General features: G+C 43.3%; 1 protein-coding gene, 2 non-coding genes and 1 pseudogene across 7 annotated transcripts; 2 read left to right on the top strand and 2 right to left on the bottom strand.

The window, feature by feature from the left end:
• Positions 1–55,705: 55,705 nt before the first annotated feature.
• LOC126188320 (very low-density lipoprotein receptor) lies at positions 55,706–654,615 on the bottom strand. Of its 5 annotated transcripts, none has more exons than XM_049929912.1 (15): positions 654,346–654,615; positions 577,284–577,403; positions 89,211–89,333; positions 86,080–86,196; positions 69,139–69,368; positions 67,938–68,199; positions 67,308–67,559; positions 66,836–67,136; positions 65,092–65,310; positions 63,383–63,737; positions 62,993–63,191; positions 61,061–61,174; positions 59,042–59,172; positions 58,542–58,697; positions 55,706–57,218 (listed from the first exon to the last, which is right to left on the bottom strand). In XM_049929912.1, the coding sequence occupies exons 1-15, from the start codon at positions 654,470–654,472 to the stop codon at positions 57,174–57,176; spliced, it is 2,751 nt and encodes a 916-aa protein (XP_049785869.1). In that variant the 5' UTR covers positions 654,473–654,615; the 3' UTR covers positions 55,706–57,173. The 5 variants fall into 5 exon arrangements, with proteins under 5 accessions (XP_049785869.1, XP_049785868.1, XP_049785870.1 ...); XM_049929911.1 differs by lacking the exon at positions 86,080–86,196 and adding an exon at positions 85,685–85,807; XM_049929913.1 differs by lacking the exons at positions 61,061–61,174; positions 86,080–86,196 and adding an exon at positions 85,685–85,807.
• Trnaa-agc (transfer RNA alanine (anticodon AGC)) lies at positions 163,667–163,739 on the bottom strand. Its single transcript has one exon. It is a non-coding gene; the product is annotated as a tRNA-Ala (tRNA).
• Trnaa-agc (transfer RNA alanine (anticodon AGC)) lies at positions 164,166–164,238 on the top strand. Its single transcript has one exon. It is a non-coding gene; the product is annotated as a tRNA-Ala (tRNA).
• Positions 654,616–1,004,509: 349,894 nt separating the features above from the next.
• LOC126189223 (5S ribosomal RNA) lies at positions 1,004,510–1,004,627 on the top strand (annotated as a pseudogene).
• Positions 1,004,628–1,022,089: the final 17,462 nt, after the last annotated feature.

Here is a 1,022,089-nt window from a genome sequence, read left to right as displayed (position 1 = left end):
AATCAGTCAGTACATGGAAGTGAATTGACTTTAAAATTGGACAAATACCCAGCAGTAACATACATTTATACAGGAAATGCTAAAAATCACATTATACTTACATATTTCATGCATCAATGTTGTCGATGCTCACCGCAGGTTATGACCGGAATGATAGGGGTTTTGTCAACTGCTGCTTCTACACAGCAAATGAGAAAGTGGTGGGCAGATGATATGGTTGGAAGCAAGAAACATTTTAAGAATTTCATGTCAGTATAGAAGCGAAGTCCACTGTGTGTTCAGAAAAAAAACTGTTGTGTTCTTGGGTCCAACCATAACCACAACCTCAGACTTCTCAACATATTCAGAAGAAAGCCAAATATTTGTGACAATGAAGATATAAGTGTCACAGCTGTCCTGTTAGAATGATGACTGACAAATAAAAATAGTGATACCACAGATGACAGGCCAAGTAAACAAAAAAGACAGTGAAGATAAAAATTAATGTAAACAATTCATTTATGTTTATTTTATTTCTTCTTGTGTTATCAAAATGTAGACAGTTAATAAATGGGATAAGTTTAGAATAGGTGTAATGTCAGTAAAAGTTTGTCATTTTGATTGGACAGCATATATTTTAAAAATAAATTCTTAAGGAGCCTTTAAAGAAAAGAGGAGGGTTATCTTCTATTCAGGGGCATCTGTTACTTGGGGAAATATGGCCGCATCTCTGAAGGTTAAAGGGTATCAGTCATCATCTGCTACATACCTTTTATTTATTTTAAAGATGGCCTTACAATAGAGTGTAGTACTAAAAAAACATAGAAGAGGGATGACTAATGATCTGTTTCCCAGAATCTGAAAAAACATAAACTATCATTTTGCAGATGAGACTGTTTTCGCTTTGTGATATGGAATGACACTAGGAGTGTACTGCTTCTGATGGGAGGGGGCGTCTGCGTCTAATGTCAATGTCAGAACAAAATTTGAGATGATAGAGAAAATGAAACCCACCTGTATTTTGCATTACAATAAAACCAAAGTGATGCTTACTACAGAGATCTATTAATTGACTAGTACCATTTGTAGAAGAAGCAAATAAATTAGTCGAAGAAAGTTCTTTTTTTATTTACACATTTTCATGATGGTTAATGTAAATTCTCATGTTTTATATAGGGTGTAATGCTACTACATTGGTGCAGGTTTTAGTCAGTGTTGTTGGTGGTACTGGTATTATTATTATTATTATTATTATTATTATTATTATTATTATTATTTCTTTCCTTTCCAGACGTTATGTCTGGTTAAAAATGGAAAATGACGCGGACCTTGATCAAGGGTGACTTCCTTTTAACTGTACGGCATATGTTACATTGCATTTAGGAACTTTCGGGTAATTGAACATGTATCAATAATTACAGAGTTCTGTAGTTGCATATATACATTTGGATGTAGCTGTATTGCGTTGATGTACTGGTGGATATTGTGTGGTATGACTCCTGTAGTTGATAGTATAATTGGTATAATGTCAACTTTATCCTGATGCCACATGTCCTTGACTTCCTCAGCCAGTTGGATGTATGTTTCAATTTTTTCTCCTGTTTTCTTTTGTGTACTTGTTGTATTGGGTATGGATATTTCGATTAGTATGATGTCAGGTTTGTTATGTGGTGTTGTTTTATCAGTTATAATGGTTCTGTTCCAGTATAATTTGTATTCATCATTCTCCAGTACATTTTGTGGTGCATACTTGTATGTGGGAACATGTTGTTTTATGGCAAGTTGTTGATGTATTATTTTTGCTACATTGTCATGTCTTTTGGTGTATTCTGTATTTGCTAGTATTGTACATCTGCTTGTGATGTGATCTACTGTTTCTATTTGTTATTTGCAAAGTCTGCATTTATCTGTTGTGGTATTGGGATCTTTAATAGTATGCTTGCTGTAATATCTGGTGTTTATTGTTTGATCCTGTATTGCAATCATGAATCCTTCCGTCTCACTGTATATATTGCCTCTTCTTAGCCATGTGTTGTATGCGTCTTGATCGATGTGTGGCCGTGTTAGATGATACGGGTGCTTGCCATGTAGTGTTTTCTTTTTCCAATTTACTTTCTTCGCATCTGTTGATTTTATGTTATCTAAAGGGCTGTAGAAGTGGTTATGAAATTGCAATGATGTAGCTGATGTATTTATATAAGTGATTGCTTTGTGTATTTTGCTAGTTTCTGCTCGTTCTGTAAAGAATTTTCTTAAATTGTCTACCTGTCCATAATGTAGGTTTTTTTATGTCGATAAATCCCCTTCCTCCTTCCTTTCTGCTTAATGTGAATCTTTCTGTTGCTGAATGTATGTGATGTATTCTATATTTGTGGCATTGTGATCATGTAAGTTTATTGAGTGCTTCTAGTTCTGCATTACTCCATTTCAGTACTCAATATTGGTATAGCATTAGTATTTATAGCTTTTGTCTTGTTTCTTGCTGTCAATTCTGTTTTCAGTATTTTTGTTAGTTTTTTTCTATATTTTTCTTTTAGTTCTTCTTTAATATTTGTATTATCTATTCCTATTTTTTGTCTGTATCCTAGATATTTATAGGCATCTGTTTTTTCCATCGCTTCTATGCAGTCGCTGTGGTTATCCAATATGTAATGTTCTTGTTTAGTGTGTTTTCCCTTGACTATGCTATTTTTCTTACATTTGTCTGTTCCAAAAGCCACATTTATATCATTGCTGAATACTTCTGTTATCTTTAGTAATTGGTTGAGTTGTTGATTTGTTGCTGCCTATAGTTTTAGATCATCCATGTATAGCAAATGTTAGATTTTGTGTTGGTATGTTCCAGTAATATTATATCCATAATTTGTATTATTTAGCATGTTGGATAGTGGGTTCAGAGCAAGGCAGAACCATAAAGGACTTAATGAGTCTCCTTGGTATATTCTAAGCTTAATCTGTATTGGCTGTGATGTGATATTATTTGAATTTGTTTGTATATTAAGTGTGGTTTTCCAATTTTTCATTACTATGTTTAGGAACTGTATCAATTTCCAATATTTGTAGTAACCATGAGTGGGGTACACTATCAAAAGATTTTTGGTAATCAATGTATGCGTAGTGTAGCGACCTTTGTTTAGTTTTAGCTTGATGTGTCACCTCAGCATCTATTATCAGTTGCTCTTTACATCCTCGTGCTCCTTTGCAACAGCCTTTTTGTTCTTCATTTATAATTTTGTTCTGTGTTGTATGTGTCATTAATTTCTGTGTAATGACTGAAGTTAATATCTTGTATAATGTTGGTAGGCATGTTATGGGGCAATATTTTGCTGGGTTTGCTGTGTCTGCTTGATCTTTAGGTTTCAGATAAGTTTTTCCTTGTGTAAGTGTATCAGGGACTGTGTATGGGTCTGCGATGTAACTGTTAAATAATTTAGTTAGATGTGAATGTGTTGAGGTGAACTACTTTAGCCAGAAATTTGCTATTTTATCTTTTCCAGGGGCTTTCCAATTGTGCGTAGAATTAATTGCTCGGGTGACTTCATGTTGCAAAATTATCACTTCAGGCATTTGTGGTATCATCTTGTCTATGTCTGTTTCTGCTTGTACCCACCGTGCATGTCTGTTATGTTGTACCAGGTTTGAACATATGTTGCTCCAGAAGTGTTCCATGTCTGTTATGCTTGGTGGATTGTCTATTTTAATGTGTGTGTTATCTATTGTCTGGTAAAAATTTCTTTTGGTTTGTGTTGAATGTTTGGTTTTGTTTCCTTCTATTTTCACTTTTTTTTGTATCTTCTAAGTTGCTTGGCCAATGCTTGTAATTTCTGCTTCTTTTCATCTAATTGCTCTATCGCTTCTTGTTGTGAAATTTTACCTAACCTTTTTAATTTTTGTCTGATATTTCATTTCTTATAAATTGTGTTAGCTGTCCGATGTCTTTTCTCAATTTTTCTATTCTGATCTGTAGCCTGTGTTGCCATGCTGGTTTTGTGGGTTTCTTCTGTGTGTTGGTTGGTTCTGATCTCTGCCTAGTGTGTATATTTAGTGTAGTGAGTGCTCCTATATAAACCAGTAGTTGTAACTCTTCCATAGTTGTATTTTCATTTATTTTGTTGTCTGTGATTGTGTTGATAGTTGTTATTGTTGTTTTGACTTGTGGGTTATTTGGTGGTCTATGCAAGAATGGCCTAATGTCTGTATTTGTGTCTTTGTATTCTGTATATGTCAGCTGAAATTTTTCTTTTATATGTAACATGTGTGTCACTTTGTTTTCTATTTGTATTTGTTCTGGTGGCTGTCTTAAGATTTCGTTTTCCTCTGGTTGTTTAATTGATGTGTGTTGTTCTTTGTTTGTTTGCTCTGGGATGTTTGAGTCCATTACTGTATTTTCTTCTTCTTCTTCTTCTTCTTCTTCTTCTTATTATTATTATTATTATTATTATTATTATTATTATTATTGGCAGTGATCAGAGAGAAAGCATTAGCTACCTGAAGTAGCCCAATTTCTACCAATTCAGAAGAAAGAAGTCCCACATCAAAGTAATTTAAAAATGGTGAAGTGTAGTTCACACACATTAACTCAGTTAATTTTAAATGGGGGTGCAGGGTGTGGGCAAAATAAGCGATGTTAAGGAGAGGAGTGATGCGGAGGAAGCACATTTTGTAATAAAAGCTTGTCTTCAGTGTGAGTAGTTAGATTTATTTCTGAGAAAGAATTTTAGGTAGCACTATTGATGCACTGAGAATTATTTCATCTTTCTATAAAAAAAAAAGGGGTGTTAGAAATAAGAAGCACCAATTGTCTCATTCACCAATGAGTTTGTTAATTAATAAAAGACCTAAAAAAATGAAATATCATTTATCTTTTGTCATTTTAAAAATAATTCAGTGAGGCGATAATGTTGATGAGGAAGGGGGTTGGGTTACTAGCTAATCTCTGATTATACTCATGGGTAATGGTCTCAGAAAGGACAGTGGATTGATCATGGTGGCCCCGATTGCTTGGCCAGCATGTTGTCCAGACTTGAATCTGCTAAGCCAATATCTGTGGGGCCACATGAAACCTCGATTTACAAGACCCCCTTGGTATTTGGGAAAGACCTACTGGTGCAGGTTATGTCTGCAACAGATGGGAATGTGGTAGGGGGGTACCCTACCTGTGTTGACATCTGTGGCCATCACATTGAGCCCTACTTGTAAGTGGGCCCGGATGACAAGCAGGAGGAGTCAGAGAGCAATGTATGTAGTGGAATTTTGCATGTAGCGAGAAAATAGTATACGTTTACAACCCAAAGTTCTTGTGTTTAACTACTGTCTTGGTCCTCACTACAAATCCTCAAAGTCTGTAAAGGAAATTTTTTTACACTTTGTGTAAAAAGATGAGGCCTACTAGCAAGCACATTATCAGACAGCTGAACTACATCCTACCTGCCCAGTCATCAAAATGTCGGTTAAACATTCTGATTGAAGACAGCTTTATTTTTATATAAATAATGAACTACAAGCTACCTCAGTTTAAAACTTAAATCCGTAAGATGATTATATTGATCTAGAATTAACAGAAAATGTATCAGTTGTTGCTTTCTGAAATCTGCTTTCACTAAGGGTAGTCAGCCCGCCTGGTTGGCCGTGTGGTCTAACGCACGGCTTTCCGGGCAGGAAGGAGCGCCTGGTCCCCGGCACGAATCTGCCCGGCGGATTTGTGTCGAGGTCCGGTGAACCGGCCAGTCTGGATGGTTTTTAGGCGGTTTTCCATCTACCTCGGTGAATGCGGGCTGGTTCCCCTTATTCCGTCTCAGTTACACTATGTTGGCGATTTCTGCGCAAACAAGTTCTCCACGTTCGCGTACACCACCATTACTCTACCACGCAAACATAGGGGTTACACTCTGGTGTGAGACGTTCCCTGGGGGGGGACCACCGGGGGCCGAACCGCACAATAACCCTGGGTTCGGTGTGGGGCGGCGGAGGGCTGAAGTGGACTGCGGTAGTCGTCGTGGGGTTGTGGACCACTGCGGCTGCGGTGGGGACAGAGCATCTCCGTCGTTTCTAGGTCCCCGGTTAACATACAATACAATACAAGGGTAGTCACATACAGCCTGTAAGCTGTAATGCAAAACCACCCACTGCATAGAAGTGAGATCACCATGGAAGCTGTCTGTACTGGAATGTTATTTGAAGAGGAGGAAAGACAAAAACAATCATATCACTACACACATTAGAGTCAAAAGTCCAAACAGAGGTTTAACCTGTTGACTGCCACAAGACCACAACAGAGCCTCACACCTGAGCCATAGCCCAGCCTGTCAGTGAAGCATCCGACATTATGCATGCGTCAGTCAGTGTGTGAAAAACAAGAATTTAAGGTATGGCTTATGACACACATCTATTGTTCTGGGAGTTATACAGTATGCCCTTTGAACACTCAAGCCTGTATGTTGACAAAAGATAGCTTGAATATTAAATCATTGTTTTTACAAGTTGCTACAACAGTCTCTTTCTTTAGCCTCAAGATTTTTGCCCACTAACAATTTAGTACTGCCCAATATGAGGCAAAGATATGAGTACTGTATGAATTCAGTGTGTCCAGGTCTGTCATTCCTGTTGTTATCTAGTCCAATTTGCTATTCTTGTCATCCTCTAGTGTTTATTATGTATTGTAGGTCGGCATAACTCCACATTACTATCCTACTCCCAGTGCATGCCATTTGTTTGTTGACTCTAACAGCATGCACCATTAACAATAGGAAGAAGATGAGGACAAGGTGAAGGTGAGAGTGAAAATACAGAAGCAGAAATTTAGCTGATCTTCAACATATTGTATGAAAATAAAAATATGCTACATTCTATTAAATATATGCAGTTACTAAATATATAAAAGGGAGAGGGGGAGGGAGGGAGGGAGGGAGAGAGAGAGAGAGAGAGAGAGAGAGAGAGAGAGAGAGAGAGAGAGATAATATTATATGTGCAGCTATGTGGCGACCCACAACCATAACCCAATTTTTTTGTATCTGATTGAAATGGCACTAAAATTTCACTGTATGTGTAAAACATGACTTAATGTTACTACAGGTACTCCATATAAATACCTTAATACTATTTGTACTTAAACTCAGTTAAATGTAAATTAACAGGAAAACAGTTACTCTGAAAAAGCTTCTGCTTCCTCAGTGGCATCTGCCTACACACCTCTCTACCAACACGTATTCAGTTGTGTCATTAGTAACTACTATATGATAGAAATAGCCTCTTTTGAGATATGACCACCACTAAACTGTCCTTATGGATGAGTGTACACAAGTAACACAGAATAGGTATAACCTCATGGGCTGCTTTAGCAAGTAAGAAACTGAAAGATTTGCTGTACAATGGTGGTAACTTCATCATAGAGGAGTTTAAAGGTATTTAAAAAAATGCCGGATTGGTGGCCATGATTGCAAGTGTAAAGACCAGTGTCAGTGTTGAGTGTTTATTAGTCGCTAAAGACTGCTGTATTTAGCTAGTGTGACGATGTTTTGAGTGCTGGAGCAACATCCATTCTAGACCTATTACTCCATACAGCTACAGCTAACACCACCGTCTTAACACTCCTGTATTAGATTGGTGTAGTATCATATACTGATGACATAATGATGTGCACATTGTTTAAGGCTATTTGGAGCCATCAAGTGCACTCCAAGGTAGGAAATCAGAGACACAACACAAAAGTGGTAGAGTTTTGGTTACTGGAGGTAAACAGTAAAACTAGAGCCATGCAAATTGCAGACACTCTGTGCAGCTGTCCAAGAACAGAAGTTTCATTTCAGAGAATTAACTGGTAATTCCATCCACTGCCTATAGGCTGTCATAAGGTGTCACTGTAGAAGATGGCCATGAAAAAGCATGTCTTAGCAGAGGCAGCAAGCTTGATACTTGCTCTTGAGAACTGCAATGTTAGTGGGTTTACACAGGTTATAGTGCTACTACAGCAGTCCCCACCAACAGAAGGACAGAGGGTGGGGCCAAGTGACATAAAATACTGTTGTTGCTGGTCAAAATAGGAGTAGCAGTGACATTTAGCTTCCAGCTGAACTCTGTTGATACCAAAGTTGGTGTCTGTTAATGCAAAATCCAGAAGCATCCCTACCTACTATGTAGGAGTAGGGAAGGAATCTAAATGTGGTTGGGCAGAGGCACCCTGGAGGTACAGAACGACTCACCAGATTGGCCAAAGGTTGTTAAGTGTCAGTGGATTGGTGGGTCGACTATAAGAAGGGAGAAATGCTGCGCCGACATGGTTCTTTTAAACACCCACGTTTTTGTATTCAGAGAGAGTTCTCAGTCAGATGACTCGGGTGTCCACTTCGTGTCACTCGTGGCCAGCCTCTGTAAGCTCCATGTCTGTTTTCCTCACTTGGACTGCTGCTTTCAAGTTTGAACATAACAGGCTGCTAGTGTTCACTAATTCTGTTTGCACCAACCCCCATGGATTCAGATACTGTCTTCTGTTGTGCATCCAATTGCCCCCTTTGCTTTTTCTAGTGCTTAGAATTAGCCTTCTGTGTAGTAGTTAGTCTGATCATGAATAAATAGTGTTAATCAGATCCCTGAATTACACGAGTCTCCTGTTGAAAGCACCCTGTCGAGTCCCAAAACTTGCGTCTCTCGTATATGGCCTGCGTCAGTGTTTGTTGCTGATCCAAGTCATCAACGTGTCTTCACTGGAAATTTGTCTTTCTGCATTTGCTCCTCACTGCTCATAAATTGCAAATTGACCTTAAACCCCGTCTTCCATGTATCCTGTGTCAGGACACGTCATAGGTAAACATTTATGGTGCCAGGTATGGGGTGATTTCCTTAACAATTCTTGAGATAGATAGGAGTTTCTCACATACTCACCCTGACGTCATGACTGGACTGATGGCTGTGAGACTCATTCGAGAAGCAGCACTCGTACTCCAGTGAGAATGGATGGAGTGCAAAGAGCAGAAGAAATATGCTAAGGTCCAGAGTTCAATGCCTGATGAGGGAAGACGCGGCCACAGCAGCCTTGTCTACAAGATTTCACGACAACGTGGGGGTCACAGTAACAGCCAAGCAACAACAAGATGGAGCTGCTGGTCCGATCCATGGAGGACTGCCAGGGCAATGACACACAGTGACATCACAACCTGGCAGTGGAGAATGCATGGCACCTTTGCGAGTTTCAGTGGTTAGTATGTGGCACACGGCAACGTCCCTTAGCAGCACAGCTGAGGGCAGCATGACAACACGTGTGTCACATTGCCACATCCTGCTCGTCTCAGCTCAGATCATCTCATCTCACCTCAGTAGAGCACTCCGCTTTCAGCTGTGACGCTGTCTTATATCGCCACTGCACAACACATAAGCAGATAAAAGTCAGTCATGGCCTCTTCTGACAGTGCAGTTGCTGATGATGGAGGAGTAGTATCTAACATTAGTGTCAATGATGCCCTTAAACTCATTCCCCAGGCATTTTATGATACAAAATCTGCTTTAAAGGACTGTATTAATCCTTTGACTGCTGTTGATGAGTTTTCTTGTCTTGCTGCATGCCACTCCCTGGGTGTTAGTGATGAGTTAAATCGCACCTGTTTGCCGGTCCCTGAGTGCTGACGACTATTGTAGATGCGCTGCTATCTGAGTGCTGATGACAAGATAACTTGCACAGCAGACTTCTCATCCCATGCCTCAATAGCCTTTTTCAGTTCTGGCTACTAGCTTGTCGTCAGATTCTTTGTGTGTTGTGAGTCTAGGCTTCACAAAAGTGATATCTCTTCCACAGAATCATATAGCCGTAGTTATAATCTGTCCACATCAGCAAGAGTGTCAATGCAGTCTCATGTTTCAACAACAGATGTTAGTTGTCCTCAGTCTGAAGACTCAGAAAGTGATAGTGAAACACCTACGAAGAAATCACGTCTTAGTGATAAATTTGACTGGAAAGAAAATGATTTTCAGCCAATTAATCATGCATTTGATGAACCAGGTATTCTGCCAGTTTTCATGTTGTTCTTTACAGAAGAACTGATGAAATATATAGCTAACAAAACGAATCTATTATATTTATTCACCAAGGAGAAAACTTCAGAATCAGTGCATTCTCAAATATCAAAGTGGAAGATCCTGGGTATGAAGAAATGTACTGTTTCATAACTGTTTGTCTTCTGATGTCTTGCGTGAAAAAAACTGAAAATTAGCAAATACTGGATTAGAGATGTCCTTCTAAATACTGCAAATTTTAGTGAACTGATGCCAAAAGACTGCTTTTTGTTACTTACGAGAATGTTGCATTTCAGTGACGGCTCTGCCAATACTTGGGGGGGGGGGGGGGGGGGGACAGATTATTCAAAATTAGAAACACTGTCAATAAATTCTGTGCAGCTTCCCATTGTGCATTTAATCCACATCAGAGACTCTGCATTGATGAAAATTTGTTATTACTAAAAGGACGCTTACCTTTCAGACAATTCATTCCATCGAAACAGAGTAGATTTGGAGTAGAAACATTTCTATTGTGTGATTGTAAGACTGGCTGTATCTCAGATTTCATTGTTTATACAGGGACATCAACAGAAACTGAGTTCCATTATTTGGGGAAAAGTGGTACTGTAGTGGCTACACCAATAACGCCCTACTTAGCACGTGGACATACCTTGATAATTGGTACTCAAGCCCAAACTTATTTTCCTGACTACACAGTCATTGAACAAATGCATGTGATACTGTTCTTAAGAACATACACAACATGCCGAAACTTGAGAAGAAACTGAAACGAGGAGATACAATGCTTGCTATAAAGTGGTGTGACAAAAGGGAAGTGTCGATGTTGACCAAATGTAACACCACAGAAATGATTGACACGGGAAAGATTGACAGGAATACTGGAGAGAAAATTAAGAAACTACAGAGCATTGTAGATTATAACTTGAATATGGGGGAAGTTGACCATTCTGGTATGCTGCTTAGCTCTGTGAAAAAAAATGAAATGGCAAGAGAAGTTCTTTTTTCGTGTTCTCAATCTGTGTATTTTGAATACTCATGTCCTACGCAAGTCACTAACATGTAAAATGTCTATAGCAGAGTTTCATCTGTCACTGGTAAGGGAACTTTTGGAAACGTATGCTTCAGATCGCAGAAAAGCTGGCACGGAAAGATGTTCTGATGATAATCCTCTAAGCTTTGTGGGAAAACATTTTCCAAACATTATAACAAGTGAGCATTCCAAGAAAAGTACACTAACACGTAGATGCATTGTTTGCTGGAAACAGAAAGTGCATTGAGAAAGCAGGTTGCATTCTATGTCATACCCTATTTTGAAAATTACCATACAAAAAAATTGCAGCACAAAATGAATACAACAATGCTATCAGAACTTCGAAAATGGGAAAAAAAGTAAAAATATTTATGTTTAACTTCGCCAGTGCTGGTCCGAAGCCCGGATCAAAAAGAAGAATAGAAGATATATTTACAAAGTATAAAAGGAACTCCTAAATTTACAGTTCATGACTTCGAATCTTCTCTATAAGTGAACATAATGTGCTAACAAGCAGACAGAGATTTCACAGCTTTCAAATGTTGGAAAATCTGATGGGTACTTATGTGCAACAATTAAAAATACAGCACAAGAAAAATATATCTGTGACAGACAATCAGTCATGTCCAGTGATTCCAAATCACACGGTGTACCTATTACAGATAAAGCATCTGAATGCAGATGACTAAGCACTCACTTTGTTGCATTCCCAGAAAAAATAGTGGGCCATTTAAAATTTCCAGACACGTCACAAAACAAATTTAATGAAATGAAGTATAATTATTCTTACTGTTGCTCACAGTAAATTCCGATGTTGTAGTGCAGTATGAATGATGGTCTGTATGTTGCTTTCTCCTATAAACGACATAATACAACATTTTGAACAACAAAAACAATGTACAGTTATCTCTAATCTGGCTTATTTTATTCGTTCTGGAGTTAGTAAAGTGAGGGACCCACAGAGAAATGCAGATGTTATAAAAGGGTATGCAAGAAAGAACAGTCGACTATTGAGGTAAATCTAACGAATAATGTCACGTTTGGCGTAAGCTACAGAAATCGTGTAAACAAACTGTAAGGAAGATATAATTCTAAGTGACCAAAAATAGTTTTAACGCTTCAGTTTGATGCTGCAGTAATTCATTTGCAGACAAACTATAATGTGGTGAGAGCTTTCATTTGGTATCAGCTGTGATAGGGCACAGTGCTTTGCCTAGAGTCGTAGTCATTCCAAAAATATTCAGCCACAGCGACAACAAGGTGGGTCCTCATGGTGGAGGAGGTGACCATGTGTTAGCCAAGTATGGCCAATGTGGAGCTGGGAAAGGACAACAGAGGTCCTGCGAGTGGCTCACGTGGATTACCCCAAACCAACCAATCAATCAAATATTCAGCACATGTTGGGTAAGGCAGCCCCTGTGGCGGTTCGAGGAACAGGCACTTAACACAGGGTTTACACCATGGGACGCAGCACACCAAGCAGATGGTGCGCCTCCAGCAGTCAAACAATTAAAATGTGGACATAGCTTCTGAATTGGTATGTGAAGCTGACTATGCAGTATTGATAAAAACTGCCTTCAGTGTCCTGCACGAAGTAAATGCTCATGCATGAATTATCTTCCACCTGGGAAGAAGTTAGAAATATTTTGTTGGAAAATTACACATGTAAGTGTTCTTTAGAGTTCTATGCTTGTAATATGTTTTCTAGTAGGCAGTCAAAGGGGGAATTGATTGCAGATTGGGCCAGTAATGTAGATACACTTCAACATCAGTTTTGTGAATTTGCCCATGGTGCAATGCCAGCATCAGAACTGGCAGGATCTGTATCATTAGTAGGAAACTTAAATAGAGCCGTATTCATTCAAGGCATCTATGATGAGCACATACAGACAATTGTGTGCACAAGAGGGAAAAACATTACTCTCCCTGAGGCTGTTGAGGTAGCTATGACTGAAGAGTCGGCAATTACGTCCACCAAGGTAAAAGGATTTCGTGACAGAAGTCAACATGGCAAGACGGGGAAGGTAATCCTTAAGTGTTTCTCATGTAAACATACAGAGCACACACCTAAGGATTGCAGAAGTAATGTTAAGTGTGAAACCTCTGGCAAATCAGGGCATTTATCACGAGACTGCCGACTTGAGAAAACTATTTGCAAAGTTGAATCATCTCAGAATTGTCGAAAGTCTGAGGCTCCAAGGATGTCAGGTGCAGAAGTTGCAATTGATTGGGACATAGAGGTCTCTATAAGAAAGCGAAGCCACTTGTTTGTTTCACATGTCATAGGGCAGGGCACATGGCTAGAGAGTGTACTGAGAATGCAGTGAATTTTGTGAAAAATAAGAAGAAAGAAAAGCATAAAATTACAGTTTCCTTATGCTGAATTGGGAAAGGTATTCAAAGTCACTGTGAAAGTAAAAAACGAGTCTCCCTATGCACCTTGTTTATGTTTCATAATGTTGCCGTTTCCTCTTCATTTACAGCATCCACATCAAATGAACACAAAACAGATTTCTGTTGCTGGGAGTTATCAAGTGAATTAAAATAAATTCACATAATTACCAAATGTTAAAATAAATTATTAGTTTGCTTTCTGATTTTATTTTATTTCCACATTTTTGGCTGTCAGCATTAACTGCCTTGCAGAACAATGAAGTTATCTTTGTCGTTTGCTAAAGAAATTTGGCTTTTATTAATCTTTCCCGCTGAGGCAGTATATGCATTTGAAACAAAGTGTTTCATTCCACAATACTGGTCAGTTGCAACTGTTCGCTGAATTTCAAGTGCTCATTTTCACCTTCTGGCATGTATGGCATTATGCCATAATAAAGAACCAAACATGAGATACTCTGAAGAGCCAAAGAAACTGGTAAACCTGCCTAAAATCACATTGGACCTCTGCGAGCACACAGAAGTACTGCAACATGATGTGGCAGGGACTTGACTAATGTCTGAAGTTGTGCTATAGGGAATTGACACCATGAATCCTGCAGAGCTGTTCATAAATCCATGAGTACGATGGGATGGAGATCTCTTCTGAACAGCACATTGCAAGGCATCCCAGATAAGTTCAATAATGTTCATGTCTGGGGGGGGGGGGGGGGGGGGGGGCGGTTTGGTGGCCAGTGGAAGTGTTTAAACTCAGAAGAACATTCCTGGAGCCACTCTGTAGGAATTCTGGTTGTATGGGTTGTCGCATTCTCCTGGTGGAATTGCCCAAATCTGTCGGAATGCACAGTGGACATGAATGGATGCAGGTGATCAGACAAAAGGTTTATGTATATACCACCTGTTGGAGTTGTATCTAGATGTAGCAGGGGTCCCATATCACTCCAACTGCATGTGCCCCACACCTTTACAGAGCCACCACCAGCTTGAACAGTCCCCTGATGAGATGCAGGATCCATGGATTCGTGAGGTTGTTTCCATACCCATACACATCCATCCATCCACTCGATACAATTGGAAACTAGACTTGTCGAACCAGGCAACATGTTCCCAGCCATCGACAGTCCAATATCAGTGTTGATGGACCCAGGCAAGGTGTAAAGCTATATGTTGTGCAGTCATCAAGGCTACGTGAGTGGGCCTTTGGCTTAAAACATCATCAGTAAATGATGTTTCGTCGAATGGTTCACACACTGACGCTAGTTGATGCCCAGCATTGAAATCTGCAGCAATTTGTGGTAGGGTTGCCCTTCTGTCACGTTGAATGATTCTCTTCAGTCGTCATTGGTACCATTCTTGCAGGACCTTTTCCTGGCCACAGTGATGTTGGAGATTTGATGTTTTAGCAGATTTCTGATATTCACAGTACACTCATGAAAATCCCCACTTCATCGCTACCTTGGAGATGCTGTGTCCCATTGTTCATGCGCTGACTACAACACCACGTTCAAACTCACTTAAATCTTGAGAACCTGCCATTGTAGCAGCAGTAACTGACCTAGCAACTCTGTCAGACTCGTGTTCTCTTATATAGGAGTTGCTGACCACAGCACCATATTCTGCCTGTTTGCATATCTCTGCATTTGAATATGCATCCCTGTACCAGTTTCTTTGGTGCTTCAGTGTATTACAGTACAGTACAGGTACTCCAAGAAAATTGATGTCCCGAAAATTACACTGAAAAATTAATATCAATTGGGGCCTACTTCATTGTGAATCTGGACATACGAATGTGCACTTCAAATTGAATTATGCGTTTTAGTATGGTTTACAAAATTCTGATTCTCTTGGAGTATTCTTTGATTTCCTGTTTCTTTTATGGTGTTATGTAATGTTTCTTAACATTTTATACCTATGAACGGGCTTCTTTACACCATCGTAGCTGTGCAAGCCCAACACCAGTTTTTTAGTGGTCTCTGGCAACTGCTGAAACGAATCTATTCCTAACAGGTCTTGGGAAAATATTGCAAGTGGTGGTTTGAAAAGCGTCACTTTCAAAGTAAATTTCATTTTATGCAAGATGAATTAAGTTCCTTGTTAGAATGGGCAATGAATTTCTTAAATCACACAGTGTTTGGCTCTTGTTTATAACTTGACACTTTGATGACCAGAAGAATTTCGAGCCCAGAAGACCAGCCGTGTATGTCATTATTTTATATTTTACTGGCACATAAACAATTTTCAAAGCAACCTTAAATTACTACAGGTATTAAAGTGTCTTCAGAAAGTAAAAGAAAATTGTATAAGACAGCAAGACTTAGTAAAGACCCAGAATTAATTTTACGCTATAAAAATTATTGCAACATATTGAGAACAGTTGTCAGAGATATAATATATATATATTAGAGATGAAATTAACAACTCGGGCAATAAAATCAAATCAGTATAGAGTGCTGCTAGAAGAGAGACAGGAAAAAGTAACCACTGGGGTAGATAGTATTACTATTAAAGAGAATGAGACCAACTTAACCAACAGTACGCAAGTAGCTAACGTATTTAACAACTGTTTCTTAAGCGTAGGTGAAGAGAAAAAGCCAAGCAGTACATGGAAGAGTCAGTTTTGAGAAATCCTAGTCAGATTAATTTTCATCTAACAATGTCTTGTGAAGTAAGGAAAATCATTAAATCTTCAAAAAATAAATGTTCTGTTGGAGTAGATGACATCTCTGACAAGATTTTAAAACAATGTGGAGCAGTTACAGCTGATGTTCTGAGTTATATCTGTAATGCATCACTAGCTTAAGGTATTTTCCTAGACAGGTTAAAATATGCCATTGCCAAGCCTCTCTACCAAAAAAAGGGACACCACAGATGTCAATAATGACCGTCCAGTATCCTTGCTAACAGTGTTTTCAAAAATTGTTGAGAAAGTAATGTACTCAGGAGTGGTTAGCCATCTCAACAGTAATTGGATACTTAGTAAATCACAGTTTGGATTTCGTAAATGCTGTTTCACTGAGACAGCAATATACAATTTCACTGCCAACATAATAGAGTCTTTAAATAGTAAAATGTCACCAATAGGAATTTTCTGTGACTTACCCAAAGCCTTTGATTATGTGAACCATGACATTGTGTTACAGAAATTACAATTTTATGGTATAAATGGAACAGCATATGAGTGGTTTAAGTCATATCTACAGAACAGGAAGCAAAAAGTTCCTTTATATGGTTTAAGTGATTTAAGGAAATTTCCCACTTCATCTGACTGGAGTGAAATTACATTAGGCATTTCACAGGGTTTGATCATGGGTCCCCTTCTGTTCTTGATGTATGTGAATGACCTCCCTTCTTATCAGAAACTAGAAGCTAAATTGACAGTGTTTGCTGATGATACAAACATCATTATTAATCTAGTAAAAGAAACTCCAATAGAAAATGGTATAATGCCTTTGTAAAAACTATTGATTGGTTTTCTGTGAATGGGCTTGCTCTGAACTTTGAAAAAATGCAGTACATTCAATTTTCTACTGCAGTGAGTTCAGTTCCTTCAATAATAAATATAACACATCAACAGAAGTCAGTAGTCAGGGTAGGGTATGGTATTATAAGTTTTTTTGATTTTCGTATAAATGAGAATCTTAATTGGAAAATTCATATTTTGGATCTCCTAAAGCAATTAGGTTCAGCAACCTTTGCAATCAGAATAATTGCTAATTTTGAGGATATAGAAATTAGCAAGCCAACATACTTTGCATACTTCCACTCTCTGATGTCATACAGAATAATACTTTGGGGTATCTTAACACTTACACAAAAAGAATTCACTGCTCAAAAGAAAGTTGTTAGAATAATGTGTGGGGTCATAGTCACACATCGTGTAGGCATCTGTTTAAAAAGTTAGGAATTCTTACAACAGCCTCACACTACATTTACTCAGTAATAAAATTTGTTCTCAACAACATAGACCTGTTTAAAATCAACAGTGACTTTCATGATTATAGTACCAGAAGGAAGAGAGACTTGCACTATCCTCTACTTAACCTATCTTTGGCCCAAGAAGGGGTAAACTGTACTGCTGTAAAAGTTTTCGATAAATTACCAGATGAAATAAAATGTCTGACAGACAGCAGCAATAGTTTTAAAAATAAATTGAAATTATATCTCCTTGACAACTCCTTTTATATCATCGATGAATTCTTGAATAGGAATAAATAAATCTATAGGTATAATACATGCATCTTATGCCATTTAACAGAATTGAGTAGGTAATAAAAATTTTAAGCTTTTTCTTAAAAAAAAGAAGAAAAAAAATGCCATTTCTGCGCATCATAGATCTTTCCAATTTTTTGTCCTGGGTTTCATTTTCTAAAGTGCCGAGAAGTTCAACGCCAGTGTATAAAATGTCAAACATTCAAAGGATTGATAAGTTTTACAGTTCCAAGGGAAAGTATACTGTCACTTAACATGGAATAAGTGTATTTTCACCCGAGAAAAAGTGTGTATTTTAATCAGGAAATCCAAGATTTTTTTTTCCTTGTCTGTGTATACAGCCTGAAACTCGTGGTTAGATCATTAAATGTCGTAGAAAAACAGTCCATACCAGAGGTGTGTTGTGCCTATAATGATATCTTCCATTTGCCAGGGGATAAGTTGACATATACAGATACAATTTGGCACCAAATAAAACTGATTCCTGAAGAAGAGGGACGAGTAATTTGCTCTCACTCTTACAGAATACCAGAAGTGCAGAAAGAGGTGTTACAACAGGATATAAATGAGATGTTGGATGATATAACAGTACCTCCATCAAGCATCTATAATTTCCCGTTACTCATGATTCCAAAAAAGATGGATGCATCTGGTAAAAAGAAATGGAGTGTGGTAGCTGATTACAGAAAACTAAATGACATTACCTGCAACACAGTCTTCCCAGTTCCACGTGTAGATGAAATTTAAGATGGACTGAGTAAGGCAAAATATTTTTCGGTGCTTGATTTGGCTAAGGGATACCAACAGCTTTCAGCACACCATATGCTCATTATATGTACAAAAGAATGTCAATGGGACTCCATTCTGCACCCTCCACTTTCCAAAAACGGATGAATTCGGTTCTCATTGGTTTACAGGATGAAAACATGTTTATTCATTCAGACATCATAGTAATTTGAAGGCCATTGCTTGGAGAACACAATATCCGATTGGGCGAGGCTTTCGAGTGGCTAAGGCAACATAATTTAAAGTTGCAGATGGATAAATCTGACTTTTAAAGGAAGAAGGTCACATATCTGGGACATGTCTTAACCGAAGATGGGTTAAAACCAGACCCAAATGAACTAAAAGCAGTGGCGGAATATCATCAGCCCAGCACAATTAAAGCATTAAAAAGTTTAGTATGGTTATTTAGATACTATTAACGCTTCCTGAGCCACTTTAGTAAAGTGGTAAAGCCACCACATGAGTTATTAAAAAAGGGTGTTAAGTGTGAATGGGGCACCCAGCAAGAAGAAATGTTCCAAGTGCTAAAAGAAAAGCTACTCAACCCCCCCTATAGAATAGTACCCAGATTTTTCAAAAAAAGTTTATAATTACCATGGACACAAGCCAAGATGCTATTGGCTCAGTTCTTAGCCAAGGAGTTAGGCAAACACCTTCCAGTAGCATATGCATCCAGAACTTTGAACAATGCAGAGCAAAACTGTAGCACAATTGAGAAAGAGTTACTGGCCATAGTTTGGGTGGTTAAACATTTCAGACCATATGTTTTTGGTCCTAAGTTTACCATTTGTACTGATCATAAACCATTGAATTGGGTCTGAAATATTAGCGATCTGTCCTCACGCTTATTGAAGTTCAGATTGAGATTGGAGGAATATATGAGGGTTGGCTGAAAAGTAATGCCTCCACCTTCATAACTCTTCAACAGTTGGCAGCATTGGTATGAGGCAGGTACTGGTTTTTCTGTAGCCCCTTCTCTACAGCTCCAGTTGGCGGGAAGCCGTAGCATTGAACAGTTTTGTTGTTACAGTGTAAAGTATGAAACCATGCACAGATGGGCGGTCAATGTGATTTAAGAAACGTGCAGTCATTGAATTCTTCACAGCTGAAGGTGTCACCCCAAGGGAGAGTCATCATAGAATGAAAGCAGTTTATGGTGGCTGTGTTGATGTGAGTACTGTGCGTCGTTGGGCAAGTAAGTTTAAAGATGTTGAGGTGGAAACATCTGACCTGCGTGACAAACAAAGAGTTGGACGTTCTGTGACAGCAACCACCAAGTTTCACAAGCAAAGTGTTGACAGATTGATTCAGGACAATTGTTGTGTCACTCAGAGAGAAATTGCAAGCACAATCGGCGTTTCACAAGAACGTGTGGGTCACATTATTGCTTTGCTTGGCTTTCAGAAGATCTGTGCACGATGGATACCCCGTATGCTGACTCCTGAAATGAAAGCGCACAGACCACTGTATGGCATCCTCCATACAGTCCAGATTTAGCATCGTCTGACTTCCATCTGTTCCCAATAATGAAAGACGATATGTGGGGACATCATTATGCTTCTGATGAAGACGTTGAGATAACCGCGAGACTGTGGTTGCGGAAACAGTGTGTCAACTTCTTCCGTGGCGGCTTGAGAAAACTTGTTCATCATTTGCAGGCATGTATCCAGTTGGCTGGTGATTATGTGGAAAAGTGAATATTGGTAATTAAAGATCACATTCTAAGGATTATATCTGCATTTGATTTATTAAAATATTCTCATCCAAACCCTATTAATGAAGGTGGAGGCATTACTTTTCATTCACCCCTCCTAGTTATGAAGTTATAGACAAGAAAGGTAAAAATAACTGTGTAACTGGTGCATTTTCAAGGATAAGGGAAGTACAGTCCACTGATACTGACACAGGAACAAATGAAAGTGTGGAAGTGCTGGTAGTCAAGGAAAATGAACTGTAGGAGATAACTTCTGAAAAAAAAAAAGGCGGAAATTCTGCAGGAATTCCACAAAATATCCACAGGTGGTTGTCAAGGAACTGTAAGAACTTTGAACAAATTTGGAAACACTAAACATGGTGCTGTATGAAAAAGGATATTGAGGACATCATCAGAAAATATGCTAGCTCTTCTTTAAAAAAAGAAAAAAAAGACAAAAATGTTGTTGGTCATAACACCAACATCAGAAGGAGTGTTGATGGGTGTGATACTGATATTGTCAGTCCACTGACAATGATGGTCAGAAATAGTAGATATATACTAACATTCCAGGATGCTCTAACGAAGTTCATTGTGGCAGAACCGATAAAAAAGCAGGACACAGATACTATAGCCCGTGTCCTGATGGAAAGAATAATTCTGGAATTTGGAGTACCCTCACTAATACTCAGTGACTGTATTAGCAACTTTTGAATGACACACTAAAGAGAGAGTGCAGATTGGTAGGGTACAGACCTCCTGCTACCACCCCTAATTGAACGGAGGATTGGAAAGATCTTGCTGAACTATAACAGAATTCTTGAGACACTATATCAATAGGGCTCAATCAAATTGGGACGAATGGCTTCCATTTGTGCTATTCATGTACAATACCATGCTAAATAGAGCCACTAATTATATACCACATGAGTTATTTTTTGGTAGAGCGTGTAACATACCGAGTATATTGCAGAGAGACCCCTCAGGTGTTACTTATAATTATGAACACTATGTACTTGAAGTAAAAGAGAAAATGAGACAAATGCACCTGTGTGGCAGACAATATAATAAACAGTGTAAGGAGAAGAACGAAGAGTACTATGACAGAGACCAGAATCCTAAAGATTTTAAAACAGGTGATCAAGTCGTCTTGTATGATGAAAGTGTTGGGAGGGACAAAACTTGTAAGATAGATATGCAGTGTTGTGGCCCATACACTGTGGTAAGGACAAAGGATCCAAATGTGGTCATTCGTTTAAAGAGAGACAAAATTTTAATGGTGCCTCCCAATAGGTTAAAGGAGTTCTACTGGAATAGAACTTTCTTTAATTTCAGATGAGGAAACTGACTGGATTATTGCACTTGTTGGACTGTATTGCCACAGTGTACACACTTGGACAATTTCAAGATTTCAGCATAGAGAAATTTCCTTCATCACCAGGCTTATATTATGACAGTATTGGCAAGGTACAAATCTACAGTGTGACGTCGAAAATCGTCAGTTATATTAATCTGGGAGAACATCAGGGAAAAGCTGAGGAGACAGAGAGACTGGCACATTTATCGGTGGATACTGTAAACATAAGTTACCAAGTTTGGGAACAAGCGCTCAAGAATGTGTCGCTGTAGAGCAATCCTTTGAATGTCATGTCAAAAAGATCCCCAATTTGCATAGTCTAATTAGGCAATTAACCAGACATGCAACACATAGGAAAGGTGTCTCAGATTTTGTTGGTGAAATTAGAAAATATTGTTTGGGACATTAGATGAACAGGATTTTTTTTTATTATTATGGTTTTAGGGCGCAAAACTGCTACGGTCATTAGCGCCTGGTCTGTGACTTAGGGGGGGGGGGGGGGGACTGGAAACCAGCAGCAATGGGAACAAAACTCAAAAATTGGAGAAACTAAAAACAGAAGGAAAGCTTTAAAAAATCACTATAGAAGGGGGTTGGTTGTCCCCAAAAAGAGCTTCAAATGACTGACGTCTTCTCACTGGCACTAATACACTCGAGAACGCGATCGGCTGAGTGCGTGTCATCTGCTAGGCGACAGCTGTAGACGGGTGCGTAACGGAGTAAAATAGGGGCACTCAATTAAAAAGTGTCTTACCATCCACAGCTGAGAGCAGTGGGGACAGAGTGGGAAAGGATCACCACTTAAAAGATGTCAATGGCTAAAAAGACAGTGCCCTATCCGGAGTCTAGTTAAAATTACCTCCTCCCGATGACGCGTTCGGGAGGAGTTAAAATTACCTCCTCCCGATGACGCGTTCGGGAGGAGTTAAAATTACCTCCTCCCGATGATGCGTTCGGGAGGAAGAGATCCAAGCACAGGAAAGAGCTTTCACGTCCCACAATTTATTATTGGGAAGTGTCAACCAATGTGTGTGCCATAAAAAAGCAACACGACGACATAAAACACTCCGTAGATCGGCAAAAGGAATCATGCGAATAGCTGGCCAAAGAAGAGAGACTGCTGCCTTGGCCGCTATATCGGCCGCCTCATTTCCACAGATACCAACGTGTTCTGGGAGCCAGAGGAACGCCACAGAGACGCCCCCCCAAGTGAAGCAAGTGGAGGCAGTCCTGAATCCGGTGGACCAGAGGGTGGACAGGGTAGAGAGCTTGGAGACTGAGGAGAGAGGTGAGAGAGTCTGAGCAGATAACATACCATATCCGCTGATGGCGACGGATGTATTGGACAGCCTGGAGAACAGCATAAAGCCCCGCAGTATAAACCGAACACTGGTCGGGAAGCCGAAATCGATTTGGGGTGTCGCCAACAATATAGGCACTCCCAACACCTAACTATGTTTTTGAGCCATCTGTGTAAATAAATGTGGCATCCTTCATTTGTGTGCATAGAGCAGCAAATGCCCGATGATAAACAATTGAAGGGGTACCATCCTTGGGAAACTGACAAAGGTCACGAAGCAGGCAGGTCCGGGAACGGAGCCAAGGCGGTACTGTACCCCAAGTTGTCAAGAAAGTTTTAGGAAAGTGGAAGGAAAGAGAATGGAGCAGTTGACGGAAGCGGACTCCCGGTGGTAGTAGGGAGGAAGGGCGGCCTGCATTCCCTAAATTCAAGGAGGCGTCGAAAAAAAATGTCATGAGCCGGATTCGCGGGCATGGAAGACAGATGGCTAGCATAACGATTCAGAAGGACAGCTTGCCGATTGGACAGCGGAGGTTCAGCAGTCTCATCATAAAGGCTTTCCACAGGGCTGGTGTAAAAAGCTCCAGACACTAAACATAATCCACTGTGGTGGATAGAGTCGAGACGCCGAAGAATAGACGGCCAAGTAGAGGAGTAAACTATGCTTCCATAGTCCAATTTTGATCGCACAAAGGCGCAATAGAGGCGGAGGAGGACCACTCAGTCCGCTCCCCAGGAGGTACCATTCAGGACACAGAGGGTGTTGAGGGATCACAGACAGAGGTGAACAGGATGCCACCTATTTAAAATCAAAGACTGATTTAACTGAAAATGAACTGAGGCAGTTGCTTAAGTTGACCAAAGAGCAAGTAACAGTAGTAAAAGCAACTCTGCTTAGTTTCAATCGTACATTAGTTAGCCTTGCGTGTAACAAGGAATTCAATATGCTAATAGTATTGATCAAAAGATACAGCACTTAGCTGAGATTACCACTGTTAATGAACAGTTTGTACAGTTGGTATCAATTTACACTGAGTTAGTAAATGCTAAGAAAGGAACTCTGGAATCTTATATAATTAATCCAGTACAAATAGTGAGGTACCTACATTTAAGTCCGGACGATATTAGAGACCAGAAGTTTCCAATTACTCTCACAGAACAGGGCGCATACCAGTTGTTATGCATCATTGATGTTGATGCATTTATATCTAACCATATACTAAGTTATGTCCTAATGTGCCATCAGTATAAAACAAACTGTTTAATCTGTACAAAGTATTACCTCTACCTTCTGAAGTTGATGGAAGTCAAGGTTTATTTATATGCATACAGCCAGAAAAATATTATTTGTTATTTGATGAATCCAAGCAGCACTATGCAAAACTGACTAATGAAGAACTGTTGTGTAAAGAGATAGATCGCATTTGCAAAATTTGTAAACAGAAGTTTGTTTTAATGTTCACATATGCTCACAAAATATGTGAAGCAAGGATATTGCAACCCATAAGGGAAATTCCCAAACATTTTACCAAGAAGTTCGTGGAACTTAATGATAGTATTTGGACTCCATTGAGTCAGGACAGTGGTTATTCGTTGCTTCAAAAAGAGGAAGGCTTGATAATTTTGTGTAATGACAACAAACTGGTCAAAGATACAGGGAAACTAACATTTTATGGAAATGAGATGTTCATGCAGTCCAAACAAATAATAAGAATTAATGTGACGAGTGAAAACATAGTGTTACCTATAAATATGGGGATTGACTTGCTGTATTATAAATGAGGAAAAGAGAAACATTTCTGATCTACAGTTAGACATGCCATTGGAACATGCAATACAACATTTAGATGACCTTAGTGTAGCAGGTCATAAAATGAAACTGAAGAGGAAATGGTCTTCCAAGAGTGGCATAGTTTCTCAGAAATACTTTGGTATCATTATTCATTTGGGTCTTACCTAGGAGTTGTGATATTCACTATTATGTATATATGTTGTTGGTGCAGATACAGCAGATGTCTGTGAGATTGCTTTAAGTACCGTATTTACTCGAATCTAAGCCGCACCTGAAAAATGAGACTCGAAATCAAGGAAAAAAATTTTCCCGAATCTAAGCCGCACCTGAAGTTTGAGACTCGAAATTCAAGAGGTGAGAAAAGTTTTAGGCCACACCTCCAAATCGAAACAAAGTTGGTCCATTGTAATGTGAGACTCAATTTAGGTCGAATAAATGACGATACAGCTACAGTAGTTTGGTTCGAGTCGTAAGCTTAGCAGTTAAGCTGCACCAGGTAGCCATTGCTAGGCGTCAGTCGCTCCGCCCGTATTTATACGGGTACCCTTCTTTTTTCACGTGCTTCGTCTGGTTTGAATTGATTGCTTATTTTTCTTTGATCTGATAAGTGCCGTTCTCTTTGTTATAGGTGTTTACGTCACTCTAAGCTGAAAATGCATTACTGTACTGTCATGCATTGTTTGCCGCATTCTGATAATGAGTGTTTACAACCTGTCACCATTCGCGGCATGGCTTTTGTGCGCGCTAACGCCGCTTAGGCGCTTACAATTTAAAAAAGACAGGAATCGTCTCATTATCGAAACAATGACAAGAGACTGCTATTTGTTGTTACGTACACTGCTGCTTTCTTTGGTAATGATCAACAAGAACCAAATAATAGGCTGCGTATGGTAGATGATGTTCTGAATGAGAGTTTAGCAAAAATTTTTCTCAGTTTGAAAATCTTTGCAGACGCTTCTTTAGTACATTATATTCTGCACAGAAATTAGTCATCTTAGATTTAAAAATCTAGTCAATTACCGTGCTTCAATTCTGACTGTATCACTATTAGGCATAAGAATAATACGAATAAAAACATTACATGATATGTATATTCTTCCGCGTTTGTTGTTGTCTCACTCTAGTTTCGTATTTTATAAGGCAGACAGGATTTAAATGAGATAGCAGCAAATACGAAAGAATACATGGTAAAATGTTTATATTCATATTATTCTTATGGTGAAGAGAATACTGCGTGTGATTCACAATTCATAAGAGTTCCTATTAGCAACCATCTCTTCTCACAGGTAGGAAAAAATTCAGGACGTAGAGTTGGCCATATTGACAAACATCCCAAACAGTCTTGCCAGTCGGATTTTCATAGTACATAGAAATGCTGCTACATTCGAAGATGAACAACACGGAATTTGTATTTACTTTGTCGGATAATGTACGAAAATGCAGTGGTTCGAAACTCGGGGCGGAGAAAAAAGCTCGTCTTCCACCTTTTTTTCATTTTTTTACTGATGCAGAGGTTTCGGCGCCACTGTTTATCTTTGTGCCTGCAAAGCATGCCCGTGTAGCGCTACACATATTTGAAGGCAAAAGTTAGTTGTTGCGGCACGTACCAACATTTTTCAGAACTTCCACTTACTTTGCACTCGATTCTAAGCCGCAGGCGGTTTTTTGGATTACAGAAAACGGAAAAAAAGGGCGGCTTAGATTCGAGTAAATACGGTACGTGTGGAAGGCATAGGCAATGATTGTTGTGGCAAAGTGTGTGTGAAGACAACCATAGTAAACACTTTTGAAGGGTCGGAAATGATATGCATACGTAGTAGAAGGCCTCTTCGGTCTAGCAGAGGAAGTAGCGAAGAGCATGATGAAGGCTCCATTATGCTTGAATGCAATGAGGAAAGAGCTGCATTGCCTATGCCATCACCATGTAGAGATCAAAGATAATGCAAGGCACTGCAAAACTCATTAGTACATAAGATAAAACTATTATGAATCACGTAAGTAAAATTTAAAGAAGTAGTTTGTAAAATTGTGTGTTTTCTTTCGAATTTTTTATTGTAATGATGATATGTAATGTGCTGTATTAATATATTTATGTATAAGTGATGTGAAGAAAAATAAACAAATAAATATGGATGTGTATATGTAATGTAAAAACAAAAGGGAGAAAAAATTTGATTTTGTTATGTATTTGTATGTGTAAAAAAAAAGGAAATGTTAAATAGCCAATGATTTAAATTTATACTCTATTAATGTATGCCTTCATGAAAAATGAACCAATGTTTTATGATGGTGCCTCTATGCGTATGTATCTGTATGTATAAGGGTAGTGAAATGTGAAAGAGTTTTTTTCTGATGTTTACATGTGTGCAAAAGTGAAGCGAAACATGAACTTTACAAAGTGCAAAATGTAAAGAGAACTGAAGTCATTAATCAAGAATATCTATAAGGGGCATTCAAGAAGAAATGAGCTGGAGGCATAATTACAGCAAACAGAGGTATTGACCCTGGCTGTCGAGGCACTTGTCCCACTGTGACACAAGGCGGTGAATGGCTGTCTCATAAAATTCCTGGGGCTGCGATGTTAAACAGTTCTGCATATACAGCTGGACGTCGCCGTCCAAGGTGAATTGTTTGCCCCTTCAGAACCTTTTTAAGTGGACCAAAAATGGCATAATCCTGACTGTATGGAGGGTGTCCGAGAACCTCCCATTTTAATTTCTGCAGGAGTGCCGTGACTGTATTAGCCATATGAGGCTTTGTATTGTCGTGGAGCAGAATGACCCGACGGGTGAGATTGCCTGGTCGTTTTGATTTGATCACTTGGCGAAGGATGGTCAAGGCTTCCGAGTAATGCTGGGCATTCACTGTTGTCCGGTGCTGCAGGAAGTGAGTCAGAAGGGGGGCCATCTTGGTAAAAGAAGACCGTCGACATAGGGGCAAACGATTCACCTCGTACGACGATGTCCAGCTGTACATGCGGAACTGGTTAACATCACAGTCCCGGGAATTTTATGAGACAGCCATTCACCGCCTTTTGTCACAGTGGGACAAGTGTCTCAACAGCCAGGATCAATACTTCTAACGTACAGGTACTTGTTTCTGTAATTTTGCCTCCGGCTCATTTCTTTTTGGACACCCCTTATGTAATGTTTCTAGAGCTAATATGTTGTACCTACAACAGAAGCCAGATTACAAATTTGTTGCCAAATAATTGTCAACAGATTTCTCGTGTGGGGAGAGATGTCACATATTGATGACATTATGACCTGTACGTTGTTATGCTTCAGGTTATTTGAAGCCATCAAGGGTACTCCACGGTAGGAAATCAGAGAGACAATGCAGAGAGCAGGCAAAAGTGGTAGCGTTTAGGTTACTGGAGGTAAATAGTAACACTAGAGCCATGCAAATTGCAGACTCTCTGTGCACTGCCCAGAGGAGAAGTTACATTTCAGAGAATTAACTGGTAATTCCATCCACTGCCTATAGGCTGTCGTAAGGTGACACTGTAGAAGATGGCCAAGAAAAGGCATGTCTTAGCAGAGGCAGCAAGCTTGATACTTGCTCTTGAGAACTGCAATGTTAGTGGGTTTACACAGGTTAGAGTGCTACTATAGCAGTCCCTACCCACAGAAGGACAGAGGGTGGGGCCAAGTGACATAAAATACTGTTGTTGCTGGTCATAATAGGAGCAGCAGTGACGTTTAGCTTCCAGCTGAACTCTGTTGATACCAAAGTTGGAGTCTGTTAATATAAAATCCAGAAGCATCCCTGCCTACTGTGTAGGGGTAGGGGAGGAATCTAAATGTGGTTGGACAGAGGCACCCTGGAGGTACAGAACGACTCACCAGATTGGCCAAAGGTTGTTAAGTGCCAGTGGATTGGTGGGTCAACTATAGGAATGGAGAAATGCTGTGCTGACATGATTCATTTAAACAGTGATGTTTTTGTATTCAGAGAGAGTTGTCAGTCAAGTCACTGGGGTGCCAACTTCGTGTCATTAGTAGCCAGCCTCGGTAAGCTCCAATGCATCTGTTTTCCTCACTTGGAGTGCTGCTCTGCAGTTTGAACATAACATGCTGCTAGTGTTCACTAATTCTGTTTGCACCAACCCCCATGGCTTCAGACACTGTCTTCTGTTGTGCATCCAGTTGCCTCCTTTGCTTTATCTAATGCTTAGAACTAGCCTTCAGTGTAGTAGTTAGTCTGAGCACAAATAAATAGTGTTAATCAGATCCCTGAATTCTACGAATCTGTGTTGCAAGCATACTGTCAAGTCTCAAAATCCACGTCTCTCGTAGATACCCTGTGACAGTGTTTGGTGGTGATCCAAGTCATCAACCTGCCTTCAGTGGGAATTTGTGTTGCTGCATTTGCTCCTCACTGCTTGGAAATTGCGGACTGACCTTTAAACCCCCATCTCCCCTTTATCCTGTGTCAGGACATGACAGTAGATATTCAGCCTTGCAGCTCTTGTGATTTACCTCAGGATCCTGCTATGCTGTGCCCTATTTATCCTCAGCATCGAATTACTTTGTTCCATGCAGATTTCTACAAGTAAAATGGCTATAAAACAAAACTGCGCTTCTCTACTTAAATAAAGTGTAGATTGGTTCCAATTAACTTCGTATATTGCCATAAATTTCACAAAACTTTACATGGGAACCAACTAATATTAATGTCTCAAAACTTCTCGTTAACATTCTGACCGTGAATAGTATATAAAACAACATCGCTTATATACATCATATTCATCTTGCTCAGTGCTGGAGACCTCCTGTGGTACTAAGGATTCTTCATTCCTCAGGTAGACTCTGCACCTGTCAAGTAATACTTTCTCACAACATAGCTCGATGTTTACAAACGAATTGTGATCATGCATGTATCACTACAAGTGTTTCAGTAAACTTACCAAATGCGAAAAAGTATGCCTACTAGTAGTTGTTTCCAATAAACTGTTCGGAAAAAAAATGACAGGTGTTTATTTAGACCTCATCAGTATCATTTGAATTCAATGGCCAGTAGAGAAGAATGGCTGAGGTCAGCTCAGGGCTTCACCAGTCATATATTTACGAAGTGTGTAGTGCTTTGAGAATTTTGGAGTAAATTCTAGAAACACTTGTCTTTCCTCAGTCTCGAACACCCAATATTTTAAGAACGAGTGTGGAATAGTGGAAAAGTATCTACCGTGCCACTGGTTTGTGTGTACAGGTGGGAAGTTGGCTATGAGAAGACCAAGTGTGGCGGTCGATCGACACCGACAAGTGTTTGCCGCTCATGCCGTAGATGATGTATAGAAAGTACGAGGAGTGATTACGTGTCCTTGGTGGTGGAATAATTGTAATTGTTATAGACAAATGAACAGGATTTGACTAGAGACTCTTGCTTAATCCTTGGCGTAGACTTGCTAGAAGCAAGACCTGTCTTTGATATTGTAATTGTACTTAACAGAGTCTAATGGTTAACGACTCAGTTGACTTGCAAGAGTTTGAATGCTTATGTGAAACTTGTGATGTCGTTCTGCAGAGAAGAAGGTTGTGGAAATTGATGCAGCTGACTACCCAGAGAAGGGTATCGGCTAAACATTTCAAGTGAGTCAACTGACGTGAGAGGGGTGTGAAGTTAGTAATCCAGTCTCTCATCGCTTCTCTTGTCACTCAAACCATTAGAACATGGTGACCAACGTGGATAGGACACGAAGAAAGAGGAATTTTGAAACAAAATCAAGATAAAAAGATACTGTGTGTTGCCTTAGCAACCAAAAGTAACAAGACAGGGAAATTGTTTCGCAGAGTTGGATTCTGCCTAAACGGTAAAAAGGGTGAAAATTAATAAATACCATACAAGAGAAGACGCAAGGAAGATCTCAACATATTAGACCAAGAAGAGATACGATGAGATCTATTTGACGACGAAGATCCAGTGCGGAGAGTAAGCAGCCCTCACACACATTGCGGGGACATGGACGTGGAAACTAGCCAACAACCGATGACACTGGCTCCAGCTGCCGATCACCAGTGCGGATTCTACATCCGCTCACAGACACCAAAGCTGAAACCAACCTTCAACGCTGCTGGCACCTGTGCTGTTTAGTGGCACTGATTATGCATCCGTTCACCAATGCAACTAGAACTCTACTCCAGGTGAGCGCCAAGGTAATAATTGTTTGAATGTAATCTTAAAGAAACTGTTGAATAATTGCACTCTATTAGGTTAGATATTATAATTAATGTAGATTTATTTCTGATGCTCACAAGGTCAAAAACGTGTAAAGTATGGATCAAGAACAGCAACCAGCTTCAGAACCAACCACGGCTATTAAAGGGAGTAGGGGAATGCCGGATTGTCTGAAGCAGTGAATTTAATTAAAGCCCAATGGGCAGATTCAGCAGCTGCAAATGCTCATGTGGCTACTTTAACTGAAAAATTAGATGCACAAAGTGAAGTTTTAAATTCTAAGTTCGATGCCTCAGTGATCAAGTGGAGAGTTTGCAATTAGATTTAAAGAATGAGTTAGGTAATTCCTTAACTATCCAGATGAATCGAATATTTACTGACCTTAGCCAAAAGCAGGATGACCAATTTCAGAAGTTGGCTCAGAAGTTAGAATTTGATATCTAAGATAAATGTAAAAGTGTAGAATCTGAATTTAGTCAAAAACTAGGATCATTTCAGGATGTATGTAATGTTAAATTTAATTCTGTAAGACAGGAAATGAATACTTTGAAAGAGAGCACAGATTGACCTAAGAAAGTAATGTTGATTATTCAATTGAAAATCCCAGATGTTACTACATGTGTTGTTAGTTTGTGAGTAGATAATATAGGACGAAGTTTTAAAGGAAAAATAGCCAACTTTGACATTATAAATGTAAGTAGTTTGGCGGAACCATTTGAACTAATTAAAGATTGAGAAGTTACCAAGCTTATAATCTCCAGAAACATTTCAGTGGTTGCTTTTTCTGATCTTAATGATGCTAGCAAGGCTATGGACGACTTGTGCAAAGAATTCAAACTTGTCCAAGACAAAGTAGAACATAGAATAGCTTTACCTAATGTATTACTGAGGAAAGTAGTGATTGTTGTGCTGTGGGGAGACTTTCACACAAAATTTAACGAGAAGTACTGGTCTGCACTTACTCAAGTAAAGCTAATATCAGATCCATGGAATCCGGGTGGAGTCATATATCCCCCAGGAACGTTAATGTTCTGTTTTGACGGGCGGAGTGACGATCATTGGATCGCTAGTTGTTTCCGGTATTTCTTCTGTAATAAAATTTGGCTGCACCGAATTCCCCCCAACTTCTTACACTATCCCACTACTTCTTACACTATTCTATTATCCACCACTTAAAGTTAACAGAGAATCATACCAGTGTGGAATTGTGATAACGTCACCCAAAACTGCTCCTGGTATGTGACTGAGTCGTCCTCGGTTGTTTGAGGATTGTGCCCGCTAGATATTTGGAAGAAGTTGTCCTCGGTTGTTTGAGGATTGTGCCCGCTAAGTATTTGGAAGAAGTCATCATCAGTGGTTAGAGAGTGGGGAGTTGTGCCCACCAGGAAATTTTATGGCATCATCCTTGGTTATTTCAGGGGCACCCCTGCCTGTCTTCGTGACTCACCCCATGTTATCTCAGCGTATTTGACTTGCTAGGCAGCGATGTGAGATGGGAATGGGTGTGCACATTGCCCCTGAGGTGAGATAGACTAAATTTTCCTAGCCAGCCAGTCTCTCCCGCCATCCACGTATAGTTAGGTCTTAATTTTTGCTAAGCTATTCTTTGAAAATAATCTCTTCTCCAGTTTCTCTGTGCAAATCTGGGTGTAGAGGTGCTAAGAAACTGCAAAGGATATTAGATTAACAGATGATATGATATTGTATGAATAATTAAATAATTTTGAGAATATGATACATAATTTTATACTTAATACAGAATATTTTTTTTTAATTTTATGGGAGGTTTTGTATTGATTTTGAAAGGGGGTGGATAGTGTAGGTACAGGCATAACTAACAGTAAACACACACCACACCTTTCAAATGACCCTTTCAGACAAGTGTGACTGATTCTTCACCATTTGCTGTTCCATAGGTGTTGCTAAGATTTTCTTCGGGGACCTCAAGGGTGAAGGTGAGAATGTCCATTCTGTAGGAGACGATTTAACACCACACGCTTCTCACTCGAGTACCAGCGAGGTAGGGATCCTGGGGTGGGGGGGTTGGGGGGAGGATTTCCCGTCTTTGGGGCTATCTTCTTTCACTTCTTCGATTTTAGCAACCATTTCTACTTTTTCCTTTCTTACTTCTCATTTGAATACCTATCTATCTTTCTGACTTTCCATATTCAGCCACTTCTATCACTGAACTCCTTATTAGTTTCCGTGGTTTCCAAGAACCTATAACGTATTTCATATAAGCAGGCCGAAGGATCAGGATACACAGACACATTTACGCAACAGGAAGACGCAAACAATAAAAGGACAGACTGAAATGATGTAAGAACCACCAATGGTTGTTGGGGGAAAGCTATGTGTACATTCGAGAGACATGCACACATTGTTGTTTATGGTGACAGTTCTACATTGCATATCATTCTACATCGCATATCTGTATGTAAAGAAATATTTTGAGATATGTAAAGACTGATGATTTTGTATCGTATATATACATAGATATATAAGTAAAATAATCTACACATCAAGTACACCTGAGAAGGAAGCGTGAGTAAATTAAGGAGAGCATAGGCCGGAGAGGAATAGATTGTGATAATTAGTAAGAATTGTCAGGGTAACAAATATTCTGACGACTTGTAGGACAGTGGGACTTTTATAACCTAAGTAAGCATATTATAGATTGAATAATGTATGTAGGCATGAAGTATATGCTGGAAACATAGAAGTGATAAGTAAAGGAGGACTCTAGGGTATGAAATGAAGTATTAAGGAGCGACTGTGAAAAGTGAAGTAGGCTTTCAATTTCACCAGAGAATATTTCTTGATAGTGTACGTAAAGATGTATACTAGGGCAATGAACCATGAGGCCTACTCAGGAAGGTTAAGGGAGGCGCACCCAGTATTTATTAAATATAAAAGGCAGATAGGTGGACCGAAGGAAGGCGGACAGGGGCACAAAGAAGGGGATTGACCTGTACCATAGTAGAATAGGAATTTAAAGGGGTGTACCCACCAAAACGGAAGGAGGAGGGGCTCTCATAGGGTAAACCCATATGTAAGGTATAGGTACTGCTCCTAAGGGGAAAAGGACAGTAATGTGGCAGAAGTCACAAAATTTGATAAGAATTATTCTGGGAAGTTTGGATTCTATAAACCACTAGCATTATTAGTTTTTAGGTGTGTCAGAAAAAAACACTTTTATTTTGCCCAAAGTTCCTGTAGGCTACAGACTAATATAAATAATGATACTAATACATACTGAGAAAAAATAGTACAAAGTTTTAGAATAAAGAATAAAATATTCAAGTGTCTATGACACCTGGAGTTTACGATTGGAGCTAAGGTCAGAGTCCTCACAATTCACAAGTAAGAGTAATACAGAATGAAAGAAATATGCATATAAATCTATGTAGAAAATGAATACTTTTAAAATGTAGATTGTTGTGATGTATGATATTAAGATACATATTGATTATGTATAAAATATCGTGCTCAGGCTGAGGGGAGGGATATGTAGTGCTTCAAGAACTTTGGAGAAAATTCTAGAAACACTTGTCTTTCCTCCGTCTCAAACACCCAATATTGTAAGTATGAGTGTGGAATAGTGGAAAAGTATCTACCATGCCACCGGTTTCTGTGTACAGGTGGGAAGTTGGCTACAAGAAGACTCAAAGCGTGGCAGTCAATCGACGCTGACAAGTGTTTGCCACTCGCGCCATAGAAGATGTATAGAAAGTACAAGGAGTAATTACGTGTTATTCCTTGGTGGTGGAATAATTGTAATTGTTATAGACAACTGTAACAGGATTTGACTAGAGACTCTTGCTTAATCCTTGGCGTAGACTTGCTAGAAGCAAGACCTGTCTTTGATATTGTAATTATACTTAATAGAGTCTAATAGTTAACGACTCAGTTGACTTGCAAGAGTTTGAATGCTTATGTGAAACTTGTGATGATGTTCTTTATGGAAATGAAAGTATACCAGAACTGAACTCAAAATATTATGCGAGTACAAAATTATTTTGAGAGAGAGAGAGAGATAGAGAGAGAGAGAGAGAGAGAGAGAGAGAGAGAGAGAGAGAGAGAGAGAGAGAGAGAGAGAGTCAGTCGTTTAAATTCCTCTAATCAGCATTAGTTCTTTGGAAAAGAAAGTTGTGGAAATTGACGCAGTCGACTACCCAGAGAAGAGAATTGGCTAAACATTTCAAGTAAGTCAATTGACGTGAGAGTGGTGTGATGTTAGCAATCCAGTCTAGCACCACTTCTGCCAAATTCATTAGAAGTGTTGGTAATTTTAAAAGTTTTAAAAAGTATTTTTATCAAATTATTTCCTATAATTAGACATAGCAGAGAGAGACATGGTGCAAGATCAATGTATCTTTTAGAGAAAATATTATCCTAATATGTAAGAACCATAAGAAACTTTACCAGAAAGAATATTTTTCATATAGAACTTTGCCATTTTAAAAAGGTTTCTTGCAATTTACCAAAAACTGGAGATACTTCCTTTTTGCAACAAATCCTTCAATTTGGTTTCTCTCTCAAAACATGGCACCTCGTAACTTCACATCAGGAAACTTATTATATAACTGTTCCTCGTTTTCATTATCTGTCTAAGCTCACCTTATACTAATTACTTCTCTTATTATATATATATTTTTCACTGCCTCCTCATCCTCTTTTCACGCATATGTCAATAGAAATATGATAGAATACGCTAAATGAAAAAAAAAACTGCTTTTAATTTTTTTAAATATGTGGAAAGCTAGAATGAAAATATGGTAAAAGCAACAACAGAAACAAATAAGAGTTTGAAGAAATCAAAACAAACTTGATTTGGTATGACATAATATTTCATCATTTAACTCCCTAGCCGGAGGTGCACTTATGTGTTCAGCTCTTTCCTAAAGATTCTTTGTGGCACACTGTTATTGCATGGTATGTAATTTCTGCACTTATTGTATGTCAGAAATCACTATTTTCCTATTAAGTCTTTCTCTGTTGCTCTGGAAGTTCAGGACTTGTGATTTACATGTTCTTAAGTGCACTCCCAAACTTACACATACACATACACCTTCACATGCCGGCAGTTTTTGCGAACTTGTGTATTGAACCTTTTCAAGATATATGACACTCAGTAAAATTATCAACAAGTTTCTCCTGTGTTTATTGTTGAATGCAACATTCACATTCCCCACATTATGTATATTAAATGTCAGTTAAAAATATCTTCTAAATTTAGATTTTTGGTTTTCTTATTACAGTCCTTATAACTACTCTAATTAAATGGAATAAAATTGGATTCTGTGCAGAAAAACTGGAAAATTGCCCATGTTTGGAGGATTATTATCCAAAGGACACAATAATTAAGAGCAGGAAGGAAATTGCAGAAGAAATTTAACTTTTGTTTAAATGTTCTTATACTCTTGATTAGGCATTGTAAGATGGACACAAGACTGCAGATATAAACAAAAAACATGTTAAATGTCACATTTTGAAGCTCACTGTCCTACTTAGACATTACTCATTGGATACTGACAAACACACTGTATTTTTTATCAATTGCTTTTACTTTATTTGTACGAAGAAGTAGTCATTGATTCTTTCCATTTCTGTTGTTGATTCAGTTTTTTTTTTTTTTTTTTTTTTTTACTTGATGACTTTTCATTTTCTGGTGAGTCACAACATTGGTACAGTGAAACGATTGTTGTCCTGCACTCACTAATAACAGACCATCTGATTTCAGTGCCTCAGGGCTTCCTTGTTAACCTTGTCCTCACTCTTCCTCTGCACAAAATACATTCACTACGTTAGTTCTTCTTAGCTGCTCACAAGCGTGAATTTTTGAACATCCATTTCTTCACAACCAGACTTTGTATTTTAAACAGAAATATTCATTGTAATGATATAAAAATATTGGCTTCATTTCTCACATTTTCAAAAATTACTGAAATATATGTGCATAATCTACACACCAATAACTGTGGGTTTGCTGTATTCAAGAAATTAATCAAAGACTATATCATTTAGTAGTGGAAAGAGAGAGAGACTTCAGAAGTGTGCCAAAAATTTAGAACAGAACAACACTTAGACTATGTGGTATTTCAGTAGAAATGATTTAACAGTGAAGGAAAAATGATAAATAATGTAGAGTTTGTTTCCTGATGAACACAGTGCTCCAGAACTGGAACAATTCTGTAAGTACCTACTTATTCCACAGAAAAAAATCTTAAACCTATTAACCTCCCTAACAAAGCATAAAATATTCACCAAAACTGTTATGAATGTTGAGAAGGAGAAACAATTGATGTTAATCAAGCAAAGAAACAAGCCGATTTTGAGTCAGTACAGCACAATAAATCATTAATGTAAACTAAGGCAAAGGGCTAGGTACAGGGTTATTACAAATGATTGAAGCTATTTCACAGCTCTACAATAACTTTATTATTTGAGATATTTTCACAATGCTTTGCACACACATACAAAAACTCAAAAAGTTTTTTTAGGCATTCACAAATGTTCGATATGTGCCCCTTTAGTGATTCGGCAGACATCAAGCCGATAATCAAGTTCCTCCCACACTCGGCGCAGCATGTCCCCATCAATGAGTTCGAAAGCATCGTTGATGCGAGCTCGCAGTTCTGGCACGTTTCTTGGTAGAGGAGGTTTAAACACTGAATCTTTCACGTAACCCCACAGAAAGAAATTGCATGGGGTTAAGTCGGGAGAGTGTGGAGACCATGACATGAATTGCTGATCATGATCTCCTCCACGACCGATCCATCGGTTTTCCAATCTCCTGTTTAAGAAATGCCGAACGTCATGATGGAAGTGCGGTGGGGCACCATCCTGTTGAAAGATGAAGTCGGCGCTGTAGGTCTCCAGTTGTGGCATGAGCCAATTTTCCGCGGGCTACGCGTGAAACTTGCCCGCACGCGTTCAACCGTTTCTTCGCTCACTGCAGGCCGACCCATTGATTTCCCCATACAGAGGCATCCAGAAGCTTTAAACTGCACATACCATCGCCGAATGGAGTTAGCAGTTGGTGGATCTTTGTTGAACTTCGTCCTGAAGTGTCGTTTCACTGTTATGACTGACTGATGTGAGTGCATTTCAAGCACGACATACGCTATCTCGGCTCCTGTCGCCATTTTGTCTCACTGCGCTCTCGAGCGTTCTGACGGCAGAAACCTGAAGTGCGGCTTCAGCCGAACAAAACTTTATGAGTTTTTCTACGTATCTGTAGTGTGTCATGACCATATGTCAATGAATGGAGCTACAGTGAATTTATGAAATCGTTTCAATCATTTGTAATAGCCCTGTATTGAGCAGTACCTATTTAGCTTGTAAAAGTGCACACAACCACGCACCCCCATGGCTGCAGCAAGACTGATTACAGTGCGCAACAATGAAAATGTAAATCGGATCAAAATAGCCAGTTTCTGTCAATTCAAATGTGCTGATCGTGAATATCACAAAGACAATTCAAAATTAACTCTAGTTTTCATTTTACACTGTTTTATTACGTTGAGATAATTATACATAGATTTTTATGTTAAGTTTAAAATCAAATATTATAATGGTTTGTCAAAGTCATAATAACTAGTAACAACTTGTCCTTGGTCTGACTAGTCTCCTCTTCAACTTCAGTGACTTTATTAATGCATGTAATAATTTTTGTACATTTGTTTCTGGATTAACTACCAGTTGTTCAAGTTGACTGCTGTTGAAGTGAACAAAAATGCCACGAGTTTGTGTTAACAGTGCTGACACATTTTGCTATGTGTGTGGAGAAGTGACATTTGCTTCACAAAAACAGCAAATAACTCCACTGATTAAAAAAGCTTACAGTTGTTATTTTGGGTGCAAAATAGGCGATCAGGATAAACCCTGGGCTCCACATGTGATCTGCAACACTTATGCTAGCAACCTCAGGAATTGGATGCATGGGAAATGACATTCAGTGCCCTTTGCAGTTCCAGTGATCCGGCATGAGCCAACTAACTATGTCAGTGACTGCTACTTTTGTATGGTTCCTCCTATCAAGAAGGGAATATCTAAGAAGAAGAAGAAGAAGAAGAAGAAGAAGTGGACAGTGATCTATCCTAACATTCCATGTGCCATACGTCCAGTTCCACATGGGGAAGGATTGCCAATACCTGAACCTGTTGGGGATATGTGAACAAACATTTTCCAGCATGCATAGTGGCACACAAGATATGATGTGCAGAGAGCTTTAGACTCTGTGAATTATACATGTTCCGTGTTTGTTGATGGGGCAGCGCAATATATTTTGGTAGTCAAATGTATTAATATGTGTTGTGCGAATAAAGCATAAGTTTATTTTGTCCCTTAAATAGTTTTTACCTGTCATTTATCTGCGTTAATCTGCATAAATTAGAACAGGTTATGGGCCCAGCTACTGTATTAAAGCGAAATAATAAGCTTTAAGGTGACTTGTATTTGCGCAAAAAGTGTGCGGAAGTTCGTATAAAGTTGGATTGTGTATGCTGTACGAAGAAGAAAAATAACTGTAAAATGAGTACAACACAGATACCGCAAATAGAGCAGCTTGTAGGGCACGAAAATTACGCGACCTGGAAAATTGCCGTTGAGGTGTATTTGCATTTGGATGACTTATGGGATGTCGTAAACGGTAAATTGGCACCTATGGAATCAAGTTTTGCTACTAAGGATTGGAAGGCGAAATCAAAACTAATCCTTTTTATTGATCCAGTGAATTATGTTCACATAGAAAATGCTACGTCAGCAAAGGAGGTCTGGGACAAACTGAAAAACGCATTTGAAGATTGTGGTTTAACCAGAAAAGTAGGATTACTTCGTGAGCTGATTACCACAAGATTGAATAAGTGTAAAAGTGTGGATGAATATATGAATAACATAATTTCAGTCTCCAATCATCTGAGGAATATTGGTTTGAAATTGTGTATGAATGGATTGGAACTTTGTTAGCTGGACTACCAGAGAAATATTCGCCAATGATTATGAGTTTGGAAAATTCGGGAATACCCATTACAGTGGATAGTTTTAAAGTAAATATTCTACAGGACGTGAAGAATGAACCAGATTCTAATGCTTCAGAAAAAGAAACAGCATCGGCTTTATACTCTAAGTACAAGAAGAAGAAGCCAATAAGATGTTTCAGATGCCAAAAAATTGGACATATTGCTTCAAAGTGTAACGAAAAGTTAAGTATAAAAGAATAGAAGCATGTTAATTCTAGTAGTCCTGAGAGAAAGACTTACCGATAGAGGTAAGGCATTTTCTGTTTTTCACTCTTTTAATGAAGCGAGTGACGATCATGCAGAATGGTTCCTAGATTCAGGAGCATCTGTGCACATTACCAAAGCTCCATCAGGTTTGTATGATGTTCAGTTAAGGACTGACATTGGAATTTCCACAGTTGATGGATCTAAGTTAAGGTGTGAACTCACAGGAAAAGTGGATCTTAATTTGCTTGTGAATGGGGAAAAGGAAATTGTTACTGCTCGTGATGTACATTATGTAAAGAATATTGCAACTAGTTTGTTGTCAGTAAGCAAAATAGTAAATATGAGTAGTAAAGTTATCTTCAATATAGAGGGAGCCAAAGTGATAGACTCTTGTGGTGATATTGTAGCTACTGCAAGTAATGTAAGAGGTATTTACAAAGTGAATACAGCTCAAAATACTGCTGAAACAGGAAATCACTCTGTTCGTGCTGCAAAAGGTTTCTTGTGACATAGGAAACTTGGACATTTGAATAGGAAAAGTATGACTTTACTGAAGAATATGGCAACTGGGATGGAAAATTGTGGAATGAATAATCTTCAGTGTGAGGTATGTTTGCAAGGGAAGCAGGCTAGATTGCCATTTAAATTGCGTCAGAGCAAATCTACCAAAGTCTTGCAACTCATACACTCAGAGCTCTGTGGATCTATGGAGAATAAATCCTTAGGAGGTAGCTTCTATTTCCTGACATTCATAGACGATTTTTCCAGATGCATGCATGTTTATTTTATAGGTAGCAAGGATCAAGTGAATGATGTTTTTATTGTTTATTGCAAAATGGTCGAAAGACAGGCTGGGAAGAAAATTAAAATTATTAGATCAGACAATGGATCAGAATATGTAAACAGACGGTTTAAGGAACAGTTGAATGGAATTGGTATTAGGCATCAGACTACCATTCACTACAGTCCTCCTTAGAATAGAGTTGCAGAACGAGCCAACAGAACCATTGTAGTAAAGGCAAGAAATATCTTAAGCAATGCTGAGCTACCTAAGTGTTTTTGGGCAGAGGCTATGTCAACAGCAGTGTATTTAATTAACAGATCACCTACCAAAGCTGTGAGACACAAGACATTGTATGAAGTATGGACTGGGAAGAAACCAGATCTAAAGCACTTAAAAGTCTGTGGTTGTTAAGCCATGGTTCAGATTCCAAAACCATTACGAGGAAAGTGGGATGCAAAATCTCAAAAATATATTTTTGTTGGCTACTGTGAGGATTCAAAATGCTACAGATTTTATAATCCTGTGAATAAGAAGATAATAAGTATATCTAAAAAGAAAGATGATGAGACTTACCAAACAAAAGCGCTGGCAGGTCGATAGACACACAAACAAACACAAACATACACACAAAATTCAATCTTTCATCAGGAAAGAGGGAAGGAGAGGGAAAGGGATGTGGGTTTTGGGGGAGAGGGTGGGGGGTCATTCCAGTCCCGGGAGCGGGGGACTTGCCTTGGGGGGAGGGAAGGACTGGTGTGCACTCGCGCACGCGCACGTGTCCGTCCGCATATGCGTGGACACGGGCAGACATTTGTAAAGGCCTTTACAGATGTCTGCTTGTGTCTGTGTATATGCGGATGGATATGTGTGTGTGTGCGCGCGCGCGAGTGTATACCTGTCCTTTTTTCCCCCTAAGGTAAGTCTTTCCGCTCCCGGGATTGCAATGACTCCTTACCCTCTCCCTTAAAACCCAAATCCTTTAGTCTTTCCCTCTCCTTCCCTCTTTCCTGAGCAGGCAACCGTTGGTTGCGAAAGCTTGAATTTTGTGTGTATGTTTGTGTGTCTATCGACCTGCCAGCGCTTTTGTTTGGTAAGTCTCATCATCTTTCTTTTTAGATATATTTTTCCCACGTGGAATGTTTCCCTCTATTATATTCAGAAGATAATAAGTAGTAGAGATGTAGTATTTTTGGAGGATTATAGACCTAAAATAAAGTATTCAAAATGATACAGTAATGCAATCAAGCATAATGTGTGTGAGTGCTGAAACAGAGATGGAAACTGAAACAGAGGAAGACGAGAATAGAGAGGAAGCTGATGTGCTACCTGAGAATCAAACTGAGGAAGAAGATTCAACAGAGGAGGTCAGTTTAAGGAGGTCTTCGCATATAGCAAAACCAAAAGAATATCCGTATTATGAAATGTATACTGCCCAAACGATCTACAATGAACCAATCACAGCTGATGAAGCTTCAGCAAGTTCAAATGCTCAAGATTGGAAAAGGCTATTGAAAAGGAGCTGCAATCTTTTGTGCATAATGATACATATCAATGGGTTGACATGCCTGAGAATAAAAAGCCACTAAGAACAAGATGGGTGTTTAATATTAAAAATCCTGAGAGTGCAATACCAACATTCAAAGCCAGATTGGTAGTTAATGGATATTCCCAGAAAGAAGGAATAGATTACAATGAAACTTTCTCACCAGGGGTGAAGTATTCATCATTAAGATACCTTTTAGCTCTTGCAGTAAGAGAAGACTTAATAACTCATCAAATGGATGTGAAAAAAGCCTACCTGAATGGAACACTGGAAGAGGAAACATATGTGATTACACCTGATGAAGTTAAGTGACCTTATCAAGGGAAAAGGAGAAAATGTCTGCTTGTGTCTGTGTATGTGTGGATGGATATGTGTGTGTGTGCGAGTGTATACCTGTCCTTTTTTCCCCCTAAGGTAAGTCTTTCCGCTCCCGGGATTGGAATGACTCCTTACCCTCTCCCTTAAAACCCATTCCTTTTGTCTTTCCTTTTCCTTCCCTCTTTCCTGACGAGGCAACCGTTGGTTGCGAAAGCTAGAATTTTGTGTGTATGTTTGTGTTTGTTTGTGTGTCTATCGACCTGCCAGCGCTTTTGTTTGGTAAGTCTCATCATCTTTCTTTTTGAAAAGGAGAATTTGGCGTTTGAAGAAAGGCATATATGGATTAAAGCAAAGTGGCAATTGCTGGAATAAATGTTTACATAAAAGTTTGATAAAACTAGGCATGTTACAGTCAAAGACAGATCCCAGTATATATCATAAAAGGAACAATGAAGAAATTGCGCTGGCCGGTGTGGCCGAGCGGTTCTAAGCGCTACAGTCTGGAACCGCGCGACCGCTACGGTTGCAGGTTCGAATCCTGCCTCGGGCATGGATGTGTGTGATGTCCTTAGGTTAGTTAGGTTTAAGTAGTTCTCAGTTCTAGGGGACTGATTACCTCAGAAGTTAAGTCCCATTGTGCTCAGAGCCATTTTGAAGAAATTGCAATCATGGCCATATGGGTAGATTTTTTAAATTTTAACCCATAGCGAAAGCCAAATGGACTTTTTTTAAAAAACAGTCAGTCAGAATTTAATATGCATGGTTTAGGGGAAATTAATCAATACTTAGACATGAAGATTCTAAGAAGTGCCAACAGAAAGAATTATGGATTGATCAATCTCTGTACACAAGGAAAATCTTAGAAAAGTTCGATATGGAAAATTGTAAACCTATTTCTACTCTTATGTAAAATAATGCAAAACTGCCAATAACTGATGATGACAAGAAATGTAAGGAAAGTGTACCCTATTTGGAAGCTGTAGGAAGTCTACTCTACTTAACACAGACTTCCAGACCAGACATTGCATTTGCCAAAAATGTAGTAAGCAAGTTTTGCAGTGATCTGAGAGAAAAGCACTGGATGGCAGTCAAGAGAATATTCAGATATTTAAGTGGAACTCCTGATTATAAGTTAAAATATTCTAAAACTGGAAATGTAAATTTGGAAAGCAGACACCATCACTGGAAGTTGTTTTAGACTAATGGGAGGATTGATATCATGGTCATGTAAGAGACAAAGAACTGTTGCTTTGAGTCCTGTAGAAGCTGAATATATGGCCTTGTCCTCCACTATCCAAGAAGCTTTTTGGATCTGTACTTTGATGAGTGAAATAGAATCTCCTCCAACATTAAAGCCAACTTTGGTATTTTGTGGCAATATGGGACCTATTAAACTTGCAAAAAATAATGTCACCAATGTAAGATCCAAACATATTGACGTAAGGCATCACTTTATAAGACGGCGTGTGGAACAGGGGAATATAATCCTCATTTATCTATGCACAGAAGAAATGTTATCTGATCTCTTAACCAAGCCTCACAGTAAGGAAAAATTTCAGAAGCTGGTGAAGCATTATGGTTTAACCTCGGATGTATAGTGGTGAGTATCTGAAAAATATTTGTTCAAGGGGGAGTGTTGGGTATATGTGAACAAACATTTTCCAGTGTGCATAGTGGTGCACAGGATATGATGTGCAGAGTGCATTTAGACTTTGTGAAATATACATGTTCCGTGTTTGTTGATGGGGCAATGTAAATATTTTGGTAGTCAAATCTATTAATATGTGTTGTGTGAATAAAGCATAATTTTATTTTGTCCCTTAAATAGTTGTTACCTGTCATTTAGCTGCATTAATCTGCATGAACTACAACAGAACCACCAACAGAAAACGAGATTACTTCTGATGGGGATTCTGAATGTCCTGAACCATGTACATCACAAGATCCAGAATTTCTTCCAAATATATCATCAACTGATGATCCACAAAAATTGTCTCAATATGAGTTAAGTGATCTCATTAGAGATTCTGAGCGCTCTAAAGCAAAGGCTGAGATTTTAGCATCAAGATTGCAGCAGTGCAATTTTCTGGAAAGTAATGTAAATATTTCATTCTACCACAGAAGAAAGCAACAATTCACTCCTTTTTTTAACATGCAAGATAGTCTTGTGGCATGTGTAGACATAAATGGTCTAATGAAGGCTCTCAGAATTAATTACAACCCTGATGTGTGGAGACACTATTGATTCGTCAAAGTTGAGCTTAAAAGCAGTGCTTTTACACACTGGTAATGAGCTTCCTTCTATTCCAGTTGGCATAATGTGCATATGAAGGAGTCATACCAAAACATGAAAATTTTGCTAGAAGCCATCAAGTATAATGACTCTCAATGGCAGATTTGTGGTGACTTGAAAGTGGTTGCACTGCTATTAGGTATGCAGTTAGGGTATGCTAAATATTTCTGCATTCTCTGTGAATAGGATAGCCAAGCTCATGCATCTCATTATAGTAAACATGAATGGCCTACCAGAAAATCTCTTCAACCAGATATAAACAACATTAAGAGTGAACCTTTAGTAGATCCTAAAAAGATTCTGCTCCCACCCTTGCACATCAAGTTGCGTATAATGAAAAACTTTGTCAAGGGAATGAACGAAGATGATGATGCATTTAAGTACTTAGGCAAAGATTCCCTTAATTGGTGCCAAAGTAAAGGAGGGCATCTTTTTAGGCCCACAGATTCGAGAGCTTTTTGGAGACCATACTTTTGATGGAATAATACAAGATGATGAGAAGTATGTGTGGGAATGTTTGAAGACACTCTGTGTACAGTTCTTAGGGAACAAACAAGCAATAAATTACCAGGAGATTGTAGATAACATGTTGTCATCTGGTGAAAAACTTGGTTTCAACATGTCATTGAAAATGCATTTCTTACATAGTCACCTTGACTTCTTCCCCGACCGAGCGAGGTGGCGCAGTGGTTAGCACACTGGACTTTCATTCGGGAGGACAACGGTTCAATCCCGTCTCCGGCCATCATGATTTAGGTTTTCCGTGATTTCCCTAAATCGCTTCAGGCAAATGCCGGGATGGTTCCTTTGAAAGGGCACGGCCGATTTCCTTCCCCATCCTTCCCTCACCCGAGCTTGCGCTCCGTCTCTAATGACCTCGTTGTCGACGGGACGTTAAACACTAATCTCCTTCTCCTCCTCCACTTCTTCCCCAAAGATTGTGGTGCAGTAATTGATGAACATGGGGAGCGATTTCATCAAGATATTGCCACATTTGAGAAGAAACATGCCTGAAAGTGGAGCCCCACTATTTTAGCAGATAAATGCTGGATTGTCCTAAGGGATGTCCCCGGGTATGTGTACAAACGTCAAGCCAAGCGAAAGTGGTCATCTGAATTTATCTCTGAACAAAATATGTAATTGTATATACTGTACATATGGAAATTTAACATTTGTAATCCCTTTATATGCATTTGTGACCAGTTAATTTATATAATTTCTTTTGTGCTTTACATAGTTCTGGTACAAAGTAGACTTACAAAGTATTTTCATTCGTGTAATATTATCTTCATTTTTTCTTAATATTTTACTTTTGTACTTCCAGAATGGCACTGAAATTCATCACTGCATAACACATATCATAATTCAAGTAATTATTCACTTAAAATTTGTTATGTTGATTCTTGGAACATGAATGCATATTTAGTTGGCGAGTTATTTATACAAAAATGTAGATTACTTTTTAAAAAATAGAGCTAAATATTTATGAAGATGATTTTGTATAATTTTATACTGAAATAAACATAACTAACTCAAAATTTCAAATTTGTTGTTCAGTGTTATTGATACTAGATTATTGAAGGCAGTTGCGCAAGCTTATGGAGATGGGGAGGCAGTGGGGAAGGAGGGGGTAGTGGAAAAGAGGTAGATCTTTGGACAAGATGAAAAGAATACAGATGTGGGAAAAGATAAGGTGAGGCAGTGGGAACAGCTTAGCAGAGGTTTAGGCAAGGGGGTCTGCAACGGAGCAGGGTATGCTTGGGGAGGGGGGGGGGGGAGAGGGAGAGGGAGAGAATTAACATCTTCATAGTTCAGAGAAACTTATGCTGGAAGGTAGTACCAAAATGCCCATACTGTTGAAGTCATTTGTGTTCCAGTGTACAGCATGTTTGGCTGCTAGATGGTCAAATATGCAGTTTGCCACAGTTTGGCAGTGACCATTCATCCAACCAGACAGTTGCTTACGTGACATACCCCATAGAATGCTGAACAGTAATTGAAGCATAGCTGATATATACATGGCTGTATCACTTATGGCCCCACCACACAGACATTTCCTACCCAATGAAAGACACTTGCATGAATAGCCACCATGAAACTGTGACAAACCACAAACTTGACCATCCAGTTGCTGAACATGCTGCACTTCACAACACAAATGATTTCAACAGCTGCTTCACTGCACAGGCCATTTGGATAGTCCCGCAGGTGGGAGTTGTATCTACAGCTTATCCTGCACTCTCACAGTCCCCTTGGCGTAAACCTACGCTAACCTGTTTGCACTAGCTCACATTAAGCTTTGCCTTCGCTCTTCTGCCCATACCTCCATTCTTTTGTCCATCATGCATGGCCTTTTCCCACCTCTCTTCCTCCTCCCTCCCCACCCACTCACATGGGCATTCCTTCCCTCTCGCTCTCCCTCTCCTTATCTTCACTTTTGTCTCTCCCCCCCCCTTCCTTTTCCCACCCTTTCCCCACCTCCTCTCTTCCTACATCTCTTTTTACTCTACCAACTGAGTGTCGCATTGTGTGGACACAAAGTTGTCTGTCCAAAGACCTCAGCCCAGACAGCTGCATTCAATTATCAATAATCAGTGGCCATGTGTGTGTGTGTGTGTGTGTGTGTGTGTGTGTGTGTGTGTGTGTGTGTTTTGTACTTGACGTAGAAAAATGATGATGATGGTGATGATGGTATTTGGTTTGTGGGGTGCTCAGCTGCTTGGTAATCAGTGTGCGTACAAATTCCCAGTCTTGCCTCTTTCCTAAATAATAGTCAAATAGTGAGGACAACACAAACACATTCCTGAGAGGAGAAAATCCCCAACCCAGCCAGGAATTGAACCTAGGACCATGTGATCCAGAGGCAGCAACACTAGCTAAGAAACCATGAGCTGTGGACCTGTAGAAAAAGAGCTAATGCTTGAAAGTTAATGTAAATGTCATTTTCTGCTACTTGTTTGTGTCCTTCACACATCATTCCACTATAGGTGAGTGGTTGTGTTTCCCTTGTTTTGCATATTGCTCCATTCGAGAATTTCCGTTGTTATACTCATTATACAAGAAATAATTTGAGAGTCATAAACACTATTACAGAGTGGATCAATAAATGTGAATTACCATTACTCTTGGGTTGCATAAATTTTGTGAAGAACGTATACGTGAGAAGCAGTTAAACTGACTTCATCACAATGTACCGATTATGACTAAAGAATCTATATAATCAACACATTGACAAGAAAACTCTCCCAATTTATGTTTAAGATATAGGACCAGCTCCGAATTCTTTTTCTATTTGGAGCGATTGAAGATGGCTGGTTGGACAGCAAAAGAAATAAGCAGAAGAGTAAAAGTAGCCTGGAGTTTTTGAGTAAACTAAAGTTTTCAAAATGAAGCGTCCAGTGTGCCTGGAGTGGAATATTTACAACAAGTTTACATTTACCACAGTGAAACATAGAACTTTAGTTTGAAAACCATTAAAAATGATAGTTGCTCAGTGAGCAATGGCGAATACATGTTGTGAATCAAACAAATAGGTAATGGAACAGAATGAAGTGGAAAATATAATTCACTGTACTAGAAGTGGGAGTGAGTAGGGCATGTAGTGAGGAGAATGGATGGTAGATAGGTCAAAACAGCTCTTTGCTAAGAAAAGATGAATACTAAATGGAAAGGGATAAATGACATTAGAAAACTTGCAATGGGAGGTGGATGCATATGATTGATGATGTAATGTTAGGGCACACCTGTGGGTGGTCTTTGTACAGCAATGGCTGATAATGATGACTAATATTTTGTTGCACTCTTTACATAATGACTGCAAGCCACAACTAGATGGTCAAGGGGCAAAAGAAAAACAAAAACTGAATCAAGAACATTAAACAAGACTAGCACATATTTCTATTACTGTACAAATCTGATATTGTTGTATATTATTGAGTTCACACCTCCATTTTTATTTGCACTTTGATTGGTGAAGGGTGATATGCACTACCATACAACAAAGCAATGGCAAATTGTTGTGTCCAAACTCTGAACTGCTGCCTTATAGACTGAATGTAAAAAGTGATATCATTAACAAACAGATGAGAGTTGTGTTCTATTGGAGGGTGCTTTTTTGTGTACAAATCTTACTCATTTAATGGTATATCTGCCTCATAAAAATATCCGTGAAAATTTACGAAATATGAGCTGCCGGAGATGGCGGTCATGTGTGCATGCTTGTGTGTATGAATGGTGTGTGTTTATCTTTTGCTGATGGACTGTGGCCAAAAGCTTTGTGTAAGTATGTCTTAATTGTGCCTGTTCGCACCTTAACTTTACGGTAAGTAGTAATCTATCTTTTCCTACGTTGTTGAAACCCCTAAAATTTCATGGTTTTCCTTTTCCTCCGTTCATGATATTAATTTCATAATTTTGTTTTACATAATCTACATAGCAATAAGAGCTTTACCATTGATGGAGTATGTGATGATGAATGGTGGAATGTTTTTACCCTTGCCATGAAAAGAAGAATTTTAAAAGAGTTTCCAACACAAAGCTATGAAGTAAACATTTTTGTCCTGAATGTTTTGTCCCTTGATGCTTTTGTTATTGGAAGGAAACTTAACCCATATACAGTCTCACAAGCCCTTGTTCATTTTCTGCTACATGAAAAAAAAGAGGAAACCAGCTATTGAAAAAAATACATGAGAAGCTTCACCTGCATCTGAAAAAGTAGTGTAAGATGCATTTATTTGTTCTTTTATTACTATGATGTAACAGATAAATTCAGATGTTATTTCTAGTAACAGCACAGTGAAACATATTACACGTAAATACTTGTTTTGTAAATAAAACCACCTATTACACATATTTTTGAGGAATCAGCTGAAAACTAAATACTTCCTGCCAAACTGATATTGTGCCTTTCAGTCCTGTGGAAATGGTAAACTAAATGACAGGCAGCGTCACGAAAAGGTGGAACTTTATTCTAAGATTTTACAAAATTATACATTGAAAGAACTGAAGAATAAAGTGTATCACACTCTTTGTTATACTTTGAAGTGATAGAAACATCATAGTAATATTGAAAATTTCACAGATATTACACTGATTGTAGTCCTACACATGTAATACTAATGCAGTAAGTCACTTGATTGTTAAAATCAATGCTTGGTTTCAGCTATTAATGATAATTATTGTAACTGTCAGCTTCTCTTTGCATGATTAGTTGTATCAGTGAACAGGCTTTTTTCCATTTGTCGTTTGATTTAGATTTTGGTTTCTAACTGGTACATGGCAAGGAGAGGTTTACGAGTGATCCATATGTATAAGTGGTGTTTTGTCAGTTGTGTAGGGCTTCAGAAGCAGGCATGTAAGGGGTGATTTAAAAGGTTCCCACAAACTGAAGGAGCTCACAGATGAATTTGTGTTCAACAACTTCAGAATAAGAATTTATGGTGTGTAGGTAACCCTGAGCCAGTGAAAGCTTTGGAATATCAGGAACAACAAGGACTGTCAATGCTCATGTGCCAGCAAAGAGAAAGGTGTTCTAAATGACAACCACCACATTCTATACGGAATAACAACTTCCTAGAAATGTCTGGTGCACTCTGTCACATGAACCTCATCAGACACTGCAAGTGCCTTATGAGATGTGTTTCTTCATCAGGAGCCCGGTCACATAAATGATGCTTCCGAAATATGTGCCCCTCCCCCAATGAAAAACAAGATCAAGAATGTGTCAGATCAGGGGAGTGATGTAACCATGTAGGCAGACCTACCCTTCTGATACAATGCCTAGAATATGTGGCACTGAGTATGTCATGCACCTGCATAGAAACATGTGCAGATGCTCCATATAGCTGCACCCACATCTGGCAATGGAAGTTTAAATGGTACATATTCTAACAATTCTCGAAGAACTTGTACCATGAAGACCCTGTATTTCTCTTTTGCTCACTCACTTTCACTGGCTCAGGATTACTTTCAGGGCCATAAGTTCTTATTTCAAAAGTACAGTAGTACATATTAGCTCCTCCAGTGTGTGCGCAATCTTTTGTATTGCCCTGTACATGTAAATCTGTTACAGTACACCTATATTTATTCTGTGCTAACTGTTTCAGCTTGATACACATTGGCCAGTTGCAATAACAAAAGAGCATGGCTCATCATATTGTGATGCTGTATCAGCACTTTTGTATATGCCTATATATACTTACATTGTAGAGGGATATCTCACAAGGGGTAAGATAGATACTGACTACAGGAAAATTAAAAAGACCTTTGGAGAAAAGAGAACCAGTTGTATGAATATCAAGAGCTCAGATGGAAACCCAGTTCTAAGCAAAGAAGGAAAAGCAGAAAGGTGGAGGGAGTATATAGAGGGCCTATACAAGGGCAATGTACTTGAGGACAATATTATGGAAATGGAAGAGGATGTAGATGAAGATGAAATGGGAGATACGATACTGCGTGAAGAGTTTGATAGAGCACTGAAAGACCTGAGTCAAAACAAGGCCCCGGGAGTAGACAACATTCCATTAGAGCTACTGACAGCCGTGGGGGAGCCAGTCCTGACAAAACTCTACCATCTGGTGAGCAAGATGTACGAGACAGGCGAAATACCCTCAGACTTCAAGAAGAATATAATAATTCCGATCCCAAAGAAAGCAGGTGCTGACAGATATTAAACTGATTGTTCGGTAATTTTCACAAGTCATGGATGCAAAATACTAACGCGTATTCTCTACAGATGAATGGAAAAACTGGTAGAAGCTGACCTTGGGGAAGATCAGTTTGGATTCCGTAGAAATATTGGAATACATGAGGCAATACTGACCCTACGACTTATCTTAGAAGCTAGATTAAGGAAAGGAAAACCTACATTTCTAGCATTTGTAGACTTAGAGAAAGCTTTTGACAATGTTGACTGGAATAGTCTCTTTCAAATTCTGAAGGTGGCAGGGGTAAAATACAGGGAGCAAAAGACTATTTACAATTTGTACAGAAAGCAGATGGCAGTTATAACAGTCGAGGGGCATGAAAGGGAAGCAGTGATTGGAAAGGGAGTGAGACAGGGTTATTCAATCTGTATATTGAGCAAGCAGTGAAGGAGACAAAAGAAAAATTCGGAGTAGGTATTAAAATCTATGGAGAAGAAATAAAAACTTTGAGGTTCGCCATGATATTGTAATTCTGTCGGAGACAGCAAAGGACTTTGAAGAGCAGTTGAACGGAATGGATAGTGTCATGAAAGGAGGGTATAAGATGAACATCAACAAAAGCAAAATGAGGATAATGGAATGTAGTCGAATTAAGTCGGGTGATGCTGAGGGAATTAGATTAGGGAATGAGACACTTAAAGTAGTAAAGGAATTTTGCTATTTGGGGAGCAAAATAACTGATGATGGTTGAAGTAGAGAGGATATAAAATGTAGACTGGCAATGGCAAGGAAAGCGTTTCTGAAGAAGAGAAATTTGTTAACATCGAGTATAGATTTAAGTGTCATAAGTCGTTTCTTAAAGTATTTGTATGGAGTGTAGCCATGTATGGAAGTGAAACATGGATGATAAATAGTTTAGACAAGAAGAGAATAGAAGCTTTCGAAATGTGGTGCTACAGAAGAATGCTGAAGATTAGATGGGTAGATCACATAACTAATGAGGAGGTATTGAATAGAATTGGGGAGAAGTTTGTGGCATAACTTGACTAGAAGAAGCGATCGGTTGGTAGGACATGTTCTGAGGCATCAAGGGATCACCAATTTAGTATTGGAGGGCAGCGTAGAGGGTAAAAATCGTAGAGGGAGACCAAGAGATGAATACACTAAACAGATTCAGAAGGATGTAGGTTGCAGTAGGTACTGGGAGATGAAGCAGCTTACACAGGATAGAGTAGCATGGAGAGCTGCATCAAACCAGTCTCAGGACTGAAGACCACAACAACAACAACAACTTACATTGCATTGTCTTATTTATATCGTGACCAGTGATTGGTTACCATCAAAGACAGTGAACTTTAGAGAAGATGTCTCGATATGGTATAACATTTGTGTAATATTTAGTTTTCTTCAAACAAAATGAAATGTTTCTTGTCATAATCTTGTCCCTAACACAGCTTTGGTGATACACCAGATAATGTGATGAATTGATAAGACACTGTAGGTTTGAGAGAAAGAGGTTTAATCTCCCAATGTTGGATTTCCGAGAAGTGAATGCCAAGTTGTACCTTTAAAGAAGGCCCTTCATTTACTTTATATAACACCGTTTATGCTTCCATGTATTAAAAAAACAATACATATTAAAGTTTGATGTTAGATACCTGCTCTATGAAGTTATACTAACTTTAAAAATCAAATTGTACCTCTCCACTGAATTACTTAAAAAATGATTGGTAATGTATGTAAGCTGCCATAATTGAATTTTAACATTAACTGTAGAGAAGGGATACAAAATTGTATTGTCTAATTGTGTGTAGTTGGAAGAGCATTGGCACTAACATTTTTTTGAACTTTCTATTGCTCACACAGATTGTAATGTCATGTTTATAAAGTTTTTTTTTTGCTGCCCATACCATTGAAAACAATGTCTGACTTTTAAACTCACACTGAGGCCTGGATCAAGGTGCCCAATTACCCTTACCGCAAAATTCACTTGCATCCCATTTCTTTACTACAGGAATCACCACATTTTCCCAAAATATATCAGGAGACACAGAATCAATGGAAATTAAGAGTGTGTTGATAGTGCAATTAATGCAGTGCTGTTTGTGTAAAGACATGGATTATTTAGTTTCATTTTATTTTACTTGTTGAATGATAAGCTTTTTTGCCAGAATAGCCACTCAGTTATATTATTGCATATTGTTAATTAAACACACTTATTGCTGATTGAATAAAGGGCATATATGAATGAGAATTTCACTCTGCAGTGGAGTGTGCGCTGATATGAAACTTCTCGACAGATTAAAACTGTGTGCCGGACCAAGACTCGAACTCGGGACCTTTGCTCTACCAACTGAGCTACCCAAGTTTGACTCAACTCGTCCTGACAGCTTCAATTCTGCCAGTACCTCGTCTCCTACCTTTCAAGCTTCACAGTAGCTCTTCCGCAAACCTTGCAGAACTAGCACTCCTGGAAGAAAGGATATTGTGGACACATGGCTTAGCCACAGCCTGGGGGATGTTTCCAGAATGAGGTGGTTAGTGAACTAAGGTTTCAGTTACTCTTTCCTGCATGAAAAGCCTTAAAGGTTGAACACCTTGCAACTTCTAACTACATGTCCAGTGTAAAACAGATATATGCAGATGTCCACAAACATTGCAGCCTCTTCGGTGACAGATTGCTATACCTCAAATATCTGCAGTTTCCATGACCAGTAACTCTCCACTGCACACTATAAAATGGTTTGCGATATACAGATAGATATGCAGTTATCACCACAAGGAAATTTTAGTTACATTGTGAATTTCATTATGCCATTTTACACTATTCCAACTAACTGTAAGTGAACAATGTAGCTATACTGACAATTTCTTGTTTATTATTAATAAAGTATGTACGCATTTCTGTGAAAATTTTTTTTTTTGCCAGCACCTTTCAGATGATTGCTTTTTCACTTTTTCGGATAGTTTTTGGTCAGTGGGAAAACCCAAAGTAATGCAAAGGTTTAAGTACACTGACCTTACGTGGAATTAGAACATTTCTCTCCAAAACTGAGTAGTAATGCAAGCAACCTTTCACTTTATGTTCCTGGAACTGTAGTCAGTTAAATTGTTTTGACATTGTTGATGGTAAAAAGTGTGATTTGGGTTCGTTCGTTCGTTGTTTGGGGAAAGAGACCAGGCAGCGTGGTCATCGGTCTCAGCGGATTAGGGAAGGATGGGGAAGGAAGTCGGCCGTGCCCTTTCGGAGGAACCATCCCGGCATTTGCCTAGAGTGATTTAGGGAAATCACGGAAAACCTAAATCAAGATGACCGGACCCGGGATTGAACCGTCGTCCTCCCGAATGCGAGTCCAGTGTCTAACCACTGCGCCACCTCGCTCGGTGTGATTTGGGGCTAAGTGAGGGTCACAGTACACAAACGAGGTTTGAGACTGATAGCTTGGATGGCCTTAGATTTTTTTCTTTCACTTACCACTTCCTTTATGATGATCTGTATATGTGAAATAAGTATCCCAAGATACAGCGTAGTTCAGTGTCCACGCAGCACACACCCCTACAACTGTTGGTTTAAGACAGCTTTACCATTACTGGTAACAAAACTGACCCATCAGGATGGTAATATAATTGACAGACACCACTTTTGCCAGTCTTGTGAGAGGCTTTTGCATTTAATGTTATCTGATTCATTTCAAGTAAAATATTAATTTAACCAAGCATATAATTTAAAAGCCTTCAAAAGCCTCGGTATTTCCTTAACAGATCATCAATGTGTAAAAATTTTCATCTTTTAGTTCACTTAGAATCATTTTATGATGGTTTTATGAAGTCCAGACAGAGAAAAATGCCAAGTTCCTGTATCTACTATTACTGTGAATCTGTTCTTAAGCATTCCTTTAAAATGCTTTTTGCAAAACTTCCACAAATTAACTTGATAGCTATTTTCATGCATTTGCCATCATATTCCTCCTGTGTTATGCCAGTCATTGGAATGCTGTCAAATACCAACTACATTCCGTGTGTAATAGAGACTTTTACAGCTTGTTAATTTAATCAGTTCGGTGTTTCATTAAAAAAAATTAATTCCTCCAAAGTTAATATTACTTTTCTTATCAGATAATTACAATGGCAAGGATTCACTGCAAAAATAATTTAGGATTGCCAATTTAAAAAGATGTTCACATTTTTCATTATATATTTACAATTGTACACACACTGAGGGAACGAAATGATAAAACTATGTGATGGTAATACAATAATGAGCAACAAACATGCAAATCTTACATTTGCTTAATATCCGAAGACTTAGGAATTACAGTAATCACAACGCTATCAAAGCACTTCATTAATACAATATAATTATCAAGACACTAAATCCTTACTAAAAGGCTTTGAGTCCGTTTCCCACTGATAACACATATTAAAGCTCATCATTACACAAATCATACCAGATTTATTTCTTGTTATAATATTTCAAAGAATATCTTTAAAAGGAATGGTAACTTTGGCACTTCAGATACTCCCAATAGCAAAATGGATAACATTAAAATTTTGTTATCGATTATGATTATATTTTGTACTTAATAACCATCATACTTCATAGTAGATGCATAGAACATGTGCCTGTTTAAAGAGACAGATCTAATATGAAATACACTGTTCTCTCATTTTCAATCTCACTGTAATAATATAAGAAACAAAGGAACAAAAAATGTTGTCAACTTTTTAACGAATAAACTTAACACAGAATTTTTTAAAACTTTGGCAGAATTTCACATTTATTCTACATAGAACTGATGTTTTTATAAATGCTTACCTCCATTTGCTCAATAGAATTAATTGCAGGACACAAATCTGAAATTATGATCACTGTATTTACAAAACATTTAAATAGCTCTTTTTAAAATATTTTCGTTCTCGTTTCTTAATGACAAAGTTATATTTTTGTACAAATCCTTTACAGGCAATTAAATACATCAGTCATCCATGCAGTACGTAAATACAGCTTAGTTTAAAGACATTCTCACACATTCTCTCACACTATTATCGAAACCGAATGTGACACTTTCTGTAATGAAAGATTTCTACACCATTTACACAGTATGAAAGTATTTACACAGGAATATGATTTATACACATTTCAAAATATACAGGCTGATAATAAAATTAAATATTTACAGGAGTCTGGAAAATGGATACTTAGATGATACACACAGTAACAAAAAAAAGATAGCCTGAAAATAATTAGTTTTGGATACAACATACATTTTATGTTCATGTCCAGTATGCACCTCTAAAAGTTTCCATCTTCCTGTATATACACTTATTCACACTACATGCTTTATAGTAAACAGATCACAGAAATTTGGCACTGTCCCATTATTCACAATCCACTCAAATCCTCTTGCTCAACTAAAAAATTCTAGAAATGCGAGCTATCACTTGCTTGCACATGGTGTGCCACATTCATTTCAGAATGCACAGTTGCTTAACTTAATCCTGCCAACCACAGACAATGCTGCTGCAATCCCAACAACTTTATTTCTAGCCTTGACACCACCATGCACCATTCAACACACTCGTCGACAATGGCAGGAGAACATGCCTGGATAGTAGTCCGTTACTGAACTAACTTCAAAGCACAGTTATACATAATCATTTGTCCCAGGACTAGTCAGGGGCTCATGAGCCTGGAAAAAAATAAATAATAATTGTGATAAACTGAGTGTAATAATCTTCATTACACATGTTTTAGATAACTTTACCATCTACTGTTCATTAAGAGCCAAAATTTGTTTCTATACGCAGCTGTCTCATGCATTGTCTGTGTCATACTTACCAGAGAATCATAAAGTCCTTGCTGTTAACAGCATTATGGGAGGCATGAAACAAGGGTCAAAGGCAGTAAAAAGCACTTAGATTTATATAGTAAAGTGACTTAATTAATAGTTGTGTGTCATGTCCAGTTTGTTTGGTATTGTAAATAAATACACCTGTCTTACAGAAAATCTGAACACATATCAAAAAATTTTAACTTTTCCTTAAAATTAATGTCATATTTTATAATTATACTAATTGGGGTGCACAAATGCACACAGGAATAAAACAATATTTGGCAGCAACTGTTCTCAGCAGAAATTCACACTCACTCTCTCTCTCTCTCTCTCTCTCTCTCTCTCTCTCTCTCTCTCTCTCTCTCTAAACACACACACACACACACACACACACACACACACACACACACACACACACACACACACACACACACACGTGTATTAATGGAAATGAAGATATTTCATGAGAAAAATGGGCGGAATTTAAGACTGTTCATCTGATGTATACCTTTTATGGCAACTAAGACAAAACATTATTGACGGCCAGATTTCTGCACTTCACAATTGTCAGCCTGCCCACCTCCTTGAGAACTTGAAATGGGAAACACTCATGCAGGTACTGAAATAATCTCTGCAATAGTTTCCCAAAGCCACATATTAATGACAGTGGATAAATTGGATGCCACAGTGTTACCTATTAATGAACTTCCACAAATTATGGAGAGCAAGCTTGTGCATTAAGCTCTTAACCAAGTAAATTACTAGTTTATTTCAACAAAGAATTTGCAAAGAATTTTTCTATTGCCTCATTTGAGTTCACAGTAAATCACAGTATTTTCATTTGATTTTAAATTCTGTACCTTCATTTCTTTCATCATTTATAATGGCAGAGACATGTGTATACTGATTTACAATTCTGACTGTCAAAAATGTTTCTTTCCATAATTTGTTACACTGGATTTTCATATTAATAAAGAACAAAAATGGTTGGCAAGGGCAGTCTTTCCAAGAAGAAGGGGGGGAAAAAAATGATTCGTAGAAACGAAGTTGGAGGTGCTTTTGACTTTTCAGTCTTTGTCAGAAGCAAAGAATACACTCTTAAGAAAATATAGAACAGGAAATTCCTTAAACAGTGGAGAATTATCTAAGTATGCAGCTATCCATAGCAAGTGCCCTTACCTCTTCACCCACTGTTGCAGGGTAGATCCTTTGTGGCTGATATTGATTTTTTTCCAATGAGAACTGATCTTCAGTAGTTTTCCTGTATACTGGATTGTCGAAGTTCATACTGGTCACATTTCTGTGAAGATAATGCCGGTAAACTACCAGAGCCACCTGCAAAAACAAGATTTGAAAGACTGTGAAAAAATATTAATATAGGTGTGTTACATATGTTTAAATCCTTTTAACAACTGAGAAAATTTTGGAAAAATCATATTTAAGTTAATGCAGACATTTATCTTATTTAGATATTAGTGCATTTCAACAGTGATGAGCAAAAAATTCTTGAATACATATGTTTGTGAATACAACTTGATTATAACAATGTGGATATCTATTACATTAGTATGCAATGTTACAGCACAGATTGTTTTTCTCAGATAATATGTTAATGAAAACACACATTTTTAGATAATTTTATTTCTATTAATACTTATTAATTTACAATTTCTACTTACTATAGCTGCCAATATTAGTATAACAGTCACAACTCCAATTACTATTCCTGCAACCATTCCACTGTCAGTATCCTCAATGGGAAATGCATCAGGTCCAGCTACTAATTTAGTGGTGCTCTCATTTGGACTTGCTGTAAAATAAAAGTCCTCACTTAAGTTTACAAGCAACATTAATACATTTTAATTAAAGGAAAACACAAACATCTGTTGAGGTTACCTGTTGAGTAACTCATTCTGTATCTACCACAAAACAATATAAAACAACAGTAGCTGGGTTGTGCCAGCTGTTTCTATATTTAACTAGCTAAAAATTCACTACAGATGTCCAAGAAGAGTCGAATTAAATGAAAGTCCTGAAGCTTACAGTATATTGCACTGGAATTTAGTTATAAGTACTTATGAACCCTGAAGTTATTTTAAGTGCACACTAAAACAAGAAAGTCGTGCTAGTACTTGAGGTAGCACCAGTGATAAGAACATGCAGTATGTGTACTGTATTGAAAACTGATAAGCAAGATAAAAAGCTCAACAACATGTTACACTAGTAGTCACAACTCAGAGAATGTGTGGGGCTCCTTTAAGGTGGAAGGAGAAGTGACACACTGCTGAGTCAAGGTCACCAGATGCAATTACAAGCAGCCTTGTGCATTAGAGAATGAACATACCAATGTTGCACTTCAGGACTTTCAGAAAAAATTTTGGAGTAAAATCTGATAATTTAGTGTGACTGCAAAAATAATTCATCACTTTTAATTGCCTATTCAATTTGAATCATAGGTAATGAATTATCATATATGAATCAAGAAATAAAAATTATTACTTAATTATAATTTCATTAGTGATCTAATTACTATTTTCAGTCACTAGCTATTTATTTAAGTGACAAAACACAAAGTAAACCAAACAATTTTATTACATAATACATTTAAGCACACACTTTTAGGTTGTCACACACTAAATTTGGGAAATACACCCACCACCACAAAGTAGCACTACAAGAAGAATCCATGTTTTATTTTCATTTATTAACTTTGAGCATAGTAATGCTAATTTCTTCTGACTTCACAGATTTCATTTAGCTAGCTGTTTCACTGTGCTACATTATGCAAGAAAAGTATTTATCACAAATGCATGGATGATGTTTAAATGGGAGAAATTTTAAAGGCTGTTATATTATTCTTTAAGTCCATTTTTCACCTGCCCTTTTTTGGAAGTTCAGTGTAAGAAAGTTAAGCTCAAGTCATTTGCGAATGCAGTGAGGAAGCTACCTTCTACTCAGAATGTAGATAATGACAAGCAAGTGAGAGTGTGCGTATGACTATACAAAAAAAAAAATTATCTTCATTAGTCCACTTGTCCCAAATGCAGCGTTCATAAATGACTATTCAGGTATTGGCAATTTCTCAGGATACTTTTTTTTCTATTTTACAACATTACTGGCAAACTGTCTCAATGAAATGCCTAAAACTTGAACCTACCGGCCCTGAAAGTAATTTTTTTAAACATGCAAAAAGAAAAGAAAGAAGCATGCAAAGAAGCTGCATAAATGCCAATTAAGCTCAGACAATTGTAGAATATGTAAGCAATTGAAGAAGAGGTGAAGCAAATTTATTGGTGTTAAATAATACTGTACACATGCATTACACTCAAGCCATGGAAGATCCCTCAGACCATTTTTGAACATTAATAGCAAGTGCACACAAGAAATACTGTTATAATTTTTCAGCTAAGACAAGGAACCGATCAAATGAAGTGAAAAACAAACACACACACACACACACACACACACACACACACACACACACACACACTCTTTCCAAAACAGTTACTGAAAGTGCCACACACAAAACTTTGAGACTGTGTTTTACTGCAGTTATAGCCAGATTTCATGGAATGTCTATTATTTACTATTTGCGGAAAGTTAGACAAGATTTAACCACAACCAGAGTTTTAGGGCACTTCTTAATAATTCATACCACACAAGAGGGGGGGCTGTGGTATGATGCACACTTTACTCACTCTGGGTATGTGAATGGGTTAATGTAGTTTGAGTGTTTTGAAACTGACTTGAACCCAAAGTATCACGGTAATCCCAGTCTGGTTCTTCAGTAGTAGTAGTGCTAGTAGTTGTAGCTGAAAATATTTCAAAACTTTTAGTAAAATAATTAAGTAATTTTTGATATGTTAAAATTATTTCTTCTATGGCAGTAGTAACTTCGACAACAAGGGAAAGTTTTCCAAGCAATAAATATATCTCGTAATACATGTCATTTTACAAAATATACTGAGAAAACTGAACTGCTTGTGACTATTTGTAGTCCCATTTTGTATGGTGGAATTTTTGCCAATATGGAAATAATTTTGCATGATGGGGTTTCCAATATCCAAAACAAAGTCCTTATTCCTGTCGTTGAATTCAGAACTGTAGTTATGAGAGGTTTCAGAAGGTTAAAGAAATCTTTAATCTAAGCAAAATTTTATCAGCATTTCTCTAATTTGGAAAGTGATGCTGTTGGATATAAATTAACACAAGGATATCCCATACTTTCGGTGCTGATTGTCAGTTGTTTAACAAACTAAACAACCTGTTTGGACTTAAATGGTGGTCACATCATACAGATTTGTTGAATACTTAAAGCAATGTGATGCAATTAAGCTCATTCTTAATGAAATGCCAAATGATGATGGTTGTTAACCCAAATTGCTGACCTATTCTAGACTACCTGTCGTATCCAAAAATTCTAGAATTTCTTTCCTCTTCCCATAACCATGTAAACTAATAGAATGTTGCTAGAACAGGTCAAAAATCGCGCAAATGACGAAATTGCAACACATGGAATACCTGTAACACTACTACTGCCTTTTCTCGTATACACAGTAATCATCTTCATGGTTTCTGCTGTACCATCACACAGTTGTGATTGTAGTAGTATCACAACTACATCATCATTAGACTAGTAATTTTGCCATACAATAACTTAAATATAATGAAAACAATAAATAATTACTGGGTTCATGCAAATTACACAAAATCATGCAAAAGACATGTGCATACAAGCTGTATGTAAAGATACATCTCACAGAATTACATGAGACAATGGACAGAAAATCCTACAGCAGCCTGTAAAATAAACTGCAGATTTAAATCCTACACATCACTAAAAATGGCATGCATTATGAGTGCAAAACTGTAGAAGAACTACAAATTAAACACCGTGTGCCATTGCACTAACAACGTTGCTACAGAATTCCCATAATTTTCCCCCTCCTTTTGTAGGGCTTTGGCTATAATTTTTAATGAACAGGTAATTCCAGTGAATGTCCCAGTTGAAAGCACCATATTGTTAAACAACAAGACATAAATAAAGCTGTTATTAGTTGTATGTGATACATTTAAATTATTATATAACACCCAATGATTCCAATTTCCGTATGTCCTTCAGTTACAGATGCTGCTAAAAATTTTTCAAGACGTAATCACCATGAATTTGTTAAATCAACAGACTTCCATATCTAATAAATCTGCGATTTTGATGTGTAAGCATCCATTAAGAAAGAACAAGATTTGCTTCTCCCAAGCATTTCATGTCAGATATATGTCATCAGTTTATCATCCTGTACAAATAAACGACGTGCATGGAAAGTAGTCACCATTAATTCATCTGGCATCACAGCATTTTTGCCTCACACTGGGTATGCTTGCATTATAAGGAACTGATCTCTCATTTGTATGCTCTAAACCTTCAAGGTAAGGTTTATCTGATACACATTTTTATTGCACTAGACAAATTATAGGTCGTGTCATTTTGATATTATCAGAAGTTGGATAGGTCAGGTAGAACACACTAGCAAATATGTGAACCCAGTAAAATCAAATTCCTCATTGTCTACATGGTGATATATATATTTATATTCCAGTTCATGCTTTCTGTCAGTATAATGTATACTTACCAGCCTCAGCACACATCAAACCATCCTGCATTAACTGCAGGCCGTCAGGACATGCACAAGAAATTTTTGGTGAATGTGCATTTATCTGAGCTGCCGGCAGGCAAAGATGAGAGCAGTGGCCATTAACTGCTTGGCAATGATTTTCACCATCGGGTTGCCGATATGGGTGATACACATGGATTACCATTGGGTTTTGGAGCTGTGAAGTTAAGACATTTTGTGTGATAAATGATACAGATTATGAGTAAGTAATCAATGTTGAGGGTTTTTCATGCAACAACAACAACAACAGCAGCAACAAAAAGCAAAGACATTTCATGAAACACATACATTATATCATTGAGTTTCTATGAGCTTATTCAGCCATAACCTGTAATAGGAAGTATTTACCATGTGCGTTGCTGTAATTGCAGAAACATCTTTTCCAGTGAATTTATTTGCCTTGTAAACTGCCTGCTTGTCCCAGTCAGTCCAGTACACCCAGTCCTCAAATGTTGTCACTGAGAATGGGTGCTGAAGATGCTCCGGTGAGTACAAAATAACTCTCCGACCACTTCCATCATAGTTGCAAGAAGATATAACATTTAGCTTGGCATCTACCCAGTATACTCTTTTCTTTACAAGGTCAAGGGTTAAGCCGTTGGGCCATTTCACTTCATAAGAGACTATTGTCTGGCGGTGGGCACCATCCATACCAGCCCTTTCAATCTTTGGGTTTGTACCCCAGTCAGTCCAGTACATCCACCTATTAGAATCATAAAATCAGTTTTGTGAGTATACTGAACAGTATGAAAACTTTAGAAAGAGATATACAGATTGAAAGAGAGATCCATGGAACAAGAAATTCACAGAACTTCTGAAAGTGAGATATATTTTGTTAATTTACCACCATTCACCTGGGGAGCTCTTAATCTTACGTCTCCAGAATATATGGATATCGGTAGCTGTTCTAATATTGCCATCACAGTGCCCTATGAAGATATTAGCCATCCATTGTTTTCATTCCACAGTTAGGCTTGAAAATCTAATGTAGTGGATTTCAGTATTATTTTCAAATTTCATCATTCAGCTGATGAAGAAGAAACATTGAAGGAATATAAACAATTTCATGAGGAAAAACATCCAACTTATACTCTGGGTCTACCAAATTTCTAAGTTTTGTAAGTACAGAGGAACAGTTTTTAGTCATCACAGTCTTATTAAAAGATTTTATTGTAAAAGCAGATATGCTGTGTGTCCAATGAATTTATTTTATTCTAGAATTTCATTTCTGTATCAAAGAATGGTGAAAATTTTATTTAAAACTGATTATCCTTTGCATGGGACAAGATCATCAGCTTTATCTTTTTACATTTTGTTTCTGGTATATGCATCTGTGTTTTGTGTAAGCTGGTGGCTCTGGATTTAGTATGCTCAGTCAAGGCACTTTTTTTAAGGTGAAATGTGTCTGTTTATCAAGATTGTATTTGACAGTTTGTACAATTCTGTAGTTATCATCTTGATGTTAAGTGTAGCCTACTAAGTAAGTTAATTTACTAAACCACAATGCCATATTTTACAAAGAAATGTATTTCCCAAGTTTCAGGGTTATTCTTTTGACAATTTCGAAAGTGATTCATTGATGAAGAGCTTTTGTTTGAAACACCCCTTTCCAGGCGTGTGTCTGCAAGTAATTAAGCAACATTTATTTGTGCATCTCCTATGGCAAACGGCAATCTCTAGTGATAAAGCTTTCCAAAAATTTAGTGTTGGTGACAAGTGTAACCTTATTAATGCAGAAGGACATTACAAACTATAAAAATTACAGACAAAATGGGAGGGGGAGAATTGAGGTTTATTGGTCTTTAGACAATTACATCATTACAGATGCAGCAAAACTCAGACTGAGGAAGGAAATTAGCTGCATCTTTTTCAAATGAACTGCCACAGTATTAATTTTAAGTAATTTTGGGAAGCCATGGAAAATCAGAGACCAGGATTTGAAACACAGCTCTTAGAAGACAAGGTCTACTGTGCTGCCTCACTTGGTATGAGCAACAAAATTTATATGACTTAGTCTCTTCAAGAGATATACTGTAAACTGATTTATTTTTACTTACCCATCCAAGGGATTTACAGCAATAGCTCTAGGTTCCTCCAGCTCATCTTTTATTAGAATTTTACGCATATTTCCTTCAAAATTTGCCAACTCTATAGTATTTTTCCCAGTGTCAGTCCAATAAATGTGATTGTAAATCCAATCCACTGCCAGACCATCAGATGTTGTTAACTGATCTTTTATTACGACAGTCCGCTCACTTCCTTCATCAATAGGTGCCCTGAAAAGTAATATAGTATTAATACTACATTACTGCAAATATTGAACATATGCCCCACAGAAAAAAAATAAAGCAGGCTCATTACCCACAAAGAAGACTGCAGTAGTACATAGAAAAGTGTTGATTAGTTCATTTTGTACTTCTTTACACAGTTTATAGGCTAATACTGAGGAGCCTACTCCTTTAAACACATTTTGCTTGAACTGTGTCTATTTGCTGTTAGATTTTCCCTCTACATATGGTTTATTTCCCGTACGAATATATATGCACAATTAAGTGCTTAGATTTGAGGTGGAATGACTTTACTCTTCATGGAATGTTTTTTACTTCTTAGTTTTTTAATTGACCGCTCCATGTGCAGCCAAACAAAATTTCCATAATATAATGGACCCAAAACATGCCATACTTCTGAATATTGCTTTCAGTATTAATTTCAATACATTATAGGACAGAATCGCTGGTCATATTACCTTTAGGAGGTGAAACATTAAGTACTTCTCTGATGGACACACATGGCAGTAAAAGTGATGTACTATCCTAGGTTTCAGAACTAATAGTTGTTTCCTTAGGGAGGAAAGAGGTATAGGTTGGGGTAAGTTAAAAAGGAAGGTCCTACTCTTGACCTCACTTGACGTGCATCCATCTCATCTTGGGTTCTGAGGGGCCTGACCTTCCTTTTCAACCTTCCCTAATCAACCCCTCTCTCTTACCAAGCAAAGCACTACAGTAGTAGCATAAGCTCCCAGCAGTTCTGTTGCATAATGTATTGGTTTTCCCAAATGAATTTTCCTTTGATTTAAATCTACTGCTTTAAAAATTTTATAGCTGTCTGTGGTCTATTATGTTATCACACACTAAATGGAGACTGTGTGATATGCAGTATTTGCATCTACTTTTAGACGTCTAGGCATCCAGTCTTAATTTTTGGCAATAAGGGTACTGTAAGTAAAACTTTTTAGGTAATGAACAAGAAGTTAAGTTTTAAGTTGCGCTTCTCTTTCATTATCCTTGTAAGCTTATTCTCAGGTATAAAATTTCATTTTGAGTGGGATTTTGGACTGTTTTATTTAAAGATCTTCCTCACTATCAACAACATTATACCGCTCTTAGCACTTTCTCACAACCATGTGTCTGCAAGGCAAAAGTTTTACTTCATTATGTGCTTTCTTGTCTATCATAGAAAAACAGTTTCCATCATCTCCACAACCCTTAAACAGTGGTTTTATCTCTTCATTTCTTATGCTCCCTTCATTTTGTATTGACTTAGACTTATCACTGTCATTTTTACTCTGAATTCAGTGTTTAGATCACATTAACAGGGAATCAGTTTTGCTTTTGTACATTAAACCATAATATATCAAGTTACACAAAGTACAATACAATAAGTTTAAAAATAAATTGAGATGCTTAATTCAAGTCACAATGAGTAATACAAATAAAAGTTACAAGAAGCAAGAAAACATTATCTAGCTAGTGGTTATATTGAACCCTTAACATAACAGTAACATTCAGCTGCAGAACTTACTTGTAAATCTTTTGGTCGCTTACATCACTCCAGAATATCATCCCTGTCCGGAACACAAAATCCAGTGCAGTGGCACTTTTTGTGTCATTAACAATTGCTGTCATCTCATGATGGTCCAATGATATTTTCCTAATATCATGGCGACGAGCAAACAACAGCGATGCATGACCTTCCATCGCTTTACATCTTGTTGGATCTCTTGGATCTCTTAAATAACCCTCAACGCATTGACATTTGAAAGTTCCTTTCTCGTTTATACATTCTTGTGAACATGCCCCTGGTATCTCACATTCATTTACATCTGGAATATAATTATAAATTTAAACAGGGAGAAAATTCAAAGTGTATACCACAGCTTTGTGGGAGAAAAAACTGCAAAACTAATCATTGTAGCCATGGATCCCTTTTGAATTTGTGTAAGTAAAATAAATTTTCAATTAATCTAGTTTAATACTATTTAAGTAATACATACCATCACAAGTATGATTATCAACAAGCTTGAACCCTGGAAGACAGTCACAGTAGTAACCAGCAGGCGTATCAACACACTTCTGTGAGCAGCCACCATTATTTACAGCACATTCATTCTTGCCACATTTTTCTTGTGGTTCATCTTCCCAATTTGGACAGTCGGGCTTCTTATCACACACAGAGGATAAAGGTATGCACATACCGCCTCCACATTCAAACTCCGTCTTTGGATCACACTTTGGCACAGGTGATGCTTTAAGGAGAGATGCAAATAATGTACGTAAGTATCTAGAAAAAATAATAAAACTGCTGCCAACATGTAGACCAGAAACTTGGGAAACTATGGCAATAAATTACATTTACAACTGCCCAGAAAAAAATTATCTGTAAATCCCACCATAATGTGAACTATTAGCACAAGTGACCACTTGTTTTGTTTTTTTAAAGTCCAGTTGTTGCTCTTAAGATAAGCATGACTTATTTTATGAATGAACTCATTGGTACAATTTAGTAAGTTGCTTTTAATATTCTCTCTTCCCTAATGCACAACTTTCGTATATTAAACTACGTACTGATAATATACCTACACACAATATACAAAAGCGAGTCATGCTGCACACTAAGTACTCACTGCAGTTCTCCTCATCACTTCCATCACTGCACTCTGCATGACCTGAACAGTGCAAATGTCCTGGGATGCAGATGCGATTGCGGCACTGAAATTGATCTGGCCTGCACGTCATGTTATGACAACGTGACACATCCTCATCGCTGCCATCTGGGCAGTCTCTGTCTCCATCACACACCCAAGACTGATGGATACAGGTCATTCGATCAAGGCACTCAAATTCACGGGGTAAACAGTGTGAGATGGGGCCAGTTGATGTACAACCCTGTTTGAATATTAAGAAATATTACTATATGAACTCTAAAAATCTTATATTATTTTTTCATCATTATCATTAACATATAAACAGATCATGAAATAATTTTAATATAAAATTATGCTTAATTATTAATGTTGTATTACATAAAGTACAATCTCTTTGGAATTACGGAGGAGGAGCAGTGGCTTTTAAAGCAAATGCTTTCCTCCTAATACTCATATACATATATAAAGTAATCTGGAAGTTATTTCCATATTTATGAGTTTGAGTGAGTAAGTAGAAAGAATCTGATGTTAATAAACTTTACTAATGTTGTCCTGCTACCTTGTTTCACATCCCAGAAGGCTTTATGATGGGATTTATGAAATACAATATGTGAATGAATGCATTAACGAGTGAAGAACAGTGACAGCAAAGTTATAACTTAGCATTTTAATCACTATGGCCCCAGAAATATATATAGATGATTCACTGACAAAGTTTGTCATTCTATCAAACGAACAGTTTTAAATTATGTATTGGGCAAGCAAAATTTAACATTTTGTTGGGCATATTTCATTGTAATGAAAGGACTCGACTGAAAGTATCAACTGGAATATTACGGTGCAGTAAGTTTTGCAGTAAAAGTAATATAATTGATAATTTTGTTATAATGGTAGTGTGCAACCATGAAAATTGAGTGTGGCTTGTTTGGGTATTTCTTGTTATCTATACATGGGCTCTGAAGTTTTATCACTCATTAAATTTTCACTGGCATCTTAGATGGCAGGATCTCTCAACATTTATATGGTTTCAGGAAATGGTTTTCCAACCTCTGAACATAATGAATTAACTTAACTTCAAATGTAATTTGTGCCTCTTTACAAAATGAGGTTCATTTTATCTGTGTAGTTACAACAGAGAAAGAGTAACAAAGTGATGTATATGTTATTAAAGAAGATATACCTGTTCATCGGAGCCATCTTGGCAGTCAAGATCACCATCACACTGCCACCTGGCGGTAATACACATGTTGTTATCAGAGCAATTGAATTCTGTCTCTGGAGCACAGGTTGTTTTTGGACAGTCCTTTTCATCTGATCCGTCTCCACAATCGTCATCTCTATCACAGACCCACCGTTGTTGAATGCACTTTGAGTTTCCACATGTGAACTCATCTGATCGACAAGTTTCATCTGAAAAGCAGTAATAATTTTCTTGGAATTTAGTTTATATATGTGCCTACAGATTTTGATACTAGCTGATAAGTAATTTTTTTTTCCAAATAGCAGATTTACTGATTTTGTGCAACACTGAACTCACAAAACTGCTGACTTCTTTTTCTTTTTTTATATTTAACAGTTCTTTTCAAATATCTATGAAGTGTCTGTTTTAGTGTTTGCATTTCTGGTGCTGAATCTGGCATACATTGATATAAACCTCTAATTCACACAGACTCTCCAGAACAAGAAGTGAGACAGTTTTGTTAACAGTTCAAATGTTAAAATAAGTACTATGTGAATCTGAGTTCATGCTCTTTGATTATATCAAATTTAATACTTGACTCTACTCCTGAATGTATATAAGCATATTCTCCAACAAGAGGTACAGATCAAATGCAATGCATTGATGCAATGTGAAAATTAAGTTCAAAGTGCTTACACATATTTCTCAATAAGGAATCAATCTAGAGCAGAGTTCTAAAAGAAGTATTAAAATTACAAAACTTGCAGCTATCATAAACATACCTGCTATACCAGTATGTGTGTCAATTTTGGTGCTGGAAGCTGTCGAAATGCATGTTTACTTACTTGACTGATGAACCAGAATTATAAAGTCATTTGTTAGTGGCTTAACAGGAAATGTATTGCCCAGTCTGTCCAAAGTTAAGCTGCAAATCCCTTTTGTAAAACAGTGTCAACAGTTAACCAAACTTCAGTTTTTAACTCTTCTACATTACATTTTTTTTCCCTTTTGGAAAGGTGCATTGCAGAATTTGAACACCATCTGCCCATTAACAAGACTGATTCTGTTTTATTGTTGAACTCCAGCTATTCTGACATACCTATGGAAACCACATACCCATGTTCAAAGCTGAATAAGTTTGTTACCTTGCATGCAAGCTTAGCTGGTTAGTATCAGAATTGTGACAAAGCCAATAGTAACATACAAAATTAGCCATTATGTAAGGATTCCAAAGCTCTCTTTCCTAATCAAAACTGGATTTTTTTGTGTGTTTCAATACTCATCTGATGTTCTAATAGCCACATCACTGAAAACAACATTGTGAGCAATTATTCCTAGGGAGTTATTAATCATGTGCATACTTGTTACCATCACCTAGTAGTAAATAAGTATGCATGTTGGTTTGCAAAATGTATTTCCCTACCTCATTTGTTCCATTCAGTAGAATACTGATACTAATGTAGACACATTCTAGCTGTGCATTCTGTGTGTTGATGTAACAGATGTATTTTTTCTATTATGAAGTATGAAATAAGGATTTTCAGAATCTGTGCCTTCTCAGTCAATGGGAGCAATTTTACATACAGTCAAGCAAAAATCCATCCAAGTAGGACAAGGTGTCCTAGTTTTTTAGATCAGTTATGAACAATCAACTGAGTCTGCTTTTGCTCAGCTGGTGGGAGCTGATTTCATATTATTTCCACATTTCCTCAGTTCTAACCTGAAGTGCTTATGAAGACACAATTAATTACCACTGAGCTGTCCTACTTGGATGGATTTTCCATTTGACTCACATTGAGTCAATGAAAAAAGTTATTATGATTAGATTTATTTTGCCACCAGTAATGAGGTGATATTTCAGAATCATGCTATGTTAATAACTTACAGATTTGCCAATGACGGTTTGAGGTTTGAGCTGCAACAGAACATTGCCAAGGTGGACCATGAAGATAAGATACGAGAAATTAGGGCTCATACAGAGGTATATAGACAGTCATTTTTCCCTCACTCTACCTGTAACTGGAACAGGAAAGGAAAGGACTAGTTGCGGTACAGGGTACCCTCCGCCATGCACCATACGGTGGCTTGCAGAGAATGTATGTAGATGTAGATGTCAGTTCTTTCACACACTAATGAATGTACTCAACATTCGCCTGACATAAATGCGCAGATGCCAATTATCAGCAACCTCTTTTTACTCTGTGGAATGAATCACGCTGTAGCTAGAGTGAAAAGTTTAGCATATTCTGTTTCTCATACAGTTCAAGTTGCAATTTGTAGTGAAGTAACAAACTCACAACAAAAGAGGTGTATGATCTGTTAATCAGTCAAAATATATTAGCTAGTCACTATTTTTCGATTACCCATGGTAACCTCTCTCTCTCTATTTTTTTTTTTTTTAATGGTTCAAACGGCTCTGAGCACTGTGGGACTTAACATCTGAGGTCATCAGTCCCCTAGAAGTTAGAACTACTTAAACCTAACTAACCGAAGGACATCACAGACATCCATGCCCCGAGGCAGGATTCGAACCTGCGACCATAGCGGTCATGCGGTTCCAGACTGAAGCGCCTAGAACTGCTCGGCTGGTTATGGCAACCTATTCAAGTACAAATGAATACCGGGGGGGGGGGGGGGGGGGGGAACTGATAGATTGTCGTCATCGTCATCACCATCACCATCGCCACCACACCTCCTCCCCCCCACAAATATTACATTCCGTCACATCCATTTTAATGTACTTCTTCCGTGAGCGTTTTAATCTAACAATAATAGTTTATTAACATCACTACTTAGGTTACTACACTGCTTTCCTGTAACTTCCAAGAAACTGGAGCTCGGAGAAACATTTTAAAAGTATTAGTCTGAAAATTTGAGAGGTACATGTGTCACGCACTTGAATTATGAACAGTAGTAGCAACAAGCTGCCGCAGCCTTCACGTCATAAATTTACACGCTATAAATTATCAGTATTTCACCAAGCACTAATATTGTGAACTTAGATCGATGAACTATGGCTACACGAGCGGGTAACTGAAAAGGAACTTCCTTCAGATGTTCCCACTTCTGGTCGGGAAAGGTAGTCTTTGTCATTTTTGCGTCATGGGGGGGTCTTTCCGTATCTGTCTGGTTTTACTCAGCTCCCTGTTGTCTGTCGCTTCTACCTGTGGTCTTGTCAAATATGTCAAATATTTTGTTGACAGCTTGTGAATAGTTGGAATGTTTTCGATTGCCGATCAGGCGGCAAGCTTTCAGGCGAGAAAGCGGAACAGCATCTTACATCAAACCTAATTTGTAATTACTAGAACTCTTTGACATTTTCGAGACCTAATGTCATGCTACTTTATTTTCCGATAGTCACGTGCCAGACGTGCTATGAATGGTATGTTTGTACTGCCAGTCCTCGTAAAGCCAATTAGAACATATTGTACTGCTATCCCCCACTCCCTCAATGGTTTCGCCGCTTGAATTTAAACAGAGAACAGGGTGTTTAGTGCTCAGTGTTAAAGACTCATCCGACTGGCGAAAACTCCTGTCAGTCAGCGGTTCACTGTTCATACCTGTAAATATCGATGAGACCACGTGGAAGATGCTGTTTCGCTCCTCTATGATACATTATGTAAGATTTAACTGTGTGGTCCTCTCTGGGAATGGAACGGATAATAGCTGTTGGTGCATTCTATTTTTCCACTTTTTTTGCGAAACTTACAGCAAGGGATCTACGTCGAAAGAGTGTGATGCAAGGAGTAACAGCTCAGTTTGACAAGAATTTTGGGGAGGTGGTAAAACTTTTTTTTGTGGTATTCCTGAGCCATCCTTGACGATCTTCTGAAACTAGAAACTAGAGCGGTCGGAAAGGGATTTGAAGCATCCTGTTCTCCAGTAATAATACGGCTCTACCACAGCGTCCTGTCTTCGGTGGGAGAATGAAGAGTTAGCTATACCTCTGTCGCGTAAATTTTTCTGTCAATCTGAGCTGATACAAGAAGAACGGTGGATGGTGCCAGTAAAGAACTATGAACCAATACCTTTTTCTCCTCGTTTTCAAACTCCATAGACACTTTCCTCACTGGACTAGCACACTTGGCAAAGTGAACACCGCTAAATGGGTTAGAGTCCTCGTTAAAAGCTCGGTTTTAATCCGACACTAAATTTCCGCATCAGTTGCAGACTGGAAATGCCAGTCTGATCTACAAACAGCTCCTTAATTTCACACAGAAAATCGAAACCACGCTCTGGCTGATAGCGTGTGACACTTCTGTCTATTGATCACCAGAGAAAGGACAGATGGTTCATGCTGTAGATAAGAGAGTACAACAGCATATTCATTAGAGGGGCAGGGTGTACAGCTAGTACACAGTTAACTAGACTAGTATGTATATACCACTTCGCAAGCAATTGCACAGTGCATGTAGAAGTGCACATAGTACCGATGTTACCGATATATTTCCTGCATTTCATCCGAGGGAAGAACTACTTTTTATATGGCCCTGAACTTTCCCTAATCTTTCTTATTATAATGACATCTAGCGTGAGATACACGATGGTGGCAGCATAGTGGTTCCACCGTCTTCTTGGAATATAGCTTCTCTAAATTTACCCAACGAGGTTTTGCGGAAATTACGTCTCCTTTCTTCTAATAATTCCCTTTTAATTTCTTTGGGCATAAAATACTGAAACAAAATTCTTGATTTGGTCGCGTTAGTGTGTTTGTATGCTATTTCCTTTACAGGTGCATTTTAATTTTCCAGAACCCCTCCAGCAAAAAATCTAACAAGTCAATCTAATACTGGTTTTACGTGCTCAAGATGTTCGTCACAATTCTTGTAATAAGCTACAATCGGATTCTTTCTCCTTCTTGTTGACATATGAGGTGTAATAAAAAAGTAAGGGAAATGTGTGTTTTTCTTGAAGCTCCTTATTTATTCATCAACATCAACTTTGTCCCCTTCAAAGTAATCACCTCCTCAGATATAACACTATTGTTCCAGCGCTTTTTCCAATCTTGGAAGCACTTCTGGAACTCACTTCTCGTTACCAGTGTTCAGTTCCTTCAGTATACTGAGTCAGTGTTAAATAGTGGCAAAACGACACCCTTTCATGATTATCTTCAGCCTCGGGAACAGAAAGTCACAGGGGCCACGTCCAGCGAATGCAGCGGCCGAAGGAAAATAACGGTTTTGATTTTGCCTTAAAAATCACGAACAAGCGTTGAGGTATGACCGGATGCATTTTCCACGAGTGGTTTTGCCACAGTTCTAGTCGTTTCCTTCGGTTTGCTTCACGCAAACAGCGCTTAACTTCCAGGTAGTGTTCCTTATTGACCGAACGGCTGTAAGGCAGGAACGCATGATGCACTGTCCCATTTTAGTCGAAGAAAACAATGAGAAGAACCTTCTCATGTGATCGAACTTCTCGAATTTTTTTCGGTCTTGGCTCTTCAGACAGTTTCCATTGGGACGATTGGGCCTTGGTTTCAAAGTCATACCCCTGTACCCATGTTTCGTCACCTTTTGTAACCTCATTTGGAAATTTTGGATCGTTGGCTTCATTCAGCAGTTCCTGAGCGATGTCTAAGGCACGTCGTTTTCGGTCGAAATTCAACGATTTTGGAACCAACTTTACTGCTACATGTTTCACGCCGAAGAAATTGCTTGGTATCAGTCAAAGAGTATGCCGACATCGTCAGCAACTTCTCTAATCGTGATTCGGAGATTTTCCAGAACCATTTATTTACTTCTCCCACACTGTCGTCAGTAATTGATGCGATAGGGCGCGTCCACGGCGGTCGTCGTCTTCAACGTCATCTCGACCTTCTTTGAAACGTTTATACCACGTGAAACTTCTTGTCTTACTAAGATTCGCCAGAAACTACAGTCAACTTTTCGAATGTGGTGCTGCACTTTATTCCATTTCTTCAAGTAAAATTTAATGCAGATTCTTTGATCCATCTTTTTCGAAAGTAAAAATTCGCCCAGTACTCGAAACCATGCATTATGTTTCCGACTGTTAGCTATACACTAAATATTCAAAACGGATGAAAACGTCGACATATATTAGGAACATGAGCACCGACAAGATAAATTTAAAACTGATGTATAAAACCTGCGAAATTAAAAATTCCCGTTACTTTATCACATCTCGCATGTTATATTCATCCACATTTAAAGGTAGCTGATATGTTACACCAAGTGGAAATTTTTTCCAAGCCGCTCTACAATTCCTTATCACCGTCCACCGATGATACTTCACTGTACACCAAGGTATGATCAGCGAACTATGTTGCAGTGCTGCTGATCATGTTTGATAAATCCCTAATGTAAACTGCAAACAGTGGAGATGACGCTGTAGAGCATCCGCCGTCCTGTATAGTGTATAGACCGCGTTCTATTAGTCAAATATTCCTCGTCCCAATTACGTATTTGTGAAGATATTCTGTATCTTGATTAATAGTCGAAAGTGTGCCGCAGTGTGGAAAGCCTTACGAAAATCTAGTTAGACATAACGTACCGTTTCACCTGCATCTGTTGTTTGCTAGATGCATGAATAAAGCAGTCTGTTAACTGAATTTTCGATAGACGCTGAACCTAAGAACTACAGGGCGATTCTGTGATGATGTTATAACCTTTCGCGGATGATGGAGAAGAGCAAATGTACCAATTTGACGTAAGGGACCTCAGTCCGGAAACGACCGAGTCGAAGGATATAAGCGTGAATCGTCTCAAGTCCTGCCTCAGCCTCGACCAGCGCTGAAACTAGGGCCTTAAACTTCCAAAATCTGATACGTAGAGAACTGCCGCTGAATAGTGGCCAATGCCCACAGTTTCTCCTGTTGATGGACTAGTAATGGCGCACGTAACTTGATGTCAGAGAGACTGCGAATCTGATATCTACGATACAGTAATAAGGAATTCCACTTACCTACACAAATCTCACAAGCTGCTACATTTGCAACAGATGTTCAAAATGACGTCGCTCAGTGGCATGGCATCGCCACACGAAATTCTGTCGTAGGTACCAGGTCTATTATCCCCGGTGTCGTTTGAACAGTGTCGCAGGCAGCGAGAATTTTTTTCAGATCGTCTTCAGTCTCAACAGGCGTCTCAAACGCGACTTTTCACATGGCCTCCACAAGAAGAGATCAAGTGGGGTGAAATCAAGGTGCTGGCCTCGCTTTTCAGGGAATGCCTGATGTAGATCACGAAGCCTCAGTCCAAAGTGAGGTGGGCTCCATGATGTTGGAACCGCATCCGTCGACGAATAACTAGTGGTCGTCGATGTTGTCTACCCTACAAACTTATCAACAACGGTACTGGTACACATTCCACTGTCACAGTTATCACTGCGATTTTCGCTGCTAACTTCCGACACCATCGTTTGCGGACCAGTGTTCCTTGTCTCAGCGTGATACATTTTCCCTCCTCCATCATCCCTGAAAGTTTATAACATCGTTAGGGAATTACCCCGTATATTAAACAGGTAAGCGTTTCCAATTTAATAGAGCAACCTGTGTTTCGCGGGAGTGATTTTTTCCCTGAACCTGTGTTGATTGATTGAGAAAAGCTTGTTTTCCTCCAGGAGAGTCATAATGTTTGAGCTAGGAATAAATAATAAGGGTATTGCAAGAAACGGACGTCAGCGATAATTGTCTGTGTAATTCTGTGCATCCGACATTTCACCCTATTTTTGCAAACTCCGGCTATCACAGTTAAGTACCTAGTACCTAGTGATGTAAGTAGTAGAGCTATATGTCTAATTCCACGCAACAGTCAGAGGAAACTAAATTACAGCATGTCGTCTCATAGCTTATGCTGCGCGCTACAGATAATACGAAGTCTGATTTTCCAGACAGCTTGAGTTGCGTACGAGAAGCGACCTGATGTGACTTTTCCTCCCTCCTTTCTTTCTTTTTTTTTTTTTAATGAAGTGCTCCCTGGTCGTAATTGGGCGTCGCTTGGCGTAGCGCGGCATGCAGGGGTCAACCGGCGAAGCAGCGCCAGGTATTGACGGCAGCGAGGCAGGACCAGCCAGGCTAATTTTAGAGACGGCGGGGAGGCTGCAGCAGGAGCAGCCACCGCTACTACCAGTGTCCTGTACAGACAATCTACTGCAGCTATACAGCCCCGACCGCGCACTCACATTTGCGTAACTTCGGCGCTTGTCTGCCACAAATCACTCACAAACTACATTTGCCTAACAGAAGTTTAACAATAACCTTCAGCTATTATTCGTTTACACAAATTTTTGAACTACTTCTGTACATATATCAGACTGGTATTCAATAATTCTCCAACTGGTAGTATCAGTAGAAACAATGTGTTACAGAGAATCACATATGAAGTATAGTAAGTTTTATCACTGAATGAAAATTTGTTCACCGCAATACCAGGATCACCACAGATTATTTATTTACTGACGTACAGCATAAATACGTTTTATCTTGAATAGTTTTTTGTTATTTATTGGAGCACACATCCCCCGTAAACGTGACGTTATTTCGACGTCGCGCGCGATATCTACGACCGCAGGAACTGCTATCGACTTCCGTTAGTGTTCGGTACGAGCTTCTCACAAGACTCCATGCACACTTATCGCACAGTTATAAAAAACACGCAATTCTTGGAATGATTTACTATGATTATTGTTATAATTATAATATCAATGATTTATAGACGGTTAATGCCCTCATAAAAGAGTGCTCTCTCTCAGCAACGAGTTGTTACAATTTAAGCATGCAACGTGCTTGTATTGTAGTTAGTAGCAAGCCGTTGCTAGGTAAGAGGACACTGAAAATTTATCACAAACATGTCACCATTATCGTTAAATGTCAGTTAATAACGCATCAATGATATCAACCTTCAAGAGGTGCTATGATAATTAAGACAGGAAACAAATACTACTTGAGGAAGTGTTAGCATAATGGGTATCGTAGAGATATATCTAGTCGCAAAATGTAGGTTCGCATCTCGCCACCTGCATTTCTTTTTCTTTTTTGTTAACACATTATGGGACTTTGTTATGAATTTAAAACACGTATGTTCTGCTATATTCGATGTTCATTTCCATCTGGCTAGAGAACGAAGTATGAAATGCATATTTAGCGATTTTCTTGTGTGTAGTTAGGCTGAACACAAGAGGACGCTTGAATTGCTGCGAGTAAATCGAGGTCTATGTTTTCGTGTCACAAAGTCAATCTTGCGCGTGACGTCGAAATGACAAGTTTGCAGGAACTGTTGTGAAATGAGTGTTACCCTAGGAACATCTTTCAATATTACTTTCGGACACACACCAACATAAGTCACTACACTCCGTTTGACTTTTGTTACCCACAGACATACGCGCGCCAAGCGGCCAGCAAGTGACACTTCTGAGCACGATATCAGATGGCTGCGAATACTATCATTTATATTGATTTGTAAAAATCGACTGTGACTAAAAACTGACACCACATTTGTCACCATTTAGTTTCCTAAAGAGACTGTGGGGTACGAAACAGTAGATTACCGGACAGCTTATTTAGAATTCTCTTTTAACATACAGATACTCACTCAAAATACCATTTTCCTTTAATAACAAAAAAATGTCCAGAAACACTGCAAGTCCTGACGTTTTGCTGAAAGACGCCATACATCTACCCAATAAAGCGAAGATTTGATCGCTATACGTCCAACTCAATTCACTGAATATTGAATGTATGAAACCAGTTTGGAATATAACATCCATATTATTTAATCTATCACATAAGTCACCACACCTATAGCTGAAGGGGAAAACAGCATAGACATAAAAAGTCAAAATTCAATGTAACTGTTTCGCAACAGGAAGGAAACCCGTTCCACAATTGTTGCTACATCTGAGCTACAAACGGCAAGAATATTCAACATGTTCGATTTTGAAGCAAAAGTAATTACGTTTATAAAAATACTCGCCTGTCAAAGTAGAAAAGTGCAAGAATGGGCAGATCTTTAGGCTCCATAACAATCTTTTTGCCCGTCAAGGAAAGTGCCCATCACAACAAGAGAGAACGGGAATATATGGTTTTCATGCAAGAAATAAGAACTTACATTCTCTCGCTGTCAGCGAAATAAGCTGCAATTATGCACATATTCGAAACAACTACTTCATTAATATGTTGTACCTTATGTCACTGAATCAGTTGACTTCGGCAGTTTGTACACGTATTTTACGGTAATTCATTCTATTGGCGACTTAGCTGTGGAACGCAAAAGTACAATTATTTCGTTAACAAAATAGAAAAATAAATAAAACTTTCATTATCCTCACAACACATGTCACTATCTTTCTCGCCGCTTGGAACCTTAGTATCGCTCGAATTGTCAAACGGTAACCAGATTCACACCGGAGACTATTGCGAATGTTTTGTTACACAATTGAAAGCTGTTGTACGCTGTTTTAATCACGATTCCTTGCTTCTTTTTTCAATGCGGTTTGATACAGTTTCAGTTCATTTCCGCTCGTATCCTGTGCGAAGAGGCCAACTGAAACTATTTCTTACATTAGAAACTAATTTCTACTTTGTGTGTACACTGCTTTATTCAGCATGTTTGTTTCAGGAGGCGGCAAATATTGTTTCCCCACTAGAGGTTACTAAATACCGCGAGGGTATATGTATGCCATTAATGTGTTTGTTCAAAAGGTATTTCCGATACCAGCCATCGTCTTTGATCTGCGACCTACATTGGCTCCTGTGACCTTTGAATTTAATTTCTTTATAGTGTTATTCGTTGTCATTTTTGTTGGTTTTGGGGGAATTTTTTTCATTTCGGCTATGTATGCGAAACAAGCTACTGACTCCTCTGTTTCGGCGGAAATACGAATACCAATATTTTTCTTCACGATAATTTTTTTTACATACTGTGTATCGTGGTCTCCGCTAGACCTGTAGAACTGTTTTTAAGATACTAGATTCATTTTATTTCTTAATATATCTCTCTCTTATCAAAATGTGTTTGAGCCTCGTAATTTTAACACTTAAGTAGTTTTTTCCCGATGCAGTACCTAAAATTGACTTCTATTAACGTGTCAAACTATGGCTAAGGTTATAAAGTTATAATTGCCATGTTGTTTACGTCGTCTGACATGTTCGCTACGTCACTTTTCACTTGAGAGTCTTAACATTCTGTCGATGTACGTTTACACTGGGATACATGTATCGCGACATGTATGAGCGACATGTCAATTTGACATGTCGCGATACATCACCTCATACAAAAATTCACGGAACTTGTATGCGGACCCTCGAGCTCATACATGTCGCGTATACATTTTGTATATCGCTTTTTGGCCATATACGCGACATGTATGAGCGACATTTGAACTCGCGCATGCGCAGTACTATCATTACCTGTCGTCTTGTCGCCTGCCGCTTATTTTGACGATTAGCGCATGCTTAGTACCAGGCTTTTTGGCGGCTGTTTGAGTTTTGGAGGTGCCGACTATCGTTTCGACGTTAATGTATCTGCATAGAACATCAAAAAGTGCCATATGCAACATTATTCTTCGTGTTTGCGAGACCATTGTGCATGTTTTATTCCAAGAAGTGAAGGTAAAAGTTTTATATATATCAGAGTATGTAATACATTCTATAATTTTTTCATGCATCTGGCACGTATATCAATTTTTTGCTATTATTCCGGCGGCCTCGCGTGATAATGTTGACAACGGATGCCGACAATGGTGTGTGAGACGTTGGCATTAGCAATCGCGCGACAATGCAAATGTTTTGCAATGAAATCTTCGTTTCAAGAGGAATCCCCAGTGGCCAAAAAACGGAGTGTTACTGCCAACTGATCCTCTGGTGGAATCGCTTCCCGAAAGTTTGTGTTGGTTTTGGGCACAAGAGGAGCCACAAGTGATAAACCGCGGAAATCCTCCATACTCATCCTAACATAATTTCTAAAATATGCGCCGTCCTTTAGCGTTAATTCGCGAGAAATTCTCTCTGCCAGCATCTACGCTTCTTCCGCCATTTCTTCCTATCATCTTCCAAAAGAGCAAGTGTACCAGCACATAAAAATGTGAAATCTTCCAAATCGTCATCGAAAGCTATCGCACAGTGATACATATCAACCAGTGTAAACGCACGCTCATACATGTATGAGGTTGATACTTGTCAACTCATACAAGTCGCGATACATGTCGCAAAGTCGCATATACATGTATCTCATACATGTGCCGATACAAATCGCAGTGTAAACGAATCATCCGAGTTGTTCCAACGATAGTAGACTTCATAGATTACGGCGCAACTGTTTCGCTGTCCCGTAGCTTAAGAATTACAGAAACAATGATAGCTGACATCTGCTTGGTCTATGTGTCTATTTTTTTATTTTGCAGTTAATAATTGTTTTTACTGCTATTTGTTATATTCTCCAGTTTAGAGTGAAGCAGTTTTCCAAGCTGGTCTGTGCTGTGCAAGCTTCTTCATTTCTGCATTAATATTGCAGTCTACATCCTTTTAAACCTGCGTATTGTATTCAAATGTTATCTCCTAAAATTTTTACCTCCCACACTTCTATAAATTATCAAATTAATTATTCATTGATGCGCCAGTACGGTTCCTGCCAACCTACCCCTTCTTTTAGTCACGTTTTACCATAAAGGCCTTTTCTCCCTCATTCTTTATTATAAATGTACGTAAATCTATATCTGTTTCACGCATCCAACGAACGGCTGGTCAGAAGCCTCTGAGTGCTGTCATCCACTCGTTGACCTTTTTCCCCGTACACTCAGTCATCATAATAATTTAATAATGGTAACAACAAGAGTGATTTAAATTTTTAACAATCTAAGAGTGGTTTGCGTTATAAAGCTCCATCCTTTCTCCGTAACAATTTGAGAAATATCCCTATCGCGATATATGTAGTGGAGAACCGGCCTGAAATACGTTGCTTAAACCAACAGACGACTAATACCACTTAGGATTAAATTATATATTAGAAACAAATTAACGTGACACATCAATCAGTTGCGTTCTTGAATGTAATTGCAAATACGGTATGGCAGTACCCCGTAGATACGCCATAAGATACTGTCTGCTCGCAGTACGACAATAGCAGAAGTGATCTACAAACCGCTAATTGCACTGATAAACTTGTTAAGTAAAACATTTAAACTAGTCAAATTTAGCAGTAGCGTTAAACGTACTCGGTTGCTACTGAATCCAACAGGTATTGAAATGAAGCTTCCTGGTAGATAAAACTGTGTGCTGGACTGAGACTCGAACTCGGGACCTTTGCCCTTCGCGGGCAAGTGCTCTGCCAACTGAGCTACCCAAGCACGACTCACACCCCTTCCTCACAGCTTTACTTCTGCCAATACATCGTCTCCTACCTTCCAAACTTTACAGAAGCTCTCCTGCGAACCTTGCAGAACTAGCACTCCTGAAAGAAAGGATATAGCGGAGACATGGCTTAGCCACAGCCTGAGTGATGTTTCCAGAATGAGATTTTCACTGTGTAGCGGAGTTCGAGTCTCGGTCCGGCACACAGTTTTAACCTGCCAGGAAGTTTCATATCAGCGCACACTCCGCTACAGAGTGAAAATCTCATTCAGGTATTAAAATGTTCGCTATCGTGACTTTATTAAAGCAGATAACTGAATTTCAATCCTGCTTCGAAACCACATGGAACACTTAACAGCCCATCCTACCTTAAATAGTTATTTCTTCTTCATGTAAGCAATGACAAGTCACAAACATTGGTTATCCCATGACAAAGCATGCATGTTTGGCCGGCATGAATGAAGTCTTCTTACCTTTTGGAGCCACTGGACGGAAAAATACTGCTATTTCTACACTTACTGAGCAGGTGTATGTATACTAAGGTGAGTCTCCTGAAAGTAGTCAGGCGCGTTTCCTTTGGTGTTTCAGCAGATATTTGCAATTCCGTTTTTGCATTGTGTAGCTGGAGTCAGCCGAAATAATTAACGCTCATCACGTCTTTCTTGTGACTCACAGTGTCGACGAAATGCGTCTATTTGTTTCCCGTTACAAACAAAATTATTTTTATAGCCGAATTTTAAGTGCTCGTTCCATAGAGCGTTCCCGGATTAGTCTAGTGTGATAATTTTGTTTATCGACACATATTAACAGGGTTAGTGAAACTAAGAATAACCAGTATACGAGCAGCGACTGCACTGCCCTGCCGCGCTGACGCGCAGTCAAGCACGCAGCGCTATTTAATTTCTGTTGGGTTGCTGATTATTGTTCGTGTTTTACTGTCCATTTCAGTGCATGTCAATAAAACGATTATCGGATTTGGGTAATTTGGGAGCCGTCTATCGAATGGACACGTAAACTTTCAATTTTAAAATAATTCGTTTGTACTGCGAAACAGACCGAACCTTTCTGTTGACACTGGGCCTCCCATGAAAGAAGTGACGAGAGTAATGTTTGGGCGGACTCCAGCTATGCAATGCAAAAACGAAACTGCAAGTATCTGCCGAAACACCAGAGGAAGTGTGCCTGACGACTCGTACGAGAGACACCAGAGGTTATAAATAACTAGTTCAAGGAAGAAAGCGACAAAAACTACATTGTACACAATACTACTACACAACTACCATGTACACAATACCATCACACAGATGCCACTCACGCCTCGTCTCTTAAGACAGAAAGGAAAGAGTTTGAATATTACTGTTTTCTGTGTCAGTTCCCAAATCATATCTGAATTTATGGCATATGTAAACCAACAAACCGACGAGCTCTTTATACACTCAAGTACTATTATAGACACAGCTCAAATGCTAACAAATTTGCAGCATAATTACCAAAACATCAAATTTCTGTGATTTGTGTGTGTGTGTGTGTGTGTGTGTGTAAAAATCTGGACAAGCCTCAGTAGCTATTTAGTCCAGTCCTTACAAAGGATTAGTACAGGACTAAATTACAAAGCCGCTAATCACCAATTGCATAATTAATTAACAAGCTGGAAAACTTAATACGCAAATTCGGATTATATTATAAATTTTCCTCAGCCGTTTTAACCGACTGATCAGTTACAGGACCATCGACTGATCGAGCGAATTAATTTTAATACCAGCTGATCAATTTAAGAAAGCCACAAGACGGGACTGCTGCGTATAAATCGTGGTCCCAGACACGCCATTGTGGAAGCAGACGTTTTTCTTGTGGGAGTCTCTTCTGGCGCCACCACAGGGCGCCCAACTTCAGCACCAGGGTGCCTTCCTGCCCCCCCCCCCCCTCCCGCTCCCCACCCCAACCAAAAAGCCACAGTAATATACAATGCGATGGCTGTCGTGGTGCGAAGGCAGCTAGGGGAAGAACGGTTACCCGCTTCCCTTCTCACCCACGCAGTCATTCTCAGCTGCCTGCTGTAGATGTAGGTCGCGAACTGCAAGTAATTATAAGCAACACTGTTGTGCTTGTCTTTCGTAGCCCACAAGGGGACGGCACGAACGTTGGGTCGGGGATTTGTCCGAAATTGTGTGTGGTGAAAGAGGACCCCTAACACCTCACGTGGTTAAAATATTAGGACGCACTACCCGGAAAATCCCGGGAAAAATCGATCCAAAGTTTCTTAGGTGCCTTATGAGTATAAAATGTTAGTCCATTGCCGAGCCGCCGTCTGGCCTACATGTTTGGGGCTCGGACTCTTACGCCAGAGGTCTCGGGTTCTATTCCCTCTCTGACACTTTTTCTTTTGTTTCATTTTCTTTTGTTATTCCAGCAATTATTCAGAAAGTTTCCCAGCCCTACAGTATCTTTAACAAATTAGTTACATTATTGAATAAAAATTATTTTCTTTTTCAGAATGAGATTTTCACTCTGCAGTATTTTCTTTTTGTTCAACAACACAATTCATGGCGGTGGGTTTTCCATTTTTCATTGTAAAGTATATAAGGAGAATCATTGGGTTTTTACTCAGAATAACAAATTCGATTTGGAAATATTCAATTTTTATACATATAACAATTATAAACAAGAACCGCAGTGGTAATTATCGTAAAGCCAAACAAAGCAATAATTTTTGCGACATCTTGCGCAACATATAAAAGCGGATTTTTACAATCACAGGGCGTTTGCAATAAATCTGTACAAAAATATGCCTCATTAACATTTACGAAAATGTTTTGAGTTTCAGATAATTTTGAGGCAAACCAGGCATATTGAATCATGTCTCGGAATGTTGGTGACGATAACTGATGGTGAATTATAAAATGAATTTTTATACAGTCTTCCCGGGAATTAATTTCACGATTCTCCTGTAACAATACGCTGCAATTTTGCAAGCACAAAATTTCGGACAAATCCCGGACCCCACGGTCGGGCCGTCTCCTTGTCAGAAGTGAATTTGACAGAAGCTCCTAGTATGTCAGCGTATAGCAGGAACTGTTTTTAACCATTGTATCTGAAATCTGTTGCAGTAATACTTTTCCTTTCCCTAACTCTCTCGTGTTGAGAGACTGTTGGTAGAACAGAGAGACGTGAGCGGCTGCTATGCATGCCTAAAAAAAGCTGCCCAGCGACATGCAGTGTTTGTGTTTGGATGAGAGAGCTTACTGCACGCCTTCTCGTCGGAACCGTCAGAGCAGTCCGGGTTGTCGTCGCACATCCATGCGAGCGGCACGCACTCCCCGGGCGCCGTTCGGCAGGTGAACTCGTCCGAGGCGCACTTTTTTTGTTCTGAAAGAGGAGCAAGGTACACTGAGCACGGTGCGCTAGCACGCGGGGGCGCTCGCCGCGCCAGCAGACACCCACGCCGGCACGGCCGCCACCCGCGCACACCGCCACGACCGCCAGTGCCATTAATGTTCCTCTCGGAAACGAGCAGAGACAGCAGCGTACTCTCGCTCAGTCGTACAGTGGGGGCGGTCGTGCGCAGAGGTGCGCGAGGCGGCGGCTGTCGGCGAAGGACTGTGACGCGGCGGCGCGCCCCCGGCTGGAAGTCAACTTACTGCAGCCCTCCTCGTCAGAGAAGTTGGGGCAGTCAGGCTGGCCGTCGCAGCGCCACGCCGACGAGATGCAGATGCCCGGCTCGCACGTCCACTGGTTGCGCCCGCACACATGCGCTTCTGCAACAGGACCACCACCAACTTGGCGACGCCGCACTCCGTACCGCCGTCTCGTATCTCGGCTCGTGCTCTTCGCGCGCTGCTGCAATGCTGTTGCGAACACACACACACACACACACACACACACACACACACACACACACACACACACGGTACCCTCAGCGTGTAGAAACGCTGAGAGTTCACAGGCTATGGGCATTGAAGGTCAGTACGGATTCAACCACCAAGACCTTTGGACTCCTCTTTCCATTTCACACGTCATTGTTTTGCGTGTTGTAAATTTGCGTTCGGTGGTTAAGTGGTGGAGTGCTAGACTACAGAATCCAAAGGTCTGGAGTTCGATCCGCTATCAGTCCTAGGATTTTTATCTCTCGCTTATCGCCTGTTTCACCTCTGGCAATGTTTGATACCTGTATAGGTTTGAAGTGTAGGTTCCCCTTTAACTGGCTGGGTAAGTCATTGCAAAGGTCGGAGGAAAGTGAGTGAGTGCTCTCTCCAATTGGACCACGACTGGTACAGCAGACAGATTTACCTTTCTGACTTATCAAGAGCTGGTGGCTAAATCAAGAGGTTATCCCAAATGCCCTATCTACTTCTGTACATGCGAAAAGGTATCAGAGTAGAGCTCTATGTGGTCATCATACAGGAACTCTACTCGATTCTCTCACAAAGGGTGACGACATGTTATTTGAAGCACAGTAATGCTTCTGATGCCGAATCCAACATTGTCCATTTTTGTATCTATCTGCTGTTAAGCAAACTAAAGCTGCTTTAAATAACTAATGATCATCGACTTCGCCAAAAAAGTTTAATGTTGGTTTATGTTTATTTTGGGCAATGTGCTACACTCTTGTTGTTCCTTTTCTTAACTACGTGATAAATTTTCACACACACACACACACACACACACACACACACACACACACACACACACACACACACACACACTACATATTCATTCACTCACCGACCGACTCACTCACTCACCATATCCCTCCCCACCCCGCCAAATCACTCATTCCATTGCAGAGAGATGATGCCACCAACACATGCGTTTCAAGTCTGAGGAACTAGATGCTTGGCAAGATGACTGCTTGTCTCTCTTACACAGAGTACTGCAGAATGCGTCCGCTTTTAACAGGCTTAACGCTGAAGATACAACCAAACAACACATTACGATTGCTAATTGCTTAGCGCTGCGGTCTGAATTGTTAGTGTTTCTGATTGAAAATGCAGTACAATTTAAGGCACTACAGAGATATCACATAAATAAATATTCATCTTTAAATATCATAAACATCACATTCAAGAGTTGCAATGGAACTTTCGTGTAATACCTTTATAACTCAACAGAAGGAAGGTGTTATAGTAGGCAAATGAACATGCATGACTACTACTGATATCTTTGACAATCTCGAGGATGACAAACCTGAGGTATTTCGTGTCTCAATTGTGAATAAAACTGTGCACATTATGAAGTGCATCGTTTAATTACTAAAATTCCACGATAAGTATTACAAAATATGTTAAACAGTTCTTCTGGAAGGAGGGTCTAGAGAAGAGCTGAACATTAACTGCCAAAGTTATAAACGAAGCAGCTGTAACACTCAACAAAATACAGTGCTACTAGGGTACCTGCTGAACTGTGGAAAAGGAGCTGCGTGGAAAGAATACAGACGACAAAAAAACAATTCATTTGTATGGCTGGTGATGGATTTTGTGTGTGTAAGACACAGACCGCGGAAGAGAATCCGACAACGAAACTTCATAAAAGGGTGTTGCTGTGTTACAGAAATTACATGTAATTGTGAGACAAAAATCCTAGCATATTATTACAGAAGGTAGAAGGAGAAGCAAGGAAGAAAAGAAAAATTGTCAGAGAACATGTGTTGTTGTGTAAGCTGTCAAGCGAAAATCTGGCGGCAAATATTCTGTGGTGTTACTAAAAAACTGGAAGAGGTGGGTGGAGATATTTTGGTTAAGAAGAACTGAAAGCAAATGTTCTCTAAGTGATTAAGTGCATTCGAACATCTTACAGAAAATTTAGGTTAGGCTTATTTGTCTCATGAAATGACGCCAATTACGGGACTGGACTGCTTTTTGGCTCAATAGTAGTTTCCACTTTTTCTGCTGTATTGAAATAAGCAATGAATGCTTTCCTGGGGAATAACAGCCTATTTTTTCCACAGGGAATTACGGCGACGTGCATCGAAATGAATGATTATGTTCTGGAGCGAATCCTGCGTTCCGCAACAGGTGCAGGTTCGGACTGCGAGCTGGCGAGCCAGTTAGCGATAGGTTTTTTTTTTTTTTTTTTTTTTTTTACGTGAAACCTCTTGTTTTTAAATGCATAGTATTAAATTTCGTACTTCCGCCGTTTCCTACCAGTTATTTCGCTGGAAGGTTTCGGCTGTGACGTTTCCACAGGCTTTAGCTGTGACATTTCCACACACAACAACAAGAGACCGAACCCTCTTTCGGAAACCGAAAAGAAAGTCTAATAATTCTGGTATTTCTACTAAGCTCTACGCCGATCTTCATTACAGTCCACCGACACTTTCTCCACTCAAACTCTTCGAGTAACTCCTGTCCCGCCACATGAGACAGCACTAAGCTTACATTAGAAATACAGGTTAAACCATAGCTATTTTTCAATGAAATTGAGGTTTTTGTGTCTCCCGCCTCACTGTCATAATAACCTGTGCAGGTCTCGATAGATTATTAATTCGTTCCAATAATGGTCATGGAGCCGCGATTGTTTCACTACGATCCGTTTGCTTTTACGAAGGGAGACTACAAGTAAGTGTGTATTCTATGAGGTCGATGACACCGCAGTCATCTTGGGTGGAGTTGACTTTCCATACTGAGGATGGTTCACTAGCGATGAAGGACGGCCTTCGTTTATTAGAGTAAGCAAACAGCTAAAGAAGTATGATGAGAGGGGCTGGAAGATTACTAGTTGGGCGACTCATGAGAGAGAGAGAAGAGGGCGAGCGACAGGGTTGTCTACTTACGACACACTTGAGGGATCTCGTCGCTGCCGTCTGCGCAGTCTTTCTCGTTGTCGCACTGCCAGTGCGAGGGAATGCAACGGCCGTTGTTACAGCGGAACTCCTGCTCGGTGCACTCCCTGGTTTCTGTAACAAAAAAGGCGGAACATTCCGCTTAGTGTATGTCGCTAATGGCCTCCAGCATCAGTAGCTTACACTACGTGTACGTAAGTGTGGCGTATCATCGCCCTCCCCTGAAACTTCGGCCACACGTCCCTGTGTAATGGTGACTGAAACGGACCTTAGTGATGTGCGAATAAATCAGCGGTAATTCAAAGCTGGCAGCTTGTGACAAAACCTCGAAAACTGTAACTACACCAACAAAATTTATGAAGTCACACATTCCATGTAACTTGCACGCTTCGAGAGGATCTGAATTAACACTTAACGATTATAAAGAAAAATACAGAGACGACTACCATTAGCAATGTAAGACCTATTTGCAGTTTTAATTTTTTTATAAGAAGATTCTCAGATTGTTCGGACGTTATCAGTACCAGGGCGAGTATAAAGATAATAATTTTAAATCAGCTGAGATGTGCAAGTAGCAGGCAATAGGAAGAGGAAAAGTAGTCGGAAAATGAGTCTGAAAATGCGGAGTTACTATGTTGCTATTTCGCAGTAACTGGTTGTATTAAATCATTTTTTGAAATTAAATATTTCTAATCTTTGGGTAACACGAACTACGAATTATTCAGTAACGACGTATGATTTATTTGAAAGAACGATGTGGAAAATGCGCCCATTACAGCATGCCTAACACGCCACTGACATCTCAAGCGCGTAATTGACTATGTAGCACAGGTGGGGTTGGACGTGACGGAGATACATGTTCTGGAGGCATCTGGTATGTCAAACGCGCATGTATGTACGTGCTCGGTCCGTGTGCGAAGGGAGGGGGTGGGAGAAGGGATGGGGGGGGGATGGAGAATGGTGGGGGGGATGGGGAGGGGCGAAGAGAAATCTTGACCGCTTACTCGGAATGGGTGTATGGCGCGACATTCGCTGAAGAATGGTAGCCCGTGTGAACAGCCACTGTTCTCGGCTTAGTCTGTAACTTGAAGGTGTTGAAAGCACTAACAAGAACTTGACATCGATATAGGTGGCGCAGTGGGAAGATACCACACTCGCCTCCGGGAGGACCGCGGTTAAGATCTTGTCCAGCCAGCAAGATTTAGGTTTTCTGTAATTTTCTTAAATAGCCTACGAGAAATTCCGAGCTGTTTCCTTCTCCCCTGTGCTCCATGTCTAATGATCACATCGTTGACAACAAGTTAAAACCTAATCTTACTACTTCTAACATACTGAATACCGAACTTCAATGTTTTTCAAACGACTAATCCATTCACTGGCGCAGTTACGGCAGTGATATTCCTTCTGTTATGATAGATGAAAATCTGTAATAGTGCGGGATTCGCACGAGCTGCTGCCTTAATTATGACATCGATGCTTACCTCCAAGACACACTCCGGCGTCGATTGTCACCCTCCCCTTACTAGCGAACAAAACAATCAGACGACCTCCCACGGGGTATATGCGTATAGTAACACAAGAGGGACTGATTCGGTTCGAGGTCCCTCACGCTAAGCAGGGAATCTGCTTCGAAATCCACTCTGGTACAAATTTTTACAAGCCGCGAAGATAAATTTCTCCTTTCATTCATGAAATACGAACAGTCGATTAATCCGAGCTCGAGACTGGCAAACAAACTTTTTGAAGATATAAACCGTAGCAAGAAGTAAAATGAAAGGAACGTCGTAGCAGCCTACATCGAGTGGGCGAGATCGCGAGACAATCAAGTAAAAATCAATTTACACTTCTGTGCAGCTGCGTACACCGTAAAGACGAGATTCTACACAACTTTTGATAGTTACAAATATTTCTTTAATCATTTTCTGCTGCCAGAGAGAGAGCAATTATGTCGCGTCCGCTCCTCAGACAGCTAGAATCTGTGTCACGCTGTGACTGACAGACTGCAAGCCTGCAATTTCACTGATTGCTAGCCGCATACCTCTTCCTGTTCATCTCTCTATTTTTTTTTTTTTTTTTACACAAACACAGATAGACACAGACACACACGAAGAGAAATTTGGTGAGGGGGGAGGGGACGCGTAATCACAATCGTCATTTCGCACCGACTTTTAGTAATTTTGATGATGGCGCTTTCTGTGCGACAGACCGTTGGCGTGCACCCCTCTCCGTGCCACGACGCATCAGCCAGGATGCGTATATTACCGTCAAGGAGGGAACACAGTGCTCTTGGGTTAACTGGCTCAAAGCGAATTCAATTTTTGTTTTGCGCAGTTGAAAACGTTACAAGAACGCTACGAGACCTCGTGCTGGAAACTTAACGGTCGAATATACATACGAGAGGCAACGCGTTGCAGTCTAAATTCCTTCCTCCCATGACGCGAAAATAGTAACTGAAGGATCGAGTCTAGTAGTTGCGCACTATGCTGTAAGTAAACTGCGCAAGCAGCAAGTGCTGGAGCGATTGAAAGGCCGATTTACAAATTAGGCGCGTCTGCAACATTGCTGCTCGATCTGATCCCTGGTTCAGTAGCTGCTGTGTTGGGTAAAAACGGGATTAATAATGACACAGCCGACAACAGAGTGCTACCTGGATAGTGATTTCAGACCTACCTCATGGCACTATCCATATTTAATGTTTGTACAATTTCGGAGGTGACATATCCCTTTCGTCTGACAATGAGAAACAACGCTACTGAACGTGAAAACGCAACTGTGCAAAAATACACGCACACCCGAGGGGCAAGTCTATGTTTGAGATTAGTATGTGTTATAAACGCAACACGTACAGGTTATGAATACATAACTGTTACACTAAATAGGTGAAATATTAGCTTTGCAGGAATTATAATGACATATCGCTGGAGTAAAGGTACTTAGGCTTTCAGTAAATTGGCCAAGAATAAATGTAACACATTTGTAACTGTGGGCAAATTTTGCGACTCTTTCATAAAAATAAACAGATGAACCCCCCCCCCCCCCTACATATCTAAACCAATCTTTGCTCAAGCTGATGTCCATATCGTTGACGATGTCGAAATTAAGGCCATGGTTGGTTGATGCTAAAGAACGACGTTGATGGGAGTCCAATCATCGATATCTTCAAATGCGAAAAGTGCTGAAAGTAATGCTTCTGAATTTGACATCTGAAAACTCTTAAAACATTTTTAAATAAACGTTGTTGACATTCTGGATCTTTGTTCTTCATGTCTACATATCTGCAGCCCTCTGCCGCTAGGTCTTTGAACTGTAGCGTGTAACATGGTGGTGTGTAACTGAACTATGTTGGTGCCTGAGAAACGCGTGCTGTGGTTGAGTTTCGAATTCGAAGAGCTCGTCAGCGCAAGGAGCGCCCTCTCCTTTAGCTTGGCAATGTCAGACCTGGCACGAACGCTGCGACATTTGCAACAATGCGACGCCTTGGGTTCAGTGTCATCGACCATCCTCCATACAGGCTTGACTTGGCCCCCATCCGATTTTCATCTGTTTCCAGAACTTAAAAGAACACCTTCGAGGATTCAAGCAGAGATGAGGCTTGGCTCCGCCAACAATTATTCTACAGTGACGGTATCAACGAACTGGTCACTCGGTGGGAGAAATATTTTCGTCGTCAGGGTGACTATATCGAGGAATAAATATGTAGACATGAAGAATAAAGATGTAGAATGTTAACAAAGATTGTTTTAGGTGAAAAAACGATTTTCACGTAATATATTCGGAAGCGTTACTTTTCAACATGCCCTTGTTCATATTGTCTAAACACACTACTGAGACGGAGATGAGCTAACTGTATGGAACAGTTAGAGCCAGAAATCTGTTTTACGAGTCTTAAATAGCCACTCTCAGTGCGGTATCCTTACGGAAAGACTTGAATTCTGGTCAACAAGAAGTTTGTCTTTCACTTAGAAATTCATTTTGCTCTGAATCTCGACAGGGTGGGCGAGGGCAACGGAAATGATACCATTAAGACTGTGTTTGGGATCCGGCATCAGGCAAAGCTCTGAATACAGGATGCGTTGTAGAATTTTCCCAACTCTCTCGTCAGGCTCTGCTTGTGCTTAAAGGCAGCCGCGACTCTCTTCTGCGGGTGAGCGACGGAAGACGTGGGATCCTGTCGGGTTGCGAGCTCATTAATGGTATTGTGCTCCGCGAGGAACTCGGATACGTCGGTTGCGGACTAATTAGTGGATACGGGCGGGCACGGGTCCAAATTGTGTTCGCAAACAGAAAGGGGGCGGGGCCCAGACGATTACAATGAGCGTGGAGAGGGGGGGGGAGGAAGGCGGGCTAGAAAGACCGACCCTACTATCGATACAAGAAGAGCGGCAGCTGGAAAGATCTCGGCGTAGTGGCAAGTCTCTTTACACCGTCCATTTCAACTGTGTATTATTATCTTGCCTTGACATTAACCTCATTTTTGCGATGCGAATTGTTTGTGTGTGAGCTGAAGAACGGCCTGCAGAGGCCTGTTGAAGGAACTAGGATTGTTGAGTATTTCTTCCCAATATGTTTATTCCTTACTGAAATTTGCCAAGAAGATTTAAAGTTACTTATCCACAAAGGTGTAAATAATCAGGAACACAAATTTTCAGTAACTAGCCAGTAGCCATACAGTGTAACTATTAATAACGTTAAGTTTTAAGAGGAGCCTAAAGGATTTATTGGCGGTCAACTCTTACTCCACTGGCGAATTTCTTAATAGAAACGAGCGGTGTGTGTATATTAATCGTAATATTAAATAACGTGTTACACAGAATATGACTTCTGCACGTCTTTAGTTCAGTAACGTGCTAAATCTAAGTAAATGTTGTTAACTATGTCTCTCTTCGATGAAGCATGGATGCAACAGCTTAAGAATCATCACATGCTCCGTAATTTATTGCAGATTTACTATTTTCGAAACAAGTTTGTTATTACCTCTTAAAAGAAAAAAATAGAATTTTTTTGACTTACTCCACATTCAAGAGGAACATTTCACTTGGGATTTGTGGAAAAGACATTAGCATCACGCTTTTTTGTAAAAATGTATTACGTATATTTTTTCGTGACATATTCTACATGTTTGAGAATCTTCTCACTGCGGAACAGAAAGTGTATCTAATACAGTTCTTGTGATACCTAGTGATTTAAGTTGTTGTCCGAGAAATATTCTGAAATTAAATTACGACTGGTGTACTGAGAACAAGAAGCATGTATTAGTACCCAGCGAACTGGCGCAGTCTTAAGACACTGGACTCTTATTGAAGAAGTTGGCGGTTGAAATCCCATCTGGATTTAGGTTTTTCGTGATTTCCCTAATTGCTTGAGGCGAATGTCGGGACTGTTCCTTTGAAACGACATGGTTGATTCCCTTCCCTATCCTTCCCAAATCGTGCTTGCGCTCCGTTTCTAATAATCTCGTCGACATTGGGACGTTAAACCCTGATCTTCGTTCTTGTATTAGTCAAAGTATTACGATGACAAGGTAAACAGGGCATACGCTGAGATGACAAAAGTCATGGGATAGCGATATGAACACACACAGATGACGGTAGTATCAGTAACACAAGATATAAAAGGGCAGTGCATTGGTGGAGTTGTCATTTGTAGTCAGATGATTCATGAGAAAAGGTTTCGGACGTGATTATGGCCGCGCAACGGGAATAAACAGACTTTGAACGCGGAATGGTAACGGGAGCTAGACGCATGGGTCAGTCTATGTATTTCGTAAATCGTTAGGTAATTTAATATTCAGAGGTATACATTGTCAAGAGTGTGCCGAGAATACCAAATTTCAGGCATTAACTCTCACCACGGACAACGCGGTGGCCGACGGCCTTCGCTTAACGACTGAGAGCAGCTTACAGTTGTCAGTGCTAACAGACAAGCAACACTGCGCGAAATTACCGCAGAAATCAATGTGGGACGTGGGACGCGAAATTTGGTGTTAATGGGCTATGGCAGCAGACGACTGACGCGAGTGAATACACACAGACTGAAAAGTGCACAGCGTAAGAGCTAGGACCCCTTTTTTCTAGCACAAGATATGTTTCACAGTAGCGAAAATATAGTGCTTATAGCTCTTATGATAAACAGGGGGTGAAAAATAAGCGTAGACCGAGACGCGTGAAATCCCAGACTTCACTCACCCAGTATTTCAGAATGAGAGCACTTAGATAGTGACTTGCAACAAACTTTAAACATAATTTCAAACATTCAGGAAACTTTTACTCATTAACAACCCCTGAAAAATTATGAAGGGAAATATGTTTATAGCTTACTGTATTTCCGCTGTTTATGCCGTTAAAGTGCCGCATTAGGCATGATTTAATTTATTACTTCTTTACAACTAACTGTGTTCGCGACACGTTTTACAGACAGTATGCACATATACAACTCAATGTAAGTGCAATATGCAGTTACGGTGGTATGACGTCATAAATGTGACGCGGAGACACTGCCGCATCATGCATGACGTTTAAATTTATTACTTCATTGCTACTATTTTCATTCGCAACACATTTTGCAGACAGTGTCCACATATGTTGCCAAACTTATCTATAAAATCATATAATTGTATGACATACAGTTCAGGAGGTAAGAGGAGATGAGATAAAGATTATGCTCCAGGCCAGATGTTGCGCATTACCGGCGTGGACGCACAGCCGTAACCTGGCAACGGTAGATTTCTCCGCTAGTAAATAATAAATCTCGTACGGCTCATCAGCTCTTCATCTGATGCCATTCCAGTGACACGATTGTCAGTTTAAATTGGTGCTGTTGCCAGTATTCGAAACCAGGTCCACGGCGCTAAAAACGAGAATGCTACTATTCAGCAATCAACCGCGATATGTACGACTGAAGTTAAATAACACGAGAAAAGTGAGAAAGCCCGAAGACAGGGAACTTGCTTATGTGGAAAAACGTTCTCGAACCGGCTCTGTTGTAATGGTTGTGATATGTCATCTTTCGTCCGACCTCTGAAATGACATACGTAGCCAGTTGTACAGAGACCTATAGTTTAATATGCACTTCGAATCATGACCCAACTCGGCTTTCTAGAGTTCCGTACCTGTCAGTTAAAACGGAAGTCTTACGGGTCCACTTTATCGTCTGTCTGGACGTCGGACTGTTAAACATCCTTCTCAGGGACGAGTAGACGTAACAAGTTCAAATTTTTGTCACATACTAAGGTCTACAGTACCTTGATGACGTAAAAAACTGAAGCTTTTAAGTCAGTGAAACCAAAAAATACGGCCATTTATGTAACACATTTTGATATCGGCAAACTCATCAAAACCTATAGGGTACTTCTCGTTGACCTAGAATCGCGAAATTCAGCAAGAAGCAAGGTTTCGCAAGACAAGCAAAAGAAACAAAAAATTCGTAAGATTGTAAATATGTAACATCACACGAAAAAAAATTGCCATTTGTTATCCGATTGTCTGTCTGTCCACCCGTCCCTCCCTGAAGACACATTTTTCTCAGGAACGAGTTGTACCAAATTGAAATTTATGCCACAAATGGTTCAAATGGCTCTGAGCACTATGGGACTTAACTTCTGAGGTCATCAGTCCCCTAGAACTTAGAACTACTTAAACCTAACTAACCTAAGGACATCACAGACATCCATGCCCGAGGCAGGATTCGAAACTGCGACCGTAGCGGTCGCGCGGTTCCAGACTGCAGCGCCTAGAACCGCTCGGACACCCCGGCCGGCATTTATGCCACATCCTAAGGTCTGTGATCTATTGACGCTAACGTAAACGTAAGCATCTAAATCAACGTAGTCAATAGATACGGCCATTTACGTTATATATTTTGGTATCTTGCCAGTATCGATATCGATAACAAGCAGAAGTCGTCGAATTTGTCGATTACCGTGATTGATGAACTATCTGTGTAAATAACCGAACCGTCAGTGCTATACTTGTATTCATTCGCATTCTTTTCACAAAGACAAACATCGCCAGAGGTGAAAGAGGTAGAACTCATGGTACGAATTACTCTTGTCGCGTACCCTTCTACAGGGTTATTACAATGATCGAAGCGATTTCACAGCTCTACAATAACTTTATTATTTGAGATATTTTCACAATGCTTTGCACACACATACAAAAACTCGAAAAAGTTTTTTTAGGCATTCACGAATGTTCGATATGTTCCCCTTTAGTGATTCGGCAGACATCAAGCCGATAATCAAGTTCCTCCCACACTCGGCGCAGCTTGTCCCCATCAATGAGTTCGAAAGCATCGTTGATGCGAGCTCGCAGTTCTGGCACGTTTCTTGGTAGAGGAGGTTTAAACATTGAATCTTTCAGATAACCCCACAGAAAGAAATCGCATGGGGTTAAGTCGGGAGAGCGTGGAGGCCATGACATGAATTGCTGATCATGATCTCCACCACGACCGATCCATCGGTTTTCCAATCTCCTGTTTAAGAAATGCCGAACATCATGATGGAAGTGCGGTGGAGCACCATCCTGTTCAAAGATGAAGTCGGCGCTGTCTGTCTCCAGTTGTGGCATGAGCCAGTTTTCCAGCATGTCCAGATACACGTGTCCTGTAAAGTTTTTTTCGCAGAAGAAAAAGGGGCCGTAAACTTTAAACCGTGAGATTGCACAAAACACGTTAACTTTTGGTGAATTGCGAATTTGCTACACGAATGCATGAGGATTCTCTACCGCCCAGATTCGCACATTGTGTCTGTTCACTTCACCATTAAGAAAAAATGTTGCTTCATCACTGAAAACAAGTTTCGCACTGAACGCATCCTCTTCCATGAGCTGTTGCAACCGCGCCGAAAATTCAAAGCGTTTGACTTTGTCATCGGGTGTTAGGGCTTGTAGCAATTGTAAACGGTAAGGCTTCTGCTTTAGCCTTTTCCGTAAGATTTTCCAAACTGTCGGCTGTGGTACGTTTAGCTCCCTGCTTGCTTTATTCGTCGACTTCGGCGGGCTATGCGTGAAACTTGCCCGCACGCGTTCAACCGTTTCTTCGCTCACTGTAGGCCGACCCGTTGATTTCCCCTTACAGAGGCATCCAGAAGCTTTAAACTGCGCATACCATCGCCGAATGGAGTTTGCAGTTGGTGGATCTTCGTTGAACTTCGTCCTGAAGTGTCGTTGCCCTGTTATGACTGACTGATGTGAGTGCATTTCATGCACGACATACGCTTTCTCGGCTCCTGTCGCCATTTTGTCTCACTGCGCTCTCGAGCGCTCTGGCCGCAGAAACCTGACGTGCGGCATCAGCCGAACAACACTTTGAGTTTTTCTACGTATCTGTAGTGTGTCGTGACCATATGTCAATGAATGGAGCTACAGTGAATTTATGAAATCGCTTCAATCATTTGTAATAGCCCTGTATTTTGAATTTCCTGCAGTAGGACTACAGACCGATGTATGACTTCCGAAGTTTGGTATCTTGTCCGCGTCTCCCTTGTGTTTCGTTCGAGTTGACTTCGAAAACGTTAGTCGGAACTCGGAGCATCGGCTCGGGGCGGGGCGGGGCGGCGCGGCGACTGCGCCATCTGCGGCAGGGCAGGCGTGTCGCGTGCGTTTTTTGTGGAGACTGCGGAAGCGGCGAAGATTCCGGGCGACTGAGCGGCGACGCGCAGCGCGCATCTCGAGTGAAAGCGGCGGCGGCGCCGGCGGCGGCACAATCGATATGGCCTGAGCGGCGCCGCCGCGCCTGGCGCCGAGTTTCCTCCGGTCTCGCGTCACGCAGGACCAGCCGCCACTTGCACGGCGCGACTCCACACCGCTCTTAGAAAAAAGAAACTACGTACGCAGTACGCGTACTGACTGCCTTCATCCCCGTCACGAAACCAGGCGGCGCCAGGTCGCGGTGTGCGGACATCTGCCACGATTTTACCTGCTCCGAAGGGTTGGGTCCCTTGTCTCCCCCTCCTCCTCCTTATCATCGCTTACTGAGCCTTTCCGCTGGTTTACTTAACACAGAACCAGAACCTCTCTGGATTTTCCGCCACATTTCTAGAGAGAGTTTCGTTGTGGAAACTATTAAATGCATCTCGCATTCAAATCCGAAACAAATTTCGAGCCTCAGTAAAACTTCGCCAATATTGGAGATTTTGCATTCGTCTAAATTATACTTGCCTTTTTCGGTGCTCCTGCAGCAGCTTTCTGTCGTGTTTTGTGTACCATGGGGGATCAGTTCCGTCTCTTATTAATTTATTTGGTATGAATCTCTCAAGTGCTGTTGATACTATTCCTTTGAACTTAAGCCTCATGTGGTCTTCACTTACATAGTTTGGAAGGATTGGAGACTGTCTCTTAGAAAGACGTCAACCGAATTTTTAGTTGCTTTTATAAATAGATATACCTGGTGATCAGAAAGTCAGTATAAATTTGAAAACTTAATAAACCACAGAATAATGTAGATAGAGGGGTAAAAATTGACACACATGCTTGGAATGACATGGGGTTTTATTTGAACAAAAAAAAAAAAAAAAGACACCATATTGCTAGACGCGTGAAAGATCTCTTGTGCGCGTCGTTTGGTGATGATCGTGTGCTCAGTCGCCACTTTCGTCATGCTTGGCCTCCCAGGTCCCCAGACCTCAGTCCGTGCGATTATTGGCTTTGGGGTTACCTGAAGTCGCAAGTGTATCGTGATCGACCGACATCTCTGCGGATGATGAAAGACAACATCCGACGCCACTGCCTCACCAGAACTCCGGACAGGCTTTACAGTGCTGTTCACAACATTATTCCTCAACTACAGCTATTGTTAAGGAATGATGGTGGACATATTGAGCATTTCCTGTAAAGATAATCATCTTTGCTTTGTCTTACTTTGTTATGCTAATTATTGCTATTCTGATCAGATGAAGCGCCATCTGTCGGACATTTTTTAAACGTTTGTATTTTTTTGGTTCTAATAAAACCCCATGTCATTCGAAGCATGTGTGTCAATTTGTGTCTATCTACTTTTTTCCGCGATTTATTCAGTTTTCAAATTTATACTGACTTTTTGATCACCTGGTATTCCGCGTTTAGTTTTAGTGAATTCTTTGTTATGGAACTGAGCCTCGCTACGACTCTTGTGTTCACTAGTCCCTGTATCCGTCGTGATGCTCAGGATCATTTGTGGCTAAGAGGTCAAGTGTGTTTTCGTAACCATTTACAATTTGAGCGGCCTCGTTAACTAATTGTTCAAAATAATTTTAAAAAAAGCATTTATAACAATTACGGAAGTTGTTTTCTACCTACAATAGGGTCTGAAAATGTATTTTTGTCAACATACGAAAGGTAGACTGAAGTCACTGCCAACTATAATTGTGTGAGTGGGGGTACCTATTTGTGATAAGACTCAAGTTTTCTTTGAACTTTTCAGCAACTGTCGGGAGTGGGTATAAGTAGCCAGTTATTAATTTATTCCGGTTCTCTAATATAACCTCTGCTCATACTAAGTCACAGGAACAATCTGCTTCAATGTCGCTTGTGAGCTGGAACACACATTCAATTATTTTTCCTTAAATTGTGCTTCTTGTTTCTATTGTAGTGCAGATCATTACTACTACGGCTTTTCCCTCCAAAACCTAGGATGCTTTCTCTGTGACCCTGTAAATACCAGAGCTCAACAATGTAGAACAACAACGTACGTTACAAGCATAGCGTTCTGTATTACTTCATGTCCTTATTTCTAACATTTTAAAATTGTATGTCGACTTTAGATGACATGTCAAACATAGATGATCTTATCTCTATTTAGTGAACGTATTTTCAGTCATGTTTTGAACATTGTCTGTCCCGCTACACTTTATTAACTAATGTTTCGCCGCAAGGGATATCGCATTTTAGAGAGTGAATTAATATGATGTGTGTCGTTCTTTTCAAACATTCACATACCCATTTCTTCTTTCCTTATTGTCTTTTGGGCATGCAGTAGTTGTAATTAAAGTAGGCACAAATGCGGTGACCAAAAACAAATGATTAGCGTACATTGGCATTCTCTTTACATGTTTCCTTTCTTGTTGCTCTCCTGGCGATGGACTGTTTCTATCGTAATTAGTAAGCATGAAAGGAAGCTACTGTACAGACAGAGGGATCTATATTTATACTTGGCAGAACTAATTACATACTGACATAATCGTCGGTACTGCTTTCGTTTCCCAAAAGTTATAAATATTTCTATTTCGGAAAAGAAGCTCCGTATTTGGTCAAGATGTCAAAGAAGAAGGTCCCTTACGTACTGGTTGTATTGAGTAAGATGTGGAGACGGAGGTTTGAAGGCGGACAGAAGTAGGAAGGGCGTCCCTTACCTGAGGGATCGCTACCTGGCGAAGGGGCAAGTGTGCCAAATGTCCGGCGTGGCACATGTCCTGCATTTCAAGGTCGCACGCGTCATCCCCCTGAATCTCACCCCGCTTCGCCCTGGCCCTTTAGTCAACCGTGGGTGGTCGAGTTTAAGCTTGTTCTGCGCACCTACGTCACGTGTTCTCGGACAGCCAATGAGCGTCCAGTATTTTTGTGAGCGATCCGCTGTGCATGTCGTCGTCAATGCCAGCATTAAACGTGATCGTAGCTAGTTATTTAACGTATCTTTATTACGTTTGTTGCGAGCTGCACCGCTGATTGTAGTGGCGAGCGACAAATTCTGTGGAATGGTTATAATTAAAGCGCAACTACTCACGGAGATCCAGTGTGGGCTCTAATTATCGTATGGCGTCGAACTTGATACATATGCTAATGCGTTAATGCGGAACCGATTTACTCTGGATGAAAAATTGGTTCCAATTTTGGCTAACAGGCGCAAAATCTGGCGCTGTACACACCGCATGACGAAGTCATTTGACAACCCATAACGTGAATGAACGGTATCGTCATCGAGAAGAGAGACCGTGCGCTGTTAGTGAAATTGTTTTATAACAACGGCAGCAATTACAATGCTGTATTGGAGAGCATCGCCGACTGAAAGGTTTGCAGTGAGGCCCTACGTCACTAAATGGTTTAAAGAAGATGACCATGGAATTCGAAAACACGGGCGAGCTTGCTGTGCCACCTGGAAGCTAAGGAGTCCTATATCGGTGAAAGATATTTATGAAGTTGCTGTTTCTGCGACTGACCACGGAGCACGTGCCCTGGAGAATTGTCCATCCCATGGTGAACAGTACTGAAAGTTTTGCGGTCTGTTTTGCACTGGTACCTGTACAAGATGCGAAAGTGAAGTGACTGAAATCTCATGGTCTGCGGCAACTTCCTGAATTTACTATTCGGTTTCTGGCACGAACAGAAGTTGATCACATGTGGCCGGGCAATATTCCATGGAGTGACGACGCACATTTTACGCTACAGCGTGCAGTAAATACACAGAACTTTAGATACTGTTGAAAGGAGAGCTGTGCACTAAGAGCCATTGCACTCGCCGTATGTGACTCTGTGGCGTGGATGCACGTTTGTTCTCTGTCCGGTTTTTTCTTTGAAAAACCCAGAGGACCAGTCAGGCGTAACGTGACGTCTGCAAGTCATCGAGTCGTCCTTGTATACCACGTGATTGCTGCTTTGGAAAAGCGAAACTGTGTGGAAACGACTTTTGTCACCTCATGTCGCTCAATCAGTGAAAGATGTGCTTAATAAAACATCCCGAGACTGTTTTACCCCCTGACCATTTCCAGATGCATGGCTTGCAAGATCACCTGATCTGTGTGACTTTTGCCTCTGGGGATATCTAAAAGAAAGCGTTTGCGTTTACCAGGGACTCGTTCGGTCTCTGCCTGATCTGAAGGACAATACACAGGAACAAGTTGCTCACATTTCACCAGAAATGCTGCGAGAAACTGTGGATAACGTCATTTTACGGGTACAGCCTCTCGTCGACGTCTCCGATGCTCACAGTGAACAAATTGTGTAAGCGGCGGTTAATAATTAAATCAACGTTATTCTTTCTCGCCCGGTTGGCCTTTCTGCCCACGTCCTGTACCTAATCCACTACATATGGAAACGTTTCTATACCTCTCTCTTGCATTCACAGCGCCAGATTTCCACTTGGTGGCCAAAATTGGAACTAACGTGTTTCCAGCACAAATCAGTTCCGCATTATCGCATTAGCATATGTTCGAAGTCTCGGTGCCACATGATAATTACAGCACACAAGGGACCTCTGTGGGTAGCTGCATTTTAATTATAACTACCCGGTACATAAGCAAGCGGGAGAGACAACAGGATATACACATCCTTCAAGCGCGAAGCACGTGTATGCGCGTACCGCAACTGTCGCTTAGGGCCAGCAACAATGGAATCCCCATCCATCCCTCGACCAGTGCGAACCGCCATCGTTCGTGAATCTGACTATAGTGGTCACAATCCGCTACTTCAGTGTGGTTGATTTCATTTTGTCCCTTAACTCTTTCTCCTTTACTGATGATAATGAGTCACAGTGAAGAGCAACGTTCTGGCCATAGCCTAGTTGCTAGCCCAACTTCATGTTTGCTGGGATCGAATTGACATTAGAGAAGGAACATGAGTTGTGAATCTAATGGCTTCAAGGTTTTCAACAAACTTGCTCATGACGAACTAGCTGGACGGAGCACTAACTTTGCACTAGCGAAAAACTGACGACAGAAATATGTGGAGTCTGAGAAAGGACAGTGCAACATGTCTGCGCCTTTTGTAACTTCCTCAGAGGATGCAGTTGTGAGCGCTGTCTTCTATTCTCCGCGAAGGGAAAATAAATGGGAAAGCAGGTTTATTTAAACGGACAATTTTAATAGAGAAATGGTTCGCAGGGCTATGTTACAGTACTAAAACAGAGTGGAGTACTACACTGCCAGTGCAGTTTATACTGAACTTCAACACAAAATCGAATACGAGGGCACGGAAACTTCCATTCTTCCCCTTCTGGAAGACATCGGTTTTAAGTTCAGAAAATGTAACTACGGACAAAAATTTCCTACGGAACGAGCGGATACTGACGCCTCGAGAGCTACGTCTTTGCTGACTAATCATTTATTGTATAAAAGAGGACAATAGGTCTTTCGTTTATCTGAAAGAAACTCTGGTTTCGCAAAACCGCTCTAACAAATGTAATTGGCAAGATTCCAAGGGAAAGGGTGGCCTCTCAGTACGTATAGGCACCGTACTTTCCTGCACGCTAGTGTACTATGTACATAGGTGTCTTGGGTGATGAGTGAAGATTCTATAGTTGGTGCTAATGTAAAATTTTAGGGAGGTAGGGAATATTCTCGATCCTATTAAGCTGAGCTGTCGGAAATAGAATCGTGGCGCTCGAGGAACCTTTAGTAAGTAAACCGCATTTATACGTGACACGATGAAATGTCACGTCAGATGTTAAAAAAATTATAAATTTAATTTTTTGAGTTTTCACTGGAAATTTCTACGCAGTCCAACAGAACGAAAATTCATTAGTTCTACATTTTGTCGTAACAGACGAAACAATTCCACATCTCTTGTGGTATTTTATTTTCTTAGCTGAAAATACTCTTACGTTTTCACGCTGAAATATGTAGTGCACGTATGTGTAAATTGAGAATATCCAAACATTTTTCGGTCCACGTATGTTAGTGCTATTGGCCTTTTCCACACGTTACTGTAAAGAAGGCATTTTTTCTTGAAAGTTTCTTGTAACGTTAGTCTTTCCTTAATGTCATCCATTGTTAGGATGCAAGGTAGCGCTTCTCATATTGTAATAGTAATAATTGGTAGCATTCAATCGTTACATGTTCTGCACACGATTCAACGCCTAGAGAAGCGTCAACTTGAGATTCCTGGAGCCCACAGCTGATCAGAGCGCGTCTGGCGCCCGGTACGATTTGAGATTGGACGGCTACCGACAAAAGTCTAAGATTTTAGTGTAAGACGAGGACCCACAGCCCAATGTGTTTTTATTGTACTTCATTTTATGAACGACGCAAATGTACCTCATGACGCGAGTTTGGAAACGCGATATGAGAGCAATGTTTCTCGAAACGCGTTGTGATGGACATAAAATGGTTGAATGCTCCACTCATTGCTATTCGTTTTTACTTGTTTCCGTAACGACTGGACACAGGTTTCTTTTGGAAAGGACGCTATCATATTCACGACTAAAAAATTTTAACTCTTTTTCAGGATTTTTACTAACATTTGGAAATTATCACTAACTGGCAGTCTTTGAAGTTGATAAAATTTCCTTGACCGGCGTAGTTGTGTGCGGTCGGTGTGTGTTTAATGTTCTAAGCAGTCTGGATACTTCCAAGTTAAATGACTCGGAAAGCAATGACTGCTCGGCTAACTGTAGACGCTACTCTCTTGGTGCTAGTGACGAAAGTTTACAAAATTCGTTCCTAACCTTCTCGAACGAAACACTGCCCTTAGTTTAAGAGCTGAAATGAGAATGAGCGGGCTGGTGTCTTAGGCTATAGCCTGGTGTACTGTGACTAATCACTTTGAACCAGGAAGAGGAAGGCCAGAGCTTAGCGTCCGTTCGGCGACTGAGTCATAGTAGAAAGAGCACAAGCTTCGATTGTACAAAGACGAGACAGCTAATCTGCAGTGTCCATTTCTTAAACAACTCCTGGAATACTTTTTCAGTGATTTAGGGAAACCTTGTGAAACATGACTCCGGTTGACCACGCGGATACTTAAACACTGTTTCTTCCGAATGCGAAAGGAATGCATTAACCACTAAGCCAACTCTGTCGATAGGGCAGAGGGGGAGACACAACTGATATAAAGATTCGTGTTTACGTCCCACCTGTCATGATGGCCGGAAGCAAAATAACAGCACAATTAATAAACTGTTCAGCGGTTATGTAATTTCAATTGGATTTGTTGCGAGTTTGTAACAGCTGGTTTTTGAACTCTTATCGTCCTTTCATTGAAGGCCCGTTCGCAGATAACGCCTACGAATGACGCATATTTTTATTTTTGACGCACGTGGTCTTACGTAAAAGACTCGTGCTATCGGGGAGGACTTTGGAATCGGGGGCAAACTTGACCTGCCGCGGATCACCGATTGCGAGCGTTAATATGCGCCGGAGACGTCGGCGTCTCTTCTGCAAGTGGGTCAGACGCGTTTCCGCAAACGCCTATCGTCTGGCGCTACGCCACATTCCTAGGATGGTGGTACCAGCTCACATAGACCAGAGCTCCACTTCAGCCACTGCGGGAACTTCGGCACTTCGGTACTTACCGTGCACGCAAGTGAGCGAAATGATTAAGACCTTTACATACCGATGGCAGGTTGTTTCCCAACAGGTCAATAAGTGACTCCAAGTGATTCGAGGTACCTGGTTTCAATGAGCGTTGTGAAAATCGGTCCACTATTTGATGCTAAGGGAAATTTCATGAACTGTTAGGAGTAACTGGCTTTGCAACTGTCTCCTGTGTCGAAGGGAAGGACGGAACATTACAACTTCGAGTTCACCTTGTATAAGCTTTTGAAACACCGTGGTACAGAATTGTCCCTAAATATGTGGCGCTATCTATGCTTGGCTCGATAAAGAAAGTCTAGTTCCCTACTGAACAGAGCATGTCACTAATCCAACTTGGTAGATATTATGAATGTACTGTAATAAATTTTGTATATTCGAGGTACCTGGTTTCAAAGAGCACTCGTTTATTTGTAACTATGAACTATATGGATATTGACGCTCAAAACGTGTTTCATACCTCAGTATTTATTTTGTAAAAAACTCACAAAAGATACGACTGACATCGGGCTTGTATATGTATTGTTGCTATCCAACGTTTGATTATTCACAAAAATTGAAAGTGTTGCAGGTCTACGTGATCTACCACAACATCAATTCACTCAAGTGAGGCTTAGAATGTGTCTTAAATGTACTGAAAGACATCTTTCTCCCCACCAGCTTAAGGGCTGTGATATCAGAAAAGCAAAGTATAAAAATGTATTTAAAAATATAATTAATGTGCGCGAAGGCTAGCTCTATTTTCATTTATGTTAATAATGACGTAAAGCATTTTGCTACTGGAATTTAAATTTTTGTGAATTTTTTTGACGCAATAATAACCGTAACTGAGTGCACTATTTCCACAAACCTGTCGGGCAATCATAGCGAAACGAAGTAAGTCATTGTTATAAAATTTGAAACAACTGAATTTGCGTATAAAATGTCCCATTTTAAAGAAATTTTTGTACTGATACCAAAACTGGTCCTAAACTTTTCAAGTCTGCAATAATTCCAAAACATACAGAGAATTTAATTCTCAGATTTATATTTTAGCAATACTAATAAATCTAATGCTTTTGGATTACAGTTGTAAGTGAAAAGCAATATCTTTTTATCCTCCAGCATCTGTTGACTTAAAATTTTTCCATACTGTCCTAACTGAATTTCAATATTATGGAAGATATTCCTTTGTTTATGTATGATACAGTACTGGAATTAGTGAGCCGAATTGATCTCCCATGAAACCTATTACCCTGTTACGGTCATTAGTCGCTGTGGATCCATGTTTTATGGTAGAGAAATGTTTGAATATAGGGAATATGAATTCCTTACCGTTATCCTAAAATACAATTACGGAGGAATTGTATGGTATCAAGGCAATCAGCAAGCTGCTGTACTAGTGGTATAAATGTGACTTATGCATAACAGAAAAATAGAATTCACTTGATACAAATTTTGATTAGAGTCCAAGGATTGTTTGTAATGTGTCGCGGTCTACTTTGATACAATTTCGTAATCGACCACCGAACCAGAGTGCCATAAAGCTCTCTCTTGCAGATTCAGTATAACTTGACTAAAGGGAAGCTGAGACATGAAGAAATAATTATGTAATGGAGAGAAGTGTAAGAAGTAAAAATTGTTGAGACTACCTAAGACCTGAACAAAAAAAAGCAGGTTTAAGAATATGTTGGTTGCTAAGACAAAGAGGCTTGCACAGGATACATTAGTGCGGAGAACTGCTTTTAACGAATTTTTTAACTGACTGCTATAAAACGCCGCCGCCCCCCCCCCCCCGCCCTACACACACACACACACACACACACACACACACACACACACACACACACACTCACTCTATTTCTCGACCGTTCCACTGTAGAATAGTACACTGGAATAAAGAACGCACATATAACTTGCGAGCTTTGGCTACCCTTCTTCGAAGTTTTTGGATGTGCTCCGTCAGTACTTTCTTGTAGGGGCCACTCAAAAATACTCTTGGAGAGGCCGGACATGCGTAATGTTGGCTGTCTCTCTATCAGCCTTGTTGCACCTTCTAAGGGCTCTGCTAATAAAACTCAAGTCTTTGGGGCGCCTTCCTCGTAACGTTTTCTACGTGCAATTTAAGTTGTTCCTAGTTGTAATCACTAGATATTTAGGTACATCGACAGCCTTTAAATTTGCGTTATTTATCATGTAACCAAAGCTTAACGAAGGTTTTTCTGAATACTCAGGAAGAGGAATTCAGACTTTTTGTTGCTCACATATTTTGTCTAAATCGTTTTGCAATTCCTTTTGATTTTGAATTGACTTTGCTGGACGGTAAACGACGTCTGCAAACACTCTAAGATGGCGGCTCTAATTGTCTCCTAAATCGTTTAAATAGACTAGGACAGCGTTTTGATGAAATATTATCGGGTCATCAGACAAGTAGATTTCATCAATGAAATTCGTCGTGGAAGCCTGCCTGCCCATATAGCGCAGTACCTGTACAACTTCGTTGAGGAACCCTAGATATTACTTCTGTTTCACTGGATGGCTTCCCGTAAATTACTACGGCATGTAATCGCGAATCCAGTCATACAACTGGGACTCCACAGGCACGCAATTTGATTAGAAGCCGCTTGTGAGCAATCCTGTCAAAAACTTCATGCGAATCTAGATATGGGATCAGGTTGGGATACCCTTTCTGTGGCATTCCTGAATGAAGAGCTAACTGTGTTTCGAGAGACGATATTTTCTGAATCTAATGCCAATCGTATATCAATGATTATTTTATTGGTGATATTTCATAATAATGGAACAGAGTATACGTTCCTTTATCCTATTGACATTCAGTGTCAATGATATAGATCGAATAATTCTGCGGGTTACTTCTATTTCCGTACTTGTGTATTGATGTGACCTGCGCAGCTTCCCCTTGTTTAGCTACGAGTCTTTCTTAGACCGAGCGGTTTTTTGTACATGATTGCTAAAAACGCAGCTACAGGGTGGCGCACGAAATGTGTTATCAATTGTTTCTTTCACAATTTACGACGCACATTAGATATCCCGCTGGGATCTCTGCAGCAGTACCAGCAGAGCTTGGAAAAACAAATGAGTTACGAAATGACGTGTAATTCACGATACTGCCGCTAGGAGACTAGTAAGCAGCAGTGGCTGACAATGGAAGCCTGACGACACAGCAACGATCGGCAATTGTGTTACTTTTTCATGAAACGAAAAGCCTTGTTGTGACTCAGAGGCGTTTTCGACAACAGTTTAACACACTATGGGTCCCATGCAAGAAGACCATCCACAGGTTGTACGATAAATTTGTACAGGAAGGAACAGTATTGGAAGCGAAGCGACCTCGGCCTAAGCCTGTTTGTTCGCCGGAGAATACTGAAGCGGTATGAGTTGCTGTACAGAGAAGTCCCGGCAAATCGTGTAGAAAGGCAGCAGTGCAACTGGGAATATCCAGACGCTCCGTTCAACGCATTCTTAAAAGTGACCTCCATATGTACCCATACAAGATGACCTGTGCACAGATACTCACTGAAGAACACAAGCAGCAGAGACTACTGTTTGCTCAGTGGGCGGGGGGGTAGGGAAGAAACACTTAACAACGTTTGGTTTTCAGACGAGGCACATTTTCATTTAGACGGTGTGGTTAACAAACAAAATGTACGCTTTTGGGCCACTGAAAACCCACAAGTGCTTCATGAACGACAACATTATGCTACGAGGATTACAGCGTGGGCAGCAGTTTCCAGTTACGGACTTCTTGGACCCTTTTTCTTTGAAGAAACTGAAAAGCGAGCGTTATTTGAGCATGCTTCGCAATAGCTTCATTCCACAGCTTCTTGCTACTGCCTTGCCCTTCAACACGCAGTGGTTCATGCAAGATGGAGCAAGGCCACATACTGCAAACACTGTGTTAGAGTTTTTACACGAGCATTTAGACATGTGGATCATTTCACTCAGGTTCCCAGGTCGCTTCAATGACGGACAAAACTGGCCCCCCAATAATCCACACCTCAATCCAAGTGACTTTTTTTGGGGGTACCTAAAGGTAAAAATTTTCGCGTAACGTCCACGTGATTTAATGGAGCTCAGAAGACTTATTCTTCAAGCTTGCAGTGAAATTACGCAAGACACGTGCCGTAGGGTAAGCACTAACTTCAGTGTTCGTTTGAAGGAAGTTAGGAAACGAAATGGTGGACATATTGAGCATGTGCTGAGTTAGAACAAATCTCCATGGTCGGCTCTTCATTGTAGTAGATGTACCTTTCAGATTGTATTGACAAAGTTTATATTCAAAAACAAAATGGTAACATATTTCGTGCGCCACCCTGTAGCTGCGTTTTTAGCAACCACGTACAAAAAACCTTTTTGTAGCATTTCTGAATGAAGAGCTGTGTTTCAAAAGACCGATATTTTCTGAATCCACTGCCAATCGTGCATCAGTGATTGTTTTATTGGAGATATTTTCCAACATTCTAACAGAGTATACGTTCATTTATCCTATTGCCATTCAGTGTCAATGATGTTGTTGCTGTGGTCTTCAGTCCTGAGACTGGTTTGATGCAGCTCTCCATGCTACTCTGTCCTGTGCAAGCTTCATCTCCCAGTACCTACTGCAACCTACATCCTTCTCAATCTGCTTAGTGTATTCATCTTTTGGTCTCCCTCTACGATTTTTACCCTCCACGCTGCCCTCCAATACTAAATTGGCGATACCTTGATGCCTCAGAACATGTCCTACCAACCGATCCCTTCTTCTAGTCAAGTTGTGCCACAAACTTATCTTCTCCACAATCCATTCAATACCTCATTAGTTATATAATGTACCCATCTAATCTTCAACATTCTTCTGTAGCACCACATTTCGAAAGCTTCTATTCCCTTCTTGTCCAAACTATTTATCGTCCATGTTTCACTTCCATACATGGCTACACTCCATACAAATACTTTCAGAAACGGCTTCCTGACACTTAAACCTATACTCGATGTTAACACATTCCTTTTCGTCAGAAACGCTTTCCTTGCCATTGCCAGTCTACATTTTATATCCTGTCTACTTCGACCATCATCAGTTATTTTGCTCCCCAAATAGCAAAACTCCTTTACTACTTTGAGTGTCTCATTTCCTAATCTAATTCCTCAGCATCACCAGATTTAATTCGACTACATTCCATTATCCTCGTTTTGCTTTTGTTGATGTTCATCTTATATCCTCCTTTCAAGCCACTATCCACGCCGTTCAACTGCTCTTCTAAGTCCTTTTCTGTCTCCGTCAGAATTACAATGTAATCGGCGAACCTCAAAGCTTTTATTTCTTCTCCATGGATTTTAATACCTACTCCGAAATTTTCTTTTGTTTCCTTCACTGCTTGCTCAATATAGAGATTGAATAACATCGGGGAGAGGCTACAACACTGTCTCACTCCCTTCCCAACCACTGCTTCCCTTTCATGTCCCTCGACTCTTGTAACTGCCATCTGGCCAGATGGCAGATAGCAGTGTCAGTGATATAGATCGAATAATTCTGCGAGTTACTTCTATTTCCGTACTTGTGTATTGATGTGACCTGTGCAGCTTCCCCTTGTTTAGGTACGAGTCTCTCTCAGACCGAGTGGTTGTACATGGTTGCTATAAACGCAGCTATTTCTTTAAGACGGTGTAGGAGAGAGCCGAAAACGCCTCAAATGGTGACCCATAGAAGCTGACGAAGGAACACGTTGATTCAATATGAAAGACAGACGCCGAGTGTTGTCGCGGCGCGAGTTGGCGACCAATAAAAGCGGGAGCAGGAAGACGGCGTGGGGTGTGGGGAGACAGACGCTGGCCCACCTGCCTAGACAATGGCGCGCCGCCGCCCCAGCGCTTTTTGTGTGCGCTTCCCTTCCTTTCCTTTCCTTTCTCCGCCGCCCGCCTCGAGGCGGTTCGCGGGTCTTTCACCTGTTGTGCCGAAGCTCCATCGTTCCAGTCGGGCGTGAACACACCCCCGAGTGGCGCGCCCACAATACGAGGTTCGCTCGAGCGCTGCTTCCGTCGCGGCGTCCGCGTCTTGGCAATAAAGATATTAGACATTGCTCTCCCGGCCGTTGTACAACCTACCGCAAGATCATCGTGCTTTTCTGTTACTACTGTCGGTCTAGGAAATGAGAGTCGACGCTACTTTTCCATCCTTATTTTCACACCGTGGCTTATTTAAAGACCAGCTTAACGCCGGCTGCTTTACCCGCCTAGGCTGTTTGATCTGCACATTTTTTTTTCTTTAACCTTCTAAACTTTTCACGCTAACCAAGGCCGTAGGAATACGGTGTTTTCCAAATGTACTTCTGATCAAAAAGCGCTTCTAGTAGCTGGACTTTAGGATTTCTGTTAATAACGTCTTTTGCATTCTTGAGGTGACATTTTCATAGGAACTTTCACCCCTAACACACAATTCCTTACATGTAACCCGAGAAGTGAAATATCAAGTACACAGATGTAGCTTTAAAAATTCCAGTATAACGAAATATTTTTTTAAAAAATTTCATCCCGTGTTTCACACCTTTAGTTGTTGAATTTCCGAATACACTGAAACACGTGTATATATACCTTACATTGTAGGCGTCGTTTAAGAAGGGGTATTTTTAGAAATTGGGGAAGGATTTCTTTTTAAATACGTTGCTGTTAAGGCAGTTTTAAAGCTACATCTAAAAAATTGGCATTTAGTTCCTGTCAGAAATAAGTAAGTTGTTTCAGCATTTCTGGAAATTTAATCCCTGCGAAGGTGAAATACTGAGTGAAAATCTATGAAAATTGGTATTTGACTTCTCTGTTAGAAATATATATAGTTTCTAACCGAGAAGTCAAATACCAATTTTCATGTATGTAGCTTTAAAAATGCTGTGATAATCATTACTAATTATTTGCAAAAACTTTCGCTCAGTATTTCACCCTCATAGGGATTAAATTTCCAAAAATGCTGAAACAACTTATTTATTTCTGACTGAAAAACTAAATGCCAATTTCCGTAAGTCTAGCCTTAACAGCGACGTATTTTTTTAAAAAAACTTTTTATTCCCTATTTCGCAAAATCCCTTCTTAAACGATGCCTACAGTGTAAGATCAACATCTTCCCCAAATTTTAAGTTTATGTCCTTAGCTATTTGAGCTGGGTACTGATGAGACAGTCGCTATAGAAATACACAGACCCACTTTCGGTAAAGCACTTTTTCCTGTAATCGAGAGCCTGCATTTCAGAAGAACGATAAAGTAAGAAACATGAGAAACGACGTAACAGTTGGTACTAATACTGATGTTTTTGTCGTCTTCAGTCCGAAGAGTATTGACCCAACGCTCTACGCTGGTCTAACCTGTAGAAGCTGCTTCATCTAAGCGTAACTACATACTATATATCCACTTGAACCTTGGTCTTCGTCTAGCATTTTAAGCCAGCACGCTTCTCTCCATCGCCAAATTCACAGTTCCTTGACGCCTAAGGATGTCCTATCAACCGAACCTTTCTTTTAGTAAAGTTGGGCCATAATTTCTTTTTTCTCAAATTCATTTCTGTACCTCCTCATTAGTAATACCATATGTCAATATAGTCTTCAGCATTCTTCTATGCGTAAATATTTCCAAAGCTTCTACTATCTTGTTTCAACTGTCTGATCACTTTTGCCAAAATCCAGACAAATACTTCCTGTAAAGATCTTTTAACTTTTAATAAGAATAATAACTGCGAAAATCCAACGAGTAAATAATATAGGACATTAATAGGAAAAAGACGTGATGCAACAAATGTGAAAGGAAAGAATACACCTGATTAGCCAATTGCTCATATTCTTGATGATTAAATTCTGGTGGGGGGATAAAAGGCTGACCTGGGGACATCATTATTACGGAGTGTGACCTTTAAAAGAAACCGTGTCAAGTACAATTGACAAAACTGTTAAGATACAGCAAACTGACTGTACCATCAAAGGGAATAGGCAGTAAGATTATGATAGAAGTATTTTGTTTTCCTTTTCATCTCACAAGACATGAATGACAGCCCAGTAAAAACTGACTTTACATCCAACACAGTGTAATTACGTTTCACGACTGTCAATAGGAGAATTTCTCACATCGAGATTAGCTCCGTGTTTTGACAGCACATAGAAAAATTAAGGCGCTGTAAATAAGTTAGTAATTTTTGGGATACAGTGAAAGGACATGTTAGTACCTGGAGCGGCTATTCTCTAACACACTTCATTAGCTGGAAAAGCATAAGGTGTTCAATAGGCTTCCCAATTTCTCGCCACTACAAAAGCGTGTAAGCGGCTTTTTTTTCTTTTTCTTCAATTATGTCAGGTCTAATTTAAGTCTGAAAAGACTTACGAAGCTGTGCGTAAACTTATGCAACATTTCTAATAAATTTTTACCGAGAAATTCCACAGCGTAACCTAACAAAAAAAAAAAAAATAAAAGACGCAAGGCAATGCAACTAAAACAGTGTACGAACGGAAAAATTAGGTGTTACTGTATGTGAATCTCGATGGAAACTGGAGGAAGGCCAGGATGAAACAAGAATGACAGATAGAAACGGCCTGGATTTGCTGATGGAAAACTTGAAATTAAGTTGGCTAGAGATCTGAACCCCGCTACTTTGGCAAACAAACTCGTTGTCGTCGTCGGTGCGTCACTTCGCTCCGTTCTGACGTTTTTACCAGGGTGTATGTTACCAAATAGCATATCCAGGCGAGACTGACAGTAAGCCGCAGCCGTCAAGCTACGAGAGCAGCCGAGCCGTTTACGAACAACGGACAGGCACCCACTTAGAGCCGGAAGGCTTAAGCTCTGAGGCGGGCCGGAAGGAACTGTTTCCTGCAGAAGACGACCAGCACAAAATAGGAGACAGAGTTCGGAGATTCCGCTTGGGATTGTGTGGGCCGGAAGTCGCTGCGAATCTGGTTCGCTAATCGGAACTGTCCAGTTTAGTGTTTCCCGTCTTTGGGTGCAGAGGGAAGTCTAAAATTTAAAAATGTCTGTTTCCGTGTCACTACTATAAGTGAGGTATGAGTGAGTTCATTGTTGAGTTTTACACATACAGCAGTCGATGGTATTGGAAAGTAAAGAGCAAGGAACACAGCTAACAGAATAAGAAAGGCAGTTGCTTTTAATTTATTAACAGAGAAAATTAAAGTGGTTGGTCCTGCGTCAAAACAGGTCAACTTATTTTTAAAAAAAAAATAAAATAAAATGATTGCGATCTGTCTACCGCAAAGAGTTCACATCAATAACTAAATCTATTCGATCTGAGGTACTTCATTTGCCTTTATGAAATCCTCCTATAAAACTATGTACATATCTTTGAAACTGTTCGATGTAATTTCGCTCACTGCTTGCTTTGACAGTACAGTCTAAAAGCCCGGAACTTTATAGCTTCTTATTGTTTCCAGATTCTCGTCAGGTTTAGTTGATTTCCTCATAAAGGCGTTCTGTCGTTTTTTGTGAGGAGTTATGAGCGTCAACACGTAACCATGTTTCCGTGTACACTTTCAAATAATTCTGCGAGTCTTCTGGTTCACCTGCAGCTCGGGCAGGAATTAAAATAGTAAAACTTACGTCTTTCACGGAGCCAATGTCTGGAGCATTTTGACCGTCATTCGCCCATTTGCCACTTTGCATTTATTTATTGACTTATATACCTTTTGTAAGACAAGTTACTAACACCGACTGCAGTGCCCTAAACTGAATGTGAAGAATGCACGGTGGGAGAATCCCTGTTTGCCGCTGGAAGTGAATGACCTTGTGGATGACATCGGAAGTTCACTGAGGCTTTTTGCAGGTGATGCTGTGGTGTATCGAGAGGTTGTAACAATGGAAAATTGTACTGAAATGCAGGAGGATCTGCAACGAATTGACGCATGGTGCAGGGAATGGCAATTGAATCTCAATGTAGACAAGTGTAATGTGCTGCGAATACATAGAAAGATAGATCCCTTATCATTTAGCTAAAATACAGCAGGTCAGCAACTGGAAGCAGTTAATTCCATAAATTATCTGGGAGGACGCATTAGGAGTGATTTAAAATGGAATGATCATATAAAGTTGATCGTTGGTAAAGCAAATGCCAGACAGATTCATTGGAAGAATCCTAAGGAAATGCAATCCGAAAACAAAGGAAGTAGGTTATAGTACGCTTGTTCGCCCACTGCTTGAATACTGCTCAGCAGTGTGGGATCCGTACCATATAGAGTTGATAGAAGAGATAGAGAAGCTCCAACGGACAGCAGCGCGCTTCGTTACAGGATCATTTAGTAATCGCGAAAGCGTTACGGAGATGATAGATAAAATCCAGTGGAAGACTCTGCAGGAGAGACGCTCGGTAGCTCGGTACGGGCTTTTGTTAAAGTTTCGAGAACATACCTTCACCGAAGAGTCAAGCAGTATATTGCTCCCTCCTACGTATATCTCGCGAAGAGACCATGAGGATAAAATCAGAGAGATTAGAGCCCACACAGAAGCATACCGACAATCCTTCTTTCCACGAACAATACGAGACTGGAATAGAAGGAGAACCGATAGAGGTACTCAAGGTACCCTCCGCCACACACCGTCAGGTCGTTTGCGGAGTATGGATGTAGATGTAGAATCTGCTATCTCGAATCGCACATAAACAGTATCCCTCCATTTGATTTATTTCGACTGACATTAAACAGTATTGGCAGTACTTAACAACGTGTTACGAACATGAGTGTACTCCACAGCAAACAACAAAACCCCTTGTGAGAAATCGAAGTCCGCACGTAGTTACGGTTACTGGAGCGATTAAGTAGCACTCTCACCAAGACAATTGGTGGTTCATATCTCAGTGAAGACTGAAGCCAATATTGAACAGAATGGGCACTGTCTGAAGACGGAGGGGGATCATGCTGCATTTGCTATGACTGGTACGGACTGTTCGCCACCTGGTGTAAGGAACGCTGAGCCTCGCAGACTGGGTCAACAACCGGAGCTGGACATAAACGGAGAGCCTCTTTTTATGATTCTGCACGACCAGTCGCAGTGGTGCAGCTAGAAGAGAAATGCTCACTGGAAAGCAGCAGATAACTCGCGAATGGGACAGTTGCAAGACAGTTCTTATGCCAGCGTATGAAATTCGCCACCATTTCAGGGAAAAAAATAAAAAACCAAAACAAATTAACCGGAAGTTTAATTTGCTTTAAGCGGTATATGAAGCTTTCGTCTGCGACCACGTGCGAAGTTCAATGGGGGACTATTGAATGAGCGACGAATTTGTCTGTCAGTCCTAGCTACAGTTATCTGATGAAGACTCGAGCCAAAAGCTGAGACCGTCAGCAATTTAGAAAATTCGGAGCGAAAGGCGCGGGTCAGACCAATATTGTTACAAACAACGGCCTTTCGAAACGGCGGATTCGCAGTCACGTGTGGCCTCTGACGCTTCAGCGACACCAAAGGCCAGCGCTGACGTCTTACTGGGATCTTCGTCGACTGCAACGTCAGTATTGACGGCTCACTGCGTGGTAATGGCAAGTGATAAGGGCAGCAATATGTTTAGAATTCCGTACCGCCATTTGATGCTCTTCCATGTAAGTATGGATGATTCCCTGGCTGGTGCTGCAATAATCTTCACTGGTAAATATTAACACGATGGCCAAGATAAAGTAAATTTAATACGTTTACTATAGCTAGAAGGAAGAACATACGCAAATTTAGTAACAGGAAAGCGTTTGTCCCCAGCACTGTCATAGGTTTCCTATGTACGACGGTAATCTCTCGGTGCTTATTCGTATTAGAAAATATCAATAGCTATAGAGATCTAGAAACTAAATAAATGCACAATGGAATAACAATATCCGACCAACACGTTAGTATTAGATACGGACATTTATTTACTTTCTCTCGTTGAAATGTTTGACATTGAATTATGTCTTTTTGTTGCAGCTGAACTTAGAAATATACTTTGCTGGGGTGACATCAAAAATTTATTTCGGGCATATGCTAGAGAATCTCGAGCTACAGCAATGGTTCACAGATGTAAAACTACAAAATTTAAATCGGAAAATGAACATTCAGCAATAGTTTGCACCTGGTAACAGTTGTTTCCCGCTTATGTAATGTATTGTTTCATTGCCGGAATGATAAAATCGTGCTGAATACGCAAAATGTATTAAGAAATATAAATGGTTGCAAGGAAGAACGCTCGTAAATTGGCCACCTGTTTGCAGAAGCAAGTTCAATTTTATTTCTAATATACGGGTAAGTCGGAGTGTGTATGTGATATAGAGCCCATAGGAAACAATTCTCCGGTTTATAAAGGGGTACGTTATTGCAAGGTAGATTAGTGTTTAGTTTCAAGACTACTACGATGTCATCCTTAAAGACAGAGCATATACTACAGAAAAACCTGATAGTATTAGGTTACAAGATTAGTGGTAGAGCTGGTCACATCGTAGAACTATTTAGGCTTCATACTAACAACCAAACCTCCAGATGGTAGATAATCGTATCTGTACTAAACGTATATCGATAGAATATGGAACAAAACACTGACATTGTGGCATGCGCTGTCATCCAGGAGAACGTGCGTAAACGTCAACTATTAAGTACCACAGGAAAAGCAGGACTGTGAGCATCTGCCGTATGGAATTCCCGTGGGAAATCTGTAAACCGTAAGTCCGTCGTACCAAGGGTCCTGGGTTAGAGCTCTAGTGATGCACTTTTTGTTCTGTAGTTCAAATGGTTCAAATGGCTCTGAGCACTATGGGACTTAACATCTATGGTCATCAGTCCCCTAGAACTGAGAACTACTTAAACCTAACTAACCTAAGGACAGCACACAACACCCAGCCATCACGAGGCAGAGAAAATCCCTGACCCCGCCGGGAATCGAACCCGGGAAGCGAGAACGCTACCACTTTGTTCTGTAGTACATGTGAAACTGCTATACGGGACAACTTCCTGACACGTCAAAGGACTGTTCAGAATTTATAGATGTATGGTAGTGCTACCATATAGCAGTCAATTATTATTCTTACTATTGTCATTATTACTATCAATACTTCCGACGTATCATGCAATTGTTTGTTTACTCTTCTGTTCGGATTGTTTGTGTTTGTTCTGTGAAACTACAAATATGCGCTATGGGTTTGCTACTTTCAAATAAACGAAGAGAAAGCAGACTGCCAACAGAAAATTGCTATGGACTCCGAACAGTCCTAAGTGTGTCAGGAACCTGCTGTCCCATGTAACGGTAATGTTTGTACTGCAGCACAAGGAATGGATAGACCAGGGCTCGAACTCGCGACCCTTGGCACGACGAACTAACGCTCTACCAACTTCCCTACAGAGCCCCACGCGACAACCACTCACAGTTACGCTCTTCCTGTGCTCACGTGTTACCTATTACTTGCAGTTTACGCACGTCCTCCTTGACGACAGCACGTAATACGAACTATATCGTAGATTTGGGTGATGATGTGTCGACATACATCGTTTGGTACCGATCTGTCTGCCATCTGCAGATTTGAATGTAAGATGCAACATGGAATCATTGTTAGGGAAGGCGAATGAAAGACTTAAATTTACTTTAACGGTTCTGGCAAAGTGCAATGCAGTTCTAAAGGAAATAGCACACAAGACAAATTCTAGAACATTGTTTCAACGTTTTGATCTCTGATCGGTTAGGCATGACACCATAAATGGAACAAATTCAGAGACGCTTTAGTGGGATCGTGAAAGGACGGCCTAGCCCTTAGAGAAACTTAACATAAATAGGCGGGGAACGTAAATGAGAATTGCTCGACGACGTACATATCGCAAAACTCGGTTCGATAAAGTGCGGCCATATCGTTGCTACCATGGTATATCTCGTGTACGGGTCATTACGGTCAGAGAAATTAGGACACTTACCGAGCATTTAACTCATTTTTTCCTCGTCGCTCAGCACGCAAAAGAAACAGGGCGAAAAATTGCTGGTGCTGGTACGATTTACCCTCTGTTATGCATCTTGCAGAGGCTTGCGGAGTATACAGGGCGTTTCACATTTCATGTTACACGCTTCTGTAGGGGACTTCGTGGATCAAGCGTTACACAGGAACCCACGACCGGGAAAGACGTCCAACGACGTTACAGACCGACGAAGTTATAGGCGCCGGCGCCTGTAAATTTATGTATATACACAGGGTGTTTCCTCGATGATGCTATAATCTTTCTGGAACTATGGAGAAGGATGTATCCATTTGAGGTAATGGTCCCTGTGCCCGAAACGAAAGACTCGAAAGGTATAAGCGAAAACCGTTCTGATACATTTGACAGTGGAATACATGTACTGGTACTGTTGTTGCTAAGATTGTAGGGTAGACAACTTTCAGAGGGGGTACAATGGACCAAAAAAAACGAAAAAGTGTGTAGTAAACTTGGACTCTAAAATGCATCCCCGAGGAGGTTCAAGCACTTGCTCAATAGAGGAGATGTGTTCCACAGTAGCGATGATTAACGTGTGTTCATTGCTTCATGGGGATGCTTTAGAGCTCAAGTGTACTAGACTTTTTTTCTTGTTTTGATCCATACCACCACTTCTGAAAGTTGCCTACCCTACATTTTTAGCAACGACAGTAACGGTACATGTATTCCGCTGTCAGAGGTATCGCTTGTAACTTCCGACTCGTTCGTTTCCGAACCAGGGACCCTAACTTCGAATTGCTGTATTTATCCTTTTCATCATCCTAGACAGTTCGTATCATCATCTCGGAATCATCCGGCTCCAATACGTTTGGTGCCCTATAGCGTCATTGGACTTCGTTTCCGGACTTAAGTTCCTATGCAAAATTTTTATCTACTAAGTCCTCTCTACAACCTCTATAAGTGTGTAACATGAACTGTTTAACACAGTGTATATGGGAACAATAATGGAACAAGAAATCGGCATTGGCCTTGTCTAATCTGCACCTCCTCCTTAATGCTAATTCAGCGCCTTGACCACTATGACAACAGAACGGTTGAAACATATAACTCGGTCCCTTACCGACGTATTACGCCTGTTGGACAATGGTGAAGTATTACAGAGGGTAGCTCTATTCAGAAGAATACGCATAGAATTTTAAGACACCATCGCCATGGCTGACTGGGAGTTAGTAAGGCAGCAGAGATCCTACCGTCGTGGTAATAGAAGCCGTCGGCGACGGCCGCGGTGGCCAACAGCATCGCCGCGAAGAGGGCCAGCAGCTGCGGCAGCGCCGCGCGGCCAGAAGCGGAGTCCATCCTGGGAGGCGGTGTCTGCAGCGCCCTGCTCAGCCCGCCGGTCAGCAAGCAATGCGCGCCGCGCCGCCGGACGCACTTTTCATACCCCCGCGTTGCGTCAGCCGGCGCGCCATTGGCCACCGCGGGGCAATTTTCTGCCCCCTCCGCTTCCTTCCCTTCCCTGCCCGAGCTAGGAAACGGGGACCCCGACGCGGGACGCCGCTGTTTGCAAACACTTGCTCCGTAAGCCCTCCCCTCCTACCATCTCCGTGGAGAGGCGTCTCAAAGAGAAAGGAAGGGGGGGGGGGGAACGTGACACTAGCAAAAAAAGAACTCTCACTTTGATTGGCAACAACTTGCACCAGTATTGACCATTCGGTTCCAGAACTCCTCACTCGTGCCCGGAAAAACCCATTCTACAAAGTGGATACAAAAAGCGTGCTTCCTATGGAATTTTATACTAACAAGACAACGAAGACTGCAGTTGCATCATTTTTCACCAGCGGAACGCTTTTCAAGTCAATGGTCCTTAAGGTAGGAATGAATTAAACTAGCATTTTTTAAAAACACACAAACACGTGCGCGCATATTATACTCACAACCAGCCAATATTTAATGGATTGTAAGTGTACGACACGTATTGGAAAGACGAGTAGGATCCAACATCCCGCCGACGACATGATCATCAGAGGCCGAGAAGGAACTCAGCTTCGGGTAGGATAAGGATGGAATTCGGCCGGATCCTTTTCAATGGAATCATCCCTCACAAGTGACGTGTTATCTTTTGTTGGCCGGCCGGAGTGGCCGTGCGGTTCTAGGCGTTACTGTCTGGAGCCGAGCGACCGCTGCGGTCGCAGGTTCGAATACTGCCTCGGTCATGGATGTGTGTGATGTCCTTAGGTTAGTTAGGTTTAATTAGTTCTATGTTCTAGGCGACTGATGATCTCAGAAGTTAAGTTGCATAGTGCTCAGGGCCATTTGAACCATTTATCTTTTGTTTAGTGAAACTTCACCGTCTTTTAACTGGAATTCGTTTTGACTTCTGTTCTTTCAATTTACGTAACACCGACCCTTGCAAAATAAATATTATATGTGGTGAAGAAGTAAGTTTTACGCTGCGTTTATTAATATGTTGTATTATCTGAACACAGTAAGTCATACTCGCTGAGAAAGCCGGCATTGCCGGGGCCAGAATGTATGGCGTGGGCGAAGGCACAGTACCATTTTAGATATGATATGCATACAGACGCACATCGCATTAATGGTATTTTGAATGCAGTTATCTTTTTAGAAACGTAATTTGCGCGCTGCTAATTTTCTTCGTTGCGAATTCACATGTGTGTGAACACAGTGTTACGCTTCGGCGTCCTATCTCGAAATAAAATTATGTAATGAATAATATTAAATCATCCACAGTAACTAACAGAAGTATGCTAACGATTATACTCAGCAAAATTGATGCAAAAGAAGAATAAGCGAAGTGATTGACAAAAACGCGCTGAATTATGGAAAGGCTTGTACTCGTGAAGAATAAAAGAAATGTTTACCCGAAATCGCCCTAGGGTACAGTTCGATTATTGAGTTGTTAGTTACGAGTACTTCATCTTTGAGTCTACCTGGATTTTTTTCCTTTACATTTGTGCTGATCGTCGGGAAAGTGTGATTCACGAAAATGCGCTATTACACGTCGTTATTAAAGTCTGAATGACGAAATCGCGTAAGCGTCGTATTATATAGGACGAATGAAACAATAAACGTACTTCCACATGTACGGTAAAGTTCGTAAGTCACAGTGTATGTAGCTTTTACTAAGATTATTTAACGCACCATATTTCGCGGATTTTTGCTTGTCATACTCATCCATTGTCCTGCATCGCCAACAAACTCCCTCACTAACAGCATGAAACCAACGGGTATCTACCACCAAAATCACGAGAGAGTGGCAGTGGATGGTACTGGAGGAAAGTCTGGGAGTACGTACACACGCAAGCCTGTTATATATAGACATAGATTAACATTTCTTATTACTGTCCAAGTTATCTGTTCTAAGTCCGAGAATGTTTTATACAACTAATATGTTCTAAGATAACACAGTCATAGGAAGCGTGACGTAATTATGACTTATGACGCTAAGTTCATGGCGTCCTTGTATGAAAACACAGGACACAGCGGTAACAGGCCGGACAGGATACTGCGCGTCTGGTAGGTGTTCGGCAGGTTGTCGCATACGTCCCCGAATTAGATGCGATTTTTTAAAAGTGTAACAATCTAATTAGAACGAACATAAACAGAACTCAATCTCTCAATGTCAACACGTTGACACCTAAACAAACACGCATGTAAATTCTTTTTATTGAATTTTCTCTCAATACTGCCGTGAATTTCTCATTTATCTTCGAGCATTTGAAAAGAGAGCCCTTGGGGGTTCATCTCGCTACACACTGGTTGCTTTTTTTTTCTTCTTTCTTCAACATCATAATGCTACGCTGTTGGCGGGGCCACAAACCACTACGAAATTTAAGCGAAACCTTTACTGTGGATGTATTGACACTTAGTCAAAAATTGGTGCTAATACCCACTTTCACGGATCAAGAGACTAGAATGTCACTGCAAAAATCCACGCTCGGAACAATTCGTAACGAAAATTGTGTTGGCCATCAAACAACTTCCTTATCGATTTGGCCGTGGATGAGACCACCCCATTGTATATTTTCCAGTGTGACACGTTAATATAAGGGATCTCTTATCTTTACGCGTAGGTAAATCCGTTCTTGCACTTTTTTCAGTAGTAAGTGCAAATATGAACGTTCGTGCTACCATTTGTCTTTGTCTATAATCACATTGGTTTAATTGAACCTTCAACAGTCACAACACTTCTAAAAGGTGATGTTAATGTGTATCTGTGTTTGTCCAAAAGCGGCAAATATTTATACTAACTTTCGCATAAAGTTTAGCACGTCTACACTGATATTTCACTTACGTACTGTAATTTTGGTACGTCCCATCATCACATCGTATCATCCAGAGCACCAATCTAAAGGCTGCAGATTTCCTGTGTAAAAAGAAAGAAACATCCCGTACAATGTTGATGACCTCCAGTGTGAATAATAGTTATTAAAAGTCACGACTGGCTGAAGCTCAAAATGTCTGCTTTCTGAGTTCGATGTAAAAATTGTACCGTGTAAGAATACCAGCTTGTTGTTTGCTACCGATTCTTCCTGGGAGCCTGCAAAGCTCACAGTTTTCTCCATTTAATATTTCTTTTCAACGCAATTTGAGGTACAGATGTTGCTCCCGACTACACAGGCTGATAAAGACTGGGACAACACTCCATATTTTTGCTATGTCCTGTCAAAGGCGATTTAGAGAAGATTTACGATTTCTTGAATTGAGTCGTCTCTTTCTTTCAGTTCTGATGAAAAAAATCTCAATAACCTTTACTCGCGCAGTGTATCCTAACAACAAATTAAACTGTTAGGAACTCACTCAATGTCCTTGGCTTGTAACGCTGGCTGCTTTATTCAGAAAATTGAATGTATGACGACTCATAATGTGGCTTTTTCTATGGATGAGAGGGAAGTGGCTGAAATACACTGGCAGTATACAATTCGGCTTTATTAACTTGTTGAAAATTCTATATGAAACGGCTGTGTGGTTAACATTTGAAAGCTCTTAGAAAGAGGGCTGAAGTCATAAGATTTATTACGTCTGCAGTGAAAACCTCAGCCTTTTGCAGAAAGAGTGTCAGAGTGAAGGGAAGAAATTATTTAAATGTGATGGCCAGGATTCGCTCTGAGCTGCAATATAGTACGTTTATATCGCAATTGAACTGAAATTACGGTGTGCCGTAATCTTCCTCCTCCTCCTCCTCCTCCTCCTCCTCCCCCTCCCCCTCCCCCTTCCTCCCACCCACTTCTGAGATGTTTTGAGGAATATCTGATCACAAACTCTGTCGAGTATTAGATTACTATTTCTGTTTTCAGTAGCTACCGACATATAATTAGGAAGGCCTTGTTCCATAAAAAATAAACACGGCAGTTTTAATAATTCAGAAGATTAAAATACTAACCAGTAACAAACCACTCACAGGTTTGCGCGCAGTCACCTACCGGAACTACTGTTTTGGTATCTTCAAGCAGTTATGTCATAATGAGTGGGGGCAGCCTGTATATAGAAAAGTTATTATTTTTTTTTTGGGGGGGGGGGGGGGGGGGGAAGAACAGCACTCACATTATTGTCTACGGGAAAGGATATGTAGCTACCCTGAACCATTCCTCCACGGCAGTACCAATTAACTTCGGGACTCCGTCACATCGACTGATTACGAAACTGACCAGGGCCAGAATTGGTGTAACGTGAGAATATTAGAAACTGTTTACGAAAAGGTACTGCACACATAGAAAGTGTTAATATACACCTTGCGCAACTCTGCCACATCAGTTCTCAGAATTTCATTACGTATACTGTCAAAGTCTTCAAAAACATTATTGAGTTATTTGCGTTCACTTTTCCGTTGAGACTGCCCCACAGATGAAAATCACAAATGGTTAGGTGCGTCGAACGCGGCGGCCAGTCCTATGCTGATACTCTTATTACTGTGAATAGTTCATGAATTCGTGAAACTAAAAACCGTGAAGTGTGGCACGTAGCCCATCCTGTTGAACGACAGCATACGGACTTTGGTGAGTGGTCAATTGTGCGTAAAATTTCTGAAGATTTTCATACACGCAGCACTGTTTATTGTTGTTTCAAAAACTGTAAGAAACTGCAATCAGACTTGCTGACACCGCACACCACAATCTTTTTTTTTATTCTCGTTAATCATTTAGGGATTATTCGTTGACCAGTATCTGTTGTTCTGGGAGTTAACAAGTCGTCAGATGGAACCAGGCTTCATCACTCATGAAATACAGCAGCGGATCCAACATTCCATTCTGTTGTTTCACCTACCCACGTACAGTAATGCACACGTTTTGCATCATCTTTCTCCTTCAGTTCTTGGACTCATGTCATTTTTAGAGCTTCGTCCCAATATGGTGTAAAACACGTTGACAGTAATTGCGCAATGCTTTCACTTATGACAGTTTACGTGTCGGTTTCTTTGGAATCTCGATCTACATAGTCCCTTTCGGATATTTGTGCGTAATCTCTTCGAATGCTAAAACTTTTATTAATTTCCAGGTACACAGGAAGCTGAAAAAATGTCCCTGTCTAGAGGGCTAACACTACAAGCCGGTATGAAATGGAGCTTCAAATAAATGTCTTTAGCGCGATGACGAATGAAAATATTTAGTGCAGGAATTCTCAGACGGCGCAACGTATGCTTCTCGAATTCAGTTTCAACAGAGGAGGAGGAGGAGGAGGAGGAGGAGGAGGAGATTAGTGTTTAACGTCCCGTCGACAATGAGGTCATTAGAGACGGAGCACAAGTTCGGATTACGGAAGGACAGGGAAGGAAATCGGCCGTGCCCTTCCAAAGGAACCATTCCTGCAATTGCCAGAAGCGATGTAGGGAAATCACGGGAAATCACAGAAAACCTGTATCAGGCTGGCCGGACGTGGGTTTGAACAGTCGTCCTCCCGAATGCGAGTCAGTTTCAACAGAAAGAGGGTAAAAACTAACCTGAGTGTTGTAAACAGTCGGTAATCAGTAACAGTCTGTTGCCGAGATAGTGGAAGGAAGGAAAATAATACTACGATTTAACGCTCCGTCGACGATGAATTCATTAGTGGCGGAGCGCAAGCTCGGGGTGGTAAAGGGTAGGGAAGAAACCGGCTATCTCCTGTTCTAATGGGCCATCCCGAAACTTCTCTTGCGCTATTTAAGGAGACGAAAGGCAAGGGAGGTCTAAATATGCGGAAGAGGGTTCGAAACCTGGGCTTCACGAATCCGAGTTCAGGTTACTCCCATTCATCTTTGCATGTGTATTTGCACTGAAAATATCTGCACAACAGTGCCACTGTCACGACATGCCACGGAGGTCTTGTTTGGAAACAAACTATTTCCGTCCGCTAACTACACTTGCTGTTAACAACGGTAACGTCAACTTAATGTTTAACTTTCAAACTTGCCTTCAATGATGTTCGGTTCTGTCTAGGGTTTGTTTTCTCCGACAGTGTTGATTGTACTGTAACACTGATACACAGCAATAGGGATAGTACGTCACAGTACTTCTGCATCTGAGGATTGTTGTATTACATTTTTTGTGTTGTACGTTTTGATGATCGCTTATTACAAGTTTTTTTTCTCATTGTTGCGCGGCTATTTTCATAGAAACGAACGTCGAGTAACAAACCGACACATTCTTGTGTTGTTACCGTGTAATGGACCACCGGTGACCACGTGTCTGTAATAGCAAAGCACTCTTAAGTTTCGTCAGTGGAGTTCGGGTTCATCCTGTAGAATGTAATACTTCCGCATGGTCTCCACCGCTGATATTGCGTATTCGATAATTGTGTCAGAACGACGGAAAAAGAAACATCTTCTCGGACGGTCTACGATGATTGTAATTCATCCACGGAGAAAAGCGGTTACATTACACTGGTCACGACTGTTCTTGAGTATTGATCTTCTGTTTCGGATGCTTACCAAGATGGAACTAGCGGGGGAGAGAGAGAGAGAGAGGTAGAGTTCTGTGAAGATCGAAGCGCTTTGTCGTACTTGCTTACGGCAGGAAGACCTCAGAAACTGCATACTCTTAAAATACTTAGGGTGAACCGTCACATCGGTGAAGAGACGCAGTACTTCCTTCCCCTCATCCCCCATACGCATTTTGATTGACGGCTATGACGATAAAATTACGGCTTATAAGGGTGCACACTGACTTGTTTTTCTGGTGCACAACTCACGAAACGAACAAGCGGTGGAGGGATGAGAAAATGGACAATGATGCAAGCACACAGTGTTCTCATTCGCCTTGTTCCACACTGTGGACTGTGAAGTACAGATGTAGAAACTTAAGGCAGAATGCACGTGTGGCATTTTGAACGAAGTTTATAATTACGAAACTTAGACGTACTCAACCTGATTTCGGAGAACCAGGAAGAGAACTGGCGAGAGTTGTCTTAGTGTCTGAAGTTAGCCAGCCTTGAATGAAACCACGAAGCAGTGTGCCAAGTTTCAAGCCCTAGTGCTGTTCTCGCTCCTTGTCTGCGGGAGAGGTTCGCGTAACCAGTGAGGTGTAATTCCCATTCCTAGAAGCATCTGTTGCGACGGTTTGGTGCAATGTAACTTCAGGCCTTCGTCTGCTATTGCCAGCCCTATGCTTTTGTGCAATCCAGAACTTAAGACCTTCTAATCATCATTTTTAATCTCTCATAATACTGTGTTATTTCACTGTCCACGGTTTTAGTTTACTTAAAGGTTTAGTAAGCTCTTGCTTTAACTAACAGTGTGCGTAAAATATTGTGTTACGTTACCTTAAAAACAGAAGGTTTTTAGTTAACTGTATATGGCGTTCACAGGACGTGTACATTTTGAGAATACTGTGCTGGGACCTTGTTGCAGTATTCGCCAAACACTTCAATCTTACACTCTTAGAGAATTTGCTAGAATTTGGAAATATCAGCGATCGGGAAAAATAGCAGGCCATCCACAGAGGATAATGCGCATTGAAGCCGATACAGGGTATAAGAAAATGGTATGGCCCAACTTTCAGGAAAAGTTCTTCACACCTCAGGAATAAGCTTGACATGGGTCCGGAAACGCTTTATTTCGATGTTTGAGCTCATTTTCTACATCTCTTCATATTCACGTTAATCACGAGAAACATACAAACAGAACGTTCCAGCATTACAGGAAACGCTTTCTTACGTGAAATGTTCGAAATACACTTCTAGTTACGTTTGGTTAGAATGTACAGTAAGCAATAATTCTTAGGTTCACCGCCGGAGTTAGTAGTTTAAATGGAACGAAGGTAATGTTGACATGTGACTCACTTCACTGCTTGCGTTGACATGTGACCTATCTCATTGCCCTACTAGCATCATCAGACAAGTAGCACCCTCTATTTATTTAGTTACATGTTCCATAGCGTATTTGAACGATTCTTTTGTTGAAATGACATGGAACGAATTATTTTACAGAAAATGTAAACGTGGTTAGTGTTAACATCAATGAACACTTTTTAATGCTATTCATGCAACTTGGCTTGAAAATAACGATTTTATTTTTCTGGCTACCAGTTTTTAAATAGAAATTCATCATTGGAGTAGAAGTTGGCCAGGAAATATGATTTTAAGTTAGATTTAAAACTTTCCTTGCTACATGTCAGAAATTTTACGTTATCGGGCAAATGAACAAAATTTTTTATTGCTACGTATTGATTCCTTTCTGAGGCACTGATAGATTCAATAATGGGTAGTGAAGGTCATTCTCCCTTCTGAGATTCTAGGTATGGACATCACAGTTCTTTTCAAATTGTGATGGTTTATTTGTGACGAATTTCGTCAGCGAATATAGGTATTGTGACGGTGCGGTTAAATTGCCTATCTGCTTGAAGAGGGACCTGCCTGACATCCGTGGGTGAATACCACATAATATTCTTGTTGCTCACTTTTGTGCAATCAATACTTTCTTTCTAAGTGCCGAGTCAACTTAGTGCAAATGTACTGTACACGCAATCTGCTTGTTTAAGCTGTCCGGAATTCTCACAGAATACCTGCTAGGACATGTGCCTTTACGAGTGCATCAAAACATGTGTATCATGCACGATGTAACTACTACTCACTTCCGTGTTAATGTTCTCAGGTTACTAAATAACAGAGTGACTGATGAATACGAGTAGATACACGTGAGCCAAGTCCTTGGCCTCCACGCTCTCCGGACCTAAACCCACTAGACTTTTTTCTGAGGGCATTTGAAAGTCCCTGTGAACAGAACTCTGGTGCCAGATTTACGGTCTTCGTGCCTGTCTTCGTGTCTTGAAACAATACGCAATTTTCCAGAGATTCGTGGTATTCAGGGCGACGGCGGGTTGATGCATGTATCCTCATTAAAGGAGAGCATTTTGTACATTTCATTTAGGAATGCGTTTCATACTATGCTTGTATGTTTTTTTCCTGTGTGCCATGATTACTGTGGTGAAGGGCTCTAACACGGAAATGGAGTGTTTTCGGATCCGTGTCCGTGTGACGTATTTTCTTCCTTTACGTATGATGAATGTTCCCTGAAAGTTTGGCCATCCCTTTTTGTTACACCCTATATAGCTGCGTTCATTCTCAAATGGGCATTAACAATGGCTTAAAACAAATATTATTGTTGTCGAACACTTGCAATGTAAATGAAAATCGTGCTACTGACACTGCCCTTGAGTTTTTAACCAAAGACTAATACCCCAGGCATCCGCATCGTCGTGGTTTTATCCGTAAAGTCATTATTTCTGCGGATATATCCAGATCAGCCCAGATTTAGTCCCTCTTCTAACTATAAGCTATCATGGATCCCGCGAACAAATAGCAGTGTCCACATTAGTTGGCAGAAAGCACAGGTCACAGCAAGCCACCGTCCAGTATCCTTGACATCGATATGTTGTAGTAATTTAAAACATTCTGACATCAAACAGGTACCTCGAATCGCCTGACGACCTTGCACTGATTCCGTGAACATGAATCATGTCAAACCAAAACTTGCACTATTTTCACGTGACATACTGAAAGCTTTGGATGAAGGCAATTAGGTAGATGCAATATTTCCTGATTTCCTAAAAGCATTTAACTCGGTGCTACTCCTACGCTTATTGTCCGAAGTATTATCATATGTGGTATCAAGTGGACGAGGGCTTTTTCGTAGGGATGCCGTAGCATGTTACTTTGGATGGAGATTTATCGTCAGACGTAGAAGTTTAATTCGCGTGTGCCTCAGGGAAGTGTGTTGGGATCCTTGCTGTTCAAGTTGCATATTAATGACATCGCGGACAATGTAAATAAAACCTAAGACATTTTTCAGATGATGCAGTTATGGCTCTGAGCACTATGGGACTTAACATCTGAGGTCATCAGTCCCCTAGAACTTAGAACTACTTAAACCTAACTAACCTAAGGACATCACACACATCCATGTCCGAGGCAGGATTCGAACCTGCGACGTAGCGGTCGCGCGATTCCAGACTGAAGCGCCTAGAACCGCTCGGCCACCCCGGCCGGCGATGCAGTTATCTGTAATGAAGTATTGTCTGAAAGAAGCTGCGTAAATAGTCAGTCATATCTTGATAAGATTTCGAAGTTGTGCGAAGATTGGCAACTTGCATTAAATGTTCAGAAATTTAAAATTGTGCACCTCGCAAGACGTAGAAACGTAGTATCGTGTGATTGCACTATCAGTGAGTCACAGTTGGAATCGGCCAACTCATACAAATATCTGAGTGTTACACTTCGTAGGGATGTTGTTGTTGTTGTGGTCTTCAGTCCTGAGACTGGTTTGATGCATGCTGCTCTATCCTGTGCAAGCTTCTTCATCTCCCAGTACCTACTGCAGCCTACATCCTTCTGAATCTGCTTAGTGTATTCATCTCTTGGTCTCTCTCTACGATTTTTACCCTCCACGCTGCCCTCCAATACTAAATTGGTGATCCCTTGATGCCTCAAAACATGTCCTACCAACCGATCCCTTCTTCTAGTCAAGTTGTACCATAAATTTTTCTTCTCCCCAATTCTATTCAATACCTTCTCATTAGTTCTGTGATCTACCCATGTAATCTTCAGCATTCTTCTGTAGCACCACATTTTTAAAGCTTCTGTTCTCTTCTTGTATAAACTATTTATCGTCCATGTTTCACTTCCATACATGGCTACACTCCATACAAATACTTTCAGAAATCAAATGGAATATCACATCGGATCAGTCATGGGTAAAGCAGGTGGTAGTTTTCGGTTTTACTGGTAGAATACTGGGGAAGTGCAATCAGTCTACAAAGGAGATCACTCGTGCGACCCATTATAGAATACTACTCAAGCGCGTGGGACTCGTACGAAATAGGACTAACAGGATATATTGAACGTATACGGAGAAGGGCAGCACGAATGGTCACAGGTTTGTTTGACCCTTGTGAAAGTGTTATAATGATGCTGAAGAGACTTAACTGTCAGACTCTAAGAGAGACAAACTATACCGCGGAAGTGTAGTAACAATTTCAAGGAGCAGCTTCAAATGATGACTCTAGAAATGTACTGATGTCCCCCACTTATCGCTAACATAGGGATCGTGAGGATAAGTTTAGAATAATTATAGCATGCAGAGGCATTTAAGTGAACATTTTTCCCGCGCTCCGTGTGAATGGAACGGGAAGAAAAGCTAATAACAGGTAGAATAGGACGTATCCTCTGGCATGCACGTCACGGTGGTTTGCAGAATATAGATGTACAGGTAGGTGCAGACCATTGCTCTTGGGCAGCGTTTCGAAACAGTGCTCCGCCGTCACCTTAATGTTGTCGCTGTTCATCCTCAGTAAAGAGAATGCGATGTAGAAAGGCTGAACTAGTGCTGCTGGGGCGCGGAGGCAACTGATGACGGATGGAGACAGTGTTTTGTTCCGACAGGTGGCTGTGTGCGGCGTGTCCTGCCTCGTGGCCGGCTGACCGAGCGTGACCTTCGGCCCCTCGCAGCGACCAGCTGTCACGGCCGATACAGGCGGCGCGGCGCGCAGTTACCAACGCTATCGGCTTACATTCGCATGTCGAGGCAGCTTGTCTGGCTAAGCCGATAAACCGGCCCATGAACTCCGCAGCCCCTGGGGCAGCCACTACTGAGGCCCTTGTTGAAGGCCGATAACCAGTCAGGGGATCGACGTCTCTGATAATGGCCACCTCTACTGAGAGCCGAAGACAACTGCGTATCGCAGTGACCACAAAGCGTCGATGCTATTTTGTCTGCATCGGGTAACAATTCCACACCCGTTCTGTTGCTCAGTATGTATAGTTTAAGCACCACAAATACTCACTCGTCAGCGTCACAACAAGATTATTTATTTACGAGAAGTCTTGGTATATTATTTCGCGTGTGGCTTACAGAAGCTGGAGAGCCGGAACTAGGCAAAAGAAGTTGAGGGATCCATTTTTTCATCATAGCTGGGTAACTAAAACCTCCAGGCATTTAATTGCTGAAGTTCTTGCGTCTGCAAAGTTCTTCCAGGTACCCATGAATTGTCTTTTTGGGGATTCGTGCAACGTGTGCTCCCGAGTTTGTTCCGATTTTCCACAGTCACATTGGTCATCATCGGTAATTCTCACATGCGTAGCGTTGCTTTGGTCACGGCATGGCCAGTTCTGATACGGCTGAGGGGGCTCCGTATTTTTCGTGGTTGGTTCGCACCTGGCACTTGGGTGGTAGGTTCTATGTTTCCCAACTTCTTATGATCATCAAAGGACTTCCTCTGATTGATCTCTTAGATAACAGCTTTCTGGTGGGGGGGGGGGGGGCGAGATAGCCAGTGTTTACCCAGATTGGTGCTCTAGATTTTAATCCAGTGCGTAGTAAACGGTTCACCGTTTCATCAGTAGGTAAGTCTCTGTACCCTCTGAATTTCATCCATTGCTGTGTCACTGCTCGTTGTCATCTGAGTCTTGGAGGAGCTATTTTAGCTAGTGCTGACAGCCATGGTGTTGGCGTGGATTAAAGACTTCCTTTCTCGATTCTCATCGCATCATTTAGATAGGGGCCTATTTTGTTGACATGGCTACTTCTACTCCAAGCAGAACAGTATTTGGCGAAAGTGTACACCAGTGTTTGTGCTGTAGTTCTTAAGGTATTCGCATTACCTCCGCAGCTAGCACCAGCCAGTTTCCTTAATATGTTATTTCTCGATATTAGCTTCTGTCCTGTTACTTCTAGGTGTTTCCTACATGTCAGGGATCTGTCGACGCGACGTCCAAATATTTGGAACGTCGACAGTGTCGCAACTTTTTGTTGTTGAAGATTACATTCAATTCTGTGTTTGCCAATCTGTTGGTTAAGTGGAATGACCTGACTTCTATTTTATTAGGGCTTTAGTAGTAATGAATTTTGGAATTGTTAGTAATAGGAATTGTCAACTGGAGACAAAGTGTGTAAATGATACCGCGATCATATTATGGCACTTTATTTGCAAAGGTCCGTCTTGGTGTAAAACTTTTAAGGTCAAGGAGGGCATTTACATATAAAATAGGTATTGTTATTCTCGTTAAGAAATTATACCTCTATTAGAATGGTTCTGTAACGGGGTTCATACTTCGACCTTGTCGAAATAATGTATTAAAAAAAAAGGGGGGATAGTAAAACACTACGAAACTAGACTACAAATCAAACTAACCTGTAGACACGACCATAAGTACATAAATGAATGATGCCTACCTGTATACACGATCCACGAGTATCGGACTAGTAGATGGTGGTCGAAAGTGTAGCCTAAACAGACAGCGACCTCCAGACAACGCGGACTGCGTATGCAAGCGGATATGATTTACCCTGGCATCAAGCTCACGTTCAGCTTATCTACACCAGTAATTAAGCAATATATTACTAGTGTCCACTTTCAGCACGCTCGCTCTCGCAATCCATTTTACATTGTGAATTTTCTAACTCTCATATTCGCGATCTGAAATGTGGCCTTCAGTTCTGACAGAGCGCAGATTCACATTGTAAGCGCCCCTCCGTGACCCTCCAGCTGACGAGATGCGATGTAAAGTATTTTCCTATTTTACAACCGCTTTTGAACACACCATATGATAATGACTCGGTAGTCCGTCACCTGGGTGACATGAGGCATAAATATGTAGCAATAAAAAGAAGGCTTAGTACTTGAGGCTTATTCATTATGTAAGGCCCACTTTTCTATTATACCACAGTGAATTTTTAAAAAAATATCATTATTATGTGTAAGCCTACACCTTAATCTTAATTCCAACAATTTTCACTAATATTACCATAAAGAATGACCAACTCCTGATGTAAGTCCGTAGGCTTCCACGCCCAGTGTCGGTTTTAGTAAAATCATTTACGGTTTCGTGTCATGTCATTACGAAACACTGAAACAACTAAGACGCCATTTCGACTGACTGCGAGTCCCCTTTAGGGCGATTAATTGTCACAGCAGTCGCCCTCAAGAGGACCGCTGCTAAGTCATTAGAAACTTTGACATCTTAGTTGGTTCAGTGTTTTACAACGACGCAGCCTAACACTCAAAGTGATTTTATTCGAAGCAACTCCTGGATTCCAGTCTCATAAAAATCTACCGCCACATTTTACCAACACCACTGAACGGCCGTTTTGCTAACGTCGTTTTCGTAGCACTGACCGACCAAAGATCTCCTTGTTTTCAAACCTAAGGAAAGTCGTTTTACGTACGGAGAAAATTGTAAAGCATGTTTTCTTGAACTATTCCATCAAGTTCCTGCACCAATACTTCGATAAGACGTATGACTGAGTGCTTCACTATTTACCATGAACCGCTCTAATTCATTTCCTTACCATTGCATCAACAATAGTGTTTTCCCCATGATCTTCAGTAATCCAAGATTTATGACCCCGCCTTCACGTCTCCTGTACACAGAACACACATCACAGCGCTTTTTTCATACTCTGTGGGATTTCCAATACGCTGAGTTATTTTAAATGAGCAGGAACTGACAACTCCGGACGAATGTCTGGATAGCCAACAGATGTACCGTGCGTGTGCAAATAGCCGACCGCAGCGTTGCAGTGGCCTTTTAAAAATGTACGCACTATAAAAAACGCGCCACGTGTATGTTGGTTCGACCTTTATGCTGCAGTATTTGTAAAGAGACATGCAAACAGAGTTGGGCAAGCATCCTTTTCAGTCACACGTGCATGCGGCGGAATGATTTCCCTTAGGAAAGAAACTATGTCACTACTGCTTCCAGTGCCGCCATTAGCACAGTAAAACGCCAATTTGCATCATGTACTATAGCCGGAATGTCACAATGATATTTTTGAAAGCAGTTATTCAGCTCAGAAAACCAACTAACTAAGCAAATGCTTAATCATCCCATATTACCAAAAAAATTTTTTCTGAACTGCCTCAGGTTCTTAAAGTCTCATTATTCTCAATTTTTTTGTTAGTACAACATAAAATTATACGAAGCGACTCCTCTTCTCCTGACAGAGTTTGCTGATGTTTAGGGTATCCAGCAGATCTTGAGATTAGTATTTTTGTTACGACTGCCTCGCTGCACTGACATTAAGACGACGCTCATACAAGTTAGGCGTGTGAGCTACAGTAGACGTTAGCTACAGTAGAAAATGGTTCAAATGGCTCTGAGCACTATGGGACTTAACATCTGTGGTCATCAGTCCCCTAGACTTAGAGCTACTTAAACCCAACTAACCTAAGGACATCACACACATCCATACCCGAGGCAGGATTCGAACCTGCGACCGTAGCAGCTACAGTAGACACTGTAATTTTACGCATACAGAATGAAGGAGAACGTTCACCAAATACCTTATAACAGTACTGAACGCGAACTGTCTTGACTACTTGACCGTAGATGTTAAAGGGGGGTGGTGGTGGTGGTGGTGGTGGTGGTGGTGGTGCATGAACAATCATTTCCGCTTGAACGTAATGTTTATGGTCGAAAATTAATTTAGAGGATATTGACCAGCATGTCTTCGCGAGATATGAACTTTAAAAGATGGAAAGAAGTGGAATACGGCTTGCCCATACGATGTGGTCCAGAAATGTGAACATTGCACCTTCGTCACAGATAAAAATGTCTCAAGCTCAACGAATGAAAAAATAAGGATCTCTGTAATTCAAAACCGGTATTTAACACTTGGACGTTGTGTCAGGTAACATTTTAATTGCAACGACACGTCATTGGCTGTATTTAAATTCATACCTAAAAAGTGATAAGGGACTGCTTGCCACAAACTTTCTCCTCTCGTAGTGAAGGTCGAGAAACCTTTCACCGAGGGTGATTCGCAGCAACATGTCTTCTATAGGGAGCTAGGTTACTTTCTCATTAAGTGTCTCGATTTTTATGTATGCCACGCCTGCCTCCAATCATTTTAACCCTTAATTATTCATTGTTGAGCATCTGAAATGGTGAGAATCGACTGCAGACTGAACAATGCAAACAGTCTTTGTTTCACCGGTTTCAGTGCTCTGTTTCTCAGTTCTATCCCATGGCTACCTGTTTCGTCACTCATTTCCTCATCGCCAAGCTCACTTTAGCAGAAGGCTCAAAAAAGTTGCAAATGAGCTTGATCCTGGCTTGTAATATTCACAAAGCAATTACACAGTAAATGTGTAATGCATTGGTAGGTTCAGTATACGTTTCTTAGCCCAGTTGCAGGACACATCATAATGAAGCGTTGAATCAATTTTCGAACAGTTTTGTGTATGGGCAAATCTAGCCTGTTTGGAGGTGACTTCATGCAGTAGACAAAAACAGTGAACTATAATTTTTTATCGTGTATACGCTGTAAATTTGGAAATGAAAGGTGATCTATGGGACACTTGACGAGAAGAAACATTCAGCTTTGTTCAGAGATTAACTTCTCTCTCTGTCAGGCATTTGAAATGTTTTATGTATTGAACATCAGAACGTGTGTGTGAGATGCTTTTCACAGCGTAATTCACCGCTGTTTTGAGTCAGTGTTAGTGAAAAATAAGGTGGACAATCCCTTCGTTTAGTATTTAAGTTAATAGAACTCTGATGCAATATTTACTATACATTTCAACAGAGAATATTTGTGCTGGGAAGATTCATTCTGGAATGTCCAAAACCAAAAGAAGTTTGAAAGACGGTACTGGATGAGCATCACACAATCTTTCGTCGTACTTTCTTTCTGAAGGATGGATGGGGTAGAAGGGACCAAACTACAAGGCCACTTGTTCCTTAAATCTTTGTGTGTCAAGCCGGGAATAGTCCCCAGACAGTAAGGGCACAAAAAGATAAATTCCGGTGGACTTGACTGTATCCGAAAATACAGAAAACCAAGAGACAGAAGCCAGTAGAAGTGACAGAGGGTAAAAGAGGGAAGACGGGAGAGTTGTCTCGCCCAGAAAGCGTGTAGGGGAACCCGGGACAACTTATGCCACCAGAGAGACACCCTCAGCATACGACCAGTGCTTCCATAGCCTCCATTACCACAAGAAAACTTGCTACACGGACAACATAAAATCTCAGGAGGGTAACAATGACGACGAGTTTGCCAACCAACGACAGCTGTAAAAAAAAAAAAAAATAAGAAAAATTAAAACGGTGGGAAGGGCCGGAGCCAGGCCGGATCACCGAGAAAGGGCAGCCACGAGCTCCTCGGGTCGGAATAGGCAACAGGGCACCCCTCCAGTCACTCGGTCAGCTGTTAAATATTTTGTTAGTAGTTTTTCTTTTCCGCATATTGCTACTGATGGTTCGCGTGAAGACTAACGAGCTTCGTGTCAACAGTAATTATACGCATCTGGCAGAGGGCACGGTTTATCTCTTCTTTGCAGACAGCTACAAGGCTATCTCCACGGACGCGGTTTCGAGGATCCGGCATTGCTCTCGTCGAAAGCTCTGGGCTACACTATTTCCTGCTGTATTTCGGAACAAGGTTTCCCTGCTAATCACTTTGAGAGAAGGATGAAATCTACAAGGGATCAGTGTGTTGAATCAGTAATACGTCTGTGTATTTTTCTGCATTTGGCAAACTGTTGAAGTTAGCATTGGAAAAATTAATTACATTTATTTAAAGTTTAAAAGATAAATATCAGTTGGCAATAGAGGTAACAATAATGGAGTACAGGACGCTGTAATTACCGAGACGAGCAGGAATGAATTGTTACATCATACCAAAAGTCAGCCGAGGTCGCAAAACAAGCTCTCGTCTGTACAGATCGCATATTAGCTGTAACGAGTAACTTTCGGATTTTTTTATTATTGTTTTGTTTCACATATAGTGAACCCATTGTCTTCAGCACAGAAGAAGAAAATGGGTATTCGCCACGCATCGAGGTAAAGATACGAAAGACGAGGCATCAAAGTAATTTAACGGCGTTAATGGCGCAACTACTATGCAGTCGGTAATGACCTAGCACTTGTTATTTCACCTGCTGTGGAGTGGCTTCCAGTTATATTTCTTAACTGTTACCAAAATGCCGATGACAGACAGACTCCGTGACATCTCCAACAGCGACATTGATCTTTCCGTTTAGTTTAGCGCGAGAGTGTGGTTTTTCCGGGTGTTTTTCGAGTAGGGTACTATCTTGGAACAGTCGTTTCGTTCCTGCAGTTTCCTTCTTTTGCGTGACGGAGATGAGACAGTCGGTGTCCTGCGTCCAATGAAGTTTGCGCCCGGGTAAGGTCTAGGAAAGGTCCACTAATCCCCCCCCCCCCCCCCCTGTTTGAACTGCACAATTTCTTGGGCAAGTGGAACGCAGAGGACTCTTACGTCGTCTACTGACGCAGTGGCTGGAGATTCTCTAACAAATGAATATCAAATTTTGCTATGAGAAGTGACCACAATTTATTTTCTGTTTGTTGCTATCACATATCTTTTTACTCACGAACAGATCTTCAGAAACTACAATGGAAAACATGAAAATCCGAATTACAAGCAAGGAATTTAAATATTTTCTCTCTTTTAATATCTTAAATATGAAATAAAATATGGTGCACACGCGAATCCGCATATGGTACGTATAATCTACACAAGATGCCTTACCATTCAAACTAACAGGCCAAGGTTTAAATGGCTCTAAGCGCTATGGGACTTGACATCTGAGGTCATCAGTCCCCTAGAACTTAGACCTACTTAAACCTAACTAACCTAAGTACATCACACACATCCATGCCCGAGGCAGAATTCGAACCTGCGACCGTAGTAGTAGCGGGGTTCCGGACCGAAGCGCCTAGAAACGCTCGGCCACAGCGGGCGGATCTCAGATTTCGGTCTTCATTTCATATCTTAATTATTGACATGTCTTTGGTGCGTAATACATTTGAGTTAAATTTGAGCTCTTCCTGGTGTTATGATTCAGCTATTGCCCTTTCTCTTCGCCGAAATCATCACGAGTGGCTTTGATTATCTACGTATCAAGTGACTTGACAGAGTCACACCTGCGAGTAGCATAGAGTGCGTTGCTTACCAGGCTACACCAATCGGAATCTGTCTGCATCCCATTTGTTACAGGATCTTGCGGACTGTGTGAACTCTTGTCTTGCAAGACAGCCTGGGGCCACTTCTAACATCGGAATAAGGTAAGAGACTACCGCAACCACTAGTACTAAGTCTATTTATTGCGTCATTGACTGCTTGTGATTATAAAATAACTCGCAGCCCTCCATTATTAGCAAAGTATTTTAGCCTCCAGTGGAGTATCTGTGACGTTCTATTTCGCGTTCCCTTATCTGACGAAGGGAGAGACGAGGACGATCTTAAACCGTAGACACACGGACCGGGCTGTCGAACGTTAACATTGAGCGTGCAGAGTTCAACGTGCCGCTGAACGCTCAGGAACGATGCGACTTGTGCATACGGTACGTGCGCCCCAACGTGGTATACGCGATCGCAACGCACTCCAGCGGCAGTTTGAGAGATGTTTCTAGTTTGTAAATCAGACCGTTTACTCAACGGGCGCGCGTAAAATTCCCACGTTAGCTCTATTAAAACGCACATTTCCTCCAACGTCCACGAAAAGGAAAGTACCATGTCAAATCAATAAGGGCACAGTCTTATAAAAGTGCCATTACAAACAGTGCGGTACAAATTTGGAATACTTCTTCGCATTAGATAAACGTTATTTCATCATTCCAACATTTTAGTAAAACCTCAAGGTCAGTCTTACTTGATCACTGTTCCTACCCAGTAGCAGAATCTTCGCAACATGTAAATTACGAAGTGTAAAAAAAAAAGGAGCAAAATATCTTTATACAAGTAGCGCAAGCTGTCCTGTAGATCAAGTCAATCAAACAAAGTCACCCCTAAAAAATCAACTTATATTTGCATAACATCAAATATTATAGCATATAATTATATTGAACTAATAATAAAGTATCAGAACCTAATAAAAACGCGAAGTTAGGAAAAAGAATTTGGAAGTGTTAAGACGCGGACCATCGCCCCCAACAAAAACTCACTGCTGTACAAGAACGCTAATCATTACACTAAATCAACACCACCCTCTATGTAGTTCACCAGATTATGTTACCCCATACTAAAAACGTTAATTGTAGATAATTATGTTACTAATTGAAATTTAATTATAACAAATTGTAACAAGAACAATGCGTTTTGGGTGGATCTTCAGTGTGTCGCTGCTTCAAATAGCCTACTCTCATAATACGCAAGTTACAAAAATTCTTTTGCCACGAATATGATGTTTCTTATTATTTTAATGGAACGAATCACACAACTAACAACGGGTTTTCCAGTGATTCTCAATTTGCTGGTGCTCAGAAACGACATATATGAAATGAATGCCAATATGGCGCCTCACAACTCTGTACTGAAGGGACACGGCGTGCGTGTGACGTAGGTGGCGTTGTGCCATCTCATCGGTCAACGCTCAGACGCACGCTCAGAATATCTGACATGCCAGATATTGCTCTGCACGTTCGAAAGGATTCCCAAACGTGCTATTCCACGCTATGACGTCAGAAACTCGGCACGCTCAACGTTCGGATGCACGGACCGTGTGCCGACGGCTTTAACTTTCCGCACGCCCTAGCGGGCGAGTAAGCGCAGAAGTTGCCGGCGTTCCATCAGCTAGCTGCCTCGACCTCAGCCAACGGAGGAAGTTGGAAAGGTGGGGGGCAGGCACCTGGAGGCGCGCACCATTGGCTGATGCAACGCGCGGCCCGTTTACAAACACTGGAACAGCGGCCGCCGCTGGAGCTGCAACTGGAACAGGAGACGAGGCTGCAGCTCGTAGCAACCACACTGCGCCTGCTCCGCTGTGCCAGTTGTGTCAGTTGTACCTTCGGAAACTTTAACAGGCACGTCCCTGCGTATTTGGGCACCTTTTTAGGATACTCTCAGTAGTAGTAGTAGTAGTAGTAGTAGTAACTAATGCTTTCAGCATCTATACTGCACTGTTATCTTGCGGTGTGTGGCTGAAGGTATTTTAGTGTAACTGCCTTTTCCATTTTTCTTGTTTTGTTCGCGAAAGGCACGTATGAGCTCTGATTTCTCCGATTTCATGGTCATGGTCGTGGTCGTGCCGTGTTAGGTTGTTGTTGTTGTTGTCTTCAGCCCTGAGACTGGTTTGATGCAGCTCTCCATGCTACTGTATCCTGTGCAAGCTTCATCTCCCAGTACCTACTGCAACCTACATCCTTCTGAATCTGCTTAGTGTATTCATCTCTTGGTCTCCCTCTACGATTTTTACCCTCCACGCTGCCCTCCAATACTAAATTGGTGATCCCTTGATGCCTCAGAACATGTCCTACCAACCGATCCCTTCTTCTGGTCAAGTTGTGCCACAAACTTCTCTTCTCCCCAATCCTATTCAATACTTCCTCATTAGTTATGTGATCTACCCATCTAATCTTCAGCATTCTTCTGCAGCACCATATTTCAAAAGCTTCTGTTCGCTTCTTGTCCAAACTATTTATCGCCCATGGTTCACTTCCGGTCATGGCTACACTCCATACAAATACTTTCAGAAATGACTTCCTGGCACTTAAATCTATACTCGATGTCAACAAATTTCTCTTCTTCAGAAACGCTTTCCTTGCCATTGCCAGTCTACATTTTATATCCTCCCTACTTCGACCATAATCAGTTATTTTGCTCCCCAAATAGCAAATCTCCTTTACCACTTTAAGTGTCTCATTTCCTAATCTAATTCCCTCAGCATCACCCGACTTAATTTGACTACATTCCATTATCCTCGTTTTGCTTTTGTTGATGTTCATCTTATATCCTCATTTCAAGACGCTATCCATTCCATTCAACTGCTCTTCCAATTCCTTTGCTGTCTCTGACAGAATTACAATGTCATCAGCGAACCTCAATGTTTTTATTTCTTCTCAATGGTTTTTAATACCTACTCCGAATTTTTCTTTTGTTTCCTTCACTGCTTGCTCAATATAGAGATTGAATAACATCGGGGAGAGGCTACAACACTGTCTCACTCCCTTCCCCACGACTGCTTCCCTTTGATGTCCCTCGACTCTTATAACTGCCATCTGGTTTCTGTACAAATTGTAAATAGCTTTTCGCTCTCTGTATTTTACCCCTGCCACCTTGAGAATTTGAAAGAGAGTATTCCAGTCAACATTGTCAAAAGCTTTCTCTAAGTCTACAAATGCTAGAAATGTAGGTTTGCCGCCGTGATAGGTATGAATGAGGAACTAATTTTTTCTTCAGGCTTCTACAACGTACGCTCCAAGACTGAACAGCAGCTCTCCGTGATGCATAACGCCTCTCTTGTAGCGTCTGCCACTAGAGTTTGATGAGCATCTCCGCAATGTTCTGATATTTGCAAAGGAACCCATGACGAAACATGGTGCTCTTTTTTCCATCCGGTGTATCTATTTTTTTAACCCTATCTAGTACGTCCAAAACTGACGAGCAGTACTGGAGAAACGGATGAGAAAGTGCTCTGTAAGCCACTTCTTTTGTGAATTACGTTTCCTGACGTCTCCTTTTCTTGCAATTGTGTGTTAATTTGACTTCAGGCCGCTCCGAACGGTTTGCTCCTAGGTTCGTGAGGTGGACAAAAATACGAAAATACCATGGAGTTGGGTAGCAATCTCACAACTTTCTCTACATCAACATCTACATTTATACTCCGGAAGCCACCCAACGGTGTGTGGCGGAGGGCACTTTACGTGCCACTGTCATTACCTCCCTTTCCTGTTCCAGTCGCGTATGGTTCGCGGGAAGAACGACTACCGGAAAGCCTCCGTGCGTGCTCGAATCTCTCTAGAGAGCAAGCTACACCGCGATACAGAGCGCCTCTCTTGCAGAGTCTGCCACTTGAGTTTGCTAAAGATCTCCGTAACGCTATCACGCTTACCAAATAACCCTGTGACGAAACGAGCCGCTCTTCTTTGGATCTTCTCTATTTCCTCCGTCAACCCGACCTGGTACGGATCCCACATTGATGAGCAATACTCAAGTATAGGTCGAACGAGTGTTTTGTAAGCCACCTCCTTTGTTGATGGACTACATTTTCTAAGGACTCTCCCAATGAATCTCAACCTGGTACCCACCTTACCAACAATTAATTTTATATAATCATTCCACTTCAAATCGTTCCGCACGCATACTCCCAGATATTTTACAGAAGTAACTGCTACCAGTGTTTGTTCCGCTATCATATAATCTCTCCAGAGTAGACCTCAAAGGCTCAGTAATATTGAGATCTGGTGACTGGTGGACAGAGGAGATGTGACGATTTAATCCTCGTGTTCGCAAAACCAGTCCTGGACGTTGGAAGTGGTGTGAACAGGCGCCCTGCCGTCTGGGACACAGCATCTCTACTGGGGAACAAACATTGTACCATAGGATGGAGCTGATCAGCCAAAATGGTCGCATTGGGAGTAATGCTACCTTGGCGTATTCATAGGGCCCATGGAATACCACAGTATTGCTGTTGTGTTATCACCGACACACCGCAGTATTTCACTCTTGGGACGTAACTCCGCGAGAATTTGAAAACAATGTGAAACAAGACACGTCTGAACGAATGACAGTATTTTTAATTACTCCAAAGCCTAGGTTTTTATGGCTTTGGCACCTCGTTCTCCTGTTCGGACAGTCGAATCATGGTGACTGATTTTGGAATTCTAGCTCACTCTACAGTTCCCTGCTTGTGGAGCTCCCTTCGCTTTGTTTTGGTGCTGACAGGTTTCGCGAGTGCGACATTCAATTGTGCAGCGACTTTCGCAGTTGTCATTCTATTACTTTTCGTCACATTCCTTTTCGGTGACCGTCTGTCCCAGTCACTCAACACCCACTTTCGTCCGTGTTGTGGCTAAGCGGATAATGTTTCTCCGCTTTCCCGTATGCCGTATAAACCTTCGATACGGTGCCTCTTGAGAGACGAAACACTTCGGCGACTTTGATTACGGAAGCACACACCACGCGAGCACCAACAATTTGCCAACGTTCGAATTCGAATGGTACCGACTATGTACTCGCAACTGCACAGAACACTGTTTTGACCACGACTGATACTTGTGAACTATTGAGGACTTCTCACAGGTGCCGTTCGTGGTCAAAAATGCAACAGCGCAACCGGCAGGCTTGGCTATGTTCAAGTATGCATTTCTCGCGGTGCTCCATATTTTTATTCAACCCCTGCATGTTACCTTCACACAATTAATTGAACAGCAATGGCTCTCTTTATGCGCAGGATGACTGGTTTACATTCATGGATTCTTCTGTCACTTCTTGGCAGAACCATTTTCTTTTTAAGGTCGAAAAGCAAACAAGCTGCATTTTGTTTCCCTAATATTTGTTCATTACCAGCTACTTACCGTATTATTTGGCTCTCATCAGGTAACAACTGGTAATATACTAATAAGCCGAAAAGCGGGTCGTAATGAGCAAGTATTAGTGGAACAAAACGCAGTTTGCGAACATTCAAGAAATGTATTATTTCTTAACAAAGGAACGCTTCCCTTCAGAATACTTCCATTCTGTTTCTGATTAATAAGAACTGACGCAATGCACTAATTCAATAAAAATCTGTGGCAGTGTATTATTATGTCGCACTTCTATCTTGACACAAAAGAATCTGGACTGCTCACATTGTTAAGGAATTGTTTGTCGTAGCCCATTACTGCGGGACTTTTAAGTTCTTTAACTGTCTCTTTGAACTACGCGGAGTTCAATTAAAATTCATAAGCTCAGTTGCAACAGTCTTTTTAAAATGTACACAACTTTGCGATCAACCACTGTCGATACAAGAGGTATTGTACTGATTCCAAGATTCGTGTACTTTCCAAATATGGTCAGTTACTAATTGTCGCGTTCCAACCAGTTCCCTTTTCTGTCCTCACATGACGAAATATTTCTGCGCTTTTATTGCCTTCAACCGAAACGTAATAACAAGTCCGTAGTGAACTGCTCTTCCACTGACCATGTTTTGTCACAGCGTAAGGACACAGTTCTAGGATATCAAATAACAATGAACCCAGAACTAATTATTCCTTACTAATAAGAGCCATCTAGTTTCTTTTGCGCGAAGTAATCGAACTTACTTATGCCCTCTTTAGCTCAATTATTAACGTATTCTTGGTGATGCCGGCATCTGATAAGTTGACGATCTTGTCTGAATTTTCTGTTAGCGGATGAGCGACACTATCAGTGTCAGGGGCGGAACAGGGTTCAATCCTTTGAAGCAAGCGTTATCACAGAAATACTGAACAGATTACTGCCATTTTATAATACTGTAACAGAGCTGCATTGTTCTGTCTGTCTGAATTTCATTACAGCCACAAATGTAACCGATGAGAACTTTCCATACATGATCTATTGGAGCAGTAAAGAGGAAGACGATATCTGCCACGTTTACGCAAGGCGAATGTTGACGGGCCGTGACGATGGCCGATAACACGAAACAGAGCAGGCATTGGTACTCAAGGCCAGCTACATGGCAACAGCTCAAAATGTGGACCACGTTACTGACCTTCCTCGCCGAAATACTGCTTTTTCTCAGCTGAGACACGAAGGAAATTCCACACACATGAAGAATCATTTCTTATTCGGTTCATGATTGAAGAGAACGCTTGCTTGATCTTTAACTGCATTCTGTACACACCTGAGATTTGATCAGTGACGAAAAGGCTTGCAGTCGGTGGATGCCAACGATCTTGAAAAAGTGTTTAGAGTTTAATTAACAGGGGTTCCGTAGGTTTAATACCATTAACTCACATTTTGATAATCATAGTGGTTTGTATGGCAGTATCTATTTCTCCCCGACACGAAAAGCCAGTAGAGTTCGGATCTTGCCCCCTTAGCGCTCAACCAAGAAAACTGGAGATCCTAATCCTAATGACTGCAGGTAAGAGAATAATATGCGCTTTCCTAGATGTAAAAGGACACAACGGCTTCACCGCTCTTCTAGGTAGGATGATAGATGCAGATTAAGTATTCTGGCCTCAAATGTAAGATTGGCTTGAGGACCACTGTGCTTTATTAAACATAGGCCTGCTATGCCCCTGCCTGCCTTTCTATAACTTGCGAACCAGCCAATTACCGGAGGACCAACAAATTGACGTGGAATCAGGACCACGGTGGTGCTATGTAACATGCTTCACAGAATTCAACAAACTCACCCGAAGGCTGACCTTCGTGGCAGCGTCTTCCAACATTCACAACACGACCGCTTACAGATTCATTTACTAGTCCCGAAACTCTATTCTCTCTCATCCACTTTTCAGCACAGATGTGGCGCCAAGTGATTTCTGTAATTTTATTCACAAGGAGTGGTTTTGCTGGGAACGAAATCCTGAATACTAGTATGTAGTACGTCCTTTGTACGTTCCTCAGTTCTGTAACATCAGCTAAGTTCACATTTGGGCAGAGGGGAAAAAAAAGAGACGTTCGGGCATGCGCACTACCCTTCTCATCATTGGTGGGTGATTGAGGCACTTAGTAGCGACTACGTCCAATAGCAAGGAACATTCTTCTATCAATTATGAATTCATCCATATATGGTGAAGGAAATTTGGGAACTGTTATTCAGGGATAAAATTCCTGTATCTGTGGGAGCGTATAAATGAGGGTATGCGAGGAATGACCTTTACGTGAATTTCCAGCTAAAGTTGTTCCTCCGCCTCTTCTATTGCCCTCTCCTCCACGGCGGATTAACAAGTACGACTTATTGATAGTTCAGTAGACGTTATGAAAAAGAGTTACAACCCTCCTACCGATTTATCGAATTGTAGCAATTTCTCCAGCAGAACATTTCACTGGTTACATTGCGACAGAATCTAGGAGTTCGCCGCTCTACTATAATTTATTTCAAGTCTCTCGTAAGAAATATTCCAAACTGTCTGAAATGTATGCCGAATTGTTACACACACAATTTAGATATGATTGAAACTAATATTGCCGAAATACTGCGGTTAACAGTGGACATCATTCTACATTAAAATAGAAATTGAGATGAAAAGTTAGACCATGTTTGTACGTACTTTCATCATAAACTGTACCCTCGAGTTCCATCGGAAAAAATTCATCGTTTTCGTCGCTTCTGACAAACGGCGCACAGTCGAGATTAGGTAAAGATTTCTGACTATGAGCCGTTATTTTTCCAGTCATTCTTGACAAGGTATTACGTAAGATTGTATCTTCGTTATCGATCGAATACGTAGTATAGTGTGTAAAGTTGTTCTATCCACGATTAGCGAGATATAGGTGTATGTAGGAAGCTCTTCTTACATTGTGATGCTTCTTACACTGATGCTGATTTTTGTGACCTACTGTTTTTCGAGAAAGTCGAAGAAGGAGAATGCTACAGCAGTCAACCAGGCGCCAGAGAAATATTATTTTATCTATCTGTCCGCTGTTGGAGATACCTTCTCGTTGTCATCACTTGACAACTTGAGTTAAGATTTACATCTACTTGATTACTCTGCAATTCACAGTAAGTGCCTGACAGAGGGTTTAACGAACCACCTTCAAATTATTTCTCTATCGTTCCGCTCTCGAGCCCGCACGCGAGGAAAAAGTATACTTAAATCTTTCCGTGCGAGCACTGATTTGTTTTATTATGATGATCCTTTATATGTAGGTGGGCACCAACAAAATATTTTCGTACTCTGAGGAAAAAACTGATGATCGACATTCCTTGGGAAGATCCTGCTACAACGAAAAACGCCATAGTTTTAATGAATGCCATCCCAATTCGTGTATCATATCCTCTGTACTCTCCCCCTATTTTGCCACAGCACGAAAAGAGCTGCCCTTATTTGAACTTTTTCGATGTTCTCCCTCAATCACACCTGATGCGGGTCCCATGACGCACAGCACTGCGAAGAGAACCTCGAAGCGTAATGTAAGCACTCTCTTTAGTAGCCCTGTTGCGTTTTTTAAGTGTTCTGCCAATAAATCTCTTTCTCTGGTTTGTTTTACCCACAACATTATCTATGTGATCGTTCCACCTGAAGTTATTCGTAACTGTAATCGGTAAGTACGTAGTTAAATTTACCGCCTATTTGTGTGATTTATCGTGTAACCGAAATTTAATGGGTTCCTTTTAGTACTCTCGTGGACGATTTTATACTTTTCATCATTTAGACTTAACTGCCATTTTGTGCACAGTACAGGCTTCTTGTCTACATAATTTTGCAATTGGTTTCGATCGTCTGATGACTTTACATGACGGTAAATAACAGCCTGCAAACAATCCTAGAGGGCTACTCAGATTCTCTCTTAAACCGTTTATTTGTCTCTGGAACAGGAAAGGGGGGGGGGGGGCTATTTAACACTTCCTTGAAAACCGCCAGATATTACTTCTGTTTTTAGCGACGACTTCCCGTGAACTACAACGAACAGTGGCCTTCAACACAGGAAATCACGAATCCACTCGCACAACCGAGACGATACGCTAGAGGCACGCAATTTAAATAGAAGTCGCTTGTGAGGACCGATATGAAAAGCCTTCAGGAAATCTATAAATATGGAGTGAATTTTAGATTCCCTCTTGATAGCGCCCACTGCTTCACGAGAATGAAGAGCCAGTTGCGTTGCACAAGATCTATATTTTCGGAATTTTAGTAGGCTGTTTATCAATAAACCGTTGTCTTCGAGGTAACTCATCTTGTTGGAACTCAGCATACGTTCCAAAATCCTACTGCAGATCGATGTTAACGATATGAGTCTATAATTCAGTGGATTACTCCTCTTTCCTTTCTTGGGTGTTAGCGTGACCTGCGTAACTTTCCAGTCTTTTTAAGTACGCATCTTTCGACGAGCGAGCGGTTGTATATGGTTGCTGAATACGGAGCTGTTGTATCAGCATACTCTGAAAGGGACTGGCTGGCATACGATCTGAGGCCTTACCTTTGATGAGTGATTTAAGCTGCTTCGCTACACTTAAGTTACTCACGTTGGCAGTAGTTGTTGATTCGAATTGTGGAATATTCGCGTCGTGTTTGGTGAAGGAATTTAGAAAAACTGTGTTCAGTGACTGTATTAATGACAATGTCATCAGTAACATCGCCATTGTTATCACGCAGAGGCGGTATTGATTGTGTATTTCTGCTGGTGTACTCTGCGTGGTGTACTCTCTGAATTTTCTGCCAGATTCCAAGACAGAGTTTCGTTGTGGAAACTATTAAAAGCATCTGGCACTGAAGTTCGCGCTAAATTTGGATGGAACCGTGAAGACTGTCAGATGGCCGTTTGGTGGAGAGCTGGGATGGAGCGCTGCTGACAGGCTGCCTTGCTACCTGCCGACTGTTGGCTGGCAGTCACTGCGAGAAAGCTGCATTCGGCAGCCTGCATCCACAAGTAGGCCGGTGCTGCGCGCAAGTGGGGCAGCTCTGCGGCCCAGCACACAATGCCCTGCGCCTCTTAACCAAAATATAGTACGTCAGAGATATCCCAAGATTGGGGAAATAAACTTCTTACGTACTGTTGATTGGAACAGATACCCCCAGAATTGCAAACGAGCCGGAAATATGACGTTTCACGGTACATACCAAAGACGTCCACCAACAACAGTGATGTAATTATCTAATTATAAGCAAATTAACTTAAGATATTACGTACTTGTCAATGGCGACGTGTTCGACATTCAAAGACATCTTTGAATGTACAACATAACGAAAATTAATATGCTAATTACCACTGTCACACAATTAGACAGTTACGTAACTTACTGAGAAACGCCTTTGGCATGTGCTAAGAAACCAGTTTATAGACTGCGGTAACCAAAGACAACCTCCTAATACCGTGTCCGACCTTTTCTCCGCCGTAGAGCAGCATCACGAAGTGGCATCGTCTCCACAAGTCATTGGAAATCCCCTGCAGAAATAATGAGCCATGGTGCCTCTATAGCGGTCCATAATTCCGAGAGTGTTGCAGGTGTAGCATTTTGTGCACGAATTGATGTGTCGATTATGTCCCGTAAATGTCTGATGGGTTTCATTTCAGGCGATCTGAGTAGCCAAATCGTCGTCGTCGTCTTCAGTCCTGAGACTGGTTTGATGCATCTCTCCATGCTACTCTATCCTGTGCAAGCTTCGTCATCTCCCAGTACCTACTGCAACCTACATCCTTCTGAATCTGCTTAGTGTATTCATCTCTTGGTCTCCCTCTACGATTTTTTACCCTCCACGCTGCCCTCAAATGCTGAATTTGTGATCCCTTGATGCCTCAGAACATGTCCTACCAGCCGGTCCCTTCTTCTAGTCAAGTTGTGCCACAAATTCCTCCCCAATTCTATTCAATCATTCGCTCGAATTGTTCAGAATATTCTTCAGACCAATAGCGAACGGTTGCGGCCTGGTGACATGACATCGTTGTCTGGGAATTTGGAGGTCATGAATGGCTGCAAATTGTCTCCAATTAGCCGAACATTTCCTCTCAATTATCGGCTTAGTTGGACCAGAGGACGCTATCTGTTCCATGTATAAACACAGTACACATCATTATGGAGCCACCGTCAGCTTCCACAGTGCCTTGTCGACAACTTGGGTCCTTGGCGCTTACCAACTGAAGTCAAGACTCAGCTGACCAGGCCACGGTTTTATAGTCGTCGAGGGTCCAACCGAAATGGTCACGAGCCCAGGAGAGGCACCGGAGGCAATGTCGTGCCATTGGCAAAGGCACTCGAGTCTATTGGCTGCTGCCTAGCCCGTTAACTGCAAATTTCGCCGCACTATTTTCACGGATGCGTTCGTCGTATGTCCCACACTGATTTCTGCGGCTGTTTCACGCAATGTTGCTTGCCTGTTATCACTGACAACTGTACTCGAAAGACGCTGCTTTGGGTCCTTAAGTGAAGACTATCGGACTCTGCGTTATTGGTGGTGGGAGCTAATGCCTGAAATTTGGTATTCTCGAAACACTCTTGACATTGGATCTTAGAATATTGAACTGCCGAACGATATCTGAAATGGAATGTCTCATATGTGTAGTCCGAACTACCATTTCGCATTCGAAGTCTGTTAATTGCCGTCATGAACACGTCGGAAACTTTTTCACATGAGTACCTGATACAAATGGCAGCTCCACCAACGCACTGCCCTTTTATACATTACAGCTAACCCATGACTTTCATCACCTCAGTGTGTAACAGTTTTAATCAGCATGTTAAAACAGGATATTATGTACTTACACACACACACACACACACACACACACACGCGCGCGCGCGCGCGCGACTCGTACCTCCGACGGTGGTTTTTTCATTTGTTATCCGACGTCAGACTTAATTAAAACAGTTAGTAGTTCTGCATCCAGGCTGAGTGTGTCGCATTGGTAAAAGTCAAACATCAGACAAGAAATGACTTTATTGCTCATATAACGCGTTTCGGAATTTATCCACCATCAGGATATCCAGGAGCGATTACTACAAGTCAATATAGCGTTTCACGTTGTATGTGAAACAAACGTTCACTAACGCCTTTCTCCGTTCTTTGAACCAACTTACGCAGTTACCCTATGATGGTATGTACAGGGTAACGAGAATTAAGAAACACGGTAAAAATGGTCGTTTTTCGCATATACAGATCATTCCCAGAGGTGAAACTCTTAGGGCTGATTGAGGATTGAATCTCAGACTTTTGTAAAATTAGCCTGATACTTATCCATTTTGTCTCCAAGACTAAGAGTAGATGAATTCTAATTGAAATTTATCTCACAAGACGACGTAGGTAAGTTACTACACTGAATGTGGGTACTTATTGTATAGCTTTATTCGTGCCAAGATGCGCTTCGGGCCTTCACCCATCTTCCGATGGCGCAACGTATTTATATCCGTCAATGCAACGTTTCTGTCAACTTCATCTTGGACACTGCAGCTCACCTGTGCACAACAATAATTCGTTCAGCCATGACGTTTCCGTGTTTTCTGTTTAAGTTTAATTAACACTTGAACATAATTTTAACCTTTGTTAGTTGGGGTAAGGGACGGAACAGGAGCATTTCATTCCCTCAGTCAAGAGAGAGGTCATCTGGATTTACTTACGTACCCCAGAAATTTGATCGAATTACTGAAACATGTAAAAACGAGGCGCTGAAAGCAATACTGACGCCAGAGCTACGAAATAATTTAAGGTCAAATATATGGGTCGGGCCGGTATGTAGGTCAGAGCAGACAATGGCTTTCCCAGGACCCATCTGTGGCGAGAGAAAGCCCCACCTGCATCTAGTCCCCCACTAACCCGATTAAAGACTAAGACAATTACCAAATAAAGAATGTGTTCCAGCCGGTAGAATAATGACAGAGAAATTCAGAAGGCGAAAAACGTGATGGTTATCAGTTGGACCGAAATTAACAGAACAATGTGCGAGAAATAACCACGTCAGTAGGTGATAACGAGTATCTCCTGGAGCTACGCGAACACAAGACAGGGGCCGTCCCTCCAACAGCTATGCCACCCACGATCCACTACAGTCGAACTGTTGAAGAGGGGAACAGCACATACAATTCATGGAGTGCTCCCCCTAAAATGGAAAATAAGGACCGGCAGGAAGAAATTGACTAATCACATCTAAAAGCAATTGACAGAGTAACAGAATGATGAAGAAGGCAGCTGCAAATGAAGTTTGGGGATCTTGGTAGTTGAGCGACTTGTCTTGTGCCAGGCAACTGTAACGTTCAAAACATGGTTGACAAAAACGTTGTACTGATTAAGATACAAATGTAAACGCCGATTACAGATTGGTGAAAGTGCGAAACGCGACTTGGAATAAATAATGCTATATATAAAGGGGGCGATCATAAAGTTTCCATTTGAGGACGTTGCTGCAGCCCCCGTAACATAGCGTTACTCCGATGCGGGTGTGTAAACGCCGACTTATAGGCAAGGGATTAAGTTGGCATTCGCGTCTTTCCGACGCGCGTGCGGTAAATGCGGAAACGTAAACTATGGCGACGTTATTACCAAATGCGTCCAAACAGCACCAACGTACTGCTGTTCTTTTCTTGCCTGGCGAAGGACGCACACCGCCAGACATCAATCTGAGAATGTAGACTGTATATGCTGCAACATGTCTGCCAAAAACCACCGTTGTGCAATGGTGAGCGACAAGGAGTCCTGCTGCTTCATGTTAACGTCCCCATTTCGCAAATTCATAACGTAGAAGTTACGCCAACTCAAGTGGGAACAACTCGAGTACCCGTCCTATAGAACTCTTATCTCCCTATGCGATTATCACGCCACTAAGATGAGCAGCACTTACGGTCTACCACTTCACGCAGCGCGACACTATGTTTTACGAAACTGGTATCTTCGAGCTTGTGCGTCTGTAAGATGATTGGCTCAGCTCTCAGGGCGACTTTGTCTGGCTGGTATAGGGATTCTGGACTGTACAGGTTTCGAATGCAAACTTTTTGGAAAGATGGAAAGACAGACAATGGCTGCTAGTGGGTCTTGAAATGAACCAATGGGGAAAGTTAAAAATTTATGTCCCTTATAAAATGCGGCTAGTTGCTGTGTTTTTGAAGTGATTTAATCCACCAGTGTTCTCATAGATAAATCGGCGTCAGAGAGTGACTAGCTTTACACAGAATAAAACTGGCATTGCCCGTTAACATATTCGTGAAAGTCGTAAAATGATTCACGTCTATTCTTTTCCCTAGTTCGATGCTACCATCCGTCTTGCCATCTTACCACACCTACTGCAGCGAACATTCTGGCTAACGTTTCCAATATTCTCGTCTTCGTCTACTTCAAAGATTGTTACCCGCTTTGTTGCACCTTCGGGCATGAAGATAATTATTCCTAGGTGCCTTCGAGCACGGAGGCTGCTTTCCTCCTCCGTTGTTTCTAGTGCCTCTACGTTATTTCTAACGTCCTCTGCTCTCTTATTGTCTGGAATTACCTCCTCTGTACTATTATCAATATTTAATACAACGCTTCAGTTAGAGCTCTCTGTCTGCTAGGCACAAATGGCGAGAGCAATCTTCAGGGATTTCCACGAATTGAATCTCAAGAGTAGGACTTCAAATATGAAACGACGTACTAGACGATATTCGATAATTCGCATGTGGTGTTTATAAAACCCTTGTAGTTTACCTACACACAAGAAGCCCTAGGACGGCTAACACTCAGCAGCTACACACATTAACAGGACTCACGGCAGTTTTTGGTTTCTATTAGATCGGTGCATAAGTTCGTAGCGTTTTTGTTTAGTATGCTGGTATTACGGTTGTTATGGCTTTATTTACGGATTTTCCTTTTTCATTGTTGCTGTTAAAGTTTAAATATTTTCATTTTGTCATTTGGAGACGGAGTGGAGCTGCGGACGCCAGAAAATGGGGTGCCTAGTGGGGAAATCTGAACACTTCTGTCATATTCTTTTATTTGAGTTCAGCAGAGGAGTGACAGCAGCTGAGGGAGCCAGATACATTTGCGCCGTGGATGGGGATAACGCCATTGGACAGAGCACGGCAAGAAAATGATTTTCTCGTTTTAAGTAGGATGGTTTTGACATTAGTCTCTCTCAACGTTCAGTAAGACCTTCGAGGTTTTATGAGAATCATTTAACTGCATTAATCCACAATGATCTGTGTCAGTGTAGTCGAGAACTGGGAAATGTGATGACTGGACATTCCACTATGTGCGATATTTGCATGTAATGTGGAAGGTTCAAACTTGGATGTATGCTGTAAGCCTAAATCAGAAAAATTAACGAGTGCCCGTATGTGCATCTCTGCTAGCTTGTCATCAATTGGCTCCTGAACAACACAGACCATTTCTATCCTGTGTCGCTACTAGTGACGAGAAAGGGTGTCTTTGTGCTAACATGTGGAAAAGAAAGGAATGGTTGAGTAGCAACTAAGCAGCAACTCCACGAACAAAGACCTGCGCGCATTCACAAACGATGTTATGCATCTGGTGGGACGACGACAGTGTGGTGTACTACGAAATGCTTCCCGGAGGTGTAACCACCACTGCTGGCATTTATTGTCAATAACTACGACTTCTTGCAGATCCAATCCAAGAACAACGACCAGGAAGACCGTTTGAAGTGACACTACGTCCGCCCGCAGTCTGCTAGACTGACAAGAAAACACCATACACGAATTGGGTTGGAAAGTCATTCACCTGATTTTGCACCCTCAGATTTTCACCTTTTCCGCTCCCTACCCAACAACCTTGAAAGAACTTCCTTTCCGGATGAAAATGCGCTCCCAACATGGTTCGACGAGTCCTTCGCCTCAAATCCACGTGATTTGTAGTCACGGAATCGAAAAGTTACCCCAGTGTTGGCAGACTGTTGTGAATAGTAAATTAGAAGATATTACTGATGACTTAAGTCTCTGTTATGTGTATCTGTTGTTATTATTGAAGCTACTGAAAAACGCTGCGAACTTAAGCACCAATCCAGTACAAAGGAATCATATCGTTGTCACTTCATAAATGACTGCAAAATTTTTAATTTGAATATTTCATTCTTATTGCTTCTAAAACGAAACTAGTCCTCTTCTGTGAAGTGAAGCTGTAAGCAGCCATCACCAATGAGTAAAACAAACTTCCTGGCAGACTAAAACTGTGTGCCAGACCCAGACTCGAACTCGGGACCTTTTGATTTTCGCGGGCAAGTGCTCTACCAACTGAGCAACCCAAGCACGACTCACGTCCCGTCCTCACAGCTTTACTTCTGCCAGTACCTCGTCTCCTACCTTCCAAACTTTACAGAAGCTCCCCTACGAACCTTGCAGAAATAGCACTCCTGAAAGAAAGGATATTGCGGAGACATGGCTCGCCACAGCCTGGGTGATGTTTCCAGAATGAGATTTTCAGCCGGCCGGTGTGGCCGTGCGGTTCTAGGCGCTTCAGTCTGGAAGCACGTGACCACTACGGTCGCAGGTTCGAATCCTGCCTCGAGCATGGATGTGTGTGATGTCCTTAGGTTGGTTATGTTTAAGCAGTTCTAAGTTCTAGGGGACTGATGACCACAGATGGTAAGTCCCCTAGTGCTCAGAGCCATTTGAACCATTTTTTTTGTTGAGATTTTCACTCTGCAGTGGAGTGTGTGCAGATATGAAAGTAGTTCTGCAAGGTTCGCAGGAGAGCTTCTGTAAAGTTTGGAAGGTAGAGACGAGGTACTGGCAGAAGTAAAGCTGTGAGGACGGGGCGTGAGTCGTGCTTGGGTAGCTCAGTTGGTAGAACACTTGCCCGTGAAAGGCAAAAGGTCCCGAGTTCGAGTCTCGGTCCGGCACACAGTTTTAATCTGCCATGAAGTTTCATATCAGCGCACACTCCGCTGCAGAGTGAAAATCTTATTTCAATAACCAAATTATTTGTCTGACCGGAACTTTAACCGAGAACCGCAAAAGGTGTTTCCGCGTAAGCACATCACGTGCAAGTAACTTCCTCGAAGACATTAAAAAACCTTTTTGCAAAATATTGCTGCATCTTGGCAAGGAGCGTCGACGAAGTTAGAGGTATGTGAAGGCGGGTGGCAGGGAAGAAGAGGAGGAAGAGGCACCATTCCTTCATTACGTAGACCGCCTCTGCGAAGAAATGTTTGTCAACAGGAACGTTGCGTCATCAGTGCTGTTTCAACACTTCCTCTTAATCGGAGCAAAGCACCCTCCTTTGATGTCCAAGTCAACGTGCTGCGCGTCGCAGACAGAAAAATCGCTGGTGGAAGGCCATAAAACTGAGGATGCCGCAACCGCGCGGCGAGTCTCTCGCGATAACATGGTGGTCTGGGGCAAGGATGCTGCGGGTGGCCGGCGCCCGACGTTTGATGACGCTCAGTTCCACGAGCGACATTTCAGATGAATCTCCCCCTGCCCCTTCCTCCCCGTACTCATGTGTACACTAATGGACTGATCTCCACGACTGTTATCCAGCAACACAAATGGGAGCAATGCGGCTGGACATGGAGTCTTCTGTAAACATTAACCATCTAATCATCTCTGGCAAACAAAGCTGTCAAAAGCACAGACTGATGCAATCAGACTCTGTTTGACATCATACTGCGGGACTTACAGCTGTCCACGTTTTCTCTCTTGAAAATTTTGCTTCGAACGTCCCTCAGTAGCGACAAAGTAGTTGTTGAATAGAGACGGTGATAAATGAACATCTTTCAGGGACGATCTAGGTTCAGACCAGAGTCCAGACATGAGGCACGATTATTTCCGACATGTCTTCAACCAAATTCCCAGGCGGGTTCTCCATTAGCGACACATATGGTATGTATTTAGTATCCCGTTTATCCGATTATCAGGAAGGAATGGAATGGAATGGATTGGGTTGCACTCAGTCTCGTGGTAGCAGTGCGGAGCTACTCGACAGGGAAACAGCGTCTCAGTGATCTGGAAAGCTGACAACCGCCGTTCGGCACCGAATGGCCCGACACAGCCAGCAGAAGGAGCTTTACCTGCATTAATTCCCTCAGTATGCCGTATTTGATTCAACTATACTCCCTCTTGCTTTACTCATATTTCTGTTGGTATCCACCTTGTATCCTTTTCAACTCTTATGCTGTCCGATGGAATTTCAATGGCACAGGCAATCGTTTTCATTTCCTCTCTCTGAATTTCAATTTTGCTTGGAAATTTTTTCCTTGGTTTTCTTCGCAGCGTGCTTAATGACTGAACACCGGGGATAGCCTACTATTCACTCCCACGTCACCAGCCATTTCCCTATTTTATAAACTGAAGATGGAGGGAGTGGAGAGGAAAAGGAAACATTGATGTTTGCTGCAACGAGACTTTATGCGGAATCAACGGCGACGATTGTAAATGCGTGCCGGATCGGTATTCGAACCCAGGATCTCCTGCTTACTAGGCAGATGTGTTAACCACTGCGCTAAACTGACACAGTGATTATCGCAATTGCGGACACTGCTTCGGCGTGCCTCTGAGCCGAACCACATTCTCAACAAGCGCCATCTACCCGCAATCCCCGTCAATGTCCTCCATGCTCGCTACTTTGAGATTCCCGCAGGAATTCGAACGTGATTGTGCATTCTCACCGAAGGTAATGGATCCATAGGCTATCTAAACGACTCAATTATATGAATGCGTGATGTCTGTCCTTTAGGGCACGCCCGGAAGACGGAAACCATGCAGTCATATAATTATTTCCCTTTCATGTCCTTCAGCTCTCGGTAACTGCAGCCTGTTCTCCGTACAAGTTGTAGATGATCCAGAAATACTTAACCCTTTCTTTGTTCATGGGATACATATGACGCTCTAAATTAATACACAGTTTTGAGCGTTGGGACGTCTGCATCTCATATCTGTCTAGTGCTAAAATCAACAAGATGCTTTCGGAACTTGGAGGTAAATACTACAGACTGTGTAGTGGCTATATCGAGGGCTGTCAGCGACCAGGTGGGGAAGCGTGTGTTCATAGGTATCACAATGCACCTGTTTCACGAATATAAGATCAAATCACCATTTCCTCCGTTCCAGTGATCTCTGAAATAACTGTTTCCTTATACATCATAGACACTGTTTTGAAAAGTTAGTGCATACCCCAGTAATTCTACTGGGTTCTACATAATTTGTATCCAAGGGAACGTATATGCCCGAGAAAACTTCGTGGAATGTAGAAAATTGGTGTGTGGTATGTCAAAGCCATCTTCGAAAGTTACGTTGAAAACTTGTGTGTTATTATTTCATGTTTTTCATTGTATGGAGAATAAATGCGTTTTGGTCCTGGTTTGTTATACTTTTTCTTCCTGAGGAAACCATTCTAAAATTAACTGTTGAACTCTGAAAATTTTAGGTTCACACGAAAACATGGATCTAGATACGTTTGTGGGTTAGTAAAAATTTAATGTCGTGTGATTAGGGCCTCCCGTCGGGTAGACCGTTCGTCGAAGGCAAGTCTTTTGATTTGACGCTACTTCGGCGACTTGCGCGTCGATGGGGATGAAATGATTATGCTTAGGACAACACAACACCCAGTCCCTGAGCGGAGAAAATCTCCGACCCAACCGGCAATTAAACCCGGGCCGTTAGGATTGACATTCTGTCGCGCTGACCACCCAGCTACTAGGGGCGGACTTTTTGGTTGTGAAAATGTATTATTCATCTCAAAGGAAGACTTTTTAGCTTTATTTTTCAAATATAAAAGCAAAAAAAAATTTTACCATGAAACAACTAATCAGACTTTTGTGACAATTACAAAGAGCAGACAGATCATTATAAGGATTGTTTTTTTTTCCAAGTGTGTGTACTCCGACTCATCGTGACGTAACTGGACACGTTCATTGTTTGTGTATACTCCCTTATTAAGACATCTAGATTACGTTTTTGGCTGATTTTCCAACAAACACGAATCAGCTATTCATTTCATCTAAATGATTACTCTGAAATTCACAATTTAGTGCCTGGCAGACGTTCATCCAACCACCTTTAAGCTATTTCTATACCGTTCCACTCTGGTCATTCGTCAGTCCTATCAGATGTGGGTCGCACAGTACACAGCAGTACTACAGAACAGTGCGTGATGTAAGCAGGCTCTTTAGTGAAGATGTTTCACTTTCTAAGTTACACTACCACTGACAATAAATCGCAGTCTTTGGTTTGCTTCCTCCACAAATTTATCTGTGTGATTGTTCCCACTGAAGTTATACTTAATCGTAATCCCTAAATATTTAGTAGAGTTTACAGTCTTTACATTTTGTGATTTAGCGTGTACCTGAAATTTAGCAAATTCCTTTTACTGCTTATGTGAATGACTTCACAGTTATTATTATTTAGTCAATTGCCACTTTTAGCACCATACAGGTATCTTGTCTAAATCATTTTGCGATTCGTTTTGGTCTTCTGATGACTTTACAAGACGTTAAACGACAGCATCATTTGTAAACAATCTAAGGGGGCTGCTCAGATTGTCTCCTAAGTCGTTTACGTAGATCAAAGGCAACAGAGGTCCTTTAACACTTCCTTGGGGGGACGCCAGATATGACTTCTGTTTCAGTCGATAACTTTCCGTCAGTTACTATGAACTGCGACCTTTATGACAGTAAATCACGAAGCCAGACTCAAGACTGTGACGATATTACAAAGACACGCAGCTTAATTAGAAGCGCTTTGAAGAACAGGGGTCAAATGCTTTCTGGAAATCTGAAACTACGGAATGGATTTGACGTCTGCTGTCGATAGCACTTATTACTTCGTGAGAATAAAGAGATAGTTGTGTCTCACAAGAGCGATACTTTCTGAAGCTGTGTTGGCTATTTGCCAATGAATCGTTTTCTTCGAGGTGATTCGAAATGGCACGCCCAGTCTTAACTATGACGGTTCACTGAGTGTAACCGCATCATCCTGGACCCACTGAAAAACTTTAGTATTTTCTTGTACAGACTCACGAGGGAGACTGGAATGTTTACGTTGCTGCCGCAGGAGCCGGCGGGCATTCCTCCACCTCCAGCAGCCGGACGGAGGCTGACGCAGACGGGTCTGGCTTTGCGTCAGCGCACGAGCTCGCTGGAGTCCCCAGCAGCGACTCGTGCTGCGCTTCCCCCCGCCCGCCCCATCCCCCCACCACACGTCTTCCACCCCCGCCCCCCCTTTCCCTCGATCAACTCCAGCCAGCGCTCCCCTCCTGGACGTTATCCCTACCCAGGCAACCAGTCTTCATCGAAGAGTCAAGGCCGACGACAGCCGGCATCAGCTGCGCTCTTCCTGTGACAAATGTAGAAGACTCATGCGCAGGACTGCTGTCGCTCGCCTGCTGCATGTCCCGTTTCACTGAACTTAATTTTCACTGCAGTCATAACTGCATTTCTTCTTCAGTCGTTTCCCTGATCGATTTATTTTTTCATCCCCACCTCGTTTATCCGAACTAGGTGGTAATGGATGTGACGCGGATTACTGAAAATCAGGAAATTTTGTACTAAATGCGAAAACTCCTATTTGTACTACGCTATACAAATTTTTATTTTGGCACTGACACGAACATTCTCTGGCACATAAACTCTATTTTTACTGTAGTCTACTCGCGTTTGTTTACTGAAGTAATGCGCGGGTTACTTTTGTTTCAAAAAGAGTGTGGCGTTTTAGAGCAGCACGTTCGCGTAGACGTTTCACTATCACCACCCTTCGGCTGGAGTTGTTTCCTGCTGCTGTTCTAGATAAGCCATTAATTTTTCCAGCTGTGCCTTTGTCTCCGAACCTGTGATGTCTTCCAGCTTTTAGGCTAGTGTGTTTATTTTGTTCGAGGGATCAACGACAGATCATACGCTGACGGAAAAAATCGCAACACCAATAAAACACTTAGTAGACTAATGAAGATTCTGGGATACATTTGGCTAGATAATTATTTAAGTGATTATCACTGCAAGATCAAATGGCTCTGAGCACTATGGGACTTAACTTTTGAGGTACTCAGTCCTCTAAAACTTCCAACTACTTTAACCTAACTAACCTGAGGGCATCATACACATCCATGCCCGAGGCAGGATTCGAACCTGCGACCGTAGCGGTCGCGCGGTTCCAGACTGTAGCGCCTAGAACCGCTCTGTCACTCCGGCGGGCTACTGCAAGATCACAGGTTAATTTAAGCGGGAGATTAGCCACTGAAAATGGCCCCTGGAATGCTGTTCACGAATTGCAGCACAACAGGTCAAATGCCAGATTTATGTATACATTTGCAATCTGGATGTGTATAATAAACACGAGTTTGCTCATGCTGTCATACGAAATCGCACCGCAGATCAAAACTCCATGTGTAGGTCCTGAGTGAGTAGCGCGCAGACAGGTTGATTGCAGGCTCTCAATTGGCCTCATCCTTACCAACGAACGGCCGCCTCTGGCAGCGGGGCAGAACCAGCTTTCATCAGGAAACACAACAGGCCTCCACTCTTCCCTACAACTCTCGCTCAACACCATTTAAGTCGCAAATGACAGTGGTTTGAGACCAATGGTACGCACGCTACAGTTTGTCTCGCAGTTGTCTTGGAAGTAACTGATGTGTAGCAATGACCGAAGCAGACGAGATGAATTAAAATTTGTGCTGCGGCCGGGACTTGAACCCGGGTCTTCTTGCTTGCTAGGCAGAAACGCTAACCATTACACCACCGCAGGACAATGGTCAACATTACTGAACGAACCACCTAAGCAGAGTGCCCTCGCCAACACAAACTTCAATTCATTTTCCCCTACATATTGTCACTACTGCCAAGGCTCTTCGATATTGGCAAGCACCCGAGCGTTGGACGTAAAGCGACGTCCTTGTACCATTTTGTGATCTAATAGATCTTTTAATTAAGTGTTTCCATGAGACACTTAAGTATCTTTTTATTATGTACCATAATGATCGAAGCAGACGACATGAATTAAAATTTGTGCTGCGGCCGGGACTTGAACCCGGGTCTTCTTGCTTGCTAGGCAGAAATGCTAATATCGGAGAGTCCTGGCAGTAGTGACAATATGTAAGGGAAAAATGAATTGAAGTTTGTGTTGGGGAGGGCACTCAGCTTACGTAGTTCGTGCAGTAATGTTGACCATTGTCCTGCAGTGGTGTAATGGTTAGCATTTCTGCTTAGCAAGCAAGACGACCCGGGTTCGAGTCCCGGCTGCAGCACAGATTTTAATTCATTTGGTCTGCTTCGATCATTATCGTAGATAATAAAGAGACTTGAATGTCTCAGGGAAACATTCGATTTGTAACAGTTCGTCGTGTCACTGTGGACCCAACAGCTACTCCCCTTCGGCGAACACGATGGTCTTCCACACTGGTAGTGTCACGTGCCCGTCCGGAACCCGGTCTTCTTGCGACTGTACATTCTCGTGACCATAGCTGCCAGCAGTCATGTACAGTGGCTTTCTGCAGTATTGCAGAAAGAATATTCAGTTTCTCGTAGCCCTATTACACAAACTCGTTGGAGCTACTCACAAGGGAATCTCCCCATCTCACTCCCCTCAGATTTAGTTATAAGTTGGTACAGTGGATAGGCCTTGAAAAACTGAACACAGATAAATCGAGAAAACAGGAAGAAGTTGTGTGGAACTATGAAAAAAATAAGCAAAATATACAAACTGAGTAGTCCACGTGCAAGATAGGCAACATCAAGGATAACGTGAACTCAGGAGCGCCGTGATTAGCGTGAGCAGCTGCGGAACGAGAGGTCCTTGGTTCAAGTATTACCTTGAGTGAAAAGTTTAATTTTTTTATTTTCGCAAAGTTATGACCTGTCCGTTCGTTTATTGACGTCTCTGTTCATTGTAATAAGTTTAGTGTCTGTTTTGCGACAGCACCGCAAAACCGTGCGATTAGTAGACGAAAGGACAAGCCTCTCCAATGGGAACCGAAAACATTTGATCGCAAGGTCATAGGTCAACCGATTCCTCAACAAGAAAACACGTCTGATATATTCTATACGACACTGGTGACGGCATGTGCGTCACATGACAGGAATATGTTGTCGATCCACCCAACTTGTACACTTGGCGAATAGGTAAAAAGATTCCTCTACCTTGCCCGATTTTGGTTCTCTTGTGGATGTGATAATCACTCCCAAAAAAGTGATGAAAACTTAAGAGTTTGTCACATAAACTGCTACAAATGAATGTAACAGTTTCACAGTCGCACAGTTTTCCCTGTGCTCCGTCAAAACATATGTATGTTTAGGTGTAGCGTCCCCATACTACGGCGCAGTTACCTCACATCGGACGGACGGACAGGTAATAATTGTCTGAAAATAAAAAATTAAACTTTTCACTCGATGGAAGACTTGAACCAAGGACCTCTCGTTCCGCAGCTCCTCACGCTAACCACGGGACCACGGCGGTCCTGAGCTCACACAGTCCTTGATGTTGCCTGTCTTGCGCATGGACTACTCAGTTTGTATATTTTGCTTATTTTTTTCATAGTTCCGCACAACTTCTTCCTGTTTTCTCGATAGATCTGTGTTCAGTTTTTCGAGGCCTATCCACTGTGCCAACTTATAACTAAATCTGAGGGGGGTGCGATGGGGAGGTTCCCTTGTCAGTGAGGTATTGGTAACGGCTCCTTTGTCACCTTGAAGGCATTCTTGAGTAACACCAACTCACCACGTCCAGCCTCAAAGGTAGCTGACGCTCACGAACGTTACAGCGTGTATTTAACGCAGACTTAATTAGATCTCTATTGTGGGCGGGGATGGCGGAGGGTTTAGTGGGGCCACTCTTATGCGACAGGCGCAAACTTTCAAGAAGTCACGTTTCAGGTGTAGAGACAGGTCTGCCAACTTTCGTTTATGTCGCACAACTCTTTCCTGGTGTTACTATTTTTTCCCGTCGCTGTAGTTAGAATAGGGGCTAACTCGGCCGCACACTCAGTCAAACATACATGGATTACATCGGGCCCTGGAGCTTTGTTCAGTTTTTAGGATTTCACCTCTTTCTCAACACCACTGACAACACCACTTACTTCCCTCATCTTTTCAGTGGTACGACGATTAAATTGGCGCAGTTCTCCTGGGTTTTCCATTGTAAAGGAACATTCGAAAACGGAGTTAAGCATTTCAGATTTTGCTTTGCTATCCTCAATTTAGTTTCTGTCTCATTCGTGAGTGACAGGACACTAACTGGTGCCGCAAATAGCCTTTGCAAACGACCATAATTTCTTTAGGTTTTGTGATCATAATTTGACAGTATTCTGGTATGGTGGTATTTAAAGGCTTCACTCATTGCTCTCTTGATAGCCAAAGGCGTTTCCTTCAGTATCTCACTCTCTATAGCCCTATGATTTGTTTTACACCTATTATGCAGTGCTTTGTTTCTTTGGAAGTTTCTTTGCAGTGACGGCATACCATCTTATTCTCATCATTCCTACGCGACAAGCACATTGGTGATAGCGTAGTGGTCGCTAATTTCGTTGCCCTGATATATTCAGTGGAGTTCTTGTTTAAAATATTCACCACATTCTTCCTATTTCAATTATACTGGGAAATTTCAGAAACTGGGAACAAACAAGAAAGTGGGGACATTTGTCGTCCTTAATCAGTTCTAAACAAACTGAGGACGAAGAATGGAAACTGAGGACCGTCCCCATAAAATGAGGACGTTGGTCACTTTAGTTTACTGATTAAAAGTGTAACAGGAGATTTTCATTGTGGCGCCGTTGGATGTTGGCGGTGATTTGTGGTGGTGGTCGTTGAGGGAGGGAGGGGGAGGGGTGTATGTCGGGAAGACCGACTGTAGCAAAAAAGTGAGGATGTCTTTTTTCGGTTCTAGTGTATGGCGGCGGAACACCTAGCGATGGCCCTGCTTCCGAGGAATTCCCTTTTCTTACCGGCGATATTTGTCATTAAACTGTTCCGTAAAAATGCAGCTATACTGAAATTTTCATTATTTGTTCAGTTAACGAAAATATGAGATGACATTTATTTATTTATTTATTACCGAATTATAGACCTGTTACCTGATGTTTAAAACAGGTCGTACATCTTACAATTTTTTTCATCTTTTTACAGTTTTTTTGTTTTATCTACAGAATTTACAAAGAATGATACTTTTCAAATTAACAATAATTTCAGGTTGGAATATAAAATTTTTTTTGTATTTTTAAGAATAATATAAAAAGATGGTAGGACAGAAGAGAGATTTACACACACACACACACACACACACACACACACACACACACACACACACACACACACACACACACACACACACACACACAGAGAGAGAGAGAGAGAGAGAGAGAGAGAGAGAGAGAGAGAGTTATTAGTAGAGATCCTATGTATTAATTACTTTAGGTGCCCATCCATGTACAGCATTTGGTGATTTCTTGGGTAGATCGCCAGTACCTTATGCTTATTTACTGTCACGTCTCAGCTTCCTCCTTCTGTTCCTCTTTATTGTCACTATTTTCGCTGTCACTGTAGGTATCTCTGTATCTCTGTCCACCCTCTGGAGATTGTTGCACATAGGCATGTCTAGTGTCGTGTCCGCATGTACCCTTCACGTGTTGTTTTTGAAATACAGTTTGTCAGTGCGTTTAATTGTGCCCATTGTTCTTCGTCTCTTATTGCTGTGTATATATCGATATCTGTATCTGTGTAATGTAAGTGTAGTGTATGTCTATTGTTCGCGTAATGCTCACAGAAAAAGACAATGTGTTCTGGGGAACCTTCTTCCCCGCGTGTGCATGTAGATGTCTGCCTCAGACTCACGCGGTTTAAGTGCATGGGGTAAGGTCAGTGTCCGGTCAAGAAATGTACCGTATCGCGGCTGGGATCGATATGTGTCATTCTCAACCGCTTCCTTGTGTCAGGGAGGAAGTCGTGCAGTCTACGTCCCTTATCACTTACATCCCACTCATCTTGTCATGTGTCCAAACGCCAACTTTTAAGGTGACGTATCGTCTCTATCGGCACACCGGTTATTGTGTGTACCTTATCTCGTCTCCCCACCTTTAACCAGTACATTGCAGCTCTGTATTTGATCGTGATATCCATGGGGCATATTCCGAGCCCCACACACAGTGCATCCGCTGAGGTGGTACCGAAGGCTCCAGATAGCCTGAGTAGGACACTTCTCTGCCCTCGTCTGACCAATGCTTTGTCGGTGACCACGTTCAGTCTATGTGCCCACGTGCTAGCTGCGAAGCTGAGTACTGATTCGAAGAGAGCACAATGGCATGTCCGTATGACTGGTAGAGGTAGTCTGTACTGTTTTGAATTTAGCCTCACCAGTTTGTGTAGTATTTTTTCTGCTTTGTCTGTTTTTAGCCTTATGTATTCGTGGAAATTCAATTTTTCATCTATGTGTACCCCAAGATAGCGCGTAACGTGTGCTCGTTTGATGCTTGTGACCCCAATTTTATCCGAAGGAGGGGTTCGATTATTATGTCCCAGAAAATGGGGCCGCAGATAACATCGAAGGTTTTTGAAGATATGGCCACGTTATAACTTAATGATGTTACTGTGCTTTTCCGGTGGGAGCAATAATAATACGTTTTCTCGCCGGCGCCACCGAGGCCTGTGTAAGGTGAAACGCATGCAGTGCGGCGACAGATGGGTCGGACACGAAGTAGGCAGCAGCAGGTGGGTCTGTCGTGCCGTGTGTAGCCGAGTCCTGCCTGGCCGGGCCGCGGGAAATTGCGCGTTTCCTGGGGCCTGCCGGCGGGGCCTTTGATTTATACAGGAAATTAGAGAGCCGCTGGCGCGGGCACGCGCCATCCAGGGCCCGCTGCCGACTGCCGGCGCTACGCCGCCAGTCCGCGACGCCTCTCTGCCTGCAGTCCATCCTGCAGCCGCCGGCTCCGCGCGGGTCACGTTCCCCTCAGCGCGTCAGCCAACTCGCATACCAAAACTGACATACTGCTTGGAGACCACGACCCCTAACCGACTCATGAGGTTATCTTGAAAGCGTTATGTATCGCTTAAAAACACCCTCTAGGTTTGTAACCTTTGATAATTAAAGAAAAATTTGTAGATTTTACGCGACCTCTTTCAATGCTCAGCTGAGGAGTACATTAATGTCCGAGTAGGGTAAATCACTGCAGGTTGGGGACCAGTTCTACAAGAGTGTGCAAGAATTCAAATACCTAGGGGCACTTTTCACTGAGAACTCGTCATGTGAAACAGAGATCAATGCCAGAATACAGGCAGGAAACCGATCTTACCACAGCCTAGCACAACTGCTTCGGTCCAGATATCTCTCCAGACAGTTCAAGATTGGACTGTACAAAACACTGATCCAGCCTGTTGTTCTATATGGCTGAGAGACATGGAGTATCCGGAAACAGGACTTCCATAAGCTCCTTGTTTTTGAGACAAAAGTGCTTCGGAAGATCTTCGGCCCGATTCTAGATGCAGACACAGGGGAATGGAGGATCAGATACAACCAAGAGCTCGAGGAACTATACCAGCAGCCGAACATAGCAGGAACTGTCAAAGCCAAACGAATGCAGTGGGCCGGCCATGTGGCCCGGATGAGGATCACAGATGGCCTCGGAAGCTCCTGGATTTCTCATCTACAGGAAAGAGACCGCCAGGGAGACCCAAGAAGCGTTGGAGGGATGGACTCCATGAAGATTTAAACCTAGTGTCAATAGATGTGGACGAATGGCGGATAGCAGCAATGGACAGAATACAGTGGAGGAGGAAACTTGTAGATGCGTGCTGACCACTGGGTCTGATCACGTAGTAGTAGTAGTAGTAGTAGTAGTAGTAGTAGGGTAAATGACGATTCGGGAACGATTTCATGCGGGTGCGGAACTTCTTTCTAGTACTTTTCTTCTTCACTCGAATTATTAGGCAAATTACGGTAATCCATTTCTTGTATGCTCTTTTTTTGTTTCTTCTTCCAGTACACTCATATAAGTGGCTTTAAAAAAGAAACTAGCCGGAGGCGTAATTACAGAAACCAGTACCCTCAGAGACTTTGTAATGGGACCAAAAAATGGCGCAATCACAGGAAGAGAAGTCCAGACTGTACGGAGGGTCGCCGAGAAGGCCCCCCCCCCCCCATTTGAATTTCTGCAGGAGAGCCGCGACTGTGTTGGCCGTATGAGGCTTTACATTATCGTGGAGCAGAATGACCCGACAGGTGAGATCGCTTGGCGAAGGGTGGTCACGGTTTGCGGGTAACGCTGGCATTCATTCATTCAGTGTTGTCCCGTGCTGCAGGAAGTGAATCAGAAGGGGGCCATCTTGGTCAACGAAGAACGTCAGCATAGGGGGGCAAACGATTCACCTCTGACGACGACGTCCAGCTGTACGTGCGGAACTGGTTAATACCGCAGCCCAGTAATGTTATGAGACAGTCATTCACCGCCTTCTGTCACAGTGGGGCAAGTGTCTCAACAGCCAGCGTCGATACTTCTAACATACAGGTACTGTTTTCTGTAACTATGCCTCCAGCTCGTTTCTTTTTGAACGCTCCTTATAATTAAGAGCCTTTACCGGGAATCTTTGTCCATCCATACGGTCTAGATGTTCCTTCCATTGTCTATTACTGCCCTTTATTTTTTCGTTTGGTTATACACGGAAACACCTAAGAAACTGATACAGGCTTGCGTATTGAAATAGATTTCCATGCCGATTCTGCGGAGAATCTCCTCATTGCCTACCTTATCGGGCCACATACACTCCTGGAAATGGAAAAAAGAACACATTGACACCGGTGTGTCAGACCCACCATACTTGCTCCGGACACTGCGAGAGGGCTGTACAAGCAATGATCACACGCACGGCACAGCGGACACACCAGGAACCGCGGTGTTGGCCGTCGAATGGCGCTAGCTGCGCAGCATTTGTGCACCGCCGCCGTCAGTGTCAGCCAGCTTGCCGTGGCATACGGAGCTCCATCGCAGTCTTTAACACTGGTAGCATGCCGCGACAGCGTGGACGTGAACCGTATGTGCAGTTGACGGACTTTGAGCGAGGGCGTATAGTGGGCATGCGGGAGGCCGGGTGGACGTACCGCCGAATTGCTCAACACGTGGGGCGTGAGGTCTCCACAGTACATCGATATTGTCGCCAGTGGTCGGCGGAAGGTGCACGTGCCCGTCGACCTGGGACCGGACCGCAGCGACGCACGGATGCACGCCAAGACCGTAGGATCCTACGCAGTGCCGTAGGGGACCGCACCGCCACTTCCCAGCAAATTAGGGACACTGTTGCTCCTGGGGTATCGGCGAGGACCATTCGCAACCGTCTCCATGAAGCTGGGCTACGGTCCCGCACACCGTTAGGCCGTCTTCCGCTCACGCCCCAACATCGTGCAGCCCGCCTCCAGTGGTGTCGCGACAGGCGTGAATGGAGGGACGAATGGAGACGTGTCGTCTTCAGCGATGAGAGTCGCTTCTGCCTTGGTGCCAATGATGGTCGTATGCGTGTTTGGCGCCGTGCAGGTGAGCGCCACAATCAGGACTGCATACGACCGAGGCACACAGGGCCAACACCCGGCATCATGGTGTGGGGAGCGATCTCCTACACTGGCCGTACACCACTGGTGATCGTCGAGGGTACACTGAATAGTGCGCGGTACATCCAAACCGTCATCGAACCCATCGTTCTACCATTCCTAGACCGGCAAGGGAACTTGCTGTTCCAACAGGACAATGCACGTCCGCATGTATCCCGTGCCACGCAACGTGCTCTAGAAGGTGTAAGTCAACTACCCTGGCCAGCAAGATCTCCGGATCTGTCCCCCATTGAGCATGTTTGGGACTGGATGAAGCGTCGTCTCACGCGGTCTGCACGTCCAGCACGGACGCTGGTCCAACTGAGGCGCCAGGTGGAAATGGCATGGCAAGCCGTTCCACAGGACTACATCCAGCATCTCTACGATCGTCTCCATGGGAGAATAGCAGCCTGCATTGGTGCGAAAGGTGGATATACACTGTACTAGTGCCGACATTGTGCATGCTCTGTTGCCTGTGTCTATGTGCCTGTGGTTCTGTCAGTGTGATCATGTGATGTATCTGACCCCAGGAATGTGTCAATAAAGTTTCCCCTTCCTGGGACAATGAATTCACGGTGTTCTTATTTCAATTTCCAGGAGTGTAATTTTCAACATTGCTCTGTAGCACCACATCTCCAATCCTTCGATTCTCTTTTTTTCCGGTTTTTCCACAGTTCATGTTTCACTATCATGCTGTGCTCCAAAAGTAAAAAATTTCTTCCTCAAATTAAGGCCTATGTTTGCTACTACTAGATTTCTCTTGGCCAGTACGCAGTAGAAATATTTTAAGGAACCCCAGATGTGGCTCATAAGATGGAGATACGAACCCCTGTTCCCGTGAAAAAGATCCGAGCTTTTAAACCAGAGCGCCTTCTCGGTCAGCATCGATGAAGAATAGGAATTTGCTGAACTGGGAACACGCACACACGAACAGTATCATTCCTCTGCCGCTGCGAGAACAATCCCGCAAAATTCGATGTTTATTGTTCGTTCCACTTTAATTTTCGCAGCATTAAAGTCCACCAACTTCACAGTTCCGCCGCTGTATGTATTGCTGGCGAATTGCGATGCATAAAAAGCGGCGTAGAGCGGGATTTTAATACGAGCAGTCGTCACACTTTCATTTCCCCCTCGAACAGAAAAAGAGGAGGAGAAGCTTACAGAGGGCTTGAAACTAATTTAGCGCCGACCCTAGTTCTCCCTCTCCCCTTCTTTCCCAAGCGCGCGCACACACATACAGTGTGGAGGCCAAAGTACTGCGCATCAGAGGCAGCTCGCGGTCGCTGCCATGGACCGTACGGCCGCTGCCCTTGTTTCCAGCAGCGAGCCTTATCTAGAGCCGCTGGACCGAGACACAACACACAGGCGCCAACTTCCGCATACAGTACCTCGACCGTAAATTTCAGGCGTGCAAAGCTGAATCTGTCCGAAAAACGTGTTTACTCGCTGCAGTTAATTGTCCCCTTGCTCGTTATGAGGCTGTACGCTAAATCGAAATCATCTTTCCAGTCTTTTAGTGGCACCGAACCGGAGGGTAAAAGGAGGTAGATGTATTAAATTCGCTTTTCCGAAACAGTTTCCTCGCGGAAGGTGGTAATACGGTTCCTCCTCCATCATCGCACGAACCGAAACGACATACTGAGATAAATCATCGCGAAATATTACCGCAATTGCAATCGTTAAACACTGGAATGGCATTTGGACCGGATGATTTACATGTGACATGCTACAGAGATTATGCGAAAGAACCAGACGCCTTTCTAGCAATATTTTATAGAAGGTCGCAGGTCCAACGAAGAGCACCCAATGAGTTGAAAAAAGCTCAGTTCATTCTTCTTCTTAAGAATATTCATAATACAGCTGCACGTTATTATACGCTTATGTCGCTGACGACAATCTGTTGTTGAATTATGAAATACCGGGTGATCAAAAAGTCAGGATAAATGTGAAAACTTAATAAACCACGGAATAACGTAGATGGAGAGGTGAAAATGGACACACATGCTTAGAATGAAATGGGGTTTTATTAGAACAAAAAAAAAAGTTCACAAAATGTCCGACAGATCTCTTGCGCGCGTCGTTTGGTGGTGATGGTGTGTTCAGCCGCCACTTTCGTCATGCTTGGCCTCCCAGGTCCCCAGACCTCAGTCCGTGCGATTATTGACTTCGGGGTTACCTGTAGTCGCAAGTGTATGGTGATCGACCGACATCTCTACGGATGATGAAAGACAACATCCGACGCCACTGCCTCGCCATAACTCAGGACATGCTTTACAGTGCTGTTCACAACATTATTCCTCGACTACAGCTATTGGTGAGGAATGATGGTGGACATATTGAGCATTTCCTGTAAAGAACATCATCTTTGCTTTGTCTTACTTTGTTATGCTAATTATTGCTATTCTGATCAGATGAAGCGCCATCTGTCTGCCATTTTTTGAACTTTTGTATTTTGTATTTTTTGGTTCTAATAAAACCCCATGTCATTCCAGGCATGTGTGTCAACTTGTACCTCTCTATCTACATTATTCCGTGATTTATTCTGTTTTCAAATTTATACTGAGTTTTTGATCACCCGGTATGTTCGACAGTTCCGCACTGTTATTCAGTTAACAGAAAACGAACTTAAGGAGTATCGCACCGGTTTTCTGAATGGATTCAGGACTTCTCTGCAGACAGAAAAACTCGTCGTTCTTAACACAACAAAATCAACAAATGTAAAGAAGTTATGCTAAGAGTACTAGAGGACCGATTTTTGTTAACAATATACACAAATGAACTAGTGGATAACGGCGGAAGCATAATGAGACTCTTCGTAGACAGTACATATGTCTTTGGGGAGTACATAGAGTATAAATAGCTATGGAGTGAGCATTCGGATGCGCAGAACGAGAAAACTGTCCGCAACATCTCTTGCTGCTCAAGTCACGTGGTATTGGGACGGCGCATGGAAGTTTGAAAAAGCGCTTAGCGTATTTGGAGTGATATTACTTCGCTAGAAAACATAGATCGCTTTCAGAAGTATCCTGAAACTTTGTATACGCGTTTTATAGACATCTTGACAATTTTAGGCCTGGAAGTGAAATAGTTTTAAAGCTGTGAAGAGCAGGGTTATTCTGCTTTTTCGCCACTTATCACAGCTCAGTTTCACGTTACTTCCTTTTTTTCTGGCGCCGAAAAAGAAGTGACAGCCAACAATACCTTTTTAAGTTTTCTAATGCACTTATTCATTATGTCGAATCTCCGTTCTAATTAATTACGTCACAATGACACTATTGGGCCCGACGCATCACAGGAAGGGGGAAAAAGACTTTTGTGGCAATGAAATTGTTGCTATAAATAAGCAATTTACACCATCTGCTTTATTTATTTGACAGCCAACAATATTCTTTTTTAGCTTTTCCATTGCACTTATATTGTCGAATCTTTGTTCCAATTAAGTACGTTACAATCACACTCCATTGGGCGCCGATGCATCACAGAAAGGGTTTAAGGACCTGAATAAATTGGAGGAAATTAATGACACTGTGTCTTATATAAATTTTATCTGCAGATGAACATTGCACGAATCCATAAATACTGATTGGCTGCTTAAACGCACTTGCAAATTTATCTAGCATTTCTCTCATTACAGTACATTACAATACCGTGTCTCGATTTTTAAATATATAAAGCGCCTCACATCGATATGATATTCACTATTACAGATTTGTTTCGCGTACTTCTCTATATTTAGCAACAACAATACTGCACCATGGCTGTTATTACTACTACTAAAACGTGTAGAAACTTATATAAAAAAAGGTGAATACGTGTAATATTAAACTTTCACTGTTACCTCAAATTGCAGACAAGAAGCGACGTCCCATTACCACGTAACCAGTCCGGTTTGATGTTGAGAACATGCGCAGTAGGTTATGCTCACTCCATAGGTATCTACACACTATGGGAGGGTAGGAACGCCAGCAAACTGTAGCTAATTACATGAAAACCTGCAGATGATCAATCACTGTTGCAGGGGCTGTCAGATCACACTGAACGTAAATAATTTAACATATTTCAGATACATAGCGAAGAAATCCATTATTGTGAAATTACACTATTGCTGGTCAATCACTGGAAACAATAATTAGCGTAAAATATCTAGCAGTGGCCGTCCATACAGATCTAAAGTGGAAGATTAGATGTCAGATAGATTCACTGGAAGAATTTGAAGGAAGTGCTTTTGAAACAATTGTACAATTGTTAGACCGACAACTGCAAGTTTCGCAAATATGGGTCCTATAAAATTCAGTGTATTCCGGTCTGAGCTGCCGAAGATGGCGGTCACGTGTGCGAGAGGTGTGCAATAACGCGCGCGTAAGCGAAGATCCACTTTCATGAGCACTTGCTCAGCTAAGACGGTGGAAATTCATTCAACTTTTGCAGAACATTTCAAGATCGAGAAACACACTTTTCCTCCCATACCTTTCTTAATACGGATATTTTGCATGTACTTAACAATGGGTACAAAATGCACGTCTTAGACGAGTTCGAAATACTTAAAAATTCCTACTTAGATTCCTAAGATTTCTTGAACGACCAATTTGCATTGAGAAATAGACAATATTTTGAATGTATAGCATCTGTGGCTATAAAACGGTGGAAATTAGCTGATTTCTTTTAGATATAAATTTCAGTAATAGCTTTCGTGGAACGGTGTGCATGTTTTTCGTATGTGTTGTGTGTAACTTCCTTTACTTACCTTATTTAGACTTTTTTACATGTTCCTTGGTGCTAGCGCAACAACTTTACTATGTACAAATTGTGATTCATTTATTGTAAATCAGGGATCCTGAATTTACAATTATCAAATAAAACATGTACATTTTTCGACATATCATGGCATTATGCTTCTGTGAAGAGATTACTGACATTGCTAAACCTATATTAAGTATGATTTGTAATAATTTCTTATATTTTACACACATCCATGGCTAAGTTTCAACGATTTATAGTATCCCATATTTTGTAGGCTTCTGAAGATGACAGATTAATCTGTTGAAACCGGTAAGGCGAAGTGAGTATCTCCAATTACGGGACTGACGACTGAATTTTATTCTAAAATGTTACTCATTAGTCTGACACTTATCACGTTCTTTCAGTAGAAGGAAGAGAGATCTACAAGAGGCGGCGCGTTTCGTCACGGGATCGTTTAGTCTGTGCGAGAGCTTCGCGGTGATACTCAACAAATTCCTGTGACAGACTCCACTGGGAGACGCAAGAAGCAGAGACTTGCTAAGGAAAGGTCTACTGTTTAAATTCTTAGACTGTACGCTCTAAAAGAGACGGGAAATATATTACTTTCTCTCTCATAACGTCTCAATAACTACGAAAAGAAAATTGAAGAAATCTGAGAGCTCACACGGGTGTTCTCCCCACGCACCACCCGCATCTGCCACACATCTTAAGGTGGCCTGGTGACTACGGATGTAAATGTAGCAACATCTACACACCACAAGCCACATAACGGTGTGTGGCGGAGGGTACTTTCTGTACCACTTTCACTCCTCCTCCTCCTTCCCCTCCCCAACCCCCCCCCCCCCCACCCTTTCCCGACCGAACCGCGAATGGTCGGCAGGAGGGGCGATTGTTGGTAAGCGTCCGTGAGAGTCTGAGTCTCTACTTTTACCTTCATAATATTTTCACGGAATTTACGTAGAAATATCGAGTATGTTGACTGGCTTTTCTACGTTGGTAGGTTCCCGGAATTTCAAAAGTAATAAATCACGCCGTGATACGCAACACCTCTCAAGGAGCATCTGACACTCGAGTTGGATTAGTATCTTCCCGACGCTTTCGCGTTGCCTGAACAGAGCCGTAACGAAACGCTTGTACGATGATTCACTAAACGGCTTTGCTCCTGGGTGAAACAGGTTTCCTGAAGTTTCTTCCACTGAATCGTAGTCTAATGTCCTGTGTTTCCTACGATTATTTTTGTGTGTCCGTACCGCTTTAAAGTGCCCGCTACGCGAACCCTAATTGACATTACTGTGTCCAATGATTGTGATCTAATAACCAGTCTTCCCACTTACTTGTCACAATGCTTTCAGTTGCTAGTAACTGATTTGAAACTTCGTCTGACTGTACATTCACAGTTACAGTAAATACAATAGATGCAGACGAAATAAGTTATGCATCATATCTGATACGTGTTGACGGCCTTGCCGCAGTGGTAACACCGGTTCCCGTCAGATCATCGACCTTAAGCGTTGTCTGTATTGGCTAGCACTCGGATGGGTGACCGTCTGGGTCTGTCGATCGCTGTCGGCAAACGGGGTAGACTCAGCCCTTGCAAGACCAATTGAGGAGTTACTTGACGGAAGTAGCGGCTCTATATCCGCATCCAGTGACACCTGTGAGCTGAGGACGACACGGCAGTAGGTCAGTGCCTTTGGGCCTTCCGAGCCTGTTCGGACAAGAGTTTGCTATTTGATACATGCAGGCTATGACCTATTTCGCATTGTCAGCGACATTTTGCTCCGAACGAAATCCGAGCGTAGAAGCAGTAACGAAACTTCCTCCAAAATATTGAATATTGTGGCAGTTCGAAACTTTAACTGATTCAGTTCCTTCATGAAAACCACGGTGATGCTGGAATCGCGTTTGACTATGTCATTTAGGTTTTTCTATTCGCTAAAGCTCGTAACTTAGTTAACAGTTCTAAAAAATCAATTTGTTTACCATCCTAGGACCTACAACACAGCCTCTTGAACTTGCGCTTCCATCTTGCTCGTGGGATAAAAATACAATAAAAAACTATACGAAAAGTTATCATTATCATTCCAGTGTAACAACGAATGTTACTGATTTACTACCGACGATGTTTCTAAGGTTTCAGAGGTAATTTTCTTTTCAAATAGCGCTTCGTAAACATTTAGAAGAAAGTACGATAAAAGATTTAGAGACTTCCTACTCCAATAACACTTCCTGCCACAAAGACCCATGCCAGTTTCAGCCGTAGTAAATATTTCCAACTTAACTGAATATTCGCTCTTATGTCGATAAAAATTCCCTCCTAGCCTAGACCGCTTCGATGGCTGGGCACCAGTCCCAGCTCGCTGTTAAAACCACTGAGTTACTGCTGCAGGACCTTCCGTTCCAATTTCGTGGGGGGTTGGGTGGGGGGGTGGAAAAGAGAGAGAGAGAGAGAGAGAGAGAGAGAGAGAGAGAGAGAGAGAGAGGGGGGGGGGGGGGGCTAGGAAGTAGCGGAGTACCGCAGAAGGGGAAGTAAAGAGGGTCACCGGGAAGCTGACGTGGGGTGCCGGGAGCAGGGAGCAGGGGTGGTTGCAGGTAACGGCGGAGCCACTAATGGACTCGTCCATCAAACTCCGCCAGTCTCCGGTGCAGGCTGCAAGAGGGAGAGGGCTACTCAACCCCGACGTAGGCCTTCACAGGCCGCTGCCTGGGGGCTGCCTTCGTATTACTCGCAGAACGCTCACCAACACTAGACTAGGGTACATCGAAAAAGAAACTACCAACTCATTTCACTTTGTTTCCCGCTGCTGAATGAAATTTTTGTAACGTCTCAAAACAAACAAACAATCGCTTTTTTTTAAAATTACGATCTACATGTGTTCGGAAAATTCCTGCGTTCGTCATCAGTGACAGTTATGTGCTATATTATGGCTGTTGTAACACCCTATTTGCGAACCGTAATTTCTTTTTTCCTATCTTTCGTCTGATCATAAAAGTTCAATTTCTCAACCAGCTACTTGTCGTACAGAAACATCGAGTTCATCATAGTGTCGGAACAACTGACTGTAACAATGCTGTCTGCCGGCCGGTGTGGCCTTGCGGTTCTAGGCGCTTCAGTTTGGAACTGCGTGACCGCTACGGTCGCAGGTTCGAGTCCTGCCTCGGGCATGGGTGTGTGTGATGTCCTTATGTTGGTTAGGTTTAAGTAGTTCTAAATTCTAGGGGACTGATGACCTCAGATGTTGAGCCCATAGTGCTCAGAGCCATTTGAACCATTTAAACAATTCTGTCTTTCCCATTTGACCAATGTCGGGTAAACATTTTTAAACTTATTTAATTAAATGCATTTAGCTTTATTTCAGTATATTCACTCAAATATGTGCTTTATTTTAATAATCAAAAGAAATGAAGTTCGAAGAACTGTAATTAAGCTCAGTAATGGAAGTGAAGTAATGAATGTATTCACTTTGTACCTACTCGTATTTAGCTGTGGACGTTGTCCGTGAACACTGTATAAAGAAGATACTGTCAGTGTTTGCACACAGTCACAGTACATACTACAAATGAGTGCTGTGGTCAATCAACTATAACGCAAGAGTATTACTAGACAACATATTATAGGACCCCACTGTTTTTTTAAATTTTATTTCTTAATTTGCAGACCTGAACTTCAAATAGCCGAAAAGTTATTCATAATAAATTATCAAAAATTATTTACAAATTCTACGAAAATACTTCTCCTCTTATCATCACTGAACAATAGTTCCTTTCAATGACTATGAACGTTTGTAATGTGCAAATAAATCGTCCGGAAACAGTCTTTGTTCTACACTGAATCTTTTCATTAACCTGCAAGCCACGAGAAGACAATGTCAGTACTATTTATTTTATGTTGTTGCTATTATATATTATTATTCGGATCTATGGAGCTCCCTCGCATACTTGCGAAGTATGCAGTTAATGAAACAATATGAATTAAATACCATAATATCCTAAGAACAACAGATCACACAAACTTCAAAAATTGCGTTTTTTGTTCAGTATTTGCCTCTGCCTGTCGAAGTCTCCGCTAATGATCAGCAAGCAACCAACCAACAACAATCTGGTAACAATTTTTGTTTTCCTTCTCTAGGCAGATTTCCTTCCTGTTGCTGCAACAACTATTTAACGAAGTTCAAGATATGTTCATCTGCTTGCGAAGCCTTTGATTTTCTCCTGTGCATAGTCTTACTGTTAGTATCAGCAGAGTTTGCAATACCTAATAAACTATGAAGTAGTACATAATACAGAAACACCTACTGATATGTTTTAGTGACGCTATTATTCGACCACGATGCCGCAAGGTAATTAACACATTATCGGTTATATCCATCATCTGCTGTGTCAGTGGGCTAACAACCTGAAAATGAGGCCGTAAAAATAATTAGTAACAAAAATGGGATCAGGTGTTTCTTCACCGTAATTATGTCACATCGAGTACCCACAGCGAAGTCCTGAAAATATGTGACCAACAGAGATTTAGTATAATACTGGCACATGGAAAGCGAACTATAACCGGGTGAAATAGGTTATATATTCGTTAACTTCTTGCGATCTTGTCTGATTGAAAATATTTGTGAAGCATTTTAAAAACAATGAAATTATCACCCTGCAGTGGAGTGTGCGCTTTATTTTAACACTACCAGCAGACTTTGTATTATGGTTTGTTCATGATTTTACTGAAACGTTTTCAGCAGTATATTCTCATCATAGACCTGCTCTATCATACTCAAAATACGATTTTTTCCCCACGTGTGAAACCGTGTTCTAGTTGGCGCAGCAGTATTTCATCATTCTGTTTCCCAGAGGACACAATCTGGTTTGTATCTTGCAATCTGGCTTGATTCTATTTGCCTTTCTGTTCCTATGGCGAGTAAATAAGCAGAACACGTTAGATCAAACACAATGTGGTGAGCGGTGTACAAGCGCAGTGTGGATGAACCAGCGCTTCACATTAGCTGATTAACAGGCACGGAACAGTATGGATGTTGTCTTATAATGGCTTTGTAACTTTTCCACTTTATTGCCAGTCCCTATGGAGCAACGTAGCATTCCAGCGTCGTCATTACGGTTGAAACTACACCATTCAGAAATCAGCAGCACACTTTTAGCAGTTTCATTTCCTAAAGGTAACGCCTCTTTGTTATTAAATACAACATAATCAAAAACCTAGATGTTGAAGTGTAAATTGACCCTTTGCGAAGGGATTGGAAGTAGAAGGATTAAAGCGAGAAATGAAAGACGAAAACAGTCTAACTGAAACTTTTCTGCGAATACGAACTCTTCATGCTGCGATGTAGACCAGTGTGATGTCACTATTGCAAATTGCATTTATCAGAGTGCTGTAGTTACTACAAGGCCAGAGCCACTTCAGTTCTCATGTATAGATAATTCATTGTGCCGGTGTGGAAAAGGGGGGAGGGGCAGCTGCTGTCTTTTATTGATGACTGTTTTTGTTTTAATTTCCATTTTCTGTTGTTGACTAGTAAGATGCAAGCTAACGCTGTGACGCAGAGCAGTCAATATAAATCTGCATAGTAACTACCATTGACAGAAGGAGTCAGCCAGCTTCCCTACACCCAACCCCCTCTTTAGTTAGTGAGTCAGTCAGTGAGTTACACGTTCCATAGATCATTTGAACGATTCTTTTATCGAAATGATGTCGAACGACTCAGTTCACAGGATGTGTTTACGTGATTAGTGTTAACATTAATTAACACATTATTAGTCCTACTCATTCAGCTACACTTTTTTTTACTGGCTACCAGTTTTTAAGTAGAAATTCGTCGCTGGAATAGTTGTACACGAGAAATGATTTCAAGTTAGATTTAAAACTTGCTTTGCTATCTTTACACATTTTACGTTATAGGTCAAACGATGAAATTTTTTTGTTGCTACGTATTCAGCTCCTCTTTGATCCACTGACAGTTATAACAATGGGCAATAATGGTCATTTTTCCTCTAGTTTTGTAGGTACGTACCTCACTGTTCTCAAATTGTGGCAGATTATTTATGATGAATATAATTAGTGAATATACGTACTGCGATGGCACAGTTAAAATACCTAGTGCCTTGAAGAGGTACTTACATGATGTCTATGGCTGAACACCACTCGCTTTTGTGCAATGAATACTTTTTTCAGTGATGAGTTACGACCGAAAATTATTTCATAAGACATTATTGAGAGGAAAAATACAAAATATATCAGGAGATTGACTTGTTTGTTTCCAACCACCTAACAATTAAACGAAGAACAAAAGTAGCTGAAAATTGTTTGCCAAGCTCAGTAATATATACTGCTTCAGTACGTACACCAAAAAATTTGGAGTGTTCTACCCTATTTACTGACTCCTGCCTTTGTGCTACTTAAATTATTGGTGTGACTATTTTTGTACAGAACTGAACGTACTGTGTTTTTTCAAAATTTATATAATTCATTTTCAGAGAACCACTTAATAATTCAATGTAAAATATCATTTCGTAACTCTTCTGTTGCTTTCTCTCTAGATTTATTGCAGGACTAGAATCGTCTGCAAAAAATACGTGTTGCTTGTAACTGGAAGGTCACTCACATATATAAAGAATAGGAGTAGACCCAAAATTGAACCCTGTAGGGCTCCCTTTCTGTTTTTTTTTTCCAACTATCACTAAAATTTTGCAACTTTGACATTTTTTGAATTATTCAGTACAATTTTTTGCATTCTGCAGGGTACATATGAATCAAACCAGCTGTGCGTAAATGCATCAGTTCCATGGTTTTTCTATGAGATTAACATGATCTACACAGTCAAACGCCTTGGAAAGATATATATATATATATATATATATATATATATATATATATATATATATATATATACACACACACACACACACACACACACACACACACACACACACACACACACAAAGTAGCGATAAATTATTGTTGTATTTAATGAGTGAATACGTAAGTAACATTGACAATGGAGAATTGCTACTTATGTCATACAATCACTAATCGATTTCTATAACGCTCTTGACGAATCCTAAACGAGGCAGTGTGAAACATCAGTATATAGGAGCAGGATATCAGTTTTTTGTTTATTTTATGTTTATTAGTGTTTACCTAAATAACTTCAAGTGAATGTCCGGCTGAATACTTCAATATCACTTTAAGAAATTACCATAACTTACTTGTCTGACTGAACGGATGTTACGTCTCTGAAGACTACGGTGCCTACGCGGCTTTCGAATTGTCTAACCCAACTGCCTTCTCCGACCATTACTGAATTCAGTTGTCATACTTCATCGATATCGACAAGGCGCTTACTACGTCAAGCACCTACATCTCAAGTTTGTTGCTATCAATGAGCGCTTTTCCGTTCGTTTGATACAGCCATTTCCTGTCCAGAGTATTGTATTTAGCGGCCGTATACCTCTGTAAATACACCTCCCCCCCCCCCCCACACACACACGCACACACAGGATACGTAGTGCATTGGGCAACTGTGGGCGATGTGCGCGTGCGAACTAGGTCAACGATAAAAGCCGGCCTTTAGCGTCTGCTGGAAACCAGAGTACTGCGCCGCCAAGTCGCCGACAGCCTTCTGGGTGCGGACTCTGCTACGGAAGTGGCAACGGCGATAACAGTGTCATTGATGTTCTGGCTAGTACTGGTAGGCGCTAAACGCCAACGCGCCAAGCATCTCCGGTGCGAGCTTCATCGTATTTCATCTGTACTGCGTGGTTGTGTCTCTAAGTAGCTCACAAGTCACCCGTGAATGACACTCGTGGCCCATACTGCTAGGTATGCTACGCATGGTCCCAAGTGTGTCCGAATCAGTTAGCCAGTAATTATCCCGACAGCTTCTTTACGTTAACTAAATGGTCTCCTCATTTACCGCGCAGTGCTTTACTTTTAACTGCCCTACTGGAGGTGGTGCGCCTTTGTATTCTTTCGACGTTTGTATTGACTGACCTAACTAGCTAAAGGAGCACCTACAGTGTAACCTTTTTAGTAACGAAAGGTTTCTTGTAGTATACGAGCTGTGTGAGAAAAATAATGGTACTGACAACGCTGCGAGAGATCTAGCTACACTGTGTTGTTCTATTTGTGTAGACCGGTGTGTTCATCCCTTCCAGATACTCAGTTCGAGTTCCAGCTCCGTACAGCCATCGGGTGATTTTTGAGAGAGCCATCAGTGAAGTTGTGGTTTTGTTGTGCGCTATGAGAATGGAACAGTGGAATTAAGAGCAACGTTATGCCATCGAGTTTTGGATTAAACTTGAGGAACCCACGAGTGTCACCTCTGAAACGCTGAAACAGGCCTATGGGGAACATTCCTTATCAAGAGCACAAGTTTTTCGCTGGCACAACTCATATTTGGAAGGGCGAGAAGACGTTGAAGATGAACCTGGCTCAGGGAGACCCTCTTGTGAGATCAGACCGCTGTTTAACAATAAGGAAGGTGCGTTCACCGTACATCAAATTTAGACCGAAATTTTGTGCATAGGAAAGTTTTGTGCCCAAATAGTTCCGAAAAACCTCACAAGCGAGCAGAAGTACAATCTAAGAAACGTGTCCGTTGATCATCTTGAGAGGACTACCAATGACCACGAACTGTTCAGTCATGGGATCACAGTTGATGAAGCCTGGAGTTTTGAATACGATGCTGAGACAAAGCGGCAAATTGAGGAGTGGCACACAGACATTTCCTCGACCGAAAAATCTCGAACGATCAAAACGACGCTGATTTGCTTTTTTTAAAGAGTAGGTGTATCATGCATAAAGATCCTGCTCCTCCAGGGTAAACTGTCGTCGGAAGTGTTTTCACAAAGATTTCTCTTAAAGGCTCAGGAGAAGAGTGAATCAAGTGACATCAGGCATTACAGACAAGTGGATGCTTCATCATGGCAACTTCCCATGTCACGCGACCATTTCCATCACAGAATTTTTGACCTCAAAACGCATTCCTGCTGTTACACGCCCCCCCCCCCCCCCCTCCCCATTCACCTCAGTCCCAATTGCTTTTTTCTTTCGCCAAAATTGGAAAGTGTCTTAAAAGGACGTCAGTTTGGGACTCTGGAAAACATTCTAAAGAATGTGCCCGACGTATTAAAGACCCCTACCAGTTGAAGCCTTTCAGCACTGCTAAGACGGGGAACAACGACATCGACGGTTATAGGTGCCCAAGGGAACAGTATTATTGTTTGAAAAACTAAAAACATTGCTGGATAAAAAGACAGTCATTAGTTTCCTCACATACCTCGTAGTAATGAAATACATGTCATTATGTACATTTGGGAACAGCAGGCCGGTCGGTGTGGCCGAGCGGTTCTAGGCGCTTCAGTCTGGAACCGCGCGACCACTACGGTCTGTAGTTCTAAGTTCTAGGGGACTGATGATCTCAGATGTTAAGTCCCAGAGTGCTCAGAGCCATTTGAACCATTTGCTAGATACGAGTATTCATGCCAGTGGCTCAGAACAAAAACGATTATACGTAGCAGTTCCAGTTGTTTACCTGTGGTATGTGTATTTACCAGTGTCATTTAAAGTATTAACGTCGATTCCAAGCTACAGACTACAAATTAAAAAGTCTTTGGGTATGGCACATTTTAAATTAGTCCTATGCTTGTTTCAGCATTAGAGGATTATTTGCGTCAGTGCTATCCCAGATACATTCTAGTCTGCGAAGTCCGACGTCGAATTTTCAGCTCTTCGGAGGAAGCAACGCGCTTGCGATGGTGCGCCTGTTTCGCAAAACTAACACAATTCACTGCAGATAAAGATACAACTGATGCTACAGTCAACAATTCAGTCGTTAGTATTATTCTGACTGTGTGTTCACTGCTGTCAGAGCGAAGCCACATAACTAGAACGAAAGAACAGGTATTACTGATACGGTCTCTAACGGAGTAAACAGCAATTGCGACAGTTTTAACAGATTACTTATCCCGGTCGAACACACACTTAAATATTAGTAAGTTTGTGTAAGAGGTATTGTTTGAGGTCTTTGTCAAGGCAGGATCATTACCGCGGATTTTTATATTACCGTACAGAATTGCAGAGACTGTCATCAAGTACTAACATCGGCTTCAAATGAAATGTATTTGCAGTTACAACTGGAATAGTCAACCTTTCCATGTATTTCGCATTATTTTTAATACTAACGGATTTATGCAAACATGGTTATGGTTACTACTGTTTCCTTGTTCTTTCTCAGCAGACAACAACGATGGAGGTAACAATTCGTCCCGTCTAGCCGCACTGATAAACACAACCAACAGATATTGACTTGAAATTATTTGACAGGATGAAGTCCTGTGCAACACCACCCTAAGGCACAGAACAGTCTACGAAATAGAGCATCTTATCAGCGAGACTGGAAAGCCCACCATCACACCCAAATTCAGAGTCCAAGACGTATCAGATTATTTCCCGATTAAACAGAACGTTTCCTTCCTCGTAATTTCAGGTTATGAAACCGCGATCATGGAGAGCCGAATACCCTCTATCCTTGGGCAATGTTTTAGAGGCAATAATCAAGCCAAATCATCACGTATCCTTCCATTATGTTGCCTAGGTTTGCCGTTTGCCCTGAACACTGCTATCGCTGTTGCGTTAGACTATCTTTTGGATATGTTTTGGGTTCTCTTACATTGATTTTCTAACCTATTTCCGTTACGTATTCAACTCAAGAAAGAGAGTTTATCCTCTTCAGTTTTCACAGTCATCGCAACTGTCAATATCCCCTGAAATTATTATTAGCAAAGGCCGCTAGGCTTATCTACTTAATTTTTTTTTCTTTTATCCCTGACCCACGGAATCGGCGCAGTCACTTGTTTACAAACAAGAAATCCACTGTCGTGGCACAGTTGTTTCAAAATTGGAAGTCGATTGCCAAGCAAACATTTTAGGCCCAATACCAGGATAGGACGTCCTTTGTAGTTAACGCTGTTACTCCTTTTCCCACTTTTTAACAGAATGAAAGAAATGCGATTAAAAAATTAGACGTTAATGAGAATGTCTAGAATCATTACATGTTTACACTCAACTCATTCTAAGAAGATACTCAAAATACAAAAATCTGTATCAACAAGTGACATCACAGTACCTAATGCATACATAATACGTTGTTGGTCGCTCCCTCCTGGAAATGTGGCAGTGCGTGTCGTATACTAGTTTTTCTTACAGTTGAATTCATACATCTAATGTCGTTATAGTCATTCATTGTATAGCTGTGAGAGCTATTATTAGAACAAAAAATAAAAACACCTACAGCCATTCTTATGATTTTAATTTATTTTGTCGCTACCAGTTTCAACGCTTCATTGCATCATCTTCAGGCCTGTATGCATAAAACATTAAAGAAAAAATCATCAGCTTATCAGTCAAGTTACACAGAAACAGATTGAAACAGAATGAGAAAAATGGCAACACTCTACAATGAATTTACACCGAACATTTGACAGAAAGAACAGATACATCCTTTGTCGCATATCTAAAATGTACCATCACGAATTTCCACTCAATACATTGTACAGTTATGCTATCTACTAAAACTTCTTTAAATACTATTCATGATTTTTATTTGACAGTCGGACATACATTATCCGCATAACCCTGTAATAACTTACTGTAAGACAAAGTAACTGTAAAAGGTGATGAATGGAAGGAAATAATACCTCAAAAAGAAGTAAAAAAAGAAGGAACATGACCTAAGTGTCGTGTTAAAGTATAAAATGCTTATTTGCACACAGACGAGGGGCATACACTATGTCATATCTATAAAATGAACGTCCAAGACGTGGTATAAACCGAATGTGGGCGTCTTCCATACGTTTCTGTATATGTGGGTCCTACATTCGGTTTATACCACGAGAGCTACGTATTCCTAGGTAGAAGTGTGTAACAGAAATGCTCTTGAGTGAATGCTTGTCCAACACAAATGATCTCCAGGAGGGAACGACCAACAACGTATTATGTATGCACTGGGTATTGTGATGTGTCATGTGTTCATACAAATTATTGAATTTGGAGAATGTTTTTGACTGACTATTTTTCACATCAATCTTCAGTGTCTCGACTGGATTTACTCTGATCTTTGTTTCGTTCCTGTGTTGTGCTAATCTTTTTAGTTGCGCAGATCTCCAATGGTATTTCATACGTTTTCGTCTTTATCAGACACTGGAACTTTACCCTCTACAGATCTTTTTAGTGCCTAGGAATTATTCCTGTGTCTCAGCAGGTCTCACACTATACTTTTGCTGTTCTGGTAAGGTGATTCCCATGAAGTTGTTACTTCGCTTAATCATTCAACTTCTCTACATTTCACACGTTATTTGTCCGTGATGATTTTTAACAACCCCCTTATAGCCGCATTCCAGTCCCTTCCCATGTCTCCAGTTTTCCCAACGGTCGCGTCTTCCTCCATACAATGCTCCAGACTTAACTGCTTCATTAATCTCGTCCTGCCGGCCAGTGTGGCCGAGTGGTTCTAGGCGCTACGGCGCAGGTTCGAATCCTGCCTCGGGCATGGATGTTTGTGATGTCCTTAGGTTAGGCAGGTTTCAGTAGTTCTAAGTTCTAGGGGACTGATGACCTAAGATTTTAAGTCCCATAATGCTCAGAGCCATTTGAACCATTTTTTGAATCTCGTCCTGAACGCCGTATCAGCATTTGATATAGGTAGAGCTATTTTGTTGTGGAATACGCTCTAACCTGCCTGCCTGCCTTCCTTATGTCACTTTACGAGTTTTAATGTTTAGCAATAAAGTATTCCCTATTACACCACATTAGTTCTGTTTCTGTAGGAATAACACAAAATGTATCGATTTACAGGCTAAACATGCATGGTTTGTTTTTGTATGTGGCTGCATATGTAGATCACTGATCGTCTAAGTAGTTTCAATTTGCTACCTGTCAAGACATTCTGTACTCTACAGCAAACGATTAAATATTTTTGTGGTCGCATATTTAACTCCTTGCTCAACTACTGACTACTTACGTAATTATTAAAAAACGTAATTTCTTGTAATTTTGTAGCTGTTGGTATTACTATTCTTCTTAATTCGTTATTGAGTATTTATTTATTATTTACATTATACCCAAGTCATTGAAGAGGTCGCTGCAGGATGACAACAGGTGGTCACGACGTAATATTCTCACAGTTCTCTTTTGTGCAATGAATAGTCTCTTTTTTAAGTGGTAAGTTATCCCAGAAAAATATGCTACAAGAAATTAACTATAGAAGTGTGTAAGGTGCGTTAAATTAATGAACACCATACAAGGTCTGTAGCCAAAAGAAGTGGGTCCACTTTACACGAAGTTTGGACTCGTCTCCAAGGACCTACAGCATCAACTAATTTTTCTATGTTAAATATATCTTTATTATCCTTTCAACATTGAAAAATTACGTCTTTATGCATCTATGTAGACATTAAATACTGAATTAAACTACTATTTAATAGCGAGTTTGATTTCACTTGTGCAAGTTCAGTCGCAGAAGGGCCCTCAACCCAGAGTTCGCCGCGCTTGGCAGCGTGTCAGCCCCTTGTCACGAGCAGGCTTGAGCGCCTAGACATTGCAGTGGCCCCCCTTACGCACGCATGCAGAGTGCATCGACCCTCACTTTCCGCGCAGTCGGCGAACTGCGCCAGCGGAATACTTATCGCTGCTTAGGCTGGCGTTCCTACTCGTGTCCCGCTATGCCGACCTATGACAGATAACAGATGAGAGCACGACACGTCATTTATTCTTGTTTCCGCGTACCTCTATCGTCTTGGGTTCACTTGTGGCACCGTCGCTGCCCATATTTGCTGTTTAACATTTACAATAAATAAATACTTCGGCACTGGGATGTATGAACTATCCATGCCCTAATACGAGGGTTGCAAATCTACGGTACAGTCTGTATCTCTTAATGCAGACATCTTTGTAGCTAGACCACACAGTGTAGTAGTTACTCCACTCGAGGCCGCCGGAGAAAGCAAGGCCAATATCTTGATTTCAGAGTAGCACTCCACCCCGCGTCATCAGTTACTTATTGTGTATATTTCAATCTCTCTTTTCCCAACAGTTTCTAGCTGGTACAGCTCCCTCAAGTTATATGAAGTCATTCCTTGAAGTCTTAACACTCGTCCTGTCACCCTCTTCTTCGCCTCGTAATGTTTCCCACTCGTTCCTCTCGCCGTCGCTTCTTTGATGAACTCCACGTTTCTTACCACTACACCTAATTTTCAGCATCTTTCTACAGCAACACATCTCAAACGCTTCATTTCTCTTCTATTCCGCCTTTTCGAAAATCCAAGATTCACTTTTATACAATGCTGTACCCCAAACGTACAAAATTAGAAAGTTGTTCCTAGAATAAGGTCGAATTGTGTTACTAAATGGTTCAAATGGCTCTGAGCACTATGGGACTTAACATCTGTGGTCATCAGTCCCCTAGACCTTAGAACTACTTAAACCTAACTAACCTAAGGACATCACACACATCTATGCCCGAGGCAGGATTGGAACCTGCGTCCGTAGCAGTCGCGCGGTTCCGGACTGAGCGCCTAGAACCGCTAGACCACCGCGGCTGGCCGAATTGTGATACTCGAGGAGTCTTAACCAGAAATTCTTTTTCAACTCCACTAGTCCGTTTTGTACGTCCTCTTTGCTACGTCCGTCTGCTGTTACTTTGCTTACAAGGTGATAGAATTCCTTCAGTTCATAGTCACCAGTTTTTTAAAGTTTTCGACTGATCTTATTCCTGCTACTCATACTTTTGAATTTATCTTACCAGGTCAGAAATTTTTGTGCTCCACCACCTAAGTTGCAACAAATAACTAAATATTTTACTTGTAGTCACTGGTATTCACAAAAATGACACTCGCTAGCGAATAACATATCAAGAAAAATCTAAATTAACGAACCCCAACACTGCACTTATTTAATAGTCACTCAAGAATTAAGACTGCAACCAAACTCAAGTAAGAGAGAAGTATCATACTCCCACGTTTGCTCAGCAGGAAGAGAGTTTAATGTCAGCTTTGAAAATGGTTCGAATGGCTCTAAGCACTATGGGACTTAATATCTGAGGTCATCAGTCCCCTAGACTTAGAACTACCTAAACCTAACTAACCTAAGGACATCACACACATCCATGCCTGAGGCAGGATTCGAACCTGTTACCGTAGCAGCAGCGCGGTTCCGGACTGAAGCGCCTAGAACCGCTCGGCCACAGCGGCCGGCTCAGCTTTAAAGGAAAACAACTGTAACAACTGTCCTAAATGTCTGGGAGTAACACTGGAAAGGAAGCTGTCTTGGAATGGATACCTGACAAAGATTGCAGGTAAAATGAGGACAAGAACCATCTTCATCCAAAAACTGTGCGGCGCTTCTCGGGACTGCAAGGCAAATACGCTTCGTCAATCAGCAGATAGGACCGTCTATTCGACGGTGGCATACTGCGTCCCTGTGTGGATTAGTAGCTCGCTTACCAATGATAGTGATGTGATACTAAATGACATTATGGCACTGTCAGCGGCACAGTAATACCCACTCCAACTGCATACCTGCCCTCCTTGAGCATAGACTGACGTGACTAAAGTCATGGGATACCTCCTAATATAATATCGGACCTGCTTTTTGCCCCGTGTAGTGCATCAGCTAGCTCTACGTGGCATGGACTCAGCCAGTCTTTCGAAGCCCCTTGCAGAAACATTGAACCAAGCTGCCCCTATAGCCGTCCATAACTGCGAAAGTATTTCCGGTGCGAGATTTTGTGCAAGAACTAACTTCTCGATTATGTCCCATAAACGTTCGTTCCACGGGGTTCGTGCCGGACGATCTAGGTGTCCTAATCATTTGCTCGAACTGTCCAGAATGCTTTTCGAACCAACCGCGAACAACTGTGGTGCGGTTATATGGCGCATTGTCATCAATAAAAATTCCATCGTTGTCGGGGACCAAAAGGTTTCTAAAAATACAAAGGCTGAACGTAAACTCTTCCAGTCAATGATCGGTTCAGTTGGAACAGACGACCCTGTCCATTCCAGGGAATCACAGCCCACACCATTGTGGAGCCACCGCCAGCTTGCACAGTGCCTTGGTGACAACCAGTGTCCATGGCTTCGTGAGGTCTGCGCCACACTAACCCTGCCGTCAGCTCTCAACCTACTGAAACCGGGACTCGGCTGACCAGGCCACGGTTTACAGTAGTCTAGGCTCCAACCGAAATAGTCACGAGCCCAGGAGAGGCGCTGCAGGCGATATCGTACTGTTAGCGAAGGCACTCTCGTCGATAGTCTGGTGCCATAACCCATTACCGCCAAATTTCGTTGCATTTGCCTAACGGATACATTCGTCTTAAGTCCCATACTGATTTCTGCGGTTACTTCATGAAGTGTTGCTTGTTTGTTGGCACTGACAGCTCTATGCAGTCGACACTGCTCTCGGTCGTCAGCCACTCTGTGGTGAGAGGCAATGCCTAAATTTGGTATTCTGGGCACACTTTTTACACTGTGCATCTCAGAATATTCAATTCCGTAACGATTTCCGAAATGGAATGCCCCTTGCGTCTAGCTGCAATTACCATTCCGTGTTCAAAGTCCGTTCATTCCCGTCGTGCGGTCATAACCTTTTCACAAATGACAGCTGCGCCAACGCACTGCGCCTTTTATACCTTGTGTACATGACACTACCGCCATCTGTACATGTGGATACCGCTATCCCATGACTTTTGTAACCGCAGTGTATACGAAGACCGGAGATACTGTAACATTGAAGGTCGGGATTGATCTGTGAGGTCTTGAATATCTTATTTGTATCTGTCAGTTGGTATGGAGAAATCGAGATTTCGGGCATTTCTTTATACAGTTTTGCGTGATGAGCAAAGCAGTCATTTAGTTACGTGCGATTTGCGATGTGTTATGTTTCATTCTCCGAGAGTAAATAATATTTTTTCTGATTGCCGTTAAAATATGACGATGAATGTTTGAGGTCATTTGGAATATTTTAATAACTATGTACATGACGTGATATTCTTTTACTCTTAGAAAAAAAAAAGAGTTAATTGTGCGTTTATGAACGGTCAGTGTCGGGATCAGTCATTACGATTCGAGAGATAATTGATTTGACGATGTTCAATTCCACACAATCGCGTGGGGCGAATTATGACCTTGGAACTGATTGTAGACATATGCAGGTAAATTTCGTGACGGGTAGTAAGCGTCGCGAGTGTGCCGCGGTATCAAGACTGCTTTCGCGCCACCGATGGTTTACTTTAAACTCGCGAGAATACAATTTACGCGAATTCATAATTATCGCGAAAGGACCATTGTTGAGAACGTAAGTTTGGATAGAAAGATCAATTTGAAAATCCAGTTGATCGAAGTAGCCTAGCAATCCAAAGAACGATATGTGGGTGCGAAAAACATTTGAAAGCATTTGATCGAATGAAAGGAAAGATGTAAAGACGTTTATTCGTATATTTTGTTATTTCATGAGCAGTGATATTTTTTATAGTGGTGTAGAGCCTTACGTATTATTAATATTGTGACAGACTGGTCGTAAGGGCTTTCGTTACAAGTCGAGTTTTGGGCCTGTTTAAGAGTAGCTGGTTGTTAGAAAAATGGTTCAAATGGCTCTGAGCACTATGGGACTTAACATCTATGGTCATCAGTCCCCTAGAACTTAGAACTACTTAAACCTAACTAACCTAAGGACATCACACAACACCCAATCATCACGAGGCAGAGAAAATCCCTGACCCTGCCGGGAATCGAACCCGGGAACCCGGCCGCGGTAAGCGAGAACGCTACCGCGCGACTACGTGAAAAAGTTTCCGACGTGGTTATGGCCGCACGACAGGAATTAACATAGGCTACTTTGAATGTGGATTGGCAGTTGTAGCTAGACGCATGGGACACTCCATATCGGAATACGGTAGGAAATCCAAAATTGCGAGATCCTTATTCTCAACAGTGTGCTGAAGATACAAAATTTCAGGCATTACCTCTCACCACGGACAACGCAGTGGCCGACGGCCTTCACTTAACGACTAAGAGCAGCGGTGCCTGCACAGAGTTGTCAGTGATAACAGACAAGCTACACTGCGTGAAATAACCGCAGAACGTATTCGTTACGACAATGCGGCGAAATCTGGTGTTAATGGGCTGTGTCAGCAAGCGATCGACCTGAGTGCCTTTGATAACAGCAGGACATCGCCTGCTGCGCCTCTTCTCAGCTCGTGATCGTATCGGTTGGTCACTAGATAACTGGAAAACCGTAACCTGGCAGACGAGTCCCAATTTCAGTTGGTAAGAACTGATGGTATGTTTCCAGTGTGGCCCGGAGCCCTCGAAGCCACAGACTCACGTTCTCAACAAGGAACTGTGCAAGTTGTTCGTGAGTCCGTAACGGTGTGGGCTGTGTTTACATGAGATCGACTGCGTCCTCTGCCCCGACTGAACCGATCATTGACTCCAAATAGTCATTCTCCAGCTTGGGGAGCATTTGTAGTTGGACTTTACACGATTTACGAAACAGAAGTCAAGAGTAAACATTTTTGGAACAGTGATCAATAAAGTATCATATTTTAACTAAAGTCCAGTCTTGATCACAACACTTACGTCTCAATAACATAGGTGACCGGTTTCGGTTATATTTATATAACCATCTTCAGACCCATGGCTTCCTTGGAGGATGATAGGCAGAGCTCTCCTCAGCTGCTACGAAGTTATATAAATATAACCGAAACCGGTCACCTATGTTATTGAGACATAAGTGTTGTGATCAAGACTGGACTTCAGTTAAAATCGAAGTCAAGAGACTCAAATCAATCCCCAGCCAACGAAAAACTACAAGGGTTCAACGCCAATCACAGCCTCACAGCTATGTGTAAGAGTAGTGTGTGTCGGTCGCCTGTGGGGCTGCTAAATGATGCGAGCCAGAGGTGGTGGAGCCGCTGCCGCAGCTGCCCTGCTGTAACACCGCAGCCACAGTTATCACAGAGTCTGCGGGAATAAACTACCAGCCCAGCGCGCGTTCGCCGCCTGCCAGGTCTTTTACGGCGGCGTGCAAGAAATCCAATTTTCGCCGACGCCTGGCGCCGAGGCGCCACTTGGAAACGACGCCGAACAAAAGCCGAGCACCGTCTGGCGGCGCCGCACACAAAGGCCACCGTGTCGCGTTAATCTGCTCATTAAAAAACATAAAACATTCATTTTTGTCGAATAATGTGCCCTCAGGGGTTTTAGAGGGACTCTCCGAGGACGTGTCTTTCTCCTTTTTTCTCCAAGCTTGCTGTATGTGGGGCAGAAGCCGGACGGAAACTAAGGCAAACACGGCTTGGAGTCTCCGGCTGCAGAGAGCAATTAGTAGTGAGTGACCCGTACGTTAAAGCGACTGGAAGCCACCAAAACGCGTGTCAGAAGCTAGTGTCAGCGATCATCCTATAACCGCTAATTTTACCCCAACAACAGTTACGCGATAATGGCTCATATATCAGTAAAAATCAACGGATATATGAAAAATGTGCTCAGTGACATTTGCGTCCAGTATTCCTGGAAATTGCTTGCTGACAGGTGCCCGCATGAACCTCAAGAGTCCTCCACAGGAGACGCTTCGTGTGAGCCACGGTCCATCTGCCGTCCGAATCTGTTACTGATGCCTATTTCAACATTTATGACTGACAGCCCGGCTGAGCCCAGCGCTGTGGTTGACCTCTTATCGAGATGGCTTGTTCCCACAGTGAGGTGCTGCGCCGATCCGTCCGAGCAGTGTCGGCGCCGCAATGCAAATGACCAGCAACGTACAATACATACCTGGTTGCAGAAAGAAGAGCGTCATCAATGCGACAGTTCTGCGATATACCGGATGATCAAAAAGTCAGTATAAATTTGAAAACTGAATAAATCAAGGAATAATGTAGATAGAGGGGTACAAATTGACACACAAGCTTGCAATGACATGGGTTTTATTAGAACAAAAAAAAATACAAAAGTTCAAAAATGTCCGACAGATGGCGTTTCATCTGATCAGAATAGCAATAATTAGCACAACAAAGTAAGATGATGTTCTTTACAGGAAATGCTCAATATGTCCATCATCATTCCTCGACAATAGCTGTAGTCGAGGAATAATATTGTGAACAGCACTGTAAAGCATGTCCGGAGTTATGGTGAAGCACTGGCGTCGGATGTTGTCTTTCAGCATCCCTAGAGATGTCGGTCGATCACGACACACTTGCGACTACAGGTAACCCCGAAGTCAATAATCGCACGGACTGAGGTCTGGGGACCTGGGAGGCCAAGCATGACGAAAGTGGTGGCTGAGCACACGATCATCACCAAACGACGCGCGCAAGGGATCTTTCACGCGTCTAGCAATATGGGGTGGAGTGCCATCCTGCCAGGCTGGGGATGATGCGATTCTGTAACACATCGGCGTACCTCTCATCCGTCACGGTAGCAGTTACAAAACCAGAATCACGCATTTCCTCGAAGAAAAAAGGCCCGATAACCGTAGATTTTTTTGTTCTAATAAAACCCGATGTCATTCCAAGCATGTGTGTCGATTTTTACCTCTCTATCTACATTATTCCGTGGTTTATTAAGTTTTCAAATTTATACTGACACTTTGATCACCCTGTAATTTACTTACGCATATTGCTGCAGATTCTACTTTTTTTAATTTTTAAATCCCGATTTTTCCTTCTTCTATGTATACTCTGTCTTGATACGTTATGCATTGTCACCTTAAATTTTTTATCACGTAAATTTTTTCCTAGTCCCGCAGACAGCGCGGAAACGCTGTGGTAACAGTCCTTTTGATGTTTATCTTCCTTAATGTATAATTTTATAACGTTCATATATCCGCCACTTTACAGTACTGACAATGACACGCAGCGCGTTATAAAGAAAATTGTTTTCGTGTTTTTAAGTCATGCATCACAAATACATGACGCGCGCGTGGAGCGGTAGGTGAGACAGGAGAAGCTATTACAGTATACGTGACCTGCAGACGTATATACTTCCCGCAACAAGTCTCAGATGATGACAGGTGGTCTTCCACTTCGCACTCCATCGTGAACAGCCACCCTTAACAGCTCTAACTGATGTTTTGATCACTCGACGACTTAACAGTTTCTCCATAAACTGCACTGATCCAATAATCTACCGATGAATTTCAACTAGTTTCACTTCTTTTGTACACTGGATGGAATTTTCGATTGAGGGATGTATTTAAGGGGAGGTTTACTATCTTTAGCCCGAAGAAAGCATCTTCTTTGAAAATTTTTTTCTCGGGATGTGTTATAGATATCAATGTCAAATTTGGTCAAAATTATTATTGATATTTCCTCTACAAACTGGAAATTTTTCGACCGGAAATGTCGAAGAGCAAAGGCGGAAGTGCCGTCGGAACGGAACCAAATTTCGATGTAGACCTCCAAGCGTGCTATGTCTTAGGTCAGCCGGCTCGTCTGAAATCAAAATTGAGTTAACGTTAGGGAAGTATATAAGATTATTTAGGAGTTCTATCTCGCTTAATTAACTTGGACCATAGGGAACAAAATGGCAGCCATTTGAGAAAAATAGGGGTTTTTCATCGATTTTTCGACTTCGTCGGCCATGTAAAAATAATTATAGTTGATGGCTCGGAATAAAAGTGGTACAACTCCTAGACAATTTAGTCAGCTTCGTCGGAAACAAAGAATCATGCCAATCGGTTCAGCAGATTTGAAGTTACCATACCGTAGATTTGAAGTTACCATACCGCGCGATAAAAAAGTCATTTATAGAAAAACGCGTTTGAAGTTTTGCCTACATATAAATGCAATATTATGCTACTTACGGTAAATGTACTATTCCGGATCCATAAACTAGTCCTTCCTCTTCGAGGGCGTTCTGCTCGATCTGGACCATCCTGCGCTGCTCCAAAGCCGCTCGTACGGCCGGTGACAAGCGGTTTTCGGTCGCTTGAATCCGGTGGTCGTCTGAATGCTTGGCTAACTGCGTCGAATGGAGTCCCTGGGTGACGTCCATCGTTGTCATGGTCTTCGGAATTGCTGAATTCCCTTCGTTGAAGCTGCTCACTGCCAGGAAAAGTCGCTATCTCCAGAGTCTTCGCACCAGAATGCAAAAGCTTGGGGGCTAACTTCGAAACACACGCGTTGAAACTTTCATTTGAATTCTGCGTTCCCTCCCAAGCACCGGTACAATAACTCATCCTCCGAAAGAAAAAAAGTGGTGCGTGAAGAAGGCCTATTTCAGGCAGGTGGATTCTTCGTTCAACCGCGAATAACAAACATTTCCGTTCCGTATTCGGAAAAACCGTTTCAGGGGTGGATTCTAAACACTTTTATGGATCCAAAAATGCAATTTAAAAATGCGATTTAAAAAATCGATTTTTTGAACCAAAAGATAATAAACCTCCCCTTAAGCAAACACGAAAATTTCGCTACCATCGAATCTACTGACAGCCAGTAGATGCTGGTAATCAATCCGCACGCGCAAACAGCCATCGACAGGGCGTGCGAGGGCTACAACGGCGTATTTAAAAACAGTACGTACGCCTTGACATGTCTCGTACGTTCAGTCTTTCAAATCGAGTGCGCAACACTGCATCGAAGGTTATACGATTTTTTACCAATTTGAGGAGCATTTATTTTATTACATTTCTCTGCAATTCAAATAGAATGCTTCGTAGGGGTATTACACAAGAGCAAAACTTTGAGAAAGCATTCGTTATTTCTAATGCAAGTGCCACAGAGCCCTTAACGTACTTCGGCATGCATTTCTAGGAGATGAACGCCTGCATCAGAACTGAGAAGCAGTGGTGTAAAAAAAGAGGTAAAATTATTCTGATCTGGAAGTGGAAGCACAACTTCGTAGGGGGGAGGGGAGGTAGACAACCAAGCTGTATAAACTGTTGAGTTTCGGACGAACGGAGATTGAGTTTTCTTGCATGTAATGGCCGAGAAAGGACGTCCGCGTCCCAACTGGCGAAGTAAAGACAGCGACGTGGGCGGAAAGGAGAAAGAAAATGAAATGTAAGAAAAATGGGCAAGGAAGATGGTGGACTGCGGACGTGCCGGCGTTACGCAAGGCGCGAGCTGAATCCGAATGCGCGGGCGGTCCTGTTTATGTAAGCCGCGAAACTGCGGCGGCGGCACACGTCTGCCTGCCGGTATAAAAGGCCGCCGTTGTACTAAGCCGAGCGTACTCCCCCGCTGCCCACGCGCCGTCTGCAGCAGATTCTGGCTGACCTTTCTGAGCACAGCGCAGCCCGAGCCAGGCCACAGCAGACCGCAGCGCCCTCGATAAACCGTCTGCTCGCCCGTCTTCATTTCGTTACGTGAAGCTGACCTTCGGCAGCTGCGTTTATCACGCTGGTCTGCTAACTTTTGGCCTCGACATCGAAAATGAGGATCTGCATTCAAAAATCTTTTTATTTTGCAACAATCTCCATTAACATTTATACACTTTATCTACCGGTGTTCCAGTGACAACATTCCATCTGTCCACAGCTTGTGGTCTTGTTGTCGCGTTCTCGCTTCCCGAGCACGGGATCCCGGGTTCGATTCCCGGTGGGGTCAGAGATTTTCACCTGCCTCGAGATGACTAGGTGTTTGCGTTGTTCTCATCATTTCCTCATCATTCATGAAAGTGGCGAGATTGGACTGAGAAAAGGTTGGGAATTTGTAGGGGCGCTGATAACCGCGCAGTTGAGTGCCGCACAAACCAATCATCATCATCATCATCATCATCATCATCATCATCATCATCATCATGTCTTGTGTTTCTGTTGAAATTACGAAAAATTCCAACAGCTACAATCAGGTCGTGACTGAATGAAAAAGGAAAGAAAAAAATAGCTGACCAGCAAAAAATGCGTCGAGTTGAGACTTAAGCCTACTTACTAGTAGTAATTCTTTTGACCCCTGACGCGGTGGAGGGCATTCAGAACAACTCGCCATCCATCTCTGTGACCATTTCCCTCAATTTCACCCAAGTCTTCGCAACTCTCCCTGCTTTCCCTTTAACCGTCCTCTGCTGTGTACCTCTAGGATGTCTCTCTTCCTTGTTCCTTGAGGATTTCATTCCAACGTCGTCTTTTCGATTGCTCCATCTGCCTTTCTCAATGTGTGGCCCAGCCATCTCTACTTTCTCTCCCTTATCTGTTCCATACGAGTCTTGTTCGTTTTTATCCGGATCCTCATTACTTATTTTTTGTGACCACCAGACATTCGCTATGAGCCGAAGCCCCGTATTTATTGAGCTTTTGTTGACAGTCGACACCAATTACGTTCTCTTGATGAATAAAAGTTCTTTGCATGTAACATTCTTCTTATTTCTTCCTTGGATCATACGATGGGACACTATTTTGCAGGTAGACGACTTCCCTTAGTCTTACCACCACCACCACCACCACCACCACCACCACCACCACCACCACCACCACCACCACCACGTTTTTCTCATTCTTCGTCTATCAGCTGGCTACTCTTTATTATACAGTGTGTTCACAAATGAATATCGGGGTTTTAACGCTTTATAATATTTAATATATTATACTTACAGTTATAAATGATATGTCAAATGAAAGAGCAATTCATACAGTTTTACCAAGAACCTTATAAATGTTCACTGTGAGCACCAATTGTCACACGGCACACACAAAGTCTACAGCCGAGTTCTTCCCAAACGTTGATAAGTGTGTCTTCAGTGATTGTATCAACAGCTGCTTCAATCCGGTTTCCTAATTCCGGGAGTTCTGCTGGTAGCGGAGGCACGTACACACGATCCTTGATGAAGCCCCAAAGGAAAAATTCGCAGGTCGTTAGGTCGAGGGAACGTGGAGGCCATGCAAAGCAAGCCCTGTCATTGGGCCCCTTGCGGCCTATCCAGCGTTTGGGTACAGTGAAGTTCAACCAATCGCATACTTCCCTATGCCAGTGAGGTGGCGCACCATCTCGCTGGAAAATGAAGTTCTCTGGCTCATCTTTTTCCAACTGACGGAAGAGCCATTGCTCTAGTGTATCAAGGTAAGAAGTGCCAGTTACAGTAGGTTCACCAAAAAGGAAAGGCCCATAAACTTTCCGCCGGGATTACGGCGGAAACTTTGCGCGCTGCGCATGCGTACTGACGCCAAACCCAACTGTGAGTTGCTCTTTCATTTGACAAATCATTTACATCAGTAAGTTTAATGTAATAAATATTATAAAGCGTTAAAACCCCGATATTCACTTATAAACACCCTGTACTATTCGCCGCTTCTGCTTTTACTCTGTTTATAACACGGTAAATCCGAATTAGGATGGCCGAACCATTATTTATACATTGTCAATACAGAATACGAATTCTGTTACTTAACCATAGTTCCAGCGGTCTCTGTGACTATTGTGCAAGCTGCTTACTTTCGTCTGGAGGCGGGGTAGATGGAAGACCGTGTATACTGCGGATAACGAGTGCTATCACGGTTTTGCACTGTCACATGCAAATCTTTAACAATGATGCCCAACTAGGAGGAGGAGGAGGAGAGTAGTGTTTAACGTCCCGTCGACAACGAGGTCATTAGAGACGGAGCGCAAGCTCGGGTGAGGGAAGGATGGGGAAGGAAATCGGCCGTGCCCTGTCAAAGGAATCATCCCGGCATTTGCCTGAAGCGATTTAGGGAAATCACGGAAAACCTAAATCAGGATGGCCGGAGACGGGATTGAACCGTCGTCCTCCCGAATGCGAGTCCAGTGTGCTAACCACTGCGCCACCTCGCTCGGTGATGCCCAACTACTTTTCACTGGAATGACTCGATATGTTCCATCCCCCACCACAACGGAATTTTCTCCCCACTGTTTCATATTCTGTTCGAAAGTTTCCCCTATTTGTCAACCAATTACTGCTATGTTTTCATTTTTTCTGAGTCGTCACTCTTGACTGGTTCGATGCGTCTCGCCCCGAATTCTTCTCTTGTGCCAACCTTTTCATCTCAGAGTAGCACTTGCAACCCAAGTCCTCAGTTATTTGCTCGATGTATCCCAATCTGTGTCTTCCTCTACATTTCCCTCTAGTACCTTGGAGGTTCTATCTCCTATCCTCCTCCTCCTCCTCCTTCTTCTTCTTCTTCTTCTTCTTCTTCGCTGCTACTTTAGGGCGCAGAACAGCTGAGGTCATAAGCCCCCATGTCGTAACTTAAAACAGACAATTACCGAATGAATTTGAAGTCTTAATACTCTCAGAGCCTGAACGACTGGCATAAAGGGATAGCTAAAAATGATCAGCTCCCCTTTGAGGAGATTGCTCAAACGGTTGAAAATTACATTTCCTTCGTCATATTACGACGCCGAAAAAAAAGTGTAACGCCATCTACAGCTCGTGCTGTATCTGCTAAAATATCTGACAATTCAGATGGCAAACATACATTAAAACGTTAACAGTTAGAAAATCGGCATTGTGTCAGAAAATTTCTTACTGTCAGTTTTAGGTTGCAAGTAAGCACAGAGTGGTGTGGAATCTCCCCTTAACAAAATACAGTGACTGAAACGACAGTGCCACATACGCAGCCGAGCTAAATGGATCTCCTAGTGACGAGAGGGCGAGAGGAAGTCGTCCAAGCCGTTGGGAGGTGTTTAATTTCCCGGACTTCATTCCTATATAGAAAAGACCAGTGTTGATGCCAGACGGACACAATTTTTCTACGAGCAGCAACACATTGATCATCTGAAGGGACAGAATAGCTAAAAGGCCTAGGTAGTCGGACTGCTGCCAAGGCGGCAGCATCGGAAGCTACATTCCCTGACACTCCGATGTGGCCAGGGATCCACATGATGATCACTCTGGCTCCATCAACAGCGAGCGAGAGGAGGCATTCTTGGATTCGTTTGTATTAAGCGGTGGTACGTGTACAACGCTCAGAGGTTCTGGAGAGCACTAAGTGAATTCCTTCTTCTTGTCAGTGTTTTTCATGTATTCCTTTCCTCGCCGATTCTGTAGAAAACCTCTCATTCCTTACCTTATCAGTCCACCTAATTATCAACATTTTCGTGTAACACATCTCAAATTCTTCTATTCTGTTCTGTACTGGTTTCCCCACAATCCATGTCTCATTGCCATACAATGCTGTGCTCTAAACGTACGTTCTCAGAAATTTCTTCACCGACCGAGGGCTCGCATTCGGGAGGACGACGGTTCAAACCGGCATCCGGCCATCCTGATTTAGGTTTTCTGTGATTTCCCTGAATCGCCGGGATGGTTCCTTTGAAAGGGCACGGCCGACGTCCTTCCCTAATTCGATGGAACTGATGACCTTGTTGTTTCATCCCCTCCCCCAAACCAACCAACCAAATTTCTTCCTCATTGTTCTCGTACTGACAGCGAAAAACTGAAGCATTTTCTTCAGGCAATTTCTAGACGGTTTCAATTACAACAGAGACGACAGATAAAGGATTTGTACTGGTATTTGGCTGTGCCAACACTGGAGATCCTGAACATCCTCCTAAATATCACATTGGTCCACCTCCGGGACGCGATCAGCACAGGTTCAGCGTCACATGGATTTGGCATGTCTTTGGCAGGTTTCTGAAGGGGACTGTTTAAAAAAAATCTTTTTTCCTCTAACTTGGTACATGGGTATATTATTACTGTTATCTAAAGTTACCGCCATAGTTTTCCGGCATTACGTATCACCACGCACCTACTTCCTTTCTATATAAAGAAGTTTCGCTTACCCATTTGAGATGTATTTCATTTTATTACTACGACCATTTATAACATTTCAGTTCCAAAATATTTTTACGTAACTATGCGTTTTTTACTTTACTGTCGTCACATTTGTCAACAGATGAACAGTAGACACCTTACGATTTTATGTCAAATGTTTTTCGAGTCGCAACTGCACCCCAGTTTCCAGGGACCACCAATGCCGTTTATATTATGTTTCTCCCGGCTCTGTGGCCTTGACTGCAGTGTTTATTATACCTTTTCGATTACACCCATCTAACATTGTTTACAAATTACGACCATACCACTTTGGCTTAATCATTTTACGATAATGCTAGCTTAGCACTCGCTGTCCCGCTCAGGTTGACTGTATGATCGGCACATCTTTTTTGTTTTCCTTTAACCGAATTTTATGTTTTTACGTCCTTTTTTCATGTGTAAATCTACACACCGTGAGAACAGTGTAATACTAGTTTTCGCAATTCTACCGTAAAATTGCCTTAATAGGGACATTTTATCAAAAACCTTTCATTCCCTATTTCATCGCCTTAGGGGCTGAATTTCAAAAACTCTTCTTAAACGATGCCTACAGTCTAAGATCAACACTCTCTCCTAATTTCAAGTTTCTGTCCTTAGAGGTTTTGGGCTGGGAGACGATGATCCACTCACGGCGTTTCCTTTTGTATATAGAAATAAGGCTTTTTTGATTTATGCAGGCATATTTCATGTAATTTTTACTCTACTGTTAGCAGCCGGCCGCTGTGGCCGAGCGGTTCTAGGAGCTTCAGTCTGGACCACGCGACCGTCGCAGGTTCGAAAACTGCCTCGGGCATGGATGTGTGTGATGTCCTTAGGTTAGTTAGGTTTAAGTAGTTCTAAGTTCTAGGGGACTGATGACCTAAGACGTTAAGCCCCATAGTGCTCAGAGCCATTTGAACCATTAATGTTAGGAACTTTAATTATTTTATTAATTATTGTTTACAAGAGGAATATGATCCAGTAGTTTTGTTTCCCTCTTTCCAGACTGATCAGAAGATGGACGTTATACAGAGAAATCTATCTATTGACGTGATTTGTGATTATTGACTGGAATTAAATTCTGCAAGTTTTTATACACGAAAACAGAAGAAAAATTTAAGCTGGGCTTCACAATGTACTCAAAAGTAAATGGATTCTAGAAGGAAAAGGTTGTCCGCTGTCTTCCCAGAACCTTCCGTAAAAGCAACTTCCAAGTGAATCATTAATGTGGAAAGCGGAAAGGAGGTACGAAAGTTATCGTTATTGCCTAGGGAATAAACCGATATGAGTTTCTGAAAACTTTAGGTCTTCTAAAGCGCAGTGAAGATCCTCTTGCTTTCACCGAGAGAGAGACCGATTACGATGTCAACAGATACGAAGTAATGGTGCCGACGGCTTTGAGGTTTTGACGAAAGACTGAACTGCAGACGCGCCAAAGATTATATCGCGGCCATCGTTTGAGCGAAAAATTACGTCGTAGGGCCACAAGGGAAAAGCGATTCCCCCCCCACACAGCCCGTTCATTACAGTTCCAGCGCACAATTCTTTAGACAGCTCTCCTGATATCAGAAGGGGGCAAGTCTATCGTTTATTGAGTGAGTGAGTGAGTGAGAGAGAGAGAGAGAGAGAGAGAGAGAGAGAGAGCGCAGCAGCTCACATTGAATCATGAGAAGGCACAGAAACAATCGCGTCCCTTACAGGGAACTTTCAGTGTCCGTCAGCCTTTTTTTCTATTAAGAAGCAGACGAAGTTTGACTCTGAACAACAGGACAGGGTGACCTCGACTCTACTCTGCTCTCTCACATCTTCCCACACTCGGTCGCAATTTCAGGTACCTTTACTGCATCTATTACGTCGAATTCGTTCGTAACGATTCACGCTACAAACGAAAAGCGTGAATTCCTCTCGTTACAGTCGTGTGATCTTGAGAGCTACTCCAGGGGATTAAAGACAAGAATGTCTAACAACCGTTGTCACCTAACGTAAATCATGCATTTGTGGAAGTCAAGCTTGGCGCTTGAATAGAGCAGAGTGATGTCCAACTTGGAAATTATGTTCGCAAGGCGACATGAGAGAAAGGATGTTGGCGTAATAGGGAACAGTAATGAGAAGAGAGGAACACACACACTTTTGATCCAGAATGTTTTGAGGGCGTTACATTCTAGTCTCTTACGGACGTAAAACTAGTCACAGAATTACAACTTCAGACAGCCAAGATCGCTATTGTATAACATTTGTCGTTATGACCAGTTTCAGTAAATTACGTCGCCATCATTCGATCTTTCGCATCTCAGTTCAGTGAATCTTGGTAGAATACATATTGTATCATATTACATAATAGAACGGTTTTCATGAACACGATAATGATAGTATATCACCAGGTCAAGTATAAAATAACTATTATACGAAACAGCGTACGTATTGCACTGATTATACAAGCCCATATTCGTACGTTAGCGGAATGTAGACTTCATTCTGATAATTTACGAACATGAGCTTTTATAATCAGTGCGATATGTACGCTATTTTATTTAATAGTTATTTTATGCTCGACTTGCTGATATACTATTGTTCTCATGTTCAGGAGCTATTGTTGTATGATATGGTACGATATGCGTTTCATCAAGATTCAGTGAACTGTGCTGCGGAAGATCTGATTGTGGCAACGTAGTTTGCTGAAACCGGTCCTCACAATAAAGGCCGAAATACAGTAATCTTGGCTATTTGAAGTTGTACTTGTGTTTCTGCATCAATCTATATCGCCTCATAACTTTGTGATATCAAGCAGATAAGAAGTAAACCTATCGAAACGCAGTGAGACGAAATTTTGTTAATGACTGATCTGAATTATAAGAGTCACAGGGTGAAAAAAAAACCACAGAATGCCCATATTATTTCATTAGAACAGTAATGTTTCTAACACGAAGCCCTGTGGTATCATCAAGTATCTGCCTTGGCATTCCACAGCTAGTACGGGTATCTGAACCATTTCGTCCACTATATATAAACGGAGGCTTCCGTGGCTATTATCACAGTCAATAAAATTTTTCTGGGTTTGTCACCGCATTGTCACTGCTGCAGGAGACATCTTTCCGAAGGTCACTTGCAACAGTGACCGAAACGTCGATAGTTCTACATAATGACAATGCGGTCACAAGCCCAGAAAAATTTTACTGGCCATTTCAGCCACTATTAATAAAAACATTTTTTTACAGGAAAAATAAAGCTAATAGGTCGAGGGCTTCACGGAAAACAAGTGGCGTCTATAAAGTCTGTTATATTTGGGATCGCCTGTCACTTTGGGAGGTAGTACCTTGAGGTTCGGCGTTACATTGATCTTTCACTGTTCAGCCTCCCCTTACACCGCCCTGTTTTTTACGAATATGGACGCCCGCCATGTCGAGTATCTGGGGTGCGCTGGGGAAACGTCAGAGTTGGAGCTCCAGGCGGAGCGTACCACAGCTTCACGCCGCTTTGCCGGCACTCGGCAATTGCTGCTGGGTCCGCCGAGCAGTTACCTGCAGCTGTCCGTTGCGTCAGGCAGGTCGGTGGCCGCCGTCGAGTGCTCGTACTCACTGGCTGACGCAACAATAGCAGCCACTCGCTCACTGCTGCAGGTGCGCGCAGGTGGGGCATGGCATAGTGAGAGGGACACGGGGTGGGGGGAAGGAGGCACCGGCAGGGTACAGGGGGAAAAAAAGGGTAAAACAACTGCACCGCAGACCACCATTACTGTGACCCTCTGAGCCGGAAAGTTTCTTGTTTTTGCTCCGCCCCTGATCACAGTTAACATTCGAGGGACAGGCACAATCGTAAGGCCGGTATTACACTATCAAATTTCCTTGTCCAATATCTTTGTCCAATATCTTTGTCAAAGATATTTGATGGTGTAATAGGGACTGTCAAATTTCGTCCAATATTTGATCAAATCTAGGGCTTCGCTGTAGATTTGATCAAAGAAATCGCTTGTCTTCTGTTCACACTTCACTGCAATGTGACATGTTACCACATGGAGCGCTAGCATCGCTGTAGCGTTCTGTCGTCTGTAGTGTTTTTATAAACATTGCCGGTAAATACAATTGGTGTGTGCCGACAACTACAAAATTAATAGAGATGTATGAAGCTGATGAGGCGCTTTAGAACGTGAGGCACCCTGAATACAAAAATAGATTAAGAAGATTGGAGACCTAACCTAACCTAACATAACCCTCTCCTGTAGCAAGGAATCTGAGTGTTACAGTGAGCCTGTCTTCTGAAGATGGGCAGTTCTTAAGTGAATATTGTGCTTTGTGATATGAGGATACACTTCACTGAGCACATACAGAAATGTATGCTCATCCATTCTTAAGTAATGGATGTACGACTTGATGTCATCCACTGTAAGATCATGTAACAAGTTTTGTTGAATGCTTTTATCGTGTCGTCGTAAAACCCACGGCTTCACCCAGATTAGATTAGTTTTTCGTTCCATAGATCCGTGCTGAGGAGATCCTCGTGGATGTGGAACATGTCAATTTTTTTAAGCTGAAATAACAATACTAATAGTATGAATAAATACAATACATCATTTGTTTCTATTAAAAATTTCGTCAGTGGAGTAGGAGTTGGCCACTAGTAAGTCTTTCAGGCTCCTTTTAACCTGATCTTTATTTGTAACTAAATTTTTTATGTTTGCTGGCAAATTATTGAAGATGAGTGTTCCTGAGTAGTGGACCTCTTTTTGAACTAAAGTAAGTGCTATTAAGTCCTTGTGTAGATCATTTTTGTTCCTGGTATTGTATGTATGAACTGAGTTGTTTGTTGGAAAAAGATATATTATTTACAACAAATTTCATTAAGGAGTAAATATACTGAGAGGCAGTAGTTAGTATACCCAGTTCTTTGAAGAGGTTTCTACAGGACGTCCGTGAATTTACTCCACAAATAATACGTATTGCACGCTTTTGGACTCTGAAAACTTTTGTTTGACTTGAAGATTTACCCCAAAATATTATACCATATGACATTATGGAATGAAAGTATGCAAGCTTTTTCATTTTTATGTTGCCTGTGTCTACTAACACTCGAATTGCAAACATATTTGTTAACGCGTTTCTGCAGTTCTGGGATGTGCTCCTCCCAACTGAATTTATTATCAAGTTGTAATCCCAGGACTTTTAAGACTGTCAACCGCGTGTGTATGGTTCCATTTTTCCCCCCACTTCTTTTCCTCATGTGTACACAATGCAATTGTGGTACGCACAACTGCTGCGGTTAATAAGTTGTTGTCAGACATCTTTAACTTTGACGAAAAATTTGATGACAGTGTAATACCCCTTTTAGCGTTACTTCAAAGATCTTTGTCAAATATATTTGACGGAATATTTGATCACATCTTTGATCAAATCTTTGACAAAGAAATTTGATAGTGTAATACCGGCCTAAGGCGCTACGAGGTGGTTGAACAGAGTGGCAACACGTGCAGCTAAATACTTCGGTGACGGATCAGCGTTAGTTGTACTAACCAGCCTACGTCGATGAACGCAGTGCTACTGATGACGTGGTGGATGGCACGCTTCGCCATCGCCCACAGAATAAAGCCCGCAGCTGTACCAGTCATCACTGTAGTTGAAGAGAGAAAGTAAGGTGTTTCAGTTTTGGGAATTTGAGGCCGGGGGGCTGATAAAGAAGTGGTGCATTAGCACCAACTCACAGCTAAGAGGCAGCAAATGTACTTCTTTCGTATCTGCGTGAAAGAAAAGTGTTCCGAGACAAAATATCCACCTTGGTACTGTGACGTATTATTGTTGTTTATTGTGTCCGTCAGGGCCAGTATCTGGGGATAAGGTTCCCCGGCTTGGAGATGATGGGTCAATCTTTCCGTAATTCTCCTAAATCGGTTGTAGCCTGGAGACTACATGGCTGGCTGGAAAGTTTGTGATTTCCCATAATGACCGGTTTTCTCCGACGTCTGTTACATTAGAATTTATTGTGTTCCATACAAGGAAGCAACGCGTTACGACAAGTTCTAAGATTGTTAGCAGAGAATGGACTATGGAAGTGTCTACATTCCGCCGTCGAGGCTTACTGGTCGGAAGTTTTGCATATTAAAATGACTTGCTGCTCTCGAAATGGGGAGTCAGCCGATAGCCCTCGCGAGCGTAGGGCGTAATTGTGGGACATGTGTTGGAAGTTGAGGTTTTTAAAGTCTTACACGTACACTGTGTGTGTGTGTGTGTGTGTGTGTGTGTGTGTAATACTAAAGCATCTCCAACTGGTTTAGCAGTGACTGACCGCGGTGCTAGTTTTCCAGTCCAGCGGTCGGATCTGTGAGTCTCTTTAGAGTAGCTGGCTTGCTACCTGACTGGTGATATAGAAGAAGTAACTGTTTTAAGAAATCCTTATTTAGCTTGTTAATATATGTGTAGCAGTGCATATAAGTGATCCGGATCAGCCGAAACTCTTTCGCTGAAAGTCTACGGCGCGTAATTTGTCTCGCGCAATGCACGACGCTAACATTTCGTCGGGTCTTTCCGCAAATCGCGAATGCGACATTGCGCGACGCCACATTAGCTCTGACACCAAACACAAGGAACGTTTCAGTGGATGCCGGACAAAAATAATAATTGTGAGGAAGATACTAACAGACTAACAGCAGAATTTGGAAAATGAGTAACAGGCAGTCAACAAGTGCACAGAAAATAAATGAAGTGACGAAAAATTAACGAGTGTTTCATCAAGATGATAAGAATTTAACTCTCGTAGACGATGAGGCTATTATAGATGTAGCCCGATTTCAGACTCTACTTGGTAGTTCAGGCACTCAGCCGTGTTCCTTTCGGGGGAGCCACCCCAGCACTCTCATTAGGGGTCTAGGTAAACCATACAGAACGTAAATCATGACCACCGTACGGGATTTACTTCCCGATATTCCCAGATGTGAGCAGTGTTTCGGAGAATGAGCAGGATTAAAGAAGTAATTTTATAGCATTTCGAAAAAGTAGGAAGTTAACATATACGATTACAAAGATCACAAAAATTTGGAGGAATCGAGTATTTTTCAGTCACCTCTGACTATCTTCCGTCACGATCGCACTTATGTGTTTTGCTGTCAGTGTCCATGAAATCACCCTTAGGGCTGAGGATCCTTATAACTGAGTTATAATTTACTGATTATTTAGCCACCTCAGTCCGTATGTGACATATATGCTACATCCGAAATTTGTTTACATTCACTTCAGGAATAAACTTTACGCGCTGTGCCTGATTGTAATGTGCTTTACATCATGTGCTTTCAGTGCATCCCTTTGTCTTGTTTCTGCATGTTCACGGTAGGTGACAGCATGTTTCGAAAAATGACGGTAATTTCTGTTTTTATCGGTGTAGTGATCTGACTACACTCTGCATGACCTGCATTTCTGAATTCCATTTGAACTGTTTTCATAATTTTTAGATGTTTAATATTAGAGTTTGAGATTGCGCGTATTTCAATTTTTTTTACAAACATTAATAGTACCCACTTTGAACATGATTCACCAATTTTTTTTAAATTTAGTATTTTAATCTTATTTTGTCTCGGAACAATGCACTGTCCACCGATTCAAACTTTTCATTCATGAAATCTAGGCTCATGGCCGAGGACGGTAACAGAAATGTATGTAACTGACACACCTCAGTAGCGTAGCTAAGATGTGTGAATTTCGCCGTGAAGGAAAATGCTTGTGGCAGATGTCAAGTAGTGATGTCCTAAGCGGTGAGAGAACTTGGGAGTTATCGTAGCAACGCACCGCACAGCATTACGCGAAAAAGCTGACTGAGCTGTTCGTGTATTCAGGACTAATGAAAAATGGAAAAAGCAGTATAAAGTTTTACGCTTCGCAATATTCCTCTCTCTGCAAAGAAGGAATATAAAAGAATAAGCGAAAGAGATACCCTTGGCACATTGCACCTCACGTACTAGCAGAATGCTCAGCTGTCTGTCCAAGATGCACACTTTGCACGACGTGGTTGTTACGCAGAAACTCAAATACATAGTGAACTCTTCAACATTCTAGTTCTTCAAATTCCGCTTTCTTTTACATTCCATCTTTGTCACGAACTCTGCCAAATTCTACACGTGTAGAACATTTAACCATTACGTGCGTCTTCTCTAGTTATTTCTTCTGCTACTATAATACAGTACTGTCGTACGAGTAGAGGAGGGGGGGAGGGGATAAAGACATGTAACCCATTACATTTAACTATTTAGGGGAAAGACTAAGTTGAGAAGGTGTGTGAAAGTAAGATTTGTTGCCGGATGCCGGTGTCTGGGAAACTGCAGTAAAGCAAACTGCATACAGCACGCTAATGCAACAAATTCTGTAGTACTGCTCCAGCATTTTTGGAGTTACCAGACAGCAGGGCAGACTTCGTGGAAATTCAGAGACGCGTTGCAAGGATAGTAAAGGAGAACTGCGTTGGGTAACTCTCGGGAAATGTGCGTGGCTGGTTGTATGGCGATTAAGGGACCAAACTAAGATGTCGTCATTCCATCTTTCGTGAAAGAAGTCAATGGAGGACGACGTTACTGATCCGAAGTCGCCCAATCGTGTTACAAAAAGGTATGGAAAACTGGACAGAGGTGTAGAACATTGAGAAGACTAAGAGACGCAAGAAATTTTGGTAAATACATAAAGAGACGCAATGTTTCGCCGGTGTTTAGGTGAGAGGCAGATCTCATGACTTATCACTGATGACAGTACGTGCGTTTAAGAGTGATATAATAATCAAATCCCTAAACGGACACAGGGGAGGTCAATGGAAGTAAAAGGGAGTAGAGAGCACGAAATACAGGATGTTTCAGGAGTAGTAAATATTTGAGAACATGGTGCTATAGAATAATCAAATATAACACAAACCAATACTCAAAGGTATTCAACAAAGGGAAATGATGAAAATCAAAGCTTATTTTAATAAATTCGTGCTCCGACTTCAGTCCACTTTCGATTTTTCTTGAAAGCAATACTTATCGCTCTTCTCAAGTTGTCTGGGGGTTCTTTTCATGAGGGCAGCACTATTCATAAACCCAACTATCAATTCATTCTTTGTATTTACTCTTTTGTTGTAGACTTCACTTTTAGAACATCGCCACAGGAAAAAAATTTCTGGAGACCTTGTTGGAAAAAAAAAAAAAGCTTTATCCATTTCTACTGACCCATCTTCTGCGGAACGTTAGGCAGGAGAGGTCCCCCAGCGGTGGTGTCTACTTTTTGGAAGCAAACATACGGTGATTTATGATAAGATCCCAGGTAACACACTCCGCAGCCATTCACCCTCGTGGGCCGTCGTTTGCGAGAAACTGACAAAAAGAAATTTCCAAGTTTTGCTTAATGTTCAATAATGTTGAAAAAGTCAACGTGTATAGCAAGGTTGCGTGGTGTCATTGATAGGTTCATAGCTTCACAAGCAAAAGGTTTTGGGTACAAAGCCCGTCAGGTGCAGTAAATTTTTAAATATTTATCGAAATAACTTTGATCAATATTTTTATTCAATTAATTAGTTGAAATGTAAATTTTTGTTTCTATTCCTTTGTTACATTTTAATCACCGTATGAACTTTTTGTCATTTGCTCCACTTTTTCTTTGTATCATTCTTTTTCCAGTCGGAATTTTTGGTGAATATGAGTATTTTTGTTTATCTACTATAATATTCAATCATTTGAAAATTCCAGTCTATCAGTCAAAAAACAAAAGACCGAATCTATTTATATTGACTGTGTAGTGGTGTGAAAAATGTATTTTTCGTTACGAGATGCGCAGGTTTTTTTTCATGGCAATTGCCATGCAAACATTTAAGACATAACCTAAATACGTGTTTCACTATGGACAAAATAACGCAGGCGAAGGTTTAAATGAAAGAAGGGTTTTTAAGTATTGTAAAAAGAAATTCAAACAAAATGAGAAATAGGTATAATGAATGTAATAATGTGGATGAAAAAACAGGGTCATAAAATTAAGTCGAAATTAATACATAAAATTAATTAAAGAGACGATCAAAGATTTCAAGAGGGAAAAAGAATGATAGGAAGCAAAACGAGGGAAAATGCTGAAGTTGATATGATTAAAATTATGATTTAAATCAGTTAACTGAATAAAAGTTGTTATAGTAATTTCGATTAAGATTTCAAAATAAAAAAAACAGCACGTAACGAGATTAGAACCCAACCTTTACTCATGTGAAGCTATTATCCTATTCTGTACACCACTTAGCCCAAATATTCGACGCAACATTTTTTAACACTTAGTGTACACAAAATGCCGAATTTTTTTCATCGATTACTCGCAAATAAGGGCCACCAGTTTGAATGACTGCACTGTGTGATACCTGAGATCTTAACCTACGTAACAGTGTAAATTGTTTCACCTCCTTTTGTTAGATTAAGTGTCACCTGAAGAGTACAAGATGCAGAAGCCCTGTCATGCTGGAGGATCATACCCATCCTTAAAGCTAAAAGAAGCAATAATGCTGATAGCTCGTTTTCAGGGAAGTTCAGAGAACAGGGCCCTTTAAGGGCCTGAGTCTCCACGAAAGTATGCTATTTTTGTCCTGACACCGGTGTGTGTTACGAGTGTTACTGATACCGTCACGAGTGAAAACGTCTTCATCGGTAAACGATAATAACGGGATCACAGTCACTGTGGAAAACTTCAAAGCTGCAAAGCTGCAAAGTCAAGCACAACTTTCCTACTTCAACTTCACAACAAAAACGACAACCGACAAATTAACTCTCAGCAAGTGGAGTATCAAGACGTGAAATGAAAATTTGTGTCTGTTACCAGCTGAATCTCCGTAACCATGTCATGCGGAATGTTTCGTTCGAATTAGTTTGCATTAGGACCTCCTAAAAATATTTATTATTCCTTCGTAATTCTGTGTTTAATAGAATGAAGGTAAAAAGTTAAGACGCCGTCGGCAAGTGGGGCAGGCGTAGTGGAGTCGTTCTCTGTGTAATGGCCTCGATGTCTACTGGACGTTGAAATCTACCCGCTTTCCGCCTGCCTCCTCGCTTTGCTCCTTGTCTGCCAGAGACCGCGTATTTAATGGGAAACGTGTTGTAAAACATGGTTTAAAATTTTTATTGTGTGTGTTTTCTTTAAAGGGAAAAACCGGAACTCGCAAAGGAGAGCAGCGCCCGCGCTGGTACGGCACGTAATGCACGTGCCGCAATAATCAGCGCGGAGCAGCGGGACGCTACGCGGCCACAGCGCCCGCTATCTCGCGCACGCGCAGCGAGATGAATGAATGGCGGTCGTTATCAACGGCGCTTACTTAACAGGAAAGCCAGCGCCTGCTGCCAGGGGGGGGGGGGGGGGGGGACGAGGCCGGCTGTCGGCAGAGCCCGGCCGTGCCACGTGGACTCGCAACGTGCCGCTCAAGGAGTGTCCTCTCCGCGGGTATAGCACATGTCTGACTGGGATTCGTAAGATCAATCCTCAGGAAGAGTAGTCAACCCAGAAAGGATGTAGCTAACAAAACCCTCGTTTGACCAACGCTTGGGTATTGTTCGTCGTTGTATCGTTCACGTTGCACGTTAATGACTTGCTGGACAGTGTCCTTTCACACTAACAAGGGAACCTCCCCAACGCACCCCCCCCCCCCCCCCCCCCCTCCTCAGGTTTAGTTATAAGTTGGTACAGTGGATAGGCCTTGAAAAACTGAACACAGATCAATCGAGAAAACAGGAAGAAGTTGTGTGGAACTACGAAAAAAATAAGCAAAATATACAAACTGAGTAGTCCATGCGTAACATGAACAACAACAAGGACAGTGTGAACTGAGGAGCGCCATGGTCTCGTGGTTAGCGTGAGCAGCTGCCGAACGAGAGGTCCTTGGTTCAAGTCTCCCTCAAGTGAAATGTTTAATTTTTTATTTTCAAACAATTATTATCTGTCCGTCCGTCCGTCCGATGCGATCACTTTTTTGGAGTGATTATCACATCCACAAGAAAACCTAAATCGGGCAAGGTAGGAGAATCTTTTTACCCTTTCGCCAAGTGTACAAGTTAGGTGGGTCGACAACATATTCCTGTCATGTGACGCGCATGCCGTCACCAGTGTCGGATAGAATATATCAGACGTGTTTTCCTGTGGAGGAATCGGTTGACCTATGACCTTGCGATCAAATGTTTTCGGTTCCCATTGGAGAGGCACGTCCTTTCGTCTACTAATCGCACGGTTTTGCGGTGCGGTCGCAAAACACAGACACTAAACTTATTACAGTGAACAGAGACGTCAATGAACGAACGGACAGGTCATAACTTTGCGAAAAAAATAATGTAAACTTTTCACTCGAGGGAAGACTTGAACTAAGGACCTCTCATTCCGCAGCTGCTCACGGGACCACGGCGCTCCTCAGCTCACAATATCCTTGATGTTGCCTATCTTGCGCATGGACTACTCAATTTGTGTATTTTGCATATTTTTTTCATAGTTCCACACAACTTCTTCCTGTTTTCTCGATTGATCTGTGTTCAGTTTTTCAAGGCCTATCCACTGTACCAACTTATAACTAAATATGAGGGGGGGGGGGGGGGCGTCCGATGGGGAGGTTCCCTTGCAAGAAAGCTACCTTATGGTGAGGGGCGAACGGCACTGTGTGCTGTAGTTACTCCACACTTTTCCGGTCGCTAATGGCCCGAGGGAAGAACAATTGTCGGTAAGCCTCTCTATGAGCCGGAATCTCTAATTTTATCTTCACGGCCTTTTCGCGAGGATGAAGCAGTTTACGGTTCGACCCTTCTAGGAACACAAGCTCTCGGAACTCTAGCGGTAAACCACTCTGTGATGCAGAGCGCCCCTCTTATAGCGTCTGCCACTGGAATCGCCTCATGCCTCAGTGACATTTTCGAGCTTACTAAAGGATCCTGTAACGAAACGCGCTGTTTTTCTCTGGATGTCCTCTGTTTCTTCTATCAGTCCCCTCTGGTGAATATGCAGCCTGACAAACAATACCCAAGGGTTGGTCGAACGAGGATTTTGTTAGGTACATCCTTTCTGGGTGGACTACACTTCCCGAGAATTCATCTTATGAGTTGCAGTCTGACATCTGCGCTCTTGCAGTTAGTTTTATGTGGTTGTTCCACTTCAAACCGCTTCTTACGCGTACTCCTGGATATTTTATTGATGCGACTGCTTCCAGTGACTTCTCTGCAGTCGTATGCCACACAATAACGGGTCTTTCTAGATACTGTAAGATGCAATCTGAAGACTTTTTGCAGATGATGTGCTCATCTATGGGGCAGGGTTATCCGTATATTGTAACATTATGTCACACCATTTCACGACTATACCTATTAATGTGCGCGGATTTCCGAAATGTAGTCCCTGTATGAGCAGTAAAACTGAAATTAGAGTAACAATTTCCCCATGGAGGAATGTAAGCGAAAGGTAAAAGTTTTAAACTCTCGAATATGTATGTGAGCGTCTACAATGGTAGCCAGTAGTTTGCTTTTTCCTATGTTGAACTACACTGATTACTGGGTACGATCCACATTAGTTCATACACTTCCGATGTATGCAGATGTGTCCTGGACTTTGACTACAATATGGTACTTTTAAAATCATAGAATTTTCATTGCAGCATGCTTTATGCTCTAGCATGAAACTTTCTTCCCAGGACAATTCATACAGTCTGGTGACATTCAGGTCCACCTCAGTGTTACGAATGGTACTCCAGCATAGTATGTAAGGGTAGTCCTTGTTTCGAAAGCAAGGTAGGTGGAGTCGACATTGTGGTCACTAGTTACCGAGGAGGACGAGGAGATTAGTGTTTATCGCCCCGTCGACGACAAGGTCATTAGAGATGGGCCACAAACACGAAAGGAAGGGGGCAGGAAACCGGCCGTGCCCTTTCTAAGGAACCATCCCGGCATTTGCCTGAAGCGATTTATGGAAATTATGGAAAACCTAATTCTGGTTGGCTAATCGCGGCTTTGAACCGTCGTCCCCTCGAACGCGAGTCAGTGTGCTAACCATTGCGCAACCTCGCTCGACACTAGGGCCATAACAGGGTAGTTTGGAAATGGGTGACTAAGTTAATTGTACGCATTCCTGTTTCAGGAGCTGTTACAACAGTCACCTCAAGCGATCTAGAGAACCACAGAATAATAGCAGGTTAACTGGACGGTCATTGAAGCAGTCTCATGTGAACATGAGACCACAGTTTTGTGCACTGCAGCCTCTTTCGGGTTGGAGCATAATAACGGCCATGAAGTGTACCATGATTACTTAGTTCACCAGAGGCAAAGGACCAGAGATGGAGATGGTTTGTAGTCCAATACTGTAGTCCAGTTCTGAGAAGTTCTTCGTAACTCTTCAGTTGATTAGGTTGTTGGCCTTCGTACAGTTGCTGAGGTTTCTCTTTGTTACCTTAAATTACCGGCACGTCTCCTACGAAAGGGACATTGCCGATTCATTTCTTATATTAGTCCAATTCGAGTGTTTGCTGAGTTTATAATTGCATCGTTAATTACGTACTGTTAAATCATTTTCTTCCTATTATCTCTTCGAGATTCAGAACTGACCCTGGAGTGAAACAGAGTGCCGTTTCATTACAGTGAGATTGCTCTGGGTCGTTTTCTTCTGCAAAAAGTTTCGTACTGCTACTGTTTCTTGTTGCATCTCGCGACTGCTTTACATGCCAGTTGGAGGTAAACATCCGGTAGCTGCAACTCAGAACTATTCGTAAGTCCTGCCAGAGCAGCAACCAGTGTTTGGAAGTGGCCGCTGTCACCCAAGACGTTCGTTTACGCGAGTCTTCCGCAGTGAGCGCCTAATGCGACTGCGTTAAGACTCCCCCCTCTGGGGTAGTGTAGCGTCTCAACAGCGCGGGTAGGGACTCGTGGACAAGCGCTGCGCTTAACGATGCGGCATGAGATCCTCCGAGACTCGGGAGTAAGCACGCTGGCGCCTGCGCTATTGTTCCCGCTTTACGGCGCCCGCCCTGGTTCATAAAGGCCACGACCATCTCGGCTGAGAAGCCGAGGGTTAATGACTGGGGTGCAGGGGGCGAGGCAATGGCTGCGCCGCTCTAGAATACCTCCAGGAGTTCCGCTGTTCCAGTGGCCAATCTCTGCGGTAACGGTGGTCGCCGACTACCAAGAGATGCTCCGTACGGAAAACGGAGTTAGAAGTTACCCACATTCAGGGCTAATGTACGGAAGACCACGAGTTCATTGCTAGTGGAGTGCCCTTCGCAGTCCTAAACATTATACATGGTCGAATCTCACCAACAAAATTTCGGTGTTTGAGTGCAAATATTTTTGAAGTATTTTGACATTACAGATCCATGGGCTCCGGAGACTCGTTATAGCATAATAATGTAAATATGATTTTACGTAGTCATGACGTCCACCAATAAGATGACCTGACCAATGAAGAGTATCCAGTCCGCCGACCAATGAAGACCGCCAGGGCGGTGTTATAAACGGTAGGCACCTGTGCAGCTTTGCCAGTTCGAGATTAGCTCCATTTTGCTAGTTGGTGCCGAATGTTACACCGAGCTCTTGATAGCTAGCTCTACCAGCAAACACACTGTGTACATAGACGCACGCCGGTATCGGGTCTCTGCTTACAGCTAGACACGGCTGCCGCAAGTTGACAGTGTAACAGTTGTTCTCCAAGGAGTTTATTTGAGTTGCACTTGTGTCAGTTGGCCGCGCGGGTAGCCGCGCGGTCTGAAGGCGCCTTGCCTCGGTTCGCGCGGCTACCCACATCGGAGTTTCGACTCCGCGCGCGCGCGCGTGTGTGTGTGTGTGTGTGTGTGTGTGTGTGTGTGTGTGTGTGTGTGTGTGTGTGTGTGTGTGTGTTATCCTTAGCTTACGTTAGTTTAAGTTAGATTAAGTAGTGTGTAAGCCTAGGGACCTAAGACCTCAGCAGTTTGGCCCCATGGGAACTTAAGAGAAGTTTCCAAATTTCTTGTGTCAGCTAATCTTTTGCTTGCCTGTCTAGATTCCTACAGCGACGGATCCCTTTGAGCATCTACACCCATTTTTCATTAACAACGAGGACGTAACATAGGCTTCTTAGAACATAACGATGCCGAATCGCGTCATAAGAGGGCGATCTGCTGTGTATGTTAACTGCAGAAACCTTCACCAACCAAGATCCCTAAAAACGCATTCTATTTCATGAACTGGTGAGATACAGCTATGCTGTATTCATCGGATATGCAAGAGGATGAATTTAATAGGAAAAATATTTTACATTCATGATATCGTAACTATCTTGGAACACAAACTAAGTAATTATAACAGACCTTATACTTTAAAATATTGCAATATTGTCCTTTAGTGCTGCAAGTCGTTTCACATTGTATGTACACTTCTCACTAACATGAAGACCACTAGAAATCGACATGTCAAATGTAAAATTTTTATGTACGAACATAGTTATAAATAAAATTTCTATACTTCTCTCATTTGGATTATACACTCCTGGAAATTGAAATAAGAACACCGTGAATTCATTGTCCCAGGAAGGGGAAACTTTATTGACACATTCCTGGGGTCAGATACATCACATGATCACACTGACAGAACCACAGGCACATAGACACAGGCAACAGAGCATGCACAATGTCGGCACTAGTACAGTGTATATCCACCTTTCGCAGCAATGCAGGCTGCTATTCTCCCATGGAGACGATCGTAGAGATGCTGGATGTAGTCCTGTGGAACGGCTTGCCATGCCATTTCCACCTGGCGCCTCAGTTGGACCAGCGTTCGTGCTGGACGTGCAGACCGCGTGAGACGACGCTTCATCCAGTCCCAAACATGCTCAATGGGGGACAGATCCGGAGATCTTGCTGGCCAGGGTAGTTGACTTACACCTTCTAGAGCACGTTGGGTGGCACGGGATACATGCGGACGTGCATTGTCCTGTTGGAACAGCAAGTTCCCTTGCCGGTCTAGGAATGGTAGAACGATGGGTTCGATGACGGTTTGGATGTACCGTGCACTATTCAGTGTCCCCTCGACGATCACCAGTGGTGTACGGCCAGTGTAGGAGATCGCTCCCCACACCATGATGCCGGGTGTTGGCCCTGTGTGCCTCGGTCGTATGCAGTCCTGATTGTGGCGCTCACCTGCACGGCGCCAAACACGCATACGACCATCATTGGCACCAAGGCAGAAGCGACTCTCATCGCTGAAGACGACACGTCTCCATTCGTCCCTCCATTCACGCCGGAGCAAGTATGGTGGGTCTGACACACCGGCGTCAATGTGTTCTTCTTTCCATTTCCAGGAGTGTATATTAGTATAAATAAAAACCACTGGAGGCGGGCTGCACGATGTTGGGGCGTGAGCGGAGGACGGCCTAACGGTGTGCGGGACCGTAGCCCAGCTTCATGGAGACGGTTGCGAATGGTCCTCGCCGATACCCCAGGAGCAACAGTGTCCCTAATTTGCTGGGAAGTGGCGGTGCGGTCCCCTACGGCACTGCGTAGGATCCTACGGTCTTGGCGTGCATCCGTGCGTCGCTGCGGTCCGGTCCCAGGTCGACGGGCACGTGCACCTTCCGCCGACCACTGGCGACAACATCGATGTACTGTGGAGACCTCACGCCCCACGTGTTGAGCAATTCGGCGGTACGTCCACCCGGCCTCCCGCATGCCCACTATACGCCCTCGCTCAAAATCCGTCAACTGCACATACGGTTCACGTCCACGGTGTCGCGGCATGCTACCAGTGTTAAAGACTGCTATGGAGCTCCGTATGCCACGGCAAACTGGCTGACACTGACGGCGGCGGTGCACAAATGCTGCGCAGCTAGCGCCATTCGACGGCCAACACCGCGGTTCCTGGTGTGTCCGCTGTGCCGTGCGTGTGATCATTGCTTGTACAGCCCTCTCGCAGTGTCCGGAGCAGGTATGGTGGGTCTGACACACCGGTGTCAATGTGTTCTTTTTTACATTTCCAGGAGTGTATATTAGTATAAATAAAAATGTTCCTTATTAATGTGTTAACAGTTATACGGAATTACGTATCTACTTTTATGCTGTATACAAGATGATAATGTAGTCAACCGCCATAGTGCCATCTGGTGTACGTATGGATGGTCTTCGTGTTTACTCCGCTGTCAATCGCCAGCTGGTGGTGAACATCAATACCTGTAAGCGGCCCAATACATTTATGTTTTTGTTTGTATATAGCAGTCTTACATTTGATATGCCGATCTGTAGTGATCCCCACGATAGTGGGAAGTGCACATGGAGAATGTGAAACTATTTGCAACGCCGATGAACAATATGTTGTAATATTTTATGCATTTATGATACCATGACAGTAAAACATTGTTCCTATCTATTTCTGTTCATCCTCTTGCAGATCCGATGATGACGCCACAACTCTGTCGGAAGTGGTCATCCAATAAAATGCTTTTATAGCCATTTGGCTTGTGAAATTTTCTTCAGTTACCATAACTGTAATTTATTCGGTTTTTACCCCAGTTTATTCGTATGAAAGTACTATAAGAACAGTGGGAAAAAAAACCTGTAACAGGCATCATCGAAGCGTCTGAGACGAATGCAGAATAATGCATCAAGGTTCAGATGCACATGAATGTACTCTGATATGGATGCAATCGCTGTGGGAACATCTCGTCTTAGTATCGTTGTCTTGATTTTCCAGTGCAATATGCGAGGGTACACTGACCAACTCTTCAACAGTAATCCAATCTATACTGTTTTGTGTTACTGTTTAAGTACAAATCTAACTACCTAAACAGACAAACGCGAGGCAGAAACGAGTAGAACACAATGCAAACTTCAGGCTGAAGGGTAAAGTGGCCATTAATGCAGTCAAAGGGAAGTGTCTTGAGTGAATGGAAAAAGTTACTTCAAGAAAAACGCACCAGCGCATAGCAACAACATTTGTATTACAATAAATGTATTCGAAATTGCCAATACGATAAGACTGCAGCTGTACATTTTACTGGTGACATGAAAATTTGTGCCGGACCTGGACTCGAAACCGTATTTCCTGCTTTAAGCGGTCGGTTGTCTTAACCACTTGGGTTATTCGAGCACACTTCCAGGATGACAATCTTCCGTGTCACCCATGTGTCCACGTCTGCACCCGCACAGTCGCTATGATTCCCGCACAGGATGATATTTATTACTGTCGCAGCCTTTGCCTACGCATATATATACTACCTCCAGTGTGTGTTTAAACAGTCTACTATGCAACAATGTCCTGCAATGTCTCCCCCCCCCCCCCTCCTCCTCGCCACTCTCTCTCACTCTCATCTCACACTCACTCTCACTCTGAGTTGGGGGTAGGGGGTAGGGTGGGGGAGAGGTGCGGGACGGGATAGGCCATAAAGCTGTATTTAAAATTTGGTTTTCCTGATGTTCTTGTTGAATGACGCCCGAACCGGAATTTTAAACGCGTCCGTCATCAATAAAATGCTTCGCCGAGATATGAGATATTCTCTTAGTTGTGTATGGCCCTTCTGTGAATTTGAATAAACTCAATGGAATGAAAGTTGCACAGATCATGTAGGGGAACGAATATCTAAATTAATTTTCGTTTCTCGATAAATATATCTGCGAGATATGCTACACGCCCAGTGTGGCGTTTCGGGTAACGTCGCTGCCTGGCATGCTACGGGTCACAAGTTCAAACCCACGCACCAGCTGTTATTTGGTATTTAGTATTTATTATTTATTGTTTGAAATTTTCTGGAAATTTCTTATGTTTGTACATTCTAGTATATTCGCTGTTTGAATAAATAGCAGTTCTGTCCTACCTGTACGTTGATGTTCCTAATAAATATGATTTCACTGGTGTCATCATCATCCTTTCATCCCCATAGACGCGCAAGTCGCCGAAGTGGCGTCAAATCTAAAGACTTGCACCAGGCGACCGGTCTACCCGATGGGAGGCCCTCGTCACACGACATTTCATTTCATTTTCACTGCTACGTGTTGCACTCCATTGACGACTCTGCTTTCAGATTTTGACTTTATTGGGGTTACTACGTGACAGTATTAACACTGTCTAATAGTTATTGAATAGTACATATTTTGTAGCTTACATTAGTTTTTTACTAATGAAGATTTGGCTTACAGTACTTGCGAAAAATTACATTTTGGTGACAGTGAAGACAGTTCCTGAAGAGCAGTACATGTCACCGAGCACTTATTGTGGAAACTGAAGACCACATCGTTTCATTTGGGGAAAAAAATTGCATGCTCCATCTTGGTTGGTAGGTTAACGAAGATGCGCTGGGTACTAGTTTATGAACCCATTCTGACTATTCGTGAAAATGAAAATATAGTTACTTTTGGCATGTTTGGAAGGAACTGCTGCTGCTCCAGGGCTGTAAACTGATTTTAAGAATAGGCACTCCTGTTGCTGAGAGTTCTTTACTGAACTGCAGGGTCCCGTTTCGGCTTTCGTATTGAAGCCATTTTTAGTGGAACCTGAAACTGACATCGTAAATGCAAGCGAACATTGTGCATAATAATGTAATAAATATTTGAACACACCCCTCTTTTCCTGCTGTATTATTGGGTACTTCACTTTTAAATGTTCCCGACTTCTACTTGTGGTATCGTTCAACTCTGCTTCATCACAGCACAATGTAACTATTTTTTCGTATATTTATACTGTACTTGTATAAACAAAACTTTTTCATGTTGTAACTAATACAGTGGTCAAGAATGGGGAAAAGCGATCACAACCGTCAGTGCAGACTATTTCTTTAGATCACGAGTTTAAAAAATGAAGTGCTGTGAAGTCATAAAGTATCGTCTCAGAGTGTAACGCGTCACATCTTATACACTCAAGTAATAGGAAAAAAATATTACAATTATGATATCGTAACTCGATAAATTATCTTGTAATAAAACACCTTATGCTTTAAAAAAATTAAGGAAATTATCCATCACTGTTGGAAGTCGTTTCACATTGCATGTACACTTCGAACTATCATCAAGATCAATTCAAATCGACAAGTCAAATGTAAAATTACTATTCCTGAGACAGTGGTTTCATGCCATTTCAATCGGAATTTCGGGCTTTCTCTAGTTCATAAACCATCGAGGGAATTCCAGGCTGCCAGTCTCCATCGCCTCGGCGTTTTCAAACTCCGTGTACAGATAGAAGCATAACTTTGACTTAACATGCACTGAAGAGCCAAAGAAACTTTTTCACCTGCCTAATATCGTTTAGGGCCCCCGCGAGCACGCCGAAGTGCCGCAACACGACGTGACATGGATTCGACTAATGTCTGAAGTAGTGCTGGGGGGGGGGGGGGGGGGGACTGACACCATGAATCCTGCAAAGCTATCCATAAATCCGTAAGAGTACGAGGGGGTGGAGATCTCTTCTGAACAGCACGTTGCAAGGAACGCTCAACAATGTTCATGTCTGGCTCAAATGGCTCTGAGCACTATGCGACTTCTGAGGTCATCAGTCGCCTAGAACTTGGAACTAATTAAACCGAACTAACCTAAGGACATCACACACATCCATGCCCGAGGCAGGATTCGAACCTGCAACCGTAGCGGACGCTCGGCTCCAGACTGTAGCGCCTAGAACCGCAGGGCCACTCCGGCCGGCTCATGTCTGGCGAGTTTGGTGGCCAGCGGAAGTGTTTAAACTGAGAAGTGTGTTCTGGAGCCACTCTTCAGCAATTTGCACTGTGGGGTGTCGCATTGTCCTGCTGAAATTTCCCAAGTCCGTCGGAATGCACAATGGACATGAATGGATGCAAGTGATAACGCAGGATGCTTACGTACATGTCACCTGTCAGAATCGCATCTGGAAGTACCAAGGATCCAATATCACTCCAACTGCACACGCCCCACAATATTATAGAGCCTCCACCAGTTTGAACAGTCCTTCGCTGATATTCAGTGTCTAGGGATTCGTGAGGTTGCCTCCGTATCCGTACATGTCCATCCGCTCCATATAATTTGAAACGAGACTCGCCTGACCAGGTTACATGTTTCCAATCATCAACAGTCCAACGTCGGTGTTGACGGGTCGAGGCGCAACGTAAATTTGTGTGTTGTGCATTCTGTAAGGGTACACGAGTGGGCCTCCGGCTCCGAAAGCCTATATCGATGATGTTTCGTTGAATGGTTCGCACGCTGGCTCTTGATGATGACCCAACATCGAAATCTGCAGTAACTTTCGTAAGGGTTGCACTTCTGTCACGTTGAACGTTTCTCTTCTGTCGTCGTTGGTACCGTTCTTGCAGGATTTTTTTGCGGACGCACCGATGTCGAAGATTTGGTATTTTACCGTATTCCTGATATTCACCGTACACTCATGAAATGGTCGTACGGGGAAAATCCCCACGTCATAGGTACCTCGGAGAAGCTGTGTTCCATAGCTCGTGCGCCGACTATAACACACGTTCAAACTCACAGAAATCTTGATAACGTGCCATTGTAGCAGCAGTAACCGATCTAACAATTGCGCCAGATACTTGTCTTATATAAGCGTTGCCGATCGCAGTGCTGTCTTCTGCCTGTTTACATATATCTGTTTTTGAATACGTATGCCTATACCAATTTCTTTGGCACTTCATTGTATATTTGGCATTCTGAAGATTGTGGTAAATTATTTGAAGAACAACCGCTCCAGTTGCTACGAAGTTAGAATATCTACTAAAGACAAAGACGCTGAATCCTGGGTTTACAGAATAGTGTCTCGAGTGAGAAGCTTCATATGTAAGCCAGACTGGCAGAAAATTTCGAATCAGATTTAATGAACATTTGCTTAACAAGTAAGAACAAGAAGATTAAAACTGTGTGCCGGAGCGAGACTCGAACTCGGGACGTTTACCTTTCGCGGGCAAGTGCTCTACCAACTGAGCTACCCAAGCACAAGTTACGCCCCGTCCTCACAGCTTTACTTCTGCCAGTAGCTAGTCTCCTACCTTCCAAACTTTACAGAAGCTCTCCTGCGAAACTTGCAGAACTAAGGCAAAGGCAAAGCCAAAGAGTCCGAATTCGAGTCTCGGTCCGGCACACAGTTTTAATCTGCCAGGAAGTTTCATATCAGCGCACACTCCGCTGCAGAGTGAAAATCTCATTAAAGTAAGAACAAATTAAACAGAATTCTGCCTTTGCGGAGCACCTAAAATCTATTGTGCACCGCTCACTGACGTTGATCAATTTACATGTACTCCACACCGCCGGCAAAGAGAAAAGGCTAAATCTTTTAGAAATTGAAATTTTGAAGAACTCTGGTACTTACTAATCACACCCTCTTTACCTGACGGGGGCAGTTTACGTCTTTTCGTGTACGTCCAGTGGAATAGTCTGGAGAAACAGGGCAGTAGTGAGAGACAAGGACTTTCGTTTGAAGTGATTGGCCGACAGTACTCTAACTGAGCTGTGCGAAACACGCGCGGAGTGCTCAACGAAACAGCGCAACACCTGGCAAGGCATGGGGCTTAGGGCAGGCAACGAGCCGGGGCGGCCAGAGGAGACGTTCCCGATAATGGGAGCCACAGCGCGCCGCCAGTCTGCAGCCGGCGCTGGCCGAATATTCGCCGGTAACGGCCGCTGTTAGCCAGATTGCTGCGGCCGCAACTGCCCATTCGGCGCGCAGCTTCTGCCCAACACCTCACCTCACAGAAAGCGCACACCGGTGGGCGGTGGTCGTGCGCCTATTCCGGGACAGGGGAAGAGGGAGTAATCGCTAAGAGCAGGGGGCTACGTGCATCCGCCTACGCTTCCCTCAGAAGCGTGCAGCCCAACTGTAAGCGATCGCCTTCGCTCATTAGTGACACAGTGCGCCGGTAGAACATTGGTGCAGTAGTTTCCTCTTGCGTAAATACATTTTAAAATGCGGTCTAAATATTTTTGATTTGTCTGCTGTCTTCAGTTTCAGCACCAGAAGCATCCTCGAAAGACTGAATCAAGGTTTAGACGCGTTAACTTACTTAACGTATGGCCAAAAATTGCTAGGATTTTCACACAGACTTTTTTTTTTCGAATGATGCCAAACACGACAGTTAAAAGCTCTACCGCCGCCTACCGACGCGATGTAGGTGACGCGGTGGTTTAGACACAGGATTTGGATAACTGGCGATCAAAAAAGTTTCCGTTTGAAGTGGCTATTGCAGCAAATACGCAACACTGGATGACTGCAACACATGTACACTACTGGCCATTAAAATGGCTACACTACGAGGATGACGTGCTACAGACGCGAAATTTAACCGACAGCAAGAAGATGCTGTGATATGCATATGATTAGCTTTTCAGAGCATTCACACGTGCTGACATGAGGAACGTTTCCAACCCATTTCTCATACACAAACAGCGGTTGACTGGCGTTGCCTGGTGAAACGTTGTTGTGATGTCTCGTGTAAGGAGGAGAAATGCGTACCATCACGTTTCCGACTTTGATAAAGGTCGGCTTGTAACCTATCGCGATTGTGGTTTATCGTATCGCGACATTGCTGCTCTCGTTGGCCGAGATCCATTGACTGTAAGGAGAATATGGAGTCGGTGCGTTCAGGAGGGTAATACGAAACGCCGTGCTGGATCCCAACGGCCTCGTATCACTAGCAGTCGAGATGACAGGAATCTTATTCTCATGGCTGTAACGGATCGTGCAGCCACGTCTCGATCCCTGAGTCAACAGATGGGGACGTTTGCAAGACGACAACCATCTGCACGAACAGTTCGACAACGTTTGCAGCAGCATGGACTATCAGCTCGGAGACCATGGCTGCGGTTACCCTTCACGCTGCATCACCGACAGGAGCGCCTGCGATGGTGTACTCGACGACGAACCTGGGTGCACGAATAGCAAAACGTCATTTTTTCGGATGAATGCAGGTTCTGTTTACAGCATCATGATGGTTGCATCCGCGTTTTGAACATCGCGGTGAACGCACATTGGAAGCGTGTATTCGTCATCGCCACACTGTCGTATTACCCAGCGTGATGGTATGGAGCGCCATTGGTTACCTCATGTTCGCACTGACGGCACATTGAACAGTGGACGTCATATTTCAGATGTGTTACGACCCGTGGCTCTACCCTTCATTCGATCCCTGCGAAACCCTACATATCAGCAGGATAATGCATGGCCGTATGTTGCAGGCCCAGTACGGGCTTTTCTGGACATAGAAAATGTTCGACTGCTGCCCTGGCCAGCACATTCTCCAGATCTCTCACCAATTGAAAAAGTCTGCTCAAAAGTGGCCGAGCAACTGTCTCGTCACAATACGCTAGTCACTATTCTTGATGAACTATGGTATCGTGTTGAAGCTGCATGGGCAGCTGTACCTGTACACGCCATCCAAGCTCTGTTTGACTCAATGCCCAGGCGTATCAATGCCGTTATTACGGCCAGAGGTGGTTGTTCTGGATACTCATTTCTCAGGATCTATGCACCCAAATTGCGTGAAAATGTAATCACATGTCAGTTCTAGTACAATATATTTGTCCAATGAATACCCGTTTATCATCTGCATTTCTTCTTGGTGTAGCAATTTTAATGGCCAGTGATATACACTCCTGGAAATTGAAATAAGAACGCCGTGAATTGATTGTCCCAGGAAGGGGAATCTTTATTGACACATTCCTGGGGTCAGATACATCACATGATCACACTGACAGAACCACAGGCACATAGACACAGGCAACAGAGCATGCACAATGTCGGCACTAGTATAGTGTATATCCACCTTTCGCAGCAATGCAGGCTGCTATTCTCCCATGGAGACGATCGTAGAGATGCTGGATGTAGTCCTGTGGAACGGCTTGCCATGCCATTTCCACCTGGCGCCTCAGTTGGACCAGCGTTCGTGCTGGACTTGCAGACCGCGTGAGACGACGCTTCATCCAGTCCCAAACATGCTCAATGGGGGACAGATCCGGAGATCTTGCTGGCCAGGGTAGTTGACTTACACCTTCTAGAGCACGTTGGGTGGCACGGGATACATGCGGACGTGCATTGTCCTGTTGGAACAGCAAGTTCCCTTGCCGGTCTAGGAATGGTAGAACGATGGTTTCGATGACGGTTTGGATGTACCGTGCACTATTCAGTGTCCCCTCGACGATCACCAGTGGTGTACGGCCAGTGTAGGAGATCGCTCCCCACACCATGATGCCGGGTGTTGGCCCTGTGTGCCTCGGTCGTATGCAGTCCTGATTGTGGCGCTCACCTGCACGGCGCCAAACACGCATACGACCATCATTGGCACCAAGGCAGAAGCGACTCTCATCGCTGAAGACGACACGTCTCCATTCGTCCCTCCATTCACGCCTGTCGCGACACCACTGGAGGCGGGCTGCACGATGTTGGGGCGTGAGCGGAAGACGGCCTAACGGTGTGCGGGACCGTAGCCCAGCTTCATGGAGACGGTTGCGAATGGTCCTCGCCGATACCCCAGGAGCAACAGTGTCCCTAATTTGCTGGGAAGTGGCGGTGCGGTCCCCTACGGCACTGCGTAGGATCCTACGGTCTTGGCGTGCATCCGTGCGTCGCTGCGGTCCGGTCACAGGTCGACGGGCACGTGCACCTTCCGCCGACCACTGGCGACAACATCGATGTACTGTGGAGACCTCACGCCCCACGTGTTGAGCAATTCGGCGGCACGTCCACCCGGCCTCCTGCATGCCCACTATACGCCCTCGCTCAAAGTCCGTCAACTGCACATACGGTTCACGTCCACGCTGTCGCGGCATGCTACCAGTGTTAAAGACTGCGATGGAGATCCGTATGCCACGGCAAACTGGCTGACACTGACGGCGGCGGTGCACAAATGCTGCGCAGCTAGCGCCATTCGACGGCCAACACCGCGGTTCCTGGTGTGTCCGCTGTGCCGTGCGTGTGATCATTGCTTGTACAGCCCTCTCGCAGTGTCCGGAGCAAGTATGGTGGGTCTGACACACCGGTGTCAATGTGTTCTTTTTTCCATTTCCAGGAGTGTACATTTCCGCAAGTCGTCTGAGGTTTAACCAACAACGGTTTCCACTCAGGGACAGCTATCTCCCTGATCACTTTATCAGCTTCGTATTGTTCAGCCGTTTGGATACCTTATCCCTCTCCATTGGTGAAGATTGAGCAGTGATTTTTTAAAAAAATTGCTTTTATGTAATACTCCCTGTTTATGATTGGATATCACGAAATAGAACGTCTTTGTGGTAATATAAAAAAGTGTTTATTTCCATAGCTGCACTCCTGAAGTCTTAAGAATTTTTACCATGCATACTTCAGCCGAATTTTCAAAATTCAAGTTGCTTTCTATCATGCCAACGGACAAATACGTCTGTCATTGTTACTCTGTTGACATATTTTCTATTTACAGAAATTTTGGTTCAGCCCTCTGTAAAGTTAGACCATATTTAAAAGAACTTTGAGTGTTACTCCAACTTTTCTGCCAGAAGACAAAGCATAACTCAGTTGAGAAACCAGTAAGCAGAAATTGTTAGATTCTGGCAACAGTTACTCGTTATCAGACAAAAATAGCAGCATTATTCTTGGCACTCCTTTCTCCAAGAGTTGAGAAGGTTTTAGTGCAGACTGTGTCGGGTTATCAAATACGACCTCAGATAGAAATACTCAACTGTATATTGGATGATCTCTCTGTGAGGTCTGCTAGTCGTGATCTTTGTATGAACTTCTTACATAAATACACTTCGCTCCTCCACATCTGCAACAACCTTGTTTGGAATACTCCAAGTGAAACATAAAGTGTTATGGAGGTCATTGTTCTCAATTTCGTTTGAGCAGGTATCGTTTGTAGTGTCATGTTGTTGTATAACACGACTTACTCCTTGTTTACAAGTCGCCGAGCAGTAGAGATAACATTGTCCAGAATGGCACAGATAGGCAGCCAAATCGCCATTGATCAGAAAGTTTTATTTTTAATTCTTTCAGTGGTCTGACATTTCTTAATTCTTTGTATAATTGTCAGTGTCAATTTCTACATGTACCTGCTGTAAGCATATTGACGTTCCAAATTATCTGCGGCACACCATTCTGATCTTGTCTTTCGCTGTAACTTTCACTACCAAATTAACCAGTTCTGTATACGCTGTTAAGCGACCCCCTCTCCCCCGTCACTGTCCCTGTCTTTCATCAGTGTTTCTGTACACTTCTCTGTTAAAAAAGGACGTATGAAATAGGAAGAGATACAGGTGAACATATCACATCTGTGACACGCAAATTACGCCGTGAACAAGCTCGCAATGGAAACTCTAATAACTACTTTTTCTTCCGATTTTTAGAGTAAAATACACGTTTCAGTAATCTAGAACAAATCTATATATTTAATTGCTACAGTAAAGTAGTCAGATTTTTAAGTACGGATGGTTAGACGAAGCACTACCGAACAACAGTTCTTACTTGTTTAGTGTATGGTGGAACTAAATAAATGTGGAACTTCCGAAGATGGGTGTGACAATATCTTAAACTGGTGGATGTTAATAAGGTAAATTACGAAGCCTAAATAGTGGAAAATTTTTCGAAGAGCGCTGGGGTGACGGAATTACGTATTTAGTGGAAATGCGTTCTTTATTTCTTACCATAAGTGCAGGTACGTTCGACCTTAATCGTTAGTTTCTTTGAAATACGACAGATGTTAAGCGGTAACAAAGTTGCAACGCAAAATATGTTCAAAAGGCTCTGAGCACTATGAGACTTAACATCTGAGGTCAGCAGTCCCCTAGACTTAGAACTACTTAAACCTAAACTAAGGACATCACACACATTCATGCCCGAGGCAGGATCCGAACCTGCGACCGCAGAAGCAACGCGGTTGCGGACTGAAGCGCCTAGAACCGCTCGGTCACAACGGCCGGCCCGCAAAATATGTACCTGTACAAGACAGCTCCTGATTACGATGGATAACGCAGCACCTTAAAATCCTACTGTGTTGACCGCTAGGTTTGTAGGCTTTTAATTGAATATTTGAAAATAAAATAATAATTTGTTTAGCATCAGCCAGAAGTTACAGAAACAATGGTTGAAGGAAAATGTGTTTTATGTAGTGATTGGGTCCACGCTCTGAATTAGGACTACACAGTGTTCGAAGACATCAGTACGTCTCCTGCATCTCATTTTCGGTAAAGCCAGGCAAGCGAAGTGTATATCTCGGTATCACAAACTGAATTCATATTGTTCTTGCTTAGCGTCACCAATGTATTGACGACTCAGAAGATGAACGTTTCAAGCACGATATCCTGAAAGGCACTTTTCTCAAATTTTAAAAACGTATCTTTGGGACTAGTCTGGCTATTGCATGTAATCTTTTGCAGAGAAAGGTACCTGCTACTTTCATACCTCATTCAGCTGCCACTCGGTGCCGTACTTGACTGCAGATCAGTTGCGCCTTATCTGCGGACACAAAGAGCATCCAGCAGCATACGAACTGTGCGCGCACCGTTCGGAAGCAGAGGGCCCGCGCACAACGAACGCTGCCACCAGCGTCCTCCCAGCAAGTTAGATTGACAAAGTTGGACGGCGACAGCAATTAACTCCCTAGACGCGATGTTCAGAGGGAAAGCGGAGCACAGCGTATGGTGCCTGCGTTTACACATTCTCCCTCTGTCGGCAGGCCTAGCTTCTCCATACACGGCGTATTACTACGAGCTTGTGTGCTTTGTTCACGACTCCGTGGAGGTAAAGGTTGTCACAGAACTGGGCTCGAAAGCACATTCAGACAACAATAATTAACTTAGCACAATTATTATGTAACATCTCATTTCCTGGTCACGCCTGTGCTCATCAGGTGGCTATTGTGTTCGACAGTGTCATTATCTGGAGAAAGGTAGTGTTCTTTAGCCTTGTGGTAATAAGATAGTCTTTTCCCATTCCTCCTAAATGAGTTGTAACCACAGCCTGTGTGGCTGGCTTAAAGCTTTGTGACGTTTCGCTGAGGCTCAGTTTCAAACACCTGTTGAGAGAAACACTCTTCTGTACGTCATCAGCCTTTTGATTGAACTGATGCTGCACGTCACGAATTCCTCTCCAGTGCCACCGTCTTCATCTCAGAGTAGCACTTCCAACGTACGTCCTCAATTATTTGCTGGTTGTATTCCAATATCCGCCCTTCTCTCCAGTTTTTACCTTTTACAGCTCCTCTTCGTACCATGAAAGTTATTCCCTGATGTCTTAACATATGTTCTATCATCCTGTCCCTCATTCTTATCAATGTTTCCCATATATTCCTTTCCTTACCGATTCTGGAAAGAACCTTCTCTTTCCTGATCTTATCAGTCCACATTTTCAGCACTAGACTGTAGCACCACATCTCAAATGCTTCGATTTTCTTCTGTTCTAGTTTTCCCACAGTCGCATGTTTCACTAGCATACAGTGCTGTGATCCAAACGTACATTTCCAGAAGTTTTTCCTCAAATTAAGGCCTATGTTTAATTCTAGTAGACTTCTTTTGGCTTGGAATGCCCTTTCTACCAGTAGTAATCCGACTTTTATCTCCTCATTGCACCGTCCACCAGGTGTTATTTTGGTGCAGAGGTATAAAAATTCCGTAATTTCAAATGCCTCTGAGCACTATGGGACTTAACATCTATGGTCATCAGTCCCCTAGAACTTAGAACTACTTAAACCTGACTAACCTAAGGACATCACACAACACCCAGTCATCACGAGGCAGAGAAAATCCCTAACCCCGCCGGGAATCGAACCCGGGAACCCGGGTCCGTAATTTCGTCTATTTCGTGATCTCTAACTCTAATGATAAGTTTCTCGCTGTTCTCATTTCTCCTAGCTCTCATTACCATCTTCTACTGTAATTCTCCTTCACTTTCTCTGAGCACAGCAATGTCTTCAGCTAATCTTTTTGTTGACATTCTTTCACCTTGAATTTTAATCCCACTCTTGAATATTTCTTTTATTACCGTCATTGCTTCTTCGATGTGTAGATTGAACTGTACGGACAAAAGGCTGCGTCCCAGTCTTACAACTTTTTTTAATCTGAGCACTTCGTTCTTGGGATTCCATTCTTATTGTTCCCTCTTGGTTGTTGTAGATACTAAATATTACCTGTCTTTCTCTGTAGCTTACCCCTATTTTTCTCAGAATTTCGAATGTCTTGCACCATTTTACATGGTCGAACGGTTTTTCTAGCTCCATGAATCCTTTGATCGTGTTTTGATTTTTCTTCAGTCTTGCTTCCATTATTAATCTCAGCGTCGGAACTGACACACTGGTGCCTTTACCTTCCATAAAGACAAACTGATCGTCCTCTAACATGTACTCAAGTTTCTTTTCCATTCTTCTGTGTATTATTTGTGTCAGCAATTTGGATGCATGAGCTGTTAAGCTGATTGATACTGTCGCACTCTTTTCCGCTCCATACATCTTCGGAAATGTGTGGATGACGTTTTTCCGGAAATCTGATGATATACCGTTAGTCTACTACATTTTACACACCAACATGAATAGTCTCCCAAAGGAAAGTGTATTTTTTTGGTCTACAGTCGCACTTTTATTTTGCCTACTGACTACCGATTTCGATACGAAGTACCATAATCGAGCCGTCGTACGATAAAAAATCACATCTTATAGTCAAACTAATTTTTAAAACACGTTTGCAAAATATGTTTTCTCTATGACAGCAAACGCGCGATACAGGAGTGCAACTTTGAAATTTTGAAATTATCTGAGTAATCATGAGAATATTGAGGGGGGACATTTTGAACCCGACAAACGGCCAATGGCTGTAGGACTGGGGAAACTAAAATCTAGCGTAAAGCAATGAAAAGTAAGGTTTGTGGATATGATTTTCTTAGCGCAACTCATGTGAAGCTGGGACAAGTCGTTAGCTGAATATAAATTTGTATGTTAGGAAATATTTCTTGAAAACATTTGTCTGGAGTACAGGTTTGTATGAAAGTTCGGACAAGAGGAGCACGGACTATTTTAAAATGTGGTATTACATGATGCTGAAACTGAGATGGGTAGATTGGATAACTAATGAGATGGTACTGAATCTAATTAGGAAAAACAGTAGCACAACTTAGCTAAAATAAGGGATCAGTTGGTAGGACTCGTCATGAGCTATCAAGGAATTGTTAATTTCTAATGGAGGGTAATATAGGGGGGTAAATTTGTAGAGGGAAGGATAGGTTGGCTGGTTGATTTGGGGGAAGGGGACCAAATCGCGAGGTCATCGGTCCTATCGGATTAGTAAGGGTGGGGAAGTAAATCGGCCGTAACCATTCAAAGAAACCACCCCGGCATTTGCCTAGAGCGATTTAGGGAAATAACGGAAAAAATAAATCAGGATGGCCGGACGTCAGACTTGTTGACAGCCTGCTAAGGAACCAGTGGTGGTGTAACGGGTATGTGAGGATGAAAGGATCGGCCACCAAGGTGACTAGCAGTTGGTGGCATGCAGACAAAGTTCGAGAACCTTCAAGAATGTTCCAGAAGAGTCAAGCGAAAACATCTCTATGGGTGAAACCCGCAAAAAAGTAACCGAAAAACCAGTATATAAACTGCCAATGCCTACGGCAAATGAGTCAAGTACCATGATCTTGGGAGTATTGATTACCAGGAAGCAGGTAGGAGCAGTACAATAGCCGATTCGTCGGGAGAAGTCACTATAGAATGATATTTCGATGTTGATGCAGTAAAAATTACGATAATTCTGTACAGAATCGGGGGAGGACAGCTGAGTTTCTCCCTGTTAAAGAAGAACAAGTGTAGAGTTTCTCTCTTGCAGAGGTAACGAGTAATAGATGATATTTTCTGAGTGTCAGAAGATAAGGAGGAAAAAGCACTGACTGTCTCGCACTTGTCTCCCATTTTGATTAAGTATTTGACTGCGTAGTGCCAGAACGAGTTGCAAGCAGAGTGCGCGACTAATAATGAAAGACAGAATTTAGGAACTGAGTGTTGTTTGAGAGGACTAACACATGGAGGAATAGGGCGAACTCATTGATTTGCAAAGATATGAAGCCATTTTAGATACCTCAACGGAAAAGGCTGAACTATTGGGAAATAAATTGTTCCTAAATTGAATCCTTAAGTGTGTGTACCGTTACCTACTTCCTACGAAGCCAACCATCTCTCCTCGCCGTTCCAAAATCACCTGTGCCGAACAACATAGGAGACGATGTCTTCCTCGATCGAACCAATCTTCAATCCGAAGAAGAAGAAGAAGAAGAAGAAGAAGAAGAAGAAGAAGAAGAAGAAGACAACGTCGCATTCGTCGTCGGGATGGGAAAAACCGACTAGCTGAAACCGATACCAGATTACAGTTCAGAATAACCGGTATTTTTCGTTGTTTGTTTGGTCACGGTTATAACAGGTGTTTTTTATTTTTACTGACAAACGGGTAAAAGACCGAAATATCAATTAGCCATAACAGCAGTGCTAAAGATTCTGGTTTTTAAATAAAACTTTTAAAAAACTTATCACCTTTCAAGAAAAGCAGCGAATGGTGGAAGGACTAAGTTTCCTTTCATTTGTCTATTTCATTTTATATTTAGAGTCTATGTATCTTTAAACTGAGTCAAAATTGTTCTATATTCGTTCGATTTCTACATATATTACAGGGAAAAATAGGAAGAAAAACGTGAAATAGGTTATTTTTGAAACCAGTTATTTCGAGCGGTTTTGACTGTCAGATTAAATGGCGTTGAAAAACCAGATATAATCTCAAGCTGGTTGTTTCAAAGACAACCTCATCCCTATGACTACGACGACGACGACGACGACGACGAAGCGCGAGTTGTAATTATTGCAGAAGAACACTGCAAAGAGAGAACGGCCTGTTTTGTAACCATGGTAATGCACTGGAGATGCAATTAATGCTGCAGTGGGCAGACAGAAGTACTTGTGTAACGTTGTATCAATGTATGAGGTTACGTGGCTGGAATGATATTTGGCCACGGCTGCGACCTCTCGGCCGGAGCCGGTGTTGGTTGAGCTTCGGCGTGGCGAGTACAATTAAAACAACGAAACTCCTCCGGTGGGGGATCCCCGAGCTGCGACCCGTATAAACACAGGTAATTCAGCGCGCGCTCGAGGACCGCCGGGCCTCGTTTGGAGCCGACAAATTGCCGTCGCAGGCGGAGTGAAAGCCGTCTGGCGGAGCGGGGAGGGGGACACAATGTGTCGGAACGCAATGAAACCGAGGCCAGCCAAGTACACCGTCCCAGGGCATACAGAGGTCGCTCGTAAAGCTATTACGAACAAGGAAAGTCCTCCTTTGCTCTCCTGTACATCCGGTCTTCACGGGCTACCATTTTACAAGGATTAAGGGCGCTAGTCTTAGTCTTCGATGTTCTAAGATCATCCAAAGAAGCTTTTCTGCGATGGGATTTTACCATGATAGTTGGTGAGCTTCAGTATGCTCTATGCAGTAACGTGTTAAGAGTACCGTTTATGAAACCCAGCACACAAAAGGGTTCGCTGGAAAAGTCACAGAGTTCTTCAGACGCAAAGAAGCTGATCTGATAATTTCACACGTGGATTCATCATGCTACTTTTTCCTGTCAACAGAAGCTGGCCTTTAAGCTTTATGCTGAATCACTCTTCGAATCGCAGAGATCAAGAAACCTCATACAATAGGAGATGATATCATCGTGCCTTGCTCACTAGACGCCGCGAAGCCAGTTCCACGAGAGTAAAATGTGAAAAATATAGACATGGTGTCTGTTTCTACCAACACAATCAAAAGACGTATCGAGGACATGAGCTTTGCTGTTTTGAAATCGCTGCTCAACGAAGTAAGTTCAAGTTATTCCTTTGCACTGCAGTTACGTGAGTCGACTGACATTGCATCTTGTTCCCAGCTGCTTGTCTATGTTCGATTTATAATAGATGACGGCCTTGTTTTTGAATTCACTGGACACTTCAACGTGGCGAAGATGTTTTCCGATCAATGAAGAATTTTGCTAAGGAAAAATGAGATGCAGTGATCGAATGTGGTAAGTGTATGAACATATGGAGCACCTTCCATGTTGGACATACGCCTAGGGTTTCACACATTGGTGAAAGAAGGTGCTCCAAATACAACGATAATGCTTTAGTAGTGAATATACTCAAATTGAGATAATGAAGACTGTAAATCACACCCGAGGCAGTGCAACAGGTACAAGAGTTATCGAAGATTTGTGTAAATAGATTGGAGCCATATTTGATGTGCTCTTGTTCTACACGGAAGTTCGATGATTACCAAGTGGTGACGCGTTACATAGAGTGCTCGAGCTTCGATAAGAATCTGCCTTGTTTCCTGGAAGCCCAAGACGGAAAGGGAGAGACTTCCACTTCTGAATAACAGATAATGTATTTATTTATAGCGTAGCGTATCTTGCAGATTTCCTTGTAGGAAAATTTGTTGAATATATTTGTAGCGTAAGATGAAGTTGCAATTTTTCTTCGCGAACCGGAGATTTACCAACGCAGGGCTGAATTTCAAGGCATTTCAATGTTCTCAGAATTGATAGTGATGCTAGACGTCAATAGAGAAAAATGTCTCACCACACAAGTCAGAACATACCATCATCAATAAATTTTGTCCATTTCCCTCAACTGGAAAACAGACAAGCAAATAGTGCCTTCTAGGTTTTAACACAGGTTTCCGTGAACGAATGAATATATTTTCAGATATTAAAGTTCAAGCTAAAACAGAATTTGTTGATCTGAGTGAAGACGACGCACTGAAATTAGATATCTCTAATACGGACCTGGCAGCACTAAAGGAAGGTGACGAATATCCTTTATTGTCAGAAAAAGTCTTAAGAATACTTATTCCACTCTCCTCAACTTACAGGCGTGATAGTGGATTTGCTACTATAGTGGTTAGGTGCGACGTCATACAGGTAAGTGGGCTCATACTGTAAGTGACTATTTTGGCCGGCCGGAGTGACCGTGCGGTTCTAGGCGCTACAGTTTGGAGCCGCGTGACCGCTACGGTCGCAGGTTCGAATCCTGCCTCGGGCATGGATGTGTGTGATAGGTTAGTTAAGTTTAAGTAGTTCTAAGTTCTAGGGGACGATGACCACAGCAGTTTAGTCCCATAGTGTTCAGAGCCATTTGAAGAATTTTGAACTCTATTTTGTGATCACTAAAGACGCTTTCAATTCGTGAAGTTTAATCTGTTTCCTCCTCCTCCTTCCTGGTACTTCACTTGGTATTGCCAGGCGTTGCATCTACAACTTCTTTCCTCACGATCGGTAATCCCACCAATCGTTGAAAAAATTTCCTTCTTAAATCTAAGTAAAAGCGTCTACACGCAATGTTTTTCCACTTCGAACAGAAAATCCTTTATCTTTAAAGGGCACTGTCGACAAAGGAAAAGCCGACTTTCGCTTTAAGCGAACGTGCGTCCGCAAATCTGTGAACGAAGTGAAGCGAAAAGAGAGGCGGAACTTTTTTTTTTTCAGAAATTCTCAGCGGGAGAAAGAATAAAAGCAGGCATTAAGCGGATTAGGGCAACGCTCGAAACCGGTACTCTACAGAAGCGGGAACACGGGGTGCGTCACGCACAGCATTAAACACGCGGCTCCGCGAGCGTCACGGCGGTCGGCGGTCGGCAGTTGCGTGCCGACGAATCCGGAACAGCAGCGGCAACTTATGCGCGGGCACACGCCACTCAGCTCAGGCGGTCATTACTTTTTCATCGTCGGGGCAAGCATTCTTTCGAGTTTTCCCCGTCGCCGCCATTACGTCGCCGGATACGTAGATCTGCTGGCAGTCGCCAACATCGCGAGTATTTCGTGTTGCGAGGACCACTCGGGTTGGCAGCTTACAGTGGTGCAAGCCGCCTGCACGTATGCAACCCCGCATAGCAGCTGCGTTTCGCAGGAGTGCCTGTTGACTCGCTCGTAGGCGTTCTAGGCAAGCGGCAGGTGGCAAATTAGACTGCAGATCTGTTTGCTATTCTGAATGATAAAGGGATCTTGCTGACTGGCTTTCTTCGATTTTCTCCACACTTAGGAACATCTGAATGTCACTGCCTGGACATCAGTTTCTGAACGTTGTACGGCGCAATTCTCAGACTCGAAAAAATTGCCTTTGATGATTTGTATACTGTGGAGCACTTTGGATGTATAACGTAGAAGTCTTACAATAGCGCAGTTCCTGGTCCGAGTAGTGGTAGTAGCAACACTTTTTTTTACTTTTATTTGGTTTCTATATTAGTTTTCGTAGGGGAAGTTAATCAACAGTTACTGAATCAATTTTTTACCAAAAACTGAATTTTTTTCATGTGAACTTACTAATTGCATAGAAACCTGAGTATTCAGAACAACTTGGTACAAAAACGCGAAACATCAAATAAAAATACTTTTCTATTAATAGAGACTGAACAGTATGGTCGGTAAGCATTTTTTTCATATTACAGGAAGACATTGCGCATTTCACTTTTACGCCATTACTAATCAACGAAGTAATATCAAGAATTGAATTAGCAACTTCTCAGTTATAAGAGTCTTACGCTACACACACACACACACACACACACACACACACACACACACACACACACACACACACACACACACACACACACACAGTTGACGATGCCTCGCTAGAAATGTTTTGTCATAATAGTGTTCCGAGATCTTGAAATATTCAACGAAATTTTTTCGAATTTGAGAATAGCGTCGTACGGGTTTACAAAACCGTCTGGACAGCGATGTTCCAGTTTTGTAAAGATGGAGGAAATCGAAGTGCCTAGTCTGTGGGATGAAAAGTATTCTGTTCAACGATGAGATATTCTTAGGCGGCGAGAGTCTACAATACGGCTCTTGTTTCCCGTCAGAGAAATGAGTTAACAATCTAATTCGGGACTTATGGATGATGCTGACGTCTGCGTCGTTCTACAATCTTCGTTCGGATTTCAGAGATATGAGGATCAAGACCAATTTCCCTAACATTGTAGAACAGAGATTACAGAGATACTGAATGGTAGCGACATTTATCACCGATACTCCTGAACTTGACTATACATAATGTTTAACATTTTTCTCAATAGCGAGTACTCAAACCAAACATTTTTCTCAATGGAGAGTACTCAAAGCAAACATTTTTCTCATTGTAGAATAGTCAGAAAGTACTACACGACGAAAAGGCTGTGTTCCATCGTACGTGTTTTCTAATGATAAACAAAGCCTCCGTGATGTTTCACTGCAGTATCACGAGTGGTGTGGGTGGGGAAAAACGGTAAGTATTACCAGGACAACATTACATCTTTAAAACTTTGCAAGTCATATTTTAATTTCTCTTATTTTAGCATACTGGTTCTCGCCAACGTGGTTATTTGGGACTCTGAATGAAAATTTATTTTGTTGATTTCATAGTTTGTGGGGTCGCTACGGAGACTACTGACAGTCCAGATACCGATAAATCCAAATTAAACGCAACGAAATGGAACGAACGTAACACTCTAGTACTGTGTTTTTTAACTTCCAGTTCCTTCAAATGGTAAATAATCAACTGGGGGCCTGGGAAGGAGGCAAGGTGAGGGGAGGAGGGATATGTGGGATTTATAATTAGGCGGTACTGTTTGATTGCTTATTTTTATCTCGGATACTACAGATAATTGATTTGTAATCTAATTAAACATTTGGATAAGTAAGTATCAGGACACCGATGGATGGCTGCAAATGAAATTCTATTATTTGAAGTATTTCCTCAGCTTACTAGTGCGTTCCTCGGGCAAAGACCACGAGAGACGCTAAAGGCGGAGGAATAACAATGCAAATACACTGAACGGAAAAAAATTATATTTTACATCCTCGCTGTTCAGTGTGGAACATGGCCCGTTATTATCTGACGTCTGAGCGCGGGATTTAAAGTTGAATATTGCAAGTTTTTTTACCAGTCCGCCATAGGTAATTACTGCCGCTGAGTATAATCGCATTAGCCGCAACGTGATTTTTAATTAGAGAAATTAATTAGCTCCAGAGCGAGAGCTACTTTGCGCTTTTGAGTGCACCGCCGGCTCTGCAGAGGCTTCTCCCGGGCGAGTCGAGGTTCTTGACTCGCATCGGGAGCTGCTAGCGGCCGTCGGAAGAGCCAGGCACTGCGCTACCGTCGCAAGTGTTAAGCCAGACTGCGCGCGGACAATAATCCAGAATTGCAGGCACACTCAAATGGACTCGCACGAGATTACCCAAACACGCGGGGAAACGTGTAGCAGTTCCTCGGTCTCTGCATCAATATTTACCCCTCCCCCCCCCCCCCCCCACACACACACAGACACACAAGTCACAGTACAGCGCATGGCTGAGGGTCTTATATACCAATGACAGTCATTTAAATTTTACTTAATTCGCGTATCAAGTGACGGAAAAATGCTTGTGTGCTTTTGTAAGTATTTAAATAAGTTAGTGAAAATAAAGATATCATTAACCCGAATACTAGTATACTTCACGGTGCTTTACTTGGTTTCATCCTAATTAAGGTGGTGTGACATTGCCGCACTCCTTTCTTCGAAGTGATCTACCTAGCTGGTTATACAGTAGATACAGTTTCCCGTGCAGTCTAAAGCACGATGCAACTCTGAAATATTCACGTAATCGGAGTTGAAAAAAGTTGTAACTGGCACTTACCCACTAAGCAGCCTCTGTATACGTAATAATTTCTGTGGCCGTATTCTCAGCATTTCTAAGAAAGACGTTGAGTCTACAATGGTGGCAACTGGTTTATCATAAGGAATTCATATATTAAGTCTTCCACTTTACTCAACAGGACTTCGCGAGAACGTTGTTTTTTTTCCATTTAAGTATCCCGAACACCCCTCTTTACACCTTTATCTGTGCTATTGTGACTTATTGCCATCCTAGCAGCATGTGTCTCAATTAATTGTTTCCATGTTTGTTCCACCAGTAGCCTGGACACTGCAACAACACTACCGATACGTATGCAATTTCCATTACAAATGCTCTGTACTTTCCCAGAACGCTTCCAACAAATTTTTTCCGTTCGCCTTTCCTGCTGTATACAGAGTCTTTCAAAACTCGACGGTAAATTTTCAGGAATTGATTCCTCATAAGAACAAAAAAGGTCTAGTAAACGTGTGCACTAATTTGCATACAGTAAGAGCTAAGAGCACATGTTCTTCGCTACTGTGATACGTGTCTTTTACTGAAGTAATGCTCAGAGCTCTTGAAGTAAGCACTTTGGAAACTATTTTCAATAAATAGATTTTTTCTTCTTCTTGTATGAGGAATCAATCCCTGAAGTTTTGCCGTCCAGTTTTAAAAAACCCTGTGATTTTTATTTTGTTTCTGTTTCATCAAAATTTTTCATCTTACCCTAAGCATTTCGATCTGACAATCTCCAGCTGTCAACCACTAACGTTATTTTGCATTTATTGAGAATATTAGAGAATCTATTTTGCTTTCTTGTGACACGTTTTACGTTATGTTCTGATACCAGCAGAAAAGAAACCATGCTCTGTTTTGCATTGAATAAAGTGTGCTCGAAATTGATCATTCGTTGTTTATTTGCTAATAGAATTTCGAAATGAACGGAACTTTCCTACCGGGAAAGGAAGAGACTCGAAGGATTGGAGTTGTGATTCAGCGAAGCATATTGACAGTTACGAGAACTTAATAAGGTAAGACCTAATGTGGACCTCAGCTGAATCTGCGAGGAAAGAAACCTCCATGGTACTGCAGGAGCTATAGGGGATAAAACTGTAGGGGAAGACAGACTGGAATAATCCAACAAATAGTAGACTTTTAAGTGCAACAGTTACTTCGAGATGGATAACTGCGCACCGGATAATAAGTCGTGGCGGGCAGCAGCAAACCAGGGACAAGACTGACGCAAACAGTGCTCTGAACACGCCTTTCAGACCTTTATATATACACCAAACATTTTCACTTCAAATATTCATCACGCGAGCCTCCTACATAGCATCAACTGTAATGACTTAAACAACTTTTAGACAAACGAAATTATTTCAAATGAAAACGAAGATTTCAACTTATATCAGATCTGGTTCGAAGAATAATCGTTTACTTACTCCGAAAGCGAGAGATTATATGAACAGCTTATAAGAAATAACAGTACTGTAAGAAGCAATATGTATACGCAACTCTGGTAGTGACATTTCGGTGAAACAACGTTATAGACTCATAAAGGCTAGGCCCCGTCGGTGCAGTCACTCTTCTATTTGTGCTGTCCTCTTCATTTTTTGATAATAGGTATATTCTGATATCTCCAATGGTTAATCTTTCTTGAGTTCTCGCTTTTCTCTCTCTAGATGATCCCTTTCTCTCGTTAAAACTTGTCTAAATATTAAAATACAGTAGTGCTAGTTTCTTCTTTTGAATAGTTGCTACGATATATTTCTTATCATTGATTCCTTTCAAATCATCATTAGACTTACTGTCTGTCAATCTGTCCCTCGTTAGCCTATTCCGTAGCGTCCTGTCCACCGTTTCCGAATTATTTTTGCCTGTCGCACAAAAGGTTCGGCTAGGCCAGGATGCAGACATACCCTCTGCAGGCACCTGTTCCTTGAAAATTATTCTAATCATCCTGCGAGTGTTTACTCATTCACACTTCTTTCACGAATGACAGGTCAATAGCTGACACAGGACATTTATAGACTTGTGCAGCGATCCGCCACCACTGTGAGGGCAAGAGAAAGGGGGTGAGAACAGACGAAAGGAAAAACCCATATCCCATAAAAACCGCCGGCACGAAGCCGCAAGAGTTAAGCAAACGACGTCTATATAAGAAACAATCTGACAAATCCGGCATTGTCCGGAAATTTTCTATTAGAAACAAAAAGAAAAGAATTGTATTTGTAGTGTGATATCCAGAACAGTTTCTGCAGTCTGCACCAGCTGCTTCACTTGTCTAAAAAGCGATTTTGTAGAAGTCTCTTCGGCAAGGTCCCTTCATTGATCTATAGATGGCGACTGTTTTCGCCAGCAGCCGTTTGCGCTTCGCAATTGAAAGCTGTTAAAAGCCCTGACAGGTGTGAGTGATTACTCTAACTGGACTGTAGGAGTGTCTTAGTGGTAAAGAATGAAAGCATTGAAACTTAATGCACGATGCGGCATTTTTTCACGCATCTCAGTGTTTATGACGTCATGTCTCCTGAACTGTGTGCTACCATGATATAATTTTGTAGATGTATTTAACCGCATTTGTGGATACCGTCTGTGAAATTTATGAGACACACACACACACACACACACACACACACACACACACACACACACACACACACACACACACACACTTTTTTCCTCGTGGTAGAGTTTAGCTGACCCGTAAATTTTCATTTCGAAAGTTTGACAGGTATTAAAATCGGACGCGCGTGTTCATGTTGGTACTACTGGATGAAAACAATGCAAGTTACACGTACAGATATGACTCGCTGCAGGGGGAAGCGCTGCATTTGCAGAAGTTAACGCGGTTAAATTTTAAACGAAGATCAAAGTGCGCTTCAAATATGCAGCCTTCTGCCGGCTTTTTGAAGCTCTTTCGGCGGCTCTCTACTCGAGGCGGAGAGGAGTGCAGGCAGTCGAGAAGGGAAGGCGAGGCGAGGGGGAAGAAGAGCTCTGGCCGAGCAGCGAAACAAACTTGTTACCAGGGCGGCGAACTTGAGGGCAGGAGCGGCCGAGGATCAACTCTGCTGCTGCACTGCGAACAAGTGGACATCCACTGCTGCCTCGCCTCAGCTTACCCACGTAAAGAGCCGGCGGCCGACTGCTGCTCCACGACCCGATCCAATCAGCACGCGCCAGAAACACACACACACACACACACACACACACACACACACACACACACACACACGTGTGCGTGTGAGAGAGAGAGAGAGAGAGAGAGAGAGAGAGAGAGAGAGGGGGGGGGGTTAATCGTGGGTGGGAATCTCTGTGTGAAGAAGGGGGCGTACAAGAATTCGATGTACAGTGAACATTCCGAAACTAGCGCATCCTTCATGATTCTCACATTACGTACGTCTATATGAAGGGACTACAATAAGTAATGCGACACACATTCTTTCTTGGAACAATGTGGAATTTGTTGTGGGACATCGTGGAATATTGTGGCTTCAGCTATAATACAATAAAGTTCCGGGGGTGGCGGCGCGATACGCAGCCTTCAAAATGGCGTCAGTAATGGAAGTGCGTTCCAGAGAGCTGTCAGTGGGATTCTTTCGGCGGAAAACCAGAGCTTTCAAAGATATTCACAGGCCCTTGCAAACATCTACGGAGACCTGTAAATGAACAAAAGCACGGTGAGTCGTTGGATGACACGTGCATCATCACTGCAACAAGGTCGCGCAAACCTGTCCGATGTCTCGCGTGCCGGCCGGCCGCACGCTGCTGTGACTCCTGCAATGTTGGAACGTGCGGACACACTGCTCTACTACTTCGTCGCCTTGACAACGCAAGGACTCTCACAAGATTAAGTACCCGGGGGATGCTCTGAAAACTTCATTGCACTGTCCTTTCGCATCCACCCCACAGCGCGGGTCTTGCACTTTCCGATTTCCACCTCTTTGGCCCTATGAAGGAGGCACTCCATGGGAAGGAGTACGTGGAGGATGATGATGATGATATTGATGCAGTAAGATGTTGTCTTCGACATCGACCAGTAGAGTGGTAACATTCACGCATACAAGCCTTCCCAGTGAAGTTACGTAAGCCCGTTGCATTGAACGGATATTATGTAAATAGCGTTCTGTAGCCGAAAGAGTGGGGAACAATATGATTTGTTCGAATCCTGAATAACACCAACTTCTTTTAGAAGAAAATTTATTACATTACTTACTAAACTCCCCTCGTATAATTCGTTTTATTATTTTTATATATTTTATATATTTTTATATATTTATATACATATATGTATTTTTATATATATTATATATTATATATATGGAACTAATGCGAAAATGATCAACATAGTATTACGAGCAACTGAGGGTGACAGGGCAACAAAACTTGAAGATGCTGATGCCTCCCACATTTTGTGTTCATTGAGTGTTCACATCAGATTATGTTGGTGTCTTACTAATTTTTATATCTTCCTGCTAATGTCTTGGTGGTGTTGTCCCCCGGTGGGTAGCAACAGAAGAGGAGCGTTCTAGAATAGGGTCTAACTACGAGGTGGCTATCACTGAAATCATTTCTGCTGAAAAAAAAAAATGCATCAGCTGAAGTACATCGACACCAATATCGAGACGATACTGTAGACGTGACTAACGAGAGGCTGTGGGTAATAGTGAAAACGTGCACGACAAGCCACGCCCTGGTTGACTCTGCTTGGCTGCCATCTCTCATAATGACCAGCATCTCGATCAAGCCTTCCGTGATGATCGGGAGATTACGACCAAGGAATTCTGTGCACAGGTAGAAAAGACTGAAGTGAAGAAATTGTTATGCAACCTAGGTTATCAGTGAAAAAAAACACACACACACACACACACACACACACACACACACACACACACACACACACACACACACACACGAGAGAGAGAAAGAGAAAGAGAGAGAGAGAGAGAGAGAGAGAGAGAGAGAGAGAGAGCGAGAGAGCGCAGCCTTGTGGCGGAGAGGGGGGGGGGGGAAGGAAAAGAAAAGCATCGAATGGAAATTTGCCTGTTCACGCTGGGAGCAGACGATACTGAAGGTGATCACCACCACCACCGAAGCAATGTGCTGTCACCACTTCGATCCGAAATCCCGAAGAAAGTGAAATGAAACGCACAGTTAGTGTTTTTGTTTATTTGCATGTCTCAGAACCTCCGACAAGTGTCTGTTCAAAACACTGCAAACGGCGCTGACCAGACTGAACACATGAGTGCAGAGAAAAAGACACAGTTGCGCTTGCAACACGATAACGTCAGGCCTTACAACAGCTGTACGAGTGTGGAAAATTGGACTGGCCTATCCTCACACATCCACCTTAGTTCTAATTTAGCATTTTTCCACTTTCATCCCTTTGGGCCCACGAAATAACGAAATTAATTACATCTGCCAATGTCTAAAAGCGCTATAGCAGATTACCACAATTACAAAACGCAACATGCAGGGCTATCTATTACGCTACGTGGGCTTCTACTCGCGGCGCTATGCCAACAACCTAGTCTGCACGTAGTTATGAGTTCATCCAGCTCAAGCTGTAAAGTATAAACATCGCGCTGTGTACAAAGCGACAGAGAAAGTTTTTATTCGAAGAAGAACGCAGCGCTTCTCTCGACGGATACACCGTGCACACACAGGAACACGCCCAAAGATTTCTTGCCGCTGCCAGGACAATTACGGACGTAAAGGCAGCAGAAACAGCAGTGCGGAGCTCGCGTTGGCACCCTGCAGCGCCCGCTGTTTGGATAATTTACGCCGTGCAATAACCGTTCCGCCGTCCGCAGACTCCTGTTTTCATTTTCTTATAATCTTTTTTGCACGCACTGCTCTTTTTTTGTTTAACTTAATGGCCTTAATTTGCGCCGAGGGACTGTGCAGGCGCCGTGGCGTATCTCACCAGCGACCTTACGCTGCGGCAGATACGCACGGGAATGTGCCGCGACTGGAAAATATCGCTAGCGAAGCGTGCGCTCCTGTTAACCTCAGAGGAACAATCCAGTTTTTGAGAAAAGCAGCCTCTTATCTTCGTTTACATATTTGGCAAAGGCGTTTCAATATTTACGTATTATTTGTACGAAATGACTTAAAAAGTAAACTATACGTTACTATGGCTCTCCCCAAGTAACTTTTATTCAGTGTTGCACTACACTTCAGAGTGAAACGGATACATGACACTAACTATAACAGTCATGAAGTCTCCGTTAACAGGGGTCTGAACGTTCTAGCAGTCATTCAGTTCCTCTACGATAGAAATCCACTCCTTGGCCATGGAGCCAACCGGGAACCTCTGTGCGAATGTCCACGCCGTCGAAAAATTTGAGACTGTTGCGAATCAGTTCCTTGATTGCCTGGACACTGTCGTCTGTGGTCGAAATCGATGGGTTTACTTCCCCATCAGCATCACCAATATCTTTGCTGACCTATCGCTGCTTGTCTGTAGCTCATGAATCTGCCAGGAGAACAAACTAATTCGTAAGTAAAAAATGATCACATTATAATGATACCATGGAGTTGCTTCATTTAAAAGTACCGAATTGGTCTGAAGCGTCGCTTGGAGTGTCTTAATGTGGCATTTCTTCTTTGTAGCTTTTTTTGCGTTATCGGTTTTTCGGCCGATTTAATGTGCCTCATCATGACGTCCTCAATTATTTATGAGATATATTCGAATCTGTCTTCCTCTACAGTTTTACCGTGACAATCTCCTTTCAGTACAATGGAAGTTATTCTGAGTCTAATGTTCCCTCACGTATCTCTCCTTGCGAAACTGTGCTGAGTAATAGCGGTAGTAAATTTCGGTTCTTACGTAAGCACTTATGTGTGGACTGGCGATCTCTTTCAATAATCGAAATCAAGAGCGGAAATCTTCACTGAACGATAAGGCAATTTTGTACGGAATATCTGGGACACCGTTTCCTAGGATCCTCGGAGACACCGAACTTGGGACATAATTCAAAAATTCGTATTCGTGTTTGTATCATCTCCTTAAAACCGGATTTACGTATAAACGATTTAAGAAAGCGAGGAACTGAAAATTAATTTAACGAAACTGCCTACATTATCAGGCGGCAGACATAATTCTATGCCGCAACTTGTTTTGCGATATCTGAAGTGCCTGGTTCGACATGGCAATAACGTAGAAAATATATGTGTGTATATTTTCGGAGTCATTAATAACTACGCCACTTTTCCTGTTTATTTAGAAATCAGTGACACTATCTTTTGAGGGATATACCTCTATAACATCGAGCCAAGCACAAACTGATGTAAACATACAGCAGTGTTAAGCCTGTTTTTTCGAAGGCAACAACTGCTGCCTTACTTCTTATTTTGGGCTGTACCAGGAAAAATATTTGTTTAAAAGTCATAAATTACAGTAGATGAATGAATTAGTCGTAAAGATTGCTACACTCGTAAGCGGTAAAGAATATCACAACCATCTTACCAGGCTATTTTTAAATGCAATGAACAACAGCACAAGGAAAATTTTCAATTAGCAAGGTTTCATCTGTTGTGATGTGTGACGCATAACAGCTTTTACTGTCATCAGAACCACAGTTCTGCGGTTGCTGGTGAACATTATTACAGAAGTTTCATGAGATCAGTGAATGACCGTCTCACTATGTTCCACAAATGGAGCATAAAAAAATAACGTATAGAGTTAAATAATAATTTCACCTGATTTGGCATGTACTTTTCTTTTACGGACCTAGTATGCTGCGATAAAACAAAAAATGCTGTAATAAAACTGACAATGGTAACAAGAAACATTATAATAGGAAACTATGGTTTTTAAGAAGAAAGATGGCGATGTTCGAAAAAATGAAACCTATATTCATAAAATGTATAAGCAATATTGAAGCACGCAACTTTAAAGTACGGATTTCGATAGAACATAAAATTTATTACAGATAAGGTATTGAAGTATCGGTTTATACTGTTTACTATTTGGAAATAACAAACACACTGATCCAAGCGGACAGTGGAGAAATTTCGCAGTTACCAGAAGCGGAAACTTTACTTTATTACACAATGAAGCCGTTTGTCTTAATCCCAAACGGAATCTTTCTGGGAAGAAAGAATAACAGTTACTATCAAGATTTTGCATGCATTATCGCTTAATTAGTATGCGATTAAGCGTTCTCGGCTCAAGACTTCAGTTTCCTAAATCAACATATCGAAGGGGGGAACTTTTAATTAGTTCTGAAAGCAATTAAAATAGTTTAAATACCTCCGGGACGGAAGAATATTTGTATCTCCGGCACCGCAGCCATTTCAATCGCGCTTATTACCAACAGGAATTAGGGAGCCTATCGGCAGTTTGGCGGAAATAGAGCCATTTATACCGTATCCTGGCGCACCGAGACTAAATTTCCGCGCTGCTTGCGATTCTCGTCGTTAACTGGAAACAGATTCCAAGGGGTGTTAAGATCCACGGCGTCTTCATGCCCCTGACGCATACGCAACTTCCTACGGAGCAGTCATCTTGGTTGCATACTGGAAAGGATGTAGGCGCCACGGGGATAAATATTGTGTTAGATGGGGGAATGGATTATCGTCTGAAGAACTGCTTTCACAGCAAGTGAACAGAACATTATCTTTTTAAACGAAATAAGGTGCAGGTGTTACAGGAATCCCCAAGACCACGTATGTCAGCGCAGGCAATGAAACAATGCAAAATCGAATGTTTGAACAAGAGCAAATTTTTGAAGTTTTATAATACAGTGAAAGGCAAAAGTGATAATTGCAGCTTACTGTCTTTAGGATCGGCATGGTTGCGGGTGTACTGGGTTCTGGTATTTACCTGAAACAGAAAAAGGGGAAAAAGAGTTAGAGAATACATTAGTCACAATTACCAACATTCTAAATATTTGAAAACTTAAAATTAAGGGGACATACGTTACACGACAATTGCTTTAAGGTAGTTAACATACTCCAGAGAGCAATAGGTTCTTTAACCGATCACGATTGTTCCTTTGGTATCTTTTTAAAGTACTGGCAAGTCTTGTTACCATAGCCAGTGAGATAAAAATGGGCCTGACGCGCTTAGCTTGTAGAGGTACTCGCTGTCCGCCTTATGTTTTCCTTCATTTCTTGGCAGACTTCAAATCGCAGAGTTGATCTGCACTACATGCACCTTGTTCAGGTGAAAGCTTTTATCTCCGTTTTACTTCTGAGAGGAGTCCGTCTGGACAAATTGACTGCAACGGTGTAGATAGAAACGGCGAGATCCCTTTCTGAGAGAAACTCTTACTTGGTATTCAGAGAGTGCTGATGATATGTACAGGACACTGAAGTTTGAAGAATTCGGTATCATGAAGAGAGGTACCTACACGTTATTTCGTGCGTATCATACCCGAATGGAATCAGAAAATGAGGAAAAAGGTGACATTAGTATGCCAAAGTACCAGGGGCAGTAAATTTTATTTAAATAAACACTAAAAATTAGTTTACGTAATTATTGTTTCGTTTTGCAGAGACATGTCAGCATTCCTGGTACACATTAACATCAGAAAAAAAATATTCCGTCTGCGGACACTGGTTTGTTTCTGACCCCATCTCTTTTTTATGGTACAAATATAAAAGGTGATTGCATCAAAAACAAAATCTAACACCTTGAAATCTCAGCGCCACAGTACCATGGAGGTGCCGAAACAAAGTAGCTCAATACACCGATTAAGTGCAGATGGGTTGTGCCACCCTAGCCGTGTGCTATGGTACTGTGACGTGGGAATTACGATGTGTGCTGCAGAAGTGTACCTGCGATAATTAGGAGACACTCAGAGAATTTAGGACCAACTTCATTGATAAATTATCAATAATTTTAATTATTTGTAGTTTTATTGTGCTTCTTTTCTGCATCTTACACGTGTCGTTAATGTTGCAAGGCATTATTTTACGCTGAATAACATCCCCAATTCGGAGAGAGACTAATTTTGGTGCGTGCGTGTTGATATTCAAGTAAAGGTGGATTATCTTGTGATCTTGGCTTTTCCTGACATTTTACTCATTTGAAATGTTCTGGAGTAGTCTACCCAGTGGTTTCCTCTAAATGGTGCGAAATTTCGGCAATCTGACTTCATCTTCAGACGGACCTGTTTCCCGTGATACCACCTCAGATAGCCCATCCATCCCTCTGATTAGCTCAGGTCCGCTGTACCAGTGAGCAGCCGAGTACCGTGAACTGCGCGCAATTACGTTTGCGCCCAGGAGAGGTTGAGGGATGATCCACTGATGCCGCTGTCCGAGCTTTGCCACTTTCCCAGGTAGCTGGAAAAGCCGATGGCTCATACTCGTGTTTTATTTTACTACAAATACGGATGACGCGGACTGGCGATACTCGATCATCATTTCTAATGTCATATTTTTTTACAACCTGAAAGTGATCATAATTTTATTTTCTGTCTGTCATAGTCATACAATTTGTTGCTTAGAACTGGATCTTCAGAAACTGCAATGGAAAACATAAAAACCGAGTTACAGACACTGTATTTAAAAATCATTTCTCCTCTACCTGACGAAGCATTCTTTTAATTAAATGTGCCGGCGGGAGTGGCCGTGCGGTTCTAGGCGCTTCAGTCTGAAACCGAGCGACCGCTACGGTCGCAGGTTCGAAACCTGCCTCGGGCATGGATGTGTGTAATGTCCTTAGGTTAGTTAGGTTTAAGTAGTTCTGCCTCGTGATGACTGGGTGTTGTATGATGTCTTTAGGTTAGTTAGGTTTAAGTAGTTCTAAGTTCTAGAGGATTGATGACCTCAGAAGTTAAGTCGCATAATGCTCAGAGCCATTTGAACCATTTTAAATTAAATGTGGTACACAACCATGGACCAGTAAATGTAAAGTACGTACGATACGTTGCCATACTAACTAAAGGCTAGGATTATGCACTATGTAGGTGACATTAGCTGTACATAGCTTCTCCTACCACTCCTAGCGCCAATTGCACGCGTCCCATCTATGCGCTTTAAAAATATGAAAAACATTTTCTATGTAATTATGATTCTGCATCTCACTGTCAGTATTGCCAAGTGGAAGAAATATGACAATTATAAAAATTAAGTAAAATTTAATTTAAAAACCAGAGTACATTTTAACAAACTTACGTAATTATAAAAATATTTCTGAAATGACGGTGCATAATGAGTATTCATATTAGGGTACCAGCCAGGGTAGCCGAGCGCGCTAACGCGCTGCTTCCTGGACTCGGGTAGGCGCGCCGACCCCGGATCGAATCCGCCCGGCGGATTAACAACGAGGGCCGGTGTATCGGCCAGCCTGGATGTGATTTTTAGGCGGTTTTACACATCCCGCTAGGTGAATACCGGGCTAGTCCCCACGTTCCGCGTCATTTACACGCGTCGCAGACATTTGAAACACGTCCGCACTATTTCACAATTTACACCAGGCACAGACGGTCGGGGTACACTGATTCCGCCCTGGGGGGGGGGGGGGGGGGGGGGGGTACGGGGTGGCGGCAGGAAGAGCATATGGCCACCCCAAACAGTAACACTGTCAAATCCGTTGTAACCACACCGAACCCGCGGTCGCTGCGGGGCTATGGCGTAAGCGAAAGAAAGAAAGAAAGAAAGAAGGGAAAGAAGCTTTTATCCGTTAAAGTAACTAGAAAGCTTACTATTTCAATGTGGGCGAGGGCTTATGCTGGTCAGTGGCCTGAAGGCATCGAGGTAGTTCGGGAAGGAAGGGACAGTAACCCGCTGCGGGGCGTAAGGAGCGTTTTCGGTGGGCGAGGACTAGCCATGGGCAAGTGGGCCTCTGAGCAGGTAGTTTCCAGAAAGTGAAATTTTCACTGGGTGCAGTTTTCATATTTACGAGTCGCGGTCCTCCGTGTCTGTGCCGCCACCGCTGGTGTCTGGACGCTGCCGATGCGGAAGATGCACGTTTACTTGATGTGACGTCAGCTCTTCAGTTGGCATGTTCTATCGACGTGCTTTGAGCAAGCTCGAGGCTGAGTCCCAAGCCTTACTTTTAACGGCTTGTGAGCCATGTATCAGATTTCTCAAGCACGATAGTCTGTTGGAAGGTACTTTCACGCGGCGCCAACTGCAGAGCCGAGATCTTACCACGTGCCTCCTCCGCGTCATTCGCGTTCCGACCGCCGGCGGTGGCGGCACGGAGACTGAGGACCGCGATTCGTATCCGGGCAGCGCACAGCCGCTTCCATCTCGTTAGCGGAGCCGCCTACAGGAACCGCGAACTCGAGCTGAACAGGGGAACGGAGCACTGAGGTGATAAAATTCATGCGATAGCGATATACACATATACAGAGGGAGGTAGTATCGCGTGCACAAGTTATAAAGTGGCAGTGCATTTGCGGAGCTGCAATTTGTACTCAGTTTTCCGAAGTGATGATGGCCGCACGACGGGAGTTAACTATGCCTTCGATGCGGAATGGTAGTTTGAGCTACACGCATAGGATATTCTATTTCGGGAAACGTTTAGAGATTCAATAGTCCGATGTCCATAGTGTCGAGAATAACAAACTTCAGGCATTACCTCTTGCAACGGACAATGCGGTGGTCACAGCCTTTACTTAACGACCTAGGGCAGTGGTGTTTGCGTAGGGACAAGCAAAACTGCGTGAAATAACGGCAGAAATCAATGTGGGACGTATGACGAACGTATCCATTAAAACAGGGCTATGGTAGCAGACAACCAACGCGAGCGCCTTTGCTAACAGCACGACATCGCCTGCATGGGCCTCTCCTGGGCTCGTTGAGTCAAGACGACTGGAAACCCGTGGCCTGGTCGGAGGAGCCCCGATTTCAGTTGGTAAGAGTTGACGGTAGCGTTCGAGTGTGGCGCTGGTCCCACGAGCTGTTGGACCAAATTTGTAAACAAGGCACTGTCCAAGCTGGTGGTGGCTGGATCATGATGTGACCTGCGATCACACGGAATGCACTGGGTCCTCTGATCCAACTGAACCGATCACTGGCTGGAAATGGTTATGGTCGGCTAATTGGAGACCATTTGGTGCCATTGAACGACGAAATTTTTATGGATGACAATGCGCCATGTCCCCGCGCCAAAATTCTTTGTGGTTGGTTTGAACATTCTGGAAAATTTGAGCCAATGATCTGGCAACACACAGAACGTTCCGGAAGGCGTTCGATACAGTTCCGCACTGTTGCCTGATAAAGTAAGAGCCTAAGGAATATCAGACCAGCTGTGTGGCTGGATTGAAGAGTTTTTAGCAAACAGAACACAGCATATTGTTCTCAATGGAGAGACGTCTACAGACGTTAAAGTAACCTCTGGCGTGCCACAGGGGAGTGTTATGGGACCATTGCTTTTCACAATATATATAAATGACATAGTGTCGGAAGTTCCATGCGGCTTTTCGCGGATGATACTGTAGTATACAGAGAAGTTGCAGCATTAGAAAATTGTAGCGAAATGCAGGAAGATCTGCAGCGGGTAGGCACTTGGTGCAGGGATGGCAACTGACCCTTAACATAGACAAATGTAATGTATTGCCAATACATAGAAAGAAGGATCCTTTATTGTATGATTATATGATAGCGGAACAAACACTGGTAGCAGTTACTTCTGTAAAATATCTGTGAGTATGCGTGCGGAACGATTTGAAGTGGAATGATCATATAAAATTAATTGTTGGTAAGGCGGGTACCAGGTTGAGATTCATTGGGAGAGTCCTTAGAAAATGTAGTCCATCAACAAAGGAGGTGGCTTACAAAACACTCGTTCGACCTATACTTGAGTATTGCTCATCAGTGTGGGATCCGTACCAGATCGGGTTGACGGAGGAGATAGAGAAGATCCAAAGAAGAGCGGCGCGTTACGTCACAGAGTTATTTGGGAACAGTGATAGCGTTACGGAGATGTTTAATAAACTCAAGTGGCAGACTCTGCAAGAGAGGAGCTCTGCATCGCGGTGTAGCTTGCTCGCCAGGTTTCGAGAGGGTGAGTTTCTGGATGAGGTATCGAATATATTGCTTCCCCCTACTTATACCTCTCGAGGAGATCACGAATGTAAAATTAGAGAGATTAGAGCGCGCACGGAGGCTTTCAGACAGTCGTTCTTCTCGCGAACCATACGCAACTGGAACAGGAAAGGGAGGTAACGACAGTGGCACGTAAAGTGCCCTCCGCCATACACCGTTGGGTGGCTTGCGGAGTATAAATGTAGATGTAGAACGTTTAAGGGGGCGTAATCGAGATGTTCGTGCACAAAATCCTCCACCGGCAACACTTTCGCAATTATGGCCGGGTATAGAGGCAAAATACTAACACGAATTCTTTACAGACGATTGGAAAAACTGGTAGAAGCACCCTCTGGGAAGACCAGTTCGGATTCCGCAGAAATGTTGGACCACGTGAGGCAATACTGACCCTACGACTTGTCTTAGAAAATAGATTAAGGAAAGGCAAACCTACGTATCTAGCATTTGTAGACTTAGAGAAAGCTTTTGACAAAGTTGACTGGAATACTCTCTCTCAAATTCTGAAAGTGGCAGGGGTAAAATACAGGGAGCGAGAGGCTATTTACAATTTGTACAGAAACCAGATGGCGGTTATAAGGGTCTAGGGGCATGAAAGGGAAGCAGTGGTTGAGTAGGGAATGAGACAGGGCTGTAGCCTATCCCCGATGTTATTCCATCTGTATATTGAGCAAGCAGTAAAGGAAACAAAAGAAAAATTCGGAGTAGGAATTAAAATCCATGGAGAAGTAATAAAAACTTTGAGGTTCGCCGATGACATTGTAATTCTGTCAGACAGAAAAGGACTTGGAAGAGCAGTTGAACGGAATGGACAGTGTCTTGAAACGAGGATATAAGATGAACATCCACAAAAGCAAAACGAGGATAATGGAATGTAGTCGAATTAAATCGGGTGATGCTGAGGGAATTAGATTAGGAAATGAGAGGCTTAAAGTAGTAAAGGAGTTTTGCTATTTGGGGAGCAAAATAACTTATGATGGTCGAAGTAGAGAAGATATAAAATGTAGACTGGCGATGGCAAGGAAAGCGTTTCTGAAGAAGAGTAATTTTTTAACATCGAGTATGGATTTAAGTGACAGGAAGTCGTTTCTGAAAGTGTTTGTATGTAGTATAGCCATGTATGGAAGTGAAACGTGGACGATAAATAGTTTGGGTAAGAAGAGAATAGAAGCTTTCGAAATGGGGTGCTACAGAAGAATGCTGAAGATTAGATGGGTAGATCACATAACTAATGAGGAGGTATTGGACTAGAACTGGGGAGAAGAGTAACTTGTGGCACAACTTGACTAGAAGAAGAGATCGGTTGGTAGGGTATATTCTGAGGCATCAAGGGGTCAGCAATTTAGTATTGGAGGGCAGAACGGAGGGTAAAAATCGTAGAGGGAGACCAAGAGATGAATACAGTAAGCAAATTCAGAAGGATGTAGTTTGCAGTAGATACTGGGAGATGATGAAGCTTGCACAGGATTGAGTAGCATGGAGAGCTGCATCAAACCAGTCTCTGGACTGAAGACAACAACAACAACAACAACAACAACAACAACAACGAGGCAGTATGGGTCATTATTTCTGCAGGGGACTGCCAACGACTTGTTGAGTCCAAGCCACGTCGATTTGTTGTATTATGTCGGGAAAAAGGAGGTCAAACATGGTATTAGGAGGTATGCCATGACTTTTGCCACCTCAGTGTGTGGGATGGCGCCTAGCACCAGACAAATGAGACACCAGGGCTGCCTGAAGATGGCAGAAAGTCAAACCTCTAAAAATATCGAAGTATTTAGACGACGGCATCCGGCCGAATACCGGAGAATGTTTGAAGAAGTAGTACTCTTACTACTCTGTCCTCTGGAGTCCGCAATTAAGCAACTGTGACTGGTAAGGCACGCCCTGTTGATTTCGCAGCAGAAGGTTTCCTTCGGACTTCATCTGTACATAGATTTTTCTATTTCTCCTTAGCAAATACGCGACAGTAGTGAAATGTGCCAAATAGGTGGTGTTGTCTTTATGCAAATATTTCACCGCAGGCCACAAAAAAATATGCTTTTTGCTACATTCCTGTATTCGAGAGCCTTCTAACGCAGTTCTAAAATACGACCACATCTCGGGTGACTGATCCCGACTTACAACGGAGACGTGTGAACTTGGCGCTGGTCTACTGTGGTGTGGTTAAGCTCCAGGATTGCAGCGGGAGGCGACTAACGAGGGACGCCGTCAAAGAGGCCGGCGCTTCTTCCGGCGCACGCAATCGATACCCGTACGCGCTGCTCGGCCACTAGCAAAGGCGCAGCCACAGGCACACGTTGGCGGCGCTAAGCGGCCGCGCCATTCTGCCTCTCACAGCATCCCAGTCTCGCCTCGTTACCACGGCTGGCCCGTCTCTCGGCCACCAGCGCACTGCCTTGTTATCTCACTCACCACACACCAGTTTCTTCTTAGAGTGGCAGATTATTCAGAGAGGGATTCTTCGGTGCCCCTATCAAGTCACTCGGTCCCTAAGCGAGAACACAGAGACTGTCTTTATTATCTGCTAAGGCACAATATTTTCTAATAATTTACGCATTCATCAGAGTGTCACCTCCACCAGTTTGAAGCAGGAGTATACACAGGATGTAGATTGTTCACGTATGACAAACTTCAGTATTAGCTTCTACACTACTGGCCATTAAAATTGCTACACTACGAAGATGCCGTGCGAAATTTTAACGGACAGGAAGATGATGCTGTGATATGCAAATGATTAGCTTTTCAGAACATTCACACAAGGTTGGCGCCGGTAGCGACACCTACAAAGTGGTGACATGAGGAAAGTTTCCAACCCATTTCTCATAAACAAACAGCAGCTGACCGACGTTGCCTGGTGAAACGTTGTTGTGATGCCTCGTGTAAGGAGGGGAATTTCGTACCATCACGTTTCCGACTTTCATAAAGGTCGGCTTGTAGCCTATCGCGATTGCCGTTTATCGTATCGCGACATTGCTGCCCGCGTTGCTCGAGATCCAATGACTGTTAGCAGAATATAGAATCTGTGGCTTCAGGAGGGTAATACGGAACGCCGTGTTGGATCCCAACGGCCTCGTATCACTAGCAGACGAGATGACAGGCATCTTATGCGCATGGCTGTAACGGATCGTGCAGCCACGTCTCGATCCCTAAGCCAACAGATGTGGACGTTTGCAAGACGACAACCATCTGCACGAACAATTTGACGATGTCTGCAGCAGCCTGGACTATTGCTCTGAGACCATGGCTGCGGTTACCCTTGACGCTGCATCACAGACAGGAGCGCCTGCGATGGTGTACTGAACGACGAACCTGGGTGCACGAATGGCAAAACGTCATTTCTTCGGATGAATGCAGGTTCTGTTTACAGCATCATGATGGTCGCATCCGTGTTTGGTGACATCGCGGTGAACGCACATTGCAAGCGTGTATTCGTCATCGCCATACTGGCGTATCATCCGGCATGATGGTATATGGTGCCATTGGGTATACGTCTCGGTCACCTCTTGTGCGCACTGACGGCACTTTGAACAGTGGACGTTACATTTTAGATGTGTTACGACCCGTGGCTCTACCCTTCATTCGATCCCTGCGAAACCCTACATTTCAGCAGGATAATACACAACCGCATGTTGCAGGTCCTGTACGGGCCTTTCTGGATACAGAAAATGTTCGACTGCTGCCCTGGCCAGCACAATCTCCAGATCTCTCACCAATTGAAAACGTCTGCTCAAAAGTGGCCGAGCAACTGGCTCGTCACAATACGCCAGTCAGTACTCTTGATGAACTGTGTTATCGTGTTGAAGCTGCATGGGCAGCTGTACCTGTACACGCCATCCAAGCTGTGTTTGGCTCGATGCCCAGGCGTATCAAGGCCGTTATTATGGCCAGAGGTGGTTGTTGTGGGTATTGATTTCTCAGGATCTATGCACCCAAATTGCGTGAAAATGTAATCACATGTCAGTTCTAGTATAATATATTTGTCCAATGAGTACCCGTTTATCATCTGCATTTATTCTTGGTGTAGCATTTTTAATGGCCAGTAGTGTAGATGAAGCTTCGGTTTGCGAAAAGGACTCTTGTGATCTTTCCAAGGCATGTGATTGTGTAGATCATGATACTCTCTTAGAATAACTCATGTTTTATGGAATTTATGACTTTACACACAGTTGGTTTGACTCATATTTTACAAACAGAACGCAAAAGGTTGTGCTGGATAATTCAGACGATGTCGGAAAGGAAGAAATTTTTAGTGACTGAGGTAAAAAAGTGAAAAGACACAAAGGGAGCCCCACAACGCTCATTTTTGGGTTCACTACTCCTACTCCTTATAAAAGTGAATAGCCTTCCACTCAACATTCAACAAGCAAAATTTGTTCTTTTTGCAGAGGATATAAGTATTATAATAAAACCCATTAGAAAGAAATCAACCGAAAAGTTTGTAAATGATATTATCCAAAGAATTATGAAGTGGTTCTCTGAAAATTGACTCGTTAAATTTTGGAAAAACACAGTACATTGAGTTCCGTGCAAAAAATTGTCATACCTACGATTTATGTAGCACAGGAGCTGGAGTCAGTAGGGTAGAATGCTTAAAATTTTTGGTGTACATTTTGATCAAAACTTTAACTGGAAACAGCATATTAATGAGCTACTTTTGCTCTTCGTATAATTCATAATCTTGGAAACAAACGTATCAACCTCGTAACGTATTTTCCATATTTCCACTCAATAACGTCGTACGGGATTATTTTCTGGAATAACTTATCACTTAAACAGCATTCATTGCACAAAAACGAGCAGTAGGAATAATATGTGGTATTCACGACGCCACACTTTAAGAAGCCAGATATTTAAATTGCGCCGTCACGATACACGTACTCGCTAAATAGATTAGTCATTTGTAATGTATCACAATTTGAGAACTGTGATGCATATAACTACAACACTAGAGGGAAAATGACCTTTATTACCCATTGTTAAAGCTGTCAGATGCTCAGAGAGGAGTTCAATATTCAGCAGTAAAAATTTGTGATCATTTTCCCAATAACATAAAATGTCTGACAAATAGCGAAGTTAGTTTTAAACCTAATTTGAAATAATTCTCCTGGAAAACTCATTCAAATGGTTCAAATGGCTCTAAGCACTATTGGACATAACTTGTGAGGTCATCAGTCCCCTAGACTTAGAAATACTAAAACCTAACTAACCTAAGGACATCACACACATCCATGCCCGAGGCAGGAGTCGAACCTGCGACCGTAGCAGCAGCGCGGTTCCAGACTGTAGCGCCTAGAACCGTACGGCCACTCCGGCCGGCTGAAAGGCTTGAGGTTCAAACATTTTCGTGCAGAAGAGGGTGGTTCTCGTTGGGTGGAGATGTGCCCTCTGGAAAGCAGGTAGTGTTTTTCGTTGCGTATTTTCTGGAGTCATAGGAAGGTGATCCTCTGTCTTCAACCAAGTGACTGAGTATAATACGGAAGGCAGAGAATCTCAAGTGCTTTCGTGTGCGCGGGCATCAATCCTCGTTCAGACACCGGTCTGTTTTCCTCAGCGTGTGCTGAGTGAGCGTTGCCTATATGGCAAAAAAATATATCAGTCTTCCGTGGAGCCAATACGTAGTTGGGCGGTACGATATTACTGAAAGCGATGGACCCCTAAAAGTGTCGTTTCTTTCCAATACATTTCACTGTTTTCTGTGCAAATCTGACTGTGATGTTTTTGAGCGACTTTTTCCCTGCTAACATTGAATTGTTTTGTGTACCAGTCTGGTTTCTAGGATAATCATCAATGGCAATTATTAACAGCCAGTTGATGGTGACGTATTCGAACAGTTACAAGTGAATCTTTAAAATCGAATCTTTAGAATCCAGAAATCGGGTCTACGAATAATAGCTGGAAGCTGCTAGGTAGTTATTGGGCTTTCTGACTTTTTGAGTTGTGACGCTTAACCCTATCGCACGGTGAAAGCGAGGCTGGCAACCATTATTTAATTTGATACACTAGCGTCGCACAGTAGGCAAATAACCCAACTACGTCAAAAATGTTTCCTATTGCATCCGCAGAGCAGTACATCGCATCAGTGGTCTCGTGCGCCGCACATCGCCGACAGTGCGTGGATTTGGCTGCGGCCGCGACAGTCATTTCCCGCGACGCTGGCTCATTAGAAATACGGGCCCTGCATCTAACTTAAGACGTCACACTAGCCGGCTTGTCTTCCACAGTTCGCGAACGCTCGGCTCCTTGCAGAGCCCACGAGAAATCAATATGTCAATGAGAAGGTATCCACTAAAAATCTTAACTCTGTCGTGTGCTATCGAGAGCCTGCATGCATTTAATCGTTCAGTCAAGAATTATTAAATTCGTCTGATAGTTACTCGCTCCCCGCCAGAGGCAGCTGCTGGCGCCCGTAAGAACTGTCTTTCCGGCAGTAGCAGAGAAACTTCGAAGACAGACAAAAGGAACTAATTCCATCACAAGGGTGGGAACTAAATCGGTCGTACAATCCTTACCGCACCACATGGCGTAACCGTAAGTGTGGATCGGCCGACTTAACAGGCAGTAAATTCTGCGAATCTCAACATGGGTGGGTCTCTCCTCTTTCCTCTCCCTGCTGTTATTGCATGCGTTATTACTTGACAGCCAAAATACGCTAAATGAACAGCGTTTCAGACCAGATAAAACGTTTTTCCTTATTCCACTGTCGAGCTCCCGCAGCGTCGGACACAGCCCCATCCAAGGCTGTCGTCTGCGTCCGCGCACTCTTAGCGCCGTGTGGTGCGCCAGACAAATCACGGGACGTACTGCTCCGTAGACTTCCTCTGAATCTTTTGTTAGCGGACCCGGCACGCACAGCTATATGTATACCACCATGCTAAATAAGGGTTGGCAGCCTTGCTTTAACCTGTGAGTAGAAGACTTTCAGATCAGACCGTTGGACTGGAAAACGAGCACCGCAGTCACCACCGGTCCCCAAATGGTTTCTTGTATTTTCTCAATGAACAAAAGACGATAAATCTGAATTTAACTATAAGGACGTGAGACAAAATTCGTCAGGTTTGAGTAAGTGTCGCGCACTTAATTTTGTACAAGTATGTAGGGAGCAACCACTGCCGGAATCTACGATCTCGACGGGTTTTGCTTGTTATCGAAACTGATACTGGCAAGATACCAGTTCCAGGGATTGCGAGATATTCGAGAATGTTTTAATTTCGAGTTTGAACATGGATACCAAATGACAAAAATATTTTTCGTGTGAGGATTACAAATTAATCGTCTTCGGACTTCTTACTTTGGCTGTAGTGTGAACCTAGCTTCTTGTCAAATTTCATGATACTAGGTCAACGGGATGTACCGTGTAGGTTTTGATGAGTGTTTGCGAGTGTCCAAATATGTTACTAAATTGCCGTACCTTTTGATTGCATTGACTTTGAAGTTAACGTCCATCATACCGCCAAGGGACCTAGTCCTTAGTACGCGACATAAATTTGAATTCGAGAAGTCTATCCGTTCCTGAGAAAAAAGGGGGCTTAACAAACGGACGGACGGACGGACAGGCAGGCAGGCAGGCAGACAGACAGACAGACAGACAGACAACGAAGTGATCCTGTAAGGGTTCAGTTTTTACCGACTGAAGTATGGAACCCTAAAAACTGAACTTTCCACAAGAGCAAATGGACTTTATTGTGTTCTGTAACACCCGCCATTCCCGCCTGGTTGTTATCAAACACTGCCTCGAGCTGCCTGATGTCTCCAATTTATGAGACCTCTGCTCACCTAGTAAACGCCCACTGATTAGGTCGTCCCCTTTCTCACAAAAACGGGAAAAGATATACACTGATCACTGAAGAACATTCACGTCCCATTACATACACGGAACCGTTTTAAAGCTTCAGTTTCAAGCCACATGACCCGAGACTCCCACCCTACCATCGTGAGGCCCCTGTCGGCTGACTGCCGACTTCGCAAGCTACCCAAACCACACAAGGAAATAATTTCAAGACGAAGACCTTTCAGGCAGCCAGCTTCCAGGGTAGAATATGCGAACTTAAATTGGCCTTGAATAAACCGTTCTCGGTTTTCAAGCCGCATCAATTCAAATATAAATCCTCAAGCTTTCGATGACCATCTCCGCCATCTTCGCCAGGAGTTCACTGACTGGCGGGGGCTGCTGCGGTTTCTCGCTTATATAGGCTTGAGATCATCAGCAGCCGATCAGATAGAGCCAATGTGGCGCGCGCGTAAGTCGACCCGGGCAGCTAGCGAGATATGTTGCGCCCTGTTAAAGACGACATTGCTCTTCGAGTGTCCGTCTTGTATGGTGTATCCTGTGAACGTGGCTGCGTGTATATCGGAGAAAGAATTCGCACGGTTGCGGAGCGTTTTATTGAGCACAAGCGCCATATAAAACAAAGGGAGCTTGACAAGTCGGCCACAGCGGAGCGTTGCCTATAAAACGGACATAAAATACAGTTCGAAAATACAAAAGTGTTGGCTCATGCATTTACGTATTGGGACTCAGTTATAAAGGAAGCGGCCCAGATTCGTTTAAACAACAACAACAATTTCAACAGCGATCAGCGGTACACATTCAGCAGGGCATGGGGGCGGGCGTTGGACATCGAAAGAAAGCAAAGACAGATGCGCGACGCGGGAGCGGCAGTTTCAAACGTGGCGCCTGCCCCTGGTGCTGCCACAGGTAATAGCTCCGCTAGCTGCCCGGGTCGACTTACACGCGCGCGCCACATTGGGTCTATCTGATTGGCTGCTGCTGCTGGTATCATACCTACGTAAGCGAGAAACCGTAGCAGCCCCGGCAGTCAGTGAACTCCTGGCGACGATGGCGGAGATGGTCATCGAAAGCTCGAGAATTTAATTCGAATTGACGCGGCTTGAAAAACCGAGAACGTTTTATTCATGTATGCCGTCACGAAAGACTCTGAGGACACTTAAATTGGCCTTTTCCTTGTGACATTCCCTCGCAGTACTTTCTGTACGGCGCTACTTGCTTCCTGTCACCACCTCAGTAGTTTCTTTAGCAAAAGATATTAGGAAATACAGTCCTGTGAAAATTACTCGCCGCTGAAGACAAGTGGTTCAGTTCACACAGCCACCCGTTCAGCTGGATTACGAGGAAGACTGGTGATAATCTCCAGGGTGCAAAGTAGCCGCCGGCACAACCGGGCACTGGCGTTCTCAACAGCGACTCGGAAACGGTACAGGGGTCGGACAGAAATGTGGAAATACGAAAAGCACAGGAAAGTACCATGGTTAATACGGTTGGCTGTCAAAACACTTCCAGTCGTCTCGCAATGGATAAATACAGGTAATGTATGGCTTCTCTAGGGAATCTTATACAACTCTTCCTGCAAACTAGTGGCAATTTCAGGTACCGATGATGGAGGAAGATGGCGACCATATACTATTCTCTCAAAGGTAGATCACAAAAGCTGAATAATGTTGCAATCTAGTGACTGTGGTGGCCACGAAACCAGTGCTGGACGTGCAAACTTCGTGTACAGTGGCTCTGTCATCCTGGAACACAGCAACACGATTGGGGAACGTACATTGTACCATGGAATAGACCTGATGAGCCACAATGGTCACATAATCTCTTGTCAGTAAAGCGACCTTGCAGGGCAACCGCGGAGCCCATGGAATGCCACGACAAGGCTGTCCAGACCATCACCGAACCCCCGCCATGTTTCTCTCCTGGGATGTAAACTGAAGCAGAAGTTGTGAACAGTGTGCAACAAGACTAATCCGACCAAATGACTTTCTTCCATTGCTCCATAGTCTAGGTTTTATGGCTTCGGCACCTGTGTTTCTGTTACGGGCACTGATGAGTTGTTTTTGATTCTCATTTCACCCTGCAATTCCCTGTTCTTGGAGCTCTCTTCGAATTGTTTTGGTGCTGACAGATCTCAAGTGTGACATTCAGTTCTGCACTGACTTATGCAGTTGATATTTTTCGTCCTAATCCTATTCAATGACCGTATGTCACGATTACTCGACACACGCACTTCCTTCCGCGTTGTGACTTAGCGGTTGACGATTTTCATTCTTACTGTAAGCGGTATTATTTTCGAAACGGTGCGTCTTGAAATACCAAACACTTCGGCTCCCTCAGGTACGAAACATCCATCACTCGATCGACAGCAATTCGTCTACGTTCTAACACACTGGGTTCTGATATGAAACACCCACTATTACACGACTACACTTTTCTGACCACAACTAACACTTGCGATGTATTGATGACATTGCACAGGTGTCGATCGTGATGAAATACAACAACGCAACCTCCAGGCTTCGGTAGCATCTGCATTTATGTTCAGGTTCAACATATATACAGAAGCTGCAGAGAATCATTGAGGAAATAGACAAATCGTGCAGTGAACACAAATTACACATAGACATAACAAAGACAGAAATGGTAATTTTCAGAAAAGGAGGCAAAACACTCAAGGATGCGGAAATCAGCATCAGAGGACAAAAAATAAAAATCTCATCAGACTTTAAATACCTAGGAGTGACATTGCGACCAAAAGCCAAGTGCTTCACAAAACATACAGCAGAACGTGCAGCCCAAGCAATAATAGCAATACAGGACATCAAAAACATCCGCCTACTCAGTCTAGAGACAGCCATGAAATTACTCAACACAAAAATCTTGCCAATCCTGGCCTATGGGAGGGAGGTTATATCGGACCACCTGACAGAAAAAAATCTAGAAACACTAGAAAAGGTAAAATCGACTTATCTAAAAAGAGCACTAGGTCTCTCAAAGACAACAAGATCTAAACTTTTGTACCTGCTAGCGAGAGAGACATTCCTAATTGAAGACATCAGATTTCGGTATATGATGCCACACACTAGGGCTTCCAGAAAGCAACTGAAGATCGTGGAGGACAAACGAGAAAAGGTATGGCTGGAGTTCTATGGCACCGAAGCAATGACGATCCGCTCATGGACAGCACCAAACTTCGAACAGCGACATGTAGTAACTAGACTTTCTATTCACGGCTTTCATCATCTAATCTGCAAAAACAAAACTCATCACGATCCAACCACAAGATGTGTATGTGAACTGTGTAACGAAGCCTGTGAACGATATCACATAGAACTGTGCAGTAAAATAGTGAAATCGATAAATGAATATACAAAAAATTTAAGAAGTAAAGTAACTGTATATGGCTATTTGGCTGCAATTTTATTAAAAAATTTACGTTCAGACGTGCATTTCTCTCTCTGTTTCCATATTTTTGTCCAACGTCTGTACGTTACACAGGTCAAAAAAAATTGGAAAAGATATTAAGAAGAATCATGATGAAGTCCTGGAATTGCCGAACTGATATAATTGAAGCGTGGAACTTGTTACAACATTGGTATCAGATCTCGTTGTCATAATTTGAGTTTACCGGAACCGTTACAGGCCAACATCAGCATGATTCTTTCACAAACAAAAGGTTGCTTCGAATATCAATTACTTCTAACTTACTGAATCATAAAAATTGAGCGAGGCTGAATTTTAATGGAATAGATGCTGTAGGACTGAAGCTGAGTCAGCAACGCAAACACGGAAAAGCAGTTGTATGCACAATGTTTCACCATAACCTAAAACCACCTTTTTTTGTTCAAAGGCTGGACGACGAATAGGGATATCGGTACGTCACTGTAGTATGATGCATGTGCTGTCTCTCTGGTTCAATGTAAAAACGAACGTTATCAACGATTCACTGTCACATACCTCGTTACGTCTGACTCAATTTCGACGCTTGTAACTCGCAAGCAATCGATAGCAGCGTAGCATACATTTTTATCGTTGACCTTTTTCGGTGCACTGTAATTTACATGCAACGCCTGTTTCCGTTCATCTCGATAATTACGGGCCATGTGCGAGGTATAAATACTGATAGCATGCTAATTAGTGCCTTTATTCTGAGAGTTACGCGGAAACGCATACAGATAGATATTCACGGACGCGGCGTAATGAATGCACGGTGGCCGTGCAGAGATAACGTTTCACTCCAGTGACGCTCTCCGTGCCAAGCGCTATGCCACCCGACTGTATCGGCAGTGCACTGTCGCGTCATTAGTGTCTTCCGGCCGCTGCACAAAGCTCTTGTTTAAACGTCAGAAACAGCGTAATGTGTAGAAAGACTAGTCGGAAACTAGAAATTAGCCGCGTCGATCAAATAAACGCTTTAGTCCGCATTCGCACTCACTGGTAGTTACCTCAGCTATTACTTGCCAATAGGATTACATTCAGATTAATTTGGCATATACAGACTGCCCCGTATGCTCTCTTGGAATGTGGGACACAAAGCTATTTTAGAAATAATAACTGCATATGATGTTATGTCATGTTCTTTGAATACCATTCAAATAGTATTAAAATAACTGTGACGGACGCCCGAACAATAGGGACTTACATTGCGAATAGAAAATAGTGCATTGACAATGGCTAGCTACTAGCCGAAATCTGGATTTGCGCAATAAAATCTAAAAAAGGGTGACTGATTGCTGCACTCCATAATTTTAGATTACGTTATCCTTCTATGAAAGAACAAATTTTAAAACAGTTTGGTATACGTTGGAAGACAAGTACGTCATGTAATTTGATAGCCCCAGTGAGGGTTTAGTCACAACTCTATTTCTTTCATTATGAATTCAATAATTCCATGTGCTTCATTAGTTTTAAGAAGCTCCGACGGGAGGTATATAGGGGGGGGGGGGGGGGGGGGGGAAGGAAAGTGGAGGTAGGAGCTGATCGATGGGGGAACTCTACTCGGATAAATTTTAAAAGTAAGTTTATTGGGGCTGTTTTCAGATACCCCGTTTACTTTAAAGAATGCGGTTTGAACACTAGTATCAAACCAAATTTTCGGTTAAGGACATATCCTAGGATTGCCAGGCGTATTACCCTCTCAGTAATTTTTGTTTTCCTCACAGATAAAGCCGTGTGTACTAAGCTTGTCAGAATTTGTGCTTTACCTATGTCAAACAAACGTTAACTAATGGTTAAGGACAGCAGGATTTTGAAATAGTCTTCATATACGAATTACGTAATAAGACTAGTAATAGTGACTGAACGGTAGTGTGCATAGAAGAATTCTTTCCAGGCGAATCTGGTAAGATGCTTTTTGAAAACTCTTCCTCAATTGGAAGGCTGTTGTGACGAAGTTTTCCCGAAATAACCTGGCAAGTTATGGACAATCTTAAATCCTCGCGGAACATTTATTATTGCTGCTGTTAACAACGTTACATTAAATTTCGAATCACTAATTTAATCATTGGCTTCTGCGCTTAAGACAGATGTACTAACTCATCGGAATAGGCTACTCTTTGTGATAGTGCTACAAACATTCCTTGTTGCAGTCAGTGTCATTTTCTCTTCAATTTTGTACGCTACGGTTTTCTTCATTTCTTCTTCCTCCACCACCACCATCCCCCCCCCCCCCCCCCCGATTTTGTGTTTGGAGCCTAATGATGTTCCCCTGCAGTTTCCCCCGTTGCGTCCTCCCCTCCCACGCACAATCCACTCACCCCAGTTTTTTTAATCACACTTATCTGCTTTTCTGCATCTTCGTTCAACCATTAATACTCATTAAACTCGGTACTTCACAGTTCTCTAATCTAGTTTTTTTGTTTGCAATTTTCCGTTACCAGCAACATCGTTAAGTTCAAGGAGGCACTGCTTAGTCAAGGATGGAACAAAAATAGAATATGTCTTTTCTTAAGGACAAAATCGCAGTACATGCAAGGAAAAAATGTCATCCGTTTGACTGAGAGGTCCATAACAGTGAACGATAAATGCGGATAACAGTAAATGCCTGCGTTTCATTTACCGAAAGATATTTGCTACGTTCCCGACTTACCGCAAAGAGAGGGTGAGTGCACTTTAACAGTAAGGAAATTTAGCGAAGACGGAAATGAATTAAACATTTCTCGTGACAACATCAATGAAATAATAACTTACAAAGAACACTTCAATGTTGTCTTATTACTTCTAGAGAACGATCAGAAGCTTTATTTTAGCGTACTCTAAAGAATCATATTAGTACTTTGTGTTTATGCAGTGTCGGGATCTTCACAGTGTAATGTCCTTCAGACATGTCTGAAGGAACCGACCTGCCATTGATAATGACAGCTGTGGTGAACATTACGAAATAGTTTCGCACCCTGCGACTATGAACTGACGTCAGCTGTTTGTGACATACAAAAATTCTGCTGGGCCGGGACTCGAACCTGTATTTCCTCCTTATCGCGAGCGGTCGTCTTAACCCATTCTGCTATCCGTGCGCCGGCCGAAGTGGCCGAGCGGTTGTAGGGGCTACAGTCTGGAACCGCGCGACCACTACGTTCGTAGGTTCGAATCCTGCCTCGGGCATGGATGTTTGTGATGTCCTTAGGCTAATTATGTTTAAGTATTTCTAAGTTATAGGGGACTGATGACCTCAGATGTTAAGTCCCATAGTGCTCAGAGCCATTTGAACCATTTTGCTATCCTAGCACCTCTTCATGACCGATCCACGCTTTCACATATAACGCAGACACGTAGTGACAACACTTCAGCTCGCACAATTCGTGATTCCTTCACGGGGAGATTAGTATTACATCGTCATTTTAGTCCGTTGAGGCACAGATACATCGCTGATTTTTTTCTTTGCATAGATCCATCCACTACCAGATTACCTACTTCTGAATACCATGAAACATGTTCCGCAAATCCTACAGCGTATAATCATAACATTTTCCGCGGGGACTTTTTTCACTATTCAAACAGCTACTCTTTAAGTGCTTTGTATGACTTCTTTTCTCAGTTTCGTTACGGACACTCATTTCTTTAATGCCACAGTTTGAAGTACGCTAATTCCTGAGCTTCAAAGGACCTTCTTCATAAACTCATGCCTGAATACTAGTCAGCATGTCACAGAAGCTTCTTAGTTCGATGAATGGCGCTTTTACGAGTGTCCAGTCTTCCGTTTATGCCTTCCTAGCTGCGACTATTTTCGGTGCTACTGCTTCCTAGAAAGCGTAGTACTGATGAATTGACAGTGCGAGCTCCATTCCGCATGTTGGGCGCTTCCCAGAACCTACATAATTAGGACAGGGATGTTCTCTTGCTGGCCGAACCTCAGTGATGAGAATGTGTTCCAGCACCGGAACTGGAAACAGCTAATACCGCTAGCCACTCCAATGCGCTACTCTCGTTCGGCAGCCTCTAGTACAAGGGCGTGTGAATACTAATACAGCACACTAGAAAGTTAGTAGTAATTTACATATACACCCAACTGTCAGAATATTGGATGTTAGGCGGAACATACGTGGTAGCTTACAGAGACCCTTGCTCGCCAAACCAACACCCGACTCCACTGCTGGAGCTCTCCTGATCCCTCAGTCAACCCTGCAGCTAGGTCACATGCAGTGTGCAGCAAGCAAGGCTATGTCCAATGAATCCCTAATTGTGACATACAGTCAACTGGAGATTTCTGTCGCCTTTATCTACTGCTTACAGGAGAGCCAATGAGAACACGAAAAAAATATAGGAAACGCGACTGAAAAAAGAAACGGGAAACGCGACTGAAAAAAGAAACGGGAAACGCGACTGAAAAAAGAAACGGGAAACGCGACTGAAAAAAGAAACGGGAAACGCGACTGAAAAAAGAAACGGGAAACGCGACTGAAAAAAGAAACGGGAAACGCGACTGAAAAAAGAAACGGGAAACGCGACTGAAAAAAGAAACGGGAAACGCGACTGAAAAAAGAAACGGGAAACGCGACTGAAAAAAGAAACGGGAAACGCGACTGAAAAAAGAAACGGGAAACGCGACTGAAAAAAGAAACGGGAAACGCGACTGAAAAAAGAAACGGGAAACGCGACTGAAAAAAGAAACGGGAAACGCGACTGAAAAAAGAAACGGGAAACGCGACTGAAAAAAGAAACGGGAAACGCGACTGAAAAAAGAAACGGGAAACGCGACTGAAAAAAGAAACGGGAAACGCGACTGAAAAAAGAAACGGGAAACGCGACTGAAAAAAGAAACGGGAAACGCGACTGAAAAAAGAAACGGGAAACGCGACTGAAAAAAGAAACGGGAAACGCGACTGAAAAAAGAAACGGGAAACGCGACTGAAAAAAGAAACGGGAAACGCGACTGAAAAAAGAAACGGGAAACGCGACTGAAAAAAGAAACGGGAAACGCGACTGAAAAAAGAAACGGGAAACGCGACTGAAAAAAGAAACGGGAAACGCGACTGAAAAAAGAAACGGGAAACGCGACTGAAAAAAGAAACGGGAAACGCGACTGAAAAAAGAAACGGGAAACGCGACTGAAAAAAGAAACGGGAAACGCGACTGAAAAAAGAAACGGGAAACGCGACTGAAAAAAGAAACGGGAAACGCGACTGAAAAAAGAAACGGGAAACGCGACTGAAAAAAGAAACGGGAAACGCGACTGAAAAAAGAAACGGGAAACGCGACTGAAAAAAGAAACGGGAAACGCGACTGAAAAAAGAAACGGGAAACGCGACTGAAAAAAGAAACGGGAAACGCGACTGAAAAAAGAAACGGGAAACGCGACTGAAAAAAGAAACGGGAAACGCGACTGAAAAAAGAAACGGGAAACGCGACTGAAAAAAGAAACGGGAAACGCGACTGAAAAAAGAAACGGGAAACGCGACTGAAAAAAGAAACGGGAAACGCGACTGAAAAAAGAAACGGGAAACGCGACTGAAAAAAGAAACGGGAAACGCGACTGAAAAAAGAAACGGGAAACGCGACTGAAAAAAGAAACGGGAAACGCGACTGAAAAAAGAAACGGGAAACGCGACTGAAAAAAGAAACGGGAAACGCGACTGAAAAAAGAAACGGGAAACGCGACTGAAAAAAGAAACGGGAAACGCGACTGAAAAAAGAAACGGGAAACGCGACTGAAAAAAGAAACGGGAAACGCGACTGAAAAAAGAAACGGGAAACGCGACTGAAAAAAGAAACGGGAAACGCGACTGAAAAAAGAAACGGGAAACGCGACTGAAAAAAGAAACGGGAAACGCGACTGAAAAAAGAAACGGGAAACGCGACTGAAAAAAGAAACGGGAAACGCGACTGAAAAAAGAAACGGGAAACGCGACTGAAAAAAGAAACGGGAAACGCGACTGAAAAAAGAAACGGGAAACGCGACTGAAAAAAGAAACGGGAAACGCGACTGAAAAAAGAAACGGGAAACGCGACTGAAAAAAGAAACGGGAAACGCGACTGAAAAAAGAAACGGGAAACGCGACTGAAAAAAGAAACGGGAAACGCGACTGAAAAAAGAAACGGGAAACGCGACTGAAAAAAGAAACGGGAAACGCGACTGAAAAAAGAAACGGGAAACGCGACTGAAAAAAGAAACGGGAAACGCGACTGAAAAAAGAAACGGGAAACGCGACTGAAAAAAGAAACGGGAAACGCGACTGAAAAAAGAAACGGGAAACGCGACTGAAAAAAGAAACGGGAAACGCGACTGAAAAAAGAAACGGGAAACGCGACTGAAAAAAGAAACGGGAAACGCGACTGAAAAAAGAAACGGGAAACGCGACTGAAAAAAGAAACGGGAAACGCGACTGAAAAAAGAAACGGGAAACGCGACTGAAAAAAGAAACGGGAAACGCGACTGAAAAAAGAAACGGGAAACACGCTTAAAAAAGAAATGGGAAACACGCTTAAAAAAGAAACGGGAAACACGTTTAAAAAAGAAACGGGAAACACGCTTAAAAAAGAAACGGGAAACACGATTAAAAAAGAAACGGGAAACACAATAAAACAGGAAACACGAAAGTGGTAACTCACAATCCCGTAACTGTAAACATAAAGGAAACCTAAATGTGCTGCCAGCTAACACTACATGTCTAGTAAGACAGTATGTGTAGTTGCAGAACCCTGTTTTAACGGGAGTAGGCGAAACATGTTTGGCTGAAAAAAGATTTAATCGTTCAGTTGCACGAGACATAGCGTTCATCCCAATACGTTTCATCATCATCTTTGCTACTACATTCGAAAAACGGCTGTGTTCACAGTGGCAAAGGATATGAATGCATTTACAGCGCATAAGAGCTCTCGGTGTTTCATCTGTTCAGTAATTATCATACAGAGCATCGAAAGGTCCATGGGGATTACATAAAGGATTATTATCTAGCATAGAGCAAATTTTGACCATTTCTCATGCGAGCAACGAAATCTTAAGACCTACAGAGCCTACAGCACGATTTTGTAGGGATGCATGTCTCCTAGGCGCCTGGTTCCAAACTTCTCTCGGTTCCTCGCGGTAACATTTTCCCTGTCGCGCGCCGCTAAGTTAACGTCATGTCGATGTCAGCTCCAGGAAAGTTTCGCGGACGAATCTAGTTCGCTAGTCGACTAGTGGCAGCGAGTGTAGAAGTGTAGAAGTGCCGAAGCGGCTGTACCCCAGAGAAATCGTCGATCCCTTCTCTCTACTACTGACCAATTAGTGCACTCTGCAGCAGCAATAACTAATTGCTCCTCGATGGTCACTCACTATGTACTTAGACAACAGTATTCAAACTGTGGACGTGTAGATAACAGGTACAAACTGCGTTTCTGAAACTAGGTAACTGTTCTCCGCACATCTTTTCCGCCGGCAAGAAACTATGTCACATTTTCAGACATACGTGAAAACAGGTGCAAGTGACATCAATATCATTGCTCAAAAAGCGACTTTTCTTATTGGATTACTAATGAATCGACACAATGAAGCCTTTCGATATAACGCATGCCCTCAGTTCGAAGGAAGACAGCAAAGCGTTTGACATGTTGTCAATGCTGAACTATTCGAGGCGGAGCAATGGGTCGAACTGGGCAATGAACCGTGCACGACTCTGATGTGTTGTTGCTAAAGCAAGTACCTAGGTATTTCCTTGACAAACCACAGAGAGCTTCATTTTCGGATGGCCAGATGGGGGTGAGGTGGTCCCCTTTTTTTGGCTCTTACAGCTACGATTACTTCAATATCGATCAAAGCATCATACATGATTTAGCGTGCAACTGACGTTGTTAGGAACTACCGATCGGCGTACGTAACCGTCAATGCCGTTTGCACACGGCTCCACTGTTTAATGGGCGCCTTTATTTAGCTTCTTTTCATTTGAATCAGAAACAGATCCAGTATATGGTAATTACCATTAAAACAAATGAAAGCCGCTGCTGATTACGGGTTGAAGGAGACCAAACATCTAAGATTATCAGCTTCGTATTCACCCCCCCCCCCCCCGATGGAATCAAAGCACCCGATCTCTCTGCGTCTGGAGTAAATTCTGTATTCAAGTGTGAGAAAGTTTTCTAAATGCTTTAGTAGGGTATACCTGAGGAAGGTACGTGGGTACCAATCCGATATTAACCTAATGGGATGGGGCAAACCGCCTAAAAACCACAGCTTGACTGGGTGGCACATAGGCCCACGTTATTAATCGGCCCAGTGGATCTGAACCTGGGCCGGCGCACCTCTCCGTTCCGGAAGCGGGCGCTTTAACGCCCATCACTATCCGCGCTGATAAATAGAAGTATCAAGCTAAACTACTGTTGACCACTGTCTTGGAAACTGTATTATTGCGGTCGGAGTCGCAAGCAGAAGACTATCTTCAGTGCAAGATGTAGGTGGTAGTTGACAATCCAGTAAGTGCTCCATATATTGCTGTGAACTTCAAAAAGGCTAGTCAAATCGAAAATAGCCTAGGTTTGGCCGCCAACTTGCGTTCTGCACTGCTGTTTTGTTTTGTGTATTGTACTTTAAAGACGACGTTATGAAGTTTGTGAACAATGGTGAAGAGATCCAGAAGACCTATGGAAATAGTGATGCTTCAACACGTTACAAGAAAACTGCCACGCCAATTATATGTAAAAATATTTTGTTAAATATAATGCCAATATAGCCTGATGATGAGGTATCACCTCGAAATATGTAGCTAAATAAATAATTTAGTTGTCAACCAATTTTGTGAATAGTAGCAAAGTTTGAAAACCTTTTCGTATTTTTTGGTCAGCCACGTTCTATTAATAGTCAATATGGCTTCAAATTATTCTCCCAATAGTTCGCCGCTATACAGAGGCTTATTCGCGTTATCCTGGAATGTTGAACATTTCGTCAATATGAATGGACCAATGCTTTGGCCTGAAACGCAAATGGTAGTCAACTACTAATGGAGTTTTAATGATATTGCCGCTTACCATCGTAACTCTGATTTTCCACAGCGCATACGTGAATAACGGATTAATTTTAAGACATTTTGATAACAACTGCCTGCCATCACGAAGTGAGCGTTACCGTGGATTGTCTTGGCAAGCGCTGGCTTACGCTCTTTTGTTCCTGCGATCGCCGGTTTGCCTCTCTTTATTTGTGCCGCGTGTTCGAGAAATCTGCAGCTTCCGCACCGGAACAGACCTCCGCTGCAATCTGTTTTTCCCCGATCTCTTCAGAAATACGAATCCATGAATATTTAAAGGGTAATTTCGAAATGGCTGAGTAACGGTGGTGCTGATGTGATTAGGGCAGCGAGAAAGCCTTTATGCGTCGCAACGCTCTCCTGTTCGTAATATAATTAATCCGTGGCAGTGACGTACAGCTTTAATTTCAAAGGCCGCAGCCTGCGTTGCGAGCAGAGAGCAGATATTTTGTACAGCCTGGCCGCAACACCACTTGTGCCCATTTAGACTGTCACGGTTGACGCCAAAACAGAATCTCGCAGGCATACTGTAGGGACTACAGAGAAATTTCTAGAACTTTTTATTAAATGACGTTTATTGTACAGGGAAAAGTGGTAAGAGGCAGCTGCCAATCTTCTTCCCCATCAGAAGTGGTCTATCGCCTTTTTCTTTTTTAACTTAACATGATTACATCGTTGGACAACATATAAAAACTGCTTTCATTAGTCAGCGTCAAATCGTAGCGTACCTGTGACATTGGCTTTTTTTTTTTTTAACCATAGGTGAAAGCACAAGCGGCCAAAGACACTGCTAGCTAGGACATAGCCACCTATGGTAAACTAACATACGCAAACAAGCGACAAACGTCGGCAAGCCCCTGCATATCAGCAACACTGACTGGTAATTACCAGCTGCTACTAGAGCCGAGGGCCGGCCGAAGTGGCCGTGCGGTTAAAGGCGCTGCAGTCTGGAACCGCAAGGCCGCTACGGTCGCAGATTCGAATCCTGCCTCGGGCATGGATGTTTGTGATGTCCTTAGGTTAGTTAGGTTTAACTAGTTCTAAGTTCTAGGGGACTAATGACCTCAGCAGTTGAGTCCCATAGTGCTCAGAGCCATTTGAACCATTTACTAGAGCCGACCAACAGGCGACAGCAGGGACACCGACGAGCACGCCCACTGACGCACAAACAAACCGCCAACATTACCTCACACTGTGCTTCCGATATTTGACCTATCGGACACAAAAACGATAATAAACCTAAGTTTTGCAGGTTGCTGACGCTGAACGAGAGCTCTACACCGGCACCCAGCGCCAGCCGCCGAGCAATACAACATGCATGATACCCACTACTAACAAAGCCTATCCTTGCACGACCTATCGCAGGCAGCAAGACATCCGCTACTGCTCTTACCACCCGACCTAACTATCGCAGAGGTTTTTTTTCCCTTGGCTCTTGCCTTGGCACTTTTTTCCTCTGCCCTTCAAACCGCTACCCTTCGTTTGATTTCGACCCAATCTGTCTCCGGATGAGCGCGTATTAATGGTTAACCTTAACCAGACGTACGCAGACATCGCGCACCCACATCCTGCGACACCTCACTTTAGTGAATACTAACCCTTATGCAGAGATGGCAGTAGACCTTTTGTGTTGGCCATCATGCCGGTGTGGGCGTGGAGGGGCTCCACCTCTTATTAAAAAAAATAAAAATGTGATACTGGAATCTATTTTCTTGGCTAGCATTTAGATGACAAGGGGAGGAAATGTGATAGCGTACAGCTCCAGACCGCCAAACTTAGTGCCGGTGTCGCTCTTTTGCCTCAAATAATTCGTGGAAAGCACGGAAAACCTAAATCAGGGTGATCTGTGAATCATTATGGCTGGATGAAGATTGGAGCTTCCACCTTCCCGAATACAAGACCACTTTGTTTAAAACAGTGCTACATCTTTCGAAGGCCCCTTAGGTACAATACTGTTTCACAAATAAGTTATCTAATTATAATAAAAAGACTAATGCCACACATTTAACCTTCGTAATACTACACAGAAAACAGACATATCCATTCGTATTAGTCTGTGAAACAATGATTCGTGTCTTCATTGATCACGTTACTTGCAAATGGGACCAAGTTTTCCTGAAACGTATTTTAAATTAAATAGGTCGCCATTTAGACAACTGGTGCATCATAATCTCCTTGCTGTTGCTGTGACAGGGTTGCACTACCGCTTCAAAACAGACAATGGTCTTGGTGCCATTAGAGAAGTGTCTGGTACACGCTGACTACGGTCTACACTTCCATTAAACTATGATACAAACACCCTGTACTACTAATGTGCGCCGGCCGGAGTGGCCGAGCTGTTCTAGGCGCTACAGTCTGGAACCACGAGACCGCTACGGTCGCAGGTTCGAATCCTGCCTCGGGCATGGATGTGTGTGATGTCCTTAGGTTATTTCGGTTTAAGTAGTTCTAAGTTCTAGGGGACTGATGCCCTCAGAAGTTAAGTCCCATAGTGCTCAGAGACATTTGAACCATTTGACCTACTAATGTGCAGAAATTGCGGCACTGCTACATTTGCTGTGTACTCTGTGTTGTGCACTGCTGCTTGTTTCCCTTTCTTATTTTGAAATGAGTGAAGACACTACTTCAGGCCCATACGTGGTTCGAGTGTGACTCCCATTACCACGAAGAGTATCAGCGACAGCTCTCAGCAATTATCAGTTTTGCTTTTGCAGAAGCACTAGAGTGTAGGGTGTCAGCCCTTTTTCGGGATAGTTGGTTTGTTGGTAGGAATTAAGAACCTGATAACAAGATCATCTGTCCATCTGTCAAGAGTGAGTTCATCTGGGATTACTGATCACCTCCAGAAATTCGATCGGATTGTGGAAGTACGTGATGGTAAAATCGATGCACTGGAAGTAATATTGATGCCAAAGCTGAGAAACAATTTAATAAGAAGGAGAAATATACAGGTCTGGCCGGTAGATAGGTCAGAGCAGAGGAGGGGTCTCCAAAGGCTCATCTGTGGCCTCTAACTCCCGCCAAATCGATTAAGGGAGATGAGTCACAGAGGAAAGACAGCGTTCTAGCCGGGAGATTCGTAATAATGAAAGTGACACGACTGAACCGCTAACGGACATCAGTTGGTCCGTCAATAAAGAAACGAAATGAAAGAAATGTCATCAAGTGGATGGGCCCCGTTGTTGGAGACGTTTGCAGCCGACTGTCACGTTGAAGTGTACACGCTCACATCGGAGTCATCTGAATGACACATGTACACACGTGACACGTCACTGCAGCTAGAAGAAAGGAAACGGTAGACCACCTACACTAGAGGTTTGTTTTAAAAGTTTTCAGCTACCAGTCACGATTTTCTGTAGTTTATATTTTACACGACCCGTTTGGGGAAGTAATTCCCATAGTCAAGTGCGTCTCTCTGTGTCTACTATACCATTTATATGTAATGTTTTTAATGTTCGAGGTTCTGCTTTGTTGTTCTGACTTTACAGTGTATATAAAAATGCGCAATTTTAATTCGTTACCCATCTTTACATGTAGTTAGTGGCGGAATTACGGTCAATCTATGCATGTTAAACATCAACACAATTTTCTGTGCAAAATATACATCGAGAATAACTCCCATAAAAAACAATGATGTTTTTAGCTCTAGGCGACAGAGATAATGTTATAGGTCTTCCACTGAGTACATATATCTGTCGACTACATCTAAAACCATCTTTGTAACTGTTTGTTTATGTAAGTTATTCTCGATGTATAGCGCGTACAAAAATCGTGTTCGATGTGTAACATGTCAGGCTCTGCACAGATGGACCATAGGATAAGATAAGTACAAGTTGTTCCACTAATTACATATAAAGATCGATAACCAGCGAAAATGTGCGTTTTTTTCTGTGTGTATTGCAATAAAGTCACCAGGACAAAGCGTAACCCCACACATGAAAATCATTACGTGAAGACGGCATAGAACAGAGAGAGAAACGCGTCTGAAAATGGGAAACGCGCCGTGTAAAATATAAATAATATAGAATCGTGACCGATAGCAGGAAAGTTTATAAACAAACCCATTGTTCTCACAGCCACAGGCCTTTACAAACCATTTGTAATTGATCAAACCAGACCCCCATATTATAATTTTGTAGAGAATGTTGATGCAGAGCGTTCACTGTATTATTTACGGACCTCGAAATATTTATAATTTGTTTCTGTAATTCCTCGGATTTAGCTAAACCCGTGGATACGAAATTAAGAAAGTAGGTAATGCGAAACGCCCACTATTTTATTTACACAATTAGAAATTTTCGTAATCTGCTTTTGCACTTTTCTGGCCTTACCTAATGCGTATAAAGCAAAAACAATGAATGGCGTCATCGTAGAACCTCTGTGTGCTCCCGACTTGGAGACTACGGAAAACGACGAGTCGGACTTTTCAACACGGTGTTACAGAAGCAATCGTGTCGGGAGTTTACAGGGGATAAAGCGCGCACTAAATGCCGTATCACTCCTGCTCGCGCGCAACTTTGCAGGCCCTTCCGGAACAATGTTTCCGTTATCCAGAGGCGCAGGCCTGCCTTAATAGAGAGTATAACCAAAAAACGTGCATGACGGGAACGCCGGCATCAACGGAGGCGTTTTCCGCGCCGTGAATTTTACTGTGCGCGGCGCTCTTGAAATATCGGCTATAAAGGCGTCCATACGCAGCTGATGAGGCGGCGACCGTATTCCAAATATGCGGGCCCGCGCCCCGCCAAGTGGAAATTACGGCAGGAGAAAGGGTGAGAAGGGGGGCAAGGGATAGGGGGAGGGAAACGGGGAGGCATGGGAACCGCGGAGGTGGAAGCCAGAGCCGTCGACGTCTGCGTACCTTCCCTTCCGGTGCAGTACTCCGGCCGCAGCGAACTTCTGGGCCCCATGCGGCTTATTGCAGAGTTGTTGAGCTACTTAAATAATAAATTAAGGAACAGGAAATTTCCAGACCAGAAAGTCTTCGGACTAGTACTGCCCTCAAAATGTCACGGCTCTTTAATTTTTGAACACTTCTCGTTAAGTAAGCTGTGCTCGGCGCAGTTTTCTTAGATGTTGGTTCTTGCTGATATAATCAGAAGCTCCGCTGACCTAATAGTGTGTGTGTGTGTGTGTGTGTGTGTGTGTGTGTGTGTGTGTGTGTGTGTGTGTGTGTGCGCGACAGAACTGTCTGCCGAACCAGGACGCTAACAGGGTGGCTCTTCGTTGTGGACTGTGACAATCGTGTAGCAACTAAAATTTTCAGCTTGCCACAGGTTTCTCCAAATCTTGGAAAATTCTACTAGCGGTGTTGTTACATTTGAGTCCTAAAACAGTGTCGTTTTCCTCTTCAAACTTTAGTGCTCGACCTTTAGATGCCTCTGCTGTGAATTTCTTCAGTATTCCACTTGCGTTCCTGGATACCTGTTCTTATTTTTACTATCTTATCCCAGTTACTACTCATCAAGGCAATGCGTCTACGTAGGCCTCTAATGAAGAGGAAAAATCTAATTTTTCTTCCGATGCAAGATCATGTACAGAACTGAGACCTAATACGGAACAACGTAAAATAATCGTTCTATGGTTTGTGGTGCTCAGAGATAAGTCTTTACAGTAATATTCAGTGTTTGTTGTCAAATTCTTAGCAATTTTCCATCCTGGGAAAAGAAAGTGGGAAGAATGGGTGCGTTAGCTAATATAAAAAAGGTAGAGTCGCCAAATTAATATTTCGCTAATCCACAAGAACAAATGGTTCTGAGCACTATTGGACTTAACATCTGCGGTCATCAGTCCCCTAGAACTTAGAACTACTTAAACCTAACTAACCTAAGGACATCACACACATCCATGCCCGAGGCAGGATTCGAACCTGCGACCGTAGCGGTCACGCGGTTCCAGAATGAAGCGCCTAGAACCGCACGGCCACACCACCCGCCCCCCCAAGAACACTTTTATACTTCAACTTACGAAAATGTTAAAGTTCAATTGTTTCTCTTTTTCGTCAGTAATGCACGCCTTACGGTGCAGATGAGATATTTTAAATTAGATAAAGGATCCACGAGAAGCTTTTCCCTCCACAAGTAGGCCCATCGACGATGACAAACGTAAAAGAAGAAAATCCTTGTCCCCCTCAACCCCAACCCTCTATCCCACAAGCCCCACCTGAAGGCGAGAATAAATTGTCCACAATCTTTCGTTTTATTTCGGTGGTCCTTACGCGTGACAGTGAAGCCAGCGGATTGGGACATAGAATCTCTAATTTCTCCAAATACGATTTTGCTAAAACAAGAAATTTCTTTTGTTGTTCAGATTAAGTTCATTGACCACATCACTTACACTTTAGTTTGGCTGTAGCGCCCTGGTACGACCACACGAGGGCGTATATGAATTTCTTCGAATTCTTTTGTGAAGACTGCTTGAAAATTAATGAAAAATAACTGGAGGAGTACCCTAGAGTGGGTTGCGCTGACTACTTCTATTCGGCTAATCGAGGTACTGTGTATTTCCAGGAATGCAGCAAGAAAATTGAAGTCTTCCTTTCGCCTTCCCTTCTCCTGATAATTTTCTGTCTATTCCTTTACACCTACTGATGTTACGCTCAATAAATTCAAAGCTTATAACAGGTCCCACAATATTAGCATTGAACTTTTAATAGGTCGTGATCGTGTTGTCTCTTTTTATTGTGGACATTACGTCGCACTGATCAACACTGAAGGATCGCTACCAAGAATGGGGCCAGTCACATCTAATAACATGCCCCAAGACGGAATGTGAATACTACTTATTTCTTTTTTATTTCATTATCGAAGTAATTTTATTTATTGTTTCTCTCTTTTATAACTGTCGATTTCGAAGCGGCAAGACTCCATCTTCAGGGACGACAACGTGGGAATTTAAGTACAGTTCGGCCTCAAGTAGATCTCCTGAACGGCACATGACGAAACCGCTCATACGTCCGTTGACATCCAACAAAATACAACTCACGAACCCATTACAATACTGTACATCTGTTCCCGCAGTCTTGTGAAGGGAATAATTATTTATTTACCGTGGTTTACGGGTTTCATATCTATGCATCCGCGCCACTGAGCAGATTTTTAAATGAAGCGTCATTCTAAAAGAAACGAGCGGAAGTCTGCAAAAGGAAAAGGGATCAGTCCCTGTAAGAGCGCCGAGGGGCCAAAACTCGCCGCTGGAGGGAGCTGGGCGCACACCCACCTGGGACAGAGCGAGCAACGTGCACGAGTCAATGGTCTACTGCTCTCAGTCGTGCTGAAAACAGAAATGGCGGCTTAAAAAGACGAGCAGAGAGATGTCGTGCTTTTCCTTACGGCGGAAGGAGCGCGGGGAACGGAACAATGGCGCAAGCGTGCGGAGAGCACTCCATTTCCGTTGCAATTGCGACGCTCAACCCCATCTCTGGCGCAACGGCTACCACCGCAGCTCGACGGTCTTTATTGGTGACACTTACCTGCTGGACAATGGTGTCTGTCACTGGGGCATTCCAGACCGTGCGTAATAGGCCAACGACGTCCGTTCCTTCCTTGAAACGCTTGTGCCACGCCTTGATCCTCTTGCAGTGGTCTTCGTGTACTTGTGCCACTCTTGATTAATTTCCATTCACTGCACTCCTTCCATGCATTTGCTCTTCTTCTTTTACCGACGTCGTTGTGTTTTCAGCCTGAAGGGGTGCAATGGACGGTCGGCGCGCGCTCCGTCTATCGTGGCGTGGTTATGCGCCTCTGTCCCTCATCGCTCTTATAGGAACTACGCCACCTTACGTACGCAACAGCATTACGATCGCTTGAGCGGTTTCATTTTACAGCTTCTGGCTCGTGTGTGTCTGAGTGCATGAGGATGGTGCGTAAGTTCGTAGCGGTTTTGTTTGGCATGTTGGTATTCCAGTTGCTATGGATAATTTATCGAGTGTCATTTTTCATTTGTAGTTCGCTGTTGCCGTCAGAGTTTAGATAATGTCGTTTTGCCATTTGGAGGTAGTGAGACGAACTGCGGACGCTGCACAATGGAGTGCCAAGACTAGAAACCGCAGCATTTCCGACATATTCTTCTGTCTGAGTTCAGCAGAGGAATGACACCAGCGGAAGCAGCAACAAACATTTGCGCCGTGGGTGAGGGTAATGACAGCATGGCAAGAAGACGGTTTCAAGAAGACGGTTCTCTCGTTTTAAGGAGCATCATTTTGACATTAGTGACTCTCCACGTTCAGGAAGGCCTTTGTGGTTTGAGGAAGATCTTTTAAAAGCATTGGTCCACAGTGAATCACGTCACTGTACTGGAGAACTCGCCACTGGTATCATTTCACCATCGTACGATATTTGCGTACAATGGGGAAGGCTCAAAAATTGGGTGTATGGGTATCGTATGGCGTAAGTCGTGTGCAAGCCGCGCGGCTCCCGGCTCCCCCCGTCGGAGGTTCGAGTCCTCACTCGGCCATGGGTGTATGTGTTGTCCATAGCCTAAGTTAGTTTAAGTTAGATTAAGTAATGTGTAAGTCTAGGGGCCTATGACCTCAGCAGCTTGGCCCCATAGAAGCTTACCACAAATTTCAATTTTCATGTGTGCACATCTGCTTGCTCGTCGTCAACTGGCTTGTGGACAACACCGGTCATTCCTATCCTATATCGTTACTGATGACGAGAAATAGTGTCTTTACGCCAACATAAAGAAAGGAATTGCTTAGCCCAAACAAAGCAGGAACTTCCCAGACAAAGATGATGTTATGCATCTGGTTGAACAGCGACGGTGTGGTATACTAAGAGTTGCTTCCCTGTGGTGTAACCATCGCTGCTGACATTTACTGTCAACAAATGAGACGTATTGCAGATGCAATTCAAGAACGACAACCAAGAAGTCTGCGTGAAGTGATGCTACTCCACGACAACACCCGCCTTCATTCTGCTGATCTTGCGCCCTCAGATTTTCACGTTTTCCGCTCTCTATCGGAACTTCCTTTAGGTATGAAAATATACTTCGAACACAACTCTACGAGTTATTCGCGTCAAAGCCACGTAATTTCTGTACTCGTGGAATCGAAACGTTACACCAGCGTTGGCAGACTTGTAAATAGTAAAGGAGAATATTTCTTTTGATGACTAAAGTCTCTTTCATGTGTATCTGCTGTGTTTAATAACCTTGCGAAAAAAACGCTACGAACGTATGCACCAACTCAATACGATGTCTACATTTAATCGAAGCACGGACAGCAACTCAAGTGCAAAATGTGAACCGTAAGCGGATCTAAGGATGCAGCAGAGCAGTGGTAGTAGCCCAGCGAAGAGGGAGTCGAGAGAGTTGCGGGTGAACTGCACTGCCGGACATAAGTCACACGATAGCGCTGGTAAATGTGGCAGGTCCAGGGCAAAGTCTCGGTCCTGTGCTTCCGGCTGGAGGATGAGTCCCGACGGCTGCATTTCGTGTAGCGGGCAGAGGGAAACCGGGACATCGGGCACTGGGTGTCGCAGCGTCGCGCATAGCGGAACCGGTCGGTGCTTGAAGAGTGCCGCAGCGCAGCAAACAAAACGAGTGCGCCGCGGAAACAGCGGGGCAGATAAGGCAGGGGCAGCGCGCCCTGTGGCACCGACAAGCCTCCGGCGGGGGCGAGGGTGGTCCGCGCGTTCCGTCGCGCGTCCCAGGGGGGCCGGCCGATAGCCGCGGGCGCTGCGCACACCGCTGCGCTCGCCAGCCACACAGTGGCGGGGAGTGCCCTGGCCGCGCACAGTGGCTATCTAAACTGCTCATACCCCGTCTAAAATGGAAGGTCCCGGGAGTAATTTTGAATCGGACATAAAGCTCTGTCGTTTGTGGCAGTGTTTCTCTGTTTTTTATTTGTGCCATAAGCATCACGAGGAGAACAAATTACTAACCTTAAACACAGCGTAAAAAAAAAAAAAATAAAAAGGAAAAGGAAATCCTCGAAATAAATACTGCATAGAAATTACTTTGTTTCCGACTATGACCACAAACTTGTAAGTCCTCAGACTACCGGTTTCTGCCAGCAACGACCATCTACATCTACATGTCTACATCTACATGTTTACTCTACAATTCACATGTAAGTACTTGGCAGAGGGTTCATCGAACCACAATCATACTATCTCTCTACCATTCCACTCACGAACAGCGCGCGGGAAAAACGAACACCTAAACCTTTCTGTTCGAGCTCCGATTTCTCTTATTTTATTTTGATGATCATTCCTACCTATGTAGGTTGAGCTCGACAAAATATTTTCGCATTCGGAAGAGAAAGTTGGTAACTGGAATTTCGTAAATAGATCTCGCCGCGACGAGAAACGTCTTTGCTTTAATGACTTCCATCCCAACACGCGTATCATATCTGCCACACTCTCTCCCCTACTACGTGATAATACAAAACGAGCTGCCTTTTTTTTGCACCCTTTCGATGTCCTCCGTCAATCCCACCTGGTAAGGATCCCACACCGCGCACCAATATTCTAACAGAGGACGAACGAGTGTAGTGTAAGCTGTCTCTTTAGTGGACTTGCTGCATCTTCTAAGTGTCCTGCCAATGAAACGCAACCTTTGGCTCGCCTTCCCCACAATATTATCGATGTGGTCTTTCCAATTGAAGTTGTTCGTAATTTTAACACCCAGGTACTTAGTTGAATTGACAGCCTTGAGAATTGTACTATTTATCGAGTAATCGAATTCCAACGGATTTCTTTTGGAACTCATGTTGATCACCTCACACTTATCGTTATTTAGCGTCAACTGCCACCGGCCACATCATACAGCAATCTTTTCTAAATCGCTTTGCAACTGATACTGGTCTTCGCATGACCTTACTAGACGGTAAATAACACCATCATCTGCGAACAACCTAAGTGAACTGCTCAGATTGTCACCCAGGTCATTTATATAGATCAGATCAATTTCTGCAACAAAACATGGGAAAAACATAGATGCGACTAGAGGACTGTCTACAGCTTAAAACATAAAATAGGCCACAATGAGAAGTATTACTGACATGCCAGAAAATTATGAGCTTTAAGTACGACGAGGCTTTTCTGTTTTGAAAGATGCCCTAATGTAACGGAGCCGTAGTGGCGTCGACATAAGATAAACACAAAATTAGCTTAGCGTCGTCGCACGTATATAAAATATGGTACAGAATAGAGTCATGCAGTTAACAGCGGTGCTCATAAACTGCTGTACAGTAGCCACAAAATGTTTGTCTTAAAGCTCGTTATTTTTGGGGGGAGGGGGAGAGGGGGAAGGAGACCAGACAGCGAGATCATCGGTCTCATCGGATTAGGGAAGGATGGTGTAATGTCCCCACAGAAAATACACTCTACCACGCACCAATTAATCATTTTCAATCAAACCATCCACATTCATTCATTTTGGAAAAGTTATCTGATCTGATTTTCTCGTAATATATGCGGCGACAGCACGACGACGACGCCAAAGTATTTTCTAGTGCGTTTATTCTTTGAAATAACAGAGATGCATATATGCATTCTCCATGGTTGTGGGAGAGTGGTAACTAGGACAGCTTCTGGAGTATCTGTTGAGGGATTGACGTGTTTCTGAGAGATACATATTCTGCTTTTCTTCTCGCTAAAGCGAGCCAATTAACATTTGTGCCGCTAACGGTTTGTGTGAAGAGAAAGAGACTGTAAACGGAAAATAATTAAGGCGTGGAATCACCGGAGATCTGGACATGTAATGGAGATGGATTTAATACACAATTTCCTCCATAAATAAGGTTTGTGACTTTTTTGTTCTGGAGTGAATGAACGAATGAGTTTTTTTCTGAATCATTTGATGATCACGTTGGCCCTGTAATTAGTGGGGAAGTTTCAGCTGTGTCAAAGAGAGCCTGGAATCACTGAGTGTGTTAAATCGTCCAAAAAGGCTTCGTACACATCTGGAATTCGCAATATTTCGTAAAAGGAACAAATTGTCCAAACGATTGATTCTCCCGACTGACTGCAGTGTTTAGCAGTAATAATAAATGTAAAGATCTCTTACAGCAAGACAGCCGCTGATTACCAAGACGAAGGACTCCACCAAAGATCCTATTTGGCTGATTTCACGTAATGAAATATTATATTAAAAACTGTATATAGATAAAGGAGAGAAAGAGCGAGAGCGAATGAAAATAAAGATAATACTAATAATCCTCCATTAGTCTAATTTTTCGCCTGTCTTATCACGGATCAGCCAAGAACTGGGAGGGCCTTACTTTACTGTATAGATTTGTGTGTGAAGGTGAAGGGATCTTAAAGGCAACAGATACACGTCTATACAGACAAGACATTACACAAAGATAGCGGCTAGCTGCATTCGTCATCTATTCTTAGTTAAAGAGACGGCAACTTATTATCCGAAGTCAGCCGTGCCCTTTCAAAGGAACCATCCCGGCATTTGCCTGGAGCGATTTAGGGAAATCACGGAAAACCTATATCAGGATGACCGAACACGGGATTGAACCGTCGTCCTCCCGAATGCGAGTCCAGTGTGCTAGCCACTGCGCCACCTCGCTCGGCAAAAAACTCGTTAGATGCCGCTACTGTAGGCGTACACTACTTCTCCAAACATATTTTATGGTATGGAATAAAAAGAAGAATACAACAGGTAAAGCCGGCCGCTGTGACCGATCGGTTCTAGGCACTTCAGTCCGGAACCGCGCTGCTGCTACGGTCGCAGGTTCGAGTCCTGCCTCGGGCACGGATGTGTGTGATGTCCTTAGGTTAGTTAGGTTTAAGTAATTCTAAGTCTAGGGGACTGATGATCTCAGATGTTAAGTCCCATAGTGCTTAGAGCCATTTGAACAATAGGCAAAGTCTGTAGTGGGCTTACCCGATACGTAAGTTATTACAGTATTAAAATGAAATAAATTGAAACACAACCAAATATTGTTAAAAAGAAAATAGGTAAGTGACAAAAATAATTACGATATGCTCTTGTGGTGAATTTTTGATAAAAATATAATGAGCTACATTAGAACCAGCTTACAGAGTTCATCGAAAAATATAAAAATGATTAAATAAATAGGATAAGAAGCGAAATGAACGACAACATACTATAGTGCCCCCTGTTGGCGTTGCCGCTAGACTGCCGCGTAGGCGAGAAGTGGTCATAGCAACTTAATAAACACTAGAGGGCTCCTTGTACCCTGCGATACGCCGTTCCAAGAAAGGATTGATAAAACACCGTACCAGTCAATTTTCAAGATTTTATGGTTAATGATATAAGTTATATAAACAGAAGGGAAACGAAAACACAAGAGAAAGACGCTCAACGTAAGAAAACGAAGCAAGTATGTAAAGCACTCTATAGAAAGTAAAGACAAAGGCAGGATGAAGAGAGACGTTCAGTGGTTACAGCAGAACTTGGTCAAACAAGGCAAAGTTGTCGATTGAGCAACGTTGCATATTGCACGAAACTTTAATATTAAACGTTGTGATCCTTGACTACGTTACGACATCAATATATTGGTTTATTTGTAACTTAATTCTAGCGGAAACAGTCCATGTTTCCACCGTGAGGGGGAAGCTTGTGCACTGCATGGCAACCATGCCACGTGCAAACATTGCGGTAATGCGCTGTGTGTCATTACAAGAGTTGTGTCACTTCAGGATGGTTCGGACAATAATAGCGTACGATCAGGGACTCTTTGTAGAGTGTCTAATGGCGTAGGGAATGAGGCAGATGGACATCGAAGCCAATTTCGCTGGGAGTCAAAGTGATGTCCCTAGAGTCTAGAACGAGTATCTCTCTTCACAGGACCAGTTAAGAATAGTCACAGAAGTGGCCGTAGAAGAAAGGTAAAGGACGCGTAGGATCGATATCTGCGTTGAACAGCTAGTAGAGACCTTCAACACATGGCTTCAGGTCTACGGCGGCTGTTCCAGCTACAGGAGTACAGATATCATACGAGGTGCATTCAAGTTCTAAGACCTCCGATTTTTTTTCTAACTAACTACTCACCCGAAATCGATGAAACTGGCGTTACTTCTCGACGTAATCGCCCTGCAGACGTACACATTTTTCACAACGCTGACGCTATGATTCCATGGCAGCGGCGAAGGCTTCTTTAGGAGTCTGTTTTGACCACTGGAAAATCGCTGAGGCAATAGCAGCACGGCTGGTGAATGTGCGGCCACGGAGAGTGTCTTTCATTGTTTAAAAAAGCCAAAAGTCACTAGGAGCCAGGTCAGGTGAGTAGGGAGCATGAGGAATCACTTCGAAGTTGTTATCACGAAGAAACTGTTGCGTAACGTTAGCTCGATGTGCGGGTGCGTTGTCTTGGTGAAACAGCACACGCGCAGCCCTTCCCGGACGTTTTTGTTGCAGTGCAGGAAGGAATTTGTTCTTAAAAACATTTTCGTAGGATGCACCTGTTACCGTAGTGCCCTTTGGAATGCAATTGGTAAGGATTACGCCCTCGCTGTCCCAGAACATGGACATTTTTTCAGCACTGGCGGTTACCCGAAATTTTGGTGGCGGTGAATCTGTGTGCTTCCATTGAGCTGACTGGCGCTTTGTTTCTGGATTGAAAAATGGCATCCACGTCTCATCCATTAACGACGAAAAGAAAGTCCCATTCATGCTGTCGTTGCGCGTCAACATTGCTTGGCAACATGCCACACGGGCAGCCATGTGGTCGGCCGTCAGCATTCGTGGCACCCACCTGGATGACACTTTTCGCATTTTCAGGTCGTCATGCAGGATTGTGTGCACAGAACCCACAGAAATGCCAACTCTGGAGGCGATCTGCTCAACAGTCATTCGGCGATCCCCTAAAACAATTCTCTCCACTTTCTCGATCATGTCGTCAGACCGGCTTGTGCGAGCCCGAGGTTGTTTCGGTTTGTTGTCACACAATGTTCTGCCTTCATTAAACTGTCGCACCCACGAACGCACTTTCGACACATCCATAATTCCATCACCACATGTCTCCTTCAACTGTCGATGAATTTCAATTAGTTTCACACCATGCAAATTCAGAAAACGAATGATTGCATGCTGTTCAAGTAAGGAAAACGTCGTCAATTTAAGTATTTAAAACTTCTCATTCTCGCCGCTGGCGGTAAAATTCCATCTGCCGTACGGTGCTGCCATCTCTGGGACGTATGGACAATGAACGCGGCCTCATTTTAAAACAATGCCCATGTTTCTATCTCTTTCCAGTCCGGAGAAAAAAAATCGGAGGCCTTAGAACTTGAATGCACCTCGTACAAGCGACACGAAATAGGCTCTTTGAACAAGGTTTACGTGCCAGAAGACATCTCAAGACAGTTTTTCTAAATCGGGTTCGGAGAGCGGCTGGTGTCGCATGGGCACGAAATCATGTGGGCTAGTGGCATCTTTTCTGATCAGACCAGTATCAGTCTCCACCCTGACAATACTGCTACTCGTGTGTGGAGGCAAGTAGGACTTCATTTACATCATAGAACTCCATCATTGTCAAGGGGCTCCAGTCATGCTTTGAGGCAGAAACACATATGGCTGCAAGCACCCCTTGTGTCACTACACGGGAGGATGACGGGAGTGAACTTTCGGAACGAGATCCTTTCAACGTCGTGGCTCTATATGGTGAATATATTGGAACGGAAAGCACGCTGATGGACGACAATACACGTCCCCATGGTCACAATCTTATGAACACGTTACTAACGGAGCACAGAACAGGTCGGACGGAACGCCTTCCATATTCTCCAGATTTCAGATGCATTGACAATGCATGAGCCACGTTACAACGAGTGGCAATCGTCCTGTACTACCAGAGACCTTAGGGCCTCAAAGGGAGCTATCGAGTAATGTCACAATATCTCAAAGGTCTATATGGAAAATTTGATAAGAAGTATTCTTAATCGCTTTAAAAAGTGTCTCCAATTACGAGGCGGGCCAATTGGTTCGTAATATGCAAGATGATAGTGAGGGGAGACTGTAGTTTTTGCACTGCAATTTTTTTTTATTTTATTGTTTGTGTTTATCAAGTGGAACGTATGTATGTTTCCTATTTTTGTTTTTTTTTTTGTGAAGCACCTGACTGAACAAAACCAGATTTGGTTCCTCTTATTTTCAGCACAATACAGCAATATGCAACCTGTTTTTGACCACAGTATTATCGAAAACTTAGCAGCTACGCTAGTTTAAAACCAAACGCAGCTGACGTGAAATGCGTTATGATTTAGTTCTCAAAGCTGCAATGCGTGGGGCAATCAGGACAGGAATACGCACTGATGAGCGGAAACATAATGTCCACTGCCCACCACAAGATCCAATGTCGTCTGATTTTTTTTTATATTTCAGTACTTATTAACCTTTGTAGGTTGGTTTTTCTAACATTGTAAACTTGAGTTAAAACATTTTTACTCATGTTGGTACAGTTCAATGTCGATACCGTTCGTAGCTCGACAGATATCGGAACGATATTATACTTTTCGACATATATTCGTAAGATTGACAGGTATCATGGCCTCTACTGCGGCCTAGATCAGTTGTCTGAAACGTACCACATCTCGAACCATTGTTCTGTAAACAATGTCCTTGATAAATCGCCATACATCGAAAACCAGCGGAATCAACAGGAGACCCAGGAGGCCAGGAACATTATCTCTCCCTCCCCCCCCTCCTTCCGGCCCAACGACCAGGAAACGTGTCATGGAGAAATATGGTGTCATCCCCAAAATAGTGGAGGGTGGGAGGGGCCACCATTCTGCCGGAAAATGACGTCGGGAGACATTATGGAACTGCATAGTCCGGCAACATGTCTAGACAAATTTAACTCAGCGCTGTTCATTAAATGATGAGGAACACATCTTGGAGAGTATGTCATATAAATGTACGCTTCCGCAGCCATTGGTTCAGTCAATAAAATTTTTCCGGGTCTGTGAGTGCATTGTCAATATGTAAAACTACCGACGTTCCGGTCACTGTTGCAAGTGACCTTGTTCAGGGTCGCTGAAGGTGGTCTCTTACAATAGTGACCGAAACGTCGGTAGTTTTACATATTGACAATGCACTCACAAATCCGGAAAAATTTTATTGACTGATTATGTCTGTAGATTGCGTATTTATCCAACAACATAATATGTCGATCGAGTTCTTTCTTAATAAGGATTTACTTGCGCATACCTCTGGCCTTGACACACTGTGTACAGAGTCGTCACAACTCTTCTGAAAACTTTCTAAGGGCTTTGCAGGGTAGGTTGCACTGAAAAATAATTGTTAAAAAATTCAATACGTTGTGCCGTTTTCGAATTAATTACCATGGAAGTTAGCCAACCGGGCCATCGCACACGCAGATTCAAGCGGCCCAACAGACACAATTAGTTTCATTTCTTCTCATAACATAGATAATAGCAGACGAGGCTACTCAGCCCTTGGCTCGGGTCTGATCCTCACTACCGTCACACGTCCAATTTTTATACCGCTCTTGTTCCGCTTTAGGGAACGAAACAAAAAAAAACAAAAAATAAGAAATTAAAAAAAGTCTGGCGTCACCGTCTCAGGCAGGCCGCTTTAATTTGCGCCTCACAGCCTGATAAGCTAACTACAATGCTAATTAACTCAGAAACGCCCGACGTATCGAATTTTTTCCTTAACAATTATTTCTCAGCACAGTCTACCATGCAAACACCCGTGCAAGTTTTTCAGACTGCTTCTGATCACCCTGTATAAGTGGAGCAGAGACGAGCGGGGAGTCAGTCTATCGACGATACAGGCCGCAAATGCAGATACCTACTGGCCTAAGTGACGTTGACAAACGGCAGAGTTGTGGCTCTGCCGCTGGGGACAAGCATGTCGGAACATGGTGTTGCTCGGCTGTTCGCATTCTTCTGGCATAAGCATCTAATCGAAGTGGCGAAGAATGTGCAAGTTTCAGGCGTCTACACCTATCACGGAACGTGGAGGTCTTAAACTTGTCAGCTTTGTAAAGCAGGATGGATGGCCATCTGACGACAGAGTAAAATGCTGGTGTTCCGCAGCATGCAATGCAGCCTTTAACGAATGTTCGTTGTATAGCTTCAGGTAAGATAATCCTGGTTATCAGCATTTAAGTATTATACTATCGACCGAGTCTTTCCTGTCAGCATTTTCTAAAAAGGATTTCCACGTTTTCCAGTTCTAGCTACAATAGGTCCGCAAATGGTTTTGCTCGAGCCTCCCTAGAACTTTACTTTTGAACGTTGCACTACGCCTCTTGGCAAGTCAGACACCTTTAGGTGCACGTTATCTGTCACAACGACAGCGTTATTTTATGATTTGTAATAAATTTTTCAGTGTGTGTTACACGACCAACTAAAATTTTTATGGCGTATCATTGCCTTGCTCGAAATATGGTTCTTTTCATAAAACATATTTTTATAGTGCTTTGGTATCGTGAGCATCTACGTTGTTATTCAGAAATTAATATTAGCTAGGGCCATTGTTACACATTTTTCCATTCCCAGCTTATCAGTTACCTATTGCACTGTTGTGTGTATCGTTACAAGAAACGATCTGCAACGCAAGTGTGCGTTTTATTAGAAATGCTAACAAATTACCATGAAATTTATCACACAATACGAGTAAAATCTTAGTATTACTGCTTTACTTCCTGGAGAGCCCAGATGCAACTTTATTATTTCGCCTAGAGAAACATGATGGGTACTCAAATAAAACCATGTGTGGTAGACAGCATATAGTCCAGGTGCTTTAAAATTACAGACCTGTAACGCGGAAACAGGTTAATACACAGTGAATCAGTTAATACTAAAATGAATTTAATACGAACCGTGGAAACTACGGGGATACCGTAGAAATGGCTACATATTTTATGATAAAAATATTAAAGATTATAAATCGAGCAAGTGCAGTATATAGTGGGGAGAGTGTGTTGTAATACACTTATTAGCAGCAACAAAGTAGACTACTGCATTTGTGAGTGGAAAATTCCACAGTGCCTCAGTGAGATAGTGGTTTGGAGGATACAACTTGTAATATCAACACAACACAACCGATGGCTAAATATTTTGCCACACTCATTCTGCACTGAACTGGAGTAAGTATTGCAATAGCTTCGTTCTGGCGCGGCCTTAGCTTACGAAATTAGATGAACTTCGTTTTCTGCTGATAGTTTCGAGAACGGACTCAACAGCCCGAAAAATATGCCAGAGTGTCTGAATAGACCGTTGCCACAGATCCTGGAAAACCTCGGTGGTGGAAGCTCAATGACGGCACCCTGCGCGGCTTGCTTAATTAAACGCCTGCTATTTCGTAAATTTCCTTTCACGGCGCCTTCTTCGAGGCATGTGGAGAGACTCTAGCACTCTGGTTCATCGCCAGACAGCGGTAAGATTTAATTTCGGAGCTGCTCGAAATTAAACCGAGCCGGTATGAATCGCGATCGGGGGGCAGCGGAGGAGCCGCGGAATGTTTAATAAACGGAGAGAGACGTAATTAACGGGGCAAAAGTCGAGGCACCGCTGCCGCTAATTACTGGTCGAGTGGTGCGTAACAACAGCCTCACGCCACGCGGGATGGTTACAACCACCGCAGCACGCCTGAGCGTGGCTGCCACTCAATCGGAGCGCCTCGCCACGCACCCACACCGCTGCTTACCATCGCTGGACGCAGCTGAGTGCTTATTCTACCTCTACATAAGTACTCCGCGAAAATATTTTTTTGTCGCCGATCTACATAGGGAGAAACGATAATAATAATAATAATAAAATAACGGAAGTCAGAGCTCGCACGGAAAGATATACCAGGTGTACCAGTATGAAATGAGCGTTAAGATACAAATGTTTCGATAGGGAACATTTGTTGTGAACGAGCCTTAATTTTTTTTGTTTGGTTGGTATGACACCTGTCAAAGATATTTAATATACATCAAGTCATGGAACAAGCAACATCATATGTTTTCATCGTGTTAACAATGTCGAATTTTGTACCAGAAAGTGATGATTTGCGGAAAGCATTAATTTTTTGTTTTTATTTGGAAAAAAAGTGCTGCAGAGTGGCATCGAATGCTTGTCGAGGCATATGGTGACCATGCTTTATCAGAAGCAACATGCAAAAGATCGTTTCAACGGTTCAGAAATAATGATTTTGATGTAAGAAATGAAGAACGTGGAAGACCACCAAAATAGTTCGAAGACGCCGAATTGCAAGCAATATTAGATGAAGATGATATTTTGAGTCAGAAGCAAATGGCAGCAATGCTGAATGTTGCACAACAAACAATTTCTGACCGTTTGAAAGCTATGGGAAAGATCCAAAAGTGTTGAAAATGGGTGCCACATGAATTGAATGAAAGACAGATGGAAAACCTAAACACCATTTGTGAAATTTTGCTTCAAAGACATGAAAGAAAATCAATTTTGCATCGAATTGTTACTGGCGATGAAAAATGGATTTATTTTAAGAACCCTAAACGGGGAAAATCATGGGTTAATCCGGGACAACCATCAACATCGACTGCAAAACCAGATCGATTCGGCAAGAAGAATATGCTCTGTGTTTGGTGGTATCAGAAAGGTGTGGTGTATCATGAGCTTCTAAAACCCGGTGAAACTTAATACTAACCGCTACAGACAACAAATGATCAATTTGAACTATGCATTGATCGAAAAAAGACCAGAATGGGCCAGAAGACATGGCAAAGTAAATTTTTTTTACACGACAATGCACCTGCACACAAAGCAACACTGATTCAGGATAGAATCAAAACTCTTGGCTGGAAGCTGCTACCCCACCCGCCGTATTCACCAGACTTGGCCCCTTCCGACTACAATTTGTTTTCATCAACGGGACACGCATTGGCTGAGGAACACTTCGATTCCTACGAAGAAGTCGAAATTGGGTATCTGATTGCTTCAAAAGACGATCATTGCCAGACAGGTGGTCAAAATGTATAGAAAGCAATGGTCAGTACTTTGAATAAAATATTTTTACTTTTCAGTTCAAAATTAGTGTTTCATTTTCACACAAAAACGCTCATTTCATACCGGTACACCTGGTAGGTGCTCGTTTTCTTCGCGCGCTGTTCCAGATTATAGTGAGAATTATTGTAAAGGTGGTTCAATGAACTCTCTGCCAGGCACTTACGTACGAGTTGCGGAGCATCGGTGTAGATGTAGATGAACACCATACGGTACACTGCGGAGGGTATCTTTTATTACTGCTGGTAATTCTCGTTACTGTTTCACTCGCAAATGGTGCTAGGGAAAAATGCCTGTATGCTTGAGTGAGAGCCATATTTTACCTCGTCTTTGCGGTCCTTACGCGAGATTTTTGTTGGCGGTAATAGGATTGTCTTGCAGTCTGTCGTATTCTCTAAATTTTCTCAGTAGAGTTTAGAGGGATTCCCAGTCGAGTTTGTGGACCATGATTTATTATATGGTATCAAACTGCATCCGACAGTGTAGCTATGCAAGTCAGACTTTACTCATACTGATGTCTATAGTGATTCAGCTGCCCCTACCTGCGGGTTTTATGCAACCCTCAACACGTTCAAAAACTACACGTGGGATTTTCATATTGTCTCGCTTGCTACCTGCAAACTATCAGTCATACAAGAAAAATGAAGGGTACCTTTTTGTAGATAATTTAACGCAGTTAAATTTTGTTCTGGGCTAAGTTTCCACCAGAAGCCATAGTTCTAGAATTGTTAAAGAAAAATGTATAATAGTGATCTTCAAATTATTTTTATTGAGTAACTGGACAAACGTGGCCTCCAACGAAAACGTATCCCAGTATGACATTTAAGTGCATTAAATTTCCTACAAAACGGTACTGTTAATTTTTTTCTGTAGGATTAACAGCTTGTTTGTAGTGAGGGAGAGGATATGAAAATCACGTGCGTGATTTTTGATGGCATTATTGGTTGCACAGAACTCTTAGATAGGGGCAGCTGAATCACCCTGTATAGTTAAAACTTCAGTTACTTGAAACTGACGTGCAAAGATAAACAAAAAGAACTAATTTCATGTTACGAATGAATGGTGTGCGTAGCCAACAAATCACGATACTGCATCTTGCGCAGGCTGGTGGTAAATAGTAAGACAATGTCTGAGGGAGTCAGACTATCTTTCACACAGCAACATATGTGCATTACGAGTGGTTATTTCAGATAAAGTAAGTTAATTGTGTGTCAGTAAATATTTGGGCCCAGTCTGGTGCTGCCATCCAGATAGTGAAAGCGCACATATCACGAACGCTACATTTCATTTGCGAAAGTAACCTGAAGTTTTTTGCTGAATTCTGTTACAGTTTGGTTCAAATGGCTCTGAGCACTATGGGACTTCACATCGGAGGTCATCAGTCCCCTAGAACTTGGAACTACTTAAACCTAACTAACCTAAGGACATCACACACATCCATGCCCGAGCCAGGATTCGAACCTGTTACAGTTTGAACTGAAGAAACACGGAAACAGGCACAGTGCGTTGTTTTCCTTTTTTAGTATAGTCTATTACTACAAGTGCAGACCATACTGCTTCCGTTACTCTCGTAGAAGTGTTAGGTAGGATGCAGTGACACCTATCAGAGGTCTGAAAAACTGAGAAAGTTAGTACAGCAAAACTAAAGACCGCTGCCGACCCTTAATAGGCAAAACCGATTCGGTCGTTACAAATAACGTCCTACAGTAAAGCCCCTTCTCGACGCTGTAGGTAGCCCACTCCGCGAGCCTCGAGTCAGTTGATCAGTAGCATCGACGGCGTTCATGTCGTCCGCGCTCGAGTCGCTGATTGTTGTAACATCTTGTGAGAGACTGTTTCAGTGTTGGTCGCACTCTCGCTGCCTAATGTGATGACCACCGATCTGTACACACGCATGACTACGAACCAGCACCCAGTACGGAAGCCGCCACCGATCGGTAGTCCGTGAGTCCTACCAGCACTCTTCCAGTACAGGGTACCAACTGTTCTGAAACTTCAGCAGCGTTCTTATTAGACGGTCTACTGAACCAGCGTGCCAGGATCAGCATTCAGCCCGCGGTCACGCATGTATCGCGTTGAGCCAACATACACGCGCCGCGGTCACAGCCCCATGCGTGGTCGACCTATCGCTGCGAAGCACCAATATGCGGGCAATCCGCCACACTCCGCGTCACCCGCCTCCGCTCAGGCCCGTCGCAGCCTTCTTCGGACGCCCCGAGTCTGCCTATGGATTCAGCAGGTTTCCCTCCGGCTTACAAAGCCACCAAACGCCGCGGAAGAAACGGCGAAAATATTTATTCCAATGAATAAGAGGGGTAACGTTTAATCTTGTTTTATTGCGTCTGACGATGCCACACAGGTTCCCTAGCATCCGTCCTGAGGAAATAGTAGGGGTTTGGAGCACGGCTGGGGGCGACCAGAACACCGTGACGCCGTCTATCTAGAAAAAGGTGCAAGTACTATTTGGTAGAATCTGCGGTTCATTCAGCGTAACCCTTCACAACCACTTTTCTGCGACCTACAAGCTGCGCAGTTAGTGTGTCCGACATAGTAATGCGACACTCCCGGAACTTATCCTAAAAGAGAAAACGCTGCAAGTTCATGGAGCATTTCGTAATAACCGCGTCTCGATGAAACCTACAGGTAACAAATGTGGCAGCACTGTTCTTTATCGCTTCAATGTCTTCAATCCGACATGATGGACATCCCAAACACTCTAGCAGTGCTCAAGAATTGGTCGCACATTCATTCCATACGTGGTCTTCTTGAAACATGAACTACATCTTTCTAAAATTGCTAAAGTAAACCGAAGTCTACAATTACCTTTCCCACAACCGATCTTACGTGCTCGATCCAGTTCATGATCCTTTGGAACATTGCACCTAGATAATTAAATAATCGACTCAACTGTGTCATGCACCACCACACCACCGAAGTTGTATTCGAATATTACACGACTGTTTTTACGACTCACCTCCATTAGTTTACAGTTTTCTACAATTGTAAACCAAGATGCCATTCACCGCACAAGTACAATTTCCGTGTGTCATCCTGTATCCTCCTACAGTCACTCAACGACATCATTTACCCGGACACTACCGTGTCATCAGCATACACTCCTAGATTGTTGCTCACCCTAATTGTTAGATCGTCTGCGTGTGAAGAGAACAATAACGGTGCTAACACGCATCCCTAGGGCCCTCCTGACGAAACCCTTGTCTGACAAACACCGTCCAGGGCAAGGCACTGGGTTCTATTTCCTGGAAAGATCCCTTTCATGAATATTATTTCATTTGACGTGAGCGGTTACTCTTTCAGGCGACCATCTTTTATTTATTTCAAGAAGCTACAACAGGTATAATCTAAGTAATCAATGAGCCATGGGCTATTAATTGATACCAGCCTGTGACTGGCTGGTGGGTAGGATGAGGGGGGAGGGAGGCGCGTCTAAACAGCTCCCCACCTGAGAAGAACATAGCTCGAAAATATAATGCAAGAGGCGGACAAAACACGTAACCTGTCATTACTAAACAAAACGACAAATTTAAAAAATTCAAAATAATATCAGAAATATAGTATTTTATTTGAGGATCTCTCGTGATGCGTGAACGATGACTCATTTTTGGGATGGAAGACCACGGTGAGCTAGCATCTGAAGTTTCCCCTTTTGGCCTCTCGTTGGCCGCCTCTATTTTGCCGATCCATCTCTTCTTGCACTTCACCCTTTTCGTGCCCCCTCTACGTCATCGAAGAGAAAGAAGAAACTGTGAGGTGGGGCGCCGCAGCCCTGCGAAAACTGGTTTCAGCGGAATGAAATTTCAGCTACGTGCGGCAGGCTGGGCCAGCCGAGGCGATGTCTTATTTGAGGCGAGGCGGCGCGGCGGTCCGGCGACCCGGAAGAGATGGCAGCGCTGTGCCGCCCCCATCCCCCGTCCTCCGCCCCCGATACCTCACCTCGTCCGACGCCCCCAGTAGCTGCAGAAGCTCTCGACCGCAACCTCTCCTGAACCCAAGGTGCTGTGCTTCTCTGCCCGACATCTCCATCTACGAAGGTTACTGTTTTTTTTTTCTAGGTCCGCTGGGTCGCGAAATTACAACAGTGAAAATCCGACTAAACTTTGCGCAGATGTGTTGCGCTATGTCTCGCTGTTCTCAGTTCTGACAGCACAGTGAGCACGTAAAGATGCGTAGAACACTAGAGTATTCCGCCAAGTTCAGTGCGTGCTGTTATTCGACTTCTCCATGCTGAATGATTCCGCTTGATTTCTTGCAGCCCACATAATGTAACTGTCACGCATGACGATGTGCGTCAGTAATGTTGGTACTCTGAGGCAGACGGTCGTGACTCAGGCGGTCAGTCGAGGAAGCGGGTGTCAACCGAGATATTGTTCAGCGAGTGGATGAGCCGATTCGGGAAAATCGTATACGAAAGGCATTTCAGAACAAGCGAAAAGGAATGTTGTCGTCTGGCATTGTCCTCCTCGATGACAGTTCTCGGCCGCTTCAACAGACGCTCCTGCAGCGTCTTCGATGGTCTTTGATCACCCACCATACAACCCCTCTGATTTTCGACTCTTTTCTAACAGAACTGCCGGATAAGAGGGCAGCGTTTTGACACGGACAACGAGCTGCAGACCAGCGCAGAGGGAGCGGAAAGCACAGGCGACTGCCTTCTATAAAGAGGGTACGACAAAAGTCGTATGTCTGAGCAGCGATTACGTAGAGAAGTAGCTGGAAGATGTAGCTAAATGTTGTAAATAATAACATTTATTTTCGCTGTGGTTTGCATTTCGCGACCGATCGACTTTGGGAAAAAAAGCAGCTTGTACATTCTGCATCTGCACCTGATTGTGTTTGGCGTGGGGGGGGGGGGCACCTCCCTACAATTGTCACTACCGCCCCTCCCTCCCCCCCCAATCTTATTTCTGTCCCGGTCGCAAATTGCCCGCGCTTTAATTTTTCCAAAAATCCTATATTTTGCCGTATCGTTCCACAAACTCGAAGTTTCTTTTCAAGTAACTTCTCTGCAAGTTCTACACTGTTATAGTAATTATCCATGCAGATGTGATGCCACTTTCCATAAGAAGGTGTCAGTAGTTCCATCATCGTTTTTGCTAAAGGCTGTCCAGCGCCGGAATATAGCTTGAATGAGGAAATGTATCCCGAACTCTAATCACACAGCACCCGAATGAGTATGCCATATTTCGTAATTTTCGACGGATGGTAAACTTTAAATTTAAACTGTCCACGCCACGGTATCATTCGTTCATCAATTGAGATGTTTTAACTTACATTAAAAGTCTCTAATTTTTTGGAAAAATAATCAATTGCGAACTGCACTTTGAAAAGCCGGTCGGCACTATCCGGTTTATTATTGTTGTCGGAAAACTGTAAAAATGATAATATTTGTCTGAATCGAATGCGGGACATCGTTTTGCGAAATATCGGTGTGTCTATCAATGGATTTGTTGACCAGTAATAATCGATCCTTGCTTTTTTTTTTTAACATAAGGATAGCAAGCCCAAACCATTTTCTAAGTTCGACTCCCGGAACGTCGACAAATTTGGCATTTTTTAAATCCAGTTTCTTTCTATTGCAGTGTTGACTGTAATACTTGCTGGTTTAGTTGCTAATATATTCAAATACATTGTTCCCAATATATAATTCTACAACATCCACGACTCTCTGTGTATCTTTGGGAACTATGTGTGGACCCGACACCCTTCAAATTTATTATTGGTCCTCAGTAAATCATAGTCTATCTTCTTCGTCTGATTCATCCGGATCAGTTGGCAGCCGTAGCGTTCACCGAATTCTTCTTGAACGTATTTCACTATCTTCCGACGATTCTGCTTCATTTTCATTTATTTTTATATCCAATGTCTTTTTCCCAATCGGTCAAGTCGTTCGGAACGTCAGACAAGACGTCCGCGCATTTGTCGTAAATAATCGTATCGTCTATTTCGTCTGCCACGATGAAAGTGGTTGGTTGGTTGGTTCGGGGAAGGAGACCAGACAGCGAGGTCATCGGTCTAGGGAAGGACGGGGAAGGAAGTCGGCCGTGCCCTTTGAAAGGAACCATCCCGGCATTTGCCTGGAGCGATTTAGGAAAATCACGGAAAACCTAAATCAGGATGGCCGGACGCGGGATTGAACCGTCGTCCTCCCGAATGCGAGTCCAGTGTCTAACCACTGCGCCACCTCGCTCGGTGATGAAAGTGAACAAGTACTTATAAAAACAAGAAATTCATTGACGTGTGTAACTTATTGTTACCTAAACAAAACACCAACAAAATAAAGAAGATACTAAAGTGCTGTCACCGGCCACTGCGCGATACTATGCACACGACACCACTGTGGTGTCGCCGGTCGCCAAAGTTTTAATACATTTTATAGCATTGTGCGCTGCGTACAGTAGAACAACAGTTCGGAGAAGGTGACTGAATCTACCAGCATTACAATGCACCCTTTGAAAGCATGTGCGGGGCAGTGGTTTCTGGACAGGAACATTCATGAAGTTGACTGGCCTGCTCAGAGTCCTGCGCTTAACAACACCTTTGGGGTGAGTTAAAAGGTCGACTTTGTTCCAAACCCTAGCGTCCAACATCAGCAAGTGTCTCGAGCAGACTTGAAGCCGTCATAAAGACGGCGGGTGACGCACGCCATGTTAATGTCCACTAATAGGTATGGGATACTCTTGATCAGATAGTATAGAAGCTCACACGAGTTTTGTGGAGGAACACTATTCATTAGTTAAGAGCGCAGTAATCCCCTATTTTTGTACAGAGCGCTTTTAGTCCGAGTATCAAAACTGATACACCGTGGCGCTACTTTGAGGCACTTACACACAACCAGTTACAGTGAGTTGACAGCCAGGACTCGTAAACGGTGTGACGCCTGGGTAATGAGAGTCAACACGCGAGCGGAACCGCCGTGGCACGCGACACAGCCGCGGTGGCCTGCGGCCGAGAGCTGGCGAAACAGCAAAGCAGCCGCGGGGGTGGCGTGGGCTGCCTGTCTGCGGGGACGCTTTTTGCGGGAGCCGCCTGCGTGATTCGTGGGGCCGGGTAGCGCCGCCGCTAATGACAGCCTTGTCATGCAAATGCTTGCTCGCGCAGCGGGGCACTGCCACCACTACCGATGTGTACCTAGGAGACACGCCATGCGTACACTGAAAATACCCATGTTAAATGGCCTTGTTAAAAATGTCTCTTAACGCCTGGCGACCCTGTCCATGAGACGTCGGCGCGGTAGTCAGTAATTTCAGAAATCGGAGGTACAAATGAGTAATACATACATCCGACAATTTCATTCTCTCTGCCATCCATTGCAATCGTCGCCCCACATTCAAACCATATAAAATCATAGTAAAGTACGTGAGCACCATAGGGTTTAAGGTGATGTAAGGGCTCTAGCTTACAGGGTGTCGCAAAAAGAATGACCCGACTTTAACGTAAAATAATACTGAGACAAATGTCACTAGGTAACTGAAAGAGCGCTAGATGTAATCAGCGTGGTCTAGAGTTTCAGAAAAAATCCGCTAGACGTCGCTACGAGCGCTGACCTCGAGCGTGCAGCCAGTCTCGCGCAGTATGGCATCCGCCCAACAGAAGGCGTATTGTGTTGTTGAATTTAGTCCTACTCAATCAATGATCGCAGTTCAGCCGGCGTTTCATATTCGATTTCGTGCTAAACCACCATCGCCAGAGAACATTCGACGGTGGTATAAACAGTTTGAAGAAACAAGGTGCCTCTGTAAAGGCAAAAGTCCTGGCCGGCCACGCGTTCCTGAACAAACAGTGGAACAAATCCGACGAGCATTCGAGCGGAGCCCCAACAAGTGTACGTGTCATGTTAGCCGACTTGCGTTACCGCGTATGTCAGTGTGGAGTGTGTTACGGCGTCGTTTAGCCCTCAAACCATACCGATTACAACTGGTACAAGCTCTTCGAGATACTGACGAAGTGAAGCGAGTGGACTTCAGCATTGCTATTCTAGAGGACATGGAAGATAACACTTTTATGTCACAGTTGATGTTCAGCGATGAGGCAACTTTCCATATTAGTAGTAAGGTTCACCGTCATAATGTCCGTATAGGGGGGGGGGGCTCGAAAAAGCTCATGAAACAATTGTACACGAACATGATTCACCAAAAGTGAATGTTTTTTGTGCTGTTTCGCAAAGCAAGATTTATGGACCCTACTTTCTTGAGGAAGAAACCATAATAGGACAATCATATCTTGGAATGCTACGGAACAGGTTATCCCCACAATTTGACTGACAATTTCATCTATCAGCAAGACGGAGCACAACAGCACTGGCGCAACAGCGTGCGCAGTTTCCTCAACGCCAACGTGCCTCAACGTTGGATAGGGCGTACAGGACCGCGAGACCAGGCTTTACGCTCTTCGCCTCCTAGGTCCCCTGACTTAACACCATGTGATTTCTTCCTGTGGGGATATGTTAAACAATGTGTTCACGTTCCTCCCCTACCTCGTGACATTGATGAACTAAAAACCAGAATATCAGCTGATGCAGCTTCAGTGACAGAAGACACCTTACTCTCAATTAGGCACGAATTCGGCGCTCGGCTAGATGTCTTCCATGGAGCCAATGGAGGACATATTGAACATTTATGATGGATTTTTATAAACTTCTGTCTTTTCTGAGTAATTTAGCATGCAATTTGTTCGTGTTAAGCCCTTCTTCCTAATAAACAATTCTATTTTAAATCTGGTCATTCTTTTTGGGACACCCTGTATTTTTGGTAGTCGATGACAATGACGCGAGTTCTCTTTTTACTCGATGAGTAATACTTCATAGCTGTACGGTATGTTACGCTACAGAGGTTCCGAGCAATGTGATCTTTCGTTTTCAGTAGTTTATCGTTGCCAGTGTAGCATTCGCGAGTACTCAGTGACAGACAATGGTGTCCGTCACGCTGTTTAGCGGCTTCCAGCACACAGAGACGCAGGCGCAGAGGAAGTTGGTTTTTGGAAATATTCTTCTGTAAAGATTAACTTTAGAAGTGCGAAGACATTCGGGCAATACTGCCGCTGCATTGCTTGCTCGTGTCTAATCTATAATGAATTTGAGAAAGACAAATTTTCGGTATGATATTTGTTTATTAATGAGGGCTGTTTCTTTTATTGTCGAGACTAGATTGAACAAAATTATCTTCTCACGTGGCTTTGATACAGAGCCATAGATTCACCACTCCTTTACCATTTCATTAATGATTTGTGTGACAGTGTTAACTCTTTCTATAAGCAGTGAATTTTATGAAGATTGTTGTAATCGTTAAAAGTCAGTTTCATAATACCGTTTTTAAAATGCTAGTCAGTAGGTTCAGTTTTTCTCAACGGTTCTTTGTTCAAGTTTTATTTTGTAATCGAGTGCCACCGCATTGCACTTAGCGGAACACAATTCCTTAAAGTTTAATGTCCGACGCGCGTAGCGTTAGTTGCTTTTCCTTGCACTACACTTGGGAAATGTTTTCTTTAGCTGATTTGCCGCGCTGCCGTCTAAAATTCACCACTTTCGAGCAGCAGCAATGAGTTTCCGTTGCCACAAGGAAAGTCACGAAAGTTTGTTAGGGCCAGTTTAACATACTATTAGGACGCCGTAAGACTGCTTACAGTCAAGCACTGCATTGTAGATCATCGTTACAGTCAGTTCAGTTTAGTGCAGATCTTGCTCTTACAGCGCAGTGTTACAAATTCGCGTGCGTCGTTTAATGTTCAGAGTTTTACTTCGCTTGAGTACGTAAATTTGAAGGGCATTTTAACACAAGAATTTTGGGCATTTATTATGTCAAAGTTCAGTTTGAAATTTTATGCAGGATTTTTTACGATGTTTGTTTTTGTGCTAGAATTGAAATATATGTACTGTGAAGTCATGCATTGTAGCGCTGTTTACTGCACTGCATACTACACAGTTTCACATGATAGCTAATTTAGTGAACAGTTCTAAGTTTTTTAATTATTTTTAATGAGTGGAATATAGGTACACATTTCAGATGGATTTAGAGATTCCTTTCATGAGACAACGTTTACGTAAGCAAAATACTTTGTTGTTCAATAGAAAAATCGTTTACGTTACAGTACATACTTACGCATAAATTAAGAATAGGATATTTACAAAAAATAAAACATTTAAATGGAAAATACTGAAAATATGAAATATGTTCAAGAACAAAGAGGGAACAATAAGAATGCAAAACCAAGAACTGAGTGCTATAATTAGAGTGTAAGAGAAGGACGGAGTGTTCTGTCTATTGTTCTATCCATTCATAGGAAAAGCACCGACGGCAAAAGAAGATAGTTTCAGGAGTAGAATTAAAATTCAGGGTGAAAGTATGTGCCAAACATTCTCTGATAACATTGTCCTCAGTGTAAGTGAGGAAAAATTAGACCACATACTGGTGAGAATGAATATTCTGCTGAACACAAAATATGGACTGAAAGTGAACCTAAGAAAGGCGAAAGCAATCAGTAGCAGAAATGGTGTTAGTGATAAACTTATCAAAATTGGACCTCGAAGCAGGCAAAGTTAGCAAATAATGCTACCATGGTAGATCACGTTACGGACGAAGCAAGGAAGTTATATAAAGCTGTCTAGCACAGCGAAGGTGTTTCTGGCCAAGAGAAGTCTATTAGTATCAAACATCCGCCTTAATTTGGGAAGAAACTTCTGAGAATGTACGTTTGGTGCGCAGCGTTGTATGGTAGTGTATAACGGACTGTGGAAAAACTGGGTAAGAAGAGAATCATAATGTTTGACAAGTGGTGCTACAGAAGAATGTTGAAAGTTCAGTGGACCGATAAGAAATGAGATGGTTCTCCACAGAGTCAGCGAGGAAAAGGACATGTGCAGAACACTTATATGGATATGGTGTCTGTTCTGTCGGACATGTCCAAAAGAACAGACACCATATCCATATAAGTATATAGTTCTGGCAATACCGGCCATGACCACCTCCTCCTCCTATGCGGATGAACACATATTCCCCGAACTCTTAGGGGACTTGGTAAGAACGTCTTCCACGAGTAATGAGTGTGTTGGGTAAGGACACTACGGATGTAGTGTGTGGACATATAAGGTGAGAATGTGGGTCTCGCGGGAGGCGTGCGCCAGGTAGTCCCTGCAGTCGCCCTATCCTCTGTGCCCTTCGTGGCTCAGATGGATAGAGCGTTTGCCATGTAAGCAGGAGATCCCGGGTTCGAGTCCCGGTCGGAGCGCACATTTTCACTTGTCCCCGTTGATATATACCAACGCCCGTCTGCAGCTAAAGGTGTTAATATAGTTCTAATTTGTGCAGAATACTGACGAGAAGAAGCGACAGGGTGACAGGTCCGGTGTTAAGATATCAAAGAACGACTCCCACAGTACTGGAGGGAACCGAATGTGGTATGAACTGTAGCGGAACACACAACCTGGAACATACCGAGGGTGAAAGTGCTCTGAGATGGTATTAACACTGGAGAGGAATTAGTGGTGGGCGCATCACACGTATCAGAAGATCGAATCCTACCCTGACGCAAAAAAAAAAAAAAAAAAAGAAAAAAAATATATAAAAAACTGTTGTCTTTTGCTTCGACATCATTGACACACCTTTCAAACACAACCATGATATGATCTGTTGCTGCGCAAAAACAAGCTAATGAGTCATCATTTATGTCTACACGTTTACGGAACAAGGGAGCAATAGGTGTAAGCTTAGGAATCTGATATGTTACACAATGGAATCTTCTGTCTACTGCTGATGGTTCTTGTTATCTGTTCTATAGTTGCCTATATACAGATAAATAACTGATCTACAGGATCGACGATGCTACTGGATAGGATGCGCTTTTGTTTTTTTGTAATCATTCTATGTACGATCCGCTATAAGCATATACAGTTTGCGTTTCAATCAATAATGGAAACTGGCACGAATGAAAGTGTGAATAAATGAATGGCTGCTGCTTCACTGTAATAATGATGCACCCTGTACATGATCACACGTACATATTTAAGTACACAGTTTGTAATTGATAAGACCTTTTAAAGCCGTTCTTTTGCACATTATTTAACTGATAGCAATATTTGCTGTTACTTTGTATGCACATATCTGTTGCTTAATGTATATCCTGCGTTACGTTTAATAGGGCACCTCATAATTACCGCCCTTGAAAACTGGTCAATTACGACAGATAGAGCGTTATACTTTACCAATAGACAGTCTAATCGGAGCTATGACTCATTAGTTGTTTCACACCTCTCGTGAACCTCCTGACGCTATTATCCAAATGAACTCTGAGGTGTTATAAATTTTACAGTTATCGCTTACTCTGGATTGCTAAGTTCGCATAGAGATGCAGACATAAGCATTTTGGGTTGTAAGTATCCCGGTCGGATATAACAACTGTGACTGGAGTGAGAGCAACTGGCGCCTGACAAGCAGGCAACCCACCATACACCCCCGTTGTGCGCAGCAGCCGGCCCAGCGGGGCACGGGTCATTAGTCTGCCGTGTCGCTGCAACTTCATAATCAGCGCCCCGCACCTCGCCGCTTACCGCACACTTGTAATGAGGCACATGTTTTATTAATGAGAGCCGTAATTGCCTTGTGGGAGCGCCACGTATTAGGCGACAGATGGCGCTCGCGGTGGCCTGCGCGACCGCCTCCCTCGGACAATATACCAAACCACGCACAGTACTACTGCCTTCTGGTGCTTGTGTACTTGCACTGATTGTCTTCTCCGCAGAATTCAATGCACAGGGGTCGAACTATTTTCGTCTGATGGAAATGTAGCGCGTGGCCTTTCTAAATTCCATCTATTACCATTAGCCTGTAGGTAAAAAAGAAGCACTTTCCCATGTCCTCCAGAATCAGTCTTCTACATCTTATCTACTCCGGCAGCCATAGTACAATGTATGTCGGAGGCTACATCGTATCACAGTATCAACGCTCTTTCTTATTCGATTCACTCCGATGGTGGCAACCATTATGATCCAGTTTTTTTTTTTTTCAAACAGGTGTCCTCTAGGTTTATACAACACAGTTTCGTGAAAAGTACATCGCCTTTTATTCCAAATTCTCCGAACATTTCTGTTGAACTTACTTATGGGCTATACCGATGTACAAGAGAACAGCACGCCTCAGAATTCGCTACTCTGTTGTCATGCCAAGTCGCGTTTTGATCAGTAGGTGATTTCCTCTGCTAGGTATTCGGATTAGACACATGTAGCGTAGATACACATGTATAACTGCCGTGTTGCAAAACTTAGGTTCAGAATGTGCACGTTCATTTCGGCTAGGTCAGGTGTGACCTGACAATTTCCTCCGCTCTGGTACTGACGTGGCGATTCGCGTGTGGGCGTGTTGATAGGAACGGTTATTTTAAAGGACTCTTAGCGCTAACAGTTTCTGATAAGTTGGATTTTCTCAATGCGTTCACCGATGACGAGCTATGAAATTATAAAACTAGTTTTCACACGCAAATGAAGAGATGTTCTGCTTGCGTAGTTTAATTTAAATGTACCTGTTTATTTTGTGAGCGTCTATATTACTGATTTATATTTTAAAGCATGGTGTTTGGTACGTAATGTAGTTGGAAGTGTGGTTCTAGGAGACGTTTAAATTTCAAGACGATACGAAAAGGAAAAAAAAAAGCCGATAAACGAAATTCCGGATTTAGTTTCTACCAGCACGTCGCAGTCAATGTCAAACCTGGGTTTAATCCATCAGTGGTATAAACCTTTGCACACAATGGTAGATTTTTGAAGAGTGATCGTACGTGATATTGGTTAATACTCTGATACGTTTTCCTTAAAAGCTATTGATGTAACTATGGTGTCTTTAAGAAAAAAGCCACGTAATTGCTGTAACAGCATTATTAAATACTCCTTGAAATTAAATACTGTGATGCCAGGCTTTTAGTCACCCTTTCCGGAGGAAGAACCTTGTAAATACTGCGACCGAGAAAGCAAGCTCAGCGCAGAGACCTGCTTCATTAAAATGCTTTTACGCAGCGAAACAGGGGAAATAATCCGTGACACCGTATGTCACAACCGGTCCCATTCCGCGAGAAGTTTTAACAGCCTAGTTTAGCAACCACCTAGTGCCACACTCTCTAAAGGCGGCAGAATTTATTCAACAATGTATAATTAGAGTAATTAAAGCACTGGAAGCTTTTGAGACCAGAAGTGACGTATACACTTTAATTTATTACGGCGAGTTTAATCTTTATTAATTACAAGCTGTCACGGCCACGCGCTGCTATGGCTCAATCTGGTTAAATGGAGAAGAAAGAAAACAGAAACAAAGAGTGTCTAATACGTATGTGAATTGGATATACGTCCTAATCGTCTCCTCTTCCGCCTAGGGTCGGTCTGTCTGTCCATCTCTTCTTCCATCCTCTCCCTTTGTCCATATTTTCCAACCCCCCTCCCTCTCTCTCTCTCTCTCTCTCTCTCTCTCTCTCTCTCTCTCTCTCTCTCTCTCTCTGTCTGATGTATATGCTTTCATAGCCAACAAGTGTCTTCAGATGTCTGCCTGCAGACCATAATTGACCTACAGCTCAGGCTGTGTGTTACAATGATTTCCCTGCGTGTCTAAGTCCTCAGAAGTTCAGGAAGGGCTACCGGTCTTGTCCAATACTACTGTGTTCAGTCTCGTTGCTCGCTAACCACGACAGTTAACAAATATAGAAATTACGATGGCAACTATTAGCGCTTGAGGCACTCCGGCTAGTGTAATCTTCGAGTTTTAACTGCCGTGTACAATCAGTAGACGCATTCACTCTCGCTCGTCCTCAGTTTTTGAGATTTGCATTGTTCCACGATTCCTAATGTGGGCCTTTTCTCTTATTGAGCACTGTCTGCAGGGCTCTTAGCCGTTTGTTATCTACAGTAACAGAACTTCCACTCTTTCCAGTACTACCCATTTAAATGTGCGAGCCCACTTGAAAATTTACTCGTGGTCTCCATGAAGAATATATCCGTGTATTCATGTGAGTAGCCGACTTATTTAAGCAGAGTTGCGCTAGCCCCTCTGATCGGTTTTAGTCACGCTCCTTTCGTCATCACTGATCAAGCGTGACGTAAACGTAAAACATGCACCAAGTCCACAGGTAATGTCGGACTTGCCGGTAACAGCCCACCGCCGTGTAATACTCTGCCAATGGCGGCTTGGATGCAGTATGGAGGGCATAGGGTTAGTACAGCGCTCTCCCGGCGGTTATCGCTCTTCGTGACCCGGAGCCAGTACTAACCCGTCAAGTATCTCCTCAGCTGATAAAGCGAGGCTGAGTGCACCCCGTTCTAGTCCTACCACCAACGAAAAAATCTCCGGCAGTACAGGGAATCGAACCCGGATCCTCCGCATGACAGTCAAGCGCTACGCCAAAAAGAATTAAACCTGCAGGAGTCGAGTTTCGGCACCGGTCAGGGCATCTAGGTGGATTAGTCTGGTGCTCAGTTTTGAAGCCACGCCAGCCAGCAAAGCCGGAGCTGTTTACAGAAACCGCTTGCCTATTTAAACTTCCTGGCAGGTGAAAACTGTGTGCCGGACCGAGACTCGAACTCGGGACCTTTGCCTTTCACGGGCAAGTGCTCTACCAACTGAGCTATCGAAGCACGAATCACGCCCCGACCTCACAGGTTCACTTCTGCCAGTACCTTGTCTCCTACCTTCCAAACTTTACATAAGCTCTCCAGCGAAGCTTGCAGAACTGCACTCCTGAAAGTAAGGATATTGCGGAGACATGGCTTAGCCCACAGCCTGGGGGATGTTTCCAGAATGAGATTTTCACTGTGCAGCGAAGTGTGCGCTGATATGAAACTTCCTGGCTGATTAAAACTGTGTGCCGGACCGGGACTCGAACTCAGGGCCTTTGCCTTTCGCGAGCAAGTGCTCTTGCCCACGAAAGGCAAAGGTCCCGAGTTCGAGTCTCGGTCCGGCACACAGTTTTAATCTGCCAGGAAGTTTCATATCAGCGCACACTCCGCTGCCGAGTGAAAATCTCATTCGCTTGCCTATTGCTTTTTCAATGGGTTGTTTCAGTAACTGGAGAGCTTTAAACGTGTACTATCGAAATGAATAACACACGCATGCTTATCATATTCCCCTCCTAGAGCACCCTCTCCTATAGTAAATATGAGATTTCCGTTTACTACAGTGGAGGATGATACGACACTGGAACAAAATATGCAGGACGGGCAGAATAAAACAGTCCAGGAAGAATTTACGAGGAGAATCATGCGGGATCGACCCTTGTTAATGAGCATCATAGAAGGCGCTGAAATGGCCGCCCTTGATGTCGACGCAGCTTTGTGCTCAATTTATCGAACTGTGATACAAGTTTAGCAGATCTGCCTGACGGACAGCAGCAAGAGCGTTTTCAGTGTTGTGCTGTCTCTCTTCCAGTGTGTCAGGATTATTTGAGCACACCGCACCCTTCAATCTGCCTCCAGGTAAAAATCACGGGAGACAGATCTGCCAAATGTTCTCTCTTCACAGAATACGTCACAATTTTGACAAGATTAAGGCGATATATGCTGTGGCTCCATATTGCTAATAATATCCATACATCGTTCATCTTCTATGAGCTGTTCCGTATATCGATTACCAAGGGTTAGCCATATAAGCATTTTCCGCTCCAGTTTTATTTTGCTCCCCTGTACTCGTGGGTGTATTTAATTTCGATAGCTGTTACTAAGTGACAAAGGCTTCGAAATCGACTGCAGATAAAATTTACAAACAAACACAACTTCCTGGAAGGTTAGTAACAAAAAAGGTTTTGTGCTCGAAAACGTGAGGTACCGGTTATCCAGCATCATGGAAGCAATGACATCCTCTCACACACGTCTCGTGAAGTAACCTCGATGAAAAATCCGAGAAATTAGAGCGTGACCCAACAGAGCTTATCGGCAGTCACTGTTCCCAAGCACCATTCGCGAATGGAAGAGCGAAAAAAGAAGAGTGTTATTGTAATAGAGGTAGCAGAAGTAACCTCTATCTCACAATATAAGGTGGTTTGTGGGGTTTTAGAGGGCAGAACATCTGAGATTTAAGGGGGGGGGGGGGACGACGACAGGGTGACGGTCAAAAAAATTTGAAATTTTTTATTGCGGAATTCGAATGTATATACATTGAAGAATTATTCCCCAAAATATTATGCGCGAACTCAAAAAAGTAACGATTCTGTGTGTATTGCGTCCGTGGGAAGTTTAGGGTTGATTCTAATGATGCAGACGTTTACCAATTTGTCTAACACATAGTAGACTTTCACACTTATCACGTTGGACCCTGGTAGTCAGCTGCTTCAAGGATGGGTTAGCATCAGTCGATATCATTCAGATGAGTATGTTTTTGGTATTTCTTGCATTAAATGCACGTGGCAATAGTCCTTCAAATCAAAATCGGCGATGAAATGCGCCGACTGTGTGAAGATAGTAATCAGCGGCTATGCGCTCAGCGACGAATAGGACTTTGAGGACGAAAATGAGGGCTTATCAAGTCAGAGTAGCAGCAAGCGGCCATCAACTAGCCGGGCCGATAGTTCTTATGGGCCAGACATCGACGATATACCTTAAGTTTGAAGCTGCGTCCCTTTTTGGTGTATCATAAATACTTGTCAAACTTTAATCGCGTTTTTCTCAGAACCACGTTTTTCGGCATGGTTGTCGTCGCTGACACTACAATTTTAATCCGATTTTAATGATTTTTGGCCTCCCTTGAAGCGAACTGAATGCTCCTCAGTTCATAGTAACCAATTTTTTATATCGATATTTAGTATTGTTTTTGGCCAAAAAAGAAGAGTCAAAAAATGACACTTCTCTCATATATCTATAATATCGCTTTTTTGTTTTTTTCAAATCTCAACGACGAACTAAAATTACATCTGTACGGATCAGGGTGATATGTTAACTTCTTGTTTCAGATATCCACAACTGGAGTTACAGCGACAACCGTCGATCTACCTCCTTTCAGAGCTGCCTCTGGAAAATCCCAATTACACAGTGAAGATATAATATTTTTCAATTAAAAAAATACAAATAAAAACTTCAATGTTTGCTTTATTCATTGTTGGAAACACTGTTTACTGCATTTCAGTAAGAATAAAAGGTCCTGAATTTGAGCAATATTTTCGTCCGTCACCCTGTTGTTCCTCCTTAAGATTCAGCAGTTAGCTGAAAAGAAAGTAATAGCTTGCCAGCGCCAGAAGTGGAGAAATGCAACGGATTAACCTTAAGCCGTCCTGACACGGAACGTGTTTCTCATCGCGAGGCACGCCAGCTGTGGTACCCGTCGTGGTTGCTGCACGCTCTGGAACGATCCGCTAAGTCACACGGAACGTGCTTCTCATCGTGATGTGCGACCGCAATCCTATCCAGCGGCAGTGCTGGGGTGCATCCGGCGCGCAAGCTGCGCATTTTGTTTACGAAACTGGACGCACGTAAAATAGTTCCGTTAGCTCTATTAGCGACAGTCTAACAAAAGCACAGAAAATTGCAAGGAAGATTCTGGACTTCTTGATGGCTTGAATTGCTTTAAGAGGAACACTATATATGCAGCGTAATGGTCTGATATACGTACCAGAAGAAGTCATTCGTTAACTCAATCGAATCTACGTCTCCTTTTCTGTTTTCAATTGAATATGGTTGAAGTACATTGTCTAAGGTCAGCTTGCGCATGCGTAATATCCGTATTCCTGATGATGTATTGCTTACAATCACTCTGAAGTAGCGTACTTGATCACGTAGATTTCGAGCTCCAGATGTACTTCGTAATTTAATTCGAATGGAAAAGGTGATTTTTTCGAAGTTGCTCACTATCACTGAAGATATTAGCCGGCGAAACAAACCTGAAGCAGTCCATAAAACCAAGGTATAGATATGTATCTTTTACGCAAAGTTTCATATTAGCAAGAACTTCAATGTGTAACTTGTGTTTACGAGGTGCGACATAATCGCAGTAAGCTTCCGCAGCGATCCAGGAAATACAATAAAATAAGTAACTTCAGACGCAGTTCATTAATAAGGTAACTAATTTTAGTCAACGGTGACCATCTTCAGACCTGAGTAAATCTAATATACTACGTAACTCGTGTCGTTGCTTATATACTTGTAGATAGTACAGTGACATTCATCAGCCTCACAAGCTTAGTCAGATATTCAAAAATTTTGAGTTCCATGAACATCATTACGCCGTGCTTGTTGACATTTTACCAACACATGTATAGCTGATTAATGTGACCGTACTACGTATGTAGGGTATTTGCGTAAGAGTGGGCAAAAATTTAACAGGATGTAGGGGATGCTCCACTGAACAATTTGAGGTAAGGTCCCTGGGGTTGGAGAGGCCAGCTTAACAGGAATAAAATCACATTACTGTGAACTTTATTTACATTAGTTACAGTTAACTGCAGGTACCATCATTGATTCAATGAACGTACCACTTGTACTGTATCTTACAAAAGTGCTGAAACTGACGGCCATTAACGTCAGTGCAAGCAAGACATCGGCGAACAAGATTCTGACGCACACTGACAAATATATCTGGTGTGTTTCGAATCACATCACAGGCAGCTACAATTCTGGTAATTCCATCTCCGTATCCACTGAGGTCTCATACAGACGTGACTTTAAATATCCTCAAAGGAAATAATCAGGTGGATTCAGCTCAGATGTCCTCGCAGGCAATGGAATAGTACCACCCATTCCAATATAGCAATCAGGAATTACAGCATAGAGATGGTTGTAATGCATTGTACTGTATGTCTCTCGACAGCACTGAGTAATGAATGGGTCTGTCGATTCACAGGACCTTCTCTCATGGGACAATGTAAACACGGTACAACAGATCCACTTTAGGGGCAACTAAAGTTATGACTTCCCAGTAATCAAGCTTGTCGACCTTGTTTCCTTACAGGAAATAAAGAATGAACATGTAAATAAACAGCCCAATACGTGTGAACTTGTACGCATCTGAGTAGTAAATAAGCTGGTAAAGAGTAATGCTAGACAAAGCGGTAGACGAGTTTTCTTCCGTATCTCCCTAAGCTGTCTTCTCCGACCCCAGATTTCCTATCTCAAAATGTTCTGTGGAGCATTCTCTACGTCCTGTTACAGTTTTGCAAGCTCTTACGCAAACACCCTATATTCGCTATGACGACGACTTTCGTGGTGTACTTGATTTACTCAAGTCTGAAGACGGTCATCGCTGACCGAAATTAATTATCTGATTAATAAACTTTTGTTGTCCTTGACTGGAGTTATGGTAACAAACTTTTATTTACTTCGGCAGTCTGGCTGTCACGATAACAACACTGGCCTCTGGGGACTCACTGAAGTCCTTGGCTTGTGCAACAAGAATTGCAGCAAATACGTTAATTATTATAATTAACATCGACTACTGCAGATTATTCTTAATTTAGTAGTAAGTCCCACAATCTTGTACAAAAGAAAAGGTGACCAAAAAGTTCTAAGTGGCTTGATGCGTACCTGATACGTTTATAGCAATCAACTACGCTACAGCTGAAACTCGAAGAAAGTGCCTAAGTTATGTGCTCTAAGATGTCCAAAGGCTGTAACTACCGATGTCATTATTTGATACTAACGGAGAAACCCGATGCTGCCCAGGTACTTATTTATAACTGTGCTTCCACTCCCATACCGCGCAGCGTCTGACCTTGTGCTTCGTGCTCATGTCATGTCTCCTGAAATGTGTGTGGTACATTCAGTGATATACTGGCAGACTGTCTGTAGAATGTATCGCGGATATGGTTAGTAGTAAATTATAACGTCACGCCTCATGCGGTGCTTTTACTCATGAACAGCGGTTTCATGATTTTTCAGGGATTATCAGCGAGAAAAGAATCTCGTGAACGTTTGAAATTAGGTTTAAAGTATGTTGCAAGTTGCTGAGTGCTCTCTTTCACAGATACTGGCTGGATGAAGTCTGAGAATTCACGTGCCACGGACTTTGCTCCTTTTCACCCCCTTCCCCAGCCAGCTCTTTGATGGGTAGGTATGTCTTAGCCCAACAGCAATTGTCGCCTGACGGTAAGTTATACGTTTACTAAGTTTGGTTGAAATCGGTCCAGTGCCTCAGGAGGAAACTTGAAAACACACATACACACACACACACACACACACACACACACACACAAACACACACACACAAACACACACACACAAACAAACACACACACAAACACACACACAAACACACACACAAACACACACACACAAACACACACACAAACACACACAAACACACACAAACACACACAAACACACAAATAACAAATAACAAATCGTGTCAAAAACCAATGCGGTTTCAAGAGATGCTTCGGAACAGCTTATATTCATACCACATAAACCATAATATAAAAACCACCAAATATGGAATTCAACTCCGTATGACTTGGTACAACATGGCTACTTCTAAAAGCTGCTCGTGATGTAAAACCGATGGTACATCTCACTGCTCACGTTCCTCTCCACGAGGCAAAAATCTGACAGCGAATATTTTTTCCCCTTTACGCTTGGCAATGTGCGAGCGGTATTCAGTAAGTAATGCAACATTTTTTTTCTCGGGCGATTTCGGTTGAAAAAGAGTGAAATTTTTTGTAAGACTGTGGAATATTCCCCTTCAGCGCCTGTAGTTGCATGGAGGTCCGATAGGTGGCGGTGCTATTAGTAGCGTTCAAAACGGTATATGTAAAGCAGGTGCGTTCGTAGCAGAGAGCTATACTTGAGATTCTTCTGGCGGAAAACCAGAGGATCACAGATACCCATAGGCGCTGGCAGAATGTCTACGAAGACCTGTCAGTGAACAAAAGCACAGTGAGTCGTCGTGGGAGGCGTCTGTCATCATCGCAACAAGGTCGCGAAAACCTGTCCCATCTCCCGCACGCCGGCCGGTGGCTCACAGATGCTGACTCGTGCAATGTTTTCGTGCCATAAAAAGATAAACTAACGACCCCTCCTCCAAAAAAGTGCAAGCACTCACATGTGTGCGCACTGTAACACGCCAGAAAACTTCAGTGAACCTTTCTCGCTCATCCACCCTACATCTTGGAACTTTCACATTCCTGTATCGATCTGTTGGCCCAGTGAGGGATGCACTGCACGGGAAGCAGTACGTGGATGATGGGATTTTGCCGATACAGCAAGTCGTTGGCTCCGACGACGACCAGTGGAGTGGTACCATGCGGGCATACAGGCCCTCCCAGTAGGTTGCCTAAGGCCGTAGCATTGAACGTAGATTTTGACGAAAAATAGGATTTTTCTAGTAGAAAAGAGCGGGGAACAGTAAGGCGTACTGAAATCCCGAACAAAAATAACCTGCTTTTAGGAAATAAAATGTGTTTCATTACTTACTAAACGTCCCTCGTAGTAGAACATGGAACTACACGCTGGGACGTCATCAGCTGCTTATCGACGCACAGTTTCACGTCCCGTGAAGAGAGACCCTTAGGGCAGTTGATGAATCTCAGTGAAACTGCTTGACGTATTTATTATTAGTACACTACTGGCCATTAAAATTGCTACACCGCGAAAATGACTTTTTCCAACCGATTTCTCATACACAAACAGCAGTTGACCGGCTTTGCCTGGTGAAACGTTGTTGTGATGCCTCATGTAAGGAGGAGAAATGCGTAACATCACGTTTCCGACTTTGATGAAGGTCTGATTGTAGCCTATCGCGATTGCGGTTTAGCGTATCGCGACACTGCTGCTCGCGTTGGTCGAGATCCAATGACTTAACAGAATATGGAATCTGTGGGTTCAGGTGGGTAATACGGAACGCCGTGCTGGATCCCATCGGCCTCGTATCACTAGCTGTCGAGATGACAGGCATCTTATCCGCATGGCTGTAACGGATCGCGCAGCCACGTCTCGATCCGTGAGTCAACAGATGGGGACGTTTGCAAGAGAACAACCATCTGCACGAACAGTTCGACGACGTTTGCAGCAGCATGGACTATCAGCACGGAGACCGTGGCTGCGGTTACCCTTGACGCTGCATCACAGACAGGAGCGTCTGCAATGGTGTACTCAACGACGAACATGGGTGCACGAATGGCAAAACGTTATTTTTTCGGATGAATCCAGGTTCAGTTCTCGTGACACCCCCTAGAGGGCATATGTGTATAGTTAGGCGTGCTCTATGCCTCTCGTCCTTACTCATGAGAGCAGACAAGTGCTTAAGTGTTGCTAGCTGCTACAATGCAATGTTATTAAGAAAAAAAAAATATATACAGGGTGATCAAAAAGTCAGTATAAATTTGAAAACTTAATAAACCACGGAATACAGCATCATCATGGTCGCATTCGTGTTTGGCGACATCGCGGTGAACGCACACTGGAAGCGTGTATTCGTCATCACTATACTGGCGTATCACCCAGCGAGATGGTATGGGGTGCTATTGGTTACACATCTCGGTCACCTCTTGTTCGCATTGACGGCACTTTGAACAATGGACGTTACATTTCAGATGTGTTACGACCCGTGGCTCTACCCTCCATTCGATCCCTGCGAAACCCTACATTTCAGCAGGATAACGCACGACCGCATGTTGCAGGTCCTGTTCGGGCCTTTCTGGATACAGAAAATGTTCGACTGTTGCCCTGGCCAACACATTCTCCAGATCTCTCACCAATTGAAAACGTCTGGTCAATGGTGGCCGAGCAACTGGCTTGTCACAATGTGCCAGTCACTACTCTAGATGAACTGTGGTATCGTGTTGAAGCTGCATGGGCAGCTGTACCTGCCATCCAAGGTCGGTGTGACTCAATGCCCAGGCGTATCGAGGCCGTTATTACGGCCAGAGGTGGTTGTTCTGGGTACTGATTTCTCAGGATCTAAGCACCCAAATTGCGTAAAAATGTAATCACATGGTTGTTCTAGTATAATATATTTGTCCAATGAATACCCGTTTATCATCTGCATTTCTTCTTGGTGCAGCAATTTTAATGGCCAGTAGTGTAGTATCACAGAGTGTTACATGAAATTTTTCTTCTACACGTCGTTAGTGTGGTAAGGTGATCAAACGAACATAAGAGTTTTTCTGTGGAATGATATAACTAGTGCCATACATTTCGCAGTGGGGCGTGGCTCGGCACTACACTGGCAGAAGGCGCTACGGAAGGTGACGGACTGTGCCGTGCTGGGCGGTCGGCAGAAGACTCACCACGGGAGGGCAATCCGGCGCCAGTCCATTACTCAGCCGACAAAGACGCCGGCGACGCCTTCGCCGCCGCCGCCGAGTTCGCACTCCGGCAGTCATTTAAATTTTCCAACGCGCTCCCCCCATTGTCCGCGCAAGTTTTCTCTGTTATCGACAAAAGGGCGAGCAGTGGCACGCCGTAGCGTGGGCGGAGCGAGGGGTGGGGAGGGAAGGGAAGGGCGAGCAAGGGTGTGGGTGTGGTTCCACTGTGGGCTGCCGGAGAGGCAGGCGAGGGACCGACGGGCCGCGCCGCTCCAAATGAAGACGGACCGAGGTAATTCAGCGGAATTTAAATTTAAGAGTTCTCGTGCCCGGCCCCCGCGCCGCTGTGTGGAGGAGACGAGAGCAGAGGAGAGGAAAGTTGGAGGTGGGCTCCAAACGAGCCTCCGCGGCGAGCCCTCGTCTCCTCGACGCCTGCTGAGCTGAGCAAATCTAGTAGCCGCCGGCGGCCGAGTCTCTACAACCAGCGAACGAGAACACCTCTCACGGCGGAGCGTGCGTGTTTCCAGCACAAAATCTGTCTCTCGTACGTACTAGCGGTAACACCATTTACTGCTTTTTAGGGTTCCGCACTTTATAACGAAGCGAGTATCTTTATGACCATGAACAGTTCCAAGTACCGGGTGATCAAAAAGTCAGTATAAATTTGAAAACAGAATAAATCACGAAATAATGTAGATAGAGAGGTACAAATTGACACACATGCTTGGAATGACATGGGGTTTTATTAGAACAAAAAAAGAAACAAAGTACACAATGTCCGACAGACGGCGCTTAATCTGATCAGAATAGCAATAATTAGCGTAACAAAGTAAGACAAAGCAAAGATGATGTTCTCTACAGGAAATGCTCAATATGTCCACCATCATTCCTCAACAATAGCTGTAGTCGAGGAATAATGTTGTGTACAGCACTGTAAAGCATGTCCGGAGTTATGGTGAGGCGTTGGCGTCGGATGTTGTCTTTCAGCATCCCTAGAGATGTCGGTCGATCACGATACACTTGCGACTTCAGGTAACCCCAAAGCCAATAATCGCACGGACTGAGGTCTGGGGACCTGGGAGGCCGAGCATGACGAAAGTGGCGGCTGAGCACACGATCACCACCAAACGACGCGCGCAAGGGATCTTTCGCGCGTCTAGCAATATGGGGTGGAGCGTCATCCTGCATAAACACCGTACGTTCCAGCAGGTGTTTATCAGCCTGGCTGGGGATAATGCGATTCTGTAACATATCAGCGTACCTCTCACCCGTCACAGTACCAGTTTTGCTGTCCAGCGCCATCTGTCGGACATTGTGTACTTTGTTTCTTTTTTTGTTCTAATAAAACCCCATGTCATTCCAAGCATGTGTGTCAATTTTTACCTCGCTATCTACATTATTCCGTGGTTTATTAAGTTTTCAAATTTATACTGACTTTTTGATCACCCCCTATATATATATATATATATATATATATATATATATCTTAATAACATTGCATTGTAGCAGCTGGCAACACTTAAGCACTTGTCTGCTCTCATGAGTAGCCGGCCGCGGTGGTCTAGCGGTTCTAGGCGCTCAATCCGGACCCGCGGGACTGCTACGGTCGCAGGTTCGAATCCTGCCTCGGGCATGGGTGTGTGTGATTACCTTAGGTTAGTTAGGTTTAAGTAGTTCTAAGTTCTAGGGGACTGATGACCACAGATGTTAAGTCCCATAATGCTCAGAGCCATTTGAACCATTTTTTTGCTCTCATGAGTAAGGACGAAAGGCATAGAGCACGCCTAACTATACACATATGCCCTCTAGGGGGTGTCACGAGAACTGATGATGTGCAGTTACGGAAACATAGGATATCATTGCTATCGCCTAGTGGCCAAAGCTGCGAACAATGATGCTGTAGCCGTTCATAAAACATATTTGTGAAATATTTCTCTTGTTAAAGGAATTATGTTATTACGACCATTGTGAAGTTATGAATTTGTCACGGTAAGGAGATATGGCTTTAGTATTAAGGAATATTCTGTAGGGAATCCCCGCAGATTAATTGGCGCGGCCATACCTCGTCTTTTTCAGTAACTGTACCTGTACAATATACAGAGTGTTTGGAAATTGCCGTTATAAACTTCTAGGATTTGCGGAGAGGAGAGAGTACATAATATTTGGAACAGGAACCCATGTCCGGAAACTTCAACAACGCTACACAGCGTCAAAGTTACGGGCGCAAGTGCCTGTAAATGTTGTACGAGTATATACGGGGTGATTCCATGACGATGATACTTTTAAGAATGATGGAGACGAATACATTTATCCTTCGCCATCATCCTAGAAAGTTTGTAAAATCACGGAATCACCCTGTATGTATGATCATTTACAGGCTCTTGCGCCTTTAACTTTGACGTTCGGTAGCGTCGTTGGATGACGTTTCCGGGCATGTTTTCCTATTCAAAATAGGATATACTTGTTCTCCTCTACAAGTACTGGAAGTATGTAGCTGGAATTTCCGAACACCCTGAATGAAAGCAGTAAATGCAGCTGATGGTGTTATCCATAGCCGACCGGTGTGGCCGTGCGGTTCTAGGCGCTACAGTCTGGAACCGCGTGACCGCTACGGTCGCACGATCGAATCCTGCCTCAGGCATGGATGCGTGTGATGTCCTTAGGTTAGTTAGGTTTAAGTAGTTCTAAGTTCTAGGGGACTGATGACCTTAGAAATTAAAACCCATAGTGCTCAGAGCCATTTGAAACATTTGTTATCCTTACTACGTATAGTGTAAGATACAGTAACAGTAGTTGTCCCAATATACACAAGGAGATAGTAATCCCTCTTTTTCCAGGGAATTTTCCGAACAATAGACGGCTTGGTTGGTTGCTCGGTGAACGTTATGATGGGGAGAGGGGAAGTGTAGTTAAAGGCCAACAGCTGCTTCATCAGTCCCTCGTTCATTGTACAGTCCACTTGTAATTCGGGACAATAACAAGAAACAATTTAAATGCGATAATAGGTAGGATTCGTAAAAACAGGCGATCCGATAGCAATATTGATGCGAGAGAAGTAACTGAATGAGATGACTGGGCGGAGTCCTTGGTTGTAAGAAGGTTGACTGAAAAGTAATGCATCCACTTTAGTAACTCTTCAACAGTTGGCAGCATTGGTACGCGGCAGGTACTGGCTTGTTCCGTGGCCTCTTCTATACAGCTCCAGTTGGCGGGAAGCCTTAGCATTGAACGGTTGTGTTGTTACAGTGTCAAGAATGAAACCCTGCGCAGACGGTCGGTCAGTGGGATTTAAGCAACGTGCAGTCATTGAAATCTTGACAGCAGAAGGTATCACCCCAAAGCAGATTAATCAGAAAATGAAAGCAGTTTATGGTGATTGTGTTGATGTGAGTACTGTTCGTCGTTGGGCCGTTGGGCGAGTAAGTTTAAAAGATGTTTACGTGGGAACATCTGACCTGTGTGGCAAACAAAGAGTTGGACGCCCTGTGGCAGCATCCACCGAGTTTCAGAAGCAAAATGTTGACAGATTGATTCAGGACGATCGTCGTATCGGAGAGAAATTGCTAGCAACATCGGCATTTCACAAGAACGTGTGCGTCACATTATTGCTTTGCTTGGCTATCGGAAGATCTGTGCACGATGGGTACCCCGGATGCTGACTCCTGAAATGAAAGCGCACAGACTTGAAATTTGCCAGGAACTCCTCTCGCATTACGAGAGTGAAAGTGACGAACCTTCTCCATTCAATTGTGACAGGAGAGGAAACGTAGGTACACCATTACGACCAGGAGACGAAACGTCGGTCTATGGATTATCGACACACAGACTCGCCCCAGAAAAAGAAGTTCAAGATGCAGCCCTTAGCTGAAAAAATCATGGACACGGTGTTCTCCATGTTTCCTTGATCGTAGGACAACAACAAATTCAGAGCGTTACCTCACAACGCTGCGAACTCAAACGACAGCTAACAACGAAGAGGGAAATGTTTTCCTGCAGCATGACAATGCCAAACCACACACTTCACGTGCCACCACAGAAGAACTTCGGAGACAGAACCTCACCATATTTGGCATCCTCCATACAGTCCAGATTTAGCACCATCTGACTTCCATCTGTTCCCCGTAATGAAAGACGATCTGCGGGGACATCATTATGCTTCTGATGAAGACGTTGAGAGAACTGTGAGACTGTGGCTGCGGAAACAGATCCAATTGGCTGGTGATTATGTGGAAAAGTGAATATTGGTAATTGAACATCACATTCTACGAATTATTTCTGCGTTTGAAATATTAAAATATTCCCATCCAAACCCAATTAACGAAGGTGGAGACATTACTTTTCATTCAACTCTCACACATGTCAGCACTTCCTGCATTAAATAATCTTTAGCAAACTGAACACAGCGCTCCACACTCAACGAACAGAAATCTTCAGACTTTGAGCGTGCTCAAAAGGAGTGTTACAGCACCATTACTTTTCAACGTATAGTTAAATGACATAGTGGGTGACGTCAGTAGTTACACGAAGCTTTTCATGGGTTATGCTGCTATATACATAGACATCACAAGGCTACAAAATTGTAGCGAAATGCAGGAAGGCCTACAGAAGGTCGACTCGTTCGACCAATATTGTTCTTCAGTGTGAGATCCGTACCAGAAAAGGTTAACGGAGGAAATAGAGAAGATCGAAAGATCATCATCGTGTTTCATTACAAGATGATTTATTAAGTGTGACAACGTCATGAACGTGCTCAACCAGCAGACGCTAAAAGGAGAGGCGTTATGCATCACGATGTGATTCAATATTAAAATTCAGACAGCGTAGATACCTACAAGAGTCAACCCAATATATTGGTTTATCTTACGTGTATCTCGTGAAAAGGCCAAGAAGATAAAATTAGGGAGTTTGAGGACCACACGGAGGGTTACCAGCAATCTTTCTTCCCGCGAACCATTCGCAATTGGATCAGGTAAAGGTAGTATAGTAAGTACAATGGCACACAAAATATCCTCCGCGACACACCTCAAGGTGGCTTACAGAGTGACAACTGAATTTACCACCTTGATATTCAGGTTTGTCTGCGACGCATGGTTCCTTCTTCTGACGTAAGAAGAATAGGTCTCTGGATGCCACCTCACGAGAATACGTGGGTGAGACAAAGCAAAGTTTAGATGTCATCAATCCGAAGATTGATTTGAAAACGACTGTGAAAGTTAGACTTCTGATTCATCCTGGCTTGCTTAGTATAGCTTCCTTCATTATTGTTAAGTTCCAGTATGTTGCTAGCGTCAGCTACTCTGCAAAAGTGTTTCCAGTAATGCTCTCAGGTGTTCACATTTATTAATTATGTTTTTTTTTCTTGCGCATGTATATTCTGACGAGCACAGAACGCACACCGACACTACTTTCGTTTGTTTTGTTTCGCTTTTTCATTCAGTCTAAGTACATTTCATGGGATATTAATTCGTGTTTTGAAATCTTAGACTAATGCAAATAACTTTCCTTAAATCGACTTGCATTTTAATGCCTTCCTACAGTCCAGAAAAAAAAATCCGGAGAAAAATCTAAATGACTGGAGAAAGCTGTACTTCTGGACCCTACTAAATCTCTCTTTTACCATCCACATGTTAAAAAGCAGCCACAGTTAGCTCTACACAATCTGTTTTGGCAACTTTGGTCTGAGCCACTAAAACGCCGACGCTTGCTATTGTGCCTTGCAGCCGTAGACTTCCACCAACTCAGCATAGACTGTTGCAGCGACTGTTACCCTTCTAATGCAGGAAACAACCGTGAAACACAGATCTTTTTGTATGAGCTGCATCGCTTTGTTCTTTCTACTCTTGCGGAGTGGTAGGATACTGTGGCGTGGGACAGCTACTGTGAACACGAACTAAGTAAAAAAATTGTTACTTTTTCGAGATGATGAAACTAAGACTCGTACATAACCCGTTGCCGGGAAATTCCGGCAGACTGTTTCACTACCACTGCCCACAGCCTGAGAGACAGATTTCTGTCTTATTAGGAAGCAGCTCACTCCCTGCTGTACGCGTCTTAACAGAGGTGCACGTTCATACCTAGGTGGCACCACTGAAACGCTACGTGACGATTGTCGACGGTCAAGTGGTTTCAGTCTCAGTGTAGTTCACGACAGAGTGAGACGGGGGCGCCGCAGTGGCAGTGAGCACGCTACCCGTCATACACTCGAGTTGGGTGGGCAGCTCCTACCACAGGGACTCTCCAACTGACCGTTTCGTCCACTGCGGGCGCATACCGAACTACATGCAAGGGTAATTCAACCAAACACGAGACACTTGACAATAAATGCATTCAGTCAGCTTACTGTCCCTGCCCGCCCCCCACCCCCTCTCTCTCTCTCTCTCTCTCTCTCTCTCTCTCTCTCTCTCTCTCTCTCATACATACACACACACACACACACACACACACACACACACACACACACACACACACACACACACCAGACAGACCAGTGAAGGACGGGGAAAGGTAATTGGCGTTTGTGGCTGCTGTAGCGTGCAGCACGCTCCCACCACACCCCCTCAACTCCGCACTCCGCCAGACCACAGCGTGTCTGCCTGTGGCCCGCAGACCACAGGCGGCTTCAATGCAAATGGGACAGTGCGCGAGTCTTGTAGTGGCACTGCTGTTGCGACACGCCTCCCTCCGAAGTACTGCTCCAACAATGCAAAGCTTCAGACTGACCCCTTTCGATTTTATTAATAAGTGTAGGTATGGAAAGTCGGTGCCCCGACATCAGTTTCGTAACGTATTACTCAAAAGCAACGCGAGAAAAAAATCACTTGTGTAACTAGAACATTTCCAAACGCTCTTAAGCACAAATAATGGTAGGTTTATTAACATATTCACTCTGTGGGTAGCGTGTAAGATTTGTAATCCTCGAGCCACTATTTCGAATCTCGCTACTAGCAATTTTTTTTACTTTTTTTTAGAGTCATATTTATTAACAAATGGAAATGCTACTTAAATACCGAATCACAATTTTTAGTAACAATTACATTTTTATTTTTAATTACTAGTTGTGTGTAAATACTAGAACTCATCGTATATTATAATATCGCAGAAAAATGTGGAACTTCAAATACGAAAAAAAAACTATTTCTAGACATAGTACAGCATTACTGACGTGTATAATTTTTGCATTTAGGAAAACGGCATTTCCCATCTCCGTGTCAAATTTTAATTTACTTTCACGTGACCACTAACCCATAAGCAGCGTGCGCGTGCGCGTCATGCATCTTCTCCTAAACCACTGGCCCGATTTCAAATAAATTTGATAGAAATATCTTTTACTGTCAGGCAACAGCAACAATCGCAGTGCTGGTAAGTATCACCTACATAACATCGTTCAGGAGATATGACGTCGTAAACAATGTAATGTGCGAAGAATTGCCGCATCACCCATGACGTTTAAACTTCTGTGTTACTAACCGTACTCGCAATGAATTTCGCAGACAGTATCTACATTTACCGCTAAATGCCCTTAAAAAAGCGTATCATGGTACCGCACACAGTTCAGGAGATGACGTCATAAACATTGAGATGCGAGAAAAATCGCCACATCATGCATGAAGTTTTTGTACATTTATGCATTACTACTAATAAGCAGAGGGCGCCTACTCGTCATTGCCGAATTCGTCCAGATTTGTGAGACAAAGAAGTGCCCCAAGTGCAAACTCCAGATGGCCAAGCGTTTAGGAAATAAAAGGAATTTTGATACTGATCTGTCATCATGTGCATCGTATTTTTGTCCTCCTTGTCAATGCGTACACTGCTGACATGACAATTAACCGCAACATCATATAGGCTATTTTATTAACTTATACAAGCAAAAAAACTATAGGCATAGGATGAAATACGGGACTGTAAACATTTAAAAAGGGATCGTAGTTAACGCGTACACGGGAGCGTCGTGTATGTAAACCGATGCTTCCATTCTTTTGCAAGTGATCAATTACATATACCGGGGTGATATTCATCAATGGAACAGGGGAATCAATAATTCTGATCACATCTTGCGCACGTTATAAACGCTGCCTCTTTGCAGTGACATGGTTTTTTTTAATGTCTCCACAGAACAACAAACTTGATTGACATTCTGAAAACAGCTTATTTCATCGCACAGTCCAGCAGCGAACCAAGCGTAACGCAGCATGTCGCCGAGTTCGTGCGACGATAGCTGCTGATGTATAATGGAATGTAGTTTCATGCAAGCTTCTCGGGAAGTGATTTCTTCTTCTTTATCGATGAAGTAAGTACAGTTTTGATATTTTTTTACTAGGCATTTTACCTAACGATAAAAATATATATCGCAGGGTTGCACTAGTGACGTGTACATTTGGCGGGGGGGAAGAATTACTTTGATACTGCACGTTGGTAATCAGTCTTTATCTTTGAATAGTTTGTCGTACATTTTCCAACGACCAGAAAAATATTTGCCGCTTGATGGAGTCGAACCCGCGACCCTTTCAGTATAAATCCGTTCTCTTACCTTAGAGCTAAAAACCGCTTCCTGAACATGTTGTCACAGGCACAATTGATAAGGTTCATATTGAGACAGATCCATATCCAAATTCCTTTTGTTCCTAAACGCTTGGCCATCTGAAGTTCCCACTTAGAGCACTTTCATGTCTCACCACGCCCTACATGTACCGTGAATTTGGACCACTTCGGCGATTACGAGTAGGCGTCACCTCCTTGTAAGGCATTTGTACAGTCGAGTCAAATTAATGAAATTCTTTAAACCCGGCAGCTCTTTTGACAGCCTGTAACTGCGAAACGAAAACGCCACTCAGCGAAAGCAGCAGCCGTCTACAGAGCTATGAAGAGGTTTCGTTACGGAGGCGGTTAAAAAATCGCCTTATAGACACGAGGCATTTGCGCCCAGTGTAGAGAAAATGTCCGGCATCATGTTTCTTATGCTTCATACTGTACTTACACTGTTAACTTCATTTTGTCTTTGAAATATTCATGAAGTAACGTTTGAAAAGGAAGTTATTTGACGAAGTGTAAGTTTCATTATGGTACGTAAATCTGTAGTTGAGTCTCTGAATCACAAGTTCATTACCTGTTCTGAGTTGAATAAACTGACTTACTTTCAATATTCGGCCGATATATGCAAGCAGAATAATGGAATTTTAGGAGGAAATTTCACAAGGAGAATTAGTATTGGTTCCTGAGCCAGTGGTGAATATTATTGTGCTTTAATGGGAAACAATTATCTGACGTATAATGTATACCTTATGTCTGGATACAACGCCGGCTGCTGTGGCCGAGCGGTTCTAGGGGCTTCAGTCCGAAACTAAGCGGCTGCTACTGTCGCAGGTTCGAATCCTGCCTCGGGCATGGATGTGTGTGACGTCCTTAAGTTGGTTAAGTTTAAGTAGTTTTAAGTCTAGGGGACTAATGACCTCAGATGTTAAGAAACATAGTGCTTAGAGCCATTTGAACTATTTGGATACAACGACCCCCTAGCTTGCCCACTAAACGCTCCGGAAGAAGTATGACAGCCCAATTAATACACAAAGAGGTACAAACGCGATTAACATTAAGGACATTTCAGTTTACCTTTAAATAGTGTTCAAAGTGTCAATATTGTTGTTTTTGAGTAGAGTATCCGAACTTATACGTGACGATAAACGGCCAAGGTTCTAGGAAGTTCACGTAGGTTAGTTAATAGGCGCGTAATGAAAGGAAACAGATTAGAAACAGGGTGTGTTGGGTCGTGGTAATACGATAGTATTATTGGAGACACTCAAATACAGAGAACGAACTATCGTGGTGAAGTCTGCTCATCTGCATTATCCCAGCCATAAAAAAATTAAAAAAAATAACCATTATTTTGAAGTTTGTTGTGATGTGCGAGTTGCAAGAAGGCAATTGTAGGAGAGACGGCGGAATTCATTTGCTTGAAGGCGTGTAACTGTCACGTTTTTAAAAATTGTAACAATAGCTTAAAATGAGTTCGAGATATGGCAAACAGATAATCTAGATGAAATTCAGCACTGTAGCATCGAAGACTTCAACACAGCAACGGTATTCATAATGTAAGTGCTACGGAAGGGTAAGGCAGAAGTAAATCAGCTACCAGTCACAACTGGAGGTGGATTACTTAAAACACGATCAGTTTCGGGCTAGTTCCCATCTTTTAGTTTCGTGTTTACGCATTCAGTATTGGAGTTAATTGGTTAAGGCAGAAGACAAACTATGAAACTAAGGGCACCTAATCGAAAACATCGAAAATGGGGAAGTGACAGGTGACGAATACATTTAATCATCGGGTCTATACCAAGTATTAGACTCTAAATACCTCAACTGATATAGTGTGAAGAATCCATACAAATAAAACTATGTACGTACGTACGTACGTACACCACCTCCTCCTAAACCACTGGACCGATTCAACCAAGTATGGCACACATATCCCTTACTGTAAGGCAACTATCACCGTGAGGGTAAGGACCACGTACCTGTCATAGATCAGGAGATGTGACGTCAGAAAAGTGACAAGGAATCAAGCAAAGTCGCAAGTTCAATCTTTAGTAAGGCCCATTTGGTAGTGCTGTCTTAACAACTATGACAGGAAAAATATTAACTCCTAATGATTCATCACACGCATCAGGAGGGCGACGGAAAATGAGTGTACGGGAAGAGCAACTTTCCATGGGATGTATGTATTACACTCCACGAAATGGACCTAATCGACAGCCACAATGATCACAAAGATTCGCACCATCAAGATCGAAGGCGAACTCCTTGGGAGTTACAAACCGTGCAGGACGTTCAGCTAGGTGTCCACTGTTAAGAAATGCATATAGAATCTTGATGGTGTAACTGAGTGATAAGAAATGATGGATTGTGATGACATGCAACCGAATGCGAAACAGTCTGTCGTGCAGCTTACCGTGGAAGTGGCTGTCCTGTAAGGAATGGCTTCTGATAGTGCAATAATATGTCATTTTGTCATATGATGTCATGGTTGGAGACTGTGGCTGTTATTTGAAGACAGATGTTGGTGGTGTTGAGACAGTAGCCAGCCACAAATTTATTTTCAGTTCCTTTATTCAAAAGGTACCGTTACTGTTTTCGAATCATTACAATTGATCTTCAGACGGTTTTCATGCTTTCATGACAACATGTGGTGAGTTTTTTTTACAGATAGTCCTAAAATTTAAATAATACTTAATTATAAGCACGCCACACAGATGGTTGCGTTACATATTTGCATTGGATGTGACTTACGTGAAATGTCGGTCCTGTTTCATAATTTCAAAGTCATTTTCACAAATACATGGAAAAGATTTTTTTTCACTATTACACCACAAACAGTTCTTTTGTTTTCGCTTTTAATAAAAAATGAATACCCAGGCAGTGCGGTTTTGTCACCTAGTGTTACATAAACTGCATTTTGTTCCGGTGTAAAAGAGTGCTCCATGAAAAACTGTAAATTCATAAAAATACAAGTGAGCTCATTTCGGTAATACCATATATGACAACGGGAAAGCAAAATAATGTGGCGTCTAATGAAATGCACACTACAATATCGGCGGAAGTAAGCTAGGTACAATATGTCGTTCCAACGATGGAAGATGAAGTACCAAAAGTAGAAAGGAGGAGTTCTGAAGTAACGGTGCTGGAGGCAGCCAACAGTTACTACTAAGATGTAAATATCGAAGTTAAATACGTTTTAAGAACAAATAATCCAAACACTTCGTTTCTTAAACAATTACCATGTCATCGGTAAACCGAAAACTACTTAGGAGAACACCAGAACGGAATGGACAGTGTCTAGGAGAAGTGTTTAGAAGATGAATACTAACGAAAGTAAAAGAATGGTTATGAAACAGAGTCGAATTAAACCAGGATTGGATTTGGATTGGATTGTTTTGGGGGAAGAGACCAAACAGCGAGGTCATCGGTCTCGTTGGATTAGGGAAGGACGGGGAAGGAAGTCGGCCGTGCCCTTTCAAAGGAACCATCCCGGCATTTGCCTGGAGCGATTTAGGGAAACCACGGAAAACCTAAATCAGGATGGCGAGAGGCGGGATTGAACCGTCGTCCTCCCGAATGCGAGTCCAGTGTGTAACCACTGCGCCACCTCGCTCTGTTAATTAAACCAGGAGATGACGAAGGAATTAGAAAATGAGACGCTAGAAGTAGTAGATGAATTTTGCTGTTTGAACAGCAGACAATAGCCGAAGTAGACACAGACTGGTAATATCGAGAAATGCATTTCTGAAAACGAGAGATAAGAGAACATTGAATAGAATGTTAAACGTTAGGAAGTCTTTTCAGAACGTAGTTTTCTTGAGTGTAGCGTTGTATGGGAGTGAAACGTGGGTGATAAAGGTTTTTGGAGTGTGGAACTGTAGACGAATGCTAAAGATTATGTGGTAGCTCGAGTAACTAAAAAGGAGTTACTGAATAGAGTCAGACAAAAAAATATATGTACGCACACCTTCACTAAAAGAAAGAATGGGTTGACAGGACACATCCATAGCCATCATGTAATCGTCAGATGGACGGAAGAGAGTGTGTGTGTGTGTGTGTGTGTGTGTGTGTGTGTGTGTGTGTGTGTGTGTAGGGGGGGGGGGAGGGGGGGGTGGTAAAGCTGTCGCGAGAAACTAAGGATTGGATACAGTACACAGTTCAAATGGATGTAGACTGTAGCACGTGTATGGAACTTTTGAGACTTACACAGGTTAGATCATAGCGGGGAGTTGTATGAAACGTGTCTTCGACTGAAGACAACAACAACTACAAGAAACGCAACGAAGTTTAAAATATTAGTCCTGTTTTATTTCATTTGCGAAGCTCGCTTTTAGCGAGTACAGAGCGTGGAATTAGTTCCTTTTCCCATCCCTTTTCATCTCACCCCGAGTCCGCTAGCCATACTACTTACTTTACAGCAATATGGCATCAGTAGCGCCGGAAAGCGCGAAGTGGTGGGCGAGGTGTTTTTCCAGCGACAGCTGGCGAGAGACGGCTGATGTGATGTGCGGGGAGGACAGTGTGGCTCGGTGGCGGCGGAGGGGGCGAGGGTGGGGTGCGGTGCAGCGGTGCCGTGTAGATTGGTCCAGGGCGCGCGGTCGTCACCGCCACCGCCACCACCGGACGCCGCCTCTCCGCTCCGTTCCGGCATCGATCAATAGCCGGCAGCCGCCGCTGGATGCGGCGCTGCGCTGCTCTGGCAGTAACAGTGGCAGTACTCGGCGCACGTGCAGCATCCGCCGGCAGGCGGGCTACCCAACGCTCTTCACTGCGGTGCCGGCTGCCTATGCACGAGGCGCATTAAGGAAGGGAAGAAGCGTTTGTATCATACTGCACGAATAAAGAAGTTGCGTGTGACTCGTCGACCTGTCTCGTGTGACAACAGACGACAGAAAAAGAAATGATGAAGTTTTAAAATGCGCATTTAAAAGACCATTCAAGCAGTGCGACCCTACTACCGTTTGAATGCTCCACGAACTCTCGTAAGAAGGATATAGAAATAGGCATCTCTGAATAGTGAACTGAAAAAGATAAAAGCCAATAATAATCAGATCTAGATGGAGTCTAATTTCCATTTTACAGAAAGCACTCTTCGGCGCAGGCCCATTACTTAGCTTCCATTTTTTGCTAATCTCACTTTTGCAAATTCCAAAATCACTGTAAAAAGTGCAAGTGACTCCTGTATATGATGAGGACCAAACAACGGACCCCCTAATTTACAGACCAATATCCTGTAACGTCAGTTTGCTGCAAAATTCTTTAGCATATTATGAACTCTAATATAAATATTTCCTTGAGACAGAAAGCTTCTGTCTGCAAATCAACACTGATCTGGAAAGCATCGCACGTGCGGAACTCAGCTTTACCCTTTTCTCACACGATACCCTGCGAACAATGGATGCGGAGCGACAGGCAGATTCAACATTTCCAGATTTCTGGAAAGCTTTTGACGCAGTGCTCCATTGCAGACTATTAACGTAGGTCTGAGTATAGGGAACAGGCCCTCAGATACATGAAGGGCTCAGAGACGTTGTCCTGTGTAGCGTCTTCATCTGAGACAAGGGTGTGGTCAAGAGTGCTCCAGGGAAGGATGATAGGGCCGCGCTCTTACTCTCTACATAGGTTAAACAGTATGACGGATAGGTAGAGCAGAAATTTGCTACTGTTTGCTGACGAAGTACGGGAACGTGTTGCTGTGATCGTCGTCGAGTGACTGTAGGAGGATACAAGATCACTTAGCTAAAATTTTTAGTCGGTATGATGAATGTCTGCTTGTTCTATATGTAGAAAAATGATAGTTAATGCATGTCGTCAGATTACTTATCCTGCGATGTTTGAATGCAGTGTTAATGGTGTGTCGCTTGGCACAGTCGCGTCTATTAAGTATCTAATTATAGCGCTGCAAAGCGACAAGTAATGGAGATCTTTTTCGAAGGTCAACTTCGGTTCATTGGGACAATTCTGGGGAAGCGTAGCTTGTCTATCAAAGAGATCGCATAAGGAATACAAGTGCCAGCCATTCTTGAGTGCTGTTGGAGAGTTTGGGATCGCCATTAGGTCGGATTAAAGAATGACGTGGAAGCCATTCAGAGGCGTGTTGCTAGATGTGTTATCGATAGGTTGCATCAACACCCAAGTATTAGCGGAATGCTCCGTGAATTCACTTGGGAATCCTTGGAAGGAATGTTTTTCCCGAGAAAAAATACTGAGAAAATCTGGAGGACTGCCATTTGCAGCTGAATGCACAACGATTCTACTACCACTAACGTAAATTTCACTTAAGGACCCCGAAGACAAGGTAAGAGAAATCAAGGTTCGTACACAAGCATACAGAACGTCTTTTTCTCTCGCTTTATCTGCTAGTGGAACTGGAAAGGAAATGATTAGCAGTGGTACAGTGCACCCTTTGTCACGCTCCGTATCATGCTTCACGAAGTATGTGTATAAATTATTAAAAACCATTCAAAGCCAAGACCGCATAAAAAATTGCTTTATTTAAGACCACCAGTTTCAAAAGTCATTGCTGTAATCCTTAGTTCTTTAATATCTTTTTGTTGTGGTATTGAATAAAGAAATTTTTATGCCATCTTGGCTTTTGAATGATTTTTAAGAATTAGAACACATCGCCCTTCAATACTCTGAATATGTATATAGATGCCGATGTTGAAAGACGAGGCTACTCCTGGAGATAACGACCGTTTAGCTTTAACAGATTACAAAAAGTGTTAGAGATTCGAAGCTTACTTTATTTCTCTACAGAATCAAGGACCTTTAGCACTGGCTCTTGTAAGCTGAATTACAATCTCCGTTTCATTTGTCTTTTCCACTACTGCACAGTTTCGGCTGTTTTGTTTTTGTAGCTATTTAAGAAAACCAACACTGAATTAATCGGACGGTTAATTCCAAGAAATTCTCTCTTAAATTCAGTTTGGCCAATGCACATAGTAAGTCATCCTTAAATTTCATTTGGTCCTTAGATTTTGTTCTCACTGCAATCCGTCGAAAATAAAACTATTACACTGAAAAATTGTGGGGAATGGAATCTTTATTCTGAAGTCTGTTGTCAAACATATAGCGTACTTGATATCAAGGTTGCGTTAAGACATAACCAGTTCTGTATTTTCAATACGTCGTCTTCGTTGAATCCAAGAAAATGTTAAATTCTAGCGAAAACGCTAACCAAAATTTTCATTCAGTCACTAAAAATGAACGCACATTCTTTGGTTCTCTATTTTGCAATTAGGAAAATAGTTGGTTGTAGATTTTTTTACGCGTTACAAATGGTGACTTAAGATTTTACGCACAGCAAAAATAATGGACGAAGACAGAAAATAACAGTGCTTTTTGTATATCGATAACAGTTTGCCTAAAGAGGCTTCCAATGTCTTCTCAAGTGAAATTCACAGCCAATGTGTTGCCTTTACAGAAGATTGTATCAGTGCTGTTACGGACGCAATAAAAAATAGAAGTCACCGGTTGTGTGGTGATTTTTGCATTGTCTTACGGATAAGACAGGTAACATCATACCTATTTATGACGTGTTCATCCAAATCTTGTTTATTCTGAGAATGTAAAAATCGAAATGCGTAATTAAAGGAAATAGTCACCACACAGCCTCTATCTTCCATGTATTTTTATAGCGTCCAGAACAGCATTGCCGCAACCTTCACGTTAGGTAAAAACGGGAGCGTACGTTTTACCTGTCTTCACATCACACCTCTTATAGTGCGTTGCCTGTTTTGACATATACACTGAAGCGGCAAAGAAACTGGTACAGGTAGGCGTATTCAAATACAGATATATGCAAGCTGGCAGAATACGGCGTTGCGGTCGGCAGCGCCTATATAAGACGACAAGGGTGTGGCGCAGTTTTTAGATCGGTTACTGTTGCTACAATGGCATGTTATCAGGATTTAATTGAGTTTAAATATGGTGTTATAGACGGCGCAAGAGCGATGGGACACAGTATCTCCGACCATTTCACGAGTGTACCATGAGTATCAGAAATCCGGTGAAACATCAAATCTACGACATTGCTGCGGCTGGAAAAAGATCCTGCAAAAACTGGACCAACGGCGACTGAAGAGAATCTTTCAACGTGACAGAAGTGCAACCCTACAGCAAATTGCTGCAGATATCAATGCAGGGACACCAGCAAGTATCAGCGTGCGAACCATTCAACGAAGCATCACCGACATGGGCTTTCTGGGCCAAATGCCCACTCATGTACCCTTGATGACTGCATGACACAAAGCTTTCCGCCTCAACTGGGCCCGTCAACACAGACATTGGACTGTTCTTGCCTAGAAACATGTTGCCTAGAAACATGTTGCCAGACGAGTCACGTTTCAAATTGTATCGAACGGATCGACGTGGACGGGTATGGAGACAACCTCAGGAATACATGGACCCTGCATGTCAACAGGGGACTGTTCAAGCTGGTGGAGGCTCCATAATGGAATGGGGTGTGTGCAGTTGCAGTGATAAGGGACCCCTGATACATCAAGATACACTTCCACTGGCCACCAGACATGAACATTACTGAGCATATCTGGGATGCCTTACAATGTGGTGATCGGAAGAGATCTCCACCCCCACTCGTACTCTTATGGATTTATGGTCAACCCTGCAAGATTCATCGTGTCCGTTCACTCCAGCACTAACTGCAGACATTAGTCGAGTCCATGCTACGTCGTGTTGCAGCACTTCTGTGTGGTCGTGGAGGCTCTACTCGATATTAGGCAGGTGTACCAGTTTCACTGGCTCTTCACTGTAGTACCGAGATGGACTTTTAATGTGGTATCTACTGGGCAACTGGGTGTTATGTATTAGGATAGAAATAACAAAGGAATGGATGAGGCAATAGACTGGAGTGAAAGCCAAGAGACGGTCGTCATCCACGACGTGTTAGAGCCTAACACAGTAATGTTTTGACTAAACCATAATCGAACCCATATCCTTTTCCTCCTCGGCGAAATTCAGCCCCTCCCCCTTGCAACCCCCCCCCACCCCCAATGACTGGGATGAACAGAGTGGTAGGTGGTGTCTGCAGCGGTCCCTTCAAGCTTACTGTGACAGCAGCCGTGGAGGGGGGCTGGCGTCACGCACGATGAGTGGACCATCTCTCACGCGGAAGACCCCCGCGAGTGCGCGCAGTGCGCGCGGCGGCCGTTACGCAGGTGACAAGCTGCTTAATAACGGCGCGCCGGACGGCGGCAGAACAGCACGGGCGGGACGGCCGCGCTGATTTAGGCGGCGCACGCACAATGTTTATAGCGCGCCCAGCATCACAAAGAGCCGAGGCGCACATAATTAACGGGTAACCGGCGCGGCGCGGCGCGGAGCGACAACGCGACACGACGCTTGTCCCCGGGCCAGATATTGGGCGGCTAACGAGTCCGCAAGACAAAGGATGCAGCTCTAATGAGGCCCCAACCTACACCTGATTAGCGCAGGCTCCCTAGTCCGGCACCGCGTACGCTGAGGGAAGGACACCATTTCTTGTCTGCACAGCTACTGTCCCTAAGTGTCGTGACATTCGCTCACTTCCCTGCTTCTGTATCTGTGTCTACATATAGTGTGATTCAGCAGCCCCTGCCGATGGGTTTTATGCAACCTGAATCACATTCAAAAACCACATGGGAGGTTTTCATATTCTCTCGCTCGCTACAGGCAAACTATTAGTCAAAAATGGTTCAAATGGCTCTGAGCACTATGGGACTTAACATCTGTGGTCATCAGTCCCCTAGAACTTGGAACTACTTAAACCTAACTAACCTAAGGACATCACACACATCCATGCCCGAGGCAGGATTCGAACCTGCGACCGTAGCGGTCACGCGGTTCCAGACTATTAGTCCTGCAGAAAAAATGAGAAGGACCTTTTTGTATGAAACTTAACGCAGTCAAATCTTGTACTGAGATTTATCTACGCTGGAGGCCAGGATTTTCGAGTGTTGGAAGAAAACGCGTTTGTAGGTCTTTCATACGTTTTTCTTGAGTAATTCGCTAACAATGGCAAATAGCAAGAACTTATCCCAGACCATGATTAAACTGCATTAAATTTTCTACAAAAAGGTCTTTTCATGTTTGCACACAGCGAGCGCGAGAGTGTTGGGTAAAAGCCATGGGTAGGGGCAGCTGAATGAGCCTGTGCAGTTGTAAGAGCTGTACAAAGTAGCGACTATATGTTTTCCTGTACGTTTTCTGTATTTTCGAGACACGTATTCGTTACTGAATGTCATTAGTATACCAACTACACGTCAGTACTTCTTTGCTATCCTAACAAGTTGCGAGTATAAACGTGACTGTGAGAAGACTAACGTTTTCGGGCTTATTGCTTTCTGACTGCACCGTATTTACACCTGCTGACTCGGCGCGAATGAAAAAAATGTTTGTATTCAGCTCTTTAAGATGACCATAAAACAGAATTAATTACCACGTATACAATAATGCAGTCCGTAAATGGGAAGAATATAAGAAAACTTTCCTGGCCCACTGTGGAATATTTTTGTCTCTATGTGGCAGCTTGTGATTACGAAAACTGCTGACTCCATCCAGGTCTGACACGAATTGTAAGCGGGGAAAGAAAACGTGGCGAGTGTCATACCGTATTCCGTTCTCTGTGACACTACTATCTGGCTACGATGACAATAGAAAACTTCAAAGGTACCAAAATTACAGAGTCTGGTTTTTATTATTAAAAACAAATACCGTTAGAGAGTCAATTTCCAGGGAACTGAGTGTACGAACTGAAAGATATTTTTAGAGAATGTAAGAAGGAATGGCCTAGCTTTGCTTTGTATCAGCATATTTTGTCATTTCTGGTGAAATCTGTATTATTAGGGGCGGAGATGAGTCTTGTAAACTCTTTACTGTGAAAACCACATTTGTGAGTCAGCACCTTTGGACAATACGACAGAGCGTAAGCTGAGACTGTAAGTCTAGAATATTCGGAGCAAACGGACTAAGAATTTTCTATTGTGGTAACACTGTCAATGTTTCAGAATGGCAGTGGGCAGAAATACTAAAAGGAAACGAGGAGTGTTGTATTTGTGTGGCAGATAATATCTTGGAGAGATAAATGTTCAGTAAGGATCTCTCTATTGTGTGGAAGTTAGAAGTGAGTGAGACTTTTCAAGCTGATGAAGAAGAAAGGTAGAAGTAAAGTAAAAAGAACAGGTAAAGTATACACGAACTTCAGAGGAAGAAGACAGGACAGCTAGCGAAACGTTTCCGTAACTCCGAGTCCACTGAAGATTAACTGGAGGAATACGACAACTGCAGGTTCGGACGAATCGGTCACGAATTGCAAGCGGAGAAGAAAACGTACAACTAACTTAATGTCTCAGGCAGTAACGAAACCGTATTTTGAGACTCTTAGCATACTCGTTATCCAGTTACGACAACGTACGATATGCAAGAGCAGTAATAGTCAATGTACAGCCTTCCCAGCTTAGCACCGCATGCCTAGTGCCTGAAGTTAGCTAGTCGCCGTGCACTGTTTACAAGATACGCTTCTCTTCTGCTACGCGTTAGCTAAACCCCAATGAAAAAACAGGTCCTTCACACGTCCCAGTCGAACGACGAGTACTTCCGTTGGTTCTGTCATTGTTCCTTCAGTTATCGTACTTCATTTGCTAGCAAGTCTGCACTCAGCAAATCAGTAGTGTTGCGTGGAATGGAAATAATAAAAGGAAGCAAGGATCCCGTGGGAGAAAAAGACACAAACAGGCGCTTATACAGGGTGAACCACCGACAAAATTACTGAGATTTATCAGGTATACTTTCTGAGTGTTTCGGTGTAAGGATCCATGACCTTCCGTGATTCGTTGCACACTAATTTTATTTCATTTGATTTCTAATTCTCGTTTATCTCTGTGTCAGTATTGCAATGAACTTATCTGTAGAATAGTGCACTTGTCGATAGCATGCGCAGGGTGTTTTGTTCTTTCGTTCATGGTAGCTTCCGACGTAAGTAATGCCCACTGTACTCTTCGCCCTCAAGCTTGCACTCTGTACTATTCGGTTATGTCTCTGGATTTTATTTCCCAGGCAATGTGGCTTGTATGTTGACAGCAGCACATAGCAGTATGGCTGGGTCTGCTGATAAAGAGTTTGGCACCTCGATTGCGGGTTCACTGAATGGAGTGGAAGGTCACAACGATGGTATGAAGAGATGTTCACGCACTGACGGCAACCGGATCAAAATATTTCTACAACTTTTTGAACTCATCAGCACGTCTATCCATGCTGATGTATAGACTTAACTTATAACCTTCAAAAGGAATAAGTAACAAGAGACATTACCGAACAGTACTGGATGGAGCCTTGAGGGATAAGAATTAAGTGAACATTAGTGTTGTCAACAATACGAACCGTCAGTGAAAGAAACAAGTTTGTTTCCAGAAGTAATACAAGCCGAATACCGTCGACATTTACACTTATGCAGATATTGCCTGTGCAGTACACACTACAGTAAACGGTGGCAAGAAATCAAACGAAATTCAACTACGGTAAAAAGCCACTGGAGACCGAAATATTAAAATATCTGTGAACAACCTCCGAAATTACGATGATAAAGTCTTCGGCGTCGTTAGGCCGCGTCATATTGTTCTTCAGACTCCTTCACCGCTTGATGTTGCGATCCCTCTGTTGGATCACATTTAGGATTCCACTGGTGTCCCTGATGGCTCAACACTGTGTGAAGACTGTGCCGTGTTTCATTTATTAAAGGTTACTTTCCCGCGCTTTTTCGGAGACGTTGCTTTACTGAACGTCAGTGAGCACGACACTGTCTTTCGACAAAGATCTGCCACCCAGGGACACTAGTGGATACTGAAGGAGATCTTAACAGAGCGATCTAAACATGCAGCAGCGATTAAGCTTGTGGCGCAATGTGATGCAGCGTAACTAATCAGAAGATTTTAGTAATGACAACAACACTGGACTAGCATTCCGGAGATTACGATTCAAATCCACGTCCGACCACCCAGATTTAAGTTTTTCGTGGTATCCCTAAATCACTCCAGACAATGACGGGTGGATTCCTTTGAAAAGAGAGCGGCCATATTCCTTCCCCAGCCTTGAAACAATCCGAGTTTGTGATCAGTCTCTAATAACGTCTACAGGACGTTAAACCCTAATCTTCCTTCCTCCCTTCCATGAAAATGACCACGGGAGCCATGGACTTGTATAAAACACTCCATAATTTTGTCTAAGTTCGGTTTCATATTGTATATGAAAAAAGATGGAAGACAGCGAACCAAAACATACGCAAACGTTACGGACGTGATTCTTAAACGGTTTACGGTACTGTAACAGCAGTGCAGAGGTAATAATTGAATAGCGCCTATCTCCTTAACTTCTACCACGTTACGAGGGCAATATTTTTTCTCTCTTTAATTATTTTATTCAAAAAGTCCATGCAGATGATTTTATTGATGCCAGATCCAATTAAACTGCGAGTGTTTAATTTATATATTTACTAGTATCATCACGTACCAAGCGCAAAAATGGGCAGTCCTTTATGATATTCATCATAAAATGTCTGCCTAAAATTCGTTGCAGCAGCTTTCGGTGGTTCCATGGTGCAGTTGCCTACGTACACTGGAAACATACAGCACTGTCTATGTAGAATGTGTGATGGCATGCCTACTGATAAGGATTTTTAAAGATGAGTGAGTACTTCGTAATTGCCCGCATTAATTTCTTGTGTGAGGTTTTACTTTACAGACGTATTGCATTGTCTCACTTCTGTTTTTATTAACTCAATAACTCTGAGAGGGAGATAGACGAACTCCTGGGAAGAGTAGTAACGAAAGGCGGAAACTGACCAACTAGCAAGTGCACATTGGCAGAATCATATCCGTCTTGCGTCTTTGTTCAATAGATTTTCGAAATATTGGACAACTAAACACTTCTGAAATTGTATGAAAATTATTTTTAAGAGTGTAACAAATATATGGGATACAATAAATTAGTTGTAATATCTTTACTGCATCTGCAACAGAAGTCATCATTAAGAAGACAATGGTATGTAATTTTATTGCAGTATGTAATGGCCACGTTACAAAAAAGGAAACGTTTATCACCAGATCTCTTCACGTCTTACTGTATTTCCACCGTGTAACACAGTTTCCACCACATCATAGTCGTACCATATCAGTTATCATATGAGGATAACGCTTGAATGTTATTAATTAATTACTTAATATTACATCAGTATTAGAACATTAGGTTATTATTAATTTCTGGCATGAAATTGAAGCTGGGCCTCTACAGTATGATTGTGTGTGAGTGCTGTCAGCAAATGCACAACATTTTTATAATACCAGATTTAATAAATACAAATAGTTCTAAAAGTCACCATTCTAGCTTCGTACACTGTGGCAATTTTGGAGTTCAGAGCTTTAATAAAATATTAGACTTTCCCTGTTACCAACGATAGCCTCTTACGGTATGCTTTGTCAAGAATTTGTACGTTTAGAAAAGAAGGAACAAGTTCTGTGAAACCACATGAAAGCAGAATCAGTTAAGGAGCGAGTAATGTTTAATTGTGGAACTTATCCGAATAATGCTTTTAGCATGTCTGGAAGCATTAGCAACCTCTACGGGTCCCGTCCAGTGGCTCAAAACAATGGATATGTGCTCACGAGCAAGGGTACGTGCTAGCGCGTTCATAAAAGTAAACAATTCGCGTATCTAAACAAGGAACTCAGTACTATATTTCTGAAGCTTTTATACAACCGAACGACCTCTCGTTGGTCCTACATTTTGTTGCGCTTTTAAAGCGCCACCTCTCGCACGCAAACGGTTACTGTGACGCAAAGCTATCAAGTTCTTTGTTCGTAATTGGTGGCACTCGCAAACAGTTCATTGTGACAAGTTCCGTGTCACAGGACTGCGCTCGAAAGCTGCGCTTTCTTTTGTCTGTAGAAAACGGCAAAACGCGTTTGTAGCGCGGTCTGTTAAGCGATGAAGAGTGTGACCAGCTTTCCGTATCGTTTATTTACTTTCGATAATATCGCAAAGCTGACGTTTTCAAAACGCAACGGAATGGCGCTATAAAATAAAAATGGTAGAGATAAGGTACCGCAAAAAATATTTTGTTGATGTCCCCACGAAGCGATGTAACAGACCCCGCATTGTAACTATTGTCTAGACAAGTTACCACAAAAGCTCCCCCCCCTCCTTACACACACACACACACACACACACACACACACACACACACACACAAACACACAAACACACAAACACACAGTATATGATCATCTTAAAAAAAGAGTCATTTTGCTCACTTCGATAATCTTGTATCGAAACCCCGTTTTTGCTGTCTTCTCACACAGGATGAATCTTAACTCCGCTGAAAACATTTTGGAGGTTGTATGAGAACAGTTTGAGTAAGGAACTGGTACTCTCCGGTAGCTCATTACAGAGTACTAACGTCTCCGCTGTACGGGCATATACATAATGAAAATTCGAGTACACGTTGTTGACACATGGTTGATGACATATGGAAATTTGGATCTGGCCGTGAGACGTGTTCGGAAAGCCTAACGGTAAGGCCACCGGTCGCTATAAGCGGAAAATCCGAGTTCGTGTCCTGGTCAGACCCAAATTGTCACTGTCGTCATTTCATCATACAGCTGATGGTTGTCCACGTTCGCAACTGCGAATACATTTCACGTAATAATTTAATGATGATTTATTCGGTTTGTTACGCTAATTGCGTCTGTTCCTATGAAATAGCTTCCGACAGTGAAACTGTTTGTAATATGCCATCAGCAAAACCAACACAGAACTCAGAGTAATGTAACGACCCTCAAATGCAGAAGTACCGTGATGTGATGTGATTACAGTCTTTTTGCAAACAGCTTAGCATAGCGTCTTAGTTCCCATCTTCCACTGCAATTAATCTACCAATACGCAATGTGCAAATCGACTACCGGTTAGCAAAGCTATACAAACAACTGTGTACCACTGTAAACGTACAACATTGCAGAGGAAGACAAACTCTACACAGAACCTAGCAGTAATGGACCCAAGTTTGAGTGATAAAACTGCTTCGCAATTGCTACGGATGAACTGCCAATTGCTTGCTACAAATCAATCGCCAGTTGCTGCGGATCAACCGACCAACGATAGTAAAAAGAAGTCAGAGGGCCGGACCCGTTCAGTGAAGCGATGCCTTTGCACGAATGCTCTGTATGCATTCGGCAAGTCATGCAATATGGTGTTTGACGAAGGTGGTTGTGGAACCGACTAGTCGGACATTTCGTGTGGCACGGCAACACGTTAGAAAGATCTGATTTCAGTGCTTACTATCGTGGACCAGCAGGTGTACGGCTCGAAGCCGGTAAAAGTGTCAGTGCTGTAGCTACATTAATGGGTGAAAACTGCCATCTCGCTATTAAAAAAGGGTCGCTGAAATGGAAATGGTATGTGAAAGCATGTCGGTGGTCGTAAGCGGAGCACCAATCTGCAAGAGGATCGATACGTAGCCCTACTGGTGAAAAGTAAGACATCCCACTTCTGTACAGGCAGCTGCAGGTCTTGCACGAGTGTGTGCTGGAACCATTTCGCGCCGATTTAGTCAGATCGATCTGTATACTCTGAAGAACGTCAAATGCTTCCCACTTCAGCCATACCAACGTCGAGAAGAGTTCGTTGGTGTAGACAGCACGTTGGTTGGGGGGGTCAGCAACAGTGGTCCAGAGTGACTTTATCTGACGAATCCCGCTTCACTGTAGAACGTGATTCTGGACATTGTTTAGTGTGGAGACGGAGGGGAACACGATATACATCATTTTCTTGTGCCATCAGTCTTCTGACTGCTTTGACGCGGCCTGCTACGAATTCCTCTCCTGTGTCAACCTCTTCATGTCAGAAGCATTTGCAACCTACGTTCTCAATTATTTGCTGGATGTATTCCAGTCTCTATCTTCCTCTACAGTTTTTCCCCTCTACAGCTCCTCCTAGTACCACGGAAGCTATTCCGCGATGTCTTGACACGTTACCCTGTCCCTTCCCCTTGTCAGTGTTTTTCACACATTCCTTTCCTCTCCGATTCTGCGCAGAAACTACTCATTCCTTACCTCATCAGTCCACCTCATTTTCAACATTCGCCTGTAGCACCACATCTCAAACGCTTCGATTCTCTTCCGTTCTGGTTTTCCCACAGTCCATGTTTCACTACCATACAATGCTGTGCTCTCAAAGTACATTTTCAGAAATTTCTTCCTCACATTAAGGCCTATATTTGATACTAGTAGAATTCTCTTGGACAGGAATGCTCTTTTTGATGTACTCCTTGCTCCGTCTGTCATTGGTTATTTTGCTGCCTAGGTAGTAGAATTCCTTAAATTCATCTACTTCGTGACCATCAAATGGTTCTGAGCACTATGGGACCTAACATCTGAGGTCATCAGTCCCCTAGAACTTAGAACTACTTAAACCTAACTAACCTAGGGACATCACACACATTCATGCCCGAGGTAGGATTCGAACCTGCGACCGTAGCGGTCGCGCGGTTCCAGATTGAAGCACCTAGAACATCTCGGCCACCAGCTGCCGGCTTCGTGAACATCAATCATGATAAGTTTCCCGCTGTTCTCATTTATGCTACTTCTCATTACTTTCGTCTTTGATTGATTATTCTCAGTTCTTACTTTGCACTCCTTAGGCTTCATTCCATTCAGCAAATATGTAATTCTTCTCCAATTTCACTCAGGATAGCAGGGTCATCAGCAAATCGTATCACTGATATCTTTTCACTTTGCATTTTTATTCCACTCTTGAACCTTTCTTCTATGTCCATCGTTGTTTCTTCGATGTTCAGAGCGAACAGTAGAAGCGAAAGACAACATCCTGTCGTAACCCTTTTTAATCCATCACTTCGTTCTTGGTCGTCCACTCTTATTGTTTCCTCTTGGTTCTTGTACATATTGCTTATTACCTGTCTCTCCTTATAGCTTACCGCCCCCCCCCACTTTTTTTTAGAATTTCGAACATCTTGTACCATTTTACATTGCCAAACACTTTTTCCAGGACCAAAAATTCCTACGAAAGTGTCTTGATTTTTCTTGTCTCCATTAGCAACTGCAACGTCAGAACTGCTTCTCTGATAACATTACCTTTCCTAAAGCCAAACTGACCGTCATCTAAGAAACGCTCAATTTTCTTTTCCATTCTTCCGTATATTATTCTTGTCAGTAACCCGGGTGCAGCAGCTGTTAAGCGGATTGTGCTATAATTCTCGCACATGTCGGTTCTTGCAATCTTAGGAATTATGTGGATTACATTTTTCTGAAAATCAGATCGTATATCACCAGACTCATACATTCTACACACCAACGTGAATAGTCGTTTTGTTGCCGCGTCCCACAATGACTTAAGAAATTCTGATGGTATGTTATCAATCCCTTCTGCCTTATTTGATCTCAATTCCGCCAAAGTTTTCTTAAATTCTAATACTAAATCTCCTATCTCTTCTCTAGCGACCCCTGTTTCTCCTGTTGTCACGTCAGGCAAATCTTCCCCCTCATAGAGGATTTCAATGTATTCTTTCCACCTACCCGTTCTCTCCTCTGCCTGTAACATCGGGATTCCCATTTTCTTAATGTTACCACCCTTGCTTTTAATTTCACCGAAGGTTAATTTGACTTCCCTTTCTCCTTAGTCCTTTCGAAAATCATTTCTTTTTAGATTTCTTCACATTTTCATGCAACTATTTCGTCTTAGTTTCTCTACACTTTCTATTTATTTCATTCCTCAGCTTTTCCTTTTGTATTCTTGAATTTCCCTGAACATGTTTGTACTTCCTTCTTTCATCGATCAACTGAAGTATTTACTCTGTAACCCATGGTTTCTTCTCAGTTACCTTCTTTGTACGCATGTTTTTCTTTCCAACTTTTGTGACTGCTCGTTTTAGAGATGTCCATTTCTCTTAGCTGTACTGCCTACTGATCTATTCCTTATTGCTGTATCTATAGCGTTAGAGAACTTCAAGCGTATCTCGTCATTCATTAGTAGTTCAGTATCCCACTTCTCTGTGTATTGAGTCTTCCTGTCTAATCTCAGACTTCAGCCTACTCTTCATTACTACTAAATTGTGATCTGAATCTGTATCTACTGCTGGGTACTCCTTACAATCCTGTATCTGATTTCGAAACTGAAATCTTGCCGCGTCACCCAGGCTTTTCCAAGTACACTTCCTCCTCTTGTGATACTTGAACAAAGTATTGGCTATCACTAGCTGAAATTTATTACTGAACTCTTTTAGTCTTTGTTCTCTCTCATTCCTTGTCCCAAGACCATATTGTCCTGTAACCTTCTCTTGTACGCCTTTCTCTACAACTGCATTCCAGTCCCCTATGATTATTAGACTTTCATATCCCTTTACTTACTGTATTACCCTCTCAGTAACCTCATATTTTTTTCTCTGTCCCTTCGTCTTCAGCTTGCGACGTCGGCATGTGTACCTAAACTATCGTTGTCGGTTTGCTGTCGATTCTGATGAGAACAAACCTGTTACTGAACACTCTCTCTGCCCTACCTTCCAAATCATAACGAATCTTACTCCTGTAATACCACTTTCTCCTGTTGTTGATATTATACCACACTCATATGACCAGAAATCTTTTTTCTTTCCATTTCACTTCACTGGCCCCTGTTATATCTAGATTGAGCCTTTGCGTTTCCCTTTTCAGATTCTCTGGCTTCGCCACCATGTTAAAGCTTCTGATGTTCCACGCCTAGACTCTTAGAGTGTTATCCTTTCGTTGGTTAGCCAATCTTTTTCCCATGATCACCACTCCCTTGGCAGTCCCCTACCGGAAATCCGAATGGGGTACTATTCCGGAATCTTCCGCCTTTACGGGCAGTTTCCCACCCCAAGGACAAGAGAGCGCTCTCTTTGACGAGCCCCTTGGCAGAATGACGGTTCTTGTTTGCAGAAAGTCTTCGGCCGCTGATTATTAATCAAAATTTAAGTGGTGGCGGGTTTCGATCCCGGAACCGAGGACGTTTTGATTACTAATAAAAGACGCTACCCCTAAATCACGGGTGCATCCACGGGACAGAATTTTCATGGACGTCGTCAGTATGACCTAGGCGTTATGGTGTGGGCAAGCATTACGCACAAAGGCCAAACACATCTGGTTATCTTTGCGCGACGTACCGTTAACAAATCGGTATTGTAGGGATATTATTCTGGATTCCATCATCTGTTTAGGGGTCCGGCAGGTCCCTTATTTCTGTTTACGGACGACAATGCCCGCTCACAAAGGATCGCTGAGATTTCGGACACACTGGAAAGTGAAGGTACTGAACATGTGGAATGGCCTGCTTGCTCCTGGACCAGCACCCATAGAGCAAGCCTAGGATGCTCTAGGCAGACTTTTTCCTCAATGCACATCCCCCCAATGTTCAAACGTACCTACGTTCTGTATTTTAATTTAAAACACCTGTTCGTCTAAAATTGTGTGCCATATATTTGTGACTATTACAGCGCCATCTACAACAAAGCGAAAAAAGTGGTCCAACATTCATTCATATTTCTTTACGTACTACACGAATATGTAATAAAAAATGGGGGTTCCTATTTAAAAAATCGCAGCTGATATTCATTTGATCTATGGCAGCGCCATCTAGCGGCCCAACCATAGCGCCATCTGGTTTCCCCCTCCAAGCAAGACGAGTTTCGTTCTTTGTAGTTTTTTCGTTTGATGCTTATTTCGTGAGATATTTGGCCCGGTCACTGTCAATGGACCACCCTGTAGAACACAACATGTATTCGCCATCGCTCTCAGGACTCCCTGCTACGTCGATACCGGCTCTGCACTGAAGTTAATTGTGCTTATTTTGAATATTTATTGGAATGCAATAGTGATGAGAACAATAAAACAAAGAAAAAATCTCAGATCATTTTATTCTCGGTCACACACTATAATCTCCTGCACACTCAGTACAGTATTCGTTTTCGACACATGGTTGCTTTACGAAATATATTTGTTTTTATCTATGCCAACATCTTTGTCAGTGCCCGATTTTTGAACACACTGTAGTTCACAAGGCGTTGCATTAAAATTGAGCAGGTCCAAAAATGCACTCTCATCTCGAGGACACAGTTTTTTAAATTTATAGTTTCCAAACAAATTAAATATTAATACCGTAGGTGAGGTATGTGTGTAACACACACACACACACACACACACACACACACACACACACACACACACACACGTTTTACCCAGCGTACTTTTTCACGGGCACTATACTTCCAAATGTGGCCGGTTCCAAAGAAACAGGAGCCGGGCGCAAAGCCCCCGACGGCGGCGGGCTGGTGGCAATTTAAGCAGGACCATTCTGCGCGGACGTGCCGGGCTCGGCGCGACAGAGCACCGAGATAGAGAAGGCGGTGCCTCGCCTCCCTCGCCACGCGCAGATAACACGCGCCGCTGCCCCCGGCGCCGTAATAATCATAATAACAGCAATGATGGCACCGGCACTGCCGGCCAGGGGGTGGTGGTGGGGTGGGAGTGGGCCGTCGCAGATGAACTCGCTACGATGAAAACAGCGAGGCAGCCGAGCGGGGGTGGGAACCAGCGCCAAATGCGTGCCGGGGGCATCTGCCTGTATTATACAGTGGAAAAAAAAAAGAAAAAACCGCCTCCGTCCGCTTACAGTACCCTAACGGGTCGGTCAATATTGAAATTTTGCTCTGCTATCGATAAACTCTGTGCCGTTAAAGCCACACTGCTGCGTTAACGAGGCTGGGGATATACGCTGAAAACAGCGAGAGAAGTGGGTGGAGGCTGGGGGAGGCGGGGTGAGTAATAAGGGTGTGAGGAAGGGGTGGGAGGGGTGTGTGGAAGGGATCAGAGTTCCAGCGGCTTTGCACAACACTGTTCGCGTGCCATCCGTGAAGAAAAAAGTAAATACAGTTCCCACTGGAACCGTGCATGCGTGTTAGTCATTCAGTGTGTGTGTGTGTGTGTGTGTGTGTGTGTGTGATACCAGAAGTTCCGACTGTTAGCGGTCAATACTGTCACCCTAAATAATTTTCAATTCAGTTAATTGAAAGAATTCGGACACACACACACACACACACACACACACACACACACACACACACACACACAAACGGCCACTTGTGTAGCACATTTTGTATTTCATAGTACAAAAATTAACGTTTTTGCTGGCTTCGATCCCCATCTATCCCATCGTGTGGAGGACAGAAGAATGTCCTCCAATATTTCTCCCCACGGCAGTCGCGGCTACTGCTATCCTCACCAATATTCTCCAATCTTGCAGACAGTTTTTATTTCCATCTTCTTTAGTCTGACTCATCTGTCATCATATTTTGTTCACCTTCACAACCATTAACAATACTTGGAAAGCAACCTTTTAACAACCGATGACCACTTCCGCACATCTGAAGCATCGCAATTTGACACATTTCTCGTATGATGTTAAGTGCCGACAGTCTGGAAAGCGTTTCACATGAGACACACTCAGTCGTGTTTTTTCTACTTTTCGAATGTATTACGTTTCCAGTTTGAATCTGACTTTTTATTCGCTCACCAACTACATGATACTTGTGACCTTTTGTCAACGTTCAATATGGTTGCAATAACATAAATTACGTGTATGCCTTTCGATCTTTCTGTTGTTCCGTAGGGAGATAGCTTGCCTCTTCTCCTCTTCCCTCCACCCCTCCCCCCCCCCGGCCACCACTTGCTTTTTTTTAAATGTAGAAATACCACCCCCCCCCCCACACACACACACAAAAAAACAAACAAAACTGGTACAGAAGTTGGCAGAACTCCTGCTACACATTCCCGTAATATGCGATACATTCTCGCGACACACGAGGATAACAAGATGGCGAAATGTTTCGAATTACGTGCAAGGTGCAAAAGTTATGTTTTTCTATGTCTAAAAGCAGCTGCAAGCCGCCCAACGAACGTGAGTACATTACAGAGTGTTTAAGAACCTAGTATACAGCGGAAGTGTATACGCAACATTACCGCAATCCAAACAGAATCCAACAGAAATAAGTAAGTGCACTTTTTGATATTTGTTTATTAACCGTCTATCACACATTGCGGATGACATGCTCTATGCCGAGAAAGCGTTAACAAAAAGAAAGAAAACATCCCGGAAACAGCGGCGACAAACGTAAAAACAAAGCTGTGGCGTAAAGTGAATAAGGTATTACCCAACTAATCACAGAACACAATATTTGGAACAAAACAGTACGCATGTAATGATGTTTTACGATGTTTATAAGCATGCTATTTTTTGCGTGTTAACCCACTGATAATAGCGATATTGTCACTGAAATCAGTTCGGGAACAAATAAATGAAAAACGAAAGTGTTTTGAATCAAGGCGGACCCGCAGTCCGATATTGTTATCTTCAGTTGAATCTAGAACGGTATTGTTTCGTTTTGATACGCGGTTTTTGTAGATTATGAAGCAGTTCACGTCTTGTTTCTTTTTTTTACGTAAGTAAGTGATTACTTATAGTTATTCGAGTTCGGTTGGCATCTGTGTTTCCTCTCATTTGGTCACATGCTGCACGTCGCATTGTAACTTCACACAGATAACGTAAGAACGTTTTCACGTCGCATGTGAAGTTACAGTGCGATCTACTGATGTGACCTGACGAGATGAAACTCAGATTCTGGCCAAAATCTCGAATAACTGGAATTAATCTCTTATCTACGTAAAAAGGACTTAAACTGTTTTATAATCTACAAATATCTTATATCAAAACCAATTTCCCTCATTTTAGATTTCACTGAAGAAAGAAGGGAGGCTTTAAAGAAGAAAGGCGAAACGGGTTCGGAATAAATAAAATACATTATTATGTGGTCTTCAGTTCGAAGACTGGTTTGATGCAGCTCTCAGTTTAACTCTATCCTGCGTGATCCTATTTATCTCCAAGTAACTATTGCAACCTACATCCTTCTGAATGTGCTTACTGTATTCACCTATTGGCATCTACGATTCTCGATGTCTCAAGAAAGTGTTCCATCAACCGACTGCTTCTTTTGGTCAAGTTCTGTCATATATTTCTTGCCTTCTCATTTCTATTCAGTATCTCCTCATTAGTTACGTGGTCTACCCATCTGATCTTCAATATTCTTCTGTAGCACCACATTTCGAAATTTCTATTCTCTTCTAGTCTAAACTGTTAATCGTCCAGATTCCACTTCCATACAAGACTGTATTCCAGACAAATACCTTCAGGGAAAACTTACTGACACTTCAATATATATTCGATGTTGACAAATTCCTCTTCTTCAGAAACGCTTTTGTTGGCATTGGGAGTCTACATTTTATATCCTCTCTACTTCGGCCATCATCAGTTATTTTGTTGCCCAAACAGCGAAACTTGTCTATCACTTTTAAGTGTCTCGTTTCCTTATATAATTCCCTTACCACCACCTGATTTAATTCAACTACATTCCATTATCCTTGTTTTGCTATTGATAATGATCATCTTATACCCTTATTTCAAGATACTGTCCATTCCGTTCAACTGCTGTTCCCAGCCTTTTGCTGCCTCTGACACGGTTACAGTGCCATCGTCAGACGTCGAAGTTTTTATTTGTTCTCCATCAACTTTAATTCCTACCCCGAGTCTTCCTTTTGTTTCCTTTACTGCTTACTCAACATACAGATTCAATAACGTCGGCTATAGGTTAGAACCTTGTCTCGCTCCTTTTTCAGTCACTGTTGCCCTTTCATCACCCTCGGCTCTCGTTAGTGCCGTCTGGTTTCTGTACAAATTGTAAATCGTCTTTTGCTCCTTTCACAATTTCAGAGAGAGTATTCCCGTCAACGCTGTCAAAAGTTTTTTTTTTAAGTCTACAAATGCTATAAACGTAGATTTGCTTTTTCTTAACCTATCTTAATTTAATTTAAACTACAGCCTTTAATAACGATGATGGACCCTCATTATTGGAAAAAAATTCGAAGTGAAAACTAATAAGATAATCACTACTCTAGGTGAAGCTCTGAATGAGGACAGTGATAAGGAAAATGTATTTCAGTACCTTACTTAGAGAATGTAGCGTATAGGATTCAGCGTCTATTGGTTAAGATATATAGATCCAAGGTATGTTTTTTCACAAGCAACGGTTCACAAGATAATTTAATCCATAACATAAAAATATCAAATGAACCTTTGCGTAGCTCCGCAGTTTGCAAATTTACTTACAGCATGCCCGGTGTTCTATATGGGACGAACTGGTAGGGCTTTTAACATGTGATTTAAGGAATACTTGCAGAGAAAAAAGGTATTAATGATCACCATCCCACTTTCGAGGAGCATTTATGAATATTAGGATACAATCCAGAAGTAGCAGACGAAATGAGGATTCTGCATGGAGAGAAGAAATGGTAGAAACTTTATGTCTTGGAAGAACTTGAGATCTTTAGACATTAGTCCGTAACGTTGGCCTCATTTAAAAGGAAGAGCTATAGTTAAGAAAGAAAAGCATCTGTAACACCTTCAAACTATTGGTCGAAACTATATGATGCTTTGGTTCCTGTTTCCGTTCACTGCCATTTCGGAAACGTCGTTTCTCCCTTTCCTTCATCACCTCTGTACTTCCTTGGTGATTACACGCCACAGGACACTGTGTCCCACATTCTGTTTTGCAAAATTTATGTAAAGTATATTTTCCCCCTTATTGTTTATTGTAAAATGTTGATAAAATCCCGCTACAGTAAGTCTTTTAGTTTCAGCACGCATTTGTAATTAACCATGTTATTCTTTTTATGCTACATTTTGTCGTAAGTCGAAAGGTCTGTACTGCCTCGCGTGTTGATATATTTCTCCGGAATCCAAACTGATATTCCTAGAGGTCGACTTCCACGAGTTTTTCCATTCTTCTTTAAAGAATTCTTGCTAGTATTTTGTAACCATGACTTATTAAACTGATAGTTCGGGAATTTTCACACCTGTCAGCAACACACTACAGCAAGAACGAGGCGATTTTTATTTACAAAACGAAAAATCTCTATTCTCTTATTTCTCGGGGTAGCGGAAGCCACCTTTTAGCCGGAAGGTTCTGTAAATGGAAGCAGTAGTAAAGAGACGAGCGTCAGCGGAAAGCGTCGAACAGAATACCGCCAGAGATCGCCGAGCATTGGTGGCTGAATGGCGGTGGCGGTGGTTAGGGAGGAGGAAGGCGTGCGGAGCTGCACTGGCTGCGGCGACGCAGGAGATAAGACGCAGCTCGGGGCAGGGACAGGGCATCCAATTACTGGCAAAAGGCAGTGCGAAAGCGCTTTCACAGGAGGGATCGGCGTCGTGCCGGCTGGCCAGGAAACATCTCCTGAAAGAGGCGGAGGCGTGCCCCGCAGCAGCAGACAGCGCACAGTGGGCGGCTCTGCCTTCGCCTCGCTCCACCTCCTCCTTCATCCCTCCTCTTCGCCCCACCCTTCCCTCTTCCACTCCCTCCCCTGAAGCTACCGCCGTGGCAGCGCTTCGCCGGGTCACGCCGGCCAGACCCCGCACCACCGGCCGTGAATTATTCCCGCGGGCTGCCCGCGGTTCGAGCAGTAGCGACCGGCGGCGGCGCCACCCGACAGAGCTGTGGCTATGCTGACCTACGCCGAATACCAAATGCGCAGCGAGAGATTTGTAGCGGCGATGGGCCGCTATAGCGGTGTGCCGCCCATTCGTGTTCTCCAAGGGCGTGGTCTCACGTTGTCTTCGTTCATCACTGAAGAGGAACTCGCAGCGTTCCTGGTTCTTGGAGCCGATACTCTATTCCTACAGGTTACACCTGACGAGGAGAACACGGCAAGTGCCATACTCCGATTTGCCAAAAACTTTACTCGATGGAAGAAGGGTCAAAATAAGCGAACGTGTATCTCGGGCTCATACATAGAATAGTTTCTGACAAATATCTTCAACATTTCGCGGCCCTGTCAGCAACTGTATAAATTTTAATTTTAATTTTAATAATTAACAGCCTCAGTTGCACCGTTTACCTAGAAATTTACCTAGGTTTCAGTCGGGATAACCCAACCTTCTTCAGAATAACAGTATCTATCGTTTGTCCGTAGTGGACATCGTCAGGCTAAAACTACAATTTATGGATTTGTAGTTTTAGCTTGACGATGTCCACTATGGACAAACGATGGATACTGCTACTCTGAAGAAGGTTGGGTTATCCAGACTGAAACCTAGGTAAATTTCTAGGCAAACTGTGCAACTGAGGCTGTTCATTATTAAAATTAAAATTAAGTTCCTGAGAAAACTATGGTCAAAGTTTCCGATGCAATTAACGTCTTTCAGCGAGTAAGCAGTCCAACCGAAGCACTGGCTCAGTTTCTAACCCCGTGTTCTAATCTCTATTATTTTAATTTTTGCTTTTCATTTATGTACCCGTGTCCATATCAGATTTCTACTTGAATGTTTTCTACGTATATTGAAATAATGTTGTCATTACTCCTCTACTAATCGTACCTCTGGTGGACGAATGAAAAAAATAAAATAAACGAATGGAAAAATTATTTGAAATTACTTTCGGTGAACTTCCTGCCAGTTCTCGGAAAAGTGATCCGTTATGCGTAGTTTGCCGCCAAATTATCGATAACGTGCGAAATCTTCATCAGTGTTAACAACGGCTCTTTCCCTAGTGAGATTCAGTGAGATTCATACGAAGATACGTTGTGATAAACCTGCCTTCACGCGATGCTCGTGGTATTCAGAATTTCTGTTTTTCTGCGATTGGTATCATCTAAGGGATGACATCAAATCTTCCTGAAGAATGAACACGAGAATAAAATGTAACGTAACAATTGATGTAAGAATGACAGTTTAAGGAGAGGGTAGCCCTTAAGAAAGAATATTTCAAGTTATGCAATGGTACTGAAGTAATTGTAAAATTACAACTGACCTTACACACACACACACACACACACACACACACACACACACACACACACACAGACACAGAGAGAGAGAGAGAGAGAGAGAGAGAGAGAGAGAGAGAGAGAGAGAGAGAGAGTTGTAATTTTACAATTACTTCAGTGCTACTGCATCTTCTAACTTGAAAGAGTCGTGTAGTAACATTCTACGGACATGGGTAGATAAACGAGAAAAGAATAAAAACAATAATCGGGTTTCGAAGACGGGACTCGAAAGGCAGATGCAGGCATGCTAGCCAATACGCCACGACTTGGGCTGAGCTTACCGCCCGCTAAAAGGCATTTAAGCTACGTTGGAAACTTTGACGGTCGTTTTCTCAGAAACAGCCACGTATCTACGGATAAACCGAGACACGTGCTCGGTTATTTTGACTCCTCTTCCACTGAGCAGGGTTTCCGGGAAATAGGGTTATGGCACTTGCCGTGTTCTCCTCGAGTTGAGGCTATAGTAGCAGATCCCTATGACGTCACAAGGTGAGTTAAGGCAACCATGACAGATAATGCTTAAATGATGCAACACTCGCGGGGAATTGTTCCACCAGAAACTACTTGCTCTTTAATTGGATGTTGTAGTGAAACAGGACATTATCCCCTTTTCTGCGAACAAGCCTGGCTATTTTCATGCATTCGATTATAGCAGACTAATTTTGAGACGTGTACTATCTGACAAAGCTTACAGACACCGTTTTGTAAAGCTCAATTGACTACCAAATGTCACAAGGGAAGAAGCTGCCAGAATAAAGCGGGACGGAGATACTGTGTTGTCACTAAAGAAGCAGTAACAGCGGAATTCGTCAACCAGAGGTGGTCAGTGACTTCCGAAGCAGATTAGTCTTTTGATATTCAATGCTGGTGATGTGAAGTGGAAACAGGAAGGAGCAACCACAGTTAAGACCAAGCAGACCTTTTGTACTGACATATAGGAACCACTGTTAACTGCGAAGGGTGGTTGTAAAAAAATCGCTTGGAATCAGCTGAAGGAACGACTCCACAAATTCTGAAATCCTACCAGAGGAGCAGTTAACATAATTATTGTGTGTAGCAGGGTAAAAAGCTCGGGGGGGTACAATGGTCAAGCTGCTCCACACACTCCTGTAGCCAGTGCTGAAATGACGCTTGAGGTGGTTTTAAGAGATATACTTCTGGAGTGAAGAATCACGCTATAACCTGTGCCAATCCAATGGAACGGTTAGATTTGACGAATGTCTGGAGAAAGTTCCTTGCCATCATGTGTAGTACCAACAATGGTGTACTAGGCAGGTGGAGTTACGGTATGGGAATGTTTTTCATGGTTAGGGTGTGTTCCCAATGAAGGAAGATTGTGCTTAACGCCCCACCGGCATCGAGGTCATTGGAGACTGAGCTGGAGTTCACATTGTGAGGGAGGAAATCGACCGTGCCCTTTCGAAGGAACCATCCAGTAATTTTCTTTGATAGATTTATGGAAATCACGAAGAACCGAAATGTGGATGATCGGACGGGGATTTGAACCGCTGCCCAATGTGTTGGGCACTGCGCCACCTCGCTTGGTAGCGTGTTCCCCTCCTTACTGCGCTTTAGACAAAGCTAAATGTAGAACGATATTAACACGTTACTGCATTGTGTAGGAGGACAATTCGGAGACAATGATAATTTGGTCACGGTAACATTTCTGAAATGGACTGGCCTACCCGGAGTGCTGACCTGAACCCAATGAAATACCTTTAGGGTGAGTTAAGGAGGTCGACTACGCTCCGGACCTCACGGTCAGGCATCACTACCTAGTCTGGTTTCGCTTCTATTCCTCCACAGACATGCGGATACCTTATTGGAAGAGTCGCCAATAGAGTTTGTTGGAAAATTGTAAAGAACTGCATTTTGATTATTGATACTACTAGAAGATTTATCGTGTATAGTTGACAGGCGTATGCTTATTACCCATCTTCGCGGAAGTCAGTTTTCTATTTTCTCTAATGGAGTACGTTTATTATAAATGTAGATGGCATGTGAAGAAATTACCGATTTCCTTTCTTAGGTTAGATGAAGCCATTGGTCGGTTTTTCCTTCAATTCCAGAAAGCCTCACATCAAAATCAACGGCTCAATACCTGTTTGCTACTTCTGTGTTGCCTGATGACATCGCACGAAGACGCCAGACTGGTGGAACTATTAGAACTTTGTTATGTTTTTCTGAATTAGCGTGATACTAACGTGCTGTCTGTGGTAACGCAGAGCAGAAAAAGCGCATGCTTCTGTAACCACGTGATATTTATTAGACACACATTCTGACTCCAGTGGGAAACGGGTGTGTTCTTAATTGGCAGCAGTCTTTCCGTAGAACTTCATGTCGCCTCCACACGTAACGATTTTCAACATGCAACGCTCTAACCACCTTCGCTCTGCAGCTGAATGCCCAGAATCTACCAGCCTTGTTCACACGGTACGTGTACCACGACGAGATCAAATGCGACCACAGTGCTCTCCAGGGTCAATTTGCGGCTACAGACAACGCCACGAAGTACATAAGGTTCTCGATTAAAAAATAGAATAAAAAAAATTACGGGAAAATGGCAAATAATGCGTCAGTAAACAACGTCAGACAGAGTATCAATTCAAGTATGTGTAATATCGATGAGAATTACGTCAACAGCGTTCCAACTAAAATGCTTGCAGCATTTCATAGATAGATTGTAAGTACCTTTAGTAATTGTTAGAAACTACGGGCACCCTGACGGCAAAAATGAACTCCACGATATAACTTTCCACAAAGACACCTAAAACAAAACACTTCGAGTTAATTCTTCTAACGCCACTTTTTTCTGATATACGATTCAGCACCGAGCAGCGTAGTTCCAGGCACTTCGCAGTGGATCTCCGCATGGTCTCTACGAGTCAGTCTGACGTCCGTGTATGCAACCCGCATTGCTACTACGCGTGGCAGTAGGCATACCCCGTCGGCGCCCACTAAACAAACCAGCTTAATGGCAAATTCTTGGTCGTAACGCTCCACGCAAGTACAATAACATAACATTTTAGTTAAATCTACGGTTTTTTAGTCGTTATAAATATAAATTGCTCATAATTTGTCATTTAATAAGCACTGAACTGCATAGAATCAAGTTTGAGCCTACGTCCGCGTTTACCATTATGGCGCCCTCAGTGCACCAAGTAAGGTAACTTTCACACATTCTCCCCGATTTTGTTTTTTGTTCATGTTGGTTCCAGTATGCATGAGCTGGTCTAAAGCTACACAACCACCTCTTTATGCACACAGCTAAATGAAATTGTTGTCAAATAGTTTGCAAGAGAGATTAACTTTAGCCAAAGAAGACAGAGGTAAGTTGACATTGAGAGAACATACGTAGGCACGGTGTGTGTAAACATTTTAAGCATGGTACTCACTGAATACGTTAACACAACTGCAACATGTGGCCAGTTTTAGGGACGAAGCTGCGGCGTATTGTCTACTATTGTTTCCACGTCGGTGCAAGACTTACCTGAAACAAAGGAAAAGATAAATTAAAACCCTTCTTTCAACACGAAGTATAGCAAATGCCAGAAATGGTCAACATGAGCAGGTAAAATATTAGACATTCCCTAAGGAAACATACTAGGACCCATAATAGGCTCTAAATACAAACTGAAAATTAGTGTCAGTCTTACGTTAAATCATTCGCTGATATGTCATATCAGCGCACACTCCGCTGCAGAATGAAAATCTCATTCTGGAAACATCCCCCAGGCTGTGGCTAAGCCATGTCTCCGCTATATCCTTTCTTTCAGGAGTGCTAGTTCTGCAAGGTTCACAGGAGAGCTTCTGTAAAGTTTGGAAGGTAGGAGACGAGATACTGGCAGAAGTAAAGCTGTGAGTACCGGGCGTGAGTCGTGCTTCGGTAGCTCAGATGGTAGAGCACTTGCCCGCGAAAGGCAAAGGTCCCGAGTTCGAGTCTCGGTCGGGCACACAGTTTTAATCTGCCAGGAAGTTTCATAATTTTCATACATCACACAATCAATCTTTAGCTTACGGTATCGCGTAAATTATGATCCTAGCTATATTCTGTGCAACTTTCATTGCCATGTAACCATAGAAGCTATGGCAGACATCATCAGAATTCTCGTACTTAACTGATTAGTCGTATTTACACCCCACTTCCTTGGTTTCCAGCTGGCGTGTTGGTCCAACCATGTGTACCCAAGTGTTATTACTATCGGTTTCAAAACAATTTTTGCTCCACTATTTCGCTTTTCTAAGCGCACGTTCTCGGATGTTTGAAGCTGGAGCGCCACACGAGCCTGACGTTGCAGTGCCGTCTAACGTCAATTTCTGCACATGGCAGCTATCAGATTCGTGTTAAAAAGCAGGAACATTTTAAGATCAAAATATTGTTATTTATTGGGGTTTATAAGAGTGAAACACCTTTGAACTGGTCTCTCTTACAGTTACGATACTAGCAGCAGAAATTCCGTAGTTTTTTTGAAAGCTGTAATTGATACCGATACCACTGTTGTTAGTATAGTTATGGAAAGGAGCCATAGGTCTTTTAGTGAGGAGTATTTCACAATCCATTTACGTGAAAACAGAATTACGGTATCCTAACCGGTATATGAGACGCAGCACAGTCAGCTGTCTAGTCTGTCCGAAGCGATTTACGGTACGACGACGAGAGGAGGTAGCCTTAGAGATACGCCTTACTTACAGTGCTTAGAAGACCAATATCACGAAAGTTTACTTCTCCTAGAAAACTTTTGTTGGAGGAAATCGTCAGCCGTGATCGACGATCTGGGACGCTTGCCAGGATGCATTAACGGAAGTAATAAGGCAGATTTAAATAACAGCCGTGCCCTTTATCAAGGGTTCGTTCGGTCAGCGCCAGAGCGAAGGATAAATTACGAGGAAGACGTCCATTGCGGAGTCATTTCAAATGTTTCGAGACTACTTGTTCGAATAGGAGGTAAGGAGCATGGGATTCCGTTTAGCTCGAAGAAAATGTAATTGAGAGACTGTAGTGGCTTGGGGGGAGCCAGTGCTGCCAACCTGCAGTCAGCCACGCTTGACGAGGCTCTGCATATACCTAGAAAACCTGCAACACAGCAAGCCAGTGGCACTTAAGAGAATATCTGAGATCTACGAAATGTTGCTCTCACAAAGCTACGAGAGTCTTCATGGTTGGTAAGCTTTATTATTGTAAGAATTGTGTAAGGGATTTCAACAATCTACAGAGCGCAGTTTATTGTTGACAACCGTCTGAATTGGTTACTGTGTCTACTGCGACTGAAAATGGGGAAAACCGAATGTCATGCTGTTAAACATTTCATTTGAAAGGTTGGACTGCCGCACAAATCGAAACAGAATCAAATGAAGTTCACGCGGCCTCTGCACGTCCATTGAGTACCATTTACTTTTGGATTAATGAATTTAAACGTGGTCGGACAAACATCGTAGACGAAGCGCGCTCAGGCCCTCCAGCTGAGGGCACTACTGGCAAAATCCATTATGCGGTATTGCAACACCCGCGAATAAACACCAGTCAGATTGCTGAGACTGTAGGCATCTCATATGAGGCGAGTGCATAATATCCTACACGGAGAATTACCTATTAAGCTGTGTACTCACCATTGACCAAAAGCGCATCCGGCATTGCATTAGAACAAAACCGCCTGGCGATATTTAATCGCAATCCTTGAAACTATTAGGCGCCGGTCTGCGACTGCTGATGAAACGTGGACCCATTATTACACAGCAAAGTCAAAACAAAGGACGAAGGCTGGCGGAAGTGCACCGACCATGGCAAAACCATTTTTTCATAAAGGGATGACCACTTTTTTCAGTGATTCCTAATGAATAATCCTCATATATTACTTGGAAAACGACAGAACCTCAATTGGAACTTATTAAGCTTCATTGTTGGATAGTCAATCTTGCGTTGGCTGAAAGAAGACCAAGGTTGGCACACAAAAAAGTGCTCTTCAGTACATTGCACCAGTACATTGCACCAGTACATTGCACATATCAACGACAAAAATGGAGAAAATGCATGAATCTGGGTTTAAATTGGTTCCTGATCAACCCTTTTCTCCAAGCTTCGCCCAAAGTGAATTCTTCCTGTTTCCGAACTTCACACTTTGGCTTGCTAGGAAGAAATTGTCATCAAATGAAGTGATAGTTGCAGTCAACGCGTATTTTGCAGAGTTTGACAGGCTGAATGGGAAGAGAAAGCTGGAGGATCGCTGGACCTGGTGTAAATCCCTCGAAAGATGGTATGTCGAATAGTAGGGCGAGTTGTTTACGAAACATTTTTTCTTGCTTTTTCCAGACTTATCAAACCACTCTCGTATTTTAATTTTTAGTGCTATTCTACAAAATACCTTCGTGATGACCACTATTTGTATTCTGAAGACAGATTCGGGCTTATAAGGGATGAAAGGGTGGGGGTGGGGGTGGGGAGCCGGGTGTCTGCCGTCTTTCTCACCGCGGACCATTGGCGAGTAGGAAGAGGAAGACGAATGTCGCACGAAGTGTACCCTCTATACTCTCTACCAAACATTGTACTGCGTTTTCCGTGGAATAGCACCCTTCCTGCATACACGTGAGGTGTACGACAGGTGATCAATTTTGGTACAAATTTCTCTTCGCCATATACTTCACAGCAGTGTCGCCTCTGACATTTTTGGATTCGGCTGATGGAAGCAGCCAGTTTTTTTTTTTTTTTTTTTTTTTTTTGGCCTGCGCGAGCAGCATTTGCCCCTCACTCCACCGCCACCGCCAGTGCAAGGCCCTCCGCCGTTCCACTCGCCTCGCCGGCGCCGCGTCCGACTGTCGGGGCGCGGTTCGGCGGTCCGACCTGAGGCCACGCAAATTGGCAGCCGAGCGGCGAGCGGCGCCCGCCAAAATTTCATTAGGGCCGCGGCTGCAGGCGCGGTCGGTCCGTTTTAATATTCCGCCCTGGCGGGCCGGCACTTTTCCGCCGCCGCGTCCTCGATAGAACCACGGTCTCGGTTAGGCAGCAAAACCACCAACAGCGCATCTCCTACTTTTTTTTCCCTTTTCTTATTCCGCTCCACAGTTGACGAACGCGCAACTCGCGAACAACTCTTAATATTTCTAAGCACTGCTGTCGAGGTCCACCAAAGGAAATGCTGATATTATCTGAAGGAGCTTTGATGACAACAAGGAATTAAAACACTGAAGTGACCTATAGTACCGCCTTGCAGAGGGCAGAGAAAGACTTACGGCGAAATTCTCTAACATTGGTGGGGAGTGGTGTGTTTGAGGAAATTGACATACTAAGAGTACTGACTAGTAAGCGCACAGAAGAGAGAAAAATTAGTTGAACCAATGCCTACGAACAACGGAATGCGTGTAACGACTCCGTTTCACCGAGACCGAAGAAAAACCGCTCGTCGCCTCTTTAATACTCTCCCTGTTCTCAATCTGCCGTTGAGTGTCTCTCCTTACACCTGACACTGGATACCAACGCATGCCTCTGTCATTACGTAGCTTGCAAAATTTGACTTCTGCCTTCGTTGGCAAGACACAAGACAGTGGAACTGACAGCGTTGCTGGGGCGTGCCTCCAGGTCGTTTAGTCGCGCACCTGCTGTTGCAGAAAGACCTGTCAGGTAGTGATCATTGATCCATTTGTATTTAGTCAAAATATTCGGGATACATGCCGAGGTAGTGGGAAAGCTAGTGCGTTTACTAACTTCTGAATATATACCGTAATTATGCACAACGCTGGGTCTGCAATAAAAAGTATTATTATAGCGGCCGTCACGAAGATAGACACCTCAGGGTCATGTCATCGTCTTACAGCATTGCCATTTAGTGGTAATTTCAAATGTTAGTGAAAAATCCGGAAAAATATTAGACTATTTGTAATATAGATCATTATACAGTAATTCTCAAAACAAAATTCTTGACAGATGCTACGAAAAAATAAAAACTGACGTTACTATAAATTTTGAAGAAAAGTAATTTTTTAGTTCATCCTGCTATTAAACCGAACCACTGACATATTTGGAAAGAAAAAACATATATGAACTTTCACAATGTTCATCTATTCATATGATACATACTTTATAATGGAAACAAAAATTCTTTCCGAGGTAAAAAATAAAATATCGTAACGAACAATGTAGTCGTTAATGAATTTGCGTTCTGTTCTACCCCGTAGAAAATTCCAGCGAGAAAGCTGTTAAAAAAACCATAAAATTGATTTTAGTCACGTCTGACTGACATCTATGAACGCATTTTATTTGTGAGAGACTCCGTGCGTGGCAGCACGCGAGTCCTCGCATGTCGCCGCCAGGATTTTAGTTCCGACGGCTCGCCTTGATAGAACCGAGAATATCCCTTACCTCCTGAAACGTCAGTGCACCATTCCATGGAAGACTGAAATCACAAGTCAAGAACGATATCGCACGGAAGCACTGAACTTCCACCTGCCGCTGCGCTGTTAACAGTGTGGCAACAAAGCTATGAGGCGGCAAAATCAGAGTACTGAGCGCCTTTGGACTGATGTACTCTATTAATGTACTCCTTTCTAACGTCATCCAACGTTTTCTTGCCTCGTACGAAGTATTCTTTCCCTTCTTCCAATACTCTAACTACTACAGGTGCTTTCAGCGTCTTACCTACAGTTTTTTTTTCTTTTTTTTTTACATGCGGGAAGCTAACTAAGGAAGTTGACACCACTCATCGAGAGAGAGAGAGAGAGAGAGAGAGAGAGAGAGAGAGAGAGAGAGAGAGAGAGAACTGATCTGACTTGTTTCAGAGTGCTAAACGGCCAGGTCATCAGTCCTCAAGAGAATTTTGTTGTTGTGAAGAACCAAGGCTATTCTCTTAGTAATTTTTTTCCTCTCGACTGTATTTGTCGTTTTAATTTGTTGCAATTGATTTCGAAGCAACTACAGATTTAGCTTCCGATGACAAGTTTTGTTGATGTGAGCCAAAAAGAAGGATTTACACACACACACACACACACACACACACACACACACACACACACACACACACACACGCGCGCGTACCATGCGTTGCTCGAGAAGCATCGAAACAGTAGTTCATTTCATACTAAAAACCGAATCAACAGGTCTCCCTCGTATCGTCAGCTTCAACAACTCTGTTTCTCAGCTCTCTAAGAGAGTAGCTGCCATAGGTGGGACAAGAACACTTATGTACCACCCACAGAAAAAAATCTATGTGTGATGCCGATGACCTGGGAGGCCAAAATCAATGATCAAGAGCTTGTTGTCCACGACTTCCAATCCAACGTTATGTGATGCCGTTGTTAAATAACACCGCACTTCATAATGAAAATGAGAGGGGGGTGGGGGGTTGTGCATAAAAATGGATTCAGTAGAATTTCGTGAAGTTGACGAAACAGCCACTTTTGCAACACGTCGAGGTACGACATTCCTGTCACAGTTTCCTCCGCAGAACAGGAAGGTCCATGAACTTCGTGAACAGAAACGGTACAGAACCCATTCAATTTCGGTGAGTCTCTTTCATATTCGACGACATCAGAATTTTGAGACTCCCAAATTCTGACTGTATGGCGGTTTATTTCATTCGATAGATGAAACATCGATTCATCCGGAACGCTTTGTCGTTCGGAAAAGGTGTTCTCTGTCATATCCCGAGGAATTGAAATTCAAAATTCGTACTTTCTGTTATGGTCTCCGGGATACACTGGCTGCATTAATTGCAGTTTGTAAGCTTTCATACGCAGGCGTCGTTCCAGAACAAAACACACCGTTTGAGGAAGTTGATTTCTGGTCTGCCCGTCTTTTGCACTTCAGAGAGCCTGTGTAAATTCAGCTTTGATACGCTCGACATTCTCGTCAGACGTACGTGAGCGACGTGATCTTGCCTTTTTACATGCAACCAACTTTCAAGAATGTGTATGCCAGTCATAAGTCACCTTGTGCAGAGGCGGCTTTTTGCTGAATCGACAGCGGAATGCACGTTGCACGTGAACAATGGATTGACTCGGCGCAAATTCCAAGACCGAAAAGATTTCTTTTGTGTTGTGCCTGCAAAATAAACAACAGTGTAGCTGTGTCAAAACTATGAATCAACCTCTTTTTAGTAACATACACAACGTGTTTCAGTCTTTTACAGTTTGTAATTAGCTGAAATTGTTCTTTCTTTTTGAATCACACGGTACAGTGTATATCTTCCTGCGATGGTGAAGTTGGAAGTCTCGTTGTCTCCATAATTGTCCACTTATCTTGAAAAGTTTGTGCTGATGTAACACACAGTTTATAATATTCTGTATCTAAAATCGGTAACTGCTCTACTTGGAAGATTATGTCATGTAATTGTATCCGGTAGAATGAGCTACGCCTGAAACCAATGACAAGAGGTATTCCGTAACTGCTGCTTTAGTAGAGCCAGGGGATACGAAACCAAACGACTGACCCCTAGAGAGAATTTACCCAACTCCTGCCCTTTGTCGCATTTCCTCCTGCGAGAGTTCCGCTTGCAGTAACTGATAGCTACAGACGGCAGTCAGCTCTGTGGGGACTGGATATGGATTCCGGGCCTGCGCGACTTGTTACAGAACACCTGCTGTTTCCCAGAACTCCGCCCGACCCTGGGGACGACACTCAGCAGGTCTCGGCTGAGCTCAGCTCATCCCCGGTAGGACAGGCAAGATGAGGAAGAGACGCGACCAATACGCCTGACGGAATACCAGCCCTGGAGGAGGGGACTCGGCGCGACAGCTTGCCAATATCTGCGCTCCAGCGGCCACGGACCGGCACTGACAGTGATCGCGTCTCTCTCTCTCTCTCTCTCTCTCTCTCTCTCTCTCTCTCTCTCTCTCTCTCTCTCGCTCTCTCTCTCTCTCTGTGTGTGTGTGTGTGTGTGTGTGTGTGTGTGTGTGTGTGTGTGTGTGTGTGTGTGTGCGCACGCGCGCTCGTGTCTGTCTGGAGGAGGGGGGGGGGGGGGGGGGGAGGGTCGGTTATCCGTAGCGGAGTACGGTAACCCTGGCTAAACCAAAATGTAACTATTGTAATGGGGTTGCCGACGCTGCGGGGACAGCTCAGGATATTATCATTGAGTGCAGCTCAATGCAACAACCAAATAATCTCAATAGACGTAGGTCCGGAAACCAACGAAACAATGGTTGCCTCGATACGATGTATTATGACTGAGTACATGAACACCTTATACCAGGTTTTTAATAAAGAAATTCGCCGAACAATCGTGCAAATTCCTAAGTTATTTTATTTCCGCTATCAGTTTCGGAAATCTTATATGCCATCTTCAGGTCCCATATGCACCTCTCAAAAATTATCGGTACTGGCATATAAGGGGCACCTCTTTCTGGATGTCGTGAATTCTCAGAGGTCTTTGACTGTAGGTGTGCTCAGTTACTGTGAAGTGCTCTAAGGAAGCACTTGAGACTTCACGACATCCAGAAACAGATGGGCCCAGTATGCCAATATCGATAATTTTTTACTGTGCATATGGGGGCCTGATGCTGGGTTGTTGAATTACCGAAACTGGTAGCGAAAATGAAATAGTTACTTCTCAATTTGCAGGACTGTTTCGCGAATTTCTTTGTTAAATGTTTCGTCAGTCTCTGTCTCACATAATGGATCAACATAAACCTTAGTGATCCTGAGGATCCAAACTGCAGGATCAAGACATTACAGTACGTGTTTCACATCTCGGTCTGTCACGTGAAGTCTGGCTGCAGCACGTCTTCTCATCGATGCCAGTACACGTTCAAAAATCCCAGCCGTGTTCCGAATGCACTGACAACCTGCAACAGAGCGTTCGCGGAATGCATCAAACCTATCAATAGAACTGGAGTGCACCAAAGCTATATGAAAGTGTACCGGTGCAATATTTGTGTGTGCTGCACGCATCCTCTACCTTAAAGATCATCGTCAAAGCAGACTTTATCAGTGTTTTAACACTGGCATAACTGACCTGTGGTTTCCAGACCTATGTTTACTTGGATTTTTTTTCCTCGCTTCCCCCCCCCCCCCCCTCCACTTGTCCCTTTTGTTTGTACTTCGAAAGTTCTGCACACTCTAAGACAGAACTTGTACACTCTAAGCTTGAACTGAAGAGAAGAATTTATTTTACAAAATCACTTTACAAGCCTTCAACGTATCTCCATTCTTGCTTATGACAGCTTCTCAACGTTTTGGCAACTTTTGTATTGGGCAAATTTTGTACTGGCCACCTTCATTGTTGAACTGCCTTATTACTCGGGTCACCTCACTGGAAGCTTCATCACGTTGTACAAAAACGTTTTCCCCGTAGTCGTTCCTTCAGTTTGGGAAACAAAAGTCTGGTTGGCCTATCTCAGTACCTTATGGTGGATAGGGAAGTATTCCCTGTCTATATTTGTTTAGCGTTTCTCTTACTTCGAAGGGGGAGGGGGGGGGGGGGACAACATGCCGTCTTCCATTATCATGCAAAGTGAGGATACCAGCTGCAAGTATATAAGGCTTTCTTTGAAGAATTTTTGGGCACAAAATATTTTCCAGGAACAGCTTGTAGTACGCGCCTGTTACAGACGTCTCATGGGATATTCTGTTTGAGCTATGATTCCATTAAATGTCGTACTCAAAGATCATCATTAGTTTCGCCCAGTTTCGCCTTTGATCGTTGGCGGCGAAATTTTTTCTTGGGTGGAGAGTCTGAACTTTTCCACTGCGACGACTGAAACTTCACTATTGCCTCAAAGTCTCATATTCAGATTTGATCAATTGCTACAAACTTTCAGGAACGCAGGAACCATATTTCTACGATTCTTTTGCGATCTGCTTTCTGTTCTTTACCAATATCATGGCGAACCTGTCTGGCAGAAACTCTTCCCATCTTTAACGTTTCAGTTGTGATTTTGTAAACCTGAAATGACCGACATTCTGGCCTCGCGTTCAACTTACATTTTTTCGTCGACCCGCTCCTAAAATGTCATTAACAATAACCTGAAAGCTGTAATCTGTTGCAGTTGATGGCCTTCCATTTCTTAGGTTGTCCTCAGTGCTTATCCGACTTTCACAGAAACGAGCAGACCACCGTGATTCTGTGCTACGAATCACAATACTATTCCCACACACCTCTGCCAAAGCCATGTAAATTTCCGTAGGGGTTCTCTCCACATAGGTATTCGATTTTGATGTATGAACGCTGGTCATTATGAATTATCCGACCTGACTCGTTTTTAGCTTCCATTCTAAACTAAATTACTCAGCAAATCACCAAACACTTATACTTCCATTACGGCTGAAGTCTCGCTCAGGGCTGTCATGATTTTCAGCTTGATCTTGCCACCATAACGGACGCGCATGCACAGTGTTCAGGACTGTTTTATTCAGTATCTGTCATATATCAAACGTGCTGTGTATTGCTCGGATAGGAAAGGACTCGATAAGATTTTAAATGAGCCACGGTGTGCGGACGACATATTGTGCTATTACTCCTCCCAGTGTGTGTGTGTGTGTGTGTGTGTGTGTGTGTGTGTGTGTGTGTGTGTGTGTGTGTGTGTGTGTTTGTTGACTCCGCAGTCTGATTTCCACGGTTTCTGTAGGGGTACTGCACAGTCTTATTACTTTGAGATACTTTTAGGTAAATGCACTGAATTGGTTTGAGGCAGTCCGTGTGTCTGAATTTTTTGCCTTGTATAGATTACATATCAAGGCGACATTTTTCATTGACTTACTTATGCAATCTGACATTTCAGTTGCTTGCCTCGGCTGCCCAGTTTAGTTTTGACATTCTCCCAATTCGGAATTATACTGAAGTGGCAGAAATCATTGGGTAATGATATACACATAAACAGATGGCTGTAGTATCACATACGCAAGGTATAAAATGGCACTGCATTGTCAGAGATATCATTTGTACTCAGAGAGACTCATGTGATTCATGTGATAAGTTTTCCAACACGATTATGGCCGCAAAACGGCAATTAACAGACTGAAAGCGGAGTGGCTAGGCGCATGGGACATTCCACATCGGAATTCGTCAGGGAATTCAATATTCAGAGATCCAGAGTGTCAAGCGTGTGCCGGGAATACCAAATTTCAGTATTATCTCTCAGCACGGACAATGCAGTGGCCTACGGCCTTTACTTAACGACCGAGAGAAGCGGCATATGTGTGTAGTTGCCAGTGCTAACAGACACTCAACACTGCGTGAAATACGCACAGAATTGACGTGGGACGTACGACGAACGTATCTGTTAGGACAGTGCGGCGAAATTTGGCGATAAGGGGGCATGGCAGCAAAATACCGACCCGAGTGCATCTGCTACCAGCTGGTCATCGCCTGTAGCGCCTCTCCTCGGATCGTGACCATACCGTTTGGACCCTAGACCACTGGAAAATTGTAGCCTAGTGAGATTGAAACGGTACAGTAGTTTCCGCTCCATAAGCAGCAAGTTTCGCTACTCGCTCACACCGAGAAATACAAACGGAGGCGGCTCCGCCGACAATTTTATTGCACGATGCGGCTGGCCGCGGGTGCAACAGAACCCTTGTGGACGGGTGGAAAGAAGTGTGTCAGGCTTCGTAATACGTATTTGTGTGTGTCGTGTATTACGCATTTCTTATACGTGAATGTTAATCTGCACATGAACTTTCCTAATCTTCCTCACTCCTGTCCATAAAGCGTGGCCAAATCTTAGTTGGGAAGCAGTTCTGTAGTATAGTAGTGCCAACCTTACTCCTGGGTAGGGGATCAGAGAGACAGCACAGGCAGGGCAAAGTCAAAGACGTTCCAGTGTCACAAGATTTGGGGTGGAGAGGTTGGTTACGGCCAAGTGGTCCGACCATCCCCTCCACCGGGGCGCAGGAAGACCTCTGGGTGCCCGCGATATTCGGGAGTGTTACAGAAGACGGGTAAGTGAGCAGACGTGCCCTCCGTGCGTCTGTCTCAATGCTCACGCATGGAAGAGAGGTATTTGAATATTTGTACTAATTCTTTTATTTCCAGCTTCGGATTGTGTAATAAAATGAATGTTCTCGTTTAATTTTGGGAAATTTGACCCCCTGTGTTAATGTATCTGGTCCCCAGTTTGCCCGTTATTCTCCTCACATAGTGTATGTCCTATGTAAAATATTGGGAGACTGGTGGTATACATCTGGCCAACGCAATTCCGTCTTGCCCGTAGAAATGTGCATGCAGATTAGTATATAATATACCCGAGCTATTAGTTGTGAAAACTGTAATATCTGTAAACTGAACCAATTGCTGCAATCGCTGTAAAGCCGCGTGATAATGTTTAAAACAAATAGGTAATCAATTGTTGTCAATCTTTAACATACCCCAAAAAATCACATAGGAGTCAAGTTAAAGGAATTCATTTAAAATAAAAGATATAGAATGCAGGGGCCCACCCATCAGCGTGTGAGCCCTCCAGTCCCTTGCCTAGTATCTTACAGAAAGGGCACGCTCTGTAGGTAGCGCTCTCAAGCTCCCCTCACCAGTTATCCGTTGCGCAATTTTCATTCAGGGCTTGACGACATCAACTTTCATCTGGCGTCCCAAGGCAAGGAGGTTTGACGGTAATCTTTCAAGATGAATCCTGATTTCAATTGGTAAGAGCTAATGGCAGTGTTTCAGTATTGTGTTCGAGTATAATGACTTTTCTGGAGACTAGAAATCTACTCTGTAGGAATCAGCATGGGTTTAGAAAAAGACGGTCATGTGAAACCCAGCTCGCGCTATTCGTCCACGAGACTCAGAGGGCCATAGACACGGGTTCCCAGGTAGATGCCGTGTTTCTTGACTTCCGCAAGGCGTTCGATACAGTTCCCCACAGTCGTTTAATGAACAAAGTAAGAGCATATGGACTATCAGACCAATTGTTTGATTGGATTGAAGAGTTCCTAGATAACAGAACGCAGCATGTCATTCTCAATGGAGAGAAGTCTTCCGAAGTAAGAGTGATTTCAGGTGTGCCACAGGGGAGTGTCGTAGGACCGTTGCTATTCACAATATACATAAATGACCTTGTGGATGACATCGGAAGTTCACTGAGGCTTTTTGCGGATGATGCTGTGGTATATCGAGAGGTTGTAACAATGGAAAATTGTACTGAAATGCAGGAGGATCTGCAACGAATTGACGCATGGTGCAGGGAATGGCAATTGAATCTCAATGTAGACAAGTGTAATGTGCTGCGAATACACAGAAAGATAGATCCTTTATGATTTAGCTACAAAATAGCAGGTCAGCAACTGGAAGCAGTTAATACCATAAATTATCTGGGAGTACGCATTAGGAGTGATTTAAAATGGAATGATCATATAATGTTGAGCGTCGGTAAAGCAGATGCCAGACAGATTCATTGGAAGAATCCTAAGGAAATGCAATCCGAAAACAAAGGAAGTAGGTTACAGTACGCTTGTTCGCCCATTGCTTGAATACTGCTCAGCAGTGTGGGATCCCTACCAGATACGGATGATAGAAAAGATAGAGAAAATCCAACGGAGAGCAGCGCGCTTCGTTACAGGATCATTTAGTAATCGCGAAAGCGTTACGGAGATGATAGATAAACTCCAGTGGAAGACTCTGCAGGAGAGACGCTCAGTAGCTCGGTACGGGCTTTTGTTAAAGTTTCGAGAACATACCTTCACCGAAGAGTCAAGCAGTATATTGCTCTCTCCTACGTATATCTCGCGAAGAGACCATGAGGATAAAATCAGAGAGATTAGAGCCCACACAGAGGCATACCGACAATCCTTCTATCCACGAACAATACGAGACTGGAATAGAAGGGAGAACCGATAGAGGTACTCAAGGTACCCTCCGCCACACACCGTCAGGTGACTTGCGGAGTATGGATGTAGATGTAGATGTAGATGCAGACCCTGCGAAGCCATGGACCCAAGTCTGTCAACGAGGCGCTGTGCAAGCTCTTGCTAGCTCCAGAATGGTATGGGCTGTGTTTACATGGACTGGGCCTTCTGGTCGAAGTGAACCAATTATTGACTGGAAAAGGCTACTCTGTGACCATTCATTGACTTCATGTTTGGAAACAACGAAGGAATTTTTAGGGTTGACAACGCGCCATGTCATAATTGTTCGAATTTATTTCGCAGAACTCTCTGGACAATTCGAGCGCCCAATTTAACCCCCGGATCGTCCGATGTGAATTCCATCAAACATTTATGGAACGTAATCGAGAAGTAAGTTTGTGCCCAGCATAATGTACGGCCAGTACTTTATTTATGCATGGCTACGGAGGCAGCTTGGCTCGGTATTTCTGCAGGGGACTTGCAACGACTTGTTGAGTCCATGCCACTTTGAATTGCTGCACTAGGCCAGGCAAAATGAGACCAGACACGATACCAGGAGGTATCCCATGACTTGTCACCTCATTATGGAATCCAGGAGTAATTTATCTTGGGTAATTTATTTTACAGTGATTCAGAAATTTATGCACTCTAAAAATTTTCTCCAAGTGACAAGTACAGGGTTATTACAAATGATTGAAGCGATTTCACAGCTCTACAATAACTTTATTATTTGAGATATTTTCACAATGCTTTGCACACACATACAAAAACTCGAAAAAGTTTTTTTAGGCATTCACAAATGTTCGATATGTGCCCCTTCAGTGATTCGGCAGACATCAACCCGATAATCAAGTTCCTCCCACACTCGGCGCAGCATGTCCCCATGAATGAGTTCGAAAGCATCGTTGATGCGAGCTCGCAGTTCTGGCACGTTTCTTGGTAGAGGAGGTTTAACCACTGAACCTTTCACATAACCCCACAGAAAGAAATCACATGGGGTTAAGTCGGGAGAGCGTGGAGGCCATGACCTGAATTGCTGATCATGATCTCCACCACGACCGATCCATCGGTTTTCCAATCTCCTGTTTAAGAAATGCCGAACATCATGATGGAAGTGCGGTGGAGAACCATCCTGTTGAAAGATTAAGTCGGCGCTGTCGGTCTCCAGTTCTGGCATGAGCCAATTTTCCGCAGGCTACGCGTGAAACTTGCTCGCACGCGTTCAACCGCTTCTTCGCTCACTGCAGGCCGACCCGTTGACTTCCCCCAGACAAGATATCATGAGGTATCCCATGACTTGTCACCTCATTATGGCAGAAGCTTTAAACTGCGCATACCATCGCCGAATGGAGTTAGCAGTTGGTGGATCTTTGTTGAACTTCGTCCTGAGGTGTCGTTGCACTGTTATGACTGACTGATGTGAGTGCATTTCAAGCACGACATACGCTTTCTCGGGTCCTGTCGCCATTTTGTCTCACTGCGCTCTCGAGCGCTCTAACAGCAGAAACCTGAAGTGCGGCTTCAGCCGAACAAAACTTTATGAGTTTTTCTACGTATCTGTAGTGTGTTGTGACCATATGTCAATGAATGGACCTACAGTGAATTTATGAAATCGCTTCAATCATTTGTAATAGCCCTGTAGTTTCAGCATACATTACGTGGAAACTGATCTCGCGGAGTAGCGTTCACGCCTTTAGCAACTGCTCTGAAGCGGCGCGGAGCGTCTTAAGAAACCGGGCGGCGCCCTACGCAGAGCAGTTTGCGGGCACATAATCGCCCGCACCTCCTCAGCGCGCATCAGCGACGCGGTGAATGCATAATGCATCGCGCGTTAGCTCCTCAGTTTACACGGCAAACACCGCGTGGGCCGGAGCTGCGACCTGAGCGGCTTTGAGAGACGAGCGTGTGTAGGCGCCACCGCCACTCTACCCTACTCTAGGCCGTACCAGGACCACGTCTCGCTGCAGAGAGCGAGATTTGCGCTACTCTGCCACCTTCCCAGGCTACCGCCTCCCTCGTACGGTTCGTGTTTCTCACCGCGAAGCAGGCCTGCGCGCTCAGAAGTAAGGTTCACACGAAATGCATTCCTCATTATGATTAGCGACCGCAGCGCTTCCCAGTGGTAGTTGTCAATAAATATATTGCAAACAACACTAACGAGAAAGTTACGCCGGCCGGAGTGGCCGAGCGTTTCTAGGCGCTACAGTCTGGAACAGCGCGCCCGCTACGGTCGCAGGTTCCAATCCTGCCTCGGGTATGGATGTGTGTGATGTCCTTAGGTTAGTTAGGTTTAAGTAGTTCTAAGTTCTAGGGGACTGATGACCTCAGATGTTAAGTCCCCTAGTGCTCAGAGTCATTTGAACCATTTTCTTTAGAAGGATACGGTAGTGCCACAACCCGTTTTTCCATAAACTTCAGTCATTTGAAGAGGGGTCAAAAGAATACCTGTCTCAGCAAATCTGTAGAAACTATACCGTTTCTGAAAGAACGTCGTCAAGGTTTTCGACATATTTTCGAGGCACTTTGTTTATGTCTTACCGCGCGATATCCTCAGGCAAAATGACTACACAGTTGTAAGCATCACGGTTTCTTGATTTTACGGCCGGTGTTCGAAATCGGTTTATTGTTTTTATTTTTGTTTTTCATTTATATGCCTTTGTCTATACATCTACATCCATACTCCGCAAGCCACCTGACGGTGTGTGGCGGAGGGTACTTTGAGTACCTCTATCGGTTCTCCCTTCTATTCCAGTCTCGTATTGTTCGTGGAAAGAAAGATTGTCGGTATGCCTCTGTGTGGACTCTAATCTCTCTGATTTGATCCTCATGATCTCTTCTCGAGATAGACGTAGGAGGGAGCAATATACTGCTTGACTCCTCGGTGAAGGTATGTTCTCGAAACTTCAACAAAAGCCCGTACCGCGCTACTGAGCGCCTCTCCTGCAGAGTCTTCCACTGGAGTTTATCTATCATCTCCGTAACGCTTTCGCGATTACTAAATGATCCTGTAACGAAGCGCGCTGCTCTCCGTTGGATTTTCTCTCTCTCTTCTATCAACCCTATCTGGTACGGATCCCACACTGCTGAGCAGTATTCAACCAGTGGGCGAACAAGTGTACTGTAACCTACTTCCTTTTTTTTCGGATTGAATTTCCCTAGGATTCTTCCAATCAATCTCAGTCTGGCATCTGCTTTACCGACGATCAACTTTATATTATCATTCCATTTTAAATCACTCCTAATGCCTACTCCCAGATAATTTATGGAATTAATTGCTTCCAGTTGCTGACCTGCTACATCGTAGCTAAATGATAAAGGATCTTTCTTTCTTTCTATGTATTCGCAGCACATTACACTTGTCTACGTTCAGATTCAATTACCATTCCCTGCACCATGCGTCAATTCGTGCAGATCCTCCTGCATTTCAGTATAATTTTCCATTGTTACAACCTCTCGATATACAACAGCATCATCCGCAAAAAGCCTCGGTGAACTTCCGATGTTATCCACAAGGTCATTTATGTATATTGTGAATAGCAACGGTCCTACGACACTCCCCTGCGGCACACCTGGAATCACTCTTACTTCGGAAGACTTCTCTCCATTGCGAATGACATGCTGCGTTCTGTTATCTAGCAGCTCTTCAATCCAATTACACAATTGGTCTGATAGTCCATATGCTCTTATTTTGTTCATTAAACGACTGTGGGGAGTTGTATCGAACACCTTGCGGAAGTCAAGAAACACGGCATCTACCTGGTAACCCGTGTCTATGGTCCTCTGAATCTGATTACTGCACCAATGTCTTCCAGTATATGTTGAGACAAGTTTGTCCTTTTGTCTTCTAAATGTACGTCAGATGAATGAATTTAAAAACAAATGAGAAAATTACATAAAATTGTTTTTGGTGAATTTCTGTGTTGTATCTTAGTTCATAATTTCAAGCGCTAGCTTTTGTAAAAGTGACACATTACGCATTGTTTCCTGCGGAAGTATCGCCAACACGCGAAATCTTCAGCAATGTTAACGACGTTTCTTTCCAGAGTGAGATTCATGTGAAGAAATGTCACTGTGGCCTTCGCACGATGCTCGTGGTCTTCGGAATATCTGTGTTTCGAATATTTCTACTATCGGTCTCATTCATGGCAATGCACCAAATTAACGCATAAATAAAACATAAGAACTCCTGAGAGAGCGAAATTTCAGAATATGAGAATTTAAAAAGATTGTAAACCCTCAATATGTCATACAAACACGCATATTATTAATGTACGACACTTATTGTGAAATCCAATTGTAATTATACAATTAACGGAACACCCTTGTAACACCTGGTTTGATAAGAAACATTCGTGTAGTAACGTCCTACGGACATGGCTATGTACTCGTAAATGGTTTGTGGTTGGGTTGTTTGGAGGAGGAGACCAGGCAGCGAGGTCATCGGCCTCATCAGATTAGGGAAGGAAGTCGGGCGTGCCCTTTCAAAGGAACCATCCCGGCATTTGCCTGGGGGGGGATTGAGGGAACTCACGGAAAACCTGAATCAGGATGGCCGGACGCGAGATTGAACCGTCGTCCTCCCGAATGCGAGTCCAGTGTGCTGTTCACTGCGCTACCTCGCTCGGTAATTTAAATGAAAACAATGAAAATAAAATAAATAAGAACCATAATCCCGTTTCGAACACGGAGCGCAAAATTAACAAGTCACGACGTTTGACACTTTTTCTTCTTGTTCATTTCATTCGGTTTTGTTCGTTACGTCTGGTCTGGGCGGACGTCACATGACATCCGTTCAAGTTGATCGTTGATTCCTTTACTCTGTTTTATTACAGAGGGCACCGCCTCTCTGTCCGAACACACTGAGCTACCGTGCCGGCACCTCTGAGCCACCATTTCATCTGAGGATATCGCGCGGTAGAAGGCACATAAAATACCTCGAAAATAACTTGAAAACTTTGACCGTCTTTTTTTTCCTCAGAAACAGCCGAGTATCTGTCTACGGGTAAGTCGAGATACGAGTTTCCTTATTTTGACTACTCTTCCGTTGAGCGAAGTTCCTGCGACATCGGGTGATGGTACTTGCCATGTTCTTCTCGTAAGATGAACGTGCGTGAAGAGGTTCACAAAAATGGCTCTGAGCACTATGAGACTTCACCTAGAACTACTTAAACCTAACTAACCAAAGGACAACACACACATCCATGCCTGAGGCAGGATTCGAACCTGCGACCGTAGCGGTCGCGCGGTTCCAGACTGTAGCGCCTATAATCGCTCGGCCACTCCGGCCGGCGCGTGAAGAGGATACAGTCCTGGAAAGCGATCTGAAGACATGGCCAGAAAGGTAGCACCTTCGTGTTCGCGCTCGGATGGTAGTAATAGCGTATTTTACTTCCAAATGGAACTCTGTCACGTGCTTCAAGTCTGTATGTCCGGGGTCTTGCGTAGTGCAGTAATTCAGTATGAAACGACAACTTTGTTTAATAATGCCACCACTGACGTCGCTTTGCCAGCATTAGGTCACGGTGTAACATGTATGGAATCCACGTTTAATACAAATAAACCTTACATCTGGTACATCATTTTTCTAATGTAGTTTGTCACTTTTAAAAGCGTTACTCTGCAAATCATTCTGGCAACCTGGCCACAGTGGCAGCATTGTCGTATTTACGCCCGAGGAACAGCAAGTACACTCCAGTACTCCTGCAAGTGGGGCACTGTGAAGTTTGTGCAGAGAGAGTTTTCTATGAATTAGAATATCACAGCAATTGCTGTCTAAGACGTACCATAAATGAAAAAAATTGTGTGCATTTCATTCGTTCTGCTTTGGTCAGGTACTTGAACGCTGCTACGCTGCTACACTTGGCAGTGTGTCCCTCCTCCCGTTACTTAGCCACCACCGAGTTCCCAACGTTTGCTTGTCAATATTTGCTTGAATCTTCCCTCGCTTTCACTGTCGGCAATCACACACCTTTGACATTGTCAGCAAAATTATTGACGTTAACAGCAAGTTGTCCTGGCTTCTCGCGAAGTTGTATTTCACGATCGATTTTCGTGACGAATTTGATTCCTGCTACGCCTGCGTTACTACTTTTACGAAGTAGTATGTCGTTCCGTTCGCACTTTACTAATTTTTTTCTATTTTGGTATATTTTAAAACATATAATACAGACAGCACAATGTTTCTCACAGTTTATCTCCTAGATTCTTGACTTCATTTCCGTGAGCGACACAAGTTATGTTTTTGCCAACGTGATTCTCCGTTGTGCTCTTCATATCATCACAAAAATTGTATTCTATTAAAAATTTACCCATATCTTCAATGGGATATTTATTGACACAATACTGCTTCTCCGGGATAGATACTTCAGTTCAACTCTGTCTATTCGGCGTATTTTTCCTACTGTCACATTACTCAACTTTAATATTTTGCTTGCACATTTCCTGACCTTTTCCGTCTGCACTGTTAGTTTTTCCTTATCAATAAATTTAAGCTAGTTAACGTCGTGGCTGCCCACCAAATCATTTCCCACGATTACTTTCCGTGTTTTCTCTGCGAGATAAGGAGGCACGCTACTTTGAAATAGATCATAAATATACCCTGTCACTTTATCACTTTTTTTTGGGGGGGGGGGATTGGGGGGGGGGGGGGAGATACGAACACACTTCGTACGACGCGATCTCAGTGTAGACGCTTTTATTGTTCCAAGATGATCGTTTCAACAATCTTATGAAACTTACAAGCAGGCAGATCGCCCCACAACAAAGCACGTGTACCTTACAAAACTGAACAATTTAGTTCTCGCTGCGGCACGGTTTAGGATTACTTAAGAGTAACACGTTAGTACTGTAGTATACACTATTGTGAATACCGAGCGAATTGGCCGGTGACATGGACAGCTGTTTTACAATTCATTGGTCCATGTTTCTTTGGCACATTGACGGTGTCTAACAAACTCACTGGCGAATGGAGACTGCTTTTACTTACCCGTAATATCAAATGTCTCGGAACGTATTTCCTCTAAATTAATTAGGAGGTATCAGTAACTTTTTGTGCACCGGAAGGCGACTCCAGAACATAAGCAGTAAGAATGATGCGAACTGGTAGCCTTTTGCTTCATAATTTGCATCTCTATCAACAGCACAACGGTTTGATACCACGACGTGATACCTAAAGGTTTGAACCATCCATGTGATTTACATCGCATTTGATTATAAGAAGTAGTACCAAACTCGACACGTTTTCGCACCACTGTTTTGAAACGGTACAGTATCACAGCACGCAAGTTATAATTCAATCATCATCAAATGCGAAAAGCTCCACCACCGATAAGAAATTTCCTTTCATTTTATTACAACAAATCCTTTATTTTACATCGACACCTACACTATTATTCTGATATTCACAATAGAGTGCCTGTCAGAGGGTTCAATGAACCAGCTATAAGCTGTCTCTCTACCGTTCCACTCTCTAACGGCACGCGAGAAAAACGAGCACTTAAATTTTGCTGTGCGAGCCCTTATTTCTCTTATTTTATCGTGATGATCATTTCTCCCCATGTAGGTGGGTGCCAACAGAATGTTTCCGCAATCGGAGGAGAAAAGTGGTGATTGAAATATCATGAGAAGATCCCGTCACAACGAAAAACGCCTCTGCTTTAATGATTGCCACTCCAATTCACGTATCATGTCTGTGGCAATGTCTCCCCCTATTTGGCGATAATACAATACGAGCCACCCTTCTTTGTACTTTTTCGATGTCATCTGTCAGTTCCACCTGATGCGGATCCCACACCGCACAGCAATACTTTAGAATAGGACGGGCAAGCGTGATATAAGATGTCTCTTTATTAGACCTGTTGCACCTGTTTCCTGCCAATGAAGCTCAGCCTTTGTTTTACTTTACCCACAACATTATGTGATCGTTCCAATTTAGGTTATTTGTAATTGTAATCCCTAACTATTTATTTGAATTTACAGCCTTCAGATTTGTGTGATTTAGCGCGTAATCGAAATTTAGCATATTTCTTTTAGTGCTCACGTGAATAACTTCACACTTTTCTTTATTCAGGGTCAATGTCACTTTTCGCGCCATACAGATATCTAAATCATTTTGCAATTTTGGTCATCTGACGACTTTACAAGATGGTAAATGACAGCATCTGCAAACAATCTACGACGGCTACTCAGATTGTCTCCTATATCGTTAATACAGATCAGGAACAATAGAGGGCCTGTAACACTTCCTTGGCTATAGCCGCATATTACTTCTGTTTTACTCGATGACTTTGTCTGTTACTAGGAACTGTGATCTTTCTGTGGGAAATCAAGAATTCAGTCGCACAACTGAGGCGATATTCCATAGGCACGCAGTTTGGTTAGAAGACGCTTGAGAGGAACGGTGTCGAAGGCCTCCTGGAAATCTAAAAATATGGAATCAATTTGACTTCCCCTGTCGATAGCACTCATTACCTCCTGCGTGTAAAGAACTAGTTGTGTTTCGCAAGAACGATATTTTCTGAAACCGTGCTGACTGTGTGTCAATAAATGATTTTCTTCGAGGTACTTCATAATGTTCGAATACAGTACATGTTCCAAAACCCTACTGCACATCGACGTTAGTGATATGGGCCTGTAATTCAATGGATTACCCCTCCTTCCCTTTTTGGGTATTTGTGTGACTTGGGCAATTTTCCAGTCTTTAGGTACGGATCTGTCTGTGAGCGAACAGTTGTATATAATTGGTAAATATTGTATCAGCATACTCTGAGAGGAACTTGACTGGTTTAAAATCTGGACCAGAAGCCTTGACTTTTGTAAGTGATTTAAGCTGCTTTGCGACACCGAAGGTATCTACTTCTGTTTTCTGATCTTGGCGGTTGTTCTTTATTGAAATCCAGAAATATTTACTTCGTATTCTTTGGTGAAGGAGTTTCGGAAAATCGTGTTTAGTAACTCTGCTTTAGTGTTATCCTATCAAAAATAACGCATTCTGGAGAGATCCTCGATGTGCCTATGCTTCCAACATTGACAGCACGTACTTTGTAAAACGAAAACCACCATATACAGGCTTCAGTTGAAACATTTGTAATCCGGTATGGCCTCATCTAAGTTCCGCTTGTGACGTGGAAAGCGAACTCGCCACCCATTGGCCACGTTCCACTCTACAAAGCAAAAATCTGACTCCTCTGATTCTGCTTTTCTCGCTTTGAAATACTCCGCAAAGTGATATTCGGCATTGTGGAGTCGCATAAATGATCCAGTTTCACGTTGACGTTCGTTTTGACGCCGCCTGTGAGAACGGCTTTATGTTAGCGCCATCCTCTAGAGTCGCAACACGGAGTATTTTCAACCCTTGCAAAGGTTAAGATTGACATTCTTGTAAAGATGGGACAAAATTCACGAAAGTTTCTTGAACTGTGAATAGCTTTATTTGTTCTTTTCTTCTCCTTTCAGATTCTGACGGAGGAAGGACGGGAGAGCGAATATCAAAAGATTCAGCACCGTTTAACGATCCAAAGTTGTTGAACTTTACTTAGCAAATAGTTATAACCGTTAGCAACTTCGTCAACTTTGGTCTACCCTGCAGATATGCCTTAATAATGACCGATCGGAAGACCATCAGTGTCACCATCTGAAAGTTTAAGTGTTACATTCTTTTCCTCACTTTAATACACTTCCCTGCTGCACTCGGCAAACGGGTTCGCATATTCCTGCACTCAGAATGTAGTTTCGTCAATGTTTTCCTGTTGCCAACTCACTAGTACATACTTCCACTCCATGGGTGCAGTTCAGACGGATGGTGGTGTCACATGAAATAGACTCTCCCTACCTGCAGATTCCAGAAAAATTAGCTTCATTGCAGGTTAGTGAAAATGATGCTTCAAGCGAAAGTAGTATTGGACTATAGAAAGCAACAAGCACCGAAGAACACTAGAAATACTGTAAAAAAAGGTTGGGCGGTGGGGGGGGGGGGGGGGCGGCGCTGTCCATCCAAACTACGTAATAATACGTCGAAATACTTTCCTCACTGTCCACTTTCTCTAACCGAGAAATTGCATTTACAGTGTGGTCGGCAACATTCATTTTAAAAGTTCGGCCTAAAATAGATCCTTTCAAGTTCATGAAGTTCCTATCAAATACCTCAATAGGGGTCAGAATACACTCGTCACGCTGTAATACATTACAAACACACGCACGAGAAAGTGAGCTCTTTCCATTTCTTCCAGGGTAAGACCATTACCTAACACGATCTTCCATTTTGGAAAACACACACACAAAAACAGTTTCCGAGGTTGAGGGCGGAGTACGATAGTGACAGCGTCCTTGTGTGGCTACGACTTATCACGCCAAGCAAATTCGGTCAATCCGGTCAACTTAACGACCCACACTTTCCCGTTGGTATCTTTGCTATGGCCCGATAATTTTTTGTCATTCGGGAATCTTTACCCGAGTACCGCCCAGCGAAAACTATCAGCCTCTACAAAACAAAAGCACTCGTTATTTTTAAGGCACTAACGAGTCGCCTAAGAGCTCTGAAAAGCACAGAAAAATCAATTGCGGCTTCAATATTCACTTTTCACCGATCCAAAACCATATACCCCTATGAATCTACACTGTACAAAATACTTATGTTCTAAATTGCAGGATTAAACCCGAGAGCAGTTATTCAGAATAGGTTTTTGGCATGTATTTATGTCAGAATAAATGATAATTTTAATCTATACGGAGAAGGGTTACTGTGTAGGTAACACACACAACTGCCGAATTACAACTCTCTAATGCCTTTTTCTGTAGACTCAAATATGCATCGAAAAAGCACAAGTATCTCCAAAAATAAGAGAGACATCGTAAAGACACTTTACATAATATTCGTTTTCAACACTCTCTATGCAAAACTAACATTAAATTTGATAATGCACAAGCCTTCTTGTGCTGTTCTAAAATTGCACAAAGAGCTGTGATGTCACCAACTAGCCCCGGGTGCGGAAAAATTGTTTTTGACATGGAGGAAACCTCACTTGCTTTCGCTCAGGTGTGTGGTGTAGAGTACGTGGTTGCTGTTTCACTAACATTTGTTTCTACCAAAGAAATCCTAATTACACTCCTCGATATATGTTGGACATCAAATTCTAAATTCGTGGTTATTATGTAAAACGAAGGGGATAAGGCATCTACTTAATTTCAGAACGATGTAATGTCAGAATTATTAGACCAAGTCTATTCGTAATGCACACTGCCTTTCTTGTAGTGCACGCGATGGAATTTGTAGCTTCATTCTCCCCGTCAATCCGACACACCATACTGAAGAACAAATCGAATGAGGGTTTTCTACTCCACTTTAAACGTACTTGAACTACACTTCGTTAAAAATTTCCATGAATGTCCATCCGAGTTGAGTTGTTTGGGCGAGGAGACCAGACAGCGAAGTCATCGGTCTCATCGGATTAGAGAAGGACGGAGAAGGAAGTCGGCCGTGCCCTTTCAAAGAAGCTATCCTGGCATTCACCTAGAACGATTTAGGGAAATCACGGAAAACCTAAATCAGGATGGCCGGGCGCGGGATTGAACTGTCGTCCTTCCGAATGCAAGTCCAGTGTGCTAACCACTGCACCACCTCGCTCGGTTGTCCATCCAACATGTGACTTCTACATGCCATGATTTACATGGCCGTTCCACTGTAAGTAACTCAGAGGTTCTCGTTGATAGCTCTCGCTCCACTGAGGGGCGATTGCGATGTCAAATAATAAAGATTTTTTTCTTTACTATTTACATACAACATTATGTTGAAGTAAGCTGGTTGGAATTTCAAAAAATCTGTCACTATGTCTGCTAGGAATCTCGTGAACATCTTGAATCCTCTCCTTGTACATGGGAAGCTGCGGCAAGTATGTCGTACTTATACCGTGGCACTTTGAACCGAGCGCCTTGCATTATGCTATCACTGCCAAACACAGCTGTCGCATGGGTTACCACTTGAAATCGCCCCAGGCGCAGAACCTCTTTTCACTCAGGCTGTTACAGGAAGCTCTCTATTTTACTTCTTTACTAATGGTTTTCTGCTACTTATCTCTACATTGGTGGCAAAACTGCATTCACAAAGCGAACATTCAAATATACAACACTGACATCTGTGAAATTTTACGGAGTATGATAGTTTCTGCTAAATAAAATTGCAATATTTCAAGCCCTGGTTAGTGTCTTACTGGTTAGGAATATTTCATCTTCTAATTCATCATTAGCTAAAAGGCATCGTAGCACCCAGTAATTATAACTGACTTTTTAAATACCTGTAGGCCAGGAAATCAAATACGTCTACTGTTCAGCCAATTTGGCCTTCTCGGTAAATACTTTTCTTTTTGCTACGGAAGAGAAGCTAGTCTTTTGAACTGTTAATTGGTTCTTGTGCACGTCACTGTGTGGTTAATTCACTTTGTTCTCGACATTTTGCGATGCCCTAAGATAAGGCACTGGTATGTCTCCTACCTCGTGACGTGTGAATAACGCGAGTGATGCTGCAATCTCTGGCTCCGCTGATTTTGGTAGCGTGGTACGTTTGTTGATTTTACGCGAATGTAAGCTAGAATGACTAGGGATGCTCTTTGATGACAAACTGGATTGAATGAAAAAGCATTTGTATAAAGTAGAAATAAATTCGGAGCAACACACCAAGGTATGTTCAGGTGGGACTAATATTTTCAATTTACTGACACCACCGATTTTCATTTTTGATCGGAACGAGAGATGTATAATAGGAGGAGTGCGATGCCTTAATTATCAGGAAAGCCACTAGTTGTGCTACGCCTTCACAAAATAAATTTAGTATTCTATCATTCCTCGTCGTAACTAGGTAAAAAACCTCATTCTTCCGCCATTTATAGCTCACACAACTGCCCTTTTATGCTCATAAATCGCTTGCAGAATCTCGGCAAGTTATTTGGAATCATAAGTTCTGTACTACATCTTTATACACCGTTTACAGTAACTGTTATTCTTCCAGTCATTAGAATTATTTTCATACATGTCCATAAATGCTCACGCCACTCATCCTTTTCTCCCGCTTCCGCTTTCCTGTCCATTTATCAGCTGTACACCGATATTAATTTCTCTGGGTATAGCCCCCCATGCAACAGAAAATACAGTTGGCCTTAGTCTCTGGCATGATGTACACGCAAGTTAAGCAAATATTTTATACTGTGACTCCTATTACAATTTTATGTTGAGCCTCTCCCTGTGGGCGTTTACTAGTGAGAACTCATTACGAAGTACGATATATGTAATCTGGCTGCTATCTGAAGCCATGGCTTGGGATAATTCGTGTTTTGTCAATTTTATACATGAGAAGAGCCGCTCGGCGTCATCTAATCTAATCTACCATCATGTGATGTAACGAGGCCCACTCCTTCTGAAGAAGATACTTTAGAAATACCGAAATCTAGGTCAAGGGCTATTAAAGCTTTGTTTTGCGACTCTCTGGCTGATTTTTTAACCTCTTCAGAAAATGTAAAGTACATACACAGAAATGTATATATTTTAGACAGCACATTAGATTATACACAACCACGCAAGAAAAAGTCCTCCTCAACCTAAGCTGAGGAATTTGCTGGTTTTTGTCACCGTCGGATCCAATGACGACTGAATGCAACACTAGACCGGCACTCTTCGTGAAGTGCTGGGCAAGAGCAATGTTCGATCCCTTTACAATATGTACAGATATTCGCAGGAGGGAATTGGATATTAATCAGGAACATATACTGTAGCATCTCTATCACTTTCCTGTCGAATTCCGGTAACGACAGCTTTTCCCACTTTTGAGCTAAAGCCTAGCTACCTAACGCTAAGAACAACCAAGTTAGTACAATATGATTCATTCGCCACGGTATTGTCGATTGTTTTCTTGTTATGTATTTCTGATTGTCAAATAATTACCCATCAGTCATGTCATTAATAATCTATATTTGCCTTCTTCATTTCTTGTTGATAGTAACAGCATAGTAAATGACTTATTTGTAATTTAGTTACGTCAGATACAATGACATGAAAAAAGAGTACAGAATTAGTCTTATCGTAAGACTTCACACGTTGCTGAGACGTGTGGGTGTGTCTGTGGATGCATACTAACGAGAATGTCAGCGTTGTCACTACATTGCGTATAGGATGTAGCAACGCGGGCCTGCATAAGCGCTCGTGGCTGTAATCCCACCCCTTGCTGTAATCAGCTGGCACAGCATTTCACCACCACGCCCGTCTCAGTACAGTGGCACAAGCACTTGGTAGATCGCCAATAGTATTATCCAAAGCCGGCACGCTTAGACAGCAGGCCCGCCCTTATGCGCATTAATACTAACTGTACAGTCGGCAAGTGGAACCGACTTTGGGACTGCTGTAGAGTGTGCTACTACTGTGAGCTCATCGTCGCCCACCCGCCATCCACTGACACAATTATCTCGCTTCGCCACCTCATGGAACTGCCACGTCAGGAGTTCAGCGGCAGCACCAATGGGCAGAGGGACGAACTGAGGACCTCCCAGCCGCTGATCCACAATGCATCAGACGCCGCCAGTCGGGCACGAAGCCGGGGCTCGGTCCTGCGAGTCCACATCGCCGACGCAAGCTGCGGCAGACCGCCAGCTCGCCTTGCTAATCACATAGCCGGGCCAGACCGCCGTGCCAGGATTTGACGTAGCTCTGCGCCGTCAGCCAGGAATGCTCGCCTCGCAAGGTCGCCACACGCCTGGCTCGTGCTGGACGTCGTGTCTTCACGTCTATGCATCGTGTACCGAGGACCATGAGTTCGACACATACCTGCCTGCCAGTTGTAGATACGAATTTTCTGTTGTGAACTGTTGTAAATAAACAAATGAACTAACCGTCTGAAAGTTAAACATGACTTACTGCCTCGGCTACCCACAAGAGAATCCGAGTCCATAGGACGACGACTGATGTGCCACGTCAAAATTACAGTAGAAAAGCACTAAAGCAATACGATTTTCTGAATTCTAGAATGCAGATTTGAAATGGTAGCTGTGTACAAAGTTTATTCCCACATGCCCTGCCAAAATTTTCAGAAAGTACGCTTTCAGAAAGTACGCTTTCAGAAAGTACGCTTTCAGAAAGTACGCTTTCAGAAAGTACGCTTTCAGAAAGTACGCTTTCAGAAAGTACGCTTTCAGAAAGTACGCTTTCAGAAAGTACGCTTTCAGAAAGTACGCTTTCAGAAAGTACGCTTTCAGAAAGTACGCTTTCAGAAAGTACGCTTTCAGAAAGTACGCTTTCAGAAAGTACGCTTTCAGAAAGTACGCTTTCAGAAAGTACGCTTTCAGAAAGTACGCTTTCAGAAAGTACGCTTTCAGAAAGTACGCTTTCAGAAAGTACGCTTTCAGAAAGTCAAGGGTGGAGACTACTGTGATAGTAATTCTAGACAACAGTGGCGTCTTTAGAGCATGGAAGGGGAACTATAAACATTTAAATTATGTCAGGCAGAGTTAAAACCGTTCCTAATTACAATCCATTGAGATCGCCACGCCCTCTTCAACAGCAGTTTTTTTTTCCCTTGTTGTATCAGAAGGACCTGGTAAGTTCGGCAATTTAAGAAACGTCAGTTCCTTACAGCAAAGTATGTATCCCCGTCACGCTACCGATGTCGTTCATCGTGTTGCCACCTCCAGACTTTTTTCCAAAAACCTAAAAACAAATTGGAAGGGTTCAGGGTTCGACTAGATCGAGGAGATTCAAAAGGCTGTAATCGACAAACTACAGATTTCCAAAGAATTATTTTAGCGCCACAAAGTGATTGAACACTCGCGGTTGGGTTTGGGGTTTGCCAAGCATCAGATGATCAATTTCGAACAAACAGTGAGAGTCTACACGTACTGCATTTTCAATTTAATTTTCTCCCGCAAGGGAACCGTAGACCGAATGGATCACCCATTTTGCTTATCTTTTGCAGAATTGTATCTCCGTCAGAGACGTAAATAATGTTTCTTTAGTTTCATGCATTTTCGAAAAATCAAGGTTCAAAGATTTACTAGCTCGTTGAAGAGCATACGAAAGCAACAGCCGTCGAGCCGCGGCTTTCGAGTCTCCTATCAGGGGATAGGCAAAATAATGTTAACAGTGGTAGTAAAGGGAAGGCTGTGTTTGACGGTCAACAACACAGGTAAGACACGTGTCGAACTGGACTGTGCGGACGAGACATCAGTGCAGGTTGTTTACACGTAATGCACACTTCGTATTTGCATTCAGAGCCCGAGGCCGATGGTCAATGAAAGACCTAACAGAGTTCCAAACAGAGCCGATTGTTGGCGCCCGACTAGCTGGGGCATCAGTAACCAAGACACCCAACTTGCTGAATGTTTCAAGAGCAACTGTTTCAACAGTCATGACAGCCTACACAAAACATGGAAAGGCATCATCGTGTAAACGTAATAGTGGGCGCAAAATCAAAACTAAATGACAGAGACCGTCGTACGATAACATGAATTATGCCAAAACAACACAAAACTACGGCGCCTAAAGAGACCGCAGAATTCAATAGCCATCTTCTACACCCCGTATCTATCAACATTGTCCGCCGAGAACTCCATAAAGCGAATATTCATGGACGAGTCTTTATACCGAAACCAATAGTGGCGGTAACCAACGCAAAGAAGCGTAGAACTTTGTGTCAGGAGCATAAAGCTTGGGGCGGCTCATCAGTGGAAACACGTCATACGGTCAGACAAGTCAAAGTTTTCGGTATTTCCAAAACCGGGCCGGGTTACGTCTGGAGAACGCCAAAAGACGCCTACAATCCTGATTGCTTGATACCAGTGGCTAAGCATGGGCGTAGAAGTGTGATGGTGTGGGCAGCCATACCATAGTATTCTGCTGATCCCATCATTACCCTCATAAGACGCGTTACAGCCAACGATTATGTGAACGTTTTAGATGATTCAAATGTTTTTCACAGAACAATTGTGCCATAGCTCAGGACGGTAATGTACACATTCACACAACCAGGACAGTACAAACGTGGTATGAGGGGCATGCAACTGAACTGCAGCGTCTTCCCTTGGCCAGAACAGTCTGCCTCCCTGGTCACTACAGGAGTAAGGAGAGGTTTCTCATCGAAGAGTGATATAACATTCCAATGGAGACTGTACAATCCTTATACGCTAGTATTCCAAGAAGAATCGCAGCTGTATTACGGGCAAATGGGGGTCCAACCCCACCGTAATAAATCATTCCCAAGAAAGTACATGTGACCACATTATTTTGCCTATCCCCTGAAATGGTAATTATAATCATGGAGCGAGGTACAACGGAGGTGCAATGAAGAACTGTGATGAGATTGTCATTTATTCATTGGTAGAATCACACGAAAACACCAAATTCACTACAGCCCGGTAAGATTTCACTGCCTTGTGGGTATTAACGTACCGTTAAATAAGTGTTCGTTTCGTGCAGATTCGCATTATACTTACACTGTATTTTGCTACTAATGTACGGCAATGATTATCGTTATTACTGTAACTTTCGAAAATAACCGGCTTCAGTGTAGCGATGCAAATGTTTGGTGGGATATTAGAGTAAAATAAAAATGATTAGACTCGAATGCAATACTGGCAGACTTCCACCCGTCGTAATAAGTTTTGCGAACACCGCTGCCCAACGGTGTAGTATTCAACAGGCTGCTGAGCTCTGAACATCGAATTCCCGCGGACGCTTGTGGAACGCAGTGCTTGAGAGCAGCATTTGTTGCAATTACATTGTCTTATTAGTCCGGGAACTTGTAGGCAACAGTGTGTACGTACGAAGTACACGATAAGCTGCTGTAGACCTGACGGTCATTACTTGCTGCAGTTTGTTCCACTGTTAAGAGGCAGAGGTACCTCGTCGTCTCCACGAGAGGACGCACACAAATCCAGGAGGAGATCGCGGCTGTGCCAGTTTCTTGCCAGCAGTCGACAAAGGGAACGCTAAAGACCGGAGGAAACTGAGCTCAGTTTTTTGCTCGCGGCCACGGAGAGACGGGAACAGCGCAGAGGGACATAAATTAGTGGCAACTGCTCCACGGCGTTTGGGAACGTCAACTCGCTTCCGCGGGCGCAAGAAAAGACGCGGCGAACCGACGGGTACAATGGAATCACGGCCTCTTCCGTAGGCAATGAGCGGTAACAGGGAACAAGCCGAAAAACGGGCGCCGAACGCAGTAAAGGAAAGGGACGGACCGTGCCGCTGGGCGCCGAGGCGCTCGCCGGCTTAATCTGCGCGCACAGTGGATCCGGGTACGCTTTACGACCAGCGCGTGCTCTCGTAAAAGACGGCGCGAGAGACGGACAAGGCTGAAGCCAGTGCGGGGGCATCTGCGCCCCTCCGGGGCCACAACAGCGGGCGGGTCACCGGCCTCGTTAGCGGCAGCGGGTAAGCTGACGCTCCTAACCCCGGCTCACTAGAGCCCACCAGCAACACACATTGCTCCCCAGCGGAAGCCTCACTAACGACCACTACTTCCCACGGAATGAGAGACATCGCGTGGAAAAGAGTTGGAGAGAGCGTCCCATTAATTAGGGAGATTTCGTCGCGGTAGTAGGCACGACGTCTACACTACTAGCCATTACAGCACCAAGGATAGAACATAGCAAAATTTTACCTACTTTTTGTCATCAAGTCTCTCTTCACCAATACACTGAGGCGACTAAGGTCGTAAGATAGCATATACACAGATGGCGGCGTGTACAAGGTGAAAAAGGAAAGTGCACTGGTGGAGCGATCATTTGTGCTCAGGTGATTAATGTAAAAAGGCTTCCGACGTGATTATGGCCGAAAGACGAAAATTAACAGACTTTGAACTCTGAATTGTAGTTGGAGCTAGACGCATGGTACATTTCATTTCAGAAATCGCTAGGAAATTCAATACTCCGAAAAAAATAAATAAATAAAAAAGGGGTTCAAATGGGACTAAAAATCTGAGGTCATCAGTCCCCTAGAACTTCGAACTACTTAAACCTAACTAGCCTAAGGACATCACACACGTCCATGCCCGAGGCAGGATTCGAACCTGCGACCGTGGCAGTCGCGCGGTTCCGGACTGAAGCGCCTAGAAACGCTCGGCCACCGCGGTCGGCCAATACTCCGAAATCCAAAGTGTCAAGAGTGCTGAGAATACCGATCTCAGGCATTAACTCTGACCACCGAAACACTGTCGCCGACGGCCTAACGACCGAGAGCAGTGTAGAGTTGTCAGTGCTAACAGACAAGCAACAGCGCGTGAAATAACCGCAGAAATCAATATGGTGCATACGACGAACGTATCCGTTAGACAGTTTGGCGAAATCTGGTGTTAATGGGCTAGGGTACCAGGATACCGACGAGAGCGTCTTTGCTAATAGAATGACATCATCTGCAGCGCCTCTCCAGGGCTCGAGACCGTATCGGTTGGACCTTAGATGACTGGAAAACCGTGGCTTGGTTAGGTCCGTCCCGATTGCTGTTGGTAAGTTACATGGAATGAACTGGGTTCTCTGGTCCATCTGGACTGATGATTGACTGAAAATGGCTATGCCTGGCTACTTGGAAACCATTTGCAGCCATTCAACGATGGAATTTATATCGATGAGAGCGCGCCGTGTCAGCAGACGACAGTTGTTCGCTATTGGTTTGAACATTCTGGACAATTTGAGCGAGTGATTTGGCCATCCAGATCGCCCGACGAGAATCGCATCGAACATCTATGAGAATCTGGAGGTCAGTTCGTGCACAAAATGCTGCACCAGCAACACTTTCGTAATTGTGGACGGCTAAGGAGGCAATATGGCTCAGTATTTCTGCACGGGGCTTCCAACGACTTGTTGAGTCCATGCCACGACGAGGTATTCCAAAACGCCGTTCAAAAGGAGGTCCGAAACGATACTGGGAGGTATTCCATGGCTTTTGCCACCTCAGTGTATTTCTACAGAGAAGACCATTCGCCACCTACGGTAGGAAATCTCACCCGATATTTGTGACTTGATGCGCTGCCCTCAACCAACTTCACATGGCAAGGAAAATAATATGAGTAGTTAGACGGAGTGGTGCGTACATCTTCATGAAAATTTCTGTGAAAACGGCCCTAGTTTCTGTACCGTTACGTCCCCGTTGTTGACAACGGTATGTAGTGAACACATTTGTTACCTAGCCACATCGAGATGGAATTGAGAAACTTCCTTCAGTATTTGAACAGCCTGCGTAAGAACGTAAAGCTTAGCACGAAATCTAAAACAACGGTGCGTTACCATTTTTGGACGTGGAGGCAAATAGAACGGGGGACACACAGTGTACCGCGAGCCAACCCACACAAAACGGTACCTCAGAAGTATTCTGTTCTGCATATGCTGACTGCCGTCCCTGCCGAATGAGTGACACTGACATCAAAAGAAGAACCGTGGGAACTACACACATATCACGCCAATGGCTATGGTAACATAAGAAAGGCAGTCAATGCAAACCGGAAGAGAAGAAGACAAGGAAGCGAAGCTTCCGCTAGCGCACTTACAATTGGTGTATGTGAGGGTGTCAGTGAACGGCTACGTTACGTTATCCGCCGACGCGGTTTCAAGCCTATTTTTTGCAGCAGCCACAGGAGCCACATGAAGCTTTCCATCAAAGATGCAGTGAACGAACTTATTACTGCAGGAGTAAAATGGCTCAAATGGCTCTGAGCACTATGGGACTCAACTGCTGTGGTCGTAAGTCCCCTAGAACTTAGAACTACTTAAACCTAACTATCCTAAGGACATCACACACATCTATGCCCGAGGCAGGATTCGAACCTGCGACCGTAGCGGTCGTGCGGTTCCAGACTGTAGCGCCTTTAACCGCTCGGCCACTTCGGACGGCCTGCAGGAGTATTTGAACTACGTTGTGAGTGCGGAGCTGCCTATAAAAGGTGGACATTAAGAAACCGACAGACTGCAGGGACGGATTCCTGATGGGAAATGGAGGCATGAAGATCCTATGAACAGATATATGGAATTACACAGCCTGCAGCACATCGTAGGTCAGAGGAATTTCATTCGTCAGCGCCATCTACCATGGCAACCATGCCTTTTCCGAAATCGCGCAGACGGGAAGAGGAAATCGTAGGACCTTTTTTCCTCGATTTAGAGTCAGTTATTGTTCCCTGCAGTTTGTCGGTTTTATTAATGTTCACTCTGTCTAAGCGGGATAGGGAGGACAGTTAGCAAACGCGAAGCTGAACATGAACAGTACGTGCGACTAGCACAGCGTAATAAATCGGCGATAGTGAAACACCACCGTGACTTTGGAGAACCTGTTGTATTCCAAGACGCCCGTGTGCTGGCGAAAGAATCGTGGTCAGGCCGGCGCAAAATACGAGAGGCGATTGTTGATTATTAAGAAACGATGACAACATTAATAGGAGGATGGCTACAAACTTCCCCCTTCCTGGCTGCTGGCTATCATAGTCCGACGGTCACGGACGCACAGCCTAAACGAACAGCTATAGAGGAACTGTCAGTGTATTTCGGGCACACTAGGATGAAAACATGTCCACCGAAGACAAGCACCGATTTGAAGACTGTTGCCAATCACTGACAAATCGGATAATCCAGGAGTAGCTTACTTCCGACTCTCCCCCTTTCGAAGTGACTAGCTTAGGATTTTCTAAGGTCAATAAAGTTTCACATCAATTGTCTGGAATAAATATGGACACATTTACTTGTGGAAAGCCAGTCTTATCCTATGGAAGGCTGCTGCAGTATGGTCGAAACGTCGCGTTTACAGCTTGTTTTTGAAGCTTCTTCCCCCAATGACGTTGTACCAAAAATTTTAATCATCATAAAATTTTACTTGTGCATGTACGGTATAGGAGGAATAACAAATCACGAAATTTGCAGATGATTTGGTGGTATATAGGCTGTGAATATAAATGAAAGTCAGATGCCACCTCTGGTAGCTTGAATGTGCTTAGGTGCAGAACGGGCCTGGTCAGGCTAGTAAAGGATTAGGTGTCTTTAGGGCGCGTTAAGTTTTAGGATAATTTTTATTATGAATCAAAAAAGGTTTATTCCATATACGGGATTGGGTGCGCCTAGGTTCCTTTGCAAGGTCGCCAGCCTGTCTTGTCACATATGACGTACGTCTACAGAAGGGTTAGGAAGGGCATATGTCCTAGCTAGTGCCAGAGGGTGTGTGGCGCCTGCAGCTGAACGCCCTTTGGCGGCAGCCAACAGTAACGATTACTCCCCCAAGATCCCTATCAGTTACACACAGCGAGTGTCCAGAAAGCAGTCAGCACTTCACCTTTCCCACAAAGAAATAACTTCTGGTGAAGCTAAAACCTTACGTGCCACGCAGCGCACAGTGAATTAGGCTTTAACAACGAACACAAAATGTTTTTATTGACAAATAACATGCTGAAAGATCAGAATGAAGCTTGTGTGGAATATGGGATGCAAATAAACACAGCAAAAACAAAGACTATGGTCATTAGTACAAGACGCAGACTGTCAAATATTGAAATAGGACAATCTACCATTAGCCAAGTAAGTGCATTTAAATATCTCGGAAGCACTAACTGAAGACTTGAGATGTCACAGGAGATGAAAACTGGAGTTGCCATAGCGAAGGAGGCATTCAATAGAAAGAGGAGACTCGTGTGACAATTAGATAAAGGTCTAAGGAAAGGCTTGGGAAGAGTTCTGTCTGGAGCGTGGTATTATATGGGGCAGAAACATGGACTCTGAGACGAGAGGATGAAAAAAAAGGTTGGAAGCATTTAAAAGGTGAATGTGAAGGAAAATGGAGAGAATAAGCTGGATGGAAAGAGTGAGTAATGAAAGAGTATTGAAAAGGGTTGGTGAGAGAAGATGTCTGCTGAAGTTGTAAGATAACAGAAAAAGAACTGGTTGGTCATTAATTCAGAAGAGAGTGCTTGCTAGCAGATGCTTTGGAAGGATTGGTTTGTTGGAGGACTGAGAGGAAGGAGGAGATGCAAGATGGTAGACGACATAAGAGGAAGAGGAAATGGCGCAGACGGGACGAGGAAATGGCGCAGACGGGACGAGGAAATGGCGCAGACGGGACGAGGAAATGGCGCAGACGGGACGAGGAAATGGCGCAGACGGGACGAGGAAATGGCGCAGACGGGACGAGGAAATGGCGCAGACGGGACGAGGAAATGGCGCAGACGGGACGAGGAAATGGCGCAGACGGGACGAGGAAATGGCGCAGACGGGACGAGGAAATGGCGCAGACGGGACGAGGAAATGGCGCAGACGGGACGAGGAAATGGCGCAGACGGGACGAGGAAATGGCGCAGACGGGACGAGGAAATGGCGCAGACGGGACGAGGAAATGGCGCAGACGGGACGAGGAAATGGCGCAGACGGGACGAGGAAATGGCGCAGACGGGACGAGGAAATGGCGCAGACGGGACGAGGAAATGGCGCAGACGGGACGAGGAAATGGCGCAGACGGGACGAGGAAATGGCGCAGACGGGACGAGGAAATGGCGCAGACGGGACGAGGAAATGGCGCAGACGGGACGAGGAAATGGCGCAGACGGGACGAGGAAATGGCGCAGACGGGACGAGGAAATGGCGCAGACGGGACGAGGAAATGGCGCAGACGGGACGAGGAAATGGCGCAGACGGGACGAGGAAATGGCGCAGACGGGACGAGGAAATGGCGCAGACGGGACGAGGAAATGGCGCAGACGGGACGAGGAAATGGCGCAGACGGGACGAGGAAATGGCGCAGACGGGACGAGGAAATGGCGCAGACGGGACGAGGAAATGGCGCAGACGGGACGAGGAAATGGCGCAGACGGGACGAGGAAATGGCGCAGACGGGACGAGGAAATGGCGCAGACGGGACGAGGAAATGGCGCAGACGGGACGAGGAAATGGCGCAGACGGGACGAGGAAATGGCGCAGACGGGACGAGGAAATGGCGCAGACGGGACGAGGAAATGGCGCAGACGGGACGAGGAAATGGCGCAGACGGGACGAGGAAATGGCGCAGACGGGACGAGGAAATGGCGCAGACGGGACGAGGAAATGGCGCAGACGGGACGAGGAAATGGCGCAGACGGGACGAGGAAATGGCGCAGACGGGACGAGGAAATGGCGCAGACGGGACGAGGAAATGGCGCAGACGGGACGAGGAAATGGCGCAGACGGGACGAGGAAATGGCGCAGACGGGACGAGGAAATGGCGCAGACGGGACGAGGAAATGGCGCAGACGGGACGAGGAAATGGCGCAGACGGGACGAGGAAATGGCGCAGACGGGACGAGGAAATGGCGCAGACGGGACGAGGAAATGGCGCAGACGGGACGAGGAAATGGCGCAGACGGGACGAGGAAATGGCGCAGACGGGACGAGGAAATGGCGCAGACGGGACGAGGAAATGGCGCAGACGGGACGAGGAAATGGCGCAGACGGGACGAGGAAATGGCGCAGACGGGACGAGGAAATGGCGCAGACGGGACGAGGAAATGGCGCAGACGGGACGAGGAAATGGCGCAGACGGGACGAGGAAATGGCGCAGACGGGACGAGGAAATGGCGCAGACGGGACGAGGAAATGGCGCAGACGGGACGAGGAAATGGCGCAGACGGGACGAGGAAATGGCGCAGACGGGACGAGGAAATGGCGCAGACGGGACGAGGAAATGGCGCAGACGGGACGAGGAAATGGCGCAGACGGGACGAGGAAATGGCGCAGACGGGACGAGGAAATGGCGCAGACGGGACGAGGAAATGGCGCAGACGGGACGAGGAAATGGCGCAGACGGGACGAGGAAATGGCGCAGACGGGACGAGGAAATGGCGCAGACGGGACGAGGAAATGGCGCAGACGGGACGAGGAAATGGCGCAGACGGGACGAGGAAATGGCGCAGACGGGACGAGGAAATGGCGCAGACGGGACGAGGAAATGGCGCAGACGGGACGAGGAAATGGCGCAGACGGGACGAGGAAATGGCGCAGACGGGACGAGGAAATGGCGCAGACGGGACGAGGAAATGGCGCAGACGGGACGAGGAAATGGCGCAGACGGGACGAGGAAATGGCGCAGACGGGACGAGGAAATGGCGCAGACGGGACGAGGAAATGGCGCAGACGGGACGAGGAAATGGCGCAGACGGGACGAGGAAATGGCGCAGACGGGACGAGGAAATGGCGCAGACGGGACGAGGAAATGGCGCAGACGGGACGAGGAAATGGCGCAGACGGGACGAGGAAATGGCGCAGACGGGACGAGGAAATGGCGCAGACGGGACGAGGAAATGGCGCAGACGGGACGAGGAAATGGCGCAGACGGGACGAGGAAATGGCGCAGACGGGACGAGGAAATGGCGCAGACGGGACGAGGAAATGGCGCAGACGGGACGAGGAAATGGCGCAGACGGGACGAGGAAATGGCGCAGACGGGACGAGGAAATGGCGCAGACGGGACGAGGAAATGGCGCAGACGGGACGAGGAAATGGCGCAGACGGGACGAGGAAATGGCGCAGACGGGACGAGGAAATGGCGCAGACGGGACGAGGAAATGGCGCAGACGGGACGAGGAAATGGCGCAGACGGGACGAGGAAATGGCGCAGACGGGACGAGGAAATGGCGCAGACGGGACGAGGAAATGGCGCAGACGGGACGAGGAAATGGCGCAGACGGGACGAGGAAATGGCGCAGACGGGACGAGGAAATGGCGCAGACGGGACGAGGAAATGGCGCAGACGGGACGAGGAAATGGCGCAGACGGGACGAGGAAATGGCGCAGACGGGACGAGGAAATGGCGCAGACGGGACGAGGAAATGGCGCAGACGGGACGAGGAAATGGCGCAGACGGGACGAGGAAATGGCGCAGACGGGACGAGGAAATGGCGCAGACGGGACGAGGAAATGGCGCAGACGGGACGAGGAAATGGCGCAGACGGGACGAGGAAATGGCGCAGACGGGACGAGGAAATGGCGCAGACGGGACGAGGAAATGGCGCAGACGGGACGAGGAAATGGCGCAGACGGGACGAGGAAATGGCGCAGACGGGACGAGGAAATGGCGCAGACGGGACGAGGAAATGGCGCAGACGGGACGAGGAAATGGCGCAGACGGGACGAGGAAATGGCGCAGACGGGACGAGGAAATGGCGCAGACGGGACGAGGAAATGGCGCAGACGGGACGAGGAAATGGCGCAGACGGGACGAGGAAATGGCGCAGACGGGACGAGGAAATGGCGCAGACGGGACGAGGAAATGGCGCAGACGGGACGAGGAAATGGCGCAGACGGGACGAGGAAATGGCGCAGACGGGACGAGGAAATGGCGCAGACGGGACGAGGAAATGGCGCAGACGGGACGAGGAAATGGCGCAGACGGGACGAGGAAATGGCGCAGACGGGACGAGGAAATGGCGCAGACGGGACGAGGAAATGGCGCAGACGGGACGAGGAAATGGCGCAGACGGGACGAGGAAATGGCGCAGACGGGACGAGGAAATGGCGCAGACGGGACGAGGAAATGGCGCAGACGGGACGAGGAAATGGCGCAGACGGGACGAGGAAATGGCGCAGACGGGACGAGGAAATGGCGCAGACGGGACGAGGAAATGGCGCAGACGGGACGAGGAAATGGCGCAGACGGGACGAGGAAATGGCGCAGACGGGACGAGGAAATGGCGCAGACGGGACGAGGAAATGGCGCAGACGGGACGAGGAAATGGCGCAGACGGGACGAGGAAATGGCGCAGACGGGACGAGGAAATGGCGCAGACGGGACGAGGAAATGGCGCAGACGGGACGAGGAAATGGCGCAGACGGGACGAGGAAATGGCGCAGACGGGACGAGGAAATGGCGCAGACGGGACGAGGAAATGGCGCAGACGGGACGAGGAAATGGCGCAGACGGGACGAGGAAATGGCGCAGACGGGACGAGGAAATGGCGCAGACGGGACGAGGAAATGGCGCAGACGGGACGAGGAAATGGCGCAGACGGGACGAGGAAATGGCGCAGACGGGACGAGGAAATGGCGCAGACGGGACGAGGAAATGGCGCAGACGGGACGAGGAAATGGCGCAGACGGGACGAGGAAATGGCGCAGACGGGACGAGGAAATGGCGCAGACGGGACGAGGAAATGGCGCAGACGGGACGAGGAAATGGCGCAGACGGGACGAGGAAATGGCGCAGACGGGACGAGGAAATGGCGCAGACGGGACGAGGAAATGGCGCAGACGGGACGAGGAAATGGCGCAGACGGGACGAGGAAATGGCGCAGACGGGACGAGGAAATGGCGCAGACGGGACGAGGAAATGGCGCAGACGGGACGAGGAAATGGCGCAGACGGGACGAGGAAATGGCGCAGACGGGACGAGGAAATGGCGCAGACGGGACGAGGAAATGGCGCAGACGGGACGAGGAAATGGCGCAGACGGGACGAGGAAATGGCGCAGACGGGACGAGGAAATGGCGCAGACGGGACGAGGAAATGGCGCAGACGGGACGAGGAAATGGCGCAGACGGGACGAGGAAATGGCGCAGACGGGACGAGGAAATGGCGCAGACGGGACGAGGAAATGGCGCAGACGGGACGAGGAAATGGCGCAGACGGGACGAGGAAATGGCGCAGACGGGACGAGGAAATGGCGCAGACGGGACGAGGAAATGGCGCAGACGGGACGAGGAAATGGCGCAGACGGGACGAGGAAATGGCGCAGACGGGACGAGGAAATGGCGCAGACGGGACGAGGAAATGGCGCAGACGGGACGAGGAAATGGCGCAGACGGGACGAGGAAATGGCGCAGACGGGACGAGGAAATGGCGCAGACGGGACGAGGAAATGGCGCAGACGGGACGAGGAAATGGCGCAGACGGGACGAGGAAATGGCGCAGACGGGACGAGGAAATGGCGCAGACGGGACGAGGAAATGGCGCAGACGGGACGAGGAAATGGCGCAGACGGGACGAGGAAATGGCGCAGACGGGACGAGGAAATGGCGCAGACGGGACGAGGAAATGGCGCAGACGGGACGAGGAAATGGCGCAGACGGGACGAGGAAATGGCGCAGACGGGACGAGGAAATGGCGCAGACGGGACGAGGAAATGGCGCAGACGGGACGAGGAAATGGCGCAGACGGGACGAGGAAATGGCGCAGACGGGACGAGGAAATGGCGCAGACGGGACGAGGAAATGGCGCAGACGGGACGAGGAAATGGCGCAGACGGGACGAGGAAATGGCGCAGACGGGACGAGGAAATGGCGCAGACGGGACGAGGAAATGGCGCAGACGGGACGAGGAAATGGCGCAGACGGGACGAGGAAATGGCGCAGACGGGACGAGGAAATGGCGCAGACGGGACGAGGAAATGGCGCAGACGGGACGAGGAAATGGCGCAGACGGGACGAGGAAATGGCGCAGACGGGACGAGGAAATGGCGCAGACGGGACGAGGAAATGGCGCAGACGGGACGAGGAAATGGCGCAGACGGGACGAGGAAATGGCGCAGACGGGACGAGGAAATGGCGCAGACGGGACGAGGAAATGGCGCAGACGGGACGAGGAAATGGCGCAGACGGGACGAGGAAATGGCGCAGACGGGACGAGGAAATGGCGCAGACGGGACGAGGAAATGGCGCAGACGGGACGAGGAAATGGCGCAGACGGGACGAGGAAATGGCGCAGACGGGACGAGGAAATGGCGCAGACGGGACGAGGAAATGGCGCAGACGGGACGAGGAAATGGCGCAGACGGGACGAGGAAATGGCGCAGACGGGACGAGGAAATGGCGCAGACGGGACGAGGAAATGGCGCAGACGGGACGAGGAAATGGCGCAGACGGGACGAGGAAATGGCGCAGACGGGACGAGGAAATGGCGCAGACGGGACGAGGAAATGGCGCAGACGGGACGAGGAAATGGCGCAGACGGGACGAGGAAATGGCGCAGACGGGACGAGGAAATGGCGCAGACGGGACGAGGAAATGGCGCAGACGGGACGAGGAAATGGCGCAGACGGGACGAGGAAATGGCGCAGACGGGACGAGGAAATGGCGCAGACGGGACGAGGAAATGGCGCAGACGGGACGAGGAAATGGCGCAGACGGGACGAGGAAATGGCGCAGACGGGACGAGGAAATGGCGCAGACGGGACGAGGAAATGGCGCAGACGGGACGAGGAAATGGCGCAGACGGGACGAGGAAATGGCGCAGACGGGACGAGGAAATGGCGCAGACGGGACGAGGAAATGGCGCAGACGGGACGAGGAAATGGCGCAGACGGGACGAGGAAATGGCGCAGACGGGACGAGGAAATGGCGCAGACGGGACGAGGAAATGGCGCAGACGGGACGAGGAAATGGCGCAGACGGGACGAGGAAATGGCGCAGACGGGACGAGGAAATGGCGCAGACGGGACGAGGAAATGGCGCAGACGGGACGAGGAAATGGCGCAGACGGGACGAGGAAATGGCGCAGACGGGACGAGGAAATGGCGCAGACGGGACGAGGAAATGGCGCAGACGGGACGAGGAAATGGCGCAGACGGGACGAGGAAATGGCGCAGACGGGACGAGGAAATGGCGCAGACGGGACGAGGAAATGGCGCAGACGGGACGAGGAAATGGCGCAGACGGGACGAGGAAATGGCGCAGACGGGACGAGGAAATGGCGCAGACGGGACGAGGAAATGGCGCAGACGGGACGAGGAAATGGCGCAGACGGGACGAGGAAATGGCGCAGACGGGACGAGGAAATGGCGCAGACGGGACGAGGAAATGGCGCAGACGGGACGAGGAAATGGCGCAGACGGGACGAGGAAATGGCGCAGACGGGACGAGGAAATGGCGCAGACGGGACGAGGAAATGGCGCAGACGGGACGAGGAAATGGCGCAGACGGGACGAGGAAATGGCGCAGACGGGACGAGGAAATGGCGCAGACGGGACGAGGAAATGGCGCAGACGGGACGAGGAAATGGCGCAGACGGGACGAGGAAATGGCGCAGACGGGACGAGGAAATGGCGCAGACGGGACGAGGAAATGGCGCAGACGGGACGAGGAAATGGCGCAGACGGGACGAGGAAATGGCGCAGACGGGACGAGGAAATGGCGCAGACGGGACGAGGAAATGGCGCAGACGGGACGAGGAAATGGCGCAGACGGGACGAGGAAATGGCGCAGACGGGACGAGGAAATGGCGCAGACGGGACGAGGAAATGGCGCAGACGGGACGAGGAAATGGCGCAGACGGGACGAGGAAATGGCGCAGACGGGACGAGGAAATGGCGCAGACGGGACGAGGAAATGGCGCAGACGGGACGAGGAAATGGCGCAGACGGGACGAGGAAATGGCGCAGACGGGACGAGGAAATGGCGCAGACGGGACGAGGAAATGGCGCAGACGGGACGAGGAAATGGCGCAGACGGGACGAGGAAATGGCGCAGACGGGACGAGGAAATGGCGCAGACGGGACGAGGAAATGGCGCAGACGGGACGAGGAAATGGCGCAGACGGGACGAGGAAATGGCGCAGACGGGACGAGGAAATGGCGCAGACGGGACGAGGAAATGGCGCAGACGGGACGAGGAAATGGCGCAGACGGGACGAGGAAATGGCGCAGACGGGACGAGGAAATGGCGCAGACGGGACGAGGAAATGGCGCAGACGGGACGAGGAAATGGCGCAGACGGGACGAGGAAATGGCGCAGACGGGACGAGGAAATGGCGCAGACGGGACGAGGAAATGGCGCAGACGGGACGAGGAAATGGCGCAGACGGGACGAGGAAATGGCGCAGACGGGACGAGGAAATGGCGCAGACGGGACGAGGAAATGGCGCAGACGGGACGAGGAAATGGCGCAGACGGGACGAGGAAATGGCGCAGACGGGACGAGGAAATGGCGCAGACGGGACGAGGAAATGGCGCAGACGGGACGAGGAAATGGCGCAGACGGGACGAGGAAATGGCGCAGACGGGACGAGGAAATGGCGCAGACGGGACGAGGAAATGGCGCAGACGGGACGAGGAAATGGCGCAGACGGGACGAGGAAATGGCGCAGACGGGACGAGGAAATGGCGCAGACGGGACGAGGAAATGGCGCAGACGGGACGAGGAAATGGCGCAGACGGGACGAGGAAATGGCGCAGACGGGACGAGGAAATGGCGCAGACGGGACGAGGAAATGGCGCAGACGGGACGAGGAAATGGCGCAGACGGGACGAGGAAATGGCGCAGACGGGACGAGGAAATGGCGCAGACGGGACGAGGAAATGGCGCAGACGGGACGAGGAAATGGCGCAGACGGGACGAGGAAATGGCGCAGACGGGACGAGGAAATGGCGCAGACGGGACGAGGAAATGGCGCAGACGGGACGAGGAAATGGCGCAGACGGGACGAGGAAATGGCGCAGACGGGACGAGGAAATGGCGCAGACGGGACGAGGAAATGGCGCAGACGGGACGAGGAAATGGCGCAGACGGGACGAGGAAATGGCGCAGACGGGACGAGGAAATGGCGCAGACGGGACGAGGAAATGGCGCAGACGGGACGAGGAAATGGCGCAGACGGGACGAGGAAATGGCGCAGACGGGACGAGGAAATGGCGCAGACGGGACGAGGAAATGGCGCAGACGGGACGAGGAAATGGCGCAGACGGGACGAGGAAATGGCGCAGACGGGACGAGGAAATGGCGCAGACGGGACGAGGAAATGGCGCAGACGGGACGAGGAAATGGCGCAGACGGGACGAGGAAATGGCGCAGACGGGACGAGGAAATGGCGCAGACGGGACGAGGAAATGGCGCAGACGGGACGAGGAAATGGCGCAGACGGGACGAGGAAATGGCGCAGACGGGACGAGGAAATGGCGCAGACGGGACGAGGAAATGGCGCAGACGGGACGAGGAAATGGCGCAGACGGGACGAGGAAATGGCGCAGACGGGACGAGGAAATGGCGCAGACGGGACGAGGAAATGGCGCAGACGGGACGAGGAAATGGCGCAGACGGGACGAGGAAATGGCGCAGACGGGACGAGGAAATGGCGCAGACGGGACGAGGAAATGGCGCAGACGGGACGAGGAAATGGCGCAGACGGGACGAGGAAATGGCGCAGACGGGACGAGGAAATGGCGCAGACGGGACGAGGAAATGGCGCAGACGGGACGAGGAAATGGCGCAGACGGGACGAGGAAATGGCGCAGACGGGACGAGGAAATGGCGCAGACGGGACGAGGAAATGGCGCAGACGGGACGAGGAAATGGCGCAGACGGGACGAGGAAATGGCGCAGACGGGACGAGGAAATGGCGCAGACGGGACGAGGAAATGGCGCAGACGGGACGAGGAAATGGCGCAGACGGGACGAGGAAATGGCGCAGACGGGACGAGGAAATGGCGCAGACGGGACGAGGAAATGGCGCAGACGGGACGAGGAAATGGCGCAGACGGGACGAGGAAATGGCGCAGACGGGACGAGGAAATGGCGCAGACGGGACGAGGAAATGGCGCAGACGGGACGAGGAAATGGCGCAGACGGGACGAGGAAATGGCGCAGACGGGACGAGGAAATGGCGCAGACGGGACGAGGAAATGGCGCAGACGGGACGAGGAAATGGCGCAGACGGGACGAGGAAATGGCGCAGACGGGACGAGGAAATGGCGCAGACGGGACGAGGAAATGGCGCAGACGGGACGAGGAAATGGCGCAGACGGGACGAGGAAATGGCGCAGACGGGACGAGGAAATGGCGCAGACGGGACGAGGAAATGGCGCAGACGGGACGAGGAAATGGCGCAGACGGGACGAGGAAATGGCGCAGACGGGACGAGGAAATGGCGCAGACGGGACGAGGAAATGGCGCAGACGGGACGAGGAAATGGCGCAGACGGGACGAGGAAATGGCGCAGACGGGACGAGGAAATGGCGCAGACGGGACGAGGAAATGGCGCAGACGGGACGAGGAAATGGCGCAGACGGGACGAGGAAATGGCGCAGACGGGACGAGGAAATGGCGCAGACGGGACGAGGAAATGGCGCAGACGGGACGAGGAAATGGCGCAGACGGGACGAGGAAATGGCGCAGACGGGACGAGGAAATGGCGCAGACGGGACGAGGAAATGGCGCAGACGGGACGAGGAAATGGCGCAGACGGGACGAGGAAATGGCGCAGACGGGACGAGGAAATGGCGCAGACGGGACGAGGAAATGGCGCAGACGGGACGAGGAAATGGCGCAGACGGGACGAGGAAATGGCGCAGACGGGACGAGGAAATGGCGCAGACGGGACGAGGAAATGGCGCAGACGGGACGAGGAAATGGCGCAGACGGGACGAGGAAATGGCGCAGACGGGACGAGGAAATGGCGCAGACGGGACGAGGAAATGGCGCAGACGGGACGAGGAAATGGCGCAGACGGGACGAGGAAATGGCGCAGACGGGACGAGGAAATGGCGCAGACGGGACGAGGAAATGGCGCAGACGGGACGAGGAAATGGCGCAGACGGGACGAGGAAATGGCGCAGACGGGACGAGGAAATGGCGCAGACGGGACGAGGAAATGGCGCAGACGGGACGAGGAAATGGCGCAGACGGGACGAGGAAATGGCGCAGACGGGACGAGGAAATGGCGCAGACGGGACGAGGAAATGGCGCAGACGGGACGAGGAAATGGCGCAGACGGGACGAGGAAATGGCGCAGACGGGACGAGGAAATGGCGCAGACGGGACGAGGAAATGGCGCAGACGGGACGAGGAAATGGCGCAGACGGGACGAGGAAATGGCGCAGACGGGACGAGGAAATGGCGCAGACGGGACGAGGAAATGGCGCAGACGGGACGAGGAAATGGCGCAGACGGGACGAGGAAATGGCGCAGACGGGACGAGGAAATGGCGCAGACGGGACGAGGAAATGGCGCAGACGGGACGAGGAAATGGCGCAGACGGGACGAGGAAATGGCGCAGACGGGACGAGGAAATGGCGCAGACGGGACGAGGAAATGGCGCAGACGGGACGAGGAAATGGCGCAGACGGGACGAGGAAATGGCGCAGACGGGACGAGGAAATGGCGCAGACGGGACGAGGAAATGGCGCAGACGGGACGAGGAAATGGCGCAGACGGGACGAGGAAATGGCGCAGACGGGACGAGGAAATGGCGCAGACGGGACGAGGAAATGGCGCAGACGGGACGAGGAAATGGCGCAGACGGGACGAGGAAATGGCGCAGACGGGACGAGGAAATGGCGCAGACGGGACGAGGAAATGGCGCAGACGGGACGAGGAAATGGCGCAGACGGGACGAGGAAATGGCGCAGACGGGACGAGGAAATGGCGCAGACGGGACGAGGAAATGGCGCAGACGGGACGAGGAAATGGCGCAGACGGGACGAGGAAATGGCGCAGACGGGACGAGGAAATGGCGCAGACGGGACGAGGAAATGGCGCAGACGGGACGAGGAAATGGCGCAGACGGGACGAGGAAATGGCGCAGACGGGACGAGGAAATGGCGCAGACGGGACGAGGAAATGGCGCAGACGGGACGAGGAAATGGCGCAGACGGGACGAGGAAATGGCGCAGACGGGACGAGGAAATGGCGCAGACGGGACGAGGAAATGGCGCAGACGGGACGAGGAAATGGCGCAGACGGGACGAGGAAATGGCGCAGACGGGACGAGGAAATGGCGCAGACGGGACGAGGAAATGGCGCAGACGGGACGAGGAAATGGCGCAGACGGGACGAGGAAATGGCGCAGACGGGACGAGGAAATGGCGCAGACGGGACGAGGAAATGGCGCAGACGGGACGAGGAAATGGCGCAGACGGGACGAGGAAATGGCGCAGACGGGACGAGGAAATGGCGCAGACGGGACGAGGAAATGGCGCAGACGGGACGAGGAAATGGCGCAGACGGGACGAGGAAATGGCGCAGACGGGACGAGGAAATGGCGCAGACGGGACGAGGAAATGGCGCAGACGGGACGAGGAAATGGCGCAGACGGGACGAGGAAATGGCGCAGACGGGACGAGGAAATGGCGCAGACGGGACGAGGAAATGGCGCAGACGGGACGAGGAAATGGCGCAGACGGGACGAGGAAATGGCGCAGACGGGACGAGGAAATGGCGCAGACGGGACGAGGAAATGGCGCAGACGGGACGAGGAAATGGCGCAGACGGGACGAGGAAATGGCGCAGACGGGACGAGGAAATGGCGCAGACGGGACGAGGAAATGGCGCAGACGGGACGAGGAAATGGCGCAGACGGGACGAGGAAATGGCGCAGACGGGACGAGGAAATGGCGCAGACGGGACGAGGAAATGGCGCAGACGGGACGAGGAAATGGCGCAGACGGGACGAGGAAATGGCGCAGACGGGACGAGGAAATGGCGCAGACGGGACGAGGAAATGGCGCAGACGGGACGAGGAAATGGCGCAGACGGGACGAGGAAATGGCGCAGACGGGACGAGGAAATGGCGCAGACGGGACGAGGAAATGGCGCAGACGGGACGAGGAAATGGCGCAGACGGGACGAGGAAATGGCGCAGACGGGACGAGGAAATGGCGCAGACGGGACGAGGAAATGGCGCAGACGGGACGAGGAAATGGCGCAGACGGGACGAGGAAATGGCGCAGACGGGACGAGGAAATGGCGCAGACGGGACGAGGAAATGGCGCAGACGGGACGAGGAAATGGCGCAGACGGGACGAGGAAATGGCGCAGACGGGACGAGGAAATGGCGCAGACGGGACGAGGAAATGGCGCAGACGGGACGAGGAAATGGCGCAGACGGGACGAGGAAATGGCGCAGACGGGACGAGGAAATGGCGCAGACGGGACGAGGAAATGGCGCAGACGGGACGAGGAAATGGCGCAGACGGGACGAGGAAATGGCGCAGACGGGACGAGGAAATGGCGCAGACGGGACGAGGAAATGGCGCAGACGGGACGAGGAAATGGCGCAGACGGGACGAGGAAATGGCGCAGACGGGACGAGGAAATGGCGCAGACGGGACGAGGAAATGGCGCAGACGGGACGAGGAAATGGCGCAGACGGGACGAGGAAATGGCGCAGACGGGACGAGGAAATGGCGCAGACGGGACGAGGAAATGGCGCAGACGGGACGAGGAAATGGCGCAGACGGGACGAGGAAATGGCGCAGACGGGACGAGGAAATGGCGCAGACGGGACGAGGAAATGGCGCAGACGGGACGAGGAAATGGCGCAGACGGGACGAGGAAATGGCGCAGACGGGACGAGGAAATGGCGCAGACGGGACGAGGAAATGGCGCAGACGGGACGAGGAAATGGCGCAGACGGGACGAGGAAATGGCGCAGACGGGACGAGGAAATGGCGCAGACGGGACGAGGAAATGGCGCAGACGGGACGAGGAAATGGCGCAGACGGGACGAGGAAATGGCGCAGACGGGACGAGGAAATGGCGCAGACGGGACGAGGAAATGGCGCAGACGGGACGAGGAAATGGCGCAGACGGGACGAGGAAATGGCGCAGACGGGACGAGGAAATGGCGCAGACGGGACGAGGAAATGGCGCAGACGGGACGAGGAAATGGCGCAGACGGGACGAGGAAATGGCGCAGACGGGACGAGGAAATGGCGCAGACGGGACGAGGAAATGGCGCAGACGGGACGAGGAAATGGCGCAGACGGGACGAGGAAATGGCGCAGACGGGACGAGGAAATGGCGCAGACGGGACGAGGAAATGGCGCAGACGGGACGAGGAAATGGCGCAGACGGGACGAGGAAATGGCGCAGACGGGACGAGGAAATGGCGCAGACGGGACGAGGAAATGGCGCAGACGGGACGAGGAAATGGCGCAGACGGGACGAGGAAATGGCGCAGACGGGACGAGGAAATGGCGCAGACGGGACGAGGAAATGGCGCAGACGGGACGAGGAAATGGCGCAGACGGGACGAGGAAATGGCGCAGACGGGACGAGGAAATGGCGCAGACGGGACGAGGAAATGGCGCAGACGGGACGAGGAAATGGCGCAGACGGGACGAGGAAATGGCGCAGACGGGACGAGGAAATGGCGCAGACGGGACGAGGAAATGGCGCAGACGGGACGAGGAAATGGCGCAGACGGGACGAGGAAATGGCGCAGACGGGACGAGGAAATGGCGCAGACGGGACGAGGAAATGGCGCAGACGGGACGAGGAAATGGCGCAGACGGGACGAGGAAATGGCGCAGACGGGACGAGGAAATGGCGCAGACGGGACGAGGAAATGGCGCAGACGGGACGAGGAAATGGCGCAGACGGGACGAGGAAATGGCGCAGACGGGACGAGGAAATGGCGCAGACGGGACGAGGAAATGGCGCAGACGGGACGAGGAAATGGCGCAGACGGGACGAGGAAATGGCGCAGACGGGACGAGGAAATGGCGCAGACGGGACGAGGAAATGGCGCAGACGGGACGAGGAAATGGCGCAGACGGGACGAGGAAATGGCGCAGACGGGACGAGGAAATGGCGCAGACGGGACGAGGAAATGGCGCAGACGGGACGAGGAAATGGCGCAGACGGGACGAGGAAATGGCGCAGACGGGACGAGGAAATGGCGCAGACGGGACGAGGAAATGGCGCAGACGGGACGAGGAAATGGCGCAGACGGGACGAGGAAATGGCGCAGACGGGACGAGGAAATGGCGCAGACGGGACGAGGAAATGGCGCAGACGGGACGAGGAAATGGCGCAGACGGGACGAGGAAATGGCGCAGACGGGACGAGGAAATGGCGCAGACGGGACGAGGAAATGGCGCAGACGGGACGAGGAAATGGCGCAGACGGGACGAGGAAATGGCGCAGACGGGACGAGGAAATGGCGCAGACGGGACGAGGAAATGGCGCAGACGGGACGAGGAAATGGCGCAGACGGGACGAGGAAATGGCGCAGACGGGACGAGGAAATGGCGCAGACGGGACGAGGAAATGGCGCAGACGGGACGAGGAAATGGCGCAGACGGGACGAGGAAATGGCGCAGACGGGACGAGGAAATGGCGCAGACGGGACGAGGAAATGGCGCAGACGGGACGAGGAAATGGCGCAGACGGGACGAGGAAATGGCGCAGACGGGACGAGGAAATGGCGCAGACGGGACGAGGAAATGGCGCAGACGGGACGAGGAAATGGCGCAGACGGGACGAGGAAATGGCGCAGACGGGACGAGGAAATGGCGCAGACGGGACGAGGAAATGGCGCAGACGGGACGAGGAAATGGCGCAGACGGGACGAGGAAATGGCGCAGACGGGACGAGGAAATGGCGCAGACGGGACGAGGAAATGGCGCAGACGGGACGAGGAAATGGCGCAGACGGGACGAGGAAATGGCGCAGACGGGACGAGGAAATGGCGCAGACGGGACGAGGAAATGGCGCAGACGGGACGAGGAAATGGCGCAGACGGGACGAGGAAATGGCGCAGACGGGACGAGGAAATGGCGCAGACGGGACGAGGAAATGGCGCAGACGGGACGAGGAAATGGCGCAGACGGGACGAGGAAATGGCGCAGACGGGACGAGGAAATGGCGCAGACGGGACGAGGAAATGGCGCAGACGGGACGAGGAAATGGCGCAGACGGGACGAGGAAATGGCGCAGACGGGACGAGGAAATGGCGCAGACGGGACGAGGAAATGGCGCAGACGGGACGAGGAAATGGCGCAGACGGGACGAGGAAATGGCGCAGACGGGACGAGGAAATGGCGCAGACGGGACGAGGAAATGGCGCAGACGGGACGAGGAAATGGCGCAGACGGGACGAGGAAATGGCGCAGACGGGACGAGGAAATGGCGCAGACGGGACGAGGAAATGGCGCAGACGGGACGAGGAAATGGCGCAGACGGGACGAGGAAATGGCGCAGACGGGACGAGGAAATGGCGCAGACGGGACGAGGAAATGGCGCAGACGGGACGAGGAAATGGCGCAGACGGGACGAGGAAATGGCGCAGACGGGACGAGGAAATGGCGCAGACGGGACGAGGAAATGGCGCAGACGGGACGAGGAAATGGCGCAGACGGGACGAGGAAATGGCGCAGACGGGACGAGGAAATGGCGCAGACGGGACGAGGAAATGGCGCAGACGGGACGAGGAAATGGCGCAGACGGGACGAGGAAATGGCGCAGACGGGACGAGGAAATGGCGCAGACGGGACGAGGAAATGGCGCAGACGGGACGAGGAAATGGCGCAGACGGGACGAGGAAATGGCGCAGACGGGACGAGGAAATGGCGCAGACGGGACGAGGAAATGGCGCAGACGGGACGAGGAAATGGCGCAGACGGGACGAGGAAATGGCGCAGACGGGACGAGGAAATGGCGCAGACGGGACGAGGAAATGGCGCAGACGGGACGAGGAAATGGCGCAGACGGGACGAGGAAATGGCGCAGACGGGACGAGGAAATGGCGCAGACGGGACGAGGAAATGGCGCAGACGGGACGAGGAAATGGCGCAGACGGGACGAGGAAATGGCGCAGACGGGACGAGGAAATGGCGCAGACGGGACGAGGAAATGGCGCAGACGGGACGAGGAAATGGCGCAGACGGGACGAGGAAATGGCGCAGACGGGACGAGGAAATGGCGCAGACGGGACGAGGAAATGGCGCAGACGGGACGAGGAAATGGCGCAGACGGGACGAGGAAATGGCGCAGACGGGACGAGGAAATGGCGCAGACGGGACGAGGAAATGGCGCAGACGGGACGAGGAAATGGCGCAGACGGGACGAGGAAATGGCGCAGACGGGACGAGGAAATGGCGCAGACGGGACGAGGAAATGGCGCAGACGGGACGAGGAAATGGCGCAGACGGGACGAGGAAATGGCGCAGACGGGACGAGGAAATGGCGCAGACGGGACGAGGAAATGGCGCAGACGGGACGAGGAAATGGCGCAGACGGGACGAGGAAATGGCGCAGACGGGACGAGGAAATGGCGCAGACGGGACGAGGAAATGGCGCAGACGGGACGAGGAAATGGCGCAGACGGGACGAGGAAATGGCGCAGACGGGAAGAGGAAATGGCGCAGACGGGAAGAGGAAATGGCGCAGACGGGAAGAGGAAATGGCGCAGACGGGAAGAGGAAATCGCGCAGACGGGAAGAGGATGGCAGAAGACTGGACAGCCTAGAGAACTACCAAGTAAAAACCTGCCTTTTGGCAGAATACTGATTATGATAAATTAGAGACGTTCATTAGAAAGGGTGACGACCAATGCGTGTGTCAGATACCACTTCAACTCTGTCAACAATGCTATAGCTGTCTGTAACTTGACGACAAAGCAGCGCTTGTGTTGGGGTAAGTGGTCTTCCTCGAAAGATCGCCCGAGGTCTCATACTGATTGGTTAACAATGACTTTCCCTCTACCAGTACAGTGCAGTGTGCGGTAATGTACGTGAATTCTCTTCTTGTGCTTTTCTTGCGTTATATTTGTTACTAATTTCTGCATTCCGTATACTGTGAATACATTTAGTGGAAAAGAAACATTTCCAAGCGTGCCCGGGCAGTGCGTTGCCACTAATCTAAAAGGCGCGCCGCGGAAGAGCCGGTGTAACCTGTAGGTGCGCCCTGTGACGTAATTGGAGAGAAAGTAGGGAATCGCCTGCTCGCTCTTCAGTTTACCAGCAGGCTACGAGTGGCCCTTAAGTGGTGATGAGCCAGTCTTTCAGCAACTCACGACCAGGTGTTTTCATTGGGTGGCAGATCTTTATAAAGTGTTGGCCAGGGAACAAGTCTAACGCACACTGTATCGGGGTTGGTCAAGAGGTCTTGCGTTTATTTTGTTACAAGATAGTGGCACAGACCTACGAGATATGGTGCTGCCGATGGCCTGAATACGTCAGATGCGTAACGGGTGTTGTTGATATTACAGCGCCGTGAACCTGAGGTGTACCTATCTACATCTATACAAAGAATCTGCACAATTTAGTGCCTGGCAGAGGGTTCAGCGAACCTGTTTCAAGCTATTTCTCTACCGTTCCACACTAACAACACGCGCCACACGCCATTACGGCAGATAAGTGGCCAGTTTGACGGTGACAAATCGACTTTGTCAACGCTCGTTCTCCTCTGAGCCTTCGCACATGACTGCTGTACACAGAACCGGGATTCGGCTGAGAAGCCTCTCGTTGACAGTAATCTGAGTACATCACAACAAGCCAGAGCCTTACTGTCAGTGAAAAACGTGTGGTGAAACGATAGGAAAAGAAGTTTAGTGAACAGCCACCTAACTGACAGTCGTTATGTCCACCTTTTACACGGAAGCAGTAAGGTCTTACTAGGTCGCTAGAGGGAATTGGCACCTTATCTGTACACCCAAGTCACCCAGTTATCGTAAATCCTCGGAGGGGGCGGGACGATGACACATTCAATCACATCCCAGAAGTGTTCGATCGGCTTCAGATCTGGCATGTTGTTGGTCAAATTGATAAATTGGAAACTGGCCGGGTAAGTGAGTTCCAAGGTCGGAGGAAAGTAACGCCGTGCCACTTCCAACAGGTCCATGCCTAGTAGAGCACTGTGGCGCTCAAAACATTCTTCCAACTGATGACTGCTTTCCTTTTAGAGACAGTTCGGTTTGGCTTGATGTCCTGTGCAACAGCTCGATTTGAATTTACGTGTGCTATCAGCCTATCACTCGCCTAACTGCGGCAGCGGCCTCTCTGGTGGCGCCACCGTGGGTTTTGATGAGGCTGCTTCTAGAGGTGAGCTGAGCCGCTTGCGACGAGTCGGCCCCCTGGCTGTGACTTCTTGTCGGCATTAGTCAATGTTTATCTGTGGAGTTGCGTGGAGAGTACGTACGGAGTGTAGGCGCAACCGTGGTAACGCTGACGTCCGAGTGTAAGAGGGCAAACCTCGTTTTCACCCAACTATGGGTAGCCTGTGTATTCTCGTACCAGGCGTCTCTTGTGATTTACGTGACGTGATGGTGCCTTCGTAGAGCTAAGTCGTTTACTGCTACGCTAAGCTGCGCCGAACATGATTATTTTCCGACAGTATGGTGGCCGCACCTGAGGCGGTCGTTTGCGGAAACTGTTGACCCAAACTGTTGGACACGTCGTTTGTTAGGGTGCTGTCTGCGACATATGAGCACTCCGTGTCTTCGATGCATGAGATCTTACCTTAAAAACAAATTTATCTGGTCCACTTTCTTCGCGCGTTATTTTGCTAAAGATTCACCTTGAATGCAATTTGTATATTTATTGTGGTATTAATTATCAGTTTTTTATGGCTATTTCTCTCCGCTTAACTTTTAAGTTACTGAATACTAATCTCACCAACTGTAAGTTGTGGAACTCATGTTTCTTCTACACCTCATTGTGAACTGCTGTGCACTATCACAAACACGGAAGCTGTTTGCTACAAATTATTTGTCTACTGAGGTGCGGCAACAGAGTTATTGAGTTTGCCGCAAAGTTTAGCTTATTTACGTTCATGAAGTTGAACATTTCCAGTAGGTCAGAGCTATTTAAATGTTCTTAAGAAGTTCATTACCTAAATTAAGATCACAAGTCTTAAATTTTAGTAGTTGTTTGGTTTTTAAGGTTTATTGTTTTGATAATTTTTCATTATCTAGGGCTAAACTTAAAGGTTTCATAACTTAAGGTCTTGTTACTTAGTTGTTAAAAAGAAGCATTTCACTATCCAGGTTATTTGTGGCCCATTCTGGCTGGCCTAAAGATTTTTACGTTTTGCATCTTTTACAATGAAACTCGTCTCTGTTTCTGCCTTGACTGTCCAAGGAGCCAATCTGAGGAACCGTTCCCCGCGGGAACTCCGTCTTTGTAAAATTAAATCTTAAGTGTTCTTCCTGTTACGAAATGGTAAATTTGGTAATGAGATGTTGCTCTCTTTGTTGAGTGGTTCACTTGTGCTGAGTGTATTAAATATTCTTACGGATCAATGAAGAGACTTTAGTTTGGTTAAATATTTTCATGGCCCAGACGATTACCGCTCAACCTAAAAACTACATATGGCGGCATTCATCTGCAAGAAGGTGATGAGGTGGTACCCTCCGTTGGTCAACGGAGACCTCATCGGCCGCCACGCCTGTCGTGGGCCTCTGCTTGCTCCCCCCCCCCCCCCTTCCCCCCCTCCTCCTCCTCCTCCTCCTCCTCTCTGTTCGAAACTCCTCTGCCCAGTCCCTCCCCGCGATGCTCTTCTGCCGAAATTGCGGAGCAGATCAAAGCGTGCCTTCATCTCGTGGACCCACAGGCGGCTGCCGCGGAAGTTCGGGTGAGAAAAGGGCCACCGAGGCGTCGCCGCCTGCGAAGGCACGCCGCTGCCAGTCCACCTTCCTCCTCCCTGCCTCTCCGACGCACCAGTCGGTATTCTCACGCATTCCGCTCGAGGTTGTAAGCATAGCATAGCACAGCAAGGAGTACTTGCGCAGAAGCGTCGGCCGAAAGACGGATTCCTCTTCTGCTGAAGAGACACAGACAGACGCAGTATTAACTTACTGACATTTCTACTTTGTGTGTCACTACGGATTCTTTATTTCACCATAGTCTTTGTATCGCTGAAATAACGCAAACTCCGTCGTCTATGGTCACCACCAGTGTTAAGTAATTGCCTCCATTAGTCGCACTGCGTTTGCACTATCATCTGATACTCAGGCAGCCACAATCACCACTTAAAATGACGTGACGTACTTAGTAACATAATTTTTGTAACTGAAAATGGATTTTTAAACCTTGACATACAACAATGTCTTACTATCTTACAGTATCTAGCTTTGATGTGCAACACTATGAACATTCTTCTCTCCAGTTTGTGATACGGCTACTACGAATTTCCACCCTTGTGAACACTGTTTATTTTCCTCTTGGCATTTCCCAAAAAATATCAACAAACAGGTCAAATGCTTAAATTTCACATTCTTTTATTTTATACTCTTGTGTGAAGATGTAACCTCTTCACGGAAGTCGTGACTGAAGTATGGTGCCAAGGACAGTAGACGTGTGGATGGCCGAATCCTGTCTCTATTTGGATGTCGGTGCCAGGACGTCCTGTTACCGGCACGCACAGTGTGCAGGAAGTACGTATCTCAGTGTAGGCAGTACTGCGGCACCCTGAACTGATTGTGTGTATCGTATCACGTGGCTGACAACGTCACCACATATTCCATTTCGATAAGGATACTTGTCGACGGCACAGAGCTAGATTCGTGTTATTTTGAAGAGCATGATAAAATCCAAATGGTGTTCTGGCCCTTAACAGCTATATTACTAAACGACTAAAATGGTTCCACTTGCAGGTTGCCGATCTATTTGGTTTTTAGTATTTCATACAAGTATGGACCCAACATAAAAATCTAAAATGCTCTCATAGTTTACTCATTAAAAGGTGTAATATGTTAAACGCTTAAAGCGTTAAGTATTAAAATTAGAAACTGCGTTTGTGTGTTGAGGCGGCGTAACTCATGACGCGCAAATTGTCCAGACTATATTCGCCCAATATTCGAAAATGAGAGGACTTACCGATTTCGAACAAACTTTTCATTGGATTTTGAACCTTTTCGAAACTTTCTCTCGCTAATAGCCCCCAAAATAATGAAAGGGAAATAGTTTATCGCTCACATTTTCACTGTGCCTGTAGCAAATCTACAGCGTCAGGCACGACGTTTTAATTTATTATTTCTTTAGTACTAACAGCATTTGCTACCTATTTTGCTGACAGTACCCACATAATTTTGTAGGTATCTTCAGTGGAGTTCATTATTACACGACACATGGTTTGATAGAAAAACTAGCTTTTCTAAAAAATGTAAATATTTCTGAATATCGGTTGTTTGTGAATTAAAAGTAACGAAACGTTTGGAGCCGTTTTCTACGAAAGTGTTCGAAATTCAGGAGAATCGGGTGTGGCGGCGACAGGCGGGGAGGGGGGTGGAGGGGGGCGGCTTTCGTTTTTTTGAGGCCCCCTTCTCTTCAGTAGAACTATAAAATAACCCATTTTTACGATTTTTTGGAGAAATTAATGAAGCACACAACGTAAATGCACATTATTTATTGATTCTTGGACAACATTTACCAATTTTTTTCTTAGTAAGTTCAGTCATTACTAAGCTCCCCATCCGAGTTGTGTCCAGTCCTACAGTCTGCACAACTTACCTGAATTAAAAAAAAAGAAATCTTTGTAGGATAGTGCGCACCGAGAAATAGCACGGTTTTTTGCAATCTGAAAAAATACAACGGGTGACTTTTGAAACGAAGCTGTATTTTTGTCGTGTGTTTTTCTTCACTTTTTTGGAATAATTAATGAATAAACAAAAATAGTCTATTACTTTTTGGGGAGATTTCAGAATGATGCCTTGATTAGTGTGCCCGCAATGCATTCCGTCAGCTTGAGGAACACTGTATTTGAAGCTGACGGAATAATTTGCGGGCACACTAAAAGGAGTATCCCCCCTCGGGCATATCAGCAAGGAGTAATTGGCGCATCTTTTTATTTTATTATACTCATCGGGTATTTCAGAAAACGTGGCCAACACACACGACAAAATATACCTTTGTTTCACACTCCCGCCCTTGTATTATCCTTTTCAAAAGTCAAAAACTTTATCCATGCGAAATATCCTGTACGTTAAGATTTTTTTTACAAAATTTCAGATAATGTTTGCAAACTGCAAGACGTCCACGAGTGTGACATCTCATTTTGGACAGAGAAACTGAATCTTTGGGTGGGGAACATAATGATGACAGAAGTTATTAAAAAGAAAAAGAAAAAATAGAAAAACCAGAAAATGTTGTCCACGGATAGGAAATAATGTGCAAATAAATTTTCGTTGCATGCTTGATTAATTTTTCCGAGAAAAAACTTAATTTCCCGTATTTTATAGCGCGACTGAAGAGAACGGACCCTTAACTAATCAAAGAAATAGGGTTACTAAGCGCCCGTTCAGACATCACGAAACCCTCTTTCAATAAGCCGGAGTAGGAAGGCTATTGCATGGACTCGTGTTCTCTGCCTCAGACAAGTTAACGTTGTCTTTCACAACACACACTGCAGCCGTTTATCGGGTCAGAAGTGGAATAATAATGTTATTGTTTTTAGTCCGAAGGCTGGTAGGGTGCAGCTTTCCATGCTACTCTATCCTGTGCAAGCTTCTTCGACTCGAAGTAACTACTGCAGCCTGCTTACTATATACATCTCTTTGTCTCCCTCTCCGATGTGTACCAGCACAAACCCCCTCCCCCCCAAAAAAACTTCGATTCACTACTAAATTGTTGATCCCTTGAAGTACCAGTGTGTCCTCTCAAACGATCCCTTCTTTTGGTCAAGTTGTGTAACATACGTCTTGTCTTCCCATTTTTGTTTAGTATCTCTTTATTACTTACGTGATCTACCCATATGATCTTCAGTATTCTTTTGTAGCACCACATTTCGAAAGTGTTTATCTTCTTCTTGTCTAAACTGTTTATCGCCCGTATTTCACTTCCATACATGGCTACACTCCAGACAATTACCTTCAAGAACGACGTGGAACTTAAGTCTATATTCGATGTTAAACTTCTTTTCGTTAGAAACGCTTTTCTTGCCACTGCCAATCTACGTTTTATATCCTCTCTACTTCGGCCAACAGTATTTTTGCTGCCCAAGTAACGAAATTTACCTAATAGTTTTTACTTGGTGGAACCTAATTTAATTAGACGACATTCCATAATCCTTATTTCGCTGTAGTTGATGTTTATCTTACGAGTATATACTCCTTGAAGGATACTGTACATTCCTTACAATCGATCTTGCAAGTCCTTTGCTGTCTCTGATAGAATTACAATGCCATCGGTAAACCGGAAGGTTTTTATTTATTCTTCCTGAACTTTAATTCCTACTCCACATGGCTATGAGCACTATGGGACTTAACATCTTAGGTCATCAGTCCTCCCCTAGAACTTAGAACTATTTAAACCTAACTAACCTAAGCACATCACACACATCCATGCCCGAGGCAGGATTCGAACCTGCGACCGTAGCAGTCACGCGGTTCCGGACTGAAGTGCCTAGAACCGCACGGCCACCACGGCCGGCTCCCTACTCCACAGTTTTCTTTGGTGGAATAGCAGACTAAAAGCAAAATCTCCATAATATTATGAACTATGAAGATCATGTGGGTAAAGCGTCCTCACACGTTAAATAATATTGTCGAACAGTCAATATATTAACTGAGTGGCGTATTGACATAATGTCAACCTAGGAATGTTGATGAGCACTATTGATGGACCTTAAAATATTCTCAGTACTGTCAATACATACTGAACGTGTGAAGTCAACTATTGACTGTGACAATATTCTCCATTAAGGTGTTGGCAAGAGCTTCAGGAACCAGCCACGTAGCGTTAATGTGCGCTGTTTATTTTTTTCAATTCGCCGTTGGTATATCATACCTTAGATTCAATTTTTAAGGAGTCTTACCACAAAATTTTAATAGGTCTATGCAAAGTTAATCATTGTACATGCCATTTTAGGGTGATTAACAGAGGATTCTTTATGACACTGCTTACTTCATTAATTTGAAAATTTAGTATAGATTGTAATGTTACACGGTTGTTTTAAAAACGCTACCGTTTCGATAAATAAGTCAATATCTCTGGTGACTAGTAAGAGGTCTGGGGAAATATGTGCGAATTTCACCAAATTATCGCAAAGCGTAAAAAAAATTTTCGACGTTAATTTTCTGAACCGGTAAAGGTAGATATAATTGCTTCATAGTTCTCTATAGAGGTATACTAATTGTGCTTGCTGATTTTACAGAACTAAACTAGGAGCATTAGAATGGCTTATCTGTCACCTGACATCTTTAAGTTACTCCTAATTTTTTATCGAATGCGATTACCTCTCTCATTAACATATTTTGTTTCGCTATTTTATCTCGTATCAACACTAACAACGCGCTGTATGATACATGACTCATTGGAAAATTTATAAAATCTTTTCGGTCTGTGATTCTGATTTCAGTCAGTAAATGAACATGTGAACATTGACTCCTTTTTTGAAACAATCTCGGACCCATTTCCTCTTTTTCGTTGTTTTTTTGTTTGCAAGCTATAGATAATATGACTGCAGCACATGGGTTCTTTTGGGTCTTCGACGTCTTAACCTTGTAAGATCGCTTTGTCAACTGACGATTTTTGTCAGTGTCGTTGGTAGTGTGAGGTCGCTTCAATATATTGAACGTTTGACGAACTAGAATTGTCATTAAATACTGAAATTGAGCAGGCCCTCTTAAATATACTAAGCGCAAGACTGAGGGCTATTTTTCCGAAGAATGTACGACACTCTTGTTACGACTTGCCATTTAGGTCCAGCAAAATGATAGCAAAGAAGTATTAACGCTACGAACATCGATCGTCTTCCGAGCGCAGCCACCCCTCTAATGACGGATGTGACACGCTCTAGCAGGCAGAGGACACAATCAGGCGTATTGGAATCCGCAGGACGGCCAAAAAGTGTCTGAAGAGGCCGGCAGCTAGGCGGCAATCACGCTGACTGTGCGCCGTCCGGGGTTCTAACGAGGCGGGCCGCTTCTTGTTGCCTGCCAACAATCAGTGCGGGCAGGCTTTCTTCTGCACCAGACTGCTGGCGGCAGTGGACTTGTGTGCTGCCTTTCTTCACGAGTCTGTAGTTAGAATTTGTGCTTCTCGACACTTAGCTACGAAAAGCAAGCTCCGACAGACGGATCCGGAGATAGTGTACAGGAAAAACGCAAGACGGGTAGGCCCCAATAATGACCCCAGAAACTACAGCTTTCGCTGGTGGTTACATTTTTTTTCATGACTAAACAATTACGATTCTGGTATGTAGACACAGCGAGACACTTTGCAGAGTGAGACTAGGCACCATCTCCTAGGATTAGTGGTTAATAATCGTCAATGACATGCAGATCTAATGTCATGTTGAGTGAAGACTTCCAAGTCCCGGACTCTCTGTGGACTCAAATGATGAAATAGGTGAGGTACCTAAAAATTTGGTTTGAGAATGGAGGCTTGCCAGGGTAGTCCGTGCGGCTTTGAGAAGCCACTGTGCCAGGACGGCATAGCCAACAATAGGCATGGCCTCGAATACCAGTTTTGGTACAAATTTTCATTCATCGCTTCGGTCTGTACATATACATGACAGATGTCTGAATTTGAAAAGATCCCTAGGATAGCTTAGTATAATTTGATTAAAGCACCTATGCAGGGTTTCAGGCATTATGTACCCTTTCGTTCGAAGCGGAGGTGCTATTGCAACACCTTTGGAGAAACTTTGCAATGTTTTTCGAGTCTAAGCAAGCAGGCCGAGGTGTGAATGGTCACTTGGACTGAGAAGAGGGTGTGCTTGGATAGTGCGTGCAGTTGCGGTGAACCACTATGCCAGGTTGCCTAATGTTTAGCGCATCTGCCTAGTAAGCAGGAGACCCGGGTTCGAATCCTGGCATTGGTACAAATTTTCATTCGTCACTTCAGTCTGCAGGTACGTATCATAGATGTTCGAGACTCGAAAAAGACTCTTGAACCATATAGTTTTATTTTGGTAATGTTTATTTTTAGAATGATTCATATAAACAAAATTTTTAGACAACTGCGCAAAGTGACCACAGGCTCTCTCTTTCCGACATACGAAGATGTTTCGAGCGGCAACGACGGACATACACCGTATTTAATAGATGTTCCAAGTTTCCCGTCAATATCTGCAGGTGTTGCAGTTGTTGCGGAGAGGGAGGCAGATACCAAACAGCGAACAACGGCCGGTGAGTCACCTGTAGACGGCCTGTCACCTAGGGCCAGAATGGGTGAGCTGCGATTTCAGCAGACTTTATACGCTTTGAAGGAATAGGACCCGTTCTATACTGCAGTGGATCTGCCCATGCGCAGTGTATGCATGCTTTCGCGGAACGCAGCATTTCGAGCAGGTTTTCTGCTTGTTATCGTTTTCCCTTATGGTCAGCAGACGAGAAATAAGCAAACTCTTGACTCTTTTGGCTAATGCACGATGTAACCTACAAATTTTTCAGCGAGTGTTTTTTTTGTAGATACAATAATAAAACAAACGAAAATTATCTTTCTTGTACTGCTGCTCAGAAAAGCTGTACATTTAATGATAGCTTCTTACTACAGAAATGGAATGAAAGAAAACAGAAGCGTACTTATTGAGGTGCACAGCAATGGAAGTGTGTCTATGACCCTCCAGATACGCTGTCCCGTAATAAAGTTCGTCTACAAATGTTTAATTCTAGATTGATATGTTTTACATACATCATATACACATTTTCATGCTGTGCGCCTCAGTAAGCACGCTCATGCTTTCTTTCATTGCATTTCTGTATTAAGAAGCTTTCATTACAGGTACAGCTTTTCTCAACAGCACTACAAGAAAGAGAATTTTAGTTTGCTTTATTAGAAGGGAAAGGAGAAAGGGGGAAAGAGAGTATAGAGGCTCTATACAAGGGCGATATACTTGAGGGCAATGTTACGGAAATTGAAGACAACTTAGATGACAATGAAATGGGAGATATGAAAACGCGTGAAGAATTCTACAGAGCACTGAAAGACGTAAGTCGAAACAAGGCCTCCGGAGCAGGCAACATTCCATTAGAACTACTGATAGCCTTGGGAGAGCCAGCCATGACAAAACTCTACGATCTGATGAGTAAGACGTATGGGACAGGCGAAATACCATCAGACTTCATGAAGAATATAATAATTCCAATTCTAAAGAAAGCAGATGTTGAGAAGAAAATTACCGAATTATAAGCTTAATAGGTCATGCTGCAAAACGCTAACACGAATTCTTTATAGACTAATGGAAAAACTGGTAGGAGTCAATCTCGCGGAAGATCGGTTTGGATTCCGTACAAGTGTTGAAACACGCGAGGCAATACTGACCCTACGAATTATCTTAAATATAGATTAATGAAAGGAAAATCTACGTTTCCAACATTTGTAGCTTTAGAGAAAATGTTGACAATGTTGAATACTCTTTCAAATTCTACAGGTGGCAGGGGTAAAATACAAGACCGAAAGGATATTTCCAATTTGTACAGAAACCAGATGGCAGTTATAAAAGTCGAGGGACATGAAAGGGAAGCAGTGGTTGAGAAGGGAGTGAGACGGGGTTGTGGTCTATCCCAGATGTCATTCAATCTGTATACTGAGCAAGTAGTAAAGAAAACAAAAGAAAAATCTCGAGTAGGAATTAAAATCCATGGAGAAGGAACGAAAGCCTTGAGCCTTCCCGATGACATTGTAATTCTGTCAGAGACAGCAGAGGACTTGGAAGAGTAGTTGAACGGAATGGACAGTGTCTTGAAAGGAGGATATAAGATGAACATCAATAAAAGCAAAGCGAGGATGATGGAATGTAACTGAATTAAATCAGTTAATGCTGAGGAAAATAGATTAGGAAAAGAGTTTTGCTATTGGGGGAGCAGAAATAACTGACGATGGTCTAAGTAGAGAGGATATTTAATTTACACTGCCAATGGCAAGGAAAGCGTTTCTGAAGAAGAAAAAGTTGTTGACACCGAGTATAGATTTGTGTGTCAGGAAGTTTTTTCGGAAAGTAGTTGTACAAAGTGTAGAGTATGGAAGTGAAAAATGGACGAAAAATACTTTAGAGAAGAAGAGAATAGAAACTTTCGAAATGTGGTGCTACAGAATTAATGAGGTACTGAACAGAATTGGGGAGAATAAGAATTTATGGCACAACTTGACTAGAAGAAGAGACTGGTAGGCCGCACACTTCTGAGGCATCAAGGGATCACGAATTTAGTGCTAGAGGGAAGCGTGGGGGGGGGGGGGGGGGGGTTAAAACTCGTAGAGGGAGACCAAGAGACGAATACACTAAGCAGATTCAGAAGGATGTAGGGTGCAGCAGTTACTCGGAGATGAAGCTTGCACAGGGTACAGTAGCATGGAGAGCTACATCAAACCTGTCTCTGGACTGAAGACGAGGACGTGGAGAACATGTTTTACGTAAATGTTTAAGTAATTTTACTTTCGATATTTTACTTTCTATATATTTCACCTTAATTGGTGAAAGTATAGCCTGAGTTGGAGTTTATTCCAGTTTTTGTATTGTCTCCAACATGCCAGGAAGCGTTGAGAAAATAGCGACTTAGCAGTTTCTCCGGCCGCGATCAGTGAGCACTGTAAAAGCCGTTCTCCATCTTTGCGATAGCGCCATAGTGAAATAGCTTCTCTCGTGTCACCGGTGTGATTCCCAGCATGTACGGTCGATACCAGCTTGTCAAAACATTTTAGTCCTTAGTTATCTATAATCATAACGTACTTTCATTTTAGGTGTACAAGGTAACAGTAACTAGATCTCTCAGAACATGAGTAATAGCAACTTTAGAGAAGTATCAACTTTCACGGTCAACGCCGTAAAAAAAAGAGTGCAGTTCCGAAATGTACTCCTCAGACGCTGGTTCAGATTTACATATTAGATGTACGAGGTGCATTCAAGTTCTAATGCCCCCGATTTTTTTTCCTCCGGACTGGAAAGAGAGAGAAATATGCGCTTTGTTTTAAAATGAGGCCGCGTTCATTGTCAGTACGTCCCAGAGATGGCAGCACCGTACGGCAGATGGAATTTTACCGCCAGCGGCGAGAATGAGAACTGTTTTAAATACCTAAAATGGCGACGTTTTCCTTACTTGAACAGCGTGCAATCATTCGTTTTCTGAATTTGCGTGGTGTCAAACCAACTGAAATTCATCGACAGTTGAAGGAGACATGTGGTGCTGGAGTTATGGATGTGTCGAAAGTGCGTTCGTGGGTGCGACAGTTTAATGAAGGCAGAACATCGTGTGACAACAAACCGAAGCAACCTCGGGTGCGCACAAGCCGGTCTGACGACATGATCGGGAAAGTGGAGAGAATTGTTTTGGGGGATCGCCGAATGACTGTTGAGCAGATCGCCTCCAGAGTTGGCATTTCTGTGGTTTCTGTGCACACAATCCTGCATGACGACCTGAAAATGCGAAGTGTGTCATCCAGGTGGGTGCCACGAATGCTGACGGACGACCACATGGCTGCCCGTGTGGCATGTTGCCAAGCAATGTTGACGCGCAACGACAGCGTGAATGGGACTTTCCTTTCGTCGGTTGTGACAATGGATGAGACGTGGATGCCATTTTTCAATCCAGAAACAAAGCGCCAGTAGCTCAAAGGAAGCACACAGATTCACCGCCACCAAAAAAATTTCGGGTAACCGCCAGTGCTGAAAAAATGATGTCCATGTTCTGGGACAGCGACGGCGTAATCCTTACCCATTGCGTTCCAAAGGCCACTACGGTAACAGGTGCATCCTACGAAAATGTTTTGAAGAACAAATTACTTCCTGCTCTGCAACAAAAACGTCCGGGAAGGGCTGCGCGTGTGCTGTTTCACCAAGACAACGCACGCGCACATCGAGCTAATGTTACGCAACAGTTTCTTCGTGATAATTTTGAAGTGATTCCTCATGCTCCCTACTCACCTGACCTGGCTCCTAGTGACTTTTGGCTTTTTCCAATAATGGAAGACACTCTCCGTGGCCGCACATCCACCAGCCGTGCTGCTATTGCCTCAGCGGTTTTCCAGTGGTTAAAACAGACTCCTAAAGAAGCCTTCGCCGCTGCCATGGAATCATGGCGTCAGCGATGTGAAAAATGTGTACGTCTCCAGGGCGATTACGTCGAGAAGTAACGCCAGTTTCATCGATTTCGGGTGAGTAGTTAATTAGAAAAAAATCGGAGGCCTTAGAACTTGAATGCACCTCGTAATGTAAGATAAACAGTTGGCAGTCGCAGACTTGCATGTTTGGGGCGCTGGTACGGACTTGTACACTACAAGTGAGTCGCGCAATACCGGCTTAACATCGGAGCCGACACAGCAGGTTGCGGCCGGCACGTGACCCCCGCGCCCCGCCCGTCACCCTTCCAGCTGACGTCACTGCTTGTGGGCGGCGCTGCCCCTGGCGGTAATTAGGCCGCGCTAGCCCGCACTCGCGCCTGCACACAGCGGCGATCGGCAAACAAGTCTGCCCTCGGTGCTACACAGGCGCCCGATCCAGAGGCGGCTGGTGGTGGAGCTCCCACCATGAAGTCCCTCCGCTATTCCTGAAAGCACTCGGTCTGGAAAGCGTAATAGACGCTACTGTTTTATCCATGCATTGAAGAATCTATGACGGAAACGACGAATCGACAGCGCAGTAAAAATTCAGGTTGAAAGGATATCAACGATAAGATTCGCAGATCTCATGGCTATCTTCAGCAGAGGCGACAAGCGAAACAGGAAGAAGGGGTACTGAACTGTGAAAAAAGAAGCAAAATAGAAATCGTGAACGATTCGCGGTCAAATGTGGAACATTGGGAGAATTTCAACAGCCAAGGCGCTGTGGTAATGTGGTCACGGTGTTGGACTGCGAAAGGGCAGATGTGTGACCAAATCTCCTTCGTGCCCTTTTCTTTCACTAAATTATGAACTGTCCGTCCGGTCATTGACGTGTCTGTTTGTTCAATATAGATTTGTGCGTGTTGTGGTATAGCGTCCGTTTGCAGCAGTAAGGTGTTAGGAAGGGACCTCCAGAAGTACATACTTCCTGTTTGTTCTCGCCAAAGTACCACATTTTGGTTTAAGACTTTGAGAGCTCTGCACCTAGGTAGTGCGGATCTTCTAGTGAGTTTTGATGGACTATCTCTTTTTACAAAGGTACCTCTTGCTGATTCCTTGGCATTAATTTGTAAACAGTTTCAGTCGGACATCACTGCTTTATTTCGGCACGCTCTTTCGTAAACATTGTTATTTAACCAAGAATATTTTGAATAGATTGACGCCATGGGTAGCCCCTTGACTGCCCTGGTCGTTAACTATTTTATGGAGGATTTTGAGGAAAGATCACTTGAATCAGAGATTCTTAAACCAATTGTGTTTTGGAGGTACGTGGATGATACTTTTGTTTAAAAAAATGTGTGTGAAATCTTATGGGACTTAACTGCTAAGGTCATCAATCCCTAAGCTTACACACTACTTAACCTAAATTATACTAAGGACAAATACACACACTTATTCCCGAGGGAGGATTCGAACCTCCGCCGGGACCAGCCGCACAGTCCATGACTGCAGCGCCTTAGACCGCTCGGATACTTTTGTAGTGTGCCGCCACGGAGAATATAAGTTAATGGCGTTTTTACATCATCTTAACTCCATTCATGAGAACGTTCAATTTAGTATCGAACTAGAGAAAGATGGTTGTCTCCCGTTGCTGTAGTTTTGTTTAGACGGAAGAGTGACAGCTCTCTGGGACATTCTGTTTACACTAAGCCCACTCACACTTATTTGTACTTTTCAAGTAGCCATCACCCGTTTAAAACCTTATGATTAGAACCCTTGTGAACAGGGCCCATACATACACTGTAGGATGTAGATAATTTACCTAAAAGGCTTGCACATTTATGGACAGCGTTCAGAAACAATGGATACTCGACCCGGCAAATTAACAGGACATTCTCAGCTAAAACCAAGAACTGGGAAGCGGATAAAGAGGAGAAAGGGGAGAACGCGCCAGCAGAGTCCCTAGCTTTTCTTCCCTTCGTTGGAAATATTTCCTTCAAAATAGCAAGAATCCCTTTCAATTTTCAGGTGAAAGTCTCTTTCCGCCCACCATCTAAGATTTCGGACTTGCTGGGATCAGTGAGGGATAGTTTATTATTGCGGAAGGCGGGAATTTACAAAATACTTTGCGAGTGTGGCATGGCCTAAACAGGGCAAACAACATGCACAGCGGAAGAACGTTACAAAGAACATTAGCGTTGCACTTGCCCTCTGCAACTCATCAAGTCTGCAGTTGCGGAACATTTTATCTCCAACGGACATTCAATGGAGCATGACAAAAAAAATTTTGGTCACAGCAGCATCTTTCTGGGACTCCGTTATAAAAGAATCCGTTGGAAATACGGTTCGCGGAAAATCTTATGAACCACGACGTTGGCTATCAGCTAGATAATGGTTAGGATCCCGTCGTCTCCGAGATTTGCTCCAAACGAAGACGCCAGAATGCTCTGATAACTGCGGCGAACGGCAACGTCGAAGACAGCTCATTGTTGCAGTTCCATCGGAGCGGGCGCTGTCACCGGGCGGTGTGGTCCTCCTACACCCGTGACTGACGCATGCGCGCAATACTGTCAGCGCCTGTATACGGCGGGTCGGAGAGCGTCTTCGTCAGTTTTCGATGGCTCACCTGAAGACGACTGGCAGGTGTCCAGTTGAAATAGCGTGGAGTGAAGTTTACGACGACCGGCTGCGATCCCAGTATCTCTTCGAACACTTAATTCGCCGAGAAAATTTTAAATTCCACAGAAGGTGTTGTTTATTGGAAGGATGTTAGAACGTATCTACAAAAGTGAAAAAAGGGTAATGAAATGTGTAACTAATTGAGGCGATGCTGAGGAAATTAGATTGCGAAATGAGACGCAGGGTATCAGGTAAGTTTTGTTGTTCAGGTAACAAGGTAACTGGTCGAAGTAGAGAGGATATATGTCAGTTGGTAGTCGCAGGGAAGTATTTCCGTATAAAGATGAATTTTTTTAACATCTAATATGTCACAGTCTTATGTGAAAGCATTTATCTGGAGCCTAGTCCTCTAAGTGTAATATGGATTATGAACCTTTCAGACAAAGAGAGAATAGAAGCCTTTGACAAGTGTGCTTACAGCATGACGTAAATGCGATAGGTAGGTAGAGTAAGCAATGAGATGACTGAATAGAATAGGTGGAAACTAAATTCATGATACAAACTGACTGAAAAAGAAGGGATCTGCTGATAACAGTCGTCTTGTGCCATTAAACAATCGTCAGTTTGGAGCGAGCGAGCGAGAGAGAGAAGGAAGTAAAACAGCAGGGACAGTGTTAGGCATAGATGTATTGAGCAGGTTCCGAGGAATGTAAGTTGCAGTAGATATTCAGATCAGTATTGGCTTGCACAGGATAGACCAGTGTGTTCATGTGCATCAAACCAGTCTTCCCACTGACAACGACATATAAGCAACTATATCGATGTTCAAAAATGTACAGTTGTTAACAACGCGGAGCCCAGTGTGGCCTCGTTCTCGAACCTCTATACAACGCAATGCAATCGGATGTCATTTTCTCCCGTCCGTCGGAGTACGGACTGTCACTAGAATGACTATACGTGCGTCATAGAGTTGCTATTACGTTAAGTTCATACATTACGTGCATATTAGGTGGACTATTCGGAGATTCCGTTCTGTTAATCAGATTTTGAGTAATAATGAGATTTAAGACGCTTTTTTCACACATCTTTCAGTAAACATTTTCAGAATTTTTTTTATTTTCTCTGACTATTGTTCAGATGTGTGTGAAATCTTATGGGACGTAACTGCTAAGGTCATCAGTCCCTAAGCTTACACACTACTTAACCTGAATTATCCCGAGGAAAATCGCACACACACCCATACCGGGACCAACCGAACAGTCTATGACTGCAGCGCCTCAAACCGCGCGGCTTTCTCCGACTATTTCCGCTCCTCTTTTTGTATGTCCAATATCGCCTGTCGTTCCTTCCGTTAGGTATGCCCCCAACACAACTCACCAATATTTTGACACGGTGACCCCAAGTGTTGTACAATAAATTTGCAATTCTGCTTTACTGCTGTACAAGTTAATGGAAATCAGATTTTCACTTACAGCCAAGGTTTTATTATTGACCCGTCATATTTGTAAGCAAAGTGACTTCCAGGTCTTTTGTGGCTCACTGGTCGCTAGTCCTATATTTAAATCTTACCACACTTCTTTCCGTTTCGTAAAGGATACAGTTCATTTTTCTTATCATTAATAGCTAGTTGGCAAACTTGGAAGTCTCTCATACTTTATCCACATCTGACGATTATTTCGACAAAACTGTCGGGTAGATCACTTTATAAACATTCTCCTAGATCACTGTGTTATATGTAGAAATAGGATGTTGGATCTAGCAGTATCTGCTGGCTGTGTGCGTACGCGTGTTATTGAATTAAAAGCTCTCTGAAATTTGAGACCGGCTGGGAAGTAGCTGTAGAGACTTTCGCTGATCGGCAGTAATCGTGCCCAGTGCCTCAAAGCTGCACGCGGGACTGTACTAAAGGCCTAGGCAGCCGCTCGGAGCAGCAAGTTGGAATCACACAGTCGAGTGGGGCGGTACTGAGACTACTGGTACGCATCGCAGTGCGGAAGGCGCTCAGCCGACACACCAGTTATTTGCAAACAAGAAAGTCGCGCCTAAGGACTGCGCTCCACGCCGCCAGCGGTGCAATTATCACCGACTGGAGCCGGCCTAATGAATTCGGATGTTAATCGCTCGACAGCTGCGATTAAGCCCCCGTGCAGCCCCTCAGCAGAGCTAATGTCCGCCTCCACCCCTGCCCCCACTCTACCCCTCCAGTCCCCTCGCGTCCGCTGCACAGCTTTCCTCCGACTACTGCTGGTGCAGTCTCGGCGTCAATGGCATCCCCTTCCTGCCGGGCTCGTCGGCTCCCCACCCCACCTTCCCACCCCCGCTCCCGAATCAGCCGCCACTTCCACCAAGGCCTCCGAAGGCATTCAGCTGCGGAGATGAGCTCTCCCGTTTTAATTCTTCTTTAGCGGAACTGTTCTCACGACCTCCTTTTAACTTCAGTTCCTCCTCCTCAGACGCCCTGCGCGTCGCGACACTTAGCGCCTGCTTAAAGAGCCGCCAGGCGGTGCGACGGCGCTCGTGAAGCAAACGGCGGCTTTGATGCAAGGTGCGCATAAAGTGTCACGCCGGTGATACCACAGAAGAGGCAAATCAGAGGGTACCTTTACTCGCTTGCAAAGTATCAATGATCATGAAACAGTTCTGGGAACTTTTTCAGACCTCGTCTTTTCTTTAAAGTGTTCAACCTTGAGGTTGGTTTGCAGCAGAGCGCCATTCCTCTCTTCTGTCTGCCTTTCTCTTTAATTCCACGTATGTGTTACATCCAACGTCATTCAAGATCTGTTGCATGTATGATATCCTTGGTCGCCCCCGCCGATTCCTTCCTTCAATAGCTCCTTCTGCTATTGTTCCAAAGATGATGATGTGTCGAAGGGTGTGCCATGCAAGTTTGTCTCTTCTTGTTTGGATGTGCCTCCACAGAGATCTGGTTTCCTGTACTCTTCTAAGCACTTCATTTGTTACTTTGTCTCTCCAACCGATCATCATCCTTCTATAGCACCACATCTCCAGGGCCTCTAGCCGTCTTCCCTCTTCTCTTTCAATTGTCCAAGTTTCATATCCATATAGGGCCACACTCCAAATGAAAACTTTCATGATAAGTTTCCTTATGTTGTTGCTGGTGAGTAAGTTCCTTCTCCGATTAAATGCAATTTTGGCCTGTTGTATTCTGCTCGCAATTTTTTTCCGGCTTCTACGATCTCTTGTGATTTTGCTTCCCAGGTAAGTAAATTCTGTAAGGTGTCAGGTAAATCCAACACATTCCATGAAAACCCTGACACGATAGCAAATCCGGCAGTGTGTCACATAGCTCCGAATAAATCCTGACATTAAATTGACCAAAGTAATACGATCAACGAGTGAGCAAATGGAATACCACAGACTAACACAAGAATGCCTAAATGCATGTCATACCTTCCCACCGTGAAACAGACGCAGTTCCGAGGGGAGAAACGAGAACAGAAGCCGAGAGCAGAATTGTGTAGGCTAGGAGGCCCTACGATAAGGGACGGACACCCACATCGCCAGCCGATCGCCAAGAGCAGCCCCCAGGCCGTGTTAAAAGATAGAGCCCTCCAGAAGAACAGTACAGAACTTACGATAACACTAAAAGGGCCACACCAGCTGCAAGTTTTAGTGGGAGAATATACGCGCCTCTGTTACGTAGCAAACATTAAAAACATTGCCCCACCACGAAAAGTATAAAGTTTCTCATTGGACAGACAAAATTTTTGTAGGATGAGCTTAAGGTTAACATTGAGACCCTGATTGGTCAGTTGAAAACCCACTTCAGTAAATTCTAGTAAAGAGAAGTTCGAGAGAGTTGCTACCGAGACGCGCGAGGTGTGTGGAGCTGTGCCGCAACCGACTCTGACACAGACTAACCACCGACAAGGTAATGAACGCACGCAATGCTGCATAAGAGCGCATAAGGCTTCACTCATAACTGCAGAAGTCTCGTCTGTTACATCCCCTTTTTCCGTAATACTAGTGTCGATCGTCAATTAAACTTCGTGGTATTCATATTTGCTACTTGAAGTTAAAATCTGAAATGCGATGATTTTTCTGTTATATAATTATTGAGAAGCCACATCAGCCACTGTAATTTAGACAAGTAAATAATTGAAGATGATTGAGGGTCACTGTAGACCATTTTGATAGTTTTCTCTTTTATGAAACTTAACTTAAACCTAGATTATAGATGTGCTATGGCATAGGTCATCCTTCGATCCATTGCAGAACATGGAAACCCATTCAGGGAATATTCGTTCACATTTTTGTTGAACGTAGTTGGTTTTTATCATCCTGTATTGAAATATTTCCTTTCATCAATAGCACAATTTATAAACAATGTTTTGTGAGTAGAATAAAAATTCCAATGGTAAACTTAACTGCCTTTTCGACGTTATTTTACCAGCTAACTAAAAATAGGAAAGCCTTGAACCCCTTCCACTAAATTTAGTTAGTATTAAGATTCTTTCACAGGGAGTGCAGTGGAGCTGACTCTGAAATCATTAAGTATTTGATTGTATCATCGCTAGTCGCACTGAACTCTTCTGAACTCTACATGTCATGTGTGGTCTGGCGTCTCCTTACCGGCAACAGGTCCCAGGTTCAAACTAGTCAATTCCCTAAAAATACGCTCAGAGCGTCGTTGCGCGAAAGTGGTAGGGAGACAAGACTTAGAACAGACAGACACCACGCAGAATGTTAGAATTTCTTTATCACTTCCAGTCTCTCTCTTCGAAGTCTCATTCTCAGAGGTTCATATTCTGCTCCTGTACTGCATACCGTCACTTTAGTCTTTTTCTTGTTTATTCTCATTCCATACTGACTGCATAGAATTTTTTCGATTCTTCTGATGACTTCCTCTAGATCTTTTGTTTCCGTGACTATAGCAGTATTTTCCGAAGCGATGACCAATTATACACACATGGAAAGTGCAGGACAAAAGTAGCTTTAAAGCTCCAACTCGGTCCGATAATCAACCTCGCATTAATTCGAGTTGGGAATCGACTGTAAACGCCCTTGGGTAGCGCAGTATTTACGTTAGTGAATATGGGATGGACTATCTGCCCAACTACTTCCCTTTCGCCCTACGTGTACTGTCCCGACCGGCCTCTAAATTAATTACGAACGTGAAGGCACCGTGGACAAAGGTTACACCAATGGAGAGTACGCTGACATGCACTTTATGAACAGCAAAGCGAACGGCAGTGCACTTGTGGCTGCACGATTGTATGAAGCTTTTCCTCTCCGCAGGCAGCCCGACAGACGTACATTTACCCGGTTACATCAGCGCCTTAGAGAAACCGGGGGTTTCGCACACCATGTACGAGAAGGTCGATCCAGATCCACAACACCCGATGTTGAGGAAAGGGTGTTACGCCCTATACACGAACGTCAGAGTACTTCAACAAGGAGTGTGTCCTCAGTCGTAGCAGTATGTGGTGGATTTTACATCGGCAAGTACTGTATCCATATCTTTTCCAGCGAGTGAAAGGCCTCAACAACGCAGACTTCCCTCCTAGAGAGAATTTCTGCCAATGGGTGCAACAACAGTCTACCCTGAATCCCCTGTTTGTAAGCAGTACTCCGTTCGCCAATGAGGCTGGATTTATCCGTGACTGTATTCTAGACTACCGTAACTGTCAATCCTAATGCAACACACACATCACATCAGCAGCGCTATTCGTTGAAGGTCTGGGCAAGACTGTTCGGAGACCGCATTATTGAGCCACACATCCTTCCATAGAGTAACCGAATAGGAGCACATGCGGTTTCTGCGGACTGTACTTCTAGATGCACATGATGACCTCCCGCTGAAGCAACGCCTGAGCATGTGGTTCATGCATGACGATACTCCACAGTATACTTTCATTCACGAGTAGGGCACCGACCTCTAACTCGGACGTGTGGTCAAAAGTGGATACGCAGAGGAGCGCATGCCTGTGCCAAGGCCCTCCAAGGTCTCCTGATCTTAATCCCATGGATTTCCTTGTGTGCGATCATGTCAAAAACCTTGTCTGTGCTATTGAGGTCAACTCTCTCAAGGCATTACGCTTGCGGATTAAGGCAGCTTTCCAGCATTTACAGAATTCCCAGGGCTGCCTGAGAGGTTTCGCAGCCCATTTCAGAGACTAGTTCAATGTTGCATTCAGACGCATGCACAACATTTCCAATATCTACTTTAATGTTTAGGGATGCCATGTGTTCCTAGACTGATGAACCGCAACACATGTGTTGTATCTCAACAACGGCTGATTTGTCGACCCATGTTTATTGGTGTTTTTTAGCTACTTTTGGTCTATACCTTCCATGTGTGAATTAACTTCAGGAAGTACTTGTAAAGACAACAGCTACATTTATTCAGCACACACGACAATGAATTGTCGACATACGGTTACATGTTTCGGGAATAACGCTGTCATGGTCTAGCTATTCATGCTTAAAATCAATCATAGTTAAATCCGCCACTAGGGATTTAGGTATCAGAGGTTGCCTTAATTACCTGAGGCCAGTTTTATTCCCTAAAGAAGGCAATGCAGACTTCCTTGCGCCGCCACTTTCTACCCTTGGTGTCACTGATGCTTCCAAAATGATATATTATAACCCTTGTCCGTCGCCCTCCATATGAAAATATTGTCCCGACCCCAAAATCCAAAAGAGCTTGCACGAAGTCTTAGATAACTGGAGAAACTTATTGTGAAGACATGCTACAGCTCTATTCCTGATGAAAGAAGCTGAATCACAATCATCTACAAAAAGAGGAATAATGAGCGAATCTCCCTAAATGAAATGCTCGCTGTCCATAAGTAGTAAACCACGGCGATGGTCAAGGTGAAATTCAAGCACGCACAGTTTCTAACTACGTAGTTTTGGGAAAAACTGCTTTCATTCGCACACATACCGATTTCGTGAGACTTTCTACGAAAATCGTAATGTAGGGAGATGAAAGTTGTGTATGTCTGCTACAGACAGTGTTTAAGATGAAGGAACTTTAATTGTGACACCTCTCTGAACGGTGATTTAATTTTACTGTCGACAAAATCAAATCACATCCTTACGAAGGAATTATATGGAATCTTACTTGATGTAGATCAGTGTCATGAAACTGAAGTTGCAGCGAACGGATGTTGGGGAAAGATAGACTTCACTTACTATGGGTGAGACTACTCTGGAGTCAGCTGTTGGTACACACGACTAACAATAACGCTGTAATAAATTGGTGGGACTACCAAACCGCTGACTGTCAATTACTTGCATCGAAATGCTAAGGTGTCTATAGTAATTAATTTACTATCTCAATTTAGGTAGTCACCATTTTTCCAATGCTATTGTTGAGACATAAATCTTAATATTAAATCCATCATAATAAACGTTTTCTAGTTGGTATCCATAACAACAATTATTAAACTGTCAATTTCGAGACGTGTTCTTTCAGTGAAGGAGAAAATTTTTCTTTTAGAGTACATTCACCAGGAGAAACACGCATTTCCTTCAATAAATATTTCTATAAGGGCTTAACGGCTCTTCGACTACGATATAATTAGAAATGAGCACAAGCAGGTATTAGAAGAGGAAATCGGGCCTGTCCTTCTCATACGAACACCCCAGAATTCACCTCAGGTGCTTTAGGGAAAGCACGGAGAACGTAGATCTGGATGGCAGAATGCTAATCTGATCCGCTCCTTCCGAATGGGAGTCTAGCGTCTAAACTACTGCGTAATCTAGCTCTGTTAACTTTATAGGATGAGTGAGACGCTTACTGGCAGTTGCACAGTAAGGGTTCAACTTTTTCTGTAGCGGTAAAGTTCTATTTTCAGATGTCTTCGCTCTCTCTCTTACAGATTGTAGCTCCTAGATCTCAATGACATTTGAGAATCATTAAGAAGGAAAGAGAGAACGCCTCTAGGATCAAGAACGACATAACTGAAGAAACTTCAACCAGCACTATAATTTTCTTTTTCGGAGTGTAATCAGTACCACCTCTGGTCAGGCAAACCAAGAATCACGCCTTAACTACACCGTTTGCAGTCATATACTGCCCACTCGAACTCCTCATATCGCTCTTGAAACATCGGTGCCACACAAAGGAGTGAGAGCAATAAAAGAAAACCTTATTGCGTTGATTTCTGTTTTGTTTTCCCCATACGAGTTCATTTCCCCTACAGCCACCTGGCGCTGGCAGCTTTAGAACAGTTTCATTGCGCGTTGTACGGCCTCCAGAGGCGAAGGTTGACTCGTAAGTAGGATGTGGAGGCTGCCCGCGAGCACAGCAAGGAAGATCGCTGCAGGTTAACCGGAGGCGTCTTCACGCTTACTTGGAGGGAAGCAATCCTCTGCGGATGACGTCCACACACCTGAAAGCTTTTCGTGAACCATATCCCCCCTCGAAACGCATATGTGGATATCTATAATAATTTATGGTTGTAAGTTTGAAGACAGTGTCAGTATCACGATTTTCATCTATTTACATTACACGCCATCAATAATAATAATAATAATAATAATAATAATAATAATAATAATAATATTTATCGCTGGTTAATCTTTCGGGTTGTATGGCCGTGCTCCATTAAACTTTTCCGTTCCTAAATTTTCGCCCATAGCTGCACTGGGCGTTTTCAGAGGTGCTCCTGGTTCCGTTAATTATTACTACCCATTTGGGAACGAGGGCGACTATATCGGCTTCAATGCGCCATGGACTGCAAAGGACAGACGCGTTGTTAACTTCCACGAAGACGGAAGAACGCTGTATGTTCTCCTTTTTGGAATTTCGTGCAATTACGTGAACAACTTGTTCCCGTCGTAGTAGCAGTGGCTATACTTCTACGTCATTTCTTCTTAGTTTTCAGTAGCAGAAGGCACGCAGTACAGAAAGCTTCCACAATGCTATCTAAGGCTCTTCTAGGGTAATCCATCCACTGGAATCTTCGTTTCTTAATGTCTATGTGTATCGCATACGTCACAAGTAATATTCCGTACGAAATTAATTAATCTATCAACCTTCCTCTTGAATATATCTGGAGGTGCACAATGCAGCGCTAATTACATGTATATGTGTAGTAACTTGACACGATTCAACATGAGGAATTAATGCACATTCGACAGACGAACTATGGGGGTAGCTTCAACTGTATGTGATATGTCACAACTTTTGGCACTACTATGACTTCACAATGCTGTGGAAGTATTCTGCAGAAAATGTCATAAACCTATTTCTGAAAGTTTTAATTTACGGAATGTATAAAAAATACGACAGGTTATGATGCATGGAAACTCGTACTACGCTGGTGGGGACAGCCACAGAAAATCTTCAAATTTGTGTGTTAAGTTAGTTTATAATTATAATTCCCTGTGAAATGAAGTATTGTAATGCCATTTCACTTTATTGTAACTGAAAGTACGTCTTTGAGTTCTTTCCACATCCCAGACGCCACTTTCGATGGTATCCATCAAACACAACTAATGTAAGAAGAGGTAATGTACTGGAAGTTTGTGGTAAGGTCTTATGGGACCAAACTGCAGAGGTCATCGGTCCCTAAGCCTACATACTATTTGTGTATGTAATCAATGTCAGACTATGTTCTTAGTTACTGTATTGTGAATTACGAGGTCCGACTATAGCAGTCGACAATTTAGGTCAGATACAAGTCCGTACATGTACAGTTCCTGTATACTGAATGGATTAGGCTAGTTGACAAAATTTCCATGCAATACCTGCGGATGTGAGCATTTCTTCGAAGTTAAATAGAGAAGATGGATATTCTGTTCTTTAATGGCGAATTCCAAGTCACATGAATAATTATCTTTCTGAAACAGTTGCCTTCATACTACCAACTGTATATATTCTGTTGAACATGATTATTTCCAACGATTCAGTAGCGCTGAGTAGAAAATAGATTGCGTTATTAGGAAAACTAGAAGCATTGCTGCACGAGGTAGCCTCATAGATGAAGACCAGAAACCGAAGTTTCCTCGGCGAGAAATGAGTAACACCTAAATTTGACTCACTGCCAAGAGCCGATAAGGAAGGATGGAAGCTTAGAACACACATTGTATTGTTCTCTCAAGCACATTAATAAAGAACCAGAAATTTAGGAATATTACTGATGACGCTTCATAGAGACTCCCATTTATCACGTCAGTGGTAATATATTATCGGTAGGCTTACAGTTTTAATGATCGAGAGCGTAGGAGATTGGCAGCGGGTGGGGAAGGGGGGGGGGTAGAGGGAAGAGGGGGGGGGGACCAGCCATGATGAGACATGACAGTGGGAGGTACTCGGCCGTGACGTTATTTGTTCCAACCATTATCCAAAGCGATTTAAGGAAACCTCAGAAAACTTTATCAGTTTCCTTACCACCTTGCACCTTCGTTTGTTAAGTGAACGGGTGTAAAATATTCACTCTTTTTTTTTATATTGACAGTACCTTTATCCAAACTGAAACTTAAAAAAAAAGAGAGAGGAAATCAGGGAAGTATTCATTGTAATATTGTGTGATACCTTTATTTACTGCATGTTACATGCGCCTGTGAGAGTGAATCTGTAAAGCATACCTGTAATGTCTAAGAACAGTTACGTGAAAGGAAGAGGGTAATTATTCAGGTAAACCACATACAATACGTAGAGGTAGATTGTTTATTTCCATAAGCATCTGACAAAATAATGTACTATTAGCACATTATTTCTGATATTTTATTCATCGCAAATCGCCACATATTTAATACTGATTTACATAGATACAAAAATTTTGTGTAAAACCGATACAGATAATTACAAAATGAATCATTTATTGTGCTCTTGGAAGTGAGTGATGACTAACTTATGTTTTCAGTAACCACAGGTAAGGCGTATAACAATTTTTAGTTTACCTACAATTATGGTCTAGCGTTATTTGTGCAAGCTACAATTAGGTGACCTGGCAGTCAAACGTTGTATATTAAGAACAAAGAAGCTGGTGAAGTAACTTTGTGAATAGACATACCTGTACTCAACATACAGCTATTTTGCATGCCGCCTGTAGTGATATTGCCAGATACATGGATCCCTAGAATGAAGTGGCAACGGAAGTTCGTGGTCATCGCTTCAATTGTGCTATCGAAAACCGGAATAATTCTTTATCTGTCTACAAAGAAATTGCAGGACTTAAAGCTTTGTACTCCGCTTTGTTTGCAACTGGAGAGGGCACCTACTGAAAACCCGTAGAATGAGGTCTCACAGAACGTAACTGACTGACTGATAGCGCATTGGTCAAAGACGTCTTTGTAATACCGCATAAAATGACATACAGGTATACTATAACCACTCTGGTTCTTTCACTGCAGTTGTGTATCAGATACATGAGGTAGAAACGCTGCAATCTGTCAGTGATGACTTTTCATTACATCACGAAGTACCACCATAAAAGAAATCATTTAGTATATCAGTAAAAAGTGGTTATTCCGACTGCGGTAGTGATACTGTGATACGTCAGCATCAGTGGTTAGCGTGAAATAATGAGACCAGCTTCCTACATTTGCTTTGGCACGGGTCTGGTAAGTACAGGTCGCGGAAAACCTACCAGGTGACAGCCAGCCGGCAGAAGAAGATACCGCTTCACTCCCTGCTTCGCTAATATTTGATCATAGCACATTGCGAAAGAAGAAAGAAATGTATTAGATGGATTATGTATTTTGAGAGATGGAAAATGCGTTAATATTCATCCGCAGAAACTGAAGCATTTTATCTGCCTAGGTATTCGCTTTATTGAGGGTAATACATTTTGTTAGGACTGAAAGTCGCTGCGCATTGTGGGAAGTTGATTCACAAGACTTTCAATACATATGATGAGTAACAGACTTGTTAAAGTTAAATATTTATCAGAAAAAAGGCTTTAAAACCATTACCGTATTTAATTTCAGACCAATTGATGTTAAAGTAACTCACAAGAACTGTGAAATAGTTCTGCAGCGATTCAAACAGTATTAGCAAGGGAGGGGAAGAGAATACTCCCAAACATACTTCTGTATTTACGAAGATACATGTCTACAATCAACAGTATAATGAGTATAAACCAAAAATCAGTAGTAACACGTTGCCATGTATGGTCTACGAAATATCTTTGAAGCAGCGGAACAAGAGAATCTCTACGTTTGCAGAGGTAAGAGCAACTCTATACGACGAAAAGAGAAAGTTTTACGAGAAGTTTTCTCCTGCAAACAACTTAGTTCTATGGGAGACTAAAGAACTGTTGAAGCTTTCGTGGCCGCATTTGACGCATGGCCTGTTGGATTTTGCCTCTGGACCTTCAGCCAGTGTTGGCTTAATAGTCTTTCTAACGTTTCGAAAACACGAGTGGCTGTCATTCTCAAAGACTCACACTCCTTGCCAGTCTGCACTCTCAAAGAATCACACTACGTTACTGGCGGCGGACTGGCAGCGAAAGGCGGCGAATCTTTGATAACGACAGCCACTCGTGCTGGTCAAACATCAGACAAATCACTAACGAACATATGGCCGAAGATGATGAGAATACGACCAACAGGCAATTCGCCAGCCTAATGAGAATATGTGTTGATGGGTGAACTGAGTACGTCACCAATACAGCTATAAAGAAAGATTAAGAAAAAAAAACTAACTGGAGAACAGTAGGAACAAATTTGCAGCAAATTTTGTATTGTGGATATCCGCAACTGTAGAATTGTACCACGATGAAAAAGACAGCTTCAGCTGTATGGTAAATCTTTATTTATGATCCAACTAGTTTCGCAGCGTTAGATCCTCTTCCGGGAAATGTATTTATTTCATAATTTATTTCATACGATAACCAGTAGATGAACCAACATGTTTTGTTCAGTTGTGATAAAAGTGTTTAACCGTCGAGGGGTCGGCAGTTTAATTTAAACTCGGTTCAAAATGGTTCAAATAGCTCTGAGCACTATAGAACTTACCATCTGAGGTCATCAGTTCCCTAGAACTTGGAACTACTTAAACCTAGCTAACCTAAGGACATCACACACATCCATGCCAGAGGCAGGATTCGAACCTGCGCCCGTAGCAGTCGCGTGGTTCCAGACTGAAGCTTCTAGAACCGCTCGGCCACACCGGCCGTCATTTAAACTAGGGCAGAATGCATGCATTGTTTTCCTGATACAGGAAACCGAAGGTGCAGCGAATTCGTGACAACATGAGGGTCGCAGTGACCACCTAGACGAACTCATTCTGTCGTATTTTAAACTGGACTACCGATCTCTTGACGGTTGAACATTTTTATCACAATTGGACAAAGAATGTTGGGTCATCTATTGGTTATCGTTTGAAATAAATGGAATAGCGATATGCGCATATACAGATGGTGGTAGTATTGCGTGCACAATGTATTAAGGGGGCAATGGATCGGTGGGGCTGTCATTTATACTCAGGTAAAATGTAAATGTCGTGTGACTAGGGCTTCCCGTCGGGTAGTCCGTTTGCCGGGTGCAAGTCTTTCAATTTGACGCCACTTCGGGACTTGCACGTCGATTGGGATGAAATTATGGTTAGGACAACACATCACCCAGTCCCTGAGCGGAGAAAATCTCCGACCAAGCCGGGAATCGAACCCGGGCCCTTAGGACTGACATTCTGTCGCGCTGACCACTCAGCCACTGGGGGCGGACATACTCAGGTTGACAGGCTGGCCAAAGGGGCGATCGACGCCCCAGCTTTGGAGATCGGCCTCACAGCTCGCGACCTGCAGCTGGTGTTGCGCCGTAAGGTGCTTGGGGTGTGGTCTGTTGAGTGGCGAGGCATGACAGTGCCTAATAAACTGCGGGCTGTCAAGGAGACGACCGATGTGTGGCGCTCCTCCCTGCGATCTTCTCGCAGGGAGTCTGTTATCCTGTGTCGGCTCCGCATCGGCCATACATACCTGACGCACGGCCATCTTTTGCGTCAGGAGGATCCCCCCCTGTGTCGGTGTGGGTCCCGGCTGACGGTCGCCCACATTTTATTGGAGTGTCCCCGGCTGCGCACCCTTCAGCAGTCTTAATCTCCCGGGCACCTTGCCTTTGATTTTATGCGACGATGCCTCCATGGCTGACAATGTTTTACATTTTATCCGTGCTAGTCCTTTTTATGGATCGATTTAGGGGGGTCCTGCACTTTTCCGTTTCTGTGTCTTTTGTCCTTGCGTCTCTCCATATTTGTTGCTGTTTTGGTGTCTCATCGGATGGTTGACTCTTTCCCTTTTTTGTTGTCGTGGTCAGTCAACCAGTCTCCGGCCATCATCTTTTCTTCTGTTTCTTTCTGTCTGGTGTTCATCTGTCCTCTTCGTGTCTGTCGTATTCGTTACCGCATTTGTGTTCTTTTAGGGCCTGGGGGGGAGTATCCTTCCCCTAGGGGTTTTATCTGCTCCGCGCCTTAATGTCTCGCCTGTTTTTGGAATGGGGGACTGATGACCTTAGCTGTTTAGTCCCCCTTAAACATCCTAACAACCACCACCACCATACTCAGGTGATTCACATGAAAAGGTTTCTGATGTGATTACGGCGCCACGACGGGCATTTATAGACACTGTACGCGGAATGGTGGTTGGAACTAGACGCAAGGGATAGTCCATTTCGGAAATCGTTAGAGAATTTAATGTTTCGAAAACAACAGTGTCAAGAGTGTACCGAGAATAGCAAATTTCAGGTATTGCCTCTCATCACGGACAACGCAGTGGCCGAGGACCTTCACTTAACGGCTGAGAGCATCGGCGTTTGCATAGAGTTGTCAGTGATAACAGACAAGCAACACTGCGCAAAATAACCGCGGAAATCAATGTGGGACGTACAACGAACGCATCCGTTAGGACAGCGCGGCTAAAGCTGACGATAATGGACAATGGCCGCAGGCGACAGACGCGAATGTCTTTGCTAAGAGCGCGCCATCGCCTTCAACGCGTCTCCTGGGAGAGGACCCCACATGACTGGAAAACGTGGCCTGGTCAGCTGAGTCCAGACTTCAGTTGGTAAGAGCTGTTGGTAGGGTTCGAGTGTGTTGCAGACCCCACGAAGCAAGCTAGCTGTGGATCCATAATAGGGGAGGGGAGGTGGGGAGGGGGGGGGTGTTTACATGGAATGGACTGGGGTCTCTGGTCGATCTAAACCGACCATTGCTTATATTCCGCTACTTGGAGATCATTTGCAATTATTCATGGATTTTACGCTCCGAAACGACGATGGAATTTTTATGGACGATAATGCGCCATTTCACGGGACCGCAATTGTTCGCGACTGGACACCTGGGTTGCCCTACGTGAATCCTAGCGAATATTTATTGAACATAATCGAGAGGTCGATTCTTGCACAAAATACTGTAACATTCGCAGTTATTGACGGCTATAGAGGCAGCATGACTCAGTATTTCTCCACGAGACAGTTGCTGCGCTACGCCGGGGAAAAGGGTGGTCCGACAAGCTTGTAGAAGGTATCCCATGACGTACCATCTTAAGTTATGTATCAGTGAAGACGTGGCTCTAACAAAGCGAAACTAATTGGATCATAAATAAAGGTTTCTCGTACAGCTGAAGCGAACCAACTTAGTGAAGGCGACGCAAGAGTTTTGATTCACTATTATTACCGAACTATCAGTTTAATAAGCCACGGCTGCAAAATACTAACACGAATTATTTATATACGAATGGAAAAACTGGTAGAAGCCAACCTCGGGGATGATCAGTTTGGATTCCGTAGAAATACTGGAACACGTGAGGCAATACTGACCCTATAACTTATCTTAGAAAATAGATTAAGGAAAGGCAAAGCTACTTTTCTAGCATTTGTAGAGTTAGAGAAAGCTTTTGACAATGTTGACTGGAATACTCTCTTCCAAATTCTGAAGTTAGATGGGATAAAAATACAGGGAGCGAAAGGCTATTTACAATTTGTACAGAAACCAGATGGCAGTTATAAGAGTCGAGGGACATGAAAGGGAAGCAGTGGTTGGGAAGGGAGTAAGACAGGGTTGTAGCCTCTCCCCGATGTTATTGAATCTGTATATTGAGCAAGCAGAAAAGGAAACAACAGAAAAATTCGGATTAGGTATTAAAATCCATGGGGAAGAAATAAAAACTTTGAGGTTCGCTGATAACATTGTAATTCTGTCAGAGACAGCAAAGGACCTGGAAGAGCAGTTGAACGGAATGGACAGTGTCTTGAAAGGAGGATATAAGATGAACGTCAACAAAAGCAAAACGAGGAAAATGGAATGTAGCCGAACTAAATTGAGTGATGCTGAGGGTATTGGATTAAGAAATGGGACGCTTAAAGTAGTAAATGAGTTTTGCTATTTGGGAAGCAAATGATGATGGTCGAACTAGAGAGGATATAAAATGCAGACTGGCAATGGCAAGGAAAGCGTTTCTGAAGAAGAGAAATTTGTTAACATCGAGTATAGATTTAAGTGTCAGGAAGTCGTTTCTGAAAGTATTTGTATGAAGTGTAGCCATGTACGGAAGTGTAACGTGGACGATAAATAGTTTGGACAAGAAGAGAATAGAAGCTTTCGAAATGTGGTGCTACAGAAAAATGCTGAAGATAAGGTGGGTAGATCACGTAACTAATTAGGTGGTATTGAATAGGATTGGGGAGAAGAGAAGTTTGTGGCACAACTTGATTAGAAGAAGGGATTGGTTGCTGGGACATGTTCTGAGGCATCAATGGATCACCAATGTAGTTGAGGTTGGGTTGGGTTGTTTGGGGAAGGAGACCAGACAGCGAGGTCATCGGATTAGGAAGGACGGGGAAGGAAGTCGGCCGTGCCCTTTCAAAGGAACCATCCCGGCATTTCCCTGGAGCGATTTAGGGAAATCACAGAAAACCTAAATCAGGATGGCCAGACGCGGGATTGAACCGTCGTCCTCCCAAATGCGAGTCCAGTGAGCTAACCACTGCGCCACCTCGCTCGGTACCAATTTAATACTGGAGGGCAGCGTGGAGGGTAAAAATCGTAGAGGGAGGCCAAGAGATGAATACACTAAACAGATTCGGAAGGATGTAGGCTGCGGTAGGTACTAGGAGATGAAGAAGCTTGCACAGGATAGAGTAGCATGGAGAGCTGCATCAAACCAGTCTCAGGACTGAAGACCACAACAACAACATTATTGCTACTGCATTGAGGCGAGACCTGATAACGAATTAGAAATCAACACCACACAGAGCGAAACAGGTCAGACTGTGGGATCTATATCAAGTCTGTTAGCAGCTCAGGGAACTGAAGCGAACGTCGGACGTTGGCACCGTCGGCGGCCTCAGCCGAGCACCTGTGCCTGCAGCATGTCTCGCTCCAGGTCTATCTTGAGTCGCTCGGCATTGATGCGCTCCCGCTCGGCCAGCGACGACCGCGCCTGGGCGCGCAGAGCGTCCCTGGACGCGGTCAGCATGTCGCGCTCCGCCTGCAGCTTGCGCGTCTCCTGCTGCAGCATCTGGGCGGTGCGCCGCAGCACGTCTGCGTTGAGGCGCGACATCTGCGCGCGCGACACCGCCTGCACCAGGTCGGCCGGCGGGCGCTCCTCGCCGCCCGCCGCTGCCGGCGGCTCCGTCTCGTCCACCACCGGCTCCTGCTGCCGAGTCTCCGGCGGCCGCCGGCGCCGTCCGACCGCGCGCAGCCGTCCCAGGGGGCGCCGGCCGTCTCCGTACTCCCCACCCGCAGCGCCCGTTTCTTCTCCTTCCTCCGCCACTGGAGCGGCGTTACTCTCAACGGCGCTCGACAGGCCACCACCTGCGTCGTCCCCTTCTCGAGACTCGTCGCTAGCTTCCAGCACTATCCCAGGAGTGCCTTCCGTCTCTATAGTCCTCCCTTCAGCCTCCTTTCGCAGCACACTCTGCAGCATTGCTGGTCTGCCAAGTTTGGTACCAGTCGGACGGCGACCCCCTTCATCCGACAGCACCGAGAGTAGCTCGAGTAAATGTCTGTAATATTGGAAAGACATCCTCGCCGCTTTTTCCTGTAAGACGGACCACTCTTTGTCCTTGAAGGCCGGTCGGTCCCCTCTCTCGTACAAATCTCTTACGGCGGCCCGCGGCAATCCCCCTTCCGAGTCTTCCTCCCCAATAGCGAGGGCTGCAGAGTTCCGGACGCCGGGCGTCGGGGTGGTGAGTGGTCTCCGGAAGGGAACGCGCGCCGGGGCCATCTCCGGAAGTCCGCCAGTGGATGACTCAGCTTCCCTACGAGGCGGCCAGCTTCCTGGGGCCACTGTGGCCGACGTCGCTCCGGGAGGGGGCAGAGCAACAGCGGCGAGGGCCGCACGACGGGTGGTGCCACCCTCGGTTGCAGGAAGGTCTGCGGGCAACAACAGGGAGACGTATCAGGCCGGAGCCTTCAGTTCTGCAGCTCGTAAGACGCACAGACTTTAGAAGAGGAAACACCGTCACCGCTTACCTAGTTACTGCGAATAGGAGCCAGTTGCCAACAGATGTCCCGTTAGCTTCAAGTCGCTGCGTTCTGCAAGAGCGCTTCCACTCCCAAAGCATGAATCCTTACCGCCAGAAATAAGGTAATCGCCATGCAGGGAGACTTATGAACAGGTGAAAGAAGTATGGAAGTACACCAGTATCAACATGCTTGACGTTCGCCGTTGTAGATAGACTGAAAGAAAGCGCAGATGGCTTCCAGACAAAACAAGGGCTAACGAACGGACCCGCAAAATTAAAAATTACAGACCAACACCCGCAACATCGGTTTCCTTCAGAACATGTTTTCAGTTCGACTACAGTAAATTTTCTCGATGCCCAGAAGTTTATGTCCACGAATCAGCACGGGTTTAGAAACCATCGCTAGTACGAAACTTAACTTGCCCATTTCTCATATGATACACTGCGAACTGTGGATGAAGGGCAATAGGCGGATTCCACATATCCAGATTTCCGAAAAGCAGTTGACACTGTATCGCACTGTAGACTTAATGAAGGTATGAGCATATGCAAGAGGTTCCCAGACGTGTGAGTGACTAAGATTTATTAAGTAATGGAACCCTGTAATTTGTCCTCGACGGCGAGTGTTGATCAGAGGTTATCAAATCCCAGGGAAGTGTGGTAGTGCTGCTATCATTTCCTAGCAACAAATGGTTCAAATTACTCTAAGCACTATGGGACTTAACATATGAGGTCATCAGTCCACTAGACTTAGAACTACTTCAACCTAAGTACATCACACACATCCATGCCCGACGCAGGATTCGAACGTGCGACCGTAGCAGCAGCGCAGTTCCGGACTGAAACGCCTAGATCCGTTCGGCCACAGCGGCCGGCTCCTAGCCACATAAATGACCTGCTGGAAAGGGTGGGCAGCAATTTTCGATTGTTTGCTGATGGTGATGTGATGTATGGGAAGGTGTTGTCTCTGAGTAGACAAAGTTTCTACTTGGTCTGACGAATGACAGTTAGCTCTAAATGTAGAAAAACGCGATGAGTAGGAGAAACAAACCCGCCATGTTCGGATGCAACATTAGTAGTGTCCTGCCTCGCACCGTCGATTTAATATCTGGACGTGAAATTGCAAAGCGATATGAAATGTAAAAAGCATGTGAGGATTGTGATGGGGAAGGCGAGTGATCGACATCGGTTTATTAGAAGAATTCTAGCAATGTGCGGTTTTTTGTGAAGGAGACAGCCTATAGCACGCTAGTACGACCTGTTTCTCAGCATTGCTCGAGTTTTTGGGATATCTACCCACGTCAGATTACAGGGAGATCTTTAAGCAATTATGAGGCGGGCTGCTCGACTTTTTTTTACAGGCGGGTTCGAACACGGCGCATGTGTTATGGAGATGCTTTGGGAACCGAAATGGGAAATCCCTGGAGGGAAGGCGATGTTCTTTCAGAGGAACGCTACTGATAAAATTTAGAGAAACTGCATTTGAAGCTGACTCCAGAACGATTCTACTGCCACCAACATACGCTTCGCCTAAGGACCACGAAAGTAAGCAGCGAGAAACTGGGGCTCATACGGAGGCACGTACACAGTCTTTTTTCCCCTCATCCTATTTGTCCGATGGAATAGGAAAGAAAATGACTAGCAGTGGCACAGGGTACCCTCCGCCTCGCACCGTACGTTATGTATGTTGATGTACATCTGCATGACTTGCAGATCGCTGTAAACGCAAATATACAGCTTTTTTCACAATTCCTGTTCAGGTCTTCAGGAGTTTGTAGAGTGGACTTAGTGGATGAGAATGAACTCTCTCATGTGCACTCTACAGAAGATGCTCCACGTAACAATCCTAGTATTCGTTGCAAAAGGCGTATCAGCGACGCATGCTTTAATGCACACAGCCCACAAGTTGTAGTGAGTGTTCAACAAAGTCTGCTGGAGTCGGATACACAAGACTCTTCATATGGCTCCACAACAAAAAGTCAAGAGAAGTTAAATCGGGTATCGTTGTGGCCAAAGAGTTGGTGCATCTCTTTCAACGTATGTTTGGTTGAGATATCCGCAAACACCACGTGCGAAATGCACGTGTGCGCTGTCACGTTGAAACCACATCTTCTGACGGAGTGAGAGAAGTAAATCTTCCTGCGACACCACCAGTACACCTTGCAGTAATGTCGAGAATCTTGGATCCACTGGGCTGTACAGAAGAACGCGAGTCCCACTGCTGAATGACAGACTGACAAGCGAGCCTGACGTCGAAAGCAGTGGCTGAATAGACGGCACATTACGTCACGAGACTAAGGCGGCGCCCTGTTCTCAATGTGCGCTCGTTCCGTGAAGCGCAATATTTGAAAATGAGCCGATCTTCAAACTTACTTTACTTTCTAAGGGTGTGGTTCTCGGCATGTTCATAATCGAAACGTTATCTACGAAGTCCCCCCTGAAAGCCATAGAAGCCTGTAACATCAGTTTTGAAACACCCTCCATACTGGTATAAATTTTACATGTAAAAGAAATGTATTCGCATTGTAAAAACGTTTAGATTTCATTTACCCAATTGATTAGTGACAATGAACCCCAATTTCCCGCTTTGGCTACCCTAGCATGTCTCCAGGACTGACCCAAGACATACATTACTATCGCTGGGCATGAACTACTATTTGCTATGTGTAATACGATTTACTATGCAGTGTCCTTCAGACATGCATCCAAGTCTGAAGGGTATTGTACGGTACACCATGTAACACAGACACTGAAAAAACAATTTTACACTTGTCTTCAACTATCAAGATGCTATTATTGCACGCCGACAAATATATAACGATTAACTCTGAGTTTCTGTAATGGATAAACTCAGCATCCAAACACATTAAATAGGCAAACTGTTGGATATGCAGTTCCTTGACAGGGTAGAAATATCAGTTTTTTGACACCAGTGAAGGACATGTGATTTTGCATTAAAACGAATAAAATTGCCTGTAACAACGAAGAGGGTTGAACTCTTAAGGTGTGTGTGTGTGTGTGTGTGTGTGTGTGTGTGTGTGTGTGTGTGCACGCAAATTGATGGCAACATCAAACCAGTAGAGAAATTAATGTCAAAAATATTAATTTTCGTTCAGTTGACAACAATACAATTATGTTATCCGCTTTTCCAGTAAAGCATGGACCACAGCGCATGGTTTGATCTGGTTTATGTCGTGGACATAACACTAGTTCCGAATTTATTTAGGAATATCATACTATGCTCTACTCCAACACAGTTTACGACACAGGAAAGTCACACAGTGTATAGGTATGAGCGACTTCCCTCTTGTCGTATCCACTTTTATTTACTGACTTAAGTACTGACGGATGGTGAAGTAAATAGACAGCAACTGCGCAAGATACTTTTATGATGTGACCATGAATAACTGGCACCTTTGCACAGATTTCTGAATGTAGACGGATACTACGATAGTAGTGGACAATTTCTATGAGAATAATAATAATAACCATCCTTGTTTTGTGGAGCGAGAGACGGCATATATCTATAGTTTTCGGAGAAGCACGGAAACATGTTTCAACTCACGCGTTATTTCCATGTTTCTAACGGATCAGCTGAATCGTACTGTTAAATACGAGGAATGGCCTCCACAAAGGCGGACGGGTAAAGTGTCAAAGGCACGAGCCATTCGGAATGTCTCTGTACGGTTGGCCACAAATGCTAATCAAGTTACGGCGCGGTAGAACAAATTGAGGGAAATAACCCGTTTAACAGTAACACCAAACATTGCTAAACTGAGCATGAACTCGCAACAACCAAAAGCCGTCATTCGCGATGCTTCAAAGGGTCGCAATAGACTACGCACAAGCGCGTAACCGTACGAAACGAATTGATCAGCGTGCCGTGAACAGCACAATGCTAGCCTCCGACGTGGAGCAAACGACGCCACGCTGAACTTGATTTACGAATTACGACGGCAGAAACGTCACAACCGCACTGGAAGTACTGACTAGGACAGTCAGACGTATGAATCATCAGATTATATTTTCAGCATTAAAAAGTTCTTGGAAAACAATGTAAAGACAATGTAGAAAAACATTGCTGTCATTAGAAACAAATCACAGGTAACATGGAAGAAAGTACACCCCATACATCTTATACTGACTATAAAAAAGCCACCTGAAAGTTCCAGAATAAATAAAGGGAGCTCAAAAATGGAAGTGACAGTCATGTCATACGCTACAATTCATAGCCCTCTAGCGGCAGAAGGATGGAAATATGTAGACATGAAGAATGAAGATCTATAATGTTAACAGATTTTGTTTTACATAAAAATCGGAAAACCTGGCGCACTCAAAATTCGGAGGCATTTTGTATCAGTAGGCACTCGTAATTAAACAAAGTAGTGGATCATTGTGCATGCTTCCAATGGCCGAGTAGAAAATATTCTACGGCAACCTAAGTCCTGCCAGCGATCAGCTCTCTGTAACACTGATGCGTTAGAAGGTATCGTCACAAGTTCCTACAGAATAACACATCTGAATAGAAATCTGCCAGGTTAAGACAAATGCTATCCGTATTTGCACGGCATCCTCGAATCATTTATACTTAACTGGGTCGGCATCCATAGGGGCTTATGTGCATCCACAAACATTTAAATGTTGTAAACCACTATAAACTGTTGCCACGCTGGAGATGCTTGCGACTGGTATATTTTTCTCCGCTGAAGTCGGACCTCTTAATTTGGATTTGGAAGGCTAAGAACGCAGACGACTATCAATACTGCATTTAAGTACACCATATATAGTAATTTATGATATATTCCTGAAGTTACAATTCTGATTTAGGGTGATTTTTTTATAAAATTTTCTGCACAATATTTCCTGGACACAGACGCCAAATGAACTGGTTTTACAGATTGTCACAACTTGCTTGATGATCAATGTTGAAATTTTTGACAGATGTATCACGATATTAAAACAATGTAGAACACTTCAATGTAATCAGCATTCCGCAGTGCACTTCTAAATACACTGCTCTTGAAAAACTTTAGTACGAGATAGATGAAGTAACATATCAACTGCTTTTTTGAAATGAAAAAAGTGCGGGAGCATGTTGCCAGAGGTCTACCTGTCGCGCACAGAATGGCTTCACATGGCTTGCGATCAATTAGACCATAGCCAAATGGTGTTGGCTCTGCAACATGGGGAAGTTGAAGGAACGGGAAAAATCAGTGTGTGTCAGTCTGCGAGTAATTACGATGCACTGTGTTAGTGGTGGTGTTCACTACAACACGCCCCGGTCACAACATTTGGATGACATCACACGGGGAAGAATCATCGAGAAACTGGGAGGAGGACAAGGTGTGACGATTGTAACCTACCAGTTTGATATTGTTCGCAGTATTGTGTTACGTGACGGGGAGCGTTCCGAACCGCAGGCACTGCTGCCCATATGAGTGATTGGGTCGACATCAGCCAACTGCAGCAGCAGATGATCAGTGTCATGTGCAACTGACAGGAGGGGGAGGGGGTGTGCATAAACAGCGGGTGCACATGCAATGAAACCATATTTAACAGAACTGCAAAGCTCGCAGTCTCACGCTGCACGGTGGCGGTGGCACGCTGACCACATCGGGGTGTTCCGTTGACACACGCACGTCGACGGCGCCGTTTGCTGTGGTGCCAAGAGCGTAAGTGCGGCACCAAAGAGGAGTGTGCTTTTTTCGGATGAGAGCAGAATCAATGACTAGTGATTCTGGACGTACCCTCATATGTAATGCACCCGGAAACATTGCCGAACCTCATTAGGTAAAACTTACGGACTGAGAGGCCGTGGTCGATCTGTGAAACAACTGCTTCCTGACGTTTCGTTGCCAACTGCGGGCGACATCTTCCTAGGTGACCGTTGACTCACCTCGGAATATGTTGCCCGCGGTTGGGAACGAAACGACAGGAGCAAGTAGTTTTACAGATGGACCACGGCCTCTCAGCCCGGAAGTTTTAACTAATGAAGACGCCGGCCGTGTAAACCTGCACGTTATGACTGCCGAACCCGATCGTTCTGGTGTTACTGGTGATATTGTACGGGGAGGCGTAATTTGCATGAGCGTACTGACAGCCGTACCTCTCAACACTTGTCACTCACCTGTCAACGTTACTATGACACTGTACTACTTTCCCATGTGTCCCTTCTCAGGTGTGCATTCGGCCCCGACTTCATTTTTATTGATGACAGGGCGCGAACCTCTAACACAGCGACGAGAAAGACATTCGGCGATTGGATTGGCCTGCCCGTCCCTAGACTTAAATCCCATGGAGCACTTGTGGGGTGCGTTGGGCAGACGTACCGCAGCAGATCCACGAGCACCAACAACCATCCAGCAATTGTCAACCGCCCTCCTGGAGAAATGAAATGCCCTACCACAAGAACTCGCTACCAACCTTCTGGCCGACAAGGGAGCACATTGCAGCGCATGAAATACTATCCATAGGAACAGAACCATGCCCCACTTTTTGTAATGTCCAGTGGACCACCATGACACGCATTCATTTCAGCCCCGATGGCTGAACGGTCAGCACGTTGGATTCCCACGCACGGGACCCCGGGTTCGATTCCCGGCTGTGATGGGAGATTTTTTTCTCCCCTCATGGACTGGGTGTTGTACTGTCATCATCATTTCATCTCCATTGTCGCCGCCCAAGTCGCCCGATGTGGCGTCGCACTCAATAAGTCTTGCACCTGGTGGCCGAACTTCCCGTCTTGGACCTCCCGGCTACTGACGCCATACGATCGTTTCCATTTACTGTCTTTGAACAGCAGTGTTTTCTCTGTTCATACCATTGCTCATTTCTTTCAGTCTCTTTCTGTATTATAGTGTAGCAGTTCTTTCTGTGTATAATTCAAGTTTCATCGAGCCATGTTACACGACAGTAACACCATTCGGAAGCTACGGTGTGTTCAAAAAGTCTCTCCGCAGTGCCGTATGATTGTTCACCTGCCTGGGTTACTTCCCTTGAAGTGGACTCGCGCAACACTCCACTGTTTCGTTTATCACAGCCAGCGTCAGTAGTATCGTTGGTGTGTGTGTCGTTACGTGTTGACGTGAACGTTTAAGTTTAGTTCCCTTGTTACGTTTTGTCACTGTTAAAATGCTAACCATTGAAGAACGTGTGCTTTTAGTCGAACAAATGTTCAAAGCTGGCGTTAAATACTGAGTTTCAGTTCGTCAAACATTTAATTCAGTTTTCCCAGAGAAAACACTCCCAAATCGCGTTATAGCGCGAGATTTGATTAACAAACTTATGTTTGGAAACATGATTAGACGAATTGAATTGTGTATTCAACAACAGGAACATTTTCAACATTTAATGTGAAAATTTGTAAGTAAAAGTGAATATTCAATAAATTAATAACTTCTATTTCACAGAGTTTCATTTCGGTATATTCACTGTGGCATGCGGAACGCGCGGCTAACAATCATACGGAACTGCGGAGAGACTTTTTGAACAGCCCGTACTTGGGTCTTTTAAGTTTTGCACACCAGCGAATTTCACTTAACATGCATTTCTACGGAGTTCTACAATATCCACAGAAAATTATTTTGTCTTGATCTGTGTATCTGAAAGCGGTCTGTCGAAAACGAAAGGTGCATTTTGACAAAGAAAAATGCCACCACGTCAAGTTACGGACGCCTTGCCCACCTGCAGTGTTCGGGAGATGGAATCCTACACTGACGCCAGAGCGCTGGCACGCCGCTGACTTGTCCCATTACGATTACGGCATACACAGCCCCCTTCCCCCCTCCGACGCTCCTTCCCCGCCCACAGCTGCTGGGAAGCGGGCAGCGCCGGTGACGCCAGCGCCCTCGGCAGGTGGCGTGATGCGCGCCGACTCACCGTGCAGTCACGTGACGCGGCCGGCACTGCACACCGCCGCCTCGCCTGTTCTACGGTGCTGAGTTGGCGCCCGCGTGGCCGAATCCTCGCCAACGCAACGCCGCCGCAACAGCGGCGGCGGCGGCGGCGGCGGCGGCAGGTGACACCGGCCATAGTTCTCCGTTCGCCCGTCAGCACTGCCTTGGTCTTATTGTTGCGGCTTGGCGATATACTGATACGCTTCATGCGGTTGCGTAGTGTTTTGAGTATAGTATAGGGTGGCGCACGAAATTGTTACCATTTTGTTTTTGAATATAAACTTCATTGTCAATACAATCTGAAAGGAACATATACTACAATGAAGAGCCGTCCGTGGAGATTGTTCTAACTCGACACATGCTCAGTGTGTCCACCATTTAGTTTCCTAACTTCCTTCAAATGAACACCTAAGTTAGTGATTACCCTACGGCACATGTCTTCTGTAATTTCACTGTAAGCTAGAAGTATAAGTCTTCTGAGCTCCATTACATCACGTGGAAGTTTCGGGAAAATTTTTTCCTTTAGGTACCCCCAAAGAAAAAAGTCACATGGATTGAGTGAGGTCTGGTCTATTGGGGGGCCAATTTTGCCCGTCATTGAAGCGACCTGGAAACCTGAGTGAAATGATCCGCATGTCGAAATGCACGTGTAAAAGCTCCAACACAGTGTTTGCAGTATGTGGCCTTGCTCCATCTTGCATGAACCACTGCGTGTTGAAGTGCAAGGCAGTAGCAAGAAGCTGTGGAATGAAGCTATTGCGAAGCATGCTCAAATAACGCTCGCTGTTCACAGTTTCTTCAAAGAAAAAGGGTCCAATAAGTCCGTGACTTGAAATTGCTGCCCACGCTGTAATCCTCTGAGCATAATGATGTCGTTCATGAAGCACGTGTGGGTTTTCAGTGGCCCAAAAGCGTACGTTTTGTTTGTTAACCACACCGTCTAAATGAAAATGCGCCTCGTCTGAAAACCAAACGTTGTTGAGAGTTTCTTCCCTATCCTCCACCCACTGAGCAAACAGTAGTCTCTGCTGCTTGTGTTCTTCAGTGAGCTTCTGTGCACAGGTCACCTTGTATGGGTACATAAGGAGGCCACTTTTAAGAATGCGTTGAACGGAGCGTCTGGATATTCTCAGTTGCACTGCTGCCTTTCTACACGATTTCCCGGGACTTCTCTGTACAACAATTCGTACCGCTTCGATATTCTCCGGCGAACAAACAGGCTTAGGCAGAGGTCGCTTCGCTTCCAATACTGTTCCTTCCTGTACAATTTATCGTACAACCTGTGTATGGTGGTCTTGCAAGGGATCCATCGTGTGTTAAACTGTTGCCGAAAACGCCTCTGAGTCACAACAAGGCTTTTCGTTTCATGAAAAAGTAACGCAATTGCCGATCGTTCTTCTATTGTCAGCCATTGGTGCTTACTACTCTCCTAGCGGCAGTAACTCATTTGTTTTTCCAAGCTCTGCTGGTACTGCTGTAGAGATCCCAGCGGGATATCTAATGTGCGTCGTAAATTGTGAAAGAAACAATTTGTAACACATTTCGTGCGCCACTCTCTAGTACTCATCTGCTATGTTCGAATAACTTACGAGAACGCAGCGCACACCCTGCCATTTTCAAGGCAAAAATGCAACAAGTAAGTACAGCGCAAGAGAATTTAAAAACTCCTGACTCCGGTAAGGTCGGCCTCTCTCTCTCTCTCTCTCTCTCTCTCTCTCTCTCTCTCTCTCTCTCTCTCTCCCTCTCTGGGTAACTTCGTCCCAGGCGTAAAATATTTTCTGAAGGGTAACAACAAAACGGATCTGTTGTGTTTAGATCTCAAAACAATCATTTTTAGAAGATTGTTTCGAAAGACTGATTATATACGTTATCAGTAATTAGGTCGTTTTATTTAAAACACTGAAACATGTGTAACACACATGTTTAAATATCCCATGAAAATCCCTTCTCCGAATTTTAGGTAGGTAAGGTTTTACATCAAAGTTCATTATTCAGGCAGTTTATACTGTTGAACATTCTTGCAGTCATATTATTCACTTTAGCAGTATTAATCCTTTGCCTTTTAATATGGCAGTTTAGTTTTCTATTACAAATTGTTATTACTCCTGCATAGCTCTTACTATTCATAGCAGAATACGTCAGTCATATTTATATTATTTGAGGATAATTTTCAGTATTACCGTACAAACTGGTGATACGACCTTGTATATGCGTAGAATGGCCGTGGAGCACAAATATTTTTGTGTTACCTGTGATACAGATTTACATGCGCGTTGCGTTGTACTCTGAACAGGTTTCTTCCCGAGTACGTCGAGTTGCTTCCTACCACGCGCAACCGTCCCCGGCCGAGTCGAAGGCTCTGGAATAAACCCACCCGAGCAGTGCAGCTGGAGCGGCTACGAACAGGTCTTACGAGAAGGCTGCCTCCAAGCGACCTCGACACTAATCGTGTGCGCGCGCGCACAGCCTCCTGGAATTATATCACCGATCATCCACCTGGAGGGGCTGCCGAAGATTGTTACACGTCTGTTGGGATCTCAAAGTTCCCTCCATACTATGAATGCACCCCAGCTAGGTCAAGCACTTATTTCCTGAGCGAGGGGAGTAGACCGTGACAGACGAACAATCGAACATGTACTGAGGTGACAAAAGTGATATGCACATATGTAGATGGCCATAGCATCGCGTACATAAGGTATAAAAAGGCAATGCATTGGCGGAGCTGTCATTTACGCTCAGGTAATTCATTTGGAAAGGTTTCCAACGTGATTAAGGCCGGACGACGGGAATTAACATACTTTGAATGCGGAAGGATAGTGTCTTGAAAGGAGGATATAAGATGAACATCAACAAAAGCAAAACGAGGATAATGGAATGTAGTCGAATTAAGTCGGGTGATGCTGAGGGAATTAGATTAGGAAATCAGACACTTAAAGTAGTAAAGGAGTTTTGCTATTTGGGGAGCAAAATAACTGATGATGGTCGAAGTAGAGAGGATACAAAATTTAGACTGGCAATGGCAAGGAAAGCGTTTCTGAAGAAGAGAAATTTGTTAACATCGAGTATAGATTTAAGTGTCAGGAAGTCATTTCTGAAAGTATTTGTATGGAGTGTAGCCATGTATGGAAGTGAAACATGGACGGTAAATAGTTTGGACAAGAAGAGAATAGAAGCTTTCGAAATGTGGTGCTACAGAAGAATGCTGAAAATTAGATGGGTAGATCTCATAACTAATGAGGAAGTATTGAATAGGATTGGGGAGAAGTTTGTGGCACAACTTGACCAGAAGAAGGGATCGGTTAGTAGGACATGTTCTGAGGCATCAAGGGATCACCAATTTAGTATTGGAGGGCAGCGTGGAGGGTAAAAATCGTAGAGGGAGACCAAGAGATGAATACACTAAGCAGATTCAGAAGGATGTAGGTTGCAGTAGGTACTGGGAGATGAAGCTTGCACAGGATAGAGTAGCATGGAGAGCTGCATCAAACCAGTCTCAGGACTGAAGACCACAACAACAACAACAACAACAACAACAACAACAACAGTAGGAGCTAGACGCATGGGACATTCCATTTTGGAAATATTTATGAAATTCAGTATTCCGAGAGCCACAGTGCCGAGAATACGAAATGCCAGGCATTACCTCTCACCACTGAAACGCAGTGGCCGACGGCCTTCACTGAACGACCGAGAGCAGCGGAGCTTGGGTAGAGAAGTCAGTGCTAACAGACAAGTAACACTGCGTTAATTAAGCACAGAAAGCAATGCAATGTGGGGCGTACGATGACCGTATCCGTTGGGACAGTGCGGTGGAATACGGCGTTAATGGGGTACGGCAGCAGACGACCAACCGGAGTGCCTTTGCTAACAGCACGTCGCCTGCAGCGCCTATCCTGGGCTCGTGACCATATCGGTTGTATGCTCGACGACTGGAGAACTTATGCCTGGTCAGATGTGTCCCGATTTCAGTTGGTAAGAGCTGATGATAGGGTTAGAGTGTGGCTCAGAACCCACGAAGCCATGGACCCAAATTGTAAATAACGCATTGTGCAATCTTGTGATCGCTCCACAATGGCGTGGACTGTGTTTAACTTGGAACGGAGTGGGTCCTCTGGTCCAACGGAACTGATAGTTTACTGGAAATGGTTATGTTCGGCTACTTTGAGACCATTTACAACCATTATCTTCATGATCCCCAACAACGATAAATTTTTTACAGATGACAATGCGCAATGTAACCGGGCCACAATTATTGGCGACTGGTTTGAAGAACATTCTGAACAATAACAGCGAATGATTTGGCCACCCGTCTAACACTCATGGGCCATAATCGAATGGTCAGTTCGTGCACCGACAACAGTTTCGCAATTATGAACGGCTGTAAAGGCAGTATGGCTCAATCATTCTGCAGGGTCTTCCAACGACTTGTTGAGTGCTTGCCATGCCGAGCTACTGCACTATGCCGAGCAAAGGGAGGTCAGATTAGTTAAGTACCCCATGACTTTTGTCACTTCAGTCTATTTTGCGAAGAGCTATCCCGCCACATTCATTCAGTCCTGGAATGAGTAACATTGTGCACGAATCATCAACAGTGCAGAGCAGAATTTAGCTTCTCGCGAGAGAGATGAAGTTCGGCGTTATGAAGCACTACGAAACAGGTCTAAGTTTAATTTTCTCTGCGCATCCACTTGCGTTAAAGGCACCAAAAAACATTTCCGAAAAAAAGAACGTTTTTAAGATATTCTTTGATCTGTGAATCGATAACATTGTTTGAATTAGTGATCAATGGAAAGAATAACATAGCCTGGCAATTCTTTAATAACGTTCCTAATGGTTCGCTAAGCCATTTCAAAACAAAGTCGATTCAAGTAACTTTTAGATATGACATGCGCTAGTGTGAACAACTAATTGTAGAATCTATCATGAATCCCTTCCTCCAGAATTGTGCTGATGTGAGCGATTAACTCTGAAAACACGTCAGCCGGATGCATGCAATAGAGTCGGTCAATAAATTTAAGTTTTAATATCCGATTTTGTTACGAAAAACTAAGAACATTGTCTCTTAACCGTAACATCCAACTCTTCCAAATCTGTAGAGTATTATTATATGCACACGAGGTAAGAAGCATAGCTTTCTCAACATTAGATAACATTTGACCCTCTCCTCCCATCTTCTCACGTAGACCTTCAGCACGTCTGAAGATTGGAAGAGAGTGTACGCACTGCTAAACGTCTGGCACACTGCTAGTTGAAGCGGGGAGTAACCGCAGAAAATTTTTCTTGTACTGTAACTCCATGACAACCTTCATCTATAAATTTGAACCGCTTAACAATTGTGGTGTGTTTTCCAACAATTAATTTGTAACCTAGAGTTCATAAAGCTAAGACCAACGCATTTTTGTAACTATCACAGAGCTACAGGTATGGACTCTTATTTTAAAATAAGAGAGACAGGTAGAGTTCCGAAATACTGGATACCATTACAATAATGTAACTTTATCCGCCTGTCGACAAATTAGGGAGGAACAGGTATACTGACAATGGTAATTCTTGCAATCGTTTGCAATGAATGGATTCAGCAAGTTACACACTTCGTTGCACGTCAAGGACGTCGAGGCAAGCAAAGCGAGACAGTGTTGCTCTTTCAAAAATTTCATTGAAATGTGGGTAACCACGACCACGTAGTTCTGACTTATAACGAGGAATACTAGAATTAATTTACAGTTTACTGTTTATAACGGTATAGCACTTCTTGTTCATACTTTAATCAAATTTTTGAATGCCTTAGCATCTACTAGGAATTGATTGGCGTTCTGTTAACGTATAGTTTTTGCCACCAAATACAATGAGGTGACAAGTAATGTGGTATCACCTAATGTCGTGTCTGATCTCCTTTTGCCCCGCGTAGTGCAGCAACTGAACATGGCATCTACTCCACTCATCTTTGGGAGTCTGCTGCTGATGATATATTGAGCCATGCTGCTTCCATAACTGTCCATAATTCATTTCACAGCAGTAGAGGTAAATCCAGGACTGAAATCACTGAGCCAAGAAGATTCTAGACGACCAAAATTGTCAAGCATCATAGAAATAGCTCTCATAACCTGAAACTGCGAAAAGGAGGAACGAACACGACTGAACCAATCATACGACAACCACCTTAGTGACTGACTGCCTCTCGTGTATATCGTGTATCGAAAACTTAATATACGCAATTTTGACAGTAGGCGTGACAATCTATCATAAAGAACCTAAAAAATATATGATCAACTCATGGAAACGAAAATTTCAGTAACAAAAGAAACAATTGTGGAGTTTGATCATACAGATTCAAATTCTAACAAACAGCGTAGCCATCAATTGTCCACGCAAAATTTGTTGAATGTTGTGGTTGATGAAATATTCATTGGTTCATCCTCCATTTAAGCAGTGCAGTATTTTAGTTGTGTAACGTTTTCTTCTTTACAAAAGATAATTCACATTTTGGAAACTCTAATGCTCAAGCTTGACTTTCCATTTCAACCCGGCGACGCAATTTCCGGCAGACAGTTGCGTAAACGTGGCGTTTTTCTTGCCTCTGTGGCACCAAGTTTCCGGCCGGAGTAACGAAAACCTTCTGCGTGACACTTCATTCCAAAGATCTCAAGAACAATACAATCTCCACTCCCAGCAAATTTTTGTTCCACAATATTTTGTCAAGCCTACAAAAGAGTAATATCTCCGCATTTCTCTCGCTGAGACCTGATATTCTGGCGAAAACAACTTAGTTTCCTGCTTAGTAAGTAAACCTGCTCTTGTCCTACGGATAGAAAAAATTGTAGCAGTTACCGTAATTTTATACACATCTGTGGTTAGTTGGAGCTATCTCAGAATCCAATCAAAATGTCATGTTTAAGGTGCGGCCAAACGCATTCGTTTTTATGACCGTCGTAGGACAGTTGAAGCATACTTTTTATGAATAAAGTCCGTTCAAGGTCTGCTTCAGTTTTTTAGTTTATTTTCTGTGATAAGGGGAGAAAATAAATGTACAGCATAACATGGCTAAAATAATGGGGCAGTTGACAGGGCATCTTCGGAAATATTAGTGAGAAGTCTTTTGTTATGGAAGGAAGGAAGGAAGGAAGGAATTGAGAATTTAGTGAGTCGATGTAATAATTTTGAGTAGTATAAAATTCAGTGTGACGAGAGTAATATTTATTATGTAGGCCACACCGGGCGAAACTCTGAAATCTGATGTAAAGAACAATTTAGGAAAAATAATCCGACGGCGCTTGCGGCTACAAAACGTGTGTTTCGTACAATACGAGAACAGATGGAAATTCTGCATTGATGTCACAAGAGTTTATGTGAACGAGCAACAAGCACTTTAGATTTACACTTCACTGTTAATAACCCTGAAGAATTGCTGAACACAGTGAATGTACAGAGCGATAATGTACACAGCGATTATTCTGAAATTTTTGAAGACTCGTTGTCTGTATCAGCGCATCGTATTGGGACGGGGCGGGACACTTTACCCGATACTGACGATGTTTTAATAGAAAATAATACCACACGTTCTTAAAATTTATAAAATCCTCTGTAATGTCCAACGCTCTCGAATTGTTTCATGTGAAAATTATTTCGCAAGTATTTATTTTTAAATCCGTTAGTACGTGTACAGGGTACTCAGTAAGACTACGTCTTGACACGAAACAATTCTTTTAAAATTTTAATATAAAGGGACAGCATACAAGTTGGCTTTAGTATACGACATGAAATTCATTGTTAGTGTGGTTAAGACTGCTTTAGTCTAACCATGCGAAATGGTACGTTATGACATGTTTCTATTGTTGTTGGATAGGGAAAGTCTTTAGCTCCGTAACATTGTACACACCGGATTAGAACCCAGTTGTCACTTTCATTGTGTTTAGCAGACCTGAAGACCGCGACACTACCCGAAACCTGTCAGTTTGGCATTATAAAGCGTTCGGCAACGGAAATTAGTTTCGATTTCGAAGTTCAAGCGGATGTAGGTTCCAATAATTCGACAAAGATGGTGTCTCTTGTACACTCTACAGTGACGTGGAGTGCTACAAGAAATCAGTGTTCGACCTGAAGACAACAGTCGCAACGGATTTCAAGGTGAAAGCCCCATGAGGGTTTCACAGAGCTTATTTGCAAGTACACAAATTTCTGGCGCCAGTTCTGTTTATTCTTCGTGACTGTACCGGTTTCCAGCGGAGCCCAAGAACATGTTGCTAAGTATCCGAACACTGCCACAGAGTTAATCGAGCGAGCAAGGACTTCTCACCTTGTGTATGAGTTAAATTTGGTGTGGACAAATAGCCTGGCACTAACACGTCACTAACTCCTTATTGAAACTAGGTTTCTTTGTGATTAGGAAATAAGAGAAGGTAATTCGAGAAATGTGTCTCTCTTCAAGCTGCCGTTCATTACTGCCTAGTATATTTTTCTGATTGTGATGGCTTCATTCGTGACGAACTGACATATTATAACAGAAAAAAAGTAAGATGATGTATCACTTAAGCATGGAAATAGATACATCGTCAATGGCGTACAGCGTCTCCTTTCCACCAGTTACGCCGGAAAGTAGTTGATTCACGGGTATCATATGCGGCAGTAACCTCCGAAAATGGAGCCGCAGTTCCGGGAACCTCAGCGCCAGCAGCCGGCGCAGCCGCCCACGTGGTCTGGATGAGCTGGCATGGCGAGACACTTTGCGCCAGCGTGCTATCGCAGACAGGCTTCCGACAGATAAGCGCCGAAGCAAGAGCAGCGCACCCTTATCAGCACGGTTAGTGCTGTGGCGGCGGGAAGCCGGCTTGGTGAGGATAGGTGAAGGGGGCGGGGGTGGTGGGGGTGGGGAGGAGACGCCGTGAGGGACGACAGCTCCAGCTAGCGGTCGGGCCAGACACTAAGACTGGCGCCTTCCTCCGGCTGTATGTCGCCGCGCCGGACATAGTGGCTGTTAACTGCGGCTTAGAGTGCTATAGGGCAAACACACACACACACACACACACACACACACACACACACACACTATTTTATCATGTCCGATCTCGTAAACTAGGCTGCCATTAATGATAGTCTGAACTTTTTAAATGTTTTATTTCAGTGGCACTACAGTTTTCGGGCTACCATGTATACCTTCGAAGACTAAGATTTTCAGTTACATACAGAGGTGGACAGAAGTATTCAGGCGCAGGTCACATGCGTCACAGTGCAACTCGTCCATTTCTAATCAGAGACCCGTATACCAGATGCATGTCAGCCATTTCAGCGTACGTAAAACGCTCCATATTGACCGTTGCTGTCACAAGGCGGTGTGGCTGCGAATGAATGTGTATTTCCAAGCAGACCTCAGAGCCAACCACGCATACACAGAACATTCAGAATGTCGGTAACATCATTGCTAGTCAGAGTCTCCGAGACGACAAATTAAATCAGCAGTACTAACGAAACGTTCCCAACATGACCATTAGTTGACTTCAGAGAAAATAATTATGTTCCTTATCGAAATACATTTGTGGTGTTATACTTCCTATACAAATCTGAACTAACGAGAGAGAGACTCATACAGATAGTCCTGAAAATTTTGGCCTGTGAACCGTGATCGGCTGCCGGCAGGGAAAGCCGAGGGGCAAACTTGATGTTACGTTAGGACACCACGCTGCGGTTTCGTACAGAAAGACAGACTTCTTCACTTTACCTCCTTTAACAGTATCGCTGCCCAGCCAAAACCGGTGAAAGTTACGTGTTGTCAAGGTCAGTAGCCTCCTTCGCTTGGTTCACAACAAACTTCTCGTGCATTTTGTAACATTTCTGACTCTGTGAACCATACGATCTGTTCCTACGCTTCAAGCGGTTCGTGCTACACAGAACAGTCGTTAAGAGGCCGAAGAGCAAAATTTCTAGGATTTGAGCGTGCGTCCGAAATCGCGACTCTGCGGGGAAAGGAGAGTGTAGTCAGCTTAGGAACTCTAAGTTGTGAAATACGAACAATACTTTCCATCAGGTTCATTAATGTACAAGAATTATATTTGTGAATAAATAGAATGATTAATGAGCGACATGTGAATCTTTTAGACGTACGTTTTTTTACTACACAGTTTCTATGATCGGTTTTCTGCTTTATCGCATGAAATATGAAACACAGAAATTCGGTGGCATCCCAGCAAAGTTCTGGATTTTAATTTCGTTAGCAGTGAACCTTAGAACGTTTATTGGTAGTTCCATTACATCCTCACAGCAAGGGCACATAACTCACGAAGTACGTGCTACCTCTCTGATGAGACGAGAAAAATCACTGAGGACGCCAGATTGGTGGACACTTTCAAAATTTCATTTCAGTGTTTTGCTTTGACGTGGCGAGACAACTAGGCTCTTTACACGTGCTGCTGCTCCAGAACATAGGAGACAATAAGTACACGATCAGTGGTAGTACAGGAAACGGAACAGCAGTCACTGACGACTGATTTGACGTCGTGTTCAGTAGCGACGAAAAGGGATATTTACAGACAGGTTGATAGATGATCACCGTAACTTTCAGACTAATGTGCTGTATTCAGACGAAACAGCATCCAGAAATCTTTGCGACCGTTTCACATTCGAATTATTTCATTTTATATAATTCAGTCTTCTGTATGAGATAGAGGTAACGAGAGACAGCTCCAGAAATATTGGTTTGCACGAGCAATGATACCGACTTAGCGCTCAACTTCGGTGATCTGAGGGGAACCGGTGTTACCACTGCGGCAAAGCCGTTGGCTAAAATCTGAAATATCTGGATTTGAAGTTACTGTTAGAAGGGGGCACTGTGACATTTGTTCAAAGTGGACACATTTATTAAGTTCACATGAAATATCAATAAGCTTTGTTATTCTAATTCAGTGAACCGTTTCACTTCTACGAACAGACCCGTACATCAGAAGGCTGTTGCACGCAGCGACTGTTATATTGACTTGTAAATAATGGATTTCAGCTATCAGTCGCCCGTTTTAAATTTTATTGGCTGATCTAGATTTCAGTTAGAAACTATTATTTACAAGCCGTACTGAATTGCTGTGGGACGACGCAACTTCATTACCAGCCGCACCCAGCACTGTCGACTCACATTCTACATCTACGTCTTCAGCTATACTTTGAAAACCACCGTGAGGTTCATGACGGAGTGTACGGCCCATTGTAGCAGTTATTAGGATTTCTTCCTGTTCAATTCACTCATGGAACGCGGGATAAATGATTGACTGAATACCTCTGTGCGTCCAGTAATTATTCTGATCTTATCCTTTCGATCCCTACGCGAGGATACGTACAGGGTTGTAGAATATCCCTGGAGTAATAATTTAAAGCCCGTTCTTGAAACTGTGTTAGTATACTTTCTCGGAATACTTTACGTCTGTCTTCAAGAGTCTGCCATTTCATTTCCTTCAGTATCTCTGTGACTCTCCAACGGATTAAAAACACCTGTGACCATTCGTGCTGCCCTTCTCTGTATAGGTTCAAAATCCGCTGTTAGTCATATCTGGTACGGTTCCCACACTCTCGAGCAATATTCTAGGATGAACCGCAGGAGTGAATTTATAAACCATTTCTTTTGTACACTGATTGCATCATCCTACCAATAAACTGAAGTCTACCACCTGCTTTATCCACGACTGAGCCTATGTGATCATTCCATTCCATATCACCACAAAATAATACACCCAGGTACTTGCATGAGTTGGCCGATTACAACAGTGACAAACTGACAATCATAGGATACTATGACTTATGGTTTTGTGAAGTGCAAAATTTTATGTTTCTGAACATTTAGAACAAGTTGCCAATCTCTGAACCAAGTTGAAATCTTATCCAAATGTGAATGAATATTTATGCAGCTTCTCTCAGGTAATACTTCATTACAGGTAACTGCATCATCTGTAAAAAGTCTGATTTTGTGTGCGAGGTCATTAACATACTACATCAACAGCAAGGATCCCAACACTCTTCCCTCGGGCCACTCGAAGTTAGTTCTACATCTGGAGATGACTGTTCATCCAAGATAACATGCTGTGTCCTCCCTACCAGTATGTCCTCAATCCAGTCACAAATTTCGCTTGATACACCATATGATCTAACTTTCGACAATAAGCGTAGGTGCAGTACTGAGTCAAAAGCTTTTCGCCAATCGAGAAACACTGCATCTACCTGGCTGTCTTGATCCAAAGCTTTCAGTGTGACATGCGAGTAAAGTGCGAGCTGAGTTTCAAAAAATGGTTCAAATGGCTCTGAGCACTATGGGACTTAACATCTTAGGTCATCAGTCCCCTAGAACTTAGAACTACTTAAACCTAACTAACCTAAGGACATCACACACATCCATGCCCGAGGCAGGATTCGAGCCTGCGACCGTAGCAGCAGCGCTGTTCCGGACTGAAGCGCCTAGAACCGCTCGGCCACAGCGGCTGGCCCGAGTTTCACATGATCGATGTTTTCGAAAACCATGTTGGTCGACACTGAGGAGGTTATTCTGTTCAAGATTTCTGATTATGTCTGATCGATATCAAGAATATTGGAAGGTAATTCTGTGGATCACTTCCACTACCCTTCTTGTAGACGGGTGTGACCAGTGCCATTTTTCAAAAACTGTGCATGGTTGTTTGTTCGAGGGATTTACGATAGGTTATAATGAGAATAGGGGCTAACTCAGCCACAAATTCAGTATAGAATCTGACAGGGATTCCATCGGGGGCAGGAGCTTTGTTCAGTTTCAACGATTTCAGCTATTTCTCAACACTACTGGCACTAATACTTTTTCCATTCATCTTTTCAGTGGTACGAGGATTAAATTGGAGCAATCCTCCTGCGTTTTCCTTCGTAAATGAACATTTGAAAAAGGAGGTAAGCCTTTCAGCATTTGCTTTGCTACTCTCAATTTCAGTTCCTGTCTCATCTCCTAGGGACTAGACAGTTTTGTCACTAACTGCCTTTACATACGACTATCATCATCAAACAGATGTCTGCTAGAAATGGCGCGCCACTCATCAGAGATACAAACTACCGGACAAAATAATAAAATCCGACAAACTCGAGGCATATACAGACGGTTAACTGGTGACGCCAGCGGACTTTAAATTTTTCCAGCTAAAGGTTTTATAATATTGTCGACATTAAAATTAAAAAAAAAAGAATCCACGATCCAAAGCCATAGACGCACTGTTGAGACGAAATCAAACGCATTTAACACAACTATTATTAGAACAGAGTTTGGTAACACAAAGAGAGCCATGACCCCTGACGATATTAAATAGAATGTCATGATAAAGCTGAATCTACTTTACTCTGCTGCAGTGGTACCTTTACTAAGATTGCCGTAATTCGAGGACGCCACGAGATTTACCTGAAAAAAAATATTTTTTTCGGGTAAGTAACCCTAACTTACGTTAAGATGAACGTGGCAATAGATAAAAGTATTTCTCAAGATGATTAACGTACGTTCTGTGGAAGATACACTTCAGCTAGAAACTTGTGACACCAAGCCTGGAACCCTGGTACTAAAGTTGTTTTTAGTCTACCAAAAATGGAACAATCTTTTTGTAGCTACCATTGCGAAACACTGATTTAAATCAAATTAATAACCATGTAATAGTGTAGACGGAAGACAGACTGTTTATAGCCAGAAACTGGGGAGAGTCTAGACATTCAGCAACTGCACAGTTACTAAGACGTTTGTCGTATTTAGTGGGTGCAATATGTTTAACTCTGTTCACGAAAGTATTGACAGCAAACTTTCTAACAAAGTTTATTTAAATGGCTTTACAAATTTGTACCCAAAGAAAATGAAGTGTTGTATTGTTGTTTTTATTTTATTAAATATTTCTTCTAGGACCAAGTGGTTTAGGAAAGGTTGTAAAGTGTATCTCTGTTATTCCAGAGATTTTTTTTGTTTTTTTTCTAGGGGATTGTTGGCCGCGCCACTGTGGTTCGCATTAATTGCGTGTTATTACTTTATCACCCGTTCGTTCGTCATCAATTTCGGATGCGATGCAATCCACTCAATTTGACGTTTGGCAACGTGTGTGGACTGATATTCCTTACAGCAGGTCCTCAATTTTTGTTTGCTTGGAGAACGGTCTTTGGTCGAGATGATCACCTCCAAATAAACTCGAAAATGCCACAATATTATCAGTGGAACAACTTTTTATTGACTACCAGATTACAACAATTGCATGAACACTGCGATTGCAGAGTCCATAATCAAGTGTGTCTTGCGATACCTACAGCGAATTTCACGCAGTTGTCAGCCACCTGAGAGACTAACGAACGAAAAATGGTGCAACACTACCAAATCCTGATTAAGCAGAGTCAAACATTACCGATGGAAACCAAAGAAACTGCGACTTGAAATAAAGCTAGGAAACTTGCGAACTGTGCATGTGGCCAGAGCTTCCGAAATGGGCGTCGACCTTTGGTCCACCTGTGTACAAACAGAAGAGCTGGAGAGTTGCCACGTAGCAGTTGGCAGCAGGTAACTCTGCCGCAATGTTAACGGTGCTGGTGTCTGCAAAGATTCCCGACAGAGGATGTCATCCAGGCATTTTGCGAATTACGCTGCATATTTTTCGCAAGAATGATATCCACACATTTACCTGCTGCTCCGAAAGAAGTATGCTGGCACAGGCGGATGAAAGAACAGTATTTTGTTAACACGTAACGCTCATGGGTGCATTGCATACGCCAAAATGGCACCCTCCTGTTTGTGTCTTTATCTTACTCATGAACTACTATTAGCTCAACTTTGCAGGCTAGCCGTTTAAAGTGACGCGGGTGACATCTTTAGCATTTTGCCGAGCGAACTGTACGCTGACACAAATTGCTTTTATAGTCTCCAGATCATACAGAACGTCTTTTTAACTGCCTTCACAAAGTGAACTGAGAAACAGCGGGTGACATTTTTTTTTAGATATTTTCGTTTGTGACTAAGTCGACAACTGTTTACAAAGCAACCCTCTCGGAGACTGCCTTGTACATTTATAGGAAACTTAAGTAATTTTGCACTGTCTGTAGTTTAATGTACCATGGCTACGTTTGTTATCCTCTCGAAGGTCAACACGGAACTTATGTAGATGACCACAACGTCTGCAGGGTGTTGAAAAAAATCGAACGGTCCTTTCTGGACATCTTACACAGAACGGAAACAAAGTACTTTGTTTGGTGGTAATGAGGACTCCCATTTTCAATAGTTGATGAATAAACTGTCACGTCTTTTGTTTGCCCTTTGTTGACTACGAACTTCCAGCATGCTGGAGTAACTGTCGGCCAGTACAAAAAATAAAGCAGTCCAAAGTTTGTAAATTTCACTTTTTTTTAATTCGCTCAATGATTAGTTTCTGGTCACGACTCATTTTCAAATCATCGTAACATAGTCAAAAATGGTATTTCCGAAAATGCAAAACCCATGTCAGAAATGTGCGAATGAACAGTTACAGCGCATACAGGTAACTGACTATGTTATGATGATTTGAAAATATGACTCTGGCCCAATACTAGTCACCGAGCGAAGTGAAATTTGCAGCTTTGGACCGGTTTTACAGTTGTACTTTGTTCAATAGTTGAACAATTTTAGCTTTGTTTCAGTTGGAATTTTTACCTATAAATTCATGGTAGATGAACAGGCATTTATGAGGTGCTACAAGATTATTTTCTTTTTAATATATTATTTCACTGATCTGAGAACGACAAACATGATAAAAATTTAACGTTTTTCAGTGAGTTTGTCGAGCCACATATTTGAGTTACGTATCGGGTTCTGCATACTGCTTCAGTCAATTATGCGTGTCCTTGACGTATAACATACAAAAATTAATTTTTTCATGGAACAATTACAGAGACATTACATAGAAACTAAGCCGAAATCCCGAAACGACGTGAGAAGGTTCTTCGGTAGGTATCCAATTTTTTTTTTTTTACAAAAATCTATGTTCAGCTCTTGAAAAGACTGTCCAAGATGCTACTCCAAGCGGGTGTAAAACGAATCTGCACAACGGAAAATACTGAAAGGGAAAATCAAGATTTGGCTCTGTCTGACTACCCCCTGATGCAGATCATAGGATGTCTTAATTGCGATATTATTTCCTCCTCTTGCTCTAACTTATAAATTACAACCTAAACATAAATGAATGATTAAGGGTACTAGTAACTACTAAATGATAAATGTTTCTGCTAATAAATTCATTGTAGTTTAAAAACCTCTTTATTACAAATGTTTATAATTCCTAACTAATATTACTTATCAATTGCCCAAATCTGCCCCTTTTTATGGCTACACGATCCAATATAAATAACGCGAGATGACTGACATCTACGTACCAAACACTAGAAGACACTACTTTCAAAGATGATCTACAGTGGTGTGCAGCCTCAGTCACCACAGCTGTTTAGCCTTATAGCCATAATAAGCCGAAGCAATTAGCAATATCACCGTATGTACTGCGTCCGGTGCGTCGGAGTGATGATTCTCGTAAACGTCTGCGACAATGGAAGAACTCCAGCCACAAAATAAACTCTTTCAAACATGAGGACGGCAGAAGGTGGTCCTCTGACTAGTACAATCTGTCTTCTCCTCTCTGTGTTCTACAGACAAGAAACGCGAACTCCCAGCCACAAGGACAGAACTCGGATAACGCCTCTGCGTGAGTACAGACAGAAGAAGTGCTCTCAGTCACTGAACGTTGCATACTCAACGACTCCCCCCTACCCAGAGTCGAAGTCCACAATCGTTTAAGTTCGCAACAGTAAAGTACCAACTGTTGTAACTATAAAATCTCGCCAGAGCAGAGACAGCAAGTCCGTCTGTACCAACGAAAGCTGCTAGTGACTGCCATACACGGGCGCTCAAAACGGAAGACCTCTTTCTCTCCACCGCTGGCTTCCCAGCAACGCTCGGCACCCCTCCCTCATAACTGCAGAAAGCGAATCATATTGTCGAAACCACCGAATATTCTCCCTCTACAGATTCTTTTAGTCTTTTGTCGTCCAGTGCTGGAAGTTTGCGAGGAAATACCTATTCTCGTTACTTAGGAAATCATACAATAGTACACTTCTTAGAGTAAAAATCCTCGAAAATAGTACAGCCTGGGTGATTTCCGAGGTAACACTTCCTCGTTCCTCTCTGCTGCGTCCAAGATTTACAGAGTTTTCGAAGTGCTATCCGGTTATCCATCCGGCCCCGCTACAATACTTGCCGGCCGCCGCTGTGTTGTGCTTCAGCGCTCAGGTGTCCAGACAGTCCATCTTGGCTTCTTCCTGTGTTAAGCAGGACCAACAAAACACACCTGTGCGGTCTTTTCCACCCAGGGCTTGAGTTACGCCTGCCGTTTCATTTCCACTGGTATTCCAACCCCTACTAGTTTAGGCAATCTTTCATTACGCCGTTTTGATAATAACGACACTCCATCACCTTTCATGCAATGAGCGTTAACAACTATTGACGAAGTGTACGTGACAATGTCAGTCTTCTTTAAATATTCATGTATACGATGTACAACCTATCAAATGATACCCAATTCCGGTTGTAAATCACGGCGAAGTATGTAGATGAGTGCTTGTAAGGTGCGAAATTACAGCCACCTTACAACTGCTGCGGTGAAGTAGCTTCAGCGGTCTACACACTAAGCAGTTTAGAAGCGTAATGACAGACTCGCTGCCTTCGTTGACTCGCAGATACATAGCTGCATTAAGATTTTGGAGATAGTTCGGCAAATTACGATAGCTTGGTTCAATACGATGGAACTTATGACATCTTCCAGAGCTATCAACAGAGACATGGCATCATGTCGTCGCAACATTTCGAAGAGTTTCCGACTTTTCATCTTCAAACGAAGTCTCTGCTGACAATCCGAGAAGATTTCATCAACGAAATTCGCCGATAAAGTCAGCATTCCTATTAATGGAATTATTTTTAAACGCAAAGTACAGTTTTATCGCCTGTATACGCGTCAGTTTCAGGAATGAAAAGTCGACGACACGATACGGAACGTTTGTTTCTTCCATTTTCCTGGAACGTGCTTTCCCGGAACTCGTCACTCAGGATGTGCTCGTTTGCTGCCTGGTTCCGAGACGAACCCCTCTGACATAGGCAGGATATCCTGGTACCGCGCCAGATTCGCAATTTCGCGTCAAGAACAATAGCCATAAATTATCGCACCGGCGGGCCTTCACTGTCCATTATTCACCGTCATGGGGAATTCTGTGGCTCCCCTTTGAGCATCGTATGCCACGCTATAGATAAACTGCCACCTGGCCATTAATTACGCAGCACAGAGCTCCATAATAAATTTTAAATCCCTCTCTGGCCTTAACGTGCCTCAATTTTTCGTGCTGACAGTAAGTCAACACAAATTGCCCATTCATTTCTACGCGCATCAGATTGGATCTGTTTGATTCCTCGTGTACTAAATGAGAGACATAATAATCGCTGAAGTATTTTGTATTTGTGCTTCGGAGGATTTCCAAAAGGCAATGAGCAATATCAGATTTTTAACTCACCGTTATAACGAGTCTAGTGCGACCCCTAGACGACATCAGCCGTAAGGGCACAAGCTCAGGTTTGTGCTAGGATAGGGGGGAAAATTGCACCGTATCTTATTAAACTATATTTTCGGAATCACAGGAAACACTAATTGACCTAAGCCCACGGGGTTTGAGCACTGCTCGCCACACATTTGAATTCGATTCGTTAGCCATCACGCTACCTCACACCATAGGACGAGCGGAAATTTTTTTAATGCTGATTTTCAGCCGACGATTCCTACAGTTGTTTTTGGGACAGAGTAAAATCTATATCCATAATTAGAACGTTTCTGCAGTGAAGCTGCCTGAGAAGTTTCACACACACACACACACACACACACACACACACACACACACACACACACCTACCTTCGGTGGGAGGGGCCGCGCAATCGTGACATGGGGCCACAAACCATGCGGCCACGCCGCGTGGCTAGCAGCCTTTTCGTTGTGCCTTGTGCCTATCTGCGACCCAACATCTGCACTACTTGGTGAGTAGCGGTCAACCCTTTTGATAATGTCATTATTCCATAACAGATTATCCATTGTTTAAACTATTTTGTCGAATTTTCGCTAGGCCTTACCCCGCATAATGTGAAGAACCCGAAGGGGATTATTGGCTAACTGATATGCCGTGAGAACTATATCGTTGGACGTGAATGCCATAAACGGCTGTTAAAGTTGCGCTGCAACACACAGACTCAATATTAATAGTATTTAATGTTTGTTGCTCCTTTTTCTAACGTTGGCCTTTAGATCAAATAGACAAAGCCTTCTGTACGATTATTTTCAGTGGTAGGGTACATTTTTTGTAATAAATTAACGGTCTTGATCGCAAACGATATTTAGCTTCATGACGAATGGTTAACGGTATGATTCGATAATGGCCTGAAAGAGCCTTAAGCAGTCTGCGCTCTGCTACCTGATTACGCAAGTGGCGTTCATACTTTTATTGCGCGACGTGCTCAGTTAATCTCAAAATGACGCAACTGCTCCTTATACACAACACTTCTAAATTAACACAACGAAACGGCCAACTAATTTTGAAACGAATTGTCATGGTCGGATCATTAAATATTTACACGAGTCTCTAAGGGAAGCTTAATAAATTCAGCAGTCTTTCTTGAACCGAAGGCAGCTGGTGGACAAGCAATATAATAGAAACATACCGTTGTCAGCATTCGGTATCTACGAGCCACACGAATAAGAAGACAGGTGGTAGAAACTATGGCAGTATAATTTTAAGTTTTTCACTGGCTACTTCGAACTATATTGGACCGTGTGAAAATAACGCTTATTCATTGTGTGACACTTCTAGTTCTTATATTTTACTTTTTTTAAGGTTCTCCATAAAATTTTAGTAACTAAAATTTACTGTTTTATGCCAGTCTTCATGGGATATCGCCTGCTTTGAGTATGACAACTGTTTTACTCCATTGGGCGAATGCCTGCGACGTCCAAAAACTTGTTTTCTCTAAGATGGAAATGGAAACATTTCACTTTGTGTTTTTTTTTTCAGGGTTTGACAGTGAAACAACTCAGCACTAACTGGGAAAACGTGGAAAACGCACATACTGATTGGTTGGTTTACCTGACATCCGATCGTCATCGATGGGTGAGCTCCATCCAGATTTCTATCTTTTTTCGCAAACATCAGCGACGTACATTAATAACATGAACAGGAAAGTCTACACTTAAATGGATTCGCAGGTATCCGTTTACTTTGCTACTGGCATAAAATATTCAGCCAAATGCGAGGAATTCATTGTCCGTACAACTATTCTGCACTTAATATCAACTAATACGTATCTTTAAGTAAATAAAGCTTTCTGGAAGTGCTTATTTACAGCAGATAATTTTTTGAAAACTCATTTTTGTGACAACAGCTGTACAGTTTTGGATGTTCTCTAGCGGTTTCGGTACTGGCTACATCTCCACAGGAAATAACGTACATCGATTGGCCAAAAATACATATCTGCCAACTAAGGCAACGTGAAGTATAAAATATGACGAGTTATCACAATAATTATTTCACTGAATTTCCACTGTGGTAAACATACGCGATCTAAGAGCGCTAACACGTACACACTTAATATCAAAATCCAGCACAAGCGCAATCAGAGCATGATCTGACTGAGCTTGTGGTGGTTATTTGATGTTAATTTAAGTGTATACTTCGATTGTGTGTAACTACTACAGTGGAAATTGAATGAAACAATTATTGTGATAATTCATCACATTTTATACTTCATATTGCCGTATTAAGCAGAGATTTATTTTTGACCAATTGATGCACATTGGTTGGTTGGTTGCTTAAAAAGAGGGGGGGGGGGGGGGAAAGGGACCAAACTAGATGCACATTATATCATGTGAAGAAGGTAGCCAGTATTGAAACCGTTGGAGAATAAATAAAATTGTACCACTGTTGGTACAAAAAATTACTTCTTTCCAATGTCCTTATGTAGCTGATGTACGTCCGAGCCTGTTGCGTCACGTTAGAACAATGTATGAGAAGCTGGAATCTGCGTTTGAATTCCAACGACCGTGGGCGCTGAGCACGTCACACCATTCATTTGGCAGCGAGATGTGCATCTGATCGCGATTGCTTTTTTCACGGTAGCTATTCACGTCTCTGGAGCAGCGATAGCGAGAACATACAAATACTGATAGAAGAGTTTCAGCACATATCGAATACGTTTTACACTTGCCATTCCTGCTCTCATTTCATGATGTATCTGAATATTACACGAATCCTACATTCCGAGTGTTATAAACCTGTGTAGTGTCATTTTGGTTCGCCTCGCAACGAGAATTCAGTTACGCACGTACTTCCCTAGTCAATATGAAGAATGAAGGGCGACAGAGGGTGCGGATCTATTCCACTGATGCGAGCTGTGGCCACCCTTTCCATTTATGACTTGTTGAACTCTGTTGGGGACTTTCAGTGAGATATCAATGTCCGTCCATTCCGTCTGAAGAGTCAAAAATCAGAAGGTAGTGATAATAGACTCTTGGATTGGGGGCGAAGTCGACGTTGTAACTCATCCCAAAAGGTTCCACTGGGTTCAGGCTGGTACTCTGGGCAGCACAGTCAATTCAGGAATGTTACTGTCAACAAACCATACCCTAACAATTCTGCTTTGACAGGACGAATCGTCGTGCTGATACAGTCATCGAATCCGGACTACTGTTTTACTGCACCCAGTACACGGTGTTATAAAATGTGTTCACAGGACGATATTTCCGCATTCAGCGTTTTCTTAAGCGCAATAACGAGACCACAACCCAATCACTAAGAAAACACACACACACACACACACACACACACACCACTACCTCGTTTATACTTCAACTACTGGCGCTACATATTATGGCAGTTTACGTTCTTCAGGTATTCCCCAAACCCTTCCATTCGGTCGCCATATCATATAGAGTGATTCATCACTTCAAATCGCTTGTCTCCATTTATCCATTTGTAATATCACTTTGTTTTTATTACATTTTTTCGTGTTTATGCATAACCGAGAAAGTGATTTATATGGCTCAAAGACACCTTACGACTGCGAAAGACAGATTATCTCTGACTCGTGATATAAAAACCCCGTGGATGTAATGTGGAACATTACGTGTACAATGGAATTTAGAATTGCGGAGAGTAGGATCGCAGAAGAATTGTAATTAGCGGCATTGTTGTAAGCTGCCATCGTAATGCCGAACGGAACTTCACGAATTGTCATAACATTTCGTCTCATACAAGAGGATGACGTGTACCGAAATGTAGTTAAGAAAATCTTTTATGGTAAACTACACTTTGTGAATGGAAAAGGCATGTTCAATTTTTTGGTTATTTTAACTTCTTCCTTGTTTGTGGATCAGGACATTATGTGGTGTGTCTTAACTCTTAGATAAATTTGTGTCCTGGAATATTAGTAGAGCCGGCACCACCGTGTTTATGCTCTATTTTAAGAGATTGAATTCTGGTCTTTAGCGAAAATGATACACAACTTCGACACTGATTCCCATGTTGCAGAGTGAGTACGTCAGAGCATCCAAGACGGCTTCCGTAGAGCGTACGATTATGCCTCTGATTATTTTAAGAATTTTCAGAGCCGACGATCGCCGGAATTCTGCAGAGCCAGAGAGATTTTATTCCAGGTGGAGTACTTAATTGTGTACCTGGAAGAGTGGGAGACAATTGTGTATAAATATTGGGGATGCGACTTCTCTCGCACAAGTTTCCATTGGAGTAATTAGATATTGTACAGTCGTATTAATTCAACTTTCATCGGTGCGGCTGGATTGAAGAGTTTTTAGCAAACAGAACACAGCATGTTGTTCTCAATGGAAAGACGTCTACAGACGTGAAGTAACCTCTGGCGTGCCACAGGGGAGTGTTATGGGACCATTGCTTTTTCACAATATATATAAATGACCTAGTAGATAGTGTCGGAAGTTTCATGCGGCTTTTCGCGGATGATGCTGTAGTACACAGAGAAGTTGCAGCATTAGAAAATTGTAGCGAAATGCAGGAAGATCTGCAGCGGATAGGCACTTGGTGCAGGGAGTGACAACTGACCCTTAACATAGACAAATGTAATGTATTGCGAATACATAGAAAGAAGGATCCATTATTGTATGATTATATGACAGCGGAACAAACACTGGTAGCAGTTACTTCTGTAAAATATCTGGGAGTATGCGTACGGAACGATTTGAAGTGGAATGATCATATAAAATTAATTGTTGGTAAGGCGGGTGCTAGGTTGAGATTCATTGGGATAGTGCTTAGAAAATGTAGTCCAACAACAAATGAGGTGGCTTACAAAACACTCGTTCGACCTATACTTGAGTATTGCTCATGAGTGTGGGATCCGTACCAGGTCGGGTTGACAGAAGAGATAGAAAACATCCAAAGAAGAGCGGCGCGTTTCGTCACAGGGTTATTTGGTAAGCGTGATAGCGTTACGGAGATGTTTAGCAAACTCAAGTGGCAGACTCTGCAAGAGGCGCTCTGCATCGCGGTGTAGCTTGCTGTCCAGGTTCCGAGAGGGTGCGTTTCTGGATTAGGTCTCGAATATATTGCTACCCCCTACTTACACCTCCCGAGGACATCACGAATGTAAAATTAGAGAGATTCGAAAGCACACGGAGGCTTTCCGGCAGTCGTTCTTCCCGCAACCTTACGCGACTGGAAGAGGAAAGGGAGGTAATGATAGTGGCACGTAAAGTGCCCTCCGCCACACACCGTTGGGTGGCTTGCGGAATATAAATGTAGATGTAGATGTTAAACACTATCGCGTGGCATGATTCTTTATCCCCCGACAAGCATTGCTTAGCACTGACTGTAGAGATGCGTAACTTATGATGGAATACTCCGTCATTGTACCCCATTCTTTCTAATGCACAGTCATTAAGCCAGCTAGAATCCTGGTATCACTTGGAACTCACTAGTAATTCCTTCCGCTCATCTCACATGATTCGTTACAACCACCATCCGTAATGCTCGATGCTCGACTGTCCCTGTTCGTAAGTAGGCAAGGCCTTCCTGGTGTTGGTTAAGAAGTGGTTGTTCCTCCTCATTTCCAACTGACCACGTTACCAACAGTCGATTTGTATCGCTTTAGAAAGTTTGAAACGTTGGATATCACATGGATTAATAAATCCATCAACACTGACTAACCAACATTCGAAGTCAATGAGCTCGTTTGAATGAACCATTCTGCTGCTACAGCTTCTCTGACAACGCAATATTTCCGCCTCCCTTAGTACTCCCGTGTCCTCCTCTCGGGACTTTTGATCAGACAGTGTATGTTGGAACTTCTCCCAATTATGTGTTTCCAATTGTTACGTGTATCACCCCACACTCAATGGTTATTACACTATGTGCATGTTCACGATGAGCTTGAGTGTACGTATCTATCCTGCTTGTATGATGTTCGCCGTAACTACGCCGTACAGTTCCACACTGTTGACAGCCATAAAACACGGCGTACAACACATTGCAAAGATTGCATGTGTAGCTGACGTACCGGTAGTTTACGAGCTCTCTGTTTGTATGCTTAACCTTGACCATAAAACCCAGTTGATAAGCACATCAGAGGCCATTTCATAGCGAGCAGGAGTGTGTTGTGCAATTCCAGGTTAGTAACCTAAACATTCCAGTTGGTCCTATATGCGAGAGATTAATTTCCATCATGTACTGCCAAACATGGCGCTCGCTCTTTGACCATAATGTATCAATGGAATTAAATACTTTATTTTCTCCTCTTCGTACTACTACTCCGTCGTCTCAGTCGTTTATTAGGCCTCGTGCTGTGTCACGTGACCACCTCCTCTTGACACGGTAGTTTCAGAGTTTTGTTGGTTGTCCCAACTGACGCTTTCCTTAGTTGATATGGCATCTTTTTGGGTATGCAGTCCATTATATTTGGTAGCAAGGATTTTTTCCACTTTTCTGTACAACCTTGTATGCGATATGATGCTGTTCTTTTAATTCTTTTTTGATTACTGTAATTTCTTCACTGTCTTTTTCTCCATACTGCTCTTCTGAAAAACCTCATTTCCCTGCCTGTAGTCTTTCTTCCTATTTATTTAGAAGACACATACTGCTTCAGTGTAACAGAAGAAACATGACTTCGTTAATGTTCATCGAAATTCTAAGGTTGTGTACCGTAGCTACCGTGTGGTAGTTTATGAGCGGATTGTAGTACGTAGTACTTATTGCCTGTTGATTACAAGATAAAGTCAGTGGAACACCTGTTATTAATCAATATACCGCAAAATTCTGCAGCCATTGTTCCAACAACGCAAAATCAAAGATTATTACGAACATGGAGTACAAATGCTACTGTGAAATGAAGAGACTGCTCCAGGAGAGGAATTGTGGTGGGCTGCATCAAACCAGTCGGAAGACTGACAAGTAAAAAATAAAACGGGCCTCTTACACCTTTCTTCTTAGAAATCATCATGTCTCACAATTTCTGTTTCTAAATCTCTGTATATGCATTTCAATGAATTGAATAGGTAGCATGTTTTGCATACATTTTACGTGATGAGACATTCTAGGATGAATACGTTCAGGTGTTCTTTTGTGGTTAATAGTGATATTCATAATCGAAAGGGCCTAATTTTTTATGTAATATTACCTGTTTCGATTGACGAATGTTTAGTCGAAGATTCGTAATTTGAAACATGAATCAATACCTCAATCAGTCTGAAGATGATGGTTAAAATCAAAATTGCAATAAGTAAAAAAGAAAATATTTGATTGAGACAAGCAATGACGTTAATGACACGACATGAAGTTTTTACAAACAATTTATATACTGGGCAGCAAGTATTATCCATGAATAGGTTTCTTAGAAAGTAATTCTTTTTTTCCAACAGTAAAATTAGAAGTTCAGTTCATAATGATTACAGGATAAATACAACTAATTTGTTGGTGTTTAGATAATAAAATACAATAAGAAACTGAAGTAATGCTTTGTCATATAGCGACACGTTCCAGATAATGAGGAATTGTTATGGTTATTATCTATTGAATAAACAACGACCTACACTGAAATGCTTCATCGAACGTTTTGATTGTGTATGATCTGTCTACAATACATGAGCTTGAAGCATACTCGGGTTTTACGATATACTGACAGCAGTTAATCAATGAACACGCTACTTTGCTTTTTATTTATACTGAGTGGAAATTACGTAAATAAATCTCCTTACAGGCAACGAGATCAGAACCATCCCTACATATATCTGTAAGATTGGCTGGTATCACAATGACTGTGCCAACAGCTATCTGAAATGTTATTGATGGTATATATGTCAGACAATATCTTTAAAAACCGAACGACACTTCAGAAATATCTAACGTCTCCATCTGAGCGTGGAGTAATTCCACTAATGACCAAATGCATTTTGAAAGGTTGTATAACGACGGCACAAACTATCATCTTCTCACGTGGGAGAATCTGCTGTCGCTAGGCCAAGTGAACGAGAGTCACACCACGTTAGCGTTATCTCGAGTTCCGTAACATCGCATGTAGCTGGGAGGAGTAGAGTTAAGCGTAATTTACAACCTCAGATAAGGGGCTCTCACTTCACAGGAAGGTTACACATGCAACCCATTCAAATGTACTACTGTGATTCCGGTGAATTACGACTTAGCAGGTATTAGGCATTTACTGCCTTTTTTATGAACTAACAGTTATTACACAGAAGGGTGTCGTCAGAGCAATAAAGCAAATAATTTCTGGAAACTTTCCAAAACAAGATAAAATTACGCTAGATGCCACAGCAACCTTAAAAATACTATCAGGATTCTACCTGAACAAGTACAGAAGGAAGTCACAGGTAAGATAGTCAATTTTGAGACTGAAGGAACAGCACAGTGCTGAATTATGAACGAGCCTATCACAACATTGCCCTGACCTCTAAACGGACCTATCCCACCAGTTACTCAGATGCAGTAACAAATACAGCATTCTTCAAACATAGGAATTATACAGCCAACCGGTTGCAAATAACTGTTTGGTACAGTTGACATAGGTTTCGACACCTGTTAAGGGTGTGTCTATCAGAATGAAGTTTTGAGAAATCATAAAACTACTGTGCGAGAAAGCAATGATCAGAATTTAGAGCACCTATGCTCAAGTCAAAAATAGAACATCTGGTTCAATCAGATATATTCATAGCTAGGCATACGTGACAAGGCTGGAACGTATTTTGTTTTATTGTACAGAAGTTATTTGCAACCGATTGGCTGTATAATTCCTATGTTTGAAAGTTCTACACGGATGCTGAGAAACAGCCATGTTGAAAACTGTGAAATACAGAATTAGAGGAAGTGAAACGTTTTGTCATCAGCACCAGACGAGAGTGGTAAGAAGCTTACGGGAAGAGAAACATATTTGTTTGTAGCCTCCAAATCATATGACGGCTCCAGAAAAGTCGTCATATATGAATTTGTTCGAAATTAGTACGAGTAAGTCATTCCAAGCATTAATTTACAAATGTTCTTAAAGGCTGATACATTGCCTTAATTCCACGAAGCCTAGATTTTTTGCCAAGTGGACTGCGAAATATCTTGGTAGCTGTGAACAAATTATAAAATGAGTGAACAGAGACAAGAATCCTTTTCACGGCGACAGTAACATACTTGTCATCAAGATTGCACCTTGCTGTGTTAGCTTCCATATAAACCTCCGGTACTTTGCAGTACTTTTGCGTATAATGAACACGTTCGTTCTCGATGTTCCTAGATATATTGACGTGGAGAATGGACATATTACTCTCTCATCACAAAAATTTAAAGGTTTCGACGGGCACCTGTTCCTTATGGTCGACTCTTTTGTATAAATGTCGAAAATCTTCTACAAAAGAACATTTGAGTAAATCCGGTTGTGTTAGAGGCTGCAAATGCACACGAGTTTCGCGAATAATCAATCAGCCTTGAGTAACGAGTTGTTTCAGACTCTTTAGCAATGAATCACTCACTCAGTGCTCATATCTACCCCGAGTGGAGGAAAACCTCGAGAGGAAATGGGTGGGGAATTTTTGGTCGTAGCATTCCGACGAGGGCTACAAATAGAGTTAACAACACGAGGTTAAAATTATGCAAGGTGCCTCCGCCATAAATGCAGAATTTTTCTCGTCTAACTAATAGGACATGCAGCGATACAGGAAATATGTCACATGGAAATAAAATAATTTCCTATACGCTTTCCGAAGAAAATATCGAAAGTAACACCTTTAAATGACCTGAAATAGGATATCGATGCCTGCAGAAGAATTGCATCACCTCATCGTGTTATCTTTCCCATTTTCTACTGATCCTAAAGCATCGGTACCACGTTGCCACCGTAGGAAAACCCAGGTTTCAGAGAACAAAAGGCTAGATGTATGTTTAGGTATATTGCAGCGCGAGTTACGCAGAAAGTTTACTTACGGCATTCATTTTATGAATCTCGTTTTGCACGTGACACAGTGCTGGCGACAGACTTCCACAGTTAGTGTCCCGTAAGCGCCAAGAGCTATCCATCAAATCGTAACGTTGGGCAACAGCCCGGAACTGAGTCGTAGGTGAAAGAAGGGCGTGCCCCACGGAAAATGTAATGAGGCAGAATCGCTTCCACTCCTAAGCCTTCCTGTCCACTAACAAATCCGTACAAAACACGACTGTGGATTTGAAGACTCCCTTGGGGGTGATCCAGAGGATAAAGACAGCACAGAGACAGACTTGAGGCAGGCCCTTCTCCCGACATTTCTCGCAGCACAAGCTGCCTCCTCCAGCCGGCTCTAAAAAGTGGTCGTCCTTGGTCCAGGGCTGAAGACATTACCGTGTCAGCAGCAACGCCCGTAAAACAGCGTAATACCCGCACTTCCCATTCAGAGCTTGTTACCCAAGTTGGTAACGCACAGGCTAACATCGAATAGTAATCGGGTTCGAGTTCCAATGGATGTATTTTACAATACTTCTCTTAATAAAGGAATGACGTCGATCAGTTACAGCATTTTGGAACACGTATTATGTTCAAGTATAATGACTTTTCTGGATACCATAAATCTACTCTGTAGGAATCAGCATGGGTTTCGAAAAATACGATCGTGTGAAACCCAGCTCGCGCTATTCGTCCACGAGACTCAGAGGGTCATAGACACGGGTTCCCAGGTAGATGCCGTGTTTTTTTGACTTCCGCAAGGCGTTCGATACAGTTCCCCACAGTCGTTTAATAATCAAAGTAAGAGCATATGGACTATCAGACCAATTGTGTGATTGGATTGAAGAGTTCCTAGATAACAGAACGCAGCATGTCATTCTCAATGGAGAGAAGTCTTCCGAAGTAAGAGTGACTTCAGGTGTGCCGCAGGGGAGTGTCGTAGGACCGTTGCTATTCACAATATACACAAATGGCCTTGTGGATGACATCGGAAGTTCACTGAGGCTTTTTGCGGATGATACTGTGGTATATCGAGAGGTTGTAACAATGGAAAATTATACTGAAATGCAGGAGGATCTGCACGAATTGACGCATGGTGCAGGGAATGGTAATTGAACCTCAATGTAGACAAGTGTAATGAGCTGCGAATACATAGAAAGAAAGATCCTTTATCATTTAGCTACGATTTAGCAGGTCAGCAACTGGAAGCAATTAATTCCATAAATTATCTGGGAGTACGCATTAGGAGTGATTTAAAATGGAATGATCATATAAAGTTGATCGTCGGTAAAGCAGATGCCAGATGCCAGACTGAGATTCATTGGAAGGATCCTAAGGAAATGCAATCCGAAAACAAAGGAAGTAGGTTACAGTACGCTTGTTCGCCCACTGCTTGAATACTGCTCAGCAGTGTGGGATCCGTACCAGATACGGATGATAGAAAAGATAGAGAAAATCCAACGGAGAGCAGCGCGCTGCCTTACAGGATCATTTAGCAATCGCGAAAGCGTTACGGAGATGATAGATCAACTCCAGTGGAAGACTCTGCAAGAGAGACGCTCAATAGCTCGGTACGGGCTTTTGTTGAAGTTTCGAGAACATACCTTCACCGAGGAAGTCAAACAGTATATTGCTCCCTCCTACGTATATCTCGCGAAGAGACCATGAGGATAAAATCAGAGAGATTAGAGCCCACACAGAAGCATACCGACAATCCTCCTTTCCACGAACAATACGAGACTGGAACAGAAGGGAAAACCTATAGAGGTACTCAAGGTACCCTCCGCCACACACCGTCAGGTGGCTTGCGGAGTATGGATATAGATGAATGACAAAGTCACGTAGGAGACTAACGTCCATTCTAGTAATTGTGCGTAGATCTGGCTAGCTAGCATAGCGAGTCGTACAGCAGGTGAAGAATGACGGAGAATTATGCAAGACGCGTTTCGGAATCATTTCAATCCTCAGAAATCCAAGTGGAAAGGTAGCGGAAGGACAAGAGCGCTACCAGTTGTGGACGTTATATCAGGTGATCTTTTGTAACGCTCTTGTCCTTGTGATAACATTTCACTTGGATTTCTGAAGACGAAAATAATTCCGAAAAGCGTCATGCTTACTTTTCAGTCACACTTCAACTGCTGTATGACTCACTACGCTACCTAGTCAGCTGAACTACAGATCTGCGCATATGTGCTTCTCTCGGTCACTGATCCGGTTTCTTCAGTTGTGCCTGTGCAATTTCTGTCGTGTGTGTTGTTAAAGCTAATTACTATTCACTCTATACACATTTGGCATCGTCTCCCGAAGTATTCGTAGATACACCAACTTTTTGCTGAAGCTACACGTTTCAGAGGAACTTCCTTAATTTTCCAGCAGACTAACTGTTTCGTTCTCATACAACCCTTGCAGTGTCTGAAACCTACGGTGGGAATCCGAGAGTTTTTCATTTGTGAAATTCGCGAAGAAAATCTTCAGGACTCTTGTTTATAAGAAGTCTGTTAATGACTTGTCTCCAACCAACCGGCATTCGACGTTTACTGCTGTCTTTCGAAAGATGTCAAATATACGCATTATCGACAAAAAAAGTATTAAAACTTTTAGTGACTGTGGTGTACTATTTCTAGTGTTTCTAGAAAGAGCAACTAATTACGAGACATTGTTAGTTTTGATTGGCGAAAATGCAAGTGCGTACATAACTGTTCAGAATGTAAGCTCTACTGTGGAGACAGATTCGCATAGTCAGTCTCTCTCTCTCTCTCTCTCTCTCTCTCTCTCTCTCTCTCTCTCTCTCTCTCCCCCCATTCTCGAGTTCTCAGCAGGATGTAGTCATCAAAATGGCGTCAGACGATACACTGAGGCATTAAAGCACCTCTCCATTTCTATGACTCACCCGGCTGGAAACCCGAGAACTTTGGGTCACTCCACCTCGGCACGGAGGACTCAGATCTACGAGCTTGTTTTAAACAACAACAACAGCAGCAGCAGCAGCAGCAGCAACAACAACATGCAAGGAATCTGACAGCTTTAGAGCTCGCACTGACTGCTTTGCACAGCGTGAATCTTAGCACATTTCCACGTACATAAATACTCCTCAAGCCACCGTAAAATACATGGCGGAGGATACCTCGTACAATTACTTGACATTCCCTTTACTGTTCCGCTCTCAACTGAAACGAGGGAGGGAACTACTGCTTGTATACCTCCGTACGAGCCCTAATTCCTCTTCTTGTCTTCACGGTCCTTACACTAGATTTACGTTGTTGGCAGTACGATAGTTCTGCAGACTGTCGCTAATCCCGATTCTCTAAATTTTCTCGATAGTGTTTCGCGAAAAGGAGATCGTCTTTCCTCCAGAGATTCCAGTTTGAGTTTACGAACGATTTCAGCAATACTCGTGTGTTGATCGAACTTACAGCAAACAAACTAGCGACATGCCTCCGAATTGCTTCGATGTCTTCCTTTAATCCGACCAGGGGGCGATCCCAAACACACTATCACTATTCGTGAATGGGTCGCACTAGTATTCTGCACTTTGCGTCCTTTATACATGAGCTACACTATCGTATCATTCTCACAATAAACTGGAGTCGACCAAACGTCCTTAGGTGCTTGTTCCGCTTCATACCGCTTTGGAACGTTGTCTAGATTGTGTATCTACGTCACTAAGCCAAACAGCAGACCACCAATACCGTATTCGAACTCAAGTGTTTTTCCTACTCATTTACATTACCTCTCATGTTCCTACATTCAGAGCAAGATGCCATTCATCACTACAAGTAGGAATTCTGTTCAAGTCATCCTGTATCGTCCTACAGTCACTCAATGGCACCTCTGTCCTGTTCACTACAGCGTTATCAGCAATATCACAGACAGCTGCTCACCCTATTCGTCGGATCATTTACTTACTTACAGAAGAAGAGGGGCCCTATTCTGTCACATTTCCCTGGGGCACTCCTGACTATACCCTTGTCTGATAACCACTGGAACACGACAACGTACTTACGAACCAACCACATTTCTGGGAACGTATTCCGTATGTTTGGGCCTTTGTAAACAGTCTGCTGTGGAAATGTACGAATATGGAACCTGCCTGTTGTCCTTCATCCATGGTTTGTTGGATATAATGCGAGAAAATAGGAAACTGAGTTGAGCGACGCTTTCTAAATCCTTGCCGATTTGTTTACAGAAGCTTTTTTATCTCAAGGAAATTATACACAAGCAAGTATTTTGACACTGCAGGAAGTACTTGCTTCATTCTATCGAGTCCCTTTCCCCACCATGTGGCGATTACGGCGAATATCAGGGGAAGCTGCTGAAAGCCCTTCCTCCCCGGGACAAGAAAATCTCCGAAATGAAACCCCGTCCCCACCGAAGTGGCACTTGGCTTACAGCCAATAACTGCAACGAGGGGGATAGAAGACCCACGTTCAGCAAACTCACGGTGCAAATTCTGCCAAGACAAGCTCCAAGTTTCTCATGATAAGGCAGTGTCCTTTACAGTCCCGTTCAGACCAAGAACAAAGCGAAAGAGCTTCCTGAAGCTCAAATCCTTTAATTCTTTTCTTTAAAAGGTACTAGTATGGGCTGTCTGATATTATGAGCCTAAAACGAAACTCAGAATAGTATTTTCGTTGGCGAAAAACTGAACAGAACAATGCATGATATTGCCTCAAAGCCGAAAAGCCTACCTATTGTTCCGAAGTTGCTATTAGGATTTAGGGACTGTTCCCATAAGATTGTGTCGGAAGACTGCTTCTGGACAGAGCTACTGCGGGCAGCTGAGAGGTTCTCTTGAATATTGTCTTGAGAGGCTGTGGGTAACAGAAATTCTGAGCCATTATCAACTGTCTCTCAGAGAAGATTCCATTTGATGCGAGCGCCAAAGGAACAGTGATTGTTTTTTAGCAAGCAAGGCGTAAAAAATAGTGATCGCTACAAACCATCTCGTTCTCTACGAATTTCAGTTGAGTCTGTAAGTGAACTGGAAACAGTTTCTGCATTACTTGATGATTCCTGCTATCAAAATAGACACTAGCGTTTCTGCAACGCTGAGATGCGCAGATCGAGGTGCAAGCATCATTTAAATATTATGAAATGCACACACTTCAAATTTTGTCTGACACCGTAGAGGCAACGAGCGTGGGAGAATTATCACTGTACATTTCATTACCTGAAAACTTACCCGTGCCTACGTGCGCAAACTGTCATAGTGATGGCAGTAATACACTGAAGCGTCAAACTGGTATAGATATATGTATTCAAATATATCGATATGTAAACAGACATAACATCGCGCTGTGCTCGGGCCCTCGATTCTGTTCAATGGTCGTTGGTCCCGTTGCTGCAGGAAGTTTTTTCAGCTGCACCGATGTCGGAGATTTGATGTTGTACCGGATTCCTGATATTCACGGTACATTCGTGTAATGGTTGTACGGGAAAATCCCCACTTGATCGCTGCCTCGGAGATGCTGTGCCATCGCTCGTGCGCCGACTATAACACCGCGTACTAACTCACTTAAATCTTGATAAAATGTCATTGTAGCAGCAGTAACCGAGCTAACAACTGCGCCAGACACTCAATACAGAGCCTTGCGGGACTCGATTCCCCTGGATATGGATGGAACCAACTTGGACACGGAAAGTACGGAGAGAGAGAAGGTTTCGGACTAAAATCGGGAGAGGGCCCCGGAGACCACACTCGTACAATGTGGCAAGGATATGATGTCGCCAGGTCGTGTCGTATGCTTTAAGTAAATCAGAAAAGACGGCAACCAGGTGTTGCCGTCTGGAAAAGGCTGTTAGGATGGCAGACTCGAGGGACAAGATTATCAGTTCCAGAGCGACCCTGGCGGAAGCTGCCCTGACATGGAGCCAGTAGGCTACGTGACTCCAGGTCCCAACCCAACCACCGACATACCGTACATTCCAGCAGCTTACAAAGAACGTTGGTGAGGCTGATGGGCCGGTAGCTATCCACGTCAAGCGGGTTTTTACTGGGTTTGAGCACTGGAATGATGGTGATCTCCCGCCATTGCGATGGAAAGACGCCATCGCACCAGACCCAGTTGGAGACGACGAGGAGATGCCGCTTGTAGTCAGACGAGAGATGTTTAATCATCTGGCTGTAAATCCGATTAGGCCCAGGAGCTGTGTCGGGGCAATGTGCAAGGGCACTCAGGAGCTCCCACTCTGTAAATGGGGCGTTATAGGATTCTCTCCCTGAATAGCAAAACTCATCCACGGTTTTCATGTGTCATTTCCTAGTATAATTCCTTCAGCATCACCTGATTTAATTGGACTACATTCCATTACTCTTTTTAGCTTACAACCTCTTTCCAAGACAATATCAATTTCTTTCAGTTAATACTCCAAATCCTTTGCAGTTTCGATGTCATCGGCAAACCTTAAAGTTTTAATTTTTTATGCCTTAATTAGAAATCCTTTTGTTTCCGTTACTACTTGCTCAATGTACAGATTCACCGATATTGAGGAAATTCTAAAACTCTCCCTCACTCTATTCATAAGTACTGCTTCATTTTCATGCCCAATGACGTACAGGGGCACGTTCGTGAAAACATGCTATTTATAAAACGCACAAAACCCATAATTTTGAAGATACGGAAGTGAAATTTTGCATAATTTTTTACATGAAATTAATACATTTATTGTTAAGTTAAGCAGGTCAAATATAGATTTTTATGGAATTTAAAAATTTATTTTGAAAAAGTAATACTGTTTATGTACCTTTTTTTATAAACTAATCAAAACATTTCTACAAATTTCTCTTTGTTTAATCTCTTTGCTTACAGTACGCTTCTCTCATGAGGTGTTTTGAAAATATCGATTAGGATAATTTTAGTAATTTTTAATTATAATTCTGTAGGTATAATACGAAATTCATGCAAGATTCCAAGCAGTTTGCCCCTTAACTCAGAATTTCAAAATTTGCTCTTGGGAAATCAATTAGTGTGTCTATAGGAATAAGTGTACAAAATTTCGTAATTCTAGCCTTCAGTGATTCTCAGAAAAAGGTACGTGAACTTTAAAAAGCATAATTTTTAGGGGAAATGCAATTTAAAATTCAACCTAACGTTTTTTGTTATGCCACCGCTTCAGAAGGTCCCAGATTTGTACTCAGGGTCCTCTTCCCCGTCAAGGCTTCTTTTCTGGTTTCATGTTTTGTGCCGTCTTTCCCTTACTAGTTCTAACCGGCTTTTCAGCTGCAAAGGCGCCCTGTAAATCTTTTCTGAAGATATCCTGAGTGGACTTTCCTACCTGAAAACCTATTCTCTCTAATACCTTCATCCTCCCCAAGTTCCCGTCATTAAATACAAGAACTGAATCATAACTTACAATTGTGAAACTATAGCAAATGAGAAAGTGGTTCTATAGCATTGTTTACATATGAGTGTGTTTGGAGTCTCATGTGGATTCTGGGTTTTGCTATGAACACACTTTTTTGAAGCTCAGGATCGGCCAGAAACCTCTTAAGGGGAGCTGGAGGTGCCTATGCTGCCCATGTTAAAATCACTAAGTTTGAGGAACATTTATGAATAAACTACCAAATAGAAAAATTTGAATTTTTTTTTACATATAGAGTGGTTTAGTATTGCAGTTATGACAGAGGGATTCTGGAGTATCTTTTCTAGTTTCCTTCCATTTTTTTTATTAATGACCCAATTTTTTTTTACAAATAATTGCTTTATAATTAAACTGAAATGAAACTACTGAACATATTGCCAAATGGATGTGTTTCAATGTAAGTTTGACCACTAGGAGTGCTGTATAAAAATTTCATCTCTCTAGCTTGAGTGGATTTTGAGAAAATGTTCCTTATACTCGAAAAATTCTAATTTACAGGAAATGGCTATCAAAGGTTCTCAATACATTCCTGCACTATAGGATGGATTATCAGAGTCGTCTTCTTCATCCTCCAAAAGCTTCCTCTTCTGTCTTCTTTCCTGGCCTGTTGTTCCATCATACTTCATGTGCCTTCCTCTTCTTTCTGCTCCTCTTATCCTTTCTCTGTCAATATTTCTTAGTGCTCGTACGGTGTTCACCCCAGCTGTAAATCCTAATGCCTTCAGAACTTCACACTTCACACTGTTCCCTTGGTTGCAGGTTGCTATTGCATCATAAATGCCAAAGTGCAGTGTTTTTATGCTTACAAACACCCTTTCAGGAATCACTTTCCAAATCAAATTGTTTACGCTCTCATTAGGATTCTGCGTCTTTCCGTGTAGACATTTGTGTAACAATTCCGGCTGTGCTAAGTCATGAAAAATTGGTTTTATTTCATATATTTCTTAGTGCTCGTACAGTGTCACTAACATATTCACGAAATCTGTCACTTCCACCAGTCAGCTTCTTGCTAGAAGATGTCACAGGGCTATGGCCGGCCATGTGTTGCTTAACAGAAGAACGCACTGTTTCAGTAATTGTAGTATCGCAACTTGGTATTAGTGTTAATTTTCTTTTCCCTACGTTCTTCCTCTTCTTATATACGCGATTACTAAAACGTGGCATCGTAACCACAACAACGCTTTACACAAGAAGTATAATACTACCAACAACAGGCGCAACACTGAACTAATTCGAAACGGTAAACAGCAAAGAGACGATGTTACGCGCTCTTAGCGCTTCATTTGTCACAGAAAACAATGTAGCCAACCCTTGCACACTCGCTGTATGCGTAACAGACCGAGAAAATCCCAAGCAGTTCGCCAGGAAGTCACGAGAGGGTGTTAGATGAATTCAGCGGCCGCCCATTTCCTCTGCAGGCGTGGGGGAAAATGGTAATAACTCCACTTCTAGGGCGAGTAGAAGAATAATTCAAAGTTTACATTAAAGAAGATTTAATTTTCGGTAGCAAAAAAAAAATCTTAATTTTTTGGATTTGACCACCTCCGGCTCCCCTTAAGTCGGCTTGACAACATCCAGGATACAATTTGGAAGCCCGTCCTTGTGAGTGTAGGGTTGCTAGGCAAACCACGAATTCCTTCATAAACAAAGCAGCTGGTTTGTTATTGTTTCTAAAATACGAAAAGTGGTCACAGATGTCTTTAAAACCCAAGAGTATATATCACAGCCTTCTAGATGTACCCCGTGCAAGTTTGCTTGGAAGCAATCCACGGAAACGTTGTTCAACGAGCTCGTATTGACGCATTGCTTCAGAAAGTGGACGAGGCAGGTAACTCTCACAACACATTTAATTGTGTTTCAGGGACTTCGGATGCGATTTCATCATTGAAACTTCGGGAGTTAATTGTCCAATATCTCTAGTAATGAATGAAAAACCAGCTCAAAATCTATGTGCTTCCTGAACAGCACTCTGGTTCCCCTTCAAGTGTAGATAACGCTTCGATCCATGTACTTTATCTGTTCTACGGGGGTCGTTCAGTAAGTAATGTCCCAGAATAAAAACATGACAAACGTCCTTGTTGGTGCTTCACATATGATGTTAGCTCTCTGCGCCGGTGAAGTTTCGAACCGTTCTGGCAGATGGCAGAGCCATAGTACAGTGTGAAAATGGTGTCATACGACTCACGTTACAAGCAGCGTGCTGTTATTGAATTCTTGTGTGCAGAAAAAAAAAACATGGTGAACATCCATAAACGTTTGTGTGCAGTGTATTGCGATGCTGAAATTGATAGGAGTACAGTTGGGCTATGGGTAAAGTAAGTTACAGCCTCAGGAAATGCAGAAACAGAGCTCCATGATCAGCCACGCTCGGGACATCCTGTCACAGCCACTGCTCCTGACACGCTGAATCGTGCGGATGCCATTATTTGTCCTGACCGGCTCTACAGTTGTCGGTCAGCATCGGAAGTGCGTCTGCATTGATCGAGACACTCTGATATTCAAAGAGGTGCTCACGATGGGTTCCACGAATGCTCACAGCGGACCACAAGATTCCAAGAGAGGTCATTTCATCTGAATTGTTGGAGCGTTTTGAGACCGACGGAGAGGTTCTCTAAGGGGAACACAATTTGAAGATAACGCGAGTGTCAGTCATGCAGCGAAAGCATGACTACCCCTACAGGACAAGAGCTTTTACCGGCAGGGAATACACGCTCCTCCGCAACGTTGGCGTACGGCAATAGAATGTGATGGCGACTGCCTAGAAAAATTGGACATGGACAAGACAGGTTGATGTATATTGTCACCAAATTCTGACTCTGAACAATAAATATCTTGTTAGGAAAACAAAGTGGGGCATTACTTACTGAACGACCATTGTACATTTGGAATTCCAAACAGTGTGCAGTGTGTTCCGGTCAATACAGTCAAAAGTTAGTTTGAGCGCTATGAACGTGTCCCTTTCTTCAGCGTATTTTCTAAGATAAGCCCCGTGCTCTGTGTGTAACTACATTTCTGTTGAGTAAGTTTTAGTGGAGCAAAAAGATACGTAGTGGGCTCGAAAACGCAAGGTAATCGTTCGTCTGTTTACCACCGTGAATCCGCAGTCTTTCGGACTGAACGGCTGCAGGAGTGTCAGGTGTCTGCATCACTTTCGCCGCGCACGCAAACTCGAAGGACGATTCGAGTCCAAGTTACCCGGCTAATGGAGGGAGAGGCAGAACTGTTCGACGACTTGCCGGCGAAGTGCCGTCGCAAGATATGGTCCCTCCGAATTCCAACAACTTTTTCCAATGGAAAGGCGAGGGCGGCAGGTCGGCCACCTGTTGCGCCCGAGGAGACGGTTGGGATTCCGCCGCAATCGAGCGTTCGGAAGCAGAGGAACGGAGAGGACAAGACAAGCGAAGCCGCTGGGCTCTGCGTCGGTCTCCGCTGTGCTGTGGTCTGGTCTGGGTTGCCGGCCGCGGTGGCGAGCGATCGCCAGGCATGACGGCAATGCCGCGGGGCACGGCGCAGGCAGCGCCGGCGGCGGCCACCGCGGAATGCCGCGTGCCTCGCGGGCCAGGGGCTCGCCCTCACGCCTCGGCCGCCATTGGCCAGCCGCCGGTCGCGTCACGAGTGGCGTGACTCTGGGCCGCCAATAGCGGAAGCCCGCGCGTTCCGTTACCGCGGAGTGTTGCAAGCCAGCCTGACCGGCACTTGGCCCGCCTTGCGGCGCCGCGGCTATTCTCGGGCTCCGCGCAGACGGCGGCGGCTAGGTACAGATCCGTGGGCGGCGCCGCATTCGTCGGCATCTGGAGCCCATACCACTCCGCGCTGCAGCCCACACTGTTTACCAACTGCGCATTCGTTCCACTTGCAAAAAATTCCACCACTGTCCCACCGGTCTTAAAGCTTTTCTACAAATGCCAACATTTTAGGTTTTACTTATGACAATACGTTACGATGAAGTTACTGGACATCATAAAGACGGCTGTAGGTGTTTCATTTTCTTAAAATTTGTAAGATATCGCGCTACCGAAGGTTGCTCAAGATTAAAAGGGTAGACGATGTAACTTTTGAGGAGACGCTGAATAGAATTAGATTGAATTCGTTGACAGGGCACGTTCTGAGACATCGGGGGATCGCCAATTTAATAAATGAGAAAAGTAATGTAGGTTAATTCTTACAAAGAAGAAAACAGCAACCGGCCACTATTAATACTGCTATTTATTTAGGTAAATAACGCCGTTACCGGTTTCGAACATTATCGTCCGTTTACGATTTTTATTATTCCACTGTGGCGAAGTGTTTTTGGTGTGTCCTTCGCCACAGTGGAATAATAAAAATCGAAAACGGACGATAATGTAAAGGGCATCTTGAAATTCATGTGAACAGCCGTCTGATGACGAACTTGCCAGTTCTAAACCGGTAACGGCGATATTTACCTAAACAGCAGTATTAATAGTGGCTGGTTGCTATTTTCTTCTTTGTAAGAATTAACCTACATTAATTGTACACAGCCACGGTCTCACCATGTCAGTTTTAGACAAAATAGCAAGAGAAAAGTGTCACGGGTATAAATTTTGGAGGGCTCCCAAGAGCTGAATAAAGTAAACAGGTTGAAAAGGATATAGGTGGCATTAGTTGTTTGTAGATGAAGAGGCTTGCACAGGATAGAATCGTACGGAGAGCTGTGTCAAACCAGTCTTCCAACTGCAGCTTCTCGTACTGTAAGTACGAGAGATTTTCGTCTAGGATGCCACAGCTACAAATTCTTCGTTTTGAAGTGCTTACGCTTGTACAGTTACAGTGACCCGCGGTGGGTGTATGCGACGTACGTCTGTTATTTAAAAGTGCAACAGCTTTGTGGACTAACGTCAATGTTCCATACACGTCAATGATTTAAGCAACACTGCTGCCGCAGTGGCATTCGGAGGTAAACATGAAGCACAGCAATGGTCTGTGCGATGTAGACAAGGTTATATGTGTGAGTAAATATACCACTACAGCGGTAGTGTTCTTTAAATCGTTATCAAGTACGAACATTGTTTTTGTCCGAGTCTACTAATCATCCATTACCTTTATGACATGATATACACGCACGATGGGTAACTAAAATTATGGCGATATGAGTAAGCACTTTAATGGCACATCGACGACTTAAATAATCGTATTAGGCTACAGCTAAGGTGGAAAATCGTGTATTTCACTATAACCTCTGAATTTGTTTTATTTCCACTACTCGTCTGAGAGAATTAAACGCCGGTCAGCAGGTGGGTTACTGTCAAGAAGATACGTATCTTATGTACTATTTTTTGATAACATGTGGCACTGTCTTTTGAAGGTTGAGGCTCATATTCCTGTCGCGTTTACATCACATACATCTTGTGTGATTTTCTCGCTTGTGTTAACGGATTTTAAATGTTATAATAACCATTTATTACTCTTCAAAACGAACTGGAGACCTGGCAGCACCGTCGTGACAGTGTATTCTCCAAAATTCTTTCAACTGGGCCTTTGTCTCACACGCTACGCATCTCCCCTCCCGTGGCTTGCATTGTACAGAGCAATAATTGAACACCGACTGGCAGTTCTTCCTGGCTGCACATCTCCCCCACTATCACCGAGGCAACACTTATTCACAGTATGATATGTGTCAGTCCTCCTCCGTGATTAGCGCGTGAGCACGCCTCACTGCAATGTTGAGGACCCTGGTTCAATCCCCAGTTCTGTCAGAGGCTTTTTCCTTGGTGAGAGGACAGCAACGAGGTCCATTTAGGGACGCTTTGCCAACTGGGCAACTACTTTAATGATAAGTAGCGGTTGCAAGTCCTGGGAAACTGGCAAACGCCGGAACAGCGGTGTTAAGACCTGAAGTCGCTCCCATAACGTATCCAAATGACTCCATACGGCAGATGATGCCATGGCCGTCGTTCGATCGTGCGGGACTGCGAGCCCGGTCGCCCTGTTTAGTTCTTCCTGAATAAACCGCTGGCTATTTCTGAATGTTCGCTTTTCGCAACAGTCATTTCTGAAGGCCTTTACTGAAACTATGTCGGCATTTGACTGGTGTATTCTGCTTTCAGCTTTTGAAAGAAACTCCCACTGACAGAATACATTCTCTCGGTTAATTCCGGTTCTGTGCGACAAAAGCCGCGAAGTTTTGGCGATGAAATTTCTTTGTATCGTTCGTAATATAGCTGAAACTCTTAATTCAAAATTCATTTATTCGTATCGTCAAAAGGTATATTCATTATGTGCAATTTGCTTCATCTCTGGTTTAGATACCAAATTAACTTTTGCCGTCCTTTGTCGTTTTTGTTTTCGGCACAAGCTCTGGAAAAGTAATTACGAATTGAGGTTCCAAGAACTTTTCGGTCACAATAGAAAGATCCAATCAATAAAGATACTGACGGTTTAGATTCTAGAGACCCAAACGTGTTGTTTGAAACCAAGAACTGTGACAGGAAGAAGTACAGTTCCGGTAACGTGAACAACGTAAGCATAACACACACACACACACACACACACACACACACACACAGTGGAAAGAGCCATTACGTCACCACGTGCGAGCTGCTAGCTGAGGGGAAACTCCGGGCGGTGCCTCAAGTGAAAACTGTGTCATTATCTCAACGGACATTCCAGTGCCGGCAGGACGTTGAACTACCACGTGTTTAGAACTACGGCAACAGCTAGCATTAAGTGGCATACCGCGGTCTAAATACTTACCAGCAGTACAATACTTCGTTTATTCATTCTGGTCACACTGGCTGAAACAGTCGGTAAATTTCGGGGTGGACAAATAGGCATCCGAGAACGAGTCCTTCAGGAGCCGGGTACGACCCTATTTTTGGAATACTTTATTACTAGCCTAGACACATTTACATCGATCACTTTCTCCCACGACATTAGAAAGACCTACACTGCATTACGAAAATTGAGTAAGTTTAGCCAACGGAACTAATTCTTTGAAGACATCATAGACATTTCTTCTTTAAGATTTACTGTATGCTGTCTCTACTGCAGATTCATTTGCACGTTTTGGCCTTTCTGACACTGTCATTTTCTAAACGATTAAAATCAGTCCCATGAAGATTATTGAGTACACCATTTCGCAGTGATGCAATGGTTCTACATAGCACTCCTCCACAATCCTTAATACTTTCTACAGATCAGAATCAAGTGAGGACAAAACATTCAGAAATGCTCTTCTTGATCTCACAAAGAATTTTACCGAATTTAATGTTGTCGGGAAGAAATAATTACAGTAAAAATGCCTGTTATCGCAGTAACTAGTAAATGAATTGTGTGCACTGTCCAAGGGGTCGATAATCCTTCGGCGTATTTAAGGTCACACTGAAGTTTCCCCATACAGTGCTTGAAGCAGTTGCTGTTATGAATTCACTGGTCAAGAGGTTTGATCTGCACGAAATCCTATGAACGTTTACACACAATGGCGACACCTGCGATGATGGATGTGCGCAAGAACTTCGGCATTTATGCGGTACTGATTGAATATGACACATTCAGAAGCTGGGAATACACACATACACACCTCAGCGTTGTGGCTGCCAGCACACAGTGGACTAGTGCGTGTTACATATGTAACTGGTTACAAGCTTGGTGTGGGGATGTATGATGACCAACTGCAAAACGGGAGCACAGTGGACGTGAGGTTGTGGGAACTGACTGCTAACAGTTACTCACTACCAATTGACGTGTCAGTTATAGAGCAGTATCTCGTAGAACACTGACTACATTTCATTACAGAAATTTCCTACAGATGCGAATTATGTTCGTAGTATAGCAGCGCACACAAAAACCTGTAACGACTGTTTCGGCACCTGTAATTCACTGTATCAAATTATTTCGTATCGATTATACATGTGAGTCATGCTGCTCACTTAAATATATAAAAAAGACGTTTTTGTTTGTCCTGCCAACTTTCGGAAAATAAAGAAGCGTGAAACTAATCGTCTCTAAAACGGTAAGGAAATTTAGGCATTACAAACTGTGTTTAAAACAAGACACTTTTCAGTCATTTGCTCATTTGGGTGGGTTTGCGTCCTGACCGCCCAAGGAGGAAACTTCCGCCAGCAAAATACACCCATCTGTAGGCTGTTATTGCCGACAACCAAACCGACAAGATTTGCAGGACGCGAACAGCACAGGAAGGTAAGCAGCATAAGACAAAAGCAAAAGCGTTCGTCTCACGTTAAAAAAAAATTGCATGCCCAGCGCAGGCGCAAAAGACTGGAAGAAACAGCATTCCCACGACCATACTTCGACTTTGTAGTGTAAATCACACACATAGTTCAAGAATGAAATTTCACTCCGCAGCGGAGTGTGCGCCGATATGAAACTTCCTGGAAGATTAGAACTGTGTGCCAGACCGAGACCCTAACTCTGGATCTTTGTCTTGCGCGAACAAGTGCTCTACCAACTGAACTATCCAAACGCGACTCACAACCCGTCGTCACAGTTTTAATTCTGCCAGTACCTCTGCTCCTACCTTCCATGCTTCACAGAAGCTCTCCTGTGAACCTTGCAGAACTAAGAACTAGCACTCCTGAAAGAAAAGATATTGTGGAGACATGGCTTAGCCACAGCCTGTGGAATGTTTCCAAATTGAAATTTCACTCTGCGGCGGAGTGCGCGCTGATCTGAAACTTCGGTCGTGAGTCGTGCTTGGGTAGCTCAGTCGTTAGAGCATTTGGCCACGAAAGTCAAAGGTCCGGAACTCCGGTCTCTTCCCGGCACACAGTTTTAATTGCCACGAAGTTTCACACATACAGATATCAAAAAAGGTTTTGCATCACCCCGGTTACCATATCTCCTGAACATAGACGTTGACTGTGGATGTTGTATCACAGACACAGTCCCTTTGACTGTTCAGAGGTGTCACTAAACACGCCCAAAGGTGTAAACAATCATGAATGAGCAGCGCCTATTAGACGGAGGCGGTCCGACAGCCGATCAGTTCCAGTCATTCCACCGGGAAGGTGGTACACGGCCCGTGTTGTCTGTAGTTCAACCATGCCTAGACGGTCAATACCGCGTTTCGATCGCGTCCGCATTGTTACTTTGTAACAGGAAGGGCTCTGAAAAAGGGAAGTGTCCAGGCGTTTCGGAGTGAACCAAAGCGATGTTGTTCGGACATGGAGGAGATAGAGAGAGAGAGAGAGAGAGAGAGAGAGAGAGAGAGAGAGAGAGAAATTGTCGATGACGTGTTTCGCTCTGGCTGTCCAACGGCCACTCCTGTAGTGCATGTGCGCTACCTACAGATTGTGGCTCTGAGGAACCCTGACAGCAACGCCACCATGTTGAATAATACTTTTCGTGCAGCCACAGGACGTCGTGTTACGACTCAAATTGTGCGCAATACGTTGCATGATGCGCAACTTCCCTCCCGACGTCCATGACGAGGTTCATCTTTGCAACCACCAGCGACACCACGAAGCGCGACACAGATCGTCCCAACAACATGCCGAATGAACCGCTCAGGATTGGCATCGCATTTTCTTCGCCGATGATTGAGGCGTATGCCTTCGACCAGACAATCGTCGGAGACGTGTTTGGAGGCAACCTGATCAGGCTGAACGCGTTAGACACAGTGTCCAGCGGGTGCAGCAATGTGGAGGTTCCTCAGATCAATAGTGCAACCATGTCGGCAGCGTATTGGCGAGGCATTCGTCTTCATGGACGGCAATTCGCGCCCTTATCGTGCACATCTTGTGAATGACTTCCTTCAGGATAACGACATTGTTCGACTAGAGTGGCCAGCATGTTGTCCAGACATGAACCCTATCGAAAATGCCTGGAATACACCGGAAAGGGATGTTGATGGACGACGTGACCCACAAAGCAGTCTTACGGATATACGCCGAATCGCCGTTGAGGAGTGGGACAATCTTTACCAACAGTGTCTTTATGAACTTTTAGATAGTATGCCACGACAAATACAGGCATGTATCAATGCAAGAGGACGTGCTACTGGGTATTAGACGTAGCGGTGTGTACAGCAGTCTGGACCACCACCTCTGACTGTCTCGCTGCATGGAGGTACAACATGCAATGTGTGTGGTTTTCATGAGCAATACAAAGGGGCGGAAATGATGTTTATGTTGATCTCTATTCCAATTTTCTGTACAGGTTCCGGAAGTCTCTGAACCGAGGTGATGCATAACCTTTTTTGATGTGTGTATTTGTCAGATTTGTGGACGAAAGGGTTGGCAGTGGAGTTTTCTAACTACTGACGTCAATAAATTACTTTTTTGTTTGGTCATCAGTCTACTGACTGGTTTGATGCAGCCCGCCACGAATTCCTTTCCTGTGCTAACCTCTTCATCTCAGAGTAGCACTTGCAACCTACGTCCTCAATTATTTGCTTGACGTATTCCAATCTCTATCTTCCTCTACAGTTTTTGCCCTCTACAGCTCCCTCTAGTACCATGGAAGTCATTCCCCCATGTCTTAGCAGATGTCCTATCATCCTGTCCCTTCTTGTTATCAGTGTTTTCCACATATTCCTTTCCTCTCCGATTCTGCGTAGAACCTCCTCATTCCTTACCTTATCAGTCCACCTAATTTTCAACATTCGTCTATAGCACCACATCTCAAATGCTTCGATTCTCTTCAGTTCCGCTTTGCCCACAGTCCATGTTTCACTACCATACAATGCTGTACTCCAGACGTACATCCTCAGAAATTTCTTCCTCAAATTAAGGCCGGTATTTGATATTAGTAGACTTCTCTTGGCCAGAAATGCCTTTTTTGCCATACCGAGTCTGCTTTTGATGTCCTTGCTCCGTCCGTCATTGGTTATTTTACTGCCTAGGTAGCAGAATTCCTTAACTTCATTGGCTTCGTGACCATCAATCCTGATGTTAAGTTTCTCGCTGTTCTCATTTCTACTACTTCTCATTACCTTCGTCTTTCTCCGATTTACTCTCAAACTATACTGTGTACTCATTAGACTGTTCATTCCGTTCAGCAGATCATTTAATTCTTCTTCGCTTTCACTCAGGACAGCAATGTCATCAGCGAATCGTATCATTGATATCCTTTCACCTTGTATTTTAATTCCACTCCTGAACCTTTCTTTTATTTCCACCATTGCTTCCTCGACGTACAGATTGAAGAGTAGGGGCGAAAGGCTACAGCCTTGTCTTACACCCTTCTTAATACCAGCACTTCGTTCTTGATCGTCCACTCTTATTATTCCCTCTTGGTTGTTGTACATATTGTATATGACCCGTCTCTCCCTATAGCTTACCCCTACTTTTTTCAGAATCTCTAACAGCTTCCACCATTTTATATTGTCGAACGCTTTTTCCAGGTCGACAAATCCTATGAAAGTGTCTTGATTTTTCTTTAGCCTTGCTTCCATTATTAGCCGTAACGTCAGAATTGCCTCTCTCGTCCCTTTACTTTTCATAAAGCCAAACTGATCGTCACGTAGCGCATTCTCAATTTTCTTTTCCATTCTTCTGTATATTATTCTTGTAAGCAGCTTCGATGCATGAGCTGTTAAGCTGATTGTGCGATAATTCTCGCACTTGTCAGCTCTTGCCGTCTTCGGAATTGTGTGGATGATGCTTTTCCGAAAGTCAGATGGTATATCGCCAGACTCATATATTCTACACACCAACGTGAATAGTCGTTTTGTTGCCACTTTCCCCAATGATTTTAGAAATTCTGATGGAATGTTATCTATCCCTTCTGCCTTATTTGACCGTAAGTCCTCCAAAGCTCTTTTAAATTCCGATTCTAATACTGGATCCCCTATGTCTTCTAAATCGACTCCTGTTTCTTTCTTACTTTTATGATTAATATATTTTATAGCTTCTGTTATTGTAATCTTACGCATTTGGGGCACATTAAAGGTTCGGGAACCCTGGATCTATATATCGATATTATGGCCCTGTTTTGCTGATCGACGTATTATCGAACAGACTGACGAGAGTGTGGTTAAGTAACAGTTATGCGTGAGAGCGCGTCCCGGTCGCCACCCGCGCTGCACGCAGCCCGGCAGCATACAAAACCTGCGCCGCAGCGGGAGGCGTGGCGGCGATGCGGGACAGGCTGCGGCCGCCGTGCGCCGAGCCGGCGGCGGCCAGCCTTGAGTCCGCTGAAAGTGAGCTGCGCGGGCCCAGGTAGCCGGCCGGCACCCCGCCAGGTAGGTTACAAGGCGACCGCCTGCCGACGAGGCTCTTGCCTGCCGCGCATCCGGTTCTCAGTGCCTTAACCTCACGAGAGTCACTGGTGAGCGCTTGTCTGCATCCCTACTCTGCAAACCCAAAGTGCATGGCAGAGGACACATCCCACTGCACCGGTGATTTGGGTTTTTTACCCGTTCCATACACGTCCGGAGGGCGGGAAAAATATCTGCCTCCGTGCGTGCTGTAATTAATCTTCTCCTCACGATCCCAATGGGAGCGATACGTAAGGTTTGTACACTGGTGTCCAAATTAAAGCAAAAAACGGTAATTTTGGAAGCTTGCATTTGTTTCGTCACGAAGTAGTACACACAGGTGATATTAGAGTAGAAACAACGTAATGAATACAGAATGTAAACAACTGCAACATACATACAGGTAGACAATGTTTTTCGTTTTTTCCAACTTCACAGATTTGCACACACATTCTGACAACTGGTCAATGTGATCAGTATGAGGTGTGCCACCCTCTGGCAGCAATACAGGCATGAGAACGGGGTAGGAAGGGGGTTGGCATGCTGAGGATGATGTCATCAATCTCATGTTGAGGTAATAACGTCAGTTCCTCCTGCAGAACTGTTCGCAGGTGTTGGAGAGTGGTTGGTGAAGCTGACGTGATGCAACCCGTCTCCCTATGCATCCCAGACATGCTATACGGGAGTCAAATCGGTAGAGCGACCAGGCCAAGCCACGGGTGCAATAGCTTCCGTTTCCAAGAAAACATAAGCATCTGTGCTGTACGAGGTCGCGCATTATTGTCCATCAATACGAAGTCTGGGCCCACAGCATCTCCCAACAACCGCACATGAGGTCCTAAGATCTCGTCACGGTACCTGACAGCAGTTAAACCTTGCCGATTCACCTGTACAGTTTCGTGAAGAGGTGTTCGTGTGGTTAACACAGTCCCTACCCACACCACTACGAATCCTCCTCGATATAGGTCTCTGTGCACAGTGTCTGAGTCCCGAAATCGATTTGTATGTTCCTTCAAGATGCGAATCCGTCGACAATCACTCTCCGTACCAAAGCGGGACTCCTCTGTGACAAGAACATTCGCCATGCTGACGACACCACTCTAGATGTTCCCTTCTGTGAAGACGCATCAGATGTACACATGTAGCAAGCCTGTCACAATAAAGGCCACTCTACCCAAGCCTTCTGTACATCGTTTGCCTCGATACAGCACATTCTGCGGGGTCAGATGCCAGTTGTGCAGTAATAAAGCATTACCGTGCCTTTTGCAGCTACATAACGGCCCTATACTTCTGATGTCAGATATGACCGGCCCTGTGTTGGCCTTCTGGATGCAGTTTAGGTCTCTATAAAATGTCGCCAGATCCGAGACAACAGAACGATTCACTTTCAGCCTTCGGGCCACGTAAGTTTGCGACCGCCCTGCTTCCATTCTTCCTATGGCCCTCCACCACAAGGGGTCTAGTAGGAGTCTTCTCTGTGCCATACTGCACCTTCTGTGACTGTGTACACAGCAACTGTGGATGAGGGACCACCCGGCGAACACTAGCCCGTTTGATAAATGCCTTGATGTCGCTGACACGGTTGTCCGTTGGCCGAAATGCCACCTTCCGTGCATAACACGATCTTACGACACCTGTTGACAGTTTGTAAGGTTATATCGTGAATTAGACAAAGAACGGGGAAATTGGGGTTTGTTGCCTTAATTCTGGACACTAGTGTGTATTCCGAGAGTCAGCGTTTGAAGCCGGTTCTTCAAGCTTTGTTAAGTACGATTGCTCGGGATAGCTTAGCGTAACTTCAGAGTGCCTGTTCAGTTTCTTCAGCAAACTCTGTGACACCCTACCACGGATAAAACAAACCTGTGACCATTCGTGCTGCCGTTCTGTTACTGTTCAATGTGCCCAGATAATCCTACTGGTACGAGTCCTACACACTAGAGCAACATTCCTGGATGGATCGAGCGAGTGATTTGTAAGCGTTTTCCGATGTAGATTGAATGCATTCCCCAGTATTCTATCAACGAACTATTGTGTACCACCTGCTTTGCCGACGACTGAGGCAATGTGATCATTCCATTTCAACGTTTAACATCCAGATATTTGTACGAGTTGACCGACTGCAACTGTGATGTGGTGGTGGTTAGTGTTTAACGTCCCGTCGACAACGAGGTCATTAGAGACGGAGCGCAAGCACGGGTTAGGGAAGGATTGGGAAGGAAATCGGCCGTGCCCTTTCAACGGAACCATCCCGGCATTTGCCTGAAACGATTTAGGGAAATCACGGAAAACCTAAATCAGGATGGCCGGAGACGGGATTGAACCGTCGTCCTCCCGAATGCGAGTCCAGTGTGCTAACCACTGCGCCACCTCGCTCGGTGCAACTGTGACTGATCGATATTTCAGTCATAGGATACTAAGCTTTTTTCCCCTCTACGAAGTGTACGTGTTCCATTTCTGAACATTTAATCCAAGTTGCCAATCTTTGTGTATGGACGATCTGATCAGGTGCCATCGTCTGAGTGCAGAGAACGCAACTGGTACTCAGTATTATTTGCAGTCAGTCATATTCCATTCAATTATAACTTTTTATGAGCCCTAACGTTTTAGTTCGTTCACTCTCAACACGTTGAAGACCGATGGGGAGAGGGCGTTGCGAATGGAAACAGGCTGCACTTTTGTTAGGCAGTGCTGGGATTACACATAGCTTACTGGTCTGGCACGGCAAGCCAGTCACTTCCTCACGGTAACAGATGAATTGGTAATGTATGGATCGCCAAAGTTGGCAATGACCGGACATGGAACATTGGTGGGCCGAAATCAACCGACTTCTGCCGATCCTGAACTGGATATTCCTGATTCAGTGTGTTGTTAGCAAACAGCACTGACGTTTAGTTGTTGCCTTGTTCAACTGCATGTTTCCTGTCTGTACTCCCGCGCGGTTGACACTTTTCACCATTGCCTCCATTGCCAAATTAAAAGGCGTCGGTTTCACTTCCAACATAGGTTTTGCTTTCATCCATACCAGTAGGTTACATTTTTCTCCGCCCGTTTACGTCTACTCTCCATTTTTGTTATCCTTACGTCTGGTTTTAAACGCTTAACAACTGACAGAAACCATATTTTCCCTGTGTTTCGGAATGAAATATTACGTCCCCGTCAAGGCGTTCTGTATTTCAACAAGATTTCTTTAAGGTCGTCGTTTGAAGATTCGCTCAGGCGATCATCACTGATAAATATCTGCAATGGTTATTCTTATTGTTATTTTCAAACTGTTCCAGAAATATCAGGACATCGCCGATGAAACAAAGACTTTTCTCTGTCAGGTGTTTCCTGCATTCCGCCTACGGAATCTTTTTTTCCCCCCTTGGTCTCCTCATCGTCCTCTGGAATTATACCAGTATCCTACAAGGATACAGAATTTGTAACACCAGATGTTTCACTTAACCGTGAATCTCATCGAATGTCATACTAACACAATCTGCAAACGCCTTTCACGCGTATGTTGTATGAAAATATACTTTTGCAGAAACCTTGCGGAACGCAACTTGCCCACGAAAGACGAAAACGATATTTTACAACAGTAGACTTTTGGGGTAGACTCTGCACGACAGGTGTTCATTATCACGTACAGGTTTAGCGTATGGTCCTGTTTCCGCCGACTTTTCGCATTATGACTATTACAGGGAAAATCATAAATTAGGGCTCACACGTGTGTTAACAGTCGTCCTTTCAGTATTTCCCTTTGAGTTTATAAGGAGGAATGAGGTAAATCATTACGTTGTCAGAAGTATCCTTCGCTTGGAGTTTAAAAGCGGACATCTACAGCCACCAAACAATTTGCGACATTAACAGTTTAAGTGTAGCTCAAGGTCCAGTCCAAGGTTGCAAATTCACTAATCTGTAACAGATACACATGGGTAAAAGCTCTAAGATTTCAACGACTGATAATATGCACATGTGACCCATTTCAAATGTGTCTGAATTACCTATGTTTTATTTATTTTTTTAAATGTGGGAATCGCCATATCACTTGAGTGTTCAGCCTTGAGAGTACACTTCAGGTCTTATCAGATAATTACGCACTGCCGTCATTCAAGAAATTTTTAAAACTGTCTCTCACGTATCTAAAATGTACACCCCATTCGGGTCTGCCGTCAAATGTATGCAGCAATCAGTCTAGTTTCGGAAGAGATAACATGCATATACCAGGTATCTTCTCATTCAAAACTGGATGGCACATGATAGTTTCAGCACATTGATACCTGAACCAGGAATTCCTTAAAGTCAAATTAGGGCGCTGAAACGCGCGATTTTCATCTGAGATTCCATATCAAAGCCATTTCTAATTCAGCTTTCAAACACGACTTTTAGACAAATTAATAACTTCAATGTCAAGGAATACGCTACTGTAACACAAGTAAATGTTGGCCGACACCAAGAACAAGGAGTTGTCTGTGGCCTTGAATTTAGCGAATCGCTTTGGCCAGTAGAAGTTTCTGTATCAGTATACGGCTCTCACATTTAGATCTGGCTTCTGCAACAAGCGTTGGGCGGTGTTAGATTATAGTGTATTCCTAGTTTTCGCACATAACACTTTTCTTCAAACTCCGTAATCAGGTTTTCGCGGGGGAATATACATCTACATTCAACAGTTAGCTTCTCGCGTGGGTTAACGCTGTGACCGCTTAAGTAACGCTGTGGCCGACCAATGATGCTGTCGTTTACTTTTTTTATACGTTCAGCATTCCCTGGAAGTTGCTTTCAATGTGGGTCCCGTACACTTTAGCACTAACCTAGAATGGATCGCACTACTGTTTTGTAAGCTGTCTCGTTTGTATGTATTCTCCCAGTAGCCCACCAATGAATCTAAGTTTGCTAACTGTTTTACAGACGACGCAGCCTTATTTCATACCACACACTCTCAAACACTCATATTCTGGTACTTGTACGAGTTGATTGATTCTAATTATTCCAAACTAATATTGTGACCATATCCTATATTTTATGAACTGCACAATTTTACATTTCTGTAAATTTAAAGCATGTGACCAATCTTGAGGACACTTCTAAATCTAATGCCTGAATCAAGTTCGTGCAGCTTCTTCAGACAGCACTTATAAATGGATAAACGCAGCATTTGGTAGAACGGATGAGATGGTTGTCAGTCATACGTCAGGTCATTAACATACATCATCACCAGAAAGGGTCCCAAAACATCTCCTTGCGAGATACCTGAAGTTGCTTCTACTCTGAAGCCTTTGGATAGCTAACAGAGACAAGTGAGCACAAATTCTCTTGCACGGTTGTGCCATGCGGAATTACTTCATTCAATGTTCAGTTTAATTGAGATACCATTGGTTCTGATCATGCAGTAAGAAATGGCAGCTACCTGCATGCAATGTAGCGAATAATAATATTTTATGGCTTAGCAATGTAGTTCATTTACGAGTCGACTCACCCTCTCCCCCGTTTTCATTGTTGTTGAATTTATACCGTACCGTAATATTTTGTTTTGTGGCAGCTGTACACTTTTTCGAGGACGCCCTGCAATCTAAAGAAATCGTCCAAAAAGCATTCACACCCCAGAGTCCCCGCCTGTAATGAACTCACCTTACTTGTTTTTTCTCAGATTGATGTTTTTCCTTTCCTCTAAGCAACCGCAGAGCTGATAGAACTTATCTTCGGTCACAACGGTTTACTGGAACACTTCCTTGTGAAACACACATGTAATTTTTAAGCTCCACAAGTGTGGACCAGTAGTGAAATGTGAATAACACGAAACATGAAGACAAAGGTTGGCTGATTAATTACAAACTGTGGAAACAAATTTACTTTGCATTCGTTCAAAAGTAGGAGTGGAGATTTAGAGGAATGTCGTAATACCATTAAACAATTACAGTGTACTGCTAAAAGCATGTTTCTAAAGCAATTACCACAGTTCAAGAACGGCTATCTTCTTACGATAAATGCAATTACCTGAAAGATCAAGAACGAAATGATCTAAGTGTGCTATCAGTTTATCTGTTCGCTCAGGTCAAGGTTAAATTGTGCAATATTTCAAACTACAAGGGCAACAGACGAAGGTGGTATCGATTCCATACGTCATCAGATAGAACAAAAGTATCACGATATATGGCATATTAACTGTATGAAAAACCGCTCAACCAAAAACTAATTTGAAAGATGATATCCTTTATTTAATAAACTGTAGGTCGAGCTCTGAGAAGAGAGCTAGCGATTTGTGGTCAGAAAGATGCCTGCGCTGATAAGAACTACCGACGGTATTTATTTTTATTTCAGTGCACTTGTGATACAGCAGCTAAACCATCAGAATTTCATTTGTAACGATGTTTGCGTTTAATAATAAATGTCTACCATCTATTAACTAAATAGATCTTAAACTGCAGTGTTATTTTCCCCTGCGCTGCTATTAAAGAGAGGAGCACGATTTCTCTAAATTTCTAGAGAAATTTGATTGAAACTGAATATTGAAGAAAACGTGTTTGCCACGAGTGTCATCAATCATTTCACAGTTAACCTTGCAGTGGCAGCAGTAAGCGCTGTTCTAGAAGTTATTGTTAGAGTAGAAGTGTGCATGGGACGAAGAAGCGAACCTGATTTTTGCCCTTATGTGTCTTAACATTTTAATCCCAGCAAAGAACTAGGCAACTTCGGCAACGAAAGCTGATCGTCTTAGAGCGACAAAACCAACTTTTTGCTACATAACCTCTATGATGAGTTTGGTTTGCTATCCGGAATCTACGCCAAGTAAAAGAATTTCAACATCCAACATTTTTATAAAATCACTTTCACTATACACTCACGAAATCGTGAACCGTGTTTATATTACCACTGATGAATTAATGTAGAGTTCTCTTGTGTCTCCCACTCTGGAGTGTGTGTATCGGAAAGACAGTGATCGCTACTTGTTTTAAGCAATTGCTCAATTGGCCCCATGCTTTCGACAGAGAACAGTCGTGGTGTCCCCAAAAATTGAACGCGGGTCCCTCACTTACAGCACCCCTGCTTAGGATCAGACTCAGAAGACAACTGTCTTCGTCACAGGTAAATGAACAATCTGATTGCACATAATTTTTTCGCTCTTCTGTAAGTTCAAATGGTTCAAATGGCTCTGAGCACTATGGGACTTAACATCTGAGGTCATCAGTCCCCTAGAACTTAGAACTACTTAAACCTAACTAACCTAAGAACATCACACACATCCATGCCCGAGGCAGGATTCGAACCTGCGACCGTAGCGGTCGCGCGGTCCCAGACTGAAGCGCCTACAACCGCATGGCCACTGCGGCCGGCTCTTCTGTAAGTCCGCAGCGTTATGTTGTCATGTAACAGTCCTCCTTACTAGTCAGAATCCTATCCTGTAATCATCGGTGATGGTTACGATCAATACACACTGCATAAAGTAACTATTGTTTACAGTAATTCTGACATATTTGAATCAGAGATGATATATCTGAGCGAGAGAAATGGGTTCGTTTGACCTTTATACTGACGAGGAAGAGTAAACTTTATATCAATTTAAATTTATTTCTGCACCAGGCAATAGGCTGGGTCTTAACTTCAGGTGGAATGCGCCAAAATTTGCGTACAACAATTTAGTTTCACGTGTAGAGTTGTGTCACTAACCTGTCGTAGTATCTGAAAGCAGAAAGCACACGAAATTGTAGTACGTGAAGCTAAACGATTTCTTAACTGTGTAACTGATTCTTGTGAATTTCTAGCACGCTCCTAGTATATGAACTCCAAATGATGTAACTGTAATAGTTCAATACATGAAATGTATTCGGAATTGTGAATATGGACAACTGTATAATGGAGCGGCAGTGAAAATTTGTGCCAGACCCGGATTTGAACCCGGATTTCCCGCTTATCGCGAGCGGTCGCCTTTCCATTAAGCTTTCCGAGCACGTTTCACGCATAGACTTCAACTTCCATTTGTAGTGAACGACGGGAACTAGGAGTTGCCCGCGACCTTGATTTTAGCGAACCACTTTAGCCTGCAGAATTTTCGGCCTCAGTATACGGCTCTTGCATTGCATCTGCACGATGCACTGTGCATTCCTAGATTATTGTGTATTCCTAGTTTTCGCAAGTAACATGGTTCTCAACATTTCTTAATCAGGCTTACGTAGGCGAGTTTACGTCTATCTTGATCAGTCAGCTTCTCACGTGGGTTGAATAGTCTGTCACCAACGATGCTGCTGCCGTTTACATTTTTATTCGTTAAACACTCCCTGCCCGTTCTGTTTGGTGTGCGTCCCGTACGCTTCAGTTGTAATGTAGAATGGATCGCACTAGTGTTTTGTTAGTCTTCTTTGCATGCATTTTCCAGTAACCTTCCAATGGAAATACACTGACGCGCCAAAGAAACTGGTGTAGGCAAGAGTATTGAAATATAGATAAACAGGTAGAATACGGTGCTGCGGTCAGCAACTCCTATGGAAAACAAGTGTCTAGCACAGTTGTCAGATCGCTTTCTGCTGCTACAAAGGCAGGTTATCAAGATTTAACTGAGTTTGAACGTGGTGTTATAGTCGGCGCACGAGCGATGAGACACGGCATCTCCAAGGTAGTGATGAAGAGGTGATATTCCCGTACGACCATTTCACGAGTTTACCGTGAATATCAGGAATCCGGTGAACCATCAAATCTCCGACATCGCTGCGGTCGGAAACAGATACTGCAAGGACGAGACAAACGACGACTGAAGAGAAACGTTCAACGTGACAGGAGTGTAATCCTTCCCCAAATTGCTGCAGATTTCAGTACTGGGCCATCACCACGTGTCAGGTGCGAACCATTGAACAAAAACAACATCGATATGGGCTTTCGGAGCAGAAGGCTCACTCGTGTACCCTTGATGACTACACGACACAAAGCTTTATGCCTCGCCTGGCCCCGTCAACACTGATGTTGGACTGTCGATGACTGGAAACATGTTGTCTGGTCGAACGAGTCTCGTTTCAAATCGAATCGATCCGATGGATGTGCACGGTTATGGAGACAACGTCATGAATCTCCGGACCCTGCATGTCAGTAGGGGCCTGTCAAAGCTGATGGAGGGTCTGTAAAGGTGTGGGGTGTGTGCAGCTGGAGTAGTATGGGACCCCTGATACGTCTAGATACGACTTTTGACATATGACTTACGTCTGATCACCTGGTTCCATTCGTACCCATTGTGTATTCTGACGAACTTGGGCAATTTCAGCAGTACAATGCGACACCCCACACGTCCAGAATTGCTACAGAGTGGCTCCAGGAACAGTCATCTGAGTTTAAACACTTCGCTGGCCACCAGTCTTCCCAAACATGAACATTATCGACCATATCTGGGATGCCTTACAACGTGCTGTTCAGAAGAGATCTCCACCCCTTCATACTCTCACGATTTATGGACAGCCCTGCAGAATTGATGGTGTCAGTTTCCTCCAGCACTATTTCAGATAATAGTGGAATCTATGCCACGTCTTGTTGCAGCACTTCTGCATGCTCACGGGGGCCCTACACGATATTAGGCAGGTGTACCAATTTCTTTGGCTCTTAAAAATATGTTTGCTAACTGTTTTAAATACGATTGAGCCTAATTTCATAACATACACTCACAAATTGTTACGCACAGGTATTTGTACGAGTTGACGGATTACGATGATTAGAAACTGGTATTTTGATCACAGAATACTACCCTCATTTTGTGAAGAGCACAGTTTTACATTTCTGAACCTCTTAAGTATGTGACCAGTCTTTACAACACTTCGAAATCTTATCAACATCTGAATCATTTGTGCAGCTTTGTAAAGTCCAAATGATGTAACCGTAATATTTTAGATTGCAAATCGGTAAATGAAGCGACCGGTTACAGACACGTGTGCATTTCAGTTGTTTCAGTCCATTATGTTAGCACCGAAACCCCGTCTTCATTTTTTACACGTAGTTACTGCGTACACAGGAATTCCGCTGCAGATCTGCTGGCTTGCCATTTTGTCGATTGTGTTACTGATTGCGCACGGCGCAGCAAAATTTCCACCGGGTCGAATTTCGAGTAGGAGATCGGAGGGGCGCCAGAGTGATTCGCAGACGTTAGCACGGCGCGCGTGACGGAGTTAGCGCTGCCGCGTCAGCACCGCCAGAGAACGCTCGCTACGCAGCCGCAATTAGCAGGACTGGGGCCCACCAGCTTCCGCCATGTTTGCTGTAGGCCACACAAGCTTTTCTTAACTGCGCCTCCTCTCTGCCAAACCGACTGCTCTCTCTTCCCTCAGAAATATAGCTGTCGACTGTTGCACCCCACTGACACAGCCGAGTCTACGACTGAACTGTTACACTCTTGGTCTACACCCTAACCTACAGACAAACTGATCTGCATCAGTAACTGGTTCAAAAACGAAAGTAATGGGAAGTAGCAGCAGCAGAAACGGGAAGTAGCAGCAGCAGAAACGGGAAGTAGCAGCAGCAGAAACGGGAAGTAGCAGCAGCAGAAACGGGAAGTAGCAGCAGCAGAAACGGGAAGTAGCAGCAGCAGAAACGGGAAGTAGCAGCAGCAGAAACGGGAAGTAGCAGCAGCAGAAACGGGAAGTAGCAGCAGCAGAAACGGGAAGTAGCAGCAGCAGAAACGGGAAGTAGCAGCAGCAGAAACGGGAAGTAGCAGCAGCAGAAACGGGAAGTAGCAGCAGCAGAAACGGGAAGTAGCAGCAGCAGAAACGGGAAGCAGCAGCAGCAGAAACGGGAAGTAGCAGCAGCAGAAACGGGAACAGCCTTTCAGGATTGATGGTTATGAAGTAGATGAAGTTAAGGAATTCTATTACCTAGGCAGCAAAAAACCAATGGCGGATGGAGCAGAGGACATCAAAAGGGCAATAAGGGCATTTCTGGCCGAGACAAGTCTACTAGTATCAAACATAGGCCATGATTTGAGGATGAAATTTCTGGGAATGTAATTTTTTTATTTTACACGTCTAGTTCCGTAGGACCAAAATGAGGAGCGAGTCTCCAAGATCACGGAACGTGTCAGTACATGAAATTACAACATAAAAGTAATAACAGATAAAATGTTCCTGAACCCAAAAAAAAAAGACAAGTCGTAAGTTAAAGTAAACGCTACCAACAATATAACACAGGAATCAGCTTAATTTTTCAAGCAACTTCTCAACGGAATAGAAGGAGTGACCCATGAGGAACCTCTTCAGCTTCGATTTGAAAGTGGGTGGATTACTACTAGGATTTTTGAATTCTTGTGGTACCTTATTAAAAATGGAGGAAGCGGTATACTACACCTTTCTGCACAGGAATCAAGGAAGTGCGATCGAAAATTCAGATTGGATTTCTACCTAATACTGACTGAGTGAAAAACTGCTTATTCTTGAGAATAAACTAATATTGTTAACAAGAAATGACAGTAAGGAAATTATATATATATATATATATATATGAGAGAGACAGACAGAGAGAGAGAGAGAGAGAGAGAGAGAGAGAGAGAGGCCAGTGTCAGAATACCCAGACTAGCTAACAGGGGTCGACAAGAGGTTCGCTTACTTACACTATTTACTGCTCAAACTTCCCGTTTCTGAGCCAAAAATATTCTTTGAGTATTCTTTGAGAATGGGAGGGGTTACCCCAAAATATAATACCATACGACATAAGGGAATGAAAATAATCAAAGTAAAATACTTTGCGTGTCGAACTACCACTCACTTCAGATACCTTTCGAATAGTAAAAATGGCAGCATTAAGTCTTTGAAGGTGGTCTTTCTACGACAGTTTCCTATCTATGTGAACACTTAGAAATTTGAACTGTTCAGTTTCACTGATCATATGCCCATTCTGTGAAACTGAAATGTCGGGTTTTGTCGAATTGTATGTTAGAAACTTTAAAACCTGAGTCTTACTATGATTTAGTGTTAGTTTATTTTCTACACGCCATGGACTTATGTCATGAACTGCACTATTCGAAACAGAATCAATGTTGGACACAACAGCCTTTACTACCAAGCTAGGGTCATCAGAAAATCTGTAATACAAGAGGGCGTATTTATATAAATAAGGAGCAAGAGTCTTGAGCACAGTATTGTACGATAGTGAAACACGTACTGTGAGAAAACAGGAACAGAAGGGAAGAGAATTTAAGCATTTGAGATGTGGTGCTACAGAAGAATGTTGGAAATTAGGTGCATTGGTAAGGCAAGGAATGAGGAGGTTCTGCACAAAATCGGAGAGGAAAGGGGTATGTGGAAAACATTGACAGGGAGAAGGGGCAGGGTAATAGGACATCTATTTAGACTTCAGGGAATGACTTCCAGCGTACTGGAGGGAGCTGTATAGGGAAAGAATGGTAGAGGAAGACAGAGATTGGAATACATCCAGCAAATAATAGAGGACGTAGGTTGCAAGTGCAACTCTGAGATGAAGAGGTCAGCACAGGAGAGGAATTCGTGGCGGGCCGCAGCAAACAAGTCAGAAGAATGAGGACTGAAAATCCATTAACAATTTGACCACTTTGCGGTATCTTAAATGAGGATCGCCTAATCTTCAGAGAAGTTGTAGGAAGTAGGGTTCATGAACAAAAGTCGATAACGAAATTACTCAACATTTGTTCAGATTCAAAAGCAATATGGAATCATATGTTGTGACTCTTAAAAAAACATACGAAATCAAAATGAAGTATTGAAATTAATTACGTGCGATATTCATTGACATCGTTAAGGGAACAAAGAACAAAATCAGCTTCATCTTAAAAACTCACATTTTCATATTAACAACAGAAACAGCCCCATTGACTCTGCACCCATGATGCGGAAATAACCAAATAAATGCCAGTTGCTGAGAGTGCGGACTCCTAAAAGACTAACACCACATGCTTAATAAAAATATTCAAACTTTAAAGCCAACACGAAACGACAGCCAGGAAGCGAATGATAAAGAATGTCAAGTTCTCGGTTCTCAACGCAGGCTCTATTCGAGGGGCGACAGCATGCTTATAGACAGTGACGAACGTAAAAGAGCCCCTAAGTATGAAAATAGAGGGTAATGCTCCAGAAGTTCCCTGATATAGTTTGCAAATACGCGTGAACTGTTGATCAGGTTGGAACTGAGTTTGAAAGGTCATATACTATTGGCCGACGTACTAAACAGTGTTTAGAAGGGGGCTCAATACGCAAGATTCGACGAATAGAAATACTGTTGAGATGTGCTAATTTCTCACATTCGTAGTAATGAGAAGTTCAGAGTTGTGTTGACATCGATGCTGAAGAGATACTTGCTAATTCTTGAGTGGATCCTTTGAGACTAGGGCCGCACATAAAGGAAATCCCATCTTAAGGGAACGGCGAGCGTGCCATTGAAACCAACCCAGAATGCCAGCAACACGAGGCAAGTGTTCTGCTGGAACTCCACAGTAACACGGGATTTCCTGGAATCCGTGTGCTTACGCGAGAACCTCTCAGCCAAGATTCAACAATTTGTTTCGCCCGTTTTGTTAAGAAATAAATGCGACTCAACTGACAGGATCGTGAACTTACTATACCAGTCATGTGACAACAGTCATTCCGTAATTTTTTTGCTTCACCACTGAAGTTAAATAAGAACAGGAGCTGATACAATTCTCAGATTTTTAATTGTTTAAAGATTTTATCTTATGAGCAATCAAACGCTTATCGTGCTTCCACGTCATACACTTTTCGGTAAACGTCAGTTACTTGCTGTTTCCATTCTCTAATTCACTCAGTTATGACAAAATTGCTTGTTTGTAATATGAACGGAAGACTTCGCAGAGAACCACCACCGTCGCATAAATTCTCAGTTGCTGTAACTTCTATGCGGCTGCGAATATCGGCTCTAACGACTGCTTAGCGGATAAAAGCCGGCATCGATGCAGATACAAGTGGGTGTATTTGCGGACATTCGCAATAACTTTGTGACAAAGTTGAAGGACAGTGTATTATTATCTTCGGCGATTTGCCTTACAGATGAGTCATAATTATGTTTTAAGTCAGTGTTATCCTCTTGGGACCGAGTGTCACTACGTTTTCCTCGATGGTGAGTGTTTATCGGAGGTGAGGGTATCATCTGGAGTGCCCCAGGGAAGTGTGGTAGGTCCGCTGTTTCTTATCTACATAAATGACCTTTGGATAGGGTTGATAGCAATGTGCGGCTGTTTACTGATGATGCTGTGGTGTACGGGAAGGTGTAGTCGTTGAGTGACTGTAGGAGGATACAAGATGACTTGGACAGGATTTGTGATTGGTGTAAGGAATGGCAGCTAACTCTAAATATAGATAAATGTAAATTAATGCAGATGAATAGGAAAACGAATCCCGTAATGTTTGAATACTCCATTAGTGTACCGCTTGACAGCCACGTCGATTAAATATTTGGGCGTAACATTGCAGGGCGATATGCAGTGAGACAAGCATGTGATGACAGTTGTGGGGAAGGCGGATGGTCGCCTTCGGTTCATTGGTAGAACTTTGGGGAGATGTGGTTCATCTGTAAAGGAGACCGCTTATAAACACTAATACGACCTATTCTTGAGTACTACTCGAGAGTTTGGGATCCCTATCAGGTCGGATTGAGGGAGGACGTAGAAGCAATCCAGAGGCGGGCTGCTAGATTTGTTACTGGTAGGTTTTATCATCACGCGACTGTTACGGAAATGCTTCAGGAATTCTGGTGAGAGTCTCTAGAGGAAAGGGGGCGTTCTTTTCGTGAATCGCTACTGAGGAAATTTAGAGAACCAGCATTTGAGGCTGACTGCAGTACAATTTTACTGCCGCCAACTTACAATTCGCGGAAAGACCACAAAGATAAGAGAGATTATGGTTCGTACAGAGGCATATAGGCGGTCATTTTTCCCCTCGTTCTGTTTGGGAGTGGAACAGGGATAGAAGATGCTAGTTGTGGTACGAGGTACCCTCCGCCACGCACCGTATGGTGGATTGCGGAGTATGTATGTAGATGTAGATGTCGTCTTCTAAGTGCAATGTCCTGGAGAGGATATGCGCTTTGTAGACATCTGTGAAGACTCAATACACTGTTCCTCTATGTTTTCCATACAACTGCACGCACGTCCTGTTTTCGTCATGCCAGCAGCTGGATTGTATCTCACTGATACCTGTTCAGTTTGCAGTAACACATGTCAGCCTTACGACTGGTAGTTTACATCGTTCAAATGTGCCTTGAGAACCTAAAATGAAATCTCAATTCTGATCGTGCGATAAACCAGAAACGCTCAGCATGGTTGTGTACCTTTAACCAGAGAGAGAGAGAGAGAGAGAGAGAGAGAGAGAGAGAGAGATTCCTAATGACAAAGTAGCTATTGTGTATTACATGTTCTGCTTGTTCACTGACACGACTGGATCTCCCGTGCTGAAAGAAACCGCTTCAGTCGTGACTGTCAAACCTGCTACGCGCCAGTGGGGTGAGTCAGCTGTAATCAGAAGAGAAACCACGTCCGCGCCTGCGCCACGAACCCCCCTGTTACGAGCGCCGGTGACGGCCAGAATTTATACGGCCTTAAGAGCCGTCAGAATCGGGAGCCGGCCAATTAGAGCGGCTACCTGGCTGTCGGGCCTGCAGGTGCAGCTCGTCCTGATCCCAGGCGAGCGACACAATGTCGGACTCATTGGACGGCGACACCGACGCCTGGGGGACAACGCCCATATATTAAGACCACCTCGAACAGGTTCCCGTCGGGGAACGCCCCTGGGAAAACCCTTTCGTCGTTGTCGAGCACTATCAGCAACGGTAAGAGATGTTCCCTTTGTGATCAGACACCACCATCTGAAGGTGACTGACCTCAAGGTGGACGGCGGAAAGGTCTCCTTAGATGAGAACGTCATGGCTGAAATAGGGATACAGATAAGCACGAACCCGTAATAACTATCTGTTATTTACGTTAGTTGCAACTATCGGATTAATGCCTGTGCTGCCAGCAGTATTCATCTCCGAAGATTCACGGTCATTCGATAAAGTAGGCCCTCAAATACTCCGTTACAAAGGGGCTAAAGGTCGTAATTCACTCCAGGAACGATCCAGACTGAATTTAGGAAGTAATCTTTGTCGCTTCGGTTTGGGTAATGTTTCCGAGCTTTATGTTCTTGATTCCACGTTAAACTAGTTGCCACTGCCCTGCATGGCACCGAGCTGAATAGTTCATGAGGTACTGACATAACCCTTTCGAATCGTCAGGCACGCTCCTGAAGTATCTCATCGCTATCAGCTCCTACATTTTTGCAAGCAGTATCTGCGCCAACACTGCGAAATGAGCTGTTCTTGAAATATTTCGATCGTCGCTACTTTAATCGCTACACGTGTCTGCAGATAGCAGGTCCATTTATTATGGTATTAATAACAATTCAGAACTCAAATATGGAACGATGTCAGGAACAGCTGAAACTGGAATTCTGTCGTGAAAATAAACTTGTGCTCGAGTATCGAAAAAAAAAAAAAAATTAAGTATGCGAGTGAAGCAAGACGAACTGAAATCAATGAATCTTGTTTGTAACAGTAATCTACCTATGGGTAGGATTCACGAGGTGTGGCAAATAACTGCGATTCTATTTCCTTAGTGCTTCAAAAGATATTAACCGTTTAACAGAAAACATTTACCGATATTAGCGAAAAAATTAAATTTACGAATTGAATATAAATTTCATAAAAAAAATTAAATTGCGCCGAATGTGGACAGTACTATGCATACTTCAATTTCGTATTTTCAAACTGAAAAGTGAACAACCACCACCACCACCACTTAATATTCTCATAGCGTCTTAAATTAATACATCTGCTGTAAATGTAGAAATCTTGCTATGGGCAATAAAACCGTCTTTATCCTAGCCTGTAATCGTTCCATAGTACAGCGCGTTTCACAATGTTTTGTCGATTTCAAATTTGAATCACACAAAGTAATCGGGAAACCAAATCGAACACTTTACGCAAGGTAAAACATCCGACAAACGCTATCCGTGGCAAGAAAGTGCTCAAGGCATTTCACCCACTTTTTGAACACGTCTTTCGTAATTTCTGCGGGAATTCTGGCAATTTCATCGTGAATTCAGTCCTTTAATTGTTTCAAGCGTCTCGGCCGGTTGGAACACACACTCGCCTTGAAATAATCCTTTAGGTAAAAGTAAAGGTCTGGCACGATTAAATCAGGCGAGCGAGGCGACCATTCGACACAGACACGTTTGGAATTTATGCGGTTGCCAAAGTGCTTCTCTTGCAAGGTCTTGTTGGATGAGTGGCATGTCGTGTCATCTTGTTGGAACCATGTCTTCGTAATAAACAAAGATGGTCTGCCTGTGAACTGCTACGCACGGGTTCCATGTTCTCGGGTGTTCGGACAGTTTTCCGTGGGCCAGTTGACTTTGGTTTCAATGCACTGGCAAATGTACGGAAGTTTCTTACCCATATGAATATTATTCCAGGAATAGGAATTTGATATCGCGGCTGAATCTTGAAATACTTACGAAAGTCTGCGACAGATTCACCGTAGAGAAAATAGCACTATCGTGAACTCATGATGGTGCTTCAACCAGGACGACATGATTACTGATCTGTATGAGATGAAACTTCACACTCTGCACTGCTAATAGATCGCGCCACCGTCTCTGTATCTGGCTTTTAGCCCGCGTTATTCAAATCTGAAATCGTTAAAACATTCTAACAGCCCGTATCACCAAAAGCAAGAGAGCTTACATACCGAATTCTGCACACGAGACATCCGACTATCTGAAGAAGTCAATGGAAGATTATAAAGTTGGTCTGGACGGCATACGGAGAGGTGCTCTGACCATAAGCACACTGCAAACAAAAATTAGTCACCCCGGCAGAGATCAAGCTAATATCGTCTTGATAACGGTGCCATTCACCGAGGAAGAGATCGCAAGTTTATTCAATTATGTCATATGCAGCTGAAAGCTCTGGTAGGTAATTGCATTCCGTAAATTTACCATTCTGCTAGGACGGTTATTACTACTTTTCACCTTATAGTCCCACATATTTTCTACGAGATTTCGTCAGGGCCATTGAGAGGTACAGTGGAGGTTCCTTAAAGTACCCAACTGATAGGCAAATTAGGAGAGAGTTACTGTAACTTGAGGACACGGCTGTTACATTGGAAGGCAGGAGTATACACAACATACTCATGAAGATTAAGAACGAGTAATACTGTCACCAAAATTTACGACGGGCGTTCAGTAAGTAATACAACACTTTTTTTTCTCGGCCAAATTCGTCTGAAGAACTGTGGCATTTGCTGTGGGACATGGTGGAATATTCACGCTTCAACCCTATAGTTTCATGAAGTTCCGGTAACTGGCGGCGTTATACGAAGCCTTCGAAATGTCTTCTGTAACGGAGGTGCCTTCTAAACAGATAAACAGAGCACTGTCATTGAGTTTTTTTGACGGACAAGAGAAGCATCGCAAATATACACAGGAGCTTGTAGAATGTTTTCAGTTTTGGCAGTGAACAAAAGCGCGGCGAGTGTTGGGCGAGGCGGTTGTAATCATCGGAACAAGGTCGCGCAAACCTGCCAATTCTCTCGCGTGCCGGCCGGCTACACACGTCTGGGATTCCTGCAGTGTGGAATGTCTGGGGACATATTCGAGGTGATCGACGGATCACAATCTAACACCTCGCTGGTGAAGGGGTTACTCTGTTTGATGGCCTCCTTCATGGCGGAAAGATTGAAGTGTATTCTGCTACCCTCAAGAAACTGAAGAAACGAATTCAGAATGTTCGTCGCCACAAAAAATGCAAACGAATTTCTCCTCCATGACAACGGAAGGCCTCACCCAAGTCTGCGCACCCAGAGCAGCTCACAAAACTTCATTGGACTGTTCTTCCTCATCCACACTACAGCCCAGATCTCCCACCTCCCTACTTTCATCTGTATGGCCCAATGAAGAATCACTGCGCAGGAAGCAGTGCGTGGTTGGAGCGATTATTGATGCAGGAAGACGTTGGCTGCGACATCGACCAGTAGAGTGCTACCATGCGGGCATACAGGACTTCCCAGTAACGTGGCGAAAGTCGTTCCCATTGAACGGAAGCTGTGTGCAAAAATAGGGTTCTGTAGCCAAAACAGTGGGGAATAATACGGTGTATTGAAATACCGGGGAAAATCAACCTCCTTTCACAGAAAAAAAAGTAATGCATTATTTACTGACCGCCCCTTGCAAAAATTAACATCCTGGTTCACGTTCGCGGTAATCGTCATAGAACCACCTGTAGCCCGAGCTACATCCCCTGCCAACTGCAGGTAAGAGCCCGATTGGTTTGTCGGTGCATTCTACGCCTTGCATAGTCTGGAAACTAGTTGGATCTCGCTACACACCCTCAGCCAGCTACTATCCAGTTTGTGTTGTTTGGCCTCTTTGAAGAGGTTCAACTGTATGTTCCGCTGTTAATATTTGAAGCGTCCTTGACATGCGAAGTTACATTCACAATGATCGTTAGGAAACTGGTTGACATGCAATTTAATTCACTGACAGCAGCAATCAGTAACGAGATGTATGACAAAGGGGAATGGCCTGAGGACTTCGCTGCAACAGTTATGATACCAATAGAGAAAAAGAGAAATACTAAATGTGAAGAGCACAGGACCATCAGTCTAATTTCTCATGCAGCTAAAGTCTTGCTGAGAGTGTTCAATAGAAGGTTACATGGCAAGCTGGATAGAGGGATTGCAGAGGAGCAGTTCGGATTTAGAAGAGGAAAAGGGCCAAGAGATGCTGTTGACCTGTTAAGAACTATAGGCGAAAGATATATGGAAAAGGGTAGAGAAATCTTTGCTGTTTTTATAGATTTTGAAAAGGCTTTTGACAGAGTTCAGTGGAACAAGCTGATGGATATCTTTAAGAGGAAAGGAGTAGATTGGAAAGAGAGACGACTGATAGAGAATGTATATTTACACCAGAAAGTAAGGATAAGGATTGGAAATGAAATATCAGAAGGAAGCAGCACTGGACGAGGTTTCAGACTAGGTTGTTGCCTTTCCCCACTGTTGTTTAACGTATACCCTGAAGAGATTATTGCGAAAAGGTTAGATGGGAAAAGAGGAATATGTATTGGCGGAAAGAGAATGGAATGTTTAAGATTTGCTGATGACATGGTATTAGTGGCAGAAAGTGAGCGGGCAGTGAATAACATGCTCGAAGATCTGAATGAAGCTTGTGTGGAATATGGGATGCAAATAAACAGCAAAAACAATGAGTATGGTCATCAGTACAAGACGCAGACTGTCCAATATTAAAGTAGGACAATCTACTATTATCCAAGTAAGTGAATTTAAATATCTCCGAAGCACAATAACTGAAGACTTTAGATGTCACCAGGAGGTGAAAACTCGAATTGCCATAGCGAAGGAGGCATTCAACAGAAATTGGAGACTTATGTGGCAAATTAGATAAAGGACTAAGGAAAAGGCTTGGCAAATGTTTTGTCTGGAGTGTGGCACTATATGGGGCAGAAACATGGACACTGAGACGAGAGGATGAAAAAAGGTTAGAAGCATTTGAGATGTGGATGTGGAGGAGAATGGAGAGAATAAGCTGGATGAAAAGAGTGAGTAATGGAAGAGTATTGGAAAGGGTTGGTGAGAGAAGACGTCTGCTGAAGGTTGTAAGAGAAAGGAAAAAGAACTGGTTGGGACATTCACTGAGAAGGAAGTGCTTGCTAGTAGATGCTTTGGAAGGATTGGTTTGTGGGAGAAGACTGAGAGGAAGGAGATAAAAGGTGATAGACGACATTAAGGGGAAGAGGAAATTATGCAGACCTGAAGAGGATGGCAGAAGAACGGACAGCCTGGAGAACTACCATGTGAAAACCTGCCTTTAGGCAGAACACATGATGATGATGGTCATTGGCAAGGCGTGAGACTCATCGATGGTCCTGTCGGTTAGAATCCTTTTCTATCATTTTTCTTACATCGTGTTGCGTGGCTGTCAGTGGTACACCATTCCTTCCGAACTCTGTCGACATTCCGCGTTGATACACCAACAACACTAGGGGCAACTTCACATGCTGTGTGGTCTTGGGCACTTTCAAACACTTAACTCCTTTCTGACGTTCAGTCAAGTCTCCATGGCGCCATATCTTGCCGAACGGATTCCGTAGAAATGACTAGCAAAGATGCGAGTCAGCTCTGACTAATTGATACCAGCTCTGCAGCATCTACTACCATCTAGCGAGACCAGGGTGGTCTTTTAAGAGGAGTGACTAATAAATCGTCCGGTGAGTTTAGGAAGCGGTTCCCGCATATATTGCGGAGTCCTGCGACGTCGGCACGACAAAGGCCGTCAGCGCTGGGAGGAGGGCGGAGGATGAGAACGGCGGGAAGGCAAATGAGGAGAGCAGAGGACGCACGGGCGACCCCGACCCGCGGCGCGCGAGCCTCGCATGCCGATGGGCGGCGTCGGCGTTCCCGTGGGAGGCGGTCGCCTTGGGCCGGCTGCTCCTGCCGCTTGTTATTAGCTTAGCCCGGCGCTAGGGGGGGCGGCGCGGCCAAGTGGTCGACGCCCCATCGCGTGACGCACGTGGCCCTCCGTCTCTCCACTTGACACCTATAAATAGCGTCGCCAAAATTACGGCTGTATGAGATTTGCTAACCGCTTCGGGCCAGCGATGCGCTGCACTGCGTCGCAGTAAACGCGGTCTGTGCAAGGAGACGCCGGCCAGGGATCTGGAAAGCTGGACAAAAATATGGAAACAGCGCGAGGTGATTGGATATAAATGCAGGTGCTGGGCAAGTCTTCGGGTTGCGTTTCGCATTTTACCACGTGCGACAACTGTTCAATGTCCTCAGTAAGTGTCAATCGTGGTCAGAACAGGGTCCTTTGTAGTTGCGAGTGCATTATGTCGGAGTTAAGTGAATTGGAACGTGAGCAAATGGTCAGTGCTCTTGTCGTGGATGCTTTCATAACCGAGGGAGCCGAAGTGTTGGGTATTTCAACAGGCACCGTATCGAGGATTTATACCGCTTACAAGGAAGTGGAAAAACATTATCAGCTTAGCCACAACGCGGATGATAGCGTGCGTAGAGTGATCGTGAGGGACGCTCTCTGAAGAAGATTCTGACGGAAAATAAGGGAACGACAGCTGCGTAAGTACCGTGGAACTGAATGTCGCACTCGCGAACACTTTCAGGAGCAAAACACGAAGGGGGCTCCATAAACAGGCTGCTGCAGGGCTGGTTGGAGGTCCAAAAAAATATTTTTTTTTTGAGGCATCAGTCTTCTGACTGATGTGATGAGGCTCGCCACGAAGTCCTCTAATGTGCCTGCCAACCTCTTCATCTCAGAGTAGCACTTGCAACCTACGTCCTCAATTATTTGCTGGATATATTCAAGTATCTGTCTTCTTCTTCAGTTCTTACCCTCTACAGCTCTCTCTAGCACCATGGAAGTAATTCCGTGACGTCGTAACAGATGTCCTATCACCCTGTCTTTTCTTCTCGTCAGTGTTTTCCATATTACTTTTCTCGCCAATTCTCCGGAAAACCTCATTCTTTATCACTCTACATAATTTACAGTATTCTTCTGTGGCACCGTATCTCAAATGCTTCGATCCTTTTCTTTCCCGGTTTTCCCACAGTCCATGTTTCACTAACATACATGCTGTGCTACCATATGTTTGATACTAGTAGACTTCTCTTGGCCAGGAATGCCCTTTTTGCCAGTGCTAGCTTGCTTTTTGCTGCCTAAGCAGCAGAATTCCGTAACTTCATCTGCTTCGTGATCACCAAACCAGATGGTAAGTTTCTCACTTTTCTCATTTCTACTACTTCATTACTTTCCTCTTTCTTCGATTTAATCTCAATCCATATTTTGTATTCATTGGACTCTGCATTCAGTTCAGCAGATCCTGTAATTTTTCTTCGCTCTTTAGTGACGAAAATGACCGTAACTCGGAAACTTGGTCCAAAGCCATAAAACCTAGGCTAACCAGCAATCAAAGAATGTCATTTGACTGAGTGAGTCTTGTTTCATACTGTTTCCAATTTCTGGCCGAGTTGCCCCAAACATGACGAGGGTTCGTTGATGACTTGGGAAGCCATATAGTGGCATTCCATGGGCTCCTTGCCTACTCTTCAAGGTAGCCATGTTCATCCCATTTGTACCTCAACAGGGCCCCTTTTCACAAAGTTCACATCGTCCAAGACTGGTTTGTGAGGACGAGGATGAATTTTCACATTCACCCTGGCCACCACAATCACCATACCCGAACAGTATCGAGCCTTTATTATCTACTGTGGAGGTAAGAGTGCTGATAGCTATGCAAGTCAATCACCATTGTCTCAAATTGCCGCTGTTTTAGACGATGGATGATTTGACATTCCCTTAAGAGCCGTACAGCACCCATGTCTATCCACTGTGATTACTGGACGACTAGAAGCCGTTTTGAATGCCAATGGTTTTCCTACACTGTATTAGGCGTGGTTGTGTGTAATGTTTTTGGTGTTCCCATACTTTTTTCCACCCGCTGTAAATCAAATGTTCGCACACGTGCTCTAAGACACTTACGTCGACCTTTAGCTCGATGCCCCGAAGTTTACGAATTTCGGCAGAGTCCTCCCACTGCCTTACCACTGATAGGAAGAACAAGTCTCCCAGTTTATCAATTTCTGTAGACAATATTTTTAAAAGAATCAGGCATTGGAAGTTTACTTTTTCAGCTGATTTGAGTTTTGGCAGGAAAGATACTTGTAGTAACTACTCTCTTGAGGCAGATGGGTCGAAAGTTCTGCAAAGTAAAATTATTTCATCGTGCGGTTTTGTAGATCGCGAAATGGGGATTCAGGCGGCAAACCTCGCGAGGGTACGGCGTGGCTAGGTGGGCAGAGGTGTTATTAAAACTTGGAGAAATCACCTAGCTGGAAGTAGTGTTTGATGCCGAGGTGAACTTAAACGGCAATTCGATTTGTTCTAGAAGAAACGTGTGCCCTTTTTGCGTGTCGCACTCCCTTTTAAATTTAGACTTGCCCTTTTTTGTTTACTGGTAAGATAGCATGGTGTATATTCATAGGCGCTTGGAGAATGTCTGCAAAGACATTGCAGTGAGCAAAAGGACCGTGAGTCGTTCAGCGAGGCGTCTGTCATCGCAACAAGGTCGCGCAAACCTGTCCAGCCGGCGCCACAGGCTGTGACTCCTGCTATGTTGGAAAGCGCGGACACTCCCATTCAAGGTGATCGGTGGATCAGAGTCAGACACCTCGCTGCTCAATTGACGTCTCTGTTGGTAGTGCTGACATACCCGACCATCAGTTGCGATATTCAAAGGTGTGTACCCGTTCAGTTTCTCGCTGCCTAACAGAAGATCGTAAAGGCCAACGTACGGACATCTGTGCGGAGTTGCTCACGCGTTACGAGGCTGACTGTGACAGGTTTTTGTCGATCATCGTCATAGGCGATGAATCATGCGTTCATCAATTTGAGCCGGAACCTAAACGGAAATCCAGAGAGTGGCACCACACTACCACCCCTCCGAAGAAAATGCTGCACACTCAGACATAAAATCATGACGAAGGTCTTCTGGGATTCTGAAGGGCTTAATCTAATGTCCTCGCTCATGGTGTGACAAGGTTTAACTCTGGGGTGTATTTTGCATATTCGTCTCCACAAGAAGACGATCGAAATTCTCCTTCTCCATGACAACGCAAGGTTTCACTCAAGTCTGCGACCCGAGACGAGCTCACGGATCTTCAGTGGACTCTTCTTCCTCATTCATCCTACAGCCCAGATGTCACACCTTCTGACTTCTATCTCTTTGGCCTAATGAAGGAAGCACTCCCCGGGAAGGGGGTATGCAGCAAGACGTTGGCTCCGGAGTCGACGAGTAAACTGGTACCATGCAGGCCCACCCAGTGAGGTGCCATAAACCCGTCGCACTGAACGCTGATTATATTGAAAAATAGGGTTTTATAGCCACAAGAGTGGGGAGTAATATGGTGTATTGGAATCCTGAGTAAAACCAACCCGCTTTCAGGGAAAAAAATGTGTTGCATTACGTCTTCAACACCCCTCTTGTCAATACAAAGAATAATGGAGCACATTTGGTATGATGTGAGGTGAACAGGACGGGCGAGAAAGTCTTAAGTGGCCACATTAAACCAGACAGATAATTGGCAATAATGTGGGTGTAGATGGATGTGTACTGAAGACGACACACACTATAAATTCGAGTTTTGCTTCTAAATCTCTACCAGATTTTGAAAATATTTTTTCTCCAAAATATTCTCTAAGAATCAAACTTTTTTCAGAATAAACAGTATTTCAGTATTAATCAGACTCACATTGTTTTCGAAATAGCGGACCTTTTTATTATATACTGTTTTCGTTTGTAGTAAATCCGAATATTCGTATCGTAATCAACCTAATCTACATTGTAAGAATGTAATTGTACCTTATGCACTTTTTCGAGGTTTCAGGTGAAACCGGTCTTTGGTACAAATGAGAAACACGGTTCGCACTGGAAGTTTTTCATATGAAACGAGTACGAGAATTAATACTAAACGGTTTATTTTTTGAAAAGTGTACCTTTTGTAAGAGAAACAAAGTTTCTTCTATCTGAGGCGTATTCGAAATCATAATCGGAGCATGGGCGACCAGTTCATCTCATTAAGGCGTTGTAGTAAAACTTTAAAACACAGATTTTTCCAAAAAATACTGAATGTCTAGCTGAAAGTCGAAAATTCTACGTCACGTAAGAATACGTTTGGAATTTCACCCAAATCGGCGACCAGCAATTATTGGTGGTTATATTACCTGCAGCCCCGACAGCTACTTTGTAATAACTAAACCGTATTAACACGTGTCTAGTTAAGCAGCTCTTATCTTCTCTTATCCTTGTTCCATTGTCAGCAGCATCTAATAAGGTTGGCCTTGGAAAAAAGGAATCAAATAGAACTAACCTTGTAACATTTATTAGCGATAAAAATGAACACGACGCTACGAGTACAGTTTTTGCCGCAGCCTTAAAGCGCTCGAGTGAGCAGCGATATCAGTTACAAAGTAAAGCCAACACTGGCTCAAAAGCTAAGCACTGAATGTATGCAAACATTTTTTCTTACCGCTTTCCACACGTATCACTGAAATGAGATTATGTATTAACAAGCGTTACTAGCAGCTGACTGGCTTTCGATGTCTTCGAAGTGGCCATCTATCACCTTGACAGGGCTTACAGTTTTTGTTACTGGACAGAAATGTGTATCACAGTGACAGGTCATTTCTTGCAGAGTGATTCATTGCGCGACGTGCGGTATAAGCTTTCAGTGTAATCAATTGAATGAGCTTACTGCTGGTAGAACATGTGCCTGAAGTGTCTGAACAATACACATAGTCACTGCGCACTCTGGAAATATTTTACTTCTGTGGCTATACTGCTGCGTCAGTGGTGCTGGCTGATTCCTAAGGTAACATTTCAGATGCGACAAGTCGCTATGCCTGTGGCTGAGCTAATTCAGAACACGGTCAGGTGTTGGGGCAGATATTTCAAGTCAGTGTGAAACTAAAGCAACCGGGAAGACTAACATTGCTTGCTTACTACTACTACTACTACTACTACTACTACTACTACTACTAATCAAAAAAGTTTTGCATCATCTCCGGTTCCCAGACCACCTGAAGACAGACGTTGACTGTGGATATTGTATCACAGACACAATCCATTCGACTGTTCCGAGATGTCACTAAACTCACCCGAAGGCGCGTAAACAACCATGCATGAGCAGCGCCGATTAGACGGAGGGGATCCGACAGCCGATCAGTTCCAGTCATTCCACGAGGAAGGAGGTACACGGCTCGTGTTGTCTGTAGTTCAACCATGCCTAGGCGGTCATTACCGCGGTTCGATCGCGTCTTCATTGTTATTTTGTGCCAGGAAGGGCTCTCAACAAGTAAAGTGTCCACGCGTCTCGGAGTAAACCAAAGCGATGTTCGGACATGGAGGAGATACAGAGAGATAGAAACTGTCTATGACATGCCTCACACAGGCCGCCCAAGGGCTACTACTGCAGTGGATGACCACTACCTACGGATTATGGCTCTGAGTAACCCTGACAGCAACGCCCTATTTTCGTGCAGTCACAGGACGTCGTGTGACGACTCAAACTGTGCGAAATAGGCTGCATGATGCCCAACTTCACTCCCGACGTCCATGGCGAGGTGCATCTTTGCAACCACGACACCATGCAGCGCGGTACAGATGGGCCCAGTAACATGCCGAATGGACCGCTCAGGACTGGCATCTCGTTCTCTTCACCGGTGAGTGTCGCATATGCCTTCAACCAGATAATCTTCGGAGACGTGTTTGGAGGTAACCCGGTCCGGCTGAACGCCTATAGACACAGTGTCCAGCGAGTGCAGCAAGGTGGAGGTTCCCTGGTGTTTTTGGGTGGCATTATGTGGGGCCGACGTACGCCGCTGGTGGTCATGGAAGGCGACGTAACGGGTGTACGATACATGAACGCCATCCTCCGACCGATAGTGCAACCACATCGGCAGCATATTGGTGAGGCATTCGTCTTCATGGACGACAATTCGCGCCCCCATCGTACTCATCCTGTGACTGACTTCCTACAGGATAACGATATTTCTCGACTAGAGCGGCTAGCATATTCTGGACCAACAGTGTCTTGATGAACTTTATAGTGTGCCACGACGAATACAGTCATTCATCAGTCTGTTGGGAGTTTCTGTGCTTCCCCTGCAATGACTAAATATACTTTGACGAGGTGCGCAGGTCTTATTTGAGCTTTCTCCTCCGCTAACGTATCATGTTAACGATCCGAACAGCATCTAACAACACTTAAGAACTTTCGAACGAAGGTACTGTGCAGCAAATGTATTCGCAGCTTTTAATAGTTACTATCTTCGGCTGTATAGGAACGGCGATAATGAAATTGTGCCGGACCGGGACTCTAAGAGTTCCCACTTTACGCGACCTGAAGCCTTCATATCTTTAGCTATCCGTGCACGAATCACTGGCAGATCCAGTTCCATATATCGTCGTCGTCGTCCTCCGTGTGTCACAAACTTCGCTCGTACGTCAAATATATTACCGTCCTGGAGGGACATATCTACCGACACTCGAGGGCCTAGTATTGGCGAATAAATACGAAATATCAGTGCCTCAGTTACTAAAAGGTACGAAGCAAGGCATATTTCATCGTACTTCTTTATAACACAGGCTTTGCTTTTCGTATTCCATGGTATTGTAAGCTATTCCCTCCACCTGTCAAGTAATGAAGTAACTTACATTGTAAAAACTATGTTTTCTGATCCCTACATTTCTGTTTCCTTCTTTGTGTGTCATCTACTACCCTTGTGCTATTATTTACGTTCTTCCTCTGGCCAGTTTACTATTGTTACTCATTTGATTCCTCTGACAGTCCTGTTAGATGTCTTCGCTGACACTCGGCAAGATCGTATTTTGGAAATTGCCCAATATTAACATGATATTCATTGGCACTTCTATTCCTTCTGTGTCTGCCGTATCTTTCAACTAGACTTTTCCCTTGCGCCTGGACCTTTTACTCACTATCCCTCCACTCGTTTCCTACGCTGTTCCTCCCTCGCGTCAGTCCACGTTTAGCAGGTTTTTAGTTTTAGATTTTCCTGGAAATCAAGATGCTCTGAGAGTCTCTTCTTGAGTGAAACGCGTTAATGGGTACCTTCCACTGTTATCGCTGCTTCTTTTTAGCGCGTTGAACGATGCTTTCTTGGTTTTCTTCTTGTGAAACTAACGGAAGATACGATTATTCAACCTGGCAATGCATACACAGGAAACAATCCTTCGTTCGAATGTTGTCTGATATTTTCTATATTTGTTTAAGAGTTCATGATTGTGTCGTTTCTGAATTCACCATTTCCGTTGACTGAGCCTAGGATTTTCTTCCTCCTCGAGTTTTCATTTCTAAATTCTCGATCGGACATTTTCTGTTTATGGGAAGAGATTATGCGGCCTTGGTGCCTTCGGTCACAATACTGTTTGCCTTGGCATTAAATGATATTGATTTCTTCTTGTAAACAATTTTGATTAGCTATGATGTTTCCATTTTTAAATCTTTCCAAGATTTACATGGGTATCAACTGTCCTACATATTGAAGCTTCTCCTTTCGTTTGCTTTCCCGGTCTACCGTAGCACTTCGGATAGTGACTTGAGCTTTGTTTTCAAAAAGGAAATCCTGTGTCCTGTCTTTGCTGATTGTGTAGTCTGCAAACGCCAAGCAGTCAACGGTAGCCAAGCCGACTCCATTTCTCCACAGCTGTGTGTTTTACTCCTTTTCGCCATTCGCGAATCTCTTTCTCGTTTAGACAATTGAGAAGTAGATACGGGAATCTATCCGTTTGCCCTACTCTCCATCTGTTTTCAAAAGCACGTGAAATCTCACAGAAACTTCACTTCGGAGGTGGTATCCGAGTCAATTGGAATGACAGTCTTTATTTTGCTAACTAAGTCACTTCGAGAACTGTAATTACAATCATAATCATGATCATCATTATCCCAATCGCCGAAGTACGAAGTACTCTATAATGTTGACTCACTGATGTTACAAACTTTCTTATTAACGTTGTAATTTTACGCTTTTATCATGAAGGTTTAAACTTGCAATTTCAGGCTTTCCTATGTCCATATTTGAAGACTGCGCTCTTCGCCATAACGCCAGTCAGTGGCTTTTAAACAAGACTAATGCGGTTTCCGCTGTTCAAGGCAAGTAAATCTTTTCACTTCTCACGTCAGCTTAGCTATCCCATTGATCGATGCTAGATATGTTCGCGAATAAACTGGTGTAACAAGATAAAACTGAAGATGCGTTAACAGTGCTAAACGCGTCATTATTAATAAAACACTTGCAACAGAGACTTTTATATTTTTTCAACATTCAACCACTGCATCAGGCCATAACTGAGTGAAGTAATGCGCCATTCAGCTAGATGTAAGGGAGCCTGAGGCCCCTATCTTTCCATATAGAAGTAGTGCATAAATAAAAACAATTATTTTGTTATCTGCCTTCCCTACGGCCTGAATTTAGGCAGGCGCTCCGTCTTAAATCTCTCCGGACAGGTATTCCAAGATACCTGACGTTGGCTACCAGTGCTAGTGACGGATTATCAGTTGTGAGCATTGTGTATACTGGATGTTGCCTTTGTAACCATTCTGTACTTTAAGTCACTACGAATAAATTTTCTCTCTGGTTGCGAGAAATCGCCAGCTGTGCTTCTAAACAAGTGCTGGAGCGAAGCAGCTGCTGCGTAGCTTACACTTGAAACATTTGCAGCAGAGCAGAGTGACTTCTAGAGACCTGGGCTACGCGCGCGTTGATGTACACAGCTGAACAGTATTGGCTGCAGCAGCTGCAGGCGTTAATGCACAGCTGAGGCGGAAACCTGAGAGCGAGGCGTTGTCCGTGCACTGACAGCAGCTAGCTGACGCTGACAGCAGGTTAGGGCAGCCGCTGCTGCTGGTGGGTGGTCCTCGCGTTGTTTGGACAGCGCAGCGCCTACCCTCCAGCTACATGACGGCGCGCCTTGCTTCTCCAGCCAAGGTTATACAAGGACTTTTCCTTCCCTTCTCCCAGCGTCAACGAGTACCTGCCCACGCATACTTGCGAGGTCTCCTGCGACGCTGTCGAAGGTCGTAACAGTGACACAACTCAACTTCGATGCCGCCGATGTGAAGATCCTCAGTCGTATTTTGAAGCAGTGGCCACAGCAACTACCGCATCCTGATGATGAACAGTTGTTTCGATGAAACACTGTTTAACTTTGAAACGTCTCTGTGAAGTCGTTTCATAAGACGCTTGTAGAATTCAGTACAACCTATTCATTTTACTACCTGATTTTAGCTCAATTCATGAACTCTTCCAGAGAGACTGAGCTCTCAAATAAGGCCTATTTATTATTATCTGTGTGTTTTAATGTGGGTTTCGGTTTTGTTTTGTGGGAATCTCTACATTGGTCATCGTCTGCTGGGAGCAGACGATGTTGCTTCTCGTTCAAAGGAGAGCACAGGGTGACCAACTTAGGTTTCCAATATCTGAACAGAGAGGTTTACCCATCTTGGTCGAAGGCTGTTTTTGTGTGTGAGGTTGGTGACGGAGGGCTACCCCATTGGTAGCTTCCGCTGCACGGGGAGCTAGGTAATCTCTAACGAGAAAGAGGGCACTCTTCGGTGAACGCTTGGTGAGTACGGATCGTAGCTCTTGGGGGGGGGGGGGGGGGGTTCAGGTGATAGGAATCAGGTTGAGTTAGGACTTCGTTATGTTTAACTGGTGAAATACTTAAGAACTTTAGCGTATCTGAAGCGTGCGAAGCGAGTTTTTTTTTTTAATGATTTTCAATCTTATATTTAGTGGAAATTGCTTTTGTCTTTGTGTGTCGGTTTTGTGCCACGTGTTTGGTAATCAATGACCCTTCTGGTTCACCACGGCACCGCAATAGGCTTTAACAGTTTTCTTGTTTAATGAGCTACAATTTCTACAAGAATATCTGTTCTTTCATGTTCTACAAAGCAGCACAACAGTGAGTCAGAATGCACCACGTGCTCTAGTTCGGCCGTTTGCAAGCAGCAGACGCAGTTAGCATGTTAAATAATTATCGCACAGCCTTGTGTATTAGTTAAACCCCTATCCAGAATAGAGCATGCGTAGAATCGCAATGCAAATCTCACTTAGATATTTTTATGGTATTAATGCTAAGGAGATGATAGTATAATTGTCTCCTAACCCCGTCTTCTGTGTTTCTTCTTGCTGTAGTTAAATTGCGCTCTGTTTCATTCTCACGTAATTTTTACTTAAATATTTCGAGTCAGGCGCCAGTTATGTATAGTTAGAATGTGCAACCAAATATTTAGTTACAATAAATAATTTACGTGAAAGAAATTCTTTGGTGTCGATCTTACCGCCTTACTCTGATTTCTATTCCTGAATTAAGTTGTTTCACTCACGACATGGAGTGCTATTTATCTGGCTGCTTAAAGAAATTTGCGTACTTGTAATTAAATTATTAAAGTAATAATTTTCCAGTTCCGTTTTTTGTAAATGGTTAGGAAGGGCTTGGGCTGGTGGCGACCCTGAATTTCTGAATTTTTGTCATTATTTGTCTGAGAGAAGCAGCTAGAAATGCGAGATAATGTATATGGCTGGATGAGAAACGTTGTAAACATAGTAATACGTTACAACTTGCACGATGTTGTAGGGCGCCAAACCCAAGAATTTGATTTCTTTATGATCTTTTCCATCCAGGAAAGGAAACCAGTGTACGTGTTTTCATACAGTCATCCGATATACTCACAGGCACAGTTCTTGGCTCCGTTTCTGAGTTCACAGATCGTTACAGACGACTTACTTACTCCTCCCCCATCTTCCCCCCGTCTACAAACACAACTTGCAGCTAACGCGGCAGACGCCTAATATCTTAAAAATAATACATAGGTTGTTTCAGAGTTCATGTAGCACACTTATAGAGATGGTAGAGGGACTTAGGAGATCAAGTTTTGTTGTAAGTGGAAACCATTGCCCGGAAACTCCCTCCAACGACGTTACAGAGCGTCAAAGTTTTAGGCGCCGGCGCCCGTAAATGTATATACAGGCTGATTCCGGGACGATGTTACAAGCTTTTTGGGATGATGGGGAAGGATAAATGTATGAATGTGAGGTAGGGATCCCGTACCGAAACCGGAAGTGTCTAAAGTTATAAACGAAAACCCTTCTGATACCCTTGACAGTGGACTACAAGTACTGATACTCTTGTTGATAAGACTATAGGGCAGACAACTTTCATAGGTGGCAGTATGAACCGAAACAAGAAAAATAGTCTTGTAAACATGGGCTCTAAGACGCATACCTTACGACCCATGAGCACTTGTTAAACAGAGAAGTGTTTCACAGCAGCAAAGGTGAAAAGGTGCTCATGGTTTCTCAGATAAGCATTTTAGAACCCATGGTTACTGGACTTTTTTCCTTGGTTACAGTCTAGGCAACAACAGTACCAGTACATGTATTCCTCTGTCGGAGGATCAGGACGTTATCATTTGGAAGTTTAGAGTCCTTCGCTTCCGGTACGGCAACCGTTACCTCAAACTGATATTTATCCATCATCCTAGAAAGTTTGTAACATCACCACGGAATCACCCTGTATATACATACATTTACAGGTGCCGGGACTGAGCAAGCACACTGGACTCGCATTCGGGAGGACGACTGTTCAATCCCGCGTCCCCGACCATCCTGATTTAGGTTTTCCGTGATTTCCCTAAATCGATTCAGGGAAATGCCTGGATGGTTCCTTTGAAAGGGCACGGCCGACTTCCTTCCCCGTCCTTTCCTAATCCGATGAGACTGATGACCTCGCTGTCTGGTCTCCTCCCCCAAATAACTTAACAGGTGCCGGCGTCTGTAACTTAGACGCTCCGTGGCGTAGTTGGAGGACTTTTCAGATCAATAAATTCCCTCTGCAACCTCATGAAGTGTGTAACACGAATTTTGAAACACCCTGTATTAAGACGGCGTAAAATCATTTTACATAACTTGTTTACATCATTTCGTAGTACACAGATTCAGGTTAACTCTCGCGAAACTGTCATTCAGATTGGTAAATCATCTGAAAGCTATTTGTCCAAAAGTTCAAGACGTACCGTTGTCGTGCAACTGTTTTAAGATATGTAACAGAAGAAAATGTTCGAAACTCTGGCAAGTTCTTAATTTGTACGGTATAAAATCTAAGTGAGCACTTGGTTCAAGGATTGCGGACAGAGGACAGTGTACTACGTCTATACGAGAGCAAAAATGTGCACGGATGGGGGAGCGGGAGAGGAGGGGGAGGGGGGGGAGTGTGGGGAGTTTGGAGGGAATACTGTATATTTTTGTCGTTTTCATCTACGCTCGGGACACATTTTTTTCCCTGGTTTGCTGGTTCCACCTGCGGCCTCGTGCACCGTGTCAGATCCGTTGTTGACATGACGTCTAGCCAGACTGTGGATGGGAGCCTTTACTTGTCTGGAATGTTTCCTACAGGCAGTCAGCCCGCAAGCCAACCCACGTGGTCCAACGCTCAGGAATGCCACACACCGTCAGGTGGCTTGTGGAGTATGGATGTAGATGTAGATGAATGCAACAATAAAAGTTGCCTATAAGATAATATACGTAAAAATATAAACGCTTTTAGAGAAATCTTGTTTTGGGCAGGGGTCATGACCCCTACTGTCCCCCTCTCGCCGTCTTCTGGATACGCGCCTGCGTCCGTATAATCGGTATTCTTCGTCTAATTAACCACTAATTCCCTCGACTCCTGATCCTTTAAAAACTCGAGCTCACATGTAAAGCCACTTCAAACGTATGATTACTTTACAAATGACAAAGTGATATGTATGTGACGTAAAGCATATGAAACCCTTATGATTGAAGTCGCAAAACGCTGATTATATTCGTTTGATTAGTTTCGGGGATTCCACCATAGAATAACGAAAACTCAGAACTATAACTGTAAAAGTAAACTTAAAGAAACCGCTGCCTTACTTCAGCAGGAACTGGAATATATGTAGCATCGTGATTAGTCTGTCGAAAACGTTTAAAATTGTGTAAATTTTGTTCGAAGTTGCTTGTGCTCTAATTCTCAAACACTCGATTAATATACTGTAGTTCGGGTATTTGTGCATGGCGAATTATTATCCCTAAAGACATATACACAGTCCATTACTTCAGTGATTGTCATACGGCGTTGAACTTTCCACGTAACACCGTGTATTTTAGATTGTCACCGTTTTCAATTTTTTAATTCGATTATTATTTATATGAAATATTGAAAATTACGTTTTTGTTGTCGCTGGAAGTTGTTAGGCAACGTGCAACTGGGTGTGAATTCTGTACCCCCGGATAGTCACTCAGTAATATGGATAGTTAATGTTGATGTAAAGTATTCTTGCTAATATTTGCAGTTATAAAACATTATTACACTGAAGAATGATAGTCGAGGACTCAAAGATTTACTGCGTCGTAAAGGTATGCACTCTACAGCACACGAGGGTGCAGGGCTGTCAAGTAAGGTGCTCCGAATGTAGTTGCACTTGGATGTAGCGAAGCGTGATTCCACCTTGATACGGAAATTCACTCACACGCGAAACAATTTTGAGTAATTCTTCTCCGGTTATCAGCGGAGAGGTGACGTCGTCTTGTCGCAACGTTTCGACGAGTTTCGTACCCGTCACCACTTCGCCAGAAGACGATGTTGCGAAACTCGTCGAAACGTTGCGACAAGTCGACGGCACCACTCGGCTGGTAACCCGGGAAGACTTCATCAGTGGAATACGCCGAGAAAGACTGCAGTCGCAATTTTGAGTAATTTTCTACTTATGTTCCGTGTTCCTCACTTGTGTTAAAGTCCTTTTATTGGACCGTAACATGATCCCTACGCAGACACTTATTACAGTCTTATGTCAAAAACGTAAAACGTTCTTCTACGCGGATGTTACACACACCGCATGACGTGAATAATGTATCATTAACACCATCCCAAGAAACGACAGCCAGGAAGCGCTGTTAAACGCCTCTCTGAAGACAGACATTCTTTCCTGCAGCTGTTCTGCGGCAAGTGCTCGCAGCAGCTGTATCCGGTTCATTGAAATTGTACAGAATTCGCGTGGCGCCGTCTTCAGTCACTGCCATACATTGTCACGCTAGGTTTCCGCCTTTGGTGACTATTATCGGCGGGGAAAATAATAGATGTTTAGATGTTCAACTTTAAGAACGTTCGTTTTTGTTGAAGGAATCTCTTTTCTAAATACCGTTACTTTTTGCCCCTGAAATCAACCCAGCAACGTTGTGTTATGATTGAAAGGTGGAAAATAAGGATTTGATATCTCGAAGGTTTTATTGAAGTTTCCTTCTCCATGGTAACTGATATACCCAACTGCTTCATATTGTGTATTGAGGGCTGTTTAAATTTACAAGGAACTGGATAGTTCACACCCGGTGTTGGGTCGTGTCAACCTGCATGATAAGTACATACTTTGAGTACAGTGTGGAAGGAACTAGCGGCTTAACAATTGAAGACATGCGCGGAAAAACGGGCTAATCCTCAAATGTAGAAACTTAAGAGGTAAGTGTCGCCATCTGTTGCTTGGTACGGGAAGCATCAGAATTGATATTGGTCTCACCTCTAAGTATCACTTAGGGATGAGACCAATACCAGTTTTGATAGCTCCCATACCCAGCACAGATAGCAACACCAATCTTTAAGTTTTCTCGTTTTAAGGGTTAGCTCGTTAGTCTGCGCATGTCTTCAAATTCCACCCACACCATAAACAACGTGTGTAGACGATGGGAGCGAATGATTAGGAAACTAGCGTCTCGCTATGTATGCACCGAGACTTCTTGTCATTTTGAACAGTAATGAAAAGAATCCTTCCGCCTAGGTAAAATAAAGCAGGTAGGCACTTGGACTGTGCGTCGTATTGGAACACGTATTGTGTTCGAGTATAATGACTTTTCTGGAGACTAGAAATCTACTCTGTAGGAATCAGCATGGGTTTCGAAAAAGACGGTCATGTGAAACCCAGCTCGCGCTATTCGTCCACGAGACTCAGAGGGCCATAGACACGGGTTCACAGGTAGATGCCGTGTTTCTTGACTTCCGCAAGGCGTTCGATACAGTTCCCCACAGTCGTTTAATGAACAAAGTAAGAGCATATGGACTATCAGACCAATTGTGTGATTGGATTGAGGAGTTCCTAGATAACAGGGCGCAGCATGTCATTCTCAATGGAGAGAAGTCCTCCGAAGTAAGAGTGATTTCAGGTGTGCCGCAGGGGAGTGTCATAGGACCGTTGCTATTCACAATATACATAAATGACCTGGTGGATGACATCAGAAGTTCACTGAGGCTTTTTGCAGATGATGCTGTGGTGTATCGAGAGGTTGTAACAATGGAAAATTGTACTGAAATGCAGGAGGATTTGCAACGAATTGACGCATGGTGCAGGGAATGGCAATTGAATCTCAATGTAGACAAGTGTAATGTGCTGCGAATACACAGAAAGATAGATCCTTTATCATTTAGCTACAAAATAGCAGGTCAGCAACTGGAAGCAGTTAATACCATAAATTATCTGAGAGTACGCATTAGGAGTGATTTAAAATGGAATGATCATATGATGTTGAGCGTCGGTAAAGCAAATGCCAGACTGAGATTCATTGGAAGGATCCTAAGGAAATGCAATCCGAAAACAAAGGAAGTAGGTTACAGTACGCTTGTTCGCCCAATGCTTGAATACTGCTCAGCAGTGTGGGATCCGTACCAGATAGGGTTGATAGAAGATATAGAGAAGATCCAACGGAGAGCAGCGCGCTTCGTTACAGGATCATTCAGTAATCGCGAAAGCGTTACGGAGATGATAGATAAACTCCAGTGGAAGACTCTGCAGGAGAGACGCTCAGTAGCTCGGTACGGGCTTTTGTCAAAGTTTCGAGAACATACCTTCACCGAAGAGTCAAGCAGTATATTGCTCCCTCCTACGTATATCTCGCGAAGAGACCATGAGGATAAAATCAGAGAGATTAGAGCCCACACAGAGGCATACCGACAATCCTTCTTTCCACGAACAATACGAGACTGGAATAGAAGGGAGAACCGATAGAGGTACTCAAGGTACCCTCCGCCACACACCGTCAGGTGACTTGCAGAGTATGGATGTATATGTATGTTTTCTGTGCTAGGCTTGGCGGGTGTCGCGAGCTGCTATCGGCACCATTTGCAGATCAAAGACACCGTGGATTCTTGTAACTGACGACCCTAAAGGCCAGAACTTTGATGCTGGTCTGTTTCCACGAGCAGCAAGGACAGCTAACGGACCTTCCACGGGGTGAACGGCAAAGGCTGCCGGCCCAACACAGTCTCAGCAAATCGCAGAGCAGATATAATTACAGGAATAAAGCACTAATTAAAACTAGTGTTTAGAAGAAGGAATTAAAACTAGTGTTTAGAAGAAGGAATTAAAACTAGTGTTTAGAAGAAGGAATTAAAACTAGTGTTTAGAAGAAGGAATTAAAACTACTGTTTGGAAGAAGGAATTAAAACTACTGTTTAGAAGAAGGAATTAAAACTACTGTTTAGAAGAAGGAATTAAAACTACTGTTTAGAAGAAGGAATTAAAACTACTGTTTAGAAGAAGGAATTAAAACTACTGTTTAGAAGAAGGAATTAAAACTACTGTTTAGAAGAAGGAATTAAAACTACTGTTTAGAAGAAGGAATTAAAACTACTGTTTAGAAGAGGGAAACAGTAGCTTACAATAAAGACCAGTCTGACAGTTATTTGAGTAGACAGTAGAGCAGAAGAGGGGAATGGGGTTAGGAGACGGGGGGGGGGGGGGAGGAGGAGGAGGAGGAGGAGGAGGAGGAGGAGGAGGAGGAGGAGGAGGAATCGGTGGGAACGGTGGCCCTGTGATTGGTTTATGCTTCTTGAAAGTTGCCGGTCTAGCAGAACATGCCATCTGTCATTTTGCTTATTTCATTTTTCACTTTCCAGGATGACATGGTAGGAGGTCGCTCCTACCTAAGACTGTGGCTTTGGATTCTTATCTAGGTTGATGGACTTATGAGGGCAGACTGGTATGTCGTTTTGGTGTATGGCAGCGGTGTTTAAACTCTCTTCTGTCTGCAAAGCTTGTGCCATGCTTTCTCTCGTAGGGAATGTCTAATAGTGTTGTGTTGTAATTTTGAGTTTATTCCGACCGGTTTCCGTCTTAAACTATTATCCAAGCAGAGATAAGAACAATACAGTTTTCACATGTCAGACACTATATAGCATGGTATTGCCACCTTCTGATGCATGACATGTCAAACCTTTTTTGTATTTCTTTCTCCATGAATGATGATGTAAGACAAACCGATCGGATGTGCACAGAGTTTCTATGAGAATTATTGAATCTAGCAGCATATTAAACGTGCAGACAGTTAAAATTCTATGCTGTTTCTTTAGTAATGTGGATGTAATAATCTTTAATGCATGTTGTGTGTTTTTTGGAGTGCTTACTCTCCTGACTACATAGTCATAACACAAATTTTAACGTAATTTTAATTCTATTATTCCGCATCTGTGTATCCAGTAAACATTAATAAACGATATGAAACATCAACTGGAGCAGCATTTCATTTATGTGTCATTTACAGCCAGCATTCCCTCATTTCGTGTCAGCCACTGAATAAAGGGTCAACCAAGACGCTAAGCACATGTACTACGGATTTTCTTATGCAAGTCACCGTCGTTTGAAACAACTACTTTGAGCTTGAGATGTTGCTGTAAAATTTAAGTCGTTTATTGATTTCTGTATTTGTTCTTATCTTAAATTCAGTTGAATTTCGTTGTTTTCCATTATTTTTCATTTTTAGATTTGACACATCCCGAATATGATCTCTACAGTTTCGGGGCTTGGATGGGAACTATTTTGCAACTTTAGTTTTACGGAAACATCACTAGTTCTAATATACGTCGTGTTCTGGTCGTTTTCTATTTCCATTGTCTCTTAGCAGATTATATTTGACATTTGCATTTTTAAATCTTTTTCAAAAAGCAGTGGAAAGTGATTTTAGCGAAAATGACAATAATAATAGAGAAAATGGGCTGAAGGAGTGAAATGAAGTTCCTTTTATGTAAGGTATTGGTGTAGAGTAATCCGTGCAGATATAGTATCCACAGAGTCAAGGGGGTGTAGTGGTTAATATATGTGCTCATGAAGAGGAGCCCTGGGTTCAAATACCAACTGTGGCACAAATTGTTACTCATCGCTTCTACTTCTATCCTTACTGAAGATAAGTATTATTTAATTCGCCGGTAAGATACTTCTTGTTTTTGTGAGAATAAGAAATCGTGCTGTCCTGCGGCGTGAAGTGTAATGTTCGAGATGGCAAATATATCGTATGTCGTCTTCTTCTTAAAGACTAGTTTAATGCAGCACTAGTCCATCCTGTACAACCCTCTTCATCTCTGCGTAACTACTGCAATCTACAGCCATTTGAGCCTGTTTACTGTATTCGTGCCGAGATCTCCCTCTACAATTTTTACCCCGACATTTACTTCCATAATCAAGCAGACGGTTCATGGATTCATACTACCAACAGATCTCTTCATTTATTCAGCTTGTACCACGTGTTTGTTCTTTTCCCCCATTTGATTCAGTACCATCTGACTACTTACCCATCTAACTTCAAACATTCTTCTTTAGCAGCAAATTTCGAAAGCTTCTCTTAACAACTTATCATCCATGTTTCATTTCTGTAAAAGGCAACACTCCATACGAATACCTTCAGTAAAGACTTCCCAGCACTTCAGTTTATATTCGACGTTAACAAATTTTCACGAACACGTTTCTTGCTACTGCCTATCTGCGTAGTATAACCCCTCTACTTCTGCCGTTGTTACTTCGCTGCCCAACAGTAAAACGTACCTACTTTTAGTGCCTACTTTCCTAATCTAATTCTATCAGCGTCACCAGATTTCATTCGACTACATTACTTTTTATTTATATTCTTACTTATTAGGTGGCAAATATTCTTCACGAATTACTAGCTGAACAGGTGTTAGACAGTAGTATGAGCCGATAACATGTGTCAAGTGAAATGCAGCTCCTGGTTAGGATTTTTGGCAATGTTTGTATCGTGACGATCACGGCAACAATTCTGCCAGCTATTACAGCCCACACCCTCACAAATATGAGGAAAAATTTTTTTAACGAGGTCTTCGTATTTTTAACGCTTACAGACGGCTCCAGGGTGATATATTTCCCTTTGTTGATCAGAGCTTTCGATTGGTCACAAAATTCTGCGCAGGTGAAAAGCCAAGCCGCGAGATGAGCCTTACTTTGACCATTTTCCCGCCGACAATTTATATGCAATTAGCTTTCGATAGCTAACAATATAAGTAATTAGCTGTTGTGTCCATTTTACCCTGATGTGCGGAACACAGACTTTAGGACATGATTTTATAAGCTGGGTATCTCGACGTCAGCTACGGCAGTAGCAAACAATAGAGCTTTGGGCGCTGCGTCAGCAGGTTTGTGACCGTTTACTGGTTAAGTAGCGGCTCGCAGCCCGTGGGAGTCGCCCCGGTGCCTACAATAGGGAGTCTCAGAGCATTTCCGTTGTTCAGTGGGTAGGGGCACGCGTCGTAACCGTGCACAAGCTCCTGTTGCTAGGCAACCGGACAAATGGAGCACTTCGAAGCTGCTCAGCTAACAACTGGTGCTACTGTTCGCACCTCAGCAAAGAACCCGTCTGTCTCAGGTAACAGTGACAACAGGACAAGGAACTGCTTCACCATTTCAGTTAATACGTATATGGAGGAAGGGCTGGTAGTATCAGACAAGATGTTTTTCTAAAGTCTAGGGCTGGCTGACAGCTCCTGCTGCGCCAGTGCGGTGTGAACAGTGGAACGAGATAGCTCCACGACATTTTCAAACAAAACAACAGTGCGTTGCGAAGTTGCTAGAATATATCTGTCCAAAATTATTTCTTCGGTGGACGATCCTGTTGTTTGGAACTAAGTAACGAAACATTTTTATTGTATCTTTAGATACAAGTAAGGAGCTGAAGCCAGAATATTCCACGATGTCCAACAGAAAATTCCACATTTTTTAACCAAAATTGTCCCAAGAAAAAATGTGTGTTGCATTACTTATTGCAGGCCCTTTGTATAGACGTATGTAATGTGAGAATCGTGAAGGATGCCTTAGTTTCGGAATGATCACTGTACATTTAAATCTTATTCGCCCCCTCCTTCCCACAGAGATTCCCACCTACGATTAACCCCTCCCGCCCCCCCCCCCCTCTCTCTCTCTCTCTCTCTCTCTCTCTCTCTCTCTCTGTCTGTGTGTGTGTGTGTGTGTGTGTGTGTGTGTGTGTGTCTTCAAAGGAACAACAATGACAATGTTTAACTACCATAGCACTACACTCGGTTTGCATCGGACAAAGCAATTTCGGGTTCTACGGATGAAACAGCATAAAAATGGTTTGTTCTTAAAGAGGCCAAGATGGAGACGTTAGAACACAAATGGGATGAAATTAATGAAGGAAGTCTTAGAAACAGTCAAACTTCTTGAAGTGAGTCAGGGAAGCGAGTGCATTACAAGAAGGTGGCCACGAGACATGTTTCAGCATTTTTTTCCCCGAAAACATTCAGTGATGAGCAGGAAACAGTATTATACGATAAAGTGAAAAATGCAGATAGCTAGCTTATACCTCTGAGCAGAGATGACTTCGTATATCTAGCGTATAAAAACGCAGAGAAATTGAAATAAAGCAGTGGTTCAATAAGGCAAAACTGAAAGCGCGAAAGTACTTTTACTAATACTTTATGAAAGTACAAGGACAGCTGAATCCACGAGTGTAGCGAACATTTGGTTTTAGCAAAAGGCAAGTTGACAGACGCGTTGAGAAACTAAGTGATCTCATGGACACATTTAACTTTACAATCATTTACGTCATTTTAAACTTCTATGCGACAAGAATTAGTCTTTTACACATTACAATCTCATGTCCGTTAGCATCGTTCAGAAACGTAAACGAGCAAAAAAGGGTCGAAAAAATTATTGAAATGTATATTGTTATGACATCGAGTTTTGTAATTCTATTGCGTTACGTATCACGGTACTGTTTGGTTTGCAGAAGGTTCCAGTACATCCTTTAGAAAATATAATTTCGAAAACGCTTTCGTGTTCGATATTTCACGACCTTCTGCGTTAACTACAGAGATTCCTTACCTCGAAAATAACTGCACTTTATTATCATTTAATCTTTGATATGTATTGACGCAGTTTCAGGTCTGTCCTTGTTGCATCAGAGAGCACTGATAGGGCGCCACGTGCATAAAAACTTCCACGTATTGTTTTATTCCACTGACCTCTTCCTCTTCAGATATGAGCAAGTATCAAGGACAATCTTACTGATAAACCTCTTGTAGCGACGCTGTACATCTTTCTCTAGGTTTCTTCTCCCCCTCCCTCTCGCCCCCAATTCTTAGCATTCTATTATAGATTATAGCTTATGAAAATTTTATGTTCTAGCGAATGAAGAATTTTGCTCTTGAGGCCTAGCGCATAACCACATGTGTTCTTTTGTTTGAGACACAGTAATTACGGAAATGGTTACGTCCAGAAAGAATGGGCTGCTTTCATGTATTTGTCACCTCGTGTGTTTTAAGCTATGGAACGCACTACCTTACGCATCCCGGTACAACCACTTCACGTAGCTGCAATGCGTTTCAATTTTTTACTCAAGTGTATCAAATGGCTCTGAGCACTATGGGACTTAACTTCTGAGGTCATCAGTTCCCTAGAACTTAGAACTACTTAAACCTAACTAACCTAAGGGCATCACACATATCCATGCCCGAGGCAGGATTCGAACCTGTGACCGTAGCGGTCTCGCGGTTCCACACTGTAGCGCCTAGAACCGCTCGGCTACCCCGGCCGGCTCAAGTGTATATATCGTGTACCATGTCGCTCCACGGAGCAGTCGAGGTGTATCTCAGTTATTTTCTGATTATTCTCGAACTCTTAATTCGAACCAAGAGAGGATCACAAAAACGGTTAAGTGTCATGTGCACCGACCGCAACAACATTTCTTAAGTCGTATATCTCCTCCTCTTTGCTGATTACTTGCTACACGTAGCATTGCTGAAGATAGTTGAAACTAGGTTTCTTTTCCTTTTAGTCATTCTCATATTCCTTCAGTCTTCACAAGATAGTAAAACTAAAGCCTTCTCATACTAGCGTCTCTCTAACGAAGAGTGTCATCGATTAACAGTTGTTAAGTCTTATCGACGTCGTCCGCTGAGATTTTTCCGTAGTGCAGCTATCGGTGATGACCCATTACCTGCCAAACCGACAGCAACGTAACTACTGAGGTATTACCCCGTACCAGGTAGGATCAGCAGAGGATATTGAGTGTATAAAGAGATGGGAGTATGAATGGTCACATGTTTGACGCTTGGGAAAGTCGTAGCGGGGATGCTGAATAAACTGATTTGGCAGATGCCTGAAGACAGTGTGCGTCTATCCCGAGGTGGTCTACTTAAAACGTTTCAAAAATCAGCTGTAAAATGGCTAGGAATATACAGTACCCTACCCATCATTCCCGTAGGGATCGGAAGGACAAAATTCTACTCACTACTGCGCGCACGGAGGCTTTTAAACAAATTCTTCCCGCAGCTGCAAGAAGCCCCAGGAAGACCCCAACCACGTGATACTAGGATTTTCACGCTATGGCAAACAACGCTCCAAATTTCTTAGGGCCGGAATTCCTCAACTTACATCTGCGATGGACCTCTTTCGACAGCTGACCACAACGGGCTCCGTCAGTATTCCCCAGTTTCTGCAAGAAGTGGATACCCAGTTACAAGTCAGACTCAAAGGTTCCAGCATAAGAAGTTGTGATGTATGGACTGTTGAGTGAGTGGATGTACGGACTGCACCATGAAATTTACCTGGAATTAATGTAATTTCTGATGTGTGTGTTGTATATATATTATATTTTATACCAAATCTGTAGTTACTTCTTGGCTAAATGGTTAATGCCAAAGCCCTAGCAACAGGGCCGACCCCTGTGGCCGAGCGGTTCTAGGCGCTTCAGTCTGGAATAGCGTGACCGCTACGGTCGCAGGTTCGAATCCTGCCGCGGGCATGGACGTGTGTGATGTCCTTAGGTTAGTTAGGTTTAAGTAGTTCTAAGTCTAGGGGACTGATGACCTCAGATCGTAAGTCTCATAGTGCTCAGAGCCATTTGAACCTAGGAACAGGTACAGTGGTAAGCACCCCCAGTCAAGCACTTCACAGTGGTTTCCAGAATATGGATGTGCGTGTGTGAATGGAGCGAACGAAATTCGTGACATCACTGACCGTTGGATTAAAGTTGATACTCGTCAACTCTTTTTCCCAGATTTTACTGACGATCTTCTATCGCGCCTGTCAATCCAGGATGGAAAAACCTCAAATAGGAGACATAATACCTGTGTAAGTAGCTGCCCCAGAATGATGGCTATAATACTTTTTTTTATTTTTCGGACCGACGCCGCCCGTCCGCCAATCACCCTACAGCGTCGGTTTTGCGTCACAGGCCTCCGTCGATGGCGTGTGTTTGTTTTCCATCCCGCGCGGCGTAGGACGGGCGCGTCGTGCGCGGTTGGTTGCCGGTGCAGATCCGCTTACGGAAGCAGGCGCGCAGGCTCCGGAGCGACAGCAGAGGGCGTTCGACCGTCGCTCGCAGTGTGTGCTGCTGCTGCTGGTACAACAGCTGCACCAACGTGGAGGCCTTCACAGCCTCCCCACGCCTATATCCACAACCGCACTGGCGCAGCCCAGACCGCACCGGGCCGTAATTAAACTGGATCTAGTATCGGACTCCGGAGACCCGTGCTTACCAGTATCTCTCGCGCTTGTCCCACACGCTCCACGCCGATCTCTCTGCTTTACTGCGAGTGTGTGAGCGGCGTTTTTTTTTTTTTTCTTCGCTTCTACCCCTCTCTGAAAGTTTAGCAAGCGTTGTTCGATGCGAAAGCTTTAACGTTCGGAATTAAGCTTCACAGCTGTATCAAAATAATTTGCACAGCGCGTCGTGAAGTTTCGTTTCCTTTAACAAGGGAAGCATACGCCTGGCGAGCCACCCATTTCGCAGATCTTTCGTGCAATTGTCGTACATACTTAGAGGTACCAGATACTACTATAGTACGATGCGCTTCTCAAGCGTTTTCAAGAAATTGAGGCTTTAGTCTTACTAGTCTGTCGAATACAACACGAGAACGTCAGCAGTGTAGCAGTGGCGTTAGCTCGGCCAAATACGATGGCAGACGAAGACATCGAGTACGCTAGACTCATTTACCTTTCTTTTTCTCCCCCTAGTATCCTACTAAACACTTGTATTCGTACAACGGATCATTTTTTCGGTAATAGACAACTCATATTGTGATGTATTCGTGGCGAGGTATAATATGGAATCGTGACGAAGTGGATATTTATCTATTGATATAGTCATGGGCATATCGTAAATAAAGTACATCATTCAAAGCAGTTATATATAGGTATGACTACACTGTGACGGGCGCATGAGTGAATCGACAAATAAACGATGATTCCAACACGATTCTTATTAAACCTAGATGATCTGGGTTAAACATCGCCTTGAATGTACCACAACGATTGTAATAATCATAGTAATAAAAGTTTAGATTTGTTACTACTGTTATGATTGTTCTTTTGCGAAGAAACATTTTTCGTTGCAGCAATTCAAGTATTTAGTGAATCATGCGTAACTCCAGCGTGCAGCGGAATGTGGGACAGTAACTCGTTTTACACTGTGATACAAAAAGAGACAGAGTTGCAACTAAAACAGATGTTTGTTTAGTCTGTGACCGGTTTCGGGCTATGCCCATTCTCAAAGTAACCAACGTACGAAAGTCAAATTGCGATATATTCAAACGCAATTTTACATTAAATACGAGTGCAAAGCGTAAGTGGATAGCATATCGCAACCAGTGTGTACCACGGTTTGCCAATTGAACTGTCCGTTCAAAATAGCGGTAAACAAAGTGGATACATTGATTTATGGTCCCAACTAATGTTCGATAACGAATGATACTGGTCACGTTAGAAGCTACTAGGAAACCTCGGAGAGGTAACGTCCTATACGAGCCGTGATTCTTTTATTTCGAGAAAGATTGTTTCCATATCCATTAACGATCTTAAAGCAAGCAATGTATGAAACAATCAACAAATTACATGGCACAGACATTTTTTTAAGTGTGTATATTTACACACATAAAGTAGTGTAATACTGAAGTCTAACTTACAGAGCCAGAGAGCCGTAAGGCAAGAAAATGTCAATACTACATCATCGAACTACAACGCAACATTGCTACATTGTAGCTTACATAGAGGTACTGTTTCGTAACAACTGTGGCAAAGACGACGAAAATGAGCGCAAACCGCAAACGAATGTTTAAAAAGAAAGTTTAAGAAATGTGCCATTAAAAGATATCCACAAGCCCAATAAGTTTTACATTTTTAAGAATAAAAATGGACCAATCTACGTAGTGCTTAAAGAGAGGAACAACAGGATCACATGCAGAATAAATGAAATTGAAAGTATTTATATGAAAGTTACAGCATCTTGGTAATCAGTACAGTTACCAGGTAGGACCAGGGGGAGGGGAGGGGGGAGAGGGGGAAGAAAAGCGATACGGAAAGGATGTGGATAAGACAGAAGAGATAGACGTGTTCGAAATGGGCTGGAAGAATCCAGGAGGGAGGGAGGGGCAGAGGCGTTGAGTGGTAGCATGGGTGACAAGGTGGAGTCTAGACTGAGGATTGTAGCGAAGTAAGCCGTAACACCAATTTACAAATGTGGAAGCCAATGATGAGCATAAAATACAAGATCTGCATTATAATAAATATTTTTCATAATTATACATAAAATTATTTTTGAAGAAACTGTACCATAAAATGAAAAAAAAACGTAGTGGCTGGTATTTAACTATCAAATATATGCTCTCGAGGCGCCAAGGAAAAACGTTTCAAACCGTATTCTAAGTGCCCAAAATGTTGTGTGAGTAAGCAGACAAATCTTTTAGACGAGGAAGATCCTATCAGAAGTAGACTTAGCAAGTGGAGGCTGAAGTGCGAAAGACATCTAGGATGAAGATCCCTGAGAGGATAAGGACGACTGGCTTCTGCTCGAAGACTGGCATTCTTGTATGGGATTGAGTGGAGCGCCTATAGCGTTCAACAGGCTCTTAAAACTGAGAACGTCTGTTTCTACAGACCGGTGAGTAGCGAGAATGTCATTTGTTACGAATGTGAGAAAAATAACCTATTCGTTGTGTGCTTCCCTTCCAAGTCCTATAGCTGAATCGAGTCCACCAAGGGAGATGGACGAGACATTTTTTGATTCATCATTCAACACACACCTAGTATCTATTTCAACGAATTGCACTGTTCGAGTGTATCTACCTTCTAATAGGCTAGATGTGTAGGATCGTAGGATAATGAAGTACGAACATAAAGACGATTTGTATTACCCATTTACCGGCATAGGTCAGGAACATATGGAGCGATTTCATCCGAAATTACCATTAGTACCCACATTGGACTTTTTTTGGGACAAATGCTCTATGATAAAATACTTTTTCCTCCACGATGAGCGAGTGTAGGGGGTATAAAGATGAAGTTAGTGAAAACCAAGAGAGAAAAATAAGAACGAGAAACCAAGAACGAACCGCTCCGATTGAAAAATGTGTAAGACAGGGATGCAGTCTTTCTCCCCTTCCTGTTCAGTGTATACATCGAAGAAGCAATGATAAAGGTTAAGGAGTGCGATTAAAACTCATTTTGAAAAAATATCAATGACAAGGTTCGCTGACAACATTGATGTTCTACGTGAGAATATATTGTTTGCAGAATATAGACTGATTGTGAGAGCAAAACGAGGGAAGACGAGAGTAAGGGAGAGTAGCGGAAGTCAGAACGACGATAAACTTAGCACGCGACTGTGACACATAAAAAGTTTAGGAAAGATACTAACTTGGAAGCAAAACAACACTACAAGTGAACCGCGGACGACGTAAAACAAAAAAAAAAAGACTGACACAGGCAAAGGGGTCATTACTGGCGAAAAGAAGGTTACTGATATGAAACATAGGCTTTAATTTGAGGAAGAAATTTCTGAAAACGTACATTTTGAACATGGCAGTGCAACGAGAATCATGTAGTGTGGGAAAATACGAAAAATAGACAATCGACGCATATGAGATAAGATGTTATAGAAAGCAGTTGAAAATTAGATGGACTCGTAAGGAGTGAAGAGCTTCTCCACAGAATCAGCATAGGAGTTAACACGTGGAAAGTACTAACACGAACGGACACTACGACAGGGCGTATGTTAAGACATCAGAGACCTCTAGACGGTAAAAGCTGTAGTGGTGGACAGCTGGGAATGTATCCAACAATTTACTGATGACGATAGGTGCAAATAATACCACAACCAGTCAAGACAAAAGGAAGCTCTGATAACGACAGCCTGGTAATTACTGGGTGTCGATCCGAGACGGCCATGCTTCTTACGCGGAGAACTTTACGCCACTCGTGCTATTGTGGGTTATACATCTCATTCTTATTTTTAAAGAAGCTAAAAAGGTCTTTGTGAAGACATTTTGCATCGGTATTACACAGTATCTACAGATACTTTTTTATTGTTGGTTTGTGTACTTAATATTTTAGAAGTGTCTTCGAAAATTATTAAAATTTAACGCTATTTATACGTTACATTGCTTCTCTCGCCAGTAAATTTGGGTAAATTACTAGCCTGCAAAATCTGTTGATCACGTGGTATACTCATTTTTAGCGCAGATTATCCACACGGTGTGGAGAACAAAAAATGGCTCTGAGCACTATGGGACTCATCTGAGGTCATCAGTCCCCTAGAACTTTGAACTGCTTAAACCTAACTAACCTAAGGACATCACACACATCCATGCCCGAGGCAGGATTCGAACCTGCGATGTGGCAGTCACGCAGTTCCGGACTGAAGTGCCTAGAACCGCACGGCGACCGCGGCCAGCCGTGTGGAGAACAAATCGATGTTCTGGTTTATTTTTAACACTATTATTTATAACTCGCTTAATCCATTAACTCCTGTTCGTTAAGGATAAGGAACATGGCATGCGGAGTATCCACTCCTAAAATTACTCTAGTTGAAGCAGGCGCTACCATAAGTGGGGCTGATCGTGGTGTTTTGTTCTCTGAAATACTTCGCCAAACTGCGAGTCTACCCCACACACACTGTGCTTTTCCACGCAGGTGGTGTTTTCACAGGTTAGTAGGTGAAATAACGCAAAGCAAAGGAACGGTTAGACGCTAGTTATAACATTTTTTCTAACCGCTATGAAGCGACGGGCAATGAAACCTCCAGCGCTGTACTAAAGTTCTGCAGAATCGAAAGTAGCTGTCTCTACGCGACAACGAAACATCAGTCTCAAAGCGCAGATTGAAGTTCAGATAGCTTCAGATCTCCAAGAACGATTGTCACCTCTTGATAACCCCTCGCAGCCAGTCGACTGCGCAGATAGGAATCTGGAAAAAACAAGTTAGTTGCATAGTACAACATTGCGCTTCTGCAAAGGACAGTTGAGGGACAAATAACAGACATTATCAGGTTCTTAGCGATAAGTGGCGGTGGCGTGAGGCACGAGTCAACCACGTCACCAAGGATACTTTGCTGAGAGCCGACACTGACTCAGATCGTGCAGCCATAGGCGCGCTAAGCGAATGCACAAACAGGAGATACTGTGTGTACATGAACTTGTCACGCTTTGGAGGGACAATATACGATAGTGTCACGCAAAACAAGGGGGTGAAAGCCCCCTCCATTAAGAACCATAACACTACAGCCTCCGAATTTTATGGATGGTACTACACACACTGGCAGCTGACGTTCGCCGGGCATTCGCCATACCCACACCGTGCCATCGGATCGCCATATTGTGTACCTGATTCGTCACTCCACACAACGTTTTTCCACTGTTCAATCGTCCACTGTTTACGATCCTACACCAAGCGAGGCGTCGTTTGGCATTTACCGGCTTGATGTGTGGCTATGGACAGCTGCTCGACCATGAAATCCAATTTTTCTCACCTCCTACCTAACTGACATAGTACTGGCAGTGGATCCTGACGCAGTTTGGAATTCCTGTGTGATAGTCTGGATAACTGTCTGCCTATTAAATATCAGGACCCTCTTCAACTGTCGGCGGTCTCCGTCACTCAACAGACGAGGTCGGGCTGTACGCCTCCCTTCACCTTTCCACTTCACTATCACATCGGAAACAGTGGACCTAGGGGTGTTTTAGGAGTGTGGAAATCTCACGTCTAGACGTATGACACAAGTGACACCCTATCACCCGACCACGTTCGAAGCCTTTGAGTTCCGCGGAGCGCCCCATTATGCTTTCTCACGATGTCTAATGAGTACTGAGGTCGCTGATGTGAAGTACCTGGCAGTAGGTAATGCACCTAATATGAAAAACGTATGTTTTTGGGGTGTCCGGATACTTATGATAACAGTGTACGTGGGTGGTTCGAAGAGTACCAGGATGAGTGTACCGTAAGACCGTTCCCGCCAAAAGACAAGGTTCCGAGTTCGAGTTGGACCGGAACATAGTATTAATCAGCCAGGAAGTTTCGACACAGAACACACTCCCACGAAGAATTAATGCCGAAAACATGTCTGACATCAGGGTAACTTGCCTTTACATGCACTGGCAAATGCGCTGTGAGAGCTTTGCCATACGGGAAACATGTACAGAAAAAGTAGCGTGAGTAAGTAACGGCGAAACCCGTAGGAGACCAGAATGTTTTAACAGGAGAAACAAGCCCCAAGTGCAGAGGACTGTTGTGGATGAAGATAATGCCGGCCTGAAGAACCCTCGACCGAGCTACAAGCCGGAAACGTCAGGGGTGAGGTGGGGAGCGACGCAGCGCAGGAGTAAGCGGACACGGCCCGCGGCAGCAGAAAGGGAGGAACGACGTGATTGCGTAAGGGAGTCGGAACAAAGGCTACGCACGGCATCATTTGAGCGGGGCTCCGAGCTTTGGGTGCTTCCAGCGTTCCGGGAGGGGAGCGCCGGCTTCTGCCTCTCCAGAAACAGCCAATCTGCCCCCGCTGCGCCACAAGGGATCCAAACAAGCTACTCTTTTGTACTTAGCGCCCAATGCTGTACCACCTGTCGCCAAACCGGACCTGCAGTTCCAGGGACTTTTTCCAGAGGCAGTGAGCTTTGCTTTTCAGAATGAAGAAACTTGAGCGAAATACCAGTGAACACCCCATCCCCGACATTTTAAAAATTTTAAATTCCTTGTAAAGATCGGCTTCAAAGTCTGATTACTTTAAAAATGAGTTAGGGCCTAATGTGTTAAATATTTGACGTTAAGCTTTTTCAAGAAGGGACATCAAACAGATGTGCAGAACTATAGACCTATATCTCTAACGTCGATCAGTTATAGAATTTTGGAACACGTATTATGTTCGAGTATTACGACTTTTCTGGAGACTAGAAATCTACTCTGTAGGAATCATCATGGGTTTCGAAAAATACGATCGTGTGAAACCCAGCTCGCGCTATTCGTCCACGAGACTCAGAGGGCCATAGACACGGGTTCCCAGGTAGATGCCGTGTTTCTTGGCTTCCGCAAGACGTTCGATACAGTTCTCCACAGTGGTTTAATGAACAAAGTAAGAGCATATGGACTATCAGACCAATTGTGTGATTGGATTGAAGAGTTCCTAGATAACAGAACGTAGCATGTCATTCTCAATGGAGAGAAGTCTTCCGAAGTAAGAGTGATTTCAGGTGTGCCGCAGGGGAGTGTCGTAGGACCGTTGCTATTCACAATATACATAAATGACCTTGTGGATGACATCGGAAGTTCACTGAGGCTTTTTGCGGATGATGCTGTGGTATATAGAGAGGTTGTAACAATGGAAAATTGTACTGAAATGCAGGATGATCTGCAGCGAATGGGAATGGCAATTGAATCGCAATGTAGACAAGTGTAATGTGCTGCGAATACACAGAAAGATAGATCCCTTATCATTTAGCTACAATATAGTAGGTCAGCAGAACATCTTAGGTCATCAGTCCCCTAGAACTTAGAACTACTTAACCTAACTAACCGAAGGACATCATCACACACATCCATGCCCGAGGCAGGATTCGAACCTGCGACCGTAGCAGTCCTGCGGTTCCGGACTGCAGCGCCTAGAACCGCACGGCCACCGCGGCCGGCTAATAGCTTAAAGAAATTCTTCAAAGAGAGACTTTTTTACGTATGATAGTGGACCACTACAGCTCGTCAGTTACACATTTCGGGTATGACAGATTTAAAATTAAAGTGCCCTGGTGCACGAGCGAATCCTTGTCAATCTCAGAGCAAGCCGTTCTGTCCCAAGGGCCTCACACAATCTTTCTGAAGCATGAAGGTAGTACACTTCTATTAAAATAACTTGGTGGTTGGCGTTCCAGCGACTCCAGTGATCACGGCCAGACGTTCATTCTCGGGTTCCAAGTGCTATCTGTGTTTATCAGTTACTATGTTTTTTTGTTAGAGCTGGCACACTGGTTAACTGAAATCTTTCGTAACAAAGTCGTGCTGGATTAACCTGTTCAAGTCCAAAACGTAATTTTCTGGCAATGCTTGACAGAACACATCGATATTAAATACGAAACCTTTTCCTAATGTTCTGCAAAATATTTATTCGATCAAAAAGAGGCTTCGGCCCTTTAGGCCATGGTGATGTGCCAGCTGATAGTCGCAGACATACCAGTTATTACTTACACAGAAGATACAAAGATAAAAAAAATGCCATGGAGAGTGTTGGTAACAGGAAGGTAACATTTTTTTGTCATGCATAAATAGTTGTGATTAAGTAGAAATGAGAACATTCTTACGTTAATATCGTTACGGTATACTTAACAGACGAAAATAACGTCGAATTTACGCCAATGGTAGGGAAAAACGGAATTGTATTTGTACAGAGTGTACTTTTGTACACAATAACTTTTCTGTATGGCACTTTTATAATGAAACAACTAAGTCAAAGGGGCTCTGAGTTTAGGGGCGAATTTATATATTTATTTACACATATGAAGAAATATAAACATCTGTGCATTAGTGAAAACGTGACGTGACATCTGAGGTTTCTGAGGATACGGCCAACTAACATAATACTATCTGAAAAAGTTACTGGGCAGTTTTTTTTACACTATAGACATTTAATTCGTTTTCGCATCTAATATAAGGCTGGCTTAAGTAACAGGGCCAATACACGTAGTTGTCTAGAGTCAACAAAATAATTCCCTCACATCTCAGACTTTGGGTGGAAGATCTACGAATCCTTGAGTCAGCAGTGTGATAGCGTATTTATGTAACTCACCTACAGACGTACTGATCGAGTATTTCTGGTAACGAGTATGACTATTTTATCCACTGTTGGTATCAACGCAGTAATACTTCACCGTCGCATTACTGTCCTCGCCACGTCCTCGTTCAGTTGTATAAATACTGTAGGTGTACTGACTACGCAGTTGCGCAGGTTTCTGACATTTTACTCGCTCTAACAGAGCCCACGACACATACGTCTTGTTCCTCAGCAACTGACGATCACTGGGTGATCCGCGGATGCTACGTACAGCATAGCACGGTACTACAGCTGGCGACAGAATTACAGAGAGGGACTGTGGAACCGCGGAACTGGGGACGCTTCGCTTTCAATGGACTCCCGGGAACCTAGGGAAGCCAGCAGTAATCAACGAGCCGGCATCCGATGCGCATTCAGCGCCATTGTAGTGATGCGATTTCCAATTTAGATGTGGAGGGGAAGACGGCACATAAGGCCCGCATTGATTGAAATATCGCCCCAATATAAGCAGGGCCCTGGTCTCTCTGCTCCCTCTGTCCTCTGAAGCAGAGCACCGCCGGATCGCAGGTAATTACAACCTCTCCACGCTCCGACCCGAGGACCCAGCCCGTGAACCAGAAGCCGCAAGGTAAGTCTAGAGTGCTTCGCAAACATCGATAACAGCCCTAAATTATCGGGAATTCGACGCCTACTCGTAGTTAATCTCAGACCGAGGACACTAAACCAGAACAGCGCTCCGTTATACCAGTCGCCTTTATATAGAGCGAAGCAGCTTATTTGGTCAGTAGCTGGTACGTGAGCCTTGCGTTTTACACGTACAAAGAAAATTTGTGGATCTCCTACATACTGCAAAACTGATTTTCTAAAAATGTTTCTCGCTGACAGCGAAAAAGTTTTTCCGTACCTCCTCCTCCTTCCAGATAATTATGAGGCACCTTACTCTACGTACTCACGCACACGCACGCGCACACAGTTTCAAAATCTAACGTTACACATGTCATCGGACTATTACCTGACGTCAGCACCCTATCCAGTCCGTTTCGCTTCTATTTCATGTACCACAACTTCCCATTTACTAACCTTAAAAACCGGCGCAGCATCCCTCTACGAGAGAGTGATGAACTCAGATGGTGTTAGTATTACACGTTTCATATCTCTGGGAACTGTGTTTTCTACTAAAGAAAAAAAAATATTGTGAAAGTGCGGATTGAATTGATGTTTCGTTATTCTTCATTCTTACTTTCCACAGGAAGTGTTGGAGGGGTGGGGGGTGGGGAAGGGCTAGTTAAAATTGTAGAGAGAGTTCAAGAGACGAATACAGTAAGCAGATCCAAATGGATGTAGGTTGCAGTAGTTATTGGGTGATGAATAGTCTTGCACAGTACAGAATAGCGTCGAGAGCTGCATCAAACCAGTCTGAAGAACACAACATTATTTACTCTTTTTTTTACGTGTAAGTTTATACTCGGCAAGCCACATTGTGGTGTGTGGCTTAGGGTACTTTGTGCACAGCCGGCCGAGGTGGCCGAGCGGTTCGAGGCGCTACAGTCTGGAGCCGTTCGACCGCTACGGTCGCAGGTTCGAATCCTGCCTCGGGCATGGACGTGTGTGATGTCCTTAGGTTAGTTAGGTTTAGGTAGTTCTAAGTTCTAGGGGACTGATGACCTCAGAAGTTAAGTCCCATAGTGCTCAGAGCCATTTGAACCATTTGAACTTGGTGCACCACTGTCACTTCCCCATTTTCCCGTTCCAGTCGCGAATGTTTCGCAGCAAGAATTACCTTTAAGCCTCTGTGTGGCCTCGAATCTCCCGTATTTTTTCTTCGTGGTCTCTTTCCGAGAAAAAAAAGGTACGTTGGAGGAATCAATCGGCCGGTTGACTCTTCCGGGAACTTACGTTCTCTGAATTTTAACAGTAGATCATACCTCGATGCAGAACGAACCTGTTAAAGCATCCGACACTGGAGTTGATTTCTTTCTGACGCTTGCTAAATAAACCTGTAACGAAACGCGCTACTCTTCTTTGGGTCTTTTCTGTTTCTTCTAACAATTTCATCTGCTACGAGCAATATTGAAATATAATTTGAACAAGTGTTTTGTAAGCTACTTCCTTTATTACCAAACCCCTATGGTATAGACCGTACAGATTAACGAGTAGTTTGTGCCTTCCTTTTTGAACAAGTTAGTTTTAAAAATCTCTGTACTTTCTCAGTTTGTCAAGTTTTATTCCTTGGGAGAAAATATTGTTTAATGTTTATTATTTCTTGGTAAACTGAAGTTCAGTAATTGTGCCGTGATCATGGGCAGAGCTCTTTATGGAGTAACTGCGAGTGTTATTTTTGATGTACGTAAATGATTGGCAAATGTACTCATATCGTGCAGTTAAAATCCGCTATGTTTGGGACAGATCTTTAAAAAATGGTTCAAATGGATATGAGCACTATGGGACTTAACTTCTGAGGTAATCAGTCCCCTAGAACCAGTAACTACTTAAGCCGAACTAACCCAAGGACATCACACACATCCATGCCCGAGGCAGGATTCAAACCTGCGACCGTAGCGGTCGCGCGGTTCCAGACTGTAGCGCCTAGAACCGCTCGGCCACTCCGACCGGCACAGACCTTTACATTGAGCTCGATTAATATTTTGGTTGTTAATCTTATGGCTCTTTTCTGTAGCTTGAAAACTGTCTTTATATTTCGTAAATTTGTGCCCCATAAGATAATTCCACAGCTATGAGTGTATATGTGAATAGTATGTAACTGAAGTACTTGACACGTGTTAGCCGTCCCTCCCTAAGCGATTTTTCCTGACTGTAAATGCTCTGAAGAGTGTTGTGCTACCCTCAGGGAATTGGAGGAACATCAGCGTCTTCCTCGCCACAAAAAAATTAAAACCAACTTCTTCATGACAACGAAAGGACTCACGCAAGTCTGCACTCCCGAGAGCAGCTCACGAAACATTTAGACAGTTCTCCCACACCGATCCAGCGGCCCGAATCTCGCGCCCTCAGAGAGAAGCAGTATGACGATTAAATGGGGTTATTTAAACAGCATGACATTGGCTTTGGCATGGACCATTAGAGAGGTAGCACGCGGGCATGAAAGGCCGTCCTAGTAAGGTGGCGTAAAGCCGTCACACTGAGATGACCAAAGGAGTGGAGAATAACATGGAGTAATGGCGTATTGGAATCTGAATAAAACAAACCTGCTTCCAGAAAAAAAAGAACTGTGTTGCACTACTCATTATTTACAAAATGCCCCTCGTATGACGATGCGACACGGTAAAGCAGTAGATACGGCGTACGGCTTCCCACGAAACGAAATCCACAAAGAGAACTTTCTCTTTTCGTTCAGCTTTCGCCGTGTAGGCCGCACTACGCCGACGAAGGCAGCAGATACTTGTTTGGTGCACCACACAGCAGATATACGGCACGATTGTGAGCTGGAGCGGGCAGCAGCTGCGGACCCTGTGGGGGCGACACACCCTTAATTTAACAGACCGCCCACACTGACACCGGGGCCGGATTGTGTAGTGGCCCGGCGTCCGAGTGGCGGTGGTAGTAAACAGGAGCCGCGACCGGTGGGGGTGCTGAGGGGTGTGGCGGGGGACGGAGGGGAGTTGGGGAAATTACTGCGTATGTGGGGTCGAGGGCAGGGGTAGTGGCGGCTGCGAGCCGAGCATTCGTAATCTCGGCGGCCACCCGCAGAGCACGTACCGCCGCGTTGGCCGAGACCCTGAGATGGAAAACTTCCACCAACGACCGTAACCTGAATAGCAACGGGCATCTACGGCTCTCCAAGGATGTGTATCTTCGTCACCAGCAGCACATCTGTGCTGGCTACTGTCTCCCTCCGTTTCTCGTTGAAGCTATTCTCCCTCTCAAACTTTTAGGTATTACAGCTATAATGAAGACTGATTACCAAAATAAAATAATTCTGGTTGGTTAGATGCTACCCTCCGCGCCTCTCTCTTCTCAACATACTCATCCTAACACTAGCACCGTAAGTCCACCGTTATTTGCTCGATGTAGTTGAATCTATCTTCCCGTTTAGTTTCTGCCGTCTACAGCTCCTTCTAGTACCACGGACATTATTCCTTGTGTCTTAACATATGTCCTTCCATCTAGTCCCTTTTTGTCAGTGTTTTCTATACCTTTCTTCGCCGATTCTCTGCTTCGATTAAATATTTGGGAGTAACATTGCAGAGCGATGTGAAGTGGGACAAGCATGTAATCGCAGTTGTGGGGAAGGCGGATAGTCGTCTTCGGTTCATTGGTAGAATTTTGGGAAGATGTGGTTCATCTGTAGAAGAGACCGCTTATAAGTCACTAATACGACCTTGAGTACTGCTCGAGCGTTTGGGATCGCTATCAGTTCGGATTGAGGGAGGACAAAGAAGTAATTCAGAGGGGGGCTGCTAGATTTGTTACTGCTAGGTTTTATCATCACGCGACTGTTACGGAAATGCTTCAGGAACTCGAGTGGGAGTCTCTAGAGGAAAGGAGGCGTTCTTTTCGTAAATCGCTACTGAGGAAATTTAGAGAACCAGCATTTGATGCTGACTGCAGTACAATTTTATCTGTCGCCAACTTACATTTCGCGGAGAGACCACAAAGATAAGAGAGATTAGGGCTCGTACAGAGGCACATAGGTATTCATTTTTCCCTCGTTCTGTAAGGGAGTGGAACAGGGAGAGAAGATGCTAATTGTGGTACGAGGTACCCTCCGCCACGCACCGTATGGTGGATTGCGGAGTATGTATGTAGATTTAGATGAACCTCCGAATACCTTATCAGGCCACCTATTTTCAAAAGTTTTCTGTAACACACGTCTTAAACACTTCGATTTTCTTCTGTTCCCGTTTTCCCACTGTCCGTGACTCACTGCTCCAAACGTATTCTTATAGCCTAAGAAATTTATTCCTCAGATTAATGCCCATGTTTTAACCTAGCAGCAAACTGCTCTTGGCCTGGAATGACGATTTTGTGTGCTAGAAACTGCTATTTACGTCATCGTTGCTACGTCGGTCACACAATTTGCTTCCGTACGTTCGTGATCCCCAGTTTTGATGTTAAATTTATCGCTTATTTCATTGCCTCTACGCCTCATTACTTTCGCCTTTCTTCGGTTTACTGTCAACCTCATTTTTGGGGTCGCTGGACTGTTCATTCCATTCAGTTCTTGTAATTCTTCACTTTCACTGAGGACAGCAAACTCATCACTGATATCCTTTAACCATGAATTTTAATTTCGCGATTGAACATCTCGTATTTTTCATTGCTTTTTTTGATATACTGACTGAATAGTAGGAGCGCATAGACAACCCTGTCTTACACCCTTTTTAATCCGAGTATTTCATTCTTTATGTTCAATTGTTATTGCACCCTCTTCGTTCTTGTACGTATTGTATACTATCCGCCATGCCTATAACTTATTCTTTTTATATTCAGAATTTAGAAGACTGACAGTCCGGAAATATGGACCAATACCTTCAGTTTTTAGAAACTTCAGGGATTAACAGGTCCTCCGATGGGGGGAGGCGGGTTGGGGTTCGAACTCTTTGAACGTTTTTTGCGCCAGCGGAGTTCTATATGCGTTTAATGCTATATTGCACTATTGCCAAGTTTTATAAATCCTGTACGCAACATATTTAGCCATTTGACAAATAACATGAATGCAGGAACTTCAACTTAGATAAATTTCGGTTCATCAGCGGTGCTTAACAATTTAACAGTGTTTTAGAATACGCTACGAACTATAGGTATAAAGTTGAGGTTTTATTACTGAATTTCCGTTAAAAAGTAATACCTGAAAGTCACTAAAAATAGTCTACATTTTCTGCTTTTCTCTCTATGTCTCACTAGATTAAGGACCGGAAATGTTGACAAGCACTGCATTTCTTAATACCCTACATTTAATGAAGTTTTAACAATTTCGTTACTGGTAAAGTCAAAACTTGAGTGATTGATAACTTTCTCAAGGCATCTCGCACGTGAAACAAATGCGTTAAAAATTATAGTTGTCAAACCATCTGGAGTCCTAGTGCTACTATATACAGCTTCACTGGGAGAAGGCTTCATATAGGAAGGACATATCCCGCCACTTCGATTCTAATTGAGTAGGTAATTTTAGAGGATTTACAGTCGTGTTTTGCTCGCTGTTTTAGGGGCAAAGTAGCTTCAGACTCTTGAGATAAGGGTGATTGGTGGCTAACACCTCGATTAGAAGTACATCATCCTCCAATTGCGATAGTCGGGTATCAGCGAGGTTACTGAAGTGCTACAATTCAGAGTTGTTCGGAATGCGAAACGCAGTCCGTATTCTGAGCTGCTGCTAACCTAACCTCCTCGAAGTACAGTACACATGCAGTGCGTAGCGCGATCTCAGACGAATTTCGTGCTGCGATGGACATACAAAATTTTCGCTGATAACTCGTTTCGAACTAACCCTTCACGAGAATGTACTGTCACTTGGGAGTTGAGTGTGCACTGATTTGAAACTTCCTGGCAGATTAAATCTGTGCGCCGGATCAGGACTCGAACCCGGAACCTTCCAAAATCAGCGCATACTCTGGTGCAGGGTGACACTTCATTCTAGACACGATCACCCACGCTGTGGCTGAACCATTTTCTCCGCAGTACCCTTTCTTCCAGGAGTACTAGTGGAATGCAGGAGAACTTCTGTGAAGTTCTGAAGGTAAGGGAGAGGTACTGTCGGAAGTAAAGGAAGAAAATTTAGTGCTGCTTGGACAGCTCGGTCAACAGAGCAATCACCACGAAATGTATGGAAGTAAACTTAAGCCCTCCCGTACTGCTGGTTAGAAAATCATCGTTTAAATGTTGCTGGGAGGTTCTAAGTGCAGAAATGAGAAGAAACAATATTATTGGTGAGTACGTTATAAATTTCACCATTAATGTTCAGGTTCGCTGGAAGAGCATCAAAAAGTTGGTTAAAATTAACTAATCAGTGGTTCCATTCGCCACGCGAATTAACTCTATTTTCACAGGATAACAACTGTTCCGTCCTGAGATTGAACCTCAATTTAGCAACATTCGACGCTTTCTGCCAGTCTATGTGCGTGCAGAAAGTTGAAACTCTCTCGCAGATTCGACGCTGTCCTTCATCGAGCTGTTACGAGGAGTACAGAAGTGGTAGGCACTGTCAGGAATTGCAGAATCGTATGGGCATTCAGGATGGCTTAAAACAGAGTGAAGGACCCATTTTCAACAGTTTTGTTTATTCTAGAAATTCTAGAATGATGTGTGGAGAGGCTTGTCGAAATAATTTTTAAATCCAGTGGCTTCCCACGCTTTAAGTTCCTTTGTGGAGTAGTTGCGTCATTGGACAGACTGTGGTGCACAACGTAATTGTAGTGGCAGTGAATATAAATAATTGTGGATAAAGCATGTATCGAGGCGAACTGTCGATACGTAAGCCAACGAAGTTCTTTGTTAAATTGCAAGAAATAAGGAAAGGCAGACGTGGCCTGATGACGGATTTATGCTGGTAGAAAACCGACAGGAAACATGTATGAATAACACTGAAAACAAATGCGTGCAACATCTCTGAGGTGGTCTTGTTATCCAGCAGTTTATATCACTTGGCTAATAACGAAGATGTGGTGCTACAGATTTTAGGATTAGCTGGATAGACAGCAAGGACTCGTGAATTTGTTAATCGTGTGAAGTTCATGTTAAGAAAAAGGGGGTTAAATTTTAGAGTAAGATCAAGGCTTTACTACCATAAGTAAAGTCAAATGGATGTAGGTTGTGGTACCTATGCAGAGATAGAGGGTGACAATTTCTGAACTATATGAAACCAAATCACCCTAAGTTCTCAACGGTTTGCGTTAGGACGTTCCAACTGCACGGTTGGCCGCGAGGCACGATGGGAATTAGTATGCGCGTGAGCACGCGCCTTAGTGTCGTCGGCCATCTCATTTAGATGAGTTCGTCAATAAGCAAAGTTGCAGCATTTGGGGAACCGAGAATGTGCATTTCGCGATCGAGAAGTCTCTTCATCCTCATCGGGTTACTATGCGACGTGCAACGTCCAGTCACGAATTATCGGTGCGATATTCCCTGATGGCACGGTGACTATCAAACGGTACGTAAAGGTTTTGGATAATGACTTCATCCCCATTATAAAAAGTGACTGATTTCGACAATATGTGGTTCATGTAAGACGGAGCTCGATGATGATGATGTTTGGTTTGTGGGGCGCTCAACTGCGTGGTTATCAGCGCCCGTACAATTACCCAATCTTTGCTCAGTCCAATTTCGCCACTTTCCTGGATGATGATGAAATGATGAGGACAACACAAACACCCAGTCATCTCGAGGCAGATGAAAATCCCTGACCCCGCCGGGAACGGAGCTCGACACCAATCGGAGCAAGAGAGGGTTTGGTGTCCTGGAGCAGTCTTTTGGGGACCGCATTCTGGCACTGGGGTACTCAGAGGCCACTGGCATGGGCCTCGATTGGCCACCATATTCCACCGATCTGAATACATGTGACTATTTTGTGGGGCTGTATTAAAGACAAGGTGTACAGCAATAATCCCAAAACCATTGCTGAGCTGAAAAGAGCCATTCAGGAGGTCGTCGACAGCATCGATAGTCCGACACTTCAGCGGGTCAGGCAGAATTTAGCTATTCTGTCTGAGCCACATCATCGCAAATGATGGCAGGCATATCGGATATGTCATAACCTAAATCCGAATGTCTGTAGTAACGTTTACATGTTGTAATTTACGCCGTAGTCTGTAAATAATTCACCTTTTTTTTCATGAAGCTCAAAAACTGTTACCCCGTAAGAGACTTAATAAGGTACACTAGCGTCGAGAACTGCATCAAACCATTTTTCTGCCAACATTTATGCCAGACAACAATTCTGGTTTGTTTGAAGTTTGCGAACTCGTGAATAAACAATGATGGCGTATCCTTCACTCCCTTCAGATGCAGTAGCAAAGTAGATCGAACAGCAAGCAGTATCTAAGCGAGGATGCTTAGATACCGTACAAATTCGTACAAGTTTGGACGTTCCTGAACGTCTGCCTTTCTGTTGCAGTAGTTTAAGCGGTGACACATCGCGCACGCTAAGTGTCAGCCGTACTCACGAAATGACAGCGTGACAGTGCAGAAGTGTCTATAAGGTTAAGAGATCACGGCCGCTACTCAGTGCCCGGCCAAGCATTCTGGGCCGTCGCCAGCGAGCAACCGGAAAGAAACGGCGGTTCAGCGGGGCACCACCTGCCTTATGGGCGTTTTGTTTTGAACAATAGGCAATCATTTAGCAATCTGACGCACAGTACCCAATCCGCCGAAAATTTGTGTAATACACTGACGGCAAAAAAGTTGCAACACTACGGAGGAGTTGGTAGGCGTGTTACTAAATCTGAAAGACGTCTACTAAAATCTCGCGCCAGTCGCGTAAGGGCAGCGCTAGTAGCGCGACTATTGGGATGTAAGTCAGGTTTGCTTTAAAAACACGCTATAACGGTTGTAAACGTTAGTTACCTTTCAGACTGGACATGGTGAGTAGTTGTTACTCATGAACGCCTTTAAGGGGACGAAGATTTCTATATCAACACCTCATCGAGTTTCATCGAGGTCGTATAACATGGCTACGACGAGAACCTGTGTGTTCCTTCTGTGATACTGCAAAAACCTTGGTAGGAATGTAGTCCCTCCAAGGATCTGTATTGGCCCCTTTCCTTTTCAACTTGTACGTTTATGACCTGCCAGCCAAAACCTCAAGGAAATTCGTATATGCTGATGACATCTGGTAACCCATAGCTTCAGTTTCACCACTACTGAAAGCACATTAACTGCCGACATGGAAATCCTGGACACATACTTCAGTTAATGGTGCCTCCGCCTAAATCCTCAGAAAACTGTTACTTCAGCATTCCACCTACGGAACAGACACTCTGACTATAAACCAGAAGTTAAACTCCGAGGCCAAACCTTGCAGCACTGCAGCACACCGAAGTACCTCGGAATAACATTCGATAGGTCCCTAACTTTCCGACAACATCTCTCCAACGTGGCCGCAAAAGTGAAGAACCGTAATAATATCATTCAGAAACTTGCTGGTACCTCCTGGGGTTGCAGCGCTCAAACCCTAAGTTCAACTGCTTTGGCACTATGTCGCTGAATACTGTTGCCCAACTTGGATGAACAGTGCTCACTGTAGCAAGATGTGCAACTCAACCAGACCATCCTACGTATCACAGGCTGCATACGTAGCACTCAAACTGCATGGCTACCAATTTTAAGTAACATCCAACCTCCAGCTCGACGGAGATCAGATGCTCTCTTGAAGATCTGGTGTAACATTCAGAAGAACCCCCAGCTACCCGTACACAGCGAGATATTAATAGCAGAACATCAGCGTCTGAAGTCAACAAAAACACCTTGGCCAACTGCACATCATCTTGCAGCCTCCGACTTTAACATCAACGACGTATGGAGAAGTCAGTGGGAAGAATCGTCATCTGGTTGAAAAGCCTTCCATGCAAGTTCCAGGTTTCACACTTCCCAGACGCCAGTGGAGAATCATCAACCGTTTCCGAACAGGACAAGGGATCTGAGGATATCTAAAGGACAAATGGGGCTTGGGCAACATCTCCAGATTGTGACTGTGGAGCTGTCCTGCAAACAAATCACATTGTTGGTGAATACCCTAAACGAGCCTTCGGGAGATCAATAAATGACATCCACCATGCATCACCTGAAGAGCTGTACTGAATCAACAGATTGGACGGCAAATAAATAATAATAATAATAATAATAATAATAATGTGAATGCTGGCAGCAGTAGTAACACGAATGTACGGTCGCGAGAAGGATGGGTTCCTGACGGCCACGTAGCACTAGTGAGAGGGAAGACCATCGTGTTCGGCATATGGCTCTGTCGCATCTTACTGCTTCTGCAGCAGCAATCCGAACAGCAGTTGATACCCCAGTGACACAACGAACTGTTAAAAATCTGTTACTTCGAGGGCAGCTCCAAGCCAGACCATCTGTAGCGTCGGTTCCACTGACCTCTAACCATCTCCATTTGCGACTTCAGTGGTGTCAAATGAGAGAGCTCATTGGGGCTCTGTTGTGTTTTCTGATAAAAGCTGGTTCTGTCGGGGTTCCAGTGTATGCGGTGTGTTGGTTAGAAAGAGACACGTCGATGGCCTGCAATCCATCTATGTGCGTGCTAGACGCAGTGGGGCTACACATGGAGTTATGTGTCTAGGGTGGAATTTCGTATGACAGCAGGAGTACTCTTGTGATTATCACACGCTCACTAACTGCAAATTTGTTCGTCAGTCTGGTGATTCAGTCTATCTATTGTGGTGCCCTTCACGAACAGCATTCCAGGGGATGTTTTCCAACAGGATAACGCTCTCCCACATACCGCTGTTGTAACCCAACATACTTTACAGAGTATCAACATGTTGTCTTGGTCTGTTCGAGCACCAGATCTGTCCCCAATCGAGCACATATGGAATATAATCGCAAAACTCCAGAGTCATCCATAACCAGCATCAACCGTCCACTGTGTTGACCGACCTAGTGCAATAGGCAAGGAACTCCAATCCACAAACTCATATCCGGCACATGTACCATACAATACATGAACGTCTACATGTTTGCATTCAACATTCTGGCTACTTCACTGCTTATTAATGCTCCAGAATTTCAGTTTTGCATTGGAATATTTCGCGCTACGATGCTGTGATTTTTTTTTTCGACGGTGTATTTCTTTGCATTTCATAATCAGATGTCCAGTATTTAAGTGATGTTAGACTATACCTCATTACAAGAAATTTTCGATTATATTTCAAAACCTTTGTAAGTGAATTAATCAAATATCCAGTGTTGAATACGTTTTGGTTTAAGATAGCTCCTGCACATGTAACTTGGTGAAAAAATTTGATGCTCAGAAGCATATATACATTGTCCACTCTAGAGCCTCTGAAGACAGTGAGCATACTGACAGTCGCTCTACAGATTTACTTCCTACGAAGTTTGTTGTCAACTGTCACAATTCGAAAGCAGTAACGTTCATAAATTTATTACTGGATGGACATGATTTACACTGTCCATCGCTCAGTCTTAGTGTGACACAGACTGGATTGAGGTGTTCAGCCACAACCACCTTTCACCATCTACAGAGTGATGGAAGTTATTTAATAAGAAATAAATTTATGTTTCAACACGAACTGAAATCGTAGCTGCTTGAAAACTATTCCCTCTAATTACCTGCGCTAGTGCGTGCGACAGATTTATGATTTCAAATAGAGTTATACGATGATACCATCGGTCATTTACAAATTTACAATAGTTAGATACTTGGGAAACCGATGGTTCTACCTTTGACAGATGATAATTAATCCCAACTTAACAGTTAAATACTTGGCGTTTGCGAACGAACGATGTATTCCAGAAGAGTTACATTAAGAGCATCAAATACGAATAGCGCCGGTCATGTTCCTGCAGTTATTAACTGCACAAAAACCAAACAGGATTTTGGCAGCGCAACATTTAGGTTATGAAGTCGGCTGTACGCCATCATTCATCGGCAGGTAAATTCAAAGCAATGGAATATTAATCATATTAATTGTTACGCTGTTAAATTCAATTACGTGGCGCACAAAACATTCGGAATATCTCTATTGATTACACCAGTAAAATGCGACTATATACAATAGAAAGCATTGCGTAAAATAAGAGACTTCTGTCATAATTTAGAATCCAGACTGAAGCCTTCCGAAACACAAATTTGGACGTATAACACTTTACATAAGAGAACGACGCACTTAATTTTACAATTAACAAGCAGAGTAAGTAACGTTTAACAGCGGTTAACGGAAAAGCCAGATTTCAGCGTGCTCTCGGCCAAGGTAGTAACTCAGACGTCAAATACTACAGGGAAACAGCTCCCGTCAGCCCGTCTACTGTCTATAGAAATGAAGTCTAGTAAGACAAAGAGAATGTGTCGGCAATAACTAAGCTACAGTGACGAAGAAACTGTTCGGAAGAAACAACCTGGAAGGAAAATTTTATGGTCAACTGTCTACGTGTCTAGCGATCTGGGAGACACCTGAAGAAATAGATTCGCAGACCACAGTCACCGCATTTTATTCTTGGCTATCAGGGATGCGTTTCAAAGTAACTACTTGTAAGCTATCTATATAGCAATGAACTGAGGCTGCCGTTCTTACCACACCAACTTTGACAATGTCTCACTTTTTCCTACCCCGTTCACCATTGTTTTGTTTGTACTATAACCGGCTCTTTTTTTGGCGGTTGTTTTTAAAGAATGTTACCGTTTCGACACCGAGCCACCGTACTGTATTTCATCTTAGAAGAAACAGGACTGCCACAATGTCTAAAGTTGTTCATGAAGTAACATTTATTGTAGAACTAAGGTTCTCAAGAAAAGGTTATGTAAACCGGAAGCCAGTTTAAGTAAACCCGTCAGAGGTTACGGACAAGCTTTTGGATCGAAAACCATAATAAATTTGTCCTTTTCGCTCTTGACCGCGGAAGAATGTTTATCTTACTCCTGTCATGTTCTCCTGCAAACTAAGATAAAACTGTCTGGAAAATGTTTACAATTCGGACACTAAATGAGCGACCGTAGTTAGTGAACGAACGAATTTTTAAAGAAGCTCCTGGAAATGGTCGCTGATAACGTCAATGCATGATTCCTCAATGACGTTCTCATGACATGCCGGGAACACATTTCGGTTGTATTTTGTTTGACAATTCTGTATTATCTCGTCTAAGTAGTGTCACTTCCCGTAAGTCCTGGAGCTTTCACCATACCACTTCTATACGTAATCTTCTCCTCGCTTAATACGGTCACATCACATACAGCTTTGCTCATGATGCGCTTTGAGGCCTTCTCTAAATACCGTGCCCTGGCCTCAGAACAAAGGGGCGCATGCTGTAGTTTTAGTCTGTTGTATCTTGTACTATAGAAGGCTGAAGACAATCGGGGAAAATTATCTCTCACTAATGAAAAATCTAATTCTTGAGCCTGAGGGGGAAACTCATCCTGTAATATGAGCTGGCATGCCAAAGTTTCCGAATTTAACGTTATTCATACACGATCTGTACTGTACATCAACCCTAAATATTTGTGCTGACTGCGAACTGAGTGCTTTGGTTAGCTGCGGGTGAGCGTTAATCCTCTGTCATGTTTCCGTGAGTCTGCGCTTTTGCAACGGCTGATCTTGAAGAGCGTCCCTGTGCAAAGTTTTGTTATAAACTTGGGGAATATCTCTGCAGAAACGCAGAAAATGCTGAAGCAAGCTTTTAGAGACCTTATATGCGTTTTAACAACTGGTGAATGTTACTGATGGTGACTTCTGTCGGTCGGCCTTCACCTGGCACCGTACCAGATGACGACTTGGAAGGAGGTATCAAATTCATCAAGATCATAGACCACCAAAAATCTCTACTATACCTCGGAAATAAGTTATGTTGAATGTGAACGTATTGTCATATGAACCGTGGCGAAGTTTGTGCAACGATTTTCTTCCATTTTAGTAAATAAAACCTCGACGGGGACAACCTTAAGTCGTCGTTTACCTGATTCTACACTATTGGCCATTAAAATAGCTACACCAAGCAGAAATGCAGATGATAAACGGGTATTCATTGGACAAATATATTATACTTGAACTGACATGTGATTACATTTTCACGCACTTTGGGTGCATAGATCCTGAGAAATCAGTACCCATAACAACCACCTCTGGCCGTAATAACGGCCTTGATACGCCTGGGTATTGAGTCAACCAGAGCTCGGATGGCGTGTACAGGTACGGCTGCCCATGCAGCTTCAACACGATACTACAGTTCAAGAGTGACTGGTGTATTGTGACGAGACATTTGCTCGGCCACCATTGACCCGACGTTTTCAATTGGTGAGCGATCTGGAGAATGCGCTGGCCAGGGCAGCAGTCGAACATTTTCTGTATCCAGAAAGGCCCGTACAGGACCTGCAACATGCGGTCGTGCATTATCCTGCTGAAATATAGGGTTTTGCTCCGATCGAATGAAGTGTAGAGCCACGGGTCGTAACACATCTGAAATGTAACGTCCACTGTTCAAAGTGCAGTCAATGCGAATAAGAGATGACCGAGACGTGTAACCAATGGCACCCCATACCATCACACCGGGTGATACGCCAGTATGGCGATGACAAATACACGCTTCCAATGTGTGTTCACCGCGATGTGGCCAAACACGGATGCGACCATCATGATGCTGTAAACAGAACCTGGATTCACACGAAAAAATGACGTTTTGCCATTCGTGCACCCTGGTTCGTCGTTGAGTGCCCCATCGCAGGCGTTCCTGTCTGTGATGCAGCGTCAAAGGTAACCGCAGCAGCCACTGTGTCCTAGCTGATAGTCCATGCTGCTGCAAACGTCGTCGAACTGTTCGTGCAAATGGTTGTTGTCTTTCAAAAGTCCCCATCTGTTGACTCAGGGATCCAGACGTGGCTGCACGATCCGTTAAAACCATGCGGATAAGATGCCTGTCATCTCGACTTCTAGTGATACGAGGCCGTTGAGATCCAGCACGGCGTTCCGTATTACCCTCCTGAACCCACGGATTCCATATTCTGCTAACAGTCATTGGATCTCGACCAATGCAAGCAGCAATCGCGATGGGCTACAATCCGACCTTTATCAAAGTCGGAAACGTGATGGTACTCATTTCTCCTCCTCACACGAGGCCCCACAACGTTTCACCAGGCAATGCCGGTCGACTGCTGTTTGAGTAATCGGTTGGAAACTTCCCTCATGTCAGCACGTTGTAGGTGTCGCCACCGGCGCCATCCTTGTGTGAATGCTCTGAGAAGCTAGTCATTTGCATATGACAGCATCTTCTTCCTGTCGGTTAAATTTCGCGTCTGTAGCACGTCATCTTCGTGATGTATCAATTTTAATGGCCAATAGTGTGTATATTTTGACGGAACTGCTCATGAACACTCCATCCCTCCCGGCTATGGTCAATAAAGAACTCTATAGTCATGTTCTACTACATTTGAGGGAAGATATAATGAAAAGACATCGACAGAACTGGAGTACAAGCGATTTTGGGTACTCCACGATAGCCATGCGCCACCGCACTTTGCCTACATTATTACAGTATTTTTGACTGAACAAGGTGACGAAAGTTCTCTACGCACAGTACTAATCAAACATAGCTTTGCGGGTTTTCCTCTTCCCCCAAGATAAAAACCAAACCGAAGGTCCGAGGACTTAATACATGAAGGGGTTCAAGCGGAAATGCTGTCAGACTTGCGTGATATATCTGGAAAGCAGTAGAAACGTTAACATCGACGTATTCACTTTTAAGGAGACTACTTTGTAGGTTGTTGTGTAGAATACGATCTAGGCAGGACATTTCAGCTAAATTATTTCGGGAGCTTTTGTATCCCACCTCGTATTTACAGACTTCCTTTAACGTGAGAACATGGAATAAACAGAATCACTGATACAGTAATCCAAACCATTTACCCCTTAGAATGAGCGTTCTGCTATCAGCTGCAAAGAAACCCAAGAATCAGAGGCAACAGTTGGTCTGTGAAGAAGCGACCCCACTCTGGGCTGCTCTGCCGGCACGCAGGCGCCGCCTCGCTATTCCCCGGTACTCACCTCTGCAGACGGCGTTGGTTTCGTCCGAGTTGTCGCCGCAGTCGTCTTCGCCCTCACACATCCACGTCAGTGGGATGCAGTGGCCGTTGGCGCACTGGAACTGCCGCAGTGTGCACGCACCTGCAAGCAACAGAGGGCTCGTCACGACCAGTAAGCAGTCGCAATTACAGCAGCTGCAGCTATTTTACTCATACAGCGGTAGCACACTGACGTAAAGATGAAAATTTAATAAAAATAGGGCGACACGGAAAAACGGGCACATTTCCACAATGCAATGAAACTAGATGTGATTAAGGAAAGGAATCGCATTCATAGTAATTGAAACCTTATAACTTCGCCATTTACGAAACACTGATGGTATTTATCATTTTTTTTTTAAAAAATTACATCCTTTAGATGGCTTCCTCCTGTTCGAATACATTCGTGAAACCTGCTGTTGAGATTCCTCATTGACCGCTGTAACTTATCAGCTGGGATACTGTGAATTGCCTCCCGAATTCTCTGTTTAAATTCATCCAGGGTTCTTGGTCGATGCGTGTAGACTTTGCTCTTGAGGTAGCCCCATAATAAAAAAAATTACAAACGGATAAATCTGGCGATCTAGGAAGCCAGGGAATGTTACCGAATCGTGAGATCGCACGGTTGCCAAACAATTCTCGCACACATGCCACTGACTGCCGTGCAATGTGTAATGTTACTCCGTCCTGTTGGAACCAGGCTTCTTGAACATTTGGAAAGTTTTTCAGTACAGATGTAACGAAAGTGCGTAATAGCTCCACGTAACGATCGGCATTGACAGTTATTGTGTTTCCCTGTTCATTTGGGAAAAAATACGGTCCGATAATCCCTTGTGATGAAACACCACTCCATAATGTCACTTCACAAGCATGTAAAGGACGCTCTTTAACGTCATTAGGATTTGCGTTTGCCCAGTAACGGTACTTGTTTATTCACATAACGTATGGGATGAAAATCTGACATCCACAACTTGTTTAGAAATTCATCGTCATTGTTTATTGTTGTTATTTGTTGACAGAATCCCAATCGTAACCAGTAATCGTTGTCCTTCAAGTGTTGCACCATCTGTAGTTTGTATAGTTCGTACGGACGAAATTTTAAATCAAGATCATGAATTCTGCGAATACTCTCCAGATATATTCCAACCACTGCTGCTTTCTTACGAATTGAACGCCGTGGGCTCCGTAAGACAGACTCACCTACAACATCAATGTTCGCTGGAGAACTCATACTTCTTGGTCGCTCTGTTTGTTTCTTCTTGAGGGCAGATCCAGTCTCTTCAAAGTTATTAATCCGACATTTTATCGCGCGTTTCGACGGAACGACATCATGACGTCCTAAATTATAAAAGCGTCTAAACTCCCTCTGTACCGCTACCAAACTATTATTGTTTTTATAAAACATTTTTATGGCTAACGCACGCTGTTGTTCGTTCCACTGATCCATGATTACTGAAATGGCGGACTGTTTACTCGCTAACTTTCATGAACCCGCAGTGCTGCCACCTGCCCATGGCTGCCACAACTCATTTCAAACATTCCCTTTATATTTTGTGTCACCCTGTGTAAGGTACAGTTCATGTGTAGTTTTAAACTAGTACATGTTTTTATAAAAATGTTTTACAATAATTGTATTTCATATACTGCTATCGTACATTGCGTAGGGGCTTGTTTTGAAATTTCCTTCTACGTAATTGTCAACAGTCATCCTTTGCCTGCAGTGAAAGCGACCAATAAGATCAAATCCTATCTCTCAATTCTGTAAATGTCGACTGTGTAGTTTTACCCTATTTACATTACATGACTGTACGAGGGGTACCCAAAAAAAAAGCAGAATTATTTTTTAAATCTATGTATTTTCTAACTGTTTAAAAAACGACCTTTTGCCCTTCAAAATACTCTCCTTTACAACTAATACATTTGTCACACCGGTGTTTTCACTGTTTGAAATTTTTTTTGTAGTAATCTTTAGAAATGGCTGACAGCTCTTCCCTCGTTTTTTCTTGACTTCAGTTTTGTCAAATCGGTCTCCTTCCTTTTTCATGCATGGAAATAAAGTGTCGCACGGAGTCACGTTAGGAGAGCCAAGTGCATGGGGCAGCGGAACCATCACATTTTAGCCAAAAACTCTCTCACAGAGAGAGTTGAGTGTGCATGTGCGTTGTCGTGCCGGAAGAACCAGTCTCCTGTCTGCCACAAATAGGGTATTTTGACGAGCACTCTTAAACCTTCAAATTATCTGTCGACAGTCTGCGAGTGTAAGCTCTCTAATTTTTTGAATATTTTCGCCGATTCAGGCAGTTGATGGAAGTCCAGAACGAGGCTAATCATCAATCGACATATCGCTTTTTTTCAAAGCGAGAAAACCACTTCTACACTTAAGTTTTTTCCATTGCATCATCTTGGTAAGCTGTGTTCAACATTAAAACAGTTTCAGCAGCATTTTTACCGAGTAGAAAAGAAACTGTCATAGTTACACGTTGTTCTCTTAAACTTCTCATAAAATAAACGAAACAACAACGCTAGCAACAACAACATTGCAAATGAACAGAACAAGGCAGGTCGACAATACAGACAGCATTGAATTGCAGTGAGTTGCTATACACCTCTAGCGGCTGAAATGCATACTACACAGCCTCCACCCACGGCAGTTTTATTCCTTCTTTCTTTTTTGGGTGGAAATTTGTTGTGTTTAATATATTATGTCATCGTTACGCCTCTAAATGCTACTGGTTTTTATCTGATGGCTTAGGCAGCCATCCATCATGCTGTTTTTTAATATACAATTTGTGTAAACTTTGCCGTTATGATTACTTGGTGTATACTACTTCGGTTAATTCAAGTGTTAAACAGAAGCGTGGCTTTGCTAATTTAGTTGTAACTGTCATGCAGTGCAGACCGCCATCTGTTGTAGCTCTCAGCACTAGCTTCCGTAAGACTCCAACTCAACTTATCAGTCATTATTTCAGCGAACATGGCATTATACAACAAAGAGGCAAGATGCGGCATGTTTCTTTCTTGGTCGTGCTATTCGTATTCCAAGTTGTGTATACTTTACAACAGCACACCTGGCATTTCATTGTAATGCCTGGACTTTCTAATGGCACGCTTTTACTTAAAATATTACTAATTAGAGGTATTCGTTATTTTATGTTGGCTTTCGGTTGTATCGGTCCATACGAACAGAATTTTGTGAGCGTTGTTATTTTACAGTGTATTTTATAGTTCTCATTTGATACAATTGTGTTAGCGTTGTATGATGTAACAACCACTACTCTGTTTTATGGGTAAGTAATTTTTATCTTTGAACCGTTGCATATGCCCTACTACATTTTTATATGATTGTCAGCCTGTAACCTCGAGTTTTTTATGGATCTGAGGATGGTAACACATACTGCCGAAACTAGTAATCCAGTAATCATGTTGACGTAGGAGTCTTGGCAAGTAAACTGGTTTTCTAAAGAAAATTACAGAACAAAGTTACGAAAAGCTTACTTGTCTTGACAAATCCTATACGGTGTGAGATGTGCACGGAGTTTTGTTCACGACGTATCGCCCTAACAAGTGTTGCACTGTAATGGCAGGAGCTCTGCGAAATATATCTCTCTGTTAGCATGTGCACAGTGTTGAACTGTGTTCCGAATGAAGCATAATGCGCAGAACGAGTCCTATTAACACTGTCACGAAATATTACGAAAACATTCATCCGATTTTACACAACTGTATCTTCTAAGACCTACGCGAATGAAGATGGAAAATTGCGGGGAATTTTCACCAGCCTTTAGTTACCGCGTCATGTGGTCGCCGGTAGGAGTCTCTGGGTCATGCTTACTCGTTTATTGGCCAGTGAGCATCGTGTCGAAATGGCGGTGGCGTCTTACCTTTTCCGTTGTAAAAGACGCAGTTCAGTTACTACTGCATGCGGTGATTTTTGGCGAGTGAGGCCTAAATGATGGGTTGGTCACGAGGTTTGTATTAATTTCGCATAGTGTCATTGGTGTCCAAGGCCGATCTCACAGTATGGGACTTTTTCTACGTGGATTTTTGGAAGATTCCGTCTGTGCGTTTCTCCTCACAGATCTGGATGTACTGCGGCACTGAATGCGACAACGCAAGGCGTGCTCCTTAAAGTATCGCGCGAGACTGACTATGGTCTAGACCATTGCCGTGCGTCCAGTGGATAGCATATGGAACATATGTGGAACGTAGATGCAAATTTTCATACTAAACGTAATTCCGAAACTTCTCCTAAGATAAATAGTGCACTCAAGTGACAGAAATGCCTTCGTAAAAGGGGATGGTTCTTTTGAAATAAAATCTGTGTAGTCTTACACCAAAATTAAAATTCACCCCATCATTTTGTCTTTATTGAAGCAGAAAATAATGTCTTATGAAATATGATGCTTCTTTAGGAAGCACACTATAGTTTGAAATCTACGTTGACAACAATTTACCTACCAAGCATCGGATACCAAATGGATGGGGCGTGTACATGCCAAAGGCGATACACTCTAAAAAACATCCAACATCCTGCACGAACATGTGGTACGAGTCGAAAATATGACAGGACTGCATTTTATGACGTCACTGACTCTGGATCCTGTGGTGTTATTTTCCCTGTTACATGGTCAGCAATACGACCAGTCAATATTTGTTAGTTTACAACGAAGCCGCTTTGGTGCAAGGCAATAAATTCACACATGCAAGATGTGCTCGTTTACATTTATGACGCAGAGAGAGAGAGAGAGAGAGAGAGAGAGAGAGAGAGAGAGAGAGAGAGAGAGATCCGTTCTTTCCAAGAAGCTTTCTCTCTGATCTAATAAAATGAGTCACAAGCGATACTTTAGTTCACATAAAAGCTAAACTACGTCTGCAGACTATCTAGTGAGAAATAACACTTTCCGTTAATGTATTACTTTTGTCGTCTTCCATGGGTTCCGAAAGACGTCTTAAAGAGTTAACTGTTGTACAATGACATGACCACTTGACGGAGGAGTATTGTAAATGTTAATGCTTTATTTCAAGCATGTTTATTATACCACAACCCGAGAGACATAATAGAGCTGTGGTGGTTTTCATTAATATTTCTACTATGCAGTTGTGAAGCACAAGATGATGAAAATTATTGGAGAGTAATCACAATGCTAATTCTGCTCACAAAATTAAATTCGTCGACGAGTTTCTGGTAAGACATTCAATTCAGTGAGAGTTTCGCAACAGAAACTTGTTTAATTCAAACTCCACTGCATTACCCACGTAACTTTTAATATGTTCTAGATCGTTGCTGACTACATGCGGAAGAATTTATTTCTTTTCTTAACCAATGTTAACCCAACTCGAAATTTTGCAGGAGTCGTTTCTGGTCCTAGTGTTATATATGTGCTTTCCGTTACGTTTTTAAGAAAGATATTGATGATGACAAAAGACATTAATGAATACATATAGAAAAGTAGCGGTCCAAATACACAGCATATTTTAGAGATCTCACCACGATTTTCTAGAATCATTAGTCCCGAAAACTTTACTTTCTTCTTACGTTTCATTCTTTGGGAGGACTATTTTTATAGCTTTTGGCATTTTATGATAAATATTTTTCAATATGTACTAAATTTAGTCAAAATTCAATGATAATCCATTCGCCCTGAACGACATCTCTTCGAATATTTGATTAACTGCCTCTTAACCATTTCGTTAGAACACCAACGGACTATGGTACAACGTCTCAACAGAACTGCACTGTTAGTTCCGTGTTCACTGCTTCAAATTAAATTGTTCGGCTTTCCCATCACCGCGCGTGTCTTAACCAATGACAAAACGGTGAAAGATCTTTATCGAGAAATTCTATATACAGTAAACCTACAGTTACGCCAATAATTCGGTGAAGATAAAGTCGCTGTCCATCAAAACGCACATATTGTAAATATCAGGATCTCTTGAGCATAACTTAATATGATTGAAAAATTTTAGTAGGTACGGAGGATTGAAGGCGACGTTCGTTTGAAGTCTTTCCCTACCCTCCCTAATCTAAAATTAAATATACCAGTGTTTCAGTAATTCGACCAGAACAGTAAGAAGCCTTAATTTCTCATGCTTGAGGCGACTGCTAATCGCGTTCCTGTCTATTGAGACAGTGTTGTTATCCACAGGAAGGGTTAAGCTTGTGAATACAGTAAGGAATGTGTGGAGCCACCCACCAGTTAAGACCAAAATATTCGCGAAGATGGTGCGGCAGGAAGGAATTATTTGGCCTTCGCTGGCGTGTTGTCCAGTTATTCCGGCGGCCTTGGTGTCAGGTCCTTCGCCGGTTAATGAGCTCCTGCCACGACCACGCTGAGGCAGCACACGTGGTTTTCCACTCCATCAATGCGGGAAAAATTCTGCTGTCTTGCCAACACAGCGAAGTTTGAGGCACGTAGAGATTTAGCGTGATCTTGTTCTCTGAAGCGTTAAATATACGAAACCAAGGATGAAGAAGTTGCGTTTAACTGCCATGCCTCCGTATAATTGCACGGCGATAACAAGAGCTACGTGAAACAACATTAGTACAATGTAAGTCACCGCTTCATTTAGTAACTTTCCTCTTGGTAATCAAACAGCTAACAGTTGATACACAAGTCGAGTTCTTTGTGTAAAGATTATTAAGAACTTTACTTCATGAAGTACGAAGAACAAAACTGAAATTTTTTTCATGATCTGCAATGTTGGCGATACATACTCAGTCTCTACAAATTACACCGCCTAAAACCTGTATGTGCACATTGGAAGGACGTAAACTTGTAATTATTGAAAAACTTGAAGTATTGACGGCAAGGCTGCGGCTGATGTAATGAGTAAGTTAAGTTTATGGCGAATACTGTAACGATAAACCACACGTAGTGGCTATTATTTATTAATGTGGTGGATTAGTATATCGCTTGGTGACGCAGATTTTTTTATTTTTTCTACATTTTAGCAAACAAGATGCGCCCTCTTCTGCATATTACCATTAACATGCTGATGCACATTAACATCTTCGGTAATTGCCTGACAGGCTTTTAAATGGAGTCCTCAATATCTGACTTGTTTTGAGACGTCTATAATAAAACATTTTATGAGAATAGCAGCAGCCTATGTTACTTCTAGATTCACTTCAGGAAGACACACGACCGCAATTACCGCTAGCTTATATAACATGAAATCATTTAGTATACTCAAAAAGAAGTTTATCAATTGAAAGATCTTTGATGGCAGTGCTGTGGAATGTAGTCTCGTGAGTTTCGAAACGGAACGCAAGGTCAGGCATGTGTAACATTTCTGACTCTTGTGGTCATTGCTTTATCCCCGCGTTTCACGTAACTGTTGGGAGAAGATACACTAGCAGACCAATGACGTCGGAATGTGGTGTGAGGCAAGAGCGACAGATGATGCTACTTGAATACAGCACAGTTGTGAAACTACGTCCTACGTATAGATTGTGTTCTGATCGACTGCTGCAATAAAAGGTGTTATCCTCTGACATGAGTGCCAAAATTCTTCTTTTCGGTAGTCAATTTTTACTAAATAAATACCCACATTTTGTTACTAATATGGGAGGAAATCATTACGTAATGAAAGCATTTTGTTGTCCATTTTATTCAATCAACAGTAGTAATAAAGAGCAGAATTACTTCGTGCGTCATCGACTGCGTTACGAATGACCGAGCAACTAAGTGTTTCGAGCCGCACGATTCAGTTCAGCGCTGAGCGCTAACTTGGACGAGATGGTGTGTGCCTATGAAAGTCAGTTCAAACAAGTTTAATTAGGCTTGTGGTACTTGTACTCAATTGGAAAGTGCTAAAGAACTGTGTTTTGACTAAAGAGAATGACTGGTTTGCGTGCGATTAATGCACATGATTAAGCAACATTGTTCCGTTTAGTATTTCATTTGATGAAATCTTTATAATTAAAACAACGGCCGGCATCCCTACAAACTACGGACCTTGTTATTTTGGTGAGAATGAGCCTGCTTTATTGCAGTCCATTAAAGCCTACAAGCAAAAGCTGTAACACAGTATCTACGTGCTACCTCAATACTAGTACAACAGTAATTGAAGATGCTAGCTTCACGGAAATATTAGAAATGCTGTGTCTTCTTCTGACGTGGTGAGAGAGAGTACAAATGGATACAGTTACGTAACGTGTGTGGTGACGTAGAGGACGGAATCGCTTACTGGTTCTTGTTGAGAATAGGTAAAACGGGCCTACTTTGAGCAGGAGAGGCACCACAGGGCATTTTAATTTCCACTGTCTATACTTTTACAAATAAATTCATAAAACTTTGTCAGCATGACCAGGAAGGATTCAGAATCCACACTCATAGCATTGGAAGTTCGAAAACATAACGAAGTAATTTTTTTTACGTGTGAAATTTTATCATTTTTTTCACTTACTAATGGCAGCATTTGTTGCTATAGGTACACTTTTCTTCATAAGTAAGAGAGATGGTTCGATGAATTTTGCACAGCATACAAACCATACTTAAAGGTGTATGAAACTCTAGAATTTTCCAAATTATTAAAAACTGTGGTAAAAGTTGAGGTAATTAACTACAAAATTTGTGTTTTATCTAAACATGAAGTTTAAAATACAACAGATCATTTGTTTTTTTATAAATTAAATGAATTCTAGAGTTTCATACACCTGTAAGTATGGTATGTGTGCTGTGCAAAATTCTTCGAAGAATCTCTCTAACAAGTGAAAAAATGACGAAATTTCACACATAAAAAAATTTTGTTATGATTTCGAACTTCCACTGCAATGAGTGTGAATCCTGAATCCTTTCTGGTGATGCTGACAAAATTTTATAAATTTATTTGTAAAAGTGTAGACACTGGAAATTAGAATGTCCTGTGATGCCTCTTCTGCTCCAAGTAGGCCCGTTTGACGTACTACCCCCCTTAAGCTAGTTGGTTGGTTGGTTGGTTGGTGGGAGGGGACCAAACAGCGAGTTCATCGGTCCCACCGGACTGCGAAATGATGGAGAAGGAAGTCGGCCGTGCCCTTTCAAAGGAACCATTCCTACATTTGCCTGAAGTGATTTAGGGGAAATCACGGAAAACCTAAATCAGGATGCCCGGACGCGGGTTTGATTCGTCGTCCCCCCGAATGCGAGTCCAGTGTGCTAGCCACTGCGCCACTCACTCGTTGCTTAATCGAGTAGGTCTGCTATCAGTGTTTTTGAAGGATTACATGCTGATGTCAACGATGGGGTAAGAGCAGGATTCAAATTAGAAATTTCAGTCTGCAGGTTTGGTTCATCACTTGTTTACCTCTGTTTAAAGGAGACGGTACGAGGAGCAGACCGATGTTTTTTAGTTCGCGAAATTAACAGACGCCCAAAGACACACATGAAACAATCATCAGACTGATCATCATTACTAACTCAATCGTAGTACTTCGAAAAATCACTAAGAGGAGAGAGAGGAAGAAACTTTGCATCTTCCGGAGTTGAGTGCTCATTCTAATCCTTCGACCTGTTGCCGACACAGTTGAGAGAAGACAGTGAAGAAAGAGTTTAAGCTTGTAAGAGCAACATTCAAGGGATTGCTAATATGGGGTGCCTCTCTGAAATGGCAAAGCCCTTAAATGTGCTGGGAAAGAATGCCACTGGCAGACCAACGCTTATGTTCATCGTTCAGTACACGTGTGGTGCGAAGATGTGTGGTGCGAAGATGTGTGGTGCGAAGATGTGTGGTGCGAAGATGTGTGGTGCGAAGATGTGTGGTGCGAAGATGTGTGGTGCGAAGATGTGTGGTGCGAAGATGTGTGGTGCGAAGATGTGTGGTGCGAAGATGTGTGGTGCGAAGATGTGTGGTGCGAAGATGTGTGGTGCGAAGATGTGTGGTGCGAAGATGTGTGGTGCGAAGATGTGTGGTGCGAAGATGTGTGGTGCGAAGATGTGTGGTGCGAAGATGTGTGGTGCGAAGATGTGTGGTGCGAAGATGTGTGGTGCGAAGATGTGTGGTGCGAAGATGTGTGGTGCGAAGATGTGTGGTGCGAAGATGTGTGGTGCGAAGATGTGTGGTGCGAAGATGTGTGGTGCGAAGATGTGTGGTGCGAAGATGTGTGGTGCGAAGATGTGTGGTGCGAAGATGTGTGGTGCGAAGATGTGTGGTGCGAAGATGTGTGGTGCGAAGATGTGTGGTGCGAAGATGTGTGGTGCGAAGATGTGTGGTGCGAAGATGTGTGGTGCGAAGATGTGTGGTGCGAAGATGTGTGGTGCGAAGATGTGTGGTGCGAAGATGTGTGGTGCGAAGATGTGTGGTGCGAAGATGTGTGGTGCGAAGATGTGTGGTGCGAAGATGTGTGGTGCGAAGATGTGTGGTGCGAAGATGTGTGGTGCGAAGATGTGTGGTGCGAAGATGTGTGGTGCGAAGATGTGTGGTGCGAAGATGTGTGGTGCGAAGATGTGTGGTGCGAAGATGTGTGGTGCGAAGATGTGTGGTGCGAAGATGTGTGGTGCGAAGATGTGTGGTGCGAAGATGTGTGGTGCGAAGATGTGTGGTGCGAAGATGTGTGGTGCGAAGATGTGTGGTGCGAAGATGTGTGGTGCGAAGATGTGTGGTGCGAAGATGTGTGGTGCGAAGATGTGTGGTGCGAAGATGTGTGGTGCGAAGATGTGTGGTGCGAAGATGTGTGGTGCGAAGATGTGTGGTGCGAAGATGTGTGGTGCGAAGATGTGTGGTGCGAAGATGTGTGGTGCGAAGATGTGTGGTGCGAAGATGTGTGGTGCGAAGATGTGTGGTGCGAAGATGTGTGGTGCGAAGATGTGTGGTGCGGTGAGGGGGGGGGGGGAACTGTGCAAGGAGGACAGTGAATGATAGAAGGATGCAAGGTATTCTAGGCAACGAACAAGGCGGTACAATATCGATGGAAAAGAAGGCAAACTGTGTAGGTAGTGGTAGGTCTTCATGATTTGTGACTGCTGTACGATACAAAGGGATTTTGTGAGTATGACTTAAGTCGTGAGTGAGGCGTGCAATCATTTTTAATATCGTATTATGACTAAAAAAGGTGACAGTCACAAAAATTTGTGTAAAATCTTTTTACGAATTTTGGTTTTCAGACATTTGTGCCTACATGTGTGATACAACAATGTGTTACTAACTTCACAGGTCGGGCCACCACGGCCGAAACTCATTACGTAGATAAAGCACTCCATTAACATCTAGTGACTACTTCGTGCGACTTGTCAGATTTTTTGGAATCATAATTCAAAGATAGATTTGCCTGGTTTCATTCACATTATTCAGGCAAATTTGGTATTTTATGTTAACGAACCAGCGGAATAGCACCTCTGTTTGTGGCGACTTGTGCTTCAGTCTCAATTATAAAACAGTAGGTCTGATCTCTCGTGTCTGACGAGACTCCTTTTCAGAGTTTTGTACACCACAAAAAACTGATTAGTAGTCGCGAGGCTGACCACTAACGCAACGAGCAGCCGTCACACATTTGATGGTCTTCACCGTGAAACTACACACTGACAAAAGAACGTCAAACCCCTACATATCCCTCTCAAATACAGACTTAACCCGAACTCGGACGAAATTTAGAGGGTTTTTCAGGGATATTTTCCGAGTATTTTGGTGAAGGATCCAGTGGTCTTCTGTAACGTTTACAGGGTAACCGCAAATCGTTTGATTTCTTGCCTCCGTTTATCTTTGTACTACGTTCGAAATATCTCCTCCACAATAGTGCTAATATCTGCGTAATGTCATGTGTGTCTTGTATGGAGAGAGACTTGGTCCATTCACTCGCGGTACTTGCCCTTAACAACAATAATGCCCATTTTACGCTTCGCCTTCGGTCTTGTGATCTGCGGTGATCGGTTCTGCCTCGGGTTTGTTTCCCAGGCAGAGTTCGTTGTACGATAACAGGCACACAAATCAGTATTGATACATTTTACTGAAGGAAGAGTTGGCCATGGTGACCGTCACGTACTGTGCGCTGACAGAACAGATTGAGCACACTATGATAAAAGTATGCATTTCGTACTATGATTGTTTCACTACTATATTACGTTGTACGCTTTTGTGACGCAGTGTGTAAAGTATCATTAGTCTGGCAGCAAAGAGCAAATGAAAACGATAAAGATTATTGAACCTGCTCAATAGTATGCAGTGCGTAAGTAAAGGTTTGCCGTGTGAAGGATACATCACACACACACACACACACACACACACACACACACACACAATTTCATAATTAAAGTTATGATGGAATCGACACTGACGTCTGTCTCGCCGACTGAGCGCCACTACTATACTATGCTACGTTCTGTTTATAGCAAACTAACGAACCCAGTTATTCATGTGAGACACGCACACACAGCAGCGCACTCCAAGCTATAGGTCAAAATCCAGTTTAGAATGAACAGCCGGAACACATTTTGCCTCGTATAATACATGAATGAAAAAAATGCATTGAATCAGATGATGCAACTATCGCTCTTTTAATTTGATGTCTCCTACGTTTACAGTTTCCAAGTACAGCGAGTAATATATCTTACGTAGCGAGGAAGACGTCAACGTAATTAGGCTTCAACCCGAGCGTATCTATAGTAGAGCGCGCGAGTTTTAAACACGAGTTAATTCATGTTGACTCAACTCGTCGTTTTTCCGTAACCTGCGATCTTGCTTTAAACTTTAATTACAACTTGCTAACGAGTTTTGTTACGCGAGAGCTGCCTCTCAGCCTGCCACGCCCCTCCGTTTGACGCTGGCGGTGACGGCACGACGGTGGACGAATATTCATACGCCTACGCATCGAAGCCAGCTTTGCTCGCAGCAGAAACTTTCACTGAGGATCCCGTCGGAATTCCCCAAAGGCGTAAAAACTTTTTAAATGGGCTCTATGGCTCACCCAAAGATAATGAGATGTTTACGCGTTACGAGCCACAAACTCTGCGAGAAGTTGATGCGCATACAATAGAGTCTATCGCCGTGTAAACAGAAATGCTTCCAGACGACCATTAAATTTTCTTCGAATAACTTGAAGATTTCTCGCTGCGCCACCTCCCATTCTTTCAAACAATGTCTTCATTGTTCTCGGGGGAAAATAGGGACCCTTTGTGAACAGTTCGATAAGAGTCTTCGGATCTGTTACACAATCAATGGTCTACGCTATTAAGAAACAGTACCTATTGCCAAAATATACTATTCTACAGCTCTCTGGAGAGTTATAATGCATCAAAATGATGATAATTGTAAATTTACTTCGACCGTCAATCAGATGAGAAGATATTTCGCTTTTGCGTCATGAACAGAATGTTGACTGCGATATACAATTTCTTTGAGCCTGCCTTTATGAGGAATATTTTTTATCTTGTATACAAAATTGCTACGATACTGTTTAACTTACCTTTTTCTCTCCGTACAGATTGTCCAAGAAGAAAAGGTTAGTATTTAAGTTTATGACAGCGACGATCATTCGAAGCAAAAATATCCAGTAAACACGGGCTCTGCAGTGCGTATCCGAAGAGCTATGTGCAATTGTGCAGTAGAAGAGATGTATTTCACATTAGCGAAAATGAACAATTGCTCCTAGCTCTTTAAGCATGAATTTTCGAGTCCATGGTTACTGGACAATTTTTTTCTCGTTTATGTCTGTATCACCATCTCTCAAAATATGAAAATCGAAGAGCTTGCAGAAGAGATTCGTTTCACAATATCGAAGCTGAAGTGCGCATAGCTCTTAATGTATGCTTGTTAGTTCCCTAGTTTAACCTTTCCTGTCGTATCCCTGACTAGTGACAACTCCTCCTGGAAGAGTCTATTTAGTTTTTTTAATGTTAATTTGTCCTTCCTTTAAACTTCTTGCATTAGACAATTGCCTGTTGTGTTACTGACCTACTGCCCAATTTCTCCCCCCCCCCCCCCTTTCAGGTAGTCCCCTAAGATTCAGAGAGGTAATCTTGGATTACTTATTCTATTAACTAACCCTCTATTTTGTTCTGTTCTCATAGAATGTTTCCCAAAATGTGTATGTCGGAATATTTCCTTATATCATCATTCGTAATGCTGTCTTTTACATCCCTTCACCGCTCAGAAGCACCTCATATCTGCTGCCTGACCACTTCTGACAGATGACAGTACTCAACATAGGACAGCTGTTTATACAATATTAATTTATTTTTGTTTTGTTTTATTCTTCGATTGCCTGTTTAAAGTCCCACGTGAACTAATGTGTCCATTTGTGTCTTATACTTAAAATCACACGTATTTTTGTTTCCATCACAAGTAAGACAAACATAGCCCTGAAGGAAATGATGTAGTGACTAGAGAGTCGTTTCTTGGCTGTATTTTACTTCGCGGTTTCTGTTCACTTTCTTGTTTCAATATTCTCTACGACTGTCTTGGTATCTGCATCTACGTTACTATAGAGAAGTTTCCTCAGTCGCAGAACCATTTCTTATGTTGAGCATTTTATACTAGCTGCCAATTTCTTTGACGTTTACAAATATTCAAACCAATCATAGCTGCATCTTAAGTTAGAAGGCAGTTATGCCCCCTAATGACGAGACATTGTAAACTGACTGTAAAAGAAAATATTTTGGGAAAGGTAACAAGTATGCTGTTTATTAGTATGGAGGCGCTGAGCATTCTAATACCACTGCTTTACACAAAGTACTTTGTCAACGCGAATGTATACTATTATCGTTACACGCCTCTCACTTTACTGCTCGAAGCGTGGCATTTTAAAAGGAGCGATAGCCTCTTGATCTCCTGGTTAAGAAGGACGTCTTAATTTCAGAAGGGACAGTATAGCCTTTGGCGTAACTAGAAGCCTTTCATTAGCAGGAAGGATCAACGTTAAAGCTTCGATATTAGTTTAAGCTAGTAAATGCGAGTGTTTAAGATATTCCGTAAGGTCTTGAGGACATTTAATCTCGCGAACAACGATGAAGTTAGTAAGCTAATTTTTACAAGATGTCAGCTTGACTGGGGACTATGTAATTCGGTAACTTGTGAACTGAATATCTACGCTCGCTACCAGAGTTGCTCGACAGAGGAAAAGAAAGGACTGTACCTACCATGTAACGCATTCTACGGAAAATAAATGGGGCGCTTCGAAAGAATTTAGCCTTATGAGAATGTGCTCCCTGATCTTCTTCAAACGTACGTCATGGAAATCGTACATAATAATAATGATAATAATAATAATAACAATAACAATAACAATAACAATAATAACGTCTGAGAAAGAAAATAATAATAGTAAGTCTTTTTTGTACCTTCGACAATCTCTGCAGAGAAAGCTACTTCCTAAATCACACAACTGTAGCTCTAATACCAGCATACATTATACTGAAGTAATAAGAAAGTAAAGTAGTCATGACCCCTCAAGTGTGGTCTGAACATCATAGCACATTACCAGCCATGAGGCTGTTTGTGGTGGTATGACCTTACCTTTCTCCGACCTTTCAACAGCGCTGGCAATTATCACTGTCACGAATTCTTTGCTTGAGCTGAAAAAACAAATACACCAAAATCCTACGAATGACAAGGACCTTAGTATTTATTGACTGACAATTAACAGTGAGCCAAAGGCTGACGTAGTATCAATGGGAAAGTTGCCTTTATTCGCAGTTACATCGTCGATGTCAATGGTATCATGTTACAAGCATTCGCTCTGAAGTTTAAGCAAATCAGCAGGTCTCTTTATTGACCGTAACTTGCTTAAACCACCCCGGAAAATTTTTTACCAACATATCTAAGAGGGGACCTGAACATCGTTCCTTGAAAGCTAGACCAAATGTCTAGCTCGGACCAAGTGGATGACTGTATAAAACTTGGGATTCGAAGTTGTTATAAGGCGGATATTTCCATGGAACGCCTTACCGCTGAGACGCGATGGACTTGTGTAACACTCATGCATTACATGTTACGCAACATTTGCGAGTCAGCATAACATGAGAGATATCCGATGCTTCAGCGTGACACTGGTAGGTTCAGACGAATGACTCACTGACGTTGCAATACAAAATCGAGGTCAGAGGGATAAGTTGATAGGAGTTGCTGTGTCATAAACGGCGATGAGTGAGCAGCGGCGACTATCAAAGTACTGGCCGAACCCAAATTGCCGGTTAAATCATTACGAAAAGAGTAAACTTATTTTAATAATTAGTAATACAATACATAGGAGTTCGGTGACCAGTCGAATGTAAAGAGTGTAGTAAAGAAATCTTACTGAACACAAATGTAGATATCATAATTGAATAGTTATAGTATTTTGTTTATTCAGGGCATCTCAGCAGCCCAATAGTCTGAAAAGCATGCAACCGTTTTAACAATTCGACCTCAGCACAACTGTAACAATGATTATATCCGTTTCATTAACAGATATTGTTCAACAATTTGATGTTCAGCATTCCGTATGGTCTATCTGGCACAAAAACCGTTAGAAAAAATTAGGGACATGCCTAAGACTGTCATTTACCTGTGAATTTCTCGGGTATCTGTGCGCGATGGAAGTTGATTCTCATGAATCTATCTGAATGCAGTAACTGGAACCTTTTGTGGCGTTCAAATCCTTGACGTGTCAATCGTGACAATCCTGACCTTTGACAGCCACAAATGGTTCAAATGACTCTGAGCACTACGCGACTTAACTACTGAGGTCAGTCGTCGACAGCCACACGCAGAATGTACAGGAAGAGACATTTTATAGCAGAGTTATACTCCGTCCAGATTTTTAATAATGGTGTAAACTTTACTGCACTGAAAACTGGAATCTCTACAGGGTTCTTCTACCAACACTAAAGATTACAATTTCTCTCCATAAATCATGCAATGGAAGGCAACATTAATGGGTGAATATTTTTTTACCACAAAACTTCACACAGAATCGGACCCAGTATCAAATCCTAGGAGGTACTTAGTAAAGTTTTCCGTACCATAGAAATGGAACAGTCTAACTTTACACCCTGTCATTTTTATGCATTGATCGCAATAATAACTTCTCAACAAATCTTTTAAATCTACAGAAAGAACTCTGTGACCGATTAGATGCGCCGAATATTCATTTCAGTATTCTTGTGCTATGGACAAGGTAACTACAAAAAAAGAGGATCACAATATCTTACGGCGCAGTACATTCCTAGTCTTTGCAGGATTGCCGTTTCAGAGGTTTTTGCCCCCAAACTCTGCAGGTGTGGTAAGGAAGCAACACCTTTTCGCTTCTTACTTGCGCACGTTGGCAGGGCGCGCAGTCATTTCCTTTCACACGCGGAAATTCTCGCCTACTGCCGTTCCGCGAAACTGAATCTGCAGGTAAATAAGTTCACTAATTAGCGGAAATGAAGCGGCGCTCGTTAAGGCGGCATTCGCGAGCGCCGGAACTATACACAGGCCGGGCGAGGCCGAGGCGAGACGAAGGCGAAACTGCGCAGGGGCCCTTCAGTGTTTTTGCGCAAACTGTCGCCCCCCTTCAAAACAACTGCTCTCTGCGAATTCCTAGCAATTAACGCAAAATTCAGAGCGGTGCCGGTGTTTTCGCTGTGCAGTTCTTGGGAGACTGTACCCTTACAAGAACGAACCCTCCCTCCCTCCCTCCCTCCCCAGCTCACTCCCACTCCCACGATGCATGCAGGTGAACGTGCCGCTTGTCAAGTCCGGACACAGTGCATCAAGGTGCACAAATTTTGCTTGTCAGCTGGTACAAACTACAAAGTTCGTACTAAGGGGCTGGGATGGCAGGGTACGATGTCATATTGTTTAGCTGGCTCCTAACTGGATTATTATTCAAGCCGACCTAATCTGAATACTGCTTAATGATGCCAATATACTTATTCGCAGAAAAAGTACGAAACTCTGATACTACAGCGTGGCGCCCGAAATGTGTTACCATTTTATTTTTGAATATAAACTTTGTCAATACAATCTGAAAGGAACATATACAACAATGAAGAGCCGTCCATAAAGATTTGTTCTAACTCAGCACATGCTCAATATGTCCATTTCGTTTCCTAACTTCCTTCAAACGAGCACTGAAGTTAGTGATTACCCTACGGCACATGTCTTTCGTAATTTCACTGCAAGCTTGAAGAATAAGTCTTCTGAGCTCCATTAAATCACGCGGACGTTTCGGCAAAATTTTTTCCTTTAGGTATCCCCAAAGAAAAGAGTCATATGGATTGATGTCTGGACTACTGGGGGGCCAATTTTGTCCGTCATTGAAGCGACCTCGAAACCTGAGTGAAATGATCCTCATGTGGAAATGCTCGTGTAAAAACTCCAACACACTGTTTGCAGTATGTGGCCTTGCTCCATCTTGCATGAACCACTGCGCGTTGAAGGACAAGGCAGTAGCAATAAGCTGTGGAATGAAGCTATTGCGAAGCATGCTCAAATAACGCTCGCTGTTCACAGTTTCTTCAAAGAAAAAGGGTCCAATAGGTCCGTGACTGGAAATTGCTGCCCACTCTGTAATCCTATGAGCATATGTTGTCGTTAATGAAGCACTTGTGGGTTTTCAGTGGTCCAAAAGCGTACATTTTGTTTGTTAACCACACCGTCTAAATGAAAATTCGCCTTGTCTGAAAACCAAACGTTGTTGAGAGTTTCTTCCCTACTCTCTGCCCACTGAGCAAACAGTAGTCTCTGCTGCTTGTGTTCTTCAGTGAGCTTCTGTGCACAGGTCATCTTGTATGGGTACATATGGAGGTTACTTTTAAGAATGCGTTGAACGGAGCGTCTGGATAATCCCAGTTGCACTGCTGCCTTTCTACACGATATCCCGGGACTTCTCTGTACAGCAACTCGTACCGCTTCAATATTCTCTGGCGAAGAAGCAGACTTAGGCAGAGGTCGCTTCGCTTCCAATACTGTTCCTTCCTATACAAATTTATCGTACAACCTGTGGATGGTCTTCTTGCAAGGGACCCATCGTGTGTTAAAATGTTGTCGAAAACTCCTCTGAGTCACAACAACTGAGTCACGGTGAGTCGTTGGCCAAGGCGTCTGATCATCGCAAACTAGTCCTATCTCCCGCGTGCCGGTCGACCGCGCACAGTTTTGACTCCTGTCATGTTGGAACGTGTGGATACTGCCATTCGAGGTGATCGACTGGTAACAATCAAAGACCTTGTTGCACAAATGGACGTCTCTACTGGTAGTGCTGACACATTCGTCCACCGTTTGGTTCGTTGGTGTAAAAGGATAGGGTGAGTGGGGGGGGGGGGGGGGGAGAGGGACCAAACTGCGAAGTCATCGGTCCCTTGTTCCCAAGGACCCCAAGGGAAAGAAGAAAACAAAGACGACGTACGGCACAGTAAGAGGAGAAAGCAAGAACCAGAGGAACAACAGGGGGCAACAAACACTACAATGGACAAAACGGGACAAGAAAACCAGAGAGACGCAAAAAACAGTGAGAGGAGAATAAGAACAAGAAAGCAGATTATCATGGTTGGCCGACCATGAGAATAAAAAAGGAGAAGCCAGCCACTCTACAACACATTAAAACCTCCACCATAAAGGCCCTTGGGTGGAGAACACAGAGGGATAAAGGATATGCGCTAAAACTCAGATCAAATTGAAACGTCCCATTTGGAAAATTATAAATTACTGTGCTGGTAAACCTCTTACGTTATTTGATTTTCAAACAGCTGAACAGAACCGAACGTACTCTGACATTTCTCTCTCTTTACTTACTCTGATCAATACTAAACTGACACACAATATTTTTAGCGCAACGCAATCTGACTTTGAATAATCCCCACAAAAGACTAACAACCTATACCTTTCATGAATCACCTCACCAAAATCTTCGTTACTCGAACTACTGCAATACAGCTAGCGCCAATACTGCCAGTTAAAAGATTCTAACTACTGAAAGCACTAACTACTGATAGGCATAGTTCGCAAATGAAAGATTTTGCTGGAGAACAAGCAATGTACTTACCTTAATAGTGTTCAAAAGTCACTTATACATATCTCAGTTCATGACATCCTGTTTTACAAATTTCGTTTTTCTGACGGACACGTGTCCAGATCGCCCGCTCTAAAAACTCTGCCATCTCTCTCCCCACATCCACCACTGCTGGCGGCTCATCTCCAAGTGTGTAACGTTATGCGCTGTTCACATCCAACTGCCCAACACTACAATAGCGAATATTCCAACAATGCCAACCAGCCACAGATTGCACACACCACAGTCAGTGATTTTCATACAGAGCGCTACATGGTGTTAACATAAAAACCTGAACAGCTTACTTACAAAATGAAAAACCCACCCTCACGAATAAAACGTAAAACTAAAGTTGGTGTTGAGGCGTTGTCGCTTAACTCTGAAGGTAGAGTGCTGGGAAAGTTAGAAGTCCGCCGCAGAGCGGCTCAAAGTGGGCAGTCCAGCAAGAGTTGCACGACTGTCATTTGGGAGCCACAGTGACACTGAGGTGGGTCCCCGAGACGGAGGTAGTAACCATGTTTGAGCCACGTATGGCCTATGCGGAGTCGACAAAAGGACAACTGATTCCCAGCGAGAAGCCAGCAGGGAATTTCGGGCTGGGTTCTTCGTGGCCTAACAGAAGACGATAAAGAGCAACGAAGGACCATCTGTACGGAAATCCTCGCGGATTAGGATGCAGATTGTGACAATCTTTATCGAACATCGTTCATCAGTTCGAACCGGAAACAAAACGGTTATCCATGAAGTCGCGCCGCACCGCCTTTCCTCCTAAGGAAAGTTATAAGCCGTACCTTCAGTCGGTGAAGTCATGACGACGTTCTTCTGGGACTCTGAGGGAATTATTCTGTTTTATGTTCTCCCTTATTTTGCACCGATCAACTATGCAGAATATTGTGCTACCCACAGGAAATTGAAGGAACGACTTCAGCGCTTTTCTCGCCACAGATAAAGCAAACAAATTTCTCCATGACAATGCAAGGCGTCACAAACGTCTCGTTACCCGAGAGGAGCTCACGAAACTTCGTTGGCCTGTTTTTCTTCATCGACCCTATAACCGGGATCTCGCACCTTCAAACATCCATCCGTTTGGCCCAATGAAGGATGCATTCCGCGGGAAGCAGTACGTGGACGAGAGTGAGTTTACTGATGCAGCAAGACGTTGTCTGAGACTTCGACCACCAGAGTTGTACCATGCGGGCATATAGGCCTTCCCAGTAACATGGCTCGAGGTTGTCGGATTGAGCGGGAATTACGTTGAAAGTAGGGTTTTGTAGCCAAAAGAGTGGATAATAGGATGGCCTGTTGGAATCCTGAATAAAACCAACCTGCTTTCAGAAGGGAAAAAATGTGTTGCATTACTTATTGAACGCCCTTCGTAATTACATGACCACAGTCCTGGTAAAGATTCAATTTCCTGCGCCACGTACCGAAGCACGCCCCTAGAGAAACCAAAACAAAACTTAACTGCACATTGATATAGCGCAGTTTCGTTCCATAACTCGTTTTATGCATCTGGAGTGAAACAAAGCTGTAATAACCCATGCTGAGTTGACTGAAGTACACGGCAACAATGCACCATCATGTTACACTGTTAGGCGGCGCAAACGCTTGCAGTAATTTCAAGTAAGTCTGAATGATGAATGATGTGACCGACCCTATCCCTGTGGACAACCAGGACTCGCAAGAGGAAAGGAAGCCCTACCACTCAAAGACCGGCGGATCTCGGTAGAGGCTATGGTGGGAAAAGTGAAAATAGTCGTGGACCAGTTTTCTTCATCTTGCACGACAGGTCGCTGCTGGTCCCCACGACCGCTCACACTTGTTCAGAAAGACCGCCGAACCGAAACCGTCGTCGGAGACCTATCCAGATGACTTCCTCAGCCACCTAATCACCATTCCCGAGTGCTGGTTGGTTGTTTCGTTTGGGGGTTAAAGAACTAAACAGCAAAGTCATTAGTCCATTGATCCACGGATAGTTCATACGGAGTTAGTGATGTCCGTCAGCAACGTGTTCTCATTGTAACAGAGTGTAAGTGAGGTAAAGGTAATCCATTAAAGGCAATACTGACGTTAGAGTTCAGAGGTAATTTACAGATAAATACATGGGAGGGGCTAGTACGTATTTCAGAGCGGACTAAGACCCTCACCCAGGGCTCACCGATGCCGAGAGAAATCTCACCAGACATCCGACACTGCCAACCCGATGAAAGACAAAGGCGCTGGAAGACCAAACATTGCCTTATGCCTGGAAATTTTAGAACAATAGAAGTGAGAATGTTAAGAATGTGCTGAACATGGGTAACCAGCAGCAAACGTGACGTCATTTTGATGTCTCACGCTGTATCTAAGACGGGAAGAACTGTCTTACTGACTTTCGTGATCGTAACGTTCACAACACCCGAGACGAACATTATGTTCAGAACAGTGTCATCCATCTGAATTAGAGGGAACTGGAGGTTGCGCTTTTTTATTTATGACAGGATACGTTACCCTCGAAGTTCGTTATTTACAAATGTATAAAGTTTTGCATTCATGTGGACTGAGCTGTGGATAAGGTAGAGTTCAAAGTATTTGCAGTAATTCCGAAACTTATTGAAAAAGTTGTACTAACTTATTTCTAATATGTCTTCATCAATCACGAATCTTAGACGAAATTGCTGTTTTGCAAATAAGAAACAAGCTGAAGTCAGCCACCACTGAACCCATTTAACGTGTATGTTTCATATCATTTTTTAAGGTGTCTCAAGAACGTAAGTTTATTTTTTAGTGTGTTCTATGAGTAAAAAAAAGGTGTTTATAAAGACCAGCACACTGAAGATCTCCTGAAAACAAGCGGTATTGGTACAATTTGCTGTAATGAAGTGACGAAAAACGTCTTTTTGGTGATAAAATATGCACCTTAATTGGAAAATTTCTTGTATGGGAAAGACATGTCCTAAAAGAACTAGCTCGTCTTTTTTTTTTTAGTTAAGAGACCGATGAGACTAAGTTACCTTTTAATTTCTTCGCAAAAATGTCAGTCTTTTCTATGCTTTTTATTCTGAGTGGTATGTTATTTTACAAGAAAACCGTGTTTTGAATATTTACTCCAGTTTTCATGCTTAGTTTGTAAATTACTGATGACACCTCGCTGTTGAGACAGTACTGTTATACGTACATAGCAACAAATATTACAGAACCTTCTCGTATTAAATTAATAAGGCACAGGATCTTTTTGAAAGGAGAAAAAAAATTGGAGGTGACAAGACGTAATCCAGCAATATTCCACTTCGCAGTTCCGGGTTCGTAATCACTACACCACGATGACGATGCAGAATTTTAGACTGTGCTGTAACTTCGTCATAAAAGCTTAACCTCCGCTAAATCTTCATGTGCCGTGTAATTATAATAATAGTTATAATAAATCGTACCAGAAACGACGTAATTTTATAAATCTTCGATATTGCGTATGACGTCAAAGTGACGTAACATTTGTAGAAAGTCTTTCGAAATTGTTTGGAGGAAGTCTTTGGAAATGAGTGTTATTCAATGGACATTAGTTAGAGAAATAGGTAAGGCAGCAGGAGGGCATCCCCGGACCTCTGCATGCGACACGAGTCGCCCCACCCACAACCGTCCAACCCCTGCTCCAGTGTAGTCAACGCGTTTAAGAGCACCCACATCCAGAGTGCTACTCCTACAATGGAGAAAGGATGCGGAGGAGGAGGAGGCAAATTAGAAAAGGAGGCAAGCCCATCTAAAAGCAATTAAAACAATGTAGAAGAGGATGCAAGGGTGAGCAGGTCAAAGGGGTAGGGCCGGGATTCCCCCACACCTAGCAAGCAGCGAGAGGCGCTCCAACCCCAACCACCCCGGCCCGTCTCGAACGTAGCTTAAAACCTTTTATGTGGGATTAAAAACCACTTTCACGGAGGAAACGGGGAAACCATTTCAGAAGTCCATGAATCGTCTGGCAATATTAGAGGCGAAGAATTCAGAAGAGCGTAATGAGTGCTGCATGTTTCACTAGGATCCCGAGAAAATGGAGCGCAAAGCAAAAGGTGCTGAGTTTATTGGCACTATCGTGAGGAGAGGCTAGTAGATAATGTTCTTACGAAATATACTATCGAAGGAGCTTACTACTGGAGTCTGACGAGATTGCGGAAGGAGGCTGTCGAAGCGTCCTTGTTTTTGCTCCATCACAAGGCCGGGGTTTATTCTTCACAGTACACAAGTCTCAAATGCTGCTTCTTTGGACAGTCAATTATGACTACAGTGACATCATCCTCTTTCCTCGGGTGAATTAACTATTGCGCGTCAGACATTTGAGAATCACGACGATGTATTTTTCGAGGTGGAATTTTTCCTGACCAGTCATTATGTAGGATCCTACAACCGAGGTCTACACGAGTCTTCCACATCTTTGGAAAACAAAAAATGGATCCCACTGAATGGTGACTACACAGAGTGTCCCAGGAGGAATGCTCAACATTCAGGAACAGGACAGGAACGCCCGTTCGAAGCAGGGAACTTCACACGGAAATATGCGCTATTCCGAATGCTTTTCGACATACACACCTGGAAATGGAAAAAAGAACACATTGACACCGGTGTGTCAGACCCACCATACTTGCTCCGGACACTGCGAGAGGGCTGTACAAGCAATGATCACACGCCACAGTACATCGATGTTGTCGCCAGTGGTCGGCGGAAGGTGCACGTGCCCGTCGACCTGGGACCGGACCGCAGCGACGCACGGATGCACGCCAAGACCGTAGGATCCTACGCAGTGCCGTAGGGGACCGCACCGCCACTTCCCAGCAAATTAGGGACACTGTTGCTCCTGGGGTATCGGCGAGGACCATTCGCAACCGTCTCCATGAAGCTGGGCTACGGTCCCGCACACCGTTAGGCCGTCTTCCGCTCACGCCCCAACATCGTGCAGCCCGCCTCCAGTGATGTCGCGACAGGCGTGAATGGAGGGACGAATGGAGACGTGTCGTCTTCAGCGATGAGAGTCGCTTCTGCCTTGGTGCCAATGATGGTCGTATGCGTGTTTGGCCCCGTGCAGGTGAGCGCCACAATCAGGACTGCATACGACCGAGGCACACAGGGCCAACACCCGGCATCATGGTGTGGGGAGCGATCTCCTACACTGGCCGTACACCACTGGTGATCGTCGAGGGGACACTGAATAGTGCACGGTACATCCAAACCGTCATCGAACCCATCGTTCTACCATTCCTAGACCGGCAAGGGAACTTGCTGTTCCAACAGGACAATGCACGTCCGCATGTATCCCGTGCCACCCAACGTGCTCTAGAAGGTGTAAGTCAACTACCCTGGCCAGCAAGATCTCCGGATCTGTCCCCCATTGAGCATGTTTGGGACTGGATGAAGCGTCGTCTCACGCGGTCTGCACGTCCAGCACGAACGCTGGTCCAACTGAGGCGCCAGGTGGAAATGGCATGGCAAGCCGTTCCACAGGACTACATCCAGCATCTCTACGATCGTCTCCATGGGAGAATAGCAGCCTGCATTGCTGCGAAAGGTGGATATACACTGTACTAGTGCCGACATTGTGCATGCTCTGTTGCCTGTGTCTATGTGCCTGTGGTTCTGTCAGTGTGATCATGTGATGTATCTGACCCCAGGAATGTGTCAATAAAGTTTCCCCTTCCTGGGACAATGAATTCACGGTGTTCTTATTTCAATTTCCAGGAGTGTATATCACATTTAAAGTACATGATCAGTAACATTGACAGGTACAGTCGCTTTGAAAGACCAAATGATGGGACAGAATTACTTGCATTTTTTGGAAAATTCGTTGGTTGGGGGACATTCCTTGGACTGCAACGAACTCGTGCTTACAGCATGACTGAGTAAGTTCCTCCGCATTTACCGGACACTGGAGTGAACACCTGAACCGCATTTACCGAGGTCGCTGTATTAGTGGTGGTAGTGCTATTAACTGGCCACGATGATCGCTAGAGCTTACACATTAGATTGTTTGTAGATCTGGACGAAGTAGGAGGTGTACAAACAAAAGTTGAGTACGCGTCATTGACGCTGATGGACGCATTAGAGAGCGTGCAGACACACTCAGACACACAACAGACGGTGTGCTCTCAAGAGTGCACATATGCGTTAAAGTTGACGGTGGGGTATTTGAACATTTATCGTTGACTGTACGATATCTGTAATGTGACGTGTACAAAATGCATAAAGGTGAATGTGTTAAAAATACGTATTTTGCAATGGATACTTTGCGTAACGTATGTTTTATTATTTACTAAATGTTGTACATGTGTAAACCTGACAATGTATTGAATAATATACAAAATAAATGATGTACATTGAACGCGTTCTGACTCAAACCATTCGGAATGGGACATGTCCACATGAAGGTTTTTTGTTTGAAATGATCGTTCCTGTAATATCTCTCAATACTATTTCTTCTATGATACCATGTATCTAGAGTAGTAGCACCGTAACTTGGTCTCACCCACGTCGCTTGATTTTTTCGAGGTGACAAAAACATTGTGTCTGCATCTCCTTTTTTGTACCAAAGAGAAACAAAGATCAGAATTAGTTACACGTAATAGACAGGCCACAATCTTGTTGATGTTGAAATGTTGAAAGACGTGGCCGTAGTAAAGCTGTCAGGTTTATACTTAAAGCACCCACCAGTATTTACTTTCGAATTGTTGCTGACCCTTACGGCATTTGCTTTAAGCGTTTTACTGAAACAATGGAACAACTAAATCTGGATAGCTGAATTTTCATCTGTCGGCCTGCGTAGCTAACTGGTCACGATGACGGCTGTGAGGAGAATCCAGATTCAGTTTGCGATACTGCCAAGGGGATTTCTGCTTGGTGGGAGCACTCAGCCACGTGATGCCAATTGAACTGCTTGATGAGTAGCAGCGACTCCAAGGCCTGGGAAACTAACAACGGTCACGACAGCGTTTTGCTGACCCCACGCCCCTCCGTACAGCATCCAATGACGTCACAGGCAGAATATGACCCGTCGGCCTGTCATACCCGCAGCAAGACTCCAGAAGAGGACGGACGAGAGCCATGTAGGCACTTTTAGGTAGTCTCTCCAATAGACCTATAGTATCTTGCAAGAGTTCTACCGATAAAACGCGAACTTTAGTTTTAGTAGTGATTGTTCGAATTTGTTTGTAATTTTAACCCATAAGACCTGACAAAACTCTACCATCTGGTGAGCAAAATGTATCAGACGGGCGGAATATACTCAGACTTTAAGAAGAATATAATAATTCCAATCCCAAAGAAAGCAGATGTTGACAGATGTGAAAATTACCGAACTATCAGTTTAATAAGTCACGGCTGCAAAATAATAACGCGAATTCTTTACAGACGAATTGAAAAACTGGTAGAAGCCGAACTCGGGGAAGATCAGTTTGGATTCCGTAGCAATATTTGAACACTTGAGGCAATACTGACCTTACGACTTATCTTAGAAGAAAGATTAAGGAAAGGCAAACCTACGTTTCTAGCATTTGTAGAATTAGAGAAAGCTTTTGACAATGTTGACTGGAATGCTCTCTTTCAATTTCTGAAGGTGGCAGGGGTAAAATACAGGGAGCGAAAGGTTATTTGCAATTTGTACAGAAACCAGATGGCAATTATGGGAGTCGAGGGGCATGAAAGGGAAGCAGTGATTGGGAAGAGAGTGAGACAGGGTTGTAGCCTCTCCTCGATGTTATTCAATCTGTATATTGAGCAAGCAGTAAAGTAAACAAAAGAAAAATTCGGAGTAGGTATTAAAATCCATGGAGAAGAAATAAAACCTTGAGGTTCGTCGATGACATTGTAATTCTCTCAGAGGCAGCAAAGAACTTGGAAGAGCAGATGAAAGAAATGGACTGTGTCTTGAGAGGAGGATGTAAGATGAACATCAACAAAAGCAAAACGAGAATAATGGAATGTAGTCGAATTAAGTCGGGTGATGCCGAGGGAATTATATGAGGAAATGAGACACAAAGAAGTAAAGGAGTTTTGCTATTCGGGGAGCAAAATAACTGATGATGGTCGAAGTAGAGAGGATGTAAATTGTAGACTGGCAATGGCAAGGAAAGCGTTTCTGAAGAAGAGAAATTTGTTAACACCGAGTATAGATGTGTCAGGAAGTCGTTTCTGAAAGTATTTGTATGGAGTGTAGCCATGTATGGAAGTGAAACATGGACGATAAATAGTTTGGACAAGAAGAGAATAGAAGCTTTCGAAATGTGGTGCTACAGAAGAATGCTGAAGATTAGATGGGTAGATCACATAACTAATGAGGAGGTATTGAATACAATTGGGGAGAAGAGGAGTTTGTGGCACAACTTGACGAGAAGAAGGGACTGATTGTTAGGACATGTTCTGAGGCATCAAGGGATCACAAATTTAGTATCGGAGGGCAGCGTGGAGGGTAAAAATCGTAGAGGGAGACCAAGAGATGAACACACTAAGCAGATTCAGAAGGATGTAGGTTGCAGTAAGTACTGGGAGATGATGAAGCTTGCACAGGATAGAGTGGCATGGAGAGCTGCATCAAAGTCTCAGGACTGAAGACCACAACAACAGGTATTTAACTGAATCTACAACCTTTAATTTATATTTATCGTTTAACCGAAATTTAACTTAATTTTAGTACTCGTGTGGAGGACCTCACAGTTTACTGTTTAGTTTCAATTTAAACTTTTCGCACCATGAAGATATCTTGTCTACTTCACTCTGCAATTCGTTTTGAAGTTCTGACGACTTTACTGGATGGTGAACGACAACATCGTCTGCAAACAATTGTAGAGGGCTGTTCAGATTGTCTTCTAAATCATTTATATAGATTAAGAACAACAGAGTACTTGTAACCCTTCCTTAGATAAATTCAGTGACCACTTCCGTTTCACTACATAGCTTTGTCAATTACTATGAACGATGGTCATTCTGAGAGAAAATCACGCATCCAGTCGCACAACAGACGATACTACGCAGGCACGTAGTTTACTTAGAAAATGAAATTCTTGCGTGAGTACTCCTTCATTTCCGAATTTCAAACATTATGTTGCCTTTGAATTATAGTTTGTTTCGCAGCACAGAACTGAGGACTATTATTGCGCCATGTTCAGCACACTTGAGATAAATTCATAATAAGAACAGTTCAGTTTTAGGAGAACGAACGGTCTTGTTGCTGATACCGAAGATCTAGCCCACTAACTGAGTCACGAGCTAATTCAAAGAGGGTCAATTGGGGCGTGGAGCGACCCACTTCCCGCTGTGCGGTTGTGTTCACGTGCAGCTGGCATCAGAGAACTTAACTGGATGCAGCTGCATCGAGGTTATACCTCTTATCAATGCAGCGCCAAAGGCGTTGTTACAATCTTCAGTAGAGGGAATGTGCTCCCTTGACTATAGAAGTATTGTTTTGTGCCTCTAAATATAACTTGAGTGGAGAGTAGCTAAGAGGGCGGTGCTTTTACGAGTTCTGCTGCGACGGCGGAGAGGGTGGGGGCGGGAGGGGGGGTAATACTTCGTAGTAGAACCACACTGCTTTCGCTCTACAGCTACTTTTCACTGTTTAACTGTTCTCAATTCAAATGGCAAAGCTGGGGTACACAGCATGTGGGGACGGGAACTGCTTCTAAGCCTCTGTCGTAAACGCAATATACACGGTCACAAAAAACTTCCAGGAATGTGATCGCACCCTGAGGAAGGCCATTTGCAACAGTGACCGAAGCGTCGGAAAGTTTTATGTACTGACAATGCGGCCACACCTCGCAGAATTTTACTGACAGTGAAGAAGGCCGCGGAAGCCTACATCTTTCTTCACATATGTAAGTTGGCAACGAGCTAATTTGTCCATACAATATCTCTTGTGTTTAGGTAACGCCTAATGCAAATAACAGCAAAATGACCGTAACTAAAACGAAATTTAAGCGCACGTCATGGACAACCAGCAGAATTATGCTAAATGCAGTGCATCATATATTATTAATGTGCATTACGACGCCACCCACCTTACGTAAATTGAAGTATGGGAGAGGAGAAAGGAAAAGGAAGGGCTTATGCATCAGGACTTTGTACAGCATCAGCAGCGACGAGTGAACATGTGTGCTGGACTGGGTTTAGAACCCGGGATCTCCAGCTTACTAGGCAGCTGCGGTAACCACTGCATGACCTGGACACAGTGTTTATCTCAACTGTGGTGGAGTTCTCGGCACAGCTCTCGCCGATCCACATTCACATCTAGCACGACCTATCTGAGTCCCTGTCTATGTTCTCTATGCTCGCTACTGGAGATTTCTGCAGGATTCCGGACGCGTGGTTTTTCTGCACTGTATGTGGTGGATCCATTGCTTATCGAAGCCAATCTGTTCAGACACGTTCGAAAGGACACCACGCATTTATATAACTACCCATTTTTTTTTACTCTTGTCGTTCTAGTATTTGATTTAATGGCTGGGAGTCAGCAGGCAATACGTAATTATTACGTGTCAGCTTCCTGTATTCATTTAGCTCCAGAGTGTTGACAGGGCTACTTTCACCTCCGATAATACTTGACGTACGTGGAAAAAGCTAAGTTATGCAGTCGTTTGATTACCATGTTCACGCTAGCATTCCCATAGGTTTCTTGGTCCGTTCAAGATACCCTACAAGAAAATTCGATGACCTAATGAACAAAATAATACAGTACAAGATATCACACCAGCTTTGTAATTGGACTGACGTTTTCCTACCACATAGAACACGACGTGTCACTCTTAATGGAGAGCCATCTTCAGACCTGTGAATAATGTCTGGAATTCTATGAGGTTGCTCGCAGATGTATACAGCGAAAAAACAACGCTAAAAATTGTAGCAAAATTCTGGAAGATCTGCGGAGGCTCGACACAAAGTGGAGAGATTGGAGTTTGACCCGGAATGTACCGAATTGTGCAGAGTTACACGATTGACGAAAGCTTGAAACAGTTACTTCCATTTGCTTTGTACAGAGTAGTCTGAAGTGGGTCGACCACTTAATACTGACTGCAGGATACACAGGTGAGGATCATTGCAAGAATCCTCAGCAGGTCTTGTCCACCCACGAAGAAGGTTGCACAGGTAACCCTCATTCGACAAAACCTTTAATACTGCTTGTAAGACTGGGAACCGTACATGACAGACTGATAGAGGAACAGAGGAGACCTAAAGACTAGCATCGCATTTCGTCACAGGTTCATTTAGTTAGCCGGAAACCACCACCCAGATGCTCAGCCAACTCCTGCGGAAAACGCGACAATAGATACGTGGTGGTTCACTGCGTGCTTTACTATTAAAATTTAAAGAGTACCTTCTTCGAAAACAAGCAATGTATTTGCTAGTCTAATGTATCTCTCGCAAAAAATACACTGAAAGGAAGATCAGATATTCGAACTGACAGAAGAGTTACCAACAATCATTTCTCCCGAGTACCATTCGCGACTGGAACTCTGGTCGTAGTGCTACACTAAAAAATGAAGACTATGTTACAGTAATATTACAGGGCTTGTATGGATTTCTTTCTGAACTGTAGGCTTGTATCAACAAAGGAGATTGCCATCGCATAGACGTTTGTAGCTGAGTTTTCCATAAGGAAACCATGCTCTCAAATGTCCAAGTAGTCGCCTAGCAACAGTGGAAATTTAAAAATTCCTCGTTTTAATATATAAATGCTTTTATCGTAACCTTTTTCTTTGTGTGTTGCAACCCTCTTCCACCTCCTCAATTTCTTAGTTAATGAACTTACTACCCCCTCTTCACCCTACCCGACGCCCCCCCCCCCCGACCCCCCCCCCCCCCCCCCTCCCGCCAGGTAGGCAAGGCCTTACACGGTCGAGATAGATTGGGAATCAATTTTCCCACTGACAGGGACAAAGTGCAGATACAATCTCTCTACTACCCGCCACCCCATTTTCAATTAGACACACTATTAAGCAAGACGCTCTCGAAGTTGAACATTGCCCTCGTCTTATCGAAGATAAAGCACTAAATCTCTGGAAGATACGTTGAAGGGTAATGCGGAGAGTCGTCTCAAAATCTGAGCTGCATGTTTACTTCCTGAGTGGCTTCGCGCTGCTCTAAGCATCTCACAAACAGGAGCTCACGTGAAGCTGGAGTACGAACTGCTAAGTGGCTACCAGCCTGCAAGGTGACCTGCGAGGCGTTGCTTACCGGCGTAACGTGAGAGCAAGCGAGAACAGCACCTACCAGCACCGACAAGAAAGTGTCCTAACACCATTAGCAGAGAAACAACAATCCAAGTAATAGTGCTTCCTTTCGCGTGCCGATAAAATATAGAAGAGAGAGGACTCCTTCGAGAGCTGAACAAGCAATATTGTAAGCAGTAGATAAATTCAGAGAAAGACCATAACTATATTGCTTTCTTCTTGCACATTTCGCAGTAATCTAACTGTCCACTCCACTCATCGATAGGTTAATTTTAGTCTCAAAGTAAATCAGAGACGATAGTATTGTTTCTCTTTCACCATTTCTTCCAATTAATCAAAACAGCGGAAGTGACCGACAGCAATCAAAGGTACTGCCTTCACCTCTAGGCGGCGCGTTGGTTTAGACAGGACTCCTATTTGTTAAGAGCAACCAGTTCATTCTTATTTCTATTTATTTTCCTTTGTTTCTGTGTATCACCTTACGTGATTATAGAAATGATTCCATAAAAGAGGGCGTGAAAGATTTGCCGTCCCATTGTATACCTTAGAACCGCTAATCCATAACTTTCACCCAACGCCGTTGGGACTCCCGATCAACCTAGGTTCCACGACAACCTCTATTCCATCTGCACTTGGGGATGCTTTTATTTAGACCCACGCTTCTGTCACGGCACTTCCACAACCATTTTCATCAGGATTACTACAAATAGATGACGTAAGTCATGGTATGGCGATATGTACGTACACAGATGGCGGTATTATCGAGTATACAAGGTGTAGAAAGGCAGTGCATTGGCAGAGCTATCATTTATACTCAGGCTATACACGTGGAAAGGTTTCCGACTTGATTATGGCCTCAGGACGGGAATCAACATACTCTGAATGCGGAATGGTAGTTGGAGTTAGAAGCATGGTACATTCCGGTTCGGAAACCGTTAGACAATTCAGTATTTCGAGATCTACAGTGTCAGGCGGGTGCCGAGAATACCAAATTTCAGGCATTACCTCTCACCACCGACAACGCAGTGGCCGACGACCTTCATTTAACGACCGAGAGCAGCGTCGTTCCCTTACAGTTGTCAGTGTTAGCAGACAAGCAACACTGCTTGAAACAACCGCAGAACCCAATGTGGGACGTACGAGGAACGTTTTCGTTAGGACAGTGCGGCAAAATTTGGCGTTAATGGGCTCTGGCAGCAGACGACCGACGCGAGTGCCTTTGCATGACGTCACGTCGCCTGTAGGGCCTCTCCTGGGCTCGTGATCATGTTGGTTGGACCATAGACGACTACAAATCCGTGGTCTGGCCAAATGAGTGCTAATTCCTGGTAAGAGCTGATGGTAGAGTTCCACTGTGAAGAGATCCCACGTCGTCATGAACACACGTTTCACCTTGGCACTGTGCAACCTGCTGGTGGCTCCATAATGGTGTGCACCATGTTTACTTGGAATGTAAACTGTACCGATGCTTGACTGGGAATGTTTTTGGTCGGGGACTTTGATACCTTCATGGACTTAATGTTCGCAAATAGCGCGGATTTTTTATGTATAACAATGCGCCGTGTCAGTGAACCTCAGTTATGTTTTGCCGACAAGTTTGAAGAACATTCTGGACGATACGAGTGTATGATTTGGCCGACCGTCGAATATTTATGGGCCATAATCGCAAAGTCCATTCGTGCACAAAATCCTGCTCATCGGCAACACTTTCGCCATTATGGAAGACTACAGAGGCAGCATGGCTCAATATTATATGAATGTTCGGTTTCCGCTAAGCTGCAATTGACGCTGCTTCTCGAGCCATTCACTAGCGTACTGGAGGACGAACAAAACCGAGTTGTTTTCATGGGCAACTTTGGCACCTGCCTTCACGACTAGCAGCGCTTCATTCACTACATTGAAAATGAGGTGTTCTCTGATTATCTGAATGCGTGTTCTGTTCTTTCAGACATATTCGAAAGAACAGACAGTACGCATTCAGATAAATTGATAGGTCTAGCTGGGCAGTGAATACACCTTCAGTGCAGATGCAGAAATACGTTCGACCTTCTGTGGAATCTCGGAAGAGCGAATATGGAGAAAATGGACAGGGGTTGGGGACAGATGGCGCTCGTTGGGAGTGTGGCTCGGCCGTGAGGCGAGACAAGATAGTCCGTCTAGCTGCGATAGCACTGTGTCCGGATAGCGCAGTGGTTACTGCGACCACTTAGTAAGCAGGTCGTCCCAGGTTCGACTTCCAGTCTGGTACACATTTTCATTTGTCGCCGCCGATTCCGCGTAATATCCCAATGCAGCTGACAGCAATGATCCCTCCCCTTTTCTTTCCTTTCTTCACCTCTCCACCTTGAATTTACATATAATGGCTGAATATATCTGCAGGAGACTTCCACCGACTTGTCCGTACCACGTCGAGTTGCTGCACAACACCGGGCAAAAGATATATATAGTATGTATACGTACATACGACGTATATGCACAATTTCAGAAAAAATGGATTATCTATTCGAGAGGAAGAGCTTCACAAATTGTGCAAGTCAATAATGCATGGTCCACCTCTGGCCCTTTTGCGAACAGGTATTCGGCTTGGTATTGATACGGGTGTTGGATGTCCTCTTGTCTGATATTGTGCCGAATTCTGTGCAATCGGCGCATTAGATGGTCAAAATCCATAGCTGGTTGGAGGACCCTACCCATAATACCCGATTGGGGAGTGATCTGGCGACCTTGCTGACCGTGGTATGGTTTGGTGAGCACGAAGACGGCGGTCGCTATCTTGCTGAAATGTAAGCACGGGATGGCTTGCCATGAGATGCAACAAAACGGGACGTGGAAAATCGTCGACTTACTGCTGTGTTGTAAGGGTGGTGTGGATGACGACCAAGGAGGTCCTACTCTGAGAAGCAATGGTACCCAGACCATCACTCCTGGTTGTCAGGCGACAGTCAGGTTGGTATCTCACCGCTGTCGAGGGCTTCTCCAGATATGCCTTCGCTGGTTACAGGGGCTCAATTGGTGGTGGTGGAGGAGATTAGTGTTTAATGTCCCGTCGACAACGACGTGATCAGAGACGGGGCACTAGCTCTGACTAGGGAAGCATGAGAAGGAAATCGACCTTGCCCCATCTTGAAAGGAACCATCCCGACATTTGCCTGAAGCTATCTAGGGAAATCACGGCAAACTTAAATCAGGATGGCTGGACGCATATTTGGACTCCCGAATACGTGTGTAGCGTGATAACCACTGCGACACCTCGCTCGGTGGCTCAATTCAAAGCGCTTTGACCGAGCCCCAGTGACCAGAGAAGACGTGTATGGATGGCCGAGAACTGACGTGGTATGCCAATCTGACCGTCGCCCGGCACTCAGTCCGACAGCCAGGAACGATGGTCTAGGGTGCCATTTCTTTTCGTAGGACTTCTTTGGTTGTCATCCATAGCACCCTTACAACAAGCTGTACGACGACGACGATTTTCTACGCCCCGTTTTGTAGCACCTCATGGCAAACCATCGTGAGATTACGTTTCAGGGAGATAGTTACCACGCGCACTTTGCGAGAGTTTCTACCGATTGTCTTCATGCTTGCCAAAACCTATCTCGGCCAGCAAGGTCGCCAGATCTCTCACCATCGGATCATTATGGGCAAGACCATCCAACCAGCTCTGGATTTTGACCATTTAACGCGCCAATTCGACAGAATTTAGCGCATACCCCGCAGGACATCCAACAACTATCAATCACTGCCGAGTCGCGTAACTGCTCGCGTAAGAGCCAGAGGTGGACTTGCTCAATTTTTGAAACTCTTTCTCTCGAATAAATAATTCAGATTTTCTGGAATTGTAATCATTTGTTTGTTGGTACACATACATCACATCTACCGATTGCCGCCCCATTCTGGTAATTGTTTCGTGTTGCAACGTTTCTACTTTAGAGTACTCTATTATGAAGGTAGGAACAGGACTGCTTAGCTGATACTGTCAACATTTCTATATTATTTATTTGTTCTTGTTTTGCGGAGCAGTTTGGACACATTCTAATCGTTGGACTGAACACTATGATGAACCAAATGACTCACTCAGATTTGATGAGGCAACGAGGCAAGGGAAGAAATTCAGAGATTAACATCCCTTCGACAATGGGTGGGGAGGAAGGAGGGAGGGAGGGAGGGAGGGAGTGACGGAGGGGGAGAGGGGGAGAGGAGGGAGGGACGGAGAGGGAGAGGGGGAGAGGAGGGAGGGACGGAGAGGGAGAGGGGGAGAGGAGGGAGGGACGGAGAGGGAGAGGGGGAGAGGAGGGAGGGACGGAGAGGGAGGGGGGGAGAGGAGGGAGGGACGGAGAGGGAGGGGGGGGAGAGGAGGGAGGGACGGAGAGGGAGGGGGGGAGAGGAGGGAGGGGGGGAGAGGAGGGGGGGAGAGGAGGGAGGGACGGAGGGGGGAGAGGAGGGAGGGACGGAGGGGGGGAGAGGAGGGAGGGACGGAGAGGGAGGGGGGGAGAGGAGGGAGGGACGGAGAGGGAGGGGGGAGAGGAGGGAGGGACGGAGAGGGAGGGGGGAGAGGAGGGAGGGACGGAGAGGGAGGGGGGAGAGGAGGGAGGGACGGAGAGGGAGGGGGGAGAGGAGGGAGGGACGGAGAGGGAGGGGGGAGAGGAGGGAGGGACGGAGAGGGAGGGGGGAGAGGAGGGAGGGACGGAGAGGGAGGGGGGGAGAGGAGGGAGGGACGGAGGGGGGAGAGGAGGGAGGGACGGAGGGGGGGAGAGGAGGGAGGGACGGAGGGGGGGAGAGGAGGGAGGGACGGAGGGGGGGAGAGGAGGGAGGGACGGAGGGGGGGAGAGGAGGGAGGGACGGAGGGGGGGAGAGGAGGGAGGGACGGAGGGGGGGAGAGGAGGGAGGGACGGAGGGGGGGAGAGGAGGGAGGGACGGAGGGGGGGAGAGGAGGGAGGGACGGAGGGGGGGAGAGGAGGGAGGGACAGAGGGGGGGAGAGGAGGGAGGGACGGAGGGGGGGAGAGGAGGGAGGGACGGAGGGGGGGAGAGGAGGGAGGGACGGAGGGGGGGAGAGGAGGGAGGGACGGAGGGGGGGAGAGGAGGGAGGGACGGAGGGGGGGAGAGGAGGGAGGGACGGAGGGGGGGAGAGGAGGGAGGGACGGAGGGGGGGAGAGGAGGGAGGGACGGAGGGGGGGAGAGGAGGGAGGGACGGAGGGGGGGAGAGGAGGGAGGGACGGAGGGGGGGAGAGGAGGGAGGGACGGAGGGGGGGAGAGGAGGGAGGGACGGAGGGGGGGAGAGGAGGGAGGGACGGAGGGGGGGAGAGGAGGGAGGGACGGAGGGGGGGAGAGGAGGGAGGGACAGAGGGGGGGAGAGGAGGGAGGGACGGAGGGGGGGAGAGGAGGGAGGGACGGAGGGGGGGAGAGGAGGGAGGGACGGAGGGGGGGAGAGGAGGGAGGGACGGAGGGGGGGAGAGGAGGGAGGGACGGAGGGGGGGAGAGGAGGGAGGGACGGAGGGGGGAGAGGAGGGAGGGACGGAGGGGGGAGAGGAGGGAGGGACGGAGGGGGGAGAGGAGGGAGGGACGGAGGGGGGGAGAGGAGGGAGGGACGGAGGGGGGGAGAGGAGGGAGGGACGGAGGGGGGGAGAGGAGGGGGAGAGGAGGGGGGGAGAGGAGGGGGAGAGGAGGGGGAGATAGAGAGATAGAGAGATAGAGAGAGAGAGAGAGAGAGAGAGAGAGAGAGAGAGAGATAGAGAGATAGAGAGAGATAGAGAGAGATAGAGAGAGATAGATAGAGAGAGAGAGATAGATAGAGAGAGATAGAGAGAGAGAGAGAGAGAGAGAGAGAGAGAGAGAGAGAGAGAGAGAGAGAGAGAGATAGAGAGTGTGGGGGGCCAGGCTTTGGAAGAAATCGGCAGAGTCGAACGACCCAACAGTCACATCAAGTGATCCAGGGTAACTTTGGGAAACTTGAAACTGCATGGCCGATGGATATCAGAATCCTGTTTCTTCTGAATGTGAGTGCAGTATGCTAACCACTACGTCATGTTACAGTACGTATCAGGTCTATGACAAAATCTTAACTGATTGACTTCATTCTCAACGTCGCTATTTTCTAGCTCTTTAAACAAAGTATCTGGAAAGAGGCGGTGAGGTCTAGCACGTATTCGGAGTTTACATGTTGCGAAACTACGCCAGTTGAGGCGTCAGCGTGTGGCCGAGTGTCGAAAGCCGGCGGCGGCGGTCACGGACGGTGAGTGAGGAGCACGCTGCCGGAAGGGAAGACGCACAGCGGCCGATTGACCCCAATCACTCAGCGGGCGGCCGGCGCGCCCCCGTGTTGCCGCAGTAAACAGCCACCGAGGCGGCGGTAGCGGCGCAGTGGATCCCCGTCCACTCCCTAGGCTCAGCGCTCCTGATGCCGTACAGCCAGAGGGACCGTGGCGGAGCCGCAACTCTGCTCTCGTCCCTACCAGCCGGAGGGCATGCTCAAGGGGTGGCACAGATCAGGTGCGTGGTCAGATCCAGGGGTTAACGGATCTAGCATGGTGAACGAAATGGTTTTGCATTCCGCTTCTTCACTTTCTGCGGTTACTTGCACACATTGTGAACCATTGTTCTTAAACTTCGGCTTAACAGGGATTCCTCTCAGCTTCCATGTGCTTTGGGAAAGTGAAGTACTCATAAAGAGAGGAAACGAAACGGAATATTACGGCTTGAAGCTATTTCATTGCTTACAAAATCAAGTCAAATGTAGACAAAGAACTTTGGAGTACGAGCCCAGTTTTTAGCATGACGTGGCATCTCTCATGGCCCGAATGCGTGCACTCATTCGGTTGGGAAGGGCGTCATTAAGCCGTTCTCTCCTCTCTTAAGGCAAGCTGATCCACAACTGTCATAACTGGTCCTTGATATCCTTGGTACTGTCACTGGGATGGAGTTTAGGTCCGAGCTGGTCCGACACATTTTCTATTGGGGACACGTCTGACGACCATGCTGGCCCGCGAATACCTCAACATCACGTATGCAGTTCGTAGAGAGGCGTGAGATGCGTGTTGAAAAATAGCAGTACAGTACTGTTGCCTGAGAGGTAACAGAACGCAGGGTGCCCATGACATATGGCGTACTGTTGTGCCATCACTTCCAGACGTGACCTGAACATCCGGTATCTTCCCGTACCATGAACGCCTGGACAAACATCGCAGCGCCTCTCTAAAATATTGGAAAATCCCCGACCCAGATCGTCGCCATACTCAGCGATGACATCCCGTGTAGTGCAGAACCACGTTCATCGCTGAACACAGTTCGACGTTATTCATCAACAGTCTAGTAATGGGACCACTCCAACCGCAGCCGTTTGTTTTGTGTTAATGGCAGCCTTCACATCGGATACTAATTCCCCAGTCCGACTGATGCTAGTTTCCTATCAATGGTGCGATATGACACATTGTTGTAGGGTGTCCATTACTATTTCTCAGATGGCAGGCACAGATGGAACTACTTACGAGTGCTTGGTGCACAGTACTTTCCAGTCATCCCTCGCTGATACGTGACAGTCAGTTTCAAGTGGTGTGATATCTATTGGAATATCTAGTAGATGTGCCCCTTCACTGCAATGTATACAACTTTCAGACTAAAAATGTGGGAAAAACATTTAACCATTCCTCTATTGTTGAAGAATGGACGGACTGTGCACACAGCCTTTTGATCAAATAACGTTCACGGCATGATACAGAGTGAAGTAATTACTCTTCAGTTTGGTGGAGAAAGTCACGTTTAGAAACAAAAGGCGACGATTTTGAAACGGAGACCTAGACTGCAGTACTAAATTGTGGAGATGCGTCTTGACTAACGGGAACACAATATAAAAAGTCATCAGAAACGCAACAAAGGACAAGCAAATGCAGAAGAATGTCGCTAGTGCTACAATCTAAAAAATTGACTGCTAATAACTCAAGGCGATGTAACTGATGGTGATCCACGTCGAACGGAAAAATGGAACAAGGGTGTCGGGTACTGTGTTGTTGAACATAATCACTATGGAGATCATCTGAAGCTATCTTGAAAAGCAAGGAGAACTTTAAATGGACTGTCGTGAGACTTGAAACTTTTATTTCTGAATATGGCTCCGGAGTGGTTTTGAACTTACCGTATCGCTTGGTTTAGATGTATTTCCCAGATTAAACTTCACCACCACTGCGTTAGTGCGATGTTACTGGTACTGCTGTATGTATGTCAAGCTTTTGTGTGAAGGTCAACTTTTGTGTGCGTTGTTTGTTCCAGTTACTTCTGTTACTTTCTCTTGAAAAACATGCACAGATTTAGAAGTCTGTAGAATCACGTGGTTGAGGAGTCAGCGCGGTAGGTAGCTGCTTGCTTGCTATACATTCGCTCTCAGCACTCGTTCTACCAAGGATGGACATTCAACCTTCTCACAACCACTACGGTATTCAACCCGTACGGCAGCACTGGCGACCTTGAGGCGATGCGGTACAACCTGATTACGCAATTCCGGACACGCAAGCTCTGTTACCGGTTTGTTTGTTTGGTTGTTTTTTTTTTGTTTCTAGAGTACGAGTTACTGACATTACAAGCACATTCTGTACCCCTGTATTCATAGCCTCGCTGAAAACTCACCAACAGCGGCAAGGTTGTCGCTTGGACCCAAGCCTTGTCTCCTGATATCTACGTTTGGTCGTTGCGTTCCACCTGTAAAGGTCTTTTCCTTTTCTATAGCGTGCTTCCACTTAACATTCATCATGAACTGGTACATTTAGCAGATGGTAAGAGCGTTGTAACAAATTGCATTAAAGAGAAATCAACAGGAAATTGTTACTGATATTTTTCAAAGGATTATTAAGTGGTTCTCTGGAAACAGACTTCCTTAATTTGAAGAGAATACACCATATCTAGTTCCGTACAACAATTAGAACCATATCAACAATTCATGGAACACATGGATAGAAGTTAGTCAACATGTTTATGAAAATTTTAATCGGAAAAAACATTTTACTTTGGCTTTGTCAAAAGCTTACGCACTGAGCCAATGAGCCACACATCTCACTCATCTGTCACTTTAACCAAGTACTTCCTTGGTTAAATGTAGACTTCTTACAACAACCCATACAATTTTTAAAAAATTACTTTAAAAATTACTAAAAAACTGCATTGACCGCCAAAATTATCTATTTACAATGGTTACCGATTTCGGTCAGAATCCTTTGACCATTTATACCATGATGGTACTTGGTGGCAGCTGACATTCATGAAGTCGTAATACCTGCTCCGCTCACTGCCACGCCCACCATCACGGTAGGAATGGTCTGAAGATGGTCACATTCTGACCGAAGCCGGTACCCATCGTAAATAAGTATTTTATTGCGGTCAAGACTGTTTCTAATCCATTTTTGAAGTATTTTTAGCCAGACCGCTGTTTCTCTACGACAAATGTTCTTATAAATTTCGGAAAAAATTACTACTATCACCTTTACCAGGAAGGGTAGCCCTGTGTCAATCGACCTCTCGCCGCCACGACTCATGATAGGGTGCCGAGCAGCTGTCACGACGAACATGTCTGTGTCGTGGCAACGTGCACATTGTCGGAATGTAACACGAACAATTAAGGAAATAGCAGGAAGACAGAATTTGGCACCTCTTAACGGCCAGTCCCATGGTACGAAACCGACAAAACCAGTCACTTAAGGTGCTGAGTCATACGTATTTCTTTATTCTCTTTCTACTGGACCCATTTACCTAAGCTGCGTCTGTTTATATTTCGCTTGGGTCAATTGTAGGTGGTAAGTAAGATTCAGACATGAAACGAAACTCAACTCTGAAGCACAAGGTTTCTTGGTTGTTAACACATTAACAGCTAGAACGATAGATTTCGCAGTTTCTATTGCAGCAGCAAACACTAATACTTAGTGTTCCGGTAAATATTTGTCGCTTTCAACTCATCATCACTAATTCTCAGAAGCAGGTAAAAGTAATAAATCACAATTTTTTTTCTAAGGAAAATTTATAGTTTGAAGACGGACACCGGAATTCTCTAGCGGTTTCCCAGGGAAAAAAAAGCGGAAACAAACCATGAACCAATACAGCGATCATGCTTTTCAGAAACCAAGTTTTTAGTAAGAGGCAAGATTGTGTAGTTCCTGCTTTTTTTCCTCTGCTCCTTCCATAGTCTTTCATTTATTATCAAGACAGGCTCGAAGTATATTATATGCTGCAGTATGTAATAACAGCTTTCTATATTTGACAATTTTTAGTGAAGTAAAATAGTGTGCAAAACAAATGCATTATGGATAATGGGAAAACAAAGTATCGTTACAGATGTAGTATTGTAGCAAGAAGAATTCACAATATCCATGCTTGACATCTGAAATGCTTCAGTACAGTGTAATTGATATTAGTGTCATGTATGGATCACTGTAGTTAGGTTATGATCATTCTGGAAGTATGATGCTAGCTACACACGTATGAAGGTAAGAATGAAAGTAGTGAGGGAAATGAACATGTTACTTATTATTTTTCCCTTGAGAAGGAAGCGTATAAAGTTTCCCTCCCTTTAGACTTGGAAAGTTCAGCCGAAAGCATAGCACAGTGCCATTTTTCATCACAAAACTTACACACAGTACGACCTATGTCATTGAAGAAACGTACACCAGCCGTCCAGAAAGTTTGGTGACATTTTGTTCTTGGTATATAACCGACGTAGCAGCTTGAGCAAGCAACTGTAAACAATAGATGTGCATTAAACCAGAGTTGTGAGCAGCCAGTGTCGAGTAGTGGACGTGTGTGTACGTCACTGTGTCACAAATCGGAACGGAGCAATAGAGGTAGTGTCCAGAATGCGTTAAGAAAGAGTTTGGAAGAGATTCTTCCACACACCTTGAATGTGGACGCCTGCTGCCATTTAACTTCAGGTACCTCAAGTTACTTCTGAATCTCACAGAACAGACAGGGCAATACAATATTCCTAAAATCAGAGCCAAATAACATGGCGTGCATGACGACTTTCGTCAACCGCCTGAGTGGCGCTCTTCGGAGGCCCCTCTCTCTTTACAGGCGACTCTAGCTGCCGTTTTTGAAGAAAGGCAGAGGCAGCATTACCTGCACGAGAGAGTAATCTGCACCCACTGGTGCGACGCCAGCTAGAATTTATCGACAGTGAAATGAGCCACCACGGCTTATAACTGAAATGAAAACTGTCGACAGCTCTTTTGTGAAGAACATCACGGTTGACAAGGCTTTATGGTATTAATACAAACCTGTCACGAAACGACGAAGTACAGAAATTCACATGGAGGGTCAACACTAAAAGATACCTACATTTACATGGATACCCTGCAAATAACACTTAAGTGCCTGGCAGGGGGTTCATCGAACCACCTTCACAATAATTCTCTATTCTTCCAATCTCGAACGGCGCGCGGAGAAAACTAACATCTATATCTTTCCGTGCGAGCTCTGATTTCTCTTATTTTATTAAAATGATCGTTTCTCCTTATGTAGGTCAAGAAAATATTTTCGCATTCGGAGGACAAAGTTGGTGATTGAAATTTCGTAAAAAGATTCCGATGCAACGAGAATGTTTTTTCAAAGCTGTTCATTCCAAATCTTATATCATGCTCGTGACACTCTCCCCCCTATTTCACGATAATACAAAACTTGCAGCTCTTCTTCGAACTTTCTCGATGTACTCTTAATTCTGTCCAGTATGGATCCCATACCGCGCAGCAGTACTGCAAATGAGGACGGACAAGCGTAGGTAGGCAATTTCTTTAGTAGATCTGTTACATTCTCAAAGTGTTCCGCCAATAAAACGCTGTCTTGTTTGCCTCTCCACAACATTTTCTGTGTGTTCTTTCCAATTTAAATTCTTCGTAACTGTAATTCCTAGATATTTATCTGAATTTACGGCCTTTAGATTTGATTGATTTATCGTGTAACACGAGTAAGGGATTCCATTAAGCATTTATGTAGGACCTCATGCTTTTCATCATTTAGGGTCAACTGCCAATTTTCGCACCATTCAGATATATTTTCTAAATCCTTTTGTAATTTGTTTTTATCTTCTGATGACTTGACTAGACGATAAACGACAGCATTATCTGTAAAAAACCTACGACGGCTGCTCAGATTGTCTCCTAAAACGTTTATATAGATAAGGAACAGCAGAGGGCCTATAAAACTATCTTGGGGAACGCCGGAAATAACTTCGTTTTACCTGATGACTTTCCGCCGATTACTACGAATTGTGACCTCTCTGATAGGAAGTCACAAATCCAATCACATAACTGAGACGATTTTCCACAAACACTCAATTTCGCTACAAGCCACTTGTGTGGTACTGTGTCAAAAGCCTTTTGGAAATCTAGAGATGCGGAATCAATTTGAAATCCCTTGTCAACAGCACTAAACACTTCGTGTGTGCTTTAAAAGCTAATTGTGTTTCACAAGAACGATGTTATCTTAATCAGTGCGTGTCAATAGACCGTTATCTTCGAGGTAATTCGTGATATTCAAAGACAATATAGGTTCCAAAATCCTGCTGCACCGACATTCAAGCCAGTGTGGCGCACGGGTTGAACAACATCCCAAACAAGGAATTATCTGACAGTTTCACATCTTTGGTTGGTTGGTTGGTTGGTTGGTTTGGGGGAGGGGGCCCAAACAGCGATGCCATCGGTCCCATCGGATTAGGGAAGGAAATCGGCCGTGCCCTTTCAAAGTAGCCATACCGGCATTTATTGATTGGCGACTCCATGGAGTGTTCTGTGCACCACGACCAAATAGTGGATAGAACTGGAAAGAGAATCAACATTGGCCGCATTTTTTTGTTTTATTATCGGCAAAATCGATTTTCGGTCACTTAGTGACCATCCTCAGTGCTGTAATATACAATTAAAATCGGAACGCACTGGTATCAAGCTTAGAGCGATCACATAAACTGAGTCTCAGTTTATGTGATCGCTCTAAGCTTGATACCAGTGCCTTCCAATTTTAATTGTATATTACAGCACTGAGGATGGTCACCAAGTGACCGAAATAGATTTTGCGGATAATAAAACAAAAAAAGACGGCCAATGCTGATTCTCCTTCCAATTCCATACCGGCATTTGCCTGAAGCGATTTAGGGTAATTATGGAAAACCTAGATCAGGATGGCCGGACGCGTGTTTGAACCGCCGTCCTCCCGAATGTGAGTCCAGTGTGCTAACCACTGCGCCACCTCGCCCCGTTTCACACCTTTGTATGCACGTTCTGTGCGTTGTGGGAGATGATGAGGGTGGTCATGTTGAATACCTGAAGTATCAAAACCATCTACATTTTTCATTTATCTCAAACTGTTTGGACTGACGGGGGTGGTGTGCAGGTGCAGTATGTTGGGGAGCATAATTTGACACCATTTCAGCCGAAGACGAACTGCAGACGGCGGCCAGCGGTGAGGAAAACGACGGCCGTTCTTTCCCCCACAGGGGGTTTCGGTAAAAAGCGTCGAGTGCCATGCAGACCGCGTCGGCTGCCGGAAGCTGCTCCTGACGATGATGAGCACAAATCGTGTGAATCTCCGTGAAGCACAGTGCGACGGCCCCCCTGGGAAAGACGTGGCCGTCGCAGTCGCACGACCTTAGCGAATGTCTGCGGCGAGGCGCTGCGCCAGCGCCGGGTACTCTGTGCAGCCCCGCACGCGAACTGAGCCGAGCCGAGCTTCCGTGCTAACCGCGCCAGCTCGGAGGCGTCGCCCGGCTGATGGCCGCACCGCCGGCGCCTGTAATTTACGCGCCGCCTTCCCACGGCGCCTCTCATCCGCCGCTACCCTCCTCCATCATCATCACGACTCGCCGCGTCGCTAAACGGGCAAACGAGCCAGCTCGACGTCGCCCAAGGACAGACTCGCTGCCATTTCCTGGTCCGCAGCAACGTAGACTTTATCTACATCATACTCCGCAGTCCACCTAATGGCGTGGGCCCGCCAACCCTATTCCACTCCCGAATAGCACGTGGGAAGAACTATTGTCTGCAAACCCCTGTATATGCTCTAATTTCTCTAATTTTCTCCTCGTGTCCATTACGCGAGACATTTGTAGGGGTAAGTACGAGGTTGAGTCAAATGAAATACTTTTTAAAATATTATTTATTGTGCAGAAGTGGTACAAAGCTGTATAACTTTTAAACATAATCTCCCCCAAGCTCAATCCAAGTCCTCCAGCTCTTACAAAGTGCATAAATTCCTTTAGAAAAAAAAATCTTTTGGTAGTCCGTGCAACTACTCATGCACCGCGTGGCGTACCTCTTCATCAGAACGGAACTTCTTTCCTCCCATTGCGTCTTTGAGTGGTCCAAACATATGGAAACCACTTGGGGGCAAGGTCTGGTGAAAATGGTGGATGAGGAAGACACTCAAAATGCAGGTCTGATTGTTGCAACTGTTTTACGAGCAGTGTGGGGCCTTGCATTGACATGTTGCAGAAAGTCGCCTGCTGACAGCAATCCACGTAGCTTTGATTTGATTGCAGGCCGCAGATGATTTTTTAGGAGATCTGTGTATGATGCACTGGTGACAGTGGTCCCTCTAGGCATGTAATGCTCCAAAATGACGATTTTTTCGTCCTAAAAGAGTCAGCATAACCTTCTGTGTGAGAGTAAGACCTTCAGTACGCACACCATCAGATTACTTGACTTGTCGCTCTAACAAAGGAGGCGAGTGTCAGCAATATGTCTCGTGGTCTTATCGTGGCGTGTTTATCTTCTGCCGTTAGGTCAGACGATAGAAATGCCACTTGCACGCTTAGAGTAGCAGATTGACGGTGACCAACTTTAAACAGAACTTGATTAATTTTCACACACATTAAAATTATAACAAGCATAAAAATTACTTCACTTGGTTCTGGATGCTATTTACAATTGACAATCTGAAGTTCCTTTGGTATTGGTACGTTAATCTTATTCCCACATACATCTCTGATACTTGACAGAAGTGTCTATACAGTTATCTTCATGGCTATGTACAGGAATATGGTAATCTCATTAGGCGCAGACTGAATCTTGACTATAGACTGGTACAGACAAATGTAGAACAGACTGGTACAGACTGGTGCAGACAAATGCAGACTGACTAATCTGAGGTCTGTACAATCGTTGTAATACCTCACGCATTCATGTATCGATCCGCGAGGAGAAAAGGTTCTACGTTAGCAGCAATCTCATTGCCTGCGTTACACATTAATACACAGATCGGCGGAAGCAGAATTTGATCCGTCTCTATGGCAGCGCCATCTCTCAGTGCGGAGACGGACGAGCGCTGCGCCTGCGCTGTTGTGCTTAGCGGGGCGCGCTCAAGTGGGAAAGTTGTGTACGCGCTGACTACGCGGAACTATGTACACAACACCTTCCCTGCTGATGGTTCTGTTCGAAACTTCTTTGGTTTTGGTGATTAGGAATGGCGCCATTCCCTGCTCGCTCTCTTTGTTTCCGGTTGGTGGAAGTGAACCCAGGTTTCGTCCCCAATAACGATTCTTGTAAGGAAGCCATCACCTTCTCGTTCAAAGCGCCGGAGAAGTTCTTCACAAGCATCAACACGTCGTTCTTTCATTTCAGGAGTCAGCTGCCGTGGCACCCATCTTGCAGACACTTTGTGAATCTGGAGCACATCATGCACAATGTGGTGTGCTGACCCATGACTAATCTGTAAACATACTGCAACGTCATTCAGTGTCACTCGGCAGTTTTCCTTCACTATGGCTTCAACTGCTGCCGTGTTCTGTGAAGTCACAACTTGTTGTGCCTGACCTGGACGAGGAGCATCTTCCACTGAAGTCACACCATTTGCGAACTTCCTGCTCCATTCGTAGACTTGCTGCTGAGACGAACATGCATCACCGTGCTGAACCTTCATTCGTCGATGAATTTCAATAGGTTTCACATCTTCACTACGCAAAAACCGAATAACAGAATGCTGTTCTTCCCTGGTGCAAGTCGCAAGTGGGGCGGCCATCTTTATACTGATACTGCGACGGTATGTGTGCATCTGCACTATGCTGCCACCTACAGGTCATTCTGCACGATGTTTGTAGCACGCTTACCAACTTATAGTATAACGGCGCCAAATTTCGATTTCTTATTACAAATTTAAGGTTTTCATTTGACTCACCCTCGTCATATGTTGTCAAACTCTTCCCGGAAAGTCCTCTCTCCAGATTTCGACAGTAAATCTCTATAATGCACAACGACTCTCTTGTAATGTTTATCAATGGAGTTTGTTGAGCATCTCCGTAACGGTTTCGTGCCGACTAAACGATCCCGTGACGAAACGTGCCGCTCTTCGTTGGATCTTCTCTGTCTCTTGTATCAGTCCTATCTGTTAGGGATCCCAAGTAAATGAACAATACTCAAGAATGGGCCGAACAAGCGCCTTATAAACCACTTCCTTCGTAGGTGAGTTATATTTCCTTAGACTCTTCTTATGAATCTGAGCCTGGCATTTGCTTTTCCCACTACATGTTTTGTATGGTCATTCCACTCAAGGTCTCTCCGGATAGTTACTCCTACATATTTTACGACCGATACAGTTTCCAGCGACGATACTGTTTCCAGCGGTTTGTCATCAATAGTGTAGCTATACAGTAGTGGATTTCTTTTCCTGTGTATGCGCCCTATGTTACATTTATTTACGTTCAGGGTCAACTGACAGAGCTTGCACCATTCATCAATTCTCTTGAGGTTATTCTGCAAATGGTTAGTATCTTCTGGCGTTGCTACTTTGTTATAGACAACCGTATTATCTCCGAACAGCCTTAGAGAGCGTCCGACGCTTTCTACTAGACTGTTTATATATATTGTAAACAGTGACGGTCCTATCTCACCTCCTTGGGTTACACCGGAAATGATCTTTACATCTGTCTTTTGTTCCTTGAAGAGCGACGTATTGAGTTCTGTCTGCAAGGAAGTCTCGAATACAGTAGCAAAGAGATAATCACGGTGTAATACACTGGTGTGTACACAACTTTTTTCCTTCCGGATTGTCTACGGCTGGCGCAGCTTCTCCGCCTTCCAGTCGCCGTCTTCTATCTTTACTTTCGTAAACTTTCACATTTCTTACTTCCACTGCCTCCTTCGCACTATACTGCCATTTGCGTAGTGGGCGATCCGTTTTCTTCCGCTGGGATGGTATACATCGTAATATCGTATTTGGTATCCTTTCGTTCATTCATCCTATTTATAGGCCCAAACCACATCAGCTGTTGGTTGCCGTCGTGGATATCCCTATCCATTTTCATCCTTATAAAATGTGTCGAATGAAAACGCCTACAACCGTCTAAATTTTCAGTTGTTATTTTATTTGAGGATCCAGTTTCTAAACTACACTACGTCATCTTTAGGACTCCTGACCGAGGCGTAAGAAGAATCCCAGTCAAAATATGGCCAGCATTCAGAGACTGGTATCCGTAGATCATAAATGATCGAAGCGATCGCTGTGTCAAAAAACTGTGGATACCAGTCACTGAATGTTGGCCCCTATTTTGACAGGACCGAAGCTGGGATTCTTCCTAAACATCGGTTAGGGGAGCAGAATACGACGTAATGTAGCGCTGGAAATAGTTTCTCAAATAAAATAACTAATGGAAATTTAGACGACTGAGTGTGCTTTTAGTCGACACATTTTGTATGTAAAAATGAATGTCTCGCTAGCATATGTCTAAAGGATTTACGGAGACTTTCATCCTTTGTCGGATTATGTCATTCCTGATCCTGCTCCGCACAAAACTACACTCCGGACTATAGTCTTACATGCTCTCGTCTTCGTTGTTGTTCTCATCCTTTTTGTTCCACTGAGCAGAGTTCATTACCTTTGTTGGACCCCTCCCTTTATTAATCCTGCTAATCATTTCATCGTTGCTTGTGTCCTCTTTATTAAGTAACCACAACACATTTTACTTTTTCCACACCTACAATTACTTCTCCATTCGGCTCCAAATTGTTTTTTCCTTTCCAAAAAACAGCGAAGTACTTACACTACTTCATGTTCATACTCAGGCCAGCCTTATTGTATTCCTTTTTAAGCTTTCTTCTCATATAGTTCAGATCATCATCTTCTGCTAGCACACACTAGTCATTCGAGAAACACAGGCTAAATATCTTGCTTTCCTCTATTGTCACTCACATAAGCTGGTATTTCGTATACCAAGTCTGCAGCAATGCTCCTATATACACCTTAAAGAGGGTCGGTGACAGCGCCGCAGACCCATATTCACCCCTAATTATTCCATCCAAGTATTCCCACTCCTTACTCTGTGCTATTTTCATGTAATTTCGAAACAGTCTTTGATCCAACTCCATCTCTTCCAACTTTTCCCATACTGCTGGCGTGAACACGCAACATGCGTCTCCAGTCCAACCACTTTGCGTTTCTCACATATTAGTTTCATCGTCAAGATGATGTCCGTTACCGATATTCGTGCTCGGAATCCTGCTTGCTTTTCCTGCTGCTTATGACTTGTTTCTTTGTTTATCAGTTTAAAGACGAAAGTAGCTTTCGCATGATTGTGTCTGCCAATAAAACAGCCCGATGTTATTTGGACCATACATCTAAGGAACTGCTACTGTATAGCACAGAAAGCGGCAAAGAAATACGCAACGAGACGAGCAGGAATGACATTTTTATTCGAAGAGAATAATTAAGCCGAAGGAACCGTGAATTATTATGGTTCCTGGACATTACAAAAGGCGGGACACAGTTTTTAATGGGGTGTGTGATACCCACGGACGGCAATGCATACTCTGCATAGTGTTTCAATGCTGGCCACAAGGTTGGTAAGGAGTTTTTGTGGTAGGGCGTTCTATTCCTTCCCCATGCTGGATGACAACTGATGACAATGGCGTTTTGGATTGTGGGGCGCTCAACTGCGGGGTTATCAGCGCCTTTACATATTCCCAACCGTTTCTCGGTCTAGTGCGTGAATGTTGATGAAATGTTGAGTACAACACAATCACCCAGTCATCTCGAGGCAGGTGAAAACCCCTGACCCCGCCGGGAATCGAACCCGTGACCCCGTGCTCGGGAAGCGAGAACGCAACCGCGAGACCACGAGCTGCGGACTGGTTGGCAACTGTTAAATAGTCGTTGGTGCATGTGGAGTGTGGACGTGCTACAACATTATGTCTCCCCAATGCGTCCCACACGTTCTAGATGAGATTTAAATCTCAACTGACGGGTAAGTCCATTTGCCGAATATCTTCTGTTCCAAGAGATGCTCCACCTGCGCAGTTCGATGCCGTAACGCACTGTCATTCATTAAATCAAAGTCAGGGCCGAACGAACCTCTGAAGAGGCGCAGACGGGTAAGGAGTAAAGTGTCACAATAACGTTAACCATTGAGGATCAGGTCAGTAAGGCCATGCAACATTATGCTGTACGGTCGAAACTACTGTGAGGGTGGCCCGTGTCAAGGACGGGAGAGGTGGTTTGAAATGAAAACCGAGTATGAAATGGAACTCGTGTTATATTCTGAAACTTACAGAGTACATGAGGGCTCGTCCAGCCTGGTCTGTAGAGGTGTCTGCCAGTCTGGGGATTTTCAAAGAACGAAATACGTGAAAGAGAGAGAGATAAAAATAGTTCATGTCTGAACTAGTTGGTGGCCAGTCGGAGAGAGCTGAGAGGGAAGCAGAAGGTGCAAGGCCGCTGAAACTGGAAAGAAACCAAGAACGTCTGCCACGTCTGAACGTTGGATCACAAGAGAGCTAGCAGATGTTCTGCTCCAAAGGACGAGGTCAGTAACTATCACGTGACACCCTTCTCAGAGCTCCCGTCGGCTAATCAGTGGCGAGGGCACCTTTAGTGCCTTCAGCAGAGGGCTGAAAGCTGCCCTGTCAGCGGCTTTTACCAGGAATGTCGGCCTCTGTCCTGAAGGGGCAGGCCGATTGGTCACATAGGCTCTGCGAGAACTCGTGCTACATTCCAAGCCTGTAGCTCTGTTCCAGAAAGAAAACTCTAGTCTCTATAAATTGGCAATGAATTACATCCAATAACCAAAACTGGCTCTAGACATCCTGTGCAATGCCCACCCACATTGTAACACTTAGACCACAAAAATGATCATTTTCGACAATGTCCCGGGTGCGTAGCGTGTTCCCACCTCTCACTGTATGAAGGTGCGTCCAGAATCACCACTCAGACAATCTGGTGTCATCGGAAAGGAGCACGCTACCCCGCTTCTCCTTGGTCGAGTTCCTATCCTCTTGGCATAATCGCAGATATTGTTGCAGATGTGTGAAACAACGTACTGATCTTCGGGCTGAGAGACTGTTCCATGCAGTCACCGTCCCACTATGGTGAGTGAGGCTGCGTGCGTTGCAATCCTATTAAAGTTGGTTGCAGTTGCTCCCGCTGTTTGACATATGTCCCTTCTTGTCTGTTGTCCAATGCACCACCACCACTGGTAAAGCAGTGCCTGTGGTTCCGAACGCTCCCCATGCACGTGAAAAATGCTACGAGCAATACGAAACACGTCACACATCGTCATCCTTCCAGTCTCCCAATGCTTATTTCCAGTGTGAAGTCATCTACATGTCTCTGGGCCATGATGTAACTGACACCACCATCAAATTGCACCCTAAGTGACGTTGAGTGACAAAGTCTGTCTCACCTGCTCGTGCTGCAGGACCAGCCCTATTTGGCGCTGTATTCACGCTCACCTCAGGCCATGTCATGTCAAGCTCTTTTTTTTGCACGACTCGGAAATTTCTGGAATCATGCTCTAGCACTTTTATTCACTTCTGTGGGATGATACACACCAGTTAGCTTTAACAGTTAGGTGAAAGAATTTAGTTATGACGCAGATACCAGACATTGCCTTGAGATAACGCAATGGCTCTTCGAAGTGCTAATGGCGATTTTTTTGATGCACGTGGTGCGTGTTCTGCAAGTTCATATACCCTATATAGGTTCGAAAAATACGTAAGTATTATGGAGATGCTTCGAGAAATGGGAATCCCTGAAGGGAAGGCGACGTTCTTATCGAGAAAAGCTACTGAAGAAATTTTGAGAACTTGCATTTGAAGCTGACTGCAGAACGATTCTATTGCTACCAACGTACATTTCTCATGAGGAATACGAAAAATTAGGTCTCATAGGGGGGCATATAGACAGCAATTTTTTTTTTCTCTCTCTCTATTTGCGAGTGGAACAGGAAAGGAAATGACTGGTGGTGGTACAGAATACACTCCGCTGCGCGCCATCCGGTGGCTTGCAGAATGTCAATGTAGATATACCAGGTGATCAAAAAGTCAGTATAAATTTGCGAGCTGAATAAATCACGGAATAATGTAGATAGAGAGGTACAAATTGACACACAGGACTGGAATGACGTGGGGTTTTATTAGAACAAAAAAAAAAAAAAACGTTCAAAACATGTCCGACAGATGGCGCTTCATCTGATAAGAATAGCAATAATTAGCATAACAAAGTAAGACAAAGCAAAGATGATTTTCTTTCAGGAAATGCTCAATATGTCCACCATCATTCCTCAACAATAGCTGTAGTCGAGGAATAATGTTGTGAGCAGCACTGTAAAGCATGTCCGAAGTTATGGTGAGGCATTAGCGTCGGATGTTGTCTTACAGCATCTCTAGAGATGTCGGTCGATCACGATACACTTGCGACTTCAGGTAACCCCAAAGCCAATAATCGCACGGACTGAGGTCTGGGGACCTGGGAGGCCAAGCACGACGAAAGTGGCGGCTGAGCACACGATCACCACCAAACGACGCGCGCAAGGGATCTCCCGCGTCTAGCAATATGGGGTGGAGTGCCATCCTGCATAAACATCGAACGTTCCAGCAGGTGTTTATCAGCCAGGCTGGGGATGATGCGATTCTGTAACACATCGGCGTACCTCTCATCCGTCACGGTAGCAGTTACAAAACCAGAATCACGCATTTCCTCGAAGAAAAAAGTCCCGATAACCGTAGATTTTTTTTGTTCTAATAAAACCCCATGTCATTACAAGCACGTGTGTCAATTGTTACCTCTCTATCTACATTATTCCGTGGTTTATTAAGTTTTCAAATTTATACTGACTTTTTGATCACCCTGTAGACGGAACAGTGGTTCCACACGGTGTTAAATTTGAAGCTAATGTATCAAATCTTATGTGTAGTATCTGACTTCTTTAGGAAACGTCAATGAACGGTGCGTCAGGAATACTCATTGCAGTAACTGACGAATTATTGCGATCGGTGGATGGGTACCATGCTGAATATTTATGTCCTTGTATATTGCAGAAACACTTCCAGCGAGCTTCGCAACGACGTAAACGACGCACGCTGCGTCCCTGTCAAAACTTCACCCGCACGCAACGCATGAATAAAAGAAGGCAGACACCTTTCGAACTTGCATCGCATCGATTCGTTCACGGGCCACTGCTCAAAGCATCCCGGCGGTCCATCACTTGCTCCAAATAGCGAAACACGGCCAAAGAAGAGACTGCAGTATGGAGTACAGCACGAGTCCATTTGCCGCAGCGACGTGTCCGACGGGTGTGAACGCGCACTGTACGCGTCGATAAAATTAATACAGCGCGTCGAATGCGACGCAGACCGACGCCCGGACGTACTCACGGTTCGGATACATGGCCATCAGTGACCGAAAACGAGCTAGCGCGGCTAACAAGCTGTTATCGGTCTCGCTTTGTTTGCACTGGTGTTTCGCTCCCACTTGCTAGTTGTGTGTGTGTGTGTGTGTGTGTGTGTGTGTGTGTGTGTGTGTGTGTGTGTGTGTGTGTGTGTGGCGGGGGGGGGGGGGAGGGGGGGAGCTAGTGAACAGTTGTTACTGCTCCCACGCACACGGTAAGCAGTATTACATAAAATTTTGCAACAGCGTATTCTGCGCGTGCGTATATTCGTACATTTTGGGAACGCTTTACATACGTTTCAGTATGCTGGTAGCCTTACTATTAATTAGGCTGTGTTAAAATTTCAACACTGCGCTTGATGGAAGAAAGCAACTTACGGTTCATTATCTGCACGGAAAATTTATTTCCAGCCGTCTTTTGACATGCGGCCCGCTATAAACTCCTCACTTGGTCAAACTTTTCATTTCCTAAAGTTTTCTCTCTCCACATTTCGCTCAGACACCAAGGAAATTACTCCCTGTTGTCTTAAAACACATCCCATTATCCTATCCCTTCTTTCCAGTGTTTCCCCTCTGTTTTTTAGCCGGTCCTGCAAAAAACCACCTCATTCATTACCACTACTAATTTTAACAGCCCTCCTGTATCGCCGTATTTCAAACTCTTCGTGTCCCTTTCTTCCAGTTTTGCCACAGTCCATGACTAGCTACCATACATCACGGATGGAAAGTAATGATATTTGCTTCAGGGCGTTCAACGCCACGGTTATTATCGTCGTCCTAAACGATTAGTGATAATGTCTTTCCTCGTAAGCACACTCTTTGGGATACTTGTCAATTATTGTTTGGCAGTCACAGGCACAATTGTTTTATTTAATATACTGAAATGGATAGTAAAAGTCATTATGTGAGTTGGCATGTCTATATGCGCCTTCATGCCGAGTTCTTACACTTAGAACTGTAGTATAGCAGAACATAAAATACTAAGTAATGTATTAGCTGAAAAGTTTGTACAATTTCTTCCCTACTATATGTAGCTAACTAACTACTTGTAATAGCAGGGGAAGGGGCAACTACTTTGAGGGCAAGTAAGTTACGATGTTGCTCGCTTCTGCTCGTTGTTCCTACTTCTCACGTAGTGTAGCCGTTTCGATACAAATAATTACAACGCAGTAGTAAGATCCGGAAGAGTGTGGGCAATGTATGGCCATTAACTTTGGGCGTGGTTCGCTATCGCTAATAGAGGATGGCCGTATATCGTCGCTGTATTGTATCAGATCCTTAAACTAGTAGCAAATAATTTAATGACAGATGAACTAAGGCTGGATATGTTGGCTGGAAACCTGGAGGTTAGTAATATTGTTCAAAAGGAACTGGTTTTAACTTTAATAGAAATCCCTTTCAATTTTAGAAACGTACAGTATATGCAAATGACGGCCAAATACGAGTGACTCCTTGAATACTTCAGAATCTATGGACAGTGCAAAATTTTGGAATTCCTCTGTGCAGAGACAGCATTTACACCCAGCAGAGTGAGCTAAATAATAAGTACATCAGCGCAATAAACTCCGGAAAACCTGACGTATCTCAACGAATTAAGTCGCTTATACGAGATTTCGTCACTAAGTGAACTGCCTCTAAAGACTGAAATCAGAGTCCCGATACTTGCGAAAATATCACTCGCGCCCAAGATTACTCTAAGTAACGCTACACCAAAGTAACATTCGCGGCATACACACCGCCTATAACCTTATGGACTACAGACGATACCAATACGGAATCCCACACAAAAACTCCAGATCCACGACGGATCGAAGACCTCGTGCTCTCCTTGCACCTTTATTTAACCGTTCGGACAAATGACCACACGATTCAGAGCAAATACTTCCTTCTTGACCACCAGCCATAATTTTCATACTGATTTCCCATAAATACTTGTGATAAAACTCTAACAAAATCTCTGCAGGCAATTTACGACCTCATAATAAAATTACTTATGCATTATATCTAGAATCTTACACGAATCTCAAACACACAAATCTCCACATTCGGCATTCGAGTCGCAACACTGACTTGACCTATTTGTAAATCAAAACTGTAATTAAATAGTGTCAAGTTATTGGAATATTAAAGAAGGAAACTCATGCTGATACGACCCCTTATGTGTGTGAAGTATTCCATAGTTATGGCACTACTTACGTAAATAAATTTTTATGGCGCTATTTATGTAAATAACATTTTTGTATATTTAATTAAAAAAATAATTGTTCATTACACTGCTTGTTTTATCCTCTTCCAAGTGATATATCAGTAGTGTGACGGGTTCAGTTGTTACAATTAATTTATAAACGATACTGATGATAGCTTTTTAACTACGTAATAAATACGCGTCTGAAGCTTTATGTACAGAGAGTTTGTCCCCTTTCTTCGGTTCCAAAGCTCTCTTTGGTTTCTTTCTAGTTTTTTTTTAGTTTATTCGTTTCGAGAAGCCAGGGGCTATCTGTGATAACGTATTACTGACAAACTTCTTTGCCGAGACTGCTAATAATCGTCTTTATTCTCGTTAGCCGGTTTCGGTAATCGAAGTCGCCGTCTTCAGATCTCGGGGGACAGATTATTGCATATATCTTAAAACAGCTGTGAAAGCACTCTACATCATGAATTATTGAGAATAAAAGTTATTATTAGCCATGTTGGCAAAGAGGTTTATCTTAACTTATGTCTTTGTAACATGTTTGTAAGGCTTTTAGGTATTTTCAATAAAGTTATATTAGTGACGATACTAAAAATCACAGGATCCTCCATCTTATAAGGGGAGGCCACGACGTTACGATCACGGATTTACTTCAGACTCTGTGCAGCATTAGTAGTCCGTTAGGCCTACATAATGCTCAAGTAGTTAGGCGTACTCCACAGGCGATTTCGAGAAAACCGCAAGAGAAGATGAGCACGTCAGTGATGTACCAGAGCGTTGCGAACCTGAGCTCGAGATGGTGACTGACTGCACAAACTGTTACTGAATTTCCCATGTTATTTTGCTGTGCAATACTTTTTATCATTACAACAAATATTATGCTACATTTAACTTTAAAGACAAGTGAAAAACTTTATCGGGCGCCTTCATCCTTGTTCACATTTGATTGACAACGAAAGAGAAATTGCTTCTCATCAAGATGCTATTAAATTACACCCAGTCGGACACTGCCAGTTTCCGGCAACGATATTTGTCAAAATGATATGTTATGCATGATTTGCATCCAAATTGTCGGGAGAAAAAGCTATGTTTAACCTTCCAAAGTCAGAAGATTCCTTGTGCATGCGAGAAAATGGCATTCATACGATGTAGTAGACGCCGTTTTAATTTATGTTTTCCGTGTCTGTCCGAAAAGTACTTTTAATATCGAAAGCGCATCCCACTATTAATCGTACATTACTCTCATATTCTGACATTTGATCTCCAATGTTATATCGAATGAAGTTATTTTTCATCATTATTTATCGATGTTTCACTTGGTCTTTCCAAGCCTGTCCCTCGTCCACGAAACTTGTTTGTAGATCGAAGCGTCCAGGTACAAAGCAGTTCATGGTACTTACCAGATTGTAGGTGTAACGAATTTCGGAAATCAGGTATACATTTTCAGCAAAAATTCGCGCGTTTGGCCGTTTACTTGTTGCTAACTGTAATATTAGCTGTGATGATAAAAATTAGCAAACAACTCGTTATCAGAAATTCAATAAAAGTTTATGCAAAGACACGTATTGCTTTTCAAACGTATGTATGAAATACTATGACTAATGTTTCAAAACCGTAAGTTAAAATAAGCGTGAGCGGGACTGTCTAGCGATCAAGCAATTACGGAGCTCGTCCGCTGCCATGTAGTGCGCATGATCGAAACGCAACGGTACGTCTCTCGCGGTTTTCTCGAAATCACCTACTTGCACATTACGTTGTCCTAATGTACAAAATTTGAAATAAATCCGTGATGCGAACGTCGTTTCCTACCCTTGCTAGCTCGTCCCGCGACCATGTTGCCGGAGCACCCCTCTTCCCGCGCCGGCCGGTGTGGCGGAGCGGTTCTAGGCGCTACAGTCTGGGACCGCGCGACCGCTACGGTCGCAGGTTCGAATCCTGCCTCGGGCATGGATATGTTTGATGTCCTTAGGTTAGTTAGGTTTAAGTAGTTCTAAGTTCTAGGGGACTGATGACCTCAGATGTTGAGTCTCATAGTGTTCAGAGCCATTTTTGAACCTCTTCCCGCCCGGCAAATCTCCGATGACCGCTTTTAGATGGTCTCAGTTCGTCTGTCGCAGTTCATCTGACAGCTTGCCACCCCAACAGACGTTCAAGCCAGCACACAGACTATCTGTCGGATTCAGTCCGCCCTGCAGCAAGCGAACCAGTTACCTATAACGTTACAAAGTGTTGGTTGACAGTTCTATACCTGCATACTGGAAGTTCTTTCTAAGTTGAGTCCAACAATTGTGTACCAAAAGAGAAATGGACGAGCACTGAGAATTGTAAAACTGCCATTCAGATAACCGTGCCTGGCTTGATCACTGACTACAAAAGACTGTACCAGCCACTTTCATTTATACTGAAATAATACAACCAATTACTTGGCAGTAATCCAGACGAAAAGGAAAGGACGTTCAGCGTTTAACCTCCAATCGACGATGAACAAATTTTCACCTTAAAGGAACCATCTCGGCATCCGCCTTACGCTATCTAGGGATATCAAGGAAAACCTAAATCTGGAAGGAGGAACAGGAATTTCAGCCGCTATGCTCACGAATAGCAGATCGGGGCCTTACCATTGCGCCACCTCTCCCGCTATTTCAAACGACATTAGCTGGATGTCTCTGTAGCCGCAGAGACGCTCGCGCGCGTACTTCCGTTCGTTCGATTAGGGCTAGCCTATTCGAATCAAAGCGAGGAGATCTGGCGGTACACCAGTCCATGACGACCAAATTTTGCTCCAATGCTCTGGATTAAACATCATTTCTCTCTGCACTCACTCGTGGAACGAGAATATCTGATCATGAAGATGGTGATTCGTTCGTCTAGTTGGAACGTTAAGCTGTCGTCAAGCTTAATCATCAGACAGGAGTAGCCTACCTGCTGACACTGTATCTTCTCATTTCTCTCTTTCGTATTATTTAGAAGACTGTTTCGAGGGGACAGTGTGATTGAATTTAAGCTAATTGTATGCATACCTAAACTGCCATGCTACTGTGTGGTAAATGTACGATGTAACTGTATTCAGTTCCTTACTCGATCTGAAATGAAAACCGATGTGAATGTCAGAAGAGCTGAGTACAGATACAATTCACACTAATTTTCGTCGAGCACAGTGGGTGACACTGCATTTTTCCTGTCGACTCCGCAAAAAGTCTAGCTCCCTAGTTACCTAGCTGCCTGTCTATCGTGTATCATCACTGTAGCCTACTGTTCCTCTTTGGTGGAAGTGAGCATTCCCTGTCAAGCCTTTTCACCTCGGGGGAAAAAAGTGGTGCAACTCACTTGGTACCAAATCCGGACTGTGCAGAGGTAGGTCCATCCCTCCGCATTACAACTGACGAGGTTCAGGCTACACCGCGAGGTCGAATATCATTAAGTAACACCTTACGACTGCACGCCAGTCCGTTTTTTGATCAGATTTGCGTAGTCTTCGCAATCTCTCATAGCATGCAGTCAGACTCTTCTTCATGGCGACATGAAGTCTTGTGACTTTAGTGTATTCACTGTGAAGCAATTACTTCACTTAGTCGTAATTTCCAAAATCTCTGATCCAAAAATGCATGTAACCGAGCATTGAAAACCTTAAGCAGGATTGCCGGGCGAGAATTTGAGTTCCCTTTCTCCAGATTAAGTGTGAGCTTTTTGAACCACTGTGCTACCTCCCTCTGTTGTACATGTTCTCTTCCGTAGCGGTCTAAACAAGATCTTTGTGTTAAACAAGAAAGATGAATTCAGAAGAGCTGCTATTAATTAGCACCATTCTAAAATATTACTTGTATGTACGATAACGGAGAGCTGCGGTTTCTTTCGAGGATGTACACAATGGTTAAACTTCGAACCTACGTCGTCTTCATCGCAGATGAGTGAACACTCCATTCTTTATCTAATGCTGTAAAAACAGGCGATACCTGCTGCACTTGCAATGACACTAAGTAGTTGGCCAAATTACAAACTACAGTAATTTCTCTCTCTACTGTTTCAGCTCACAATCAATACACGGATTAAATTGGTTTCTGCGCGGGATAGCCGAGCGGTCTCCGCGCCTTGCCACGGTTCGCGCAGCTCCCCACGTCGGAAGTTCGAGTCCTCCCTCAGGTGTGTGTGTGTGTGTGTGTGTGTGTGTGTGTGTGAGAGAGAGAGAGAGATTAAAAAGTGTTTAAGCCTAGGGACCGACGACCAAATCAGTTTGGTCCCTTAGGATCTTAGCACAAATTTAAAAAAGAAAATGGTTTCTGGCACTACTGTTAGTTACTTACACAGTCTTACTGAAAACATGTAGCCTTCATCGCACTAATTAAGTGCACATGGATGTTTGAAACTTTAAAACGGATACTATAACAGTAGCTCAGAAATACTGATCACCAGTTTGCCCAACGTTAGAATACTGGTATTTTATTAACAGCTTACATCAAGCGTAAAAAGACGGCTGACGTGGTTATACATGAGTGAGTTTAATCCATGAGAGAAAAATTATGCAAAAGTATCATACCGGCAGCCGGAAGACACAGACGCCTAAAACACCGTGAAAATGTAATCACAGATTTGCACGATCTTGTTTTCAAATGGAACGTTAGAAAAATATTTTTTGCCTCCTGTGGATATCGTATTCATTAAATGAATAAAAAACTGCGCAGGCGCACGTGAGCTGTCATTCTCCACTTAGCATAAATGGGTGGAAGAAGTGTTAACATTTATGCGTAGTGCAGTAGAAAGTACCCTTTGCCATATTTACTGAACTGTGGAATATTTATTTGGTTTGATAGCTTGGAAAGCACTGGGAACTTATTTGTATTTTTCTGTAGGACAACTGCAATATTTTTCGTAGCAAAACTGCTGGACACCAAATTCTTCGAGAAATTATTCATGTCTACCGAATGTGCTCGTTCACCATTTGCAAAAATATCTTCCGCGAGAGTGTCTAAAACCTAGATTTACATATAATAACGCTGTCAACCAGGAAAAATAAATGTCTTGATCACATGGGAAGTTTCGGAATAATTTCACTTTTTCCCTGCGGTGCGTTTTTAATGCTTTGCTGCTCTGGAAGACAGCGGCTACTCTCGTTAATTTGTTAGGCTGTCTTCTCCTCCCTCTTACACTCGTCTAATCAGCAATGCGAATTCGTTTACATTATCGTTACCGACTCGTTTCAGCTAATTTGCGATGTTGCGACTGTGTCTGACAGACCTTCGACTTACCCATTATGGGGTTCTATGAGACATTACAGGTTCAGACCTATTTATTCAATCTTAAGGAAAAGATGGAGCACTAGTGCGGACGCATCCATTGAGTATCTGAGAGTTAACGCCGTCCTCTGTGCTTTATCGACAGCCGTAAGCTATGAGCTACAAAACATGGAATTTTCCTATACAACATTTGAGACAGCGACGGTACAAATCCACGTCCGGCCATCCTCGCTTAAGTTTTCAGCGATTTCCTTAAACTGATTAAGGCAAAAGCCGGGATGTATCCTTTGAAACTGCACGGCATATTTCTTTCCCCAGCCTTTTTTAATCCCAGTGTGTGTGCTCCGTCTCTAATGACATTGACGTCGCCGGGACGTTAAACAGTAACCGTCCACCCTTCCTCTACACAGCCAACAAAAAACTGTGCCAAATATGGGCTCATCTGTCACTGACACTCCGTATTGTCCATAACAAGTGACAGTCAGTTGTCAGGGCAACGTAATGGAAAATTCGAGATCAGCATGATGAAAACAGAAAGATAAAAACGCTTTGAATGTCATATTGTCTTAATAATGTCGCAAGGTGTTTGCTACAACAGGGAGGCATTTCAAAAAGCTTGTAACACTAACCTGTTTAGAGAGTCGAGGTAAATTAACTACAGGACGACTTATGTAAGATATTTTTAAGTATAAAAACGGACAGTATCTCAGTAGCACAAGCTCAGTGTCAAGGAGTAAAAAAGTCAAAGTTGACGAAATTACTAACAGGATAAAAACTATGAAAAACTGGTTTACAAATACAGCAGTTACAGTTTCCAGACCTCTGCGAGGTAAAACAGGACATGAAAGAGGGAATAATTTAAACGGTCGTAAAATAAAACCACAGCACTATATATGCTGCTGTTTCAAATCTCACTGACCTGAAGAGTGTTTCGATACGGTCGACAGTGCCAGATACTATGTTTTTTTAAGGCGTGCTAGCGCATACAGGAAAAACCACAAGGAAGAAACGGCATACTGAATTTACACGGCTCAGTCTAACAGTGAAAAAAACTGAATTAAAGTTTCAGCACCAACAGAAAAGACGACGTAAGCATCTCAATGACACAAACGCCAGCAGCGAAGTTCATTCCTCCCAATATCAGGATCGTGTGATATTAAATCGGAAATTTCAAGTATAGGTTACAACAGTTCAGTATTTAGCGCAGGTATCCGATACGGCATATTATTGGAAGAAAATATATTTCGCAGGTGAACACAGGTGAAATAAGGCTGCTGAAAAATTTTACTACTCGCTTATTAGAATACGTTACGGGAAGGGTATGTTCGCAGAAACGGAATTTCGCCCTTATGAGCGTTTTCAATGCAATCCAAAATGTGCACCATCAGTATCAATTGGGATAAAAAGAGTCTGGCGTGAAATGTTGCTGTCCCTTTCAGAACGGTCAGTTTCAAATTCCGCCAGTCTAAAATTAAAAACGTTGCCTTCGGCAGAATTAAATAGTCCAGCATAACACAACGAAACAGCACGCAGTTTCACGGTTAAATATGATAGCGAACTATTGTTTCATTTGATCATATGCAATTAAACGGCTGGGTATGACGTGTGCAGAATTCCACCATAGTTCACAATCGATATGCACATGCAGCTTCTTATCCTCTAATTTATTGAGTATTAGATAGATTAAAACTTACCTCTTACAAGAACTTTCCTATTAGGAGCCCAGAATAATGAGGCGGGGAATGAAGTCACGGTAAAAATTCGGTTTTGAACTTATTAAGGTCACCATCATGGCACTATCTTGAAACTAGTTAACTCAGTCTGCAGAAATCAAAATCGAGTGGGCCGAGAGGTAATATTAAACTCACCTCTCCCCAGCAAGCGTCTTATGTGTTAAACGTATATCTGTATCGCTAGCTCAGGGACTCTGCAGCGTTTAAAAGCTTTCTACATTTCCCTGGAAGGAAGAATGCGTCCTTCTCCCGGAACAGTGTTGAGAAAATTCAGAAAACCGCATCTGAAGCTTACGACAGAACGATGCTACTGTTGCAAGCGTACATCTTGCGTAAGGACCACGAAGATAAGACAAATTAGGGCTCATATGAAGACACATGAACAGTCATTTTTCTCTCACTCTATTTGCGAATGAAACAGGAAAGGAAATGACTAGTCGTGTTTTATGGTATCCTCCACTATGTAATATACGGTGCGTTGTGGATTATATAGATGTACTAAAAAGAGCATAGTTAACGTATGCGACCTAATTAAAGTAAACCTAACATTGTTGGTTGTATAATGCTCAGCCTGCTTAGTCTTGTCACACACCCGGCGCTTTCCGTGTCAGTTCCGCTTCTTTTATTTTCCTCCTCCTCGGTTGGCCACCCGAGACTGCCTGGACTCCAATCCAGGAAAATCTATTACAGAAGAAACGCGAAATAATAGCCGATAGTGGAAACTGAGACTTCATCAGCAGAGGCAGCGACATCTATTATTAGGACAGCCGTGGGCGATAACATAACGAAATTTAAGAATTTAAGCACGCTTTCAGATAAAACTTCCGGGCTGCGGGGCCGTGGTCGATGTATAAAATTTCCACCTGACGTTTCGTCTCCATCTGCGGGCGACATCATCTGAGGTCGTCCGGACGACCTCAGAAGATATCTCCCGCAGATGTATAAAATTTCCATCGACCACGGCCTCTCAGCTCGGAAGTTTTAACTGAAGACAACACCGGCCGTGAAAGCCTACATTGTAAAATTTAAGCACGATTTGACCATAAACTGTAACTAAGCGTCATCTGCCACGAAATATGTATTTGTTAACGAATTAACTGTAACTGTCGGCTCACTTGAGACTGCAGTACAATGATGTATACGAAAGAATGTGTGTGTGTGTGTGTGTGTGTGTGTGTGTGTGTGTGTGTGTGTGTGAATAAAACAATGCAAAGCAATAAATCGCGACTGTTTGCTGCTTCTAATTATCCTCTATGTACACCACTGTCCGTGTATCTTCAAACACTTCAACAACCAATAAATTAGAATGAAAAATGTTCCTTTCATAGCGTAAAAAAGACGAATATATCGTTGGCAAAGTTAGGGATGTAAAAGTAGGGACTAGATTTTCGGATTATCTGGCAGCTTCAAAGACATCTAAATCAAAACTTCTTGACATATTCGCACTTTTTACTGGTTAATATTAATACCTATGTCATGTAATGCAACGCATCGTGTCAAGCACATGTCACATTTACTACGGCTGGTGGATCTTCTCAATTTTGGCACAAGATCAAGGTGTGTAGTCCATAAATCGCAAGATGGAGGTGTGCTAACACCTTGTAGCTAACAAGGGAACCTCCCCATCGCACCCCCTACAGATTTAGTTATAAGTTGGCACAGTGGATAGGCCTTGAAAAACTGACCACACATCAATCGAGAAAACAGGAATAAGTTGTGTGGAACTATGAAAAAAGAAGCAAAATATACAAACTGAGTAGTCCATGCACAAGATAGGCAACATCAAGGATAAAATGAGCTCAGGAGCGCCGTGGTCCCGTGGTTAGCGTGAGCAGCTGCTGCACGAGAGATACTTGGTTCAAGTATTCCCTCGAGTGAAAAGTTCAATATTTTTATTTTCAGACAATTATTATCTGTCCGTCCGATGCGATCACTTTTTTGGGAGTGTTATCACAACCACAAGAAAAACTAAATCGGACAAGGTAGAAGAATCTTTTTACCCATTCGCCAAGTGTACAAGTTAGGTGGGTCGATAACATATTCCTGTCATGTGACGCACATGCCGTCACCAGTGTCGTATAGAATATATCAGACGTGTTTTCCTGAGGAGGAATCGGTTGACCTATGACCTTGCGATCAAATGTTTTCGGTTCCTATTGGAGAGGCACGTCCTTTCCTCTTCTAATCGCACGGTTTTGCGGTGCGGTCGCAAAACACAGACACTAAACTTATTACAGTGAACAGAGACGTCAATGATCGAACGGACAGATCACAGCTCTGCGAAAATAAAGTAAAATTTTCACTCTGGGGAAGACTTGAACCAAGTACCTCTCGTTCCACAGCTGCTCATGCTAACCACAGGACCACGGCGCTCCTGAGCTCATACCATCCTTGATGTTGCCTATCTTGCGCATGGACTACTCTGTCTGTATATTTTGCTTTTTTTTTCATAGTTCCACACAACTTCTTCCTGTTTTCTCGATTGATCTGTGTTCAGTTTTTCAAGGCCTATTCACTGTGCCAACTAAATCTGAGGGGGGTGCGATGGGGAGGTTTCCTTGTAAGAGCTCATTGCGCTTGGTAAGTGGGCTTAACTCGTAAAAAAGCGCGAGTATGTTAAGATGTTTTGATGTAAATGCCTTTGAAGCTCCCAGGTAAGATGAAAACTACTTCCCTTCTTCTACAACCATGATTCTGCCCACGGTATTGTCACCTTTTTGTGCTACGATAAGAACATTTTTCATTCCGGTACACAGCTTTTACTCTAGCATAATTTCGACATTAGATTGCCATATCTTGGAGACCTATGCAGATTTTTGTTGACTCTGGCGACGAATTATCCGGTATAAGTTCTTTTTATTGTCTTTCGAACCATGTAGTTTATATCGTGGCAACGGATAAAGATTTCACAAAACACGAAACAGGACAACCAGTAATTGCATGTATTTGTCTATCTTCGTACAGAATTTGCACCAATTCGCACAAGTTCGAAAAGTAGAAGTATCGTTTTTGCACGTAAAATCCGAAAGAAGCTAGATTTTTGAAAACGAGTTTTCAATTCTGTTTTAAGAATGAATTTTTTTTATTTATTTGATTCACTCTGAACCGTTTCCGAGCATTCAATTCACGTAGGAACGAATTACACGTGCTACATTTAGCTGAATTTTAAACCATCGTATCTCGACAACGGATAAAGATTGTTCGATAAAAAAAATACTTTTGACTATCTATTTATCTATCTTTGTGCAATGTTTACCGATTCGTAAAAATTTAAAGGGGGGCGCCCTTCAGAAATCCCCCAGAAGAACGTGTTGTTTGCATGTGTTTGCACGTGAAAGCAGAACAATTCACATACAAATGATGCCATTAGCCGAGTTTTAATTTCGGCCCATTTAAAATCTTTTTCAAAAGGAAGTGATCGATTCGCACAGTTTACCTGGGCGACAGTTCCGGTTAGTCGTAGAAACCTTGCTTAATATACTGTAACACAGCCACAGTAAAATTTTCGAACGATTATACGAAATGGCCGGTGGTCCCAGATAAACCAAGAACTTTTCGTTCTATGTTCCTAGCTCAAGTAGGAGCCGAACATTATGTACCCTCCCCCCTCATATCGCGATTCTGCGCGCTGCATTTCATACACATTTGTTACAGCGCTTCCGCGTTGTAAAGATACATGGGTAGTAAATGTTTGCTGGACATTAATTCCAGATGAAAAACGCTCGAGACAGTTTAGGTTATTTAAATCGAACGCGGAGAGAAAAAAATTCAACAGTGTCGCCGCGAAAAATTACATTCTCGAATATAGATTAGGTGTTCGTGCTACACACTACACCTAGCTTCCTATGACAATGCGTTTGTCCTGTTGCTTTCTTTACGTATAGGGTAATTTTATTGTCAGTTAAACAGCTACCGAAATTCACTTACAAATCGTTTGCGGGATGTCAACTATTTCCAATGTAACAATTCGTGTAACTGAGGGTTGAACTAATGCAGTCTTAGAGCAGTGACCATCGACAATATAGTACCAATTTTCAAGGATGGATGTATTCTTTCAATTCAGGCGATCAGTGCTCTAACATAGGGTTAGTACAATCGTAAACTAAAGATATTAATGACTCCTTTTAATGAAAGGAGTTCTTGCATTCAGTATAGAAATCCGATACTCTTGAGATCTATTTACAAATCTATTTTTGTAGGTGAAAGGCGGGAAAAACAATTGCTTGTACGTCAGCTGCTCTACTTCGCTCCTTACGCTAAGCTCATGGAACAAAAAGCCCGTAATACAAAGATTTGCATTGTGCAGTTAATGAGCATTCTAGAATTACAGGTACTTGTAGTAGAAAGGGTAAGCTCACTGATAGTTTTACAGAAGGTTAGTTCTTAACATTCCCGAAGCCAATTTCTGATGAAACGCTCCTGTTTCACGATTTAGTCTCAGTATAGGAATCTGTATCTACTTACATAGGCCCCAGGCCAAAGTGTAGTGCTTGATGGAGGGTGTATGGAACCAGTCTTCTCGTTTTCGTTTCCTACTCCATTCGCATCCTACCCTCTGTCAACTTTTTTTCATGCGCCTTACGCGAGGTATACGCTGGTGGTAGCAACGTGGTCGGTCGGCTTTCTTCGACTACATGTTCGCGAAATTTTACCAATAACGTTTTCATGATAACTAAGTCATATTAACCCCAGTTAAACTTCCTGATTACTGTTGCGCCTTCTTGTTTGGTATACCGATTCTTTACTATCGTAGTAATTGGTCTTAATTCCCAGAGTATCTATCATGCTCTGTGACATGAACTACGAACACTGGAAGAACACTCTGGAACAGGTCGCACTTGTCTGCGGTTTTATTTAGAGATGCGCTGAAATTAACAAGAAAACTTCCAGGAAGTCTTTCTTCTCTAACATTGATTTTATGGAATTTCCCCATTTCATACAGCTTTTTATTACCCTCAAATATTCAATGAGACTGGCTCCAAATATTCATCACGAACCTTGTATCAAATATTATCGGTAGCTCTCGCTTCATTATAGGCATTCTCTTACATTTAAAGGCAGCTACCATTCGCTACACCGGGTGTGAAGTTTATCCTAGTCTTCCTGCTTGTTTTCGAGGATAAACCATTCTTGTCTCTTAGTATATAACTATACTGACATCAGATCTACATCATACTCCGCAAGCCACATAATGGTGTGTGGCGGAGGGTACTTTCGGTACCACTATCTGATCCATCCAACCCTGTTCCATTCGTGAGAAGTGCATGGGAAGAATGATTGTCGGTAAGCCTCTTTATTGTCTCTAATTTCTCGAATGTTCTCCTAGTGGTCAATACGCGAGATTTATGTGGGGGGGGGGGGGGGATTTTATATGTTGTCCGACTCTCCTGAAAAGTGCTTTCAAGAAATTTCTATAGTAAATCTCTACGTGAGGCACAATGCCTCTCTTGTAACGTCTACCAGCGGAGTTTGTTTAGCATCTTCCTAACGCTCTCTTGCCTGCTAACCGATCCCGTGAAGAAACGCATCGCTCTTCGTTGGATCTTCTCTATGTACTCTAGTAGCCCTACCTGATAGGGATCCCATTTAGATGAACAATACTCAAGAATCTGGCGAACAAGCGCCTTATATGCCACTTCTTTAGTGGATGAGTTACATTTCCTTAAGATTCTTCTGATGAATCAGATTCTGGTATCTGCTTATCCTACTATCTGTTTTATGTGGTCATTCCACTTAAGATCGCTGTGGATAGTTACGCCTAGATATTTTGCGGCAGACGCTGTCTCCAGCTGTTTGTCATCAGTAGTGTAGCTGTACAGTAGTGGATTTCTTTTCCTATGTATGCGCAATATGTTACATTTATTTACGCGCAGGATCAACTGCCAGAATCTGCACCATTCATCAGTTTTGTGCAGGTCGTGCTGCAGATTCTTACTATCTTCTGGCGTTGCTACTTTGGTATAGACAACTGCATCATCTGCGAATAGAATTAAAGAGCATCCGACGTTTTCTACTAAATCATATCTATTGTAAACAGCAACGGTCCTATCACACTTCCTCGTTGTACTCCGGATATCTGTGGGTTTTGTTCCGTTAAGAGCGACGTGTTGAGTTCTATTTGCAAGAATGTCTTGAATCCAATCGCAAGTCTGCTCCGATACTCCGTAAGCTCGTACTTTTTTCATTAAACGCAACACGAGACGGTGTCAAATGCCTTACTGAAATCAAGGAACACGGTATCAACCTGAGCGCCGTTGTCCACTGCGCTGTGGAGCTCATGGAGGAACAGAGCTAGCCGAGTTGCGCAGGATATCTGTCTGCGAAATCCATGTTGATTTTTATAGAGATGTTTATTTTCCAAAAACGTCATAACTCATGAGCATAAGAAATGTTCCATAATTCTACAACAGATTGACGTCAACGATATAGGTCTGTAATTGTATGGATCTGTCTTACGGCCTTCCTTAAAAACCGGAATGACCCGCGGTGTTTTCCATTCGTTTGGTAGCTTTCGTTGCTCAAGCAGTCTACGGTAAGTTATGGCTAGAAAGGGAGCAAGTTCTTTCGCATAATCTTTATAGGTAGCCTTATTGGTGTCTCATCTGGTCCCGAAGTCTTTCCACTACTAAGCGATTGTAGCTGCTTTTCAATTCCGCGATCGGCGGTCTCAAAATCTGCCATTTCGAGGTTCGTACGACGATTGAGAGGAGGAGCAGTGTTACGATCTTCCGCAGTGAAACAACTTCGGAAGAACGAATTCAGTATTTCGGCCTTCTCTCTGTTATATTCCGTTTCGGTGCCGGTGTGGTCGCTGAGAGAATGAATAGATGATATACTAACGTTTCCCTTTATAAGTCAAAGATTTATATATTATAAGATTTATAGATTTATATATTATATACATGATTATGATTATTCTTATTAACGTTTAAAACCTTTCGAAGCGACACAGGTGACGGTGAGAGTAGTAATTCAATATAAGACACATGGGAGCAGCAAATGTCGGGAGATACCGCGAAAGTGGATGACGAATGCTGAACATGGGATGTCACCAAACGATGTACCTCGCCGCACGTGCAGCGGTTGAGCCCATCTCTCTATCCCGACTGGCTATCCTAACCCAAGTCAAGTATTCACTTTGGTGTGTTACTATATAAGGTCTGTAAAAAAAAAAAAAATAGGAAACCAGAAAGAAGAACGGATTTTGGTTGGGTACAGCGAAGGCAGTAATTTTGTAACTTTTAAAACAGATCGCACTTACGAAATGTGTTCGAAATTTGCACCATTTGCTTGGATGCAAGTACTGCATCGCTCCATCATCCCCTCATGGACGAGCTGGAAAATACATTTCGTATTGCGGTGTGACGTCACATGTTCAACATTTGACATCCACTTTTGGAGTATTCCCCGACATTTACTTCCCCATGTGTCAAATTACTTGTCTCAGACGTAAAATTACGTCACCACAGTTTTTTTTTAGATGTTACTGAGAATCACGCTGAGTTTAAAAATACGTATCCAAATTGCGCCCGTATTCGAAATCAACGTTTTGACTAAATATCGACGCAATCGGCAAAGAACTTCCGGAGATATACAATTTTGACAAACATTTACTGGTACATCTTAAATTTCATAGAAGTTTTCTGAAGTCCATTGCGGTTGTCCACGGACTAAACTGTAGGACTGTATGCAACAGCATCGTCAGTGAATAAACTTAAGGGCCCCACCCACGCACCAACCGACGTACTTACATATTGGACGTATGTAGGCGGTTTGACCGATCGACGAACATTCCTTGCCGGGACGTCGAGTGGGTAGAACCACCTGACATCCGATACGCCACAATTTCCTCCCATCTCCCCTCCTCCCCCACCACCAAACAAACGGTGCCGTGTGTAGCGCTGTCGTGCCAGCCGCCCTACCAAAGTTCGTCTCTCGTCACCGCACGGGGTTAAATGCTGTTCTGATACGCTGCAGGGTACGAGGCGGACAAAACTCCAAGGGCAGAGTTCGTGGAGAAATTTAAAGAGTGCAGACGTTTTTGGCATACGTAATTCGAGGAATATAGCAATATAGAGGCAAGAAATAAAACATCTTCCGTAATGGTTTTTTCGTATGTCATATAGAAAAAAATAAAAGTCCGTTGACCTCCTGCTTTTCTGTTAAGTTTTCTTTCAGATACTTACAATCTAAAAACCGACAGATCTACATTTAATTGACGTTAATCCAATAAACAGTCTTGTTTCATTGGTACAAGGGGTAAAAAAAATCAAGTCTGTATCGAAGCCCGCTGCTATGAAGAGCAACATGTGGGATTTGTAGGTCATCTTTTATGCTACATAGATAAATTAACAAAGTTTACGTGAACACCCATTTTATTTCGTTTTATCATGATGTACCTCCTCGGTCAACTATAAATCACGTTGCATGTTTCAGGAACAATTTTAGTTGATTGTGGGAATACAACACTGAATCTGAGGTAATCTTAACTCCTGCCAATGATTAGAAATTATAATGTAGGCTGTAAGTTGGCGAGAGAGGCTTCTCCTTCCAACTTATAGCCTCTCTCGTTGGTTTATTCTTAAACGTTAATAAATGGTTTGATGTTCAGCAGCACCGAAATGCATGTTTCATCCGTTCTTAGATAATTACGAAAGTCGTGAGGTCCCAGTTGCTTAAGTAACAGTTGTTGTTGTGGTCTTCAGTCCTGAGACTGGTTTGATGCAGCTCTCCATGCTACTCTATCCTGTGCATGCTGCTTCATCTCCCAGTACTTACTGCAACCTACATCCTTCTGAGCCTACTTATTGTATTCGTCTCTTGGTCTCCCTATACGATTTTTACCCTCCACGCTGCCCTCCAATGCTAAATTTGTGATCCTTTGATGCCTCAGAACGTGCCTTACCAACCGGTCCCCCCTTCTTGTCAAGTTGTGCTACAAACTCCTCTTCTCCCCTATTCTATTCAATACCTCCTCATTAGTTACGTGATCTACCCATCTAATCTTCAGCATTCTTCTGTAGCATCACATTTCTTGTCCAAACTATTTATCGTCCATGTTTCACTTCCATACATGGGTACACTCCATACAAATACTTTCAGAAACGACTTCCTGACTCTTAAATCTATACTCGATGTTAACAAATTCCTCTTCTTCAGAAACGCTTTCCTTGCCATTGGCAGTCTACATTTTATATCCTCTCTACTTCGACCATCACCAGTTATTTTGCTCCCCAAACATCAAAACTCCTTTACTTCTTCAAGTGTCTCATTTCCTAATCTAATTCCCTCAGCATCACCCGACTTAAATCGACTACATTCCATTATCCTAGTTTTGCTTTTGTTGATGTTCGTATTATATCCTCCTTTCAAGACACTATCCATTCCGTTCAACTGCTCTTCCAAGTCCTTTGCTGTCTCTGACAAAACGTGGTTAAATTTCTTTCCTTACGTTACTTTGCCACATGTTTTTGCCTTGTTATCTCTAAAACAGCCAAGGCAAACTCCCTCTTTTGTTTCTGTATAAAACTAAGCGGGATCTCGTGGAACATAAACTTAGGATAAGCAAATGACGACAGCACAGCACTATAATCGCTCAGTGCAGTCGGTTGAGACGTCTGCAGGCTGCCACGAAATCCGTCGGTCGGTCGGCATGTAAGTCGGTGCGTGTGTAGCGGCCTTTAGTGCTGCAGTGGGAGCTACGGTTCCGGCTTTCCGGCTACGACCCGGAGTTTGCTAGCTGCGCCTCAGACGAGCCAGAAAGGGTACACACAGCGGCCAAAGTGACCCGCGGATTGGCGTGCGTCGGCCGGGCTGCTGCGCCGACGTCAGCGACAGCCTTGGGAGGCAGCAGATGCGCTCCCGACAGGCAGGCACCAACCACCCACCAGAATAGCTTCGCGGTACCCGCCGTTGCTTTCGGCAGTGTGTTGGATTGGACTGCCGCGGCGCGCGCCTGAATGGAGCAGGTGACCAGGTGCGGCAGCGGTCCACCCCGGCAGTGGTCGCGCGCTGCCCGCCCTTGGGGCGCCGCGGTAAACAGGTCCAGGCGATAATTATACCACTGCTGACGCGAGAGAGAAAAGAGAGGGGGGCGAACGCGGTTGCGACGCACCCAGGTGCCTTTTGAGAGAGCCGCTGCGTGGCCGGCAACCAGTGTTCCGACAGCCAGTTACATCTGCGCAGTACTGAACCATTCCCTTGCATTTTTCGTAATTTATGTACGGCATATATACATAATATGCATTAAAATACTCGTCAAAGAGATGACCATCGTCTAAATCTTTTTATGAATTTCGTTTGCGGTTTTTGCGTCAAAGTGCGTTACGTACGGCAAACACCGTTTGAACATGGCACGAAAGTAAACATTTGGCTACGCTACTGATTAGTCTGTTGCCACTATCTTTGATATTTACATTCGTTGCCTTAGCAAACTCGACCAAATTTTCACCTTTCGACGTAACCTATACCTCCCACTACACTACAGATCCGTGATACAACAACCAAGATTTAATGGCGGGGCCCAAAATCACACAAGCCAAAAACAGCATCAAAACTATATTTTACACGTAAATAGGCACGTGAGAAGTTTTACCAAGACTTAGCAAGGGAACCTCTACCACTAATTCACTGTTTCAACTGCCACATGTACGCCACATCTTTTTGGTCATTCAGTACCACTTAGACAAACACACACTACTTGTTCCATAGTGTACTGGGGACGTTTTGGTGTCCGTGCCTGACAAAAATCTAACCCTAGGTACGGTCACAACGAGTCACGTAACTGTAACTGAAAACCGCAATGTGTGTATTTTAACAAGCATCATTAATCTTCACGCAATATTAGTGTTTATAGTGAAGTTATGGTTACCTGTCACGGTTCTACAATTTTGAAGCACCACTTTCTGGTCTCAAGGCGACATAATGGAAAAATGTAAAATGAATAAAAAAAGCTGCTTGGTGTCAAGAGTGGTGCTGCACTACCATTAGACGAAATTCAGGAGAGACGATAAGTCTACAGTCACTGAGAAGACGGAACTTTAAAGGAGGGGTGGGGGGGGGGAGGGGGAAGTAACTGCTTACGAGCTACATTCTGTCTTTATGTTCAGTAGCCCAAGCAACAAGATCACACACCTAATCATTTACCAACGTTAAAAGTCGAATTCCGTCAGATATGCTTTGACAGAAGCTTTAGCTTAAGTTTATCGATCTGTCGACATCGCAGTCATTAACTCTAGCTGACGTGGAGGATACGAAAAAGACTAGCCAATAATTATGTCGAAAGAACCATCTCAGAAGCTGAAATGTACATCAGTATCGGACGGAAAAACGACCGACTCGGTCCCATCAAACCCGGTAATAGTCGCTTTAGTCTCTCGCATGTTTTTCGTAGTTTATATGGGAACTATGTTCATAGCATGCATTAAAATACGCGCGAACACATGTCCACTATCTAAGTTTCCCGAATTTACCTTGTTTTAGATTTCTTGAAAGAAAAGTCCATTAAACATACCAAAGTTTGTTTAAATATGGGGTGCACAGGACATACAAGTCAATATGTCACCACAACTTTTGACTTTCACTCAACCAATCGCCTAACAACCTAAACCTAAGGCTGCAATACAGATCAGTGTCACCAAAAATATTTCACGGGGCGGGTTCCAGTATATTGCAGCCCGGAACTAAATTCCAGCGTCTTAATCACTACAAAAACTCAAATCCGCTCGACAAGCTTATGAAGCTGACAGTGCTTTAAATTATCTGCATCTAAAAGTATCTATGTTGCTATATTGTTTTGGTCCATACACGCGGAAACTATTCTACATTAGCGTGTCATTCACTGAAAAATGCTACTTTAGTGCCCTGATGGATGGAAAATAACCTCGACTTCAGTACGTCCCCTGCTCCGTCGATTTCTGAATAATTCACATGTTTGGTCACTGCTTTGTCCTAGGATCTGTTGGTTATTAGGCGCCTTTTCCTGTCAACAGCGCTTCGTGTGCCGGTACGGATATGATGCCGGGACGTAGGGAATTCTGACTATGTGGAACCATCGGACCCCCATGAAACTGAGTGGATGAATTTGGGCCTGAAAAATACACGAGAAGCCCATTTTGCAAGCACACCAACCATTCGAATTCATTTGCTTTACCTAAATACAGGTAACACGTCACCATCGGAATTTCTCATCTAATCACGTGGACCACATCGATCCGACAGCAGCACACTCCAGATGATGCACTACGTTAACACTTTGACGCAGGTTTTTCTTTTTCGTTTTTGAACACCCACACACGCTTGCAAACACCCGCTAACATACCGCCCCTAGCCCTTTTCCCCCCCAATCTTTTGCAGCAAACAAAAATTTTCCTCTGCTCGCAGAGAAAGCAAAACAAAAACTGACAATTGTCTCTACACTAACATCATGAAAACGCCCTAGAAACAACAACACGCCGGCTCGTTGTGGGAACCATCGTGCCGTGGATATCAGCGACCCCGTGATTAAAACCTGTTTGGCTGTACAGAGCTCATTAGTTACAGTTTCAGCAAAAACGCTGCTGGCCAATTAAGATCTCTGGCCTGAATCCAAATCGAAAAAAACGGGAAAAATCAAGATCGGAACAAAATTTTAATGGCTAGATTACAAACAGCAAAGTAGCGTGACATACAGCACAAATAACAATAAAAGTATCTCCTTTGTATACGTTCATTATTGCAAAGTTTGAAGAAATGCTACTACGTAAAGGTTACGTCTTGTACAATATAAACCAACTTACAAAACAGTTAACGTTCATTTAGAAAAGTCGGACAGTTTTCTAATGTCTGATTCAAAGTACCGTGTTTATTAAATCGGTAAACTGGCACGGAGACGTTTCTGTCAACCGTAACGTAAATCAAAGTATGACTGGCAGCTGGCAGTTAATAAAGTCATTTCATTGCCTTCGGAACAGTTTTCGTTGCTGTTTTCTCATTAGAACTTTGTTAAAACTATAATTACCAACGGACTAAGCAGGTCATTCTTCCTTTATTTATAAAATTAAAGCCAGTGGAAATTAGAAATTGTTTTGTCAGTCCTCTGACAAAAGCTTAAAGCAATAACCGTTGTTAGCGCATACAGAGTGGTCAGGAAGCGTGTAGTGAGATGCAGACGACACACACTGGACACAAAACACACTACTCACTGTCATCGAGGGCGAGCAGACTGCCGGTCGCAGCACCTCCAGGCACCAACGTGGCCGCAAATAGGCTGAGTATCACTAAACACCACGGTGTTAAGGACAGCGGCGACCGCAGGTACACGAAGGCCATGCCAAGATCAACAACAGTAGGGTTACTAGTGGTGCCGCTCCAGTCAAGACTCCTGCTAGTGTTGCGAGTGACGGCTACAGATGCGGAACGGGAGCTGTACACAAACGACTCCTTCGGCGGCACGAGCCTGACTGGGCGAGACAGCCGTGGCCAAGGTGTGCGCGCGCAGCTGATCGTTGCAAGGCCGCCACTGGCCCGGTGGGCGGTGGAGGGGAGGGCGCGGACGCTGGCGCCGCCTCGCGGGGGCTCCGCGAACCTCCCTACCTTGCGCGGGAGGTACTCCTAAACCGCAGTCTGCCGAAGGGGGAAGTTGGGCTGAATTTCACATCTCATAGTGCAAACTGTGATACACGAAAACTCAGTACAGTCGAAATTGAGGCGAGAAGCACGGGACTCCATCGTTTCCGTCTTCTCAAGTTTTTCTTCACCGTACACTTATTAAAAGGCGCGAATCCAGGGGGTTGGGTGGAGGTACGGTGGTGGGGGAGAGGATGCTCAATGGGGTTATGACGCTCCCCAGCCCCTTAAAAAAATAACAGACGATATATATGCAGGGTGTTCCAAAATTACACCGACAAACTTCGAGGGGACGTAGCAGATGTTCTTTTTTTTTTTTTTTTTTTTTTTTTTTTTTTTTGGTCATCAGTCTACTGACTGGTTTGATGCGGCCCGCCACGAATTCCTTTCCTGTGCTAACCTCTTCATCTCAGAGTAGCACTTGCAACCTACGTCCTCAATTATTTGCTTGACGTATTCCAATCTCTGTCTTCCTCTACAGTTTTTGCCCTCTACAGCTCCCTCTAGTACCATGGAAGTCAAAAAAAAATGGTTCAAATGGCTCTGAGCACTATGGGACTTAACTACTGAGGTCATCAGTCCCCTAGAACTTAGAACTACTTAAACCTAACTAACCTAAGGACACCACAAACATCCATGCCCGAGGCAGGATTCGAACCTGCGACCGCAGCGGTCACGCGGTTCCAAACTGACGCGCTTAGAACCGCACGGCCACACCGGCCGGCCCCATGGAAGTCATTCCCTCATGTCTTAGCAGATGTCGTATCATAATGTCCCTTCTCCTTATCAGTGTTTTCCACATATTCCTTTCCTCTCCGATTCTGCGTAGAACCTCCTCATTCTTTACCTTATCAGTCCACCTAATTTTCAACATTCGTCTATAGCACCACATCTCAAATGCTTCGATTCTCTTCTGTTCCGGTTTTCCCATAGTCCATGTTTCACTACCATCCTCAGAAATTTCTTCCTCAAATTAAGGCCGGTATTTGATATTAGTAGACTTCTCTTGGCCAGAAATGCCTTTTTTTCCATAGCGAGTCTGCTTTTGATGTCCTCCTTGCTTCGTCCGTCATTGGTTATTTTACTGCCTAGGTAGCGGAATTCTTTAACTTCATTGACTTTGTGACCATCAATCCTGATGTTAAGTTTCTCGCTGTTCTCATTTCTGCTACTTCTCATTACCTTCGTCTTTCTCTGATTTACTCTCAAACCATACTGTGTACTCATTAGACTGTCCATTCCGTTCAGCAGATCATTTAATTCTTCTTCACTTTCACTCAGGATTGCAATGTCATCAGCGAATCGTATCATTGATATCCTTTCACCTTGTATTTTAATTCCACTCCTGAACCTTTCTTTTATTTCCATCATTGCTTCCTCGATGTACAGATTGAAGAGTAGGGGCGAAAGGCTACAGCCTTGTCTTACAGCCTTCTTAATACGAGCACTTCGTTCTTGATCGTCCACTCTTATTAATCCCTCTTGGTTGTTGTACATATTGTATATGACCCGTCTCTCCCTATAGCTTACACCTACTTTTTTCAGAATCTCGAACAGCTTGCACCATTTTATATTGTCGAACACTTTTTCCAGGTCGGCAAATCCTATGAAAGTGTCTTGCTTTTTCTTTAGCCTTGCTTCCATTATTAGCCATAACGTCAGAATTGCCTCTCTCGTCCCTTTACTTTTCTTAAAGCCGAATTGATCGTCACCTAGCGCATTCTCAATTTTCTTTCCCATTCTTCTGTATATTATTCTTGTAAGCAGCTTCGATGCGTGAGCTGTTAAGCTGATTGTGCGATAATTCTCGCACTTGTCAGCTCTTGCCGTCTTCGGAATTGTGTGGATGATGCTTTTCCGAAAGTCAGATGGTATATCGCCAGACTCATATATTCTACACACCAACGTGAATAGTCGTTTTGTTGCCACTTCCCCCAATGATTTTAGAAATTCTGATGGAATGTTATCTATCCCTTCTGCCTTATTTGACCGTAAGTCCTCCAAAGCTCTTTTAAATTCCGATTCTAATACTGGATCCCCTATCTCTTCTAAATCGACTCCTGTTTCTTCTTCTATCACATCAGGCAAATCTTCATCCTCATAGAGGCTTTCAATGTATTCTTTCCACCTATCTGCTCTCTCCTCTGAATTTAACAGTGGAATTCCCGTTGCACTCTTAATGTTACCACCGTTGCTTTTAATGTCACCAAAGATTGTTTTGACTTTCCTGTATGCTGAGTCTGTCCTTCCGACAATCATATCTTTTTCGATGTCTTCACATTTTTCCTGCAGCCATTTCGTCTTATCTTCCCTGCACTTCCTGTTTATTTCATTCCTCAGCGACTTGTATTTATGTATTCCTGATTTTCCCGGAACATGTTTGTACTTCCTCCTTTCATCAATCAACTGAAGTATTTCTTCTGTTACCCACGGTTTCTTCGCAGCTACCTTCTTTGTACCTATGTTTTCCTTCCCAACTTCTGTGATGGCCCTTTTTAGAGATGTCCATTCCTCTTCAACTGTACTGCCTACTGCGCTATTCCTTATTGCTGTATCTATAGCGTAAGAGAACTTCTTCTGTGACGGACTGGCGCCTGGTCCAGGGAAAATATTTTGTGAACTGGCACCCTTCTGTCAGACCCTAAGTGGAAGGAGGAGAGGGCTACGACCAGAAGTCCTTCTGCAAGTAGGAACCTCTGAATACTGTTTACCAGAATCATTCACATGATCAGGTAGCAGCACTCAGCATTTATGGTCCCCATTTCATCTCATTCCCTGTTCTCAGTCGCCTCAACTATGGCTCCCCTGGTTACACATGCAGTTACAATGACAATCTACCCACAGTTTCCTCATGTAGAAAAAGTCATTAACCACACACAGCAAATGTAGTACTGGGGAACACTGATATCATATCCCAAAATCTGAATGTTAATCTCACTAACAATGTTGTTAAAGTGAGGGAGTCATGTGCCTTCTCTCAAATAATTTCCAGTAAACATGGGCTCTAAATGCATACCGTAAGAGATATGAGCACTTGTTCACCTTCGCTACTGTGAAACACACCTAAGTGCTCGTAGCTCTTAAAACATGCATTTTAGAGCTCATGTTTACTGGACATTATTTTCTTGTTTTTGTCAATACTACCAATCTTGAAAGTTGTCTACCTTACAATCTTAACAACAACAGTACCGTTACATGTATTCCACTGTCACAAGTATCAGAATGAATTTTGCTTATAGCTTCCAACTCATTCGTTTTCGGACCGGGATCCCTTGACTCAACAAACTGATACATGTTACCTTCTCCATCATCTTTGAAAGTTTGTAAGATCATCGCGGAATCACCATGCATATAAATCCATGCACAAGCGCCGGCGGTATAACTTCGACGCTTTTGGATGACGTTTCCGGACATTGGTTCCCATACTCATTGCGTTCCTCAAGACAATTTGTAAATCCCTTCGAAGTTTGTCGGTGTAACTTTGAAACATCCTATATACACTCCTGGAAATTGAAATAAGAACACCGTGAATTCATTGTCCCAGGAAGGGGAAACTTTATTGACACATTCCTGGGGTCAGATAGATCACATGATCACACTGACAGAACCACAGGCACATAGACACAGGCAACAGAGCATGCACAATGTCGGCACTAGTACAGTGTATATCCACCTTTCGCAGCAATGCAGGCTACTATTCTCCCATGGAGACGATCGTAGAGATGCTGGATGTAGTCCTGTGGAACGGCTTGCCATGCCATTTCCACCTGGCGCCTCAGTTGGAACAGCGTTCGTGCTGGACGTGCAGACCGCGTGAGACGACGCTTCATCCAGTCCCAAACATGCTCAATGGGGGACAGATCCGGAGATCTTGCTGGCCAGGGTAGTTGACTTACACCTTCTAGAGCACGTTGGGTGGCACGGGATACATGCGGACGTGCATTGTCCTGTTGGAACAGCAAGTTCCCTTGCCGGTCTAGGAATGGTAGAACGATGGGTTCGATAACGGTTTGGATGTACCGTGCACTATTCAGTGTCCCCTCGACGATCACCAGTGGTGTACGGCCAGTGTAGGAGATCGCTCCCCACACCATGATGCCGGGTGTTGGCCCTGTGTGCCTCGGTCGTATGCAGTCCTGATTGTGGCGCTCACCTGCACGGCGCCAAACACGCATACGACCATCATTGGCACCAAGGCAGAAGCGACTCTAATCGCTGAAGACGACACGTCTCCATTCGTCCCTCCATTCACGCCTGACGCGACACCACTGGAGGCGGGCTGCACGATGTTGGGGCGTGAGCGGAAGACGGCCTAACGGTGTGCGGGACCGTAGCCCAGCTTCATGGAGACGGTTGTGAATGGTCCTCGCCGATACCCCAGGAGCAACAGTGTCCCTAATTTGCTGGGAAGTGGCGGTGCGGTCCCCTACGGCACTGCGTAGGATCCTACGGTCTTGGCGTGCATCCGTGCGTCGCTGCGGTCCGGTCCCAGGTCGACGGACACGTGCACCTTCCGCCGACCACTGGCGACAACATCGATGTACTGTGGAGACCTCACGCCCCACGTGTTGAGCAATTCGGCGGTACGTCCACCCGGCCTCCCGCATGCCCACTATACGCCCTCGCTCAAAGTCCGTCAACTGCACATACGGTTCACGTCCACGCTGTCGCGGCATGCTACCAGTGTTAAAGACTGCGATGGAGCTCCGTATGCCACGGCAAACTGGCTGACACTGACGGCGGCGGTGCACAAATGCTGCGCAGCTAGCGCCATTCGACGGCCAACATCGCGGTTCCTGGTGTGTCCGCTGTGCCGTGCGTGTGATCATTGCTTGTACAGCCCTCTCGCAGTGTCCGGAGCAAGTATGGTGGGTCTGACACACCGGTGTCAATGTGTTCTTTTTTCCATTTGCAGGAGTGTATATTCGTTTCAGGCCAACGAACGGTCATGTGAAGGTAACTACAGTATTTATTTTTCTTTTCCTCCATCCTTCAAAAATGGTTCAAATGGCTCTGAGCACTATGGAACTTAAATTCTGAGGTCATCAGTCCCCTAGAACTTAGAACTACTTAAACCTAACTAACCTAAGGACATCACAGACATCCATGCCCGAGGCAGGATTCGAACCTGCGATCGTAGCGGTCGCAGGTTCCAGACTATAGCGCTTAGAGCCGCTCAGCCACACCGGCCGGCCCTCCATCCTTCCCCAAAACTCTTTTTCTCAGAATAGGCTCTTTTACTCTCATCTGACGATGTGACTCCAGTTGTTTTTCTGCTTATTTTATCATCCTGAAAACCTTAGAATTTCTTGACTTCTAATAATTTTTTGTCTTGCTTTCCCTTCGATTTTCTTGACTCTATTACTTTTTTGTCTTGCCTCCCCACCTATTTTCATTGTTTGTTCTCTTGTTGTGGAAGAATAGATGGATCTTCTTTGTTGATCTCTATTCCTTCATTCTGTTATATGTCCATAGAGTGTAAAACTTCCTTCCCTGATCTCATCTGTTGTTTATTTTGTCTCAAAATCCAATTGTCATCTTTGTTCTTGATTGGACGTAATATTTTTCGCAAGAATCTTCTTTCTACCTTTCACCAAATCTATTTTATAACCAGATAAAATTAGTGTTTCCGAGCCATAGATGTCGCCTGGTGTTACAAAGCTATTATAATTCCTTAATTTAACATCTTCAGAAAAGCAGGTTTTTAACTTTCATGTACGTTCTTTTCATTTTTTCAGTTATGAATTTAATTGCTTCTTTTGACCTTTTTGTTTTTCTTCTTCTTCTTCATTGTCGCTTTGGCGTGAGAGACCATATACATTCTCTACATTTCTCCAACAATGATTTCTAGTTTTGGATTTCTGCACCTGCATCTATGAACATACTCTGCAAGCCTACGGTGGCGTGGCGTAGGATGCCCTGTATCACTACAAGTCATTTCCTCTCCTGTTCTACTCGCAAATAGAGCGAGAGAAAAACTAATGTCTATATGCCCTCGTATAAGACCTAATGCCTCGTATCTTAGTGTTCCTCAGGCGAAATGTATGTTGGTGCCAGTAGAACTTTCTGCAGTCAGCTTCAAATGCAAGTTCTCTAAATTCCCTCAGTGGTTTTATAAGAACGTCGCCTTCCCTTCAGGCATTTCCATTTGAATTCTCGAAGCCTCTCCGTAAAATTACGTTTTGTTCGAACCTAGGAATTACAATTACGAACAACTTAAATTGCAAGAGACGCATGGAAAATGTTATGGGGAAGGCTAACCAAAGATTACGTTTTATTAGCAGGACACTTAGAAACTGTAACAGATCTGCTAAAGAGCTGCTTACACTACGCTTGTCCGTCCTCTTTTTAGAATAATGCTGCGCAGTATGGGATCCTTACCAGATAGGATCAATGGAGAACATAAAAAAGGTTGAAAGAAGGGCAGCACGTTTTGCATTATAGCGAAATAGGGGAGAGAGTGTCACTGAAGTGATACAGGATTTGGGAGGGATATCATTAAAACAAAGGCGTTCTTCATTGCGGAGGAATCTCTTCACGAAATCCCAATCACCAACTTTCTCTTCCGAATCCGAAAATATTTTGTTGACGCCGACCTACATAGGGAGAAAGGATCGCCGTAATAAAATATGGGATATCAGAGCTCGCACAGAAAGATTTTGGTGTTCGTTCTCTCTATGCGCTATACGAGATTGGAATAACAGAGAATTGTGAAGGGGGTTGGATGAGCCAGGCACTTACATGTGATTTGCAGAGTATCCCTGTAGATGTAGAAGCCGGCCGAAGTGGCCGTGCGGTTCTAGGCGCTGCAGTCTGGAACCGCGAGACCGCTACGGTCGCAGGTTCGAATCCTGCCTCGGGCATGGATGTGTGTGATGTCGTTAGGTTAGTTAGGTTTAACTAGTTCTAAGTTCTAGGGGACTAATGACCTCAGAAGTTGAGTTCCATAGTGCTCAGAGCCATTTGAGCCATTTGTAGATGCAGATGTAGATGTAGATGTAGATGTAGATGTAGATCGGTAACAAATGTAGCAACCCACCTTTGAACTGCTTCGATGTCTTCCTTTAATGAGATCTGGTGCGGAACCCAAACACTCGAGCAGTACTCAAGAAAGGGTAGCTCTAGTGCCTTATAAGCGGTCTTCTTTACAGATGAACCATACTTTCCTAAAGCTCTCTCAATAAACCGAAGTCGACCATTCGCCTTCCCTACCATGCTCCTTACATGCTCCTTTCATTTCATATCGGCTTGCGATGTTACGTCCAGATTTTTAAACGACTATGTCAAGGAAGACGCTGTTAATGCTGTACCCGAACAATACGGGTTTGTTTTTCCTACTCATCCGCATGAACTTATAATTGTCTAAGTCGTCTTGCATCCCCCTATAATCACTCAACATCGATATCTCCCTGTATATCGTAGCATCACCTGCAAACAACTGCGGATTGCTGACCACCCTGTCAGCCAGGTCATTTATGTATTTATAGGGTGTTCGGAAATTGCCCTTACAAACTCCTGGGGCTTGTAGAGGGGCGTGAGTATATAACCATCTGAATAGGAACCCATGTCCGGAAACGTACCGTTTCCTTGCAACAACCATTTGAAAACATGTTTGCTAGTTAGGCATTCATAAGTGTAGTCATGGTGGAGATGGTTACGTCGGATCGGCTGATGTCTTTTGACGTCTTTCCTACTTCTGTGATACGGTTCGAGCCTCATTCACGTGTCTTTGAGAGTTAGGCCAACGTGGGAGAGCACACGTCTGCAGAATACACCGACAGGATCCTTCTGAACGGATAAGCTCACGGTAATGCTGTTCGTTGCTTTTATCAAGATCATTCTCCACAATGTCCGACTCCATCGCATATACTTTTCCCCATAATTAGTCAATGGCTTCGAGAAAGGGTACCTTCATTGTCAGCAGGCGTGGCTGCGGTGCTTCAAGGGGATGTCGCACATCGGAACTGGAAGAAGCCGTAGTGCATCGCGTTGAAGGGAACCCGTCAACGAGTACACGAGTAATTTCTTTGGCTATGAGTGGAAATGTAAAACAGCGTATCCGGACATGCCTTCCAATTCAAAATATTATCTACTCACTCCTTTCTACAAGTCTTACAAGTTTGTATGAGAATTTCCGAATACCCTATAGAAAATAATGGCTTTCCAACCGTAATTCCTGGGGCTCTCCCGACGGTACCCTAGACTCTGATTAACACTTGCCGTCGTGACCCATTCTCTTTCCTCAGGCCCATCGACTCCTAATCCCTGATGTCATCCTAACATCTAATCCATAGACTTCCTCGGCCCCTTCTGCCTGAGAATGCAACTCGCGGTAGCCTTTCCTCTTCTGCCATAGTTAGGTGTCTTCATTCTTCGGCCAATATCAGCTATGTTGTTGTTGTTGTTGTTGTGGTCTTCAGTCCTGAGACTGGTTTGATGCAGCTCTCCATGCTACTCTATCCTGTGCATGCTTCTTCATAGCAAAACTCCTTTACTACTTAATTGTCTCATTTCCTAATCTAATTCCCTCAGCATCACCCGACTTAATTCGACTACATTCCATGATCCTCGTTTTGCTTTTGTTGATGTTCATCTTATATCCTTCTTTCAAGACACTGTCCATTCCGTTCAACTGCTCTTCCAAGTCCTTTGCTGTCTCTGACAAAATTACAATGTCATCGGTGAACCTCAAAGCTTTTATTTCTTCTCCGTGGATTTTAATTCCTAATCCAAATTTTGCTTTTGTTTCCTTTACTGCTTGCTCAATATACATATTGAATAACATCGGGGAGAGGCTACAACCCTGTCTCACTCCCTTCCCAACCACTGCTTCCCTTTCATGTCCCTCGACTCTTATAACTGCCATCTGATTTCTGTACAAATTGTAAATAGCCTTTCGCTCTCTGTATTTTACGCCTGCCACCTTCAGAATCTGAAAGAGAGTATTCCAGTCAACATTGTCAAAAGCTTTCTCTAAGTCTACAAATGCTAGAAACGTAGGTTTGCCTTTCCTTAGTCTTTCGTCTAAGATAAGGCGTAAGGTCAGTATTGCCTCACGTGTTCCAACATTTCTACGGAATCCAAACTGATCTTCCCCGAGGTCGACTTCTACCAGTTTTTCCATTCGTTTGTAAAGAATTCGCGTTAGTATTTTGCAGCTGTGACTTATTAAACTAATAGTTCGGTAATTTTCACATCTGTCAACACCTGCTTTCTTTGTGATTGGGATTATTATATTCTTCTTGAAGTCTGAGGGTATTTCGCCTGTCTCATACATCTTGCTCACCAGATGGTAGAGTTTTGTCATGACTGGCTCTCCCAAGGCCGTCAGTAGCTCTAACGGATTGTTGTCTACTCCCGGGGCCTTGTTTCGACTCAGGTCTTTCAGTGCTCTGTCAAACTCTTCACGCAGTATCGTATCTCCCATTTCATCTTCATCTACATCCTCTTCCATTTCCATAATATTGTCCTCAAGTACATCGGCCTTGTATAGACCCTCTATATACTCCTTCCACCTTTCTGCTTTCCCTTCTTTGCTTAGAACTGGGTTTCCATCTGATCTCTTGATATTCATACAAGTGGTTCTCTTCTCTCCAAAGGTCTCTTTAATTTTCCTGTAGGCAGTATCTGTCTTACCCCTAGTGAGATAAGCCTCTACATCCTTACATTTGCCCTCTAGCCATCCCTGCTTAGACATTTTGCACTTCCAGTCCATCTCATTTTTGAGACATTTGTATTACTTTTTGCCTGCTTCATTTACTGCATTTTTATGTTTTCTCCTTTCATCTATTAAATCCAATAATTCTTCTGTTACCCAAGGATTTCTACCAGCCCTCGTCTTTTTACCTACTTGATCGTCTGCTGCGTTCACTACTTCGTCCCTCAGAGCTACCCATTCTTCTTCTACTGTATTTCTTTCCCCCATTCCTGTCAATTGTTCCCTTATGCTCTCCCTGAAACTCTGTACAACCTCTGGTTCTTTCAGTTTATCCAGGTCCCATCTCCTTAAATTCCCACCTTTTTTCAGTTTCTTCAGTTTTAATCTACAGTTCATAACCAATAGATTGTGGTCATAGTCAACATCTGCCCCTGGAAATGTCTTAAAATTTAAAACCTGGTTCCTAATCAGCTAGTGAATTGTATTTTCCATTCTTGTGACAGGGGGTCCCTCTTGGACCCGAACTTTTGGGTCATTTCTAGTGTCCGATTCCACTCGTCGCTTTGAGCACTGACGTCATACTTAAGGCATAGACACTACATAAAGGTAGTCTTTGAAAGCAACAGATCATATTCACAAACAAACGAATGTAGTATACGATAAAACTACTATCACAGTCACGTGATTAATTACTTAGGCACAAATTATGTCGAAAAGAACTGAAGGTAATGTAAATGAATAACAACAGAAAAAGAGAAGTATACGTGTCTGAAATAAACGATTATCGTGATTTATGCCGGTAAGGAAAGCACAGAGAAACTTTAAATCCATTACAGTATAGCACGTGATGAAGTCGTACTGTAGTGAAATAGCCAGGTGTGTGCACTAAAATGTTGGCTAATAGGATTTCTGAACTTGTAATTGCCCTCTGAACTACTACAAAAATGTTACTAATATTTGAATAGGTTAGTAGAATTGACCTATATAGAAGTCCCATTCTAGTTACCGATTCGAATTTTTGTTATTTCACCGCAGTTGTTTTAGAGAGCAATCACAAACGTAGAAATGCCATTACGTTTCAGTGCATACAAATACTGCAAAAATAATTTACATATGAATCATGGAATGGTTGGAATCGGTAACTGGAGTTTGTGTATATAGGTTAGTTCTAGTTATCAATTTCAGTATTCGTTATTTTTTGTGGGTTTTCGTTAATTATGTACTGGCTTTTCATTTAGAATTTAGCGTGTCGGTTTCTCCACATTTCATGCTACTGTTTCATATTTGTCGTCATTCATCTGATTTTTCTGTTATTTTTTAGTTCCCCCCGCCCAAAATCCCAACTTTCCTGCGCTTCTCCCATTACATTCAATAATTAATAGTAAGCTGTTTTATAATTAATTAACTGCTACGCTATTTTACAGTAGTATGACTCCACCATGCGCTTTAGTGCAAAGCAGTTTAAAGGTTCTCTGTGCTTTTCTACTCGTATAAATAACGAGACTAATTCTTATCAAACATGACATTTTTTAAAAAATTTTGTTCTTAATTATTTTAGATGTCTTTAACTCCTTTCAATATAATTCATGACTAAGTAAATAGCTGCATGAAATATGATTATAATTTAATCGGATGCTAAATTCGTTTGTTTACAAATATGATCCGTTGCTTTCATAGATGGCCTATATGTAGCGTCTTTGCCTTGGATGTGACGTCATTGCTCAGCGACGAGTGGAATCGGTCACTAGAATTTATACAAACTTTTTACTTAATATTTTTTTCTCAAAACAGTTATTGATGTTGCTGAGCAACAGTCATACAATAATTTTTAAATGGACACACCACCGTTTGACTGTATTATTGTTTATTTATTTACGACCTAGGTTTCGACATTTTACGACATTTTCAAATGGTTGAGGTTATGTCATTAACAAATATTGCAGGACATCAAGCTCAAAATTGGCCATAAATGAAGAGAAATACTGGCATTGCGTGGGGAGCCATTATTTTTCTTAATTTATTGCCGATTTTGAGCTTGATCTCCTGCAGTATATATTACTGACATAAACTAAATCTAAATGGCATAAAAGACCGAAACCGGAGCCGTAAGTAAATAAAGAATAATCCAGTCAAATGGTGGTGGGTTCTTTTTCCCGAAGACAGTCAATTTTTGTTCGTCTTATTTCTTTAATGTAAATGTTGCAGACTGACATTGAGCTACGGGGAAAATTAAATTCTGCTGTAGTCTGATTTTAAAACTGTTCGAAACGGCTCTACTGCAGGGCACGTCCCCTAACCCAAAATACGCTGCGATCCTTGCCTTAACCTCAGTTTCTATTTTGTTCTGATCGATAAAAGTGCTTCCTAAATAGTTTATTCTTTTAAAAACGAATTCATCAATTCATTAGGTCACCATCTTTGGGTGCCTTGCTCACGGCCATGTACTCAGTTTTCTCCTCGTTAATTTGTAACCCTTCTTTCCTTGCAATATTTCTCTAAGAACTTGTCGTGAGCTGCTGGTTGTCTTTACTGTTACTTATTAGAATAACATGGTCCGCATATGGTAGCCGATTATTGTGTTATTGTCCAGTATTATTCCAGATGATTTTAATTTTTTGTGTCCTCTGTGTATCTTCCCCAACTTAAGTTAAAAGACTTCGGTCATAACGCGACTCCTTGTCTAAGATCAGTTCTGACTTTAAAATGCTCTGGCATCCCTGTACTGAACTTTACTCCGCAATACGTTTCCTCCAAACACACTCTGTACTTGGTTGTTAAAATTTTTGGCGAGTTGCTTCCATTGGTCACGGATTCTGTCTTTTCAGACTATGTTTGTAGGCTTTCCGTTTCAGCTGTTTCATTCAGAAGTTCTTTTCTCTGTATTCGCAAAGGTTTCATCTGTTATCAGAAGATCGTCTGCAAGGGCCAAACATTATGTTGCTTCTGTCGATCTACGCAGCTTTACGTGGTTATTAACTTTTTATATTTCTTCTTCCGGTTTCCATTCTCTTACACCTTTTTATTTTTTATGTATATCAGTTCCCAAATTCTTCAGCAATATTTCGGAGACAGAAGTAGCATGAAAATTTCATGATACCTTTGTGGCAGTTCTAATTTAATGATATGCTGATTGATCTTAAGCTCACATACTCACTCAAATCCTCACACCGCGTCAATGAAAAACACAGAAATACTGAAACAAATCTTTCACACATATTCCGAAAACATGCAACTATTGACCCTCATAGTAGCTATCTGTCTTTAAGTGAAATTGCATTTGTATCAGTATCCATTAACCTGGCCTGGTGCATATAAAGAATTAACATCATCCTAGAATGGAAACAGTACAAAGGCTGATGCTTCACAGAGTATTATAGAATTATACATTTTTCTACCCGGCGGCAGTTTCTGTCTGGGCAACTTCCCATCGCTTCCTCACATTCTCTGTTCATGAGGTAATCCATCCCCTGTCTAGCCCAAATACAGAGTGGCGGCTGGTTACTAAAAGTGAAACAAATTTCCAAAAGAATTAATAAAATGATTATCCAACAGTCGCTGTCCTAACTGCATCACTCAGCAAACATTTTTAACGCAACTGCTACGGTAGCAGGTTCGGATCCTGTCTCGGGCATGGATGTGCGTGATGTCCTTAGGTTAGTTAGGTTTAAGCAGTTCTAAGTCTAGGGGACTGATGACCTCAAATGTTAAGTCCCATAGTGCTTAGAGCCATTTGAACCATTTTGCAATTTTTCAACAACATTTCTGCTATAATACTTTACCTGGGGGTAAAGAGGCGCATATATGGCGGATATATGCTGGTGTCAAAATCATAAGGATGAAAGTAGCTTTCACATGACGTGTCACTGCCCAGTTATATAGTTCGATGAAAATTGAACCATACGTAGAAAAAACTGCAACAGTTAATAACAGAGGGTAACTGAAAGAAATACGCAATGAAACGAACAGAAATGACACTTTTATTAAAAGACAATAACTAAACTCAAGTCAGAGCGATTAATGAGTGTCCCCTGGACATTACAAAAGGCGGAAGACGGTTCTTAGTAGGGTGTGTGAGCACCATGGACGGCAGTGCACGCTCTGTAACGTGCTACCACGTTCGCACGCAGTGCCCAAGAGGTCTCGTGGTGGGGGTTCTATTCCTCCACCAGCGCGATTGGCAACTGCTGGATGGCTCAAATGGCTCTGAGCACTATGGGACTTAACATGTGAGGTCATCAGTCCCCTAGAACTTAGAACTACTGAAACGTAACTAACCTACGGACGTCACACACTTCCATACCCGAGGCAGGATACGAGCTTGCGACCGTAGCGGTGGCGCGGTTCCGGACTGAAGCGCCTAGAACCGCTCGGCCACAGCGGCCGGCAACTCCTGGATGGTCGCTGGTGCACGTAGTCGTGTTGCTGTACGACTCTCCTACCTATCCCACACATACTCGATGGGATTTAAGTCGGGGGAACATACAGACCAGTCCATTCGCCGAATATCCTCTCGTTCCAAGAGCTCCTTCACCTGCTCGGTTCGGTGTGGTCGCGCATTTTCATTCATAAAAATGAAGCCAGGGCCGAATGCGCCGCTGAAAAGGCGCACATGGGGATGTAGTACAGTGTCATAACAACACTGACCGTGAGTGTACCGGTGTCAAAGATTTGGAGGTCAGTACGGCCATGAAACATTATGCTTCCTCGCAACATAACACGTGTGTCACCAAAACGATCACTTTAGACTGTGTTTCTGGGTACATTACGTTTTACCACCTCTCACCATATGAATGTACGTCCAGCACTGAAGAACATGATCGTTTTGTTCGTCCATTTGTTACGGTGTTGTGAGGCGTAATGTTGCGTGGGCGTCTGACCTCCAAATCTTACACATGAAAGAACAAGAAAAATAGGTTAAGAAGCAAACGCCGTCTAACCAGAATGCGTAATTGCAGGTTAACAAAATTTCCGTCTCAGTGTGTGTCCTTAGTCAGCAAGGTCTCATACAAGTCTAGAATTGTTGGCATATTGAGACTTGCACCATTCCCCGTATTTTGTGTCCAACGCTTCTATATGGTGCAAATTATCACATATAGATACTGAAAAATGAGAATAGGTTGCAATGAGTAATTTTATTCCCCATGTCTTAAGAATGAAAAAGGAATAAACTGAACAGACTTAAAGCTTTCCCTATTACAGCAATTACTCTTTTTAAGTGAATTTAATGTTTTACATAAGAAAACTGGAAATAGAATAGGTCGAAGATAAAAAATGCAAACTGGTGTATTTGGCAAAAGAAATTGTCATGAATAAAGAATATAATGTGTTACTGGAAAAAGAATAAAGCATTGCAGATGTACAAGCAAGACTTCCATGTTGCATTAAACACAGTATACGGGATCTGGATACAACTAGTGATTACTAGATGTAAGTATTTACTGTAAATAACGACGGAATATGGGCTTGTGTTGAAGTATCCATAGAAATTGATGGCTTTAGTGACGTTACATTATAAGCAGGTACACAAAAATTCTGTTTATAAAACTTTAGAGACACTTTCGGCAGCCCCTTGGTCCATCTGGACGCTCAGTTGCTTAACAGTTGCAATTCTGCCCCATGTACACATCTTCGCAGCCATCGCTCACCCTGTCACATCTTTTTATTTGTGCACAACGTATGCCTTGGAGCCGGTTTTGGATGGCGCCATTTTGCCATGCATGTTTTACTTTGACCACGGCATCACCTTCACAGTTCACAAATTCGGCGGCTTCGGAAATGCTTCCACACTTGCCCCAAAAGCCAATTATAGTGCCCTTCTGGACGTCAGATAAAGCCTCAGTTTCCACACTACGGCTGGCCGTTGTGACCGAACGGTTCTACGCGCTTCAGTCTGGAACCGCGCCACCGCTACGGTCTCAGGTTCGAATCCTGCCTCGGGCACGGATGTGTGTGACGTCCTTAGGTTAGTTACGTTTTAGTAGTTCTAAGGGACTGATGACCTCAGATGTTAAGTCCCATAGTGCTCAGAGCCATTTGAACCATCCACACTAGGACGACGACTGCACAGTTTTCCGCGTCCCTACGACACGCTTTATACACACTCCAGTGCTACTGCTGCCACCTGCCATCTCTGAGTGGTTGTTGCATCTTGACGTCGAACATGGGTGATGGTCGCATTATTGTGACTGGACCGTATATTAATAAATACAGTGCACTGTGATTAATTTCGGTTTATTTGCAGTGTACATAACGTAAAAATTGGAAATAAAAGAATTTTCGCATCAGGACTGGATCTCACCATCCTTGCATTACCGTTTTGCAATCCTACCGGTGCGCCAAGTGTTGCTGGGGAGCGACGCTTATACAAATGGCTCATGCTGCGCCAAAATGCTATTAATCATCTGGTGCACCCACTCCTGTCAGTTTCATTTCTGACCAAGTCCTGTGTACACCATAAATATGGACGAAATCGTGCTGAAAACGGAGTAAAGAAGTGTAGCGCATTTCGTACCAGTTAGTGAGTACGTGGAATGGAAATTCATCGAAAAATGGCATAAGCGTATGGAGAGCACTATTGCAAGGGTCAAGGTGTGGCACAAGCGATTCAGTGAAGGACTGGTGCCGCTGGCCGATGATGCACGGTGTGGAATACCAACCACACTACACTACCGTTGTCGTTGACCAGTAACTGGATGCCCTCGTTACTCAAGATCGGCGAGTTACAGCAACAGCCGTTGCTGCAAGCGTCGGAAGTGCTCTCGCCTACAAACGCTATGTGATCAAAAGCATCCGGACATCTGGCTGAAATTGACTTACAAGTTCGTGGCGCCCTCCATCGGTAATGCTAGAATTCAATATGGTGTTGGCCCACCCTTAGCCTTGATGACAGCTTCCACTCTCGCAGACATATGTTCAGTCAGGCGTCGGAAGGTTTCTTGGGCTGTTGCACTGAGGAGAGGTATCGAAGTCGGTCGATGAGGCCTGGCACGAAGTCGGGGTTCCAAAATATCCCAAAGGTGTTCTATAGGGTTCAGGTCAGGACTCCGTGCTGGCCAGTCCATTACAGTGATATTAGTGTCGTGAAACCACTCCGCCACAGGCCGTGCATTATGAACAGGTCCTCGATGGTATTGAAAGATACAATCGCCGTCCCCGAATTGCTCTTCAATGGTGGGAAGCAAGAAGGTGCTTAAAACATCAATTTAGGCCTTTGCTGTGATAGTGCCGCACAAAACAACTAGGGGTGCAAACCCCCTCCATGAAAAAACACGACCACACCATAACACAACCGCGTCCCGACCGCTACGGTCGCAGGTTCGCATCCTGCCTCGGGCATGAATGTGTGTGATGTCCTTAGGTTAGTTAGGTTTAAATAGTTCTAATTTCTAGGGGACTGATGACCTCAGATGATAAGTCCCATAGTGCTCAGAACCATATGAACCATTTCCACTGTTTAATCGTCCAACGTTTACGCTCCTTACACGAAGCGACGCGTTGTTTCTCATTTACCGGCGTGATGTGTGGTTTATGAGCAGCTACTCGACCATGAAATCCAGTTTTATTACCTCCCGCCTAACTGTCATAGTACTTGCAGAGGATACTGATGCAGTTTGGAATTCCTGTATGATGTTCTGGACAGATCTCTGCCTATTACACATTACGACCCTCTTCAACCGTCAGCGATCTCTGTCAGCCAACAGACGAGGTCGGCCTGTACGTTTTTGTGCTGTACGTGTCCCTTCAAGTTTCCACTTCACTATCACATCGGAAACAGTGGACCTAGGTATGTTTAGCAGTGTGGAAATCTCGCGTACAGACGTGTGACACAAGTGACACCCAATCAGCTGACCACGTTCGAAGTCCCTGAGTCCCGCGGAGCGCCCCGTTCTGCTCTCTCACGATGTCTAATGGCTACTGAGGCCGCTGCTATGGAGTACCTGGCAGTAGGTGGCAGCACACTGCACCTGATATGAAAAACGTATGATTTTACAGGTGTCAGGATACTTTTGATCATATAGTGTAAGATCAGACTGAAGTTTAACAAATAGTGCGTCAAATGGGTTTGTCAGAGTCTTCAACCAGCACAGGATGTATGAAGCAGGATTCTCTCTTGAACATCTGCAGCATCATGCCATGGAAGGGAATGAGCTGCTGTAACGAGTGGTTGGTGTCCTTTTGAATTTTTCACTTCACTGTTTTCAGCACGACTGAGCGTAGTATTCGGTCGTCGCGTGAGCGTGCTCGTTCTGTCGTCTCGTGTAACGACGGGTTCGGGACTTTATCGCCATTATATGGACCAAGGTACCACACCGTGTTTCGTAGGCAATGACATTATCATCCTTTCGGCGGTTTTGATTTTACAGTCTCCGGCCCGCATTTTTTGAATGCACCTTATAGGTGACAGTAGTTATCGAGAAATGAAGAGCTTCCACAGGATAGAGTAGCTGGTAAAGCTGCATTAAATCAGTCTTCGGGCTGAAGACCACAACACGAGGTCGATTTTTAGTGAGGATTCAGAGTACGACAGTTATCAACGGGTGACTTTTTCTGTGGAAACACTTCCCTGGACGCCTGCCGCTGTGGCCGAGCGGTTCGAGGCACTTCAAACGCGAGGCTGGTACGGTCGCAGATTCAAATCCTGGATAGGGCATGGATGTGTATGATGTCGTTAGGTTAGTTAGGTTTAAGTAGTTCTAAGTCTAGGGGACTGATGGCCTCAGATGTTAAGTCTCATAGTGCTTAGAGCCATTTTGAACTTCCCTGGAAGTAAGTAGTGAGATAATGCAGATTGAACGACCTCTGGCTCATCTTGATACCAAAAAAGTGTGTTCCTGGCCAATTCTTCGCTGGTAGAAAACACAGAATAGTTTTGTACAAGTAACGGCCAAAGCCCAAAGACAGGCAAGATCGTGAATTGTCCTGCCATTTCGCACTTTGGCCGAGGGATTTGCCAAAGTTCTATTACTCGAAAGAATCGGAATATATCCGACTTTGGCCAGGCATTTCGCGAATTGGCCGGAGGTTCCTGGGTAAAACGAGCTGTGATTGCACATATGTCTGGAAATCCCTGGCTAGATCGCACTGTTTATTTTGATAAAGCGACAATGTGCGTTTCTCTCACTTGCAAGCGCAAGGGCCGAAGATGATTCAAAATTCAGATCCAAAATTCCCACCTGCAAAAGTTGGAGACTACGTCCGTATCCGTTTACCAGATGGTGACAGAGGTCGCGGAGATCCCCGAAGCGTTATTCCAGTTGTCATGAACTTTCAAGGCACTTTTTACAAACTATGAGCAGAACATGGTGTTCTCAAGCAATTGTATTCCAGAAACGAGTTTCTACATTGCACAACAAAATGCTTACTCTGGAATCCGTCGCCAAAGAACAAAATCTTTACGAACAATGTCGTGTTTACAGTCACTGACCAGCGGCCAATAATACAGTCGATGCAGTTGCTCCACTAAATGCCTCACGAATCGCTGCACATGCAGAAATAAGAAAATACTGTGCAATTCCAAAACTCATAAAATCTTAACTTCTTGTAATAATCGAATACCGGTTGTATTGAAAACGATTTACAAAGTGAAAAGATTGTATGAAGTTTACACTTTTTATAAGCGAGATTGACAAAATAAATACATTCCGCACTACATCTTGAAATTATACACATTATTCACCTTTTATTTATCTTCCTATTCCGGCCGATTTGTCTACGACTCTTCGCAAACTAGCCGGACAGATCCCGAACTCAAGAAAAGATAGGACACTGTCCGGTCAATTTACAGCGATGTTGGCCATTTCCTGAATTATATAGTTTGAAATTGTTCAGTCAAAGCTGCTTTGCTCTTTCTTTGGAGTTTGGCCGGTCGGTCTCAGCCACTTCGCGAACTGGTCGGCCGAATTCCGAAATCAGGAAGAGATCGGACATTGGCCGGCAAATTTAAAGCGGCACTGACGACTTCGCAACTTGGCCGGCCAGTTTCCCGCTGTGGCCGATTTCGGGTTTTGGCCGTAACGTACACATATAACGCGCCACAGGAACAGAAGTGAGAGACTTTTGATCTTCCCACCTGTAAGGGAACAACCGTGTGATTTTCCACAAGTACAGTTTTCACTGAACATACCACGGAAGACACAGTCGTCAGATGTTACCCATAATTCCCTGTTGACACAGTGAATCGTCAGTGCGCAGCATGTCTCTCTATTGTCCCAAAGGCCTCTGGCATCGCTCCACACAACACTGAGTCATCCAGTAGCAGTAGCTATTATGACGTGTGCCTCACGGCAGCTACTCGGCCACTGAAGCTAAATTTACTCCACACCTGTCCAACAGTTGTGATAATTCACTGCGCTATCGAACTACCAAAAAGAGTTTTCCAACGTGTGATGGTCGTCACAGGTGACGACATCGCTTGCCAGTCGCACTCTTCTGGATTCGAACGTTGTGTTTCACGCCATTTCACTGCAGACCTACTGAAATGAAAAACTTAACGACATGAAGAACCAGTCCGATGTATATTAAATTTTGTGGAGATGTTCATCGCATAACGGGTATTAAATGAAACAAATTTTTACAGACAAGATTGCGTGCAAAACTGTTTTTTAGTGACCAGTTTTGACAGGTAAGACTGTCATCTTCAAAATCATACCTTTTTCTGCATCAGTGCCATTCAGATACGTTATTTATTTCAAGTGAGATGGTTCCAAGAGGTGTTTCACTCCTCATATAAATGTAAACATTGATATAAACGTACACGTTTATTATACATTGTGGAAGCATCAAAGGAGTGCTACATATGTAGGCATGTCAAGTTCCGCAAGATGTATTTTAGCTGTGTACATTTTTATTTATGACAAACTTGTTTAGAAGTTTAATTTTGACTAACCTCCATTAACACGTTAACACGGCATGGTAATGAACGCGCAGTGGAACATGTCGTACAACCAAAAAAAGTTTTTAAGAATCTAGGGTGACAGTCTTACCTGTCGAAACTGATGAACAAAAAACACTTTTGAACGAGATTTTGGCTATAAAAATTAATTTAATGTACATGCCGATCGCTCTTTCTCGTTTCTCATTTTGAGAAACTTCAATGAAAGAGTATTAAATGATTATTATCATACTATCAGGGACTGATGTTTATCACCTTCACTTTGAATTGTGACATCCAAGGGCATGAGTACACTCTAGTATCAGTGTGGTATTGAAGCAAACAACCTCGGAATGTCAATTTAAATAATTTCTTACCATGCCTGGACTGCACGCTGTCTCAATTCATGCAGGCCCTGGATGCTGGTAGGAAAGTTTACATCTTTGCATCGCATCCCAGACATGCTCTTTAGGTGACAAACCAAGGGCCAAGATGCAGGCCAATCAACGATCCGTACATTACTCATGGCATTTATACCGTGTGGCCATGAGGGGTACGACAATAGTGTTTACCATTCCTACTACATACTGTCAAGCATGCTGCCTTCCTTCAGTAAATACAAATCAGTCCTGTCCTCATATCTGTACGTCTCCATGATTCCAGCAGCTGGGAGGTTTAGGTCTGTAGAATCGAAGGATCCTGTGACCTTCCGCCAGGTCGCCTGTGTTTCCCCCTACCACATGGGGAGGGTTCTGTATTACCAAACTTAGTCCGTCAACGTAATATGCACGTTCTGAAGGTTACTGAAGTGCTGGCCTGCAGGCCACGCATCCTCCAGAGCCACTCATTAACATGCACAGAGCACAACAACGTTATTTTTATGGATGACTCCGACAGCTGCTGCCCTGACAAGCGTCGCTCCTTTCTCCTACAGGAGGTGTAGTGAACGCAACTCAACATTCTTCCACTGTGGCACGTGCCACAAATCAGTATGTACTGTATCCATCCTCCTCTGCAATACTTAGGCCGCTCCACGGCCTTGTCAGACCAGTTCCAGCCATCACCTCAACCATGACTGTACGTCTTTGCGACAACAATGAGCAGCAATCAGTCAGCCACGAGCCTCCGCATCTACAGCTTGGCCTCTATGGACCCAGGCGCAAGGACTTGGTAACAGATAGTCTATTGAACTTAGTGCTTGCGATTAATGGACAGCCCGTCCCTAGGGTCCCGCCTGTACTTTGAACTTTTCTAATTCCAGTCAATAGTGGTAGTGGTCCGCACCAGATGTGTAACTTCTAGATTTGTCAGTCTGCATGAAACTAAAGAGACAATTCATATAATATCAGAAGATCTTTATGTTCCTGACTCAGTCAGATGTAACATCAGTAGATTTTGTGAGAAGCATGAGTTGTGTGTTTGTTAAAATAAAGCTGATATTGTTTTATGTCTACCTGGGAAATTTGTTTTTCTTGTGGAAACTACCAAGATCACTACAGTCTATTTGGCAGTGTCATTTGAGCAATGCTACGATTTTCTCACCGTGTAGTCCTTCTGCAAGATTCAGTGCATACTCTTATTGCCAGACTGTTGTCCTGACTCCATCTCGTCGCCATTCATTCTGAGCCATTGCACTACAACCAACTGTCTGTACGATTTGTAAGTGTGATGCTTGCATGCACTTGAATCGACCTTTCTCAAAGTCTGAAAGATGTCAGTAATATCATATGCACACGCTCTGATATGCTGTATTGCGAGCTTAAACAATTCCAGTAACTTTCGATGCACCCAACAGACGTCGTTCGTCAATTATGGGAATGACTTCTCTCAAAGCTGAATGTAATCCAGCATAAGGAAGAAATTTTAATCAATATATCACACAGGTATGTAAATACTAAGGTATCAGATAGATAGCGTTCGGTGAAGGTGTTCATGGTGTAACACTTCACATTTCCATCAGTGCGTTTAACTGGGCTGAAACATCTTAGTGAGAGTTGACAACGGCAATAAAGTGAACTGTACAGAGATCTCTTTTGTTGTAGAAACTACATGGGGAAGCTGCTTAAGGAACAGCTATTGATGACGACGTCATATTCGAAGTACCGTGTTTTTATAATTAAAGTACAGCCACTCACGGAGGCTCACCTTGGGCCCTAATTATCGTATAGCAGCGACACTTTGTAGACATGTTAATGTGGAACTGATTTATGCTGGGAAAAAACTTACTTCCAATTGTAGCCAACAGGTGCTGGCTCTGTGTACTGTTTGTATGATGGTGCGACATCCATGGCGTCACTTGACAAGCCATAACGTGAGTGAACATGAAACAAAGCATGGAGAGACAGTGCGCTGTTCGCGAAACTGATTTATGTGAACGGCGGCAATTATAGTGTTGAATTGAGACAGTATCGCCGACTCAAATGTATGAGGATGTCATTAAATGGCTTAAAGAAGACGGAATTCGATTACAAGGTTGACCTTAGTGTGTCACCTGGAGTAGGAAGGTTTCCTATCCAGGTGGAAGTTATTGACGAGGTTGCTGTTGCTGTAACTGACCACACAGCACTTTCCCGTGTAGTGCTAGTGCTCGTGCAGTATAACGAGAATTGTCCATCCCTTGGTCAACAGTGTGGAAAGTTTTGCGGCTCATTTTACATTGGTACGCGTTCAAGAGCCAGACGATGCAGCAACTGAAACATTGTGATCAGCAGCAACGTTCTGAATTTGCTCATCGGTTTCTGCCAGGGATCTAAGTTCATGATACCCCGTAGGGTACACTGAATACACAGAAATGCCGAACTTGGGGTGCTGTTATACATGCCGTGTACGAGGAGCCAGTGCACTCGCCGTACGTGACTGTATGGTGTGGATTCTATTCTCTGTCCGTTCTTCTTTCAGGAGAGTACACCAAGGGTCCTGTCAAGTATATCGCGACACCTGCACGTTATCGAGGTCTCCTTGTACAGCATGTGATTCCTGCTTTGGAAAAGCGTTACTCTGCGGAACCCATAGTTTTCATGCAGATGTATGTGAAATCTTATGCGACTTAACTGCTAAGGTCCTCAGTCCCTAAGCTTACACACTACTTAACCTAAATTACCCCAAGGACAAACACACACACCCATGCCCGAGGGAAGACTCGAACCTCCGCCGGGACCATTTTCTTATAAGATGAGGCAACACATCATGTCGCTCGCATAATGAAAGATACGCTTAATGCAACGTTCCACGAACATATTCTCTCCAGAGGTTTTCCAGATGCATGGCTTGCTACATCACCCAATCTGAATTCATGTTACTCTTGGCTCTGGGAATATCTGAAAGAAAGCGTTTACCAGGGACATGCTCGGTCTTTCATCTGAAGGACAGTATACAGGAACACGTTTCTCAGATTCCACAGAAACTGCTGCCAGCAACTGTTGATAACGTCGTTTTATGGTTGCAGCATCTTGCCGACGTCTCTGGCGCTCATAGTGAACAAATTGTGCAAGTGACTGTTATTAATAGATTGAACATTATGCCATTCTCACTTGTTTGACCTTACCTGCCCACGACCTATTCCTAATCCGTTACATATGGAAACATTTCTACAAGCCTTTCTTTCATGCACAGTACCAGATTTGCACCTAGTGGCCAAAATTTGAATTATTTTTTTCCAGCACAAATCGTTTCCACCTTAACGCATTAGAATATCTTCCACGTTTCGCTGCCATAGGATAATTACAGCCGACACTGGATGTCTGTATCTGCACTTTAATTATAACCAACCCCTTACTCATTGCAACAGTTTAGCTAATGAAAAAGAGCATTATGCAATTACACCAATATCCTCTCTCTAGACCCTACAAAAATTTGATAGTATGACATTTGATGACGACACGGCAAATCAGTTATGCCTTCAAATGCCGGCCGTTGTGGTCGAGCGGTTCTAGGCGCTTCAGTTTGGAACCGCGTGACCGCTACGGTCGCAGGTTCGAATCCTGCCTTGGGCATGGATGTATGTGATGTCCTTAGGGTAGTTAGGTTCAAGTGGTTTTAAGTCTAGGGGACTGATGACCTCAGACGTTAAGTCCCATAGTGCTTAGAGCCATTTTATGCCTTCAAATATTACGTCTTAAAGGGCAACGGAGAAACATTTGCCAATATTTCAGTGCCACTGTAAGGACGAGCGGTATAAGTACTGTGCCAGTAACAATGAAAATCACCTGATGTTAATAAACCCTAACAAATTCCCAAATGAGATAACTGTATCCTTGACCACAACTAGCCACGGGTGTCTTGACCAGAGAGCTGCCTTCGAGAAGAAAAAGATCGCGGAAAGCAGAGTAGAATGACTTTGTTGACAGGGCTGGTTTTCACCTCTAACAACGGCTAATGTATTTCCCTAATCATTTGCCTCTCTCCTTGCCATGCTGTAACGAAATGACGTCCTCCATTGCAACCAGAATGGGTTAGGCAAATACCAATCATTTGAAAACCAACTCACACTCTTCATGAATGGTACTGTAAAAACTGTGGGAACATGTAGCTAGATGTGTCATTGCAGTGATCAGTCCGAAGATCAGTCCGAAGACTAGCTCTCCGTGCTAGTCTACCTGCCACAAGTCTTCTCGTGTTTGTGTAACTAGTGCACTCTAGAACTGCTTCACGCAAAATTCCCTCTATTATCAAATTAACTTTCCTGTTGCCTATTAATGTTTCTTTCATTTAATCAAGTGACACCATAGAACTCTTTTTAACCCAATTAGATTAATCGCTTCTGCATTAGTTACTCTAACGACCCATCTATTCTTCAGCATTGTTGTGTAACACCACATTTAAAATCTTCTACTCTATTCTTGTCTGTAATATTAATCTTCCATCTCTCACCTTCATGTAAGGCTCTAATATATATAAAAAAAATACTTTCAGAAAAGCATTCCTAACACTTAAATTTATATTCGATGTTACAATAATTCTATTTTTCTTGCTACTGTCGGTCGTGAGTTTATATTGTGTTTACTTTTTTCATTGTCTGCCCAAACACCAAACTCGTCAACTTCAGCGTGTCACTTCTTAATCTACGAGAATGTGCTGAAAAGTAATGCCTCCGAATTTTGTATGTATAATCTCGTAAAGCTTATCAATAAAACAAACTCTGTTAACATTCTAAATTTTTATTCTTCAACTCTAGATGTTTATTTCTCAACATAGTCTCCCTGGTGACGAACACATTTCTCCCAACGACAGACCACTTAGTTGAAACCGTCACTGTAGAAAGTTCGACTTAATTGACGGAGCCACAACCTCGTATCTACTTTCACCGCTTCATCACTATCGAGGTACTCGGAGGTGTTCTTTAAGATTTGGAAACAGATGAAAATCGGATGTGGTCTAGTCGGGACTGTGGAGGCAGATAACACTGAACGCTAGGCGTCGGATTTTAGCAGATCTCGCTGCGCTCGTGTGTGGTCTGGCATTGTTATGCTCCATGGGTGGATGAACTCTTGGAATTCAAACTGGATTACAGCACGCCGTTTCTCACGCACCTACATAATTACGTTACACACTGCCATGCTAAACGCTACAGTTCGGAGACCTCTATCGGCGTAGGATTGCAACTTGTGTCAGAGAAGCGGGAAAGTCGACCGAATAACATGCATGACATGTAAAGCCCCAACCGATATTGAGAACAGAATAAAAAAATTCAGAGGCATTACTTTTCAGCACGGCCTCGTAATTTCCTCAGCAATACGTGACTTGATTCTACTACTCTCTTCCACTACTCTCCTTTACCTTTTTTTTTATCTTGTAATTGTGTTTAATTAATCCTGCAAGTCCTTTGCTATCTCTAACAGAATTAGTGTCGTTGGCAAACCTTACTCATGTAGGCCTACTTTGATGGAGCTGTCCGTGATGGTGCGTTAGCTGCTTTATCTCTGCATGGTCAGAAACAGTTTGAAAATACTTGTTTTGTAAATAAAACTGCCTTTTGCTGCTGCTAGTTACTTTATTTATCCCATACACGTTTCGCCTTCTCCTGTTCTAAGGCATCATCAGTGGGATCTATAACGATACAGTATTGTTAGTTATAGATTATCAAACAGTTTACTTCGCGATTTTTTGTAAAAAAAGGTAATTACTTACGTTTTGCTGATCTGTGTTTCCTACCATCTGGTCTGGAGGTCGCACTACCACTTTTATCGCTGCCATATAATCACATCTTTGTGTTCTCGCCTTCCACACACTGTTCACCATGTTGCTCATTATTTTTTTGTGGTGGACTATTGTTCTTTTGTCACTCAATACAACTATTTCGTCGTACACAGCTTTTCACAGCGTAAATATTGCGACTCCATTACATGGTATGTTTACCTGTTTGTTGCCAACCTAACGAAGTATATGTTCTTTACTAACTTCTATTTATGATGTTTATACCATGTGTGAGTGTATGAGAGAGAGAGAGGGGGATAGAGCCGAGGTTTTTTTTCCACCACAAAAAATAGTGTGCAACATGGTGAACAGTGTGTGGAAGGCGAGAATACAAAGATGTGATTATATGGCAGTGATAAAAGTGGTAGTGCGACCTCCAGACCGGATGGTAGGAAACGCAGATCAGTAAAACGTAAGTAATTACCTTTTTTTACAAAAAATCGCGAAGTGAACTGTTTGACAATATATAACTAACAAAACTGTATCGCTATAGATCCCACTGATGATGCCTATGAGATAAATAAAGTAACTAGCAGCAGGAACAGGCAGTTTTATTTACATAACAAGTATTTACAGGGTGTTTAAAAAATGACCGGTATATTTGAAACGGCAATAAAAACTAAACGAGCAGCGATAGAAATACACCGTTTGTTGCAATATGCTTGGGACAACAGTACATTTTCAGGCAGACAAACTTTCGAAATTACAGTAGTTACAATTTTCAACAACAGATGGCGCTGCGGTCTGGGAAACTCTATAGTAAGGGGTTCATGTCTGGCGAATAGGGAGGCCAATTCACGCCGCCTCCTGTATGTTTCGGATAGCCCAAAGCAATCACACGATCATCGAAATATTCATTCAGGAAATTAAAGACGTCGGCCGTGCGATGTGGCCGGGCACCGTCTTGCATAAACGACGAGGTGTTCGCAGTGTCGTCTAAGGCAGTTTGTACCGCCACAAATTCACGAAGAATGTCCAGATAGCGTGATGCAGTAATCGTTTCGGATCTGAAAAATGGGCCAATGATTCCTTTGGAAGAAATGGCGGCCCAGACCAGTACTTTTTGAGGATGCAGGGACGATGGGACTGCAACATGGGGCTTTTCGGTTCCCCATATGCGCCAGTTCTGTTTATTGACGAAGCCGTCCAGGTAAAAATAAGCTTCGTCAGTAAACCAAATGCTGCCGACATGCATATCGCCGTCATCAATACTGTGCACTATATCGTCAGCGAATGTCTCTTGTGCAGCAATGGTAGCGGCGCTGAGGGGTTGCCGCATTTGAATTTTGTATGGATAGAGGTGTAAACTCTGGCGCATGAGACGATACGTGGACGTTGGCGTCATTTGGACCGCAGCTGCAACACGGTGAACGGAAACCCGAGGCCGCTGTTGGATCACCTGCTGCACTAGCTGCGCGTTGCCCTCTGTGGTTGCCGTACGCGGTCGCCCTACCTTTCCAGCACGTTCATCCATCACGTTCCCAGTCCGTTGAAATTTTTCAAACAGATCCTTTATTGTATCGCTTTTCAGTCCTTTGGTTACATTAAACCTCCGTTGAAAACTTCGTCCTGTTGCAACAACACTGTGTTCTAGGCGGTGGAATTCCAACACCAGAAAAATCCTCTGTTCTAAGGAATAAACCATGTTGTCTACAGCACACTTGCACGTTGTGAACAGCACACGCTTACAGCAGAAAGACGACGTACAGAATGGCGCACCCACAGACTGCGTTGTCTTCTATATTTTTCACATCACTTGCAGCGCCATCTGTTGTTGAAAATTGTAACTACTGTAATTTCGAAAGTTTGTCCGCCTGAAAATGTACTGTTGTCCCAAGCATATTGCAACAAACGGTGTATTTCTATCGCTGCTCGTTTAGTTTTTATTGCCGTTTCAAATATACCGGTCATTTTTGAAACACCCTGTATATGCTGTCTGCGGAGAATGGCCACACAAACAAACAGTTTGAAAAGCTTGTGAGGGTATTGCAGTGTAGGTTGTGCTGGGAAATAATTGTTAAAGTAAATTCGATACGTTGCAGCGTTTCAAAGTTAATTAACATTGAAGGCCGTTGCACTCTCAATTCAAGCGGCCCACCAGATACAATTACTGTCAGTTGTGTTCATAATGAGGATGATAGCGCACGAGACAGCTCAGCCTTTGACTCGGGTTCGATCCTTACTACGATCCCACGTCGAACTTTGCTATAGCTCTCTCATTCGGTTTTAGGAAACTAAACCATGAATACGTTTGGCGACACTATCTCTGGCGGGCTGGTTGAATTTACGCGTGCAACGGCCTGATTGGCTAACTTCAATAGTAATTACCTCGGAGACAGCACAACGTAACGAATGTTTTTTTAACAATCATTTCTCAGAAGAACCTATCTTGCACCACCATTACATGATTTTCAGACTGCTTCTGACCACCCTGTATAGTTCCTTATCGTGCCGCCAACGCCACCAGGTAACGCTGAATCTCGCGGTATGTACCTATAGAAGGAATAATTTTCGTAACTTTGTCTTCTCATTATTATTCACAATTATTGTTAGATACTTTGCATGTTAACAATTTAACCGACTCTGCGCAATTTCCTTATATTCTAGGTCATGTAAATCATCGTAGGGTGGGGTAGTTTCACTTTGTGGGAAGCGCTTCGAATTTTGGTGGGGGAAGAAATGTTCATCACTAGGATATGACCAACAAAGCGTTATGTGTAGTATCGTAAATTTCTGATCACCAAACCTTCAACAAAAATACTCGCTTCAATTACAAATCCATCCGTATTATCTCATACAGTGAGTACAGGACCCGTTTTGTCGGACGAGGATGTTAAGCTCGGCAACTATCTTAGTGTCAGTAGAGGTGTACAATACATATCTGAAACGTGATTAACTATCTGCATTCTCCTCACCAAAAACCCAGCATACGTTATTCCGCCTACATTCACTCATCATCTACAGACGTCAAGAAAAGTGTTGTATCACCCCCATATATCGTGCAGGTGTGATACTATTGTGACTGTTCCTGTGCTGACTGGAAGATCATAACTGACGTTGCTTGTAAACATACACACATTTACCATGAGCGCTACCTGAAGGTAGAATGCCTTAGTCGAATAATATGCAGCTTTTAAGTTGAAAGTGAAGTACCAGTAGCGAAGCGTTAGATACTTCTGTGGAACAGCAGAGTTTAAATCCATTCATTCATTATGCCACGAAGGACAATCGCGAGCAATGGTCGGGTCCTCACAATCACGTTACGCCACAAAGCTTGCCAACGAGAAAAGTTGCCCGACGTGTGCACCGTAGCCAAAGTGATGTAGTGCGAAAATGAAATCGATTCCAATTGCTAATAGTGTTGCGCAGCATATCCCTTCACGTTCGACAGGTGACCAGGATGATCGATATCTGAGACTTCTGAGTCAAAGGAACCATGGGCTGAGTGCTCCAGTACTCGACGTTCGAAGACACTACAGGACGTTATGTACTGCATCAAACTCTTAGGAAATTATTGCATGGTGCGGATCACCATGGCGAGCACCACGTCATACACCACAACGACATGGATGCAGTTACAGATGGGCAAAAAGCTCATGAAGAATGGATGCTCCAGGACTGGCGCCAGGTGTTGATTACTGACGAAACTCGGATCTGTTTATGTCCCGATAGTCGCGGACAATGTGGAGACAACTCGGTATCGAACACCACCAGCACTGTGTCCCACACGTGCAAAAGTTGGTGATGGAATGACGTTCTGGGGTGACATTACATGGAGCCTCCGTTCGCCTCTCGTGGTTGCTGAGGGCCATGTCTCTGCTCTGCAGTACATGGACGAGATTCTGCATCCGACCTCGGGACCGTGTTGCCAATATTTTGGTGAGAGTTTCACCTTGATGGATGATAATTGGTGGGCTCATCGTGCTGTTCTCGTAGACACGTTCCTTCAGAGCGTTGGGATCGCCAGAATGGAGTGGTCTGCCGATACCCTGGACATGAACCCAATCGAACATTGGTGGAATCGATTGAAACAAGCTGTTTCTGTGGACGTCGGTAACGAACATGTACTCTGCGTGATTTACGCGGAATCGCCATTTAAGAGCTGGACGATTTGGAATAGGGTTGTCTCGATGATCTCATCAGTGGTACACCACGTCGGATTCAAGACGGTATCCGGGAAACGGGACGTTCCAGCGCGTACTGACGTTGCTCAGGAGTCCTGGGTAAAACACCCCATTAGAAACAGATGATTTTTGTCGTTATACATACACTCCTGGAAATGGAAAAAAGAACATATTGACACCGGTGTGTCAGACCCACCATACTTGCTCCGGACACTGCGAGAGGGCTGTACAAGCAATGATCACACGCACGGCACAGCGGACACACCAGGAACCGCGGTGTTGGCCGTCGAATGGCGCTAGCTGCGCAGCATTTGTGCACCGCCGCCGTCAGTGTCAGCCAGTTTTCCGTGGCATACGGAGCTCCATCGCAGTCTTTAACACTGGTAGCATGCCGCGACAGCGTGGACGTGAACCGTATGTGCAGTTGACGGACTTTGAGCGAGGGCGTATAGTGGGCATGCGGGAGGCCGGGTGGACGTACCGCCGAATTGCTCAACACGTGGGGCGTGAGGTCTCCACAGTACATCGATGTTGTCGCCAGTGGTCGGCGGAAGGTGCACGTGCCCGTCGACCTGGGACCGGACCGCAGCGACGCACGGATGCACGCCAAGACCGTAGGATCCTACGCAGTGCCGTAGGGGACCGCACCGCCACTTCCCAGCAAATTAGGGACACTGTTGCTCCTGGGGTATCGGCGAGGACCATTCGCAACCGTCTCCATGAAGCTGGTTACGGTCCCGCACACCGTTAGGCCGTCTTCCGCTCTCGCCCCAACATCGTGCAGCCCGCCTCCAGTGGCGTCGCGACAGGCGTGAATGGAGGGACGAATGGAGACGTGTCGTCTTCAGCGATGAGAGTCGCTTCTGCCTTGGTGCCAATGATGGTCGTATGCGTGTTTGGCGCCGTGCAGGTGAGCGCCACAATCAGGACTGCATACGACCCGGCATCATGGTGTGGGCAGCGATCTCCTACACTGGCCGTACACCACTGGTGATCGTCGAGGGGACACTGAATAGTGCACGGTACATCGAAACCGTCATCGAACCCATCGTTCTACCATTCCTAGACCGGCAAGGGAACTTGCTGTTCCAACAGGACAATGCACGTCCGCATGTATCCCGTGCCACCCAACGTGCTCTAGAAGGTGTAAGTCAACTACCCTGGCCAGCAAGATCTCCGAATCTGTTCCCCATTGAGCATGTTTGGGACTGGATGAAGCGTCGTCTCACGCGGTCTGCACGTCCAGCACGAACGCTGGTCCATCTGAGGCGCCAGGTAGAAATGGCATGGCAAGCCGTTCCACAGGACTACATCCAGCATCTCTACGATCGTCTCCATGGGAGAATAGCAGCCTGCATTGCTGCGAAAGGTGGATATACACTGTACTAGTGCCGACATTGTGCATGCTCTGTTGCCTGTGTCTGTGTGCCTGTGGTTCTGTCAGTGTGATCATGTGATGTATCTGACCCCAGGAATGTGTCAATAAAGTTTCCCCTTCCTGGGACAATGAATTCACGGTGTTCTTATTTCAATTTCCAGGAGTGTATTTTTTGTTTGGTGGTCTGTATACAAAGCAAATGAATATATACGCATGCCTTAGAGTCAAATTTCGTTTCTTGTGCCATGAATTTCTTAGCAAAAGGTGATGCAAAACTTTCGTTGGCGCGTGTCTACTGCTAAACGGTTGACGAGGGCTACAGCTCCAGTTGCAGATGCCCTATCTAACGCCTTCCAGGAGCAACAAAAACTTGATTTTCAATATTTCATATAGTTACTAACCAAGTATAGAAATTTAAATTGCTCTTATAATCTACTAATTAAGAGCTGCGATCTTACGTTAAAGATTTGACACGATAAGCTAAGTAATACTGTCGATATCTGTGTACAGGTCTAGAAGCAGCATAACTCACGACGTGTAAATTACCCAGGATGTACTCATCCAGTATTAGAGAATGAGAGGACTTAGCGACTTCCAACAAATTTGATACATAATTTCAAAAAACTTTTTCCTTTTGACATCCTCACCCCTTGTCGCCGCCCCCCCCCCCCCACCAAAAAATCACATACACACACAGACACGAAACAATGAAAGGGAAAAAGTTTGTCGGTTTGCACATTTTCGCCGTTGATGCAGTAAAACTGCATCATCAGGCGTGGCGTTTTGATTGGTTACTTCTTTACTACTAACTCCATTGGCAATATATTTTACAGACAATATCCACATATACCACTGAATGCACCTGGAAAATTATATCATTGTACGAGATATACTTCGAAGATATGACATTTTATACACAAGAATTATATTCTTTAAAGAATCTGAGGAGGGGATTTACTGGTTAATACCAAGCAATGTAATATGATAATTTTTCATAAAGTTGGTTTCACTGAACTAGATTTAACTAAACTGTACATTCTTTACTCTCAAGACCTTCTTGTAATTCTGTAAACTAAAATAATTATATCGGTTCTCACGACGCAAGTGGCATAAAGCGAGTCGACTAGAAACGCTTACACTACGACTCGAGACGCACAGGTAAATAAAGGTAAGCAGTCGTTTATTTGGTTCATCAACTTGCTCAACTCCAAAGTTTATCATCTTCTAGTTTTAAGATGCCAGGAATTTTCGAAACAGTGCACGCTCCACTGCAGAGCGACACATTTATTCTGGAAACAGCCCCGTATGCTGTTTCTAAGCTGCACTACTAGCCATTAAAATTGCTACACCACGAAGATGACGTGCTACAGACGCGAAATTTAACCGACAGGAAGAAGATGCTGTGATATGCAAATGATTAGCTTTTCAGAGCATTCACACAAGGTTGGCGCCGGTGGCGACACCTAAAACGTGCTGGCATGAGGAAAGTTTCCAACCGATTTCTCATACACAAACAGCAGTTGGCCGGCGTTGCCTGGTGAAACGTTGTTGTGATGCCTCGTGTAAGGAGGAGAAATGCGTACCATCACGTTTTTCGACTTTGATAAAGGTCGGATTGTAGCCTATCGCGATTGCGGTTTATCGTACTGCGACATTGCTGCTCGCGTTGGTCGAGATCCAATGACTATTGGCGGAATATGGAATCGGTGGGTTCAGGAGGGTAATACGGAACTCCGTGTTGGATCCCAACGGCCTCGTATCACTAGCAGTCGAGATGACAGGCGTCTTATCCGCATGGCTGTAACGAATCGTGCAGCCACGTCTCGATCCATGAGGCAACAGATGGGGACGTTTGCAAGACAACAACCATCTGCACGAACAGTTTGACGACGTTTGCAGCAGCATGGACTATCAGCTCGGAGACCATGACTGCGATTACTCCTGACGCTGCATTACAGACAGGAGCGCCTGCGATGGTGTACTCAACGACGAACCTAGGTGCACGAATGGCAAAATGTCATTTTTTCGGATGAATCCAAGTTCTGTTTACAGCATCATGATGGTCGCATCCGTGTTTGGCAATATCGCGGTGAACGCACATCGGGAGCGTGTATTCGTTATCGCCATACTGGCATATCACCCGGCATGATGGTATGGGGTGTCATTGGTTACACGTCTCGGTCGCCTCTTGTTCGCATTGACGACACTTTGAACAATGGACGTTACATTTCAGATGTGTTAAGACCCGTGGCTCTACCCTTTATTCGATCCCCGCGAAACCCCACATTTCAGCAGGAGAATGCACGACCGCATGTTGCAGGTCCTGTACGGGACTTTCCGGATACAGAAAATGTTCGACTGCTGCCCTGGCCAGCACATTCTCCGGATCTCTCACCAATTGAAAACGTCTGGTCAATGGTGGCCGAGCAACTGGCTCGTCGCAATACACCAGTCGCTAATCTTGATGAACTGTGGTATCGTGTTGAAGCTGCATGGGTAGCTGTACCTGTACACGCCATCCAAGCTCTGTTTGACTCAATGCCCAGGCTTATCAAGGCCCTTATTACGGCCAGAGGTGGTTGTTCTGGGTACTGATTTCTCAGGATCTATGCACCCAAATTGCGTGAAAATGTCACATGTCAGGTCTAGTATAAAATATTTGTCCAATGAATACCCGTTTATCATCTGCATTTCTTCTTAGTGTAGCAGTTTTAATGGCCAGTAGTGTATTTTTCGCGGTCTGCTTTTCCTTCCAGGAGTGGTAATCTTGCAAGTTATGCAGGAGAGTTTCTGCAAAATAGGAGAGAGATACTGGTAGACGTGAACGTGTGAGAGCAGTTCATGAGTTGTGCCTGGACAGATAACATTACTGGCGGAAGACAAGATTATGCAACTGATTTCGCTCATTCACACAGCGTTGGCCTGTCAAAAAGCTTCGAGACAGTCCAGACTCCTCTCTAGAACGAATGACTAATTCTAACACTGTGCGGTTGCCAGCTAACGTTATTCTCCTTAATTTTTTTCAAGCTTTTTTAGAACAGATATACCTAAATTCTAAGATATGTTGTTCTGAGAGTGTACGTGGTCTGCTAGTTTTAAGCACTGATTACCTACGGAAATAAGTCCGATGTCCCTTGAATTAAATGAAATATCCTTTTACATGCAATGTTTAGTCCCATGAACTAGTACGGCAATCTGACTGCTGATTTCATAGAATTCTATCTAGGCAGTGAATAGTTGCTTTGCGCAACGATTCACAATGGGCATAAAAAAAAGTAACAGAATCATCTTGAGCCCGAATAATTGTAACAGACATCTCACTTTGCGCTTAAGTCTGTAAGCAACGTGGTTTTATGCAAATTGAAGGTGGAGAGGGGAAGAAAGTAATGGATAGGATCACTGTTGTCAGCTGCATAGGGACATAAAGAGGAATCAACGACGACCAGTGAAAATGTGTTCCCGACCGGGATTCGAACCCAAGAAGTCGTGCTTAGTATGCAGGTGCGGTAACGACTGCTCCATCCGGAACACAGTGTTACCTTAACTGCACGGCCTATCTCGACACGCCTCACGAATCCACAACCCTCCCACTCTCGCACTTCCTCGTCCGACTGAAACCGACATCCAACCACGTCTTTCTTCAGGTCACCAAAGCTGCGAAAATCACACGGTGCAAGATCCGGGCTGCACGGAGGAAGCTGCAACGTTTCCCAACCGAATCGCTGAAGCACAGCCGTCGTCCAGTTGGCAGTGTGGGGTGGACGTTATGGTGCAACAGAGTGATTCCTTCCGACGGCATAACGATAAAAAAATGTTCAAATGTGTGTGAATTCCTAAGGGACGAAACTGCTGAGGTCATCGGTCCCTAGACTTACACACTACTTAAACTAACTTAAGCTAAGAACAACACACAAAGCCATGCCCGAGGGAGGACTCGAACCTCCGGCGGGAGGGGCCGCGCAGTCCGTGACATGGTGCCTCAAACCGCGCGACCACTCCGCGCGGTAGCATTACGATAGCCTGAGAGCAAACGGCAAACCCAACAACTGAAACATTCCATAGCTCTTCTGCCAAAGACAGCCGAAACCGTCCACACAAGTTCCGGTAAGTTGCACAATAACGCCCGCCGCGAACTGCCAATCGGTCGAAGGCTACGCTGCAGTGATTTGCTTGGGAAACACTGCAACATCTTCCGTGCAGCCTGAATCTTTCACCGTGTGCTTTTGACATATTTGGCGATCAGAAGAAAGGCAGGCGTAAACGTCGGTTTAAGTCGGACCATGAAGTGCAAGAGTGGGTTCAGCTGTGGTTTCGTCAGCGGACGGCCGCTTGCTACGAAACAGGAACTAATCGTCTCGTCTCCAAGGGCATAAATGTCTCAACGCGCGTGCTGATTTCTTTTGAACGGAATCATTCCATGGTCCCATTTGTGGTGGGTGTTTGATTTTCATTTGAATGGCCCTTATGAAGGGTGCGGAAAAACCATTTGACGAAAAATGTCGGACGGAAAGACATCATCAAATGAAGGAGTTTGAGTATCGGAAATAGGAGTCGCCGTTGAATATTTACGGCGCTCTGCAAACGAAAACGGTGGTTAGTTTGAATATTTGCTACGACTTACTTATGTTAACTAAGTGATGGCAAGTACGAGGGTCACTCAATAACTAAAGAGACAAATTGGCCTGGAGAAAAAAGCGTTTATTTTTACAAGACAATACTTTTTTTACTTTTCAACATAATCCCCTTGAACATTTACGCACTTGTTCCAAGAGGCTACAAGCTTTTCTGTTCCGGCTGCAAAGAACTCTTTACCCTGATGTTTGAACCAATTTCCTACAAACTTTTTCACGTCCTTGTTGTCCTGGAACCTCTTCCCACGTAATGCCCCCTTCAGTGCACCAAACAAATGGACATCACTAGGTGCTAAATCAGGACTGCAAGGGGGATGAGGCAATACCTCCCAGCCCATTTTGTCCATGGTTTCACAGGTTAGTTGAGCAATATGAGGACGTGCATTGCCTTGCTGGAGAATCACACCTCTCCTCTGAGATCCACGACGTCTCTCTCTCATGGCTGGCTTCACTTGGTTTAAAATCAAATCCGAGCAGTATTGGGTGTTCATTGCATGCTACTCTTCGAGATAATCACGAAAAACTTGACCTTCAGAATGACTTTTCCTGCTGATGCTTGGGTTTTGAATTTTTTCTTGACAGGTGAGTTGGTGTGCTTCCACCCCGTGCTTTGTTTTTTTGATTTTGGTTCATAATAGTGAACCCAAGTTTCACCAAAAGTTAAAGTTTTGTTGATGAAGCGCTCACTTTCTTTTTCATAACGTTCCCTCAGCTTTGTGCACACTCTCAACCTTGTTTCCTTGTGTAGCCGCGTCAACTCCTTTGGGACCCATCTTGCACATGTTTTGCGGAACTTCAGCTTGTTAAAGGTAATGTTATGAACTGTACCAGTATTAACTTGAACCTTATAAACTATCATTTCCACAGTCACATGGCGGTCGGCACGAATAATGTTATCAGTTCGACTTTCAAGTGAGGAAGTTGGAACTGCAACTGTTCGGCCAGAACGGTGTTCGTCAGTCACCGAGTCGCGACCATTTTTGAACTGCTCTACCACTTGTAAAAATTTGCACGATTCATACAACCTTCACCATAAACTTCAGACATTCTACAGTATATATTCACTGGTTTCTCGCCTTCAGCAAGTAAAAAACGAATAACAGAACGTTGTTCAACTAATGTGGACGTTTCAAGCGGACTCGCCATCTTGAAATGTATTTTTGAGGTTATGAACAAAACAATGTTTATACATCAGCTGATCAGGGCTCATCCTAGTGCATATGCTTAAAGGCATAAAAGTACCAAACTTGTCCTACCAACAGTTTTTTCCCCAGACCAATTTGTCTCTTTAATTATTGAATGACCCTCGTACGTGTACAAGATCATACTTATTTTTCATTTACTATGACCTTTTTGGGACATACTGAACGATGAATTATGGACATGTGATTATTTACATTTCTAAAGTAGTGCCGTATGGGACTTCAGCTAAGAACGATACACGTGCATGTGATGGTTTTTCTCTTGTTCTTATCGTGACCACTGATAAGTGTGTGTGTGTGTGTGTGTGTGTGTGTGTGAATTTCTAAGGGACCAAACTGCTGAGGTCTTCGGTTCCTAGGCTTACACACTACTTACACTAACTTAAACTAATTTGTGCTAAGAACAACATACACGCCGATGCCAGATGGAGGACTCGAACCTCCGGCAGGACCGGCCGCCCAATCCCTGACATGGCGTCTCAAACCGCGCGGCCACTCCTCGCGGCAACTCCAAACATTTCGTTTAGGTATACATTTTCTGTCAATTTCATTTCATTTTGAATAAAGACGTCCATATGTCAGATTTCAATTACGTTTTTGTAGCGCAGAAAATATGCGAGTGCGTAGCCTGGTTCCTATACTCAAATTCCTGTATTTGGTGCTGTCTTTCTGCCCTACGCTTTTGGTGAAATTGCTACATAAAATATGTTCAAGCCATTGTACAGTGTATGAATATCTTTGATTTTCTGCCCTATTCCTTTCCTGTAACGTCCAAGGGAAAAATGACTACAAGAATGTGTATGCTGCGTAATTTGTCTTATTGTCATGATAATTACGCTAGATATTCTTCGGTGGCAGCGTAACTGTCTTCTTCGAATATAAATTCTCCATATTTACCCATTAGAAATTCTCGAGAACTACGCTTTCTTCCGAGAATACCAATTTAAGTTGCCCAAGAGATAATGGTCTGCAGTTCTGTGGATAGAATCTCTTATCCTTCATGTAAACGGCAGTGACGTGCGAGCTTTTCCAATCGCACGTGACTATTGGCCCACCTAGCAATTCTCAATAATTATGTAGGAATCGCGCTAATTCTACGCAGTAGTCAATGTAAAATATAATTGGAACTCCGCGAGGTCCTGGTGCCTTGTCATCTCTGAGTAGTTTTGTTTCTGAATACTCGGGGTACTAATATCGATATTTCTCATTTGTTAGCCCGTGTTGTTAACAAGCGTTGGCACTATAGTACTGTCTTGTGCGAATAAATTTATAAACCCTGATTTTAATTTCTGCTTGCTGTCTGCTGTTCACAGTTTGTACACCAGACAGATTTATGAGATATTGGATGGAAAGTTTGAACGCTTTCATTGACTTAACGTATTTTCAGAACTTTCTAAATCTCTCGCCAGTATCAGACTGTGAAAATTATTATAGACTTCACACATTGTCCTTCTTTCGGATGCACGACTGCTGTCAACTTTTCTCTATCAGTATCGCTGGTGTCTCTGTTTACTCGACATCCGCTGAAGCAAATTAGAGAAATACCAGAAAATGTAAACTCTGAGTGCCCGTTGGTTGAGGTGATGCCGAGCTAGGTAGCGTAGTGGTTAGCGCACTGGAGTCGCATTCGGGAGGAAGAAGGTTCAAATACGCACCCGGCTATCAAGATTTAAGTTTTCCGTGATTTCCCTTAAACACTTGAGGCAAATGACGGTTCCTTTGCAAGGGCAGGGCCGATTCCCTTCCTCGTCCGTCCCTAAGCCGAGCTTGTGCTCTGTCTCTAATGACATCGATGTAGAAGGGACGTTAAATCACTCATCCTTGGTGGTGGTAGCGGCGATGATGAGAGCGGCGGGGAAGCACCACCTATAATATAACTAGGGATAGGGTGGGGGATGGGGGAAGGGCATCTTCTCGCTCTGTCAGTATTGCTATGGCGTGGTCGGAGCTAATGAACTGGCAAGCTATACTTCGGTACATACAATATAATTAGTGTCATGCCAAGTAATGACTGTCACAGAAGAGACAATCATCTCATGAATAAATCTACGTGTTTTCACTTGCAAAGAAGTTTCAATAGGTACTGTCATATAAACACAGTGATACAGAGAAGTCTGATATGCAGCAGAACTCCTCAAACGCTCTCCTGGATTGCTGTTTTTGTTATGCCTGCTGAGTGTGGGCGTGCGCTGTCGTATTGCTGCCACACTTGTAACAGGATCCTCCGTCTATTTTCTTCAGCAGCTGCGTCTGTCATTTGACTTGTTGGCGGGAAACATCGACTGTGAGATCATACTTCTGGGTAACAGTTTACAGAATAAGACGCCTAATACTTCACACTGTCTTCTGCGCGAGGACAAAATTTGTCTGAACCATTTGTTCCCTCTCTCCTCGTATTTTATTCAAGTAAAGGAACAGAGAAAGGCGGTATTTATTTGTCAGTAGTAACTATTGTCAACATGAAAGATTACCATTAGGGTAGGTGGGGAGAAGGTACACTTTTTGGTTTTACTAAATACTTTTAATAATATTGTAGCAATATTATACAAATTCCACATGAAACAACTAGTTGTCAGATAATATTATGTAGATGTCTTATTGACATCTAGATAGAAGAATAATAAAAGTTTTTGTAAAAAGTAATTTTTTTATAGTCTTATCTCATGCTGTGGAGTAAGAATAAACAAGAGTAAGCTGTGCTAGCTTTTACCCGCAACAGAATAAAATAAAAAGTGTTAGTAGTCGAGCGGTTCTAGGCGCTTTAGTCTGGAACCGCGCGACTGCTTCGGTCGCAGGTTCAAATCCTGCCTCGGGTATGGATGAGTGTGATGTTCTTAGGTTAGTTAGGTTTAAGTAGTTCTAAGTTCTAGGGCACTGATGACCTCAGATGTTGAGTGCCATAGTGCTCAGAGCCATTTGAACCATTTTTTAAAAAAGTGTTTCAAACAAATACATGGAAAAACAAGCTAGGAAATCTACGGTTTTTGGCGAATTCAGAAAACAGATGTTGTAATAATCGGACAGTAAGGCCGGGAAAACGTTTATCAAGGGAAATGAAGTGCTACGCTACTGCTTGTTATTCATCCAATAAAAAAGGTTTTTATGAAACGAACGAGGTGGTCACTACGTTGTCCAGCTTTAAGACATTTTCTTGAGTCTGCCTCTGAAAACGTTGTACCCTTGTAGCCTTGGATGTCTGCTATATTGAGCTCCCGTTTTCATAAAACCAAGAGCTTGAAAGCGGCTCTGTTAATGGCTATCGAGTTGATGCTCTATGTCGGTTTCCAGAAATAAAAAAGGTCACTATGGAGAACATGATTATATTAAAAGTGCGTTTGAGACATCGGTATGTTTGATGTTTGGAAAAGAAAGAAACCTCTATCCAACGAAAGAAAAACTATAGAAATGAAAAATCAACTTCAGTTCTCTAAGGTGAATAAATATCAACAAACAATGCTTGAGTACGCTAGAAATGACTGCACAAATCAAAGTTCAGATTACGGGGCAAAAGTTCTCGAATACTTTCTTGATGTGGTAAAAATACGCCCTGCAAATTTCTACACCATTAGACTTACCTACTTTTACCTCATTACACTATTTTTTTCGCCAGTCTACAGATAACACACACAACTAAAGTCATGGAGATTAAGGAGGGTATCGGTACCGAGTATATCTAAATGTTAAATAGATTGAGGTTCACGTAACACTTAATCAGAACCATACAAGTTTTATATCGAAAACGTAAGGGAGTGACTTACCACATTTTCTCTAGCTGTTTTAGGGACCTCAAAACGTGATGCGTACCCATGCCCCACGCGTTCATTTACTCCAAACTACCCTACTCATGACGCAAACAGTAGTGCACATGCAAAAATACACAAATATCTACCCATCCAATTCTACAATTTTCAAATAATGCCTTCAATAACTACGAACAAAATTCAACCTGTGATTAACTGATTTAAATAATCACAAATCAGTGAGTTAAAATCATTTTCTTCAAAGTACGATTATTTTTCCCAGTTTTTGATGGTTACTAGTGTAAAAGTGATACTATTACACCGTTTTGCAAACCTCACTATTTTGGATGACTGAATGTTGTAATTTTTCCCACGGTATCTGAACAGCTCTCATAGCTTATTCGGTTGCTCACAGCTTGGTCTCCAAACCGAGACCCGATCTTTCCAGGAATGTGACCTGTTCTAGACTTACTGGTTTTTCAACATCCGCGTCTACTTCAGTCTCATTCTTTGTGCTACAAAGCTATTTTTTTCACGTAGTGAGCCTTACTTAGTCATACCATTGTACGATTGTCGGACGTTAAGTGATATAGATACTGATATGACTGTTTAGAATGGGGAATTTGAGCCTAGAATTGGGAGGGATTTTGCCTATGGCCTGGATTACTTGACGAGTTGAAATTCCGATTTGCTGTACACTATACTTGCATTTTCTTGTACGATTTCTGGACTTTTTCGTATCTGTTGTTTAAATACTGTGCTATGTAATGCATAACAGCAATGCTAAGAAAACTGTTTTTTCATGACTTTCAACTGCATATTATTGTCTGTTGCTAGAGACCAGGTTTCAGGGACAAACGTAATGCGAGAGTGAAAATATTTAATTAACTCTGCAATTAAATCTGCACTCTATCAGTAAACACATTTGAGACATTAGTTCGTATCATATATTGCAGGTGTATACAGTACATCAATTGAATGTTAATTTTGAGTCTAAATTAACTTTAATTATTTGACTATAATTTTCCAATATATTCCCAGTCATTTTTGAATTATTTAATCGCCTTTGGCTAATGAATGGCCAGCGAAAGCTGGCTACCAAGTTCTTTCGCCATACTACTGGTGTAAATGGTCCCAAGACAGAGCTTTGGGGTACTGTCAACTCACTTTTGGTTTTATGTAGTGTTACTCAGAAAGAAAGACTGCTATTGCATGATTTACATGTAGATCTGTACTCTGAAAGTCACCTTACGGTGTGCGGAGGAGGGTACTTTGTGTACCCTCTTACCTGTTCCAGTCGCGAGTGGACCACAGGAAGAACGCTTGTTGGTAAGCGTACGTTTGAGCTGCAATCTGATTTTAACTACAAGGTCTTTTGGGAAACACTGTAAACAAGAAGGTACAGGATGATGGGCCATATTGTAAGACATCAGGGAATGACATCCGTCGCACCCGAGCGAGCTGCAGAGGGTAAAAATACGAAGATTTGAAATAAGAACTTAGAGTGCAAGTGCTACTCAGAGGAGGAAGGTTGGCACAGGAGATGAATTCGTGGCGGAATCAAAACAGTCAGAGCTGATGGGACAAAAAGAAAGTGTTTTCATGAAATATACGTGCAAGTAACTTTTCTAGAGGCCGCCCGGTTGGCCGTGCGGTCTAACGCACGGCTTTCCGGGCGGGAAGGAGCGCCGGTCCCCGGATTTGTGTCGTGGTCCGGTAAGCCGGCCAGTCCGTGGATGGTTTTTAGGCGGTTTTCCACCTGCCTCGGCAAATGCGGGCTGGTTCCCCTTATTCCACCTCAGCTACACCATGTCGGCGATTGCTGCGCGCCGCGCGGGATGAGCCGAGCGGTCTTAGGCGCTGCAGTCATGGACTGTGCGGCTGGTCCCAGCGGAGGTTCGAGTCCTCCCTCGAGCATGGGTGTGTGTGTTTGTCCTTAGGATAATTTAGGTTAAGTAGTGTGTAAGCTTAGGGACTGATGACCTTAGCAGTAAAGTCCCATAAGATTTTACACACTTTTTTTTTTATTGCTGCGCAAACAAGTTCTCCACGTACGCGTACACCACCATTACTCTACCACGCAAACATAGGTGTTACACTCGTCTGATGTGAGACGTTCCCTGGGGGTCCACCGAGGGCCGAACCGCACAATAACCCTGGGTTCGGTGTGGGGCGGCGGAGGGGTGAAGTGGACTGCGGTAGTCGTCGTGGGGTTGTGGACCACTGCGGCTGCGACGGGGACGGAACCTGTCCGTCGTTTCTAGGTCCCCGGTTAACATAATGTAACATAATATAACTTTTCTAGGATCGTACGTTCTTGGAATTTTATCAATGAACCATGCCGTGATGCAGAACACCTCTCTTGTAGCGTCTGTCATTGGATTTGTTGAGTGCCTCAGTGATGCTTTCGAGCTTACCTAACGAACTTGTAATGAAACGCGCTTCTCTTCTGTGCATCTTGTCTATTTCTTCTCTAATTTCTATCCCAGACTGACGAAGAATTTTCAAGTATTGATCGAATGAATGTTTTGTAAGCTACCTCATTTGTTGGTGGACTACACGTCCTGAGAATTTCTCGTCTTCTCGCATTTCGTTACAATTTACAAACATAGCATCATCTCTTTATACAACAGCGTCATCCGCGAACTGTCTCATGGAACTTCCGACGTTATCGACTTGGTCATTTGTACACGTTGTGGGAGGTAATGGTCCTACACCAAAGCTACTTTTATGTCTGAAGATATTTTGCTTTTATGTCTGAAGATTTCTTTCCGTTAAGAATGACAGGTTGTGTTGTCCTTGATTCCTACACAGGAGATTTTCGGGATCCAGGAAGGTCATAATACGTGAGCATTAAAGGTGTTACACAATTCTACGACATACTGAAAAAAATGTTCAAATGTGTGTGAAATCTTATGGGACTTAACTGATAAGGTCATGAGTCCCTAAGCTTACACACTACTTAACCTAAATTATCCTAAGGACAAACACAAACACACCCATGCCCGAGGGAGGACTCGAACCTCCCCCTGGACCAGCCTGACATACTGAAGTCAGCGATATACGCCTTTAGTTTTGTGCGTCTGCTGGACGAACCTTCTTGGAAACGGAAATTATCTCCAGCGACCTACGTACATTGCTGCAAGAAGAGGAGCAAGTTCTTCCGCGTGTTCTATGTAGAATCGCGTAGGTATCTCATCAAGTCCAGTCGCCTTTCTTATTTTGAACAATTTCAGTTGAATTTCTCTCTCGTGGTCACTTCTTTCAATATCTGTAATTCTGACGTTCGTGCGACGATTTAAAGGACGAACCGCGGTACGATTTTCTTCAGTGAAACACTTTTAAAAAAAGGGAGTTTAGTATTTCGGCCTTTTGTTATTCTTCTTTTTGATGCTGTTGTGGTCACTGAGTGTATAGATAAACGTATTTGATTCGTTTACTGCGCGGCAAAACTTCTTAGGATTTTCTGTCAGCTCGGTAGACAGAGTTTTACTTTCGGATCGTCGAACGCTTTTGGCTTCGTTTAGTTTTTGTTCACTGTGAAACCAAGGGCGCGTAAATACTGTCTCTGTCTCTCTCTCTCTCTCTCTCTCCCTCTTTCCTTCTCACCCTTTCTCGTTCTCTGTCTCTCTCTCTCTCAGTGTGTGTGTGTGTGTGTGTGTGTGTGTGTGTGTGTGTGTGTGTGCAAGGTGGCAAAGTTGTACATTATTGGAATGAATCTGTCATGGATACCTAGCGGCAGTGCCGTAATCATGACCCTACCGTCTAACTGCTTATGGTTCAGAATCTAACTACCTACAAGAACTGTTGCGCTTAGGAAAACGCCAGGTTGGAAGTACTATGCTTACTCTAACAAGGAAGAACTTGCATGAGAAACAATCACCAACTTTTAACGATTTATTTTCATAGCAAGAAACAACTTCAAACACTGCATAAGGCATTCATATCATGCTGCAGCTTCAAACCCAAAGTGGTGTCTTGTTGAAAATTGATTTATTGAATGACGAAGTAAGCATATTGCTAAGAAGATTGTTCCAATAATTACATGGAGTCCGCCGGCCGCTGTGGCCGAGCGGTTCTAGGCGCTTCAGTCTGGAACCGCGCGACCGCTACGGTCGCAGGTTCGAATCCTGCCTCGGGCATGGATGTGTGCGATGTCTTTAGGTTAGTTAGGTTTAAGTAGTTCTAAGTTCTAGGGGACTGATGACCTCAGCTGTTAAGTCCCATAGTGCTCAGAGCCATCTGAACCATTTACATGGAGTCCATGGAACTCGTGGCGACGAAAAATGTTTCCCATTAACTGCATCAGCGATAATTTAAAAGTTCTCGTTTCCTGCATTCACATAGTCGGCCGTGGTGACCGAGCGGTTCTAGGCGCTTCAGTCCGGAACCACGCGACTGCCTTGGTCGCAGGTTCGAATCCTGCCTCGGGCATGGATGTGTGTGATGTTCTTAGGTTAGTTAGGTTTAAGTAGTTCTAAGTTATAGGGGACTGATGACCTCAGATGTTAAGTCACATAGTGCTCAGAGCCATTTGAACCATTTTTTGCATTCACATAATGATATCATTCCAACGAACAGTATGTTGGATACTGAGGCACTTCTTGAATGCAGTTCGTACAAAGTGGGGGGGAGGTTATGATAAATTCACACGCACACTAAGTTCGCACTAAAATAATATTCTCTCAGCATCTTCTTCGTGCCGGTTAAATTTCGCGTCTGTAGCACGTCATCATCGTCGTGTAGCAATTTTAATGGCCAGTAGCGTAGTAAAGACTCCCACCAGTGGAGTTTGAGCGGTGCCTGTGGAGGGGGAGAGGGTGCGCTTGGGTTTAACCCTTTCAGACGCTCTGGTTACAATTGCGTACATTAATTTTTATTGTGTCTTACATGAAGTCGAAATATTTATTTCCAATGGAAACCTGAAATATACATATGTGAATATTCAGCCTTTTTATCAGGTGCAAGAGATAGTAATTGTTGGGCATTACTATGAAAATATCAGCAAGTCAATGTAGCAGTGCGCAGCAGACCGTGACCACCAGAACACACAGTTGTAGTTGGTTCGCTGTATTTCACTATATAACTGAATATTATAATTGTTGTTTCGTTATCATTATTGAATGATCATTTTACTATTTCGTAATTAGTTATTTTAGTCCATAAAATGAAGCCAAGTGTACAATGTATATTTTCAAAACAAGTAAAACTTTTTGTATAAATCTTGCATCTAAAATCGTTAAAAAATCACATAAGAGCATTTCCACATAAAGAAAAATTGCATTTCTCCAGAAAAACTCAGGCCTGAAAGGACTAAGGGTCACTTTTTTGTGTTTTTTCTTAAATATTTCGAAAACCATAGTTTCTGCGATTTTCGCTTCCAGTGCAACGCGGAAACTGTTCGTCCTACAGAAAAAATGAATAGGACGTTTTCTGTAGAAAATTTAATGTAGTGTCGTTTTCTACAGCAAAAGATTTTCGCTAGATGCCGCCGCCCGCCTCCCCTCACCCCACTCTGCCCCTCACCATCCCCCTTTCCCTTATTCCTCACAGCTCAGTCTCCACCGGCTGGGGTTTTTAGTATGTTGCTCATGACAGTCCCTCCTACCACAGTACAAAAATTTGTGACTATATATTTTTTTTTCTCTGTTCAGCCTGGTTTGGTCTTCGTCGACTGGGCTACTATATGATAGTGACAGGTGTGGGCGGGCAGGTCCACCAGCGTAGGGCTGTAGCACGGAGGCGAAGCTGCACAGTGTGCCGAACCCAAGACACCCCAGTGAATGATACGTCAGCAGCAGTGCGTCAGGAACGAGGCACATCGAGCTAGCTTGGACAGATAATCAGCTGCACAGCTTGCCAATTCAAGTTGCTAACAGCAATAATATACATAAGAACAGAATATAAAACTGAAGATCTACGAGGGCGAGTCAAATAAAAACCTTAAATTTGGAATAAATTTCGCGCCGTAATTCTGTAAGTTGGTAAGAGTGCTACAAACAGCGTGCAGAACGGCCTGTATGTGGCAGCATAGTGCAGATGCACATATACCGTCGTAGTATCAGTATAAAGATGGCCACCTTACTTAGCTACTTGCATCAGGGAAGAACAATGTTCTGTTATTCGGTTTTTGCGTAGTGAAGGTGTGAAACCTATTGAAATTCATCGACCAATGAAGGTTCAGTACGGCGATGCATGTTTGTCACAGCAGCAAGTTTACGAATGGAGTAGGAAGTTCGCAAATGGTGTGAATTCCGTGGAAGATGCTCCTCGTCCAGGTCAGGCACAACGAGTTGTGACTCCACAGAACATTGCAGCAGTTGAAGCCATAGTGAAGGGAAACCGCCGAGTGACACTGCACTGAATGACATTGCATACAGATTAGTCATGGGTCAGCACACCACATTGTGCATGATGTGCTGCAGTTTCACAAAGTGTCTGCAAGATGGGTGCCACGGCAGCTGACTCCTGAAATGAGAGAACGCCGTGTTGACGCTTGTGAAGAACTTCTTCGACGCTTTGAACGAGAAGGTGATGACTTCCTTGCAAGAATCGTTACTGAGGGTGAAACCTGAGGTCACTTCCACCAACCGGAAACGAAGAAAGCGAGCAAGGAATGGCGCCATTCCTCATCACCAAAACCAAAGAAGTTTCGAACAAAAAAATGGTTCAAATGGCTCTGAGCACTATGGGACTCAACTGCTGTGGTCATAAGTCCCCTAGAACTTAGAACTACTTAAACCTAACTAAGGACAGCACACAACACCCAGCTATCACAAGGCAGAGAAAATCCCTGACCCCGCCGGGAATCGAACCCGGGAACCCGGGCGTGGGATGCGAGAACGCTACCGCACGACCACGAGATGCGGGCAAGTTTCGAATAGAATCATCAGCAGGGAAAGTTATCCTGACTCTCTTTTGGGACGAAAAAGGTGTCATTTTGGAGCATTACATGCCTAGAGGGACCACTGTCACCAGTGCATCATACACAGATTTCCTAAGAAATCATCTGCGGCCTGCAATCAAATCAAAGCGACGTGGATTGCTGCCAGCAGGCGACCTTCTGCAACATGACAATGCAAGGCTCCACACTGCCCGTACAGTTGCAACAATCACAGACCTGCATTTTGAGTGTCTTCCTCATCCACCATACTCACCAGACCTTGCCCCACGTGATTTACATATGTTTGGACCACTCAGAGACTCAATGGCAGGAAAGAAGTTCCGTTCTGATGAAGAGGTACGCCACGTGGTGCATGAGTGGTTGCGCGGACTACCAAAAGATTTTTTTCTAAAGGAATTTATGCACTTTGTAAGAGCTGGAGCACTTGCATTGAGCGTGGGGGGAGATTATGTTGAAAAGTCATACAGCTTTGTACCACTTCTGCACAACAAATATTATTTAAAAAAATATTTAAGCTTTTAATTTGACTCACCCTCGAACTAGATGAGAATCTGTTTGTCTTTAGCTAAGGTAAAGACACCGGAGAAACAGTCCTGACGTTACTATTGATAATGGAAGCAAGACTTACAGAAAGGCAAGACAATTTCATGGGATTTGTCGTCCTAGAAAAAGCGTTCCACAGTGTAAAATGGTGCCATATATTCCAAATTCTTAGGAAAACAGGTGTAAGCTGCAGGGAAAGACGGGTGATATTCATTATGTACACAAATCAAGAGGTAACAACAGGAACTGAAGACCGAAAATAAAGTGCTGAGATTAAAAATTGTGTAAGACTGGGGTGCAGTCTTTCACGTCTACTGTTCATTTTATATACTGAAGAAGCAATAACGTGAATAAAGGAATGAGTCAGGAGAGGCATTAAATTTCAGTGCGAACGCGAAGATGAATCACGGGCTCTATTGAATGGAATGAACAATCTAACGACTACAGAATAAAAACTGAGAATAAACCGAAGGAAGACGAAAGTAATGAGTAATAGCAGAAATGAGATTAGCGATAAACTCAATCAGACAATTCGTCCCCCTCGTAGAGGCTTTCAATGTACTCTTTGGACCCATCTGCTTTTTCCTCTGCGCTCAGAAGTGGAATTCCCACTGCACTCTTACTGTTGATACCCCTGCTTTTAACTTTCCTCAAGGTCCTGTTGACGTACTCTCACACTGAGCCAGCAGTATCGAATATTTCCTTTTTGGTTCTGTCCTCAAGGGAACGACCATATATCGTAATACTGTATAACGTTAGTTACATAAATGTCATCTTTGGACCTTATAGCTACAAATGTTCTGTGAGTTTTTGTCACACACTATCAATTATAAAATGCCTCTGTGATTTCTGACGATTCGCTCGTGGTGATCGACTAGTAGCCAACAAAACGTTTTTTCTTTTTTTTGTACACAGAAGTTATCTCGAACCTCAGGGACGCATTCAAAGCCCGTTTTGTTCCACGCCATGACGTTCGGAGAGAGTTATCTCTGCGCGTGGCAGCTTCACAAAATAGCGTGTTTCAGTATTTTAAATAGTTTTGTTTCATGAATATACAATCGCTTCTTTGTGTCATTTAATTTTATTCATTTTTAATCATTCGTACACGGAAAGCTGAATATTTTTTCTTTGCGCGGGTACCTTCATATGTTTTTTTTCAACTTTTTAGTTTCCGTTGTCTTGAAGTTTATAAAAACTATAACAGTTGCAATTTTTGACATTATAAAAACGTACTCCTCAGAAAGGTAGCTTTGCCTTTAATCATCATCAACCATTGGCATCTACTGATAGTAATTTCTAACATGTACATCCTCACTATAAACACTGCATGTGGCTAACTGCAATTGTAATTTAAATTGGTGGCTTATTTGTGTGTAACACGCTACCAATAGCTTTTTGAAATCGACACGATTTATTGTACCATTAACTAGTTTTCGACGGAATGTAGGATCATCATAACATCGAGGGTGTTACAGTAAATACACTCGGAAATAATATGGCAAGTTATCCTGGGCTCATATTTCAGCTAGATAATGGAAGGAAGACAAGGATATCTGGTCAGATGAGTATCGGGTAATACCAACAGCAGCAGAAAATGGTATAACAGTTGTAGGATTCGTTATTAATAGGAAGGTAGGGCAGAGGGTGTGTTACTGTGAACAGTTCAGTGACCGGGTTGTTCTAATCAGAATCGACAGCAGACCAACACCGACAACGATAGTTCAGGTATACATGCCGACGTCGCAAGCTAAAGATGAACAGATAGAGAAAGTGTATGAGGATATTGAAAGGGTAATGCAGTATGTAAAGGGGGACGAAAATCTAATAGTCATGGGCGACTGGAATGCAGTTGTAGGGGAAGGAGTAGAAGAAAAGGTTACAGGAGAATATGGGCTTGGGACAAGGAATGAAAGAGGAGAAAGACTAACTGAGTTCTGTAACAAGTATCAGCTAGTAATAGCGAATACCCTGTTCAAGAATCACAAGAGGAGGAGGTATACTTGAAAAAGGCCGGGAGATACAGGAAGATTTCAATTAGATTACATCATGGTCAGACAGAGATTCGGAAATCAGATACTGGATTATAAGGCGTACCCAGGAGCAGATATAGACACAGATCACAATATAGTAGTGATGAAGAGTAGGCTGAAGTTCAAGACATTAGTCAGGAAGAATCAATACGCAAAGAAGTGGGATACGGAAGTACTAAGGAATGACGAGATACGATTGTAGTTCTCTTACGTTATAGATACAGCAATAAGGAATAGCGCAGTAGGCAGTAGAGTTGAAGAGGAATGGACATCTCTAAAAAGGGCCATCACAGAAGTTGGGAAGGAAAACATAGGTACAAAGAAGGTAGCTGCGAAGAAACCGTGGGTAACAGAAGAAATACTTCAGTTGATTGATGAAACCGCGGCCGGTGAAGCAATGATGGAAATAAAAGAAAGGTTCAGGAGTGGAATTAAAATACAAGATGAAAGGATATCAATTATACGATTCGCTGATGACATTGCTATCCTGAGTGAAAGTGAAGAAGAATTAAATGATCTGCTGAACGGGATGGTCTAATGAGTACACAGTATGGTTTGAGAGTAAATCGGAGAAAGACGAAGGTAATGAGAAGTAGTATAAATGAGAACAGCGAGAAACTTAACATCAGGATTGATGGTCACGAAGTCAATGAAGTTAAGGAATTGTGCTACCTAGGCACTAAAATAACCAATGACGGACGGAGCAAGGAGGACATCAAAAGCAGACTCGCTATGGCAAAAAAGGCATTTCTGGCCAAGAGAAGTCTGCTAATATCAAATACCGGCCTTAATTTGAGGAAGAAATTTCTGAGGATGTACGTCTGGAGTACAGCATTGTATGGTAGTGAAACATGGACTATGGGAAAACTGGAACAGAAGAGAATCGAAGCATTTGAGATGTAGTGCTATAGAAGAATGTTGAAAATTAGTTGGACTGATAAGGTAAGGAATGAGGAGGTTCTACGCAGAATCGGAGAGGAAAGAAATATGTGGAAAACACTGATAAGGAGAAGGGACAGGATTATAGGACATCTGCTAAGACATGAGGGAATGACTTCCATGGTACTAGAGGGAGCTGTAGAGGGCAAAAACTGTAGAGGAAGACAGAGATTGGAATACGTCAAGCAAATAATTGAGGACGTAGGTTGCAAGTGCTACTCTGAGAGGAAGAGGTTAGTACAGGAAAGGAATTCGTGGCGGGCCGCTTCAAACCAGTCAGTAGACTGATGACCAAAAAAAGAGAGTTTCTACTGGTTGGCTTCGTGTTTGTCAGACCATACCATTGCCAGAAAGGTCGCCAGATCTCTCGCCAGTCGAGAATGTCTGGAGCAGCATGGGCAGGGCCCTGCAACCACCTCGGGATTTTGATAATCTTACGCACCAGATGGACAGAATTTGGCACGGTATCCCTCAGGAGGGCATCCAATAACTCTATCAAACAACAGCAAGCCGAATAGCAAGGGCCAGACGTGGACCAAAGCGTTATTGACTTGCTGAATTTCTAAAGCTCATTCTCTTGAATAAAGCATCCAGTTTTTCAGAAATTGTAGTCATTTGTTTGTGTCCTCATGCAAGTCACATCGACCGATTCCGTCCCATTCCGATAATTCCTTATTGGTGCGTCATTTTTTCTGTCTTAGAGAGTACTGTGGGAAATATTCTCCGTGCTTCAATGGGTGTCTTACAGCTCCTATTACAGTCTTCTAGTGGTTGTGGAATGGACTTTGCAGCTTTAAGTTTTCGATAAGGAACTCATGTTTGGAAAGGTGTTGTTTGGATGTAAGTTTCAACATCGGACCACTTCCGAACTCCCGCTTCACGGTACGCACGAAAAGAAGATTGGCGGCCGTCGTCAGTGCTCGTTATTAGGATAGCCCATACAACTTTCGTCCGACTACCATAGCGTCTGTGAGAAACTGGGAGGGTTGACTGTGGTGCTCCTAGGCGTGCCCTACTCTCGCCTATGAAAAGAGCGTCTTTGTCACATAAGAGATCCCGATGAATACTCGAAACATTGCTCATGTCATGAGATCTGTAGAGCACACGGGTGAGAGCTATTGTCTGTGTGTGTGTGTGTGTGTGTGTGTGTGTGTGTGTGTGTGTGTGTGCGTACCACGAAGGGCGAGATTTGAAAATGATTTGATCTCCAAACCGAACATTCCCGGGCGTTGGTTCCTCATCAAAACTTATCTACAAAGTCCACTCTACAACCCATCGATGTCTGTAGTAGGTACTGCGAAACGCCCTGGACAACTCATTGCACAGAAATTAATTTCTCCAGACTCAACACTGAGTAAGAGGTTTTACGAAAAAGAGTTGGCTAATTTTAACGAGAGCCTAAACTTCCGTAACACCTTACAGACGACAGACAAAGCCCGTTTATACCTTTACGGCAGAATCTTCGTTTCTGCCTACAGGAAATCCTTTGTCAGTTTTACACATACACAATGTGATTAAAAGTATCCGGACACCCCCAAAAATATATGTTTTTCATATTAGTTGCGTTGTGCTGCCAGATACTGTCAGGTACTCCATGTCAGCGACCTCAGTAGTCATTAGACATCGTGAGAGAGCAGAATGGGGCGCTCCGCAGAACTCACGGACTTCGAACGTGGTCAGGTGACTGGGAGACACTTGTGTCATACGTCTGTACGCGAGATTTTCAGAATCCTAAACATCCCTAGGTCCACTGTTTCCGATGTGGTAGTGAAGTAGAAATGTGAAGGAACACGCACAGCACCAAAGCGTTGAGGCCGACCTTGTCTGTTGACTGACAGAGACTGATGACAGTTGAAGAGGCAGACATCTATCCAGACCATCACACAGGAATTCCAAACTACATCAGGTTCCACTGCAAGTACTATGACAGTTAGGCGGGAGATGAGAAAACTTGGATTTCATGGTCGAGCGGCTGCTCATAAACCACACATCACGCCGGTAAATGCCAAACGACGCCTCGCTTGTTGTAAGGAGCGTAAACATTGGACGACTGAACAGTGGGAAAACGTTGTGTGGAGTGACGAATCACGGTACACAATGTGGAGATCCGATGGCAGGGTGTGGATATGGCGAATGCCCGGTGAAAGTCATCTGTCAGCGTGTGTAGTGCGCACAGTAAAATTCGGAGGCGACGGTGTTATGGTGTGGTCGTCTTTTTCATGTTTTACGTGGCACTACCACAGCACAGGCCTTCACTGATGTTTTAAGCACCTTCTTGCTTCCCACTGTTGAAGAGCAATTTGGGCACGGAGTCCACAGCTGTCATCAAGGCTAAGGATGGGCAACACCATACTGAATTCCAGCATTACCGATGGATGGCGCCACGAACCTGTAAGTCATTTTCAGCCAGGTGTCGGGATACTTTTGATCACATAGTGTGTGCTGCATAAACGCTTTTGAGATGTAGCGGTAATTTTGTTGCACTGTAACAGCACTTTAGTCTTGACCACAATTCTTGATTAACATTACAGAACCAAAAACCTGTAATCTTGCTAAAAAACTACGGTGAAGACTAAACTGCTGTTACTTTTCCAATTTCTCTAGAGGTCGCTATGTTGCGCCAAGATTGCAGTATGGTGTGCAGCGATTTGTCGTACTACCAGCGGCCGTGTTTTCTCCTTTTCAGCCCTGAGAAGTCAGTTCTACGACAATAATTTTAGTTTATTGTATCGCTTTATTTGAAACATTCTTGGTATAAATTGGCGCCACTATACATCATTTTGTACTTGAAAATTTTCGTTCCAGTAGGACGGAGTCATGTAACACATTTCTCGACAACCTATTGCAGCCTGTGGCTCAGAGTTCTCAAGGCCCGTTATGTCGTGCAATGGAGAAATTTAGTGGTTCTAGACACTTCCCCGTCTAGGTGATTGGAAGACTCCACGTTCGGTGACATCGTAAAATGGATTACATCAGACTTGCTTAACGAAAGAAAAAGGTAGACATTCGCGGTGTAACATGCACTGCTGCCCTACCGCCTTGACATCCGCTGTCACTGGGGTCGATTGGAGGCGGTGAGCAGGGGCATGGCGTCAGCGCACAGCTTCATCAGCCGTTCGCAGCTTTCCGAATATTGGAGCCGCTACTTCTCATTCAAGCAGCTCCTCATAAGGCTGAGTGCAGTCCGTTCATGTCCTCCAAGACGGGGAAAAAGCCGGGGACGGTAGGAAATGCAGCACGGGTTCTCGGCGTATCATTCAAAGATGTTGACTGTAACGGTGCTATACGAAATCAGAGAAAATCGCTAGCATTCCTTGATACACTAAACTCCAAGGGTATGTAGTGGGTAGGTGTAATTGAAGTGCAGCTATTTACAGAGGTCCAAAGTGGGCTGATATTATAGTATGATAGCGAAACTTAGTAGATATTCTAGCGCGTTCCAATTTACGCTGAAAAAAAAATAGTTCCAATTTTGGCCACCAGGTGCAAATCTGGAGTTGTACAGCATCTCGTTGATGTCTCTGGTGTTCATACTGAACAAATTGTGTAAGAAGCAGTTCATAATTTCACTTGTTTGACCTTTTCTGCCCACGATCGGTTCCTAATCAATTACACATGGAAACATGTCTGTGTGTCTTTCTTGCATTCACAGCGCCAGATTTGTCCCCAGCCAAAGCTGAAAGCAACTTTTTTTTCCTGCCTGAGTCGGTTCAGCGTTAATGCAGTAGAAGATTACAAAGTTTCACTGCCATACGATAATTACAGTCAACAATGGACGTCTGTGAGTAGCTGCACTTCAACTATAATCACTTGGTGTACAGGAGGCTGTGGAATAAGTACGCAGGAAGAAACTCATCTTTCAGAATTTACACTCAACGTATGTCACAAAACAAAATCTTGATAACTGGTTACTTAGACATTTCTTTGCACCATTAAAATTTGCCACTGCGTTATGTTTTCGGACAAAACATCATTTCATTTCCATCCAGAAACTTTTATTGTAATATCCTGTACCACTAACACAACTGTCATTTCCTCTATCACTTAACAAGCACAGTTTTCAAGTGCAATTATCATCAAGATTTTCATTTGTACTTGGTATGCACGTTGCAGATTATTTTCCATCATAATATAATTTTTACGAAGTTCATTTTGTCGATGAATGAAAAATGACAGTAAATCAAGGAAAGGGAAGAAAAGTAAAGAATTAAATGTACAGTATTATCCAACTTTCAAGCCCAGTCTGTTTGCTACAGAGCATGCCATCTAAAAACACACAACAACAGCGAACTATAATCAGTCTTCCTGTGCGCGTCATTCAAATTTTCTGGCTCCATTTCGGTAGGCAGTGTAGGAAACGCCACTAAAAATATATACTTTGGGGGATCTTCTTTTTCCCGTCAACAAGTTGGTGTGGTGTCACCGCAAGGCACCACACTTGCTAGGTTGTAGGTTTCAAATCGGCCGCGGTCCGTCAGAACACATCGGATCCGCGAGTCGGCACTGCCGACGCTAGCAGACCGAGCGCCGCCACTCGGCTGGTCTTACGAGACAAGCTGGCGCACTGCCCAGTTCTACAGCCGACTTTAATAGGAATGGTTCACTCCTTACAGCTTCGGAGATCTCAACTGCAGAGACGCTAGTTAGCATAGCCTTCAGCTAAGTCAGTAGCTACGACCTAGCCAGGCGCCACATACAGTTTATGCATTGCCAGTTGATCTATATGTGCGAAGCAATCAGAATTGTAAAGCAGTATTCGCAGTTCACTCTACAACTGCACTTGTAAATATTATTGTACAAAGTCAAGATCGACGTTCGTCGCTGATGCTGAATTAAAGCTAAGTATTTAATTGTATTCCTGTCTACTAACTTCTAATCGCCTAAGATGTTGCAGATACATGCCGTCAAGGATCGTTCATTGATTCTCACGTTAGCCTACGTGATCAACGCGTGCAATAATGACCACCCCTTGTGATCAGACTGATAGTCAAATTGCGTGACTCAGCCGGGTCACCCTTTTCCATGAGGCCCATAGTTCCGCCTCATACACAACAGTTGGCTGCATCTGCATACTGAGTAAGCAATTAGACGAACAGGTCACTATTTAGGTTATCAAAATTATTCTATTATCTTTCGTCAGATTAGGTGGTTTTCACTCTACGGAAGGGCTGTTTCACCACGTTTGTGAAGTGCACAAACTGCTTTAAGAATTTACATGTACGAGTACAACAGGAAAGAAGAAGATGCGAGCATTGGCAGGGATTATGTAACAAATTTAAATATTTTCCTTCCACATGTGTGTGAACACGCTGAGAACCGGTGAAGGACTGTAAAATGAATTTTAGATGATAAAAAGTGAGTGGTTGCTTCAGATCTTTCCTCAATTACATACGACTCAGTGTTTAGGCACACATTTGAGTGTATAAATTACATCGCAAATGCCACCACGCATGACGTCAGGTAACTATATACCGGGTGATCAAAAAGTCAGTATAAATTTGAGAACTTAATAAACCACGGAATAATGTAGATAGAGAGGTAAAAAATTGACACACATCGTTGGAATGACATAGGGTTTTATTATAAAAAACAAAACAAAAAGCAAAAAAAAAACAAAGTACTGCTAGACACGTGAAAGATCTCTTGCACGCGTCGTTTGGTGATGATCTTGTGCTCAGCCGCCACTTTCGTCATGCTTGGCCTCCCAGGTCCCCACACCTCAGTCCGTGCGATTATTGTCTTTCGGGTTACCTGAAGTCGCAAGTGTATCGTGATCGACAGACATCTCTAGGGATGCTGAAAGACAACATCCGACGCCAATGCCCCACCATAACTCCGGACATGCTTTACAGTGCTGTTCACAACACTATTCCTGAACTGCAGCTGTTGTTGAGGAATGATGGTGGACATATTGAGTATTTCCTGTAAAGAGCATCATCTTTGCTTTGTCTTAATTTGTTATGGTAATTATTGCTATTCTGATCAGATGAAACGCCATCTGTCGGACATTTTTTGAACGTTTGTATTTTTTTGGTTCTAATAAAACCCCCTGTCATTCCAAGCACGTGTGTCAATTTGTACCTCTCTATCTACATTATTCCGTGATTTATTCAATTTTCAAATTTATACTGACTCTTCGACCACTCGGTAATTCAGCAAGATTTGATACAGTTAAATTCAGATTTATTTTGAGTAATTAACTGAAATTGAGTTATATTAGAACAGCTACTACTGGTAGTTTGTTTGGATGATGATTCAGAGGAGAAGCGACTGCATGTGGCCAAAGGAGCAGTCATCTGTAGGAATACGCATCCAGCATTCCCTGGTCTCGGGCCTCCATGGAACCACAATCTACCAACTTCTCCAACTATGGATACTATTTTATATATTCACAGAATATAATTTAATTATATATGAAGACTATTAGGAAAGTAAGGTGCCGGCCGCGGTGGTCTAGCGGTTCTGGCACTGCAGTCCGGAACCGCGGGACTGCTACGGTCGCAGGTTCGAATCCTGCCTCGGGCATGGGTGTGTGTGATGTCCTTAGGTTAGTTAGGTTTAAGTAGTTCTAAGTTCTAGGGGACTTATGACCCAAGATGTTGAGTCCCATAGTGATCAGAGCCATTTTTTTTTGAAAGTAAGGTCTGATCGGTCGTGAGATGGAAACCACTGCGACAATCAAAAATGTATTATCTGCTACGTACAGTTACCTACACCTTCCAGCTACTTCTCTACATAGTCGCCGCTCCGATTTACACGTTTTTCCTATCGTTGTACCAGCTTTTCAGTACCCTCGTCATAGAAGGCAGCCGCTTGTGCTTTCCGCCAATTCTTTGCCTTGTCTACAGCTCAATGACTGTGCTAAAAAGTTGTATTCAAAGACAGCGGTTCATATGAGCAGAGATAAAACTTAGGGGCATCCAGTTACAGGCTGTATTGTAGGTGATCAAACACTTACCATCGAAAACGCTGCAGGAGCTTCTTCATTGCCCCTGCAGAGTGCGGCCGAGAACTGTTATGAAGAAGGACCAGGAAGACAGTTGTGTTATGTGGGCTGCATGACATCAGGCGAGATCTCTCACTTGGCCCTCATACTTTGCGGGAGACACTGTTTAGCCACGCATCTTTATTTGCTCACTGTGCGTTCAGAACTGAGAAGGGCGACGTGACGTGATCGACGGGCATACTAAAGACACTACTCAACACATCTGTGGTTTCCATTTCGCTCCCGATCGGACCTTACGTCCCGAATAGCCCTCATGTATACGTATAAATGTATATACACTACTGGCCATTAAAATTGCTACACTAAGAAGAAATGCAGATGATAAACGGGTATTCGTTGGACAAATATATTATACTAGAACTGACATGTGATTACATTTTCACGAAATTTGGGTGCATACATCCTGAGAAATCAGTACACAGAACAACCACCTTCTGGCCGTAATAACGGCCTTGATACGCCTGGGCATTGAGTCAAACAGAGCTTGGATGGCGTGTACAGGTACAGCTGCACATGCAGCTTCAACACGATACCACAGTTCATCAAGAGTAGTGACTGGCGTATTGTGACGAGCCAGTTGCTCGGCCACCATTGACCAGACGTTTTCAATTGGTGAGAGATCTGGAGAATGTGCTGGCAAGGGCAGCAGTCGAACATTTTCTGTATCCAGAAAGACCCGTACAGGACCTGCAACATGCGGTCGTGCATTATCCTGCTGGAATGTAGGGTTTCGCAGAGATCGAATGAAGGGTAGAGCCACGGATCGTAACACATCTGAAATGTAACGTCCACTGTTCAAAGTGCCGTCAGTACGAACAAGAGGTGAACGAGACGTGTAACCAATGGCACCCCATACCATCACGCCGGCTGATACGCCAGTATGGCGATGACGAATACATGCTTCCAACGTGCGTTCACCGCGATGTCGGCAAACACGGATGCGACCGTCATGATGCTGTAAACAGAACCTGTATTCTTCCGAAAAAATGACGTTTTGCCATTCGTGCACCCAGGTTCGTCGTTGAGTACACTATCGCAGGCGCTCCTGTCTGTGATGTAGCGTCAAGGGTAACCGCAGCCATGGTCTCCGAGCTGATAGTCCATGCTGCTGCAAACGTCGTCGAACTGTTCGTGCAGATGATTGTTGTCTTGCAAACGTCCCCATATGTTGACTCAGGGATCGAGACGTGGCTGCACGATCCGTTACAGTCATGCAGATAAGGTGCCTGTCATGTCGACTGCTAGTGATACGAGACCGTTGGGATCCAGCACGGCGTTCCGTATTAACCTCCTGAACCCACCGATTCCATATTCTGGTAACAGTGATTGGATCTCGACCAACGCGAGCAGCAGTGTCGCGATACGATAAACCGCAATCGCGATAGACTACAATCCGACCTTTATCAAAGTCGGAAACGTGATGGTACGCATTTCTCCTCCTTACACGAAGCACCACAACAACGTTTCACCAGGCAACGTCGGTCAACTGCTGTTTGTATATGAGAAATCGGTTGGAAACTTTCCTCATGTCAGCTCGTTGTAGGTGTCGTCACCGGCGCCAACCTTGTGTGAATGCTCTGAAAAGCTAATCATTTGCATATCACAGCATCTTCTTCCTGTCGGTTAAATTTCGCGTCTGTAGCACGTCATCTCCGTGGTGTAGCAATTTTAATAGCCAGTAGTGTATATTCCGTGTGAAGAGTTAGTGTTGAAGAATAATAGACGATACATTAGTTACGTAGGTTATATAGTTTTTTAGACAGTCATAAATCTCTTATTTGCGCCATACGCTTCTCGCTTTATTTTAAAGCAGAGCCGGCCACGGCATGCTAGACTTCACGTGTGCAGCTTGTGCGGGCCACGTGCGCATCAAGGCCCAGACTCCCACGCACCTCTGCTCGGTCCTTCTCGGAAGTACCCGGAAGAGCGTGACATTTCATTTGCATTGCGGTGTGACATTTTGCTGTTGGCAAAACTGACTTCGACAGAATCGTGGTGTCAGCGCTGTTTACCCTTCGCTGTTTGTTCCTTTTATGGAGGACCTTCACAAGTCCAGTGACTGTAGAAAAAGAGGCAGTCCACCGATCTACCGTCACAATACTTTAAAATGAATGGGAATTACAGAAGAGAGAGATGAGAATTCTCAATTCCCATAAGCGACATTGTAGCACCATGCACAAAGAAATTAAAATATTAGATTAAAATGAAGGAGCAAAAAATTACATCGATCAACATACGGAATTCATTGTTCTGTACATCAAGAAGCACTTTGTGGTAAGTTTGCACGCTTGCAGCACGTGAAGAAATGGGTGATACGGATAGTAAAATTTTTGAAGGCGCACCCATTCAGTTTGAACAGTTTCCAATGGAAATGAGTGTGGAGTATGGAGACTCCATACACTACTGCAAAGTGCGTTGGTTAAGACAAGGGCACGCCTGGAACGATTTTCGAATTTACGAATTGTTGAATTTACGAAGGAAAAGACGAGTACAGAAACGAAAATTAGAACATTTGGAATAGGTTGCAGACTTCGTATTTTAAATGAACTTACCTCCACGTTGCCACACTAAGGCATTGCAAGGTAACTTTTTTATGATTTGCTGTGAATGCATTGAAAAAGAAAATCGTGTTGTAGAAGGGACACGTTCTGACAAACAGAGGGGAGTTCTCCTAGCTCACTGGCGTTAAAGAAAACGCGAGGTTTAAAGAATTGATTGCGGCCTTGAAAGAATCACAACGATAGTTTTATAAAGGTTTTGATGACACTGCCAGTCTTACATCTGTTTTCGAACTGTTTACCAGACCATTCGCCGTTTCATTTGAAAGCACCCCTGTGCATGTGAAGACACAGCTGACTGACCTGCGAGGTAATTCCATTTCCAATGACATCTTTTTGTGTAAAAACTGTGCATAGCATCTACGTGCTTTCCTCAGGTAGAGTTTTCAAGTCTCTATAACGAGGTTGCGAAAGCGCTACAATATTTCAGTCGACATATTTGTGTGAAGAACTTCTTTCGACTATGAAATTAAAGAAGTCACGATTACATGGCAACCTGAATGCGAAACTCTGTGAAATTGTCCTCGTCTGTCCGTATGCTGACAGTTTGTACCAGATACGAATTATATTATGTTTTCATCACGCCAAAAATAATTAATTAACTTGTTTCGTTTATGATATATGTTGTTGAGAAACGTGAAATATAAAACCAAATAATATGCTGTACGACTGTATTGCCATTTAAAAATGCGTCGCGTTTGCTGTTTTCCCCTCTTCCCCCTCTTTGCGTTCAGACAGCGCAGGGCGGCGGTGGGGGATACGTGAAGCGAGGCTGAGCGCTTTGCACTTGGGCCCGAGCATGGCCTGTGAGCTGAAATCTTGGTCACCCCTGTTTCAAAGCACAGTAAGTGGTCAAGTTTTTTTGATTTTTACTTCATTCTCACTTCTTCTACATACAGCGCTAGAACGTTCAGGATGAAGTAAGAAAAAAAAAAAAAAAACCTGACCGCTGAAGATGCATTAAAATAGAACGAGACCACGCTCGTTTGAAATAAGAATTTTATTACAACCGCAAAAGGCAGTGTTAACCCATAAAACTTGTACAACTGCGACTGCGGAAAAAGTTACCGAAAGACAAAGAAGATAACAGTTGTGTAGATGACTACGCTTCAGCAACACTAGCTGACAATAAGTTTAAGTTGCATGAAAGCTCGGGCTTCTTATTGCAGTTTGAAGTAAACTCTTAGCCTAAGGGCTCCAGTTGATTTTAGTTGACGTGACGCAAGGTTTGCAACGGGAACAAAATCCAACATTGAGTTATCCATACAGGGACAATAATCATTCCGCTGAGATGTTCCCAGGTGTAGTGGCTGGAGTCATCAAATGTTGGAGACTGCAGGTGAACGTCTGCTCTCTGAGTTAAAGCGCGTGGTGATAGCTGATGACATCTGCATGCCAAGCTAGCTCTCACTGCAGCTCGTAGAGAAATGTACAACGTTTTGTACTCTAAACTGACACCATTATCAGCAAAAAATTCCTTTCATTAAACAGGAATGGTCCCCTGCAAGAAACACGTAAAACCTGTTAACGTGTTGGGCTTTTTTTCAAACATTTCAGGGAATATTCTGTACACAGAATTAAATAGTTTTTGCCTACATCTACGTCTATACCTACGAGTTTACTCTAAAAATAGCCGAGAGTAGCCAGCTGTTTCTCTCTGTATCTACACCGGCAGCCATACTTTGCAAACCACTATGAACTGCATTTCAGATGGTACTACACAACGTACCAGTTATTATGTTTCTTTCCGTTCCACTCACGTAAAGGGCTCAGGAAGAATGGTTAAACACATTTTTGCGAGCTGTAATGAGTCTGATCTTGTCTCCGCGATCCCTAAGGGAGAGATACTTACGAGGCTGCGGTATATTGTAAGCAGTTCTTTAACATGTCAGTGACGCTATCCCATGGTCCAAATAAACCTTTGTTCTTCTTCGTATACGTTCAATAGGCCCTGTTAATCCAATTTGATTGAATAACGTTCTAGGACAGATAGCACGAGTTTTTGTAAGCAGTCTCCTCTGTAAATGGATTGCGTTTTCCTCGGATCCTGCAAACGAACCAGTCTACCAACTGCTTTATCTACGACAGAACCCATACGATCGTTCAATTTCACATACTTACAAACTGTTACGTTCAGGTGTTTCCATGAGGTGACCGATTCTAATGGCTCTGAGCACTATGGGACTTAACATCTTAGGTCATCAGTCCCCTAGAACTTAGAACTACTTAAACCTAACTAACCTAAGGACATCACACAACACCCAGCCATCACGAGGCAGAGAAAATCCCTGACCCCGCCGGGAAGACCGATTCTAATGATGACTCGCAGTTATTGCAGTCTTACGATACTAAATCTATTCGCTTTGTTAAGTCTACATTTATACATCTGTGTACATTTAAAGCAAATTTTTAATCTTTGCACCACTTTAAAATCTTATCAAGACCTAACTGAATATTTGTGCAGGTTTTATCAGACACCACTTCATTACAGATAATGCATCATGCGCAAAAAATCTCAGATTGCTGTTACCATTGTCTGAAAAATCATTAATTTAAAACATCAACAGCAAGGGTCCCAATATACTTCATTGGGGCACACCTGTAGATACTTCTGCATCTGCCAGTGACTCTCGACATGATTTCCTACCAAGAAATCCTCGATACAGTCACAGATTTCGCTTGACCCTCATACTATCGTACTTTCCATGATAATGCGAGTATGGTGCTGAGCCAACTGCTTTTGAGAAATCAAGAAGTACTGTGTCTATATCACTGACTTAATTAGCGGCTTTCTGAGTATCGCGAATTAAAAGCGCTTACTATGGAGACGGTCATTCTGTTCGAGATACTTCATTACATTTGAGCACAGAAAAGTTCTGAAGTTCGACAGCAGGTAGATGGTGATAAATTAAAATCGTGCTTCGAAACGTAATCAGTTGGTGTGTAGAATCTAGCGGGATCACACTTCTCCATGGTAAAGCATATTTCGCTAATAATTTGTTATTCACGGTCTTTAACAGTGTTCGTCAAACCGTAGCCCACGAACCTCAAAGCTGTCATTGTTTTGACCACGCTCCACAGAAGATAACTACCAAAGATTTAATGCGTTACAGAAGGCTTGTTGCTACAATTTGTGTAGCGCTATTGCGAATGGTATTGTTTCCTAACTAAGGTTTACGTGGTCGATGGTAGCGTTATTGCGAACTGTGTAGCGCTATTGCGAATGGTATTGTTTCCTAACTAAGGTTTGCGTGGTCGATGGACATTACTACAGAAGCTAGGCCAGTCCTAACATCCGTCATTTGTAATGCGGCACACGGGATACGACATCTAGGAACCAATGGAAGCGTCTGTCCTTCGAGTACTGCTGCCTTGCCCCAAACTGATATGCAATCGTGAACAATACTTGAATTTTAATCAACATTATTATTATAAAATCTGAGCAATGAACATTTACTGTATCAACAGAAATAGATGTTGAAATAGTCGTGTCAGGTAGTGTGAAATAACAATACCTCAATCAAAATTTTCGTACTAGAGGGAAATAGACTAGCGTAGGCTCTTTAATGAACTACGGACATAGAAGTACTTTTTTGGGAAATATGTATAGCTCACTTTCTACACTTGTGGAGAAAGTTTCTGTTTTGAAGGAGTACAATTTGGACAGACATTGCAAATGCCTGTACATGAACACTTATTCGTCTCTTATGTAAATTATCTTTTCTGCATACTGTAACCTCTCCGTAATTTTCACAGTTCTGAACTCATCAAATTTATAACAATGCTTAGAAAACCTCTCTACTTTTCACCATAAACTGCCTTGTGTTCGTATTTCTCAATACCATGAGATTAAATAAAGTTTCTCGAACTTAAAATGTGGTTTCTTATTATTCATATTTTACTTTTTTTTTGTTCGTTGTCGTTGTTGGCACAGTTTTACCTGAAGAGATGTTATCAGTGGTTTCAGCATTGACACTTTAACGGAAAAGAAGTTCCCTTACAGGACACTCTCAACTTACTGTTTCCTAATCTTTCAATAATGATAATAAAACTAATACTACTAATATTAATAATAATAACTACATATATAACCAATGGCGCAAATAAACACAAAAACGGATGGCGATTTCGTATCAACGTCAATTTTTACACGCACATTTGTACTAAGACACATGTGAATGTCCTGTAAATAATATAGACGGGATAATTATAGTTGTAAAAGGTGTTATTGTCTGTGAAGCTGTATGGTTGCCTGTTGTTTGCAAACGCACTAGAGAATGAGAGTGTAATGTCGACTGGTTTGATTACTATACCTATAAATGCGTATGTGTACTGATGTCGTTTATTGTCTTCTTCAATAAAGTTATGCTTTCAAAACTTTCGATATATTTCTTTCATTTATTATTCTTTTATTATACACTGTCACTTTAAGTAATCATACAATATTACAATTCCTGATGGCAGGAACGAGGATGTAAGCCATTGGAGCTATGTCTAATTAAAAGGCGTAGAGTTCTTTTGCATACATGGCTATGTGAATGATAGATGTCTGTCACTATTATTGCTCATGAGTCAATCAGGCAGGCAGGAAGTGATGTATACGACGTAGCCGTTGGCTAGTAAAGTATTCTCACAACGGCTTTGCAACTAAGACTGAAAAATGATATCTCGTCTGTGGCTATTACTAACCTAAACAAACCGTGTAATAGCCGTAAGAATATATTGTAGCGCCTAGGGCTGTTGGTGTACGGTATGTAATTTAGGGGTTAGATGTTTGAAAGTTAAATTTCTGACAAAGGAGGGACACACCACATAGCCAATAAGAAAAGAAAAATGTTTTACGGCTAAACTCAGTGACATGGCGTAACTTTATCTTTATTGGCATCATATCGCTTTTCTCTTCGGAACGTAGAAATTATTGTAGCTGGTAAACGGTGAGCTTGATGACAGCAGACCGTGTAGTTGTTACGGTTAAGCCAAAAAGTCACCTTCGCATGAAAATAATAATTACCATCGGACGTTGTTAAAATTATAAACGGCAGGTTCGAATGATGTACGTTGTAATTTGGGACCGATAGCCCGTTTATGGCGCGCGATCGTTGCGTAATGAAACTGGCCAATTCTGACTAACAGGCTGAAAAATAAATTACAGAATTTCGATTAGTGGAGTATGGTACTAAATATACCTCTATTAAACAAAATACAATGCATTTTAAGCAACTCTTTATTATTTCATCATAAAAAAGCTAACAAAATATACAGGACCTTCTCATGTGGAAACTCGAAGAGCAAGAAAAACAAGAGTGAATTGACACCGTTCTTAGATACTCCAAAGCAGTACAATTCTCATAGATATTGGAATGTGCGCTGGAAATAAACTTTCTGCAGTCTTTGACATTGCGTCATAATGATTTGCTTCAAACTGCAGCTGGCATCTGTTATAATTTAATCTTTATACTTCAAACATCGTCTTCCTCTGGTTATTTTTCCATTGTCATAGCTCCCTTCTGTTGCCGTGGTTGTCTAGCTAGGCTCTGATTCTAGAGGTCACGGGTTCAGTCTTAGGTAGGAGCGGAGATTTTTCTTCGTTTCAGTTTCTCCAGGACACCAAAGGTCCACTCAGCCTGCTGTTAAACGAAGAAAGCTGGACTCTACCTGCAGTCGGGCCAAAAGCCTGCGTCACGGATTCTACGTTGTGTCCCACTATTATATTTGTGGGGTCCCTCATGTCTCAGTAGATGAACAATAACCTGAAATCTCTTTGCGATAGTGTCCCATAAACACTGCCATTATTTTAAGGACTTCATCATTCGTGGTCTATTCCTAGCCCCACTCTCCAAAGTCGAGGTCTCACAGCAATACAATTCCATAATCCAAACACATAGTTTCAGAAATCTATTCCTGACTTGTAGACTGTTAGTTTTTGAGGCTACTATCGTCTTCTTATTGACGGGTTTTTCACTTGGAAGGCTATTTCTTACTTCTCCTTTGCTTTTTCCATCTCTAGTGATATTGCTTCCTAAATACATAAAGAGCCAATATGTTGCAGTCAGAGGGTCTTCTGTTTTCGTACCCCTTAATAATTTTACTATTCTCGGGTTTACTGTTTTATTCAGTACTTCTGTCAGGCACATTTTTGTCTATCACATGCCGATGCTTGGAGGAGGCTTTTCTGCTGGACATTTCTTTCTTTCTCTGAGAGTGGTGGGAGAGAGTTATTGGCAGAAACCAACATTGCCACCCTTTTCAAAATCGAGTCCATTTTTTTTTGGCCCTGTAGAACTATTTTGATTCTTACTCTGTTGTGAAAGAACCTAGAGGCAATGGCCACTCGTGCTTTTCAAGCCCATCTGGTTGGCTTTTCAAAAGGCGCCGTTTATTGGCCAGGTGCCGCACCTCCATTGAGAACTGACTCTGGACACAACCTCCGATTGAGGTTTATGAATTTTCGTTAGTAAGCTCACTCGGATCTTAGCAGCCGGTGAGTACACAAATTCGGATGGAACGTGGCGTTAGATGATAAGTCAAATTGACGTCTTATAAGGAAGGTTGAAAGTTATTTAAATAAATAAAAATATGGACTGAAGTACTCTGTTTCTGACTGTTAGCCTGAGCTATGATAATAAATGAACTAATCAAACTTGTACTGTTGTAATGTGAAACCTAAGTTACACTGTAAAAGCAATTAATTGTAATGAAAAGGGAAGTAGAAGCTAACTGCAAGAATTTTTGAACAGTATAAATTGCCTGATTAATTCACTTGAGCATGAAACCTAAAGTAACTAGATTTGCAAAACTTGATCACAAAAACTGTCTCTGAATAACATAACTTGGCTTTGACTGAAAAAAATAAAAAAAATCATAATCTTTTCTCCTTACCTCTATTCTGCGCAAATATGGATAACGCTTTGCGGTACTGCTCTGTCTTGTGCGCCGCTATGCTAAAGCTGAAAATTACTGCATCTACACTATTTATCGAACATACTTGGTTGAATGATTCATTAAAAAGAATTGTAGGAGAAAGGTTTGTAAGAAAATGAAATATGCGCATAAATGACAACACTACGTTTTTTTGTATATTGATAAAAAGTGCTCAAGGTGGATTTTAAGTTTAATGAACTTCTCAACATCCAAACAATTTTTTCCTTCACAAATCAGTTTCATAACCATATTGATTGAACAAAATGATAAAATGAGACATTAAATTTGAATCATAATACTGCCATAGCTTTCTCACTATAACACTGCTTAACATTATCAGCCTAACTCCAACACAGCTGAACTTCACTGCCTCGCTCTACCACAGCTTAACATTGACTGCTTCCACTGCACCATTAATTTTCGACTTATTCTCCTCCGGGAACCTCAGTTGCAACACCTTTGTTTAAGGCTCGTTTATTTTCGTGTTATTATCTTTTCTTACAACTTTAATCAGTTTATTTAACATGGATTCAAGATCTCCTTTACTTTCAAGCTGATACAACTACGTCATCATCGTTTCTCAGCATGTCTATTGTTTTGCCACGTATTACTGCATCTAACTGCTGACGTTTTACGTGACATCTCTGTGAACAGATTAAAAATAATTGGTTTCAGCGCAAGATACTGCAATTATAACAGAAAATGAGGTATTATTTTTTTAAAAAAATCTAGTCTTTTCGGTTGTACTTCTGCTCTTACACAGATGTGGTCTAAATATCTAGCTCCTAGTGTTGTTGAAAGTTTTCTTCTTCATCATATTGCTCTTTTATCTTCTACTCGTTTCATTCATCAAGCCGTAGACCAAAATGTTCGTTCCTGTTGGTGTTTGCTGAACTCATTTTACAGTTCATCTGCCAACGTCACTTCATCTTCATAGCAGCTAACGTAAATTTTTCCATTGTTAATATTCTGATCTGTTGACTATAGGTCGTAGAGTGTGCTAAGGAAACGAGATAAAGCAAACTAAAGTTTCCTGATGCGCGTGGTAAGCTCCAGCCTGACGCATAGTATTTTCGAACGAGATATCGACGGAGAAGCATTTAGAATATGTTTATTTATTCCCAATGGTACAGGGAATCATAATTTAATCACAGAATGAGTTTAACGCAATAGCATTGAAAAAAGTTACCGCTATATAGCCACATCAGCAGTCGACCTGACAACAGGTTGCAGCTTTCAGCTTAAAACTGCCCATCTTCATTTTTCTCCCTTTGTCATTTCTAACGCGCAGTCTCAGTTTTTTTTATTTTTACCTGCCCAGGCTTTCGCTAACATCCTCTATAGTCATAAGCCTACTGCTTCACTGTTAGCTCGCTGGTGCTTCATCAGGTTCGAGCAAACTATGGCCCCACTCTCACGATTAGCTAATATTTGTAATGGACTCGCAGGTCAGTATGACGTCAGTAAACACATGTAGGTGGATGGTGACGTTCGAGATGTTGCATTAGCATTATCACGTTCTCATCATACGAATTTTACACGGGTCAGTACGGCATAACAAGCAAACTCGGCAAACTCGGTAAAGTTCACCAACCACGAAATTTTCTCGAGTTACGAGCCCAGCACTAGTGTCGTTTCGGTGTAACGATTGGTCTTCACTAACTGAAGACAATAAGTGGAAAACCTGCTAAAAAGTCGCTTCTAAATGACGCTCTTACTCGGCTAATAATCGGAGAGGATTTCACAAAGTTTGTTTGCTGCAAATGTTCGATCCGTGCATGACACAGCACGGTATCAATACGCACCAAAAAACCACGTGCGAAAATGTGATTTTTCAGTGGGTCATACCCCGGGTTTTATTGATCACAGAGATAAGGGGTCAAGCGGTTTGGGTAGCCCTTGGGCCAGCGAACATTTGTATACCTATCGGAAGGAACAGTATTCTGCAGCTATCCTACAGAACAAGGTCAAAGTTTAAATATCACACACTCCCTTCAGCCCAGGTAAATTGAACATATCGATTGGTTCTTTTGCAGTGGGTGTGATCTAGGGCGGACCTTAGGTGACTTATAAAAGCACCATTTGTTCATCGGCTGTTTCTGAGCAACCCCGAAAAAAAACCATGATTTCTGGAAACCAAGAGTACCAATTGTGTGGATGGCCATTTTTATAATTTCTATGTGCAATTTTGCTAAATAACTAACAACAGCAAATGGCTCAAATTTTAATTGTACAATCTTCAGACATTTGTCTATAAACACAATTTTCGCGTACCAATTTACATTCATGAGAAATCATCGAAATTTTTACCATATATTCTTAAGATGAAGTTCTCGGGAAACCTTTAAACTTTTTCCTATATCATTATTCGTTTCCGAGATCCAGAGATTCATTGTTACCTTACTCAGGCGCGTAAAATAGATACTTGATGGCGTAAATGTAGTTTTAACTGACGTAATGAACACATGGAAAGGGTTCTAGGGTCATTGCAAGGGGTCAGAGCTCACCACACTATGTTTTTAATAGGCATTTTCTCACCAATAAATTTCTTCGACGCGCTGTCTCTATAATGGGCACTTCCCGCCTATCGAAATATGGATGAAATGGTACTGCTGTGACAAAAATATGGGCCAAAAATGGTCTTGACATCCCTGAAAAGAACTTGAAATGACTGCCAAAAATTATGTAAAATTGGAAAGACTGCAAAATACAGTAAAGTATCGCTAAGAACATTTTTACTCTTTTAGGGTACAAACCTTAAGCCGGATGTTTTAAATGATCTGCGATCGAGGAGAAAATGACTCACATAAAATGTGTAGCACACCATTTTGCGCTAACATTATATTACGCGTACTTGCTTGTTGTTGATATGTGTCAAAGAATATACGTGTATCGAAGTATGTAAATAAATTTCAGAACTTTACTGATCTACAGAATTTGTTTTATAAAAGCACAACACACTGCTGTAGCAGTGAAAAGAGGGGAACCAGCCGAGAAATGCCCCTGTTGGAGCACGAAATGGCGGATATGTTCCACCTTAAAAAACTCTGACAGGAAAGTGAGGAAAGTGGGGAACTACAAGGGTTGCCCAGAAAGTAATGTACCGCAGTTTTTTCTTCAACTCTTTATTGAACATAGTGAGACGTACACACACGAAAGAATGGTGTTTTATCTACACACCTTATTTTTCCACGCAATCTCCGTCCTGTTCTACGGCCTTCCTCCAGCGCGAAACAAGGGCATGTATGTCCTGTCAGTACCAATCCTTGTCCTGGTGGCGAAGCCAGTGCTTCACTGTGTGAATCACCTCCGCATCGTTCTTAAAAGGTCTTCCATGAATGGCGTTCTTTAATGGCCCAAACAAGTGGATAGTCGAGGGTGCTAGGTCAGGGCTGTCAGACGTGACAGCCGTGGATGGTCTCCCCGACCGTTGCAAATAGTGGAGCTCCGCCGAACCGCCATCTGATGACCTCACCCTCTTTGCCCAGCGACTAACTGTACTTCTGTTGACAGCATACGCTCCATAGACTTTGCACAAGCGTTTGCGAATATTACCCACAATTTCTTTCTCTGCAATCACGGCACGTTGCATGTAACGTACATTACCTACAGACGCCATTTTGAAACTATTCTGCAGCTGCCCTATCTGTCGGAAGTGACGGAAAATTGGCGCGCTCACTCAGCAGACATCAAATAATACATACGTACGTTTTGCATTTGTAGCATTGTTTTCGGCTCAGAAAAAAAAGTGCGGTGCATTACTTTCAGGGCAACCTTCGTAGTTTGGTTCAAATGGCTCTAAGCACTATGAGACTTAACATCTGAGGTCATCAGACTTAGAACTACTTAAACCTAACGACATAACAGACATACATACGCGAGGCAGGATTCGAAACTGCGACTGTAGCAGCAGCGCGGTTCTGGAGTGAAGGGCCTAGAACCACTCGGTCACAGCGGCCGGCTCCCTCGAAGCTGTCTCAATCCATATTCTGCTTTCCTTGCCAAAAATTTTGCCATGCGAACTTATTCGCTTTTTTGTGCTGAAAGAGAGTAGCAGAGAAAAACAGCGACGATGGAAGAGAGGGGAGGCAGTGCCAGTGGGAGAGAAAGAGAGAGGAGACTGTGCTAGTGGAAGAGAAAGAGAGAGAAAAGAGTGCTGACAGAAGAGAGCAATTGCCAGTGAAAGAAAAAGAGAGATGGGTGAAGTCACTATTAGTGGAAGCCAAAGAGAGAGGAGATATTGACGGTGAATGAGAGACAGTGTCACTAAAAGAGCAAGACAGATGGGTGGAGATAGAAGCAGTGGGAGCAAATGAGAGACGAGATAGTGGAAATGAAAAATGCTGATGAGTGGAGACCACACATAGACTTGGGAGTGTGGACCCTCCCAGACCATTGAACTATAACACGTAGGTACAGGGGAGGACGCATTCTGAACCGAAATTTTAAACACGTGGTGTAAAGGAAGAAATAAATTGGGCCCCTGAGGATTTTGGAGTTACCGAGGTATGAGGTAGACGGTGACAGTGGGACAGAAAGACAAAAGGAGACAGTGTAAGTGAGAGATGCGACAGTGGCATTGGGATATATTTGTAAACCATTGGCAGAAAAAGGAGACAAAGGAGGGAGACATATATAGAAGTGTTAGTGAGAGGGAGATGCTGAGTATGAGGGCTTAACTACGAAGAGAGACTGGGTAAAAGGATTTAGATTGGTCTGTGTTTAAAGTGAGCGAGTACATTTATTTATTTATTTAAGGTGAGGGGCACTCAACATCATGGTTATCAGGAACCATAGTGGAAAGAAGATTGAGATATCTGGTTCCCCACTTTTCCGTCAGAGACTTTTGAAGAGGAATATATTCGCCTTTTTTGCTCCAACAGGAGCGTTATTGCACTGGTTACAATTTTTTCTGTATTTAACTAGTTTGCTTACAATTACAGAGCTATCCTGAATTTACTGCGGATAATATTAGATGCTAATACAACAGTAATGCGAGAAGTAACATTGGTCAACGGCAAAGAATGGAGACGACAACGAGAAACCAATCTATTACAGATCTTAAGAATATCCGAAGTAAAATGCAATCATGATAGTTGACATTCATTATCTTGGTAATCAACAACTGGCATGAGACGTAAGAGGTCATCTAAGATCATTATCAAGCGAAATCCCTCTAAAGCCGTCATGAAGATGGGAACACGGAATGTACGGACTCCAATAACATAGGGAAAACTGTATGAAGTAAAAGACCTAATAAGGAAGAATGAAGTAGTTATATTAGGACTACATTACACAAGATTGGAAGAAAACATAGATTTCTTCAGCTGTGAGTTTACAATTCAGTAATGGTGAGAGTGACAGTTATAATAAGGGGACAATTGTCAAAGAATATATGCTTACCATGTCAGTCAGCGGTTAATGGTGGTTCAACAGTACACCTATTGATTTGATACTAATTCAGAGATATTTTCCAGAATTGGCTCATGACTTGGAAAAGTGGAGACTCTGTAAGAATATAGTGAAGAACTATTAAGAGCGAAAAAAAGACAATGTTGCGACAATGGGGCTTTTAATCCAGTAGCGGAAGCCCGTGCTGGCAAAAAGATATTAGGAAATTTTGGTACAGCAATCAGATAAAATTTAGCCGCAGCTATCCATGTCCAGACACAGATAATATTTGTAAACTAGTGTTGGGCAAGTTGAGGGGAAGCAAGTGAGGCATTCTACCGGACGGCACCAGTTTTTTTAGACGTATAGCAGACTTCTCTCCGCCTTCGTAGTTGACTGGCCAGCACGGTTCCCTGCCAAGCAGAGGACCTTTGATCGACTCCGGTATTGCCAGAGGTTTTTCCTTCGTGGAAGAATTGAAACGTGGTGCCCAACAGAGGAGCTATTTGACTGATCAGTAGCGACTCCAGGTCACGAAAGCTGATACAGGCAGGTGTGCTGACCCCACAGTCCTCTATACCGCATCCATTGGCTACATTCGCGGAAGGCGACACGGTGGTCGGTCGGTACCTGTGGTCTCATTAAGGACTGTGGACGGAGTTTAAGGTTTACGAGATCGCTCTGTCAGCCGTCCACGCCGAGGGCGTAGAGATTACCGGTGACGTGACAGCCTGTTGTGACTCATTCTGGAGCCGCTAAGACAAGTGCAGTTAATATAATGTGGTCAGCTCATAGAGAGTACCAAAAAAGAATGTTTTGCTAAGTTTCTTCTCAATTAAATATATACTTCTGCAGATGCTGGTGTTACTTCGATGCGTTTGTGACCGCTAGGGAATGGCGTTGGTGAGCTCCAATTCAACTGTAATTTTAATTTCATGTACAGCAAGCATTCCCTGTGCCCATTTAGAAATATCTTAAATTAGATCACGTTATCCTGAAATTAACAATCTCACTAAACATGCCAAAGCTGTTTAGATTAACTTCCCCTCGTTTTAAGCCTTCAGTATAGATATTTTGATTTTCTGTACATTACTGCAACAATCAGTAGTTTTATCTAATGTTATTACACCAGCCGAATAGAATTCCTTAGGAGATGTTTCAGATTTACTCAACTACCCCCCCCCCCCCCCTCTCCATCCCCCCCAACCCCTGCCCCCCCCCCCCCCCACCGACAATGCTGCATCTTTAATAAATTCTTGTTCCTTTGTTTTGGAGACTAAGGTGATGCTTTTCACTAGGATTCACTCAGCAAAAGATTCCCTAATGTTACAACATTATCACGCCATAGCAGGCACACATATGTGGTGATTTAGCTGTACGGATCGAGAACATTTTGCCCGGCGCTCGGCCTTGGAAACTATGTTGTGTGTAAACTCACTCACTTCGATTTGAACAGGAATTCACTGTTCAAACTGTATTTAGAAGCTACCACCATTTGCGGGATATTACACCCAGCTGCTTGCAAGGAATATTGAAGCCTAGGCTGATAAGCTGCTTATGAATAATAGAAGGAATTTACGTTACGAAAGCCGGCCAGTCTGGCTGAACGGTTCAATGCGCTTCAGTCCGGAACCACGCTGCTGCTACGGTCGCAGGTTCGAATCCTGCCTCGGGCATGGATGTGTGTGATGTCCTTAAATTAGTTACGTTTAAGTAGTTCTAAGTTCTAGGGGACTGATGACCTCAGATTTCAAGTCCCATAGTGCTCAGAGCCATTTGAACCATTTTTACATTATGAATATTCTATTTCCTAATTTAGTATCGAAGTCATTGCAGACAGCGCTTATAGAGTGTATTATACTTCTTGCATATGTTCCACACTGCAAATACACACTCATGTTCATAAAATACAGGACACCTTGAAGGACTAGAGATAGGACATCTATATTCAGAGGACATGTTCATTGATATGTTCTGCAGAAATGATTAGCATTTCAGTCACCTCGGTTCAGCATGTGTCCTGTTGCCCAGTAGGCACAGGGTCCGCCACGGGCCCTGACAATTTGTTCCATTTGTGACAGCATCGACGCGTATAAGGCGCGAATGGCGTCCCGTGGTATAGCCATTTATGCTGCATTCTCCTGGTTCCCAAGCTCATCTGTGGTGGTTGGCATTGGGTCACAACGCTGTACTGTCGTTTCACCATATCCCACACATTTTCGAATGGCGACAAGTCTGGTGGTCTACCGAACCAGAACAAAAGGTTGACATCCTGTGACACCAAGAAGGCACGTGTTCCTGGAGCAACGTGTGGTCGTGCATTGTCTTGCTGAAAAATGGGGTCTGTGGTGTTGTGCATAAAGGGTATGGCTATGTGCCGCAGGAGGTCATTCACGTAGGTCACAGTGGTCACAGTGCGCCGGGCACGCACCAACTGTGAATTGTACCCAATAGCACCCTACATCATAAGACCTTGAGTTGGCGCTGTATGTCTTGTGTTTGCGGCGAACCAAAATTGTCATTACTTTCAAACAGAGCCTATACATGTCCGAAAGCACTATCTGATGCCATTCCCGTCCCCGGTGAAGTCTTTCCAAACATCATTGCCGTCTAGTACGTTCCTGCACATTCGTCAATGGTAGGCGGAGAAGTGGACGACGCGCACGTAATCCATGCTGTAACAAACGGCGACGGACTACCCCCTTTGATAGTGTACGATGTGTTACATTGTTCCACTGTTGCGCCAGAGCCGAGGAGAAAGCAGATCTGGCCTACAATGCCTTTCGGCTGAAGTGTCGAACTCCTCGGCGGGTGGTCTGGGTGGTGCGACCTGACGCATCTCATTCTGCTCTACGTCCTCCCGTCAAGCACTGGGCACACATCCGCTGCACTGCCGAAACACTTCGTCCCATATGAGAAGTACTTTCCCAGATGGATGAATCACATTCTCTTATGCCAATAATGTGACCTCTTTCAAGTTAACTGATTTGATGGTACGGGCCGGCCGTGGTGGCCGAGCGGTCCTAGGCGCTACAGTCTGGAACCGCGCGACCGCTGCGGTCGCAGGTTCGAGTCCTACCTCGGGCATGGCTGTGTGTGATGTCCTTGGGTTAGTTAGGTTTAAGTACAGGGCTATTACAAATGATTGAAGCGATTTCATAAATTCACTGTAGCTCCATTCATTGACATATGGTCACGACACACTACAGATACGTAGAAAAACTCATAAAGTTTTGTTCGGCTGAAGCCGCACTTCAGGTTTCTGCCACCAGAGCGCTAGAGAGCGCAGTGAGACAAAATGGCGACAGGAGCCGAGAAAGCGTATGTCGTGCTTGAAATGCACTCACATCAGTCAGTCATAACAGTGCAACGACACTTCAGGACGAAGTTCAACAAAGATCCACCAACTGCTAACTCCATTCGGCGATGGTATGCGCAGTTTAAAGCTTCTGGATGCCTCTGTAAGGGGAAATCAACGGGTCGGCCTGCAGTGAGCGAAGAAATGGTTGAACGTGTGCGGGCAAGTTTCACGCGTAGCCCATGGAAGTCGACGAATAAAGCAAGCAGGGAGCTAAACGTACCACAGGATGGTGCTCCACCGCACTTCAATCATGATGTACAGCATTTCTTAAACAGGAGATTGGAAAACCGATGGATCGGTCGTGGTGGAGACCATGATCAGCAATTCATGTCATGGCCTCCACGCTCTCCCGACTTAACCCCATACAATTTCTTTCTGTGGGGTTATGTGAAAGATTCAGTGTTTAAACCTCCTCTACCAAGAAACGTGCCAGAACTGCGAGCTCGCATCAACGATGCTTTAGAACTCATTGATGGGGACATGCTGCGCCGAGTGTGGGAGGAACTTGATTATCGGCTTGATGTCTGCCGAATCACTAAAGGGGCACATATTGAACATTTGTGAATGCCTAAATACTTTTTGATTTTTTTGTATGTGTGTGCAAAGCATTGTGAAAATATCTCAAATAATAAAGTTATTGTAGAGCTGTGAAATCGCTTCAATCATTTGTAATAACCCTGTAGTTCTAAGTTCTAGGGGGCTGATGACCTCAGAAGTTAAGTCCCATAGTGCTCAGAGCCATTTGAACCTTTTTTTTTTTTGATGGTACGGTTCGCGCACACGTCTGCGAAGCATCCTGCACGTCTGCTCAAGTCACACTGGTTTATAGCGACAGAGAAAGCTGCAGGCACATGTTACCGATAGGTGGTGTTCCCACGCATTATCTGTGTGGGCCCACATGGTTCAAACGCTAGTCATCTCTGCAGAACATATTAAAGTGCATGTACTGTGAATACCGACGTCCTATCTCTAGTCCTTCAAGGTGTACCCCTTTTCTGAACATGAGTGTATATCCAAAGGCTGTACCAATTTTGCTTTTTTTGGCGGAATACTCATGCTTTCAACGTCTTTGCCCTTGAATGGTCATTTACTATTGTTGCGTCCCTGTGAGCTCTCTAAGAATCACCAACTAGTATACACTTCTGTGTATTTGCGACATAATCGTTAAGGACATTTATGAAATCGGTTAAATGGTCTTTCGACATTTTCCTACTTGCTCTGTGCTGCAAATGTATGTTTGATGGACTATCGTGTTCAATAGCCTTTTTAACTTTCGGGCCGAAAGTTTTTTCCTGAAGACAAATACACAGTTGTTTTGTTATGTGTCCGCTCGTTTAAAATCCAGCATGTACTTTATAACTATGAGTTGTATTTTGCTCAAACTGGACCAAGACAACTGTTGATTTTTCCCTCTTTTTAGATAGTGTTACTTTGATCAGTGTTCCAAATGCAGTATCTGGAAACTTGCAGTTTTCTGGTTTACTTCTTCGAGAAAACGGGCTTCAGAATGGCGAACGTCCGAACGTCTTGCTCTTCCGGGGGAGGGGGGCGGGGTACAGCTATGGGTGACAGGAGTCAGTAAATCAGTGATGTGTCTACGACATATCCTGTATTCTTTTTTGATAAGTGCTATGAAATATGCAGAAGACTGAAACTTTGTATGCCCAATTTCTCTTGCTTTTCACATTCCCCAAAATTTCAAAAAATGTTCAGATGGACCAAACTGCTGAGGTCATTGGTCCCTAGACTTACACACTACTTAAACTATCTTAAGCTAACTTACGCTAAGAACAACGCACACAGCCATGCCCGAGGGAAGACTCGAACCGCGCAATCCGCGCACGGCGCCTCTAACCACGCGGCTCCAAGATCAGGTGCAAGTAATGGACATATTTTCCTTCACTCCTCGCTACGTTAAATGTAGATCCAATATGTTGTTTTAGCTCCATTTCTCCGCTTGCCTTGTTCCTTGTAATAAATGTTCACTACAAATTAAGAAGAATCTACCCACTCAGTTTCGGATTGTAAATGTTAGCTCTAGGACAGTAAACGTGATAAACTGTTTTTCTTGTTATGTCGACATGTACTATCCCAAGGCAAATGGATCCTTTTTATATTAAGAAACTTCAGTTGAGATTTATGTCCTCGAGAATCCTAATTAGAGCGAGCTAGTAAATAAATTTTGTCGACTTAACTAGCAGCTTGTCCGTTAGTGTATAAAGCCACGGCGAGTGCACGCGTTGCTTGACAACAGTGAGGGGAGAACTGTATTTTATTATTGCGTAAACAATAATACTGTAAAACACTTGATCATATTATATGTTTTTGAAGAGATGGCCGTAGAAAATATATCTAATGTGTTTCCCTTCTACGTAGGCAGTTGCCACCCGCTGCACTGGTGGAGCTGTTTTTCAAGGAAAACACCTGGACGAGCCTACAAGCAGGCAGATAGTCGGGATCATGGTTTTTTTCCCGTAACTTTCAGGTGACAATACCATCCATATGAGCTTCGCCGATAGGGTGCAATCTAGAGGTGTCGTTGTCATAAATAACGAAATACGACGTTAGAACCGCGCTTCCCCGAAAGTGCAACATTAAATTTAAAAGAACCAAGAAATCCGTCAGAAATAAGGGGCAAGTAGAAGAACTGAAAGAAGAAGCAACAACTATGGGTCTTGAAGAAAAAAAAAGAAAAGCTAATGAACGTGATTAGCCAATGCAGTGGAATAATACCAAGATGCTGACAACTGAAGCAACAAACGAGGTTTTAGGAAAAAGGAAAGTGGAACAGAGAAAACCTTGAATAACAGAAGAAATACTAACCCTAATCCAGGAAAGGAAAGATCTCAGGAAGGAAAACCATGTAGATGACTACGAAATAATTAAAAATCACACCACAACCAATTGCAAATAAGAAAAATAGGAATGGAACAAAAGCATTAGTGAAGAGATAGAGGAAGATCAGACAGAGGGAAAACAAGATAAAGTTTACAAGGAAATCACAATCTGTAATAGTAAAAAATAAAGAGCCCCCTCCTACGATAGACGATGATAAGGTATGGTGCTCATTGGAAAGAATACATAGGAGAACTGTATGATGATAAGGACTTTAAAAACGAAAGTAATCTAATCGAAAATAATCAATGAGAGTGAAAGAGAAATGCGAAGTCCCCCTGTTACTTGACATGAGTTTGGACACGCACTTCGGAGTCTCAAAGAAGGTAAAGCAACCGGCGTTGATGACATCGCTGCAGAATTGCAGAGACATTTAGATAACAACGTGAAAGACCAATAATTCAGAGTAATGAATAACTGTTACGAAAGAGTAACTATGCCAAAGACTTCACGCAATTCTGAACCATTGCCATTCCTAATATAGTAAATGCAGTTGACTGCACCAAAATAATTAAAAATAATTAAGAACAGGATAAAAGGAGACGCAGATTGTATTGGAGAAGATCAATTTGGATTTATAGAGAGCAAAGGAACAAGAGAAGCACTTTTGCTCTTCCGTACGCAATAGGAGAGATAGTTATCTTGCCTTCATTGATTTATGAAAATCTTTTGACAATGTGGACTGAGAGCTACTCTTAAGAACTAGGGAAGAAAATATGACTTTGGCTGGAAGAATATAAGGATGATTAATCAGCAGTCAGCTATATCAACACCAAAGCATGAAAACGAACGTCAATAATATAGGGGCCTAGATTACGAGCGGAGTTAGACAAAGATGACCGTATTTATGTAATATATTCATTAAGGAAGCTACTCGGATCACGAAGGAGAAAAAAGGGGAATACAAGTCAGTGGTTAAAGGATACACTGTATCGGATTTGCTGATGATATCGTAATAGTTGCAGACTCCGAAAAGGAAATGTACACGAGTATAATGCTAGAGAATGCTACAGGTCCTACGATACCGTCTGAAACTATGGATATTAAAAGTGAACGAACAGAAGACGGAAGTACTGTTAGTAAGGAAAAATATGGAAGAAAATTAGAGCCAATCTAAAACAAATGACGTCGGAATTGATCGGAAGTAGCAATTTTGTTATCTCAGAAGTATGGTCACAGAGGACAATAGACGCTTAATGGAAGTGAGGCGACGGATTCTATTAGCAAAACAGGCATTTATGACCAAGTAAACATTTCAACCAACAAAAATACGAATATAGATTTCAGAATATCTTTTGCAATATCATTTGTATGGCGTACACTGCTGGAAGCTGGACTCTGGGTGGATTGGAAAAGAATCGACTTTAAGTTTCTGAACTGTAGATACGGCTGAAAATGACAAACACAAGCTGGGCGAAAAGAAAAACCAACTTGGAACTCGTAAGGGGAGTCAGCAAAGATAGCATATAATTAAAGGAAGAGTAAAAGAGAAAAATAAAATGTTTTGGCCATCAGAGCCAACACTTCGATCATTAACATTCTTGAAGGAAAAATGCTGCGAAAGAAAGGAATAAGATGCCCTAGGAAGAAGTATTTAGAAGACATAGAAAAGACGATAGGATGAGACGATTTCATGGAACTGAAACGAACAGCCTGTGACAGAAGCTAATGGTTTGCATGGACAGGGCATTAGCCTTTGGATTATATAATATGTATGTACTGTACGAAAGTCTTGAAAACCATAGGGACTTTAATAACTAAAGCCAATAATAATGCTGTATGTTTTCTCTGTGACTGGTATGAATAGGTCAGTCTTCTTCTTTTTCGTCATATGGGAAGTCGGTGACTAGGTGAATCGCAACAGAAAGTTATTTGAAGTTCTTCTTAACTTTCTAGCTACTACCTCAACGACAGAGGTCCCTAATATAAGCCAACGCGATACCACTAAATCTATAATCAGGTGTTCGAAATCTGACCGCTTGAAACATTTTTATCACCGTAATGTAATTTCAAAGGAGAGGAAGGAAGATTCACTTTTAATGGATACAGGAAAGTTAACTCGTTAGCTATAAGTCCAAATAAAAGTAACTGAGAAAGGAATTAAAGTATTACCTGCCAGTCTGAACTGATATACCAAGCAGTTCTAGGCGCTTCAGTCTGGAACCGCGCGACTGTTACGGTCGCAGGTTCGAATCCTGCCTCGGGCATGGATGTGTGTGATGTCCTTAGGTTAGTTAGGTTTAAGTAGTTCTAAGTTCTAGGGGACTGATGACCTCATATGTTAAGTCCCATAGTGCTCAGAGTCATTTGAACCATTCTTTTTTTTTGCACTGATATAAACAAATGGGGAAAGTTCAAAATTTGCGCCGGACTGGAGTTCGAAACCATGTCTCCTGCTTAACAGGCAAATGTGCTGACTGAGTGCCATCCGGACACAGATATCGAACTACGCGGTATACCTTAGCACGCCTCCCGTCAGACCCAATTTTTTAAATTATCCACACCACTAACGTAATGCCCTTTGCCCGTTATCCTCATTACTCGAGGCAGTTAGACAATTCCCGTGAGGGTTTGGGCTTGGTGTGTATCCGCACTGAATGCTTCACTGGCCGTCTTCTCCTTAATTATATGTGTGGTGACTGTTTCTTCGGACATGTCTGAAAGAAGAGACACGACATATGTAAACGTAAATGCATCCGTATAAATATACAACGATGTCGCTTGACTACTCAATCGCCGATCAGTTTTCTGGAATTAGGCAGACACTTCTAGCATCGTGCAATATGTAGTCATATTAATTTGGGATAGAACTGCCATACAAATCTAGCTATGTGGATAACTCATGCTAGACAGATTTATCGTTTGGATAGTCAGTTACTGTAATACAAACACAAGGGAGGTTGATTAAAAATCCCAATTCATGCAATTCTCGAATACTGCTCGTCGGTCTGGCACCGTTACCAGGTAGGTTTAGTGAAATGGACATTACTGTTTGATTATACCGTTGACGATAAATCATTGGAAATAGTACTAACCGTAAAATGTATGGGAATAATCGCCCGAAAAGACCTGAAGTAAAACAAACACGTAGATCTTTTAGTTAAAGCAGAGTCAGATGAGGTTGATTGGAAGACTCCTTCGCCAACATAAGTCATCCACGGTAGTAGTAGGTGATGATATCGCACTGGTTCTTGAGTATTTCTCATCAGTATTAGATCCTTACCAGGCAGACTTAATATCGAAGATAGAGAAAATCCAGATAAGAGTGGCGCGTTTCGTTTTGTCTTGAGGTTACTTAGTAAGCGCTAGTGCATTATGGAGATGTTCATTATACTCTGGTAACAGACGATACGAGAGAAGACTTGTGCATCACAGAGAGAATTACTGTTAAAATTATAAGAGCAAGCCACGTGCCAGACGAATGGAATGAACCTTTGATATATCCTATTTACAAGAAAATGGCAGATCACAAAACTACCAAGGATTAAGTCTGCCGGCCGCTGTGGCCGAGCGGTTCTAGGCGCTTCAGTCTGGAACCGCGCCGATTCTACGGTTGCAGGTTCGAATCCTGCCACGGGCATGCATGTGTGTGATGTCCTTAGGTTAGTTAGGTTTAAGTAGTTCTAAGTCTAGGGGACTGATGACCTCAGATGTTAAGTCCTATAGTGCTTAGAGCCATTTGGAACCATCTGATTAAGTCTGCTGAAGTACTGTCACAAATACGCTAAAATTATAAATAAGGAATTAATGCCATTAGCAGAACGACGTATGTTAGAGGTACAACACGCCTTTAGAACAAGTGGACTAGATTCTGATTGTATCATCACTTTGGCACAAGTAACTACTTTTCACTATATATGGGTTGTCAAAAAATTGAGTGCCCAAAGTAGCAGGGATGATACAGGAGACAAAAACAAGTACACTTCGTAAAACCTATACTGCGTGAGCACTGAGCACGCGTAGGTAAAAAGCGAGTGTAACAGATAAAAATGGTTGTGTCTAACTTTGTTACACCAAATGTTAGTTTGAGATTTGTAGTATGTTGTGGCGTCACGTTCTTCGACACCGTATCAGTAGACAGCAGGTAGCACAAGTACCTTCATGACAATCGCAGTGTCAACATGGAGCGCTACTCATGGGGAGAACTGCGAGACTTCCAGTTTGTTTACGGTGTTGTTGAAGGCAACAGTCGAAACGCGCAGCGAATGTAACGCGAACGTTTCCCAACACACTGATGGTCTCATTATCGCACATTTACTGCAGTCCACGCTCGACTGGCAAATACCGGCAAGTTGACATGAGGCAGGGCTAATACTGGTAGACCATGCATGGCTGGAGCGTACACCTAATGTCGAGTAAAATAAGAAGTGCTGTTATACTTTGAGAACAATCAGCTGTGCTCGGCAGTTACTATATGGGATGTTTTGCGTGAACAGCTGCTTCATCCTTATCGCCCTATGAGAGTACAGGTCATGGGACCAGGTGACTATCCACTTCCTCTTGAGCATGTACGCTGGTTCCTGCAAGAGGCTAATGAACACCCTCGTTTTCCTGAAGTTGTTATGCTTACAGATGTGACTCAGTTAACTCGGGAAGGCATTTACATAGTCATGGTTGGTTTACGTGGTCCAACGAAAACTCACGTTTTACAGATGTACGAGGTCATCAGAGACGTTTTGCAGTACACATGTGGGCCAGCATCGTGGGCGACTACTTACCTGGGTCTTACATGTTTCTGAAGAAGAGAAATTTGTTACCATCGAGTATAGATTTAAGTGTCAGGAAGTCGTTTCTGAAAGTATTTGTATGGAGTGTAGCCATGTATGGAAGTGAAACATGGACGATAAATAGTTTCGACAAGAAGAGAATAGAAGCTTTTGAAATGTGGTGCTACAGAAGAATGCTGAAGATTAGATGGGTAGATCACATAACTAATGAGGAGGTATTGAATAGGATTGGGGAGAAGAGAAGTTTGTGGCCCAACGTGACTAGAAGAAGGGATCGGTTGGTAGGACATGTTCTGAGGCATCAAGGGATCACCAATTTAGTATTGAAGGGCAGAGTGGAGGGTAAAAATCGTAGAGGGAGACCAAGAGATGAATACACTAAGCAGATTCAGAAGGATGTAGGTTGCAGTAGGTACTGGGAGATGAAGTAGCTTGCACAGGATAGAGTAGCATGGAGAGCTGCATCAAACCAGTCTCGGGACTTAAGACCACAACAACAACAACAACAACATGTTACCTGCTCGTCTGAGGTGGCAAATGTACAGAGTGTCCTCGGAAGGTTCACCTGCCAACAGTATTGGATGAGGTACCCCAGATACGAGAAGGATGTGGTTTCAACGTGATGAACCCCCAGCGCAGTTTGCACAGCCAGTCCGAGCAGTAACAACCTGTACTTTTGGCTATCGGTGGATCGGCTCGGGAGGACCAGCTCCTTGGCCTGCAAGACTCCCGGACCTCGCCCCATTGGATTTCTGCTCTCGATTAACATGAAAACCGAGGTGTATTCCACTCCTTTTGACTCAGAGGCGGAACTGGTTTCAAGAATTTTTGCGGTAGTCATTTTCCAGCGAACACGGGACTGCCTGCTACGTCGGTACGGTTCTGCGTTGGGGTTAGTAGTATTTATTGTAATGTAATATTTATCAGAATAGCAAAGCACACCGTTTTTTCTCAGTCACAAAAAATAGCCTTCTGAATAATCATTACAGCAACAATATACGTTTCCAATAGGTGGTTGCTTTGCGAAATATGTTTTCTGTCTGTGTCAGCATCCTGTTAGTTTGGGCAGTGTATTTTTTTAACACGTTCTATGTAAGTGACCTAGTGCATTACCTCAAAAGTTCCTTGAGGATTTTCGGAGATGATGCTGTTGAATACAGAGAAATCACAACGCTGGAAAATTATAGTGAAATGGAGGAAGAGCTGCAGAGTATCGCACTTCTGAAAGTGTAATACTAATTTCTATGTTTTATGTAATGAAGCGGAAAGAAGTTTTTGTGCAAATATTTTTTACAATGATTGCCAGTATGGTGATTTCATTTAAGAAACACCGTAAAATGAACTTGTTCACGCCAATTATCAGCTAACTATTAACGGTGCGAGAGCGTGGTATATCGCACGAATAGATCGAAAGGCGTCCTATCGGCGACTGTCGACTATGGCGCACAGTTTGTAATCTGAGCGTTGCTGTTGTTGTTGTGGTCTTCAGTCCAGAGACTGGTTTGATGCAGCTCTCCATGATACTCTATCCTGTGCAAACTTCTTCATCTCCCAGTACCTGCTGCAACCTACATCCTTCTGAATCTGTTTAGTGTCTTCATCTCGTGGTCTCCCTCTACGATTTATGCCCTCCACGCTGCCCTCCAGTACCAAATTGGTGATCCCTTGATGCCTCAGAATATGCCCTACCAACCGATCCTTTCTTGTAGACAAGTTGTACCACAAATTTCTCTTCTCTCCAATTCTATTCAATACCTCCTCATTAGTTATGTGATCTACCCATCTAATCTTCAGCATTATTGTGTAGCACCACATTTCGAAAGCTTCTATCCTCTTTTTGTCTAAACTATTTATCGTCCACGTTTCACTTCCATACATGGCTACACTCCATACAAATACTTTCAGAAACGACTTCCTGACACTTAAATCTATACTCGATGTTAACAAATTTCTCTTCTTCAGAAACGCTTTCCTTGCCATTGCCAGTCTACATTTTATATCCTCTCTACTTCGACCATCATCAGTTATTTTGCTCCCCTAATAGCAAAACTCATTTACTGCTTTAAGCATCTCATTTCCTAATCTAATTCCCGCAGCATCACCCAATTTAATTCGACTACATTCCATTATCATCGTTCTGCTTTTGTTGATGTTCATCTTATATCCTCCATTCAAGACACTGTCCATTCCGTTCAGCTGCTCTTCCAGGTCCTTTGCTGTCTCTGACAGAATTACAATGTCATCGGCGAACCTCAAAGTTTTTATTTCTACTCCATGGATTTTAATCCCTGCACCGAATTTTACTTTTGTTTCCTTTACTGCTTGCTCAATATACAACTTGAATAACATCGGGGACAGACTACAACCCTGTCTCACTCCCTTCCCTTCATGCCTCTCGACTCTTATAACTGCCATCTCGTTTCTGTAATAACTGTAAACAGCCTTTCGCTCACTGTATTTTACCCCTACCACCTTCAGAATTTGAAAGAGGGTATTCCAGTCAACATTGTCAAAAACTTTCTCTACGTCTACAAATGCTAGAAACGTAGGTTTGCCTTTCCTTAATCTATTTTCTAAGATAAGTCGTAGGGTCAGTATTGCCTCACGTGTTTCAACATTTCTACGGAATCCAAATTGATCTTCCCCGATGTCGGTTTCTACCAGTTTTTCCATTCGTCTGTAAAGAATTCGTGTTAGTAATTTGCAACCGTGGCTTATTAAACTGATAGTTCGGTAATTTTCACATCTGTCAACACCTGCTTTCTTTGGGATTGGAATTATTATATTCTTCTTGAAGTCTGAGAGTATTTCGCCTATCTCATACATCTTGCTCACTAGATGGTTCGTATTCCTTTTTGACTGCTCCATTTACTGCATTTTTGTATTTTCTCCTTTCATCAATTAAATTCAATATTTCTTCTGTTACCCAAGGATTTCTATTAGCCCTCGTATTTTTACCTACTTGATCCTCTGCTGCCTTCACTATTTCATCTCTCAAAGCTACCCATTCGTCTTCTAGTATATTTCTTTCCCCCATTCTTGTCAATCGTTCCCTAATGCTCTCCCTGAAACTTTCTACAACCTCTGGTTCTTTCAGTTCATCCAGGTCCCATCTCCTCAAATTCCCACCTTTATGCAGTTTCTTCAGTTTTAATCTACAGTTCATAACCAATAGATTTTGGTCAGAGTTCACATCTGCTCCTTGAAATGTCTTACAATTTAAAACCTAGTTCCTGAACCTCTGTCTTACCATTATATAATCTATCTGAGACCTTCCAGTATCTCCAGGCTTCTTCCATCTATACAACCTTCTTTCATGATTCTTGAACCAAGTGTTAGCTATGATTAAGTTACGCTCAGTGCAATTTGAGCGTACAATTTTTATAGTTCATATAAGATCATACATCTTCAGTTATGCCAAAGTTATTCATTTATTTTGGCCGAGCGGTTCTAGGCGCTACAGTCTGGAGCCGCGCGACCGGTGCGGTTGCAGGTTCGAATCCTGCTTCGGGCATGGATGTGTGTGATGTCCTTAGGTTAGTTAGGTTTAAGTAGTTCTAAGTTCTAGGGGACTGATGACCTCAGCAGTTAAGTCCCACAGTGCTCAGAGTCATTTTATTCATGTATTTATTAATATCAATATTTCCTGGCATTGTAAACTCACTGAAAGATAATATTTATGACCCGTAGACTCCTAATATATGAGTGGCAAAAGACAATTTTTGTTAGTAAATATTTGTTAATAACAATTACCTGATTCGTCCCAGAATAAATATACTTTCTCTATATATCTCTTTGCTGACGTGACGAGCGATTTCTGCATCGGCACCCCATCACACTTGTTCTGCAAGCGCCAGATGGCCAGTCGCCTCTGGAAGCCAGCGTGGGAATCTACCGCTCGCTCCTCAGGCCAGGCACACACAAGTGATTTTCTGTCTCGCGATTAGTTTGTCGCAAGAATGGAACACGGTGGCTGGAATACAATCGCGTACCTGCGATCAAACAGTAGCGACGATTTAAAAAACACAACCTGCTCTATTTCACGTGCGACGCGACAGTCGCAAGTGTTGAATGGATCAAACGCACTGGCACCACTCCGCGCGCATTGGCGACGCTGTTTCTCAGTGGCTCTCGCACTGTGTTTGCGGGCAGACATGTTCTGTGCGCCAGCAACATGTCTGATAAAAAGAGTTGCGCTACAACAGACATTGTAAGTTGTGTTGTCGATTCAGAAAGACTAATTGCAGAAGTAGAAAAGAGGCCAGCTCTCTACAACAGGAAATTAAAAGAATATAGCGATCGTAATTTGAAAGAGAAACTATGGGGTTATGTGTGCTGCAGCGTCATTTGGAAGTGGACTGAACTGTCTGAACCAGAAAAGAATAACTTAGGGTTTTAAAAGTTCAATAATTTTATTCATTTATGCAGACAACGTCATTACCACAATATATATATTTTGTCGTATTGCTAAGATACTGATCCTTGTAGGGTCACAAAGTAGTTTGCAAAGTAATCCCTAATCTGCGTATCACACATATCAGTTCTAATTCCTACAGACTCACAGCACTGCAGAAGGCACCATTTCTTCTTACGAAATTATGTCCAATACAACATGCTTTTATGATTATGTCGACATCCACATCGATAGGCAGATGAAATATTCTCCATTCGTTATCCAAAATCCCAAAACGATATTCCACCATCTACAAGCACGACAAAGTCTATAGTTAAAAACATGTTGTTTCATTGTCAGGTTTCTCTTAGAATAAGGCCGCAGGATATGTCTAGGTAGTGCAAATGCTTCATTTTCTACAAAATTAAAAGGCTGTGGTTCTTCCTCATCGTGAGGTAATTTTTGAGGATTTGGAATGTTTAACTAATTAGTTTTTAGTCTTTGATGGAAGTTGGATTTCTTGAATACACTGGAATCCCCACTAGCGCCTTATGAGCCCACGTCTATCACAAAGAAACAATAGTCAGCGTCCACTAGAACCAAAAGTACTGTCGAAAAAATTATTGTAATTATAAAACTCTGAGCCAGTATTAGCAGGTTTCTTCGGTCTTACATGCATTACATCCACAGCACCAATGCAATTTGGAAAGTCGGTTCTGTCTAAAAAGTGTTTGGCAATAATCATGCAGTCATCTTGAGCTTTGTCCGCCATATGAAGAGGCTGTACACATTTTCACAACTTTTTCACACCTTTCAAAAAATTTTCACAAAAATTCACATGTATCCTTCTTAATTTATGTGATTGTAGAGGCTCCTAGCCTTCGTAGTGTAATGAATGGAAGTTATTTACAGTTGCAAGATATCTGGAACAAATAATATTCATTATCGGCATTAATATCGGCATTATAATATAATCATAGGAATATCAGGATACATTCTTACAATAAAAAGTACACAGTGTTAATTTCATTCACGACACTTAAAGGAATTCAACAGAAGTGGAAGAATCTGAAAGACTGTTTCGCGAGAGAACTGGCATCACAGAAAAAGTCTCCATCTGGTGAGGCTGCAAGAAAACGGAGAAAGTGTCTGTATTTCGATGCAGTGTTATTTCTGCTCCCTCACTCGCGCTACGTCGAAATTCTGTCAAATAGCAAAGGAAAAAAGGATGGATGTTCGCGCCCCAGGTTATTTTCACAAAACAACAACAACTTTGCAACACAGAGCACCAAAGTAAGACACTCTACTAAAAGAGAAGCTTAGAAGGTTACTTCATAAGAGGAATCTCTCTTAATTATATTAAAAGAGAAACAAAACAAATAAATTAACAAGGAAAAAACTTTGCCTTAATGCTGATTTAGTGCTTTTGCCCATGCTGGCGAAGTTAAATGAAGAACGAAAACATTACGCGAAAGTGGAAATACTGAACGTGATGAAGAATGCCAGATGTTATCAGCATCCACTAATTTTTCCACAGCATCCACTGCATCATACCAACACCACTCAAGCAACTTATTCTTCAGCAGCTTCATTCGTTCTGCTATATTAGTAAAATGTACTAAATGAAATGGAACCTCCACAAACTGTGTTCCTCTGGCACTTTGCTGACAGCCGCAACTGCTCAGAAAGTCTTATGCGTAACTTGGTTTTGCACTTTTCACAGGAAACAATGTTGCCAATTTCCACTTGTAGTATTTTCTTGATACATCTGATCAATAATCCAAAAGTAATTATTAACGTAAAAGGGCAATAAAAACTGTTGATTGAAATGGTGTGTGCTTATCTCAAGGTCACTGATAACCGCTCCACAGGGGTTTTGACTTCCTCCATATCGTGTCTTGTTTTGTTATTTTCGGTCCTATTGGTCGAAGCAGTGCGTAAAACTATTCTTACTCATTCGATACTACTGAAAGGATTCACTTGGGTGGTTTTGTAACACTTAATGTAATCTGTAAAACTGGCCTTTCACTAGTCTTTGACTTACAATTGAATGGACCCAGTAACGATATTTGCGCTGTTTTTTCGTTCTTCTTCGTACAAAAGCTCTACCGAACATGCTGTTTCCATGAAATTCATGGCCATTCTGAGAGTACTTGCGATTTTCTAGTCGCTGTGTGGGCGCCTACGTTTACTCCGTACATACTGCAGCGCTGACACTTTCATTTCACGTATGTGAAATAACAAAACCGAAAATAAACTAAAATGCTCGTACATACTGCAGTGCTGATACATTCGCTACACATATGTGAAACAGCAAAACTGAAAATAAAGTAAAATGCGCTCTTATCTGCAAATATTGCGTACCTTACAGTCTTACCAACAACGTCCTTCCCTCGAACTTTTCGCAGCTGGAAAAAGAAGGAAAGCACCGTGGTACACAAAGTACCCTCCGCCACACATCATACGGTGGTTTGCCGGGTATAGATATAGACGTAGAGGCCTTGCCACCATAATGAAGCCAGAATGAGGAGACTCTCTTCCTAACGAACCTCATTTCGACGTGCAATGCTTTTGTTACTGCACAGGGTTTTTGTTCTACATGTAATAATTGCTCCACTGTTTCCGTAGGGAGAAATATGCAGAATATTCTGCTCTTCTGTTCCTTTGTGCGTCTGCTCCAGTCCCTTTTCTTTCCGAAAACATGTGATACAATGACTTTGCAGGGGATGAACTGAAAATGTCAGCCAATTAAATGTCACGCAGCTACCGCAAGGGGAATCCCCACCACCACGACCTTTCGGCCGATAAAAACGGTGCGTGGAATCGGAGATCGTGCCGGAAGATACTGCCTTTTGCATTCTGTGTTGGAATTATCGTATTCAGCAGATTCGTATTCAGCAGATTCTGCCAAGAGGCAGAACCTTTGTGAAGTTCATGATTTACGTCATTATGATATTTTCGGTGAGAAGTTGTTTCTGAAAAGAGGCGGAGGAAGCCGTACAAGAACTGACATTTTCCTTCAATTTCATATGATTGGTTTAGATTCGCTAATGGTAACTGCAACATTTGAGAAACTGTTACTTAGAATTTAGTATTATTTCTTTCTTTTTAGATGAACAGAATTCCCATTCATTGCCTAAGATTTGCGGATGATATTTTCATACAGTCAAAAAATACAGTCAAAAAATGCACATAATTTGCTTTCTTTTGTGAAAATTACGAAAACGTTGAAAGCTCTGCCAATTAACTGTATACCAGAAAAATGCGAGGTTGTACCTCAGCACGAGGTCCACATTAAACTGAGTGTCATTGCGTAACTGGTTAAGAGCACAGTGCTGTTCAAACCAACAGTCAGACTGAGGACAGCTGTGCGCTGAGCCGTAGCTTTCCTTCGTTAATTCATCACTTTTCAATGGTTTGCGAGCGTGGCTTACCGCAACACAAACAGCACATTCAACAGAACGGTTAGGGAACCGAAAAGGAACAGAGCAATGTATTATTGCCACACCTCCGCATGTCTGTTCTCCGCCAGAATAGTGGTTAACGCAATGACGCATTTGCATAACTAGCTCAATGCGAAATGTTCTGAAGTCACTGAAGCATTACGGATTCCATTTAAATTATGTAGAGAGCCTCTATTCCAAAACGGGAACATAATCAGTTTCGATTTTTCGTTTTGTTTCTGTGTCGTCGGTCTTCTGATTGGTTTGATGCAGCCCGCCACGAATTCCTCACTGTGTCAATCTTATCTCAGAGAAGTCCATACACGCAAACTCTCCATTATTTGCTGGCTGTATTACAACATCAGTTTTACCTACAGTCTTCTTGCTCCCGCAAGTACAACGAAAGTTATTCCTTCACGTCTTTTCACACGACCTACAATTCTGTCTCCTGTACTTGTCAATGTTTCCCATGTGTTTCTTTGTTCTCCGATCGTGCGGAGAATCTTGTCATTCCTGCACCTAATTTGCAGCATCCTTCTACAGACCACTTCTAAAACTCTTCGACACTATTCCGCTTTTCCATCAGTCCATGAACCACCTCCATACAATGCTACTCGCCAAACGTATGTTCTCAGAAATGTCACCCGAAAACCAAGGTCAATGTGTAGTATTGGTAGATGTCGACTGGCGAGGAATCCTCTCTATGCCTGTGCTACTGCAATTTTTTTTCCTCCGTCCATCAAGGGAATTTTCGTCGACGGTAGTAGAATTTCCTCTACTCCTCGGTTCTCAGTTTTGATGTTACTTTTATTACTAATCTCATTTCTTCAACTTCTCATTACTTTACTCTTTCTTCGGTTTATTCTTAATGTGTAGTGTGTGCTCGTTAGACTGTTCATTCCGTTCAGCTTGCTCTATAAATCTGTTCAATTTAGTTTAGGATAGCAACACCATTTGCGAACCTTATGATTGATAACCTTTCACCTGTCTATTAATCCCACTCATGAATGTGCCCTTTATTTCCGTCATTCCTTCTGAAACGCATAGATTGAACAGTAGGGGCGAAAGATTACGTCCCTTTCTAACCGGAGAATTTCTTTCATGTTCTTCCGTTGTTTTGTTTTTGTGCATCGACAAAGTTTTCAAAGAACGTACGGCAATTGTTCGGACAAAATAAAACAGAGAATACTGTGAAACTATCATGAAATGAGACGATAAGGAGTCACATACGGTACACCGTTCATTGATTTCTGTGTTGCGTGCTGTACCATGTGTCAAAAATGAATATTAGGATTTTATTAGCGTATTGATAAACAACGCGAATATTTACTGCTAAACTGCGCTCCTTGAGTTTGTTGACAGTGGAAAGTAGGGAGTAGGGAGTTGCTAACAATGTTACTGTGCTCGACGAACGCAATCGTCGTTGAACTCTGGAAAACTCAAGTTGTCGAATCTAATAATGCAAATACCCCGATGAACAATTTCATTAGAGACAGCGGACGTGTTAAAGAGGCAACAGTCTTGTCGCCTCGTCGAGTGAAACACGGAGCAAAGTGATGCAATGCCTATGTGACTGGCGGTATGCCGGCCGGAGTGGCCGAGCGGTTCTAGGCGCTTCAGTCTGGAACCGCGCGACCACTACGGTCGCAGGTTCGAATCTTGCCTCGAGCATGGATGCGTGTGATGTCCTTAGGTAGGTTAGGTTTAAGTAGGTCTAAGTTCTAGGGGACTGATGACCTCAGAAGTTAAGTCCCATAGTGCTCAGAGCCATTTGAACAGTTTTTTTTTTGACTGGCGGTATCAAACCCCGGCCAGTCTCCGGTTGTTTACATTTTTCCGTAGTTTCCTTAAATGTTTTTTTCCAGTCCATGTCAGCACAGCGTGACCTCTATGTCGACGAGATAGCAAATTATAATCAGCCTTCCTTCCGCGTACGCAGGTCCATTGTTTGCCATACTCTGGAGTCATAAAAAACAGACCATCGCGCTACAGAATCAGCTGATAGGGCCAATTAAATACAGGAGAGGATCCTTTTTCTTTAAGACAAAGCCCCCACACTAGCGCCACCTCTCGGCTCGAAATTGTTTACACGTAAAGAAAAAGAAATCTGGCTGTGTGACAGCTTATACCCCATTTAGGCATAGGTTTCATTGACTGACATTGGACGTTATTTTATAATTGCTAAGTTTTGATAAAGGAAGTTTTTTATGCTTTTAAGTTTTTGTAGCCTGATAATATGTAAGAAAACCTCTCATTCTTATGTTTTTGTTACCTTAGTTACCGATATGATGATGACAGCAGCCGAAACGAAGTTATAAATAAAGTAATATTTTAACTGATCCAGGTGGTTTTATTCACAAAAACTCCATGAACATGTCTGCTCTTGAATGTCTCTCCAGCTCACCTGATCTCAGTTATGTTGACAATATGGGCCATCATCGTGTTAGATATGCACCTTTTTAAGCTCTCAGTCTCCGCTAACTGCTAGTGGTTGTTAATGTGCCATGGATAATGATGGCTCTCCAATGCCGGCGTCATCAGGGCAAAAACGCCTGGCCACTTGCTACTTGGGGGATGCCTCTGACAGTACGTTTGTGAGGCACATTGAAACGGCGTATTGGGGGGAATATGGCCGAGCAATATTGTACAGCAACGCTGTAGGTTACACGTATAACAGCCATATGCGACAACTTTTCCATCCACAGTCTCCGGCAATGTTTGCGGTGGTGTACACTGAAGTCCCTAAACATTATGACCCCCTGCTTAGTAGCGAGCTGGTTCACGTATTCAACACAATACGGTACTATTTCTACACGGCGTTGATTTGACAACTTCTTGTCAGGTTTACGTAGGAATGTAGCGCCAGATGTCCGCCCACAAGTCACTTCCTGATAATTTATGGACCGAAAAAAAATGTTCAAATGTGTGTGAAATCTTATGGGACTTAACTGCTAAGGTCATCAGTCCCTAAGCTTACACACTACTTAACCTAAATTATCCTAAGGACAAACACACACCCATGCACGAGGGAGGACTCGAACCTCCGCCGGGACCAGCCGCACAGTCCATGACCAGCGACTTTTTTTAAATTTTAAATCTCATTTTGTTCGTTTACGTTCGTTGCATCTGCCCGGGGCGAACGTCGTGAGACACCCGTTTCAGTTCGTCGTTGATCGATTAACTCAGTTTTTTTTATTACAGAGGGCAGCTAACCCTCTGACTGAACACGCTGTGCTACCGTGCCGGCATCGCCTAGACCGCTCGGCTAATCCCGCGTGGCTTATGGACCGATGTCTTGTGGTCTTGGAGCTGGGGACGACAGCGTAGCAGATGTATTTCACTGGGTTCAGAACTGGCAAATTTAGTGGCCAAAACGTCAACATGGATTGACTATCATGCTCCTTACTCCATTGTTTAACGATCATGATCTCGTGACAGGGACAGCGATCTCGCTCGAAGAAGCTTCACTGTCGGGAAAGACGTGAAGCAAGAACGGATGCAAATGGTCCAGAATAATACTCTTGTAGTCCACAGCTGTCACAGTGGCTTCGATTACTATCACAGGTGAGTAGTGTAGTTACTTCCACTTTTGAACAGTTTGAACGAACTTGAGCCCTCGTCACATCACTTGTGGTCATTGAACTAGAGTGCATTATGTCACAAGTCAGGATCCCTCATCTATGACGTCATTATGATGACGTCACAAGCCACGCTTTCTGTCTATGACGAAAAAAATTACAATGTCACAAGTCACATCCATTTTTCAATTGTGTATTGTTGGTGGGAAAATTTAAGAAAAGCAATATGGTGCTGATGGGAAAATTAAAAATTTCCAAGAAGCTCAACCACGCCAAATGTGCTAAGTTTCAAAAGGCAAGAAAGTTAATACAACATAAAAAAAATCTTAATTGACAGTTATACTCTGCAAGCCCCCTGATGTTAAAATACTAGTTGGCATCATTGTCAACATTACCCGAAGGACCTGATTTGTTTTGTTTTTTTGCACCATGTTCCAAAGCATATATTATTTATATTTAGCTGTGATCAGCAGTTTTGTTTTCGTGGCCGTCACTGTGACATCATTTCTCGTATTTTTCGTCATCTGAAATTGGGATGTGGCGAAATTATGTGACACCATGATATCATAGTAAAGATGAGTGGTTTGTGACATCTTGGATAGGGTAATGAGCAGTACACATAACATCATGAACCTGACTAAATGTTTTGCTGCTTGGAACATGTTTTGACTTACTGGCGTCATAAAGTTTCATCTTCCTGACTAATTACTTTTAATTGTTAGAAAAGGCCAACGGCCTTGCCGCAGTGGTAAAACCTTTTCCCGTCAGATCACCGAAGTTAAGCGCTGTCGGGCTGGCCTAGCATTTGGATGGGTGACCATCCTGTCTGCCGTGAGCTGTTGGTCAACGGAGTGCGTTCAGCCCTTGTGAGGCAAACTGAGGAGCTACTTGGTTGAGAAGTAGCCGCCCCGGTCTCGTCAACTGACATACGGCCGGGAGAGCGGTGTACTGACCACATGGCCCTCCATATCCACATCCAGTGACGCCTGTGGGCTTAGGATGACACGGCGGCCGGTCGGTACCGTTATGACTTCCAAGGTCTTTTCGGACGGAGTTTAGTTTAGTTTGTTAGAAAAAGCCACAACTTGAGTCTCAAACTACTTTGTTGGTGACATGTGTCTGAATCTGTTACAATTTTGCGTAACAAGCTGATGTATGGGGGAATTTGTTACGAATTTGTTTGATGCTTGGGATACTGTTTTTGATGCAGTATCTGACACACAATGTCAATATAAACTGTCATCTACTGGTATTACAGTAAAGTTTTAAGATCCAGTAGCTGATTTCCACTGCCCATACAGACCGTTAACTACTGGTGTTACAACACAATTTTAAAACGCAGTAGCTGAAACCAGTTCTACATACACACTGTTGGCTGCTGGTATTGGGATAGTTATTTAGTTATTTATTACTCATGTAATACAGTTTTAAGAGGGTATGGTGTTAGGTTACTATCCCAGTTTTGGATGCCCATTTGTTTGTATCAACTATCATTTCCTTGCCTGCTTAATATTGTAGTTTCCACTGTGCGATAGTATAAGGAAGTGTTGTCAGTGGAAGAAGACAATACTTTTGTACCCGGTGCAATTTGTTACAATTTTTTCTATAACATTGTGGTAGATGGGGCAGTTTATTAACGTTTATCTGTAACGTAGTGACGTATGGGGCAGTTTCTTACAATTTTGCTGCCAAACAGCAGTGTGTGGCAAAATCCGTCAAAAATCCAATCTGTATTCTTATTGCACATCTAGATTTCAGCTACTGAATAGGTATCCTCAGTGCCAAGAAGATATTTAGGAAAAGTTGTCGCTGCATTACTTGCTTGCACATAGTTTATAATGAGTTCGAGGAAACAAATTTTTAGGACGATTTTTCTTTATTGGTTTGGGTTAGTGAGTTTGATCGTGGAGACCTGTTTAAACTAAGTTATCTGTTCACATGGCTTGCACTCAGAGTCATAGATTTAGCACTCCTTTATAACATTCATTAACTAATTTCATGGCAGAGTCATATTTTGTTATAAAGTGAATTTTGTGAAGAAGACTGTAATTGTTAAGGAATCAGTTTCACTGAACAGTTCTTGAATGCTAGCCTCTTTTCAATCTTTCAGTAAGTCGAGTATTTCTCATCGTCTCTTCAAGGAAGTTTAATTTTGTAAATTTGTGTTGCCCCGTTGCGCTTAGCGGAACACAGCTGCTCCAAACATAAAACATAACGTGCTTAGCTAAGCTGTTTTTCCTTGCATTCCACTTGGCAAGGTTTTTTCTTTAGCTGGTTTGCTGCGGCGCTGTATTTTAATATTCATCACTTTCGGGCAGTACCGAGTTTCCGTTGCCACAAGGCAAGTCACGACAGTTTGTTGGGGCCAATTCAGCTTCACTGTTAGGACACAACAAAATCATTGTTAGTTAGGCATTGCACTTCAGAATTATCTTCAGGGTCAGTTTTGGTAAAGTTCAGTTCAGATTCCATTTCTTTGTCGGACATTTTCAATCTTATAGTGCAGTGTTACGTGTTTGCGTGTATGTCATTTACTGTTCGGAAATTTATTTTGTCAGTTTGGGTAGATAAATTTACAGGGCGTTTTAACAGAAAGATTTTGGTCAGTTATTATTTCAAAGTTTATTTTGTAATTTTACGCAGGATTTTTACTGTGTTAGCTTTGTTTGTTGGAATTGCAAGGTATGTACTGTGAAGTCACGCATTTTACCATTGTTCACTGCGCAGCGCAAAACAACATTTCACAGGACAGCTGATTTAGTATACAGTTTTAGGTTTCCTAATTATTCCAGGTAAAAGTTAATTAGAATACCGCTACAAAATTGCTGTTGGATTTGGCTACTCTTTTTGTCAGATAGCGTTTACATAAGTACATCGCCCGCGTTGTTCAGATTTACGTATAACACTGACACAAACGATAGCTAAGGATAAGAAAATAGTTGTCATAAAAAAGTTACAGGTATTGTTGAGGATTTCTGAGCAATGTGTGAGACTGTAGATTAATTTCATACAGATACTGTGTACAAGTGGGCAGAACGTTATATGGTAACAGCAATTGGTGATGAATTTAATTTGCGACTCAGATTGCAAGGGTAGAATATGTCTTCACTGGAATTGAAAAAACAACTACTGAACCACTTGGCTGAGTGGCTTTAATCAGCTTCTTTAATTTTCACGATATGTTGGTCCGGCACCCGAGGCAACATTAAAACCTAACCTGTTAAACGTCAGAGTTTAAGTGTTGGTGGCCTTTAGTGGTATATTTTTATTTGTTTTATTGATATTTAGTCCACTTATCAGGCAGTTGTCAGCCCTCGTAACAAATAAACATATGACTGCATTATAAAAGAGAAATAAAATAGGATTGTTTAAGGAAAAAGTATCGCATTATTAGTAAATTGAAACCCATCTACTGTCCCTAGGTACAAAGAAAGGAAACTAAATCTTAAAAATAATGTAATAGCTGTAAAACCGAAGAATTACGGAATCAGAGAGATAGAAGCTTTAAGGCTTGTGGAATAATTAACGGTATTAAAAGGAAGTTGTTAAATAAAATTGCCAATAAAAGTCTAAAAAGTAGTATAAAACAATTCTGTCGGAAAGATCAGGAATAATTTGCAAGCAATGAAAAGAAAATAAGATTTTGAAGAGCAAATGTTGCGAAACAATCTATGAAGGCAGTGAATAAAGAGATTATCAGTAGACCCATGTTCACCAATGTACACTGAACGGTGTGCTCCAAGACACTTGTGCCTACACGAGCAGTGAACCCTGTCGTCAGTTCTGCTACAGATTTCCGTCTATCCTGCATTTCAGAGCGGAGATGCATCCGACCTTCACGTTCCGTAATGAGGCGTGGACGTCCAGCAACTTGCGCCCATTTCTGGTTTCACCCTTCAGCCACTTTCCACAGATGCCCACGACAGTAGTACGCTAACAGGGGTTGCCTAAATGCTGATTTCCAGGTCTGGGCCATAGCAACCTACTCTTTTGTCAAAGTTACTTATGTCATCGGAATTCCCCATTGGCGACCCGTATCATCACTAGAAGGACCCTCCATTCATCTACGCACCGCTTACGTACAGGGTGTCCATAAATTAGCTTTACAACTTAAGACTTTCCTTACCGCGTCTGCAACGCCACGAGGTCACATCTAACTTCGCAGGGGGAGTGCTCAAAATGTTATGTCTTACTAGAGTATTTCACGACCGATAGTGTTCATACGGGTCACGGTACTGTGAAATGGACGAAAGTGACTAAGTGACAGTGAATTGAACTCTCCGATTTTTAAATTCTAGAAGGGACTAAGTCAGCAAGAATACCATAAAACGAGCTTCTTGGATACATTCATTTTTAATTGAGCGAACTGTTTTCGAAATGTTAGCTCGTGAACTGCTGCGGAATACGTACATTTGAGAATCTGATCAGAATGCCGAAACACTATTTTGAATATGTTGTTTAGCAGTGATTCATACTCTGGTTTGATGCCCTCTTGTCATTAGAAGTTATCAATGCTTTGGAAGGAGAATCACAGGAAATCTTTAACATAAGATTGAAATAACGCTCAAATGTTTATGTTAATATGTTAGTGTGGTTCACCAATACAGTAAGAGAACTATGAACTTACAAGTTCTAGTATCTCTGATTTTCACAACACGAAACAGAAATATAACATATTTTAAAATTGTTAATATGTGGCGTGCACCATTTTGTAATTGTAAAGTCTCGCAGATGATGATGTACTGTCGGAAATAGTTACAGAATAAAAAAGATTTTTTTGGTGGTTATTAGAATGCAGATTTTTAGGTAGTAAAAGGTGCATTTTACGCGCCTAAAATAGGCTCTTCCAGTACCTCATTTAGGCTATATAAAACCTAGAACAGGCCCTAAAAGTATTATACAGAAAAACTAAACCTAATGTAAAATCCACAGTGTTGACATATGAGCACATTTTTATTTAATAAAAACAAGGAAAATAAAAATATGCATAGTTACACAACAACATATCAAATATTATATTAATTTAATGTTCAAATTTATCTCAATCCTTTTTAGTTTTCCCAATATAAAAATGCAGTGTAAAACATCTGCCGCCATATGTTGAAATGCGTGAAATATGTAATTTAATAAATGGCGGATAAAGTAGTTGTTTCAAACATTCATCTCGTATTTGGCTTCACAGTAAATAACAAAAACCTTTTCATGGTTTTCCAGAAAAAAATACGGCGTTTGTCCGTCAGTATTAACTGACGTGCTGGAAAACAGCGTTCTGCATCGCTGGATGTGACACGCGTGCACTTCACTTTCGGCACATGTTGGACAGGAATGTTGCGATCAGGGCAGGTGGAGTCTCCACAAGTATGTATGCTGCAGCGCACAAGTCCTTCATGACGGTGTGCTTATGCAAAACCTTTTGCATTTCTTTCGATATTTTTTTCTCCAACTTCACCAGGCGCTTCATTAATTTTCGTTTTAAATTCTTCCAGTAAAGTGATGATCTCTTAGATAGGTATCACTGAGTCTATAGATTCGGAAGTAACTGTTGCCATAAATGTACAGCCTTACGAAGTCCTGGTGGATTCAGGAATCTTTGAGTGATTGCTTTGTTGTACTCACAGAGGCGGCATCCTCTGGTAGATTTTCAGTTACATTCTGGAGTGCTGGAAGATGCTCAGTGTAGTATTCCGCTGCTGCTAACTGCGTGCCCCAGTGGGTAGTAAAAGCTTAAAGTGACAAAGGGACATCTGGAAGTTGTTCTTTGAATGCCAGTATTCTTGGTGGTATTCTAACAAAAACTTTATTTACAGTGGAGATTAATTTATTTATCATAGGGAATTATAGCCTTACTTACTCTTCTAGACGATTGATACTATGCGCTACACAAATTACATGCAGCATCACAGAGTAGAATACTTCAAGTAATTGAAACGCTGCAACCGTATGTGCAGCGGCTCTGTGAATTGCTAATAATATTCTTCCATCTAAGGTATTTGCATACAGCACCTTCTGTCCGTTGCTGACAATGTGTGCAATTTTGTGCTGGTGTCTTTGGCGGTTGTTCTCAACAAATCAAATAATCCCTTGATCGCTCATCTGGATCGAACTTGCCAACAATTAGATTTACACTGTACCCGTCAAGACAGTCAGTAATTTCATCAATAGAAATCCGTATGCAGGAAGCCTCAGGTTCTTTTCTGATTCTGCAGAATCTACACAATTTTTACGCACCGTTGGCTCTGCTGAAACATATTGACCGCAGTACTTCTCAAGAGAACGTTTTAAAACCAGATTTTCTAGATTTCGGAAATGGATGTTTGCTGCCACAACAGTATGACACAAGTAACTGGAGAACTGTTTTTTTAGTGGCTTTGTTAAAAGCGTTTGCTTCGAGTTTGATTTTCGTTCAACATTTGCCTTATGTAAGCTCTATCTGTATACTGGGTTAAGCAGGACCTTTTACAGCTCCAAACCTAATAAATGAAGGTGAAAAGTTGCTATATAGAAGTGAGTGTAAAAAGTATTTGGTATTGTTAAGGGGCAAAATAATAAAATAAAAAATAAAATACAGTATACCAGTTTCAGCTTTCCAACCATCCTGTCACCGAATAGACTTCTGTTATAACTCAAAATTTAAAAAATTTAAACTTGGTGCCTCATTTTAAAAACTTTTACGCTTTGTCCTACAGGCACGACATTTTCACATTGCTTACTTTTCCTTCATATAACTAAATTGATTCAGAAACTTGAAAAATATATGATAAAAGTGAACAATTGAGTTCCAGTGCCTCTTACTATATTTTTAACAATACTTACAAAATAACCTGCTTCTTAAAATGTTCTGCCTTAGAAAGATATGAGAAGAAATTCTGTTTCGAAATGGCAGGAAAAAATAAGAAACATAAGAACATAACAACTACCATGTTTGTTTCATGATCGTCAAATGTAATTTTTCCATCTGTTGTCTGATGCGGAAATGTGACAACTACATTCTTATACAAGTTGATTTTGAACTGGCTGTTTCCGACATTTTCTTCTGTTGAACTACTGGTGCACTGAAAGTAGAATAGATTTTGAATAACGAACATGTTACACTTTACACGTTATCGGCGCACTACATATTAGTTTAGTTTGGCAGTTGTATAACAAAAACTCGACGAGTTCTCTTTACTACAGCGGCTAGGCAGCTTTAACACTCCCCTTGTGTGTGTGTGTTTTTTTCCTTTTCTTTTTTTCCCATCTGAGGTCAGTTCAAGGCCTAAACTAACTTTCTTTATGGAAATAGTTTGCCAGAATTATATGACATACAGGCATTTTTTTCTTTTCTTTCAAATATTGCCTACATACCTCCCTCCTACGATTATTGTAAGCAAACAGAAGAGTTTATGATACGTTGAAAAAATAGGTACATTTTAATATTTTAAAGCCGAAATAGACGAAAATACGTGTTCGTATCGAAAGAGGCCGTTTTAGGTGCTATAAACTTAACGATTTCGTTTCTAATTACTCTCAAAACGCTTAAGTTTCTTTGCAGCTAGGAACTCAGAAAAAGAATGGGTTTTAACCTAAAGATCCTCGGTGTGGTGATTATACAAAACACTCTTTTTTTATTTACAAAGGTCACAGCTTCAAGAAGAAGCTACAAAAATTCGTTCCTTTGATTATTATTGGGTGCTATGTTCGGTTATAACACTTTTCAGAATTTTGAGACGTCTAATCAGAGTAGCATGATAATTTTTCATCTTGTAATTTGCAAGATACTACCGGGAATAACGTCTAAGATCGCTTCCAAGAAAAATAAATATTCAGTTGCTACAGAGGAAAATCGGCATTGAGCCTCTCTGAAGAAGTTTGAGTATTCCTGGAAGAGATTAATTGTAGTTCCTAAGTTCATTAGACGTTTCGCAGAAATTTTCTTAAATGACTTCGCGCAGACCTGACGTTCTTGCACCTACTTACCAGAATGCAAACTTACGCAGATAGCACTCACTACTTGTGTGTGACCCACAATTTTCCGTGGACATATATGCATTTGAAAGTGTCCTGGCCACTGCTAGAAAGACAGTCGGGCTTTCATTGGTCGTGAATCTCTGATTTGCTGCAGTCCGCCAGGATTTCCTACTCTGCGCCAGTATCTTTAGAGTAGGTGATATCTGTATATCGATAATCAGTACGATTACAACTATAGTAACTATTTTTAAAAACTGAATAATTCGAAGAAATTAACCATTTACTCGATGTAGATAGGTAAGTATTTTACCCGACAATAAACGAAACAGCCAATCACGGGTAGTATTTTAGCGGCCCTCAAAGTGAAACAGTCAACCACAAATAGCCCAGAGCAGTCAACTGGGCCATGCTCAAAAGTATCGGAACGATCTGAAGTTTTTTGCGCCTTGTTCAAATCTTCGCTGGTTTTTATAAATGATTTTATTTTGGTGCGAAGATTTTGTTTTTTCATCTCCGAATTGTTCCTCCATTGTCTTCGGCGTTGAGATGAATGTAAACATTTCGCATAATGAAACTTTTCTTCTGTACTACGAAAATGTGCAGTTCAGTGTTTCATCGCAATAAAGATCTTCTCGAAACACTTTCTTCTCTTCCAATAACGTCGCTTGGTCAGTTTTTTTGCCTGTAGCTATGGTGTGTGTTATTAAATATGACATTTGAAGCATAACAGATTTTTGGTATTTTTTCGTAGTCGACTATGGAAAACACATTAAGTAAACGTTTTAGAAAGCCATCGTGGTAAATGTTGCAGCCTTCCTCGAAGGTTGTGTTTGTACATAACCTCGAGTACGCCTAAATAATTTGTAACAAAATGTAATATCATCGATTATATTTTTCTAGTGTAGAAAATGCACTCCCTCTATATTGGCACTTGCAAATGTGAAACATACTGAAAAACTTGAAAAACGTTAGGTGATGACAGTTCGTTCTGTGAGCAATCAATAACGTAGTCTGGGGTTGAAATGCCAACATCTTTACGTATTTTACATGAGGGGATTCTATTGTAACACTTTACATAAAAATAATAAACATTGTGGCACTTGACAAGTATCATAGGACAATTTAGATGTGCAAACATTTCATTTGAGGGTCCCTTTGCGCCTAATACAAGTGTAGTACAGAGATAGAATTCCAGAAGCATTGTATTCGTGTTTGTTTGTTTGTGTTTGTGTGTGTGTGTGCGTAGTTACACCCTTTTTGTAATTTTTTTCGATAAATACTTGTGAACATGGCCAAAAAAAACAGGTTGTTAAGGTACCTTTGAAGATGACCAAATTGCGTTTGGCTGTTTTGTTTTATTTGCTGTTAAAACCATGCTGCATTTGGCTGTTTCATTTAATTGCTGGGAAAATACTAGGTTCTGACCTGCGAGGGGGAGGTGGACTAGAAGGACATGGCTTGCCGCGTGACGATGAAGGCATCATAGACCAGGGGAAGCGTGGCTTACTGCCTTCTTGATTTAAGATATCATGTACAAAGAAGGGCAGCACATACTGTAAACACTGTGACTTTTTTGTTCCAGAATGCCCTTGTCTACTAGGCTCTATTTTTAAGACTTGTTAATTTAACCTGGACTACTTCCTTAATAGCATTGTACCAATAGCCGGAAGTGCACTCCAGAATTTCTGTGTTCTTCTATTTCAAAGGGTCACCGGAACAAAGGCAATGTCCTACAATTGCAAATTTTCTCGGCTCCTATATGTATGTGTCACGCTTGTGCTCTACACATAGGTTCTCCTCCGTTCTAAAGGTGAACAATATACGTTTTCATTCAGCGATTATATGGATACGTTTGAATGACTCTGAAATTTTAGTAAGTTTTGTTGTGGTGTCTCTCTTCACTCGTGGGTGTAGCTTATACTTATTTTTCTGAAAATATCGAAAATCTCTCAGAATTTACATTATAGCACGTCAGTCTAATTTGACAAATGCTATGAAGGTGTCTTGATTTCTTTGCTTCCATTATAAAGCAAAACGTCAAACTGCCTCTTTGGTGCCTTTGCATTTCCGAAAGCCTACTGATCCACACCTAAGAGATCCACAGCTTCCGTTTCCATTCCAGCCAGCAACGTGAATGCATGCACTCTTTAGCAACTTGTGTGATAGTTCTCATACATATCTGACTTTCATTTATTTGAAACTGTATAGATGACATTTTCCCGAAAGTGTGAGTGTTTGTCTCCTAAATTCTACACACCAAACTGAGTAGCGTTTGATTGCCATTGCGCCCCTCCCCCCTTCCCAACTTCAATGATTTTAGAAGTTTCGACGGAATTTCATCTTTGTCTTCTAACCTGTTTGTTCAAAAGTATTCTAAAGTTCTGTTAAACTCTGACTATAATACTAAATCCTCAATGTCTTCGATATTAACTCCCATTTTTTCTATCTCATCATCCGACAGTTCCTCAGTCTCGTAGAACCCTTCATTTACTCTACACATGTCCGCTCTCTCCTCTACGTTTATCATTAGAAGTCTTGCTGCACTCTTGACGTTGATGCCTTTGCGCGTAATTAAACCGAATTTTGCTTTGATTTCCTTTATACAAAGTCACTCACTCCGACAATAATTTCTTTTTCGAAATTTTTTCAGTTTCACTGCAACCATTTCTCTTTAGGTCCTTAACTATTTATTTCATTTCTAAGTGCTTTGTGTTGCTCTAGTCCTGTCATTTTTGTACTTCCTTCTTTGGGCGATCAGTTGAAGTATTGAAACTACCTGTGCCGGACCGAGATTCGAACTCGGGACCTTTGCCTTTCGCGCGAAAGTGCTCTACCATCTGAGCTACCCAAGCACGACTTATGACCCGTCTGCTACCTTCCAAACTTCACAGAAACTCTTCTGCGAACCTAGCAGAACTAGAACACCTGGAAGAAAAAATATTGCGGAGACATGGCGTAGCCACAGCTTGGGGGATGTTTCCATAATGAGATTTTTAGTCTGTAGCAGAATGTACCCTGACATGAAACTTCCTGGCAGATTAAAACTGTCTGCCGGACCGAGCACTTGCACGCGAAAGGCATAGGTCCCAAGTTCGAGTCTTGGTCCGGTACATAGTTTTAATTAGACAGGAAGTTTCATATTAGCGCACACTCCACTGCGGAGTGAAAATCTCACACTGGAATCTGAAGTATTTCTTCTGTATCTAAATGTTCTTCGCACCTACCTTTCTTTTACCTATATTCTTCTACCTTTTTCCTGTGTCTGTCCGTCCGACTTCTTTGATTACACTTTTCAGAGATGTCTATTCCCGTTCTAAATGCTGCTGTGGTACTCATTAAAGCAGTATAGATAGTCTAAAAGAACTTGAAACGCCTGTCATCACTCCTCAGTACTTCAGTATCCCACTTCTTTCCACGCTGATTCTTCCTAACGATTTTCTTGAACTTCAGTCTCCTCTTCATCATTACTAAATTGTGATCTGAAACTACATCTGCTATTTTGGTACGATATAAAAACCAATAACCAATTTAAAAGGCTTAAATTTCCTTACACAGCCCTCTCTGGTTTCTTCTGTGCCTTGAAAATGAGCCGGCCATGGTGGCCGTGCGGTTCTAGGCGCTTCAGTCCGGAACCTCACGACTGCTACGGTCGCAGGTTCGACTCTTGCCTTGGGCATGGATGAGTGTGATGTCCTTATGTTTAAGTAGTTCTAAGTTCTAGGGGACTGATGACCTCAGATGTTAAGTCCCATAGTGCTCAGAGCTATTTGAACCTTGAAAATAACTGCCTTTTCACATGTCGAAATGTAGGCGGTTGTCGAAGACGTCACTCGGCTGTGTTTCCGTTAGTTGTTTGAACATGCTGCACACCGGGAGGAACTAGAATGCCATAAAATTTATTCGATATACAAATATATTTTTTGTATTGTAACAGAATTTTTTACGTTTATTAAACTTCCGGCCCAGTGCCGGAAAGCGGAAGTATACGTAAACATAAATACACTGATTGGTTGGAAAGCGGGTGTGGTTTAACATTGACGGATTGTTCCTCAATGCATTCATCAGCAATATGCGTAATTCCCTCTTGTAACTGCGAACAAAACCAGCGTCAACCTATAGATTTTACACTGAGGCTGTATTACACGTTAACACACATTAGCTTCGTCTTTATTATTGTAGCTGCCCATCTCTTCATCCTACATTATTATGCAATATTACGGAAGGACTCAAAAACAGAACAGAGGAGGGTAGGTATATTCATAAAAAATTCTGGAAAACATTTTCATTTTAAAGAGGATAGTAAGATTATTTGAGAGAACGGCCCTGTCGTTGGATTTTTATTTATATTTGTCGAGCATGCCTTTTGATCGATATAAATGTGAAGGATATTGCAGCGCGCCCCTCTGGTGGGGTAACACCTTACCAAGGGAGGATACAGTGTTCCAATTATTTTCTAAAGTATAATGACATAATATAGCAAACAGTTTTCTTTACACAATGCTTATGACTGTACATTTAATCGGTGGTAAGGTTTCTCCCTATCTTTGTGTGATATGTTTCCCCGGTGCAATTATTTCTCAGAAGTGTATCCCCAGGAGATACAAGCCATTTTATATTTTTGTTGAATCATGCGCAACTCAGACCGCTGTTTTGAAACTCGGAGGTGGAAGAAATTTTCACCACCAGTATTTCGCCTGCAAGGGGAACATATGTCGTGGGGTAAAATTCATGACTGCTTCAGTGTGCTGGATTAAATCGCTCGTCAATGCCTCGTAAGTGATGGCATGTGACAACTTTGATGGTGATAGTCTGTCGGACGAAGAAGCTCCTCATCCTTTCTCTCGTCATGACACAACACAAGCATAACACCACACTACACACACGCAAACACACACACACACACACACACACACACACAAACACACACACAAACACACACACACTATTTTTATCTTAAATTTACTTTTTAAATATAATTTAATGTAAATTTGTAATTTAAAAATGTTACTTAATTCTGTCATCAGTAATTTAAATATGATTGGAGTGAAGAAAAAATTTGTATCGTGGTACATGTAGTATGAATTTTATGCGAATACATGTAAATTGTCTCATACCGCAATGTAAACAACTGTATACAGACTCACCTGTACAAATATTGCACTAGCTCTGTCGCCACTGGGGTATTAAGTGAACGAGTGCGCTAGCACATAAGTAGAACATGATGTGTGTTTTATGTTTGTGGTGTTTTTATCTAACACGCTTTGTGGTGTTTTATATCTAACACGCTTTGTTGTAACATGACGTAACATCAGTGCTTGGCTTGCAAATTTGTAAAGATCACGACTTCTGTTAAATGCTACAACGCACATTCTAATGATTCTGTAATGCGTCCAGCGTTTACAAGAAATCGTATATGTATTAGTCACCTTCATTAGGAAGATTTGTTAACAAAACTTTCAGATCCAGTGATGACAGCACAGCTATGTCGAAACCACACCAAACTACTGGTCGTAGAGAAAAAAGGAATAGAAGCTGTTTGTATGAAATTAAATGCAGTTTAATTTTGTACGGAGATACATTTTCGCCAGAGGCAATGTTTTTTGAGTTATACAAGAAAAATGAAAAAAAAGTGGCCTTCGTACAAACTCTACCTCCACACTCACTCCCCAACAGTCAGGATTTCTAGTCTGTTTTTCGCGGCACTCCCTAGTACCCACGTTCAGTTATTTTTGGACTTCACTCACTTGGCTGTTACACCATAGGCTTAGTCATGCACTTTCAGATTGTAAAACGGATGTTTGTGTAAATTTTACTTCACATTTTTTTGAATTTTAGCAGCAGAAGTTAAGAGTTAAATTTTGCTTGTCTTGTTTTCTTACTACAAAGTTACTGTGCGTGTAAGAGTTAAGTTTAGATCAAACTATAAACTAATTTGTTTTGCATAATCCTTAAAAAGTCTATAGGGAAAGTTTCAATTTTTAATGTTAAGTAGCTGACTAAGCCCTTGGCATAATAGCCCAGTCAATGAAGGCCAAAAAAGTCGAACTGTGATTTTCAGCCACTGCTTGCACAGAGTGGATTGCGAAGTCTACTGGTCACTCTGCTCTTTGCTCTCGTGGCTCACTCACTGATCATCTCACTGCTCACTTTCTTGATTCGCCATCTCTCCATCTGAGTTTGGCAATACTGCAATTCTTTACAGTAACAATTGTATGTATATTATATAATTATTAATACAGATATGACAGTATATATGTGTATCTTTTTGTATAACCTGATGAGATTACCACACTCAGGACCCCTCTTGCATTGGACCATTGTAATTACAAAACATGTTAAATCACAGTTACTCAAAAATCATATTTTTAATGTGAGAAGTCTTCTTCTTTCTGCTTCTAGTAGGCTTTCGCTTGTTACGTCCTCTTCGTTAAAATTATTGAACTTTCCACACTCTCTCATTCTTGCTTAAGATATTCTGACCACTGGCTAGTAACTCATCAGTAATTTTGATGTTCTGTTATCGCCTGTTGTTGTAATAAAGTTCTTTCAGTTGTTCATATGTTCTTTAATATGCTCACTTAAGTTTTTCACCTCCGGTTCTTCTCTTAGTGATGCTGTTCCACAGTATACTGTTGTACATTTATTGATAATTCTTGAAATCACTAAATGTTATTGGCTTATGCAACATGATGAAGATGTAACTGACTGCAGTCTCACAGAACAAGTTTGTTTTCTGACTTCCAGTTAGGCATGGCAAAACTGCTGACATTGTTTGGCTTTCGATTTAAAAACACAACTTAGTTTCTTTTTGTACGGGTTGAGTCACATGTCCACATGAATCAGAATATCTGAACTTGCTATTGTGATCCTTGATCATGTTAGACACTAAAACGCAGGTCAGTTCCATTACTTTACGTCGTTGGCTTTATATACAGTGAAGCAATTTATCTCTGTTCCACTTAGTCTGAATTTCAGTGCTGTCAGAGGAGGTTCGATGTACTCCTGCAAATTCTGTTATAGGAGGTGTTTTTCTAATAGAAAGAGTTAATAACAGATCTGCTGTCGACGTACTCGTTTGTTTTAAAGTCTTCCTACCCACTTTTTCAACCATCAGATTATAATTGTAACCTTATAGTCTACAAGACGTTTAATTGCACCAAGACTCATAACTATCTCTTGCATTTCACTCTGCTACGAGTATTATTTCGTATGTAATTTTTTAGAATTTCTGGGTAAGTATTTGAACAGCAGACCGCCTACTAATGCAGCAGCACTACCGTTACATGCACAGAGTCCTTATAGATAGCAGGACCGGGTTCTGTAGCAGTAAGACGGAAGGTTGTTTTTGATTCTAAAACCTAAATAAACATGTATACTGCACGGAATGTCGTCTATAAGGCGCATTTCGTTACATTCAAAGTCTGATCATTTTTGCACTTACAGGTTTATTGAATAAACACATGTGTCCGCTTTATGTGATTCATATTATTTTTGGTTGAGTAGTTAATTTAAAAAGGTACAACAGTTCGCTTTCAACTTTTGACTTGCTGGTATTAAGCTTCAGGTGGCTAATATCGTGGCGTGTAGAGGAGAAAGTGGTTACATGTTCCACAGTATTTCATTATTCTATTGCATCGTCTTGTTTGTCTTGCAAAGACGATTGGTGACTGATCTGCTGTTCATATTGTTATCTTTATCCCCTTGTACAATTAAAATCGATGTTGTTAAATTTGCAGCATCTGCAGAGATTGGGAACAGAAAAATGCTGCGAGGGTGAAAATGTTTTGCAGGATGGGACGTGACGTCACGGAATTTTTGCTCGCGGAGCAGAGAGAGAGAGAGAGAGAGAGAGAGAGAGAGTTGGATCGACTACATTAGCAGGTACTTTGTCCCACAACTTCTCGTACGACTCGGGATCTATAAAAAGACACGAGGTTAGTTAGCTTCATGAAGATAGTTAAATTATTTTCAAAACGATTCATCATTTAGTGTCCTGCTCAACAGAAATGTTGTCCTCTCCATAAGCATTTATTTCAGCTGCCATGATATCAGAAAAAGTTTCAAGTGATTTGTGCTCGAGTCAAAGCGAGCTCATTTTGCCGTGATCTGATCTTGATTTCAGAATGAGATTTTCACTCTGCAGCGGAGTGTGCGCTGATATGAAACTTCCTGGCAGATTAAAACTGTGTGCCCGACCGAGACTCGAACTCGGGACCTTTGCCTTTCGCGGGCAAGTGCTCTACCATCTGAGCTACCGAAGCACGACTCACGCCCGGTACTCACAGCTTTACTTCTGCCAGTACCTCGTCTCCTACCTTCCAAACTTTACAGAAGCTCTCCTGCGAACCTTGCAGAACTAGCACTCCTGAAAGAAAGGATATTGCGGAGACATGGCTTAGCCACAGCCTGGGGGATGTTTCCAGAATGAGATTTTCACTCTGCAGCGGAGTGTGCGCTGATATGAAAGAGAAGAGGAGAGCTTCTGTAAAGTTTGGAAGGTAGGAGACGAGGTACTGGCAGAAGTAAAGCTGTGAGTACCGGACGTGAGTCGTGCTTCGGTAGCTCAGTTGGTAGAGCACTTGCCCGCGAAAGGCAAAGGTCCCGAGTTCGAGTCTCGGTCGGGCACACAGTTTTAATCTGCCAGGAAGTTTCATATCAGCGCACACTCCGCTGCAGAGTGAAAATCTCATTCTGGAAACATCCCGCAGGCTGTGGCTAAGCCATGTCTCCGCAATATCCTTTCTTTCATGAGTGCTAGTTCTGCAAGGTTCGCAGGAGAGCTTCTGTAAAGTTTGGAAGGTAGGAGACGAGGTACTGGCAGAAGTAAAGCTGTGAGTACCGGGCGTGAGTCGTGCTTCAGTAGCTCAGTTGGTAGAGCACTTGCCCGCGAAAGGCAAAGGTCCCGAGTTCGAGTCTCGGTCGGGCACACAGTTTTAATCTGCCAGGAAGTTTCATATCAGCGCACACTCCGCTGCAGAGTGAAAATCTCATTCTGGAAACATCCCCCAGGCTGTGGCTAAGCCATGTCTCCGCAATATTCGTTCTTTCAGGAGTGCTAGTTCTGCAAGGTTCGCAGGAGAGCTTCTGTAAAGTTTGGAAGGTAGGAGACGAGGTACTGGCAGAAGTAAAGCTGTGAGTACCGGGCGTGAGTCGTGCTTCGGTAGCTCAGTTGGTAGAGCACTTGCCCGCGAAAGGCAAAGTTCCCGAGTTCGAGTCTCGGTTGGGCACACAGTTTTAATCTGCCAGGAAGTTTCATATCAGCGCACACTCCGCTGCAGATTGAAAATCTCATTCTGGAAACATCCCCCAGGCTGTGGCTAAGCCATGTCTCCGCAATATCCTTTCTTTCTTGAGTGCTAGTTCTGCAAGGTTCGCAGGAGAGCTTCTGTAAAGTTTGGAAGGTAGGAGACGAGGTACTGGCAGAAGTAAAGCTGTGAGTACCGGGCGTGAGTCGTGCTTCGGTAGCTCAGTTGGTAGAGCACTTGCCCGCGAAAGGCAAAGGTCCCGAGTTCGAGTCTCGGTCGGGCACACAGTTTTAATCTGCCAGGAAGTTTGATCTTGATTTATTTTGTTTTCTTTTGAGATTTACACTACTGGTTTATGACACATGGATTCCCTTTGTGTTCGATTCGGTCAAACGCGATCTTTCTATCTTCCGTGTAACTACTCGTTGCTAACAGCTTTGTCTAGCCTGACAGTTAACTCAGTGATTTTCGTATATATAGAATACGTGCTTGGTATCATTGGAAGATGAATTATGTGAACCTACAGCACAAATAGTTATTCACTCAAGCCACTAAATTTTTCTGTTTACTGCATTACATAAGTTACTGATTTTGTACTCTTTTTACTTTTATCGTGTTTATGCACTGTATGTAAGTAATAAAAAGGATAACGCTAAATTTCTCACGTGACTTTGTCAACAGAATACAACTTATACCAACATCCAAAATGATTACAAACATTATTCTTACGAGTATCGTTCAGATAGAGGATGTTGCCAAGCGATGCCGAAATAGAAGACACCAGTTTCAACCTTAACAAGCTCACCCGCAAAGAAATAAAAGTATATTTCGAAGAGAAACAACTGAGGCGTAACAGAAGTCCGAGTTATCTAGAAATAACTCTTGATAGGAGGTTCAGCTTTAAGGAGCAGTCGCTGAAAACTACCTCTAATTGAAGAGAAGAAAGAACATCATGTAGAGAGTTTGTAGCATGACAGAGGGTTCATCATCTTTAACACAGAACTTCTGCTCCTGGACTGGTGTACCCTGTATCAGAATAGCGCGCTGCGGTCTCAATCAATGGCCTTTACACCATACTAGTCGACACGCAACTAAACCAGACCAAGCGCGTCATCACAGAAACAGTCAGAAACACTCAGACTTTCTGTTTGGCTATACTCAGCCATATAGCTCCCCCACTTTGGCAGCGAATATTTGCCCTCAAGCGGGCGCTTACAAAAGTAGCTGGTCATCCTTACCTCCCTGTACATGTGGGCATTCCTGCACTCAACAAAAACAGACTTTGCTCTCTTCATCCACCTCTACGAGGTGCAAAATTTTTGGCTAACAACGGAGTAACAACTTCAGTCCGTAGGACAGAAAAATGACAGATCAACACTACCCCAGAACACTTTAAGATACCCTGCATCTCGTCCAGGCCACCAGATTTTGAGTAGCACAGCAAGCACAGCAGATCAACAGAAAGAGGGCAAGTAGTAGAAGACTGGAAGATATCTTACGCAATATAAAAATGCGGGTTTTGTACAGGTGTGATTGTAGTGCAGAACGATATCTTACGTGCCTGTCCAAAACGATCGTTTCCTGGCGATCCACAGGAGGTCCTGATGGCGAAAAAGACATCAAATCACTATATTCAGCAGTTGGATATACACTGAGGTGACAAAAGTCATTGGATACCTCCTTGTATCGTGTGACCTCCTTTTGCCCGGCATAGTACAGAAACACGACGTGGCATGCACTCACCAAGTCGTTGGAAGTCACTTGAAAAAATATTGAGCCATGCTGCATCTTTAGCCGTGCACAATTGCGAAACTGTTGCCGAACTGACCCCTCGATTACGTCCCATAAACGTTCGTTGGGATTCATGTCGGGCGATTTGGGTGGCCGGATTATCCACTCGAATTGTCCAGAATGTTCTTCAAACCAATCACGAACAACTGTATCCCGGTGACATGACACACTGTCATGGGAACGTGAAGTCCATGAATTGTTGAAAATGGTCTCCAAGCAGCCGTAGATAACCATATCCAGTCAACGATCGGCTCAGGTGGACGAGAGGACCCAGTCCACTATACGTAAACACAGCCCACACCCTTATGGAGCCACATCCAGCTTGCACAGTGCCTTGCTGGCAACTTGTGGCCATGGGCTCTTGGGGTCTGTGCCACACTAGAGCACTACTGTCAGCTCGTACCAACTGAAATCTGGACTTATCTAACCAGGCCATGATTTTCCAGTCATCTAGGGTGCAACTTCAGCAGTAATAGTTTCAAAAACAAATTAAAATCATACCTCCTTGGCTACTCCTTCTATACCATAGATGAATTCTTGAATATGAGTAAATAAATCTGGAGATATAATATTTGCATTTTGTGCCATTTAGGGGAATAGGATAGACAATAGAAATATTTAGGTATAACACTATAATGTAAACAAAAAAGAAAAAAGAAACCTTGTTTCCTGTGCGTGTTTCTTGTGCATTTGACAAGTTCCACATCATTTTTTCCGTGCTATTGATCAATGGAACACGCAACTAACTAACTAACTATGGTTACGAGCCCAGGAGAGGCGCTGCAGGCGGTGTTGTGCTGTCAGCAAGGGCGCTCGGATCAATCGTTTGCTCCATAGCCCACTAATGCCAAATTTCGCTGCACTGTCCTAACGGTTATTTCACACAGTCTTGCTTGTTGTTAGCATCGACTACGCTAACGCCGCTGCTGTCGGTCGTCACGTGAATGCCGTCTAGTACTGCGTTCTCCTTGGTGAGAGAAAATGACTGAAATTTGGTATTCTCGGCACAATATTGACACAGCGCATCTCCGAATATTCAATTTCCTAACGATTTCCGAAATGAAATGTGCGAAGCGCCTAGCTACAACTACCATTCCGCGTTAAAAGTTCGAGGTGCATTCAAGTTCTAAGGCCTCCGATTTTTTTTTTCTAATTAACTACTCACCCGAAATCGATGAAACTGGCGTTACTTCTCGGCGTAATCGCCCTGCAGACGTACACATTTTTCACAACGCTGACGCCATGATTCCATGGCAGCGGCGAAGGCTTCTTTAGGAGTCTGTTTTGACCACTGGAAAATCGCTGAGGCAATAGCACCACGGCTGGTGAATGTGCGGACACGGAGAGTGTCTTTCATTGTTGGAAAAAGCCAAAAGTCACAAGGTGCCAGGTCAGGTGAATAGGGAACATGAGGAATCACTTCAAAGTTTTTATCACGAAGAAACTGTAGCGTAACGTTAGCTCGATGTGCGGGTGCGTTGTCTTGGTGAAACAGCACACGCGCGGCCCTTCCCGGACGTTTTTGTTGCAGTGCAGGAAGGAATTTGTTCTTCAAAACATTTTCGTAGGATGCACCTGTTACCGTAGTGCCCTTTGGAACGCAATGGGTAAGGATTACGCCCTCGCTGTCCCTTAACATGGACACCATCATTTTTTCAGCACTGGCGGTTACCCAAAATTTTTTTGGTGGCAGTGAATCTGTGTGCTTCCATTGAGCTGACTGGCGCTTTGTTTCTGGATTGAAAAATGGCATCCACATCTCAGCCATTGCCACAACCGACGAAAAGAAAGTCCCATTCATGCTGTCGTTGCGCGTCAACATTGCTTGGCAACATGCCACACAGGCAGCCATGTGGTCGTCCGTCAGCATTCGTGGCACCCACCTAGATGACACTTTTCGCATTTTCAGGTCGTCATGCAGGATTGTGTGCACAGAACCCACAGAAATGCCAACTCTGGAGGCGATCTGTTCAACAGTCATTCGGCGATCCCCCAAAACAATTCTCTCCACTTTCTCGATCATGTTGTCAGACCGGCTTGTGCGAGCCCGAGGTTGTTTCGGTTTGTTGTCACACGATGTTCTGCCTTCATTAAACTGTCGCACCCATGAACGCACTTTCGACACATCCATAACTCTATCACCACATGTCTCCTTCAACTGTCGATGAATTTCAATTGTTTTCACATCACGCAAATTCAGAAAACGAATGATTGCACGCTGTTCAAGTAAGGAAAACGTCGCCATTTTAAGTATTTAAAACAGTTCTCATTCTCGCCGCTGGCGGTAAAATTCCATCTGCCATACGGTGCTGCCATCTCTGGGACGTATTGACAATGAACGCGGCCTCATTTTAAAACAATGCGCATGTTTCTATCTCTTTCCATACCGGAGAAAAAAAATCGGAGGCCTTAGAACTTGAATGCACCTCGTATGTTAATTGCCGTCGTACGGTCATAATCACATCGGAAACCCTTTCGTACGAATCACCTGAGTAAAAATGACAGCTGCGCCTATGCACTGCCCTTTTATACCTTCTATAAACGATTTCACCTCCATCTGTATATTTGCAGATCACTATTCCCTGACTTTTGTCACAACAGTGTGTCTGTGACTTTCTGTGCTTTGCAAATACAGTAAATTTAATTAACCTATAATTGTGAATTTTTTCTGTGTGTTAAGGAAGTGTATACATATCGATGCGACTTTTCATGCTTTCCTGAAGGATCTGTTGCAAGTACGCTTGTCGGGTTTGCCGCCGGATCGTATTGTGTAACTCGCACAATATTTCCTCGATGCAACTGCTCGACATCATCAGGTGGTGGTATCTGCTGCTGTCACTGCTGCAAGGCGCATTGCAGCAGTGACAGCAGCAGATACCACCACCTGATGATGTTGAGCAGTTGCATCGAGGAAATATTGTGTCAGTTACACAATACGAACCTGCAGCAAAACCGAGAAGCGTATTTGTATACATATCGTTAAAAAAGTTTTGTTGTTGACGTGATACTAGCCTACGCTAAATAACTAAATAAATAATACCATACACTTAATTTTATTTTGTATTCGTATTTCAGCAAATCGGTAAGTAGTTTTGTACGTCGAGGGACATTCGTTGCAGATCTGAGATGCAGCCGAAAGCGTTGCGGGGCGTCTAAGCTAATAAACCAGTTACACTTTGTCTCAGTTCAAACTGCTGTGAGCCTGCCCCACACATATTGTTATTTTGTCGTTTGGGAATAGTGAGTGGAGCTGTGGATGTCAGAAAATGACGTGCCAAGTGAAGAAATCGGAACATTTCCGGCATATTCTTCTGTTTGAATTCAATAGACGTGTGACACCAACGGAGACAGCCTCGAACATTTGCGCTGTGTATGGGGATAATGCCATTGGACACAGCACGGCAAGAAAATTGTTCTTTCGTCTTGAGGAGATTCGTTTCGACATTGGTGACTCTCCACGTTCAGGACGACATTCGGGGTTTGATGGAGATTGTTTAACGCATTAATCCACAACGATCCACGTCAGTGTACTGGAGAAATGCCACATGTGATGAACTGTGAGCATACTACCGTGGTGTGATATTTGCAAGCAACGGCGGAGGGTCAAAATCCGGGTTTGTGGGTACCGCATGCTGTAAGCCAAAATCACAAAAATCAGCAGGTGGCCATATGTGCGTCCCCAAATGTGCGTCCCTGTTTCCAAATTGGGTTGTGAACAACACCGACCATTCCAATGCTGTATCGTAACAGGTGGAGAGAAATAGTGTCTTTATGCTAACAAGCAAAAGAAAGGAGTGGCTGAACCCAAACACAGCAGCAACTCCCAGTAGAAAAGACGTACCCGCATCCATAAAAGATAATGTTATGCATATGCTTCAACAGCGACGGTGTGGTCTATTACGAATTGCTTCCCCGACGTGTAACAACTGCTGACATTTACTGTCAATAACTGAAATGTCTTGCAGACGCGGTCCAAGAACAACGACCGGGAAGACTGCGTGGAGGGATGCTACTCCGCGATAACGCGCGCCCGCATTCTGCTGGGACCGAGCGAGGTGGCTCAGTGGCTAGCACACTGGACTCGCATTCGGGAGGACGACGGTTCAATCCCGTCTCCGGCCATCCTGATTTAGGTTTTCCGTGATTTCCCTAAATCGCTTCAGGCAAATGCCGAGATGATTCTTCTGAAAGGACACGGCTGATTTCCTTCCCCATCCTTCCCTCACCCGAGCTTGCGCTCCGTCTCTAATGACCTCGTTGTCGACGGGACGTTAAACACTAACCTCCTCCTCCTCTTCCATTCTGCTGGACTGATAAAAAACACTGTACAGGAGTTGGAAATCATTCCACTACCCCCTTATTCATCCGACCTTGCACCCTCAGATTTTCGCTCTCTATCGAACAAAATAACTAATGATGGTCGAAGTAGAGAGGATACAAAATGTAGACTGGCAATGGCAAGGAAACGCCTTTCTGAAGAAGAGAAATTTGTTAACATCGAGTATAGATTTAAGTGTCAGGAAGTCGTTTCTGAAAGTATTTGTATGGAGTGTAGCCATGTATGGAAATGAAACATGGACGATAAATAGTTTAGACAAGAAGAGAATAGAAACTTTCGAAATGTGGTGCTACAGAAGAATGCTGAAGATTAGACGGGTAGATCACATAGCTAATGAGGAGGTATTGAATAGGATTGGGGAGAAGAGAAGTTTGTGGCACAACTTGACTAGAAGAAGATATCGGTTGGTAGGACATGTTCTGAGGCATCAAGGGATCACCAATTTAGTATTGGAGGGCAGCGTGGAGGGTAAAAATCGTAGAGGGAAACCAAGACATGAATACACCAAGCAGATTCAGAAGGATGTAGGCTGCAGTAGGTACTGGGAGATGAAGAAGCTTGCACAGGAGAGAGTAGCAAGGAGAGCTGCATCAAACCAGTCTCAGGACTGAAGACCACAACAACGCAACATCGAACAACCTTCAAGGAACGTTCTTTCCGGATGAAAATTCGCTCCGAACATGGTTCGACGAGTTCTCTGCCTCAAACCTACGTGAATTCTACAGTGGCGGAATTGAAAAGTTACTCCAGTGGAGGAAAATGGTACCAGATTGTTATAGAAGAAACTGTTATTGTAATATGAACGTAGTCTCCCAGTAAATAGCTAATCGTAAAATACAGGGTTATTACAAATGATTGAAGCGATTTCACAGCTCTACAATAAATTTATTATTTGAGATATTTTCACAATGCTTTGCACACACATACAAAAACTCAAAAAGTTTTTTAGGCATTCACAAATGTTCGATATGTGCCCCTTTAGTGATTCGGCAGACATCAAGCCGATAATCAAGTTCCTCCCACACTCGGCGCAGCATGTCCCCATCAATGAGTTCGAAAGCATCGTTGATGCGAGCTCGCAGTTCTGGCACGTTTCTTGGTAGAGGAGGTTTAAACACTGAATCTTTCACATAACCCCACAGAAAGAAATAGCATGGGGTTAAGTCGGGAGAGCGTGGAGGCCATGACATGAATTGCTGATCATGATCTCCACCACGACCGATCCATCGGTTTTCCAATCTCCTGCTTAAGAAATGCCGAACACCATGATGGAAGTGCGGTGAAGCACCATCCTGTTGAAAGATGAAGTCGGCGCTGTCGGTCTCCAGTTCTGGCATGAGCCAATTTTCCGCGGGCTACGCGTGAAACTTGCCCGCACGCGTTCAACCGTTTCTTCGCTCACTGCAGGCCGACCCGTTGATTTCCCCTTACAGAGGCATCCAGAAGCTTTAAACTTCGCATACCATCGCCGAATGGAGTTAGCAGTTGGTGGATCTTTGTTGAATTTCGTCCTGAAGTGTCGTTGCACTGTCATGACTGACTGATGTGAGTGCATTTCAAGCACGATATACACTTTCTCGGCTCCTGTCGCCATTTTGTCTCACTGGGCTCTCGAGCGCTTTGACGGCAGAAACCTGAAGTGCGGCTTCTGCCGAACAAAACTTTATGAGTTTTTCTACGTATCTGTAGTGTGTCGTGACCATATGTCAATGAATGGAGCTACAGTGAATTTATGAAATCGCTTCAATCATTTGTAATAGCCCTGTATTATCGTGGTACGCAGAATATCCTCTGAGGGTGGATGTGAGGCATTCTAAACTGCTTAAAATAAATATATTAGATAACAGTTGGTGGCTACTATGTTAATTCTACTAACTAATGTGTAGCTACATCCTTGTTCTGAGATATTATGAATCGAAGTACGATATTATAACAGTGCCGTGGCATGCGTGATTGCTATATTCGCAACAAGAGATATCTGTTTCCTGAAACAGTCACATTTACATTTGCACGTCACTGGTTTCAGTCGTATCGAAAAGTCATTTTCAGATAAGTGATCAATCGAGTTGAGAACGCCGGCCTGGTGGCCGAGCGGTTCTAGGCGCTACAGTTTGGAACCGCGTGTCCGCTCCTGTCGCAGGTTCGAGTCCTGCCTCGGGCATACATGTGTGTGATGTCCTTAGGTTAGGTAGGTTTAAGTAGTTCTAAGTTCTAGGTGATTGATGACCTCAGATGTTAAGTCCCATAGTGCTCAGAGCCATTTGAACCATTTTTTGAGTTGAGAGCCACGCATTATGCTTCATCCTGAACGCAGTCACCACCGCGAAGCTGCAAACAGATATGAAAAGAATCTTTGGATACTGTTGAAACAGTCATGTAAAAAAAGTAAATGAGGCTGTGACAACAAAAGAACATTTTTCCGTAGTATGGCGAGTCGGAAGGGTCCAGTTGGTCGCTTGGTACATGGTTTGACACGATCGTACACTAAAGTAGGCCAGTTACACAGAATTCTGACACGTCCATCGAAACTGAATCGGAGATGTGCAACTGGAATAGAGGCATAAGTCACCGCCCTGAATTTAAAACTGATCGCTCGTGGCACGCAACGTATATCACCGCTGGAGTATCCGCCGCGCTGTATGCATCGGGATCGGAACGAACACGCGAAATTGTCAATCTAGGACTGTTGTTTATGCATGCCAGCAAGAGGGAGTAATGTAATACGAATCAAATGAAAGCGGGAGATAACCAGCTTCCGAAGCGTGCGCGAGCACTATTGGTTATAAAAGTGTAAGTGCAACGCAGTTGCAATTTTGTTAACATTTCAGCAGGGCGAGCAAAATGAATATTTACATGCTGTATCTAGAGATGCAATTCACCCTGACAGCGATAATTGAGGCAGTAATTCTATAGCCTATCGATTGCATTTTGAAGGTAACTAAACCGAAAGAGAGTGCTTTTTGGCAACTAACAGGATTTCATTCACTCCAATAGGAGATTTTTTATCTGCTGGTGGAGAGAAGTTAAGTTTGTGTAGCTTAATAATATCACGACTGCATGGTAACGTAAAGGTAGATGTATATGTGACAGCGATGAACGAATTTTGAATTATAAGGGGTGGGAATGAATTTTGACGAAAAAGAAAACGGTTTTCGATGCTGCTGAGGAAAGATGACCAAGATTTTAATGTTACCGACCGGTAAGTCCGAGCCACAACGGCTGGGTTATTTTTAGCTGATGTGTCACATTTTTGCTTAGGTCACTGTCATGCACACCCTGCAAACTGTATCGAGCGTCCTTGAAATGTGTAAACACCAATTTTTTTAACAAGTGCGCCTTGTTCTCCCTTGAATATCCGTATTTCCATACACTCTGTCTCATCTACTGTCTTATAAATGTACACTGTCCCTCATATCTCTCCTCGTCCCTAACGCTCATGTCGGAACAACATGACAGAAACACACGTTCCCATTATAATAAAATCCTCTCCGTTCCACTGCATCGCTCAGTCACCTTCTCCAAGTCCTTTACAGTAGCGGGAACCCGACTCTGGAATAACCTCCCTCGTTATGTTAGAGAACTTAAAAACATGTCCGGCTTCAAAAAACAGTTAATGACGTATCTACTTAAGCAACAGTAATGCCTTCCTCTGTACATGAATGCGCTTCACCTCATTACTTCCCTCTTTCCCCCTCCTTAAATCTCCCTTCCCCAAAACTTACTATACAAGTAAACATCTACTTTACACACCAAGATGTTAATGTACATCTGCACAAACCTTCATTACTATTGCAAATCTTTCTCATGTTTGTCATTATTATTTGATTTTTTTACTGTTATTATTATTGCTTTATCATAATCTGTATGTATAGCACCTGTTGTAAAAATACTGCCAGCATTTACTTTATTAGGTCTTAGTCATGTTTATCATTATTATTTGATTTTTTTTACTGTTATTATTATTGCTTTGATCATAATCTGTATGTATAGCACCTGTTGTAAAAATACTGCCGCATTTACTTTATTAGGTCTTAGTCACTACTCTTTATTCATATTGTCACTAGAGTAAGCTAATTTTCTCATTTAAACTATGGTCATGATGTAACTCTGATGTGTGAAGTGCTGCATGTGTGGAACACTGGTCCGATGTAAGAGAGGGCCTGATGGCCCTAATCTGATCAGGTTCAATAAATAAATAAATAAATATTTTTTGTAATTCACTGCATGAACATATTTCTGTGGACGTATTCGAAATCTGTTCATAACTGTTTTTTTACTGTGTTGTGGATGATCTTCCATGTACGTAATTAAGTTTAGTACACGCTCCTTGGACAACGATTGTCCTTTACTACGTTTAATACGAGACGGGATTTGTGGCTATCTATCCGACAAGGATACACCGGTTTCAATATCACTTTTACTTGTTAAGCACCACACATTGTCATCATTGTACTCCTCATGTACAATGTCCGCACAGTCGAATGTTTTCAATACCATACGTTCCATTGACTCATCTTTCAGAAACGCTAATATTTTATCTACTACTTCCGTTTCACTTTGCGAAATTCTTTGTGTGTCTTTCTGACGAAATCTGAGCTTCGGCAAGTGCTGTTGTAGATACAGTGCAATGTTTGCTTTGTTTGTCGTTGCCGTTGCTCTGCTTTGTATCAACACGACCAGCATTGTAGGACTATTGTGAGTTACGACTAGGCAGCTTAACTACGATCCGTAGCCTCATTCTGTGCTTGCCATTGGATACCTCCAGTCCTGCCCCCTGTTGCCATTAGCAGGCAATATTGTGCATGCGTGTTAGACAATATGTGGCATAGTGTTCCTTTTGAAATATTCAAGCCGATATATTTTAAGTAAATAATAAAAGGACTCTGAATAATATTATATGGACATAAACGACAAATTAATTATGAAAATGTATTAAATTAGCTTCAAAGAAAGACTATATCGATTGCAATGTAATAAAAAGACATTACTTATATTAGATGAGATCGTAGTGCATAACGTTCTCGAAACTAACGTTATTATCTTTGTCATTATATATAAGACAAAAAAGATATTTAAAAATCACTTCGAGTCAGATAATTTTTTCTGCTGTATGTAAGGTACGCTTGCTATTGTAAAGCGGTAGCTTTTGTTCTATTTGTTCTCCTACGTAGCGAATAATTCAAGTGTGTATTCTGTGCATAGTGGAAATATATTTACAAAAAGTGAGTGCATTGTGTTACTTAAAGAACCCATGCAAACAATTCTTCCTGAATTAATAATTGCAAGAATTTATTTAGCATTTTTTCAGTGTCTGCGAAGCGAGCAGCGGTGATCTTTGACTGGCAACAACTGGCCGCCATTACGCGGCGTATTTAAATTTATTTTTTTCTGTAACATATCGCCACAGCCGGAGCAGAAAGAATCATTTCAAGTTATTCAATTAACTAAAGTGCAAAGTTTCACTAATTTTATTTCGTCAAAAAATGTATACTTTCAAAGGTACTATTTATTCTAGGTCAGTGAACTTAGCCTGCATTACATTTCGCCGAAAGCATTTGAAATAATTTGTAGGGAGTCTGGCGCTCATTTGAAACATAATTTAATATTTATCTTTGACCACCTACAAATCAATATGTATATATTTCTTATATATTACCATTTTCTTGTGTTTCACTTAATAATAAACTACAGAAAGGGAGGGATAATATAGTGGATCGAAGACTACCGTAAACATCATTGGCTTTTCCGACCTTGCACTCAAGGGATTCCTTGTTAGTCATTTGAGTTTGCTTCCCTTAGCACAATGTAAGCTATATGCTTTTTTCTTATTTCTTAGTTACATTGCGTATGTATAAACCTAGTTTTTTGATGTCGGAACGTCTACATTCCTGTTACGTAAATTCTTTAGATATTCATGACGTTATTAAAGCGCAACGTTTACTTGCATTTACAATGTCAGTTTCAGATTCTGCTTGAAGATGTCTTCAGCATAAAACGTATGGAGCCACTGCGGTGGCAACCCAACCAATACGCTGACGTCCGCACGATCTCACAATGGCGTTAGTGGCTGGCAAACCACGCAGTAAAACTTCTCGAAACGGGGCAGCCGAAGGACAGTGATGAAATGACAACCAGAAGTGTGAGAGGGGATGTGACAGTAAATACTATTTGAGAATACTGACACGGGATACAGAATGGCGACAATAAATGTTTGAGCAGCGCTAAGAAAGTTAAAGAAAATAATATTAAACTTGAGACTACAATGAAATTTAAAAAAAAGTGTATTGAGTAGAAAAATGTTCGGTTGAATCCAATAAAATTTCACACGGAGAAAGCACCTCTGCAAGCGCCACTATACTAATGAAATAAAACTGCCTATCAAGTTACACAATAATTGCCAAAGGATAGATATAAGGAGGTAAGTGTTCCTACTATTCTAAGAAAGTGAACGATAAAATACAGAAAGTAGCAATGTAATATGAAAAAAATTGGCAAACGCTCTAAATAAAACTGAAATATACGAACACATGACACAAGGAGACACTGCTGATAGATTTTGTACTCTTTGGCAATTGTACAGAAAACGTTTTTTTTAAATTAAACACAAATAGGAACACAGAGTATTGTCGTTGACGTGACGACTTTACTCAATAACGGAACAATTCTTTGTTAATCAGAAAACAGTTTTTATCATTGTTTTTTACTTCTCATAAGTAGCTATTTTCGGCAAGGAAACAAGTGTCTCATCTAATAACAGAAATGAATACACTGCTGAACAAAAAAGTGAGGCAGCTACAAAACATGAACTTCGTACACGCATACATCATGCATAAGCATGTAATAGATTAGAGCTGCAATTCTCTCTGACAGGTAGAACGCTCACCAGACTGCTTTAATGTGGTTCGTGTTTAGTGTTGGTACGAGACGTGGTAGGGTGTGCAATGGCGTGAACAACGTCGGACGTTGAGTGATCACTGTGAAGGACACAGAAATGCAGCGTAATCGTTGTCAGCACCCGACAGTTTGAAAGATGCCTCGTTGTGTGTCTCCATTTGGTCAGCTCGTTCAATCGTACAATACTCAGATTCGTGGGGCATTCAGATGTGACAGTGGAGTGGCCCAATGTTAGACTGCGTGAGAACGTGAGGGCAGGCATACATGTCGTCGGGGTTCCTATCGACCTCATCTGACCACGACAAGGAAGAATCGCCGTGTTGCGAACCATGCACATCGTAACCCTTTCACATCTTCGGCTGCCATCCGAAAAGCAGTAATGGAAAACTAATTATGGACTCTCCGTAACTTTGTGTCACCTCGCACCACTGATCGCGGTCTAGCAACAGCATGACTATGGAATTACCGACCCACGCGTAGGCTGCCGTTAAAACAAACGCAAGTGTCTGCAGTGGTGCCATGACTAGGAATCATGGACTGCTGGTGAATGGTGTCACACTGTGTTCAGCACTACCCCGGATGACCACCGTCGGAGAGCATGGCGGCGACCTTGAAATAGGTCCCAGCGGTGTTACTCCTAGCATCATGGTGTGGGGATGCGTCTTGTATGACTCGGGTCGCAACTAGCGGTGATTGAGGACACTCTGATGGTACTACAGAACGTCACGGACATCTCGTGTCCTCACGTGCTGTATCGCGGTGCCATTTCTCAACTGGACAGTCCTCGTCTATACATGACACTGTCTTTTTGTATGAGGCTGAGGTATTCCCACGGCAAACAAATGTGGCCTAGCTCTGTCTCAGCGACAGTATCATGGATATCAAGAACCAGCTAAAGAACCGTCGGCAAATTTGCCTCGGGAGAAGATACAATGGCGTTACACGTTTCCCAGTCGAAACAATGCCTGCATACAGGACAGATGTGGTGCAACGTCACGATGATAAGCGTGCTCATACTGACAATTTATCTATAAATTTGACTCGATTTTGTAATCATTGTCAACCGGTGACCCGTGAAGTTTCAGTTTCGTTCCACCTCCCGTTTTGGTGCTTCACTTTTTTGTCAGGCAGTGTACGTGCTACAAATAGATGTCAATTTTAGAGCTTTGTGAGCTAATGTATCCCGCCTACAAGTTCAACAACTGCAGTCTGAAGAACCTCCTTTATTACTCCATTCCGAAATGTGAGTGTTGTATCGTGTGACAGTGTGGGAGGTTGTAATTTTGACCCTGGACACTGACTGAATGTCTGGTGATCAGCAACTGCAGCCACCGCCTCTCTTATCCTTTCCTGCCAATTATTGGTAGAGAAAACTTCTTTCACTTTGAAGGCTCACTCCGAATAGAACGACACCACGTAGACAAGCGTTAACGACCTTGCCTACAGAATGTGGGCATCTTGTGAGGCGAACCGGATAGTGTATTTTTATATTTCGATTGTTATACTTAAGTGGAGAAGCACAACTTGTCTCTTACAGTCATCCAACAAAAACAGGTTGGACTTGTAATACCAGTCAGAGATTCGCGTGATTCACAGCCTGACTCCAGAACCGAAATGCACAACGGATCCATGCATAACCGTCGTTAAAGTGTCAGAGAGACGCGAAGGCGTCTTCGAGAAACCATCTATTAGCAGCCTGTACCAGTGCTGGCATCTGTGGAGCGAGTTAAACTGCTAGTCTTTATTTTATTCCATTTTTAGGAACTTTCATTCAATCCCCTGAACGGGGAAGAGCGGGCTATTCTAGAGGGCGCTTTGCTCTTTTTAGCCATTGTGTTACATTCAGCATTCACCTAGTACATTAAAAAAGGAAAAGAAAAGGATGCACCAAGAAAGACTTATCCGGATGGCACGGAAATCGGTAGAAGTTGTAAGGTGGCTATAATTTCGCACCTTTCAAGCACTCATCCACATACTTTGCCGTGATCTACAACCACATTAGGTATTATTTGATAGGTAGTACATGGTATATATGAATATTTAAAGAAGACTGACATTGTCACGTACACATCGTAAATAACTGTTAACGCTTATTGCATGAAAGGGCGACAGAGTGTCTTTATCATAAAAACGGCGTAATGAATGATTGCCTATACTAGTAGAGATTGGAACGCCAGTGGAAATGAAATGGCAGGTGGAACTCAAGCCCTGGATGGAAAGCTCAGGTGTATTGGTCTGCTTAAACACAGGAAATAGCAAGACAGACGTTGGGACACCTGAGCGCTGGGGCACAATAGAGTCGAGACCAGCCGGTAGTGTAGCCGGACGGGAAGGATTATACTTCGGAAACAACGAAAATCTTGGACGCAGCTGAGAGGAACGAGGAAGCGTCACCTCGGAAACCACACAGGCTGGATTATTTCCAAGGATTTTTACTCAGAAGCGTACCATTGTACGAGTATAGGTTTTTCCTCACAAACTTTCCTCGCTGGACGACGAAAGACTAAAATATGATTGGTCGACGTTCGGAAGAATCTGTAGAGAGAGAGAATATTCCGTGGTGTCGGGAATATGATTCGTTTTTGGAATTACGATGGTCCCGCCAAGCCTTGCTGGGAAGCCGGCACTGGAGAGACGTGGTCTTCCGATGTGAGCGCCCGTATGTGACGGTCGCTCAATATCAGCTTTTGTTGGTACGGAAGGACTTGCTCTCTTTGCTCTCAGGAGAGTTTATAGTTAGAACAGTTAGGCACTGTACTGTTGAGAACCTATACGATTCTGGACTTCACCTCTGGGTTGGAAGTCGTCGTTGAGCATGCACTGTTCAGTAATTGAGAGCACATCTTCTGCCTATACTTACGTTGAGACGTTATCTGATCTCTGTCCTTGTGGTTGGGGGTTCCCGTTTCTTGTCTGTAGAACACAGAGAGGAGGAGACAGTTTTGGAGTATATTAGTCAGAGGACCGCCTTCTGCCGTCCTAGTGTGTGAAAGAGTTTATTTGTGGCTGAAGTTCTTCCATCGTCGAGAAGTACGAGAACCATCACTTCGACGCACCGGACGCAGTACATACGATAATGTCGCAAATTGCTTCGGCTTGTTAGGGCTATAAAAGCTAAACAGCTGTGATCGCGTTAGTTTATTTCCACTGAGGTTCCACACCACCGTAGATCATTTTTGAAAGTAGTGTCTTCTAGTGTTTGGTACGTGGATAATGTCAGTCATTTCGCGCCATTGATATTAGACCGCGCAGTCATAATAAGGGGCAGAGTTGGGCAATTGATCAGTAGTTTAGGCGGCCGCGGTGGCCGAGCGGATCTAGGGGCTTCGGTCTGGAACAGCGCGACCGCTACGGTCGCAGGTTCGAATCCTGCCTCGGGCATGGATCTGTGTGATGTCCATAGGTTAGTTAGGTTTAAGTAGTTCTAAGTTCTAGGGGACTGATGACCTCAGAAGTTAAGTCCCATAGTGCTCAGAGCCATTTTTGATTAGTAATTTAACTTAGGAAATGTAATATTTGTAATATAAAGGTTTTTGTTTTAATCTACAATAAATATATAAGCAGGAACAACGTTTATCATTTAGTAGGATTAGTTGCCTTCATCATTCATTTATGTTTATATTGTAATTTATAGAATTAAGAGATCCTAAGATCTGCTTCAGGGGGTAGTCAGACAGGGCCAAATCTTCATTTTAGCGTACATCTATTTTACACCCATCTGGAGTAGCATCTTGGACTGTCAAGTACATGTACAGACAAACAAATCACTACAATTTCAGTAAAATTAGAAAATTTATGTAATAGAAAGAGCTTCATAAACTGAGCAAGTGAACAAAGTGTTGGTCCACCGCCGGCTCTTATGCAAGCAGTTACTTGGCTTCGCATTGATTGAAAGACTTGTTGGACGTCCTCCTGAGGAATATAGTGCCAAATTCTGTTATTCCCCGTTTTGTTGCGAGTTAGATCGTCAAAATCTCGAGCCGGTTGGTAGCCCTCCCCACAACTCTTCAAACGTTCTCAAGTTGGGACAAATCCTGTGACCTTGTTGGCCAATGAAGGGTTTAAGAAGCACGAAAATAAGTAGTCGACCAAAGGAGTAATGCTATGAAAAGAATGGCATCCCAGACCGTCAATCCTGGTTGCTGGGCAGTATCATGGGTGACAGACAGGTTGGCATTCCACAGCCGTCTGGGGCATCTCCAGACACTTTTTAGGCCTGGAATCGCATTGACTAGCGTAGAATTATTTTCAGTGATCCGGTCCACTTCGAACTGAGCCTCGATGACCACCGAATACGTGTGTGGAGACTCTCCAGACAGCGGTGCAGTACCAACCTGAGTGTCGCCCGCCATACGGCCCGAAAGCCGAGAGTGATGGTCTGGCGTGCCATTTCTTTTCATAGCAGGACCCCTTTGGTTGTGACCTGCGCCACCTTCACTGCGCAGCTGTTCGTCAACGATAGTTTACTCCCCGTTTTGTTGCTCTTCGTGGCAAGTCACCCTGGGCATACATTTCAGTAAGATAATGCCCGCTCACACACGGTGACAGTTTCTATTGCTTCTGTTCGTGCTTGGCAAACCCTGCCTTGGCCAGCAAGGTTGCCGGGTATCTCACCAGCTGAGAATGTTTGGAACAGTATAGGCAGGGCCCTCCAACCAGCTATAGTTTCTACGGCTACGTGGCGTTTCCTACCGTGGGGTTTCCTACAAGGGTGCTGCAGGTAGCGATGCTGTCCCGAGCAACCGGTTCCCTAACGAGGTGTTTGCGAACTGAGCCTCCCCCACTGCTTGTCTACCCCAGCCGCTCACCCTCAGTGTAGGTGTCACCGTTTCTCAGACAGTGTCATAGTCGATAGCTTTCGTTCCGTAAGTTTTCCTATATTACTTCTATGCAGTGTACACGATTGAAGTGATAACAACAACGAAAGGGAGGCCGTGTCTTATCAAGGATGGTCATCGCTACCGTATTTATATGAAAAATGCAGAACATACGAACCGGATGTGCGTCAATTATGAATGGAGTAGGTGCAAAGGCCGTTTAAAAATTGCAAATGGTGAAATCGTTGCTCAACAGCAACATTCTTGTCACCTGACAAAACAGACGTGGAGATAAAGAAAAGACTACATAATTGCAGAAAAAGAGTTCGTGAAGAAAAGACAATTACTATAGCCCAAATTTTTAAGCAGGAATTTCAAGATTCGAAAGATAAAGGATTAGAATTCGTGGCATATATTCCGAATTATGACAGCTCCAAGACTCAATTGTGTAAGGCGAGAAGAGGAGCTATTGGAACATCCCAGAACCCTGACTCTAGTTCGGAAATTCACCTTAGGGAAGACCTTTTGAAATTAACGGAAGGTAATAGTTTTTTGAAGATTGATGATGGCTCTGTTCCAGGCAAGAGACTTCTAGTATTTGCTTCTGAAGAAGTAGAGAAAATCCTTTGTGACAATGGAACTATGCTTATGGATGCGATATTTGACAGCTGTTCTAAACAGTTCAAACAATTGTAGACAGTCCATGTCGACATCGGAAGTACAGAAGAGGCAACTACGATATTTCTTGTTTTATTTGTTTTGCTGCCAGGCAAAAGTCAAAATTCATACGAAAGACTTTTTTCTGGATTGAAATCTAAAATGGAAATGGCTACAATTAAAGCAATGAATTCAGTGTTCCTTGAAACACAACTTTCCGGTTGGAATTTTCACGTTAACCAGTGTCTGTGGAAGAAGATACAGGAACTGGGATTAACGGAAGACTACAGGGATAGGAAGGAAGTCTGATTGTTTTGTCGCATGTGTTCTGCAGTGGCACGTCTTCCACTTAACACTGTCGATGAAGCGTGGATTTTAATAATGGAACAAATGCTCAGTGGAGAGAAGATCACAGAATTTGCAGACTATATGGTTGGTCAGTGGACTGAAAATCCTAATATACCTATTGAAATGTGAAATGTTTTTAACCAACGACACAAAACGACGAATGCTGTCGAAGTTTGGCTTAGGAAACTGAACTCCTCAATAAATCAGAAACATCCAAATGTGTTCTTTCTGATTCAAAAACTGAAGCAGGAAGTAGTGAATGCTATTACTGAAATTAAAAAAGATTCCATTGGCCTGCCTCTTCAAAAAAGAAAGAAAAGGTACATAGATCTTAACAAAAGATTAAAAGACATTATGAAAACATATGAAGACTCTGGAGATTTAAAAAGGTGTTTAAAATCTCTAGCCTTTTCACAAAAATGGAATAAGAAATTACGATTGATATGAAAAAAATGGTTATCAATTTGCTACTGTAATGTTGAACAACGACAATAACAACAAAAACAACAAAAAATAAACAATAACAACAAAAAATAAATAAAAATAAATACAATGAAAAAATTTAAACATGCCTATGTACTACGTGCATAACCAGTCCTAAGCCTGGATAAAATGTGAAAGGACGTTCTTATTTTCAAGTCAGTCCGAAATTACACGGTTACGATATTTATTTGTAGTCGAAAACACGAGCGTCACCACGGAGGGGGTCTAGAGATTCGAAAAGTTGGATGATAAAAAATTTACCGTGATGTTCTGTGTGAAAAATTGTGGGATTTACTGTGGGCCTTAAAAATACTGGTGTTTCAAAACAGTATGTGAAAATACAGCACACATTTTACCAAAATCAATAATTTCGCAAAGTTAACTTGCCGATTCTAGAGTTTCGTCATATATGTCATACGAAACTAATTCGGCGGATCTCATTCACAAAAGTACACTTTTAACGGTATTTCTAAAGTCCTAATACAAAATCTGAAATTTATTGAATTTTTAACTTAACAAAACTGAAATTTTACTTGGTAAGTTTCTTACATAACATAGTCACTCGTCCTGTGAAGCTTCCAGAACTTTTGGTGAGGAAGGCGGAATGAGGAATCAGACAACTGGTTGCCCACTTTTCTGTTAGAGTTTTTTTTAAACACGATCATATTTGCCTTTATTGTGCTCCAACAGGAGCATTTTTTCAACTGATTATTATGTAATTCATTTTATAAAGATGAAATTCCAACTAGATGAACTTTGGTGGAGTCATCTACACTGCTGGCCACCGTAAATGCAACACCAAGAAAGACAAGAGGTAGCACAACAAAATTTATTTTGTAGATAACATGTTGACCAAGTATCAAATGATTACGTTTACAGACGTCTGTGACATGTGGTTCCTGCCAGAATCAGTAGCCAGAGTAGCCGCCATTGTTGGAGATCGCCGCTGCCACGTGTCTCAGCATTGAGTCAAAGAGACGTTGGATGTGTTCCTGGGGCACAGCAGCCCAAGCAGCTTCCACACGTTGCCAAAGATCATCTGGTGTGGCAGCTGGGGATGTAATCTGGGTCACTCGTTGAGCAACCATGGACCACATGTTTTCTATCGGCGAAAGATCCGGAGAGCGAGCCGGCCAGGGAAGCAATTCAATCTGGTTATTGACAAAGAACCTTTGAACAATGCGTGCCACGTGTGGTCGCGCATTATCCTGTTGAAATACGGCTGTGGCCGAGCCCTGAAGGTAAGGAAGGACAACTGGCTCCAGCACCTCGGATATGTAGCGCCGGCTATTTAAAGTACCGGCAATGCGTACTAGAGGCGTGCGAGAGTAATATCCAATACCGCCCCATACCATAATACCCGGGGCAAGACCAGTGTGGCGGTGCATAATGCAGCTGTCCAGCATCCTCTCTCCACGGTGTCTCCACACTCGAATCCGACCATCGTGGTGCTGCAGACAAAAGCGTGCCTCGTCAGTAAAGACAACGTCATTCTATTCTGCCGTCCACATCCGTCTGTCATCACACCATTGGCGAGGGAGACGTCTGTGGTTCTGCGTCAATGGTAGACGAAGCAATGGACGTCTTGCGCACAGACCACTCTGCTGTAAACGGCGTCGAATGGTACGCGCAGACACTGAATGATGCATTACAGACGCAATGTGCTGTGCTATGGTTCGGGATGTCACTGAGCGATCCGTCACTGCCATGCACACAATTTGCCTATCAGCACGTGCAGTGGTGCACCGAGGTGAATGCGATCGACCACGTCGGTCCCGTCGTACCCTCCTGCATCCAACGGTCACATATCCGCATTACAGTTGTTTGGTTTCGTCCAACACGACTAGCGATTTCTCTGTATGATAATCCACAATCTCGGTAAGCCACTATCCCTCCTCTGTCGAACTCGGATACTTGATCACAAGATGTTCGCTGTTTTCTACGAGGCATAACTGATCGTCTTGTGAAACAACCATAAGGTAAACACACGTGCCGAACGTACACTTGTCGAAATCGCCAAGCCTTAAATGGCGCTATGAGGTGGCGCCACAGGCGCGCGTGATGTGCGTCTGCGCTGAAATTCTAATCAGTTGCATATCTCATCGCTGCAAACTCATGGTGTAAATTTCACTTGATTCGGATGCTTCCTTCAGGGTGATGCATTTACGGTGGCTAGCAGTGTATATTAAGCAGCGAATTTTATTGACGGTAGACATCAAGAACAACACTCTAGTTATCGAGACTTCATACTCCTCATCTAACCATAGGAAAATATTCTGTAATTTCTTTCAGATGAACACGCCCGTTGTCGCGTAAATCTTTATCTAATTACTACTAGCAAACCCGGCGTTGCCCGGATATTTATTCATCCCAGTTTTATGTCAGTTCATCCCCTCTTCCCTCATCTCTCTTGTCCATTTAGTCCTATCTCGTCTCTCTATCCACATCCTCCTTCCGCTCATCCGTCTCTCTTTCCATCTCCTCCATCTGCCCCCCCCCCCACCTCTCTCTCACAACACTTCCTCCTCCTCTCCATCCTCCTCTCCCTCTCCATCCATCTTCTCGTCTCTGTCCACCTCCTCCTCCGCTTTTTCTAATAGTACATCAAATTCACAATAACACAACTAATTTATGTATTTATTAGTGTTCCATTAGTCATTCACCACCTTCCCCCTTTCTCTGTTTACCTGCTGCTCCCTCTTTCTTTTAATCTGCTTCTCTCACTTCTCTGGATGCACCTCCTCCCCCCTCCCCGCCCCCATCACGTTTTCCTCTCTCCGTATAGTTCCTCCTCCGCCTCCGTCATGCAATCTCCTCTTTCCCCGTCTATGAAAAAATACGCGTATCCGCCAGCTTTCATGCTCATTGACGAAACGATGTTGAACTTATTTAAAGGTAGGACAACCCTCCGCCATCCAGCATACGTTGGCATACGTTGGCTTCACCACGAAAACATTCATACATGAGCCAACTTCCAAGCTGATCAGTCAAACGGTGTGTAATTCTGTTATAAGGTATCCTCCGCCATACACCGTATGGAATTTCACGTAGATAGTGAGGTTCCCCTTGTTTTGAAGATCAAATGTACAAATTTTCATCAAGATCGGAGCAGCACCGTAACTTTTGTTGAAATCTGTAAGTGAAGTACCCTCCACCATGCGCTGAACTAAGTATTATGTAGACAGTGACCTTCTTCTTGGTTTGGGAAATAGGGATTCATTTTTATACACCCTGCTCGCTCTACGCCGACTTAGTTGCGAAACATAAATAATAGATTCGAACAACAGAAATCATGTAATGATTTCTGTCGTATAAGGAGCAACATAGCTATTAAATAATAGCGGCTCCTGTGTGGTGAGAAGGGTGGGAGGGGGCAGTAAGGGGAGCCTCAATTTGTTTTGCCAGCCCGGGCCTCTGGCAGGTTTAGTGCGCCACTGCTAGTAGGAAACCCCACGGTAGGAAACCCCACGACACCGTTTCTACGAACTAACGGCCCAATTGGACACAGTTTGGCGCGACATCCCTCAGGAGGATACCCAACAACTTTATCAATGCCAAGCCGAATAACTGCTGCCATAAGGGCCAGAGGTGGACCAAAGCGTTATTGAAACTCTTTCTCCAGAATAAATCAACCAATTTTCCTGAAATTGTGATCACTTGCTTGTCAATATACGCACATCACATCTGCCGATTTCCGTCCTATTCGTATAATTCCTTCGTGGTGCGTCATTTTTTTGTCTTAGAGTATACTCGTATTTATTTCGGTTTCCTTTTTAGTATGGTTACATAAAAATAAGTCACTTGACATAACATAATAACACAATTTTACATAGAAAGTTCGACGTATATGAGATTAGAAAATAACAAAATGTTGTAAGAGAGTTAAACAGTAACAAACAGTTAATGACGAAAGTTGGGCAAATACAAAAAGAGAGACAAAACAGATAGAAATAAATAAAATTTATGAGTGGGGAAAATAAGGAAAGCATTTGTGGTATTGGTAACCCCTTAGGTACATACCAGCGTCCAGGTTGCCACCGTTTCCTCGATTTCCGTAAGGCATTCGATACAGTTCTACACTAAAGCCTAATGAACAAAATACGAGCTTACGTAATACCAGACCAGCTGTGTGACTGGGTCATAGAGTTTCTTGAAAACACAATACGGCATGACATTCTGAACAGAGGGAAATCTTCGGACGTAAAAGTAACTTCTGGCGTACTTGAAGGGATTGTCATTCGACGATTGTTTTTCACGATATATACTGAACAGCCAAAGAAACTGGTACACCTGCTTAATAACGTATAGGCCCCGCGAGCACGCAGAAGTGTCGAAACACGACGTGGAATGGACTCGACTAATGTCTGAAGTCTCTGTATGTCCTTGTTTTTAGAGATGGTTGCGGGACTCGGCTTTTCGATACAGGATGTCAAATTAAACACCTTTCAGCCGTCTATTTTCCAACCTTATTTTATTTGGCAACTAGTTTCAGCATTTTACTACGCCATCTTCAGGCCCTGTGTACAGATAACAATGGTACCAGTATGAAACAGAAAACCAAAAAGGGGCGTGGTGCAAGTCTTATATACAGTGGTAATGTGTAATAACATAACAATACCAAATAGGACAGGAAGTTACATATAGTTACAGATAAACTAAGAAATAAAATAAGAGAACAGTGCACACCTTATTAACTTAAAGTAGTGAGCAAAGTATATACGTCAAATAATCGTAAAAAAAGGAAGCTACTAAAGGGAGGTCAATATTTCATGTTATGCATATATAAACATGGTATAATGCTAATGCAATGTCCGTGAAAAAACTGGAGTAAAATAATGTAGAAGTACACTAACGAGTACAGACTGAACATATAACATTTGATCACATGCTGTCATATACTAGTAAAACTTATATCACTTACTGGAGGTCAGCCCCATAACTATCTGCATCATCATGGTCCATATAACTGCTAATAACTAATTAAAGGAGAATATAAAAATACATCGGTGCAATTTATCGATCACAAGTCATAAGACGCAACTTATTTAATAAAACATTTCTAGACAATCAAACTTTGAATCTAATGTAATATAGCGTAACGAAATTTTGTGGCTTCTGCTGAAGTCGTGCAGAGACGGCATTAAGGAGAGAAATTGACGTCGAAAAGGTTCCTGCAGCAGCGAAACAGCGATGATGGCAATATGAAGGTGATCAAGGCCGCAGTGAAAAAAGAAAGACGTTTCCAGACTAGATAAGGAATATGAGAAATACACAGACAGAATGTAAATGCGAGGTTGTGTCGCAAAGCTGAGGACGATGAGTGAACTAAAGATAAATCAAGAGACTTCACTGAGAAATGAGTTAGGGGGAGCTGAGGGTGGTGACGGATGGATTCGGATTCGAGGAAAAGGAAAGATAAGGAGAAGACGGATCAGCATGACAAAATGGATTGGGACTGCAGTGATCGAATATGGTCCAAGAGAGGAAGGAAAAGTAGCAGGTTACGCTCTGTTGCCGCAAGTGGTCGCTACGCCACGAGATTATGCAGGACGCGTGGCTGACTTGTACCGCGACAGAAAACAAGTGACAGGTAGCACGCTAGCAGACAGAACAATTCAGAAGCCGGAGGGACGTCAGACATCAGGTGCGCTCCGCCTGCCCTCTCAAAACTGCAACGGATCCCGTTTGTTTCCCATGGCGTTGCCGAAAACCCATCAAGTAGTGGCCCAGATAATTATAAAGACTTGGATTGACCCGAGACGGGCGACAGCAGTGGCACAGAAGAACATCTACACCACCTACATCTACGTGATTACTCTGCTCTTCACAATAAAGTGCCTGGCAGAGGGTTCAATGAACCACCTTCAAGCTGTCTGTCTACCGTTCCACTCTCGAACGGCACGCGGGAAAAACGAGCACTTAATTTTTTTCTGTGCGAGCCCTGATGTTTCTTATTTTATCGTGATGATAATTTCTCCCTATGTAGGTGGATGCTAACAGAATGTTTTCGCAATCGGAGGAGAAAACTGGTGATTGAAATTTCATGAGAAGATTGCGTCACAACGAAAAGCGCCTTTGTTTTAATGATTACCACTCCAATTCACGTATCACGTCTCTGACACTATTTCACCTATTTCGCGATAATACAAAACGAGCTGCCCTTCTTTGTACTTTTTCGATGTCATCTGTCAGTCCCACCTGATGCAGATCCCTCACCGCACAGCAATACTCCAGAACAGGGCGGACAAGCGTGGTGTAAGCAGTCTCTTTAGTAGACCTATGTTCTGCCAATGAATCGCAGTCTTTGGTTTGCTCTACCCGCAACATTATCTATGTGATCGTTCCAATTTAGGTTATTTGTAATTCTAATCTCTAACTATTTAGATGAATTTACAGCCTTCAGATTTATCACGCAATCGAAATTTCGCTGATTTCTTTTAGTATTCATGTGAATAACTTCACACTTTTGCTTATTCAGGATCAATTGCCTCTTTTCGTATCATACAGATATCTTATCTAAATCTTTTTGCAAGTTGTTTTGATCATCTGATGACTTTACAAGACGGTAAATGACAGAATCATCTGCAAACAATCTAAGACGGCTGCTCAGATTATCTCCTATGTCGTTAATATAGATCAGGAACAATAGAGGTCCTATAACACTTTCTTGGGGAACGCCGGATATTACTTCTGTTTTACTTGAACACTTTCCGTCTGTTACTACGAACTGTGACCTTTCTGACAGGAAATGACGAATCCAGTCGTACAACTGAGGCGATACTCCGTAGGCACGCAGTTTGGTTAGAGGACGCTTGTGAGGAACGGTATCGAAAGCCTTCTGGAAATCTAAAAATATGGAATCAATTTGAAATCCTCTGTCGATAACTCCCACATTACTTCATGAGAGAGATAGTTGCGTTTCACAAGAACGATATTTTCTGAAACCGTGCTGACTATGTGTCAATAAATTGTTTTCTTCGAGGTACTTCATAATGTTCGAATATAGTATATGTTCCAAAAACCTACTGCAAATCGACGTTAGCGATATAGGCCTGTAATTCAGCGTATTACTCCTACTTCCCTTTTTGGGGATTGGTGTGACTTGAGCAATTTTCCAGTCTTTACGTACGGATCTTTCTGTGAGCGAGTGGTTGTATATAATTGCTAAATATGGAGCTATTTTATCAGCATACTCTGAGAGGAATCTGACTGGTATGCAATCCGTACCGCAGGCCTTGCCTTAATTATGTGATTTAAGCTGCTTCGTTACTCCGAGGATGTCTACTTCTATGTTTCTCATCTTCGCAGTTGTTCTTGATTGGCATTCAGGAATATTTACTTCGTCTTCTTTGGGAAAGGAGTTTCGGAAAACCGTGTTTAATAACTCCGCTTTAGTGGCACTGTCATCAGTGACTTCACCGTTGTTATCGCGCAGTGATGGTATTGATTGCGTCTTGCTACTGGTGTGCTTAATGTATGAACAGAATCTCTTTGGGTTTTCTGCCAGATTTCGAGACAAAATTTCGTTGTGGAAATTATTAAAAGTATCTCACATTGAAGTACGTGCCATATTTCGAACTTCCATAAAACTTTGCCAATCTTGGGGTTTTTGCGTTCTTTTAAATTTGGCCTCCTTTTTTCGTTGCTTCTGCAACAACGATCTGACCCGTTTTGTATACCATAGGGGATCAGTACCATCACTTATTAATTTATGTGGTATATATCTCTCAATTGCTGTCGATACTATCTCATTGAAAACATTCCACAACTTTTCTACACTTCAATTATCAGATCGGAAGGAGTGAAGACTGTCTCTTAAAAAGGCGTTAATAGCACTTTTATCAGCTTTTTTAAATAGATATACTTTGCGTTTCTTTTTTATAGTTGTAGGTGTTACGGTATTCAGCCTTGTGGTCGCTAATCCCTATATTCATCACAATACTCACTATTTGTCCAAGATTATCTGTTGCTAAAAGGTCGAGTATGCTTTCGCAATCATTTACGCTTCGAGTGGACTAATGAAATAATTGTTCAAAATAATTTTCTGAGAAAGCGTCTAAATTTCGTAGAACTACTATCATTATGAAACGACTAACTTGATAAACTGCAGTACTCGGCAAAAGAAGCAGTTTTGTGAATGTGTACTATACTGTTTCGATTTAATAGGATTTTGAGCTCAATGCCAAATTACTAAAATATTTCAGGTCGCGTAACTGCGTCATGGTGTACTACGAAATCTGGTGTCCTTTTTTTGTGAGGCCTCTCTTCCTCAGTTTTGCCAGTAAACTGGGAGTTATGCTTCCTTTTGCGATCAGAAATAGTCTTATTTGGAGCAGCCGCGTTTAGCTTTATTTGAGGCATCCTCAGTGATGAAGCGCAATAGCAGACGCTCAGACGCTGGTGAAAAGAAATTACGCGGTGTGGCAATGTCTGCTTGTCCACTTGATCACTGAAGATGCTTTAAATAAAGCGAAACGTGTGTACTCTAAATAAGAAGTCTTGCAGATGGAATAGATCCCACATTACTCGCAAAAGAAGTGGCTATGTGATCAAAAATATCCGGACACCTCCAGAAACATACGTTTTTCATATTAGGTGCATTGGGCTGGCACCTACTGCAAGGTACTCCATATCAGAGACCTCAGTAGTCATTAGACATCGTGAGAGAGCAAAAGGGGCGCTTCGCGGAATTCACGGACTTCGAACGTGATCAGGTGGTTGAGTGTCACTTGTCATACGTCTGTACGCGGTATTTACACACTCCTAAACATCCCTAGGACTACTGTTTCCGATGTGATAGTGAAGTGGAAACGTGAAGGGACACGTACAGCACAAAAGCGTACAGGCCGACCTGGTCTGTTGACCTGTTGACTGACAGAGACCGCCGACAGTTGAAGAAGATCGTAATGTGTAACAGACAGACATCTATCCAGACCATCACACAGGAACTCCAAACTGCATCAGGATGCACTGCAAGTACTATGACAGTTAGGCGGGAGGTGAGAAAACTTGGATTTCATGGTCGAACGGCTGCTCAGAAGCCACACATCACGCCGGTAAACTTCAAACGATGCCTCACTTGGTATAAGGAGCGCAAACATTGGACGACTAAGTAGTAGAAAAACGTTGTGTGGAGTGACGAATCACGGTACCCACTGTGGCGATCCGATGGCAGAGTGTGGGTATGGCGAATGCCAGGTGAACGTCATCTGCCAGCGTGCGTAGGCCAACAGTAAAATTCGGAGGCGGTGGTGTTATGGTGTGGTCATGGAGGGGGTTGCACCCCTTGTTGCTTTCCGTGGCACTATCACAGCACAGGCCTACATTGATGTTTTAAGCACCTTCCTGCTTCCCACTGTTGAAGAGCACTTCAGGGATGGCGATTGTATCTTTCAACATGATCAAGCACCCGTTCATAATGCATGGCCTGTGGCGGAGCGATTCCACGACAATAACATCCCTTTAATGGACTGGCCTACACAGAGACATGACTTGAATCCTTGAGGAACACCTTCGGGATGTTTTGGAACGCTGACTTCTTACCAGCCTCACCGACAGACATCGATACCTCTCCTCAATGCAGCACTCCTTGAAGAATGGACTGCCATTCGCTAAGAAACCTTCCAGCACCTGATTGAACGTATGCCTGCGAGAGTGGAAGCTGCATCAGGGCTAAGGGTGGGCCAACACTATATTGAATTCCAGCATTACCGATGGAGGACGCCGCCTGGAATTAGCCGAGCGGTCTATGGCGCTGCAGTCATGGACTGTGCGGCTGGTCCCGGCGGAGGTTCGAGTCCTCCCTCGGGCATGGGTGTGTGTGTTTGTCCTTAGGATAATTTAGTTTAAGTAGTGTGTAAGCTTAGGGACTGATGACCTTAGCAGTTAAGTCCCATAAGACTTCACACACATTTGAACATTTTGATGGAGGGCGCCACGAAATTGTAAGTCGTTTTCAGCCAGGTGTCCGGATACTTTTGATCACATAGTGTACCATCGTGATATAGCCACACTCACGGAAGCTACGTGTAAAAGTAACTGAATTGTCAAATTTTATTCCAATGCAGAAAAAAAATTGGAAATTGTGGTATGGTCTTATGGGAACAAACTGCTGAGGTCATCGGTCCCTAAGCCTACACACTACTTAATCTAACTTAATGGATGAGGTAGGACTCGAACCTCCGACGTGGGTAGTCACACGGACCGTGACAAGACGCCTGAGACCGCGCGGCTACCCGGCGTGGCCTCCAATGCAGAATTTTGTTGAATCATTGGTCTCTTCTTAACTACCAATCGGTAACAATAAACAGTAGAAGTTGCGTAGAAAACGATTTGGAACGGTTTACTATAGCATGTGTCTGTGGGAGTGATGTAGATTGTTGTGCGCTTACAGGGCTCTTCATGTTCAAAAATGTGTGTGAAATCTTATGGGACTTAACTGCTAAGGTCATCAGTCCCTAAGCTTACACACTACTTAACCTAAATTATCCTAAGGACAAACACAGACACCCATGCCCGAGGGAGGACTCGAACCTCCGCCGGGACCAGCGGCACAGTCCAGGCTCTTCACGTGTAGACGTTTCATCCGTAAAGGCGGATTTAATCGTCTCTTATTTCGTATGAATTTTCTGTTCTGACTGATCTGGGGTGTTCTTGTCGTGTTACCTAATTAAATTTTACATTTTGTTTTACGTTGTCAATGTTTTTAATAGACTTCTTGTTTTGTTTGTTTCTATAGAGTTGCATTGTTTCTCGTGTGCAATGCGTTAGATCTCAATTCGAACCCGATTAACTGTCCCCAGTTTCCTTAAGTACTATCACTTATCTTCCGGCGTTGCTTTATCGATATTTTAGGGCAAAAAAATCGTGTAGAAGCGACTGGCTTCGCTGCGCCATTGTACAGGGTGTGTCCGTAAGAGTGAGCAAAAATTTAATAGGATATAGAGGATACTCCACACAACAGTTTGAAGTAGGGAACCTGGGGTCGGAAAAGCCGGCTGGAGGAGATAATTGGAATTACTGTGTACTTTTTTTATTAACATTAGTTAACTGCAAATACCATCATTGACACAATGAAAGTACCATTTGTACTGTATCTTACAAAATGTCCTGAAGATGACGGCCATCAGTCTCAATGTAAGCATGACATCAACGAACAGGATTCTGGCGCACCCAGACCAATATCCCTGGTGTGTTCCGAATCACATCACAAGCTGCTGCAATTCTGGCAACTAATTCAATCTCCTTACCCACTAGGGTCTCATACACAAGTGACTTTAGATATCCCCGTAGGAAATAATCAAGGGGATTCAGGACAGGCGACCTCGCAGGTCATAGTATGGGATCTCCCCTTCCAATCCAGCGACCAGGAAATATAGCATCATGACTACCTAGTAATCATAGTGTGAAACGTCCCCTTAGAAAAATTATACATGACTGTGTTTAAACTGAAACACAATATTTTTAGCGCAACGCAATCTGACTTTCAAAAATCCCTACAAAAGAATGGCCCTGACTAACATTAACCTATACCTTTCACAAATCACTTACCTCACCAAAAATCTTCGTTACTCGAACTACTGCATTACAGCAAGCGCCACTACTGCCAGCTAAATAAAAGATTCAAACTACGGAAGGCACTAACTACTGATAGGCATAGTTAGCAAATGAAAGATTTTAATAGAGAACAAGCAATGTATTTTCCTTAATAGTGTTGAAAAATCATAATATACATAGCAATTCATGACATCCAGTCTTACAAATTTCAAAACTCCGCCATTTCTCTCTCCACATCCACCACTGCTGGCGGCTCACCTCCAACTGCGCAACGCTACGCGCTGTTAACATCCAGCTGCCCAACACTACAATGGCAGACAACAATGCAAACTAGCCACAGACTGCACACAGCACAGCCAGTGATTTTCATACAGAGCGCTACGTAGCGTTACCAATATAAAAACCTAAACAGCCTACTTACAAGTGGGCCGCATAAAACCGGTCAGGAGAAACAGAGGGAAATCTGAACTCGAAGAAACTAAATCATCTCCCATATAAAATCGCAGTCCAAGTGCGTATAGAAGCGACGCATCGTACCCAGCTTGCCACCACTATCTGACTCTATACAATGTCAAACATGCCTCGCTTTCAAGCAGAGAGCCCGAAAAGCTTGAAAGGGAGATCTGACAAATTTACAAGACGAATTTTTCAGAGGCCCTGAATTCTACTCCAGTGAGAAGACATGAGAGTAGATGCCTGTTTCCATCGTTCAAAATTTTCCATCCATTCGAAGCCTAAACCTCGGACGAACGCAAGTCTTTTTCGGGTGTCTGTGGGAACCAATCAAAAAGGCACACGTTGAAGAAGTCTGCGCAGTCGCCTCAAGCCAGCTTTAAAAATTAAACTCAAATGTCGTTTCCAGGCGTCTTCCACTGAGCTGAAGCAAGGAAGTCCACCTGGATCCACCCATGTCCACACGTTTGCAATAGAATCTATAAATCATCCATGTTTAGGAGAGGTGGTTAAAGATACATACATGGTGCACTAAACATCAACATAAGAAAACTGAATACAAAAGTCTCTCAATTCGGTTCTTAGCGTGATCTTTCCCCCTGGTATGGAAAACATTATAAGAAAACTTAGACAGAGAAAAGACGCTAGGCAGAAGTTGACTAAATTATGAAAATCAGATGAAAGGCGGACTGATTACCGCCTTTAGAGTTGCAACGTTTGTTTTGGAGGAAAGCTTTTGGTAGCAGTCTGACAGGTTGACTATACTGTGGTCTAGATTAGATAGAAAATCATAGTTTATAGTGTTAGCGAAGAGAACAAATATCATCTAAGAGCTTGTAACGTCCCCTTAGAAAAATTATAAATGACTGCTGGAAAACCCCTACGTTATTTGATTTTTAAACAGCTGAGCTAAACTGAACGTACTCACACATTTCTCTCTTTACTTATTTTGATCAACACTAAACTGACACACAATATATTTTTTAGCGCAACGAAATCTGAGTTTCAATAATACCTACAAAAGAATGACCTTTCATGACTCACTTACCTCACTAAAATCTTCGTTACCTAAACTACTGCAATACAGCGAGCATCAATATACTGATGGGCATAGTTAGCAAATGAAAGATTTTGATGGAGAACAAACAATGTGTTTACCTTAATAGTGTTCAAAAGTCATAATATATATACATCAGTTCATGACATCCAGTCTTACAAATTTCCTTTTTCTGACGGACACACGTCCAGATCGTCCGCTCTCAAAACTCTGCCATCTCTCTCCCCATATCCACGACTGCTGGCGGCTCAGCTCCAACTGCACAGCGCTACCAGTGTTGCCAACTCTAAAAAACGCGAGTCGCTAGATTCAATATCAAAAGTCGCTAGAAAGTCGCTAAAACTGATTTTACTAGGGGTGTACTGAAAATTTCGTGCTGTGAATCGTGCAATAAGCCAGTGGGGGGGGGGGGTTAATGAAATATTAATAAAAATTGTCTCATACCTAATTGCTATATTGTCTTAATTAAATGACGCATCGCTTGCAATAACATACATATAAAATACAATAACGTTTAATTAAACATGTTATCATAATTGACGCAACACATAAATTGTTGTTTCAGTCACAGTAGTCAAATATACTAGAAATATACAACTATATTTGTAACAAAAGAAAGAAAGAATTCAAATTAGGTTACAAAATATATACATACCGGTATGTGAGCTATTCATCGTCGTCACTCAGAAGATCGAATAACTATTCTGTTTCAAGCTCTGACAGAAATGTACTTGGTATTCACTGAGGTGTGCGAAACTGCAAGCTGAAGAGAGTGACAAATGCAACGGATCACTACCAAATGCTTCAAACCATATTCTCTCTTGAGTTGTTCGTAAAGGTCATTGTTTATTCCAACTATTGCAGAAGCATTATCTGTGCCAATTCCTACCATATTAGCGATTGGAAGTTTGCGATCTTTCAAAGAATTCTCAAGAACAGCAGCCAGATTTCTTGCATTTGCAGTTTCTACTACAGCGAGTTTGATAAATGCTGATCTAATGGTTTGGTTGTTTACACTATAGTACCGTACAACGATACCTAGCATTTTAGATATTGATACATCTGTGGATTCATCTATTAGTACACTGTATTTTTGGTCACTTATATCTTCAACCAATTATTGTGTAAAATATGGAGCCAAAACTTCAGTTATAATGTTAGTGCACTTTGTACGATGTAATTGCATGTTTTATCACCGGAAAACACCTTCTTGCACAGTATTGCTAAATGATCTACAGATAAAATAGAACAATATTCAGCAATAAATAAAGAAAGGGCGACTTCCTCTCTACTTGCTATTCTAACTGTAGTTTTCGGAACAATTTTCACAGGTAAGGTGGTTTGTGTTTTTTTTAAATCAATTTTTTGTTTATGCTTAATAGTTTTCGAATGCTTTCTAATATCACACAATTTAGCATAAAACTCTGTTGGACATACTTGACATCTTGTCTTGGATAAGTCTCCAACGACTGGTTTCAGCCACCCATTGAATTCAGGTTCTGCTTCCCACACAACCCGATATTTTTGAGCGTACTGCTTCTTCTTCTGCGGTAAATCCATTATGTAAGCCACCACAACGTAAGTTTCCCAATTTATAATCACTGAAAATACATTAAAAGTCAGGCGAACTAGAGGTCATGAAACAATCTACTCACTCAGTAACTCGATATCAGTCCTACTGTTCATAATAGTGTCTGAGATAGTGTCTGAGATACCCCCACCGAATTGTTCTTGCATTACCACTGTGCATGTGTTAATAATTTGACTGCGAGTTAACATTTCGAAAAGTTAGAGATTGCTGGACAGAAATGTATTTTATTATACTTAATATTACGTATGTTTTTTGTCAATTCGAAAAATAAAGGGAGTTCAAAAGTTGGAGAATTATAGATCGATACGCTATCGACGATAACAGGCTAGTGGGTAATGAATAATGAATTGTTCTATAGTCAAGGTTTTCTTACTCTGTACGCAATTCCGACATTCAGGTTTACTAAATGCTGAACAATGCTACACGATCTGCTAAGAACTCAATTTAACTTAGTAAATCTAAAACAAAGTCAGTGTAGTACCCATTCTATAGTTAAAATCTTAGTTTTGTTACAGAAAAAACTGAACCAAAATAGTTTTGATTTGTACTTCAAAAGTCGGCAGTACTCCAAAAGTCGCCAGATAAGTCGCTAAATAATTTTTGTCGCTAAAAAGTTTTTTTTTGTCGCTAAGACGAACGCAATAGTCGCTAAATTGGCAACACTGAGCGCTACACGCTGTTCACATCCAACTGCCCAACACTACAATAGCGAATATCCCAACAATGCGAACCAGCCACAGATCGCACACAGCACAGTCAGTGATTTTCATTCAGAGCGCTACGTGGCGTTACCAACATAAAAACCTAAACAGCCTACTTACAAACTGTATCTCAGTTATAGTTATTTCGACCCTTAAGTCACGTTTTTGTATATATAGGCCGAAGCGGTGAGTGGAAATTTGCACGGATTACCCTGGATTGCCTAGCTGCTCGATCCAAATTCTCACTGCCGAGAGTCGAGGAGGGAGGCGTGCCAGTGTACTGTGTGGAGTTGTCTGAAACGCTGTGCTGAGATGGCTTAGTGGCTAATGCGCCTGTCTAGTAAGCGGGAGATGCGGAATCGATGCCGGCCTTGGTACACTTTTTCACTCGCCGCTTCAGCCTATATACACTCCTGGAAATGGAAAAAAGAACACATTGACACCGGTGTGTCAGACCCACCATACTTGCTCCGGACACTGCGAGAGGGCTGTACAAGCAATGATCACACGCACGGCACAGCGGACACACCAGGAACCGCGGTGTTGGCCGTCGAATGGCGCTAGCTGCGCAGCATTTGTGCACCGCCGCCGTCAGTGTCAGCCAGTTTGCCGTGGCATACGGAGCTCCATCGCAGTCTTTAACACTGGTAGCATGCCGCGACAGCGTGGACGTGAACCGTATGTGCAGTTGACGGACTTTGAGCGAGGGCGTATAGTGGGCATGCGGGAGGCCGGGTGGACGTACCGCCGAATTGCTCAACACGTGGGGCGTGAGGTCTCCACAGTACATCGATGTTGTCGCCAGAGGTCGGCGGAAGGTGCACGTGCCCGTCGACCTGGGACCGGACCGCAGCGACGCACGGATGCACGCCAAGACCGTAGGATCCTACGCAGTGCCGTAGGGGACCGCACCGCCACTTCCCAGCAAATTAGGGACACTGTTGCTCCTGGGGTATCGGCGAGGACCATTCGCAACCGTCTCCATGAAGCTGTGCTACGGTCCCGCACACCGTTAGGCCGTCTTCCGCTCACGCCCCAACATCGTGCAGCCCGCCTCCAGTGGTGTCGCGACAGGCGTGAATGGAGGGACGAATGGAGACGTGTCGTCTTCAGCGATGAGAGTCGCTTCTGCCTTGGTGCCAATGATGGTCGTATGCGTGTTTGGCGCCGTGCAGGTGAGCGCCACAACCAGGACTGCATACGACCGAGGCACACAGGGCCAACACCCGGCATCATGGTGTGGGGAGCGATCTCCTACACTGGCCGTACACCACTGGTGATCGTCGAGGGGACACTGAATAGTGCACGGTACATCCAAACCGTCATCGAACCCATCGTTCTACCATTCCTAGACCGGCAAGGGAACTTGCTATTCCAACAGGACAATGCACGTCCGCATGTATCCCGTGCCACCCAACGTGCTCTAGAAGGTGTAAGTCAACTACCCTGGCCAGCAAGATCTCCGGATCTGTCCCCCATTGAGCATGTTTGGGACTGGATGAAGCGTCGTCTCACGCGGTCTGCACGTCCAGCACGAACGCTGGTCCAACTGAGGCGCCAGGTGGAAATGGCATGGCAAGCCGTTCCACAGGACTACATCCAGCATCTCTACGATCGTCTCCATGGGAGAATAGCAGCCTGCATTGCTGCGAAAGGTGGATATACACTGTACTAGTGCCGACATTGTGCATGCTCTGTTGCCTGTGTCTATGTGCCTGTGGTTCTGTCAGTGTGATCATGTGATGTATCTGACCCCAGGAATGTGTCAATAAAGTTTCCCCTTCCTGGGACAATGAATTCACGGTGTTCTTATTTCAATTTCCAGGAGTGTACATAAAACCGTATCTGTATGAGGCCAGTAAAGTCTCTGAAATTGTGTTATTTCTTTTATCTAAGTCATGCGCAGCGAAACTACAAGCGTGAAACTAACCAGCTGAAGCTACTTTCAGCTATTTTTCTATCATAGTGACCTCACATATGATGTGCTATGACTGGCTGATTGAAACAAACTGAGCAGATGCCGAGTTAATCAGACCTCAGAGAAGACGAAGGCTGTATTACATTATTTTTGTGTTTAAACTTTAGAGCTACGGAAATATGCTGCATTTATGCTGAAACACCTCAAGAAATCGCAAGAAAGGCGCCGTTAAGTACAAAAATTTCGGGAATGGAACGGCAGCTGGTTAAAGCGCACAAGTTTACTTACATTCCTACAAAGTGTTTACCAACAATAGTTCAAATGGCTCTAAGCACTATGGGACTTAACATCTGAGGTCATCAGTCCCCTAGACTTAGAACTACTTAAACCTTACTAACCTAAGGACATCACACACACCCATGCCCGAGGCAGGATTAGAACCTGCGACCGTAGCAACAGCGCGGTTCCGGACTGAAGCGCCTAGACCCGCTCGGCCACAGCGGCAGCTTAAGTGTTTATCGAAAGTCTTTTTTTGACGTAAATGACACGTTCGTTTACTATGAGGTTCAGATTTGCTCTACTAGTCCGCGAAACACGCTTAGAGATACATTAGTAGTAAGCATGTGATACAGTGGCGAGTTACATAGAGCATTAGGCCATATTTTAATTATCGGTTCGTTGGTTTGTGTGAACGTGAGACGATTACGAATGTCCGGTTTCTCTTCGTTTTCTGAATTAATATATGAGGTATTTATGTTGGAAGATCTTACGAAATGTATTTTATGCACTAAACAAGTTGTTTGAAAAATTTTTGATTCCCCGATTACTGTTGTTCCCCAGTTTGGAACTCTTAACTGGTTGGATTAATGGGACACAGAGAAAGAAAGAAAGAAAAGAGAGAGAGAGAGAGAGAGAGAGAGAGAGAGAGAGAAGGTGGAACGAAGAAGAGCGTGTCTCATCACGGAATCGTTTAGTAAGCACAAGAAAGTTACAGAACTGTTCAACAAACCACGAAAAACGTCTTTTTAACGAAAAATGTTACTTTTGAAATTCCGAGAGCGTCCTTTTCAACTGCAGAAGGGAAACAAATTACTTCCTCTCATAGAGAGCGGATAAAAGTGTGGCAACACTACAAATAATCTATTGCCATGCCTAATACGGCGTAGGAATATCGTTGACATTCAAAACAGCTTCCGGTCTTCTAGGAATGGATAAATACAGGGGTTTTAAGTTGAAGGGAATCTTATTAAATTCTACTAGCAAATTAATGGCAAGTTCACTTAACGATGATGGACGTGGATAGCGATCATTCACCCTTCTCTCCAAAGTAGACCGCAAAGGCTCCCGAACACTGAGGTGTGGTGAGCGGTGGCTAGGGAGTAGCGACAATTTATTCTCGTGCACACAGTCCTCGATGGTACGGGATGCGTGAACAGGGGCCCTGGCATCTTGGAACACAGTATCAACATCGAGGAACAAACATTGTCCCACGGATAGACCTTACCAGCTGAAACGGGACGTATTGAATACCACACTGCGGCTGACGATATGATCGCCTTGTTTCACTCTTGGGACGTAAACTTGGCCAGAAGTTGGAAATAGTGTGAAATAGACTCACGTGACAGAGTAACCTACTTCCACGATGATAAGATTTCAGAACCACGTTTTTTCTGTTACAGGCATTTGCCTTACTGATGAATGGCTTTGGGATTCCAGATTGCCTTGCAATTCCCAGCTTCTGGAGCTTTCTTCACGTTGTTTTGATGCTGACAGCGTTCGCGAGTGCGTCGTTCAGTTTCTGCGTTGTGTGGGGTTGATCTGTTATTCTGTTATTCTGCGCAACGGATTAATCTGAGATGTGCTCTTTACCCTGTGGCTCCTGCAAGATGCAATGCAATTTCCACCCCCACACTACTACAGAAGTCAGACAGACGCTCCAAATGTTCTAAAGAGAAATGCTGAAATATCTTCTGGAGTCGTCCGCTGTAAGGAAATGACACAAAAATTCACAAAATTTCTTACGTAACTAGTGGGATACTTGGGTGCTGGAGTAGTGCTAGTTAGTGTAAGAAAAACATGAAACTATCGAAAGTTATTATTTATTTTGGAAAAATTCTGAGAAATCACAATGCCACTTTCAGTTATGAATTGAACAAGTTATATCCTGGTTCTTTTCGGAATGTGAAGTTACCTTTCGAGGATAGGATTCGCTAATGAAATTTCTACACAAAGTTTAAGATGCTTGTTGCCTTGGCAGAATGGCTGAGAGGCGCGCCTACTCAACTTGAATAATTATCCTTTAGAATGTTGCTAGGTACGGTCGAGGCTGTTGCATGTGAAATGCAGTGAAGTGTACTGTTGTGGAGGAAATATGGGGCTCGCAATAGCTGTAGAGCACAATACCGTAAGCTGCGATGAGTGCTGTCTGCGCCGCTCGCTGCTCACAAATAAGATAACTCTCGTTCTATCTGGATTGACCTTCACCAATCAATCTCTCCCTATGCCTTGATGAAGTCAAGGATTCCTATTTGCTTCTAGTCTTAACTATTGGCGTGGTACACTGGTCAGATAACCAGTCCACCGTGATGCCACTCAAAATTCGCTCGCAGGCGTTTAACTATAACTCTGTCTGTTCACACCTCACAATAAGTGTCGGCCAACACAGTGAACACCGCTTAATCGCAAGAACTCAATATAGAGTTGCCCTTTGATTCGCTCTCGACAAAGGTGTTCTCCCAGTGAAGTACTGAGGAGAGACTTGTTCCTCGCTCTTTCGAGTACACGTACGAGCGCGCACGCTCTCGTTATATATTCGGTCTCTTCCATTATTCCTTCAGTTCAAGGCGTCAGAAATATCGTCTGCCAATCAGCATTGCTCTTCTAAAACGGGAGAATGACGTTTCGTTTAAGGCGACCAATCCAGAAACCTGTAGCTTTGGCGTTTGGCGTTTGCTGTCTCCCTGTGAAAATCTCTGAATCTGCGTGCTATGTGTAAAGAATGCGTAGGCTGGCCACTCCCACACAATGTAGCGGAATTTTCTTTTAAGCCAAACACGGGGTTGTTCCCCCCTTTCCACTCGGGCCCACACTGTCCGCTATGGGCGGTCACCGGCCGACATGGGCTGGGTCGTTTACATGAATTCATACAAAATTGACTTTATCTTATCGAGTTTGGGTTCGAATGAAGCGTCTTGATGTGCGGAACATGATTACGAGGTCGGAATATGTAAGCAATGAAGGTCACGAGACCTTGACGTCTTACAAGTTCTGCAGTGTCTTTTGAAGCTGTCGTCTTCTTATTTTTCTTTGGAATCCTGTTCGATGACGATCTGTCACGACCACGCAACATACATTTTCTTATGTTTTGTGACTTAGCGGACGATATTGCTCTGCTCTGGTATGAATCTTCAGCACCGTACCTCTTCTAACCCCAAACATATCAGTTACAGCAGCACCCACCATACGAACACAAGCAGTTTGCTCACATTGGAATGCACTCGATTCCGATGTAATGCACTCATAACTGCACAGAACACTGTACTGAACACGTCTGACATCTGCAGCGTTTTGAGGATATTGCACAGCTGCCCTTATGGTCAAATACAACAGTGCAATTGCAGTATTTACTAGCAACAAAAGATGTTCAAGTACGAATTTCTCACGGTGTTTCCATACTTCTTGTCCACCGTTGAATGTATCACGAAATGACCATGACGAGAAAATGAGAAAAATTAGGACTTCACCGGAGGGTTTAGCTGTCGTTCTTTCAACGCGACATTCGCGAATGGAGAAATTCGCGTGGAGAAATCACACTTAACCTTCGCCACTCACCGTAATGCGACTTGCTGAATACCGATTTAGATGTGGGTGTAAATCAAGAGAGTGGATGAGGAGCTGATTAGCATATTTCACCTCGTACTACAGGTACGCACAGCTCTCTTGCCCATCAAGGTAACATGCCGCAGACCTGCCAGAGGGAGCAAAGTTCATTTTCCCCGGACGGAACAAGTTTCAGACACTCTGTGAAAGGGTTGGGTTTGGCTGGTGGGAACACTTGGAACGTCATGTCAAGAGTACCGGTTAACAGGCGTATTGCTGCGGGAAGCGGCCGTTATGTTGAAGAAGCTTAACGGGGTTCAAATGTCTCTGAGCACTATGGGACTCAACATCTTAGGTCATAAGTCCCCTAGAACTTAGAACTACTTAAACCTAACTAACCTAAGGACATCACGCACACACCCATGCCCGAGGCAGGATTCGAACCTGCGACCGTAGTAGTCCCGCGGTTCCGGACTGCAGCGCCAGAACCGCACGGCCACCGCGGCCGGCAAGCTTAACGGGGATGCCAGCCTTTGTGAGGAGCGGTGGAACCTTGGGTTGCAGAAGCGTTCTCTTGCAAGTGACTGGAGGATTACGAATTACGAGAAATCCCTGAGTGTGAGCACAGGCTGCCAGGCAAACATCCTGGAAGCAGCGGATCTGGCGTTCTGAATGTGGAGTCAGTCATTCACGAGAGGCAGGAATGAGGACACTGAGTGTCTTTGGAAAGAGAGTATATCACCCAATGTCTCCGTCCTAAGTTAAACGGTGCAAGACTGCAATAAGAAACGGGTAGTTCTGCTCGTGAACAGTTAACGAAACCAAGGAGAATATTTGAATTATTAATACAGACGGCGAAAGACATGCAGATCAAGCTGCCTTTAAGTAAGAAAAATGCTAAAGAGTAAATCAAAGATATGTAGTGTATTGTGTGCTTCATTATCATACAAAAGTGGAGCGGTTGTAAGAACGTGAACTCAGATTCTGATGAAGGGTGGTTCAAATCCCCGTCCAACCAGCCAGATTCGGACTTCCTATGATTTACATAAATCGCTGGAATGATTCCTTTGGAAGGATACGATCGATTTATGTCGTCATCCTTTCCCAGTCCGAGGTAGTGCTTCGTTTGCCATAAACAGGATGAAAAACCCTTCTTCCATTTTCACATTAATGTCTTCAAGCTCTTCTCAGTTCAGATAAGGACAACCTTTTACCTAAAGCCACGTTACCACGGCACTGGTTCACGAGCTGCGAGAATATGCTGCTAGCCGTTGTTGCCACGTGAGATAGCATCCTATCGGAGGTAATCAAAACTTGTAAATACCGGATGGTTGTAATTAAAATGCAGATACTCACGGAAGTCCAGGGGCTATAATGATCATATGGTAGCAAAACTTGGCAGATGATCTAATGCGTTAATATGGAACTGATTTACGCTGAAAAAAAATCAGTTCCAATTTTGGCCACCAGATGCAAATCTGGCGCTGTACAGAATCTCGTCGACGCCTCCATTGATCATATTAAATAAATTGTGTATGCAGTGTTTAATAATAAAATAAACATTACGCCTTTCTCACTTGTTTCACCTTTTCTGCCCAAGTCCCTTCCGTAACCCATCTCAAATGGAAACATTAATTCGTCTTGAAACTTCCTCGCAGGTAAAAACTGTGTTTCAGACCCAGACTCGAACTCCGGAACTTTGCCTTTCGTGGGCAAGCTACCCAAGCACGACTCACAACCCGCCCTCTCAGCTTTAATTCTGCCAGTCACTCGTCTCCTACCTTCCAAACTTATTACGTCTTTCTTGCATTCACAGTGCCAGATTTGCACCTGGTGACCAAAATTGAAACTAATTTTTATCCGGCGTAAATCGGCTCTGCATGAACGCATTACAATATCTACCCTGTACTTACGGCTAGGTGTGTCCGTATGTTTAAATGAAGGTCCTGCGAGTACGGCAGGGAGGCGGAGGAGACCAGCAACACGAGATCACGTAAGAGTGCGGCCATTCCGAGGGGACAGAGCAGAAACGAAGAACTGCATTGCCTGCGGGACGGACTGCTATTGCCCAATACATCAGAAAACAAATCGGATACATGAAATGTATTTGCAGAAACTTTTTAATTTAAAAATAACTCATCTCTTGTTACAACTGATTTAAATTTAAATTTAGTAAGTGCAGCGTCTTGACACGCCAAGATAGCCGAGAGCGCTAATGCGCTGCTTTCTGGACTCGGGCAGGCGCGCCGGCCCCGAATCGAATCCGCCCGGCGGATCTACGACGGGGACCGATATGTTGGCCAGCCTGAAAGTGGTTTGTAGACGGTTTTCCACATCCCGCTAGGTGAAATCTGGGCTGCTCCCCCGATCCGCCTCAGTTACACGACTCGCAGACATCTGAAAACGTTCGCACTATTACATGGCTTAAACTAGGCGCAGACAGCTGGGGTACACTAATTCCGTCCCGTCGGGTTCAGGCTGGTGACAGGAAGAGCATCCAGCCACCCTCTGCAGCCAGTACCGCAAAATCCATAGTAACAAAGCCGACCCCGAGTTGAAGCGGGACAAGGGCCCAAAGCAAATGGTAAAGTGCAGTGTATACGTACCAGCTTTATAAAAATTGTACATTTTCTGCTCTAAATGGATTTAAATTTGTACATGTAAGGGGCAGTAAAATGAAAAGCGAACATCCACCACAACGGGACATTGGAATGGTTCGATCCGACAGTCTGAGGGCAAACGGCGAAATCAACAGTGGAAGTATGCCACATCTTTCCCGCCAAGAAATCGAACGCTATTCACTCACGATCCGGCAATGTCATAATGCTCTTCTTCTTAGACTGCAGGGGCCGTCTACTCGTCAAATTCCTCGGGCGTAGAACCACAATCATTGTGCCGCACTGTGTAGCCACTTTGAAGAAAATGCGATGTGCTATAAAATCAGGCCAGCCCGTGTGGCCGTGCCGTTCTAGGCGCTTCAGTCTGGAACGGCGTGACCGCTACGGTCACAGGTTCGAATCCTGCCTCGGGCATGGATGTGTGTAATGTCCTTAGGTTAGTTAGTTTTAGTTCTAGGGGACTGATGACCTCAGATGTTAAGTCCCACAGTGCTCAGAGCCATTTGAACCATAAAATCAAAACACCCAGGAATGTTGTTGAACACAATCGTCCTGTTGCACGATAACACCCTCCACCACAATACTAATCGGACGATGGCTACACTTCAGCGATGTGGTTGGAAAACACTGCAGCATTTTCCGTACAGTCCATGTGTGTGATTTTCACGTCTTTGGTGACCGGAAAGAAGACATGTGTGGACATCGGCTTGAGTCGGGCGACAAAGTGCTAAAGGGGGTGTAGTTGTGGATCGATCAGAGGCCTTTCGCTTTATAAGAAACAGGAACTGATCGGCTCGTCTCCCAGTGGGATCAATGTCTCAACGCGTGCAGTAATTACTTTTCAATGGAAACTATTGCATAGTCCCGTGGTGGTTGTTCGGGTTTCATTTGACAGCTCCTTATAGATAACAGTCAGAATCGAAAGTTGTTTCTGATATGTATACAGTATAGTTGGCTGTACGATCGTGAAACAAAAAGCCAATAAATAAATAATAATAACAATAGCTAGTTCGATAATTTGGGTAACTATTATTTGTGTTTTCTGGTGAAATGGAACTGTGACGCTAATGGTTGTTCTTGTGAACTTATTCCAGCTGCTGTATTGTTATTAGGTTAGTTCTCGTACAAGAAAAGAAAAGAAAAGAAAAAGCATAAAGAGTGACTGAACCGGTCTGGAAAAGGACTTGTTCTCTGCAACTGAGTAGGCATTCGATGATCATGCATGCAATGGGTGTCTCTTCTAAGCTGCACTAGGTGTATTTTCTTTGCTGTTTTGGTGTGTACTTAAGATTTCATTTTGGCAATTCGTAAACGGAGTCATCAAAACAAATATTGCTCACAACATACCACGAGGCACAATGTCAAAGAAAATCATGGTTTACTTATTTCGCTGCAAAAAGTAGAATTTATTTTGCTTCGTAAGGTGTTAACATCCTGGACGATAAGTTTCTCTTTCGGCGACTGTGTTAATGGAAAGATATCACGATCATAAAACTGTGCTTATTTTTGTGGCGATTATGAATATGGTTTTTACAAAAATATTTCTTAACTCTCCTCACCCTCTCCACAGACGAGGGCGCAGGAGGGCTAAAAGTTTGAATACGGGCTCTTACCTGGAGACCAACAGTCACGACAACTGTTTCGAATCACAATTGTGGACACCATTTTTCCTGCTAGGATTTGTCAATAAATGTGTTTCTCTGTGGTCATTACGTCCGTCAAGGCAACAACAGATTTTCGTCCATAATTAAGTGTGGGTTGCGTCGATAACTATTTAAAGATGGGAAAACATTAACGGGAAGAGGTTCTTTTAGAACCATGCCTTTACATAATGAGGTAACAAGGGCCAGCATTATCTGTATATAGGAGTGCGGTAACCCGATCGCTCTGTATTGCAGACGCAACTTTGTCCTACAAAACAATGGAAAAGTGAATAATAAGGTGTTAAGAGGAGGGTGATATTGGTCTTCGTACTCATCGAAAATTTTTAAGGCCTAAAACAACGACGTAAGACAGAGGCATTTAATTTGCAACATCGAGAACCTGTTTACGCTAATTACATAAATGGGTCGGAGCATCGATCTGCCAATGACTGTACCTCATCATGTTGGTTTCCATCACCACTAGCCTACAAGAAAACAAGCTATTACATCTGGTTATCGAGAAGGAAAGGTAGCGTTCTGTCTCTAGTACTTCCCAGCTGCAAAGATAGCAGACTGTTTTACGGAGGACGGATAACTAGCAGCTTTTCCGGAAATTAAAAACAGCAATATCCAGATCATAACTGTTCTATTTTAAACCATACTGCTGTCATAAAACAGTCTGGGTGAGCATGGTTACTGGATGACAGCAGCTGGAATGGGTGAGTTTGCTGATGGTTCATCCAGCATTAACTCGAAGGCATACAGGATAGATGTCCTCTGGCTGGTTCATGCTAAATAAGAGAAGTATGCAAACATCTAAGATGGCTTAAGAGGTACCCAAAATTATCAGTCTCCAGGCTTAAATACACTCCTGGAAATGGAAAAAAGTACACATTGACACCGGTGTGTCAGATCCACCATACTTGCTCCGGACACTGCGAGAGGGCTGTACAAGCAATGATCACACGCACGGCACAGCGGACACACCAGGAACCGCGGTGTTGGCCGTCGAATGGCGCTAGCTGCGCAGCATTTGTGCACCGCCGCCGTCAGTGTCAGCCAGTTTGCCGTGGAATACGGAGCTCCATCGCAGTCTTTAACTCTGGTAGCATGCCGCGACAGCGTGGACGTGAACCGTATGTGCAGTTGACGGACTTTGAGCGAGGGCGTATAGTGGGCATGCGGGAGGCCGGGTGGACGTACCGCCGAATTGCTCAACACGTGGGGCGTGAGGTCTCCACAGTACATCGATATTGTCGCCAGTGGTCGGCGGAAGGTGCACGTGCCCGTCGACCTGGGACCGGACCGCAGCGACGCACGGATGCACGCCAAGACCGTAGGATCCTACGCAGTGCCGTAGGGGACCGCATCGCCACTTCCCAGCAAATTACGGACACTGTTGCTCCTGGGGTATCGGCGAGGACCATTCGCAACCGTCTCCATGAAGCTGGGCTACGGTCCCGCACACCGTTAGGTCGTCTTCCGCTAACGCCCCAACATCGTGCAGCCCGCCTCCAGTGGTGTCGCGACAGGCGTGAATGGAGGGACGAATGGAGACGTGTCGTCTTCAGCGATGAGAGTCGCTTCTGCCTTGGTGCCAATGATGGTCGTATGCGTGTTTGGCGCCGTGAAGGTGAGCGCCACAATCAGGACTGCATACGACCGAGGCACACAGGGCCAACACCCGGCATCATGGTATGGGGAGCGATCTCCTTCACTGGCTGTACACCACTGGTGATCGTCGAGGGGACACTGAATAGTGCACGGTACATCCTAACCGTCATCGAACCCATCGTTCTACCATTCCTAGACCGGCAAGGGAACTTGCTGTTCCAACAGGACAATGCACGTCCGCATGTATCCCGTGCCACTCAACGTGCTCTATAAGGTGTAAGGCAACTACCCTGGCCAGCAAGATCTCCGGATCTGTCCCCCATTGAGCATGTTTGGGACTGGATGAAGCGTCGTCTCACACGGTCTGCACGTCCAACACGAACGCTGGTCCAACTGAGGCGCCAGGTGGAAATGGCATGGCAAGCCGTTCCACAGGACTACATCCAGCATCTCTACGATCGTCTCCATGGAAGAATAGCAGCCTGCATTGCTGCGAAAGGTGGATATACACTGTACTAGTGCCGACATTGTGCATGCTCTGTTGCCTGTGTCTATGTGCCTGTGGTTCTGTCAGTGTGATCATGTGATGTATCTGACCCCAGGAATGTGTCAATAAAGTTTCCCCTTCCTGGGACAATGAATTCACGGTGTTCTTATTTCAATTTCCAGGAGTGTACAATCGAGCAGGTTTGGGAATTATTGGTTCGAGACTGGGAGCTACGTCACAAACAAACTCGAGAATTTCTTCGATATCACATTTTGGCCATGTGAGAGAGCATTAGGTGTTTTCGGTTTGGTATCTTCGCCGTCTCCTCCATCGAAGATGCTAAAAATTATTGGAGGTTGAGGGCTGATGGAATTAGTACAAACGAGAAAAAGGGACGAATTCCGTCACCTAATTTTTCAATTATTGTTTCATAATTACGGCTAGTTAAATTCCGACGAAAGAAGTTATTACTGTAAAATAGAAAACAAATCTCCGCCAATCAAATGGTTCAAATGGCTCTGAGTACTATGGGACTCAACTTCTGAGGTCATCAGTCACCTAGATTTAGAACTACTTAAACCTAAGGGCATCACTAACATCCATGCCCGAGGCAGGATTCGAACCTGCGACCGTAGCAGCAGCGCGTTTCCGGACTGGAGCGCCTAGAACCGATCGGCTACCTCTTCCGGCTCCGTCAATCACTAATCGTGTTTTTTATTTCAGGACGCAATGCATTTTGAGCCCTAGGAGCTCATCTGCAAATGTTTTGCAGTTAGTTTACATCATTCATTGAAAACAGCGTACCACTGGTCCTGTTAAGCGAACGTACATATATTACGAGGTGTTCCGCATAATGTATTGTAGTATAGCTTCAATTTTTATAAAAATAAGGTTAAAAAAGAAGTACTGTTTCCAGCAGTGGTTGCAGAGTTTTTAGGTACAGCGTTGGTTAACATATCTACATGCAAAGAAACACTTTTAGTTTCATAGTACATTTGCCAACACGGCCTGTAGCTGAGAGTGGAGAGACGTCAAATCATGTTCGAATGCAAAATACAGAGTCACTGTCGATATCGTGCACATGCACTGAAACTCAGTATCAGCATGATGGTTGGTATACTTTAGAAAGCCTATAAAATAACCCGTGCGACACATTCAGGTAACAAACTATATAGCATGTGGAAGTCACCTCTACATGCTGTTTCGGTGCAGCTGTTGCTACTAAACTGACTCTAGCTGAGTCATCGTAAGTTGATACCTGACAGTTGCAGTGGGCTGGGTGTGACAGCGTCGCACGGCTACCTCAACCAATAACCTACCGCGATTTTGTAAACCACTGTATGGCAACGTCTCAGCGTTATCACAGCTGTGTAGACGGCTACTGTTTCCGCCTGCAGCCGTTTGCGCTTTGCATTTGACAGACGGCAACAGCGTTGCGAGCTGTCAGTGATCTTCTTATGCCGTCTTGAGAACAAGTTTATGATTAAAAATCTAATCAGAACAAACGTCAACCCGATTAGTGCGGTCAGACCAGTTAAATAAGTAAAACAAAAGAAGAAACCATAAAAATCACTAACTTAAACCAAAAACCAAACTTACATAAAATGCAGAAGTACTGTATCATTATGTGCTCATTCAGCTGCTAGAGGCATCTTGTAACGTATTTGCAGTATCAGTTACTAAAACGAATGAACAACAGTTTTGCATTTATTAATACGCTGAAGAGCCAAAGAAAGTGGTACACCAGCCTAACATCGTGTAGGGCCCCCGCTAGCACGCAGAAGTGCCGGAACACAACCTGGCATGCACTCGAAAGCTGGAGGGGAATGACACCATGAATCCTGCGGGGCTCTCCATAAATCTGCAATAGTACGAGAGGGTGGAGACCTCTTCTGCACAGCAAGTTGCAAGGCATCCCAGATATGCTCAATAATTTTCATATCTGGGGAGTTTGGCAGTCAGCGGGAGTGATTAAACTCAGAAGAGTGTTCCTGGAGCCACTCTGTAGCAATTCTGGACGTGTAGGGTGTCGCACTGTCCTGCTGGAATTACTCAAGTCCGTCGGAATGCGCTATAGACATGAATGGATGCAGGTGATCGGATAGGATGCTTACGTACGTGTCACCTGTCAGAGTCGTAACTAAACGTTTGAGGGATCCCACATCAGTCCAAATGGTCCATGGATTCATGACGTTGTCTCCATACCCGTACACGTCCATCCTCTCGATACAGTTTGAAAGGAGACTCGTCCGACCAGGCAAAGTGTTTCCAGTCACCAACACTCCAATGTGTTGAGGGGCCCAGGCGAAGCGTAAAGCTTTGTGACGTGCAATCATCAAGGGTACATGAGTGGGCCTTCGGCTGCGAAAGCCCATATCAATGATGTTTCGTTGAAAGGGAGGCACGCTGACACTTGTTGAATGCCCAGCGTTGAAATCTGCAGCAATTTGCGGTAGGGTTGCACTTAGTCACGATGAAAAATTATCTTCAGTCTTCGTTGGTCCCGTTTTTGAAGGATCTTTTTCCGGCCACAGCGATGTCTGAGATTTGATGTTTTACGGATTCCTGATATTCCAGGTTCACTCGCGAAATAGTCATATGGAAAAATCCCCACTTCATCGCTACCTTGGAGATGCTGTGTCCCATCGCTCGTGCGCCGAGTATAACACCACGTTCAAATTCACTTAAATCCTGATAAGCTGCCATTGTAGCAGCAGTAACCTATCTATCAACTGCGCCCTATTTACTTTGAATTTATATTTGAATACGCATGACTATACCAGTTTCTTTGGCGCTTCAAGTATAACGACATTATACTTCGGTTTACACTCCAAGACTTACCAGCAACCGAAACTTCGTTTTCTTCTTAGACGCAGTGGTCACATATCCTATACATCACGTCGTGATAATTGTTATTGGGACCGTATGTATATTGCATCTCCCTTCTTCCAAAAAACACACTAACAACATTTATATGGACATAAAAACATTTATTTAGAAATTTATTTGTGAGCACTTGAGTTTGAAAACATAGGTACCAGAACCGTGTGCATTGTCCAAACTGTAAACGACGGAGAGTGGGATGTGAGCGGTTGACAGTGTCGAGTGAAAGTCAAGACAGACTGATTTTGGCGCAAGATCCAAAAGAGACAGGGGCATATAGCTTCAGGCATGTGCCCTGGAGTAGAGCTGAAACACAGCCTAATTCAGAAGCATCTCGCTGCCGGAAGATGTGGGATGCCATCACGTGGCCTCAGTCCAATCCCTCCCGACTGGTTATTGAAAGAATACTAGGCTGTACTGGGTCTTGTAAGGGCGCTATACGATCCTTAGACTTGGGTCCATCAATTAGGCTTTCATGTTTCATGTGGTGACAAGTGTACTTGATTAGAATGTGCGGGTATGAAAAATAAGATTTTAAAAAGAAACGAACATATGGAGTCCACATTACTATTGACAATTCGATTTATACAAAATGACTGCCACCTAGCCGCGGGAAAAAGACGGTGTATGATGGAAAATCAAATGTGATTAAATACACACAGACAATACATTTTAAAGAGGAAGTAATGCTTCAGATGAACTTTCCGCACGTTACACTCTTTCGACGGGGAGTTGCCATGAACTTCGGCGCTAGAGTATCATTCTAGGTGGAATGACACAGCAAGTCCAGCTTACCCTCCCAAGGAGACGCAGTTGACACGTCGTTCCTGTTCGGTCGTTAATGACTGGAGTAAGCAGGTACATGTACGCTTGTAATTATAAAGGGATATGCACACATACCGGTACCATTGCGTCTTTGACTGCTGGCAACAGGTGAACGATATGACTGGTCGATGCAATTGCTTCACTAACCGACCGCGTACTACGTTGAGTGGCCCTCCCATTACATGACACTAGCTAACAACACGAACGGATAGGTCCAAAAGGAACTAACCTTACTTTTACCATACAACGGCAGGCTTCTGCGTACGTGGGCTGGATACTGCAACTTAGTACTCCGGACAGTGCTGCAACTACAGCCTGACGGCTCGTTTTGGCGCCCATCGTTTTCTTGCATAAGGAGTTTGAAGCGGTTAATCCTTAATTTCTTCGTTACATTACGTAATAATTTATGAGATCCAGTCTAGATAGTGGAGCATATAGGCAACCAAGTGCTTATAACTGATTAGAGTTCTTAATTATCAAAACCTGCGTCTGACATTCTGGATCAGGCAAGAAGAGCGTGTACGTAATTAGAGAACACAAACAGTCAGAGCCTAGAGGAAGGGCTGGAGGAAACCATTATACATAATTTGTTGTTAAGTATGTGCTCCAAAAATTTATTATTCACCAAGAAATTCTATCTCGAAACAGTAACAAGGTACAACCATCAGTGTCTTCTTTTCAGTTTAAAAGGGAACAAATATTAAAGATATTTCACGAAAAATTATTGAACTCAAACTACCAAATGTCAAACAATTTAGCCAAGCTTCGCAATTTTAAAAGGATTACAAAAGATCAAAAACATTAAATATTAATAAATTACAAGTGACTAGCCCGACGTTAGATCAGGGCACAAGCTCTCTGGCGGCACAGTAGGTCCCAGGCGTAGACCTCAGGTCCCTGCCCCGGCGACAACAAGGCAAGTAAGAGTGAGATGACCGCTACAACGTGTACAGCTAGCACTCTCTTAAACAGTGAAAAGGCTAAAACAAAACTAAAGCTTTTTGCCCAGCTCTGCAAGATATCACACTTAGAGTGGGTATAAACAGGAGAGCAACCAAAAATCAAAGGTTATTTATACTTCAAATGCAAAACAAATATTTGAGTATCATATAAAATATTCCACTTATTCCGCTAAGACTAAGAAGGGAGATATATTACTGGGTGCTAGAGCCAAGTCAATACCCCTGATTAAAGTGGATCCCCATTCTAAAGTTCAACACAGTGGCAAGATAAAATTTAAAAATAACTGTAAACCGATAAACTAATTTCCGTACAGGAGGGAGTTGAGCACTTGCCAGCGGCCCCTTCAAATAACCAACAATTAAACGCAAAATGCGGGAACGTCACACAATTGAAGTTGAAAACCAAGTGGAAGGCACGCACCAAGTTGTTTCCAACAAACTGCAGGCGACCTAGACATGTTTTTGGCGAGCATTACAAATGACGCTCACCCATAAACAGAAGGAGGCAGCATGTGTCTTTGTACTCTATCGGAAAACCAAAAAGGCGTTGACCTGCTGTCGGCAAAATCCCACGGTGAAACCGTTCCGAGTGGCCAGAGCAACGCCAGGCACGATCCTTACGCTTCTCCGAAATGCGCTGACTTCGGCAGGAGAAAACACCGAAACCACGCGAAGTAGCGTAGCCAGGACAGGTGTAGCCTTGCCAAGCTCCGTCAACAACTGAAGTACTGTAGACGCCGGCTGGCGATGCTCTCATCAGAAAATCTCTGCACCAGCAAAACTGGCTAGTTGCTCCCCAAGAAGCACATTGTACACCACTACCAACCCCGCCAGCTTCGACGACACCCTTCTCACTTGTTCCACTCCTTCTTTCCTACCACAGAGAAAGACTCAGAACCTCGAACTGGGAAAGAAAGTGCTCAACTAGCCGGCCGCAGAACGGCTCACGTTTGTTCACATTAAATGGCACGTCATTCTGTATTCATTCATTCCTCCATGTTACGTCAGATTCCTAAGAAACATACAGATGTCATAATTTCATTTACTTGAGGCCTTAGTCCCTCTGCAATGCGGGGTTGGCATTGCTACTATTGATTTGGCAGTGTTAGTTGCAGAGTGTGGCCGGATGCCCTTTCTGTCGCCACCATGAACCCCACAGGACAGAATTGGTGTCCCCACCTGTCTGTGTCTAGTGTAAGCCATGGAATAGTGCGAACGTGTTTCAAATGTCTGCGAGTCGTGTAACTCAGGCGGAACGTGGGGACCAGCCCGGCATTCACCTATTGGGATGTGGAAAACTTCCTAAAAACCATCCAGGATGGCATATCGGCCATCGTCGTTAATCCGCCGGGCGGATTTGATCCGGGGCCGGCGCGCCTACCCGAGTCCAGAAAAATGGTTCAAATGGCTCTGAGCAATATGGGACTTAACATCTGAGGTCATCAGTCCCCTAGAACTACTTACACCTAACTAACCTAAGGACTTCACACACATCCATGCCCGAGGCAGGATTCGATCCTGCGACTGTAGCGGTCGCGTGGTGCCAGACTGAAGCGCCTAGAACCAATCGGCCACATCGGCCGGCCCCGAGTCCAGAAAGCAGCGCATTAGCGGTCTCGGCTACTCTGGCGTGTTAAAAAGCATATAGAGGTATTGGCACATTAAAGGTAGGAGGGCAGTTACAATCAATACAAGTCTCGGAAATGCTGTACTTCAAGATGCCAATGGTAAACAAACTAAGACGACAAATGTGGGATAACGATCAAATCATGGAAGACATCGAATATATACCTTACAAAAATGAGGAGAAGTCAGAGACAGACATGTCCTTAGGTTAGTTAGGTTTAAGTAGTTCTAGGGGGCTGATGACCTCAGATGATAAGTCCCATAGTGCTCAGAGCCATTTGACAAGATTATTTTGTTCAGCCACACCTTTGAAACAACCTATCAACCAAATTGCTGCTAACAAACAATCGAATTATCGATAAAGTAAAAGTTAGTATTGCATGACCAAGCTTAGTACTGAATGACCAGACACAGTTCCCCTACTCACCACTTCGTAGCTGCAGATCCAGCCATGTATAAATTACTCACATGCCCTGTCTTTCTTTATTTTAGTTACTATAATTTCTCTTGTATTAAAAGATAGTACTTTGTATAATCACAGCTGCTTCACTTACCTGCTTACCTGCTTAAAATTATATTTTACCTGTTTATAATTTAGGACCTATTAAAGACAAGATTATTTGGTTCAGCCACACCTTTGAAACATGTCACCAAAGGTTATTGTTAAATTTAGTTTCTTCTATGAACAACTATTGTAATTTGCATGTAGTTCAGTAGTTAATGAGTCATATTTTCTCTTAGTTAAAGAATCTTACATAGCATTTACACTGTAATAATCCCTCTTGTTTTATTTCTATACATAAATTTGTAATTTTCGTCTCTGGAAATAAAGGTACTCCATAGATGCACTAGTTTAAAATATTTGATCCAACAGAATTTCTCTGCACCACGTACTTATTTTTCTACTTGATGATGCCGTAACAGCCGAAATAAACAATGAATGTCGTACAGCATTACACCAGTGATATGTGTGTTTTCATTCATTATCTACACTCCTGGAAATGGAAAAAAGAACACATTGACACCGGTGTGTCAGACCCACCATACTTGCTCCGGACACTGCGAGAGGGCTCTACAAGCAATGATCACACGCATGGCACAGCGGACACACCAGGAACCGCGGTGTTGGCCGTCGAATGGCGCTAGCTGCGCAGCATTTGTGCACCGCCGCCGTCAGTGTCAGCCAGTTTGCCGTGGCATACGGAGCTCCATCGCAGTCTTTAACACTGGTAGCATGCCGCGACAGCGTGGACGTGAACCGTATGTGCAGTTGACGGACTTTGAGCGAGGGCGTATAGTGGGCATGCGGGAGGCCGGGTGGACGTACCGCCGAATTGCTCAACACGTGGGGCGTGAGGTCTCCACAGTACATCGATGTTGTCGCCAGTGGTCGGCGGAAGGTGCACGTGCCCGTCGACCTGGGACCGGACCGCAGCGACGCACGGATGCACGCCAAGACCGTAGGATCCTACGCAGTGCCGTAGGGGACCGCACCGCCACTTCCCAGCAAATTAGGGACACTGTTGCTCCTGGGGTATCGGCGAGAACCATTCGCAACCGTCTCCATGAAGCTGGGCTACGGTCCCGCACACCGTTAGGCTGTCTTCCGCTCACGCCCCAACATCGTGCAGCCCGCCTCCAGTGGTGTCGCGACAGGCGTGAATGGAGGGACGAATGGAGACGTGTCGCTTCTGCCTTGGTGCCAATGATGGTCGTATGCCTGTTTGGCGCCGTGCAGGTGAGCGCCACAATCAGGACTGCATACGACCGAGGCACACAGGGCCAACACCCGGCATCATGGTGTGGGGAGCGATCTCCTACACTGGCCGTACACCACTGGTGATCGTCGAGGGGACACTGAATAGTGCACGGTACATCCAAACCGTCATCGAACCCATCGTTCTACCATTCCTAGACCGGCAAGGGAACTTGCTGTTCCAACAGGACAATGCACGTCCGCATGTATCCCGTGCCACCCAACGTGCTCTAGAAGGTGTAAGTCAACTACCCTGGCCAGCAAGATCTCCGGATCTGTCCCCCATTGAGCATGTTTGGGACTGGATGAAGCGTCGTCTCACGCGGTCTGCACGTCCAGCACGAACGCTGGTCCAACTGAGGCGCCAGGTGGAAATGGCATGGCAAGCCGTTCCACAGGACTACATCCAGCATCTCTACGATCGTCTCCATGGGAGAATAGCAGCCTGCATTGCTGCGAAAGGTGGATATACACTGTACTAGTGCCGACATTGTGCATGCTCTGTTGCCTGTGTCTATGTGTCTGTGGTTCTGTCAGTGTGATCACGTGATGTATCTGACCCCAGAAATGTGTCAATAAAGTTTCCCCTTCCTGGGACAATGAATTCACGGTGTTCTTATTTCAATTTCCAGGAGTGTATAAAATATTCTACCAAGAACCGACGGAACGGGTCAATCAATGCAGTACTTGAAAGTGCATTACCATGCGCAGGTGTCGTATTCTGCTTAACCACTTTCTCGTTTTTCTCGGCTAGCATTGTGGATTAGTCAGCGCGGAATTGTTTGGTAAATAGAGAGACCTCAGAACACAGAGTGGAGCCATTAGCTAACCGAAAGCTGTCTTTGATAAAAATGACTGCCATGAGCGGGGGTAATTGTTGCCAAGAAACTTAATTTCTTTGATTGTAAATTAGAGTGGATTTGAACAAAGTCTGATGCCAATAAAGGCAATATGCTTCGTAGCAAATTAGAGTGTAATGTTTTTGTGTGATCTTTTCCTTATTTACCCAGCCGATACTCTTGTATTGTCATAGAGACTGTCGGTGGCAGTTGCTAGTAACCAGTTGGAGACGGTGTACGAATAATTAGCGGTGAACGTATTTCTGTGCAGTGGTTAAATCTTGGAATCTTTCCTGAAAGTTGTTACATAGCCATAGGTTTTTTAATTTCTGACTTGTGAGTCGTGAGAAGATTAACCCTGTTTCGCGAAAATTTTCGAACTCGCTCCCCAAGGCTAGTTGCGGTGGAAACTTTCTATACTACCCGTACCCTCCTTAAATTGCCAAGCCTGCGATGATTTGTTGTTGGTTGCGTTATCGCCTTCTGTGTTTATTTTTGACACGTGTTGTTAATAGGTGTTCGAGTCTTCTAGACCGCGCCTCGTGAACTACGTACCTGTTTTCTTCAGTACGGCACCCTTTAGCTCAAAATGTGTCGCACGAATGTGTCAGTTCGAACTTTCCCGACTTTGATGGAATTGTTAGTCGGTCTATGGAGGAAGGTGTCAGTGATGTGGATGAAGAAATAAATGAAAAAGGCGTCGATTTTACATCAGCCAGTGGTCACAGTTCTGCTATCGAACAAGAGTATCATTCAGAGGACGAATTTCATGTTTCTTGAATCAAATACTTAAAGTATCTGATAAAATCGAATGTGTTCTGAGTGGTGATAAGAAAAATGTAGTTCCCAGCAATGAATGTCAATTTTACAGACTTTCTTTTGGTACTTATCGGGTGGAATTTTAATACCCAAATTTAAGGCCTGGAATTTAAATTTATTCGGAAATTTATTTGCTTCAAAGATTATATAATTTTTCAGACTGTAAAATTCAGTACTCTTACAGTCCATTCGCGTGTACTATTTAAAAGAATCGCACAAAATTATGTGCTTTTGTGTGATTGATTGTAAAATGCTACAGGCTTTGTTTATTGCAATAAAATAAACTAGGAACATTTAACAACACTTCAATATTTTAAAAATAAGTGTTATATAGCATAAATTAAAAATTTCATATGATTTTTGCGTTAAATCTCGGTTTAAACATAGGGGTCCCAGAGCCCCACCTCGTGGAATACGTTACAGAAAAGTCACCTCGCGAATTAAGGGTTATTATAGCAACTGGGTAGAGAGTCTGTGTAGGAAATAAAACCTGATCGACTGGTAAATGCTTCCGATTAAATCTGCGGAGCAGTACGTGGCGGTTCTTTTTCCGATCGCCGCGCTTTGCTAAAGCCGTCCTCGCACGGGGCGAGACAGCTGACGTTGATGTGGACCCAGATGGGAAATCCAACCGCACGTGACACAACGCAAGCATCACATCGAACGTGCCGCTTAATGTGATTTGCGACTATAGCGCTCTCCACCGGCTGATGTCGGCTATATTTAGCTTGCAGACCACACAGTTTGTTCACGAAAATAGACGCACGCTAAATTCCTACGTTATCTCCATGCACATTTTCTCCCTTGCCAATACGCTAGTCATACAGTTCCGCCTGTAATATCTACATCTACATCTACATCCATACTCCGCAAGCCACCTGACGGTGTGTGGCGGAGGGTACTTTGAGTACCTCTATCGGTTCTCCCTTCTATTCCAGTCTCGTATTGTTCGTGGAAAGAAAGATTGTCGGTATGCCTCTGTGTGGGCTCTAATCTCTCTGATTTTATCATCATGGTCTCTTCGCGAGATATACGTAGGAGGGAGCAATATACTGCTTGACTCCTCGGTGAAGGTAGTTCTCGAAACTTCAACAATAACCCGTACCGAGCTACTGGTCGTCTCTCTTGCAGAGTCTTCCACTGGAGTTTATCTATCATCTCTGTAACGCTTTCGCGATTACCAAATGATCCTGTAACGAAGTGCGCTGCTCTCCGCTGGATCTTCTCTACCTCTTCTATCAACCCTATCTGGTACGGATCCCACACTGGTGAGCAATATTGAAGCAGTGGGCGGACAAGTGTACTGTAACCTATTTCCTTTGTTTTCGTACTGCTTTTGCTTAGGATTCTTCCAATGAATCTCAGTTTGGCATCTCCTTTACCGACGATCAACTTTATATGAACATTCCATTTTTAATCACTCCTAATGCCTACTCCCAGGTAATTTATGGAATTAACTGCTTCCAGTTGCTGACCTGCAAAATGATAAAGGATCTTTCTTTCTAATACACATAAATAAAAACTTCAGTATCCATGACGCAAGCTAAAAAGTGAAGTTGCATGTCCAGTCTGTAAGGGTATCAGCTTACAAAAGTTCAAAAAATTGGATACGTGAAGACTCGAACTCATTACGAGATACACACTGATTTGTAACGAGGCATTTTTATCCACTACGCTATGCTAAACATGCAAAAAATGCAACCTAGTATCTTATGTTAAGGTCACCTGCAAGTTTTAATTACTGATATGTTATGAAATGACATTTAGTACTTCCAAATAGAACAAAGAACAACGCGTTTTTGATAAAGCTTTAGTGTGCCACTGGCTTGGAATGCATACTTTCGTAGCGTGCAAGCTATAATGCGAAATAACTGAATACGAACCACCAACATAATGTTTCCTCTCGTCGCGTTATAACAGTTCGTACCAATAAAGCCGCGTTTTCGAGAGATCGTCGAGGTGCTGCTTCTTTGAAACTACATGAATGCATTGGACATAAGTTGCAATATAAAACCCAACTGAAAACGGTGAAATCCAATATGGTATCTCTCGACGTCTGTTTGTTGCCTTTTATTGGTTCAACTTTTCGCAGTACGTTGCAGAAATATCGCAGAACTTATTTTGTGTTTCATGCGTGGAAACACCTTCTGAATGTGAAATAGCAGGAAGTGCCGTTACAAAACCTGTATGTAAACGTCAACCAATTCTTCCCGTGTGAGGATAGCTTAAGAGCACGTGACTTCAAGCCGCGTTCACAAGTGGGACTTCGCGCGACACAACGCAAGGTCCGAAGTGTGGAAGAAAGGAACGTTTCAACATCTATAATTAGTAGGGCAAGGGGATGGAAACATACCAGCCCCGGTGGCCGAGCGGTTCTAGGCACTTCAGTCCGGAACCGCGCGACTGCTACGGTCGCAGGTTCGAATCCTGCCTCCGGCATGGATGTGTGTGATGTCCTTAGGTTAGTTAAGTTTAAGTAGTTCTCAGTTCTAGGAGACTGATGACCTCAGATGTTAAGTCCCATAGTGCTCAGAGCCATTTGAACAATTTTTTCTTTTTTTTTGGATGGAAACAACTACTAGGGGAATTTCATTTTCCAACCACAGGTATAAGATATTTTCCGTAACAACAACACAAAGCCAGACAGCAATACTGGGAAACTACTGGATTAGGTCCAGAATTATTATCAGACAGGACACTGAGATTTCGACCTATACATGTATTTCATATTTGTAGATCGCAAAAAAGATGATGAAGTATGAGGCAGAAGAAAGATGCCACATAGTGGTGGTGGTGGTTAGTGTTTAACGTCCCGTCGACAACGAGGTCATTAGAGACGGAGCGCCAGCTCGGGTTAGGGAAGGATTGGGAAGGAAATTGGCCGTGCCCTTTCAAAGGAACCATCCCGGCATTTGCCTGAAACGATTTAGGGAAATCACGGAAAACCTAAATCAGGATGGCCGGAGACGGGATTGAACCTTCGTCCTCCCGAATGCGAGTCCAGTGTGCTAACCACTGCGCCACCTCGCTCGGTATTCGGAAATAGTCACTATTAGAAGAGAGAGACTTTGTCAAAGGTCTGTCTCTGATGTACGAGTACGGTATTTTAATATCCTTAATGATAAGTATTGCACACGAATTAAAATTCTTCATTTATGATCAAAAAATTACCAAACTGCATGATGAGGTCGTCGCCATAACAATAAATAATGTAATAGTGCCTGTTCTGGGAAGACCTTAAAAAGTATTTGTAATTTACCTACAACTGACACACAAAATCACGCAATATCGACTACAATTATCCGCAGTAGAGGCTCTGGAAGGACATGATACGATCCTCATTAAAACTGTAGTTAACTCTCAAATCACAGACAGAGGAAATAATGTCTTCACTGATGGAAGAGATGTAGCGGAGAGGTGAGAGACAGTTGAGAGAGAGTTGAAGAAATAATCTTTATATGTATAATTAAGTTTGCGTCTTTTTGTGCTCGCAAAACTGGAAAAGAAGTAGGTCGATTGCTTTGAAATTTTGCTTTATACGCCTGTTTTTAATACATAAAATAAATGTCTAATGTATAAGTGGGAAACGTAGGTACCAAAATTCTGAAAAGTTCTCCAGCGATTTATTTCAAATTTTTACACAATACTCTAATGAACATCTCGAATCGATTTTGACAGATTTACTAAAAATTCTACCTGTCTATATGTTTTACACTTAACTATAATAAACATTTCGATGAATGTAGGACAGGTATTTTTTATAATGTACGTAATATATAAAAATATATATAAAATACATAACAGTGTAACGTTGTTAGCAGAAATCTCGACTATTCTTGACCAGTAAACGTACTTAATATTTCATTGAACATTGAGATGGACATTGACTATAAATCTTTTAAACGACAGTGTATATGAAGCAAAAATATGCACTTTTGATTATTTTGTCACAGACAGTTTTAATTAGGACATTGGGGTGTTTAAAGCAATAGACAAATTGTTTCTTCCATGTATACACTTCCTCATTATATATATTTTTAAACATGAATTGTATACACAACAATGTGCTGTTTTGTTTTCTTCCTCTAAGACGGTTTTCATAGAAAACAGGAAAGCTGTATTTCTGCCTTATACTGTGTACGACTTCACACACAATGATAAGGAGAGGTAGGCTGCAGAGTCGCGTGGCAACTGTAGTAAAGCTGGACAGCAGCAGCGAACACGTAAACACAACAAACAGATGATTTATTGAACTTCTATTTCAAAACATAAGAAGGCTCATTACAAATAATGCGGCAAGAAACAAAGTCCAGATTATACAATAGCAAAAAGGATGAGGCTCTCTGAACCAAAGCATGAACGATGATGTTGGAGCCAGACTAGGGGACGTCTGCGTAGCATCACATAGAGAAGTGGCTCAAAGTGTGAGTGGGCCGTCTGGCTACTCCCGGTCATCCTGTATTGCGGCAAAGAGTGCTGGAGGCGTGGCTCAGTGGGTGTGCACTATTGGGTCCGCCAGATCCTGTGCATCTGCTATCGGCGTGTCACAGACGGGAAGATTAGAGCCCTTAAGGCTGAACTGGATACAGTTCTAGGGAGGAACTGATGAGGTTAAGGTGGGAGACAGGTGAAGACGGGTGGGAAATTGCAGCAAGGAACAGGGGCCACAGAAAGAGAACAGTATTTGATAGTGTTGTGTACATAGTTCCGCGTAGTCAGCGCGTACACAACTTTCCCACTAGAGCGCACCCCACTAAGCACAACAGCGCAGGTGCAGCGCTCGTCCGTCTTCGCACTACGAGATGGCGCTGCCTTAGAGACGGACCAAATTCTGCTTCCGCCGATCTGGGTATTAATATGTAACGCAGCCTTTGAGATAGCTGCTAACATAGAACCTTTTCCCCTCGCGGATAACACTCGCGCAGTGATACCTGAACGCGCGAGGTATTATAATGAGTGTACAGACCTCCGATTAGACCAGTCTGCATTAGTCTGTACCAGTCTATAGTCAAGTTTCAGTCTGCACCTAAGAAGATTATCATATTCCTGTACATAGCCATGAAGATAAATAGATAAATGTATAGACAATTTGTCAAGTATCAGAGATATGTGAGAATAAGATTAATGTACCAAGACCAAAGGAACTTTAAATTGTCAATTGTAAACAGCATCCAGAATCAAGTTACGTAATGTCTATGCTTTTTATTATTTTAATAAATGTGTGTGAAAATTAATCAAGTTCTGTTTAAAGTTGGTCACGGACAATCTGCTACTCTAAGTGTGCAAGTGGCATTTCTATCGTCTGACCTAACGGCAGAAGGTAAACACGCCACGATAAGACCACGAGACATATTGCTGACACTTGCCTACTTCGTTAGAGCGACAAGTCAGATAATCTGATGGCGTGTGTACCGAAGATCTTACAGTATGCACACCACAGACAGTTTCATGATTGGCACGAACAACAGATTTGCCTTGATACCTCAGTTAACTAAGGAAGAAGCTCAGGTACATCTAAGTGTAGTTAATACTCAACTGACTTTCACCAAGAAACCGACTATTCCAAAAAAGTAGGAAGCAGAAGGATAGTTCTGTTGTTAGGCAGTAGCCATGCAAGAGGTGTGGGTTAGATTTTGCAGGAATAATTAAGTGACAGGTACCAGGTCACAAGTTTTCTCGAACCAAGTGCATGTCTTAGCTATGTGACAGAGGATGTAGGATCATCGTTCAAGGGTTTTATAAAGCAGGATCATGTTGTGATAGTGCGGCAGTAAACAGTATTGATTGGGATCAGGACTATAATATTACGAGTGACCTGGTACAAACAGCATTTGAAATGGACCATACAAATTGTTCCGTGTGTGGCACTACGGGTTTAGGTTGGCACTAGCCACATAGGTTGTTCATGTTTCCTCTTGGCGGTGAGGCAACCTCTCGTGGGGTTGCTGGATATTTGCGGGGGGGGGGGAGGGGGGGGAAGGGTCCTGGAGGTGGTGCAAGGCAGAAGTGAAGAGCGGATGCAGCGAAGTGGTGGAGTTGTGTTGTGGACGAGCAAGTGGCGTACTGGAAGTTTGTACATGATTAAAACCCGCCAGCTGGACGTGAAGATTACTTCTGGATGATGCAGTGTCACTGAGGTACTGGATTCGGCCAATGTTACCACGTGACCTGATTCTGCTCATTCGTCTGCAGCGCGCCGCTTGTGGATGCCCGATTTGTTTCTTGTGGGACTTGAATTATGTACCCCCATGGCAGATTGGTTTTGAGGGTGCTTATTAATGAACAAGAATAACGTTCTGTGTGCCTTGTTGTATGAGCAAGTCCTGTGTAGATATTGATACTAACTAGTATTCATCTTCGTGCACTGTCACCGTTTATAGAAGTGCATGTGTTTATGCGTTGTGCAAAGCTGTTGTCTAATACTAGCCTGTTTCTTTCTTTTGATTGAACATCCTCGTACAGCCCATGTTCGATGACTGGATGAAAGGGGAGAGCCTCCAGGGATTAAAATCTACAAAAAGGAAAGGGAAGGAACCGATTAGCATATATTGAGGTATGGGTTGTTACCTCTCTCTGTGTAATCCTGTTCCTGATTGTTTGGAGTATGTTAATCTAATGTGCCTGGATGGTATTTCTTTGTTACGTAAGGTGTTGGTTCAGTTTGAAGACAAAATATGACGATTATAGCTTCCATATGTCGTGTCTTGTCTGTTATGATAAATCCATTTACTGGACAGTACGAGGTGTAGTCATTACTAATAATTTTGATACGTTTGTTCTAGGGCATGTGGGCTGATATTCTTACTTTTGTATACTTTTCGGGGATAATTACTGATAAAACGGCAGATAGATCTCCAATCAATATTTTGCGGTAACTAAAGTAAGTACGAGTATTACTAATATTATTAAGCGAACCCCTCCTTCTGATTTCATATATGAGAAAAGTTGTATGTTGCCTTTGGTGGCATGTGTACATGGTAGTTCACTTGTAAAAAAGAATTGATTTTGACGTGTGTCAATGAACTCAGTCCAATGCCTCATTTGCATTCCCGTCTGATGTTCCCATTAATCCAATTCAAAACGTTGGGTTGGTTCCTGCTTTTAGGTAGGTTTGGTTTCTGTTAATGCTATTGGTAGATGGGACTTCACAAGTCATGGCCTGCATCTCAGTAGGAAAGGGAAGAGTAAATTGGCCTGGCAGATAGCAAAATCTTCAAGGGGTGCACTGAAACTCATGGGAATACATCTATTTTAGGTTAACATCGTTCTATAATGATTCAACGTTGAATGAAATCACGCTTAATGAGAAGCTCAGACAGGCACATACTAGAGACATTAAAATAAAAGATTCTCGCAAAAGTACAGTGAAAATTAATGTTAGTATATTGCATCAGAATATCAGGGGATTAAAAAAACAAAGTGTGTGAGTTTCTTTTTTGCTTACCAGATATGGAAACTGAGGATGGAATAGATGTACTATGCCTATATGAACATCATATGGTCACAGATATGAAGAAGGTAAATGTAAGTGGATATAAGCTTTCAGGACGTATATGTATAGACTCTATGATGAGATGAGTAGTTGCTATGCATGTTAAAATTAACACAGTGTGAAAAATTTAGTAACTAAAATTTTTTGTGTAGAGCAACATATAGAAGCATGTGCCTGTGACTTCAACTAAACAGTGGTCCTTTTATAATTGTAGCAGTGTATAGGCTCCCGTTGGGAAATTTTCAGCTATTTCTGAAAAACTTGATTTCTTTGTTGTGCTGTCTGCCAGACAGAGGGAAGCAAATTATTGTTTATAGGGATTTCACCTGTAGATTTTATGAAAGAGTCTGGTAGAAAGAACGATCTTGAAGTATTACTTGGTTCTTTCAAATTGAGATCAGTTATTGATTTTCCTGCTTGGGTAGTATAAGAAAGCAGCACTCTGATAAATAATTTTCTTATAGTCCAAAATAAATTTAATCAAATCAAACCTTTTCCCATGCAGAATGGTCTTTCAGGTCGTTACAGTATATAACATAACTCTGTACAGTAATGCAAAACAGTCCTCAAAATAATGCATCCAATTAACAATTTAACAACTCAATTTTAAGGAAAGCTTGCAACAGTTACATTGGGATGAGGTGTACACGGAACGTTTTGCTAATTTAAAATTTACTCTATTTCATGGTATATTTGGGAGTACATTTGAAACAATTTCTTTAAGAAAACAGTGAAATATGACTGTAAGAAAGCATCTAAAAAGCCATGGCTTACCAAAGGGATAAAAGAATCTTGTAAACAGAAAAGGGACTTGTATCTCATAGCTGTCAGGAGTAATGATCCAGAAACAGGGAAACATTATAATAAATACTGCACTGTATTAAGAAAAGTTATTAAAAAGCCCAGAAGTATTTGCATTACATCTAAGATTAGCACCTCTGATAATAAAATTAAAACAATTTGGAATACTGTTAAAAGGCAAACAGGACAACTGCGAGCACAGAAAAACTGTGCTTCTATCAAACTTAATGAAAAGATTGCCAACAAAAAGTCAGAATTAGAAAAATTTTGAGGAACCATTTTTAAGTATTGTAGAACAAATAGGATCCAGCTGTTCATTAGAAGATGCAAGGCTGCGTGCGAAATAACCTATACCTATCCAATTTCATAAATTAGGAAAACAATCATTTCACTCAAAAGTAAAAGCTCACGTGGAATTGATGGCATTTCCAATAGAGTACTAAAAACTTGTTCTCAACAGATTCTCAGCCACATATGTAATAGCTCACTGAAACAGGGCCTTTTATTTTTACATAGACTGAAATATGCTATTCTTAAACCTTTGGGTAAAAAAGAGCGTAGCTCTGATGCTAACAACTACTACCCAGGCTCACATCTGACAGCCAAAATTATTGCAAAAGTAATGTATTCAAGAATAACTCCATATATTTGTAAAACTGAAGTACTAACAAAAAGTCCATTCGGTTTTCAGAAAGTCTTTTCAACAGAAAATACTATCATGCTTTCACTGTTGAAGTATTAAATGCTCTGAATAACCGAACATCATCCACTGGGATTTTTTGTGATCCCTCCAAGGCTTCTGACTGTATGCATCATGAAATTCTTCTCGATGAGCTTAAATGTTGTGGCGTGAGTGGGGCAGTGCACAAATGGTTTAATTCATGTTAACTTCCCTAACTGGGGAGGTACCAAGAATGGTACTCGACGGAGTTCAGTCTTATGTCCTTATAGTTCTTAATCTATATTAATGACTTGCCACTTTATATTCATGGAGGTGCAAAGCTATTTCTTTTTATTGATGATACAAGTATAGTAATCACGCCCAACAAGCAAGAATTAACTGAGGAAATTGTAAGTAACATCTTTCAGAAAATTATTGAGTGGTTCTCTACAAATGGACTCTCACTAAATCTGAGAAAACACAGTATACACAGTTCTGTACAGCAGATGGCGACCACCATTGATGTATATAGAATTTGAACAGAAGTCTGTTGCTAAGGCAGAATATTCAAAATTTCTGGGTGTATGCATTGCTGAGAAATTTAATTGGAACAAACACATTTATTATATGCTGAAACGTTTAGTTTCAGCTACTTATGCTATTAGGTTACTGCTAATTTTGGTGATAAACATATAAGTAAATTTACCTACTATGCCTATTTTCGTTCACTGCTTTCATATAGTGACATATTTTGGGGTAATTCGTCATTAAGAGAAAAAGTATTCATTGTACAAAAGTGTGTAATCAGAATAATACCTGGAGTCCACTCAATATCACCTTGCGAACATATATTTAGGGAATACAGGATATTCACAGTACCTTCGCAGCACATTTATTCACTTATGAAATTTGTTATTAATAACCCATTCCAATTCAAAAATAGTAGCAAAGTGCATAGCTACAACATTAAAAGAAAAGTTGAACTTCACTATTCTGGGTTAAATCTGACTACAGCACAAAAAGAGATGAATTATGCTACCACAAAAATCTTTGGTCATTTACCAAATAGCATCAAAAGTCTGACAGATAGCCAACTATCATTTAAATACTAATTAAAAAACTTTCTAAATGACAATTCCTTCTACTCAATAGATGAATTTTTGACTATGAAGTTGTAATTGCAAAAAAAGTATCATGAAAAGAAAATTTACGTTAACGTGTTAAACTGACACGATCTACATAATTACGAAATGTATTCATGGCCTATGGAACAAATATTAATATAGTGTAGCAGAAACTTATAATTCAGTTGCCAACTTTATGATGTCAATAGGGTGGTATCACTGTGTGACACTACACCTTATTGGCTTATGATTAGAGTACTAGTAAACATTCTGAATTTGCAATAACAAAAATGTTGGAGGGGGAGGAGATGGACAGAGCGGTGGGGGGAAATAGACATGGAGAGCAGGAAGGAAATGGACAGAGTGAGAGGGCAGGAGGACGTGGAGGGAGAGGGCAGACCAGAAGACTGATAGAGGAAAGGAGGTTATGGACAGAGGAGGAAAGAAGAGATGGATAAAGAGAGAGGGAGTATAAGAAGGGCAGAGACGGCGGGGGGGGGGGGGGGACGAAGGAGATTAAGACGTTTATCCAATTCCCATACATATTATAACTGTATGCTTTCACATTTTTCTTTTTAATTTAACTGGACTGAGCTACAGCAGTGTGCGAATGGTTAAGCTGATTTTTAAGGAAAATTTATGAGACAATGCCCACATCATCCTTGCCTGATACACGGCAGCGACAGACGTGGAGAAGAGCAACGTAGAAGAATAAAGAAGCGAGACTGCAGAAAAAGTGTTTTTAAAGAAAAAGGAAGCAAGACTAGGGCTTAACACTGTAAGTAGGCTGTTTAGGTTTTTATGTTGGTAATGCCACGTAGCGCTCTGTATAAAAATTGCTGACTGTGCTGAGTGCAGTCTGTGGCTGGTTGACATTGTTGGAATATTCGCTATTGTAGTGTTGTGCAGTTGGATGTGAACAGAGCGTAGCGTTGCGCAGTTGGAGGTGAGCCGCCAGCAGTGGTGGATGTGGGGAGAGAGATGGCGGAATTTTGAGAGCGGATGATATGGACGTGTGTCCATCAGAGACAGTAAATTTGTGAGACTGGATGTCATGAACTGATATATATATTATGACTTTTGAACACTATTAAGGTAAATACATTGTTTGTTCTCTATTAAAATCTTTCATTTGTTAACTATGCCTATCAGTAGTTAGTGCCTTCAGTAGTTAGAATCTTTTATTTAGCTAGCAGTATTGGCGCTCGCTGTATTGCAGTAGTTCGAGTAACGAAGATTTTTGTGAGGTAAGTGATTCATGAAAGGTATAGGTTATTGCTAGTCAGGGCCATTCTTTTGTAGGGATTATTGAAAGTCCGATTGCGTTGCGCTAAAACAAATATTGTGTGTCAGTTTAGTGATGATCAGAATAAGTAAAGAGAGAAATGTCTGAATACGTTGAGTTTTGCTCAGCTGTTTGAAAGTCAAATAACGTAAGACGTTTACCAGCACAGTCATTCATAATTTTTCAAAGGGGACGTTTCAACACCTCATAACAACAAGTTCATTAGGCAGTAGAGCGCAAACTCGCGTTGGAGGAAAAATAGGTAAGGATATCAGCCCGTCGTATGCCTTAACCGGTTTATGAAACCACAGAAAATCTAAATCTCGATGCTTGGATGGGCATTCAATGCGCCATCCACCCGAATACGAGGTCATAGAACTAACCAGCGTGATACCTCGCTTAGTGACTTTAAACAAGATTCTTTAGATGAAGAATATCAGAGTTAGACATCAGTAATGAGTGCAGAAGAAGGGAGAAAATTTTATAAACTAAGCAGTAAGAATCATAGATGATCGTATACCGATTTCAGTGTCATTCCGTCGGTGAAAAGAGATAAGCAGAGCAAAAAAGAGGAAAACGACCACTGAGCAAACGAGCCCTGAAAGAAAGGAAGAGGAAGGGAATAAGTATAACGTGTAAAAGAAAAAGGAATCGAATTACTGCCTATTACATCCCCTGCACTATTCGCTGCAATGATATGACACTTAAAACTTGCTTACGACTTTCCCTTCTTAACATGTTTGGATTATGCGACAACAACCGGTGGGGGTCGTTCCGTGTCCTTATCTGTGTGACACTACTAACAGCCTGAAGATGCTGTTTCAACGCAACCAGTCGTTAATCGATCATCATATAACACTTGCTTACGGTTTATTCAAGTTTTGTTCACCATGAATTTTAATGGCTGTGGCTGTCCGTATTAAAAAGTTGTATATTTTTCCACCATAGATTTTAAGTCGACTCCTAATCCTGTCTTTTATTTCTGTCCTTGCTTCTTCGACGTTTAGGCAGAACAGTATGGAAGCAAGTATGCATCCTTATCTCACAATTTTTTTTAATCCGAGCACTTCGTTCTTAAGCTTTCGTTCCTATTGTTCCTTCTTAGTTATTGTACATTTTTTCCCCAAGGTTACACATATTTTCCTCAGAATTTCGAACATCATTCGCTAGTTTACACTGCCGAACGCTTTTTCTCGGTCATCAAATAGCATTCAGTTATCTAGATTTTTCCTAAGTCTTGTTTGCATTGTAATACGCAGTGTGAGAGCTGCCTATCGAGTGACATTACCTGCCCTAAATCCCAACTGATAGTCATTTAACAGGTCCTTAATTTTCTTTCACATTTTTCTGTGTATTATTCTTGTCAGTGGCTTGGATGCACGAGCTCTTAAGCTCTACTAATCAACTTGAGTGGTTGTTTGCTTGCCACATCACCCAGTGAATTTAAAAGTTCCGAAAGAATATTATCTATGCCTTCCACGTTACTTGATAGCAAGGCTTCCAAAGGCCGGTTAACTCTGACTGGAACACAGGATCCCCTAACTCCTCCATATCAGCTTTTTTCCTCCATGAAACCATCAGAGAGTTTGAAACGTCCCCTTAGAAAAATTATTGAATGACTGTGCTGATAAACCTCTTACATTATTTGATTTTCAAACAGCTGAGCAAAACTGAACGTACTCAGACATTACTCTCTTTACTTATTCTGATCAACACTAAACTGACACACAATATTTTTAGCGCAAGGCTATCTGACTTCTAATAACGCTACAAAAGAATGGCCCTGACTAACAATAACCTATATCTTTCATGAATCCCTTACCTCACAAAAATCTTCATTACTCAAACTACTGCAATACAGCGAGCGCCAATACTGCCAACTAAATAAAAGATTCTAACTACTGAAGTCACTAACTACTGATAGGCATAGTTAGCAAATGAAAGATTTTGATAAAGAACAAACAATGTATTTACATTAACAGTGTTGAAAAGTCATAATATATATATATCAGTTCATGACATCCAGTCTTACAAATTTACTGTCTCTGATGGACACACGTCCAGATCATCCGCTCTCAAAACTCCGCCATTTCTCTCCCCACATCCACCACTGCTGGCGGCTCACCTCCAACCGCGCAACGCTACACGTTGTTAACAGCCAACTGCCCAACACTACAATAGCGACTATTCCGACAATGCCACCCAGCCACTGACTGCACACAGAACAGCCAGTGATTTTCATACAGAGCGTTACGTGGCGTTACCAATATAAAAACCTAAACAGCCTACTTACAAGTTTTTCTCTCTCATAGACGCCTTCAGTGTTCTCTACCCAGGTATACGCTCTCTCCTCTGCGTTTAACAACGGAATTCCTGTTGCACTCTAGACACTTTTGCTCTTAGTCTCACTGAAGGTTGTTTCGATTTTTTTATATCCATACTGAGACCTTACCACAACCATTCATTTTCCGATTTCTTTGCACTTACCCTGTAGGCATTTCGCCTTTTCTTCCATGCGGCTCCTATTTGTATCGTTCGTAAGTTACTAAGATTTTTGTATTCTTGAATTTCTTTCAACATTCTTGTACTTCCTTCTTTCGTCTGTCAATGAAAGTAGTTCTTCTGATACGCAAGGTTTCTTCGCAGTTAAATTCCTTGTACCTACGTTATTATGTCCAACTATGACCGTCCATTTTTGAAATGTCCAGTCCTCTTCAACTGAACTGATTGCTGTTAGTCACTAGCGCGTTACCTGCAACCGTAGAGAGCTTCAAATGCTTCTCATCATTCCTCACTACTTCAGTATCCCAGTTCTTTCCACATTCATTCTTCCGGACTAGTCTTTCAAACTCTTCATTATTACTAGACTCTAGTCCAGGTCTATATCTGATCCTGGATACCCTTTATAATACAATAACTGAATCTTTGACCACGATGTAATGCGGTTGAAATCTTACTGTGTTTACAGGCCTTTTCCAAGTATACCTCCTTCTTTAGTGATTTCTGAGCAATCTGTCTAATTCGTACTAATGAGCCTGTATTCTTCGGTAACTCTTCCATTTCTTTCACTATCGTAGAGATTCAGTCACCCATGATTACTAGATCTTCGTCTCCGTTTTCATACTTAGTCATACGTTCGATATTCCCATATATTTTCTTTGTCTTCATCTGCTGCTTGCGACGCCGGCATTTATACCTGAACTATTATTGTTGGCATTCGTTTGCTGTTCAATATAATGAGAATAATCCTGTTACTGAACTGTTCACAGTAGTCCACTCTTTGCCATACCTCCCTTTTCACAACGAGTCCTACTCCCGCTGTACCATTTTCTGTTGCTGTAGATATTACCATACATTCTTCAGACCAAAATTCCGTACCCTTTCCCATTCCACTGCACTGACATCGATTATATCTAGACTGAGCCTTTCCATTCCCCCTTTCATAATTTCTAGCTTCCCTACCACATTCAGACACTATAGGCTTCGACTAGCAGGAGGTGTGTGTGTGTGTGTGTGTGTGTGTGTGTGTGTGTGTGTGTGTGTGTGTGTGTGCGTGTGTGTATGTGTGTGTGTGTGTTTGTTTGTTTTTGTGTGTTAAAGGTTTACAGGCATTGAACGGCGAGTTTATCAGCGCCCTTAAATGTATTAAAAGAAACAAATGTTGTTAAAATGGTTAAAAATACTGTCACAGCGTGGGAGAACAAAATGACACTCACTCACTCACTCTCACCTCATTCCCAGTGACCCAGACAATTGCTCCATCTTACACGCTGTAAGGCAAAGGAAAAAGGTGCTATGCGTGGGATTAAAACGTAAAGGAAACGACAGAGGAGCAAAAATAACAGGGAAATATGCCTGGCTGACCACTTCCAAAAATTTGGGTCAGCCGCTCACCCCGTTAGCACATTAACAACATCTCCGTAAGTTCTTAGGAAGCAGGTTGGACATATTACGAAACTTAAAACTCTGACCAAATTCCTTCGAATGTCACTTAAAATAGATCGCAGAACTATCGGCAGATCTGCCGTTGCCCCTGGTCTGAAAATAAAACACAGTCTAGTGACATGTGGCGCACAGTGATCTGTACGCCACAAGCAATACCCATCGCTGGGTCGTCTCGCTGGAGTAAGAACCCATGCGTCATAGGGCTGCAGCTTAAGCGAAGACGAGTACGGAGGATCTCATCCCATCTGCGAGGCGGGGTGAGATATCAAATTAAAATATTCAAGGAGGATTTCCTTTGACAGTGATGGCAAATGTCTAAACGAGGTGTACCGGATTTGGTCATGACTGGGTGCATTATCACGAGTCTTAGTCAGTGCCGAGTCTAGCTCCCACATGGAGAAAGTTCAGTGGCAAGAGAATTGTTGGATCTCAAATGGAAATCTCGTGTGGCTAGGGCCTTACGTCAGGTAGTTCGGTAGCCTGGTGCAAGTCTTTTGAGTTGACGCCGCTTCGGCGACTTGCATGTAGATCGGTATTAGATGGTGATGATAGAGACAACACAACACCCACTCCACGAGCGGCGAAGATCTTCAACCCAGCTGGGAATCGGCAGCGGTCGTCTCGCGGTTCTAGGCGCGCAGTCCGGAACCGCGCGACTGCTACGGTCGCAGGTTCGAATCCTGCCTCGTGCATGGATGTGTGTGATGTCCTTAGGTTAGTTAGGTTTAAGTAGTTCTAAGTTCTAGGGGACTGATGACCACAGCTGTTAAGTCCCATAGTGCTCAGAGCCATTTGAACCAGCTGGGAGTCGAACCGGGGCCTGTTGGCATGACAGTCCATCGCGCTGACCACTCAGCTGTTGGGGCATACTGGATTTGAAATGTAACTTGCCCCTACCTGCAGTTGCGCGATAGCGCTGAAACGCCTGGTGATGGCTGGCATTGGCTGTAGAAGTTGAAAAATGCTCCGCCATCGTCAGAGCGACGTCGCCGAGCGTTGTTTGGAGACATCCCTGTTTCAGCACTGCTGTTATTGGTAAATGACCGAATTTACCGGAAATCTCTATAAATTATTATCATACTTTTGTAGAACAAATGGAACATTTGATAGAGCTCAAGAACGCTTCTCGTCACCTTTTCTTGCTCTCCTTAATTACTCGTCGAACCTTGGCTCACGCGACTTGAAAGGCTGTAAAGTTGTCTGTTGCTGGTCGGCATTTAAAACGTCGGAGAGCTGCACGCCTGACCAGGATTGCTGAGCGCCCCACATCGGTCCACCAAGTTAAAGGGTGCCTCCTAAGACGACCTGAACGCCTTAGGATGGGTAAGTCAGTGGCACTATGGATCACTGAGGTGATGTGCCCCATCCATTCCTGGACGCTGTTAAGGTGTTCTGACACAGCCAGCCGGCTGAACATCTTCCAGTTATAACTGCAGACCATCCACTTCGGTGGTTTCGTTTCAGGTAAAGCCTATTCAGTAGGTGGATCTACAGTGGTAAGTGATCACTAGAATGGAGGTCATCACTTGCTTCCAACTGAGCACAGTCTGCAACGGCTGGTGAACAGAAAGGGAGGTCAATCACTGCGCTCGATCCAATAGCAGCTGAGAAATGACTGGGAGTGCCTCTGTTGAGGATGCACAGCTACTGAGATATCATGAAGCTTTACAAAACTCGGCCCCAAGAGGAAGTACAGTTCGACTCCCATAGTACATTATGGGCATTGAAATCACCCAGTAGGAGAAATGGTCGGGGGGAGTTGTTCTAGTTGGCCTGAAAGAGGCTCAGACGCTAACGCATCCTGTGGAGGTAAATACAGTAAATTGTGATCATCTTCCCCACATGATCTTCAACGGCTACTGCTTGCAGGCCAGTAACCAAGGAGAGAGCAGAGGAGTGGTAAATGTTATTGACAATCGCAGCAACCTCGCTCTTGGCCCTTTCTTCAGTAAAGTCATCCTTTCAATGGAGGATATAGGCGTGTAGCACAGGGTCGTCAGTGGCTTTCAAATGTGTTTCTTGTAAACACAAGCACAGGGGTTGTGCCTGTGCTATGAGTTTCAGTTCTTCCACATGTGTCCTGAACCCGTTCACGTTCGACTGATGTATGGAAGCTATTTTCATGTGGGAGGAATTCCACCATCTCTCTCTGCCAGGGTAGATAGCTCACATAGGCGGAGGTCCAGGTGCTCTGAAATAACTGTAGCTAAACATGTGCGCTGACAAACACAGGTAGCAGTGCCGACGCCAGCAACCTCGTTTGTGTAGTGGCATCAGCTGTCGGATTAGGCTTTTAAGAGCGGAAGCGAAAGATTTAGTGGACGTGGAAGGCTGCATGGGTTTACAGATATTTTTGGGCTCACCATACACAGTGCACATCGTTGTTTTGATGTCCTTCTTCTCTTCAAGGAAGACACTGCAGTTGCTACTCCTGACATGGTGATCCCAAGAGCAGTTGGCACACTTTGAAGAAAATGAACAAGAGGCTCCTTCTTGGGCGGGCTTACTGGCCTTGATATGCTCTGGGAGTTTAGTGCAATTGAAGGTAAGGATAAAGGAGTCGGATTTTACCAGATCCCCATGCACTTGTTTGATGACATTTTTCACATCAACGATACATTCGTCAGCCCACTCATCTTTCAGTTCATCCTGGGGATATCAGCGAGATCTGTAGAGGACAAAACACCGTTGCTGTAGTTCACGGCGCGTAGCTCCGGTTCTATTGCTTATTGCCCAAGACATTTAGCTTTCCAGAGATCCATCGCTTGCTGGAAATCAGAATTTTCAAGCAACAGTGCTACAGTGCTGCACTGTACAATCACTTGACTGATTTTAAAGTGCCAGCAATGTCCTCCAAATCTTTTTGAATACAGGAAGGAACTTTGTCAAAGCTGCCCTCCTTTCTTTTCACTGTTAAAATACATTCTGATTTGCTGCATGCGTTCTGTTACTAAAGACAATAGATTTGGAATCGGAAGGACTGGCTACATGAGCAGTCTTGTTGGATTAGGTGTTAGTAGGTACCAGCGGCCCACCAATTTCGCTTAGAGGACGGGGAGAGGATTTAGAGGATTTAGAGGGTTCTGTCTCGGCCCCCACGAGCAGTTAGAGAGTGAAGGGTCCACCTAGACAGAGCTCTACAGGCCCAGGTGAGTCTTATACAAGGGAGATGGGGCAGGTTCCCCAGAGGTTGTTTCTTTTTTTCTGTAATAGAATCTACAGGTAGCAGCAATAGGGAGTAGCTCAGAAGGCAGTACAGTTGAAGAGGAATGGACATCTCTAACAAGGACGATCACAGAAGTTGGAAAGAAAAATATAGCTACAAAAAAGATAACTGTGAAGAAGCCATGGGTAACAGAAGAAAGTTGATAGCTGAAAGAAGGAAGTACAAAAATTTCAGGAAAATTCAGGAATACAGAAATACAAGTCAGTGAGAAATGAAATAAACAGGAAATGTAGGGAAGCAATGACTATATGGCAGCATAAAATATTTGAAGAAATCGAAAAAGAAATGATTGTCGGAAAGACTGACTCAGCATATAAGAAAGTCAAAATAACCTTCGGTGAAATTAAAAGCAAGGGTGGCAACATTAAGAGTGTGACGAGAATTCGACTGTTAAATGCAGGGGAGAGAGCGGATAGGTGGAAAGAGTACATTGAAGGCCTCTATGAGTGGGAAGATTTGTCTGATGTGATAGATGAAGAAACAGGAGCCGAATTAGAAGAGATGGAAGATACAGTATTAGAATTGAATTTAAGAGAGCTTTGGGATAGATAACATTCCATCAGATTTTCTAAAATCATTGGAAAGTGGCAACAAAACGACTGTTTACGTTGCTGTGTAGAAAGTATGAGTCTGGCGGTATACCATCAGACTTTCGGAACCATCCACACAATTCCGAAGACTGCAAGAGCTCACAAGTGCGTGAAGTACCTCACAACCAGCTTAAAGCTCATGCAAGTTGCTGAAAAGAATAATATACAGAAGAATGGAAAAGAAAATTGAGGATGTGTTAGATGACGATCAGTTTGGCTTTAGGAAAGCTAAAGGCACCAGAGAGGCAATTCTGACTTTGCAATTGATAGTGAAAGCAAGACTGAAGAAAAATCAGGACACGTTCATAGGATTTGTCGACCTGGAAAAATCGTTCGACATTGTAAAATGGTGCAAGATGTTCGAAATTCTGAGAAAAATAGTGGTAAGCTATAGGGAGAGACGGTTAATATAGAACAAATACAAGAGCCAACAAGGAATAATAATAAGAGTGGACTACCAAAACGAAGTGCTCGGATGAAAGAGGGTGTAAGACAGAAAGATAGTCTTTCGTCCCTACTATTTAATCTGTACAACGAAGAAGCAATGATGGAGACAAAAGCAAGGTTCAGGAGTGGATTTAAATTCAAGGTGAAAGGATATCAATGATACGATTCGCTGCTGACATTGCTATCCTGAGTGAAAGTGAAGAATTACACGATTTGCTGAACGGAATGAACAGTCTAATGTCTACAGAATGTGGACGGAGAGTAACTTGAAGAAAGACGAAAGTAGCACAAATGAGAACAGTGAGAAACTTAACTGCACATATGATGTCACAAAGTTGGCTCTGAGCACTATGGGACTTAACAGCTATGGTCATCAGTCCCCTAGAACTTAGAACTACTTAAACCTAACTAACCTAAGGACATCACACAACACCCAGGCATCACGAGGGAGAGAAAATCCCTGACCTCGCCGGGAATCGAACCCGGGAACCCGGGCGCGGGAAGCGAGAACGCTACCGCACGACCACGAGCTGCGGCCTGTCACAAAGTAGGTGAAGTTGAGGAATTATACTACCTAGGCAGCAAAATAACCCATTAGTGATGGATCATGTATGACATCAAAAGCAGACTACCACTGACAAAAAGGACATTCCTGGCCAAGAGAATTCTACTTGTATCGACTTAATCTGAGGAAGAAATGTCTGAGAATACATGTTTGGAGCACAGCAGTCTATGGTAGCGAAAGATGGGCATTGGAAAATCGGAACAGAAGAGAATCGAAGCATTTGAGATATGCTGAAAATTAGGTGGAATGAAAGGTAAGAACTGAGGAGGTCCTGCGCAGAATCGGAGAGGAAAGGAATATGTGGAAAACACTGACGATGAGAAGGGACAGGATGATAGGACATCTGTTAGGACATCAAGGAATAACTCCCATAGTACTAGAGGGACCTGCGGAGGGCAAAAACTGTAGAGAAAGACAGAGTTTGGAAAACATCCAGCAAATAATTGAGGACGTAGGTTGCAAGTGCTACTCTGAGATGAAGTGATAGAGTCCTTTACAATACTCGGGATCTGGGTCGTCAAGCCAAGATCCCTGATCCCCAGCTCAGGAACACCAGGGTGGCCAATATCGACCCCAGTAAATGAATCCTGAGGCCCTGAAGACGATTTGTAGGATGTTGCCCTTTCGTTGATTATTTATTTTTCTGCTGGTCATATCCACCTTGGCAACCAGCTCCCGGAGATCCGAATGAGGCCAAATCTAGGAACCTTTGCCAATGGAAAGATCATCATGATACTTTTTACGATTACAAGGGACTGTACTGTGGATACAGAGTACTATGGATACATATTGTGTGTATTTAATGCAGTGGTTTCTACTGCGTTATGCACTCTCATGCCGTTGTTCGCTATTAATTCCGTCACCTTCTGGGACAAAGTCTCATCTTAAGGGAAAGAGGGTACCTCTGCCCGTTTCTCCGTTCTCTTTCCCAAGGCCAAAGGCTGGATGTTGATGACTCGTTACACCACAAGCTTTCAGCCGTCACTGCTGATGATCTGTATTCAAAATTAATGCAGGTGCTGTGATCAAACCCAGGAACCAGAACGTTTAGATTACTAGTCGAAGATGCTACCCCTCAGCCATGATAAGACATACAGACGGTAAACCTTTGGTCAGAAAATTCTTTTTAGTTTACTGAAAGCACTCTATATCACTTTGAGTCTTCCATTTGTTTCTTTTCCCATCCATCCGGTCATTGTCCCCAGTACACAGATACAAATGCTCAGTGGTTTCTGTATCTTAATTCCTAGTTCGTACTATTCTTATGAGTTTATTAAAGATCGGTTTAGTCTTACTATAGTTAATCTAAATATTTGATAACAAATATCTCTTTAAATATTTTAAACACTCTTTGGATTCAGATCGCGATATTGAAGTATTGTATTTAAAACGGTTGATTTAAAAATGCTCACAAAAACATTTTTCCCGTAACCAAAACCAACTAACGCTTTTGTCAATGGTGATTGAAACTAGACACCATTACCCACGACATACACGGTGGTCGAGGTTACAAACGTACGTTTGTGAGGTGGCGCTAATGTGAGCTGTAGCTGGTTGTAATCTCTGTGGCTCCATTAATCGCCAGCAACGGGACGAGAAATGGTGGCGTAAGGACCGTGATAACCAGACCAGTGTCTTGTAGTAATTTCCAAATCTCCCTGCAGTATTTCATTTATTGAAGGCTTGTTGGTGGTAATCCGTTGGTCGCATGGGGAGGTTAACATCAAAGGTCTCCATGGTGCTATTCAAGATGACCACGCTATGAACCAACACCGGGTTTCATCCAACCCTTTCTCTTCCCCATGGTCATCGACAACAGTAAATGCTCTACGCACACTCGCCTTGCTGGACAGATACACGTAAGAAACAGTGCTCACACTTTACACTGGCAACGTGCCATTGTGCGAGAAAAAACAAAACCTACCCAAGAGTGCGACTGAATAACCCATCGGGGGCCGGCCGCTGTGGCCGAGCGGTTCTAGGCGCTTCAGTACGGAACGTGCTGCTGCTACGGTCACAGGTTCGAATCCTGCCTCGGGCATGGATGTGTGTGATGTCGTTAGGTTCGTTAGGTTAAGTAGTTTTAAGTCTAGGAGACTGATGACCTCAGATGTTAAGTCCCATAGTGCTTAGAGCCATTTGAATTAACCCATCGGGGTCTGTTCATCGGGGTCTGTCAGCAAGCAATGCCGAAGGTCTGTAATTTATGCTTATTATTTTGCATCTAACATCTGTTCCCAGATATGAGTTTAACATCATACAAAATTGCCATTGCATATAATTTAGATAAAAGGTATGTAAATGATAAAGTACAAAGCACTCGATCTGTTCATTATTTTGTTCCTGATATAATGACTACTTTACATCCGCTGCAAATTTTCACGCTGCAGTACTTTCTACGACCCTCTGGATAGTGCTTCGTGCTGAACACTCATCTCGCTTCTCTCTTTATTATCCTCTAGTGTCGCCTAAGAGACTGCTCCCGCAGCATATAAAGTTCCGATTTTCCTCAGCGTTAAAATACTAACGAAAGGAAATGAATCCCAACTGAGGCAAAGTTATATACGCTTGTTTTCGTCTACAGAACAAGTTCCATTTATTATTCACTGTAGGTTTGTTCTGATTCCTCCTTGTTTTTCTTAGCATTGTTTCACTATCCGACTATGTGTCTTTTCGGTGAATGTACAGTTGGTTGCACCATTGCTTGTGGACAGACCAGTTACAAAAGTCTGTAACGCGGCCGTCGGTTCTATAATGTGAATACCTATCCTGCTTCGCAATGTGTATTGGAGACCGATCGGACGTTCAGTGCCCTCTAGGAACGAATATAAATGCAATCACGCGAAGTAAGAGCAGTATACTTTAACATGTGTTTTAAAAGAAATAGTTAAAATTAAAATCTGTGATCCACTCGAGGTTGACGTAGGTGAGATAAGCGACTTCAGTGAGGCCTAACGACACTTCCTTTGCTTAATACTGAAAAGCGTATGTGTGAAGCTGCTTCAACTTCTCTCATTGGTGGTGATGTACAAGTCCTGATACTCTTGTGATACGCAGAATTAAATATGTAATCATGCATCACGCACTTTCATATGATCTGACGCAATGGAACAGATAAGGGCCTGCGTATCATACAATAAAATAGATTCGAAATAGCAACACGTTGTTCTAACATGCATTAGATTCTCGTTTACAGCGCTGAGCTGTGCAGTAGGATAGTTTCCCCTGTCACCAGTTCAGAGTGTAGAAGTTAGCTAACTATAAGAAAAGATATAATTAAATTTTCCTCGAGACTTTTGAGTCTCGTATTTATCTACGATAACGATGGAAGCTGAAGAAATGAATTAAAATTTGCACCATGGCTGTTAATTGAACTCAAGCCTCTTTGTTTAGGGAGGCACAGGACTACAACTAACATCCTTCCACAGAGCGAACAACGCTCGTCGAATGCCTTGTACCTTACGTCGAGAAAGTGCCTGGTACATGAAATAGGACTCAATAACTATCGAGGAATTCAATTATAAACCTTGATTAATGTAGCTACTTATATATTTTAAGAATTTCCACAGTTCACAACTTTAGTATCCTTTAATGCAATGAGCAGATTGTCATCCACCATCGGACGTAATTCGATAAATTACAACTTTACCTTTATCTACAAGTAGTCCAAAGAAAATCTTTTAAGTCTGTAATGCTATTCCATGTTCTAGAGTGTACATAGCTAACTCGCTACAGGTACTTCTGTATCATCGCGTAGCATAACTTCACACAATATACACTTTGGACAGATACCGAGAAGTTCATAGACATCTAGGGGGTTAGCCGTCTTTGAACACATCAAAATACACTCCTGGAAATGGAAAAAAGAACACATTGACACCGGTGTGTCAGACCCACCATACTTGCTCCGGACACTGCGAGAGGGCTGTACAAGCAATGATCACACGCACGGCACAGCGGACACACCAGGAACCGCGGTGTTGGCCGTCGAATGGCGCTAGCTGCGCAGCATTTGTGCACCGCCGCCGTCAGTGTCAGACAGTTTGCCGTGGCATACGGAGCTCCATCGCAGTCTTTAACACTGGTAGCATGCCGCGACAGCGTGGACGTGAACCGTATGTGCAGTTGACGGACTTTGAGCGAGGGCGTATAGTGGGCATGCGGGAGGCCGGGTGGACGTACCGCCGAATTGCTCAACACGTGGGGCGTGAGGTCTCCACAGTACATCGATGTTGTCGCCAGTGGTCGGCGGAAGGTGCACGTGCCCGTCGACCTGGGACCGGACCGCAGCGACGCACGGATGCACGCCAAACCGTAGGACCCTACGCAGTGCCGTAGGGGACCGCACCGCCACTTCCCAGCAAATTAGGGACACTGTTGCTCCTGGGGTATCGGCGAAGACCATTCGCAACCGTCTCCATGAAGCTGGGCTACGGTCCCGCACACCGTTAGGCCGTCTTCCGCTCACGCCCCAACATCGTGCAGCCCGCCTCCAGTGGTGTCGCGACAGGCGTGAATGGAGGGACGAATGGAGACGTGTCGTCTTCAGCGATGAGAGTCGCTTCTGCCTTGGTGCCAATGATGGTCGTATGCGTGTTTGGCGTCGTGCAGGTGAGCGCCACAATCAGGACTGCATACGACCGAGGCACACAGGGCCAACACCCGGCATCATGGCGTGGGGAGCGATCTCCTACACTGGCCGTACACCACTGGTGATCGTCGAGGGGACACTGAATAGTGCACGGTACATCCAAACCGTCATCGAACCCATCGTTCTACCATTCCTAGACCGGAAAGGGAACTTGCTGTTCCAACAGGACAATGCACGTCCGCATGTATCCCGTGCCACCCAACGTGCTCTAGAAGGTGTAAGTCAACTACCCTGGCCAGCAAGGTCTCCGGATCTGTCCCCCATTGAGCATGTTTGGGACTGGATGAAGCGTCGTCTCACGCGGTCTGCACGTCCAGCACGAACGCTGGTCCAACTGAGGCGCCAGGTGGAAATGGCATGGCAAGCCGTTCCACAGGACTACATCCAGCATCTCTACGATCGTCTCCATGGGAGAATAGCAGCCTGCATTGCTGCGAAAGGTGGATATACACTGTACTACTGCCGACATTGTGCAAGCTCTGTTGCCTGTGTCTATGTGCCTGAGGTTCTGTCAGTGTGATCATGTGATGTATCTGACCCCAGGAATGTGTCAATAAAGTTTCCCCTTCCTGGGACAATGAATTCACGGTGTTCTTATTTCAATTTCCAGGAGTGTAGGTAAGAATCGTTCAAAAATGGCTCTGCGCACTATGGGACTTAACTGCTGAGGTCATCAGTCCCCTAGAACTTAGAACTACTTAAAGCTAACTAACCTAAGGACATCACACACACCCATGCCCGAGGCAGGATTCGAACCTGCAACCATAGCGGTCACTCGGTTCCAGACTGTAGCGCCTAGAACATCACGGCCACTCCGGCCGGCAAAGTTTAAAAGCATGGCAGTTAATTTCATGTTTGACCCATTATCTGATATTATGGAAGTGATTATAAATTCGATATTTTATTTGCCAATGACAGGCTTTACCCATTTTGAGATGTTTCTTGCAGTGCGTCTGCCTTCGAATTGTCAGCACTGAAAAACGTATGACTTTAGTTCACTCTTCTCATACATGAAATGCCCAGTGAGAGCATAGAAACTATATTTACACTCGTTCAAGCATCAGACGTAAGGCAACTGCTTTTGCGGTGCCCATATCATTTTTAATTTTTTTAAAGTAAAATAGAACGTAATGCTAAATCTGGTGATATAGTTTTATTCCTAACACTTTTGTCTTAAAGAAATCATTTTTGTGTCCACATTGGACGCTTCTTGTAACCGCCTGAACATTGGTCATCGGAGGAAATTCTCGAAGCCCTCATACTGCACCTGTAACAAAATAATTTTAAATAAGTCGTTTTCAATATATCTTTTATCAGCATTCACAGGATAATTGAAAAATTTTAAGTTGTAAGAAAACGGTGACTTGCTGGAACAAATGTCATTTTCTTCGCCCAAAAACATCAAGACAAAAGCGTATATCAAAAATGGACTTTTTGAAGATATCGCAAAACGGCTACTTTGACAGAGAATTTAATTTAGAATACCGGGATAAAATTCCGATCAAAATCGTATGTACCATTCTGAAGTTACCTTTCCCGCCAATTTTGAAAATTACAGCCTCGAGGAAAACGTGTTTAAAGTTTTGGGTTAAATTTTTTGAAAAGTTGAAAACACCTTCAGTCAGCGATCTCTGGACCATACAGCGGTTCCAGATTCAAAAGGAGTTGCACATTCATGTTCTTTGTGGCCGGGGTGGTACTTCAGTCCTCTTTGACAGTTCCTGCTGTCCGCTGCTCTGCCCGTTCGATACGCTTTTCATCAGCTTTTTTGGAGAAGCTGTACTAGGCTGGTCCGATCTTAAGTGCTAGCACGTCCACAATTTCCACAATGCCTGTTAGGTGGTGGCTGCAATTACATGCTGGCACACTGACTGCAACGTAGAGTATTTTTTTTGCCGTTGTAAATAGTTTTCGGAGACACTTTCTCACAAATCTCATTGTAATTCAATAACGGAGTTTCTGGCGAACCTGGCATGAATAATACATAAAAGTAGACTTTATGAAATATTCAAGTACACTATGGGATCAAGAGTATCCGGACACATGGCTGAAAATGACTTACAAGTTCGTGGCACCCTCCATTGGAATTCCTCTGGAATTCAATATGGTGTTGGCTCACCCTTAGCCTTGATGACAGCTTCTACTCACGCAGGCATACGTTCAATCAGGTGCCGGAAGGTTTCTTGGGGAATGTCAGCCCATTCTTCACGGAGTGTTGCACTGAGGAGAGATATCGGTGTCGGTCGGTGAGGCCTGGTACAAAGTCGGCGTTCCAAAACATCCCAAAGCTGTTCTGTAGGATTCAGGTCAGGACTCTGTGCAGGCCAGTCCATACAGGCATGTTATTGTCGTGTAACCAACCCGCCACAGACCGTGCATTATGAACAGGTTCTCGATCGTGTTGAAAGATGCAATCGCCATCCCCGAATTGCTCTTCAACAGTGGGAAGCAAGAAAGTGCTTAAAACATCAATGTAGGCCTGTGTTGTGATAGTGCCACGCAAAACAACAAGAGGTGCTAGCCCCCTTCATAGAAAACACGACCATAGCATAACACCATCGCCTCCGAATTTTACTGTTGGCACTACACATGCTAGTAGATGAAGTTCAGCGGGCATTCGCCATACCCACACCCTGCTATTGGATCGCCACATTATGTACCGTGCTTCGTCACTCCACACAACGTTTTCCACTGTTCAGTCATCCAATTTTTACGCTCCTTACACCAAGCGACGCGTCGTTTGGCAGTTACCGGCGTGATGTGTGGCTTCTGAGCAGCCGCTCGACCATGAAATCCAAGTATTCTCACCTCCCGCCTAACTGTCATAGTACTTGCAGTGGATCCAGATGCAGATTGGAATTTCTGTGTGATGGACTGGATAGACGTCTGCCTATGACACTTTACGACCCTCTTCAACTGTCGGCGGTTTCAGTCAGTCAACAGACGTGGTCGGCCTGTACGCTTTTGTGCTGTACGTGTCCCTTCACGTTTCCACTTTACTATCGCATCGGAAACAGTGGACCTAGGGATGCTCAGGAGTGTAGAAATCTCGCTTACAGACGTATGGCACAAGTGACACCCAATCACCTGAACATGTTCGAAGTCGGTGAATTCCATAGAGCGCCCCATTCTGCTCTCTCACGATGTCTAATGACTACTAAGGTCGCTTTATGGAGTACCTGGCAGTACGTGGCTCCACAATGCACCTAATATGAAAAACGCATGTTTTTGGAGGTGTCCGGATACTTCTGATCATATAGTGTAAGTCTGCCACTTATGTAAAACATGATAAAGAGAAGTATATTTCTGATAATGGAGACAACTGATGTATTTCTAGTTAAGAGCAGGTACACAACTCAGTACCTCGTGGCGATAATTCTGTCCTCACTACTTAATACAAAACTGAGATTCTATCGCTGCAAAAGTAATCCGAAATCATTCATTCATAAGTAAACATACACTCTTTGAACATTTAAAATTTTTAAAATTAGAGTTATTCCAGAATGAAATGAATTTAAGAAGGAGCTATTCACTAGGATGCAAGTACGGAAGAATATTGCCGCGGGTACCACTACAAATGAACAACTCGGCTAACGCCATCACACTAAATTGTTTCTAGTGCTGAATATAAATCCGATTCGCCTTAGCATGCATCTTGCATGTTCCGAGGACTGTTAAAAAGCATGGCTCTCCATCTATAAAATGTAATTTCATCAGAATAGCACGCTTTCTCAGAAAATGGCTCCTAAATGAGACACATCTTATAACACTGTTTTTTGGCTGACTTTCATCGAACGAGGACCCACAGAGGATTCTAAACCGCCGAGGGTCGCCAGTGGCTGGCAGCCAAACATCTCTCCAAACTCCAAAGATTTACTGCCGATACAGTGACTAGCAGAAAGGTTGCGAAAGTATCTCAATTGATACATGTTGAAGCTGGTGAAGGGAAATATTTTAAGGAAAACGTAAAACAAACATTGTATATCTTGCAAAAGGTAAAGTAGACGCTGAGGAAATGAAAGAGTCAAATAACAGGCGCCTTTCAATACGTTACATAACAAACAAGTGGCAGTATTATGAAATCACGCTCAAACACATACACAAAAGATATAAAAGTGGAAAAAAATTCAGACGATATATAATATCTAAGGTATTTTTTAGCTGATGTAGCGCTAATCAGCAAATATAGAAGCCTTGAGGTTCAATTTGATACATTTATTACGTTATATGGAAACAATAATTTTTTGAAATGAATTTAATGCAAGTAGTTGTGATTTAATAATTTATTCATTTGTACGTAAATCTAAATTCCGAGGTCGAAGTTTTATAGAGCAGAGCAGTTCAGTGCATCGTCGACATTCACAATGGATTTTGTGCTAGAGTACCGTTAATTCTCCCGCAGCCTTAACTAATTGTATACCTTAAAAATGTGTTATGAAGTGTAGTAATACCATGTCTAACAAACTTCATTACTTGCAGGGGATAATCCCATCTTTGCCGTTGATAGCCGCTATCTCCAGCTCGTCTCGATCAGCTAAGAGTCACATAACTATTCCACATAATACCATTCTGTCCGTCGCTATATACGCAAAGTACTATTTGCCACATAATACCGCTCTCTCCGCCTCTGTATACGCAAAGTATTATTGCATCAGTAGTGCCGTTTACACTACACTTTCTACTATTCCAACGTCTCCGCCGAAGGAAAGAAGGTAAATTATGATTAAACCTCGCGTCGACAACGTGGTCATTAGGGACGGAACACAATCTCGGAACGCTTCAAGCATGGGGTAGGAAACCATCTCGGCTCTTGCCTGGAACGATATAGGGAGATATGGATGGCTGGAAGGGGATTTGAACTATCGAGCTTACGAATGCGGGTCCACTGTCCTAACCACGGCGCCACCTCGCTCAGTTGTTTCAGCGGGGCGAAAACAAAGTCTCCCTAGAAATTACACAACGGATTTTTGTCCGGATTTGCACAGCCGAACGAGGAGGGCAAGAGGACCAATAGGGAAAAAAAGTTTAATTGCTTGAAAGTAATGAGTGTAATTAAGAAAAACTTTGTGATTTGAGGGAGAACCGAAAACTTTCACGAACAGCTGCTGTTGACTATGTAAATGAAGTGTCAAAAAGTTCATCTCTTCAAGGCCTAGCTAAAATCTGAGTGTGATATTTAACAGAAAATAAAACAATAGATTTTTTTTTTGTTTTTTGAAAATAAACGGTCAGTTGTTTTGCGAAATGATTCGTCTAGAAGTATGAAGTAAAACAAAGTAGTGAAACATTTGATGCTCGAAATAAAGTAGAGCAAATGAGGTGCTGGTTGAGAAGTTAAATTTCTGTTTTTAACTTGTAATCTTGGTTTTTTAAATTATAGGGAATATTTGTCTGGTGGGTGTAACGTCTCTTAGCAAAAGACATATTATACGTGGTAAAAAAGAAAAGGAGAAAAGAATAATTGAACTGGATGATTGTAATTGCGTGGACAACGATTGTGTGAACTTAATGTAATAAAGTGAAAGCATTATGTGTCATGTTCTGTTCTTGTATAGAATTATGTACTGATTTTTTTTTATTTAGATAATATCAGTGTCGGCGAGTACTGAAACCGCCACTGACGATACTTATTAAATATCAAACAAAGATGAGAATATGTGACTAGTATAAATAGTATAGAACGAACATTAATTTCTCTGTCGACTTCTTGTAGTTACGTGAGTAGGAAGAGCCTGTGACGTTATATTGTACGTTTGCGTAGTATTCTTTTGTCAAGATTGAGAGAGGGACGCCATTAGACATTGATTTGGAAAGGTGTGTAATAACTTAATCTGTTTAAATGTTTTGTATAGAGTTACTTAGTGAAAACTTGCATTATGATTTGTAATAAGCTTGCCTGGTATTTTATCCCATCCCTTTAAGACATTTTCAGTTATTTAAATATTATTCATGGTGCAGAACTGCGCTATGAACGAACGAGCCGCTGCCGCGGCGCATTCAAACTGCGTTAAATGAATTGCAGAGCAGAGCAGCAGATTTTATGATGTGTTTTACAGGTTGACACGGGCTGCTGATGATATATTACTAACAGTGCAAAAAGATAATTTACCTTCATAACATAAAAGAAATCTTGCTGTGCGTAGTTCTGGTCTGGCAAACATTATAGTAAAAACATCTTTTTCTATGATAATAGTCTCATGTTCTCGTGTTAGTCGTGGTACTCATTGGTGTTTTATTGTTAACAAAAATCCACTGCAAAACTTTGATGTTGAACAATCATTGCGTACTGTAACATCAGTATTGATAACGAAGTAATTTTCATTGACCTTTTCAATAACTATAAAGTAAGGAAGATATGTTGAACTTCATGGCGAGTTACAGTAACGAAAAAATGTTCCTTTAATAGAAAGCCAGATCCAGAATAATAAGAACATAATATATTTGAAAATTAATGATCCAAAGAAAGTCACAGCACAGCATCACTAAAAGGTATTTCGGGGCTCTTTTCGTAGCAACATATTTTATCTCATATATTAGTTGTTACGCGAGTAATAGTAAAACAAAGCAAATAATAGAGAGCCAGCGAAACGGGTTATGTAGACCGTGCAGTCTCATTTAGTGCATCATTCACAGACACATTAAAAGCATCTCTAAACTATTTCGTCTCTTACTTTTAGACAAATCATTGTACAGAATATTAGACCCTTTCCCAAAAATGTCATTATTTAAACCATTAATAAAATAATTGAAAATGTACTCTGACGAAAAAAAAACATCAGTGAGAAGGAGTTGTGCGGCAACGAAAGTTGGTAGGCGTGTGCTACATCTGAAAGATGGTGATTTCTATTCAAATTTCGCGCCAGTCGTACAAGAGTGGCGCTAATAGTGCGACTGTAAGGATGCGCATCATGTTTGCTTTAAATACATCCTGTGCCTCAGTGGTAGTGATGGCCGTGTGTTGGTTAGGAGGCCAGTTGATGGCCTGGAACCAACCTGTCTGCGTGCTGGACTCACTGGACCTACACCTGGAGTTATGGTCTGGGGTGGAACTTCGTATGACAGCAGGAGCAATCTCGTGGTTTTCTCACGCACCCTGACAACAAATCTGTACGTCAGTCTGGTGGTTCGACATGTTGTGCTGCCATTCATGGACAGCATTCGAGGGGGTGCTTTCCAACAGCATAACCCTCGCCCACATACCGGTTATGTAAACCAACATGCTGTACGGAGCATCAATATGTTGCCTTGGGCTGCTGGATCAACAGATCTGTCTCCAGTCGAGCACATAAGAGACGTCATTGGACGAGAACTCCAGAGTCATCCACAACCGGCATTAACAGTCGCTGTATTGACCGATCAAGTGCGACATGCGTGGAACTCTATCCCACAAACTGATATTCGACTCCTGTAAAACACAATGCATGCATGTTTGCGTGCTTGCATTCAACATTCTGGCGGTTACACCGGTTATTAATGATCACCGTTTCATATTTGCAATGCCTTATCCCACGCTTGCCTGCAGTAAACTGTGATCTTCTAATCATCACTTAACACTTCCGGGTTGAGATGCCGTGGTCCATACATAAAACTCTCCCCTGACGTTTCGCCTTCGACTGCGGAAGGCATACTCCGAGGGCAGCGGCAGTTCGCCCATTGTCCTCGGAGGATGCCTTTCGCAGTCAACGGCGAAACGTCAGGGGAGAGTTTTATGTATGGACCACGGCATCTCAGCCCGGAAGTATTAAGTGATGACAATATCTACATCTATATCTACATGATTAGTCTGCAATTCACATTTAAGTGCTTGGCAGAGGGTTCATCGAACCACAATCATACTATGTCTCTACCATTCCACTCCCGAACAGCGCGCGGTAAAAACGAACACCTAAACCTTTCTCTTCGAGCTCTGATTTCTCTTATTTTATTTTGATGATCATTCCTACCTATGTAGGCTGGGCTCAACAAAATATTGTCGCACTCGGAAGAGAAAGTTGGTGACTGAAATTTCGTAAATAGATCTCGCCGCGACGAAAAACGTCTTTGCTTTAATGACTTCCATCACAACTCGCGTATCATGTCTGCCACACTCTCTCCTATTACGTGGTAATACAAAACGAGCTGCCCTTTTTTGCACCCTTTCGATGTCCTCCGTCAATCCCACCTGGTAAGGATCCCACACAGCGCAGCAATATTCTAACAGAGGACGAACGAGTGTAGTGTAAGGTGTCTCTTTAGTGGTCTTGTTGCATCTTCTAAGTGTCCTGCCAATGAAACGCAACCTTTGGCTCGCCTTCCCCACAATATTATCTATGTGGTCTTCCCAACTGAAGTTGTTCGTAATTTTAACACCCAGGTACTTAGTTGAATTGACACCCTTGAGAATTGTACTATTTATCGAGTAATCGAATTCCAACGGAATTCTTTTGGAACTCACGTGGATCACCTCACACTTTTCGTTATTTAGCGTCAACTGCCACCTGCCACACCATACAGCAATCTTTTCTAAATCGCTTTGCAACTGATACTGGTCTTCGGATGACCTTACTAGACGGTAAATTACAGCATCATCTGCGAACAACCCAAGAGAACTGCTCAGATTGTCACCCAGGTCATTTATATAGATCAGGAACAGCAGAGGTCCCAGGACGCTTCCCTGGGGAACACCTGATATCACTTCAGTTTTACTCGATGATTTGCCGTCTATTAGTACGAACTGCGACCTTCCTGACAGGACAACACCTGCCGTGAAAGCCTTCATTCTGTGATCTTCTAATGTTAATCACTGACATTTGGTTCAAATGGCTCTGAGCACTATGGGACTTAATATCTGAGGTCATCAATCACCTAGAACTTAGAACTACGTAAACCTAATTAAGCTAAGGACATCACACACATCCATGCCCGAGGCAGCACTCGAACCTGCGACCGTAGCAGTCGTGCGGTTCCGGACTGAAGTGCCTAGAACCGCTCTGCCACAGCGGCCGGCTCACTGCAATTCACCTAGACAAACGTATTCCCGAAATTTCATTATTCCACATTAATTATCTTCTACTGTTGATATTTTTTGTCAGTATATTACAGAGCCAAGTAAAAAATTAAAACGTTACACAGACGATGCAAGATTCGAAATCGTTTCTCACGTCACTAACAGATGGCACTGGTTGTTACTTTCAGAAAGCGTTGGCGCATAAACTGAAATGCATCGAAGTGAATTATTTAATAAACTGAGTATGGAAAGGAAGAAAAATTAAACTGCGAGTTAATTACACTGTTCTTCACAGACAAATGAACGACTTCGCAACAAATCCGTCTTCCAATATCAGTTTTCTACTATGATGTAGGAGACAGTGGCGTCTCTTCACCAGAGAAAGTCTCAAATGTAGAGCTCGTGCAACAAATGCACTGAAGAGATTGACTACGCTCCGTTTGTCGGTCATCTACTAGAGTATTGCTGTGTGGTATGGGATCCTTACAGTACAGAACTGAAGGATCGCGTGGAGAAAATTCAGAGAAGATCAGCTGTTTTTGCATTATGGCGAAATAATGGAGAGAGTGTCACGGATATGATATGCGAGTTGGGGTGGCAATCATTAAAACAAATGCGTTTTTCGTTGCGGCGACATCTTTTTCTCCAACTTTGTCGTCCGAATATTTTGTTGACACCCAGCTACATAGGGAGAAATGATCATTGCAATAAAACAAGAGAAATCACAGCTTCCACGGAAAGATTTGTGTTTGTTTTTGCCGCGCCCTGTTGTGGAATGGAACGGTAGAGAGATAGCTTGAAAGCGATCCTATGAATCCTCTGACAGGCACTTAAGTGAGCTGCAGAGTAGTACATAGATGTTATAAAGCTGATAAAATGGAGAGTGATTAGTGGTAATACGCCACACGCAAAAGCTTAAAACCGTCTGAAAGTAATGGAATAATAGAATACTTCTTTCGATTGATTGTCTGGGTTCCACATGACCTGACAGGGGCTAATTTAAACACACAGGTACCCGTTTCGTGACAAAACACCACAAAAATAAGAATTTTTAATAGCCGCTCTAGGACGAGAAATGGACAACGGAACTCCTACAATAAGGTAGTTCATAAATTTTGAAGGGGCGCGCAAAGCAATAGAGTCTGATTGTATTCTCTCTGTGCTGGTCTTGAGCAGCCACAGACTACGAGTGGTACGACTAAATGAACAATGCATTGTTGTGCGACATTTCGCGGCTTCTCCAGATTGTTTTCCCACACACTGTGGCCACTCCGACTTCATGTGGAAGGAAATTGCTTCAGTGATGGAATCGATTATTAAAAGTCCGCTGGGTAATCTATGCGTGATAAACGTTAGTTTTAGTGACGTAAAAAATTAGGACGGCTGAAAAGTCGTAAATAAAATACAAGTACTGAACTCGTTTACTTTCATTTTTCATGTAAATAATCCACGTTTCTCTTAATTTTTATACAGAAAAGGCACAAGGTAGCATATACCTGTATCGCAACGATATAATTAATTTAATTCTTGTTTACAGTGAAAAAATCATAATAGACTCAAGCAGATGATTAGCTTTCATACAGGGTATTTCACGAGAGAGCTTTCGATACCTCTTTCAGTTTGTTTTACGCGATATGTTTGTTTGTGTGTTTGTGGCAGACGTAGCAACGACTAATGTTTGTGTTTGTTCACCAGTATGACAGATGGAAGTGCCTCTCTCGGCTGTTACGGAACAGTAAGCCGCAGTTTTAAAGATATAGTTAACAGCGTGTGCTTCTGTATGTGTGTCGTGACCTTTGACCACTCAGAAATAAAATATAAACGTAACTTTTTTTCGAGATACGGCCTCTGTGTCACCAGGAAATTATGTGAGCAGAGATTTTTCTCTCAAAAAAATTCTTGCTAACATCACCCAGGGAAAAGTGATAAGCGAACAGTGTTCACTGTCATAACATGCTGACCCGTATTTAACTTGTACCAGATAAACCATCAAAACCGCCGCACTGTAAGGTCGAACCTCGCCACACAATCCTCTTACCATGAAGACCCACGAAACAGTATGAGTAATGGTTACTTTAGCGCTGGCCCACGATACTTGTGGTAACTACCCTCTCAAAAGTATGAAACGTTTATTGGGTTTCTCAAATTTTAGTTTTCTCTTAAAATGAAGAGCGGAAACATGATGCTGGACGTGTTTTCTGTATTAATGTACCATTCTAAAGAGTAAATCTCTCATTTTACTGGGTAGCAGCGCAGTCAGTGTGGTGCATTGCTATGTAAAAGGGCCTGAGTTCGATGCTTGGCCAGGTTAAGATTTTCTTGCTACTTGGGGACTGGATGTTGTATTGTTCTTACTTCCATATTGGCATTACTTTTGAGATGGCTGAATGGGTATGGCCCGACATCCAATAAATTGAAAAAAAGAAAGATTTTCTTTATTTTCTGATGTTTTGATGGATGAGAAAAGCTTCACATACTAATATGGTATGGAAATCCAAAAGTGCGCATGATCTATAACATATTTTTTGTAGCTTGGCAAACGTTTTCTTAAGAATGTGGCATGGGGCGCTGTTGCAGCAGCCTACCACATACTCATTACAGACACCAGAGACGCATTTTGATATCAGTTGAACTACCATTCATTTTTTCCGAATCACCCCTCATCCACTCCAGGGGATCTGGCTTTTGAATCAGTTCGGGAGTGGACTGCCCATCTCTAGATGATGGGCCGCAGAGCAGACGAAAGTTAGGTTATTATTCTACCGCTGTTCAAGGCGTTTCCAGACTCATCTTCGCTGGTCATCGGCGCTCAATTCGAAATGGAGCTTTCCACTGAAGACAATTCTACTCGAATGAGATTACACGCCGATGGTGTGTGTGAAGATCCCCCCCGGACAATGGTGGCATACCAACCAGTCTTTCGCCCGTTATACGGCCTGACAACCAGAGGTGATGGTCTGAGGTGCCATTTCAATTCATAGCAGGATCCATTTGGTTGTCGTCCGCCGCATTATTACAGCAGAGAGGTACGTCGAAGATATTCTACACCCCTTTTTGTTGCCCATCATGTCAAACCATCATGGGCTACATTTCAGCAAAATAATGCCCAACTGCACACAACGAAAGTTTCTACTGCTTGTCCTTGCCAAAGCTATCTTGGCCAAATCCTTCACCAGATCTCTACCCATTTGAGAACGTTTGTAGCATTACGGGCAGGGTCCTTCAAACAGCTCGGAATTTTGACGGTATAAAGCGGTAGTTGGAGAGCATTAGAACATCTAGCAATGGTATAAGTGTCAAGCCGAATAACTGCTTGCATGAGAGACTGAGGTGGACCAACACGTTACTGACTCGCTCAGTTTGTGAAGCTTTTTCTCTTGAATAAATAATCCATTTTTTTTGAAATTCGAAATTGTAAACATTTTTATGTATGTACATGTGCATAACATCTACCGATTCACGTCCTATTCGGATAGTTACTTCGTGGTACGTCGTTTTTTTGTCTTAGAGTGTATTTTATAGAAAAAATTGAGAATGATTGTTAACGTAAATTACTTCGACTATACCAAGAAATGAATATGCAGATCTAATAGGTGCCCGCATCTCGTGGTCGTGCGGTAGCGTTCTCGCTTCCCACGCCCGGGTTCCCGGGTTCGATTCCCGGCGGGGTCAGGGATTTTCTCTGCCTCGTGATGGCTGGGTGTTGTGTGCTGTCCTTAGGTTAGTTAGGTTTAAGTAGTTCTAAGTTCTAGGGGACTTATGACCACAGCAGTTGAGTCCCCTAGTGCTCAGAGCCATTTGAACCAATCTAATAGGTTATACAGTTAAGTAGTATCGACTGTTGTGGAGGATCCATTTTCCAAACATAAAACTGAATAAGGATTGTATTTCGAGCTCTAAACTTCAGGTTCTTATAGTATATCTCGGGTGAGCCACCGCTAAATGGGGTCTAAAATGAAAATCTCCAAGTAGTGTTATTTACTGATATAAGTAACGTAACTGGGATCCTAGAACACACATCTGATGTGTGTTAATACTGTTCTGCCGATCCGAGCGCCACTAATCTCCAAAGAATACTAAGTGATAAGATAAGCAAAAAATAAATGTATCAGGTTCACACGGAAATTAAAGCTGGAGTTGTATACTCTGCAGATAGATTGAAAATAAAGTAATACACTACTGGCCATTAAAATTGCTACACCAAGAAGAAATGCAGATGATAAACGGGTATTCATTGGACGAATATATTATACTAGAACTGACACGTGATTACATTTTCACGCAGTTTGGGTGCATAGATCCTGTGAAATCAGTACCCAGAACAACCACCTCTGGAAGTAATAACGGCCTTGATACGCCTGGGCATTGAGTCAAACAGAGCTTGGATGACGTGTACAGGTACAGCTGCCCATGCAGCGTCAACACGATACCACAGTTCATCAAGAGTAGTGACTGGTGTATAGTGACGAGCCAGTTGCTAGGCTAGATCTGGAGAATGTGCTGACCAGGGCAGCAGTCGAACATTTTCTGTATCCAGAAAGGCCCGTACAGGACCTGCAACATGCTCTCGTGCATTATCCTGTTGAAATGTAGGGTTTCGCAGGGATCGAATGAAGGGTAGAGCCATAGGGCGTAACACATCTGAAACGTAACGTCCACTGTTGAAAGCGTCGTCAATTCGAACAAGAGGTGACGAGACGTGTAACCAATGGCACCCCATACCATCACGCCAGGTGATACACCAGTATGACGATGACGAATACACGCTTCCAGTGTGCGTTCACCGCGATGTCGTCAAACACTTATGCGACCATCATGATGCTGTAAACACAAACTGGATTCATCCGAAAAAATGACGTTTTGCCATTCGTGCACCCAGGTTCGTCGTTGAGTACACCATCGCAGGCGCTCCTGTCTGTGATGCAGCGTCAAGGGTAGCCGCAGCCATGGTCTCCGAGCTGATAGTCCATAGTGCTGCAAACGTCGTCGAACTGTTCGTGCAGATGGTTGTTGTCTTGCAAACGCCCCAATCTGTTGAATCAGGGATCGAAACGTGGCTGCGCGATCCGTTACAGCCATGCCGATAAGATGCCTGTCATCTCGACTGCTAGTGATACGAGGCCGTTGGGATCCAGCACGGCGTTCCGTATTACCCTCCTGAACCCACTGATTCCATATTCTACTAACAGTCATTGGATCTCGACCATCGCGAGCAGCAATGTCGCGATACGATAAACCGCAATCGCGATAGGCTAAAATCCGACCTTTATCAAAGTCGGAAACGTGATGTTAGCCTACGCATCTCTCCTCCTTACACGAGGCATCACAACAACGTTTCACCAGGCAACGCCGGTCAACTGCTGTTTGTGTATGAGAAATCGTTTGGAAACTTTCCTCACGTCAGCACCTTGTAGGTGTCGCCACCGGCGCCAACCTTGTGTGAATGCTCTGAAAAGCTAATCATTTGCATATGACAGCATCTTCTTCCTGTCGGTTAAATTTCGCATCTGTACCACGTCATCTTCGTGGTGTAGCAATTTTAATGGCCAGAAGTATATCTCTTTTACTTTATTCCATTTTGTAAGGAAAAGGACGAACTGCTGAGAATAATATACTCTTGCAACAATATCAGCGGCACGTCCTAATTATCTCAAAAGATGAACGTCAAATACAATAGCCCCTAGCATGGCGCAAACATAAACACGTCAGTCCTAAATGGGTACAATACTAAGACTGACTATTACATAGTTGATGTAGTCTTCTTTTCTTCATGGCAAAGGCATATTGGGCATTCCATGCCTCTTAGATGACTGACCCGTGCCTCAACCTCACACATACCACTTCTCCAGGTACTGAACTCCCCATAACTCAAAGCTGGGTAGCCTCTCGAAAGTTATTTGCCTACGGTATGTAACAAATTTTTGAAGTCGTTAATAAAAAGATTCCTCCTCACTTGTCGCCCTTCTCCCGTCACTCAGATCAACCTGTAATAATATTTTCCTAATGTATGGTATATTTCCAATTAATGTTTTACTGGGGAATAAAAAGACATATGTAACTGGGCGGTTACACTGTATGGTATGGCTATGTCTATTTTCATCTGCACTCTGCAAACCACAGCGAAGTGCATGGCAGAGTACACGTCCTATTGTACCAGTTACTAGGGTTTCTTTCTGTTCCATGCACATACAGAGCACGGGAAGAATGACTGAATGCTTCTGTGTATGATGTACACTCCTAGAAATGGAAAAAAGAACACATTGACACCGGTGTGTCAGACCCACCATACTTGCTCCGGACACTGCGAGAGGGCTGTACAAGCAATGATCACACGCACGGCACAGCGGACACACCAGGAACCGCGGTGTTAGCCGTCGAATGGCGCTAGCTGCGCAGCATTTGTGCACCGCCGCCGTCAGTGTCAGCCAGTTTGCCGTGGCAAACGGAGCTCCATCGCAGTCTTTAACACTGGTAGCATGCCGCGACAGCGTGGACGTGAACCGTATGTGCAGTTGACGGACTTTGAGCGAGGGCGTATAGTAGGCATGCGGGAGGCCGGGTGGACGTACCGCCGAATTGCTCAACACGTGGGGCGTGAGGTCTCCACAGTACATCGATGTTGTCGCCAGTGGTCGGCGGAAGGTGCACGTGCCCGTCGACCTGGGACCGGACCGCAGCGACGCACGGATGCACGCCAAGACCGTGGGATCCTACGCAGTGCCGTAGGGGACCGCACCGCCACTTCCCAGCAAATTAGGGACACTGTTGCTCCTGGGGTATCGGCGAGGACCATTCGCAACCGTCTCCATGAAGCTGGGCTACGGTCCCGCACACCGTTAGGCCGTCTTCCGCTCACGCCCCAACATCGTGCAGCCCGCCTCCAGTGGTGTCGCGACAGGCGTGAATGGAGGGACGAATGGAGACGTGTCGTCTTCAGCGATGAGAGTCGCTTCTGCCTTGGTGCCAATGATGGTCGTATGCGTGTTTGGCGCCGTGCAGGTGAGCGCCACAATCAGGACTGCATACGACCGAGGCACACAGGGCCAACACCCGGCATCATTGTGTGGGGAGCGATCTCCTACACTGGCCGTACACCACTGGTGATCGTCGAGGGGACACTGAATAGTGCACGGTACATCCAAACCGTCATCGAACCCACCGTTCTACCATTCCTAGACCGGCAAGGGAACTTGCTGTTCCAACAGGACAATGCACGTCCGCATGTATCCCGTGCCACCCAACGTTCTCTAGAAGGTGTAAGTCAACTACCCTGGCCAGCAAGATCTCCGGATCTGTCCCCCATTGAGCATGTTTGGGACTGGATGAAGCGTCGTCTCACGCCGTCTGCACGTCCAGCACGAACGCTGGTCCAACTGAGGCGCCAGGTGGAAATGGCATGGCAAGCCGTTCCACAGGACTACATCCAGCATCTCTACGATCGTCTCCATGGGAGAATAGCAGCCTGCATTGCTGCGATAGGTGGATATACACTGTACTAGTGCCGACATTGTGCATGCTCTGTTGCCTGTGTCTATGTGCCTGTGGTTCTGTCAGTGTGATCATGTGATGTATCTGACCCCAGGAATGTGTCAATAAAGTTTCCCCTTCCTGGGACAATGAATTCACGGTGTTCTTAATTCAATTTCCAGGAGTGTAATTATTCTAATCTTCTCCTCACCATCCCTATGTGAACGACACACATGAGGTTGTAGTATATACCTAGGATCTTCATTTAAAGCCAGTCCTTGAAATTTTGTTTGTAGATTTATAGGGGTAATTTACTTCAAGAGTCTGTCTGTTCAGTTTCTTCAGCATCACTGTAACTCTCTCGCACGAGTCAAACAAACCTGTAACCATTCGTGCTGTCCTTCTCTGTATACGCACAATATCCCCTATAGGTCCTATTTGGTACAGGTTCCACAAACTTGAGCAATTTTCTAGAGTTGGTCGCATTAGTGATCTTTGAGCAATCACCTTTGTAAAGTGATTGCACGTCCCTAGTATTCTACAAATAAACCAAAGCTACCACCTACTCTACCCACAACTGAGTCATGTGATCATTTCATTTCCCATCCCTACGAAGTATTACACCCAGGTATTTGTAAGAGTTGGCCTATTCCAATCGTGACTTATTCACTTTATAATCATAGGATACTATATCTTTTCGTTTCGTGAAGTGCACAGTTTTACATTTCTGAACATTTAAAGCAGGTTGCCAAGCTTTGCACCAATTTCAAATCTTATCAAGATCTGACTGAGTACTTACGGAACTTCTTTCAAACAGTACTTCATTACATATAACTGCATCATCTGTTTAACTGCATCATCTGCAAAAGTCTGATGTTACTATTAATATTGGACGCAAGGTCATTAATACATAGAGTTTTCGGAAATTCCCGTTACAAACTTCTATGACTTGTAGAGGGCAGTGAGTACTTAATATTTTGACTAGAAACCCATGTCCGCAAACGTCATCCAACGACGCTACAGAGAGTCAAAATTGTAGATCAGCACCTGTAAATGGATGTATATACAGGGCGATTCCGTGGTGATGTTACAAACTTTGAAGGATGATGAATCAATTTGTGGTGAGAGTCCTTTTACTGGAAACTAACCAGTCGAACGTTATAAGCGAATCCATTCTGATATTCCTGACAGCGGAGTACATGTATCGTTACTGTTGTTCGTAAGATTGCAGGCTAGGCAACTTTCAGAGGTGGTAATGTGGACCGAAAAAAGAAAAAAAATATCGTATACATGGGTTCTACATTGCGTACCTTAAGAGCTATGAGCACTTCATTAATAGAGGAGATGCTTTTCACACTAGCGAAGATGGGTGGTGGTTTTGTGGTTCAACTGTATTACTCTTCTTGTTCACAGGTGTTACTGGGCGTGCATTTTTGGTCGAGGGAGCTACGATAGTTTATAGTTAGAAGACACAACTCAGCTGCAAATTCTATATACAGACTGACAGGTACTGCATCCGGCCCCAATGCTTTATTCAATTTTAACGATTTCAGCTGTTTCCCATAGCCCCTGACTAATACTGATGTCATTTATCTTTTCAGTGGTACGAAGATTAAATTGGGGCAAGGTTTGCAACCATTTCCTCTGTTAAACCAACCTCTTCATCTGAGGGTAACACTTACACCTAAAGTCCTTAGCTATTTCTAGGATATATTCCAGTCTCTGTTTCCTCCTACGATTTTCGTCTTCTACACCTCCCTCTGGTAGTGTAGAAGTTCCACGCATCTAAACACTTAACCTTCATCTGATCCCTTCTGCTGCTTCAGTGATTCCCAGTCTGGGGGTGATTACCCCCTGAGGGATAAAATGAGACTTTATCAAAAGTAAAAAACCAAAAGGTTTTGATTGTGTTTTAATCATGAAACTAAATTACTTTTACAACGTCATTGCTATTATTACAATCTTATAAGATTATAATACTGATTGTACAATTATCAATAATTATCCTTTCCTGAATTATAGTCCAATTTCGAGCGCACTAAGGCGCGATAGAGGCGGAGAAGGACCACTCGGTCCGCTCCCCAGGAGGTGCCATTCAAGACACGGAGGGTGTTGAGGGATCGCAGACAGCGAGATAGAAAACGTGGGAGGACCAGCACAGCTTTCTGTCAAACATAAGACCCAAGAATTTAGCGACGTCCGCGAACGGATGGTTGACGGGGCCTAGGTGTAAGGAAGGCGGAAGAAACTCCGTACGACGCTAAAAATTAATACAAACGGTCTTGCTCGGAGAAAAGCGGAAGCAGGTTTCGATGCTCCAAGAGTGGAGGCGATCGAGACATCCTTGAAGACGTCGTCAAGAAGGCTGGTCCGTTGGGAGCTGTAGTAGATCGCAAAATCGTCCACAAAGAGGGAGCCCGAGACATCAGGAAGGAGACAATCCATAATTGGATTTATGGCAATGGCAAACAGTACAAGCCCGCATCTCGTGGTCGTGCGGAAGCGTTCTCGCTTCCCACGCCCGGGTTCCCGGGTTCGATTCCCGGCGGGGTCAGGGATTTTCTCTGCCCCGTGATGGCTGGGTGTTGTGTGCTGTCCTTAGGTTAGTTAGGTTTAAGTAGTTCTAAGTTCTAGGGGACTGATGACCATAGATGTTAAGTCCCATAGTGCTCAGAGCCATTTGAACCATTTGAACCAAACAGTACAACACTTAGCACGGAGCCCAGGGGTACCCCATTTTCTTGGGTGAAGGTACGTGAGAGAGTAGTGTTCACCCGCACTTTAAATGTGCGCTCTGCCATAAAGTCACGAAGAAAAAGGGGCAGCCGACCTCGAAAGCCCCAAGAGAACAGTGTGCGGAGGATGCCTGTCCTCCAACAGGTATCGTATGCTCTCTCCAGATCAAAAAATATCGCTACTGTTTGGCGTTTCCGGAGAAAATTGTTCGTGATATAAGTGGAGAGAGCAACAAGATTGTCAACTGCAGAACGATGCTTTCGGAAACCGCAATGGGCAGCTGTTAAGAGACTTCAGGACTCCCGCCACCAGGCTCAACGGCAGTTCACCACACGCTCCAAAACCTTACGTACACTACTCGTGAGAGAAATGGGGCGATAGCTAGAGGGGAGATGTTTGTCCTTTCCAGGTTTCGGAACAGCAACGACGATAGCTTCCCGCCATCGTCTGGGAATAGTACTGTCGGTCCAAATTCGATTATAAAGGCGAAGGAGGTAACGCAGACTATGGTATGATAAATGCAGCAACATTTGTATGTGGATACCATCCGGTCCTGGGGCAGAAGAGCGAGAAGAAGAGTGCATGTTGGAGATCCCGCAGGGAGAAAACAGTACTGTAGCTTTCGCGATTTTGAGAGGAGATGGCAAGAGGTTGCACTTCCGCCTAACGTTTCTTCGGGAGAAACGCTGGCGGGTAATTTGAAGAGCTCGAAATTTCAGCAAAGTGTTGACCCAATGAGTTAGAAATTGCGACGGGGTCCACTAATTTATCATGCGCGACAGTGAGCCCAGAGATCGGGGAGATACGAGGCGCTCCAGATAACCGCCGAATCCGACTCCAAACTTCCAAGGAAGGAGTGAAGGTGTTAAAGGAGCCAGTAAAGAAGTTCCAGCTTGCCTTCTTGCTATCGCGGATGACGCGACGACATTGCGCACGGAACTGCTTATAGCGGATACAGTTGGCCAAAGTAGGAAGGTGTCTGGATATGCGAAGAGCACGTCGCCGCACACGTATTGCGTGACGGCATGCCTCGTTCCACCAAGGAACTGGGGGGCGCCGGGGCAATTCGGAGGTGCGAGTTATTGAACGTTCAGCAGCTCTAAGAATAACTTCTGTAATATGAGTGATCTCACCGTCGACGCTAGGAAAGTGACGGTCATCGAATGTCGCTAGAGACGAAAAAAGTGCCCAATCGGCTTGGGCAAACTTCCAGCGTCTCGGGCGCATATATGGCAGTTGTGGCTGCAATCGAAGGACACGTGAAAGTGGTCACTCGTGTGTGTATCAGCAAGAGCGAACCATTCGAAGCGCCGAGCTAGCGGAACAGTACCGACCGAAAGCTCCAAATGAGAGAAATTTGTCATGGAGGCAGACAAAAACGTAGGGTCCCCAGTGTTGAGGCAAACAAGATCCACTTGGTGGAAGACGTCTATCAATAGTGAGCCGCGCGGACAACGATGCGGAGATCCCCAAAGCGGGTGGTGGGCATTGAAGTCCCCAACCAGCAAATAGGGGGGCGGAAGCTGACCAAGATGATGAAGATCAGCTCGTGCCATTGGTGTGGACGATGGAATGTAGACAGTACAAAGAGAAATGGTGTATCCAGAAAGGGAAAGACGGACAGCGACAGCTTGGAAGGAAGTGTTTAAGGGGATTGGGAGATAATGGAGAGTATCATGGAGAAGAATCATGAGTCCTCCATGTGCTGGAGTGCCTTCAACAGAGCGGAGATCTAATCGGACTGACTGAAAATGGGGGAAAACAAAGCAGTCGTGGGGACGCAGCTTTGTTTCCTGAAGACAGAAGATGACCGGCGAGTAGGATCGTAAGAGGCCAATGGATAATGGACATAGGGTGGACAGAAAATGGAAGAATGTGACCAAGGTTGCCCTCAACTCAACGAATGCTGAGATCTTGCGACTGACAGCGTGGAACGGCATTCAGCCGAAGGCAGAAGGTCCTGATCCATAGGTTGTTTGGGAGCAGCTCCTGCCACCAGCGATCGGCCGGTTGATCGGCCGCCAGCAGTGCGCCTCGGCGACACAGAAGACGGCCAAGGGCGGTTACCGCCAGGCGGTGCTGTAGATGGGACACGCCGTGGCGGAGAAGGAGAGGAACTGGGTTTCTTATTAGCCTTTTTGGAAACAGAACGTTGAGATGAAGGAGGAACCGATGGTTATGAAGTTGGGGTACGTAAAAAAATCGTCACGAGTAGGCTCTTTTTTGGAAGTCCGGGTGTCTGATTTTGGGGCTCGAGATTTAGCAGAACCCGATGAATGGTGAGTCATAGAGTGAGCAGGTGAGAGTAGGGAGGTTGAACGGGCGATCTTTGCGCTGTCAGATCTGACGACCGTGGCACTAAAGGTGAGATCACAAGTCTGAGTGGCTGCATCGTTTGTTGGCAGAGGAGAGGCAAGGACAGTGCTGTATTTACCTGTGTGAGGCACAGTGGGCTTTCGACTGGCGAATAACTTTCGAGCAGCAAAGGTCGACACCTTTTCCTTCACCCTGATTTCCTGAATGAGCCATTCGTCTTTAAAAATGGGGCAATCTCTAGAGGAAGCAACGTGGTCACCCATACAGTTGATGCAACGAGGGAATGGAGGTGGACAAGCACCCTCATGGGCATCCTTGCCACACGTAACGCATTTGGCCGGATTAGAACAGGACTGACTGGTATGATTGAACCGCTGACACCGATAGCAACGCGTAGGGTTTGGGATGTAAGGGCAAACTGAAATTATCTCATAGCCCGCTTTTATGTTCGATGGGAGTTGAACTCTGTCAAATGTCAAGAAGACAGTACGGGTTGGAACGATGTTCATGTCAACCCTTTTCATGACGCGATGAACAGCTGTGACGCCCTGGTCAGACAGGTAGTTTTGAATTTCCTCGTCGGACAATCCGTCGAGGAAGAGTGTATAAACGATCCCACGTGATGAATTTAAAGTGCGGTGCGCTTCCACCCGGACAGGGAAGGTGTGTAGCAGTGAAGTATGCAGCAATTTTTGTGCCAGGAGGGCACTGACTGTTTCTAACAACAAGGTGCCATTTCGTAATCTGGAACAAGATTTTACAGGACCTGCAGTTGCTTCGACACCTTTCTGAATAATGAAAGAGTTGACTGTGGAGAACTCGTGACCTTCGTCAGACCGAGAAACAACAAGGAACTGTGGCAATGATGGAAGAACTGCCCGTGGCTGACACCCATTGAACTTGCGCTTGTGAGCAGACATAGTACATGAGGAAACCATTGCGGAAGTATCCCCCACGATTACCGGCGTCTCCGATGGAGCGCTCCTTCCTTGTGGGGGCCCTCTCTGAGGGCAATCCCGCCTTAAGTGACTGTTCACACCTCAGGTCACACCTCACGAGAAACGGACGGAGGGACCAATCGGCACATTCGGAAGGTATCAGCTCGGGTAATCACCCCTCCCTGGGCCTGGCCATTACCAAGGGGTACGTACGTGAACTACCCATCTACCCGGGGTGGGGAATTACGCGTTACCCCATCACCGGCTACACATGGGAATGCGTGGGTCAGCCTTCAGACACGTGCAGGGAGGAAAAAAGAGAAAGGGAAAATCAAAGAAAGGGAAAGGAAAGAAGAGAGGTCTCAAACGCCGCAGTGGAGAAAAGGGTAAAGAGAAGAGGTAAGGAATAGAGAAGGACAAAGACTTGCCAGCAGAGAAGGCGAAGAATAGAGACTGTTTTACATTTTCGAGCATCCGTCTCCGGATGCAGGCACAAAACATACTCTCAGAGGGGGAGAAAGGGAAGGAAGGAGGCGGTGGTGAGGGGGGGTGGGCGAAGATGGGGGATGGGGAAGGATGCGGAAAAGGAAGGTATGCAGCCTGGAAAGGAAGGAGGGCCACATTAGCTCAGAGTCCCGTGGTCACTACACATGTATTCACAAAAGAGTTGTGGACCCCCTGGGGGCATTTGTTTACTTGTATGTCATGTTCGTCCAGCATGTGCTAGTATTATTTTGCATTCACTAATGAAGCCAGAATAAAGGAAACATAGATTGGTCTTGTTGTTTTTCACTATTTTGTATAATGTGATGTATATCTTATGTCAAAATCTTTCATACCCTATATTCCAGTTTGGCCATTAAATACGAAAGGTTTTGTGTATAGTTATTAATAACAATTTTGAACTTTTAATTGTTCATTTTATAAATTGGCACTATAGTTTTTTAACTTCATTGTTAAGAACATATAAATAGGGGGAGCAGAAGGCTCGGAAAAAGGTTAGTTGGAAACAGTTTACAGACGTGACCAATGTGTCGCACATCAGTGTAATAATGTAATTGTTGTAATACAGCTTTGTGACTATGTAGCCTGTTATGTGGAGTGGGCTTCCCACCAAGAAGAAGTTGAGTGGCTTGTTATTAATAAATCACTATAAAACGACTTCATATCGGCATTATTTCATGGAATTCACGTAACTACATACAGTTTGCAGATGAAATGGACCGGGACGACGACTTCATCAACAGTGGCAGGAAGCAGATTACTCTGAGTTACACTGAACTAAGCTGTGCATAAGCAATGAACTAAACTTTATATGTCACTGCAGAACTAATTACTAAAGCGTAATATTTGTTCTAGCAGTAAACATATGTATTTGTCTCAAAGTTATCTCTGAGTGGTGAAGACTGTAGTTATCTATATCAAAGACACCCCCAAGATAACAATTCTTGATGTTATTGGAACACAAGTATAACAACAAAATATTCAAATTCTCTGTTTAATCAAATAATCTTTCAATGATTATTTTTTTGTATTCCAGTCTTCCACCCTTCCAAAAAAGTTTCTTTACAATAGTGAAGGAGCTGGGATTGTCGTAAGTCTATCTGGAGTGATAATATGTGTGGAATTCCAGATGCCATGAATAAATGACCTGTTAATTCTTGTTTAAGTGTGGATGCAAGAAAAGTGATGAAAATTGCCACTCAATGGTAAGGACCAGCAATATCGCCGACGGACGAAAAATGAGTGTTCTGTTTTTCAATTACATTGGGTTGGAAAAAAATTCAGTGCCAGTTTCAGTCGTCAATGATTACGAAGTGCTATGATAAATCTTTAATAGTTGCAGTACAAGGTTTTATCCTTGTGACGATTTGTGGGTAGAGAACATTATTTATTGATTTTGAGCTTTGTTGCAAGTCTAATACTCCTATTATGAGTGAGATTAATATTCTTCATGTACCTATGACCACTATGCTTTGACCCTGAACTTATATTCTGAAACTCATAATCACGAAAATACGTCATGCAGTTCGTGCTCCCCTGTACACAGCTTTGAACAATCAGGCCATCCTGTAAATCTGACCAGTTATCCCAATTGTTGGATACTGATTTGTTAGACCATAGCAAAAAAAGTAGAAAAGAATGTTAATCAGAACATAAATAGTAACTTTCAGAAAGTCAATGCAAGTTTAAACTCTTTCAAACAGAATTTAGATACAACCAATACGAAATTAGCCGACATTAACATTCGCGTCAACCATATTGAAACAAAAGTTGATTGTTTAAGTCAAGTTACAGGCTCAGAAGTAAAAGTAATGAATGATAAGATTGAGGTCGTTGAGAAACGGGTCAGATACACAGAAACACATGTTATCAATGAGTTGATCAAGAGCAAAAAATTTGAAATTAAAGCTATGCAACAAAATGTTACATCTGAAAGTCAATGTGTAGATGAGAAGCTGAAATTGACCTCTATATTAGTTTGAGAAGAGGTTAAATGCGTAAAAGTTGAGTCAGTAACCAAAAACTATCATGCAGTCAACTTAAGAGTAAATAATTTAGAAAATAACCTTCTTGCTTATTGTTACAATAACAACCCTGGAGATGTCAAATTGCATCCTGTACATTTCTTATATCAGTAAAAAGGCAGTTTCACACCTGGTATTTCACAACCATTAAAAGTGAAAGCAGCTAACCGTTTTCTGGATGGTGAAGCTTTATCCTGGGCAAATCAGAATGTAAACCCTGAAATGACATCTGATGAGTTCGAAACATTGTGTTTGAATAAATTCTGGTCAGAAAGCAGACAAGCAAGGATAAAGTCTGAATTTTTTAACGGAAGCAAATACAGGAAAGGGAGATTAAATATGCATGAGTTTTGTGAAATACAGCTAAGGAAACTGACACATCTAGACAAACCTTTACACGAGTTAATTCAGATTGATGCACTGACACGATGTCTAACAAATAGGGTTCAATGGGACCTCATTTATGGGCCAGATGACTCAGTAGAAGAAATTTTGAAGTATGTGGATAGGTTAAACTATTCATGGCAAAATCATAACAGGTCAATCAATCAAAAAAGGGGTGAGTACCAACACCAGAGTGGTGGGTTCTCTCAAAATCAAAATTATCATAACAGTAACAGACAAATTAACTATGGTAACAGGAACAGTGGTCAAAATAGCAACAATTATAGACAAAACACTAACTTAAATCAGAACAGACGGTATAGAAAGGAAAATGAGTAACCACCTCATTGGAGGCCTGTCAGTTTGAAGTGAGGAGAAAAACTTGTAACCAGGCTAAGAGCAGGAGAAATAGACACAGGTCACACCATCACACAGATAACAATAGGAACTACCATGTTAATAATGTATATAAGCACTACGAATTTTGGAAATATATGTTAAAAGAAATGAGTAATGACGACACAAAGACGCAATATAAAGTTAGTGAAGAGGACCTGAGAAATTTATTTGACAATGAGTGTGTATCCCAAGATGGTTATAATGATGGTTACAGTATTGCTAGTTCGTTTGCTGATGATGAGGATCCAATTTTGTTTGATGTAGTAGTAAGTCAAAATGATAACCTTATACAAAAAAAATGATGCTTTAGTAGCTGATTCAGATGGTGATGTAGCAGTAGAGAGATTTGATGTTGTAGATGACGCCCATGCAGATGCATGTGACTCAGGTGATGATGGTGATGATGATGATGATATTAACGCTGTTCTACTTAAAGAGGAGACTGATGGGATGATTTTTGTAGAAGTATTGGGAGATGAAGATAATAATAGTCAGTTAGTAGGTATTGATGATTTGATGAGTGATGGTAGGGTACATGTAAGTCAGTGGTCTTCTATTGATGTGAGGGAGATTTTGGCTAAGAGTAATGCTAAAAATGAACAAACTAAGCAGATTCGTTACAATGTCTGAGAGGTTTTAAATAAGCAAGAAGTCAGTGAAGTGAACTGTAGCAGTTATGATGATTATTTAGAATTTGAGAATAATAACGTCATGAAACACACACATATAATCAATGGGGTGAGTAATAATTCAGGCAGCCAGAAAGGTATAATTAGTGAGCCCTCTTTCACAGAAAGCAGTAGTTTGTCAGATCCAGAAGAAAGTCTGTCTAATAGTGATGTGTCTTGTGTAATTTACAAACAGCTTCAGCGAATAAGCAAGAGTCATGCATTAATTTAGATTTTAAGGAAATAGAAAATGATTTATTAGTGAAGAAAGTGAAAGTTTATAAAAAAGAGGTATCTGGTAGTCCATATATTGAAACACTAACAATTGAGAATTGGAAAGGCATGTGTCTAATAGACATGGGTAGTCCTGTTTGTTGCATATCTGATAAATTAAAAGAAAAAGAATGAGATATTCACTCTGCAGCGGAGTGTGCGCTGATATGAAACTTCCTGGCAGATTAAAACTGTGTGCCGGGCCGAGACTCGAACTCGGGACCTTTGCCTTTTGTGGGCAAGTGCTCTACCATCTGAGTTACCCAAGCACGACTCACGCCCCGTCCTTACAGCTTTACTTCTGCCAGTACCTCGTCTCCTACCTTCCAAACGTTACATAACCTCTCCTGCGACCCATGTAGAACTAGCACTCCTGAAAGAAAGGATATTGCAGGGACATGGCTTAGCCACAGCCTGGGGGATGTTTACAGAATGAGATATTCACTCTGCAGCGGAGTGTGCGCTAATATGAAAGTTACTGGCGGATTAAAACTGTGTGCCGGACCGAGACTCGAACTCGGGGCCTTTCCCTTTCAAGGGCAAGTTCTCTGCCATCTGAGCTACCCAAGCACGACTCTCACCCCGTCCTCACAGCTTTACTTCTGCCAGTACCTCGTCTCCTACAGAAGCTCTCCTTTACAGAACTCTCCTGCGAACCACGGGAACTTCTATAAAGTTTGGAAGGTAGGAGACGAGGTAATGGCAGAAGTAAAGCTGTGGGGATGGGGCGTGAGTCATGCTTCGGTAGCTCAGATGGTAGAGTACTTGCCCGCGAAATGCAAAGGTCCCGAGTTCGAGTCCCGGTCCGGCACACAGTTTTATTCTGCCAGGAAGTTACAGTTAAGAGAAAGGTTGAAAAACAGCGCTTCAGACATAGAAGTTCCTGTAACAGGTGTTAAGATTAAGGGAGCTACAAGTAAGTGCAGCAAATCAATTTCTAAACCGGCTTTGATTTCATTTTTAATTGGGGATGCATTGTTTGAACAAGGATGTTTGGTGGTGGTAGTCCTAAATGAAGATATTCTGTTGGGCATGAATTGGATAATAAAAACAAATGCAATTTTTGATTGGGAAAACTTAAAAACATGTTTTACATAACCAAAATCTCGCCAAATTACCTTTAAAGTGTACATAAAATTGCAGTAATCAGATAAGAGAAACTGAATTTTATGAAGATAGGTGCAATGAAGGTTTGAGGAGGAGCAGGAGGACAATTTTGATAGTAATAGTTTTTCACAGTTAGTCAGTGACAAAGTAAATACTGCAGATAGCTTATTCAGTTCTGAGAAAGAAGATATAGGTCAGTTTCTGTGGAAATATTGTGAAGTTTTTTGTAATAAGCCAGGTAGAATTAAAATTATGTCTGCAAATTAAAAATGAAACAGTGTGATCCATTTTTTTCAAACCATATGGAGGTCCCAATTTGTGAAAGAAAATTAGTGGAGAGATAATTGCAGAATATGCAAAAATGGAGGATAGTGTAAAGGAGCAGCAGCCAGTACAATAATCCACTGGTTGTTGTTTCTAAAAAAGATGGAGGTGTTTGGCTTGTTTTGGATTCTCACCATTTGAACAAATTCCTTGAATGGGCAACTAACCGTCCTGAATCCATGGAGGAATTATTGAATAAATTCAGTGACACAAAATATTTTTGTAGTCTAGATTTTAAATTAAGGTTTCACCAAATTGTTTTGGAGCCAAATTCAAGACAGTATACTGCTTTTTTATAGGACGGAAAAACCTATCATTGTTGTGTGGTGCCATTTTGACTTAACATTTCAGTTGCTGAATGTATCTGTGCTTTAGATTATGTCTTAGGCAGGGAATTATTGTCCAAATTGGTAATTTATGTGAATGATATTTTAGTAACTAATTACACATGTGAAGATCATATTGAAACTTTAAGGCAAAGTGGAAAAAATTTTGACAGGGGGTATTACTTTGAAATTAGACAAACGTAAATTTGGAATGACTGAATTAAAATTTTTAGGCTACACCATTAGCGAAAAGTGGATTCTGCCTGGCCATAGAGGAATTTCTGATACCCAAAAATAAAATGCAACTTAGGTCATTTTATGGTGTGGCAAACTTTTACCGAAAATATGTATGTAAACAGGCACTTAATGCACCATGCAATGAAATTAAGAAGAAACTTCGCAACAGTAAAATCCTTCATAGGCCTGACTGGGCATTACATTCTGTATTATGACTGATGGAAGTGATTATGGGCTTGGGTATACCATTTTCAGCAGAAAGAAATCAATGGGGCTATAGAACACTTTTCAATCTGTTTCGCTAGTAGAGGATTCCAGAAACACGAGACAAATTATACAGACACAGAAAAAGAACTCTTAACTATTTTCTTGGGATTCAAAAATTTTAAGAGCTACATAGTTGGTTATAAAAAAATAGTTTTCGCTGGCCACAGAGCTTTGAGCTACATACAAGAATGGAAACTTCTGAATGACAGAATTACCAAGTGGGCTATTTTCCTACAGCAATTTGACTATACAATACTTTACATAAAAGGAGACCAAAATGTGATAGCAGATGCTCTGTCTAGATTACCAGTGGGGGGGGGGGAAGTGAACAGGAAAATGAAAACTTACAAAACAACAATAATTTTCGGATCATTCAGGGAATAAAAGGGGAAAAGGAAATTGCTAATATCTATAACCAATTAAGGTGTAATCAAAATCAAGATTAAGAATGGAAATTATGAAAGAGTTAAATGGGTAAAAAGGGGTATGAAAACGCGAAATTATATTATCAGGTTTTTAAAGGGATTCTATTTTGAAGAAGTAGTCCTGAGTCAGACAGTTGGAAAGTATGTTGGCCCAAGCATCACATAGATATATACACCAAAGTTATGAAATGTATACAAAAACTGAAAGAACATATATGTTTCAATAATATCTCTAGAAGAGTTAGGAATTGCTGTTAACTTGTGACCAGTGTCAGAGAGTTAAATTCTCCAATCAAAAGCATCAGGATTTTATGTAAAGTTTATGCCCAAAAGGTAAGTCTGAATTAATTGGCATTGGTTTATTTGGAATACTACCTCGCACCAAAGATGGTTATTGTTATATTTTAGTTGTAGTAGATCTGTTTCCAAAATTTATAAAATTGCATCCATTGAGGAAGGCAACCAGTAGGAAAATTATTTACTGTTTTACTAAAGATTATTTCTTGAAGTCTGTAAGTCACACGCCACAAGCAATTTTATCATATAATGGCAGTCAGTTTGCTTCAGCTGTATGGAAAGAATTCATTAGCTGTTAAAAGATAAAACATATTTTAATGTCTATTTATTCACTATTGTGCAATCCAACAGAGGTACATGTGCGAAATAGGTAGGCTTGGCAGGACATACTGCACGAAAGATCACACAACCTGGTTTTGGTATCTCAATCTATTTAAAGACATACTGAATAGTTCACAACACACTACCACAGGTTTCACATCATCTGAAATACAGTATGATGAAAAGCCAGAACGAATTTTGAATAAATTGGTTGATTATCCTGTTCACACTGAAATCACTGCAAATAACAGAAACAAAATTGTTAAGGGAAATATGGGATTATGCCACAAGAAAAGGAAACAAAACATGATAAAAAACTTAAAGTCATTCAGTATAAGGCAGGGGATTTGGTATTAACCAAAAGTTATGAAAAGTCTAAAGCTATTGATAAGGAGATAAAGAAATATTTAATATTTACATTCTACCACTTGAAATTGTAGAGATACCTCATCCTAACGCTTACCATTTGATATATCCTAGACCAAAGAAGTTGTTTGGATTAAGAAATATTACTCAGCTGAAACCATATTTTCAATAACTGTAAACTCTCAGGGGGTACACACACACTTCATGTAGCACATGTGTGGCATATGAAAGTTGCCCCAGCGAGTGTGACATTTGCTTAGCAGAAACACGCCAGTGTCATATTCCACATACACAGCTTAATTACACATCTATCAATAATTGAAGATAACTATCAAATTTTATTTTGAACGTGACTATCAGATTCTGAATTCCATGTTACATTATATGAATGAGAGCAGATTTGAAAAGGTGTTCTGTTATTTTAAGACATACATAAGTAATTATGGGAGCACACAAGCTAATTTTAAAAGTTTGTTAGATTATTGAACACTACATTGAATTTTCTCTATTAAACTCCAGTTTTACAAACTGAAGCATTTTCAGTAATATGTCTGATGACTGAGAATTTTGTCGTTAAATTTTCAGACAAGTAAAGGATAACACTTATTGTGAGGTGATGGATTTTACAGAATATGCTTTTTGAATACATTTTTCTATACCATGATGACGATAATTTGAGGAAATTAATAGTGAGAAAGATATATTCTACCTGTGTCAAACAAGAGCAAAGTGGATATGAAGTTTGAAGATTTTGAAGGATAGGCAAAACATAATTTCACATTAACAATATTCTGCATGAAAGTTGAAGATTTATGTCAAGAGATGCTGTATTCTAGAACCAAGAACAAACAGTTGTGGTCCTGCTATGTAGCCATATGTTAAATGTTATGACCAAATACTTAATGATTTTGATATACTCATAGTAAGAATTTCTAAAGGTACATTTGTGTCAGACACAATTTAAGATAAAACTGAAAAGTGAGAGAGACAACACTTATAGATTGCATTTATGAGGGAGCTATGTACATATTTGTTTCTAGACTTATACACAGAGTTTAGTATGCTGCTTTGTGGATTGAAATATTGAGGTGAAACTGACTTGGAGCAAGCTGAATGAAACACTTAAAAAGCATTCTAGAATGGTTTTATTTGCATATTGTTGCCTTACACATATATGACTTTTACATACATTTTTCCATGAGATACATAAGATTACGAAACTTGATTATGAGAGGCTGCTAAAATGTAGCCACATGCGAGGAAGAGAAAACACCAATACACCATTCAGAAAGATTCTGTATGGAATAGAAAGGAAATAAGTTACGAAGTATATGAATATTCTGACATAATTTTGTTTCACTGACAAGAAATTGCCTGCATTTGCTTCAAAGGTTTTGTATGAGATGGAACAGAACCTCAAATATGGTTTTCCTACAAGAATAATAATGAAAAATTTATCTGAAGTTAGACTTAATTTGTGTATGTGGTGTCAGTTTTTATCAAAAGCTGTCTGATTTGTCATTGGGTTATCAAATTTGCCATAATGCTGTCACATTTGTCCTAATGCTGTCAGATTTCATCTTAGTGTTGTCAGAGAGGAAGGGTCTTGATTATTCTGTGTTAGGCTAAAAGATGGACTGGTACACAGCTTACAGTGAAAGTCGTTACATATGTAAAATGTGGACTGAAAATTAACTGAGACTGTACAATGTGAAATACTAACGAAACTTACTCGAATTTGCTAACAAATATTTTGTCACCGTTGTGTCCAAGACAAATATTACACTATATTTCAACTAATATGACTGAGGCTCTGGAGATGAGCATGAAGAAACTATTCTTATGAATATTGTAAAATAATTTCTTAAAATGTTAATCAGATTATGTAATTTCTCCTATTTTTTATGACATTTGATCTTCTCTTATGTATATGTCTTTTCTTATGTATATGTATTTATGTATCAATATTTTGTGATGCAGATTGGAACTTCCAGAACAACTGTAAAGCGATGCCTGAAAAGTGATGGAAGGATTCCTGTTTGAAACAAAGAGACAAGGGAAGTTAAATGCAAGAACCATAAACTGAGTGATGTGAAAAATCACTTGGAAAACAGTTTTAAGAAGGTTGAACACAAGAATTGAAAATATGACACTGTACTCACTGTCTTTAAAGAATTTCATGTATATTAGTTACAAGGTCTGTTCTTTTTGTACCACTTATGATTATTCTCCATTTGAAAGCATACCTTTTTATTTGTAAAGAAGAGCTTTGGCTCTCATAGATTCCCAAACCTCTTCATGGGGCTATCGAAATAAAACAACACCCTTGTTTTTCATTCCTTTTTCGATATCCTAATGGAATACTCTCCTAAGAGGCTACTCATTTAAAGCTTCGTAATTCCAATTGTATCTAATAAGTGATTACGTATAATACATTAAATTTCATAACATTTATTATTTCATTTGTTTACTTGTATGTCATGTTCATCCAATATATGCTAGCATTATTTTGCATTCACTAATGAAGCCAGAATTAAGAACAATTAGGTTGTCATTGTTGTTTTCCACTATTTTGTATAATGAGATGTACGTCTTATGTAAAAATCTTTTGTATTGTATATGCCAGTTGGGAATAAAATACGAAAGGTTTTGTGAATAGTTGTTAGTAATAACTTTGAACGTTTCATTGTTAATTCTATAAGTTGGCACTATAGATTTGTCAACTTCATTGTTAAGAACATATAAATACGGGGAGCAGAAGGGTCAGAAAAAGCTCAGTTGGAGACAGTTCACAGACGCAACCACTGTGTCGCACGTCAATGTAACAATCTAATTGTTGGGCTTCCCACCAAGAAGAAGTTGAGCGGCTTGTCATTAATAAATCACTATAAAACGACTCGGTACCTGGATTATTTCATGGAATTCACGCAACTACATCCAGTTTGCAGATGAAATGGACTTGGACGATGACTTTAGCAGCAGCGGCAGGAAGGAGATTACTCCGAGTTGCACCGAACTAAGGTATATATACGCAATGAACTAAACTTTATATGCCACTGCACAACTGATTACTAAAGTGTGATGTTTGGAGACTGTTCTAGCAATAAACATATGAATTTCTCTCAAAGTTATCTTTGAATGGTGGAGGCCAGAGTGATCTACGTATATCAAAGACACCCCCATGATCACAATTCTTGATGTCATTGGAACACAAGTATAACAACAAACTTTTCAAATTCTCTGTTTAATCAAATAATCTTTCAATGATTATTTCACCCCCCCCCTTGCCAAAAAGTTTCGTTACACGTTTCACGTAGATCACCAAGTAAACACATACTTTGTACTTTGAACTGTAAAACTGTGAAAGCAAAAGTAAGACATACATAACAAACGTTAAATGTTGTTGTTGTTGTGGTCTTCAGTCCTGAGACTGGTTTGATGCAGCTCTCCATGCTACTCTATCCTGTGCAAGCTTCTTCATCTCCCAGTACCTACTGCAACCTACATCCTTCTGAATCTGCTTAGTGTATTCATCCCTTGGTCTCCCTCTACGATTTTTACCCTCCACGCTGCCCTCCAATACTAAATTGGTGATCCCTTGATGCCTCAGAACATGTCCTACGAACCGATCCCTTCTTTTGATCAAGTTGTGCCACAAACTTCTCTTCTCCCCAATGCTATTCAATACTTCCTCATTAGTTATGTGATCTACCCATCTAATCTTCAGCATTCTTCTGTAGCACCACATTTCGAAAGCTTCTATTCTCTTCTTGTCCAAACTATTTACCGTCCATGTTTCACTTCCATACAAGGCTACACTCCATACAAATACTTTCAGAAATGACTTCCTGCCACTTAAATCTATACTCGATGTTAACAAGTTTCTCTTCTTTAGAAACGCTTTCCTTGCCACTGCCAGTCTACATTTCATATCCTCTCTACTTCGACCATCATCAGTTATTTTGCTCCCCAAATAGCAAAACTCCTTTACTACTTTCAGTGTCTCATTTCCTAATCTAATACCCTCAACATCACACGACTTAATTCGACTACATTCCATTATTCTCGTTTTGTTTTTGTTGATGTTCATCTTATATCCTCCCTTCAAGACACCATCCATTCCGTTCAACTGCTCTTCCAAGTCCTTTGCTGTCTCTGACAGAATTACAATGTCATCGGCGAACCTCAAATTTTTATTTCTTCTCCATGGATTTTAGTACCTACCCCGAATTTTTCTTTTGTTTCCTTTACTGCTTGCTCAATATACAGATTGAATAACATCGGGGAGAGGCTACAACCCTGTCTTACTCCCTTCCCAACCACTGCTTCCCTTTCATGTCCCTCGACTCTTATAACTGCCATCTGGTTTCTGTACAAATTGTAAATAGCCTTTCGCTCCCTGTATTTTACCCCTGCCACCTTTAGAATTTGAAAGAGAGTATTCCAGTCAACATTGTCAAAAGCTTTCTCTAAGTCTACAAATGCTAGAAACGTAGGTTTGCCTTTCCTTAATCTTTCCTCTAAGATAAGTCGTAAGGTCAGTATTGCCTCACGTGTTCCAGTATTTCTATGGAATCCAAACTGATCTTCCCCGAGTTCGGCTTCTACTAGTTTTTCCATTCGTCTGTAAAGAATTCGTGTTAGTATTTTGCAGCTGTGGCTTATTAAACTGATTGTTCGGTAATTTTCACATCTGTCAACACCTGCTTTCTTTGGGATTGGAATTATTATATTCTTCTTGAAGTCTGAGGGTATTTCGCCTGTCTCATACATCTTGCTCACCAGATGGTAGAGAGTTTTCAGAACTGGCTCTCCCAAAGCTGTCAGTAGTTCTAATGGAATGTTGTCTACTCCCGGGCCTTGTTTCAACTTAGGTCTTTCAGTGCTCTGTCGGAATCTTCACGCAGTATCGTATCTCCCATTTCATCTTCATCTACATCCTCTTCCATTTTCATAATATTGTCCTCAAGTGCATCGCTCTTGTATAGACCTTCTATATACTCCTTCCACCTTTCTGCTTTCCCTTCTTTGCTTAGAACTGGGTTTCCATCTGAGCTCTTGATGTTCATACAAGTGGTTCTCTTATCTCCAAAAGTCTCTTTAATTTTCCTGTAGGCAGTATCTGTCTTAGCCCTATTGAGATACGCCTCTACATCCTTACATTTGTCCTCTAGCCATCCCTGCTTAGCCATTCTGCACTTCCTGTCGATCTCATTTTTGAGACGTTTGTATTCCTTTTTGCCTGCTTCATTTACTGCATTTTTATATTTTCTCCTTTCATCAATTAAATTCAATATTTCTTCTGTTACCCAAGGATTTCTACTAGCCCTCGTCTTTTTACCTACTTGATCCTCTGCTGCCTTCACTACTTCCTCCCTCAAAGCTAACCATTCTTCTTCTACTGTATTTCTTTCCCCCATTCCTGTCAATTTTTCCCTTATGCTCTCCCTGAAACTCTGTACAACCTCTGGTTCTTTCAATTTATCCAGGTCCCATCTCCTTAAGTTCCCACCTTTTTGCAGTTTCTTCAATCTACAGGTCATAACCAATAGATTGTGGTCAGAGTCCACATCTGCCCCTCATGAAAACTACTGCATGTTGTAGATAGTTCTTGCATTACAACAGAAATTCCTTCGTTACTTACTCTGAAACAGATACCGATATATGAGCGAATCTGCAACACAACACTATAGTGCTATACAAGAGCTAGTATCATTGTTGTTATTGGAGTAGTCAGACACAAAGCGTGAAGTCTTGCAATGCCTGCCAATCAGAAGTAAGGCGTCCAGCTGTCAAGCGATTTACAAACAGCAACTATAGTGCACACATTTTAACTAGTGGATTTAAAATGGGTAAGCACGGTGTGGGTGAAGCAAATGCCGCTACGGAGAGGAGCAGTGCAGAGAGATCACGTTTTGTAGCTAGTGTCTACCCTCACTGTCGATAGTTAGCTTTCGTCACTGAATTGTAGATAGCACTCGCTATTCACTGTGGATAGTTTCATTTTCGTTATGACACACACATACACACACACACACACACACACACACACACACACACACACACACACAGAGAGAGAGAGAGAGAGAGAGAGAGAGAGAGAGGGAGAGAGAGAGAGAGGTAACTTGTGCCATTTATCTTTCACCATTTTTAAAACAAAAGTTTTCAAAGAAAATTCTTTTTCAGTCTAAATTTTAATTAGGCGTTAAAATTGATGACGGCGAGGAGGAGCGGTTAAGGGGTTGGAGAAGTGATGTAGGCGGGGAGGGGGTGGGGTACTAGATAATATCTGATTACGCTTATAGGTAGTGGTCTAAGAAAAGTAGGTACGTATTCCACATATTTCTTTCCTCGCCGATTTTGCTGAGAACCTACCCGCTGTCATCGTCACTGGGCGCTCAAGTTACTTTGATTCTAATCTTAATTAATCTGAGTACCTCACAGAAAGTTATAACAGTCTGAAAGGCATCCACTTTATTCGGACAACCTGTCAGTCATATCCGGTCCCTTAGCATCTTTGCGTGGCACATTGCATCTGTGCACTCAGGAGGCTATTATCTCGAGTAGAGATGTCTTATTCCGAACTTTGACTACGTACGTTGATCTGCATGAGACTAGATGTGAAGTGCATCCGTACTTTCCAGCTGTCAGTAAGTTTTACAAAAACCTCAGGATCAGGCATACTAACAGCTAGTGCCGATTATCTAGCTTTACTGTAGTTGTGGCAGAGCACATACGTTAACTAACTGAATTATCAAGCAAGTAAGAACTGTACTCCTTTTCTCAGGAAGCGTAAAGAAAACTCAATAACATATCGTCCAAAGACATTGAAATCGGACGTAGTGAAAATACCAACACAGGTGGCACACGAGGCTCTCTGTCTGACAATTATTCAGTTCTCAAGCTCAAGACGAAATTTTTGATATAACAGTATTATACACTCCTGGAAATTGAAATAAGAACACCGTGAATTCATTGTCCCAAGAAGGGGAAACTTTATTGACACATTCCTGGGGTCAGATACATCACATGATCACACTGACAGAACCACAGGCACATAGACACAGGCAACAGAGCATGCACAATGTCGGCACTAGTACAGTGTATATCCACCTTTCGCAGCAATGCAGGCTGCTACTCTCCCATGGAGACGATCGTAGAGATGCTGGATGTAGTCCTGTGGAACGGCTTGCCATGCCATTTCCACCTGGCGCCTCAGTTGGACCAGCGTTCGTGCTGGACGTGCGGACCGCGTGAGACGACGCTTCATCCAGTCCCAAACATGCTCAATGGGGGACAGATCCGGAGATTTTGCTGGCCAGGGTAGTTGACTTACACCTTCTAGAGCACGTTGGGTGGCACGGGATACATGCGGACGTCCATTGTCCTGTTGGAACAGCAAGTTCCCTTGCCGGTCTAGGAATGGTAGAACGATGGGTTCGATGACGGTTTGGATGTACCGTGCACTATTCAGTGTCCCCTCGACGATCACCAGTGGTGTACGGCCAGTGTAGGAGATCGCTCCCCACACCATGATGCCGGGTGTTGGCCCTGTGTGCCTCGGTCGTATGCAGTCCTGATTGTGGCGCTCACCTGCACGGCGCCAAACACGCATACTACCATCATTGGCACCAAGGCAGAAGCGACTCTCATCGCTGAAGACAACACGTCTCCATTCGTCCCTCCATTCACGCCTGTCGCGACACCACTGGAGGCGGGCTGCACGATGTTGGGGCGTGAGCGAAAGACGGCCTAACGGTGTGCGGGACCGTAGCCCAGCTTCATGGAGACGGTTGCGAATGGTCCTCGCCGATACCCCAGGAGCAACAGTGTCCCTAATTTGCTGGGAAGTGGCGGTGCGGTCCCCTACGGCACTGCGTAGGATCCTACGGTCTTGGCGTGCATCCGTGCGTCGCTGCGGTCCGGTCCCAGGTCGACGGGCACGTGCACCTTCCGCCGACCACTGGCGACAACATCGATGTATTGTGGAGACCTCACGCCCCACGTGTTGAGCAATTCGGCGGTACGTCCACCCGGCCTCCCGCATGCCCACTATACGCCCTCGCTCAAAGTCCGTCAACTGCACATACGGTTCACGTCCACGCTGTCGCGGCATGCTACCAGTGTTAAAGACTGCGATGGAGCTCCGTATGCCACGGCAAACTGGCTGACACTGACGGCGGCGGTGCACAAATGCTGCGCAGCTAGCGCCATTCGACGGCCAACACCGCGGTTCTTGGTGTGTCTGCTGTGCCGTGCGTGTGATCATTGCTTGTACAGCCCTCTCGCAGTGTCCGGAGCAAGTATGGTGGGTCTGACACACCGGTGTCAATGTGTTCTTTTTTCCATATCCAGGAGTGTATTTGTGGTTCATGGTGTGGGTTCCTGTAGTCATGTCCTAGTTCATGAACCACGGGCAATGTATGAGTGGCCAAGTAAGTGGTCCCGATAGTCGGGATACCAGTTACTTTGGAATAAGGCTGGGCATCTCGGACATATTCTGAGTCGTGGTCACCTTTGTGCTCATACGGCAAAGACTACCAAATCCACCGGTTAGTCCCTCAGCCGTTAGGGGTAAAACCCAATGGGACTCGGTGCAAGTAAGGCTAGCAACCTGCTTCCCTGGTACTTTAAATATGAAGCTGGCAACAATCAGAGCAAAATGCCTCGGACCTTTGCTGGTGACGGAGTCCCATCTCTAACTGACAAACCAGGGAAACCTAAGATACGACTTGGCAAACAAATGGTAATGAGATGGGGAGCTATTAATATCAATGGGGGCTACTCTGGGAAGAAGGTAGAGCTGGCAGTGGCTGCAAGTAAGATGGGGCTGGACGTTCTAGCTGTTAGTGACATTCGGGTAAGGGGTGAGAAAGAAGAGGAAGTGGGAGAATACAAGGTCTACCTGTCAGGAGTCAAAGCAGGAATAGCACAATGGGGTGTAGGGCTTTACATCAGGAAAGAAATGGAACCCAGCGTAGTTGCAATAAGGTATGTAAACGAACGACTGATGTGGATAGATTTGACAGTGTCTAGCAAGAAAATATGGATTGTGTCAGTATATTCGCATTGTGAAGGGACAGATCAAGATAAGATGGATAGTTTTTATGAGGCACTCAGTGATGTAGTTGTTAGAGTAAAGGACAAGGACAGTGTTCTGCTCATGGGTGATTTTAACGCCAGGATTGTAAATCGAACGGAAGGGTATGAAAAGGTTATGGGTAAATTTGGAGAGGATATGGAGGCCAACAGGAACGGGAAACAACTCATGGATTTCTGTGCCAGTATGGGCTTAGTAATCACAAACTCCTTTTTTAAACATAAGAACATTCACCGGTATACCTGGGAAGGCAGGGGAGCCAGATCTGTCATTGACTATATAATAACAGATCAGGAATTCAGGAAGGCTGTGAGGGACACACGTGTATTCAGGGGATTCTTTGATGACACTGATCATTATTTAATCTGCAGTGAAATTGGGATTGTGAGGCCGAAAGTGCAGGAGGTCAGGTCCATATGTAGGAGGATAAGAGTGGAGAAACTTCAGGATAAGGAAATCAGGCACAAGTACATAACAGTGATCTCAGAAAGGTACCAGTTAGTTGAATGTAGTCAATTACAGTCATTGGAAAAGGAATGGACAAGGTACAGGGACACAGTACTAAAAGTGGCTAAAGAATGTCTTGGAACAGTAGTGTGTAAAAGTAGGATGAAGCAAACAGCTTGGTGGAATGATACAGTCAAGGCAGCCTGTAAAAGGAAAAAGAAGGCGTATCAAAAATGGCTGCATACCAGAACCCAGGTAGACAGAGAAAGTTATGTTGAAGAAAGAAACAAAGCCAAACAGATAATTGCAGCATCCAAGAAGAAATCATGGGAAGACTTCGGATACAGGTTGGAGACTATGGGTCAAGCTGCTGGAAAACCATTCTGGAGTGTAATTAGCAGTCTTCGAAAGGGAGGTAAGAAGGAAATGATAAGTATTTTAGAAAGGTCAGGAGAACTGCTGGTGAATCCTGTGGATGCCTTGGGCAGATGGAGGGAATATTTTGAAGAGTTGCTCAATGTAGGTGAAAATGCGATCAGTAATGTTTCAGATTTCGAGGTAGAATGGGATAGGAATGATGATGGAAATAGGATCACATTTGAGGAAGTGGAAAAATGGTCAATAGATTGCAGTGCAATAAAGCGGCTGTGGTGGATGAAATTAAGTCGGAACTCATCAAATATAGTAGAATGTCAGGTCTTAAATGGCTACACAGGATAATTGAAATGGCCTGGGAGTTGGGACAGGTTCCATCAGACTGGACAAAAGCAGTAATCACACCAATCTTTAACCAATCTTTAAACATGGAAACAGAAAAGATTGTAACAACTACAGAGGTATCTCTTTAATCAGCGTTGTGGGTAAAATCTTCTCAGGTATTGTTGAAAGGAAAGTGCGAGTATTAGTTGAGGACCAATTGGATGAAAATCAGTGTGGGTTTAGGCCTCTTGGAGGTTGTCAGGTCCAGATCTTTAGCTTACGGCAAATAATGGAGAAGTGTTATGAGTGGAACAGGGAATTGTATCTATGCTTTATAGATCTAGAAAAGGCATATGACCGGGTTCCTAGTAGGAAGTTATTGTCTGTTCTACAAGATTATGGAATAGGAGGCAAACTTTTGCAAGCAATTAAAGGTCTTTACATGGATAGTCAGGCAGCAGTTAGAGTTGACGGTAAATTGAGTTCATGGTTCAGAGTAGTTTCAGGGGTAAGACAAGGCTGCAACCTGTCTCCACTGTTGTTCATATTATTTATAGATCACATGTTGAAAACAATAGACTGGCTGGGTGAGATTAAGATATGTGAACACAAAATAAGCAGTCTTGCATATGCGGATGACTTAGTTGTGATGGCAGATTCGATTGAAAGTTTGCAAAGTAATATTTCAGAGCTAGATCAGAAATGTAAGGACTATGGTATGAAGATTAGCATCTCCAAAACGAAAGTAATGTCAGTGGGAAAGAAATATAAACGGATTGAGTGCCAAATAAGAGGAACAAAGTTAGAACAGTTGGACGGTTTCAAGTACTTAGGATGCATATTCTCACAGGATAGTGAAAGAATTGGAAGCGAGGTGTAGCAAAGCTAATGCAGTGAGCGCTCAGCTACGATCTACTCTCTTCTGCAAGAAGGAAGTCAGTACCAAGATTAAGTTATCTGTGCACCGTTCAATCTTTCGACCAACTTTGTTGTATGGGAGCGAAAGCTGGGTGGATTCAGATTACCTTATCAACAAGGTTGAGGTTACGGATATGAAAGTAGCTAGGATGATTGCAGGTACTAGTAGATGGGAACAATGGCAGGAGGGTGTCCACAATGAGGAAATCAAAGAAAAACTGGGAATGAACTCTATAGATGTAGCAGTCAGGGCGAACAGGCTTAGATGGTGGGGTCATGTCACACGCATGGGAGAAGCAAGGTTACCCAAGAGACTCATGGATTCAGCAGTAGAGGGTGTGAGGAGTCGGGGCAGGCCGAGGAGAAGGTACCTGGATTCGGTTAAGAATGATTTTGAAGTAATAGATTTAAAACATCAGAAGAGGCACCAATGTTAGCACTGAATAGGGGATCATGGAGGAACTGTATAAGGGGGGCTATGCTCCAGACTGAACGCTGAAAGGCATAATCAGTCTTAGATGATGATGATGATGATGAACAGTATTATAGCTCATCTCCTTCTCTTCATCAAGCTTATCGTCATCGAGAAGTTTCCCGTCCTCACGACGGTACCTCAGGATCATCCCCCGAAAATGTTTACCAGTCGACTTATCTCCCGGAATCGACGAACGTGAATAATAGCGCACGGACTTCACATTATGGAGTCATCTACTTTTCCTTTTCTGAACATGGATTAAGTTAACATTTATACCACTGTATGAAGACGAACTTGTTTAATGTTGTTACTCTGGTGTGCGGAAGTTCAATGCCCGCCGGAAATGGATCTCGATGGACGATAGAGGGCAGTGTCGTCGCTGCATTGCACACGCCTAGCCAGTGCGCCACCGTCTCAAAATGGCTCTGAGCACTATGGGACTTAACATCTGAGGTCATGAGTCCCTTAGGACTTAGACCTACTTAAACCTAACTATCCTAAGGACATCACACACATCCATGCCCGAGGCAGGGTTCGAACCTGTGACTGTAGCAGTTGCGTGGTTCCAGATTGAAGCGTCTAGAACCGCTTGGCCAGCGCGTCCGGCGCCACCGTCTCGCCACTTGAATACACCTACCAATTCTGTTCCTCGCGCCATAAACACCGCCGCACCTCGACCCCTCAGTCCGTCATGTACTTTGATAGCGTTCGTTACTCACTTCAGCATACTGCTGTCTACTCGTCGACGACTTCGCTTTGGTACTGGTTTTCCTTTTTGGTCTCGGTTTGGATTGTGGCTCGTATAGAACCTGTTGACAGCTTTGTGTCGAAGGGTCGTTGCACTTCGTTGTTACGTAGGTTGGTATTGACTTTACGTTGGCGTGTCGGATCCGCCGTTGGGCCAGCCTGGTTGCTCGACTCCGGCGTGGGTGTGAGTCCCGTCCGCAGGCGGTCGTCCAATCTTGCATCGCCGTTTCTCTCTGGTTTTCTGACGTGTTCTTGCCACTTGCGGATATAGCAGTCATCAAAAATCTCAAAAAGTTCTTGACTTATTTATTTCAGATTTTTACAGAATGCTCTAATAAACACCGGGATAACAACAGTGTACAGGTTTCCTGCGAAAACCGTCTGCGAGGAAGAAAGATGCTATGCTATGCTGCGAAGTGCGGTTTTCTTTTCTTTCTCGCAGTCATTTTTATCTTTGACAGAATAGTCTTTTAAACCATCTTCGTTTCTCCCTTATTCTCTCTCCTTATGTGTAATAAAGCGTAAAAATTGTATGCCAACACTTCGTTGCTTTGGTATCTTCGTTGCAGTCGGTTGTAATAGAAATCAGGAAGGGTATATTTAAGGCTGAGTTTGTCCTCATATCTGTTCACAGACTGTGTGAAATAATGCCACTGAAGCTGTTATCCACACATTACAACCCGTGTGTCGATGATCCTAACGATTTCAGCCGTTCGTTTTAAGTTACTTTCATTCCCTATCGAGGTTTCGTTTGGAACAGCAATAAAGAGGGCTCAGAGTCAGAGAGATGAGGAGACAGACAGAGAAGGGGGAGGGGATGAAGATAGAGAAGGGGAAGGAGAAGATGGTCAGAGACAGGGGGAGGAGGAGGACATTAGGACGTATATCCAACTACCATAAATATTTAGGTACTGCAAATCATTTTCCTCGTCTTTATTTTTTTTTCTACTATCACTCTAATTAGATGGATACCTATTGTTTTCCTACAGCATCACTGTCGACACTCAGTCGGCTCTTCCTTTACTGTGACAGTCAGCGAGCCATAGGTTTCCGGTATTTCTAATTACGTAGGCTAATTTACAGTTATGATTACACCTGCTACCATTACTACGGTTTCAACACCATACAACACTGCTAAATAACAATCAATAAAAGTACTAAGATAACAAAAATTTTGCTAATACTACCATCACCACCTATATTTTTATTTACGTATCTATTTTTTTTCTTCTGCAAAAGCTATTAATGCTGAAAATTATATTACTATTACTAACACTAATTCAAATGTTTCAATATTTCTACTGTGATTGCAATCACTAATTGTCTTTACTGTAGTCAGTGATATACACGTATACAAACATAGAATTTAATACCATCAAAATGTGTCTACTTCCACTGTAAGGCCCGTACGAGACCGTCAAGCAAGTCGGATCCAACAATATTTTGCTGCCTCCAGACAGAATGGCGTCGGATGAGAGCGTATCACTTATATTTAACTGCCTGCTCTCGTTCTTCTTGGATACGCTTGCGATTATCTCCCTTGAGTCATTCCGATCGTAGAGCTTCGTACACGTTCCCTAGTATCGTATAGAACTGTTACTCGTCTCTATTGTGGCGTCTTTGGCTATAGTTAAGTTTTGCTTTTTCTGAGACAGCATCAGCTACAAGATTTAAAGTATTAACCTCAATTTTTATTTTAATTATTTCACGAATACTTATACCTCTTAAAGCGTGGATAGCGCTCCACGGTATACGAGTGTCTTCAACTAAGGGACATAGGGCATGATCTGGTGTGCTGATTTCGTCAAGTCACAGCTGGTTGTTGCCCTGTTCTCATTCTATTCAGATAGGTAGGATGTGGCCCATGTCAGGAAAGGAGGTGGACCAGTCCCCTGTCACCTGAAGCATTTCTACGAGTATTACAGCAGGAATAAGTTGAAACTTTCTCCTTCCTCTGTCTGATGAGTTCCATCGTCGTCGACTGCCATTCTACAAATATTAAATTCTTTGTTACGGTTGGATTTGTTGCCGGTTCTATGAAAACTCAGTGTACTTTTTCATAATGTTTCTTCTTCAGCAAGTGGATCGCAGTGTTTTTTCTTATTTGTAGGTCCACGGCATGTACGTCCATTAATGTAGCTAGGGCGTTTGTAGATGTGGTGCTGAAGGCTCAGCAGCAGCACAGCAGACATCCTCACTGTATTTTCTTACTGTACTGCAGAAGCAGGTTTGCGCAGTCGTAGGCTGGCATAACAGCCCACAATTGCAGTTTGTATAGACTCGTGGTACAGATAACAGTCCACAGAGTTCTATTTGGATACTAGTAAATCGACAGTTTAGCAGATTAATGGATTCCGCCCCGTGATGAACCATGGACCTTGCCGGTTAGTGGCGTGCCCTGCTTGCTTCAGCAATACCGATAGCCGTGCAATCACATCGGAGGGCTGTCTGTTGCGAGGCCACACAAAATGTTTGATTTCTGTCGAGGAGCAGTAGCCTTTTCAGTAATTGCAGGGACAAGTCTGGATGAGTGACTGATCTGGACTTTTAAACAAAACCAAACCGTTGTTGATGTGCTGGTACTGCGAATGGCTGAAAGCAAAGGGAAACTGCAGCCATAATTTTTTCCGACAGCATGTAGCTCTACTGTACCGTTCAATGACGATGGCGTCCTCTTGTGTAAAATATTCCGGAGGTAAAGTAGTCTCAGATTCGGATCTCCGGAGGTGGACTACACAGCACGATGTTGTCATCAGAAGAAACAAAACTGGCGTTCTACGGATCGGAGCAAGGGATGTTACATCCCTTAATCGGGTAGGTAGGTTAGAAAATTTAAAAAGAGATATAGATAGGTTAAAATTAGATAGAGTGGAAATTAGTGAAGTTCGGTGGCAATACGAATAGGACTTCTGGTCAGGTGAATACAGGGTTATAAATACCAAATCAATGCAGGAGCAGGGTTAATAATGATTAAGAAAATAGGAATGCGGGTAAGCTACTACGAGCAGCATAGTGAATGCATTACTATAGCCAAGACAGACACTGAGCCCACGCCAATCAAGTAGTATAAGTTTATACGCCAACTGCGTATGGGGGACAGACCGAAGAAAGTTATGATGAGACAAAAAAAAAAAAAATGCAGATAGTTAAGGGTGACGGATATTTAATTTTGGTGGGGACTGGAATTCAGTATTAGTAAAAGGAACTTAATATGGACTGGGGGAAAGGAATGAAAGAGGAAGCTAACACTTGTTTTAAGAATCATGAAAGGAGGCTGTATATGTGGAAGAGACCAGGAGACACCGGAAGGCTTCAGATTGATTATATACTGGTGAGACGGAGACTTCGCAACCAGATTTAAAATTGTAACACATTTCCAGGGACATACGTAGATTCTAACAGAAATTTATTGGTTATGAATTGTAGATTAAAACTGAAGAAAATATTAAAAAAATTAGGAAATGAAGGAGATTCGACCTGGACAACTTGAAAGAACCAGATATTGTTAGGAGTTTCAGAGGGATTATCAGCTAACGATCGATTAGAACAGAAGAAATGAATACAGTGGAAGACGAATAGTGGGGGCAGCTGAGGATGAAATAGATAAAACGACAAAACGTAGTAGAAACCCTTGGGTAACACAGAAGATACGGAATTTAGTTGTCGAAAGGGAAAAATATAAAACTGCAGCAAATAAAGAAGGTTCAAGGAATAGAAACAACTGAAAAACGATATTGACGGAAGTGCAAAATGGCTAAGGAGAAATGCCTACAGGATAAATATAAGGATTTAGAAGCATATATCAGTAGAGGAACGATAGATACCGCCTACAGGAAAACTAAAGAGGCTTTTGGAGGAAAGAGCAGCAGCTGTATGAATATCATGAGCTGAGTTTGAAAACCAGTCCTAAGCAAAGAAGAGAAAGAGGAAGGGTGGAAGAAGTATGTAGAGAGCAAGGGAGATGAACTTCATATTACAGAACTGGAGGAGCACGTAGATGAAGATGAGATGGCAGATATGGTACTGCGAGATGAATTTGACAGTACAATGAAACACCTAAGTCGAAACAAGCCCCAGGAAGTGAATACTTACCGTCAGAACTACTGGCAGGCTTGGGAGAGTCAGCTGTGACAGAAGTATTCCACATGAGACAGGCGAAATACCCTCACAGCTCAAGAATAGTACAATAATTCAAAATCCAAGGAAAGCTGGTGCTGACAGGTATTTTCAGTTTACTAAGTCATGGTTGCAAAATGCTAACACTAATTCTTTATAGAACAATGAAAAACCTAATAGAAGTCGACCTCGAGGAAGATCAGTTTGGATTCCGGAAAAATGTTGTCATATGCGAGACATTACTGACCCTATGACTTATATTACATCATAGGTTAAGGAAAGGTAGACATATGTTTGTGGCATTTGTAGACTTAAAGAAAACGGACTTGGTAGTAGGAAGGAGACAGGAGAAAGACGAACTGAGGTCTGAACTAAATTTCAGCTAGTTGACAGCGAATACTATGTTCAGGAATCACAAGAGGAGGAGTTTTACTGTACTTGGAGAAGGCTGGGAGATACGGGAAGATTTCATTTAGATTACATCATGGTCAGGCACAGATACTGAAATCAGATACTGGATTGCAAGGTGTATCCAGGAACAGATATAGACTCTGATCACAAAATAGTAGTGATGAAGAGTAGACTGAAGTTGAAGAGATGCTCAGGAAGAATCAGTGCTCAAAGAACTGGGATACGGAAGTACTAAGGAAGCATGAGATACGCTTGAAATTATCTGAGGCTATAGACACTACGGTGAGGAATGGCTCAGTAGGCAGTTCAGTTGAGGAGAAACTGACCACTCTAAAATGGGCAATTACAGAAGTTGATAAGAACAAAATAAGTGAGTGGTTCTACACGCTACAGTCTGGAACCGCGCGACCGCTGCAGTCACAGGTTCGAATTCTGCCTCGGGCATGGATGTGTGTGATGTCCTTAGGTTAGTTAGGTTTAAGTAGTTCTAAGTTCTAGGGGACTGATGACCTCAGAAGTTAAGTCCTATAGTGCTCAGAGCCATTTGAACCATTTTTTTAAAAAATAAGTACGAAGAAGGTAACTGAGAAGAAACAGTGAATAACAGAAGAAATACTTCAGTTGGTCAATAAAAGGGAAGGAATTACAAAAATGTTCAGGAAAATTCAGAAATACCGAAATGCAAGTCACTTAGAACTGAAATAAGTAGGAGATGCAAGTACACTAAAGCGAAATGGCTGCATGAAAAATAAGAAGAAATCGAAAATAAACGATTGTCGGCAGGACTGACTCAGCATATAGAAAAGTCAAAACAATCTTCAGCGAAATTGGAAGCCAAGGTGGTAACATTAAGAGAGCAATGGGAATTCCACTATTGAATAAGGAGGAGAGATGGTTCAAATGGCTCTGAACACTATGCGACTTAACTTCTGAGGTCATCAGTCGCCTATAACTTAGAACTAATTAAACCTAACTAACCTAAGGACATCACACACATCCATGCCCGAGGCAGGATTCGAACCTGTGACCGTAGCGATCGCTCGGTTCCAGACTGTAGCGCCTAGAACCGCACGGCCACTACGGCCGGCCAAGGAGGAGAGAGCAGATAAGTGGAAACAATACGCTGAAGGGCTCTGTAAGGGGGAAGACATGGCTGATGACTTACTAGAAGAAGAAATAGGAGTCGATGTGTAAGAGATAATGGATCCAGAATTGGAATTTAAAAGAGCCTTCGAAGACTTAAGATCGAACACGCCAATAGGCAAAGATGACATTCCACCAGAATTTAAAAAAAATTGAGGGAAACAAAAAAAAAGACTATTCACTTTAGTGTGTAGAATGCATGAGTCAGGAGATATATCATATAAATTTCGTAAAAAAAAATCCTTCACAAAATTCCGAAGATTGAAAGAGCCAGCAAGTGCAAGAATTATCGCACAATCAGCTAACAGCTCATGTATCCAAGTTGCTGACAAGGATAATATAAAGAAGAATGGAAAGGAAAATTAAGGATGTGTTTGATGACGAGCAGTTTGTCTTTAGGAAACAATTCTAACGTCGCGTCTGATAATGGAGGCAAGAGTAAAAAAACAAATCAAAACACATCATAGGCCTTGTCGACCAGGAAAATGCTTTCGACAATGTAAAATGGTACAAGATGTTCGAAATTCTGAAAAAGAATAAGGGTGAGCTAAGAGAAAGATGGGTAATATAAAATGTGTTTAAGATTGAAAAGTATACAATAAGAGACAATGACAGAAACAAAGGAAATGTCAAACGTGGAATTAAAATTTAAGGTGAAAGGATATCAATGATAAAATTCGCTGATGACCTTTCTTTCTTCAGTGAATTGAAGAATTACAGGATGTACTGAAAGGAATTAACAATGTAATGAGTACAAAATATGGGCTGAGAGTAAAACGGAGGGAGATGAAAGTAATGAGACGCAGCAGAAATGAGAACAGCGTGAAACTGAACATCAGGATTCGTGATCACGAAGAAGATGAAGTTATGGAATTCTGCTACATAGTCTCCACCAGCTTCAATAATTCCTTGTTTACATGCAGGGTCCGCGGACTCATGAGGTAGTCTCCATACCCGTAGACGTCCATGCGCTCAATACAATTTCAAACGAGACTCGTCCGACCAGGTTACGTGTTATGTCATCAACAGTCCAATGTCAGCGTCGACGGGCCCAGGCGAAGCGTAAAGCTTCGTGTCGTACAGTCAGCAAGGGTACACGAGTGGGCCGTCGGCTCCGAAAGCCCACATCGATGATGTTTCGTTGAATGGTTCGCATGCTGACAGTTGTCGATGGCCCAGCATTGAAATCTGCAGCAATTTGCGGAAGGTTTGCACTTCTGTCAAGCTGAACAATTCTGTTCAGTCGTCGTTGGTCCCATTCTTGCAGGATCTGTTTTCAGACGAAGCGATATCGGAGAGTTGATGTTTTACCGGGTTCCTGATATTCACAGTATACTCGTGAAATGGTCGGACAGAAAACTCCCCACTTCATCGCTACCTCGGAGGTGCTGTGTCCCATCACTCGTGGGCCGACTATAACACCACGTTCAAACTCATTTTAATCTTGATAACCTGCCGTTGTAGCAGCAGTAACCAGTCTAACAACTGCTCCAAACACTTATTGTCTTATATAGGCTTTGCCGACCGCTGCGCCATATTTTGCCTGTTTGCATAACTCTGTATTTGAGTACGAAAGCCTATACAAGTTTATTTGGTGCTTCAATATGTAAAGGATGTTTCGCAATTACTATTACAGCTTTCTAAGGTTTGTAGAGGGGACAGTAGGTAAAGTTTTGATAAGGAACCCATGTCCAGATATGTACCGTTTGACATAAAATAAAAAACAGGAAGTTGGCGGCACCATCGGTACCTGTTATAATTATGACATCACATTTTTGCACGACCACAACAATAGCTGCGAGAAAACGCTACGTTTGCAAGTGGTTCTCCACGGACGCACCACACACTCCAATGAGGACGTCCTTCATCACATAGGAATGAATCCGACGACCAGGAATCGAAACATTGGCCATACCTTGGGTTCCTGCAGAGCACACAGGAGCGAAATGATTGTCTCCGCTGTGTGTAAACTGTGAAAAGAGAGATTTGGAAAAGATCCGGTCTTTGAACTTATTTTACATCCAAATTTACACACACACATCAAAAAAAGTTTTGCATCACCTTGGTTTCGAGAGTTCCGGAATCAGTACAGAAAATTGGAATAGAGATCAACATAAACTTCATTTCCGCCCTTTTTATTGCTCATGAAAACCACACATTGCATGTTGTACCACCACCCAGCGAGACCTTCAGAGGTGGTGGTCTAGATTACTGTACACACCGGTACCTCTAATACCCAGTAACACGTGCTCTTGCATTGATGCATGACTGTATTCGTCGTGGAATACTAGCCGCAAATTCATCGAGGCACTGTTGGTTCAGATTGTCCCACTCCTCAACGGTGATTCGGCGTAGGTCCCTCAGAGTGGTTGGTGGGTCACGTCGTCCATAAACAGCCCTTTACAATCTATCCCAGGCATCTTCGATAGGGTTCACGTCTGCAGAACAGCTTGCCACTCTAGTAAAGCAATGTCGTTATCTTGAAGGAAGTCATTCAGAAGATGTACACGATGGGGGCGCGAATTGTCGTCCATGAAGACAAATCCCTCGCCAACATGCTGCCGACATGGTTGCCCTATCGGTCGGAGGATGGCATTCACGTATAGTACAGCCGTTACGGCACCTTCCATGACCACAAGCGACGTATGTGGGCTCCACATAATGCCACCCCAAAACAGCAGGGAGCCTCCACCTTGCTGCGCTGGCTGGTCAGTATGTCTGTGGCTTTCAGTCTGACTGGGTTGCCTCCAGACACGTCTTCGACGATTGTCTGGTTGAAGGCATGTGCGACACTCAGACGCTGCAGAGAACGTGATGCCAGTCCTGAGCGGTCCATTCGGCATGTTGCTCGGTCCATCTGTACCACACTGCAAGGTGTCGTGGTTGCAAAGATGGATCTCGCCATGGACGTCGGGAGTGAAGTTGCGCATCATGCAGCCTATTGCGTACAATTTGAGTTTTAACACGACATCCTGTGCTGCACGAAAACCATTATTCAACATGGTGACGTTGCTGTCAGTTTTCCTCCGAGCCATAATCTGTAGATAGTGGTCATCCAGTGTAGTGGTAGCCTTTGGGCGGCCTGATCGAGGCCTGTCAGGACGGTTTCTGCCGTTTTGTATCTTTCCCGTGTCCGAACTACATCGCCTGGACGTCTGGCCACTTCCTTGTTGAGAGCCCTTCCTGGCACAAAGTAACAATGCGGACGCGATCGAACCGCAGTATTGACCGTCTAGGAATTGTTGAACTACAGACAACGCGAGCCGTGTACCTCCTTCTTGGTGGAATGACTGTAAATGATCGGCTGTCGGACCCTTTCCGTCTAATAGCTGCTGCTCATGCATGGTTGTTCACATCTTTGGGCGGCTTTAGTGACATCTCTGAACAGTGGAAGGGATTGTGTCTGTGATACAATATCCACAGTCAACGTCTATCTTTAGGAGTTCTGGGAACTGGGGTGATGCAAAACCTTTTTTGATGTGTGTATATTCCTGCTTCTTTTAGCTTACGGTACGAGAGGTGAGAGTTGTTATGGACTATTTGTGGGGATATTTTGGGCAGAGAATAATATTAGTACATTGCCAGTAAGATACATCACCTGTAGACGAGGGCCACTAGGAATGGCTGAAATGTTGGTGCATTTTATAACACGACTCACTCACGTACCCAGACAACTGTTACAGAAACTGACGACGGCCAGATAATATTTCGCTCATCGATAATATATTGCTCCTTCCTGATCAACGCCCGTCTAACGTTCTTGTAAAGGAAGCATTACGAGTGGTATTTTCTTCGTGTAAAATCAAGAGAAAATCTCGTCTGACACCCTACGAGCATATCGCTATGGTGCTCCACTCACGCACAGCACGTTGGCGTGTTGTGTCACGCATCGTGTTAGCTGACGCACCGCGACGCCCACCACCGCTCAGCAGGCGCCGCTCTGACAGCCGCCCCCGCCGCCCATTCCACCTCCACCTCACCCGCCGCCCCACCCCGTCCCTACGTCCCCGGCCGCCCACCGCTGCCTCCGCCTCCGCTACCGCCCTCGCACCTGCGCCGCGCTCCACTCGACGCCACACCACACGCGGAGACCGCGGAGACCGCCCACGCACCGTGTGATAACCTAACACTGCCCGTCTGTGGGAAGGAAGAAGCACGAAGACCCGAGAAACGTGTTACAGAGAATACAACGATCGGATTTCTTTTTGACTGCTTTGTGAAGTTTGACCGTAAAACTGAATACACTTACCAAAATCCCATGTTTATCAAATTTTGTGGTGATCACGGACAGGTATTAAACGATTAAACTTTCATTTCATTCGGAATTTTTTGTCCATCCTCAGCATCAGTTTGAGTTGTGATCCCCCACGGGCACGATTACACACTTACAGGTCACAAATTTGCCAACATGGGACGCAGCCTCAGATGCAATTGACCGGCAGAACACAGCCAAACGTTGCGTGTTGTTCGATTTATTTAACCGGTTACTCTAGTCATATGTCAACATCTTTAGATTTTCATTGTCCTAGTAGCATCACGCTACAAGTGTAAAGCGTCGCTCGGCACTATTCTCAACATGAACACTTTTTTTTGACGATAAAGACGAGAGACTTGTTAAACCTCTAACGTATTTCCACAAGGTCAGTGAATATCTGAAAGTCCCATTGTTTAATCAGCGAACCTCAATATCAAGTATCACATATCACAAATCAAATAACAAGAATCCTGTGGCTTTGTTCCGTTTGTTATTTCCACCAGACTGTTCACCATAACTTTCTGAAAACAGCTGTTCGATATACACTAACGAGTTCGAAATGTTCAAATGTGTGTGAAGTACTAAGGGACCAAACTGCTGAGGTCATCGGTTCCTAGACTGACACATTACTGAAACTAACTTAAACTGTCTTATGCTAAGAACAACACACACATCCATGCCCAAGGAAGGACTTCAACCTCCGGCGGGAAGGGATGAGCAATCCGTGATAAGGCGCCTCGAACCGCGCGGCACACTAATGAGCTAACATGTTGTGAGCACAACCCATCACGAGGCTGAATGCCGCGTGTTGAGGATGCAGATACGTGACACGGTAAGGAAAATACACTGCTTGACAAAAAAAGTGAATTTGGACCTCAGTGTAGCTTCGCACACGTACATATCATCTGCCTGTATGTAAATGCTTAGAGTTGAGCGGCTCAGTAGCTGCGCGGTCAGCGAGGCGGGCTGCTAAGCGAAGGGGCCTGGGTTTGACTTCCATCTGAGTCGGATGCTATGTGTGCTCGGCAACTGGGTGTTGTGTTGTTCTTATGTTCGTATCGTCATAATTGAAATCACTATACGGAGATGGCTGAAGTGACACGGCCCAAAGACCACTTGTAATATCATGCAGTGTGTGAGACAGTGAAACCTATCAACATGCGTTGATCGTCAAATTTATCATATTTACCAACTAACAAGCTTAACAATTCTTTTTAAAAATCGATGTCTTCCTTTTTCTTAAGGAAAGTCATTAAGGAATTCTAGAGATTAAAAATTTAAACTTTGCAGGTATCAAATAAACAAAACAACAAATAAAATTAACAACAAACAGTAATTAAATCCCTCTTCTGTAAATTCGTCCACCATTGTGGTCTTTCAAAACTTCTTCTTGTGGAGTTGGGTATGGGTCTTTGTAATATTTGCCACTATATGTTTCGCTTTCTTCCCTAGAATCCGAAATGTTTTCTTCCATATAAGATTTGTTAATTGCCTTAAGAACCTCTTTTATTTATATTTTTTTCTACTACGTTTTGTAAAGTCTTAATTATGTAAATGCGTATCTTTCTTTATCGTAAATAGTAATTTTTACACAGCCATTCTTAAGTAAAATTAAATCCCAACATTATGCTTGGTATTCTTCGTCCAATAAACTATTTAATTTTTCTCTCATATCTTGGTAATCCATTTTATTCTTGCAAAATAAATATTTGATTTTAGCGTTTTTGTCTTCTTCCATTTGTTATTACAGATTTTCAGTAAGTTATAAAATATTTTTTCGGTTGGAGTAATTTTTTTTATTTTCCGACCTGCTAAATTTTCTACAGTCGATGCAAATTGATAGTATCTTTCCAAGATTTTTTGCAAAACAATCTAAATTCTTTATAATATTACATGAATTACAAATTATCGATATTTTACTACTGCTGCTGTTGTACATACTATTCTGTGTTATTATTATCTTTCTTGTTGTGTATATCTCTCTGCATTTTTTCATTGTTGTTCTGGTTGCTAGTCACTTCAAAATAATAGACACTTATATAATCATAATTTAAACATTTTTTTGCAAATTGATTTAGGTTTACCTAATTTCTTCCCATATTCTGTTACACTTCTTACTGTGCACTTTTTTAATACCTGCCCCATACCATCGGTACTATTCAATATGTTATTGTTGTTGTTTTTGTTGGAATAATATCTATGAAGCCGATCCTCATTTATACACTTTTTACAACTAAATCTAGGTTTATCTAACTTTATCCCATAATCAGTAATGTCTTCAAATACTCAACATTTAGTACATTTCTTTACTGTCTGATTCATGTTGTCCATTTAATACATAAATAAATGTAAATCGTTGTCCATTTTTGTTGTCTTCATTTTTCATCAATCTCCATTTACTTCCATTGTTCATTCATTTACTTTCTTTCACATATGTCGTCCATTTTATGTTGCTCTTACTTTTAATCAGTCTCCAATTACTTCCATTGTTCATTCATTTACGTTCTTTCACATATGCTGTCCATTTCGCCCTTTCAATCGCCATTTTAAAAAGGGTAAGAAATACAAGAAATTAAAAAGTAGCCGAAACAGGGGTATCTGAAACCATTGCGATGTGATTTTTTTAACTATATGCAAACTTAAGTTATTTTATGTATAAATAAAACAAAAACACAAAATGAACATGAATAGTAGCATTGAAATAATAACCAAGCGCCAATTACTAAAATGCTGACAACAATCCGTAGCTAGAGCTACATCACACAACTTTTCCTTGGCACATACAGTGTCGCAATCGACATGCTTTTTACATCTAGACAAAAGAACAAAAATTTATTTTTATTTTTAGATATATGCATTTTAGGAAGCATTTCATTGTTAACAAGTCGCAAATCAGACTGAGCAGTAGCATTAAATGGACAGAAATAGATACAGCTCTATGGCAAATGATCAATGTATGTACCATACTTCATTACATACTATTATATACAGTCATATCGCCAACTATTTTACATTACATATCAACACCCTTACCACGCAAAAAGTTCTATAAGCAAGAACATCACGAGGAGGATCTGCTCCAGTGACGTAGCAAGACTTTTCATTGTAGTATCAATAAGTATTAGAGTAACAGTCAACCAACATTGACCAACAGGATTGTCAGTAACAGAAAAAGTAAAATCAAAACGACCTCCTCGAAACACAGTTTGACCTTTAAGAACATCAATTAAAAGAGACGAACTAACGTTTATATGATATTTAGTCTCGACATCCAAAATAGACTTACAAATCGTAGGCCTCCATCGGAAGACACGATGTATTCTGCGACGAGGCATGTTGCTTGTTGCGTGCCAGCTACCAGAAACACGCTATTTATAGCCGACACGTCACCCAAGGTCATGGACTTAGAAAAATTTGGAGCAGTAAAGTACGCTTATCCCGACATCATGCTTTGGAGCTCTAGGCGCGATGCCTAACGGGCGCTGCATCTGGCGTGCAGCCGTTCTAATTTTAGCCACTGACGTCACGATGATAACGTTTGTGTCTTTGTGCGTGGTAAGGGTGTTGATATGAAATGTAAAATAGTTGGCGATATGACTGTATATAATAGTATGTAATAAAGTATGGCACATACATAGATCATTTGCTATAGAGCTGTATCTTAAAATAAAAAAAATAAAAAAAATATTTTACTACACATTGATCTTCCGAAAGCCCAGAAGCGATTCTTCTTAGTGTTTTAGCTCTCTGGGGCACCCTGGGATGCTCTCGGTATCTATTTCGTAATGAACTTAACAATTATAGCAATGGCTGTGCGGAAGTGTTCACTAAATTATCAGGGCTGAAAAAACTTAAATTTTACAATGTTTCAAAATCTGAAATTTTGTGAACTAAATATGGTGAAAATGGAGTATTACTTTAAATGATAAATTTAAAATTAATCTTGCAGATCGTTATTCGAAAATCTTTCCAGAAGATGAAGAAAAATTTGAGAAAATTATTGGATTACATTTTTATTTATAGAGGTAAAAAAAAAACAAATAAAGATCGTCCGATTCATGTTACTGAAGTTGAATGACATGTAGATTTTTTCATTTCTTTTTAAAGATCCAAAATCGGGGCTCCAAATTTTTATTTAGCTTTTGTGTATTACATTTAATTGTATAATTAAATGAGAATTTCGTTTTTTGAGTACAGTTAAATTTTTGGTTGGGGGATATGGCGAAATTGAAATCATGGTTTATATCCGGGAATTCTGAATCAGTCTGCTCTTTCAGCCAGAAATCTGGTTTATGTACTACTGTTAATGGTAAATTACGCAACGAAATCGCTGTCTAGAAATTTCATAACATAGAATCGTAAGATGGGAAACTGCCTTCTATATAAACTGCCTACTATATAAATATCCATTCAGTCAAAAGAAAAAAATTATTGATTTGAAGGGAACTATGTGCTCCTTCAAATAAAAACTCAAATGAAACATAAACTGATTATCTGTTATATTAACCAATTAGAAAGTATTGGGATCATCATTCTACGAGAAACAAAGTTAGATGCTGACAACTAACAAGAAAGGCAAGCAGAGCGATGGTTACCGTATCCTAGCTGCAGATTAAATCATTAATCCAATACAGCCCAACATTTAAGTTAGAAACTCCAGTGCCGACTGACTACCACATCAAAAGATACTAAGACATGAATCGGATCTAGCGGTGCTGCGGCAGCTGTACGTTTCCTGTCCAAACATTAACTGCCGTCTAGTGAGCCATGCTGCTGTATACTCTCATCAGTCTACTGTGGTTGTGGCGGAGAACCGTGATCGTAGTGGAGAATCAGAATCTCGCACGTCAGGTTAGGACATCTCCAAGCGCCACGAGGTCTCGAACCAGCGACCTGACCCCATCCACCATTAAACCAAGTGTGTCCCAAACACCAACTCCCGACTCGGCATTTCGCGCCAATCTGACAGCAAACGCCAATCAGGAAAAATGTTACTCTTTTCCGCCAATAGCGTGTCAATGCCACGTTCAACAACCCCCATCCTGGAGTGTCGTTAGACACAGGCCAGTCAGAGGACATCTTCCTCGATAATATGACATAGAAATTCCCGTCTGGCGTTAGCCGGCGACGGGTGAATCAGTCCGTAGTGTAACACTTCTGAATTATCTGATGCCCAACCACATTCCCGAACTTCTACTTTTCCGCCACAAATTGTGGTGTCTCAACAAGCACTTGAAGCTGTTCCCCGCGGCCATTTCAAGAGGCGAGTCGTGCCGCAGGCAGCTAACTCCGACTTAGTGAAAAGGACCAGTACGTTCCGTGGGCTTCCGTCGGTGGTCAGCTGACACGCGCAAGCCAGCACAAAGACCTGCTGTATTTAAAGCAGTGCGTGGGCTGTGAATTGCTAAGAATTCAGACTGGAACTATTAGCCCCTTTACCGACGAACAGCAAAATTTTATAAAATACGTTTCCTCGTAATAAATCAACGTAATGAGACTTCAAGTAGATGCAACTAAAGCGTCCTGCCTATCGCCAGTCGTGACAAGGTGTCGATAAATTTAGTACAAATGGAAGGAGGCAAGCCATACGGCTTGTAACGTGCGCTTTTTTTTATGTTTGCCGTTGAGCTACGACTTCATCTTCTGACTCTTTACCAGTGTGAGCGACATGACGCACAAGCGCATCTACATCCCTTTAATCTACTTCTGCAAGTGCATAGCTAATAAAGAAAAAATGTAGACACATACGAGTGGAAGAAAAAATTAAGAGAACCTTCTTTATTTTGTATAGAAAATTTTAACGTGTATTCTTTTTTAAGATATACAAACTAGTAATTGAGTAAAAGGCATTTTTTCAATCATAATAACGATTTCAAGAACTATGGACTCAACGTTAATACAGATCGCATAATACACGTATACTTGTGTGTGTTTGCGCAACGCTAGAAACACTGCAGAGCGTAACTACTAGTTGTGTAATAAATAAAGAAAATAGAAACTGTCTTAGAAACATGGAGAGACTGACAATACCTAGGCATAAAAACTATGACTCCACGAAGTGGTCCCTTCTCTTTAATTTCACAGAGAATTGTAAATGTGGTCCTCTGCCATAAGGCAAGACTTCTTTTAACTAAATTCGAAGAACTTTTGTCAAAATAACTTGGAGCACAATGCTCTGAATTTTTACATGGTCCAGTGAAAGCCATTGTTCGTATATTATTTGGTTTATTTTTATGGGGTCATAAAGTGTACCATCATTCAAATCAGTTTAATTCTCTCGAAAATTATTCTCGGTGTCTGTCCCCTCACGAAGACTTAAAACGACACTTGATTAATTCCTGAAATACCATCCACCAAATAATCACAAAATATACGAATGACTGTTTTTTTCTACGTAAGTGTTTTTCTACGTAAATGTTTACACACATACACTGACAAAAAAATCACAGCACCAAAAAGTGGTTAATGTAGAGTAATGCAATTTCGGGGACACACTTTTATAGGTAACATATTTAAGTGATTAACATTGCAAGACCCCAGATTAATGTAAGTGAGAGATTTTTTTTTTCTTTTTTTTTTTTTTTTTGACTCATCAGTCTTCTGGTTTAGTGCGTGCCGCCACGAGTCCTCTCCCGGGCCAACCTTTTCATCTCAGAGTGCCAGTTAGATCTCAGAGCAGGGGAGATTATCCATTGCAAATGTGAAGTGATGGTACATTGAAAACCGTTGTAAACGTCAGAATGTTGAATGGAAGCATGCAAACGTCCATGTATTGTGTTGTGTGGGTTGCCAGTTGTTGGCTGGAGTTCCATGTCTTTAGCACTTGGTCGGTCAATACAGGGACGGTTAATGCTGTTTGTGGATGACGCGGCTATTGTTGTCAGATGATGTCCATTACGTACTCGACTGGAGACAGATGTGGTGATCGAGCAGGCCAAGGCAACAGGCTGACACTTTGTAGAGCACGTTAGATTACAACAGCGGAGGGCGAACGTTATCCTTTTGGAAAAGTGTTGTGACTTGGCAAGACAGCCAAGCCACTAGGAGGAAGCCGAAAGGCACGCGTTGAAGCTCACGCAGGCTGGCGTGAGGTCTGGAACAGGTAAAGTAATTATACTAGCAAAAAAGGTACGTAGCTTCTGGAATACTTAACTTTAATCCATAATTGGTGAACATCGGTCTGACGGTACATGCATCACAAGATAAATAGCAAATGATAATGGCGCCTTGCTAGGTCGTAGCAAATGACGTAGCTAAAGGCTATGCTAACTATCGTCTCGGCAAATGAGAGCGTAATTTGTCAGTGAACCATCGCTAGCAAAGCCGGCTGTACAACTGGGGCGAGTGCTAGGACGTCTCTCTAGACCTGCCGTGTGGCGGAGCTCGGTCTGCAATCACTGATAGTGGCGACACGCGGGTCCGACGTATACTAACGGACCGCGGCCGATGAATGATATGAATATCATTTGAGATGCACCTAGCAAGTGTGATGTCTGGCAGCGACACCACAAAAACACCTGGAAAGCTGTTCATGAACGGCAGCACAACAGGTCGAAACACCAGATTGGCGTACAAAATGGCAGGTAGGGTGCGTGGGATTATCACTAGAGTGCTCCTGCTGTCACACGAAATCACACCGCAAGCTATAACTTCCGGTGTAGGCCCAGTGTGACAGCACGTAGACCGGATGTTTGCAGGCTCTCAACTGTCCTCCTTCTAACCAACAGACACCCATCTCCGGCACCGAGGAAGAAACAACTTTCACTAGAAAACACAACAAATCTTCATCCTGACCTCCAATGAGCTCTCGCTGGATACCACTGAAATAGCGAATGCCGGTTGCTTGAGGTCAGTGGAATGCACGCTACAGGACGTCTGGCTCGGAGCTATCCTTGAAATAATAGATTTGCAATCTCAGACCGCTGCGGCAGGTGCAGTACGATGCGCCAGAGCTACACACCGAACACGATCTTACCTCTCGGTAGTGCCATGTGGCCATCCAGAGCCCGGTCTTCTTGCAAGCCGGCCAGAGTGGCCGAGCGGTTCTAGGCGCTACAGTCTGGAACCGCGTGACCACTACGGTCGTAGGTTCGAATCCTGCCTCGGGCATGGATGTGTGTGATGTCTACATCTACATCTACATTTATACTCCGAAAGCCACCCAACGGTGTGTGGTGGAGGGCACTTTACGTGCCACTGTCATTATCTCCCTTTCCTGTTCCAGTCGCGTATGGTTCGCGGGAAGAACGACTGTCTGAAAGCCTCTGTGCGCGCTCTAATCTCTCTAATTTTACATTCGTGATCTCCTCGGGAGGTATAAGTAGGGGGAAGCAATATATTCGATACCTCATCCAGAAACGCACCCTCTCGAAACCTGGCGAGCAAGCTACACCGCGATGCAGAGCGCCTCTCTTGCAGAGTCTGCCACTTGAGTTTGTTAAACATCTCCGTAACGCTATCACGGTTACCAAATAACCCTGTGACGAAACTCGCCGCTCTTCTTTGGATCTTCTCTATCTCCTCCGTCAATCCGATCTGGTACGGATCCCACACTGATGAGCAATACTCAAGTATAGGTCGAACGAGTGTTTTTTAAGCCACCTCCTTTGTTGATGGACTACATTTTCTAAGGACTCTCCCAATGAATCTCAACCCGGTACCCGCCTTACCAACAATTAATTTTATATGATCATTCCACTTCAAATCGTTCCGCACGCATACTCCCAGATATTTTACAGAAGTAACTGCTACCAGTGTTTGTTCCGCTATCATATAATCATACAATAAAGGATCCTTCTTTCTATGTATTCGCAAAACATTACATTTGTCTATGTTAAGGGTCAGTTGCCACTCCCTGCACCAAGTGCCTATCCGCTGCAGATCTTCCTGCATTTCGCTACAATTTTCTAATGCTGCAACTTCTCTGTATACTACAGCATCATCCGCGAAAAGCCGCATGGAACTTCCGACACTATCTACTAGGTCATTTATATACACTCCTGGAAATTGAAATAAGAACACCGTGAATTCATTGTCCCAAAAAGGGGAAACTTTATTGACACATTCCTGGGGTCAGATACATCACATGATCACACTGACAGAACCACAGGCACATAGACACAGGCAACAGAGCATGCACAATGTCGGCACTAGTACAGTGTATATCCACATTTCGCAGCAATGCAGGCTGCTATTCTCCCATGGAGACGATCGTAGAGATGCTGGATGTAGTCCTGTGGAACGGTTTGCCATGCCATTTCCACCTGGCGCCTCAGTTGGACCAGCGTTCGTGCTGGACGTGCAGACCGCGTGAGACGACGCTTCATCCAGTCCCAAACATGCTCAATGGGGGACAGATCCGGAGATCTTGCTGGCCAGGGTAGTTGACTTACACCTTCTAGAGCACGTTGGGTGGCACGGGATACATGCGGACGTGCATTGTCCAGTTGGAACAGCACGTTCCCTTGCCGGTCTAGGAATGGTAGAACGATGGGTTCGATGACGGTTTGGATGTACCATGCACTATTCAGTGTCCCCTCGACGATCACCAGTGGTGTACGGCCAGTGTAGGAGATCGCTCCGCACACCATGATGCCGGGTGTTGGCCCTGTGTGCCTCGGTCGTATGCAGTCCTGATTGTGGCGCTCACCTGCACGGCGCCAAACACGCATACGACCATCATTGGCACCAAGGCAGAAGCGACTCTCATCGCTGAAGACGACACGTCTCCATTCGTCCCTCCATTCACGCCTGTCGCGACACCACTGGAGGCGGGCTGCACGATGTTGGGGCGTGAGCGGAAGACGGCCTAACGGTGTGCGGGACCGTAGCCCAGCTTCATGGAGACGGTTGCGAATGGTCCTCGCCGATACCCCAGGAGAAACAGTGTCCCTAATTTGCTGGGAAGTGGCGGTGCGGTCCCCCACGGCACTGCGTAGGATCCTACGGTCTTGGCGTGCATCCGTGCGTCGCTGCGGTCCGGTCCCAGGTCGACGGGCACGTGCACCTTCCGCCGACCACTGGCGACAACATCGATGTACTGTGGAGACCTCACGCCCCACGTGTTGAGCAATTCGGCGGTACGTCCACCCGGCCTCCCGCATGCCCACTATACGCCCTCGCTCAAAGTCCGTCAACTGCACATACGGTTCACGTCCACGCTGTCGCGGCATGCTACCAGTGTTAAAGACTGCGATGGAGCTCCGTATGCCACGGCAAACTGGCTGACACTGACGGCGGCGGTGCACAAATGCTGCGCGGCTAGCGCCATTCGACGGCCAACACCGCGGTTCCTGGTGTGTCTGCTGTGCCGTGAGTGTGATCATTGCTTGTACAGCCCTCTCGCAGTGTCCGGAGCAAGTATGGTGGGTCTGACACACCGGTGTCAATGTGTTCTTTTTTCCATTTCCAGGAGTGTATATTGTGAAACGCAATGGTCCCATAACACTCCCCTGTGGCACGCCAGAGGTTACTTTAATGTCTGTAGACGTCTCTCCGTTGATAACAACATGCTGTGTTCTGTTTGCTAAAAACTCTTCAATCCAGCCACACAGCTGGTCTGATATTCCGTAGGCTCTTACTTTGTTTATCAGGCGACAGTGCGGAACTGTATCGAACGCCTTCTGGAAGTCAAGAAAAATAGCATCTGCCTGGGTGCCTGTATCTAATATATTCTGGGTCTCATGAACAAATAAAGCGAGTTGGGTCTCACACGATCGCTGTTTCCGGAATCCATGTTGATTCCTACATAGTAGATTCTGAGTTTCCAAAAACGACATGATACTCGAGCAAAACACATGTTCTAAAATTCTGCAACAGATCGACGTCATAGATATAGGTCTATAGTTTTGCGCATCTGCTCGACGACCCTTCTTGAAGACTGGGACTACCTGTGCTCTTTTCCAATCATTTGGAACCTTCTGTTCCTCTAGAGACTTGCGGTACACGGCTGTTAGAAGGGGGGCAAGTTCTTTCGCGTACTCTGTGTAGAATCGAATTGGTATCCCGTCAGGTCCAGTGGACTTTCCTCTGTTGAGTGATTCCAGTTGCTTTTCTATTCCTTGGACACTTATTTCGATGTCAGCCATTTTTTCGTCCTTAGGTTTCTAAGTTCTAGGGGACTGATGACCTCAGAAGTCCCATAGTGCTCAGAGCCATTTGAACCATTTTTTTTCTTCTTGCAAGCGTACATTCCCGCCACCACTGCTGCCGGCAGTCATGTACAGTGGCAATATTCCTGCAGTATCGGAGTGGGAACATCCACCTCGTCGTAGCCCTGTTGAAACGTCCCCTTAGAAAAATTTATACACGAGACTGTGCTTAAACTGACACACAATATTATTTAGCGCAACGCAATCTGACTATCAAAGATCCCTGCAAAAGAATGGCCCTGAGTAACATTAACCTATGCCTTTCACAAATCACTTACCTCACAAAAATCTTCATTACTCGAACTACTGCAATACAGCGAGCACCATTATTGCCAGATAAATAAAAGATTCAAACTACGGAAGGCACTAACTACTGATAGGGATAGTTAGCAAATGAAAGATTTCAATAGAGAACAAACACTGTATTTACCTTAATAATCATAATATATATAGCAGTTCAATTTCAAAACTTCCGCCATCTCTCTCCCCACATCCACCACTGCTGGCGGCTCACCTCCAACTGTGCAATGCTACGCGCTGTTCACATCCAGCTGCCGCTGCCCAACGCTACAATGGCAGACAACAATGCAAACTAGCCACATACTGCACACAGCACAGCCAGTGATTTTCGTACAGAGCGCTACGTGGCATTACCAATATAAAAATCTAAACAGCCTACTTACACTGTTACACGACCTTGTTCAAACTCCGTGAGATGTTAATAATGGCAGCTTTGACGACTTAAAGGCATTCTTGACTAACATCAACTCACCACGTTCAGTCTCTAAAGCAACTAACGCCCACGATGGTTACAGCGTGTATTTCAGGCAAACCTGATTTGCATCCTCATAGAGGCGCTAACAGCGCCAATCTTATGCGACTGGTGCGAAATTTGAATGGATATCATTTGAGATGCAGAAACACGGCTACCAACTTTCATTTCTGTCTCACAACTCCTTCTTGGTGTTGCGGTTTTTTCCGTCAATGTATGTAATATACGTTCATTATTGCCATAATATTATACAAAAGCTATTCAGTTTTATGGACACAGCTATGAACTCCACTGCTATATTTTTCGAATGGATTACCTTGAAAGTGGAAGGAATTATTTGTGACAACGAAAACTGAACAAAAATATGTCTCTCCTATAACTACAAATGAAAATTTGCTATAGGTTGTATAGTTTCGCGCAGATGTCAGGTCAGTTCGAACATGGATGATCTTAACCTTAATTTCCGAAAAACTTGTGTACAGGAGTCTAACACAAGGGATTTGCATGATAAGTCCATCAAACCCCATGAAAATTCTGTTCTTGAAGAACACCAGCTGTGAGCTGTGAACGTGAATAACTCCCCAGGAAATATTTTCGTTTATACAGTTAGCAAGCTAACGAAAAGAGGGCAATTAATCTTCATGTGTAATTAACGACGAAGAAAACTTAGACAGGGTCTCATTAACAGCTCGTTATACATGGACATCGTTAGCAGTTCTGAAATCGCCGGGTCCCGCACTAGCATCTAAATCAAACACAAAAATTTCCAGACACTTAGCCGCTAATGAATACATATAGCATTTTTGATAACCGACTTTTAGGACTTTAATTAGTTCCGGTGCGTCTTTTTTCTCTCTTTCCTCGTTTCGCCTTTTTTCAGCCCTTCCTTTTCTTGCCCCTTTTCCTCTTTACACTTGAAATTGACATTTGCGCTTAGGGGTCGTCCAGTACTCTACTGCAGTCTTTTTCGAGTGCTAAAGGAGAAGTGGTAAACGTGTTCCACAGTTTCACGACTGAAACCGAGAGAATGGACGAACAGAAAAAGATAAATTAGAACGGTTTCTATCCGTGTCCGTCACTTCTTATTTTCTCTCACGACTCTTTTCGAGGGCTTACAGCTTTATTTTCAGGTGAATCAGTAGATAACATTACATTTTTGTTTGCTGGATGTAGCCAGGTGTCTCTTTCGAATTTCATTTAGCTGTAAATAAAGTATTCATACTTATTAACTCAATATGAGATAGAAACTACAAAATTTAAACAATATTAAAGCTACTTATCATATCTCCTAGCAGAATGACCCCCGAGGGCCATCACAGATATACATTTTCCTCTTCAGATGCCACACAGACAAGAAACAATAACATAAAAAATCCAGAGATGGTACAGATGAAACTATTTAGTGCCTCGTAAAACGAAGACGTTTCATTACCAACTTACAATGTGCATCAAAGATACAGATAACAAATACACAAGAGATAAACTGTTAACAATCTCATCATTAAAATTATCACCACTGCAAAAAATAAAAAAAAAATTAAAGAAATAATATTATGACCTCATATTTCACCACAATCACATGTAACGTATCGGTTTGGTGATTAGGGAGTTGTTAACATGAATATGTCACAATTTCCTTACAAAGTTCAATGCTGCTGTCTCAGTTTGCCAATGAGTGTGTTGTGCCCATGTTTTCTGTGGAGGATAAATCTTTCAACTTCTTCAGAGAAGTTTAATATGTGGGCTTTGTTTAGTTTGTGAAGTATTGTTAGATTACTTCGATGCATATCTGGAAGAATAGACGCTATTGACGATCTACAGCTTGCGAAATTCTTTGAAATTAATTCTATGACTTCGATTTTCCTTGACATCATCTGTATTAGATGTAGATTTACGACCCAGGAGCGACATACGAAAATTCGTGCCAGACCAGGTCCCGAACCCGGATTTTCAGCTTACCGCGAACCATTATCTCTTAATACAGGCTCGAATCACGATCTGGCACAAATTTTGGTATCTCTCTATTGAGTGGTAAATCAACACTTAATAGAGCTGATGTCAAGAAATTCTCAATCAGCGAATAAATGTCTAAGTATTTCGTACAGCTGTGGATCGTCAACAGTACCTGCTCTTTCAGACATACATGTCAGTATTTCAAGCCCACGTGGGGGCGCGATGATAACAACATTGGTCTAAAGTATTCGCTGTCTCATTCTCCTTGTTGTCGGAGTCCGACTAATGTTGTTATCATTAGGTGATCAGTTTAGTGGATTACTATATAAGGATGTTCAAAATTTGACGTACAAAAGTTTAAGTCGGTCCTGGGGGCGTGCACGGATAGCCGAAGAGATAGGGGAATCGATCGCTATAAGCGGGAAGTCAGGTTTGAGCCCCGGTCCGATACAGATTATTTATATATCACTGTAAGGTAGTGAATCTCTAATACAGCTGATGTCAAGGAATTCGCAGTAGCCCAATTAATTTCGAGGTATTATTAGATTCTTATCTGTGTTGTTAATAACATGTCATTAATGTGAGTAGCTATGGCAGATTCATTGGGAGGGGAGTTGTTTGTAAATGCATTTATAAGTTAGTGAAATATAGTTTGGAAATCAATACTGATACCACATTGCAGTCCCCTTTCGAGAAAGACATTATCTCAGCAGTATTTTATAATGGATGGTTTGGAAAATTTAATATACAATACTGAAAGATACTGGAGGAGTTGTAAGACGAATTATAGCAGTCAACAGACAACACTGCTCTACCTTTACATGAAAGGCAATTGAGGCTATTTACCACTGCAATGTTGAAAATTTGTATATTTGGTGGAAACTGTTGGTATGAATACTTAAAAAAGTCAAATACATTTGACGAATCGAAAATAACACGTAACACGTAACGCTCAAACATTATTTATTCATAACTATAACGGAAGCGATGTAGACATCATGGAGGTATAAAAAGGGGTGGTATAGTAAGGGTTGGTATAGTAAGGGTAGGTGACTGATGTAATGAATACTCGGGAAAATCAAATACGTTTGATGATGAGAAAATAACAGTTAAGGCATTCAAATATTTGCAGTTTCCTCAAATAATGACATTCCTGGAGACCGTGGTTGTTATATGAAATAAATTGTTGAAGCTGTACAGCAGACACATACAAATAAGTTTTAGGTTACTTCAAAAAGTACCGTCTTCATGAGACAGTTTTTTATGCTTTCGTCAAAACAAATTATAATTGTTTTACCATGAGTTTCTCTATGATAAGGAATAATTAACGGTTACAAATGTGTAACTAAAATGATTGCACTACATATTTGTGCTGGATTACAACTTATGTGAAGTGTCCATCTGGCGCATTTGTTTTTGCAGTATTCTTGCAATAAAACACATTATCAAGGATGTTTATATTTTTACAGCCACAAACGCTGGATTGCATTGTAGACCACTTTCTTCTGGTCGCAAAACGGATTTTCAATATGCACCACATGTTTTGATTGACAAAATACGGAAACAAATACACAGTTTACGAAGTACATGATCGTCAAAGATGGTGCAATGCAATGACACAAAGATATGTATTTTTTTAGAAAAAGAAGTGTAAATTACTGTTAAGTTATATTGAAAAAGTGTTTTACATTACATCAAGGGCATTAAACGCGGGCAGAGACGATGACATTACCTTACGCTCGTCATAAGAGACGCCTCAGTGGGCTCAAGCTTGTAGCTCGGGACGATATTTTTCTCACGCAGTTTTGTACTGAAGCGTCTGAACTCTTCCGAGAACTAAAATCTCATCCTGATGCAAAATAAGTCTTTTTATGAAACACACATTAATAACAACTTCATGTAAACGAATGAAATAAACTCTTCATGGAAGCAAAAGTAAACAAATATGTTCTTGAAAACATAATAAACGCCATCATGTGACAAGAAAAAAACTTATAACAAATTATCACTCTGGAAGACAGCATGAAAAAAAACTTCCACAGAAAAAACGACCAACAGCAATTTTTCTTGAAAAAGGGCAAAAAACGTATTAGAAACAACAACAAAAAGCAATATTGATGAGAACCAGTAAGTGTTTGCTACGGAGGTAGGTATATACAAAGTTTAATGCCACATTAAATTCGATTCATTCATATCAGACACCCTTTAATGCAACGGAGAAAATAAATAAGGAGACAGCTAGTTTACTACCAGGCACTGTGGTTGTGGTGGAGCATTTGTATGAGGGCTGGTGCCAGGATGAAAAGCAGTCAGCCAGACAGGCGTGGCGGGGGGCTTTGAGAGATAGAATAGCCCTCCGTAAAACGGTGAATGGACTGCCACATAGTGAATTCCACCGAATGACTGGCATCAGCTAAAAAGCCATTGACCACTCGCAGTGCACAAGGCAATGGTCCTTCCAGCGTTGCTCATTTTAAAAGAAACTGGAATCAACTGAAAAAAAAAACAGCTCCTGCATATAAATTGGTCCTGTTTACTATAAAAAGTAATTAATACATGGTCATTGGGTGATGGTGTTATAAACTTTCAGGGATGTTGGATAAGGGTGAATGTATCAATATGAGGTAAGGGACCTTGGTCCGGAAACGACCAAGTCGAAAGTTATAAGAGAAAATGGTTGTAATACATCTGACAGTGGAATACATGGATCTGTACTGTTGTGGCTAAGATTTTAGGGTAGGAAACCCCGATGAGCACTTAGGTGTAGAGATTGGAATAGTAACGCAACTAATACAATGCAGATGACGTACTGCGTACTGGAATGAGGCATCCTGGAGTATAATGTACAGTGTAGCGGACAAGGAACGGTCGTAGATGTGATACAAGCGTACTTAAGAAAATGTAAGTTGGTTTATTTTGTAGGCATAGCCATATGAAACGTACAATTTGATCATAAACATAGCTTCACTGCTAACACGACGTCCACAGATCTTTAGCGTAATTACTTACACTACTGCTCATTACAAATAATACAGTCCAGCGTTCGACACTCTGACATATTTCTATGGATCTTTCACTGTCACGATTTACACACACACACACACACACACACACACACACACACACACACACACATACACACAACGCGCTTGGAAAATGCTCCACCTTACGTTTCTTCGTTTTCAGTAGCCATGTCTCTTTCACTTTCGGTGTCAATTGATTAATTGTCATCTTGACTTGCGGAATCAGTATTGCTTCCATCACTAAAACTATCACTGTTCGAATCTGTATCACTCACCACATTTATGGTCAACCCCTGCGTCAGGTGCAGTGAAACCTCACTTGAAATACACTACTCTTCAAATTTCCTTATGTGGTCACCGTGTTTCTTCCAGTCTTCTTATGTTACGGAAGCAATTTGTTCATTTATGTTTCAATGATGTGCCCATTCTGAACATAACATTACGGTCAGAAACGACATTGTTGACTCTTGACAAAATCAGCTGTATAGCATTCAATTCTGGGTGTTATGGAGGAAGCCGTAATGCTGTAGACCATGGTCGGTTAGAACACTATTGTATAAGCGAAGTAGCCTGGTTTTTCCGTTTCGGTCAATGAATGCAACTTAGTAAGGAATTCGGTTTTCCGTTAACCACAACGTAATTTCTCTCCTCGTGAAATTCGATTCTGGAGCACAAGACAGTTTGTAAGATCGATGCATTAAGTTGTTCCGAAAGCGGTGCTGATATTCAAGACAATAAAAGCGGGTTAAAAGCTGTGAGCTACCTGGGGAAGTTAACCTTGCATTACTGAGCAACTGTTTCACCAGGTATCCAGTCTAGCTTATTAAACTTGATTCATAACTAAACTGGTGCCTTATTTAGGATTGTGAAAATGTGAGTTTGTAATCTTACGGAACGCATCAAATATGGAGCCAAGATTGGGAGACTGCATACAACACTGCATTCATAAAATAACACACGAAGAACATTGAAACATATGCAAGAGGGAATTAACCGCAACCAACCGATTCAATTTTCACCCAAAGAAGTTGCGTTCGTAGCGGAATCCTGTCTGTCATGAAATCACCACACACTGGTATACTAAATTCATACTAACTCTCTGTGAAATCTTCCCGAAAAGAATAGCTGAGGGCTACTTTGATGATTACACCACATGCTTCACGTGATCAGCTTGTTTACACAAAGAGTGTAACTCCACAATAATTTTGATAATTAAAATAAATTACATCGAAACGCAATTTACAAAAGGAAAACCTCAAACTGGTTACTATCGTCTTACTATTAACTTGATGGTTCAAACAATTGTATAAGCGCATGGTACTGGTCACACAAAGTACACCCCACGTGGGTTGAACACAAAGAAGAGTTGCTATATTGAAAAATATTGTCAAGACGAGACGTTATAATCTCACGCACATACGCATTTAAGATTGATGATCTTAGAGTTACGGAACATCAACACAAAGTAGTGACAAAGCAACTACTGGAAGATATTCTGAACTTCACACTCGAATTACACTGCGTTACAATTTAAGATAACATAAGATATTTTAGATCTAAACCTGAAATAAAGGTGATTAAATTTTCAGTTAGGCTGAACTTAAGAAATCCATTGACCTACGGACTTAACAGAGACGCGCTTAGCCGGAAATCTTACCACTTCAGACGCTCGCTGCGGACAGACTGTCGTGGGCCCCTACCGAGGGTACCTCACAGATACAAACGGAAGTGACCAGAGAGGCAGCTTCCTATACCAACATGACAAGGGGTGGACAGGACCATACCAAGAATAGAAACCTCTTTGCTTTTAGAAAGCATAGCTGCCTCTTCCGACGTTGTTTCTACTGTTCTCTAGCAGACAGGCTTGTCTGCTATCATCAAGCACGCAACTAGAAATATATTTGCTCATTCATCCTTTGACACAGAAGGGAAGGGGGATGACGGTATCTTATCATATACACTACATAAAAGAAAGTGCATGTAGGTTCCATATGAGACTGTGTGACATGAATTACATATAAACTGTGTTTTAAAGTGTAGTAGTGTGACAGAATGTTCTTGTTTATGTGTAAAAGTAACATGTTCCACTGCTCAGTCTCCTCCCAGATAGAGTCAGAAAAACCACAGTAAATTTAGAAGTGGACTTTATGCCGTAAATGACAACAGATTTAAGAAATTAACATGAGAGGAATCCTACAGAGGCCTTCCAAGTTTCTTACTGTGGTAAGAGGCTTTATCTGTAACGAGGACAGCGTAGGTTGTAGATTAGGCTCTTTCTGAGCCACTATTCATAATTTGAGAAGGCCATATCGTAGTGAAAATCCTCCGTTTTCTCGTGATGACTTAAACGTTATTTAGACTTCGGTACAAAACCATCCAACACCGTCAGCACGAATGATGCTAATTCTGATTCCTTTCCAAACAGGATTCGACAGACCCTGTAGTGAATTGTCACTTCATCCGTACGATGCTGTATGACAAGTTTGAACATATGTCTTGTCCGTACAGACAACTGGACGACACTCACGGCTGTACTCTCAGACACTTTTTAAGTAAACAATTCCTTTCGCCTTGATACTGCTTTCTTCCTGGAGCACTTCCCAGTTATTCGCCGCCTTCTTCCAACTAGATCCTGGAATGTGAAGAACTTTTATGAAGTGTGTTTATACTTCCTTCCAGTTTAACTTGCCACGCCATTCATCACAGCGATGTGATAATTTTCTCTCCAGAGTAGCTGTTGTCCTCAATTAAGCTGCCGTGCGCGGCCTCAGGCGCCTTGTCACGGCCCGCTTGGCTACCCCCTTTCGGAGGTTCGAGTCCTCTCTCGAGCATGGGTGTGTGTGTTATACATAGCGTAAGTTACTTTAAGTTAGGTTAAGTAGTATGTAAACTTAGGGACAGATGACCTCAGTAGTCTGGTCCCATAAGACCTTACCACAAATTTCCAAAAAAATTTCCTCAATTCAGCTGATCATTCATGGAGTGCCACAATCACCTCACAAAAAATAACCAGCTTCTTTAAAACGTAAAATTAGTGAAAAAACGGTCTATATCACGATGGTTATTTTATTAAAATGACCGGTTTCGGCCTAGTCTTAGGCCATCTTCAGAACGGCACCATCAGATGAAGCTGACGTCGAGAACAGTCAGTTGACCTCAGTAGCTGAGACTACTCAGTCTAGAACAGTAAGCTTGTTTTTGGTGCTGTTCTGAAGCTGGTCTAAGACAAGGCAGAAACCGGTCATTTTAATAAAATAACCATTGCGATCAAGACATTTTCACTGATTTACAAGATCGCTGTTTCCTAAAGGTTTTAACAAAAATTCTTTAAAATGTCTGAGGAGTAAACTATGCGCTCGCTATATATGATTCAGTATGAATGTGACAAGGTAAATCTTGTAGTTTCTGCGGGAATATCGACTATACATACTGTCTGATATTGCTAGTTTTCCATTGTTTCCACAACGACCATTTCGTGCAGTGGCTACGACTCTGAACTCGCTTTCGGGAGGAGTTGTGTTCACTGTGTCATCCGTCCGTCCATACTTAGGTTCTCGGCGTTTTCCTCAAATCAAGCTAATTGCGGAATGTTACCTTTCAAGGGCCTAAGCCCATTTCATAGCCCAACCGTATTAATCTGAGTTTGTGTCCCATTTGTGATCGCCTAACGCGCCGTTGTGGAGCACGGTTTAAGGTTCAAAATGGCTCTGAGCACTATGGGACTCAACATCTTAGGTCATAAGTCCCCTAGAACTTAGAACTACTTAAACCTAACTAACCTAAGGACACAACACACACCCATGCCCGAGGCAGGATTCGAACCTGCGACCGTAGCAGTCCCGCGGTTCCGGACTGCAGCGCCAGAACCGCTAGACCACCGCGGCCGGCACGGTTTAAGGTACAGCACTCATATCCATGAGGGCGGTGACTTAAATACCTGTCCAGCCATCCAGATTTAGTTTTACTGTGATTTCCCTAATTGCTAAAGGCAATTAGTGGATGATTTCTTTCATAGAGGACGGCAGATTCCCTTCTGCGTTCTAAAAAACTCGTTGTCGACGAGACTTAAGCTCTACTCCCTATTCTGATCACCATGTCATCGAAACGACAATAAAGTCAAATCTTACAGTTTTCCAGAACAGGGATAGATCCGATGAACTCCATGAAAAAGCTCTTGCTGCTCACCATCAGGAACCATGCAGCAAGGTTGCGATGGTATTACGTTGCCTGAGGCATAAGAGCTTTGAAAAGCGTTCCTGTATTGTGCTAGTGCTTACAGATTCTGCAAACCTGCGGAATCAAGAGACCGATATCTGACCCCAGCCTGTACTTTGACCACTGTGCCTTGTCAGACAGTGAGTATACTCAACACTGCGTATAGTATGGGCAGCATCGTCGGTATGAACAAATAAAAACCCCAAGTCACATTTATTGAGATTGTCGACGTTGGAAAAAAGCGATCTGTCGTAATTTCTGTATTACGGATTGAAAATCCAAGTAGTTAGGACAGCAGTTTCCTTTACTCGTTTCAGCTATTACACACGATCCATCTTCAGATCCAAGATAAAAAATTGCACTTAAGAAAACAGGAATGTTCAACAGCTTATAGGAATCAAAATTACAGATCCAAAATATAAATCTGCTCATAAAACTATAGCAAAGTTCAAAAATATACGAGAAAAACGTGATTACAGGATACGTACTATATAAACATTCTTGATTTGAGTAACTGTCATAGCGGCTCAACACATCATTATAATCTTCTTTTTAAAGAAAGATAACATCGATTTGTGATGTCTTTCTTGCTGTCTCCAACAGTTGATGGAAATGCCAATTTGATTTTCATCACAATGCGTCGAAACTTGTGTTTTATTTAAACATGGGATGCTGATTAAGAAATTCCATTATTATATTTTTTCTTAAATTCCAATGTACAAAAAAAATCGTGGTTCTTTGTTATTAAAATAATAATCTAAAGTAGAGGGAGGCACATAACTTGGATACCACGATTATTTCGGAAACGAGTTTAGGTGTAAAAACAACGATTCTTGAAGATATTACTACGCAAAATCTGCAAATAATTTGCTGTATTGCTGAGTTGTTTCTTTTTCTTGTATTTTGCTGTATTGCTGTGTTATATCTTTTTCTTGTACCGACACCGTTGCGGTTTTGTAGAGTGGTAATATACTTTTAACGACATTCGAACCTTTTGAAAAGATGAGTTTAGTGATATATTTGTTAGGCGTTGTGAGAAAATTTTTCAGAAAATAGCTACCTAATTTTCTAAATTCAAGTACCAAGGCAGGTAGCAGAAGACTGTGCTTCCTCTATTGAAGACGTAACATCTTTGAAAAGCGTTTGGTCCTGTTCTGGAAATAATGCACCCCATTCATCATCGATGTACAATGATGATAGAGTCTCTGTGTTTGTGACAATGCGCGAAGCTTCAGATTCAGCATTCATTGAAATTGCGATATGAATGTGCTAATAATGCCGACCCAGGTCTCGACACTGAAATCTGTTCGAATGGCCAGCTTGTATTACGATAAACTATGCTAAGAATTTGTAAAAATATTTTGTCAAGGGGTGAATGTTTAGATACTTCTACTACACCAGGCAAATACCAGAGTAGTTGCTCAACAGATCCCAGTATATTGTCTCCATGTCCTCAGCCGTATGACTTATTTCTACATTCTTAATGCCCTTCATGTCTACGGGACATTTCTCTCTCACGTTTATTTTTGTTTTATTCTTACATCATATGACGTTTGGAATATCTGTATCATTTATATTGTTACAAGTAGAGGATTCAGTTTAACTATTTCTTACGCTTCCGAGTTTAATTAGAAAATACTCGTAACTTCTGAAAATGAAATTGCTGTGACAGTCTGCAACAACGTTATTTTCTAACCCCGTATAATCTATAGACTGCGTTCGACTGCGTTACATACAAAAGTCGCTTAGAGATAATAGCACAATTACGCCATTAGTTGCTGCTATCAGTTATTTACACTGGGCAGCCATGCCTCCTGCGGAAAATTAAATATACTGCTTATATAACAAACTTGTCTTATTGGAGCTCTCTGTGACCTGATGACTTATATCCTTCACATCAAGTTCTTACTCAATGTCTTGAGGCAGGATTCATGATATAACAGGAAAGTAATATTTGTGTTGCAGCTGCAGTAAGAATCTTAATGACTGATACTACGCTGTAATTAGCATTCATTGCCATTTAACAGGAAAATCTTACACAGAATAAATCAAACGATGTGCCAATCAGAGTGTAAATAAATTCAGTATCACCAAATAGCGAATAAACGCTTTGTAAACTAAAAGGATTTCCGCTTTAGGGCGTGCTGCTACAGCAATCAGCATGGAGGAAGTGGTAAAAACAACAGTCTTGGTTGGAGAACTTATTTTATTGCTTTATTCACTATTTCGCCTATTAGAAGGCATCTTCAGATTGACTAGTGTAGTGTTGGTATATGGATTTTGGATGTCACGATTAGGCCATCAGCAAAAACAGATTGCTCTTGTCATATATAGTAAAATAAATCGAAGCAAGTATGTGCTCAAGTCGTATGTTAAAAGCGTAACACCCGTTAACCTTGCAGGTCTGTGTAGCATACACCTGTGGACACAACGCAAGATCAGGCCTATTTATACTCTGAGGTGAAAAAGTTACGGGGCAGCGATATGCGCATATATAGATGGAGGTAGTATCGTGTGCCTGGTCAGGCAAGTCTCAGTTTCCATTGGTAAGAGCTAATGCCATGGTACGAGTGTGGCACTGACCCCACGAAGCCATGGACCTATGTTGTCAACAAGGCACTGTGCGAGTTGGTGGTGGCTCCATAATGGTGAGGGATGTGTTTACATGGAGTGGACAGGGTCGTCTTGTCCAACAGAACAGATCATTAACTGGAAATGTTTGTGTTAGGCTACTTGGAGATAATCTGCATTCATTCATGCCGCCAAGCCGCAGTTATTTGCGATTGGTTTGAAGGACATGCTGGACAAATACGAGCGTTTTGGCCACCCAGATCGCCCGACATGAATCAAACGTTCAAACGTGTGTGAAATGTTATGGGACTTAACTGCTAAGGTCATCAGTCCCTAAGCTTACACAATACTTAACCTAAATCATCCTAAGGACAAACACACACACCCATGCCCGAGGGAGGACTCGAACCTCCGCCGAGACCAGCCGTACAGTCCATGACTGCAGCGCCCGAGACCGCTCGTCTAATCCCGCGCGGTGCCCGACATGTATCTCATCAAACATTTATGGGAGACAACCGAGAGGTCAGTTCGTGCACAAGATCCTGCACCGGCAACACTTTCGCAATTATTGACGGCTATATGGTGCATTTGCTGTAGACACAATTACAATTAGTTGTTGGGCACGGAGGGTGAGGTCGTCAGAAGGCGGTTCGGCGGTGCTCCACGATTTGCGGAGGTGGGCGAGACCGTCCCCGGCTGTCACACCTGACATGTTGCAGCGAGCTGATATCATTCGTGAGGACAGAGGCATTACGACTCGGCAGTTGGTGCTGCACCTGTCAATCAGCAAAGGAAGTGCAGATTCAATTACCCGCACTCTTGGATATTAAAAAGTACGTGCAAGGTGGGTCCCGCGGCGTCTAACGGTGGATCACAAATCGCACAGAAAAAAACATTTGTCTTGATTTTTGGCAACTTTTTGAAGCTGAGGAGGAGGCCTTCTTCTCACAGCTTGTGACAGGTGATGAAACCTGGGTTCACCATTTTGAGACCGAAACAAAACGATAGTCGATGGAATGGCGCCATTCCCACTTCCCGCAGAGGAAAAAAATTCAAAGCAACTGCTTCCGCCGATAAGGTTATGATCACCGTGTCCTGAGACTGTGAAGGTGTGATTCTCATTGATGCCGAGAGGTGGTACTATTCATTCAGAAGCATATGTCAGCGAATTCGGCGGCACAGCAGACCAGGAGATGTTTTGCAGCAAAACGATAACGCTCGGCCCACACAAGTCTGAGGACTGCTGTACACTTCGCAAAACAGAGTTGGACAGTGTTACCCCATCTATCCTACAGCCCTGACCTAGCCCCCTCGGACTTCCACTTTTTTATGTCATTAAAGGATGCCTCGTGACAGATATTTTGAGGACGATAAGGAGAAGAGACACACAGTGAAGCACTGGGTCCGCCACCAAGTCAAGGATTGGTACCGACAGGGCATACACGCCCTTGTTTCGCGCTGGAGGAAGGCCATACAACGGGATGGAAATTACGTGGAAAAATAGGCTGTTTTATCTAAAACACCATTCTTTCGTGTTTGTAATTCTTATTATGTTCAATAAAGAACACTTGAAGGAAAAAAATGCGGTGCAGTACTTTGTGGGCAACCCTCGCTGAAACCGAGATCCACCATACAACGCCCCAGTGAAGCGCTGCAACAGCCACCAGCCGCTCCAAAGTCATCACTCCTGTCCGGGCGCACCCATCCCCACGATGCTCCGCCAAGGCCTACTGCTCTTTCACACACGCAGCCGTTCCATCGGCAGCCTGCGCTCCCTTCTCTGCGTTGGTCGCAAACCAGGCTGTCCACCAGCTCCCTCTGCAGACTCTTTCCAGAACTCCGCGACAGCTCCCGACCGAGACAAAGAGGTCATTGTCGGAAGTATACCTGCGAGGTACACCCTCTGACCAAACATACTGCTCTACGTACTCGGAAAGCACGCATAAAAATGAAAACTTTTCATCTCCTCCTCTACTGTATCGTTTTAATATGTGGCAACTATGAAGTAGACATTATATGAGAAACTTTCCAATCCACCATTTTTAAAGCGGAAGACCCACAAACACTTAGTAGAGTGGTAGATTTTGTGTAACTATTTGCCTCCCCTTTGATATGTTATATAGGTTACCCACGCAGAGCTGTTACAGTTTGATTGGTAGAACCTGAGCGTACCTGGAGACTGCACAATTCTTAATCTACATTTGCTTCTATTAAAACTCATCTAATCCAGTCAGTCATCCCTCCCCACTTCCTACACTGTCTGTTCTACCCCATCCTCTTATGTTTTGCGCATATGAATTACTTTAGTTAAAGTTATAATTTGCTAAAAAGTCTGCAGTTTCATTCTATTTGAATAATCCTTCATTTTTACTAATATAATCCGTCATATTGCTTTTACGTTATGATAGAAGGCAGTTGCAGTACAATTACAGCCTCAAATCAAATTTGGGTCGCTCTGTGATCCTCTACCGTCCTTTCTCCCGCAACATTTATTCAGTATTTTTGTATTTGTGTAATATCGCATTTGAACTCCCAAATATACCTAATACGTTATTCTTCCGCCGGCCGGTGTGGCCGTGCGGTTCTAGGCGCTTCAGTCTGGAAACGCGCGACCGCTACGGTCGCAGGTTCGAATTCTGCCTCGGGCATGGATGTGTATGATGTCCTTAGGTTAGTTAGGTTTAATTAGTTCTAAGTTCTAGGCGACTGATGACCTCAGAAGTTAAGTCGCATAGTGCTCAGAGCCATTTGAACCATTTTTTTTTTTGTTATTTTTCCTAACACTTCTGTCCAAAACTTTTCATCAGAGAGGTACAATATTTGATGACGAACATGCAACAACACTTGTCATCGATGGGTCACTGGATGGGTCATTAGAAACGAATCTCGGACTGGTCAAGGAGGAGAGCCATCTCGGCATTGTCTGAACTGATTTACGGAAAGCATGTAACAACTAAACGCAGGAGGTTAGAGAGATATTTCAGCCTGAGCTCTTCCCCAATGTGAGTCAGAATTAACTGTGCCTCATCACTCGGCTTTTGTTGACGATAGTCAATTACATCGCAGGCTAACGTAGGGAGTCGTGTCACCTGCTCCTTCGGAAGTCATTAAGCTTTTTGCTGGTGGAGTGACTTTAATGCTCCAAGCGGTGAGACAGACGGCCTTCATATACGCCGCAATAATAGTGTTAGTTTTTCATCCCATTTATGGATAAGTTACTAAGCAGCTATTATATATCTGAATCGCTCTAATTGACATAAATAGGAATACATATAGTTAAAACTCCCGAAAGAAATGACGTAAGTTAGAACGAACTCATGAGGAAATAGCTGTTAAATTCAATGCAACTGCAGCTTATCCCCCTGGAAACAAGGGAATATAAACACAATAACGCATAGAAAATAGGGCCCTGTAATTCACCGTGTAAAGGAAGCGACACACCGTTTAGCATACCACCGGCTTTCAGAAATACGACATTCTCGTTTATTATTTCTCTGTGTGGTTTGAGGTACTTCAAATTAATGCTAGACGTATTTTGCAAACGCTGACTACATTACAGTTCTCCCGAGCGGGAAGGCGTGCCGGTACTCGGTACGAATCCGCCCGGCGGATTAGTGTCGAGGTCCGGTGTGCCGGCCAGCCTGTGGATGGTTTTTAGGCAGTTTTCCATCTACCTCGGCTGGTTCCCCTTATTCCACCTCAGTAACACTATGTCGGCGATTGCTGTGCGAACACTGTCTCCATGTAAGCGTACACTGTAGTTACTCTACCAAGCAAGCATTTGGAGTTACACTCGTCTGGTATGAGACGTTCCCTGGGGGCATCCACTGGGGGTCGAACCGCACTATAACCTTGTGTTCGGTGTGGGGCGGCGGTGGGGTGGGTGGACTGCTGTGGCCTGTTTCGGGTGGTGAACCACTGAGGGCTACGGCGGAACGAAGCCTCTCCGTCAGTTCTAGATCCCCAGTTTAATACACAATACACACACATTACAACTCACTTAAATGCGCATACTATGGCAATTATTTACAGGGAATTAATCTGTCAGCCGGCCGCGGTGGTCTAGCGGTTCTGGCGCTGCAGTCCGGAACCGCGGGACTGCTACGGTCGCAGGTTCGAATCCTGCCTCGGGCATGGGTGTGTGTGATGTCCTTAGGTTAGTTAGGTTTAAGTAGTTCTAAGTTCTAGGGGACTTTATGACCTAAGATGTTGAGTCCCATAGTGCTCAGAGCCATTTTTTGAATTAATCTGTGACAGAAGGTTGCAGGTAACAAACTGTCATCAGTTGAAACTGTTGAGCCAAACAGCATATTAAATGATACAGGTCACGCCATAGTTGGTTGCTTTATCAAAAGCATTTCGATTTCCAACACAGAGAGAATAGTTTTGGGGGAAAATAAACAAAGATTTGAAGAAAGCTGAACGCCAGTTAAAGACATGTAACATGAAATGTTTCTACAATAATAAACGAAAATAATTCAAAGAACACTGCTAGTAATAATTTACTTCATTCATTGGTCTTTAGTGATTGGAAGAGTGGTGTCAGGTCAAAATAAGATCATGTCTGTAACTGAAGAACATCCAATATTAGAGAGAAAGAAAAACATAAATTATGCCAAATTATTAGCCAAAGAGCAAAGGAACTTCAGTCAATGTTTATGTTGTTGTTACGAGGGCTGTTCGATGAAAAATGATCATAATTTTTTATGGTCATAATTTCTCGCGCTAAAATTGAATCTTATGATGTTCTGTTAGCTTAATGTGCAACAAACACGCCACAGTAGTTTCATTGGGACTCCCGATTCCCGCCTGTGAGAGGCAGGCAAGGTCAGACTTGTTCAGTACGCCTACCGCTGCAATGGAGGTAAAGCGCGAGGAACAATATGCGGCTTTGAAATTCTGCTTCAGCTGAGGCCTATGCAATGTTATAGAAGGCCTATGGAGAGTCTGTTCTTCCCTACAGCAGAGCTCAAAGATGGTTTAAAATGTTCAAAGAGGGGAGACAATCAGTTTCAAAGGAAGGTAGACCCAGTGCTCCAGTTACTGCTCTTACGGAAGAAAACATCAACACTGCTGCTGTGATTGTGAGAGAGGATCGACGAATTACCTTCAGATCACTTTCTGAAATACCGAAATCTTCATTGGATGCCAGCCACGCGTTGGAGATAGAAAAATTACACATGACACGTGTTTGTGCGCGATAGTTTCCAAGACTGGTGATTCCCGAACGAAACGAAATTCGCGTGCAGGTCTACATGCAGTTAAAGTTGATATTAGAGGAAGATCCGGAGTTTCTTTCAAATGTAATCACTGCTGATGAAACTTGGCTACATCATTTCGATCCTGAGAGCAACTAGCAAACTCAGTGTGGAAATCTTCTTCATCACCAACCCCCCAAAAAGCAAAAGTGGTTGCTTCTGCTGGGAAAGTTATAGTCATCTCATTCTTTGATATTCATGGAATACTTTATAAGCATGTTGTGCCTGCACGTACATCAGTAAATGGACAATATTACAGGGATGTCCTGAAAACATTGCAAGTCCGTATCAGTCGCAAAAGACCACATTTCCTTGAAGCAGGCTGGATGCTGCACCACGATAATGCGCGGCGGCAAGTTGCCAGTGTTGTTGCTGAATATCTCGCAAAAATCAACGTGAAGTGCATCCCTTACCCTTCCTGTAGTCCGGATTTACCACCAGGTGACTTTTTTTCTATACCTAACATGAAGGAAGGCCTTCGTGGGAGGCGTTATCAATCATCAGAAGCAGTCGCGAAGGCTGCGTGGGCGATTTTGAAGGACCTATCAAAAAATGGTCTCCAGCATGTATCTGAAGACTGGCAGAAACGCTGGGACAATTGCATCGCATTCATGGGACACTGCTCTGAGAAGGACCAGCAAAATTATGACGATAAAGATATGTTGTCAAAAAAAAAAAGAAAGATCATTCTTTGTTGAAGAGCCTTCTTATATTCTTAACTCTCACCGATGGTTTCGTGATAAAGATACCGAAACTTCAAAAGAAAAAGTTAATAAAAAGGTGGTTTGAAGCAGAAACCATTGGTTCTCAAAGGGATCCACTAGTAAACTTGACTAGCCCGCAGATGTCATACCAATCGGAAATTAAAGGTTTTGTTAGAAAATGGGCAGAAACGGCCACTGGGTTATTTGTTTTAAGGCTGGGTTTTTTTACCTTTGTGCTAAAGTCAGTGTGGTTAATCAGCTTTTTCCGGTAATTATTAACCTAGAGAGTTCTCGGCGTCGTTTGGAACCATAAAAAGTCTTAGTATGGATTCATCTTTTCGATCCTCGAGATGACTGGGTGTTTGTGTTGTCTTCATCATTTCATCATCGTTCATGAACGTGGCGAGACTGGACTGAGCAAAGGTTAGGAATTGTACGGGCGCTGATAACCGCGCAATTGAGCGCCCCACAAACCAAATATCATCACCATCATCTTTTTGATCTTCTTAGCATATATTCCGCTACGCCACTCCCACTCACAATATCCAAATATTTAACAATATGCCTTAGTCGACATTTTCGCTCTCTTGTCGGTTGGCGTGCTGCTATTTCTGGGGGGAAAAAAGAACATGATTGTGGCGACTGTATGTGCTAGATTCTGACGATGGCCTAGTAAGCCAGACACAAGACAATTAAAAAAAACAATGGTTTAGAACATATACCATTCGTGTTTTCGTTCATATAATCTTAATACTGAAATTTTGCTACGAGTTCGCTGTGGAAACTTCCATCAGGTCGGTACTGCTCTCTTCCTTTATGGAATAATTCCTTCTCCGCCTTACACTTTCCTTAGCCGTTCACTGCCGATGGCAGGGGCTATCGGCAGGTAGCAGGCTAAGGGCGCCCAAGGGACTGTTGTGTCGCCAGGCGACCGTGAAACCCGCAGCAGCGCGAGGTAACAGTCTATAAGCAATGTGTGCCCCAGCTTAAGGGACAAGGCCTTCACTAACACCCTGAAGCACACTGTGTGGTACAAGAACTGTTCACGCTGCAGTCATACCAATGCTTTTCGTTTCCTCCCCTGTACGTCAAAAGAAAAGTCGAGGGAAGCAAAGACGCCCGATGACTTCAGCGAAGGGTTGTTGAACAGATACAGGGGAAAGAATGTGTCGAGATACTATCATGAGCATCTGAAAGATATGTTTCACAAGTATGGGGCATTACTAGAGAGTTTTGTAGATCCCAAAATCAACGTGAAAACATATGAGCTCACGGAGAATGATGATACCAACAAAGCCATTTTATAGGAACCAGAGCAGGAGCACCTGACACGTTTCTACGGGTGTTACAGGCAGAAATGTCACGAACAGCTCGAATTGAATTCCCAAAGACTCAAAGAAGTAGCAGAAACTGCCATATCGCTAGTTGCAATTGATGAGGCAACTACACTCCTGGAAATTGAAATAAGAACACCGTGAATTCATTGTCCCAGGAAGGGGAAACTTTATTGACACATTCCTGGGGTCAGATACATCACATGATCACACTGACAGAACCACAGGCACATAGACACAGGCAACAGAGCATGCACAATGTCGGCATTGGTACAGTGTACATCCACCTTTCGCAGCAATGCAGGCTGCTATTCTCCCATGGAGACGATCGTAGAGATGCTGGATGTAGTCCTGTGGAACGGCTTGCCATGCCATTTCCACCTGGCGCCTCAGTTGGACCAGCGTTCGTGCTGGACGTGCAGACCGCGTGAGACGACGCTTCATCCAGTCCCAAACACGCTCAATGGGGGACAGATCCGGAGATCTTGCTGGCCAGGGTAGTTGACATACACCTTCTACAGCACGTTGGGTGGCACGGGATACATGCGGACGTGCATTGTCCTGTTGGAACAGCAAGTTCCCTTGCCGGTCTAGGAATGGTAGAACGATGGGTTCGATGACAGTTTGGATGTACCGTGCACTATTCAGTGTCCCCTCGACGATCACCAGTGGTGTACGGCCAGTGTAGGAGATCGCTCCCCACACCATGATGCCGGGTGTTGGCCCTGTGTGCCTCGGTCGTATGCAGTCCTGATTGTGGCGCTCACCTGCACGGCGCCAAACACGCATACGACCATCATTGGCACCAAGGCAGAAGCGACTCTCATCGCTGAAGACGACACGTCTCCATTCGTCCCTCCATTCACGCCTGTCGCGACACCACTGGAGGCGGGCTGCACGATGTTGGGGCGTGAGTGGAAGACGGCCTAATGGTGTGCGGGACCGTAGCCCAGCTTCATGGAGACGGTTGCGAATGGTCCTCGCCGATACCCCAGGAGCAACAGTGTCCCTAATTTGCTGGGAAGTGGCGGTGCGGTCCCCTACGGCACTGCGTAGGATCCTACGGTCTTGGCGTGCATCCGAGCGTCGCTGCGGTCCGGTCCCAGGTCGACGGGCACGTGCACCTTCCGCCGACCACTGGCGACAACATCGATGTACTGTGGAGACCTCACGCCCCACGTGTTGAGCAATTCGGCGGTACGTCCACCCGGCCTCCCGCATGCCCACTATACGCCCTCGCTCAAAGTCCGTCAACTGCACATACGGTTCACGTCGACGCTGTCGCGGCATGCTACCAGTGTTAAAGACTGCGATGGAGCTCCGTATGCCACGGCAAACTGGCTGACACTGACGGCGGCGGTGCACAAATGCTGCGCAGCTAGCGCCATCCGACGGCCAACACCGCGGTTCCTGGTGTGTCCGCTGTGCCGTGCGTGTGATCATTGCTTGTACAGCCCTCTCGCAGTGTCCGGAGCAAGTATGGTGGGTCTGACACACCGGTGTCAATGTGTTCTTTTTTCCATTTCCAGGAGTGTAAATCATAGTAAAAGAAGGAAATATTTGATACGGATGTTAAACGGGTCTTATGAAACATGTTTGCAGATAACAGCAGTGTTGGATATGCAGACGTTTCGGACATTCTGAGCGAAATTGTAATGACAGAAATTTGCCGAGGCGTAGAAGACAGTCAAAGGGGAGCCCTCTCACCCCATATTTAAACTAGCAGGGGCACTGTGTCTAGTGTGCAACGCTCCCAGTAAGAGCAGGCATAAGTGTAAAATTAGAAGCAGAAAATTTTCTGAACCTGATCTCAGGTGTCTGTGGCAAGTAAGGCTATATTTGATGCGGCAGAACAGAGTCCGCATTGTTGGGCTTTAAGTGGCATTGATGGGAGTCATGCCGATTCTAGCGGCTCAAAGGAAGTTCAGCCCCATGTGGGGGAAGGTAACCGCATTGCTGCAGTAGAAATTCTTTTCATGGTCGACAGTGTCTACGAAATCATTCTTGGGTTGGATTTCAAGGTTGCACATGATGTCAAAGCTATTTTGGAACATTGTACAGTAGAATGTGTGAAGCACCATTTCATCTTAGTTTATGGTCGGAAAACCATTAGTGTCATAACGTTCACCTCTATGTCAGAGATAGCGGTCTAAATTGCGCGCAAGGTCCCTTAAAGTCAGCTCATGGGATATCATTTCGAAACATACTGAAAAGCTGTTTATAAAACACATCTGAAGATAGCTATTACAGACCGAAACCGATAGGCTGATGACAAAAAACTTTGTGACCATAGAAGTATAGTAACAAACTGAAAAAATAATCTGTGTTGATGTAGGAACCAATCTGCTGATGAGTCCTGTTTTGTATCTCCGAAACTTTGTATGAAAACAAAGTACTGGATAAAGTGAAATCTTTGCACAGCATAGTTTATATGATGTATGGGAAACTGAAGGATGCGAGGTAGTGCCTGATACTACTGATAACTTTACCTCTGAGGAAGTACAACTATTACATCGTACCCTGACAGCTAATTTAGAAATACTAGATGAAGATGAACTGGAGAGGGATTTACCACTGAATATCACAAAACCAGGATAGTCCGTTTGTTTGATCGACCTAAGAAATAAAGTAACACGTCTAGAAGAGCAGGGCAAAGAGGACATGGAAAGTCTTTCAGAAGAATACATAAGTTTGTTTCATCCTCCTGGTCCATTGCCTGCCACAACACTAACTCAACACCGGAAATGAAGTTCCTGTTTATAAGAAATCACATTGTGTTCCTCAATACCTACAGCTTTTGTTGAAGGATGGGATCATAGAAACAATGAACAGCGCTTGGTCAGCAGCTGTAGCTACTGTACCAAAAATCGCTATATGCCAGCAAAGTATACCAGTTCTATTGCGAGTACTGTTATTTAAAAATCAGTGTCAGAAGCCTGCCTAATTCCGTATGTAGCGGACACCTTGCATAAACTAGGCCATTGGTTATATTTCACAACTATGGGCCTGCAAAGTGGCTGCCATCAGTTAGAGGTAGAATCTGAATACCATCAGAAGACAGCATTCTCAGCGCCATCTGGTCATTATCAACATCGCCACATGCCTTTTGGGATAGAAAACACACCAGCTACTTCCAAGCAATTATTAGATAGTATATCGCAAATTGCACTGATGAAAACCTAAGAAGTGCACTGTCTATTTAGATGTTATAATTGTGTTCTCGAAGAATACCCAGGAGTATACAGTGCGTTTACACGAAGTTTTCGATGGTGTATATGCAAGGTGGTTAACCATTAGCCTTGAAAGGTACCATTTTGTTCTACAAGAAGTCCGTTACTTCGGCCATGTTATCGTTCAAAATGGGTTCGCACTGATCTGTAACTTGTTGATGCCATCAAAAATTTTCCAACATGCAGTACAATCGTAGTCACATTTAAGCATCAATACTTTGTTTTTGAAAATTCGTTCCAAAATTCGCTGAAATTGCAAGAACCCTCATGGCGTTTTTAAACAAAGGGATAAAGATTCATTAACCATCAAATTGTCAAGCAGCATTTCTAAAACTAAAAGATTTATTAAAGTCCAGTCCAGTTCTTACCTTTCTAAATTACCGGAAAGGTTTGTACTGTCATATGGCCCCAGCAATTTCACATTAGTATGCTTTTCGTGTCAGGTAATTAATGTACAGGAACACTCAACAGGGTATACATCCATGCAGCTTAATGGGGCATAAGAGAATTATCTGACAACTGAGAAAGTGAGCTATGCACATTCCACTTTGGGACCACGCACTTACATTGATAGTAGCCATTCACAGCAAATGTATCTGACCAGTTGTTGGGTAACCAAAAGAAGCCTCCCCCCACCATCACCCCCAGGGAGAGGGAGGCAGTACTCGTGGAAGTATACGCTCGTGTGTGGCATTCTCAGGTAGTCTTGTCGGCAGAACTGTGTATAGTTAGGGTTCACTGTTGCCTTGGACGTGTTGAGACCCTTATGGGCTGAACATCACTTGAAGTCGCCAGACTGATTGGGGTACATGTTGTTAGCACCAAGATGCTTATTGGAATTCCATCTTGTGTCATTATTGTGAATTTCATGGTAAGCACCCATTTCCAGCTATGGACAGAAATTTTGGAACCAACAAACAAGTGTTGTGGCCCTGGGCATCCTCGGTAATTTTCTAATTTACAAGTGATTTTCCTCTTTCTGAGCTAATATACACTCCTGGAAATTGAAATAAGAACACCGTGAATTCATTGTCCCAGGAAGGAGAAAATTTATTGACACATTCCTGGGGTCAGATACATCACATGATCACACTGACAGAACCACAGGCACATAGACACAGGCAACAGAGCATGCACAATGTCGGCACTAGTACAGTGTATATCCACCTTTCGCAGCAATGCAGGCTGCTATTCTCCCATGGAGACGATCGTAGAGATGCTGGATGTAGTCCTGTGGAACGGCTTGCGATGCCATTTCCACCTGGCGCCTCAGTTGGACCAGCGTTCGTGCTGGACGTGCAGACTGCATGAGACGACGCTTCATCCAGTCCCAAACATGCTCAATGGGGGGCAGATCCGGAGATCTTGCTGGCCAGGGTAGTTGACTTACACCTTCTAGAGCACGTTGGGTGGCACGGGATACATGCGGACGTGCATTGTCCTGTTGGAACAGCAAGTTCCCTTGCCGGTCTAGGAATGGTAGAACGATGGGTTCGATGACGGTTTCGATGTACCGTGCACTATTCAGTGTCTCCTCGACGATCACCAGTGGTGTACGGCCAGTGTAGGAGATCGCTCCCCACACCATGATGCCGGGTGTTGGCCCTGTGTGCCTCGGTCGTATGCAGTCCTGATTGTGGCGCTCACCTGCACGGCGCCAAACACGCATACGACCATCATTGGCACCAAGGCAGAAGCGACTCTCATCGCTGAAGACGACACATCTCCATTCGTCCCTCCATTCACGCCTGTCGCGACACCACTGGAGGCGGGCTGCACGATGTTGGGGCGTGAGCGGAAGACGGCCTAACGGTGCGCGGGACCGTAGCCTAGCTTCATGGAGACGGTTGCGAATGGTCCTCGCCGATACCCCAGGAGCAACAGTGTCCCTAATTTGCTGGGAAGTGGCGGTGCGGTCCCCTACGGCACTGCGTAGGATCCTACGGTCTTGGCGTGCATCCGTGCGTCGCTGCGGTCCGGTCCCAGGTCGACGGGCACGTGCACCTTCCGCCGACTACTGGCGACAACATCGATGTACTGTGGAGACCTCACGCCACACGTGTTGAGCAATTCGGCGGTACGTCCACCCGGCCTCCCGCATGCCCACTATACGCCCTCGCTCAAAGTCCGTCAACTGCACATACGGTTCACGTCCACGCTATCGCGGCATGCTACCAGTGTTAAAGACTGCGATGGAGCTCCGTATGCCACGGCAAACTGGCTGACACTGACGGCGGTGCACAAATGCTGCGCAGCTAGCGCCATTCGACGGCCAACACCGCGGTTCCTGGTGTGTCCGCTGTGCCGTGCGTGTGATCATTGCTTGTACAGCCCTCTCGCAGTGTCCGGAGCAAGTATGGTGGGTCTGACACACCTGTGTCAATGTGTTCTTTTTTCCATTTCCAGGAGTGTACTATGAGGCATATGTGCGCTCCTTGTTTCTGTCTGGGCTGTCTCTAGTCGTTTAGTGCATATTTCATGACTTGTGGCAAACGTGGGATGTTCATTACATTTAATACTGGCACTGTTGGCCTTGACAATGTTGTCACTCTGCTGACTGGTATGCCCTGTTAGTGTCTGTAAAAGTTCTTATATTGAGTTATTGCTATAAAACTTTCTTGTCGTTTTTTTTTCTTGTGCATGTATTTTCTTGATTTAGAGATGCTAGGATTAATGTAGTTTGTATGTTGGAGGTGAGCTAGTGGCCATTTCATTATTGTTATACTGAATTCAAGAGGGAGCCCAGAAGCGTGTGTTGGTGCTCTGCATTGTGTGCCTTCGAGTGAAACTTAGTTCACAAATAAATTAAAAAAAGAAGCAAGAGGCACCTCGGTTTTCTTTCATCCCTTATACACCACTGGACAGACACATCTTATGTCTATGTAAACCAGCTAGCCAGCTCATTTCATGTGTGCACTGCGCTAAAAGTTGTTTGCTGTTCTACTGCATTTGAGGGTTCTCACTTCTTGTGCGATCATTGAGATTCGTATTTGTTTGTCTCCCGCTGCTATTCAGACAGGCTTAAGCTGGTGTATTTAGTGTCTGTATTGCTGGCTGTAGAGAATTTTAACTGATCTGTTACTGTAATATCAACTCGAAAGTAGCTTGTTCAATTTGCAGGAAAATGAGCGGGAAGAAGGTTCATGCTCATGACATCAGTGATACAATATAATTATGACATGAGGGTAAAGGGTCTCCTGGAGCTAACAATATAGCATTATGCGTATTCCATATTCTGAATTCCACTAAAAATACCGTGAATGTAATAGGTAAGAAAAGGAAAATTGTGATTTGGAGTGACAAGTGCTGTGGACAAGTGAAAAATCGTGTACTTATACATATGTACTGCTAATAATGTACTGTGGCTTATTTAATTGAATATAAGTATCTGTTTTCAGACCATGGTTTCCTATCTTGTGATGGAAATTCAGCCTTAATATAAAAGCGCCTGAATGTACTTAACCGTTATGTCCTTGATGCTTCATAATAAGTAATTACTTCAGCACACACTTCGTTCTCATTCAGTACACTCAGAATGGAGGAAAAGGACATTATTGACTTCCAGACTGCTGCTCATAAAGTCATCAACACAGCGAAGTTTAACATCGGTTTTCCTGCACAAATCAAAACTGTCTCGCGTGGAAAAACGCATATCAACACGACATTCAGTGACACTAAACAGAGAGAACGTGTAAATATCCTAAAGGATGGTAAAACTGTTGGCGATTTCATACAAAACTTTCAGTAGTGTAAAATATTTCATGATTCTTTGCTGAAAAAAAATGAGGACTTGGTTGCTATATGCTGTAAGTAGGCTGTTTATGTTTTCTTATTGGCAACGTTACGTAGCGCTCTGTATGACAATCACTGGCTGTGCTGTGTGCAGTCTGTGGCTAGTTTGCATTGTTGTCTGCCATTGTAGTGTTGGGCAGCGGCAGCTGGATGTGAACAGCGCGTAGCGTTGCGCAGTTAGAGGTGAGCAGCCAGCAGTGGTGGATGTGAGGAGAGAGATGGCGGAGTTTTGAAATTACATATATTATGACTTTTGATGATATTAAGGTAAATACATTGTTTGTTCTCTATTAAAATCTTCCATTTGCTAACTATCCCTATCAGTAGTTAGTGCCTTCAGTAGTTTGAATCTTTTATTTAGCTGGCCGTAGTGGCGCTCGCCGTATTGCAATAGTTCGAGTAACGAAGATTTTTGTGAGGTAAGTGATTTCTGAAAGGTATAGTTTAATGTTACTCAGGGCCATTCTTTTGCAGGGATCTTTGATAGTCAGATTGCGTTGCGCTAAAAATATTGTGTGTCAGTTTAAGCACAGTCGTGTATAAAATGTTCTAAGGGGACGTTTCAATGCTACATCACCATCAGAAGTTTTTTACCAGTTTTTTAACGATACTGCAAATTTATGATCTTTGATTACTGATTACATGTCTTAAAATATTTATATTTTGGTACGTTTCGCGACCATTGTAATATTATATCTCTATGGGACACAGACAATTTACTCTGAATAAAGGAATGAGTAAGACACCCTCTGCTCTCTACTTTTTAATTTTCTTTTTCTGGACAATCTAATGCAATTTTCTCTGATCTTGTAGTATAGCTTATATTTACTGAGTGATAATAAGCATTTAGTACTACATAAACGTGCGGTTTCATAAATTGACGTATTGTCGGGAGAGCGGTGTGCTCACCACATGCCCCTCTATATCCGCATCCAGTGACATCTGTGTGCTGTGGATGACAAGGCGGCCGGTCGGTACAGTTGGACGTTCATGTCCTGTTCGGGCGGAGTATAGTTCTATGAAAACGTGCACGCTAATTTCATATGTCGTAAAATGTAATTTTGTTAACTGTCAAAACATTACTTTTGGTCGTTAGCACATTTAGAATATTAGATCTTCGATTACAGGATCCTCAACCTTAATTAGCTACATGATTTTCGCAGTAATAGTAACTTTATACTACAAATTAAAGCAAAAAGTAGCCAATATCACATCCTTCCCAATCTTTAACTTACTATTTTCAAACCGAAATCAGTTTGGCAAACGACAAAGTGAATCATTAACTAAGACCTACACGATGTGATGAAAAGTATCCGAACGTCTGGCTGATAATGACTTACAAGTTCGTGACGCCCTGCGTCGGTAATGCTGGAATTCAATATGATGTTGGTCCACCCTTAGCCTTGAAAATAGCTTCCACTCTCGCAGGCATACGTTCATTCAGGTACTGGAAGGTTTGTTAGGGAACGGCAGCCCATTCTTCACGGAGCGCTGCACTGAGGAGAGATGTGGATGTCGGTCGGTGAGGCCTGGCACGAAGTTGGCGTTCCGAAACATCCCAAAGGTGTTCTATACAGGGTGAGTCACCTAACGTTACCGCTGGATATATTTCGTAAACCACATCAAATACTGACGAACCGATTCCACATACCGAACGTGAGGAGAGGGGCTAGTGTAATTGTTTAATACAAACCATACAAAAATGCACGGAAGTATGTTTTTTAACACAAACCTACGTTTTTTTAAATGGAACCACGTTAGTTTTGTTAGCACATCTGAACGTATAAACAAATACGTAATCAGTGCCGTTTGTTGTATTGTAAAATGTTAATTACATCCGGAGATATTGTAACCTAAAGTTGACGCTTGAGTACCACTCCTCCGCTGTTCGATCGTGTGTATCGGAGAGCACCGCAACATACATCGCGTTTCTACAGAATGATCTGCCAACGTTGCTCGAAAATGCACCACTGGAAACGCGTCGACGTATGTGGTATCAGCATGATGATGCACCTGCACATTCCGCAATTAACACTAGGCTGACCCTTGACAGGATGTTCGACGGGCGTTTCATAGGACGTGGAGAACGCATAAATTGGCCAGCCCGTTCTCCTGATCTTACACCTCTGGACTTTTTTCTGTGGGGTATGTTAAAGGAGAATGTGTACCGCGATGTGCCTACAACCCCAGAGGATATGAAACAACGTATTGTGGCAGGCTGCGGCGACATTACACCAGATGTACTGCGGCGTGTATGACATTCATTACACCAGAGATTGCAATTGTGTGCAGCAAGTGATGGCCACCACATTGAACATCTATTGTCCTGACATGTAGGGACACACTCTATTCCACTCCGTAATTGAAAACGGAAACCACGACCCCTCATGGTAATGTACATGTGCGTCAGTGAAAAAGACCAATAAAAAGGTGTTAGCATGTGGACGTAATGTGCTGTTCCAGTCTCTTCTGTACCTAAGGTCCATCACCGTTCCCTTTGGATCCCTACGTAATTCGGTGCTCTCCGATACACACGATCGAGCAGCGAAGGAGTGGTACTCAAGCGTCAACTTTAGGTTACAATATCTCCGGATGTAATTAACATTTTACAATGCAACAAATGGCACTGATTACGTATTTGTTTATATGTTCAGATGTGCTAACAAAACTAACGGGGTTCCATTTAAAAAAACGTAGGTTTATGTTAAAAAACATACTTCCGTGCATTTTTGAATGGTTTGCATTAAACAATTACACTAGCCCCTCTCCTCACGTTCGGTATGTGGAATCGGTTCGTCAGTATTTGATGTGGTTTACGAAATATATCCAGCGGTAACGTTAGGTGACTCACCCTGTATATTCAGGTCAGTCCATTAGAGGGATGTTATTGTCGTGTAACCACTCTGCCATAGGCCGCACATTATGAACAGGAGCTCGATCGTGTTGAAAGATGCAATCGCCATCCCCAAATTGCTCTTCAACAGTGGAAAGCAAGAAGGTGCTTGAAACATCAATGTAGGCCTGTGCTGTGATAGTACCACGCAAAACAACACAGGGTGCAAGCCCCCTCCATGATAAACACGACCACACCACAACACCTCCGCCTCCGAATTTTACTATTGGCACTATAAACGCTGACAGATGACGTTCACCGGGTGTTCGCCATACGCACATCCTCCCATCGGATAGCCACATTGTGTATCGTGATTCATCACTCCACAACATCACTCCACTAACTGAGTCAAACGAGAACAGAAACAAGTACAATCTGTTACAGGATCGTGGCATGCCGTACGAAATTACAAATAGAGTAACAGTTCTAATATTTAGATTAAATCAGCACAGTGGTCGTTTAGTTAAGAAGTTGGACTCTATTAAGAGCCGCTTAAGGAAAAAAGTGAAAAGTACTAATGCCTCAGTACATGCCAAACTTAAATTGTAAATTTCCGCTACTAGGAGAAATCAGCCGACGCTTCTACGAATCGAATGGTTCCGAATAAACAATCCGAATTGGTCGGGGATCTCACACTGCATGCTTACATGTTTGTTGCCGAGTCAAAAACAACCGCCAGGCAAATCAGTAACTAAGTCGCTAAGACAACATCGTAAGCTCAAGCGCACATACACTAGCCCGCGCCCGGTATCGGTGAAAAATACACTCCAAGGCGCTTCGAGATCACGGCTCCGCTTCCCGCCCGGACCTCAGCAGGCCTCCGGCCAAAGCTCGTCGTTCCTGGCACATCACTCCCTCCCCCCGCTCCCTCCTAACCTGGGAGCGTCCTCCATGAAACTCAACGTGAAGCCTCCAAATCGGGATGACGAGACGGACGATTCAAATACGAACGAGCCGGCACGGCTCATGCTCAGTTTCTTTCTCGTGAATAAATCAGCCAGTTTTCGGAAACCGTAATCACTGATCGATGAAAGACGGAAGTACAAGAATACAAGAATGTTCAGAGAAATTCAGGAATATAGAAACACAAGTCCCTGAGGAATAAAACAAATAGGAAGTCCACCCTATTATGTTTGATACTAGTAGACCTCTCTTGGCCAGGAATGACCTATTAGCCAGTGCTAGTCTGCTTTTGATGCCCTCCTTTCTCCGTCCGTCCCTGGATATTTTTCTGCCTAGCTAATAGAATTCTATAACTTCATCTACTTCGTAACCATTAATCCTGATGTTAGCTTTCTCGCTGTTCTCATTTCTGGTACTTCTCAAACTTTGGTCTCTCTTCGACTTATTCTCAATCCTTATTCTGCACTCATTAGATTGCTTAATCCATTCAGCACGTCATGTAATTCTTCTCCACTTTCACTCAGGGTAGTACCCGTGGTCTAGGGGTAGCGTCTTTGATTCATAATTGTAAGTAGGCTGTTTGAGTTTTACCTGACAGCATGTCAAGAGTCAGCACTGTCTTTCCGTTGGAAGGACAACACCACTTCTTCAAGACTGCATAGAAATCCACTACTTCCGTCTGCATTGTCTTTTACTGCTCAGACTTTGAGAAAAGAAACCGCAATTTTACTGTGATGAATGATCAGGATTGTCTTTATGGACTGTGAGAAAATTTTAGCTTTTGACAAACATTGTATCAATAAGTGTGTGCATTTGATTTCTTTGTTATTGTAATTATGAAAAAAATTTTCAAATCTGTATTGGCCAGTGTCCAAAACAATTTGTAAAATTTTTTGTGGGGAGCATGGGGGCTATGTAAGTAGGCTGTTTAGGGTTTCTTATTGGTAACGCCACGTAGCGCTGTGTATGAAAAATCACTGGCTGTGCTGTGTGCAGTCTGTGGCTAGTTTGCATTGTTGTCTGTCATTGTAGTGTTGGGCAGATGGATGTGAACAGCGCGTAGCGGTGAGCAGTTGGAGATGAGCCGCCAGCAGTGGTGGATGTGGGGAGAGAGATGGCGGAGTTGTGAAATTTGTAAGAGTGGATGTCATGAACTGCTATATACATTATGACTTTTGAACACTATTGAGGTAAATGCATTGTTTGTGCTGTATCAAAATCTTTCATTTGCTAACTATGCCTATCAGTAGTTAGTGCCTTCAGTAGTTTGAATCTTTTATTTAGCTGGCAGTAGTGGCGCTCGTTGTATTGCAGTAGTTCGAGTAACGAAGATTTTTATGAGGTAAGTGATTTGTGAAAGGTATACGTTAATGTTAGTCAAGGCCATTCTTTTATAGGGATTATTGAAAGTCAGATTGCGTTGCGCTAAAAATATTGTGTGTCAGTTTAAGCACAGTCATGTATAATTTTTCTAAGGGGACGTTTCATATGTTGACCCTTAGTCGAGGATACCCCACTGGAATCTTCTGATTTTTTCTTGTAGTTTGTGTAATTAGTGTAGCTTTTGTATATTGCTAGCGCGTAATTGTAGAGAGAATCTCCTTTGTAGTTGCAGTCTTTCATTGTTGTACAGTAAAACAGTTGTGGCATGCATGTAGATTTGCACCAAGTATTTCGCAGCTGCGCTTGCAATTAACTAGATATTATTTTCAGCGCTATGTTAATGTGTTCTCTTATTTTTGCTCTTCAGATTGTGCTTTTCTGTGTTATCGTGTGAAATATTGTGACAATAATGGCATGTGAAAAACGAAACACTAGGCTCCAAAGTAAACTGAGAAATACACTCCTGGAAATTGAAATAAGAACACCGTGATTTCATTGTCCCAGGAAGGGGAAACTTTGTTGACACATTCATGGCGTCAGACACATCACATGATCACACTGACAGAACCACAGGCACATAGACACAGGCAACAGAGCATGCACAATGTCGGCACTAGTACAGTGTATATCCACCTTTCGCAGCAATGCAGGCTGCTATTCTCCCATGGAGACGATCGTAGAGATGCTGGATGTAGTCCTGTGGAACGGCTTGCCATGCCATTTCCACCTGGCGCCTCAGTTGGACCAGCGTTCGTGCTGGACGTGCAGACCGCGTGAGACGACGCTTCATCCAGTCCCAAACATGCTCAATGGGGGACAGATCTGGAGATCTTGCTGGCCAGGGTAGTTGACTTACACCTTCTAGAGCACGTTGGGTGGCACGGGATACATGCGGACGTGCATTGTCCTGTTGGAACAGCAAGTTCCCTTGCCGGTCTAGGAATGGTAGAACGATGGGTTCGATGACAGGTTGGATGTACCGTGCACTATTCAGTGTCCCCTCGACGATCACCAGTGGTGTACGGCCAGTGTAGGAGATCGCTCCCCACACCATGATGCCGGGTGTTGGCCCTGTGTGCCTCGGTCGTATGCAGTCCTGATTGTGGCGCTCACCTGCACGGCGCCAAACACGCATACGACCATCATTGGCACCAAGGCAGAAGCGACTCTCATCGCTGAAGACGACACGTCTCCATTCGTCCCTCCATTCGCGCCTGTCGCGACACCACTGGAGGCAGGCTGCACGATGTTGGGGCGTGAGCGGAAGACGGCCTAACGGTGTGCGGGACCGTAGCCCAGCTTCATGGAGACGGTTGCGAATGGTCCTCGCCGATACCCCAGGAGCAACAGTGTCCCTAATTTGCTGGGAAGTGGCGGTGCGGTCCCCTACGGCACTGCGTAGGATCCTACAGTCTTGGCGTGCATCTGTGCGTCGCTGCGGTCCGGTCCCAGGTCGACGGGCACGTGCACCTTCCGCCGACCACTGGCGACAACATCGATGTACTGTGGAGACCTCACGCCCCACGTGTTGAGCAATTCTGCGGTACGTCCACCCGGCCTCCCGCATGCCCACTATACGCACTCGCTCAAAGTCCGTCAACTGCACATACGGTTCACGTCCACGCTGTCGCGGCATGCTACCAGTGTTAAAGACTGCGATGGAGCTCCGTATGCCACGGCAAACTGGCTGACACTGACGGCGGCGGTGCACAAATGTTGCGCAGCTAGCGCCATTCGACGGCCAACACAGCGGTTCCTGGTGTGTCCACTATGCCGTGCGTGTGATCATTGCTTGTACAGCCCTCTCGCAGTGTCCGGAGCAAGTATGGTGGGTCTGACACACCGGTGTCAATGTGTTCTTTTTTCCATTTCCAGGAGTGTAATAGTGACGACGAGCGTAGCTTACCAGCACCACTGTGTAATGAATTAACAGTCATTCAATGTAGTAATTTGGTAACTGTGCATAGGGAAATGGAGCGGGCGTCAAATAATGGTGTAGACAGTGAAACAGGTAATGAACAGGGAAGCATTATCGATCGATCGGTCGCCAACAGCTCGCCTCAGGAATCGGGAATGACAGAACACAATATTGCAAATACTGTAGACTCAGGTTTTGGCTTCTCACCGTTTTCTCAAATGAGTCGAGACACATTTTCCGATTGTCAAAATGTGAATGTTGCAGGTGCAAATTCACTGCTGAAAAGCATAGAGGAATAGATTCCAGACACAAATACATTATTATTGCAATTCATGCAACAAATGAAACAAAATCAGAGACAAACACAGCAACAGTTAGACACAATGGAACAAAATCTTCAAAAGTTAGACACGATGGAAGAAAATCTTCGAAAGTTAGATACCACACTTGAACAAACACGTGAAGGTTTAACTACTGAGTTATTTAAAATCGAATCGAAATGTCAAATAGTCTGTAATGATGTAAAAACACAAATTTGTGAGCATTTACAACCTATTTTTTCGCGTCATGAAAATGCATTACAGAATCACGAAGCAGCCATAAAAGAACTGCAAACTATTGTTCATGAAAATCACGACACCTTGCAAGATAAAATTGACTCACTTGCATCTACCGATTCGGTTACGCAACTTGCAAAAACTCAGGAAAATTTAAAGGATACAGTAGATACGATTTCAACACAAATGGACACTCTGAAACTTGGTTCAGAAAAACACACAGAGGAAATAATTTCACTATCGGATAAAGTAGCCGAACTTTCAAATCAGTTCACTAACTTATCTACAAAACTAGACGATAATCTGAATGACACCAAACCGGTAGTCGTTATGACACATAAGAGTGCGCACAAATTAGGAAGTTCAAACAAAATCAGAATCAAATTAATACGCAACACCAAAGAGAAATCCCGGAAGTACAAGATCAGTTGACACAGGTAATACAAGAATTACATATTTTAGAGGACACTCGCGCTCCAATACGGGAAGAGGGACATAGAAATACGGAACAGCCACTAAATAATAACATAGCGCATTTCGAAAATTATGAAAGAAATTGGCAAGGTGCACCGAATTTTGAAATGGAACCGCCGAAACGTAACAATGACCGACATGCGACTCGCCGACATGATGATTTTGACTATAAGCTGTTCATTACGTAAATGTAAAACATTTAAGAATTGTGGCAACGACATTCATCCACAAGCGTGGCTCCATCAATTCTCTCATTGTTTTCCTCCCAACTGGTCATTAGAGCACAGATTAGAATTTATGTGTGGCTATTTAGAGAATGAGCAGCTGTAAGAATGTAAATTCACGATTGCCACAGTGAAGGAGAATTTTATCATGCCTTCCTCTCAGCATATTGGTCTCCAGCTACGCAAGACCGAGTAAAACATAGCATCATAATGATGAAACATTTCGAACAATCTGAATTCTCGAGTCTTGTGAAATATTTTGAACACATGTTGCACAAGAATCAGTACCTGTCAAACCCATACAGCCCCTCAGAACTCATCCGCATTTGCTTAATAAAATTACCTCAACATTTACGACATATTATTTTGGCAGGACGTTGCAAAGACGACATTGAAGCTTTTCAGGGACTGTTACAAGAATTGGAAATTGACACTGACAATCGCAGAACGCGAAAACAGGAACACAACAATTACAGGTCACATCCGTCACAATTCCGCAATGAAAGAAATAATAACTGGCCACGACAAGGCTACTCTCACAACACAAGTCGTGACCAAAACAGACACCACCCATATGACAACCACTGCCAGAGTAATATTTACAGAGAAAGATCGCATTTCCGTAGTAATGAATATGACAGAGACAAACATAGAAACAGACAATATGGCAACCAGAACTATTATTATCATGGGAGACAGAATAACTTTAGACGCAACGGTCCACAGTGCAGTGATAATTCAGGGAGAAATTCTCCACCACTTAACCGACAAGAAAGAAACTGCAGGAACTATCGACATGACGACAGGTGATATAATCATAACGACAGACCTGAATTGCATCATAACTGGCGGGATTCCTACAGGGCAGGGCCCTCTCGACAAGGTGAATTTGTAGAAGTTAGGTCTCCTAATCTCAATAACGACGCGTGCCAACAAAGAGACAGACAATGACTCGCACCGCAGGCAGCCACGTGCGACGGCTGGCTCAGCGAAAAATAACATAGACACTAACCTTGAGAAAAATTCCAGTATTCTTTACCGACGTATACCGCATGATAATTGCATTCAGGTTCAAACTCTGAGTACTATGAAGAGTAAAGGATTGCACCACACTTCACATGTAAAACTGCTTACTGAGAGATAATCTGTTTTTTAACTTAGTCTTTGCCATAAAATTTTTCACTTCATGCTACTAGTACAATTTGTCACACTGAGAAACTGTTAACATGCAACAATGTTTGAAGTTAAATATCCAGTCAAGAACCAAGAGAACTTATTTAAACAGAAATTACGAATGCATTGTTATTGTGAACAGACGACACAGTGTTATAGTGTGTGTACATTCTTGCTTGTTAGTTGCACGATTACGTAACGACTATAAGGCTCACATACTTAGAACATATACTGCTAATGAGATTTTAATGCAACATTTTGGTTTACTTGAAAATACATTCTGGATTTAAAGTACTTTCTGTGAGATACCAGATGACACAGTGGTTAGTTTATGTGACAGCTACACGATTTTATCACGACGCTACTAATGAGTGAGAATTTACAATGTTGCTTTTGCAGTGTATCTGTTTTATATCTGCACAGTTTTTCTGAATTCTTCTGGAAAGTAAAACATGTTTTAGTAGTAACTTTTGTGATATAGCTACAAGGAGACAGCCTTTTCCATAGCACAACAATACGTTACAGCACAGTACTTTCTTCATCACGGCAATAAGCGTAAGAACTAAGACATCTATATGCAAAGCATTTCACTTTTGCTTATGATGAGGTAAGTACATTGACTTAAGTAGAACTTTGCTTACAGAGGACGATAACTACGACACTTCCACAGAATTATCTTACAGCAAGACGCACATTTAGCGCTACAGGACACGCATTTGAGTGATTAATTTTGTACTTAAAACATTTATTTTTAAAGATATTTCAAGTACAATGATACAAAGGTTTTCCATGATACATTCCATTCCATTGCTTACAGAATGTACTCTGTAACACCTGATGGTATAATTACATTAATCCTCAGGGGGGTACACGCCTACTTTGTGTACCATGTGTTTGGCAAGCACAAGGAGCCCTAGCTAATGTGGTATTTGCTTATACAACTTTACACATCGGTACCATATTTCTCTAACACATAAATTACACAGTTATCTGATTATTTAGCTGAGAGAGACAAACATTTATTTTACTACATCAGTGAAAGATGTTTACGTAATTACACCATTGGATAACGTCACACTTACGAAATTGTAGTTTGTCTGTACTTTGTGAACTGTTCATATTTTTTCGGAACCATTGTGATATTATGAGAGCTTCGAATGATATATTTGGTATGGGATCACGATTTTTAAAGTATGATTGAGGTAGATGACACTATTGAAATTAGCAAAGAATTTTTTTTGGGTTTTGAATTTATTGCAGAAAGCTACGACGTTTTTGAGATTTGGCTGAGGTGTTATGATGTTATTACGACGACGATGTGTATTATGCTGTTGAGGAATGTTTATTATGATATGTATTTATTATGATGAAATATTGAAGAAGTGTCAACGAATATGTATATGTGTAATAATGTAAGGAATAATGAGTAGTGATTAGGGACTCTGGTTTTTGAAAAAGAATGTTGGAAACCAAGAATCTTACTTTAAGAGTTATGAAATGTGTTTAAATGCGTGAATGTATCACTATGCTGGCGAAAATTTTGTGCACACTGTTATATTCATAGGATTTTGTTTCTACACATTTGCAACGCAAATTCTCAACCTGTGAAATTTTTTATATGAGACTGTCACTGTAATGCAAACTGGTGTCATAAATATTTCAGTAAGAAAGTTAAGTGACCACCTTCACGTAATGAGTCGTGGGCACCCAGCTGCGTGACAGTCACCTGGAAAAAAGCCATTAGTGTGTGCCTTTCAGAGGCACAGGTGGAGAAAAAAGAGGGGCCATTATCCTTGCTATTGACATTCCTTTGTAGAAAGCATCGCAAATACGACATGCTCAAACTTGAAAACATATGATTACACTGTGGAGCTCTTAATTTATGATATTTACTAAAATGCCTAATGAAATGATGAGAAACATTTTACATCTATTGTCTTTCTAGTTTAGAGAATTTTTTGCCTTTGGAGACGCCACTTGCCTAGTGAATGACGTTTCATATGTTGCTTTATATATATATATGGTTTGATGCGGCCAGCCACGAATTCCTTTCCTGTGCTAACCTCTTCATCTCAGAGTAGCACTTGCAACCTACGTCCTCAATTATTTGCTTGACGTATTCCAATCTCTGTCTTCCTCTACAGTTTTTGCCCTCTACAACTCTCCCTCTAGTACCATGGAAGTCATTCCCTCATGTCTTAGCAGATATCCTATCATCTTGTCCCTTCTCCTTATCAATGTTTTCCACATATTCCTTTCCTCTCCGATTCTGCGTAGAACCTCCTCATTCCTTACCTTATCAGTCCACCTAATTTTCAACATTCTTCTATAGCATCACATCTCAAATGCTTCGATTCTCTTCTGTTCTGGTTTTCCCACAGTCCATGTTTCACTACCATACAGTGCTGTACTCCAGACGTACATCCTCAGAAATTTCTTCCTCAAATTAAGGCCGGTATTTGATATTAGTAGACTTCTCTTGGCCAGAAATGCCTTTTTAGCCATAGCGAGTCTGCTTTTGATGTCCTCCTTGTTCCGTCCGTCATTGGTTATTTTACTGCCTGTTGTTGTTGTTGTGGTCTTCAGTCCTGAGACTGGTTTGATGCAGCTCTCCATGCTACTCTATCCTGTGCAAGCTTCTTCATCTCCCAGTACCTACTGCAACCTACATCCTTCTGAATCTGCTTAGTGTATTCATCTCTTGGTCTCCCTCTACGATTTTTACCCTCCACGCTGCCCTCCAATGCTAAATTTGTGATCCCTCGATGCCTCAGAACATGTCCTACCAACCGATCCCTTCTTCTAGTCAAGTTGTGCCACAAACTTCTCTTCTCCCCAATCCTATTCAATACCTCCTCATTAGTTACGTGATCTACCCACCTTATCTTCAGCATTCTTCTGTAGCACCACATTTCGAAAGCTTCTATTCTCTTCTTGTCCAAACTAGTTATCGTCCATGTCTCACTTCCATACATGGCTACACTCCATAGAAATACTTTCAGAAACGACTTCCTGACACCTATATCTATATTCGATGTTAACAAATTTCTCTTCTTGAGAAACGCTTTCCTTGCCATTGCCAGTCTACATTTTATATCCTCTCTACTTCGACCATCATCGGTTATTTTGCTCCCTAAATAGCAAAACTCCTTTACTACTTTAAGTGTCTCATTTCCTAATCTAATTCCCTCAGCATCACCCGACTTAATTTGACTACATTCCATTATCCTCGTTTTGCTTTTGTTGATGTTCATCTTATATCCTCTTTTCAAGACACTGTCCATTCCGTTCAACTGCTCTTCCAAGTCCTTTGCTGTCTCTGACAGAATTACAATGTCATCGGCGAACCTCAAAGTTTTTACTTCTTCTCCATGAATTTTAATACCTACTCCGAATTTTTCTTTTGTTTCCTTTACTGCTTGCTCAATATACAGATTGAATAACATCGGGGAGAGGCTACAACCCTGTCTCACTCCTTTCCCAACCACTGCTTCCCTTTCATGCCCCTCGACTCTTATAACTGCCATCTGGTTTCTGTACAAATTGTAAATAGCCTTTCGCTCCCTGTATTTTACCCCTGCCACCTTAAGAATTTGAAAGAGAGTATTCCAGTCAACATTGTCAAAAGCTTTCTCTAAGTCTACAAATGCTAGAAACGTAGGTTTGCCTTTTCTTAATCTTTTTTCCAAGATAACTCGTAAGGTCAGTATTGCCTCACGTGTTCCAACATTTCTACGGAATCCAAACTGATCTTCCCCGAGGTCGGCTTCTACCAGTTTTTCCATTCGTCTGTAAAGAATTCGCGTTAGTATTTTGCAGCTGTGACTTATTAAACTGATAGTTCGGTAACTTTCACATCTGTCAACACCTGCTTTCTTTGGGATTGGAATTATTATATTCTTCTTAAAGTCTGAGGGTATTTCACCTGTCTCATACATCGTGCTCACCAGATGGTAGAGTTTTGTCATGACTGGCTCTCCTGAGGCCATCAGTAGTTCAAATGGAATGTTGTCTACTCCCGGGGCCTTGTTTCGACTCAGGTCTTTCAGTGCTCTGTCAAACTCTTCACGCAGTATCTTATCTCCCATTTCATCTTCATCTACATCCTCTTCCATTTCCATAATATTGTCCTCAAGTACATCGCCCTTGTATAAACCCTCTATATACTCCTTCCACCTTTCTGCTTTCCCTTCTTTGCTTAGAACTGGGTTTCTATCTGAGCTCTTGATATTCATACAAGTGGTTCTCTTCTCTCCAAAGGTCTCTTTAATTTTCCTGTAGGCAGTATCTATCTTACCCCTAGTGAGACAAGCCTCTACATCCTTACATTTGTCCTCTAGCCATCCCTGCTTAGCCATTTTGCACTTCCTGTCGATTTCATTTTTGAGACGTTTGTATTCCTTTTTGCCTGCTTCATTTACTGCATTTTTATATTTTCTCCTTTCATCAATTAAATTCAATATTTCTTCTGTTACCCAAGGATTTCTATTAGCCCGCGTCTTTTTACCTACTTGATCCTCTGCTGCCTTCACCACTTCATCCCTCAGAGCTACCCATTCTTCTTCTACTGTATTTCTTTCCCCCATTCCTGTCAATTGTTCCCTAATGCTCTCCCTGAAACTCTCAACAACCTCTGGTTCTTTCAGTTTATCCAGGTCCCATCTCATTAAATTCCCACCTTTTTGCAGTTTCTTCAATTTTAATCTACAGTTCATAACCAATAGATTGTGGTCAGAGTCCACATCTGCCCCTGGAAATGTCTTACAATTTAAAACCTGGTTCCTAAATCTCTGTCTTACCATTATATAATCTATCTGAAACCTGTCAGTATCTCCAGGCTTCTTCCATGTATACAGCCTTCTTTCATGATTCTTGAACCAAGTGTTAGCTATGATTAATTTATGCTCTGTGCAAAATTCTACAAGGCGGCTTCCTCTTTCATTCCTTCCCCCCAATCCATATTCACCTACTATGTTTCCTTCTCTCCCTTTTCCTACTGACGAATTCCAGTCACCCATGACTATTAAATTTTCGTCTCCCTTCACTACCTGAATAATTTCTTTTATCTCGTCATACATTTCATCTATTTCTTCATCATCTGCAGAGCTAGTTGGCATATAAACTTGTACTACTGTAGTAGGCATGGGCTTTGTGTCTATCTTGGCCACAATAATGCGTTCACTATGCTGTTTGTAGTAGCTAACCCACACTCCTATTTTTTTATTCATTATTAAACCTACTCCTGCATTACCCCTATTTGATTTTGTATTTATAACCCTGTAATCACCTGACCAAAAGTCTTGTTCCTCCTGCCACCGAACTTCACTAATTCCCACTATATCTAACTTTAACCTATCCATCTCCCTTTTTAAATTTTCTAACCTACCTGCCCGATTAAGTGATCTGACATTCCACGCTCCGATCCGTAGAACGCCAGTTTTCTTTCTCCTGATAACGACGTCCTCTTGAGTAGTCCCCGCCCGGAGATCCGAATGGGGGACTATTTTACCTCCGGAATATTTTACCCAAGAGGACGCCATCATCATTTAACCATACAGTAAAGCTGCATGCCCTCGGGAAAAATTACGGCCGTAGTGTCCCCTTGTTTTCAGCCGTTCGCAGTACCAGCACAGCAAGGCCGTTTTGGTTAATGTTACAAGGCCAGATCAGTCAATCATCCAGACTGTTGCCCCTGCAACTACTGAAAAGGCTGCTGCCCCTCTTCAGGAACCACATGTTTGTCTGGCCTCTCAACAGATACCCCTCCGTTGTGGTTGCACCTACGGTACGGCCATCTGTATCGCTGAGGCACGCAAGCCTCCCCACCAACGGCAAGGTCCATGGTTCATGGGGGGGTTTTACTGCCTAGGTAGCAGAATTCCTTAACTTCATTGACTTCGTGACCATCAATCCTGATGTTAAGTTTCTCGCTGTTCTCATTTCTACTACTTCTCATTACCTTCGTCTTTCTCCGATTTACTCTCTAACCATACTGTGTACTCATTAGACTGTTCATTCCGTTCAGCAGATCATTTAATTCTTCTTCACTTTCACTCAGGATAGCAATGTCATCAGTGAATCGTATCATTGATATCCTTTCACCTTGTATTTTAATTCCACTCCTGAATCCTTCTTTTATTTCCATCATTGCTTCCTCGATGTACAGATTGAAGAGTAGGGGCGAAAGGCTACAGCCTTGTCTTACACCCTTCTTAATACGGGCACTTCATTCTTGATCGTCCACTCTTATTATTCCCCCTTGGTTGTTGTACGTATTGTATATGACCCGTTCTCTAGTTTAGAGAATTTTTTGCCTTTGGAGACGCCATTTGCCTAGGGAATGACGTTTCATATGTTGCTTTATATATATATATATATATATATATATATTCTCATTTCGTTTAATATCTAGTTTCTAGCTGCACTGCAGCATTGGTTAAAATAAAATCTGATAGATGTACTAATATCACTATTTTCTGTCTACAGACCCAGTAAAGAATACGTTTATGATGTACTTTCTTAGAAAAGAGAGCACAAATAATCATCGCCCTTCACAGGAACCGCATAAATAATTTTTTTACGATTTGGCAACTTGTCTGCTAGAGTAAGTCCTTGTGATGCATCACTCTAGTGTTAAGATGTGACATAGGTATTAAACATGGCCATTTTTACTGTAATATTTTTTCTGCTTGAGCTTTGTCATGTTTAGATATAAGTTATTACATTTACTGCTGCTTGCTTTGCCAATTTGCATTTTTTTGTCATTGCTATTTGTGTTAATTGTTTTGTGTTGCTGCAATACCTCGTCCCTTAGTTTAGCATCTGAGCTCAGTAGATTTAAGTTAGCTTAAGAGGGGGTCGACTATATAAGAGAATAAGTTGCGATGAATTGGAAGAAATGCATTGAGAAGTTATATGAAAAAAGTATAGAAAGCAGGTATAGGTAGGATTTTCTTGGAAATAAATGATGAGGTAAGATACTAGAAAATAAATAATGAGGTAAGAAATATGTGAACGTATAAATACAGAAAGCATGCTTGGATAGGATTATTTTTGGTGGAAACAAATGTTGAAATAAGACAAAAGATCTATGGAATGAAGTTTTGGGTTGGACTGCAGTACCAAATGTTACACTGAAAACAAACCCTGTCCTGTATTTTTTGTGTTATTACACTATGTGAATTTGTGTTTTTCCTGTCTGTATGTGTTTAGCTAATAAGATTTATGTTGCAGAACTTTTCTGATAATATGTTATTTACCTTGTAAAGATGCTTAGACATTATTTATTCTGTTTTGTTTTAATGATCATGTGTGAAATTAATGTTTCAAGAACTATTCTCATTATTTTATTTATTTACTTATGTCATAATTCCTGTAACACTGATGTATATGTCTATTTCTATTCTTTTATAAAGCCTGTTTTACTGCAAATGTTATCTGCATTGTTATGTTCTTTAATGATGTATTTTGTATCTTTGTTATTGTATTCTTATGTTATAAAATTGTAATTGACACCAGTCATCAAATTAAGTAACTTGTAAGTTACATTTCACTGCACACGTTTCTGTTGGTCATAGTATATGGACAATATGTGAGAAGTAGGGACTGATAGTGTTTGCATGTGTGTTAATAATTCAGCAAGGGCTGGATAACAGCATTGCTGGTTCTAAGGCCATTTCAAAAAAAAACTTTTGTGAGTGCACAAGTGGTGGTTCATGGACTTGCTATATCGTCCACAAGACTCTTCGATGGTGATTGTGCACCTGCACAGTCGCAACGGATGGCTGCTAGCCATCTCTATAAGGACTACAGTGGGTCTACACCTTTGATGACTCATCAATACCACTATTTCTACAAGGACTGCAGTGGGTCTGCACCTCTGGTGGCCCACCAATACCGTAATCTCTAACAAGACTACAATGGTCTGTTCTGTGATGACCTACCTACCAATATTCTTCAAAACTTCGACTGACTGCGGTGGGTGTGCTCTGTTGTGGCCCATTACCTGTCAGCATGTCAAGAGTCAGCACTGTCTTTCCGTTGGAAGGACAACACTACTTCTTCAAGACTGCATAGAAATCCACTACTTCCGTGTGCATTGTCTTTTACTGCTCAAACTTTGAGAAAAGAAACGGCAATTTTACTGTGATAAATGATCAGGACTGTCTTTATGGACTGTGAGAAAATTTTAGCTTTTGACCAACATTGTATCAATAAGTGTGTGAATTTGATTTCTTTGTTATTGTAATTATGAAAAAATTTTCAAATCTGTATTGGCCAGTGCCCAAAACAATTTGTAAAATTTTTTGTGGGGAGCATGGGGGCTATGTAAGTAGGCTGTTTAAGTTTTCTTATTGGTAACGCCACGTAGCGCTGTGTATGAAAAATCACTGGCTGTGCTGTGTGCAGTCTGTGGCTAGTTTGCATTGTTGTCTGCCATTGTAGTGTTGGGCAGATGGATGTGAACAGTGCATAGTGTTGAGCAGTTGGAGGTGAGCCGCCAGCAGTGGTGGTTGTGGGGAGAGAGATGGCGGAGTTGTGAAATTTGTAAGAGTGGATGTCATGAACTGCTATATAAATTATGACTTTTGAACACTATTGAAGTAAATGCATTGTTTGTGCTGTATCAAAATCTTTCATTTGCTAACTATGCCTATCAGTAGTTAGTGCCTTCAGTAGTTTGAATCTTTTATTTAGCTGTCAGTAGTGGCGCTCGTTGTATTGCAGTAGTTCGAGTAACGAAGATTTTTATGAGGTAAGTGATTTGTGAAAGGTATAGGTTAATGTTAGTCAGGGCCATTCTTTTGTAGGGAATATTGAAAGTCAGATTGCGTTGCGCTAAAGATATTGTGTGTCAGTTTAAGCACAGTCCTGTACAATTTTTCTGAGGGGACGTTTCATAATCGAAACGTCTTCGGTCCTGGGTTGGATCCCCGCCACTGCCTAATTTTTGATAAATAATCAGCATTGGCGGCCGAAGACTTCCGGCATAAGATGTCAGCCTCATTCTGCCAACGGCCTAGTCAAAGAGGGCGGAGGAGCGGATAGAGGTTCAGGGCACTCTCTTGTCCTAGGGGTGGGAAATTGCCCCTAAAGGCGGAAGAATCAGCAATGATCAACGACATGAGGATGCAGAAGGCAATGGAAACCACTGCATTAAAGACACGTAACGTGTATCCACAGGACATGTGGCCTTTAATTGAAGAAGTGTCATGATGATCTCTCCATTGGCAAAAGATTCCAAAATAGTCCCCCATTCGGATCTCCGGGAGGGGACTGCCAAGGGGGAGGTTACCATGAAAAAAAGAATGAATAATCTACGAAAGGATAACGTTCTACGAGTTGGGGCGTGGAATGTCAGAAGCTTGAACGTGGCAGGGAAACTAGAAAATCTGAAAAGGGAAATGCAAAGGCTCAATCTCGATATAGTAGGAGTCAGTGAAGTGAAGTGGAAGGAAGACAAGGATTTGTGGTCAGATGAGTATCGGGTAATATCAAAAGCAGCAGAAAATGGTATAACAGGTGTAGGATTCGTTATGAATAGGAAGGTAGGGCAGAGGGTGTGTTACTGTGAACAGTTCAGTGACCAGGTTGTTCTAATCAGAATCGACGGCAGACCAACACCGACAATGATAGTTCAGGTATACATGCCGACGTCGCAAGCTGAAGATGAACAGATAGAGAAAGTGTATGAGGATATTGAAAGGTTAATGCAGTATATAAATGGGGACGAAAATCTAATAGTCATGGGCGACTGGAATGCAGTTGTAGGGGAAGGAGTAGAAGAAAAGGTTACAGGAGAATATGGGCTTGGGACAAGGAATGAAGGAGGAGAAAGACTAATTGAGTTCTGTAACAAGTTTCAGTTAGTAATAGCGAATACCCTGTTCAAGAATCACAAGAGGAGGAGGTATACTTGGAAAAGGCCGGGAGATAGGCGAGGATTTCAATTAGATTACATCATGGTCAGACAGAGATTCCGAAATCAGATACTAGATTGTAAGGCATACCCAGGAGCAGATATAGACTCAGATCACAATATAGTAGTGATGAAGAGTAGGCTGAAGTTCAAGACATTAGTCAGGAAGAATCAATACGCAAAGAAGTGGGATACGGAAGTACTAAGGAATGACGAGACACGTTTGAAGTTCTCTAACGCTATAGATACAGCAATAAGGAATAGCGCAGTAGGCAGTACAGTTGGAGAGGAATGGACATCTCTAAAAAGGGCCATCACAGAAGTTGGGAAGGAAAACGTAGGTACAAAGAAGGTAGCTGCGAAGAACCCATGAGTAACAGAAGAAATACTTCAGTTGATTGATGAAAGGAGTATGTACAAACATGTTCCGGGAAAATCAGGAAAACAGAAATACAAGTCGCTGAGGAATGAAATAAATAAGAAGTGCAGGGAAGCTAAGACGAAATGGCTGCAGGAAAAATGTGAAGACATCGAAAAAGATATGATTGTCGGAAGGACAGACTCAGCATACAGGAAAGTCAAAACAACCTTTGGTGACATTAGAAGCAACGGTGGTAACATTAAGAGTGCAACGGGAATTCCACTGTTAAATGCAGAGGAGAGAGCAGATAGGTGGAAAGAATACATTGAAAGCCTCTATGAGGGTGAAGATTTGTCTGATGTGATAGAAGAAGAAACAGGAGTCGATTTAGAAGAGATAGGGGATCCAGTATTAGAATCGGAATTTAATAGAGTTTCGGAGGACTTACGGTTAAATAAGGCACAAGGGATATATAACATTCCATCAGAATTTCTAAAATCATTGGGGGAAGTGGCAACAAAACGACTATTCACGTTGGTGTGTAGAATATACACTCCTGGAAATTGAAATAAGAACACCGTGAATTCATTGTCCCAGGAAGGGGAAACTTTATTGACACATTCCTGGGGTCAGATACATCACATGATCACACTGACAGAACCACAGGCACATAGACACAGGCAACAGAGCATGCACAATGTCGGCACTAGTACAGTGTATATCCACCTTTCGCAGCAATGCAGGCTGCTATTCTCCCATGGAGACGATCGCAGAGATGCTGGATGTAGTCCTGTGGAACGGCTTGCCATGCCATTTCCACCTGGCGCCTCAGTTGGACCAGCGTTCGTGTTGGACGTGCAGACCGCGTGAGACGACGCTTCATCCAGTCCCAAACATGCTCAATGGGGGACAGATCCGGAGATCTTGCTGGCCAGGGTAGTTGACATACACCTTCTACAGCACGTTGGGTGGCACGGGATACATGCGGTCGTGCATTGTCCTGTTGGAACAGCAAGATTCCCTTGCCGGTCTAGGAATGGTAGAACGATGGGTTCGATGACAGTTTGGATGTACCGTGCACTATTCAGTGTCCCCTCGACGATCACCAGTGGTGTACGGCCAGTGTAGGAGATCGCTCCCCACACCATGATGCCGGGTGTTGGCCCTGTGTGCCTCGGTCGTATGCAGTCCTGATTGTGGCGCTCACCTGCACGGCGCCAAACACGCATACGACCATCATTGGCACCAAGGCAGAAGCGACTCTCATCGCTGAAGACGACACGTCTCCATTCGTCCCTCCATTCATGCCTGTCGCGACACCCCTGGAGGCGGGCTGCACGATGTTGGGGCGTGAGCGGATGACGGCCTAACGGTGTGCGGGACCGTAGCCCAGCTTCATGGAGACGGTTGCGAATGGTCCTCGCAGATACCCCAGGAGCAACAGTGTCCCTAATTTGCTGGGAAGTGGCGGTGCGGTCCCCTACGGCACTGCGTAGGATCCTACGGTCTTGGCGTGCATCCGTGCGTCGCTGCGGTCCGGTCCCAGGTCGACGGGCACGTGCACCTTCCGCCGACCACTGGTGACAACATCGATGTACTGTGGAGACCTCACGCCCCACGTGTTGAGCAATTCGGCGGTACGTCCACCCGGCCTCCCGCATGCCCACTATACGCCCTCGCTCAAAGTCCGTCAACTGCACATACGGTTCACGTCCACGCTGTTGCGGCATGCTACCAGTGTTAAAGACTGCGATGGAGCTCCGTATGCCACGGCAAACTGACTGACACTGACGGCGGCGGTGCACAAATGCTGCGCAGCTAGCGCCATTCGACGGCCAACACCGCGGTTTCTGGTGTGTCCGCTGTGCCGTGCGTGTGATCATTGCTTGTACAGACCTCTCGCAGTGTCCGGAGCAAGTATGGTGGGTCTGACACACCGGTGTCAATGTGTTCTTTTTTCCATTTCCAGGAGTGTATTTTTGTTCACAATTTAAGCAGTAACGTGGTTCAAACCCGGGACCCAGGACATCCCGGATACTAGTAAAAGAATCCATCCCTTTTTTCTCATTTTGTTCATTATCGTTGTTCTGGATATTTGGTCTGGGCGGACTTCATATCCCTTCGAGTTCATCGCGGAATACATCGCTCAGCCCTCTTACCGAACATGCTGAACTATCGAAGCTGCTGCACTACATCACTTGTGAGTAGCTGCAACGGGTAAACACACACTGCGAGTGAAATACGGCAAGTTGGCGACGCGGCAGTAGCAGCAACGGCAGTTCAAGCAATCGGCAGCCGGAGACCGTCGCACCGGGGAAACACCACGATTTCTTCGTGCCACCAAACCATGACTGTAAACAACCCTCTTCGGCTCAATCATCCATTCTTCCTCAGCAAAGAATCCAAACCTACATTAAGGAATTGTACAAATACCGTTAGAGATGGCTTCAGAAGTGTGTCGTCTACTTCCACCTTGTTATAAATCATTTAAAAGGTGCTGTATGAACTAAATTTTATGTGCACCACAGTCAAAATACAAAAAATAAAACAGTCATTAGTTGTTTAGCTGCAAGAATAAAAGAAAACTTATAGAATATATGACGTACTTTGGTTACAGTCGAACGTTCTTTAAGTTTCATAATTCTTAAAAATGTAGGAAACTGAAATAGTTCGCAGTATAATGAAACACTAGTTAAGTAGAATTAAAAATGGTTGTCGTACTGTAGAGGAGAACTTCATGTAGTGAAACACGTTAATTCATCACTAGACGTCACAGTTAAAGACGTGACACGAAGTCTTCTGTGGGCACCAGTGACACTTTAAAGTGTATTGGACTACGTCAAAAATGAACTATGAAAGTAGTAAAGTGCACTGCGTGATTGGCAGGAGCCGGCCAGTGTGGCAGAGCGGTTCTAGGCGCTACAGTCTGGAACCGCGTGACGGCTATGGTCGCAGGTTCGAATCCCGCCTCGGGCATGGATGTGTGTGATGTCCCTAGGTTAGTTAGGTTTAAGTAGTTCTAGGTTCTAGGGGACTGATGACCTCTGATGTTGAGTCCCATAGTGCTCAGAGACATTTGAACCATTTTTTGATTGGCAGGAAGGGTTACAAGGATTTCTTTACTTCATGATCTTCTCTCTTACTTATGGAGGGTCAGTAGCTCGTTAAAGTACGCTGCACAACAAAGTTAAATTTTTTCCTAAACCACAATTGTCTACTATTATAACGTACAAATTTGTATTTTGGTTCTCAAAGATGCGCACAACCTTCCTCTGTAACGGTGCGAAAGGGTAGCATCCCTCGACGTCGTTCTAGGGCTTGGCGACGTTTCGGACGGGAAGTCGTCGAAAATTGCGAAAAAAGGACCACAGCTCAGAAATTCATGTGAGTTATAAGTTGAGTTGCTGCTGCTACATTGGCATTAAATTTCGTTCCATCCCCTATTCTGACACCTCTGCGATGGCGGCCAGAACCGCAACTCACAACGCTGAAATTCTACGATTATCGTGTAAATATCCGAGGGAAACATTTCAGACACACCGTCGCTCGTAACTAACAAAAAAAGGCGTTAGGGAGTGGCATAAAGGCAGTCAGTAAAACCACCCTTTCCCTTGGCACTTTGATTCCCGCAAATTTCGCGGACGAAAACGATTATTCACGCTGCGAAGAGCAAAAGGACGCTGTTATTAACAAATTTCGCCACTCATGCTACCCCCTGGGCGTCTCAACCCTACTCTAAGGACATCGTGGGGCTGCCACTCCACTGAACTTTATCTCACCACTTTGGAGTTTTTCCCCACATTTCACAGCACTATGAACTTGACACTTGCATCGAAAAAAGTGTCAAGTTCATTGTGCTGTGAAATCCGGGAAAAAAACCGCAAATTGGCATTTAGAAGAAGAACAAAAACTCCAAAAATGCAACAGGAGCGTAATATGCAGGAAATCGTCCGCGCAACGGGCCACTGAATATACCTTGCAGAAAATAAAGGCCAAGCGCGTTTGGTACAAAAATTGTGTCTCATTCAGTTGTTGTCAGACGGTCCATAAAGTAAAAATTATCAATATACCGTAATATCACACGCAACTGAGGAAGACAGGACTACAAAAGTTGAAGATGTCCTTTAATTCTGTTTTGCAATACGCAGGTATTTGTTTTGGAAATAGAAGTTCAACTTCCACGTGTTATTTTATTGTATTTATTCATCTTCCATTCCTTGCTACTAGTTGTGGCGTCGCTGTCTGATTCTTAAGCAATAATTTCCGCAATCAGCATCGCCGCTGGTGAATGCCAGTCTGAAATAACTATAAGACTCGCCGAGATTAGGACGGCAATGCAGCTTATGGAACTCTTTCATACAGTTCATACTGGTTATGTTGTTGTTGTTGTGGTCTTCAGTCCTCAGACTGGTTTGATGCAGCTCTCCATGCTACTCTAACCTGTGCACCGAGCGAGGTGGCGCAGTGGTTAGCACACTGGACTCGCATTCGGGAGGACGACGGTTCAATCCCGTCTCCGGCCATCCTGATTTAGGTTTTCCGTGATTTCCCTAAATCGCTTGAGGCAAATGCCGGGATGGTTCCTTTGAAAGGGCACGGCCGATTTCCTTCCCCATCCTTCCCTCACCCGAGCTTGCGCTCCGTCTCTAATGACCTCGTTGTCGACGGGACGTTCAACACTAATATCCTCCTCCTCCTCCTCCCTCTAACCTGTGCAAGCTTCTTCATCTCCCAGTACTAACTGCAACCTACATACTTCTGAATCTGCTTAGTGTATTCATCTCTTGGTCTTCCTCCACGATTTGTTCCCTCCACGCTGCCCTCCAATACTAAATTGGTGATCCCTTGATGCCTCAGAACATGTCCTACCAACTGATAACTTCTTCTAGTCAAGTAATGCCACAAATTTCTCTTCTCCCCAATGCTAGTCAATGAGGAGTCATTAGTTATGTGATCTACCCATCTAATCTTCAGCATTCTTCTGTAGTACCACATTTCGAAATCTTCTATTCTCTTCTTGTCCTAACTATTAATCGTCCATGTTTCACTTCCATACAAGGCTACACGTCATACAAATACTTTCAGAAACGACTTCCTGACACTTAAATCTATACTCAATGTTAACAAATTTCTCTTCTTCAGAAACGCTTTCCTTGCCATTGCCAGTCTACATTTCGTATCCTCTCTACTTCGTCCATCATCAGTTATTTTGCTCCCTAAATAGCAAAATTCCTTAACTACTTTAAGTGTCTCATTTCATAATCTAATTCCCTCAGCATCACCCGACTTAACTCGATTACATTCCATTATCATCGTCTTGCTTTTGTTGATGTTCATCTTATATCCTCCTTTCAAGACACTGTCCATTCCGTTCAACTGCTCTTCCAAGTCCTTTGCATTCTCTGACAGTATTACAATGTCATAGGTGAACCTCAAAGTTGTTATTTCTTCTCCATGGATTTTAATACCTACTCCAAATTTTTCTTTTGTTTCCTTTACCGCTTGCTCAATATACAGATTGAATAACATCGGGGAGAGGCTACAACCCTGTCTCACTCCCTTCCCGACCACTGCTTCCCTTTCATGTCCCTCGACTGTTATAAATGCCATCTGGTTTCTGTACAAATTGTAAATATCATTTCGCTCCCTGTATTTTACCCCTGCCACCTTCAGAATTTGAAAGAGAGTATTCCAGTCAACATTGTCAAAAGCTTTCTCTAAGTCGACAAATGCTAGAAACATAGGTTTGCCTTTCCTTATCTTCTAAGATAAGTCGTAGGGTCAGTATTGCGTCACGTGTTCCAATATTTCTACGGAATCCAAACTGATCTTCCCCGAGGTCGGCTTCTACCATTTTCTCTATTCGTCTGTAAAGAATTCGCGTTAGTATTTTGCAGCCGTGACTTATTAAACTGATAGTTCTGTTATTTTCACATCTGTCAACACCTGCTTTCTTTGGGATTGGGATTTATTATATTCTTCTTGAAGTCTGAGGGTATTTCGTCTGTCTTATACATTTTGCTCACCAGATGGTCGTATGAAAACGTAGATGTGATTGTTTGTTGTGATGGCCATTATTCACAGCAGCTGTGAAAAAATGAAATGACCACTTGGCATTATTGGCCTGGAGATCCCATCTGGGGGTTCGGCCGCCTAATGATAGTCTTTTCATGTGACGCCACTGCGTTGCTTTTCGCGTCCAGGATGATAAAATACACTCCTGGAAATTGAAATAAGAACACCGTGAATTCATTGTCCCAGGAAGGGGAAACTTTATTGACACATTCCTGGGGTCAGATACATCACATGATCACACTGACAGAACCACAGGCACATAGACACAGGCAACAGAGCATGCACAATGTCGGCACTAGTACAGTGTATATCCACCTTTCGCAGCAATGCAGGCTGCTATTCTCCCATGGAGACGATCGTAGAGATGCTGGATGTAGTCCTGTGGAACGACTTGCCATGCCATTTCCACCTGGCGCCTCAGTTGGACCAGCGTTCGTGCTGGACGTGCAGACCGCGTGAGACGACGCTTCATCCAGTCCCAAACATGCTCAATGGGGGACAGATCCGGAGATCTTGCTGGCCAGGGTAGTTGACTTACACCTTCTAGAGCACGTTGGGTGGCACGGGATACATGCGGTCGTGCATTGTCCTGTTGGAACAGCAAGATTCCCTTGCCGGTCTAGGAATGGTAGAACGATGGGTTCGATGACAGTTTGGATGTACCGTGCACTATTCAGTGTCCCCTCGACGATCACCAGTGGTGTACGGCCAGTGTAGGAGATCGCTCCCCACACCATGATGCCGGGTGTTGGCCCTGTGTGCCTCGGTCGTATGCAGTCCTGATTGTGGCGCTCACCTGCACGGCGCCAAACACGCATACGACCATCATTGGCACCAAGGCAGAAGCGACTCTCATCGCTGAAGACGACACGTCTCCATTCGTCCCTCCATTCACGCCTGTCGCGACACTACTGGAGTCGGGCTGCACGATGTTGGGGCGTGAGCGGAAGACGGCCTAACGGTGTGCGGGACCGTAGCCCAGCTTCATGGAGACGGTTGCGAATGGTCCTCGCCGATACCCCAGGAGCAACAGTGTCCCTAATTTGCTGGGAAGTGGCGGTGCGGTCCCCTACGGCACTGCGTAGGATCCTACGGTCTTGGCGTGCATCCGTGCGTCGCTGCGGTCCGGTCCCAGGTCGACGGGCACGTGCACCTTCCGCCGACCACTGGCGACAACATCGATGTACTGTGGAGACCTCACGCCCCACGTGTTGAGCAATTTGGCGGTACGTCCACCCATCCTCCCGCATTTCCACTATACGCCCTCGCTCAAAGTCCGTCAACTGCACATACGGTTCACGTCCACGCTGTCGCGGCATGCTACCAGTGTTAAAGACTGCGATGGAGCTCCGTATGCCACGGCAAACTGGCTGACACTGACGGCGGCGGTGCACAAATGCTGCTCAGCTAGCGCCATTCGACGGCCAACACCGCGGTTCCTGGTGTGTCCGCTGTGCCGTGCGTGTGATCATTGCTTGTACAGCCCTCTCGCAGTGTCCGGAGCAAGTATGGTGGGTCTGACACACCGGTGTCAATGTGTTCTTTTTTCCATTTCCAGGAGTGTATTAATTAGCACTAGCTAACAGAAAAATATCGCTCTTTGTATGCTACACATTTCTTTTTTAAATCTTGCGTATGCACCCGAACGCGTTTCGCCTTTTTAAGAAGTCGTTTATAGAGGGTGTCGTGAAATATTACATAATTTCTTCCTTCTCACGTAAGAGTTGTAGATTTAAAAACAGTTCATTAAAGTTTTTTTAAATGAAATCGAAAGGTACAATGAAGCGTTTACTTCATTTTTGGAAAACCGTGCAGCGTTCTTTGCATCGTGTGTCGAATGTTCTGCCAGTTTGTCCTACATACCTTCCATACACATGTGTTGCATCGTAGTTGGTATATTTATGCCTTCTGGTAATTGTCTGTCATTTTTTACAATCGGAATGCACTTTTTGACTGAATTATCTGTTTTGGGGGCTACCTACATGCTTGCCTTTGTTTGTGCTTGTATGTCACTCTGTGGTTTCGTGAATGTTCTTTCTTGGTGTCATGTATACTTCATGTCGTTGTTATTTCATCACTGTGTGTGGTTGTTTGTGTGGAGTTGTGTTCTTTGTGTCTGTGTGTGTACTGTGTTAATTGACAGAATTAATTGTTTAATTTTTGTTTAATTTTGTGACTAGAGTACGATTTTACACATTGTTTGTTACTATTTTTGTCATTGTGTGTAGTTCTTTCTGCTAGTTTTCTGTGCTGAGTGGTAATGCGTTGAATCTATTAAGCATGTATCTGAACGCTGCTTGTTTCTGTGAGTGGTGATTTGATGTATGGTATACGACTGTGTCAGCTGGTTTAGCTTTATGTAAATTTCAGAGTTACCCCAGTTGTTTTATTTTTTAATTGTTATGGGTAAGAATTTTACTAGGTTGTCACTTATCTTCATGCGTTTTGGGTTTATGTCTGCATGTAACTGCCCAATTTTTGTTGATACTTCATCAAACATGTAACTGACCCAGCATAGCGACTTGTAGAACTTAGGGGGTTGGTGGATATCCATGCAACATTTGCTTGGCAAAGGATGAGTGAGATCAATGTTTCGTAGGTGCAATCCCCAAGTTCCACCAGTTAGCGGTTTTAGTGGTTTCAGTCTATTGTGGACTTTCTGTTAGATGGTTAGTTGGTGAGATGTCCATGTTAGCTGCCAGTCGATGGTTGCCTGAGTTTTTCAACGCCTGATCTTCAGGAACCATGGGTTACACCAGGAGGTAAACTGAAGAGGTGGATTTGGAGGGATCTTTAGGATATCTGGAGTGGAGAATATAGGCCGAGGAAATCAGTGACATTAGCATACTTAAGGTATTAGACTGGTGGGGGTGGACTGGGCATATGAGTAGTATTGAGGAGAGAGGCCAGAGCCTTGTGGGATATCTGCAGTGGGATGGAAGGTACAGGAACTAGCGTCGTTAATAGTGACAGAGGATGGCTGATTATGGAGAAAGCATGCAATAAAGCGGACACATTTTATTGGAAGTGTGTGGATGTGGAGTTTTAAGAGGAAACCAGAATGCCACAAACGACCACAGGCTTTCTCGAGTTCGAAAGAGACGAAGACAGCTGGTCATCAGAGGAGGGGGTGGGTTAGAAGCCACATTAGTATGTGGGAAGCAGGTGTTGAAGGAAGCATCAGGAGACGAAGGATTCGAAGATCTTGCTAAAACACTGCTGCAGATGGGGTAGTAGAAGAAGGTATCAGACGGAGGTTTGTGTGATTTGAGCGAAAGCAAGATTTTAGCGGTATTCCACAGCTCAGAATAGTAGCCTGTGGAGAGAATAGTGGTATAAAGGACGGAAAGGAGAGGAGGAATTCTTTAGGGTATCGATACATGCTGCGCCTTGTTTATATCACGTGCTGTGATTCGATTGTTTAATTCTGTTTGTGGTATGTTGTCCATGCACTGGAAACTAGTGGCCAGGGGTGAGACAGTGGTAGTTTTGTGTTTGTGGGTGGTTGGGAGAGGGAATAATCAAAGTGAAAAACGTCAGGGATAGAGAACATGTGGTCAGATTGTAGATGGTGGTGAAACGAGGTATGGAACGACTGCCAGTGAGTGTAAAGCATTTCTTTACTTAGAAGAATTAGTGAGCCGTTGGTACATATCTGGCGCCAATTCCGGAGGTTTTTTTTTTTTTTTTTTTTTTTTTTTTTGCACTGAGTTTCTAGAGTGTCTCTGTATTTGCTGATGGGGTGTGAGTGTGTTCTGGTCATGAGTACTGAAGGAGGTGTGGTATAAGTGATGGAATTTTCAGGCAAGGAGAGAGCTCGTGTTGGGAGAGTGGGATGATGAGTATACATGGACGTTGTAGGAATGCGAGCAGATATAGTATCGAAGAATGCCTGTTGCAGGAAGGACGTGGCATGTGGGATACCGTCAGGTTGCTCGAAATTTAGGGTGTGGCTTCTAATCTGTTAATCTACAGATTCCTGGTAGACTTTAAAGTGTTGTGGGAGTAGTCATGGATAACTTATAGACAGAGGCTGGTATGTGGAGCAGTAGCGCATAGGATATGATGAGGACAGGTAGGTGGTCATTTCCAGTATGATCGAGGACGTCTGCAGTGAGGCGTCCAAAGGGGATGGGGAAGCTAGGACGACATCTGCGGTGGTACTGCTCTCAGGATGGATGTGCTGTGGGATGAGACAATGTCACCTTGGAGAGCGTCTATAAACTGACGCCACCTCAGGGTTCTACTATAGATGTTGAGGTCAGCAGCAGTAATTTAGCTCGGAAAGTTATGCTCGATATGGGTGACAAAATCGAAGGGAAGAGAATGTTTAGGTGGGTTATAGATAGTAAAAAAGTGAGAGATTTTTGAAGAAAAGGGTGAGGGTAAGGTAATCGGTGGGATTACTGAGTAAGGGCCGAACTGGGATGTTTTTGTGGTGGCCGATTGCAATTCCACGTCTTGCAAAGGATGAGGTTTAAATGATGTCATAGGGTTGGAGAAATGTTTCGTTAACGATGAAGGTTTCGATGTTGCGTTGGGACAGGGTATGCATTAAAAGAGGCTTGTTGGTGGACAGGGGGTGGATGTTGTAGTGTAGGATGTTGCATTGATCTTGCGTCATGGTGAGAGTCTGGGGAGTCGGTTGTGTGGGTGCAGGAATGGAGGGGTTAAACAAGGATGTTGAGATGGTTTAAGACGAAATGAACATGGTTTCAGGAGTAGGTGTCTGAGGTATTGAGATTGAAGATAGAGCAGTTGGAAAAGGAAATTATGCTGCAGGCTGTGCAGTCATTGGTAGGGTTGGATATTACGGGAGATGATGGTGAGGAATCTGATGATATTTTTGGCAGTGGGAATTGGGAAATGTGAGTTATTGGGATGGATAGAGTGATCAGTAGGACGGACAAACTGTTAATTCTGGTTTGAAGGGTGAGGTTTTTGCCTTGAACATGGCAAAGTAAGTAGGGTGGACATCATTGCATGTGTTACAGATGGGAGGCGAGGCGAGTTTTGGACATTGTCTGAGAAAGTGAAAGTCTTTACAGTGAGGACAGATAGAAGGATTTTTACAATCAGGTTTGAGTATGATATTGTAAATGATGGATTTTTGGTAACAGTAGGACTGGAGGATGGATTTCGAGAGTCCAACTTTTGCCAGCAGTTGTATATCAGGACTCCCTCCGTAAGGACTTGACCAATGCTGCGGGGGGGGGGGGAGGGGGGCAGGCTCTGTGCAGCAGACCCGAATAAGGAAGGTGGGACCTGAGTCGGAGGGGAAGCAGTAGGCTCTGCGAAGGCAGAATTGGAATTAATTTCAGAGACCGCCTCCTCAGCCGTTATATCATGGCCATTCTTTGTTATCACGGTGGTGAAGGTGCGGTGACAGTGACGAGGCTGGTGTGATTTTAATGCAGAGGTAAAGGGAGTGAGGGAGGCATAAGAATTTGAGGAGAAAGTCTGAGTGGAAGCTGGGATTAGGATGTTTTTGGAGGATGATTTAAGTGATTGCCAGAGTGAGGGACCGAGAATTTAGGATGCCCACCCTATCTACTCTGCCAAGTGCAAGGCAAAACCCTCATCCATCAAATCAGAATTAACTGTGCCCATCCGTCCTTACCCTTCCCAATAACTCACCCCACACATCTGCCACTGCCGAACACATCAATCTGGGAGAGGACCAGGGTGTAAAAAGCCAGGGGAGAAGGTGCAGAGGAGAGAATAGTGTCCATAATATCGTTAGGATCAGGACCTGCTTGAGGTTTTCTTCTTTATTGTACTGATAATGAGGGGCGTCTCCATTAAGGAGCTTCTGTAGTTTTTTGATGATTGTGGAATGGGATGGTGTTTGGGCAATTGGAAAACATGGAATATGTCACAATGCAAGTCCTTCCATTTAGCTGGAGGAGGTACGGCAAGTTGCGGACTATATTGTGGCTTCTGGATTTTTCACAGTAGCATGATGAGGGGTCGAGGAAATGGGGGCCAGATAGCCGACGATAGTTTCTGGCGGCGGAGTGTCGCCTTTATGGTGGGAGATGACGGCAGCGGCGTACAGGGTGGTGTGATGACAGCTGATGAGGATGGTGCCGGCGGCGATGAAAATGCGGGCGGCGAGTAGACTGCGGCGGTGGTGATGACGATGATGGCGGCAGTGACGGCGGAGAAGATGAAATGAAATGTCGTGTGGCTAGGGCCTCCCGTCGGGTAGGCCGTTCACCTGGTGCAGGTCTTTCGATTTGACGCCACTTCGGCGACCTGCGCGTCGATGGGGATGAAATGATGATGATTAGGACAACACAACACCCAGTCCCTGAGCGGAGAAAATCTCCGACTCAGTCGGGAATCGAACCCGGGTCCTTAGAATTGACAGTCTGTCACGCTGACCACTCAGCTACCGGGGGCGGACGGCGGCGAAGATAAAGGCAGGGGATGATCGCAGCTGCGGCGGCGCCAATAACGATTATGAACACACCTGAACACACACAGGGTAAAAACTGTAAAAACTTTTGGAAATTTGTGGTAAGGTCTTATGGGACCAAATTGCCTACTCACTAGATTAAGATCTAACTTAAACTAACTAAGGACAACACACACACCCATGCCCGAGGGAGTACTCGAACCTCCGACGGGGGGAGCCACATGGACCGCGGCAAGACGCCCTAGACAGCGCTGCTACCCCGCGTGGCCGTAAAAACTGTAGAGGAAGACAGAGATTGGAATGCATCCAGCAAATAATTGAGGATGTAGGGTGCAACTGCTACTCTGAAATGAAAAGATTGGCACAGAAGAGGATTTCGTGGTAGGCTGCATCAAACCAGTCAGAAAACTAATGACTCGAAAAATCACTAGCTGGTGTAAACAATCCAGGTACACTGCTGCGCCACATCCATATATTAAATATTCCACCTCCTATGCACGTACAAGTCTTGTCCATACTATCCCGCCAGAATTTTAACTAACTCCCGTTCCCCAACGATGAAATCCGTCTCGAGATACACACCCCTTGCTAACCCTAAGCACCAAGCTGCATCTCGCACCATTTTCCTCATTCCTCCCTCCAGTTTCATCCACCTTGCTTACATCTAGTCTCTACCTACGGTTCTACAGGAATCCATAGTCATACTCATCATATCACGTTTATCATGACAATTTTTTCATGTATCACCTAGCATCACCGATACACCTCGGGATCACTCTAACTCATAAAAAAATGGTTAAAATGGCTCTAAGCACTATGGGACTTAACATCTGAGGTCATCAGTCCTCTAGACTTAGAACTACTTAAACCTAACTAACCTAAGGGCATCACACACACACACACATGCCCGAGGCAGGATTCGAACCTGCGACCGTAGCAGGAGCGCGGTTCCAGACTGATGCACGTACAACAGCTCGGCCACAGTGGCCGGCTCACTCATCAGTAAAAATCGTCATTTTCGTTTACCGATATATTTTTTACAAAATCATCGGTTATTTTCGCCTTATATTTTAACCATCTTTAAATACAGTTTATGTAACCTTTGGTTGACGAGTGGTTTTTATCCGCTACCAGCAAGCCGCCGTTGTGGGGAATTGAAATAACAGTAAGAAACAAAAAGTTCACGACAGTTATTCTTAACCCCTGATGATGCTGATGGAGGCACTCGTCGAAAGCTTGGCTTTTTTTTTGGAATTTGACACTGCAAGTAAAGCAACAACTTTCTATGCAAGGACTACGTGGCGTGAATAGAAGTTGTAGCTTAGTTTGAGAATAGTTATCGGAAGGAGTCGAAGGAAATAAGCGGTAATGGAAGACGTACAAGATAGTTACATCTCGAAGATACATGTAGCCTTTGAGAACTTACTTCCACAGCGATTGAGACTGTATTTGATACATTATAAGCGATCGATGGAGCTACAACATGAAACTTTCTCTTGTGACGACAGTGAGCATTGCTCTAAGTTTTAACACTTTGCGGACGGCTGATGTAATATTACGCCGACGGCAGGCAATAAGAATGTGCGTTGCACGCAATATTACGTCATGCCCGATGCGGTGATATTCTGTGGCACCGAACGTATATTTACGATCCCCGCTAAGTCCGTGTGGCATGTGGGTTTCGTAGTCTCTGTGACTGCTAGATGGCACCAGCAGCTTAAGTAGAAATATTCAAAAATGGGTTCAAGTGGCTCTGAGCAATATGGGACTCAACATCTTAGGTCGTAAGTCCCCTAGAACTTAGAACTACTTAAACCTAACTAACCTAAGGACAACACACACACCCATGCCCGAGGCACGATTCGAACCTGCGACAGTAGCAGCCTCGCGGCTCCGGACTGCAGCGCCAGAACCGCACGGCCACCGCGGCCGGCTAGAAATATTCGTAAGTGCTGAGACCTGTGTAATTGTCACTTGCTTTGTAGGCTTTAACTGGCGTTCTAGTTCTCTTTGTTACGTGCATTTTGTGTGTTTTGTTGTTGATTTTCTGATCGAAATGTGCATTGAGGAAATTATTTTCGAAGTCCTTCACGAGTCTTCATATGATGAAAACCCAGTATTCGACGTCGATTCAGATTATACATCATCTGAGAATAGTGGTATGTCAAGCTTTGTTTGAAGATGAGTCGCTGCATATGTTTATGTGCTATTTTCACGGATTGCGTTGCTGTGAATGATTCTTCTGCAGGTAAACGAGGTAATGGTTCAAATAGCTCTGAGCGCTATGGGACGTAACATCTGAGGTCATCAGTCCCCTAGAACTTGGAACTGGTTAAACCTAACTAACCTAAGGACATCATACACATCCATGCCCGAGGCAGGATTCGAACCTGCGACCATAGCGGTCGCGCGGTTCCAGACTGAATCGCCTAGAACCGAAACGAGGTAATGAACCCGATTATGTTTCATCTCCTACATCTACGCCCATTCAAAGTAGAAAAATGATGCAGAAGTGGTTTTGACGGCAGCTGTACCGATGCGTACAAAATATTTGACGCAACTGCGTACACAGGTCCTCATGGGTTGAAATACAATGGACCACTTTACGAAGCAAGTGACCATTTAGATATATTCTTTTATTTCGTTGCAAGTGCTCAAGTAACAGCAATGAAGGAGAAAACGGATTGCTATGCAATGCAGATCTTGCAAAGCTAAGGTCTGACAACATGCTTCTGCCTACTCCTCGCTTCAGACAATGGAACACCATACATTAGCAGAAATGAAAAAAATTCATTGCTGTTTTGCTGCACTTAGCAATAAGTGAGAGTTTAGATATGAAGAGTCACTGGAGTATTGATCTTGTTGTGAGTTGTAATGTTTGTACGAGTGTTTTATCAATGGGTAGATTATGCATGTTTCACCTGAACGAGAACACAAAGGCAAAAAAGAAAAGTGAGGAAGGATTTTATGCTCTTTATTAAGTTACACCACTGCTCAATTCAGTAACAGAAAAATCTAGAAGAAGCTGTAACAGTGTATGCAGGAATTTGCCCCTTTAGAGGAAACGTAGGCTTCAAGGTTTATATGACCAATAAACCAAACAAATATGGCATGGAACTATATATCTTGGTTGAATCCAGAAAATAATTTATGTGGAATTTCAAAGTGTTCCGTGGAAGAGGTGAGGTAATAGGCAACAGTGCTTTCTAGTGTTGTGGTGCGTTTGACAAGGAAGCTGCTGTGTAAAGGAGACACTACGTATGTTGACCGTTTTACAGATCTGTACAATTAGGTTTTGTTTCGACATTAATTAAGAATAGAAAAGGACTGCCAAAAGTGCTGAAGAACACAAAGATAAAAAAATGAAAACAGGTCTTATGCCGATAAGGGATTGTGCTCCCCTTGTGCTGGAAGCATAAGAGATATGTTTGGATGCTCAGCACAAGACGTACGCTACATTGCAAAATGTCACAACAAACACATCAGCAAAAAAAAGGAAAAAAGAAAAATGAAACCTGCAGCAGTTGTTGACTATAACCAACACGAAGGTGGGGTGACCTATTACACCAACATCTGCCAAACGGGGCACTGCACAAGTGCAACTGAAAGCACTCTGTTTTTTTCCCTGTGCGACGCGAAACTCTTATCTTATAAATAAATGTTACGTCCTGTGTATATTTTTCAAGTAATTGCAAAACCACGAATCGAATGTAGCTCTTTGCGCACGCCTGACAATTATTCACAGTAAACTGCACTACATCCAGGTCTTATTGTGCGGTGGTGCAGGTTTCTCGTTGTCATACAATGATGATCACAGTCAATGCTGCCGGCAGTGCGGTAACTAAATCTAGGTCACTGCGTCTGTTTACCGGAACGTTCTAGCCTAAACACAATAACTAGCACACAGTTTGCTAGCAGCACTATTTCTAGTCGTTTCTAACTCAAGTTCTATTTACAAAGGTCTTTCAGAGTAAACAAATATATGACGAACACAACAACGATAATTAATTTCATCTGCAACTGGAATTATTTACAGCTTCATGTTTCAAGAAATTATGTATTATCCGGAACAATGCCAACAATATATCATCGAGGATTGTCAAGAAACACAAGACCTGAAGATCCAGTTTGCACGACACGGCCATTTGGATGCACTTTTAATAACTTTTCTTGTGTCTGGGCCACACTTATTTTTCCAACAACCATACGCGTGTCGACTTTCTGTCATTTTCAAAAGCAGTGTCATGTCAATCATATAAAATTGTTCGTCGGGTACACTGTATCATGTCAAAATTTTCGATCAAGAGACAAGTTTGCGCTTGTCTTTATGTTTTAAAATATCTATAGAGAAAACTGGAAATCTGAACGGCTGTATGTGCTTTGATTTGACATTTTATACTGAACAGCTGAGGTCCCGCAGCCCTTTAGTATGGAGATGTACTTGCAGAGATCTGAAGATGGTTTTCGAGGAGAACCGAATCCAATCCAAATAAATAAAAAGAACTTCTGTGATCAAAACGGTGAAAAACTGTCATAAAACGAAGAACGCGGATTACCAGTATACTCTATGTGATCAAAAGTATCAGAGCACCTGGCTAAAAATGACTTACAACTTCGTGGCGCCCGACATTGGTAATGCTGGAATTCAATATGGTGTTGATAGACCCTTAGCGTTGATGACAGCTTCCACTCTCGCAGTCATACGTTCAGTCAGGTGCTGGAAGGTTGCGAGGTGCCGGGGCTAGCAGTGTATTTAACACTAAATTCTTCTAGAATCTACATATGTAAATGATGCTCTAAGCCCCCCCCCCCTATTCTAACTCCGACTTTTGCTGTTGCACATGAATTAAAAAATATACGCGAACTGACTGTAATTAACCCTGCAAGTGGAGTAGAAAAGAGTTTGGCACCTGCAATAATTTAATTTGATAAATAAGTTAAATAAAGGAAGGTTTCATTAACGTAGTGAGAAATGATAGGGTTGCTCTACCGATTAACAGAATGAACGTTCTGTCCAAAATAACAATATGATTTATTAAGACTAAACACAAAATAATAAACAAAAACACATGAAACATTTATAATACATCAATTGGCTCAAATTGGATACTCAAACAAACGCTGTGAAGGTGAAGTTGTCCTAAACTAGATTGTGAGGATTATGACGAAGTGGTATGTGGAGCCAATTCCTTGCCACTCAAATCTTAAGAGAGACACACAGCTAACCCAACATTAATTGCTGATATCCAAGACAGAACAAAGTTAGAAAAAGACGAACAGGGACGCTCTGCTGAGCTCTGATTATCACCTAGGAAAATCCCTATCTGCCGGTGCTGCGGACATACATTACCAAACTGTCTTCTTAATTGCCAGAACACGATCTGGCGTACCGGAGGCGATGGCTAGTTGCTTCGACGTCCTGTCATGGTGATGATAATGTCGCGAGTATAGCCCGAAACGAATTATCCTGGTTTGGTTGTTCCAGACTAAAGACTTTCTAGCAATACAAATGCGCCTCTGAGGGAGACGAAGAAGGCTCGCCACACAATTACTGATGGTACAGTGACTGATTTTAACAAGCGAAGCCACACAGTAACTCCGATACAGTAAACTTTAGCCAAAACTGCTCAAGACAGACAACATAGGCCTCTTGTACGCAGAACGCTCAATTGCCAACTGTACTCGGAAAGTTACGTTGAAGTCGAAACTTCAGCAACTTCGTCAAGCAGTTACAATTCAATAAACGTATATTAGACAGCCAACGGAAGCAGGCTGACCAGAGCAGCGAGAGTTCAGTCTTGTAACCTACTCCGATCGAAAGGCGAGAGCCGACTCCTCCACAAGAGCACCCATACAAAACCGAACACAGAACATTCCCACCCCCACGACAGTGGCCGTGGTTAACCGTTCCAATCAGTAACTCGAAAACCAGCGGAAAATTCCACTCTATTGCCGGAGCACTACCATTCCACCAATGGAGATTCTTGGCGCCAATTTCTGCGCCGATTTTGCTACGTCACGGAGCTATGCCCTGAGAAAGCCAATCACAGTTACGATTTTGCAGAAAGCGCAGGAATTTGCCCGCCACAACTGCCTGGGTACACAAGTCATTCCCACGCCTCGCTGGTAGCCCGCCAGAAAGTGTTTTCACTAAGTTTCTGCGAAGTAACGGAACCTCTAGCCCAGCCGCTACTTCAGGCCCCTGCGAGCGTCTGCCGCTAGTGTACAATGTCAGCATCTGGAAAGCATTCACTCGACTCCCTCACACCCGTCGGCTTACCCTTTCAAGATCAACAGAGCCCGCCTGTCACCGGACCACCCGGGTGACGAGAGACACTGCGTGGGAAGTCCGCGTGTGAAGGAATAGCAACTTTTCACCGATTGCAATTAGAGAGGAAAATCGTAAGATAGAAATATGAGAGGGGGCTCATGCCACCTCTCAAGGTTTCTTGGGGAATGGCAGCCTATTCTTCACTGAGTACTGCACTGAGGAGAGGTATCGATGTCGGTCGGTGCGGCCTGGCACGAAGTCGGCGTTCCAAAACATCTCAAAGGTGTTCTATATTCTGTGACGGCCAGTCCCTTACAGGGATGTTATTGTCGTGTAACCGCTGCGCCACAGGCCGTGCATTATGAAGAGTCGCTTGATCGTGTTGAAAGATGCAATCGCCATCCCCGAATTGCTCTTGAACAGGTGCTTAAAACATCAGTGTAAGCCTGTGCTGTGCTAGTGCCTCGCAAAACAACAAGAGGTGCAAGCCCCCTCCAAGAGAAACACGACCACACCATGACACCACCGCCCCCGAGTTGTACTGTTGGAACTACACACAGTAGCAGATGACGTTCACTGGGCATTCGCCATACCCACACCCACCATCGGATCGCCACATTGTATAACGTGTTTCGACACTCCACACAACGTTTTTCCACTGTTCAGTCGTACAATGTTTACGCTGCTTACACCAGGCGAGGCGTCGTTTGGCGTTTACCGGCGTGATGTGTGGCTTATGAACAGCCGTTCGACCATGAAATCCAAGTTTTCTCACCTCCCGTCTGTCATAATACTTTCAGTGGATCCTGATGCAGTTTGGAATCCCTGTGTGATGGTCTAGATAGATGTCTGCCTGTTACACATTATGAGCTCCTTCAACTGTCGGCGGTCTCTGTCAGTCAACAGACGAGGTCGGTCTGTACGTTTTTGTGCTGTACGTGTCCCTTCACGTTTCCACTTCACTATCACACCAGAAACAGTAGACCTAGGGATGTTTAGGAGTGTAGACTTTCGCATACAGACGTATGATACAAGTGACAGCCAATCACCTGACCACATTCGAAGTACGTGAGTTCCGCGGAGCGCTCCATTCTGCTCTCTCACGATGTCTAATGACTACTGAAGCTGCTGATATGGAGTACCTGGTAGTAGGTGGCAGCACAATGCACCTAGTATGAAAACGTATGTTTTTGGGGATGTCCGGATACTTTTAATCACAGGGTCATGAATGAAATGTCTGCGTCAGATACATGATACGTGAATTGGAGTGGCAATCTTTAAAACAAAGGCGTTTTTCGTTGCAACGGGATCTTCTCATGAAATTTCAATCACCAGTTTTCTCCTTCGATTGCGAAAACATTCTGTTGGCACCCACCGTCATATGGAGAAATGATCATCACGATAAAATAAGAGAAATCAGGGCAAGCACAGAAAAATTTGAGTGTTCGTTTTTCGCGCGTGCCGTTCGAGAGTGGAACGGTAGGGAGACAGCTTAAAGGTGGTTCATTGAACCCTCTGCCAGGCACTTTATTGTGAATAGCAGAGTAATCACGTAGATGTAGATGTGTGTTGATAACATACAGCCTGCTCTTCTCGAATAACTGCAAGGGATCCGCCGACATTACGGGCCTCAAGTGACGGCGAATCACTATGGAGGCATAGGGATTTAGCGCGGGATGTTACTGTATAGTCTAGTGATTAGAAACAAAACACCACAAACTCTCCTAAGCTTGCAAACAAAATCTAACGAAGAACATGTCTTGCACCAGCAGTATTCGATCATGACACCTGGAGGTCGAAAGCTGCCTGCCTACCAAGAGCTAGGAAACTAATCTGTACCCAAATCCATTTACTTTCTTTACTGTGTCTGTCTCCAGTAATTTAAAATATGCATTTCACCATTAGCCGATGATCCACCCATACGTTTTAAATGGGTTACATTTAGTACACGTTTCACTGTCGTGAGTCAAAACTATTGACATGAACTGTTTGCTGACGCTCAGTTTCATCCACATTAAAAATTCATTCTGAAAATTTGTTTAGTATACCAGTAGCAGTCAAGTGCAGCTTTAGTCTTCTATTTACTGTTTTTTCTGACTCCAGTAGTAGTAATGTCTTGCCAACAGTAATAAATTCTAATAACACAATTTTTTTCAGATTTGGAACATTGATCTGTGTTCTAAAACCAACGAATGAAGGAACTTTCTCAGCTAGTGAGATTCGAGGCAAAGTACAATTTCTTAGACCTTGCAAAGGCAACACTCTATAAACAGATTTTCATGCAGATGAAGAGTTGTTTTTAGCGAAAGGTCGGCCATTAATAACTGTTTATATTGAAAGAACTCTTAGGAATATCGATTCAGTTCACCAGAACTTACAGTTGTGAAAGTGGACTTTGGATCACGGTAGCAATCAGCTAACGAAAGATAAAAAAGGATTGCAAGAAATAAGCTGGCCCACGCAAAGTATCAAATAATTATTTTTATTTTGTCTCAGTATTTCGGTCAGCAGCGTGGCATGCATATTGAGGTATTAAATTTCTTTCTTTCCTGACCATTTCGTTCTCCACACATGAGGGTAGGGGCTGGGGGAACTGGCTTGAAGCAAAATAAAGTTAAAATATGTACATAAAGCTTTTGTACAATCAAAAGATTAAAGTTTAACCAAAGTTACTCCTTTTGATGATTTAATATAAAACACAACTGGCGAGGAATTTACAGGTGCTAAGGCGATGTCGACTCATCCAGCAAGTCCCTCATTGACATCTCCTAGTAAATTCTGTGTGGTAAGGATGGTAGGCCGGGAGAATGAGACCCAATAGGAAAATACAGACAAACACGACACTGTCTGGCAATGAGGGATTATGCTAGTGAAGGTGGGATTTGTAAAAGGAAGCTGCAAATGGAATGTGTGAGGTTAGGACATGTATCGGAGCCTTGATCTACGGATAGGATATGGGGATTAGGGGTGTAGCTGGTACGAAAAAGGCGGATTTCTGAGTCAGGAAGGTGGTACTGAAGTCTTGGGGTAAAATGAAGAAGGTATGAAAATAGAACGAGGGTGGAATGTGTTGGTATAATTTGGGATTGAGGAAGGATGGGACGTGTTGGCATAGTTGCGGCAGCAGACAAGGTATGGAAAGGATCTGAGAGACAATTGGATTACTATCTTTAAGTTTGTGTGATGTATAGGATCTGTGAAATTTGTGAAATTTGAGGAGTGGGGGGAATTTTATCAGCTGATATAAAGTAAGTGAAGCAAAGACACGACAGATACGGAAGGCGATGAGGAGAGGATGACGTTCCGGGACTTGTAAGGAGCGGTCAAATTTTGGGGATGCACAGATTCAGGCTGAAAAGTGGAGATGAGTCGGGGACGGCTTTTGTAGCTCTAGACAGTAGTGGAAGTCTGTAATCTTCGTGTGAAAGGATGTAATCATTATATAAAAATTTTAATAATGGGAGTCTCTTAGGGCTTTTGTTGGACGGTTATCATGTTAGTTCTTCTGGTTGCGTGTTTACACCAGAACTTGGCCTTGTGACACCGTCTGTCGAGCTGCATGTGAGACGCGGTGGCGAGGGTCTTATGTTAGAATTGACAGTTTGTTCCCTTAGCTGAGAGGTCAGCACGTATGGTTGCCATACAACGAGCGCAGGTTCGATTCCCAGCCGGGTCAGAGTTTTCTCCGCTCAGGGAGTGGATGTTGTGTTGTCATCATTATTTCATCTTCATAGACACGCACGTCGACCAGTCTGGTGTCAACTGAAAATACTTGCAGCTCGGCGGCCGAACTTCTGCAGGTGAGAGCTCACGGGCTTCAATGCTTTATGATTATTTTATTTCGTTTGCATTCACGATGTCTGTCGAAACTCGTATCCACGGAGTTAACACTCGGTAGGAACATTAGTATTAACTTATATGGATATGGTGTCTGTTCTTTCGGACATGTCCGAAAGAACAGACACCATATTCATGTAAGTATATAGTACCCTGTACCATTACTAGTCTTTTCCTTTCGTATTACACTCGTAAATAGAGCGAGGGAAAAGTTACTGTCTATATCCGTTTGGTCGAGCCCTAATCTTGGCGGCAGTAGAATCGTTCTAGAGCCAACCTCGAAAGGAATGTGGACTTCTCCAGTGATTCCCATTTGTGTTCTCAAAGCATCTCCGTAATATTTGCGTCTTGTTCGAATCTACCAGCAACAAATATAGCAGCCCGTTTCTGAATTGGTTATATGTCTGTCCTCAATCGGAGCTGGTACAGATCTCAAACACTCTAGCAGTACTCAAGAATAAGTCGCACGAGTGTCCTGTATATGGTCTCCTTTACAGATGAATCACTCTTACCTATAATTCCCCCAATAAACTGAAGACGACCATTCGACCTCCTCACCACAGCTCTCAAATGCTCGTTCCATTTCATATGGTTTTTCAACTTTACTCCAAGATATTTAAACGAACTGACTGTGTCAAGCAGGACACTAGCAATATTCATCCGCATTAACTTACATTTTTCCACATTTAGAGCTAGCTGTTATTCATCACACCAACTAGAAATTTTTTCTAAGTCGTCTTGATCTTCCTACAGTTACTCAACTTCGACACCTTTCAGCACACCACAGCAGCCGGCCGCGGTGGTCTAGCGGTTCTGGCGCTGCAGTCCGGAACCGCGGGACTGCTACGGTCGCAGGTTCGAATCCTGCCTCGGGCATGGGTGTGTGTGATGTCCTTAGGTTAGTTAGGTTTAAGTAGTTCTAAGTTCTAGGGGACTTATGACCTAAGATGTTGAGTCCCATAGTGCTCAGAGCCATTTGAACCATTTGAACACCACAGCGTCATCAGTAAACAATCACCGACTGCTGTCCACACTATTCGCCAAACCATTTATGTACGTTCTATCACACTTCCCTGGGGCACTCATGGCGGTACCCTTGTCTCTGACAAACATTTGTCAGCGAGGACAACATACTGGATTCTCTTACTTAATAAGTCTTCGAGCCACCCACACATATGTGACAGTGTAGCAGATGAATTGCAGCACTTACAGGCTGACATTTACAGCAACAGATAGGCGCAACATTCCTTAAAGCCGAAGAACCCAAGGCCATAGCCTGCTGAAGGCGAAGACGAAGCGGTTGTGACAGCTATTATTTCATACAGTGGGAGCCCATCATAGTCACCAAAAATCGGAAGAATACTACTGAAACACACCGTCAAGTGCGTTTTCTACCCACTACCCAAAACGAAAACTCTGTTAGAATCAATCAATGACCTACGAAACCAGGAGTCTGCCGTATCCCTTGCCAGAGTGGGAACATGCAGGCACGCGAGTCTATCCAGACATTACGGGACACATGCGCTGAGTTAAACGCCACAGATGCAACGTACAGCCGACACAGCCTGATTATAAATTATGACAACACCAAGTTGCTGCAACAGTCCAACACCTTCCGGAATTGTATTTTCAAAGAAGTCGTGGAGATCCGACTGCATGACGAACTAATAAAAAGCGAAACCGGTTTCAGATAAGCAAGGCCTGGAACCCCGCCTTGAGAATGACCAGAGCACAGGGCAGTCTACGTGTAGGCCCGCTCCCGCCACGACAACTGAAGAGCTCCGACCGCGGTGCTGCTGAAGGCCCTGGATCGGCGTCCACCACGTCCTCTCCCGGAGGCGTCGTCTGGAGGCGGCAGGAGGGTGGGGGGAGGGAGGACATAAGGACAGCACACAGCAGGTATCACCCAGTCATCAGGAATGCCTGAAGATGGTAAGAAGTCGGCTTGCCGAAATACCGCGCCTCTCAGGTGACGCCACCAGGCTGAATACCAGAGAACTATTCTAGAAGAGAAAGATACGTTACAACTTTTCCATTTATAACAGACAAATGGAAAAAAAGTTAACTGTTTATAATTTCAAAAGTAGTCACCGCAACTGCTAGATCCTACTGTGAGACAAGACGGTTGAAAGGTGGCTACACTGAGTCACAGCGCCAGAGATTGCGCCAAAGATTATTATTCCGCCGTCTCCACTGGGCAGTTGTAGTTCAGAGGTTGCGGTGGGCAGTGCTTGTTGAGAGGATGTCGAGAGCAGTACTAGTTGAGAGCATGTCGTGTGCAGTTGTTGTTCTGTTTGGCGAGAGAGTAGATGCTGTTCGATTGGTGTAATGTATAGATGGAAGATGTTGCAATGTTCGCAGTGTATTTTTCGTCAATATATATGGAGGTAAAAAAATTTTTATTTCACATTTCCTTAATGACAATGCCTCTTGGTCACAGGTTCAGTCAACAAAGCATATGGCTCGTGTTCATGTATTAGACTTGTAATTCTGGTTTCTAAGTGCAATTATAATATTTCTGGTTTTTCAATTAGTTCATAGTAAATGGTGTTTAAAATATCTTGTCGTATTGAGGAAGAACCGTGCCAAATTCATGTACGTTGAATCACACTTCCACACACAGAACAGTTACACTTGTGCTTTGTTGTTTCGTAGCTTTTATAGTTGCAGGGGACATAATTAATCAATTGTGTTAACGGAAATTTCCTTTCATTGTTTATTGTTATTTTATGCAGTCAGATTGCGTACTACTACTGCCCAGTGGAGGCGGCGGAATAATAATCTTTGGCGCAATCTCTGGCGCTGTGACTCAGTATAGCCACCTTTCACGGTCAGTGCGTTTGTGGGTAAGTTTCCCGTTGCCTACAGATCCGTGATTGTACCCAGGCGTGCAACTCTTTTCCGGAGCAAATCTTCTTTCTTCGGGGCTCCAAAAATATGGAAATAGCATAGGGAGACATCGAAACTGTATGGAAGGCGTGTAAAAGCTTTCTAGAGAACGTCCAGAGCGTACTTGAAACGACCTTGGAATATGTGGGCGGGCATTACCTTATTCAAAACTTAAGTTTCAAAACTTGGTAACTGCCTGAATTACGAGTAGTAGTGATAAATTTTTAACTATTAACTCGTAGAACAAAATTACTGTTTTGTAATCCTCTGCACCGGCTGTCTTTCAGGGACATAATGAATTTGTATAATCAGTTATGCTGCTATGAGAATTATTCTTTATTAGAATTATAGGCTTATTTCAGTAACAGGAACAACGATATTGCCTGGAAATCAGGGTTGAAGACGGTTGTAAAATCACATTATTGATAAGTAACTTACAGGTAATACAAGAAATGTACCACAATTTATAAGATCTTCTCTCACAGATAACCTGATTATAGCAGTGTAGCTAAAATAAGCCTATAGTTCAACCAGAAAAAATTAATACTCAAAACAGCGTAACTGGTTATACAAATTTATTATGTCCTTGAAAAAATTACTTTTTTTGCAGTTAAATATCTGCAGTCCTGCTACATGTCGAAATATTCGTGCAGCAGTGCCGCCTCAGTGGAAATGTTCCATTGGCCTACTCCAGAAGACTTCTTTGCCCTCTGTACTGGCGTGGTAAAGCTGCCATATTTCCGCTGACCCAGGAAACCCATTAGTGAACCATACTCCACTACACTCCGCTTTATCAGTGGGGTGCACCATTTAATTCTGGCTACTCTTAGCAACATTCTGTGGTACTGTGGAGTGTACGTTTTTAAGTGTACTAGAACTGCAGCCATGTACCTGTGAACAAACAAAAAATTAATTACGTTACTTTATTTTTCGGGGTGATTATTAAAACCTTAATACTGCCCCAGGTAGGTGGTCATGTAGACGTTTGTCTGTAAAGAAACAAAAAATTATATATATAACTTCATTTTTGGGGTGATAATTAAAATTTTAAGATTGTCCCTGACAGGTGATCATTTGGACATGTAGCTGTAAAAAAACAAAAATTTAATTACGTAGCTTTATTTTTGAGGTGATAATTAAAACTTTGGGACTGCCTCTGCTAAGTGGTCATTGATTCTGACGAAGAAGACACAGCCCTTATGATCCGAAAGCTAATGGAAGAATGTTCGACAAATATTTATTTATAATTTTTTGGGAAAACGTAATATTGTAAAATTAGGGGTAATATTGCTGAAATTAGAAAACATCACTATTAAAAATGTAAGCAATGTAAAGAAATTGGAATTTTATATCAGAAGAGCTTATGAATAGAGGGGACTTGCAGAACAGATTAACGCAAGAGAGGATACATTCCCAGTTCACTGGTCTGGTGTACAACCGATTAATATTTTCGAAGCAGAGTGATCAGCTCGAACAGTAGCGAAAAATAAAATGTGAACTACGAACTCTGAAAATGGACAATTTGGACGAGCATGTTAAGTGTCAATACTGCAAGGAAATGGTATTGAAGAAATATGAAAACATGATTGCAGCAAGAATAGAAAATCTGAATAAAAGAAAATCTGGAAATCAATATTTGGATCAAATTTATTGCCCTAGAGATGAGAAAGGAAGTCCGGAAACTTTACATTGTCGAAATACATAGGATAAGAGCAAAAGGTGGACGATAGAAAACTAGCAGAGAATTTGACGGTCAAGAAAATCTCTTGATAAAAGCATTCTCGGACGCAAAGTTTTCAGCGATGTTACTTGTACTGTGTCTTAAAATGGTTCAAATGGCTCTGAGCACTATGGGACTTAACGTCTGAGGTCATCAGTCCCCTAGAACTTAGAACTACTTAAACCTAACTAACCTAAGGACATCACACACATCCATGCCCGAGGCAGGATTCGAACCTGCGACCGCAGCGGTCGCGCGGTTCCAGACTGTAGCGCCTAGAACCACTCGGCCACCACAGCCGGATGTACTGTGTAGCCATAGATATTACAGTAACGTTTGCTCTTCCCTTGAAAATGAATATAAGACGAGAGCTGGAGCTGGTGCTCAACATTTCACGGGAAGTAGCCAGTCTGAAAAGTACTTGTCAAGTTCTGAAGGTGAAGCAACGGAGAGGCAAAGTCTATTCGGTTTTCTGTACAGACATCCTGCTTAGTTTCAGTATTTTTGTGCTATTTACACTGTCTTATTATAATGGAATAATAACATAGGACAGATTATTTTTACTATGATGTGTTCACAGGAATATGGAATCTCCACAAAAACAAAGTTGACTTGCGTTAAAGTTTAAGTAAATGACTCAATTTTCTTTGTCGTATGCATCGTGACCTTATACGTAAGATACATATTTTCTTTAGGAACTATGACAACATTAATATTTATAAGAGTAGAAATATCAAAGTTCGTATTTTCGCGCCCCACGGGAAGTGCGACTGACACTGTGTATCAGGAAAACAGATTTTAATAACGGAATAGCAGCTTGAGAATGGTATGCGTCAGACTCGGCTGTGACAAGATATACCACGCTTTCCCCATTCCAGGGTACGAAGCCGTACATCTCGCGATGTCAGGCGAACGTGCTACTCCAAGACAGTCCTTTTCCCGTTATTCAAATGTCGTCGCCCGTCTGGCAGCCTTAAAATACAGCCCTGTGCCCGACAAGGCGCCCCTCACGGCTGGCTTCGGAAACTGGCGACCACTCTCGGCACAAAAACAAACACGTGTTTCGTTTTTCCTGTCTCGAGAAAATAATAGTAGATTTAAGGATAACTTATGAAAGTACTATTTTGGATTAGTATCCGATGGCGACAACGTAGATCTGACGCAACCAGTAATAGTGATAAAAAGAATTACTAGCGATCTTGGCAAACTTATTTCTTCAAGAATAATATAAGAACTGTAACAGTACATAGTGGATATATTAGACAGGCTGAAACAGAACTCTAGTGACAAGATTTCGGAGTTTGTTCAGCGACATTTTTTGTGTGTTCTGTCATAAGGGACCCATGCTTTCCTGTTGTTCGTTACAAAGTACTTGTATTTCGTTTCGAAACATTAATGGAATTTACCCGCTAATATTAAAAGTTAGTAGCTTTTATACTGGCTTTACATTTCCTTAATCGGAACTTGATTTATTAACCCCATTTTTCTTAGTATCTACACTCATGCTCATAAATTAAGGACAATAGCAGAATGTCGTACCATACAACGTGGCACTACACAAAACTGGTGCTAATAGCATAGGGACATAGGAAACACACACGACACAGATCTGTAAGTCCACGGTATTGGTGATAAGTTGAGAAAACAATCCCGAAACACATGTGCTACAAAATGCCACTGTTTCCTGTGCATGTACCCCGACATCAATATGGGATATGATCACCATGCACACGTACACAGGCCGCACAACGGGTTGGCATACTCTGGATCAGGTGGTCGAGCAGCTGCTGGGGTATAGTCTCCCATCCTTGCACCAGTGCCGATCGGAGCTCCTGAAGTGTCCTAGGGGTTTGATCGACCGAGAGCATCCCAGACGTGCTCGATGGGGTTTAGGTCTGGAGAACAGGCAGGCCACTCCATTCGCCTGATATCTTCTGTTTCAAGGTACTCATCCACGATGGCAGCTCGGTGGGGCCGTGCGTTATCATCCATCAGGAGGTAGGTGGGACCCACTGCACCCCTGAAAATGCGGACATACTGGTGCAAAATGACGTCCCGATACACCTGACCTGTTACAGTTTCTCTGTCAAAGACATGCAGGGGTGTACGTGCACCAATCATAATCCCACCCCACACCATCAAACCATGACCTCCATACAGGTCCCTTTCAAGGACATTAAGGGGTTGGTATCTGGTTCCTGGTTCACGCCAGACGAAAACCAGGTGAGAATCACTGTTCAGACTATACCTGGACTCGTCTATGAACATAACCCGGGACCACTGTTACAATGACCATGTGCTGTGTTCTCGACACCAGGCGTTGCGTGCTCCCCTGTGCCCAGAGTTCAGTGGAATGCACCTTGCATGTCTCTGGGCGAATAAACCATGTCTGTTCAGTCGTCTGTAGGCTGTGTGTCTGGAGTCAACTATTCGAGTGACTGCGGTAAGGTTCCTGCAGTACTCAGTGGCCGTCTGCGGGCACTGATGATGAGATATCGGTCTTTTTGTGGTGTTCTACGGTGTGGACGTCACGTACTCTAGCGCCTGGACACGTTTGCTGGAATCGTTGCCATAATCTTGAGATCATACTTTGTGGCACACGGAGGGCCCATGCTACGACCTGCTGTGTTTGCCAGTCGCCCTATTATTTTACCACTCATAACGTCATCAATATGTGTTCTTTGAGCCATTTTCAACACAGTCACCATCAGCACGTCTGAAAATGTCTGCACACTTACCCACTGCACCGTACTCTGACTTGCACCAACACACCTCTGCGTGTGTGAATTGCCGCCAGCGCCACCGTGTAACGACCACAGGTCAAATGCACCGCATGGTCATACCCCGAAGGGATTTACCCGCCAACCACCCACCAGAACGTTGTTTCACCATGTATAAGCATTATCCTTGATTTATGATCATGAGTGTATATAGCACTGAAAATATCTGCACAGCACTACAAATGTCGACGTTACGTGTTGTGTGTCATGTTTGGAAACAAACACTGTACAAGCTGACAACCGTAACATCCTCGAGCTTGAGTTCAGCACTGCTCGCTCTGGTCTCTGATTTGATTGGCCAGCAGTTTTTTTTTGGTCATCAGTCTACTGACTGGCTTGATGCTAACCTCTTCATCTCAGAGTAGCACTTGCAACCTACGTCCTCAATTATTTGCTTGACTTATTCCAATCTCTGTCTTCCTCTACAGTTTTTGCCCTCTACATCGCCCTCTAGTACCATGGAAGTCATTCCCTCATGTCTTAACAGATGTCCTATCATCCTGTCCCTTCTCCTTATCAATGTTTTCCACATATTCCTTTCCTCTCCGATTCTGCGTAGAACCTCCTCATTCCTTACCTTATCAGTCCACCTAATTTTCAACATTCGTCTATAGCACCACATCTCAAATGCTTCGATTCTCTTCTGTTCCGGTTTTCCCACAGTCCATGTTTCACTACCATACAATGCTGTACTCCAGACGTACATCCTCAGAAATTTCTTCCTCAAACTAAGACCGGTATTTGATATTAGTAGACTTCTCTTGGCCAGAAATGCCTTTTTTGCCATAGCGAGTCTGCTTTTGATGTCCTCCTTGCTCCGTCCGTCATTGGTTATTTTACTGCCTAGGTAGCAGAATTCCTTAACTTCATTGACTTCGTGACCATCAATCCTGATGTTAAGTTTCTCGCTGTTCTCATTTCTACTACTTCTCATTACCTTCGTCTTTCTCTGATTTACTGTCAAACCATACTGTGTACTCATTAGACCATTCCGTTCAGCAGATCATTTAATTCTTCTTCACTTTCACTCAGGATTGCAATGTCATCAGCGAATCGTATCATTGATATCCTTTCACCTTGTATTTTAATTCCACTCCTGAACCTTTCTTTTATTTCCATCATTGCTTCCTCGATGTACAGATTGAAGAGTAGGGGCGAAAGGTTACAGCCTTGTCTTACAGCCTTCTTAATACGAGCACTTCGTTCTTGATCGTCCACTCTTATTATTCCCTCTTGGTTGTTGTACATATTGTATATGACCCGTCTCTCCCTATAGCTTACCCCTAGCTTTCTCAGAGTCTCGAACAGCTTGCACCATTTTATATTGTCGAACGCTTTTTCCAGGTCGACAAATCCTATGAAAGTGTCTTTATTTTTCTTTAGCCTTGCTTCCATTATTAGCCGTAACGTCAGAATTGCCTCTCTCGTCCCTTTACTTTTCCTAAAGCCAAACTGATCGTCACCTAGCGCATTCTCAATTTTCTTTTCCATTCTCCTGTATATTATTCTTGTAAGCAGCTTCGATGCATGAGCTGTTAAGCTGATTGTGCGTAATTCTCGCACTTGTCAGCTCTTGCCGTCTTCGGAATTGTGTGGATGATGCTTTTCCCAAAGTCAGATGGTATATCCCCAGACTCATATATTCTACACACCAACGTGAATAGTCGTTTTGTTGCCACTTCCCCCAATGATTTTAGAAATTCTGATGGAATGTTATCTATCCCTTCTACCTTATTTGACTGTAAGTCCTCCAAAGCTCTTTTAAATTCCGATTCTAATACTGGATCCCCTATCTCTTCTAAATCGACTCCTGTTTCTTCTTCTATCACATCAGACAAATCTTCGCTCTCATAGTGGCTTTCAATGTATTCTTTCCACCTATCTGCTCTCTCCTCTACATTTAACAGTGGAATTCCCGTTGCACTCTTAATGTTACCACCGTTGCTGCTAATGTCACAAAAAGTTGTTTTGACTTTCCTGTATGCTTAGTCTGTTCTTCCGACAATCATATCTATTTCGATGTCTTCACATTTTTCCTGCAGCCATTTCGTCTTAGCTTCCCTGCACTTCTTATTTATTTCATTCCTCAGCGACTTGTATTTCTGTATTCCTGATTTTCCCGGAACATGTTTGTACTTCCTCCTTTCATCAATCAACTGAAGTATTTCTTCTGTTACCCATGGTTTCTTCGCAGCTACCTTCTTTGTACCTATGTTTTCCTTCCCAACTTCTGTGATGGCCCTTTTAGAGATGTCCATTCCTCTTCAACTGTACTGCCTACTGCGCTATTCCTTATTGCTGTATCTATAGCGTTAGAGAACTTCAAACGTATCTCGTCATTCCTTAGTACTTCCGTATCCCAATTCTTTGCGTATTGATTCTTCCTGACTAATGTCTTGAACTTCAGTCTACTCTTCATCACTACTATATTGTGATCTGAGTCTATATCTGCTTCTAGGCACGCCTTACAATCCAGTATCTGATTTCGGAATCTCTGTCTGACCATGTTGTAATCTAATTGAAATCTTCCCGTATCTCCCGGCCTTTTCCAAGTATACCTCCTCGTCTTGTGATTCTTGAACAGGGTATTCACTATTACTAGCTGGAACTTGTTACAGAACTCAATTAGTCTTTCTCCTCTTTCATTCCTTGTCCCAAGCCCCATATTCTCCTGTAACCTTTTCTTCTACTCCTTCCCCTACAACTGCGTTCCAGTCGCCCATGACTATTAGATTTTCGTCCCCCTTTACATACTGCATTACCCTTTCAATATCCTCATACACTTTCTCTATCTGTTCATCTTCAGCTTGCGACGTCGGCATGTATACCTGAACTATCGTTTTCGGTGTTGGTCTGCTGTCGATTCTGATTAGAACAACCCGGTCACTGAACTGTTCACAGTAACACACCCTCTGCCCTACCTTCCTATTCATAACGAATCTTACACCTGTTATACCATTTTCTGCTGCTGTTGATATTACCCGATACTCATCTGACCAGAAATCCTTGTCTTCCTTCCACTTCACTTCACTGACCCCTACTATATCTAGATTGAGCCTTTGCATTTCCCTTTTCAGATTTTCTAGTTTCCCCACCACGTTCAAGCTTCTGACATTCCACGCCCCGACTCGTAGAACGTTATCCTTTCGTAGATTATTCAATCTTTTTCTCATGGTAACCTCCCCCTTGGCAGTCCCCTCCCGGAGATCGGAATGGTGGCCTATTTTGGAATCTTTTGCCAGTGGAGAGATCATCATGACACTTCTTCAATTACAGGCCACATGTCCTGTGGATACACGTTACGTGTCTTTAATGCAGTGGTTTCCATTGCCTTCTGCATCCTCATGTCGTTGATCATTGCTGATTCTTCCGCCTTTAGGGGCAATTTCCCACCCCTAGGACAAGAGAGTGCCCTGAACCTCTATCCGCTCCTCCGCCCTCTTTGACAAGGCCGTTGGCAGAATGAGGCTGACTTCTTATGGCGGAAGTCTTCTGCCGCCAGCAGTATCAGTTGCAAGTCGACAGTAACTCTCAGCAGTATTGATAGCTTTCCCGATGAGCTTCGTGCACGGGTTCAGTATGGCTAAGCGGCACCACGACACTATGCTGAAGGGTTCACGCTATGACGACGACAACACTGCAGTATTTTTCTAAAATGCAATTTTTCCAAGTTTTCGTCTTTAAATCTGTCCACACTTCCGTATATCACTATTAACGTACACGAATACACAGTCAGTAACACCACATGATGACCACTACCCATAAATTAAAGCTCCTTATAGCTCCTATGTACTCAGAGGACAACAGAACGCTGTCGTTTTGTAGTCAACTGGGAGCGCTGTATCGACACAGGCAGCACTGAACCGCCTCAGTGCGATCAGATTGGCTTGTAGTTGTCCATTACATACAACCATACAACGTTTTGCGTTATGATGCACGAAGACTATGAAACATCTGGAATGGACCGTGATCAATGAAATCGGGTTCTCTTGACCTACGAGTGCAGGATTTGTCGCATGATGTTATTTGTAGAAGCGTATGGGTGAGCCACACGCCAGTTCACATTTAAGCATACGTTGCCATGGTTCTAGCATATGGTCAGTAACGTTGTGAGTGTCAGGTATGGTAGTCGGACACCTATCATCGGCAAGGAGACTGTGCGGAACCGCGACACGACCTCCAAGCCAAGAGGCAACATTTCGGCTGTATGTTCATCAACGATAATGCAATACACAGCGCTCACCACGTGAGCACTTCCCTTCATGAGGTGAAATCACCGGAATGGAGTGACCTGCGGTATCTGCTGACGTTTGCCCGACTGAACTCTCTTGGGAACGGCTGAAACAGACAACACTAGTGGAGGGGATAAAGCTGCAAGGTACAAATACTGAATGATGGAATAGTCAATGTGTGCACTGCCATTTTATAGTACCCAACTGGAACAATGTTTCGGCGATCAGATCTGTCGCCATCGTCTGATGCGAGACGAACTGGCCCCTACTCCCCCGCCCTCCCCCTGGACAAGTCCATACATTGGACCATGTCTGAGAGCACTCTGGCAACATGGATATTGGCTCTCTGTTCGCTCTGGACGCCGGCTAAGTTTTTTGCTGACAGTCTTCTTGATTAGGCCCAAATCTGGTTCCCAAGCCTTGCTAAGACATTAGCAACTATACTGACTGATGCGATTGTCGCTGGTGGGAATTTCAATGGCTTCTCTAACGCCACTCTCACAGTACGACATTTGTGCTAAAAACCTGGTGCTTCCATATTCCGTAGCATAAGACTCGGACAAAGAGTGCTCTGCAACCGCAGACTTGTTACGATGCATTATCCAGGTGTAACGCCAGCATCGATCTTCGATGATGCGCACTGTTTGTTCAATATACACTGAGGTGACAAAAGTCATGGGATAGCGATATACACACATACAGGTGGCGGTAGTATCGTGTACCAAAGGTGTAAAAGGGCGGTGCACTGACGAAGCTGTCATTTCTACACAGGTGATTCATGTGAAAAGGTTTCCGAAACGATTATGGCCGCAAGGCGGGAATTAACGGATTTTGAAAGCGGGTTGGTAAATGGCGTTAGAGACATGGGAAATTCCATTTTGAAACATTTTGGGAATATACAGTGTCAAGAGCGTGTCTACAGTGTTACATTTCAGGCATTACCTCTCACCATGGACTATGCAGTGGCCGATGACCTTCACCTAACAACCGAGAGAGGCGGAGTTAGGACAGATTGTTAATACTACTAGACAAGCAACAAGGCGTGAAATAACGTCAGAAACCAATGTGGGACGTACAAAAAAATGTGTCAGTTTGTATAGTGTTGCGAAATTTGGCGTTGATGGGCTAACAGCACGACATCGCCTGCAGCACGTTTCCTGGCCTCATAAGAGTTGGACCCTAAACTACTGGAAAACCGTGGCCTGGTCAGATGAGTCCCGATTTCAGTTGGTAAGAGCTGATGTTAGGGCACACATCCCACGAAGCCATTTACCAAAGTTGTCAACAAGGCACTGTACAATTTGGTGGTCATTCCTTAGTGGTGTGGGCTATATTTACGCGGAATGGACTGAGTCCTCTGGTCCAACTGAACCGCTCATTGACTGGAAATGGTTATGTTCGGCTACTTGGAGACCATTTGTAACCATTCAACGATGAATTTTTATGGACGACAATGCGCCACGCCACCGTGCAATAGTTGCTCGTGACTTGTTTGAAGAACATTCTTTATTGTTCGAGAGAATGATTTGGCATCCAGAACTCCCAACATGAATCCATCGAACATTTATGGGACGTATCGGGAGGCGAATTCGTAGACAAAATCATGCAAAAAATTGGAAATTTGTGAGAAGGACTATGGGACCAAACTGCTGAGGTCATCGGTCCCTAGGCTTACGCACTACTTAATCCAAGTTAAACTAACTTACCCTAAGGACAACACACACACACCCGTGCCCGAGGGAGGACTCGAACCTCCAACGGGGAGAGCCGCGCGAACCGTGACAAGGCGCCGAGACCGTACGGCTACCCCGCGCGGCCAAAATCATGCACCGCCAACACTATTACAATTATGGACAGTTATAGAGGCAGCATGGTTCAGTATTTCTGCAACGGACTTCCCCTGACTTGTTGAGTCCATGCCACATCGAGTTGCTGCACTACACCGGGCAAAAGGAGACTCGACGCGATAGTAGCAGGTATCCCATGAGTTCTGTCTCCTCGGTGCATGTCTTGCCGCATTGGCTCAGCATCGAGCATACTCCGAACTTCCATTAATCGGGATCATTTTTGTCGCTTCTCGACAATGTCCGTGTATTATTGGTCAGGCAAAAGACAGTTCTCACTCGTTTTTTTTTTCAGTATTTATTCAAATTTCGTAGTAGCGCAGAGTTGTATGGTATAAAACCAGAGGCTGCCTCATTCTTCGTCTGTCCCCACAGGTTGAACAGTACTGGTGGAGCACAGAGCGCGCCTTATCTACCATTCTGAGTGACCGTTTTTCCGGAACCGTGGAACACTATCGGGAAAAATCGGATCTAGACCTAAGATCCTGCAATATGGAAACGGACTCGGGGACCTGCGGCGATAGTATTCGTGTGTCACATATTTCCGCTTTAGGTTGCCACGACTCCTGAGTCTCTCTACAGGAGACTAATATCCTCGTTAGCGGGTGGATCAGCAGCTCGTATATCGTTACTGAAGTTTCTGTACACTGATTATCTAATAAAGCTATTTGCACATAAAGTAACTTAGTTTGCAGATGCACAGACGAATGGTAAGGAAAGACAGCGGTAGTGGGTGGTGAGGGAGTGGGAGGAGCGGAGGGAGTAAGAGGCCTCCTTTCTGAACGGACGGCCAACGTGGACCTAGCGCAGTTGGGCAGCTGAACCCTATGCTCAGATGCTTATCTTGCATGAGGTATAAGCTACAGCTAGCGCGTATTCAAACGGCTGTATTAACAGGTTACGCCAGTACAACAAATATAGACGTTTCTCATTCGAGGACAAAAGGGAATAGCCGCATAAACAAAGGATCAACGAAAGAAGGAATCCTCACAATTTAAAAAAAGGGTAAAAATGTAGTGTGACGGACAAAGTCACTTACGATGATACTTAAAATGTAATATGAAGAACGTGTCCCATGGAAAATTTATGTGAATCCTCTAGAAACCTGACAACCTGTTTCGTCAATATTACCAAAACATACAGTTTTCTCTTTCTTTCGTGTCTTTCCTGAAGTAGTGAAGCCTTCGGAAGTACTTTTAGCTGTTTTACCCTCTCCTTTATTCTTATTAGGGTGCGAGTGTAAGACTTGTCAGTTATAACCCTCTCAGTCACACTTTTCAATGATATTTTTGCTTACTCGTTTGCCTCTTCCGACTTCAGTTTAATGGCTTTGCATGTAATCACACAAGTCTGATAATGACGAACTTTTCCTGCCTGTACAGGTGCGAAGACTGCAGCTTCATACTATGTATTAAAAGATTAAGAACGAGAACGTTGTAGGTGTGTAAGTCCGCAAGTGATAGTCAAATAAGTCTGCTGCCACTGCGAAACACAAGGATCGAGTGCGTAGGGGCCACGCTATTTTGCGCGAGCGTTGCTTCACTTCTGAACCTGGACTGTTTGCTTTTTAACACGTTCACGCTTGCGCTGAGAGCTGTGGTTCTCGTTGTGAGACGGCGCGTGCATTTACAGGGCTATTACAAATGATTGAAGCTATTTCATAAATTCACTGTAGCTCCATTCATTGACATATGGTCACGACACACTACAGATACGTAGAAAAACTCATAAAGTTTTGTTCGGCTGAAGCCGCACTTCAGGTTTCTGCCGTCAGAGCACTCGAGAGCGCAGTGAGACAAAATGGCGACAGGAGCCGAGAAAGCGTATGTCGTGCTTGAAAAGCACTCACATCAGTCAGTCATAACAGTGCAACGACACTTCAGGACGAAGTTCAACAAAGATCCACCAACTGCTAACTCCATTCGGCGATGATATGCGCAGTTTAAAGCTTCTGGATGCCTCTGTAAGGGGAAATCAACGGGTCGGCCTGCAGTGAGCGAAGAAACGGTTGGACGCGTGCGGGCAAGTTTCACGCGTAGCCCGCGGAAAATTGGCTCATGCCACAACTGGAGACCGACAGCATCGACTTTATCTTTCAACAGGATGGTGCTCCACCGCACTTCCATCATGATGTTCGGCATTTCTTAAACAGCAGATTGGAAAACCGATGGATCGGTCGTGGTGGAGATCATGATCAGCAATTCATGTCATGACCTCCACGCTCTCCCGACTTAACCCCACGCGATTTCTTCCTGTGGGGTTATGTGAAAGATTCAGTGTTTAAACCTCCTCTACCAAGAAACGTGCCAGAACTGCGAGCTCGCATCATCGATGCTTTCGAACTCATTGATGGGGACATGCTGCGCCGAGTGTGGGAGGAACTTGATTATCGGCTTGATGTCTGCCGAATCACTAAAAGGGCACATATCGAACATTTTTGAATGCCTAAAAAAACTTTTTGAGTTTTTGTATGTGTGTGCAAAGTATTTTGAAAATATCTCAAATAATAAAGTTATTGTAGAGCTGTGAAATCGCTTCAATCATTTGTAACAACCCTGTATTTTTTCCTCCGTGTGGCGGCGCCTGTTTCTCGCCGTGAGGCAGCGGTTTCTTTCTAACCCCTAGGCTATTATTGTAACATAGTGAAACTATTTTGAAAGTGGCTTAAATAAAGTCAATTGTTTGATAACGATGAGAGAACATATAAAATAATTTTACAGTAAATTAATCACAAAGTATGTGATGTCCGTTTTGTTCAGAAAGCTCTCGCTTTGAAGAGTCCCACAAAACTGTATTCGTTGATATGTAATACATGGTACGTCAATGTATTGTTGTTAGCGTACTAGATAGAGTCGGTCGTGAGCCACTTGTGATACATCCCAGTGTCAACGAGTTAAGACAGTCCCAGATTTGTCTATCGGCACCGCTTGAGCTCACGCAAATTGCAGTCATAATTTGTGCTCTCTACTACATGTTACTACATGTTAGCGTCGATCTTCATTTCCATACACAAGTTTACACGCGGCCATTACCTAGCTAATTTGTATCTGCTAACGATCCCAGAAGTGACGACGAGGAACTGGAATCCTCGTGTGTTATAAGCACGTTGTGGATGCAAATCCTACTGAATTGAGGCAGCAACCTATGCTGCAAGAGTGACAGTAACAACAATCGCATCAAATCCATGGACAGTTATACTACAGAAACAGTAGAGAAACACGCGTAAGGGTGTAACAGAGTGGGACATTGTTCTGCTAACAGCATCATCAAGTCAGTAGGTATCTGCACCACAGTGGTCAGCCGTTACGCTTTCAGGGTGTGATGTTTCGATGAAATACATTCTCCTCCAATGGTTTTACTTGTTTTGCAAGACTGTTAATATTTCGCTCATTAACGTGCATGCTCGAAAATTACCTCTCGTAAGATATGATGTCTTATCATTCCCAGACACAAAAGTGTGTAGCGGATACTGGGCTAATTTTCAATCAGTGTCAGAAAAATGTGAACCAGCTGTATGATATCTACAGCGTCTTCACTTGTGGTCACAGTGTAACACGTCTTTCGTTGAGTCTATAATATGGAGTGTAGTTATGAGTCTGTATCCCAGCCAGTATATATAGAAACAAATAAACCGATTACGAATGTAAACAGAAATTCTCCCTCAACGTCGGTTTGCACAAAAATATGGTGTCATGCTTACAGAAATTCTAGTAGTAATAATGGTGGTTCTAATTTACAAAATGTAGCACAAACTAGTAAATCCTACACTCAGTGCTCCTGCAAACACAGACGGTGCAATTGACTAAATCTTAATTTACGTATTTTGTTTGCAGGAAACGTTGTTATATGGCCTCCGTCATCCACCTGCACGGTGCGCTACCACACTGTACGGAATCGCACTAGTACCACAAGCCCGTACCGAACTCCACTCAAACTGATGATCTCACTGGTCTTCAAAAACGTGGACGTAGATTTTCGTGTGAATAGAAGGGCTTCTGATTCCAGAATTATTGAAATACACTGGTGTATCAACTATTTGTGGTGGTCGTTTGTAACAACTGTGATCAGTCTATTGCTTTTAAAGACCACCTACAGCCATATTGTAGACAAGTAATATTTTTTTTCGTTAATGAAAGACCGCTCCGCTTGGTGAAAAGTACTTTATTGTTTGGAAAGGTCAAAAAATAGTTTTGCTTTTTTGGTTTTTCGATAAAATATTCTGTGGTATTTCCACTTCATTATAGAGGTCGTCCCAAGTTCGCCAAAATATCCGTTTTTGAGTTAAAAGGCGATTTGTGAGGAAATGACTCCGAAAACAACTCACAGCGCGAAAAAATAGTCGACATGCAATTTCAACGACGGTCTATCAGGCATTATGGAAAGTTTGAATCAGTCTGTTACAGCTACTGCACAAAAGCGGATGAAAAGTGTATCGAGCGAGCAGAGTAGCGGATGACAGGAACTGCCAAAGATGCTAACAGGACAACCACGGCCACGATGAAGATGGAAGATGTAATGGTACTTGAATTACGTAACCATTATTGCACCTCACCTCAAACTCTCGATACTAGCAATAGTCTACTGTGTTCCTGTAAAATAGTTAACATATTTCTGTGACAACATTCAGATTTGATTTCATTAATGTAGAGGTACTTCGATACCTCGATATGTATATATTGCAATTATATTATTCTTATGTGTATTCTTTCTTTTGTCACTATGATCTTTGATGTAACTTTGATTTTTGGATGTGTAAGCGGTTATTAGAGAGTCAAGCTTTGGTCGTCATGTTAAAAAGAAGCAAATTGTAGTCAGTTTATGAAATGTGAACTTTAACAGCGAGGGAGATATTTTCAAGAACGTTTTTTATTGTGAAGTGATGCTTTGGAACGAGTTACGTGATATTGCAACAAAAGTAATGAAAAAGAAGTGTAACTTAAATTCGGAGTGCTGATTACTTTTTTACATCACCATTGTCTTAACTTACAAAAGTTTAATCTTCAAGAATGGTTTATGAAACACATCTATAAAACTTTTGAATATCGCAAAATAACACCTAGGCCTCTTTGCATCCGAGCTTGGAATCATCACTACCTAGATTTTTGACGATTGAGCCGTGAGTTCATAACGAGACCAGCGTGGGAAACACGAAATGATGAGTACCTAGTTTATCCATTATTTCAAGAAATGACTTTATTAACTGTGCTCTAATGACACCTGCCACATAATATAACTTTGTTGTTGCCCGAAAATGCAATATTAGCAGCGTGAGCAACACTACAATCATAATTAATTTTTGACCTTTGTTGTGGTAGGGTTGTTAGAAGGAGAGCCTCGTTTTGGATATAGGATCGCTGAATAGTAACCCAAAATATTAAAAGTGCTTTTCCCGAAACCATATTTCTCAGACTGTCGGGATTTTAACCTGAGAACGGTACCTACGATTTTCATCGGAATGCGATAGACTACCGCCATTCTAAACTGAATTCTCTATCAGAGTACTTAGTCGTTTTGCTATATCTTCGAAAGCCTATTTTCGGTGCACGCTTTTGTGTCGATTTTTTGGGCGAAGAAAATGACATTTGTTTCATCACGTCACCAGTTTCTTCAATTATGCATTGTATGCTGATAGAAAATATGGTGAAAATTACTTATATGTAAGTAGTTTGTTACAAGTCCAGAAGGAGGGCTTCAGTAATTCCCACCGATGACCAATGTTCCGGCTGCAAAGGGTTCTTGCACTTGGTGCAGTGGGAATAAGGAAAGTCCGACGTGGACAGAAAAATGATTCCTTAAAGACTATAAAAGCGAATGCAGAAAATTTAAATGTTTAAATGTTGCTGTAGGCGTATAGGATTTTCGCACTCTGTGCAAACAATGAATAATTCACTTCATTTTGCTTCACATCAGCACAATTCTCAGATCCACTTGAAAACGTCCTGGATGTGAAGGCCGAAATCGGCCTTCGAGAGTGCAGCCCTGTTTGAACGCAGGATAAATAGGCGACGTTCATGAGTTTTTTCCAAATAAAAAAATTTGTACAGAACACGATATCGCTGTTTTTGCTAGTTTTAGTATGAATAACCCTTTTATTCGTTGCGGCTCAGTGTAGCATGTTAGTTTCCCATGAGTCGATTACGTATGTGAACAGAAGGCAGTCTCTTGCATCCCATTTGGACAGAGAGAATAAAGTCACAGAGTCACCAGAAGAGATGAATTCGCAGAAGCTACAAGCGGATGCCTTCAGCATCGCAGCGATAACGAATCAATCGCCCGGTGCGCCAGTGAGGTATTCTGTGAAGAGATCGTTTTTATGTTCCTGTTCCTGGGATTTCTGTATCTGCACCACGCAAATACGCCTCCGCTGATTTCGTTCCGGAATTGAAACTGTTTGAATACTCTCTGTCAGTTGCCACAGAGAGAGAGAGAGAGACAAATGTCAAGGGTTCGATTCGTAGTCCAACATAAAATTTTCTTCTGTTGCTGAACATTCTGATAAACGAAATGTCAGGTCACAAACAGAGATAATTGCAAAAAGTTTGAAGTGGGTTACATGGATAGGGTTTTAAGTGTATGAAATCTGAGGCATCTGATAATCTGTTATTAGATGGAAATACAGGAAGAAATTAGCTACATTACGTAACTGGAGGCAACGATTTAAGAATCAGGTGTCGGCATATGCGATATACCCTAGTTCAGTTATTCATGCAGCTCATAGTACGAAAAAGATGCCGTGTGGTCTGAAATTCAGGCCTACTGAAGAGGATGTGTCCAGAGGACCTCTCAGACGTTGAATCAATTCCAAATTACTGGATAAAGCAGCATAATAAAACATAGGAAAAGTGGGATCAGTACATACTGGAAACATGTAGACACGGGAGAAGCAACTGGGGCTTTCGTTTTGTAGTAATTGAAGGAAGTCTAACGAAAAATGAGGGTAGTTTCGTTGACTTTATGGAAAGCACTAAAACATTCGTGTGTCGAAAAACATCGAGTCTTGGCGAACTCTCCCAATTAAAGATTGGTAAAACTATTGTCACTTGCGTAAAAAATTCTGTACTTTGCAAATCAGAGATAAGATATGAACAGAAAAGGAATTCGAGAAAAATCAGTTTTGTTTGTGACTACAGGTGAGAGTGTAGGTCTCCTTCTGCCATCTCAGTGACTGTGTTCTGTGTTGACCAGCCAATTCTCTATATTCATGGAGTATACAATATAAAATCATTGTAGTCCAAAATTAAATTCATTGAAATAAAATGTCACGATGTAAAAACTTTTCATTTTGCTGTATAAAACCACGCATAGACATAACGACAGGTTAGGTAATGAAGATAAATTGGTTACTGTATAAGTATTATATGCACGTTATAGCTTACACTGAGGTGTCAAAAGTCAAGGTGTACGTCCTAGTATCTTGTCGGACCCACGTTTTGCCGGCGTAATACAGCAACTCAACTCAACAAGTTGTTGGTAGTCCCCTGCAGAAACACTAAGCCATGCTGCATCCATAGCCGTCCACAACTGCGGAAGTGCTGCAGGCGCAGGATTTTGTGCACGAACTGACCTCTCGATTATTTCAGATGAATGTTCGATATGATTCACGTCCGATGATTTGTGTGACCAAACCATTGCCGGCCGGTGTGGCCGTGCGGTTCTAGGCGCTTCAGTCTGGAACCGCGTGACCGCTACGGTCGCAGGTTCGAATCCTGCCTCGGGCATGGATGTGTGTGATGTCCTTAGGTTAGTTAGGTTTAATTAGTTCTAAGTTCTAGGCGACTGATGACCTCAGAAGTTAAGTCGCATAGTGCTCAGAGCCATTTGAACCATTTGAACCAAACCATTCGCACGAACTGCCCAGAACATTCTTCAAACCAATCACCAACGATTGTCGGCTGGTGAAACGGTGCACCGTCATAGATAAAAATTCCATCTTTGTTTGGGAACATGATGTCCATGAATGACTGCAAGTAGCCGACCCAGTGTATTTCACGTATACACAACGCACACCATTATGAAGCCACCATCAGCTTGCAAACTGCTTTGTTGACAACCGGGGTCCGTGGCGTCGTGGCATCTGCGCCACACTCAGACCCCACCATCAACACTTATCAGCTGAAATCGGGACTTATCTGACCAGGCCACGGTTTCCCATTCGCGTGGGGTCCAACAGATATGGTCACGAGCCCAGGCGATGTCGTGCTTTTAGTTGCTGCCATAGTCCATTAATGAGCCAACGGCCTTACCGCAGTGGTAACATCGGTTCCCGTCAGATCACAGATGTTAAGCGCTGTCGGGCTGGGCTAGCACTTGGATGGGTGACCATCTGGTCTGCCGAGCACTGTTGGCAAGCGGGGTGCACTCAGCCCTGGTGAGGCAAACTGAGTAGCTACTTGATTAAGAAGTAGCGGTTCCGGTCTCGGAAACTGACATACGGCCGGGAGAGTGATGTGCTGACCACACGCCCCTCCATATCCACCTGTGGGCTGAGGATGACACGGTGGACTGTCACTACCTTTGGGCCTTCATGGCCTGGTCGGGAGGAGTTCAGTTCAGTTCATAGTCCATTAATGCCTAATTTCGCAACACTATCGTAACGGATACGTTCGTAATACTGTAATATATTGATTATTCCTTGCTGCTGTAGTGTTATTTTGAAGCTGTGAGAAAGGAGGACAGGCGTTCCAAGGCGAGGAAGCAGAGACGATGCTGAGGGCAGACGAAACTAGGAGAGGTATTGTTACATGAAGTAAACCATAAGGGGAGAGCCTTGCGAAAATACAGACGCCCCCAAAAGCGGCTCCAAGGCGTTAGTTACTCTTCAAGGAATTAACATGTAACTTCATATGTCGTCTAGACGCTGTAGTAGGTTGCCACCCTAGAACTTTGTAACCAACAGGCGCGTACTAGAGCATAAAGCCATCTTGATACCAGCCCTGAGAACAGCAACGTCAGTAGGCTCATAAGGGTTACAAATAGAGCGAAAACGCCAAAAACTGTTGACCTAGCAGTCCCTACTCCTGGGAGCCCGAGGGGTGGGGCTAAATGACGTATAATAATAATGTTGCAAGCCTTATTTGGAAAGCAGTTATGTTTAGCTTTCAGCTGAACAATGTTGATACCAAATACGGACTTAGTGCAATTGCATTAACATCCCCGCCTAAGGAGAAGTAGAGGGGACCTAACTAAACTGTGATTGACAGGTGCCTGCAAGAGACCTGCGGGATTGGCTGGGTGGCTTCAAGAGGGAAAAACAGTGCCCCTACTCGACTCTTTAAAACCCCTAGTTTCCGCATTTTGGCAGAGTTCTCAGTCAGACGATCTGAGCGCTGTACCCGCGTCCGTCGACTCCAGCTTCGGTCCAGCTCCGCGTAAGTCTGCTCTCTCCCTTGGAGTGCCTCAGTGAACAGTGTCACATTCAGTATGTTTTGTTTTGGAAGTAAGTTGTTGCCTTAAGATGCTGCTAATGTTTGCTACTGTGGTTAGCATCCACTCCTGGGACTGGCTTCTTTTGTAACAGTGTTATTCATGCTTTTTCTAACCCTAGAACGAGCCTCCAGTGTATTAGTTAGTCCTGTCTGGAATAAACAACTAATTCAAAACCCTGTTTGTCCAAGAGTCTCTACAGCGAGTTCCCTACCGAATCTCACCACCTGCATTTCTAGTAAATGCCTGTACCTGTGTTGGCTCAGGTAGAAGAAAACAATCAAATGGCTTCATTGTGAATTGTCCTTCTGCCTTCTGCTCTGTACCGCTCGGGAGCGCAGACTGACCAGTAACCGCTTTTTCTCTCTCCCACCTAAGTCAGGACATGACAGTACGTCTCACAGTGATTTCTGCGATTATTTCGCACATTGTTGCTCGTCTGTTACCATTGACAAGACTACGTAAACGCCTCGGTCGTTAAGTGAAGGCGGTCGGCCTCTGCCTTGTCCGTGGTGAGAGCTAATGCCTGAAATGTGATATTCTCGGTGCATTGTTGACACATTGGATCAAGGAATATTGAATTCACAAACGATTTCCGAAAAGGGATGTCCCATGTGGGTAGCTCCAACTACAATTCCGCGTTGAAAGTCTGTTAATTCCCGTCATGTAGCCATAATCAACGTCGGAAACTTTTTCACATGAATAACCTGAGTATAAATGACAGCTCCGCCAATGCACTGCTACCTTGTGTGGGCGAACTACCGGTATCTGTGTATGTTCATATCGCTAGCCCATGAGTTTTGTCGCTCCACTGTAAAGTCCCTGCCACGTTTTTCTTGCTGTGTGTGAAGGCTAATATTTAGGAACAACTGCAGGCATTTAGATTCGATTTTCATCGATGGATACACTGATTCGGTAAGGTTTGTGAATGTCATTTACTATCACCACACCAGGTAAGTCATCCAGCCGTAGGTCCTTAGTGCTGCCCCTGTGACGCCAGGATAGGTTATATTTTTTTTTTTTTTTTTAGGAGAGGTCTAACAGCCGAAACAATAGTCAAAAGAGGAAAGGAGCGGATTTTGCCTTAAAAGAAAATAAATAGGCAACAAAATATAAAATGTTTTCCTGGTCTGTAGCAGTAGTGGTGAAAGTTGTTGTAAGCTGTGATCTACTTTCTCCTATGACCTGAGATTTGCCCCCTCTCCACCCCTAACCCCTTGACATCGCAGTCCGCAGTGGTGGAACTAGGCCACGGAAAACCCGTTTGGCAGGAAATAAAAAAAATAAAATAATGGAAGCTGATGCATCTGTGCTACGTTAAAATTGGGGAATTTCTAAAGCCCAATTGTCTCAAGTTTAAAACGGACGAAAATTCACGATAGCACACTTGTAACATTTGCGCCGGTGGTTGGCACTATCGCACTCGCCTGCGGCCGTGTCAGAGGTATCGCAGGGTCAGCTGATGTCTTCGACATATTTGTGAGGAGTGCGGAGTAACGCATAGGCAGCCAACAGAGGTGGAGGTTTCGACTGCAGCAAGATAGCCAAGATACGAGTAATGCAACACAGAAGCGTGTTTACGAGTCGCTTAGACAGAAATGGTGCCGAGGAATGGCTGTTAACCCTCAAAGAATGACACAGTACCGTGTTCAGCTACACATGGTAGCGGGTTCCTAGTTAATGTTTGTTGGTGTTGCAGTGATGTTCAAGTGCTTCCCTGAGGTAGGGGGAGCAAGTCTTCCCAGATAGATACTACTACATTCCTCCCTGATAGCTGAGTGGTCAGCGTGACGGATTGCCGTCCTACGGGCCCGGGTTCGATTCCCGGCTTCGTCCGGGATTTTCTCCGCTCAGGCACTGGGTTTTATGCTGTCTTCATCATCATTTCATCCCCATCCGGCGCGCAGGTCGCACAATGTGGCGTCGACCGTATAAGACCTGCGCCTAAGCGGCCGGACCTGCCCCGCAGGCCTCCCGGCCAATGACGCCAAACGCGCATTTCCATTTCGCCTACATACTACAGCATACGACTGAGTGTGCCTGTGCCTGTGTGCCCACAAGGAAGTAACAGCCACATTCGACCAGCCGCGTTGCTCAGGGAGAGAGGTGAGTGGGCGCTCTGTGTGATGCATGACGGGCCACCTTTGAACTTTATGATGTTCTGATGATGGGGTCCGGATTTGGAGATTGTTCTGTGTGTGTTGTGGTCACGTACTACTAATATTTACTGTGTATTCTTACACTAGTGCATCTTAGTCTGCAAGATTACTGCCACCGTTACAACCGTAATCTGAATAGCAAGTATTTCTGCCTGCTTCAAGATACGCAATGATTGTGGTGGTTCGGCCTGGATGATTTTGAGAATATTGTGGTTCTTGTCTTACTCAATATTAATGGTTTCTAATCTATCTGAGGCAGCGAGCAAAGTTGAGGCCTATGATTTGTACTGTCACGGCTAATGTAAGGCTTTTCAAGTTAAAATAGGACTTGAGGTTTTAGTATGTGTTCTTAAGGCGAGGTTAGAAGGGTCTTGCATGTTTCGCTGGACCTTATCATGATTTATTGGAGCGAAATTACAAATGAAATGAATACCCCTATCTGCATACAGGCGTTGATATAAGTCAACGGGGACAGTGGAAAATGTGTACGCGGCCGGGACTCGAACCTGGGATCTCCTGCTTACAGGACAGACGCTCTATCCATCTGAGCCACCGAGGACACTGAACAGAGGGCGACTGCAGGGACTTATCTCTGGCACGTCACCCGTGGGACCCACATTCGCAACTTATTGTCCACACTATATTCATAGTGCACCTGCCCGTCATACTCATTACTCGGGGCTTTACTGCCGATTGCCGGCCGGTGTGGCGGAGCGGTTCTATGCGCTGAAGTGTGGAACCACGCGACCGCTACGGTCGCAGGTTCGAATCCTGCCTCGGGCATGGATGTGTGTGATGCCCTTAGGTTAGTTAGATTTAAGTAGTTCTAAGTTCTAGGGGACTGATGACCTCAGATGTTAAGTCCCAGTGCTCAGAGCCATTTGGACCATTTTACTGCCGATTCCCGTAAGATTTCGGGCACTATTTGTGCATCCGCACAGAAGAAGATGGTCAGCCCGAAAGAACAGAAAGCTATTACGCTTCAACTTAAAAGCCTGTTGTTGCGTAGTAAGCGCTACTCTCAGTCTCTTCGTCAGCCTGTGCCTAAAGTACACATGTTTCAGGAAACTGACTGCATTATGTTTAAAAGTATACTATGAAGCCGGGTTTTGTTGTAATGAAAGCGGACGCCAGTAGCCCCATCGGACGTTGAGAAATGTTCAGCATCTGTGGAATGCATGACGTAAAGCGTGCTGTGATTTCGACAGATCAAATTGCCTTCCAGCCAGACTGCAGTTTTTGTAATCCTTGTTATTGTTTTAATGAATGGTTCTATATTTTATTACCGTAACTGAATAGGCTTGCATAAAGTTTTTGCAGTTTTACATTGTGCTTCATTCTTCTTGTTTTAAACTCTTGATGGCGTCGTATTGTAATTAACATTTGGGGTTCAAATGGTTCAAATGACTCTGAGCACTACGGGACTTAACATCATTCCCCTAGAATGAGATTTTCACTCTGCAGCGGAGTGTGCGCTGATATGAAACTTCCTGGCAGATTAAAACTGTGTGCCCGACCGAGACTCGAACTCGGGACCTTTGCCGTTCGCGGGCAAGTGCTCTACCAACTGAGCTACCGAAGCATGACTCACGTCCGGTACTCACAGCTTTACTTCTGCCAGTACCTCGCCTCCTACCTTCCAAACTTTACAGAAGCTCTCCTGCGAACCTTGCAGAACTAGCACTCCTGAAAGAAAGGATATTGCGGAGACATGGCTTAGCCACAGCCTGGGGGATGTTTCCAGAATGAGATTTTCACTCTGAAGCGGAGTGTGCGCTGATATGAAACTTCCTGGCAGATTAAAACTGTGTGCCCGACCGAGACTCGAACTCGGGACCTTTGCCTTTCGCGGGCGAGTGCTCTACCAACTGAGCTACCGAAGCACGACTCACGTCCGGTACTCACAGCTTTACTTCTGCCAGTACCTCGCCTCCTACCTTCCAAACTTTACAGAAGCTCTCCTGCGAACCTTGCAGAACTAGCACTCCTGAAAGAAAGGATATTGCGGAGACATGGCTTAGCCACAGCCTGGGGGATGTTTCCAGAATGAGATTTTCACTCTGAAGCGGAGTGTGCGCTGATATGAAACTTCCTGGCAGATTAAAACTGTGTGCCCGACCGAGACTCGAACTCGGGACCTTTGCCTTTCGCGGGCGAGTGCTCTACCAACTGAGCTACCGAAGCACGACTCACGTCCGGTACTCACAGCTTTACTTCTGCCAGTACCTCGCCTCCTACCTTCCATACTTTACAGAAGCTCTCCTGCGAACCTTGCAGAACTAGCACTCCTGAAAGAAAGGATATTGCGGAGACATGGCTTAGCCACAGCCTGGGGGATGTTTCCAGAATGAGATTTTCACTCTGCAGCGGAGTGTGCGCTGATATGAAACTTCCTGGCAGATTAAAACTGTGTGCCCGACCGAGACTCGAACTCGGGACCTTTGCCTTTCGCGGGCAAGTGCTTTCAGGAGTGCTAGTTTTGCAAGGTTCGCAGGAGAGCTTCTGTAAAGTTTGGAAGGTAGGAGGCGAGGTACTGGCAGAAGTAAAGCTGTGAGTACCGGACGTGAGTCGTGCTTCGGTAGCTCAGTTGGTAAAGCACTTGCCCGCGAAAGGCAAAGGTCCCGAGTTCGAGTCTCGGTCGGGTACACAGTTTTAATCTGCCAGGAAGTTTCATCATTCCCCTAGACTTAGCACTACTTAAACCTAACTAACCTAAGGACATCACACACATCCATGCTCAAGGCAGCAGTCGAACCTGCGACCGTAGCAGCAACGCAGTTCCAGACTGAAGCGCCTAGAACCGTCCGGCCACAGCGGCCGGCAACGTTTGGGGAAATTGTTTCAAAGTAGTTGAGATACTATGGGACTATTTCTGAGTTTTGGTAAGATATGTGTTGTTAGAGGTATTCACCAGTATCTGTGAATTATACGGTTACAATGAAGTCAATAACTTGTTGGGTTGATATTTTGTGAGAAACGATTTCCAGTTCTTGAAGAATGTGTAGATGCGTGTTAATTTAGGAAGGGTATTTGCTTTTTGGAATGAACGGACGACGAAGGGCGTTCAATAAGTAATGTAACAATTCTTTTCTCTGCCAGTTTCGGTTAAAAAAATGTGGAATTTGTTGTGGGACATTGTGAAATATTTCCGCTTCAGCCTGTACAATTTCATGAAGTTTCGACAGGTGGCGGCGCTGTAGGTAGCCTTCAAAATTGTGTCTGTAACGGAGACACGTTCCAGGCAGAGAGCTGTCACTGAGGGTTTGTTCTTTTTTTTTGCGCGAAACCAGAGCATCGCAGACGTTCACACACGCTTGCAGAATGTCTACACAGATTAGGCAGTGAACAAAAGCACGGTAAGTCGTTGGGCGATGCGTATGTCATCATTGCAACAAGGTCACCCAAACCTGTTTGATCTCGCGCGTGCCGACCGGCCGCACACAGCTGTGACTCCTGCAATGCAGAACAGTGTCACTCGAGGTGATCAACGGATCACAATCATACACCTCACTGCACTGCCGGACAAATCTGCGCATGCTTAAGGAACTCAAGAATCGTCATTGGACTGTTATTCCTCATCTACCCGACAACCCTGATCATGCACCCTCAGAATTCCAACTGTTTGGGCCAATGAAGGTTGCACTCCACGCGAAGCAGTACGTGTATGATGTAGAAAGAAGTTGGCTCAGACGTCGACTTGTAGAGTGGTACCGTGTGGGGATACAAGTCCTCCCAGTAAGACGACATATACCCAGCGAGGTGGCGCAGTGGTTAGCACACTGGACTCGCGTTCGGGAGGACGACGGTTCAATCCCGCGTCCGGCCATCCTGCTTTAGGTTTTCCGTGATTTCCCTAAATCGCTTCAGGCAAATGCCGGGATGGTTCCTTTGAAAGGGCACGGCCGACTTCCTTCCCCAATCCGATGAGACCGATGACCTCGCTGTCTGGTCTCCTCCCCCAAACAACCAAACCAAACCAAGACGACATAAGGTAGTCGCAATAAATGGAGATTTTGTTGAAAAATACGATTTTGTAACCGAAGGAGTAGGGAAAAATATGGTGTATTGGAATCCTGAATAAAACCAACCTGCTTTCAGTATAAGATGTGTTGCATTACTCGTATCTTATATACATGTTACGTAAAATGGATGCTATGAGTGAATGTCAGATACCTTTGATTGTACTCAATCTACCACTGCAATATGGGTGTGGTGGGTAACGTTCCATGGTTTTTATTTGAACAATTATGGTGTTTAAAAGACTCCGGCCTGCCATGGGACCCTGTGACGTCAGGCGGTACACCGCTGAGGTGAATCTGAAACACACATAGTAACGCTAACCTGTCACATGTTTGCCGTGATTGTCACCGTTTCTGGAAGGAAGGCAGTCATTAGGAATGCGAGGCCATTTCTGGAGGAAAGCATTCATTAGGAATGCGATGAGACCTCTGCAACTGGACGCTCACATGGTTTGGAGTATGGTTAGCCAATAGCACTTCCAATGTCCGCTACTAATAGCTGCAACGATAGCATTCACAAGTCCAATCTTCCGCAGAGTCACACAGACATCCATTCTAGTTTTCTATAGCCAAGAAAGACGTAAAAAAGTTTCTAATAGTCAATATATAGATTCTTTATAAAATCGATACTGTGGTTACCGACATCTTCATTCACTCCTAGTCTTGTGACATGGCATATTTCTTCGGCACTTGCGATTTTCCAAAGTATCGCTGTGCAACAAAGCGATTTACACAGCTCTCAACAATCTCACAACGAGGCACTATCCTCGCCTACTATAGTCTCATAAGTGAAGCAAAAACTATGGGCACAAACTTCAGGACACCACCTCAGTTTAGAGAAAGATCAAACAGTTGAATCAGTTTACATCCGAAATTATATGATTTCCTCGTTACATTCTTTTCAGTTTAATTTATTGTTTTTCGCTACATGCCCATGCAGCCGTCCCAACATTGGAAATATGATTTTACGGTTTGTTTAGACAATGCAGAGTATACATTAATTTAAGTCTTACCCTGGTATGAAGTCATGATAAAACGCTGACAATACACGTTTGGGATATACAGAATTTGTGGCGTCGATAGTTACGATGCACGTTCTCTTAAGTTGCCATTGCGAGAGAAGACTAACTACGCTGACCACAGCGCCCTCCGTCCGACGCTGTGGAGCTGAGGGAGTGCGGTCTTGATTTCCGTATTGCTATTGCAACGTTGTATTAGTTACGTTCAGTTAAAGTTTGGACAGCAACGACTATTTGTTAGTTTTGAGATTATACAGAACAGTCATCCTAAAGCCTAGTTTACACGACGTCATTGGGTTGCGCCACTCGTTGCGTGGAATGAGTTGCACGCAAATGGTTTCATATTTGACTGTAGACACCGCGAAACTAGTATACACTTCAGTTTCGTCGTTTTGTGGGTTCCTGAGTCGTGTCTGAAATGAAAGTTTTGGCAGCTGTACGTCGCACGAGTTGTGATGGAGTTAAAGCTTGTTGTGTGGAATCGCCGCATAATAAAACAATAAGAAACGTGTTTCGATTCGTGACTGGATGAAGAAAAGGTATCAGCTCGGTTGCTCAGCATTCTCGCTGAAATAATTTGTAATGGAAGACCCAAGAAGTTCTTTTAATTATCTTAAAATGTCACCGGACCTGTTACCGTTTCTTCTAAACAGAGTTACTTATGAGATAAGGAATAAAGATATAGTAATGCATGAAGCACTGTCGCCACAACTGAAATTACATATCACATTGGATGCATTACAATAACCCGCCAGGTTAGCCGAGCGCGCTAACGCGCTGCTTCCTGGACTCGGGCAGGCGCGCCGGCCCTGGATCGAATCCGCCTGGCGGATTAACGACGAGGGCCAGTGTGCCGGCCAGCCTGGATGTGGTTTTTAGGCGGTTTTCCACATCCCCCTAGGTGAACACCGGGATGGTCCCCACGTCCCGCCTCAGTTCCACGGCTCACAGACATCTGAACACTTTCGCACTATTCCATGGATTACACTAATCGCAGACAGTTAGGGTACACTCATTCCTTCCCGAAGGGCACGGGGTGGCGGCAGGAAGGGCATCAGCCCACCCCTTCAACTAACATTGCCAAATCCGATTAACCATGGCAACCCTGCAACCTCGTACTATAGCAACAGTTAACCATCCGTTGCCATGTGTGAAGGAATCGTTAATATCAATGCTGAAGTTGAGTCGGCATCCACAGAAGACTGCTGGTCCATCAAGTAGAGAGTGTGCTGTGACAGATTTTATAGTATTCTTTTTCTTGTCAGCAGCAGAAGTTGTCATTTCGACGTCTTCAATTGTTTTATATATTGTCTGTCGTGACCGTCGCGTATCCGCGGGAAAAACGGCACAAGCAAAAGAAAAGAATTGCATGCATTACAATCGAGAACACTTAGAATGCTATAAGATGTGGTTTTAGTTGGCGATGACGCTTTTTCATTATGACCAATAATTACTAACAGTAATAATTATTAACATTAACAGCAGTAATTATTCGAAGCAGGCCGCATTAAGAAGAGAATGGTTTGCAAACTACTCTCTGTACAGTGGCAATATTTCAAAATTCAAACATATGTGAATGGGGGGCACTGCTGCGATGTTATAAATAGATGAATATTGAATAAAGAATGCAGCTTCTTGATTTGTGTAGCCTTCCCTCCTGTCAACAATATTCCTTAAAAAAAAAAGAGTTTCCCAACTCGAATGGTGGGATTTCAGTCTTGTAGACAAGAGCATTTCTACAGCTAGAATCACATTTGCTTGTATGTTTCTTAATTCAGTTGTATATGTGCTCCTAATTCAATTTTGCCCTGCAGCTCAGATATTGTCAAACTATCTATGTTCTGATAGTACGTGACTGCCTCAGGAGCAGCAATACGTTGCTTATTTTTGTAATCAACATCACTGAAATCCCACAAACACGTATGCAAATCATAGATATCGAAAAAGCGAACATATTCTCCGTTCCCCACTTCATATTTCACTTTGTCTACACTCTACGAATACACATAACCTCAAAATTCATGCAACTAGTGTCGCCAAAGTTGGAACACACCGAAACTGTTTAGTTTCACCGAAGAGTTGCGCAAACGCGCGGCGCTCATGCGCAGTGGCCGGTAGCGCAGTTGCATGCAACCTAGTGTCGTCTTGTAAACTAGGCTTAACTTCACAGGATTAGATATGGGACTACGGTTTCACACCTGCTCATCCTAGCCAAAGTTATGTATTCATTTGATATTTACTTGTGTTTTTGACTCTATTAAAAGTGTTAAAGTTACGTGCAGTACCGGTCTGCTGCACCTCTCCTGCTCCTACTCGCTTCCTTCACTCTCGGCCTATACTACAGAAGCAGTTCACAGGAGCAGACCCACGCACCGCCTATCCAGGCGCGATACAAAACAATTCAATCCATATTAATGATTATGTAACTAAATTAACAATAAAATGATCTTTTGTATGTCCCGTAAGAGCTGTTTCAAAAGCTGAGAGTGGAAATCTGAATATATTTGCAGGCCTGTTGAAACCTCCCCTTAGAAAAATTTTATGAATTACTGTGCTGGCAAACCTCTTACGTTATTTGATTTTCAAACAGCTGAACAGAACTGAACGTACTCAGACATTTCTGTCTTTACTTATTCTGATCAACACTAAACTGACACACAATATTTTTAGCGCAACGCAACCTGACTTTCAATAATCCCCACAAAAGAATGGCCCTGACTGAGAATAACCTATACCTTTCATGAATCACTTACCTCACAAAAATCTTCGTTACTCGAACTACTGCATTACAGCGAGCGCCAATACTGCCAGCTAAATAAAAGACTCTAACTACTGAAGGCACTAACTACTGATAGGCATACTTAGCAAATGAAAGATTTTAATAGAGAACAAACAATGTATTTACCTAAATAGTGTTCAAAAGTCTTAATATATATGTACATTAGTTCATAACATCCAGTCTTACAAATTTACTGTCTCCGATGGACGCACGTCCCGATCATCTGCTCTCAAAACTCCGCCATCTCTCTCCCCACATCCACCACTGCTGCCGGCTCACTGCCAACTGCTCAACGCTATGTGCTGTTCACATCCAGCTGCCCAACACTACAATAGCAAATATTACAACAATGCAAACCAGCCACAGACTGCACACAGCACAGCCAGAGATTTTCATATAGAGCGCTACGTGGCGTCACCAGCATAAAAACCTAAACAGCCTACTTACACTGTAAGTACCTTCTAGATAGATCATGAGAACAGTATACGAGTACAATCACCACATTTGGGTATTACAGCAGTACGTATAGATGCGCTAGTACCCAGACACATTCATAGAGGAGGAACACCGCCGGCCGGGGTGGCCAAGTGGTTAAAGGCGCTACAGTCTGGAACCGCGCGACCGCTGCGGTCGCAGGTTCGAATCCTGCCTCGGGCATGGATGTGTGTGATGTCCTTAGGTTAGTTATTTTTAAGTAGTTCTAAGTTCTAGGGGACTGATGACCATAGAAGTTAAGTCCCATAGTGCTCAGAGCCATTTGAACCATATAGAGGAGGAACATAGCACATTTATAAACTGAGCGTTCCACATCCTGCTGATTAGCACGTGAGAGTATAGACAGTTAATTGTGCTTTGGTGTTCTCCTGGCATTTCAATTACCAGGAGCATTAGATTATGTGCGCAGGGAGCTATATCTTGATGACAAAGATTATAGGCTGCTTGGGAGCTAATGACCGAGCGCTCGAAGATTACGTGTAAGGGCGTTGATGTGATGCGTGTTCCAATGACATTGTATTTGAACATATGGTTTTGATCTTCTTCCTCTCCGCAAACGCACAGGTGGGTGGTGCGTAGGTTGAGCCGATAGAGCTGTTTGTTAAATTTCCAATGATTAAATTTCAGCCGTGCTGTAACTGTCGATGTTTGAGTCTTATTATACTACGATATTCTTTGAATCTGCCTCTGGCTTTAGAAGTGCTCGACTATTCTTCTTGCCAGTTCGAAGATAAACGCTTTCTAAGCATTGACATCGTACCTGTGAGAAGAAGTTTATCGTTTTTAATAGCTCCACTTAGAGACCATTCCTTTGCTAGGTCATGTATTTGTTCATTTCCAGATATCACAGACTGGCCTTTTATTCATAATACCACGACGTCGCGATAGTTCCACTGCACCCGAAACACAACATCGACAATTGCTACAACTATGAGTTTGGTACAACTACTCTGATGGTTACTGATCAGTTGTAGGACTGACATACTATCAGAGATGAAGACGATTGTATCTGCTGTGGGTCGTCTGTGCGAATAGCAGGGCTTACAAAACGGCAATCAGCTCTACTGTCATAATATTGGAGTGTTGATCCAGACTGTAAGGGCCTCGTCACTTGTTTTGTGGTACGCAGTAGGCTCTTCCAGCGTCGTCACTACACCTAGACCCATCTGAATACACCACGTACATGAATTTAATTGCCGTTGCGTTAGTCTGGCCCTAAATTTGAAACGTTAAACTGGTCCTGCCAACAATCTGCACAGACAACGTCTCGTATGGCCTGTTGTAATACGGTATAAGAGAGCTTCTACGCACCTTGCGGCTTAATGAATGCATCTCCACATATTCAGCAGCAACAGGCGGATGTTTTTCCACGATAGAAGGCAGTACTATTTTTTAACTAGCACTGATTTTTGTTTTAGGTAGCCTTTGGTGATGACTGAAAAAAGTATTCTTATTTTATGGTTCGCTACTACATCTACATAAACAGGATGAGTCACGAAGATATGCAAATATTTTAATACGTTATTCTACAAGTAAAACTAAAGAAAAAAGTATATCCAAACATAGGTCCGCAAATGTTTAGGTACGGAGTTACGGCTAATAAAAGATTTTGCCTGAAACTTAGCAACTTCGCTAATGTGAAGGCATCGCAAAACTGTACCAGGTTAAAGTAAAGCACGATTTCCATTTATCTTGTTATTGGTCTGGTGAATATAATGAAAAATGTCTCAGATATATATCTGCAGTAGTTTTCCAGAACATCCAGAGAAGCAAAGAAGTAATTTCGTAAATCACGGTATATTTGTACGGTTTTTCTGTGTGAATTATTTCTTGAACGCAAAATTTAAAACTTGGGCTTTCGTTTTGCTATCTTCAACTGCCACAGCAGGCTGGTCACCAAAGGACTGAATGGAAGCCTAGGCCCTCTTAGCGTTTTTCGTAAGACCAGAATTTTCTCGGATTCTCTGCGAGATATTTTGCTTCGGTGTGACGGTAGTAGTTGTATGCTTCGCACATAGATCATTTCACTGACGCACGAATCTCTACTAACCCTCGCTTGTCATCATGTGTGCGTTCGCTTTTGAACCGAGAGTGCAACAGCTCTGCTTCCTCAGAATCCTCCGAATTTATTAAACCATGGCGGGTCTTTTCGATCCTTTATCTACTTACTAGGCCCATAACTTTCCAGACCACGATTTACAACTGCTTAAATATTGCCCATAATTCCTCTACATCCATCTTACTGGAACTAAGTGATGCCAGGTGACTATCTAAGTGAGATTTAATAACGGCTTATCTGAACTGTCAGGCTTCTCAACTGATTTATTGTAATCATAGTGCTATAATGACATCATGATCGCTAATCCCCGTTTATCTACTGACAGTGTTGATAAAGTCCGTCCTATTTGTAGCTACAAGGTCTAAGATATTTCAATTGTGTGTGGACTGCCGAGATAGCTGCTCTAGACAATTTTCAAAAAACGTGTTCAAAAGTATTTCGCATGACTGCCTGTCTGTACCCTCGCTATGAATCCATAGACATCCCAGTCTATATTCGGCAGGTTAAAGTCGCCTCCAACTAGTATTGGATGATCTGGGTATTTACTCGCTGTTGGCCGTAGATTTTCTTTGAAGGACTCAAGAACTGTCACAGCGGAATCGGGTTGCGGCAAAAAATCCAACAATTAACTTTGTTTCCCTACACCTTCACTGCCACACTCACCTTCGATCTTAACAGAAGCAATATTTTTGTCAACTGTAATGAACACTCCCACTCCTACGGTCTCTTATCTGTTCCACGGCTCGCTAAATATCTCAGAGCTTTCCACTTCGGGTTTCAGTCGGCTTCTTCTTCAACTGAACTGCCTGTGGCGGTATTTAGTTCCACAATGTCTACAGCCTTAGGGAACTACAAACGCACATTCGTCAGTACTTCAGTGTCCCACATTCTTCCACCTTGATTCTTCCTGATGATTACCTTAACCTTCAGACTAGTCTACTAAATTGTGTGCTGAGTGAATATATCTTGCTGGGAATGCATTACAATCCAGCAACTGAATTAGGTATCTCTATCACACCATGAAGTAATCCATCGGAAATCTTCCGGAATCTCGAGGTCTTTTCCAAGTATAGCCGTTTCTCTTCTGACTTTTGTTTTCGGTATTACTAGCTGAAATGTATCACAGATCTCAACTACCTCAAAACGTGCAATTACAGAGGTTTCATCAGTAACATCACTCAATACGTTTTTGTGCGTAAAAATATATTTTTCTAATGAAACTGTTGTACATTCTTGAACTGTGATCAGGTACACACGCTCTCATGTCATCTTCGCCTATCGCTATCTTTAAATGTATTCTTTCATTGCTTTTCATCTTTCTCGGTAGTGGGAGGGCGGGCAGAGGAAAGGGGGCGGGGGCTAGTCTCTTCCGACTGAGTGTTTCTGGAAACGTCCATGTCGAAATTTGTGCAATATAATACTGTGTCTTTACGAAATGTTGCTTAACTTTAATGTCCGTCGTTAGCTTGGCCGGTGTCAGGATGTAGGATGTACTGAACTCTTTCTCATTAGTGTTACGTTTAGAGACAGTAGCCCATTTTTGAATCTGATTGTTAATTTATGCCAGCAAAATTTGTTTATATTATGAGACTTGTGATACAAAACCGCCCCAGTGACCTCCAATTAGGGAGGCAACGTTCTTCCTGTCACAACCGATCATAAGAGACGAGTGGGAAAAAATCTTTGCACAACTAGTCCAGCAGGGAGTATCTCATAAGCGTCTCTTACGACAGTTATAGTGAAGACTGCAACGGTGTGGGAGGAGAATAGCCCAATAGCCGACCTTAGCGGAAATCAAGGAGTTTGATACGGAAGCTGTTTTGATACTTGCAGGCGCAGTGAATTCTATTTATGGTTAGCACATGGACTATCAGAACGATAAGACAGTGCAGGAAACTATAAAATATGAAGGTAACAATGAAAAGCCTGGAGACTCATCTCAGCGATCAAGAAGATGTGATGGCCTTAGCATCCGAAGTGGGGAGTGGGGATCATAGGAATAATCATGCTCAGTCAAATAATAATAGCACAAGAGTAACAGTGAAACAGATTGTGCAGTGAAATTTGGTACAAGAATCAATTGGGTTAAACGCTTAGTACAGTGGTTAGCAAAAAACCTTCAGACTAGGAAAGATTTAATGCACGTCATAGCTATATTCACGCTATAATAAGAACAAAATATCAAATAGAGACGTATGGTCTGTTTACAGTGTTTGATCAGTGGAAAAACATACGTTTGTTTAAAGCAGGGTCAACATATACGAACAAAGTATAGTTGTCTCTAGGCACAGCGACTAAGAAATCCCGTGATATTAGTTGTGTTAATCAACCACAGAAGGCTTATTCTTGAATAATTTTTTATCTACGCAACAGATCGTACTAAATGAAACCGGGAAACACCTGAAGTACCGACTGGAGGGTCACGTCATGGGATAGCGATATGTACATATACGTTTGGCGGTAGTATCCCGTACACAATGAATAAAAGGACAGTGCATTGACGGAGCTGTTATTCGTACTCAGGTGATCCACGCGAAAAGATTTCTGACGTGATTATGACGGCACGACGGGAATTAACATACTTTGAACTCTGAATACTAGTTGCTGCTACACGTATGGTACATTCCATTTCGGAAATTATTGGGGAATTCATTATTACGAGTTCCACAGTGTCAACAGTCTGCCGAGAATACCAAATTCCACGCACTATCTCTCTCCACGGACAACACAGTGGTCGGCGGCCTTCACTTAGCGACTGAGAGCGGCGGCGTTTGCGTAGTTGTTTGTGAAATAACCGTGGAAATCAGTGTGGGACGGACGGCGAACTTATGGATTAGGACAGTGCGACGAAATGCGGCGTTAATGGGCAATGGTAGCAGGCCTTCGCTAACAGCACGGCGTCACCTGCAGCGCCTCTCCTGGGCTCGTGATCATTTCGGTTGGACTTTAGAGGACTGGAAAACCGTAAGAGCTGATGGTAGGATTTGAATGTGGCACAGACCCCAAGACACCATGGATCCAGCTTGTTAACAAGGCTCTGTGTAAGCTGCTGGTGGCTCCATAATGGTGTGCGCTATGTTTACATGGAATGGACTGTGTCCTATGGTCCAACTGAACCGGTCATTGACAGAAAATCTTCATGTGCCACTACTTGGAGACCATTTGCAGCCATTCATCTGCTCCATGTTCCCTAACAACGATGGAATTTTTACGGATAACAATGCGCCATGTCGCCTGGCCATTCTGGACAACTCGAGCGAATGGTATGGCCATGCAGATAACCCGACATGAATCCCATCGAACATTTATGGGGCATAGTTTAGAGATCAGTTCGTGAACAAAATCCTGCACCAGCAGCGCTTTCGCAAATATGGATGGCTGTAAAGGCAGCATGGCTCAGTTTTCTGGAGGGACTTGCAACGAATTGCTGAGTCCATACCACGTCGAGTTGCTTTACTACGCCGGACAAAACTGGTCTTCGAGGATATCAGGAGATATCCCGTGACTTCCTCCTCCATCACGTCTCATCCCAGTCCTCAGTCGATAGAAATAGTAAAAATCGGACGTATTCCATCAAGCCCGGCTTTAGTCAGGGGCAAACGATGCAACCACAGATGAATCCAAGCTTCTAGTGGCCCCGCACAAAGAATTTGAAGGTGATTTTACAACTACCACTTCAAATGTTGGTATCACAGATAAACTGAAAAGCCGGCCGTTGTGACCGAGCGGTTCTAGGCGCTTCAGTCCGGAACCGCGCTGCTGCTACCGGTGCAGGTTCTAATCCTGTCTCGCGCATGGATGCGTGTGCTGCCCTTAGATTAGTTAGGTGTAAGTAGTTGTAAGTCTAGGGGACTGA

Source organism: Schistocerca cancellata, chromosome 5, assembly GCF_023864275.1.
Source record: "Schistocerca cancellata isolate TAMUIC-IGC-003103 chromosome 5, iqSchCanc2.1, whole genome shotgun sequence".
In the NCBI taxonomy this organism is placed as follows: domain Eukaryota; kingdom Metazoa; phylum Arthropoda; class Insecta; order Orthoptera; family Acrididae; genus Schistocerca; species Schistocerca cancellata.
Note: the sequence above shows the minus strand (reverse complement) of the source record. Positions and strands in the feature narration are given on the sequence as shown.

What these genes read in the sequence shown, in the direction of transcription:
- LOC126188320 (XM_049929911.1), bottom strand. Translation starts at nt 654,472, where the DNA reads ATGGCCTTCGTGTACCTGCGGTCGCCGCTGTCCTTAACACCGTGGTGT. An exon ending in AAGTGATGAGGAGAACTGCA is followed by an intron (nt 67,560 to 67,937) that starts GTGAGTACTTAG and finishes CTCTCCTTAAAG; the next exon opens with CATCACCTGTGCCAAAGTGT. An exon ending in GCTGTAAATCCCTTGGATGG is followed by an intron (nt 63,738 to 65,091) that starts GTAAGTAAAAAT and finishes TGATTCTAATAG; the next exon opens with GTGGATGTACTGGACTGACT.